Source organism: Equus przewalskii, chromosome 1, assembly GCF_037783145.1.
Source record: "Equus przewalskii isolate Varuska chromosome 1, EquPr2, whole genome shotgun sequence".
NCBI classification, from domain to species: Eukaryota; Metazoa; Chordata; class Mammalia; order Perissodactyla; family Equidae; genus Equus; species Equus przewalskii.
Genome location: NC_091831.1, coordinates 117110377 through 118263809, shown reverse-complemented (window position 1 = coordinate 118263809; position 1153433 = coordinate 117110377). Strand labels below are relative to the sequence as shown.

General features: G+C 39.3%; 6 protein-coding genes, 4 long non-coding RNA genes, 1 other non-coding gene and 2 pseudogenes across 77 annotated transcripts in view; 4 read left to right on the top strand and 9 right to left on the bottom strand.

The window, feature by feature from the left end:
• LOC103560914 (uncharacterized) overlaps positions 1 to 7023 on the bottom strand; it is an 8799-nt gene extending 1776 nt beyond the window's left edge. The window contains exon 1 of the long non-coding RNA XR_547314.2: positions 6715 to 7023. This is a non-coding gene — a long non-coding RNA (uncharacterized lncRNA). The remainder of the gene's footprint in view (positions 1 to 6714) is intronic.
• A 22614-nt stretch (positions 7024 to 29637) lies between these two features.
• On the bottom strand, positions 29638 to 158631 carry LOC139075837 (uncharacterized). Its single transcript, XR_011526733.1, has 2 exons — positions 158516 to 158631; positions 29638 to 29855 (listed from the first exon to the last, which is right to left on the bottom strand). It is a non-coding gene; the product is annotated as an uncharacterized lncRNA (long non-coding RNA).
• HMG20A (high mobility group 20A) lies at positions 71791 to 148318 on the bottom strand. Of its 4 annotated transcripts, none has more exons than XM_070574151.1 (10): positions 147991 to 148318; positions 98964 to 99054; positions 93805 to 93952; positions 89432 to 89644; positions 86251 to 86383; positions 85248 to 85279; positions 79582 to 79657; positions 78653 to 78868; positions 77827 to 77969; positions 71791 to 74257 (listed from the first exon to the last, which is right to left on the bottom strand). In XM_070574151.1, the coding sequence occupies exons 2-9, from the start codon at positions 99050 to 99052 to the stop codon at positions 77833 to 77835; spliced, it is 1044 nt and encodes a 347-aa protein (XP_070430252.1). In that variant the 5' UTR covers positions 99053 to 99054; positions 147991 to 148318; the 3' UTR covers positions 71791 to 74257; positions 77827 to 77832. The 4 variants fall into 4 exon arrangements, with proteins under 4 accessions (XP_070430252.1, XP_070430245.1, XP_070430270.1 ...); XM_070574144.1 differs by lacking the exon at positions 147991 to 148318 and adding an exon at positions 147736 to 147787; XM_070574169.1 differs by lacking the exon at positions 77827 to 77969 and having other exon boundaries at positions 147991 to 148310.
• Positions 79794 to 82236, bottom strand: LOC139075841 (uncharacterized). The gene is made up of 2 exons (XR_011526742.1): positions 81268 to 82236; positions 79794 to 79877 (listed from the first exon to the last, which is right to left on the bottom strand). It is a non-coding gene; the product is annotated as an uncharacterized lncRNA (long non-coding RNA).
• Positions 104593 to 106215, bottom strand: LOC103561183 (NAD kinase pseudogene; annotated as a pseudogene).
• Positions 117381 to 134312, bottom strand: LOC139075838 (uncharacterized). Its single transcript, XR_011526736.1, has 2 exons — positions 134178 to 134312; positions 117381 to 118392 (listed from the first exon to the last, which is right to left on the bottom strand). It is a non-coding gene; the product is annotated as an uncharacterized lncRNA (long non-coding RNA).
• Positions 148768 to 444788, top strand: PEAK1 (pseudopodium enriched atypical kinase 1). 12 transcript variants are annotated; one of them, XM_070573661.1, is made up of 9 exons: positions 148789 to 148984; positions 163714 to 163771; positions 282046 to 282210; positions 310458 to 310568; positions 323993 to 324066; positions 381897 to 385136; positions 402775 to 402968; positions 417688 to 418433; positions 438039 to 444788. In XM_070573661.1, exons 6-9 carry the CDS (start codon positions 382009 to 382011, stop codon positions 439200 to 439202), a joined length of 5232 nt encoding a protein of 1743 aa, XP_070429762.1. In that variant the 5' UTR covers positions 148789 to 148984; positions 163714 to 163771; positions 282046 to 282210; positions 310458 to 310568; positions 323993 to 324066; positions 381897 to 382008; the 3' UTR covers positions 439203 to 444788. The 12 variants fall into 12 exon arrangements, with proteins under 12 accessions (XP_070429768.1, XP_070429762.1, XP_070429726.1 ...); XM_070573625.1 differs by lacking the exon at positions 163714 to 163771; XM_070573671.1 differs by lacking the exon at positions 310458 to 310568.
• Positions 444789 to 485261: 40473 nt separating this feature from the next.
• Positions 485262 to 512287, top strand: TSPAN3 (tetraspanin 3). The gene is made up of 7 exons (XM_070574230.1): positions 485262 to 485561; positions 498554 to 498745; positions 498961 to 499035; positions 503579 to 503680; positions 504695 to 504847; positions 505109 to 505192; positions 511383 to 512287. Exons 1-7 carry the CDS (start codon positions 485499 to 485501, stop codon positions 511473 to 511475), a joined length of 762 nt encoding a protein of 253 aa, XP_070430331.1. The 5' UTR covers positions 485262 to 485498; the 3' UTR covers positions 511476 to 512287.
• Positions 512288 to 527936: 15649 nt separating this feature from the next.
• On the bottom strand, positions 527937 to 569430 carry PSTPIP1 (proline-serine-threonine phosphatase interacting protein 1). 3 transcript variants are annotated; one of them, XM_008540644.2, is made up of 15 exons: positions 568910 to 569429; positions 548547 to 548647; positions 548144 to 548218; positions 539690 to 539724; positions 539325 to 539431; positions 537606 to 537668; positions 536863 to 536961; positions 535885 to 535930; positions 534758 to 534837; positions 534037 to 534135; positions 532820 to 532916; positions 532207 to 532297; positions 529658 to 529713; positions 529341 to 529465; positions 527937 to 528243 (listed from the first exon to the last, which is right to left on the bottom strand). In XM_008540644.2, the coding sequence occupies exons 1-15, from the start codon at positions 568943 to 568945 to the stop codon at positions 528112 to 528114; spliced, it is 1242 nt and encodes a 413-aa protein (XP_008538866.2). In that variant the 5' UTR covers positions 568946 to 569429; the 3' UTR covers positions 527937 to 528111. The 3 variants fall into 3 exon arrangements, with proteins under 3 accessions (XP_008538866.2, XP_070477011.1, XP_008538867.2); XM_070620910.1 differs by lacking the exon at positions 536863 to 536961 and having other exon boundaries at positions 568910 to 569428; XM_008540645.2 differs by lacking the exons at positions 548144 to 548218; positions 548547 to 548647 and having other exon boundaries at positions 568910 to 569430.
• Positions 569431 to 611179: 41749 nt separating this feature from the next.
• RCN2 (reticulocalbin 2) lies at positions 611180 to 628071 on the bottom strand. Of its 2 annotated transcripts, none has more exons than XM_070574221.1 (7): positions 627474 to 628071; positions 626981 to 627086; positions 624193 to 624389; positions 616936 to 617049; positions 613570 to 613666; positions 612531 to 612670; positions 611180 to 612017 (listed from the first exon to the last, which is right to left on the bottom strand). In XM_070574221.1, exons 1-7 carry the CDS (start codon positions 627615 to 627617, stop codon positions 611865 to 611867), a joined length of 951 nt encoding a protein of 316 aa, XP_070430322.1. In that variant the 5' UTR covers positions 627618 to 628071; the 3' UTR covers positions 611180 to 611864. The 2 variants fall into 2 exon arrangements, with proteins under 2 accessions (XP_070430322.1, XP_070430313.1); XM_070574212.1 differs by having other exon boundaries at positions 612531 to 612673; positions 627474 to 628064.
• Positions 627738 to 1148907, top strand: SCAPER (S-phase cyclin A associated protein in the ER). Of its 50 annotated transcripts, XM_070573923.1 has the most exons (36): positions 627800 to 628131; positions 637088 to 637270; positions 641159 to 641209; positions 666158 to 666224; positions 702382 to 702499; positions 717924 to 717994; positions 724889 to 725086; positions 753864 to 753964; positions 759393 to 759509; positions 781526 to 781686; positions 790829 to 791007; positions 798400 to 798662; positions 801542 to 801760; positions 807128 to 807298; positions 808373 to 808448; positions 808644 to 808761; positions 809037 to 809148; positions 810369 to 810614; positions 812244 to 812384; positions 816214 to 816369; positions 821313 to 821455; positions 835437 to 835518; positions 836996 to 837148; positions 837943 to 838050; positions 867917 to 868053; positions 897155 to 897220; positions 907349 to 907475; positions 981100 to 981215; positions 1007723 to 1007846; positions 1073447 to 1073679; positions 1090003 to 1090158; positions 1107366 to 1107603; positions 1119681 to 1119830; positions 1142581 to 1142772; positions 1145181 to 1145232; positions 1147690 to 1148907. In XM_070573923.1, exons 12-36 carry the CDS (start codon positions 798471 to 798473, stop codon positions 1147791 to 1147793), a joined length of 3612 nt encoding a protein of 1203 aa, XP_070430024.1. In that variant the 5' UTR covers positions 627800 to 628131; positions 637088 to 637270; positions 641159 to 641209; positions 666158 to 666224; positions 702382 to 702499; positions 717924 to 717994; positions 724889 to 725086; positions 753864 to 753964; positions 759393 to 759509; positions 781526 to 781686; positions 790829 to 791007; positions 798400 to 798470; the 3' UTR covers positions 1147794 to 1148907. The 50 variants fall into 50 exon arrangements, 47 of the variants coding, with proteins under 47 accessions (XP_070429819.1, XP_070429928.1, XP_070430024.1 ...); XM_070573718.1 differs by lacking the exon at positions 790829 to 791007 and having other exon boundaries at positions 627738 to 628131; XM_070573705.1 differs by lacking the exon at positions 790829 to 791007 and having other exon boundaries at positions 627804 to 628131; positions 801542 to 801778.
• On the top strand, positions 772731 to 781130 carry LOC139075801 (transmembrane emp24 domain-containing protein 2 pseudogene; annotated as a pseudogene).
• Positions 855908 to 856013, bottom strand: LOC139078394 (U6 spliceosomal RNA). Its single transcript, XR_011531321.1, has one exon. It is a non-coding gene; the product is annotated as a U6 spliceosomal RNA (small nuclear RNA).
• Positions 1148908 to 1153433: the final 4526 nt, after the last annotated feature.

The window sequence follows — 1153433 nt, the reverse complement described above, 5'->3', positions numbered from 1 at the left end:
GGCCAGTGGTTGATCCCTGATCAGACCCTGACCCCAGGGCAGCTGCTCATTCCTTTGGCAAATGAAAACTCCAGTGATGGATCTGTATTCGAAGTCCGTTGGAAATGGAGGACATGACACTTGTGATGGTCTCTCTCATTCCCTGAGTGGCCACAGGGAGGAGACATGGTCACAGGGAGGAGACTCTATCTCCCCCTGCCCCCTCCCCCACTCTCAATGTACAACATTCTTTCTTCTCACCATCAAAGTGACATCTGTCTCTCCATGGGAGGGAGGAACCAGCGTCCTCAGAGCACACTCTGGGCTTTGATGTCCAGCTCAGCTGACTTGGCTAGCCAGGAACGGCTCCTCCTCCCCCTCACCAGGGCCCCAGGGCTGCTGGCCCCTTCTGGAACCTCTCCTTCACACACTATTTGTCTGGCTCTCTCCTCTGACCCTTCTCCATCTCCCTTTTCTCTGCATCTGCCCAGCTCTGCTCCCTCCTCAGCCCGAGAGCCCCTGGGATCAGCCCTGGCCCAAGAACCTCCCCCTCCGCCCAGCCCCCTGATCTGGACGTCGGTGGGGGGGGGGGTTCCAGCATGCTCTGTCCTTGTGTTCTCACTCCCCAAGGGCTGGATTTGCCCCTGCCCAAGACCCCGACCAGGCCCATTTCCCCATCATCTCACTGTTTTGTGTTCTTTCATGTGTGTACATGCGTATGCATGTGTGTATGCGTGTGTGTGGCATCTGCTGGCCTCCTACTCCAGGACAGGAAGATCCCCAAAGTCCGGGCCTGAGTCCTCCCTCCTCTGTCCCTCAGACAGGTACCCACAATGTGGGGCCTAATTTGCTTTCTTGTTGTTCCCCAGGCAGGGTGGGGTAGGGCCAGGCACTAGTGAATGAATAAGGGGTGATGGAACCTCACAAAGTCTCAGAGCCTCCAGAGGCAGGTGCGGGAGAAAGGACATTCTGACTGAGAGGAAGCCCTGGAAACTCCAGATGGGGCAGCATGACAAGAGGGCCACAGCCATCCTTCTTCTCAGTCCAGGCCCAGCAACACCGCTGGGGATGGAGGCGGCTGGCCCACCAGGAGCAGGGGGTTGAGGCAGGAGCTGACTTTCTGTCTGTTACTCATTCACCAAGTTTCCCATGAGGTGGGAAGCATAGCTAACGGGTGGGCTAGCGGGTATGGCAGTCACTTGAAGAGCAGTGGGCCCCAGGGGAACAGAACCAGGTTCCCCAAGATGAGCCTAGGACTAGTTCCACTCTGAGTCAGGGGGTGGGCAGCCTCCTGGAGACCCCGCTCCGCTGCTGGATGCAGGTCATCTACCCTTCTCTCCCCTGTCTCTCTGTTTCTCTTTCTGGGCAGTGGGCCCATACGTGACATAGACACACATACATGCTCACATAAATGCACGCAAAGACACATGGGCGCACGTGCATGCTCATATTTGCATGCCACACATTTAACAGCAGTGCAACACACTATGCCTGCACACACGTACACACAGACACACCCCAGGCACACAGCGTTCCTGCCTGCTCCTCCAGGCACTGGCTGCAGGGCTTGCACCTCCTTGCCTCTGCGTACAAATACGTCACCATTCACGGGCCCTAAAGCAAAGTGTCCCCTCTTCTCCATCTAACTCTTCCGGAGTCACCAGAGGCTCCTGACTCAACAGCCCCTCCCCTCCAGTTTCCATCCTCACATACCAGGTCTGTGCTCTGCTCCAGGCTGCCCCTCCTCCCACTCTGACCCCTCTTTTCTAGGCCTGAGGACCGCAGGGGACAGGGGTGGAGCATGGAGGGAACGGAGAGATGGGCAGGGCAGTTCTCCCCATTTTGCTGATGAGGCCATTGAGGATCCAACAGGGCACATGGGCTTTTTCTCCATATTCACCCCAGATCAGCCTTCTTTCAACTGAAGGGAAAGTCCAGGACCCCCACATCTAGCAGCATGAGGGCCAGACCCCCTCCTGGGAGAATCAACAAGATGCAGCTGCATCTGAGCTGGGCCCTGGTGGGTAGAGAGGATCCAAAAATATGGAGATGGAGGGCCTGGTTCCTCCAGGAGGAGGTAACAGCTTGAGCAAAGGCTAGGAGGAGGGAAAATGCAGGGTACAAACGACCCAGCAATCCTTGAACCTGTGTGTGAGGAGGACAGAGGGAGAAGGGCTTGGAGAGGCTGACTGGAACGTGAGACTGCAGGGACCTGGAGCCAGGCAGAAGCCTTCCCGACAGCCTCGACCTCCAGGAGAGACTCCAACTGAGATGTGCGCCCTCAAGGCCTCAGAGAGTGGGGACAGTAGGAGCCCGTCCAGAGCAGGGTGTGGGCTCCTCCCCATGGCCCAGGAGCTGTCTGGGGCCAAGAGGCTGCCCTGTAGGCGAGGCTCCCACCGCCCACTTGAGATAGGTGGCTGTCCCCAGAGCCACCACATGCTTCTGCTCAAGGACTTCTTTGAGCTGGATAGGATTTATTATTTGAGAATTGGCCACCCCCAACTCACTTTTTCCATGGGCTTGTGTGACTTAGGAGGGTCCCAGGAATGAGCACCTGGAAAAGGGATGGGTCTTGTTCTCTGGCTCTGCCGCAGACCTGTTGAGGATCCAGGGTGGGGGGCTTGGTGGGGAGTGTAAGCCCTCTGCACTCTCGTTGGCTGAGATCTCTTGTGGGCCTGGGGGTCCAAGGCTAGACCAGTCCAAGGAACTATTTGGTCAGAGGATACTTTTGGGAATTCCAGGTCCCACATGTTTTACATTTTGTGTATTGCTTCTTTATTGTTATTGCTGATGTTCTATTTGTTCCAAGTAAACATCTGACAATGTCCAGGTCAATGGATTCTGCAGATGAAATGCTCCAAGTGCAGTGTCTCATCCTAAAATCACCTGAAATGTTGGCAATTTATGTTGCCACCCAACACGTGTGTGTGTGTGTGGACAGACACATGTGTGGTAGAATGAGGCAAAGCAGGGCCAGCCATTGCCTCCTGCTCTGTCACAACTGACTGGGCTCCAGGACAGAAGGATGGCCCAGAGGCAGCAGCCTGGGAGAAGGTCAAGGAAAGTGGTAGGTGGTGGGACCAAGGCGAAGGGCAGGGCCAAGGCCGGCAGGACCTCAGGGGCAGCAGACCTGAGCAAAATCCTGAAGAAGGGAGTGTGGCTGTGTCACTTGGGAGCCAGAGACTGGACTAGGCCCCACACAATCTCATGCCCTCTCTGGGCCTTGGGTTCCTTTTCTAAGGACCAAAGCAGGCAGTGGGATGGCTCCAGAACCCTAGCCCAAGGTGCCCCCAGTTCCTGGAAGCCCAGGCATGGCAGCGCCAGCTGGCTGCCCCACGTGGCAAGAGCTCCTAGGCCCTGAGAATGGGCCTCCTTCGCGGAGGCAGGTACTGTGAAGGGCCTAGGCTGACAGGGCAGTAAATGAGGCAGGGAGGCCATAAATCCTGTTTCAGGAAACCAGCCCCGCCTGGCTCAGTGACGGCCACTTAATTTAACCACTGCTGTCACAACAGCTTTGTGGGCATCCTCGCCTGGGCCTGTGGGATTTATGGCCCCAGAGAGACCTTCTCACACTTCAGGCACTGGCCCAATGCCCATCCCCACCCAGTCCTGGCCAGACCCAGGGTCAGAGCAAGAAGCCCTGTCAGTGAGGGTACTCCAGGTGCAAGCAGCCCCTCTATTCTCTCCCTGGGCACCCCCAGCCCCCTATTCTACTCTGAGACACGTCGCTTCTGCTGGTGAGGCAAGAGTGAGGGCCTCCAAGACAGGGGCACAGACTGATGGCTCTGCCAGGTTCCCGTCCCGGAATGCAAGGGGATACTCCCACACCTGCTCTGAGGATCCCAAGTGGGTCTGCCCTCCCCCTGTGGATCTCCTGGGAGGCAGCAGCCCTGGCTCATGCAAGATCAGAGCAGGCCGTTCACTGACTCAGCCATAGGCCTGGGTCCCAGAGCTGCCTCCTTCAGCATCCAAATGAAGTTCCGCCAGATCAGGTAATCCTTGGGAGCCATCGCAGGGGGAGTGAGAATACTGATACCTTGGCCACCTCTGCCAAAGTCTACACAGACTCCTATTGGGCTCCCTCCCACTCAGGTGGAGCCACGTGACATCCTATGGTGTCTCTAATGCTGGTTTTGAGTCCCAAATTAATGGGATCCCTTACAGCCAGTAGCAGCCACAGGGCTGGGCCATGCTGGGCTTCTATTTTGGAACCAGGAAAGCCTGGGGTTAAATCCCAGCTCTGTCCATCCCTCACTGTGTGACCTTGGGCAAGGTGCTCAACCTCTCTGAACTTGTTTTATCATTTGTGAAATGGTGGCACATATGACTGCTGGAGAATTCTGTGAAGTAAGATACCTAAAGTGTCAAGTCCAGGGCTGGCACATTATAGGTGCTCAGTGAACAACAGTCCCTTTCTGAAGTCTGATGGAGCTGCCAGGTGGGCTGCCTCTCAGCAGAGAGCCATCCAAGGGAGGGGATGCAGCTGTGCCTCATCACTACTTCCCTCCTGGAGCCAGTCTGGCAGGATGGGCACTGCCACCTGCTTTCCAGGGGCAGACCTCCCAACTTGGGTGGCAGGAATAGGTTGGGGCTGGGGCGGGTGCTGCTGCCAGGTTCTCCTCTCAGACCTAGTGGGGTGGGGTCAGGGCCTAGAGGCCTCCAGGAAGCCAAGCCCCTCCTGGCCTCTTGTTGTCTACCCTCCCACAAACCCCAGTGGCTGGGCCAAGCCAGGCTGGCCTAGATGACTGGCTGGCCCAAAAGAGGCTCCTTGACATTGCTAAGACCACCCCATCCAGCCTCCTCCAGCCCTGAGCCCCAGCACCCAAAATCCCAAGTTGACCCAGGACAAAGATCCTGAGTCAGCAAGGCTGTTGGAGACCTTCCAGCCCAGCCTCTGCTGCACACATGGGGAGGCTGAGGCCCAGGGCAATCATCCTGTGGCCTGTTGCCCGTGCAGGCTGGTCGTACCTGCTACACAGGCCTCCTCTCTGCCCTGCCAGAGGGTGAGCCCGCTGTGGGTGGGAACCCAGGCTCTCTTTCAGCCAGCTTCTCCATCTGCCAAATGGACCCTTTGCCCCATGTGCCCAGATCTGTGAAGGCTGCTGAGGGAGCCAGAGGAAGGAGTGGACAGAGTCTCTGTCCTGGATCCCTGGTGGAACAGGCCACCTCACCCCCAGGGCAGCATGAGGAGCACAGCTGGACGTGGGCCACAGCGAGGGCTGAGGAGCCAGAGGATGAGAACCCAGAGGTGGCATCCTGGTGGAGGCAGAAAAATAAGTGGGCTCAGAGAAGCAAAGACTCAATGGCTGGAGGGACCCCAGGCTTTCTCCATGTGGAGCCTCCTGCCTTTAGGAAGCAGAAGATATTGGCTCCATTTCACAGATGAGGTTACTGAGATTTGGAGGGGCAATTGGCTTCCTTAAGGTCACACGGCTGGTAAGGGACAGTCTTAGGCCATCTGAAGAACAGCTGGAGCAACACGACATGTTGAGGCCAGTAGGGTACAGGGTGGGGAAGGGATGTGGGAGATGGGGCTGTGGGAGGAAGCAGAAAGCCTTGGAAAGACTTTGGAATGACAGTAGGGCCACTGTGCAGGTGGCAAGAGTTCCACAAGTCCTGGCCTGCAGCTCTGAGAGGCCAGGAAGGAGGCACCACCCCAGCCCCTCTAATAGATTCCTCTTTGATCATGTTTTTGTGACCTTTGTAAAAGGCAATTTAAATTCTAATTGTCCTGTGAGTACCAGAGGAATCAATTAGAGACAAGAGCAGCTAATTATGCAGGGGAGGCAAGCCCAGGGCAGGCGGTACAGGGAGGTACAGGCTCCCCACACCCCCAATGCCTGCCTGGTGTCCTCCAGCCTCTCCTCCCCAGTATGAGGGTGGAGGTTGTCAGGGTCCATGGTGCAAAAGGAGGCTCCTCCAGACTGGGCCAGAAAGCTGAGTGGGAGGTCCTCCAGCCCCAAAGGCTGGTGCCCTCCTAGGCCTCTAGGCCCACCCACAGCCCAGTCTACAGGTCTCCTTACTTAGGAAGCTGTCACCACCACCACAGCTGCACCTTCCTTCCACCCCCTTCCACTGGCCCTGCCCCTCCCCACAGAGCTGCCCTTCCCAGCCATGGAGGTCCTCTGTCCTGAGCCCTGCCCTGCCTGGCTCTAGAGGGTGGAATCTGGGAATGGGACCCCTGAGGAGACAAGTAGGCCTCGCCGTACACCAGCACACCTGTACATACCTGGATATATCCATCACAGACTTTGGCCAATGGGACACACTCCTGGTGTTCAGAGTTGGGCCTGGTGTGGCGAGGTCCCTGCCTGTTCTCCCACTCTGGAGCCTCACTTGGTTCAAATGCAGAGTGATCACCAAGCAGAGTTCCTCAGCCCAGCCTTCAAGGCCCTCACCCACACCCATGCCTCTCTCAGGCCCCTCAGCCAGGCAGCACCCTTTGTCCCTGGGCCCCTGGGGCTCAGTCACACCTCTGCTCATTCCCTAGCACAGAAAAGCCTCAGGCTTCTCCAGTTCCGCCCTTTCTGAGCCTCAGAGTTGTCTATAAGATAGGGATGATAATTGTTATGTTGTTAGGTATCATCCTCTTGTGAGGATGAAATGACATAGTGTATATAAAGCCCCAGAACAGGTCCTGGTACACAGTAGGTGCATAAAAAATGTTATTTGTTGTGAACATCCACCACCCCACCAATGGACTCATCTCGCCCACTTTCCCCCAACAGAGCCTACCAGCAAGTGTGAGGATGGTCTCTCTGTAGACAGTAAGGCCCCTGAGAGCAGGATTGAGGCTGGTTACTCCTGTGTCATCAGTGCCCACACAGAGTAGGCATCAATTAATTGTCATTGGACTGTACTAGTCCCTCAGGGACTGAACACAGGCCTTCCTGGAGCGTTGTGATCTCACATTATCAGCCAAGTGTGTGTCAACAGGCAAAATGATTGCCACACCTAACCCAAACTCAGCACTCACCATGTGCCAGGCACCAAGCTCTTAAGAGAAATTAATTCATGTTAATACTTAGGACAACACTATGGGGTAAGAGCTATTATCACTCCGTTTTACAGAGGAGGAGACTAAGGCACAGAGAGGTGATGTCACCTGCCTGTGACCACACAGCTGGGATGGGCAGCCTCAGGATTTGAATTTCAGGCAGTCTGGCTGTGGAGCCTGGAACTCTTAAGAACCACACTAGACTCACCAAGGGAGCATAATGTTCCGTCTAGGTCCAGTTGACCAAGTTGAGCTGGGTGGGTCACAGGACACAGTGAGACAGGGAACAGCAGCAGGGCCAGGAGAGTAAAGAGCTCCATCAAAGGTCACTCTGTCCTCGGGACCCACAGAGCCAGAGGTAACTGGAGAGTTTCACAGGCCTGTGCGACCCCTGATGCCACAGTGGTGACTGCAAGGAAGCTGCCACTAGCTCCTCTAGGGTGACTTTGAGTCTTTCACCTTCTTCAACTGTGCCACCAAGATTCCAGTATTCAGACATAAGCCATGAACCCCCCAAAAAGCTGAGATTCGCTGGGCCTGCACACTGGAGGGGGTTTACCTTGCCTTCATTGCAAGACCTGCCCTTCTTGGTACTCAGACTGACCAGAATCAGAGTTCAGTGTGGAAGAAGGGTCAGGACTCAGTGTGTGAGCTGGATCGGGGCTTATGTATGACCAAGTTCAGGCCTCAGAGTGTGGCCAGTCAAGACTCCGTGTGTGACCAAGTCTGAGCTCAACGTGTAACCAAGATTGAAGCTCAATATATGAGCCAGGGATACACCCACTTTAAAACCATGAGAGGTGCACTTGCCAGGGGAGGAGCTGCAGAGTGAGAAGAAAAGAGAGAAGAGCGCTTCAGCCTCAACCCTGAGACACTTAAGGGATAGGAGGGGAGACACCTGCCAAGGAGAGTGAGGAGAGGCCGCCAGAGATGGGGAGGGAAGCCAGGAGCCAGTGCATCGTGGAGGCAGGTCCAGTGCCACAGGAGACCATCCCAACAGACCAAACTCACTGGGTTTGCACTTCAGAGGTTGCTAGAGGCTCAGTGAGCATCGCTTTACTGGGGAGAAATCAAATCCAAGGACAGAGGAGTGGTAGGAAGAGAGGGAGTAGAGCAGAGAGTATGGACAACTGTTTTTCAAGAAGCTGGACCAGGGACAGGTCTGGCCATGGCAGAGGGGAGCCCAGGTCAAGGGCAGGTTTTGCTTTGAATAAGAGGGAGCAAACACCCCCTCAGTTCTGGATCCATGGACCACACCTGGAGTGCCCACCCTCCCCACTCCACCTCTCTGTGCCCAGCTCACATCCACTTGCCCTTGAAGACTTACATTGGGGGCGTTGGAAGGGAGTGACTTAAAACAGATTGTCAAGTTCAGAGGAGAGAGGCCCAGGCTCAGAGAGAGGCAGGACCAGCTCAAGGTCACCCATATGTCAGCAACAGATCCAGAGTAGCTCTCCTGGTCTCCTGTCCCTACTCTGGCTCTTGTTCCCACCTTCATTCAGGCTGGCAGCCATTGCTCCATGTGGCGTAAGGAGAGGAGAGGCAGGAGGGAGCTGGACATGGGGATGGCTCCTTAGGGGCATGAGAAGAAATATTTATTCAGCCACGGAGCCATCAAGGTCTAGAACTGGGAACCTGTGACAGTTTCTGGTCTCAGACCTGCCCTCAACTTGCCATGTGATGCTGGGTTCTTCCCTGTCAAATACAAGGCCCCGAACCTCTTGTTTTGACCAGAAAAGGCTAAACTAGCTGACCCCAATAGCCTTTCTGCCACATATTCTGGGAGGTGAGAGGCGAGTTAGCCAGCCCTGCTCTGGTGGGGAGGGAGCCGGGAGCCAGGGTAGGGTCGGACTTGGCAGGCATGGGGCGTCGTCACTCTGCCGTGTTCCAGCCCTGCTGTCTGTGTGGAGGACAGGCTGTGAAATGTAAGTGAAACCCAAGGCTAATTTTCTCGGTCAGGAGGAGGAGGCACTGCGGCGTTTTCAAGCCCTAATTAAACCCGCTCGGGCTGTGTGACACCAAAATCAGTTCCAAGATCAATATTGCTATTCATTTAGAAGTGTAACGAGGTTAGAGAGGTGAGCAAAGGAAATAATTAACTCATTTGCAGCCTTTTTAAACAGAAACAGTCATTTTAATCTCCAGAGTAATTAGCTATGCTCTGTCCATCAATCATGACCATGGCCATTATTTTAAGTATTTGATTAATCAAGGAGGGAGGGGTTTAAGGCACCCCTGCCTGCCCCTGTTATGGGCCCCCAAATCAGGGATGACCCCTGAGCAGGTACAGGAGACACTTCTCACAGGGGTGGTGAGGGCAATGCCAAGAGTGGCTTCCACAGCCGGGCACCACGCAGGGGTCCCCAAGTGAGGGGGGTGGGCAGGTGAGGGAGCAGCTCCCTCTCTTTGCAGTCTGACGCAAGAGGAGAAGCCCCACTCTGGCCTTGGAAGTGCTGGGGGGCCAGGAGGCCTAGCCTCTGGTCCAGGCACTGCCCCTGACTTGCTGCGTGACCCTCAACAGCTCCCTCCCACTTTCCTGGCTTCAGCGTCCGTCTGTCCTAAGTTGCGGCACAGGCCAGTTGAACTAACCAGAAGTTCCCGGATTCTAAGTGCCCAAGAACGTCCGGCCACTGGAGGGCAGCAGAGCCCCAGGGACCCCTGAGCCCAAGGGCTGGGCTGTCCAGAAAGGGGCGGCAGCCAAGCCGGAGCCATTCCTTTTGGCAACCCGGGTTCTGGCTGTTCCTGATGGAGAGGTCTGGTCTGGCACCATCTCTGAGGCCTCACAGCAGCCTGAAGACACAGATCACAGCAATTCTTCTCCTCGTTCAGCGGATGAGGAGCTGAGGCCTAGAGAGGGTCAAGACCTACCCAGGGCCACGCAGCGAGTGTTGGGCCCTCACACCTAGGTCCCTAAGGCTAGGTCCTGAAACTCAGAGAGGACATAGTTGGGGGCAAGGAGGGCAAAGATGATCCAGTCTGTCCACTGTCTCCTTCTAACAGCCCAGACGTATTCACCCTCACCAGCCAAAAGGGTCCTCAAGGACCACGCGCCTGTCCCCCTCATGCTACAGACGGGGAAATCTGATGCTCTGAGAGAGGCAAGGCGTTGCTATAGTGATCATCTCATTCAGTAAAAGTGGGGCACAAAATCCCTGCCCCCAAAGATCTCATGGTGCATTCAGGAGAAAGATGTGCAAACAGAAGGTGACCACTCAGTGGGGTAAGATTGCTAGAAGACAGGCAAGCACAGGAACCAGGGAGCCCAGCAGAGGCACCCAATGTAGCCTGGGCAGTCAGGGAAGGCTTCCTGAAGGAGGTGTGACCTCTGAGCAGAATTGGAGAAGAACATTCCAGGCAGGGAGAGGAGAGTAAGACTGGGCTGACTAGGTGGCAAGTTTGGCATGGCTGGACCACAGGTGACACAGGCCACCGCAGGAGACCAGGGAGGTGATGAGGGGATATGGGCCTGGAGGTTGACCATGAGTGTGAGCTGAGGAGTGAGGAGGGAGGTCAGGCATTAATGGGCTGTGGGGGTGCTGGTGGTTGGGCACATACTGCCCTGCCCCGCTGGGCCCCTGTTTGTGTCCACTCTGAAACAGCTGAGCACTGGGCTTGCCCTGCGAGTGGACGAGGTGCCCGAAAACCCTTTCTTAGTACTTCCTCTCTCAATAGGGCCCAGCTAAGAAAGGGGGAGCCTCTGGGGGGGCGGGGGTGTTGCTAAAGGGTTCTGGGAATTCAAGGTTGGGGGGAAAGGAGATGAGGATGGGCAGATGCCTCGCTGACTTGCTTCTCAAGCTTGCTCTGGTCATGGCTGTGAGGTTCTCACTGCCATGTGCCATTCCAGCACAAACACCATCATCATTGGAAAGGCTTCTCCTTGCACACTTCCAGCCCTGGGAAGCTCACCACCTCAAAGAGCTCTGATGGGGAGAAATTCCCTTCAGTTCCTGAGTCTACTCTCTTCTCTATAGCTGTTAGCTCTGTGTCTGGGGTGCCGTGAGAGTGCCTCCTGAGACTCTTGCCAGCACATCCCCTGAGTCCCAGAGCCTGAAGTACCCAGGCCCTCAGGGAGGCAGACAGTCCTGACTGTGATCATCAGCAGATTAGCAACCCAGAAAGGCCAGGAGGCTTGGCTGGGTCATCCAGCTGACACATGGTTTGAAGGGAGCCGTCAAGCCCTTGGCACTGTCCCCACAGGTAGGGGGGAAGAAAGGATGGGAATGAGGAAGCAGAAGGAAGAGGAAGAAAAGAGAAGAGAGAGGAAAGAGGAGGACCAGGATAGGGCTGGGAGCTCGGTTGCTAGGGGCAACAGCAATGCATCTGAGAAAGAAACAGATGCTGAGGAGGGCAGCAAGAGGAGGGGAGCTGGGGTCCAGGCAGTCCATCCAGGACTCTCAGGGCTTGGGGGTAAGGAGTGCCCAGGCAGCAAGGACCCCAGGAGGCCGGAATGTGTGTGGAGGCCTGGTGGGAGCTCCTCTGTGGCTGCTCCGACCGCAGTCCCTAGGCAGGCATTTGGAGTGGGAGCAGGTTGGGGAGGGCCGGCCCTGCCGCATTTGTAAGCTCCCCACAGTCACTCTCACTGGTTCTCCAGCTACAATTTGTCTGGGACTCCAGAGTTCAAGCATTTGCTGTGGCTGAGGCTGCACAGGGCTGGGAAGGAATGCTTAATGGGGCGCTGGCAGCCTCGCCCTGGCCCCCTGGGGCCTGCTGGGGCACCAGCCTGCCCTCTCCTCCTCCCTGCCTCTATCCAGGGGAGGAACATGCAGTTGCAGAAAAAGTACAAGCCGAAGGCTCCAGACCTCTGAGGCCTTGGGACACTGCCAGACCCTCTGGGCTTCATTTTCTGTGTCTAATACAATAGAGCAAATAACCTTGCCCTTGAATGTGTTTATCAACAGTTAAGTCTATGCACGTGTGAGCATCCCTTGTTAAGAAAAGAAATAAAAGAGGGGAAAAAATTGATAAAAGGAAGGAAAGTCACATTCACCTGGCCTTTACTCTGTGCTAGGGAGGAATCTGTACTCCCACTTTACAGATCAGCAAACTGAGGCTCAGAGAGAGCTGGTTAGTGGAAGCACTGGACGTTAAACACAAAGCTGTTAAGACCCCCAAACCTTCCCCACCTCGCAATGTTTCTCCTGCCAGGACATCCCTGAGTAACCTCCCAGGCCAGAACTCTCTCTGACATTCATGTCTCCTCTCCAAATCCCCACCTTCATAGCGCAGGCCCTGCTAAGCCTACCCAACTTCCTTGGCCTAAAAGCTCACCCTTCTCCTGGGCATTTGAGGCCCGTTCCCACTGTCCAGCCATCTCCCCATCCCTGCCACCTGCCCACCACCTGGCTTGTTCGCTTCCTGCCTATTCTGGTTACTACTCTTACTGCATGACAAACCACCCTCACACGTAGCTGTGTACAGCAGAAACCATTTTACTATGCTCTTGGGTTCTGTAGGTCAGGCAGTGGGACAGGATGCAGAAGAGATGACTTGTATCTGCTCTGTGATTTCTGGGGTCTCAGTGGCAGGGGGTGACGACGTCTGGCATTTGGAATCATCCAGAGGTTCACCCACTCACGTGACTGGCAATTGATGCTGACTGTGGACCAGGAGCTAGGCTGGGGCTTTTGACCGGAACACTGACCCAGGGCCCATTCACATGGCCTGCACTTCCTCGTAGCCTGGTGGCCTCGGTCCTAGTAGGACTTCTGACATGATTGCTCAGAGCTGCAAGAGTGAGGGTCCCAGGAGACACAGTGGAAGCTGCATTGCATTGTATGACTCAACCTCAGAAGTCCCAGAGTGTCACTTCTGCTGTACTCTGTTGGTAGAAGCAGTCATAAGCCTGCCTAGATTTAAGAGGAGGACACAGACCCACAACTCCAGGAGCAGGTGGCAGGATTACACTGCAGAAGAGCCTGTGGGGTGGGGGAGATTGTTACAGTCATCTTCCGAAAATACAAGCTGCCCCATTGCCTCTTTGTCATTGCCATCATGAATTCCCTTCCTCTCCAAGCCCTGTCTCTGCTATGCTCAGATACTGCCCTGCCTCCTCCAGGAACCCTGCCTGGATTGAGAGCTACAGCTCCTACACTTCAAGGGATGGAACCACAATCCACGTGCGCCTCCAAAGGAACGTCGGATCTCCTGCTCTCCTCTGGCACTCCTCTGGGTCTTTCCCCTCTCTTGGCCGTTAACTCGCCTCTGCTTCCCAGGGCTCCAACATTGTGTTACTGAGGAGTCTCCTGGGATCTCAGCCTCTTGCAGGACTTGAAGCCCCATCTATTTGCTGACCACCACCCTGTCAGTATTTCCAGCTCCAAGTTTGCCCAAAGGACCAGGTGACCCCAGCTACCCCCACCCCCACCCCGTTCCCTCTCCACAAAGGGCAGCCCCAGGCACCCTGCAGCTCCAGTCAGCAGCCGTTCACCCTGGGGCTCACAGCCAGTCAACTACAGGTCCTCCCAGCTGAACTCCCAGGTCAGCTCTCTGCTCTCCACCTCAGTTCTCACCCGGATGCTGGCCACTGCTCCCTCCCCGCAGGCTCCTGGCCTCCAGGCTTGCTCCTCTCCAAGTCCATTCCCCAAGCAAGCTCTTCCCACATGAAACGCTGACCTTGCTATTCCCCACTGAAACCCCTTCCAAGTCTTCCCAGACATTCAGGACAAAATCCCAGCCCAGTGCCAACACATGCAGTCTTCAGCTGCCGTTTGAGTTCTTCTCTCCTCCCTCGCTCCAGCGGCCACCATTCCTCCTCCTCCGCACACCTGTGCTCAGGGCCCTAGTCCCCTGGACACGCTGCATTTCCGTTCCAGTCTTTTGCACAAGCTGCTCCCTGGAATTGGAACACCTCTCCGTGGCTCTCCATGGCCAAACCTGGGGAAGGTTGTTCATCCTCACAGTGCTGTACAATAGAACTTTCTGTGATGATGGAAATGTCCTGTCTCTGCACTGTCCAATATGGCAGCCGCTTGCAGTATGACCCAGGGCTACTGAGGAATTATTTTTAAATTTTATTTACTTTAAATTAATTAAATGTAAATAGCCACATGTGACTAGTGGCTACCATACTGGATAGTGTAGCTCCAAGATGCCGTCTCCTCCAGGAAGCCCTCTTGACCTCTCAAACCTGCGCCAGATGCCCATCTGGTGTGTTCCCATAGTGCTCTGTTCTCAAAGGTGTTTATCTCTTTGTCTGTTCCCCAACTGGCCTGTGAGTTCCTTGAGGGGCCGCATCTTATTTGTCATGCTAACCCTAGCTCTAGCTCTTAGTGAATACTCAATAACAGTGCAGAATAAATGAGTTTTCTGGATCCAGATCTGAGCACATAAAGACAAATCCAAAATGACTCTGCTGTAGATCTGAGTAAATGTGCGTGTGTCTGTATGTGTACATGCGTGTGCAGTGAGTTCACATGTAGGCATGTGCGCAGAACCATCTGGCCTTGGCAGGAGCTGGCAGGCCCCCACCCAGCCAGGGATGTTGTCTCACACACAGATGTTGGTGCCCTGGGCCGGACAGGAAGTGGGCCTCTGAATTGGGCTTTGTGAAAATCAAACCCTGTTTTCATTCTTGTTTCTAAGATGCTTCATCTGCATTGCAGATGAATCTTCCGGGAGTTTACAAAGAAAAGCTTCCAGTTTTCTGTGTGGGACCACCTGCACTCAGCTCTGTATTCTATAAACAAGTCCTTGCAGGCTCAGGGCAATTTGCCATTTAAATGGTCCTTCACCTCTTGAGTCAGAGACTCATTTCTTGGTTTGTGGGGCTCTTATTAAAGTTTTGATGTTGGATTTTTTCAGACGAGGCTTCAGCCTTCTGTTTTTTTCCCCACTCCATGTCCCTTCTCCCCTTCCCCTGCCTGGCTCCCTCCCCTCCCCTAGAACATGGCCATGCCTCCCTCTCTGGCTGGAATGGGTTCTTCCACGCATCCATGCCAGAGTCAGAATCTGGGGCCACAGAGAGGGAGCAGGCATGGAAGGAACTCCTTGACAGGAGTTCCCTGGCAAGAAAAGGGGCTGGTTGTCTTTCTTCTGCCCTCAATTCCCTACAATCCTCATAAAAAGCAGAACCTTAGAATTCTGGACAAGTTCTCAGAGGGCTGATCCAATTCTCCATTGCACGGTTAGGTGTGGGGAATGGACTGAACTTAGCCACAGCAGAATGGAGGAAGGGGGTCCTCAAGCCTGCCCCCTCAGTCTTGGATTCCGGGCACCTGCTGCCCCACCCCTGTCTCCTCTACCTGAGCTGCCACGCTGGGGCTTCCTGCCTCTCCCTCCTTGGCACAGGCTGGTGACTAACTGCCCTAGCTGTGGCTGTGCTCCCCAAGGAGGACACTTATTTAAGAAGTAGCAGGAGACTTCACCCCTTTGCAAGGCAGTGAACAGTTCCCCCAAAGGGGAATGCAGTAATTACCAAGCTAGGCAGCAGGTACCTCCGTTACTGCTGTTGTGTTCTGAGTCTCTTAAAATGGCATTGAAAGGGTGTGTCAAGATCTTGCAGCATGCAATGGGACCCCACAGAGGAGTGAAAGGCTGCCACTGCAGCAAATGAGTATATGACTCAGCCAGAGCCTTCCGGAAAACTGAAGGGGGTAGGTTGGCGAGAGGGCAGGGAGTGTGGGCAGAGCCTTGAACCAGGAGCCAGGCCAGCTGGCTCCAAATCCTAGACTGTCAGTCATTCCTTCTGTGGCCCTGAAGGGGTCCTCCCTACTCTCCATGCCTCTCCATCCCTCTTTGCCTCGGCGTGGGGGAGGGACAGGTTGCTAGCGCCCTACATAAGATGTGAAGTGTGCCCAGGGTCCCCGTAGCGGCTCCACACCTGTGAGGAAAGCCCCAGTCCATGAAGGCTCCAGCTGCCACCAGGAGACTCTCTTGCCTCAGGCAGCTCTCCTAGCTTTGTCCCCAAATTGGCCCTCCCCTGCTTGGCCCTACATTCCTTAGACACGGAATGGAACTGATGAAATTGAAATCGGAATGCTAGTTGAAACTCAAGAAAATCTTGGAAGAGGGGGCCCATGTCTTCATTTGTTTTAACAAGAGCTTTGGGCAAAGCATACTCCAGCCCCTGTCAGACATCGGGAATGGTCTCCCGGCTCCCAGACTCACACACTTCATATACACACACACCACACACACTCACACACACACCACACACACATTTACTCACACACTTCATACACACACATACCTCACACACACCACACACACATCATATACACACACACCACACACACCACACACACACACACACACACCTCATATACACACATACCTCACACATACCACACACACTCTCACACATACCTCATATACACACCATATGCACACACACACACACACAGAGTGTGCCATGACAAAAGGGTTCCACGACAAGCAATCTTGGGAAATGTGGCATACTGTATCCCTGGCTTGATGTTTCCCAAAACTGGTTATCAGTTAAAGGCTCTGGGAAGCCCTGCAAGAGACACTCTGTTTAACTGGGTATTTCTCAAGCTTTTTGATCAGACTCTTTCTCGGGGTAACACTTTTGAATCTATTAGAAATTACATTTGCCTGCTGGTAACAGAGACCCAACCATAAAGGCCTAAACAAATTAGTTGTGTCTTTTACTCTCATATGTCTGGAGGTCGGCAGCCCAGGGTTAGTGCGGTGGCTCAGCCATGTCATCAGTATCCCAGGCTCCTTCTCTCTCAGCTTTGTCCTCAGTACTGCTGTCTATCCTCAGTATCACCTCATGGTCCAAGATGGCTGCTGGGCACTGTCGTGCCGTCATTCCACATAGGCAGCAGAGAGGAGGGAAGGCGGAAGTGTGCATGCTCTCTATCTGTCTCCCTAGTGTAGAACTGTCCCGGGGTCCCGCCCAACAATTCTCACTGCTCATACTCAGCGGCCACCCTTGGCTACAAGAGAAGCTGGGACATGTAGTCTTTTAGAGGGACACATTGCCTCCTGGAATAGAGCAAGTGTTCTGTCACCATAGCAAAAGGGGGACACGAGTGCTGCATGGGCCAGTGCAGTCTCAGTCACCACTTCTTTGTGTTACTCTATTCCAGGGACTGGTTAGAGTCAGGAAGAGCTGGGCCTGACTCCTACTTACTGCCTGTGTTTACTGGCTGTGTGACCTTGGATAAGTTTCTTAACCTCTCTCAGCCTGTATTCTTGTCTTTAAACTAGGGGGTATTACGAGGACCAGAGGAGAAAAAGTATGTGCAAGCATTTTATAAACTGTGAAATGCTACAGAAATGAAAGATATTCTTGTTTTCATTCGTCAAAACAGCCTTGTGAAGCAGGCAAAACAATCCTTATCTCCCCATTTGACTGAAAAAGAAACTAAAGCTGAGGTATGAACTGACTTTTATAATAATGCAGCCTGAGCCCTGTCTTTGCTAGTGGACTGAACCTTGATGCTAGGCAGAGTCTGAGCCCTGAGCTTTTCTTATAGACTGAGCTTTGATCCTGGCCTGAGTTTAAGTTCTGCTCTTAGTTTTAGACTGGACCTTGATCCCCACCTAAGTCGAAGCCCTAGAACACCGTCATCTCGGAGCACCGCGCTCTCCCCCACGTCTCCCACGTCCTGGTTCATCCAGACCTTGCAGAGCAGGGGAGAGAACAAACCAAGCCTGTGGACCCTGGTGGGGAGAGCCGAGCGCTGGCCAGAGAAATAGGAGAGGTGCTCAGCCTGCTTCCTCTTGTAATTTCCCAGCTCAGACAGCTGTGGTGGGGAAGGTGTTGAAATTTAAACGGGAGCCGCCTAAGCCCTCTGCCCACCTGCGCTGCTGCCTGTAATCTTGGGCGGCTGTCTCCTCCTGGGGAGAACGGCAAACCGACTCAGGGAAAGTGATAAATTTTCAATTTTATTTTAAAGTATACCAGATGGGAGATTTCACTGGAGCCACAAACATGTCAAGAGCAATGTTGGTGTGTGATGGGCGATGCCCGCTCCTTGGGGCCTCTCTCCCTGTTTAGAAATTCTATCAGATTCTTAATAAGAGGCTCCAGTTCGACTGCAGCAAAATACTCTCTATATTAAAGCAATTGGATTTCCATTTGCCAGACATCTTGCGCTTTAAGCTTCCAGGTTCCAGGGGTGTGGGGTTACTAAGCCAATTCTAAATGAACCTAAACTAATAACTGCACACCACACTGGGGGCTGTGAGGGTGGGAGGAGGCACCATCAATCGCAGACCCCTGCTGGGAAGGGAGGCACCACCCTCACCTCTCCTGCTGCAGCACCAGCCTGGGATGAAAATCCCCCAAAACTGAAGGATCAGCTCCCTCCATTCACAAAGGGGAAACTGAGGCCAAGAAAGAGGGGTCATGTGGTTGAACACTGGCTCCTTTTCTCCTATCATTGCTTTCTTTGCTGTCTTGGTTGATTTGTATGCTGGCTTTTTTGGGGGCGGGGTGGGGGTGTACTAAACTGTCTGGGGCTTGTTGAGGGTGGAGCTGGGGGGAGGTCTTCTCCCTCAAGACCCTCTCCAGCACAGACACTGCCCTTTGGAAGGCTGTGCTCCCCGCTGTCTGGGTCTTTTCCTCATTTGCTCTTACCTGTGCCATCCCCCCACCCCAGCAACACTTCTCTCCTCCATCAAGTCGTTCTTTGTTCCTGCAGTGACCCCAACCTCTCACTCCGCCTCAAGCATCTAGCTCAGATCACAGACTAAAGGACATTAGAGGTCAGAAGATCCAAGAGAGGGGAGACTGCCTGTGAGGGGCCGGGCAGGCATGCTCAAGGTCACACAGCAAGGACAGGGCAGGGATGAGGCTCCAACCTCTGTCTTCCAAGGCCCCATTCCCTGGTCCCTAAACAAGCAAATGTAACGGTTGCTTTGCTTTGAGATGTCCTTAAATCCATCCATTCATCCCTTCGTGTATTCTGCACATCTTCCTTGAACATCTACACTGTTCAGGCCCTGCTCTAAGCGCTAGGGAGGAATTCCATGTTGGACGATGCTCCCTATCCTCCTAGAGCTTACACTCTAACAGAGGGGAAAGAAGAACGACGTAGATAAGTCAGTCACAGAGCACCAGGAGGTGATGAGTCTGTGGAATGCGAGAGAGGAGGGTCAGGAGGATGGGGTGGGGCAGGAGGAGGCAATCTGAAGTTGAGTGGTCAGGGCAGGCCTTGGTGAGAAGGTGGGAATCAAGAGCAGAGACTTGAAGGAGCTGAAAAAGTGAGCCAACCACGTCAGCAGGGGAGGGGCATGGCAGCAGGGTAGTTGCCAGTGCAAAGGCCCTGAGGTGGCAGTGGACCCCATGTGCTTGAGGACAGCAGGGAGGCCAGCGTGGCTGGAGCAGTGTGAGGGGGGAAGACTGGGAGGTGATGAGGTGGGAAAGGTGATGGAGAGAAGGGAACAGATCACGTAGGTCTTGGTGTTAAAATTGTCATTGGAAGGTGGGCCTTCACAGGTTCATCTGAAGATCCACAAATGATGGAGTTGTGGGCTCATCATAGCCCCATGTGGTAGACAGTTGGGACCAGAGTGGGAGTGGAGACATCGAGCAGAGTCGGGTGTGGGGCATGACCTCTCATCTCCTCTGGGAAGCCCTCCTCTATGCTGCCCCATCCCCCAGCTCTGCTTGTGATGTGTCCCCAGGGAGGTCAGGGAGGCTGGGATGGCAGAAGAAGGTCAGTGCCTCCCTGAGAGCCTTCCTCAGCCTTGGAGGGGCTGGCTACAAGTCTTGGAGGGCTTGGAAGCTGCCAGGCTCTGCAGGAGCACTGGAAACCCTCGGCAGGCAGACAAAAGGCTCAGGAGGCCCATGAAGGCCATGGGAATCCTGCAGCTACCTTTGTTTGGAATTTAATAAATGGCCCAGAGCCAAGCCATCCCCTGCCATTCTCCGTGCCCCCACCCATGCCTCCCAGACCCCTCGCCTGAGGAATCGCAGGCCAGGGAGGGAGAGGGCTTGTCTGTGGCCACACAGCAACTCAAGGCCACAGTCTAGAGTTCTGAGGCCCAGCTCATGGCTAGCCTGATAACCTCCGGACAGGAGAAGCTTTCTGTGCCCACATGTGGGGGCCAGCCACAGCCCAGAGGAAGCTCCCACCTGCGGCCCAGGCAATATGCCTTGTGCGGAATGGGAGGGTGGACATCAAAAACCCTGCATGTGGGGCCACCCCAGTGGCATAGTGATGAAGTTCGCATGCTCCACTTCAGTGGCACAGGGTTTGCAGGTTCAGATCCCGGGCATGGACGTGCACACTGTTCATCAAGCCATGCTGTGGCCACATCCCATATACCAAGTAGAGGAAGATTGGCACAGATGTTAGCTCAAGGACAATCTACCTCACGAAAATAAAACCCTGCAGGGAAGGCCGAAGCCAGTGAGTTCTGGGGTTGTGTCTCCTCATCTGCTTATTAGCTGTGTGAACCTTCACAAGTGTCTTAATATTCCTGAGCACCTTCTTTTATTTGTAATATAAGCATGATTATGTTTCTTTCTCAGGATTGCTGTGAGGATGTCAGGGGAAACTGCAGCATTGTCCCCACCCAGGGAGTAACCTCACCAATACTAGATGTTGCAGCGAGTTCTGGAGCCAGAATTCCTGGGTTTCTATCCTGGCCCTACCACTTAGCTGTGTGACATTGGGTAAATTACTTAATCTCTCTGTGCCTCATTTTTCCCAACTGCAAAACGAGGTTGATAATAGCCCTACTTTACAGGATTGCTGTGAAGATTGAGTCCATCTGCCTAAAGCACACAGGCTAATGCCTGGCACAGGGTGAGTGTTTAACCTCCATCAACAGTGCAACTCCAGGGGGCGCCTTTTCTCATCATATCATGTCCAGTGCACAACCTCCCCACACTGACTGTTTTGTCCTCCTCCCACTGCCCTCCCTTGAGCGACAGTGGATGGGTGGGATGCTGCCAGGCGGCCCCATGGGCCTCAGTCCCCAGAGCGGACTCTTCCAGAGGCTCGTGCATGAGCTGAGGCTGCCCCGCCAGCTATCGATCGCAGAGCCACCGAGGCAGAGAGCCAGACAGGCGCTTTTAGCAGCTTTGTCATGTGATGGGACTCACTGAGCATGGAGAGCAGCCGCACATCAGGGAGGCAGGGGAAGCTGTCAAGGTCAGCCGGCATCAGCCTGACCTTGAAGCCTTGTCCTCTCCTGGGGAGCAGCCCAGCCAGTGCCAGGAACTGCAAACCCAGAGGCCGCTGTGACTGGGACCCTGGGAGCTCTCCATTGTCAAGGAGGCCCTGGGGGCCTGAGCTGAGGACAAGTATTTGAAAAACAGCGATGAAGAAGTGTTAAGTGGATTAAAGTCAGGCGGCTGGGGGACGAGGGGCAGAGCCCTGCTGGGGACAGGAGCCACAGGGACTTGCCCCTCCAGGGCGCCTGTGTTGGCTTCCTCTTCCTTCTCACACAGCAAAAGCCCCCCCAGCAGGAGAGACTGGGAAGATGAACAGCTCCCCCCTCACGCACCTCGTTGTCACAGTCTCCTCAGCGGGGCAGCACTGCTTCCTTTGTCCTGCAGCTTAATAAAAATCAGGGGTGGCTCCCCGAGCCATGACTCAATTATTAGCTCCCCTCACAGATGGCACATGGCCAGCCAGATAGCAGGAACAGGGTGGGCCTTGCAAACTGGGCCCCCGCCAGGCCACCCCACTCCCCAGGGCACTGCCTCAGCATTCCCTAGAGAGGGCAAGAACTCCCCAGGGAGGGCTCGGCACCTTCGCCACTCGCGTGCCTCGGCAAGACAGGCCCTTGGCCTCTTCCCTTTGAGCAGGTCTGTGGCCAATGGCCTCAGCTCCCCTGTGTGCGCTGAGCACACTACAGCTAATGCAGCACTCCTATGCCAATAAGCCTCTGTAAGGTGGGGATGTTAGAAGTCCATTTTGCAGACTAGGAAACTGAGGCATGAGGAGCTGGGATGAGCTGATCAGGTTTACTCAGCCAGTAGGCAGTGGGGAGGGGAGCTGGAATTCAAATCCAAGAGCTGGTTCCCAGAGGAAACACAGCTCAGCCTGCCCGGAGGATTGCTGTAGCCTTCCCAACAGTGGGTCAGGTTCTCAGGAACTGGCTGGGCTCCCTCAGCAGCCAGGCCACCAAGGAGACCCCAGGGAGAACAAGAGAAGGGGCAGCCCCCTCCCAACTTCCCTTCTGCCCAGAGCCTGGGCCATGGCCAGAGCACAGCAGGGAAGGAGGGCCAGGCCCTTCCAGAGAGAAGTCATGGGAAACGCAGGGTTTCAGGCCTCCCTGGGTGTCCACACCATCCCAGCGAAGCCCAAAGGGATGAGGGAATTTTCGAGCCCCATGGACAGGTCCCTGAGCTGGGAACCAGGTGGCCTTGTTGCAGTCCCAGCTCTGCCATGACCTTGGACATGTTTCTGTCTGTGTCTGCCCTCGGTTTCCCCATTTGTGAAATAGGACATGAGGTGTCTGGACTAGAAGATCCCTTGGGCTTGCACCCTGTAGAATCTGGCCATCCGCTCACTCTAAACTGGCCCAGGTAGATGCAGTGGCTGGAGGAGCCAGAGCTGAGCCCACAGCCCACAGCGTGGGAATTCAGGGACTAGGGGCTTGGCGGCGGCTGCAAGCGGTCAGCAGAACCCAAACTTTCCCACAGATGCAGCCGAGCCCCGAGAGCAGCCCCACAGTTCCCATTGCAGCCCTTCCAAGTGGAAACCACAATGCGTGCAGAAACCAGGCAGAGAATAAACAGAAAGTAATGTCCCCAGGGCCTCGAGGCCCTGGGCCCAGCCTGAGGCAGCTATGACCAGAGCAGATTCCTGCCAGGTCTGTCTGGACTGGCCTGGGGCCCGGAGGCATGAGCCAGCTGCCTCCCTGCCCCTCTGATTGGAGGGGGAAAGCTCTTCCTCCTGCTAAGAAGTGCCAAGGGACAGGAAAGAGCAGCCTGGGAACAAGAGATGGAGCTCTGGTCTTAGCCTGCTGCTGACTCCCTGGGCCTCACTGTTTCCATCTGAACAATGGATGCAGTGCATTAGCTGCTGTCCCAGGTCCTTCCCAGGTGCTGAGAGTTTGACCCTAGAATGTGGCGCGAGGTGGTCAACCGAAGAAGGGAAAAGGGAGGGAGCCACCCCAGGGACTCTACCAGGAGATCCCCACTTGGGCATTTAGGCCAGGCCCCCCCCCTGCACATACCATTGTATAGATAAGACCGAGGCCTGTCCCAGGCTGGCCACACAGAGACAGAGAGCCAGGCGCCAAGTCTTGGCTCCAAGGTTCTGTGCCCAAGGCCTGGAGGAGGCTCAGGCAGGCCCTGGCAAGTGCAAGCGTCAGGAGGGCAGTGCTGTGCGGCCAGTCGGTCCCCATCCCCTCCTCCCCTACCCCCAGTGCTTCTCCCAGGGCCTGGCCAGGTGGAGGAGGAAGCGAAGGCGGGCCAGGGAGCTGGCTGAGCTCCGCTGGTCCCCCGGGGGTGGGGGAGGGAGCAGAGGGGGTGGGGCAGGTCTCCTCCTTCCATGCAGAGGCAGAGCTTCCATTTGTGCCCCCACCTCTGCCACCCCTGTGCCGCCTGACACTGCCCTGGTTGGTCCTGGGCCTCCAAGGGGCATACCAGGGACTGCCTTTCGAGCAGCCCAGTCTCCACAAGGGTCCCTCGAGTGGACAGCGCCTCACAGCGTTCTCATTTCTCAGTCATCCTGTCTCAGAGGACACTTGTTCCCAATTGACCATGGGGAAAACCAGACTTGCCCATTTCACAGAGCCAGTGAGTGAAGCCCAAGGTTCAAACTTGGACTTTCTGACCCTAAGTTTAGGACTGAACCTATGCAAAAGGTCTTCTCTTCCCTCAGCCTTTGTCAGGCCTGACCTCCCCACAGCAGCAGCTCCTTCTGGAGGGTGAAGCATGGTCCTGTCCAGACTCCTTAGCACGGGGGTGTCTTTAACACCCAGCCCAGGCCCGGCAGGCACAGAGAACAAGTTCACCTGGCTGCGAGGGCAACATTAAAGGTACCGGGGCTGACGCAAGACCCTCCAGTCTTCCCTGTTTCCTGAGTGTTTCACACAAGCTACCAATTGGTCTGGTAGCCACTCTCACCACGTCCTTCCTCTCCTCCTCCAGCCCCCTTAATGATGTCCTCTGCCCCAGGGGCCTTGTTTCCCACTGTGTGCCATGTTTCCCCACTCCCATGGTCACAGAGCGGGCTCCCTGCTGTCTCCACTGTGCCAAAGCCACACTGTGTTCTGAGAAGGCAAGTGAAGGCCTCTTCCCCTGGGACCCACCTCCCACTGAGGACTCAAGGCCCCATTGGCTGGGCCCTAAGACTTTTGTCCCTTCTGCCCGTGGTCCGTCTCTGCACAGGGTTGGGCACACATCCCTAAGACTGGTCAGGGGCCAATCATACTCCTGACAGGCCCAGACTACCCCCCATGCCAGAGTACTCATGAGGGGCTGTAAAAGCCATCCCGATTCTCCTGTAGCAAAAGACCCTCATGCAAAGAGACACTTGTCAATGGTCTTAATGGCCATGACAATGCCCAGACTGTCCGAATCCCTCTTTGGGCTCTAGCTAAGACCTACCCCACCCACCCAGCATCCCTGTCCAAATGCAGACAGCTCTTGAGAGGGTTCTCACCCCAGCCTCCCATCTCAGCAGGACCATTTTCTGGGGTTGGGAGGCAGGAGGAAGAGGCATGGCAGGGAATGGATGGAGCAGGCCCCTGCCACTAGCCAGACTTGGCTGGAGCCATCAATGACAGGGCCGTGGACCAGGAGGCCAGTTCTGTGTCAGCTCTGCTGCTGACTTGCTATGTGACAGTGGGAAAGATGCCAGTTCTCTGAGCGTCAGGCTCCTGTCTGGGAAATGGGGAGGATGAGCTGGTCCTCCCTGGGCTTTAGGATCTCTGCCAGATCCTACTGTCACTCCTACCTAGGCTCAGATCTTCCCAGGCATCTCTTCCTGCCCACCTCCACCCGCTCACCATACCCCTGAAGAACTCCTTCTTGGGACCTTCAGAGGACGCAGGTGCACAGCCCACGTATCCACCTCCCTAGGCAGGCTGCTGGCAGTGGCTCCTACTTCCAGCCACAGCCCCTGTTGCCCATGAGTCAGGGCCTACAGCAGGCCACATTTCCACACGGACACATGGAAACATGGCCACACAGCCACAGAACTTGGAGCCCGGAGCCTTTTTCCCCTGCTGAGCAGACTAAAGCCTTAATCCCCTTATATAAAGCCCACTGAATCCTTGCTAGGGGAAGGTAGTGGGAGCACAAATTGGCTTATTACACTGATCCTGAGAGAGGCTTGCTCCCATAAGGACCAGCAGATCCGTCCCTGCACACAGCTGCCGCTCACTCTTGCCAGCACACACACCCTCGCTCAGCCCTTCCCTCCACCTGTGCAGCCTGGGACCCCTGTAGATTCAGGCAGATAGAGACACCCCTCGGGCCTCCCTCCCTCCTCTCAGGAGAACTGCTGCCTGTCTGCAGGCAGACAGGTCTGAAATGCCAGGTTCCTAAATCAGCCTGAAGGATTAGCCCAGGAACCGGGTGTCTGCCCCCAGATGTGAACTGCTAAGGAAGACAAAGTCAGAGAGGGCAAGAGAGTATATACCGCCCAGAAAATAGTGAAAGGGGGAAAGTTTCTCTGCAATCCTCTCACCCACTTGCCATAGCCCCATCCAGGGACCCTCCTGGCCAGAAGAAAAATATTTAGTAAACTCCCTTCCAACAAGATTTCAGACCAGGCTGAGCTGGGGTAGCCTCAAAAGAAGAGACAGCTAATGGTGGAATGTTGGGCATTCGCAGAAGAGAGAATTTGGATCAGAAAGATTTCCTGGTGTTCTTTTTCTTTTTCTTTTCTGCTTTATCTCCCCAACAACCCCTCCCCCCCACCCCCACCGCCCCGTACATAGTTGTATATCTTAGTTGCAGGTCCTTCTAGTTGTGGGATGTGGGACACCGCCACAATGTGGCCTGACGAGCAGTGCCATGTTTGCACCCAGGATCCGAACCCTGGGCCGCTGCAGTAGATCGCGTGAAATTAACCACTTGGCCACGGATCCGGCCCCTCCTGGTGTTCTTAAAGGCCCACGATTAGGGGCCGGCCCGGTGGCACAACAGTTAAGTTCACACGTTCCACTTCTCAGCGACCCTGGGTTCACTGGTTCGGATCCCAGGTGCGGACATGGCATCACTTGGCATGCCATGCTGTGGTAGGCAACCCACATATAAAGTAGAGGAAGATGGGCATGGATGTTAGCTCAGGACCAGGTTTCCTCAGCAAAAAGTGGAGGACTGGCAGTAGTTAGCTCAGGGCTAGTCTTCCTCAAAAAAAAAAAAGAACGTACTTCATTAAAAGCAATAAAAGTATTAAAAAAAAAAAAAAAGGCCCACGGTTATGTGTCCACCTATGTATGTGAGTGAGGTCGAGGGTTGGTATCTCCAGATGGAGACAGGTGGAAAAAACACAGGTCCACACAAAGACTTGACAAGGAGATCCGTAGCGGGTTTATTCACAATAACCAAAAACTAGAACCAACCCCAATATCTATAACAGGTAACTGGATAAACTGTGGTACATCCATCTGATGAAATACTACTCCGCCATACAAAGGAATGACCTTCTGATACACACGACTAATTGGATGAATCTCAAAATAATTACCCTAAGAGAAAACGGCTGGGCACAAAAGAGGACACGCTGAATGATTCCATCTACGCGAAAATCCAGATCAAGTAAAAACAGTCTTGGTGATGGGAATCAGAACAGCGGTTGCCTCAGGGCGGGGGGGGGGGGGGGGTTGTGGGAGGTGATGACAGGAAGGAGGCATGAGAGAACTTTCTGGAGTGATATGACAGAAGCATTCTGTACCTTGATTTGGGTGGTGGGTATGTGGACAATTGTCAAAACCCATTGAACTGTGCACTCAAAGCTGCATGTAAATTTTACCTCAGTAATAAATACGTAAATAAAAATAGAAGCATGGCAGATAGCATTTATTTAGTCAGTTAGTTAAATCTTCATTTTGAAATAATTGTAAACTTACAGAAAATTTACAAGACAAGCACAAAGAACTCCAGTCGATCCTTCACTCAAATTCTCCAACCATTAACATTTTACCACATTTGCTTTACCACTCTCTCCCCCTCTCTTTCTTTCTCTCTGCATATATGTATGTATATTTTTTTGTGTGTGTAATTATATACATATATAGGAGGTTTTTTTTTCTGAGCCCTTTGAGAGTACAAGCATACTTGGAGATGTTGTGGGTTTGGCCCCAGACCACTGCAATAAAGTGAATATTTCAATAAAGCAAGTCACACTAATTTTTTGGTTACCCAGTGCACATAAAAGTTATGTTTACACTATATGTGTAAAAATACCCAATATACATACCTTAATTTAAAAAATACTTTATTGTTAAAAAATGCTGACCATCACCTAAGCCTTGCAGCAAGTTGTAATCTTTTTGCTGACGGAGGGCCTTGCCTCCATGTTGACGGCTGCTGACTGATCAGGGTGGAATGGAGGTTGGGGCACCTGTGGCAATTTCTTAAAATAAGACAATAACGAAGTTTGCTGCATCAATTGACTATTTCTTTGACGAACAATTTCTCTGTAGCATGCGATGCTGTTTGACAGCATTTTACCCACAGTAGAACTTCTTTCAAAATTGGAAGTCAATCCTCTCAAACTCTGCAGCTGCTTTAACAACTAAGTGTATAATGTTCTAAATCCTTTGTTGTCATTTCAACAGTCTTCACGGCATCTTCACTTAGGAATAGATTGCATCTTAAGAAACCCCTTTCTCTGCTCATCCAGAAGGTACAACTCCTCGTCTGTTAAAATTTTATCATGAGATTGAACCAATTCTGTCACATCTTCAGGCTCCAATTCTAATTCTAGTTCCCTTGCTATTTCCACCACATCTGCAGCTGCTTCCTCTACTGAAGTCTTGAACCCTCAAAATCGTCCATGAGGTTTGGAATCAACTTCTTCCAAAGTCCTGTTAATGTTGGTATTTCGACCTCTTCCCATGAATCACAAATGTTCTTTTTTTAAAAAAAAAATTTTATTGTGCTCTAAATAGTTTATAACATTGTGAAATTTCAGTTGTACATCAATATTTGTCAGATACCATATAAATGTGCCCCTGCACCCCTTGTGATTACCCTTCTCCCGCTTCTCCCTGGTAACCACTAAATTGTTCTCTTTGTCTGTAAGTTTGTTTATCTTCCACATATGAGTGAAATCATATGGTGTTTGTCTTTCTTTGTCTGGCTTATTTCGCTTAACATGATGCCCTCAAGGTCCATCCATGTGGCTGCGAATGGGACGATTATGTCTTTTTTTATGGCTGAGTACTATTCCATAGTATATATATACCACATCTTCTTTATTCATTCATTGGTCATTGGGCACTTGGATTGCTTCCACATCTTGGCTACTGTGGATAATGCTGCAGTGAACACAGAAGTACATAAGTCTCTCTGTATTGTTGATTTCAAGTTCTTTGGATAAATACCCAGTAGTGGGATAACTGGATCGTATGGTATTTCTATTTTGAATTTTTTGAGAAATCTCCATACTGTTTTCCACAGTGGCTGCACCAGTTTGCATTCCCACCAGCAGTGGATGAGGGTTCCCTTGTCTCCACAATCTCTCCAACATTTGTTATTTTTTGTCTTGGTGATTATAGCCATTCTAATGGGTGAAAGATGATATCTAAGCATGGTTTTGATTTGCATCTCCCTGATGGTTAGTGATGCTGAGCATCTTTTCGTGTGCCTATTGGCCATCTGTAGATCTTCTTTGGAAAAATGTCTGTTCATATCCTCTGCCCACTTTTTGATTGGGTTGTTTATTTTTCTGTAGTTTAGTGGTGTGAGTTCTTTATATATATTCTCCTTATCGGATATATGATTTGCAAATATTTTCCCCCAGTTGGTAGGTTGTTTTTCTGTTTTGATCTTGGTTTCATTTGCCTCCCAGAAGCTCTTTACTCTGATGAAGTCCCACTTGTTGATTTTTTTTTCTGTTGTTTCCCTTGTCTGAGTGGACGTTGTATTTGTAAAGATCCTTTTAAGGCTGATGTCAGAGTGTACTGCCTATATTTTCTTCCAGAAGGTTTATGGTTTCAGGTCTTACCTTCAAGTCTTTGATCCATTTTGAGCCTGTTTTTGTGTAAGGAGAAAGATAATGATCTACTTTCCTTCTTTTGCATGTGGCTGTCTGGTTTTCCCAGCACCATTTATTGAAGAGGCATTCCTTTCTCCCTTGTATGTTCTTGGCTCCTCTGTTGAAGATTAGCTGTCTGTAGAGGTGTCGTTTCATTTCTGGGCTTTCAATTCTGTTCCATTGATCTGTGTGCATGTTTTTGTACTAGTACCATGCTGTTTTGATTGCTATAGCTTTGTAATGTGTTTTGAAGTCAGGGATTGCGATGCCACCAGCTTTGTTCTTGTTTCTCAGGATTGCTTTGGCTATTTGGGGTTGTATGTTTCCCCATATGAATTTTAAGATTCTTTGTTCTATTTCTGTGAAGAATGTCATTGGGATTCTGATTGGGATTGCACTGAATCTTTAGATTGCTTTAGGTAGTATGGACATTTTAACTATGTTTATTCTTCCAATCCATGTGCATGGAATATCTTTCTATTTCTTTATGTCATTATCGATTTCTTTCAGTAATGTCTTATAGTTTTCCTTGTATAGGTCTTTCATCTCCTTGGTTGAATTTATTCCTAGATATTTTATTCTTTTTGTTGTGATTGTAAATGGGATTGTATTCTTGAGTTCTTGTTCTGTTAGTTCATTACTAGAGTATAGCAATGTCACTGATTTTTGTAAGTTGACTTTATAGCCTGCAACTTTGCTGTAGTTGTTGATTATTTCTAACAGTTTTCCAATCGATTCTTTAGGGTTTTCTATATATAAGATCATGTCGTCTGCAAACAGCAAGACTTTCACTTCTTCATTTCCTATTTGGATTCCTTTATTTCTTTTTCCTGCCTAATTCCTGAGGTCAAAACCACCATTACTATGTTGAATAAGAGTGCTGAGAGTGGACACCCTTGTCTTGTTCCTGTTCTCAGCAGGATGGCACTCAGTTTTTCCCCACTGAGTATGATGTTGGCAGTGGGTTTGTCATATATGGCTTTTATTATGTTGAGGTATTTTCCTTCTATACCCATTTTATTTAGAGTTTTTATCATGAATGGATGTTGGATCACGTCAAATGCTTTCTCTGTGTCTATGGAGATGATCATGTGGTTTTTGTTCCTCCTTTTGTTAATATGGTGTATCATATTGACTGATTTGTGGATGCTGAACCATCCCTGTGTCCCTGGTATGAATCCGACTTGATCATGAGGTATGATCTTTTTAACTTATTGCTGTATTTGGTTTGCCAGTATTTTGTTGAGCACTTTTGCATCTATGTTCACCAGCAGTATTGGGCTGTAATTCTCAGTCTTTGTGTCGTCGTTGTCTGGTGTTGGGATCAAGGTGATGTTGGCCTCATAGAATGTGTTAGGAATATTTCTCTTGTCCTCAATTTTTTGGAATAGATTGAGAAGAATAGGTAATAAATTATCTTTGAATGTTTGGGAGAATTCTCCTGAGAAGCCATCTGGTCCTGGACTTTTATTTTGGGAGAGGTCTTTGATTACTGTTTCAAACTCTTTACATGTGATTGGTCTATTCAGATTCTCTATTTCTTCTTGATTCGGTTTTGGGAGATTATAAGAATCTAATAATTTATCCATTTCTTCTAGATTGTCTGGTTTGTTGACATATAGTTTTTCATAATATTTTCTCATGATCTTTTGTATTTCTGTGGTTTCCATTGTAATTTCTCCTCTTTCATTTCTAATTTTATTTATTTGAGCCTTCTCTTTTTTTTTCTTAGTGAGCCTGGCTAAGGGTTTGTCAATCTTGTTTATTCTGTCAAAGAACCAATTCCTTGTTTCATTGATCCTTTTTAGTCTTTTTGTTTCACTTTCATTTATTTCTGCTCTAATTTGTATTATTTCCCTCCTTCTGCTGAGTTTGGGCTTTGTTTGTTCTTCTTTTTCTAATTCTGTTAGGTGTAGTTTGAGACTGTTTATTTGAGCTTTTTCTTGTTTGTTAACGTGGGTCTGTATTGCTATAAATTTCCCTCTTAGGACTGCTTTTGCTGCATCCCATAAGAGTTGGTATGGTGTGTTTTCATTCTCGTTTGCCTCCAAGTATTTTTTGTTTTCTCCCTTTATTTATTCAATGACCCATTGGTTGTTCAGTAGTGTGTTGTTTAGTCTCCAAATTTTTGTTCCTTTTCCAGCTTTTTTCTTTCTTTTTTTTAAGATCTTTTTTTTTTATTTTTTTGAGGAAGATTAGCCCTGAGCTAACATCTGCCACCAATCCTCCTCTTTTTGCTGAGGAAGACTGACTCTGAGCTAACATCTGTGCCCATCTTCCTCTACTTTATATGTGGGACACCTACCACAGCATGGCTTGCCAGGCGGTGTCATATCTGCACCCGGGATCCGAACCAGTGAACCCTGGGCCACTGAAGCAGACTGTACGTACTTAACGCCACACCAGCAGGCTGGCCCCTCCAGTTTTTGTCTTGTAGTTGATTTCTGGTTTCAGAACGTTCGGGAAAGATAGTCGATATGATTTCAATACTCTTAAGTTTATTGAGGTTTGCCTTGTTTCCCAATATATGGTCTATCCTTGAGAATGTTCCATGTGCACTTGAGAAAAATGTATATTCTGCTGTTTTTGGGTGGAGTGCTCTCTATATCTATTAAGTTCGTCTGGTGTAGTTTTTCATTGAAGTCCACTGTTTCCTTGTTGACTTTCTGTCTGGATGATCTATGCATTGAAGTAAGTGGGGTGTTGAGGTCCCCTACTGTTACTGTGTTGTCATTGATATCTCCTTTTAGATTTGTTAACAGTTGCTTTATGTACTTTGGTGCTCCTGTGTTGGGCACATATATATTTTAAGTGTTAAGTCTTCTTGGAGGAGAATCCCTTTGATCATCATATACTGCCCCTCTTTGTCTCTCTTTACCTTTTTTATCCTGAAGTCTACCTTGTCTGATATAAGTATTGCAACACCTGCTTTCTTTTGTTTGCCATTAGCTTGGAGTATCATCGTCCATCCCGTCACTCTGAGCCTGTGTTTGTCATTGGAGCTGAGATGTGTTTCCTAGAGGCAGCGTATTGTTAGGTCTTGTTCTTTAATCCATCCTGCCACTCTGTGCCTTTTGATTGGAAGATTCAGTCCACTTACATTTAGAGTGATTATTGCTATATGAGGGCTTAATACTGCCCCCTTAGCCCTCGTTTCCCAGTTCTTTTGCATTTCCTTTGTTTCTCATCCCGTGTATTTCAGACTACCAATTTGATTAGGTAGTTTTCTCTGTTGGTTTTCTTCTTTTTCTCCTTGTTTATTGTAAATGTGTCTGTTATAATTATTTTTTTAGTGGTCACCCTTAGGTTCGTATAAAAAATCTCATAGTTGAGGTAGTCCATTTTCTGATAGCCTCTTATTTCCTCAGACTATACTGATTCCATCCCTTTCCTCTTCCCTTTCTAAGTTATTTTTGTCATATCTTTTTCCATCTTGTGTTGTGAGTTTGTGGTTTAAATGATGAGATCATTTTTGTTTTGGTGTTTTCCTTTTCTTTATCCTGGATATTAAAGTTAAGTGTTTACTAACCTGATCTGATAGAGAGCTGCCATTTTCTGATTATTTCCTACCTATTCATCTCCTTACTCAGGGCCTTGTAGCCCCTTTCCTATTTTTTTTTTCAGGTATGAGGGTCTTCTTGAGGATTTCTTGTAGGGGAGGTCTTGTGGCAATGAACTCCCTTAGCTTTTGTTTATCTGGCAGATTTTTAATTTTTCCATCATATCTGAAGGAGATTTTTGCTGGATAGAGTATTCTTGGCTGAAAGTTTTTGTCTTTCAGAATTTTGAATATATCATTCCACTCTTTCCTAGCCTGTAAGGTTTCTGCTGAGAAACCCGCTGAAAGCCTGATAGGAGTTCCTTTGTAGGTTATTTTCTTCTGCCTTGCTGCCCTGAGTATTTTTTCTTTGTCCCTGACTTTTGCCAGCATCACTACTATATGCCTTGGAGTGACTCTTTTTCCATTGACAAAGTTAGGAGATCTGGAGGCCCCTTTCACATGGATTTCCAGCTCCGTCCCGGGTTTGGGAAGTTCTCAGCTATTATTTCTTTGAACAAGCTCTCTGCTCCATTCTCCTTCTCTTCCCCTTCTTGAATACATATAATTCTTATGTTGCATTTCCTGATTGAGTCAGATATTTCTCTGAGAGCTTCCTCATTTCTTTTTAGTCTTAATTCTCTCTTCTCCTCCCTCTGAAGCATTTTTTTTAAAGATTTTATTTTTCCTTTTTTTCTCCCCAAGGCCCCCCAGTACATATTGTGTATTTTTAGTTGTGGGTCCTTCCAGTTGTGGCATGTGGGATGCCACCTCAGCATGGCCTGACGAGTGGTGCCACGTCTGCACCCAGGATTCAAACCATGAAACCCTGGGCCGCTGAAGCAGAGTGTGCGAACTTAACCACTTGGCCACAGGGCCAGCCTCTGAAGCATTTCTACAGTACTGTCCTCTAACTGACTGATTCTCTCTTCCATATTGGCAGCTCTGTTGTTTAGGGAATCCAAATTTTTCTTTATTTCATCCATTGTGGTTTTCATCTCCAACAATTCTGATTGGTTCTTCTTTATGGTTTCAGTCTCCTTTGTGAAGAAGCTCCTGAATTCATTAATTCGTCTTTCAGTGTTTTTTTGTAACTCATTGAGTTTTTTTTTAATGATAGCTGTTTTGAATTCTTTGTTGTTTAAATTATGAATTTCTGTATCTTCAGGGTTGGTTTCTGGGTACTTGTCACTTTCCTTCTGGTCTAGAGTTTTAATATACCTACTCATACTGCTTGATGGCATGCATTTTTACTTCTTCTTGGTGCTCTTATCTGGTCACAGCTGCCACCTACTGCCACTGAATGTGGATCAGGCACTGTGCATTCTGGGCCCAGCACAAGCAAGGGGCTCCCCAGCTCCAGCCGCTGATTGCTTTTCTCTCTGAGCAACTGATCAATGGCACATCTGGAGCACTGGGCAGGGGTAGGGGTACTCTCCTTCCCCAGCACTTCCCCCAACCCCTGCTTGTCTCTCTGTATGGAGCTCTGGGCGATTGAAGGACTGTGCACTTTTGTTTTCCCTGCTGCCGCTGCCAAGCTCTCTGCACTGTGCTCTGGACGACAGTGGGGCTGGAGTGCTGGTCGGGGATGGGGCACCTCTCCTCACCTGCATACCTTCCCCTGCATGGCTGCCACACTCTCCTCACTGTGATCCTGATGATTCTGGGGCTGCAGACTTTCCACACTACTGCCGCCAAGCTCTCTGCTCCATGCTCCAGGTGACCCTGAGACTGAGGGCAAGGATGGGGCACCTCCCTCACCTGTGCACTTTACTCGCTGCCACTGCCATACTATCTGCACTGTGCTCCAGACAATTCTGGGGCTGGTGTACTGCATGGGGTGGGGACATCCTTTTCACCTGCACGCTTCCCACTCCTGCATCCATCTCTCTCCTTGGAGCAGCTGCAGATCAGATTCCGCTTCCTCCGGAGGATCCAGTCCCACCACCATCTTCAGGCGTATGGCTGCATGGGCCTCTCAGATGTCTTTTGTGTCGTGTACATGTCCTCTGTTGGTGTATGAATGTCCTTTTGGTTGTATCTTAGAGGGGAGAGTCCAAGGAAAGAGCTCAGTCCGCCGGGATGCTGACATCACCCACAAATGTTCTTTTTTTTTTTTTTCTGCTTTATCTCCCCAAACCCCCCATACACAGTTGTATATATTAGTTGCAGGTCCTTCTAGTTGTGGGATGTGGGATGCTGCCTCAATGTGGCCTGATGAGCGGTGCCATGTCTGCGCCCAGGATCCGAACCCTGGGCCACTGCAGTGGAGCGCGCGAACTTAACTACTCGGCCACGGAGCCAGTCCCCCACAAATGTTCTTAATGGCATCTAGAAAGGTAAATCTTTTCCAGAAGGTTTTCAGCTGACTTGCACAGTTTCATCAGAGGAATCACTATCTATGGTAGCTATTGTCTTACAAAATGTGTTTCTTACATAATAAGACTTGAAAGTCCAATTGACTCCTTGATCCATGGGCTACAGAACAGATGTTGTGTTAGCAAGCATGAAAACAATGTTCATCTCATTGTATATCTCCATCAGAGCACATTTATTCCATTCTATACATTCCATTTATAGAGCACAGGCAGAGTAGATTTAGTGTAATTCTTAATGGCTCTAGGATTTTCAGAATGGTAAATGAGCATTGGCTTCAACTTAAAGTCACCAGCTGCTTAGTCCCTAACAAGAGAATCAGCCTGTCCTTTGAAGCTTTGAGGCCAGGCATTGGCTTCTCCTCTCTAGCTATGAAAGACCTATATGTCATCTTCTTCCAATATAAGGCTGTTTCATCTACATTGAAAATCTGCTGTTTAGCGTAGCCCCCTTCATGAATTATCTCAGCTAGATCTTCTGGAGAACTTGCTGCAGCTTCTATCAGCACCTGCTGCTTCCCCTTGCACGTTTATGTTATGGAGACGGCTTCTTTCCTTAAACCTCGTGAACCAACCTCTGAATGCTTCAAACTTTTCTTTTGCAGCTTGCTTATATCTCTCAGCCTTCATAGAATTAAAGAGAATTAGGGCCTTGCTCTGGATTAGGCTTTGGCTTAAAGAAACGTTAAGGCTGGTTTGATCTTCTATTCAGACCACTAAAACTTTACATCAGTCATAAGGCTTTTGCTTTTTGATCATTCATGTGGTCACTGGAGTGGCACTTTTAATATCCTTGAAGAACCTTTGCTTTGCATTCACAAGTTGGCTAACTGTTTGGTGCAAGAAGCCTAGCTTTTGGCCTATCTCAGCTTTCAGCAGCCTTCCTCACTAAGCTTAATCATTTCTAGCTTTTATTGATAATTTGTTTAGATTTAAAGTGAGAAATATGTGACTCTTCCTTTCACTTGAACATTTAGAGGCCATTGTAGGGTTATTAATTGGCCTAATTTCTTTTTTTCTTTTATTTTCTTTTTTGTTTTGGTGAGGAAGATTGGCCCTGAGCTAACATTAGTGTCAATCTTCCTCTATTTTGTATATGGGATGTTGCCACAGTATGGCTTGATGAGCAGTGTGTAGGTCCACGCCCAGGATCTGAACCCATGAACCCTGGGCTGCCGCAGCAGAGCACACAAATTTAACCACCAGCCCTGGCCTAATTTCAATATTGTTGTGTCTCAGGAAACAGGGAGGCCCAGGGAGAAGGAGAGACATGAGGGAACAGCTGGGCAGTGGAGTAGTTGGAACACACACAACATTTATGGATTAAGTCCGCTGTCTTCTATGGGCACAGTTCATGGTACCCGAAACAATTACAATAGTAACATCAAAGATTGCTGATCACAGATCACCATAACAAATATACTCATAATGAAAATGTTTGTAGTATTGCAAGAATTACCAAAATGCAACACAGAGACATGAAGTGAGCAAATGCTGTCGGAAAAATGGTGCCAATAGACTCTCTCAATGCAGGGTTCCCACACAACTTCAATTTATAAAAATCACGCTATCTGTGAAGCACAATAAATTGAAGCACAGTAAAACGAGGTGTGCCTGTAAGTTGCAGATATTACACCCTTTTCCCTCAAAATATTTCAGTGTGTATTTCCTAAGGACAAGTACATTTTCTTGTCTCTGTTATGAAAATTGAGATATTAACATTGATAAAATGTTATCTAATCTACAGACCTTATTCAAATGTTGCCAATTATCCCAATAAATCCTTTTTTTAATAAAATTACAAAAATTTTTTTTTCTTGTCCAATATTTGATCCAGGATCATGAATCACATTTAGCTGTCATGTCTTTTTAGTTTCATTCAATTTAGAATAGTTTGTCAGCCTTTCTTTGTCTTTCACGAGCTTGATATTTTTTAAGAGAATAGGCTGGTTATTTTAATAAATGTTCTTCAGGTTGAGTTTGGCTGATAGTTCCTTCCGAATAGATTCAGGTTATTGATTTTAGGCAAGAGTATCACAGAAGTGACGTTGTGTCCTTCCTGGTGCATCATCTCAGGAGGTACTTATAATAATGTCTATTTCTCCTATTACTAGTGATACTAACTTGGACCACTGATTAAGGTGGGGTCTACCACTGTGAAGTTACTGTTTTTCCATTTGGATTAGTAAGTATTTTGGGGGGAGTCACCTGAAGACTATATAAATATCCTGTTCTTCACCAAACTTTTCACCCACTAACTTCAGCATCCATTGATGATTCTTGCTTGAATGAATTATTACTATGATGGTGTCCAAATGTAATTTTCTAGCCCCACAATTTCCTCTTTATTTATTAATTTGAATTCTATAAGGAAGAACTTTTTCTTTCCCCGTATGTTTATTTATATTCATTATACTGTATCTGTATGGATTTATGGATTCTTATTTTTTTCAATGGGCTGTAATTCATTCCTGTCATTATTTATTTTGATGATTAAATTGTCCCAGATTTGGCCAGTGGGAGCCCCTTCAAGCTGGCTCCTGTGTCCTTTTGACATTTCCCCATCATTCTTTGAGCATTTGCTTACTTCCAGTCTCCTCGTGTATTTGCCCTGGAATCAGTCAATTTTAAGCAGGAGCCCTGGTTTATCTTAACAGAAAATGATCTGGGAGGCAGACTATCCATAACCATATCTATATGATATCTGTCAATAAATACATGAGCTCCTACTGTTACCTCCAATTCCTGTCTAACGCCTAAAGGTACATTCTTGTCTTCCCTGTTGCCATATTTGTCACTCACTTCTCCAACAGTGAGAAACCTGGATCCATGATTTTCATTATATTTACACATTTACTTAGGTCTAGAACACGCAGAGCACGGCTTCAGAATTGCTGGCCACGCCACCGGGAGAAGCAAACCCACTCACTGGAGTCTGATGTTTCCGCAGCCCTTTACGTCCTTCATCTGGAAGGGTATAGTCAAAATTCTGTGTTCAAAATTTCCTTAGATTATGCCTTTTTTCCGTTTCAGTGTGGTTACGTTATTCAAATACAGTTGGGTTTCTTTGTTTCTGTTTTCATTCCATTGTAGGTATGTCCCCCATTTTTTTAATTATTTAAGTATGTAAAGCATCAACACGGTTCCAAAAGTCACTACTATACAAAAAAGTTGTACTCAGAGAAATACATCCGTTCCACCCCATTCCCACCCAACTTCTGTGGGTAACTGATCCCACAAGTTTACCCTGCCTGTGTTTCTTTTTTGTAAAACCTTCATAGAAATGTTCTCATTTCCCTTTCTTTCTTACACAAAAAGTAACATGCTAGAGATATATTTCTGCACTTTGATTTTTTCACTTAACAATACATCCTGGAACCATTCTATATCAGTTCATAGAGATTGTCCTCATTTTCTTTGTTTACTTTTTTTTTGGTGAGGAGGATTGTCGCTGAACTAACATCTGTGCCAATCTTCCTCTATTTTATGTGAGACATCACCACACCGTAGCCTGATGAGTGGTGCTAGGTCCATGCTCAGGATCCGAACCAGTAAACTCTAGGCTGCCCAAGCAGAGCACATGAACTTTAACCACTAGGCCACTGGGCCAGCCTCTAAGTTTACATTTTTATTGAAGAGTAACATACATATGGAAAATGGTGTTAGAAGGTAGGGACTTCCAGGGTGCTGGTTACACAAGGGTGTTCCCTGGATTAGTTTTGCCTGATTTGAATGTTGCACAAACAGGTACACATAATATTTATTCTCTAGTGTCTGTTTCTTTTGCTCAGTATTATGCTTGTGACATATATCCACGTGGTGTGTGTGGCTGTAGTTTGTTCATTCATATTGCTATTTAGTAGTCTATTGTACACATATATTGCAATATTTTTATGCATTATATTGTGGATGGGTATTTCCAACTTTTTTGCTTTATAGACAGTGCTACTATGAACATTCTACTACTAGAATGTTTCTAATATTTAGGAGCGGAATTGCTGGGCTATGGGCTGTGCATATGTTCAGTTCAAGTAGCTGCTGTTAAATACTTTTGCAAAGTGTTAATATGCCAATTTGCATTCCTGCCAACCATGTATAAGAGTTGCAGTTGCTCGACACTAGATTTTTTTTACGTCCTCACTGACATTGGATTTTTTGTCTGTCTTACTCATTTTAGCCATGCTTGGGGGGAGGGTGTGTATGTGTGTGTGTTGTGTTGGAGTTTTCATCTGTGTTTTCTTGAAGGGCAAATGGCACTTTTTCCCAGCATCACCGCCACACTGGCCCCCTTGTGAGAAGCAGCCTGGTGTAATGAAGGGGCTCTGGCCTTGGAATCAGAAGACCTGGCTCTACCACAGAGCTTGGCTGAGTTGTGTGGCCTTGGCCTATCTAAGTCTCAATTTTCTCATCTGTACATTGGGAATAATAACCCCTGTCTTGCTTTTGCAGCAGGCACATAATGGCATTGGGAGTGGTGGAGTCCCCAGGCCTCTTTCGTCTGAACCTATCTGCCTGTTTCATGGGCACAGGTCTGTGCATAAGACAAAGGTACACTCACCCACATGCTGGTCTTCTCCCTTCTGCCCTGGATCTTTGTCCTCCTTTGACAATATCTTAAGGCTTCCTCCACGAGAAAGCGTTCCCTGATCACCTTCATCTTTCCTCTACATCACTGAGACAGGGCCTAGACCAGAGAGATGATGGACCCAGGAGAGCAGCATTGCCATGTGATCTGAAGCTGGTTTCTAGAAGGAAGTGGGTGTGAGCGTTGCCTGCAGCGTCTCTGGGGCATTTTGGTTAACTGCCGTTCTAGTGCTTTTCCTTGCAGTGCTGGAGGAGGTCATCCAAGCAATTTAGCAGGTGAGAGATAAACAAACTATCTTTGTGTACTTAGATTGGCCAAAGAGACATGTAAACAGCTGCCACGTGCCTGTGTGCCAATGAAGAAAGTGCGGGTCCCCAAATGGGACTCCTGAATCTCCTCAGACAGCCCAAGAGAGGAGTACATTCCCACCTTGCCATCCTTCAGCACATGTGTGCTGTTCTGATCTTGGTAAGGCTTGGGTTTAGAAGCCCAGCCCCTCATTGTCTTCAAGGAGCTGTTGAGCTGTGGCACTGTGCAGGCCACTGGGTGGGGCCCCGCTCTAAGTGTCCCGGAGATGGCTAGGGTATGGACCCTGCACTCTAGATGCCCTGAACCTGGGGGAAGCTAAAACACGGGCACAAACAAGTGCCCAGTGTGTTTCAGGAGAGTGCAAACAGCCTCTCACTAGAAGGCTGACGGGTAACGGGGATGAAGTGCTCCAGGCCCAGGGAACAGCCTGGGCGCAGACAGAGCTGGAGGCCTGGGACACGTTCATGGGGTGAATGATGAAGGCAGATTGGTGCTAGATCACTGAGGGCTTGAAATCCCGGCTGACAGGTTGGATTTTACCCTGTGGGTGATGGCCAAGGAGCCAGTGGTGCTTTTGAGAGGTGTTAGGATGGGGTGTTAAAATCCGAGTCAATCACAGATGCTCACCTGTGGAAGGCCCCCAGCCCAGACTCTCCCCAACTGGCTTCCATCATTTGAACTCCTTCCTTATGGACCCCCAAGACCTTTCCAACTCCAAGCTGCCCTGCTAAAGTGAAAACTCTGGGTGCCAGTTCAAACCTTGATGGGTTTACCTGCTCAGCCCAAGATCCTTAGAAAGATCTGGTTCCAGAGGCCAGGGCCAGAGTGTGTGTTTGTGAGGGTGGGTGTAGGGATGGGGGTGAAGGAAATATTTGTTGTTATAATAATATACTATATTAATATTAATATTAATATTACAATATTATAATTTTAAAAATATTTATTAAACATCTACCAGTGCCAGATTCTATGCGAAGTGTCCTACATTCAATGTCTCACTTACCTTCTGTAACAACCCTATTAGAAAGGTGTTAGCCCATTTTACATATAAAGAAATTGAGGCTCAGGCTGAATTACCCACATAGACCACGTTAAGACACCCCAGGCAGAGTGTGAGTGACGTGTTTCCAGGGGTCCGCTGAGAGTGGAAGTGGTGTCTGGGCCTAGCGCCCACTTGGTCTGTGAGGTGCAGCTCTGAAGCTTGGGCCTCCAAAAGCCAGTCCCCACAGAGCCACTTGGGCCATCTCCCCAGCTGGGCGTTCCTGGCCAAGTGCAGGGTGGCAGTCTTTTCAAAGTACACCAGAAGATGTCAGCAGGAAGATGGTAATTGTGTTCAGATTAGACAGACTTTTCTTGAAGCTTCTGGGGTTTCTCCCCTAAGAGAGCACCAGTGGGGCACTCATTCTGCAGCATTGGTGCTTTTAAAAAATGATGCTATCTAATTCTTCAAATGACCAAGTTTGTAAAACAGTTTTCATCACTATCTCCAAGTCACGGACACTGGATGTTATTTCATGGAAAGTGTCAGATTCGCTCAGCATTTATTCAACAACAGTCACTAAATACCTTCTATGGACCCAGCTCCATGCTGGGCACAGGGAACTCGGTGGTGAGTGGAACCCAGTCTGGACCCCAAGATGCTCAGCAGCCACAGGGGAAGCTCGGGGTTAGAACCTTAGCGATAGAGGCTTGGGTTGAACAGTGGTTAGCTCTGCAGCGACAGGGTGGGCAAGGTGGTAGGAAGGGATACAGGCCCCTCAAGAGGGATTCAGACAGGCAAGTGGGCCTGGGTCAGGCCCTCAAGTAGCGCCTGGTCTTCTAGGACCAAGGTAGATGACGATGGGGTCTGGGGGCAGTGGATTCCAGATGCAAAGACTGGCTTCAGCAAAAGACTAGCATGTGCTGGAAAGTGAGGCTGCCTTTCTCAGGGCGGGGAGGTGGGGGCAAAGGAGGCAGCCTCCCCCCTGCTAATCCTACAGCAGTGCCCCCACCCAACAGCCCGCCCTTTACTCCCCGCCTCACCCGCAGCCTTTGCTAGATTGCTTTTGTTTCCCATATCACCAAGCTGTTTCTCACTTTGAGGCTTTCGCTCATGCTGTCCCCTCTCCCTGGAACACCCTCCATCCCATACCACTTCTTCCCCTGGCAGACACCAAGACTCAGCTCGGCCCTCACCTCCTCACAAAGCCCCAGATCAAGCTTAGTGCCCCCACCCCCACTGCCTCCCTGGTCATAGTGTTGTTTTCTTGTCTGTCTCCCTCACTGGACTGTGAGCAACTCTGGGGAAGAGGCTGAGTGATGGACCCACAGTGAGTCATGAACAGAGGGATGGAACAGAGGGAGGGAAGGCGTGTGACTCCCTAACACCCTAAAAGGGAAAAAAAGCTTAACCGTCAGAAATGTGAAAGAGCTGGGAAAAGTTCACAACATCAACTATGCAATTATGTCTATACTTGAGCTTCTGTTCATTCTGCAACAGTGTAAAAGTCGTCTATTTTCCAGCAAGCAAGACAATGAAGTCAGAGCACCATCAATTTCTCTAATTTGGTTCCCTCAAGGAGTATTTTTCTCTCTTCCTCATGCCAAGGGGGTCCTAAGTGACCAAGACCCATAGACTTTCCCCCCAGCGTGTGAGGCCACCTCCTTTGTGAAACCTCTCTGGATGGGCCAACCACAGGTCTCCAACCCACAGTGGTCACCTCACTGGAGCCCAAGGGCCCTGTAGTTTCCTTTCCTCCCCCATGCCTATAAATGCTCTGGTGCTCCTCAGAACTCAACCCCCGCTCTCCCTTCTCCCACCCTCCACTCTCCCTTTCTCACAACCCTGACCCCACAGACCACCTGCCTGTACCTCCTCAAACCTCCACCTTGGGTTTCTGCAATGGTGCCCCAGCTTCAGGAGGAGAAGTTCTGTTTGGCCTGCAGTCTTTCTTAAAGAGTCTTAATTAGTTGCTTAACATTTGAGATTTCTGTGAGTGAGTTCACTTTGTGATAATTTTTCAAGCTGTACACTTAGAATTTATGCACTTTTCTCTATGTGTACTCCAATTAAAAATTATTTTTTTTTAATCTGCAGATTTCATGTCAAACTTCAGTTTCCCACCTTCTCTTCAACACTCGGAGACCTGCACCACTGCACCTTTCTTCTGAATGAGCTTGGGCTAGCAGCTGCCTTCCTCACGAAAGACATATACTCTCCATTTTGCCACAGTCTCCGCCACTCTCTATTCACTGGCTGCCTTGCTCATTCGTGTACCCACCCCCAGTAAAGCATATAAGCCAGTTCTCTTTGTGGTCTCCAAACTTTTATCTCCCCTGGCCTCCTGGCTGTTCCATGGGTACCTCAAACTCAACATATTATGATTGAACTCACATCCTTCTCCCCTGTCCCCCAAACCTCCTTCCCTCCAGTGCTCCCATTCCTAGGAAATGAATCACAACCCACTCAGTCACCTAAGGCAAAGGCCTGGGACTCTCTGGGACTCCTCTTCTTTGTTTTACTTACAATTCATCACCAACCCTGACGATTCTACAAGCCTGTCCCCTGCTCTCCATCCCACAGCCCCCATCCTGGGCCCAGCCACCGTCGTTCCTACCTGGGATCACAGCAGCCTTGTGACTGTTCTTCCTGCCTGTGCTTCAGCCCTTCTAATCTGCTGAACCCTCTGCAGACAGAAAAGTCTTTAAAATGCAATGTGATCATGTCATTTCCTGCTTAGACAGGCTTCCCGCTGCTCTTGGGAGAAAATCTAAACTTCTTACACGGAAAAAAATCCTAACTTGCTATAAAGGCCTAGTACCAGGGCCTCCCTCCCTCCCAGCCTCTTCCTACGCCCTCCCCTATTCTCCTCTATACCATACTCTCTCACTGTGTTTCAGCTCATTACCCTCCACTCTTCTTAGTTTTTTTAAACAGGTGTGACTTTTATACAGTAAACTGTACACATCTTATGTAACATCTTGATTGATTCTTTTCTCCAATTTTTTTATTGTGGTAGAATACTTAATGTAAAATTTACTATATTAATCATTTGTAAGTGTCCAGTTCAGTGTATTAAACACATTCATAATGTGGCACAACCGTCACCACCATCCATCTCCAGGATTCTTTCATCGTGTAAAACTGAAACTCTGCGCCCTTTAATCAATAACCCCCCATTTTCCCCTCTCCACAGCCCCAGGCAAACAGCCTTCTACTTTCTGTCTCCATGAATTTGACTACTCGAGGTGCCTCCAGGAAGTGGAATCATAAGCATTTGTCTTTTTGTGACTCATTTACTTGACTTAGCATAAAATCTTCAAGGCTCATCCATGTTGTAGCATATTGCAGAATTTCCTTCCTTTTTAAGGTGGAATAATATTCCATTGCATGTGTATACCACATTTTGTTTATCCACTCACCAGTCAATGGACAAGTGGGTTGCTTCTAGGTTTTCAGCTTGATTGATTTTTACATGTAAACATCCACGTAACCACTACTCAGACTGAGACATGGAACATTTCAGTACCCCAGGTTCCTTTCAGGCAATACCTATCACCTCCATCATTAAACCAATTTCACTATAGGTTAGCTTTGCCTGTTCTTGACCTTCATGTAAATGAAATCATATAGTATATGTTCTTTTGTGTCTGGATTCTTTTGTTCTAAATTATGTCTGTAAAATGTATCCATGTTGTTGTGTGTTTTAGTAGTTAATTCATTTGCATTGCTATGTGGTATTCCTTTGTATAAATATACCACTTTTTATACATTCCACTGTTAATGGGCATTTGGACAGTGTTATGGGCTGAATCCTGCCCCCCAAATTCATGAGTTGAAGCCCTAACACCTAGTGAGACTATTTGGAAATTGGGCCTTTAAGGAGGTAATATGGTTAAATGAGGTCACAAGGGTGGGGCCCTAGTCCAATAGAACTGGTGCCCTTCTAAGAAGAGGAAGAGACACCAAGAGTGCTAGTGCACCAAGGAAAGACCATGTGAAGCCACAGCAAGAAGGTAGCATCTGCAAGCCAAGCAGAGAGGTCTCATCAGAAACCAGCCCTATTGGCACCTGATCTTGGACTTCCAGCTTCCAGAACTGTGAGAAAATTAAAATGTTGTCTCCAGTCTGTGGCATTCTGTGATGGAAACCTGATTAGACTAACACAGGTGGTTTCTAATTGGAAGCTATTACAAATAAAGCTGCTAAAAATATTCTTCTACATGACTTTTGGTAGACATAAACACTTATTTCTGTTGAATATGTCCCCAGGAGTGTGTCACAGAGGAGATACACTGGTAGAAAGAGAGAAAGAGGAAGGAGAGAAGGAAGGAAGAGAGGGAAGAAGGAAGGAAAGAAGGAATGAAGAAATTATTTTTTCTGAATCATTTGAGAATAAATTAAAGTAGATACACTCTCACAAAACCACGCGACAACCAGAGAAGTCAGGACACTATATTACTACCATCTAATCTGTAGACCCAATTCCAATTTCACCAGTTATCCCAATAATGTTCTTTATATCAAAAGGGTCCAATCCATGATCATACGTTGCCTTTAGTGGTCAAATCTTTTTAGTCTCATTCAGTGTAAGACAGTTTCTCAATCGTTACTTTCCTGACTTTGACACTTGTGACGACTACTGTCTGGTTATTTTGTAGAATGTCTCTCAATTTGAGTTTATCTGTCGTTATTCATTTTTGGCAGGAATATCACAGAAGTGACGCTGTGTTCTTCCCATTGCATCCTAACAGACTGTGCGTGATCAAGCTGTCTTATTACTGGGGATATTAGTTTTTAACACTTGGTTAAAATAGTATCTGCCAGGCTTTTCCACTGGTGATTCAATTAATAAGTACAATGCACTTATTAATTTATAACTAATTAATAAATATTTTGTGGGGAGACAGTTTGAGATTATGTAAATATCCTGTTCCTCATGAAAATTTCACCTGATAGTTTTTGCATCCATTGATGATTCTTACCTGAATCAAATATTTCTACAATGGTTGCAAAACAGTGATTTTCTAATTCTATTATTCCTTCTACATTTATTAGTTGGCATTGTACTATAAGGAAGAGCTTTCTCTTCTCCCCATTTGTTTATTCGTTTATTTTTTTATATTTATATGGACTCATGGATTCTATAATTATTTATTTTGATGCTGAAATAATCTCAGATTTGGTCATTGGGAGCCTTTCAAGTTGACTTTTGTGTCCTTTTTTAAAAAAAAAAATTTATTTGTGGTAAAATACACATAACATAACATTTGTCATCTTGAAACATTTAGTGTACCGTTCAGTGGTGTTAAGGACATTCACGCTGTTGTGTCACTATCACCACCATCCATCTCCAGAACTCTTTTCATCTTACAAAATTGGAGCTCTGTATCCATTAAACAACAACTCTCTGTTTCCCACTCCCCCAGCCCCTGGCAACCACCCCTCTACTTCTGTCTCTACGAATTTGACTACTCTAGGGATCTCATGTAAGTGGAACCATACAGTATTTGTCCTTTTGTGACTGGCTTATTTCACTTAACATAATGTCTTCAAGGTTCACCCATGTTATAGCCTGTGTCAGCATTTTCTTCCTTTTTAAAGCTGAGCGATACCCCATTATTCGTATAGACCACATTGTGCTCATCCATTCACCCGCTGATGGCACACTTTGGTTGCTTGTACCTTTTGACTGTTGTGAATAGTGTGGCTATGAATGTGAGTGGCATGGATATTTTTTGAGTTCCTGCTTTCAATGCTTTTGGGCATATACCCAGAAATGAAATTGCTAGACCATATAGTAATTCTATTTTCAATTTTTTGAGGAGCCAGCATGCTGTTTTCCATACCGGCTACACCAAGAGTGGAAAAGGATTCTGATTTCTTCACATCCTTGCCAACACTTGGTATTTTCTGCTTTTTGATAATAGCCATTCTGATTTGTGTGAGGTGGCATCTCACTGTAGTTTTGATTTGCATTTCCTTAATCATTAGTAATGTAGAACATCTTTTCATGAGCTTATTGGCCATTTATATATCTTCTTTAGAGTAATGTCTATTCAAGTCCTTTGCCCATATTTTAATTGGGTTGTTTGTATTTCAGTTTAAGTGTAGGAGTTCATCATATATTCTCTCTATATATTACCTTGTTTCCTTTTGACATATCCCCATCATTCTTTGAGTACTTTCTAGCTGTCTGAAATAATAAGATGTGCCTGATGTCCTACTGCCCCTGCCCCAGCCCTGGATCAGCCCTTCCTGCAAGGAGCCCTGATTCCTTTTAGTGGAGAATGGCATTTAGAAACAGATCTGGATTCTAGGCTTGCTCATTGCTCTTGGGGAGTTGCTGCTCCCAAGACCTGTCAGTGGTCAGAACTAGAGAGAGAGCGTGCATGTGTGTGTACATATATTTATATTTATTTCTATATCTATACATTGAAGACCATAAGTCACATCAATAACTCTATTTCCAACCCACCACCACAAAATTCATTCTAGCTTCTTCCCTTTCCATAATTGCAACTTCCTTCTCCAATAGCAAGGCCTCTGGCTCCCACTATCCTCGATATTTTATTTGTTGCTTAATCTCCTGACCCCACTGGCTGCTACTTCACTTGGCCATCTCCTTGCTCCATCTCAACCCCCCTGCTGCCTTCAACAAGTATCGGGGAAGGAGAAAGGGTCCTAATGGTTTTTTGAATGAATTATTCAATTATTCAGGAAAGAAGGAAGCAAGGAAGGAAGCAAGGACAGTGCTTGGTTTTGAAGAGTATGAGGACAGCTTCCGTGCATTTATGCCCTGTGTAATTGGCTGAAAGCTTGGGAACTTGCCTTTATGAGCCCCCAGGACTCTGACTTTGCCTCTGCTTCAGTGTTCCTGGGAAGCTCCTGGGCCAGCCCCTGGTGCAGGGATGCCCACCAGATCATAAAGAGCCAGTCTGCTCTGGCTCCACACTTGTAAGGCTGGATGGTTGCTGGCAGCTCTTGGAGGCGGTGATGCTGCCCTGGGCACCGTCTGCACTTGAACCCTACCCAGAGACCCTGGACCTGGCAGGATCAGTCATGATGCTGCAGCCTTGGGCTTCCCCCAGCCAGCCAGGGGAACCTAGGCAGGCCTATCCCAGGAGGTCAGGATGGAAACTGGAAGAGATTCATAATTGACACAGAAGCTCTTAAATGAGTACAACTTCCTCACCCCTAGTGCATGTAAGCTGCACTTTACAGGTCCAAATGGTTCAGAGGTTTCCCTTTCATCCCAGCCACTGGAATGTGAAAGATTTTCCTGCCACTGTGTTCCAGCCTTTCCACCACCATAGGGACACTGAGGTGGTGGGAGGAGGGCGACATCTCTGTCTGAAAGAAGCCCTGGCTCAGGCCCACCACCACGTTTCAGCCATCCTTGGGCAGCCAGGCTGGCCCATGCCCAGCCTCCTTCCCAGCCCAGAAAGGCCTTGGGCATGAAAGCTCACTGAGACCTGCTATGTGCAGGGCTTTCAGGGGCATTTAGAAGAACCTCCACCCTCAGGGGGCTCACAGCCTGTTTAAGGTCACAGAGCCCCACCTAGGCAGGGAGCAGAAGCCCTTCCCTGTACACCCAGAGATGCCCCTCCAGGGGCCAGGGCTGAGGGAGTGGGCACCCTGCAGGTGACAGACACAAGGAAGGTGAGGATGACGGAAAACTGGCAGAAAAAATCCCCCAGAAAGGTGGGCCAGTCTTTCCTACAGGCCACAGAGGTACATCGAGGTTTAAGTGGGCCTGAAGCTTATGTAATCTGGGGCTCTTGAAGAAAAATAATACAGAATTATGAAACAACATTAGGTACAGGACTTTGGAAGACGCTCTGAACCTTGAGCTTCATTAGCTGACTTGGAAATCTTCCCCTCACTACCAGCACGTCCTCACCTGGAGAACCTTGGCTGTTCCTGACTCCCCCAGGCCTCGCCTCCTCAGGAAGACTTTCAGGGCTGGCTAAGGACTTTCCTCTCTGTTTCAGAATACGTAGTTCTGTTCATTTGCATCTCTCCCCTTCCAGAGTTCTTAAGAGCAGGTACTGGGTCTTCCTTTTAACTGTCTCTAGTAGAAATCAAATGCTTAATAAGCATTAATAGAACAAATAGAAGAAAGGAGGGAAGTAACAAGATTTTGTTTAGGGAAAAGATGTTTTAAACTTTAATTATGGGCAGGCCATTTACATGCATTATTGTGCTCTAATAATCCCAACAGCCCATTCTCCCATTTTACAGATAGGGAAACTGAGGCTTAGGGAGGGGAACACCTTGTCTGATCTGCCCAGGTGGTAAATGAAGGAGCCTGAATTTGAACCGGCTCTGCCAGATTCCAAAGCCCATGTCCTTTCTTCTTGTGGGTCACAGAGGGGTGGTCCTGCCAGAGAGGAGACTGGAGGGGCCAGAAAGGGGAACATGGGAACCAGGTGGGAAAGGGGAGTTGGGAGCAGGTGTGGGACACACACTCAAGAAAGAAGCAAGATAGTAAGAAGCCAATTGGAATCCAGTCAGGGAACCCTGCCTCCTCTCTCTTAGAAAGATATGATCCCCTATGGCTCTATAGTGACAAGGTCAATTCCATTCAGAATACTTGAACCAATATTTCCTGAGCGGCTGTCATATATGTGGGCCTGGCCTGGAGGCTGGGGAATCAGAGTGATTCCTACCCTGGGAGCCTGAACTAACTGCCGTGACACTGAGCAGAGGGTGTCAGCAGCCACAGGAGGCCCAGTCAGAGTGCCGTGTGTGTTCAGAGGAGGGAGTAACCCTATCTGGTCATGGGATGGCTTCATGTCGGAGGAAGCAGAGAGGAAATGAAGTGCATAGCACTTTACGGTTTACAGGGCACGTCAGTATGTATAATCGTCCCCAAGAGCAGGGAGGGAAGTGGAAACTGCATATCCCCTACATGGTGCACAAGGCCCGGCAGACAGAAGGTGCACAGTCCATCTTAGCTAAGTTAACAAAGAGGCCAGAGAGGCTGGGGAAGCAGCTTCTCCCTGCAGGGCCTGTGAGCCGGTGCTAGGCAGGGTCCAGATGGAGACCTTTATTTAGGGGCCCTAAGCCTAGAAAAGAATAAGGTGCCCCCTACTTACCATGTACAAATTAAAATGAAGCTGGTTTGAAACCACAAAATAAGAGTAAGGAAATCCTACAGTCGTCTGACTTTTTCCAGTATGACTCTATAATGATTTTTTTAAATGGATCATTTCTCCAAAACTTCTCATTTTGGGTGTGCCCTGCTTTGCTGGTGCCGAGGCACATATGAGGCCTGGCCCATCAGCTTGAACTTGGTGTCTCCACCTCTTGCTGACTCTAGTGTGGACTCCTGGTGACAGGACCTTGGAGGTGCAAAGAGATCCCAGCTGTGGGGCCCAGCAGGCCTGGATTTGAACATGACACCACCTCTTAGCAGCCATACATTCGGATCAGCCTCTTAGTCTCTCTGAGCCTCTCCTTATCTGAATAAATGGGCTCATAGTAGCTACGTCATTTGGTTGGGATGAGGGGAAATGAAATAAGGCATGCAAAGTGCCTAGCATGGGATCTGGTGCACAGTGGGTGTCAGGAAGCATCAGGCAGGTTCTTAGCTTTCTGCGGCTCTAGCCAGAAGGGAGCCTTGGCTGCGATGGAGCAGAACCCCATGGGGATCTGAGTTAGAGTTTGGGCCACCATGGCCAGCCTGGAAGTCAGGGTCTCATACTTTACATAGCCAGGTGGGCCCAGCATTAGTTCTTGGCCTAAGATGGGCCCTCAGCCCTTGGACCTTCCCTCTTTCCTCCAGGCCACACTGAGTGATTAGTCAGGAAGTGTGCACAAGGGGCTCGTTGTTGTTAGAGTAATACAGAAATAGCTTTGGAACTAGAGACTGCAGGGGTGGGTCGTGTATGCTGTGTGCTACTTGTTTTTTTAGGGAAGCTTTTCCTGGGGGAAACTCAGACTCACAGAGGTGTGCTTTGGGTGGGCCACCCAAAGCAAGCCCTCCTTGACCTGCCTCTCCCCCACTGCCCTGACCCACGCCCAGCACAGCGTCCCCTTCCTTGCCCATCCCCCCGACCCTCTGTTCCCCTGCTGCCCTCACACCCTCTCTCTGTTGGATGATGGCCCCAGGCTGCCAGAACCACTCTGCCTGCAGCCACCCAGAACAGGAAGTGCCTGGAAATTTAAGTCCCCCAAGAACTGGCAGTGTGAGGTATCAATACCCCAGCTCTCTTACTCCTGATCGGGACAACTCTGAGGTGTTCTCAGAGATCCCCATGGGGTTGGGCAACTTTGCTTGAGGCCACAATCTTGCCTGACTTCTTTCTCTTTGCTTCCCTATCACACTTCCCTAATCCTCTGCCATTCCTTTCTCTTTGGATAGCTTTCTGATAAGTCCTTTCACACAAATCCTTCATTCAGTCTGCCTCGGGGGACCCAGACCCTGGCCCAGCAGAGGGAGGTGTCAGGGAGAGGGTCTGTTGTTTGGCTGGCTTCCCTGAGCTGTGTGTGTACACGCGTGCGGGCTGGCCTCTGTCTTTACAGAGGGGAAGGGGGCCGAGCAGCACGTTGGGGCTTCTCTGCCGTTGCCTTCTCTGCAGCCCTGGAGTGCTAGTGCGGACTGAGCATTCTGCTGGCATAAAGTGGGCACTGAACAAACGTGCATGGGGGCCAAGGCCAGAATTTAGAACACTTCCTTCTTCAGCAGACCACTTGCTTCCGGGAGAGTCTAGGAGCACTGCCTATGGCTTCAAGCAGGTCACTCCCATTCTACAGGTGTGAAACCAGAACACCGCCAGCCGCAGTGTGGCAGGCTGGGCACTAGGACCAGAAGCTCCGTCCTCAGCGGCCTTTCTCAAATCCTTGGCTCCCTTCCCAGAACTCCCACGTTAGGGGAAAGAGAAGAATAAATTCTGTTCTAGGTGTTCAGCAACAAAGGCTGAGTGGCGGTAATGACTAGCGAGAACAGGGAGTCAGGAGGGCTTGCTATGCTCGGAGCCCGAGAGGAAGTGCGGAGACGATCAACACAATCACTGCTGTGATAGCGTGCCTCTGGCTGGAGTCTGCCAGGAGAGGCAACACTGCCAGCTCCATCACAAAGCAACCACTGGCTGGAAGGGCAAGGAGCCTGCGGGTGACGGTGGAGGCAGGGTGGTGCAGGGGTTAGGGGCCGCCCATTAAATACACCCTGACTCAAACTTGAGACCTTGTGACCTTCTTGAAGCTTCTCCAGCACTTCCCAGAGAGGGGTTAGCCAGGATGGGGAGTGGGGTGTGGGCAGGGTTACTAGAAAAAAATACAGGATACCCAGTTAAATTTTAGTCTTAGAAAAACAACATAATTTCTCAGTTTAAGCTTGTCCCCAATATTGCATAGAGGTACTTATACTAAAAAATTATTCATTATCTGAAATTCAAATTTAACTGGGTATCCTATCTTAATTGATTAACTAATTAATTAATATTTTGCTAAATCTAGCAAACCCTAGGTGGGGGACAAAACGGTTGAGGAAACTGGGGATGTTTATCCTGGCAGCCAGCAGACTCCAGGGGACAGGAGCGTTGACTTTCAATTTTGGAAGGAATGTCCTGGGAGAGAGACTCAGAAGGGAAATGATTGCATTTTGAAATGCAGCTACATGGTCTGATCTAGAAGAGAATAGGTGGCAGAAAGAAGACAGTGCCAGCTGCAGTCTGGCTCTGCTGTCTACTCCCACGCAACCCCGAGCAAGTTCTGCCGCTGAGCCTCGGTCTCCCCATCTGTGTTGTTATCCATGGACATGCCCTCTGACCCCACGGGTCCTACAGTCTGCAGCCTGGTTTGTATCCTTATTCCCATCACATTTCTCTAGCTGGTGAATCCAGCGTGACTGTCCTGAGTTTCTGGAACATGGTAAGGATGCAGAAGCCAGTGTGTCTCCCTGGTTGTCTTGCCTGTGGACATGGGAGCAGAGAGGGTGAAGCAGAGCCTTAAGATCATGCCCACTGGGCTCACCATGCTGCCCAGACATAAGCCCTGCAAGGCTCTTGCTCCATCTAGCTGGGCATCTGGTGACTAGGTGGCTTTGAGCCCTGATTGGAGGAGAGATTCTTCAGAGTGGTTTCTGGCTTCAGGAACCAGCCCCAACAGAGGCTGAGACCCTTCATCGTGGCCCTGGAATGCTCTGCTGGCTTCGGCCTTATCAGAGAGGGCAAAGCCTCAGAGTAAACCTCCCAATTCAGGCCTTGCTGGCCAGAACCTGTGGCCGTCTGCAGCACAGTTCCCCGGGCTAGAAGGGCACTTGTGGGCTGTTCACTCCAAACCTCCCTGCTGTGCACGTGGGGAACCAAGGCCCTGCAAGAGGAAGGCATTTGATCAAGGCCAGTCCAGGACTCCATGACTCCTCACAGCCTCTGCTCAGTGCTCAGTGGTCTGCCACAGATGACCCCAAGCCTCAGAGTCAACTCACAGACACTGTGTTAGGCACTTAAACCCCACAACAACCCAGCAGAGATGTTCCAGCCCCTATTGCTTCATTGTCCCCATGTACACATGAGACTATGGAGGCTCATGAAACTGGAGATACTTGCTTGAAGCTGGTTAGTGGCAGGGCTAGCTTTTAACCCCAGGTCCTCTCACATAAATTTGCTGCTCCCTCTGTCCTCTCCTCTGTACACGCAGCTCTCTGCTCCGAGTTTTCCCCAAGGCCTCCAGGCCTCTCCCACTGAAGCCCTTCTTTCACCATTGCCCTCCAACGCCCCTCCACACAGCACCTCACTGCAGGCCCGCCCCCCACTCCATGACTCCTGGCATTTGCACAGCTTTTTATAGTTTACAAAGCTTTTCCCAGTATATTATGTCATGTTGATTTCCCCGACTGAGAGACTCCAACCCCAGCGGGGAGCACCTGCGCTTCCCAGGCAATTACCCTTGAGAGACCAGATGGAGCACCCATGCACAAAGGGTTCCTTGCAAAATGTCAGACCGTTCCAAGCAAACAGAAACAGGCCCTGAGCCAGCTCAGCTGCTGCAAGGAGGATCCCAGGAATTACGGCCTCCCAGGCTACAGTGCAGCGCCCCGCTCTCCTTGCAAGCAGCATCCCACTCCTCAGCACCTGCACGGAAGAACGCCCTGCTCATTAACTGCCCTGGGAGCTGCAGACCGGGAGTCCAGCTGCCCTTCCTCATTCCTTCTGGTCCCAGATGGCCAGTAGGCTAGGCGTGCGGTCCCTTGGCTTCTTCTTGTTCCTACAGGGCTCCCACACCTGTGCAGACATCTACCTATGCCTGCCCAAAAGAGCCTCGGCTAAGGGCTCCTGGCAACAGATTTCTCCTTAGTGAGTCTTTCCTTATCAATCTTTCTCTAGATCCTCAGGGACCCACATGCCCAGAGTGGAGGTGCTTTTTGCAAAGTCCTGGCTCAGCATAGAGTGCACTGGACTTTGAGTCAAAAGGTTTAAATTTAAGTCCCGACCCTGCTGCTTTTGTGTTGTGTGCTTGGCAAGGCTGCCATGTGCAGCCATGTACAGCTACACAGGTTGGACACTTGCTATTCAAAATGGGATCCAGAGACCGGAAGCATCCATATCACCTGGGAGCTTGTTAGAAATACAGAATCTTGGGTCCCACCTCAGAGTGATTGAATCAAAATCTGTTTTAACAAGATCCCCAGGTGATTCAAACATTCAAGTTTGAGAATCGCTGGTGTGTGATGATCCCAGGGAGCACCATTACAGGGCCATGGTGTGAATGGCACCCCTGGAGTTGTGCGACATGCTGGCTCTGCTCCTGCAGATCTTCTTTGGGTCTCATTTCCTGGTCTGCCCAATGGAGATAATACCGCCCCCCCTCAGAGTCGCTGTGCTGCTGAATGGGCAACAAGCATACGGGGCCTCTTGCCAGGCTGGTGCTCAAGCGGGATGGGATCAGGCTGCCACTGCTGCCTCTCCTGGAGGTGAGCTTGGGAATTTTCACCACGATGAGGGCTTTTAGGAAAACAGGACCCTTAGGTTTTAGAACTAGAAAAGATTTTAGGGAATCTTCTGCTCAGGCAGATATTCAGTTTTCACTCAACAGTTTTACAGATGATGAAACCCAGGAAGGAGAGGTGAAATGATGGTCAGTGGCTAAGCTGGGAATGGAGCCCCAGGGTTCAATTCCATTCCATTCCAGTGGGGCTTTTCTGCCTCACTGCCCAACCCCCTCCCATAAACCCAGGCATCTCCTAAAGCTGTTCTTGCGACTTATCTATGCCTGTCTTCAGCACCACATGGAGATAAACTAGAGGGAAATTGGATAAAATTTGCACCTTCCTTATAATAGAATACCTAAATAGGTAAAAGGGCAGCTCTTTCTCAGACTTAAACAGGAGACTGTCAGGATAGATGAGACCACTCAAAAAGGAGTGTATCTACACTATCTAAGCACTCACTGCGTTGCTAGGCATTGTCTGGTCCCCAGGATACAAGGTGAACGAGACACCACTCCATCCTCACGTTGCTCCCAATCTGGAAAGGACACATCGCGTGTGTACTGGGAAAGCTAACAGTCAGTACAAGGCACTTGGGGTAAGTCCACCGACTTTCTGTGTTACTAGAGGGATTTAGAGAAGGATGAGAAATTGTTGGGTGGAGCAGACATGGAAGATTCTAGAAGATGCTTGATTGGAAAGGCCTGATGGCAGGTAGGATTTCGATAGAAAGGAACAGACAGCAATGAGTGCAAAACCAGAAATTTGCAAGATACGTTTAAGAGCCAGGGGATGGTTCGTCTTGATTCATCTAGAGCAGACGTGTCTCCACCCGTTAAGGCTGCCATAACAAAATACCGGAGACTGGGTTGCTTACAAACAACAGAAATTTATTTCTCACAGTTCTGGAGATTGGGAAGCCTAAGACCCAGGTACTGGCAGATTTGGTGTCTGAAGAGAGCCCACTTCCTGGTTCATAGATGGCATCTTTTCACTGTGTCCTCACATGGCAGAAAGGATGAGGGATCTTCTCTGGGGTCTCTCTTAATAAAGGCACTAATCTCATTCATAAGGGTTTCACCCTCATGACCTAATCACATCCCAAAGGCCTCACCTTCTAATACCATCACGTTGGGAGTTAGGATTTCAACTTAGGAATTTGGGGGTATGGAAACATTCAGACCATAGCAAGAAGTAGGCAAACGTTTTCTGTAAAAGGCCAGATAGCAACTATTTTATATGCATGTCATGAGTTCTCTGTTACAACTACTCAACTCTGCCATTGTAGCTGGAAAGCAAGCATAGATAACAAGTAAACAAAGGAGCATGGCTGTGTTCCAGTACAACTTTATTTACAAACACTGACATTTGAATTTCATACAATTTTTGTGTTGCAAAATATTCTTCTTTTGATTTTTTCAACCATTTAAAAACATAAAAATCATTCTTTGCTTATAGGCTATACAAAAGCATGTAGAGGGCCACATTTGGATTCCAGACCATAGTCTGCCCATTTCTTATCTAGGGACAGGATAAAAGATGGGGCTGGAAATGTAGGCTGGGGCCAGATCACGCTGGGCATTGGATACCAGGTTAAAGAATCTGGTGTTTTTCCAAACCCAAGTCAGATATAGGAAACCCTGATATTCAGACATCCCTAGACTGGATCCCTTTTCCAACTGGAAACTGGACAACTTCTTCCTAGATAGGTGGATCCCAAGACCCCAAGAGGGGGTGTCCATGGTTGTTGTGCCTTTTACCAAAAGGGGCAAGATTGAGGGAGGAAAGGTTTGGGGGATGAAACTGAGAGTCAATTGTTAGGCATTAAAAGCCTGAGATACCTAAGAATCTTCTAAGTGATTAAGTTAAACCACTTAGGTTATTAAATATTTGAATTTGGAGCTGAGAGCTGAAGATGGAGATGGTATTTTAAACCAAGAATAGACAAACCCATTCAGGAAAGAAATGTAGAGAGAGAAGAGCACGAAGCCAAGAACAGAGCCCTGAGGCACTCTGTTTCTGGGGGTCAGCTGAGGACCAGGAGAGCCTGGAGAGGCAAGAGGGAAATAGCAGACTGTGACGCCCAAAAGCCAAGAGGAAAGAGTGACTTAAGAAGGAAGTGTTAACAGTCCCCAGTGCTGCTGAGAGCTTGGGAAGATGAGGACGAGAATGTGTTTGGGGATCTGGTAACATGGAGGTCTCTGGTGACCTTGACAAGAGCAGATCAATGAGGAGGTGGGCATGGGAGTTAAAGAGAATGGAGGTGATGCAAACAGTTCTTTGGAGATATTCTAACCTTTGCAAAATGAATGAAATTAAGCATTAGTCATAAGGAAAGATGAGAGATTGAACTAAATTCCACAAACTTCTATTGAGTGTCTACTCTGTCCCAGGCATGATGCCAGGCACTGAGGATACAAAGATGGGAAGAGACAAGGCCTGAATAACCACACTCAAATATCATCAGCAACCAAGTAGGCATAAATAACAAGTGGTGTTGGCAAAAGGGGTTGGAGCCACTGATTCTGTGTTTGGGGATCAGAAAAAGCATCCCAGAGTAGGTGCTATATGACCTGGTGCTTGCAGACGAAGAGGGATACAGAAAGCAAAGGCTTGACAAGCAGTGAGAAAGAGGGTTTCAAAAAGGCAGGGTTAAGAAGGAACGGGGTGGGGGGGTGGTTGGGGAACAGCAAGTGATCTGATGTGGCCTGATGGGTGGTGGTGATGATGGGACACGGAGAGACAGTAGATACTTTTGGAGACATAAGCCTTTGTAGCTTGCTAAAGAGATTAAAGTTTGTAAAAAGGGGAAATGAAAGGGGAAAGCATAAATCTACCTGCTCTGTGCCAGGCACTGCACTGGCTACCTTATAGACTTTTGAACATGGGGTTTGCAGTATAAGACAGACCCTAGTTCAAATACAAGTGTTGGAGAGGATGTGGAGAGAAGGGAACCCTCATACACTGCTGGTGGGAATGCAAACTGGTGCAGCTGCTATGGAAAACAATGTGGAGATTCCTCAAAAATTTAAGAATAGAACTACCATATGATCCAGCTATTCCACTGCTGGGTATTTATCCAAAGAACATGAAAACACGAGTGTGTAAAGATGTATGCACCCCTATGTTTACTGCAGCATTATTCACAATAGCCAAGACTTAGAAACAACCTAAGTGCCAATCAAGGGACAAACAGATAAAGAAGATGTGGTATATATACACAATGGAATACTGCTCCACCATGAAAAAAGATGAAATCTTGCTATTTGTGACAACATGGATGGACCTTGAGGGTATTATGCTAAGCGAAATAAGTCAGAGGGAGAAAGTCAAATACCATATGGTCTCACTCATAAGCAGAAGATAAAAACAACAACAACAACAAACACATAGATACACAGATTAGATTGCTGGTTACCAGAGGGGAAGGGGGGAGGGAGGAGGGAAAAAGAGGTGACTGGGCACACGTCTGTGGTGATGGATTATAATTAGTCTTTGGGTGGTGAACATGATGTACTCTACACAGAAACTGAAATATAATGATGTATACCTGAAATTTATATAATGTTACAAACGAATGTTACCTCAATTAAAAAAAATAAAGAGCTACTGTAGAACTAGTTAATAAGGAAAAATACCAAACCAATGGGTTATTGTGGGAGCCTAGAGGAGAGCTGAATGCTGAGGACCTTACAAAGGCCTGGCCTGGGGATGACTGAATGGGGGGCTTCTGTGAATGAGGGGATGTGAGGGGAGTGGGAGAAGCAGAATGAAGATTGAGGGAGAGGCACGTAGAACGATTTCAGGTTCTCTAGCTTGAGTGGACGTGGTGGTCTTAACTGAGCCGGCAGATACAGAAGAAAACGTCGTTTTGGGGAGACTATATATTTAATTTTGGACAAATCAAGTTGAAGATTCTGCAGATTGCCAGATGGAGAAGGTTCAAGGGCGCTGGAAATAGAGATCAGGAACTCCAGAGAGGAGGGGCCTGGAGATTCAGATCTGAGCTGTCGACATGCAGGAGGCAAGGCCTGATTCCTGGAGAGAGAACACCAAGGTCCACATGGTATTTGAGCAGTGGGGACTCTGGAAGGTCCCTAAGAGTCCAGTTTTTAGATCAGTGGGAATAATCCAAGACATAGTTCATCAGAACTTCAGAGTTTATTACAAGCTGCATGTGCGTCTGTTATTTTGATCCAGACTCAGAGATTCTTTATTCTGCACCTTTTAGGGCCAGGCACTGTGAATAAATAAACAGAGAGAAGAGCTTCTTCCTGAGAGCAGATGCGCACTAATAGATGTAGAAGGAATAATGGACTTTAGAAAGTTGCAGGAGCACAGTGAAAACATAGGCTTATCAGTGGGCCTCACTGTCAATCCAAACCACCCAGGATTTAGTGGAGAGATGGTCTGGAGGTGTTAAATGGCTTACGAGGTGATGCAGAAGTGGCCTGGTTGGGAGAGATGGAGTGGGTGTCTTTGTAGAACCCAGCCGAAGGTTTTTCCACTATGACATTGTTGTAAGTCCACAGCCTTTCGAGGTGCACAGGGTGGATTAAAATCCCCACTTTACAGATGAGAACAATGAGTCTCCAAGAGATGAAGAGACCTGCCTCCAGTCATTCCCATGCTAACAAGCGGCAGCAGTGGGTGTGTACCCCAGGTTTCCACATACAGGCCTTCTTTGGCCACCTGAGCTCGAGGAAGGGTGAAGTCCGGGCCAGAGGTGCCTGGAGACTGAGGCCCACAGGCTTGGGGATGGAGAGACAGCACACCACTTTGGGTTCAAGTTGCTAGTTTTGCAGAGTGTAAAATTACTGCCCAAGCCCAGAGCATAAACAGAGTTAACACCCCGTTAAATACAGTGGACTTTCAACATGAGCTCCAGACGTGACTTGATTGAAAAGCCTAGTTGAAAAACTAGCTGAGTAGGAGCTGGCCCGTGAGTAAAATGTATCACATGCACAGCCTTCATGCTTCCCAAAAAGAAAACTCCAGCGCAGGGAGAAGAAAGTGCCAGCAGCAGCTCTGCAGGCTCAGGGCTGAAGATCGGTAATGAAGTCTTTCTGGAAGGTAAGAAAGGGCTATGTGCTGTATGCTATTTTTAAACATGCTGGAGCAGCACATGTATTCCTGCCCTGTGCACTTTCTCCAGCAGAGGAGGGGCCCCGGGGAATGCAGCCAGGAATTTAGATGCTATTTATTGTATTTCCTTTTATCAGTCAAATGATTTTCCTATTTCCCATATAGATAAAGATCTTCCGCTTACAGCTCTGGCTTGTTGACCTTGTCAGGACTGCTGTGCAGTCTGGAAATTGGTCCCAGAGAGAAGGGCACTGTTGTTAGGGGTTCGTTTGGCGAGTTGTGTTTTTATTCTCCAAGCAAGGAGGGATCAGTTTACAAAAAATAATAATAATAATAATAAAAGCTTCCAAAAACAAAAACTGATTGTTTTGTGCCTTTTTGCAAAACTGCAAGGCTGTCCAAGTAGTTGGTTCACCAGCCGGCCCCCTCCTATCTGAATTATCTCCAACCCTATCATTCAGCAACACACACACACACACACACACACACACACACACACACACACTCCTGCAGCATCAAGCCCGCCATGGACCCAGCCCCGGACCCACTGTTGTGCTGCTCTCTTTGCAGGCAGAGGGGCAGAGGGGGCGGCAGCTCTGTCTTGGCTTGTAAGCTGAGCCAGTCTCTCAGTTGTGCCAGCTCTAGAGGCCCCTTGGAGATGCCGATATGCTTGAGTGGGAGCAGTTGCAACTTCCCCTCGCCTGGAAGCCTTGGAGCCAGCAAGGCCTCTGGAAGCCGCATTCCCAGGCGAGGGTGTGGCCAGAAGGCTGTTAATCAGTGGGAGGTCTCCTCTTGGGCAAGCTGCCCTCATTGTCTCCCCTCGCCTGGGCCTGCTGTCCAGGTTCAAGGGCAGGAGAGGGCGCCACTGTTCCTCACCGTCTCAGGAAGGAGACCAGCAGATGATGCGGGAGGCTGAGGTTTTATTATAAATCCTCTTCACTTTTGGTTGGTTCACAACCACGAAACATAAAGAGAGCCAGCTAGACTGAGGAATCTGGCCCCTTGCAGACTCAACGTTTGAATAGCAAGGAGCTGCAGGCCTCCTCCACACCAGCATGGGTCTGCAGGGGATTATAACAGAGTCGCCAGCTTTCCTGAATCCCCGGGTTCTTCCCCACCGTCGTGGTGCTTCCTGGCCAGGACAGCAGAGGGCACTGGGTCTTCCCAACAGCACTTCTGTCACAGGCAGCTTTCCCACACATCTGGAAATGGGCCCTACCACTCTTAGGAAATGCTGGATGAGGATCTGTCTATGTGAGACGTGCTGGCACCCGAGTGAGCACGCATATGCATCAAGAATTCCACTTTCTCATTAGTTCTATTTCCCCCTCAAGAGCTCTTGTGGAATGTGGGGAATTTGCTTTGCCAAGACAGCCAGCACATGAGTCCTGGGCTTGGTCTGAGCCTGGGTGGAATGCTTGGAGGGACCTCTGGTCTGAAGCCTTTGCCCTTCCCTCCCATGTGGAGGATGAAAAAGAAAAAAGAAGAGCAGGACCTCCCAAATCTTTCCCCTAGGGAAAGAAAGCTAAAAATGTTCGGCCCTGCCCTTCCAGGCCCTCCTGAAGAGAGCAAATGCTCACATTTCCAGGTCCTTGAGAAACAAGACCTAATTCTAAGAAAGCATCTTCATAAATTACAAGAGATTAGAAATACCAATGCAATATGCAAACAATGGAGTTGGGAAAGGAGAGATTGGATGGAGGAAGACAGAGCTGGAACCAAGGAAGGGGCTTGGCTGCTATTCCGAGACTGTTCCCTAGGCTTCCAAAGGCTGCATACATTTAAATGTCCAACTTTTCCAGCAGAAGCCAGCAATCTATACTTCTCTTGGCCAAACAACACATCAGTCTAATATGGTGTGGGGGAAATATGTTACATTCTTTTATGAACAGAATGTTAACACCACCTAGAATCAACATTTGTATCCAAGAACACAATGAGCTCGTTTGTTTTGTGCTGCCACGGGTTTAAGAAAGGGACGTTTAGAGGGAGCCGGGAGGTACCCCTTCTCCCTACCCAGAAATGCAGATCCATGGCAAACCAGCTGGGGCTCAGGCATCTAAAGGGTTTCAGCCTTGGAGACCCAGCTCATTCCCTTCCTGCCCCTGCGGCCTCTGTCTCTTGGGATTGCCAAGAGGAAGGCAGAAGCAGCTAGCGGGGCAGGAATTTGCAGCAAGGTCCAGGACATGAGGCAGCATCCTGTCTGCAGGACTGGGTCAGTTAGTGAGGCCGGTGGTGGGGGGAGGAGGGTCAGGCTTGCATCCTGCCACTTCCCACTGCATATTGAAGTAGGAGCTGACACAACTTAACATAAATCCTTAGATGAGAGACTTCTGGGGGCTGGAAAACAAGGAACCAGGGTGAGATGACACTTTTTCTTTCACGCTGGTGATATCTTTGGGCCAGGCAATTATTACCCTCATCTGAGACAGCCATTGTGACAGAGATGTAAGCTGAGTCTTCTCAGGATGCTGTACGGATCTTCCTTGAATTATGATGGGGATATGTCCAGATAAACTCATTGTAAGTTGAAAATGCATTTAATACACCTAACCGACCGGACATCATAGCTTGGCCTAGCCTACCTGAAACATGCTTAGAACACTCACATTAGCCTACAGTTGGGCAAAATCACCTAACACAAAGTCTATTTTATGATAAAATGTTGACTGTCTCATGTAACTTATTGCCTACTGGACTGACAGTGACAAACAGAATGGTTGTCTGGGACAGCATGGCTGTCAGTGTGTCGGTCGCTCACCCTCGTGATCATGTGGCTGACTGGGAGCTGCGGCTCGCTGCCGCTGCCCAGCAGCTCGAGAGAGGATCGTACCGCACATCACTAGCCCTGGAAAAGATCAAAATTTGAAGTATGGTTTCTACTCACTGTGTATTGCTTTTGCACCATCTCAAAGTCAAAAAATCCTAAGTTAAACTATCGTAAGTTGGGGACCGCCTGTATATTCCTCCAGAGGCTTTTGGGAAGCTCCATCAAGCTCTTTAGGCTGGTTTGTTCCTTAATGCTGTTTTTATTTTACTGTCTTTAAAAGTGGGCCTGCAGCCTGAAGTCAGTGGCTTGCTCCTTACAGGTAAAATGCTTACCTAATTATAAAAATAAAAACAAAGGGGAAACTCTTTTCCCTTTCCCAGAATATTTGTTTGCCTGCACCAGAGCATCTAAAAATGTGAGAGTCCTCTTCATCTCATGGGCTGAATTGGGGCCTCATTTTGTGAAGCAAGCAGGCTCACTTCGTTTTCAGATGAGATACTGGATGTTACCACTTTCAACCATAGTACTAGTCTCTCTCATTAAACACCTGGAGCTCATTATGGATATAACCTGCAGAAAAGTCTTTACTGCTTTAATAGGCACAATCTTTAGAAAAGATCCTTTGACTTATGTATAAGATCAAGACATGCTTAATCTGGGCCCCATTTAGCTGTGGGTAAGGTCTTCAGGCTCCAGTGAAACCCCTTCTTTGCATGATCACAATTTACAATTTTCTGTAATTTACTTCCCTTTCCTCTATGTTGTTAGCATATTTAGTAGCTGCAATTCACCTGGTCCATCCTGTTATTTTCACCCAGTTCTACGAAACAATCAGTAAATATCTCAGTCATATTTGCTATAAAGTCAGCCATCATAAACAGATATTACTTCACTGTAAGCGACTAGGATGTTTAGCATCTTTTGTGCAGATGCAAATCTTCCCCTGCAGAAATCCCACACAAGAAACCTCTGTAAATTAAATGCTCTGGACATCTTTAGAGATACTGCCTGACTTAAGCCAAGAAACAAGTTGCACCTGGGTCCAGATGATGTTCTGGTGTCAAGGGAAGGACAAAAGAATAGTCAAACTTGGTAGCAGGGCCAAGGATCAAACAATGAAATCTTTAGTCAGGGTGGTTGATGTTGAGGCAGGGTCTGACTTTTTGCCCGCAGAGCAGTGCCAGCATCTGGGAGGAAAGAGCTAACAAAAAGGGCCTCCTTGGGGGTCTTTAGTAAATGTCACCCCACATCCAGACTTGTTTAAGTTTTAGAATTGTCAACATAGATGCTTACTTAACACCTACCCTCCTGCATCTTAAACGAACCTGCCCACAAGCACGTCTGATTTTTAGCCATTCCTGCCTGCTCCAGTCTGCTCCTCCTCCAGGCTTCTCAACTTAGTAAATGGTGCCCCTATGAATCTGTTTGATGCCTGAGATGCATCTGCAACTGCTCTCTCTCCCTCCTTCCTTCCTACCTCTAATCTATCATTCATCTTGTTCATTCTACCACCCATTTAGCTTTATTCCATCCTCTTCTCCCCTTCATTCTTTTCTGCTACAGCCTTAGTCTGAGCTCCCACATCCTCTCACAGGGACTACAGCCACAGCCACAACTTATCTCCCTATTTCAATTCTTGCTCCCCACAGCCCTCTCTTCATAGAGCAGCCAGCAGAATTTTTGTAAACCACATATCACTTTCCTGTTTGAAGCCTTCAGTCGCTTCGCCTTGCACTTAATATCCCAGATCCTTAGGATGGTCAAAGAGACCTCACATAGTCTAACTCCTATCTGCCTCTTCCCTAGCTTTTCTGATTTTCATTCAGTTCCTCTAAAGCAGCAACAAAAGTTGGGCTTCATATTCTTTTCCTGACTCTTTATCTAAGTCCTATTTGTTTTCCAAATCTCATCTTAACTGTCACTTCCTTAGAGAGGACTGTCCAGACCCCACAATCTAAAATAGGTCCCTACTCCCTCCCAATGTGCTCTGGAGTATCGCCACTCTTGTCCTGCATTTGATCCCAAATGGTAATATCTCCTTAGCTTTGTTTAATCTTGTTTCTTCTACTAGACAGTCCGCTCCATGAAAGCAAGAACCATCTTTGCTCTGCTGTATTCTTTGTGCCTGCTCCAGAGGGTAATAAATATTAGCTGAACAAGTTCATGAAACTATACTGCAACATGATCAGCTTCTTAAGGGGTTTATGCTGCCTTCCTGGTGAACCTGCCTGGCCAGACCACACATTACTTCAAACTTCCTCCTTGAGGAATTTCTCACTGAGTGTTGGGAGAAACCAAGTCACATTTCCAAATGTTTCTCCAATCTGCTCCTTCACCACCCTTACTACAAGCTCTTCTTACTTTTTGTCTCGACTATTTTAACAGTCTCCTAACCGGACTATATCCACATTGCCTTGAATTCAGGAGTCTGGCAAGGACTAAGGACTGCAAACGCGGATGGAGAGAAAATATACATCTTGATTTTCATAAACCTCTAACTGAAATTTGGCACTTTCTTTGATTGTAAATGTTGACAACAAACCCTGGTAGTATTGGTAGGACCTGTGACTTTGCTACCAACAGAATCAAAGATATTTTTACATCACATTACAGCTGCTGCAGATGTCGTAATATCATTTATGGTCATTCCTACTTTTTTTTTTTTTAAGGATTGGCACCTTGGCTAACAACTGTTGCCAATCTTTTTTTTTTTTTTTCCCTGCTTTATCTCACCAACCCCCGCCCCCCCCCCCCCCCCCCACGTACACAGTTGTATATCTTAGTTGCAGGTCCTTCTAGTTGTGGGATGCGGGACGCCGCCTCAACGTGGCCTGACGAACAGTGCCATGTCCGCGCCCAGGATCTGAACCCTGAGCCGCCACAGCGGAGCACGCGAACTTAACCACTCAGCCATGGAGCCGGCCCCTGGTCATTCCTACTTTAAAATTATGATAATTATTAGAGCTCCTGCTAGATTGTTGTTTAATTCTTTATTAAGAAACACAAATATTCCTGTATAATTAATTTTTAATGTTTTGATAGCTATACATCAGTATAGTTGATTTCCTTTGTAGTCCTATGTATTTTATTTTCTGCGCTTAAAACATTATTCTGAGAAGGGTTCATGGCTTCACCAGATGGCCAAAAGGGTTCACGGCAGAAACAATACCAAGAATCTCTGGTTTAGTTTTTCTTCTCACGTCACTGCCTTGCAAAAAGAACCTTGATACCTTCCCCCTGGCTGCAAAATAAAAGCTGAATCCCTTAGCATAGTGTTCAAGGACCATTTATAATCCATTTTCAAAAAACCTCACTCTCTGTTTTTTATCAATACCCTGGATACAACCTGTGCTCCAGTCACACTGAACTACTTGAGCACACCAAAAATGTGCTCATATCTTTAGGTCTATTTTTAGCTTCTCTTAAAGAACTACTCTTTTAAGGCCTAGCTCAAAATGTTATCCTGGTAAAGTCCTCTTTTGACTTCCCCCAAGCACAAGCTCTGAATCTTTCCTTTGTATTTTCCAGAACACTTTGCTTACAGCTGTTTGATAAGTTATCAGATTCTATTGTAGTCAGCTTTTGTGTTTATTCTTTGTTATACTGTGAGCGTCTTGAGGAGAGGGATGTCCTCAACTTTACACCCAAAACATGTAGTAAGTACTTGGAAAATGTTTGAATGAATGAATATATTTAAAATATTCATTCTCCTGAGGAATGAGTAAAATCTGTAACGATCACATTAGTTTGTCCTTAAAAACAAGAAATTCTTTTGATAAATATAAGTTCAATTAAAAAATCCACCAGCCCCCCAAAAATAGAAGGTTATCATTTTACATTCTACTGCCTGGACCCAGCTGCCTTTAGTTAATTTCTGTCCTTGAAGATAGCAAAAGCATCCCTAGCAGGAACCCATTTGCTGAGTCCATAAACCTTTTTTTTTTTTTTTTAAAGATTTTATTTTTTCCTTTTTCTCCCCAAAGCCCCCTGGTACATAGTTGTGTATTCTTCGTTGTGGGTTCTTCTAGTTGTGGCATGTGGGACGCTGCCTCAGTGCGGTCTGACGAACAGTGCCATGTCCACGCCCAGGATTTGAACCAACGAAACACTGGGTTGCCTGCAGTGCAGCACGCGAACTTAACCACTCGGCCACGGGGCCAGCCCCTGAGTCCATAAACCTTTTGGCCATATCAATGATGTCTTCTCATATTACCCTTCTTTGAATGATGCCAAATCTATTTTCGGCCAGTCTCTTTCAAGCACACTTTCCATAACTTGCCCTAGGATTTTCTAACCATCAGGTTATGGTATGATTTTTATAATCTAGAACATTCAGCTGCTTTATGCCAATCTTAAACAAATGCAGATGGAAGGTTTTAAAAACTGTTTTTTTTTTTTTTCGAGGAAGATTAGCCCTGAGCTAACTGCTGCCAATCCTCCTCTTTTTTTCTGAGGAAGACTGGCCTTGAGCTAACATCCATGTCCATCTTCCTCTATTTTATACATGTGGACGCCTACCACAGCATGGCTTGCCAAACGGTGCCATGTCTGCACTCGGGATCTGAACCAGTGAACGCGGGCTGCCAAAGCAGAACGTGTGCACTTAACCACTGCACCACCGGGCCAGCCCTTAAAAATTCTTTTCCTAAGGAGCTTGAAGAATTAAAAAGGAGCCCATTCCTTAATTTCATAGTTCAGCGAACAGCTTGAGTAACTGGATCTGTGTGTGTGCATGTGCTGAGGTTGGACAGAATGTTAGTAAACACTGACCTGAAATTAAAATCTCATGGAACCACAGAATTTAAGAACTGAAAGGAAGCTTTTAATGGATAGCAGAGAGATGTAAATGTCTTGCCCAGGTGTTAATCTCCTGGTTGAATCTCAAATTTAGCAAGTCCAAAACAGAGTTCTTGCTCTTTCCTCCATCTTGCTTCTTCCTTAAGTCTACCTATCACAGGCAAGGGCACCTGAGGCTCACCACACAGTTGCTCAAGCCAAAAACCTAGGGGTCATTCTTGGTTCCTTGTCTTTCATTCTGCACATCTAATCCCTCAGCAACTTCTGTCCATTATATTTCCAAAATATATCCTGAATTCATCTGTTCTTTTCTGTCCCCACTGCCACCACTGTAGGCCAAACTATTGTCACTTCTCACTTGGACTCCTGCGTCAACCTTCTAATTGGTCTGATTCCTCACTCATCTCCCCATAATTCTCTCCACAGCATCCAGCGTGATCCTTTAATAGTCTAAATCAGATCTTGTTTCTTACTTGTGTAGAACTCTCTTCACACTACACTTATAATACAATTTAAACTCTTTACCACGCCTTACAAAGCTCTAAATGATCTCCTTACTGCCTACCTGGCAACCTCAGAGCCACTCTACCTCTCATTTACTCTGCTCCAACTTCACCAGCTTTTTCTTTTCCTTGAAATCCCAGGGTTCATTCCTGCCTCCAGACTTTGTTCTTTCTACTTCCTCAGTGCTAGCTCCTTTGAGTCAATCTGGTCTGTCTTCAAATGTTACTCTTTCAGGGAGGCCTTTCCTCTACCCTAGTTTGTATCATTTCATCTCATCTTGGCAACTAGCTGAATTTGTTAGGTTACTTGTTTGTAATCTCTTTCCTCCAGCAGGATGTAAGCTCCATGAGGACAAGGACCAATATCTCTTGACACAAGAAAGACATTCGACAAATATTGTTGAATGATTAGGTCTAGTTCTGGTTCGCCGACTCACCGTGCTACGCCACTGCTTTGAACTCATGTCAGTCTTACTAAGTACCTATAAGACAGTATGGCTATGGTGGAATGTGGGGTCAGAACTATCTGGGTATAAATCCTTTCTTTGCCCTTTCCCAGTTGTTTAACTGGGCAAGTTGCTTACCATTTTTGAGTCTTAATTTACTTATCTGTAAAATGGGTATAGTAGTCCGACGCCATAAGATTGTGGTAGGAATTAAATGCCATAATTTATATAAAAAGCAGAGCAGAGTGCTTGGCCTATAGTATGTATCTAATTATTCTCTTTTCCCTTGAGTCTTTCATAAAACAGTTAATATTTAGGTGTCTATTCTGTGACATGTACTAATCTAAGTGTTTTACATAGATTAACTAATTTAACCCATATACAAACTCTACACAGTAGAAACTATTAATATCCCTGTTATAGATGAGAAAACTGAGCTACAGAGTGGTTTAAGCAACTTGCCTAAGGTCACACAAGCAGAAAAACGCAGAGCCCAAACTTGAACCCAGCAGTTCCGTCCAATTTCAGAGTTAGTGAAACAGTCATTGACTATTTTTATTGTGACTCCAGGGTAAGAAACACATTTTACATTGTAACCCAGCACATGTGTATGTACTAAAGTGGAAACAAAGTTTCACAAAATAATACCTACCCTTACTACATACAGTGTATTCTGGTAGTTTCTCTTCAATTTAATTTAAAAAAAGGTTTTGACCAACTTATTGATTTAATGGCTTACTAATGAGTCAAAAACACACTTTGGAAAACCATTTGTCTAAATTACAATTAATCTAACTACTCTTACCTTCCAGTTACTTCAACCTCTATAGAAAAACTCTGATGGTTATCAGTCTAGACTTTTATATTTCATTTACATTTCAGATAAAGTCCTTATCTTAAGATGCTGATCTCCCAAGACTCAGCTCTACTACCCATTGCAAAACCTCTTGGAATTACGGAAAAACCATCCTTATCAGTTGAAATTCAAGCAACTTTTTCACTCTCCAAAAATTATTTACTTTTATTAAAGCTCTTAATACAAGGTACCCTGTTAGAACCACTTATGCACATCTGTCTTTCCCACTAAACCGTCATCCCCTCAGAGCAAAAACCCTGTTTTATAAACACTCTTGTAGTCCCAAACAGTGAAGTGAAATGGAGAACGCAGGAGCTGATTATAAAGAACTCTGACTCTTAAGTGTCAGGTGGAGTGTTTGAGACTCAAACAAGAGACCACCACTATACCCACTGTCTTATGTATTCTTACCGGAACAGCTGAGGCGTCTTCCCATTGCTCCAGTGTTGCACGTGGTTTACAAAGATCCTTCTATCTGGACAATTTGGATTGGCCCTGCTCTTAATTTCCCAATGCCATTCCTGTTTCCCCATGGCCCCTTCTCTTGTCTGCATTTTTCTAGGCTAAGAGAACTTACATTTCTACCTCTGGCAAGTTTCTCCCTGTAGACACACATGCCTATGGAAACTAAACTGCAATGGTTTTGGGATGAGCGGATGTACATTTTCACCTGAGCTATCTAACTCAACCCTGATCTCTTTTATGAGCTGGCACATGAGCTAGTGTTTATTTCTATAGATATTGTAAAATATACTTCTGAGTGCAGGCTATGTGTCAAAAGATAAATAAATAGAACAAAGAAAAAGCCCTTGACTTGGAACTTTCAGTTGCAAGGCAGGAAATTCTTTCAGAAGGCAGGAAGCAGCTATGAGCTTTTCCAACAAGCAATGCTTCAATTTCTTCACCCTCAGGGAAAGATTATCCTGGTGTTGTTTTAGCCCAGCAAAAGCTGAGCAGTTAGAGAAAGGGAACAAACAAGTGGGGGAAATATTACCACCTGTTTATGTTGACTTTTACTAAAAAAGACTGGCCACCAGCTGTTGAGGCGTAGGGGAGGAGCTAAGGCGGGAACAGGAAATGCTGACTCAGACGGAAGGTAGTTTTCAGCTTTCTGGCTGTTTGGAAGTAAACAAAAGTGCTAAGGAAGTACATGGTCACTCTCAGAAGGCCAAGAGGCAAAGGCAAGATAATGCATCCTGCTCGTTTATATAGCAGAGCTGGCTTCAGTGTATGCATGAAGTCACACATGAGCCATGAGATTAACATTTTCTCCTTCTCTACTGACTAAAACCCATAATTACTGGGGCAGTAACGTCCAAGGAAAGATGACATTTTTCGGCCTCCCTCATAGGTAGCTGTCGTCACGTGACTGAGTCATGGAAGTGCTAACTGTGATTTCCAGGAAGACTCTTTAAAGGGTGCTGATGCAACCGAGTTTGCCCATTTTGCTCTGGCCCTCTTTTCTTCTTCATGCTGCCAGAATTTCAAATGATGGCTGATGGCCAAGTGGCTATTCTGGATCATGAGGTGACCTTGAGAATGGAACTATGTTGTGGTGCAGACAGGAACATCTATACTGGTCTTGGACTGCCAACCTTTGGGATACTTTTCTATGAGAGACACTTCTCTTGTTTAAGCTTTCATTGACTTGGGTTTCTGTTTAATGTTGTCAAGCCCAACCCTAACTAAGTTACCTCAATAATTCTTGGCATTCATAAAACCAAGTCTTCATATCTTTCAAAGCATGGTCAATTCTGTTACCTAATTCTGTCTTTCTAACAACAGTATAGGAGAGCGGAGGCACGTGCTATGTCAGAAGAGGAAACTGGAGTTGAAACAAAGCAAGTCTTGCCTGATGCCACACAGTTGGCTACTTGGAGAGAGAGCAGCAGGCTTTGGGAGCCAGGTTACCTCTCTCCTAGGATTTTAAAAGCATGGTGGAAATAAGTGACAAATTTCCTTTAAAGATAATTTTGATTGGTTAAGTTGTGATTATTTTAAAAAGCAGGAATTTAAGGACAACTTAGCTCTTCTGTCAAAGGAAGACTGAAGACTATTTTCTCCCATAAAGGGGATTAAAGTCACTGACTTTAAAAAGAGCAAACTTCTTTCAAGTTGCCTCCAGAATACTACTGCTAAATTAGAATGAATTACAACTCACTGTATTGTTACAACATACATTAAAAGAACTGAATTCTCAAACATGCTCAGTCGCATTTCGAATAAGCAATTAGGAAAATGAATCTGTTTCTGTTTTAAAAGCATAACAGATGATGTTAATGTAAAGTTGACAAAATCTTTAAGATGAAAAGGTAGAGGGAGGGGCCAGCCTGGTGGCACAATGGTTAAGTGTGCACGTTCTGCTTCAGCGGCCTGGGGTTCGCTGGTTCAGATCCCGGGTGAGGACATGGCACCGCTTGACAGGCCATGCTGTGGTAGGCATCCCACATATAAAATAGAGGAAGATGCGCATGGATTAAAAAAAAAAAAAGAAAAGGGAGAGGTAGGACTTTTTTTCATTATAATGCAGGTAAAACTGAATCGGGTGGATTCGTCATAGAAAAGTTTTAATGAGGCAAATGTCAAGCAAGCATATCAACTTCTTAAAAAACAAAGGAAATCTAAAAGTTTCAATTACAAAAACACTTATAAAGAAAACTTGGCATTTCAACAGTTCCAAACACATGTACACAAAGTTTTTCCTAAAATTTAATTTTGTCAGAAATAAAACACTTTGTCTCACTTTCCTCAGCTGCTCCTTGTGTTTTAATAGAAAGAAAGAAAAGAAATCTGTAACACTGAATAGGCAACAACTTATTTCTCGAGAACACATAAGTACAGTAACATCTACAAGTTTACTGGGAAACATGAATTAGGGATTGTGTTAGCCTGTAACCTCACTGACCACCCCCTGGTTGGGCACAGAGACAGGAGGCGACTCAGATCTGCTTTACAGAGCCTCACAGTTCTGTGGCAGCTGAATCCCAGCCACCAGCGTGTCAGGTGTGTAGCTGCTGGGAGAGGCGGCATTTCAAAAGCAGGCTGCTGCTGATTTTGTGAAAATGGTTTCAGACTACAGGCTCTCTCAAGATCTCATGCATTCCTGAATATGCAAATATTTCAAGTCAGTGTGAGGTGTCTTATCTAGAGTCAGGAGAATGATGATCTTTGGACCAAATTACAGTCTTACCTGGTCAACAGCACTGCTAACAAAGCTGCACAAACTAACACAAAGGAGAAACAGAGAGAAATATTAGGAGGAAGGAAGAAAGGAGAGAAAGTGTCTGGCAGGAGGCAGACACAAACTTTCAGAACTGGCTTGAACGTCCTTCTGCCATAGAGTGTGTTCTAGCTTGGACTTAGCAGGCAAGGAGTCAGAGAAGTGACAGGAACAGGAGGTAAGAGCAGGAAAACAGGAAAATACAGAAAAGCAGGAAAGTTGCCTAGGTTTAGAGCAATAGACAATGATGAGCTCTTAATTCTAAAAAAATTGCCAAGTGGTGGAATGTGGGCTTCAGTGCATGGAAATTTGATGTGTGTTCACATAAGACATTAAAAAAAAGGTTGTTTTTTTTGTTGTTTTATTTCCTTTGGGCTAATAAAGAAATCAGGTAAAGGAGATGCTAAGAAGACGGGATGGTGCAGCAACCTAACAGAGGGTTTCTGGCTTCCACCCTGGCTTATGAGCATATTGTGAGGAGGCCACACATCCACCTGCTCTCAGTGGCTTGGTGCCTAGACAATGGGCTCAGCAGGCCCTGCTTTGGTTCCAAAGATCTCAGCTGCAACTGTCAGCCTTGTGCTCTAGAGCATCAAAACAAACAAACAAACCCTGAGGTGAGAATAGAGACCCCTCTTCCCTTTCGTTGTTAAAAAAAATAAAATCACTTACTAGCAGTGGAGGAGAGGAAGGAGCCTAACCTTCTTGCAATTACAGCTACAGAAGGAAGACAAAGGAGGTGAGAATTCCTCCGTGCCCTTTTCTGTCAGCTCGAGAGACTATTTTGAACGACACCTGCAACTATCCATATCTGTGAATCAGTACACTTAAAGCAGACAGAGATTCCCTTAGTTTTCACTTATGATAAACTTCAGGTTTTTTTTTTTCAATACCAAATGAGAAACTACTTTTTGGTTCTCTTCTGTTTACCAATGACCTTTTCCTCAGCAAAAATGCTCCACAATACATTGCCAACAGATGGGAACAGAAGAGCCTTGCTGGGGCTGGGAAACCAGGTATGTACAGGAGCAACGCTTAGAAACAGCAGGCAGTCCCAAGGAGGAAGGAAAGAGCATTCTCCTTCAAGACAACAATCACAAAGCCTAGATGAGGGCTGGCACCCACTGTGCTGTGTGGGGTAGGAAACACAGCCTGGCTCCACAGGACACTGTCAACAAGAAGCTCCTTTCTTTGGAATCACAGCAGGACAATGATGGGAAAAGACTGGGCCTGTCCAATGAGAGAAACTCTCCTTCAGAACCCTGCTGAGCAACAAAGCCTAGAGGTCAGAAAATGGAGATGTTTATCTTGGTGGGGGTGAAGGGAATAAAAAAATTAACCCCCAAAGGCATTAAAATAAGTGACAGCTAGGTAAGAAAACCAGAGCACCACCACCACGCCACCCACCGATAAAAGGATCCAATCTGAAGTAGAACAATGAGAAGGCCTCCTTTCTGCTGAAGAAGATGTCAGTCTTGGGGTTGCCTAGTCAGCAGAATATATGCAGATCCACTTTAACAGAAACAGAGCTGATGGGAAACTGAAGACTTGGGAGAGTGGTTGTACACTTTCAAAGCTTCACAAGGACGATTCCATAGGAAGTTCTTATAGATGTTCCTTTTGCTATTCCCTCATATGGCTTCCTGGAGTGAAGGTATTTAACTCATAACTGATAGTTCTTTCACAAGCAGAGTAATCTGTGTTCCCTTTCTGCCTCCATTCAATTCAAATTTCCATGGATGGCTTCTCGTTCCTCACAAGTAAAACCACTTACAGAACATCTTGGAGTTCTAAGACCTGTAGAATTGGGGGGGGGGGGGGGGGGGAAGATACCAAAAAGGTAAGCATTGATCAGAAAGGACTAGAGCTATGGGTTAAAAAGAATGCTTTGTTCTATTTTCAGAAGGATTAAGGTGAGGAGCACAGTGTGTGTAAACTAAAGAGCTCAGAAAGCTGCAAGAAGCCCACCTCACTGAGATGTTACAGATAACATCTCAATGAGAAACATGGCCCTGCTCCAGTTCGGCAACAATGGGGAAGTAGGAAAATCGTGAGCTGAACACAGAAAAGTAACTATCAGGGACAAATGTGATGACAGAAAATTAGTACTCTACTTTAGACCAAAGAATGCATGGTCAAAATTGGTCAAATCAGTTTTCTTAAAGTATAAATCTAAGGATCTCTGCATATGTAGGAATGTATTGTGTGAATATGATCAATAAATTTTCTCACATTGATAAAAAATGCAATCACATAAAGATTTTTTTTCAATCCTCAAACAGCCAAATACTTATCATTTGGTTCAACTGAAAGCAAGAAACATATGGATTTTGATAGTTTATAGACACATGATAGTTTATATTGTGGGGACCTGGATTTGGCCACCCCAAGGTATGTCTCTTTGGCATGATGATTATTTGAGGCTAGTTACTTTGCAGACAGGAAAGCAACTGAAAAGTAAAAGTAGAATTTACTTACCCTTTGTAAGAGACATTTACATTGTAAAGATATTTCCCTCTCTACCAGGAAGAAGGGGAGATGACCTCCTCTCTAGAAACTCTTAATCAGTGGGGAAGGCAAGGACTTAAATCTGCATTTGTTTATTGTGCTTGTCTGGTAACCTCCTGTAACTGACTTCCCTCCCCCTCCAATGTTGGCATTTCTTTAAGGATTAAGCATCTATCCTTAGGCTAGGAACTGATTGCTGGGCTCACCTGTGACCACCCAGCTTGAGACAATAGACTTGCCTCCTGCTACGCCCTCCGAGATAGCAGACCCACTACCTGCTGTGTCCATCAAGTGCTGTGCCGACAGGGCAATCTTGTGACTACTGTGGGAGGGACATTTCAATCATATGTGGAACACCCTGTTTGGGGGTATATAACCACTCTGTGCACCCCACTTCTTCGGTGCCCTTTCGTCCTTCGGGCAGAAAGGCCCCGGGCCATGGTCCTCATAAAGCTTTGTTTAATTATCTCCTGCTATTCTGTCTCATGTGAATTTAATTCGTTCTCTGGCCAGACGAACCCACATTAGGTAGAGGAAAAGTCTTCCTCCCCTACAATATAAACCTCTCAATATGAAGTCACCCCCATGGCTTCCTCCTTGCTCCACTTTTCTCTAGGTTCTAGTTAGCCACAAAGAAAGATGACAGCTGAGGTCATTCTTCTATTGCATATCTATGAAAATAATTTTTAAATGGGCTGACCAAAATTTGATAACATAATTACTGGATTGTAATTTTTTTCCATTTACCTCCTATTTATCTTAATGCTTTCATTCCCAGATTTTTTAATGCTTCCCGTTACACCCATCCCCACCTCCTTTTGGGAATGTTTAAGAAACCCCGCTGGACCAGAGTTTAGATATATGTATGTGTTCTAGCCCTAGATTCTTCACTTATCTACTCAGGAATTTTCAGGCATTTCACCTCTTTGGGACTCAGTTTCTTCATATGTAAAACGTTGGGATTTCTAAGGGTCCCTTCCAGCTCTAATATGCTTCTCTAAAACTAGAGACCATTAGTTTCCCTTCACTCACTGGCTCCCGACAGTGGACAAAACCTTTGCCAAGCTCATGTCAGAGTAATCAATTGTACCACAAATGCTGGGGACATCAGGCGTAGCTTTCTGTACATATTTGTATAATGAGGCCAAGCTAGTATTAATCACAGTCTTTATAATTGTTTCATTTGAGAGTTTCAGGGGGTGTGGGGAACTATCCATTCTTAGTCATGTTTGCATGGCTAGACTGTAAGAATCTGTAGTAATAAAACAGTTCACATTTTTAGATATTATTTTTTCAAGGGCAAAATATTTGTAGGTTAAAATCAAGGATAATGGTAATACTCTAGGTTTTCAAAGTCATCTGTGAAAGCAGATACTATACTTTATATCCTCAAGATAAGTAAAGCTTTAAGAGAGAGAGTTACTGGCAAAATGCTCAAAATGGAAAACCACTGTTGGCTTAAAACTTGCAATAACTGCTGTCTACCTACATGAGGAGACACTATGTTATCAATTACTGTGTTCTTTCACAATCTTCCATGCTGTTTCTCCCAGGTCTCTCTTTTCAAGCCTACAAGAGTGCTAATTGAAAACACCGTGTGAAAATGAGAAGGATGATGAGCTCCTGAAAATCTGAGGCCTAGATTTACAAGCTGTTCCCTTCATAAACAGCAGCAGCAATGCCACTTCTTTATTTTGCAGGGAGATGAGTCATCTCTTAGATGTACAGTCTGCCCCATCTGGCTACTCACTAGAAGGATGGTAACCCTTTCCCCATCAGAGCACGGCTGAGGCCTAAGTATAATGAATTGCTTTGTACAGTTACCATCCAAGGGCATGACCAAGAAGGATTAAGACTACCACTTCGTCCTGCTAGCAGATGTTGTCTCATTAGATAAAGAATCATGGGTTTTATTCTTACATGTTGCTCAAGGTCCAAACCATGCTAGAATATGAATATATACACGAGTGTGCTCATGTTCCTGCAGGTCAAATAAATATTCAAACCCATGACTGGCCATTCTAAGGAGCATATCTTGCTGTCCACCCTTGTTTTATTTATTGTTTCATTTTGGTGAGGAAGATTGGCCCTGACCTAACATCTGTGCCAATCTTCTTCTGTTTCGTATGTGGGATGCCGCCACAGCATGGCTTGATGAGTGATATGTAAGTCCATGCCTGGGATCAAAACTGGTGAACCCTGGGCTGCCAAAGTGGAGTGGGTGAACTTAACCACTACGCCACTGGGCTGGCCCCTCCACCCTTGTTTTAGTATCCCTATATGGCCACCTCACCATATGGTCCAACTTTAAGATTTCCACACAGTTTATATGTATGTCTGCAGGTAGGGAATAATTTAATCAATAGACGAAAGGGCTGTGGGATAACACACTAAAGGATACCCTATCTTCAAGCATTTGAGTGGACAAATACCAGTTAGAAATGATACTTGATGACTGACCATTAGTACCAAGAAGTTTACATGGGCTGATCTCTTCTGGAAATGTATGTTTTTCTCCTCTAAACGGATGTAACACATACTAGTCATTTGTTGAATATATTTTTAAAAAGGTTATTTTCTCTTTTTTGCTTATCAAGAGTTTATTTTTTAATCTATTTAATCAGGGCAAAAACATGTTCTTTCCATTAAACCATGCTAAGGCATGCATGAGAAGAAACTGCCTTCATTCTGTTTTTTAACATTATTTACTACATTTAGCAACCATGCAACAGAAATCTTAAGTCTCCGACTCATTTATTCGGTGTAACTCCAGGGTTTTAGTAGTACTGATAAAGTTTAATGCCATCTTATTTTTGATGACATGCTGGCATGTAAGTGTCATATCAGTGAACACTCACCAGTCCCTAACGATCAAGCCTGTTCACAACTTCTCGAACTGTAGCTATGAAGTTTTCATTGTCTTGGGGGTTAGCTAATATAATACTGTGCAGTCTGTTCATATATGAGTCAATGGTGTCCACTGTAGGTGTCTCTCCACTTCCTGAAGTGAGATAAGAAGAGAGAGTAAGAAAATCCTCTCCGTTCAGTTCAACCCTAACACAGTTTAGTGAATCCACAACAAAAGAAATGTGAATCTAACATGGTCTGCTCCACAGACAAGATTTTAATTTCAGAGGAGACTTTCAAACCTCAAATAAATGAAATTTATCCACATACTCTGAATAAACATATGGGTTACAACTGCCGTATAGCATACAGGAGTGGCCACATACAACAAAAGGTTAGAGATTCTCCCAGCTTTCTGCTGTGACTATCCTCAACATGAAAGAGTATATAAGAAATACTAGTGTTCATTTTCCTCTTCCTTTCCATTAAAACAAAATTATAAAGAAAGCAAGTATACATAAGAAAAGTGCTCTACTCAAGATTTATTACTATTTCCATTGTTCTGAATATCAAATTAAGCTTAATAGAAAGGAAAGGAGATTATATTAAAATATAATTAGGGACAATTTAAATGACCAGAAAGCCTGAAATTTTGGATGATTTTAGCCAGTACTGAGATTCTAATACATGACCTACAGAAAACTCTGAGGAAAAAACCCTTATTTTACTGATTATCCTCTTGGGGGGAGACTTTAGCCTCACCACACCAGTAGCAACATAAACAGCACCCAACCCTGTGACCCCACCACTCAAGTGCTCAGGTTGGGATGACATTACCAGGCAAGGGCATGCTGGCAAAGCTGCTGGTCAACACCTGCCGCAGGGTCTCCAGGTGCTGCTGTAAGACCGTGTTGCGGCTCCGCTCCTGGATCACATCTACCTCCAGCTTCTCCACTGCTGTGCGCATGCTCTCCACATGCTTTTGCAAGGCGGCATTCCTCTCCTCAAACTCCATGTTGGATTTTCGAAGCTGGCGGAGCTCTGCCTCCCGAGCTGAGGACACACCCCCCACAGAACACATGTAGCACCAGGAATCTTTGAGGAGTCCCAGTGACTCTTACAAGGAAGTTCTGCTTAGCTGCTTCTAATTAGCTACCGGTACTACCTCATCTCCCACTTCTCATTATGGCCTTCTAGATAGCAATTTCAGCAATAAAATGCCTGCCTCTCTAGAGCTATTTTAATTCTTAAAGCTGGTCATATTCTATACTTAAGATTGCAAGGAACACCTCAATCCCTAGTATTTCTGTTTGTTTGTTTGGTTTTTTAAAACTGGGCAATGAGAAGCCTGAAGGGTTTCACAGGAGGATCCTGGGAGATGGAGCAAGAACAGGTGTGGGTCCTCATGTTTACTGCAATGGGGTCAGCTTTGTTCTTACTGATTTTATATTTTGGATGCCCAGGTAAGCTTTCATTTATACAAAGGGTTCCAGGCTAAGAGTTTGAAAGCAGCTGAGTTAGTGATGTACACCTACTTCCTTTGACCCACGAACTAAAGCAGCCTTGACAACACTGGCCTAGCTTTCCTTCACTGGTCTTCGAGCGGCCACATTTATTAGAGAGTGAAATAGAAGCAGTTCTCTTCTTCCAGACCAGTCCTAGGGTCTGGAATATCACTACCATTGCTTTTGAGGAATGAATTCCTCCTGAGAATGAAATCCCCTGTCACAGACCTTAGGAACACAAAATGATACTTTGGTATTCACCTTTGCTGTGGTTCAGGAATTCCTCTGTAAATATAGGGATGTCAAAAACAGACCGTTCCTTTACCTCTGTTTCTTTCTGTGAATTAAGAGTAACAAAACAGTTAATTCTTAAACAGAAGGTAAATTAAATAGTAGTGCCTGAAGGCAAAATAGGCACTTAAAGAAAGAGTGGGGTGAGCAGGAATCAGTGCAGGTGAGGCTTTGTATTCACCTTTTTATTGGAATTGAACTTTCACAGAGCTCCAGCAGGTTAAGTATTCAGTTCTCTCAGGTGTACAATTGCTGTGCAATTAGAGCTGAAAACAAACCTACATAAATTTCCCTAATGGAGAATTTGGAAGCCATTTCTTAGCTCTGTGCTTCGAATAGCCAACAGTATACAGTTGTGAAAGTGGTTGAGGTAGGACTAGAGAAAGGGAATTTCTAGGTGTTTTTTTCAGTTGCTTCTGTTGATTACGCATATAAAATGTTCTCTGAGATAGGACTATGCAATCTAAATTTGCAAGGCAGACAATGAGAATTTTATACAGAGAGCTGCCAGCCATGAGCAATAATATGGTATTCCACTGGTACTTCTACCTTACTTATTTACAAGGGACAGCCTATAATTGCGAATCTTTTAGACTTCAGATACAGGAAAAACAAACAAAATCAGGAAGTCAGAAATAACTAGGTTCTAAAAATGAAAAAGCCAAGGATTATGTGAGATAGAAAATAATAACAAAGCCTAACATTAATTCACCAATAAGCCATTAAAAATAAAAGTCTCATATAACTACTGCAAAATATATTACAATGATCCTTAAGAATAAAGTCAACATTTCAAGATGCATTAGCTGCCATTTATACAATGAATTTGAAGTTGAAAGTACTATGAATATAAATTATAAGTGTCTTGGCACAGTGTTTAAAATCTCGCATCATATAAGATGCTAAAGAGAACAGTGGGAAATCACTAGCGAAATCTGAAGATTCCAAAACTTTTATAACATAAAGAACAGTAGGAAAAAAAATCTGGAAATCATTCCCATAAAAACATGTTTAAAGCCAGAGATGGAATGTATCTTTCCTACTCTTGCCACCACTAGTCTTTTATCTTTGAATACACATATGATTTGGTGTCCAGTAGAGAAGCAAAGCACTTAACAGCCTACGAAGGAACACTGACAACCAAGCTCCTGTTTTCATATTGGTGCCTGCCTTGCAAGGAGGCTGGGCTGTGTGAACTGCCTGCCAATCACAGCTGATCAAGAAGACATTTAAGATGGAACGCTGAAAAACTGTATTTACCTGAGGAAACTTTCAGAGCACTTAATTTTTACCTATCTTTTACCCTTTAAGGAAAGTAAGCAAAGTTTCCCAAAACAACTAAAAAATAAACAACACAATTATCATTGGAAGCCCCAATTTCAACATGCAGAGCTCTGTCTCAAGCCAGTTCCTAGTGGGTTTGAAAAGCAGTAATGAATGGGCAAGAAAGGCTGTTCTAGAAGAGATTTTAGACATATTTTACAGTGGCTTTCTCTTGACTTTGCTGGCTTACCATGTGCTTTAACTTTCTTACTAGGTTGCTATAGGAAAACAAAAAACTTATTACACACAATTCCAACATGTACAAGGCATCACGGATATAAGCATAAGTCCACAAATGACTTAGGATAAAGTCTTAGGACTTTGTCATCTTACCTTGTCCAGTCTCCTACTTAACTTCACAGGCTTACATGAGATCAGTTACCTAATCATAGGTCTAAATATCTGCCAGTTAGATGAGAAGGTAAGGATGCCTGGCTCCCATTACCAAGGTACCAAGAGTTCTCTCCAAGGCCTTGATTCTCCTCAGACATGTAATTCTCTTCTCTTCTTTGCCTGAGCAATCCAAACCAAGCTAACTACATAAGGGTAGAGGACAGCACCATGTAGGTGCATTAACACACTGCCCCTTGGTACAGATTCTTAGAGTGCAAAATAAGAAATACCAAAGCAATTAAATGAAACTGTTCAGTCTCTGGAAGGCAATAGAGAAATTCTACTTAACGGAACAGTGGTAACAAAAACCATCAGCACTCTTCCATTACTGAGTACATTACTAAGCATGGAGAGGATCCTCCTGGGGGCTTGTGTATACTTAAACTGCTCCAAGGATTGCTTGAGGGATTAAAATTATAAGGATTTCATTACCTCTTCATTGAAAGGGTCTAATTTTTTCAGGCTGAGTATCATTTTGTTATTTCTCATAAATTAAAGGAGAAACAAAATTATTGTTTCTATCTTAGTCCTCACATGAAATGTAGACACTTTCTTGAGAGTAACACTAGCAGCTGGGTCTAGTGGGCTGGCTTTCGAATTGAGAGGAGTAAGAATACTCTTCACTTTGATTTTTCATTCTATATATTGAGCGGAGGGTAAGAGAACACAAGCCCTTTTGAACCAAATCTATTTCCCTGTGATTTAGGCTCAGGGCCAGAATTTCATAGAGTGAGATATGCTTCTCTCAAGTGCCCTTTACTTTAGGGAATGCTCTTAATGCTGTGTACCAGGCTGAAGTGCCCCACTGCTATGCAGAATGGCTTGAATGATTTCAGGTTAGCATTTCTTTAGCTCTAATACGCACTCTCCACTATCTGCCTTACTGTCTTAGGAATCCAAATTCCTTTTAGGAATATAATAGGTAACAATGTCTTAGGAATCCAAATTCCATTCAGGAATACAGTAGTTTTCTTTACTATACACAAACCAAATCATTTCTGTCTTAACTGGCAACAAATTTTGCTGATATCTCAGGCAACCAGGCCCCTTTTAACTTTCAACACTGTTTTTAGTTCATTCTATACAGTGTGGCATGTGCTGCAGAGAAGGCTAGACTGGGACACAGAGGCCTGAGTTTCAGTCACACTTCTGCCTCTAACTCAGTAAGTGATGCTGGAGAAGTTCTTTCCTGTCTTAGTCATGTCACTTTCCTCACTAGCAAAATGAGGGGGGTTGGTTGAGAGGATTTCTGAGGTCTTAGTATTTTTGAAGTGAGTTTGAAGATTATTCTATTACACTTGTCATTTTACTCCTAATAGAACAAGTAAAGGGAACCAAGCATACTGTATTTAGAATCCATGATGTTTCAGGTACTTTGCAAGATACTTTCTCTTTTATTAACTTACTTATAAGTCTGCTGAAGCCATTTTACCCACCCTGAGGAGCCCCCCACAAACCCTGGGTCGTCTTTAAGGCCTGATTTAGTTCTTGTTTTCCATGGGGTCTTCTGTGGCTGTTTTTCACTAATAGTCCTTCTTATATGTTTTATATATATATTTATTTCCTTACATAAGTTATATGTAAGGAAATTACTGTGTAACTATGTTTAAAAACTGACAAACCAATTCTTTTTTATTATAATTGCTTAGAAATTACCTAGTTTAGGAAAGATATTACTTGATGAAAAATAAAAACTGATAAAGTGAGGGACATTAATTGGGTCAATAACCTTACTAAGAGAGCTTTATCCTGATGCGTGCATACAGCTCAGATTTATAGAACCTACTGTATACACATGTGAGAACCTACTGCTGGCTCTCCACCTACTCTCTCCTTTTTTTGTTGTTTGGTTTAACATCTCTCTAATCCTGAAACAGGGAAATCACACAGACTTATTCATTTTCATAAATAACAGAAATTCATATCATACTAAATAATGTATTTTAATAAAAAGCTTCATTTCTCAAATCATTAGCAGCAGCTTCTATGACTGATTAAATCTACTAAATCTTTTCTGACTGCAACTATCAACTTTATTGAAGAAAAAAATGCCACATACGGTTTGGCTAGCAAATTCATAGTGATGGAAACAGTCAGTCATTAACTAGAAAATGTGAGAGCTAATGTTTTAGATTATTGTCCAAATTCTCTTTTGTGACCATTAAACATTGAGAAACTATAAAGGATGCTTAATAGGGAAAAAAAGAAGTACAGAAATTTCATGATATTGGTGGGTGGGCACACAGAGAAAGGAAGGAATAAAGTAATTATACAAGTATCTGGCAATATGGAAAGCTTGCAACACAATTCAATTATGATTTAAAATATAAGCTACATGTACAATTACTCAAGCAAAAAAATATTTTCATAACATTTCACCCTAGTTAGAGCACAGAGATGTCATATATAACTACATTTATATAAGATTTATATGAAGAATAAAATGTTAATATTTACTATGCTTCTCACTTTATAATTCATGGATGGTTATAAATCTATTTGACTTGTGAATCTAAACATTTTCTCTGTTTTAAAGGTCACCAATACCAAATTAGGTAACAATCCCAAGATAAATAAGTTATTCTTTTGAAGAAATGATTTCCTTGATTTAGTAATAAGCCAAATACCTGCAAAAGAATACATCAGAAAATTCTTTCTGTGTAAATTTACATTGTTATTTCAACAAACAGGTTTTTGTATAAAAATAAATAAGTATTTATGGAAAACCTCCTCAATGCACAGGTGTCATGCTAGGTGTTATGGGGTTGGGTACAAGATGAAAACTAGATCATGCATGCCTTCAAAGAAATTAGAATACAGGATTATGAATAACAGAAGCACTTGAATAACCTCAACACCAGGCCAGATCAGCTAAGTGCATAAGAGAAATATAGAGAGCTGTGAGGGTTAAAGGAAGTTGAAGGAAACAGGAAAAGCTTGAAGGAGGAAACAGAACTTGAAATAGGGTTTGAAGGATGACTAGAATTTTGAAAGGCAGAATGGGATGACAGGGAGATGGAAAAAATGAGTGGGGGAAAGTATTCTTGTGAAAGGAAGAACATGAGCACAGGCACGAGGCAGAGAAGGATGGGGCCCCTGGAGGACAGTGAACAGTAAAGGTTTTTTAGTATGTAAGAAATACATGGGAGACATGAGAGTTAAGGTATTTGGTAAGGGAAGTTGAGACGGAACTACAGAAGACTCTGATCAGTTTCAATGTGATCTGGTAAGCAAGGAGGAGTCAACGAACATTTTAAAGCACCAAATTACCACAAATTTTATTTTCTTTCAACCATAGGCTACATACATATTTAAAGTTCTCTAGGCAGCATAGCCAACACACACAGGCCTAAATGCTACACACACACACACACACACACACACACACACACACACAGGAACATAGGCCTAAATCCTATCGATGAGGCTGAACCAAACAGAAGGGAAAAGGCCAGTAAAGAAATACGGGCCAGTGAGGAAAGGAGGTATAGGAACCAAGATATTGTCACCTGTGCTCTGTCAATACTGCAGCTGAATAGTTCCTTTTATCCAAATGCTGGATTCCCTAAATAACTTTTTGAGAGTCAGAGTAAGGTATTTGATGATGATAACGATGGTCAAGTTATAACTTTCAGCTGGTCCTCATTTCTATACCTGACTCTGAATTCCAGCCATCTTCTCCATTTAAAGCCAATAAAATTCTGAGACCACAGGAAAGGACTGGAGTTAGGGGCTGTAATTCAAGGACAGACTCATGACATAAGTGTCTGCCATATGCTAAGAATCCCCGAGCTAAAGCAACTCACCCAATCTGAATTACGGGAGAGGAAATACTCTGTCATTCATTTAAAAAAAAGTCCCTGGCATTTCAAACAACAACATTATTATAAATATATATACGTACAAAGAAAACTAATTACCTCATGATCATGAGTGGCCTGTCTAGCTGCATCTAAAAATATGAAAGAATAAGAGAACATTAAGATGAAAAACAAAACAATAATAAAACCCAAGCAACTGGCTGTGCCAAACTACAAAAACTGCTGGTACATGTAGGCTCTCTCACAGCATATCATATTTTCTTTCATGGTTTCATTAACGAATCAGTTAACAAAAGAAAGGGAACCTCATACTTATACATTACACAATTAGATACAAGAGAAACAGCTGACACAGTTCTTACCTTTGAGGAGAACAGGGTGGGAAGGTAGACAGGAAACATATGCCAAAGGCAGTTTGTGCAACATTATAGTTTAGCAAGCAAGATGCCAAAGTGTGGAGAAGATGCAACAGCTAAGAAACGATAGACTACTTGGGGTGCGGCTTCTTTGCCAGTGCTTCCTGAAGAAGAGGAACTTGAAGCAACACTTTTAAGGGTGTGATGAACAATTTTAATGGAGAACAAAAGATTTATGAAGACTGGGATCTTGTCTGTCTTGTTCACCATTGCATCCTTAATGCCTAGGTGAGAGCCTGATATTAATAGGAGGTGCTCAATACATATGTTTTGAATGCATGCATACATGAGTGAATGAATGAAAAGGATGATCACTGGAGGTTGGGAGAAATGGCACGTGAAAGGCTTTGAGGTGTGAAAACAAGGCAGTTATGTAGTTTAGTAGACAGACTAGTTTTGAGGCAGAGAAATGCCTAAAGCGGAAATTAGAAAAAAAGCAGAGATAAATAAAAGGGGTCTTGGAGCACAAACCAAATTGTTGACACTAGATATGGAAACCCAACAGAAATTTCTAAATGACAGTAATGTGATTTTAATAAATTCCAAAATGATGTTTGGTAAGTGAATGTAGTCTAAGAGAGAAATGATAGAAACATATCTTTTATATTTATTATTCTAATAGTAGGGTTTGTCACACTCCATCAAGCAAAAGAAACTACAAATACGTTGGTTTCTGGTTCTGATACCTTGCCGGTGAGATTTGCCTTTCTGCCGGTCCTGGGTTTTCCTACTGAAGACCTTGTAGGCCTCGGTCTTCTGATACTGCTCCAGTTCCTTCATGTAGCGCTCCTTATCTCGGTCTGCTTCATCAAGGTAGCGCTAGGAAAGAAATCTGGAATTATTTGCAAGAAATAGATCTTATTTAGGTAAAATATCAATGACCTATGTGAAGAAAACAGAGGAAAGAAAAGTTTTATGGGGAATAAAACATGGGGAATAAGCTTTTAAGGGAGAATTAAAAAAAGTCGTGAACTGAATAAAATATAATCTTTCAATTAAAAAAGAAATGGGTGAGTCTGACTTTTTATTCCCTTTTCTAACTTAATGGAGACCAAATTCTATTGAGATCTTTCTCATAAAAAATTCACAAGAAGATGATTATAGTCATTCCTCTAATCCTATAGACAGAACTCCACATGGCCACTAGAGTCCTCAAGAGGACTGAACACCACATAGGGACATTTAGTCTTCTCAAGGGAAACACTTTCTTTCTTTCTGTCTCTCTATCCCCAACCTGTTCTGAGGGAATGATCTCATACATCAATTGGCCTTTTAAGACCCAGAAGAATGGAACGCTAAAAGCTGGGAAGGCACAAAAAACATAAAAAAGAATGACCTCATCCTATGGACATAAAATGGACTACTATGAGAGAGCCCATATCTACACGATTTGTGTTATTAATTAAACAAAGTTCACTGATCTACCAGGATAATTCTGTTTAATGTCTCACCTTTTTCATTCATCAATGAGGTTTAAGAAATAAAGTATAAAAATACTGCTTCTAAATGAACACAAACTAGAGTCAGAAATTATGTTAAAAACCTTGTCCCACACAAGAGCCAGATGTAGGGGTCACCAAATTGGCCAAATCTGTGACAATTTAAGTACCAAAATACTTAAGTATAGTAATAAATTATAAACCATAGGGAAGAAAAGAAATTCATATGCCCATACCAATAATAAATAACTAACAAATATATAAATAAATATATAAAAGAAGAGAGGAGGAGGGCTCTTGAATGTTGAGGGCTGACTGGTAAATGTGGAGGGAGTGCTAGAGTTGGAAAATCATTTTGCAACCACTACTGCAAAGATCAGATAGGGAAAAGTCATCAATGAATGCTAAATCTAGGGGGAAATTTTGATACAGAACAGACTATTTTTATGTTCTTAAAATGTCTCTCCATAGACTGTTTATTAATTATAAGGGAGAAGAAAAAAATTTTATCAAGTGAGCAAAATTAACATTACCAACGAGGAATAAAAGGATATTGTGTGCCTGCATATGTGATACCCTGAAAAGGACACACTACCACCTATGCAGTATTCTGACCGAGAATGCATAACCTCAATCTAACCACAAGGTAACATCAGACAAACACAAAATGAGGAATGTTCTGTTAAAAGTAAACAAAAAGGAGGGGGAGGAAGAAGGACAGATTTATTCTTAAAAAATATAAACGTTATAAAAGACAAAGAAAGGCTGTGAAAATATCCCAGATTAAAGGAATCTAGAGACTTGACTACTAAACACAAAACCTGACCCTGGACTGGAATCTGAACTGCAGGGGAAAGATGCAATGGAGGAATGATGTTAGGTCAACAGACAAAACTGGCATGTGGATGGTATGTTAGACAAAAGTATTGTGTTAATACAAAATTATAAAGTTGATAAGAGTATACTGTGGTTATGTAAGAGAATACGTCTATGCTTATGAAATACACACTGAAATATTTAGGGCTAAAGAGCCATGATGTAACTTACTCTTATATCATTCAGAAAAAAACTGTGCGTGCGGGAGCACGCGAGAGGGAGGGGGAGGGGGAGAAGGAGAGAGGGAAAGAGAGAGACAGAGGGAGAGAAAGAGTGAATGAGTGAGCTTGTGCAAGAGAGTATGAGCACACATGCAAACAGAGAAATGGGATAAAATGTGTTAACAATAGGTGAGCCTAGGTAAAGGGTATTTGGGTATTCTTTGTACAATTCTATGTTTATAACTTCCTGTACATTTGAAATTATTTTCAAATAAAAGGTCAAAAAAACAAAAACAGACATACAAACCCTTGTCCTACCTACATTTAACGGTGGTTATCCCTGGAGATAACTACTATTAATTGTGTTTTTTCCTTATACACTTCTGTATTGTGTGAAAAAATTTTAAACAATGAGCATGTATTAATTTTGAAATAAAAAAATTAAAAAGAAAAGAGTAACTAGTATAGTATGTGTAGCTCACAATCCCTTCATACATCAGAGCTAAAACAATGGATGATATGCATTGCTTTCGATTAGTTTGCTACCACAAACACAGAGCTTCAAGTTGCAACTTAATCTGATCTCTTTGAAATTTTTTGAATTCAGTGAATTCCTGAGAGTATTTTTGGTTTTAGTCTGTTTGGTATACTTTTTAAAGAGTATAAGTCATAAAAGAGTATAAGACATAAAAGAAATCTTTCAGATGCTGAGAATGCTGGTAACTTTTAACCCAAAGCTACTCCCACAATCATCACCATCACTCCACTTTTGTGGCATTTCAACCAGTTCACGGCTATCTTGTCCTTAATTCCTCTCAAATCTCTCTAACAAATGGATTTGTTACAGTTTGGCAACAGGGTTAGTTTTTGTCTTAGAGAAGAAAGGATTCAAGTAGTTCTTGCTTTATTTTCCATAGCAGGTTACATTTGCCAGAATTCTAGTTAAAAAAATTTATTGAAGCAGTAAAATCTTTTTCTTAAACAAAAATTTTATGTAAACAGCAGAATTTTATCAAATGACCTTTTCTCATTTAACTCATGACTCTCATTTAACTTGAATAAATTATGTTGATGGATTTCTTACTTTCTTCATATTGAACCACTTTTTACAAAAATCTAATGTGAACTCTCAGCAAATAAACACAAGTGGAACTGCTTTGGTTGAGGTGGGTTCTAGAATATCTCCTGCTCAGACCCCTATAAGCAGACCCTGAAAGAGTATAAAAAACTGTGCTACAGAAAAGAGCTACGAAGGACCCTACTATTCTGGTCTCCTAAGCACCGTGACAAAATTGAAGAATCAACTGGCCCATCCTCTTTGCTTTTCTAACAAAAGTTATTGTAAAGATATAATCAAAACCAAGCAAAGAATCAGGAAGAGGAACAATTACCTGTTTTTCCTCAGGAGGCAGTTTACTCCATTCATTGCCTAACATCCTCGTGATTTCTGGAAATGGGACTTCCGGTCTCTTTGCTCGGAGCTGTTCTCGACGCTCATTCATGAAGCGAACATATCCTGTAAGGGGGGATTTGGGTGCATTGCTATCTCGAAGAGGTTTCTTCCTCTTTCGTCCTTTGGACCAACCTCCTCGTTTACTTCTTTGCTACAAAACAAGACAAAATGAAAAACCAAAAACCAAATTACAACAACAACAAAAATACCCCCAAATAACATAAGAACAACAATAAACACCAACAAACAAAACAGGGTAACAGTTGTATTTTCCTACCATTAAGGACCTGGATATTCAAAGCTCTCCAAATCTTTCATAGGTACAAATGACTGCAATGCAGTTTCCAGATGGTTCACTTGCAGACTCCTTTATGCACCTCACTACAAACTGTTGGACTAAGGGGCTATTTTAGCACTAATCTCAATTGATGAGAATAAGGGGAGTCATGATCACACGTGCTTTGGCTTTCATATGCACTTAACAAGTCCTGACTCCCAACAGAGGAATATTCTAATTGAGAAATCAGCACAACACTGTGCCAGAGAAGCAGACATTGTCACAGTAGATCAGAACAAGATGTTGTCATGTGCACTGGGCAAACAAAGAGGCAAGTTGTAGTACAGGGATTAAACATCATTCACGAAGAGTGTTTCTCACTGATATCATCCAAAGACCAGTTCATATCCCATACCAGATAGCATACAGATTCTTTTTTTTTTAATTTTAATTTTTTTAAAAGATTTTATTTTTCCTTTTTTTCCCAAAACCCCCTGGTACATAGTTGAGTATTTTTAGTTGTGGTCCTTCTACTTGTGGCATGTGGGACGCCACCTCAGCATGGCTTGATGAGCGGTGCCATGTCCAGACCCAGGATTCGAACTGGCGAAACCCTGGGCCGCCAAAGTGGAGCGCGCAAATTTAACCACTCAGCCATGGGGTCAGTCCCAAAGATTCTTAAATTAATATCTAAAGTCTTAGAAAAATTTCAGCAAGTATAATATATCCAAAATGGAGACTAGTTCTTTGGCTTGATGATTTGTTCCTTAAGATGTTTATTTTATAGTCAGAGGGCTTTATACGTTATTGTTAAATCAAAAGGTTAACACACCTCTAAAAAAGTTTTAAAAAAGGACTGAAGTACCATTGATGTTTTCCCATAGCCCTTTTCTTTATCTTTTTAAATAAATGAGATACAAGGTATGTTCATTTCTGTTTCATAATTTTACAAATTCATATAGTCTACCAGTTAAATTTTTTTTTCTTTGAGGAAGATTAGCCCTGAGCTAACTACTGCTAATCCTCCTCTTTTTGCTGAGCGAGACTGGCCCTGAGCTAACATTCATGCCCATCTTCCTCTGCTTTATACATGGGACGCCTACCACAGCATGGCTTTTGCCAAGCGGTGCCATGTCCGCAGGTGGGATCTGAACTGGTGAACCCCTGGCCGCAGAGAAGCGGAACATGCGAACTTAACCGCTGCGCCACCAGGCCAGCCTCGTATCAGTTAATTTTTAAAAATTATTTTATTGAGGTCATATTGGCTTACAATGTTGTGTAAATTTCAGGTATATATCACTATATTTCCGTTTCTGTATAGACTGCATGGTGTTTTTCGAGATTTTTTTTTGAGGAAGATTGGCTCTGAGCTAACATCTGTTGCCAATCTTCCTCTTTTGGCTTGAGGAAGATTGTCACTGAGCTAACATCTGTGCCAATCTTCCTCTATTTTACGTGGGATGCTGCCACAGCGTGGCTTGACGAGCAGTGCTAGGTCTGCGCCTGGGATCTGAAGCTGTGAACCCCAGGCCAGCGAAGCAGAGTGTGCAAACTTAACTATTCCACCACTGGGCCAGCCCCAGGCTGCGTGGTGTTTTTATCTGTCACCATACATATGTGCCTCTTTACCCTTTTCGCCCCTCCCACCCCCTCCTCCTCCAGTGACCACAAATCTGTTCTCTTCATCTATGTGCTTGTTTATCTTCCACACATGAGTGAAATCATATGGCATTTGTCTTTCTCTGTCTTATTTTGCTCATCATCATATCCTCAAGGTCCATCCATGTTGTTGCAAATGGCACAGTTTTGTCTTTTTTATGGCCGAGTAGTATTCTATTCTACATATATACCACATCTTCTTTATCCATTCATCTGTTGAAGAGCACCTGGGGTGCTTCCATGTCTTGGGTATAGTGAATAATGCTGCAATGAACATAGGGGGTGCATATATCTTTTTGAATTACTGATTTCATGTTTTTTGGATAAATAGTAGTGGAATAACTGGATCATATTGTATTTCCATTTTTAATTTTTTGGGACATTTCCATACTGTTTTTCATAGTGGGGCATCAGTTTGTATTCCCATCAGCAGTGTATGAGGGTTCCCTTTTCTCCACATCCTCTCCAATACTTGTCATTTCTTGTCTTGTTAATTATAGCCATTCTGATCAGTATGAGGTGATATCTCAAAGTGGTTTTGATTTGCATTTCCCTAATAATTAGTGATGTTAAACATCTTTTCATATGCCGATTGGCTATCTGTATATCTTCTTTGGAAAAATGTCTGTTCATATCATCTGTCCATTTTTTGATTGGGTTGTTCATTTTTTTTGTCATTGTTGTATGACTTCTTTATATATTTTAGAAATTAACCCCTTGTTGGATATACGCTTTGCAAATATCTTCTCCTGGTTGGTGGGTTTTCTTTTCATTTTGCTCATGGTTTCCTTTGCAGTGCAGAACATGTTTAGTCTGATGTAGTCCCTCCCATTTGTGTATTTTTCCTTTTGTCTCCCTTGCCTGCCTAGGTATGGTATTTGAAAAGATACTGCTAAGACTGATGTCAAAGAGTGTAGTGCCCATATTTCTTTTAAGAGTTTTATGGTTTCAAGTTTTACATTCAAGTCTTTAATCAACTTTCAATTAATTTCTGTGTATGCTGTAAGATAATGGTCTACTTTAATTCTTTTGCATGTGGCTGTCGAGTTTTCCTCATGTTCTTGGCTCCTTTGTTGAAGATTAGCTGTCCATAGGTGTGTGGTTTTATTTCTGGGCTTTCAATTCTCCCACACAGATCTGTGGGTCTGTTTTTCTGCCAGTACCATGCTGTTTTGATTACTATAGCTTTGTAGTATTTTGAATTCAGGAAGTGTGATACCGCCAGCTTTGTCTTTTTCCTCAGAATTGCTTTAGCTATTTGGGGTCTTTTGTTGTTCCATATAAATTTTAGGATTCTATTTCTGTGAAGAATGTCATTGGGATTCTGATTAGTACTTGCATAGAATCTGTAGATTGCTTTAGGTAACATGGAGATTTTAACTATGTTTATTTTTTCAATCCATGAACATGGAATATCCTTCCATTTCTTTATGTCTTTTTCAATATTGTTTTATAGTTTTCAGTGTATGGGTCTTTCACCTCCTTGGTTAAATTTATTCCTAGGTATTTTATTCTTTTTGTTGTGATTGTAAATGGGATTATGGACATAAGAATTCTTATTTCAGGGAAGAGAAAGATAAGTAAAATGGGACAAAAATATCTAAATATGAATTACAGTACTGCACTCTTCCAAATATATATAAAATGGTGCAATAATTCACCATCGGGCAAATGGTGTATTTGGTGTCAGTGTTTTTTCTGTTTTTGTTTTGTAAACCCAGCAAAACTATAGTTACTACGGATTTTAAGATGTTTAAGAAGCTTTAAGCATTTACCATGATCTTTAAGAAGGTCAACATGAAAAAAATAAGCTCTTTTAAAATAAGAAAAAAGGCAAAAATCAATGGTGGTATTCTTATGGCTAAAAAAAGAGTACCTTAAAACACAGACAAGTAATTACTCATTTGTGAAGAATGCTGAAAGTCCAACAAGGGTGTGACTGCCCAGGGTCATATGGAATCTATGTGGGAATTAGAGAAAGATACTCTGTATGGGAGAGTGAATGTGGTAAATGGTGTGAATCCTTTGGGCACATATGACTCCATGCTGCAGGGCTTGGTGAGCAGTGTGTGGCCTTGAACAAGGGCATTTGGCCTTCTCATTAATTTCTTAATTACTTAAATCAGTCGCTCTTTCAACAAGCATTTGCTGAGCATCTAATATGATGTAGGTATAATTTCTTAGGCAGGGGGAAAAAAGAGTCTGTCTCTATGTCATTAAAACCATTAATATGGTTCTACGTAAGACAAGAAATATAAAATGGAAAATTATGCAGACTGTAAGGCTAGATGATGAACACCTTGATCAACTCCCTTGCTGACTGCTTCTTTAGAAGCTTCAGGGGCCAGTAATAGGAGGAGATAACTCCAGCTTACCTCATCTTCATGCCTGGGTTCATTGCCATCTGCTGTATTTGAAGCCTCATTCTGAAGCAATTGACCTTGGGAGAGATCCTCCACAAATTCTGGATTGTTGGTGGATGATGTGGTTCCACTACTATATGGAACCTCTGGGTGACTTAACCTGAAGAATAGGCAGAAGTATAAAAGTTCAGTATCGACAGATCAAAAACTCCTATTTACTACGGTTCAAGACAAATTCCACTGCCAGCAAAAGCACATGCCAGTCCATGAATTAATTCTCCCATCTTATTTGTGTAAATATAAACAATGTCTCCAGAACAGTTATACAGCATTTAAAAAAATGGTTTCAGCACTTGATTGAACCAGGTCAGTTCCATGGAGAAACCTATTAAAAACAATTATAATCTTTTCCCCCCAAATTATGTCTCCCTTCAATATTGACTTCACATTTTAGTTCTGAGCATGCAACAGAGTCTGACTTTTAGATGCTACCTATCATGTATCTCCAATGTAAAGGGAAAATACTATTAATGAAAAAGGAGAGTAGGAATGGCAGTAGTAAAGGCAGTTTGCCCCCATCACAGAAGAGAGAGTTGGTGAAAGGCGTAAGAAATATCTCTTATGGTACATTCCATAGGCTATTCCTTCTTGTATTACAGTATTTATTGACAACCAGATCATCTAAGAACAATATTAAGTTCAGTAAGTTCAGGTATAAATGTTAATAAATCAGACAGATATTTCTTTTCTGTTCTCACCATTCTGTTCCAGATGAGTCAGCAAACTAGATCTCATCCTTCTGAAAAGTGGACACAAGAAGGTACAGATTGATGGCTGGGTCTTAGACTGACTTACTCTATCACAGGTGGATAAAGGAATGGAAGAAAAGGCAATACCATGTGCTACGGAGTTTGAGAGGCTTTTTTTGGGGGGGAACAGAGGAAGGCAGAGGAAGACGGAATAAGAGAGTAATAGTCAGTCATCATTCTGGAAGAATGTATACTCCATAGGGTTATAGGCAAATAATTACAATGCAATATTAATACTGAAATAGGGGTTTGTAAAATGTGCCATAAAGGCTCAGTAGAGGGTATGATGAATTTTATATGGATAGAGAGGATAAGAAAGTTAAGACATATTTAGGAGGTCTTGAAAGATGAATAGGCATTCACTCACCACCTAAACACCATCACTAAAGGCAGAAAGAACAGGATATAGAAGGAAAAAGCGAAACCTATCAGGAGGTTACTGCAATAGACTAAGTGAGAGATAAGGGCAGGCAGGATGGAGAATAGGGGAGAGAACGCCAAGAGATACTTCAGAGGGAGAATGGAGAGAACTAATGACTGAATATAAATAGTGAAGCAAAAAGAAGAGTCAACAGTAATTCTGAGGTTTCCAGATTGGGTGATTATGTACTATTAATCAAGGTTACAACTGGAGAGTGAGAGAGAGAGAGAGAGCCAGCGAGTGTGTACGTGTGTGTAAGAAAGACAGGCAGACAAGAAAACGGTAAGTTTGAAACACTCATGGCATAATTAAGTGGAGCTGTCCCACAGACGACTGGAAACATGCCCTGAGAGAACAGAAGTGAAGAAAAGGCATGAGACAGATTTGAGAGGCATCAGCTCATGGAAATAACGGGAAGTGCTAGATATTCCCCAGAAAGACAGTGAGAAGAAAAGTCAGGATAGAACTCTGTTGGAACAATATCAGTTTAGGAGCAAGTGTGAGAAGAGCTGGGAAAGACTAAGGAAGTTATTAAAAGATTTAGGAGAGAATACTGGTCAGAGGCCAAGGCAGGAAGACTTTTTTAAGAAGGGGGTATTAATCAAGTAAAAAGTTACAGATGTCAAATAAGATAGGCTAAAAAGTATCTGCTAAATTTGAAGACCTGAAGGTTGCAGACAATTTTAGGGAGTACAGTTTTAGTGGAATTATGGGAACAAAAACCATGTTACAGTGGATTGAGAAATAAATGAAAGCAGATGCAGACTGTCCTGGAAATGAAAGAAATAATACTTTTCTGGCCCTTTCTAGAAAACATAATAGATGATTTTAAGTAGGAGGTTCCTACATTTCTGAGGTCTCTTGAAACAGGATAGCTAAGAGAAGCTACGAACTCAATGCCAATCATGTTCTCTGAAAAGCGGTGCCATCAGAGATGCAGTTTGATCTCGGCAGCTTTGTTTTCCATTTTGTATGTCTCAGGCAACTTGTTCTTTCACTGTCATTCTCATTTCAACCATGCCACCAATTTTTAAGTTACTGACTCTTGCACATTCTTATTTCAGTAAAATATGAGAACCAGGTTTGGAAAAGTGTACCAATCCTATGAATCCCTGACTGAAATGGACAGGGATCAGCAGGGCATCAAATGGCTCAGAGACGACAAGTTGGATAAAGACTGGAAAAAAAAAAAGGCTCTTTGTTCCTATGAATGCACTGTCCATGCTCTTAGCTAACGCCAACAACCCTTCCATTTGTGCCCTGGATCCTATGCTCTTTAGTCTACTCAAAGACAGGTTTTCAGCAATTTGGCCCTCTCTGCATCACCAATTCTTTTCTCTCTACTGGATCTGCCTAATCAGCATACAAATGTGGCATTATTACTTTTATCTTAAAACAAAAACACTCTCTTGATCCCACTTCCCCTTTCTCCTTTCCTTTACAGAATTGTTTATACTTACTGACTTCAATTTCTCTCCTTTCATTCTCTCTTAAACCCAACCCAAAGGAGATATATGCTTACAACTCTTGTCAAGGTCACCAATGACCTCATGCTAAATTCAATGTCATTTCTCAGCCCTTATCTTACCTGATCTTCCAGAAGTACTGACACAGCAGATCTCTTCTCCTCCCTTGAAATACTTTTTATACTTGGTTTCCAGAGCCCTGCACTCCTCTGGATTTTCTGCTACCTTTTTAGCCACTCCCTTTAGTCTTCTTTGCTGACTCTTCCTCATCTGCATGACTTCTAAATGCTGGACTATTTCAGAGCTCAGGTGATAGATCTCTTCTCTTTTCCATCTACAAAGTGCTACCTGTTTGGTGATCTCATCTGGTCTCATGGCTTTAGATATTAGCTATATACGGAAGACTCCCACATTTCTCTTTCTAGTCTAGACTTTCCTGACTTCAGAACCTGATATCAAGCTGCTTATTTGACATCTCTGTTTCGATATTTAAAAAGATCTCCAACTGAGCTCCTAAAATTCTCTCTTCTCCCTAGTTTTCACCATCTAAGTTAATGGCAGTTCCATTCCTTCAGTCTTTTAGGCCAAAACTTTGGAGTTGTCTTCGACTCCTCTTTTTCTCCCTTCTCCTATCTCCTCTGGTCTTTCAGACAAATCCTGTTCGGTTTACCTTCAAGATAAATCTAGAATTCTATACTTCTCACCACCCCCCATTCCCATTATCTTTGAAATCCATTCCAATGAGGTTTTTGCCCCTACTACTCTACCAAAAATATTCTTGTCAAAGTCACCAGTGATGTTCTTCTAGCTATCATCACCTGAGTTACTTCAGGAGCCCAACTCGTCTCCTTGCTTCAGCCTCCGCTCCCTTCACTCTATTCTCAATATAACAGTCACAGAGATCCTATTAAAGAATGTCACATCATATCATTCTGCTCAAAATCCTCCAATGCTCTCCCACCTTACTCAGAGTAATAGTTCAACTATTTAACTATATAGGTCAGATAGATCTGACCTATAAGATCCTACAAGACCTAGTCCCTTGCTGCTCAAAGTGAGCTTCATACCAGCAGCACTGGCATCATCTGGGAGCTTATTAAATGTACAACCTCTGGCCCTAACTCAGACTTTCTGACTCAGAATCTGCATTTTAATAAGTTTTCTAGGCCATTCCCAAGCACACTGAAGTCTGAGAAGCACTGATGCAGCCCTCGATTACCCCTTGCCCGGATATATTCTGCTACAGCCATACCGGCCACCTGGCTATTTCTAAAAGGTAGAAAGACTCCTACCTCCTTGCTTTTGCACTTATTTCTCCTTCTTCCTAGAATATAATCTCCCCCAGTAACTGCCAGCTAGCCACCGTACTTCCTTCAGGTCTATTCAAATCACTTTCTCATTAAAGCGTTTCTGGGCCATCTTATGTAAAACTGCACCCCAAACCCTTCCTATCTTTCTTCTGTACTTTATTTTTTAATCCATGGTTCTAATCAACGTAGTATGTATTTTAATTATTTATCCTGTTTATTGCCTGACTTCCCCAGTAGAATCTGAGCTCTACAGGGGCTAGGAGTTTTGTCTGTTTTGGTCACTGCTTAGTATCTAGTGCCTAGAACAGCATCTGGCACAGAGTAGACACTCAGAAAATTTTTATTGAATGAACTGGATTTAGCAACTAGGCAGCCTTTGGAAAAACTGGAGGACAGTTTCATCTGAATAGTAAGGATAGAGGCAGATGTTAATGAGGTAAGAAATGAATGTGAGGGCAGGAAACAGAATTACAAAGTGTAGTCTATTTTTAAAGAGCTCTAAAGATATTAAAATAATTCATCTTAGAGATTAGCTAGCATTTTGATCTCTAGTGAATACACTTCTTCTTTGGCAAATAACTTCTAAATATCTAGAAAAGATAAAAATTCAAGTGGAACAGAGATTTTCAAAGGAAGAGGGACTATTGCTATTAGTCCTTTTCTGCATTCCTTTATACATTTGTCCAAAAAAAATCAAACAAAGGAGATGGGAGGTGGGGAGGAACAGAAGTCAGCTAGAACTCCTAGGCATCGTGAATAAAGAACTATATTTTAAAAAATCTAATTAAAAAAAAATCTGATCTTTGGGAAAAAATTATTTTAATATCTGTGGCAATTTAAACAGAAAATGCATTTGATTTTGAGAGCTAGCCCTGTGGCAGGTATTTCCCTAATGGTGACTGTGCAATTCTCTTAACTGGGAGTCACTGATGTTGGCTAGATCCTACATATTGCTGTTCTAGTTAACAAGAACCATAGCACTGCAAATGACAGCTGAATGTAGTTTATGAAGCAGCTGACAATGGCTCTCACTCTCTTTGCAAAGCATAACAAACGTACCCTCTATTCTTATGATATAAAACTGCCTCTTTAGCACCTCATACATTGTCAGAAGCTTTGACTGGAAGCCGAGGCAAAGGCCCAGTGTCCCAAAGCAGCTGCTTACCCAGTTGTAGCCAGATCATTACTCTCCTTGGAGCCATCTTCATCTGCAAAAAGGGGAGGCAGGGTAGAACCAGTCATCAAGGTTTCCATCTCTTTGAAAGGAAGACAGAATAAAATAAAATAATTAATGGGGGGCCAGCCTGGTGGCGCAGAGGTGAAGTTCACACGTGCCACTTTGGCAGCCCAGGGTTCACCGGTTCAGATCCCAAGTGCAGACCTACACATCATTTGTCAATCCATGCTGTGGCAGGTGTCCCACATATAAAGTAGAAGAAGATGGGCACGGATGTTAGCTCAGGGCCAATCTTTCTCAGCAAAAAAGAGAAGGATTGGCAGTAGATGTTAGTTCAGGGCTAATCTTCCGCAAAAAAAAAAAAAAAACCTAAACCATAATTAGTGGCTTAATTATTTTTAGTTCAAGTTCCACTAATTTAAGAGCCAGGCTTCCTTAACACATCAGCAGCAGAATAGAAACTGACCTAAATATTTATTTTCTTGACTTGGACACATCAATTTAAATTCCATGGTTAATGGCTATTAACCTTGGTCTTCTCAAACTGACCAACTAAAATCAGTTAGATTTTAATAACTGGGGCACAGTTTGGAAAATTCCTTTTGTTCATTCAGAATATCTTCAAAAGTATTCTTCATTTCCTGTAAAAATCGTTAAGCAGAGTAACTCAGAAGCATTGCAACCCTGAGCAAGTTATTTAACCTCTCTGAGATACAATTTCACGATCATTTCATTTCATCTTAGACACAGATGAAACTGCTGACTTAACCCGCAGAGTTATTGTGAAGGATTAAACTGAAAGTACTTCATAAACAGAGACAGGCTGAAATGGTAAGTGCTCTGAGTATTATTATATAAAGAAAGGTATTGTTATTACAGCATTAGTAGTTCTCAGTTCCAGATGGATCATCCTTAGATTAAACGGCGACAAACTGAGTTCTCCAAAAGGAAATAATGCAAGGGAAGTAGAGGATGGAAGGCAAACCGATGTGGTTCAGAGTTAAAGAAACCACACTTCCAGGTCAGAAATATGTTCTACATCACCAGGATGACCAACAGCGGAAATAGCATGCACCTGGGTAGAGGAAACAGCTCCGCTTAATTGAAGAAAACAAATAAATCAAGACTTGAGATTATCAGACTGAAAGGATCAGACAGAATGACAGAGAGAGTAATTTCATTTAGCATAGCACTAGAAAGAGAGATTTTTCCTATTGAAAGCTTACCACCAAGGGCTTCACGCCATATGGCTAAAGGCAGCAGCCTTCCATTCATCATGAAAGTGATATTCAAACAAAACATTCAATAGTGACCCCAAACATCAGTCACTTAAGTGGAACTGCAAACCACTCAAGAAAAAGAGTGCCTCAATCAACTGGGAGAATTGAGAAGCAAAGTATAAGAATTCACTTAGGGGCTCCCTCAGCAGTTATTTCAGGCGCTGCTGCTAAGGAGACCTAGTGAAACAGCAATTAAAAGGAAAGCACAGCAGCACAAGCAGAGCTAGGGTTCATCCCACGGAGGTGGAAATACGAAGAAAACGCAGATGACACTGACACCATATTCTAAATGTTCAAAAGAGCAATTTAGTTCCCCAAATGATAACACTGATGGTTTATTTCTTGTTTTCACTCCTAAATTTGTTACTTAGCAGACCAATTTCCATAAATAGCTTAGTGTGAAAAAACGCATCTCTGTATCTCTATTACCCATTACATAGTGGATAGAGCATGGAAGGCAGAGAGAGGAAATTCCTACTCAACCACAAAGTAAGGAGATTATTCCATGTGCAAGGATGCTTGCTAATCCTTTCCAATTTCTTCAAGATAGGGGGGTTTACAAGGGGCTCTAACAAATACTGCAAAATTCTATCTAGATATTTTCTAGAATAATTCTGACACAAGTTCACTTACGTTTTAATTCCATGATACAAAGACCAGAGTGGAGCCTGGGCTGCTATAATATCACCTTACACTAATATTCATTTTACCAAAAGAAAAGTCATCAATTAGATTCTGTACAGCCTAACTGCATACCACATGCAAACAATCAAATAGCCAGGTATATACGCCCAAACCTTAAAAGGACTCATTTAACTGGCTTCTTTCTGCAAGTCTCCCTAGAAGTAAATGGCATTTCAAGAATCTCAAGTTACAGAATTTCAAGCTTTTGGCATCCCTCCCACACCTCAAAAGAAAATATATTATCTGGGGAGACAAATGAAGTGTCTTTTCATTGACTAGGCCAACATGACCCTCTTAGAGTGTTTCCCAGATATCTTAAGTCATTTTTGAAATATGAGGAGGCAGCTGAACAACACAACCTTAACAATATATAAACAAATCATTTAAACAAAGAAGAGAACACACATTTCTTGCCTTTTTTTCCCTCCTAAGTTTGTTTTACTCAACCCATATGGCCTGAGATATATTTTCTCTAATGTTATTGAGTAGTCAGGTCCCTAAGAAATGAGTAACAAAGTGAGTGGAAGGTTAACGGTCCAAGATCAATAAAAGAAGGAAATGAGGAAAAAGTCCAGTGAAACCCAAAGGCCTCTAAACCAGTCTGATAAGTTGGGAAAGAAAATGATTCCCAAGAATATGGCTGGGATACTGCAAGAATCTGCTTTCATATGGTCCATGAAGGGGTGATTCAAACTGAATCATGGCCACCAAGCCACTTACTGCCAAAAGCCCTTCATGCAGCATCTGTGCTTGATAATGTCCCAGTACAGAGGTCACACCGAACTTTGAAATTTTATGCAAAGCGCTTAAGAAATGCAATGAATGCTGCCCTGGAAGGGGAAAGAAGAGAAATATGGACAAAAGCAAAACAATGTATCAGTTTGATTCTCCACTGTAGTTTACACAAATAGGTATTTCATGCAGGTGTTTCCTTGCAGAAGGGACTCATCCAGGGAAGGCTTATACCTGGAGGGCTCAAAAAATAGTATTACCTTGGGGTTTACACTTTGAACCAGGGTACGGACCATAACTTTGGAAATCCAAAAACTCCCTCTAACACTAAATTCTCACTGAAAAAAACTGATGTATAAAAGAGTGCCAATTTAAGATACTTTAATGATGATTATAAAAATTGTAATGAGAATTATATTAAGCACACTAGATATTTACTGGTAAATCAACGCATTCTCTCCCTGTAGTAATACGGGAAGCAAATCATAATCAGAATATTGCTTTGGTCAATACAGGGCCAGAACAAATGAAGTTAGGTAGAGCTTAAGAAATGCTCCTCAACTATGATTGTTCTAGTAACCTTTCCCAACAAAAGGGATGATCTCAACAATGAGACTACATTATTCCAAATGTGTTGGAAAGTGCTGGAAGCATAATTTGTACCTCTTTTTTCTGGGGTTGGCTCTTTTCAAGTGCCCTTTCTTTACTTTATATGTGTTAATCCCACTTCACTAAGTCCTTTCACTGAGATGCACCAAATTCCCTCCCCACCATCCCTTCCCCAATCATACACCTCAGAGTTGAGAGTTGGGATCCTGCTCTCATTTTCCATACTACAACCTTTATACAAAATTTCCAGTTCCTTTAAAAATCACGTCACTTGGCTATACCAACCTCAAATACAAACCTCAACTGCTATCTCCTGTCATTTCAGTTCTCTCAATTACTCCTACTACAACTGACCTTTAATCACACAAGTCTCTATTCACTGACCCTTGATTTTCCCTTCTCTGTCCAGCTTAGATTCCATGGCTATATTTCAAAGATTCTTCTGCCAACACTCTCAATTCCTTTGCCTTGCTATCCTTCTATACCCTAGATGTAGACCAACTCTGAGTTTTAGCTCAAGATGGTGTTGAAGAAACATCACAAAATAAAGGGTGCTACTATAAATTTATGGTATCCAATCACAACTGGCCCTAAATGCCCTCAGCAGTCATTCTGTATGTTCTTAAGGATATTTCCAAACTGCCACATCAGCTGTATCAAACTTTTCCAACCAATTCAAACCTAACTCACCCAAATCCACCCACTCAGTCCCATCTCTTCACACTCCCCATCCCTAACTTGCATCAAAATCCTCCAAAATTGTTTTATTTTTTAAACATATAATTCACATACCATTAAATTCACCACTTCAAAGTGTACAATTCAGTGGCTTTCATTTATTTACAAGGTTGCACAACCAACATCATAATTTATTTTAGAACATTTTCATCACTCCCAAAAGAAACTCAGTACCTATTAGCAGTCATTCCCCATTCTCTCCTTCCCCTAGTGCTGCCTAACCATTAATCTGCTTTCTGTCTTTACGGATATACCTATTCTGAACATTTCATATAAATGGAATAATATATTATATGGCCTTTTATGTCTGGTTTCTTTCACTTAGCACAAAGTTTTCAAGGATCATCACGTCTTAGCATGTATCAGTATTTCATTCCTTTTTATGGAATAATATTCCATTGTATGGCTATACCACATTTTGCTTTACCCATTCACCAGCTGAAAGACTTGGGTTGTTTCTACTTTTTGGCTATAGTGAATAATGCTGCTTATGAACAAATAATTTGTGTACAAGTTTTTAAGTGGACACGTTTTCAATTCTCTTGGGTATATACCTGGGAATGGAATTGCTGGGTCATATACTAACTCCATGTTTAACATTTTGAGGAACTGCCAAACTGTTTTCCAAAGCATTTGCACCATTTTACATTCCCACTAGCAATGTATGGGAGTTCCAAATTCCCAATATCCTTACCACACTTTTTAGGAGTGCTAGGGAAATAGGAACTCCAGCTCCCTTTCCCTTTCCACAGGAGCTAAGGGAAATACACAATCCAGTCCCCTCCAGCCATCCTGTCCCCCCTAAAGGGGGAAAAATACCCTAAGAAGCACTGGTGAAGTCCACAGTCCAGGGGCATAGGCTCACCAAAAGACTGAGACCTAATCATAGGACTATAGAATGCTTCTCCTCCCACACACTACCACTACATTACTAAAGGCCTATATACCACAGTTCCTTTTACCTAGAACATCATGTTTCCCTTTTAACAAAAAATTACAAGGCACTGGGGCCGCCTCCGTGGCCAAGTGGTTAAGTTCGTGCGCTCCGCTGCGGCGGCCCAGGGTTCGGATCCTGGGTGCAGACATGGCACTGCTCGTCAGGCCACGTTGAGGCGGTGTCCCACATCCCACAACTAGTAGGACCTGCAACTAAGATATGCAACTGTGTACAGAGGGGGTTTGGGGAGATAAAGCAGAAAAAAAAAAAAAGATTGGCAATAGTTGTTAGCCCAGGTGCCCACCTTTATTTATTTATTTATTTCTTCCCCTCTGAATTTTAATAGACTGATTTACGGAAAAGTTTCCTGATAAGGGATTACAAAGAGCCCATCCAGCTCGAGGCCCCTGCCCCAGGATCCCGGCCTCAGGATGGGGCTCTGACCACGACGTGGTGCACGTGGTGCCAACCTCAGAGCTCTGGGCCGCTGCTCACTTTGCTTCCCTAGAAATGCAAAATAGTCAGATTTAAAATGTTGAAAACAGCTGATCTGGTCATAAAAGGTAGATTCCAGGCTCTTCCTCTGGCTACAGACAGAAGTGACATGGAGTCTGATGCCCAGCGGGGCACACAATTATTCACAACACGTGTTCAGGCTGGCTTTTCCCCTGGAGGGTGAGCAGGAAGGAGGCAGAAAAGGAAAGGAAGACACCGGAGAAGCTTCAGGCTCAGGGTCCCGAGTGCTGACGAGGAGCGCAGCCTAGACTTCCTCCTCCTCCTCCTCCTCCTCCAGGAAGTGGGCCTGCTTCTTCCGCACGTTCCAGTGCAGACACTGAGCCAAGCTCTCAAACCAGTTGCTCATGGGGTCTCGGACGCTGATGGAGGGCACGGGGTAGCAAGAGGTAGCAATGCTGATGCTGTCTCCGCGGCGGATCTCCTGTCTCTTTCGTCCATCAAAGGACACCCAGGCGGTGTTTCTAGCTTCCGGTGATAGCATGATCTTCAGCTCGACCCCCGCAGGGACCACGATGGGCCGGAATGACAGTGAGTGGGGGCAGATAGGTGTGATCATGATGGCTGGCACGTTGGGGTGGATCATGGAGGCCCCGCTGTCGCCGCATACGCCGTGCTGCCCGTCGGGGTGGACACAATCACCCCGTCGCCCTGCACCATGGTGATGAGGTGCCCGTCCAGGTAGACGTCCACGTTGGACAGGTACGAGGACGGACCTCAGTCGATCAACACCTCATTCAAGACCTGGTACTGCATGACCTGCTTCCCGACCTCTGTGTCCAGGTCTGCAGCCAGCACCCCGTTCTCGCTGATCCCGTTGGGGATGGCCATCTTCCCTCTAAGCTCCTTCACGACCCTGACCTTCAGCCGGCTCCGAAGAACAACAGCTGCATTCCCCTGTATCACCTGAGTATCTTGGGACTGAAAGTTCTCAAAGTTGAAGGGGGTCAGGAAGCCCAGGGAGGCCAGGTGAAAAGCCATGACCCGAGGCACGCTGCCCGAGAAGAGGGAGGAGGCGTAGAGCAGGGTCCCGTCCCCACCCAGGCAGATGATGAGGTCGATCTGATTGGAGATGTCGTCATAATCTTCTCTGAAGGTGCAGAACTTCCTCTTCACTGGCCCAAAGCTGTCGTCACTCACTATGGCAGGGTCTTCTAGAACTTTCTTCTCCACATACACAATCATGTTGTTCTCCTCCATCAGGTACATGCAGAGCTCCTTGAAGGGCTGGGGCAGGCTGGCGTCACGGATCTTCTTGATGAACGAGAACACTCTTTGGGGACTTGTTCCACGTCAACCACTGGCTAGCAGGGTCCTGGATGTGCATGATGGTCTGGGGGTTCTGCAGCACGCAGGCCTTTGGTCCAAAAGTGGTCACTGGGCACGGCCTGTGCAGGGAGCGGGTCCTCCTGAACTCCTTGGTGCTTGCCAGGGCCAGCGCGGCAGACAAGCTGCGGGACTTGGCCCGCCCCCGCATGGGGGTGGCTGAGCCCCCAGTCCTCGTCCCCATGACACGCGGAGCAGCGGTACGAGGCCGCATCTGCACTCAGCTCCTTACTCATGTTGACTTTCTCTTGTTCCACTTCCATAGTCGATAAACGAGGACTTTGGTCCGAAAAACGCTGATGCCGTTCGCTGCCGCGGGCGCCCGCGGGGCCGCCCCGTCGCTGGGCCGAGCCCGCAGGCCCCGCTGCCCCGCCGCCGCTCGCCATCGCTAGGCGGCCCCTGGCGCCGCGCCCTCCCCCCAAAAAATTACAAGGCACACTAAAAAACAAAAAAATGGTTTGAAGAGACTGAACAATCATCAGAACCAGAGTAAGATATGGCATGAATGTTGGAATTATCAGACCAGAATTTTTAAAAATTATGATTAATATGTTAAGGGCTTTAATGGGAAAAGCAGAAACCTGCAAGAACACATGGATAATGTAAACAGAAAGATGTAAATTCTAAGAATGAATCAAAAAAATGCTGGAGATCAAAAACACTGTAACAGAAATGAATAATGCTTTTGATGAGTTTACTAGCAGACTGGACATGGCTGAGGAAAGACTCTGAACTTGAGGAGATGACAAGAGAAATTTCTAAAACTGAAAAGTAAAGAGAAAAAAACCCTGGAAAATAAAGAACAGATTATCCAAAAACAGTGGGACAACTACAAAGGGTGTAACATACATGTAATGGGAATATTAGAAGGAGACAGAAAAGAACAGAAGCAACATTTGAAGGAATAATCACTGAGAATTTCTCCAGATTGATGTTAGCCACCAAACCACAGATCCAAGAAGCTCAGAGAACACTAAACAGGAATAATTTTTAAAAACCCCCCAAAACAACACCTATGAGTATTATATTCAAACTTCAGGAAATCAAAGACAAGAAAAAATCTTGAAAGAAGCCGGACCAAAAAAAAATACCTTACTCATAGAGGAGCAAAGATAAGAATTATATCTGACATCTCCTCAGAAACCATGCAAGCAGGAAGAGAGTGGAGTGAAATATTTAAAGTGTTGAGAGAAAAAACTCAACAACTTAAATTTTTGTTCCCTGTGAAGTTATTCTACAAAAGGGAGGGAGAAATACAGTCTTTCTCAAACAAAAATTGAGGGAATTTGTTTCCAATAGACTTGTCTTGCAAGAAGTGCTAAAAAAAACTTGAGAGAGAAGGAAAATGACATAGGTCAGAAACTTGGATCTACATAAAGAAAGGAAGAGCACTGGAGAATGAATAAGTGAAAGTAAGACAAAAACTTTTATTTTTCTTATTCTTAATTGACCTAACAGACAATAGTTTGTTCAATGTAATAACAGCAACACTGTATTCAATTATGTATGCTTTTACACACACATGTTTAAGTACAATTGAAATGAATGGCAGCAATGATACAAGGGATGAGAGGAAGGAATTAGGAATATTTTGCTATTTTAAGGTACTTGAACTATGCATGAAGTGGTATACTGTTATTTGAAAGTGGACTTGGATTAGCTGTAAATGTATATTGCAAACTATAGCAACCAACCACTAAAAAAAGGAAAGAAATATAATTGATATTGTAAGAAAGGAGAGAAAGTGTAATCATATAAATCAATTAAAACCACAAAAGGCAGAAAAAGTGTGGAAGACAAAAATAGGAACAAAGAACAATGGCAACAAATAGAAAATAGCAACAAATAGAAAATAGCAACAAATATGGTAGATATTAATCTAATTATAACAATTATCACATTAAACATCAATGGTCCAATTAAAAGACAGAAATGGTCATAGTGGATCAAAAAACAAATTTCAACTATATGTTGTCTATAAGAAACCCACTTTAAATATAGATACAAACAGATTAAAAGTGAAGGAATACCAATCATGCTAATACCAATCAAAAGAAAGCCAAAGTAGCCATATTAATTTCAGACAGGGCAGACTTCAGAGCAAGGAAAGTTATCAGGGCTAAAGAGGGGCATTACATAGTGATAGCGGTCAATACTCCAAGAAGACGTAACAACCCTTAATGCGTATGTGCCTAATTACAGAGTATCAAAATATGGAGGCAAAAACTGATAGAAGTGCAAGGAGAAATAGATGAATCCACTATTAGCTGGAGACTTTAACACCCCTCTATCAGAAATGGACAGATCCAGAGGATAGAAAATCAGTAAGGACATAGTTGAACTCAACAGCACCATCAGTCAACTAGATATAATTGACATATGCAGGACTACTTCAGCCAGCAACAGCAGACTACACATTCTTCTCCAGCTCACATGGAACAGTCACTAAGATAGACCAAATTCTGGGCCATAAAACATACCTTAACAAATTTAAAAGAATAGAAATCATACAACGTCTGCTTTCAGACCTCAATGAAGTTAAACTAGAAACTGGTAACAGATAGAAGGCTGGAAAATTCCAAGATATTTGGAGATTAAACAATAACACACTTTTAAGTAACAAGTGAATTAAAGAAGAAATCAAGAGAAATTAAAAGAATATTTTGAGCTAAAACCAAAACACAACTTATGAAATTTTGTGGGATGTAGTGAAAGCAGTGCTTAGAGGTAAATTTATGGCACTGAATGCATATATTAGAAAAGAAGAAAAATCTAAAATCAACAATCTAGGCTTCTACTTTAGGAAAATAAAAAAGAAGAGGAAATTAAATCCAAAGTAAGCAGAAAATAAGAAATAATAAAAATCAAAGCAGAAATCAATGAAATTGAAAACAGGAAATCAATAGAGAAAATAACAAAACCGAAAGCTTGTTCTTTGAAAAGATCAATAAAATCAATAAGCATCTAGCTATGCTAACCAAGAATAAAAGAGAAAAGACACAGATTACTAATATCCGAAGTGAAAGAGGAGACACCACTATCAATCTCACAGACATTAAAAGGATAATAAAGGAATATTATCAACTCTACACCTACAAATTTGATAACCAAGATGAAGTGGACCAATTCTTTGAAAGACAGAAACTGCTAAAACTCATACAAAAATAGACAATCTGATTAGGCCTATATCTATTAAAGATATTGAATCAGTAATAACCTTCCAAAACAGAAAGCACCAGGCCCAGATGGGTTCACTGGTGAATTCTACCAAACTTTTAAGGAAGAAATTATACCAACCCTCTGCAATCTCTTTTAGAGGACAGAAGCAAAAGGAATACTTCCTAATTCATTCTACGAGGCAAGCATTACCCTTATACCAAAACCAGACAAAGACATAACAAAAAAAGAAAACTACAGACCAGTATGTCTCATGAACACAGACGCAAAAATCCTTAACAAAATATTAGCAAATTGAATTCACCAATGTATAAAGAGAATTATACACCTTGACCAAGTGAGATTTATCCTAGGTATGCAAGGCTGGTTCAAGATTCAAAAATTAATTAATGTAATCCATCACATCAACAGGATAAAGAAGAAGAATCATGTGATCATATCCATAGATGCAAAAAAAAGCTTTTGACAAAATCCAACACCCATTCATGATAAAAAACTCTCAGCAAACTACGAGTAGAAAACTTCAGCTAGATAAAGAACATCTACAGAAAACCTACAGCTAACATCATACTTCATGGTGAGAAACTCAAAGCTTCCCCTCTAAGATCAGGAACAAGGCGAAGACGTCCCTTCTCACCACTGCTTTTCAACACAGCAGTGGAAGTCCTAGCTAATACAATAAGAAAAGGAAAGAAAAGGTATACAGATTGGGAAGAAAGAAATAAAAGTCTTTGTTCACAGATGACATGATTGTCTATGTAGAAAATCCAAAAGAACTGACAAAAAAAACTCCTGGGACTTGGGGGCCGGCCCAGTGGCGCAGCAGTTAAGTTCGCACTTTCCGCTTCTCGGCGGCCCAGGGTTCGCTGGTTCGGATCCTGGCTGCGGACATGGCACCGCTTGGCAAAAGCCATGCTGTGGCAGGCGTCCCATGTATAAAGCAGAGGAAGATGGGCATGGATGTTAGCTCAGGGCCGGTCTTCCTCGGCAAAAAGAGGAGGATTGGCAGTAGTTAGCTCAGGGCTAATCTTCCTCAAAAAAAAAAAAAAAAAAAAAAACTCCTGGAACTAGTAAGCAAGTATATCAAGGTTGCAAGACGCAAGGTTAACATCTAAAAGCCAACTGCTTCCCTATATACCAGTAATGAACAAGTGAAATTTGAAATTAAAAACACATTATCATTTATATTAACACTCCCCAAAACGAAATACTTAGATATAAATCTAACAAAATATTTACAAGACCTATATGAGGAAAACTACAAAACTCGGACAAAAGATATCAAAGAGGAACTAAATAAATAGAGAAATATTCCATGTTCATGGACAGGAAGACTCAATATTGTCAAGATGTCAGTTCTTCCCAGCTTGATCTATACATTCAAATTAATCGCAATAAAAATCCCAGCAAGTTACTTTGTGGATATCAATAAACTGATTCTAACGTTTATATAGAGAGGCAAAGACCCAGAGTAGCCAACTCCATATTGAAGTAGAAGAACAAAGTTGGAGGACTGACGTTGTCTAACTTTAAGATTTCCTATTAAGCTACAATAATCAAGACAGTGTAGTATTGGTGAAAGAAAAGACAAATAGCTCAATGGAACAGAATAGAGAGCCCAGAAATAAACCATATAAATATAGCCAACTGATCTTCGACAAAGGAGCAAAGGCAATACAATGAAGCAAAGATAGTCTTTTCAACAAATTGTGCTGGAACAAATAGATATCTACACGCAAAAAAAAAAGAAAAGGAAGAAAGAATCTACACACAGACCTTACACCCTTCACAAAAATTAACTCAAAATGGATCATAGACATAAATGTGAAATGCAAAACTATAAAATTCCTAGACGATAACATGGGAGAAAATCTAGACTACTTGAGTATGGCAATGACTTTTTAGATATAACACGAAAGGCACAATCCATGAAAGAAAGAATTGACAAGTTGGACTTGATTAAAACAAAAAAACTTTTGCTCTGCAAAAGACAATGTCAAGAGAATGAGAATACAAGCTACAGATTTGGAGGAAGTATATGCAGAAGACACATCTGGTAAAAAACTGTTACCCAAAATATACAAAGAACTCTTAAAACTCAACAATAAGAAAACGAACAACTCAATTTAAAAAATGGGCAAAAGACCTGAATAGACTCCTCACTAAAGAAGATATATAGCTGGCAAGTAAGCATACGAAAAGATATCCAATGTCATATGTTATTAGGGAATTGAAAATTAAAACAATAATGAGATACCACTACACAGCTATTAGAATGGTTAAAATCCAAAATACCAACTACACCAAATGCTGGTGTGGATGTAGAACAACAGGAACTCATTCATTGTTGGTGGGGATGAATGCAAAATGGTATAACCACTATGGAAGACCATTTGGTAGTTTCTTACCAAAATTACTCATACTCTAACCACCAATTGTATTCCTTGGTATTTACCCAAAGGACCTGAAAACTTATGTCCACACAAAAACCTGCACAGATTTTTTTTTCTTTTTTTTGAGGAGGATTAGCCCTGAGCTAACATCTGCTGCCAATCCTCCTCTTTTTGCTAAGGAAGGCTGGCCCTGAGCTAACATCTGTGCCCATCTTCCTCTACTTTACATGTGGGACACCTACCAGCATGGCTTGCCAAGCAGTGCTATGTCTGCACCCAGGATCTGAACCCGCAAACCCTGGGCCGCTGAAGTGGAATGTGCGCACTTAACCACTGCGCCACCGGGCCGGCCACTGCACATAGATGTTTAAGGCAGCTTTACTCATACGGTCAAAATCTGGATGCAACCAAGATGTCCTTCAATAGGTGAGTGGATAAACAAACTGTGGCACATCCAGATAATGAAATATTATGCAGTGCCAAAAAGAAATGAGTTATCAAGCCATGAAAAGACATGGAGGAAGCAAATGAGTATTACTAAGTAAAAGAAGCCAATTTGCAAAGGCTACATACTGTATGATTCCAACCATATGACATCCTGGATAAGGTAAAGCTTATGGAGACAGTAAAAAGATGAGGGGTTGCCAGGGTTTAGGGGGAGGGAGGGGTGAACCAGGAGAAGACAGAGGATTTTGGGGGCAATAAAACTATTCTGTATGATACTAGAATGGTGGATACATGTCATACATTTGTCAAATCCCATAGAAGGTACAACACCAAGAGTGAACCCTCACATAAACTATGGCTTTGGGTGATGCTTATGTGTCACTGTAGGCTTGTTGATTCTAAGGAATGTACCACTGTGGTGGGGGATGGTGATAGTGGGGGAGGCTGTCTGTGTGTGGGGACAGGAAATACATGGGAACTCTCTTTATTCTCCACTTGATTTTGTTGTGAACTTAAAACTGCTCTGAAAAATAGTTTATTAATTAAAAAAATTACCACACATAAATTTAATATAATTATACAATTTATTATAAGATAGACCTGATATAAACAAATTTAGGAATAAATACAACTGATCTTGATGTGCATACAATTTGGCTGGAGCAAATGAAAGTACAAAGGCTTACTAGACAGTAGTCTACTGGCTGTGGACATTTAGCTAAGAGCATTCAGTAGGCTGTGGGCATTAATCAATATGTTTTACAGAGGGAATAAGAACACTGGCTAATCCTACCACGCAGTTAACTGGGGTTAAGTGAAATTCAGTTAATAACTCTTTCACTGTAGGGTTTGACATGGGAGATGAGAGGCAGAAAAATAAGGACACGTAATTTGGAATTAAGTACTTACCTTTTTGGGGAAGTGGGGGTGGGATGTGGGAGATAATTAGTGTATAAATATAAGGCTTAGCACTGCTTCAAGAGAAGGGCATAAGGAGGTGTGTATTTGGCTGGGGGTTGGGTGAGGTGGGCAGAAAACATGGCTCTCTATTCCTAGAATCTAGAGCCCAGGCTCCTGTAACTATGACTTATTGATTTTTTAAAATGTTGGTAGGCTAGTCTAAGAACTAAATAATAGACTGATTCACTCATTCAACAAATATTTATTGAATATCTAACATTCTAGGCACTTTCTCTGTACTGGGGATATAGCAGTGATCAAAGCAGACAAAAATCTCTGCTCTATAGAGCTCACAGTGTACTGGGACAGACAGACAAAAACCAAGAGAAAATAAGTAAAATGAATAATGTTACATAGTGATAAGTACTAAGAAAAAAAGCAAAACAGAGTAAAGAAAGAGGCCAGGAAGAGTTAAAGGGAAAAGAGTGTCTGGAATTTTAAATAGAGGCCAGTAAAGGCTTCATTGAGGTAACCTTTGGGGAAAGACCTGAAGGAGAGAGCTATGTATACATGTGAGGATAGAGTAGTCCAGGCTGGGGGAACAGTTAGTGCAGAGGAGTATACTCAGTGTGACTGAAGAAGGAGGCAAATGTGGCTGGACTGAACTAGGGGCAAAAATAGTAGATGAAGTCTAAGAGCCAATTAGGGGAGCAGACCATACGAGGCTTTGTAAGTCATAGGAAGGACTTGGCTTTTACTCTGAGATGAGAAGCCACTAGAAGGTTTTGAGTAGATGAGGCACAGGATGTAACATTTTTATAGGATCACTCTGGCTGCTGTTTTGAGAACAGAATGAAGGGCAGAGAGGGTCAAGGGTGGAAGTAAGGAGATCACTTTGGAAGCTACTGCAGTAATCCATTTGAAACATGATGGTGGCTTGGATCACAGCGGTAGTAGTAGAGGTGGAGAGGAGTGGTCAGATTCTTGTTATATCCTGAAGGTAGAGCCAATTTCTAAGTTCAAAATAACAGGAAAAAACTTAGGAATAGAATCTATAAACTGTGGCCTGCACATATTTTAACTGTAGTCTCACAACCTGTTTAGTGATAAAGGGTGGACTGTACTGACAATATAGTATTTGCATATTTTTTGAAGTTAAACATAGTGTTTTTTGGGCCACAAAAGAAATAATCCAGGCTCCATTTCATGCAAATGCATGTAGAGTTTATATTTCAACAACAAACATTTATGGAGCACCTTTACTCTGTGACCAAGATTGTGCTTCGTGTCAAGTGGTGTGTAGCTGTGCTTTACAGAATTTTACAGTCTGTTATTCTCTTTGGTCTAGAGACACTGTTCTCAAACAACAAAGAGAAGTGGAAAGAAGCGAGAGTTAGAAACAAACATAAATCTTCCATCTTTGTTTATGATTTTTTGAAGTAAAGTTTTGCAAACTTTTGAGTCAGATATTTTCTAAAACATGCGGACGTACTAGATCATCAAAAGAAACTGGGCAGAGTTTGGATTTCTTTCTAGACAGTTTGATCACTGTACATGCATTTCCTCCCTTCAATGGAAACTTGATGGAGAACTGTTACCATTAGGACACAAAATGTGTTGTGACAAAAAAAGAACCCCAAACATCTAGAAACAGTGTTTTGTATCAGGCGTAAAGCACAGTGATAACGCAGGGAGAATAAAAAACACTTTCCTCTGCCAAAGCAAAATTTGTCATTTTACAAGCAGGGTGTTGCTTTTTGAGGTCACAATCCACTTATTTGGCTTTTTCATGGTGACTGTTGGTCCCAAGTTGCCCTTCCTACACAAGCTATCTAAGCACTGCTTTTATTATTAGTAAACAAGGAGATAAGTGCCCAAGTAAGACAACTTCTGGACCAGTGCTGGAACTAAGAGTTAAAGTAATCCAATAAAACTTTGCATTACTTCCTTTGTGTAGAGAATTTTCCCAAACAATTTCCTGGGACACAGGGGTACTGTGAAACAGTAAAAAGGTGGGTGTGTATTAGATGGGGGTGTGGCTAGGTGGGGGAGGGGAAAGCCAGGATAGGCACACTCCCTCTAGGAGGCCATATATGAAAAGGTATTGTCAATGATATTCAACGTTATAATTTATATTTGGAAAACAGAAGCAACTAATTATACAAAGTACAGAAAGTTAATGTTATTGTTTGGTGAAGATACATACGCATATTTCTTTCACTCCCTTCTGGTGATTCTCATGAAGGGTTTATCAGAATAGAGGAATTTTATGTTTATCAAGAGGAGAAATGAGTTTTAAAAATAGCTGAAAAACAATGCTTTTCACAGTTTATTGTATGTCACTGTGTTAGGCATCAAAGAAACAGAGGTAAATAAGATTAATAGGAAAGTTTTGTCCTTTTACAGTTCATAATCCAGTGGGGGACAGATGGGCAAACAACAGAAAAATTGTAAAGGTTGTAGAAGCTGATGTGTATAAAGATATTTATTTACTCATTTACATAGATGAGAAAAACAGGGACAAAAACAGATGAACTGAATAGATGGGGTGACCAGCTAAGATGACCACTAACTATCATAATAAATTCACAGACACATGTGAGATCTGAAGGAAACAGAAAATACCAGCTGAGTAAACACCTGAGAAAGAACGCTTAGCTCAGGGTACTTACATGTTTGGAATCTAGACTCATATCAAGGAGACAGAAAGGATTCCCTTCTAGCTCTAAAACAAAGTGATTCAAGCCTGGTGTCCGAGGAAAGCAACATATGAGAAAGCAGAAGCAACAAAGGTCCTTAGCATCTTGACCCAAACAAAAACTTACTAGTAAACAGTTTTAGGGCAAGGGTCCTTATTGGTTCAAGGCACTGCTTTTTCTATGGTGTTATATTTTACACTGCTTTCTGCAGCTCCAACCTGCAGCTGTGAAACAACACTGCAAAGAAGACATGGAAAGAATGTTCCTTTCTGTTATAGTCAATACCTCCCCAACCTTTTAATCTTTCAAAGCCAATCAATACTAAAAGTAAAAGATGACACGTTTTGAGAGGGAAAATTGGAGATCATTTATAAAAACTATAGTTTAAAAGAAAATAGTAACTATAGCAATAAACGGAAACAGATTCCATCAAAGTGTTTTTCATTTTAATCAACTGACTTACAAATTAAATTCTCTTCCTAGGAAGAATTCCTAAAAGAAAAACAGAGAGCTTGGGGTAGTAGGGAATTTTTCTTCAGCCAAAAGTTGAAGACAAAAAAAAAACCCCTTTAATTGCAGGGAGGCAAAGGGTTAATGGTTTTCACTACTTTGAACAGTAAAATGAAATTCACAGTTTTCCTCACAAAATGAATAGGTACGATTGCAATGTGCTTAACAGAAGAACAGTTTAAAGTGAAAGAGAGAAAACAAAACTTAGAATGATTTTGCTATGTCTTGCTTGTGAATACTAAACCTGACAAGGCTCAGGACTTCAGAAAATAAACCAAGTGGCCACAGAATTAAAATGTGACGACATTAAAGCTCCAGAAGATCAGTTTCCAAGGAACGTTTCTCCTTTAAAGGGCCTACACGATATGGTAAAGCCTCACGCTTCACACACAGAGCCTCAGGCTCCCACCCTACCAAGGCAATTCAGCCAAGTAGTTAGATGTTATCTTCCTGGTTTATAAGCTACCAATTTTGTTTCTAGGTGAAACAAACACAAGTTTGAAACCACATTAGCTGTAACTCTGAAGAGTAACCAGACTAATCACCTCAAGATTCTTGGTGTTTAGTGTATTTATTAGAATCTGACAAAATTTGTATGCTATGCAAAGGCTCATTTAGTCCAGTAAGGGAGGACTAGCTCCCAGGGAATAAGAATTTGCAGAATGATTTGTTTTTTCCTTTTTTCTACATTAAATGACCCACTTGCTTGTGTTAGCAAGAATTCTATTGAGAACAGAAATCCACTACAGTACCGAGTACAGGCTTTACGTGATTATCTGCTTTCGACACCCTCATATGTAAAATAGAGTATAACTCATAAAGATATTGAGGATCAAATAAATATTTTATGTATTCTGCACACAACAAAAGAATGTGAAAGCTATTTTTGCTAATTATGTTACAAAGTTTTCAATGAGATATTTATGAGAAAGTGTATTATACAGGTTATAATTATATTACAAGAACAAATACCTAAGAAAAAAGATTGGAAGGAAACATACCAAAATGCTCAAAGTAATTATGTTAGAATGGTGGAATTATGAGTAATTACTTTCCAATCTTTGTTTTAACTTGCCAACGTTCACGTTACTCTAAAGAAAGAAGAAAGTACCATCAAGAATCACAGACTTTTTAAACTTAAATTTTAATTTCACATGCAATACTCAAATACACTTTCTTTTTAAAAATTTTGACCACACATAGAGCTAAAATTCCTTTTGACCAGACTCTCCCCACTTTCCTCTCCAGAAGGTACATCATTATAGGAGTTTCTAGCTTATTGCTAAAAGAAGCTTGAGAGAGGATTTCTAGTGCTATATTCATTCTCTCTCTCTCTGTCACTCAAATCAATTAGCCCTACAGGGCAGAGAAGAGTAAACACGTATAGCAGGAAGAGAATGAGGGCACAGTTTATAAGCATTGTACTTTATATTAAAAAATTAATTTAAATTCTGCATTCAATTTTATAAAATAGTGTTTATTTTAACACAAAAGCAAATGTTTGAAATTACAGGAGACCAGGAGAAAGTATCATGTACTCCCAAAACAATATATTTCCCTGTGAGTGCAATACCACATAGCACACATTAGGTTCACCTTTCTGACAGAAAACTGACAAATTTGATACTAAGAGAAAAAGAAGTAGTGACTTTATTCCCTCTCTACTATAGAGCAATAGAATGAGAAATTCCTATTACTGGCTAGAAATATATGGTTAACTAAATTTATATCCTGTTAACTTTACGGATAAAATTACATGACAATACACTGCAATTATCATACAAAAATCCCAATTAATTACCGGAAAACAGACCATGACCATGAGTTTAATATGGCTTGGCATTTCCTTAAAAGGTTAATTCTCAAAATTACAATATATCTGAGGTTGATAAATGTTCATTCTTATGTCACTGGTAGAAAAAGTAACAAGCTTTTTATAAATAAGATGTCATTTATTTCTTGCTAATATATCTTGAGATATGCCTCAAATGTAATATACTTGATCCTTCTCTAATTCCACTGTCATCTCTTTCCCTTTAGAAAGTTGAGTCCAAATCTACCTTAGATGAAAAGGCTCATCATTACAATGTTTTTCCACAGAAGCATCTTCTCTAGAGGCATTTATTCTTATTACAGATTCTTTCCAAGTATCTAATTTGGCCCTGAGTGTTCAGTAACATTAGAATATTTAAAAGAAAAAATTGATAATTTAAAGGCAAAATGCACCAATGTTAGCTATCAGGAAAAAAGTACAATTACAATTTTCTACAACAAATTCACTCAAAATTTGAGGGGGAAGAAACCAAAGCACCTCAAATTTTTAATAAAGGATTACATGTTATGTAAACTACAGGGAGGCAATAGGTAGAGCTCTGAACTGAAGTCAAGAAGTCCAATTCTGAGTTCAGGCTATGCCACCAACTAGCTGTGTCTTCTGGGATCACTAAACCACTCTGGCCCAAGTTTCTTCATCTGTTAATGAAAGACAAAATCAATTCTAAATTTATTTAGGCGTCAGACTATGACAGAACACTATGAAATAGTACATTTAACTCAAAGATATGAACTAGAAACAATTTTACAAACTAGCAGAAAATAAGAATATATTAAAAATTCAATATAAAATCCTAACTATGAACATATATGTACACATATAAACAGAGTTCTCTAAGCACAGTATGCATTTCTGAATTCTTCTGTTAGCAATTATTTGTTATCTGGGAGGGAATCATGGTTAATACTGAAGGCTCTGAAATCAGACTGCCTGGGTTCAAACCCCATCTTTTATTTTTTTTAATTTTTATTTTTTTTTAAAGATTGGCACCTGAGCTAACAACTGTTGCCAATCTTCTTCTTTTTTATCTTTCTGCTTTTTTCTCCCCCAATCCCCCCAGTACATAGTTGCATATTTTAGTTGTGGGTCCTTCTAGTTGTGGCACATGGGACACCTCCTCAGCATGGCCTGATGAGTGGTGCCATGTCCACGCCCAGGATCCGAACCAGTGAAACCCTGGGCCACTGCAGCGGAGCATGAGACTTAACCACTCGGTCACGGGGCTGGCCCCCCACCTTTAATTTTTTTTTTTTTTTGCTGAGGAAGATTCGCCCTGAGCTGACATCTGTGCCAATCTTCCTCTAGTTTGCATGTGGCTTGCCACCACAGCATGGCCACCAACAAGTGGTATAGGTCTGCACCTGGGATCTGAACCCGGGGTGCCAAAGCAGAGTGCGCCAAACTTAACCACTAGGCTTTGGGGCCAGCCTCCCATCTTTTATTTTTCATTTGTGGAACTTGGCAAGTTAGTTAATATCTCTGAACTCAGGTTTTCTCATCTGTAAATGAGGACAGTAATAGTAATAGTACCTACTATAGGAGTTGTTTCAAGAACTAATCCATGTAAAGCAGGTAGTATGGTGTTCATCACATAGTAAGAGCCTAAAAACTGTAATGAGAGCAGTAATAGTTGCAAACATTTATTGAGTGTTTACTAAGTACCAGGCACTATTCTATTATCTCATTTAATCCTCACAACTACCATGAGGTGGATACTATCACTAGTTTCTATTTTAGAGTAAACAAACTGATCCACAGAGAAGTTAAATAACTTGTCCAAGTTAACTGTGACAGTCATTATGGCTATTCACAAATATTTTCAGTTCACCTGTTTCAGAAACATAGTAACATTACATTTCCTCATGGCCTCTGAAATTAGGCAAAGCCCATGGAACTCACGGGGTCAACTCACAGTGGCATATGATACTTCTGGGTAGAAAGTTTAAGAGTCCATAAGCAATTTTCCATATTCTCCTCCCCCATCACAGTGATCATGAAAGTATATATTACAATGGAATTTAGAGCAGCCTGGCTGCCTAAGTGACCAAAAATAGCACAGCCTCCCACTCCCCTCTCCCCAAGCCATTGAGATTTTGCAGTGGTTTTGTTACCATAGCAATAACCAAGCCTATCCTGACACCTTTATAGTTAGTAAATTTCAGATTTAGTATTATCATGATTATCTACTTATTCACAGTTAATGCTGAAAGTTTAAGAATTAAATCATGGGAGAAAATAGTACAATTCTATCCATTTACTTCTTCTCTTGGTGTATGAACCAATGAAAGTTTACCATTATCTAATTTAGCATTGCAATTTAAGAATTATTAGTCTAAATGTCTTCATGACCTTGGGCTGGGCAAAGAATTATTGAAGAGGAAACAAAAAGCACCAACTACAAAAGTGAAAAATGGTAAAATGGAGTTCACTAAAATTAAAAACACTGTTCTTCATGTAAAAGAATGAAAATTGACCATTCTTTTTCACCATTCACCAAAATAAACTCAAAATGGATCAAAGACCTAAAGGTGAGACCTGAAACCATAAGGCTTCTGGAAGAAAACGTAGGCAGTACACTCTTTGACATCAGTGTTAAAAGGATCTTTTCCGACACCATGCCTTCTCAGAGAAGGGAAACAATAGAAAGAATAAACAAATGGGACTTCATCAGACTAAAGAGCTTCTTCAAGGCAAATGAAAACAGGATTGAAACAAAAAAACAACCCACTAACTGGGAAAAAACATTTGCAAGTCATATATCTGACAAAGGCTTAATATCCATAATATATAAAGAACTCTCACAACTCAACAACAAAACATCAAACAACCCAATCAAAAAGGGGGCTGGAGACATGAACAGACATTTCTCCAAAGAAGATATACTGATGGCCAATAGGCACATGAAAAGATGCTCATCATCGCTGATCATCAGGGAAATGCAAATCAAAACTACACTAAGATATCCCCTGACACCCGTTAGAATGACAAAAATATCTAAAACTAATAGCAACAAATGTTGGAGAGGTTGCGGAGAAAAAGGAACCCTCATACACTGCTGGTGGGAATGCAAACTGGTGCAGCCACTATGGAAAACAGTATCGAGATTCCTCAAAAAATTAAAAATAGAACTACCATACGATCCAGTCATCCCACTACTGGGTATTTATCCAAAGAGCTTGAAGTCAGCAATCCCAAAAGTCCTATGCACCCCAATGTTCATTGCAGCATTATTTACAATAGCCAAGACATGGAAGCAACCTAAGTGCCCATCAACAGACGAATGGATAAAGAAGATGTGGTACATATATACAATGGAATACTACTCAGCTGTAAAACAGAACAAAATCATTCCATTTGCAATAACATGGATGGACCTTGAGGGAATTATGTTAAGTGAAATAAGCCAGCAAGAGAAGGATAATCTGTGTATGACTCTACTCATATGAGGAATTTAAAATTATGGACTAAGAACAGTTTAGTGGATACCAGGGGAAAGGTGAGGTGGGGGGTGGGCACAAAGGGTGAAGTGGTGCACCTACAACATGACTGACAATCATTAATGTACAACTGAAATTTCACAAGATTGTAACCTATCATTAACTCAATAAAAAAAAAAACCAAAACAAACAAAATAAAAACACTGTTCTTCAAAAACCATGTTAAAAGAATGAAAAAGTCAGCTGTAGACTGGGAACTTATACTCATAATACATATATCCCTTTAAGACTCACATTCAGATTATATAAAAAACTCCTACAAATCAGTAGGATAAAGATAAATGACCCAATGTGGTACATATATACAATGGAATACTACTCAGCTGCAAAACAGAACAAAATCATTCCATTTGCAATAACATGGATGGACCTTGAGGGAATTACGTTAAGTGAAATAAGCCAGCTAGAGAAGGATAATCTGTGTATGACTCCACTCATATGAAGAATTAAAAAATGTGGACTAAGAGAACAGTTTAGTGGATACCAGGGGAAAGGTGGGGTGGGGGGTGGGCACAAAGGGTGAAGTGGTGCACCTACAACACGAATGACAAACATTAATGTACAACTGAAATTTCACAAGATTGTAACCTATCATTAATTCAATAAAAAAAAAAAGATAGACCCAATTTTTTTAAAAAGGGCTAAAAATAAAACAAGCACTTCATAAGGGAGACTATCCAAATGATCAATAACCATAGAAAAAGAAATACTACAACATATTCACCAGAATGGCTAAAATAAAAAAGACTGACAAAACACAGTGTTGGTAAGGATGAGGAGAAACTGAAATTCTTATATGTTGCTAGCGGGAATTTAAATGTGCACAATCACTTTTGCTAAACTAGACCTATCCTATGAACCAGCCAACTCCATTCCTAGTAATATATCCTAGAGAAATGAGTGCAGATGTCCACTAAAAGACATGTATAAGAATGGTTATAGCACCATTAATAATAACAACCTCAATGAGGAACCAACCCATGAGTCCATCAACAGTGACATGGATACAATATGATATATTCCTACAATGAAATCATTAGAATACTACACAGATTGAACTACTGCAATATGTAATATGGATGAATCTCACAGACTTAAAGATGAGCAAAAGAAGCCAGATCCATCAGAGCAAATGTTCTGTAAATCCATTTATGTGACATTTGAGTACAGGTAAAACTACTCTTTGGTGAGAGAAATCAGAATAGTGGTTATCTACGGTAGGGGAGACAGGGTACTGACTGAAGTGCTGGAAATAGTCACAGGTGCATATATATGTGAAAATTCATTGACTCGTACACTTAAGATTTATGCACTTTACTGAATATACCACAGTTTAAAAAAGATAAAGAAAAGAAAAAAGCATTGGTTTTGATAAGAATTCCAGGATTGGAAGGTCCCACAAAAGTCACTGGGTCCAATTACATATCCCAGGCTCAGCCTCCAATCTGAATGTCTCTCTAGGGATGTCTACTCCCATTTTTGAATAGCTCTGACCATTTGAAGGTTTTTCTTCTTTTTTTTTTTGGTGAGGCAGAGTGGCCCTGAGCTAACATCTATTGCCAATCTTCCTCTTTTTGCTTGAGGAAGATTGTCCCTCAGCTAACATCTGTGCTAACCTCCCTCTATTTTGTATGTAGGATGCCGCCACAGCATGGCCTGATGAGTAGTGTGTAGGTCCGCACCCAGGATCCAAACCTGTGAACCTCGGGCTGCCAAAGCAGAGCATGCAAACGTAACCACCACACTACTGGGCCGGCCCCTAGAAGGTTTTTTTTCCACAATGAACCCCAAACCTATCCATCCTTAGGTTCTCATTCTACTCTTTTGGGGACATAGAGAACAAGAGTGCTCCCTCTTCTAAATCCTACCTCCTCGGTTATCCCAAGACTTATCTGATGACTGCTGAGAATACTTTCAGCTCTAAAAATTCTAGGATTCTGTATTTTTATTAGTCCACATTTCTTTCATTTGCCTCTTTCTCTACACCTCTGTTGAATTTTACTCTTTCAACCAAAGTATTCTAAAGTCATGCTTCAATTTGAGAAGATAACCAGCTTACAGATTTTTACTCAACACACGAATTTTAAATGTATGTCAATATTTACAGTACATAGCTGCCACATCTATAAGCTTATGAGAGCAGTGATATCTTTTAATGCTTAACATTAGAATATCAGAATTCCTCATGAAAGATACCTAGCTCACTTGGACTTGGAGAATGCTTACCATTAAATGTTTAGACTGGGAAGACGAGAAGTATACGTCTTAGACAAAAAAGAAGTCAAGTTAATGGTGACTATTTTGACCTGCACATTGGGAATAAGGATGAATATATGGAAAACACTGGTTATGCCTAAAGCAATGAATCATAATGGACTTCACGAATAAACATAAAAGCATTTCCCTAACCCTAAAGAGTTAACTGAAGAATTCATGGAATCGTGTATTTTAAGGCATTCAAAAGTCTCTGCAGAGTCAAAGTTTAGGAGATAAATGTAAAACCAGAATGAGATTTTTCTCACACTTAAGATGATGCATGTTCTGGTAGTACTCAGGCCTTCTCTTCAAAAAGCCAACACTAACAGTTTGCCTATACTGTCATTTCATATCTATGATTGCCTGTATACTACTACAAACTCATATTCTGTCTTGTCTTTTATTGCACAGACTAGAACAATAATCAAGACAGACTCAAGATTATCTACAGATAGATTATCTGTAACATGAATTATAAAAAATAAAATGTATTCATTTCATGACTCTGGAGAAGTTTTGAGGCAGAATACAAAATAAGAATGAGAAGGAAAATTTACAGATAGTAATGTTTTATTGTAATCTGAGAGAGAAATTCTTGCATGGCTGTGCTCTCCGAGAGAAAAGGTACCATGAAATTGATGGTTTCCAGAGCTGGCATAGAAACACGGATGAATTAAATGCCTGAAGCCACTGAAGGTCATCTATTAGACTGAACCAGAGAAATCCTATACACAACTAAAGATTCTCGTCAGCAATAATGAACTGAAGGCTTATGCTGCACACTACTCAATGAAACACTGATCTACAAAGCAGAAAAGTAAATGTGGGAGGATATCTGACTGAGTTTAGCATTTGACAACAAACTCTCAAACTTTTCTCAACTCCCCTGGAGCTACTAGCTCTCTTTTTATTCATCTAACACCTGGCACTTAAACTCTATTATCAGGAGCCTTATCATTTTGTGCAGTAATTTCTCATATAAGTATCTGTCTTCTCCATGGGAGACATTATGCTCTGGGTATCCTTCTAGTGTCTTCAAGTACTTTGGTTCTCTTGCTATCATTTTAACTTTTTTTGCAACAATGACTATTCTTTTTTCCGTCAGATATAAATATACTCTTCCTAAAAAAGGAAACAAAATTAGTAATAGAACCCTCCATTAATTTCTATCTTCCCTTCTAGCAACTGTTCATTCATTTACCTTTTCTTTATAACCAAACTACTCAAAAGATTATTCTAGTCACTGCTGCTACCCATTCAATTTGAAACCCACAGTAATCTAGTTTCTATTCCTAACTCACTCTACTGACTATTCTTAGATACCAGTAACCTCTAAATTGGTAATTTCAATGACTCTTTTTACTCTTCACCCTATTTGGTTGTTAAGTGCTAACTGATGCCGTAAATGACTCTTCCTCTTCAAACTCTTCGTCCACTGTGTCCTGTATACCACCCCCTCATTTTTTCGCCGACCTCTTTAACCATTCCTTCAGAGTTTGGCCCTCTGCTTTGTCTACATGTTTTCCTAGTGATCTCTCTCAGTCTCAATGTTTCAACAACCACTTATACAGATGACATCTAAACCCAACTCTTAAATTCTAGGCCTGTATCTCAAATGGCAAAGAAGTTACCTTCCTTTGGTGTGCCATAGGCAACTCACACTTAACACATATGAAACTGAATCCATAATCTTTCCCTCAAAATCCGTTCCATCTCCCATGTTCCCTATGTCAGTTGAAGGTACTCTGTCACTCAGGCTAAAAAGCTGGGACTCTTTTTCAACATTCCCCTGCCCTTCCCACCACATTCGATCCCTCACCAAGCCCAGCTGACTCTGTTGCCTCTTCTATGTTTCTGTTATTATTGTCTCAGATAAAGACTATTTTTCTTGGCCTGAGTACTCTGATAGCTTCCTACCTGTCCTTCTTCCACCAATCTGTTTCCATTCAGCTGCCAGAGATCATTGTATAATACAAATCTAACTGCGCATGTCATTCCTTGTTTAAAATCATTCAAGAGGCTACCCATTGTTTTCAGGTAATTTTTACTTTTTTCTTTTTAAAATTCTGTTTGAAAGCATAAATGTTATGCTTGTTTTGAATGTTTAAAGTCTGAATGCTTTATAATAAGGATACATTATTTCATCATTAGAATAAACAATAAAACTTGGCCCCATAATAGTGAATGACCACCTTTAAACCAGTTTTGGGATCAGGAAAAGGAATCTTGACATGTTTAAATAAAACAGAACACAAAAAGTTTAAATTAAAACAATATATTAAAAACAACTAAATCTTCTCTATATTGAATTCACACCTTTTGGTACCCTCTATTTGTTCTCCCATGAAACATCTTCCAAATTTACCCTTTAAGGGAGTAAGATTCATCTGGCTTGCTAATAAGACTTATATAGAGCTGATAAAGGCTCATTAAAAAAATGCAGCCCTGACTTTCTCTTCTCTTTAAGTAAATAAAAGAACAATAAATAATACCAAATAGCTAATGTCTAGGAAATAAACACAATTATTAAGAAAAGAGATGAAATAAATGAGTATTATAAGATTTAATGCTCAGTATATGTAACTACTTACGATGGAGTTTACTCAATTTTTGAACTGGGAAGATTATTTTCTACAGTATCAGATTTAAATACATGGTTTAGGTCTTCAAAATTAACAGGTTATCAGATAGAGTAATTTCTAGTCTCTCCCATAATCCTTTTAATTACAGCATCTGTGTTCTTTCCTGCAGTATATTTCTATTGCAACCAACTCCAAAACCTCTTGAGAGATTGAATGCCATTCAGTATCATTATACGTGCATTACCAAGTAAGGTGGGAGAAGCTGTTAAACCAAGTGAGATCCCACGATGCCAGTTAAATTTCAACCTTCCTTCCAGGCTCCCAAAACATATTAGAGCTATTGTAGTAAAGGAGGCTCTAAATTTTGGGTGATGTGATTTGCTTGAAAGACAAAGAGAGCAGAGCATAGAGCAGACTATTATAGGTCATAGCAAGGTAAGTAAAGAGCTGCAGTTACACTTTATTTTTATTATGCATATTTATTAAGTACTAAAACAACAAACATGAAGCCCAGCTAAGAGTGGAACACATCAAGTTAAACACATGCCTTCTCTACCCTCTAAAAGGGCATAGTTTGAAGAAAGAACAATTTAATTAACAATTTAAGTACTTAGGACGAAAAAAGCTCTCACAATCACTACACAGTAGTCCCCCCTTATCTGCAGGCGATACGTTCCAAGACCCCCAGTGGATGCCTGAAACTGTGGATAGTACCAAACCCTAAATATACTATGTTTTCTCCTATACATATATATCTATGATAAAGTTTAATTTATAAATTAGGCACAGTAAGAGATTAACAAAAATAATAATAAAATAGAACAATTATAATAATATACTATAATAAAAGTTACTGTAGATCTTAGCAACCTCAGCATACAATTTTTTTTTCCTTATTAAGTCAAGAACTTTCACTTTTTCATTTAAAGGATGTACTTTATGGCATATCCGTATTGCCAGCATCACTACTCTGGTGCTTTGGGGCATTATTAAGTAAAGTAAGGGGTACTTGAACACTAGTGCTGTGATACTGCAATAGTTGATCTGATAACTGAGGGCTACTAAGTGACTGACTAGTGGGCAGCACACACAGCATGGATACACTGGACAAAGGGATGATTCACAGACTTCATCACGCTACTCAGAACAGCATGCAATTTAAAACTCACAGATTGTTTATTTCCGGAATTTTCCATCTAATATTTTTGGACCATGGTTAACCACGGGTAACTGAAACCACAAAGTGAAATCATGAATAAGGGGGACTACTGTACCATACTCACTGCTTTCTAAAACAGTTCATAAAATGATGTACTACTGATGGGTATAGAAGGAAAGTACCTCAACATAATAAAGGCCATATATGACAAACCCACAGCCAACATCATACTCAATAGGGAAAAACTGACAGCCATCCCTCTGAGAACAGGCACAAGACAAGGGTACCCACTCTCACCACTCTTATTCAACATTGTACTGGAGGTTTTGGCCAGAGCAATTAGGCAAGAAAAAGAAATAAAAGGAATCCAAATAGGCAATGAAGAAGTGAAACTCTTGCTGTTTGCAGATGATGTGGTTTTATATATAGAAAACCCTAAAAAAATCCATCAGGAAGCTAGTAGAAATAATCAACAGCAGCAAAGTTGCAGGGTACAAAATCAACTTACAAAAATCAGTTGTATTTCTATACTCTAATAATGAACAAACAGGAAGAGAACTCAAGAACACAATCCCATCCACAATTACAACAAAAAGAATAAAATATCCTGGAAGAAATTTGAGCAAGGAAGTGAAAGACCTATACAAGGAAAACTACAAGACTTTACTGAAAGAAATTGATGACAACATAAAGAAATGGAAAGACATTCCACGCACATGGATTGGAAGAATGAACATAGTTAAAATGTCCATACTACCTAAAGCAATCTACAGATTCACTGCAATCCCAATCAGAATCCCAATGACATTCTTCAAGGAAATAGAACAAAGAATCCTAAAATTCATATGTGGCAACAAAAGATCCTGAATTGCTAAAGCAATCCTGAGAAAAAAGAACAAAGCTGGAGGCATCACAATCTCTGACTTCAAAATATACTACAAAGCTATAGTAATCAAAACAGCACAGTAGTGGTACAAAAAACAGGCACACAGATCAATGGAACAGAATTGAAAGCTCAGAAATAAAACTACACATCTACGGACAGCTAATCTTCGACAAAGGAGCTAAGAACATACAATGGAGAAAGGAAACTTTCTTCAGTAAAGGGTGTTGGGAAAACTGGACAGCCACATGTAAAAGAACGAAAGTAGGTCATTCTCTTATGCTATTCATAAAAATAAACTCAAAAGGGATCAAAGACTTGAAGGTAAGACCTGAAACCATAAACCTTCTGGAAGAAAATATGGGCAATACATTCTTTGACACTGGTCTTAAAAGGATCTTTTTGGACACCATGTCTTCTTGGACAAGGGAAACAAAAGAAAGAATAAACAAATCAGACTTCATCAGACCAAAGAGCTTCTACAAGGCAAAGGAAACCAGAATTGAAATGAAAAGACAACCCACCAACTGGGAGAAAATATTTGCAAATCATATATCCGATGAAGGGTTAATCGCCATAATATATAAAGAATGCACACAACTCAACAACAAACAATCAAACAACCCAATCAGAAAATGGGCAGAGAGGGGCTGGCCCTGTGGCCAAGTGGTTAAGTTCGCATGCTCTGCTTCGGTGGCCCAGGGTTTCGCCAGTTTGGATCCTGGGTGCGGACATGGGACCGCTTATCAAGCCAATCTGAGGTGGCATCCCACATGCCACAACTAGAAGGTCCAGCAACTAAAAATACACAACTATGTACTGGGGGGCTTTGGGGAGAAAAAGGAAAAATAAAATCTTTAAAGAAAAAAAAAAGGGCAGAGGATATGAACAGATATTTCTCCAAAGAAGATACAGATGGTCAATAGGCACATGAAAAGATGCTCAACATCACTGATCATTGGGGAAATGCAAATCAAAACTACACTAAGATATCACTTTACACTCATTAGAATGGCTCTAATAACCAAGACAAAAAATAACAAATATTAGAGAGGTTGTGGAGAAAAGCGAACCCTCATACACTGGTGCTGGGAATTCAAACTGGTTCAGCCATCATGGAAAACAGTATGGAGATTTCTCAAAAAACTAAAAATATAAATGCCACATGATCCAGCTATCCTACTACTGGGTATCTATCCAAAGAACTTGAAACCAGCAATTCAGAGAGACTTATGCACCCCTATGTTCATTGCGGCATTCTTCACAATAGCCAAGATGTGGAAGCAACCTAAGTGCCCATCAACTGATGACTGGATAAAGAAGATATGGTATATATATATACAATGGAATACTACTCAGCCATAAAAAATGACAAAACCATCCCATTTGCAACAGCATGGATGGACCTTGAGGGTATTATGTTAAGTGAAATAAGCCAGATAGAGAAAGACAAACACTGTATGATTTCACTTATATGTGGAAGATAAACAAACACATGGACAAAGAGAACTATTTAGAGGTTACCAGGGGGAAGGGGGGTGGTGGATGGACATAAAGGGTGAAGGGATCCACCTACAAGATGACTGACAAATAGTAATGTACAACTGAAATTTCACAATGTTGTAAGCTATCATAACCTCAATACAAAGACAAAAAAACAAAAATAAAAAATATATAATTATTTAAAAAAATGATGTACTACTGAATGTAAATCTACTTATTCTATTTGAAAAACTGTGTTCTGAATTTCAAATCTTTGAACTCAATCCTCCTATTGGATGATGATCAACTGTTGACTAACAGGATAGTGTCCTTGATATATAAAAATGATTGCTGTCTCACCAATGGCCAGACATTCTCTATTTTTTTAATAACAAAGATGCAATTATACCAATTCATCCTGAGTCTTCCACCTATGCCCCTTGGAGCAGCAATATTCATCTACAGGGTAGCACTCTAAGGTAGCACGCAAAAAGAGATCAATTCCAAAGCTATGGACCCGGATTATTTTATCACATGATAGACATTAAGCTACAAACAAAAATTGAGTTGTAATTTCTAGTGTGATAAGGTTTTACTTATCTAGGTAAACATTAAGCTCTTTCCAGAGAGGAATACAACTCTACCAATGGTGACAAAGGCAAAGACAGGAAAGACTATAAACAATACGTCTATTCTACTCTTTACCAATGATAGTGCTATTAGACAAAACTGCTAAACAAATAAGAGAAGACATATAATTAGTAAAAGCTGAGAGTTATAAAGATATAATTGACCCATGTCTTTCTTGGTAAATAAATGAATCTATACACTATCCTCAGTATCACGTATTGCTAAAGAAAGATTTTAATTAAACGCCAGGGAGAAGAAATCTGCCAATTAGAATTTTGCAAATAGTTTGTTTTGCTAGGAAATAAATGGCTAGCAGCTGACACTGTCTTTCTGGCAAAATTAAGCTGCTCTTTCCCCTTTTTTAGATATAAACATAAAAACCACGCCATTACGTTTATTTAATATAGTCCCTAAACTGGCAATTAGCTTGAGAAGACTGTTTTTTGCATATGGCCCAATTCCCTGTACTTAAATTTCCCCACCCCCTCTATAACCACAATATACTATATTTGTATATTGCTATAGTACTATAGAAAGAAGTTCAATATTCCTTATATTCTTTCACTAGCTCTGGAGTCAGTGATCTACATTTTAAAAACCTGAAGAAAGAGCCTGCAGTAGCAACCAGAGGATTATGAAATTCAGAAACTTATTTAGTCACACCCAGCAGCAGACATTTATAAACTCTTACCAGCTCCCAATTTCTTTAACCTGAGAATAGCCATGAATGCCTGGTAAATCTGTAAATATCAATAAACAGATGAAGCTCTAAAAATTATTTCACTAAGAGAGAATTAACAATTTTGCTAAAGGTAGAATAAATAATAATAATGACAATGTTAAAAACTTGGCCTTTTCTAAGGATTCAAAATTCTCATCCTTCTTGTTCTACTCCTCTTCTCCACCACAGACCTGAACCTGCTAATATGCACAGTGAACATTAAGCATGTTTTTTCAGTTTATGGGGGAATTCTAAGTATGGTATCAAGACTTTAGAAATAAATAAGAATACCTCATTTACTATACCTTAAGAAACATGATAAATCCCTAAAACATTTCCTCCTGAGATGAAATTTATCTGGTCTAAAATTGGTATTAAACAGGTATTTTTCCATGGGTTTTGAGAAATGCTAGTGGCCTGAAAGCTGTTTCAAATTGTTGGACTCATAATTTTCTACCAAACAAACAATTCAGCATTTCATTTTACTGAAAGTAGCTTAAAAACAATTAAAAATTTAATTAAAAACTAGGCCTAAGATGAAGAAAGCAAATACAAGCTAAGAAAATGCAGAATATTTTGTAATATCAAATAATAATAGCTCTGTAGGTCTTAGAAAACATATATGAAGACATTAGTATTGTGAAATGTCATTCTTGCTTTGTTGTGATTAAAAGGCATGTCACATACTGTGGGGGCATTATGGCACACTTATACAACTAAAATAGCTAATAATCTTTACACAAACAATACTGTCAATCTCAGTAGTAAGCAAATGCAATGAGACCCCTTCCTTTGTAGGGCCCTAATGTTTTTTGTTTTTTGCGTTTTTTTAAAAAAAGGAGTTCTAGAAGAGAAGACAAGTTCCTTAGCCAAGACTACCACTGAGAATACTCTGCCTCAACTTTTCAAGAGCTCCAATCTAAGAAATGTGGGCAGGTGTATTCCTCTGTCGGGGCTTAAATAAAATCTGCCCACAACTGCCAGTTTAGCTTAGCACATAAAATATACATCACTGAGCAGGCTGGCTAATCATCAAAAAGTCTCCAGGCATCACAATCTCTACACAATACCTTTCTCGGAGAGCAATTTTGAAGAAATAAAGGACCAAACCAGAGGAAACAAATAACCCCTCCACGCTCCCAGGGTACAGAGTATACCTATGAAATGGTTCCTGACCTTTAGTTTACCTAAGGTGGCATGCTATCTTTCCTCAATCATCATATATTTACTAAACACATAACAGGTACCAGGCAGGACTACAACAATGAATAGTCTCTGCTGTCATGAAAATTATGGTTTGAGGTGAAAGACATTAAGCAAATATGCCAATAAACAAAATTTAAAATTGTGAAAACGCTATAAAGATAAAGAACAGAATGCTATAGAATAACAGTAGGAAGTCTCATTTAGACAGGGGATCTCTCTGAAGAAGTAAAATGAGAGCTGAATGTTTAGTAGGTACACTCCACGGTGAGGAACTAGCTTATTAGGCCTGGAGGTGATAAAGGACTTGGTGCTTTGGAGGAAGTGAAGGAAGGTTAGAGTGCGCTGGAGAAAAATGATCAGGAGAGAGCAGCAGAGAAGTAGGCAGGAACTAAATCCTGCAGAGACATGGGGCTACATTAGAGGTTTAGGTTTTCTCCAATGTGTAAGAGCAAACCTTTGAAGAATTTTAAGGAGAGGCATGATAGGATATTTATGCTATTTAAAGGATCATTCTAACTTCTGTGTAAAGAATGGATTGACAGGTAGTAAGAAGGGATCTAGAAAGACCAGTTGGGAAGCTACTGCAAGCAACAGTCCACCACAGAATGACAGTGGCTTAGAATAGGGTATGGAGTGGAGACGTAGCATAGAGGGTGCATTCAAGATATATTTAAGTGGTAGAATCAATAGAATCTTGTAGTGATCTGGATGGGGGGGGCAGGCGGCAGTGAGAGGTTTCAAGAATGATCGCAAGGTTTCTAATAGAGAAATTAGTAGATTATTTATGGAGATAAGATTTGTAGAGATGGGAAGACTGGAGATGTAGAAATGGGGGAAAGATCAAGAGTTTAAGATTTGAATATGTTCATTGTAAGATGCCTTTGAGACAAATGTCAAGTTGGAAACTGGATACTAGAGCCTAGAGCTCAGAAGAGAAGTCGAGGCTGGAGACAGGAATTTAGTTTCAGCACATGTGGTAGCTGGTATTTAAGTCATGAATGTAAGAGATAATCTGGGGAGAGATGGTAGAGTCAGAAGAGTTAGGAATGAGTCCTGAGGAACTCAACACTTAGAAGATGAATAGAGAGGGAGTTTTCAAAGGTGTCTCAGAAGACATGAACAGAGATAGCAGAGAACCAGGAGTGAATGGTGTCTGAGAGTATTTCAAGGAAAAAATATAGACCCAAATGTTGCTGGGAATGTAAAACATGTCTATGTTTTTTGACAACACGAAAGTTATCAGTGATCTAGCAAGAGCCTTTCTGATGAGGGGTAGGGGTGGAAGCATACCACCTATGTGGTTTGTGTGTGGGGGGTGTCTAGAAAAATAAGAGTCTTTAAAGTCATTTGGAGAGTGGGAGGGGGGTAAGTAAAGTATATTAGAAAAAATTATACAAATTATAAGTGTATAGCTTGTGAAGTGTGACTTTTCACAAAGTGTACACACTTGTGTCTACCTGCAGCCCTATCAGGAAATTTTACAATAAGCCAGAAATCCCCCACTTTGTGCCACCTCTCATTCACTATCCCTGTAAAAGCAATCAGTGTGACTTCTAACACCATAAATCTGTTTTTTGCTTGTTTTTGAACTTTATCCATACACTTTGTACTTAATTGTGTTTGGCTTCTTTTGCTTAATATTATGCTTGATGATCATCCACCCAGAAAGCATTTATTTACCCATTCTACTCTGATGGACATTTAGGCTATTAAGAATAATGCCTAGTAAGGCATACGCTTGTTCATTTTTGTCTTCTGGTGAACACATGTAGAGATTTCTGTGGGTGTATACCTGGGAACAGCTAGGTTAGAGGATATCTGTATGTTCATCTTTAGAATATACAGCCAAACTGATTTCCAAAACGGTTGTAACAATTTACACACCTACCAGTAGTATATGAGTTTCAGCTGTTCCACATCATCAATACTTGATATTGTCAGTGTTCTTAAATATTAGCCATTTCATAGGGTAGGTAGTGGTATCTCGTGGTTTTAATTTGCATTTACCTGAAGATTAATGATCACTGGATGCATACCGGCCTTTGGATAGTTTCTCTTGTGGAGCACCTGTTAAAGTATTTTGCCGTTGTTGAAATTTGTCTTCTTTCCCTATTGAATTTTAGGAGTTCTACAAGTCCTTAATTGGATACATGAATATATTCTCTCACTCTGTGACTTGTCTTTTCACTCTCATAATGGTGTCTTTTGAGGAAAAGAAGTTCCTAACTTTAATAAAGTCCAATTTATGAATCTTCTTTCTTTTTGGATCTTTACCTACTCCAAGATCATTAAGATGTTTTCCAGCTTTTCTTTAAAAACTTATCTTTCACATTTAGGTCTGCAATCCAACCGGAATTGATTTTTGTTGCAAGGTAGGACTCAAAATTCATTTTTTCTCCCCACATGACCCAGAACAATTTATTGAAAAATCTATCCTTTCGCTACTGTAGCGCAGTGCCACTGCTGTCATGAATCAAGTAATCATGTACATCTTGGACTGTTTCTGAGCTCTTTATTCTGTTCCATAGATCCATTTGTCTATCCTTGTGTGAAGATGACACTAATTACTATAGCTTTATAGTAAAACCTGTTATCTGGTAACAAAAGTCCTCCAGCTTTTGTCTTAATTAAGATTGTCTTCATGAGTCTTCATCCTTTTCACACCATGTGGATTTTAGAATCAACTTATTTCCTCTTTCCACCCTATGTACAAACCATCTGGGATTTTATTAGGATTCCATTTAATAGAAAAATTTGGAGAGAAGTGACATCTTCACAATATTGAGTCTTCCAATCTATGACTATAAATTATTAGTTTCTCTCAGCTTTATAGTTTTGTCTAAAGGTCTTGCAAGACTGAATTTTTCTGATGCTATTGTAAATGGTATTGTTTTGACAAATTTAATTTTCTAATTTTTTTGCTTGTATATAAATATAAATTTTGTATCTTGACCTTGCATCAAGTAGTCTTGCTAAATTCACTTACTAATTCTAATAATTTGTCTGTAGATTCTTTTAGAGTTTCTACATTCCCAAGTAATACACTGAGGTTCATGAAAGAGATTGGCCTGCAAATATCTTCTCTTCAGGACGTCATTGTCAGGTTTTGGCATCTTTGGCATCAAGGCTTTGCTGATCTCAGAAAACAAGTTATATTCTATGGCAGAGTTTGAGTAAGATTGGGGTTACTTCTTTAAATATTTGTTAAGAATTCACCAGTGAAGTCACCCAGGCCTGGCTTTCTGTGTAAAAAAATTTAAATAATGGATTCAATTTCTTTAACAAATTGAGGCAGTATTCAGATACGCTATCTCTTCACGTGCCAATTTCGGTAAAGTGTGTTTAACAATTTGTCTCTTTCATCTAAAATTTCAAATTTCTCTGCATAAAGCTGTTCATAATATCTTCTTACTGTTTTAACATCGGTAGAGAAATATCCTCTTTTCATTCCTAATATTGGTAATTTGTGTTCTCTCTTTTTCTTGATCAGTATTGCTAGAGGTCTACCCATTTTACTGAACTTTTCAAAGAACGAATCTTTGGCTTTGTTGGTATTTCCTATTGTGCATTTCCTATTTCATTAATTTCTACTTTTTATAATTTCCTTTCGTCTACTTACTTTGGGTTTAATTTCCTGTTCTTTTCCTAGTTTCTTGAAATGGATATTTAAATCATTGATTTTTATTTTTTTCTTTTCTCATATATGCCTTTAAGGCTATAAATTTCTCATCAAGTATAGCTTTAGCTGATTCACATTATTTTGATATATTTTTATTGTTATTTTGTTGTAAATGTGTTCTAATTTCCATTGAGATTTCTTTTTTGATCCAATGGGTTATTCAGAAATGTATGTTTGGGGGAGTTTGCTAGTAACTGTTTTATAATCCATTTCTTACTTAATTCTACTGTAGTCAGATAACACTCTGGATGAAATTTATTGGGATTTTCCTTATGGCACATCATATGATCTATTTTGGTAAAAGTTCCAGGTGAACTTGAAAAAAATGTGGGTTTTTTTGAAGCTATATTACTAGATACATACAAATTTATAGTTCTTACATTTTCCTGGTAGAATTACCCTTTCATAATTACAAAATGTTCTTCCTTATTTCTAATCATTCTTCTTGTATTCAAGTCTACTGAATATTGATATTTATACAGTATATATCCCACCTTTCTTTTGGTTAGTATTTGCAAGACACATATTTTCCATTCTTTTACTTCTAGCCTTTCTAGGTCCTTACATTTATGGTGTGTCTTTCATAAGCAGTACATAGTTGTATTAAAAAAAAATCAATCTGACAACTTTGTGTTTTAATTGGATGTTTGATAAAATTTGGTTTCTATCTATGATGTTATTGCTGTTTCTGTCTCACCGGTTATATGTTCTTTTCCTTCCTTCTTTTGGATTAATCTAGTAATTTTTCATTCTGTTTTTTTCGTAGTTATATATTCACTTACTATTCCTTTAACGGTTATATAAGAAATCACAACATGCGTCATTGATTTATTTTAGTCTAATAAAACACTAGTAATTCTACTATTTTCCAGACAATGATAGGATCTTAGTATATTTTATCTCCCTTTACACTGACCCTACCTTTTGTGTTACAGTTATCATACATTTTAATTCAACATATATTTAAAGCCTTGTTGTTTTATACAGTTAATATTAATTTAGCTGTATGCATGTATTTATCCTTTCTGTTGCTCTTTATTTCTTCCTTGAACTTTCAAGTTTCCATCTAGGATCATTTTTCTTCTGCTTGAAAAAATTGCCTTTTATGTGTGTGCGTATATATATATATACACATATATATATATTTTGGTGAGGCTCTACATGCAATGAATTGTCTTAGTTATTTTTCTGGAAATCTCTTTACGTCTCATGTACTTTAGAACAATATTTTCACCGGGAGCAGAATTCTAGATTGGCGGTTATTTTAAGCACTTTAAAGATTGTATTCCATTGTTTTCTGGCCCCCATTATTTCTGTTGAGAAGTCAGATGTCAGTCTTATGAATGTTCCTTTGAATATGAGGTGTCTTTTTTTCCCTAGCTACTTTCAGCAGTTTTACTATTAAGTGCCTAAGTTTGGTACCCCTTGCATTTATTCTGCTTGGGGCTTACTGTACTTTTCAAATCCACAGCTTGATGTCTTTCATCAGTTTTGCAAAATCCTTACTCATTATGTTGAAACTTTAGCTAAGCTACTCCACAGTATTGCTGTCTTAGCATCCATTTTGTTTGGCCAAGTGGCCTGTGGGGGCCTTAAACTGACATTAACTCCTCATGCAAGCACATGCCCTAGACAACAGCTTGCAGTCTCAAGTAAATGTAAGTTCTTGACATGACTTCCTCAATGTCCCTTGTGATAAACTGTCTCCCCCATCTCTCAGAGCTTTCCCCTTGTGGGTCACTTAGATAAGACCCTGTTGAAGTTTACCAAAACTCTGTTCTTTTTGGTTTCAACTGAAGAGTCCAGGCTTAGCCTGGGAATCCCAAAGCACACCACCCATGGACCCTAATAAAGGCACGTGTCCCTGATCCTGTGGCGCTCTCTGCCTGTACCTTGCCTTGACTTCCCCATATGGCCCTCTAGGAGTACTGTATTCTTCTTCCAGGACCTGTGAGAAACAAATTTCTCTATTTCAAATCCCTTATGGTCTTTTGTTGAACCACAGTTCACCATCAGAGTCCCAGGGCTCTACTTAATAAAGGTTAATTTAACAAAGTCACAACACATTATCTCTTCAAATACTGTTTCTCCTTTCTTTCTCCTTTTCTAGGAATCCAATTACATGTATATTAGACTTGATCATCGTTTCCCCTATATTTCTGTGATAGTTTCATATTGCTGCTATAACAAATTACCACAAAAATGTTGGCTTAAAACAATGCAAATTTATTTTCTTACAGTCTGGATGATAGAAGTCTAAAATGGTTCCACAGGGCTGAATTCCTTCTGGAGGTTCTGGGTGAGAATCCATTTCCTTGCCTTTTCCAGGTTCTAGGGGCTGCCTACATTCCCTGGTTTATGGCCCCTTCCTCCATCTTCAAAGTTAAGAACGTAGTATCTTCTCTTCTCTCTGATCTCTGTTTCTCTCCTTCTATCTCTATCTTTGATCTTCTTGCCTCCCACTTAAAATCCCTGTGATTACACAGGATACATATGGATAACGCAAAATAATCTCATCTCAAGATTCCTAATTTAGTCACAGCTGCAAAGTCCTTTTTGCTATGTAGGGTAACACAGGCACAAGTTCTGGGGATTAGGATATGGACATCTTTCATGGGTCATTATTCAGCCTTCCACAGTCTCTTATGCTCTTTCTTTCCATCCTTTACACTTTCCATGCTTCAGTCTGGATATTTTCTAAGTCTCTATCTCCCAATTCACTAATCATCTCTTCTGTTATGTCAAATCTTCTGTTAAAGGTTCTTAATTTCAATCATTGTATTTTTCAGTTTCTAGAACTTCTAAATGATTTTTAAAATAGATTCTACTTCTCTAGTGAAATTTTCCATCTTGGCATCTATTCTTTTAAACATATTAGTCGCAGTCCATATCAAATAACTCCAATATCTGGATCATTTTTCTCCTGATTCTATTATTTTCACATGCCTAGTAATTTTTGCTAGCATGACAGATTTTACATATGAAAAACTGTAGAAGCTTTGGATGATATTACTTCCTCCAGAGAGAAATCACCCTTTCCTTTGGAATGCAGTAGCAGCATAGATCATCTTATTTCAATCAGAAACTGAGCCGATTTGAGGCTAGGTGGCAGTTTTTGTAAGGCTCTTTCTCTACCTCTAGTTTGCCCCAACTTAAGAGTGTAGTCTTCTAGGGAATCCTATTTGAGAGTCTGGTGTGTTCATAGGTCCTTTCTTCCTTGGAGGAACCTGAATTTTAATTTTTACTTCTCAACATCATAAGATGAACAAAAATCTCACTCTGCTTTTCAGGAGTTTTCTGCTTAGCTTCTTAGCTTCTGACTCTGCGCAGTAAATACCTTGAGGGGAAAATAAGTTTAAAACATAATTACTTGGGGCCAGCCCCATGGCTGAGTGCTTAAGTGTGCTCCGCTTTGGTGGCCCAGGGTTTCAGTGGTTCAGATCCTGGGTGCGGACATGGCATCACTCATCAGGCCATGCTGAAGCGGCATCCCACATGCCACAGCTAGAAGGACCCACAGCTAAAAATACATAACTATGTACCAGGGGGCTTTGGGGAGAAAAAGGAAAAATAAAACCTTTAAAAAAAAAATTTCTTGGTGCCTCCTTTCTCTTACAGGATCTTGGCCCCTCAGTCCTGGCCACCTGGGGATCCCTAAACTCCAATTTCTATGTACCCCAAGAGACTACTGGCTTCTCTGCTTCTAGCAGAAATCTTCTGCTAAGTTTCACAGTTTCTTGTCCTGCACTATGAATTATTTTTGTATGTGTGAGGAAGACTGACCCTGAGCTAACATCTGTTGCCAATCTTCCCCTTTTTGCTTGAGGAAGATTGTTGCTAAGCAAACATCTGTGCCAATCTTCTTCTATTTTATGTGGGATGCCGCCACAGCATGGCTTGATGAGCGATGCTACATCCATGCCTGGGATCCAAACCTGTGAACCCCGGGGTGCTGAAACGGAGTGCATGAATTTAACCACTGTGCCACCAGGCCGGCCCCTTGCACTATGAATTAAGCAAATTCCTGGAGGGGAAAAGAGAAGCATAGAACAACAGCTCTCTTCTTTGAAGTTCTCTTAGCTCCACGATTTTGGTTTCTTAAGTCCTGGCTGCCTCAGTAGGTCTCTGATACCTTCACTATTCTTTTCTTTCCTTTTTTAAGAATCCTTCTTTTCATGTTGTTCTCAGCAAAAGCATTAGTCTGCAGCAACCTAGTCCTCCAGAGCCAGGAGTGGAAGTCACAGCTTGGGCTCTCAATCAAAATTCTACTGCTTATTAGCTATGTGACTTTGGCAAATTATTTAACTTAGGTATTTAAACATTCTGAGTTTCACTTTTCTTTTATGTAAAATGAAAACACTATCTCATAAAGTTGTTGTGAGGAAGTGAAGATTAAATGTTCGTAGCTATATTTGTAAAATGTCTAGAAACAAAAACACTTAATGAGGGCTTACTACGTGCCAGGCACTTTATATGGATTTAATAATTTAATGTAGATACAGTTATTATCTCCCATTTCCTTTTTAAGATCACATACTAGTAAGTGATGGAGCTAGGATTTGACTCTAGAGCACTTTTCTTAGTAACTACTCAATATTACTTCTATAATACTGCTTTAGTATTGTGCCACACACCAGCAAGTGCTCAATAAACGTCAGTTATTATGTAGAAAATACAAATGCTTCCAAAATATACACTATTCATATCAGTTTTTCTACTTTGCTTTTCTTATGAAGCAGGAGTGTTAGTTTCACTTAAAGGAGTAGGGATGAAAGAAGAGGCCAGGACTTCACTGAAAATTCAAATGCTTAAATACAAAGACACATAAATACACATCATAATCTTTCAAGAATAATGTTTCTATGATAGTTTTAAAAAGATGTGAGTCTCCTACCCCTATCAATGCAATCTTGGATACAGACAAATATTATTTAGGTGTAATTTACAGATAGACTATGTGATACATGAGGGTTCAACCTGATCTTCAGTATTATTTCTTATTCTAACCTATTACCAAACACTTAATTTGGTATGTAGATCTTTACTGTTGTTTTAAGATACACAGAGAAATGACTTCTTTTAAGGATTACATATTAAATTTTAGAAAATTATACATACAAATTAGAAAACAATCACAATGATTGTTGTTTTCGCTGAGTTCAATTTAGTAAAATGTACTGGGAAGCATGCCTATGTTTGAGTGCCCATTGTGTCACTTATTAGTGTGTAATTTTGGGCCTTAATTATCTTATTTATATATTGGGATTACATTTTATCTGACTAAAAGCCAGCATTGGAACATGGCATCTCTTGTTTTGTATTCTTGGTCTTAAATTTGTTTAGGGAGTATACTATATTTGAATAAAAATAAAAGAATCTCTCTTCATTTGCTAACACCTAGTATACTTTGAATATCTCATTATCCTTGTTATCATGTTAGACTTGAAGTCATTATTTTAAAAGTTACTTTGTGGGATTCTCTTAGGGCCATTTGTCTTCCCCTTCTACCATCAGCTGAGTCTCACTGTATATACTCAAAGACAGTTGTTTTCCTACTACTGTCTTCCTGTTTCTACTTTGCTCCATCACAGATTTGGGGGCAGTATGTACCTGCTCATCAGAGAGACAGAAAGGGCCTTGAAAATGTGGGCTTAAAGAGAAAACCTCCTCTCCTCGTCTATGTGCTGTATCTTCCCCCCCGCTCCCCAAAATAAAATATTTCTCTGCTAACCGCTTCATTATGTACATAGGTAAGTAAATGCCTGATTGTCCAAGTTCATTTCAGATTTCTCTTCCAGTTTCCATTGGCCACCAGTAAATTTTAGTAGTGCTATTGACGGATCATGGAGTATGAGAATGATAACCGGCCTGAGAGACACTCAAATCCTATCTCTATCACTTACTGGTTAAATGACTTTGGGCAAGTGACCTAACCTCTCTAAGCCTCAATTTTCTCATATGCAAAATGAAGTTAGTTAATATCTACAACATCAAATTATTAGAATTAAGTTAGTTACATAGGAAATGGAATCATGACTAAATGTGGTTTGAATGTGACTATCATTTAGAAAATAAGGAGAGCACCACTGAATAAAAGTAGTTGGTGAGCCGATTCAAATTAGAGGCGGGTTTGATCTCTAGGGTCCTTAAAAATCCATATTCTCTAAGGAAGTGATTCCAGATGGGAGAGCAAATATAAAGGCTTTGCGTTCCTTCATGCTCCAACTGATGCCAGTTCCATGGTATAGAAACACATCATATTAAAAGCAATAACCATAGTGAAGAATAATTTTATGCTTATTCAATTAGCCAAACATTTTTGCTGGTGAAATTGTGGTAAAAACAGCACACTCATATCCTGCTGGTGGTATCAAAAATTAGTACAACCTCTAGGGAAATAACATAGCTATTGTATCGAGAACTATAAAATGCCCATACTCTTTGAAGCTATAATCCCACTCATAAGATTCTATCTTAAGAAAATAATTCAAATAAGGAAAATAGATATAGTTTTATTTCATAGTGCCTGGCAATTAAAAGGTACTCAAATATTTATTCAAATGAATACCTTTATTTGTACTGACTTCTCCAAATCACTGCCCTCGATTCCTTCCTGTTAAGATTTATCTATTTGCATCACTGGGTGATAGATTTAGAACCAAATTCTATACCTGTGTCTAGTCTCTGTTCTGCCATCTTCTTTAGTAACTTCAGTGTTGACTGCTATCAGACTCCCTTCCCTTATGATACTTTCACTCTCTGAACTCAGTTGACCTTCACATAGAAAACAAGTTGACCATATACCACATCCTTGACTTAATCAAAAAGAAATCTGAAGCTTTCTTCAAGATCCTAAGATGTCTTTCTCCTTTGTCAATACCCTTCGAGTCTAACCATTCACCTCACTGCCTGCTTCATTAAGACAAAAGATAGCCAGAAATCTTCACATTCATCCTCACCTAATCCTCAACATACTTCTAGCCCTGTACCTAGCCACTTACATTTCCCTCCAGGATGTGAGGAAGAATTATCACCTCTTTGCTTTCATATCTCTTGCTTCCTTCTTCTAGCCCCATTCAAAATTTTGCATGCTTCAAGTTTAAGTATCTTTATCTATCTCTTTTCTTTTTTGAGATATAATTCACATACCATAAAATTCACCTCTTTAGTGTACAACTCAGTGGTTTTTAGCATATTGGTATACAAGATATTTTGGTATCAAGGTTGTGCAACCATCACCACTATGCCAGAACATCTTCATCACTCCCAAAAGAAACTCCATACCCACTAGCAATTACTCCCCATATCATCACTCCCCATTAGCGGCAACTGCTAATATACCTTGTCTCCATGGATTTGCCTATTCTAGACAGCTCATATAAATGGAATCAGACAGTATGTGGCCTTTTGTGTCTGGCTTCTTTCACTTGAGTGTAATATTTTCAAGGTTCATCTATGTTATAGCATGTATCACTATTCATTCCTTTTTATTGCTGAATAATACTCCATTGTATGGCTATAGTACATTTCATTTATTCATTTATCAACTGATGAACATTTGGGTTTGTTTCCATTTTTTGGCTCTTATGAATAATCCTGTGAACAACTGTGTAAAAGTTTTTGTGTGAACACATTTCAATTCACTCTTGGGTATATAACTAAGAGTGGAATCTCAAGTTAAGCATCTCTTGATATCCAACTCTATTCTGTTTCCGAGTTCAGTTAGCCTGGGATACCTCTTACAATGCAAACAACTGTATACTGACGTCCCCATCCCAGCTTCACTCAAACACCTGCAGTCTTTAGAGTCTACACACATTAATTACAACTTCTTCCCAATTGAGGGCAGAGATCACTTCTCACAGTTCTATCATGTAGTAGGTGTTTAATATATGCTCATCCACATATTGACATGCTAAGATGCCCACAAATGAGAGAATGATGACTTACTCACTCTTTCATTTGACAGATATTTGAATGTCTATTGTATGCGGATCACCATGCTTAATGTTGGGCATAAACAGTGGACAAAAGTTACTGATCAGTTTCATCATACCTCAAGCACCAGTTCAACTCCACAAATATTTACTGAATACTTATGATGTGAATGGCATCGTGCAAGGTATAACATCAAACAGACAGGAATAAGATACAGTCTGCAGCCTTTTATGGCAGTACATAAACTCTACATCCAACAATAACAATGACAAAAAACAGCAGCAGCAGCAGCAGCACTGGATATTAAATGTCATAAGAAAAGTATAAAATGCTCTGAAAGATCAATGGACAGAGTATATATGCTTGGGAGAGTGGAAAGAGGACAGACATAAGAAAATACCTCTTGAAGTTGAAGGTGGTACTTGAGAAAGGGCCTCAAAGAAGGTGGCATTTTGATAGACGGGGATTCTCAGGAAAAGAGAAAGTGTTTCAGGCAGAGGAAAGCATGAACAAAGATAGAAAGGGTAGACACAGTGCAGAATTTTTCTTCAGAGACAAATCCAGTTAGGAATGTGTAGATAGGTAACGAAAGATATGGCCATAGTGTGAAAGACCTTGAATATTAGGCTTAGTATTTAAAAAGGTTTAGAAAAATGATTTGAAAGTCTTCCTACAACAATTCAAATTACTTTAGCGATTCCTTAACCTTTTCTTGAAACTTTTCTATTATGCATATTTTCTAAACTGATCATGGAAATTAGTGATTTCTCCTTCCCACAAGGAACAAAAAATAACATCTTGACAGCTAAGTGAGCACGCTGATAGGGGAAGATAGAATTTCAATAATCCTAGCACTGTATCCCACACTTTTGGGACTATGTAAGGCTTAAAACAGACATGTGGGCAAATCCCAATAGCCAGAAGAGCAGAAGTAAGACTGAGGGTAAAATAACAGTATTCACTAAGTGCCTAACAACAGCGATTGTGCCAGGTGATTTACCTATAATATCTGTGATCCACCAAACAATCCCATTTAGGTTTATGGCAACTGAGGCTCAAAGAGATCAAGTAAACTGCTCAAGGTTAAAGCTAGTAAGCTCAGCTGATAAAATTTAGACACTAATTTTGAAGTAGGCCTGTCTGATCACATATTTTCCCCATTGTTCACTTTCATTTATTTTTTACCATACAAAAGAGGCTAGAATGGTAGGATCATGATGTATGCGTCAATGAAAAGGGATGCACATTTAACACAGAGTTGTATGGCTTGAAGAAAAATTAAGCTGAAATATTCAAAACTTGGTTTAGAATGGCTTAGAGATCAAGACCAAGAGAGATCAACATTAGGGTTACTTCTTGATCCAGTCAGAACAACGAACATACTATAGATCTTATTTAGGAACAGCAGGAGAGCAAAATTCCAGTTTTGATTAGGAAACTAGAAATAAAACTCCAACAGAATATGGAAATGTTTGTATTCACTGATGTATTCCAAGTCCCTAGAACAGTGACTAGCACACAGCAGGCATTCAACAAACTTTTGTTGAAATAATAAAAAGTCATGTAAGGGGTATTGTCATTTGAATACTCTTGAAGGCCCTGAAATAGAGATAAAGACAGCAGAGTAGTAAATTGAAAAACCATTCAAGTTGTTAGGATACTCTCTTTAACACTCAACCTCATAGCAAAAACAACCAACTACCAAAACAACAAACTAAAAGGCAATAGTTGTAAAAAAAAAAGCATGATTTTCCAAAGAAAGGGAGACAAAAGAATGAAAAGACACTTTGCGTAAGATATGCTATCTAGCACTCTGTGGTTAATCACATTTCAGTGAGACAGAATCCAGAATTTTGACCTACTATATTAATATTACAAACTGCTGTTAGCAGTGTATACAATGACTGCTTTTGGAAAAAAAATGGTTGTTTAATCTAAATGTTCTAAAAAACGGACAAATTCTTTATTATAGACAGCAAATAATGGAACGAAAATCCCAAAGTCATTAATTCAAAGAAACAAGAGTACACCTACATAAGTCTTTATTTTCCTGATTTTGATAGTATGTTTCTATTAGAACATGCAAAGATAACTGCAACAAAGACCATTAAGTGAAAAAAAAAAAAAAGCCTCCAGAAGAGAGCAAGCCTCTCTACAGGAATACCTGTAGAGAGAATAAAAGCAGGTTCCACGATTTCCCTCCATTTTTCACAAGCTTTTCTAATATTTTCTCTTTGATGGAACTAATGAATAACTGCCACTTATCACTAACATCTTCTTCTAGGTATGTGCTTTATATATTGCTTTCTTCTGAACAGACAGTTCTTCAAACTGTTCAAGTCTTTCAGCTGTGGCAATTTTTCTTATTTCTATTATGCTGCATTTCTTCCATGGAGTAACATAAAAACCAATTTAATAAACTCTTTTGCTTTCCAAAGACAGTTTCCAAAAGGCGGCACTACTGCATTTCAGTCAATATTATAATTCATTTCTCTATCCTTTTTATCGTTTAGCTCCACAATCTTTACTTACTTCAATAATTCCTAATACTATATAATTTGTCAGGATGATCATATCATGTTTTCTTCTATATTACATTAATACAGAAGACAGTGAACACTATCTAATCAATTCATACTTGCTTGAGGCAGTCGACATGTCCCCAACCTTGTAATAATAGATGTTATTTTCGTCTTGCCTTTTCAACTACTACAGAAATTTTGTAGTCTTTAAAAGGATAATTCATTGACTTTAGGGTCTTAGATTTTTGTTGTTGTCTACAGAAAGTTAAAACATATATTTTTTTCCTCACTGTAACATTTGGTTGAAAACATATATTCTAATAAACTCTAAACCAAATAGCTTTTTAAAGAGAACTAGAATTAAAATAATTGCAAACTCCGAGGATAGATTAGGTAACAATCCTAGAAAGAAAAAATACACAGGCCTTATTTTTTTAGAAATTCTTGAAGGATATTACAGTTCATTTGATAGATATCCTAAAATTACTAAAGTTGTTGAGATTTTATAAGCTCCAAATAGATTGATTTCTTCAGTACAGAAACACCTAAGTATTGTGGTACTTGAAAAGAGAAGCCAAAGAATCAAAGTTGAGTGTTTATTACCACTGTACATATAGTTTCTCATAAAACACTGAGAATATAGGAAATACACAAAGTTCTTTCTTACTCATCTTTTGTCCTTTGTGAGCCAATTTTCTCCCCCTTCTTAAAATCTGAGCTCAATCTCCTGCTCTTGGCACCATGCTTTAAAACCACAAAGAACAGATACCATTTTTCAATTGATGCTAAATTTAATTAGAAAGGGGGAAAATGCACTAAAGTATAACTTTCACAAATGCTACACACAAATTACACGTAAAATTTTTTAAGGCGGAGAAGTTGTTTTCAGGCACACGGCAGAGCCTGTAGCCCAAAATCAAGAGGTCTAAGAATGTAAGATAACAATCACATCAGCTAAGGTTACACCAAGTATTTGAGTACCTCGTATGACACTTTCATTCTGGTAAGGTGAAAGTGCCTCGTAATTTACGTAAAATATTCAGTCCCGCAATAAACCACCTCCTTAAAAGAGCAGCTACAGAGTTTCTGTGGCGTGTCAAGGAAGACGACACCACTGTATCTCACTGGGTCAAGGTTGAACTTTCGGGGAGCAGGGGTGGGCAAGTCGTGAGTCACACAAGAAGGCGCATGGTCTTGCAGACATGAGTGGAGAATTTTAACAACGCGTTTCGAATCCTTTGAAGAACGCCTTAAGAAAATTTTGTTAGGGAGCACATTTTCCATCGTACGCGTAGAAACAAAACTCACATAAATTCTGACCGGAGGCTGGTGATTAGCACAACTTGGTAGAATTACCTAACTTTTCACATAAAATACAATCCCAAGGCTTTAAGATATCGTCTATGCAAACGGCACCAAGCATCACCTTTTCGAGCCCTCGCCGGCACAGGAAGTGGTTTGGACAACCCCCAAAACATCACCCTTCCCCCACAGGAAGTGAGCTATGTTCCCCCTCCCCCAGGAGGGCCTTCCTCCCTTCCCCCAAACGGAAGTGAGCGCCCCCATTCAGTCAGCCTCAAACCGAGACAAACCAATGACAACAACGGCAAAAAGGGCTGATCTTCAGGGGGTGAAGGGCACCTCCACTGTGGTCACCCCCAGCCTCGCCTTGCTTACTGACCTGCTGACGATAAGGGCAGGCAGGGACCCGGGGCCTAAAGAAAGTCCCTCGCACAGAGGACAATTCCCTGAGCCCCTCTCAATCGCCTTCACGCTTCTCCGTCGTCTCACAGCAGGACAAAAATTCCTCCGCAGTGCTTTATTTTGATGCCTTTCTTTCCCTTTACCTAATCGCTAAACCACCTTCCCCTAGGCAACTTCTATTACCGCAGTAACATTTAAAATGGACCCAGTGAAGTGAAAAACAAAATATTATTCCCGATACCTACAGAAGAATGAAGGGATTATTTTGTTCAAATGCGGCGGACTACGTGATTACGCAAAGTGAGACATTTTCGCGGAGGTTTCTGGGAGATGTAGTTTTTTTTTTTAGTTGCCAAGGCATACAGAAAGTATTGGGACTTAAATTGGTGACTACTATATACTGGAGTCCTTGAAAACATATATTTCGTATTCGACGGCAGGCTGACGTAGGGGGTGGGGCTCCGGCACCAAATAGGCCAATACTTCTTTCCCCGTTTCCTCTGAAATTGAATGGAACCGAAATTTCCCTTCACGCCTGCCCCAGGTCCTGGTCGTCCCTCCGTCTTCCTTTGGCCACGCCCTCCTCAGCCAATCAGTTGCCCTCTAGGTCTCATTCTCTTGAGGTAGGAACGCGAGAGGAGGGACCTCCCAGCGACTCCTCCTGCGGGGCTGAGGCGAGCCAGGGGAGAGGGCCGAGGGCCTGTGCGCGCGCGCGTGCTCGCTCCTCAAAGAGCGCGGCGGCGAGTGCGCGCGCGGAGGGGCGGCGCGCGGGGCTGGGAGGAGGCGGGCAGGCTGGTGGGCTGGGCGGGCGGGCGGCCGGCGGCCGGGAGCGCGCGGTGGACTCAGCGGCGGCGAGCAGTTACTTAGTTGTTAGACGGTGTCAGTTGCTCGGTGGCGGCGGCCGCGGTCACCAGGGAGGGGACGGGACGGCCAACGATGGTGGTCACTGCGGCGGCGTGTGCACCCCTCAGGTAACAGAGACAGGGCTGCCCGTGTGCCCTCGGTTCTCCTCTCCTCTCGCGCCGGCTTGTGGGACTTGGGTCGCCGCGGGGTGAGGACGCTGACCCGGGGGAATCCGGGCGGGGCTGCGCGGGGTCTGGGTGGCGCCGCCGCGGGGACTCGGGCGGCCGGTGCGTCCGGCCCGGCGGGGGCTTTCCGGCCCCGGCCGCCCCCGCGCACTGCCGCCCCCAGGCCCGCCGGCGCCGCGCGCCCCCTCGCGCCCCCTCGCGCCCCCAGCCGCCCCGGCTCCCGCCCCCTCCCTCGGCGGCGGCGGCGGCGGCCCCGGTGGCTCGGCGCCCCCCAGAGGAGGGAAAGTTGGGACCTGGCGGCGACGGACGCCCCCGGGCGCGGCTGGGAGGCTGCTGGGGAAAGTGAAGCCTGGAGGAGCTGGACGCGGGGAGGCTGGGGCAGGAAGGGCGCTGCTCGCTGTTGCTGAGTCTCCACGGACACCCCGGTACAAACCTAGGAGGATCCGGCGCAGCCTCGCCAGCAGCGCCGGGACGAAACCCGGTGGCTCTTTGCCTGCTCACTTCGCGCTGCGGCTTGTGAGCCCCCTAACGCGCGGGTTTGCTCTGTTTGGGGATTTTGAGAGGTTCGTTCGATCAGTTTGTTTCTCCTTTGCCCTTTGACTCATCCGTCCTTGCAGCTTTTCTTACCTCCCGCGATGAGGATTTGCTGTCTGAACCCCCTTGCCTACCCTGTCCCCGTCGACTGCACCATCCATCTGAGAGCTTATTTCATTTTTCGTCCTTTGACTAAGTTAAAGACTGCTGAGAGCAACAGGAAAGAGGAGCCTTTCCACCTTTAACCTTTAAATGTTGCTTTCTTGCAATCCGTTTTTTTTTTTTTAAAGATCCAAGTTTAGGAATTTGAGCGCTGTGGAATGGAGTTTTTGGAAGGCTGGCGTAGAGGAGATAGTGACGAGTTAAAGGAAAACTATGATTTCATCTTTATTGGCCTTGCTATTGAAAACCTAATACATTTTTCTTCTGCCTGTGTTTAATGTGGTAGGATTATACGTTGAATTAAGTAGTTGGAGACTTACATAAAAGGCTATTTTTAGGTCTTTGGGTGGTGTATGTCAACTGCTTTTCGCCTGAATTGGGATTGCCTTGAGGATTCTGTTTTGGGGCCTACCTACTGATTTTTGTTCAGCCACAACGTCTTTTTTCCCTGATAGATGAAGTTATGTAGTGATGTGTATAGTTGGAGAACCCGTGTTGCTCTCTGCAGTGTGAAAGTGAAAAACGTGAATTATCCATAGGGGTAAAACTTTCCATGAACCATCTTGGATGCTTGCTTCACGATGGCTTCTCCTGTGATTTGTGAACTTTTTGAGATAGCTCAATTCACTGAGTACCTTAATTACTTTCTGAAGTGCCTGTCACTTCTCTTTGGTGACTCCTTTAGTAAATTATAATGACATGTTTTCTTGGCTTCAAAGATGGGAGTTACAGTCTTGGCCCAGAGATTAACAGTTAACAATGGAAGTAGAATTCATACCATTGCTAGTGAGTTTTGGCTATGACCAACTCACAAACTATGTGAAAAAACAAACATCTTTCCATCGCCGTCAGAGGGGAAGAGGGGCAAATATTTTATCATATCTTTATTTTGGAAACTCTAACATGACTATACTATGTGGGAAAAAATGTCAAGTTATTTTCTTTAAGACTTTTTGAAGTGTGGTCCTCCTTTTCCCCATCTACCCCCCATTTAGGGGCTGACATTTATGTTTGGCTGGGTTCCAGGGTGAGAAGGAAAGTATTTTGGTGAAAGGAAAAGATAAGATTAATTGAACACTTATGATACTATGACTTTTCATTTTACCCAGTGAGAGTATAGAGAAATTTCCTCAATCATGTTCGTACCCCATTAACATTCTGTAAGAATTCATTTTTAAGAGTCTACCCTGAAGCCATAAAGAAATAATGTCACTTCATAACTGTTCCTGACAATCACATTAAAAAATGTGTTCCTGGAATACATTGTATGTGTTCTCATATAAACATTTATCTTTGTACATTTATGGTAATGTAAATATTTAAGTCTGAGAGCTTAAAAACTTTTATTTGCCTATTTGCATACATGTTTTTCAACATCTAGCAGTGCCAACCATATTTGCCAAATAAGCATCAGCCATAAGTTCTTGCTTTGGCACATTTCATATAATAACTCTTCTAAATTGCTCCATAGTGAAGCATCATGAGATTAGCATTTGCTTCATGAGAGAGATTTGTTGTTGTTTTTAACTGTAATGATGTGCTGTTTAAGTGGAACAGGTGCTGGGCTCTAGCTGTTTGTGTTGAAACCTGCCAAATCATACTCTTTTGTTGGATGGGCTGTTTAAATAATTTGGGAACCAGACTGTGGCCCCTGGCATGCCAAGTTTGAGTTCAAGGCCCCATATTACTGCTGCAAATCCGTTTTCACTGTATGAGGCAGATGTGTGTCATGAGCTTTATTTTCTCATTGCCGTTCTCTCTCTAATTCCTACTCCCTACTGCCACTAGAGCTCATGGGGAAGTCTAGGCTCCTTCGCTGCTGGTTTGTTTTTCTTGGAGAACTAGAAATTCTAGTAACTTTCAGGCCAGGAATAGATAGTTCACATTTGTTTGACAAATTTTTTGATTTCCTTTTAAATGGTAGGCATGGTGTTGGGCCCTGAGTATATGTAGAATTATAGTCCTTTTTGCAGGGATTGTACAGTTTAGGAGGAGAAGATAGCTGATAATCAATAATTACAACGTGGTGTGAAATAGGCAGAGATGTAAGCAGATTCCTGTGGATGGGAAGCCCAGAGGAGGGGTAGTTCATGAAGACTTGAGGTCTTGGGGTGAGGGAGTGTCCTGAAATACATCTTAATGGGTTATTTGAGCTAAACTTTAAAAATAGATAGGAATTAACTAGGTTCAGAAAGAGGGGAAAGACTTTTTCGACAGTGCTGTCCTATAAAAATATAATATGAGCCACAAATGTGTCACATATATTTTTAAACTTTCTAATAACCACATTAAAAAAGTAAAAAGCGAAATTAATTTTAATAATACATTTTATCTAACCTGATATAGCCAAAATAGTATCATTTCAACATGTAATCAATATAAAAAACGTATTACTGAGATATTTGACATTCCCTTTTTCATACTAAGTCTTCAGAATCTGGTGTGTATTTTATACTTGTAACACATCTCAATATGGACTGGCCACATTCAAGTACTCAGTAGCCACAGGTGGACAGCACAGTTTTAAAATAGGGGCCGATGAAGTCGCAAGAAGCCAAATCACTGAATGTCTTATTAACCAAGCTAAGGAGCTTTAACTTTATCCTAAGGCTGTGAGGATTTAGTAGGGGGAAAAATTATACTGTGATAGGATCACATTTGTGTTTTAGACCTATCTTGTTGCTGGATTAGAGAAGGGCAAAACTGGAAGCTGGCTGGATAGGAAGCCATTCCTGGTGGGAACTGTTGAGGAATGTAGAAGAGGAGTGGATGTATGAGAGACTTAGGAAGTATTATCAACAGGGTAAATAATTGGATTATGGAGTTGAGCAAGATTTAAGATTTAGGATGAGTTCTACGTTTCTGTTGTGAGCCACTGAATGGACAGGCAACTGAAGAGAAGCCAACCATCTGTGCCAGAAGACCAAAGATGAAAAAAGGAAACTGAGAGATTTGTCACGGAAGGTGAGGGAGGAGAATATTTCAAGGACTAGTAGTAGTCAACACTGTATCCAGCCATGAAAAGGCCAAATAAGATAAGGACTGAATAAACTCTAAGACTTAGTGATTAAGATGTCTTTGTAACTTCACCTCGAGCAGGTAGCTACATTGTAATGGATTGAGGGGCTTGAATAGTGAATGACAGCTAGAAGTGTAGCTAATTAAGAGGGATGCATATTTTCAACAAAGGATTGAAGGAAAGAGTATAGATGGAGGGAAATACAGGGATTTAGAGAAGTTTACTCCCCTCTTTTTTTAAATTAAGAAGGTCTTGGGCATGCTTCTGTGGGATTGGAAAGAACCAGTGGAGGGGAGAAATTGAAAGAGAGGAGGAGGAGTGGGGAGGGGGAAGGGGGAGAGAGAGAGGAGAGAGGTGATTGATGGACCTGAGGATTTGGAGGCAGTAGGAAGAGATGGGATCCAAGGCGTAGGCAGAGAAACTGGCCTTGGGTAGGAGGTGGTTTTCCTTTTCCAGTGAGCAGAAAGGAAAGAAGTAAAGTTGGAGGCCTTGTAAATAAATTTATAACTGCCAGAGGAAGGAAGGAGAATGAGTTGTTGACTTGTCTTCTGTCATTTTTGAGTACCTCCTAAGAGTGAAGAAGGACATGATGGAATAGGGGTTCTGAAAAAGAGTACATGAGTTTATAACAGCTTCTGAGGTGGGGGGTCGGGGGGAGTTGGGGTAGATGCACAGACAGACACATGACTAGGAAAATGAAAAAGGATTGTTAGCATTGAGGACCCATTTGAGATTGTAGACCTTGGATTTCTAGGGATACCAATTTTCATGGTGGTTTGGTTTTTCTCCAGCAGTGATCGCTTTGGGTATAGCTGAAGAAAATGTTTAATACTGACAAGAACTCATAGGGTGGGCACTGTTATTCTCCTTGATTGTAAGATGAACAGCTGGGATTTGAACCCTGGTGGTTCAGTTCCAAACCCAGGCTGTTATCCATTGCTTTGCAGATGCCTGCTTCATAGAGATATCTGAAGGACAATTGGTTGAAGGAATTAGTGATATTGAGGATTGTGACTGAAATGAACAACTGTGGGGTCCAGGCTGGGTTTGAGCAGAAACCCTGGAACGGGTAATTCAACTGGGAGAAAATGAAGGGCATGAAATGCTAAAGGTCACTGTGAAGAGCTGGTGAGGAGGGAGCAGTAATATTAGCTTTTATTTGTGGAGTACTTACTGTGTGCTAGACACTAATACGTTATTTCAGATTCTAACACTAACTCTTCTGTGTAAGTTTTATTAATGTTATAGTCTTCCCTTTGTCATTCTCCTTAAGATGAAACTGAGGATTAGAGAGGTTAAATAACATGTCCAGAGACACACACTATCAAGTGGTGGAACCAGGGTTCAAAGCCTATTCTTTCTTCTTCAAACCATATTCTTCCTAAGTAAGGAGATAAGAAGAAAAATGTGATAATGATAACAAGTGGTGGAAAGACACTGGGATATTTAATTTAGGATTTCAGAGGTGAATCATTCATTTAACAAATGTTTGTCGAGCATTAAAATGTGCCAGGCATTGTGCTAGGTATGCAGGTTACAGTAGTGAATCAAACAGACAAAAATTTCTGCCCTCGTGGATCTTACATTCTAGAGAGGGTGAGATAGGCATTAAACAAAATAAATAATTTATTGTTAGGGTTATTGTTACCTCAGAAGGTGATAGATAGGTGATGTAGAGAAAAATCAAGCTGGCAACAGGGACAGGAATGCTAAGGGATGTGTGCACCTTTTTTTTTTTTTTTTTTCGCTGAGGAAGATTGGCCCCAAGCTAACATATGTTGCCACTCTTCCTCTATTTTGTCTGTGGGTCACTGACACAGCATGGCCACTGATGAGTGGTATAAGTCCAAACCCAGGCCACTGAAGCAGAGAGTATTGAACCTAACCACTAGGCCACAGGGCTGGCCCTGTGTGCACTTTTAAAGAGGATGTCTGGGAAGGATTTGGTGAGACGTGAGCAAAGATAAGTTAAAAGTTAAGGAAGTAAGGAGACACACTAGGTAGAAGAAACATTTTGCATTGACCTTGCAGCAGAGGTGTCCCAGAACCCTAAGAGGCCAGTGTGCCTGGACTGGAGTGAGTAGAAGAGTAGACAGTGGTATAGTCAGAGAGATCTGGATTACCTGGAGCCTCTAGGCCATTGTAAGGACTTGGGTGTTTACTTTGTGAGATGGGAACCATTACAGGATTTTTAGCAAAGGAGTGACATGATCATATTATGCTTTAAAAACTTCACTCTGGCCACTGTGCTGAAAGTAGCCTAAGGAGGTAAAGAGTAAAAGCAAGAAGACTAGTTAGGAGACTCTCTTAAAAAATCCAGTTGAGAGACAGTGGTGTCTTAGACCAGGGAATTCATGAAAAGTGGTTGGATCTTTTTTTTTTTTTAAACTTTTTATTATGAAATAATGTTAGATTTACAGAAGAATTGAACAGATAGCACATAGAGTTCCCTTATACCAATTTGTCTCAACCTCTGCACTATTGACATTTTGGACTAGAGAATCCTTTGTTGTGGGGGGGTTCCCTGGTCTCTATCCTGTAGATACCAGTAGCACTCCCCCAGTTGTAACAATCAAAAATGCCTCCAGACATTACCAAATGCCCCCTGTGGGGCAAAATTGCTCCTGTTAAGAACCACTACCATATACCCTTCACCCTGTTTCCCCAGTTTTAACATCTTACATAGCCATAGTACATTTGTCAACCTAAGAGATTAGTATTGGTACAATGCTTCAACCAAACTCCAGACTCAGTGTTTCACCAGTTTTTTCCACTCAAATCCTTTTTCCGTTCCATCATCCAAACCAGGACACTACATTGCTTTTAGTTGTCTCTTTTATCTCCGCCAATGTATGACAGTTTCTTGATCTTTCCTTGTCTTTTATGACCTTGATATTTTTAAAGAATACTAGTCAGTTATTTTGTAGAATGTTCCTCAATTTGAGTTTGTCTGAAGTTTTCTCATGATTAGACTGGGGTTATGGATTTGGGGGGAAAGTATCACAGAAATGGGATACCCTTCTTCTTCTTCTTTTTCTTTTTTGCTGAGGATGATTCACCTTGGGCTAACATCTGCTGCCAATCTTCCTCTTTTTATATGTGAGCTGCCACCACAGCATGGCCACTGACAGATGAGTGGTGTAGGCCCATGCCTAGGGAACAAACCTGAACTGCCAAAGTGGAGCATGCTGAACTTAACCAAGATGCCACTGGGGCTGACACTGAAGTGTCCTTCTTATCGTGTCATATAAGAGATACATGATACCAACATGTCTTTTTTTCTTTTTTAATTTAATTTAATTTTGAGGAAGATTAGCCCTGAGCTAACTACTGCCAGTCCTCCTCTTTTTTTTGCTGAGGAAGCCTAGCCCTGAGCTAATATCCGAGCCCATCTTCCTCCACTTTATATGTGGGATGTCTACCACAGCATGGTGTGCCAAGTGGTGCCATGTCTGCACCCAGGATCTGAACCGGTGAACCCTGGGCCGCTGAGAAGCGAAACGTGCACACCTAACTGCTGCACCACCGGGCCAGTCCCCCAACATGTCTTATCACTGGTGATTACCTTGTTAAGATGGTTTCTGCCAGATTTCTTCACTGGAAATATGGTTATTTATTAAATTTTTCAATTTAATGTTTAACATTTATTAGTATTTATTTCTTAATATTTGTCATAATTATTTAGTATTTTTTATTTAATGTTTTTAATTTAAATTTATTGTATTATACTAAATTTATTATTTATTATTATTTTTCCCTTTCCATATTCTGTTCATTATAAGCAAGCTACTAAGTCCAGTACACACTCAAGGGAAGGGGAATCAAACTCCACTTCTTGGAGGGAGGAGTACCAAAGAATTTGTGGACATATATATATATATTTTTAAAATTTTTTTTACTGTGGTATAAATAGTTTACAACATTGTGAAATTTCAGTTGTACGTTAATATTTGTCAGACACCATATAAATGTGCCCCTGCACCCTTTGTGCACACTCCCTCTTCCCCCTGGTAACCAATAAATTGTTCTCTTTGTTGTAAGTTGGTTTATATTCCACATATGAGTGAAATTATACAGTGTTTATCTTTCTCTGTCTGGCTTATTTCGCTTAACATGATGCCCTCAAGGTCCATCCATGTGGCTGCGAATGGGACGATTATGTCCTTTTTTATGGCTGAGTAGTATTCCATTGTATATATACAGCACATCTTCTTTATCTAATCGTCAATCGATGGGCACTTGGGTTGCTTTCACATCTTGGCTATTGTGAATAATCCTGCAATGAACATAGAGGTGCATAAGTCTCATTGTATTGTTGATATCAAGTTCTTTGGATAAATACCCAGTAGTGGGATAGCTGGGTCATATGGTAATTCTATTTTTAATTTTTTGAGAAATCTCCATACTGTTTTGCAAAGTGGCTGCACCGGTTTGCATTCCCACCAGCAGTGGATGAGGGTTCCCTTGTCTTCACAATCTCTCCAACATTTGTTATTTTTTGTCTTGGTGATTATAGCCATTCTAATGGGTGAAAGATGATATCTAAGCATGGTTTTGATTTGCATCTCCCTGATGATTAGTGATGCTGAGTATCTTTTCATGTGTCTATTGGCCATCTGTAGATCTTCTTTGGAAAAATCTGTTCATATCCTCTGCCCACTTTTTGATTGGGTTATTTATTTTTCTGTAGTTCAGTGGTGTGAGTTCTTTATATATTATGGAGATTAACTCCTTATTGGATATATAATTTGCAAATATTTTCTCCCACTTGGTGGGTTATTTTTTCATTTTGTTCTTGGTTTGTTTGCCTTCCAGAAGCTCTTTAGTCTCATGACTTGTTTTTTCTTTTGTTCCCTTATCTGAGTGGACATCATATTAGTAAAGATCCTTTTAAGGCTCATGTCAAAGATTGTACTGTTTATATTTTCTTCCAGAAGTTTTATGGTTTCAGGTCTTACCTTCAAGTCTTTGATCCATTTTGAGCCTGTTTTTGTGTAAGGAGAAAGATAATGATCTACTTTCATTCTTTTGCATGTGGCTGTCCAGTTTTCCCAGCACCATTTATTGAAGAGGCTTTCCTTTCTCCCTTGTATGTTCTTGGCTCCTCTGTCAAGGAATAGCTGTCCGTAGATGTGTGGTTTTATTTCTGGGCTTTCAATTCTGTTCCATTGATCTGTGTGCATGTTTTTGTACTAGTACCATGCTGTTTTGATTACTATAGCTTTGTAATATGTTTTGAAGTCAGGGATTGTGATGCCACCAGCTTTGTTCTTGTTTCTCAGGATTGCTTTGGCTATTTGGGGTTTTATATTTCCTCTTATGAATGTTAAGATTCTTTGTTCTATTTCTGTGAAGAATGTCATTGGGATTCTGATTGGGATTGCCTTGAATCTGTAGATTGCTTTAGGTAGTATGGCCATTTTAACTATGTTTATTCTTCTAGTCCATCTGCATGGAATATCTTTCCATTTCTTTATGTCATTATCGATTTCTTTCAGTAATGTCTTATAGTTTTCCTTGTATAGGTCTTTCACCTCCTTGGTTGAATTTATTCCTAGATATTTTATTCTTTTTGCTGCGATTGTGAATGGGATTGTATTCTTGAGTTCTTGTTCTGTTAGTTCGTATAGTGGTATAGCAATGCCACTGATTTTTGCCACTTTGCTGTAGTTGTTGATTATTTCTAATAGTTTTCAGATCGATTCTTTAGGATTTTTTATATATAAAATTGTGTCATCTGCAGACAGTGAGAATTTCACTTCATTGGTGCCTATTTGGATTCTTTTATTTCTTTTTCCTGCCTAATTGCTCTGGCAAAAACCTCTAGTACTATGTTGAATAAGAGTGATGAAAGTGGGCACTCTTATCTTGTTCCTGCTCTCAGTGGGATGGCTTTCAGTTTTTCCCCATTTAGTATGATGCTGGCAGTGGATTTGTCATATACGGGCTTTATTATGTTGAGGTATTTTCCTTCTATACCCATTTTATTTAGAAATTTTTATCATGAACAGATGCTGGATCTTGTCAAATGCTTTCTCTGTGACTATGGAGATGATCATGTGGTTTTTGTTCCTCCTTTTCTTAATATGTTGTATCACATTGACTGATTTGTGGATGTTGGACCATCCCTGTGTCCCTGGTATGAATCCCACTTGATCATGCCTTATGATCTTTTTAGTGTATTGCTGTATTTGGTTTGCCAATATTTTGTTGAGCATTTTTGCATCTGTCTTCACCAATAATATTGCCCTGTAATTTTCCTTCTTTGTGTCATCCTTGTCTGGTTTTGGGATCAGAGTGAGGTTGACCTCATAGATTATGTTAGGAATGTTTCCATCTTCCTCAATTTTTTGGAATAGTTTGAAAAGAATGGGTGATAAATTGTCTTTGAATGTTTGGGAGAATTCTCCTGAGAAGCTGTCTGGTCCTTCACTTTTATTTTTGGGGAGATCTTTGATTACTGTTTCAATCTCTTTATTTGTGATTGATCTATTTAGATTCTCTATTTTTTCTTGATTTGGTTTGGGAGGTTGTAAGAGTCTAAGAATTTATCCATTTCTTCTAGATTGTCTGGTTTGTTGGCATATCGTTCTTCATAATACTCTCTTATGATCTTTTGTATTTCTGTGGTTTCCATTGTAATTTATCCTCTTTCATTTCTAATTTTATTCGTTTGAGCCTTCTCTCTTTTTTTCTTAGTGAGCCTGGCTAAGGGTTTGTCAGTTTTGTTTATCCTGTCAAAGAACCAGCTCCTTGTTTCATTGACCCTTTTTGTAGTCTTTTTTGTTTCAATTTCATTTACTTCTGCTCTAATTTGTATTATTTCCCTCCTTCTGCTGAGTTTGGGCTTTGTTTGCTGGTCTTTTTCTAATTCTGTTAGGTGTATTTTAAGATTGTTTATTTGAGCTTTTTCTTGTTTAATGTGGGCCTGTATTGCTATAATTTTCCCTCTTAGGACTGCTTTTGCTGTATCCCATAAGAGTTGGTCTGGTGTGTTTTCATTCTCATTTGTCTCCAAGTGTTTTTTGATTTCTCCCTTTATTTCTTTGATGACCCATTGGTTGTTCAGTAGCATGTTGTTTAGTCTCCACATTTTCATTTCTTTTCCAGATTTTTTTTTGTAGTTGATTTCTGGTTTCATGGCATTATGTTTGGAAAAGATTGTATATATGATATCAATATTCTTAAATTTATTGAAGTTTGCCTTGTTTCCCAATATATTGTCTATCCTTGAAAATGTCCCATGTGCACTTGAGAAGAAGGTATATTTTACTGTTTTTGGCTGGAGTGCTCTCCATATATCTATTAAGTTCAGCTGCTGTAGTTTTTCATTTAAGTCCAATGTTTCCTTGTTGACTTTCTGTCTGGATGATCTATCCATTGGTGTAAGTGGGGTGTTGGTGTCCCCTACTATTACTGTGTTGTTGTTATCTCCTTTTAGGTTTGTCAATAGTTGCTTTATTACTTTGGTGCTCCTATGTTGGGCACATACATGTTTATAAGTGTTATGTCTTCTTGGTGAAGAGTCCCTTTTATCATTGTATACTGCACCCTATGTCTCTCTTTACCAATTTTATCCTGAAGTCTACTTTGTCTGATATAAGTATTGCAACAGCTGTTTCCTTTTTTTGCCATTGTAGTATTCTCTTCCATCCCCTCACTCTGAGCCTATGTTTCCTAGAGGCAGCGTATTGTTAGGTCTTGTTCTTTAATCCATCCTGCCACTCTGTGCCTTTTGATTGGAAGATTCAGTCCATTTACATTTAGAGTGATTATTGCTATATGAGGGCTTAATACTGCCACCTTAGCCCTCGTTTCCCAGTTCTTTTGCATTTCCTTTGTTTCTCATCCCGTGTATTTCAGACTACCAATTTGATTAGGTAGTTTTCTCTTGGTTTTCTTCGTTTTCTCCTTGTTTATTGTAAATGTGTCTGTTCTAATTATTTTTTTAGTGGTCACCCTTAGGTTCGTATAAAAAAACTCATAGTTGAGGTAGTCCATTTTCTGATAGCCTCTTATTTCCTCAGACTATACTGATTCCATCCCTTTCCTCTTCCCTTTCTAAGTTATTTTTGTCATATCTTTTTCCATCTTGCGTTGTGAGTTTGTGGTTAAAATGATGAGATCATTTTTGTTTTGGTGTTTTCCTTTTCTTTATCCTGGATATTAAAGTTAAGTGTTTACTAACCTGATCTGATAGAGAGCTGCCATTTTCTGATTATTTCCTACCTATTCATCTCCTTACTCAGGGCCTTGTAGCCCCTTTCCTATTTTTTTTTTTTTCAGATAGGAGGACTTTTTTGAGGATTTCGTGTGGGGGGGGTGTCTTCTCACAATGGGCTCCGTTAGCATTTGTTTATCTGGGAGAGTTTTTATTTTTCTGTCATATCTGAAGGAGATTTTTGCTGGATAGAGTATTCTTGGCTGAAAGTTTTTGTCTTTCAGGATTTTGAATATATCATTCCACTCTCTCCTGGCCTGTAAAGCTCCTGCTGAGAAACCCGCTGAAAGCCTGATAGGGGTTCCTTTGTAAGTTATTTTCTTCTGCCTTGCTGCCCTTAGTATATTTTCTTTGTCCCTGACTTTTGCCAGCTTCACTGCTATGTGCCTTGGAGTGGGTCTTTTTACATTGACATTGTTAGGAGATCTGGAGGCCCCTTTCACATGGATTTCCAGCTCCGTCCCTGGGTTTGGGAAGTTCTCAGCTATTATTTCTTTGAACAAGCTCTCTGCTCCATTCTCCTTCTCTTCCCGTCTTGCATACATATAATTCGTATGTTGCATTTCCTGATTGTGTCTGATATTTCTCTGAGAGCTTCTTCATTTCTTTTTAGTCTTAGTTCTCTCTTCTCCTCTGTCTGAAGCATTTCTATAGTACTATCATCTAACTGGCTGATTCTCTCTTCCATATTGTCAGCTCTCTTGTTTAGGGAATCCAGATTTTTCTTTATTTCACCCATTGTGGTTTTCATCTTCAACAATTCTGATTGGTGGTTCTTTATGGTTTAAATCTCCTTTGTGAAGAAGCTCCTGAATTCACTAATTTGTCTTTCTGTGTTTTCTTGTAACTCGTTGAGGTTTTTTTTATGATAGCTGTTTTGAATTCTTTGTTGTTTAAATTATGGATTTCTGTGTCTTCAGGGTTGGTTTCTGGGTACTTGTCACTTCCCTTCTCATCTGGAGCTTTAATAAACCTACTCATATTGCTTGATGGATGGATTTTTACTTCTTCGTGTTGCTCTTATCTGGTCACAGCTGCCACATACTGCCTACTGGGTGGGGATCAGGCACTATGTATTCTGGGCCTGGCATGAGCAGGGGCTCCGCACCTCCAGCTGCTGACTGCTTTTCTTCCCGAGCAACTGTTCGATGGCAGATCTGGAGCACTGGGCAGGGGTAGGGGTACTCTCATTCCCTAGCACTTCCCCTGCCTCTGCTCATCTCTCTGTGTGGAGTTCTGGATGATTGAAGGACTGTGCACTTTCTCTTTCCCCAACTGCCGCTGCCTCCCTCTCTGCTCTGTGCTCTGGGCCATAGTGGGGCTGGAGTGCTGGTTGGGGATGGGGCACCTCTCCTCACTTGCGTACTTTCCCTGCCTCCGCTGCCACGCTCTCTGCACTGTGCGCGGTCGATTATGGGCCTGGAGTACCAGAAGGGGATGTGAGACCTCTCCTTACCTGCACACTTTCTCTACCGCTGCTACCAAGCTCTCTGCACCATGCTCCGGGCAGTCCTAGGGCTCAAGTTCCAGGCAGGGACGGGGCACCTCCCTTACCTCTGCAATTTCACCACTGCCGCTGCCACACTCTCTGTGCTGTGACGTAGATGATTCTTGGGACGGAGTGCTGGGTGGGGATGCGGCACCTCTTCTCACCTGTTCACTTTCCTTGCCGCCACTACCATGCTCACCACACCGTGCTCTGGAAGATTCTGGGGCTGGAGTACCAGGTGTGGACGGGGCGCCCTTTTCATCCGTGCCCTTCCCGCCGCTGCAGCCCTTCTCATTCCACAGAGCTCCTGCAGATCAGCTTCCCCTTCCTCTGGCAGATCCAGCCCCACCACCACCTTCAGGCATATGACTGCATCGGTTTTTCAGATGTCTTTTGTGTTGTGTACATGTCCTCTGTTGGTTTATCAATGTCCTTTTGGTTGTATCTTAGAGGGGAGAGTCCAAGGGAAAAGCTCACTCTGCTGTGATGCTAATGTCACCACTCCTTTGTGGACATATATTAAAACCACCACAATAGTTGGTAAATATCTTGGGGGAGATGCTTTGAAGCTTTGCCAGTATCCTGTTTCACCCCACTAATTTTAGCATTCATCAGTGGATCTTGCATGCAGTAATGATTGCTATATTGTTCTAAAAGTAGTTTTTATTTCTCTCATTTTTTATGCATTTATTAATTGGAAGTCTTTTGTAAGGAAGTTTTGTCCCTTCTCATCTATCTATCTATTTAATCATTTATATCAGTTCCAATTCATGGATATTTATTTTATCCTTAGGATTATAATTCAGTGCTATCATTATTTATTTTGTTGACCAAATTATTCCAGTTTTTGCCATTGGGAGCTGTTTTAGGGTTGACTTCTGTGTTCTTTGATGTGCTCTTATCCTTTGTGTGTGTACATTTACACTTCTTTATTCTCTAGCACTACCAGATGCTTCAGGTTCATCTTGTATTTTTCCTGCCCTAGCCCTTGACTCATTTCTCCAAGAAACCCTGGTTCCTTTTTTTGGAGAAGGGTATTTTGAGGCCAAGATCTGGATGTTAGGTGTGCTTGTTACTACTGGGGTGTCACTGCTTCTAGACACTCTCAGTGGACAGAGAGCTATGAAATTTATGTATGTATACCAATCTATGTTTCCACACATATGTATGTTTATTTCTGTATGTAAAAATAGGCTTGCGTTCATACCTATATGTCTGACTAAATGGATATGTTTTGATCCAACTAGGTTTGCTGATAGATTGGATGTGGAATGTGAAAACAGAAGAGTTAAGGATGAATCTAAGGTGAGCAACTGGAAGGATGGAGTTGTCATTAACAAAGAGCAGGTTTCTGAGGAGAGTTCAAGAGTTCTGTTCCAGACTGGCTAAGTTTTTGAGATGTCTAACAGACATGCTAATAGAGATGCTAATAGAGATGTCAAGTCAATAGTTGAACATAGGAATCTGAGTTCAGAGGAGAATGATCTAGGTTGGATACATCTGGGAGTTGTTAGTATAGATATCACCTGAGGAGTGAGTGTAGCTAGCAAAGAGATTCAAGGACTCGCTCCTGGGTGTTTCAGTCAGAGAGATCCTCCTGGAGCAGTTCTGCAAGATGATAAGGATTGGAGTGTGGCTATAGGTAGCTTTTGTATTCATCATTAATAAACACTCCATAACTATTATTTGCTAAAGCACTGAGCTGTTTCGGGGGTTAGCAGAGCTCCCTTCTTTCATAAATCTACAATCTAAGATGAAACAAATTACAGTCTTAAGAAGATGGTACCAATGGAAGGCAAGTACCAGGTAATGATGCAAATATAACATACTAGAGAAACTTGTTAGAGTACATGGACGTAAGAAACATGAACTCAAACGTGTGCCAGCTATATATAAACACGGATATAAGTGTGCGTCAGTCAAGAAACTTGTCATAGTTTCTTGCATACACTAGTAATTATCAACAAGCAGAGCTCCTCTGTATGTTGACCTTGGTTTCACAGGTTGCTTCTGCTCTTGGTCCCCTGACATTATAGGGTCTTGGGTTGGTAATTGTGCCTGTAGTAATTGGCTGTCAATTAACCTATTCAGTGAACTCTCTAGGACGGTTTCTGCTGTGCTTAACTTTTTAACTTTTGCCTGTCTGTAATGTGAATTGCACAATCAAGGGGATTCGAGTCAAGACTGCTTAAAATAAGGTGAAGCAGACGTGACCTTACCATCTTCTGTGGACATATTTATTTTTTGACTGCTTCTTTTATGGATGGTCTTAGACATTTCACATTTATCATTTGGTTATTAAAGTCATACCCAAAATGCAATTATAGAACTTTAAAAGTAATGTAAACATGTAATGTAGTAAACTGAGGTTTTAGTAAAATATTTTAATTTCCACTCCTTTGCACCAAAAATGGGTAGGCTTTCATTGCCAGCTGCTAAGAGGTGGTATAACATGAGACAGGCGAACAGTACGTATTGAGTAATTACTTGTCAATTACACTTTAGGAACTGTAAGAAAAATAAGGGATTTATTTACTTTATGGGATAGGGGGCAGAGTATTGCAGGATTCTATTCTCAGTTCTCCTGCTCAATGGCTGGTAAAGCTGTTATCCATTTGTATGTACTGGTATATTGTATTCATTAATTGTGGGAAACTTGAGCATATTTATATGCTGAGTAGAAAGAGACTGTACCTTGACTGCAAAGACTTTGTCTTATTAGCGTAGTCCCTCACATGTAATGGGTACTCCAATAGTTGTTTGAATTAAGGAATCATGTAAGATACTTGACTCTTATAAAGTAAGACACAAAGAGTTATTTAGCTTGTTCAAGAAAACTTAAGATACTAAAAAGTTTAATTGTCTAAGTCAAAGTTAGAGCAAAATAAAATAAATCTGTATGGTAACATCCTCATTTTAGGATAAGCCAAACAAATAACACTACTCTATAAAAACATGATCGCTATCCTTCAAGTAGCTCATGATCCTACCTTCCAGGAATAGTCAAGAATTCTAGTTCAGGAGTCAAACTGCCTGAATTTGAATCCTGGCTCAACTACTTACTTATTAGCCATGTGACCTTAAGTTAGTTTCTTAACTGTGCTTCAGTTTCCTCATTTGTAAAAGGGGGATAATATTTGTACCTACTTTATGAGGTTGTAAGGTGAAATAGGAATATGTAGAAAGCACGTAAGTGTTTGACAAACAGTAAGTGTTTAATTAATTTTAACTGTTCTAAAAATGCTGAGAGACTAATATCTTAAGGTTTTTGATTTTCTAAAAAATTCATGTGTGATGAATGATAAGTAAAGGAAAAATTTAAAAACCCTATGTGAACAAGGGAAAAAGACTGATGGGAAGTAACCCGATATACTCATAGTGATGTGTTGGAACTATAAATAATAGGTTTTCTACTTTTTGCTGTCTCCATTTTTTTCCCTCTTAATTTGTTTAGCAGATTTTTATTAAATATTTGACTATAAGCCAGACATTGGGCTTTCGTGAGCATAGTACTTGTTGAGAGTCAGCATTGCATTGTGGTTAAGAGCATGGATTCTGGACCCAGACTGCCTGGGATTGAATCTCATCTCTGCCACTTAGTAGCTGTGTGATCTTGGGAAAATTATTTTTCTATGCCTTAGTGTTTTCATCTGTAAAATGGGGATAATGCTAGTACCTTCCTCAGATGATTTTTAATGAGGTAATATTGGAAAAGTGCTTAAAATAGTGCCTAGGGCGTAGTAAGTATCATGTGTTTGTTGAATAAAATAAAGGATGGTAGAAATATTACATTTAAAAATTAATGAAAGATTTTAGCTATCCAGTGTATTTATAGGTTTATCCATATTAAGTAGACTTTTCCTAGATTTTAGAGAAAAGTTTTCTTCTTACTCCCTTACTTCTACCTCTCTGAGCTTCTTTGGTTCCACTGATGGGGAGGAGCAGGAAACTATGTTTTTTTATGTGATAGGAAAACTTTTCATTGTTTAAATTTAGCTCCCTCCCCCCACCATAATTTTCAAAGCAGATTTAGTTACTTTGTTATTACAAGAGTGGATGCCATGGTATACCTCTTAACTATTTTGTAATAATGAGTTGAATATTTCAAATGCTGAGAAACTGCCTTCTTCCCAGGTGTGCAACAGTTTTTATAGATTTTATTTGGGTGTGGAGTAGGAGTAATTGTGGGAGTTTGTGCGAAAGGAGATTAAAGGTATTGGAGAAACAATAAAAAGTATTTTCCTAATGCCAGTTCTCTCCTTGACTTGAAAAATTATTTTTGCAGCAATACTCCTAGACTGTTTTTCAGCATTTGCCTTTTGAGGACCTGCTGCATTCACAGTATTAAACCTCACAACTGAAATGTTTTAGGTAGGCTGCCAGATCTTAATTCAGCTGTTGGTTCTGAAGTTACAAGTTAAAAGAGGTTGGTATAATATGAGAGTGATGAGAGGGAGAGAAGAGAAACCTGTGGTTTGATAACCTTTTTTCTTCTATGTAGTGTAAGAGCAAGTTTACATTGTTTTTTATATACTCCCTTCCGTATAAATGTGTTCTGTACATTGTAGGATGATAGCATCAGTGAATATGTAAATTGTACCGTCAGTAGCATAGAAATAATTTATAAATAGAGTAGTTCCTATTTTAGGGAGTTAAACTTTAATTATTGACTTAGATTTTATTTCACATGTATTTTTTAATTAAACATATGCAAATAAAATTTGAATTATATTATAAATGCAACTTGTGGTTCAAATGTCAGTTTTGTGTTCCAAAAGCCTAGCAAAAAATCATCATCTGGAAAAGGATATGTTTTGTATTCTTTTGTAAAAGGCAACTACAGGACTTTGTAGCTGCATGAATGTTGACCCTCTCTCATCTCCTTTGGGACTGTGTGGCCTGGGTTTTCATGGACGAGCTGTCTGACTGGGAAACTGAGTCCTACTGTACATAATGACTTCCCTCTCATTCTCTCTGTCCTTTTTGGCTGCACATCTGGAGTGGAGTTTGATATGCCTATTATACTATATACATCTTTAAAAAATTAGTAGCTTTTATGATAGGAAAAAAGTTAACTTTTATTGTAGAAAAAATTGGAGAAATATAGAATAAGTAAAAAGGAGAAAATTTATTATTCTGTCATCCAGAGATAACCAGCACTAGTAATTTGGTGCCTTTCCCCCCATTTTTTTGGTGTGTATATACATTTCAAATACCTAATTGACATCATACTGTATATAGTAGAGATATGGTTTACGTGTCAGTTATAGTTGGTGCAGTAAGCTGGTCATACTGTGAGAGGCATGCAGGAGTTGAGACTGGCTAAGGAGATAGTAGATTGATGTTCACAACAGGAGATGCTTTTCATTTAGAGGAATTGATATTTTTCTCTTTTTCATATTGCTAAACTAAATTTGAATAACTTACATGCGTGTTTGAAGCAGCTTCACTTTTTAAAATCTCGTATCCTACTCTTTTTTTGATAATATCTTATGGACATTTTCCTATATCATTAAAAAGTCCTACCTCTTCCCCACTCCATGTTCACTGTCTGATAGATTGAGAACTGGCAATAATAAAGGATTTATTAGTTGAATAGGCCCTTGATAGCCTCAAAGAATATGTCTCAAATCTCTTGGGCCTTTTTTTTGAGCAGTGCTGTCCAATAGAAATTATGCCTGCCACATAATTTCCAATTTTCTAATAGCCATATTTTTAAAAGTACAAAGAAACAGGTGAAATTAATTTTAATGATACATTTTATTTAATCCATTATAACTAAAATATCGTCATGGTACATATATTCACTATAAAAAATTATTCAGATGTTTTACAATCTTTTTTCTTACTAAATCTTCAAAGTCCAATGTATATTTTCCACTTGCAGCGCATCTCAATTCAGGCTAGCCACATTTTGAGTGCTCAGTAGGCACATATGGCTAGTATTAGCACAGTGCTAGAACATATAATTTCCTCCAAGAAGTGCAATAAAGTAGCACTTTGCAGTACTCTGGAAAGGAGTGTAGTGAGAAGAAAACAGCAAAGCCAAGTTACATCGTGGATGCTGAGCGCTCATTTTGATGTCTCATGAAGTTTTAAACCTTTACCTTAATAAAATTACATATTCCTATTTTTACGGACTTTCATGTGACACAATGTTAAATTTGTAGTTGTCTGAAGGTCTACTGGGTATACTCCTTGTAGTAATTCTCAGAATGGTCAGTAAGACCAATTCCATATTCTAATATTTTGCATAACTGAGAGTTTGCAAGTACACCTTGTGGTTTAAGACCTGAGAACAAATAAATTTTATCCTTCCTTGTAGAGTATACCTTTATGAAGTGAGTAATAAACAAACGCATGAACATGTGACATGTGCCTATATAAATTATATATCTATATATATAACACATGCAAACGCATTTATCATAATCCTAATTACTCTTAAGAAACAATAGCAATTAAAATCATTCTATTCTTTTTAAAATGAATTTGTGGTATGATAAGAAAGATGTGGCATGATCAGGAAGATCCCTAAAGTTAATGAGATAAACTGAATATATAATATACTGGAAGAGTATTGAAGAAGCTTTGCTTTTAATTTAGTTTGTGATCATGTGAAAAAATTCCTTAACATCTCTAAGCTTTAGTTTGTTCTGTAAGATGGAGATAATCCTGCCTTTTTTTCTTAATATGATTTTGATTATCAAATATGTTGAATGGAGACTAAAGGGATGAGTCTTATGCATCTTTGTGTCCCCAGGACTTAGTATAAGGTCTGACGCACTCACACTCAATAAATATTGAACTCAAAGGCTGAAAATATGTAAAATAACTTCCTAAACTGAGAGTGCTACAAGAGGAAGCTATTACTTTATTATACTTGATTTGTACTATTTCTTCTTATTTAAGTTCTTTACTGGAATATGAGAACTGTAATAATTAATATTTGCCCATACAGTCAATCAGTAGGATTGCGTGTTGTGGTTGTATTTATACTTACCGTTAATATTTTACTCATCAGATCTTGTCTGTAAATAAGTATATCTCTAAAATATGTTATAGTTACCTTGTTTTAAAAGATGTCTAGCACTTAAATATCTTTATCTCTGTTTAAACAGTTAAAATTTTTTTTGTTATTATTGGGAGATAGAGATGACTGTTTTCACTGTACTCAGTCTTTATTAGCTTAAAAGTCAGCCTGAGACACAAATGCAAGCTCATTGGATGCCAAAATTGTGGAAGCAAGGTAACAGTATTTTAATTACTGGCATGTATAATTTAATTACTGGTCTAACAACCAGAAAATGCCCTGAATAAGAATGGTCTTCTCATTTCTATATTGATGAAACTCCGTCTTTTTCCTCCGCAAAGGATGGGGCACCTCATAAGTGCTTAAGGTGGAAGTAAAGCAAAATCATAATTTAAGAGCAAATAATGTCCACCCAGAACAGCTTTTCAAAGTGATCTTCATGAAAACATTAGCTTTTTCTAGCATCAGCTTTGAGTTTCTATAACTGCCCACTCACTGAGTCATCTGTAGCAATTGAAAATTTGGATATGTCCTATTTTTTAAGGTATTTTTTGATAAAGTGGCTTCCTTTTATCTCTCATGAATGAAGTAAGCAAGCCTCATATAGAATAGCCTGCACAGTGTATGCCTTATTGTTTCCTGGGAGCAAGTGAGGAACTTTAGGAAGCAATCGAATGTTGTCCATGTATTAGGACACCATGAACTAAATGATGCATTTTGGGAGTAGTTGGCATAATTTTCTGTTTTATATTCCCTCACTTCTACGTTCCACCAAAATCTTTTAGTATCTTTGGCTATTTGATGACAGAAAGATAAAGTGAACTCGATTTTTCTCCACGTGACAGTATATGTTAAAATTGTTGGTATGAAGAAACATGGTACATATTACTAATAGAGATATATGCAGTGACAGTGTAGAACACTTGGCCAAATGAAAAGTGAATGATCTATTGATTGAGTGAAATCACTGACCTCAATTAAAGGAGGAGGGAACTTGCTGCTTCTCTTCCCTTGTTGATCTTTTCTCCCTGATGGCTAGATATGTATTTTTAAGTGATTCTGTTAAAAAAATCCTCTGCTTATTTCTATTCCATTCTGAATTTTACTGTTTGGTATTGTGATCAGGCATAAGAGAGAGAGGATTGAAATCTTGTTTTTTCTCTAATTCCACTGCTAGTGTATCTCGCATCTGCTCATTCTTAGCTTAGAAAATTATAATTCGTTAAAAGCAAGATGTTCACCTCCTGACTACTTGTTGTAATCTAGTTTAGCTTGTGCATTTGACGATAAGCTCTGCAGTTATTTTTGGTTCTTCATATCAGTGTCTGACTGATGAAGTTCAAATGAATAATTATTTGTGGAAAAAAATGAAAAATATGTTCATAGGTGATTTGGGAGTTTAGTTGACCCATGAACTACAATTTTTGTGTTGCATTTTTTAAGAAGCAGAAGAAAAGGAACATGATTTTAGTTACGTAAGTACTTTTCATACCCTTAACAATTATATTGTAACTAGTGCAGGTTGACTGTCATAGTGATATTTCAATTTTTGGTCCCTGGGTATCATTTTTGAGAAAGTACTGAGAAAGCAAGAAGGCTATATATTCTTAAGGTTTAGTGCTACAGTTGAACCACTTCTTGAATTGCCAGCAAATTGAACTGTTAGGAGGAAAGGAAATGGTATGTATAGCAAAACTTTTCTCTAGGGCAGGAAAAAAGTTGCTCTTTTTTTTTTTTTTTTTTTTTAAAGATTTTATTATTTCCTTTTTCTCCCCAAAGCCCCCCAGTACATAGTTGTATATTCTTCGTTGTGGGTTCTTCTAGTTGTGGCATGTGGGACGCTGCCCCAGCGTGGTCCGATGAGCAGTGCCATTTCCGCGCCCAGGACTCGAACCAACGAAACACTGGGCTGCCCGCAGCGGAGCGCGTGAACTTAACCACTCGGCCACGGGGCCAGCCCCAAAAGTTGCTCATTTTTATAAGGTGATTATTTTGGAGATGGTACTTTTGTAGTTTGAGATTATTGTGAACTGTAAGCTGTAAAACACATTTGTAGTAAATGAGTTATAGGGCATGTATGAAAGTACTTACAGTATCTAGCCTAGTTCCAGTAGCTTAGAATACCCATTTTGAAAGTATAAGATTTCTTCTGACCTGCCCCTTTTAGAGTTTGAATTTTCCAAGTCCGTGTCATTTATTCCATAATATAAATTTTTTGAGGGAGTCTAAATGCTATGTCAGTTATTCTGACTATTCACTTAAGATTGTTTTTTTTGTAGCATTTGGAATGTTAAGCACCAGTGCTAAATATTGTCATTTATCTGGTTTTAGAGATAGTTTCTGTAAAAATCTTTTTACTTAAACAAGTGATAGATGAATAATATCTCAGAACAAATCAAACAATATAGCAATATATAGAAAAAAGAGCCAAATTCTTCCTGCATATCTCTCCCTCTATTTATTTACCTCTGAGGGGTAGTCACTGAAGTCAGCTTGGTATTTTTCCAGATCTTTTATTCTGTGTGTGTGTGTAGTTTTATTTTGTGTCTATATTTTTATCATATTGCATACGTTGTTCTACATTCTGTTCTCTACCCCAGTATGGAATATGTCTTTTCATGTCTGTACATGTAGTTCTATCTCATTCTTTGACTGTTAGATAGTATTCCTTAGCATAGAGTTATAGTTTGTTTATTCTATTAAAAAAATTAAAAACAATGCTCTTGGAATAGACTCATAGTGCAGAAGCTTAGTACTTTTAATCTGGAAATGGTAAAGACCATTTGGTTTCTTCAAGTTTGTTTTCTTAATAGGCAGAACACGTTTAATTCTTTATCAAAACTGAGAGGAAGCAAAAATTCGATAATTCATAGCTGGATTATTTCAGCTTCTTTTAAAAATACCTGGATCATGTTGTGCTGTTCTAGGTATATGATTTAATGCAATTGAAACTAAGTTATGGTTGCATTGCTGAGTTCCCATTTGCAGTTGGGAAGAACAAAAATGATTACGATTTTTCTGCAGTGAGACAGGATGGATAAAAGCAGCTTATATTTAGGCTATATAGATCTTCTTTGATGAATGTGACCAGGAGGACTATCCATTGAGGGTAGGAGCCCTGTATTTTCCTGTCCAGTGTTAGATCCCCTGTGCCTCCCATTGTGCCTAGTGTGACAAAGACATGAAGATGGATGAATGAATGGTGAGTGAATAAATGCCATATATGTGAAGCATGTCAGTTTTGGGGCCATGAGTTGAAAATAACCCACTGTGGGCCAGCCCCGTGGCCAAGTCATTAAGTTCGTGCACTCTGCTTCGGTGGCCCAGGGTTTCCCCAATTCGGATCCTGGGCGCGGACATGGTACCACTCATCAAGTCATGCTGAGGCACACCACACATAACACAACCAGAAGGACCTACAGCTAGAATATACAACTACGTACTGGGGAGCTTTGGGGAGAAGAAGGAGAAAAAAAAAAGATTGGCAACAGATGTTAGCTCAGGTGCCAATCTTTAAAAAAAAGAAAACCCAGTGGTTAAGGCTGCAGAGATTACCCTGAATAGCATTGGTATTGGTACCTCTATCATTCAGAGGACTTAAGTTCTTTGATAGATTATCAGAAATTTGAGTTGTTTTGCTTTCTTGTTATATTATTTTCTTTTATAAGTAGTGTTTCTCTTTTTTCAGGTGGATTAACATTGTTACTAAAATAGCTTTGTCTAAACCATTCAGAATGAATAACTCTGATGAGTAGTTTTTGCTGTGTCTCCCACCAGTGGTTTCCATCTTTATTATTTCCATATTGAGGATGCTTGCTGTTTTTACTTCAGTTTAGGAAGCATTTTCTGAGTGCCTCCTTTGTGATGGGCCTGATGCAAGAGGTTGGGGATACAAAAATGAACGAACTGCCGTCCTCACTCTCCCGCCTCTCGTTGTCCAGAGGGGAATACAAGAATAAGAAAATGTCAGCATTACTTGGAAAGTGCAATTATACACGTATATGTTGGACCATAATTTTGTGATTTGGTGTTAATTTGACCATTCTGAGATTGAGACAGTTTGTAAGCCAAGAGTTTAAAGTATCTCTACGGCTTTGTCATGTTTCGCATTCTGGCATCATTACTTTTGGAGAACCTACAGGTGAATAACTGGTTTTTAGTCTATGTGTGGTGTTCTTCTCTCCTTCTATCAGTTTCTTGCATTTGAACTGCTCTGTCAGAGCAAAGGACTGTGAACCATATCTGGTCTCAGCTTCCACTTGCTGCTGGAAAAAGAATTCATCTCCCATAATCATTTCTTTTGTTGTTGTTTATTACCTTTTTCTTGTATTAGTTTGAACATTGATACTAACAATATGAAGAGGTGGCAGAATTTAGGACCTTCTGCTAGTGATTTCTGTCCTTGTTTTGGGTGGAGATTCTAAAAAGAGGTAAGTGATCCAAACTTCTATATCTTTGTCCTTTCCATTTCTGCCTTCAGGTACTTGCAAGTGGGCCCTAGTGTCTTAGAGTGAGCCAGAAACAGTGCCATCCAACCATATTGCTTTTCATTTCAAGTTGGTAGTAGCTTTGGCAGCAGTGCGATAGTTTGGCGTGGTGTTCTCAAGTTCTAGTTGAAAAGATTGCAGCATTCATGCCATTCAAAGTAAAAAGTGCCCCTTTTTTCTCACATATTCTTTTTTTTCACCCTGAATTTAAGATGGTGCCAGCACCCTTTCCTTTTGTATTTGGAGCTGACCTTTATAGGTCCATATAGACCCTTATTTCTGTCCCACTAGAATGGGTACTCCATGGGTATAGAACCTCTTGTTCACAGTATTCCAGCACTTAGAATGGTGCCTGGCATATAGTAGACTCTCAGTAAGTATTGTTGAATGAATGCTATGTGAACAACCCTACCCAGGAGACTGAGTGAATCTTTAATGTACACATCTTGTTTCAGAACAAAGGTTGTGTTCCTATTTTGTATGTGAAGCGTCATTGATTCCATGTAGCCCAGCAGTAGTGCTATGGGGCTGGGCTGCCTCATAACCAATGTCATTTACTAGGTTGCTAAGAAGATTTCTGTTGCTCAGCTTACTCAGGGATAAGGAGAGAAGCCCTAAATGAAGTATTTTTCTGGGCCTGTGGGGTTGAGATCCAAGGTCCTTGTGACATTAAACTAAAATCCTGGTGGAGGAGTGAACCCTCACCGTCCTAGGGAGCCAGCCTTTTGGGTGTATCCTGCAGAGGCAAAGTTCTTATGTTTTTGGTTGTGGCATCATGTGAAGAGTTTCTGGAATTCCCCAGGGCACTTGTCCACTAGGTCATGCCCCAGGAAAGCCTAGAGGCAGTTTATTGTTGTGTTTAAGAGCTGGGGATCTGCAACCAGACCTCATTGTTGGAATCTTGACACTGCCGTTTTCCTTAAGTGTGATCTGCAGCAAATTACTTATTTTGTGTGTCAGTTACCTCATCTGTAAAAGAGGAATAACATAATACCTAATTCATATTCGTCTGAGGATTAATATAGGCAAAAGGCTCAGAACATGCTGGTATATAGTACCAAAATATTAATATTCACTTATTTGATACAGAGAAATTTCATACCTCTTTTACTCATTTTCTTTCTAATGTGCTTTCCTGAGAAGGTATGGAGGTACAGCTGATGTTCTGGGAATTTCCCATAGGCCTGCTTGTGCCCATGGAGGTGTGTTGAGCATATTACGGCACATAGCATCAGCTTCTAATGCCTTCATCCATCACCATGTGTCAGGAGGGAAATAAGTAGAGAACCTTTGATTGGAGATTTCTAATTATCCCCGAAGCAGCCGTGCTCAATTTGACAGTGTCATGATTTTTGATATTTGAAAGTTCCAGAATTGCTACTATGGAATGTAACCCTTTCTTCTACCTCCTTCCTGTCTTTGCTCGTATAGTTGAGTGAATATGATGCTCCACTTCCCACATAGATGCCCAAATAGCTCTGAGTGCTGAAATATTAGGTATCTTACTATCAGCATGTAACTCGATGTGTTACTGTAATTGAATGTTTGAAATTTTCACTGTTACCTGGGTTTGCCAAGCTTCAGTTTTTTTTATGTGTTAAATAAGATAAAAGTATCCACCTCATAGGATTTTTGTGAGGATTAATGGTGAATACAAAGCACTTAGCATAGTGCCTAGCATGCAGTAACTCTCAAATACTGGTTGTAAAGTTAATATATCTGTCATCATCATCATGGTTGTCATTGTTCCATGTTTCAGATCAGTAATGAAATGCAAACTCGTGCTAATCCTCGTTTCTGCTTGGAACTGGGAGACTAAATGAAGTGTAGCAGCTCTCTGCTTGACACGGACTGTAACCTTCCTCTTGCAGTCAAGATTTTACTACCTTCAAGGGCATACAGGGATGCTGGAACACAGTAAACTTTGAGAGTTGGCTTTCCTGGTCCTGAATTCCAGCTCCTTTCTGCCCAAATATTGTAGCCCAGATTTCCGTTACACGCTCCCCTTGACAGCTTCTCCATTAAAACAGCAGTAATGCAATTTGTATTCTTTCCTTGAATTAAGGCCAGAATTAGGAAGTACATTCAGTGCTTTACTAGCAAAGTTCTGTAATGGCCTGTGAGATAATTGCTTTGATAATGACATACAAATTTTTATGTATAACCACTAGTTTATCAAATACTAATACTGTTTACCACTTATCCTACATTTGTTACATTTCTTTTCCTTTAATTTGAAAGATATCCCTGCATGATAGGTGGTATCGTCTCCCATTTACAAGTGAGAAAACTGAGGCTCAGAAAGGTTAAATAATTTGCCTAAGGTTGCACAGCTGTTTAGTGACAGAGTTGATTCACTCCACGTTTTTTTTCCTCTCAAAATTAGAAAGTTGAATCCTAAAGTTAGGGTCAAAATTTTTCATAGAGAAACTTATAAATGCTATGGCTAAATAAAGACGATAAGCGAAATAAAGTAAATAGGTGGAAAGCAGCTGAGAAGAAGGTTAAATTGATAAATGTGGACCAACTTCCAAAAGATTCCAAAAGATAGGAAGCATAAAATATCATTCAAGCACTTCTGGTATTGAAACAATTCATAGAAGGCAGTTGTCCTATTTGATGGAGGATTTTTTTTGGTAGTACCATGTTTTAACTTGGAGAGCTGGAATTCAAACTTAAAAATAAATATCTAGAAGACAGGGTGAAGATAATATTGGTGTAAAGAAAAATGTGAAAACAGAAATGTGTATTTAACAGAAAATAATGATTAAGATGAATTGTTGGGGCTGGCCCCGTGGCCGAGTGGTTAAGTTTGCGCGCTCTGCTGTGGCGGCCCAGGGTTTCGTTGGTTCGGATCCTGGGCGTGGACATGGCACTGCTCGTCAGGCCATGTTAAGGCGGTGTCCCACATGCCACAACCAGAGGGACCTGCAACTAAGATATGCAACTATGTACCTGGGGGATTTGGGGAAATAAAGCAGAAAAAAAAAGATTGGCAATAGTTGTTAGCTCAGGTGCCAATTTAAAAAAAAAAAGATGAATTGTTAAAGATATGGGATAAGTGGGGGTTTATTGTAGATATGGTTCAGAGAAGGCTAATTGCAAATATTCTTTAATTCAGGGAGAGAAGATTCAGATAAGCCTTCTGGAGTTTGTTGCCATAGTATTAAATTATGTCTTTCCAGAAATGAGATCCCACTGTGAAGCTTCTGTCTTTTATTTGAAATTTGTTTAAGCAGGGGGCAAGGAGGTAAAGACTGAATAACTACTGCAGCTATCTGAGGAAGTGTGTGTAATACACTAAAGTTCAAGTGTGGATTTCATTAGCTGTATGTCAGCATGTTGTATCTGTCACTCTGAGGCTTTAGCTTTTACCTAAGAAGCTCACCTTAGTTATTTAACATTTTCACATGTTTAAACTCTACAAGAGGCTCAAATTTTGCATCTTCAATTTACCTATGATCAACCTACGTATACTTAAGACACAGTAAATATATCCACTTACTAACATTCACTTCCACAGGATAAACTGGCATTACCTCCCTTCCCCATCAACGGGCTCTTCTCTGACTTCTGGCTTTTTCAGGGAGGTCCTTACCACATAGGTGCCCAGGCACCAAAATGCTGAGGTTATTTTTGATTCATTAACTCCTCATCTTTGTACCTGGCCAAGTCTGGTAGTTCTTCCTTTGAAATAGATAGTTTGTCTCTTTCTCTTCATCACTATGAGTTGGATTTTTTCTTTTTTTTGCTATAGAGGAGAAGATAATTGTTTCTTATTTTTTTAAGAATTCCCATAAGTCTCTCCAAGTAATTTTTTTTTTTCAGTGAGGAGGATTGGCCCTGAGCTAACAGTTGTTTGCCAATCTTCCTCTTTTTTTTTTTCCTCCCCAAAGCCCCAGTGACATAGTTGTATATCCTAGTTGCAAGTGATTCTAGTTCCTCTACGTGGGATGCCACCACAGCCTGGCTTGATGAGTGGTGCTTGGGCCCGCGACCCAGGATCCAAACCCAGGAACTCTGGGCTGCCGAAGTAGAGTGCACAAACGTAACCACTTGGGTGCAGGGCTGGCCCCATCTCCAAGTAATTTTTGAAAGACATCTTTCTAGATAGTGCCTTTTCTTTTTTGCTTATTTTAGTTATTTAACCTTAGTTTTGCTGCTAGAGTATATCACTGGAGAGTTAGCTTCCTATGGGAACTGTAAGTTTCAGTTCTGCTAAAAGAAGAGATAATATGCATTAGTCAGGGTTGGCATAGGAAGAGTTGAAAACATCAACTGTTAACAGTAATAAAATCACTTTCCTGATGTAATTGTTTTGAAGTTTAACAACAAATTCATCTGTTTTGCCTTAAACAAAAGGTAAGATTTGTTTGAAGACAAATATTTGCAACCTACTATGAGGGAATTCCTACCCTACAAAATTATTCTGGGAGCAAGCTAATTATATTTACAAGTGGGCAATGAACATCCAGTCATCTGAGAACATGGTAAAGTATATGATTATTCATTATTTTAAAAGTATGTTGATGTATTTTTCTTTTAGGAAGAATGAATTTTATAATTTATTATTTAAGGAGGCAAATGTATTTTTAGAAAAGGTTATCAGGAATGTAATCGGGCCTTGATGGCAGTTTTCTTGTGGGAAATACTAAAAGGAGGGAGATCATTTTGGTTGGAGACTTATTCTATGTTGAGAACACAGAAACAGTTCAGAAGAACATTAGAAAAGTTTGCTAATTTATATGTCTGCATTTTGTTCAGAGTCAACAAGTTGACTGTGTCTTGTTCAGATAGATTCTTTTAAGATCTTTGGTAAAAGACTCCCTCCCCATCCAAGGCGCCCTCCCAAAAGAGTGGTGTAGTGGAAAGGTCCTCCTGCAAATGGTCCTCTGTAGTGGATGACTAGCTGAGGGACATGGAGAAAGCCACACTTTTCTCTTGGCTTGGGTTTCCACTCTGTAGAGTAAGTGCATTAGACTGAGGACCCTTCCAGCTCTGAGTCTCTGTTTTTGTGGTATCACTCAAAGCCCTCTGAGCTGTTTTCTTGAGAGGGGGTGTTTTTGTTCCACAGCCTTTTCTATTCTCTCAAAGCCAGCCTAAATATTTTGGAGTTTTGGAAAATTTTTTTTCTCTAATTGAATTAAATGACCTAAACATATTGAACTTTGACCATAGTGTTAGTAGCTTTGTGCTACCAATAGCCTTTTAGCAGCAGAGCAGGGTTGTTTCCAAACTAGAAATCTATTAACATTCAAATGTTGATGAAGAAGGGCTTTAAACACTTTGTTTTACATAGAGCCATTCTTAGGAATATCTGGGATGCTCATTTTAATAATAACTGTGGTATAATGAGGTAGTTAAGAGCATGGATGGTGGAGCTGCACTACCTGGATCCACATCTGGCTCTGCCGCTTGCTCATTTTGTGACCTTGGGCAAGTTATAAGAATAGTATTTACCTAATACGTTTGCTGAGAAATATATGCCTGGCCTATGGTTTATATATGTTTACCTACTATTATGTATTTATTAATTGATTATCTTTACCTTCCAGAGGTCAGGCCATCCTACGTATCTCCTTTAATCCTCATAATAATCCTGTGTAAGTAGATCCATCATTATCCTCAGGAGGAGACTGAGGCTCAGAAAAGTTAAGTAACTTGCATCACACATGATATAAATGCTAGAGTCATGATTCAGACTAGGCCTTTCTGGCTCATTCCAAAACCCCAGGCTCCGTCCTTATTGATATAAACTACTCTAAGCCCAGTGCTTTAGAAATTCTAAATGCTGTGAACTACCCTCTGGGCATTGACTTCAGGAAGCAGTTGGTGTTAGAAGACCAGAGGCTCAGATAGCATCTGAATGCCTCTCCTATCACCAGGATAAAATGATGTAACTGCCCCTCCATCTTTTTATGATGTGCCTTTCAGGCCTCAGGGTTTTCTATGAATTGTTTTCATACAGTGTGATTTTTTTTCTCCATCTCCTCTGCAGACTGAGGCAGCCTTGGCACCCAGATGGCCTTCCTGTGATGGTGGTCTTGGAGAATGTCTGGGCTGGGTTAGAAAAGCCTCCTCTGTTAGGTCTACATCATTAACTGAGGAGAGTCAAAATCGTAATACACAAAAGTAATTGCAGTGAAGGTAATAACAACACATAACTGTATGGGCATGACTGTGTTTCAATAAAACTTTATTTATGCAGGCCTAATTTGAGACTCTTGAATGAATTTGGTAGAGGGGCTAGTGAAGGCACTTTGATGAAAACAGTTGTTTAAGCTTCTGGCAAAGTTGGCTGCTGATTTATAAAGGAGTCACAAGAGTGTTTATATAAAAATAAAAGCAATGCTTTGAAATACTGCGAGCTGCTAAAGATCACTCTCACAAAGAGTTCTGTTTCCAAAATGGCATAATTTTGCTTCCAGTGGCTGCTAATAAAAGATTCTTGCATATTGTATTATTAATTTGGAAGCTATTATTTGTTCAGCTACATGTGCATAGTTTTAGTTTTCTTGGTACATTTAAAAATGGTAAAGGGAAAATTCAGTCGCATTCGACAGAGGAACTACTCAGTACTTGAGTAGTTATTTGTCAAGTCACATTTTTGGGTGAGTTTCTATTTTTAACTGACATACTTGACTTAAGTTTGCCAAAACCTGATTGTATTTGGAAGGAAAATGGCATTGTTGCTATTTCCTCTGCATGACAGCATCTAAGCCAGACGGCTGGCAGCAGGGGAAAGAGTGAAGGTAAAAAGCAAAAATAGAATACTTTGTGAGCTTGTATTTTTTTTGGCGGGGGTGGGGACTAAACTTCAAATCTAGTTAGGTTATGTTTTCTTTCACTCTGATCTTTAGGATACCTACTTTATTTTCTGCATTCCATACCCCTCTCATGTAGATAAAGGAAATCCCATTGTATTACAATTTGCATGAGTTCACTACCATATCCTTATTACTGAAGTATGACTGTAAATCATTTTGTTAGAATTTAACCTTCTGATTCAAGTTGGCTAATGTTTTTGTTTGCGGTCTGTATTTTGCAGTGCTTGAATCTAAGTATGTTCCTTGAGTGAGTACTTCTGTTATAGAGCAGGAGTAATTGACTTAAGGTGGCTTAGAAAACATTTTAATATAGTAACTTTACAACTACTACATTTTAGAGCTTAAGAAATGGAAAGGTTAAATTGATTGACCAGAGTCATTCTGGAAAGCAAAGCAAGACCCAAATGAGTATTTTATCTTGGATGACATTTTGTGATTTTATTAGAACAATTGATTTGGTAAAATTTCTCAACCTAGTATTATTATAAAAACTGTGTTGTATTTGGGGTTGGAACACATTTGGAGTTTGTCACCAATTTGAGGCTGTAGCTGAGTGTAGTCTCGGATGGTGTTTTGCTCCAAGCCTCCTGTTTGTTTCTTTTACACTAATGGCATCAGGATGTGATGCAGCCCCCAATCTGAATCCCTAGTCGGAAAGTTTTGAACAGAGTTCTGAAAAATGTGGTTATCAGATTCTTTTTATTTGCAGTCTAATAACCTGAGCATCCACATAACTCTCCATTTATTCACCTGATATTTATTGAATAGCTAGGTAAATGACATTTTAATCTGGGGTTTAGCTCTTGGATTTTTCACTTGAAAACTTAAAAATGGCTTTACAGTGAAACAGCATCATTGAAAATGTAACACCAGTTGTTTTCTGTTTACAAAACTTTGAAGTGCATTTGGTTTAAATACCAATAGCCATTTTTTTCCCTCCTTGAAAATCCTTTAGCAGAACTAATGGTACACAAATAGGTTCTGTTGTTGTTCAATACCATACTTAATGCTGAGTAATAGTAATTAGGATAGTGCTGGGCGTATACATTTTGCATTTTGAGTGTGAGAAGATTTTAGCTTCATCTGAGTTGCTGAGTCAACTCTGTTTTGTTCAGTATTTCAGAAAAGTATCTTATACATGGGTTCCAAGTAGTATAAATATTAAAAAGTTAATTGCATTTAAGAAGCTCTAAGAAGTTCTGTAAGCACTCTGTCACCTTCATTTCCTAAATAGGTGAACAGTGGAGATGATGATAAGGTAGTTTTATTTAGTTTATTTGGAAAAAGTCCTGGCTTTGGTAACTTTTTTCTGTAAAGGACCAGATAGTAAATATTTTAGGTTTTGCCAGCCACATGATCCCTGTCACAACTACTCAATTCTGGTTCTCGAATACTTTAACCGTTACTCTACCTAAAAAGATCAAGGGACCATGGAATTAGATATTGCAGGTTTTAACTCTGGTGTTTCTTGAAGGCAGATATTTCCTATTGCAGTGTGGATATCATTCTCTATTTAAAGTAATGTATAAACTGATTTCTTATTTCAACTTGTTGATCATTCAGAAGCTGGTGTATGAATACATTTTCCAAATAGATAGAATGAACATTTTAAGTGAAGTTTTTTCTTTGTTTTAGCAGCATTATGAATATTCATAAAAATTCGCTTTTTGGTCAGACTGATCCGTTAAGCCATATATGGAAAAACTTCCATGTGTATTTAATCTTGTTTAGATTCCCTTTTAAGAAACTAGTAACCACTTTCTAAATGTGCTTAAAACTGTCAGGTTACTAGGAAGAATACTGAGGACTCAGACAACAGATCAAAATAAAGAAGAAGAGGGAAAAAAACCCTCAGCTGTACATCTTAATAGAGTAGATGGATTATTGTCCTGTAGAAAGAACATAGAACTGGGAACTGGGAACTAAAGATCATTTTAGTATTTATAACGTAAGACATTCACTAGTTTGGAAATGGACAATACCTGCTGAAAAGTTTGATAGAGATGTGCTTAAAGGAGGGAGCCTAATTCAGACTTGGTGTAGATTGGGGAGGAATATGTTTCAAGGTCCAAAAGGAGGGATGTCAGGAGATTATTTCTAAGAGAAGAACATGAGCTTAATGTAGCCATGCAGGCAAGAGAAAAGAGTGTTCCATGAAGAAAAATGCAATGGGCTAAGTAAGGCATGGAGATATGAGAGGACGTTAAACACTGGAGATCTGTAGATGTTCAGTAGATACAGTTGATGAATTAGAAGGTAGGAAGTGGTGTGGTAAAGGATGAGATTGGAAAGGATTGTTGGGTTTCAAATATCAAGGGCCTTATTTATCAGGCTATAGAGTCAGAACTTTGCTCTGATGATGGCAAGGAGTTCCTGAAGGAATCTTGGGTTTGTATCCTCTTTGATTTATTAGCTGTGTTTATTACCACTCTTGTCCCACTAATGTAAAAAAAAAAAGAGGATGGAGTCTAGTTTGAAACCTCTGTGATTTTTTTTTTTTATTATGTTAGGAAATTTTTTTTTTATCTTGTATCCCAAGGGCAGAGAAAATATGAAGGTTATCTTAAAGCTCTGAGATTAAAAGTTTAAAACTCTTGGCTCTGATTCTGGTTTCATTACTAGTTTTGGCAAAGCATCTAATCTCTTTTAGTCTCGCTTCCAGGTCAGATAAAATTAGGTTCTTGAACCCTTGTTTTTGCCTTGGCCCTTTTTATCAAGATGCTGGTGAAGATGGAGGTGGGCGCACATGGAGAAGGCAGACAAGCAAGCCAGTTACCATCAAAGTAGTAATAATGGCTAACTGAGTACTTCTGAAATCATTCCTTCTAGGATATTTTTTCTGAAAATGCCAGGACAATTGGGTGTTGTAATTGAAAAGGATGATTTCCTCATGGGGAATTTCAGGCACTCTGTAACCTGGGTAGAAAACGAAGACCTTAGGACCTCACAAAGTGAACTCTTAAGGTCCCTTTTCTTCTTCCATCAGGCAAATTAAGAAAATAATTACTTGCATCTCCCTTATTCCTGGGATGAACTGAAAGGCTAAATGGTGAAGTTTGCTGGTAATGTCAGGTTCACCTCTTCTTTACTATTCCAACAACCATTATCTTATTCTGTCTGGACCAGTTATCATCTCATGTTGAGTTGGCCTGCTTCCTTCCATTATCCCCAGTTGCATTCACAGATTATCTTGTCATGTTGTTAATCTTCTTAAAACACAATTTTCATCGTGTTATTCCCTTAATTTAAAAATTCTCAGTACCATTTTGCTATCTATTTGGGTTCCATAGAACCTCTGGAATATTCTTTATGAATGGTGAGAGAAAAGCTTGGGCTGTGCTGGGGAATTGAGTCTGACCTAATAAGACAAATCATATTATTAATTTGTATTGTCTAAATAAAACTTTTTTAATTTGGCAAATGTCTTTCACTCTGAAATTACCCTCAAAAAAGATTGTGATTGAAGGTAGGTAGTCTTGGGTTGGTGAATGTGTTGCTTCAGGGTTTCCAGCAACACGCCTATCCATCTGCCATTTGTAGTAGTAGGGAAATGCCTGTCTTGGAGGGACAAACAATTGTTATGTAATTGATTTTCTCTCTCTCTCTTTATTAAAGATTTATTTTTTCCCTTTTCTCCCCAAAGCCCCCCAGTACGCAGTTGTACATTCTCAATTGTGAGTCCCTCCAGCTGTGGCATGCGGAACACCGCCCCAGCGTGGCCCAATGAGCCGTGCCATGTCCACGCCCAGGACCTGAACTGGCAAAACCCTGGGCTGCCAAAGCGGAGCATGCGAACCCAACCACTTGCCCACGGGACTGGCCCCCTGATTTTCTTTTATTTCTTTGACATTTGAACTAGGTACGTCATAACCAGAAAGAGGATAAAAGGGAAATTTGTCTTTAAAAATCAGTTGTGTTCTACTTCCCAACATTGCTTATCAGCCACTGCCATTCAGTTCTCAGAGGATTGCTGTTTTGCTGAAGTGGTGATTCTAATTGGCTGATTTTCAGGTACACCAGTGGCATGACACAACCATCAATCAGACCTGTGAACTTTTCCAGCCTATATTACTGATTGCCAGGGCAGACCGTGCTATTGACCAGCACCAGCTCCCAGGCCAGTTGTGGTTTGCTTTTAGTAGAGGAAAGGGAAAGAGAGTACCCTTGAAAAGTCCCTGTATCAAAGGATAAAACAGACCACTGGTGCTAAAAAAACAAAACCAAACGAAATACAAGAAAGCTGAGTTTGTTCATTTGTCAGGCAAGGAAACATAGTAAAGAAATTCACTGAGTAGTTTTCGAGGAAGGAAAGTCTAGTTTTTTAGTATTAGAAAGAGTGGGAACAGTGGTTATTCTAATTAAGGATTGCAAGCTAGCATTTTGGATAGGATGAAATGAGTTTGTAGATCTGTATGTTTGGTTAAAATAGGTTCCATTATAGTGATCACTATTTCGTTTTGATATTTCCTAGGCAAGTACCACTGTACATGGAAAGCTCTCCTTTTATAAGAACTTTCCTTTTATAAGAGCTTCTAGCCCCTGTTCCAAAGCTGATTAAATCTTTTAATGAAGGTTCTGGACCTAACCAATCCTCTCAAGGGTCCCTATGGTGTGGTCTAGACTTGGGTGGGCCTTTAGATTGGCGTGAACAGTTCCCACCCTAGACATACACTTTTAGAATATTCACAGGAAACCCCTTGATCTGTATATGTTAGATGTGGGGAACCATGGCTTAGTATGTCCAGTTAGAATATATCTTCCCTCAGCATATGCTGTCCTTCCCGGAGGGTATAGAATTGTATATATGAGGGTATTTGATAAGTGTTATTTTTGTTAAGTTATATACAACTTGGGATATGTATATATTCCCATATAGATAGTTTCTTTAGAGTTAATTTCTCCTTGTCTTAATAGTTGAAATCTTTTTATATTTTATTCTTCAATGCACTCCTCAGGAGTGACTTACATTCTCTTATGACTTTTAGCTCCATGGAGAAAGCTAATTCAGGGAACTCTCAAAAGGATTGATAGATAATTTTGTTCCTTATGGGAAGGCCTTTCTGTGGACACCCTCACATCTTTGAGTTTCCTCTTGAAATACCTAGTACTCAACTACTTTTATTTCTTTCGGGAAAATGTTTGCATTGCCTTCGATTCTCAGCTTCACTGTAGGTTGCCTTTTTTTTCTTTCTTGTTACCTGACTGAAAACAGTTACTTTGTCACGGTTTGACTTGACTCACTGGAGAAGGCTGCAATGCTTTTTGGCAAGGCCCATTTAAGCAGTTACATCTCTTTAAAGACAAATCAATTAAAGACAGTCTTAGCAGTTGTTTCTTGCGAATCAAGGAATATGAGGGGGGAAAAGCAAAATCCTTGGACTTACACACAGTCCATCTCAGCAGACATATGTTTTTGCTTGTCTAAGGACATGTTGATGATCTCTTTCTTATGAATGGTATGTGAATGAATCAACAGAATTCTCCTTGGTAGCAGAGATTGAGGGTCTTTTTGTAGTTTGACCCAGACATGATCTTCAGGATCATTTAGTAACATTTCAAGTGTATCTTGGTTTATTTGCTTCCTAGTTGAGTCTTTGACATGTCTTTTCTGGGACCAAGGAGAATTGGCAATGTGATTTTTAAAAGGATTTATTTATTTCAACAAATAAGTATGCAATGGCATTGGCATTCCAAAAACCAGTAAGACATAAATGTTATTGTTATAAATGTATAGTGCACAGTGGAGTTAAAGCATTTAGAATGTCAGCAAAGGGAAAGATTTTATTTTCCAATAACTTTAAAATGCAACAAATAAAAAACTATATTTAAGCCCTGTATTCTATAACCCTAATTAAACAAGGTTTGTAATGTAAATAATAGCTTGAAATAGCAATATTCCTGGTAGCTGGAATATTGAATTCCATACTCTATAAGAAGCAAGAATTTCTGTGGACCATTTCATTTAGCCTTTGCTTATGACTTACACTGTCTATATATTTCAAAGAAAGGGAGATCATCTTTCAATAGTTTGCTAAACAAATGAAATGCTTCATAAAACTGTTGTGTGGCTGACCTTTTCACAAGTGAAATAAGATCTACAAATTATTTGCTTAATTTTTATGAGATATGCATACTGTTGCTATACAGAATCAGTGCAGTCCTTGGAAGCCTATAGTTTTAGGAAATATGACAGGCAGGCAAACTTTTCCTTTTAAACTCAGGTAAAATAGTAGCCTATTCAAATTATAGGCTAGCTAATTCGTATAATGTGGAAAGGAGATCACCTTTGGTCTCAGCTTGTCCAACCATAGGCATTGGAGTGCTAGAAAAAATATACCATGTATAATTTTTACGTGTGCAAGCTCAGCAAGTTTTATTAGGTCAAGTAAGGAGTGGGCTTTACGGTGATTTTTGAATCAGCAGGTGATGCAGTAGATAAGATGTGGGAGGTTATTCCAGGCATTCACAAACAAGGTGAAAGAGTAGTAAATAATACAGTTTTTGTTAAAGGTGTGGTTTCTTTAAAATAAAAAGATAGAAAATAACTCGTGTAGCAAAGTCTTTTGAGAAAAAATTCTTTTCAAATGGCTACATCTCTGTGAATGATGCCTGTGCTTTTCAAAATTAAAATCGTATTTGCACTTTAAGGTATCATTGCATCAGGGCTTTTGTGCATCAAATAAACTCTTAAAATTTTTCATTATGCTGATTAAATATTAATATTCAATTCAGAAAATCAGTATAAACAGGAAGGTTGGTCCTTAAGAGTATGCTCTGGGATGTAAAGGGATTGAAAATATTTCCAGAAAGAGGCTGTTCAGGATAAGGGAAGATGTCATTTGGATTAAGGCCTTCTTTTAGGAGAGAGGTTTTATTTCTTGGGGCACAATATAAGGAAGAGATTTCTCCCAGGGAAGTTGTATTCTGAAGTAGTTTGTTTTTAGAAAAGAACCTCAAAAGCAGGTGTTATTTACATTAGAAGGAACTTGGAGAAAGGCCAAGTCTTTTCCCTTAGTTTTCCTTTTCTTCCCCATTTTCATTTTTCATCTTCATTTAGCCAAACCACGTACTTGTTCATCAGACACAGGCTGTGTGCCTTTGTTAGTTGTATAGGAACTTCTTACATGTCAATTTATTTATGGTCATTTTTTGGGAAGAGAGATATTCACGATGACTGCCTGTTTTAAACCAACAGTAAATTTTCTTTTCTTCTTAATTTGTTGTAGGTATTCACAAAAGTCAGTGAAAGGTTATTTTTCGGTACGTCTCTTTTAGTCAGACTGTCATTTATTTTTATCATCCTTTCTATTTTAACTTATATCTGTCCTGATTGAATTTCATATTTTTTTCTCTTGTTTATGACGACTGTGGATCTTGGTTCTTATCTTTGATTCTCTGTCATGAATGCCTATATCCCATTTAGATCTTCTTTGTAGATGATTCTAAATGTATAAAAATTACTTACATTGTCTTATTTGATTTTCCCCCTCCTTAGCATTCTACTACCTTTGCATCTAAGTGTTCAGTAATTTATTTTTATTATTTAGATAAAAGTGAGTTTAATGAAGATAGAATTTTGTGACAGCACTTAAGCTGACTGGTAACGTCTTTGATTTCCCAAATCAGGGTCAGAAATGTAATTATTAAGTTATATTGTTTTCCTTAGATATTTAGGTGGTCACATCCATTGGGATACTGGACCATTATCTTAACTTTATCCATTTAGAACAGCTAACGCACCATGGAACTTCAGTGCTAAGTTGGCTTTGATTTCATTAAGGCCATATAGTCAGCCGGTAGGGTATCGCAGCCAGCACAGGACCTGTGGAATAGTGGTTTGAATCTTTACTCTGCTACTTACTGGCAGACCTTGCCAAGATCATCCGTAAGGTAGGGATGATAATATCTGCCTTGCAAGGTGATTGTGAAAATTAACAGTCTATGTAAAGCACCTTGCATTCTGTCTGGTATAGTATATAGGTACTCAGTAAATGGTAGCTACTGTTACTATTACTTAGTTATTCTTTGTATACATTTTCTGTTTAAATTCATATGATGGTGCTAATAGCCAAGATAATTTACATGTTGTTTCAAATTAGGATTAGTGAGACTTTAAAAGCTTTTATTAAATTAAAATATATTGTGGTCTTTATTTTCTGATCTTGTTTCTAATTTAATAACTTCAAAAAAAATCAGGCTGGTCTTCCTTGATTTGTTCTAAATAAACACATGATGCTTCTTGTTTGAGATTTTATCACCTTCTAGAATTTTTCATTAGCATGGTATGTAGCACAGCATTGTTTTACTAAACATTCATGTTAGATTAATGGAACAGTGTTGAAATTAGATAATTAAGCTTCTCTTTTTGAAGATGTTGCTATTATTCTTCCCTTCCATCATTATTCTTAATATTTTAATCTTCTGCCTCTCTGAAACTCCCTGTAGTATGACTGAAAGATGATTCTTCTACCAGAAAGTAAGTAGCCTAAAATGATTGATATATTACCACTTATATGTTCAAAATTCTTATTAAAGCTACGTATTCATCCTTTTTTCAGATACACACCTTCTCCCTTATGAATTTTTAAGGATTCTTGCACCACCATAGTAGTGTTCTGAGTAACTTGATTTTAATGTGATATGTATTTTATTGACGACTTTAAAAATAATTATCATGCGTTATTTATTTATTTATTTTTTGGGTGGAAGATTGGCTCTGAGCTAACATCTGCTGCCAATCCTCCTCTTTTTGCTGAGGAAGACTGGCCCTGAGCTAACATCTATGCCCATCTTCCTCTACATTATATGTGGGACGCCTACCACAGGATAGCTTGCCAAACAGTGCCATGTCTGCACCTGGGATCTGAAGTGGTGAACCCTGGGCCACTGAAGGGGAACATGTAAACTTAACTGCTGCGCCAGCAGACCGGTCCCTATCATGCATTATTGAACATTTAATTATTAAATTATAAAGATGATAACTTAAAATCTGGTTTTACTTACTCAGTAAATTTCTGTGATTAAAAATCTCTCTTGTGGTGTTCTATTTATAATTAATATACCAAGTAAAACTAATTAGAAGTATCTAAAGCCCCTAGCAAAATCTCTAATTAGATATGAGATTCATAATTAACTGACTCTTCTCATTCTTGCCTTTTCCTCTCCATTTGAATTAATCACTTGTGTTCTTCCTTATTGATACCTGTCTCCCTCTGCAAGACGCTGACTAGAGTTCAGTGATCACTGTTTGTGGTATTCTTATAGAGACTGTGGTTTTGTAGGAACTTTGTTTTTAAACTTTGTTTAATAAGGTAAAAAAAACCACCTTGAATCATATGCTCTATAAAGTATCACATTGAAGATTTTTGCCCACACTGTCAAATTAAACATTTATTTTACTAGAGGCTAAAGGCAAGCATAGAAAATAGTCAGATGACCATTTTTCCTATCTTGTGTTTAAGGACCTGGATTTGTTTTTTTGCCTATCTGATCTTTGTCTGCATAGTTTTGACAGCATACCCATACCTGTTGGCCTTGGGTCATTGAATTGGGCTGGTATTAATTCATTTATTATTTTGACAAAGAATTAATAGTTCATTAAAGGTCTGCTGTATGCTAGGCAGTGTGCTAGGCTTTGGGTATAAAGAGGCAGGAGTGGTATACAGAGTATTTACCAGTCATTACAATATAGGCACCACCCAGTCAAGATGGCCATAGCACTGGATTCAGGGTCTTGAAAGACCCCTCCATCCTTTGTACTGCATCATGCTTTGCCGCTTTTGTTCCTCAGTTGTCGTGGTGGTGGTGAGGAGACTGGGCCATCAGCAGGCACTTTAGGGTTGGTGAAGTTTGGGGCAGTGACTGTTTACCAGACTATATTACAGAAGTATTTCAGTACTTTAGTACAACCCTTAAGGCTGTATGGTGTATACCAGCTGACTATTAGCTTTGCCAAGAGGTGTTCAGTTCTCTGACTCTAAGAGTCAGAGTTATAACCCAGTTTGAGAAGGACTTAGTGGAAGTATGTAGAAGGAACATAGGGGAAGGATTGCATGAGCCCTTTTTGGGGAAAACCAGTGAAGACTTCTATAGTGAGTAGAAATTTGCCATAGTCAGATTTGAGGAGGCGACTCTAACCAAGCTGAGGAGAAAATAGCATTAGCAGAGGCATAGGAGCATAAGAGAATATAGTAGATTCAGAGATTAACAAGTAGGAGAGATGGAAGATGAAGATGTATTTCTGTGACCCTTACTTTTTAAGGGTCAGAGAAAGACATCTTAAATATTAAGACCACATTTGTATCTTTGAACTTGCTCTGTTTTTGATAGAGTACTGCTAGACTGTCTGAATCTTAGTTTCTTCAACTATATCTAAATTATTTTAGGCATAGGGAAAGAAGGGATAGTAGGAATTTGTTATAGTTCAGGGCTATATTAAACATTGATAGAGCAAGAGTGCGGTTAAAACCTCTCCCCCAGTTCACTGAGAGGCTTCTAATGAGCAAACACAGATTCAAACAGATTGAGGATGGTAGTTCTTTTAATAACTTAAAACTGTTGCCCATGAGGCTTTTTGGCTGAATCATGAAACTAATTTTGCTTAATGTTTATGGAGGCCTACAAATTCAAATGTGCAGAAAATGTAGTTAATTACTGGTTTGTCAAATTCCTATTACCTATCATCTTTTATTTGAATAGCAGCTTTTGTTTCCAGTCTTTCAGGAGCAAGTATGTGGACCCCTTCCAGGTCATATTTGTATATGCTTGAATAATTCAATTCAAATCCATCTAAATATAACAAATTGACAGTAGTGAAACGATGTGTCCTCTTATACATACGTAACTTAGGGAACACATCTGTGAATATCTCTTCTCATTTCTGAGAGCTCTTGAAATATGTTAAATATTTGTAGTGGTGTAAATTCTGCTTTTATTGCCAGAGTTGATGTCTCTTACCTTTGAAATATAATGAAGTCATATGGACAGCAGAGAAGACATTTTTCTCTGTGACTCCTCAACTCAGTGAATGATTTGAAAGCACCCACTATGTGCTAGGAATTGTGTGGAATAGAAAGGTGAACAACTGATATTTTTCTGGGTTTCAAATTGTGTGATTTTTTTTTCCCCTCAAGCTATATTTAGTAAAAATGACTGTCTTGATGGGGTATATGTGTTTTTGTGTGAAGTGTTACAACAAAGCCTGCTGGTTTGAGTTACTTATGAACAGATTTTTTGCTTCAAAGATGATTTTGAAATAATCGTTTTAAGTTTTTTTTCGTGGCTTCATTTTACAACATTTTCAATTAGCGTTACTTCTCTCTACTTTCCATTACTCTGAATAATTAGAAAGGAGGAGTATTTTCAGTGAAATGTGTATTATATTCCAATATGTTAATTCAAGCAGTATTTAGATAGCATCTACTAGGCCCTAAGGTATGGAAAGAATAGAATAGCAAACGTTGCTATCTATAGAATAAAGTTTCTCAGTAAAAAAGAAACAAAATAATCAAAAAGTGAGAACTTTTAGCCCTTTTGGTATGCTTAATGTTATGAAAATAACAGATCCAGCCTTAAATGCACAGAATTCATATTTGTTTTTGCAGGATCTTGTATTTTTTTTGTTTGTTTTCAAAGGTTATCCAAAGTTTTCCAACTTTGTTCTTCTTATTCAAAATTGTTTTGGCTCTTCTGAGTCCCTTGCATTTCCATATGAATTTTAGGATCAGCTTGTCAACTTCTGTGACAAAAAAAAATCAGGCTGCTATTTTGAAAGGGATTGTGTTGAATCTGTATTATTAATCTGTAAATCAATTTGGAAACTTTACAATAGTAAGTCCTCCAATTCATGAACATTGAATGTCTTTCCATTTATTTAGGTGTTCTTTAATTTCTTTCAATGATATTTTGTAATTTTCAGTGTATGTCTTATACTTATTTTATTAAATTTATTCCCAAATCCTTTGTTGTTTTTGATAACATTGTAAATTAAATTGTTTTCTTACTTTCGTATTTGGATTGTTCACTGCTAGTGTATAGAAAAATAATTAATTTTTGTATTGTGTACCCTTGCTGAACTATTAGTTCAACTCTCTAATAATTGTTAATACATTACTTAGAATTTTTTATACATAAGATCATGTCATCTGTGAATAGTGAGAGTGTTATTTCTTCTTTTCCAATCTGGATGTCTTGTAAGTCTTTTTCTTTCCTAACTATCCTGGCTAAAACCTTCAGTACAATGTTAAATAGAAGTGGTGAGAGCAGACATACTTGTCTTGTTCTTGATCTTAGGGGGAAAGCTTTCAGTCTTTCAGCATTAACTATAATGTTACCTGTGGGTTTTTGTAACGGCCCTTTATCAGATTGAGGAAGTTCCCGTTTATTCCCAGTTTGTTGAATCTTTTTGTCGTGAAAGAATAATATTTATTGAGACCTTTTGATATATGCCAGGCCTTATGCTAAGTGTTTTATATATGTAGTATTTAATTTCATTTTTGTAATAGTCCTATGAGATAGACACTGTTATTTTATCCTCATTGAGCTGGTGAGTGATAGACTGTTAGATTGTTCGATTTCAAAACTTGTGTGCTCAACCATTATCCATTAAATTCCCTATACAAACCATGCTGATTTATATATGTCCCTTTGTACATGCTAATTTCCTCCTCCTAGAATGCATGCTCCACCTCTTTCCCCATCACAAAGCTGTGACAGCATTTTGAACCTGTCACTATCATAGTACTTTTTCACTGTGTGGTGGTTGTTTCCCTATATTTCTCTCATTTTAGAGTCTGTGCTTCTTGAATTCAGGGACTTTGTCACATACGTCTTTGAATCTCCAGTGCATAGTGAAGAGATAGTAGAGAGAAGTGTCACAGAAGCCAAGGGATTAGAGAGTTTCAAGAAGGGTGGCACAAGTCAGCAGAGTCTGATACTACAGAGAGATCAAGTAAAATAAGGTTCACAAAATGACTGTTGGTTTAGTCTTTTAGTGACTTTAGTAAGAATGGTTTTTTAGTAGCAGTGGGGACAAAAGCCAGATTCTGGTAGGTTGAGCAGTGGGGGGGGGGGGGGGGTGAAGAAGAGACTGTCAAGGAGTGTAGACTACCCCTGTAAAAAGTTTAACTGTGAAGGGGAGAATGAGTTTAGGGTGCTACATAGAGGGGAGCATAAGGTATTTTTTAATATAGGAGAGTCTTGAGTATGTGTATATACAGAGGTGTGGAGGGAGAAGGAATCGTTAAGAGCAAGCTGGTGGAAGTGGAGAGAGAGGAGTAACAGAGGGAACAGGTTTCCCTGCAGAGATGAAGATTGCATACAGAACACAAGATATGCCTGTAGTGGCCTCTTCCCTCTGAAGGAAGGAAGCGCCCATGGCTGCAGCCAGAGGTAAATTTATGGTGTGAATTAAGAAATATAGGGAGTTCCCCTTTTCTGTGAAGTAGAAAACAAGGTCCTCTTGGCTTGGTGATGCTGGGGTTGGGGATATTCTAGGAGGAGGCAACAGGGATGAGATAATGGAGTGTGAGGGGATTGCTGAAAGTTTGCTGTGAGGCATGGGAGAGGTTGTTTACCAGAAACATAAAGATTTTTTGAGGGCCCCTTCTCTCCTCCCTCCATGTAAATTGAAAAAAGAGATAGATGATCAGAAATTAAGATGGTGCAAAAGAATTTACAGTGAAAAGTTGTTTTCCCTTAGCCTTAGATCCCCTGTCCCTGTTTTCAGAAGAAAATGCCATTAGCAGTTTATTTACTTTCAAATTGTTTTTGCAAATATGCATATAAGTATATATATGGGATTTGTTTTAATCCATGAGAACTTACTGTTCTGCTTCTTGCTTTTTCAACTTCTGTGTCTTGGAGATCTTTCCATATACTTAGATCTACTTCATTCATGTTTATAGCTGCAGGATATTTTATGTATGAATATAGTATAAATGATGTAACCAGCATTAAGATGAGTTCCAGTCTTTATTCTCATAGAAGTCATGTTAAATGAACAGATTTTACTTTTTAAAAATACAAAATCATAATAATACCTTAATTCTGTGCCTTAATTTTCAATTTATTCTGTACACACAAACATTGAACAAACTGATAATATGTATATACTGAAACTGAGTTGTCTTTAAAACATAAAGGCATCTTAAATATTCAAAAGTGATACCCTTAGTTATCATGCTCAATTTATTTCTGTGATTGAGTGATAAGAATCCTGTTTTCAGGTGTTTGTTATTTTGAACACTGGTATAAGAAACATTCCTATAGATGACTCATGTAGTACATGTGCAAGAGATTCTCCTGGGTATATCCCTGTGAATGGAATTGCTGGGTCATGGTGAGCAAATGTTAAACTTAGAGAGATAATACAACATTTATTTCCAGACTGATTGTACCATTTTATCCTCCTACCATCAGTGTATGAGATCTTGTTGTTTCACAGTCTCTCCAGTACTTGGTGTTTTCAGACTTTTAAATTTTCCTAGTTGAATGATCTAAAATAGTATCTAATTGTGATCTTTTTGAAAAAACTAAAAAATTGAGTTATAATTTTCAATTTTACAATAAAATGCACAGATCTTAAATATACAGTTCATTGAGTTTTTCACAAATGCATATACTTATGTAATTTACTTCCTATAAAAATTGGAACATTTTTATTACCCCTTAAGTTTCCTCAGGCTCCTTCCTTGACATTTTTTCCCCCCTCACTAGAGAGAACCACTGTTCTGATTTCTGTCATTTAAAAAAAAAAATCTCCCACAACTAGAAGGACCTGCAACTAAGATATACAACTGTGTACGGGGGAGGGGGTGGTTTGGGGAAATAAAGCAGAAAAAAAAAAAAAAGATTGGCAACAGTTGTTAGCCCAGGTGCCAATCTTTAAAAAAAAAAAAATCATTTGTCCTCACCACCATCAACTTCTTTCCTCCCATTCCCTCTCTTTTTTTAAATGTCTTTTTTTAATTTTAAAATATATGTAACATAAAATTGATCGTCTAAACCGTTTTTAAATATACAGTTCAGTGGTATTAAATACTTTCACATTGTGTGAAATTATCACCACCATCCATCCCCATAACTCTTTTCATCTTTTAAAACGATCTCTTTACCCATTTTCCCCTCCCCAGTCCCAGGCAACCGCCATAATACTTTCTGTCTTTTTGATTTTGACTACTCTAAGGACCTCATATTTTTTGAGGGCCCCTTCTCTCCTCCCTCCATGTAAATTGAAAAAAGAGATATAAGTCACCTCATATAAGTGGAATCATATAGTATTTGTCTTTTTGTGCCTGGCTTATTTCACTTAGCATAATGACCTCAACGTTCATCCATGTGTAGCACATTGCAGAATTTTCTTCCTTTTTAAGGCTGAATAATATGGATACTTTGGTTGCTTGCATGTTTTGGCTTTGTGAAAAATGCTCCTGTGAACATAGGTGTATAAATATCTGTTCTAGACTCTGCTTTCAGTTCTTTTGGGTATCTACCCAGAAGTGGAATTGCTGGATCATATGGTAAATCCATTGTTAATATTTGAGGAACCACCATACTGTTTTCTACAGCAGCTGTACCATTTTAAATTCCCCCAAACAGTGCACAAGTGTTCCAATTTCTCTACATCTTTGCCAAAACTTACTGTTTTCTGTTTTTTGATTGTAGCCATCCTGATAGGGTGAGATGGTATCTCATTGTAGTTTTGATTTGCATTCCCTAGTGGTTAGTGTTGTTGAGCATCTTTTTGTGTGCTTACTGGCCATTCATATATCTTATTGGACAAATGTCTATTCAAGTCCTTTGCCCATTTTTTAATAAGGTTGTTTTGTTGTTGTTTTTCAGTTTTAGGAGTTCTCTATATATTCTGGATATTAATCCCTTATCAGATATATGATTTGCAAATATTTTCTCCCATTTTGTGGTTGCTTTTTTACTCTGTGGATAGTGTCTTTCGATGCACACAATTTTAAAATTTTCATGAAGTCCAATTTGTCTTGATTTTTCTTTTGTTACCTGTGTCTTTGATGTCGTATCCAAGAAATCATTGCCAAATCCAATGTCATGAATCTTTTGCTCCATGTTTCCTTCTAAGAGTTTTATTATTTTAGGTCTTACATTTAGGTATTGAATCCATTTTGAGTTAAATTTTGTTTATGGTGTTAGGTAAGGGTCCAACTTCATTCTTCTATGTGGATATCCAGTTTCCCCAGCACCATTTGTTGAAAAGACTTTCTCTTCCTCATTGAAATGCTTTGATGACTTTGTCAAAAATCATTTGACCATATATGTGTGACTATTTCTGAGTTGTCTTCTGTTCGATTGACGTATTTTTTCTTTTTGCTGATCCCATACTCTCTTGATTACAGTGGCTTTTATAATAAGTTTCAAAGTAAAGTAGTGTAACTTCTCTGATTTTATTCTTCTTAAAGATTTCTTTTGGCTCTTCTAGGTCCTTTGTATTTTCATATAAATTTTAGAGTCCACTTTTCCTTATAGATTTTAGTATCAGTTTTTATTTTCTACAAAAACATCTGTAGATTTTGCTTGACACTGTGTTCACTCCAGAGATCAATTTGGAGCGAGTAGACATCTTAACACTCTATAAATATGATATCTCTCTCCATTTATTTAGAACATCTTTATTTATTTATTTTTTGAGGAAGATTAGCCCTGAGCCAACATCCGTACCCATCTTCCTCTACTTTATATGTGGAACGCCTGCCACAGTATGGCTTGATAAGCAGTGTGCAGGTCTGCGCCCAGGATCTGAACCAGCAAACCCTGGATGGCCAAAGCAGAGTGCATGAACTTAACTGCTATGCTGCTAGGGCGGCCCCATCTTTAATTTTTTTCTCTTTTTAAAGATTGGCACCTGAACTGACAACTGTTGCCAATCTTCTTTTGTTTTTTGTTTTTTTTCCTGCTTTTTTCCCCAAATCCCCCCAGTACATAATTGTATATATATTTTTTTAGTTGTGGGTCCTTCTAGTTGTGGCATGTGGGACGCTGCCGGGCATGACCTGATGAGCAGTGCCATGTCCGCGCCCAGGATACAAACCAGTGAAACCCTGGGCCACTGAAGTGGAGCACTCGAACTTAACCACTTGGCCACAGGGCCGGCCCCGCCCGTCTTTAATTTAAGAGCTATATTGTTTTTAGTTTTCAGTGTAAAATCTTGCTCTTTGATTTTTTAATACTATGATAATGGCATTTTAAAAGTGTTTTATTTCCAGTTAATCATTACTAGTATATAAAAATATAATTGAATTTTGTATATTGGCCTTTGTTAGTTCTAGTAGCTTTTTTTAAAAAAGATTTTCTAGACTTTACTATGTAACTATGATATGCATGTAAGTAAAGACAGTTTTCTGTGTATCTGATTTCTTTTCCTTGCCTTATTTTACTGACTAGAACCTCCAGTATGATATTGAATAGAAGTGGTGAGAGCAGACATCCTTGACTTGTTCCCGATTTTAGGGAGAAAGTTTTCAGTCTTCCACCATGAAGTTGTTATCCATGGGTTGAATAGCCCCTTCGATTGCTCCTTTGCTGAAAGTTTTTTGTTTTTTATATTGTAAATGGGTGACTTTGAATTCTAATTGTGGTGTTCAAGGATTTTTTAAAAGGATTTTTAGAAGGGGTTATAATCGTGAATCTCCTATAGGTATAAAATGAACACTTGTCAAATATTTTATTTAGCTCACTAATTAATGAGGAAACTGGTGAGATGTTAAGATCAATTCAAAGGAAAATTTGAAGAGCTGCTTATTTATATGCAGTAAAGGAATGCTGAGACTGGTCTATCCTCTGGCCAGTTATCGGTTGTAATCCACTGGACACAACTAATTTGTTCTTTTGAACACAAGAATAGCTCATGTTATTATCAACTTTTTACATTTTATCAAATTGAAAAATTGCTCAAAGACAATTTAAAAGAGAGGTCATGAATACCTAAACTAGAGAGTACATTCCCTAGTCTTTTTTTTTTTTTTTTTAAAGATTTTATTTTTTCCTCCCCCAAAGCCCCCCGGTACATAGTTGTATATTCTTCATTGTGGGTCCTTCTAGTTGTGGCATGTGGGACGCTGCCTCAGCGTGGTTTGATGAGCAGTGCCATGTCCGCACCCAGGATTCGAACCAATGAAACACTGGGCTGCCTGCAGTGGAGTGCGCGAACTTAACCACTCGGCCACGGGGCCAGCCCCCCCTAGTCTTTTTTTTTTTTTGGTCCATTTCAAAGCTTTTCAGATTTCCATGATCCCCGGTGATGTTGAACAGTTTCCTTACATTTATTGGTTATATATATGTATTCTGCTGTGAAATATCTCTTCATTGTCTCTTGCCTATTTTTTGACCTAGTTTTGAGTGTGTTATTGATTTATATGTTCTTGATAATAATACATTATAAATTGTGTGTATTGTGAATATTTTCTCCTAGTTTATAACTTGTGTTTTCACTTTCTTTAAGGTATTTTTTGATGAGCAATCGTTCTTAATTTTAATGTAGTCAAATTTCTCTTGTTTCAGAAATCTTTCCTTATCCAGGGGTCAAAAGATACCCATCTTTTCCACTAAGGTTTTTTTTTTCTTTGAGGAAGATTAGCCCTGAGCTAACATGTGCTGCCAGTCCTCCTCTTTTTGCTGAGGAAGACTGGCTCTGAGCTAACATCCGTGCCCATCTTCCTCTACTTTATATGTGGGACACCTGCCACAGCATGGCTTGACAAGTGGTACATAGGTCTGCATCCAGGATCCGAACCGGTGAACCCCAGCCACTGAAGTGGAAGGTGTGAACTTAACCACTGCACCACTGGGCAGGCCCCTCTACTAAGTTTTTTAAAGTTGTTTTTGATATTTAAGTCCTCAGTCCATCTGGTGTTGATTTTTCATATGGTATGATGGTAGGATCAAATTTCACCTCTTTTTTTTTTAACGTATATGTTATGGATTGAATATTTGTGTACCCCCAAATTCAGATGTTGAAGCCCTAACCCCTAATGTGTCGGTATTTGTAGATGGGATCTTTAGGAAGTAGTTAGGGCTAGATGAGGTTATGAAGGTGGGGCCCTGGTCCCATGGGATTGGTGCCTTTATAAGAAGAGGCAACAGAGAACTTGCTCTTCCTCTCCACCGTCTATGTGAGGACACAGACAGAAGGCAGCCATCTGCAAACCAGAAAGAGAGCTCCCACCAGAACCTGACCATGCTGGCAGCCTGATTTCAGACTTCCAGCCTCCAGAACTGTGAAAAAAATCTCTCTGTTGTTTAAGCCACTCAGTCTATGGTATTTTGTTAAGGCAGCACAAGCAGACTGAAACATCTTGTTTTACATTTACTCTTTGGTACTTGATGTTTCACACTGTCAGACACTGCTTATGTGGAGAGGGCCAGGTTTACATCAGTCCCAGTGATACCAGGGCAGGAGTTGGAGAGCCCCAGGCATCAGAGCTTGAGTCAGTCACTCTTCACCCCATACAGTATAACCTCAGGTCACTTCTTTATCTATTTGTCTTGAGGAAGAAGCTGCCTTTAGAAGGAGACACTGCTGAGACAATGGTTACTCAGCCCTGGGGTTTGCATGGGAGGAAAGGGTGATGTGAAGAAGCAGCCAGGGAAGGTTAGGGTGTATCTGGCTGTTTTTCTTAGCTCCTGACTATTTTCCTGAGGACCTGAGACCAGAGGTCAGAGTAATGCTTATATGGGGCCAGATTGTGTGTACATAGGTACTGGGACACAAGAAAACCAAAAAATAGAAATTTAATAATTCTTTTTCTGTTTTGTTATCCCATAACTTTGGTGGGCTGCCTCTTGCCTCATGCCGAAGCCACCATTCCACACATCACAGTTCAAAATGGGTCCTTGTCACCCCACGTGTTTCTCATAATTCTCTCCATTTTTCTGGGGTAGCTTCCCCAAGGGCTGATATTCTGAGAGGGGGTCAGCAGTTTGGCTAATTCAGCTTCTTGGCAGGAACTGGAGCCAGTGTAAAGTTTTTCTTAGCCTTCTTAGACTTTCTTTACATAATTCCAGGTAACTTTAATCTGACCAAACAAGTGAGTAGGTTCAAGATTTCTCAGTCATCTGCAAGACTTCTTGCTTGCCATGTCTGAAGCCCTCTGTAGAGACTGTATAAAGGTATAGGCTAGCTGTAGCAAAGTGTCCTACAGAATCTTTTTGACCATCCAGTGGTGTTTCACTGAGTTTTCACCCAGCCAGTGTTGGCTTTTTGGATAGGTGGAGCCAAAAGTTCCTTGAGGTAGTGCAACTTGCTTAATTCTAAGAGGGTCTCTAACTTAAAGTGTATCTCCTTCTGCTTAGTAGTGTTACTTTAAATTCTAACTCTGGACGGTCATTCTTGCCCAAAATGGCCCATGAATTTTTAAGTATTTTATTGCATCTTTCATGCAAATTTTTATTCTGCTTATAATGAGTATATTAATGTTACAATGTTTTAAGTTACTTATGTCAGAGAAACTTGCTGCTCCAGGAGAATGTACTGTATTTATTCTGTTGTTTTGCTTATTGCCTCCTATATCTCTCTGCCCCCTCCAAAGAATTAGTCCATTACACCATACTACCTTCCATTGTAAATCCCGGTGTTGTACTTATTTTCCTTCTTTCTTTGTGCTTCCAGAGGAGAGGCAGGACCTGTTTCTCATTTATTTTTGTATGTCTAGCTTTCACTAGATTTGCCACAGAGTAGGTGCTATGTATTAGCTTAATTCAATTGATTAATTCATAGCACAGCACTTAGGATTTATAACGCTTTATAGTGTTCTAGGGAGAAAAGTATGTACTCTTAACCACAGTGCATTCTGTATTTTGGCATAGAACTTTATGACTGATTATATTGGTTGCAGGGTGGAGGGGGCGAGGAGAGAGAGGAAGAGGAAGAAATCAGGGATGACTCTTACAGTGGGCAGTCGGGTGGTAGTGCTATTTATTTCCAGTGCCTGTTCAGATATAGAAAGAACTTGTGGGGTGGGGGATAGATAGGATTTTGAAGTATTTAGTTTGAAGTTTTTCTGAGATATTCAAGTGGAGATGTGCAGATCTGTCTGCAGTTTTTGAGAGAGAAAAATTTTGAGGCTAATAGATTTTTCAGGAGTGATTGAAGAAGAAATTGCCCAGGATTGAGGACAAACCCCCTGAGCACATCTAGTTTTAGTGGACAAGTATCAAAAAAGGCACTGGGAAGGAGATCAAGAAGGAGAAACCAAGTGTTAACAAAGGATTTTACAGTAATACCCTTGGCTTCATTTCTACCTGGAGACCAGATTTTCCTTTCAGCACCCTATATTTGATCTTTGTCCTCAGACCTATTCTTACTTTGAGCATTCTCTGCTGGGAGAAATTGTGGATGAAATAGAGTTTTGTTTTTGAACCCAGCAGTTGCTGGTTCTTTTATGTTTCCTCTAAATTCTGCTTGAAAACAGAATACTTTGTTCTTTAGCTCATCTCTCTATCTGTACCTTCTGTTATACATATTAAAGAAACCAGTTGACACTTTGGACATTCTGCTTGAAATTACCTTAGCTAGAAGTAACAGTTCATTTCCAAAATTTTCTGTTTTTTAACTTACCACAAGCAACAGTTTTGCTAAATTTTCTGCTACTTCATAACAAGGATCTTCTATTTTCCAGCTTCTGAGAACATTTTACTCATTCTCCTTTAAGGACCCTCCAATAGCCTCCTTGGGGTTCATCAGGCTTTTGCTAATGAGATCCTCAGGGCTCTTCCAGCTTGTGCCTACCATCCAATCCCAAAGCCAGTGTCACAAATTTTGTTTTTGTTATGTCAACACTCCAATTCCAGGTACCAAATTCTGTTTTGGTAACTATCACTGTTTAACAAACCACCCTAAACCTAGTCCCAGAGCCTGCATTGCTTTTCCTAAACTAGCCTTGGAAGCCACTCAGTGTCACTTTCACCACACTCTCTTGGTTACAAGCAAGTTAAAAGTCAACCTGGATTTAAGAAGGGAATTAGACTACACATCTTATGAGGGAGTGACAAATTTTCATCATAGAAGATCACGTGGAATGAGAGAGATTTTTGCGGCATATTTGAAAAATAGTCTGTTGCCAATGGGTAAAATAAAATACATGAGATTATGAAGGAAAAAATTATATTAAAATTACCAAACTAATTGTGATAAAGTAATATGTGTTTATTTAACATGATACGCAACAAGATATAGTGGCAGGCCTATAGTAATTTAGTAAATTAGTAAATATAGTAAATATTAATAGTTTTAGAGATTGGAGAAATTAAAGAAATAATTTATAGTCCCATCCAAGTTTATGGATCTCCTAAATTCTATCCACAGACCCTATAGCCTCTAGATTAAGAACCCTCGGATTAATGTAATAGTGTTAGCGGTAGTCATATTGCTGTGGATTGGAAGTGAATTTACATGAGGGGAAGGAGAGCGAGAGGACAAAAACTAAAGGGAGGGCACCATAGGGTAAGTTCCATATACTAGCATTGATTTTTAAAATTTTTTTTTAAGATTGGCCCTGAGCTAACATCTGTTGCCAATCTTTCTTTTTTTTTTTTCCTTCTTCTCCCCAAGGCCCTCTAGTACATAGTTGTATATTCTAGTTGCAGATCCTTCTAGTTGTGCTATGTAGGACGCTGCCTCAGCATGGCTTGATGAGTGGTGCTAGGTCTGCGCCCAGGATCCAAATTGGCGAAGGATCTGGGCCGCCAAAGCAGAGAGCATGAACTTAACACTTGGCCATGGGGCTGGCCCCTACTAGCATTTATTTACCTTTTGAGGTTTTATTATTTTTTAGGTAGTGACTTAAATGTGTTTATGTAATGAGGAAAAGGTGCTAGTGAAGAGAGAAAGGTGAACATATAGGAAAGATAAGGGTATCTGAGAAGGCAGGAGAGGATGTGGTCTTGAAGTTAGGTGACAGCATTAGTCTTGGACAGGAGGAGAGGAAAAAGGAAAGAAATTATGGATTATTTAATGTGAGAGTAATGCATCTCTATACACTAATGAGAAGAGCTGTACAATACAGTACCTCATTTGTGTGTAAAAAATATCTGCCGTTAGCCACACATTGATCCTTCATTATTGGATTTTTTTTTAACCAAACTGGTATCTACACCTGGTTGGCATATCTGTCTTCAAATTGCTTTGACTTTCTAGTAAGTTGATCATGGCTTTAATATGTCTGTCTTATAGGAGAGATTTTTTGTCTGTCAAAGAATTACTTCAGATTTTCTTGAGATATTAAAATTTTTAAAATTTCAGATTCGTACTGTATAAAAAACCTTAAGTTTCTTGGCACAAATATTCATTTATACATGAGTATGGTATGAAATTGCTAATTTACAATATTATATATGTATAATATATATGATTTAATATATACAATATTGCATATATTATATATATATGCTTATGTAAGTATATACACTTAATATATGTGTGTTGATACTTATATACTAATATATAAAATATATATACATATATTATTGTATATACATTTTTACTGCAAATAAGATATTTTAAAATATATCTTATATGTAATACATATTGTATATATAATATTTCAATATTATTTATTCATTTATTTTATTGTGGTAATATATCCACACTCCACATTCTCCATCTCCCCTCAACAGCTGCCGCTTGGCTACACTTCAGGCCTAAGGGTGCACAAACCTATGTGAGAACCTGTCCTGGAAATGGGCTCAGCCATTTGCGCTAGGAGTTCTGGAGTTCAAGGTGGATGAAAAGTGGTGTCTGGGGCTGAGACTCAGTAAGGCACTTCCTTTTGGCCCTGTACATGCTTATTACATGAGAGAGGTTTGGCCACATGAGGGCCAAAATCCTGTTGCCTTGATCTAAGGGTAGTAGTGATTTTAATAATGTTTTAATAGGACTATCAAACTTGATTCCCTCCAACTTTTTTTCTTTCTTCTGTTGTATGACCAGAAGCATTTGTCTAAGACCAAAACCATTATTACCCTGCTTGAAACCATTCAGTGCTTCACATTTTCATTGGAATAAAGTCCAAACTTCCTGAATTGGCTTGTTGAAGATCCTTTGTGCCCTGTTCTGGTTCTGGTGCACTTTTTCATCCTTTCTTATTTTCCAGTTCTGTTGCTTCCATGCCAAACAAGTACTTTTTTTCTACCTATGCAACTTTGCCTAGGCAGTAGGTCTGTCGTACTCCCTCTCTTCATGAACAACCTCTAGTATATCTACCAAACTCCTACTGATCTTTTAACACTCAGTTAAAATATTAGGTAGTCTGATAAGCCTTTCTTCACTTCCCCAGGAAGAATTAACACCTTCCCCTTCTATATTGCCGTTGTGATTTGTACACATTTCTATTATAGCACTTATTTCATTATGTAATATTTGCATATCTGTAAGCCACAACCTGTGCCTCCAAAGGCAGTGGCTAATTTGATTCAGCGTGGTATTTCCAGCACTAATAGTGCCTGGCACATACAAGTACTTAATAAATGTGTGTTGAATGAAGAATATACTCAGCAGTGTGCTTTAAGTGTGAATTGCTCTAAATAGCATGTTTGTAGTAAACTCCTGCATAGCCAAGATGATTGAAGAACGGAGTAGTCCAATAATTGATTATGCTGCATAACAGCCAATTACAAATGATCAATTTTAGATAATTTTAATACAAAACAAAATGGGCTGGATAGAATTTATCTGTTTTTATTAATCCATGGGACGCTTTGGCATGATCATTCTTAATTATTTGGCTTGTTCAGAGCTATGGCTGAGGAAACTGTAAGGGATTGAGTATTATCTGTAGTGTTGCATTGTCACAAGCTGAGCCTTGTTTTTTAGTTGAATCTCTAACACACTTAATTTAATTACTATTTTGCATACCTGAGGAGTATACTATAAATTTGACACTAGATAAAAGGGATTCACAATTGCATTATTATCAAATGTAGTTTTAAAAATGCTCAGAAGACAGACAAGCAACATACCTTAAGATGTATGCACTATTTCAATTCACCAGACAGCTTGCTGCGTTCAGGCTGTGCCCTATTCAGTATTCAGTGACAATCCTTGCTGAGCCCAAGTGAAGTCTTACGAACTGAGCTAAGCAGGTAATTTGATGGTACTCTCTGGCCGTGAATGTTTCAAGAATGCTTGATCCCCACTGACATTATATATTTATTCTTCTCTGGTTCATATGACAGTAGTGTGAGTGGTTGCTGCTCATTTGTGTATTAATTTAATGGTTCTCTTCTGCTCTCACCTGCTCAACAACAGTGTTGCCATTTATTAGTTGTAAAATTGAGAAATTACTTTTATGCATAGGAGCCCACATTTTCATATATTTGGAAGTAGCTTTGAACAGAGGCCTGTTTGGAAACCAGGGAACATGCTCTTATGTATTTGTGCAAATGATCTGAAGACCATCATGGTAGCTGAGCTCTGACATCCTACAATGCTGTGCCATGTTCTCTTTTTAAGCTTAGAAATCTTCCTGCAAAGCTTGATCCTTTTTAAAGCAACAATTTGGAATATCAAGCAGAGGTATATTTCCTAAATGACATTCAGAAACATGTATTGTAAATGTGACTATTATTTAGATGCTATATTGTTCATTTGGCTTATCTCCACTTGAATCCTTTTCTTTTCATCAGTTTCCCAACCTGTCTGTCCTTGAAGCTGCATAATAATACAGTGTTTGTAACATAATTATTTTATGAAAGTGGATTATCTTGACCTAAGTACAAGAATTGATTGACCTAAGGGTTAACTTGAAAATCCTACATGAAAGAAAGAAAGGACAATTTTTTTTATTAAGATTATGATAGTTAACCTTGTGAAATTACAGTTGTACATCATTATTAGTCATGTTGTAGGTACACCACTTCACCCTTTGTGCCCTCCCCCAACCCCCCCTTTCCCCTGGTCAACACTGATCAGTTCTCTTTGTCTATATGTTAACTACCACCTATGAGTGGAATCTTTCTCTGTCTGGCTTATTGAAAGAAAGGACAATTTAAAAGATTGCTTAAGTAATTTTAAAGAATGTGAATATTAGAGTCGTTAATGATAGAAACAATGGACTGCTTGATTGAGTATGATAAAATATTCAGCAACTCACTAACCCAGCTGTCCTGTTTGAATAATCTCTGTACAAACAGAACAAAAATAATTCTTGCTACCTTGTACTAAGCCAATATCAACTGAGGTTTTAGTTTGGGAAATTTGTCAAAAAACTGAACATTTTTACGTTAAGAAGCTGATTGATTCTATTAAATACAGCATGGAAACACTTATGTCTCTATAGTATGACTTTAAAAATAATTATTAACTGAATAAAAGAATGTGATTGCTTGCTAAGCCATACTTTTTTGTATTAGTCAAGTTATGAATAAGAAAAACTTTTAATCTCGGTTTTATGAGAAGCAGTATTCGGTGTCCTAGATTTTACTCTTGGTTCCCTCACTAGCTAGCTGGCTGACTTTGATGCCTTGGGTTTTCAGATGAGTCAAATTAACTGTCTTACAGTGAAAATCAGTTGGATCTTATATGTGAAGGTGCTATGTAAAATGTATTCCACATTTAGGAGTTAAGCAAGATTTTATTAGCCCCTTTTGTGCCTGCTTTTTAACTTTGGGCTGATCACTTAAATTCTCTGAACTTTTGTTTCTTTATAGGTGAAACAGAGGAGTTTGCCCTGTATATTCAGCTCGAGAAGTACTATTTAGGTTGTATTCAGCTCTTACAACCTATAACTTATGATTGTTTTGCTCTCCCTTTTTCTTTAACATGTGCTTACCCCTACTCAGCTTACTGATACTGTGGTTACTGAATAATAGGAATGAATTTCATTTGTCCTCACCTATTACATTTCATTTGCTCTTTCTATCAGTCTTGTGAGAGTAGGTGGTAGCCTCATTTTACTGATGAGGAAAACAGGTTCAGAGAGGTTGCACAGCTAATTAGTGTTAGAGGTGGGATCCCAGTCTCTGATGTCAATGTTGTTTTTTTTTTTTCGTTGAGGGAGATTGACCCTGAGCTAACATCTGTCACCAATCTTCCTCTTTTTGCTTGGGGAAGCTTGTCACTGACCTAACATCTGTGCTGATCTTCCTCTATATTCTATATGGGATGCTGTCAGAGCGTGGCTTGATGAGCGGTGTGTAGGTCTCGGTCAAGAATCCAAACCTGTGAACCTGGGCCACCAAAGCAGAGCGTTCAAACTTAACCACTGTGCCACCAAGGCCAGCCCCACCAGTGTTTTTTTTTTTTAATGGCATGTGTCTTAAGTGAAGACACTTTGCCATATACCTCATCTAAAGCAAACTTTTGATCTCCATTGTTTTCCTATTCTTTTTTTCTCAAAATGGGTAGTTAAAGCCTTACCAAAATGCTTTTGTAGAAAAATACATCTATTCAATAGCAGTAAGCGTAATTTGGGAATTTTAACATTATAGCACCATAGCAAAGTCTTATTAGCATTATATAACATGTACAGTAAATCTGGAAATTTTTCAGTGCTGGAAAATATAGTTTGTCCTTCAAATTAGATGAGTTCTGTTTTAATAGGTATATTTTATTCTTAAAGTATAGTATCATTTAATGTTATAGATGCTTTTAAACTTAAAGGCTTGTTTTATGCTTGCTACAAAAGGAAAACAGATGATCTAAGTACTTACTCAATTTTTTTCCATTTATAAAATCCTAATTTATTTTGTGATTCTAGGAAGAGCATTAGACATGGCAAAATTTTCTAAAATTTTTATTCTAGGAGAGTATTATTTTATGATATCCATAATTTACATTTAAATTTAAAAAATCTCTGGACTATCTGAAATGAGTAGGTCAGGCAGGGATTAGGACAAGCACATCCAGAAACATTCATTTCTGTCTAGAGTTTATTTATGAGTTCTGTGTTTTAACATTTCCTTTTATAAAGAAAGCCTCAGATATCCCCTTGTCTACACACGTCAGCACTAGGTATCTTACTCAGAACACTATTGTTTTTAGGGTGATTGACAGCACTGGTTCAGCTAGGACTCTGATGCTGATCCTTTCTGATTCAGAAACCTTTACCCTAGGAACATTTCTTAACTCATGTTTCTCTTTTCTCTGTCCATAGTTTCCTGGTGGTCATTATTAGTCCAAAAGTGGGTTTCCATGAAAACTCATTGGTCACAGTTTTATTTTTATCTTTCCAACTGGTAACTTTAAAATGGCTATGGCACTGAGGAGACCTTATCTGCTGCCATTCTTAACCCTGTTCATGAAACTCCTGCCACATAGGCCTTCTTTTCTGTTATATGAATATACCAAGTTCAATCCAGTCAGGGTCTTCTATTACTTGTTTCTCTGTAGGGAATGGACTTCCTCCAGACTGTTGTTTGGCTATATCCTTCTTGTCATTTAAGTCTCAGCTTAAATGTCCCTTCTTCAAGAGGTTTTCCTTTACAACTCACTATAAATTAACTCTCCTCTAACACTCTTTATTACACAACTGTGTTTTATTTTTCTTCTTAGCACCTAATGATTAATTGATAGTTATTTGTTACTTATTTATCTCCTCTCATGGGGACAGGGACATTTTATTTTGTTTATAGCCATATCTTCAGCACCTAGAACAGTGTCTGGTACAGTAGGCATTCCAGCAAATATTTGTTGAATGACCAAATGAATGGATACTCTTTCTATTGACTATTGATAAAATTCTTTACTTGACTTTTTAATCTTTTTTTTCTTGGTAGTCAGGAAGGTACAATTAATATTTTTGCAATTAATATTTATGTACTTTTGACATTTTTCTCTTCCTTTGCTGTTCTTTTCTCTAGTTGAATTCTTTCGGGTGTGGAGGAGGAAGCCTTCTAATTTGCAAACTCTTGAGTTGTGACTGTTTAAGTTTATCTACTGTTTGCCAGGTAGTTGTCTGAGCTGGTGCAACCTAGTCACAAAAGCAGTTAATAGGTGAGAAAATTGGCTCCTAACAGCTGCTTCAGTCCTGCTTGAGTTGGCCTCTCCCCCAAGGGACTGTCACTGTCAATCTAGCAAAATTAAATTGCCTTCCCATAAACATTTTTCGCTAGGATTACAGAACAGAAACAAATTCTAGGTTTATAAAATGAGTTAAAATGTGTCAACAGAATAAAACAGAATAATGACCTGCTGCTGCAATTTGAATTCTGAGGCATGGCAGCAAATGTTTATTTTCGGAAGAGTTGACATTGAAACTGTAGCACTTTTAGTTCTATTGCAATGACTTTATTATGCCAAAAGGGGAGATTTTATAACTTATTTATTGGTGTTACTGAGGAAAGCAAAAATTCTATAACATATAATTTTTGACCCTTAGAGCTTTGTTTGTGACATAGTTTTTGAGACCTGCTCCTTCAGTTAACTCCATAGAAAGGGGCAGGTTTTGGAAAGAATGCAACTTGATTTCTTTTCCATTTCATTCCCCCACCTGTTAATTCATTCAGTACAGATTCCATTTGACCATGATAGACCTTAACCATTATGTGCCATAACCAATGTATCCATCTTAAAATTGGATTCAAAGGGGTTTTATATTAACAGTGTGCCAGTTCTAGGTTTTATATTGACATATGCCTTAATGTTAGCAAACGTAGCATTGGTCTGCATTGATCCTTTTTGATAAGTTTTATTTGGTGTGATTCCCAATCTGAGATTGTTGTGAAATGTGTTCCTCTTGAAAGTTGCCTTCTAATCAGTACTCCTTTCCTTTCAGTCCTTTAGAACCTCTGGCCTTTCGTGAAACTAAAAGAATTTGTGTCATTAAATTCTGCTTTAAGGTTTTTTTTTTTTAGGAAGATTACCCCTGAGCTAACTGCTGCCAATCCTCCTCTTTTTGCTGAGGAAGACTGGCCCTGGGCTAACATCCGTGCCCATCTTCCTCTACTTCATATGTGGGACGCCTACCACAGCATGGCATGTCAGTCGGTGCCATGTCCGCACCCAGGATCCGAACTGGTGACCCCTGGGCCGCCAAAGCAGGAACGTGTGCACCTAACCGCTGCACCACCGGGCCGGCCCCTAAGATTTTGTTACAAAAATTAAGAGAAATTTCTTGTACAATGGGGATATTAACTGAGTTTTTGGATAAATGAGGTGTGCCTTTGTTATGCTAATGTGGTGATTCATGATGGACCCCTAGATAACTTCAGGACGGGGTCTGGTCACCAGAAACACCAACCATATGAGTAGAAGATTGGGACTTTGGGTCTGTGGAGCTCAGTGGAGCTTCTTGATTGGTGATGTGCTGGGAGAATGATGCACCCTGACTCATGGGGAAAGGGCGTGGAAGCTCTTCATCTGGGATCCTCCCAGACCTTGTTCTATGTGTATCCCTTATAATAAAACTATAATTGTAAGTATAATGCTTTCCTGAGTTCTGTGAGTCATCTTAGTAAATTATCAAACTGAGGGAATCATGGGAATCGCTGAATTTGTGGCCAGTTGATTAGAAATGCTGGTGGTTTGGGGACCCCTGAAGTGTGGCTGGCATCTGAAGTAAGTGCATTCTTGTTTGGGATAATGTTCTTTGATTTGTGGTTTCTACACTGACTCTGGGTGGTTAGTGCCAGAGTTTAATTGCAGTATACTCATTTAGGGTTGAAACAGAGTAGTGGTACGTTTGTTATAATTGATGAACCAATATTGATATATTATTATAAACTAAAGTCCATAGTTTGCATTAGGGATTGCTCTTTATGTTGTGGAGTTTCATGGGTTTTGACAAATTCATAATGTCATGGGACTGTCATTACAGTATCATACAGAATAGTTTCACTGCCCAATAAGTCCCCTGTGTTCCACCTGTTCATCCCTTCCTCTCTTGCCCTCAAACTCCTGACACCACTACTCATCTCTTTACTGTCTTTATAGTTTTGCCTTTTTCAGGTTGTCATAGTTGGAATCATATAGTATGTAGTTTTTTCAGACTGGTTTCTTTCACTTAGCAATGTGCCTTTAAGGTTCCTCCATGTCTTTTTGTGGTTTGATAGCTCATTTATTTTTATTGCTGAAGAATATTCCATTGTGTGGATTTACCAGTTTATCCATTCACCTAGTGAAGGATATCTTGATTGCTTCCAAATTTTGGAAATTATGAAATTATGAATTATGTGCAGATTTTTGTGTAGACGTTGGTTCTCAAATCAGAGGGCAATTGCTGGATCATATAGTAACACTACATTTAGCTTTGTAAGAAATGACCAAACTGTTTTCCACAGTAGCTGTACCATTTTGCATTCCTGCTAGCAGTGAATGAGAGTTCCTGTTCCTCCATGTCCTTGCCAGCATTTGGTGTTGTCAGTGTTTTGAATCGTAGTCATTCTGATAGATGTATAGTGTAGTATCCCATTGTTTTAGTTTGCAATTCCCTAATGGCATATGATATTATATGCCATTTTCATACGTTTGTTTTCCATCTGTATATCTTTTTGGATTAGGTGTTCAGATTTTTTGTCCACTTTTTAATCATGTTTTTTGTTTTTTTATTGTTGAGTTTGAGAGTTCTTTGTATATTTTGGGTAACAGTCCTGTATCAGATATGTCTTTTGCAAATATTTTCTCCCATTGTGTGGCTTGTCTTTTCATTAACAATGTCTTCCACAGAACAGAAATTTTTAATTTTAATGAAGTCTAGCTTATCAGTTTCTTTATTTCTTGGATTATGCTTTTGGTGTTGTATCCAGAAAGTCATCACTAAACCCAGGGTCACCTAGATTTTTTCCTATGATATCTTTTAGAAGTTTTATAATTTTGTGTTTTACATTTAGGTCTGTGACCCATTTTGAGTTAATTTTTTATGAATTTTGTTTTACATTTTTAAAAAATTATAAAATATTTGAAACATACAAATAGGTATGAAGACTAATATAATGACCCATATATAAAGTACCTACCAAATGGCTTTATGAAATGTTAACATTTTACCTTATAAAGCTACAGATTGCCTTATAAAGCTACCTTATAAAGCTACCAATGCAGTTGAGATCCCTGTAAATCCCTCCTAATCTCATACCTCTCCCCTTCTCAGAAATAATCGGTTTTATGAAATTAGTATTTTTCAAATCACTGCGTTTTCATAGTTTACTAAATATTTGTGTGTCATATGGTATTGTTTTACAACTTTTAAAATTTCACATTAACAACATTATGTATATTATATGTATTTCAGCAACTTGCTTATTTCAAAACTCAGCATTGTTTTTTTTGCAATTTAGAGAAATTTTTTTTACCGTAGGAAAGAATATTTGTTTTGATTGAGAGCAATTTAATGTTAAAGAAGTAACTTGTTATTGGTTGTAATTTTAACTTGGTTTCCTGTATTAGCATAGAAAGATATAGTTCTCACCTGAGGGTTAAATTTTTCAGCCCTTAAACATTGTGTCTTTAGAGTTTATTATGGGATGTGCTTTTGTTTTGTTTTGAGGAAGATTGCCTCTGAGCAAATATCTGCCACCAATCCTCCTCTTTTTGCTGAGGAAGACTGGCTCTGAGCTAACATCCGTGCCCATCTTCCTCTACTTTATATGTGGGACGTCTGCCACAGCATGGCTTGACAAGTGGTGCATTAGGTCTGTGCCCAGGATCGGAACTGGCGAACCCCAGACCCCTGAAGCGGAGTGCCTGCTACACCACTGGCCCAGACCCTGGGATGTGTTTTTTAGAGGCTTACTAAATTGGTTCTGAAGAGCTGTTTTTTGTTTTAAGAATTTTGTATGTGTGGGGGGTTGTTTTTTAGAATGCACACACAAGTGAAAGCAGGTCATTGATATGGTGTTCCGCAGCTACCCTGTTAAGGATACTCATCAGAAGCCAGAAAAACTTAATTATTTAAAGTGTGCTCCTAGTTGGAGAGTCTTCTGTTTATGGATTTCTTTCTGGGGGGCTTTTTCTAAGTTGTGGATTTTCTTTACTATAACCATTAGTTTCTGAAAGAGACCACCATTTCTAGGTTAAATCAGAAGATCCCTACAGTTCAAGGTGGAGGTAAAGCTGTAGCTTCCTCCTCCAACTTGAGGAAAGTGACTTGATTTTGCTTGGAGCAGGGAAGGTTAAACCTACTTATTTATGCTGATGTGTGCAGCAGGTTTTATGCAATAAAAGTGGAAGCTGTCAGATCTTCGTAGAATTTTCCGTGGCCTAAATTAAATCTGCACCGCACAGGATTGCAGTCTTCAGAGAAGGCTACTCCCCGTGTCTGCTCTGATAATGGTGTGTGCTAACCTGTCACTGGTGATTTGATTATTATTGCTCATTTCATATCCTTTGGTGTATAGTTTGGCAGCAAAACTTGAATTTCTACTGTTTTACACATTTGAAAAATAATGACCTCTTTCTTCCCCCAACATTGTTTATAATAGGTTCCAGAAAGCTGTATAATGGCACTGCCGATCCAGGTTATTTTTCTATCAACATCCTAAAAAATCTATTATATTGTAAAGCATCGTGGACAGATTCAGTTGCAATTTAATGAGAATAAACTAATATGTCAAGGGAAGTGATTTTTAAGTCGCTGTTCTTCCTTCTCATCTCTATTGCATGAAATGCTAAAATAGTTTCTCCCTCTTGTGTCCTCTTCAAGGATGAAATGTGTTCCAGATCTTCTTTCCCCACCCTTTCTTCTATTAAGACTGTGTTCACATTGGTGCTATACTAATAAAGGAGTACTGGTAAATGACTTTTTTTTCTAACTGAATTTTCTTGAATTCAATTTTTGCATGATGCCATGGTTTTAGATGTCATTTCGTTCACAGGAACTGGTCCATGGTAAATGTTTTGTAGCATGATCTCTAGGAGATGGTGTAAATTAAGAATTGAGTTAGTGTAGATTCTCTGTGCCAGACTAGTGTGTATCTCCTGTTTGGGGTTTTATGTTAAGGGTCTTATATGACAGATGATGTACTCATTAATCTTGGTATGTTATAGACCTATTAATTTCAGACAAGTCATCAAATTCTCAGTTTGGTCATGTGGTTAAATTAGATTATTGATTATAATCTTTTCTTCCTTGATTTTTTAAAATCATTATTTACTGAAGTTTTCTTCTTTCAGGTAAGTGAAATATTTCTGGCCCCTTTTAAAATAAATGATATTAATTTTGTCTTAGCGTACTTAGAACAGTGTTTTAAAAAAATTTTTAAGTAGACCTCTCATGACTATGTTGTCTTGTCCCAGTTGAGTTTATTCGTATTTCCTTTACTCCTGTGCCTGTTTGCCAGACTTCAGGAGCATAGGATCATGCTTCTCGCTGCTGGCATCCTGAGGGATAGATCCATCTCTTAATTGGTTATTTTGTTATCTTTCTCCCGCTCATTTCCCTGTCTCCACTTGTTTTGCTTCCTCCCGTAAGCACCCACTCTAATCTGGTTGATATATGTCTTAAGATATTTGTGTATCTTTAGAAAATACATAGTGTTTTCTGTGTATAGTATGTAACTTCCATAATTGGCATTGGGCTGTGCATATCATCCTTTTCTTTTTTATTCAGCCCTACATTTAAATGATCTGTCCTTGCTGCTGTATGTAATTCTGGTTCATTACTTCTGACTGCTGTATTTTATCATGTGCCTACTCTTATCCATGCGTACTACCTATCCATCTTATTTATACACTCCCCTAGTGATGTTTATGTACCATAAACAATGCTGCAATGCTAATCTTCATTTTATTTTGTGGAGATATATACTCCGTAAGAGTGGGATTGGTGGGTTGTTGGGTGTCCATTATTAACTTCGCTAAGTATTGCCAGAGTGCTCTGTAGAGTGACTAGACAGTTTATACTCCTTTGAGCTATGCATGAGGATTCATAGACCATTTTCTGTGTAAGCAACCTTGCAATCAAATTGGCCTGAAGAGTTGCTTTTATGGATATGATTAGTAAACTCCAAAATTATTTGTCTATGCATAAGATAAAACCGAAGTAGGTTACTATTAGTCTTCCAGTCAGAAAGCACTCATGAGTGGAAAAGCTGCCTTGGTTCCTAGTAAAGGTCGCTATAAAGGGAGATTTTTGATGAGGGAATACGAGAGTGAGCCCTCATTGCCAAATAACTTGGCCTACCAGTCACATGGAGTTTAGCCCAGCAAGCTGTGAATGATTAGATTCTTTGTGCCTACCATGGTTCTTGTAATACAAACGTGAATGAGTAGACTCTCTGTTCCTGAAGCTCTTTGGTTATGGGACAAATGGGTGCAGTATTTTGTGGTTATCTCCTTGTTGGGGAGACCTCTTTTCTCCATCTGTGAGAAGTTGACTCTGGTCATGCAGACTTTCATGGCAGCCCTCCTCAGGTCACTGTTATTCTTTCTACCTTACTTTCCAAAATTAAGGCTCATGGCTACCTGGCCTATTAACTATGACCATCCAGGATCCCACCAGTCCATCGTACCTGACCTGGTAAAAGATTTCCTAGGAAGGGATGTTGTTAGTGTGGCATTTGTATCTTGAAGTGTGATGATTAGGGTGGGACGGATGGCACGTTAATAAATCCCTTTGAATTGGTGAAGTGGAAATCAGAAAACATTCTCTAGAAGCATAGATTAATTAAAAGTAGTAAGAGGGGGCATGATGTATAGTGGCAAGAATACAGGTAATGGTGTTGTCAAAATAGCAGACAAAACACATTTTCCAATCTTTACTGATCTAAATTCCTGTTAAAGAGCCTAAGAAATAAGTAGATGGATGGAGAAAATCGTTCGTATGTGTTGGAAACTAGAGCTTACTGCTGCTCATATACCAGAAAACCCAGAATAATTTTTGTTAGGCAGCATTGTTGGTAAATGAAAGAAATAATTGACTGGGGACCCCTCAGGAGAACCTTTCTGAAAGAGAACTCCTAACTTGGGAGGGGCAAAATCTTGATCAGCGATTCTACAAGGCACAACACTTAAATTTCTCTCTTGCCTCTCAAATCAGAACTAGTAGTACTTTGTGAATAGTGCTCATAGATCCAGAGTTTGCTCCTAGTTCCTCCCTAGGAGGAGCCTGCCCACGTAAGTGGCCTAGTCTCTAAGTTCCTAGCTGCTACCACCACTGTTTCAAACTCTATCCCGGTTGGTGAATCTCTGAACTAGCAATCTAGTGAGGTTTTTTTTCTCAAAAGATGAATGTTATTATGAGAAGGGAGCAATTTGGTAGGATTTTGAAGGGATGGAAAATATAGATACCAAATTAAAATCTACTATGGATGCAGTGAATAGCAAATTAGGCACTGAAGAAAGACAAACTTGTGAAATCTTTTCCAAATGATAAAAGGAAAAGATGGGGAAATGAAAATGATTGGAAAATAAAAGGAGGATGGAGATAAAATGTACAAACGGTATGAATTTCAGAATGAGAGAGATGGAGCAGATACATTGTTCAAAGAAATAATAGACGAAAACATTGCTGGTCCAAAATTAATACAAAGAGAAATATGAAAATATATCCTGCTGGATTTTTCAAATTTGGAGGCATTTCTGCTAGTAACAGTGTAAAACTGGAATTGATAGAGGTACAGAAAGCCAACTCCTAAATTCTCCCATGAAAGAGCAGATTGCTGGGTCAAAAGTAGAAGAGATGCTGAGTAAACCCCACTAAATATCCTCTGCTTCTGAGGAACAAGAGGAAGCAGGAGCAACAGCTAGAAACCTGGCAAGGTGGGAGGCCTTCTTCCTGGAATAAAGGGTGGTCAGCACCAGAAAGATTTCATGATAGGGTATAATCATTAGAAAAGGGAAGAAAGAATTATCATTCACAAGTGATGTGATGATCTACCTAAAAATCTAAGAAAATCACCTGAAAACCTGTTTGAACTAATGTTAAGTTACACGATTGTTTACCAATTAAGTATACTGAAATCAGTGATTTTTCAATATTCTAGCAATACGTAGTTAGAAACTGTAAGAAAAAAAATCCCACAAGTATTTAGAAAGAATAAAAAAAGTATAGAAATTATTTTAAGAAAACTTAATTTTACAGAAGAACATAAAGAGACTTGAATAAGGAGAGATTAAACATGTTTCTGATTAGGAAGACTCAGTATTATGTGGATTGTTTCCAAATCCATGAATTTAATGCAATTCTAGTCAAAATCCTAACAAACCTTTTTGATTCAGAGGTGGGGTAGATAAGGGAATTTAACAAATTTTTCTGAAATTGATCTGGAAGAATAAGTTTAAGAGAAAAATTTTAAAGAAGTAGAGTTATGAAGTTGGAATTGCACTACCATGTATTTGAAGATTTTTATCAACCTGTAGTAATTAAAACCATATGATAATGACTAGAACTAGAACAAGCTACAGTCTCAAAAAAAGACATAGTAATATGTGGTAGTGGTGTCATTTCAGTTCACTGGGAGAACGAATGAATTAGTGTTAAATGGTGCTAGGATATAAATTGGAAGACTAAAATTACAGTCATACTTCATTCTTAAACTAAGATTTCAGATGGATAAGATAACGAAATATTCTTATAATGAGTAGAAGAATTTGAGGAAATGTATATGTAAATATGTGATCAAGTAGTGGAGAAAGCCTTTCCTATTTTAAACATTTAAGAAAATATTTCTTCTTACCCATACATAGTTATTAGAGGAAAGAAATAACTAAGCAAAAAGAAGAAAGAAATACCTAGATTTCCTCCCAATCAGAGACCACCATTGATAGCATGTTGGTTGTATATAAGAGGTTTCTTTAAACGTAAAATGAAACAAGCAAACCATATATAAAAAGTGATTGATGGGCTGGCCCGGTGGTGCAGCGTTGCACGTTCCACTTTGGCGGCCTGGGGTTCACCGGTTTGGATCCCAGGTGTAGACGTGGCACCACTTGTCAAGCCATGCTGTGATAGGCGTCCCACATACAAAGTGGAGGAAGATGGGCATGGATGTCAGCTCAGGGCCAGTCCTCCTCAGCAGAAAGAGGAGGATTGGCAGCAAATGTTAGCTCAGGGCTAATCTTCCTCAAAAACAAAAAAAAGTGATTGATTTGGCTGCACAAAAACATAAATGTTTCAAATACCATTGAAATTAAAAGGCAGAGGTCAACTATGCACAAATAAGTATGCCACATGATAAAAATTTAACTCCTTTTATGTAAAAAGAGCAGCAAGTCAATAAGAAAATGAATACCTGAATGGAAAAATGGGCATTCATGAATAGGCAATTTGGCAATGAAAACATACGCATAAACATGGGGAACGATTGTCAGTCTCATAAGTAAACAAAAAAATTGAAAATAAAACAGCGCCGTCCATTTTTAATTTTTTTTTTTTTTGCTGAGGAAGATTTGCCCTGAGCTAACATCTGTGCCAGCCTTCCTCTACTTTTTCGTATGAGGGCTGCCAGCACAGTATGGCTACTAACAGAGCAGTGTAGGTCTGTGCCTGGGACCCAAACCCAGACTGCTGAAGCTGAGTCTGCTGAACTTAACCACTAGGCCACTGGGGCCGGCCGAAGCTACCTTTTTAAATCTACCAAATTACTAAAGCTTTTCTTTTTGGTGAGGAAGATTTGCCCTGAGCTAACATCTGTGCCAATCTTCATCCACTTTGTATGTGGCATGCCTCCACAGCATGGCTGATAAGTGGAGTAGGTCCATGCTCAGGATCTGAACCCACGAACCCAGGTCGCCAAAGCAGAGGACACAGAACTTTAACCACTCGGCCACAGGGCTGGCCCCCTACTAAAGATTTTTAAATTGAAAATACCAGTGTGGAAGACGGTGCTTGGAAACAGCTGCTGTCAATAACTAATAAAATTTATATTTTCCTCAAACTTTTCTATTTAAAAAAATTTTAATAAAATAAATTAAACAAACAAAGAGTATTGTATGGTGACCATGTATAATTTTTAGATTCAGAAAAAATAATCAACTCTTGTGTTTTGGTAAAAAAAGGACCCAGATACTCCTTATTGGGGAGGAGAAATGTAGTCTGATATCAGTAGGAGTAGAATAAATTGATACAGCCATTCTCTAGGGCAGTTTAGAAAAATTTATTGAAAGCATTCATGATCCACATACCTTTTGACACAACAATTTTACTTGAAATATTTTATCCTAAAGAAATTAGCAGAGCTGTGCAAGAAGACAAATATTCAAGGATATTTGGTGTATACAAGGATATACAAGCGTATACAAGAATATTTGACATTAAATTTAGAAACAACCTAAATATTCATAATAGAAAATTGATTGAATATACCATGGTATATATCTATAATAGAATGCTGTGCAAAAATTAGGAATGCTTGATCATAAAAGTAAATGATGTGAGCTAAGTATAAATTTTAGATTCACTCTGATTCTAGTTACTCATGCAGTTATTCACCTGTTTACTCATAAATACTTAGTGACAACCCAGGTGTTGTTCTAGAATCTGGAGATAGAGCACTGAGTGGGGAAAAAAATGAAACAGACCCTTTCTTTGCCTTCATGGAACTTACAGGCTAGTCAGGAGAGACAGAATAATAAATAAATAAATAGTCAATTGATGATAAGTGCTTTGAAGAAAAATATAACAGGGTAAGGCAGATAGGGAGTACCAAGGGAAGAGAGGAGGAAGATTTCTATTTTATATAAGGTGAGTCAGGGAGATCTCTGAAGAATGACATTTGAATTGATACCTGAAAAAAGCTAAGGAAGGAGTGCAATGTTTATATCTGGGGGAATAGTATTCCTGGTGGAGAGAACTGCAAGTCAAAGACTTCAGGTGGAAATGTGTGTGTGTTCCAGCAAGGACATGGAAGGCCAGCATAGTTGACACAGATAAACCAAGGGAGAAAGTGTGTAGGAAGTCAGGTAAGAGAAGTGGAGGTTGAGGGTGAAGATAGAGGCCCATTACAATGTTCTTATAGGCCATTATAGGAAACGCTTTGGCCTTCACTCTGAGATGAGAAGCCATTGTAGGATTTTGTGCAGAGGAATGAAATATGACTGACATTTAAAAAGCTTGTTTTGGCTGTTTTGTGTAGAAGACTGGAGAGGAGGGGGAATGGGAGCATGGAGATAAGTTAAGAGGCTATTGCAACAACCCTGTCAAGAGATGATGGTAGCTTAGACTACTGATGAGAAGTCTAACTTCTGTTTGTTTCTGGATTTGTAGCACATACCTACAAACTCTTATTTGAGGGAATAATTAAATTTATACATCAACATGTAAATAGTTATCTCTATTTGGTGGGATTGCTGATGATTTGTATTTTCTTTATACAAATCTGTGTTTTTCAAATTTTCTATCACACTTTTAAAATCAGAAAAAATTTTTAAGATGACTTGTGTTTTTACTGTTTATTCCCCCTGATTTTGAAGTCTTACACGCATTTAAAAATTTGAGTTGTATTTCTTTTTGTGTGTGTGTATGTGTGTTAAGCGTTCGCTTGTGTCTGGTGTTTCAGACGGTGAGTATGCCCAACCCTTAAATTAGAACCAAGAAGTTAGTTAACTCACTAGTGAAATTGATTGAGGAAGGAAATTACACCTTTTTCCAAGCTAGAGAGCGCCATCTTTAGCATTTTCCCAATCATCCTTGTTTTCCTTTGTGAAGTAAATTTTAGAAACCTGTTTTATTACATCTTTGATAAATTTTGTGCTATTAGGATACATTTTTACTTTTGTGTTCTGCTGTTTTTACCTCATCACTAATGCATAATAACTCAGTGACGAAAAACTGTAGAATTTCTATCAACAGAATGGTCATGTCTAGGTCATCCGTGCTAATGAGAGTTGTGTTGCTGATTTCCTGAAAATCATTTGTACGAATCATTAGAATGAATGTACTATGAATATTCTCCTCTGATTTACCTTTCTGATTTGCTTGATTTTACCAAATATTAGAATGCTTATAAACCAACTCACTGTAGCCTAGGTGAGAGTTGTAGAGGTCCAGAGTGCGTTAGTTGGCAGAGAGGAGAAAAAAATCAGACTGAAATTCAGACTTGGCTATAGATAATCTGAATGATTAAGTTCTTAAATGATAAAATCAACAAAATTTTCATTATCTGGAAGCATAACTTGAGTTTTGTATTAGTTGAAAATAGTAACCCTTGCTTTAATTGGCAGTGTTTAGTCCTCTAACATTACCTATATGGAGATTCTGGCTTTTTGCTCTGAGGAGTACCTCTCCATGTGATATGAGGAGCACATTGGTCAGGATAAATTTTATTTTGCTTTGTGTTTTGGTTGAAATCATGCTTTAACTAGTAAATTGCAAATCTGTAATGGCACTTGTTTATAAACAGCAAAATTACTTCATGGCCTGTTGCTATTACTTTGGTCCATTAATAAAAATGTGTAATTTCTTTCTTTTTTATAAAAGAGAAATATCTCATCTTACATTTAGATTCTGAAGAAATTTAATACATGAACTATTTTTGTAGTCTAGAAAACTTTCTGTACCTTCTGTATCTTTCTATATCAACTAAGCAACTTGCATGGTAAATAGATGTTTGATTATGTTTGACTTGTTTTTGTTTGTCTAATTGGAATGTAGATGTTCAGTTCAGTTTTCAATGATCTAAAACCAGTGTTTTTGTTGTTTCTTGAATGTTTATGTGAAAATAATTTCTTTGCTTAAGAAACAACTATCTTGCCTATAATGTTTATGCTTTCTGAATTTCTTAATTACTTTTCTATGAATTGCGTGTGGTACTGTGGAAAGAAAACAGACTGTCATCACTCAGAGCCAGGTTGAATCCCAGCTCTGCCACTGAATAGCTGTATGAATAGCTCTTGGAGCCTCAGTTTCCTCATCAAAAAAACTACCTATATTATGGATTTGTTGTGATATGCCTCTAGCATTATGCCTGGTGTGTGGTAGGCAGCCAGTAAGTATTACTTGATCTATTTTTTTTATATTTTAAATTTGACTTGTGTATTGAATAGACTTATGGTTATTTTGTTACAATATGAGATAATTTTTATACAGAGCACTTTTGATGGCAGTAGGAGAAGAATGTTAGTTACTAAATTTGGTCTACATGATGTTAGATCTTTAACTGAGGTCTTGCTTTTTCATTCTTTTTAAAGATGTTTATTGTACAGTTTGATAGTATATTCAAAACATATAATTGTGGCAGATAACCTGCAAGATCCTTGTGTTAGAAACTTTCCATACATTGTCTCTAATCCCACAACTGTATAAAGTACTTTTTTTTCATTGAAGACAAAACTGAGGATCATATCAGGAAAGCTTTTTAAAAATGTGTATGTAATAATGGGCCAGTCATTATGGATTAAAATCCATATGGTATATTGTAAAGTGCTCTTCTGCCATGTTAAGTGGGGGGTGAAGGTTCCGTTGTCAAACTAGAGTCATCTCCACTGAGACTGTGGAGTAGTGGTCATCAAAAAGCCGTGAGGGTGTTGAGCTATTGCTGTTAGTTGTGATATTGAAGCATCCTGGAAGTCAGTGTGAACTGTTACTGTTTCAGGTTCTTTTGTTTTCCTTTTTCTTCTTCTTCCATAATGTGCTTATCAATTTTTAAATCTTCAATGTGTGTGTACCTTCCTTAATTTTAATAATTTTATCTTTGGCTTTTGTAATAACATTGCATTTATCCCCTTAAAACCGAATCTTTTCAAAGATTTTATCAAAAGTAAAATCTAGCATGTGTTTGGATTTTTTTTAAGTTGGTATAGTGCTTTAGTTTTTCAGGGTTCAGATAAAAGATTCCAACAACAATATATACATAGTGTTTCTTTTCTGTTAAATAGGAATATTTAATTGTAGTCTTAGTGTACTGTGTTATTATTGACATAATGTTTTACTAATGTTTAAAATTGGTCAGTTGTCACATATATAAGTTATAAGGGGAACTTGTTTTGTAATTATCTGCCTATTATTTGCAAGGATTATGAGTGTTAAAGAGATGCAGACAGATGTTTAGAGTACATTAGAGCCAAGTTTGAATTTTTATCTCATTGGCATAGGAATTTACAGTGATTCATTGGGTTGTTTCTTTATTTAACTGTTTTCTGTTTAAATATCCTCTTGCCCTCACAATGATTGACTTAATTTACAACAGTAATCTGATGAGTGCAGGGACTAGTTTAATTTTACATCCAAATATTTGATTTTGTAGATATTAAAAAATCAGTATAAACTGTTTACCATTGTGTCGGTAATTATTTGGGAACACTTTTTAGTGTTCAAATCTTTTCTTATTTCTAAAATCCTAGTTACTTATTTTTGGTCCTTTCAAAATATAATTTGTCCAATGATGTTATTAATTACTGTGGAAAACAGAGTCCCAGCAGAAGTGTTTGGATTTTCTTTGCATATTCTGAAGGCTTACTTTAAATAATAGTCAAATATCATTATTATTGTGATAAATATTCTTGGATTTAGTTTGTTGTTAAATATGTTTACTTGAGGCCAATACTGGTGGACCCTATTGGGAATATTTTACTTTACTAAACTAAGTTTTTGAGGATTTTTAAATTTAGTACATGAAATAGTTTTTCTTTTATCTGCCAACAGCACGAGTTCATTTGTCACTGAATTTTTTTTTTTAAAGATTGGCACCTGAGCTAACAATTGTTGCCAGTCTTCTTTTTTTCCTTTCTTTTCTTCTTCTTCTTGTCCCCAAAGCCCTCAAGTACCTACTTGTGTACTCTAGTTGTAGGTCCTTCTGGTTGTGCTATGTGGGATCCCGCCTCAGCATGACTTGATGAGCAGTGCCGTTGTCCGCGCCCAGGATCTGAACTGGTGAAACCCTGGGCCATTGAAGTGGAGTGCACAAACATAACCACTCAGCCATGGGGCTGGCCCCTGAATTTTTTTTATACATCCCACATGTCAAACTGCTTCCTAAACAGAATAATCTCAACATTGAAGACCCCGATAGATTCTGTTTTGGGTTAAATGAGGTACCATCAGTTTCAGAACCATCTTAACATCTTAGGGAGTTGTCTTTCAACTGTTGTTAGGATGTTGGATCCAGCAACCAAGAATGATTTTTTCTCCGGATTACCAGTTAGGAAGTTTCTATGATGAGGGAAATATTCCCTGCATTCAGGGAATGCTGCCATCAGATGGAAATTATGGATTGAAACACGGAGAGAAGGAGTCTTAGAACAGAGCTTTCTAGCCCAACATTTCATTTATGCTAGGAGAAAATGTAGATTAATTTTCATTCTAATAAAGTGGGTTTAACTTTATTTTGAAACAGTTCTGGCATTTCTGTTTCTATTGGAGATATTTTGTGTCTTTTCTTTTATTTCTCTTAATTTAAAATTTCTGTATTTACTTGTCTGTTTGAAAGAATATCAAGACCCAGAGTATTTGCTTTTTGATCACAAGAGGGTAATTGAAAGTGTTATTGATGTTTTAGAAAGTCCCTTTAGCAAAGTTAATAGTATACTAATGATGGAGTTCATTATGTCATTCTCTAAAATGCAAAGATGGATCTGGTTCGGGGTGTGGTGGGGAGGGAAACAGGAGGAGGATGTTAGCTGCTCAAGATAGATGGCAGAAGTCGCTCACCAAATGGGAAAAGACTATCTTCTATAGTCTATGGAGAATATTTTGAGATCATATTTCTCTTACAATTTAGAACATTTAATAGACAAATTCAAACTGTATAATGTTAGATTTCTAAACTATAGAAGTTAAGTTTAGTCTATGGTTATAGTTTGTTTTTTAAAAATTATAATTTGTGTCAGTTCTCTGTTATATTCACACCATTACCTTGTATTTGTAACTATTTTTATCTTAATCCATTCTTCAAAACCAATTTAACTTCAGGTCACTTAACAAAATTTATCTTGTTTATATTTCAGGATGAACTAAATTCCTATCAAAGAATCTTAGTCACTGAGAGGGAGAGGAAAAAATCAGTGAGTAGGATACAGCTGGATTTTCAGATCCCAGTTAGAAAAATCATCTTTCAACTTATAAGCTGAGAAATTTTTATCTGTATATTATTGAAATCCAGAAACCACACAAGCATCTTTTTAAAATCAGTTCCAGAATAGAAAGGTAGCACTTCTTCTTGCCCGGAAAATGGAGACTTTACAGTTGAATGTAGACTTAACAAGGCTAACTGCTTCTGGCTCTTGAGTACCGCGGCTCGTTTATCCTCTCTGTATAAAGTGCTCGACAGCTCAGCTCCACCTGCTGGCCGTGGTCACACTAAGGCAAGGGTTTTCAGAATGGCTGCTAGCTGGATTTTTTTTCATATTATCTTCAGATTTCACTCTACATGGGACTAATGAACTGAATTCAGTTCGATACGTCACTGCTTTGCACCAAATTGCCTTACTAACACTACTGAGGCAAATATTTCAGGATTTTTCTACATGGATTATGGCTATAATATTAGAAATTATTTTTAGCCAGTATGAAAAATACACTGTGGATCTATTTAATGATGCATTTACTCAGCAAACATTTATTGAGCTCGTATTCCATAACCAGGTACTGGGAGTACAGAGATAAGATGTGATTCCTGGCCTTGAGGAGCTCATGTCTGCCTCTAAAGTCTTAAACTTTGGCACAAAGAAATAAGTGGTGCATGGGTATGCTTTTTTGTTTATTTTTAACTATATTTGGAGCAAATTATTGCTCACCTTCTATATGCTAGAATTTCACCTGTTATAGACCAAGAATAATTTCTCATCTTTTCTGTAAGAATAATTTAAAAGGTAAGTCTAATTTTGAGTGATAAAGTGCTAGTAAGTCCTTAGATCAGAGTGGCTATTAAATTTCAAAGCATTTATGTAGTGATTATGATTATTATTGCAGCCTCAGGCAGTCTTCTCTGGAACCTATTAGGTTATTAGTTGTCTTGGTTCTAGTGCAAGGCTTGGCAAAGCTTTACTTTTGAATTAAAGTTTATAGTTTTGTCATCATTGGAGGGTTTATAGAATATTGACCACATTATTAGGAGATAACCAACTCTGAGTGATTGGTAGTAGCTGCCTGAAGTACCTGTTGACAATTAGGAGGCTTGTAGGGGTCATTGGGAAAGGAGTAGTGCCATCTGTTAATGTCAACGTGATCACAAGTTAGGAAGGGAGGGAGTGGGATTTGTGTTACTTAGGCCATATGTTTGCCAACTCCGTAAAGGGGCCTTAGAGTAGACATTTAGCCCCACGTGTAAACTAATATAAGAGTAATTCTTTCCATATCCCTTGTCAGAAAATCATCTTCTCTTTGTCCAGCTACCTCTAGTGAGGAGATCACTGCCTGCCTGAGATCCCATTCTGTTGTTGCACAGCTCTGTTAGAAATTTCCCCCTATAGTATCATATTTCTTCCCATCCAGTTATTACTCTGAGTATTGAATGTTCCTGAAAACCTAATAGGAGGAGTTTCTGGCAAGGGTAAACTGTAAGATTTTTCTATCATTTATCAACTGTCTTTTTGCCCATTTTAAAAAACTTTTTATTTCAAAGTAGTTAAATATTCACAGGAAGTTGCTGAAATAGTACCAAGAGTTCCTGTATTCTTCATCCAATTTTCCCCAATGGTAACATCTTACAAAACTATAATACTGTAGCAAAATCAAAAAATTGATATTGGTACAATCCACAAGCCTTATTCAGATTTCACAGTTTTACCTGCATTTCTCTGTGTGTGTGTGTGTGTGTGTGTGTGTAGGTCTATGCAGTTTTATCACGTGTAGATTTGTCTACCTACCACCATTGTCAAAATGCAGAACTATTCCATACCCACAAAGAACTCCCTCAGACTACCCCTTTTATAGTCACGCCCAATCTTCTGCCCCCAACCCTAACCCCTGGCAAACACTAATCTGCTGTTGATCTCTGAAATTTTGTGATTTTGAGAATTTTATATAAATGAAATCATATAGTATAATTGGGATTTTTCACCCAGCATAATTCCCCTGGGATTCATCCCAGTTGTTGCATGCATCAATATTTATCCTAATTTTTTTATCATTATTGATGTCTTTGCTTCATAAGGCCACAATAAATATTTGTCTCACTGTATGAACAACATTTAAAATATTATAAAAGTGATTAATTTAAACTTGTAGCGCTGTTAAGTTTGAATTCAGTTGTTACACACATAGTACCTATGAAATCTCGCCTTTGACCGTTTGTTGCTGGATTGTTAGGGCTAATAAGTAGTACAAGACTGAGTGTCAGGGGATCTCATTCTTCTCTCATTTCTAACCAGAGAGAAGCATGAGGATCACATGCTCCTCATTCAGCCTCTTTGTGCCACTTCCTCTGTGGCCAAAGACTGTCTACCTTTGGAGGATGATTATGTGGATGAAATGAGACATAAAGGTCAAAATATAAATTTTTCTATACCATGACAAACAAAAATAAATATGCAAGGTACAAATGTTAACTGTGGTTGTGTCTAGTGTAATGAGATTGACAATAAGAGCTTGTTCTTTTAAAAAAAAGAACTTGTCTTTATTTTCCAACTTTTCCATAATGAATACATATTTTATCTTTGTTTTTCTGTTTATAAAAATAATGCATACTTATTAAAAATTGAAGACAAACATATACACTAGAAGGTGAAAGCCTACTGAAATCCCCCACCCAAAGTTAACTACTGTGAACTGTTTGTATGTTTTTTTCCATGTATAGAGTAAACTTTTGTTATTATTATTACTAAATCAAAAATAGGAACTTGCTGTCTGTACACATTGTTTTGTTTTTTTTTTAAAGATTTTATTTTTTTCCTTTTTCTCCCCAAAGCCCCCCAGTACATAGTTGTATATTCTTAGTTGTGGGTCCTTCTAGTTGTGGCATGTGGGATGCCGCCTCAGCGTGGCTGAATGAGTGGTGCCATGTCCGCTCCCAGGATTCAAACCGACGAAACACTGGGCCGCCTGCAGCAGAGCGCGCGAACTTAACCACTCGGCCACGGGGCCAGCCCCCTGTACACATTGTTTTGCATCTTCCTTTTTTAATAAGGTATCTTGAACATTTTTCCATATCTGCACACATGACTTTAATAGCTGTATAGTTACTTCACTGTGTACAATGTACTATTGATTCATTTATTGTTAGTCTTCACTGAGTGCCTGCCGTGTTCAAGGCACCATGCTAGGCAAACTGTGATGAATAATATATGAAGCTTACCCTTTAGAGGGAAGGCAGACATTAATAATGGTTAATTTCTCAATTGACTATTTGATTGCTCATGTGATATGTGCTGGGAAAAAGGAGTACAGGGAGCTGTGCAAGTGCCTGTCAGAGGGACTCAGCCTGGTCTGGGAACCAGGAAGGATCTCCCAGAGAAAGTAACTTTTGAGCTGAAATCTCAGCTTGGCTATATGTGAATTAGGAAATGGCTGATGAAAGAGTAGTACATTGATTAATAGATATTCATCTAGATATTCTAACACATGACTGGAAGGCTATTATTAAAATGGCAGTTAACTTTATTTCTGGGTGATGGCATTACAGAAGTTTTTCTTTTAATCTGTGTTTTCTGATTTTTCCACAGTGAGCGTGTATTTTTCATTTAACTAAAATCAAAAGAAAAACCATAAACTTGTTGGATGTGTGAATACACATGCTCCTAGAGGAAAACAAAACTGATAAAATATATCTCAAAGTGTTAATACTGTGGTGGCATTACCAGTAGCTATTGTATTTTTTTTTAACAGACTCTTTTTAAGAGCAGCATTAGCTTTACAGAAAAATCAAGAAGATGGTACAGAGTTCCCATATACCCTCCCCACAACACACACACACACACACAGAGTTTCTCCTATTGACATCTTACAGTAGTATGGTACGTTTATTACAATTAATAAACCAATATTGATACATTATTATTAACTACCCATTGTTTATTCAAGTTTCCTTAGTTTTTACTTAATATACTTTTTCTGTTCCAGAAGCCATCCAGGATGCCACATTACATTTCACATGTCTCTTCAGGCTCCTTTTGGCTCTGACAGTTTCTCAGACTTTATTTTTGATGTCCTTGATGGTTTTGAGGAGTACTGGTATTTTGTGGACTAACCCTTTGTTGGGATTGATCTTATGTTTTTCTTGTGGTTATACTGCATTATGGGTTTTTGGGACAAAGACCACAGAGGTAAAGTGCCATTCTCATCACTTCATATCAAGGGTACATACTGTCAACATGACTTATCGCTGTTGGTGTTGACCTTGATTACCTGGCTGAGGTAGTGTTTGTCAGATCTCTCCACTGCAAAGTTACTTTTTCCCCTCCTTTCCATACACTGCTCTTTAGGAGCAAGTCTCCTGTAAAGAGTTGGAGTTATGCTTCACTTCCTTGAAGGCAGAGTATCTACATAAATTATTTGGAATGCTTCTGAATGGGTTTGTCTTTTCTTCTCCATTTATTTACGTGCTCAATCAAGAGTATGAACTCATGGAGATTTATTTTATGCTTTGGGTTTTAATCCGATACTACTTTATTTTATTGCTCAAATTGTTCCAGCTTTGGCCGTTAGGAGCTCTTTCACTTGCCTCTTGTACACCGTGGACATACGCTCGTCAACAAAGTTTTGTGTTTGTTTTTTTCTAAGCACTTAGTTATTTTCTGGCACTATAAGATGCTCTAGGCTTATCTTGTATACACCCTGCCACAGACCTAGAATCAGCCATTTTCCCAAGGAGCATTGCTTCCTTTTATTGGAGAAGGGTATTGGAAACCAAGATGTGGGTGCTATTGTATTTTTCCCTTACAATTTTTTTCCTAATTGTTTTTTTTCTCTCCCTCTAGTAAACCAGATTTGAATTCTACCGTGACCCATTTAGGTTGGCTCATTGAATATCCATTTCTCTCTCTTCCTTCTTTCTTAGACATCTTTCAGCCAGGGATGGCCTTGTGACACAGTGTTGGCCAGGAAGATATAAGTACAAATCTCATGGGAAGGGCTTTCTTTCCAAAATCGGAAGTCAAAACCTGAAAGGAAATATCTTTGGGCCTTTCAGCCTTCTTCCTGTTGGGAAAATAGAATTGATACCTGAATATTCAACATGAGTATGAAAGCAAATGCTAGGGAATATACAGTAGGGAGATAGAAGGAACTTTGTTCTGTGATGTCTGTTGCTGACCTACAACAGTTGAACCATCCCTGGTCTGCTTAGTTCCAGATTTCTTGTTGCCTGAAATAAACTCCTGTGTGTTTAAACTATTGTTACTTGTTTTTTCTGTAATTGCTGCCGCCGAGCACACAATCTTAGCCAATTCAGATGTCAACTTGGTTGGCAAAATTATTATTCATTCATTTAAGAAATATTTGTTAACAACCTACCACATATAAGGTTCCATAATATGGGGCAAAAGAGGGGAACTCTGTTGATATTATCCTTTTCCCACTGAACCCAGGTTTAATAATGGTATGCAGAATAGGATAATTACATGAGTAAATATGATTAAAAACAATATACTAATATTTGTCACTTACTTGGTCGTAATTACCAATCATCTTTCACTTTAATTTATCTTATTCTCTGTATCTGCAAATGGTTTCACACTTTACCTAGTTCAGGACAGAAACCTAAGACTAGTACTAGTCCCTTCTTTTTCTCTAATTTTCTACATCCATTTGGTTACCACAGCCTGTTTTCTTACCTTGTAAATATTTTTTGTTCCATCTTTAAGTCCTTTGCTCCTTCACTAGTCCTGACCCTCGTAAAATTGTCTCATATAGATCATTACAACCCTTCATAACTAGTCCCATTGCCCCAAGTTTATGTCTCCCCACACCACTGGCATAGCAGTCTTTCCAAAAGGCAAATAAAATCTTGTTTCTCTCTTCAGTAAAATTATGTATTGACTTTGGATAGTCTCTAGTGTAGGGTTCAAATCTTTCACTCTTGAAAGCCCTTTGGGATCGGACTCTGCCTGGCTGTCCAGCTTCAGTCGTGGCATTGTCCTCATACACAAACCACACCCCCAGGACACACCCTTGACTTCATTCCAAATATTTAACTAATTCTGTTTTTAGTTTTCTGTGTCTTTATTTATCTCAGAACATTCCTTCAGCCAGAAATTCTTCCTACCCCCAACGCCTTTTAGACCTTTAAGATTCAGAGCTAGTCTTTCTGCAGACCTTCCCTGATTCTCATCCTGTCCCTCTCAAAGATCCCTGTTCTCAACTTCTGTTATATATCTAGTTGTTATATTTGAAATATGTCTTGAATTCATCTCCTTTCTGTCTCTATTCCACTTTCCTCTAGACTACCATCATTATAGCCTACTTAAATGGTCTTTTTATTCCTACTTTGGTTACTTCTAAAATATATTCTCCACCAAGGATCCAGTGATCTTTGCAAACTCCAGATCTGATCATTATGACCCTGTGTTTAAAAATCCTTATCTGGTTTCCTAATTCTTAGGCTAGAAACTAAATCCTAACATGGCCTGTAATGTACTGCATAGATTGGTTCCTATGTACCTACTTCTCTAACCTCTAACCTCACTTGTTTTCTTTTAGTTCTTTAAACATGCTATGCTCCTTCTCATCTGAGGGCCTTTGCACATGTTATTCTCCTCTGTGAAAGGAGAATATCATTTAGATCTCATCCTTCAAATCTCAACCTTTTTTCAGGATATCCCCACCCAGATCTAGGTCAGATTCTTTTGTTACTTGTTTCACTTACTCTGTCTTTTGCATAAACTTGTAGAGTTGAGGAAGGTGAAGACCATATAGTTGCATTTAATTTTCAATAATCATTATAGCTCCTATCTTTAAAGGTAGCTTCTCTGTATCCACCTTTCTAGAAACCTTCATTTCTTGTATACAAGCTGCTCATTTCGCTCATCCAATTAGATGCCTGTCCTGTCTGGACTTCATGATCAATTACTTAAGTATGGCTTTTGTCAGCACCTTAGATTCTTGTGCTCAAAACCTTTTTTGCAGCTCAATCCATTTTTCTCTCCAATTTTTTAGTTTAGTTTTGTTTTTCGTGTTTTAGTAAGAGACCCGCAGAGAAAGTCAGCCATTGTTTGCTTTGTTCAGAAAAGTTCTGAGTAATGTAAAGCTCTGCTTAAATGCATACTATGACCAAGCTAGAAATATAAGGGATTTTAAAAGGAGCGATCCAGGGTTGGAATTCTATTCCTTACTACCCTGATGCCCAGACCCAAACATTCAGTTAGAACTTCATGTGAGTTGAAAGAGGCTTCAGAGATCATTTAGTCTTAGTCCAGCTACCTCTCTAGTTAATGGCATTTGTTTTCTGAGTGTTCTCTGCCACTCACATACAAGAGATTGTCTTTTATACAGTGGACTGAAACCTGCCTCCTGACAGTTTTCACCTACCGGCTTTAATTCTTAGCACTGTTTGTGGTGTGACAACTCATGTATTTGAAGACAGCCGTCTTGTTCTCCCTAAGTAGTTTTTCTCCAGAAAGAATAGGTCTAGTTCCTTGTATATCATGGCTTAAAGTTCTTTTATCATCTTCCTTGAATTTATAAAATTTTGAGTTTTGAATGTTTTGGGTTATTTACCACTCTGTTCCCTTTCCATTAGTGTAAATAATAAAGGTGATTGCAAGTAAAACAAGTTGATAGGTTTTTATGCCGAATGCAAAATATGCAAGGGTAAATTAGTTGAGAGAACCTGTGAAATACAATTTGGTGTTTAGCTTTCAAATCAGAATAAGCTATTTTTTTTAATCCAAATTTTTTCTTGGATTAAATAGGGGGTAGAGAGAGAGGACATTTGGATGATGGAAACTAGTATAGGTGATAATTTATCTGATGTATGACCATTACATTTGCATATCACTATCATTTTAAATCTAGGATCAGCTGCTCAATTTCGTAAATACAGTGTATCCAACATTTTGCCACGTAGGACATATAGATTGTTGATTTTCTGGAGGTGTAAAGGTGTTTTTTCCCCTGGCTGAAAAACGGACAGTCTGTCATGAATTATAACTTGTGTCAGCCATATGTGTCATTCCTACTGTCTGTGCAGAAGTACAGATTTACCATTTACTGCCTGAATTAGGGGAGTCAAAGGTGGCAGCTGAACTTCCTGTGAACTGCAAAGCCCTGAGGATAATTCGTTAGGGATTTCTAAAGTTTGTCTTTTAACTTTTCCTGTATTTTACTCTGGGATAAAACCCCCATAAATGAGAGAAGATAAATTCTTCTTTGGTAATGACACAAACTTTTGCCTTTCTGATCTTTTGCCACCCAAGTGCTAAAATATTAATATCAAATGAAAATTATAAAATGAGTTTATAACTATTTATTTCCAGCAAAAATTGGAAAGGAACATTCTCTTCCTTTTACCTGCTATTTGTGGTTTTTACTAGTACTCCTGAACTCAAACATTTCAAATGGAATTGATATCTTGCCAAAGGATAGCTTTTTTTTTTTTAAAGATTTTATTTTTTCCTTTTTCTCTCCAAAGCCCCCCAGCACATAGTTGTATATTCTTCGTTGTGGGTCCTTCTAGTTGTAGCATGTGGGACGCTGCCTCATCGTGGTTTGATGAGCAGTGCCATGTCCGTGCCCAGGATTCGAACCAATGAAACACTGGGCCGCCTGCAGCAGAGTGCACGGACTTAACCACTCGGCCACGGGGCCAGCCCCTAAAGGATAGCTTTTTCCAGATGGTTTTTTGGTTTTGATTTTGTTCTTTAAAGTAAAACTTTTGCATGATATCATCTCGTTGACCTAGCTTTGAGCAGAAGTGTCAGCATTAATAGAATCTCCTCCAATAACTTAGCTTTTTTTTCTTCTCCCTCATTCTAATATTTGTCGAAAGTTGTAGGACCAGAAAAGGTCCTTGTGTAATATACACATGCATTTAATTAAAGGGTACTGCCTATGGTACCAGAGTATGTGAAGTGAAACAGAGATGCTTAATCAGCCACAAAAGCTATTTACCGCTTCATAAACCTCAGTGCTCAGCATCATAAATATTATTACTGTTCTAGGACTTCAGAAAAGCAATGAAATATCAAAACTGATTTTTCTCTACTGTTGAAATATGGAAGGTTTTCCTCCTAATAGAACTTTGTAATGAAGCTAATATTTGGGAAAAGCATACATACCTGAAATTTTCAACTAGAACGTCATCAGAACAGACTTAAAAACAAATGAGGACTGTGTTGAATATGATGCCAGGAGGAAAAGGTTTTATCTCTGCTAAGTGTGACATTATGCTGAAGAATAATTCACACAATATAGTCATGTATTTATTGAGCACCTAGTGTGGGGCATGGGCTAATAGATGCTTTGCATACATTTATCTTTATAGCAATCCTGTAAACTAAGTTGGTTCTAGTGTTAGAACGAGGACATGGAGGCTCAGAGAGATTTAAGTCACACAGGTGTGTCTGATTACACGCCTACTCTTTCCTTTACTTCATACTGTTTATCAGATGAAAGCTTACATTGAAATAGTCACTTTTTTCATATTTATTTTTGCCGAATACCCATTAATATACCTGAAAAGTTAGTTGTAGCATGTTACTTCTTAAATTTTTAACCTTTTACTGGTTCCATATTCAACATTTATTAAGCAGCTAGTATATTCCTAACACTTACTAAGTATTATGAGGGCTGTAACCAAATAAGAAGACCCACTCTTCCCCCACTCAGAGTTTACAAACTGATAAGTTTTCCAGCCTATATACACAAAATTTTAAAGTGGAATCAAAGAGAACGAGGTTCTTTTTTTCCGTGTTCTTTGTTTGCCACAACCCTTCTAAATTGTCCCTCTGCTGTTGAGATGGGGAAGTGCATGCAAAAGCTAGAATACATAATCCAATTGACATCTATATGGTACAGTTTACAAGGATGAATAAGGAAGGAGTTCATAGTCTGGTTGAAATGCTTTGATGGAGGGGAAATTATGTGCAATGAGAAGAGGTAGTTAGTATAAGACCTCCTGAAGCAGGAGATGTTTTACAGAAAAACTGTCATTTGAACCAAGACAAAGAAAAGCTGGTTAGTACAGAATCTAAGAAAAGGCTTTTGTTAGGATTCTAACATTTTATTAACCCAAATGTTTATGTCTATCAATTGCTTATACTACACTTTCTTTTGTGCTCTACTGTGATTCTGTAGATCTTTGATTCTGGTAATATTTTCAAAAGGACCCTATGTTCTTTGTGAAAATGTCAGCAATAGAAATGAAAAAGTTTGGATTGTTCATGTTTGTTTAAGAAAATTTGCCCATCATTGTGTCTAGTTCCCTCATTTTGTACACAAAGAAGCCAAGGCCCAAACAAGCTGTGATGTGCTTATGTCAGATACTGTAAGTGTCAGTTCTGGGACTTGGCTTGACTTATAGTCCCGGTTTCTGTTCTGAAGCTCTAGTTGAAAAATTCATGAAGGTTGGTGGCAGTTTCATAACAAAAAAATAATTTATATTTCTCTTTATTGTTTTTCTTCATTGGCTTTCAGAGAGAAGTGATTGATGAAATATGAAGTAATGGAAATATCCATGGTAGAATATGGACAGTAATTTATTTAGGTAAAGCATGTGGAACCTTTGCCTCAGAAAGTTCAGCTTTCTAAAGTAGAGTCACTTAATTTCTGAATATGTTTATGTACATGTCATCCTTATAATGTATAATATATTATGAAGATGGCAAATTTAATAAAAAGCCTTACCATGTGAGGCAATAGTGGCAATTGAACTTGTAAGCTCAGGTTTATTCATACATTCTTCTTTTAACTGGCCTTTTAACTGAAGTGAAATTGATGGGAAAAGCATGAAGTTATGGAGAGTTTGGAATTGGGATGCCTTTGGTTGACTGTGATTATCATAATGTATTTCAGCCTTGAAACTGAACCCTGGATGACAGAGGAAGGCAGCTGAGATATAAGAAAATGCCAGAGAGGCAAAATAACCTTCAGTTAGTCTCTAAAAGAATGATTAAGCAGTTCAAAATGTAAATGCCAAATCCTATCACACAGCCATTTCCTAAGATTTTAAATGATCATAACTGTTCTTTTTCTGGTTCTAAAAATGCTGTTCAGTTCTCAATGGCATAAGAAAGTATTTGGGGTCTACTGTCATCTGCCATCTAGTTTCCTTACCCAGGAGATAGAGTGTGTGCAGATAAAGTCAAATAATTTCTGAAAAACAATGCAAATAACGTAAAAGCAAAAGGATAAAAGGTGTCCTCAGAATTTCCATAGTTAAGTCCAAGGAAGGGTTTAGTCTTGAAGTGTTTGAGGTCTTATTAATTCCATTGCTTCCTGACTAGTTACTCTTTCTCCTTCATCTGCCTTAAAATACTCAAAAGAAATTCAGGACCAAAAAAGAGAAAATGGCTAAGCAAAAATATCATGTTAACTGCCATTACAATTAGCACAAAGCTAGTGGTACCATATGTGCTAATTTTTGCTAGTGAGCATAACCTACAGCATATGTAAAATGAAGATATTAGATTAGATTGTGTCTAAGTCCCTTTCGTGTTTTAAAATCCTTACCAAGACCCTTAACCTATTGCACTGTTCTAAGTCCTAGCCATTCTCCATTTTATTCCACCCTATCCACCAGTCAGATTAATATCCAGGAAATCCTACATAAATTATCAATTCTTTTGTCTTTTAGTGAGTCCTCATTATATATATTCTAGTCCAAACTCTGGTACTACCTACCTATTCTACTCTTCTTTATGAATCTTTCCCTCTGGCCAATTTTTTTTATTTAATAGCCTTTCAACTCTGCTATGTGCACTCTAAATTGTTCCATACCCCTAATAAAATTTTGTCAAGTGACTTGATTTCTCTAGCGTTTAGTTTCTTCACCCTAATAAGAAACATAGCCGACCCGGTGGCGCAGTGGTTAAGTTCATGTGCTCCATTTTGGTGGCCCAGTGTTCACCAGTTTGGATCCCAGGCACAGACCTATGCACCGCTTATCAAGCCATGCTGTAGCAGGTGCCCCACATATAAAATAGAGGAAGATGGGTACGGATGTTAGCTCAGGGCTAATCTTCCTCAAAAAAAAAAAAAAAAGAAATGTCCTAATAAGAAAGAAAGGATTTAATGACACTTATACTTGTTTTAGTGATTTCTAATTTGCATACAATTTTTCCACCTATTGTCATTTTATCTTTATAATAACCCTTTAAAGTAATGAGTGTAAGAATTATACACATGTACGAATAGAAAGCCCCAGTCCATTAGGTGATTTGTATGACAGCTGCTCTCAAATTTTTAGTTTCAGAAAATACCATTTACAGTAGCACCCCCGAAAATGAAATATTTAGGTTTAAATCTAAGAACATATACACAGATCTATAGGTGAAAAACTATGAAATACTGATAAAAAAATCAAGATCTAAATAAATGGAGAGATATTCTGCATTCATGAATTGGAAGACTCAATATGGTTCAAATGTCAGTTTTTTCCAGTCTGATCTATAGATTCAACACAATCCCAATCAAAATCCTGGCTAGCTATTTTGTAGATATCAACAAACTGATTCTAAAGTTTATATGGAAAACAAAAGACCTAGCTTGGCCAACATAATACTGAAAATGAACAAAGTGTACTCACACTGCCTGGTTTCAAGACTTAATGTAAGGCTACAGTAATCAAGACAAAGTGTTATTGGTGAAAGAATAGACATGTAGATTAGTAGAACAGAATAGAGAGTCCAAAATAAATCCACACAAATATAGTATACTAATCTTTGACAGAAGAGCAAAGGCAATTCAGTGGAGAAACGATAGTCTTTTCAGTAAATGGTGCTAGAACAATTGGCTGTCCATATGCAAAAAATAGTGAACCTAGACACAGACCTTACAATTTATACAGTAATTAACTCAAAATGGATCATAGACTTAAATGTAAAATGTGGAACTATAACACTTATTGAGGAAAACAGGAGAAAATCTGTATGACCTTGGGTTTGGCAATGAGTTTTAAAATACGATGTTAGTAGCACAATCCATGCAAGAAAAAAATGGGTAAGTTGAGCTTAGATAAAATTGAAAACTTCTGCTTAATGCAAGACACTGTTAAGAGAATGAAAACGCAAGCCACAGATGGGGAGAAAATATTTGCAAAACACATCTGATAAAGGATTTGTATCCAAAATATATAAAGAACTCTTAATACTTGACAATAAGAAAACAAATCAACTCAAAAAATGAGCAAAAGATTTGAGGAGATATCTCATCAAATAAGATATTCAGATGGCAAATAAGCATAAATATTATAGCCACTTTGGAAAACAGTTTGACAGTTTCTCACAAAATTAAATGTAGTCTTACCATAAAAATCAGCAAGCATGCTCCTAAGTATTTATTTACCCCACTAATTTGAACACTTACATGCAACAAACCTGTACCCAATGTTTATAGGAGCTTAGTCATAATCCCCCAAAACCAAATGCAACCAAGATTTTCTTCAGTAGACAAAGTGATTAACTGTGGTACATCCATACATTGGAATACTATTCGGTGATAAAAAGGGAAAAGAGCTGTCAAACTGTGAAAAGACATAGATGAATCTTAAATGCATATTGCTGAGTTAAAGAAGCTAGTCTGAAAATGCCATGTACTGTTTGAGTCCAGTTGTACGACAGTCTGGAAAGGGCAAAAAGTCAGTAAAAAGATCAGTAGTTGCCAGGAGCCCCAGGGAGCAGGGAGTTGAGGGGAAGGTTTAATAGACGAGTCACAGGGACTTTTTCAGGGTAGTGAAACTATTATGTGTGATACTGTAATGGTGAATGTTAAGCATTTGTCAAAATCTATAGAACTTAGAGTGGACCTTATATATACAAATTTTAAAAACTTCATTTAGGAGATCAGGGATCCCAGGATGAAATGTAAAATGTGACAAAAGAATCTAAATGTATTACAAATATATGAAACAATCTCACTGAAGAGGGTGGAGGAATAAGGTGCTGATCTAAGTAACATTGAGAATGAGTGGAATCTGTAAGACGAAAAGACAAAAGGAACTATATACGTAAGCACTGTACTCTAGTTCATAAAGTTGTATCCTATGGGGGACAGGGTATAGGTTAACAATTCTAAAACTACTATACATATGTTGATGGAAGCCAGGTTTCTCACTGTTGTAGTGGGAGTTACAGGTAAGCAAGGAGAAGTAGCTAGAATGATCCACAGGTAATGGTTTAGTATTGGGACATTAGTATGAACTCATGTTTAGCTTGATATAGATACAGATAGTTACATATAGAAATGTTTATAGATATGTGCATCTTCATGGGTTAGTAAACACACTTACATTGCTCTGTCACCTGAGAGGACCTAGAAGCAATGAAACCCCAGTAGCAACGACCACACCTAGAGCCCAGATTTTGGTTGTTTAATACCATTCTCCAATAAGAGGAACCAGGGCTTCTTTCTGGAGAAGCAGCTGATTCTTGCACTGGGACAGGAAATATACAAGAGGAGTCTGGAGCATCTTGTAGTGCCAGAAACTTAAGAAAGTGCTCAAAAAAATAAAACACAATAACAGGAGTATGCCAAAGGGACAAAAGAGCCAACTGAAAGATCTCCCAATGACCAAAGCTGGAACAATTTGAGCAACAAAATAAAGTAGTATTGGATTAAAACCCAAAGTATAAAGTAAAAATCCATGAAGTCCATACTGATATAAACAAATGATTGATGTGGCCTTGGGGAAGAATATCCGAATCTCCCCTGCCAAAAAATTCCAAATTATTTATTTAGATACCCCACCCTTAAGGAAGTCAGGCATAGCTCCCCACTCCTTAAGTTGAGCTGCTTATAGTGACTTTTCTCCAAAGAGTACAGTACAGGAAGGGTGAGTACAGTACAGGAAGGGTAACTACAGTGGAGAAACATGCCAAATTTTGCCTCATGCTAGGTGATCAAGGTCAACATCAGCAGTGATAAGTCAGGTTGATAGTATATACCCTTGATATGATAGGAAAAAAATGGTACTTTACCCTGTGTGGTTTTTCTCCCTCAAACATATTATCCCAGTCTAATCATGAGAAATCAAATCACACTTTAACAAAATATCTGACCAGTAATCCTCAGAACCTTCAAGATCACTGTAGTAGGTTGAATGGTGAAGCCCCTCAGAAGATAAGTTGATGTCCTAAGCTCCAGAACCTGTGAATGTGACATTTAGAAAGAGGATCTTTGCAGATGTGTTTAAGTTAAGGATCTTAATATGTGATCAGCCCGGATTTTCTAGGTGGGCTCTAAATCCGATGACGTGTCCTTATAAAACACAGAAGAGAAGACATAGATATAGAGAGGACAGAAGCAGAGATTGGAATGATGCAACCACGAGCTGAGGATGCCAAAAGCCATTAGAAACTGTAATAGGCAAGGAATGATTCTCCCTGAGAGCCTTCAAAGAGTGTGGCCCTGCTGAAACCTTGAGTTCAGGCTTATAGCCTCTAAAACTATAAGAGAATAGATTTGGATTTTAGGACATCAAGTTTTTGGTAATTTGTTACAGCAGCCACAGGAAGCTAATACATCAAAGTCATCAAAGACAAGGAAGGTCTGGGGAACTCTCATAACTGAGAGTAGCCTAAGGAAACGTAACTTCTAAATGTAAATATGATGTCCTGGATGGGATCCAGAACAGAAAAGAAAAGGTTACATTGGAGGAAAACTGAGGATACCTGAATAAAGTATAGACTTAAGTTAATAATAATGTCTTTATATTGCTTCATTAATTGTGTCAAATGTGTCATAACATACAAGATGTTAATAAGAGTAACTGAGTGTGGAACATGTGGGAACCCTCTGTACTATCTTCACAAATTCTCTACACATTTAAAACTGTTCTAAAATAAAAGATGTATTAAAAAAGAAAGAAAAGAAAAAGGTACCTTTCCTGAGAATGAAATGAATCCTGAATATTCCACCACCAGAGCAAGGGTTTCCTTATTTTTCCAGTTATGTGCTGGGGGAAGATTACCTGTTAACAGGATTCCTCTATTCCTCAAACAGACTGTATAGTCAGCCTTACCATTCAAGGCAGGTGAGGCCACTGGGGAAACAGACCTATCCAGCTATGTAGGAAATCGGTGCAAGTCACCCATTATAAATGAAGTAGGCCTTGGGCTTTCTTACTGTTGTCCTTCTTTCCTTCCTGAAAAATTCACAATGAAAGTCATGAGATGGGGTCGAGGAAGGTAGGTATCTGTGCTAGGGCTTCTTGGAGAAATGGCTGATTCTACGTCTGGGCAGAGAAAAAACAGAACAAGATATGTCAGACACAGCTTCCAGTACCAGAAAGTAAGTAATCGCTCAAAAAATGAGGAGTTATATCTAAAGGATGCAGAAGCCACCTTGAAGGGGCACCGACTGGCCAAGTTTGAACAATTTGACCATCAAAATAATACTCATTATCAAATTATAGCCCATTGAATCAAATAGAAATTCATGAATCCATAGTGATACAATAAATTAATGGAGAGAAGAAAAGGAGTAATGGAATTAGAAAAATCACAATTTGGGAACTAGTATAGTATAATTAGTTACCCATGAAATATCAGTAGATGCTAAAACTAATGGGTAGAAATTTGAGGAAGGGGCTGTTTATGTATTCTCAAAGTATCTCCTCACAAGATATCTGTTAATTACAAAAGAAAAAAGAGGAACTTTACAGTGGGGAAACCTGGCAGATACCACTCTAACCAAGTGATAAAGTTAATGTTAATAGTAATGGAACAAAAGACAATCATGTACTACCTAATAGGATGCAGTGTGAGGAACATGATATCTTTTCTATGATACTTCCACCAAAAAGCATAATCTTGAGGAAATATCAGAGAATTCCAAATTGAGAGGCCTTCCACAAGATACCTAGCCTGTAACCTTCAAATGTTTAAAGATCATGAAAGTCAAGGAAACACTTAAGAATTGTTCCAGATTTAAAGAGACTACAGAAACATGACAGTTAAATGCAACCCATGATACTAGATCTGATCCTTCTACTACAACAGACATTAGTGGGATGATTGGTGAAACTTGAATAGCGTGTATAAATTACGGGGTACTATTGTTTCATTGTTATAGGTAATGTTTCATTGTTAATTTGTTGATTTTGATGGTTGTATCATGGTGATTTGGGAGAATATCTTTGTTGGAGGCATTACAAACCTAAACTTTCAAAGATGATGGGACATAATATCAGCAACTTACTCTCAAAGAAAGTTCTTCAGAAAATAAGATTCTTTGTACTATTCTTGAACTTTTCTGTAGGTTTGAAATTACTTTGTAAATTATCTTTAAACATTTTTGATAAAAGCCAATGTGAGTTGAGAGGATGACAGGAGGAATATTTTCATTCAGAACAGCTCTTATCAAGTAAAGATTCCCCAGACCTTGAGGAAAACCGAAGACATTAAAGGAAAATCCTAAGATGATCAAATATCAATTCTAGAAGAGCTCATGGAAAGAATTTTTTGTAAGAAAAAAATATAAATAGCCATGGAAACTTTATATTGGGTGAATTTTGGTAGTTAGTACTTCTCGTTGGCCTGCCTCATTGCCAAGGGTGGGAGTGGAAGCCTAGCTGCCTGTTGGGTGCTGCTAGATGGGGAGTAGGGAAGGAAAGGTGTCGAGGTGCCAACTAGCACTACTTTGTACCGTCTTGTTCTGCCTGGAGGGTTGGAAGTTTAGCAATGAGCAGGTCCTGCTAACATGAGGGAAGCACGGAGAAAGGACAGTTTTTTAGAAGTAAGGAAAGAACATTGAGGAGAAGCTACCAGCGATGAGGAAAAGAGTTAAATTTTCAGATAGGATTTATAGAATGACTCCAACTATACCGTTCTGCTACCCTAAACTATGATTCTTCACATCTTAAGGCATGTAGTCTCTGTATGCAGTTTTAAAAGGACCATTTAATCCATTATATTTCATCCAGCAATCAGAATCTAGGTAAGGAATGTAATAAAGGACAGTTAATTGGATCTCCTCAAAGTTGGAGTTAACAATCCCAAACCAAAGAAGCTGTAGGAGTTTTTTCATTAACAATAAATATCATCAGAGGGCAGATCATTGTGACTTGACCTGAAATACTGTGATTTTTTTTTATTCCCTGCAAAATTGCTAAAAATGACTGTTCTCTCCTATGTTGCTAGTCACATATGTAATTGCTACTAAACCAACAGTACATCTTTGCTCCATATTAGTCTGGTTTAAAATTGAAGATAGCTAGAATCTCTGACAATAACATTACAGTTGTTAAACTATTTAAAAATGGCTGAGTTTTCCTCATTTAGAAGTTGAAAGCCCAAAACATAATAACAAACATAACAACTCCCTCTTTGGAAACCATGTGATTAACAGTACCTTAAAAAATGTGGGGGCCAGCCTGGTGGCGCAGCGGTTAAGTTCCCGCGTTCCGCTTCAGCGGCCTCAGGTTCGCCGGTTTGGAACCCGGATGCAGACATGGCACCGCTTGGCAAGCCACGCTGTGGTAGGCATACTGCATATAAAGTAGAAGAAGATGGGCACAGATGTTAGCTCTTCCTCAGCAAAAAGAGGAGGATTGATAGCAAATGTTAGCTCAGAGCTAATGTTCCTCAAAAAAAAAAATTAAGTAAAAAATTTTAAATATAGTGCTTATGTTCTTTGGATGATTGAAGAATTGATTAAAGTACCTGGAATACAGTATGTGAAACAGATATTTGCCTTGAAGTGAATGTTGAATAATATTAAAAGATTGGCATGAATTTCTCATTGAGAGAAATGTCTTACCTGTATTACTCAATTCTTCTTCTCTAGTCAGTAGAAAATTTGGAATGTGATATAAATGGAAGGCACTCATGGTACTCTTGAATTGAAATCACATAGAGAGGAGGAAACCTGATCATTAAACAGCAAGGTCAATTTCATTTTCTCTGCCACAACTTAAAAAATATGGCATAGAGCGCAGCTGCAGTGGTCACTGCCCATTTTAGAAAGGACTTTTAAAATCTATCACCATTTGAAATACTCTGTTACTAAATTTATTATGCTGCCAGTAGCTGGTGGCAAACTAGAGAGTGATTGACATGGTATATGGCCTAGTTTACTTTTTTAGTTCATAGGAGAAATCCTTTCCAGTTCATAGATTTTTATTTTTTATATTGTTAGATACCTGTGGCTGCCAGAAAAATAGAAATTCTGCCTATTTATGGCAGAATTCCTCCTTTGTGACCAATTTTCTTTTCTTTTTCTTCCCCAACCCCACCCAAAGCCAATATTATGAGAAGATTGGTACATCTGAGTTTATAAGATTGGAAATCTCTCTAAAGTCAGCCCATCTAGGTGCACAAATACCTTGGTTACAGGAAATGACAGTCATGCCATATAATAATTTCCTATAGGAGCTGGAATATAGCAAAATAGAACAGCGTGAAATGTGAAGAAGAACATGGCAGTGAAGCTTTTCTGTTTTTCAAGAGAAGGACTCCTTTACCTTAAGAAGCTAATCATTAAAGTACCCAAAGGAGATGAGGCAGCAAGTACTCTTCTGCTAAGTTTTCTGCTAGGATGCTTTGGATTTTCAGCTAGGTTACCTGCTTTAAATATTCTGCAATTGTCCCAGTTTGTGATTAGGATGTTGGTAAGCAAAATTTTAATGCAAAACTCCAGAGGAAATCTATAATGTCATAAATTTTGTTTTTATTTAAAGGTGTAGATGAGAAAAAGAGGATAGCCTTAAATCATTGACTATTTCTTAATAAATCAGCAACTATAAAGTTTTTAAAACTATCTGAACTAAAGAGCCATTTTTTCCTTTAATAACCTAAATTCAATCTATTTGTTTTCCTTGCAAATACTAATTATCTAAAACTTAGCAGAGGTAGAAAAATAAGGGCCAGGAGTGATTGAAATTTTTGACATACATGTTTTCTTAATGCTATTGGTTATAATGATATCCACTAATATTTTTTTATCTGTTACAATTTACAAAGCATAGATTCTTAGAACCCCATGAATTTTGTAGTTTGTGAAGCAGTATCGCTGGGACTTTTGAGGTGAAAACATAGTACATTTTTGGGCTGGCACCATGGTGTAGTGGTTGAGTTTGGCGTGCTCTACTTCAGTGGCCCAGGTTTGCAGGTTCAGATCCCAGGCATGGACCTACACCACTCATCAGCCATGCTGTGGTGGTGACCCACATACAAAATAGAGGAGGATTGGCACAGATGTTAGCTCAGGGCCTAATCTTTCTCAAGCAAAAAAAGAGGAAGATTGTCAACAGATTTTAGCTCAGGGCAAATCTTCCTCAGCAAAAAAAAAATACCACAAAACCTAGTACATTTCTTCTTTTTTCCATCCTATCCTCAGATTTCATGTGCCTCAAGATTTTAAAGAGTTGTAGAGACACTTTATTGCACTAAGAGAATCCCCTGTGAGAAAGATTTTCACCTGTTTGACCAGGACTGTTGACAGAGTGATTGAATTCCTCCAAGGAGGATGAGCTGTTTTGTCAGCTGAAGTGACATGCTTTAGGGAAGTGGCAGTCTCAGGTGTTAGTAACACACTGCTTTGCTATACAGCTAATAGAAGTTTATAAGAACATACAGTTTTTTATTTGCAGCTTGGAGTGAGTTTGAAATTAGAATATTTTACTTACCATTTTAAGCAGTGAAAATGTTAACATTAAGTAGCTGCTGTGAAATATGTGCTTTTTTCTGTGAATGGCAGTAGTACTTCCCCATAGCATCCATCAAGTCAGCTGCTCCAAGGAGCTTTCACATTCTCTGTGCATCCTGAGACCTAATTTTAGCAAATACAAGTCATACTGAACTCTTCCAAATTCAGTTTGATATCCTAACAGGAAATGACAGTGGAACATAGTTTGGACCTTTCAGATCTGCATTTTTTATAGCTGATTACTTCTGATTAAGTCCCATTTTGATCATTTTAGGCTAAGCTGGAATTTTGATCTTCAATGTCAGTATGATAGTGATCAGTCTGCTGGGGCATTCTCTATGCTGTAGTACCTGGTGCTTTTTGGACTGAAGTATACGTGTGTATATGTCTATTCTTCCCTTCCTTCTTCTTTCCCTCCCTATATTCCTTTCTTCCTTCTTTATAATCTTTTCTTCTCTTTTCTTCTTCCTCATGACATTTAGATTTTCCTCTTATTCCCCAATGGCCCATACACTCTTCTCTCCCGCCTTTTAATTTTTTTCCAATTTTTTTATTGTGGTTAAATACATTTAGCATAAAATTTATTATCTCACCCATTTTAGGTGTACAATTAGTATTAAGTACATTCATAACGTTGTTGAACCATCTCCACCATCCATCTCTGTAACTCTCTTCGTCTTTAAAACTGAAACTCTATACCTATTAAACGATAACTCCCTATTCCGCTTTCTCCCCAGCCTCTGGCAACCATCATTCTACTTTCTGTCTCTATGATTTTGACTAGTTTAAGTACCTTATATAACTGGTATCGTACACTATTTGTCTTATTGTGTCTGGCTTATTTAACTTAGCATAATGTCTTCAAGTTTCATCCATGTTGTAGGGTATATCAGAATTTCCTTCCTTTTTAAGGCAGAATGATATTTTATTGTACATGTATACCTTATTTTGTTTATTCATCTGTCAGTCAACACTCAGTTAGCTTTCTTTCTTTCTATTTTATTGAGGAAGATTAGCTCCGAGCTAACATCTGCTGCCAATCCTCCTCTTTTTGCTGAGGAAGACTGGCCCTAAGCTAACATCCATGCCCATCTTCCTCTACTTTTTTTATATGTGGGACACCTACCACAGCATGGCTTGCCAAGCAGTGTCATGTCCACACCTGAGATCCGAACTGGCGAACCCTGGGCTGCCAAAGTGGAACATGCGCACTTAACCGCTGCACCACTGGGCCAGCCCCTCAGTTTGCTTTCTTGTTTCATCTTTTGTAAGTAGTGCTGCCAGGAACATGAATGTATAAATATCTCTTTGAGTCCCTGCTCTCGGTTCTTTTGGGTGTATACCCAGAAGTGGGATTGCTGGACAAGGTGATAATTTTATTTTTAATTTTTGAGGAACCACCCTATTGTTTTCCACAGCAGCTTGAATTGTTTTAAATTCACATCAACAATGCACAATGGTTCCAAGTTTTCCACATCCTCACCAACATTTGTTATTTTCTGTTTTTTTTTTAATAGTAGCCATCCTAATAGGTGTGAGGTGCTATCTCATTGTAGTTTGGATTTGCATTTCCCTAATGATCAATGATGTTAAATCTTTTCATGTGCTTATTGGCAATTTATATATCTTCTTTGGAGAAAAGTCTATTAAAATTTCCCAGTTTTTTTTCTTTTTTTGATGAAGATTAGCCCTGAGCTAACATCTGCTACCAACCCTCCTCTTTTTGCTGAGGAAGACTGGCCCTGAGCTAATATCCATGCCCATCTTCCTCTACTTTATATGTGGGATGCCTCCCACAGCATGGCTTGCCAAGTGGTGCGTAGGTCTGCACCTGGCATCTGATCTGGTAAACCCCAGGCCACCAAAGCAGAACACGTGAACTTAACCACTTCGCCACCAAGCTGGCCCCTCCTTTGCCCAGTTTTTAATTAAGTTGTTTGGGTTTTTTTGTTGATGAGTTTTAGGAGTTTTCTATATATTCCGGATAGTAATCCCTTATCAGATAAATGATTTGCAAATATTTTCTCCCATTCTGTGGGTTGCCTTTTTACTCTGTAGATAGTGTCTTTTTACCCCTCTCCAAAGCCCCAGTACATAGTTATATATTGTAGTTGTAGGTCTTTCTAGTTCTTCTATGTGTGGTGCTTGGAGTATCATCTTCCATCCCTTCACTCTGAGTCTGTGTTTGTCTTTGGGACTGAGGTGTGTTTCCTGGAGGCAGCATATTGTTGGGTCTTGTTCTTTAACCCATCCTTCCACTCTATGTCTTTTGATTGGAGAGTTCAATCCATTTACATTTAGAGTGATTATTGAAATGTGGGGACCTAATGCTGCCATTTTATCTCTTGTTTTCTGGTCCTTTTGCGTTTCCTTTGTTTCTCGTCCCATGATTTTTGGACTACCAATTCAGGTAGGTAGTTTTCTATATTGGCTTTCTTCTTTTTTGTAATTTGTGTCTTTATTTTTGTTATTTGTTTAGTCGTTACCATGTTCTTTGTATGAAACATCTCATAGATGAGATAGTCCATTTTCTGATAGCCTCTTATTTCCTTAGATTAAGCCATTCCATCTCTTTCCTCTTCCCCTTCTAGGTTGTTATTGTCAGATTTTTTTTTTCTTACTTCTTGTGTTGTGAGTTTGTAGTTAAAGTGACAAGATTATATTTATTCTTGGTGTTTCCCTTCCTTTTATCTTTAATGTTATACTTAGCCTTTGCTAACCTGTTCTGATGGAGAGCTGCAACCTTCTGATTTTGTCTTTCTACTTATCTCCTTTGCTCTAGGTTTTGTAGCCCCTTTCCTTTTTTTGTTTTTTCAGGTATGAGGGTCTTCCTGAGCATTTCTTGTAGGGGAGGTCTTGTGGTGATGAACTCCCTTAACTTTGCTTTTCTGGGAAGGTTTTTGTTTCTCCATCATATTTGAAGGATATTTTTGCTGAATAGAGTATTCTTGGCTGCAAGTTTTTGTCCCTCAGAATTTTGAATATATCATTCCACTCTCTTCTAGCCTGTAAGGCATCTGCTGAGAAATCTGCTGACAGCCTTATGGGAGTTCCTTTGTGGGTTATTTTCTTCTGCCTTGCTCCCCTTCGTATTATCTCTTTGTCATTGACTTTTGCAAGCTTCACTACTATATGCCTTGGGGGTTGGTCTTTTTACATTGATAAAGTTTGGAGATCTATTAGCTTCTGTCACATGGAGTTCCATCTCTTTCCCCAGGTTTGGGAAGTTCTCAGCTATTATTTCTTCGAACAAGCTTTCTGCCCCCTTCTCCTTCTCTTCTCCCTCTGGATACCTATAATCCTTATGTTGCATTTCCTAATTGAGTTGGATATTTCTCGGAGAGTTTCTTCATTTCTTTTTAGTCTTAGTTCTCTCTCCTCCTCTATCTGCAGCATTTCTATATTCCTATCCTTCAAATTGCTAATTCTGTCTTCCATATTATTGACTTTACTGTTCAGAGAGTCCAGATTTTTCTTAATCTCCTTCATTGTGTTCTTCATCTCCACATTTCTGATCATTTCTTCTTTATAGTATCAAGTTCTTTTGTGATGTAGCTCCTGAACTCGTTGAGTTGTCTATCTGTATTCTCTTGTAACTCACTGAGTTTTTTAATGATGGCTGTTTTGAATTCATTGTCATTTAGGTTATAGATTTCAGTGTCTTTGGGATTGTTTTCTGGGTACATGTCATTTTCCTTCTGTTCTGAAGATTTAATATATTTTTTCATACTGCTTGATGGCATGGATTTGTGCGCCTACATAGAGATAGAGTTTAGTTACTGCTTCCACTTGCTCTACTGGAGGGGGATGGGCAGCAGCCATGTAATCTGTACCTACCAGGATCCCTGTCAGCTGTTGCTGACCAGACCTAGGCCCCTCTTCATGGTCACAGTGGCCCTGTGGGGTCTCTTGTCAGCTGTGGGGACAATCTCAAGGCAGCCTTGGGTTGCTGGTGCCTACCGTCACAGACTGCCTAGACATGCTCCCTCCTTAGGGTCTTCAGCGGTGTTATGGGCTTTCACAGCAGCCGGGAGCAGGTTCACCTAGACTTGCAGCTCTGCCACCATCAGGGCCCACAAGATCTCACTTGTCTACCATACGCTGCAGCAGAGCTATGGGTATCTACTGCAGGCTGTGGTTAGCTCACCCAGCTGTGCTACTTCTGCCCCGGGGCTTTCCAACCTCATGATTGCCAGGCAGGGCCTCTCCACTAACGTTGTGCAGAGGCTTTCCCTGCTGTTGCTGTGGGACCATGGATTTTCCCCCTGGACCATGGAGCAGTCTTGCTGTGGCTCCAGCTTGCCACCACCCACTCTTACGGTCTCTCCTGCCCCCTTGAGGCCTCAGCAGGACTTTGTGTGTTAGAGGCCGGTGGCGGGTTGCTGCACCAGCCAGGCTCCTTTTGCCCCAGGGCCTCCCGGCGTTCTGAATGCTGGGTGGGGCCTCTCCACTAATGCCAAGTAGAGGCTTTCCCCGCGGCTGCTGTGGGACCGTGGATGTTTCCCCTGGACTGTGGAGCAGTCTTGCTGGGGCTCCAACTTGCCACCGCCCACTCACATGGTCTCTCTGGGTCTCCCTTGCCCCCTCGGGGCCACAGCAGGACTTTGTGTGTTAGAGGCGGCTGGTGGGTTGATGCACCAGCCAGGCTCCTTTTGCCCCAGGGCCTCCCAGCTTTCTGAATGCTGGTCGAGGAGGCCTCTCCACTAATGCTGAGTAGAGGCTTTCCCTGCGGCTGCTGTGGGACCATGGATTTTGCCGCTGGGCTAAGGAGCAATTGTAGGGGGCTTGGGTAGAGCTGTGGTCACCTGTTTCCACTGTTGCGCTGCTGATGTGCACACTCACCCACCTTTTGTGTGACGATGCTATGAGCATGTTAGCCAGTAGAAAGTCACTTGCAGATACTAGGCTGTCCAGGAGTCAGAGAGTTTTCACCTATCTCCACCTCCTCCCAGGTGGAAGTCTGTCCACCTTCCGATGTATAGCAGCACGGGTCTCTCAGGTGTCCTGAGATGCTGTGTGGATATCCTTTGTTGACTGATGAATGTCCAATTAGTTGTAGTGCAAAGGGGGAGAGACAAAGAAAATTGCGCACTCTGCCATGTTGCTGATGTCACTCCCATATACGGCTTTTTTTATGTTGACGTATTTCCTTCTATTTCTAGTTTAAGTGCTTTTATCATGAAAGGGGTTGAATTTTGTCACATGCTTTTTCTGCTTCAATTGACATGGTCATGTGGCTTTTTACTTTCATTCTGTTAATATAGTCTGTTACATTGATCAATTTTCATATTCTGAACCATCCTTGCATTCCAGGAGTAAATCCTACCTGGTCATGGTGTATAGTTCTTTTAATATGAATTTGGTTGGCTACTATTTTGTTGAGAATTTTTGCTTCAGTATTCATAAGATATATTGGTCTGTAGTCTTCTTTTTTGTAGTGTCTTTGTCTGGCTTTGATCAGAGTAATGCTGACCTCATAGAATCAGATAAGAAGTATTCCCTCCTCTTCAGTTTTTTGGAAAAGTTTCAGAAAGACTGGTATTAGTTCTTCTTTAAATGTTTCATTGATTTCACCAGTGAAGCCATCAGACCTACGGCTTTTCTTTTTTGGGAGATTTTTGATTACTGAATCAATCTCCTTACTATTTATAGGTCTATTCAGATTTTCTGTTTCTTTGTGATTAGCCTCATAGGTTTTGTGTTTCCAGGAGTCTGTCCATTTCACCTAGGTTATCAAATTTGTTGATGTGCAGTTGTCCATAGTACTCTTTATAATCCTTTTTATTTTTGTAGAATTGGTAGTAATGTCCGCACTTTCATTTCTGATTTTAGTAACTTGAGTCTTCTCTCTTTTTTCTTAGTCTATGTAACTAAAGGTTCATCAGTGTTGTTGATCTTTTCAAAGGACTCACTTTTGGTGTTATTGATTTTCTCTATTGTTTTTCTCTTCTCTATTTCATTAATCTCTGCTCTAATCTTTATTATTTCCTTCCCTATGCTAGCTTTGGGCTTAGTTTGTTCTTCTTTTTCTAGTTCCTTAAGTTGTAATGTTACGTTGTTGATTTCAGATTGTTGTTACTTTTTGATGTAAGTGTTTCTAGCTTTTCTCCATAACACTGCTTGCCCTGCATCCCATAAGTTTCGGTATGTTGTGTTTTCACTTTCATTCATCTCTAAGTATTTTCTAATTTCCCTTGTGATTTCTTCTCTGAACCCTTGTTTGTTGAAGAGTGTGTTGTTTAATTTCAACAAATTTGTGAATTTTTCAGTTTTACTTCTGTTGTTGGCTTCTAACATCATCCTATTGTAGTTGGAAAAGATATTTTGAATGATATTTATCTTTCTAAATATGTTGAGGCTTACTTATGGTCTAACATATGGTCTATCCTGGAAAATATCCCATGTGCACTTGAGAAGAATGTGTATTCTTTTGTCGGGTAGAGTGTTCTGTACATGTCTATTAGATCTAATTGGTTTATTGTAAGTCCTCTGTTTCTTTATTGATCTCCTGTCTGGTTGTTCTATCTTATTTTTAGTGGGGTATTGATGTCTACAACTATTATTGTAAAACTGTCTATTTCTCCCTTCAATTTTGTCAGTTTTTGCTTCATATATTTTATGGTCTATCAATAGGTGTGTAAATGTTTATAATTGTTATGTCTTCTTGCTGTATTGCAAGGCAGGAAGAAGGACACTGCCAGTCACACCTTTATCTCTCTAATAGGGAAAACAAAAGCATTCCTTCAATTAATCCTCAATTCTCTACATTCAGCAAACTTAGCTTATATCACATTGTCACCTGTCTAGTTTTTGATGAGAGAAAACGAGTGTTTTAAAGAGCAGTGAATCATTAATATGCATTCTCCATCTGCAAAGTTAAATATTTAAAATAGCTCTTCATTGTAAACATATCACTTACAACTTTCATTTACAAACATTGACAAATAGTTTATGGCTTATTTCAGGTACTCCCAAATTCTTTGTAGGAGAAATATTCACTGTTGAAGTTTTAGCTTATAAAGCTATGTATGCAGATAAAATAGGAAGAGAAACATTCTGTTTCTTCTTATTTAAAAACAAAAATCTATGTCATTGAAACTAGGTGGATACAGCTATAAAACATAAGCTCATTCTTACCATTCTAACATTTTGGTTTCTTATTGAAATAGATGTTCCTCCTATAGACATAACCGTTAAGATATGCCGTCTGATTCATTGTTGGAATTTTTCAGTTCTATTTTTGACTTAATGATGCTTTTTATAGTGCTCTGATGGAATTTACTAGCCTACAGTCTTGATGCAGTTTTTTATGTTAAGATTAGTCAGTTTTCAGTATTAAATAGTTCCATGGTAACCTACATGGAGAATGGTTTCTGCTTAAATGAAACAGGAAATGGTGAGTCATTAATAATAAGGTTAAGGTATTTGAATGTTTGAGAAGAGTTAATTAAACAGACTTGAAAGAAGAACATGTTTTTCTTCAAAGCAGCCGTTGTCTCCAAATCTAATAAAAATGAAGACACAGCCGTTCTTACTATATATTCTATAGAGATTTTGTTGATTTCGAACTGTCATTTTTTCCTCCTTAATACTGGCTACTATCTTTTGTTGTATATACATAATGCTTATTTTAATATTACAGTCTTATATATGAGGAAATATACAGCTTAATAAAAACTTGGAAAACAGGCCATTGAGGTAATCATTTATCAGAAATAGTTCTGACCACCAATGTTGCCTGTGCATATAAGTCATAAGGTCACCCTGAGGGGCACTGTTTATAAGCTCAATCATAATATAAGTTTATTAAAGCCACAGGAAAATTAATATTCAATGCTTCTACTCTTTTATTTCTCAGATGCTTTAACTTAGAAGTACTTTAGGACTTTGGCCTACTATTCATTTATTGATAGTAATTATTAATTGATGAGCTGGGATTTGATGTCAACTGTTCTGTGTTAACTAGTTTATTTTGTTTTTCATATCCTGCTTTTCAAATTGTGTATATTATATAATTTCATCAAAGCACCAATTTTACTTTATAAAGCATTTTTTCCTTAATGAAGTGTACATCGAAGGTACAATTAGTTTACTTCCCTATAGCCAGGAATGAACCAGGGCCAAGTTCAGAAACTCATGTAACCCTGGACTAACATTCAGCATCCATTCTAGATATTGATAGTGTTTAATTTTTAGTTCATATTATTGATGTGCCAGATGGTATATATCTCTATGCATACTACATAAGAACTCTAAGTTTCCACTCAAGACTTAATAGTCTTTATATTTTGTGTTTATATTGCATGTGTTTAATACATTTCATTGTGCATGCATAATGGTTTATCTTTCCTCTATCCTCAGAACAATCATGGGAAATAAATAAACATTATCTTTTAGGTAAACTGAGGTTCATTAAGATTGAGTGTTTTGCTTGGACAAAAATTCTGGTCTCTTGACTTCTTGTTAATCCTCTGTCTGGTACTCTACAGAAAGAACAGTAATTGTAAAATATTTCATGATAATAGATGTCAAACTACTCTAATACTAATAATTCTTTATTTGCACAGCACTGGCAATTTTTAGAGCACTTAAAGTTAATTTGGAAAGTGAAGTTTTTGTGCTCACTACTGTTTCTTTTATTAGACTCATGCATTCATTAGATACAAAATACCTCTCTGTGCTAGGTGCTGGATTTGCTGCTGAGGTACAAAAATAGTCCCTGCCTTCAAGGAGATCAGGCCATCAAGACGCTGTTGGATGATCTAACAGCTGTGGACAATGTGATATTAGCTAAGTTTGCAGAGGGCAGAGAAATGAGAGTTATTTGAAAGAATGCTTTTGTTTTTCTTGTTAGAGAGATAAAGGTGTGACTGGCACTGTCCTTTTTCCTGCCTTGAATGCAGAGGTAATGCCAGCATCTACAGCAGCAGCTTTGAAGGGACAAATCAACACACTCAATGGAGCAAAAAGATAGAAAGAGCCTTGGTCTTTGATGTCCTTTTTGTGCCTCTGTACCAATCCTAGACTACCTACTTCTGGACTCTTGTGTGAGAGAAAACTATTAAAGCCCTATTTGTTTAAGTCACACATAAGTCAGATTTTCAGTAACTTATAGACAAATATATATTCTCTCTGTCGCTCAATTTTTTTACTTTTAATGGAAATTTAGCATACACAGTAAACAACAGTATAATGAATCCTCATCACCCAGCTACAGTAGTCATCAATATTTGGCGAACTTTAGTACATTCTTGCATTTTCTTCCTTAGTAATTAGAACTCAAGTTAAGGAATTCCATAATAAAAGTATGTGAAAATACTGTGGAAGCACAGGGAAAATAGTGACTATCTTGGCCTGAGGTAAAGAGAGAGGCTTGTCAAGAAAGACTTCACAGAGAAGGTGACATCATCAGAGCCTTTAAGGGCAGTTAAAGATTAGAAGAAAGAGCATTGCTAACATGTATAAAGGGCCTTTGAAAAGCATGATATATTCAAAGCATGGGAAATAGATTACTGTGGCTAGAGTATAGAGTTTATCAGAGATAAGCATCAAACTCATTTGTGTTTAACAAATGAGTCTGAAAAGATGATTAGGTGCCAAATTGTAAAGGAACATATATAACATACTAAGAAATTTGAAGCTCATCAGGTAGGTACCAGGAAGTGAAGAATGTGATTAGGTCTTGGAAAAATAGCATTGGCAGTAATAGAGCCTGTTATTTTGGAGTAGAGGATAGAGAGGGAAGATGGTAAACTGTGCCAATGGTCCAAATGATAGAAAGACATTTAATGATAACTGCAGTGGGCTTGGGCAGGGAGAAATATTAAGAGATATTTCAGAGGAAAAATCACCATGATTTGGTGCCTGGCTAGAATATGGAGAAGGGAGTCAGAGTCACAATGACTTGAGTAGATGTGATGATGCTATTATTGGAGAAGTAATATAGCAGAAGACAGGTTTGGGGCAAGCACGGATGATGAGCTCTGTCTTTTAAGTTTGAATTGCTGATAGGACATTCAGGGAGAGGTATCCAGTATGCCAAGTGGAAATATAGGACTGGACTTTAGGAGAGTCTCACAGTAGATGTCCACAACTTCTCTTTCCTGCCGGATATGTCGTATGTAGTTTGTTTATATATGAATGTGTGTATGTATACATGTATACACACACATGCATATATATACACATATACAGTTGATCCTCATAATTCATGGATTCCGTATTTGAAAATTCACCTACTTGCTAAAATTTATTTGAAACTGCCAAATTAATAATGTGGTGCTTTCACAATGATTTGCAGACATGTGCAGAGTGGTGAAAAAATTTGAGCTGCCTGATGTGCACGTTCTCACTGAGGTCGAGCAAGGAGACACTCTGCCACCTTATTTTAATTCTCATGTGTAAACAAGCATCCTTTTTGCAGTCTCTCTAGTGCCACATTTTTGTGGCTTTTTTGTGTGATTTTGCTGTTTAACATGGCCTCCAAGTGTCTGTGGTATTCCTAAGCACAAGAAGGTTGTGATATGCCTTATGGAGAAAATATGTGTGTTAGATAAGGTTTGTTCAGTCATGATAACATTATGCTATTGGCTGTGAGTTCAATTTGAATGAATCAACAGCATATATTGAATAAGGTGTCTTTAAATGGAAGTACACATAAAATAACTTAGGTATCGATTGGTTGATGAAAATCTAAGCAGCACTTTGTATAAGACTAACCCTGTATTTCCCGGTTCCTAGAAGCATTACAAGCACAGTATTCACTAATTCAGTGTTAATGGAAACTGTATACAGTCATGCACTACATAAGGACGTTGTGGTTAATGATGGACCACATATACAATGTAGTCCTGTAAGATTAGTACCATACAGCCTAGGTGTGTAGTAAGCTATACAATCTAGGTTTGTGTAAGTACTTGTGATGTTTGCACAATGACAAAATCGCCTAACAATGCATTTCTTAAAATAGATCCCCATCGTTAAGTGACGCATGACTATAGGACATAACTACTGCAAACAATGAGAATTAACTCTATGTGTGTGTGTATAAAATCTGCTACTCTTTTGTGAATAATCCTTACATTTGTACAGTGTAGACATTAGTTCCAATTTATGCTTGAGATTATGATCACAAGAAATATGTAACTCTCTTTTCTTGTTGAAAAATAGATGCATATCAGACAAAAACAGTTTGGTGTTTTAGATCAGATGGATGATTTCCTAAGCCACCAGGTTTTTCATAAAATGGAGTATTGAAGAAGTACAGGTGACATTGACTGACAGCATCCAAATGATCATCTGTAGCACATTTGAGCTTAACATGGTTGTCAACATCATATTGGTGGTCTGCTGGTTTCTTTTAGAGCTTGATGTTATTTTCTTTAGCAAGCAGAGGGACTGTAACATTTTCAGTCCCTCTTCTCTTAGAGAAATTTATTTTACAATGGTGTTTATGTGTGAGGGGATTTTGTAATCGAAGACTACTGTTTGTGCACTCATATCTGTCAATTTGCTTGAACACAACAGCTCAAAAAGGTTTTTTAACCTTTTATTTGGGAATGTTGGTTCATATCAGTAGGGGAGTTTTAAAGTGACAGGTGTTATACGAGGGTGAGAATTACCCATATCTTCTGACATAACATCAGTGTTATAATGAAAATTAACATTCAGCTTTGTATCTCACTTTTTACTGTCTGCAAACCTGAAAGCAGGGAATTGACATTTGCAAAGTCAAGGAGAAGTAGACATACAACTCCATGCAAATGATTTTTATGCTCCAAAGTGTTTCTGTGCTTGTTAGCATATATCTGTTTTCTAATCACCTTTCTTCTTGATGTAGAAGATGTGCCTTAGGTTGTTATTATGTTATTATCTTATACAGCTATATAATTAAGTATATAAAATAAAAATGATACAGATCTCCATTTAGAGATGTCAGTTTGGGATGACTGATTTACTTGTGCTGCTTATACTTCTAACTTGATCTTCTTTTGACTGATTGTGTGGTCTTCTAGCTAATGTATTAAGGTGAATGTTCTCTGTCTTTACTGCAAGCAGTAGATTTTGTGTCATTAAGTGTAGTTCAAGGATGACAACATTTTCTTCCTCTTATTCTTGGTAGCTGGATCTTAATCTTTACTCTTCATATGGGAATATCTTATAGATCTATTCTTCTTCTGTACTATGACTATTGTATTTAAGTTTCAGGATTCTTTAATTTTTGCGTTCAGAAAGCAAAATGCAGTTGAATTCCTCTGTGAATTAACATTAAGCCTTTTCCCTTGCTGACTTGGAGCAACCTAGTGTTCTAATATTGAAGATTATTTTGTAAGATTAACTAGCTCTTGACCTAACTGAAAGAGACAGTCTATGTTACCTTATTCCAATTTCAGTAAACTATTATGCAGTATCGAGATATGTTATAATTTCAGGATTTTATATAAAGTTCTTCAGTAAGTGCTGATTAAGTGAGAGTACCTTCTTAAACCTACAAGAATGCAGAGGATTAACTAAAAGATGAAAATATCTTTCTAAACTAATATCTCTCTAATGGAAGTGATTCCCATGCCATCGTTTTTACATAACTCTGGGTACCTGCGCACGGATATTTTACTGCACTTAGATAGAAAGATTCTAGAAGGCAGAGGAGACTTTATCAGAAGCTTAAATCCCAGGGTAGTGTCAGTAAAAGGCAACTATACTGTATAGTTTCAGAGAAAATGGTTTGAAGGTCTTTGGTGATTTATTGGTTGTGGTCTCTAAACCTCTTCATGAGGATGGCTACATTTGTGAGTTTATGTTTGTTGTTTACTATCCCTCCAGGCTTGCTATACACATCTCCTCTAAATGTGTTCATTTCCATCTTTGTTTTACTCAAATACTTTTATTTCCTCTCTTCAACAATCTGTGAAGAGTTACTCCTTGGATCCCCAGATCAAGATTTCTTCTCCAAAGAAACACTGCCATTGGGTTTTCCTTCTCACTAGCTTTGTATGTATAAGTTATTTTCTGCTTTGTCATTAGTTTGCTTAGTTTCATTTTTGTTCAGTTTAATAGATATCTCCTGATTGCTTGTTGTGATGGTGTGTAAGCTTGGTAGGATAGGGAAGTATACTCTGAACAGGCTTCCCAGAGGAAGTGATCTGGACCTGAATCTTGAAGAACAAGTAGGAATTTCCTGTGCATGCAAAGGGTGTAAGGATATGTTGGCAAAGGGAATGGCATGAGAATGCATCGGATTGACAAATAGTTCAGTATGGCTGTGGTGTGATGAAGTGGGAGATAGGAAATGAAGTTGTAGAGATAGGCGTGAGGCAGGTCATTGAAGACTTTATATGTCATGCTTGTATGTTTATTCTGTGGGTGAACTTGGACTTGATTCTGTGGATAATAGATAGCCATTAAAGGGTTTGATATATGAAGGTTTGATATCAGATAGTGCATGATGTAGCAAGATTTTCATTTTGGAGCAATCATTTTGGCAGCAGTATGGTAAATGATTTTGAGGTAGGATAAGAGTAGAGGTGGGTAGACCAGTTAGATTACTGATTTAGTCAAATTGAGAGATAATGACCTTGAGTTGGGCACTGTTAATAGGAATGGAGTTGAGGAGGTAGACTTGGAAAGTGTTTAGTGTAGAAATCAGTAGGACTTGAAGATGACTGGTGAAATGTGAGATTATTGCCAGACTTTGGCTTGAGTATCTAAGTGGCTGTGGTGCTAACTATAACAGGGAATTTAAAGAAGGAAGAGATTTTAGGAAAAGATGAACAGCTCAGTTTTGAACCTTTTGAATTTTTTTTTTTCCAGGAGGATTAACCCTGAGCTAACTGCTGCCAATCCTCCTCTTTTTGCTGAGGAAGACTGGCCCTGAGCTAACGTCCATGCCCATCTTCCTCTACTTTATATGTGGGACGCCTACCACAGCATGGCTTGCCAAGTGGTGCCATGTCCACACCCGGGATCCAAACTGGTGGACCCTGGGCCGCCAAAGTGAAACGTGCGCACTTAACTGCTGTGCCACTGGGCTGGCCCTTGAATTTTTTTTCCCCTATGGTACATTCAGGTGGAAACATCTAGAAAACAACAGGATATAGGAGTCTAAGGCTCAGGTAGAAGGTCAGAATTAGGGGTATTCATGTGAGGGTCCTCCCAGTCGTGAGCACGGAGTATGAGGTGGGCAAAAGCTGAACCCTAAGGGGAAATGTAAAAAGAGGAACTCAAGATGGAAATGAGAAGAAAAAAGCTCAGTGTCTTTGCTTAATTCCTCTTGAAAGGAGGACAGCTTTATCCTTTTTGTATCCTCAGTAGCACCTTGAATGGTATATTATATAATAGATACTCAGTAAATGTTTGCCACTTATTTTGTTCAGCTGGTAAGTATCTCATTTACTTTGAGGATTTGTTTCATATTTTATCCAATTCCATGACTTGACAAGTAATATTTTTTAATTCATATCATTTTATGAGCACCTACTATTTACTAGGTACTATGTTAAATACTTTATAAATGATACCTGAGTTTATCCTTAAAATAATCCTATGAGGGTAGATTTTATTATTTCCATCTTGTATTTGAAGAATCTGAGGATAAGAAAGATTGTGACTTGATCAACTAACTTTTTCACACATCTATGTAACTCCAAAATTCGTTTTCTTAACCACCACTCATGGTCTGTTATGTGTTTAGACCACTTGAAAGTCTCCCATTCTGGTTCCATTGTCTGAATTACTCTGACCCAAAGGCACTGATTTATACTAAATTTTGCATGACCAGTCTTAAGTGGATTAGCGTGGTACTTGGACACCTCTCTGTCCCTGAGTGCAGTGGGCTTTACTTAATTCTTTTTATCTTTTTGGGCCACTGTTTCTTCATTTTTTTTATTAGCAATTTGCATGAGATGTTTGCTAAATTGCTTAAGACTGTAAAATCCTGTAAGTCCCTTATTTTGAAAAACTCAAAAACAGAGGTTGCTTAGAGTCTACTAAGATTTTAGAGACCCATGGGATACATGCCTGGATTTCACGTCTCAACTAAAATTATTTGCAAAATATGATGCATGTATGTACATTTTTCTGGGAATACAACTCATAGCTTCCATCAGATTCTCATAGTTTTGTACACCTCACCCTTCACCCAAAAGACTGACAACTATAGCTCTAGAAGTATTTTTGCATGAAGTAATGAACTACAGTGCTTCATGCAATCCTATCCTTAGTAGTTTAGTCATCTTTAACAAAGGTATTCTTGTTCATTAAAAGTAATTTTTTGAGTTAAGGTTACCTTTTGGCTACATAAACCTATAATATTTTCTGTTGTAGTAGCCAACTGATATACCTCTTGGTTATTTTATCACTTAAAAATAAATCCATTAGGGCCAGCCTGGTGTTGTATTGGTTAAGTTTGTACACTTCACTTTGGTGGCCCGGGGTTCGCTGGTTCAGATCCTGGGCACAGACCTACTCACCACTCATCAAGCCATGCTGACGTAGTTGTATATTTTAGTTGTAGGTCCTTCTAGTTGTGGCATGTGGGATGCCTCCTCAACATGGCCTGATGGGCAGTGCCATGTCCGCACCCAGGATCCAAACTGGCGAAACCCTGTGCCACTGAAGCTGAGCGCATGAACTTAACCACTCGGCCACGGGGCCGGCCCCCAAGAATGCTCAGTTTTACAGTGTGATTCAAATGACCTTCACTGATATATATATTCCTCACTTCACATCTTCCTATAGAAAACGAATATTTGAGTTCCATTTCTAAGGAACAAAAGGAAGCAATGACATAATGCCTAGAGCTGGAGCCAGTTAAACTGGATTTGTGCTTTTTCTTTTCATAATGTAACACATTTATTCTAGTCTTGAATCCCTTTTTATCAATCTCCTGCTTTATTCCAGCAGCAAATCTTATAATTTTGAACCTTGCTTTAGTATGGAAGATACAAAGATGAATAAGAATGCCCTTTTCAAAGTATTTGCAATGTCTTTGTGAATGTGAAAGACAAAATGATAAAAAGCCAGGTAATAGTGTCATTTTCGGATAAGAAGCTTTGAGAGGTTTGATAAATTACTCAGGGTCAAAAGCTCTTAGATAGTCAAACTGGGATTCAAACTCAGATTTGACTCCAAACCCCATTTACCTTCCACTTGTCCTAATGCCCCTCATTTTATTTAGGTTTAGTTGTTGTACAACTGCTGATTTCTGAAGTTGAGGATCAGGACCCTGTATATTTAATTTAAGAAATCTTTCTGATAAAGTAAAAGGAGAGGAAAGCATTCTCTATTCCCCTAAAGTTTAGGAGATTAGAGAAGGGAACTAATATCTGTAGAGCACTCAGGGTGTTCGAGACACTGGTATAACAGGGCCTTAACAGGAGCTAGCTCATTTAATTCAGAATAACCGGGTGACATACTTGGTATTATCCCTGTTTTAAAAATGAGGAGACTAAAGCTCACAGAAGTAAGTAAATTGCCCAAGATCACATAGCTAGTAAGTAACAAAAGCAGAATTAAAACCGTTTATTGGGAAACGTTAGATAGGGTTTACATCATGCTTATTGACTTAAAGTTGAATATCACACAAACCAGACGAATAGCTGGTACACTTTGATCCGGGCTCCTTTTGCTATTAGTGTCATTTGTAAATATTCTTAATTGGACTGTTAGAGTTAAGTCATCTTCAAAATAATAATTGTCTCCAAAATAATACTTACATCTTCTTAATAAGCCTTTCCTTGTAACAAGTTTGAAAAGATAATTGTTTAAGCTGTGGTGAAGAGAGATTTTAAATTCACAAAATAGTTAATGACATCGTATGATAGAAGGGACTTTCAGGGGAATCAGATCTGGGTCCTTCCTACTCCCAACTTTCCTACTGACTCGTGTGATCTACACAAATCTCTTAGCCTGCCGTTGGACTCATTTTGTAAGATGAGAAGGTTGAGTTAACTGTTCCGTAAGTGTCTCTCTCTTTTTTTTTTAAGTACGCTTTTTGGTGAGGAAGACTGGCTCTGTGCTAACATCTGTTGCCAATCTTCCTCTTTTTTTCCCTCTCCAAAGCACCAGTACATCATTGTATATCCTAGTTGTAGGTCATTTAGTTCTTCTTTGTGAGTTGTTGCCACGGCATGGCTTGATGAGTGGTGTGTAGGTCTGCGCCCAGAATCTGAACTGACAAACCCCGGGCTGCTGAAGCAGAGTGTGTGAACTTCACTCAGCCATGGGGCTGGCCCCCCCTAAGTCTCTTACAATTATAAAATTCTCTCATAAGTAAGTAAATTTTTTGTGTGCTTCAAATGTAAATATCGAAGAATTTTTAGAGATGGAAAGAACTTGAGAGATCACCTAACTGAATTTTCCCATATGACAGATGAAGAAACTGAGACCCTCACATGTGTATGACACTTTAAATATTCAAAGCTCTTTCACATACATCAATCTCTTACAAGCCTCACCACAATCTTGTGGATTAAATGTTGTCATCATCCTTATGCAGATGAGCAAATTGAATTTGTCCAAGGTGACATAGCTGGGCCTAGACTAAGTGACTCTCAACGTAAAGTTTACCGTATTTTCTTGCTTTAGTGGGATTAAATACATCCTTGTGATGAAGTCCTATTGTTTGAGAAACGGAGAATTCAGTGATTTGTGAAACAAATCCAAGCAGGAGAAATAAACATTTCCCAGTATGAAAATAGTTATGACTCCAGTGTAAATAGCAGAAATAAAGACAGAAAGAGGTAGCAAAAATTAGGATGTACAAGTTGAATTAATCTTTGTTTTCATGTATTCCTGGATTAAGAGTAAGCAGAATTGACTTTTAGTATTTTGTGTTTATCAATGGTGTACTATTTGAGTTGCTTTATCTTTAACAAAATAATTTAAAGAGATACTATACTTCATAGTAAATTACTTATAAATTGTAGCTGATGTAAGGAGAACGTAAGACAGTTAATTCAAAAGGATGTCCTAAAAAAGAAATGAACAAATAATTGTGGGAAGCTAAGCTTTACACAAAATTATTTAATTGACTTTAGTGATGGAAGTTTTCTATTTCTGCTCTGCAGTTGTGAAGATATTGCTTAGAAATATTACTTGTCTCCATGCCAGTGATCTTGCTGTGCAGAACAACAAATTGCTTTATCTTGGTAACTTTCTGTAAACAATATATATTTTTTTAATTGGAAAGAAAATTATCTCAAAACTAGTATATGGATGTCAGCAGTTCGGTGTTTTTTTACAGTTTTGGTCCCCAAATTGTCCTTTCTTTAAAAGCAGCTGATTTTCTAGATTATGGTATGATGGTGCTTTCTCTCTGGATATGAAAATTTGACCAATAATAAATTTTTTCTCTTTTTTTACATTAAAGTATTTTTAAAATTATAAACTATATCTATTCTATAGAACTAATAAATGGAAGGAGGATCTTCCATATGGTTCTAATCAAATAAGGGAAACAGTAAAGGATGGAGTAGGGGTAGAATAAGATTTGGAAGCAATACTGTAAGATTTGACTTAAATTAGAGAAGAAAAATGTTCTACCTGAAGGTTTTTTTCCTTAAGAGTCCTTTTAGAGATTCTCTTGCCTGGTTGCTGATGTTTTTTCCACATGCCCTTCCCCATAGAGCTCTGCCTAGCAGCCTGCTCCCATTCTCCAGCCATCACAGATCCATGGAATTCAGGGAAACAGCATTTGAGGAAGACTTGAATAGGCTGGTCTTTAATTCTCAGTTTTGTATCTGGCCTCAGAACATGTGCAAGGATTTTTTTCAGCCACTACTTTAAGGTTCTTTAAAGGGAAAGATGAAAAAGCCACTGCACAGTAGCTGATATTTAGTTTTTGTTTTGACATAACTCAGGAGCCGGACTCCTAGAAGCTTTAAACACACCTGATATAACAGTTTCATTAATTTGTACCTATTATAATACGACTGTGTCTTGCTTACCCAGACTATAGTGAGTTTTAAGGACTACTATTAGCTTCTCAGTGGCCAGCTGTGATTTAGTGTTCTTAATAAAGTTATGATATTTAGCTGAGGGCTTAGAATTTTTTAAAGGTAGCTAGGCTTTTTCCTGTGATTTTTGAATTTCCCACGTTTGGCTGTAGGGTTGTAGAGCCAGGCTTCCAGGCTGTGTCTCATTCATTTAAAAACATACCCTCAGTACATTTGTGGGCCATGTGATTCAGAAGATATTAAGCCTTTTAATTTTTTAAACTGATGATTTCTGTAAAGAATTTTTTTTCAGTCTTGTTGACAAATCCAGAAACAGTAAATTACTTTGTGAAGAGATTGAGCCAATACTGAGTTGCTTTTTTCTATGGAATTTATTTTCTGTGCCAGGGTACTTTCTAAGAATGAGATCAGTTCTTAATAGATGTATGGAAATTTGAGGAGCTCTCAGATCCTTTTTGATGTTGTGTTCAGTAAATCTGAGCGTGGCAGTGAGGGAAATGCAGAGATCTTGATTTGCGTGTGTATGTGTAGGTGTATGTGTGCATGTGTGATCTAAACACCAAGGAATTGCAATAAATTTAGATTTTCAGCTTCCTTCTCAAAGTTTAACATGTCTGTGGAGTTATAATGAGGAAATATTGATTCATTTTCCAAATGTATTGCTATTTAACAATTATATGTAGCTCAGGACTTCATTTTATATCTTAGAATGTATTTTAAGGAATTAAGTGAGTTGATTCATATTTAAAAACCCAGAAATGTAGGTGACAGAGGAGAGTTACAGAATCTGTCGGCCTACATTTGTGAGATCAGTCCATCTGTAGTTGCCTGGTGATTGGAATTTATCAGAGAAAGAGAATATCAAGCAAGTATAGTGAATTGAATATTTGTTGGCATATATATGTGCCATCTTTATTTTTCTTATTTCTCAAAGTGAGAAGATTGGATGATTTTGAGAAGTATTCCAAAATTATTCTGCTGGATGAAATTGAGAGTATTGTTGAAATAATCATTTGCTCCCTGGTCTTATTTCTTTTATGAAAACCATCTCCAAAAAACTTGAAATCAAAGGCCATTAATTGCAACCAGGTTTTTCTATGAACACTGATTTTGAAATTAAAATTGTATAAACTCCCTTGCTGGCTTTCCTCATGCTTATATATAAATAGAACATTTCAGTACAAGATTTGGTAGTCTGAAATGTTGCTAGTCTGCAGGTCTTCTACAAGAGCTGTGAAAAACTGCAAAAGATTTGGGGAACTCTAGATTTTTCATACAGGGTGAAAAAAAAAAGGACTTTATTACATTGAATGAAGCCATTAAAAATGACATATTTTCTCTTCTCCAGTAGTGCCAATTCCATATGTTTTATAAAATTAGAAAGAACAGGCATCATTTTGCTATCATGAATGTTAGTTCACAGACTTTTTAATAGCAAAATATAGAGAAGGTCTCATTTGATAAAGAGAATAGAAATCTTGTATAGCCCTTATAGTCTGAAACGTGGTTTTTCCAAATAGGGAAGAATGCTATCTAAAGATCATCTACTCAAAGCTGGTAACTCAGGTCAAATGTTCAGAGCCCATAAAAAGATCACATAAAACCAGTAGCAGAGAAATATTGAAAGCTAGCCCCTACTGTCTGAAGCAAGATTATAGAACCACTTGAGTGCACAGAAATATTTTGTGTTCCTTATTAATTCTTAGATAATAAAAATTTAACAGAAGCATGGAATAGAAATAGATTTTAGAATGGGAAGAGACTTTAGAGATCACTTATCTCATTTTACAAAGTGAAACCAAGGGTCAGAGGTTAAATTACTTACTCAGCGTCAACTAGGTAGTGACAGTAGTAGGACTAGAATACTCTTTTTTTCTCATTCATCAAATAATTGAAGAGGGAACTTGAAAAATTGTGATGGGAAATGATTTTTATTATTATTGTTTTTAAATTTTATATAGAGTAAAATTGACTTTTTTATTAATTATGTGAGCTTTAACATACGTACAGATTTGTGTAAACTATCGCTATGAAAGGGATGTAGGTAATCCCATCACCCCAGAAAACTCCTTCAGGCTGTCCCTTTTTGTTCAGAGCCTCTCCCTACACTTAACCCCTGGCAATACTGATCTATACTGTATCACTTTAGTTTTGCCTATTCCAGAATGTCATATTAATGGAACTATTCACTATGAACTCTTTTGTGCATGGCTTCTTTCTCTCAGCTTAATATTTTTGAGATTCACCTGTGTTGCAGTATAAATGGTTCATTCTTTTTTTCATTGCTGAATAGTATTCCATTGCACGACTGTATAACTATTTGTTTAGTCATTCACCTGTTGATGAAGATTTGAGTTGTTTCCAGGTTTTAGCTATTATGAATAAAGCTTCTGTGATTGTTTTTTTCCAGAGAAAAGGAAAATGTTTACTTATATATCATAGAGATCTTGATAGTGAGCTCCTAATGTATTCACAAAGTTAAATCACTTTTTACTTTAAAATAATTATAGATTCCCAGGAAGTTGCAAAGATAGCACAGAGAGATCCCATGTACCATTCACCCAGTTTCCCATATTAGTTACATCTTATGTAACTATAGAATAATATCAGAACCAAGAAATTGACGTTGGTATAAAGTGAGTATATAGTTCTTTGGCATTTTATCACGTGTGTAGATTCATGTAACTGAGACTGCAATCTCACCACAAAGATTTCCCTACTTTTCCCCCTTTATAGTCACACACACACACACACACACACACCCTCCTCTCCACCATCCATCACTCCTGGCAACCCCTAATCTGTTCTCAATCTCTATAATTTTGTCATTTCGAGAATGTTATGTAAATAGAATCACATAATATGTAACCTTTGAGATTGAATTTTTCATTCAGAATAATACCCTTGAGATCCATCCAAGTTGTAGTGTATATCCATAGCTCATTCCTTTTTATTGCTGATATAGTATTGCATGGTATAGATTTACCACAGTTTATTTAACCATCACTTATTGTAGGGCATTTAGTTGTTTCCAGTTTTGTGCTATTGCTAATAAAGGTAATTATTGATAAGTTAGGACATAAGTCTGCCATTTTATTTTTTGTTTTTTTGTTTGTTCCCTCTATTTTTCATTTCTTTTCTTTTTCCTGCTTTCCTGTGGGTTACTTGAATACTTTTTAGAATTCCATGTTGATTTGCTACAGTTTTTAAATGTATCTCTTGGTGTAACTTTTTTATCATTACTCTAGATATTATATTATATATTCATAACATATCACAGCCTCCTGTACCAGAGTACTGCTGGCGCTGCTGCATTTTACTACTTGTAAAATGTAGAAATCTTACCTTCTTTTATGTCCCTTTATCCTCTCCCATTTAATTGTCTTGTTATTTTACTGTGTAGCTATATATATGTATATTATATGCATGTGTATACGTATATTTTATATGTAATTGTTTTAAATATTTCCTTTACATACACCATGAACTATATCAGACACTAGTATTTTGCTTCACAGTTAAATATAATTTGGAAGACTCAAGAGGAGAAGGACTCTATTTATCCATAGTTTTACTCTTTCTGGCCTTCTTCCTGATGTTCCAAGATTGCGTCTTTTTTCATTTCCTTTCTGTTTAGAGACTTGCGTTATCCATTCTTTTAGGGCAAGTCTGCTAGCAATAAATTCTCTTAGTTTTCCTTTATCTAAAAATATCTTGATATTCTCTTCATTCTTCAAGGATATTGTTGCTGGATGAAGAATTCTGGGTTGACAGTTATTTTTCTTTCAGCATTTGAAAAATATTGTGCCAGGTCCTTTTGGCCTCTAGGTTTTTTGGTGAGAAATCCACTGACATTCACATTGGTTTTTCCTTATAGGCAAAGATATTTTTTCTCTCCTGCTGCTTTCAAAATTTTTTCATTGTCTTCATTGTTCAGCATTTTGACTGGGAATGTGTCTTAGTGTGGATTTCCTTGGGTTTATACTGTTTGAAGTTTGTTCAGCTTCTTGAATCTGTAGATTTATGTCTTTCCCAAATTTGGGAACTTTCCAACCATAATTTTTCAAATACTTCTTCAGCCCTGCCCCCTTTTCTCCTCTATTTCCAAGACTTCGATGACATACATGTTAGATCTTTCGTTATAGTTTCACAGATCCCTGAGGCTCTGTTCATTTGTATTGTCTTTCTTTAATGTTCAGATTAGGTAACTTCTACTCTTTTATCTTTTAGTTCACTGATTCTTTCTTCTGTTCTCTCCATTCTGCTGTTGAGCTTATCCATTTGGCTTTTTATTTCAGTTATTGTAATTTCAGTTCTGTAATTTCATTCTTTATATCTTCTATTTCTTTGCTAAGACTTTCTGTTTCTTTACTTAGGCTTTCTATTTTTCATTTATTTCCAGTGTGTTAGTAATTGCTCATTGAAGCATTTTTATCATGGCTACATTGAAATCCTTTTCAGATAATTCTTAAAATATATCACCTTGGTATTGGCATCCATTGTGTGTCTTTTCTCATTCAAATGGAGGTTTTCTTGATTCTTGGTATGATGAGTGGTTTTCAATTAAAACCTGGACATTTGGAGTATTATATCAATGAATCTTTGCATTTTATTTCAATCTTCTGTTTTAGTAGGCCTCTTTTGATACTGCCCTGGCAAGGTAAAGATGCTACCTTGTTACTGCCAGATAGGAGTACAAGTGCAAGGTCCCACTCACCCTCCATTGATATCCAGGGAGACTCTCCTGTTACTTCTGGGCAGAAGTGGGAGTTCCAGCTCCCCACTAGGCCTCCAATGACACCAGTCCTACTGAGTCAATACCTAGGAGTGGAATTAGGTTATATTGTAAGTCTTGTTTAACTTTGAAAGAAGCCACCAAACTTTTTTAAAGTGGTGGTAAAATTTTACATTCCCACAGCAGTGTATGTGTATTTCAGATGCTCAACATTAGTGTCATCTATAGAACTTTCTGCAGTAATGAAAATATTTCATATCTGTACTGTTTAATATTGTAGCCACTAGCAACATGTGGCTATTGAGCACATGAAATATGGCTAGTACATCTGGGAACTGAATTTTTATTTTATTCAATTTATCAATTTAAATTTAAATGGCTACATGTAGCTAGTGGCTACTCTACTGGATGATGAATCAGTGCAGCTCTACATTGTTGCCAATATTTAGGCCCACAGCTCTATATCCTCACCAATATTTAGAATTGTCAGTCTTTCTAATTTTAGCCATTCAGTGAATGTGAAATGACATCTCATTGTGGTTTTAATTATTTCATCTATTTATTGGCCACTTAATTTTTATAATGATGTTTTTAAAACAGAAGTTTTTAATTTTGCTAAAGTACGGTTTATCAGGTGGCTGTGTTTTTTTATAGTTCATGCTTTTGAATCTTTGCCTATCCTAAGGTCATAAAATTTTTTCCTATATTTTCTACTTGAAGATTTATAGTTTTACATTTTACTCTTAGGGTTTAGAGTGTATTTTGAGTTAGTTTTTGTACATATACAAAATTCTGTGAGGTAAAAGCAAAATTCATTTTCATTCCATATGAATATCCAGTTGTTTCAGCAAAATTTGTTGAAAATATTTTCTTCCTATGTTGAATTATCTTGGCACCTTTGAAAATCAATTGACTACTTATAAGTTTATTTTTGGATTCTCTTTTCTGTTCCATTTTTCTATATATTTATCCTTGGGCTATTAGGAAACTGTCTTGATTGCTGTAGCTTAATAATAACTCTAGAAATCAGGTGTTGTAAGTATTCCTGCTTTGTTCTTCATTTTCAAAATTATTTTGAATATTCTGTTCACTTGGGTTTTCCTATACATTTTAGAATCAGCTTGTACATTTCTCCAAAAGCCCCCGAGATTTCAATGTGGATTGTATTGAATGTATAGGATCAATTTGCAGAGAATTTCCATATTAATAATATTGACTCTTCAATACATGAATATATCTCTTATTTCAGTTTTCTTTGTCTTAGGGTTTTATAGCTTTTATTTTACAGATCTTAATGTATTTTATGTTTTTAATGCTATTATAAATGATATTTGAAAGTTTTAAAATTTCTAGCTGTTTGTTGATAGATATATAAATATGATGGATATATGTATATTGACCTTGTATTCTGTAATATTGCTAAAATTGCTTAGTAGTTTTAGTATTTGTATTGTAGATTCCTTAGGATTTTCTATATCAACAATCATGTCTTCTGTAAGTAAAGACATTTTAACTTCTTCCTTTCCCATCTTTATTCTTTTTCTTGCCTCATTACACTAGCTATGAAGCCCACTGTAATGCTGAATAGAACATTTATTACTTATTATTATCAGTATTTTACAGATGCCCTTTATCATTAAGGTAGTTCTTTTCTATTCTGAGTTTTCTGAAGTTTTGTTATTAATGAGTGTTGAAATTTGTTGAATATTTTTTTCTCTACCTGTTGAGATGATCTTATTGTTTTTCTCCTTCATTCTGTTAATATGGTTGAAAACATTGGTTTTTTTAAAATACGTAAAATCGACCTTGCATTTCTTCTTGTATATTGCTGAATTTGACTTGCTATTTTGTTAAAGATTTTTGCATCTATGTTTATGAGAGATATTGGTGTGTGGTTTTCTTGTAATGTCTTTTTCTGGTTTTGGAATCATAGTAATGCTGGTCCTATAAAATCAGTTGGGAAATGTTCCCTCCTCTACTTTCTGGAAGAATTTACATAGGATTGGTATTACTTCTGTCGTTATGTGTTTGATAAGAATTTCAACAGTGAAGTATTTGGGGACTGGAGTTTTCTTTGTGGGAACATTTTTAATTACAAGTTCAATTTCTTTAATCAGTATAGGACTATTCAAGTTATCTGTTACTTCCTGAGTCGGTGTTGGTAATCTGTGTCTTTTAAGGAATTTGTCTATTTCATCTTAGCTGTCAAATTTATTGGCATAAAGTCATTCATAAGGTTCTCTTATTCTTTTAATGTCTGTAGAATCTTTAGTCTCTTATACTTTGAATGTCTGTAGAATCTTTAGTAATGTTTCCCCCTTTATTCCTGCTATTGATTTCTGTCTTCTCTCATTCTGTCTAGCTAGAGGTCTGTGAACTTCACTCGTTTTTTCTTTTCAAAGAACCTGTTTTTGGTTTCACTGACCTTTCTCTACTTTTCAGTTGTCTATATTATTGTTTCTATTATTTTTTATTTTATTATTGTCTTCTTATTTGATTTAATTTGTTCTTCTTTTTCCTAACTTCTTATGGTAGAAGTTTAGATAATTGATTTTAGGCCTTTCCCTCTAACATAAGCATAGAAAACTACAAACTTACTCAAAGCACCTTTTTTAGCTGCATCCCAATAATTTTGATAGGTTGAGTTTTCATTTTTATTCATTTCAAGATATTTTCCAATTTCCCTTGTGATTTCTTATTTCCCCCTTGGCTTATTTTAGGAGTATGTTGTTTAATTTCTAAAGGTTTGGGAATTTTCCAGATATCTTTCTGTTATTGATTTCTAATTTAATTCCGTTGTGATAAAGGAATGTACTTTTAATTTGTTAAGACTTATTCCTGGTTCAGCAGACGGTCTGTCTCAGTAAATGTTTCATGGTCAGTATAAAAATTTATATTTTGCTGTTGTTGGTTGGGATGTTCTGTAAATATCAGTTCAGCTGAGAGTGCTCTTCAAGTCCTCCTTGTCTTGGCTGCACATTCAGTGCACCTGTTCTTTCAGTTACTGCGAGAGGAATGCTGATGAAGTTGTGTCCTTGTTTGTTTCTCCCGTCAGCTCTGTCAGTTTTTGCTGAATGTATTTTGTAGTTCTGGTATTATGTACATACACATTTGGAATTACTCCATCTTCTAAATGAATTGATCCCTTGATCATTATGAAATATCCCTCATTATCTTTGATAATATTTTTTGTTTGTCTTCTATCTTGTCTTATATAAATTTGGCTATTCTAGCTTTCTTAAGATTTTGGTTTGCATGGTATATCTTCTATCCTTTTACTTTTACCCTATTTCCTTATTTTGGTGTGGGATTCTCATAGATAGCATGTATTTGGTCTTGCTTTTTTATGTGTCTTTTAATTGGAGTATTTGGACAATTTATATTTAATGTTGTTGAGTTTAAATCTACCGTCTTACTATTTATTTTCTATTAATCCTTCCTATGAATTAATTATGCTTCTGGATTCCATTTAATCTTTTCTGTTGACTTATTGCCCTATTGGCTTATTCTTTGTGCTACCTCTTTGTTTGTTTATTTATTTTATTGGTGGCTCTAGGATTTACGTATGCTTTTTTAACTTATTAAATTCTATCAATAATATTATACCACTTCTCATATAATGTAAAGTCTTTACAACAATATTCTTCCATTGTCTCACAGTGATTTTTTTTCTCTCTGAACTTCATTTTGGATAGATTATGTTGCTGTGTCTTCAGATTTACTAGTCTCTTTTTTCTGTAGTGCATAAACTACTGCTTATCACATCTGGTGAAATTTTCACTTCAAATATTATGTATATATTTTGTCTCTAGAAGTTCTGTTTGGCTCTTTTTGAAAATCCCTCATTTCTCTCTTCACTATGTGCCTGTTTTCCTTTACGTTCCTGAATATGGAACATACTTATAATATCCTTTCAATGTCTTTGCTTATTAATTCCATCGTGTCTGTCATTTCTAGATCTATTTCTCTCTCTGTTGACAGATATTTTTCTGGTTATAGGTCACATTTTCTTGCTTCTTTGTAAATACAGTAATTTTTGATTAAATGGCAGATATTTGTAAATTTTGCATGTTGAGTTCTGATTTTGTGGTATTCCTTTAAAAGTATTGGACTTTTCCTGACAGGGATTTTAAATCGCATGTTAGTTTGATTCTTTCTAGCTCCTTTCACGTGGGTCTAGAGTAGTTTTTAATTCTAGGGCTACTTTCCCCTGCTTTTGTGGTGTGGCCCTTCTGGGGACACTACTAATTGCCTTGTATATTCAGTGAGGTTTTTCCCTTCTTGCCAGAGGGAATTTGTTGAAATCTTGGCCCCATGTCAGCTCTGAGAATCCTTTGTCTTACAACTCCCTGGTAACTTTCTTTCCTTAGAAGTTCTTCTTGGCTGATCTCAAGAAATTTTACCCTTCTCATGTACAGGTTTTTATTTAGCTAAATACTGAAGGGAACCCTCATTTAACTTGCTGGAACTCTGTCCTCTCTGGAACTCTGCACCATAAATTCTAGCCTACCTTGGCTTCCTGGCACTTTTTCCTCTGTCTCCTCAAATCAACAAGATTACCAGGGTCTATTTGGGTTCTTCCTCCTGTACTGGAGTGGTAAATTCCTTCCTGCCTGAGAGCCTTGGGTGATGGTAGGGCTCACTTTGTTTCTGTTTTCACGGGGATCACAGTCCTACACTGCCTGTGTCTGAAAATAGTCCTTTCCTATGTGTTATACTGTGTTCTAGTTGTTTGCAGTGGGAAGATTATTCCGAAACTGTTTATTCCCTCAACGCCAGAAGCAGAAGTTAAATCATTCTAGAATGAGTTTGAATGTTAATACGTTAAAAAAATCTCGAAGATCTCAACAATTATTTTTTACCTGACATTTAATCATTGATTAACTTTTTCTCAGTTTTATTATGAATGATCTTGTGTTGACTGTAGGAAGTGTTATTTACTTTTCAATGCAAAGAGTCCAGTAAAAACTTTAAATCAGAAAGTGACCAAAAGAAAATGATTTATCATACCTAATAAATTTCACAAATCAGGAAAATGGATTTTTGAGTGTATAAAAATTCTCTCAATATTATGGGATAGTCATGTTAAATATAAAATTATTACTTAATGTTTCATTAGAAACGTGACATACTAATATACTCATGGGTAAGGACTAAAATGAACCATTTGATCTAGTATTTTAAAATATAAATTCTGGTTTTTTAGAGTATAACCATGTTTAGTATACTTTATATCAGGAACTAACAAACATTATCTGTAAAGGGCCAGATAGAGTATATTTTAGAGTTTATGGGCCACACAGTCCCTGTCACAGCAATTCCACTCTGCCTTTGTAGTACAAAAGCAGCCATAGAAAATACATTAGAAAATAAGCTGGCTGTGTTCTGATTAAACTTTATTTATAGACAAGGAAGTTTGAATTTCATGTAATTTAATGTCTCAAAATATTCTTCTTCTTTTGATTCTTTTTTCCAACTGTTTAAAAATGTAAAAACTATGCTTACCTTGCAGGCCATATGTAAATTGGTGGCTGGTCGGATTTGGCCTATGGGTCATATAGATTGACAATCCCTGCTCTATGTGAGTAAAGAGCTCCCACATAAGCTGTAGGATTCATGTTGGACTGTTGTGTTTTAATTCTAAGTGACATTTTTATTTGAACTATTCCCTACTATTAAATTAAGTAGCAAAGTAAATCAGATGACACAATACTGAGCCTATAGGGCTTTGACAGATTTTGTAATGTCAGAGGTTCTATCAGAGGTTCCTTAGCCAGTTGGAAATTGGGGCTAATGTCTAATTTATCTTACTTCCCAACTGGCTCCTTTTCTCTTTTTGATTATGCAAAGTTAAATTCCTTCCTTCCTATTTTGTTTCTGTGTGCCTATCTTATTAATGTTCCAAAATTGGTACATATGTCTGTATTCTGAATTTACTTATTTTGTAATGAAGTTGCCCTGGTACTCATAAACAAAAAGTTCTCAACAACATTATTTCATTTTAAACTTCATGCTATTCTCACTTGTAAGATCTAGGGATTTTTTTTTCTCCTTAGTTCACAATTTTGAGACTATAGGCTCTTTGCTTCATTACTTTTACTTCTATAATGTCTTCCACATAACCCTGTTAGCCAGTTAGAACACAAAATATATTCCAAAGTGTATTCTCTTAATTCTACCTGATATAGTTTAGCTTACTGGTCAGGCCCCTCTTAGAATGCTCAGAATTTTTCTAATATCTGCAGCAGTATTGATATATACAGTCTATGATTTTGTTTGGTGTTATGTCCACACAGTTAATTCAAGCTGCACTTTAGAAGAATGATTATGTAGTTCATATTCTATAATCAGAAGTATATTTTCCTTCCTTAAGTTATACAGCTGAAGTTGTTCTTTGACAGTAGGCAAAATCCAGTGCCATGGAAGTTCTACAAGAGAGGACTTGGGTTTAGGTAGACACTGCTGTGGCATCAGTGAGTGGGTAGTGACATAGCTGCATATAGGCATACACTCAGGGAATACTTTTCCTGCCTGCATATCTTCATGATGTTTTCCCAACACATTGTTATACCATCCAGAAGAAAAAACAGAGAAGCAACTTACTTCTTTTTATATGCAGAGAGAGAAGAGCCCTTTGATTTCAAACATAAAATAAAAATAAGGATTGATTCGGACAGAAGCCATGACGTAATAGAAAGTCAGCACCCAAAGAGAATTTGCATAGTTAGTAAAAACGTTAGAATCTTTTTTTTTCCTTTTTCTCCCCAAAGCCCCCCAGTACGTAGTTGTATAGTCTTCGTTGTGGGTCCTTCTAGTTGTGGCATGTGGGACGCCGCCTCAGTGTGGCTCGATGAGCAGTGCCATGTCTGCGCCCAGGATTCGAACCAACGAAACACTGGGCTGCCTGCAGCGGAGTGCGCGAACTTAACCACTCGGCCACGGGGCCAGCCCAAAAACGTTAGAATTTTAAATAGTTGTCATTACATAGGAATTATTGAATAGGTTTAAAATCTGGCCAGTTTTCACATACTTTTTGAGGAGTGTTGTACTCAAGAGATTTTTCTCACAAATTCCTATTTTATTGTTTTGATAATTTAGAAACTTTATTTCATAAGCATTATAAGGTCGTTTCTATCTCATGACATATATGCCCTATGTCTAGAACATTCTTCTAAATCTTTCCATATCTGGCTCGTTTCATTCAGTTTCAACTTGAGTATCATCTCTTCAGGGGGCCTTCTTTCATGCACTGTCTAAAACAGCATCTCTTCCTTCTCAATCTCTAATACCTAATTTTATTTTCTTCAAAATTTATCACCATCTGAAATTAGTTTGTTTATATACTTATTTGTTTCTTTCTGTACTACACTGTAAACTGTATGAGAGGAGAGGCCTTGCCTTTCTTATTATCTCTCTATCTCTACTACTTAGAACATTGCCTTTCATATAGTAGGCCCTAAGTATATAATTTGTATGTGGTTGGAAGGATAAATAAGGAAAGTATGTCTAATGCATGATTTGTAGAAATATGATATGCTAAATGTATTGTGAATCACCTAGAAGGAATACGAGTAATTTACCCAAATATATTTCACCACAGAACTACTTTTTCTTCAAGCATTTAGCTGTATTAGACTTCCACAGGAGACATTTTGGAAATGTAGTAGGGTCTATTGATACATTTAAGTTTTTCTTTTTATTTTGTAATAATTTCAAAATGTGTACCCAAGTTATAAGAATAGTTTTTCTAAGATAATTTTTCCTGAATCATTTGAGAGTAAGTTGCTGACATTATATTCCATCACCTCTGAATACTTTAGAGTGTATTTCCTACAAACAAAGACATTCTTCCACATAGCTAGGATAGAATAATCACAATCAGGAATTCAACGTTGGTAGGTTACTACCATCTAACCCACAGCCCTGTTCAAGTCATGACAGTTGTTCTGGAATTCATTGGTGAAAATCCCCAGAAAGGAGAGAGGCACAGAGTAGAGAGCCTCAAAATCTGCGTAGGTATTCCTTTCAATTCTTTGGCTGACCCCTGAGTTCACATGTGTTGAGGAGACTTCACAGAGCCTAGTGGAAAGTAACAGGTGACATGCGAAGTTGTTGAGGTAATATTGTTGATCAAATTTGAAGGTTGAGTCCTACCAAACACGTCAGGATTCTGTTGAAATCTCAGAAGAGATCTGTCTGAGAAGTAGACTATTCAAGGCCTAAGGGATTTGTTCTAGGACTGAGGGCAAAACTGAAACATATCCTTCCTAACAAACTGTAAAACCAAGCATCTGGAGGTTCAAGATGATCAGCCAGTATTTAACTGCCTAGTAGAAGAAAAATCAACGCACTTCAAAGGAAGATAACAACAGACAGAGTTTCTATAGCATATCATCCATTTTGTCCAGTGTATAATAAAAAAATATTGATCATGTGAAGAAACAGGAAAATATTACCCTTAGTTAAGAGAAAAAGGAACCAATCCAGATGTTAGAGTCAGGAGACAATAACTTTAAATTAGCTATAATAAATATGGGCAAAAAAGTGAAGAAAGAGGGGACATAATAAATATAGACTATCTTTGCAAAGAGAAGTAGAAACTATTTTTCTTTTTTTTGAGGAAGGTTAGTCCTGAGCTAACATCCACCGCCAATCTTCCTCTGTTTGCTGAGGAAGATTGGCCCTGAGCTAACATCTGTGCCCATCTTCCTCTACTTTATATGTGGGATGCCTGCCACATAATGGCTTGATAAGCAGTGCATATGTCCACACCTGGCATCCAAACTGGCGAACCCCAGGCCACCGAAGCAGAGCCCACAAACTTAACTGCCACATCACCAGGCCAGCCCCAGTAGGAACTATTTTCTTTTTTAAATAGGAATTGTAAAACTGGAAATATAATACCTGAAGTGAAAAATTTACTGGATCGACCTAACAAGAGATGACAGATGGCAGAAGAAAGGGCCAGTAAACTTGATGACAGATCAGCAGAAATTATCCTACTTGAAGAACAAAGAGGAAAAAGATTTTAAAAAAGAATAACGGAACCTCAGTGACCAGTGAAGTTACAAGCAGTCAAACTTATGTATATTGAAATCCCAGAAGGAAAAGAGAGAAAATGGGACAGAAAAAATCTTTTTAAGAAATAATGGCTAAAAACTTATCAAATTTAGCAAAAAACTAACTTAGAGAGCCAAAAAACTCAGTGAACCCCAAGAAGAATAAAAGCAAAGAAAACCAAATCTAGACACTAATATAGTCATACTCCTGAAAACCAGTGATAAAGAGAAAATCTTGAAAACAGCCAGGAACAAAAAGAAACATTATGTATATCGTAACAATAATACTAATGACAGTTGACATCAGAATAATCAAAGCCAAAAAACTATAGAATGACATCCTTAAAGAACTATAAGAAAAAGTAAAAAACTTTCAACTCAGAATTCTATATCCAATGAAACTCTCATTCAAAAATGATATGTGAAGGTAAAATAAGACTATTTCAGATAAACAAAAACAGATAATCCATTGTCAGCAGACCTGCAGTATAAGAAATAATAAAGAAGAGTTTTTAAGCTGAAAGAGAATGATGTCAAATGGAAACTCAGTTCTACAAGAAGAAATGAAAACCACCAAGAATGATAAATATAAAAGGTTTATCTTTTTATTCTCGTGTTGCTTTCTTTAAAAGAAAGCTGACTTCTTAAAGCAAAAGTTAAACCATTTTATTGTGGGGTTTCATAGTATATGCTGAGATACAACGTATGACAACATTAGCAAAAAGGATATGATAGTAAATGGAATCACACCATTGCAAGGTTTTTATGCTTTGTGTGATGTTCATTATTAACTTTAAGTAGACTGTGATAATTTGAGCATGCATATTATAATCCTGAGTGTCACCCTCCCTCAATATAAAGAAATATAGAGCAATTAATGTAAAACATTAAAAATATTTGATTAACTGTAATTAAGGCAGGGAAGGTAGAACAGAAACAAAGCAAAAAACAGCAGAAAACAACAAAAATAGAAAACAAACAGCAAAGTGGCTGTTTTGAACCCAGTCGTTTCAATAGTTGCATTGAATGTTGATGGGCTAAAGTTTCCAACTAAGAGTGAGAGATTTTCAGACCAGATGAAAACATAAGACCCAACTATATCCTGTTGACAAATTCCACATTTAAAACGTGATGATTTTGGGCCAGCCCCATGGACAAATGGGTAAGTTCAAGTGTTCCACCTTGGCGGCCCAGGGTTGGCCAGTTCAGATCCTGGGCACGGACCTACACACCACTCATTAAGCCATGCTGTGGTGGCACCCTACATAGAAGAACTGGAATGACGTACCATTAGGGTATACAACTATGTTTATATAGTTGGGGCTTTTGGGAGGAAAAACAATGAGGAAGATTGGCAACAGCTGTTAGCTCAGGGCCAATCTTCCAAAAAAAATAAGTGAAGATTTGATTAAACACTTTATGTGTTTTTATCTCTTACGTCATTGGGTAAGCTTTCAATGGCTATATTTTGATAGAATACCTACATGTCCAAGAATAAAGTATTCAGAAAAACAATCTTGGAAGCTGAGAGGAAAGGAATGCAGGATGGATTATAGGAGGATAATAGAACACCACCGTAGGAGAGAATAAGGGAGAGTAATGGGTTCTCATTTCAGTTTTGCCACTAGCCGTACACCTACCCTTGGGAAATCACTTCACTTCTCTATCACTATGTACTTTTCTGGGTTACCAATATTTGTATACCCATATGTTCAATTTTTTTCATATTCAAATTTCAAAATAAAATTGGCATAAATTGCATTCTTCTTCTCTAAAGACATAATGGAAATAAGACTAAGTAATTGTGCCACTGTTTATGTGATCCCTGGGCATCACCATTTCATATATATATATATGGTAATAATTCTCCTATATACTGCTTAACGCTGTTATGTATCACATGATGTGATGGATATAAACACTGTAAGAAAATTGGGTGTTGTTTTTATCATGAATAATTCGGCAATGTTGGAGTTAGGTGTTGTTTGCTACATAAACAAAAACTTCCTTTTTAGAATTAAACGTTTTCTTAAATATTTGTAGAGTATGCCACTTTATGAATATATGAATATATATTTTTATTTTATTGAGGTCATAATTGTTTATAACATTGTGATATTTCAGTTGTACATTATTATTTGTCAGTCACCATATAAATGTGCCCCTTAACCCCTCTGCCTCCAACCCACTTTCCCTCTGGTAACCACTAAACTGAACAACTTTCTTTTTAAAATGTTTTTCTGTTGTCTTAAAATTTACTGAAAGGTTCAGTTCTATAAGATGTAAGCACAATCAGGAGTCTTTTAAAAGTAATTGCATTTATCTTTCACTTTCTACTTAACTCTTCCAGTTATTTTCTTTGTATTTGATGTTATAGAGAAAACAAATTAGAGGTTGGGCCATTTTGAACATACATATAATAGATACCCAAGAGTCAGAAATAGGAATTTATTAATTTAATTTTAGGTGATATTTTATGTACCAAATTATAAATATATTTCATACTTGAGCCTCAAGTAAAACTGCAGAGTGTTTAGAGAAATTTTTGCCTTTAGAGATATCTACTTTCATATTCTGCTTTCATATCAAAGTTGGTCATTGTGACTTTGAGAATTGGATTTTTATAAAGGTAAAGTAGGGTTTAATATTTCTCATTCGATTAATGCTCATATTTCTAGCCCCCAAAAAAGCGTACAAAGACAATCAATTGAACTCTTAGCGAGTCTCAAGTGCATCAGGGCTAGTTTGATTCTTAGAAGTTACTTGATTCTTAGGTGTGACATGGATAGTCTTTGAGTGTGTGAGATTCTATCCATGCCTCCACCTGACTAAGGAAGTTACTCCTTAAATAAGTAAGACTAATTATAACTGTCAAGTGAGGGTGAAATTAAGAATATCATAAAGGAAAGAAAAATATCCAACATATTTAAAACTAGTTTACTCTCCAGTTTAGCGCTATTTTATTTTACTTTTTTCTTTTGCAGTAAACGTTCCTATCTTCAGAAAATAAGTTAAGGAATGAGAGGCAAGGAAGAAAGGACATTCATCTTGGAAGAACCCAAAGCACTTTCAAATTTTAAAGGAATGTAATGATAGCTGCTAAAACCACCTTTGTCACCATAATGGATGAAGTTCTTCAAATTTAACCGGTAACCAGAATTCTTGGCTCATGTTACATTTCCACCAAGAGCTTTAGATGACTTTGAAAGGTTTCTTTCTTTTCTTTTTTTTGATTTATTTTTTTTGTTTTATTGAGGTCATATTGACTTATAATATTGTGTGATTTCAGGTGTACATTATTGTGTATCATGTTCTGTGTAGACTGCATCGTGCTCACCACCAGTAGTCTAGTTTTTATCCATCATTATACATATGTGCCCCTTTACCCCTTTTGCCCACCCCGCTACTGCCTTCCCTTTGGTAACCAATAATCTGTTCTCCTTATTCATGTGGTTTTTTATCTTCCATGTATGAGTGAAATCATATGGTGTTTGTCTTTCTCTGTCTGGCATATTTTGCTTAACATAATACCCTCAAGGTCAATCCATGGGGCTGGCCCAGTGGCATGGTGGTTAAGTTTGTGCACTCCACTTTGGCAGCCCAGAGTTCACAGGTTCAGATCCCTGGTGCAGACCTAGCACCACTTGTCAAGCCATACTGTGGTGGCATCCCACATAAAATAGAGGAAGATCTACACAGATGTTAGCTCAGCAACAATCCTCCTCAAGCAAAAAGAGGAAGATTGGCAACAGATGAGAGGTCAGGGCCAGTCTTCCTCACCAAAAAGAAAAAAAAGGGAAAAAGGTCCATCCATGTTGTTGCAAATGGCACGATTTTGTCTTTTTTTATGGCTGAGTAGTATTCCATTGTATATATAGATATATATATCTATATATACACACACATACCACATCTTCTTTATCTGTTCATCAGTTGATGGACACTTGGGTTACTTCCAAGTCTTGGCTGTTGTGACTAATGCTGCAATGAACATAGGGGTGCATAAGTCTCTTTCAATTGTTGATTTCAAGTTCTTAGGTAAATACACAGTAGTGGGATAGCTGGGTCATATGGTATTTCTACTTTTAATTTTTTGAGAAATCTCCGTAATATTTTCCATAGTGGCTACACCAGTTTGCATTCCCACCAGCAGTGTATGAGGCTTCCCTTTTCTCCACATCCTCTCCAACACTTAGTATTTTTCGTCTTGTTAATTATAGCCATTCTCATGGGTATGAGGTTTTGATTTGCATTTCCCTAGTAATTAGTTATGTTGAACATCTTTTCATGTGCCTGTTGGCTATCTATATATCTTCTTTGGAAATATATCTGTTTACATTGTCTGCCCATTTTTCGCTCTGGTTGTTTGTCTTCTTGTTGTTGAGTTGTTTGAGTCCTTTATATATTTTGGAAGTTAACCCCTTGTCAGATATATGATTTAAAAATGTTTCCTCCCAGTTGGTGGGTTGTCTTTTCATTTTGCTCATGGTTTCCTTTGCCTTGCAGAAGCTTTTTAATCTGATACAGTTCCGTTAGTTAATTTTTTTGTTTGTTTCCCTTGCCTTAGTAAACATGAAATGAATAAAAGATGCTGCTAAGACCAGTGTCAAACAGTGTACTGCCTATATTTTCTTCTAGGAGTTTGATGGTTTCAGGTCTTACCTTCAAGTCTTTAATAAGTTTTGAGTTAGTTTTTGTGTATGGTACAAGATAATGGTCTACTTTCCTTGTTTTGCATGTGGCTGTCCAGTTTTCCCAAAACCATTTATTGAAGAGACTTTCCTTTCTCCATTGTTATGTTCTTGGCTCTTTTGTCAAAGCTTAGCTGTCTGTAGATGTGTGGTTTTATTTCTGGGCTTTCAGTTTTGTTCCATCTCTGTGTCTGTTTTTGTACCAGTACTGTGCTGTTTTGATTACTGTAGCTTTGTAGTATATGTTGAAGTTAGGGATTGTGATGCCTCCAGTTCTTCTTTTTTTCTCAGAATTGCTTTGGCTATGCAGGGTCTTTTGTTGTTCCATATAAATTTTAGGATTCTTTGTTCTATCTCCATGAAGAATGTCCTTGGGATTCTGATTGAGATTGCATTGAATCTGTTTATTGCTTTAGGTAGTGTGGACTTTTTAACTATGTTTATTCTTCTAATCCATGAGCATGGAATGTCTTTCCATTGCTTTATGTTGTCATCAGTTTCTTTCAACAATGTCTTATAGTTTCCAGTGTATAGGTCTTTCACTTCCTTGGTTAAATTTATTGCTTGATGTTTTATTCTTTTTATGGTGATTGTAAATGGCGTTGTAGTCTTGACTTCTCTTTCTGCTAGTTTGTTATTGCTGTATAGAAATGCAGATCATTCTTTAGGTTGATTTTGTACTTTACAACGTTGCTGTAGTTGTTGATTATTTCTAATAGCTTTCTGGTGGATTCTTTAGAGTTTTCTATATAGAATCATGTCATCCACAATAGTGAGAGTTTTACTTCTTCCTTTACAATTTGAATATCTTTTATTTCTTTTTCTTGCCTAATTGTGCTGGCTAAAACCTCCAGTACAGTGTTGAATAGGAATGGTGAGAGTGGGCACCCTTGTCTTGTTCCTGTTCTCAGAAGGGTGGCTTTCAGTTTTTCACCACTAAGTATGGTGTTGACTGTGAGTTTGTCATACACGGCCTTTATGTTAAGGTACTTTCCTTCTATACCCATTTTATTGAGAATTTTTGTCTTAAATGGATGTTGGATCTTGTCAAATGCTTTCTCTGCATCTACTGAGATCATCATGTGATTTTTTTTATCCCTCATTTTGTTAAAGTGGTGTTTCTCATTGATTGATTTGTTGATGTTGAACCATCCCTGCATCCTTGGTATAAATCCCACTTGATCATGGTGTATGATCCTTTTAAAGTATTGCTGTATTCGATTTGCCAATATTTTGTTGAGGGGTTTGACCTCTATGTTCATCAGCAATATTGACCTGTAATTTTCCTTCTTTGTGTTGTCCTTGTCTGGTTTTTGTATCAGGGTAATGTTGGTCTCATAGAAAGAGTTAAGAAGCGTTCTGTCATCTTCAGTTTTTTGGAATAGTTTGAGAAGGATAGGTATTAAATATTCTTTGAATATTTGGTAGAATTCTCCAGAGAAGCCATCCTGTTCTGGACTTTTGTTTTTGGGAGGTTTTTGCTTACTGTTTCAATCTCTTTACTTGTGATTGGTCTATTCAGATTCTCTGTTTTTTCGTGATTCAGTTTTGGGAACTTGTATGGGTCTTAGAATTTATCCATTTCTTCTAGGTTCTCCAATTTGTTAGCATATAGTTTTTCATAGTATTCTCTTATAATCCTTTGTATTCTGTGGTATCCATTGTAATTTCTCCTCTTTCGTTTTTAATTTTATTTATTTGAGCATTCTCTCTGTTTTTCTTAGTCTGGCTGAGGGTTCGTCAGTTTTGTTTATCTTCTCAAAGAACCAGCTGTTAGCTTCATTGATCCTTTCTATTGTTTTTTTTTAGCCTCTATTTCATTTTTTTCTGCTCTAATTTTTATTATTTCCCTTCTGCTGACTTTGAGCTTTTTTTATTCTTCTTTTTCTAGTTCTGTTAGGTGTAGAACACAGATTAAAATTATTTATTTGAGATTTTTCTTCTTTGTTGAGATAGGCCTGTATTGTGATAAATTTCCCTGTTAGCACCATGTTTGCTGCACCCCACGTGAGTTGGTATGTTGTGTTTTCATTTTTCTTTGTCTCCAGGTGTTTTTCTATTTCTCCTTTAATTTCCTCATTGATACAGAGGTGGTTCAGTAGCATGTTTAGTCTCCACATATTTGTGGCTTTCTCAGCCTTTTTCTTGTAGCTGATTTCTAGTTTCATAGCATTGTGGTTAGAAAAGATGCTTGATGTGATTTAAATCTCCTGAAATTTATGGAGACTTGCCTTGTTTCCCAACATATGGTTGATCTTTGAGAATGTTCCATGGGTACTTGAGAAGAATGTGTATTCTGCTGTTTTTGGATGGAGTGTTATAAATATCTATTAAGTCCATTTATTCTAGTATTTCATTTAAGGCCACTGTTTCCTTTCTGACTTTCTGTCTGTATGATCTGTCCATTGATGTAACTGGGGTGTTGAGGTCCCGTACTGTTATTGTGTTGCTTTTGATTTCTCCCTTTTTGTCTGTTAATAGTTCCTTTATAGACTTTGTTGCTCCTGTGTTAAGTGCATATATATTCATAAGTGTTATGTCCTCTTGGTGGAATGTCCCTTTTATCATTATATACTGCCCCTCTTTGTCTCTCATTGTCATTTTTATCTTGACATTTGCTTTGTCTCTTTTAATGTGGCAACATCTGCTTTCTTTTGCTTGCCATTTTCTTGGAGTATTGTCTTTCATTCCTTCACTCTGAGTCTCTGTTTGTCTTTAGAGCTGAGATGCATTTTCGGGTCTTGTTTCTTAATCCATCCAGCTACTCCGTGTCTTTTCATCAGAGAATTCAATCCATTTATATTTAGAATGATTATTAGCAGGCTTTATACTGCCATTTTATCTCTTGTTTTCCAGTTCTTGTATATTTTTATTGTTTCTTTTTCATTGTATTTCTGACTGCTATTTCAGTTTGGTGGTTTTCTGTGATGGTTTTCTCTTTATTTATGATTTGTGGCTCTGCTCTGATCTTTTGGTTTTGTGGTTACTATGCGATTGGTATAAAAGATCTCATAGATGAGATAGTCCATTGTCTAATAGCCTGTTATCTCCATTAGCATTGGCAGATTCCATCTCATTCCTCTTTCCTTTCTGAGTTTTTGTTGTCACAAATTGTGCTTTTCTTTGTTGTGAGTTTGTGACTAGATTGAAGTGTTTATAGTTTTTTTATGCTTTTGTTCCTTTTGTCTTTTATGTTATAATTAAGTATTTACTAACCTATTCTGATAAAGAGCTGCATTTTTCTGATTCTATCTCTCCATTTATTTCCTTGCTGAAGGTTTTGTAAACCTTTGCTTTTTAGTTTCAGATGGGAGGGCTCCTTTCAACATTTCTTCTAAGGCAGGCCTAGTGCAATGAATTTTCTCAGCTTTTGTTTATCTGGGAATGCTTTTATTTCTCCATTGTATCTGAAGGATATTTTCACTGAATAGAGTATTCTTGGCTGACAGTTTTTGTCTTTCAGTATTTTGAGTATATCATTCCATTGTCTCCTAGCCTGTAAGATTTCTGCTGAGAAATCTGCTGATAGCCTGATGGGGATCCTTTGGAGTTTTGCTGCCTTGCTGCCCTTAATATTTTTTCTTCATCATTGACTTTTGCCAGTTTTAATATTAACTGCCTTGGAGAGGGTCTTTTTGCATTGATGTAATTAGGAGTCCTATTGGCTTCATGTACCTGTAAGTCCACTGCCTTCCCCAGGTATGAGAAGTTCTCAACTGATATTTCTTTGAACAAGCTCTCTGCTCTTTTCACTCTCTCTTCACCCTCTGGAATACCTATAATCATTATGTTGCTTTTCCTAATTGAGTCAGATATTTCTCGAAGAATTTCTTCACTTTTTAAAAATCTTGGTTCTTTCTCCTCCTCCACCTGAAGCATTTCTATATTTCTATCCTCTAAATCACTAATTCTATGCTCCATTACAGCAGCTGTATTTTTTAAGGATTCTAGTTTATTTTTTATCTCATTAAATGGGTTCTTCATATCCAGAATTTCTGTTTGGTTTGGTTTTGTTTTTTCATAGTTTCAGTCTGTTTGGTGGAGTATTCCTTCTGCTCATTAATTTTATTCCTGACCTCATTCAACTGTCTTTCTGAGTTTTCTTGTAACTCATTGAGTTTCTTTATGATAAGTATTCTGAATTCTCTGTCATTTAGATTGTAGATTTCTATTAGCCTAGGATTAGTTTCTGGAGACTTTTCATTTTCCTTCTTCTCTGAAGTGTTAATGTAGTTCTCCATGATGTTTGATGAAGTGTTCATTTGCTGGCACATTTATAGTAGTTTCAGGTCACAGATTCCACCTGCCACCACTGGGAGCAGGCAGGAGTTTTGTTTCTGATCCTGCCCCATCTGTTAGAAGTTGTGCTGGTAGGACTTCTCTGTGTTTGAGTGCTGGCTGCAACCTGTTGGCAGGTCACACACCTACGTGCAGGTGGGGTCTTTGTACTGTGCTGGTGGTTCGCTCTGGTGTGCGGCCACTACACTTGGTAGGGGACTGGCCAAGCTGGTATGCTAGGTGGGAGGGAGGGGCTCTTTCTTTCACATATGTGCCAGCTCTGTGCTCACGGGCAGATTGGGTGAGCTGCTGCATTTGGTGGGGGCTCCTTCATTGGGGCTGAGCTGCATCACTTGCTGGGGAACATTCTTACAGACAGAGCCACCATGGCACAGTGGTCACTCCCATGATCCAGGCTGCAACTCTGAAAGCATTCGCTCTGTCCAGGCTGTCTTTGCCTCCTTTTACAGTCATGCCAGCAGCTGCATGAGGACGTGACCTAGATCACTGCTACCTGTGTGGAGGAGGGGTGCTCTCATAGTACTCTAATGGTTTGTTCACTTTATTAAGAGTAGCTTTTGGCAAAGTAAAAAAAAAAAAAAAAAGACTGGGAGGCTAGTTCCACTGCCTTCCTGGGGATCCAGTCCACCCACCTTCAGATGCATGGCTGCATGGATCTTTCAGATGTCCTGTGGTGCTGTGCAGGGAATCCACTACTGGTTAATGAATGTCCATTTAGTTGTAACTCAGAAGATAGAGAAGGAAGAACTCAGTCTGCCATGATGCTGACATCACTCGAAGGGATTTCTAAGTTTAAATATTTACCTTACAAATACCACAATGTAGATAAAACTGATAATTTATAACTTGTTTAGCATAATCAGGTTTTTATTTTGGCTCTTAATGTTTGACCCTAATATCGGTCAATAGAATTGTTGTTGTTTTCCCAGGTTATGAACTTCTTCTTTTTTTTTTTTAAGATTTTATTTTTCCTTTTTCTCCACCAAGCCCCCCGGTACATAGTTGTGCATTTTTAGTTGTAGATCCTTCTAGTTGTGGCATGCGGGATGCTGCCTCACCGTGGCTTGATGAGCGGTGCCATGTCCGTGCCCGGGATTTAAACCAGCAAAACCCTGGGCCGCCAAAGCAAAGCATGTGAACTTAACCACTCGGCCACAGGGCTGGCCCTATATGAACTTCTTAACTTAGAGACAGATAAGCTTATTTGAGTAACAATATGGCATAGTACTAGTACACATTTAGGTCCATCCTTAACCAAACATTTTTTTCTTTCATAGAAATAACCCATGCTACATATGTGGTAGTATCTTAATACATATGCAGAGGTTTTTAAGTCTTGTTTTCTGAACTTTACTTCATGTTGTTTTTTGGTTTCTTTAATTGACATCTGGTCCCTTGATCTTTTTCCCTTCATAGCTATCATCTTATTTCTATTTATTCTTTATTTTCTCCTTTGCCCTCCTTCTCAGAAATTTAGATTTATAAAAGACACAAGGATCTAGAATAGAAAAGGAGAGAGAAATTTGAAAAGGTTATAAAATTGCAAGAATTGTTGCATTTCAATTAGAGTGGAAAGCAATTATGGAAAGACTTAAGATTCTTTGTCAGTCTTCTTAAATCTCCTTGATCTTAGGCCAGAATTTTTTCAGTGCCTATTTTTAGGGATTCAAATGTTTGCAATTTTTTTTATAACATCCTAGTGAGCAGCTAGAACTTTTACTCATTGGAAGTCTATTAGTTTGATTTTGAGGGCTAATCATTTGTTTGCTTGAGTCATTGTGTCTTGGTAGTGAATGGGTGCAAATGAGTAAAACTATGTCCTTGCTGTGAAATGTGGAAGATGTGAAAAATCAATCAAATATACTATCAATTACTAGTCTTAATGATTCTAAGGAATTCGACATTTACTTCAAGGAAATGGTTCAAATTGACAAGTGTAACCCAGAAAAAAGAGTATATAAGGAATGAATGTTCTAATTACTCTTCCCTATGCTAACATTAATGTTGATTAAAAAAATACCTTAACATCCATTTTTAGAAAATTCTCTAATTACTGGTTAAACTTCTACTTATGGCATAATTAGAACATTTCCATGTTCTTGTCATACCAGCCATGTAGCAGCATTTAGCCATTTTCAATGTCCAGTAAATTCTTTTTAGTCTTCAACCATTAAAAAATTAAGTAAAGCTAGCACTGGTCCAGTGGCATAGTGGTTAAGTCTGCACATTCTGCTTCGGCATCCCAAAGTTTTCAGGTTCAGATGCTGGGTGCAGACTTACACACCTCTCATCGAGCCATCGTGTGGCGGCATCCCACATACAAAATAGAGGAAGGTTGGCACAGATGTTAGCTCAGTGACAATCTACCTCAAGCAAAAAGAGGAAGATTGGCAACAGACATTAGCTCAGGGCCAATCTTCCTCACCAAAAAATTAAATAAATAAATAAAGTTGAAGAAAGTTACTTTTGAAACACAGCAGAAATTAAAGTGCTGAACATTCACTTGTACAGATAATATGCAGGAAGTCACCAGATTTCCCTGTCTTCTCCGTTAATGATCTAACTTTTCTTTACCCAGTTAATTATATCTGATTCAATAATCTTATATAACTACAGTTTCAGTAGTGAACCAAAAACAAACAACATTGTCCAAATTTTTGCTTTACCAGTCCTTATCAAACACTTAGTTCCATTTAAATCCATTTCTCAGTGATTTTTTGGTAACCATGGATTGGATCATTGAAATCCACAGATAGTGGATATTTCTAATCATTAATTTTCACTACCAAATTTATTTTAAGGGTTACAATATTATCAAGGAACAGCTTGGAGTAGAACTTGACCTCTCTACAAAATAAAGCAAAAGAATTGCCTTGATTCTCCCATCTAGCCCAGTTCAGAAGTCATACAACTTACATCCAAGAGGTATATAGAATTAAAGAAGACCATCTACATTGATGTATTTAATTTTTCTGGCCCCATCCAAGCTGAGTGCCTCCAAAATCCCAAATCTACTGTGGCTTTTGAAGAAGGAATGGAATCAGATTTCTAATTGTACAATTAACAGAATTTCTAATTGTAGAAATTAGAATTTGTACAATTAGAAGGTCAGGTTTCTTGGGGCCAGCCCATTGGTATAGTGGGTAAGTTTGCATGCTCTGCTTTGGCAGCCCGGGGTTCACAGGTTCGGATTCTGGCTGCAGACCCACACACCGCTCATCAAGCCATGCTGTAGTGGCATCCCACATACAAATTGGAGGAAGATTGCCAGGGATGTTAGCTCAGGGACACTCTTCCTCTCCAAAAAAAGAAAAAAGACAAGAAATTCAGATTTCTAATTTTGCAAACTATGATGGCCACTTTGAAAAGGCTAAAATTTAAAAGATGACGTTCTACCTATGTAATGTTAATGTTGAGTCAGACACCTATTTTATCTAAATTCATTTAATTAGCTTAAAATTATGGTTCTTTGGGGTGGAGGAGTATATTCTTGCAGACCACTCTGAACAAAATGACATCTACTTAGCATCTTATACTCCTAAAGCTTGATAGGCCTTTAGAGCATCCTTACAACATCTTCATCTAGGAAAACTGTCCTTATGGAGGGAAGCCTGTGTGTAATTTGCCCAGACAAAAAGGAATTTAAAATAATAGTAATTAATGTGTATTGAATGATTACCATATGCCAACAATTGGGATTAGTGTTTAAATATGCATTATCTTAAGTTTCACAACTCTATTTGATGTAGGTCATATTTTTAAATATCTTCATTTTACTTATGATGAAACACATTCTCAAAGAAGTTAAGTGAATTGCCCTATGTCAAGTTGCTAGTTGGAGGTAAAGCCAGTTCTGTCTGACTCCATAGCCTGAGCTCTTAACCAGGAGCTTATTCTAGTTTACAAATATTCAGTACAAGTTGTTGAAGTTGCTTCTTTACCTAGTGGCAGATAAGAAGTTCTTATCATTAGCAGCATTCTCATTTCAGGTTTGTAAAATTATACTCCCTTGAGGTACATATTATGTTTCTTTTGCAGCATCAATTTTATTTTGCCAATAATTTGTCATTGTTTTGATTATATTCTTAAAGTGTTAGTTATTATATAACATAAAATTAGAAAAAATAACTTTACTGTTATTTGAAGATGATAGACTCACATTTTACTTGAGATAGAGACTTAGAGGACACAGAAAGATAGGAGATATGAGTGGGGAAAAAAAATCAAAAGTGACCTCTAACTCAGCTGTCCTCCCTAGAAGTCTTGTTTGCCTTTCTCTTTATCCCCAGAAAATTCTTCATTGTTTGTCAGTCTCAGAGACAGATACTATCACTGAAAACTGAAATAGTAATGATTCTAGAGACCAGTTTATTTTAGCATAAATTTTTCTATTAAACTTACATACAGTCCCCTTTAAATAGGTGCTTCTTAATTCAGGTTGTGGAAGACAAAGTACAGTCATGCACTACACAACGACATTTTGGTCAACAGTGGACTGCATATATGACAGTGGTCCCGTAAGATTAGTACCATTAGTACCATAAGATGAGTACCATATAGTAGGCTATGCCATGAAGATTTGTGTTAGTTCTGTAGGGGAAAAAGAAATTTTCCTGGTTTCTTCTAGGTTCTTCTAGGTGGTCTAAGAATTAAATTGACATGAGACATTAACAGAAGATAAACAAAGTTCAATAACACGTATACATGGAGGAAACTCAGGAAAACTGAGTAACTCACCAAAATGGCTGAAGACCTCACCTTAAATACCATCCTCAGCTAAAGACAAAATAAGATGTTGGGGGTGGGGAGAGTCAGGGACTTCAAATGGATGAAGGAAGGCAATTCACATGTAGGTGAAATGGAGCAAACGTTTGGAAAACAAGTGTTTATTTGGCCACACAGAAACAGAAGAACACAGAGGGGAGCCCAACAAACAGGCTTTTCTAAATTCTTCCCTGTCTGCCACCTAGTTCATGTTATGCTAACATGATAGCTTACTTCCTGAGACAGGTTTTTTTTACCTGAATTCTTTTAGGCAGTTAAGGGAAAGGTAATAAGAAAAACTTTCTGAGTCTTTTGTTTCTTAAAAATAATCAGCCTAAAATAATTCTCATGTTAAAGAGATACATTTTGGTGTGGCAAATTTTGTTTCCCTCCAGTACACTCTATGATGTTTGCACAATGAACGTATCTCTGTCATTAAGCGATGCATGAGTCTATATTAGCCTATCATTGAAGTTTAAGATGATTAGACCTATCATCAAAACTCAACATATTAAAAATATCAATTTTTCCCAAATTAATATATAGATTTAACTCACTTCCTAAAACCCCGACAAGATTTTTCATATGTATATATATTTCTAAGAATTTGTATGGAAAGGCAAAGGAATTAGAATTGCTGAAACAATTTTGAAAAAGAAAAAATGAAAGGAATCACTCCACCCACTGCAAGCCATAGTAGTCAAGACTGGTATTGGCAGCAAGATAGACAAATAAATCAATGGAACAAAATAAATAATCCAGAAATAGTCCACACAAGTATAGCCAGCTGATTTTTAAAAAATCTTTTTTACAAAGGTGTAAGGGCAAGTCAATGGAAAATGCAATGTCTTTTCATCCAATGGTGCAGGAGGAATTGGGTATTCATGGGCAAAAACAAAGAACCTCAACCTAACTCTCACACCTTATACAAAAATTAACTCAAAATGGATCATAGATTTGAATGTAAAGTGTAAAACTATAAAATGTTTTAGAAGCAAACATAGAAAAAAATCTTTAGGACCTAGAGCTTGAGGAAGAGTAATCAGATATGACACCAAAGTACAATACATAAAAGAAAAATTGATGTCGGACTTCATCAAAATTAAAAACTTTTGCGCTGCAGAAGACCCAGTTAAAAGGAAGAGAATGCAAACGAGTCATATGGAAAATATCTAAATAACTCTCAAAACTCAACAGTTAAGAAAACAATCAAATTCAAAAATAGGCAAGAGACGTGAAGAGACATTTCACCAAAGAGGATATACTCTCTTTTAATGTCATTGGCAAGTAAGTACATGAAAAGATAATCAACAATCACTTGCTATTAGGGAAATGCAAATTAATACCGTGATGAACTAAATAATGGCAATAGCAACTGCTAGTGAAGATGCAGAGAAACTACATCACACATTGCTGGCAGGAATGTAAAGTGGTACAGATGCTCCGGAAAATGACTTGATAGTTTCTTTCAAAACTAAACATACACTTACCATTTGACCATTGACTTTGGACATTTATCTCAGTAGAGTGAAAACTTATGCCTGCAGAAAAACATGTTTGTGATTGTTCATACCAGCTTCATTTGTAATAACCACAAATTGGACCAACCAAAATGTCCTACAATAGGTAAATGGTTAAACTGTGTTGCATCCATACCATAGAATACTATATCCGCAATAAAAAGGAATGAACTACTGATACACGCCACAACTTGGATGGATCTCAAAGATACTATGCTGAGTGAAAAAAGCCAGTCTCAAAAGGTTACATGCTGTATGATTTCATTTATATAACATTCTCAAAATGACAGAATTATAGTGATGGAGAACAGGTTAGTTTTTGCCATGAGTTTGGGAATGTCGAGGGGTCAGTGGGTGTGTGTGGCTATAAAGACATAGCACAAGGGAGATCTTTACAGTGAAGGAGTAGTTCTGTATCTTGGTTGTGGTGATGGCTACAGTAACCTACATGTGTCATAAAATGACATAGAATACATATACATTCTACCAAGGTTAGTTTCTTTGTTTTAATATTGTATTTAAGTAAGATGTGATTATTGGGGCATTTTGTTAAAGGGTTTATGGGGCCTCTCTGTCCTATCTTTGCAACTTCCTATGAATTTCTATTTCAAAATGAAAAGTTAAAAAAGTAACCCTATCATAATTAATCAGTGTGGTCCAAAAAATTCAGTCCTGTAAAATACAAAGTCATGTTGCTTCTGGCTTAATGAAATGACTGGAGTAAGCTATGTAGATACCAGTGAGGAGTTCTCAGGGTGCAGCTTTGAGTTCCAAATTCTTCCTATTCCATCTGATGGCAGTTGTCTACTTTGGCTTACATATTGTTGAGGACATTTCTGGGTCTTGTGGCTGGCAGGCAGACTTGCAGGACGATGGCACTGATTCCAAGAATCTCCCTGTTAGCAATTGTTTCATGAGCCTAATCTGAGGAGATTGGCCCAAGAGAGTATTAGGGGTGCTGAGATCCACCCTCCTGCTTCCTTGGGTTTCTGGGAGGCATTGCTTGCTATTTTCCCCTAAGTTCTCTCTCACTTCCACTATTCCTCCTCCACCATAAGAACTGTAGTGAGGCTTCCTTTGAGAACAGGGTTTGAATGAACTGTTGCAGTCAATTGCATAATATCCAAATATATATGATCAAATGTTTTACTTATTTATAACAGTTTTTCAGTCCAACGTTTATTGTATCTTAATATTCTGAGATTTTTAAAGTAAGAAGTGTTTCGTGTCCCCTTAAAAAGCTGCATAATATGAAGAAAAGCAAAAGCAGAACAAGAAAAGTTATCTCATCCTTGCTTTCTAAACCAAGGCCATAAAATTCAAAAGGATTCTGTGGATTCTTTTGGAGAGAATGTTGAGAGATCTTCTGGGTTATGCTCCTACCGTCAACGTAGCGGGACGATCAACCTACCTGACTGATGAAGTGAATTTCATGCCATTTTATATACTGATTCATTCATTCATTCATCATACATTTACTTGGGAAAAATAATATTTGCAAAAGGTGAAAAAATTTTAATTCACTTTATGCTAACATTGGTTTAAATGGTTTGCATTTATTATATCTCTCTTGGCTGTAAACATGTCACTGTGGTAGAGGATACAAAGAAGGATACAGTACAGGTCCTGTCCTCAGTGGCTTACTATATATAAATAGACAGATACATCAGTGTATCAAGTACTTAATGGAAGTATGAGCAGAGAGCTGTGCTGGTACTTTTCCCTGCAAGGGAAGGGTGAAGGAAGGCTTCCCAAAGCACAAAGGTATCCTTTGTGCTGAGTGTTACTGGATACATAGGAGTTTACTGCCCGGGAACAAGCTAGAGGAAAAGAATTCTAGGCAAAGGGAATAACATGTGCAGAGATATACTTACGTCCTCTAGGGAAAAAAAAGTCATAGACCTTTAAAGTTGAAGAGTTTATCCAAGATATTTTATTTCGACACTCTTGCTTTACACAAAAGGAAATGGAAGCTCTTAGAGGCAAATGTGCTTGCTCGATATCACTCAGAAATTACAGTATCACTTCAAGTATTCTTTCAAACTATACAGATCAAAATGTATTTTGGTCAGATATTACTTTACTCCAAGAAAGAAAGTTCTTCCTCAGAAGAATTCAGAATAACAAATATCTATTATCTCACCACCAAGAATTAATTGAATGCTGACATTTTGTCATCCTTGCTAAAAGAAGTGAAACAAATTAGAAACAGTTGAAATCCTCTTTGTATCACTCTCCAATCTCATTCCTATCCTTCCTTCTCCAGAGAAAATGCTTTATGATGTTGGTGAAAATATATTCTTTTGCATGTGTTCATAAACAATATATAGTACAAATGATGATATACTACATGTACATTTTGCATCTTTAATTAAAATGCAATATTAATTTAATTGTGTTTTTTCATATGAGCTCAAAATAAAATAGAGCACAGAAGAGTAGGTAATATACTCTGGTCAGTAGTGGAGATTTGCTGTTGCGTTATTGTTTTGTTCTCTTGTGTTCTCCTCTTGCTACCTAAAGTACCACTGACTTCTTGTTAAATCTGCATTGTGTTTTGGAAGAATGTAATTCCATCATTCTGTAGATTTTCAAATATATTTTTTAAGATTTTCATTGGAAAAACAATTATTTCTGTAGGCTTACATCTCCTCTAACATTAGATTTTAAAAATTCTTTTCTTCTGAGATAATTGTAGCAGAAATATTCTCTAGTAGAGTCAAATGACCAAGAAGTGACTGTATCATGTGTTAGAAATTCTCCCATTACAATATAGTAAGAAGCCAGTCATGCTGTGTGGGAAGAATTAACCTCTGAAAACCTCATGATGAAATGAACCAGGAAGAGGATGTTTGTCTGGACTTTGAGAAGAGCTTAGAATTCCTTTCACCAAGAGCTTGGCCCTGGCATGTGGGATGATGCAGGTAGAGATAGGAATCTGCAGCAGTTTTGAAGGAGAGGATTACTGTGGGTGTTGAGAACACATTTTGTGTCATTGTGCCAATTGTAATTAGCAATAGATGTTTTAAGTTAATGACAATCAACTGGAATACCACTAACCATATGAAATGTTTGAAGAGCATAATAAATGCAAAGAGCTTCCTTGTTTCTGTTAATAGAAGGGAAATTCACCCACCACATTCTTCTAACAGTGAAAAACTGGAAATCTGAAACAATGCTTGCCTGTAAAAGACAAACCAGTTATTCCCAATCCCACTGGTACTTTAAATCTGAAGTAATTGTCCCCATGTAGTAGCAACAGAATAATGGAGGAAAAAAATTAGTATGATCATTCTGGCTCGTACATTTTGAAGATTAACAATTCTGGCATATGGTCACAGGAAAGCTTATCTGAAAATGCCAAATTGTAAAAATGAAAGGAAACTTGATCCCTAAGAAACCCATTCTTCTTGGAGTCAGGCCCACCTTTTGTTTCCTTCCATTTGTTTGGCAGATAGAAAGGAAGGAAAACATGAAACATTCTGGTACTATAGTACTCTCCGATGATATGTAATGGCCATTGTATAACTGGTGTTAACACACAGGTAAATTTCACATGAGGAATGTTTAAAAGGAAACAACACAGATGCTTTGTTTAGTTGCAAAATTGGGAAATACACGGTCAGTATCTTTAGTTCCAGATACTTTTCTTAACTATTATTTTTTTCTACACCCCACTGCCCATCTGCCAAGGATGGAAATCACCTGGACTCCTGGATTCTCATGCACACCATCCCAAAATCATGAGGCAAGTGTCAAAGTTAAGGAAAAAAAAAAAGATGCCAACCACAATGAGATACCGCACCACATCCACAAGGATGGCTATAACCAGAAAAAAGGAAAATGGCAAGTGTTGGCAAGGATGTGGAGAAATTGGAACCTTCATACGTTGCTGGTGGGAATGTGAAATGTTTCAGCTGCTGTGAAAAACTTAGATGATCTCTCAAAAAGTTAAACATAGAATTAGCATATGAATTGAAAACAAGATCTCAAACAAATATTTGTACACAAATGTTCTTAGCAGCACTATTCACAATAGCCAAAAGGTGGAAACAACCCAAAAGTCCATCAAGATATGAACAAAACTTTAAGCCCATAAATTCAAAAACTTAAATGGAAAAATTTGTTGAAAGACCCAAACTATTGAAGCTCTCAAAAAACAGATTATCTGGATAGTCCAAATGTATTAAAGAAATTGAATTTGGAGTTTAAAACTTTCCACTAAAGCAAACTCCAGGCCCAGATGCCTTTCCTGGAAAATCTTACCGAACATTTAAGGAAGAATACCAATTCTACACACACTCAGCCAGGAAATAGAAAGAGCAGTTCCCAACTCATTTTATAAAGTCAATATTATCCTGAATATCAAAACAAGCCAGGGGCTGGCCTGTTAGCGCAGCAGTCAAGTGCACACGTTCCACTTTGGTGGCCTGGGGTCTGCTGGTTCCAATCCCGGGTACGGACATGGCACCGGTCATCAAGCCATGCTGTGGCAGGTGTCCCACATATAAAGTGGAGGAAGATGGGCACGGATGTTAGCTCAGGGCCAGAAAGAGGAGGATTGGCAGATGTTAGCTCAGGGCTGATCTTCCTCAAAGACAAAAACAAGCTAAAGACTACAAGATTGACAACTAACTACAGACATAGACAAAAATCCTATACAAAATATTAGCAAATCAAAACTAGCAATATGTAGAACAGATAATACGTTATAACTAAGTAGGCTTTATCCTGGGAATAGAAGGTTGTTTTAATCTTCAAAAATGAATCAGTACAATTCACATATGAGTAAACTAAAAGGAAAAAAACGATTATCTCAATAGTTAGATACTGCGTCAATTCATGATAAAGAACTCTCAGCAAACTAGGAATAGAAAGAATTTCCTTAACCTGATAAAAGGCAAATGTAAATATCCTACAGCTAATATCATACTTCATGATGAAAAACTGAATGCTTTCTTCCTAATATGGGAACAAAAGAAGGTTGTCACCTTTGTACTGGAGGTCATAGCCAGTTCTGTAAAGGAAGAGAAAAGAATATAAAAGGAATGCAGTTTGAACAGGAAGAAATAAAACTCTAGTTGCAAATGAAATAATTTTCTATGTAGAAAATCCCAAAGCTTCCACCCCAAAAGTCTGTTAGTACTACTAAGCAAATTTATCAAAGTCACAGAATACAAAGTCATTGTATAAAAATAAATCTTAGTTCTATATACTAGTAATTAATAATTGGAAGTTGAAATTTTTAAAACCACCATTTATAATAGTGCTATTATTATGAAATATGGGTATAAATCAAATAAAATATGTGCAACATCTGTGCACTGGAAACCTACAAAGCACTGATGAAAGAAATCAAAGAGGGTCTCACTAAATGGAGAATGATACTGTCCTCAACTATTGGAAGAGTCAATATTGTTAAGATGTCAGTTCTCCCAAATTGTTCTATAGATTGAATGAAATCCCTATCAAAATTCCAGCAGGAATTGTTTTGTCAGTTGACAAAGCTGTTTCTAAAATTTATTCAGAAAGGCAAGAGAATTAGAAAAGCCAAAACAATTTTGAACAATTTTTCAATTGTTCTCTCTCAGGAACAGAGTTGGAGGACTCAGACTACCTGATATCATTACTTAGGATACAACTGCAGTAATCAAACAGTGTATTATTATATTATTGTTAAAATAATAGACACATAGATCCATGGAAAAGAATAAACAGTCCAAAAATAGACCTATACTTATATGGTCAGTTGATTTTTGACAAACATGCAGAAGCAATCCAATGAAAAAAGATTAGGCTTTTCAACAAATGGTACTAGAACATTTAAAAACAAAACCAAAAGGAAGCAAAAGGTCCTTGGACTGTACCTTGACCTAGGCCTTAGAGATAAATGAGAGAAAGGATCCACCTTGTAGAAGCAGAGGAAGTAATAAGACTCCCATGAAAATTGAAACATCAAAATGATATAGGGAATTATTGCAGGACAGTTTAATCATTTGGGACTGAGGAGCATTATGTACTGTAGAAAATGTGTATACATGATAAATAAGTAAAGATTTATTTAATCCACTAGCTTAATAAGCACTCTGCTATTCACAGAGCACTGTGTTGGATTGGAGGGGCATTAGAAAAGTCCTTGAGGGAATCATATATAAACAATAACAAAACAGTAAGTGCTACCATAGTGGTGCCAGGGAAGCCCAGAGTGGGGGAGCAGCTAATATAATCCCGAATGGGTTTCCCCTGCTAGTCCACTGAGCTGAGTGCACTGAAGAGTGTTAGTTGATCTACTGTCTCTCTTTTTTTTTTTAAGAGTTTATTTGTCCTTTTTCTCCCCAAAGCTCGCCCGGTACATAGTTGTGTATTTTTGGTTGTGGGTCCTTCTAGTTGTGGCATGTGGGATGCCGCCTCAGCATGGCTTGATGAACAGTGCCATGTCCGTGTCCAGGATCCCACCAGTGAAAGCCTAGGCTACCAAAGTGGAGCGCACGAACTTAACCACTTGGCACCAGGGCCGGTCCCAGTCCAATGTCTCTTTGAGGACTTTGAGAAATTGTTGTTGATTTGATAGTCAGCTAAAATCCAATAAGGGATCTCTTCCATCTGCTGCCATTTGAATCTGTATTAGTTACCTCAGGCTCAAATAATAGAGAAAGCAAAGGAATCTGATGTGGTTTCCTTTTATCCTTCCTTTTAACTGTCATTGGATCTGCTTTAAAGGGAGTAGTCTTTCTCTTGCCTCTAGTCACAGACCATTCTGTACAAGCTCTATCACACAAGGAAAGCAGCAAAGGAGTTTTTTCAGAGACTGCCAAAGCTCTGTAGGAATGAAGGATCACTTTTTCCCCCCACAAAGGAGTCTCCCTAGTACTTCACGCATGTGGAAAAGAGAAGTTGGAGTTGTGTGTGATCACTTTGGCCAACCTTCTGCAGGTTTCTAATGCACATTCCCATCTCTCTTTGAAGAATTATTCATTGCAACTTCTCACACTTTCCTTAAAGCGAGTACTACTTTTATTCTCCCCCAGTCTTATATCACATAGCAAGAGCGTTGGTGGAAATTGCTTTTCCATAAAAAGAACTGTGCCTCCTACTCTTCAAATGCCACTGATTAAGAAAATCATTGATTGATTTATCCTGGGGAATAAATTAGATTTTCCCCTGAGAGTGGAAAAAATAAATAATGGGATGTAAAGAATGAAGATGGCTGTGTGTTATGAGGAAAATGTTTGTGCAGTTGCCATGGAAATAGCATGTAGGCATTCAAACCAGAAGCTTATATCTGTATATTTGCCAAATATAAATCAGATGTGAGTTGCATTCGTTCTCCTTCTTGGCTCAAATTTAGTCTGACATATGTGGTTATGTAAAATATGCTCCTGCTTTAACATATTTGGTTAATATTTGCAGGAAACAGGCAATACGAGGAGCCACCATGTTTTAAGCTTATATATTTGAAGCATAGAAATAAAACTAGAGGAAACGATTCTCAGCAAATGATTCCTAAAAACAAATAACAGCACGATCAGAGTGCCAGTAGCTGGGCTTTCCTGTGACATTCATAATTAACAGAGCTAATTAATATTTTCTTAATGAAACATTCACAATGTTGGACCTAATTAGTACTAGCTAATTGTTTGGCAGTAATGTCAAATTCTGAAAATGCAGTTTGAGACTTTAGTCTTATTTTAATGTATGTGATTTCTTTTTACAAGTAGAATAAAACACAATAGGCAGTGCTGCTGAGTTGTTATTACCCTTTTCACTCACAAGACATCAGCATTCAATTTCATGCTTTATAAGTGAGTCATGACAGAAATCTAGAGAGGGCATATATGAATTTTGAGGATATGGAAAATTTGACAAAATTTTCCAGAACTTGAACTTTTTTCACTAATTCCGAAGATAATATAGACAATGCAAAAACCCTACCTGCAGCCACGGGGTTTTAATGGGCTTACAAACCAGAACAATAGGAAAATATAAAAATGATTAGAATATGCTCCATTCCTGGAAATTAGAGTTACCCACTTAATTCCAACACCTCATTTTTTTATGCCACCTTTCTTGGCCATTTTATAGCCCATAAGTTTATCAATACTCTGTGTATTTTCTCCTCTCTTAGATTTCCTCTAAGACATATTATGTACTTTGTAAGCAAATAGCCTAGAGGCTTAATGTCTTATTAAAGCAGTAACTGCTTATAAGTTTCAATAAATATAACTAATTTATTGAGACCAAAGAGTTACACAGATAGAACAATAGGAAAGGGCTAATCAGAGAAAGTTTTGCAGAGGAAGTAAATTTTGAGTCAAAATTTAAAAATAAAAGACCTTTCTGAGGGCATTTTGACAAATGTATATCAAAAGTTTTTAAAATCTATGTACCTATATAACTTAAGGAGATAAAGATATTTGCAAGGATTAAATTAGGAGGGTGTTCACTAAAGCATATTTATACTAGAGAAAATCTGGAACAACTTAAACATCAAAATATAAAGAAATGGATAACTGATTTTAGGGTAAATCTAGAAAATGAAAGAATATACTGCCATTTAAAATGATGTTATAAAAGAATGTTTATTGATATGGGAAAATTTTCATGGTATATTGTTCAGTAGAAAAAAAACAGAATTTTGATTGGAATTATATTAAATCTGTAGATCATTCTGGGGAAAATTGACATTTTTACTATGTTTGCTCTTCCAACCAATGAACATAGTATGTCTCCATTTATGTAAGTCCTTAATTTCTTCCATTCATGTTTTATAGTTCTTAGCATACAGCTGCTGTACCTGTATTCTTAGATTTATACCAAAGGATTTCGTTTTTATTCTTTTTTCTAGAGCTGTTCTAAAAGGTATTTTTTAAAATTTTTAGTACCCATTTGTGTATTGCTTGTATGTAGAAATGCAGTTGATTTTTGTGTGTTGACCTGTATCCTGCAACCTTCCAATACTCACTTACTAATTCTAAGAGATTTTTTGTAGATTCTTTGGGATTTTCTGTGTACACAACTTCAGTGTCATCTGCAAATTGGCACAGTTTTAGTTCTTCCTTTCCAATCTGTGTCTTTTTCTTGCCTTATTTGCACTATCTAGGACTTCCAGGATAATACTGAGTGTACATCCTTGCCTAGTTCCCTACTGTGGGGGGAAAGTGTTCAGTTTTTCACTACAATGTTAGCTGTAGGTTTTCATATATGCCCTTTAAACATGTGGAAGAAGTTCTCTTCTATTCCTGGTTGGCTGAGAGTTTTCATTATGAATGGGTGTTGGATTTTGTCAAATAAATTTTTTATATCAGTTGGTATGACTAGATTTTCTTCTTTGGGCTGTTAGCATGGTGGATTGCATTGATTAATTTTTGAATATTGAATTTGACTTACATTCCTAGAATGAACCCCACTTGTTTATGGTTCATTATTCTTTTCATGTATTGTTGGATTTGATTTTCTAACATTTTGTTGAAGGCTTTTATATTTATTTTCATGAGAGATATGGGTCTAGTCTTGATTGATTGAAATTTTTTTTTCATACTGTTTTGCCTGGTTTTGGCATCAGGGGGAAGTAGATCTCATAAAATGAGTTGGAGGTATTCCCTCCTCTTCTGTTTTCTAGACTAGATTGTCCAAAATTGCTGCTCCAAAATTGCTGCTATTTGTTCTTTAAATGTTTGGTAGAATTTGACAGTGAAACCGTTTAGTCCTGGAGGGGTGTGTATGTGTTCAAGGAAGGCTTTCAACTACAAATTCGCTTTCTTTCATAGTTACGGGGCTATCTGTGTCATCTGAGGTGAGTCTTGGTAGCTTGTGATTTTCAAGGGATTGATTGATTTTATCTAACTTGTCAAATTTATGTGTGTAGAGTTGTTTCTAGTCTTCCCTTTTTATCTTTTCTTAATATCTGCAAGGTCTGTAGTGATATCTCATCTTTCATTCCTGATATTGGTAATTTGTGTCCTGTCTCTTTTATTTGTCAGTCTTGCTAGAGATGTATCAATTTTATTAATCTTTTCAAAGAATCAGCTTTAGGAGCCAGCGTGGTGGTGTAGTGGTTAAGTTTGTGTTCTCCACTTGGGTGGCCTGGTGTTTGTAGGTTCAGATCCTGGGCGTGGACCTACACACCGCTCATTAAGCCATACTGTGGTGGCATCTTACATACAAAATAGAGGAATATTGGCACAGATGTTAGCTATGGGCCAATCTTCCTCACCAAAAAAAAAATAGCTTTAGGTTTTATTGTTTTTCTCTTTTCTATTTCAGTTATTTCTATGCTTATCTTTATTATTTTCTTACTTCTGCATGCTTTGGGTTTATTTTGGTCTTATTCTAGTTTTTTCATGGTGGAATCTTAGATTATTAGATTATTGGTTTCAGACTTTTCTTTTGTAATAAAAGTGTTTAATACTGTAAGTTTCCCTATAAGCACTGCTTTAACTACCTCCCACAAATTTTGAAAGTTTGTAATTTATTTTTGTTCAGTTCAAAATATTTTCTAATTTCCCTTGAATCTTTCTCTTGAATCATGGATTATTTGTTTAGACACTTTCCAAGTGTTTCGAGATTTTCTTGTTACCTTTCTGTTATTAATGTCTGTTTTTATGGTCAGAAAACATTCTTTATGATTTCTATTCTTTTAAATTTCTTAAGTTTTCTTTTATGACCTGGGTGATGGTGTATCTGGTGAATGTACTTGAAAAGTATATTATACTGTTGTTGGATGAAGTGTTCTGTAAATGTCAATTAGATTAATTTGGTGGATGGTGTTGTTTAGCTCTTCTATATCCTTGCTGATTTTTTTTATCCACTATTGTTTACTGAGGGAGTAGTGTTGAAGTTTTCAACTGTAACTGTAGGTTTGTCTGTTTCTCCATTCAGATCTGTCAATTTTTGCTTCTTGTATTTTGACTCTCTGTTGTTAGGTTTATACACATTTGAGTTGTTAAGCCTTCTTGGTGAATTGACATTTTCATCATTATATAGGTTCCTCTTTATCCTTGTTAATTCTCTTTACTCTGAAGTCTACTTGATAATATAACCACTCCAGTTTTATTTTGATTAGTGTTTTCATATTATATCTTTTTCCTTTTAACCTACCTATATCATTAAATTTGAAGTGAGTTTCTTGTACATACCAAATAATTGGGTCATGATTTTTTAAATCTATTCTGATTATCTCTTTTAAGTGGCATGTTTATACTATTTGCATTTAATGTAATTGACATATTTGAATTTACATCTGCCATTTATTTTCTGTTGGTTCCCTCTGTTTTTCATTCCGTTTTCCCTTCTCTGCCTTGTTTGAACATCTTTTGATATTCCATTTAATATATGTATTGTGTTTTTTACTACATCTTTGTAAAAAAATTTTTTGGTGGATGCTCTAGGGATTACAATGTACATACTAAACTTCTTATATCCACTTAGACTCAATATTTTACCACTTCAAGTAAAATGTAGAAGCTGTATGACCATATAACTGGCTGTATCTTTTCCCTCTTTATGTTTCCCTTATATATTATACTCCATGTATTGAAAATATCAGACAATATTATAATTTTTTGCTTTCAGCTGTCAAACATATTTTAAAGAACTTGAGACAAAAATAGTTTGTTATGTTTATCCAGGTATTTATCATTTCTCTTTCTCATTCTTTATTCCTAATCTTCCAGATTTCCTTGTGATAGCATTTCTCTTTGCCTGAACAACAGAAAAAGCAGTTCTTTTATAGCGTATCTGCTGGCAGCCTTTTCTCTTGTTCTCCTTTATCTAAAGTTTCTTTATTTGACATTTATACCTGAAGTACGTTTTTGTTGAATATAGAATTCATGGTTGACAGTTCTTTTCTTTCAGCACTTTTAAAATATTGTGCCACTTCCTACTGGCCTTCCCCAATTCCTGATGAGAAATCTATAGTCATTCAAATCAATTCTGTAAGGGTATTGTTTTTCTTTGACTGGTTTCAAGCTGTGTTTCTGTCTTTAGTTTTCACCAGTTGATTATGATGTCCTGGTGTGGATTTCTTTGAGCTTATCCTTTGTTGAGTTCACTGAGCTTTTTTAATCCATAGGTTTATGTCTTTTACCAAATTTGGGAAGTTTCAGACATCATTTCTTCCACTATTTTTTTAGCACCATAATAGCACCATAATCTGTTTCCTTTCCTCATGGGCCTCCAGTAACATCGATGCTAGACGTTTGGTTATTTTTCCACAGGTCCCTGAGGCTCTCTTCAATTTTTATTCCTCAAATTTATTTCTCTCTATTGTTCAGATTGTATAATTTCTATTGAACTATCCTCAAGTTCACTGACTATTTCCTTTATCATCTACTTTGGAGCCCTCCTAGTGAGTTTTTAAATTTAAAATGTATTTTTCAATTCCAAAACTTCCATTTGGTTGTTCTTCATATCTTCCATTTCTTTGCTGGGACTTTCTGGCTTTCCATTTGATTCAAGAGGTTTTACCCTTACATTTTCAAGTTGTTTTTTTTTTTAATAGCCACTTTAATGTCTTTGTCAGAAATATCTGTGATATCTTAACATTGGCATCTGTTGATTGTCTTTTCCCATGGGGTTCTTCATATGTCAAGTAATTTTGAATATCCTGGGCATTTTGAATATTATGAGTCTCTGGGCTCTGAGTTATTAATAACGTTCAAGCAGTCTCCTATTTTCATTCCTACAACAAGTCCTTGCCTGCAAATTCTGTTACCTAAGACATGACATGATTCTTACTGGTTTCTTCCTCTTCCTCTTCCCTCCCCAGGCACTTAGCGTTTAGTTTCCTTTGGTCTGCTAATTTACTTCATTCTCTCAGATAGTTATTTAGTACTCATAATGTGCTAAGCACAGTTACAGGCACTGAGGATTCATTAAGGAATAAAACAGACAAAAATACCTACCTTCATGGAGCATATATTCTAGTGGGGGGAAACAAATGTCAACAATAAACCTAATAACTTACATTACCCATTAGTAATCTTCTCTCTGCAAAAGTATAGTATGATAGTGAGATTGGAAGTAGTAGACAGGGTAGAGGTTGAATTTTTTAAATAGGTTGGTAAGGATAGGACTCATTGAGGAGGGGATATTTGAGCAAATACTTGAACCTGTTCATCTACTTTCCAGCTTCTAAAATTTCATTGACAACTCTCAAATGATATTGTCTCCTCTCTTGTTTACTGTTTACTTTTCCTATAGTGGAGTTTTGGAGCCAAGAAAAATTGTGTGTCTGACCAAAAGTTCTATAACAGTAATTCTATAGAAAACTAAGCAGAACAATATTTATGATTACTGGTTGTTTATCCCTCAGGGTATTTCGTCTTATATTTTCCTAAGTGAAATAAAAGATAATTTTTTGTAATGCAACTGTAATCGTTTGCTTCTTGTAATTTCTGAATCTTTTTTGCTGTGTGTCCTCTTTGAGCAAGACCCAGAATAGTTATAATAACTTTGCTAGTAAGAGGCACCAGAATTTTTTCTTAATCATTTATTTATTTTTATTGAGATAAAATTGACTTAACATAAAGTTAACCGTGTTAAAGCCACAATTCAATGGCATTTAGTACCTTCACTATGTTGTGCAACCACCACTTCTGTCAAGTTGCAAAACATTTTCATCACCCCAAAAGGAAACCTCTTATCCTTTAAGCAGTCATTCTCCATTCCCATGCTCCCCCAGCCTATGTCAACTCCTATTCTGCTTTCTATTTGTATGGTTTTACCTGTTCTCTATATTTCATATAAATGGAATCATACAATATGAGGCCTTTTGTGTCTGGCTTCCTTAAATTAGCATGATGTTTTTGAGTTTCATCCATGTTGTACCGTGTTTCAGTACTTCATTCATTTTTATGGCTGAATGATATTTCATCATATGTATTTACCACATTTTGTTTACCCATTCATCTTTCAGTAGACACTTGAGTTGCTTCCACCTTTTGGCTGTTGTGAATAATGCCACTATGAACATTCACATACAAGTATCTGTTTGAGTCCCTCTTTTTGGTTCTTTGGGGTATATACCTAGCAGTAGAATTGCTGGGTTGTATTGTAAGTCTATGTTTAACATTGTGAGGAACTGCCACACTGTTTTCCACAGTGGCTATACCATTTTACATTCCCATCAGCAATGTGTGAGACCCACATCATCACCAATCCTTGTTATTTTTTGTTCTTATGATTATGGCCATCCTAGTGGATTAAAGTGGTATCTCATTGTGATTTTGATTTGCATTTTACTTATGACTGATGACAGTGAGCACCTTTTCATTTGCTTTTTGGCCATTTTGTGTCTGTTTTGGAGGAGTGGATTCAAGTCCTTTGCCCATTTTTAAATTGGGTTACTTGTCTTTTTGTTGTTGAATTATGAGAGTTCTTTCTTTATATATCCTGGATACAAGCCTTTTATTACATACATGATTTCCAAATATTTTCTCCCATTCTGTAGGTTGTCTTTTCACTTTCTTAGAAGTGTCTTTTGATGCACAAAAGTTTTTAATTTTGATGGAGCCTAATATATGTATATTTTCTTTTGTTGCTTGTGCTTTTGGTGTCATATCTAAGCATCAATTGCCAAGTCCAAAATAATGAAGTTTTCCTCTGTTTTCTTCTAAAAATTTTATAGTTTTAGGGCTTACATTTGGGTCATTGATGCATTTTGAGTTAATTTTTGCATATAATATGAGGTAGGGGTCCAGCTTCATTCTTTTACGTGTTGATATTAATTGTACCAGCACTATTTTTTGAAGAGACTATTCTTTTCCCCATTGAATGGTCTTGGCACCCTTGTCAAAACTGAGTTGACCATGGCTGGGTTTATTTCTGGACTCCCAATTCTATTCCCTTTGTCTGTCCTTATGGCAGTACCACACTGTTTTGATTACTGTAGCTTTGTAATAAGTTTTGAATTTGAAGAGTATGAGTCTTCCAACTTTGTTTCTCTTTTTCAGGATTGTCTTGGTTATTCAGGGTCCCTTGAGAATCCATATGAATTTTACAGTCAGCTTGTCAATTTATACATAAAGGGCAGTTAAGATTTTGATTGGGATTGCATTGAACCACCAAATCAATTTGGGGAATGTTGACATCCTAACCGTATTAAGTTTTCCAATCCGTGAACATGAGATGTCTTTCCATTTATTTAGATTTCCTTTAATTTTTCTCAGTAATGTTTTGTGGTTGTTATTGTACAGTCTTGCACCTCCTTGGTTAAATTTATTCCTAAGTATTTTATTCTTTTTTATGCTATCGTAGATGGAATTGTTCTCTTAATTTCATTTTCAACTTGTTCATTTTTAGTGTATAGAAATACAACTGATTTTTGTGTGTTGATCTTGTATCCTGCAACTGTGCTACATTCTTTTATTAACTCCAGTAGTTTTTCGTGTGTGTGTTCTTTAGAATTTTTTTTCTATCAGATCATGTGATCTGTGAGTAAAGATAATTTCAGTTCTTCCTTTTCAGTTTGCATGGCTTTTATTTTTTTCTTGCCTAATTGCTCTGGCTAGAATGTCCAGGACAATGTTGAACAGCAGTGGTGAAAGTGGGAATCCTTGTCTTGTTCTTGATCTTAGGGGGAAATCTTTCAGTCTTTCACCATTGAATATAATGTTAGCTATTGGTTTTGCATAAATGTCCTTGATTGTGTTTTTCACTCTTACGTTTAAGATATTAGGGTTCCAGTTACTTCACATCCTTTACAGAATTTGGTATTGTTACAATGTATCATTTTAGCCATTCTAGTCAGTTTGTAGTGGTATTTTGTTGGAATTTTAATTTGCTTTTCACTGATGACTAGTGACTCTGAACACTTCTGTGTGCTTATTGGCCATAGAATTTGTTTTTGAGGGAGTCTCATATATTAAAAATCAATGTCAGATAATTTACCATGTAAATGTATATTCAGTACAGCAGGAGTCAGGACTTCTTAATGTTTAGTGTAGGCCTCTAAATTAAGTTGTTATTATCAATTTGACTGTTAGTACTGCTGTGGATCTACTTTTATAGTAAAGATTTGAAAAATTAAGACCTATTTTGTAATGTATATGAACATTAATAATTTATGAACATTTAAACAATTTGAAGAACTGAAAGAAAATAATTTTTCTCTGTTGTCGATAGGTGAATAATTGTAGCTGTATTTGGACATGAGTTTAAACTTTTTAAAGAATTCAGGAAGTTATGTTATGGCAAGTGGCATACTTGTTCTTCTGAATGATACAAATGATAAAGGTATGCACATTTACTTATCAGCAAATTGGTATCATTGTGTTTGGCTAATGATCTTAGCATCCCTGAAAATGGAGCTGTCTCCAGCTGGCTATAATTAGGATTAGATTGTTTCATGCATCAGGGACACTAAAGTTGCTTTAATTCCTGGGTCCCACAGCTTTCTAGTTATTCTGCTCATTTCCTGCAACTTCAAAATGCCCATCTATTTCTCAGAAAATATTTGAATGAGTGCAAATAGAAACATATAACCAGGCTGCCATTATTATTAGCTGTTTTTACTCTCAGATATTGAAATGTAGGATTGAAGAATGGCTCAGAAACCTTGTAATAGCCTAGAGAGTTGTCCTTTGAAATGAAATGCACTGAAGTAAGAATGTTAAAAGAGCCCAGGGGATACAATGAAATGTGACAGGAACACTCTGTAAAGTCCACAGTCTCTCTCAGCTTGGAATATCTGGCAATGATTGTCAACTCCAATGAACAATTTTGTGACATTTGGAATTAAATTTTAGTCATTGTAAGATTTTATGAAAGGACGTCCTGTTTTACTTGATCTCTTTTTTAATGCCATGTTTTTTTGTCTGCTTACTTATAAATGGCTTTAGAAGAGCTAACAATTATTAAGCATTTGCTATTTGCTGTGCCTGATGTTAGTCTTGCTTCTTACATTATCTCTAATCTTCACCACAATCTTGTAAACCCAATTTACAGATGAAACAAAGGCTCAAAAAATTGTTTCTTGCCTAAAGTCACAGTGCACAGTAGTGATTTGAGCTCAGATTTGTCTGGTCCTTAAGCCTGTAGTTTTTCCACTATGCCAGTGGTTCTCACTTCAGTTCAGTTAAAACAGGATTTCTGGGGTTAGACTTTAATATGTTTTTGCAGCTCTCTTAGGTTAATAATATGCATCTAGGGTTATAAACCACTGGATAACACCCTGTGCTTACTATTATAAGATCATACTTCAATAGAAAGGAAAGTATAGTGAAAGAACATATTTTCCTTTAAAAGTATGTACAACGTTGTCCGTTATCTCTGCCAAAACATATCTGTTTGAAACTTCCAGTGCAAGATGGTACACTGAGAACATGCTGAAGCCTCCCTTTGCTACTTCACATCCCTAAAAATAATCCTTTCCTCCCCCTCCCAAAAATATACAGTATCAATCAAACACAACAGCAATAGGAAAGAAAAAGAGCAAAATTGGCCAGAAACCATGAAGGACCTCTTAAAAATGGGATTGGAATGCAAATAAGAACCGTAATCTAAAACATGCACAGGACTGGAATACTGTGAAAGATATAAATGACTATAGGGGTGCTTTATGTCTAGTCTGCTGCACAAGCAGCCATGTGGATCCACCTTTCCCCACCTTCATTTCTCCTTGGTGTGTGTCAAACAAAACCAGGCCATGTGGGTCCTTTAAAAGCCAAAGCAGTACTCAGATGTTGTCAATATCCAGAAAGGATAGGTACCACCAAAATATTCCCCATATTCATTACCCACTGGAAAATTTTGCCCCTCCTTTAAAGACAATAGTTCTTTAATCACATACATCAGTCACAGACTAATAAGATATCTCTAAAGCCTAAACAAAGATGAATTCACAGCCCCAAATCACAAACTATTTCAAGAAACTAATACTATAAAGGAGGGTACCAAACTATACAAAAGAAAAAACCCAAAGAATCAGAGTTAATAGAGACAGCAAAACAGAAGTTTAGAATAAATATGTTATCCTCAGAGACATGCAGGATGACACTGCATTCACTGAAAAAAGGAAAATTTTAGAGCTTTTTGAAGTTAAGAACAGTTTAAAAGGAAGGACAAAGAATTGGAAGGAAAAATGTAAATCTAGAGACATGGAGTTATCCGTTTACCTTCATATATGCTTAGAGAGATGTGTGGAATGATATTCAACTAATGTTAACACTTTTTCTTTCTGGGTAATGGGTTATTGGTTGGCTTGTTGCTTGCTATTTTGTACTCTTTGTATTGCTTAAAATTTTTATGGAAGCATGTTTCACTGTATAAAAATTATTTGCTTAAATAAAAGAATTAAATAATTGAGTTAAAAATTTTCAAAAGGAATGATAAAATAATTCAAAGAAAATAAAGGTCCAAATTAATAAGGATAAAAGCAGAAATCCAACAGCAGTGTTGATTGATTAAAAAAAATCTTAGCAAGTCTGAAAAAGAAAGAAAAGATACTAATCAATATTAGAAATTAAAAAGGACGCATAACTAAAGATACAGAAATTTGTATAGTTATAAGAACTCTATGTACAAGTTTATAATAATAAAATATGAAAGCCTAGGTTCAGTGGGTAATTTTCAGAAATATAAGATTTATTCAAATTGTCACAAGAAGAGGTAAAGACCTTTGATTAACTTAATAAGAAGAAATTGAGAATAAGTTTAAAGATTTGTCCCTACAATGGCCCAGGTTTTATAGGTGAGTTCTAGGAAGCTTTAAAAGAAATCTTATGTAAACTTGCATGTTGTATACAAAAGATAGGATCCTACCCAACTGGTTTATGATGCTAATATAACACTAATACTCAAACCAAAGAGGGACATAGAAAAGAAAAAAAGAAAAAGAAAAAGAAAACTACAAGGCTGTCTCACTTCTGGAGATAGTACTAAAAAATCATAAATATGGGGCTGGCCCCATGGCCAAGTGGTTAAGTTTGCACACTCTGGTGCAGGCGGCCCAGTGTTTCGTTGGTTCAAATCCTGGGTGCGGACATGGCACTGCTCATCAAACCACGCTGAGGCAGTGTCCCACATGCCACAACTAGAAGGACCCACAACAAAGAGTATACAACTGTGTAATGGGGGGTTTGTGTAGAAAAAATAAAATTTTTAAAAAAGAAAAATCATAAAATATTAGCAAATTGAATTCACCAATGTATTATTTACATAGAATTTATCCCAAGAATGCAAGGATTGTTCAGCATTATAAAATCTATTTGTGTAATATACTTTGTTGGTTATTAGAGGAGAAATATGTGCAGTTATCTCAATAATGCCTGCAAAAAGCACTCAATAAAATGCAACAGTGTGATTCTGGCATAGGGTAAGACAACTACATCAATAACAGAGTAAAGATTCTGAGACAGACCCATGTATATCTCCCAATTTAAGTGTACAATAAATGTATTTTAAATCAATATTTAAAGAATGGACTATTCAATGAAAGGTATGCACTTAGAAAGATATATTAAATTCTTCACTCCATTCAAAAAAATAAATTCTAAATGTAATAAAAATCTAAATATAAGAAACATTTTGCAAATGTTAGGAGAAAGTGTTTATGACCATGAAGTAAGGAAGGTCTTCAAAAGCCATATTTAAAAAGATTAAGTTTAGATATAAATAAAAATTTCTTTATGACAATTGGCACTTTAAAAAGTTAAAAGGATAAGTACCAGAATTAAAACATATTTTCAATGGATAAAATAGAGCAAGTATTTATATGCATAATAAGAAAAAGGAAGGAGGAAATAAGAAAATGGGCAAAGAATATGAGCAGGGAATTCAAAGAAAAGAAAATAGCCAATAAACATTGAGAAAGATTTTCAAGCTCACTAATAGTCAGGGAAATACTAATTTTAAAGACAGTAAAATTGTTTTAATCTACCAGATTGGCAAAAATTTTTAAAGTTGATATTTCAGTGGTAGCAAGTATGTGAAGAAATGGATACTCTCTAAGTATTTGTAGTGTTGTAAAATTGTAAAGCCATTATCTAGAGGAATTTGGCAGTATTTTGTGTACCTGGTAGAACTCATAAGGAACTCTGAAATACATTCTTATTTAATCCTGAGGCTGTACTTTGTCCTGTTTTACCTGTGAGGAATAGAACTCAGAGAGGACACATGGCAGAGTTGGAAGTTTTACCCAGTTCTCCTAATGCCAGAGCAGTGTTCTTTGTACTCCAAGATTGTTCCTAGGGTGAAGGAATAGCCCGGAGGCTTAGAGGTAGGTCAATACACGTCATGTCTGGGAAATGGTTACGTAGTCCTTCATAATTAGATGGTGGTTGAAGGGAATGCACTGAGAGATAGGACTGGAAAAATAAGTTGAGTTAAAATCATGAAGAGTTTTGAATACCCTAACAAGGGGGTTAGGTTTTTGAGCAGTGACTAATAATAATGTAAAGAGTAGCTTAGAAAGAGAGAGATTTGAGAGTGACGTCAGCAACATGGCAGCGTGAGCTCACCCGGGACTCTCTCCCCTCCAAATTACAACCAAAAAGAGCAACTGCTTTCCAACCAAAAAAAAATCCTAATAACAGAAATCATCAGAGACCCACAGCAGCCAAACAACAGAGGGCAGAGAGGCTGGAGCCGCCCTTGAAGGAGCTGGAACAGGGTAAGAGAGAACTTTGTTCCCTCTGCTGGAAACTGGGATCACTGCCGTGGGTGCGGGAAGGAGTGGGGGAGGGGCTGCACATCCGGGTTCATCCAGGACTCTCACTGCCTGTGCAGTGGAAACCCTCTAACAGGGGAAAGCTTTCGTGTGGGGCAACCCCATCAAGCCAGGACCCCGGGAGACCAGAGAGCGACCGCTGATCTGAATCCAGGTCAGCACGCAAGAGAAACTGCCCCTCCTCCCCTGCCTGCCACCATCATGGCTGAAGGCGGAGGGGTCAGAACGCCCAGATCTCAACCCCCATCTACTGGGGACAGGCTGTAACTGCAACCAAATAATAGCATCATGGGCAAAAGCCACTCCTCTACCATCCAGCGATTTATAAAAGCTGCATTCCACAAGAAAAACAATAAAAACACAGAAGTATGTCCTAAGGACTTGTAAATAGGTAAACTAAGTGAAGATGAGTTCAAAATAGCTATCATCAAAATATTCAATGAGGTAAAGGGAAATACAGAGAAACAAGTCAATGAGTTCTGGAGTTACTTCACAAAACACATTGAAACTGTAAAGAAGAATCAATCAGAAATACTAGAGATGAAAAATACAGTGGATCAGATACAACAGAATACGGATGCCCTCAATGCCCATATAGACACCATAGAGGAGAAAATTAGCATAATCGAAGATAGACAGGCTGCATGGCTCTGGACAGAGGAAGAAACAGAACTAAGAATTAAGAAAAATGGAGAAAATCTCCGAGAAATAGCTGACTCAATGAGAAAATGCAACTTAAGAATCATGGGAGTTCCTGAGGGTGTGGAAAAGGAAAATGGAGCTCAGTGAAATAATGGAAGAGACCTTCCCAAATCAAGGGATTGAGAGAGAAATGTGTGTGGAGGAAGCTTTCAAATCTCCTAGATTTGTCAATGTAATAAGACCTACTGAAAGGCATATAGTAGTAAAAATCACAAAACTGAATGATAAAGAAAGAATACTCAGGGCAGCAAGGCAGAAGAAAATAACCTACAAAGGAAGCCCCATCAGACTTTCATCAGATTTCTCTACAGAAACCTTACAAGGTAGGAGAGATTGGAGTGACACATTCAAAACTTTAAAGGATAAAAATCTTCAGCCAAGAATACTCTATCCAGCAAAAATATCCTTCAGATATGAGGGAGAAATTAAATCTTTTCCAGACAAACAAAAGCTAAGGGAATTTTTATTCACAAGACCTCCACTACAAGAAATCCTCAAGAAGGCTCTCATACCTGAAATAAGAAAAAAAGGGAGAAAGGGGTCACAAAACATAGATTAGGGAGACAAATAGCTAGAATTGAAATAGGATAGCAAATATTCAACTATAGCATTAGGATAAAGGGAAGGAAATCACCAAAGCAAAGACAATCTTATCACTCTAACCACAAACTCACAACACAAGTTGGAATAAGAGATGAAAGTAATAATTTAGGAGGGGAGTGGGAAAGGGACTGAAACAGTCTAGGCTAAGGAAGTAAGAGACCACCAGAAAATGCACTATGTTATACATGAGATTCTGAATACAAACTTCAGGGTAGCCATTAAACTAAAAAACAGAACAGAGACACAAAACATAAATAAGGACAATCTAAGAAACCCAGCATAAGAAATTGCAGAATTCAATGGGTAGACTAAAACACACAGGACGAGAAACAAAGGAAACACAGGAAAACTGGAAAAACGAGCAACAGAATGACAGCATTAAGCTCTCATGCGTCAGTACTCACCCTCAATGTAAACAGATTGAACTCTCCAATAAAAAGACACAGAGTGGCAAAATGGATTAAAGAACAAGATCCAACAATTTGTTGCCTCCAGGAAACACATCTCAGCCCCAAGGACAAACACAGGCTCAGAGTGAAGGGGTGGAAGACAATACTCCAAGCTAATAGCAAACAAAAGAAAGCAGGTGTGGCAATACTTATATCAGACAAAACAGACTTCAAGATAAGGCAGATAAAGAGAGACATAGAGGACCAATATATAATGATCAAAGGGACACTTCATCAAGAAGAAATAATGCTTATATATATCTATGCACCCAACACAGGAGCACCAAAGTTCATAAAGCAGCTATTAACAAACCTAAAAGAAGATATAAAAAAATGACGCAATAATAGCAGGGGACGTCAACACCCCACTCACATCAATGGACAGATCATCCAGGCAGAAAATCAATAAGGAAACAGTGGAGCTAAAGAAAATGCTAAAACAGTTGGACTTAATAGACATATATAGAACACTCCATCCAAAAACAGCAGAATATGCGTTCTTCTTAAGTGTGCATGGAATATTCTGAAGAACAGACCATATGTTGGGAAACAATGCAAGCCTCTACAAATTTTAACAAATTGAAATAATAACAAGCATCTTCTCCGATCATAAGCTATAAAGCTAGAAATTAATTAAAATGAAAAACCTGAGCAAGGCACAAGGATGTGGAGACTAAACCATCTGCTATTGAACAAGCAATGGATCATTGAAGAAATTAAAGAAGAAATAAAAAAATACCTGGAGACAAATGAAAATGATAACATGCCGTTCCAACTCATATGGGATACAGCAAAAGCTGTATTAAGAGGAGAATTCATCGCAATGCAGGCACATCTTAACAAACAACAAAAATCCCAAATAAGCAATCTTAAACTACACCTAACTGAATTAGAAAAAGAAGAGCAAACAAGGCCCAAAGTCAGCAGAAGGAGCGAAATAATAAAAGAGCAGAAATAAATGCTATTGAAACAAAAAAGGCAGTAGAAAGGATCAATGAAACAAAGCCGGTTCTTTGAGAAGATAAATAAAATTGACAAACCCCTAGCGAGACTTACAAAGAAAAAAAGAGAGAAAGGTCAAATAAACAAAATCAGAAATGAAAGAGGAGAAATAACAACAGACTCCACAGAAATACAATGGATTATAAGAGAATATTTTGAAAAACTATATGCCAGCAAAATGGATAACCTAGAGGAAATGGATAAATTCTTGGACTCCTACAATCTCCCAAAGCTCACTCAAGAAGAAGCAGACAATTTGAACAGACTAATCACAAGGAAAGAGATTGAAACAGCAATCAAAAGCATCCCAAAGAATAAAACCCCAGGACCAGATGGCTTCCCTGGGGAATTCTACCAAACTTTCAGAGAGGATTAAATACCTATCCTTTTCAAGCTATTCCAAAAAATTAGGGAGGATGCAACACGTCCTAACACATTCTACGAGGCCAACATCATGCTGATACCAAAGCCGAACAAGGACAGCACGAAAAAGACGAAAAAGGAGAACTACAGGCCAATATCGCTGATGAACATAGATGCAAAAATTTTCAACAAAATTTTGGCAACCTGAATTCAGCAATTCATCAAAAGGATCATACATCATGATCAAGTGGGATTCATACCAGGGACACAGGGATGGTTCAACATCCGCAAATCAATCAACATGATACACCACATCACCAAACTGAGGAATAAAAACCACATGATCATCTCAATAGATGCAGAGAAAGCATTTGACAAGATCCAACAGCCATTTATGATACAAACTCTGAACAAAATGGGGATAGGAGGGAACTGCCTCAACATCATAAAGGCCATATATGACAAACCCACAGCCAACATCATACTCAATGGGCAAAAACTGAGCGCCATCCTCCAGAAAACAGGAACGAGACAAGGATGCCTTCTGTCACCACTCTTATTTAACATAGTACTGGAGACTTAGGCCAGAGCAATTAGGCAAGAAAAAGAAATAAAAGGAATCCAAATAGGGAGGGAAGAAGTGAAACTCTCGCTGTTTGCAGACGACATGATCTTATATATAGAAAACCCCAAAGAATCCATTGGAAAAGTTTTAGAAATAATCAACAACTACAGCAAAGTTGCAGGGTATAAAATCAATTTACATAAATCTGTAGCATTTCTATTCTCTAATAACGAACTAACAGAAAAAGAACTCAAGAACACAATACCATGCACAATTGCAACAAAAAGAATAAAATACCTTGGGGTGAATTTAACTAAGGAAGTGAAAGACTTATACAATGAAAATGACAAGGCTTTTCTGAAAGAAATGGATGATGACATAAAGAGATGGAAAGACATTCCATGTACATGGATTGGAAGAATAAACATAGTTAAAATGTCCATTCTACCTAAAGCAATCTACAGATTCAGCGCCATCCGACTCAGAATCCCAATGACATTCTTTACAGAAATAGAACAAAGAATCCTAAAATTCATATGGGGCAACAAAGGACCCCGAATAGCTCAAGCAGTCAATCCTCAGAAAAAGGAACACAGCTGGAGGCATCACAATCCCTGACTTCAAATCATACTACAAAGCTATAGTAATCAAAACAGCATGGTACTGGTACAGAAACAGGTGCACAGATCAATGGAACAGAATTGAAAGCCCAGAAATAAAACCACACATCTATGGACAGCTACTCTTCGACAAAGGAGCTGAGGGCATACAATGGAGAAAAGAAAGTCTTTTCAACAAATGGTGCTGGGAAAACTGGAAAGCCACATGTAAAAGAATGAAAATTGACCATTCTTCTTCACCATTCACCAAAATAAACTCAAAATGGATCAAAGACCTAAAGCTGAGACCTGAAACCATAAGGCTTCTAGAAGAAAATGTAGGCAGTACACTCTTTGACATCAGTATTAAAAGGATCTTTTCAGACACCATGTCTTCTCAGACAAGGGAAACAATAGAAAGAATAAACAAATGGGACTTCATCAGACTAAAGAGCTTCTTCAAGGCAAAGTAAAACAGGATTGAAATAAAAAAACCAACCCACTAACTGGGAAACAATATTTGCATGTAATACATCTGGCAAAGGCTTAATATCCATAATATATAAAGAACTTACACAATTCAACAATAAAAAATCAAACAACCCGATCAAAAAATGAGCAGGAGACATGAACAGACATTTCTCCAAAGAAGATATACGGATGGCCACTAGGCACATGAAAAGATGTTCATCATTGCTGTGCATCAGGGAAATGCAAATCAAAACTACACTAAGATATCACCTTACACCCATTAGAATGACAAAAATAACCAAAACAAAAAGTAACAAATGTTGGAGAGGTTGTGGAGAAAAAGGAACCCTCATACATTGCTGGTAGGAATGCAAACTGGTGTAGCCAATATGGAAAACAGTATGGAGATTCCTCAAAAAGTTAAAAATAGAACTACCGTATGACCCAGCTGTCCCACTACTGGGTATCTATCCAAAGAGCTTGAAGTCAGCAATTCCAAAAGTCCTGTGCGCCTCTGTGTTCATTGCAACATTATTTACCATAGCCAAGACATGGAAGCAACCTAAGTGCCCATCAACAGATGATTAAGATAAAGAAGATATGGTATATATATACAATGGAATACTACTAAGCCATAAAACAGAACAAAATCGTCCCATTTGCAACCACATGGATGGACCTTGAGGGAATTGTGATGAGTGAAATAAGCCAGTTAGAGAAGGACAATCTCTATCTGACTCCACTTATATGAGGAATTTAAATATGTGGACAAAGAGAACAGGTTAGTGGCTACCAGGAGAAAGATGGGGTGGGAGGTATGCACAAAGGGTCAAAGGGTGCACCTACAACACAACTGACAGACAATAATGTACAACTGCAATTTCACAAGATTGTAACCTATCATTAACTCAGTAAAAAGTAATTTTAAAAAAAGAGATTTGAGGCAGGAAGACTAGTTAGATGTCTAAGGCAGCTTTTTAAATGAGAAAATGAGGACTTTCAACTAGGCTGGTGAATGTAGGTTTGACGAGGAGAAGGCAGGGACGAGAGGCATGGAAGTAGAGTTGACACTGCACAGAAACTGGCATCAGACACTTAAAAGGGACTTACTCTTAGCTTAACTTGGCCAGGTTTGAGAGATATATTGGAGGTAGAGCTAGCAAGACTTAAACAGATGGATTGAATTGGAAGAGAGAGGGCAGAGAGTGAGAAAAAAAAGACAGCTAGTTTTTGATTGAGCAAGTGAGTGGATGGTGAACCATTTACTGAGAAGAGAAGGCTTTTCAAGTAGAGAGGCTGGACGTCAATAGTTCTGTTTTAACTTTAAGTGTGAGATGCCTCTTAGATATCCAAGTGGAGATGTCAGGAAGGCAGTTGTATAAAAGAGACTGGAGTTCAAAAAGACAAATATGGACTAGAGATAAAATTTGAGAATAATAAGCATATAAATTAGATGGTCTCCAGAGTCATGGGACTGGATAAAATCACTTAGGAAAAGAGAACAGATAAAGAGGGGAAAAGCAATTTTTTGGGATATTCTTGGTCGCTCCAACCTTGAGAGTTCTAGCAGAGGAGCCAATAGAACAAGCTGAGAAGGAGCTAGCCAAAGAAATGAGAAGAAAACCAGAAGAGTGAGGTATCCCGGAAGTTAGAGAAGGAAGTATTCCAGGAAAGAGGGAGTGGTCAACTACATGAAATGCTAATTTAAGATTTGATAAGGTGAGAACAGAGAATTGGTCATTGGCCTTCAGGGAAATAGAGTTTTTGGTGACCTTAATTAGCAGTGTTTCAGTGAAGCAGTGAGAACAAAAACCTGAATGGTATTGGGTGAGGAGAAAATGGGTGGGGAGACAGTGAAAGGTACTCTTTGAGGAGTTTTTTTCTGAAAGGTAATGAAGGAATGTAGTCACACCTAGAGGGAGACATGACTGCAAGGCATAGTTGTTTTTTTTAAGATGAATGAGATTAAGGCACCTTCATATGCCAGTGGGAATTATACAGAAAGGAGAAATTGATGATGCAGAAAAGAGCTATTGCAGGAACAGTCCTTGAGAAGTCCAAGTAGACGAGATCTTGGTCACGAGTAGAAGGATTGGCCTTAAAGAGGGACATAAAGACTTCTTCCATTGTCAGGGTAGTGAAGGTAAAGTGTATGAAATCAGATGTCATTAGGTTGGTAGAATTAGTGGGAAAATGAAATAAAATTCATCTGATTAGATCTATTTTCCCACGCAAGTATGGAGCAAGGTCATCAGTAGTAAGTAACGTGGGAAAGGGATGTTGGAGATTGGAGGAGACAAGAAAACTTGTGAAATAGTTATCTCAAAATGGCAAAGTAAATATATGGAAAGAACAGCGTCTCACAGTGTTAAGTCCCCAGTTAAGACTTGTGGTAATACATTTTAAATGAATACAGTCAGCATAGTTGTGTAGTTTTTCTCTGGGGCTGTTCATGTGCTCAGAAGCAAGCTTAGAGCAAGCTGATGGTTGAGATGACATTTTACTAGCAGAGAGAGGGAAGGAGAGACAAGAGAATGTTTGCAAAGTGAAAAACATGATTGTCCATAGAATTTAATCAGGATGAAGAGGGAAGTGAGAATACTGATTACAATGATAGGGCGGTGATTTACATCTTGGTGAGATCCAAGAATTGTTGGAGTGAGGATATGCATTTTAAGCAAGCATCCCAGGGTAAATATGATTCATGTGGACCACTCTCAAAGAAGCATTTATAATACATTTGGGTCATAATGGTAGTGTTAGAGCAAATATCTGTTTTTGTTCAAATTTCACAGTATATCTATTTAAACACAGGCAGAGGTGCTTGTAAATAAGTGAATTTACAGGGCCAGCCTCGTAGCATACTGGTTAAGTTCATATGCTCCACTTCGGCAGCCTAGGGCTTGCAGGTTTGGATCCAGGGCAGGCACCTAGCACTGCTCGTCAAGCCACACTGTGGCAGCATCCCACATAAAACAGAGGAAGATTGGCACAGATGTTAGCTCACCGACAATCTTCCTCAAGCAAAAAGAGGAAGATTGGCAACAGTTGGTAGCTCAGGGCCAATCTTCCTCACACACACACAAAACCTGAATTTATGCAACTATGTAGGAAGATATTGATCATCAAAACTTGAGTAGTGAATAGATTAATAGTCAGAGGAAATGAGTATAACAATTGTTCTATTACAAATTTAGCCTTTAAAATGTATTATTAAATGAACTCTTACATTGTATCTGCATGCATTTTAATTTTTCATGTCAAGTAATTATATTGCTCAAATATTTAACTATCCCATTTATTTCTGGCATTGTGAATCTATTTGGGTATTTTAATTTTAATATTGGCACACATCTGAAAATAAAATTATACTCTACAATCTTCTTTTTACTGCAAGAAAATTCTGAATTTCAGTTTAATTTGGGCAGTTTCTTAAACTGAAAATGCCATCTTTAATTCCTGATTATGCAAGTGCAACTTGTTTTCAGTAAAACTTTGTCTTTAATTTAAGCTGCCTCCCTTTGCTTGGGAAGCCATTACAGTTTTTCTTTATTAAATTAAATTTGCACCTGTCTGGAACACTTAATGAAAAGTGGACTGAGCAGGCTAAAAGACTAGAGATTCTTTTTGCATTGAAACTCACTTATATGTAGCTTTTCATGTACTTTATTTCTGAGCTTCACTGAAAGAAATGTCATGAAATTAGTGGGGCCTATTAGAATTTCTCAAACTATCAAATTTATATTACAAGAAAGGTTAGAATTATTTCCCCCAAATCTATTCTCTATTGACTACAACTATTTTATAATAAGTTTGAGGGGACTTTTTTATCAAGTGTTTACGTCATTGTATACTTACTGTAATTATTAGATGCCTTTGGAGAGATGCCTGGGGATTATTATGTGCATTATTATTATGTACATTGTTGATGCTTTTTCTGACAGCTTAAATCAATTACCAAATATTATACATGACGAACACCAGGCTGAGCTGTAGGGAATCCAAATAAAGTACAAAATGAGGTCCCAGATGTTAGTATTCCTTTTAGATGTTTCAATTTTGCCCCTAATTCTGCTTTTCATGTCTTAATACTAAGTGCTAGGTACTAGTAGTTAATACTAGTACTACATGTTGTAATCCAAATTATACTTCATGTTGGTTTGTAAATATATTTGACACGTTACTGTTTATATATCTTTGTAATGCTGTTTCTCTTGCACTTTCTTTCCAATTCTAAGAAATCTTTCCTCATTAAGACTCATCTCAAATGGTATCACCTGCATGCCATCTTTCCAGACACTTCCTTCATCCAGTAAGTACCCTATAGTGGCACTTATATGTTTTGCCCTCTTTTAAACATTACTATATTTTATATTATCCTTCCCCTTACTTGAAATTACTTTCTTGGGAAATTAGCTCACTTGAAATTAACAGTGTCTTATTTTACTGATCTTTGTATATACCATGTCATACATGGCATATCATAGTCACAAAATAACATTTGTTGAATTAAAGATCAGAAACAGCTAAAGGAAAATAACATATATGACAAAAATGATCAGAAGTCAAATCATGAGAGAAGTGATCAATATTGAGTTCCTAGAGAGGAGAAGACTTGAGCTGACCCTCATACGTGAGGACCCTAAAGTAAAAAACAATCAGAGTGTATGCTCCGAGAATGATAAATGCCATTTTAAAGTGGATTTTGAAATAGCAGTTTTCTTAAAGTGGATTAATTGTTGGCAAATTTAATAGTCTTTGATTTTCTTTGGTTACAGTAGAGTTACACCTTCCTTCATTTTATGAATGATAGAGCCTTTTCACACAGTAAATCTACTAGAAACAAAATCATAATCCAGTCCAGGAAATCCTCGTACATGTTCTTAGAGTAAGGATGTCTTTGTAGGTAATAACTGGCCATATTGTGAAAGACCATGAATACCAGTGAAGTGATCTGCCTGATATTCTTTTTAAATGCATTTGGGACCCGGGATAGTTTCATTCCCAGAGGCTTGGCAGCTGATCTCTATTGAGTACTACTAACTCTCTCAGAATGGTTTTCTAAGGGACTGCATGGTTCTGAGTAAGTAGGTTCTGAATTGCTGCTGGAATATGAATGACTAGAGTAGCCTGATAATAAAAGACTGAGCTTTCTAGGGCTGGTACATCCTGAGTCATAGAGAAGCCACATGTATAGTCCTGTGGCAGAATCGAGTCTCCTGGAAGAGAGTAAAAAGTAAGGTTTCAACTGTCAAATGAAGGACTGAAAACCAGGGCCATCTTATCCATTAGTGCCCAGGGCCCTCAATACTTTAGGGGCCCATGAAAATGTTTTAATGTCTTTTAAAATCAGAAGAAAAAAGTGAACTAAAATTGAACAAGATGTTTTACCATATGACATTAACATATTTGTCTTCATACCACAGCAGTCATAAAATATAATTTTTAAATTTTCTATGGAGTAAGGGCTCAGTGTCTTCATCTGTATAATAAGGCGTTTGGACTAGGCAACCTATGAGGGCCCTTGCAGGTCAGAGTTTCTTAAATGGAGTCCTACATCAGAAGCTCTGGACAAGTTCCAGGCCGAAGCAGATTATCTAACATGACCTTATTGTGAACTCAGGTCATGTGAGAACCCACATGGATACAGAACTCTGTATTTTTTGAGCCTAGTTAGAAGTACAAGTTTGGAAATGATGAGAACATGAAGTATGTGGTATTAGAATGCAACTGGTAAAAGATTAGAAGTAGTAAAATGCCATATATGTTGTAAGTACTCAGTAAATGTTTAGTGAATGCATAAAATAATGACGTATATAGAATATCAACTTATTTTCTTAATCAAGAGAAATCTGTATTTACCAGAAAAAATATTAACCGGTGGGGTTTTTTTCTTATTCTCTACAGAAAAAGCAGAAAACATTTTGGAGATGATTGTATCTACAGTATTGAAATCTCATTTCTACAAATTGTAGGATTCTGAAGATTAAGCTGAGAGCTCTTTTAAATTATTTTCTGTTTATTTATAAGGTTTTATTCTTCTTTGTCTAATCCAAAATGTGTGCTATATTAAGATATTAGAGCAGGATTTTTCTTACTTCTTCTGTCTGTATGTTGTTCATTTTTTAGATTATTGGTGGAAAGTGATCAATCCTTATTTGACGTTCCTTCTATAGTAAATGAGCCTCTGTTTACTCATACTACTCCAACCTCCTTATATGCTTAGGCTTATCATACTGATAAAAAATGGGATGATTTAATGGATGCCTACAAAATATATAATTAGAAGGGTAAATTTGCTGAAAAACAAGTATTGCAAAATGACAAAGAAATTACTTCTAGATTGCCTTGATTGGTTTTTTTCCAGTCTAGTAATAACTACAACTACTTTGATGTACATCAGAAGCACCTGAACTACTTTTAAAAAATATTGATGTTTTGGCTCCATCTCACACCTGCTGATTTAGGATCACTGGGGATGTAACCCATACATCTATATTTTGAAAAAGATCCCAGATGATTGTGACAGGCACTAAAGGTTGAGAACTGCAGTGTAGTAAAATAGAAAGAAGCATAGACTCTGGAGTTAGAGCTGAGGCCAGATCTGTTGTAATTTAGGTGTATGAACCCAGATCTAGATCTATGACCAAGTTACTTAATCTCTCTGAACTTCAACTTCCTAATCTATAAAATAGGAATGGTAATACTTTATAAGGTAGATGGGGGGTTAAAGGAGTTAATAAATGAAAAGTGCTTGACATACAGTAAATGATAGCTCGTCTTGTTATTCTAGCAGCATCGAGTTATGCTTGGTTTTCATCTAGACTTATGAAGAGTGAAGCTTTTCTAATAATAGCTCTTCTCTGCATCCAAAAGGATATTTATGCAGAACTTCCTCCAGCTATCTTTTAATTAAACAGATTTACTTTGTTTTGAAGTTTCCTCCAAGTTTGCGTTTTTGCTACTCAGAAAATAGTGGTAGAGAAAGTAGGTGGCTTGGTGTTCAGTTTCTCTAGCATCCTCTGGAGTAGCTAATTATTTCTGGATCCAGTTTCAAAGTTATTTATTGTCTTATTTTAAGAACAGGTATATTGGTATATCATGAACTTGGACGCAAACTTGTTACTTGCAAAACCATAGAACAATGAGTTTTCGTCAATGAAAGAACGTATGGATGCCTAACTCTTTGTATTGGCAACTTTTTCATCATATTTTTATATGGTTAATCTCTGTGAATTTGTAAATGATAGTGTTTCAGATTTATTTTGAAACGTATCAGGTCAGTTTAACTGACAATATAATGACATGAAACTACAAGATAAAGGAGAAGAGGAGAGAGACTGTTCTGAGTTCCTGGTTATGGTCTTTCCATCTGTGTAACATTATGCACATATCCTTTTATTTTCAGTTGCTGTGAACTTGACAGAATTAAAAAGAAAGTACTTATTTTTCTTTCTTTTTTCTTAGTTGAGGATTGATCGAGTACTCAGAGCATAAGGCTAAGCATGAATATTTAATTTACATAAACTTTGCCTACCATTTAACAAGGGTATCATAAGCTGCTTTCTCTCATGAAACGTACATTCATAACACCTTCTCATTGAAGGGGCTCCCCGTTTATTTACTTTCTTGGATTCATGATATATAAAAAACAGTGAGTGTATTAAATGTTGTTTTGAATTTAAACATTGCACATGCTGGAGATTACATAACATCATGCTTGATATAGCCTTTCTACTTCTTTTATTTCTAGGATTGTCTTTAATACATCAGGAGTAGTCTTCCATTATGCCTAGTATTTGACGGTTTCATTTTGTTTTTTTGTAAGCCTCTTCTCAGATTGTACCATTGTATATTTTGGACAAGAAAACCATATAGGAAAATTTAATACCACAACTTTCTTTAGACAAGAAAATGCAGAAACTACAGCAGATAAGGATGTGAATGGACAAAAAGCATTTTAACCACCTTACATATTCAGAGATCTTGACTCTAAACAGTTGGAATCTTGGCATTATAGTTTACCTGAACAACTACACTAGTATGACACCAGTCAGTGAAACATATTAAGTGTTTACTATGTACAGGGTCTCAGTGAACATACAAAAGAAGTAGACTGTCTCAGAGAATAATATAGTTAGGGAAATAGCCACAAACCCATAAATATAATTGCAAAGTAACATTCACACAACCAAACTCTTTCTTAACAGGGGCAATGTAGCATAATACTTGAGGACATAAACTTTGAAACCGAATTGCCTGAGCTGAAATCTCAAGTCCTCTACTGTGTGACCCTGGGCAAGTTACCTCAGAGTGCTTTAGTTTTCTCATCTGTAAAGTGGAGATAATAATTGATTTGAAGTGTGGAGGGTCTTGAAACCCAAGCTAAGAAATTTGGGTTTGACATGCTGAGAAAATAGGGAGTCACTGTAATTTTTTGAACAGGCAAGTTACACGATGAAATTAACTAAGGAACCTTATTTTAGTGACTGTATATGGATGGAGTGGGAGGGCCTAGAGGCAAAGACACCAGCTGGGAGACTGCCAGAACAGTATGTGTGAAATAATGTGAAGGATGCAACTGTGGAAGTAGAAATAGATGGACAAGACCAAAAATGACTGTGGAGAGAAAAAATTCATCCAGATTTCGTGATGGATTGGATGTGTTTTTAAATATCCTTCTCCCTACAAATGGCATAATTCAGCAAAATCTTAGAAAATTCTGGTGTAGCAGCTCAGTGGAAATCTCCTGTAAGTACTATCAGAAATTATAAACTCTGAGGACTCCAGCTGGTACTGTGTGCATTCACTTACAGCTTCATCTGCCCCTTTATACACTAGAGTGCAACAGGAAACATTGGCTTCTGTATGTAGACAGTATCTCTATAGGAGATGCTTACTGAACTGAATGCCTTTGTTTAGAACTAATTGACCTTTCCAAAACAGCATTTTTTTAGAACGTACTCAAATTAGGCAGACTTTAACCATCTGATAAGTCAGAGACAAATCACTCTTTTAATCAAGGTCAACAATCATTGTTGAAGGAGAAAAGAAGCAAAAAGGAAGGCACCATCAGACAAAAGAACACTGTATTAGTAAATACTAGACAATTAAGAAAATTTTATTATAATTAGAACATGGAATTGTATCACTAATGCTTTCCTAACTTATAATATTAGCTGAGTGACACCAATCTTTTTTCAGTCCTTTTTGTTGTAGGAAATAAGAATGTTAGATTTATAAGATTATAAAGTAGAAGAGTCTGGAATTAGAAACCAGATAGTGTCTCATTATCTTGGTCTGAATTTATTTTTCTTTGGTTGGAAAGATTCTTGAAGTTAAAGTAGAAAATACATATGCTGTTTTCTAAGCTTTTTGTGGATTTTCTCTTAGATATTTTTTATTATTATGAGTGATGAAGAATAACCCTGACAAAAAATAAGACTAACATTCGTTTCAGAGAGAATATATTAAAGGGATAGATTTTAACTTAGAGGCAGTCTTTATTGTTGTTCTGCATGAAGGCATTATAAACCTAACAAATGTAAATAATAAATACGTTTTTAGAGATCTCTCAGATGAGGTTATTGTTTTTCCTTTAGAATTAACTCATTGTCATCTGGTCAGATACTTCCAGCAGGTTGTTTTTAGCTACCTAGCAAAGCTACTGTTTTCAGTGAGGAGAGGAATCCATCAGTAATTTTATGTTTTAGTTTATGTAACAGGACAGTGGTAGTAATTTATTTTATCAATCAATTACTTAAAGGATTTAATTAAGTATTCTCTCTATAATCAAATGCATTACCACTCTCCCCACTACTCTTAATGGTTTGGGTAGTGGCTAGCTGTGTAAGAGGAGTAAGATATTTTTCCAAGATCTTTTGTCTTGACAAATGAATTCAGAAATCCTTGCCTTTAGCCACAGTGTTAGAGACCTCTATTGATACAGAAAATTGCATTTTGTAGGATAATATCCAGATTGCTTGCTACTATAATTAAATTATAAGAAAAATCTTGACTTTGGGTGAAGACAGCTCTTGCTTATAAGTGCGTTTCATCCCTTCAGGTCCTATCTTGGCCCTTTTGCCCTGATCACTCTAAGGTACGACTTTGACTAGGCATGTGCTGTTGCTTTTCTGTTTAGGCTTGGACTTTAGCTAGGAATGAGTAGGTGAAAGGTGAGAGATGAAACTAAGTTCTTACGAGGTAGGATTGAAAGAATGGAATAATGACTTCAAAATTTGCTGCAAAAATGCTTTTAGCAAGTGAAGCAAAAGCTACTATACACAATTTACAGAATTAATCAAATCATGGAAATGCATGAAAATACCTGTTTTTTGTGGAGTCGTTATCCATAGGCTAATTTCTACATCTTTAGACCAGTTTTGAGCATCATTTAGTCAGTACTGGCTTAATTATAATTAAAATCATTGCTTATCGAGCTTTCATGAACAGACTAATCTTTCAAAAACAGATTGTTTCAGTAGGTCTGGAATGAAACCTGAGATTCTACAAGCCCACAGGTGATACCAATGCTGCTGATTAGTGGACTACATTTTGAGTAGCAAGAGTCAAATTATGGTTCTTATTACCTGTGGCTCCTATTTCCTTATTCTGTGTCTGCCTTTTTGCTCATAAGATTAACTGTTTGCCCTTTATTTTGGCACTTCAAACTATTTCATAATGTTTATTTATTATGTGACAAAGAAAATTGCATCTGGAAGACATGCCCCTTTTTGAGTGGAAACTCCATGCTTTGTCTCGGGGCCCCACTGGTGTGCCCCAGAGGAGTCTTTCATTATTGTTGCTTGCAAGAATATTGAATCATTGACAGCAGCTGACTAACAGAGATTTTCCCATTTAATTACAGGTATATGGAAAAAGCATAGGTTTTAGAGTAGGACTTGGATTGTGTGACCTTGGTCAGGTTACTAAATTTCTTTCACTCTCAATTTATTAGTCTGTAAAATGAAAATACCGCATAAGGTCATTGGGATAGTTAGTGATTAGCAATATTGTATTTGAAGCACCTGGTGTAGTACATGCAGTATAGTAGGCATTTAGTAGTTAATAGTAAGCATTTCAGTCACTGAATGGGATGAAACAAGTGTTAAAAACTAATTTTCTTAACGTTTAGGCATTTCATTAGCAATGTAGCTAACAAGGAGAGAAAATTTTGTGGATTGTTTTCTCTGAAAATTAAAGGTTAAAATTATAACTTTAAAAACTTTGTATTTCTTTTTGAAAAAAATAATTCATTTGATTTCTTTGGGAGATTCAAAGTCAAATCACTTTTCTAAATGACCATTAGAATCCCTGTGATTCAGAAAAGAAATTAAATTTTAGATTCTCAAACTTATTTTGAATAAGGTAATTAGTTCCATTCTATCCTGACTTGCCTGAATTTTTGAGGTCAAGATATGTCCAAATAGTGGCATTCTCAAGGACTCTTCTGCATCCCTTTTCTCAGTATATATTAGAGGAGAGTCATCAGGAACAACACAGCTGGCACCTTGAGGAGCATGACATAAAATTGGCATTGCATGCTAATGCTGGAAAAGCCAACACTTGTTCAGTTACTGATCTTTTCAGGCAGAGCCTTTGATTTGGCTCAAAATGACTGCAGCTTACCATAGAGGTATTTTTATTTGCTGCCAAAATCCCTTACAAAAAACTTAGTGCATTCTGAAACACAAGCATATATCTTATATTGGTGTTTTGTTTTGTTTTCTGTTTAAATTCTCTTTCTTCACTCAGATTAGCTGCTTTCCTTATCTTGGGCATAAAATGTTTGCCCAGTTAGGTGCTTCGTAACAAAGGTTCTTTCCAACAGCACATGTGTTCCAGGATAACCTATTAGCCATATTATATAATTGGGAACTCTAGCTGATGGGGTATTCATCTGTAAGAAAATATTCTCTCAGTACCCCTGGGCTTAGCAATTTAGATTCTCACTATCATTTGTCTCACTTCAAAGCTAATTGAAATCAGCTAGCCTATGTTTCAGAATATCTACACATATTACCAACCATCTGGCTGCTCACAAATGATGAAGACATTTAATATAAAACCTGGTTAATGCAGTAGCGTCTCAACTCTAGAGAACAAATCTTGCCTAGGACACACATTGTCTCACTTTAGTATTGGTCTGCAGTAGAGGGCAGTCATTTGGGTCCCCAAACTCATAACAATTTAATGTAATCCCTCCCAGGTGACTGACCATGTGATATCTTTGCCAGACTCATTCAGAACTGCAATGACAGAGCAGAGGTTTATGTCTAACCACCAGGGCTAGAATATCGAGAGTACACTGCATGTGGACAAGGGCATAAATGACTGTTTTTTAGTAACTCAGTGTAATCTTTTTCTAATATGAAAGTAATAAATGTTGAATGAAATATGCTTATAGTAGAAAATTTTGAATATCTACATTTTCATGTGACATTTTGTTATTAGTCTTTCAATCTTTTTTATTAGGTTTATGGACATTATTTTTTAGCAAAACTGGGATTATTCTGTATGTAGTTTTTATTCTTTTTAAACCTAGTTATATTTTATGAACATTTTTAATGTCATTAAGTAACCATCTCCAATTTCAGTAACTGTATAATATTCTGTCATATTCCTATACTGTCTTAATTTACCAGTCCCCTATTATGGGACATTTAGGTTGACTCTCATTTCCGTATTATAAATAACATTGTACTGAATGTCGTGTAAAAACTATTTGTGCATATAGATTAATCCTTGAGCATAGCATTGCCTTCCTTTAAGATAAATTCTTAGAAATTAATTATAAGATCAAAAGGCATGTAAGTTTCTAATGTGCTTTGTTTGTTTTATTTTTGTTTCCTGTATGTTTTGGGGATGTTTTATGTATACCCTTGAAAAAACTTGCACTTTTTTGGTACTCTCCTTAGTAATTTGTAGGTAGGATATTCCACAGCTTAACGAACTGCTAGGCATGGACATTTTTTTCCATTTTAGAGCAATTTGGTAGACGAATTGGTTTCTCAATGTTGTTTTAATTTGAATTTCTGTGAATTTTAGTGAGGTAGCATATTGGCAACACCATAATTATTTTTGCTTAGATGTCTTAGGTAAATTTCTCATATACCTATCAGCTCTAGTCATACGTTAATAAAAGGGAAATATTCTCTATTCAAGTAACATATTCTAGGTAATAATAAGTAACATGATTGCAACTTTTTAAAGACATTACTATTGTTCTACTACCTTGAGGCTTCTGAGTAAAAGTTGTAATTTTTAAATCAAACAAATCTCAATGCATAGTACATTTTTGTTAATCAACTCTCTAAAACCAAACAAATTTTACCAAGATCTCCATCGTCTTTCATTGAATTTATCATGAAGAATTTCAACTGCCTTTCTTTTCACTAAAGAGCACTAGTTTTACCCTTTTTCTACTAGTTAGTCTTGGCCATCTTTTCTTCCTTCCCCCACCACCTTTTTAAAAACAAAAGTCCAATTATATTTTGCTTTTGTCATACTTAAATTGCTAACATCTGTAAATATGTTTATTCTTTTTTGTGGAAGAGGGGGGAATGTTGATGTCTACACTCTTTTCTAAATATATAAGAAAAAATTTTGCACAAAAGTCAAAAAGAAAATTAACAATTATAATAGCATTCAAGTATTGCTTTTTAATAATGAGTTTTAGTGTATAAAATTATAGTAGATCCACTGAATTCAGTCTTAATTAGTTAATGAAGGTGAAGTACTTTGGAAATGGAGTACTTTTTAAGTGCTATCTATTGTTTTAATTGAAGTTTTATTCTTTATGGTAGTGATGGCTTGAAAGTCATTTTAGTTTTTACAGTTTCTGAATCAAAAAGAGATTTCAGTCCTTTTCCAGTCTTTAGTCCAGATTCTTTGGGTGTTAAAGTATTGATGACTCTATAGCATCGGCAGTCCTATAATTAGGCTTGCATTAATGGCAGCTTTACACCCTACTGGGAAGTAGATTTGGGAATTAAGGTTGGTTTTCATTTCCCACCAAATAGGTATATCCTAATTAAACGGTACCTACTATATGGTATCTAATACCAGAGCCTTTATAACTATAGTCTGTAATTATCTGTCACCCACCAGATGAACCAGGCTCATACATCTAAAGAAATAATTTTATATTGATTTGCTTTTATAATAGTCCTCACTATAAAATAAATAATGAAAGGATATACTCCCTGCCTAATATCAGTAAAATTTAATCTTTTGTGATAATTCAGATTATTGAAGTATTTCAGGGTCATCAATCAGTCATTTGCTAAATCGTCTTATTTCCATTTTTTCCTTTCTATTCTTTCTGCCACTAATCTAATTAAGACCTCATTACCTTGTGCCTGAACTGCTAGAACTGCCACCTTACTAATCCTACTCCCTTCAGTCATTCTCTGTATTGCTGTTAATTTTAAACAGTCCAAATAGATTAATCCTAATCTAAAATATAAATATGATTGTATCATCCTTCTGCCTAAAATGTATATTTCATCAGCCATACTCTTAGGCCTAGCTGGCATTTAACAATTTATGTCATTTAATCTTAACATTATAGCTTTATTTCTCACTTTACTGTGTCTCACTGTTTGTATGCTTTCTTACCATCATACCTTTCCTTAAATAGCCTAGGATACCCTACACTTCTTTCTCCATGCCACCCCCAGAAATAACCTACGCTTACTTGGAGGAGGGAGTCAAGGAGCTATACAACTAAGCCTCATTCAGCCAGGGAGTAATTGCAGTCTGTGCAGTGCAAAATGGGTAGCAGTGGTGTAGACACAGAAAAAACTGTAGCCTTTCTGAACTGGCAAACCAGAAAAGAGAAACTAGGAAGCTGGGAATGCTGCAGAGAATGTGGCTTAGAGAGGGAAAGAGCCAGACAGGAGATCTCCAGATTTTTGTCTGCTTACATCTATGACTGACCTTTGAACCATACATGCCCAGAATAGACTCAGACTAGGTTGACTAAAAACAAGATCTACTGCCCAAGAAAACATATTTACAGTTAGAGACTGGCCAAAAAAAATTACCTACTAAGACAAAGAAAACAATACTCATTAGAGAAAAATAACAGAATTCAGAATCTCTACAACTCCAGATACAATCCAAAATCATGTACTGTATAAGAACCAAGAAAATGGAACACATTCTCAGTTGCAAAGATAATCTGAATCTATTGATTTCACCCTCTAGATGAACCCAGTGTTGTAATTAGCATACAAGGGTTTTAAAACAGCTGTTATAACTATTGTCTGTGAAGTGAAACAAAACATGTTTTCCGTGCAAAAAAATCTCAGCAGAGAAATGAAAAGTCCTCGCAGAGAAATAGAAAACAATAGAAAGACCAAATAGAAGTCCTAGAACTGAAAAATACTACTTGTGGCGTGAAAAATTCACTGGATGAACTTAACAGCTGAATGGACATGACAGAGGAAAGAGTAAGTGATCTCAAAAAAATCAGTATTAATTATCCAAGACAAAAACAGAAAAAAGAAAGATTAGGGAGAAAATGAACAAAGCCTCAAAGATCTGTTGGATGATATTTAATACTTGGCTTCTTATCAGAATGCACTGAGGACAGAAGACAGTAGAATAGCATCTTTAAAGTGCTGAAAGAAAATAAACTGTTAATCTAGAATTCTATACCCAGCAAAAGTATTATTCAAGAATGAAGGCTAGGCTTACCGTGATAATCATTTTTCAATATATACAAATAGCAAATCATTACATTGTGCACCTGAAAGTAATATGGTATATAAATTGTAACAATTAAAAAACAAGAATGAAGGCAAAATACATTTTCAGGTAAAAGCAAACAAAGAGAATTTGCTACTAAGAGACCTGCACCACAAGGAATGCTAATGGAAGTTCTTCAGGCTGAAGATAAATAATTCTAGATGGAAACTTGAATATTCATTAAAGAATAAAGAACATCATACATATCTGGGCAAACATAAAAGACTTTTTTTTTCAGTCTTTTTCCTCTTAATTTCTTTATAGACTATGTAACCATTGAAAACTAAAATTACGACATTGTCTTATGGGTTTTATGATGTACACAGGGGATGTAAAGGGGTAAGATTGCAAACATTTTATATTTTATGTGAAATAGTCCATTATTAACTGTAAGTAAACTATGAAAACTTAAGAATATATATTATAATCCCTAGGGACAACTACTGTTAAAAATAATGCAAAATATAATAGCAAAAAATCCAACAGGAAAGTTAAACTTAAATTCAATAGGAGCATAAAACCAACGTAAGTATGTCTGTATACAGTAACAGTGCTTCAAAACACATAAAGCAAAAATTGACAGAATTATAGGGCAAAATAGACAATTTCACAATCATAGTTTGTTTTAACACCATCATCTCATTAATTGATGGAACTAGACACAAAAAGAATCTCCAGCAAACACATAGATTATCTGAAGAACACTGTCAACCACCTAGCCTTAATTGATATTCATAGAACATTATACCAAACAGTGGCAGAATAGACATTTTTTCAAGTGCACATGGTATGCTTACTAAAATGAAGTACAATCTGTGCCAAAAAACAAGTCTCATATTTAGAAAGATTTGAACCATATAGAGTTTATTCTCTGACCACAATGAAACTGAATTATAAATCAATAACAATAATGTAATCCAAAAAAAACTTCTAAATGAGCATTGAGTCAAAGAAGAAATCACAAGAGAAATTTTAAAATATTTTAAACTGATAATGAATATACAAATATTCAATGTACAAATTTTGAAATTTGTGGGATACATCCAAATTGGTATCTAGAGGGAAATACATGGCTTTAAATGCCTGCATTACACAAGAAGAAAGGTCTCTAATCAATTATCTAATTGACAATCTGATTCTAAAATTTATATTGAAATGCAATGGGACTTGAACAGCCGAAACAACATTGCAAAAGAACAGAGTTGGAGGACTTACACTACCTTATTTCAACACTTATTATACCCTACAATAATTGAAACAGTGTGGTAAAGTGTAGAGAGAGACAAATAGATCAATGGAAAAGAATAGAAGGTCCAGCAATAAACCCACTCCTATGTAATCAATTGATTTTTTTTTTAATGAAAGTTCCCAGGCATTTCAGTGGGGGATGGATAACCTTTTCAACAAATGTTACTGGAACAATTGGAGGACTGTGTGCAAAGAAAAAAAATCAACCTCAACCCTTACCTGACACTATATAAAAAAATTAACTCAAAGTGGATTGTAGATCTAAACAATGGGGAGGGGGCTTGGGGGTAACACACAGCCACACTCATTTGTTTACATACTGTCTATGTCTGCTTTCACACTACAGTAGCAGAGTTTAGTGCATAAACCATACGGTCTGCAAAGCCTATACTATTTATTATCTTGCCCATTACAGAAAAAGTTTGCCAAACTCCCATCTAAGTTTCTACTTTAAGAAACTAATAAAAGGAAAAAGTAGAAGAAAACTAATAAAACTCAAAGCTAGTTCTTTGGGAAAGAAATTAATGAGAGAACCCCAAGTTACCAATATTGAGAATGAAAGAGAGGATATCATTGCAAACACTTCTGACATTAAAAGGATAACAAGGGCATATTATGGCAATGTTTGTGCCAATAAATTTGACAACCTATATGTAATGAGCAAATTCTTGAGAGACATAAATTACCAAAACTGATCCAAGAAGATACAGAAAGGTTTGAACAGCCCTATAACAATTACAGAAATTTATTTCATGATTTAAAACCTCCCCACAAAGAAAACTTCAGGCCTAGATGGCTTCACTGGTGAAGTCTGTCAAGGATTTAACAAAAAGAAAAGCACCAATACTGTACAAATTCTTTCAGAAAATAGCTGAGAAGGAAACAGTTTCCTGTATATTTTATGAGGACAATATTACCCCAATTCCAAAACCACACAAAGAAATACAAGAAAATGGGAACTACAGACTAATATTCCTGAGGGAAATAGATGTGTAATTCCTTAACAAAATATTAGCTAATTGAATCCAACAATAAAATGGATAATATCATTATCCTGGGAAAGCACAGTTGGTTTAACATCTGACAATCTATCAACATAATTCACCATTCTAATAGAATGTAAGAGAAAAAACCATATGATCATTTCAATAAATACAGAGAAAACATTTGACAAAATTCAACACCCTTTCATGATAAAAATGCTCATCAAAGTCATATTATGAGGATACTTCCTTAACCTGAGTGAAGTTATCTACAAAAAACCTCTCCCGGTGGCATCATACTTAAGGGCAAATGGCTCAATGCTTTCTATTAAGGTCAGGAACAAAGCAAGGATGTTCACTGTCACCCTTGTCTAATGTTCTAGAAGTCTTACCAGTCCAATAAGGGAAAAAATAAATTAATTAAAGTCATTCAGATTGGAAAGGAAGAACTAATACCAGCTTTATTTGCAAATGACGTGATCATGTATGTAGAAAACCCTGAGAATTTAAAAACAAATACATTTAGCAAGGTTGCAGTGTACACAATCAAGATACAAAATCAGTTTCTATATACTACCAGCACACAATTAGAAAATGAAATTTTAAAAAACAACTCCATTCACAATTCCATATTGAAAAATATTTAGGATAAATTTAACAAAAAATATTAAAGACCTCTGCACTGAGAAATATAAAAAATTGCAATGGGAAACCAAAGAAGACCTAAATAAATGGAGCAAAATACTGTGTTCATGGATCAGAAGACTCAATATTTTTGTGATAGTATTCTTCCCCAAGTAAACCTATAAGTTTGATGCAATTCCAATCAAATTCTAGCAGGCTCTTTTGAAGATATTAACAAGCTGGTTTTAAAATTTGTATGGCAAGTTAAAGGCCTAGAATAGCTTTAAAAAAATTTGATAAAGAGTAAAGTGGGAAAACTTAAACTACTTGATTTCAAGATTTACTATAAAGATACAGTTATTAAGGGGCTGAACCCGTGGCCGAGTGGTTAAGTTCGCGCGCTCCACTGCAGGCGGCCCAGTGTTTCGTTGGTTCGAATCCTGGGTGCGGACATGACACTGCTCATCACACCACGCTGAGGCAGCGTCCCACATGCCACAACTAGAAGGACCCACAACGAAATATACAACTATGTACCGGGGGGCTTTGGGGAGAGAAAGGAGAAAAATAAAATCTTTATTAAAAAAAAAAAAAAGATACAGTTATTAAGACAATCTGATACTGACAAAAGGATAGACACAAAGATCAGTGGAACAGAGTAGAAAGTCCAGAAATAGATCCACACATATATGATAAATTTATATTTTTCTTTACAAAAATGTCAATTTAATTCAATGGAAAAGAGAGAATCCCTTCAGCAAAAAGTGCCAAAACAAGTAGACAGCTGTATGGGCTAAAATGTACTTTAACCATTACCTCAAACTATACATAAAATTTGACTCAAAATAGATTATAAATCTTAAATGTAACAGTTAAAGCTATTAAACTTCTAGAGGAAACCATAGGAGAAAAACATGAGTTAGGGAAAGATTTCTTAAGAAGAACATCAAAAGTCCAAACTAAAAGAAAATATTGATTAAATGTACTTTATCAGAATTAGAAACTTGCTTTTTGTAAAACATTTAAGAAAACAAAAAGACAAGCCACCGACTAGGAGAAGCTTTTTGCAGATTATGTATCTGATAAAGGGTTTGTATCCAGAATACGTAAAGAACTTTTACAACTCAAGAAGACAAATAACTCAATTTTTAAATGGACAAACAATTTGAACAGACACTTCACAGTAAAGACGTGATGGTCAATAAGCACATGGAGGGATGCTCAGCATCATTTGTTATCTGATAAATACAAATTTAAAAAAAAAAGGATCAACAATGCCAAGGACTGAAAGGTTGTAGAGCAACTGGAACTCCGCTACATTGCCAGTGGAAATGCAAATTGGTATAGCTGCTTCAAAAACCAATATGGCAGAGAAGATCCAAGATGGCAGCGTGAGTAGTCCTCTCTGTCTCTCCCCCTTCGACTCTACAACTAATTGGACATTCATCGCTTAACAAAAGATATCCATTTAGCATCTCAGGATGCCTGAGAGATCCACGCGGCTATACATCGGAAGGCGGATGGACTTCCCTCCGGGAGGAGGTGGAGATAGGTGAAAACTCTCCGACCCTGACCGAACAGCCTAGTACCTGCAAGCGGCTTTCTTCCAACGGATGCCCCCAGAACATCAACACACACCTAGGGCAGGAGGGAGCACACACCAGAGGAGCGATGATGGAAACAGGTAACCAGAGCCTTACCTAAGCCCCCTGCAATTACACCTAAACCCAGAAAGAAGCTCCAGAGTTACACAGCTGAGTCCGCGGGGAGAGCCTCTGCCCGCCATTGGCAGGGAAGGCCCCGCCTAGTGTCCACGGCACCGGGAGGGTCCCGGAGAGAATCCCAGACAGCACGGAGGCCCGCCAGCTGCCGCTGCCTGCCCCACTGACTCCCAGGCGGGGCACGGGAGTGCCGGAGATCTCCTCGCAGAGGACTGGGGCTGGGTGGAGCTCCAGCGGCCGGCTCCGCGGCCTGGGCTGGAAGCTCCGGAGTTCCACCCGGGCAGCAGACAAAAGTCTCTGTCTGCCATTAGCAGAGAGGCCCCGACCAGCCTTCACAACGCCGGGAAGGTCCTGGAGAGAATCCCAAGCAGTGCGGCAGCCCGCCAGCTCCCGCTGCCTGCCCCACCGACTGACGGGTGGGGCTTGGGACTTTCGGAGATCTCCTCAGAGAGGACTGGGGCTCGGTAGAGCTCCAGTGGCTGGCTCTGCAGCCCATGGGGGAAGCTCTGGAGTTCCGCCCGGGCAGCAGACAAAAGTCTTTGTCTGCCATTAGCTGAGAGGCCCTTCCCAGCATCCACAATATCAGGAAGGTCCCAGAGAGAATCCCAAGCAGTGCGGCGGCCCGCCAGCTGCCGCTGCCTGCCCCAATGACTGCCAGATGGGGCTCGGGACTGCCAGAGATCCCCTCAGAGAGGACTGGGGCTGAGTGGAGCTCCAGCGACCGGCTCTGCAGCCTGGGTGGGATACTTCAGAGTTCCGCCCTGGCAACAGGCAAAGTCTCTACCTGCCATTAGCGGAGAGGTCCGCCCAGCATCCACAACACTGGGAGGGTCCCGGAGAGGAGAATATCAGGCAGGGCAGCAGCCGGCCAGCTGCCACTGCAATCAAGGTCTCCGGCTATCCCCCAGACAGGGCAAAGGGCTCCCCAAGATCCTGGGGGAGAGGACTGGGGCTAGGTGGAGTTGCAGCGACCCAGCTCCATAGCCTAGGGGGAAACCCTACAGTCTCACAGCAGCCTCAGCGAAAGCCTCTGCACAGCACTAGTAGAGAGCACCCATCCGGCAGCCACAAGGCTGGAAGACCCCGGGACAAAAGTAGCATAGCTAGGTGAGCTAACCATAGACTGCAGAAGATGCCAATAGCTCTGCTGTGACCCACAGTGGACAAGTGAGATTTTGTGGGTGCCGACAGTGATGGAGCTGCAAATATAAGTGATCCTGCCCCTGGCCACTGGAAAAACCCATAACACTGTTGCAGACCCCAAGGAGGGAGCACGTCTAGGTGGTCTGCAACAGTAGGCACCAGCAGCCTGAAGCTCCCCCGTGACGGCCCCCACAGCTGAAGAGGGAACCCACAGGACCACTGTGACTACAAGGAGGGGCCCAGGCCCAGTTAGCAACAGCTGATAGGGTTCCTGGTTGGTGCAGTATAAACAGCTGCTCCCCCACCGCACCAGTAGAAACAAGTGGAAGGAGTAACAAAACTCTATCTCTATGCAGAGGCACAAATCTGCAACATCAAGCAATATGAAAAAATATATTAAATCTCCAGAACAGAAGGAAAATAACAAATACACAAAAAACTATCCCAAAGAAAATGAAATATATAACCTAAACGACGATGACTTCAAAACAGCCATCATTAAAAATCTCAGTGAGTTAAAAGAGAATTCAGATAGACAGCTCAACGAGTTCAGGAGCTATGTCACAAAAGAGTTTGATACTATAAAGAAAAACCAAACAGAAATACTGGAAATGAAGAACACAATAGAGGAGATTAAGAAAAATCTAGACGCACTGAACAGTAGGGCCGATAATATGGGAGAAAGAATTAGCAATTTGGAAGATAGGAATATAGAAATGCTGCAGGCAGAGGAGGAGAGAGAAGTAAGACTAAAAAGAAATGAAGAAACTCTCTGAGAATTATCAGATGCAATTAGGAGATGCAATGTAAGGATTATAGGTATACCAGAGGGAGAAGAGAGGGAGAAGGGGGCAGAAAGCCTATTCAAAGAAATAATGGCTGAGAACTTCCCAAACCTGGTGAGAGAGATGGAACTTCATGTGACAGAAGCCAATAGATCTCCAAACTTTATCAATGCAAGAAGACCAACCCCACGGCATATAGTAGTGAAGCTAGCAAAAGTCAACGACAAGGAGAAAATACTTAGGGCAGCCAGGCAGAAGAAATTAACCTACAAAGGAACCCCCATCAGGCTATCAGCAGATTTCTCAGCAGAACCTTTACAGGCTAGAAGAGAGTGGAATGATATATTCAAAAATCTGAAGGACAAAAACCTACAGCCGAGAATTCTCTACCCAGTGAAAATATCCTTCAAATACAATGGAGAAATAAAAACTTTTCCAGATAAACAAAAATTAAGGGAGTTCATTGCCACAAAACCTCCTCTTCAGGAGATGCTCAGGAAAACCCTCATTCCTGAAAAATCAAAAAAAGGAAAGGGGCTACAAAACCAAGAGCAAAGGAGATAAGTAGAAGGACAACAAGAGAGTAGCAGCTCTCCATCAGAACAGATTAAACCATGGGACGAGAAACAAAGGAAATTGAAGAAAACCGGAAAACAAGACATAAAATGGCAGTGGTAGGCCCCCACATCTCAATAACCACACTAAATGTAAATAGGTTGAGCTCCCCAATCAAAAGACACAGAGTGGCAGGATGGATCAAAGAACAAGATCCAACAATATGCTGCCTCCAGGAAACACACCTCAGCCCCAAAGACAAACAAAGACTCGGAGTGAAGGGATGGAGAACAATACTCCAAGCTAATAATGAACAAAAGAAAGCAGGTGTTGCTATACTAATATCAGACAAAGTAGACTTCAAAGCAAAACAGATAAAGAAAGACAAAGAGGGACAGTATATAATGATCAAAGGGACTCTCCACCAAGAAGACATAACACTTATAAATTTATACGCACCCAACACAGGAGCACCAAAATTTGTAAAGCAACTCTTAACAGAACTAAAAGAAGACATCAACAACAATACAATAATAGTAGGGGACCTCAACACACCATTAACACCAATGGACAGAACATCCAGACAGAAAATCAACAAGGAAATTATAGAATTAAATGAAAAATTAGACCAGATGGACTTAATAGATACATATAGAACACTTCATCCAAAGACAGCAGGTTACACATTCTTCTCAAGTGCGCATGGAACATTCTCAAGGATAGACCATATTTTGGGAAACAAAGCAAGCATCAATAAATAGAAGAGAGTTGAAATAATATCAAGCATCTTTTCTGATCATAATGCTATGAAACTAGAAATCAACTACAAGAATAAAGCAGAGAAGGGTGCAAAAATGTGGAGACTAAACAGCACGCTTCTGAACAAACAATGGATTATTGAAGAAGTTAAAGAAGAAATCAAATATTACCTGGAGACAAATGAAAATGAGAACATGACATACGAAATCATTTGGGATGCAGCAAAAGCAGTTCTAAGAGAGAAATTCATTGCAATACAGGCTCACCTCACTAAACAAGAAAAAGCTCACATAAGCAACCTCAAATGACACCTAACAGAATTAGAAAAAGAAGAACAAACAAAGCCCAGAGTCAGTAGAAGGAGGGAAATAATAAAAATAAGAGCAGAAATAAACGATATTGAAACAAAAAAGACAGTAGAAAGGATCAATGAAACAAAGAGTTGGTTCTTCGAAAAAATTAAGAAAATCAACACACCCTTAGCCAGACTCACCAAGAAAAGAAGAGAGAAATCTCAAATAAATAAAATTAGGAATGAGAGAGGAGAAATCACAACAGATACCAATGAAATACAAGGGATCATAAGAGAATACTTTGAAAAACTATATGCCAACAAATTGAACAACCTAGAAGAAATGAACAAATTCCTAGACTCCTACAACCTCCCCAAGCTGAATCAGGAAGAAATGGAGAATCTGAATAGGCCAATCACTAGTAAAGAAATAGAAACAGTAATCAAAAACCTCCCCAAAAATAAGAGTCCAGGACCAGACGGCTTCTCTGGAGAATTCTACCAAACCTTCAAAGAAGATTTAATACCTATCCTTCTCAAACTATTCAAGAAAATTGAGGAAGATGGAGTACTCCCTAACACATTCTATGAAGCTAACATCACTCTGATCCCCAAATCTGACAAGGACAACACAAAGAAGGAGAACTACAGGCCAATATCACTGATGAACATAGATGCAAGAATCCTCAACAAAATTCTGGCAAACCGAATACAGCAATACATCAAAAAGATTATATACCATGATCAAGTGGGATTTATACCAGGGACACAGGGATTATTCAACATCCGCAAGTCAATCAACATGATACACTACATTAACAAAATGAGAAACAAAAACCACATGATCATCTCAGTAGATGCAGAGAAAGCGTTCGACAAGATCCAACATCCATTTATGATAAAAACCCTCAATAAAATGGGTATAGAAGGAAAGTACCTCAACATAATAAAGGCCATAATAAAGGCTGTGGAGAAACCCACAGCCAACATCATACTCAATGGACAAAAACTGAAAGCCATCCCTCTGAGGACAGGAACAAGACAAGGGTGCCCACTTTCATCACTCCTATTCAACATAGTACTGGAGGTGTTGGCCGGAGCAATTCAGCAGGAAAAAGAAATAAAAGGAATCCAAATAGGTAATGAAAAAGTAAAACTCTCGCTGTTTGCAGACGACATGATCTTATATATAGAAAACCCCAAAGAATCCATAGAAAAACTATTAGAAACAATCAACAACTACAGCAAAGTAGCAGGGTATAAAATCAACATACATAAATCAGTAGCATTTCTGTACACTAACAATGAACTAACAGAAAAAGAACTCAAGAACTCAATCCCATTCACAATCACAACGAAAAGAATAAAATACCTTGGGATAAATTTAACCAAGGAAGTGAAGGATCTATACAATGAAAACTACAAGACTTTCTTGAAAGAAATTGACGACGACATAAAGAGATGGAAAGACATTCCATGCACATGGATTGGAAGAATAAACATAGTTAAAATGTCCATACTACCTAAAGCAATCTACAGATTCAATGCTATCCCAATCAGAATCCCAAGGACATTCTTTACAGAAATTGAACAAAGAATCCTAAAATTCCTATGGGGCAACAAAAGACCGCGAATTGCTAAAGCAATCCTGAATAAGAAAAACAAAGCCGGAGGAATCACAATCCCCGATTTCAAAACATACTACAAAGCTACAGTGATCAAAACAGCATGGTACTGGTACAAAAACAGGTCCACAGATCAATGGAACAGAATTGAAAGCCCAGAGATAAAACCACACATCTATGGACAGCTACTCGTCGACAAAGGAGCGGAGGGCCTACATTGGAGAAAAGAAAGTCTCTTCAGCAAATGGTGCTTGGAAAACTGGACAGCCACATGCAAAAGATTGAAAATTGACCATTCTTTTTCACCACACACCAAAATAAACTCAAAATGGATCAAAGAGCTAAAGATTAGGCCTGAAACAATAAGTCTTCTAGAAGAGAATGTAGGCAGTACACTCTTTGACATCAGTTTCAGAAGAATCTTTTCGGACACTATAACTCCTCAGTTGAGGGAAACAATAGAAGGAATAAACAAATGGGACTTCATCAGACTAAAGAGCTTCTTCAAGGCAAGGGAAAACAGGATTGAAACAAAAAAACAGCCCACTAATTGGGAAAAAATATTTACAAGCCACTTATCTGACAAAGGGTTAATCTCCATAATATACAAAGAACTCACACAGCTTAACAACAAAAAAACAAACAACCTGATCAAGAAATGGGCAGAGGACATGAACAAACATTTCTCCAAAGAAGATATAAGTATGGCCAATAGACACATGAAAAGATGTTCATCATCGCTAATCATCAGGGAAATGCAAATCAAAACTACACTAAGATATCACCTTACACCCGTTAGATTGGCAAAAACATCCAAAACCAAGACCACTGAATGTTGGAGAGGTTGTGGAGAAAAAGGAACCCTCATACACTGTTGGTGGGAATGCAAACTGGTGCAACCAATATGGAAAACAGTATGGAGATTTCTCAAAAAGTTAAAAATAGAAATACCCTATGACCCAGCCACCCCATTACTGGGTATCTATCCTAAGAACCTGAAATCAGAAATCCCAAGAGTCCCTTGCACCCCTATGTTCATTGCAGCATTATTTACAATAGCCAAGATGTGGAACCAACCTAAATGCCCAGAAACTGATGATTGGATAAAAAACATATGGTATATATACACAATGGAATACTACTCAGCCATAAAAAAGGACAAAATTGGTCCATTTGCCGCAACATGGATGGACCTTGAGGGTATTATGTTAAGCGAAATAAGCCAGACAGAAAAAGATGAACTCTATATGACTCCACTCATAGGTGGAAATTAACATATTGACAAGGAGAACTGATCGGTGGTTACCAGGGAAAAGGTGGGGTGAGGGGAGGGCACAAAGGGGGAAGTGGTGTACCCACAACATGACTAACAATAATGTACAACTGAAATCTCACAAGGTTGTAATCTATCATAATCTTAATAAAAAAAAAAAAACCAATATGGCAGCTGCATATAAAATTAAACAGTCACCATTCAGACTAGCAATTCCACTTTAAGGTATTAACCCAAGCAAAATGAAAACACCTGCCCACCCAGAAATGTATTCAAATGTTCATAACAGCAGTACTCATAAGAGCTGAAAACTGGTGAGTGAATAAGCAAACTGTAGTGTATTCTATGGAATCCTACTAGCAATAAAAAGAACAAAATAGTATTGCACAGAACAACATGGATGAATCTCAAAAACATTATGCTAAGCGAGAGAAGTCAAACATAAACACTACATACTGTATGATTCTCTTTGTATGAAATTCTAAAAAAGGAATAGCTATAGTGACTGAGAGCAAGTTGTTGGGTCCGGGAGTTGGGAGTGGGGGGAAAGAATCAAGTGCAAAGGGACACAAGGGAACTTTTTTGAGTGAGAGAATTGTTCTATATCTTCATTATTGTAGTGGTTATGCAATTGTATACAATTAACAAAAATTATCATATTGTACACTTTTAAAATTGGTGGATTTTATAGTTGTAAAGAATGCCTTGATAACAAAGGAGGAAAAATAAATCTTATCCATCCTTTAAGCCCAGATTTTTGCCAACTGTTTATAAAAACTTCCTTTATTCTTTCTGTTGGAAGCAATGTTTCATTTATCTGAACTCCTAGAGCTCTTTATCTGTAAATCTTGGGCTGCTGCTTACCATTTTATCTGTTTTGTCATTTTATTTGTATATTTCAACTCCCCTAATAGGCTAATTTCTTTGCGGACAGGGACCATTTCTAATTTTATCTTGGATCCCCAAGAGTCTGATTTTTGCATATCTTGTTATTTATTTCCTTTTCTTGAAAGCAGTGGGTAGAACATCATTTCATTTAATGAAGGGTTCCAGTTAATTGGATTTCTATCTTTTCTGACTGCAAATGTACTCCTTTGGAAATACATTCAGCATGGGGAATTGTGACCTCTCAAAACTTCCTTTGTCCAACAAAAGAACTTCCTCTTTCTTTTCCTCCCAAATTCCAAGCTTACACATTCCTTTAAAAAGTTTCTCATTGCTGATAGAAGAAAAGTATGATGTTTTCTAACATTAAACTCTAAGGGATATTGTATGGATCTTTATGTAAAGGATGTTGGGTATGGTAAACAACTCAAATAACTAAGTCTGGAGTTTTGCATAAGAATTAGAAATGTTATCTGATTAGATGTTTCTCATATCACTTTTTATAAAAAGCTAGATGCATAACATTAAGTTTAAATTCATTGATGACCTTTTCACAAGACTTTGGGATAACATTGCCCTGATTTCTAGCTTACAGATGCTCTACATACAAGTGTAGAGTTTAGTGAAGGGAGCAGGTAACTAAAATATCCCTTGTTTGACCTCTGCCAAAAGGCAGCAAGCAGACTTTTAGAATAAACTGGATTTAATCAATTTTTATCATGATCCTATTTAATATACTATGCATGTAACAGTCTATATTAAGTAGATAGACTCTTTAGCTTGACCTCTTTCTAAAAGCTCTACTTTTTCACTCCCCTCCTCCCACATTATATATTTTTCACATCATATATAGTCTTTTGTTTAGTGTATGTCTATCCATTACCCTCTTATCATTGAAATAGGTGATTTTAGTACATTGGTCTTTTAACCTTCATATTATCTTCACAGGTAGTTCATCTGCTGCCTTTACTATATTTTTCCCTTACAGGTGATTTTATTGCCTGTTTTTTTGTTGTTGTTGTTTTGGTTTTTTTGATAATTTTTTTTATCTCTATTTGTGGTCATTGCTTTCCCATTTAAATAAGTCCCTTCAGCATTTCTTGCAGAACTGGTTTCTTGGTGATAAACTCCTTTAATTTTTGCTTGTCTGGGAAGCTCTTTATCTCTCCTTCCATTCTGAATGACAACCTTGATAGATAGAGTATTCTTGGCTGTAGGCTTTTTCCTTTTAGCACTTTAAATATGTCGTGCCATTCTCTTCTCCTCTGTAGGGTCTCGCCTGAGAAGTCCACTGATAGCCTGATGGGCTTCCCTTTCTATGTCACTTGTGACGTTTCTCTTGCTGCTTTTAGGATTCTCTCTTTGTCTCTAATTTTGGACATTTAGATTATAATATGTCTTGGTGTGGGCTTCTCTGGGCTTATCTTGTTTGGAGCTCTCTGTGCTTCCTGAATTTGGATGTCTGTTTCCTTCCTCAGGTTAGGAAAATTTTCGTCTATTATTTCTACAAATAAATTTTCTGCCCCTTTGTCTCTCTCTTCTCCTTCTGGGACACCTATAATCCGAATGTTAGCACACTTGGTATTGTCCCAGAGTTCCCTTACACTGTTCTCATTCTGTCTAATTCTTTTTTCTCTTTTCTGTTCTGCTTGGGTGATTTCCTCTAGTCTTTCGTCTAGCTCGCTGACCCGTTCTTCTGCTTCCTGTACTCTGCTTTTGAATCCCTCTAGTGAATTTCTCATTTCCAGTATTGTATTCTTCATTTCTGATTGGTTTTTTTTTTTTATATCTTCCAGTTCTTTGCTGTTGTGCTCACTGTGTTCATCCATTCTTCTCCGCATATCTGTGAGCATCCTCATGATACTTTGTTTGAATTCTTTGTTGAGTAGGTCGCTAGTTTCTGTTTCCCTTTGTTCTTTTTCTAGAGTTTTGTCCTGTTCCCTTGCTTGGAAAGTATTCCTTTGCCTCCTTATTATGCCTCGTTCTCTGTGCTATTTTCTTTCTATTAGGTGAGTCAGCTTTGTCTCCTGATCTTGAAGAAGTGGCCTTATGTATGAGATGCCTTATGAGGCCCAGCAGTGTGCTTCCCTCTTGTCACCAGTCCATAAGAACCAGGAGTGACCCCTTTGTGGGCTACTTGTGTCCTTCTGCTGTGGCAGGGTTGCTCCCACTGCAGCTACCCAGGGAGTCTGATCTTTCCTTCCCTGGCCAGCTGTTTGTAAATCCAGTTTGGGGAACCTCAGCACTGTTGGCTACCAAGTCTATCAGCACAGTCTTATTGTAATTGTCCTCTTAATTGGGCTGGTACCCAGTGTAGCTGGTTGCTAGGCTCAGGGGCATACAGTTGTGATAGGCCTAAGGCCAACAAGGCTGTTGTCAGTTCTCTTAGGCGTGCAGCTGAGTGGGGCTAGCCCTTGGCATGTGGGCACTCAATTGTTTCAGGCTTTGGAAGGTGGGGCTGAACCTTTTTATGGCTATTTGTGAAGCACAAGTCTTCTGCCACTGATAAGCCTCACCCCCCACAGGACCACATACACTGTCAACACAGTCCTGGTTGGTGCACACTTTTTTCAACCCCCTGGAGTGTACCCCAATGCCACACTGCAGAGGCCCTCACCTCTCACAGTTCACCTGGTCCTCACACAGGCCCTGCCCCACAGAGGCAGACACCCTTGCCTGCCTGTAGAGGATCAAGGCACCCAGTCAATGCAGGCTCAATAGTAGCCTGAGGGCTTGCTGTTAGGTGGGGCCAGTCCCTAGGGCGGGTTGCCTGCCCTGGCTGAACTGGATTAAATCTGTGCTCTAGTGGGTGTGGCAGACCCCTGGGCTAACAGCCCAAGGGATGCACCTCAATGGCCCCACAGTGGTGTCCGTATCAGCACGCCTGGACCAGCTCAGAACAATGGCCCCCACGAATGTCTCAGTCTCTGGAGAGGTCCCTCCTCTCACCAAGATGCCCCCAGAGCCCACCAGGTGAGTCTAGTTTCACCAAAGGACTGTCAGCCTTCTCTCTGGTGATTTTAGGTTGCTGCAGTGAGTGCGTTTGTGCATGGGCCCTTTAAGACCCAGGTCTTTCCGACTTTCAGCCAATAGCTTTTCTGGGGGTGTCCTCACTGCATTTAATAGCCAGCAAAGCCAGACGCTAAGACCCCCATCTCAGTTGGGCTGAGTCCAAAGGATGCTTATAGCAGTATCACCCCCGCTCCGGACCTCACTCCTCCAGGGAGGGCTGCGTACCTTAGCCAGCTGAGAAGCTCTGCTGCTCCCAAAGGTGGCTTTCTTCCTCTACGGCTGGAATTACTTCCTCTTCTGCCTTCGTCAGGACTGTCCCTTGTCCTGGGGGTTCTTTTTATCCAGTTTTCAGTCTTCAATCCAGGGTAATTCTTCCAGAAATTGTTGTAACCTGGTTGTGTTCGTGGGAGGAGGAGAGTTCAACATCTGCTCACACCGCCATCTTGATGAGATCTCTCAGAAAAATTTTTTAAATGATTCCATTTTATCCTCTCAGCATCTCATAGAAAGGAGGACTAGTTATTGTCATCCCATTGGACGGATAAAGGATCCTGAGGCAGAAGAAATCTGTGACTTTGCCAGAATTTTGTAACTAGTTAGCCTGAGAGGGGTCTTTTAAATGCCAATACGGAAAGCTTTGTACTAGATCATACTTGCATAACATTTTTATCAGTGTTAGGCATTTGATGCTAATATAGGTAAATTGCTTTCATGTCTCCCGATAGTCAGACTTGAATTCAATCCAAATTAGACTTGATTCAATGCCCTTGCCATCTGTTAGCTTATCTGATAGTTCAGTCAGGAGAAGAAAAAGGCATATTTTCCTGAGGGATAAAGAAATACACTAAGGATAAAGTGGATGCAGAGCTTTGACTTTACTCAGGTGCTTTGGAACTCTCTTTGCTAGTGTTTAGACTCAATGGTTGACAGCATATGGAAATCTTGAACTTTCTATATCATCTCTTTTATGTCACAAACAAATTTTTTTATTTTATATTAAAAGAGAGATAAAAGGGTTATCTTAGAATAAGCATTTTTTTTAGATCTGATTTCAATTTATTTTCTTTTTATAAAACTTTTTTCAACACTTATATCCTGTCTTTCCATTATGCCAGTGAGTGAGTGGTTGAAATCTGTACTGTAAATTTACTTGCTAGTCTGTGGATACTTAACTCTTGTTTTCAAAAATAGTAGCAATAGAGATAATCCTTCAAAAATGAGTAACAGTTAAAAGGAACCCTTTATAGAACCTATGTTTTATAGCTCCTTTATGAAGTGGTAATGGAGATGGTAAAAGGACATGTATTATTTAATAATTGCTCATGACTTATTCTTTTTAGGCCATTACTTTAGTTTTTCATCCATAGTTTAGTTCTCACAGTTAGATGTTTCTAGTTTACAAAAACCAGGTATTTTCACACATTTCATGCATTAGACTTTGTTCCATGATCCATCATTTTTGGTTGTTTTATTTGGTTTCTGCTGTTCTGAACAGCAGTTGATTTTTGAGTAATTTTTCTAGCTTTTTCCCTTGGGCAGGAAAGGCAATGTTATTCCTCTATACTACATTGCCTAAGATGCATAGGTGTTCTAGTTAATGTAAGCAATTAAACTAAGAAGAGTGGAAGGAAGGATGAACACCATAGTTAACAATGACTGATAATTTTTACCCTGAGAAGAAGCTACTGGCCTAGCCAATGTAAGTCCCCTGGAAATAATACTGAGAATGGGGATATCATTTTCCCAGAGCTGCTGGTGGCTTTCGCTAAGGGAATGGCCAAGTACAGAATGGAATGGGATGTGAGGAGAGCAGAAACTAGAGAAGTGTTTCAGCACAGCAAAGAGGGCATGCAATGGTCATCAAGGAGTATGGAAGCAATGTGATTTAATAGAATTGATTGGGGCTTTGAAGTGAGTCAGGTGTGGGTTCGTATCTCAGCTTACTGCTTAAAAGCTGTATGGCATTGGGTGAGGAACTTAATCTCTTCAGTCCCTCAATTCCTGATTTATTAAAATGATAATTGTTACCCTTCAAGGTTATTGTATGAATTAGAGATGTGACATACATAGTAGTAGAAGTAGCCCAGTAAATAGAAGCTATAAGAATAAAAAACAGTAGATTGCAGTTGTTGGGCAGATGTATAGCAGAGTTTGCTTAACATTGAATTTTTCTCACTAATTCTGTTTAAAGTCTTGGGGGAAGAGCCCCACTCAGAGCCTTGCCCCTTTTTTCAGAATAACACAAATCCATTTTCAGCCCGATCTGGTCCCAGGCCTGCACTGAGCCTGAAGGTGAGGAGGAGCCCTGTGAGAGTCCTGGAAAGAACGTCAAAAACATAACTGGAAATGGAAAACATAGTGCTCTTTGTTAGAAACCCTCCATAATCCCTGCACATTCTTCTCTAGCACCCACTGCGCTACCCTGGGGCTCCCTGTTATGGATCCTTTTTGTGGAAGAGAGGACTCCCCTCTGCCTAGTCAATCAATCAAACAATACCCTTTTGGAAAACAAAATCCCATTTTAAATTTTTGAATTAAAAAGAAATTCATGTGCCTTCTTGTATAAACTCAAATTATTTTACTGCTATGCAAATTTAGCTATGAAAACTTTCAGTGCTTATAGTTAACCACTAATTAAGTCTTTTTTTTTTAAGCATCAGAGATATGTGTCCTTTTGATTTTTTTAATTAATACATTTTATTTTTTGACAGTTTTAGGTTCACAGCAAAATTGAGCAAAAAGTATGGAGAGTTCCTGTATACTAGCTCTCCACATACATGCACAGCCTCCCCCACCATCAAGATCCCACACTAATGTGGTACATTCATTAGAATCAATGAAGCAACAATGACACATCGTTATCAATCAAAGTCCAATGTTTACATTAGGATTCATTCTTTGTACATTCTCTGGATTTCAACAAATGTGTAATGACATGTATCCACCATTATACCGTCATACAGAAGTTTTATTGCCCTAAAATTTCCGCGTGCTCCACCTGTTCATACCTCCCTTCCCCTAAACTCCTGGCAACCACTAATCTGTTTACTGTCTCCACAGTTTTGCCTTTTCCAGAATGTTATATAATTGGAACCATATAATATAAAGCCTCTTCGGATTGGCTTCTTTCAAATAGTAATGTGCATTTAAAGTTCTTTCATATCTTCGTGGATTGATAACTCATTTTTATCAATGAATAATATTCCATTTACCTATTGAAGGACATGTTGGTGCTTCCAAGTTTTAGCAATTATGAATAAAGCTGCTAGAAACATTTGTGTGCAGGTTTTGTGTGGACATAAATTTTCAGTTCTTTTGGGTAAACATCAAGGAGGATGATTGCTGAACATATGATGTTGAACATCTCTTCATATGCTTATTTGCTCTCTGTACATCTTCTTCAGTGAGGTATCTCTTCAGATCTTTTGCCTATTTTTTAGTTGGGTTGTTTGTTTTCTTATTGTTGTGTTTTAAAAGTTCTTTGTATGTTTTAGATAACAGTTCTTTTTCGGACTATCTTTTGCAAATATTTTCTCTCAATATGTGGCTTGTCTTCTCATTCTCTTGACATTGTCTTTTGCCAAGCAGAAGTTTTTAATTTTAGTAAAGTCCGACTTAGCAATTCTTTCTTTCATGAACCATGCCTTTGGTGTAGTATCTAAAAAGTCGTTCCTAAACCCAAGGTCTTCTAGATTTTTCATATGTTATCTTCTAGGAATTTTGTAGTGTTGCATTTTACATTTAGCTCTATGATCCATTTTGAGTTAATTTCTGTGAAGAGTGTAAGGTTTTTGTCCAGATACTTTCTTTTCTTTCTTTGTTTCTTTTTTATATAGAGATTTCTAATCGTTCCAGTATCACTTGTGGGAAAGACTGTCCATTGACTTGCCTTTGATTCTTTGTTAAAGATTGGTTGACTATATTTGTATGGATCTATTTCTGGGCTGTCTATTCTATTCCACTGATGTATTTGTCTGTTCTTTCACCAATACCACAGTCTTGATTAGTGTGGCTTTATAGTTAGTCTTACATATGGGTAGTGTCAATCCTCTGACTTTCTTCTTCTTCAAAATTATATTGGCTCTTCTGGGTTGTTCTCTGCATTTTAATTCCATAGACTATGCTGTGAGTACAAGAATAAAACTTCATCGTGATATTCTACTTGAGCTACATATACAAGGAACAGTGTAAGTGATTTCTTCATATGCTGTTTCCCAGATTTTTATCATCCCCATATTTTGTATTTATTTTAAAACCTGCTGCTCAGAAAATGGTCTGTTGCTTCAGACTTACTGAATCAGAATCTGCTTTTTTACAAGACACACTGGTACTTTTTAAGCACATTAAAGTTTAAGAAGCCATACTCTAAAAAACAAGTTTTATCTAACTGAATATGGCATGGTAGCTTCACTTTTCATAATTTGAAAATCCCCTCACAATTTGAAAACCATGTTCAGGATCTGGTACATTTTTGTTTCTTTGTTTATTTTGAGAAGTCTGCTCTTTTCAGACCTACTGGTCAGGCAATTGAAGGGCAAGGGATAAACTGAAAAAACAGCATACTCAATATAAACTTTAATGTTAACAGGTGATTCTTCATGCTTGAAAGATCGTCTGATAGGATCAAATATGTTTCACATCATTCTGCCTGTTATTGAAGTGGTTAAGTTTCTTGTTTCTTTTTGTACTTTTCCTGCTAACCAACTTTAGATGGTTATGATATGTAGAATCATACTTGACAGTAACTCACCTTGGGGTAAAACATATTATCTTTGCCATTACAAATACCACTAATTGTAAGAAGCATAGGGTTTGGAGTCAGACAGGCCCCAGTTCTAATATAACTCCACTACTCCCTAATTTTATAACCTTGAGCCTCAGTTTCCTCATCTGTAAATCAGAGATGATACTTACCTAATAGAGTTGTTAGGAGAATTAGATGAGGTGATAATATAAAGTTTCCAGTACAGTGACTGTAGTACCTCAAGAAGTGTTAGTTTCTTTTCCCAAGCCCCGAAAGTAGAATTGAATTTTTTCATGTACTCATACTGTGATGTGAGTTCTTTGTTGTAATCAACTATAAGATGTTAACAGATGTTTAGCATTTCTTCTCATATTTACATGTCGTAAGCTAAATGTATCAAGTTTAGTTTAAGCAATTCAAGATTACTGTTAATGATTTCAGGGAACAGATTCTTAAAAAGAGGTTTCACTACTACCTTTTCAACATCAAGACCTATGTATTAACCTCAGATTTTATTGTATAAATTGATAAGCTTTTGTGTATTAATACCATGGTTTCTCCATTTCCAGACATCATCTTTTTTTCATGAAGAAATGATCAGTTCTGCCTCCCTTTCATCAATCAAGGCTCTTTCTAGTGTTGAAAATACTGCTTGGCATCTAGCATATTCTAAATATTGTCTTTTCATCATTTTTGCTATATCATCCTGGAAAAGCTGATTCAGAGTCTGTTTTTGCATTAATTTATTCATGGCTCCTTTCCAAGGAATTCCAGGCACCTTGGATGTAGTTTGTCATGTAGCCAGAGGTATAAATGACTAATTTAGAGTTGTGTCTTAAAGACAGAAGCAGAAGTAGAATCCCCAACCTTGACTGTGTTAGATATCATCTTTAGACCATACCAGCTTTGTGCGCCTGACTTATCTGCTTTTTGTCAAACTTAGTATTTGTTTTAGACTCTGATATTCTTCCAGATCCAGCTAAGCCTTAATATTAATGCAGTTGTCTAGTTAGAGCTACCTGTAAACTAAAAGTGGGTACTGTGCCCTTTTCCATGTAGTTTCACATTATGCTATTCACGCCCTCTATGTTCAAGAAGCATTGTGTTTTCTGTCTTTTTGCCTGGATTTGTGAGGTATTAACCCATTGTGCTCATCATAATTTAACAATAGATTATTTTTTGGAGTAGTCCAAAAGTTGTCTTAGTCTACTTAGTTTGATATAAATCATTGTGTTCTCTCCCATAGTCAGGATTCCAATTTTTCTAACGTGGTTACTTTCAAGTGTTTGGGCTAGGAACTGTGGTTGGTTTTGATATCTTGTCTTCTTGAGTTTTGTCTTATCTCAGAACATGGTACTCTTAAGAACTTTGTTGTCTGCTAAACATTCTACCAAAATATTCCCTTATTTAAGGGGGAAAAAAGACAGAACCAAAGTTTGAAAAACAGTAGAAATCTACCAAAAGTTATTAAACCAAAAGAATAGAAATTTTCAAATTATTATTGAATCTTTGCACAGAAACCTCCTGATGAAAATGTTCATGTTATTTTGGACTTTTAATTATGTCCAAAGTAATTAAATTCTGCTTGAATAATTAATTTCCCCTCTCATTTTTAGGCAAGAGCCCTGGGAAAGTAATAAAATTTAAATGGCCTTTTGCATTGGGAAGGCTTTTCTAGTCTATAACTACAAATTTTGTTGTTTCTATTATTGGTTTACCCTCCCCTAAGAATTCTTTTGGGTAATATTCTGATTTTCAGTAAAAAACATTGCCATACATCATAAACAAGCACAGATTTCTCAAAATTCTGTGTTCTAGGTTTATTTTGGAAGGTAAAGTGTATTGTCTTTCATTTTAAAAGTATACCCCGAAATGACATTTTCTACCACAGTCTCTAAATTCTCCAAAGATAATCATATTTGGACTTCTCTTCAGTTAGGTTTTCCTTCAAGTTGCTTTTTTAATGAGAAAACAAAAATTTTCCCTACCATTTGTTATTATCTCAGAGTGGGAACTAAAATTTGTCAGTGCCTGCTGTGTACCAGGTAACATACTGTCTTATAATACCCCTTTCTTCATAGTCCATGTTTTTTGTACACCTTGCTGCTTCCTTATCTAATCAGCCACTCAGTTTTCCATGCTATCAGCAAATCAGAAACCAGTCTTTCTCAGTAAATCTAGAAAGATTTTGGAAATTCTCTACTATTAGAGTATATTTGGAATTCTGGTAATCCAAGATAATATAAAAGAAAAGAATGATGAGTATGAGGAACTAAGAAAACAAATGACTTCTAGGATTTATCTTTCAAAAAGTGTACCTAGTAGTATTTTGAGACCTACCAATAAATTATACCTTTCTCTCCAATGCTAACAATATTTAAAGAAAATCAGAGAGCATGGCAACCTGTCATGCAGGATTTCCATTTGCGTTGTTTTATTTTCTGAGCTAGCAATGCTAAGGCTTTCACTGCCTGACAGACAAATTGGGGAAGAAGGGAGTCAGATCAAGAGCTTCATTTCATCTATTCCTCACCTGTTTGTCCATTTAACAAAGGACCTTGATGAGTTTGTAAAATCATCTGTCTTTACTAGAAAAGTGGTAGACCTAATATTTAGCTGGCTTTTGCTTGCAAAGGTTAAACAGATTACAGAGGAATAGGAGGGCTCACAGGCATGAACTATTGAGTGATATAAAGGGAAATGCAAGAGAGATACCATTGCTGCTGCAAATAATTGCAGGAAGCACTTGTGAGTATTGCACGGTAAATCTGCACCTTCTGTGGGCACTCATTTAAGGGGAGACTTACTCGGAATGGCGTGTAGGCAACACATGTCTAATAGGTGCATTCATTGTAATATGCTCATTCATTGAATAGGCCTGATTAATTAGTACATGTCACCATCTGGTACTTAGTGAGACTATTCATTTTTATAAATGTTGAAATTGCAGGGAATGGTGCACACCAATTAAAATCCTCTTAACTGGATTGCGTTGGTATAAAGTATATGTGTAGGAGGACTTCATTGGAATTCAGCATGCATTTACAGGTACACACATCAGCCTGAAGTCAATTAGAACAAAAGATGTCAAGAGGGGAAATTAAAGAAGGACTGTCCTTTTTCTGAATCTGTCTGCTCAGATATTGGCTTTCTCTCTTTTTGTTTTCTTACTCTTCTTCACTCTTGTCTTGATTGTCTACCCACCTTTTGTTTATTTTGAGTTCCCTTTCTTTTTCACCCTTCATTTTTATCTTCTCGTTTTTTTGTTGTTCCCCTTTTCCTCATTTCTTCCACACCTTGTCATTCTCCAGACACACATTAAAACAGAAGACTTGGATGAATAACTATGTAGTGATGGATCAAAATTTTAGCTCTCTATGTCCTAGAACTAGAATAGCTTCTAGTTGGCCAAATTTTCTGCATAACTGTGAGCTTGAGCTCTTTAAACATTAAAATGGTTTTAGTTAGAATGAGCACTTGGTGCTTATGTGACCTACATTTTTTTTAAAAAAATACAGACTAAGATTTGGGATGTTTTTTCCTCCTTCTATTTATCTTTATTTTCCAATTTTGCTATAATGAGTATTTATTTTATCTTAAAGTAAATAAGCTTTTAAATAATAAAACCATTTGTATGAAAATCTTTCCAAGATATATTTCACAATTTTGTTGTTTTATTCCCTTCTTAAATACAGGATACTAAATATGATTTAACATTTTCTTGATATCTTGCTATAATTGGGGTCGACATCAATCACAGTGCTATTCTGGAAAATACAGTGATGCCCTTAAGGAATGTAGGGCTATTTGCCCCACACTGAAAGGTTTTTGAGTTTTTGAGTTTGGTAGTTTTTATTCTCCCTCTTTGCTGTCAGGTAGTCACTTGTCACTTGCCACTTCTGTCTGAATGCTTCTGAAGTTATTTTGGTCTGTGAAACCAGGTAATAAAACATCATTTATTCATCTGTTAAAGAAATATACTGAGTGCCAAACTGAGTAAGAAATGTCGTCTCCCTTCAAGGAGCTAAGACTAGTGAGTGAGTGAGAGAGAGAAATTTATCTACAAATAGCTATAAATACCATGTGGTAGGAATTTTGTGGAGAAAAGGGTTAACTCTAAGAGGAGGATCTGCACTTCCCGGGCGAGATGACATTTGACTGAAGCATCAAAAGTTCTATAGAATTTTGAACAGTTGTTATATGAATGAAGATGTAGGAGATGATTTTTAAAATGACAGAACAGTGTCAGATCGCAAAAGAGCATTATATTTTATTCTAAATAAATTCTCTATAATAAGTTTATTTATTATATTTATTCAAATATATTGTATAGGCAACTGAGAGCCACCAATGTCTTTATGAAGAAGTTAAGTGGGAAAGATTTGTATTTTAGAGCAATTCAGAGACAGCAAGATAATATCCCTGCACTTCAGACAAAGAATGATGAAATCCAGGACTCAAGTTACGGCTAGGGTTGTTATAAGGGAGAGGACAGATTAGAGAGGCAGAACCTGGCAATTGGCTGAGTATAGCATGAGAAGGACCAGGAGAGGGGTCAAAGTTGACCCAGCCTGAATGCCTACCAATGTTGTGATACCATTAATTGTAATGGTGCCCAGAAAAGAGTGGAGCACATTTTGGAGGAAAGATAATTAGTTCTGTTTCAAGAGGTCTAGTAGGCAGTTGGAAGCTGAAGTCTGGAGCTTCAGAGGACAGGAGCAAGAGATACGGGCTCTGGGAAGTTATTCTACCCTTAAATATTAGGGAATAGACAAGCTCACAGAAGAGATGGTTAGAAAGAGAGTCTTTTTAAAAGTGTAATGGTGGAAGGGGCATTTGGGCACCTTTCTGAAAGAACCATGGGACACACATATCTCTACTCAAATAAATTAACATTATTTCAATGCGTTCATAGCAAAGTAGATAAGAGATGTACAAGTAAAAGGCAGCATAAGAGAGAGAGTTACAATTCATCAAATTCTAAGTAGAGCATTTACCTTTGTTTCTGTACAAACAATACCAAGAAAACTGATTTGAGCTGATCAAATTAAATTTGTGTGTAAAACAAGAATGAAGAGTCTATAAATGAGACCCTAAGGTTCTTTTCTACTGTCTAGTTTTCAGCTGTACCCTGAATAGTGAATAGTACCCTGAATAATCTTGCCAGATAACTCTTTCCATAGAGAAAAGCTGTTTCTTATTATAGATGAGAAATATTTTTAATTGTTTGAGGTTATTAAATTTCTCTGACTGCTTTATTTCTCCCATTGTTAAGTTTGTTTGAATGATTTAAATTGGCATTTTAACCCAAGCTTGCAGTTACATATTCTTTAGAATTGAGAGTAAATTTTGGAAAAGACTTTAAAAATATTCATGTTACCAAACAGCATGTTCATTGTGTTAAAAACAACTGTCTATCAATGTGTGTACAACTTGATCTGTGTGCAGGAAAAAGATCTACAAGGGATTGTAGTAAGATTTTGGGTGTAGAGTATTGTTTGTTTGTATATCTTTATTTTCTAATTGCTTTTGTAATAGAAAGAATTAAGTTATTCTTAATGTAAAAAAAAGATAAAGACCTTAAGCCTTAGAGAGTTTGAATAATTGTATACACTTACATATCTAATTAGTAATGGCCTTGAGCGTTGTTCATCTGTGCTTCTGAGGGTTCTGTTAATTGGTGAGTTGTTATGATAGGAATCGAAATGCTACCCAGTACTCTGGCAACCACAGGACCAGGGACCCAGCACCTCTTCAGGAATGGCTCGCATCCTACCTGTCACTTTCCTCTCAGAGAAGCGTTGGCTCTCATAGTGGTCTAGTATTACAGACCACAAGCAGGTATCTTCACTGATGAGGAGAATGAAGACCCAACACACTTTTGTTGAGGGTAATTTGGCTTTTCTTCTCTCAGATTGTGGTCTCTTTATGTATTAATATCCACCAACTCCCCAGAGTCCAAGCTTCTGCTTTTTTCTTGAGAACAGCCCTGTGGAGACCTGTTGGCATGTGCTCATGCCCATGTAGAGTGTATGAATCCTCTGGCCACAGTTCCCATCCATCATGCTCCATCATTGGCCCTATCACTTCAGTTACTCAGCCAAGTTTTATTTTTCTGCTTTTAGCTGTAGTAAAATAAAGATAGCTAGAGACTTGTCACTATGCTTTTTTCTTTTCTTCCCCTAACCACTTCAGTATCCTGAATCTTTTATATTGCTCTCACCAGACCATTTGCACTGAAGATTTAGAGTCAAGTTGATATAAGAAAGTAGCAATTAAAATATTTTTTAATGGAAAATGTGGGAACCACATACCTGGTGTTAGACTGTTTGCTGTTTTCGTTCAGGCATCAGTTTTCTCATTATTCTCTACAGTTGAAGTAATGCAAGTGTTGCTAACTTAATTGTCCACACTTTTCAGTATGCCTCTGGGAAAATCATCCTGGGTCTTCATCTAGAGAGACCCAGAGTGGTCTTCAGTCCCTGTCCCTCTCCTCCAGTGTCCTGCTGGTTGATAAGTGTTGTCTATTTGGCCTCTCAAATCAGCCCCTGCCCATTAATTCCTACTGCCATTGTGTCAGTTTGGGGCCTTACCTGGTCTAGTTTTATAAAAGTTGAATCAGCCACCTTGCCTCCAGCCTTGCTTCCTGTCAATGTATCCTTTCCATGTCGACATGCCTTCTTAAAGTACAGATAATATTGTACTAACCTATTGCTCAGCAACTCCTTCCTGATACAATCTGACAGCATGAAACTAATGCAAAACACAAGTCCCAAATGGGATGCTGAAGTTTCTTTGCAAATCAGTTGTTCAGAACTTGAAGTACGTTTTTCCTGTAGAGACAATAAATGGTAGAAAGGTTTACGAGCTAGCTAAAACTTTCAATTAAATCATCCTTTATAAGTGAAGCCTGCCAGCACAGTTAATAGTGTTTTCATAAAAATGGCTTTCCAACTGCCCAAGTGGTATGTTAAGATGGGGTATGGATATGTGTAGAGGATACTGAAAGGGATCAGTCCCCTTCCTATCCTCTACTGGATGTAGAGATTTAATAAAGGAGGAAAGAACTAATATTTATTAAGTGCTTCTTATGAATCAGCCTCTGTTAGGCACTTTATATATTTCGTATTTTTTTAAGGTATAATTGACATAGAACATTGTCTAAGTTTAAGATGTATGTGTTGATTTGATACATTTATATATTGCAATCCAGTTACCACCATAGCATTAAGCTAACACCTCTATCACATCACATAATTATCATTTCTTCTTTGTGGAAGGACACTTAAGATCTAGTCTCCTAGCAACTTGAAAGTAAATAATACAGTATTACTTACTATAATCACTATGCTATGCATTAGATCTCCAGAATTTATTCATCTTCTAACTGCACGTTTGTATCTTTTAACCAACATCTTCCAAATTCCACCACCCCTAAGCCCCTGGTAACCACCATTCTATTCTCTGTTTCTATAAGTTTCACTTTTTTAGATTCTATGTGATATCATATATTATTTCTCGTTCTCTGTCTGACATCTCGCTTAGCATAATGCCCTCAAGGTCCATCCTTATTGTCACAAATGGCAGGATACCTTCTTTCTCTTGGGTGAATAATGTTCCTTTGTATATATATACCACATCTTCTTTATCCATTCATCTGTTGATGGACATTTAAGTTATTTCCATATCTTGGCTATTCTGAATAGTACTGCAGTGAACATGGGAGTGCACATGTATCTTTTTGATATCCTGTTTGCATTTCTTTTGGATACATATCCAGAAGTTGGATTGCTGGATCATATGGTGGTTCTATTTTTAATTTTTGTGAGGAACTTCCATAGTTTTTTCCATAGTGGCCAAACCAATTTACATTCCCACCAACAGTGCACAAGGGTTCCCTTTCTCCACATCCTCACCAACACTTGTTATGTCTGATCTTCTTGATGATAGCCATTCTAACAGGTGTGAGATGATATACCATTGTGGTTTTGGTTTGTATTTCCCTGATTATTAGTGATATGAGCATTCTTTAATGTGCCTGTTGGCCATTTCAATGTCTTCTTTGGAAAAATGTCTATTTAGTTTCTCTGCCATTTTTTAATTGGTTTGTTGTTTTTTTGTTATTGAGTTGTATACTTTTTTATGTATTTTGGATATTAACCCCTTATCTGATATATAGGTTGCAAATATTTTCTCCCATTCTGTAGTTGCTTTTTCATTTTGTTGATTGTTTCTTTTGCTGTGCAAAAGCTTTTTAGTTTGATGTATACCCACTTGTCAATTTTTGCTTTTGTTGCTTTGGCTTTTGCTGTCACATCCAAAACCTGTTGCCACGACCAATGTCAAGGAGCTTTTTCCCTTTGTTTTCTTCTAGGAGTTTTATGATTTCGCATCTTATGTTTAAGTCTTTAATCCATTTGAATTGATTTTTGTGTATGGTGTAAATAGGGGTCCAGTTTCATTCTTTGGCATGTGGCTGTCCAGTTTTCCCAACAGCATTTATCGAAGAGACTGTCCTTTCTCCATTGTATATTCTTGGCTCCTTTGTCATAAATTAGTTGACCATATATGCATGGGTTATTTCTGGGCTCTCTAGTCTGTTCTGTTTTCTATGTGTCTGTTTTTATGCCAGTACCATACTATTTTAATTACTATAGCTTTGTAATACATATACTTTGGGATTAGGTGGTGTGATGCCTCTGGAGTTTTCTTTCTCAGGATTGCTTTGTCTATTTGGTGTGTTTTGAGTTTCCATACAAATTTTAGATTGTTTTTTCTATTTCTCTGAAAAAATGCCATTGAAATTTTAATAGGGATTGCATGAAGTCAGAAAAGAAGAGGTAAAATTGTCATTATTTGCAGATGATCTGATCTTATAAATAGAAAATCCTAAAGACTCAATCAAAGAAACTGTTGGAACTAATCAATGAATTCATTACAGTTGCAGGATATAAGATCAATATACAGAAATCAGTTGCATTTCTATACACTAACAACAAAATATCTGAAAAAAAGAAATAAAGGAAACAATCCCATTCACAATAGCATCAAAAACAATAGAGCCAGCTCTGATGACCTGGTGGTTAAAGTTCAGCACACTCCACTTCAGCAGCCTGGGTTTGGTTCGCAGGTGCAGAACCACATCAACTCGTCTGTCAGTAGCCGTGCTGTGGCAGTGGCTTACATGGAAGGACTTACAACTGAAATATACAACTATGTGCTGAGGCTTTGGGGAGGAAAAAAAAAGAGAGAGGAAGATTGGCAACAGATGTTAGCTTAGGGAGAATCTTTCCCAGCAAAAAACAAAACAAAAACACCAAAATACTTACAAATAAATTTAACCAAGGAACTGAAAGATTTTTACAATGAAAATTATATCTTTGATGAAAGAAATTGAAGAAGACACAAATAAAGGGAAAGATATCCCATGTTCATGGATCGGAAGAATTAATATTGTTAAAATGTCCGTTATTACCCAAAGCCATCTATAGATTCAGTGCAATCCCTATATATTTTATCTTAATTCATTTTAACAACACTCTGTGAAGTAGATGATTACAGTCATACCTTGGTATCAGCAAGGGATTGGTTCCAGCATTCCTGAGGATACCAAAATCTTTAGATGCTCAAGTTCCTTATATAAAATGGTGTAGTATTTGCATGTAACCTACGCACATCCTTCTGTATACTTTGTCATCTCTAGATTATTTATAATACCTAATTCAAAGTAAATGCTATGTAAATAGTTGTTATACTCTATTGTTTAGGGAATAATGACAAGAAAAGAAGTCTATACGTGTTCAGTACAGATGCAACCATCGTAAGCCTTTCAATCCACTGTTGGTTAAATCCACAGATGTGAAACCCCTGGATACCGAGGGCCAACTGTATTATACTCCTTTAACAGATGCTTAGCAAATTAATAATATAAACAAGGTCACAAGAGGAATGCTTACCTGACATAAGAGAATATTGTTTTTAAGCACTGCTTTTCAAACTTTAATTCATTTATAGGCTCCTTTTAATTGATTAAAAAACTGCAGTCTTCCAGTAGTGACATACATTGTTGTTATAATTTTACTTAAATATGAACAAACAAAATTAGGAATAAATTCCTTATGCTTATATTTCTTAGTTAGCTATAAACCAAAACAAATTGAAAAGTTGTATACAAAAAAAGCCTATAAAACTAATGAAATGTAAATTAACAATAGTGTTTTAATATGATAGATGATGTTTTGCTGAAACTGAATTGCTGCTCACAATTTGAGTTTGGAGCTGCCTGCCACCCCACAGCTTTCCTGGCAGCTTTCATTACCATTGGCTCTCTTCTTCCACATTGCTTTCTAGGACGTTGAAAATCCAAGATTGGTACAATGTACAGCAACTGCACCAGGATGTCATTTTTGTCTTAGTGGGACTGTATCATTTACATATTAAATGAGCCTCCTTTTTTCATTATTCCTTACAATTAAAGTAGTGTGGTTGATGCTAGCTCAGATTAGAAAAACAAATGTATATGTACATTTGTAATCATATTGCTGTGGTTAGTTAGTAAGTGGCCATTGCAGTGATCCAGAATGTTTATATTAATTTATTTTAGATGTAAACTTTGCTTACAGTTCACCATTAAAGCTGTTTTGGAGAACTCATAGACCCTTGAAAATACATCCTGGACCCCAGTTTGAAAGATACTCTTATGTATTTTTAAGCCATAATTTATTTATAACAATTATAAAAATAATTCTTGGGGCTGGCCTGTGGCTGAGCAGTTAAGTTCGTGCGCTCCGCTTCAGCAGTCCAGGCTTTCACCGGTTCGGATCCTGGGTGTGGACATGGCAACACTCATCAGGCCACATTAGGGCGGCGTCCTACATGCCACAACTGGAGGGACCCACAACTAAAAGAAAATATACAACTACATACTGGGGGGATTTGGGAAGAAAAAGCAGAAAAAAATAATAATAATTCTTAGTATTTATTAGAACAGGTCCTCCAAACACCTCTACCAAGAAAGACTATTATACTAGTTTATTATGGTATCTCTCTGAAAGCGCTAAATCTGTATTTCTTTAAGGTATTGTATAATTCAGATTTTCATTAATTTAGAAGTAACTTTCCCTTTAAAAGTCTAAATTATAAATGTTTTACAGAATATATTGTTCACTCTTTTCTGTAGCTGGAGAAGGTAAAATTTAGTTTGATTGGAAAAGTAATGCCTCCTACTAAATGTACAAGTCACACGAGACAATCAAGCCTCCAGAAATGGTGGAGAGTGGGAACAAATGATGTTATTGCTTCCTCTGTTTATGTTGCTATAAATGTTCAGGTGGGATTTCTCTCAGAATAATCAGTTGTTTTCTTCTTTTTCCTCCCCAACTTCTTTTTTCCCCTTTTTCTCTTCTTTGTTTTACCTTTTAATCTTACACTGCCCTCGTTTCCTTTCTAATTCCCTTCTTTTAAACCAGAGATCACCTATCTTTTCACATCTCAATCCAGCTTTCTTCACTTGACAGTTGGGGGCAGTGGAGAAGAAGAACACAGCAAGGCAACTTCTAGCAACATCTCACTCTGCTGTTCGCTGTCAACCAGCTGCTCAGAGGCCCCTCCACATAAGGGTGGCTCCTGACTCAGGCTGGGCTGGATGAAAGATTATGCTTAGTTTGCCTCAGATTGTTCACTGCTTCAACACTCTGAAGCACAAAAAGCACAACTTTGGGGCCGCCCAGCTAGCTAATTGTATGCCTGGTAGTTTATTCCTAGCTTGCTCTGCAGTGAGCACATGGACCCTGCCCACCTCAGAGCTGAGCTGGGGAAAGCGTGAGTGTGCCTACTTCTAAGGCTTCTATTTTCAAAATGTAATTCCGCTATGGTAAGCAGTGCTGCTCCTGCTGTTGCTGAGTGTATGCTTATGTCTAAAGCAGCCTCCACGTGCCATGGATAGCTGAGCTCTGCCATGTACTAGCTGTGTAACCTTGGGCATGTCTCAGTTTCTTCATTAGTAAAGTGGGGCTGATAGAAGCATGCACATCACAGGGTTTTCGTGAGAATTAAGAGTTTTCATGGGTAAAGTGCTTTAAATGGTGCCTGGCATTTAGTAGTAAATGCTAGCTAAAATTATTAGTCAACAAGCATTTATTTCGTATCTAGTATGTTCCAAGCAGTCCAAGAGAGACAGAGATGAAAAAAACACCAGCTCTGCCTTCTAGGGACTTATATAATTACAACACAACATGATATTATAATAAAGATATTGGGGGAGTCAGGTAAAGCTTTATCACAGAGGTGAAATTTGAACTGTGTCTCTAAGGACACCTAGGGTTTTACCAAATGGAATAGCATTAGAGAAAATATAGTCCATGCAGAGAGAACAGTTTGTGAACAGAATAAAGCTGTAAAAGACTATGGGGTCCATGGCTGTTATTACATAACATTTTGACCTCCCCTCTGATGTGTACCTTCTTAACTAGAGGTCTGAGGTGGGTTCAGTGAACATTTTGGAACTTATACCTAATTATTACCAAGTTTATACCAATAATTATTATTATTTAACCAGTTCATCATGGAGTTTAAACTTAAATGTCTAGGGACCTAATCAGTGCTGCTTTACAGTGGCGCATTTGCTGTTGCACAGTTTTTATCCTGAGATGACTACCGTGTGACAGGAACAGTAAATTGTTAGAAAAAACTTGTGGTTAGAACAGTTGGAAGTGGATGAACTTCCTCCTTTCAGCAGAGCTTTAGTTAAATTTTCACAATTAAGCTTGTTTTACTTTGGCTTTTTCTTTAGACAGGAGAACCTTGTGTCTTAAGATCTTGCCTATTCTTGTGATAGCAAAGAACTGTGTTTTTTGTTTTGTTTTATTTTGGTCAGATCTCAAATTAAGAAAGTTCCTTTTACTCATGGAATTTCCATTTGGGTACCAAATTAGAGCTATGTTTTGTCTCCTACAAAGCCTTTTCCTGTAGCTTTGCTCTCACTTCCTCTCCCCACCCTGTTAGTCATGTGCTGAAGGGTTTGGCAGCTGGTTGGAGTATTGGGTCAGCATTTTTCACTGTAGAGGAAGGAAAGATTGGGAACAGTGACGTGGGGATACTTGTCACATTTTCCCTTCCTTTTTTATAAAAGTGATCCACTCATTCCATTACAAAAGCCTAATAAGAGCCTTCGATTCTAAATTTCATCCCAGTATCCTGGAGATGGACTAATGTGTGGGATTACAGACAGGCGATCGTTCCTCACTGAAAGCGTCCTTAAAAGCCCATGTACAGCAGTAAGGATTCTTGACTCTGCCTTTGTGGCAATGTGACAGGTTTTATGAAGAGAGATAATGGCCTCCAGGAGTCATAGGATTGTGGAAGGAGCTTATTAGTCCCTTCCCTATCCTCCTTTATTATTAACAGATTCTCCTTGGGTGCCTTTGGGAAACGTTCTATATATGGTATTTAACATACCACCTATACTCTCTCCCCCTCTTCACTAACTTGGAAACTGCATCCAGCTGGAGGAGCTCCAGCTCTTTCTGTGGGCCTGTGTATTCCAAGATCGAAATCCAGTGTGGATTTAGTTGTTTTGCGTCAAATCTGCTTGAAACTGTTGGACTAGAAGCAAACTAATTATTGTCATCATCTGTATAGCGGTAGAGAGAGTAAAAAACAGTAATAGATTCTTAAAAAGCTGTCATGACTTGAAGTGAAATAGGCTGCTGTTGAATAGCTTCATCTATAGCCTGGAGGGCTTTGGTCTTGAAAACTGTCAAATATGAAATCGGATTTTAGATCATGGAATCCTGGCTAGCTTCTTGGGGCAGCTTCAGCCGTTAAACTCTTCCATGGACCATTTCATCTGCAGGATTTGCTTTGAGACTACAAGGGATGTGGAGGCAAATGAGTTTTTCTTATCAAACGTTACATTTCTGTGCTCCATTGCAGACCTGTTTCCCCAAATAAATAGAAGACACCAGGATAGACTGTCATATTTCCTTGCTTAAGTGCCTCAGGAGACACATTTTTTTATTTCTCAGGCATAACTTTGGTGACTAGAGTGTCCTATTTTGGGGGTGTCAGTGTTGAGCAGACAAAGCTGCTAGCTATTGATTGCCATTGAAGTTTCACTTCTCACACCAATGCCATTGCCATTTCACAGAGGTGGTAAAGCCCAAGGATTGCTCTTTGCACAGAGCTGCATCTGCTACTGCTTCTCTTTCTAAGAGCCTGTTATAAGTTAACATAGTTTTGACAGTGTCTTTAAGTGCACATCTTTGTCTCCAAACATAATTAGTGTTGAAGAATGAGGCTCTCAAAGTTAAGGCTTTGTAGCTTAGACACCAGCTCCATCTGGTGCTTGCTAAAGGTGCTTGCTTGGTTCATCTCTTGGTTTTATAGCAGCATGAAAACAGATGTACGCAGAACTTGTAAAAGAATGTAATCCAAGGTCTCAGTTTTATTGATGGGTTTCTGTTACACACAGCACTGACATAAGCTAATTGTGTTCCTGGTGAATCTCATTTGTCTATCCTCTTGATAATGTGGTCGCTGCTAATCAACTCAACAGCCATCTCTTGACTGAACTAACTTATTTACACTCAAAGTGGGGAGTTATTTTTATACTATTTATCTGCTAGTCTTCAAAAAAAGAAAATATACTGTACTATCCACAAAGAAAAAATTTTATCCCTCTTATCACCTGTGTATTTAACTTGGTTAACGAGATTTTAGGTCAGAATGCCTTATTCTTTTGTATTCAAAGCCACGTAGTGCTAAGTAGACAGGGAATTTTTTTTTTTTTTTAAAGATTTTATTTTTTCCTTTTTCTCCCCAAAGCCCCCCCGGTACATAGTTGTGTATTCTTCGTTGTGGGTTCTTCTAGTTGTGTCATGTGGGACGCTGTCTCAGCGTGGTCTGACGAGCAGTGCCATGTCCGCGCCCAGGATCCGAACTAACGAAACACTGGGCCGCCTGCAGCGGAGCGCACGAACTTAACCACTCGGCCACGGGGCCAGCCCCAGACAGGGAATGTTTTTTAAAAAATTCTTGGTGACTGATAGGAACTGCCCCAAACTGTTAATAGAAGTTACTTCTGAAGAATAGGATTACATGTGATTTCTAGTTTATGCTTTTCTCATTTTTCACAGTGAGCATATATACCAAAAGAAAAAATATCTTATATGACAAAAGAAAAAACACTTTAAGAACAAAAGATATTGTAGGTAGCTGTAGCTTTGAGCCTCAGTTTTGGGTCTTTCTCATTCACCCTGTGGCTTTTCTGGGCTTTAGTTTCCCTTGTCCATAAAACAGAAGAATTGAACGACAGCCTTTTAATATTCTAAGGTTTGTGATTATCTACCTCTTCTTCCTGTCTTTTCAGCCTCTCCCCCTCTCCTGTGTCTTTCTCCAGTATTAGCATTCAACATGATCTGGTTTCTCCCATCTTAAAATAAGGCACCTCTTCCCCCATAGTCCCAACTCTTTCTTTCTCTCTTCCACTTCCTACCTAAACTTCTCCAAAAAGTTATCTACGATTACTCTCTCTCTTCCCTCTTCAACTCACTGCAGTCTGCTTTCCATCCCCACCACTGCACTAGAATAGTTTGCGCTAAGATCACTGATGAGCTCACATTATCAAGGCCAGGGGGTGCATTTAAGTCCTTATTCTTTGTTGCCTCTCAGCAGCATTTTGAAATAGTTGTGTTCTCCCTCCTAAGTGGTGTGTCCTCATCTGGCTTCTGTATCATCACATTTATGGCTGTTATTTTTGAGTTTTCTTTAGGGGTTATCCTCTTCTCCCTGATTCACCCACCAAGGCTACCTCCCCACCTCACTCTGTATTTTCTTTTTGGCCTAGATATTCTTATACTAGTAATTCCCAAAGAGACAAGAATAGCAGAATTCCCTTTTGCATTCCAGACTTCTAAATTCAGCTTCTTGCTGTATTATATGCAGGCTGAGAAAATAGGGACTCATAATCTTCCCCCTGAAAGTTGCACCTCCTCTGTCATCTATCTCACTAAATGGCCCCTCAAATCATTCAAATACATAAACCCAAAACGTCAACATTTCTTACTCTCCCAGATTCCAGTCATTCACGCATCTAGCTTTCTCTGCCTTCCCTGACGCCATATCCTAATCCAAATCCTCATATCTTATTTTGCCCACAGCAGCCCTTTAAATTTTCTCCTGGACCATACAGCATCCAGAGCTATCTTTTATTTTTTTTTTTCCCCCAAAGATTGGCACCTAAGCTAACATCTATTGCCAGTCTTCCTTTTTTTTTCCCTACTTCTCCCCAAAGCACCCCCAGTACATAGTTGTATATTCTAGTTGTGAGTGCCTCTGGTTGTGCTTTTATTTTTTAAGTCAGATTTATTGAAGTTTGATTTATATACAGTAACAATTGCCCTTTTTTTTTAGCGTACAGTTCTATGAGTTTTGACAAATGCATGCAGTCACCTCACCACCACCACACAACATTTGGATTGTTTCCAGTTTTTGCTTATAAACCTTTATGTACAGGCTTTAAAGTAAACATAACTTTTTGTTTGTCTTGGGTAAATACCTAGGAGTGAGATTGCTGGGTTCCTTGGAAAGTTTATGTTTACCTTTATAAGAAACTGCCAAACTGTTTTCCAAAGTAGCTGAACCATTCACATTCCCACCAGCACTCTATGAACAGTTTCAGTTGCTCCACATCCTCCCTAGCACCAATTTGGGTTTTAATTTTATTTTAACCATTCTAATAGATGTGTAGTGGTAGCTCATTGTAGTTTGAATTTGCATTTCCCTATGACTAATGACATTTAGTGTCTTTCACATGTTCAAATGCAATACGTGTACCTTTGGTGGACTGTCTACTAAAGTCTTTTGCCTATTTTTAAAATTATTTTTATTTGCCTATTTTATTAATTCTCTTATGAGCATATTTGTCAAACAAAGGTTTTTAATTTAGATGAAGTCCACAAATTATCTATTTTTTTCTTTTATGGATCACACTTTTGGTGTTGTATCTAAGAACTCTTCCAAACCCAAGGTTGCAAAGATTTTCTCGTATGTTTTCTTCTAAAAGTTTTATAGCTTTACATTTTATACGTAGATCTATGATCCATTTTGAATTAATTTTTGTGTGTGGAGTGTGAGGTAGGAGTCAATGTTCATTTTGTTGCCTATACATGTCCAATTGTTCTAGCACGTTATTGGAAAAAAATATCCTTTTTACCTTTGTCAAAAGTCAGTTACTTATATTTGTGTGAGTCTGTTTCTGTACTCTAATCTGATCTATGTCTGTTCTGATCTGTGTCAGGGGTCAACAAACTTTTTTTTGTAAGGAACCAGATAGTACTGTCAATATTTTAGGTTTTGTAGACCAAAAAGGAAAATGCAAGATATTATGTAGGTACTTGTATAACTAGAGAGAAAACAAATTTCCGTGAATTTTTTTGACAAAATTCAAATTATAATAATTGAGTACAATTTTGTGGTAACACAGCTCTACTAAGAGAAGAATGGAATTCTTTTTTGGGAGAGAGATAGCATTTTGCTTAATCAGGGTTAAAATTTAGTGTTTCCTCTCATAAAAGTTGATTACAAATGTTCATATATTAATTCATAGCTAATGAATTTTTGAAAAATTTGTATTGAGATTATGATAGTTTACAACCTTGTGAAATTTCAGTTGTACGTTATTGCTTGTCAGTCATATTGTAGGTGCACCACTTCACCCTTTGTGCCCAGCCTCCACTGCCCCCTTTCCCCTGGAAGCCACTAATCTGTTCTCTTTGTCTACTTATTTAACTTCCACATGTCAGTGGAGTCATACAGAGATTGTCTTTCTCTATCTGGCTTATTTCACTTAACATAATACCCTCAAGGCCCATCCATGTTATTGTGAATGGGATGACTTTATCCTTTTTTATGGCTGAGTTGTATTCCCTTGTATTTATATACCATATCTTCTTTATCCAATCATCAGTTGATGGGCACTTAGGTTGCTTCCACATCTTGGCTATTGTGAATAATGCTGCAATGAACATACGGGTGCATGGGACTTTTGGAATTGCTGATTTCAAGTTCTTTGGGTAGATACCCAGTAGTGGGCTAGGTCATATGGTATTTCTATTTTTAATTTTTTGAGAAATCTCCATACTGTTTTCCATATTGGCTGCACCAGTTTGCATTCCTACCAGCAGTGTATGAGTGTTCCGTTTTCTCCACAACCTCTCCAACATTTGTTACTTTTTGTTTTGGTTATTTTTGCCATTCTAAGGGGTGTAAGGTGATATCTTAGTGTAGTTTTCATTTGCATTTCCTTGATGATCAATAATGATGAACATCTTTTCATGTGCCTATGGGTCATCCATATATCTTCTTTGGAGAAATGTCTGTTCATGTCTCCTGCCCATTATTTGATCGAGTTGTTTGATTTTTTTGTTGTTGAGTTGTGTGTGTTCTTTATATATTATGGAGATTAACCCTTTGTCAGATATATGACATGCAAATATTTTTCCCCAGTTAGTGGGTGTTTTTTTTGTTTCAATCCTGTTTTCCCTTGCCTTGAAGAAGCTCTTTGGTCTGATGAACTCCTATTTGTTTATTCTTTCTATTGTTTCCCTTCTCTGAGAAGACATGGTGTCCGAAAAGGTCCTTTTGATACTGATGTCAAAGAGTGTACTGCCTATATTTTCTTCTAGAAGCCTTATGGTTTCAGGTCTCAGCTTTAGGTCTTTGATCCATTTTGAGTTTATTTTAGTGAATGGAGAAAAAGAATGGTCAATTTTCATTCTTTTACATGTGGCTTTCCAGTTTTCCCAGCACCATTTGTTGAAAAGACTTTCTTTTCTCCATTGTATGCCCTCAGCTCCTTTGTCGAAGAGTAGCTGTCCATAGATGTGTGGTTTTATTTCTGGGCTTTCAATTCTGTTCCATTGACCTGTGCATGTGTTTGTGTACAGTGCCATGCTGTTTTGATTACTGTAGCTTTGTAGTATGTTTTGAAGTCAGGGATTGTGATGCCTGCAGCTTTGTTCTTTTTTCTCAGGATTGATTGCTTTAGCAATTTGGGGTCTTTTGTTGCCCCATATGAATTTTAGGATTCTTTGTTCTATTTCTGTAAAGAATGTCATTGGGATTCTGATTGGGATAGTGTTGAATCTGTAGATTGCTTTAGGTAGTATGTACATTTTAGTTATATTTATTCTTCCAATCCATGTGCATGGAATGTATTTCCATCTCTTTATGTCGTCATCAGTTTCTTTTGGGAAAGTCTTGTAGTTTTTGTTCTATAGGTCTTTCACTTCCTTAGTTAAGTTCACCACAAGGTATTTTATTCTTTTTGTTGCGATTGTGAATGGCATTGTGTTCTTGAATTCTTTTTCTGTTGGTTCATTATTAGAGTATAGAAATGCTACTGATTTATATAAGTTGATTTTATACCCTGCAACTTTGCTGTAGTTGTTGATTATTTCTAATAGTTTTCCAATGTATCCTTTGGGATTTTCTATATATAAGATCATGTCGTATGCAAACAGCAAGAGTTTCACTTCTTCACTCCCTATTTGGATTCCTTTTGTTCCTTTCTTTTGCCTGATTGCTCTGGCTACAACCTCCAGTACTATGTTGAATAAGAGTGGTGATAGAGGGCATCCTTGTCTCATTCCTGTTCTTACAGGAATGGCGCTCAGTTTTTCCCCATTGAGTATGATGTTGGCTGTGGGTTTGTCATATATGGCCTTTATTATGTTGAGGTAGTTCCCTTCTATCCCCATTTTGTTCAGAGTTTTCATCATAAATGGCTGTTGGATCTTGTCAAATGCTTTCTCTGCATCTATTGAGATGATCCTGTGGTTTTTATTCCTCAATTTGTTGATGTGGTGTATGTATCACATTGATTGATTTGCAGATGTTGAACCTTCCTTGTGTCTGTGCTATGACTCCCACTTGATTGTGATGTATGATCCTTTTGATGTATTGCTGAAGTCAGGTTGCCAAAATTCTGTTAAGAATTTTTGCATCTATCTTCATCAGCGATATTAGCCTGTAGTTCTCCCTTTTTGTGCTGTCCTTGTCAGGCTTTGGTATCAGTGTGATCTTGGCCTCGTAGAATGTGTGAGGAAATGTTCCATCTTCCCTAATTTTTTGGAATAAGTTGAAAAGTATAGGAATTAAATCCTCTCTGAAAGTTTGGTAGAATTCCCCAGGAAAACCATCTTGTCCTGGGGTTTTATTCTTTGGGATGCTTTTGATTGCTGTTTCAATCTCTTTCCTTGTGATTGGTCTGTTCAGATTGTCTGCTTCTTCTTGAGTGAGCTTTGGGAGGTTGTAAGAGTCTAAGAATTTATCCATTTCCTCTAAGTTATCCATTTTGTCGGCATATAGTTTTTTGTAGTAATCTCTTATAATCCCTTGTATTTCTGTGGAGTCTGTTGTTATTTCTCCTCTTTCATTTCTGATTTTGTTTATTTGACCTTTCTCTCTTTTTTTCTTTGTAAGTCTGGCTAGGGATTTGTCAATTTTATTTATCTTCTCAAAGAACTAGCTCTTTGTTTCATTGATCCTTTCTCCTGCCTTTTTTGTTTCAATAGCATTTATTTCTGCTCTGACTTTTACTATTTCTCTCCTTCTGCTGACTTTGGGCTTTGTTCTTCTTTTTCTAATTCAGTTAGGTGTAATTTGAGATTGCTTATTTGGGGTTTTTCTTGTTTGTTAAGGTGAGCCTGTATTGCGATGAATTTCCCTCTTAATACAGCTTTTGCTGTATCCCTTATGAGTTGGTATGGCATGTTATCACTTTCATTTGTCTCCAGATATTTTTTTATTTCTTCTTTAATTTCTTCAGTGATCCATTGCTTGTTCAATAGCATATTGTTTAGTCTCCACATCTTTGTCCCTTTCTCAGCTTTTTTCTTCCAATTAATTTCTAGCTTTATAGCATTATAATCGGAGCAGATCCTTGTTATTATTTCAATCTTTTTAGATTTAGAGAGGCTTGCCTTGTTTCCCAACATATGGTCTATCCTTGAGAATGTTCCATGCACACTTGAGAAGGATGTGTATCCTGCTGTTTTGAGGTGGAGTGTTCTATATATGTCTATTAAGTCCAACTGTTTTAGCTTTTCGTTTAGTTCCACTCTTCCTTGTTGATTTTCTGTCTGGATGATCTGTCCAATGATGTGAGTGGGGTGTTGAGGTCCCCTGCTATTGTTGTATCATTTTTGATATCTTCTTTTAGGTTTGTTAATAGTTGCTTTATGAACTTTGGTGCTTCTGTGTTGGGTGCATAGATATTTATATGCATTATTTATTCTTGATGTAGTATCCCTTTGATCATTATATATTTCCCCTCTTTGTCTCTCTTTACCTGCCTTACCTTGAAATCTACTTTGTCTGATATAAGTATTGCAACACCTGCTTTCTTTTGTTTGCCATTAGCTTGGAGTATCATCTTCCACCCCTTCACTCTGAGCCTGTATTTGTCATTGGAGCTGAGATGTGTTTCCTGGAGGCAGCAAATTCTTGGATCTTGTTCTTTAATCCATTTTGCCACTCTGTGTCTTTTTATTGCAGAGTTCAATTTGTTTACATTGAAGGTGATTATTGATGTATGAGGGCTTAATGCTGTCGTTCTGTCACTTGTTTTCCAGCTTTCCTGCATTTCCTTTGTTTCTTGTCCTGTGTGTTTTGTTCTACCCATTGATTTCTGCAGTTCTTATGCTATGTTTCTTAGTTTTATCCTTATTTATTTTTTGTGTCTCTGTTCTGCTTTTTAGTTTAGTGGCTACCCTGAAGTTTGTATTCAGAATCTCATGCATAACATAGTCCATTTTCTGATGACCTCTTACTTCCTTAGTCTAAACTGAGTCAGTTCCTTTCCTCCTCCCCTCCTAAGTTATTATTTTCATATCTTATTCCAACTTGTGTTGTGAGTTTGTGGTTAAAGTGACAAGAGTATCTTTGTTTTTGGTGTTTTCCTTCCTTTTATCCTAATGCTATAGTTGAATTTTTGCTATCCTATTCTGATTCTATCTGTCTCCTTACTCTGTGTTTTGTGACCCCTTTCTCCCTTTTTTCTTTTTACAGGTATGAGGGCCTTCTTGAGGGTTTCTTGTGGGGGGGCGGGGGGGGTGGGGCGGGTCTCGTGGCTACGAAGTCCCTTAGCTTTTGTTAGTCTGGGAAAGATTTAATTTCTCCCTCATATCTGAAGGGTATTTTTGCTGGATAGAGTATTCTTGGCTGAAGATTTTTATCCTTTAAAGTTTTGAATATGTCATTCCATTCTCTCCTAGCTTGTAAGGTTTCTGCAGAGAAATCTGCTGAAAGTCTAATAGCAGTTCCTTTGTAGGTTATTTTCTTCTGCCTTGCTGCCCTGAGTATTCTTTCTTTGTCATTCATTTTTGCCAGTTTTACTACTATATGCCTTGCAGTAGGTGTTTTTACATTGACGAATCTAGGAGATCTAAAAGCTTCCTCCACACACATTTCTCTCTCATTCTCTAGATTTGGGAGGTTCTCTGCTGTTATTTCTTTGAGCATGCTTTCTGCTCCATTCTCCTTCTCTTCACTTTCTTGGATACCTATAATTCTTATGTTCCGTTTCCTCATTGAGTCGGATATTTCTCGGAGACTTTCTTCATTTCTTTTTAGTCTCAGTTCTCTCTCTTCCTCTGTCAGGAGCCATGTAACATGTCTATCTTCAGTTATGCTGATTTGCTCCTCTATGATGTCCACACGAGCAGTCAGGGATTCCGTATTTTGTTTTATCTCTTCCACTGTGTCTTTCATCTCTAGCATTTCTGATTGATTCTTCCTTATAGTTTCAATCTCTTTTGCGAAGTAGCTCCTGAACTTGTTGAATTGTTTCTCTATAGTCTCTTTTACCTCATTGAGTTTTTTGACAATAGCTATTCTGAATTCATTGTCATTTAATTTACTTATTTCTGAGTCCTTAGGGCATAATTCTGGGTATTTATTGTTTTCCCTCTGGTCTGGAGTTTTGATGAACTGCTTGATGCTGGAACTATGGCTTTTCCCAATTGTGATATTATTCTGTTGCAGTTACAGCCTGTCGCCACTAGACGGGGGGCGAGAGCTGCATATTCTGAGCCCTTGGCCTTCAGCTGAGTTGGCGCCGCACAGTGCGGGTGGTGGGGGGGTTGTTTTCTTTTGCACACAGTCCAGGTTTCCCAATTAGCTCTTGCTATCTGGTCTCCTGGGGTCTTGGCTTGATGAGGTCACCCCACACAAAAGCTTTCACCCCGTTAGAGGGCTTCCCTCTAGGCTGCAAGGGCGCTTGGGAGTCCTGGGTGATCCTGTGGATGCGCCACCCCTCCCTGACTCCTTCCTTCTCGGAGCCTCCCATGGCAGCGATCCCAGTCTCTAGGGGAGGAAGCAAAGTTCTCTCTTACCCCGTTCCAGCTCCTCTGAGGGGGGCTCCAGCCTCTCTGCCCTCCATCTTTTGGCTGCTGTTGGTCTCCAAGGATTCCTGTGGTATTAGGATATTTTCTGTTGGAATATGATTGCTCCTTTTTGTTGTATGTTGGAGGGGAGAGAGTCCTGGGCAAGCTCACTCTGCCATGATGCTGATATCATTCCCATAGCTAATGAAATTTTGCAAATTTTCAAATTTTTAATTTTTCAAATTTTTAATTTTCAAATTTGTAATTCAAATTTTACAAACAAATGTTTTTTCACACAGGTAAAACATGAAGCATTAGAAATGTTGCAATTTTTAGAGAGCTGTAAAGCACTGCAACGTGATGAGAGTGCCACATATAGTCTGTCATAACCACTCAGCTCTCCATTGTAGCACAAAAGCCACCATAGACAATATGTAAACAAATGAGCCTGGCCATGTTCCAATAGAGCTCTATTTCTAGGCACTGGAATTTGAATTTCACATAATTTTCACCTGTGGCAAAATACTATTCTTTTGATATTTTTTCCAACAATTTAAACATTTAAAAAGCATCCTTAGTTTCAGGACATACAAAAATAGGCACTGGGCTAAATTTGGTCTATGGGCTGTAATTTGCTTACCTTACTTCCCCCATCTATATTTCCATCCTTTTGCCAATACCACATTGTCAGGATTACTGTAGCTTTATATACGTCTTGAAATCAGGTAATCTGAGTCCTCCAACTTGGTTCTTTTTCAAAATTGTTTTGCCTATTCTAGTTCCCCTGCCTTTCTACATACATGTTAGAATCAGTTTGTTGGTTTCTGCAAAAAATCCTACTCAGATTTTTGTTGGAATTACATTGAATCTACAGAGCAATTTGGAGAGAATTGACATCTTAAAAGTATTGAGAGAACTTGGTATATTTCTCCATTTACTTAGGTCTTTGATATCTTTTATCAGTGTTTTGTATTTTTTCTGCATATAGAGTTTAGATTTTGCACATATTTTGTTAAATTTATACCTGTGTATTTCATCTATTTTGGTCAGAGCCATCTTTTTAAAATGCAAATTGGATCATGTTATTTCCCCTGTTTAAAACTCTTCAGTGGGGTCCGCCCAGTGGCATAGTGGTTAAGTTCACACTCTCTGCTTTGGTGGCCTGGGATTCGTGGGTTTAGATCCCAGGTGTGGACCTGCACACCACTCATCAAGCTGTGCTGTGGCAGCATCCCACATACAAAACAGGGGAAGACTGGCACAGATGTTAGCTCAGGGCCATTCTTCCTCACACACACACATATAAAACCCATCAGTGGTTTCCCACTGCTCTTTGGATAAACTCTGTAATCTTTAAAAGCCTAAAAAGCCCTGCATGATCTTGCCCCTGGTCTCCTTTTGAGCCTAATTTTATGACATTCTTCCCCTTGCTCAAAATGTTCCAGTCTCAGACTAGCAGGAAATGGTTTTATCAGCTAAGGGATATAACTTTTAGAATATCTGAAAGAGTAAATAAATGTTTTCAACCAAATACTTAAAAAAATATATTTTAACCTTATTGAAAAGAGCTCTTCAATGACCTCCAGCAAAGAATGAACTTAGATTTTGGCCAGGTCATTAGGCTCTCTGTGTGGAATTCTTTGATCTTTAAGTCTGTACTCCTTCCACTGAAGCAGAGTGCTTTATGAATATTGTTTACATGGAACTTAGCTTTGTATGTATTAGCTAAATAAAATATTCTTTCCTTCTTTATAAACATGCTGAAACTTGACAGAAAGGCTGGATTTCTGACCAAAGCGAGGATCCTGTCACAGTCATTATACATGAGTGAAGTTAAACCTTCCAGCTATTAAAATAGTTCTCACATGTACATGTCTACTGCAAACTTTATTATAACATCCAAGGTAGAAATGTAAGACTATAGTGATGTTCTGTGAGGTCTGCAGCTGCATGCCTGAGAGCCACAGCATTCATTTAAACAATAAATAAACCTTAAAACCAGCACGTTTAGTCAACCAATGTTTATTCAGCTCGTTGTGCTAGACATATAGAGATGAATAAATTATAGCCCAGGCCTTAAAGAAGCTCATCAGGCTAGAAAGGAGGCAAGGACCATATCATGAAAACCTAAGGGGCGTGTATTCCATCCTTTAACTTGGAGCTTCCAACACTTCCATGCACATGGAATTACCTGGAGAACTTATTTAAAAATCAGATTCCTGGACTCTTCCCTCAGAGACTGACTAGGTAGGGCTGTGGTGGTTCCGCAGGTGGTTCCTATTTAGCTGGCAACCCCTAGTCTGCACACTGACCTTTAAGAGCCAATGTATTAGGTAGGATTGAGCCACAGAATAATTAAGCTAGGTAATAAGATGAACATGTTAGCATTTTAGAATGTTAAATCTGATAGTAGTATAGAATAGCGGAATCACCTGGGAATTCATTAAACTGCAAATTCTGATATAACAGGTCTAGAGTTGGGCCTGAGATACTGCATTTCTAGCAATCTCCCAGACGAGGCTGATACTGATTGTCTGAGGGCCACGCTTTGAGTAACAAGGGTAGAGAGGTTGGATTGGAATAGGGTGAGACTACAGGAATTGAGATCAGTTAGCAGCTTACTGCAGGAATCTAGGCAAAAGATGGTGACTATCTGAACTGCCATCAGTGTTTGGTAATGACAAGAGAGAGTTCTAGTGAAATGTATTAGATAAAATTGGCAAGACTGATTTAGGGATTTAGTCAGAAGTACATCTGGACGTGAGGGGAGGGGCGTCAAGAATGGTCTGAAAGTTGAAACTTAGCTATCCAGGTGGATGATAGTGACATTAACTGAAATAGGATAAAGACAGAGGAAGAAGGTGGCCTGGGGGTAGAGGAAGACTGGTTAGCATGGAAAAACTTCTTAGAATTGAGAAAGAGGGTATCCAGAGGATTGGTTTTGAATGTATTGAATTTGAGGAATCTGTGAGATATCTAAAATGTGAAAGGTGAGTAGAGGAAGAGAAATCCACAATGGACCAAGAAGTCAGACAGTTTGGTTGATAACAGAAAGAACCGTTTCAGAGGCGTTTTCAGGAGGGGAAGTTCACATTATCATTGCCACTGAGATACCAAGAGAAAGATTATATATGGTTTAATGAGAGTGCATAAAATTATGCTTAAAAAACTGACATTCCAAAATGCTGATTGGCTAAAGGGAGTTCATAAAGTGCCCAGGTTAGTTTCTCTCTCTCTCTTAATTTAGAGAAAGATTTAGGAAGGGAGACAGTTTTTTCAAGTCATTTATCGTGGTAAGTCTCACAGTGCCTTTTTCATTCAGATTTTCTTCTTTCTTCCCCATCCTCCCACAGATTGATCACACTTACAAGAGCTGCTATGAAACAGGGGAAGTGAAAACTAACAGATGAAAGTTTTGCCATGCACTGAAAGGAAAGCATCATCTGTGAAGTTCTATTTTTAAAAATGTCTGCTTGTAACACCTTTACCGAACACGTTTGGAAACCTGGTGAATGTAAGAACTGCTTTAAACCTAAAAGCTTGCACCAGCTCCCTGCAGACCCTGAGAAGGCACCCATCACCCATGGCAATGTGAAAACTAATGCCAATCACAGTAATAACCACCGCATCAGGAACACCGGAAATTTCCGGCCTCCTGTGGCTAAAAAGCCCACTATAGCTGTGAAGCCCACTATGATGGTGGCAGATGGACAAAGTATATGTGGTGAGCTTAGTATCCAAGAACACTGCGAGAATAAACCTGTCATCATAGGGTGGAACCGAAACAAGACAGCCTTGAATCAGAAACCACTTAATAATAATAGTGAAGATGATATTGAAGGATTTAGCCATGTTCCTAAGCCTTATAGGCATGATAGTGCAAAGAAGATATCAAATAACAATAATGGACTAACTGAAGTATTGAAGGAGATAGCAGGCTTGGATACCAACCCTCAGATAAGAGGAAATGGAGCAAACTCCAGAGAAACATTCTTAGGAAGAATAAATGATTGCTATAAACGATCACTAGAAAGAAAGCTTCCACCAAGTTGCATGGTGGGTGGGATAAAGGATACTCAAGGCAAGCATGTTATTCTGAGTGGGAGCACAGAAGTGATCAGTAATGAAGGGGGCCGGTTCTGTTACCCAGAGTTTTCTAGTGGCGAGGAGAGTGAGGAAGATGTACTCTTCAGTAACATGGAGGAGGAGCATGAAAGCTGGGATGAGAGTGATGAAGAGCTGTTGGCCATGGAGATTCGCATGAGAGGGCAACCTCGCTTTGCTAACTTTAGGGCAAACACTTTGTCTCCTGTTCGATTCTTTGTGGACAAAAAATGGAATACTGTCCCCCTGCGAAATAAATCTCTACAGAGAATCTGTGCTGTAGACTATGATGACAGTTATGATGAAATCCTGAATGGTTATGAAGAGAATTCTGTGGCTTCCTATGGGCCAGGAAGCATTCAGAGCATGGTATCATCTGACTCCACATCACCAGATTCTTCTTTAACAGAAGAATCACGGTCTGAGACAACCAGTAGTTTGTCTCAGAAGATTTGTAATGGGGGAATATCTCCTGGTAACCCAGGAGATTCTAAGGACAGGAAGGAAACTGAGCCCAATTATGAAAGTCTCTCTAGTAATAATCAGGAGGAGGACTCATCACAAGCATCCAAAAGCTCAATAAAAGTTGGAGAGACACACAAAGCAGTACTTGCTCTCCGTTTAGAAGAAAAGGATGGCAAGATTGCTGTACAAACTGAGAAGCAAGAAAGTAAAGCCTCTACAGATATTGCTGGGCAAGCAGTAACCATAAACCTCGTTCCTGTAGAAGAGCAAGCGAAGCCCTACCGAGTTGTGAATCTGGAACAGCCGTTGTGCAAGCCATATACTGTCGTGGACGTGTCAGCAGCCATGGCCAGTGAGCACCTTGAGGGCCCTGTTAACAGTTCTAAGATGAAAAGCTCTTCTACTCCAAACTCTCCAGTGACATCACCTGCATTGACATCAGGACAAATAAGTGCGCATTTCCAAAAATCCAGTGCAATCCAGTACCAGGAAGTATGGACTTCCAGTACCAGTCCACGGCAAAGGATACCTAAGGTGGAATTAATTAGTGGTGGAACTGGACCAAATGTCCCTCCAAGGAAAAACTGTCACAAATCAGCACCTACTTCACCCACAGCTACAAACATTTCATGTAAAACCATCCCTGTTAAGTCACCTAATTTGTCTGAAATAAAATTTAATAGTTATAACAATGCTGGTATGCCACCTTTTCCAATTATCATTCATGATGAGCCAACTTATGCTCGGAGTTCCAAAAACGCTATCAAAGTTCCCATTGTAATCAATCCAAATGCATATGACAATCTAGCCATTTACAAAAGTTTTCTCGGAACAAGTGGAGAACTTTCACTGAAGGAAAGAACCACAAGTATGATAAGCCATACTTATGAAGAAATAGAAACTGAAAGCAAAGTGTCTGATAACACTACTAGCAAACCCACTGAATGTCCCCAAGCTAAAGGATTTTCAAACAGCACAGAGTGTAAAAGGGGTTCAGTGGCTCAGAAGGTTCAGGAGTTTAATAGCTGTCTTAACAGAGGTCAGTCTTCACCACAGAGAAGCTATAGTTCCAGCCACAGCTCCCCAACAAAGATCCAGAGAACCGCTCAAGAACCTGTGGCCAGAACAGAAGGAGCTCAGGAGTACCAGATGGTGGGCAGTGGCAGCAGCACCAGGGAGAAAGCAAGCACAGTGCTGTCTCAGATTGTGGCTTCCATCCAGCCTCCACAGTCTCCTCCAGAAATGCCCCAGTCTGGCCCTAAAGCTTGCAGTGTGGAAGAGCTTTATGCAGTTCCTCCAGATGCTGATGCTGCTAAGAGTACACCCGTTCGGCCCAAATCTCTCTTTACATCTCAGCCCAGTGGTGAGGCTGAAGCACATCAGACCTCAGAAAGCCCTACCACCAAAGTACAGAAAGATCCACTCACAAAGCCAGGCACCACCCCTCCCTCCAAATTAGCGACTAACCCCCAAAATGAGCCACCACCTCCCTTTCCCCCACCACGCTCTACTTCCTCCCCTTACCATGCAAGTAACCTTTTGCAGAGGCATTTCACCAACTGGACCAAGCCAACCAGCCCTACCAGGTCAACAGAAGCTGAGTCAGTTTTGCACTCTGAAGGCAGTAGGCGGGCAGCTGATGCAAAACCTAAACGCTGGATATCATTTAAAAGCTTCTTCCGCCGTCGGAAAACTGATGAGGAGGATGACAAAGAGAAAGACCGAGAGAAAGGGAAACTGGTGGGCCTGGATGGCACAGTCATCCACATGCTGCCACCTCCTCCAGTTCAGCGCCATCACTGGTTCACGGAGGCAAAAGGGGAGTCTAGTGAGAAGCCAGCCATCGTTTTCATGTACAGGTGTGACCCTGCCCAAGGCGAGCTCAGTGTGGATCAGAGCAAGGCTGGGGCAGACCAGTCAGCAGTCACAGAGAAGACGGCAACAGAGGATGGGTTACTACAAGACTCAGAGAAGGAGAAAAAGAGTCATTCTTCTCCATCACAGATTCCTAAAAAAAGTCTCAGGTATGTAAAACAGACTGGCAGAATGTGGGAATTCATTTTTTTTTTAAAGATTTTATTTTTCCTTTTTCTCCCTAAAGCACCCCGAGTACATAGTTGTATATTTTTTAGTTGTGGGTGCTTTTAGTTGTGGCATGTGGGATGCCACCTCAGCGTGGCCTGATGAGTGGTGTCATGTCTGCACCCAGGATCTGAACTGGCGAAAGCTTGGGCTGCCGAAGCAGAGGGCACAAACTTAACTACTCGGCCACAGGGCTGGCCTCTGTGGGAATTTTTTTTTTAACAAATTTTCAAGTGCTAAGTTTTTTACGTCTTTATGTTTGCGTAAGAGCCATTGCACTCAGTGGTCATCATCTTTCTTCATAACTGCATTCCAGGATTAGAATATTATTAAATGATCTTATTTCACTGAACAAAGTTTATAGCCCTGGATCTTTAGCCAAAGTAGCCTGCTGCATTCTGATGAAGGCAGAAGGGCTTTAAAATAGAAAAACAAATCAAATACCTTAATAGCAATAAATAATACATTGCTTTGAAATTCTGTGGTAGTGTGAGGAAGAAACAGGATCAAATGAGTAAATGATGGTACTATTCTTTCCTTCACTGTAGATGAAATAAACTCTTCAAGAGGCCAGCCCTGTGGCCTAGTGGTTAAGTTTGACGTGCTCCACTTTGGTAGCCTGGGTTTGGTTCCTAGGCACAGACCTACACCACTCGTCAACAGCCATACTGTGGTGGTGACCCACATACAAAATAGAGGAAGACTGGCACAGATGTTAGCTCAGGGCAAATCTTCCTCCGCAAAAAAACACAAAAAAACCTCTTCAAGCAATTCTTTTTGACTTCCACCAAGATGTTGTCTCTATATGCATTACTTTATTTTAAGGGAATTTGGTTTTTTTATTGCTATCTCTTTCTGTCCTTCTTTCAAGTATTGTGGAAAAGGGGGAGAGAGGGTCAAGCAGTTTATAGTTATTTAACCGGTGTAAATGGAGAAGTTGGTTATTGAGATTGAGACCCAATGGTGTAATCCTCGATCCAGCTAGGCAGATTGTATACCCACACCAGTTCTCTAGGCATTAGTTTTCTTTAATACTTTAATAACTGTTGTATTGATTACCTACTCTGTGGGCGGCACATCCCAAAATCTATCTCGAATCCATATAACAGCCCGACATATTGGTTGCCTTCTTCAGATGAAGAAAATCAGAGAAGTTACAAATCAGCCAGATTAACACAGCTACTAATTGTCAGAGCCAGAATTCAAATTCTCATCTGTCTCACTCTAAAATTTGTATTCTTCCTATAATGTTGCATTGTTAATGAACAGAAGATCAAATAATTTTATATTTTCACTTCTAATCATTGACATAAACATTTATATTGAGGAAGCTTAAGTTTTTTCTTTCTCATTTGTATTGTAAACAAAATTAATGAACCTCCAGTAAAAACAAGGAACTGTTATCCCAAGTCTGTAACAAATGGGATGATTTCCTTATATCCCCTGTCCTTTTTGTTCTTAAAGATATGACCTGAGTCTTCCATTCACCTGATTGAGTCTTCCTTCCTCTTCACATCTAGTAAGCCTTCTCTCCACCAAAGACGGCAAACTCTGATGATAGAGCAGATTCTCTCACCAGCTTTTCTTCTGAAAAGTATAAATAAAAGTAAAGTAAACACTTAATGCCTTCACTTTCTCTAGCAAAATGTTAGGAAGTTTTATATATAAGCTTTTTACATAGCCCCAAGTGGTTGTCAAAATGCTAACAAGTTACTGTTTTCCTCAAATCCATATAATACCAAAGCAAATAGAATAGTGGTAATATACTCCTGGAAAGGAATAGTCTTGTCATTGGTAGTTGAAAGTGGATGGTAGAAAATTGTATTCCAGTAGTAATAAAGCACATGTATTGCAGGTTATTTAGGAAAGAAGCAATTTAAACAGCACATGGTAGGAGTTACCTATGAGGGAATGGCAGATAGTTCTTGCAGATCAATAAATCGCTTTATTCCTCATTAAATATGACTGTGGTGTGTTTATCCACATCCTGGAAGGCAAGGCCAAGAAATGATTTGGCCTCTTTTCTGTGGAATAAGACTACTTTGGCCTCATCCCACTATATGTGGGCTTGAGGGCAGCCCAGGCCCTTGGCCCTATACAGCTTATATTTTCACAGATTTGGTTGTACGTTTCTAGGCCTGTATTCAGATCTACGGTTTTAGTCAGTGATTATTTAACATAACTGCAGTAGAGTATTGATTAGAGTCATCAGGTGATATGTAAAGGTTTAATTCCAGAACCAGCAGTTTATCCTCATGTGGTGCCTCTATAATGGTGACTTGTTAATAGCAGGGAGAAAGGCTTGCCTGAAAAGGACAAACTGATGATAGCAATGCGCACTGATCAGCTCGCGACCCCTACTCGAGTTATCATGGAGTGAAATAGCCTCGGGAAGAAGCCATTGGCCTTTCTGTATTGCTGGCACGTCTATATCAGAGATGTCCTGTTCCTCTGACTTCCTAGTGGGAAGGGAGTTCCCCACCCCCCTACCCTGGATGCTCCACATGAACCTGTCCCAATCCCACTCCACAGTGGTACAGGCAGAAATTTTGCTGGGAGGAGTGTGGATCAGAGCCTGGTGATGTTCTGTAGTGCCTTGCTGCCCAGATCCCATTTGGTTTGATTTATTCGATATCCATTTACTGAGTACTTGCTGTAATCCTCAGGCCCTGCTATATTAGTTAACTTGGGCTGCCGTAACAAAATACCACAGACTGAATGGCTTAAACAGCAGAAATTTATTTTCTCACAGTTTTAGAGGCCAGGAGTCCAAGATCAAGATTCCAGCTGATTTGGTTTCTGGTAAGGAATCTCTTCCTGGCTTACAGGTGGCTGCCTCCTCGCTATGTCCTCACTTTCCTCAGTGGGTGTATGCAGAAAGGGAGAGATTGAGACCAAGCTCTCTGGTATCTCTTATAAGAACACTAATCCTATAAGACAGGGTCCCACCTTTATGACCTTATTTAATCTGTTTCCTTAGAGGCCTCCATCTTCAAATACAGCTACACTGGGAGTTAGGGATTCAACATATGAATTTGGGGGGGGACACAGACACTCCATAACACATGCCATGGGTCTTCAGAGAAGGAAGAGCCCCTGTGAACAGTGAGACATGGGTAATGTAAGATTTGAATAGTCTTTAATGACTGGCTGAAAATTTGAAATAAGGATGGAAACATACACTGCAGCCTCATTGTGAGGGGCTTTGAAGACCTGCAGGTAGTCTGGACCTGACCTTGACAGGTCACAGGATCTAAGGATTATGTAGAACAGAGGAACTGCAGAACAAAGATATTTCAGGAAGAGTCCCCTGGCAGGGTGGGTAGAAGGTACAGGTTCTATGGTCCCTCTTGTAGCAGCTTTCTCAGTCTTTGAAGCCTGCCTTTTGTGCTCACCCTGTCCTCTCTTGATACAAAGAACTGAGATAGTGGGGCACGCTGCAAGACTTGACTTATTGCTGGTGTCACAGATGTCATTTCTTCATCCAGCCAGGTCTTCTAATAAAAATCATAAATGTGTTGACCTTAAACAAATAGACAACCAATTATTTCTCCAGCAAAAATGGGTTTTTTGGGGATCAACAGAGAATTGTGATTCAGGATCTGCAACCATGGCAAGCCACCTACAAGTTCTGAGCAACAAGGGGAGGGGAAACTCTTTTATAGAGGGGAAGGGGAAGTTGGGAAGGCTATTGTAAACAAATAGTCCATTGGAGGGATTGAGAGTTTGAAGTATAGTGGCTTTTCATTGGCTGAGTTGCGACTATATCTATTGGCTGAGCTCTTGGGCAAGAAGAAGTCTTTCTTCTTCCTTTTGGGCTCTGCTATCTTTGTAGGGCATGAGAGCTCCCCCTCTGCCCTCCCAACTCCATTTTAAATGAGGTTTCTGTTTATTAGTTTTCACAAATGTCATACTAGGCCAAATCCTTATTTCCTAACATTTTGTGAGTTTGTGTAATTGTATTCTAAGAATAAACCTCTGAAGGTAAGGATTGGTCCCAAAGCACCATTATGAATCTCTCATCTCTGACTACTTAAATTATTTTATTTCCCCTTTTCAGCTATTTCACTTCTGAGCAATGATGCCCCTTAAAATTTTCCTACTCACTTTTTACACTTTGCTCCATTTATACTTACTACCCTGTTCTCTCTGTGGGGAGGGAGGCAGTGAAAAATAGTTTCTCAAAGTGTGGACCTAGGACCAACTGCATCAGAATCACCTAGGTGTTTGTATAAATGCAGATTCCTGGGCCATAGCCCAGAGCTGTAAAATCAGTCCCAGAGGTGGGAGCCGCAAATCTACATCTTTAATGAGTGCCCAAGGTAATTGTCTGATGACAATTGGTATAGTATTTTAGAATACAGACTTTGAAGTCACTCAGACCTGAATTTGAATCCTGCTCTCTCCACTTATTAGCTCTACCATCTTGGACATCTTGAGCTCTGCTTCTGTTTCCTCATCTGTAAACTGAGAGGCAGAATAATCTATCTGTTTAGAGCACAGACTCTAGAGCTGAACTGCTGGGTTTGAATCTCAGCTCCACCAGTTACTTGCCACGCTACCTGAGGCAAATGACTTAAGTTCCCCGGGCTACGATTTCTTCATTTGTGAATCAGAGATAATAACCTGCCTAGTAGGTTGTTGTGAGATTTAAAACAATTTATGTAAAGGGTTAGAAGGCAGGGTGTGAGTTTTTTTCCCCCACCTCCAGGACATATTTGACATGTCTGGAGACTGTTTGGTTGTCACAACTGGGGAAGCAGGGAGTGGTTCCAACACCTACTGGGTAGAGGCAAGAGATGCTAGTGTGATCCTGCTATGCACAGGACAGCCCTCCACAACAAAGAATTATCTGGTCCAAAATGTCAATAGTGCCAATTTCGAGAAACATGGCTTAGAACAGGCACATAATAAGCACTGTGTACATTTGGGCTACCATTGTTGTTTACTATTGTGAGAATAACAAGCCTTACTCAAGTATTATTGTTAGGAAATATATATTTAAGCACAGTACCTAGCACTCATCAAATTTAGAGGTAGTGTTTGTGGTGATTATTATTAAGAAGCCAATATCTGTAAACACAGTCTTTTTATATAGAGCAGATCCTATTTAAAGAAGTCATGTAAATAATGTAATGTAAATAATGTAAATAATGACTTTGTAAATGTAAATAATGACTGTAATGTAAATAATGTAACGTAATGTAAATAATGACTTTGTTTAACATATTTCAAAAGTAGGACACATCTATAATCATTAATACCTCACATTTCAATAATAGCTTTATTCTTTTCAAAGCACTTTTCTTCATCTTCATAATCAAGCATTTATTGTTGCATCTTTACAGTACACCAAGCTTGCCTGGTGGTACCAGTGTGGTGGAAAGAATATGGATGTTCGAGTTGGATAGTATCAAATGCAGATCCTGACTGTACCACCTAAGTACCTGTGTAATCTCAGGCAATTCATTTCACTTCTTTCAGTCTCAGTTTCCCCATCTGTAAAATGAGAATAATTGCATCTACTTCCTGAGGTGTTTTTGTGAATTAAATGGAAAGGTGTGTGGCTTGTGCAATGTCAAGTACGAGTAGGTTCTGAGCAATTTTAGTTCCCATTCTCTCCCTACATCCAGGCCCTCAGTGAGCCCGCAGTGTTTTTGGAGAGTCTAGGGTACATAATCATCTACCTCCTCTGATGCAAAGGCAGCCAGGCAGCTGAGGGAGATTATGAGGAAAGTGGGAAAAGGTGTAGTGACTTGTTTCTCTAGTACTTCTGGGCATGCAGAAGAAGTCCAGATCCCTAGAAAAGCTCTTTCATACCCTACCTGGGTCAGTCCTGTTGGAGAGGCTTGTAGGTATTTTCTTCTAATGTCTTGCTTTTTCAGGAAATATCCATCAATATCTCACCCCTTTCTTTAGAAATGAGCTAAGGCCAAAATGGTGATGCAGACACATTCCTTCTGTTACCACCTACAAACATAGGTTCTTTACCCACGACACAAGAGGGGCCAAATAAAAACTAGAATACCAGGCTTATGGCAAGGAAAGGGTTTTTATTTCAGGTGATATCAGCCAGGAGATGAGAGCAAGCCTTCAAATTTGTCTCGTTTCATATGTCCCCAAAAGAGGGGAGGCAAGGGGTTTTAGAGGTTTGTGAGGAATGTAGCTGTTTGTAGATGGCAGGGGGGAGTCAGGGCCCTTGCTGGTCAAAGCTTTCCCACCAGCCTGCACTTGGCCTTGGGACACTACTTACAGGGAGGAGGAGGAAGAGATGATATGAAATCCAGGTGGTTGTCCTTGGCTGTTTGTCTCCATGGCGGATAGTAGATTCTGGAACCAGGAAGCCAGGGAGTAAACAGAGGAAGAGTGCTTTGGTTTTAACCCCATATATCCTGGGTTTAATGTAGGGGAACTGATATCAGAGCCAGCATTAATTCTGCCCTATTTTATGTTCATTTCTCAATCTTGAAGGATTTGGGGCAATGACCAATTTAGCTACTTCCTGCTGAATAAGGGCATAGGTTGTTTTATCTTGTTGAGCCAGCCTTTTCATAAGGCAGTGATGCAGGTGGGCTTTCAAAGTTAGGTCTGTGTTGCATAAGTAAGTAACCAGTTATTTAATAAGAAACATTTCTAGAGAAACAAAAAGAAAAAACAAGGTCAATGGTTGGAGCAAATCATAAACCAGTTCCTGAGCCCAGGGGGCAGCCAATCAAGATTCCTAAAAGTGAGGGTCAAAGCATCTTTTGCAGTTTAAAATGTCTTGATGGTGTCATCAGGCATTCAGGTAGCTTTCTGAGTGGTTTACACAGCAGCAGGCATGAATCTGTCTTAAGTTTACATCAAGTGCTCCAGCTTCAGTTTTTAAGGCTTCAGGAAAAAGGGCAGGTTCAGTTCTCAGTGATTCCAAATGAAAATCATAGAAAAAAATGGAAACATTAGTTTGGAGATTTGTTATTTGAGATATTTCAGGAGACTGGAAGAATTCAGGATCCAGTCCAGTTTACAGATATAAAACAAAAACCTCAAAGACAATTAATGGAATTAGAATATAATATCCATGAATGTGTATTATAGTTTCTATTGAAACATAATTTTTCTCTCTAAAATCACCCTCATTTTTAGCAAAAATACTAGTTGTAAAATAAGTTTAGTTTTAATAAATTTGGCCCAATTGTTTACATAAGTACAGTAAGAATAGCAGTTGATCATATAGGTTCTTTTGAATCTGCTTTGCTGGAACTTTTTACAAGGAATCTCAGATTGAACTTTAAAGGCCTCTCAAGGCCAGGAAAGCCAGACCAAGAACTTGTCATCAGATTTTGCCTGCAATACCTACAAATTTGGGTGAATTCCTCTCTTTGAGAGGTTTCCCAAAATATTGAGGTTCCTTGCACCTGCCAGGGGGAGTGACATTCTTTACTCAACCTTACCAGGTTACTGGGAACCCATAAGCAAGGTACTAGGCCAATATTTCCAACTGGCTTTACTCCAGAAAGTCAACCTTTATTTTTCAAAAGCTGTCTTGTCATATCTAAGCCTGTAGGTTTTTTTTTAAATATGACATTCCAGTCAAAGCCTTGGTAATATAACTAGTGTTTCCAATTGTGTCCTGTTATAAGACAAACAGATTCTTATTGAACTTATGCAGACAACTATATAGCCATGAAAATAAGAATACTTACTCTTTAAGAATTTCCAAATTCTGGAGGGATCAGGTAGGGAGAAAAAGATAAATGTTTCGATTTTGTTTACAAATGTATGATTTTATCAAATTGCTATAAATCATAGTTAGCACAAGAGAAAAGAGGCAATGATTTTTTTAAATCTGAGGAAACAAAACACAAAACGTTTTTAAAAATCAGTAATATTTTAAACAAGAAGTCATAAAAATTATAATCATCTTCATCAGTTCATTTAGTCCTGTGTAATAGATTTTTTATCTTAATCTTCTCTTGGTAGTTTTATGAGGTCATCAGTTTCTCCATTAGAGTTCTGTAATTTATCTAGCTCAGTTTATAATCTGAAAGTTTATCATAAATCTGTATTTTAGAGCAGGTGTCAGTCTTTTCCATGAACTTTTCTGAAGGTGAAACATATTTGCAAAAACATCAGAGTAAAACAACTGTCCATAAATAACAAAAGACTTAAAAATGACAATTGACAAAGATACTTGACTATTTCTGTGACATATAACACTTTGAAATAACCAGAATTAAGACTGATAACTAGAACAGATCAGAGTTTTAGTAATGTTATACAGCCTTTAAAACATTTTTATCAATAACATTTACCCATACAATATCATAGGTCCCCATGTTTAATTATCACTTTCACCACGGTGACAGTTAAAGAATTTTAGGTGAACGCAGAGAATTAAATAGCTATAAGAAGAACTTCGGCATCTCTGATTAAGGACCTGATAAAAACAATATAGGATATTTATTTTGATAAAACATAAAATCTTTATTCTTCTGGTAGACTCCTCAAAGAAAAAAAATCTTTCATATTTTTGTTTTTACCAATAGCAGACTAAAAGTTTAGGAAAATTATCTTTTTAAGAAAGAGAAGACCAAGTTTTAATTTTGTACCAGATTACATTAAAATTTATTTACAGAATTAAATTTATTTTAATCTCAGCCAACTTGACCATACATAAAACTCTTAGGGGTTTTACTTTCATAAACCTTTTGTCACTTATTTTTTACATTCAGAATTTGTCCCAGGTTTCCTTTCTTCCCTTTGAGTACTTTAGGACAAATTTATCTTTTTGTAACCCAACAAGCAAAAATACTTTTATTTATATACCTTGTTACTGAAAACATATATTTTATTTTCCTTGTATACAAATATTTTTTCCTTAATTTTTAGTAGCTTTAATTTCATATATTAATTAGAATTTTTAACTCTTAGAAACCTTAAATTCTAAGTAAAAACCGACTAGGCAATTATAAACTTTTTTTTACATTAGCATTCTGAGGCTTGACAAATTTACAAATACCTTTGATAATTTTTAGAAACGTTACTTTATAGTAATAAAACACAGATGTGTTTATTGATAGACCCAAATGCTTTTTAGTTTTTCTGTAATAAGCCAAAAGTAGATAGACATGTTCAGCAATAATAATGTTTCAGTATTCCATCCTATCCAAAAATGACCCAGATATTCAACAGATTTTGTTATTTGACTTAACATAGGAAAACTCTAATGTTTTAGGTTACCAAAAAGATTTTGGAAGCTGTTTTTTAAGTATACAGACCATAAAACACAATTATTATACTCAAAAACTTTTACCCATTTTTATCTATTTAAATTATTTGTTTTAAAAATCATGTTTAGATTACTCTCAAAGACTTTGTGTGACATCAAAGCAATTAACCATCATCTTAAATTGTTTTAAGTACATATATCATAACACATAATTATTGTTAAAAAATTTCTCCAAAAACATTTATCCTTTTACATTTAGTTTACCTGTTCTCAACAATTATGTTTAGATCGTCTACGAAAACCTCATGAGACATTAAACAAAATCAGCTATTATTCTAAGTTATTGTTCTTATTGACAAATTTTGTAACAGAGAGAACATGAGCTTGTTTGACCAGTAAACCCGGGCTGTATGTCTGCCTTATATCCAATGCTGATAACTTTGAGGACATACCTATTTTAAATCAAACCAGCAAACTTAAACAGGCTTTTATTTACCAAAGATCATTTTATATTATGTTAAGTAACTTTGTCTTTTAGAATTTTCTGTATGTTAATCAAAGACTGCATTCCATTGTGAGAGATTTTGAATCCTCTCTTTTAGGGGTGACCTCTAAGGTGGACTCATCTGAAACAGAGGTTCCCCAGAATGGCCATTACAATTTCAAATTATCTCAAAGGTTTACTTATTTTCACTTGCTTAATTTTAGATCAGGAATTTGAGGGGAGTTGAAGTGGCAAATTTCACCGAGAGAAGAGCGAGAAGCAGCAGATTTGGCTTCTGCTGATAGCATGTTTAATTATTTAATTATTTTCTCTTAAAGAGGCAGTAAAATATTTCTGATTTTATTTAGAAGCCTCAAAAAATTAAAATAGGCTTCCTGTTGTTGTAGCTGGCTTTTTCCAATTGCATACATCAGTTTGGGTAAACTGAAATTGCCCCATTTTGGCTATTTTAAAGTGAGATCTCCCCTAGCATGTTTAATCAACATCGCCTAAAGGGTGGATTTATATGCTTTTACAATATCAGGTAGGGGAAACATTCCCCAGAGACATAATGTTTATCTCCACAACATAATTTATGATATAGTCGGGCAAAAGAGATGTAATTATTTTACATATAGCCCATTTAGATATACCAATTTTTACAAACCTTTATCTTAATTTTCTTAACTCTTATACTTCTACTTATAACTTGTATTAGAATTCCATTAACAAGTTTCAGTATTACAATATGGTATAGGAGAAGCATTCCCAGTTAGACATAACATTTATTCCCAAGGAAAACATCCAGGCAAAGTTGACATAACCTCTTCATATAATATTAGCTTAAACACTTTAATCTTTCTAGTTTTACCAACTTAAGCAGCTTAACTGTTGCCCCAAACAATTGTTAGTCAGGTTTCTCACTCTGATTTTTGCCTCCTGACCTTTTTGGTTTTTTCAAACTGGGATGAATAGAACAGGTTTGTCTGATGTCCTTTAATGTTGGGGGGCCAATACGGGGTGACTTTAGCCCATCCAGCCTTAGGCAGTGTTTCATTAAAACCTTTGTTTTAACTTTATGTCTGCTCTATTTACCCCATTTTCCTTTTTAGTAACCAGTTAAAGATTTCCATCCTGTTGGGATGAGTCCTATGACTCTTCCCTTTCTGATTTCTCGTTGTTAACTTAATGTTTTCATTAGCATCTATAAGACCACGAGAAGAAGCTGAGACCCCCAAGTTTAATTAAGGTTTTAAGACTAGTTACTGTATTTTCCTTTTAATTTGGTCTTTGCATAGGTACCAATAAAACAGCTGTTTATGACGAGAGCTCTCTAAAAATTTTCCAGCTTAAGGATTCATTGTCTGGCCATGTTCTCTCCAGAGTTAAAAGAATATTGCAGCCATGCAGTGTTACAAAAGAAAATCATCCCTTTTAGACATTGGCTTATGACTATAATTAGATCATCTACTCAGAATTAGCCCCAAATGGACTCTGCTTGGGGACAGACAGCATGTTTCCCTTTCCAATACACAGAGACAGACACACAGATCAAGACCCAGAAAAGCCAGACACCAGTGAACCAGTCCCCAGATTAAGGGTAGAAAGTCCTACAACTGTTCCCACTCTGAATGTGTGCCCAGATGGCCCCTCCACGAACAGAAAGGACCCCAGATGGCCTCTCTGCAAACAGAAAGGGCCCCAGATAGCCCCTCCATGAATGGAAGGGACCCCAGAGGAGGGGAGGGAAGTTCATGGCCCTCCCTGAGGCAACTTACCCTATTTCAGAGTTCGTCGACTCACCAGAATGGAGAACAAACAAACACAAATCTAGAGCCTGTTTCATTGCCATAAGAAAATGTGCCCAGGGTCAGTGGTGCCAAGCCAGATGGAAAGTACTGTGGACAGTCCCTAGGGCAAATCACCTAGGCAGCTGCTGGCCTGCTTCCTAGGAAATCCCTGTCAGTCTGGGGCCGCAGAGCTACAGGCAAGAGCCTCCTGGCTGGCTCACCAGGTTGTTACCGCCTACAAACATAGGTTCTTTACCCGCGACACAAGAGGGGCCAAATAACAACTGGAACACCAGACTTATGGCAAGGAAAGGGTTTTTATTTCAGGTGATATCAGCCGGGAGATGAGAGTGAGCACTCAAATTTGTCTCATTTCATCTTGTCTCCCCAAAAGAGGGGAGGTAAGGGGTTTTAAAGGTTTGTGAGGAATGTGGCTGTTTGCAGATGTGTGTGTGTGTGTGTGTGTGGCGGGGAGGGGAGGGGATGGAGTCAGTGGCCTTGCTGGTCTGAGCTTTCCCACCAGCCTGTGTTTGGCCTTTCGAGACTGTTTGCAGGGAGGAGGAGATGATATGGAATCCAGGTGGTTATCCTTGGCTGTTTATCTCCATGGCAGATAGTGGATTCTGGAGCTAGGGATCCAGGGAGTAAGCAGGGAAAGAGTGCTTTGGTTTTAACCCCATATATGCAGGGTTTAGTGTAGAGGAACTGATATCAGGGTCAGCATCACTTCCATACCTCTGTTCTTGGGAAGGGCAGTCTTATTTTATTGCTCTTTTCCAAGATTAATTTATCTTTTCTGTTAATTTGCACAGATGCCATTCTGACTTTGTATTTCATAGGATTTTAAAACTGATTTTTCTTAGTATTATGAAGGCAGCAGTGACTTACAGTGGCCTGTGTTTTTATCTACTTTGCTGTCTTGCAGTCTGGTGCCTTGAAGATACATTTAATTTGCTATTCACGTCTGTTAAAAAAAAAAAAAGAAACTGTGGAGTGCCTGAAAATTAGAGTCTATTCAAGACCTTGCGCGTGGCTGCCAGTCTCCCCTTTCTGAGACCTAGCTGCTTCATTCATACCAGTAAGAGCTACCTTTGTTTGACCAGACTATGTTAGACGTATTAGCAAGCACTCATCAGATCTCAGTTAAAAGTTAATCTCAGTTCAGGATAATAAGTTTGAAGTTTTCAGTTAAACACTGCAGAAGGCTTAGTGGAAAATTGAAGACACTAAGATAGTGATCAATGGGCACAATACTTTTCTACCTGAGAATGCCAGTAATTGGAAAATGTAGCAAAATCAAGTTGATGACCTGGAAACTAAGATAGGGTTAAGAAATGTCACATTGGTGGGGGGTCCTAGAGGTAAAGAGACAGAAAGCAATGGAGTTTTCCCTCCTTCCAAAAGATTAAAGGTTTGGGATTTGATAACTTTGAACTCTCTTCCTCACGTGTCACTGCACATCCCATTTCTGCAAAAGTCCGTCATCCCCAGCAACCCCAGAAATAAGCAGCTCTGGAAACCAATAACAAAGTCATGAAATGCTATTTCTGATGTGCTTTGATCTGATTTTTAGGGGTAAAAGGAGGTCTTTAAAATCACACGTTTGTTTTTTGGCTGTCTTGGGCAACTAGAGACAGCTGTAGCTGATCACGAGAGCTGGCAAATGGGAATTTAGAATACCATTTGCCCCAAGAGGCAGATATCTTGTATAGAAGGCTGATTTCATTGACCATCCCTTCTGAAGCTGAATGAAGGTGGTTGAATTTGAAGATAAAGTTGAACTGAAATTCTGGAAATACTTGGATACATAAAGGCCTTTAATTTGTTCTAATGTAGAATTTGATTTGCCTTTTTTAAAAAGTACATTCAAGGGGCTGGCCCCGTGGCCAAGTGGTTAAGTTTGCACACTCCAATGCGGTGGCCCAGGGTTTCCCCCGTTCGGATCCTAGGCGTGGACATGGCACCACTCATCAAGCCATGCTGAGGTGGCATCCCACATGCCACAACTAGAAGGGCCCACAACTAAGAATATACAACTATGTACCAGGCGGCTTTGGGGAGAAAAGGGAAATAAATACAATCTTTTAAAAAAAGAACTTTAAAAAAAAAAAAGTACATTCAGGTATTATCAGAATTTTTACAGAAATCTATCTTGAACAAGTTTTCCAGGGTTAAAAAAAAGGATTATTTCATTTGATGGTGTAATGCTTAATCCTACCACCTGGGTAAACCAAGTGAGCTTCCTGTAGAAGATTGCTTCCGCAGCTTTGAATTATGTATGAATATTGCAGACTCATGAGATATAACCTTACCAAGGGATTCGTTTGTATAACAGGCAATCTGTAACAATGTTACTGTTTCCTTTGAACACCTTAAGTTCATTCCCCATGTAAAGAAAATGAGATGTCTTTGTGGAGATCGTGACATGATTTTTTAAGCATCAGGTCAGATATACCAAATCTCAATTAAAAACTGGTCATTAATGAAAAACTGGTTGAAGAATTTGAGGTACAGGCAAACGTGTGTTGTCTTCCATCATGAAAGAAGAACAAATGCTGAGAGTCCAGAAAAAGAGCAGCTTAAGTCAGAGTTTGACCCAACTTGATGATCAAGCACGTAGATGTCAGTGCCACAGTTATTGCAGACATTCTGCATTGCATTATAGAGCTACGGATTGTTTCAACATGAGTTTAAATAGAAGAAATAGAAAAGCCATAACTTCCTCTTTGTGGGCCATTTATCAGTTAACAATTCTGTTTTATAGGAATTGAATATCAAATTGTACTTACCCTGAAAAAAATCTAGTTACCCTCATCATCATTTGCTATTAAGATGTACTGAGATATAGTGTATTAAATAGATTTCCTGTCATTTTATTTTAAAGAATTTTTTACCACCTGTCTCATAGATGAAATGGGGGAAATCTTCATTTTCTTCGTTATCTCCTTCCTGATGTTGTCACCTAGTTTGTACAGAAGATAAAAGTAATAGGGAAATAGAACCTGAGTTCTCTGATTGGAATTTTGTTGTTTTCTCCATTACCTTAAACATTTCCCAATGAAATAGAGGTGGTGAACCATTTTGTTAGGAGATATAGCCTGTATTTGGAAAGTGTCATTTTACTATTTGGGAAGGTTTTCTGATTTTATATCTAAATATGAAACATTTAAAAAAATCAATGGTCAAAAATTACAGTCACTTATAAAATTAATATGCGTAAGATTAATTGTAAGATTTTACGTCCTTTTTTCTTTCTGGACTATTTGTCTATTTCTACATGGTGACTGAGTCAACCTTCTCTGATGCTGTTCTCGATTCTTTTTCATTTTCTAGTCACAGCATGTTCCCACATCTAAGCTTGGACTCTCAAAACCTCTCCCTTTGTCTCTGTATCTCTCTCTCACCATTTTAATCATACAAGGAGCTGTTCTTCCCTCAAGCATCAAGACGTGACATATCATTGATGCATTTTTAAAAATTCTTCCTTTTAGACACCTCTGTCACTGTAAGTGCAGATTAAACATCTTAACATCCATTTGCAAATCTGTGTGATTCTACTTTCAACTCTCTTTGCATAGTCCTTTATAGTTGACAGTTATTTTAATTGGTGATTTAATATACCAGTGTACTTATTTAAAATGTGCTTATGAAAATTAATCTTTATGTAGAATATAGGTTGTGCTGCCCTGGTCCTCACAGAGTTAATAAAACTAGCTTTCACTTTGCTTAGCTCTGTAAAGGTAACTTGGCACATTTCCCAGACCAAACCCCTAAGGTAAAGGTCAAGGTACAGCGGATGGTATTAAGGTGCAGAATTCAAGCCTCTCATATCTTGCCCAACTTGTAGTCCTCCTGAACTCAGTGGGTTCTCTGGTTCATCAGAGCTTCAGAACATGATTACCAGACTGAAGAAGGCCCTGTAGAATATCCTTTAATGGGAAATTGTGTGAGTGAGTACAGTGGGTGAGTTTTAATATTTCTTGCTTCTAAGCATCCTTATGTTGTTTTGAGAAGCCTTTAAGAGGACGGAGCTGTGTTTCATGTATGTGGGAACAGGCCCGGGGAATTTCTCACAGGTTGATAGCAGCAACTCTTTCTGTGGTTTTCACAGTAGCTGAGGCTTGTTGTAAATAGCCCAATCCCTGGGAGAAAAACAGACACCTAAGGATAGAGTCATGGTTTCTCAACCAGCCTTCCCTAATCCTTTTTGACAAATGGAAAGGAGAGCTTTCTTTTAGTACTAACGAGGAGATTGGGGGAAGAAAGAGAAAACGCAAGAGCAAGGCTACAGAGATTAGGAGGCTAAAAACAGCTTTTTAGGAAACCCCTTAAATTGACTCTAGATTAAGAAGAGAATGTCTAGAGATTTAATGTTTTTCCTGCCGAGGGGGATTGATATTTTTAAATCACTTTATATTTCTTGCTTTGAAATCAGAAATGGCTTATATTAACTTTTGCCCAGCAAAGATCGTTTTCCCTCTCCTGAAACGTGTTGATAACTATTCTGTGATCTACAATCCTGACACTAAGTGGTGTCTGAGAGTGTCTCAGAAGTGTCACTTTGCTTTGTCTTTGCTAATGCATGGAAATAGAGCCCCTTGTTACTTTGATTTTATCATGGTCCATATTATGAGAAACAAGCTTTTTCGGAGCCCATCCTTTTGGGTTGATGACTTAGGGCAGCCAGTTATGAAAAGGCAGCACACTTTGCTGTGCGGGGCCTCCTTTACATAAACCATCCTGTTGAGTGCTCCTGGAGTGATTCCTTCCCACCTTTCTTCTATCCCTGAGAGCTGGATCCCATAAAGAAACCTCCAGCGCATTGCTCACTCCCAATATAGAGATACCTCTGGCTCTGCCAGCTTTGAAATAATATTTTTGAAGTTGTATATCCAGCGGACTTCAAAGCTTATTTTTTTGCTCAGGCACATGCATAATTTCCATGATGAAAGGTTAAGAAGGTACTCCTCCTCCTCCAGATTCTACTCCTCAAATCCAGAGGTGATATATGTTCTGATGATACACAAAGTGCTTCTTTTAAAGAAACTTGTGTCACCATGACTCGCTGCCAGTTGAAAATCCAGAAATAACGTGTAATAGTATATGTTTTCTTCTTTTTCTTTGCCCATTAAAAAAAAAAGAGCTGACAATTGTGTGACAGTCTAGGAACACATTCGTGGACTAGAAACCATTAAAGATGCCTGATTTTGAGTTTATTTCATTGACCAACCCAGTGAGATTTTCTCACTGGCCAGTTTTCTCCACTAACATTTAATGACCATTCCATCCCTGCTACTTTATAGTAACAAAATTGACAGTTAAGGCAAGGTAGGGAGTGGAGAAGATTGGAAGAGATAGCTATAAGCAAATGAGCAGGGAACAGTGAAACAAGACTGAGAAAACAATGTGCTATGGATGACCATACTCTGGTATGTGGCCAACAGGATGCTCCAGATTCATTTTAATAGATATGATTAACTAGAATGCAGAACTTTCTTTTCTCTTTGCCTTGCCTGCTGCATTAGATTGACGCTTCTGTCTTCCTGGCAACAAGACCTTCCTGGCCTCAGTTTACCTACTAAAACAATTGCTTAACTTCCTTATTTAGATAGTCTAATCTCAACTTTATTCCTGATCCTTTATTAAATACTTGAGTATGTAGTAAATACTATATACTAAATAAAGTAAATATATATAATATTTAGCAAATTTACTATACAATAGTAAATATCAAATACTTTACTAAATACTTGAATATATTTGTCCTTAACTAGCTAACAGCTTTCTCCACCACCACCATCACCACCTCCTACCTAAAAAAAAATTCCACTCCTTACCTGTTATTCTCAAGCTTCCCTCTGAGCTACCATACCTCATCTACCAAACTGTATTCTCAGTATGTATGAATCAAGATAAATAGAAGTATCAGCCCGCATGAAGGACTGCCTTATATTCAAACAAGTATGTTGGGGCTTATGACCCATTGCTGTGTCTATAGAGCCAGTTATTTACATCTATGGCAAGTATATGCCTTCCATAAATCAAATTTTAGCAAGACCTTTGAATGCCAGTGACAATGGTCTGATTTGTTTCAGTCATGTGACCCATGAAGTGACGGAGGATTTTTCTCCTTGGGATCCAAGAACTGTTGCTGCAAAGCAAGATGGCGGGGGCTGCACTTCAGTCACACCAGCATTGCCCCTACCTGAACTGGAAAAGGAAGAGGAAAAAGAAGACACTTCAGAGCCTCTGGACATGAATCCCTGTAGTGCAACATACAGCAACTTAGGTAAGTGCAAATGTCACATAAGTAATAATATTTAAACTGTGGCTTTTTATGCACTAGCCAAGTACTGTACTTTCCTGGATAGTTTTTATTGCTCCATCGAGCAAAAGTTGGACAATTGGAGTTATAAATTTTAACTCACATCAGAAAAAGTTCTGGTGTTTACTAGGCATGTATTAAACACCTGCTACCACGAGCCTGTGCTAAGGGTCTGACTTGGTCCCTGCCTTGAGGGACTCACCTGGAGGGAAAGAGATGAACTTGTTAATAATTTCAGTTTAATATGATAATTGCAGTGATAGAGATACGGAGTATCTTTTATATTACACAGGAGAGGGTGTCAAAAGATGCCTTCCTGGAGGTAATTCCTGAACTGATTTAGCTGGTTGAAGGAGGGAAGGAAGAGTATTCCACCCAGAGGCAACAACATGAGCAAAGCATGGAGATGCAAAATAGCTTGATGTGTGTGGATACCACAACCATTTGGTGTTGCTTAAATGTGAACTGGAGAGTTAGACAAGATCATGCATTTCAAGCTAAAACCTTAGACTTTTTGCTGTTTGTGATAGTGACCCATCAAAGGGTTTTAAGCAGAAGAATAATGTGATTAGATTTGTGTTTTAGATCATCCACTCTGCAGGCCGCTCTGCAAGGATGGATTAGAGGTGAACTATTTGTTAGCCCAAAATCTGGTATTTGGATACTATTGCAGGACCACATAAATGGGAGAGGCCTTGACAAAGATAGTATGAGGGGGAACAGTGGATAGATTTAGGAGATATATAAGAAGCAAAATTACGTAAGGCTTAGTGGTTAATTGGATATGAATAATGTGAAGAATCTATGATATATCTCAAATTTCTGGCTTGGAGTAAGCAGATTCAAGGAAGTAAGATCCCAATTATTGGAGATGTTTAGGCAGAGGCTGAGGGGCCATCTCTCAGAGGTGCAATGATGAGAATCCTATCCTACAAAGCGGATTGAACTAAATTATCTGTAAGGTTCCTACCAATGCAAAGTTTCTTCATTTTTCTAATCATCTTCACTCTTTTTCCTTGAGTGCCTAGTGACTTCTGATCTGTCCCACTCCCTTGAGTGTCCCATAGTTTCCTTCCTTCTGAAAAGCAAAGCATGGGGCTGGAAAAGGATTTCTCAGTGCTGTTCTCCTGTGAAATCAGGAGAAAGGTGAGTAGCATGAGCTGGACTACACATGCAAAGCACTAGCAAGATTCTTAAGGACCACTGACCAACTCTTACACCTGTTTGGAAACCAGTGGTTTATAGTATCAAAGCATTCTTCTACCTAGTTTCTCATCTCCTTTCTTCTTTGTCTTTTTTCTTCATCAGGTTATTGTAAGGAAAAATCATTCTAAGGTCAGCTAGCGTACTTGGAAATAAAGGAATCCTTAAGAAGGCCAAAAGGTTGAGGTAATACTGTAGGAGAAATGCTCTGTTATGTCCTTTCAGGAAACTCAATCACAACAACTCACATGCAGTTGAAAATACATTCTGTAAGGCAAAAGACTTCCATTCTAAGTTCTAAAAGCCCTGTATGATTTGTGAGTGGAGGAGACCATATTACAGTTTACCCAAGCAACTATCTCGCATACCATTTTCCAGTTGGAATGGATTTTATAGTCAAGTAAATTACTGAACTTTGCCCATTCTTTTGTGTTTTATGGAGCATGTTATAAAATTTAAAAATTATTGTTTATTTACTATAATATGCCCTCAAACAGCATAATACATCAGGAATTCTCTCTCAGACTTTCTTACTGCACCAAAATTTCTTTCATGATGTCCTCAGTAAAATATATACTAATTTTTACTGATTGTGTGGTATCTGATGGCTTCTCTTCTTTATAAAGATCCATTAATCAATTAAAGTTAAATTATTTTATTTGTCTTCTCAACTATGTAGATTCTTAGCAAAACTAGAGCATTACTTCCATGAACGTTCCAAGTGCCTTACATATATTAACTCATTTCATCCTCACAAAAACCTTAGAAATTATTATCCCCATTTTTCCGATGAGGAAAATGAGGCAGAGTGCCTTGCCCAAAGTCACAGAGCCAGTAAGGATTGAACCAAGGTTGGAACCCAGTCGGTCTAAACCACTAGACTGGAACAATCATAACCGCTAAATCCTTGTAAAATACTGAAGGACTGTAGCTGTCTCCCTTTTTTTTTTTTAAGTCATCTACTTTGAGATACAAAATTTAAGACATTTTTTAAAAGATTATGATTACTTAGAGTACAAAAATACTAGGTTACAGATGCCCAGTCAGAAGATATCTTTCTTTCTACCTATTGCTTTACTTTGAAAAGTATGTGATGCTCATAAAATGTTGCCTAGTTTTCCTTAAGTGCCTAAGTGGCTGTGCTTGACTCCATAAGGCATGATACATGATTAATTGCTTCTTTGGAAAGATTTTACTGTGTGAGCAAAATAACAACTGAGTAATAGATAGAGTTGACTCCATCAGTTCTACAAACTGAGGGGTTTTTATTGTTTTAATTTTTCGCTTTGCTGTTGTTGTTATTTGTCCTAATGGAACCATTATTTTAAGTGGCATTTGGAACTTACCTTTTTTAATACTTTCAGCAAATCATTTGCATGAAATTTTGAACTACCCCTTTGGGTAATTTCTTATGATTTAAAGCCCTGGTAGCTTAAAAAACATTTTATGCATGTGTTTAAAAACTGAGAGGATACAAAACCTCTTAATGTAATAGCTTTAGATGCTTTTAAATATTCCAGAACCATTCCATAAACACCACGTTCTTTCATTCTTTTTATTTTTCAAATGAGGCAGAGGATGGATGGACTGATGGAAGAACTTGAGGGAGGAAAGTTAAGGGTTACTATCATTTTCACTGTGGAATTTATTTCTGAAAATTACACTGTAAAGTGGGCTTAGGAAGCAGTTTAATATAGTAGGAAAAAAATGTAGGTTTGGGGCATCAGACATATTTTGTTTTATATGACAGCTGTGTCATTGACCACCTACATGATTGTGGCTCAGCCATTTACCATTCCTGAGCTTCAATTTCCTCATCGGAAATGAGGGAATAGTAACATCTGGTTTGTAGGGCTGATGGGGATAAAAGTACTTGGTACATAGAAGTGCTTAATAATTGTGAAGTTCCTTTATTTTTTCCCAAAAATACACTGTTACTTTCTCCTTCAAGTATGTTTGATGTGCTAGTCAGAAAATGTAGAATAAAGTGGAAATAATTTTAAATGTTTATTAGAAATGTTGCATAAGCAGAACAACAAAATATAAATCCAAAAAGTTGTGAGCTGCCTACACAACTAATGACTGAAGGTGTGAAACGTGATACAGGATATAGGACCCCAAGGTGGCTAATAGGGACCAGAGGAGAGATGACAAATAATAGCAACATAACCGTGACAGACCCAGTCCCTCAGGTCTGCTAATTATAGCAAAACAACAGGACGTGGTTTGGATTTGTTTTGTACTTTCCACATTTCTCAGATAGTTCTGAAAACTAATAAGTTAAAAGGAAAGACAAACTCAACTGGAATAGGCCTTGTTTACCTTACTTCAGAACCTCCCATTAGATCTCTATCCTTGAGAGATGGTCTCATCGCCCCACTGTGGCATAACAAGAGCTATTGTGATCCAGCCGTTCCCACACAAAGCTACCAACTTAGGCAAACTATACATTTTTCTTTTCACCTTAGAGATTACTCTCCAGGGTTAATTCAGGTGCCTTTTTTTCTTGTCCTTAACATAAATAAAGCAAACTTTATTTTGTGTATAACTAGATTCTAGAGCTGCACTATCCAATATGATCAGTAGCTACTAATCACATCTGGCTATTTACATTTAAATTCATTAAAATATGAATAAAAATTTCATCACAGAAAGTTCTATTGGACAGTACTGCCTGAAAGAATCAGTTATTTGGGAGATTTGTATTGTCTTCTGTGGGCACAAAAATCATATTGGCCTTTTGCAACTTGACAGCTTCTTAAGAAGATTGCTCCAGAGAAGCTGTTTTAGATCATGAGCTCCACCTCCTCCATTCATTGACCAATGAATACAGTTTCTGCTCTACTTAAAAAAAAAAAAAGAGGGTTGCCCCTTACACAGTGGTGGTTTTACTCTCGGTGATGGTGACATGAGGTCAGTGAACAAACTCTGATCTATGACACCTTAATCTACCCCAAACTGAATTTAGCAGGGTATCTGCCACCCAAAATAATTTCTCAGAGAAGTGATAGTATGTTTTTTCAATCAGACCGTCAACGTTTTCCCCATGTTTCTTATGTCTATCTCAAAATGTCTAGCAGAAATATCGCTAGTTTTTTATCTGGCACACCTGACTACTTTATCAGCCTGCTAAAGTCAGTAGCTTGTAATGACTGCTCCTCTGTTGGAAATTAGTTGGCGACTTTAGCTCTTCTTCACTAGCTTTGTAACTGAGTACTCTATACATTGCTTTTTATGGAGATCTATCAAGTCTCCATTGACTTAATAGATTTTTGGCTTGCTCCTGTTCTGTGTGCCTACAACTTAGCACATTACCTAAAACATACAGTAGGTGCTAGGAATATGTTTGAATGAATGAGCCAAAAATGACTTTTGCATTTGACTTTATAAGATTACTGGGTTGGAGAAATCAAGCTGTCAGAAAAATTCATGCAGGAAAATTTTAAGTCTCAGTTTATGTGTTCTGTTAATCAGCAGTCTTTTATTTCTAATATGAGGCTTAAGCCAGGGGTTTCCTAATTAAGGACTAATACAAGCCGTACCTCAGTTTCCTTTCTACATGTCCTCACAAGAAATTGTCCCATGTCTCATCTTACTTACCTGAAGCATCTCCTTAAGGCTATACCCTTCAAACACTGAAAGAAAACACCTGAAAGTCTTCTGTCTCCAGAACTTCCTTTTGCAGTGTATTGATCATCAGTGTTAAATTTTAAGGGGTACTTAAAAGAATGTCAATACATTGCTGGCCTTGATGTTGTAATTACAGAATAATGTCATCATAAATGGCAGCTTTTTAAAAACAGTCATTCTGAAGAATACATTACCATTTGTTCATGTACTCAACAAATAATTACTGAGGAACTTCTGTGTACTAGACATTATTCCACACAGTGCAGAGTTAATGATTTGAACCAAAGATTAAAAAGAATTGCACATTCTTCAATTATCTGGATGTTTAAAAAAAATAGATTGACAATTTTGAACTTTTGTTTGAACGTTTGTTATACTTTCTAAAAATGTAATTATTTCTGTTTAAAAAGAAATAATAGGCTGTGTCCCTATCTTTTAAGTTAGCTGCATTCGCATTTAAAAGTAGTTTCCAATATACTGGAATTAGTTGGCAGAGTACAATATTCGAATTACATTGATAACTTACCCCAAATAAATAATCTCTGTTCTTGGAGAGATTTTCACTTATGAGATATTACAAAACTTGAGTCTGTACACCACTGACATTCTTTAAAATAGTATCTGTATCTCTTTATTTGAGGCTAAGCTGGAAATGGTCTTTGGAGGTCAGCTTTGTTTTATCGTTTGGCATGAAGTTGATGTCCCCTCTAGTTTGCCTGTTGGTGCTTATATTTGACCGTGATAGGACCCAGCACAGAAATAATGCTCATGTAGATTAGGACTCTTCCTCCTAAGCTGCTGTTGCCTGCTGCCATGGGATGATAAACAGTGAGTACTAGGTACAGTGAATAAGAGGCCTACTCATTTGACAAGGCTGGTGCTCAGTAGTGATGTGTGGCATCTATATTTATAAACTCCAGTGTATATTTCCCAGTTTGGAGATGATCATCATCTCTTCTTTTGTCCTCTCCCCTCCCATTCTGATCTATATTACTTATCATGAGGCTTGGAAAAACATTAGGGCTGAAGATCGAAATTACAATTTAAATAGAAAGATATATTCCATTTATTTGGGCTTTAACACTTTCATTGAGTAAACATTTGTGGAACACCAACTATCTCCTGGCAACCAGACTAGGTGTTGGAAATAGCAGTACTGTCTTCAAGGACTCTTGGTCCTTCAAAGACACACATGGAGCTGGACCCTTAAGAACCCATGTGAAAGTTGCTGTAATGCAGATATTTAAAGGCTTAATGAACTCCTCTGCCTGGAGGAGTCTAGGAGAGAGTCACTAAGATTTTGAGCAGACCTTGAAAGAGGAGTAGTTGTTTGCCAGATTAACAAGCAAGGGAGAACATTCCAGATAGAGGGAAGAGTATGTACAAAGGCCTGGAGCTTGATAGAGAAGTGAATGTTCAACTAACTACAAGTAATTAACTCAGAGTAGCTTAAGTGCAGAGTGAAAAGAGGCAGAGTCGGGCAGATGAGACAGAGTGGAAAAACAAGGCTAGATCATAAATGGTATGTGTATAGCACAATGAGTATATCTTTTGCCTAGAGGAAATGGAGAGCCACTGAAGAATTTTGAATAGAGGGACGTGATCAGGATTTTTAAAAGATGATTCTGGGACCTACTATTGGAGGCAGGGAGACCACCCAGGAGACCTTGACATTTCTGTCTTGTTGGAATAAAGAGCTAATTGTACTCATTAGCATACTGCTACTGTCCAAATGGGTCATCACTAAGTGCCTTTATTCTCTAGCACCCTAAGATTGTAGTGATTGTCAGGTCTTAAGCAAACATTTGCTGTGGTTTGTCCTTAGTGTGTCTCCTATGATAGTGCCTTTCAGTATATCTCTATAATGGTTTAGTTATTAGTTTGCATTTTTCAGTATGCAATCATCTTTAAAATGTTGATCTTATAAGTTTTAAGAGTCTTATATCAATCATTTTCCTTCTCAAGGAGTTTTAAACACCTTTTTGGCTTCTTTGAAGTAGTGTCATTAAACTATTCCCCTTTAATCCTTCGTCATTTGCTTTGCAGATGTGATATAGGGCCTTATCTCTCAGTCTGAAGAATTTTAAACAGGGGAAAAAGTAAAGAGATAGAGTGTGGAAACTCAAAAAGAGAGAACAGTAAGGTTTGAGTGTGGTTTAGTCAAACATATTTGTCCAAAAGAACTTTTTTAGTCTATAGCAAGGCAAGATTTAAAACATAATTTATTTTTTTCTGTTTAGAGAGCTAGTATGCCACAAAAACGTAGAGTATGTGATATTATATCAGGCCTGCTGAAAGCTGAGTTTTAGTGTCTGGTCCCAGAGCCTTGAGAGGAATGTACAGGATTAAAAGTTTTAAAATAAAAACAGCTGAGATACCAAGCATTTAAAACATTGACCCAGATGATTGGAATTCAGTTAGTAGAACTTGTTTTTCTTGGAGGAAAAAAATAAAAACACAAACACTTTTAGACTTGGGAGAATGGCTTGACCTACTTGCATGGGCCATGGAATGCTCATAGTTTATTTGGAAGGCAAAAGTTTTTGATTCCTATGTGGAAATCTCCTTAGCTCCCAAGAGATCGTATCCTGCTGTTTGGGAATAGAAGCCACTATTAAGTATCTTTGTTTCCTTACTGCCTTGGCTGTTCATTTTCATTTTGGAATCATGACCAACTCTGCTGACTCTCTCCTTCAGTCCAGCAGCCATTTATGGCACACCTGCTGCATGTCTCACACCACACCAGGTTCTGAGGGAATGTGACAAAAAATACACAGACGTTATAAAAGGCTAGAAATGCTATGTTAGAGAAAAAAGTGATAAGAGAACACAGAGGAAGAGGTGGTAGCTCCCAGTTTGAAAATAGGGAGTAGAGAGTGGGGAAGGCTTCAGTGGAGAAGGGCCATTTGAACTGGGCTTAGGACAGAACACCTTTAGTAAGGCAGAGATGTAAAAATAAAAACAGTGCATATCAAAGGAACAGGAAGTAAGTGATTCAAGTGGGAGGGTTGATGAGAAATAGTGGTAGATAAGACTGAGAGACTTGACCAACTTGCTGAGGAGTTTGGACTTTGTTCTATAGGTAGTGGAAAGTGGCATGATCGGCCCTCTTCCACCTCCTCTGATAAGCATTAAAGAGCTACTGATGGTGATAGACCTTATCTCACTTGCCAGTTCTGAGGTAATTTAAAAAAACAAACAAACAGAAAACACTTTTGGAATCTTCATTCCTTCCTTATCCATGATTATTTTTGTTTGTTCTAATTTGGAGAAATGGGTAGAAAATGGCACCCCATAAAGCCTCTTCTTGGGCCCATATTGGAAGGGGTGAGAATAGGTTCATGTTTCTAGTTTCTTCATTTATTTCTTCCTCCCTCCCTCCCCTCCTTCTTCCTTCCTTCTCTCCTTCCTTTCTTCCTTCATTCCACCCCCCTCTCAGCCAGACTCTTTGCTTGGTCCTAGGTTTACAAATGAAACACAATCTCTGCCCTCAATGAGAAAACCAGTAGGAAATTCAGACAGGGATACAAGGCAAATATTCTAGTCATGAGAGAGAAATGTTCACAGGCTATATCTGAGGTCCTAAGGAAGGAGAGGTGGAGTAGAGTAAGAAACTCTCCTCAGACGCAGAATGTTTAAAGATAAGAGGAGAGGGAAACCATTCCTGGAAAAGGGTCAGCCTGAGATACAGAGTATGAAGTAGCCGTGAGTCCTGAAGAAACTGCAAGCAGTTTGGTAGCTCTGACTGAAGATGCAAGGTGGAACACTACAGGACAAACAAGTATAACCAGGGCTAGGTCATGAAAAGCTTGCTTTCTGTGCTTGAGCAAAGAAAATTATGTTCTCAGGGTCAAGTCCAGATTCTCAAGGACAGCAGTTTTTAAGTAGAGGAGTGCCATGATCAGCTTTGGTGTTTAAAAAAATCTCTCTAATGGCTACTGCGGTGAGGGAGGCAAACTGGAGACAGCGATAGCAAGAGACTGTCACAGTAGTCAAGCAAGGATGATAAGGTGCTGGCGCAGTTCACTGCTTCTAACCTTCTCCATCGCACATCATCTCTGAAGGTCTGGGCCAGCAACTGGAAAATGAAGGTTTGTTACAAAGCATATTTCTCTCATCTTCCACATAAACTATGGTTCTGACTTCTCACATTAGCTGAGGCTCAATAGGGCTGGGGCAACTCTGGGAGGGAGGCCTTGTCATCACAGGAAGAGTGCAATAAATGCCAAGGCCCTACACAGAGGAATGGAACGATGTGACTAAAAACTGAATTTGTGGTGGTTTCTAAGACTGGATTGTTGATTTACTTTATTGAGATATAATTTACATACCATAAAATTCACCCTTTTAGAGGTGAATTCAATGAGTTTTTGTATATTCACAAAATTTTACAGCCGTCACCATTATCTAATTCCAGAACATTTTCGTCATCCCAAACAGAAGCCCACTAGCAGTTACTCTCCATTTCCATTCTCCCCTTCCACCAGTCCCTGGCAACCACTAATCTGCTTTCTGTCTCTCTGGATTTACTTGTTTCTGGAAATTTCATGTAAGTGGAATCATGCGATATGTGGTCTTTTGTGACTGGCTTCTCTCACTTAGCATAATGTTTTCAAGGTTCATACAGGTTGTAGCATATATCAGTACTTCATTTCTTTTTAGGACTGGATAATATTCTTTTGTGTGGCTATACCACGTTTTGTTTATCCATTCATCAGTTGATGGACATTTGGGTTGTTTCTACTTTTTGGTTATTATGAATAATATTGCTATGAACATTTGTGTACAACTTTTTGTATGAACATATGTTTTCATTTCTCTTAGATATATCCCTAGGATTGGAAATGCTGGGTCATGTGGTACTCTATGTTTTACTTTTTGAGTAACTACTAAACTGTTTTCCAAGGTGATTGCACCATTTTAGATTCTTCCTAGGAGTGTGTGAGCATTTGAATTTCTCCATATCCTCACCAACACTTCTTCATCTTTTTTATTATAGCTAGCTTAGTGAATGTGAAGTGGTGTCTCATGGTTTTGGTTTGCATTTACCTAATGGATAGTGATGTTGAGCATCTTTCCATGTGCTTATTGGCCATTTGTATATCTTTTTTGAAGAAATGTCTATGCACATCCTTTGCCCAGTTTTAATGGGTTATTTATCTTTTTATCCTAAGAGTTATTTATAAATTCTGGATACAAGTCTCTTATTGGATATGTGATTTGCACATATTTTCTCCCAATCTGTGAATTGTCTTTTCACTTTCTTGAAGTTGTCTTTTGAAGTACGAAAGTTTTTAATTTTTAAGAATTTCAGGGGCCAGCCCCGTGGCCAAGTGGTTAAGTTCACGCACTCTGCTTCGGCGGCCCAGGGTTTCACCGGTTTGGATCCTGGGCTCAGACCTAGCACCACTCATCAAGCCACACTGAGGGAGCGTCCCACATATCACAACCAGAATGACCTACAATTAGAATATACAACTATGTACTGGAGGGCTTTGGGGAGAAGAAGAAGAGGGGAAAAAGATGAAGAAGAAGGAAAAAAAAAAGTTGAAAAAAAAGAATTTCAATTTATTCTTTCTTTTTTCGCTTTTGCTCTAAGTGTCATATCTAAGAAACCATTGCCAAACCCAAGATCAAAAAGATTTATTCCTATGTTTTCTTTTAAGAGTTTCATAGTTTTGACTCTTACATTTAGATCTTTGATAAATTTTGAGTTAATTTTTGTGTATAGAATGAAGGAGGGATTCAACTTCATTCTTTTGCATGTGGGTATCCAGTTGTCCTAGCACCATTTGTTGAAAAGACTATTGTTTCCCCATTGAATTGTGTTGGCATCCTTGTTGAAAATCAATTGACCGTAATTGTAAAGGTTTATTTCTGGACTTTCAATTCTATTCCATTTGTCTATATTTCTATTCTTATATTAGTATACACAATCTTGATTACTATAGTTTTGAAGTAAGTTTTGAAATTGGGAAATATGAGTTCTCCAACTTTGTTCTTCGTTTTCAAGATTTTTTTGGGGGCTACTCTAGATCCGTTGTATTTCCATATGAATTTTAGGATCATCCTGTCAATTTCTGCAAGAAAACCAACTGGGATTTTGATAAGCATGACATTAAATCCTTAGATCAGTTTGGGGAGTGTTTCTATTTTAACATACTGAGTTTCTGATCTATGACCATTAAGATATCTTTCCATTTATTTAGGTCTTTAATTTTCTTCAGTGTGATTTGGTAGTTTTTAGTGTACAAGTCCTGACACGTCTTTTATTAAATTGATCCCTAAATACTTTATTCTTTTTGATGATATTGTAAATGGAATTGTTTTTCTTTTTTTGGATTGTTCATTGATAGTGTATAGAAATGCATATTCATCTTGTATCCTGCAACCTTGCTGAACTGCTATGTTAGTTCTAATTGGTTTTTTTTGTGGTTTCCTTAGGCTTTCCTACATACAAGATTATGTCATCTATGAATAGAGATAGTTTTACTTCTTTTCCAATCTGGATGTTTTTATTTCTTTTTCTTTTCTAATTTCCCTGGCTAAGTCCTTCAGTACAGTGTAGAATAGAAGTGACAAAAATGGAAGTCCTTGTCTTGTTCCTGATCTCTGGGTAAACATCCAGTCTTTTACCATTAAGTATGATGTTAGCTCTTGGTTTTTTGTAGGTGCCCTTTATCAGGTTGAAAATGTTCCTTCTTTTTCCAGTTTGTTCAGTGTTTTTATCATGAAAAGGTGTTGGCTTTTACCAAATGCTTTTTCTGCATCTATTGAGGTGATCGTGTGAGTTTTCCCCCTTTATTCTGTTCATGGTATATTACAGTGATTGATTTTGCAGATGTTAAACCAACCTTGAATTCCTGGGGTAAATTCAACTTTGTCATGTGTATAATCATTTTTGTATGTTGCTGGATTCAGTTTGCTAGTATTTTGTGAGGATTTTTGTTTCTACATTTATAAGGGATATTAGTCTCTAGTTTTCTCATGATGTCTTTATCTGGTCTTTATATAGTTAATATTGGCCTCATAGATTTCAAGTTGGGAAGTATTCCCTCACCTCTTGTTTTTTGGAAGAGTTTGTGAAGGATTGGTGTTAATACTTCTTTAAACATTTGGTAGAATTCATCAATCAAGCCATATGGTCCTGGACTTTTCTTTATTGGAATTTTTAAAATTACTGAGTCATTTTTTTCCCTTGTCATAGGTAGCTATACAATTTTACCACTTTTTCTCTTTTATCCCTAAATATTTATTTCTTTAGTCATTCGAGAAATATTTATCAAGCATCTATTATATACAGGCTCTGCTCTTGACATAGAGGATACAAGAGTGAATAAAACAAAAGTCCTGGCCCTCTTGGAGCTTATCATTCTCATATTCTTTCTCTCATTCTCATGCTGGCTATATATACATATTTTTTTGTTTATGTTTGTATGTAATGTAGCTCTATTCCTTGTAAAACAATATATATATTGCTTCATGCCATTGGTGGAGAAAGGGGAACCTCAGGTTTGCTGTATACATTGTCATTGTTTGTATAAACTCTTAGGTATTCTTGAAGAGAGTTCTATGCATGTTAAATGGAATATATTGTTATTACAATCATAGTTTATATTTGTCCTTACCCTTGGCATTGCTACAAGGACATGACTTTAATTTTTAAAAACACCATAATTATTCATTATCATCCTCAGGACCATCCATTACCTTCTGTTCTAATCATCAGTAGGAGCATGTATTAGTTTCCTCGGACTGCTGTAACAAAGTACCGCAAACTGGGTGGCTTAAAGCAAGAGAAATTTATTCTCTCACAGTTCTGGAGGCTGGGAATCTGAAATCAAGGTGTAAGCAAGGACGTGCTCCCTCTGAGACTCTGAGTAGAATCCTTCTTTACTTCTTCCTAGCATCTATCTGGTGATAGCCATCAATCATTGGCATCCTTGGCTTGCAGCTTTGTTGCTCCAATCTCTGCCTTTGTTATCACATAGTGTTTTCCCTGTGTCTGTTTGCATATGATGTTTTCCTCTTTTTATAAGGACATCAGTCATATTGGATTAGGGCCCACCCTAATGACTTCATCTTAACTTGATTACTTCTATAAAAACTCTATTTCCAAATAAAGTCACATTCACAAGGACCAGAGAGGGATTACGACTTCAACATTTTGGGAGAGAGGACATAATTCAACCCATAACAGAGCATTATGCTTTAACTCTGAAATACTGAGTGGAGGCCCCATTTTAATAACATTACTAATTTTAATAGCTTTTATAAAAGTTTTATGGCATATTTCTCTGTCTTTAAAAAAATAATGCCCCTTCCCCATTATACAGTAAGCATGGAAGTTATCATTGATCACACATGTGTGTTTTATTTCATTCTTAGCATAAATACTACCCTGCCCTGGTGGTCTAGTGGTTAAGATTTGATGCTTTCACCACTGCACCCCAGGTTTGTTTTCCGGTTAGGGAACCACACCACCCATCTGTCAGCTGTCACACTGGGGCAGCTGCATGATGCTGAAAGCTATGCCACCAGTATTTCAGATACCAGCAGGATCACCCATCTTGAACAAGTTTCAGCAGAGCTTCCAGACTAGATAGACTAGGAAGAAGGATCTGGCCACTTACTTCTGAAAAAGTTGACCATGAAACCCCTATGAATAGCAGTGGAGCATTGTTTGAAACACCACCAGAAGGTGAGAGGATGGCGCAAAAAGATTGGGCAGGGTTCTGCTCTGCTGTACACAGGGTTGCTAAGGAGTCACAATTTACTGCACAGCACTAACAGCAAAAGCATAAATGGTAGAAAGGAGGCAGAGATGATTGGCTATCAGGCTTGTAAGAGATATTCAAAAGTCACATCTCTTAAATCATAGGTTATATGCCCCCCAAAATAAAATAGAATCACATAAGAGTTTGTGGATGATCTTTGGAACAGCTGTTGACTGCTCCTATACACTGTTGCCTTTACCACAATCACAGTAATCTTATACATAGAACAGTTTAAGCAGTGCCGGAATCTCTTTAGTGAAATAAAATAACATGGTTTATGAAATTGTATTCATATGTGTTGGATTAAAAGTGGCAAGTGCTGTATACGATGTAACATAACTTTGGAACAAAGTTAAAAGAACAAAATAGTGTCTTCTGATCACTAGTCTAGTGATCCCAGTGCTAGTTTTATTTGTTTTTAATAACACTCCCAAATATTTTCTTTATCCACAAATGCTATTATCCCTACTCTGTCACATGCAATTATTTGAGTCTCTGTCACTCCTTAGTATTCTAGTATAGTAAATACAGCACACTTAGTGGCAGGAGTGGAGAATCTGGATTTTTTTTTTTTTCCTGAGAAAGATTCACCCTGAACTAATGTCTGTTGCCAACCTTCCTCTTTTTGCTTGAGGAAGATTCACCCTGAGCTAACATCTGTGCCAGTCTTCCTCTGTTTTGTCTGTGGGTCACTGCCACAGCATGGCTGCTAATGAATAGTATAGGTCCACACCGAGGAACCAAACCCAGGCCGCCAGAGTGGAGCGTGTTGAACTTAACCACTAGGCCCTGAGGCCAGCCCCTGGATTTTTTTTTTTAAACAAAGCCCATCACCCTGTTCCTCTGGCACAGAAATGCTGAGACATTTTTCACATTTGTTGCTCCCACCAAGACTTGGATTCTTACCTTTAATGTTTAGCTATGTGTTCTTTGATTGTTTTCTTCTACTATTTTGAATGAAGGCATTGACTTCTTACAATCTCATGGCAACCTCACTTATTTCTGCTTAAGTTTCAATTATGTAACAAGAGTGAAACTTTACTTATTCTTTTTTTTCTTTTAAAATAATACAGGGCAATCTAGAGCAGCCATGATACCTCCCAAGCATCCACGGCAGCCTAAGGGAGCTTTGGATGATGCCATTGCCTTTGGTGGGAAAACTGACCAAGAAGTACCTAATGCTTCCCAACCTACACCACCCCCACTGCCAAAGAAAACGATCATAAGAGCCAATACAGAACCACTCTCCAAAGACCTCCAAAAATCCATGGAAACGAGTCTTTGTGTCTTGGCTAATCCCACCTATGATATCGACCCCAACTGGGATGCCAGCAGTGCTGGCTCTTCCATCAGTTATGAACTCAAGGGACTGGACATTGAGTCTTATGACTCCTTGGAGAGACCTTTGCACAAGGAGAGACCTGTCCCTTCAGCAGCAAACAGCATCTCCAGCTTAACTACTCTAAGTATTAAGGATAGATTTTCCAACAGCATGGAGTCCTTGTCCAGCCGACGTGGTCCCTCTTGCAGACAGGGCCGAGGCATCCAGAAGCCACAGAGACAAGCACTTTATCGAGGACTTGAGAATCGGGAAGAAGTCGTGGGTAAAATTCGAAGCCTTCATACAGATGCCTTGAAGAAACTGGCTATTAAATGCGAAGACCTCTTCATGGCTGGGCAGAAAGACGAGCTCCGTTTTGGGGTGGACAGCTGGTCGGACTTCAGGCTAACCAGTGACAAGCCATGTTGTGAGGCAGGTGATGCAGTTTACTACACAGCCTCATATGCAAAAGATCCACTTAATAGCTATGCAGTCAAGGTAAGGAAATATTATAAATCTGACTTTAACCTTATCCAAATCACTGTTATTGGGATGGGTCTGTTCTTTCCTCCATGCCTCCATTTAGCAAAAAGTTGTTGATCATCTACCTTACACCAAATATTGTAATAAGCAGGGGGCTTATTATCTAGAGGAGAAAACAGACATGTAAAGAGACAGACTTATAACACAGTATACTGAGTGCTAAGACAGAGGTAAACAGAATTCTGGGGGAGCTTAGAAGAACCTCACCCAGACTCTAGAGGTCAGAGAAGTCTTCTTAAAGTAGGTAATCCTTGAGCTGTGATTGTTTGCAAAGGCTACCTATATAAATGAGGTCTGTTAATGTGACTTCCACTCCATGTTTCTGTCTTTATTCTCTAGCAAAAAAGAGGCCCTTGTCTACCCCTGCTCTATACTCCTCTGCTTCCTGGAGAAACATTTTTATAGAGGAAGATAACCAATATTTGTTGATGTGCAGGAACTTTATTAGTGTTATATAATTTAATCTTCACATCAACTTTATGAGGTTAAGGTCTTTTTATCCATTTGACAGATGATGAAAGTAAAACTCAGAGAGGTAAGCTAACTTCCTTAGGGTCACACAGCTAGCAATTAGTAGAGCTGAGATTTAAACACAGATCTCTCTGACTCCATAGCCTACACTTTGTCCATTAGATCACATATTAATTTCTTAAATGTATTGCACCCATTCCAGACAACCTACTTTTTCAAGAGGGCTAAAATTATTAACATCAAGAATTCTTGTCCAATTATATTCTCTGTAACAGTAAGCCATAGGTTTCATCAAGGTTACAGATAAAGCATGGACTTTGTTACATTTCCATTTTCATTTGTCTCAAGGTAATTTTTTATTTCTCTTTTGATTTCTTCTTTGATCCGTTGGTTGTTCAGTCATATGTTGTTTAATCTCCACATGTTTGTGAACTTTCCAGTTTTCTTCATGTAATTAATTTCTAGTTTCATACTATTGTGGTTGGAAAAGATGCTTGATGTGATTTCAGTCCTCTTAAATTTATAAAGACTTGTTTTGTGGTCTAACAGATGATCTTAGAAAATGTTCCATGTGTACTTGAGAAGAATGTGTATTCTGTTGCTTTTGAATAGAATGTTCGGTAAATATCTGTTAAGCCCATCTGGTCTAATGTGTCGATTAAGGCCAAAGTTTCTTTATTGACTTTTCTGTCTAGATAATCTATCCATTGATGTAAGTGGGAAATTAAAGTCCTCTACTATTATTTTATTGCTGTCTGTTTCTCCCTTTAGATCTGTTAATATTTGCTTTATATATTTAGGTGCTGTTATGTTGGATACATAAATACTTACAAACATTATATCTTCTTGTTGGATTGACCCCTTTATCATTATGTAACACGCTTCTTTGTCTCTTATTACATTCTTCGTTTTAAAGTCTATTTTGTCTGATATAAGGATAGCTACTCCAGTTTCTTTTGGTTTCCATTTGCATGGAATATCTTTTTCCATCCCTTCACTTTCAGTCTGTGTGTGTCCTCACATCTAAAGGGTGTCTCTTGGGCCAACCCAGTGGTGCAGCAGTTAAGTGCACACATTCCACTTCTCAGCGGCCCAGGGTTCACCAGTTCGTATCCCGGGTGCAGACATGGCACCACTTGGCACACCATGCTGTGGTAGGTGTCCCACATACAAAGTAGAGGAAGATGGGCACGGATGTTAGCTCAGGGCCAGCCTTCCTCAGGAAAAAGAGGAAGACTGGCAGTAGTTAGCTCAGGGCTAATCTTCCTCAAAAAAAAAAAGATAAAGGGTGTCTCTTGTAGGCAGCATATAGATGGATCTTGTTTTTTTATCCATTCAGGCACTCTGTCTTTGTTTTGGTTTGTTTTGGGGTTTTTTTGTTTTTTTGGTGAGGAATATTGGCCCTGAGATAACATCTGTTGCCAATCTTCCTCTTTTTGCTTGAGGAAGATTGTCACTGAGCTAACATCTGTGACAGTCTTCCTCTATTTTGTATGGGGATGGTGCCACAGCATGGCTTGATGAGCGGTGTGTAGGTCTGTGCCTGGGATCTGAACTGGCAAACCCCAGGCTGCCAAAGCGGAGTGCACAAACTTAACCATTACACCACCAGGCCGGCCCCCACTCTATGTTTTTGACTGGAGAATTTAGTCCATTTACATTTAAAGTAGTTATTGATAGGTATGTGCTTATTGCCATTTTGTTAGTTGTTTTCTGGCTATTTTTGTAGTTCTCTGTTCCTTTTTTCTTCTCTTGCTCTCTTCCTTTGTGGTTTGATGACTTTCATTAGTGGTATGCTCAGATTCTTTCCTATTTATCTTTTGTGTATTTACTATAGGTTTTTGCCGAAGGTTACCACGAGGCTTATGTATAACAACTTGTATCTATAACAGTCTATTTTAAGTTGATAATAACTTAAGTTTGATCCTATTGTAAAAGTCAACATTATTACCATCCTATGTTTTATGTTTTGATGTCACATTTTACATCTTTTTAACTTGTATATTCCTTAACTAAGTGTTGTAATCATAGTTATTTTTACTAGTTTTGTCTTTTAACCTTCATACTAGCTTTATAAGTGATTGATCTGCTACTTTTACTGTGTATTTACTTTTCCAGTGAGATCCATTCTTTCATATGTGTTCTTGTTACGAATTAGTGGACTTTCTTTTCAGTTTAAAGAAGTCCCTTTAACATTTCTTGTAAGACTGGTTTGGTGATGATGAACTCCTTTAGCTTTTGTCTGGAAAACTCTTTATCTCTCCTTCACGTCTGAATGATAACTATGCCAGGTAGAGTGTTCTTGGAAGTTTTTTTCTTTCAACACTTTGAATATATCATGCTGCTCCCTCTGGCCTGTAAAATTTCTGCTGAAAAATCTGCTGATAGTCTTGTGAGGGTTCCCTTGTATGTAAAAAGATATTTTTCTCTTGCTGATTTAATATTCTATCCTTATTCTAACTTTTTTATTTTATTTTATTTTGAGAAACATTAGCCCTGAGCTAATATCTGCCACCAATCCTCCTCTTTTTGCTGAGGAAGACTGGCCCTCAGCTAATATCCGTGCCCATCCTCCTCCACTTTGTATGTGGGATGCCTGCCACAGTGTGGCTTGCCAAGCGGTGTATAGGTCTGCACCTGGATTTCGAACTGGCGGACCTCAGGCCACCAAAGCCGAATGTGTGAACTTAACCTCTGTGCCCAGGCTGGCCCCCCTTGTCTCTAACTTTTGACATTTTAATTATAATGTGTCTTGGTGTGGGTCTCTTTGGGTTCCTCTTATTTGAAACCATCTGGGCTTCCTGGATCTGATTGTCTGTTTTCTTCTCCAGGTTAGGGAAATTTTCAGCCATTGTTTCTTCAAATAGGATTTCTACCCTTTTCTCTCTCTGTTCTCCTTCTGAAAGCCCTATGATGCAAATATTAATCTGTTTGATGTTGTCCCACAAGATCCTTAAGCTGTCTTCACCTTTTCTCCCTTTTTCTTTATTTTTTGCTACTCTGATTCAGTGAGGTCCACTGCATTGTCTGCCAGTCAACTGATCCTTTCTTCTGCTTCTTCTAGTCTGTTGAGCCCTTCTAGTGTGTTTTCCAGTTCAGTTATTGTATTATTCAGCTCTGTGACTTCTATCTGGTACTTTCTTATATTTTCCATCTTTTTGTTGAAGTTTTCCCTGTGTTCATCCATTCTTCTCCCAGTTCAGTGAGCATCACCATGACCATTACTTTGAACTCTTTATCTGGTGAATTACTTATCTCCATTTCATTAAGCTTTTTTCCTGAGGTTTTATCTTGTTCTTCCATTTTGAACATATTCCTTTGTTTTTTCATTTTGCTTGACTCTCTGTATTGGCTTTTATACACTAGATGAAACTCACCTCTCCCAGTCTTACAGTAGTGGCCTCATGTAAGAGATGAAACTTGTTGGTCAGCCCTGCCTCAGTTCTTGGTTGTCTCTCAAGCTTTTGTGCTTGTCCAAGCAGCCTGCAATGTTTTTAATAGCTCCCAGTAGTTGAGGATGTGCCAAGACCTATCAGTGTCTCAAAGGGGAGGATCTCAGCACCTAGATTCAGGCTGACTGGAAGCCGGACCATCAGGCGTCAGCTTTTAAAAGTATGTAAATATATACAGTCCTATGGGACCACAGCAGAGGCCCTGCTGGCCAGGAAAGCCAAGCAATCTGGAGGTGTCCCCGAGGGCGCCATCACAGAAATCGGGGCTCCAGACAAGTGTATAAGCTCTTTTCAGGGTGGTACCCATGAGCTGGATCAAGACAGAGGGAGAGCACCAAGATGGTGTCCACTGCCTATGTTCCTTGAGAGAAGCTCCATAGGCCACCATATGTGTCAAACCTGAAGCCTACCCTTCAGGCCAAAGTTCCAGGTCAAGCAAAGAGGCCTCCTTTATGGAAATACTGGGGAGTGAGCCCCAGACCACTCTCTGTGCAGTGCCCTGGGAGTGGTAGTCTGCCAAGAGCCTTGATTGCCACAGTCCCATGGGACCCAGGAATGCAAGCCCCCCTAGCAACCAGAGCCAGGCAATCAAGGGGCTTCCCCTCAGCAGCAGCTGCAAAAATTGAGACACCAGACAGAAAAGCCAGGTCACAGACCCAGGTAAAGCTCCTTTCCGGGAAACACTGGCCCTCTGGAGTGCATCAGAGGGTGAGTGAGAAGATAGCACCCACCCTCTAAGGTCTCTGGAAAAGATTACCATCATCCCCAAGGTGTATGTTTAATTAGAAGCCTGCCCCTTAGGCCACAGTCATGATAATTAGCTAATAGCCCTCCACAGAAAGATCTAGCTGCTGGGTCTGTCACTTCTTACTGTGCCCTGAGGGTGGTAGCTATTTAAGATTTCTTTCTCCACTGGTTCCAGTCTTATAAGACCCATGATAATAAGCCCCACTGGCCACCAGAGCCAGGTGATATAGAGGTGTACCCTGGCAGCAGTCACAAAAATCAGGGTGCCAGACAGGGGTGTGAGCTCCTTTCTGGGTGACACTGATTATTATAGTCCCATGGGACCTGGAACATAAGCTCCCCTGGCCTCCAGAGCCAGACGATCAAGAGGCATCCCCTCGGCGACAGCTTCTTGTAAAATTGACTTCCGGAGGTACTGGTGCTCTGAAGCACAGCAAAGGCAGAACACACGAATGGCACCCACCAGTCTCTGTCCTGGAGAGTGTTCCAGCAGCTCCTAGAATAGTGTGTTAAATTAGATGCCTGTCCCTCAAGCTGCCTCTTTAATATAAGCAGGTGAGCCTTCGCTTTAAGTCTGGGCACATTGGCTGCCTCTGAACTGGGCCCTGCGGCAGGTAAGTTCCAGCACATGGGCCTTTTAACAGCGCTTTCTTAGATCGCTATGGTTTCATGGGCCTTGGACCGTGAACCCCATTGGTTTTCAAAACTGGATGTTTTGCAGGCTCATCTCTCAAGTGAATGTCTTAAAAGTTGGGATGCCTGATGTGAGTGGGATTTGAACCCTTGGCTCCTCAGGAAGAAGCTCTGGGTTTGGGGTTCCCTCCCCTACCAGTTATGGGATACTGCACCTAGGGGTGGGGTTTGTGGTGAGTTTATGTCCCAGCCTCTCCTACTAACTTCAGTGTGGTTTTCTCCTTGTTTGCCAGATGTGTAGTCATCCTCTGCCAGCCTTTAGGGGTTTTTGTTTTGTTTTGTTTTGTTTTGTTTTGTTTTGTTTTGTTTTGTTTTTGAGAAAGATTAGCCCTGAGCTAACTGCTGCCAGTCCTCCTCTTTTTGCTGAGGAAGACTGGCCCTGAGCTAACATTTGTGCCCATCTTCCTCTGCTTTATATGTGGGATGCCCACCACAGCATGGCTTTTGCCAAGCGGTGCTGTGTCCGCACCCAGCGAACCCCAGGCCACCAAAGTGGAACGTGCAAACTTAACTGCTGCCACAGGGCGAGCCCCTAGGGTTTTTTAAAGAGGAAAGTGTTCCATATGTAGCTGTAGACTCAGTGTGTCTGTGGGAGTTGAGTTCAGAATTTTCCTACAGCACCCTCTTGAACCAGAACCCAATAAAGCATGGACTTTGAAGTCCAAAAGATCTGGGTCCAAATCTTGTCTCTGTGACTTTGTAGCTTTGTCGTAAATTGCTACTCTGAGTGAGTCTCAATTTCCCCAGCTTTAAAAAGGGATAGTAATGGTACCCATCTTATGGGGCTATTTGGCTAAAAGAGAACAAAATGTCCCTGATAAGTATTCACTTCTTTTGCTATTCTTTAGCATTTTCCCTAGGTTACTTCAGGAGAGTAACAATCTTTGAGCCTCAATTTCCTGTTCTTTCAGGTTTTTACAGTGATAATCCACCTACTTTGTGGGACTGAGGTTAGGATCAAGTGAGATAATGCATGGGAAAGGATTTTTAAAAACACAAAGCTCAGGGGCCAGCCCCGTGGCCGAGTGGTTAAGTTCCTATGCTCTGCTGCCACAACCCAGGGTTTCACTGGTTCAGATCCTGGGCACGGACATGGCACCACTCATCAGGCCACGCTGAGGCAGCATCCCACATGCCACAACTAGAAGGACCCACAACTGAAATATACAACTATGTACTGGAGGGATTTGGGGAGAAAAAGCAGGAAAAAAAAAAAAAGAAGATTGGCAACAGTTGTTAGCTCAGGTGCCAATCAAAAAGAAAAAAAATACCGCCACAAAGCTCTGTGTAAATTTGAAGTAATGTTCTCCATTCCCATAGTCCCTTTTTACTGATTCTGTTTACTGGTTCAAAACGAATTAGCAGATCTAAATGACTTTTAGGTGTTAATTTGACTTAGAAAGATCAGATAGTATCTTGGTAAATTAATGGACAAGGTAAATGATTGCCTTACCTGTCTATGGAGACAGAATACGTATTTGGACCAGACCTTCAGCTCCTGCTCTCTGCAGTTGCAACACCTGCACCACTTAACTGTCTGGTGGCACTGTGGAGTGACCCTGTGCCCCAGGCCACACTTTTTAAATTAAACTGAGAAGTAAACCGGAGAGGGGGGATCTGGATTTGAGTTAATACATTATTGTTGAGTCTAAAAAGGCATTTTGAGATTCTGTGTAGCAATAAAAAGCTGTTCTATCAATTGGGGTAGGGGCCTCACCTATCTTAGGCCTTTATTGCTACAAAGTCTCCAAAGCAGGATGAGTATCTCTTTCAGAAAGGAGCATTGAGCATCTCTGTTCTTTCAAAGCACTTGAGAAGAAGGGCTTGACTAACTTTATGTATTGTTACTATGCAATCTTGTCTCTCCCAAATCAATAGTCTTGATATTGATTTCTTTGCTTGTAATGATGCAAAAGCAATCTCCAAGGAACAGATGGCAAGTGATTTTATACTGGGAGTTGTTGGCAGGTTTGGGAAAAGATGTTTTACACTAAATGGCAAATATAAATGTCTCTTTGAAGACCCTCTGGGCCTTTCTAGAAGTACCCCATTGATTGTACAACCTTAGGAAAGAAACTACTAGGACAATGTGAGCCCTACCTTTGCAGAGATAAGCAAAAGAGACCAGCAGTTGGCTCACACAAACAACTTTTTACTGTTTGTCTTCTTAAAATATCCTTTCCTATACTAATGGAATTTAAATTAGGCTAACAGGTGGTGACAGTCTCTTGAAAAGACTAAAAGATCTTTAAAATGTTGCAAAAGGAAGTCAGTGCTAGAATTTAGCAATTTGAAAGTCAAAGGATACTACCCCTTAACTACCAAATCCACTTCAGTGATAGAGTGCTAAGAGCTTTACTTTGGGTGTTGTCTTAGTTTGTTCAGGCTTCCTAACAAAATACCACAGACTGGATGGCCTAAACCACGGAAATTTATTTTCTCCCGGTTTTGGAAAGGAGGACTCTTTTCTAGTCTTGTAGACAGCCACCTTCTTGCTGTCCTCACGTGGGGTGTTAGGGGATGGGAGAGAAAGTATGTCCACATTAGGGGTTAGGGTGTCAACATACGAATTTTGGGAGGACACAATTTAGTTCATAGCTTTATTCTGTTTTTCATTCAATGTGAATAGTTTTATTTTATTGGTCTTAAACTAAAAGATATCACAACACAGAATAAAGAAAAGTAGATTTGGAGTCAACTGACATGGGTCGAAATCTGAATCTATCACTGTGTATCCCCAAGGAAGTCATGTAATCTCTCTTGGTTTTCACCTGAATGGATACCAACTGCCCTGCCTACTTCACGAAATTGTTATAATGTATATATGTCTGTATAGTAAAACTGCTTTTGTAAACTATAAAAGTACATATAAAATTTTTTAAAATATAATACTGTTATGAATAATGGAAAATTACTGCTCACCATTCTTTAGATCACTCACTAGTATTATTATTTAATATTAGGCACTAGCCTGAGCATATTTAGATAGGTTCTGCACGTAGATATTTTCTTTCCCATTACTTCAAAGATGTAAACATCTTTCCTTAAAATTATGAGAGAAAGCTACTAAATGCTAACATCCTCAAGAATTTTAGCACTGCAAAAGATTGAAAACAAACTAATTGCCTGATAATAAGGAAACAATTTAATAAATTATGGTACATCAGCCCAATGGAATGTTTGCAGCCATTAAAAATGGTAATTTTGAAGACTATATAAAATCATGGAAAACATTTTTTGTAAAATGTCACCTGAAAATAGCGAAATACCAAATAGTGTGATCCTAAGTTTTTAAAAATTAACTCCCAGGGGCTGGCCCCGTGGCTGAGTGGTTAAGTTCAGTGTGCTCCACTTCGGCAGCCTTGGTGCAGACCTATACCACTCAACAGTAGCCATGCTGTGGCAGTGACCCACAAACAAGATAGAGGAAGATTGTCACAGATGTTAACTCAGGGTGAATCTTCCTCAAGCAAAAAGAGGAAGACTGGCAACAGATATTAGCTCAGGTCTATTCTTCATCAGCAAACAAAAAAAAGAAAAATTGACTTATAAAATGGTAATATGCAAATAATTCCTATGTTAGAGTAGTGATATAGATGATTTTGATTTTGTTTTGAAAAAGGATATCATAATGTCTTTGGTGAAAAAGCTAAGGAATTGGAGGTTTTGGATCATTTGACACTGAACTTCTTGAAGGCTGGTATCCTGAGTTATTCATCTCCATATTCCCATCCTCTAGCACAAATTATAACTAGCTCCTGTTTAATGCTATTGGCTTTTCACCCAGTAGTTCCTCTGTCTGGGCTGCTCTTCTAGGCAGAGCATTGTCATCTGCAGGTGACCAATTTCAGAATCACCTGAGGGGTCCTCATTAAAAATTTAGTTTCCTCAGCATCATCCCATACCTACAGAATCAGAATCTCTGGAAGTAAGGCCTGGAAACTACATTGTTAGCATGCACCCCTAGGTGCTTTTGAATTTTTAAGCACTATTGACATAGTGGTTAAGAATTTGGGCTTTTAAGTCAGACGGACCTGGGTTTAACTTTGTGCTTTAGCAACTTATTAGCTGTGTTACCTTGGCCCAGATACTTAGCTTTTCTAAGCCTGTGTCTTTATCTGTAAAATGGAGAAAATATTTTATTCTTCTTAAAGCCATTGTGAAAAATCACAGAAGTTGATATGTACATAGTGATGTATATAGTGCCCAGAGTACCGTTTGGTATTCAGTAAATGGTAGCTATTTATTCTTCTACTCTCTTCTCATGTACCTAGAAATCTCCTATGTTTTCTTAAAGAATCCAGCTCTTTGCATTTCCTTCTCTAATCTTCTGAGAACATGTTGATGGCTCCTCTTTGTGTCCCCACTCAATACCTAGTGGATTTCTCTGTCACTGCGCTTTCATGCTACTCTTGTGCAGTTATACACTACCACCATTACACAACTAAGGTGATGTGCCTCCCTTCCCTCTGTTGTACTTGAGCTTCCCCATGGGAGGGACCATGGCTTATCAATCCTTATACCACTATATTATTATTCTAATATCCTTAGCATTAGATAGCATTATATACTATCTAATACAGTATTGTGTACATAGTGAGTATTCAATAAATATTTCTTGACCTTTCAACAAACATTTACTGTGTAAAATATTGTGATATCTGTGTGGGTCTGCAGAAATACATATAAATAAGACAAAGGCATTGTTCTCAAGGAGTTTATATTCCAGTGGGAAAGACAAAGGCATAAATAACTCTTAAGACAGATTATAATGAAGATTCAGAGTGGTATGCAGAGATGTAAAGATGAATGGAAATTAATGAATGAAAGAGGTCGTTAACACTTATCTCAGGACCAGTAAAAAAGGGCCTCTTGTGCCTAGTTCACACTATTCTTTATGGTAAATACAGTGCATGGAGAGAATAGTAGAAAATTAGGGTATGGAGAGATTTGGGACCAAAATTAGAGGCTTTGAATGATGAGCTTAAGAGGTTAGACTTTATTTTGTGTTTTATGGGAAGCCTCTAGGGATTTTTAAACAGAGGGATAACATAAGATTAATGACTTTGGAAGAAAACTGTGGTGGAAGAGTCTAGAAGGACAGGAAGCAGGGAAAGCACTCAATATGCTATAGCAATAGTCTAGATAAATAATAATGAGACCCTGAAATAGGACAGCAGAAAAGAAGGGGCAGGTGATTAAAAAAAAAAAAAAAAAAAAACTGAGGCAGGCAGTAGACCATGTCGGTGAGTGGCTGGATGTAGGATAAGAGCAGTGTTGCTAAAATTTCAAGAAGGAACAACCCCAGGAGGATAGTGATGCCATTAACTAGAATATGAATCAGAAAGATGAGCTCTCTGTGGAGAATGCCCTTGGGACAGCCAAGTCGAGAGAAACCCTGTTGCCAGATAAAAATGTGGATTAGGTACCCAGAAGAGAGGTCAAGCCCAGAAATATGGTTACTCAGTCCTCTCATAGGCTTGACTTAGTTCATACTGTGGGAATTTACAAGAATATAGCAGCAGGTCTGCCAATTGGGGAAAGGCCGACATATCTAAGTGACCCAAAGCAGGAGCGTTTGGAAAAGAAGTAGCAAAGAGCAAGGACCAACAGATCAGAGAGTCCGAGGCTGCAGAGTCCAAGGTTGCAGAAGGCTTGAGCAGAAGGAGGAAAAGACAGGTAAATCTCAAGAAAATACAGTGGCAGTAATAGTAAGAGCAGATATCAGATGCAGCGAGTTAGAGGGAGTATAGAATGTGGAGTCTGTGGAAGCAGTGAGCACAGTCTACTTTCTAAGTGTTTGGTGAAGGAAAGGCCAAATTGGTGCCCAGACAATATTTAACCTTCAATTTCTGTTTCTATCTCACTCGTGTCTCCTTTTATCCCCTCATCACCATTTGATGAGCTACCACCTAGCAGATCGGACCATCTGTCTCTGCAGGCTGCATATTGGCTGGCCTCTAGCCCTTAACTTCTCTGCTCTCTAAATAAAACTTAACATACAGTTAAGCATGAACTTAAAACTTCCCTGCTCTAAATAACATCTACCTTGCTTTTTCCCCCTTTCAAGGAATCTCAATAGCCACTTACCAAACACATAATCCTCAAAGTAGACTCAAGTCAACTTTAGAAGGGCAGGCATTCATCATTCTACACAGGAGGAAACTGAGGCCAGAGAAGAACAATTACTTTTGCACAGGGTCACCAGCTTCATGGCAGGCTGCCTCCTGACTCCTATGTGGAACCTGTCCTATTACACCATACCTGAGTCAATCACCTGGCCCTGCTGTACCTCAATGTTATCCCTGAATGGACAAATGACAGAGACAGCCTTTTGCCTAGAAGCAGAGTGGACAGTTGTTAAAATTATGGCCCAGTCTCAGGGGAATGCTCTTTTTTTCACTGCTCTTATGAGATCATTTTATAACAAATGCTGCTATGTGAGACCATGTAAGAAACTTGGATGAAATTACTTTGAGGAAGATGATGAAAATTTCACATAAGCAAAAAGCATAAATTTTTGACTTATTTTTCCAACAGTTCCAAATTTAGGGTAGTAGATATCTTCTCTTTTTACGGTAGTCCAGGTCTTTGTTCTCAAGGATGGAACACACAATGCTCAGTGAAGATGTACACGTCCCTGTTACAGCAGGCTGCTTCCTTTCTTCCAGCTATGCCAAGAATCTTGTTAAAAGCTTGTAATAAAGTAGAGATTAACTGTGGAGACCAGCATCTTTTATTGCATTTTGACTCCAGAGTCTCTGTTTATCTCATTTGGGTGGTTGCTGAGAAAGCAAGACACTAAATGAAAAAGCATTAACAGGAATAACTGTGATTGGTAGGAATTTACAACTAGTTTAAACTATAGACACAGGCAATTAATTATTGGCTTAGTGACAAGGAGAAAAACTACAAAGGGGAAACCACTCCCACTTTTGTAATTCAACAGAAATATGTCCAACATTGAAACTTCACAGAAAGCCATTGATCAGCAGCCAGCTATACCTACTCATAGCCATCCTAGGTCAGTGTCCGCTTCATTTCAGGGCTGAATGCATTAATAAGTTCCTGAGAATCTCAGCCGGGAATTGGTTTAGAAAGGAGAGATTTTAGCTACTCATGTAAACCTAGAATCAAAATGAATTGTCTAGTGGGAAAAGGGAGCCGTGGCTTTCACTTATAAGGTGAGTGAACATAGTCAGGAGTTGTAAGTTGGATTCAAATTAATCGAATTCCTAATCTGGACCCTGAGCTGGTTATTGAACTTTTCTGTGCCTCAGTTTCTCTAGTGTGAACATCCTGGACATCATTCTGTCAGGCTAAGTTACTGGCTTAGGAACACAAGTGATTTTCTTCTGATCCATATGCTGAGCGGGAACGTGAAAAGATTTAATGAGTACAAGTCACAAATAAAATAGTAAAATCTTATACAATTGCCTTCTTGAATTTCTCTTCTAGACTCCAAAATGGCTTTTTTGGGCATGTGAACATTTTTGCAGCAATTCAAGCTATAAATTTCCTGGCCTACCTGGCAGATCTCATAGCAGATTCCTAGAGCATGGAGTTCTGAGTACTTGGGGCCCAGACAACATTTGTATATTAAATACTTAATCCATTTCGAATATATTTGTAACAGCACTGAGTGTGTGTGTATCTTAGCTCTGTAGCACCAAGTGAAGCAATACTCCTCCTAGGCAGATCATGGAATTGAGGTCAGTCAGCGATCAGCCTATATTCTTAGAGCAAGGTTGTACCAAATACTGGATATCAATTTAGAATTTGCAGGTTTTCATTCTATACTCTCTCCCATTTGCAGTTTTTTGTATAATGTGACAAAATTAACACAGGTGGTATAGTGGGTGTGATGTTCAGTGTTTCTCATTTTTGTCCTTCTACAATTTATTCCCAAAAATATCCGTCTCACTTAAGGTTAACTGAGACACTGTAAAATATATAGCGGAAATGGAAATGAGATTCCCTGCTAATAAAGTGGAACTAGGCTGAAGGCATACTAAGCCGACTGGGCCCATAATGGAAAAATAAGAGCTAATATAGAGTATTTTTGAAGAGTCCTTTATTTTGTAATTATTGCTTTCTTTGGAGAAAACGAAAGAAAATTGAATGAAATGATGAAGAGCAATGCTGTTTTGTGTAGTTTTGTGCAGTGAAAAACTACTGCAGGGCAGCCTGGACTCCGGAGTCAGCCCTCTTTGTTCAGATTTTACTTACTTGTGTAGCCAGGTCTTGAGTGTTTATTACTTAGATTTGTCTGCCATTGTCCCCTCCCCATCACCTTGCCAACTTTCGTCTGTTTCATAAAAGCTGTTGATTATTCTAGCTGCTCTGAGTAAATAAACCCTGTGGCTACACCGGATCAGATGTTGCCCTTCTTGATATTCTGTACAGGCATATCGAGCATATGCTACGTGCGTTGCTCTGTGCTGGACCCTAAAGATACAAATATCTACTCTTAAGATAGATTTAAAAATATGGTAACTATAATAACAGAGACATGTACAAGATATAGAAGAAACACAGAAAGAAGGCTTGGGGTATTTATCGCTTTCTCTTTGACCAGTGACATGTGGGAAGGCCTTGAAAGAATAAGTAGGAATCCCTCAGGCAGCTGAAGGGTGAGGAAGGGCTGCAGTCAGAGAGAACGCCTGGAGGGCAGGAGCGGGGCTGGCTGGACGCAGTTCAATGTGGCGAACGTGGAAGAGAGTGAGAAAAAAGGCTGGAAAAGGAGTCCAGGCTAGGACTCTGAAAATAATGGGGAGCCACTAGGAAATTTATATAGGCATGTGATATCCAATTGTTTTGAAAGGTGTCTCTGGTGGCCATGTGAGAAGTGGGTTTGAGGGGAGTTGCATGAGAGGCAGGGGGACAAGTTGGAAATCTTTTGTACTAGTCCAGGCAAGATGAAGAAAAGAGGATAATTTGAAAGTTATTTGGGACCAAAATCAATAGAAGTTGGTAATTCATTAGATGTAGGGAATGAAGATGGAGGAGAAATCCAGAGTGAACTTGATTTTTCATCCAGATGGTGGGACAGATAATGAAGTCATTTACCAAGAGAGGGAATACTGTAAGAACAGGGTTTGGCGGGAAGAAGAGTTCAGGTTTGGTTATGTTGAGTTTAAGGCATCTATGGGATGGGGCAAGCATGAGGAGAAATCATGTAGGCCATTGTATAGATGAGTCTAAAGCTCAGAGACAAATCTGGGTTACAAATGTAGATGTGGAAGTCAGCAGTATGTCAAGATGGTTGAAGCCATGAGGTTGCTGAAAGGAGTGTGTCAATGAGAAAAAGGACAGAGAGCAGGACCCCCCTCCCCCCCCCACAACAACCACCCAAACATCAGCATTTCAGGGAGCCTTTGGGAGGAAAAGTCAAGAAGAATGGATAATATGACTCCATTCAGCAACTGATTTATTCCATAGCCACATCATCCTGTTTTGCCAAAATGTCTAACTTTTCCCCCCACTTCCCTACTTTGTTCCCTTAAACTGAATATCTGCTCCATTTCCCAACACTGAAAGGGTGGCAAGATGTATATCCTCTTTGTAGGTCCCAGGCACTGTAGGCGTTCTGAAAGGGTAAGTAGTATTAGAAACATAATGCTGTCTTCTCCTTCCCAGCTGCTTTTAATGGAGCGTTACAGTCAAAGCCCCCACAGCCTGCTTTTTAAGTTAGCTGTCTAGGGTAAGATGATTATTACAAACAGAAATGCTTTTAATGGCAAATTTGCCTCAAAGGTATGCAGAGCAGTTGCCAGGAGCAACACAGAAAATGAGCCCCTGTACTGATATGAATGTTTAGAATTAAACTTTTCAGGTTGTATGTGAGGAACAGTTGTCAAACTCTGTTTCCCTACTAAGATCAGGATTGTATAAGTATTGTGTGTTTTGACCTGGGTCTGAGAAGGTCTTAAGAGAGGGTAATTTGGCTCTGATTCTGGAAGCCTTTTTTTTTTTTGCCGTTTTCCAACAAATGATTTATCAGTGGTTAAGGGGCTCCCCACCCCACTGTATTTGGGACTCTGGCTGGATTGCTTTAGGATGCTCTGTCCTACAGATGAGAAGTGCTGAGGATCCATCAGATACTTTTTGAATGCTTAATTGATATGAATCAATATTTCTCCTTCCGCTTCTCTGTCCTCACTCATCTTTAACTCAGACAAGGACTCATCTTCCCCTCAAGCCTCTGTTTTTGTGACAGTGCCTTATCTACATTGGCGGGTGTGTAACTCCAAGCTGGCTGGCTCTCCATTCTGATGTTCTTCTGGCTTCCTCTGGAGGAGCAGCTCAGGAAGGTGTGCCCTGTGAGTGGGCAAGCAGGCAAGGTCACTGTGCCCAGGATGGGCATCTTCTCCAGCTTGTGCTCTTCACACGAAGCTTTCCCTGTGCATGAATTTGGCATTCCACCTTCAGAGAACCAAAAACTTGTCCAGAAAAAGGACCTCTGGCATATTTTATAGGAGTCAACCTTTACCAGCCTGGTTTTGTTCTCTTGCTGCACAGTTTACTTGTAAATGACTCCTGGTATTAATATTGCAGCTCCCTCTAGTGTCACTGTGGTTCAGGCTCTCATAGCATTTTTCTTCCCATTCAAAATATGTAAACAGTACAGAATCTGCCAAAATTGGCCACATTTTAAATAGGTTTTCCCATACATAGTCAAAAAAAATAATATGTGAGATGATTTTCTCTTATAGAAAGAAGGAATCTTACATGAAAATATGGGGCCATTCCAGCTCCAGTTTTGTTCCTATTTCAAAATTTGGGGGCACCTAGGAGTCCTGTGGAATTCATTCTTGGGGAGTGGAATCTTTCTTGAGACTCCTCTAGTTCAAGGCAGCTACCCTTTATAAAGGAGGAATGTGAATTCCTTTCAAGAAAGATAAATGAAAATAGGAGACCAAGAAGAGTTAACTTTGATCCCTAGTAGAGAAAATACTGGGTAAGGGAAGAAGGAAAAAACAACAAGCAGCAGGAAGAACCCTGTGCACTTGTTCTAGAAAGAGTGCCTTGTTTTTTGAAATAACTTTTGGACTATAAATTTATCATCTGAAGTCAGGTCATTTTAAGTTTTTTTTAAAACTAGGGGAGTCAAGTTATTAATATTTGAAAAATGGCTACTATGTGGTGCATAGAATAATATAATGCTCCTTCCTAAATTAATATCATTGCAGGCTCCATAATAAAGATTTATGAGATACTCATCATATGAGAAATCCTATCATGGAAATCTCCGTAGGTCTGTGTTTTGGTTGTAACTGTTTTCATGGTTATGAACCAATTAAAAGCCCTAGTATTTTGTTTTCCTCTTTCACACTCCAGTCTTCTCCCTTTTTCCTTTTCCCTTAAAACTAGAATGACTCATTATTCTTCAGCCTGCCTACATGTTGTAAGATGAAGAGATAAGGAGGTGCCACCTACTCAGATTAGCTATCTAGGCAGGCCATTTTCCTTCAGAACATCCAAAATAACTAAACAATTTATCATTTCTTCTTTGTAAATCATTTGAACCTTTATCTCAGGTTGATCTGTGAAGCTAAACATAAATTCTTGTTGTAGTATCCATGTTCTTATCTATTCACAAAGCTCTGAGGAATCTTGTAAAAGTGTGTGTGTGTTTGTGTGTGCGTGCATGCATATACAATTAGAATATCTTCTCTGCTTCTAATGCTAAGCCATAAGATGGCAAGTTTTTTTTCATTGCTACTTGACATAGTGAAAACTACAGAATGGCCAAACAGTTCTCTTTCTCTTAGCCTTAGGTTGGCCTGTCTTGGATGAGAACATGCTGCTGGTCTTGGCTTGTCTGTCAGGGCTGACTCTGGCATGGAGGTGTTCAACTTCAGCCGTCCCTCCTTAGCTGCCCTCTACCAAACCCATCATCAGAGAGCCTCCCTGCTGGGTCAGGTGGCTCTCAGGACTCAGAGGAAAGATGCGTTTTTCTTTCTTTCTCTCTCTCTTTGTTTGAAAAATTATGAGGATTCTTTAATATTTCATCACTTTTAACATTTGGAAGTTGTTAATTGTTTTAGTCATTATCCATGTTACATTTGTACCACTTTGGGATTTACAAATATGCTCTACATACTTGATCTCATTTAATTCTCACAACTGCCTTATAAAGTAGTTTCAATATTCTTTATATTATCTCCCTTTGTAAGGGAGATTGAGACCCAGAGAAATTAAGTGAAAGGCCCCAGGTTACACGGCTAGTGGCAGGGCTAAATCCCAGGCCTCCGGAGTCCTTGGTGAGTGTCCTTTCTGTCACATGACAGCTAGTTTACCTACACAGTCTCATTCAGCCAAACTCAGTGGTATTTAAGTGACTTTTCAAAGACTGAGGAGTTGGGACCTTTGAACTTTCATTCCAGCAGGCAATGTGATATAGAGCAAATGATTAAAATTGGAAATGGGGTTAATAGTGCCGTGTCCTGGATCCAACTCCTATACAAACTGAATGATGACTAGTGTAGGATTTTTAAATACCTGGGGACACATAAATATGAAATATTGCCAACAGTACAGTATAGAAAGAATTCATATTGTGATTGATGAGCATATAGGATTATATATTATACTGCATGTGCTGAGACATTGATAGCTTTCCAAAGATAATACTTTGTGAAAGATATATTTGAACTTGAACTGAGCTGGAGGATATATCTGTTTCAAGACCAGAAGTTTGCTTAAAGAAGAAATGCTTAGTGTGCCGTCAAACTGCTTAGGTAGGTGGTAGAAGATTTGAACTCATTTTCAGATCTCTCTCTCTATGGGGAGAGAGAGAGAAATGTATATATATTTCTATGGCATTGATCACTGGTATCAAGTCTCTAACTGTAATAAATATGTATAAATGCGGTAAATGAGTGAAGGATGCTCTTCTCCCCCAGTACTCCTTTGCCTTTGGTTCTTTTTTATGATTATTGTCTATTTGAATGGAAATCGGAGTTTATTGCTTCTCAAAACTGGGGACCCATCAGCACCCTCCTAAGAAAATGTGCATTTTGCTTAAGTAAAAATAACTAGAAAATCCTTTTTAAAATGTGCTTCTTTTCTGTATTACTGCAATAAATGGGCAGTGTAAACACTAGACACTGCCTGTTGTTGGGAGGCTTTGATATCTGTGAAATATGGCAGCTGCTCCTATTGAGGAGGAAGAGTAGAAAATGTGTTCCTCGGTTAACACAGTCACGGGAGAGCTGCCCTCACGGGGCTGTTATGATCTGTGAGCTAGTGTTAGAGACTGTCTTCCATTGGCGGCTTGTCCGCATCGCATCATGAGGATAATCCATTTCGGGGTGATTTTGTTTACTTTTCGCTTTTCTAATCCTTTAAGCCTAGAAATACAATGATTGTTTTAGTATATAGAATTCTTGGCTAATATTTTTGATCAAAAGAACTCTTCCTTGATCCATAACCACCTAATAAAGTTCTCTTTGAAAGGCCTTATTGCCTGAATATTGGGCCTTAAGTGAGGCCTGTTAAGAGAAAGCATAGAAGTCAGAGTCCTGCCCTTGAAATGTTGATTTTGCTCTGACTAGACAAGTTTTTTCTTTCAAATCTTTCTCTCTATCCTGCCAGTGACGTTGAGTGCCTGAGTTGTGATCATCACAATGACCTTCATTGAAAAGTTAGGAAACCCTGCAGTTCACTTGGCCAATTGTGTGTCACTCTCCTGACAAGTAATAAAATAAGATATCCTGGCCTACTTTATGAGCCATTTATTGATCCGCTGTGTAAGTCTGGGCTGTAAACCTATACAGAAAGTCGGTGAAAAATTGTTTTTTGTTGTTCTATCTTCTAGATGAGGTGCAGGGGATAGTGGAAAGAGCAAGCTTTGGTGTTAGACAGACTTAAGTTTGCAAACTGGTAGCCCTGGACTTTTTTTTGTTGTTTTTTCGTTGTTGTTTTTTAATTCTTAGATCCTCAGCCTACTTTAAAGGGTTAGTATGAAGACTAGAGATAATATGCATAAAGTGTTAAGCATGTAGACAGCCATGAAAAATGGTTATTGCCATTGTTACTGTCACTTAGCACAGGGTTACCAAGACCCTTTCTGAAGACTTCGCTATAACACTGTTCCTAACCAGTCACCTTCCAGTTAATCCTCCTTTACACATCATAAGCCTCATTATAAAAGTGGGCGTTTTAAATTGTGTTATTTGCTTTCTTCTTTCAGATCTGTAAGAGCAAAGCTAAAGAATCTCAGCAGTATTATCACAGCTTGGCTGTCCGGCAGAGTCTGGCTGTCCATTTTAACATCCAGCAGGACTGTGGTCATTTCCTTGCTGAAGTCCCTAACCGTCTGCTTCCCTGGGAGGATCCTGATGCCCCTGAAGAGGAAGAGGGTGAAATGAAAGAACCTAAAGAAGAGGTGAAAGGAGAAACTGATGGGAAAAACCCAGAGTCCTGCTCTGAAACAGAGTCATCCCAGAAAGAAAGCCAGGGAGTCATTAGCAGGAAGCAGAGAAGCCACGTTGTAGTCATCATTAGAGAGGTTCCCTATCTCACGGTGGCTGATTTTGTGCAAGAATCTCTGGCCCAGCATGGGAAAAGCCCTGATTTGTATGAGAGGCAAGTGTGTCTGCTGCTCTTACAGCTGTGCTCTGGCCTTGAACATCTCAAACCCTACCATGTCACTCACTGCGATCTACGTCTGGAGAACCTGCTGCTTGTCCACTACCAGCCTGGGGGAACCGCCCATGGCCTTGGGCCTGCAGAGTTCAACCCCACCTCATCTTGTCCCACCAGGCTTATAGTAAGCAACTTCTCTCAGGCCAAGCAGAAGAGCCATCTGGTGGACCCTGAGATCCTCCGGGACCAGTCCCGCCTTGCTCCAGAGATCATAACAGCCACCCAGTATAAAAAGTGTGATGAGTTCCAGACAGGCATCCTCATCTATGAGATGCTACACCTGCCCAACCCCTTCGATGAGAACCCAGAGCTGAAGGAAAAGGAATACACTCGAGCAGACCTGCCTCGCATCCCACTCCGCTCTCCCTATTCCCGGGGCCTGCAGCAGCTGGCCAGCTGCCTCCTGAATCCCAACCCTTCTGAGCGGATCCTCATTTCAGATGCCAAAGGCATCCTCCAGTGTCTCCTCTGGGGTCCCCGGGAAGATCTCTTCCAGACCTTCACCACCTCCCCCAGCCCAATGCAGAGGAATGCCCTGCTCCAAAACTGGCTAGACATCAAGCGAACACTGCTGATGATCAAGTTTGCTGAGAAGTCCTTGGACAGGGAGGGTGGGGTCAGCCTTGAGGACTGGCTTTGTGCTCAGTATTTGGCTTTTGCCACTCCAGACTCCCTCAGTTATATTGTGAAAATCCTGCAACACCGTTAATGTGTCCTGGCTGCTGCTTTTACTTCATTTTCACCTTCTTCAAGTCACCCATGCACTTCCCCTTCCTACTACTCACACAGAATGCAAGGAAAGAAGAGAGACAAACCTTCCATCTCTGTCCATGAACAGATGAGTCCACTCAGAAGGGTTATCCACAGCTCTACATCAAGTGAGAACTGAGTCTGTCTTAACTTTATAGAAATTCAACTGCACAAATAAGTAGTTGCCTTCCTTTGGAATACCTTCCACCCTAATTGTCCCACAAATGCAGGTAAAAAACGGAAATGCACATCCTTGAAGGGATGAACTCAGTGAGCTGTGTGCACTTCCTCCATAATTTTGAATATCACCTGTCTTTTTAACACCAACTATTTATTCTCACTAGCAATAGACAGATTTAACCAGTTTTACCATCATCCAGTAAGCTCTCATGACAGACTTTCTTCCTTTAAAGTATCAGTAACTGACTTTCTTACCTGGCAGAACTGCCATCCTTAGCATCAGCTCAGTTTTGATTCCAGGGACTATAGCCTTTCTTCCAATAGATAGTTGAAGGACAAGGAAAGATCCTATCCCTTGGGTCATGGACCTGTTTTCACTTCTGTTATCAATAAGTGGGTACACTGCATGGATGACAGCCCTAACAGTCTCGTTTTTGCTGCCACTGCCTGATTCTCCTTTGCCTCTGCTCTTTCCCCACTTGCCAATGAAGTTTGGGTTTATCATCCACTTGTGGCCCATTACATAGCTGACCCAAGATGGTGTCACCAGTGCCTCACCAAGATGGAGTGCAGTTCAGATCTTATAAATAGCCAGCAGGACACAAGGAGATGATTTTACTGCATGTGCAATTCTCTAGGGGCCATCAGGGGAACAGCTTAAAGTACCGTTCTTTGATTACTGTCAGAGCTGTCAGTGTTGGCCAGCTTCCTTCTATTAGTAGCCAGTATTAACTAGTCTACCAAATGCTGTAGATAACAGTCCCGAATGAAATGGCTGTCAGTTAAGCTCTAAGATCTCCTTAGAGGGCACATTGCTGCTGGCTACTGGGATGGCCAGAAGGCAGGGGAGAGGGAGAAGGCCACTGATGATGACGTCCTCCGTAGAATGCTGACCTTTTATGGAGAGACTGCCTCCCAGTTGCACTGTCACATTGCTCCTTATGACTCTGAAATGGCTCTGGAGGACAGCTCACAGGGAATTTTGACTGCTGAGGTGGCTGGTTGAGAGCTGTTCACTGTTCATGAGGTCTGTGCTCTTCTCCTATGGATATATGTGCAATTTTTATGTATTTTTTTTGGCTATATATTACAGTGTTTATGTTGCAACTTCACCTGAAGCAAGATATGCAGAAATCCTCCCCTTCTTCCCTTGGCACATATTTGCGCTAAAAGATGAGTGTTTTTTCCACCCTGGCCGTGGGGCTTGGGGGTGGCTTGTGTTATTCAAAACTGTGAGTATCTGTTTACTTCAACCTTGAAATCCCAAGAGTCACTCAGACAGTGTGAGTGTGTGTGCACGTGTGTGCCCGTGTGTGTGCATACACATGCTGGAAGTAGGGGCCAGGCCTCTGGGGGAGCAACCTGTGGCAGGATTGATAGACATGTTCTCTGCACCTAGTCAGTGAGGGAGCCCTCATCTACCAGTGCGCTTTCTTAAAGAAGACTGATTGTGCAGTATTACTTAGATAGCACACTAGTGGCCTTTAGGAAATTTGTAAACTTTTAAGAGCCTTTCATATGATTCGCCTATATCAAAGAGGATCAAGAAAGGAGAAGAATGTATTTTATTGTTCACTTGTTTCTTTCCTTTTTTTTTTAGAGAGAATGGGACATGTGAGGCTCCTTATGGAGGATGTCCCTGTCCTCCTGGCCAGCAGCAAGGACTCCCAAGGAAGAGAGTTGATTGGCCCACAAAGAGTCTTGCTTCTCTAGCCAGAGTGCAGGGCTCTGGCCCAGGAATGGCCACAGGGTGGACGTGCTGCTGCAGGCCAGCAGTCCACTCTCTTAGTGTCCTGTGGCATGCCTCCGCCTTGTCTAGCAGATTGGTGTTTGGTTCACCTTAGCATAGCCCACGTGCACATAACTCCTTGCGTAATTATACACTGAAGAAGCAACACACAGACCACTGACCATGTTAGCCAGCACATTCCCTTAGCAGCCCTCTCTGCCCATGGTTTGCATATTGAGACACTTTTTCAATGTCACTCTTGTGGTGCCTTGCCCTTGTAAATTTGAATGTTGACTATTTAATAAGGTTTTATATTTAATGAAGAATGTTCCCTCATCCCTCTATTTGTTCTCAAGGTATCCTTTTTCTTTTCCTTTTTTTTTTTTTTTCTGTTTAACTTGGATCCAGCCTTCTTCATTTTAACTCTATAGTGTTATAAGCATGGATACCCTCCACTACCATTATCTTATAGCACTGGTAAACCAAGCACCTCTTCATATCTGATGTGTTCAGTACTGTTTTCATATTCAGATTTGTTAATGGCAAAAGATGAATGCCAACTAGTCAGAGAAGGGCCTCAGGCTTCCCAGAGACAGATGGCTAGATTAATTTTTCTCTGAGTGATGGCCGAGGAATGTGAGGTAGGGAGGGAAGAGAGTGTTATAGGTTAGAGCAGAATGACAAAATAACTATTTCTAGGCAAGAAGTACTACATCAGGTGCTCCTCAGAGTATTTTTCAAAATAATGAAATTCAGTCAATCTACTATTACCACAAATGTGTTTTTACATTTCCATTTTAATTGTAGTCGGAACTTTGAATTCATTCATCAACTGAAAAGAAATCCTACCCTCAGACACAGACATGTATACATACATACATGTGAGTTTTGGATTATGACTAGTACAGCACTTTAAGATTTCCCAGTTACATCAAGTCTTGTCTTCAATATTGATTGGAAATTTTTTTCCTTTCCATTGAGGTCTGTACCATAGAGTCTTCCGTTTATATTGAGAGTTTGAACAATTCAGCCGCTATTGGAACTTTTCCTTAAGCCACATGAGCAAGAACAATGTCTCTGACATATTTGAGTGCTAGAGAAAGAAGATATGGCTGGAGGAGCCAAGACCAAGACTGAATGTATAGCTGAGTGCCTTGTTAGAGCTATAACCTCATCTTGGAGGGAAGAGAATCTGACGTTCTGCAAAGAGGACTAGGACACGAGAGATTCCCCCGTGCTAGCCTGAGGAGAGCCCCTGTGATATATGTACACTAATGTGATGCCTAGAAGCTAATTCACAAAGAATTGTAACCTGTGGAATCAACAAGAAAGGAATCTTGAATGAGGTTCACCAACCTCTAGGCTACGTTAGAAGTGGAAGCCAGGAGCATGGCAGTGGGTTTCTGGTTTTGCCCTCTGAAGGTGAACAGGGTGAGATATAGACGGGGACACAAGCACCCACACTACTGATGTTGAGGGGCTAAAAGTGAAACATATTTGCTAGGATTTTAAGAGTCTGAGTAGCTTTTCATTGTCAGATTAAGTGGGGTCCAGTTTTGCTTCCAATCTCAGAATGAGTTTGTGAACGTAGAAAACTCTAAGCCAAGAGACCTAAACTTCTAGAAATATTAATGCTATTTCTGGGAATAAAACCACCTAAAATTGTATTTAAAGGTTTCTAGCATTGTGAAATTTCCATGAAAGATTTCTGGGGCCTACCAAATAGTAAGGCATAGAAGGATTGCACTCAGGTTCCCAAATTTGAATTAAGAATACTTTGGCTGGGAAGAAACCTGACTTGGTTTTGCTGGTAACCTGCAACTAGGATTTTTCCCTAGATTGTACCAATAGTGATCTGAAAAAATACAAGCTAGTCCCAGAAATTGGGGTGGACTTAGGATACTGCACTATGTTCCAAATGATTCTAGATGTATAAATAAAGTATGAACATAGTTGCAGAGGAGGGAGAGAGGAACTTGACCCCCTAGGCCAACTTACATTTTTTTTATTCCCCTCACTATTTGATAAGAATTGAAAATTCTGGTCCAGCCTAATGAGTGAACAGGATGGCCACCCAAGTAACTGGGTTATTAGTTTTACCTCATTGAAGCTCAAACTCTCAAAGGCCCTAAGTGCTGTGCCGAGACAAATCCAAGTGCCACTCTTGCTGAAGTGTGCACTGATGTCAAGCTGTCCATGCTACAGCAGCACTGAGAGTCGGGGTTCCACGGACCAAAAGTGATGCCATAAGGAAGCCAGAAGAGCTGCAATGCAAGATCCTAGATAGAGATAATACCAAAGAAATCAGGCCTTTTTGTATTGATGCTTCTAAGGTGATGAGGTTGAGTTATGATAGATGCCATGGGAGGAGAATTCACATACATTCCATGTCAAGGTATTTGGCTGATAAAATAATGCATCTTCAAAAAACACCTGTTAAAAAAAAAGCCTATTTTGTGTATTAGGGGGAAAAAAGAAGAAGATAATTATGAAAGCCTGGGCAGATTGTGAAGTTCCCCAATATTTAAGGAGAAGAAACTATTCTCTCTCCCCTTGACGTGACTGTGGCTATTGCCTAAACTTCAGCTTGGGGACATCATATCCATGTGATACTGACAGCTGAGGATTTTTTTTAAGAGTTGTGGTAGTTTCAATAGGTTTGTTTAAAGAACTCTTGGGAAATTTCTTAACAAAAATTGTAATAGTTTTTATAAACTTTCTTACAGAGGTGTTTACCTCCCATCATCACCACCATTTAATATTTATAAGTGCCCAGAATATACAAGGTGCTATAGCTGTTAAACACCTCCTCTCTGCAGCTGTTTGAGATTAGAGTAGGTTTTTGCACCAGCCATTGCTAGAAGTTTTCCCCACCTAGGTGGGCTGTGGGGGCCTGCATTCCAGACATCCCATTACATGTTTCCCACTCCAGAGAGCCTCTGTGTTTATTTCAGCTTCTCACCTTTACCCATCCCACTCACCTCCATGTTTTTTTTAAATCAAGAAAGTTTCAGGGAATCAAAAGAGGTTGGAAGTTTTTTAACCTAGCAGAAGTACAGAGTCATATATTTTGCTATGAATGTTATTGTATTGTGGAAAATCCATTTTGCCCATATAGTGTGTGGAAAGTATGTGTGTGCACTCACGATAACTTGAATGTTGAACCAGCCCTATGGCTTCAGGGTAGCATTTTTGAAAGATAAACCACACTGCTTCAGGAAACTTGCTCCAAATACCGCTTGGTTATCCCTTCCCTTACCAGTTTTAAAGTGTTATGTGTGAACACACTGGGTTGGGATTTTCTGTTAATGATATGCAGGGCATTTTGGCATAAGATCAGGGCAGAAGCAAGATGTCATCATTCTCAGTGATTTGCATCATGGCAATCCTCATTCCAATCTCTCTTTACTTCCCCATGACTCTGCCCACACTCTATATTTGAAAATCTTGTTTCTCTTGCTCTTTCCTGGAGCTTCACCACTCTACTTAGATATTTTAGAGTTGTATAAATCTACCCATGAAAGGTCCCCTCTGTCACCAGGTGGCACCACCCTTTGGTTTGCTGTGGTACTTTGCTGTGTTCTCTGTGGCATCATGTTACTGTGTAAATAAATTCATTTTAATATACCCCAAAAACCAGACAAGCATTCGTCCTTTGGTGACTCTTCCTTACTGACGTGCTGGACATGGTTTTATCTTGCCCCCCGGATGTGTGCTTTCTTGGATCCTCATTCACTGCTGACCTGAATCGTATTTTCTGTTCATTCCTTCCCTCATCTGAGAAAACTAGACTGTGATGAGGAAGTGAAGGACTTAGGCTTTCCCCAGACTGCAGAAGGCTGCAGGTTTGCTGTGTGAGATCACCCCCTAATGGCCAGTCACCATCCAGACTTCTGGGTGTGTACTATGAGAGATTTGGTTAGCTGGCTCTGACCGACCCCCTCAGTGGAGATCTCAGAGCTGTGCAGACAATAGGAGCAGAGGCAGGGCTTCTGAATTCACATTTCTTTTGCCTATTTCTTAAGGTACACGGTCACACACAGTGTCCTCACAAAGGCAGACAAGCTAATATGCCAGTCACTTCAGTAGCAGAAAGAGGAGACCACCTGGCTTAGGCAGGAAGAGTCAGCAGTCAGCAGTGGTCGCGACAGCTGCCACATTATTAAACGTAGAATGGATGAAAGTGCAAACAAGTAGATCTAAACTTAGACCAGATTTTAGACCTTTAAACCCCTTGCAGTGGACACTGTCTCCAGCCCAGTGTTTCTGTTCCTCTCTGCTAGCAAACACTCTGGAATTTACACACATGGTGAAGCATATGAATTAATGCAGACATGAATCAAAGCATCCAGAAAAGTACTTGCCATGCTCAAATTTTGTGTTGCTGAGGAGGCAGAACCCATATTGGTCTGGGCCTCAGAGCTCTCTCTGTGTTGCCTGGGTCTAGGAGGAAGGGTCAGCAACAAAACCCGAGAGACAGTACCCAGGACACAGGCTCTGCCTGCGGCAGTTCTCAACCTGCTTGCCGGAGAGGAGCCAAGGAAACTGCTCTTCCTACTTGTGAGTATAGCGCATTGGCTTATGGGGGAGAGGAACGAAAGAAGGAAGCAGGCAGTCGGGGCTGAGAGGTCATGGGGCCACAGAGATGGAGTGCGCTAGGACTAGGTTGCTATCTAATGCTCTGCTGGCAGGAGTGGCCAACCTGGGGCTCTGTAAAGGGTCTGGGCATGGATGGTAGGACCAGTTCAGGGTTGCCCTAGCCAGACTCCAGGTGAGGTGGAGCAAGGCCAGAGAAACCCAGAGTTTCTATTCTTCCAATGGGGTCACTTTTTCCTTTGGTTAACTGGAGAGCCTGGAGAGAAATCATCCTATTTCCCCTCCATCACTTTGCTCAGAATGGGATCCATTCCTGGGAATTCCATTAGTGGGTCCTCGGCAAGACCACCAGTCTCTCTGATTCTGGGTCATCCAGAGGCAGTGGACCACTGACATTTGGTTAGGGCCTTTGGTTTCCACATGCCTGCAAACTGGCTTCTTTCAACCCAGACCACAGAGAATGTGGGTCTTTCCTACCTGGGATAACTGGTACTAGGAGCTCTCTCAGTACCCGGGTCTGTGAGTGTATACCCTCCGCTCCAGGAGCTTTTTGCCTGCTCTCCAAGGCCCAGCAAATTATGCTTCCTTTTAAGTGAGCCTGTGCCCTGTGAGGGAAAGGACTTCATTAGTGCCTTAGGAGCCAAGAACTGCAGTTGGCAGATCACAAGTTGTTGTTAAGAGTGGCTCAAGGCAATTACAGCTAAAACTTAAAAATTGGATTTCACACCGGGTGAGGGGAGGAAGGGAGTCAGTTGCCAAGATCCAATTCTCTCACATTTGAAAATCTCTAAGTGGAAACAGGCTGCCTGGACACAACCCCTGACCTCCTGGAGATCCACACATGCTCTGGAAAGTGTGTGGAAGCACCCAGAAGGCAGAGCGGTGCTGGTCATCTGTCTCAGCTTGAGAATAACAGCAGGGCTGGGATGGGTGTTGGACTCCTGGGGAATCTGCACGGGGGCGGGAGAGGATGGGACGCAGGAGTAGAAGGGCTTTCTATCTTTGTCAAGGGAGTGGAGCTCTCAACTCTGTGGGTCTGTCACCTCCACCACCCATCATTCAGCATCCCACACTTGAGCTGGAGTCCTAGAACCATTGGAAGTTGAAGACAGAGTGAAAACCTCCAAGCCTGTGGCTCGTCTTCCACTCTCTCAGCCCAAGCACCTTTCCTCCCTGTGCCACACTCCACCAGAGACCCAAGGGCACATCTGAAACCACCCCAGCCCTGCTGCCACAGCCTTCCCAGCCTCTGGCCCCCAGGGTCTGTAAATGCCACCAGATGCTAGAGACAGAACCTCACCTCAAGCATGAGGCTCTGCAGGCCTCCCTTCCTCAGCACTGGGTCTCTGAACTACTCAGCTTCTATCGACTCTGCTTTCTCCTCAGCCTCCTGCTTCAGAAGGTCAGGGCAGCTGGCCTTTCCCAAGCACCTCTGTGGACCCGGCCCAGCACTGTTCCCGAGAGCTCCCAGACTACAACCAAGTGAGAGCGTTAACTGACAACGCCCAGCCTCACTTCATCCACACTATGGTCCCACCAGATGCCTCCATTCTGCCTATTTTTCACTCAACTAATCAGAGCCAGGATTTGAACCCAGATCTGTGTGACTTCTTGTCTGGTGCTCTTCCACCCCATTCCTGCCACGTGTGTGGCCAGGACACTGGGAGACCTGTAGGAGCTCAGCAGAGAGTTTCCTGAGTTTAGTTGTGGAGCCTTGCAGGAGGGCAGGCCATGTCTGCATGGGTTCTTTCATTCATTAAGTGCCATGTGCTGGCACCCCAGTGGTGGACAAAGCTAGCGTGAGCTCTCCCCAACTCTGGTAGGCAGAGAGGACAGAGTGGGTGCCAGCTGGAAGGGGAGCAAGGGGCAAAGGCGCCTACCCACTGTTGTGTGCCTGGGGAGCAGTTTGGAGGAATGAGGCCAGGGTCTGGAATGAATTTTCTTCCCTGGAAACCAGAGGCCCATCTGCTGGGCCAAATAAATGTTTATCCTGCTGACAAAGACAAAGACCTCCAGAAGCCCACTCTGGGCCCCAGAGATGCCGTATAGCCCAAGACATGCTGGAGCCTTGACACAGGGCCAAACTGCCCACCACTGTCCCTCTCGCAATACCCTGGGCTAGCCACAACTTCTCCCTGCCTCCAGGAAGCCAAAACCTGGTTTGAAGGGCTCTTAAGCAAAATTCTTAACCTCTGTGAACTCCACTCGTGTAGAATGGGGCCTCATCTGCCATCCCCTCCTAGACAGCTGGCTGGGAGGAGAGGTCAAGAAGGTAACATTTGTGCAAATGTTCCAGCCTGAGTTGTTAAAAAGCAGAGCACATCTGAGGCATTCAGAAGGAAACTGGGGAAGGGAGAAAAGTGTTTTGTGGGTTCAAACAAAACTGGCCATAGCCTAAGAAGAGTGGCCTCTGTAGGAAAGGTTGTTGCCTTGAAGGGATGGTGTTTAAAGGGCAAGGCCCTGCTGGCCCCACCTCCAGCATCTGCACCCCTGAGTTTGCCCACTTTCTTGACCTCCAACCCACTTCAGGCGAATTCATCCTGCCTTGCAGAGGGAGCGAGGGTCCCAGCTTGAGGACCTGGAAGGTGGTCCTCTCCTCAGAATGCCAGTGTCCCGGCAAGGCAGGCTCATCAGTGGTTTGTCTGAAAAAGACGTCAAGGAACCTGCTAGAAGGCAAAGTCCCCAGGCCCCGGGGAGGGGCGATGTTGAATGCATTGGAGAACTGAGGCAATGCCTTCCAGGGTGAAGGAATCCGTCTTCTCTAGAAGCCAGCCCAGGGGATGCTTCTCATGAAGCAGCTTAGTTTTATCTTCACAACAATCCTGTGAGGTAGCCTCTAGAGTTACTTCCATTTTACCGATGAGAAGACAAACCCCAAATCCCTAGTGCGGGAACTAGGGTTCATCCTCAGGCAGTCTGGCTCCTCCTCCCTCACCCTCCTGCTGCCACCCCAGAATCATCAGTGGCTTCCTGGTGCCCAGAAAAGACAACCCGATTGCAGAGCCCAAGTTCCACCACCTGATCATGCTGGCTGCTGCCCAGACCCCCACACCAGCCTCCACCCTGCCAGGCTGGCCTCCTTGCTGCCCCGTCAGACACTCTTTGAGATTGTCCATGCCCAAATTGTTCCCATCCTTTTCCTCCCCGTTCTTCAGGAGCCCATTCAGCCAAGAAGCTTTTGGGGTACTCCGGCTGGAAATATTCTCTCACCCATCTGAAATCATCCACTTGCTCCTCAGATTTGGCTCTTAGCCTGGTGTGTTTGTGTGTCTTCTTTACTGTGGGTGCCTGGGGGAGGCCTTACCTTCAGCTGCTCTGCCTTATTTCCTCATCTGTCTCCTCGGGGTCTGACTCAGATTAAGAGAGGGGATGAAGGACAGAACTCCTGGCTGCTCCTGTGCACAGACCCTGGGCTGGGCTTCCTCACATTTAATCCTCCTACAGCCCTATAACCCCTATTCTGCAGATTAGGAAATCGGAACTCAGAGTAGGTAAGGAATTTGCCCAAGGCTGCACAGCTGCTAGGTGGTACGGCTGAAATTCAAAGCTAGCCTGGCTGACTCAGAAGCCAGATCTCTTCCCACCACCTCATAAGCCTTTGTCTGTTGGCCTCTTTTTGTGCCAGTGGATAGGTCTGGGTTCACTCCAACCATGACAGCCTGGGGCAGCCAAGGAAGGCTTAGATCCCCAGCTCCTTGTGGGCTGGCTGGCCAGGAACAGGGCATCGACTGAGGAGAGGGAGGCTCTGGCCGCCTTCAGGAGCGTCCTGCTCAAGAGGCCCCAGAGCCAACTTGCCTCCCTCCACCCCACCTCTGCAGGTGACGAGGGGTTAAATTGGTCCAGCTAGTAAACCCCAGCCACACCCAGCCAGCAGATGCCTCCTAGGGGGCCTCTCAGGTCTGCTTCTGGAACTAAAAAGGCAACTGAGTGACCACCAGCCACTGTAGAGTTAACTCGCTACTTTGGCAACTTTCTTTTCCTCCCTTCCTTTCTTGTTTTCTTTTTTGGTTAATAATCTGTCTTCCGTTCACCCACCCACTCTATTCCCAACAGGTCGTGATAGTCAGGATTGTAAAGCACTCAACCCCATGCTCCATGCTCGTGCAAACATACCCAACACACACACACACACCCCTGTACAATATGTACCACACTCTGCAAAGTGCTTTTCTCACTTAGCTCACCTAAGGGCCGACCTCAGTAGACCTCATGGTCATAGCATTTTTTTTTCCCAAAGTGACACTATTGTGCTTTTATTTGATTTTCAGCGCAGTTAACTGAGATTTTTTTTTTAAGTTTGGCCCTGAGCTGACTTCTGTTGCCAGTCTTCCTCTTTTTTTTTCCCCCCCCAAAGCCCCAGCACATGGTTGTATATCCTAGTTGTAAGTCCTTCTAGTTCTTCTATGTCGGACGCACCACAGCATGGCTTGATGTGTAGGTCCGTGCACAGGATCTGAACTGGCGAACCCTGGGCCACCAAGCGGAGCATGTAAACTTAACCACTGCACCATGGAGCAGGCTCTCCATAGCATTTCTTAAAAGTCAGCTTCTCTCCCTAAAAATAATCATATTGTATAACACAGATGTGTAAATTTATTATTCTTATTATTTCTACTTCTCTGGGCATCCAGTCACATACTTGTAGGAATGGCTAACCATAGAGTATGAGAAACTACAAAACTCTCTCCAGAACTACAGAAGGCAATGCAGAGATGGAGAGATGAGCCATCAGGGTGGGTAGAAAGACCATGTTGTCTTCTCAAATATTTTAATGAAATTCGAATTAAAAATCTCAATGGGGCTTTTTTCCTTTTTTTTTTTTTTTTGTCCTTTACAAATGGTTCTCAGAGTCACTTGGAAGAATAAATAGGTGAAAGAAACCCAGAAATTATTGAAATTGAGAGGCTTGCATATGAAAAAGCTATGATCAATAAAACAGAGTGATAAAGGTACAAGAAAGAATAGATCAGGGGGCCGGCCCAATGGTGCAGCAGTTAAGTTCACACATTCTGCTTTTCGGTGGCCCGGGGTTTGCCAGTTCGGATCCCGGTTGCAGACATGGCTCTGCTGGGCAAAAGCCATGCTGTGGTAGGCATCTCATGTATAAAGTAGAGGAAGATGGGCACAGATGTTAGCTCAGGGCCAGTCTTTCTCAGCAAAAAGAGGAGTATTGGCAGTAGTTAGCTCAGGGCTAATCTTCCTCAAAAAAAAAAAAAAGAAAGAAAGAATAGATCAATGTAACAGAATAAGTAACCTAAACACAAAATATCTATCAAATTGTAATACATGATAAGTAAGACATCACTATATGTGAAAGAAAGCCTTATCCAATAAAATGTGCATGTACAATTGGTTAGCTATTTGGAAAATTAATCTGCACGCTGCAAGCCAAAATAAATCCAAACAGATCAAGCAAAGAGCTACATGCCACAAAGGACAGAAAAAAGAAAAGAAACCCTAAGAACTAGAAAGAATGCTAAGTCAATGTCTGTTTTATCTCTCAATGAAGGACTTTCTAAGTTAAAAAGCAATAGAAGGCATCTGAAAGAAAGATCAATAGGTTTGACCACATAAAGATGAGAAAACCTTTGTCCACTGAAAACATTAGAAACAAAATTGAGAAGTAAGTAAGCAGCCAGGAAAACTATTTCAACAAATATAACGGACCTTGGGTTAAAATCCTTAGTAATAAAGAGCTTATAAAAATCGTTAAGAACACAAAATGCCAATTGATAGATGAGAAAGACAAGTCACAGAAGAATCCAAAAGTTTAACCTTTCTAGAAATAAGAGAAATGAAAAACTAAGACAGCATATCTAAAAACCATTTTAATAGCTTTTTCTAATTATAAAAGTGATGTAAGTTTATGGTAGAAAATCTAGAAAATAAAATTGACCCACTAGGTCACCATCCAGAAGTGACCATCACTAACTTTTGCTGTATATGCTGCAAGGTTGTTTCCTCTGCCTTTTTCTTTTTTAATTAGGGTCATATTGTTGGCATCCCATTTTCTGCCTATCAAATTACAAAGGTCTTTTTAAAGCTTATATACAATGCTGGTAACAGTGCATATGGTTCAGACAATGTAGATGCAATTGAATAGGAAAGGGGCTTAATCCATCCTGTCCTTTTTCTGAGACCACAGCTGAACTGGGGTGCCAGGCAAATTGTGACCCCAGTAGGCGAGTGGGTGTAGGGATTTCAGATTTGCAAGGCCGGAGCACCAGAGTCAGCACGGAGCTTTTCAAGAGGACAGACTCTGGGGCCCCACGCAAGTCCAGGGAATTAGAGGCCCCCTCTCTCCCCAGTGTCCACCTCTAGCTGACCGTGGTTAGCCTTGGTTTCTCTGAGCCTTGGTTTCAATGTAGATTCCTACCTCACAGGGTCATCGTGAGAATTAAAGGACATAGGTCAGCAAATGTGTTTAGCCCACTGCCTGTTAGCTCAAAAGGACAAACTCTGAGTGAGAACGTGCTTTCTCTTTTTATAACTAAGGACCATCAAGGGATTCTTGCTGAACAAAGGCACTGCAAATTCAAATATCTGCCTTCCAAAAGTCAGAAAACTGCTTGCAGCTTTTAAATGCCCTTCTCCGCCTTTCCAAATACCTCCTGGCTACATTTCAGAGAACCCTGGAGTAACAGTCCTCTCTGTAAACACCTCCTACTTGCCCAAGGTGACAGCACATCAGAGACAGAACTGGGCCGAGGCCCCTGAATCCAAGCCTGCCCTTCAATTCCCTACCCAATCTTGACCCTTTGCTGGGGAGTGCCAGGCACAGTGCTGAGCTGCCGAGAGGGAAGGCGGCTGCCATAGGCAGTGGGGGTGGGGGTGAGGATGGAGGTGGCTGTGGGCAGCCCCTCTGGTTCTGGGCCTGCTGCTCATTAGGGGTCACTGTGTCCAGAGGCACTTCCTCTCTCCCTTGACAAGGGGCTCAGATCCTCGCCCCCACTGTCCTCGTCCTTCCTCAGAGCTGCTGCCCACATCAGGGCTGTCATGTCAGCTCCCCTCCTGACACTGTGCCTTGGCATAATAAATGCTCCAGTCGAATGTACTTTATTTTGGGGAAAGTCACTAAACTACTTTTGTGGCAACATTTTAATTGAATTAGATTGTTTTCTGATGGTAAGAAATGTTAACTGAGTGGGCCTAGTGTCCTTGGATCCAGCTAGCTTCTCATGGTTTAATTGGGAGGAGAGTGAGGACTAACTTCTTTTCACCATGAGTCTGTGGATTAAATTTATCTTTTGTGCCAATAAAGTGATCAGGTGAGTGCAGGGAGCACATTATTTCTTATGTCTGAGATTTAATAACCTGCTTCACTCACAGGGCCAAGAGGCAGCCCCTGTTCGGCGTCACTGGGGCGTGACCCAGTTCTCTCGTCTTGGCTTAATGAGGTTTTCTCCATTTCTCTTGGGAAAAGAAAGAAGTTTTAAGTTCTGAAGAATACTAATCACCTGGTTTCAGGGGGAAGAAGTTGCTGATTCGCATGGGCATGGCTGACCAGAGAGGCAGGTGGTCTGCCAGGCAGCTGAGACCCCCAAGCTTTTTGTTCATACCTGGAGCAGGCAGGCCCCGGGCAGTTGCAGAAACTTGGAACAGTTGAGAGACCCTGGCAGCTTCCTCATTTTAGCGATATGGAAACTGCAGCCCAGAGAGGGAAGGGGCATATCCAAGGCCACACAGTGTGGCCCTGGTACAGTAACATCTACAGCCCAAGGAGTCTTTGACTAGTAACAGATTCAGTTTTGGTTCTGACATGACCGAGACCCTGGGGTAGGTGTAAGGGTGGAGATAGATCCAAGGTCCTCAATGAGCTTGCACAATAGTGACAGTGATGGTTGTGTAAACTGGGTGACAACAGCAGGGCCCATACAACATAGAAGGCAATGTGAGGGACCAGGCATGTTGCCTTGGACTTGTGGGGAGGAAGGGCTGTCTGGGAAGCGATGAAGAGGAGGTGTGTTGGCACTGGGTTTTGAAGGATAAATAGGAGTTTGCCAGGTGGACAAAGTGTGGAGAAGGGCATTCTAGGCAGAAGCAATAGCATATGCAAAGCCAAGTTTGTTCTGGCAAATATGAGATCCACAGGAGGCTCTCAGAGGCAGGACCTGTTCAGATTTGCACTATAGGAAAGATCCCTCTGGCTGCTGCAGTGGAGGAGGGTCCAGAGGGGGAATCTAGAGGCAGGGAGAGCCAGGTGAGAGAGACTGGGACCCCCCCCCCCCCAGCTCAGCTCATTGCCATGAAGATGGAAGAGTAGAGTCAGATCCTAGAAATATTCCTGAGGTAGAGTCAAATTCCTGGCTTAAGTAGCCACCTAGGAGGTCAGGTCTCTTGAGAAGGTCCCAGGAGGGAGCAGGTGAGGAGGAAGGGACGGGTGACGCCCTCCCGTTGGACAAGCTCCTTGGCAACTGAATGGTTTATTCTTACTCTGAATGGTGCTGGGGGGCGATGAGACTTACAATAGCAGCACAGCCCATGTTGAACAGCTTCCTGCAGCTGGACACCATTACATGTGCTTTGCCTACATTAAGCAGGCATTTATCTTCAGGACAACCTTGTGAGGTGGGTCCTGTTTTTTTTTTAAAGATTGGCACCTGAGCTAACATCTGTTGCCAATCTTTTTTTTATTTTTTTTTTTTTCCTTCTTCTCCCCAAAGCCCCCCAGTACATAGTTATACTCTAGTTGTAGGTCCTTCTGGCTGTGCTATGTGGGATGCTGCTTCAGCATGGCCTGATGAGCCATGCCATGTCCACGCCCAGGATCCGAACTGGCGAAACCATGGGCTGCCTAAGTGGAGCAGGCGAACTTAACCACTCAGCCATGGGGCCGGCCCGAGGTGGGTCCTGTTCTTACTCCTTTCACCAGTGAGGAAACCTGGGCATAGAGATGGTCGGTGACTTGCCCAAGGTCACTGAGCTTAGGAGGTGGGAGAGTGGCAGCTCTCCCAGGCTGAGTCAGGGCCCCTCTGACCTACCCCAAATAAATATGTGCTCCACAATCAGATGGAGCTTAATTGACTCTTTACCCAAAATTATCCATTGTAACAGGCAACAAGAGTCTAGGTTTTCCTTTGAGAAATCAGAAGAACTTCCTAGCACCAAACAGTATTCCCAAGGAGCACCAGGGCCCCAGACCTCAGCATCTCCTTCTATCGGTGCCCAGGCCCCTCCTGTCTGATGGGAGGAGGTAAGAAGTCTAGACTGGGCTTTCTTCTTGAATGCCCCACAGTATAGCAAGAAGGGCCCGGGCTCAAACACACTTACTCCCCATGTGACCCTGGCAAGTCCCTCTCCTCTCCGAGCCTCACCAACTGACCAACTGTGTCTCCGTCAGACCCTCCCAGGGCTGCCATGGGCTTGCTGGGGTCCTGGAACATCAACAATAATTGATGGCTATTGTGATTATGGCTGTCCCAGCCTTGCTCCTGGCTCTCTCCAGGCTGAGGTGGCCTGAGGACACAGGACCACCCTGGGAAAAGTATCCTCACAGTGGCAGCCGCTAACCCCAGAAACTGGGCCCCAGGCCTGCCACCCAGAAATCAAGCTCACTGTTAGTGGAGCCTCTTTCTTAAGTGGGCCTGACCCCTCAGAAACCCTTGAGTAGTTTCTTTGTTGGGAGGCCCAGCAGCATCCGCTTCCCCATCCACATGCCTGTCAGGATTCTGTTCACCCTTTCAGGCCTGAGTCCACCCACCTTCTCTCCAACCCCTGAGGGCATCTCCCTGCCTGCTCTCTGCCCCCTCTGCCCCATCTGCCACTGGGTACTATCTGATGCTGGCAAACTCCCAGGGCAGGCCTATGCCTCCAACTCGCACTCAAGGCCTGCCAGAGCTTTTCCTGCAGTAGCTCCAGCTGAGGGGTGTGGATGGATAGAGATGGGATGGAATTTGCCAGGATAAAATTCTACCCGCCCTCCTCACACACACATACACGCACACCCCCGCACACACACGCACACACATGCACAATCAGGCCCACCTTCCCATTTTGTGGCCATGATAGCCTTATCTTTGGCTCTACCTCATCTGGTTCTGGGGCCTCTCCCCACTCTGCCCTGCTCCTCACCGAGCTGTCTCAGATGCTTATCTGGCCCCTGGTAAGCATTCCCACCCCACCCTTCTCACTGGGACATACCCTGACATTGGAACAGGGGCTGGCACCAGGCAAGGTGCCACTACATACCACAGTAGCCCTGTCCCTGAGAAAATAAGAGGAACGTGGCTTGGGAGCTGGTCATCTACCAGCTCCAGGAAACTCCCACAAAATCCAGGAAGAAAGCAAACCTAGGTCATTCCTGATGAGGCCAGGAAAGTGAACCTTGAAAAGCAAGATTAAGAAGCTTTTTCCTCTCTCTCCTCACTTGCTAGAGAGCAAAGCCTCAGGGTCAACTGGTTACCAACTGATGGGTTTCCTGTCACTGCAGGGTTCCCCTCCTCTGCCTTCTCCTGCAGGATAGACCAGCTGTTGGTGCCAGAGTAATGGCCACAATTAAAAGCAAAATGCCCTTACTGTGGGCTGCTGTCCTCCCACACCTGTGAGTCTGGAGGCTGAGCTCCACACTCCGAGAATGGAAGAATGGTAATGAAATCAGACAGGCCTCTTAACCGCTGATGGTATCAGGGCCCAGGGGAGATGCAGACTTATTCCTAATCTCCCACAGAGCATCTGTCAGCCCGACCACATAGCAATATCATTCTCACGTGCAGCAAGGACCTTTCATGGGGTGAACTGTCAACTGCCTGCCTGGCTACCCACTCACCCTCCTCCCCCTGGGCCCCTCCTCTAGCCTCTTCCCTTTGCCTGGACTTAGGCTGCATATATTCACAAACACACACTCACACACACACACTCATACATACACACACCCTGCTTCATTCGTAATTGCCTGCTCTGCCCCATTTGCATAGATGGAAGAAAGAGAAAAATAGGAACATCCCTCTAGCAGTGTTGGAAAACAGCGAAGTGTACCATTGAAAGAGTAATCATTCTGAGGGATTTCTAGAAGCTGAGAAGCAGATGAGAACAAGCAAAAGGAGAGCATTGGTGCTACACAGCCTGTGACCCACTCAGACAACTCTGGGGACTGGTTTCCCCACCAGAGCCCAGGGAGCCCCTCAACTCTGGGCAGCAGGGGTGGGCAAAGGGGCCGTAGGAGGAGGCCTCTGGAGCTACATCCAGCCCGGCCTTTGTCCCAAAGCTTCACTGGATTAGGACTGCATGCGGACTCGGTGAGGAGTCTGGGAGGCCTGTACAGGACAGAGGGGATAGGACCCCACAGCCACCACAGACGGAAAGCAGGAGAGGGTCTTGGCCCAGCAGTGGCAGATCCTGCCTTGCCAGAAACTTCCTTTTTACTGTTATTGAGTATTACAGCCTAGTCCCCTCATGAACACCCTGAGCTCCCATTAGTAGAAACTGTAGGAGTGGGTGGGCAGGGAGCAGGTGGCACGGCCTGGACTCTGCTGGGTTGGTGCACAGAGACCCACCCCTCCCAGGCTCCAGCCTCTCAGTGAGGACAGTACTCCATGAGACCTGGGACACAAGGTACAAGGAATCCTGTGCTTCCTGCCCCCACATGGCCATTTGCTCCTAGTTCATGCACCTGGAAGGGAACACTTCCTGCCCTCCAACAGGGCTCAAATTCGGTCAGGAAGTGCCGTGTGCTACATCCCCTTCTTCACATTCATAATACATCTTAGCTTATTAAAGGTTCTGAGAAGACTTGCAATAACTTTTATTGTATAATTTTCATTCAGTGCAGTTACAGATCTTAAGCGTGCAGTTCAATGCATTTTGACAAAAGATCACACCCATATAACCCACAGTCATGTCAAGACTTAGAACTTTCTCATTGCCCCAGAAAGCTCCCTCACACCCCTTTCCCATCATTCCCACTCCTACCCCAGAGGCAACCACATTATGACTTCATAACAGTAAGTCAGTTTTGCCCATTCTGAAGCTTCGTATAGATGGATTCTCATCCAATATGTGCTCTTTTGTGTCTGGCTTCTTTTACTCAGCACAATATCTGCAAAATTCATCCATGTTGTTGCCTGTGTTAGTAGTTCCTTACTTTTAATTGCTAGGAGCTTTCCACTGTAAGAATATATTTATTACAGTTTGTTTATCTATTTTCCTGCTGGTAAATATTTAGGGTTTTCCAGTTTTTGCTTGAAAAAAGCTGCCATGAACACATCTGTACTAGACTTTCTGTGAACAAAGTTTCACGTTTTCCTAGGTAGGCTTACCTAGGAATGGAACCTGCAGGTGTATGCGCACTGCCAAACTATTTCCCAAAGTACCAGTTTACAGCCCCCCAGAAAAGTATGAGAGTTTCTGTTGCTCCATAGCCTCACCATTATTTGGTGTTGTTTCTACAGTAATTTTTAAAATTTTTTGTTTAATTCATCATTTCCCATGCTTATTAAACCACTGAATTTTTTCCCTTATAATCCTTTTTAACAAAACTAGTGTGCTGTAGAATTCATTTTGAGGAGTGAGGATCTAGACCTTCATTTATAAATAGGATAAATCAAACATTAGCTACAACAAGAAATCACCAGAATATGAGGAGAAAGAGAAGCTCCAAAGAGGGAGCCAAGGTGAGAAGTCAGAAGGAGGCCTCCAGTGAGAAGGAAGGAATTCAGTAAATAACTTTGTAAAAATTCTGAGACGCATTTTAAGAGATTCAGAGGATGTCACAGAGATAGAACTGGAGCGGCCACTGGGAAAGAGAAAGAGAATCCAGAAACTACAAGCATGACTGCCAAAAGCAAGGCCACTTTGGAAGCATCCAGAAGGAGGATGCTGGAAATGCAAAAAGGGACGTGGAGAGAGAACAAAGAGTTCAAGAAAGTCAGAGGAAAACATCCCTAGGGTAAGGGAAGACTCGAATTCACAGGCTGAAAACAGCACACTACATCTCAGGGAAAACTTTTTAAAGAACAATCACGACCAGCAGCGTTTGGTCCTGGCATATCAACAGACTAAATAAAGGGACCAAACTAAGACCTCAGAAATGGACAGAAATAATATGAGAATTTAGTTTCAGTTAAAGGTGGTATTTTAAATCAGAAGGGGAAAACTATCATTCAATAAAGGGTTTTGGTACAACTGACCATGTATCTTAAAAAAAAGATGACTTTCCATGGTACTTCTTATTCTAAAATTAATTCCAGATGGATTTTAATTGTAAAAATGAAATTATAAAAATAATAGAAGAAAACGTATTTTAGATAAGGTGCTGTAATAGGTAAATTCCAAAAATATCATTGGCTTTGCACAATAGTTTATTTTTTGTTCATGTAGAGTCCAATTGAAGGGGATGGAGTGAGGCAAGGACTTTGCTGCCCACAGTCTCCCAGAGACCCCGCATGAAAAAGCTCTGTCGTTTTCAACAGGTGACCTCCAAGGTTGCCCTGAGCACTGATATCCATCTGTGGATCAAAAAATGAGAGAAAGGATCATGCATGAGAAAGCACACGTATCCAAAACAAGAAAGAGAAGTGGGAATAAGCTTTGAAACTGAGGGAATTTAAAAATTATAAGGAGTTCCTCTGCATAACTCTCTGTAAGTAAATTTGAAAAATCTAGTTGAAACTGTGATTTTCTAGGAATACATTATTTATCAAAACTGAACCCAGAGGAGATAGAAAGTCTAAATAGACAAATCTTAATAAAAGAAATAAAGTAAAGAGCCAATTCCTAAAAAAGACTTTGGAGGGAAATTCTACAAAACTGAAAGAAAAAACATTCTCAATGCTCATTAAATTATTGCAGGGAATAGAAAAAATAAGGACATGAAGAGACAAAGTGGGATTATCCAGCAGATGACTATGAAACCTCAGGTTGCCTCGTAACAAGCTGAATGTTCACCAAGGGCTACTTTATCTCAGCAGCCAAAGTTCACTTTTTCCCCAGGCCACCAGGGACTAGCAGTTAGTGTTCCTAGACATCTGAAAAGCTGGCGTCTAAACTTAGAATGGACCTCTGGCTCCTCAGTTATAATATTACTTTCTTAAGCCAGTTTGATCTGGGTATCTATCTCTTACGACAGACTTGTCTGATTCAATGGATAAATTATATTCTATTTAATTTTAATGTAAATAGGAAATTTTATGTTCAAATACAGTTGCTAATAATTTAAAGGTAAGCACTAACAATATGGGTATGGGATATGGAACTTAAAAACCACAAGAGGAAAAACAAGGAACAAACAACACTTTGTCAACCTAAAAAATTCAGAAAAAGGGAAAAAATATTGAGAAAGAATGATAAACAGAAAACATGAAAGTAAATGGCGAGAAGACCAAACATTTCATTATTACAGTATAACTGTGACTTAGTTAAATTCCTTTATTAAAGATAAAGACCCTAATATTGGGCATGCACACACATATTCTTGTATACATTCCCACACACAAATCCGGTTACACACCACTTACAAAATACTCACTTAAAACAACATGACAAAGATTAACATTAAAGGTCTGGCAAAGATATCCCAAGCAAATACTCACACAAAGAAAGCGGTGTAGGATACACTTATACAGACAAAGTAGAATCCAAGACAAGACGCACCAAACAAGACAAAGAACATAATCTTCTTCAAACAAAAGATGCAGTGTGCCTAGAAGATGTGAAATAAAGAGAGACTTTAAGCAAACCGTAGTTATAGAGGGAGGGTTTATCGTAGCCTAGAATCAAACTGAGCAGAGGAAAAAGAAGACTGGAGTATTAAATTTAACGTGCTTCATATGTAGCCCAAAAGAGAACTGTTTTCTTTTCAAATTCTCAAGGAACAGTCACAAAAATTGACCACATACCAGGCCACAAAGATCTCAGTAACCAAAAAGTGAAATCATATGGACCATATTCCCTGATCACAATGTAATAAATCTAGGAATAAACAATAAAAGATAATGCCTTCACGTCAAGTCTTTCCGTTTGGAAAATTTCAAACATTAAATAGCGAAAGTTAAATTGAAAAATAAAAATTGGAATTACAAACTGTCTGAAATTATTAACAATGAGAATATTTCATATCAAAACCTAGATAACGTGCCTGAAGATTTCCTCATAGCAGCAGTCAGAGTCTTAAACGCTTTTTGTATAAATTCAATAACTCGTTCATTCCACAAAGATTGCCTGAGTGTGTGTTACAGGCCAGCACTGCTGTAGGTCCCGGGATAAAGCAGTGACCCAAAGAGAGAAAGCTTCTCTTTGTGGAGCTTACATTCAAGTGGATAATTGTAAGAATTATTGGAAAATAAAACAAAGTTCTGAATATTCAATTCAAGAAGCTGGAAACGCACAATAAAATATTCTCAAAAAGTAAGAGAGAAGAATAAAGTATAAAAATTAATGATGTAGAAATAAAATTAAAATAGAATTGATAAAATTAAGACCTGATCAGACTCTGCCAAGTCTAAGAATAAAGAGAGAAATTTCTCTCTTTATTAGAAATGGCAAAGGGGATGATATGGCTGCAGATACAGAGGAGATCGTACAAATTATAAGCAAATAATTTGTATAACATGATGTAAAAAAATTTGAAAACTTAGACAAAATAGAAGGCTATTATGGAAAAATGAATAACTTACTAGAAATATGTAAATTACCGAAATTGATTCAATAAGTGGTGAAAGCCTGCATAGTCAAATAACTGCAGAAGGAATTGAAAAGATTCTTCAGGATCTACCAAAACACATAAATACCTAGAAGATTTCCAAGTAAAATTTGACAAACTTTCAATCTTATTTAAACTATGTAGAAACTATTAAACTAGTTAAAGATAAAGATGGAGTGAGACTCTTTTGCAAAGCTAGCATACCAAAATCTGACACACAAAATAAACACTGGAATTATAGTTACAAGAATAGATGCAGGAAGACTGGGGCAAAAACTGCCTGGAGGGAGGAGTTGTTACAGAGGGGGCACTGTGTGAGTTCACTTGGGCACATGAGTGATCTGTCATCTACCCAAACACAACCATGGGGACATCTCTTAATCTGTGTTCCTGCCCTTCCCTCACTCCCCACTGCAATCCAAATCCATGGGTTCATGGGGTGCTCCCTACAGTTAGTTGACAGAGGAGGAAGAGAATTGAGCAGGGTTTACACACAGCTGGTCTACTGGGGGTGGACTGCTGCATTGCTACTGTCCCCCTCAGGGGTGGCTCCAAAAGCTGGTAGGGAGGAGAAATCTTCTCAAGTGAAGAATTTAGAACATTACATCTTGTTGACCAGTTTTCCCAAAGTCAAGATGGCCTGAGATATAGATCTACATTGGTTCATGGGCAGTAGCTAATGATCTAGCTGACAATCAAGGGCTTGGAAAGAACAAGGTTGGAAACTAGTGATAAGGTGGTCTGGTGAAAAGAATGTGGATGAATCTCTCTGAACTGACCCAGAGGCAGAGACTGCTTGTGCCACATGTGGATACTCTCCAAAATGTCCCCACTGTGCAGAAAGTTCTCAGTAACCAGGTGGACAAGATGATCTACTCAGTGGATGAATGGATTTATTATCAGCTTCTTTCCTCAGCTACCCCGGAGCCCACTCAGAAATAAAGTGGTTTTGAAGACAGGAACAGAGATCACCTATCCAAGTAAGGACTTAGCCTCTCCAAAGCTGAAGCAGCCACTGCCACTTACGTGTGTCTGATTTCCAGCAGCAGAGAGCAGTTCTACAAATCTGATAGCATCGTACAGTGAAAAGAACCAGTCAGCTAGTTGGTTATACTAGACTCCTTCCATCATGGAGGGGCAGTGATTTGTCCTCTTTGGAATAAATATTTATATTGGAGTTGAATATGCATTTTCTCTCCATCATGCTTCCATCAGGACCACCATCAGTGGACTTAATAAGTGCCATCAGAACAACCCATACAATACTGTTTCTGCCCAAGGAACTCACTTTACAGTCAGGAAGTAAAGCAATGGGCCAATGGTCATGGGATTCACTGGTCTTCTCATACACCAGGAGAGCTGGTCTGATAGAAGAGAAGAATGGACTGTTGAAGGATCAGTTACAGCACCTGGGTAGACAACATCCTGTGAGTTTGGGACACTGTCCTCCAGGAGGTGGTATATGAATTCAACTAGCAACCAATTTATAGCGATCAATTTACAGCAATCTGGGCACCAAAGCATGGATGTGGGAATAGTGCTTGTCACTGTTAAGCCAAATAACCCCCTTTCAAAGGAGATTTTCCTTCTTGTTCCCACAACTCTACATCTGCTGGTTTAGAGGTTTTGATATCCAAGGGAGGAAAGCTTCAATCTGGGAACACATAATGGTTCCACTGAATAGAAAGTTACTACTGCCAACCAGCCATTACGGGCTCTCTATGCCACTGGATGAATGGGCCCAAAGGGAGGTTCATGGTGTTGCCTAGAATGATTGATTTAGATCTGCGCTGTCCAATACTGTATCCACTAGCCAACTTCAGTTATTATATTCAAATTAAAATTAAATGAAATTAGAAATTCAGTTCCTCGGTCACAGTAGTCACATTTCAAGTGGTCAGTATCCACATATGCCTGTCGGCTACCATATTAGGCAGAGCAAATGTGGACCATTTCCATCATTGAGGAAAGTTCTGTTGGACAATACTGATTTAGACTATCAAAGGGTAATGGAGAGGTCATTACAATGGGGGCATGAAGAAACGAGGTTGACTCTCTGGGAACCCTCTACCCGCTAGTACTGATATGTGTAGTGGTCAATATGGAAGGAAGACTACAACAAACATATTTAGGCAAGACCACCAGGGATCAGACCCCTCAGTAATAATGTCTAGGCCACTCCACCAGGTAAAGAACCCCTGTCAGCTGAGGTGTTTGCTGAAGGCAAAGTCAATGTGGAATAAATGGTGGAGGAGGGAGGTGATACATGCTAGCCAAGGCATACAGCCCGTATTCACTACCCATTTCTTCTTCCTTGCTCTGCCATGTATATATTTTAATGAATTTCTCTTGTATTTCCCTTTAATCCACTAGTGTATATATACTGTTTGCAGAATACTGAAACAGGATTGGGACAGAATTAGAGAAGGAATAGACCTTGCCCAGAAATCCTGGAATGGGAGTTGTTTAGAGTAACTGATAAAAAAAAGAGTGATGATATTTTCAGTTTGTTACACTGGAACTTTTGTGGGGGGCACTAAGAGCATGGAAAAAAGTCCGCACTCTCATAGGACTTTGTCAGTTACTTTGACACTCAGAGTTTGATTCTCCCAATAGCCGTCCAATGTTAGTTTAAGGAGACTTGGCTTCTGTTGCTGGCAAACAAAACCCTGACTGGTATGGAAATATAAATATTGGCAAGGAAGAGACCACATGGCTATTTGCAGATGACATATTTGTCTCCCTAAAAATTCCTAGAGAATCAATAGGCAAAAAAATAAATAAATAAGTAAAAACATTAAAGAATATACTGTGGTGACAAGATACAAAATTGCTTTCCTATTTATCAGCTTTGTTCTGCAAGGAAATTTAATTTTTTTTTAACTTTTTATTGAGATTATGATAGTTTACAACCTTGTGAAATTTCAGTTGTACAGCAAATTTAATTTTTAAAATCCCATTTTCAACGTAAAATAAAAGCAGACCCAGAAGGGCCTTGAACACCAGATGATTTTGTCTTGAAGGTGTCGAGGAGCCAGAGAAGGTGTGAGAGCAGCAAAGCTGAGCACAGAGTGTGTGGGAGGGTGGGAGCTCCTGGGGCCAGGCTCATTCCTCCTGGGAAGTGCCTGCTGTTGCCCAATGTGCCTGGGGCTGGGGCTGGGTGTGGCTCAGATCAGGAGCAGTGCCAGCTGCAGTGAGCTCCGGTGGGGCGTGCAAGGTCTCACCGTGGGAGGCCGAGGTGGCTGGAGAGAGCAGGAGGGACCAGAGCTCCAGAGGGCTCTCTTGTAGGATGTGAGTCCGTGCAGCAGCACATCCAGGTTTTGTGGGGCCTTAAGCTTGTGCAATTGGAGGCCTTCCAAAATAAATAAGTAAATAAAATTATACAGACAAAATCAGGTACAAACATGAATAATTACTTCGAATGAGAAAAGAAATCAAAACAACCTACAAATAAGAAAAGCTGACATACTACGAATATCGCAAAATTCCCCCGAAGAGCATGATATTTTTAAGTGCCTAACACACTTTTGTAATACCTTTTTTCCTTGACTTTTGGCTACATATCTTTTGGTCGCCTCTTCATATAACTATAGTATAAAGTATAGTATCTGAAACTTCCTATAAAGAGAGTAGAAAGATAAATTAGTGGTTCCCTTGGTGTGTTAGCCGTTTTGTTTATTATTAATAGTTTAGGAAAATTTCTTTCACCTTCATAACCTGTTGGTAAAGTTGTAAATTTTTAGGATTGTTGTCAAATCGGGGGAAACTTCTTTTATAAATGAGCTGTAAGATTTCAGAGTAAGGACCAATTTTAAATACTCTGAATTGAGGGCTCGTTAACCACAGCAATTCAGATACATTCTTAAATTGCTGCTATATTGCTTTGACCTACATAATTGTGTCATAAAATTACTCTTATGTTCCGTCCACTATACTCATTCATGAGTATGTGTAAGAGTTTTGTCACTGGAACACTAGTTTCTCTGTGCCGTCTTGCCATGTTGGTTGCAATTTCATGTGCCATTTTATCTAGAACTGCCAGACCTGTGATTCCCACATACTGGCATGCATAAAACATGCAACTTCACACAGAGAAGTACCCACTGTTTGTAGGACTGCTATAGTACTCAAGCCCTACAAACACTGGAATTCTGGTAAATTTTGTTTTGCATGAATCCCATTAAAGAGAAACAAAATGTGTGGTGCATTTATAATTGTATATGTGGCATTACTGAGTATATTGTTTGACAGGAATTTCCATTTTGACTGGGCATCCATGAGAAATGAGTCCTATCTTCTGATAGTGGAAGAATTTTCCACAGACTAGCTTCAGGCTCTGTGCACTTCCAACCTTGTTTCTCCTCCACACCCTGCCAGTGCTGGATGCTGACACATTCATATTTCAATACGGACTCTGGCCTGCACCTTCATGTCGTAATGGATGGGTCGGCATGATGGGTATTGGTGGGTAGAAGTATTATTGCCAGAACAGCTAGCAATAACTTAACTGTTTCAACATAAGTGACTATAAACTACATAAATATATCTCTCTAAGTCAAATAAATGTATCTTCGACTCAACTTCCCCTTAACTAGATCCCAAAGATGCCCGGGGCCATCCAACACCATCCTACATGAGTGGAAAGATGACAGAGAAGATCGAGTGGAAGAGTCTTAATTGAAACATCTTATTTCTGTAAGTTTTACAGACGTTATGACCATGTAAATACGTGCCAGGACCTTCCCAGGACTCTGAAGCCTAGTGAGGCCTGTGAGGTGAGCCTAGTTAACATCCCAGTCGAAGCTCCTTTGGCTTGGCCTCTCAGAGCAGGAGCCGGGGAAGCAGGGAACAGTCCCAGCAATCCTTCTTCTCACTGAAAAGCCCAACACAGTGCACATGACACCCTCTTATCTATCCTCACTACCAGTCAGCCAGGCACTATTGTTCCCAGGCCACAGACAAAAAGCTGAGGCCCAGAGAGGAAGGACCCATGGCCAGGGTCACACAATTGGCGAGTGACAGAGCCCAGCTCTTGTGTCCCAGTCCAGCGCTCAGTTGCTCCAGCAGGGCTGACTGTCTCATTTGCCCCACAGTCATCCTGACAAAGGAACAAGGAAGGGGTTATGCCCCCCCCCATTTTATAGAGACAAGAGCCTTTATAATCGTCCCTCATACCTACATCCAGAGGACAGTGACAAGGCACTTTACATATACAAGTTTATTTAACTCTCACAGCATCTGCAGGGTGTTATCCCCATTTTCTGGTAGAGGCTCACCAAGGTCACAAGGCTGGATTAAAGCCCAACAGCAAGACGAAAGAGGCACGAAACCAGGTCTCCCCACTGCTAGTGCAGTGCTCTTTTTGCTGTGCTTTGCTTTTTTCCTCTTTAGAGAGAGAAGGGACCTCAGAGTGTCATCTAGTCCAATCCCCTTGTCCCACAAATGACTGAAGCCCAGAGAGGGGAAGGAACTTGCCCAGGTCACACAGGAAGTGGGGACAGACTCATGCCCCAAGTCTCAAGTTTGTCTCTCTGCCTTTCTCCTCTAGGCACCCAAGAGCCTTCATCCGCTCCCTCATGTCTAGGGGATTCCATTGCAGGCTGGATCTTTGCCCTCACCTCTGAGTGACCCATCCAGCAACAGCCTGTACCAAGCAAGCCTATCATTGTCTTCCTACCCAAACTCCTCTTCATTGAACCTGTCTTCAACCACAGCCCTAACTTAAGAGGGAGAATAGTCTTAGGCAGCCATGCTTCTGCTGAGTAACGCCTCCCCCCGGCCACAGCTGATTGGATGACACCTGATGGGGGGGCCAATCCAGTCTGAGCAAGGCTAGATTGAGCCAGGTGCTCCACAAGAGTGGGTGTATAGTATATACCACACTATATACATTGTTATGTATCTTGCTCTTTTCACTTAACAGTCCTAGAAATCATTCCATATCATAAAGTGATTTTTTTTTTTTTTCCACAACCAAAGTCCATAGTTTAGTTTGGGGTTCACTCTTTGTGCAGTACATTCTGTGGGTTTTGACAAATATATAATGGCATGTGTCCACCATTGTAGTTTCATATAGAGTAGTTTCACTGCCCCCAAAATCCTCTGTCCTCCATATATGCATCCCTCCCTTGCCACAAATCCCTGGCAGCCTCTGATCATTTTACTGTCTCCAGAATTTTACTTTTTCCAGGATGTCATATGGTTGGAATCACACAGCATGTAGCCTTTTCACATTGGCTTCTTTGACTTAGTAATATGGATTTAAGTTTCCTCCATGTCTTTCTGTGACTTGATAGCTCACTGAATAGTATTCTATTATCTGGATGTACCACAGTTTGTTTCTCCATTTACCTATTAAAAGGACATCTTGGTTGCTTCCAAGCTTTGTTAATTATGAATATGGCTGCTATAAACATTCATGTGCAGGTTTTTGTGTGGATATAAGTTTTCAACTTATTTGGGTAAATACCAAGGAGTGCAAAGATTGTATGGTAAGAGTACATTTAGTATTGTAAGAAATTGCCAAACTGTCCAGGTGACACATTTTTAATTCCAATTAAATCGTGATGCTCTGGGCTCCCTGCAATAGAGATACGCTAGGCTGAAGAACTAGATTTTGTTGGGAGACTTCAGCATTTCCAAGATTCCAAAAGCCTCCTTTTCCTATCAACAGTAAAGTTTAGACATGAAGCCGAGTCTACTGTGAGCCACATGCTTTGGGAGGGAGCAGGGGCTCTCTCGGGGCTGGGAGGTAGAAGAGAGAGCAAGAGACGAAAATGAGCCTGGGCACAGACAAGGGCAAAAATCAAGTGCAAAGGGACTACTTACTCCTCTTTGGATTTGAAACCCTGGAGAAAAAGAACAGCCTAGTTATACAAACCCCACACAGGTGAGGGGGACCCCAAAATAGGAGACTGCCTCTTGGGGAACTGTTGGGCCTAAAGACTCCAGGTCAATTCACTGAAGCCAGCTGACCCCACCAAGGGGTGAGTGGGCCCCAGAGGCCAGGTCACTTCATGTAAAACAGAAGAGCAGGGATAAAAGCCTCATTGTTATCTTACCACAAGGCCTGCTGCTCTCTGTCCTGCCTCAGCTTCCCCCTGCTCTTCCCTGTGAAACTCAGAAATGGGTTTCTCAACTAGTTCAGATCATTCTGCCTATTTTTCTCTTGCTCAGTGATTGCTCCGCCCACTGCGTTGGTGGCAGTAAAAACATGAAAGCTGCCTGTCGTGCACTTGCCTCTCCTGCCCGCTCAGCTCAGTGCTCTGGGACTGCCTTCACTCCCTGGAGGTCTTCCCTCCCTCGCCCATGGCCTCAGTCAGGCCAGCACCAAGGGCTCTGGGCCCAGAAGAGGCCACTTCCCTTTCCCTCTGCCCTGCATCCATGGCATCTGGTGGTGTTTACCCTCCGCCTCTCTCTCTTTAACTCAACCCTCAGGCTTGCCCGGCCCCTGGGCAGTGCCCTCCCACTCTTATCCCACCCCCTGCCCAGTGCCCAATGGAGTCATGCCCACCCTGCCATTGAGACTCCCCAGGGCCTGCCTCTTGGAATCACACTTCCTGTCTACTCTTCTCCCTCTGCCACACTTCTTTATTCTATTCGTCTGCAAACTGCTTTTGTAACTCTATTCCTGCTCTAGTACTCACCTCCGCTGAGATACCTTTTCTTGACCTCCAGCCTGGTCCAGCATCCCATCCACAGTTTACTACTGCTCACCTCCTCAGGAACTCCAAAGTGCTTGTCTATCTGTCTTTCTTTTCTCTCCCTCCTCTTCCTTGATATATTGTCCAGGTTACGGGGCCACTAATTAGGGCCCAGCATATCTTTTCCACAGAGGAATTTTTGCTTCTGGCTTTGGTAGGGCTGTCCACTGACATGGCGTCAAATGCGTCTATATAGCTGAAGGGAGTAGTTATTTTATGTGAGTGCACGTGCACTGTCTTCAAGATTAGCAAGAGATGAGCCCCTTCTCCATTCGTTCCTTCAATCAGTAAACACTCCCTGCAGCTTCCATCTGGGGGCCTTGGGCTGGGCACAGGAACACACAGAAGAATAGGACAGCATTGCTGCCCTCTAGGGTCCCCCAGGGTGCTGTGGAAGACAAGTCATGAGCAAGGATAATGTGTGTCCACAGGTTGTATTTGTGGTAAAACTTTATCCCCTTCAGCAATTGTTAAGCATTTTTTGAGCACCTATCAAGTGCAAGGCATTGTGCTGGTACTACACTTATGTTGACTCAGTTCATTCTCACAACTACTTTGCAAGTTACATATTGTTAACCTCACTTTACAGATGAGAAAACTGAGGGCCAGAGAGGTTGAGTAACTTGCACAAGGTAATGTAGTAGGTGCAGAGATGGGATCTGATTCCAGGATAGTTTGACCCCAAGGCCAAGCTCTTTTCACTGGTTGGAGCAGCCCCCTCTCAGCTCTGATAGTAAAAGGAGCAGTTTTGACACAAGTTCCTTACCCTGTCTCTCCTCTACCCTCAGTGCAGCAGGCTGGGAGTGTGGACAGAACTAGGCCCAGAGGATGGGAGAGAGCAACTGGCTTGCACAGGGTGAGAGGTGGGAAGCAATGCCTGTCTGTTTGTCTCACACATATACAAGGGCACAGCTAGCAGGGGACAGGAGGTCTTATGGGAGTAAATGGGGCTGGGCTTGCCTTTTCACTGGACCAGTATCTTCATATGTCTGGAGACCTTAATACGCCAGAATCACATCCGATAGGAGCTCCTAGTCCACAAGGAGCCACACTGTTTAATCAACAAACCATTATTGAGGTCCTCTCATGAGTAGGGAGTGGGATAAAGAGATGCACAAAGAATAGTCCTTTCTCTAAAGGATTATTAGCAGAGTCCATCATAGCGGAGTCCATAGCAGAGATACGTAGCAGAATCTCATAGCGGAATCTGTCACAAGCCAATGTGGCAAGTGGTTTGATGGAGGAATGTGGGAGGAAAGGGGGTGGGGGAGGGGAGCTTGTGGGAGCCCAGGGCAGAGGATTTAACCCTGCTCGAGGGGGTAGATCAGGAGGACTTCCTGGAGGTAACGCCTGAGCTGAATCTGGACGCATGAGCAGTCCTTCAAAGGAAAGGAGAATGAGAGAGGGCATTCCAGGTCAAGAGTGTAAGAGAGGGCAGGGCAGTTTTGAAGAACTGAAAGTAGTTTAGTAGGGCCAGATCCTCAGCCAGGGGCTTAGTTACGAAGTGTCATTTAGCTAAGGTGGGAGTTTGGTCTCTGTTTAGCAGACAATGACAATTACTAAAATCCTTTAAGTGAGGGTAAGGCATGGTCAGAGTTACATTTTAGAAAGGTCATTCCCGGAGATACTTTTTTCTCTCTGTCTGGAGGGCAGCCCTTATTAGAGCCTTTTGCACTTCTCACAAGAAAAACGCAAAAATGCAAAACAGTTCTGAAAATCAAAACTGACAGACAATCAATTACTAGAATCTGACAGGCAAAACAATTGTTTGCCTGTGCTTCAACCAGGAAACAAAACAGTCCACTCATGTAAATAAAGATAGAAATACACTTAATTCTTCTGCCATCCAGAATATCTATACAACTAGAAATATCTAAAACCTAGAAAATTGTGCAGCTGCCCCTTTGGGCTGCTTTTTGAGGTAGCCAGCACAGTGTTCTAAAATTTCTGTCCTTCTTGCATCCACCTTTCTGCAACAAAATGAGGTCGTAACGCCAAAATAACAAAAGGAAAGAAAGTAGGGGAACCTAGGGTTGGCATGTAGTATCCTGAAAGGTGAAGAATCTCAAGGTAAAGCACTGGGGAGGAGCATAGGTTGGAGGAGAGACCTGATAATGATGCACGATGTAGGGCGCAGTTTTTCACAAACTCCGTTGATCCAGAATGGCAGAGACTAGGCAATGGGGACAGAAGAGGACGCTACCTCTCTATGGAGCAAGAAGCTAGAAAAAGAACAGAAACTTAAGCCCACATAAGGAAAAAATAATAAAGATAAGACCAAAAAATGATTGAAGTGGGAAAACAATACAGAAAAACAACTTATTAATTAAATTTAGCAAAGTTGCTGGATACACTTTCTATATACAAAAATCAATGGTATTTCTACTAAGCAGCTACAAACAATTAGAAAGTGAAATTCAAAAAATGAGACCACTTACAATAACATCAGAAAAACAACAAATATCTAGGAACAAATATAATGAAAGGCGTACAAGACTAAATACTACATTACTGAGAGAAATTAAATAAGACGTAAATAAAGGGAAGGAGGGATATACCATGTTCATGGATTGGAAGACTCAAGAATATTTATAGCAGCACTACTCTAAATAGCCTAAAGACTGGAAACAACTCAAATGTTCTTCAATGATAGAATGCATAAAGTCATCGTGATATAATCATACAACTGAATATATTTAGCAATGAGAATGAATAAACTACTGCTATGTGCAACAGTATAGATGAATTCCATAAACATAATGTGGAGTGAAAGAAGCCAAACACAGAAGATACATACTGGATGATTTTGTTTATGAAAAGTACAAAATAGACAAAACCCATCTATGGTGTTAGAAGTTGGGAAAGTGGTTACTCTTAGTCAGGGGTAAGGACGGAGGGGGCTGTGAGAGAAGATTTCTGGTGCTGGTCAGCCTCTAGTTCTTGACGTGAGTGTGTTCACTTTGTAACAATCTAGTGGTGCACTTATGGTTTGTACACTTCTCTGATGTATGTTTTAATTCAGTAAAAAATTTAATAAAAGAATAATGTAGGAAGTGGAAAATTGTGGTATAAAGGATTTCTAAGGCTCTCAAACTCTGCTGTCCGGTTGAATTCTGTGCCATGTGTGGATCCTGTGGTGCAGTGGCAGAGCTGAGCACTTTATATCCATTCATGTACTTAATCCTGTCCGATTAAACAGTGCTCAATGAAATGGGTATTATTCTCATCACCCACTCCACCCCATTTTGAAGACAGTTGCAAAACTGTGAAAGAAAATATTAGCAAATATCATTCCTCATTTTATAAATGATAAAACAGGCCCAGAGAGTTTAAAGTAACTTCTCCCAGCAGCCCGCTGGCATAGTGGTTAATTTCGTGTGCTCCAATTTGGCAGCCCAGGGTTCACCAGTTTGGATCCTGGGCGTAGACCTACACACCACTCATCAAACCCTGCTGAGGGGGGCCTGCTGGTCGTGCAGCGGTTAAGTGTGCATGTTCCGCTTCTCGGGGGCTGCGGTTCGCTGGTTTGGATCTCAGGTGCAGACATGGCACCACTTGGCAAAAGCCATGCTGTGGTAGGCATCCCACATATAAAGCAGAGGAAGATGGGCACAGATGTTAGCTCAGGGCCAGTCTTCCTCAGCAAAAAGAGGAGGATTGGCAGTAGTTAGCTCAGGGCTAATCTTCCTCAAAAAAAAAAAAAAAAAAGAATACCAAAAAAAAACATGCTGAGGGGAGGTGGAGCAAAATGGCGGGGTGAGCTGACCCGGGACTCTCTCCCCTCCAAAGTACAACAAAGGACTGAAAAAAACCCTGAATTTCAGCTAATGAACCTAATGCCAGGACTCAGAGACCTACAGTATCAAAAGACAGAGGAAGGAGCCCCTGCTGCCCGCCTCGGAGGAGCTGGAATGGGGTAGGAGAGAACATCGCTCCCTCCCCAAGAAACCGGGATCGCCCCGTGGTGTGGGAAGGAGCGGGGGAGGGGCTGCACGACCAGGGGATCAACTAGGACTCCTGCCTCCGGTACAGTGGAAACCCGCTGACAGGGAAAGCTTCCGTGTGCGGGGACCCCATAAACGCAGGGCCCCAGGAGACCAGAGAACAGAAGTGAGCAAATCCACATCGGTGCGCGAGAGAAACCGCCCCTGCACCCACCCCAGCAAAGCGCACTGGGCGCCGCCTCTTGCCCCAAGGCGGAGAGCTCAGAAGGCGTGGCACTCAACCCCCATCTAGTGGCGACAGGCTGTAACTGCAACTGAATTCTACCACCATGCGAAAAAACCGCTCCTCTACCATCCAGCAATTTATAAAAGACCCAGACCAGAAGAAAAACAATAGAAACATAGAATTAAGTCCTGAGGACTTGGAATTAGGTAAACTAAATGAAAATGAGTTCAGAGCAGCTATAATCAAAAAACTCAATGAGGTAGAGAGAAAGATAGAGGAACAAGCCGAGTTCTGGAGTTACTTCACAAAAGAGATTGAAATTATAAAGAAGAATCAAACAGAATTACTAGAGATGAAAAACTCAATGGACCAGATGAAACAGAATATGGATTCCCTGAATGCCCGGGTAGACTCCAGAGAAGAGCAAATTAGCATAATTGAAGATAGACAGGCTGAAGGCTCCAGACAGAGGAAGAAAGAGAACTAAGGATTAAAAGGAATGAGGAAAGTATTAGAGAGATAGCAGATTCAATGAGGAGAAAGAATTTAAGGATCATAGGAATTCCCGGGAACGTGGAAAAGGAAAATGGAGCAGAAAGTGTGCTTAATGAAATTATAGAAGAGAACTTCCCAAATCTAGGGATTGAGGGAGAAATGTGTGTAGAGGAAGCTTTCAGATCTCCTAGATTTGTCAATGTAAAAAGACCTACTGCAAGGCATATAGCAGTACAAATGGCAAAAATGAATGACAAAGAAAGAATACTGAAGGCTGCAAGACAAAAGAGAATTACCTACAAAGGAGCTCCTATCAGACTTTCAGCGGATTTCTCTGCAGAAACCCTACAAGCTAGGAGAGAATGGAGTGACATATTCAAAGCTTTAAAAGATAAAACTCTTCAGCCAAGAATACTCTATCCAGCAAGAATATCCTTCAGATATGAGGGAGAAATTAAATCTTTTCCAGACAAACAAAAGTTAAGGGAATTTGTAACCAAAAGTCCTCCACTACAAGAAATCCTCAAGAAGGCTCTCATACCTGAAAAAAGAAAAGAGGGAGAAAGGGGTCACAAATCACAGAGTAGGGAGACAGATAGATAGAACCAGAATAGGATAGCAAATATTCAACTAGGGAATTAGGATAAAGGTAAGGAAACTACCAAAGCAAAGACGATCTTATCACTCTAACCACAAACTCATAACACAAGTTGGAACAAGAAGTGAAAATAATAATTTAGGAGGGGAAGAGCAAAGGGACTAAATTAGTCTAGGCCAAGTAAGTAAGAGACCACCAGAGAATAGACTATATTATACACGAGATTCTAAATACAAACTTCAGGGTAGACACTAAACTAAAAACAGAACAGAGACACAAAACATAAATAAGCAAAAATCTAAGAAACCCAGCATAAAGAAATTGCAGTATCAAATGGGTAGGATAAAGCACACAGGAAGAGAAAAGCAGGAAAGCCAGATAATGAGCAACAGATTGACAGCTTTAAGGCCACATGCGTCAATAATCACTCTCAGTGTAAACAGATTGAACTCTCCAATAAAAAGACACAGAGTGGCAAAATGGATTAAAGAACAAGATCCAACAATTTGTTGCCTCCAGGAAACACACCTCAGACCCAAGGACAAACACGGGCTCAGAGTGAAGGGGTGGAGGACAATACTTCAAGCTAATAGCAAGGAAAAAAAAGCAGGTGTTGCAATTCTTATATCAGACAAAGTGGATTTCAAAATAAGATAGGTAAAGAGAGACACACAGGGACAATATATAATGATCAAAGGGACAGTTCATCAAGAAGAAATAATGCTTATAAATATCTATGCACCCAACACAGGAGCACCAAGGTTCATAAAGCAGCTATTAACAGACCTAAAGGAAGATGTTAAAAACAACACGATAATAGTAGGGGACCTCAACACCCCACTCACATCAATGGACAGATCATCCAGACAGAAAATCAACAAGGAAATAGTGGAGCTAAACGAAAAACTAAAACAATTGGACTTAATAGACATATATAGATCACTTCACCCTAAAACAGCTGAATACACATTCTTCTCAAGCGCACATGGAACATTCTCAAGGATAGACCATATGTTGGGAAACAAGGCAAGCCTCTACAAATTTAAAAAATTGAAATAATGACAAGCATCTTCTCCGATCATAATGCTATAAGGCTAGAAATTAATTACAAGAAAAAAGCTGAGAAAGGCACAAAGATGTGGAGACTAAACAATACACTACTGAACAAGCAATGGATCATTGAAGAAATTAAAGAAGAAATCAAAAAATACCTGGAAACTAATGAAAATGATAACATGCCATACCAACTCATAAGGGATACAGCAAAAGCTGTATTAAGAGGAAAATTCATCGCAATACAGGCACATCTTAACAAACAACAAAAATCCCAAATAAGCAATCTTAATCTACACCTAACTGAACTAGAGAAAGAAGAACAAATAAAGCCCAAAGTCAGCAGAAGGAGAGAAATAATAAAAATCAGAGCAGAAATAAATACTATTGAAATGAAAAAGGTGGTAGAAAGGATCAATGAAACAAAGAGGTGTTTCTTTGAGAAGATAAATAAAATTGACAAACCTCTAGCCAGACTCACAAAGAAAAAAAGGAAGAAAGCTCAAATAAACAAAATCAGAAATGAAAGAGGAGAAATAACAACAGACTCTGCAGAAATACAACGGATTATAAGAGAATACTATGAAAAACTCTATGCTAACAGAATGGATAACCTAGAGGAAATGGATAAATTCTTGGACTCCTACAATCTCCCAAAGCTACTCAAGAAGAAGCAGACAATTTGAACATACCAATCACAAGGAAAGAGATTGAAACAGCAATCAAAAACATCCCAAAGAATAAAACCCCAGGACCAGATGGCTTCCCTGGGGAATTCTACCAAACTTTCAGAGAGGATTTAATACCTATCCTTTTCAAGCTATTCCAAAAAATCAGGGAGGATGGAACACTTCCTAACACATTCTATGAGGCCAACATCACGCTGATACCAAAGTCTGACAAGGACACTGCAAAAAAAGAGAACTACAGGCCAATATCACTCATGAAAATAGATGCAAAAATTCTCAACAAAATGTTGGCAACCAGAGTTCAGCAATTCATCAAAAGGATCATACATCAAGATCAAGTGGGATTCATACCAGGGACACAGGGATGGTTCAACATCCGCAAATCAATCAACGTGATACACCACATCAACAAACTGAGGAATAAAAACCACATGATCATCTCAATAGATGCAGAGAAAGCATTTGACAAGATCCAACAGCCATTTAGGATAAAAACTCTGAATAAAATGGGCATAGAAGGGAACTACCTCAACATAATAAAGGCCATATATGACAAACCCACAGCCAACATCATACTCAATGGGCAAAAACTGAGTGCCATCCCCCTGAAAACAGGAACGAGACAAGGATGCCCTCTATCACCACTCTTATTTAACATAGTACTGGAGGTCCTGGCCAGAGCAATCAGGCAAGAAAAAGAAATAAAAGGAATCCAAATAGGGAGGGAAGAAGTGAAACTCTCGCTGTTTGCAGACGACATGATCTTATATATAGAAAACTCCAAAGAATCCATTGGAAAACTCTTAGACGTAATCAACAACTACAGCAAAGTTGCAGGATGTAAAATCAATTTGCATAAATCAGTAACATTTCTATATTCTAATAATGAACTAACAGAAAAAGAACTCAAGAACACAATACCATTCACAATCGCAACAAAAAGAATAAAGTACCTCGGGGTAAATTTAACTAAGGAAGTGAAGGACCTATATAATGAAAATTACAAGGCCTTTCTGAGAGAATTGGATGACGACATAAGGAGATGGAAAGAGATTCCATGTACATGGATTGGAAGATTAAACATAGTTAAAATGTCCGTTCTACCTAAAGCAATCTACAGATTCAATGCTATCCCAATCAGAATCCCAATGACATTCTTTACAGAATTAGAACAAAGAATCCTAAAATTTATATGGGGCAACAAGAGACCCCGAATTACTAAAGCAATCCTGAGAAAAAAGAACAAAACAGGAGGCATCACAATCCCTGACTTCAAAACTTACTACAAAGCTACAGTAATCAAAACAGCATGGTACTGGTACAAAAACAGGTGCACAGATCAATGGAACAGAATTGAAATCCAAGAAATAAAACCACACATCTATGGACAGCTAATCTTCAACAAAGGAGCTGAGAGCATACAATGGAGAAAAGAAAGTCTTTTCAACAAATGGTGCTGGGAAAACTGGAAAGCCATATGTAAAAGAATGAAAATTGACCATTCTTTTTCACCATTCACCAAAATAAACTCAAAATGGATCAAAGACCTAAAATTGAGACCTGAAACCATAAGGCTTCTAGAAGAAAACGTAGGCAGTACAGTCTTTGACATCAGTATTAAAAGGACCTTTTCGGACACCATGTCTTCTCAGAGAAGGGAAACAATAGAAAGAATAAACAAATGGGACTTCATCAGACTAAAGATCTTCTTCAAGGCAAATGAAAGCAGGATTGAAACAAAAAACCAACCCACTAACTGGGAAAAAATATTTGCAAGTCATATATCTGACAAAGGCTTAATATCCATAATATATAAAGAACTCTCACAACTCAACAACAAAAAATCAAACAACCTGATCAAAAAATGGGCTGAAGACATGAACAGACATTTCTCCAAAGAAGATATACGGATGGCCAATAGGCACATGAAACGATGCTCATCATCGCTGATCATCAGGAAAATGCAAATCAAAACTACACTAAGATATCACCTTACACCCATTAGAATGACAAAAATATCTAAAACTAATAGTAACAAATGTTGGAGAGGTTGTGGAGAGAATGGAACCCTCATACACTGCTGGTGGTAATGCAAACTGGTGCAGCCACTATGGAAAACAGTATGGAGATTCCTCAAAAAATTAAAAATAGAACTACCGTATGACCCAGGCATTCCACTACTGGGTATCTATCCAAAGAGCTTGAAGTCAGCAATTCCAAAAGTCCTATGTACCCCAATGTTCATTGCAGCATTATTTACAATAGCCAAGACATGGAAGCAACCTAAGTGCCCATCAACAGATGATTGGATAAAGAAGATGTGGTATATATATATACTGGAATACTACTCAGCTGCAAAACAGAACAAAATCATTCCATTTGCAACAACATGGATGGACCTTGAGGGAATTATGTTAAGTGAAATAAGCCAGATAGAGAAGGACAATCTCTGTATGACTCCATTCATATGAGGAATTTAAAAATGTGGACAAAGAGAACAGATTAGTGGCTACCAGGGGAGAGGTGGGGTGGGGGGTGGGCACAAAGGGTGAAGTGGTGCACCTACAACACGACTGACAAACATTAATGTACAACTGAAATTTCATAAGATTGTAACCTATCATTAACTCAATTAAAAAAAAAAACATGCTGAGGCAGCGTCCCACATAGAAGAACTAGAATGACCTACAACTAGGATATACAACTATGTACTGGAGCTTTGGGGAGAAAAAAGAAGAAAATTGGCAACAGATGTTAGCTCAGGGCCAATCTTCCTCACTAAAAAAAAAAAAAGCCCGTCTTAAAAAAATAAAGTAAAAAATAAATTAACTTCTCCAAGGTCACAAAACAACTGAGGGGAAAGAACCAGGAGTCAAACCTCAGCAGTTTGGACCCAGGACTCATGTTCTTTGACATCCACTGAATCAGCTTGTAAGCTGTTTCTCATCTGTTCTACTCTTTTCTCTGTTCCTGGAAAAGTGTTTCTCAAGCTACATAATTCTCTCCACAATTAATGCGGTGTCTTTGTCATGTTTGATGACACTAAAAACAATAATGCTTCCCATTGTGTTTCAGTACTTTCCAATGATAGACAAACTTTTTAAGAGCTTGATACACTGTCCGAGGAAAATATCTGAACAAAAAGTCTTCTGTATTTCTGTCAGTAGAAGCACAGTTGTGAAGGGCAGCATACTATGCATTTTCTCTGCCAAGAAACTGGCATAATCATTTTCTGCATCTTTAAAGCCCTGACTCCATTAAGGCTTTTTAACTGGTACTGAGTGATACACCACGTGGAAGGATTATCCATATCCCTCCCCTCGGGCCTCTTCATATCATCTTTTATCAAGTAACTGTTAAAGTTCCTCAGTTTCCATAAACATTTGGAATAATCAGTGTATTCTCGGCTTTGTAAAAATGCAGAGACTATTTTTTAGGAAATACACTAAATTATTAACAGTAGTTATCTCCAGGTTGTAGCTTAAAAAAAATTTTTTTTTTGGTATTCTCAAATTTTCTACAGTGAATATATGGCACCTTTCAAATCATACAACTTAAAAATCAGCTTAGAGTATGTAATCAAATAATTGCAATTATGTCAAAACATGTATATAGTAAAAGACTGGAAGAAATTGTTAATAGTTTTTTTTTTTTCCGGATGTACAGCAATGAGTTTTTTTTCTTCCTCTACTTTTTGTGAATTTTCTATTTTTCTGTAATGATCATCATGTCAGTCAAGATTCTTGATTATAAATAACGGAAATTGATTTCAGCCAACTTGAGCAGAAAAGGATTTATTGTAAGAACATTAGGTAGCTCCCAGCATCTTTAGGAATGCCGGAAGCTGAGGAAGGCTTAGCAGGAGAGAGCTCAGCCAGGGTCAAATCAAGGTCAATGGTTTGGTTAGCCGGCTGCTGCTGACGCTACCACCCAGGCACTCACAGCCATCACTGCCAGACTCCCAACGCCACACTGCCACTACAAACATTCTCTTGAACCATCCCTGTGTCTTTGTGTCACTCTCTCAAGGTTCAGATTTCTGGGTAGGATCATCTGACTCGCCAGCATCAGTCACGTGCCCACATGCTAGCCGACTGAAGGCAGGGAGAAGGACTGTCTGGCTCTTGGCTGGGCTTCCTCCAGGAGTCATACAATGGAGAACCTTCCAAATAGGTAGGATGTTCAAAGGTAGGATAGCTCAAAAAAAGACAAATGTCCACTACAAGCAGATATTATTATGATTATCATTACAATGTCCCAAATTAGGCTGCAGAGCTGGTCTAATAAAGACACTAATTACCATAAGCAGGCATTGCTTTTACAATGGAAAGAAAGATAAACCTTCTTTTTTTTTTAAAGATTGGCACCTGAGCTAACATGTGTTGCCAATCTTCTTCTTCTTCTTCTTTTTTTTCCTTCCTTCTTCTTCTTCTCCCCAAAGCCCCCCAGTACATAGCTGTATATTCTGGTTGTGAGTGCCTCTGGTTGTGCTGTGTGGGACGCAGCGTCAGCATGGCCTGATGAGTGGTGCCATGTCTGCGCTCAGGATCCGAACTGGCAAAACCCTGGGACGCGAAGTGGAGCATGTGAACTTAACCACTCGGCCATGGGGCCGGTCCCTAATCCTTTTCTTTTTTGGCAAAAGATAGACATTTTGTGTCACACAATGTGGATCAAAGTACATTTTACTTCACACAATGCAGATTAAAAAATAGGGTTTATTGGGGAAAGTTGTCAGCCAAGGATCAGTAAGAGAAGGCAGGAGTGCTCCATCCTCCCTCACCCCCAGACAATTGTGCAGCACAACACACAGCGGATCTGTGTTTCTGGGGAGGGACCTCAACCCCTCATTTGCTCTTTTTCTTATAGGTCCTGTTTTGCCAGTGGGGGTAAAATCAGACTGCTTGAGCACTAGGCAGCAGGAATTTAGAGTACCAGGAATTACGGGAGAAGGCCAATTTTCCAGAAAGGGGTCTCCCAGTGGGTGGAAAGGATCAGTGAGGGCGAGTGTGGGTCATGACACCCAGGTCTTGGCCTGGGCATGATGATGGATGGCTGTTCACTGAGTGAAGGAACACAGGCAGGGGAGTGGCAGGTGCAGGGGAACCGACAAATTCAGTTTGGGACACGCTGAGTCTGGAGCACATGTGAGTCACCCCCAGACAAGGTCAGGGCCCCCGTTATACACGCTCACAGCAGCCTGCATCTCTCATTTGTACTGTTTATCCCAGTTGCAGTTAGATCAATAATTGCATAATTAGTGTTGAAACTGTGCTGGGTTGTGAGCTCCCTGAGACCATGGCCCAGGTCTAACCACTTCACTGCTACAGCCCCCACACCTGGCATAGGGTCAGGCACAGAGTAGGCAACCAATAAATACACGTTGAATGAATTAATGAATCTACCTGGAGCTAAGCAGCAGGCGGTTGGATGTAGGGATAGGAAATTGAGAGAAAGGCCTGCGGTAAAGCTCTAGATTTAGGGGAGTTCCACACTTAGTAACTGAATCCAAGGCACTGAGTAAACTGGGTTACCCACCAGGCCCAGGAGGTTGAGAAAATCAAAGAGCCTAAGCCAGACTCTGAGAAACACCATCATCCAAGGGGAGCAAGGAAGAGGAGAGGTCAGAGAGGCAGGCAGAGAACTAAGAAAGAGTGGTGTTCTGAAAGCTGAGGGGAGGAGAGAGTTTTAAGCATGGAGAAGTCCGTGGAGTAAAATGCTGCTGAGAGGTCTTGTAAGATGAGAAACACCAATGCTTACAACGCACTTGTGTGCCAGGCACTGTTCTGACAGCTCTGAGTGCATTAACTCACTTAATTCTCCTCACATCCATGTGAGGTAGGTGTTAATCATCTTGCCTTCACTAAGATGAGGATGCTGAGGCACAGAGAGGTCACCAAGCCAGTGAGTGGGAGGGCTCTATTTTGAACCCAGGCTATCTGGTCTGTGAGTCTGTGCTCTTCACCGTTATACATGCTGCCTCAGAGAAGGAGTGATAGATGGGTCACTGGTAACATTGGCAGGAGCAATTTCAGTGGCGCTGTGGCGTGAAGCCACATGGCAGTGACTGAAACCAACTTGCTTTACCTATACTCTGGTGTCTCTTTGCAAACGAAATTAGATAATGCTTTACTAAAGCCCGTCCTATAGATGACATCCCTGACATTTGGGGACCAGCAAGGAGATAGACACTTGGTAATGGGTACTTAAATTGTTTTTCAGAAATCAGGAATGGAGGGTCAATTCCTTGTCCAATTCAGGCTGGTTAAGACCACTGACTCATCTACGGGGCCCGCACAAATGACCGATAGGTGATCCTTTGACATCATGGGGCCAAAAACTCCACCCTCAGATCATGCTAATGCCTCCATTTTGTGAACATGCATCCTACGAAGAAGCACGAAGCTTGACTATGCTCACACAGATATTAATTCCTTGCCTCCCATGATGTATCCCCACACTTCAGACCACCCTCCCCCTTTATCCCATAAATATCCCTAATCTCCATTTTTGGGGAAGTGGATTTGAGATTTGTTCTCCTGTCTCCTTGCTTGGCTGCCTTGTGAATAAACGCTTTCTCTGCTGCAAACTTGTCATCTCAGTGATTGGCATATCACGTGGCAGGCAAAACTAACCTAGTTCAGTAACATGAATAAAAAAGTGAATTGGAAGCAAGAGAGTCAAGATCGGAAGTCCAGCCCTTCACTACAAAGAGTACTCCAGTTGCAACAACATCACCTGGAGCCTGTTAGACATGCAGAACCAGACCCTAGCCCAAGACTCTGCACTTTGACAAGCTCCTCAGGTGACTGGTTGTGCCTGAGTCTGAGAAGCGCTGGACTAGACGATCTTTCAGGAGCTTGGAGAGGAGAGAGAGAGAAAGAAAAATGCATTGTTAAGTGAGAGATTTTTCATTTTAGGATGGAGAGACTTGAGCATGTTTATAAACTTAGAGCAGTGGTTTGCAACCCCAGCAGCAAATTTGAAGCACCTGGGGTGCTGTGAAAAAATGACTGATTCCCTGAGGCCCATCTGCAGAAAAATCTGTGGCCCAGATTATTCTAATATGGGCTTGGGGCAGGTAGAGACCCACCCAAGGGTAAGGCACAAGTAAGGAGGGACAGGATAGAGGTGCAGGCTCCAGGGAATGACAAATGGATGAAGGCCTCCTCAGCGAGATGGGAAAGGATGGGACGAGGATGAATAAATACAAAGGAGATGTTTGGGGGAAGGAGGAAAGCAGTAACAGTAAAGCAGAGAGAGAGAAATTTGTAGAGGGTGGGGACCAGCAAGGAGATAGACACTTGAAGGGACCTGAGAGCCATCATTGATGGGTTAATTGATTTCTTAAATTTTAACTAGGATATGCACGGTGTGGCAAGAGCGGTACTTTAAAAACTTAAGTCAGATGGTGTTACTGGCTTGCTCAAAGCCTTGCAGTATCTTCTCATTGCACATGGCTTACTAGGCCATTGGTGATCTGGCCTTGCTAACTTCATTCTCTGCTCTCCACTGACCTCCTGCACACCAGGCTCTTCAGTGGTCCTTTTCCTACTGATCGTGTTCCTGCCTTGGGCCTTTGTACTTGCTATTCCTACCAATAGGCTGTTCTTCCTTCAAATATTCACATGATGGGGCCGGCCTGGTGGCGCAGTGGTTAAGTGCCCATGTTCCGCCTTGGCGGCCTGGGGTTCACCGGTTGGAATCCCAGGTGTGAACAAGGCACTGCTTGGCAAAGCCATGCTGTGGTAGGTGTCCCACATATACAGTAGAGGAAGATGGGCACGGGTGTTAGCTCAGGGCCAGTCTTCCTTAGCAAAAAAGAGGAGGATTGGCAGATGTTAGCTCAGGGCTAGTCTTCCTCAAAAATAAAAAATAAATAAAATAAAAATAAAAACAAATATTCACATGTCTGGTCCCTCACTTCAGTTCGGTCTCCTCCAATGTCCACTCCTCAGAGAGGACTTCCCTCATCACTCTCTATTCCCTTCCTCTGAACTGTTTTATACCACTACCCAATATCATGTCATAAACCTACTTGTGTGTTTAAGATTTGCCTCCTCTACCAGAATGTAAGCTCCACGGGAGCAAGGATTTGTCTTGCTCACTGTGGAATACCCACCATGTAGAACAGTGAGGTACTGAGGTGGCGCTTGTGAAAAGTTTGATGTGTGAATAAATGGCTGCGGCAGCTTGTTGCAAATGAATAGGATGCTGAGATGAAAAGGTACTGCTGAAAGCGATTATTGCTGAAGGTGATCAGCCAGGGAGATTGTGGGAGAATGAGATGATTAAGGACAAGCAAATGGGCATATTTAAGGGCCCACCTGAAGAGGGAGCGCAGGATTGTAATGGTAGGAAAGACAGTAAAATTTCATGTGTGGCTGAGAGTGCGGTTTCTGCATAGGCCACCGAGCTTCTGTGTAGCCCTGGGAAAGTTTGTTAATCATTCTAACCCTGGGTTACCTCCTCAGTAAAGTGAGGCTTATAACCACAGTACCTTCTGCCTAAGGTTGTGATGGGGGTTAAATAAGCTAATAGCGTAAACAGCCCAGTTCCAGGTTAGCTCTCACTAAGTGTTCATTACTATAATCAATCCGAGATTGGGGGAGAGTGTGAAATGTTGCAGTGTAAGAAGATGCTTCTGTAATCGTTCTAAGTCTTGGTCCAAAATGTCCTACCCCCGAAAACTCTTGAGCCATTACTTTGCCCCCAAGCCACGCATCCACACACGTATGTCTCCGCCTTGCCAACCCCATCACCAGCTTTTTCTCATTTCTGATGACTCTTCCGAGAGCTAGCCTAGCGACTGGCACAATAAGTTCTCCATAAATATGTGCTGACATTCACTGCACTTCTCCCAAACAGCGCTTGGGTGGTACCTTGTCAGGAAAATCTCGATGTGGAACAGGAGAGACTGGCGTCTCCGACCTCCATAGGGGGAAATGGGCTAGGTAGAAAGACAGCGTTCTGCAGACTCTGAATCATCTATAAGGCTGGCGTAGTAAACGTAGTCAGTAGGAGGAGAGTGGCTTTGCTCCTCCGCAACTTCCCTAATAAGCCATCTGTATCCAAGGGCGGCCAGAGGCCAAGAAAAGGTGTTGAGCCGCCGGCTCCTTTAAGAGGCGTGGCCTCGCTGTAGCTGCCGCAGGAGTGATTGGCTGAAGCTGCCTCTCGGGGGTGGGACTTGGTTGCCAGGGAGAGGCGCGGGGGCCCCGGGGGCACTGCGGCGGCTGCGCGGAGGAGCGAGGTGCTTGCTGGGGCCGGGGCTGAGCGACGGCGCCGCGGGCTGCGGGCAGCGCCGCGCAGGCCGAGCAGTTCCCAGTTGGGAAGCGCTGTCGCCATTGCCGCCTCGCTCGGTGAGCGCCTCCGACTCGCCGAGCAGGGCCCCAGCGGGCCGCCGGCACCATGGGCCAGTGCGGCATCACCTCCTCCAAGACCGTGCTGGTGTTTCTCAACCTCATCTTCTGGGTGAGCGGGGCCCGCGGCGCGGCTCGGGGAGGCCTCGGCTCAGGCGCCCGCGGGGCCCGGGTAGGGGGCGACGGGGCCCTGCGGCCGAGGCGGAGGCGGAGGGAGCGTTTGGCCGCGGAGGCCGCTCCGCGAGGTCCATCCCGGGCGGGGACGCAGGTCCCGGGCGCCGCGGGCGGTGAGGGGAAGCCCTCGGGGGCTTCCGGCGACCTCGGCGCCCGGGCCCGCCGCCCGGCCGGTGCTTCCGTGCCAGGGGCTCCGCGCCGAGAGGCTGGGCCGAGCCCCCGGCCCTCCCTCTGGGGCACCCTGCTGGACGGAGAGCTTTCCTTGCACGTTCTTTCAGGGCGTCAGGCTGGAAATAGGATACTCCCCGAAGAGTCAGGCTCCGCTCTCTTTGTCAGGGCCCGGAGCCTCCGCAGCTCCAGGGGCCGTCCCGAGCCGCGGGAGCAAACGGTGCAGATCTGCGGGACGCCGCCGACTCGCGCGCGAGGGACTCTGACTTAGAGCTCTTTGTGTATGGAGAGCTGGTTGGCTGGTCACCAGCCCTGGAAACTGGAAGGTTTCGGCTTGGGAAGCCAAACAGTCCTTTGACCAAGAAAACCAGTCTGTTTGCTTTGGTCGTCGGGGTGGGTAGCCTGAGGTCAGAAACCTTGGTTAGATATGATTCGGATGTCACAAGATTTTGAAAGAGCTGAGTTCACTTTTAATGAAAGCTGGCTTATGAATTTTTTTTGGACACGCCCCCAAAGAAAAGGGTGTGTATAACCACTTCGTCTTAGCTCAGGTCCTTGTCTCACTAGGGACTTTTGTCCTAATCTGTGCTGTTCTTATCACTTTCTCCACCCTCTAGTCCGTGTGGTCCTTGCATCCGGATGCATCTTATTAAGCATGTCTTCCATCACATCACTTTGTTTTATTTAAAAAACAAAACTCCCAAAAGCCTCGGCAGTAAGATAAGGTTCAGCCTCCTTCTCCTGGTATTGCAACTAAGTCCTCAATCGCCTTTCCTTCCTCGTCGCTGGCTGTGTTTTTCAGCATTTGCTGCCCTGGCCAGACTTTTCTCCCCACAGTCCCCAGGACACTCCTTGAACGTCTCCACTTCCTATACTTATGTATGTTGAATGGGGATTCAACTTCTTCCCACACACATACCTAATTTGAAAAGAATCCTTTCCTTTTTACCACCTCCTCTCCCCCCAACAAAGCGTGAAGCTTTTCATTTCCTGACTGCTGTAGCCTAAAAGGATAATTATATATGATAAAGCACTTACTACACACAGGTATTGCCATAGAGTCTTTTAGGGTATTTATGGTGTGATGGAAAGAGTCCTGACTGATAGTACCTGTTCAAAATCACCCATGTGACGTTGGGGTTTCCATGATTTCTTTTTTTCCAATTAGAGCAGTGTTTCTCTTACTTTAATTTGAGTTACAAGCCATTTTAAAAGGTAGAAGAATTTTCAGGGATCCCCAAAGGAAAAACACTCAATTAGATAATCAGATATTTAGGCGGAGACTTAGCTTGGTACCCTTTACAGTCCCTTGTGATTTTCATGGGCATAAGTGTTTGATTTGGGAAACTAATCTATGTACTATCAGGTGAATTCTAGGCAGTTCAAGCTCAGGGACTGAAATTGTTAAAGAACTGAAATATTGGAAATACAGGAGCCATTTTCTTTAAGTACTTACATTTTCATTTATTCTAAGATATCAGTTAATTCTAAGTGATTGCTCGTGAATCTTTAGAAATTATGTAAGTATATGTACTATTGGTACTTAGTGAAGAAGGTTACGTTGAACTTCAGTTGTGCGTTTCATATATGGCCGAGAGTAGTCATACTGTATAGTAAAAACGCCCTCTATCTAGTTTAGTAGAATAGTAAAACTTTTGTGAACTGTGATGAGGAAGTTAAGCAGACGTGCAGGGGAGAAAAATTGTGGCATAGAGCAGAATTAGTGCAGCACAACTGACGAAGAAACAGTGTTCCATGTGTCTCTCACCAAATGATTAGTTTAGGGACAAACTTGGAATCTGATGATGCTGGTAGTGATAACTACCATTCGAGTGGTTATTACACCCACGCACTGTGCTGAGCACTTTACGTGGAGTATCATCACAGTAACCTCATCTGGCAGGGAGTGTTAATGCTGCTTTTCTGATGAGGACCTTAACATTTACTAAGTTAAAGTAGCACTCCCAGGGTATGGCAGAGCCTGCGTTCAAACCCTGATTGTCCGAGACTCTAGAGCCTGTGTGGTATTAGAGCAAAGTGTGATTTCAAAAGATTTGGAAAGGGGAAGGGACTCATTAGGTTACATTACAGTCACTTTCTCTAAAACTTACAGATGCAATCTGTAAGGTTAGAACTTGTACCAGCATTTAAACTTCATTATTTAACTTGTGAGTTTAAAAAATTAGGTCATTATAAGGAAATACATAAAATAGATGTTAACTGGGGCCGAGTGGTTAAGTTTGTGCGCTCCGCTGCAGGCGGCCCAGTGTTTCGTTGGTTCGAATCCTGGGCGCGGACATGTCACTGCTCATCAAACCACGCTGAGGCAGCGTCCCACATGCCACAACTAGAAGGACCCACAACGAAGAATATACAACTATGTACCAGGGGGCTTTGGGGAGAAAAAGGAAAAAATAAAATCTTTAAAAAAAAAAATAGATGTTAACTGGTTCTCCCTGAGCATTTGTAATGCATTCTTCAGTTCTAAGAAGTGTATTCTTATATAGTGACCCTTCCCTTGTTTTAATGCCTTAAGGTATAAGTAGAAGAAACAAACATTCCCTACGTAGAGCATATCAAAGGTTTATCTAGATTCTCTCTGGCAACTTCAGCAAAGATTTTTTAACTCTGTTGCACTGGCTCTTTTCTGTGGGATGGTAATGGCTGATTGTTGATAAGTGTTAAAGTTTAATTGCTTTGGCAAGATCTTTAAACTACACCTTTTAATATCTTAATATCCAGGTTCACTTGGCAGTTTGTTCAATGAGCTGTGATGTGGAAATAGATATGTACTTGAAATACTTAGGCTTTGCACTAAATGATCCGACAGCCAAAATTGTTAACATTGACTTGGTCTAGATTATTTTGGACAGTGCAATCTAAGAAAGTTACTGTGGAAAGGCACAGACTAAAAGGGGAAACAATTGTTTCTAAAATTCTGAAGGTTGTCTTAATGGAAATTGAGAGTTCCTTACCAAATTTTAGAATATTAGGTCTTGTAGCTTGAAAGATAATTTTGGACAAGTGAAAGGATGTACAAGTTGGATCTCTGTTTTTTATGAAGTAGCATAGCTTTCAATGTAAGTGTTATAGTGCTAGACTCATTATAATTTCTGGGAGATGGTTAGGAGTGTTTGAGGTGCATGAGTAAATTTTGAAGGCTATTGGAACAGTCATTAGCCTCTTCCATAAACTGCGCTTTTGTACCAAGGTCAGATAGGATTCTTAATTCAGTGGGTCATTTGATCTGATTCAGGAGGCCTCTTCTAAAACAAGTTTAAATCAGTACTTTTATTTTCAGGTTTTTGTTCTCTGGTAAGTTAATTGAGTACTTGATCAAGTCCCATGTTATACAGATTACCTTTACTTTTCCTACCCTATGAGAAAAACCAGTGGGCTAGTATTTATTTTGCTCATGTGTGTTTTAGGCATTATAGGAACTGCAAGAGAAAGCTTTGTCCGTGCTTGCAGAATTTGTAGTCTGGCACGTCTACTTAGGCTGTTGTTTTTCATCAGGACGCGAGGCCATAGTAACACTAAAACGTCTGTGGAGGAAGAACCACAGAAGGTCAAACGCCTTGTAAAGCCGTTAAAACGACTTCAGAATGTGGCAGCTTCACTGATCATCGTTCTCTCATGAAACACCTATACAAATATTGTATTTGAAAGCCATGTACAACCGTTAAAATTTATCTTGTCTTTAAAAAAAAATACTTTTCACATCACACTTTCCTCTGCGAATACGTATAATTCAGGGAAATTGCTTTGTTAAAGAAATATAACACAAATATTTAAGCACCTACTTTGTGCTTATATTATTGATAAAGTGGTGAAAAAGTGAAGCTCTCTGTTCTTACAGAACTAACTTTGTGGTGGAGCATGACAGACGACTGTAAATAAGCAAGAAAAATATCAGATAGTGATGTGTTATGTAAGGAATTAAAACAGGGTGATGTGATAGAGTGGTTGGGTGGCTGCTTTAGGTTGGCGAAGAAGGCTTCTCCAAGGAGGTAAAATTTAATCTGGAAGATAAGAAGGGGCAGATTTTGGGGTGATTTGGAGCAGATGGAGGCATTTAAGACAAGGAACACCTTATAGGCCCTGAGGCAAGAATGTACTTGGTATGTTCAAATTACCAAAAGAAGGTTTAACTATACCTTCATGCTTTTATTTAAAAAATAAAAATTTAAGGGGCGGGCCTGGTGGCGCAGTGGTTAAGTGTGCAGGTTCTTCTTCACTGGCCCAGGGTTCGCCGGTTCTGATGCCGGGAGTGGACATGGCACTGCTTGGCAAGCCATGCTGTGGTAGGTGTCTCATATATAAAGTAAAGGCAGATGGGCCAGTCTTCCTCAGCAAAAAGGGGAGGATTTGCAGCAGTTAGCTCAGGGCTAATCTTCCAAAAAATAAATAAATAAATAAATAATTTATAGTGAAATATTTCAAGGAAAACCTCCTGTCACAAATCTCCATATACATATTTTGTATTTTCCAGCGCATACTACACATCTGAATTGGGAATAGGATACTTTTAAACGGAAACCTTCATCTAACATCCTGGAATTTGTTTCTCTACTTCCTGTGTTTCTATCATCATGAATGACTACTCTGACAAAGAATATGCCATTGGAACACACCTTCAGCTAACAGATTTTTTTTTCATGGTTGCTTTTCAGTTCACTGGAAGAAACAGTGAACAAACCCACAAACAGTGACAAAGCTAACTTTGTCAGTAAGCAAGTTATGGTACATAAGAGGAGACCTATTTCTTCTCTTTGACAGTTAAGAAAATGAACATTTCCAGTCTTACTGTATTCTCAGTCATTTGTCCACTGACCAAGTGCCTTGTGGCTCTGAGTAATCATTAACTGAAAGAACTCATAGCATTGGGAACTTGAAATCAGCCAGGTGACCATATTTGTGAAAGCTCTCATTAGCTGAAATTTAAGGCATAGGTTATTACCTTATTAGGATATTTATCATGCTTTGAAATATTTTAATGGATTTTATTCTATAAGGTTCAATTCAGGTTAGGATTTTTTTTTTCTTTGTTGAGGAAGATTCACCCTAAGCTAGCATCCCTGCCAATCTTCCTCTATTTTTTTTTCTAGTATGTGGGCCGTCAGGTTAGGATCTTAGCAGAAAATTTATTCTGTAAAATTTATACTTGCACCACCCAAGTGTACCCTAATAATTATTCATTCAGCTTGTTGAATATCTATGCTTTACTTGCTTCTGAGAAATGCAAAAAGACATAGTCCCTGCTGTCTAACAGCTCATGGGGAGAGGGGTCAGAAAGACAGGCAAAATCATCTGATACTTGATTGAATTTAATTTTTAATTGCACCTTCCCCCCCCAAAAGTCATACTCATGGACAGTTTCAAGTCTTCCTTTAAAAATATTATCATTCTCTTCTCGTTCCACTCTTCCTTGATAGTTTTGTAGTCAGTATATGAGAAAAATACTTTCATTTTATGTATTTGTTTTTGATTTACTAAAAAGAGTCCATAGTAAAAGCTATATTTTACATTGTCGCTGCTACTAATTAAACACATAACCCAAGCAGGGACAAACTCTCATATTATAAAGCTTAAGCACCTCAGGCTCCTGCAGTGGTAATTGGTTCTTTTTACAGTTAGAGTAGGGTGTGGAGAGAGAGGATCTCACAGCAAAATGTGTGTTTCAACTCTGTGCTTCTCAGATGACTCCTGGAGCGCTACAATCTGAAAACAGCTGATTTCTATACTGTTAGAGTAATTTGGCTGTTGCAATTGGTTGATCTCCAGTTTTATTGTGACCTGAATTTTTGGGTCTTTCAACAGTAGGTATAAATTGTATTAAATAGAACAACTTTGTTAAGCTGGATAAACGGTGACTTTAAAAACTGAATACAGAAAAAATGAAAACAGGACAGAATTGTGGAACATGACCTTTGGCATCTTATCAGAGTAGTATCGGATTAAAAGAGTTAAAATATTTCTTCTTTAAGAATAATGGCAATAATAATGACAGTGATGATAATGTTGGGAGATGGGGCTTATTGTCAAAACTTTACACCGCTCAAGTAGGACTTTATCTTTTTTTTCTACTTGCCTCCTTGACAGGTGAGACAGGTGATATTTATGGGAAAAAAAAGATAATGTGTACTGAAGGAATCAAAATTGTGTTAGATAATCAGAAAACATCTAAAGATGAGTCAAAGTCAACAGACCTGAGAAAAGTGATACTTGGGGGAGATTGGCAGGGATGCCTAAAATATTTGGGATTGAAGAGATGCCTGTTTTATGTTGGTGGTAAGAACAGATCTAGACATTCATTTGTGAGAGAACAGCAAATTCTCAATTTCAGTTATAGTTTTAAATATTTACTTCTCTGATTATGCAAGTGATATGTTTGCTTTTTTAAGGAGACACTAAAAAGTGTTTCAAAAAAACAAACTAACATCATCATAATTCTACCACCCAGAGTCAACCTATAGTAACATTTTGGTGTGTTTTTAAAATGGTTGTGTGTGATACATGTTTTTTTTTCCCCTAACACACTACAAACATGCTATTAAATTACACTTTAACAAAATGTTAAAGGGCTGTAATGTAAGTATATTTCTGGATGCCAGCATTTTCTTTTGCTCCTATAATTTTGTTATAATAATTTGATGACCATGCCTTCTATACAAATCTTTGTTTCCATCTGACTTCTTTTCTTAAGGATAGATTCCTAGAAGTGGAATTAGTAGGTGCAGACATAAATGCCGAGGCTGATATATGTTGCCAGATTGCTTTCCAAATACTATTCTGTATTAATCTGTCCTCCAGCATGAGGGCCCTTCTGTCTGTACCCTTACACATCTTGGAATACTGCTTGCCTTTCTTATTAACCAATTTGTTAGGCAGAAAATGATATAATTGTTTTAATAGCTTCAGAAATTCTTGGTAAGAGTAGCTTTGATTTCTGAAAGAGGATTTGAAATCTTTGGAGTACTCTTTTTTTTCTTTTGCAGGCTTTTTTGGTGGGGAAGATTGGCCCTGAGCTAACATCTGTTGCCAATCTTCCTCTTTTTTTTTTCCCCTCCCCAAAGCTGCAGCATAAAGCTGTATATCCTAGGTGCAAGTCCTTCCAGTTCTTCTGTGTGGCATGTCACCACAGCATGGCTTGACGAGCAGTGTGTAGGCCCGGTGCATGGGTCCATGCCCAGGATCTGAACTGGCGAACGCCAGACCCCCGAAGCTGAGTGTGTGAACTTAACCATTGCGCTACCAGGCCAGCCCCTAGTCTTTTTTTTTTTTCTTTGAAAGTAAATGAAATATGTAGGCATTGGACTTGGTGAAGGAGTAGTTATGTTTAATGATATGAAGTATTTTAGCAGAGTAAGTCAGAGTTGAAACAGCATATTTGGAGTAGAGAATGTTATGGTAAGTAGAGTGCTAAACGATGTAAGGTGATTTTAAGACACTTGTAATGGCCTGAGGGTGGAGTTTTGGGAATCTTTCAGAAATGCACTGTACAGAGTTACCAATGGGTTCCTAGCAGGAGAGAAGTAAAGTATGTAATAAAATCAATATGACTGTACAGGAAACTGAATTAAATGTTGAAAGATATGTACATAAGATAGATTTCTGCTGGTATTTTCCCATTTCTGCTTTGTTTTTGCAATCTGCTTTCTTACAAAGTCTAGAGTACACAGTGCCTTTTGCCCAGTCTTTTCTTGACTATTTTTTCTCCCAACATTCTGATCACTTCTACTATATCATTTGATCCTTTGAGACAAAAATCACTCCAAAGGAGCACTTCACACAGGCAAGAAGAACTGACAGACCCTGTGCTTTCAGCTGTATGACGTCAGATGGTCCCCTCATCTTTATACTACCCTGATTCTTGCTAGTTTTACACATGAATCCATGACTACAATAGTTCTTTGCTTTATCTTCACCCAAATGCTCTGTGTTTGGGATGCTTCCACCTTCACAATTCTGAGTTTCCATACAGATACACCTTTCACAACAGAGCTGTTTTATCTCCCAGCTTGTGACCTGTCTGTTGGTTTTTCTATTGCCACATTCCAGTGATAGGTTTCACTGCGGTTGAGGTGCCCCCTTTCATTTCACATTCCTTCTTCCCTGGGAAATTAAAGAATGTAATAATAGTTTTGTGGATTTTAGCATTTCATCACCTGTTTGTTTCACAGAGGATTCAAAAAGTACCAAAACAAAACAGAAACACAAGATTAACTATAGAAAAAGCAATCTTATGTAAGGATGAAATTTCTTATTTTAAAAGAGACTTCACATTTGTGTGTACATGGTGGAGGGTAAAAGGATAAAATGAAGTATCATACCTCTGGAACTCATACTTCTAAACTTTTATAGCAGGACAGCTTTAGTTTTAGAGGAACAGCTTGGTGTTGTGCAAAAGCACTGACTTTCCTAAAGCTTTGACTTAATTTAGAGAATGATTTTATTAAAAGATGAAGAATGATTTTGAAAAAATTATTCTTTCTATAGTTTCAGCTCTCAGCCTTTCCCTTAAATTTCCCTTCACTTCTTTATAAAAAGGGTGAATATTTTTAGTATACCGTCCTGGCACAAATCCCCCTTTGTAGGCTCAGATTTTCTCAGCGTGACTAAAGCAGTTCAGCTGTTTCCAAGTTCCACATTTCATCTCCTCTTCTATTGCACCCCCACCCCCCCGCCTTGCCCTGCAGCTGCTTTGTTGGCAAAGCCCAGATCCTTTGATAGATCCCAATCCCATCATGACTCTTTAAAAAAAGGATTTAACCCAGCTCACCTTTTTAGCCTTTCTAATAGCCACAACTCCTATATTAAAAATCTGTGTGACTACAAAGTCCCCACACAGACTAGTTAGGAATTACTTATACCCTCCCTTCCATTTGCCATAAAGACTCTACCTATGTTTTTCATACTGATGGACTGATGGTTGGATGTCATTAAAGCGGTCACTTATTGCTGTTTTTAGATCTTCAATTGTTACTAAGACACCTACTCTATATTTTCAAAGCAACTGATATCATTTCATAAGTTGTTTATTATACAACTTAAGATATAAGTATTTAGTGCTAAATACAGATGTCATTAAAAGAAAATTTTGAAGTTTTCTTCAATTTGGAAACAGCCTCTATTTATGAGTATTTTGATTAATGTAGTCTCATATCAGCAATCAGTGCAGTTTCTGCTTTGGTGTGTGCAACTAATAAATTGCTTCCCACTATATGTTGTTAAAATAGAGCTCTGTTATGTTCTCAGTTCTGTATGAATTGAGTGTTGACTGGTTTGCAGCCTGGGAAAAGAAACTCCTTTCAAGTCTAAGAGCAAAGAATAGGCAGCTTTACAAATGGCATCTCCTCCTAGCCTTCCATTGCACTCATTACATGTCTGGTTATATCTACTGTTGGTTTCTTTTTCTGCCTTCTCACGGTCTCCATTTCAGATGAGTGCTTCGCTCTGGGTGGAGGGTGGCAGCCTTGGAACCATTTTCCTTGGCCCATTCCCAGGCAGCACCGAGTGTGAGTCTCCTCAGAATCTCTCTAGGTTGATAGCTCGTCATTTTATATTTAGAATGCAAGTAGTTTTTCAGTGTCCTGTGCTTCAGATTAATTATTGAGTACATATATCTTCCAGTTTCATCTTGTTTTCATTCAAATTTATGTAGGCTAAAATTTCATTTATTAGAAGCCCCAAAATGGAATTCATTTTCATTCAAGCCTTTTAAGAAAGGTTGCCTTTTAGAGTAAGAAAAGCTGAGAATCCAAAGAATGAGATGACGAGTGAAGACAAACTGGACAAAATTTGATTGATTCATATTTAGGATTTCTTCTGATTCAGTTTGAGGGCTTAAGGTGTTACTTTAGCAAAATATATGTGTGTACATGTATATGTGTGTATTTATATATCACACACATGTAGTCAAGAAAAAGTAGTATTTGGTAAGTGTTAAGTATTCCACATACTTCTGTAATTAATGCACCCAAACTGTTAAGCTATTTCTCTTCTTTTCCCTCTCCTCTACCTGCCTTCATCCCATGTGATAATATGTCCGCAAAGTACGTCTGTCAGTAGACTCTGAGGACCTTTGAACAGGCATGGTGGCTATGAGTGTGGCATTTATAAACTAATGTATTCCAGATGTGATGAATTTGGTAAACTGGATTACGTTGCCAAATCGTGTTTGAATAGTGAAGAGAAACAAAGCAAATATAAACCAAAGCTTGTGTTAGAGATGGGAGGGGATTTTTAAGGGAAGGAGTGAGACTGAGTGTGCTCAATAAATTTTGACTGATACCTGCTGTGTGCCAAGCACTGTTCTAGGTGCTGGGTGGTAACACAGGGCTGAAAGATAGATGGGCAAAGTTTGTGTCCTAAAGGCATGCTGAGATGTGTAGTTATAATTGCAGCAGTTGTAATAGATGCTCCGGTAGAGCTGTGTAAGGGCTGATACATGAGAGGACAAAGGGCACCTAATCCAGCCTGAAATGATCAAGAATGTCTTCCAAAAGCAAGAGGTGATGTTTAAACTGCATCTTAATGGGTGACAAGGAGTTCCCATGCAGATGAAGAGAGGGCATTCCAAAAAGAGCAGCAGAAGTAAAGTACAAGAATGTGTGTACATTTGGATATAACAGCTTTCTGTTGTTCAGGGTGTATGAGGGGTAACGGATGGAGTCCAAGGCTTAAAAGCAAGGAGAAACAGCTTAGTTCATCAGGGGCCTTGTTTGCCTCATCCTGATTTTAAGCAAGCTAATGTCTTAATCTCATTTGTATTTTTAACAAAAATAACTGATCACATAAAGAACGTATTATTAAGGAACAGGGAGGGTTGGGAAATAAGGCTTTGGGTGAACAATGATAAGCCCCAAATTAAGACAGAAGCACTGTAGTAGGGTTGAAGAGAAATTAAGGTATTCAAGTAATGTTTTGGAAGTAAACTTGAAGGAGTTTGGTAATTGATGGGATGTAGACGAGGGCAAAGAATATAATAGAGTAGCTCTCAGGCATCTGACTAGAAAAATTAAATGCCTAGTGCCTTTGGCCATTCTAGGAATACGAGGGAAGATTAGATAGGGTGGACAGGAAGGCAGACAGGGTTTGAGGTAGGTTGAGGGTGAGGTGTCTGTGGGACTTCCAGATAGTGATGTGTAGTTCTGAGACGATGGCCTAGGTAGTGAGCTAGTGACTGGTGATGCCCTGGCTAATATAGCCCAAGGGGAGCCTACAGAATAAGAAAATAATGGGGCTGAAGATAGAACCCTGGAGATCACTGACATTTCAGTCTGGTAAAGAAGAGTCCATGAAGAGAGTGAGCAGTGAGAGAAATTGGAAGAAAACCAGCAGTGGGGCCCCTTGGAAGCCAGAGGAGGAGAATTTTAAAAGAATGTTTTTTAAAAGTGCCTCCATTATTCTGTTTGTCTTCTCTTTTTAAAAAGTCCGCATTATTATTTTTTTAATCAAGTTACTTTTGCAACTTTACGTAAATGAAATCTTTCTTCCAGATCTGGCCATGATTCTAATGGCCTAGTGTAAGAAAATATACTTATGATGCCCAAGTTTCCTGGGTCCCCTAGACATAAAAGATAAACTGAGTTTTCATGTTGATAGGAGTTAATGGTATTTCCAGTATCATGGTGGAGGTAGTTGTCTAGTTTGAAGATTAATGGTTTATGTGTTACATTTTAAAGGATGATGAAATAATTTTTTTCCCGTGAAAGTCTCAAAGTGCTCTACAAATGATAACTCATTAAGCCAAATGCTTTAACACTTAGCCTCCCACTGCATTTGATCCTTCACAGATAAGCAAGTGGCTTTGGGCTGTCAGCATCAAGCTGGTAGACGACGATAGCAAAATGGACAATGATAGAGGAGGATGTATGTAAAACTTTGCAGTTGGAGGGTGGTGTCTGGAGCACCAGCGGAATTAAGGCATATCTGTTCCATGACTTGTGCATTCGCTTTCCCTTTAGATGCCCTAAACCTTCTTATTCAAAGTGTAGTCCAAGAACCAGCAGCATCGGCATCACCTGGGAATTTGTTGGAAATGCAGAATCTCAGGCCTCAAACCCCAGACTTACTGAATAAGAATCTGCAGTTTAATAAGATCCTCAGGTGATTCCTTCCTGTTCATGTTAAAGTTTGAGAAGCATCATTCTAAAGAATAAATAGATGTCAGGATTTGCCAAGTTCTTTAGTAACTGGACCTGCTGGCTTTACCGTTTCACAGTCTCAACTAGGACAGTAAGTTTTTGGGAAATGGATATCATGGTTACTATTTATTATTATATTTTCTTTCTCCAAGTGGGTGGATAGAGGTTAAAAATACAGGTTCTGAAGTCAGATTGCCTGAGTTCAAATCCTGGCTCTGCCACTTGTACCTAATTTCCCTGTTTGTTGAGGGCAACTACGATTAGCAAAGGCTTACCCCTACCACCCCCCAGTCTGCCTTGGACATGTGGTTTGGGCGCGCGCGCTCGCGTGTGTGTGTGTGTGTGTGTGTGTGTATTTTCATTCTTATCATCAGTGTTACTTTTGAATTCACGGTTTCTGAGCTGAAAAGTAGGTGGAGTTTGGAAAACTTTTCAACTTTAGTCAAATGTTCTCACCCACTGAGTAATAGGAGACTTTTCAGCTTCACTGAAAAAAAAGTCTACAAATAAATTGAAAAGTGATGGGAAATCTCACTAAATTGTAACCTATTAAGAACATTTTACTAGCTGGGCTTCGAGACTTTTACCAGTGCTCTGAGCTTGTTTTCTACAGGGGGCAGCTGGCATTTTATGCTACGTGGGAGCCTATGTCTTCATCACTTATGATGACTATGACCACTTCTTTGAAGATGTGTATACTCTCATCCCTGCTGTTGTGATCATAGCTGTAGGAGCCCTGCTTTTCATTATTGGGCTAATTGGCTGCTGTGCCACAATCCGGGAAAGCCGCTGCGGACTCGCCACAGTAAGTTAGCGCTTCACTGACCACATGTGTCATCATAATACGCGGGAATATTTCGTTTGTGTTACTTGATTGAATTGAGCATGAAACTCCATAGAACAAAATTAGCACTTGTCTTAAACTTCTAGCAGTTATCTCAGATAGTTTTTTTTAATCAAGAGAGTATTTAGAGCTATTTTTTTCATTTGTATTTAATTTTGGACAATGTTTCCTTACAGTTTGTCATCATCCTACTCTTGGTTTTTGTCACAGAAGTTGTGGTAGTGGTTTTGGGATACATTTACAGAGCAAAGGTATGTTGTCTACTGTAATTCATGTGTTTTAAAAGGTGGTTTTAAGTTTTTCAAAGGAAATAGAACAAATTCATTTTATCAGAGTAAACATTTTCTTTTGCCTTACTTAAGTTTAGCCACCGCTTTAAAAATCTAAAGTTATTAGAAATTACAGAGAACTGATTGGTGGTTGCCAGAGGGGATGGGTGAGGATTGGGTGAAATGGGTGAAGGGGGCCAGAAGGTGCAAACGTGCAGTTATAAAATAAATAAGTCCTGGGGATGTAACGCACAGAATGGCAACTGTAGTTAATAATACTGTAACACATATTTGAAAGTTTCTAAGGGAGTAGATCTTAAAAGTTCTCATCACACACAAAAATTTGTAACTGTATGGTGACAGAAGTTAACTGCATTTACTGTGGTGATCACTTTGCAATTATACAAATAGTGAATCATTATGTTGTACATCTGAAACTAATATAATGTTATGTGTCAATTATGCCTCAATAAAAAAAAAAGAGAGAAATGCATTTAGTAAACACAAATCCAGGTTCCTGGCTTAATAAATAGTACATACTAGAGAACTGAGCTTTTGTTTTATGTTTAAGAATATGGCAACATTTCGAGCTCTTCTTTCTGAATTGTTCTTACCACTGAAGGTGCTATGTAGACATCAAAGATTGTGTTTAATGTGGATTCTGATTTCAGGAAATCTGAAAGCGTAATCGATTTTTTATTTTGGTTGTTATGTATTTTTTTCCTACAATAAGTGTATTATGTGCTCTGTCAGTTGGGGTCTTCAGAGAAGCAGATGCAAAAATGGAATTCAATACATGGCTTCTATCAGAGGAAAGCCCGTGAGAGAAAATGGGGAACGAGCCAGGACTGGCTGAGAGCTGTCAGGCCATGATGCAAGTGTAATCCCAAGTACTTGTTGGTGTAATTATGTAGCCAATTAAATATTGACTAAATCTTTGAACAAATGAATTCATGAAAAAAGAAAACAAAATTGAATAATCTGAAGCGACTTGGTTAAAAACAAATAGAACTAAAACATATTTTTGATCAAATCAGATATAAGTAAGTTCACTGTAGAAGTTGAGGGGAAATTTATTAATACTTAGTAGAATTCTATACTTTTATTATGTTGCAGTGTTTCTGCAGTTTAAAGAAACTAAAATTGGAAATCATTGTCAGTGCATTAAGGATGTGATTTGTGCAAAACAAATGATAAAGAGCTCGAATCAATGGATCCTATGCAAAGAAAGGACTTACATCTTAAGAATGGTGTAAATATACATTTCTTTTATTTTTTTTTTACTGGGAATGATTTACCCTGACCTAACATCTGTTACCAGTCTTCCTCTTTTTTTCCCTCCCAAAGCCCCAGTGCATAGTTGTATATTCTAGTTGTAGGTCCTTCTAGTTCTTCATGTGAGCCACTGCCACAGCATGGCTCCTGACAGATGAGTGGTGTGGTTCCGTGACCAGGAACCAAACCCAGGCTGTCGAAGCAGAGCACGCCGAACTCTAACCACTAGCCATCAGGGCTGCCTCGTGAATATACATTTCTATGCTTTAAACTAAATGAAAATGTTTGCTGTTTTAAAAGTCTGTGATTTAATGGACTTTCTCAGTTAACCAACTACTCCTGACCATGAGAGGCTTCTACATTTGTTAAATGCAATAGTGAAAAAAAAGATGTTCCTGGGATGGAGGGAGTACATGAAAGTCAATTTAGGGTCGCAGTTAGGTCCTTTCATTCCATAAATATTTGTTAGGAACGGTTTTAGAACCTTGTCAAGAGCCAGCCCTGATGGCCTAGCAGTTAAAGTTCTGTGAGCTCCACTTTGGCGGCCTGGTTTGGTTCCTGGTTGTGGAACCACACCACTCATCTATCCATAGCCATGCTGTGGCAGCGGCTCACATAGAAGAACCAGAAGAACTTACGACTATACACAACTATGTACTGGGGCTTTGAGGGGGGAGAAGGAAAGGAAAAATAAGGAGAAAGATTGGCAACAGATGTTAGCTTAGGGCAAATCTTCCCCTGCAAAGAGTATATAGATAAAAATTTTTTTAGAAAGAACCTTGTCAAAATCATTGATGGCCTACTTTGGTTTCATATCTGTATTTGACAAAGCTATGTATGTGTATGTATATAAATATAAATGTATATATTAATTAGTTATATGGTATAAATGTCTGGACCCCAAAAGATTTTTCTACTGTTCCATATGTTCTCTACCTAAGACATGCTAGGGAATATTCCACTATCACCTACGTTACATTTCAGCTCTCTGCTGAAGGAAGGATTCATTTTAAAATGGGATTCATCCAGGCCCACCTCCAACCCCAGGCTTTTTCGTGTGGTTAATTTGTTTGTGTAGAGGTACCAGCAAACCCTTAACTAAACTTTATAGGTATACCCTAGTGACTTCCACATGGGGGAGGTGTTTTAGCCCTTTATAAAAATCCCTTCCAGAGGCTTTTGTAAGATCTGATCATAATTCTCTTTCCTCATTTGAGGCAAGATAATAGAAACTTAAGATCAGTAAGCAAGCATAATTTCTGGACAAGATAGATTTCTCACAGGAACTTGGCTGTCTGTTTTTTCCTTATTGCACCGTTACAATGTATCTTCTAAAGATCTGGCCCCTCCCACTCTGAATTCCTTGAAAGCAAGGCAGCCATTTTTGAATGTTCAGCAATAGGAAGGTGCCTGGCATAATAAATGTTGTAAATTGGTAGATCGATTGAATGAAAAAGAAAGAAATTACATATCAAGACTTCTAGTCTCATTTAATATAGGGTTAGTTCTACTACTGTTCTAGTTTGTAGGTGTTTTTGTTATTAGTGCTGTTGAGTAGATTCCAACTCCTGGTGACCCTGTGTACAGCAGAGTGGAACCCTGCTGGTCTTTTTGTGCCATCCTCTCACCTTCCTTGCTGTTTCAGACAATGCTTCGGTGCTATGCATGGCCAATTTTTTTGGAAATGAGTTGCCAGGTTCCTCTTCCTAGTCTGTCTGAGTCTGGAAGCTCTGCTGAAACCTGTCCACCGTGGGTGACCCTGCTGGTATTAGAAATACTGGTGGTATAGCTTCCAGCATCACAGCAACACACAGCCACCAAAATATGACAGCCGACAGATGGGTGTTGTGGTTCTCTGGGAAATGAATGTGGGCTGTGGTGGTGAGAGCACCAAATCTTAAGCACTAGACCACCAGGGCAATTAGCAGGTATTTAATTTTCTTTAAATTAATTCAGAATGAGCTGAAAATGAATAGTCGGTCAGCTGAGAAGTTTGTTCAAGTTTCCTTAGCCCACAGATTCTGTATATGGGAGAGTGAAATCGAAGTTTTCTAATTTCTGTTTTAGAAGAACTAAATTGAGGATTTCATTTTCCATTACCTTTTTTTAAAAGGTGTTAGTCCTGGACATAGAAAAAGATGATTGTGAGTTGTGATCCTACTTTCTCCCTCCGTCCTGAGGAACCAGATCCTGCCAACTTGAGCACCAAGACAGCTGTTGCCAACCACTCTCTTCTTGCCCCTCTTTCCTCTTCCTTGGTCATTTCCTCTTCTTTTCTTTCACCTTTTATTTTGCCAGCTTTTGCTTTCTACCTACACTACCATTCCAGGCTAGATAGGCTTCTTTAAATTAATTAATTTGGGTATAACTGTACAGCCATGATAAAGGCATAATAGAATTATTGTCATTGTAACTTACAGTTTTAAGTCAAATGTATGATATGCCAATTTAATATTCAAACCATGGATACGTGGTACCAGGCAACTATGCCAGAAAAAGAATGCAGTGGATTTTACCCGGACTTGTGATCTGTTTATCGGTTTTATAGTCTCATCACATCACTGATATATAGTTACTAAAGAAGTCTAATCATCTTAGAAGGGTAAGGAGAATCTGATACAAGCATACTTTATTAAATGATACTTTCTTGCCACTTTAGTAATTGGCAGCAATATATTATGAAGAGTTTATTTCCTGTCTCCTCATTCACATACGTTGAACCTGCAGTTTTTTCATAAACTGACACTTCTAAGGACTGATTTTTTACCTACTGATTACTTTTGTATATTTGGCCTAGTCTAAACATTGAATAAATAAAATGGAAATTATGTTATTTGTCCCAAAAGTATCTTTGTGAGAATGTTTCAGGTTTTATTTTTACCTCCTTTAGGAAAGGAAAATGAATAGGTCGAATCCACTGAAAACTTATTTGAAAAGGAAGCCGTTCCGTTTATAATTTAGGACATTCTGTCAAGGCTCAACTGCTTTCTCTCTTGAATAGATTGTTAGCCTGCCATCTTGCAAACAGTCTTCTCTTTGAATGCTTTTAAATCTATGTGATATGATATATCTGACTTTTTACCTGAATGTTTATGGAGACAGGAAGGGAGAAAACTTTTTTTCTTACAAGAAATTCACAGAGGTATCTGGCAACTTTGCATACATGCCATTTAAATATTTTAGCTAGAGCCTTGACTAATGTTAGTTTTGCCACTATTTTTAAAGGACTGAATACTTTGTTTTGACTCAGGTGGAAAATGAGGTTGATCGCAGCATTCAAAAAGTGTATAAGACCTACAATGGAACCAACCCTGATGCTGCTAGCCGGGCTATTGATTATGTACAGAGACAGGTGAGCTCTCCTGAGGTGAATTCGCTTTTGAGGGCCAATCACAGCTGGGCCAACGTTGAATTCACTCTGCTGTTACTGTGTAGATTAGCCATGTGCCTTCACAGCCATGGTCAGCTTCATGATGTGTCCATTGTTTTTGCCTTTGGTAACCTTTGAAGTTACCAAAACTTCTCCCTTGAAAAGCTTTTTCCACCAGCACCTAGTCAAAGCCAGATAAAAAACATCTGACTTCCACCCCACCCCCCCCAAAAAAAATTAGCCAGAGAGGTGATAATGGGAGAGAGATATGTGTCACAGGAAAATTGGGAGTCCAGAGATGAGAGGTCTTCATATACCTTTAGAAAGCAAAGCCAGAAAAACTGTAAAAAAAAAAAAAAAAAAAACAACACTTGTGAACAATTTGAAACATACATTAAGGTAGAATAAGAAAAAATTATTGTGAGCAATTTGCAGTGTACATTAAGGTAGAGAGAATAGTATAGTTGATCTTTGTACCCATAAACGCAGCTCAAAAATTGTCAACCTTTTGTCAATCTAATTTCTTCTATTACCCCCACGTATCTTTTGCTAGATTTTCTTAAAGCAAATCCCAGGCATTTCAGACAAAATATATTAAACACTTTGTCACTGGAAATGATACTTAATTTAGAACCAGATATTTAACACATAAGATAGTAAGATTTTTCTTAGCTTGTGGGCCAGTCAACTCTGTGGGCAGTGTGCTTTTGATATGGTGATTCTAGAGCCACTAGTCATATGTGGCTATTTAAATTAAAATTAAAAATTCAATCCCTTAGTTCATACTAGCCACATTTTAGGTGTTCAATAGCCTCATGTGGCTAGTGGCCCACCATGTTGGACATGCAGATGTAGAACATTTGTGTCATACCAGAAAGTTCTATTGGACATCACTGGTGTAGAGTAGCTTAAAGCTCTGCAGTGTGTGGAACTCTAAAGTTCAATACAGGTGTATGTGTTTTGTGAGGAGTAATATCTTATTCTCTTTTCTGCTAGCTGCACTGTTGTGGAATTCACAACTATTCAGATTGGGAAAATACAGACTGGTTCAAAGAAACCAAAAACCAGAGTGTCCCTCTTAGCTGCTGCAGAGAGACCGCCGGCAGCTGTAATGGCAGTCTGGCCCACCCCTCTGACCTCTATGCTGAGGTAAGTTTGGTTTCTTGGCCAAGACTTGAATCTAGCCTGGTAACCTCTGTGTGCATTATCTCTACCTGGAAATTCTTTTCGACGCTTTTTGTTTATCCTTAATGCTGTTTTATTTTACTGTAAATTATTTTTAAATGCATTGTTATCTTTTTCTCTTTTAGTTTCTGTCGTTTCCATTTCTGCCAATGAGCAGGAATATGTGACCTTGCAACTTCCACTTAAAAAGAAAATTCTGATGAGGATGACTTGTGTGTTTTTCAGGGGTGTGAGGCTTTAGTTGTGAAGAAGCTACAGGAAATCATGATGCATGTTATCTGGGCAGCGCTGGCATTTGCAGCTATTCAGGTAAACACAGCTAGCCAAGAAGTTGTTATCAGAGAGTGCTGATTCTCTGATGTCAAACAGAAATGGTTTTAATCACTAAGTACAGTTAATCTTTGTGTATATAGATAATTTGGAAATGATTGCGGTACCAGCCACCAGTTTCCAGCATCTTCCATTTCCTGCCTCTAGACCTAGACCCAGAATGGTCCCAAAAAACCAGAGATCTGAATGGGGGGACCATGTGTGAGGGGACTCTATGCCTTATTTTCTTGACTTGATTAGTGAGTGACCTGTTCAAAATACAAACTGCTCTCATAGTGTATTCTTGAGAGATATTTTAATAGAACTTCACAGAATTTTTAAAAATTGTACTGCTTTATTTCAGTTTGGAAATGGAAAGCTGTCTTTTGTGTGTGTGTGTGTGAGGAAGATTTGCACTGAGCTAACATCTGTTGCCAGTCTTCCTCTTTTTCTGCTTGAGCAAGATTAGCCCTGAGCTAACATTGGTGCCAGTCTTCCTCTATTTTGTATGTGGGACAACGCCACAGCATGGCTGCCGACAAGTGGTATGGGTCCGTGCCCCAGACCCAAACCTGCAAACCTGGGCCGCTGAACCAGAGTGCACTGGACTTAACCACTATGCTCTCGGGCTGGCCCCAGAAAGCTTTATTGCAGTCTTTTTTTTTTTTTTTTTTTTGTATTATTTCTCCTTCTGCTTCTTATTTTTGTGTCCTCAAGGGTTTTATATGTTCATATATATAAATGAAGAATTGGTAGTACAACACTAGTCTCTTGTACTAATAGGAGCAATTTCATTGCTTTACAGAAAACACCTTCAAGTAAAAACTGAGGTTCTAACCTCTTCTGTATTTGTGGACTTAGTTTTTTCAAACCGTTAGCCATTGAGGAGTTCATGATACCACTTGGCACATCTGGAAGTATACAATGCCGTTGTTGGTAGCTGAGGGGACTTGTTTTCCCAATTCCTGCCAGTGAAAACAGTCATTTCCCCCCTAATAGTATCACGTACAAAATAGGTGGTAATTGTTTAATTGCCTCTCACTTTATCTACTCCCAACCCCTCACGCCCACATTATCCCTCACCCCTACCTGAAAACAAATAAGAAAGATAGCTATTTTTGCTCAGTACAGCTACTATTTCTGGTTTATCAGGGTTATACAGTATATCTTAGGAATTCTGTTAGAAGAATGCGTTAGAGGAGTCTTAAACTGAGAATAGGGAACTATTTGAAAATCCTCTCCATCAGATCTAGTTCTCAGAGTGTTCGTTTAGTTCTTGAAATACGCTTCAGGCCAGAGAATCTATTTTAAGAAAGTGTAGGTATCTTTTAATTGTTAGACAAAACCGGTGTAATTGCTAGTTTACCTGTAAGTTGCTTGGATTGTCTGCTCTCTGTATAATTGAACAGAAGGTAGTGTATTTAATGGAAGAAATTTTCTTATAAGCTTAATTTATCAATAAAAGGCTCTAGTTCCGGTGTTGACCATTTGTGGGCCAAATCTCTCCCACCACCTCTTTTTGTGTGAGCCACACTCATTTGTTTGTGTATTGTCTATGACTGTTTTTGTGTTACAGTGGCAGAGTTGAATGGTTTCCGCAGAGACCCGTTTTGTCTCTTGTTCACAAAGCCTAAAATATTTACTTTTAAGGAAACATTTGCTGACCCTTGCTCTAGTCTAGTTAAATGATCTAGGTTTGAGTAGTATTGAAATGATCAAGAAAGAAAAACTGAAAAATGCTAGTTAATTATTATAACAGGATTTTTGAATATAAGAGAATAAGATTTTAAAATTTTTACTACACCTCTTATTTTGTTGGCTTATTAAAATCAGCAAGATATTTCACTTCTTTGTATGTAGTCAGCCTCTTAAATTAACAAATGATCAATTATGAATTTTATATTTAAAAGGTCTGGTCACAATAATAGACAAAAATCTAGGTTTTGGTTTGGCAAGCTCTTAAGTATCGCTATGGATAAGGCTTGCTGCTCAAACAATATGGGAAAAATGGGAATTGTCAGTCTTTGGAGTCTTATGAAGTTGACATGTCCTCAGGATGAGGTGATCAAGAGCAAACTTTCATAGAGAATTGTTTCCCAAGGCCGTGTTGCCTTTTTCTGGTGTATATGCCAAGTGTGAAGGAAATTGAGACTGCTGTTTCCTTCCTCCTTCTTCTTGACTACCAGTTATTCATTAAAATGAATTAAAATACATAAGTGAATAACCCTTCAGCTTGGGCCCCCAGATAGTTAAAATCAAGTGGCTTGATTCTGACACACTTTAAAAAAAACGTTCCAAGTAATTCTTCCTTAAAAGCTTAAACCAAAGCTTGAGAAGCTAATTCTTGCTTAGAATGGCTAAGATTTTTATTTTTTAATTTTGGAGCAATTAATCATAATTAACTTTTTGAAAGTTTTTTAAATTGAAAATACTCATTTGATAAAATTTTTTTCAAATCGTATAAATTTAGTAAAAGGTAATCCTCCATCTCAGTCTTGACCCCAGATCTTGAGTTCTCCCTGCAGAGAAAACCACTGTTACCAGTTTTCTGTATGTCCTTCCAGAAGTAGTTTGTGGATAGACAGCATATAATACTTTTTATGCAAATAGAAGCTTATAGGATGCAATTTTGTACCTTGCTTTTTTTAAAAATTGAAATAATTGTATATTCACATGCAGTTTTAAAAAGTAATACAGCCAGAGCCCTTGTATGCTTTGCCCAGTTTCCCTCAGTGGTAACTACAGTATATAATAACCAGGTTATTGGCATTGATACAATCCACCAGTTTTATTCAGATTTCTCATTTCTATGTGTGCATATTTAGTGCTATACAATTTTATGACCTGGTAGGTTCCTGTATCCACCACCACAATCAAGATACTGAACAGTTCCAACACCACAAGAATCCCCCCGGGTACCTTTTTATAACTAACTGCACCTCCCTCCCTCCTGTGCCTCCTCCCCACATACACTGGCAACCACTAATCTGTTCTCCATTTCTAACATTCTGTCATTTCAAAATATTATATAAATGGAATTATGCCATGTGTAACCTTTGGTATCTTGCTTCTTAAAAACAAATTAGTAGTATTCCATTTTGGGGGCATACTTTATAACTTACGTAATCTATATTAATGGGCATTTGTGTAAGTCTTGCTATTACAGAAATGCAAGTAGTATATCCTCCATATGCATTTGCGAAGTCTATAGCAAAAATTTGTGGGCATGAAATTGAGGAGTCAGAGTATATGAGTGACTTTTTGATAGATATTTCAAAATTTTTCTCAGAAAAGAGTGTTTCCTGTGTGCAGTTCCAATAACCTTGTATGACAACATTTCCCTATAACACCACCTCCATAGTATATCATAGAACATTTTAATCCTTGGCAGTCCGTTTTTTAAATCACCACTTGCCTCTGTATTTAGTAATAATTTTTTGCTGTTGCTCAGTGTTATATTTGGGGTAAGTGCATATTAGTTCTCATGACTTACGTATTGCAGGGGAAAATTTCATTGCAAGGAATATCATCAGAGGTAAAATATTTGTGTAATATCTCCAAGTCTATTGTTGGAAAATTTCAATTATAAATGAAATTTCAGTATAGCAAAGCTTTGGAAATGGGCCTGTGTAATACTTAGTGATGAGGTTTGGACTACAATAAGTTACTGTGCAGAGCTTAATGTTCTTAAACAGACTCGTTCCCAAGTGTGAGTAGGGTTTTATCAAGCTTATTTAATTGTTTTTAAATGAATACAAGTTGACTTAATTGAAATAAAAGTCAGGAAAGAAATGATACTTATTTCAGACCCCATTTTAAGAATACTGACTCCTTCTGTAGAAGTTAACCAACTTGAAAGGAATGTTAGGGAAGTGGGATGGGAAGAGAGACTTTTTCCCCCAGCAAATCAGTAATTTCTGAGCTTAGTATTTTTATTGCTCAATTTAACATTGCCTGGGAATGTAATTGTGTCTGATTTTGTAGCTGTTCTAAGAATGTTTTGATGTACAGTGGATGGAAATGTATTTCTTTAGGAATTAGGTACTAAACATGTCTAGAATTGGCTTAAGACATTTTGTAAACTTTCAACAATATCCACTTTTAAATTGTCTTTGAAGTGCTTTGCGCTAGTAAGCACTCAGCAAATGCTGATAGGATGAAACTGGTGGAGTCAAGCAGCAAGTATCTATCCTGAATGGGTGGAATACACTAACTGAGGGCAGAAATTTATACCATGGAGAATTCGGATTGTGGACATTCTTAATCTCCATATATGTGTCTTGTTAGTAATCTTCCACTTCAAACTTTGAGAGTCTGTTTATGGATCGGGTACATTTTGTTGAAATTAGATTGACCCCATATGTACAGAGGGCCCTGCCTTTTAAAATCAAGTAACTGAGACCTTTCACTGTCAATGAAAAGTTAGAACAGCAAATTTTTTTTTTAATTTTCTCATCTTTTTTTTTTATCATTTTTTATTTTTTTTCCTTTTTCTCCCCAAAGCCACCTGGTACATAGTTGTATGTTCTTAGTTGTGGGTCCTTCTAGTTGTGGCATGTGGGATGCCACCTCAGCGTGGCTCGACGAGCAGTGCCATGTCTGCTCCCAGGATTCAAACCAACGAAACACTGGGCCACCGCAGTGGAGCGCGCAAACTTAACCACTCGGCCACGGGGCTGGCCCCAAGAACAGCAAATTAACTTATTCTTATTTAGCTCTTTGGTTACTGTTTATATTTTGTAAGAAGCTAGGTCAAAAATTCTAGAATTTTCTTTTTATTATCTTTTTAAATTTTTTATTTTTTTAAGAGATTGGCGCCTCAGCTAACATCTGTTGCCAATCTTCTTCTTCTTCTTCTTCTCTTTTTTCCTTCTTCTCCCCAAAGCCCCCCAGTACATAGTTGTATATTCTAGTTATGAGTGCCTCTGGTTGTGCTATGTGGGATGCTGCCTCAGCATGGCTTGATGAGCAGTGCTATGTCTGCACCCAGGATCTAAACCTGTGAAACCCTGGCCCAGCAAAACCCTGGGCCTCTGAAACAGAGCATGCGAACTTAACCACTCGGCCACAAGGCTGACCTCTAAAATTGTTTTCTCTTTGATCCAGCTTAATCCTCTTGCTTAACCAAAATAATATGGCATGACTTTATTACTATTCTAGTTTGCTACCACAGAAGGATTAGGGCTTATTAAAATAAAATGATGATGAAAGAGTGACCTCTAAAAAGTAATACCACAGAGCCAAGCCTGGATTTCAAAAATAGTAAATAATTGTGAAAGAAACAAAAACCTTGACACTACCTTTTTTGGCATCAGGATTAGTTTTCCGCCATAGGGCTTTTGGACTACTCATGTACTGAATTTTGTGGATTGTTATAAAGCCCATCTCCCCCAAATCCAGATGCCTTAAAAGACCACCATTAAATTTCCTCAAGACATATGATCTTGATCATTCTACTCCCTAGACCTTTGCTGTCCAGTATGGTACCCACTAGCCACATATATCTAAGTTTAAATTAATTTAAATAAAGTTTTAAAAAATGCAACTCCTTAGTTGCACTAGCTACATTTCAAGTGCCCAATAGCCGCATGTGGCTAGAGGCTACCATATTTGACAGCTCAGATATAGAATGTTTCTATCATTGCAGAAAGTTCTTTTGTAGAGCTCTGCTCTAGATTGACAGCGGGGGTGGCAGTACGAGAGTTTTGATTCTCTGCTGGCTTCATAAATTGTTCTTAAGTGTGAGGCAGGGAAACTAAAACTTGGCATTTAGACAGTTCTTCAAAAAGGAAAAAGATAATATATTCATTAGAGATTGCTTCTGTTACTGTTGTTACTGCTTTTTTAAAGTTTTTTATTTTTCCTTTTTCTCCCCAAAGCCCCCCGGTACATAGTTGTATATTCTTAGTTGTGGGTCCTTCCATTTGTGGCATGTGGGATGCGGCCTCAGCGTGGCCTGATGAGTGGTGCCATGTCCGTGCCCAGGATCCGAACTGATGAAACACTGGGCCGCCACAGCGGAGCACGCGAACTTAAGCACTCTCCCATGGGGCCGGCCCTGTTGTTACTGCTTTTTTGATGATTTGAGGTCATTGAACTTTGAAACAGCTCCATTGCCAACAAAGAAACATACACTAGCTATAAGAGGGTTTTCAGCCTTTTTTTCTCCACTGTTGTTTTCTTCCCACAGCTGCTGGGCATGCTGTGTGCATGCATTGTATTGTGCAGAAGGAGTAGAGATCCTGCTTATGAACTGCTCATCACCGGCGGAACCTACGCGTAGTAGAAAACTCAAGCCTGAGCTTTTCAGTCTTGTTCTGATTTGGAAGGTGAATCGAGCAGGTCTACTGCTGTTGGCCTCCTGAGTTCATTTAGTTAAAGCACATGTACACAGGTGTTGCACAGAGCAGCTTGGCTCTTCATGTGCCCACCTACTTACCTACCCACCCATGACTTTCTTTTCCCCATTCTAGCTGACTCTCCATGTCCCTAAGTTTTTAAGTACAGCGGTAAATATTCTAATTTCAGAACCATTTGTGAGTTGCATAGTGTGGTAGAATTAAAGGAGGCTATGGGCCTGCTTCTGTTACCTCCAGGCAATTATGGGACTGCTGCCGAAGTATCACCATGTCCTTTCAGTCTTCACAATGGAGAACTCTTGGCCAAAGGTTTTTGGGGGAAGAGAGAGCAAGCCAGCTGTCTGGTCAAAGTTGACAGCAGATGATGCCACTCATCAGTGTCCTTTTAAAAAATATATGCTGTAGTCCAATAAGATAGCAACTGTACAAAATGGCTAAAATAGATTTTAGAATCATACAGTGTGTATCTTGGTTCATCTTCAAAATCAGACTGATCTTTGAAACTAGCGATTTTTAATTAAAGCTGGCTTTGTAGGAGGAGTATAATGTATGCACTATTGTTTTTAAATGGTTAGTGTGAGTGTATGCGTGTTTTTGTATGACTCAGCCCATTCATCATAGGTCTGAAATTTGTTAGAAATAATGTACCCCTGTAGACTAGCAAAATAGTAGTATATAAATGTGATCTCAGTTGTAAATAGAAAAATCTAATTCAATAAACTGTATTACCCCTCAATATGTAGTTTTTAATTATTTGGGGATGCTTCACTTCCAGAGCAGCAGTGTAGTGTTTTAAGTATTGGTGCTGTCTGCAGCTCATCATGATTTACATGTGTTTTAATTATATCTGTTGCCAAATTCTGAAGGCTTCAGTATTCAAAAAACCACAGAGACTTTTTAGGCTAGTGTATCCTACAAATATGGAACATCTAACTATGTGCATGACACTGAGGATACAGTGATGATGCTGTTCTTGCCTTCAAGGAATGTGGAGTCCTAGTATCAGAGCCATACAGAGAAGCAGATAATTTCTGTACAGTGCAGTGATTGTAGTAACAAAAGAAATGGAAGCCCAAAGGAGGTGCCCTGAGAGGCAGGGGCAGCTTCCTGGAGGAGAGGCCCAAGCCCAGAGGCTGGATAGGCTTTGTGGGAAAGGGTACACAGGGATGTGAAATGGGGTGGAGAGTGCAGGTTGCTGCTTGTGCATGGAGCTTAAAATACAACTCTGGGAAAAGAAGTTGAAGTGGCCAAGCCCGACTTCTCTAGGGTCTTACACAACATCCTGTGGAGGTCAGACTACTTGAAAGTAGAGGCAGCTATGTGTGTACGTGGTAGTAATGCAAGGGGACCTGTTGTAGACATCCGCTGTGGCTGCGGTGGGGAGAATGGATTGGAGGGGGTGTGACTAGTCTTCAGTGAGTTGGATGTGGTAGTTCTCGCTCAGGAGAGAGCTGAAAAGCTTGGACTAGAGCGCTATTGGTGACAGTTTTGAGGGGGTAGACTCAGGAGTTTTGGGGGGAGGGGAGTGGTGGAATTTGATCACTGATTGGATGTGGGGCCAGAGAGAAAGAAGAGGAAAGAAGGAGTCTAGGATGAGTCCCAGGTTTCTGGCTCAGTCAACTGGGGAAACAGAATTAGTCACAGAGATAGGGAGCAAGTAAGGACCACATCTAGGGGTATGAGTTCACATTCAGTTTTGGAGCTGTCAATTTTGAGATGCCTGAATATCATGCAAGTCTGTCCTGCCTGAAAATGGAGAGGATATGAGAAGAGACAGGAGTAAAAGCTAACTCCTGTTCACAAAGTGGAAGTTAACCAAAACATTCATGATTTCAGAGAACTACAGGAGATTTGATATGTTCTGCTGACCTATCCTGCCTCTTGTCCCTTCCTGTTGTGTGGTAGGAAAGAATATTTTGCTTGTCTTCATGACCTTTCACTACCACCTTCTCCCCAAGCCCTGTCTCACCCTTTCCCTTCTAGTTTTCCATATGTACCATTCTCTGGCTGCCCTGTCGCAGATTGGAGCTGAGGTGAGCAGTATCTGGACTCTGATGTTTGTTGCCCTCAGCGATTTCTGCATGAAAGAACTGAGCCTCTAGAGTAGGAAATTGCTCTGGGAAATGTGTCACTTGCTAGTCCACTCCTTGAACTTGCCCAAGAAGCTAATTTCACACACTCCTCCTCCACTCATTCCTCTGCTTGGCTAGCAAAAGAACATCTCTGAAAGCTGGACCCATCTCAACCATGTTAGCAGTGAAGCCAAAGAAAGAGGGGATGGTAGTTAGCTCTCAGGCCATTTAACCCATTCAAGTTCCCTCCAGCTTCCAGGTGTGCTTAATTAATTCCTGGCATAGTCCTTTTTCCTTTGCCTGGGAGCCACTGGATGGGGAATCTGTCCATGTTGGCTGGGTGGTACAAATTCAACTTCTGCTTGCTTAAAGCTTCCAGAGTCTCTGCCATACCACATGGAGCTGACACTAGGAGTTTGCATTCCCCTGAGACCCTGTTCCCCGGGCCATGTTTTACAGAGGGCAAAAGGTGCATATTTTTGTGTCTGAATTTTCTGAATGAGCTCTGCTGCTGTGCCCGCTTCCGGCCCTTTTCTGCACACTGGAATCATCTGGAGAACTTGGAGAACTACAGATGCCTGGGTCCGAGAGCTTCTGAAGTGGCCTAGGTGCTTCCAGAGTGCAGTGCAGGCTGCGAACCGCTGCTATATCCTATTGCCTTCTTTAAAAACGTTCATTTTATTTGGAAATAATTTCAGACTTAGAGAAAAGTTGCAAGAAGTTGTATATAGAAGGCCCAAGTATCTTTTACCTAGATTCACCTAGTCAGATTTTGCCCCCTTTGATTTGTCATTTGTGTTCGTACATGTTCCATCTCTCTCTGCACATACGTCTTGGCCCTTTAGCCCCAGTACTTCCCTGGGTATTTCCCAGAATGAAGATGGTCGCTGACAACCGCAGTCAGTTATCAAATTCAGTACATTGAATTTGGTGAATACAGTATTCCAACCTGCTGTTCCTATTCCAGTTGATCTTATGATGTCCTTTACACCAGTTTTGCCCCTCCAGTTCTAGATCCAGGCTGGGATCAGGTGTTACAGTTAGGGCTTGTCATGTCTCTTCGGTCTCCTTTAAGCTGGAGCATTTCCATAGTTTTGTCACCTATCACATAGACATTTTGGAAGAATACAGTCCCTTTTAAATAATGCTGCCCATTTTGGGTTTATCTGATGTTTCTTCTTGATTAGATTAGGTTTTGCATTCCGCGTGCCTGGAATACTACCTGTGTCTTCTCTCCTCTTATGGCAAGCATCACATCTGGAGGCACACAGTGTCATCTACCCCTCACTGATGATGTTAATTTTTTTTATTGAGGTCATAATAGCTCACAACATTGTGAAATTTCAGTTGTACATTATCGCTTGTCCATCACCACAGAAGTGCTCCCCTTCACCCCCTGTGCCCAGCCCCCACCCCCATCCCCCAGTAACCACTGCACTCTTCTCTTTCTGTATTTATCTTCCACGTATGAGTGAAATCATATGGTGTTTGTCTTTCTCTGTCTGGCTTATTTCGCTTAACATAATATCCTTCAGCTTCATCCATGTTGTGGCGAATGGGGCGATTTTGTCTTTTTTTGTGATTGACTAGTATTCCATTGTATGTATATATATATATATATATATCACACACACCACATCTTCTTTATCCAATCATCGGTCGATAGGCACTTAGTTTGCTTCCATGTCTTGGCTATTGTGAATAATGCTGCAGTGAATGTAGGGGTGCATAAGTCTTTTTCTAATTTTGTGAGGAATCTCCATTCTGTTTTCCATAGTGACTGTACCAGTTTGCATTCCTACCAGCAGTGTACGAGGGTTTCCTTTTCTCCATAACCTCTCCAGCATTTGTTATTTTTTTGTCTTAGTGCTTATAGCCATTTTAATGGGTGTAAGGTGATAACCTAGTGTAGTTTTGATTTGCATTTCCCTGATGATTAGTGATGTTGACCATATTTTCGTGTTTGTTGGTCATCTGTATATCTTCTTTGGAGAAATGTCTATTCATATATTCTCTGCCCATTTTTTGATCAGGTTGTTTTTTTTTTTGTTATTCAGTTGCGTGAGTTCTTTATATATTATAGAGATTACCACCTTGTTGGATATATGATTTGCAAATATTTTCTCCCAGTTGTTGGGTTGTCTTTTGGTTTTGATCCTGGTTTCCTTTGCCTTGCAGAAGCTCTTTAGTCTCCTAAATCCCACTTGTTTATTTTTTCTTTTGTTTCCCTGTCTGAGAAGACATGGTTTTCGAAAAGATCTTTTTAAGTTTGGTGTCAAAGAGTGTACTACCTCTGTTTTCTTCCACAGGTTTTGTGGTTTCAGGTGTTACCTTCAAATCTTTAATCCATTTTGAGTTTATTTATGTGAATGGCATAAGAGAATGGTCTACTTTCATTCTTTTACCTGTGACTGTCAGTTTTCCCAACACCATTTAGTGAAGAGAGTATCTTTTCTCCACTGTATGTTCTTTTTCTTTTTTTAAGGTTTTATTTTCCCTTTTTCTCCCCAAAACCCCCTGGTACATAGTTGTGTATTTTTAGTGTGGGTCCTTCTAGTTGTGGCACGTGGGATGCTGCCTCAGCATGGCTTGATGAGCGGTCCCATGTCCACGTCCAGGATTTGAACTGACGAAACCCTGGGCCACTGAAGTGGAGTGCGCGAACTTAACCACTCGGCCACGGGGCCGGCCCCCTCTCCACTGTATGTTCTTAGCACCTTTGTTGAAGATTAGCTGTCCATAGATGTGTGGTTTTATTTCTGGGCTTTCAGTTCTGTTCCATTGATCTGTGTTCCTGTTTTTGTACCAGTACCATGCTGTTTTGATTACTGTGGCTTTGTAGTACATTTTGAAGTCAGGGATTGTGATGCCTCCAGCTTTCGTCTTTTGTCTCAGGATTGCTTTAGCTATTTGGGGTCTTTTATCGCCCCATATGAATTTTAGGATTCTTTGTTCTATTTCCGTGAAGAATGTCATTGAGATTCTGATTGGGATTGCATTGAATCTGTAGATAGCTTTAGGTAGTATGGACATTTTAACTACGTTTATTCTTCTGATCCATGTGCATGGAATATCTTTCCATTTATTTATGTTATCATTGATTTCTTTCAATAATGTCTTATAGTTTTCATTGTGTGGTCTTTCACCTCCTTGGTTAAATTTATTCCTAGATATTTTATTCTTTTTTTGTGATTGTAAATCGGGTTGTAATCTTGAGTTCTCTTTCTGTTAGTTCGTTATTAGAGTGTGGAAATGCAACTGATTTTTGTAAGTTGATTTTGTACCCTGCAACTTTTTGTAGTTGTTGATTATTTCTAATAGTTTCCCAATGGGTTCTTTAGGGTTTTGTATATATAAAATCATGTAGTCTGCAAACAGCGAGAGTTTCACTTCTTCACTCCCTATTTGGATTCCTTTTATTCCTTTCTCTTGCCTAATTCTTCTGGCCAAAACCTCCAGTACTATGTTGAATAAGAGTGGTGATAGTGGGCACCCTTGTCCTGTTCCTATTCTCAGAGGGATCGCTCTCAGTTTTTGCCCATTGAGTATGATGTTGGCTGTGGGTTTGTCATATATGGCCTTTATTATGTTGAGGTAATTTCCTTCTATCACCATTTTCTTAAGAGTTTTTATCATAAATGGCTGTTGAGTCATGTCAAATGCCCTCTCTGCATCCATTGAGATGATCATGTGGTTTTTATTCCTCATTTTGATAGTGTGGTGTATCACATTGATTGCTTTGCGGATGTTGAACCATCCCTGCATCCCTGGTATAATCCCACTTGATCATGACGTATGATCTTTTTGATGTATTGCTGTATTCAGGTTGCCAATGTTTTGTTGAGGATTTTTGCATCTATGTTCATCAGCGATATTGGCCTGTAGTTTTTCTTTCTTGTGTTGTCCTTTTCAGGCTTTGGTAACAGAGTGATGTTGGCCTCATGGAATGTGTTAGGAAGCATTCCATCTTCCCTAATTTTTTGGAATAGCTTGGGAAGGATAGGTATTAAATCCTCTCTGAAAGTTTGGTAGAATTCTCCAGGGAAGCCATCTAGTCCTGGGCTTTTACTCTTTGGGATTTTTCTTGTTTGTTAAGATGAGCCTGTATTGTGATGAATTTCCCTCTTAGTACCGCTTTTGCTGCATCCCTTGTGAGTTGGTATGATACCTTTTCATTTTCATTTGTCTCCAGATATTTTTTGATTTCTCCTTTAATTTCTTCAGTGATCCATTGGTTGTTCAATAGCATGTTGTTTAGTCTCCACGTCTTTGTCCCTTTCTCAGCTTTTTTATTGTAATTATTTTCTGGCTTCATAGCATTGGGATCAGAAAAGATGCTTGTTATTCCAATCTTCTTAAATTTATTGAGGCTTGCCTTGTTTCCCAGCATATGGTCTGTCCTTGAGAATGTTGCATGCGCACTTGAGAAGAATGTGTGTTCTGCTGTTTTTGGATGGAGTGTTCTATATGTGTCTGTTAAGTCTAACTGGTCTAGCTTTTCATTTAATTCCACTGTTTCCTTGTTGATTTTCTGTCTAGATGATCTACCCATTGATGTGAGTGGGGTGTTTAGGTCCCCTACTATGATTGTGTTCTTATTAATATCTCCTTTTAGGTTAGTTAATAGTTCCTTTATGTACTTTGGTGCTCCTGTGTTGGGTACATAGATGTTTATAAGTGTTATGTCTTCTTGGTGGAGTGTCCCTTTGATCATTATATACTGCCCCTCTTTGTCTCTCTTTACCTGTCTTATCTTGAAGTCTACTTTGTCTCATAGAAGTATTGCGACACCTGCTTTCGTTTGCCATTTGCTTGGAGTATTGTCTTCCATTCCTTCACTCAGAGCCTGTGTTTGTCGTTGGAGCTGAGATATGTTTCCTGGTGGCAGCATATTGTTGGGTCTTGTTCTTTAATCCATCTCACCACTCTGTGTCTTTTTTTTTCTTGAGGAAGATTAGCCCTGAGATCTGCCAATCTTCCTCTTTTTTTTTGTCTTGCTGAGGATGATTGGCCCTGAGCTAACATCTGTCCCCATCTTCCTCTACTTATATGTGGGACGCCTGCCACAGCATGGCCTGATGAGTGGTGCATAAGTCCTCCCCCAGGATCCGAACTGGCAAACCCCAGGCCGCTAAAGCGGAACATGCAAACTCAACTACTGTGCCACCGGGCTGACCACTCTGTCTCTTTTTATTGGAGAATTCAGTCGATTTACATTTAGGGTGATTATTGATACATGAGAGCTTAACACTGCTATTTTATCACTCGTTTTCCGGTTCTCCTGCATTTCCTTTGTTTCTTGCCCTATGTGTTTTTGTTTACCAGTTGGGTTATGTAGTTTTTTGTGTTGTGTTTCTTTGTTTTTTCCTTATTTATTATTTATGTCTCTGTTCTGCTTTTGTGTTTAGTGGTTACCACGAGGTTTCTATACAAAAATCTCACAGATAAGATACTCCATTTTCTGATAGCCTCTTATTTCCTTGGACTAAACTAATTCAGTCCCCTACCTCTTCTCCTCTTATGTTGTTTTTGTGTCATGTCTTATTCCATCTTGTGTTGTAAGTTTGTGGTAAAAATGACAAGATTATCTTTGTTTTTGGTGTTTTCCTTCCCTTTATCTTTCATGTTATACTTGAGTATTTGCTAACCTGTTCTGATGTATAGCTACAATTTTCTGGTTTTGTCTACCTACTTATCTCCTTGTTCTGTACTTTGTAACCTGTTTCTCCCTTTTTGTTTTCAGGTATGAGGGCCTTCTTGAGGATTTCTTGTTGTGAGGAGGGGGGGCGGTCTTGTGGCTGTGAACTCCCTTAGCTTTTGTTTGTCTTGGAAAGTTTTTATTTCTCCTTCATATCTGAAGGATATTTTTACTGGATAGAGTATTCTTGGCTGAAAGTTTTTGCCCTTCAAAGATTTGAGTATATCATTCCAGTCTGTCCTAGGTTGTAAGGTTTCTGCTGAGAAATCTGAAAGCCTGATAGGATTTCCTTTGTAGGTTATTTTCTTCTGCCTTGCTGCCCTTAGTATTTTTTCTTTATCACTGACTTTTGCCAGCTTCACTACTATATGCCTTGCAGTAGGTCTTTTTACATTGATGTAGTTAGGGGATCTGGTGGCCTCTTTCACGTGAATTTCCATCTTCTTGCCCAGGTTTGGGAAATTCTCTGCTGTTATTTCTTTGAACAAGCTTTCTGCTGCATTCTCTGTCTCTTCTCTGTCCTGAATACCTATAATCCTTATGTTGTGTTTCCTAATTTAGTCAGAAATTCTCAGAGACTTTTTTCATTTCTTTTTAGTCTTAGTTCTAGCTCCTCCTCCATCTGAAGCATTTCTATATTTCTCTCCTCAGTGTTGGTGATTTGTTCCTCCATGATATCAGCTCTATTGTTCAGGGAATCCATATTCTGCTTTATCTCATCAATTGTGTTTTTCATCTCCAATATTTCTGATTGATTCTTCTTTATAGTTTCAATCTCTGTGAAGTAGCTCCTGAACTTGCTGAATTGTCTATCTGCATTATGTTTTAACTCGTTGAGTTTTTTAATGATAGCTGTTATGAATTCTGTCACTTAGGTTATAGATTTCTGTGTCTTCAGGATTGGTTTCTGGGTACTTGTCATTTTCCTTCTGGTCTGGAGATTTAATAAATTTTTTGTACTGCTAGATGGCGTGGATTTGTGCTTCTGTATTGTAGTATTTGATCACCGCTTCCACCTATCGCCACTGGCTGAAGGTCAAGAACTGCGTATTCTGAGCCCACTGCGGGACAGCTGTCAGGTCCTGGGCTGGGGCGCCAGGCTGTGGGGAGGGGCACTTTCTTTCTCCTGTGCGATCTCAGGGGCTTCTTGCTCTGCCCTCGCTGTCTGCTCTCCTGGGGTGTTGGCTTGATGAAGACACCTCCATGATAACTAGTCACCTCTGTCAGGGCTTTCCCCTGGGCTGTGAGGGACCTTGGAGAGATCTATGGTGTTCCCGTGAAGGGTTGCTGCTCCCTCCCCTCTTTCCTCTTGGAGGCTTTGTGCAATCTCTGGGTCACTGTCCTTTGGGGAGGAAGAGAAGCCTTCTTTTAGCTCATTCCACTTTCTCGGTAGGGGCAGGCTCCAGCATCTCCACCTTGTGATGTATGGCTGCGTGGGTCTCTCAGACATCTTTTGTCTTGTGTGGATGTCGTCTGTTGGAATATCAATGTCCTTTTCGTTGTATCTTAGATGGAAGAGCTTACAGGGAAAGCTCACTCCACCATGATGCTGATGTCACTCCAGTGATGATGTTAATTTTGATCACCTGGTGTATCATTCAGGGTCTAGTGAGGGGAAAATGTAAACAGGAAAATTTTAATATAAATAATTGTTAACAGTGTAAACAATCAGTTAAACTACTACAAGGTAAAAAAGTTTCAAAAAAGCTCTAAAGCAGCCTAGTAGAAAACAGCTACCACCCTGAGGATCAAGTGAAGAGAGGACAAGGAAGGACCTTAGAAACTCAGGACAGGGCCCTGGGAGGCTTCGAGTCAGACCTCTGATGAGAACATGCTGCCTACCCTGTGCTGCAGAATAAACTCATGGAGGTGCCTGTCACTGAGCATGAGAGCAGGGGCCCACCGCTGTGGAGCATGCTGCTGGGACTCATGCCAGCCTGAAGTGGAAATGGGCTCCTCCAACCTTGCCATCCCCTTCTGATACCTCTGTTGGCCAGCTGGCAAAAGAGAGATGTCGTTTGCAGAGTCCCAGCTTCACTATGGCTAGGAAGGGAAAGGAAGGGTGAGTTTGGAGCTAAGAAGCCACAGGTTAATACCAGGCACACCTGTTCATGGTGTTTTCCACTTTTTCCTTGGTGTACTTACTGTTTTTTCCCTTCTAACTCGAGTCTCTGGAGACATTATGTAAGGGCATATAAATATCCTGCTGCTCACCAAACTTCTCCCTGTGTTTAGCAAATACTGTTGATTCTGACCTGATTCAGTCTTTCCTAGGATGATTGTTGTTTCAGATTCCATCTTTACTGTAATGGTTGTAAAACACTCTTTTTATAATCCAACATTCCTTCCTCGTTTACCAGTCTGTCCTCCTCCCTTCTCCCCCAATTATTTATTTTTATATTTCTGTTTATATTCATTATGGACTGGTGAAGTCCCATTTGTTCCAATGGTCTATAATTCATTATTGTCCTTTTGTTTTTTATTTTGTTTTGTTTTGGGTTCTCAAATAGTTCTAGAATTGGCCAGTGGAAGCCCCTTCGAGTTTCCTCCTGTGTCTCAACATGTTTTATGAACTCTTCCTGACATATGACACACATGCTGTAATTTCTGACAGAAGATATTCCAGGCTTATCTTGTGCCCCAGCCCTGGAATCAGTTTCTCTGAGAAGCCCTAGTCCCTGGCACTAGCTGTGCTCATTGCTACTGGGGTGTCATTGCTTCTCATCCTATCAGAGCGTGTCTTACTACCTTTTTAAAATTGTTTCTAATTTTTTTTTAAACAAAAGTAATAGTGCTTTAAAAAAAATGTAAGCCATACAGACATCTATAAAGAAAAAGTGCCCTCAGGTAAGCAAGTTTAGCAGTAGTGTGTATCCTTCCAGACTGTTTTCTGTACATATACGAAAACTGACTTGGTGGTGGCTTTTAGTTTTGCTTTTTCCTGTCATATGAATTCTATTCTACAGGGTCCTCTTTCTCTTCACAATGTACCAACATACTGTGGTGCTCTTTCTGTACCAGACGGTAGGATTTGTCATGCCTTCTTGTTAACTGCAAGGATATATTAATACCATGATTAACCAGTATACAGTGGGTGGACACTCAGATTTACTCCACCCTGGCTGCAGTGAACACTTCTGTACATGTACTGTCAGGCATTTCAATTTTTTTTTTTTTTTAATTTTTAGAAGCTTTTTTTATTGAGGCGAAGTTCACATAGCATCAGATTAACCGTTGTGAAGTGGACGATTCGGTGGTACTTACACATTCACAGTGTTGTCCAGCCACCTCCTCTGTCTGGTTGTGAAGCATTTCCATCACCCTGTATCATGCATTGTTCTGTGGACTCAAGGATAGATTCTTTGTAGTGGATTTACTCTGGACCAAAAGTCACCTTTAAAACTTTTCGTGGATACATCCAGTTGCTCTCCAGAAAGGTTATACCAATTTATATTCCTCCTAGCATTGTATGAAAATGTGCATTTCCCTACAGCCATGTGGACACTTTTGGTTTTCATCAGCCGTTATCTTTTCTTCCAGTCTGACAGATAAAAATATATATTTCTTTGACCATTAGCTAGGCCTAGGATGTTTTTAAAGGTATTTCAATGATTTGTATCTCCTGAATTTCCAGTTTCTGTCATCTGCCCAGCTTGTTATGTTTTATTTTTGTTTTTGTTTTTGTTTTACTTACAGATCTTAACAGTTAAGTTTATTTAGGAAACTTTTCTATGAAACTTAACATCTCTTGCTATTGTGAACGGGATAGTTGTCCTGATACATTCTCTAATTGGCTATTGGTATATAGGAACACCTACTCTTTGGGTGTGTTGCATCCTTGCAGTTCTGGAAAATAATTTGCATGTTCTGTATGGCTTTTTATTGCAGTGTCTCTGCGGTCTCCTGAGGCCACAGTGGCCTCACAGAAATACGCTGTGTTTACCTACACAGTACCTTTTTTGAACAGTGCTGAGTACATTGCTAGTCATGGGGAAATTGACTCGTATGTAGGTCTTGCTCTCCTGAGTTTCTTCACTGAAAGTGAAATAGATGTGGAAACGATAACAATAGGATAGGAAAGAGACTTGTTAATCTTTGCATCCCCAGCACCAGGCACGTGGTGGGCACTAAATCTCTGAAATAAGTCATTGTTGGTGCCATAAGAATATGGTTTCCAAACTTTTCTTTTTAGCTGAAGAACCCATTAGCCAGAAATGTTCTCAGCCCTGGCTACATATTAGAATCACCAGGAGAATATTTGAAATATTTATGCTTAAACATAAATATTAAGCTCAGCTGGCACCAGAGAATCAATTCCTAAGAATCACTTTGTCTAAGCTGGGACCAAAGTATCAGCATTTTTAAGATTTTATTTTTCCTTTTTCTCCCCAAAGCCCCCTGGTACATAGTTGTATATTTTTAGTTGTGGGTCCTTCGACTTGTGGCATGTAGGATGCCACCTCAGCATGGCTCGATGAGTGGTGCCGTGTCCGCGCCCAGAATCCGAACCGGCAAAACCCTGGGCCACCAAAGCAAAGCGTGTGAACTTAACCACTCGGCCACGGGGCCGGCCCCAGCATCAGCATTTTAAAAAACCTTGTTAGGGGATTCCATTGAGCAGCCAGGGTTGAGAACCACTGCTAGTTCAATATGCAGTGAAGAAGGGGGAGAAGGGAGCCCCTTTTCTCTTGCCTCTGGCCCCTGACTGGGATTTGCTGAGCACAGTTTGAAAGCCACATTCCTTTTGTCCTGAGAGTCCTCAGAGGATGCTGGGTGGTGTGCCCACCCTAGTGGCAACCTTGTTCTGGGCTTATGCTGCTGCTTAACATGCCAGGATGGGAAATAGGCAGACCTGGTTCAACCAAACAGAGCTGAAAAGATACCCCCGTGCTGAGGTTGCTGAGCCTAGGAATAGCTGTGGGAGGATGGTTGGAATTAGGTGTTGGACCCCAGTGGTGCATGCGTTCAGTTCAGCGAGACAGTGCATTGCTTCTCCTCTACCTCCTTGTCACCACCGGGAAGGACTTACTGGTGGTAATCACAGCTCTCCAGATGGCATAGTGAGTGATGATGATTGTGGCAAGCCCAAAGCTGCTGTCACTTACAGCCAAGATTTGGAAGTGGTGGGCCTTTTTGTTAAAAATGGTCATCTCTTGCTTTTAATCAGCACCTATAGTTCGTTTGCACTTTACAGGGATAGCTACTTACACAGGGGCTCATCTTACTGATGATGAAACCGAGGCCCAGAGATGACTTGCCTAAGATCAGACAAGGAGGGTTGAGCCTGGATTCAGACCCTGATGTTCTGACTTCAGAGGCCATGCTTTCCCCCTGCTCCATCCTGTCCCTGAGGGGCCCTCTGTCAGGAAGAGGGCTGCAGTTATTTGTACACCCAATTACACAGACGCCAACTCCCTCTTTATCTGGCATCATCTCCTCTGCTGTCCATTCAGCTGAGGTTGTGACCTGGTGCACAGAGAATGGAGAAAGCTGCAGAGGCAATGGATCTGACTTAGATTCATTTGTTGGGGTTTTTTCCTGGTATAAATTGTGACCCAAGAGTTGCTTTCACTTCTGTTCTCTGGCTGCCTGAATGACTGGAGCATGGGCTCTGTTATCTAACTCTCGTTACCCTTCACCCTCTGGGGCCCATCGGCAATTCTGCAGCTGTCAGACATGATGATAAATGTCTAGGCCAAAGGTTTTTAAAAAATCTTTGCAATTGAAAGGAATGCTCAATCAAGATGACAAGGGATAAATAAAGCATTGATACCTGACTTTCTCCTCTTTCATCTTGGCTGCCCATACATGACCTGACTCCGGTGGTCAGTCTGCTTGGCTGTCCTGCCTCTTCCTGCCCTTGCTCAGGCTTTGTCCTTTCTGCTACCCCTCTTACTCCAACTGTGGGGGACCTGCCCATCTTCAAGGCTCAGCTCAGAAATTGCTCCTCATCTCCTTCTTTTTTACTCTTCCCACTCTGTCTCGCATCGCCTCAATTACCAAGTCCTATTGCTGTATCTCCCTCATTCTTCCAGAATTGCTCTCTAGCCCAGGTGCCACTTCTGAGACAAGCCACCAGCATCTCTGTGAGCCAGCCTGCGCCTGCTCTCCCACTCTTGCCCTGCTTACTGTCTGCCTTGTATCAGAGAGGTTATAGCATCTGTGTACCTCTCCTGGCATGCGTTAACTCTTTGAAGGCAGCCCTTTATCTTAGCACACACATACCCATTATCAAATACAGTGCCTGTCACACACAAGTCATCAAAATCCCTTGATTGCATTCCTTCTGAGGCTGCCTGACAGGTATCGTACCTGGCTGTCCCGGGCAACATTTCTGGCCCAGCCAAACATTTTCATAGCCTGGTCTTTATTCACTGACTTCTCCCTCTCTCTCCTTCAGGGGAGTATGAGACCAAGCACCAGATTACATTTTTCTCACCAAATATCCCTATTTCTAAACCTCAACTGTGTCAGGGACAGGTGTGGGGCGTTTGGTCAGTTCTCTTGTAGGATGTGCTTTACAAAGGAAAATGACATTCAGGAAGGATTTAAGCCTCAGTCTGGCTTTTTTCACAGGCCCAAAGCCTTTTCCCACCCCGTCTGCCAGACACTTGCTGGCAGAAGCAATGGTGGGTGACATCAGCACAGGGCTAGCCAGAGCCCTGCTTCCAGGGTCCTACCTACACCAGGGGGCTGCCTTTTCATCTCTGCCTGGCCCCAGCATGAATAATACCTAGGCAGTAAGCAACACTTTCACTGCTTGGTAGACTTGCGAGGTGCCCACTCACCTGAGACTGGAGTGAGAGGCTGCAATTCAAAGGTGCTTTCCCTCCCCCAAAGAAGAAACCCATCTCCCTCCTTTACCAGGTGTCACATTTGCTTAATCACACCCATGTTTTTGCTCAAATGATGAAGATGAGGGCATAAAGATGGACATCTGCAATACACACAGGCCCCCCTTACGAGCCCCCTCCTAGTCCTCTTCCTGGGGCAGAGCTTGGTCAAAAGCCTCATTTTTGCCGCTGTGGCATCTGACGTTTGCCTGGGCATGGGGTCTGTATGGTTGTCAAGTCGATGGCTGGCCAGGCAGAGCCAGTGCCTGCGGGAAGCCACAGGTCTACAGCAGGCTTCTGTGGGTGTCATGAGCTCTCTGTCACCAGAGCTGTTGAAGCCGACTGGGGTGCCCAGTCCCCGGGAGTGGTGGGGAGGGCATCATGCAGGAAGTCAGATTAGGTTCTCCCAAAGTCTCTTGGGAGACTAGTTCTAAAGCCTGGGGAATTCCCAGTGATGCCACTTACTCCTTTTTCTGTCTCATGCATGAACCCTCTCCCTGTCCATTGTGAGGCTACCAGAGGCAGGCCCCCCTTTCTTCTCCTGGAACAGCTTCCCCGTTTCCTTGGCTCATCTCAGGTCATCTGTCCCCAGAAGCCTCATGACTGCTCTGCACATCAGGACATTTCCTGCACTGTCGTTAACCTTTTGGGCTGTTTGGTCCCCTTCACCAGGTCAAGAGCTCCTTGAGTAAAGCAAGGGACTGAGGCTTACTCATCTTGCTCTCGTAGTGGGCGGGTCACAAAGGTTTATGCATGAGCAAGTGAAGTAATTAACAGTCCCAGAGAAAGATGGTTTTACAGGGGACAGTAACACCCTTCAACAGTTTCTCTCAAGCTGTGCCCAGTGGAGGAGAACCACGTGTCCCCCACTCCACCCACTACAGTCTGGCCCTGAGTCCAGGTGGGCTGCTGGCCTATTGTGCTGGTAGAGTGCCGGGGCTCCCACAGGTGAGTGTTGGGGAGGCCCAGTTCCCACTGGCTCTCCCTGCACAGCCTTTGGTGTGGATGGAGCCTACCGTGTCTGGAGCAGGGCTTTGGCAGCTCTTGGCCAGCAGTAGGAGTTATGTTTCTGGGGCCTGGATCCAAAATGAGAAAGGCCTCAGAACATCAAGAACAGAAGAGGAGCTTGGCCACCTTGGTGCCCAGGGTCAGCCTGCATGGGCTCTGGAACCCCTGCCTGGCGGGGTGCGCCGTGTGTGAGAGGGAGGGACACAGGCAGCAGTGGCTTCCCTGGGCCCGAGCTGAGTCCGGGTGACAGCGAGAATCACTTGCCTCCACAAGCCTCTGAGCCTGTCTCCCCAGACTCCGTACCACAGCCTCTCCACCTCCAGCGGACCCATCGCCTACTTCCTGCCCCAGACTGAGTTTGGGGCATCCCCAGAATGTTCTAGGCGTTCCCACCTCCTCCCTGTGCTCACACACTTGCCCTGCCCTGATGCTCTTCACTGTTTCCTTGTGTCCTGTCTGCTGCTTCCCCCAGGAAGCCTTGTCCCCCATCCCAGCTCTCCTGAGCCCCTCCTCCTCACCCCCCCATCCTCCCAGACCCTTGTTGCCCTCTCCCATTTGCCTGCCTGTGAGTGTGTCTCCTTGGCAGTCTGTCAGTTCCCAGGGACCAGGGCAAGGCTCCTCACCAGCCCCACAAACCTTGGGACAGACCCAGCCGGGGCCTCAGTGACAACACTAGAAGTAGGTGAGCTCTGCTCTCCAGACTTCTCACTCCTTTTCCTCCTCTGAATTGAGCACTGGACATGGGGACAGGAAAAAGAAAAAAGGACCCTCACACCGAGGAGAAAAATGCACTCCTTTATTCTCTGTGGGAGTGACTGCCGGGGAATGGCCAGCACCTGTCCTGGAGGAGTAGGTCGGTCTCGGGGCCCCAGCAGGGCCAGGGCAGTGATGGGGGGCACTGTTGGCCCCATGAGCAGGGAAGGTCCAGGTTGGGGCTGCTGCCCCTTCCTCAGAGCTTCTCCAGGTAGGAACCGGGGACAAAGCCACGCTGCCCATTCCGTTCCACTGTCCACCAGCCATCCTCCCCTTCCAGGATGACCTCCAGGATGTCCCCTGCAGAGATGTCCAGCTCGTCGGAATTCTGGGCAACAGAATGAGAGCACATCAGGCTGAGGGGCCTGCTGGGAGGGCTCTGACAGGGCATTACCCCACCCCAGGCAGTAAATGTGAGCTTGTCTCCCAGGTGGGCCCTCAGCTGAGATATGCCCAGCCTCCTCGGGCTTCAGAACAAGGCCACTCTGGGCCGGACCAGCCCTTAGAGACATAGAGGATGTGGGGTGCCCTGTGGGACTCAGCCTTCTGTTCTCCCCAGTTTGTCATTGTAGGCCTCCCACAACTTGGGACTTCTTCCCTGTTTCACCTCCCTGCTGCTCCCTTCTCCCTCCCTGCTCCAGACACACAGCGACCTTAGCAAGTCAATGGTCAGGTGTGCTCACCATGCCCGAAGCCCAAGGGTGCGCGCTCACTCCAGGCTCACTGCGCACAGCCTGCCCCTCTCCTGGGAGCTCCCCTGTACTTCCCCAGCCCTGTTACCACCATCATACAAGCACACCATCATTCTGCCCTGTCTTTCCTGCCAGGGACCAGCTCTGGGAGTCAGTGCAGCTCAGGGCACAGCCTGCCTAGCCCCAAGGGGATGTTTGGGCTCAGTCCAGGTGGATCTGGGGTCTGGCTCTGCATCCCTCACTTCAAAGCAGGGAGCAGACTGGACTCTGGGGATCTTAGCACAGCTGCCCTGTGGCTCCTTGACCAACCCTCTCTCCGTGGACCTCAGAAAATCAACCCCAGCACAGCTGTGGGACCCATTCTGGCTATGCCTTGTTCTTGGCACCCATGGCCATGGAGAACAAGGCCCAAACCTGAGGGTCCTGCAGGTAGCTCCAGGTGCTGTCAGCCTGCCTGCACCTGGGCACATGCACACACACACACACACACATACACACGCCTGTGTCTGCCTAGAGACCACGTGGGTGCAGGTGAACAGACTGGGCAGACACAGGCCCTGGTACCCATTCATCAACATTTGCTATGCAGATATGCACTGAGCCCCTCCCAAATGCTGGGACACATTCTAAGGACACATACCCTAGCACACTCACAGTGCACTTGCCTACGTGTGAACACACACTTGGGCATATCTGTGCCCTCCTGCGAGGGAGAGGAGGGCGAGGGCCTCACCTGGGCCGTGTAGTCATAGAGTGCCCTGTAGTCTTGGGTTGGCAGGGTAGGAGGTCCTGGCGCCTCCTGTACCGCGATGGTGGCATAGACACCCTCATTCCGATTAGAGGTCGGGGTCAGGGTCTCTGTGGAGGCCGAGAGCAAGGTGAGGCCTGGAGCCTGCCCCTTTCAAAGGACAGTGGTCCCTGGAGGCCCCCCTGGCATGGAGCTCCCCCAGACTTGGCTCAGCCTCTTCCCATTCCCTGCCCCAAGCTGTTGGAGGGCCCATTTGTGCCATATAGGTGTCCTCTCCTTACCCCCACATTACCCCCAGTTACCTGCAGACGCTGACACTGATGCAGTCTTGGGACTTCCATGCAGCAGCCCGGAGAACCTGGGGACAGGGAGGAAAGCAAGTAGGTCCTGGAGGGAGGGGGGTGAGGCAGGGAGCCCTCACAGCTCCAGGGCTGGGCTGCCTCTAGCCTCCAGGTGAGGATGTGATTTAGGGGGTGCCCCTCAGGCATGAGGGCTCCCCAGAGAGTAGGCCCAGTGGGCTTTCCTTCCCCAGCAGTGCCTCTCAGTCCCTTGCACTTTGGACCTCTTCTCAGCACCTGTTTCCTGCAGGGCCTGGCACCCACCAGGCTCCTGCTCCAGCCTCCTCCTAACAGCCTTCCCCACCGGGCAGGAGAATGAGCTGTCCTTAGAGCTTGGCCCCCTTAGACCCTTACCTGCCAGGGCCCAGCCAGCTCTCCTCCCCACGGTCCCACAGGGACCCGGCCAGTCTCGCCACTCCAGGACCATGCAAAGTGGGGTCCCCCATGTACATGTGAGTTGCAGGAGGCAGTGCTGGGCTAATCCACCCCGTCCCCTACGCCTGGCTCAGGCCTGGACTTAGCCAGAGTCATGAAGATTCGTTGAATAGAGAAAAGAATGGAATAAGCAAGAGGCAGCCACTGGGGGACTAGTGGAGAGCAGATGGGGTCACCCCATGAAGCAGCCAGTGCTAAGGGCTAAATAAGTAGAGGCTGCTGTGACAAGCCTGCCTCAGGAAAGTCTTCCTGCTGGGCTCAAGCTGTCTTGAAAGACTCAGCTTTAACAGGCAGAGACTGGGGTGCAAGGCATTGCTGGTGAATGGGAGGGGGGGTGCAAAGGTGCAGGTGGAATAGTTTGGGGAGTGGAGTGGACCAGCTTGGGGTGTGTGGGAGACAAGACTGGAATAGGTACTGAGCCAGACCCAAGGGGCCGTGACAAGGGGCTGGGCTGTGACTTGGGCCTGTGAGAGGCTGCCCTGCAGTGCCAGGTGAGACACGAGGGGCCTCTCCCACGGGCAAGACAGTCTAGGCCTCTTCGCCATGCCAAACACACACACTCACAGAGTTTGTGGAGCTGAGGGCCCAGGAGGACACACAAGCCCAGGATGGGAGCACATGGACATGTAAGTGTGGACCTGGACACATGAAGAAGCCTAACCCTAACACAGGCCATGCAGACATAGCACCTATGACATGCTCCTGCCCCATGGACAGCAGAGGGCAGGGTCAAAGCCCCAGGGCTGTGGCTGGCAGGAGCAGAGCTTCCTGAGGCCGCTGTGCGCCCTGCCCCACTGCCCTGTTTCCCCAGATTTGTCTACACTTGCAATTCCAATTCCTCCCTCCACTCACTTCCCAGCCACTGCCCCCTGCCCCTCCCCAACCCTGCCTGGCTTCTGGCTGCCCCGACACAGTGTCCCCTGCCCATCCCCTCCAGCAGCCAGGCCTCCTCCACCCAGTGGGATCTCTCTCTCTCCTTTACTTTTTTCCTCGTGGGGCACCCCTTTCCTTTCTTGACACTGCTCTTCCGGCTAGTTGTTGAAATGACCACCTGTGCTGAGATCCAGGTCCTCCCCAGATTTTGTTAAGACTGAGAGTGTGAATGCCTTCCTCTGGTGTCATCGCTTGCTCAAGGTTCTCAGAGGGGCATCCTGTGCTCTCTGCTCTGAGGGCTGGTGGTTCTCACGAGCCTGTCTCCCAGGAGACATGCTGCAGGGTGGCTCCAGGGGCTCCTGAGGCCTTGGAAATGAGCTGTCCTCGGAGAGCTGGGAGCTCTGTCAACCCCACCCTCAGCCACCTTCCAAAGGCAGGCCCTTCCCTGCACTAGGTCAGATGGAGAGAGGAGGTCACAGAGACCTCACGATGTGAGCGGGCCACAGGTACCATATGAAACCCACGGATGCTCCTAGATGCCCACAGATGGGGCACCTGACCCCCTCAGGGACCTGGCTGCTGGAGGGCTCCCTGAGCAGGCTACGGTGTTCCCACTGGGCTGTCACCATTGGCACCCAAGGCCTGAACCAGGAGGGTCCTTAGGTTCTGAGTTTGACCCCAACACTCAGGGGTTCTGGACCTAGAGAAGGTGCATGACTTGTGCAGGTGACACACTGAGACATGCCACTACGGCCCTGGCACTGCCGCAGCCAGACCAGTGAAGGGGCCCTGGAAAGGCCTGGAGAATTCTCCAAGAGTACTGGCTGCAGGGCCTGCTCCTATGCCCTGATCCCATGCCAGTGGGAGAGTGTCGCTACTGCAACCTGAAGGTCCAGGGCACTAACCCAGACTAGCAGCAGGGCCCAAGGGACAAGCCAGCCTGGGGCCTCCCCGGAGCTCTGAACACAGTGAAAGTGGGTGTGCTTATTTGTTTAATGCCTGGGTGCCCTTGCGCTGAGCGTGTCATGAGGCTAGATTGAGCCTGTCTTGTCCCAGAAGAGTACCCAGCACCTAAACACGGTACCAGGCACACAGTAGGTACTCAGTAAATGTGTGTGCAAGAGTCAGTTGCAGGAGGAGAGGCTGGCCCAGCTTCCTGGCACTCCCCACCTGGCCCCAGCCTCTGCATCCATCGGGTGCCTCACCTCTTTATCATACCGCAAGATGGCTGGACGCCAGGGCTGCTGGATGCCGGGGCCACCTCCCGGTCGTAGTAGTTCTGGTAGGGCACCGGAGCTGCAGGCAGCAGGCCCATGAGGCCAGGGTTGGTGAGGGCAGAGCGGGGAGGACCTGTGCCACCTGACACCCCAACCTGCCCCCATCCAGAGACTCAGACTGGGGCCCACCCTAGTACTTGGGGAGGGGGCCTCTCTTGCTTCCATGACAGACCCCACTGTGGGTACCACCAAGACCAAATAGTCCAGACTCATGATTTGGTGGCACCAAAGAGGCTGGGGGTGGGGCTCTGAGGAGGCTCCCCACTTGTACTCCCCATCATCTCCCCCTTCTGAGTGTATTGCGTTCTTAATCTCTGCTCATCGTTGGCCTCGGAGGAGGCCGCAGACCAGGGACCCAGCCAAGGGACTGCACTGTCGACCCTTTCCCCGGGGTCTGACCAATGGTCCTCTGCCCAGAAGCGAGCTGTGAGCCCCCACAGCCCTGTCCTGGCGGTTGAGGCTCAGAGAACCCAGGGCCAGGCCTTCCAGGGACAGGCAGGCCTGGACCCAGAGGCTGAGTTGCCTGCGGGCTGGGCCTCACCCGGGGGCTCCGTGCCCGTGCTTTTGGCCTGGATGAAGCTGTCAATGTCGGTGTCCACACTGCAGCCTTCCAGTGTCACTCGCACCTCCTCGTAGAGCTGGGGACAGGATAGAGCAGAGGTTGAGGGGCCGAGCCTCCATGCCCCCTCGCCAAAGCCCTGCCCCTCTGTGGGTCTGAACTCCAGCTAGGGTCCCCCACTCCACCGGCCTCCTCCCAGCCTCGTGTGCACAGCTCAGCGCCTGTATTCAGGGGCCTTGAGATGTAGCTGCCCCAGGCCTGCCTGAGGGGTCCGAGCCCTGGCTGACAGCCTCTCTTGTTTCCTGAACACCTACTGGACACAAGGTCCATGCAAGGGACTTACCACACTCCTGTTCTCTGAGGTAGACACTATTTCCTAATTTTATAGATGAGGAAACTCAGAGAAGGAAAGGGACTTGCCCAAGGTCACAGAGCGAGGACTTGATGCAGCGAGGCTTTGGCTCCAGTAGGAGAGGATCCAGAGCCCACATTCCTTCCTCTGCCACAAGGAGGCCACCAGGTGGGCTTGAGTCATTTGGGGGAAAAGAAACCCCAAAACCCCACAGCCCATGGGCAGAAGGGGTCAGGCAGTGGGCATTGCGGAGTCAGGGCTGCCTCAAGAAAGCGTTCATGGCTCTAGGGCTGCATTAACAGAGGTCGGGGCCCCTGGCGGGGAGGTGGCAGCCCCTGTCTGCTGGGGAGGACCCACAGCCCACCCGGCACGTAGAGTTCAGTAAGGGGAACCAGGACACCCCCAAGATATCTGCTGGGCAGAGCAGGAACTGCACCTCAGCCCCTGGGAGCGCCAGACCTGGAGCGGGGCAGCCCAGGGTCCTCCAGCCTCTCGGCAAACCTCTGAGGGGCTGTGTCCACCTACCTTCCCAACCCCAGCAGAGGGAGCAGGTGCTCCGTGCTCTGAGAGCAGAGGCAAGGACCTCAGAGCAGGATGACTCCAAGAGGGCAAAGCCAGGGTCACCACAAACGCACAGGCTTCCAGCCAGAGGGGCCACGGCTCAGAGGGGTGAGCTCCCTGTCCTTGGGGCCCTGGGACCAAGGCCAAGTGCTGAGGTCGGAGACCCCTGGAGCCAGGGCTTGGACCACAGAGGACCAGGTGTTTGCTGATGGACTCAGACCTGGCGTGCTGCTGCCTGGAGGCCACCCTCTCCTCACACACTCCCTCCCCCCACCCTCAGTCCCACCTCGTCATCCTTGACGCACTGCATGGAGAGCTGGTTGCAGTGTACCCACAGGGCGTTGCGGAGGATGGTCAGCCGGTCAAACTCCTGCAGCTGGAAGGCCTGGGGGTGGTGGGAGGGAGGTGAGAAATGAGGAGGGCCAGCCCAGGTGGGCCTCACTCACAGTTCAGCTATGGCTGACCAGCCAAACCCCTCTGCAGACAGCCAAGTCTAAGGGAGAGACCCTTCCTGGGGGTCCCCGCCCCCACCTCTGGCCCACCCCTGAGGTTCTGGGAAGGGAGGTTGAGCTGCCTGTGGGGTTCCTGCCCCCACTCTCCCTCCAGGCTCCACTACACACTGGAGAAGGCCCTGGGGGTGACAGAAGAGGAGCGCTGGACCTGGAGTCCTGACGCCTGTCTCCCAGGCCATCCATCAGTAGGGCCCGGCAAAGCCATGGGCTTTGTCAGAGTCTCAGTTTTGGCTTCAGCAAAATGGGTAAAGGATGCCTGTCTGCACAAAGGGACCCAGGGCACCAAGCCGGGAGGGAACAGCCAGGGCAAGGCCCCAGCACAGGGCCTGGGGAGTGAGCAGACGCATGAAGGGAGGAAGGGGTGCTGCCTTTCCCCACCACTGCCTCGCTGCCCCCAGGGAGCAGCTGCAGCAGGGACGGTGACCTTTCCCACTTTGCGGCTGGGGACCCAGAGGCCCGGCTGGGGACCCAGAGGCCCAGCTGGGGCTCACGCACCTCGCAGGTGGTCCGGTGCTCTTGCTCCCACTCGCCTCGCACCTTCTCCAGCTGCTCGACGCTCTGCCTGTACACCCGTTCTGGAAGGCCAGTGGCATAGACAGCTTCCCACAGCCCCACCCCTGGGCTCCTGTGGTGCCCCTGCCCAGGGTGCCCTCCTCCTCCCTAGAGATACCTACCCTGGCTGCTGGTGCCTCATCTAAACACTAGTCAGGGCCACCCACTCTGGGACTGCTCTTTTTGAGGGAACTCTCAGCTCCCCACCATGCTCTGAGCTGGCCGGGGCTGGAGGAGAGCCTCGTACACCGGGGGCCAGAGTCCAGGCATCTTGCCATCCCCAGGTCCCCCCATCTCACTTTCTAGAGGGGAAACTGAGGCTCAGGGCGGCACTGAAGGATGGGTGGAGAGAGCGTCGGGAGCTGTTGGGCTGGCAACCCAGCAGGCTTGGGCCATGACCTCCATCCCCAGATCTCTGGGGCTCATCTGTCCCCCAGCCAAGGGGGCAGCTGGGTCCTGGGAAAGGCAGAGTCGAAGAGAGAGCCTTCCCAGGGGAAGGGAGCGAGGGTGAGTGCTCTGTCCTAGGAGGTGTGCCAGCAGGGACAAGGGGTATTGGGGGGTTCTGGCATCAGGCAAAGGATAGAGGAGACAGAGGCCCAGGGACAGCAGTGTATGTGCATGTGTGTGTCAATGTATGTATGAATGATACATATGTATATATGAGTGGGTCTGTCTCCCATGATTGTGGCTGTGAAAGTCCTGGGCTCTGGAGCCAGATGGCCTGGATTTGAATGCAGTCACCACCACTTATTGGCTGTGTGACCTTCGGCAAATTACTTAACCTCTCTGTGCCTCAGTTTCCTCATCTCTTAAAAAAGGTGATAATAATAGCAGGCATCTCATAGGATTGTTCTGCAGATTAGTTAAGACATGAAAAGCTCCAAGAACAGTCTTGGCAAATGAGAGAAAATGAATGTTTTTACTTAACTTGCATAAGTATGGAAGTGAGAGTGATGAGCATGTGACTCGGTGTCATCGGGTGTGAGTATGTGTGCCCCCAGGAAGTGTGTGGTGGTGGAAGGACTTTCCAGGCCCCACCTGCAGTCTGAGGAAGCGGGCTGGCGCCGTACCTGCCTCTGTGGCTGAGTCCTTGCACTGCTTGGCTTTGTTCTGGCTCTGAGGAGACAGAGGGAAGGAGCACTGAGCGCTGGCACGACCGGCCCCGTCCTCGGGCTCCTAGCCTCCCTGGGCAGTTCGGAGGGGACTCTGTCACAGTCTCCCTAGCCACCCAGGGCCTCACTCAGGAGCCAGCTGTGGGCGCATTCCATCATTCCCTCCAGCCTCACCCCACAGAGGACCACAGGCTGGTTCCAGTGAAAAAAGAATAAAAACAGAAACTCACAGCCCATGCAGATAACCTGAAAGATAGATGTTGAGACAGAGGGACAGATGGAGACCAGGGCCAGGCCCTAACGCCCCACATGGCCCCTGCTGGACCCACTGGCTGGGACTTGGGCTCTCGTCCCTGACTTGCTGCCCCCAACCCACCCTCAGGCCCCGACCCTCTCTAGGCCTCAGGTTCCTCGTCTGTGCAGTGGGCGAAATGTGTTCTTGGGCCTGGTGGCTCTGAGACCCCTGGCCCAGAGGCCAGAGCAGTCAAGAGTTGGGCTCTGGACGACCTGGGTTTGGATCCTTTCTCTGAGACCTGACTCTGAGACCTTGGACAAGTCACTCACCATCTCTGGGCCTCAGTTTCCTCTCTGTGATATGGGCCTACTGGTCCCTTCTCCCAGGGTTGTGTGAGGGTTAGTGTCTGCTCTCATTGCCCTGTGAGCTCTGGGCCTGGGCCGCAGGACCCTGCTCTGAGGAATGGGTCCTTGGGTGCAGTCTGGAGACGGCAAAGGGGATAGGCTGACCCTGTCTGTCTTTGCCCTGAGATTCTAGGAAACCCACTTCACAGACAGGGAGACTGAGCTTCAGAGAGGGGTGACCAGCCAGCATGTCCCAGATGCAGATCTTGCCTTGGGGTGCCTGAAGCACCCCTTCCCTGTCTCCCCGCCCTGCCCCAGCCCTGGGTGACAGCACATGGCCTCAGTGGCCCTACACACCTTCTCCACCTGCTTCTGCTGGCCATTGGCACTAATGCGCTCGAAGGCCTGCTCGGCGTCATCCGCGTCCCGGCACTTCTGCTCGTATGTCTTCTTGGACTGGGAGTGTGGAGACATGTGACTTAGGTGCCCCAGAGTGAGGCTCCCTGAGCCCAGCCTCCCTTCTCCCTGTTAGGGGGCTGTGGGTGGAGTGGGGACCTCCCCACCTGGGATAGGGATCTGGGGTCCAGCATGGAGATGGAGAATGGAGTCTGGTTCCCAGGCCCCTTCCCACTGGGGACAGTACAGCCCTGCCATGGCCTTGGCCTCTTCAGAGGTGTGGTCACATCAAACCAGTAGCAGTTCGCTGAAAATGCTATGTACCCTCATGATGCCAGCCTTTGCACGTGCTGTCCCCTCTTGTGGAACCCTCTGTCTCCTTCTCCCTCAGTGTCCTAGGGGACACAGCTCAGAGGTCCCTTCTTCGTCCACCCCTGGAGTCCTCAACGGACAGTGTGACCATCATATGGACCACTGTCTGGGACTGACCACCTGCCCATCAGTCAGGAGCCCCCAAACAGCAGGGTCTGGGCCAATCCGTGTGGGGCCTTGGCATCCAGTGCAGCCCCGAGCACCCACCAGGCTGCCGTGGGTGTTGCTGGGTGGAGGTCTGAGGCAAGCCCTGTCCCAGGGGCCCAGCCCAGGGCTGCTGGGGCCCACATGCTGAGCCCTGCCACCCCCCAGGCCCAAGACCTTGCACTCACTTCCATGGCCTTCTTGTAGAGTGACAGCTTGCTCTTCTGGACACGGTCCATGACAGCCTCGTACTGCAGGGGACACGAGGCTCTGAGCTGGGGGCCGTGGCCTCAGGATGCTCCCCTAGGCCAAGAGGACGGGGAGTCCCTGGGATGAGGCACAGCATGCCCTCCTGGCTCTGAAGGGGGCAGTGACAAGACGCCCCCCTCTCCCACAGCCTACTTTTTCACAGTCACCACTAGGAGCAGAAAGCTAGAGAAGCCTGGGGCATGGATCTGCCCATCATGTCCTCTCTGGGCAGACCCAGCCAGGACTTGGTCTCTAGCCAAGGAATACCCAACCCAGATGCATGTGTGCTCATGCACACACACACACACAATTCCATGACACACACAGAGAAGTACACACTAACAGGCCCCCACACTCCCACTGCTCACATTTGCACATACAGGCCTTCATGTGCACACTAACAGAGCACCCACAGACACTACTCACGAGTGCACACAAGCACACTCTCCCTTGTCCCCCTTGCACAGCTACAGGCCTGTTTGCACAGGTGAACACACACACACCAAACTTAGTCATGGCCACATGCGGGCACACGGGGCCACTGCACCCACCGTACCTCCCAAGCCCCTTGTTCAGATAGAGGGGATGAGACTCCGCCTGGACAGAGATTGGGCACAAGTTATGAGGAGAATGAAAAGGAAGCGTCCCTCGTGTTGTCAATGGAGCCGTTGTGTGCTGGGGCTCTCACTGGGCCCCTCCCAGCAAGCTGCCTCGTCACACACAAACACACTGAGACACAGGCTCATGCTCAGATGTCTGCACACATGTGCCATGTTCTGCGCACACACATGTACTCCCCATACGCACGTGTGCACATACATGCCCAGGCAGACTTTCCGCACACTACATCTCAGCTCTCTGCTTGTGGGGGCTCTGGCTACTCTGGGGAAGGCATCACTCCATCCAGAGCAGCTTTTGCAGACATCACAGCCCGTCTGGCCACAGGAGAGCTCAAAATAGCCAGCCCAGGGCCTTGCTGCCACAGCAGGTGCTCTGCACTCTGCACGCAAGGCCCAGCTCAGAGCGGTACCTGCTCTAGCACCTCAAGGCTGGGCTGGCTTCTGGGGCTGGCTTTGGGGACCTACTGTCTGTTCGGGAACCCAAATTTAGATCCTGAAAGCCTGAGCCCAGCTAGCCAATGGGCAGCAGGAACGGCAGCCACGCTGAATTTCTGTGGTCAGAGCCTCTAGTCAGAGCTGCTGCCCTGTCTTTGAAGACTGAGGGGGGCCTGATTCTGGGCTGCGTCCCCAGAGCTTGGGAGGTGGACATAAGTGTCCCATCCTGCAAGAGGGAAACTGAAGTGCAGAGAGGGGAAGCAGCTTGGCCAGGACACCTACGTCCAGTCTGGTCCAACCATGAGCTGGCACTGTCTTCCCCTTCACAGTTCAGTTTCCATTTTCAAGTCTTTGGACAGTTTACAACGATCCTTCCTCTCCAAGCAAGAAGTGTTTCTGTGTGCTGGCCTCTCCCACCCTATCTCCCTGTCTCCCACCCTCTGCCCATACCCTTCCCCTCCTCCTTCAAATGGCCCTCACCTCCAAGCCAGGGGCACAGCCCCTCACCCTCCTTCAGCTCCGTCAGGAGGGTCCATCCTCCACCCCCTCCACAGCAACCATGACCACCTCCCCCCGAGGGCCCACCCCTAGCACCCGCCTCACCTTCTTCCTCTGCTCCTTCTGCCTCTCACGGAACTCCTCGAGGCTCCGCAGCTCTTCTCGCAGGGCCAGGGCCAGCTGGATATGGGAGCTGCCCACGTTCTCCATTTCTGGGGGCAGAGTAAGGATGCCAGTCCCCAATATCAGACGTGATGGGCCTCGGCCACCCACACACACCCCTGCCTGGACAAGCCCAGCTCCCACCCCACACCTCGTCTTCTGTCATCCACCAATCCTCCACCAGCCTCGCAGCCCTGTGTACAGCCTGAGCTCCTGGCGAGAATCCATCCACCCCATCTACGGGAATATGGGTGCTCCCAGAAGGTCCTCTCACCCTGCAGCCTGGGGTAGGGGACAGTTGGACTTACGTTGCTTCAGGGAGTCAAAAGAGGCCCTGAGGGAGCTGCAAAACAGAAAGGCCAGGGTCAACAGGAGGAGCACAGTGGAGCCTGAAGTCCCAGCTGACTTTTATTTTGCTGAGAGGGCCCTAGGTCACTCACACATACTGACCTAGACCCAAGGGACCCTCTAGCCAGACAATTGGGACCGTCCACTGACAGCCCTAGTTGGGATTTCCAGAAGGCAAAGCTCTCTCTTTGGAAATTACAAAGCAATTAAACCTCCCCACTTGGCAGAATCTGCTGGCTTCTGCGTCTTCAGGGCCCTCCCTCCCTGAAGCCTCTCGCCCCAGTCCTCTCCCCAATTCAGAATGAGCCGAAAGATGGCAGGGTTCAGACTCAGCCAGAGGACATTTTGGAGGAAGCTGGATGGGGGCTGAGAGAGTGGGCAAGCAGGAGAGGAGAGATGTGGGGACCTTAGGACAGAACAAACAGTATGTAGAGGTGAGGACAGCAAGAGGCCAAAGGCCTCCCTGGCTCCTGGCTGGGTGGCTGGGTGGGCAGTGGTGACACCTCTGAGACGGGGGCCCAGGAGGGAAGATGAGGAGTCTACTTTAGGGTGCATGAGCTTGGGATGCCTGAGAGAACCCAGCAGGAATCAGGAGGCAGCAGGGTGGTCAGTCCGGAGCAGAGAGGCAGGCACTGTCCACTCCAGGGCAGGCGCCAGTAGAGGGGGAAGGAAAGAGGCTGGCCCAGGGCATGGGAGGTGGAGTGTGACACCCGAGGGTAGAGTTGCCAGATGGAGCAAATGAAAACACAAGACACCCAGTTAAGTTCGAATTTCAGGTAAACAACAAATACTTTTGAGTATAAGTACGCCCCATGTAATATTTGGAACACACATTTAAAAAGTATTTGTTATTTATCTGAAAGTCGCGTTCAGCTGGGCATTCTGTATTTTACCTGGCTGCTTTGCCAAGAAGGCTCACCCCCAGAGCCATGGGCGGAGTTGAGGTCTGAGCAAAGGCCTTGGAGCCCCACCAAGACCCAGTCCTGTCTGCTGATCAGCAATGGGGCACCAGGAAGCAGAGTGCTCCTTGGGTCAGAAACAGGACCAATGGGCGAGAGAGCCTCTCCCTAGGCCCATCAGCTCCCCAACCTGGCAGAGAAGGGAGGTGACTCGGAATCCCAGCAGAACCTGGGCAAGGGCTTCCTGCTCTGAACTCCCACATGCATTGGAAGCAGACCCTTGAGCCAGACAGCCTGGGTTTAATCCAGGCTCTGCCACTCACTCTGTGTGACCTAGGGCAAGTTACCTAACTGCTTTGTGTCTCAGTTTCCCCTTCTATAAAATGGGGATAATAGTACAAACGGGATAGTTGTCAGGATTGAATGGATTTACGTGTGTAAACCACCTCTATCAGGACCTGGTTGCTGTGCAGCCCTCCCCTGAGCCCACCTCTGCACATCCCAACCAATCCCGGGGGGTCCCCTGGGCTACTGAGCCTGACCTGAGCACTACCTCCAAAGTGCCCCACCTAGGAGCTTACCACCTGCGTGCCTCCTGTTATTGGAAACTCGCACTGGATTTGCCTTCAGGTGGGGTCCTCCTGAGGCAGCCTCATAGGTAGGCCCCCTACCCCTCTCCCTGCAGCCTGTGTGGCCAGGAGGAGCAGATCTGTGTTCCCAAGCAACCGTGAGTGTGTGAGGGGTGCCAGGGCCTGTGCCCCAGCATGGGCCCAGGGGTGCCACGACACCAGGCGCGCAGAGACGGTGGGTGAAGGCTGCAGACTGGCCCCGAGGCGAGACTGGTCCACACTCGGGTAAGGTTCTCTGCCTGCGTTTGCAGCCCCCCCTCAACCAAGGAAATAAAATACGCTGCGGCTCCCTCCTCACCGGGGCGCCTGAGGAGCCGCAGTAATCGAGGCAGACAGGGAAACAGGCCGGAGCGTGGCCAGGCTTGCTGGGGTCACACAGAGGTGCTGGAGCAGCGCGAGGTCCAGTTGCTGGCCACATCCTGCTGCTGCCCTTCGCCCAGCCGGCTCTCCGCTCCCCTCCGCGCCCCTCGCCGCCTCTCTGCCGAGCAGTGCGCCTGCCCCCTGGTGGCCACATCGTCGCATGACGCCCAGCAGCAACAGCCCGGGACTCCTGCCCTCCCGCCTGCGTCTCCCGAAACCTTGCAAGGCAGGCTTCGAAGGGGCCTCCTTCCTCCCATTGGACAGTTAGGGAGACTGAGGCCAAGCAGGAGCAACAACCTGGCAGGACCCGCCTGGATCCAGGCCTAGAGGAGAACTGTGGGGGTCTAGTCAAGGCCAGACCCCTTGCCCTAAACTAAGTGGATCTCAAAATGTGGTCCCTACACCAGCAGCATCAGGACCACCTGGGAGCTTGTTAGAGAGGCAGATTCTCAGGCCCCACCCCAGTCCTTGTGAAGCCGGAGCTCGGAGGGAGGGCCGGCACACTGTTTTAACAAGCCTCCACGTGCTGCTGATGTACGTTCATCAAACGTTAGCCCAGCTGGCCTAAGTGATCTAAGCCTCGCAGTTCTGCTAGGGAGCATGCATCATCGTCCCCGTTCCACGGTTGAGAAAACAAGGTTCAGAGAAGTGAAGAAGCTGACTCATGGCCACACAGCTGGTGAGAGGCGGAACCAGGTGAGGCCTGGTCAAGGCCTGCCTTCTGCTTCTTACCAGAGGGCAGAGAGGGGTGACTGCCGGGGGACCCACCTGCCCTGGGTGGGGGTCAGGATTCTTCTCTGACAGAATTAACCCCTTGCCAGTGGCTACACCTCCAATCCCTCTCCTTCCCCACACACTCATCTCCTGCCTCAGTCTCCCCAGTCGTGGTTAGAGCATCTCTGGGCTCAGCACAGCCTCCCCCACAGCCCTCACCTACGGCCCCCGTGGGCCCCCAGCTCCTTCATGACCACATCCTGCCCAGACCCCTCCCAGCCCTTGGGCCTGCACCCCCACTGCCTGCTCCTCACCTCCTTCTGGACCTCACATCTCACAGACACCTCAGAGTGTCCAAAACTGGACTTGGTGCCCCACAAACCTGCTCCCCCTGCAGGGCTCCCCTCTCATCAAAAGCAGCACCCTCTACCTGGTTATGCCACCTGGAAACCCAGGAGCTGTCCTTGGCTCCATCCTCTCCCTCCACCTGCACTACCTTCTTTTTTACCTCCTAAATCTCCTGTCTGTCCTCCTCTCACTGCCATCACCTAGCCCCTGCCCCAACACCTCTATCCCCCTAGCTGCACTTCCCACCTATTAGCCCTGTTTTCTGCCCGCCAGTCATCTGGCCACCCACCAGTTCCTTCTATATGCCATATTTCTTCTTGCCTCAGGGTCTTTGCACATGCTAATTCCCCATGCGCAGCATCTTTGCCTGGCTTCCTCTTCTGTCCCTTCTGAGCACTTACCCCTGCTGTTACCTTGGGCTGATGCATTCAGTGTCTGTCACCTCACTGAACTGTGAGCCACATGAACAGGGTCAGTGCCTGGTTCTCCTCCCCAATTTCCCCAGGATCATAGCCCAGAACGACAAACTCAACACTGGATACATACCAAGGCCTTTCTCAACTCCAAACCCACCTGTGCCCCACTCTCCTTGGCCCATGGCCTCAGGTCCTTCCTCCCAGGCCTGGAATGGCTATGAGGAGTCACAGCCTTTGGGAGCAGCTGGTCCTTCTCCCCACCCCCACTGGATGCTGGGAGCCCCTGCCTGAGCCCACTGCACTGCCAGGTGGACATTCAGCTTCTGTTCCCACCTGGGGACAGCCCTGATGGCGACAAAGTCTGTGCTTACCTTAGGCTCCCATTTGCCCCCACGAGCTTGCTGGGCCTTGGGGGCTGCATGGATGGGGGTGCTTGCTCTGTGTGGGACAGCTGGACAGGGTTGTGAGCTCTGACTGCTCCAGGTCCCTTGCCCACTCACCTCTGGGCTGAAGACCCTCCTGTCCCAGCCCCACCTGTTCCCTGTGCTGGCACCTTCAGGCCGTCACAGTTCTGCTCACATGACAGGGCCTGGGACACCACCTCTTTCTTGGCCTTAGACTTTCAAGGAAGCAGCCACAGCTATGGGTGAGGGGACCTCAACTTTTCCCAGGACCAGAGACAGCCCACTGGGGGTCAGCAAAGACTCTTCCCAGGTAAATGCTTTAAGCTCATCTTATGGAAGATTTGGGGACCATTTAAAGTCTTTCTCTGCCCGTAAGACCCAGAAAAGATGGTTTCTCCTAGCTTTTCTGTCACTCCTGTGTTCCTCCACACTTGCCACTCGGAAACTGTCCCCAAGATCTCCCTGAGCTCTCCTTTATTGTGTCTCCATCACACGTCAAGGATAAGGCCCCCACGCAGACCTCTACACCCTGTTATCAGTCACCAGTGACCTCATGTGTAACTCATCTTATTGCCTATCTTGACTTGGCTCTTAGGATGCTCAACCTGAAATTCTGTGCTCAAACACGGTCTAAATTTCCAATGTAAACTTTCCTTCTGTACTCTCCCCACCAGGCACCACCTCATGTCCCTGCTTTGGCATCCCCACCCCCGCCCACGCTCTGGCCAGCAGCCTCCTGCCTCCTAGCTGACAGGAGCCGACTCCTCTCGCCTCCCTGTGCTGGAAGCTGGGCCTGAAGTGAGCTGTTATCAGAGGGCGCCTGATGGGAGGAGGGCTCGCCTCTCTCCCTTCAACATCCTCAGCGATGTCTTCATTCTCTGAGGTCAAAGAAAGATGACGAAAAAAAATCTCTTCTGACAGGAAAACCACAGCATTTTAGGCTGACAAGTGGGGGTGAGGCAGGGATGTGAGGACGTGAGGACTCAAACCTACACCGCTTGGGGGTCTGTCCTTGCTTGTGGTAACCACAGAGGGGCTTCCAGGAAGCTGGCCCCAGCCCTGCCCGCCTTGATGCCCCTTCATTTCTGAAGCCATGCCCCGTGCAGCTTCCAGGAGCGTGCAGCACCCTAGCACCCCAGCTGGGGTGGGATGAGCAAGAGCAGGAGGAGGAAGTGACAGCTTTCAGGGGGGTGGTATTTCAGGCAGACCTCGAAGGATGGTTTGGACCGGGCAGGGGAGGAAAGGGGACAACAGCCCGAGCCAAGGCCCGGAGGTTGGAAGGGAGAGTCCGACAAGCTTTCTGCAGGCCTGGAGGTGTGGTTGAGGTGTGCCCACCTAAAGCTATCTGTAAGATGCATTGAAAGGGCTTGTGGGGACCCCTCATGTTTGGGGACCAGCTCTTATTCGTGCGTTTTCCATCGCCACCGCCCAGGGGATGTTTATGAGTTCATGTGTGAAGGAGGTGGATGCTAAAAGCCATCTGAAGATGGGAGGAACGTCTTTTCAGCATATATGGCTGAGCCTCCAGGCCTGAGGGAGGCTTCTGGCCGGTCTGAGATCAGGGGTGATGCACAAATGCTGCGTCTTCAGGCAGCGGAGGGAGGGGAAGCCGGCCTGCTCTGCCCCTTCGGCTCTCGCTGGGCTATTTCTGGGGTCATTTAACTCCCTGGCTTTTGTCCTCCTCATTCACCCCTGCCCAGCCTGCACACCCTCCAGCCCTCTGCCCACCCTCCAAGGGGCTGAGAGTGAACATCCCACGGGACCTAGGGGGCTTGGCTATGGGAAGGCTGGGGGCTTCCCCCTACCAGGGGATGGGCCCTGGAGGTTAAGCTGCCAGCCCCCACACTGAAGAGCCAGGCCACTTTTTCCAGAGATGCCAACCCCAAACACCCCCCCCCCCCCAAGTCTCCACCACACAGAAGCAACCGGGCTGTCATTCACTCTTCCCACAAAGAGCCCTCCAGACGGGTGCGGGGACAGCGTGATTTGGTCTAAGCCAAGACCATGACAGTCAGGCTAGGCTGGAGTGTCTGGAAGGGCTTCCTGGAGGAGGTGGGACATGAGAGGGCCCTGAAGGGAGGTTCTGATGCAAAATGCTGGGGAGGAGAATGAAGTCACCCTGAGTGTGCTAGACTCTGGCTTTAGGACAGTGAGGCCCTTTATTTTATTTCAAAATTTTTGAATCCCCCTGACAGCCTTGGGCATGGCACACAGTACGTGCTCCATGTGCTTGTTGACTAAATGGATGGATGATGGATGCTTGCCCACAGTTAAACAAAGGAATGACTGAAGGGTCTCACTAACTCTAGTCATGCCCCATGGGTTAGCAGCAACACTTATTAAGCAACTACTGTGTGTAGTCAGCTGAGCTGGGAGCTGCCTCGGGCACGGCCCTAAGGGAGGCAGCAGGTGAGCTGGGATGGTTCAACCACCGCCTGTCACTCACTTGCTCTCAATGTGCCCTCCAGCCTTTGTCCATGCCTGTCCTCTGGCAGGAATATGCCCCTCCTTCCTCTCCACTTCTCCCAGGAGGCTCCCTCCCCAGTCCACCCTGCTCTGCCCTGTTCCTCTGGCCGCCCCCGCCTGATGGGGAGCTCAGGGCAATGGTGGTTCGCACGCACCACTCCCAGCCTATTCTGCAACCTGTGTGCCTTGGCTGCAGGGCCCCTGTGGGTTTGTTTCTGCTCCTCCTGCTGCTGGTTAGGCTGAGCCATGGGGCCTGGCACACCCAGCCCAGGCTCCAGCTCCTCCCAGTAGACTGCAGGTGGACCCTGACTCTGACCCCTGCCCCTGGCCTGGCGCCCCACCATTGGTGCTCCCACATTGGATGAGGGCTGCCCCTCCAGGGCCTCCCAGCCTCTAGCTCTCTGGGCCAGGGAGGGACTGGGCCCCAAAGAAAATTGTTTAGGCTGCCCAGTAAAGCTTCTCAGCCCCAAACTAAGCAGGGTGACCCCAATTTATCTGACTTTTGGAGGGGCCTGTGTGGTGGTAAAGACCCCACTGTTTACTGAGCATGCCTGCAGCTTGGTGTTCTCAGCTTGACATTGTGACTGCCCAGAGCAACTCTTGGGGGTGACTGTCCCTTTCACAGCCAAGAACCCAGGACCTAGAGCGGGGGAGTGACCATTCCAGGGTCACACAGTAAGTAGGGCAAGGCAGACCCTGCTCCACTTGACTTCTGTAACAACACAGGGAGTCAGGGCCGCCAGAGCCTTGCCCTGGCCACTTCATGGTTCTAAAAACAGGGCAGATATAGCTACCTCCCCACCCTTCCCCTGCCCACCTGGCTCCACTCCTATTTTATCCTCCTGATTAGTAGCTTCTCCTTCCCGTTTGAAGTTCCCTGTGACTCACAGCCCCCTGAGTGTGCCTCACACAGTCTGCCTCAGCCTGGGCTCCCAATAGCCTTCCATTCATTCTCCACTGTGTCCTGAGTATCCTCTACACCCAGCCTCCAACCAGCCTCGGCCCTGCCCCTGGGAGCCCCTCAGGATATGTTCCTGTTTATCTGCACAACAGCCCCCTGGAGTGGGCAAATGGGAACTAAATTCAGAGAGATAAAGCCACTTCCCCACGGTCACACAGCTCACAAAGGCTGAGCGGGGGCTAGAGCTCAAGCATTCTTTCTCCTTGGGTTGCATTCACACTTTGCAGTCTAACTCACAGGCCCTCGGGCGTTGAGCATTAATGTCCCCTGGCTCACGCTACTTTCAAACCTTCTCTAGCCCTTCCCATGTTTCCTCTGGCTCCAGGTTGGAAGTAGGAACCAGCTGGGTCCTCGGCATCTCTAGAAGACCTAGAGAGTGTCGTGTATTCAGGGCACACAAATGGGGGACCAGGTTCTAGGCAATGGAGCCGACAGGCTTCGGGGCCACTTTCCTTGGGCAGAGCCAGGCACTCACAGGCTCTGTGGCACTCACAGACCTCCAGGTGAGCAGGGGCAAGGGTCAGAGGTTGCTGTGGCAGCCACAGGCTGGGGTCAGGTCTTGAGGCTCCCGGGCAGGAGGAGAAGTGCTCATCAGAGCCCTTTCAGAACCTGAAGTCCAGCGCCCCGTCTGATGCTCAGCCTGGTTGGGGCCTCACCTTGGGGGAGAGTCCATGCCTTCCTGAGGCAGCCCCTCCACTCCACTGTTAGAAATCAGCACTCTCTCCCCATCTGCTTCCCCCACAGTCAGCACAGAGACCCGGGCCTCAGGGCTGGAGAGGCCCAGCTGCTCCATAGCAGCAACTGCCCTTAGTGCCTCTCCTCAGAGCCAAGCCTGAGCTGAGCCCCTGGACTCGCTTAATCCTTCAAGGAAGGGTGTATTATTATCCCGTCTCACTGATGAGGAAATGGAGGCACAGAGAGTGTCAATGACCAACCCAAGGTCACACAGCTGGTGGATGAGGAGCTGGCACTGGAACCCCATGTGTGTCCCCTCCCAACCCCTGTCTCTGGTCACAGGCCGAGCCAACACTGCAGGGGGACCTCACCCAGAATGCCTGATACCCAAGGAAGCTGTCCTCCAGGCACCCCTGCCCAGGAGCCATCCAGACGTCCCTGGCCATCCCCCATCCACCTCGCTCCAGGAAGCCCTAGACCCTGTCTAAGGGCCCAGAAGGCGCCTGGCAAAGGGGGAGGGAGCCGGGGCCGGGATCTCTTACTTGATCTCCGTCTGGCCGCCAGCCTTCCGGGCGATCTGTACCAGCTCCTTCCCGTACCGCTCCTCCGCTTGGGCCCTGCAAGAACAAGTCTGGCACTGAGTCTCCCCAACTCCTGCTGGCGGCAGTTCCCTCAAACCTCTGCACCAGGACCCACCCAGTCAGCCTCTGGGGGCAGGCATGGCCCTCCAGGCTCCTCCTTGAGAAAGTTAAGCCCCCAGCCCTTCCTCTAAATTAATCTTCGCCAAATGCAGGCACATGTGAAGGGACATCCAATTATTTGCCCACTTAGGGGAGGCCCAGGTCTGGGGAAAAACAGAGGAGCAGCATTCCTGCTAGTTTAGAGCAGGGGCGCCCGGCAGCAGCGTGTCTGGGACGGGGCCTCGGCCCCCCCAGCGATGCTCACCTCTGCCGTAGCAGCTCCTCCACGTCTTTGCACATCTTCCTGCCATCCAGCAGCCGCTGCAGCAGCACCTCGTAGCCTGTGTGGGCCGTGAAGTCCCTGCACTGTGACACAGGAGGAGGATGTGTAAGGGCCACCCCCAGCAGTGCAGGTTGTGGGGGTCACTGAGCACAGCCTGACGAGGACCCCCTGACCACCTCCCCATCTGCCTCCATCTCCCCTCTTTAAGGCAAGTCCTTGGGATTCAGGACCTGACTTCACACAGGCACACGGTAGGTCTTCTCGAATCTGTGGAGGTGCACGCATGAGCCCCGCCTGGCAACGGAGTCCAGGACACATCGACTCCAACACAAGACTGCCATGGAAGGGCCACCACCAAGGTCCCATGATGACAGCCTTACAGGGTTCCCAGCACTGCTTGCTCCTGTCACCTTCTCAGTAACCCTATTACCTCAGCTAAGTGAGAAAACGGAGGTACAGGTGGGTGAAGTGCGCCCGGAGTGAGACAGCTTGAAAGCCATCTGGTCTGAGTCCCTGATCTTCATCCCTGTGCTATATGACCTCTGCAATGACAATAGCCATTGTTGTTTCTTTATCAACAACTGTGTGCCCTCACCACACCAGGCCCTCAGTGTGAGCTCAGGTAATCCTCCCACGTCCACTCGATGAGGGGAGCATTGAGGGTGAATTTGGTCAGGACCGGGGCATACCCTAACACTCATGTAGTACGCATGTAGGACACCTAGCACACCTAGGACACACCTGGAACACCTAGGACACCCAGGGTCGCCCTCTTAAGCAGGGTGGGGGGGAGAGGGGCATCTTGAAGAATCCAGGACACAGCTGATTCTCCGCTGCCCGGCACTTGCTCAGCCTGTCCTGGTGTTCCTGACAAATCCGATTTTCCTCTCTCACCTCAGGAGCAGATTCTGAGCTGCTGGGGCAGGAAGTTGGGGAGGGAGGTAGTATTTGAGACTGTGAGGGGACAGAGAGTCTCGCAGGACATCCCCAGGCCTACGGAGTGGGCCGGGGCCAGGGTGCTGCTCCCAGATCTCCAGGTGGTGCTGCACACAGGCCAACTGCAGGGAGAGAGATGGATCCTGGGCGAGGTGGTAAAACGGCCTGCTGAGAGGGGAGGCTTCTGTGTCTGACCTGAGCCTGGCTCCCATATCCGTTCTTGAGGCAGGACCCCTAGGCCCCAGGGTGCTCAGCCAGGCAACTGCAAATCGGGCAGGCCCTGAGATTGGGCACCTAGTCTGTCTTTTCCATTCCCACAGATCCTCCTCCAGAAGCATCCCCAGAAATTCCTGAGGGCCAGGCTCAGCTGTCTAGAGGGTAGCAAACCAGACGTCTGGGCCCTGGCTGGCCACCCAGGGCCCCAGCAGGAGGAGGGTGTCTCCTCAACCCCACAGGCCTGTCCTATGGCAGGCAGCAGTCCCGGCGTGCAGGCTGGTGTTACTGAGCCAGGCTTCCATTTCTGCAGCTTTCCTGGGCAGCCACTTGCCCACCAGCCAGCCAGCAGACAACAGCTTCCCGCCCCTCAGCCTCTGCCCTCCCTCTGGACCCCCAGGGCAGAAGCCTGTGGCAGCTGGGAAGGAAAATTAATCTGAAGCCTCAGCATCCTGCCCTCTCCCCATGAGGGGGTCACTCTGAGCTGGACACCAGCATTCAGGCCCAAATTCCACGGACCACCAGAACTGGGAGACATCTCGTCCAGTACCCTTAAGTCCTCAGGGAAACTGAGGCCAAGAAAAGAGAAGGACCTGCCTGAGGTGACACAGGCAGAGGTAGGGCGGGAATCTGGACTTGCAGGGGACCTGTTATTAGTCCATGATGCCTCTGGGAGAGATGGCGAGAGCTGACCAGGGAAACACCTGCTGGAGACCAGCCCCATGGCAGGACCCTCCGCTCTTCCCTGCCAGCCCCATGCCCAGCCCTGACTCTCTAGGGGAACCCCTCTGTCCTTATCAAGACCCCCAGAGTGGAAACAGAAGCAAAACCAAACCTACATTGGCCATTCTGGAGGAGGCAGAAGGCAGCAAGGTCCCTGCCGCTGCAGGCTCAAGAATCTGGTTCAGCCCCTACTCAGAGCCACAGTGGTGCTGGCAGGGCTGCGGCTAGTGAGCCACCATCACAAGTGTCACAAGCGACTCGACTGTTCCGACTGTTCCGAGGAAGTGCCTGACTCCCTGGGGGCGGCTCGCAATGCCTCCTCAGTGCTGCACCCCTCCCCCAGCCTGCATGCTCCTCCTTCACCCCCACCCTAGCCACCTCCTCAAGGAGATGGGTTCTGACTCATTGCTCAGAGCGGGGCAGAGTCAGGTTCAGTATGCTGTTGAGGAAATGAATGAACCAACCATTCAATCAGTTAATCAGTTGGTCCTGCAGTTTCTCAGCACAAGGCCCAGCGCAAGAATCACACCCTCCAGGGGGCCCACCTGGCCTTCCTTTTCCACACTGACCCAGCTCCACCCTGTAAGTACCTGGGCCCCCTGCCAGTCCCCCATGGTTAAGGGCTGACATTTTCACAATATGGAAGCTACCAGAAGGCAGGGCCTTTTACCTCCTTCAGTCCACTGGCAGCCTCTGTCACCTGAAACCTTCCAGTGGCCTTACCCTTTGTGAAATTGCCATTTATGGAGTCCACCTGCCACACATTGCAGCAAGAACATCACAGCCATTATCCTATTGAAAGCACCACACCCAGAGAGGTAAGGATGGTGCCGAGGAGGCCCAAAGACGGGAAGTGACTACCTGAGGTCACTCAAGTGGTAAAGGTAAAAATCTGGGATACAAACCCAGGTCGGCCTGTCTTCAAACCCACATCCCTGCCTCAGTTAGTCAATAGACAGCCCAGCAACTATTTTCATTTTCAAACATCAAAAAGTGATTAAAAAAAAAACTTCTCAAAATGATTGCTCAAATCCTCTTCCTCTCAATCAAAGCTATATTTCGGGCTATCATTCAGTTACCATGGACTCACAGAGCCTGGGCCATGCCCAGGCTGGGCCAGAGGAGCGCTGCCCTGGAGAAGGGCTGCACTGGCTCTGCAGACGTGTGCGCTGACAGCCAGCAACCAGCCAGAAGCCCCGCCCCACTGCGTGGCATCTGGGGCAATCCACCCTGGGGTAAGTGCTACTTGGCGAGCAGTTGCAGTCTCATCCTGTGGGAGGCCCGCTTGCATTGCCATCCATGCTGTGCAGCCACTCTGGGCCTCCCTTTCCCCATGGAGGGGCCAGATGGGGGCAGTAGGGTGTCTCCCAAGGCTCCAGGAGGAGGTGCTCAGGACAGCTCTGGGCAGGAAAAAGCATATTCCTGCCTCAGCCTCAAGGTAGTGTGAAGGCCTGGGGGCTCTGCTCTGCCCAGGGACAGCCCACCTGCTTCCTTCTCTAGGTAGGTCTGGGTGTAAGCCATTGTCCAGACCTGTGAGCTGGCCTTGGCCCTGCCATGCCCCCACTGGGTGGGTAGAGAAGCAGCCTCCGTACCCACCACCGCTTCCTCCTTTTCCTGCCCGTATCACTCTCGGTGGCTACAGGGGCTAGGCCACAGAGACCAGGGCCCCGAGCAAGCCACTTCCTTTCTTGGGACCTGGTTTCCTCATCAAGAAAGTAGCAGCAGAGGCCAACCTCTCTCCTGGCCCTGACAGCCCGCCCCTCTAGGTCACAGACCCATCAGGGCAGACTGTGGCTGCCAAGTCAAGGAACGTGCCCAGGCCTGGTCTGAGAAACTGGATAGAGTTCAGCAGACTGGATATGGGTTCACACCCCACCTTGTGACCTTGGTCATTCTCACCTTCCCTGTAAAAATGGGCCTAATAGTGCCTGCCACCTAGGGTTGATCTGAGAAGCCAATCGAATAACGTGTTCAGGTGAGAAGATGAGCACAAGATCAGAGGGTGCGTTGAGTGGAGTACTAAGCTAAGGACTACTACCCCCATTTTGCAGATTAGAAAAATGGGGCTCAGAAAGGTCATCTAACCTGCTCCGGAGCCTGCAGGGACATTGGGGATTTGAACTCAGCTCTCCCAGGCCAAGATCTTGGCTCCTAACCTCCTCTTCCCTCTCCTCTCTGCAAAGCCCCAGCTCAGTGGCTGTTCAGCAAGTGGTGGCTCCCCATGCCCTACCTGCCACTGCCCCCGCCAGACGGAATCTCCCCCAGCTGTGGCCAGGCTGGAAGAAAGGAGTTATCTCCCCACCATAGCCCACACACACAGCCTCCCCGACCAGAGGGCCCATTTAAAAGGCTGCCAAACCTTTTCCAAACACTCCCTGCATGGACTTCCAGAATAGAAAGTACATCAGAGGACAGCTAAACCTCTAACCTGAGAGAGAGAGGCCTGGGTTTTGGTTCCAATTTCCATCTGCCAGGAATAAGCTGGGTAGTCTTGGTAAAATCTCTTGCCCTCTCTGAACCTTCCTGACTGTGAAATAGGTATAGGGAAAGGAAGTGACCCTCAGTTGCCTTTCCAGCAGGGAGGCTGATGTATGTCTGCTGGTTTTTGGAAGCCATGGTAACTGGTGGCTGTATCTTACCTAGGGAAGTCTGAAGTCAGAACGTGGGTCGGAGCTGCCTGGGAGGCCGAGGGAAGCGTGAGGCCTTGGGTGGGAGGGGTGGCATGTCCAGGAATTGGCCCTGATACTTTTCCTGGGAACCGAGTGGTGGCCATGGAAGGTAACTGGGAATAGCTGCCTTGTGACTCTGCCCATGAGAACTGCCTCACAGGGAGGGAGGAGCCCCCAAAAGAAGCTGTGTGGAGTGGACTGGTGGGCGCAGCTGGGAGGGTCAGAAGCAGACAGCTGCAGGGAATGGAGCGCTGGGATCCTCCAGGGAGGCGGAATCACCAGAGAACCCACTGAGGTGCCCAGGAGAGAAGGAGCTGACCCGCGGGCATCTGCCCCCTGCTGCACCGGCACCAGCTACAACAGCGCCTGGAAGATAGGCCTTTCACCCCTTTGGAGTTACTGACCCTGCACCCCACCCAGTCTGCAGAGGCTCCAGAAGCAGCTGGCAGTGGGTGCGGGTAGAACCTGGCAACTGAAGAGGATTCCAGTACAAAGCTAGGAGATGGGGAGAAGCTTTCGGTAAAATTCTGATGTCAGGTTGAACTGGAGCGAATTACTCCTGAAAAGGACTAGAGAAGCTCTAATACCTGCCCAGGGGCGGCGAAAAGAGAGCCATAGCAGCTGTGAAGGTAGGAGAAAGGAAAGTTGTTTCCTGCTTGCACCCTGCCAAGTTCAAAAATCTTTTTTAAAAGTTCAAAAATCTTTCTAACATCTGACATGCTCTTGGGTCAGTAGGCTCTTCTTTTTTTAAAATAAGCACCTTTTATTGGTGGGAGGGGAGACAGAACAAGGTGACTAGGCTCGATCCCTCTCATCTTAGAAGCTGAGGACGGAGATTTTGAATGACCCTTGCCAGGCAGCCCTGCGCCCGGGCAGCTCTGCCCTCTCCCGCAAGTCTAACGGCAGGGATGGCTGCAGCCGGGTCGCCTGCCCTTAGTAGTTTACTAGTTTACTAGCAACTAGTTTATTGTTGCTTGTCTTCTGTGGACTGAGAAAACAAACCATTAGGATTGTTAGGAAACCTGAGGTAGTGAGCTCCGAACTCTGGAGACGGCAGCTCTGTGAGGCAGAAAGTGGGTCTGTGTGGTTCCCTGCTGGGTCCCAGAGCCCAGCGTGAGCACAGCAATGCTCAGCAAACACACTGAATGAAGAGCTGAATAAGGACCTCAGGGAGGCCCTGGAGAGGACTCAGCTTTGTGACTGCTGGCTCCTGAGGTGCTCCATGGAGGGAACCAGACGGTTTGCTTGCCGATTCAATGACTCATTACTCAACACCTCTAAATAAACCAGACAGACTCATCTCCTCTACTTCTTACAATAGTAAAATATTATATATTATCCCTACTGTACAGATAAGGAAACTGAGGCTCAGAGACATTGTCTCTCCACTGCCCCTCAGCTATTACCCCACAGTGTGACTCATCTCCACCATTATTGGCTGTCAAATTGAGGAAGGCAAAGGGCCAAACACCCAGGTATGGCTTGGATGAGTGAGTGGATGGATGGATAGGAGGGAAGGAGGGAGAGAGGGAGGAAGGAAGGAAGGAAGGAAGGAAGAAAAGATGGGTGACCAGAAACTTCAGTAAGCAACCGGTTGCTCACCCAGAGTATCCTAGGAGGAGGGGCAGGTAAAGAGAGGGGACCAAGCCACAGCCCTTGAGGAATGCCGTCACCTGCAGGCTTTTGTGGGGGCATCAGGAACAGAGGGATCAACGGTGGTTGGTGTCCCAAGAGACCCAGCCAGGACTCACAGGGGTAGAGACCAACTCCGGGTCAATACAAGGAAGGGTTTTCCAAGAGCCCAAGTGGCCTCAGACACAGGATGCAGGGCAAGCTGCTCTGGTGGGTGGAGAGCACCCATCGCTAGCGGTCTGTTGGCGGCTTAGGGATTCTGCAGAGGACTCAAGCCTCAGACAACGTATTGTACTAGGTGTTTTGGGTCTAGGTGTTCCCTGACCCACGGATGGAGGGGTCCACGCATAAGCAGATAAATGTGGATTTATTTGCCACTTTTCTAAAATGGCCCAGGATAGGTGTCATGGGGAGACAGCCAAGAAGGCAAAGACAGACTTTTATTTTTAAAGAACAAAAGCATGTTGAACGTAGTTAGACGAGCTGCTCTGGGTTCAGCTGGGCTGACGGGAACTTGAGATTAGAAATGTATTTCCAGAGGGCCCAGCTCTCTACTGGCCTTAGTCTGATGGCCTGGCCTCCCCAGGGCCTTACAGGGCCCCTCCCCATAGCAGCCAAGCAGCCCATCTGGCTGGGCCCCTGAAATGTCCAGCTGCTCGGCTTGGGTCCCCGCTGGGCCCCAACATGCTGGGGAGCCGCAGGCCTATGGCTGACGGTCACCCCGCAGCCTTCCGGGGGCCCCGCCAGAGCTCTGTGAACTTTCAGGGGCTCCCAGGAATCCCACATAACCCAGTGAGAGTAGGGGGGCAACAGGAGCACCACAAGAGGACCTACTGTGTGCGCCTGGGGCCTCTTATCTCAGTAATACTGACCAGATGCAGGATGTGAGTGTTTGAGGAAAGTGAGGATCCAAGAGGTTACGTAACTTGTCCAGGCCCAAACAGCAATTGTGGGCACACCTGGCTTTCAACCAAGGTCCCTCACGCTAGAAAGCTTTGTTCTTTGAAATAGGCTTCCTCCATTATCAGAAATGAAAGTTCTCCCTCCCACACTCCCCTCTCCCCGTCTTGTGAGTACTACCTACTTCTCCTCTGCTCTCCTGAGTCTTAAAGGCCCAACTCAAGGCCCCACTTCTTCCTCCTGCTTTAGGAAACCGTTAACATATAGAAACCAAAAACATGTAGCACAAGGGGTGGGCGGGGAGCAAACACACGTCTGGGCAGAGGCCTGGAGGTGGGAAGGAGGCCCTCAGGTTTAGGAGGCTGGCAATCTGATGCTCGGCGCTGGAAGTGGCTGCAAGCAGTGAGAAATCTGAGGGAGCTGGAGCCAATGTCTGAAGAGGGAGCCTGAGGCCAGCTGGAGGAGAGCCCTGAGTCAGGCAGAGCAAAGAGTGGGGCTTCCCAGGAGTTAACGGAACCAGGGCCGGGTTCTGAGTTCAGGGGAACAGATGCAGACAGGTAGAGCACATGTCTCTCCATGCCTTCTCACCTCCAGTCCTCAGAGAACCCTGTAATGTCAGGACCGTGCTATTATTGCCTCATGTTACAGATGAGCAACTGAGGCTCAGCCAGGTGGGTGACTTGACCAGGTCACGCAGCTCCTTTGTACGGCCTCTGCCAAGCTGATTTGGCAGTGGGAGCTCACTAGGATTTAGCAATGTTGGGGGTGGTGGGGCAGGAGGCAGATGCCAGTGGCCCAGGGTGAGGGCAGGTGGAGAAGGGAGGTGGTGGGACCCAGGGGATGATTGATGGAGGGAAGGAGGGAAATGAGCCACCCCTGACCCTGAGCCCTGGAAGAGACTCTGACCCCTTCAGGCACTGTCCATCCCTGGCCTATGGCTGGCCACATAGAGCTCTTGCTGCATAGGCTCCAGCTTGTGAGCGACCAGCCAGAGACTGGGGGCTGGCACCAATGGTCCAGGTGCCATCCCTGCACATCTCCTTGCCCAGGTATCACTCCTCCCTTGCCACCTACACCTGCCAGGGGATGCCTCACAGGAACACCACCCCAGGAGGAAGTCCAGGCAGGGGGTTGTGGGAGGAGCTCAGGCACATTGGGTTCTCGTCCTGGCCAGTTCCGTGCACACAGAGTGTGACCTTAGACAAGTCACTTAACCTCCTGAGCACAGATTCCCTCCTCTGTAAAATGAGTGTGAACATATTGCCCACCTCCTAGGGGCTCTGAGGACTATATGAAATAATATATGTAGGCGCCCAACAAAGGGTACCCTGACACTTAATGAGCACCTGGAAAATAGTGGCCATGGTGATTAGTACATAGTAAGTAAAAGTAAACCAAGAAAGGAAATTAAAAAGGACAGCTGGGTTTGAATCCTAGCTGTGCCGCTTATCTGGACTGGTTGCTCCCAATCTCTCAGCCTCAATTTTTCACCTGTAAAGTGGGAGGAACACTTAGACCCCGCACCCTCAGGAGGCTGACGTGGGTGCCTTGCTTTGTGGCTGTGAGTTGCTGCATGTGTGTGCTGAGGTGTGTCTCCCCTAGGTTTGAGACTTTCTCAAGAGATGGCCCCTGCAGCTGCAAGGGAGCCCCACTCCCATCCCCACACCTTTCCCCAAAGGCAGGGACAGACCCCTGCAGCCTCTGGGGAAGGCCCCTCAACCTCATCTGCTGGCCTCAGCAGGTTCCGGGCCTCAGAGCTGACCCTGGGCTCTGGCTGCAATGCCCTCCAAGCCTGGGGGCTAGGTGGGCTCCTGCACCTGCAGGGGGCCTGCACGTGGGGCTCCTTGCCCTTGCTAGGCCATTAACATGCATGTTGCCACATCTCAATCTTCTGACCATGAAAATTGATTTAATACAGACAAGGCGCCAGAGGCTCAGAGAGTCGAGGGACTCACCAGGGCCAGCTGTGAATGTGGCCGAACGGAAGCAGGGCAGTGGGTTCTAAAGGCAGCATGAAAGAGAAAGATGGCACCCTCCAAGTAAGGTTCTGTATTGGAGACTGGGAAATTGTTCCACCCTGCCCAGCACAGCCCGTGTGCACCTGGCCTAGAGCATGCTGTGGGAATATACATCTCTAAAGAGAGCAAGAGGCCACCCCCTGGCCCTGGGATGTGGGGCCTACCTGAGGGAACTCTGTGCTGCTCTCTGGAACCATTCGCTGTTTCACTTTCCTCTCAGCCTCTCACTTGCATCCACGTTGGTAAGACTTAAATCAAGACTCTTGGACCCTGTATGCAAACTCCCTCCCTTGTTGAATCTGCAGTCCCTCTAGGGTTGGGAGTTATCTAAGGATGAGGGTGAAATTCCAGCAGCCTCATGGCAGCTCCTGCCCTGACCCAAGGCCTAGTCTCAGCTGCTAGTCTTCCCGTGGCCCTGGCATTAGCCACACACTTGTTCCTTTGATTCCTGAGTCAATTTCCATCCTCTTCTGTGTCAGAGTGAGACTTATTGCAGACACTAACACAGCACCTACTGCCGTGCTGCCCTGCACTGAGCACAGCCCACGCCCCACACTCTGCTTAGTGTTCATGACAACTCCAGGAAGCTGATCCAGAATTCTGTGCTGATCCCCTTACCCACCACCCCAGCCCTGCTTGCATGGACTGTCCCCAGCTGACCACTACAGTCTGAGGTCCCCATGCCTGGGAGAGTGGGCTCAGAGCTTGTCCAGGATGAAGGGAAAATGTTCAGGAGGTGACCAAGAAGGGGACCCCTTCTGCTTCAGTGGCTGCTGGCTGGGAAGTCAGGGGCCAGAGTCTTGCTTTTCAAAAGTCCTCAGGTCCAGGCAGACTGAGGCCAGGGTGGACATCAATTACCTGCTGGGCCTTCCTACGATCTACTGAGGAAGTTGGTGACCCTGGCCTGTGGGCAAACCCTCCTTGCAGAATAGAGCTGGTGGATCCTCAAGGAAGCTCAGAAGTCATGGGCCTTCCCAAGGGGCCAGAAGATGCGGAAACTATCCCACCATCCTCAGGAGGAACCTCTCTAAGGAGGGAGTCTCTCCAAGTGTGCCCAGGCTGGGAGACTCATGGCGGGTTTGTCATAGACTCATGGCCAATCCAGATTGGGGAACCTCAGGAAGGCTAAAATCTTAGTTTCCTCACCTGTAAAATGGGAATGATAAAAATTACTCCATTAAGGAACACAAATAGCCAACAATCTTGAAAAAGAAGAATAAAGTTGGAAAACTCACACTTCTTGACTTCAAAACTTACTACAAAACTACAGTGATTAAAATAGTGTGTTACTGTTATAAGGACAGACATATAGACACCTCTATAGAATAGAGAGCACAGAAATAATCACTCACATATATGGTCAAGTGATTTTCAAGAAAATCAAGACCATTCAATGGGGAAAGGACAGTCTTTGCAACAAATGCTGGGAAGCTAGATATCCACATGCAAAGGAATGAGTTGAACACTTACCTTACACTGTATACAAAAATTAACTCAAGATGGATCAATGACCTAAATGTAAGAGCTAAACCTGTAAAACTCTTAGATGAAAACATAGGGGAAAAGCTTCAAGACATTGGATTTGGCAATGATTTCTTGGATATGACATTAAAAGCACACTCAACAAAAGAAAAAAATAGATAAATTGGACTTCATCAAAATGAAAAAATTTGTACATCAAAAGACAGTATCAAGAGAGTGAAACGACAATCCACAGATTGGGAGAAAATATTTGCAAATCATATATAAGATGAGGGATTAATATCTAGAATATATAAAGAACACTTACAACTCAACAACAAAAAGACAAACAACTCAATTCAAAAGTAGGCAAAGGGCTTGAGTAGACGTTTCTCTAAAGACGATATATAAAATGGCCAATAAGCACATGAAAAGGTACTCAATATCATTAGTCATGAGGGAAATCCATATCAAAACCACAATGAGGGGCCGGCCTGGTGATGCAGCGGTTATGTGCACACATTCCGCTTTGGCGGCCGGGGGTTCACCGGTTCGGATCCCGGGTGCGGACATGGCACCGCTTAGCACGCCATGCTGTGGTAGGCGTACCACATATAAAGTAGAGGAAGATGGGCACGGATGTTAGCTCAGGGCCAGCCTTCCTCGGCAAAAAGAGGAGGATTGGCAGCAGTTAGCTCAGGGCTAATCTTCCTCAAAAAAAAAAAAAAAACCACAATGAGATACCACTTCATGCTTACCAGTTTGGCTATGATTTAAAAAAAACATATCCACAGAAAATAACAAGTGTTGGCGAAGATGTGAAGAAATCGGAAGGCTGGTGCATTATTGATGGGAATGGAAAATAGAGGAGCTGCTGGGCAAAACAAGTTGGCAGTTATTTACCTAGATAAACACAGGAGTCCCATAGGACCCGGCAATTCCCCTCATAGGTATACACCCCAAAGAACTGAAAGCAGGAATGCAAACAGATATTTGTCCACCCATGTTCACAGCAGCACTATTCACAATATTCAAAAGAAGGAGACAACCCAAGTACCCATCAACAGATGAACAGATAAACAAAATGGGGTATATACGTGGAATGCAATATTGTTCAGCCGTAAAAAGTAATGAAATTCTGACACATGCTAAGACATGGATGAACCTTAAAGACATTATGCTAAATGAAACAAGCCAGATACAAAGGGACAAATACTGTATGAGTCTACTTATATGAGGTTCCTAGCACAAGCAAATTCATAGAGACAGAAAGTAGAACAGAAGTAGGAGCTGAGGAGAGGGGGCTGTAGAGCTAGTGTTAAACGGGGACAGAATTTCTGTTTGGGATGATAAAAAGTTCTGGAAATAGGTAGTGGTGATGGTCGTAGAACAACGTGAATGTACATAATACTGCTGAATTGCACATTTAAAATGGTTAAAATGGTAAATTTTGTTACATATATTTACCACAATAAAAAAGTAATCATATAAGGTTATAAGGTTAAAAACAGAAAAATAAACCTCTATCCTCTACTCATCCACAAGTGAGTCAAATGAGGTCATGGAAATGGTAAAGGTCAGATGTGTGCTCAGTACTCAGGACAGCAATGCATCCGAGTCCCCACGGTTATCCTCACCAGTGGTCCCCCACCCTGCCTGCACTTTGGAAACACTGGAGAACTTTGAAAAGTACTGATGCCCAGCCCCCCACCCCCAAATTCGGATGTAATTGGCCTGGGGTGTGACCTGAGCATTGGGATTTTTGAGAACTGCAGTCCCACAAGATCTGGCTCCCTGTTACACTTCTCACCTTATCTTCAACGACTCTCCACCTCCATCACTCTGCCCAAGCCACGCAGGCCTCCTTGTTGCCCCTCGAACATGTCAAGCACTCTCCTGCCTCAGTCCATCACCCCTTCTTTTCCTCCCCAGCATGGTTCAGCTTCCGTTTTCCCGTTTGTGCAGCTGGGAAGCCCTGAGTTCCATCTGGCCACCCCATCCCCACCCTGGTTGCCAGTCCCTAGAGCTCCAGCTGGCACTTCCTATTGCCCAATAGTGGCTGGCCTGTCAACACCAGCGGAAGGGGCTGTCACTTGCCTGTCTGCTCTGTCACCCATTGCTCAGAGTGCCAGGTCTCAGCAAACCACCCCAACTTCCCACTAACCCCACAGGGCTCTTTGATCCAGGCCTGGGAAGGTAGCAGCCAGGCCTAACTCAGCAGCCCCGAAGTCCATCTAGGCGGCATCCCCAGGCCCACATCTCCTCTATAAGCCTCAGTTTTCTCTCTGTAAAGTGTTAATAAGAATACCAACCTCACAGGGCTATTGTTGGAATTAAATGCAGCTGGTCACTTGAGGCCATGGGAATGACTCTCTAATGGTGGAATTTAATATGCAATGGTGAACAGAGCTGGAGAGGCATTCTGGGAATGCGAGGGTTCACAATGAGGCTCGCCCTGTAGGTGCATTTCCAATGATAAGTCTGAGTCCCTCAGGACCTGTTTCTGGTCTGCTAATTCCCTATGGTTAGTAGCAGAAGATGGTCCCCTTAGAACTGCCTTGAGTCTCCCAATCTTCAAAGCCTTTATCTTAAGTGAGCATCACTCTGACATCCTACAGATGAGGAAACTGAGGTTCAGAGAGGGGAAATGATTCTCCGAGGCACCCCCAGCAAGTGAGGGTGGGGGCCAGGGGAGGCTTCAAAGAAGCCTGTTCCCTTCTGAGCCTGGAGGACAGGGAGTGACTGAGTCTGCGAGGGAGGGACCTTCTAGACCTCCTCCAGTGGGGAACCCCGGCGTGGGCAGCCCCAGGGCCCAGGGCACCACTGTCTCTTGCTGGCAGCTGAGGTGGTTTCAGTTTCCTCACCAAGTTCCCTCCACTGTGTGGTTTGCCGTGTCAGCCAGGCTCTGGGTGAGGAGCACCAGCATCCTGCCCACAGCCTGCAGCCTCCAGGCCCCTTTGCGTGGGAGGAAACATCCACCACTGGAGAGGATGCAAAGAGGCAGAAGAAAGTATCTCTGCCACCACCTAAGGCTGGTCAGGACCTTTCACAATCCACCTTGGGCCTTCCCTTCCTGCCAGTCACCCTGCACAGTCCTCTGGGCCAGCAAGCTGTCTCCCAAACCTGCTGTGCCCACTCCTCCTTCCACACATTTGAACATGCCATTTCTTACACCTGGAGTGCCATTTGCCCTCCTGCCATCTCCCAAATCCTCACCCACCCTTCAAAGCCCAAGCAAGGCCCTCCCTCTCCAGTGTAGGGGCTACCCCAGCTGTGTAGGTGCCAGGAGCAGCCAGGAAAAGTACTCGCGTTCCTGGGAATTGGAGTGCCAAGAGTGTCATTGAGAAGCTGATCTTGTTTTCCACCAGGAATAAAATCGAAGGTGTGGGTTATGTTCTTGATCCAGGACACTGCAACCAGAAAATCCTACAGGTGACCATATGCAGGCACCACAAAAGCAGAGGCAGCATAACCACAAACCTCTGCAATCTGCTAACACCGTCAGACAGCGGGCTACATCCTATGGAAGGGGCACGGAGGAACCAAGCACTTGGGTCCCGGGGGGCCCACATACCACAAACTGTGCACAGAGCATGCAGAAGGGGCAATGCTATTGAACCACAAATCTCACCTGAAAACACCATCTCGGCCTTGAAAACAGGAATTGCTTAGTTTTGCTTTTAAATATTTTCCTATTAATGACGTACACAATCTGTGTTCACTTGCAGAAAATTAGGAGGGAAATGGAGAGAAAAATCACCTTACTTCCAAAACCATAGAAACTATTGTTAACGTCTAGAGGGCCACTCTTTCATCCTACAGAAATTATAATTGAACCAAGAACAAACCAGCCAACGCCCTTGAATTCAGGGGCAGAGCATGATGGCATCCCACAGACCTGGATGGCAGTCCCTGCTCTGCCCTGGACATGTGACCATGGACCAGGCCCTTGACCTGCCTGTGCCTCTGTGCCGGAGATGGGAGGACAGTGACAAGTCGTTCCTTGCAGGGTGGGTTTGGGGACACGTGTGGAGTGACTGTCATCATGACTGGTACATAACGGACATTCCACAAACAGGCACTGTAGCTGCTTCTCTGCAGATGATTTCAGTAGCTGGTACTCAGAGAAAAAAATCTCATGGAGCTTAAATGTCTTCTTTTTCATTTTTAATTGTGTAATTTAATTTTTTCAATAAGTAATACATTTACACAGTTCAAAATGAAGCAGGATAAAAAAGTACAGAGTGAAGGAACTCACTGCCACCCAGTCCTGTCCCCTATCTGTCTCTCTTCTCTCACTCCCCCAAGGTCATCACTCTAATTTGTTCTCTGTGTGTCATTCCAGAGATTGTTGGGTTCACACAGCCTATGCCCATGCAAATGCTTATACCCCTACTTTTTACAACAGGTCACGTACCAGACACACCATGAGGCTCTGTGCTTTTTATGCATAATGCCATGTCTTGAAGAGCTTTCCCAACCAGATCAGGGGAGGCTGTCCTCTTTCCTTCTGACAGCCACGGCCAGGGAGGTACTGGAAAGGCAGCTGGTGTTGGCAAACACTGGACAGCCAGGGCCTCCCTCTCCTTCCTCCCGTGCTGTCTGCAAGCCCCTGTTCCTCAGGAGGACTGCTCTTCAGCCATAGGCCTCCTGAGCCTTCAAGGCCAGAGGGCCTGCCCTGCTGCACACCCTCCCATAAATTCTGAGTAGCCACCAGCAGAGTCCCTCCAGTCCCGCCCTCCCAGCCCCTTCCAGGCACTCCGGTCCCTCCTTGCTGTGTAAAAAGGCTCCTGTCCAGCCACAGGACGGTGAGGGGTCCCAAAGTGGCCACTAGTGCCAAATGCTAGAGAACTGGCCTCACTCTGTCACTCAGGAATGCCTCCTTTTCTGGGAATCTACCCAAGGAAATAATTCTCAAATGAAAAACCTTGATACACAAGACTCTACCATTCCATCACTGTCCAGATGGCAAATAATTAACAGTAACCTAAATGTCCAACAATAGGGGTTTGGATAAATGCATCATAGCATGTCTGCCAAATCCGCAAGCTAGAGGACCATGCAGTCATTAACAAAGGTGTTTTGAAGATCAGGAAATCACACCCATACCCACACATGTTCAAAATGAAGTTATGTTGAAAAGAGGGGGAGTCATACAACAATGTGAATATACTTAACAGTGCTGAACTGTACACTTAAAGTGGTTAGGGTGATAAATTTCATGTTAGGTATATTTTACCACAATTAAAAATACAAAGAAAAAAAGGTGGAGGAGAATACAAAATCATGTACACAATCTGCTTGCACCTATGTAAAATAATCTTAGGGGAACATAGCAAAATATTACTAGTTGTCTCTGTGTGATAAGACTAAGAGTGCTTTTTTCCTATTTTTCTCTATTTTCCCAATTTTAGGATCTTACATTCATTGATTTTGTTTCTTTAGAAGCTATATACATAGCTTTAAGTGCCCAGAACAGAACAGGTGCCCAGTGAACGTCAACCTTTCCTGATTTTCCATGAGGCCCCAGGGCCGTGGTTGGCAGCTCTTGGGGTGGAGGACAGGCAGCTTTAGGCCAGCCAAAGAGGAGCCCTTTGGTCCCCTCCTCCGCAGCCTCCTAAATGGGGAACCTCAGAGTCTCAGAACCGGGAAGGGGAAGAGGCAGCAGCAGCCGAGCGGATATACTACACGGGGGAGCGCAACCCCAGCCTCAGCCCCATGGGCCTCCCTGGTGAGTCATCCCCCCCCCACCCCCACCCCCTGACACTCCCCCCGGAGGGAGTGGTACCTTCCTCTGTCCTCTGTCTGTTGGGGAGCTTAGCTCCTCCCAGCTTGGCAAAGAGGTTTCCAGATGAAGCTGGAGCCCAGCCTCAAAAGGGAGAGATATGACCGTAAGTCAGAGGGAAAGTTCAGGCCTGTTCTCTTTGTCACCCTTGGTGGTTCCTGCCTCACTGTAGGATATATGGCCCAGCCTCCTCGGGCTCTTCCTTTTCCTGTTAATGACCCCAAAAGGGATAGGATGTGAACCTCAAAAAAACCTGGTCCAGAACTAGATTTTCCCTCTTAAAACAATATCCAGTGACTTCTTTGCAAAGGCCATTGGATATGTAGGTCTGGGAAGGGGTGAGAGCGTGGGAGGGCAGGGGCAGCTCAGAGCATGGCTCCTCTCAGTGCACCCCATGCCTGGCCCAGTTATTAGGGAACCTCAGTCTCCAGCACTGGACAGTGATGTCTTTGAGGGCAAGACAGTCTCATTCATTTGATTGGATGTGGGAGTGAGGCTCAGGGGTCCAGCTTAGACCACCTAGTAGAGAAGGCTGCTCTGTAAATATTTGTAGAATGTAGCCAAAGTGAAATGAAGGAGAAAATGTGTTCAGGAAGGGAGTGGGACCAGGGAGGCCTTCACTGTTCATCCATTTCTTCTACAGACATCATTGACTGAACACACACTCCACTTGCCAGCCTTGTGCTGGGGATGCAGACAGATGTTTCTTGCAATACAGTTTGGCTGCCTGCTGGGAGCAGAGCCGCTGGCAAAGAGAGCTGTGTGTATGGGGGGTGGGGGAGGACCCTGCCTTCTCTGGGCTTCTGTGCCCCTCTGCCTGCGTGCTGAGACAGGTTATCTGAGATCTAGGCCCTCTCAGCTCGGGTACGTGGTATTCTCAGCCTCAGCCTTGTTTCACTGACAGGCCCCGCTCTGAGGCTCAGCCACAAACTTCCTGCAAACTTGTGATGCTCTTTATCACTGTGTGTGTCTAACAGAAATCAAATTGTCTCTTCCTTCTCCCCGTGGCTAGCCCACCCCTGCCTCACTCCTACAGCAGCCTGCATCTGAATATTCTGCCGCAGATAAAAGCAGGCTATAAATAAATACTGTATGGCCACACTGACAAAATTGCAAATACAGGCCTACTGAGGGACAGGAGTGGTCTACTCCCACACTGAGTGTTCCTACCACTTCTGAGCCAATAGGTCTGCTTTTTATAATTTTTCTGTCTCCTCCCTTGCTATCAGGCTACCAGCTACCTGTGAAACAGTCTCTGACTGTTCAGGTCCACCAATATTTATCAATCACTAGCTGTATATGGGGTTCCATGTGGACCCCCCACCCCCACCCCGCCACTAACTGCTGCATCTATAGGTTAAAAGACCACCTGACCAAGCTCGTTAAAATTGTGGGTAAAGTCAGAGTTCATAGGCTCTAACTAAAATCTATGGGCCATCTCATATGAATAAAGTATATGAGCTTTAAGGCAAGCTCTTAGCTTCTCAGAAACCACTTTGTTCCCTACTTACTGTAAGCTAGTGCCAGAAACGAGGCTGGCTTTCAACTGTGTTCTGGATTTGAGGTTGCCAGATAACTGCAGTGCTGTGGTATTAGACATGATCCTTCTAGTTCAGGGCCTTCCTTCCACTATTAAAGACTAGTCGTTTTCAAACAGTGTGCTGCCAAGCTGCAGAGTTCAATGGCATTGTCTTGGGCTGGGGTAGGGGGCAGACAGTGGGAGGAGCAGGTTGGGCTCTGTCTCTAACACCCCCACAGCAGTTAGATCAGTATGTCTGTAAATTGAGCTTCAAAATACTTCTATCAACCTTGTCTGATCTTACTTCCCTGGGAGGTAGGAAGAACAGAATTTTTCCCTCTGCTTCACTGATGTGGCTCAAAGATCCAGTAATCTGCCATGTCGACTGAGGGATGATGAAGCGCCCTGGGTGAGAGCCTGGGCACTGGAGTCAACCTCTTGGGTTTAAGCTCAGCTGTGTGACCTTGGGCAAGTTACTTAAGCTCTCTGTGCCTCAACTTCCTCCTCTGAGTAACAGGGATAACAATAGCATCTACTTCATTAGTTGAAATGAGTGACTAGATACACAGTCCTGAGAATGGCACCTGGCACATCTTTAGTGCTCAGTAATGTTAGTTTTCCTCACGGGCTGGGCTGAGCTGAGCATCAGGGAGAGAGGCGTTAGAATTCAGAGCCCTGGGAGCAATGATGCTGACAGTGACCTTCTGGGGCATCTGCCCAGGCTCAGTGTGAGAGGCTCCCACTGGCCACTTCTCTCCCCCTCCCTGCTCTGGCCTTCCCCAGGGAAGCTGTGCCCTCAGTCCAGAGCTAAGGAGCCAGCAGGGGAGGAGAGGAGGCATCTGGAGGCCATGAAGCCCACAGTGGCTCAGAGGTGGGGTAAGCCTGGGTGGGATGCCACTCAGGAAGCTACCACAGGTGGGCTGCTTTCTTGCTGCCGCTGCCACCACACCCTGCTCCCTCATATACCATCACCCACTGCCCAGATCCTGTCCTGGGGCTGCTCCTTGCCATATCTCTGCCCTATGGTGGGTGGGCCCAGGGGCTCTGGGCTGGGAGAGATGTCCAGGAGGTAAGACTGTCAGGGTCTCCTGGCCTGCCCTGGGCTACAGAGCACCCTGGATTTCCAGGCCCTACCTCAACTTTGCACTCCAAGTCAGAGATGTGACGTGGTGAGTCACCACCCCCCCGCCTCCCCTCACTGCACCCCCCTGCTCCCAGCCTGGTGCTTGGGATGGGCCAAGCCAGGTCTGCCTCGACTGGCTTTCTGGGCTGGTTCCACTCCCTCTCTGTAGAGATGGGGAAATGGGGGCCCAGAGAGGCACAGGGTGCCCTCCCCAGGTGGCCCTCTGCCCACTGGGTGGTCAGTGCAGGTGGGAAGCAGGCCATTCACACACTGGCCACTGGCCCCAAGCAGAGCATGGCCCAGAAGGGAAGGAAGACCTGGCTCGTTAGCTCTCAACTTCCTGGCCCCAGGCCCCAGGAAAGGGCCGGAGGAGGGCAGGCTATTAGCTGAGGCAGAGCTGGCTGAGCAGAGGGCCAGGGAGTCCTCTGCAGGGCTAGAGGGGGGAACTCTGGGACAGCCACATTCCTCAGCTCTAACCAGAGAGTCTCCACGTTTCCCCCGAGCCACTGGGGACAGCCAGTGCTTAAGGAGCAGAGTGGAAGATTGAAGGACAGCTGGAAAAACACGAGGGGATCTGGGGCTTGCAGGTTGCGTGGCCTGGGCCAAGCCATCTCACCTCTGCAATCAGGCTGGGGGCCATAATTTCATGGGGAAAGGACTGGATTTATGCCTGAGCTGAATTTAAGAAAGCAAGCAAGGAATCACCCAACCCTGCTGCCTCCTCCAAGGACCCCTCAGGTCTGCAAGGAAGAGAGTTTGGGTGAAGGGAAGAGAATTACCATTTGGCATGCCAGCAAGGTTCTAGGGACCTTATGACATTAGATTACCTTGTTTAATCCTTCCATTCAGTTGATATGTTTATTAATATTTATCTCCACTATATAGACAGGGAAAATGAGGCTCAGAGAGGTAAAATGATTTGTCCAGACTCTAAATAACAGAGCCAAGATCCAAGTTCAAGTTTGTCTGGTCCCTAAACCCACGACCCCCACCATCCCTCGCCTCACTTGGCCTCCTCAAGCTCCCACCCATATATTAGATTCCCCTAAAAAGATCCTGTTGTGGAGAGAGGGTCACCCAGCCCTGGGTAGCACAGAGGAGATCGCTCGCCCACTGTAGTGAAGTTTGCAGAGAAATCAGTACCCCAGGGTAAGGAGCCCCTTTGTCTTCCAGCTGAGAAGGGACAGTAGCCCAAGTCACCTTCAAGACAAAATCTTCTAAGACAAGAAATCAACCACTATTCTTATGAGAAAACCCCCCTTTTGGAGCCGCATCCCTATGAACTGCCACGGGAAATTTCAGCCAAGCTGCTCCCCTCCCCAGGGACCCATTTCACTTGTTCAACACCCCAGCCATCTTCACTCACCCAAAAGGCATCTTTGAACTGAAGCTGGGGCATCATCCTCAGGCATCTGCCACGGCAAAGCTCACTCTCCTGCCACAGGCAGGGCTGCACAGGGCCAGGAGCCAGGCACTCTGTCTCAGTCACGGCAGAGCTGGCCCAGGCACCCCCTCCCTGGCTGGCACTGTCTCCAGTGCCTCAGAAGGCAGCCACAAGCCAGAGACGAGCTGCCAAGGGAGGAAAAGGACTCAGCCTGTTTTGTTTGGGGCTAGAATCAGCAGCAAAATGAGGAAGGAGGGGTGCCCAGTGATGGGAGGGCGGGTCCCAGTGTCTGGCCCGGCCCCTGTCCAGCCCCAAAGTGATGGAAGACACAGCCCAGGCTGCAGAACTGAGAGCAGAGATGCCAGCCCCAGATGAAAGGCAGTGGCCAGCAGGAGAGGCAGGCTGGTCCACAGGCCAGGCAGGCAGGCAGGCAGGCAGCCTGAGGCCTGCACAGGAAGGTTTGTGCAACCTCCTCCGGGGAAGGCACCAGGGCCCTCACCCACAGGAAGTAAGGCTGCTGTGCTTTCCTGCGCAGCCCCGCCTGCCACCTGCCACCCCGCTACTTGCCTCCACTCGCCCCCTTCCGATGCCCTAGCTGGGCCATTCTCAGAGACCATAAACTTAGGGAGCCTGAGACCCACTGAAGGTGTGGGCAAGGCGGGGGGCAGGAACACAGGTGGTGTTGCCCACCACCCAGCGCCACTCCAGACCAGGCCCAGAGATGCTAGACTCTCCACCCCTCACCCACAAACCATTCAGGAGGGGCTCACCCAGGCCCGAGGACATGGCTATCATTCATCAAACCCTAGCTGCTCCGTGCCCTAATCCGTGCCCTCCACTCAAGGAGCTCATGGTCTGGGGGCAGGTGCAGCTGTGTGCTGGGGGCTGTGGGAGCACAGAGATGGGATGAGCGGGTAACTTATTGGGCCTTCTGGGCACTGCTCCCAAGTCTCCAGATAAGACATTCTCTGGGGCAGGAAGCCACACTGAAGTTGAAGTCTTCAGGCTGGAAGAATGCGGTTGGACCAAGAGAGACAGGATTATAAAGGCATTGAAAACCCTGCTGAGGTCCCCAGTTTTTGTTTTGTCTGGGCCTACCCTTCAGTGGTTGAGGGACTTTAATCGCCCCTCCAACTCTCTGAGCCTCAGTTTCCCCATCTGCCACCCCCCAGTCTTTGTAAAGGAGAGAGTGTTGAGAACATTACTGGAATTTCTGTTCTGTTGGGCAGGTGCTGGGGGCACTGTCTGGTACCACCTTGGGAAGAGTCCTGGGCTGGAGCCCCAGACACAGCCCTGAAGAGCCAGGGCCTGCCCACTCAGCAGAAGGTGCCGGCAGAGGGGGACTTAGCCCCAGGCGGGTTGGCAAGAAGGGATGAGTCAGGCTTGTCCAAATCACCACCCTCACCAATGCTGCCCCTACCATTGACGGAGAGTGGTAAGACAGATGAGAGCTGCTGCAGAAGAGAGCTAAGCTCCCAAGTGCCAGTTATGTGTGCTCAGGATTAGAGATGGGGCACACCCAAGCTTCTGAAATAGCTTCCCAAGAAAGAACAATCAGGGACAACTGCAGACTAGTGGGGCTGCCCCTGGTAGCCCCCTACTTCCAGAATCCCCAGGTTAGAGTTAATAAACATCTTCAGCATTGAAGCCAACCCAGTCAGGTTTCTGTTACTTGCAGCTGAAGACAGCTAATGGTGTAAATACATCTTGAACCCCGAAGGCTAGGTACTGAGGCTGTACCTCATCCCAAGGGCATCACCACCTCTGATAGCAGTGACCCAGCCTCCCTTGCCTCAGTTTTGTAGTCTATCAAATGAGATGATGCCTCTAGTTCTGGAGGCAGATGAGAAACCCTCTGTTAATAGAAGGCTCTTACTCTCTTTTAAATCAGCCCTTGTGGTCTAGTGGTCAAGATTCGTTGCTCTCACTGCCGTGGCTCAGGTCATTTCCCGATCAGGGAACAATACCACCCATTGGATGGTTGTCACACTGTAGTGGCTGCATGTTGCTGTGATGCTGAAAGCTATGCCACTGGTATTTCTAATACCAGCAGGGTCATCCTTGGTGGACAGGTTTCAGTGGAGCTTCCAGACTAAGACAGACTAGGAAGAAGAAACTGGCCACTCACTTCTGAAAAAATTGGTTTTCACTATGAATAGCAGCAGAACATTGCCAGAAGGTGAGACGATGGTACAAAAAGAAAGGAGAGGGTTCCACTCTGCTGTACACAGAGTTGATAGGAGTTGAAATGGACTCGATGGCACTAACAACAATAAACTCTCTTATTGGCGGAAAACATCATGGCCAGGCTCCCTCCCCTGACTCTCCAGGGGTTCCTCTCATCTCCCCCTACAAATTTCTGCTTCAAACAGGACTTTTCCCTCTCCCCCAAAGTACCCTTCCAACCCCTACCTCCACTCATTTGTCCCTTTGTCCCCCAGCTTCCCTCCTGGCATGCCTTCCTTGATCTTCCCAACCTGGGTAAATCCTCCCATCCCTCAAGGCCCCCACACATGAGGCCTTCCTTTCCCAACTGCTCTGGTCCAGCCAGGGCAGCTCCGGACAGATGGCATGCTGGTTGCGGGTTGAAGCAATTGTGGAAGGGGTAATAGGAGGTATCTAAGGAGAATCTCAAGTTCTCCACCACAGAGAGATATGCCTCCCCCTCTCCACACCACCCCACCTATTGCAGCTCCCAAGGCTGGGCTGCCAGAACCGTCAATCAGCTTGGGAGCACTTGCCGAGTATTGGGGGTACCATTAAGCTTTTTACATGGATCACCTCATTTAGTCCTCACTCCATCCTGTGGGGTACACACTACCATCATCCCTGCTTCACAGAGAAGCAAACCAGTGATTAAAGAGTTTATGCAACTCACCTAAGGCCTCATGGCCAGTAAATGGAGGGCTGGGCTTTGGACCCAGGTCTGTCTGATGCCAAAGTCCATGCATGCTCTTAACCTCCATAGCTATCTTTTACCAATAGCCCTCTCTTAACAGTGGGTTTCATCCTTCCTTCCTCTGGTTCTGCTTCCAGAACCTCTCACCCTGATCCATAGCTGGAAAAACCTAGTCCAGGGAGGCTGTTGGGGCTAGTGGTGCTTTTGGGTGACAGTCCAGCCCTGACACATGGTCTTCCAAGTTCAATGTGTTATTTCCACCCATTGAGGATGCCTTGGCTGCAAGGAACATAAAACTGGAGGGTCTGACATGGAGGAAGTGTGTTATCACCCACACAAGGGGTCTGGATGCAGTGTGGCCTCCAGTGGGGTACACTGGCTCCCCAGCTCAGTTTCTCTGTGATTCTCCGTCATTTACTATCTTCTTCCTTGGGCTGCAGCAGCTCTGGGCTACAACTCCAGACACACCTACATCAAGAGGCAAAAAAGGGATACCTCTCCTGGTGTATCATTTTCTCCAAAATCCTCCCTGCCCCAGCCTCCCAGGGGACCTCCCCTAGTGTCTCATTGGCCAGAAGCGAGTCACATGCTCACACTTAACCATTATTGGCCTCAGGAAGGAGATCCCTTGATTGGGGTGTTATGGATGCCGGGAGCCAACCCCTGTGACCACCACAGCCTTCTCTCAACCAGATCCACAAACATTGCTAGGCACAATCTCCTGCTGGGACTGGGGCTCAGAGAGGATGCAGACGTAGTCTGCCCTGAGAGGTCCACAGACAGGTTCTAGAAAGAGCTCTTCAGATGGAAAGTGGCTCAGAGGGGATGAAACCGAAGAAGATGTTGTAATAACTCAGAGAGGGATGAGGCCTGGATGGGGCAAATGGGTGAGGTGGGGTGGAGGTGTTGGTGGGACATCAGGGAGATGGCAGAGCAGGACGGAAACATCTGAGTGTCCCTCAGAAAAGGGAACTGCTCTTGGGTGTCTCTCCATCACCAGTCCCCAGGGAAGGGAATCCAGTCCTGAAAATCATAGCTTTTTAATGACTGTTCCAGCTGCTTCAAAACACGATTTGCCTTGAGGTCTGGGCAGCTGTGCCTCAGGCCAGGCTGTGACTCCTTTTGTAAGAAGGAGTCACCCTGCGCAGGCAAAGCCCCAAAGTGTTTTGCGTGGGATTTGAACATACCTGTTTGAAGAATTCAAAAAGTAGTAAGTCCAAGGACTGAGAATAAAATGTGAAATCAGTTGCTACAACATCAGTCACCATAGCCAGCCACCTGTCAGGGCTCAGCTCCTGAAGTCACGTCATCCATCCTTTTGAGCCAAATAAACAAAAGAAAACAATAATGCTAGCCACCCCTAAGAGAGTATTAATACCTGCAGGGCCTCACGTACTTTACATGCTTGATCTCATCACTTGCTCTCTACCAGGACCAGCTGTATAATTTACGGGGTCAATCGAAATATAATGACGTACACTTGAAATTTATGTAATATTATAAACCAATGTTACTGCAATAAAAAAAAAGAAAATGTGGATCCTCTTTCTAAAAAAGCAAGGAAACAATTGCCATTAAAGATATTAAAATAGAAAGCTTTCCCCTTTGCCGTGTTCTCTCAACCTGTCGTGGTGTTTTATCTGCTGTTTAATGTTACCACTCCTTTGGCCAGGGAATACTTGTGGAACAAGCTCTCTCCACCTCTTGACTTGCTTCTGCACAAAACCCACCAGCTTCTGGGTTTGTCCTCCTGCCAGCCACCAGACTGCATTCTCCAGCTGGTGACAGCAAAGTTGAGCCAGGCATCTCCCTTTCCCATGGTGGGTGGCAGTCCCCAGGAGTATCGCAAACTCATGCCAGGATGCACTAGGTACCTAGGTGAGGAGTGGGCAAGAGACTCACCCCCTTGAGTCACCTGCTGAATGTAGCATGGCACTGTCAGCTCAGGGTAGGGGCAGCCACCACCATGCTCCATCCTGAGATGCCACCAGGCAACCCTGAGCCTCCCCACACCTGCAGCTAGGTCTCTGCTGGGGGCAGGGGATGGCACTGATTCTAGGTAGGAGTGGGAAGGTGGTAGGAGGCAGGACCACATGTGAGCCAAGGCTCCAAGCCCTTGATGCATGCTTCTCTGTCCCGTCACACTTCACTTACAAAACACAAATTCAAAGATAACTTCATGGAGAATTTCAAGATGGCAACCACAGAGCATTAAGCCCCAAGTGCAGGCCATTTCTGAGCAACAGGGCCCTGTGCAATTGCACTGGTTGCACATCCCTGAAGCCAACACTGTTCACTACTGTCTGTTCTCCACATAGCAGAGGGACATTTTCAGACCCAAATTTGATCATGTACCTTCCTGTTGTCACCTTGCTATGATTTCCCATTGTTCTCAAGCCAATGGTCATTGTCCTTACATAGCCTGTAGACCCTGCATGATCTGTCCCCAGCCTACCCTTCAACCTCATCTCATACAGGAGGAATCTCAAGCAATAGCTTGGAGTCTTCTAGCGAGGGGAAGGAGTTGTAGAGATGGAGCATCTCAAAGCTCCTTGGTGACATCAGGAAGCCAGAAGGCCCTTACCATGAATTTCATTTAGAAACAGCAATGCCACTATCCAAGGGGCATTTGTTTTGTTCCTTTCAGTGCTGACATGCTGTCTTGATAATATCTACTGTTCACTGGGCAGTCCAAGCAACACATGTTTCCTTCCTTCCTGGAAGAGCGGAGTGCACCGCAATGATGCTGGCCGTGGCTGTCGGGTGTCTGCCTAGTCCATGGCTGAATTGGAATGTTCCTGGACCTGAACACTGTGATCCATTGTTCCTGGAGGAAATGTCTGCCGGGTCCCTCCATGTGGCTGGAGGCACATGTCCACTGGGTTAGGGCTCCCACTCTCAACCCCACCTACCCTGCCCGGCATGTTAGCCCCACTGTAGTGCACCAACTGGCATTTACTGAGTCTTCCTGTCTGGGGATATGGAAATGAACAAGGCATGGCTCCTGCCAGTCTGGTGGGGGAGGCAGCCCAGGAGAGGAAATGTGCTGATTGGCAAACAGCAGTGTGCAAGCAGAGAGAAGCCCTGCTGAGAAGCCTGCCTGGAAAGGCCTCTCACAGGAGGAGAGTGGGGCCTGATTAAAGAGAAGGAATGCACCAGAACTCACCCGTAAGACCAGGCAAAAAGAGAGTTCCAGAATAACTGTAATAGCCTGCTGGGTTCTCAATGCCCCCAGTCCTGTGCTAAGCATTTCGCATGCCTTAGGTCTCACTTAATCCAGCAGATAAGGAAACAGAGAGGAGGCTCAGAGAGGTCAGCTAATTGTCAGAGTCCCATCCTAAGTCTGGTCTTTCCTTCCTAGAGTGTGGGGCTGGAGGTAAGGGATGAGGCCAGGGTCTGAGGCAGAAGCTGATGAGTAGGGAGGGGAAAGAAGGGAAGTCCCCAGCTGAGGCGGAAGTGCAGAGACCAGGGGCCACGCAGGGTCGGGTGGGGCTCCTAAGGTGATAAATCTAACACCAGGAGACATCCCAGCCCCAGATCCTTGGTGGGGACTGAGGGTGTGACCCTCGGCCTTCAGGATATGACGTAGATTCTGTTTTTCGTTTGCTCTGGGAAAGCAGTTGCAAAAAATAAAGCTTCTTCCCACTCATACAACTCTTCTGAGTTGACAAGGAGCTTTCAGATTTACACAAGAGTGTGACTCTGAGTTTCCAAGCACTGTCAGTATTCAGAAGCTGGGGTGCTGGGCAGGATCTTTGAAAGACATCAAAGAGGTGTAAAGTGGCCAGTGAGCAGCCAGCAGAGCAACCTAACTGGAACTGAGGCCCAGCAGGGCTGGGGGAGGGGCTCCTTCAATGAGGGCCAAAAATCACCAGGACCGGCTCGCTAGCTAGTCAGAGGGCAGAGGCCTGCAGTGATGGAAAGACCTGCAGAGACCATCTGGAGGTTCTCAAAGGGCAGGGAGGGTGTCATCAGAGCTCTGTGGGACTTTAACAAAGCATAAGGCCCAGCCCCAACTTAGACCTACTGACTGGGTGGAGGCCAGAGAATCTGCATAGTTTTTAGGTTTCATAAGTGAGTCAGACATACACCCTCAGACCAGAACTCCTGCTATTGCCTTACGGCTTCATTTTACAGATGGGGAAACTGAGGCCAGCAGGACAGAATGACTGACCTGACTCTAACAGGGAAGGCAGAGTGTAACCACTCTCCTACCCGTGTCCCCCACCCCTACCCCTATCCTTTCTACCCTGTTTTGTTTTGTGCTTTCTGTTATGGCAGCTGTCTCATGAAAGAGCTTCAGAACAGTTTTTCAGCATCCTCTCCCCAGTTGGGTTGGTTTTAACTTAGTCAGAAAATGACTTGTTCACAGTGAGGCAAAGTTTGATTTTGGTCCAGTTGGTGTTTAATTATCACTGAGAACCTGGGAATCAGAGACAGGAGACCTAGACTTTAGTCTCGGCTGGACCAGAAAATCACTCAGTTGAAATATGAGGAGGATACCCGAGATACAGGCAAAGGGACTGGTGTGTGTCAAGGCGTGGAAGCAGGAAAGTCCCTGGTATGTCCAGGGTTCAGGGGTGGGGGTGAGTACTAGGCTTGGAGTCAGAACAGCAGGGTTTGAATCCTGGCTCCAGGCTTACCTCACTCAGACTCAGTTTCCTCATCTGGAAAACAGAGATGATGAGCCTATGTATTTAACACGGTGGCTCTAAAGCTGACGTGCCTAGTCTGGTGTTTGAGAATATGAAAAGGCATCTAACCCAGATCCTGCACATGGCAGGCTCTCAACCCACGGTGACGGTGCTCCCTTACACCTGGCATTGTTCTGCTGACAGCCCTGTGCTCTCAGGCTCAGCTGGAAAAGCCTCACTCCCAGGACTTCAAATAGCAGAACCAAGCTGGGAAGCGACTGGCAGCCTGAGCAGCACAGGGAGCCTGACAACATATTTTCACCAGACCAGGAGACCCCACATTCTCGAGGTGCAGGCACCCAGCTCCCTAGTTCCCTCCCAAGCCCAGCCCTCAGCAGCCCCCTCCTCGGGTCATCTGTAAGAGGTGTATTTTCTCATGTGCTTTTTTTTTTTAATTTGCACATTTTTATTTTGATATAATTTTAAATTTAGAGAAAAGAGTATAAAGGACTCTTGTCCTCTTTACCCAGATTCACCAGATTGTTTAAATTTTACTCAATTGCTTTATTATTGTTTCTCTATCTATTTTTATATATGCATATTAATTTCTTATATTATCTGAGTAAGTTGGAGACATGGTACCCGAATTCTAAGAACAAGGACATTCTCTTGCATAATCACAGCACAATTTTCAAAATTAAGAAATTTAACATTGGTACAGTGCTATTGTCTTATCTGCACTCCAGATTCAAATTTAATTCCATCAATTGTAATGTCTTTTAAGTCTATTTTTTTCACTTAGTCTCCTTCAATCTATGACAGTTCCTCTGTCTTTCATTAACACTTTGGGAAATTATAGGGCAGTCATTTTGTAGAATGTCTCTCCAATTGGGTTTGTATCTAGTCCTTTCCTCATAATTAGATTCAGATCATGCATTTTTGGCAGGAACACCACATAAGTGTTGGTGTGTCCTCCTCAGTGCATCATATCAAGAGGCACATGATGTTAATTTGTACCATTAGTGATGCTGTGAACTTTGATCCCTTGATTAAGGTGATGTCTACTAGTTTTCTTCAAAAAGTTACTATTTTCCCCTTAGTGATTAATAAGTATCTTATACGAAAATTCTTTGAGACTGTAAATAAGTGTATCCTGTTCTCATCACACCTTCACCCACTAGTTCTGGCATCCATTGATGATCTTCTAACTCTGTCATTCCATCTAGTTTATTAGTTGGCATCCTACTAAAAGGAAGAATGTTCCCTTCTCCCCATTTATTTATTAATTTCCTTTTTTTTTTTTTTTGGAGGAAGATTAGCCCTGAGCTAACATCTGCTGCCAATCTTCTTCTTTTTGCTGAGGAAGACTGGCCCTGAGCTAACATCCGTGCCCATCTTCCTCCACTTTATATGTGGGACACCTGCCACAGCATGGCTGGCCAAGTGGTGCCATGTCCCCACCCGAGATCCGAACTGGCGAAACCCTGGGCCGCTGAAGCAGAACGTGCTGCACTTAACCGCTGTGCCACAGGGCTGGCCCCTATTTATTCGTTTCTTATATTAACAAGGACTCGGGAATATCTATATGGGTTATAATCTGTTACTACTATTATTTATTTTGATACTCACACTGTCCCAGATTTGGCCAGTGTGAGCCCATATGGGGTGACTTCGGTTTCCCTTTGACATGGCCCCATTTTGGGGGGGCACTTCCTTACTTTCTGGCACAAGGTGTTTCGGGCTCACCTTGTACTTTACCTTCCCCCAGCTCCAGAATCAAGCTTTCTCCAAGTATCCCTGGTTTCTCCCAGTGGTGAGTCCAAAGCTCTTGCTCTTAACTCATTGCTCTTTACCTCTTGTTTCCCAGGATTGGTTGGAATAGACTTTGAGGAGAGAGTCAAGGTTTTGCATTAGCAGGTGAGCCAAGAAGTTTTAAGTCACTGCTGATACTGAGCCCCTAGGATTGCCCCTGGTTTGGTGAAGCCTAGAGAAACATGAGTTCTTTTATTATTATTATATTAATAATAATAATAAACATTTCCATTCATTCAGTGACACTCACTGTGTCCCTACTCTGCGAGGCTGAGAAGATGCAAGGCCAGCTCACGCAGGCATTACATGTCAGGCTGAGGGTTTGGACTCCAAGCTAAGAGTACTAAGGAACCACTGAAGGTCTTGGAGCCAGAGGGTTCCATCGCCCCCTTCCCTTGAAGACTTAGGTCGTCTCTTTTTCTCGGGCTGCCTCCTCGCTCCCTGACTTCAAGGCTTCGTGACCAAATCACACAGAAATGGGAAAAGGAAAGAAATGATGTTCTTTGCCTTAAACACACCTGAAGAATGATCTGACACCCTCTCCCAGCAGAAAGCATCTTACCAGGCCCTGGAGCTAGTTCAAGGGGAGGGGAGGGAAGTGGTGAGATGTGGCAAGCTGGACATTTCAAAACTGCCAGGCCAGAAAATCAGGAACCAGTGTGCTCAGAGGATCAGATTCTCCTCACAGGGACTCTCTTGGTACAAACACAATTATCTGCTATTTGATTTTCTTTTCCCTATCTGCATTTTTCAAAACGTCTGGACAAGACACAGATTTGTATCGTCTAAAGTTTCTCTCCCACTGGGCTGCCATGTACAGTCCAGCAAGCAGTTCGCTGCTCAGTGTTGGATAGACACGAAGATGTGCTGTCCAGATCGCCTTCAAGGAAGGACCTGCTGTCCAGCTGCAGGGAGAGTGGTCAGCAGACTGTCTCAAGCTGTCAGTTACTTCAGAGCCTGCCTCAGCTGCGAGGGCCACCTTACCTGAGGTCACACCCTTCCTGGGGCAGCCTGCATCTGCTGACTGATGGACACAGGAATATAAATTTCCCTTCATTTAGATCTGCTGCTGGACCACTCTGATGGGTACTCCCCACTCTGGTGCTGCGTTAGCTGAGACTTGACTGAGCCTGAAACACAGGTTGACTTCTCTCTGCTCAGTCCTGCTTTACACCCCTTCCTTTCAGGGGTGTGGATCCCCAAGAAACATCACGTGCCCCAAACTCTGTCTCAGTGTCTGCTCTTGCAGAATCAAACCTGTGACACAAGGGTATCCAGAGAAGGGGATGAGTGAGCGCCCTTTTTCCTCCAGCCAAAGGATATGAACATGGGCTTCATCCACCAAAGCAGGCACTGCTTTGTAATTCTCCTCGTGCCTGCCTTGGGGCCCCCCACCTGGCTCTGGCCGTGGTCACTGAGCAAGCCCCTTCCCTCTGACTTCTGCCCTTCCCTTTCCAGTAATCCTCCAGAAAATCTTCTGATTGTTACAAGAGACCCAGGGCAGCTCTCATCTCCTGTCTGCAGCAAGGAAACTGTTTGGTAGGTATTTAAACTTACTCAGAGGGCCAGGCAGAGGGTCAGTGATCTCTTCATAGCACTGCCAGGCCAGAGGATGTCTGAGAAGGAAGGACACCCAGAGACTATTGCAGATGGGTGAGTGCCCAGCAAGGGCGAGGTTCCTGTCCAGGGTCAGCAGTGAGCTAGTCATAGAACCAGGTACTGGACCACCTATCAGAGCCCCCGGGGCACCCCCTCCTGCCCTCCAGCAGCCTCTGACAACCTGGTACCTGGATTCACCTTATGTCCTGGCATTGAACCAGCCCTTCCCTTTGGATCTCATGCCCTTAGTCTTGACCTTTCCTGCGGGCCCCCTCAGCCCTCTCCAGCTGCCCCTCCCTCTTCACTCTCCTTCCCAGGCAGCCTGACTATCACTTCCCCCCTCTGTTCTGCCCCCAGAGCCCTTTATTCCCTTTCTCTGGCCTCTGGCCTTGGCCTTTGCCTTCTGCCCGAATGACTGCAGGGCTCCTGGGGGCCTGGCTTGGCCAATGCAGGGGCACAAATGCCTGGGTTGGCGGAGGCTGGAGCAGAGGCCTCAGCCTGCAGCATCAGCTTCCAAGGGGAATGAATTCACAGTAGTCCCTATTGTGATACTGTAGCAGTAAACAATTATTGTGCTCCTACTGTGTGCCAGGCACTGAGCTGTGCGCTTTACATTCACAGTCTCTGGTCGTCACAAAACCGCTCAAGGATAGTATTATCATCCTGTCCCAGAGATGAGGATGTAGGAGGCTCAGGAGGGAGAACTGACGTGGCCAGGGCTACGTGATTAGTAAGTGAAGGGGCTGGGGCTGGAGCCCCAGGCCTGCGTGATTCAACCCCCCCACCACTATCTTTCTACTATAACCTTGTACCTCCATACAGACTTAAGGACTGACAATGCCACAACTACCATAGGGTACACCAGGAAAACCATTTCAGAAGTCACTTGGCAGTAAGTACCAAAGGACTATTGAGGGATTTTAAAATGTTAATATACTGTGTACAGGAATTCCATGACTAGAAATCTACCCCAAGGAAATAACAAGAAACGTGGAAAACAATTTATGTACAAAGATGTCCATAACAGTATTATTTACCGTAGGAAAAAAAAACCCTGAAAACAACGTAGAAATCTACCCCAAGGAAATAACAAGAAATAACCCTGAAAACAACGTAAATGTCCAAACCTAGTTAAATTATGGCATTGTTTTGCTGAAAATATGCTGCAGCCATTGAAAATATTTACAAAAAGTTTAATAATAACATGGGGGAAATGTTTATGACATAATGCCAATAAAAATAGCAAAAAAAAAAAGCAAATAAAAATTATACACGTAGGTCAATCCCAACCATGAAAATGTGCTCTGCAATTAAAACAAGAAAAAAAGGAAGTGCAAGTCTTCCACGGCTCCACTTCCTCACGGTTCCTCTGCTTTGTGCACATGACTCCAATAGCAACTTCCACTCTAAGGGTGTCTCCTGGCTTTGTCTCTCTTCCCACCGGACTGTGAGCATTTTGGCTGGGGAGCAACTGGGTCTGAGTCCTGTCTGACTGAGCAGCAGCCAGGACAGAATCTGTTCCTGAATAGGAGCTCAATCCACACCTGTGGAATGAATGAGCAGATGAAGGAAAGGAAGAGGCAAGAAGGGTGGCTCAAGCCCCAAGCCACTCACCTCCTTGGAATCAGTCTCCTGACTGGCAGGATGTTAGATTTGCCACCTCCTGCCCCGAGCCCCAAGCCAACCCAATTCTCTCCCAAAGCCTTCGACAGCTTGGTCACCTGAGAAACAGGATAGTATTTCCCCTCGAGAACTGAGCATCCTCATCACCCTGGGCTGGGGGAATGGAGCCAGATGCCTGAGCTGCTACTCAGCAACAGACACCTTAGACATATCACTCCCTCTGATACTCACAGTTCTAAGATGTTAGAAGTGTAAACCCCTGTTAACATTTACAGAAACTGAGTCAGGGTCACAATTTGTTCCAATTCTTCTAGTGAACAAGCAGTAGAGCTGAGATTTGGCCTTGTCTGTTTCCAAAACCTACATCAGGACTATAACAGTGACCTTGAGCAAGTCCCTTCTCCTGTGTGAGCCTCGGCTTCCCCTCCCAATGGCGAGGCTGCTGACTCAGAGGGTTCAGCTGTCCCTTCCTACTCAGACAGTCTATGATGATAAAAAGCCCTGACTCAAATCCTGCCCCACCCCCAGTCTCTGAAGGCAGCCTTGGGCTGGAGAAGAGCTCCTTCCCTACCTCAGACACCGGCAGAAAGCCCAGGAAGAGTATAGGGGCACCTCAGCCATACCTCAGATAGTCATGGGTGCTGGCCATTTCCCCCTGCCTTAAACCTCCTGGGCTGGCATCTGAGGGTCATGGGAGGTGGCTTTGCTCAGCTCAGCTCTTATGGCCAAGGGACTCCAAGAAACACAATCATTTTCCCCTGCCTTCAAATACACATCCTGCCTGCAGGGAAAACATCATGGTAACAGCCCACACGTATACAGAGTCTCCTCCACCACCTTAGCCCAGTAAAGTAGTCAGGACAAAGATGGTAGTCTCATTTTGCAGGTGGGGACCCTGAGGCCCAGAGACAGACAGTAGCTCTCCACAAGCCACACAGCTAGTAAGTGACAGAGCTGGGACTAAGCTCTAGTCTCTCAAGCCAGTGTTTAGGGCTTTCCTGCCAGAGCCTGTGTTTGTCCCATTCATGTGACACACACATTGTTTATTAACCCCTGCCACGAGCAGGCCCCTGTGGAGCTGTGAAATGGGCAAGGCAGAGCCTCTGCCCTTGAAAGGGTTCCAGTGGAGTGGAGCAGGGGAGGAAGGATGTCTCATGCAGGAGGTTAATAGTGAGGGTTACAGAGATCCCAGTACAAGGGATGAGGTGTCAGCTGTGAGTCACGAGGCCACCCGGGAATGGTCAGCACAGAGTGAGATGCCCAAAACACCTGTTGAGTGAAAGGTTGACTGACTGAGTGAGAGAGTTGTTTTATTAACCAGATGGAGAGGGGAGGGCAGGAGTGGCAGAGAACGGCCAGAGCCAAGGAGTGGCAGCAGGAATGAGTACACACAGTTTGACACACATGCCAGACACATCTGAAAGAAAGGAGAAATAAAGCTGAAAACGTTCAGTAAGGCCACGTTTTTGAACCACTTTAAATGCCAGGCCAAGGAGTTTCAAAGAGTCTTTATAGATAAAGGTTGCTATTATAAAACTCATTTTTGGACCATTAATTTGGCAGCAAAATAGTGAACAATCAGGAAAACAATGGCAACTCTGTGGACAGGTGTGTGGGGCAAGGCTTCTAGAGAGGCACGAGGAGGCTGGGCCAGGGCCTGGAAGATGTGAGAGGAGGGTGTGTGGCCTGGCTCCTGACACTACCTTCCTCTGCTCCCAACAGCCGAGGCTCTCTGCTGGCTGGCCTCTCTGACCCGAGAAAGGAGGGCAAGAAGGCCTCCCACAGCAGGGCTCAGCAGCTCTGGCTGGTAGTCGGTTTCTTATCTGGATGAAACAGCAACACAGTGAAGTTCCTGGTTTGGTGCCTAGTACACAGTGAGCACTCAACTTTTGATAGTAACTTTAGCCCCTGAGCTGCACCTTCTGGACCCCATAAATGCCATTTCCTCTGGATGTGGGACTGCCCTGCCCCCAGCCTACCAGAACTGGAGTTAGAGCCTTGAACCCTAGGCCAAGCTGCTTGTGGCCCCCCATGTTAGGAGCCACCTGGCTCCATATGGGCCTGTGTCTGCTCCCACCTTGTAGGCCTTGCCTGCTGGACCACATTGCCCCCTAGGCTGGGACTCCAGTAGAAAGTAGTAGAAAGGAGGAGGGAATTTGAAGCCAGATAAACCTGGATGTGAATTCAACTCTCCCTGACCAGCTGTGTGTCCTGACCAGTTGTGTGTTCTTGGCAAGTTAGTTCATCTTTCTGAGCCTCATTTTCCTCATTTGTAGAAACGGCCAACAATATTCATGTAGAAGGATGTTAAACGGGGCTTTTTTTTTAGTGAGGAAGATTGGCCCTGAGCTAACATCTGTGCCAATCTTCCTCTATTTTGTATGTGGGATACTGCCACAGCCTGGCTTGTTGAGTAGTACGTAGGTCCGTGCCCGGGATTGGAACCGCACATCCCGGCCTGCCAAAGTGGGCACATGAACTTAACCCCTACACCACCAGGCCAGTCCTAAATGGGGCTTTTTTGTTATCTCATTGTTTTGGCTGATGCCCAAAGGTCAAGACGTTAGGAGACTACCTGTGCTTGCAGGACCTGGCCAGAGGGGGCTCCAGATAGGCCCTGCACTGTAGCCCATCCCCTCCTCCAGCTTCCTACAGAGTCGGGGACAAGAGGAGACTGGTGAAGGAGGATGATTCTGAAGACAGTTTTGCTGATGTTTCTCTTCCTCTCCCCTCCTGCCAATTCAGGGAATCAAAAATGGCATTAGGGCTTGATCATCAGATCTCTCTCTCCCTCTCTCATTTTCTTTCTCTCCCTCTCCATTTCTCAGCTCTGCTTTCCTTGAGGTGGGCTATAGTCTCAGGCAGGCTCTTTTGATGTGGCTGCCCCTGGCTGTTCAAGGCTTCCATCCTTGTTTAGCATCCTCACACAAAAGGGCATATGCTTCTTGTTCAACGGTCTCGCATGTTTCCAGCCTGACTCTCCTTTGCGTGATTTGGGTCACATGCCCATCTCTGAACCAATCACTGTGGCCAGGGTGAGGTGGGGGGTGCCCTGATTGGCCGGATCTGGGTCACATGTCCACTCCGGGAGCCCATGTGGATTAAGAGTAGAGGAGGGAACTGAGAATGCTGTATAAGAAGAGGGAAAGGGATGCTGGGCAGGGGAAAACTTCCCATAACTCACTGTTGCAGCCTCAGGAGCAATACCTTCTCAGTGCTCCTTTCCTGACCCCCATATCTAAAGTAGCTCCCTCCTCCCCGTTATTCTCTGTGTCAGCACCCTCCCAGTTTCCCTCTGCTCTTATTGCAGTTTCTAATGTATTTTACTTACTGTTTGTCTCCTCTGCTCACCCGTGTCAGCTCCATGACAGCAGGAACTGCACGTCTCTTGTTCAGAATTGTATCCTGCAACTAGCAGTGCCTGACACATAAGAGATGCTTAAAGAATAGTTGTGGCCTGAATGAGTAAATGTCACCCTCATAGTGAGTGCCTTTTCTCCAGGCAGGGACCATACTTACAGGCTCTACCACACCACCGGGCCCCCCCCCAGGCACCCACACCCCATGGCTTCCCCACTCTCCCACCCCCCAATCTCACTGGCCTTGCTCCAGGCTGTCCTTAACTGACAGAATCATGCCCTTGGGACAAGGGCCCAGAGGGCAAAGAAAAGTCCTCCTTCAAACCACCCTTCTACTATTTACCGTGTGGTGTTTTTATATACAGAAGTTGTGGTTGTGTCTTCCTGAGATAAGGCCATCCTGGGGGCCTACCAGGCAAAGTCCCTGCTCTCTTGCTAAGGAAGAGAGGAGGCAGGAAATGGAACTGCAGGACTAGGCAGTGGGGGTGGGGAGAGGCTCATCATCTCCTAGTCTGCATTTGGAAGGGTCTGGATGAATAGGAGGGTCTCCTGAGCAAGGGGAGAGATGGTGCTATTGGAGCCAGGTGAGAGAGAGCTAAGTTATACCGTCAAGGAGTTGTCCCAGGTTTGGAATCTGCCTGGGCCAGTTTCCCTCCATCCTCCCCAAGCCTTTATCTGAGTGGTCTTCATCATCCCTGCAGGCTCCACAGAGCTGTCTGTCACCTGAGAACTGCCCCTGGTTCTGGTTCAGACCCTTGAATGTTGGAGGAACAGCGCCCCCTGAAGGCCAGCAGGGTGGAACAGTGGAAATCAGAAAGAGCTTCTAGGCCCCTTCCTAGGGTTTGAAGAGCTAGCTACCGGCCAGAGTCAACCTGGGTGTTTCCGAATTTTAGTTAGCGCAAGAAGCCTGAGCTTCCTTTGGTGGCTTCAGTCCAATAGTTGGTGAAGCTGCTCCCCTCAGGCTCACCTGGGATGCAGGGGCAGGTGCATAAGCACCACCTGATCCCAGAGTGTCCCTGCTCAAGTCTTCTGCCTGCTCCACCCTGCCTCCAGTCGTGTCCTAGCCTTGAGGTGAAAGGTGGCTGTCCCCCTAACCTGAGCTGTGCAGAAGGGGCAAGTTCAGTGTTCAGGACTTGCAAGCAAATTCTTCAAAGATGTTGGGCCTCTCAACGGGCCCCAGGGATGACTTCTCCCAGAAAAGCAGAGAGGAGACTGGCTGCTCCTCAACTCCGACTTTCCTACCCCATATCCTGTACTTTCAGGAGTTAGGTCTGGTGTTACAGAGAGGATGGGAGACGTTGTGGCTCTCCACACTTCCAGAACATCTCTTTCAGGCACAGGGAAGGGATTCTGGCATCTGCTGCACAGGTTTCTGGACTAAAGCCTCCATCTCATTCCTATGACCCAGAAATTCTGTTTCTGTGCCCATGACAGGAGGGGGATGGGCAACCTGAGAGTCCGTCCTGGGAGTGGCCAATGCAGGGCAAGCACACTCAGCAACACACTTAAAATCAAAGTGCTTAGTAAAAAATGCTAGGTGAGGCTGGCCTGGTGGCGCAGCGGTTAAGTGCACATGTTCTGATTTGGCGGCCTGGGGTTTGCTGGGTTCAGTTCCCGGGTGTGCACACGGCACCACTTGGCAAGCCGTGCTGTGGCAGGCATCCCACATATAAAGCAGAGGAAGATGGGCACGGATGTTAGCTCAGGGCTAGTGTTCCTCAGCAAAATGAGGAGGATTGGCAGATGTTAGCTCAGGGTTGATCTTCCTCAAAAAAAAAAAAGGGTAGGAAACCGGATAAGATTTTATAGCACAATACCATTTCCGTACATTAAAAATACAGGCCTCTGGGGTTAATAAAATGAGCATGACTATCTGGTACTAGTGTTTAAAAGATGTCAAAGACTTTGCTTATTTTTAGGATACTAGGGGCACATATTTTCATCCAAAATTTCGACACTAACTTCTTAGACCAGAATGACTGTATAACATCTCTTCTATGTTATTTTTTTTAATTTGAAACTTTTGCATATTTCTCATAGTTGAAATGTATTTCAGTGGTTACTCTCAATAATTCGACATTATTTAAATGTACTTGAAAATTGTACAAACTGACTTGGGAATGATATATAAGTGGAAATGTAGACATATGCATTATTCACAATATGTTTTTGCCTCCCAAATTATTTTTCATCTTCACATTGCCTGGGCCCTGAGTTTGAAATAACATACTTATTCTATGTTTGAATAAAGTCCTGATAATGTTTTAATGCTTACAGTTTCCCCCTTACATTTAAGAAAAATACATAATTTTCCAAGTTAAAAAAATGCGCTTAACACAAAACACATGCAAGACCACATGCAAATAAAAACATAGGCGCTAAGCTTATCAGAATGCTTATCTGTACCCAGGAGAGGAATGAGAGGAAACTATGGCATAAAAGGAAATTATTAATTCAAAATCCAGGAAGGGGTCTTACTCAAAGATGAGAATAGGCCATGAGGGCTGAGTATTTCAACTTCCCTGCCTTTACCTGAGGGCAAAACAAACAATGAATAATCCTGCAAAGCTCCAGTCTCCAGGCCAAGGCCAAGTACATCCACTCCAGCTCTGGGGCCCAAGGTCTTCCAAAAGTTTTAGTCAAAAGCAGAGAGGCCTCTGATTTATCACCCACCCAGAGACCGTGCATTCCAGAAAATTCCTAGAATCTGACGGTCAAGGCTCAAGAAGTTTTGCCCTAAAATAACCCTTAGACTGAGAGCAGCGCCACCTAGAGGCAGGGAAGGTGGCCAGAGGTCGTGAGAGTCTATTTCTAGTCTATTCCAGTTGAACCAAAACTTCAAGAGAATGAAGGCTGGGTAATCTGTCCTGGCCAACCACGGAGCCCTTGCCAGCTCAACAGCTCTGGTGTTCAGGCTGCCATGGTTATGAGGCAGGAGCTGGCTGGGCAGGCCCCTAGCAGAGAACTGGTCAACCCAAAGCCTGCTGGGCCTTTAGTCCTCCACATCCAGCTCCTAAAAGAAACAAAACCAGCCAGGATTCCAAAGAGACACAGCCTCAGATAGTGCAGAGTGCTACCTTGCTTACAGAGCCCTGAAAAACTACTGACCTTTTATGTCTCTGATACCTCCTGGCATAGGAGCCCTCAGCAAAATTACGAAAAAAAGGCAAATTTGGTGGAAGTCTGTACCCTGTCTAAAGTCCTAAGCTCATTTTTCAGCCCTTCCATTCAGGGGCCAGGGGCTCTCCAGCTGCCCTGGCCCTTCCTGTGGGAAAAGCTGATCAACTTGTTCTCACTAAGCTGTGAGAATCTGAAAGGTTTCCCTTCCTAGGACAAGTTGTGTGTTGCTATAAGAGCCTGGTGTGTATCACGGCTAACGCCAAGGGATGAAGTACTGGTGGTGGGACTTTAGGCAGCTGAAAAGCAAAGATTGTTCAGTTTAGGCCAAGAGACCACCACGTGACCAACCATACCAATGACTTCTGGGTAGCAATAGCCCCTGCTGTTTGGTGTTGAAAAGTATGCCAGTTTCATTTTGGAAGCACAGCATTAATTCCATTTTAATAAGTGCTGTGACATTTTAGAAGGTAAGACGTGTGTAATTGATCTTATATTTTTTTCCTCAAGTCAAACCAAAACAATTGTATTATTTATAACGTTACTCCAAACCGTCAGATTTTAAACCCTCAAAGTATGAATCAGTCTCATTAAGATGTCTTCTAGGACACTCTCTCCAGCTGCATACTTTGATTGCTCTGTAGCTTGTCATCTTGCCGTGGGGTTAGGATTGGGAGCCAAGAAAATTATTTTCTTTCCATCATCCTTTAGTTGAAAGTCATGTATTTAATTTTGGATTTTGAAAACTCCAAGGGCCTCCCAATTTTGCTTCAGCTAAAATAAAATTCTCATCCTCCCACCAGTCGTCACTGGTATTACCCTGGGGACCCATGGACCCTGGGCCCCATCATGGCCTTCCTCCAACCACACCCTATGTACAACACAAGGAGTCAACAGGCCCAAGGAGAGAGACCCATGCAGGGCTATTCCCCCTTTCTAGAACAAATTTCAGGTCTCTGAGACTGTGGAATAACATGCTCAAATGTCATCCAAGCCTGCAAGGGCCTCTTCCTCACAACCGTGTCCTCCTGAGGATAACCTGAACTGTTGGCACATGCAGCCCTAGGCCCAGAGGATAGCCAAGGGGCAGCTTTGGCAGAGGGTGTGGATAGAGTTTGGACATGAGCTGAGATGTCCTCATGCATGTGCACAAGGTTCCTTGCAATGTGGGACAAGGCTGGGGGGTGGGAGAAAAAGGGAGCCCTTTCCAAGATTCCATGTTCCAGCAGAGTCCAAGAATTTTAAATTTGAACCTGGTCTTCCAGGTCTGTATGAAAGAATATTTGTCAAGGTCAGAGGATAAAACATATTTTACTTAGCAATTTGTTAGCTTGATTTATAACTTTTATTATTTGTTGTCCTATGGAGTGTGGCCTCCATTTGTAGTCCGATCCTGGGCCCTGTAAATATCGGGGGCCGGCCGGGCCCCAGCTTCTCTTATGAGGTTGATTCACGAACATTCATTATCTTGTTCTATGAGGTAGGGGATAGGGAAGAAGATTCAAAGGGAACTTGAGAAGAGAGCAGAGGAAAACAAATGCCCTAAATATCCCCTCTAGTCTATCTTCTGCACAGCTGCTACAGGGATGTTTTTCTTTCTTCTTACTTGCTTTATATTTATATTTTTAAATATTTTATTGTAGAAAACCTCAAACAAATCCAAAAGTAGAATAGAAAGTAGACTAGAAGAATGAACTCCCATGTCCCTTTCACCCACCTTCAGCAATTACCAATTTATAGCCAAATTTGTTTCATCTCTATCACCACCTGTATCCTCTCCCTCCTCTATCATTTTGAAGCAAATCTCAGGTATTATATCATCTCGCATGTAAATATTTCTGTATATATTTCTAAAAGATAAGGCCTCTTGAAAAAAGCCATAACCACAACAACATCACACCTAAGAACAATTAACGATAATTTTAATATCAAATATCCAGCCAGTGTTCAAATTTCCAATAATCTTTTAAATGTCACAAATTTTTTTTTTTTTTAGTTTGTGTGATCTAAATATGTTCTGCACATTGTGATTGGTGATACGTCTCTTCAGTTTCTTTTAAATGTTAATTTCCTTTCCATCTCTTTTTCTCCCTTGCAATTTATTTGTTTAAGAAACTAGATCAGGGGGCTGCCCCATGGCTGAGTGGTTAAGTTTGTGCGCTCTGCTTCAGTGGCCCAGGGTTTCGCCGGTTCGGATCCTGGGTGCTGACATGGCACCGCTCATCAGGCCATGTTGAGGAGGCATCCCACATGCCACAACTAGAAGGACCCACAACTGAAATATACAACTATGTACTGGGGAGATTTGGGGAGAAAAAGCAATTAAAAAAAAAAAGAAAAGAGATCATTTATTCCATGGAGGTTCCCACAATGTAGATTGCAGTGGTTACATCCTCATGGTGTTCTTTAATATTTTCTTTTCTCCCCTGAATTTCCTGTAAATTGCTATTTGAATCTAGGTTTCGGTTGAATGTTTTGGTGAGAATACTTCACAGGAGGCCTATGATATCTGGTTGTCTCTATTTGTGATATTAGCAGATGTTGCCAATCAGTGCCACTATCCATTATTTAATCTGGGGTTGCCAAATGGTGATACTCCAACTCTATCATTCCTTCTTCATTTATGAACTGAATTACTTCTGTGAACAGAAGCTTCCCCTCATCTACTATTTGGTTACCCAGTAGCACAGTTTGTATAGGAAAGACAGATAAATGCTCAACTATTTGTCTTTATCAATTTTCAAAACAATGAATTTGTTCATGAGCATACTCCAAAGGTGACCAATTAGATTCATTTTAGTATCATTATGAACTCATGAAGTTAGACATATTTGACGTGCTTCGATCCAATGATGTGCAGTTTTACCTTTATTAATGCTAAAATTGTCCATCTTTGGCCGGAGGGAGCCTCTTCAAGTTGACTCCTGTGTCCCCTTGACGCTATCCTAAGAGTCTTTGAGGTCTTCCTTGCCATCTGCAATGACAGATGTTCCAGGCTGCTCTTGTCCATTTCCTGTCCCAGACCTGGAATCAACCATTTTTTCACAGAACCCTTGGCTCTTTTATTGGGAAATGGAATTTCAAGACCACAGTCTGGGCACTGGGGGTGCTCATTGCTACTGGATTGGTTACTATTCCTGGGTCTTTTCAGAGATCAGAGGTAGAAAATACGTTTTTGTTAGTTTTAAAGGTAAAACGCATCCTAAGTTCATATTAATACTTTCAATTCAAATTCAGGGCTACAGGGTTTTTGCGTAACTTCTTATTTCTTTCACCTGCATCTCCTTTCTTCCATGCTAAGAATCTCATTTCTGAAAGACACCAGGAATTATGTAATTAGAATTTCACACAATTTCTTATTTGCTTCATCCCCTACATTGCACACACAACACTCTCAGAATACCAATACCAATTCTCTCACCAGCCAAATGGTTGCTGAAGACAGTTTAAGATTGTTTGTCTGCAGTTTGCGGTGGGGGGGGGGGGGGGGTCAGTTGGCCTTAGGTTATATCTCTTTGTAGCTATACAGTCAAATTACTGAGTTTGGAAGAGTTCCCGCGTGTACTTATCCCACCAACCATGCTCATTTGTTTCATATTATGTTTTACTTTTAGGGATTCCTTTTTTATTTAATTTTGCTTTTTTACTTACATAAAATATTTACTTGGTCCCAAAGTCAAATGTACAAGACAAGGTATAGTCAAATAAGTCCAGCTTCTTTCCCCATCCCCTCCACTCTACACCCTCCCTCCCCCTATAGGTAACTCCTTTTCATTGGTTTACCCTTCCTTATCCTTTATTGCTTGTCTGTTTTAAATGTAAGCAGATATGTTTATATGTTTATATATTTGTATCCCTGTCTGTCTCAGATAAATATTATGCAACATTCTTTTATTCAATAATATAGGTGGAGATATTCCCTATTTCTTTTTATAGTTGCCTAGTACTTCTCTGCATGGACGTACCATGGTTTATTCAACCAGCCTATTGATAGATATGTGGGCTGTTTCCCATTACAAAGAGTCTTTCAGTTAATTGTTTTTTGTATTTTGGTCTGAGTTTATTTGGATGCAAATCCTAGACAGCATATCATTTCATAGATGAATTTTTCTAAAGTACAGATGTGGTCATGACACTTCCTGTTTAAAACCCATTAATGGCTCCTCCTCCCTCGTAGGACAAAATCCAAGCTCCTTACCTCTGTAGACAGCGCCCTACCAGATCTTATCCTGCCCAGCTCACCAGGCCCCCTGCTGCCCCTGTCTCGCCAGCACCTCTCATGCTCCCTCCACCCAGGACAGGTCCATACTTCCCCTACTCTGTGCTGCTTACACATTATCTACTCTCTGCTTAGAAGATTTTTTGTCCTTCTTTTCTTCACCTGGCTAACTATGCAGCAGCCTGTGCAAACCAGCGCTGTCAATGCATGGATGCCTGGTCCATGATTTTCCCATGGCCATCTCCTCAACTCATGGCTCTTTCAGAGCTGGGGCTGACTTAGCCCCAATGCCCAGCAGAAACCCTGAAGCCCTATGTGCTCAGTAAATATTTGTTGAATGAATGAACAACTGTCTTTCCTTTTAAATAAACAAAATCAGTTCCAGGTCACAGCTCCGCTTCTTGCCAACCACAGAAGTGGCTGCACTATAGTGACATCTCCTTGGTGTTTTTCTTTTTGTTACCCTCTGAAGGAAAAGTATTTTCTGCCTGTTAGATGTTTATGAGAGAGACTAGAGCTATCATCAATGTGAAAAAAAAAAAAAAAGACGTTATAATCCAGAAACTCAAGTAGTCCAAGAATTTTATGACAAAAACTCTGGTTCTGTCGGAAAAAAACAAACTCAGAGCCAGCAAGCGTTGGACAGAAAAAGGAGGGCCCTGGCTGCCAGCCCTCTGCAGCAGGTCCCTGGGCCATTTCACATTTGGCCCCTTCAGAATTGGGCAAGTCCCTGCTTTTCACTTCTGAGTCCCCCACCAGGGCAGGCCCAGATAGCATTCTGGGCTACCTTCAGGATGGGTTTCCCACAGGATGATGGCAGAACCAATTCCACTCAGGCCCTACCTGTTGGCTCAGGCTTTGGGGTCTGCCTGCCTTTTTTCCTGCCTGCACTGAAGGTGGCTGAAGACAGGCATGTCCTGCTAGGGTGAGCTCAAATTGCAGCCTCTGCCCTCTCCTGCTGCTATGATCTTCTGCCTCAGCATGAAAAGCCCTCACTGTGCACCATCCCTGGGGAGAGGCATGTGAGGCGGATTGCTGCATGCACTCTTAGGTTTTTTCCATCCCCTTTAAACATTCCTAACTTGGTGACATCACATCCAAGGAAGCTTGTGGGCAGCTCTGGAGAAGACTGGGGAGGAGGCTTCTGGTTTGAAAAGTTGGTAAAGGACTACGGAAACAGAGAAGCTCATGTTGGAAGGGACCTTGGTACTGTAGGGGAGGAAGACATTTCCTCTACCCACTCTAGGTCCTTCTGGCTGGGCTATGAATTAAATTGACATGAGACAGAATAACAGGAGAAAATCAAGCAAAACTTTATAACTTGTATACACGGGAGAGACCCAGGAAAAACTGAGTAACTCGCCAAAATGGCAGAAGACCTCACCTTAAATACCATCCTCAGCTAAAGGCAACAGAGGATGTTGGGAGTAGGGGGAGTCAGTTATGGGGGATTACCAGAAAAGCACAATAAACAACAGTAAGGTTGTTATACAGATTTAAGTCCTTGCTTTCCCCATTGATAAGAGTTTTTAGAAATAGGATCATCCCCCCACTTCCTGGTACAGAGAGGGAGACACCTTTACAGATGGAGATTTCCCTTACAAATATAAATGTAATTTACAAAGGGTAAGTGAATTCTCCTCTTCAGAGTTTCTCTCATGTCTGTAGGTTTTAAAGCAATGAGCCCAAAATAATCCTCATGCCAAAGAGACACATTTTGGGGTGGCCAATTCCAATACCCCACAGTACTCACCTAGGATATTCCAAAGAGGCATCCTGGGGATCACCAAAGAGGGCCCTCTTTGATCTATTTTATGAATTTAGGTACCATGGTGTACTATCTTGCTTGAAGAGAGAGTCCTGATTTAAAAAAAAAAGTCTGCAAAACATTGAGCTTAGTGCAGTTTTTTGCCTGATAATAAGAATTCCCTTTATTATGGCATCTCTGTCACATGGCCATCCAGACTTACATGCTCCCAGAGCCAGGAGGCTCCCTGTTGCCCCTAAGATGATGCTCCATTGTTGAGCAGCTCTAATGATCAAAGGGAGGCCCCAAACGACTCTCCATGGTTCTCTGCATTAGTTCTGGTTCTGGTCCTCTTCCCCATGAGTGAGATGTGGCCAGATGAAGGCGGAGCTCACATCCTTCCCCTCTCCCCACCTCATCTCTTCTCCTCTGGTCCTTGGTCTGCTCCTTTGATATTTAACAGACCATTACCTGCCCTAAAGGGATTCTCTCGTCAGAAGTAAAAATGTTTTATGGCCATCAATTCAATTTGCTGTGCTACTGATTCAAAATAGCACTTGTTTTTCTCTTTAATGGTTTTTTTTTCCTTCCTAGTTGTGAGTTCTCTCCCTTTTAAAGGTGTGAAAATTCAAAGCAGACCCCAGCAGGTCTGAGTCCCCTCCTTCTTCCCCTTCTGTCGCTGAGGTTGTTGCTGTCAGCATAACAGCAGCCTTACAATGAGGCGACTTCGGATGTGCAGAATTAGAGAATTATGAAGCAAAGACTGTCTAAACTACCAGGAAAGCAATTTGATGACCCACACCAACAGAAACAGACATTTAGATCGATGGTTCTCACACTTGACCATGCACACAGATTCCAGGGCCCCCCTGGGAGTGTCTGATTCAGGAGGTCTGGGATAGGGCTTGAGAATTTGCATTTCTAACCCATTCCCAGGTGACGCTGATGCTACTAGTCTCAGAACTACACTTTGAGAACCACTGGATTAAAGGACCATGGAGAAACACCCCTAAAGAAAGCAAGGTTTCAAAGAATGGAAGTGTTTCTGAGCGACCAGTAGGAAAGTATTTGGTTGATGCACACACTCCACAGGTACCTGAGCTCACCTGTGCTTCTGCCTGAGGCGCCTCCTCTCCTCCTGCAGCAAGGCCCCCCAAATGGAATCTCACAGGGCTAGAGGCAGAGCGTCTGATACATTATCCTTGCCTTGCGACCATTTCGTCTCAGAGGCCAAAGGAGACTGCCCCTCTGGACCCAGTTTTGGCCATTAACAAAGAATTGGCAAGAAAACAGCCATTCCATCCCAGAGGTGGCAATAATCAGAGAACGGCCCGCAGAACACAGTCATGCCCTCGACAAGCGTTTAAACAAGACCCATGTATGTCAAAGGGTCCTGCAGACATGTCCTAGGGAACTCAACAAGACAATCTCAAAATTCTGAGAAATACGGTTCCCAGGAGCTGTGACTCCTAAGAGATGAGAAATACTTTAAAATAACAATAACAACGACCTGACTTTGCAATCCTAAAGGTTGCCAGTAAGGAAGAGAAGCTGAGCAGGGAAATCAAAGTAGGAGGCCGGGCTGTCATCAGGGAAAAGAGGTGTGAGAATTTGGGGTCTTTTGTTGGTTTTTAAAAATATTTCACACCACCTGAGCATCAAAGACTGACAACAGACTGTGAAACTTCCTGGTCCAAGAGAGAGGGCAGTTAAGTTTCAGAGGCAGAAGCTGTCAATTGGCGGTCAATATATGTAGAAAAGGAGCCTTCCTCTCTGGCATCTTAACTCCAGCTGTGGAATTCATCGCATCTTGCAGCCTTATCAAAGGTTTGCCCTTTGGTTGCCTAGAAAATCACTTTATTGGGATCTTGAAATGCCAAAGTTTTCAAACCATCAGCAACAGCTATCAGCACTTAGATGAGCTTTAATCAGAATGTGTGTATTTCCTGATTTAACCTTTAAGAGAAACTGCTACAGTGCCCACTGAGGTCTGACGAGAGCAGATTCCACAGCTTTCCTTCATGTTGTATTTTAGCCAGGCTTGCTTCATCTGTCTATTATTATCCAGTAAGGAAAGAATTTCCTTTTTTTTCCCTAGTCTAAACATTCCCCATGAGAAAGACAGTCTGCTTCTCTATTGAATAACAGGCCAAAAAGCCTGTTAATAAAAATTAAAGTCCATTTAAAAATTAATGGTAGGTAAGAACAAATATAATTCACGTGAATCGTATTTTTGCTACCTGATAGAGTATAAAACGCAGATTGCCTTTCTGAGCTTGCTTTGATTCTGTCTCCAAAATGTCTCTACCATCTGTTCTGACTGCAATTGCCTTACCCAAGGGCTCATTATTCCTAGATGAGTCAATACTCTCCTAACAGATCTCCTCACTACCACTGTCCTTCCCTTCTGATCTTGCTAACAATCCATTCTCCACATGCTTCCCAAAACACAGATCCTCTCCCATGGCCCACAGATCCAGACCACACTGCTCCTCAGGGGAGCATCATAGTGCCACGCCTCCAGCCGGACCTGCCTTTCCAGCTTCACCTTGCCCAGTCCCACAATTCAGCTCCTGCCTTGGAGCCATTGCTGGCTAGTCGTGCCGGCAGGATCTCATTCATTTACTCGGCACACATTATGTCCCTGTTGTTGTCCTGGGCAAAAATTTCAATAATAACAATAAGAATAGCTAATATTCACTGAGGACTTTCGATATGCCAGGCACCAACCGTGCTAAGTACCTTCAAGTAAGAACTCATTTGATCCACACAATGGTAAATGCAGTGACTTATCAACCCTGTTTAACAGTATTGACATGGAGGCTCAGAGAGGCTAAGCAGCTTGCCCACAGTCAGGCTTCACAGTTTACTGGAGAGACAAAAGAGCAGTGAGAGACCAGGGGAGGCTCCACACATTCATTCATTCATTCAAATGGTTTTGGATTATCTATTATGTTCTAGGCATTGTTCTAGGTGCTTGGAAAACACGAGAGAAGAAAATAAAGAACTCTGCCCTCATGGAGCTTATGTTGTAGTGGAAGAAAACTAACAAGAGAACAAACATTATAAGTAAACTATATCGTATGTTTGAAGGTGATAAGTACTTTGGGAACAAAAGAAGAGCAGGGCTTAAGGAGTGGGGAGTCAGGATGTAGGTGTCAGGTTGAAGTATTAAATAGGGTGGTCAGGTGGCTGCATAAAGCAGGTGACCTTTTACCAAGACCTGAAGGAAGTAAAGGCGTTACCTATGGCTCTCTGAGGAAGGAGCATCCTTGGGGGAGGGAAGAGCTAGTGCAAAAGTCCTGAGGCAGGAACATGACAAATGCCTAGTGTGTTTGAGGCATTATAATGGTGTCCAGTGTGGAGGGAAAGAGGTAAATAAGGGAAAATAGCAGAAGTTGAGGTCAGAAAGATATGGGGGATGTGGGGGTTGGGGGAGCCAGATCCTATAGGACCTTGCAGTTATTTGTTTTTTACTCTAAGTGAAATGGCAAAGTGGTGATGGTGGCAGGGGGGCAATTGTATTCTCTGGTGCCCTGTAAAGAAGATATTATGGGGAAGGGGGTGGAAGGAGAAGGGTGTCAAAGATGGAAGCGAGGAAGAAGAGGCAGCTACACTAATCCAGGCAAGAGATGACCCAGGTAGTAGTAGGGGAGGAGTGAGAAGTGGCTGGATTGGAAATGGAGTGAGAGAAAGGGGAGTCAAGGAGGCTAAAGTCTTGGGCTAGGGAAAGTGGGGAAGGCTTCATGGAGGCCGACTTAGAGTCCCCAGTCATTGTCCCTAACCCCACCTTCCTCCCACTCTCCTCTGCCCCTTGTACGGGTAGTTAGACAGAAGTCTCTTTGAATGATCACCGAGTTATTTGAAATCACACACCTTAAACTGGAAATACTTCATTTAAATTAATTTAATACTAGCATTACACTTAAAAAAAATAATATCTACATTTTAAAATTCCTACAGAGATTCTTTTGTCTCTGAAAGTTAAATTGTTAAATCCATCATCTCCACTTTTAAATTCCTCTCATAAAAACACAGTGTTTCTTCCTGTCTGTTTAAATCATATTCCACACTGAAATTGCTTATGTAACTTAGGAATGAAAACAATGTCATGCCTTATTTTTCGTCTGTCCCCTGGCAGGTTGGTACAGGAAGCTTTTTGAGGTGGAGGTGGGGAATCAATAAAGTCATAACCATAAAGCGATTTAATAAACTTTTTCTTAATTAAATGGGAAGTAACTTCTTTTCAATAAATGTATCAAATATAAAACACACTCCGATTCCAACTGGTTGCTAGATGAAGCAGGCAAAGACCGTGTCAGAGCTGGAAGGGAATGTAAGATCCACTGGTCTGATCTCTTCCATAGCCCTCCGATGAGGAGCTGGACCCGGGGAAGGTGAGAGCTGCCAGGACTGCACCAATGGTAAGTGGCCGAAGTCGAAGTCCACCTTCTGATGACAGCCTAGTGCTTTTCACAGACACGGTTCTACAGCTTCCTGTTGGAACAGACACAGAAAACAAAATTATGGGCTTTCAAAGCTAGGTTCTTAAAGCAATACGCAGAGCAACTAGACCAGTGCTCTGCTTCCTGGGCGATATTTGGCGACATCTAGAGACATTTTTATCTGTTATGACTGGCATCTCTCAAGTAGAGGCCAGAGATGCTGCTAAACATCCTATTATGCACAGGACAGCCCTTCTCTGCCCCCAACAAAGAATTATTCAGCCCCAAACGTCAACAGTGCCAAGGCGCAAAAACCCTGAACTGGACCCAGCTTGTTGACCCTAGCTGTATATAGAATCCTCCAGGCCGCCGCAGACCCTGTGAATCAGAATCTCTAGGGATGGAGGCTGGGATGTCAGTGTTTTTGAAAAGCTCTGCAGGTGATCTTAATGAAACCAAAGTTTGAAAATCACTGGTTCAACCCCTACAAATTGGAAAATGAATCACCCAACCAATAAAGAAGATTCTTAGCTCTTACTATGTGTCTGTCAGAAACTGAAGGGAATACAAAGCAGTTAACCACGCAGTCCCTGCCTCAGGGAGCTTGCGGTGTGGATGAGAAACAGACTGGGAAAACTATCATTTGTTGTGAGTTTCTTAGGTGATAAATGAAGAGCAAGCAGAGGAAGGACTTTAGGAAAGAGGCGGCAACAAATGAGAGTGGTGTGAAATCAGAGGGCTCCCGGGTTGTCACCAAAGCTGAGTTTATTGGTGGAGACTATTTCATTCATTTTGCATTTTTTTATACCTTTACTTCTATGATCAGAAAAAGCCTTATTTTTCTGGTCTGCTAGAATTGGGTTAGCATTATCTTTTCCCCCAAACTATAATTATACATGATTTACTATTATTAAATATAATATATGGGTATTACTAAGTCCAGAGAGACTGTTTTGTTGGTTTTTTAAAAATTATACAAGCAATTTGGTATAACTGATACATTGAGGAAATAATTGTCCCTTGACAGTGAATGGTTAATTAAAGCATCTTTCCTACTGGGAAGTGGGTTCCTTAAGGATATCTTGGTCAGATTCCTTAAGTTGCCTGTCATTTTGGTTACAGCTCCCTCACTTCACAGTGTCAGACACAAATAAGATAAAAATCTTCTTCATTTTTAAACTAGTGTCTATTCAAAGCCCATTTCCCCTCCTCCCTGGAGGTACTGGTGGCTCTAGGCAGTGGTTTTCAACTCTAAACAGATCCAATCCTTTTTTGTTATAACAATTAAGGTATAACATCTGCTTTACTATCTTAAAATGAAATTTATTGGTAGTATAACTTATCTACATATAAACTTTTAAAAAATCAATACATACTGATTGCACCTCCCTATTTATTCTCCATCCTCTGAAGGCCTGCTCCAGGCCCAGAGAAGCTGACCTCCACAGACTGCATCACCTGGGCTCCCTGGCACTCTGGCTTCCTGTTGCATTAGACCAATGGCAGGCATTGATAAGAAAGGCCACAGCAAGAGGAAAGAGGTGAGGATATTTATTCCCCTCTGATGAGTGGTGTTGGTACCACTGAGGTACCAACAGTGTTAAGATATCTCTATAGTCACACAGTCAATATCTTGGGGGTAGGGGCCGGGATGGGGGGGTTGGGTGTGTGTGGGGGGCGGGGGGTGGGATGTATTAGCCTGCTAAGGCTGCCATAAGAGATATAACACAAACTGAGTGACTTCAACACCAGAAATTTATTTTCGTACAGTTCTGGAGACCAGAAGTCCAAGATCAAGGTGCCTGCAAGGTAGGTTTCTGGTGAGGTCTCTCTCCTTGGCCTTTTCGTTGTGTCCTTACGTGGCCTTTCCTCTCTGCACATGTTTTCCTTTTTCCTGGTGTCTCTTTCTCTTCTTATATGGACACCAGTCCTATAGGATTAGGGTCCCACCCTTATGACCTCATTTAACCTTAATTATCTCTTTAAAGGTCCTATCTCCAGATACAGTCACATTCTGAGGTACTGGAGGTTAGGACTTCAATGTATGAATTTGGGGAGGGGAACACAATTCAGCCCACAACGGGGGGAGGCAGCTGGGCTTCAGTTAAATCATACCTTTCTCAGGGTCCTTTGGCCCAAGGGGTGGTAGAGCCTTTCTGCTGTTGCCCACCCCAGGGTGCATCACCAAGCCCTGTTGATTCTCTTAAACCTTAGTGTGCCACCTGTTTCCTGAGGTGTTCTGACTGATACACAGTGTAATGTCCTAACTGTAATAGGAGGGAGAAACAAAAGGAAAACAATCTATATTAAAAGAGTATTATCTCAGTATGTAAATACTTGGGCATGGCTGTATCAGGAGACATATTGAAGTACTGTTGTCAGATGTTTGCACATGAATGGGCTAGGTACAAATGCAGATGGATACAGGTGTTTCTATCAGGGACTCAAGTACCACTAGTGGTGATGTCATTTGTGACCTGGTTTTCTGAAATGGTGAACAACTCTTGGAAAAGTTTTGAATAAAAAAAGCACAACCTTCCTTTGATTTACATAGTAGGCAAATTTCTGAAAATTCAGTGTTCATTAAAACCGTGTAAAAAATACTTCATTTAAAATGGGATTTGATCCTAGGCTCAGATGATCATAAGCAGGTCTTTCACCTACGTGAATGTTCACTACGGACATTCTAAATGCCCACCATGCGACATTCTAAAACCATGTGGGACAAAGGGTAAATCTTGTGCAGGACTGTCCCACAAATTGCATGATGCCCAGGATCCCTGGCTCTGCCCCTTAAATGATCTCAAATTGCCCTCAAGGGTGTTTGCACTGAGCACTGAATTTCAGAGGATTACAGTTGGGGGTGGGGTCGCTCTGTCATTCACTGGTCACAGCTTCCCCTCTGCCCTCTGCTCCTTTCTGGTGTTGGTTCTGGGAGGAGAGATGGGATGGCAGGGGGTAGGGAGAGATGACTGTCTTTAGTGAGGATGCTTTCCTCTCTCAATGGTTGCCATTATTCTATGGCTCACACTGACCTGTTAGTGAAGCCTTCTGTGGAACAGCTTTCTGGTTGGGAACTCATGTGAGTTCTATTTTTTCTTTTTAAAATGGGTTTGTCAAGACATAATTAACCTATCATAAAATTAACCCATTTAAAGTGTACCATTCAATAGTTTTTAGTATATTCATGGTTGTGCAACTATCACCGCAATCTAATTTTAGAACATTTTCATCACCCCCAAAGAAACCAGGTTCTCACCAGCAGTCATTATTCACACCCCTACCCCCAGCCCTCGGCAACCACTACTCTACTTTCTGTCTCTGTAGATTTCATATAAATAGAATCATACAATATATGGTCTTTTGCGACTGGCTTCTTTCACTTAGCATAATGTTTACAATGTTTATCCATGTTTTAACATCTATCAGTACTTCATTCCTTTTTATGGCCAAATAATATTCCATTATTTCAATATACTACCTTTGCTTTATCCATTCATCAGTTGATGGACATTTGAATTGATTCTGCTGTTTTGGCTATTGTGAAATAATGCTGACATGAACGTTCTTACTTGTAACAGTTTTTGTGAGGATATATGTTTTCATTTCCTGAGTATAAACCTAGAAATGGAATTGCTGGGTCCTACGGTAATTCTATGTTTAACATTTTTAGGAACTGCCAGACTGTTTTCCAAAGCAGCTGCACCATTTTACATTCCCACCAGCAGTGCATGAGGGTTCCCATTTCTCCACCTCTGCCCCAACACTTGTTATTATCTGTCTTTTTGATATACACACACCTAGTGAGTGTGAAGTGGTATTTCCTTGTGGTTTTGATTTGCATTTCCCTAATGATTGGTGACATGTGCTAATTGGTCATTTGTATATCTTCTTTGGAGAAATGTCTATTCAGATAATTTGCATATTTTAATTGGGTTATTTATTATTTTTGCTTTTTTAAATTATTGAGTTGTAAGAGTCCTTTATATATCCTAGATATAAGCTGCTTATCAAATACTTTCCCTTATTCTGTGGGTTGTCTTTTTCACTTTCTTGATGGTATCTTTGAAGCACAAAATTTTTAATTTTGATGAAGTTCAATTTATCTATTTTTTCTTTTGTTACTTGTGCTTTTGGTGTCATATATGAGAAGGCTTTGCCCAGCCCAAGGTCACAAAGATTTTTTTTTTTTTCAGTTTTTTTTTTTATTGAGTTATTGATAGGTTACAATCTTGTGAAATTTCAATTGTGCATTAATGTTTGTCAGTCATGTTGTAGGTGCACCACTTCACCCTTTGTGCTCACCCCCCACCCCACCTTTCCCCTGGTATCCACTAAACTGTTCTTGGTCCATAGTTTTAAATTCCTCATATGAGTGGAGTCAAGGTCACGAAGATTTACTCATACAACTTCTTTTAAGAGTTTTATACTTTTAGCTCCTAAGTTTAGGGCTATGATCCATTTTGAGTTAATTTTTGTATATGGTTTGAGGAAGAGGTCCAATTTCATTCTTTTGCATATGGCTGTCTTGTTTTCCTAGCACCATTTGTTGAAGAAACTATTCTTTCCCCATTGAATGTCTTGGCACCCTTGTCAAAACCTTGTTGTGGTTTTATTTCTGTACTCTCAGTTTTATTCCACTGATCTATATGCCTATGGTTTTGCCAGTACCAAACTACTATACTGCACTGAGCCATATGGGTTCTTAATGGGCCTTCCAAGCCTCCCTAATTTTTTTTTTCTTAAAGATTGGCACCTGAGCTAACATCTGTTGCCAATCTTCTTTTTTATTTTTTTTCTTTTTCTTCTCCCCCAAACCCCCAATACATAGTTGTATATTCTAGTTGTAGGTACTTCTGGTTGTGCTACGTGGGATGCCACCTCAACATGGCTTGATGAGCAGTGCCATGTCCATGCCCAGGATCCAAACCAGCAGAACCCTGGGTCGCCAAGGCGAGCATGCAAACTTAACCACTTGGCCATGGGGCCAGCCCCCAAGCCTCCCTAATTTCATACTTCCCCTAATATGGGGGATCCAGCTCCTGTTCAACTTCTCTCATTCTCCCTTTTGCAGCCACCACACGGGTTTACCCCATGACCTCTTACTGTTGTGGCCCACAAGGCAGGTGGCCCTCAGAGGTAAGATAACATTCCCACTTTCAGGGACTTCTCAACCCATGAAAAGTTCAAGAATCTACATATGCCAAAAGATGGACTTGTAGGCTCCTTCAACACTGAGATGTGGATTGGGGAGTCTTCATCTTAGAGAAGTTCTTCAAGCTATGGGGGTAGTGGAAATAGTCTGAGAAAAATGTGTAAAGAGAGAATGCCTTAGATAAAACCCAAGGTGGTAGAGGAGAAGCCCATAAAAGAGTCTGAGAAACAGTCATCAAATAGGAAGGAGAAAAATCAGAAGAGCATGGCATCGTGAAAAGCAAAGGAAAAAGTACTTTTCAGGAGGCTACAGTCAGGAGCCATGTGCTCAAGAGCCATCATGTAAACTCCACAGGTTTTTGTTTTATTTTTTGCATCTGGTATGCTTTATGGTTTTTAATACTTTTTTAAGTTCATTAGGAGTCAGCAACATCTTTAAAATACTTTAAATCAAACAAAAGTCATGTTGAATGCCCTTTCCAGCCCTCAAATGGAGATAAATCCGTGGACTATCATTTGCCTCGGAAGCTAAGGGTGACTTGAAACACAGCCTTGTGGAGTGACACTGTGTGCTACAACCAGGGAGGCGGCTCTCATTCTGGCCGCTGCTTCTGGGGCCAGGAGCACAGCAAACCACTGCAAGAGCCACCCTGGTGAGGCCCCTGAGCTTCTTTTTGGATTGTATTCCCTTGGGAATGCCAGCCCAGGTGGGCAAACAGGCAAGGGGATCCAGCTTCTCTGGTGGGAGCCAGCAATGGCTTGGATTCAAGGCTTCTGTCATCAAAACTAGATGTTTCCTCTTCTATGATCCTGTTTTCCTTGGATACTATCCTATCTGTATCATTGGTGAGCTCTATTTTCTCATGGGTTTTGAATAAGGTCACCATACATTGAAGTATTTCCAGCCCCTTTCTCTTTTTCCAACCTTTTCAGTTATGATATAAATACAAATGAAAGAGAAACTATATATATTTTTAAAAGATCTCAAAAGTACAGGGACAGAAGCCAAAAGGTGGGGTAACATTCATGACTGTGGGAATTTATAACGAAGGTCAGTGGTGAGAAGGAAGGAGTAGAGGGCATCAGAATACTGGTAGGAGGATGGGGTTGGAACTAAGGCTCAGGAAGGTGGAGACCATCTCTGGCGGCTCTGCACTTTTGCTACACATCCCTATTCCAGATTTTTTTATTCCTAGAACCAAAATGATCTTCTCAATGTCAACCTGATAATCTCATACACTTGGTGGTGTTTTCTAGTAAACTCTGAAATAACCCACCTGGTTTCCTGCCTTTAGCTCCTGATTATATCCATCAGCAGAATCAACTTTGATCCAAGGTCTAAGAGCAATCTCATCATTAGGAGGTATTTTAGGGAATAATTCTTAAATTTTGATGTAATTTCAATCTTAAGAAAAGTTTCGGGAGTATAACTTTGACTCAGATTCACCAGCTTTTTATATTTTGCCCCATTTGCATCATTATTCTTTCTCTTTCCCTCCCTTCCCTGTCTTTCTCATGCACACACATAGATCTTTTTTTTCTGAACTATTTAAAAATAAGTTGCAGGCATCGTACTCCTTTCTTTTCTAAATACTTCAGCAGTTATTTCCTGAGAACAGACATTCTCATAAATAACCTGTTCAATTGCCAAAAAGAAGGACATTTATCATTGATACAATAGTGTTAATTAATTACAGTCAGTATTGTTTCATTAATGTCCTTTATATCTATTTTTCCTTTCTTCAGGATCCAATCCAGGATCACATGTCATATCTAGCTGTCATACTTCTTTAGTCTCTTTTAAACTAGAAGAGTTCGTTGGCCTTTTTTGTCTTTCTTGACATTGTCATTTTTTAAGAACATTGGTCAAGTATTTTGTAGAATGTCCCTCCTCACTTGGTGTCTGTCCAAGGTTTCCTTGCAGTTAGATTCAGACTATGTATTTTTGTCAGAAATACCACAGAAGTGATGATGTGTCCTTCTCAATGACCACATAAGGAGACACACATGTTGGTTTGTTCCAGTATTGGTTTTGTTAACTTTGATCACTTGGTTAAGGTGATGTCCACCAGGTTTCTCAGCTATGAAGTCACTATTTTTCTCTTTGTAATGAAAAAATAATTTGTGTGGAGATACTGTGAAACTGGAAATATAATGCTCCTCATTAAACTTTCACCCACTGAGTTGTAGCATCCACTAATGATTTTCTAACTTCATCATTCCGTCTACATTTATTAGTTGGCATTCTACTCTATGGAAGAGTGTTCCCTCCTCCCCCTATTTATTTTTTAATTCATTACTTTATGTCACCATAGACTCATAGATTCTTATTTTATTCAAAAGGTTATATTACCATGATTTATTTTGATGCTTAATATTTGGCCAATGGGAAGACCTACAAGCTCACTCCAGTGTCCTTTTGACATGTCCCTGTCATTCTTCTTTCAAGGAATTTTAAGGATCCCAGTTTAGTCATTTAGTTGACTCACCTGGCCTCTGGTTTGCTCTGATCTCAATGCTAAGTCTAAGGAACAAAATGCAACTAAGATCTAACTAGCAGTGGGACTTTTCCCACAATCTACACATTGCATTTTTATTTTAAAAGCATGCAAGATTGTATTATATACTTTGCATTGTTTTTGCATTATCAGATGCTACTAGTTTGTGGTCACATAAAATCTCCAGCTCTTTTTCAATGTAAATTAACACTAAGGCTTCTAGTCATCATGGCTGAGTGAAATCCTGTTCCAAAAACATGGAAATGCTAGACAAAATACAATCCAAAACATTTAAGAATATAGATCAGAGTGCAAGCAGGAAAGAGAAATCTTCAGGTGTTAGAAACAAAGAAGGAATGAACAGGGGCGTAATGGCTCAGGGGGGAATCAGATATGGCCGCTGGATATGGACCTTAACCACTGGGGCTGAGGTTTTGATGCCAAAGAAAGGAAAAGGAGATGATGCCTGTATGGGTGGGGAGCTGGCCAGGACCATGAGGAAAGATCTCTTTGAGACAGAGACTAGGAAAACGCTCACTGGAGCAAGGAAGTGCAGTATCTGCCAATCATGGGTAGATAAGGTCACCAATGAGAAACTGGAATCCAAAACTGTGACTATGCAGATATATGGGAGGTCCAAATTCACACTACTGTGAAGTATGGAAACTTCAGGCTAAGAAATTTAATACAGAAACCTGTCTAGAACTGATAAAACTCACAGAGTTTAACAAAAGACACTTCCACAACCTTGGACACACCAGACTCCCATGAAAATAACTCTTACTAAGTGCGAATTCAGTCAAAATTTGCAAACCACAATGAGAGAGAGTCAGTGGACTAACAAATGAGACTACAACTAGAACAGAATAATCTCAAAGATACTTTAACACAAATATATTTAAATATGCAAAGAGATAAAGAATATAGAGCCAACAAGGCAAGAACAGGCTGAAACAAAGGAAAAAATACAAAGAAAAAAAAATCACTGAAAATAATAGTATATCAGCTTTCTCTCACCTTGTACCATTAGTAAATTCATCCAGTAAACGTCTACTATGTGCTGATCACATTGGGCACTGGAGACACAATGGTAAAGAAGATACACCTGTGGCCTTTAAGAAGCTTACATTCCATTTTTTTAACTTTAATGTCGGATGATATGTTGATTTCTAGATAAACTGTTATCCTTTTTCTTTTTGCCACACATGAAATTTTAGAAATAAATTAGATGCTTATCATATCTTTAGATTTAGCAGGAGAGTGGCATTAATACAAATCATTCTCTGTCCTTCTCTAAGCTCATGGTAATTGTTGTTTTGCTTTGGTTGTTTGGGAGTTTGAAGTTTTGCTGAGGTGTTGGGGTATATAAAGTGGGAGGGCTGAAGGAGCACAGACTGAAGAGTAATTGCTGTATGGTGGGAAGGTACAATAACTGTAAACAGGTTAGTCATAGTTCAGCCTCAGCTCAGCCTTGCTTCCGCTTCCTTACCACCATGAAGGCAATCCATAACTAAATGTAATCAGGTTTTTCATTACAGAGTACTCTTACAAAATCAATCACTTGCATGATGTCGTTTATTATACATGGAACAACAAAGTGACAATTCAAACAGGCCAGTAGCTGGCACAAAAAAAGATCTTCATTTATGCTTTTAGCATAATGGGATGGTCTCTTTACCTGTGTTACCAACCACTGCTAATAGTACAAGAGAGCAAAATAGTAATGCCTTTTGTTCACTGGAACCTGGTCTCAGAGGAGAAGAAAAATATCTTTTTAGAACAGAGACTAGAACTAAAGTTGTTTTTTTAAGGTATGTAAGACCAAGATTAAAGGTTATGTGATTTCTTAAAATCCATTTAACCACTTTTAGTTTTATAAACTCAAATGGTTTCCTTTCTACAGCTCATGAACTACCTTTGGTTAAATTGAAATAAAGATATGGCAAACTCTAGGTATTTCACAGTATTTGTATTTCTTTGTACTTGAATTGAGTCTTCTTTTTATCTTGAGGAAGATTAGCCCTCAGCTAACATCTGATGCCAATCCTCCTCTTTTTGCTGAGGAAGACTGGCCCTGAGCTAGCATCCATGCCCATCTTCCTCTACTTTATATGTGGGACGCCTACCACAGCATGGCTGGACAAGCAGTGCCATCTCCGCACCCGGGATCTGAACCAGTGAAATCCGGGCCGCCAAAGCAGAACGTGCGCACTTAACTGTTGAGCCACTGGGACGGCCTCTGAACTGAGTCTCTTTTTCCGAATAAAAGTGAGACATTTTAGTGCTCCGGAGGCCCTTAGGTAGTTGAGCTACTCACTGATATCAGTTACAAAAAAAACTTTAGCCAGGAAATCTGGCCAAATATCGATTTGACAAAAACTCAATGTTGAAATGAAGCAAATTAGTCTTTACACTTGTTTCAAAAATTTGACCCTAACTGGCTTTCCTAAACAATTTTCCAAAGTGGAAAAGATCTCATAAAAGCTTAAGTAGAAATTTTTCACTTGCAAGGAAATATTTAACACAAAAACCTTAGAAAAACAATGGCATAAATTTATTCTTACATTTAAAATTGCAAAGGAATCTGAAAAAACTACATACTGTATAATTCCAACTCTATGACATTCTGGAAAAGGCAAAACTAGGGAGACAGTTAAGTTCATTGATTGCCAGGGGTTGGGGGTGGGGAAGCACTGAATAAGCAGAGCACAGAGGATTTTGGGGGCAGTAAAATTACTCTGTATAATGGTGGATACATGTCATCATACATTTGTTGAAACCCATAAAATGTATGCCACCAAGAGTGAACTCTCATGTAAACTATGGTCTTTAGGTGACAATGACGTGTCAATGTAGGTTCATCCATCATAACAAATATACCACTCTGGTGAAGAATGTTGATAGTGGGGAGGCTGTGCATATGTGGGAAGTGGAGTATCTGGGAAATCACTGTACCTTTTGCTGGGTTTTGCTGTGAACCTAAAACTGCTCTAAAAAATAAAGTCTACTAAAAAAAAAAAAAAGACTTCAAAGGAAAGATCTAAGGCAAACACGACATCATGGCGTTTACGCTGAATGTCTGGCTTCCTTTAAGTTCATATCACAAACTAGACAGTCATTTTCTGTACTGTAAATTTGCCCAATCAGAACCACACATGAACTGATTTGTACAAATACCATCAACTTTTCCATTTTGAAGTAGAACCTAAAGGTAAACAATGGAAATGATTAAGTCCTTCAGCCAGAATCAGCCAATAATTCAGAAAGCTTCATTGCGTTTTCACTCTCATGCTATAGGGATAAGTTCAAATTATCCTAATTCTATTAAAATCAAAATAAAAGCTTTACAAGAGGCTTATTTAAAATTAAAATCCAAATAAAAGACTTAAAAATAAAGTTTTCTATTTTGACTTAGCAGAAGATATAGAAACCCTGTTCAAGCAGATGATTCTTTTTCTCTATATGCTTATAAAAGCCAATTGTTTAACACTAATCTTCACTCAGTCAGGATAGGCTAGGCTTTGCTGTGGTTAAAAAAATAATAATAAATCTCAGTGGCTTAACATAAGTTTTGTTGTCTTTTTTAAGATTGGCCCTGAGCTAACATCTGTTACCAATCTCCTTCTTTTTTTCTTTGCTCCCCAAAGCCCCAGTACATAGCTGTATATCCCAGTTGTAGGTCCTTCTAGTTCTTCTATGTGGGACGCTGCCCAGCATGGCTTGATGAGCAGTGTGTAGGTCCGTGCCCAGGATCTGAACCCAGTGAACCCCCGGCCACCAAAGCGGAGCAAGTGAACTTAACCACTATGCCACTGGGCTGGCCCCCATGAGTTTATTTTTTGATTATGCAAAGTCCATGGAGGGTCTAGCTGACCTCCATGTGGTCACTCAGGAATCAAGGCCACTTTGATCGTGTGGCTCCACTTCAGCTGAGGCCTCTTCTACAAAGCCACGGCAGAGGAAATGGGTTTGTCTCTGGCCCAGTCTAGGAGTGACACACACTCTGCCACTCATGTTCAACTGGTCAGAACTAGCTATTGCCTACCCATAAGGGGGCTGGGAAGTGTAATTTTCTTTATGCCAGGAACAAAGGAGTACAGATATTGGTGAACACTAATAATGTCACCAAAATTCTTCTATCTGTATGAAATCAAGGCTGAATGTAGAATGCTCTTAACTCATTAAGATTAAAATAAGATCCATATCTGATGATTTAACAATTATGGTATAGATTTTGGAGAGTCTAGTAAGAAAAACAAATGGTTGGCATGCTAATCAAATTGGTTATTCCAAATATCCCAACTTGAGTAAGGCTGACAAGTGACAGATAAATGATAATGGTATATCTTTATAATGCTTAAATTGCTATGGCCAGATAGGTGTTGTAGGTTAAAATGAAACTCTAGATCCCAGGTTAAGCAAGCTATCATTATGGTGTGAAAGTTTACAATTTGCATTCACATCTCACATTAGCAAAGACAGGAGCAGTAGAGAAGTAAGTAGATGCAGTCAATTCTATCAGAAAAGAGCTTCCAGTTTTCTCAAATACTCATAAGTACTTGTTGAGCCCCCTGAATGCTGTGCTATATAAGAGACAACTGTATTCTGGAAAAAGATCAACAGAATGTGTAGCTGACTTCTTTATCCACAAATAAAAGTAATTTAAGAAAAAAGAAAGAAAAACTATCTATGGGTCAGAGCTGGGAAAAAATGAATTCCTCACCTTCTCACTTTTCTTAGGCCTCCCAAGGGTAATGAGGTGACCTCTTGAATAAGGTTAAAACTAACCATTTAGGTGTGGACAAATGCTGACCAAGTATGATTTTAATTCCAGTGTAACTGATGCTGAGCTCTACTGGTAATGTCAACCTACGTAATTCTTACAATTATTTCTAGCCCCAAACAGCAAGACTACATTTGCTACAATAGCTGAAATGTGTCAGGTGCACATTTAATTATGATTCTTTTACCCCCCCCCCCCAAAAAAAGCAAAGTAAGAATATGCAGCAATAATAATTTAACAGAGTTTTGAGAGCACTCACTACCCAAATACAGGAACAGACGAGGTGGGATAATGTATAATATGACAAAACCTACGCTAAATTCAACGTTTACCTGGAAGATTAAAGAAAAACAAACAAACATATAAAAAGATAGGACATTTGATTTTTAATCAGTCAAAAAAGAAAAGAGTTCTCAACAATGTCAAATTCCACACACCATAATGCTATAGGTTACACATTAAATATAATTACTATCTATACATATGCAAAAATATAAAGTTCTATTTCATACAATAAAACCCTTTATAGAAACCATTTTAAAATTAAGCAGAACTTCTCAACATTAATATGTGAGGTATAAGTCCTTTTAAAGATTCCTTTAAAGGTTTTAAAACAAAATGCTAAAACTAAAAATAATGTCCTTTCTGTTAGTTATCAAATTAAATCTACTTAAAACAAAACAAAATTGACAGCTCAGTCACATACAACTTAAATAATATTGTTCAGGCATCTCTAAAATCCTCTATTTTTTCAAGTACGGAAATAGAACTCAAATATTCCACAATACAGTACTAAATAGAATATTTAGGAAAGACTTTGTTGTCATATGGCACAACGTTGTTTTATTTCTTCAATATATTTTGAAATAAATACCAGGTTTTTGTCTTGTTTTTCTTCTAAAAGGCCAAAATTATAATGTACATTAAGATAATTTTGACTGTGATAAGACTTAAGTGTGTAAAATATAATAGCAATATTTTATCACAAAAGTAAAGCTGATAACAAATTACAAAAGGAGCCAGTACTCTACTCAGATATACCCAGGGATTAAAGCTCATCATGATAGAAATATTCATCGTGAAGCTGTCTGCCATAATCTGTCGCTTCACTGGTAAGAAACAAGTCCTGGTTCTCCAGAATCTCTGCTTCTGAGAGCTTTCTGTCACTGTTCAAATCCATTTCATCAATTAGATGAAGAGCCTTTCAAACAAAACAAAAAGTGTCAAGTGTAATAAGTATTTTCAGCAAGATGTTCACATTTTAATGTGATTTGATTTGTCAAAACCATTCAGGTATACCAAGTACTCATTATTGTCTAAGTATCTAAAAATATTACACATTGTAACTGGTCTATTTATATCTTCTCTCATTATCCTCTTTCTTAATTTCTGCCGGGTTCTGCCTCCTCCCCACACAAATTCAACTCAGAATATCTCAAAGTTAAACAAAATTAATATAACCCACTTTGAGCCCCTATAGGTGAATACAAACTTTTATTATTCTATTCATTGTACTATCAAATTAATACATGATACAATCTTTATTTCTTTGCTTCCTTGGCAATCTAAAACAGTTTGCAGATTTTAATCAAGAAATAGCAATGCATTGATCCTAAATAAATAACACCATTATTTCTTTCTTTAAGATTTGGAACTTCCTTTCTTATCAATAGCACCAAATTTAGTGGGGAGACAGTCATTCTGTAATACTCACCTCTTCTTGGGCAATGCCCTGATTATTGGGTACTACCCATGACAACAGCTCTTGGGGATCAAGCCTGCCATCAGAATCTTTGTCATAATCATTCAGGAATCTATCTTTCTCAACAAGTATCCACTCTGGATCTTCATTTGCTGCTTCATGTAAAAAAAACCAAAACCACAAATATACATTCATATATAAGAATATCACATGTATCCAAAAAAAAGTTTGGTATATCCCTAGAATAAAGGAAATGAGTTTAAAGCTTTCTACACAAAGGAAGCCCAAAGAAACAGAATTACTTATCTGAAAAGTCCTGAAATAAGTAATTTTCTTCAAACTATGAATAATTTTCAAAAGGACACAGAAGTCTAAACGACTCTGACTTCTAAAATCCTTGCATATTATCTAGTAATTTTGTTAACTGCTGCTACTTGTTCTGATAGCTAATATTCTCAAATCTGAGCTAGGTAATGTTTTTATGTACATCATGTGACTATATATAAGAACACTTCCCAAGTGTTGTTACAAAATAATGCCATGTGTAATTTTAAAGTGACATTCATAACAAGTGATGCTTTTAAGCAACAACTCTGAAAAAAGACAGCTGCTTACAAAAAAAGGCTACATATACAAACTCCTCAAATTTCAAACACTCAGTAAGTCACGTTCCAGTCCACACCAGTATTTATAGTAATTGATATTTCTTTCTCTTTTAAGATCTACATGCAAAGGTACAGGATTTTGTTTAAAAATATCACCTTTATTTCCTCACTCCTTTGAATTGGTAATTACGTTATATTTGCTTGAAAAAGAAAAAAAAATGTTTGAATCTAGACATGGAACTAAAAGTGAGCAAGACAACATTCTCAGATAAGGTGTAAGTTCCATTGTTTCACTTGTACTACATTTAACTCGGCAGAACAAGTAGAAATCGGGCAGTTCTTCTTGTTCCATTTCCCTCCGTCAAACAGAGCTTTCAAGAAGCAATTTCAATTTCTTTGTTCTTTAATTTCTTTTTTTGTCCTCCATAAACCCCCAGGTTACTTACTTGGATCCCGCCTGTAGTCACCAAGAAATTCTTCCAAACTAACAAATCCATCACCATTTTTGTCATGTTCTTCTAAAGCCTCTTGAATGACAAATTCCTATTGCATGTTCATAAAAAAAAAATTAGTCATAAAATTTTCAATCCCACCACCATCTGAATCAATTCCACTACAAAAATTTTTCAGGAATAATCATTTTGGTGTCTATATTTACAAGACAATCTCTCTAAACATTGGAATTTAGAGGTGGGAATAAAACGCCAAACGTTAAGTAGCTTTAAATTCAACATCCTTAAGCTTCTGCTATTGAGAAGAACTCCACTTTACCCCCTAAACACCTTCGCACTAAACTCACACCTCTATTTTCTGCACATCCCCCCTTCTCAAGAATGACATCTCTTATTACCCTTGTCTTTAATTCTACTTTCCCTCCAATCCATTAACAACAACGATCTTACATCTCTTTGCATAGAACTGTTGTTCTACCTCCAGATCTGAAATGTGTTGTCAGTCCCCCATAAAAGCTCAATCTCCTTGCTTCCTCTTCCACCAAATCTATCGCCATCTACCCTAAACTGCTCCCAAATCTGTTCCTCACTCTTATCAAGGCTTCTTAACAACCAATCCTTCTCTCTAATCCAGAAATTATACCCTTTCTAGTTATACTGGACCCAAGACGACCTGTTTAATGGCCAGTACTTCCCTTATTACCTTCCTATATCCTCTTGTATCCTTTTCCTACGATGCCAATCCCCACCCTGTACATCAGACCCCCATTACTTTCTCCTTTATTCCAGAATCGTAAAGTCTAAAAGAGAAGGATACAACAGTATAAACCTAGTCCTTATCTTTTTGCCGTTTCAGTGGGGTCTCATTGCTGCTTGGAAGTCTGTCGTCTCTGCCTCAGTTTCCCTAACACACATTCTACAACTGTTTTTTGAAACTTCCACTTTCTTTGAGTCTTACCGCAATTCTCTCCAACACTCTCTTGGCAAAGATCCTCCTATTTTTCCAAAGTGGTGCAGGTCTTCTGAAATGCTTCCTTGTTTACCAGCATTGCATCCTCACCTTTAATTACCTCTTTTTATGCCGATTCCTCTCATCCTTCTTCGATCTCAGGAGTTAAAACTTTCCCTTTTCTCTAGGGCAAAGCCCTCAACTGCCTTCCTAGATCCCATACTTTCCTCAGTGCTTTCTGTCACTCGTAACTCCAGCCTCTCCCAAGGCTCCAATCTCTCCTCCATCAGCTCCTTCTATGCCTTTAAATGCATTCAAAGCACTTTAATGCATTCTGCACTCTTTAACTACTACTCTGGTTTCTTTTCTTCCTTGCCTAGACTCTCACAGGTTACATCAACTGTTCTCATTTTCTCACTACCTGCTGCTACCCAAATATCTTTCAATCTGGATTCTAGCATTACAACCGTAATGAAAATATATTCTCAAACGTCTCCAGTTCTAGCCAAATCCAGGGGCTTCACCTACATATGTATGAAGTACTACTTAAATATAAGTTGTTGGGTTTTTAAATCAAATATTACAGATTTTATATATAGGAATCAGGGGATTTTAGCTTGGAGATCCAAAGATTAGTTTTAGAGGGAAGATCTGAGAATCTGCTGAAATTATAATCCAATATTTTGTATGTATGCGCATATGTGATTTTTCTGGGAAAGAGTCCACAGTTTGCATCATATTTTTAAAGGAGTCTGTGATCCAACACAAATTAAGAATCACTGATCAAAATTATTATTCCTCCATCCAAGTAATCCTCTTGGGAAACAATATGCTTATTTCAATAATGTTGCCATGGTTAAAATAATTTTTGGAACTATGTAAATGAAAATATCTTTAAATTCTGACTTTTAATCCAAAGTAGAATCACTTAGTTCATCTTGCACTCTTGCCTTTTCCTATATCAAATATACCCTTAAAGGGAAAAAGGAATACACAAAAACAATTAAGGTAAATAGGAATTAACAAAGTTGCTCTGAATGAGTCGCCACTTTATGGGCACACATCTTATGTGCTGCCATCAACTCCAACTCGGCACAATTGAAGAACATCCTTCCCCAACGTGACATACCCCATTCTGTCAATGGTACTACCTTTTTATCATTGTTACACTCAAAACCTCAGTCATCTCTGACTCTTCCCTTCCCTTCCCATACTTATTTCGTCAGTCAACACTCCTGTTTTTGCTTTCTTCAAAATGTTGCTCAAGTCTATTTCATTCCATTGTCACATCGTATTCCAGGCCATAACACTAATGCCTAAATTATTTCCTTGCTTTCATTGATCATTCTGCTCTTCTGTGTTCACTTGTTCCTTATTCTCCAGAGAATCAAGATCCAGCATCCTCTGCCTGCCATGCTAGGGCTCAATTAGCTCATCTCAACTTAATTTTGGCAATTAAACAAATTATGCCCAGCACTCTTCTTAAACTAGGTCATATATTTTGTATCAAGTGAGAAATCAGAGGCCTCACAATGGCAAGTGAAATGGTACTAATGGTGGTGTCTTGCCACTGAGCTACGGAGAAAAATTTATCTGCAGCCTTGTTATCAAGGCAGCTGCATCTGATCATAACCCATTAAACAAAAGTTCTACATCTTCTCTCCCTGAAATATCCACGGAACCAAGCCACACAGCTGCAGGCTGATGCCAGGCAAATAGATCTCAATATAAATGTTTAGTCTATTTTTTAGAAACTATTTGCTATATTAATCTTTACCCTCCAATATAAGAGGTTTTGCTCTCAAGAAGCTTGCCAAGTCATAGTAAGGACTCAATGTTTGTTGAGTTAAACCTAGAGTTCAACAAAATTTTGAAGAGCTGGTTCTTCATTTAAGAACAAAGGGATGAGAGAACTCATTATGCCTAAAGTTGCCAAAACATTATGAGTCATTAGCAGCTGCACACCACTAAACACACTCTATTAAAAGGGATCCAAATGTGATACATTTTCCTAGACCAAAAGTTTTCACAAGTGATGTGATAAACTAAATAGGCAGTTCTAATGTTACCAATATTGAAAAACCAGAGAAAAGTCTGAAAGCTACAAAAGGACAAGAAAGGCACTGAAGGTAAGCTGGTTATGAAAGAGAAAATCGCCAGGGGAAGACTGAGGCTCATATATATTACAGAGATTTAAAAAAACTCAGTCCTTTACCTTCTTCTTCCCAATAAGCACCCACCGACACCACTCCCAGAAATCCTCCTCCTCATTCCTAATCTTAAGTGGGGCAAACTTTGAATTTTCCTATCTCTTAGAATTCTGGTTGCTATAGAATTCATTTTAATGACTTACTAAAAATGGGTTTTAAAGTTTTGGTCACTCAATAATTCTCTTAAAATTTTTTCCTTACCGTCATATAATCAACTTCTTCAGGATGCTCAAAAGCAATAAATTCTTCAAGATTCAAACCAGGACTTGAATCCTGGTTAGCTTTTTCAAATCGCTTCTTGTCCTTTAAATGAAGCTTTGAAAATTAAATATTAAACATGTTTAAAGGTCTCATGCATACCATAACATCATTAAAAATACTTTGAAAAATACAAACTATGTGAAATCTAAAGTACATTTTCATACGTTATCTTATTACATCTTCACATCGGTTTTTTTGTGTGTGTGGGAGGAAGATCGGCCCTGAGCTAACATCTGTTGCCAATCTTCCTCTTTTTGCTTGAGGAAGATGGTCCCTGAGCTAACATCTGTGCCAGTCTTCCTCTACTTTGTATATGGGACACCACCACAGCATGGCTTGATGAGTAGTGTGTAGGTCCACGCTGGGGATCAGAATCTGTGAACCCTGGGCCGCCGAAATGGAGTGCACAAACTTAATCACTAAGCCACTGGGCTGGCCCCCTTCACATCCTTTTGAAGGTAGGCTGGGTAAATAACTTCATTAGGAGCAGTATAGAGACACAGGCTCTAAAGTCAGAAAGATTCAGATATGAATTCCAGCAACGCCACTTCCTAGTGGTGTTTCTTTAGGGCAAATTGCTTAGCCTATCTGGTTTCCTCAACTATGAAATTGGGATAATCTGACACTAAAGGCAAAAGTAACAAAAGTAAAAATAACCAAGAGGGACTACATCAAACTAAAAAGCTTCCGTATAGCAAAGGAAACCATCAACAAAATGAAAAGGCAGCCTACTGAATGGTAGAAAATATTTGCAAATCACACACCTGAAAAGGAGATAGTGTCCAAAATATATAAAGAATTCATAGAACTCAATAGCAAAAAACCAAACAATCCAATTAAAAAATGGGCAGAAGATCTGAATAGACATTTTTCCAAAGAAGACATACAGATGGCCAACAGGTACATGAAAAGATGCTCAACATCATTAATCATCAGGGAAATGCAAATCAAAACCAAAATGAGATATCACCTCACACCTGTTAGAATGGCTATTATCAAAAAGACAAGAAATACCAAGTGTTGGTGAGAATGTGGAGAAAAGGGAATCTGTGCACTGTTGGTAAGAATGTAAATTGACGCAGCCTCTATGGAAAACAGTACGGAGGTTCCTCAAAAAATTAAAAATAGAGCTACCATATGATCCAGCAGCTCTACCTCTGGGTATTTATCCAAAGAAAAGAAAACACTAGCTCAAAAAGATACATGCACCCCCATGTTCATTGCAGTATTATTTATAATAGCCAAGATGCGAAAACAACCTAAGTATCCATCAATGGATGAATGGATAAAAAAAATTGTGGTATATACACATGTATGCGCGCACAGACAGACACAAAGACACACTGGGATATTATTCAGTCACAAAGAAGAATGGAATCTTGCCATTTGTGACAACATGGATGGACCTTGAGGGCACTATGCTAAGTCAAAATAAGTCAGAGAAAGACAAATATCTTATGATCTCTCTTATATGCGGAATCTAAACAAAACAAAACAAAACCAAGCTCATAGATATGGAGACCAGATTGATGGTTGCCAGAGGTGGGAGCTGGGGGAGTAAGAGAAATGCGTGAACTGGGGTTTTTTTGGCTTTAATAAATAATTTATAAGGAAAAAAACTCTATTAAGCAATTGGGATGAGAATCTCTATCAAGCAATTAGTAAACCTTAAGTATTAAATAAATGTTTAGGTATTACTATTATTGATAGAAAAACTGAGATTACATGATTTATTGAAAGGGATGTCAGAAACAGTTAAAATATGTTGAACTCGAATCCTCTCTTTCCTTCTGCAGTACAACACACTTTTAACAATTAATCTCAATTCCTTTTTGAATGCTCAAAAAGCACTAAATTTAGCCTATGTATTAATTGTTGGTATCCATTTTCAAATTGTTTCTAGTCTTCCAAATGACTTCTCAAAAATATATTAACAGGTTTCACATGAAAAGATGTTCAACATCACTAATCATCAGGGAAATACAAATCAAAACTACACTAACATACCACCTTACGCCTGTTAAAATGGCTATAATCACTAAGACTAAAAATAATAAATGTTAGAGAGGGTGTGGAGAAGGGAACCCTCATACACTGCTGGTGGGAATGCAAACTGGTGCAGCCACTATGGAAAACAGTATGGAGATTCCTCAAAAAGCTAAAAGTAGAACTACCATATGACCCAGATATCCCACTCCTGGATATCTACCCAAACAACCTGAAATCAAAAATCCAAAGTAACATATGTACCCTTATGTTCATCACAGCACTATTCACAATAGCCAAGACATGGAAGCAACCCAAGTGCCCATCAACCGATGATTGGATAAAGAAGATGTGGTATATATATACAATGGAATACTACTCAGCCAGAAAAAAAGACAAAATCATCCCATTTGCAACAACATGGAAAGAACTGGAGGGAATTATGCTTAGTGAAATAGGCTAGACTGAGAAAGGCAAACACCAGATGATTTCACCCATGTGTAGAATATGAACAAGCACATGGACAAAGAAAACAGTTCAGTGGTTACCAGGGGAAAGAGGTGGGGGGTGGGCACAGCGGGTGAAGGGGAGCACCTATGTGGTGACAGTCAAGAAACAATGTACAACTGAAATTTCACAATGATGTAAACTACTATGAACTCAAAAAAAAAGAAAGAGAAACAGGTGAAAAATATATATATATATTAACAGGTTTCAGAACAATAGTCCTCTTATTAGAATACTTTTGGTATCTGCACAGCATATTTGAAAGTCTATTGTTAGCAGGCTCTTAGTGCTAATTCTGTATGTTCAGATATAAAGACATCAAAAGCCAAAATGGGCCTATTTTGAGGTTAAATAAACATACCCTTTTTTACTTTCTCAAGCCCACCTTCCCTCCCTTTTTTTTTTTAAAGTATTCTTGAGTAGCAAATCAAGTAGCAGCTACTAGGGACAAGGCTTAATTTCTCAAAGGTAATTCTGTAATCAAGAGCCTTGGAAGCCAACAGTGCTATATTACCAATCCTGCATAAATTTTATTTTGAGAATTTCTGTGAATAACTTTCTCTTCTATAAACTGATGTGTATTAAACTGCACATTTTTAAAAAAGCACAATTTCAAATAATTTGGAAGCTTTTAATTTATGTGTTTCACTGTTGAAAAGAAATGCTCTTTTCAGTTTTCTAGAATCACAGAGGTCAGGTAGCAGTTATTTACCGAAACCCAGGTTCTTTGACAATGCCTGATTTACAGTGGAGAGGCTCACATCTTCTCCAGAAGAATTCATCTCTGAAACACCCAGATTCCACTAAATAGCTGTGCTCACCCAATCAGGGCAGAAAAGAAAAAAAGCATGTTTCCAAATAGCTGCTTTTAACTTAATGTTTCAAAATTTTAAATAACTAGACCAAATAACTTACATTTTATGTTCAGATTGAACATGGGGAAAAGCAAATAAAAAAGAACTTGAGGTACTTTGTTGAGTCCATCAAGTTCTTTTTGAATAAACCACTACTCAAAATACTAAGTGCTGAGATTCTCTTATGAAAGAACCCTTCATTTTGGAGCAAAAACGTCCATGTTTCAGCAGAGGGAGCTGAATTTGGCCAAATTTGCCTATGGAAAGAAAGGAGCTCTTTCAACAAGCTGAGATTTCTTTAAAAAAAAAAAAAAAAAAAAAAAAGGAAGGTAGTTTTCTGGTTCACATTTCTCAGATTTTTTTTTCAATAAAATGAAATAACGTGATTTTTAAAAGCAGTTTTATTCATGGTCATTTGAAGAACACAATTTAAGAGCAACTCATTATAGAAGCCAATATACAGAAAGACTGTTCTTTCAAAGTGGCAAATTTCTAAACGATACCAAAAAAACAGACTGTTAGTTTCATCAAACTCCAATATTCTTTTTCTTCTGTATAAAAACCTTGTATTCTAGTGGAGGGTAGAAAGTGCTACATACAGTAGTAAAAAGATAGAAACTACTGTAATCATGTATTTTTATATTGTGACAGAAACTTAGGAAGAACAAAACTGCCATCTTTTGGTAGACTAATGATTTTACATGAGGAAATATATAACCTGTGATACCAGAACAAAAGTCAAGGTCTTAAAATTTCTGATTAGCCACATATCAGATTATATCTTACATAAATACTGCTTATACATGAACGTTCAGCAGCTGGCTTTACAAGTTAGAGCAATTGAACTTTTGCCAGAGAGATCCTCAAACTTTAATTATCCTGCTTAAAAATGCTGACTATACTTGTTCATCCTATCATAAAGAAATGCTTTTTCAAGCATTTTGCAGCCTGAGAGGGACATTATTCCAGGTTATCGCTATTCTTTATATGGAAACATTAAAAATAAGATAAAATTCAGGTACCAACTTGATTTTTGTTTTTTAATATGCTTTTATTTAGATGTCCAAGTACTTTTTATGATTATTTTATTTACAGTACAATGTTTAGTCTGTAACTCTGTTTAAGACTGATTCATTTTTCATCATTGATTTTTTATTTTAAAGAATAATGCAACTGTTTCTGGGTTCAACTTTACACCCCACATAAAGTTTTAGGGGGTTATTCCTATCAAATTCTAAAAGTATTATGATTAAAACTTCATATAGAGACATATTCCTCAGTCGTCAAAGAATAATCAAGAGGACTCCCATTGAGAAGTGTTCATTTTAGGGATCCATCAATTCCTTTAGGTTACTAAGATCCATCTAATTCATTCTTAACAAGTAGACTTGTCATCAACACATAGTGAGTGGGGGAACACAGCATTAAAATTAGATATAGTTCAGAAGAAAAACTGTTCATAAGCAGTTTGTATTAATAAGTCATGTGTCTCTTCAAAGTGAAGATCATCTTCTCAACATCATCATTACATCACCTCCTCCCAAGAATACAGATTAAAAAACCACACACACATTTCTTAATTTTTGATGGGATAGTCATTAAATCTTTTGGGTGCCAAAAGAAAAAAAAAGGAAACAATTAGAATCTAATTCTAGTAAGATTTTAAAACACAGTATTTAACTTCTCTGTTGTTCCCTGGGGCAGGGAAGTCATATCATACCATTGTTTGGTTTTAGAAAAATCTCAGAATTCAAATGATCCTTTTAAGATAAGTTAATTTCTATAGTAAAGGAGGATACCTAGTAGATAGATAAATCCCAATTCTCATTATCATCATTTGTTTTCATTTGGCACTGAGAAGTAAAAAGACTGATGTATACTCTCCTGAGTCTGCTGTCAGACGAAGACCCAAATACAGAGGAAAAAAGGAAAACAAGATACACTTTTCCCCTGTAAATTAAATCCTAACTCATCTAAGCTGATATAGTTAACAAATGCATCAATAATTTCAAAAAGCTGATTATATATAAATACTAATTTATTTGAATCACACATGCTTTCTTCAACAATATTCCTTTAAATCAACACAGAACTGCTTACCAATCCAACTGCTACTATTTATTATTTTTTCTCCATACTATTATTATCTCATTTTTAGATATGAGGAAATGGACTCATAAGGAGGTTTAATAACTTACCCAAAGCTGCATAATTGTTAACGGTACGGCTAGATGCAAAGCTAGGCAGACTGGCTCCACGGCTGGAGTCTTTAACCTCTAATCTGGTGGCATATGCATAGCATATGCATAATCATTAGCAGAGAAACAACCAACTTTGATTTAGTGATGACCTACAGAGTTCAAGTGGCCAATACGATTCTAAAATAAACACCATGTACAATGATAAAATATGGCCACAATAAAAACCAAAAGGTAGATACTAATAATGGGATAAGTTAAGGAATGCAAGAGGCTCAAATGATTTCCAAGCATCCTTGACTAATATTTTGGGACATAACAGTTTGCAACAAGGTGTTTAGTTTTATTTTTTCCCCAGATACAAAAAAGCATCTTTCAAAAAGAAAGTATCCTTAAGAAAAAAAGTGTTTAAAATTACCTTTGAAATACAAAAGTATGTGAAATAGCAATTTCTCAAGCTTATTAGTCATTTGTCTTGAAAAGTTCCTACTAATTACTAAAAGTTTTTAAATATTCCTATTATTTCCTAAATAAAAATTGCCTTCCTCAGCTCTGCTTAAGAAGTGTATTTTTTGACAAATTAAACCACAAATTAATGAGAGACAACAGACCCCAGAGTGATACTGAATCTTCAAAATGAGTTATTATAAATGATACAGCCACTAAGGAAGACAATATTGCAATTCCCCAAAAATTAAAAATAGAATTACTATGATCCAGAAATTTCATTTTGGGGCATATACCCTAAAGAACTGAATTCAGGGTTTTGGAGAGAGATTTGTACATCCACGTTCATACCAGCATTATTTATACCAACCAAAAAATTGAAGCAACCCAAGTGTCCATCAATAAATGAAATGTCCATGGATAAACAAAATGTAGTATACACATACAAGTAGAATATTATTCAGCCTTAAAAAGGAAATTCTGTCACAAGCTACAACATAGATGAATCCTGAGGACATTATGTGAAATAAGCCAATCACAAAAAGACAAATACTTTATGATTCCACTTATATGAGGTACCTAGAGTAATCAAATTCAAAGATAGAGAGTATAATGGGGGTTGCCAAGGGCTCAGGGGAAGGGAAATTGGGGAGTTGTTTAATAGGTTTAGAGTTTCAGGTTTGCAAGATGAAAATGGTTCTGGAGACTGGTTGCATAACAATGTGAATTACTTAACACTACCAAACTGCACATTTAAAAATGGTTAAAATGGTAAATTTTATGTTATGTGTATTTTACCACAGGTAAAAATTTTTTTTTAAAGTTATTTTATATAAAACTGTTTAAAAATGGTAATGGGCCTCTATAGTTTTCTTAGTAAATATGATATAAAACTGTTCAATAATAACAAAAAATAAAACATTGCGATACATATTCAAAATACAGTAAAAAAAGCAACTCCGGAAATGAAAACAAATGATGCAGCCGAGAAAAAGAGATGCAAGGATAATTTGGGTAGTCCAGAATATGAGTCCTAAATCTGGCTAGAAAGGAAACCATCAAAATGACCACTGAAGTGGAACAGGTGATTGCCTAGAAAACAAGGCAATCTAGTCTATGACCTCAGGCCCTCTTGTGCTCATTCATGCAGGAAGGTAAAGTGAACTGATATGATCAAAAGGAACAGCTTGTGCACAGGTACTCACCTGCCTAAAAGACTCCTCTTCTGCATCATCCAGAGCAGTGTTCTCATCAAAGTCGATCACACGATCATACATCTGAATGTTGTATTCATCCCATGAAACACTACCATCACTGTTTTTATCATACTCAACAAACTGTTGTTTTGCTTCTTGCATAGCATAATGTTTAAAAGACATTTGAATCCATGAACTGAGTTCACCTATGAGAATTTCCCAGAACACAATGAATGTGATAGTAATTCTGATACTGAGAGGAATGAGGATTTCTAAACCTTCTCTAAAAGAAAAAAAAACTTGAGTGTTTGCAAATATTGTGTGAGAAGTGGCCTAGCTGTATTCACAGAAATAGGAGTAGGAGGTGGGAAGAGCTGTTTGGAGTTTAAGAATATTATAATATGTGATCTAAATAGAACGTAAGCTTCCTTAAGTGCAGAGAGTTTGGGTATGTTTTGTGCATTGAGGTACTCCAAATGCCTAGAAAGAGCCGGGCTCAATAAGCATTTATTAAATGCATTCACAATTGGCCAAAAAAGCACTTGACTTTTTTTAACCTTACCCAAAAAATTGCAGATTACCAAAAAATTGCAGCTATCACAGATCTTCAGGAAGCACAAATATATAAATAACTACCTATTTACTTTAACATGTATTAGAAAAAATAATGTCTTTCATTTATGAAAGTAGTATAAAATTTTCCTTTAAAATAAATTTTACATTGAGTTGAACCAAAACTATGTTAAGGAAACACTAGATGGTAAGCAGATATGGCCTAAATTGTGAAAAGGTATTCTCACTGAAGTCTGAGAAACATTGTTACAGTATATTCCCTTTAACCATGTCATAAAACATCTGGAGGAAATTTTAACAAAGTTATGGGTAGTGATTATGATTTATGCCCTTCTTGCAAGCAACAGCCATCTGTCTTAACTTGGTACCTGAAGAAGACATGGGGAAAAACTTTCTAACTCTCAAATTTCCACTTTCAGATCAACTTTTAAAAATCTACTCATAGAGATATTTACTGCACTACAGAAAAAAGTGGGGAGGGAAAAAAACATGAATATTTGCAAGGACAGCAGGAGTAATACCATTTGGTTTAAAGATAATACACTCCATTTGGTTTAATGAGTGGTACTTCTCTACTGGTTTGGGAGAGGTCAGGTGAATAGAGAAGTGAAGACACTTTGTTTCTCCTGAAACTCGAAATCAGGGCAGAATAATAATTATTATGACAACCATGTATTGAACAATTACTATATATCAGGTCCTCTATTTTGTTGTCTCTAATCTTCAAAACAAGGCAATTATAATCACTGTTTTACAGTTCAGGAAATTGAGGCTTGGAATTGAGGCCTCATAGCTAAGAAGCAGAGTCCAGATTCAAACATAGGTTTGGCTTCAAAGCTCAAATTCCTTCTACTGTACTTTGCTGTCTCTCAAGAACCTGAGTCCAGTGTGGCCCTTCAAGTGCAGATTAGCAAAATCCCCTGAAGAGTCTTCAAGAACAACGAGGGTTTCTTCTAGTTTAGAGATCATCATGGCACAATAGAATACAGAATGGAACAGGGACCAGAAGCATGGGTTTGCAGGGTATCTCTACCATAAAGAAGTTTACCCTCCCAAGTTTATGTTTTCTCACCTGTAAAATGAAGATCTGGACTAAGTTCCTTTTAACCTTAAATCTTCGAAAAGTTTACTATTAAATATTTGAACATATGTAGGCCCTTAGAGACAGGTACAACAGTCTTCCAAACCAACTTGTTCTGTGTGCTTTCTAGTGTAACCAAAAATGGACCTATTCTTATTGGATAATTAAGAGTGTAAAGGTTTTTGTTGTTGTTTTAAGTAGAAGGAATCAAAACCTTAATATTTCTGAGGGCACCAGTGTGAATACCTGACAACACATGTTAAGTTTACCAATTAGTTTGCAATTCTCTCTCCAGCAACTTCATTCCTGAGATGTGGAGCAGCATTTAAATAAGAATTATAGCAAAATAGCTCCTGAATTTTTGTTGAGCATCAGCTCGGAAAGTTGACAGGGTTCATCACTTGAATTAAGCAATGAGGAGAGGCAGTTGCAATGCAATTCATTTAGAATATTCTTTCAATAATCTGTGCATTTCATTTCTGACTATAGAACCTACCTAATAGCACTCAGATTTTCTTTTAAGTGAAGGATATTGAAACACTGAATTAAGAGCAGATTTGGATTCTAGTCCTCACTTTGCCACTTGTTTGGGAAAGGCCCTTACTTCTCCGGGTTTCAGTTTCTTCATCTCTACAGAGAGGCAGATAAGATGATTCTAAGGTCCCTACTGGCTGCAATATTTTGTGATAAACATAATTCACATACAACAGGTCTTTTCCTACTTGCTTATTTAAAAAAGGCAAATTCTTAAAATTCCACTGAAGCATATATCAAAAGAGCAATAAATCATTTAATGCCTTAAGACGGTTTTTGGCATATTTCTCTAAAATGAATCATATCGTTGACGTTGGTAAAAGTCATGTGAGGAACAGGGTGTTTGCTCAACGTGTGATTTGCAGACACCTTGTAGGGTCAATGACGTTTATGTATTACTGGAGAAAGCACTGGGTTTTACTTGATATCCTGTCTAAAGACTTCCAGGTATAAAACCTACTCACCACGTCCTTTCTTCCCCTCTCACAGTACCTCTCAATTGTTGGAACACCAGCAATCTACACCCAACAGACACTCCTGCTTAAATGTTTGTGTTTCTGTCTCCTACAAAGGGATTTCTCCACTGTTAGTAGTGTAGGACGTCCTTACTTTCGGTGAGAAAGCCATCTGAGTCCAAGTCAATTTTCTTTATGATTGACTTCAGTCTTCTGTGCTGCTCTTCGGGGGTAAGTTTAACATACTCATCGACTTCTTCCTTTGGGGGGTAAGCGATACACAGGAGGGTCAAGCATTACTATCAGTGGGTCAAAATGGTGGAGAAAAAAAGGGCCGCCAGAAGCCTCCCTTGTCGAGCGGTTTCTGGGTGACCCACACCTGCTCTCCAAGGCCCCTGCCCCCTATACGCCCCTAGTGATCCCGCCCCGCGTCGCGAGGGTAGAAGGGACCCGGCTCCTGGGCCTCGCTATTTCCTCAGGCTCAGAGGCTCCGGGGACCCCAGAGAGTGAGCGGCGCCCCGCCAGGCCCCCATTGTCAGGCCGCCCCGGCCAGGCCTCGCCCGGCCGGCCCTCTTTGTCCCCGGACAAAGCCCGCGGCAGCCGCGGGGCGAGGCCCGCTCTCCCAGCCCCCGGCCTGGCCGCCTCACCTGGCCGCCCAGCAGCGCCTCACGGTCGTAGTCAGCGCGGTGCTCGCCCTGCGGGTAGTGCAGCTCCTCGGCGTCCCCGGCGCCGGCTGCCGCGGCGCACAGCAGCAGCAGCCCCAGCGCCACGGGCCTCGGGCCCAGCTGCATCGCGCCGGCCCGCCGCGGACACAGGGAGAGACGAGGAGGGAGGCGGGCGGGGGCTCAGGCCGGCGGCGGCGCTCCGCGGGCGGGCGGCCGCCGGGAGGCGGGACGGCGTCCGTGGGGAGGGGGAAGCCGAACGCGCAGCAGGCGGCGGCCGCCGTTCCCCCAGCTCTCGCAGACCACGGCTCGAGCAACAACTGCGGCGACGCTGGGCGCCCGGCCGAGGCCTATAAGTCCCGGCGGAGGGGCGGGGTGCCAGGCAGCGCCGCTGATTGGGCCATACGGCTCTGGGGGCGGGCCGCGGCACTGTCGGGGTCGGCCGCTCGCCCAGCAGCTCCGGAGGCTGGCGGTGGGGGCCGGGAGGGGAGACCCCAGCTGGCGCCTTGTCTCGCACCACGACCACCTCGGAAGAACACGCCCGCACCTACCCCCGCCCTGTCTTTTCCTCAGCCTAGTTCTTACCGGAAACTCACTGTCCACTGCATGTGTTGGTCCTGGCTTCCATCCATTAATGAGAAAGGTAGGCGATTTGGGTGAAAACAATACAGTACCTAGAAAAATCTTTGTCTTGAAGAGCCAACCAACAGTATCCATTTCCCAGTCTTCAGTGTATCTCTACCTATTTATTTCACCAGAGCAGGATGGACAAACTCAGGTACTGAAACTAGATATTTGTATCTGGTACTCAATTTTGTGACTTGCAAGCTCTGTGACCTTGGCCAAGTTACTTGGCCCTTGAAAACTTGTTCGCTCATTTATAAAATGGTCATAGTAATAAGACTATCTTAAAGAGGTGTTGTGAAGATTAAGTTGAATAGTACAGTGTGTTTGAAACAGTAGCTGGCAGGAATGTTAAAGTTTAATAAGTGTAAGCTTACATTCATGCAGGTAGAAAAGCAAAAGATGATTGCACGGAAGGAATAGCTTAGCCGGTACCTAGGAGAACCTTTACGAATAGAATGCATGTAAACGTGGCTTCTTTTCCATGTTTACCTGCAAATCTATGTAATTTCTGCACCTCATTCCCCGCACACTAAACCCCAAGAAATTTGTAGGCTGCAGCTTGAGCTCTTTTCTTTCATTGATTTCTCCATTTAGGACAAGGACTTTTCACACAGAAGAAAAGGCTTTCTGGGTCCTCTTTCACTTCTCACAGTCTCTGTTTGGATTGGGAGCAAGATTCTGTCCCAAACTGAAAAACTGGAGTGGGCACAAATCAGACAAAGTTCCTGGGTCAGTCTGGAATTTTATTGTTTTTGGTCAGAGACTATTGAAAGGTTTACAGAGCAGAGTGAGTTCAGTGGGATCTTTCCAATGTTATAAAGATCAACGCAGAATAAAATTTCAAGTTTCAGAGTATAAATATAGGCAACACTTCAGAGTTAATTTCTCTAAAACAAACAAACAAAAAAGAAAAGAAAAGAAAAAAGCTTTCATCACCAGGTCATTTTAATTTTAACGTCAGTTCTGGGTGAGGCAGTCTGTGAAAAAAGAGAGATAAATGTCCCCAACTCAGCTTTGCACCTACTGTTCTCCGCTAAGTACAAGGTAAATTTTGACCAGCTTCTGATGTGCTTCCAATTACAAAGGGTAGGATACAAGGTGTTATGGAAATTCTTCTGAACTCAAGGACTCCACAGATGGATGTTTGGGGGCAAAGAGAATGTAATGATGTCCAAAGAGGCAACCGGGTGAACAGCATAAATGTCTGAGCATCAGAAGGCCTGGGTTCTGTCTTCTCTCAGCCCCTAAATAGGCTGCTTCCCCTCCTTGGGCCTATTTTTTTTCATCTGTGGGAAAAGGATTGGTTAGATCAAAGGATCTTAATTTGAGAATTTTGGACTGCTAACGGGTCTAAGTGGTGTGATAATCCCAAAGTCCTGTGCAAAATTATGTGCATATGTACATTTCTAGGGGGAGGTGCATAATTTTCCTTTCATCAGCGTCTCAAAAAGATCCACATGACAGCCCTTGTGGAAGTCTCTAAGCAACTCTTCATCTCTTAAAATCCATGATTTTATGATCTTGGCAGTGAGGATTGTTAGGAAGCAGATTATGATAAAGACCTCATGAGAGGCAAGATTGATCCATTGTCATTACTTGTAATTAATCCATTTTATTCAGGGAAAAATAAATATCTAAAATGAGCAACCTGTCAATAAAAAAGGTACTGTGAGAAGCTGGAGATCACTTTCTTGACCTATGAAAGCCATAGCACATAGCAAATTTGTTTTTATTTACATTTTTGAGGTATAATTTACATACAGTAAAGTGCACAAATCTTACATGATAGCTCAATGCATTTTTAAATATATACACTTGTGAAATGTACCCAGCATCACAAAAGTCTCCCTCCTGCTCTCCAACATCATCTCTACCAAACGTAGTTACTATTCTGACCTCTCTCACCATAAATAAGTTTTGCCTGCTCTTGAACTTTACATAGATTGCATCACACAGCATTTAAAACTACTAATAGGGTGCCAGACCAGTGGTGTAGTGGTTAAGTTTGCCTGCTCCACTTCGGCGGCCTGGGGTTCGTGGGTTTGGATCCTGGGTGCAGAATTACACACCACTCATCAAGCCGTGCTGTAGAGGCATCCCACGTACAAAATAGAGGAAGGTTGGCACAGATGTTGGTTTAGGGACAATCTTCCTCAAGCGAAAAGATGAAAATTGGCAACAGATGTTAGCTCAGGGCCAATCTTCCTCACCAAAAAACAAAACAAAACAAAACAAAACAAAACCCTACTAGTCATATGTCCTTCTGCCCTGCTAGGAAGCAGTATAATGCCATGGAAAGAACACAGACAATTTTTGAATCAGACACACAGAGTTTAAATTTTTAGTCTCCGTAGCTCACCTGCTCGCTATGTAACCTTGAACAAATGACTTAATCTATTTTTAATTCTGTAAAAAATGGAATAATAAAAAGCTGTCTGATAAGTATTATGTGAGGAGTCTATTAAATACTCTATCTAAGGTGTCTGACCCATAGAAGGGGCTCAAATTCTTTTATTTTTCTTTCTTTACTCCTAGAAAATTTCTACTCAACCTTCCAGACTCAGTACAAGTGTTTCCTAAAGGAGACCTTTTCCAACTCCCTGCCAACCAAAATAGTTGATCTCTTAGTTCACTTTGTTCTGTCACTGTGCTTTGTATGTTCCTCTGCTACAACATTTAGCACAATCTACTGTGACTATTGACATTACTACAGAATTTGGGAGCCTTGAGGTCAGGAACTAGGTGATTTCACCTGTATTTCACTAGTGCCCCTACTAATAAGAGGAACTCAATAAATTTTTGTGGAATTAATGAATTCTGCTATAGTGGCATTCTTTTAGAAGTATGTACTATAGATAGTAGAGTTAGCTTTGAAACTATTAAAAGAGGGAATTTATAGATTTCTTACTTTTTGAGTTTGGTGAAGTGTGTGTGTGTTACAGTGAACAGTGGCTTAAAAAATAAAGCAATACTTACTTGCAATAATTACTTAACATATGTGATGTGGACATGTGTTATAGGCACAATAAACAACTTAAGTGGAAAAGCCAACAAACTCAATGAATTTTTAGCTTTTCCAAAGTTGGAAAACACAAGACAAAGGAACAGACTATAAGGCAGTGAATGAAGGAAGAGCTTAGACTAAATGATCACACAATAAGAGGGATTTTGTAGGTTGTTTAAACTTTTATTATTCTTGAGGAGAGAAGGAGATGTGAAAATTCCAGGGTAATAGTGGAGTCTTAGAAGATGACGGGAAATATATGGGTGGGTGTGTTATAATACCTAGAAAATATTTTCGTTTCTAAGGAGTATCCAAAAAATGTACAAGTGGTCATAAAATCTTAATAACCTGTTAGAAGTAATTCCAAGATATTCAATTAACTGTTTCTTACCAAGTGAGAGTTCCCTAAATTAAACATGGATCTGTCCCAATAATCAAATGATCAACTGTAATGATAGCATCATCCTCAAATAGAAGCCATCCTCTACATCCGGCAATTCACATTTATGACCCTAGGCCAGTTACACCCATCTCTGGTGCTAAAGGCAGCCCAAGCGAACTGATATTGGTCAGAGGGCTTTCCCTGACTTGCTCCCTGTAACCATATGGTGACCATATATCCTGGTTGACCTGGCATAATTATTAATCATGTCCCCTTTCACATTCAAAAGTATCCCAGAATGAGGTGACAAATTATGATGTCACCTTACCTTTGGGCCTCATACTCAAACTGTCCAGGCCCGTCTCAGTACTCCTCTCCCAGTCCCAGGCTTTATTAAGCCTCAGAACCCTTTCCCACACTCTTTTCCCCAGGTTCTCAACAATAGGTCCTTGAAGTCTTAGTTAAACACCTTAGCAGTAAAAATAAAGAATACAGAGAAGGAAAGTATAAAACTTAGCTAGAGAAGGCAATGAGAGAAGGAGCAAAAAGAGGAGTAAGACCATGGACTAAGCAAGAGTTTCTTGTGAATTATAATGAAATTGATTTTCTTTTGGCATTACTAAACCAGCTCTGAAGAAATTTTTGTGAGAGGAAATCCAAAACTGATATGGGCAGAGTGACTTCTTTGAAAGACAACACTTCCTGAATGTATAAGTTTTGGAATGTTTGTAGGAAGAAAACTCAGGATTGCTGTATAGTCACACCATACATTCAAGCTTTATATTTTCTCAGATCCAACTGACAAACAGAAAACACAGTTGCTATGATTGCAACTCTATCACAAGGTGATGTTCAGGGACTTAGGAGTGATTGAGCTTCGGTTTGTTGGATTTGAGATCAAACTCAGGTCTGTGGGCTTTTGAGGTTGGTTTCTGTTAAAAAAAAAAAGGGTTTGTACTAAAGTATAGTGTAGAAACAAAGGAGTTACACAAGTAATGCATGCTTACTTGTTTATGTTAGGAAAATTAGTATATACAAATGAACAAAAAGGAAAAAAATGATCACAAATCCTATTCTTATAAGTAACTCCTATTAACATCGGTCTTTAACCTTTCAGAGTTTTTCCGTATACATTATATATACTTTAAAAAGGCAAAATGCCTTATGCAAAAATAGTATACAAAGAAAGCTACTACTATCAATGAAATAGCTCAAAACAGCAGAAAATCATAATCCAGAATGAATTACAAGGTTTGGGGACCCCCTAAAATTCCTCAACAAATATCCACTTTCCACCTCAGGAGTTTCTCTATCAATTCACTTTTGCCTGATATGCTTTTCCTTGTCTTCTGCCTCCCTGGTTGCATGTCTCCACCTCCTACCACAAACGCTGCTTTACCTGGATCCATCTCACCTCTAGGAACATGTAGTCTATTTTGGAATCAAGTATAACAAGCTAGACCTTTGAATCTCCTCCAAAATATGACTCCTGATCTCTACTCTCACATTTTACTCATAATACCCAAAGTGAGAAGTATCTCACGTGCTCTGCTAAATAAACTCCCACCTGGCACGCACTTAATCAGAGAGTGGAATTGGAACACAAATGTACAGGTGGGAAAGACAGACATGATAGTATCTGTTGTTTATTCTGTTAGAGAGGCCAGCTCTCAGACTCCTGTTGCCCATGGAATCGTGTGTACTGGGAAAAAAATTTGTATTCTGAAGTTGTTGATTGCAATTTTCTATGTCAGTTAGGTAACATTCGTTCATTGTGTGGTGTGGATCTTTTGTATCTGTACTGATATTTCGTCAGCTTATTTTATCAGTTACGGAGAGAGATGTCTCATAATCTCCCACTATGGTTGTATATTTCTCTACTGTTTTAAGTTTTGTTAATTTTTATCATATGTATTTTGAGGCTATGTTATTTTTTGTTGTTGTTTATTTTTTGTTTATTTTGTTTGTTTGTTTTAAAGATTTTATTTTTCCTTTTTCTCCCCAAAACACCCTGGTACATAGTTGTATATTTTTATTTGTGAGTCCTTCTAGTTGTGGCATGTGGGACACCACCACAGCATTGCCTGATGAGTAGTGCCATGTCCACGCCCAGGATTCGAACCGGCGAAACCCTGAGCTGTCAAAGCAGAGCGCGTGAACTTAACCACTTGGCCACGGGGCCGGCCCCGAGGCTATGTTATTAAGGACATACAAACTTGTGATTTTTGTATCTTCCTGATGGACTGACATTTTAACATTATGAAATATTATCTATACCTTTGGTAAAGCCCTTCATCATACCTTGTCTGATCTTGCTATAACTACTTCAGAGTTCTTTTGATTGCTGTTTGCAGGTATACATTTTTCTATTCATTTACTTACAGCCTCACTATATTTTTATACTTAACATATATTTCTTGAAATCAGCATATAGTTGAAGTTTTAAATTTAGTCTTAAAATCCTTGCCTCCTAATTGGAGTATTCATTCCATTTTTATTTGATATAATGACTGAGATATTTAGGTTTAAACCCATCATCTTGTTTGATGTCACTAATTAGTAGGGAAATGCAAATCAAAACTACAGTGAGATATCATCTCACACCCATTAGAATGGCTATAATTAACAAGACGAGAAATAATATGTGTTGGAGAGGATGTGGAAAAAGGGGAACCCTCACACTCTGCTGGTGGGAGTGCAAACTGGTGCAGCCACTATGGAAAACAGTATGGAGATTTCTCAAAAAATTATAGAAATACCATACGATCCAGCTATCTCACTACTGGGTATTTATCCAAAGAACATGAAATCAACAACACAAAGAGATTTATGCACCCCTATGTTCGTTGCAGCATTATTCACAATAGCCAAGATATAGAACCAACCCAAGTGCCCATCAACTGATAAATGGATAAAGAAAATGTGGTGTGTGTATATTATATATACACACACCATGGAATACTACTCAGTTATCAAAAATACAAAATCATCCCATTTGAATAACGTGAATGGACCTTGAGGGTATTATGTTGAGTGAAATAAGCTAGACAGAGAAAGACAAATACTGTGTGATTTCACTCATATGTGGAAGATAAACAGACATATAGATAAAGAGAACAGATTAGTGGTTACCAGAGGGGAAAGAGGTTGGGGGTGGGTGAAAGGATTAAAGGGGCACATATGTATGGTGGCAGATAAAAACTAGACTATTAGTGGTAAGCACGATACAGTATATATGGAAACTGATATATAATAATGTACGCCTGAAATTATACAATGTTATAAACCAATATGACTTCAATTAAAAAAAACCCAACATCTTACTATTTCTTTTCTACCTGTCCAATATGTTCTATGTTCCTTTTTCGCTCTTTTCTTGCCTTTTTAAACTTAATTACTTTTCTTTTTATTCTGTTTTTTCTTCTATTAGCTTGCTAATTATACTTTCTTTTACTATTCTTTTAGTATTATCAAAGACATCGTAACATGTGCCCTTGATTTATGAAAATTTCTCCAAGTTAGGACTTTTTCTACCTCCTGAACAATGCTAGGATCTTAGAACCTTAGTTACATTTACTACCGACCACGTGCCTCACTGCTATTGTTGTCGTGTGTCATAATTCTTTCTATATATTAAACTCTACAAGATACTATTATTTCATAAATCAATATTTATTTAGAATTACCTACCTACTTACCCTAGTAAGTTCCAGTAGGAGAGTCACAGTGCAGACCACTCAAGTTCTAGAGTAAAGCCATGACACCTGTAGCAGAGAATTTTATTTATCTTATTTTATTTACTTTCAAATAGAGTTAAACTCTATTTTAATGATTTGAAAAGCATCTCCTTTTTGTTATTGTACCTTGGTAAGGAATGAACATCTGACCATGATGACATTTTGTGAAGATGGGTCTCTATCCTTTTCTTTTTTTTTAAGATTGACACCTGAGCTAACAACTGTTGCCAATCTTCTTCTTTTTCTTTTCTTTCTGCTTTTTCTCCCCAACCCCCCCTCCCAGTGGATAGTTGTATATTTTAGTTGTGGGTCCTCCTAGCTGTGACATGTGGGGTGCCACCTCACTGTGGCCTGATGAGTGGTGCCATGTCTGCGCCCAGGATCCGAACCAGCAAAACCCTGGGCCACCGTAATGGAGCACGCGAACTTAACCACTCGGCCACAGGGCAGGCCCCTATCCTTTTTTTTTTAAGATTGGCCCTGAGCTAACATCTGTTGCCAATCTTCTCTTCTTCTTCTTCTTCTTCTTCTTTGCCTTGGCCTTCGCCTCTGCCACCTCCTCCTCCTCCCCTCCCCCTTCCTCTCACCCACCTTCTTCTTCTTCTCCCCAAAGCCCCCCAGTACATAGCTGTATATTCTAGTTGTAGGTCCTTCTAGTTCTGCTATGTGGGACACCACCTCAGCGTGGCCCAATGAGTGATGTTGGGTCCATGCCCAGGATCCAAACCAGTGAAACCCTGGGCCGCCAAAGCGGAGCACATGAACTTAACCACTTGGCTATGGGTGGGCCCCTCTATCCTTCTTTATCCTTAAACCAACAGTCATTATATGGTGCCATGTCCCCAGTCAGTACAATACATGGGTCTGAGAATCAAAGAGTGGAAGTAGGAGTGGTCTCACTCACCATCACTCTCAGAAACCCATTTGAAGAATTGTTGTTCCTGTCTCCATAACTTTAGGTTCTGTAGGTCTTCGTTTCCAGAAAGACGATACTTCCACCAGGGAACAAAGAGTCCCACTAGGGGCTGGCCCCTTGGCCGAGTCATTGGGTTCACATGCCCTGCTTTGGCAGCCAGGGTTTTACTGGTTTGGATCCTGGATGGGGACCTAGCACTGCTCATTGGGCCATGCTGAGGCGACGTCCCACATAGCACAACTAAAAGGACCTGCAACTAGAATATACAATTATGTACTGGGGAGCTTTGAGGAGAAGAAGAAGAAGAAGACGAACATGAAGAAGAAAACAACAAAAAAGAAGACAAAGACAAAGAAGGAGAAGACAAAGATGAAGAAGATGAAGACGATGAAGATGAAGATGGAGAAGGGGAAAGAGAAGGAGAAAAAGATTGGCAACAGTTGTTAGCTCAGGTGCCAATCTTAAAAAAAAAGAGTCCCACTAAACTTAATACTATTGCTGTTACCTTGCCACTTTGGGTTCTTTGTGCCAGTGGAAAGGAGTTACCACCTTGTGGGGGAAATTGACTGATAATCATGAGGAGGTAGGGCTGCTGCTACACAATGGAAGCAGGCAGAAATATTTGGGTCTTGGGTGATCTACTAAGGAGTCTCTTGGTACTTCAAAGGCCAGTTTTAACTGTAAATGGAAAAATTCAGCAACCACAACCTGATAAGGGCATGGTAATCAGGAGCTCAGGCTCCTCAGAGATGAGGATCTGGGTCACCCCACCAGAAATCCACCTAGACTAGTGGAAGTACTACCTGAGGTGAGGGGAGTCCAGATTGGATGGTAGAGGAGAGAAATGATAAATATCAGTGATGGCCTTAGGTTCAACTGCAGCAGCAAGGCTGTAGCTCGTCTCGCAAACCCTACTCTCTTATGTTTTGCCAGAAATTGTAACTGACTAGAATCCTGGAGAAGCTACAACATTATGGAGTAAACCTGATGTGAAAAGCACATGGATTTGAATGGTGCAACAGGTGGACCTTGGCAGAGATTGTTGATCCTTCGCCCAGATCTTCTGGGATCCCTTTTGCCATTTTGGTTCTTGTGTCCAATGCCCATCTGCCACAGGTACTTGAGTAACAGGTCATACCTGCCACTTTCTCTGGGGGATTTCCCTGTGTGTTTGAAGCCTCTGGGGCTGGAGATTCCTGGGAGTTATACCAACCTCCCATTGCATGGCCCATGACCAATAACTGATTGGGGCAGGGGTACAAAAATTCCACTTCCTTGCTTCAAGGCAAGATGGGCTCTGCAGTGCACTTTGTATTCCACAGCTTTTTGTAGGATGAGACTGAAGCTAGATTTCACCAGAAACACCATTCTTACATAGTTCCTTTCCTATCCTGCTTTCCTTGTTCCCTTACTTATCGCTTCTAAGTGTACTTTCAATAAATCACATGCAAACAAATATCCATCTCAGGTTGTTTCTAGGGAAACTCACTTAAGACTTCTCCCAAATAAACTTCCTGCACCTAGTTCCTTCTCCCAAGTAAGAAAGAAGTCATTCATCCAACTGATTTTTAGTAGCTGAGAAGACCACATGACCCTAAGTTATTGTAGGAAACAACTCCTGAACTTAAATTGTTATAAAAATCATTAAAATTGAATTACAGCATACCTCAGTATATATAACTATATTTACACTTTTAAGGCATTTTAATAGACTTTGACTCACTTTCTCTATGGAAGATCGTGTGTGTTGTAGAAACTTCATTAACAATGAAATATGAAAGACTTCAACATGTGAAATTAGTTTCAAGAGTGTAAATTACAGTCAGAAGAAATTCTATTTAACACAAGGGAGAACTTTTAGCTATTAGAGTGTCCTCAGGTTGGGTTAAATTTCCTGTCATCTTAGACTTCCAAACACAAGCTGGATGATCCCTTGGTGAAAACAAAACAAAGGGCTCTTCAGGCATCATAAACATTGAACTGGTAGCTAGTGATACAGCTAGTGATGCAGGTGAGGTATAGTTATGATTTATATTCAGGAACTTAAATATGGTTTTTTGAAACTTCTTTTGGTTGGAGGAAGATTCAACTAAGAAATTACTATTTCTAATAATTTACTTTTTCTATTTTTTTTTGTTTGTTTTTCTTTCTTGTACCCTATACTAAATCCATCATTGGTTTTGTACACATTTTTCTTTAACTAAATCTCATCTTTATAGTAACAACTGTTGTTCAAAATCATAACCAACACACTAGCCTGTGGGATTCTTCAATGAAGTGTGTTGGGCTGCGGCTATGACTGAAAGTGTGGACTGAAAACCATGGGCTTCCTATACCTATGGATGGCTGATAGCCAAGTTTAAATTTCAGTTGCTGAATTTAGGCATTACTGAATTCAGAGCCTTTCTCTTATGTGAAAATTAGGGCACTGATTGGACAGTAGGATGCCTAGAATTGAAGTGGGATTTTTGGGAGTGTTTAGATTATTGCTGTCAGATAGCACCATTCAATATCCCAGCCCATCATGCCTCACACCATACCACCATCTATAGCCCTTAAATATCTTATACACCATCATGGTATCCCATATAACATTGCTTCTGATAAAGAAAAATCGCTTTATGGTGAAAGAGTTAAGGCAATGAATTGATGTCTATGGAACTCGCTGGTCTTATTATTTATTCCATCACCCAGAAACAAGTGATCTTATAGAGAGGTAGGATGGTCTATTGAAAACTCAGTTATAATGCTAGCAGGGAGATTTTTTCCAAGGTTGAGGTGCTATTCTACGAGATGTGCTATATGCTCTAAGTTAACAATCAAGATTTGGTCCTGTTTTTCCATTGCAAAAGTATAGGTTCCAAGATGGGAGTGGAAAGTGTACCTCTCACAAAACGCAAACTGGAAAATGCTGTTTTCTGTCCCCATGATTCTGGGGTGTGCTGGTTTAGAGATCTTGGTATGCATGAGAGAAATGCTTCTGTCAGGGGACACACTATGGTTCCACTGACTTGGAAATTAAGACTGCTACCTGGATGCATAAGGTTCTTCATGTCACCAGGAAAACAGGTCAAAAATGGTGCTGGCTGGGACGATTAATCTTTATTATTAAGAGGAGACAGTGTTACTGACAAACAACAGAGGCTTAAAGCGCTATGCTTGGGATTCACGGATTTCCTTGGGGTGACTCTTAGTACTGCCATCTCTAGTAGTAAAGTTAATGGAGGACTCCAACAGTCTTGCATGGGCAAGACCATTAAGGGCTCCGATCTCTTGGGAATGGAGGTTTGGGTCATTCAACCAAGTAATGAAGCTTGACCAGCTGCAGTTGTTGGCTCTGGGCAAGACAACATGAAATGGGCACTGGAGGATGGAAGTTAGAAATGTCAGTTACAGTCTTATGACTACTTGCAGAAATAAAGATTATAGCATCTGCCTAATTTTCTCACTTGTTCTGCCATGCATATATTTAAATTAATTTTTCTTTTCTTTTCCATCCCTTTCTTCCAGGGCATGCTAGTCGTGGTTAGCTTTACAATTTTGTTCATGGATTACAGAATTCTGAGACAGCATCATGGTGGGACCATAAGAGGACTGAACATCATAGACAGATTCTATATAAGCTGGATTCAGCCACCAATGAGATTTGAGTTTATCATCCTTTTAGGGAGGGAGGGAGCACATTTTGATTTTATAAGGAACAGCTGCATTATGTTAATTGGCAGTATTTTTTCTTCTGGAAGATTAAGTATGGGAAGAAGAGTTTATGTTAATATTGGGCATGGGCTGTAAAGAAGTGAACTCTAGTGAATATTGTCACTTCTTTTCATCTAGCATCTGTTTTCCTTTTGATGATTGGAGAATTCCCCACCTCAAAGTCTGCCTGTCACTCTAGAAGCTGAAAATGGCATGTACTCACTTTCTCACCTTCGTTGTAGTTAGGGTATGGGTACATTATCTAGGACCCACCACTAACCAGATACAATCTCCCAGTACTCTATGTTAGGAGTAGGCCACAGGAGGACTGTGAGGAACTCTTAGACAGCAGCAACGTTGCAAGAAAGATGTTTCCTTGGGCAGCAGTGGTGCTTTCACTGACAAATTCTAGGTGTGAATTTTGGGTATTGTTTCTGGCTAGGTGGCCCTGAGCCTGAGACATGTTCCCTAGCCCTCCTGGGAACAACTCCTATATCATTTTTTGGTTTTCAAAGTTTAATTTTTATGTAATTTCATACTTAACAAAATTGTGAGAACAGTTACGGAACCATATACCCTTGAGAGAGAGACAGAGAAAGTTGGTGAGAGCAAGCATGGGGGACAATGCTAAGGCGAACGAGACAAAGTGTCTACAATTGGTAGATCTAAATAAAGGGAATATGGGAGTTTCTTAACTATTCTTGCAACACACACACATGCTTATTTTTTCTGATTCATTTGAGAATAAGTTGCAAACATAGTTCTGTACCCCTAAATACATCAGTGTGTATTTCCTAAGAACTTTGATAGTCTCTTACATAACCACCATACAATTATATAAATCAGAAAATGTAACATTGATATAACACTATTATTTAATCTTTACTCCATATTCAAATTCCTATGTCATTTAAATGAATTTCTTTACTGTTCAAATGGATCAGTGTTAGCTTCTGTGAACTCTGATTAATTTCAAGGTCTCAGATAGATATCATCTCCCCCAGGATGTGTTCCTGGACCCCAACTTTGAGTCAGGTGACTCTCTTACGTACACTTATACTACAGGGTACTCTACCTACCAGTGTGTTTATAACTGTTTTCCTGATTGTCTGTCTGCCTCTCCAACCTGAACTAAGCCATTGAAAAGGACAGATTTGTCTCTTTTTCGCTGGTCTGTCTACACTGACCAGCATAGTTCCTGATACATAGTAGATACTAATAAATATTTGTTGAACTGGATCTGAACACTTCAGTTGCAACTTAAATGAAATCTGTTCTAAGTTGAATTTGTCATATTCTCTCTTTCAGTTGAAAGCTGTATCTGTCAAGGTTCAGCGCAGAAAGTAGAAACCATTCCAGGTATTTTTTTTATTATTATTAAGTTCATAGTAGTTTACATCAATGTGAGATTTCAGTTGTACAATATTTCTTGACTGTCACCACATAAGTGCTCCCCTTCACCCCCTGTGTCCATGCCCCACCCCCCTTTCCCTGGTAATCACTGAATTGTTTTCTTTGTCCGTGTACTTGTTTATATTCCACATATGAGTGAAATCATCTGGTGTTTGTCTTTCTCAGTCTGGCTTATTTCGCTTAGCATAATTCCCTCCAGGTCCTTCCATGTTATTGCAAATGGGATGAATTTGTCTTTTTATGGCTGAGTTGTATTCCATTGTATATATATGTACCACATCTTCTTTATCCAATCATCAGTCGATAGGCACTTGGATTGTTTCCACGTCTTGGCTACTGTGAATAGTGCTGCAATGAACATAGGGGTACATATGCTACTTTGGATTGTTGATTTCAAATTGTTTGGGTAGATACCCAGTAGTGGGAGAGCTGGGTCATACGGTAGTTCTAATTTTAGTTTTTTGGGGAATCTCCATAATGTTTTCCATAGTGGCTGTACCAGTTTGCATTCCCACCAGCAGTGTATGAGGATTCCCTTCTCTCCACACTCTCTCCAACACTTGTTATTTTTAGTCTTAGTGATTATAGTCATTTTAACAGGCGTAACACTCCAGCTATTTTTTACAGGAAGAGATTTGTTGCAGGAAATTGATGCATATATGGTATAGGAGAGCAAGATCTAGGCCGAACCACTAGAAATTATTCTAGAAAAATATAGAACTATACCATCAGCAACATTCCAAGGTCATCATTTGTGTTATTCAAGACACATCCCCATAGCTTTGATCCAGGGGTCAGGAAACTGTAATCAAGAAACTGGGGCCCCTGCCACCATGGATGACTGCACTGCCTCTCAGCACTCAGAAAGCTGGAAAATGACCACTGGAATCCCACTGCAGAAAAAAATTCACATTTTCACAAGTTTTCTTGACAGTATAAGGAGTAAAAAGATGGCTTTAGACTTCTTCTTACTTCTGCCTGTCATATTTCATGAGTTCATCCTATTATCAGAAACTAATTCACATTCAGAAACCTAGTTGCAAAGTAGTCTGGAAAATGTAATTTTCAGTTATCTAGGCTTTGCAATGCAAGAAGATACCCTGTGGAGATTGAGTTGATCCCCAGTATGCACCACAATGGCATCCTCATTCATGAAGTTGCTGAAGCTAGACACCAGTGTGCAGTCTTCAACTCCTATCTGATGCCAAGATGCTCCCCTTGGATGGAGGTGGTAGCACCTCTTCTCCATGATATTAAGTTTAGAGGATTAATTCCAGGGAATGGAATGAAGTGCCCTTTGTTTGGTTCAGAATCACTGATCCTCTGAGCAGTTTCTGCCCCAGAAAATGGCAGTCACATGACCAACTTGGACTTCCTCCCTCTGGAGGTAGCGGTAACATACTAACTCATTTTCCAGGTACCCCATGACTTCTGGGGTCAGTGTGGTGGAAGGAAAATTGGGGAAACCAAAGCCCAGAGAGATGGGGAGACTTGTGCAACATAACAGAAAGAGCATGCACTTTATAGTCAGATGGCCTTGGATTTGAATCCAGGTCCTACCTCTTACTAAATGTAACACCTGGAGCAAGTTCCTTAGTCTCTATCTTGGTTTCCTCATCTTTAAAATACCTATCTCATAGGATTGTTATGAGGATTAAATTAGATAACACATGTAAAGTACAGGTACAGTAAAGTACATACAAAAAATGTTTGTTCCTTTATTAGTTTTCTATGACTGCTATAATAAATTATGATAAACGTAGTGGCTTAAAACAATATATATTTACTCTCATACAGTTCCGGTGGATAGAAGTTCAAAATCAGTTTCATTGGGCCTAAATCAAGGTGTTGGCAGGCCTGCACTCCCTCTAGAGAGGGAGAATCAGTTTCTTAGCCTTTCTGCCTTCAAGAGTTGCATTCTTTGGCTGTTGGCCCCTTCTTCCATATTTGAAGCTGGTAGTATAGCATCTTGCTTTAGTCCTCACATTGCTGTGTCAGATCTCCCTCTGCCTCCCACTTGTGATTTACAGTTAAGGCCTACTTGCATAATCCAGGATAATCTCACAATCTCAAAATCCTTAATCATATCTGCAAATTCCCTCTTATCATATAAGCTAACAACCACAGATTCCAGGGACCTAGATCTCTTTGGGAGCTGTTATTCAGCTGACCACAGTTCCTTTCATCACCAATCTTTACTATCTTTTTTAAGCCATTTGGTGTTTTGAGCAGTGTTGTCCAACAGAAATATAATGTGAGCCATATATGTAATTTTAAATTTTCTAATAGCCACATTAAACAAAGTAAAAAGAAACAGGTGAAATTAATTTTAATGATATGTTTTATTAACCCAATGTACTAAAATACTATCACTTCAACATGTACTCAGTATAAAAATTATTAGTGTAATTTTTTAATATTCTTTTTTCCTTATACTTAGTCTTTGAAATCCAGTATGTAATTTACAGTTACTGCAAATCTCAATTCAGACTAACCACATTTCAATTGCTCTATGGCCACATGTGCCTAGTGGCCACTGTATTGGATAATGCAGCTCTAGACGGTTGTGAAATTAAAAGGGTTAAGGGTAGGTTGGACCATGTACTCCTCACATAAAACCCATTTTTTAGCAGCTGTAGCCTTCACTTCATTCTGCCTATATCCACTGCTGAGATGATTACATCTGGCTCAAATCCTTGTCAGTGTGCCAGGGCTGCCACCAGTGAGTTATAAACACCCCATAGTACCAGACTGGGCACAGGATTAACATTAGGTTATGTATCAGGCTCCAGTCAAGAAAACGTAATCCACCGTAGGTCTTAAAAGCAGACAGATTTTAATTTAGTGAATTATGTCAGTTGTTGAAAGAGCTGAGAAGTCAAGCAATAGAAAATGAGACAAACCACGGATTAGCAACAGTACACAGCTGCTGCTACCACTTCTAGTGATGGAGGGACAACATGAGAAGGTAGTATTGTTGGAAATCGGCATCACTCAAGAGCTAGAACCATGGCAAGGAGCTTGGATCATGAAGGAAGGGACTGTTTGGTGAGAGCTAGAAATATGGAGGAAACGTAGCCATTATTGGAGAAGTTGCCTGAAGAAGGAATGAGAGAGCAAAATATCCTGATTTTCTCTTCCTTCTACCCTCCCGTATTCTGCCAGGCCCGCCCATTGGCCAAATCTACCAGGAAGCCATTTGTCAAGGGATGCTGAGAAATGTAGTTCCCTGAGAGTCAGTGCAGAGCAGTGGAAGATCAGGGAATGAACCAAGAGCAAATAGGCAAATAATGGTCACAGTGCATACCTTTTGCTATTCAAAATATTTACATCCTATATTCCAACTTCATGCTTCTTTCTAACAGGATGCAATTATGCTTCACACAAATGAAGATGCCCTTGTCATCTCCTCAACATGGGTGAGATAAGTCATCACTGGCATTTTAAAGTCCAAGATCTCTGGGGAATTTACAGTCTTCCCCAATAAACCATGCTTTTCATGGTCTGGTGACATACGAACTAATTGGCAAAGTTAAATACCATCGACCATCTTTGTACAAAATAGTATAGGAAAAAGAGGAAAAAAGAAATAATTGGTTAATATTAATATACATAAGAAACATATGCATAGCTGTTAGTCATTTCTATAACTAGTCAAATGGGTAGGGTTGATATTTATCACTTCCTTCTTTCACTACTCATTCCATGCTTCCGTTGTCCTTAGTCAACACTTTGGCTAGTTGTGGTCCTTTACCGGGCAGTGACCCAAACCTTCATTCCTTAAGGATCTGAGTCCTTAGTGGTCTTACCTTTATTGGGTCTTGCCTTTATTGGATTCTTCTTTTAAACTTTTCTGTTGGAGATGGCAAAACAAAGAGGTGCCCCACTGATTTCCTTTGGGAACCAGATAGGGTCCTCTCTGTCCTCATTGTATAGTAGCAACTCAGATTTCCCTTTTTAATTGGGACAGCCTGCTTCATCCAGTATTGTAAACTCTCCTCTGGCTATTGGTTCACTGGCATTAGGGCCCTAGAATAGTCAAGCGCCAGTTTCAATTTCTCATTCAATTGGGCCATTATTGTGTATCCTCATGAAAGTGTACCTCCCTTGGGACTGTAGCAGATGAGGTAGATGCCTCTCTCCATAGCCCCTTGACCCACCTGAGTTCACCTGTGGCTGCCATAGAGAATTCCGTACATAATGGCAGCTTTCCCCCTTCTCTCATCCCTTCTTGTGGGCTTTCTCTGGCACTCTACCAAAGGAAAGGACAGCCCAGAAATGTGAGAGAGATTATGTCTCCTGAATTGGAGTTGGTGGGTATATGCTTTGCCTGCTCATCCTCCAAAAGGGCAATTCTGAAGCTCATTCCACACTGTTTTCCAGAGAGTTCTTGGTGAGATTGAGCTTCAGTTGCCTACAGTGGTCACCTGTTCTTCATCACACACCTTAATGACTTTTCTCCCTTCTCTGACTCACTTTCCTCTCTTCCACACTTGTGCTTACCGGGATCACCTCCCAGATAAGCTACTGCACTCAAGGCCCTGTCTTAGGACAAGAACCCAAACTAAGACAGGAACAAAGACCTCTAAACCAAAAGAGTCTAAGGTTGTGGAGAAGGGAAACTAAATTTTGTCAGTGGGCCATTAGGTGTAATAGTTTCCAGAACCTGGGTATTTTGGCTGTAAGAGAAACAGCACCATCTGTTGGTCACTGACTCAAAGCTTATATTCCATCCTGTAGGATAGCACTGAATTTCACAGGGTGTTGTCCCCCATTCCACTAATTTACCAAATTGGTTGTTCTCAGATGATGGGGTATATGATAAGATTAGTGAAATCCAAGTGCATGAGCCTGTTTCTCTTTCTTTCTAGTGAGATCCTTAGTGAGAAGCAACCTTGTATAGGATATCATGATAATGAATCATGGAATCAGAACATTCCATAAGTCCACAGATAGTGTTGCTGGCAGAACCATTTTGAATAGGGAAAGGAAAAGAGTGTCTATTTCAGTGAGGACAAATCTTTGCCCCTTGCTGATGGAAGAGGTCCAACATATTCAACATGTCCCCAGTGCCCCAAGGAATAGTACCTTAAAAGGGGCTCAGTATTGGCCTCTGCTGTTGGCAGCCTGAACTTTCTGCTTTGGAGAGGAAAGTCCATGCTGTTGAGCCCAGGGATACCGTTATCCCTGCTGCCATGGCTGCTTGTACAGACCCACTGAACAAGAAGTGGAGTGGCTGAATAAAGAAGTTGACCAACATCCACAGAATGGGTCATCCACCTGATTGCCGAGAGCTTTCTCTTTAGCGGATGCCTTTTGATGAGCACTCATATGAGAAGTAAAAATCCTCATACAATAGTCCAATAGTCCAATTTTGAGAGATCCATCTATATGCCTCTTCTCTAGATTTGATTGTTACCAATACTCCAATATTATTCTTTCCAAGTCTTTGAGCAATAGGCAAGACAATTAACAACTACCCACAATCCAAAGTAGGTCTGCACCTCAGGCCATGTCTCCTTCCAGGCAAAGTGGACATCAGATGTACTGTCCAAAGTTCTCCTCACTGGGAGAGCTGCCTTTCACCATTTTCCTTCAGAGCCACTCCTGAATGGAATGGTCATATTGCAGCAGTCTACTTCCAGCTGATCCCAACATATTGTGCAGACTCATCTTTAGGCTAGGCCCAGGTTATTTTTCCTTTGACAGCTGGTTATGGAGAACTCCTCATGAGGCCCTAGAGTCTGAGCCACCTGCCCATGCAACTTACTTGTGTCCTCCTGGCTTGCTCAAGCATAATCTTTTCTATACATTTTTCTTTTTTTTTTTTCCTGAGGAAGATTTGCCCTGAGCTTACATCCCTGCCAATCTTCCTTTATTTTTTTTTAGCATGTGGGCTGCCAGCACAGCATGGCCGCTAACAGAGGAACATACATCTGTGCCCAGGAACTGAAGCTGGGCCGCTGAAACAGAGTGTGCCAAACTCAACCACTAGGCCACAGGGGCTGGCCCTATACCATTTTTAATTGAGGATAGTTTTTTGATATTTTTGCCCAATCTTATGGCAGTTTAAGATTGGCAGCTCAGATCTCATCAATCTTGATGTTGTCAAGATCCAGTCTCTATCAGAATCCAGTGCACTTCCAGCAGAGGAAGAAACTTGTGTTTCTTCAAAAACAGGATTTCATTATATCAAAACCTTGGGCTTCTGTGCTTTGGCTCTCTTATTGGTGTCCACCACAGAGTCTATCCAGTATCCTTACTTGCCACAGACACTTTGGCTCTTCCAGATTATTAGGCTTGTATAGCAAGGTAGCTTGTACAGCAGTGTGGACCTGCTGTAGAGCCTTTGCATTTCTGGGAATACAGCTTTCTCAGTAAACGGGTCAGAGAAATATACCCAAATGTGGTATATGTTGCCTCCCAAATCCAAAGGGGCCCATCAAGATTGTGCCTCTTCCTTTGTGTTAGGATGTGCAAAGTTCAGAAACTTGTTTTTCACTTTAAGGCAAGGATTCTCGACCTTGATCTTGATATTTCGGTCTTGATAATTCTTGGTCTCGGGGCTGTCCGGTGCATTTCAGAATGTTTAGCAGCATCCTTGGCCTCTCCCCACTAGATGTCAGTAGCTATTCACTCCCTTACCCCAAGTTGTGGCAACCAAAAACGTCTCCAGACATTGTCTGTTAAATGTCTCCTAGGGGACAAAATCCCCTCTGGTTGAGAACCACTGCTATACAGGAATATCCCAACATTCCTTTCACTGACTTTTTGAGTCTCTGGCATCCATGTGTCTTACTAAGAATATTTGTTAATTCCTGTTCACCAAGCCAATCAGCATGATGCTATCAATGTAGTGAATCAGAGCGATGTTCCATGGGATGTCCAGATGATCAAGGTCCCTGTAAACTATACCGTGACAGAGTTTGAGAATTGACTTGGCTCTGAAGTAAGATTGTAAAGGTGTATTGCTGTCCTGACAGGTGAAAATTTGCTGCTGCTGATTTTCCTTGCTAATTGATATGAGGGGAAAATGATTTTCCAGATCAATAGCTATATACCAGATGGCAAGACTATGTTGATCTGTTCCAGCAAAGATGCCATATCTGGATCAGAAGCTGCAAGTGGAGTTGCCGTCTAGTTTTGACACTACCAAACTCAGGAATTAAACAGGGGTGTGATGAGAATCATCACTCCTGCATCTATCAAATCTTTGGTGGTAGCACTAATCCCTGCAATTTCCGTAGGGATGCGGTACTGCTTTTTGGCTTACTATTTTGTTAGGGAATGATAGTTCCAGGGGCTGCTGCTTGGCTCTCCCTACCGTAATTGTCCTCTCTTCATGGGCCAGGGAGCCAGGGCAGGGAATCTTCTAGTTGCCAAGTATGTCCAGTCCAAATATGCATTTAGGACCTGGTAAAATTACCTCGATGTGGGTCTACAGAACCCATTGAGCCCTCTGTGTGATGGACTTGGTTATAAATTTAATTTATCATATGATCACCCAAAGCCCTCAATCTATCCAGGGGTCCTCAAGGATTAGCATATATTCAGAGCAACGTCTAATAATCCTTCAAAAGTCTGGGTATGTCCCTTTCCTCAGTGCACACTCATCCTGTTAATAGCAGAGATCCTTTTGGGAAAGGCTTGGAGAAATATTTACAGTATATGGTTGTAACAAGGTTTCAGTGTCCTTTTCTTTTTTTAAAGATTGGCACCTGAGCTGAAAACTGTTGCCAATCTTCTTTTTTTTTCCTGCTTTTTCTCCCCAAATCCCCTCAGTACATAGTTGTGTATTCTTAGTTGCGAGTCCTTCTAGTTGTGGCATGTGGGATGCTGCCTCAACATAGCCTAACAAGCAGTGCCATGTCCACACCCAGGATCCGAACTGGTGAAACCCTGGGCTGCTGAAGCAGAGCGCGCGAACTTAACCACGCGGCCACGGGGCCGGCCACCAGTGTTCTTCTTTAAGAGGACCCCATTTCTCCTCCAATCATTGGGCCCTGGGTATGTGGCACAACTTAGGTCTATGAATTAAATGAGAGGCTATGACTTCCTTTTGTGGCAACTCAAGTCAGGTTTCTGCACACTAGATGTGTAGTTTTCCAAGTCATATATATCAAGTAATACTTTGGTAGTCTGCCCATCTGTTTCATTCCTAGGGACCGTGTCATCAAGTTAGCACCCCAACACATCCCTGAGGGTCAAAACATTCTGATTACCATTCTGTCCCTGCTGTCCATTATGTAATCGTGCCCCCGTCTCTGATGGTTAAGTATTGATACATGGCTTCTGCCGCTCTGCCAACCTTCCCACTGTATTCCACAAACCCATTTCACTCATCCTTGGTCCAGAGAGGACAGCCATTGCAGAGCTTTCAAGGATGCCTGTGTTTCACTCGCTAATGTTTTCTCAGTGCCTTAGTGTCCTCTGGGCCCTTCTAGGAAATATAGTCAGGAGGAGGGTGTGCAGGTTACACACAGTAAATCCACTCCAGCATTCCCATCACCTTGACACTTTCCTATATGACCCCGTGGCTTGACGCTTTTGTCTGAGACTCTTTACATTCCTATCTCCACATAAAGTGAGTGAAGTTCTGGCATCTCAGCTTCATTGAATGTAGGCCACTACTGAATCCTAGTTTCAGTCAACCAACCAAGTAAACCATTAGAGATGCTTTGCTTCCAGCTGCTCAACTTAGCACATTAAAATAAGCATCACAGGTGAGGACACCTGTATTTAAATTTAACCTGGTCCATCATTATATTCTATCTTTTCTGACACAACACCCATAGAATCTATTCCCATATAGTTTTGCAGGTTACTGCTGATGTGAATACACAAGATATTACTGTTGTTTGGATATATGTTTTGTTTTGTTTTGTTTTGTTTTTTTCTGGAATAGACCTTACAATTCTCTCCTGGGTCCCTGGATTTGACTTTAAAAAGTAGGTTTGGAGGTAATAAGGGGAGGATTTGGGGAGAATATATATCTCTTTGCAAGGCAACTGCTGCATACAGAATCTGTAAACAAGGGAAGGTCAGATTCCTCAGAGAGGAGAGGGGGCTCAGGGGTATTTAGGGGTCTAGTCTGAAGTCACCTCAAATGTCACCATCCTAAATCTCAGGGTCCTACTACTTTCCAATCAATATCCTAACTTTAATGCAGTGACTTATAAAGGCTGTGAGTTCAATTTCATTTTACTCTAGCAACTTGCAAAAGTAAATTTGGTTCTGATCCTCAGTCATGCTCTGTCCTTCGGCCATTAGAAATAAGAGATTTGGGGTGGACCCATGGTCAAGTGGTTAAGTTCGTGCGCTCAGCTTCAGTGGCTCGGGGTTTTGCCGGTTTGGATCCTGGGCGCAGACATGGCACCACTCATCAAGCCATGCTGAGGCAGCATCCCACGTAGCACAACCAGAGGGACCTACAACTAGAACATGCAACTATGTACTGGGGGGCTTTGGGGAGGAGAAGGAGAAGGGGAAGGGGAAGGGAAGGGAAGGGAAGGGAAGGAGAAAGAAGATTGGCAACAGATGTTAGCTCGGGTGCCAATCTTTAAAAAAAAAAAAAGAAAGAAAGAAGAGATTCCTTAGGCCACTGTAAAAACTTTCTGGTCTCTAATCATGCCTTGAGCTGAGAGTTTAAGTCCCTGAGTTTAGCATTTTCATTTTCTAAGCTGCCTAATGCTTGTGAAGTTGTCAGCCTACTCCACAGTCCTTGTAATTATCATTACTAACACATGGTAGAGTATAGCAGCTCCAAAATGTCCAATTTCCTTACCTTCATCTGACATTTTATTTCAAGCAACCACAGATACTAATTTAAGCAATTACAGTGCCATTGCCTGCCATGGATTACTAGAGTTCTATTTTACACTTGCTAGGAGGTGATACCGGCATTCAAGTTAAACAGGTGAGCAAATTAACCCCCTGGTGAACAATGGAAAGAGGTGATGTTATCAGAACCTCAAAGCCAAGGCTGTCAGGCAGAATCTAGAATCATGGAAGGAGATTCCCAGGGGAACTAGAGCTATGGAAGAGATGCACTAGCCACTGGAGATGATGCCTGAGAGGAAGCAAGAGAGGGGAAATCTTTTGGCTTCTTTCCTACTGCCAGAAGCAGAAAAAAGCAGAGAAGCCAGGGGATCCACCTGAGAGAGGTGAGAATGGCTGGTTCTGAAGCCCTCTGCATTTCAGTTCCAGTCTTATAGTAAACCCTAATTTTCACTTGCGTGAGTTCTCGTTCCTTGTTTTCAAAGGGATCTAACTATCAGAGTTTGTACAAAGTGTTTTGGAAGCCCATCAGTGGGAGCAACCAAGCATGCTGCAGCAGGGCAGGCAGGAATATCTGAGGTAGGTCCTATAGGTGAGTGGGAGTCTGCCAGGTGGCAAAGAAGAGCAGGAGCATTCTGGAGGGACTAGTTGTTGGAAGTCAAGAGGTGGAAAAGGACAAAGCAGCTGACGGAAAGGGGGCAGTTACATAATAGTGCCTACTTCATATATTTGTTGTGAGGTTAGATGATAAAGTAAACATTATAGCTGGTATAATTTGAGCTCTAGCTATATGCTAAGCTATTCTAAGTGCTTTCTAAAAATTGATTCACTTAATCACAGAAACCCGTTGAGGTATATCTTATTGTTCCATTTTACAGATGAGGCAAATGGAGTTCAGAGAGAGTCAGTAATTTTCCTAAGGTCATACAATTACATAATCTGACTCCAAAGTCAGAGTCAACTGCTGTGGGATACCACTATTCTATACTTCTATTGCATGTAATTATTCACATGGATTACATATAATCCATGCAAAGTGCTTCAGCATAAAGCCTGCCACATAGTAAATGCTCAATAAAAACTAACTACCTCCAGCTATTATTATAGCATAATGACTCAAAGAGGGGCTTTGGATTCAAACCGACCTGGATTCAAATCCTGACTCTACCCCTTTCTGGCTGTTTGCTCTAGGAAAAGTAAATCTACGGCCTTTGTTGATTTGTAAAATGGGATAAATTACCTAATTCTCAGGGTTGTTGTCAGATGAAATGAGGCCATATATATATATTGTCTTGCACATAGAAAATGCTTAGGCAAAGATAACTATTATTATTATTCCACTAATAAGGAACAACTTGGACAAAGGCCCAGGGTAGGGTGAGAAAGAGAGAGGAAAAAATGAATTCCAGGGTCTCAATATATTTTACTATGTGTGGAGAATAGGGTGGTTGAGGGAATGGCCTGGCAATGAGGCTGGAGAGGTCAACAGGCCTGATCTTCAGGGTCTTGTAGGCCATGTCAATGAGCCTGGAGTGATAGTAGAGCCAGTCACACAGCACATAGGACACGTGTATCCTTTAGGACAGGCTAGGATATGCTGCAGTAACAAATGTCACCAAGTAGCTGAGTGGCTTATAAAAACAAATGCTACATGTTCATTGGGGACCAGCTAGGGTTCTGTTCCATGCCATCTTCACTCTGGAACGTGGGCTGATGGAACAACTTCTCTCTGAAACAAACTGCTGGTCTTGTGGCAGACAGAAAATAGACATGGTGAACCCACCAGTTGGCTCTTAAAGCTTCTGTTTGGAATTGATCCTCTGCTCACATTTTATTGGCCAAAGCAAGTCGCATGGTCAAGCCTTCCATCAGTGGGGCTGAGGAAGGGGCATTTCATGGAGGGGCACCAGAATATTTGGCAGAGCAATAATAGGAACAGATTTTCTGGCAAAATATAATGAGTGGTAACAATTAAAAAATGGACAAAGGATTTAAATAGGTATTTCTCCAAAGACAAACACAAATGGCCAATAAGCACATAAAAAGATGTTGAACGTCATTAGTCATTAGAAAAATACAAATCACAATCACAATGAGATACCACTTCACACCTACTATAATTGCTATAATCTGAAAACAGACAATACAAGTGTTAGAGAGGATGTGAAGAAATTGGAGCCCTCACATCCTGCTAGTGGGAATGTAAAATGGTGCAGCTGGTTTGGTAAACAGTCTGGCAGTTCCTCAAAAAGTTAAACCGAGATACCATATGACCCAGCAATTCCACTCGTAGGCATATACCCAAGAGAAGTAGAACATATGTCCACACAATTTGTACACATATGTTCATAGCAGCATTATTCATAACAGCCAAAAAGTGAAACAATCCAAATGTACATCAACTGATGAATGGATAAATAAAACATGGTATATTCACACAATGGGATATTATTCAGCCATAAAAGTGATTAAGTATTGATACATGCTACAATGTCATTGTACCTTAAAAACATTATGCTAAGTAAAAGAAGCCAGTCATAAAATATCACATTTTGCATTATTCCCTTTATATAAAATGTCCAGAATAGGCAAATCTATATATAGAGAAAGTAGATTAGTGGTTGCTTATGCCTTAGGGGATTAAGGGGAAATGGGCAAGTGACTGTTAATGAGTATGGGGTTTCTCTCCAGGGTGATGAAAATGTTCTAAAATTGTTGGTAGTGATAGTTGCACAACTGTGAATGTACTAAAGACCACTGAATTGAACACTTTACATGGGTAAATTGTGTGGTATGTAAATTATATCTCAATAAAGCTGTTTTATATGTATATGAGAAAGATAATAAGTGGTTTTTATTTTGTCCTGTTGATTATAAGAGGTTCAAGTGGAGGTGACGAGGTAGTTAACCATGTAGATCTGGAGCTCAGGAGCAGAAATCAAGACTGGAGAGACATATTTGGAAATCCAGAGCACAAAGATACTAACTGAAGTTATGTAAAAAGAAGCAATCACCCAGAGTGAGCATGTCCAGTGGGAAAAGAGAGGGCTTGCACCTATCCCTGAAGGAAGCTGACATTTAAAGGATGAGAGAAATAAGAGGAGACTTCAAAAGAGATGGAGAGGGAGTGGTTAGAGATGGAGAAGTAAGATCAAGAGAGTAAGAATGGAAGGCAAGGAAAGTGTTCCTGGAAGGAAGGAGTGTCAACTGATGCAGAAAAATTGTTAGGTCATGATGATAATGTCCATAAGATCTGCAGTACCTAGTGACTTTGGGAAGAATATTTCCTTAGGCTGGTGAGGCAGAACCCAGAGTGCAATAACATGAGTTAATACACAGGAGGAGTAGTTGAGGAATTGGAGACATCCTTGTTTAGATAATTGGAGAAATGTAGCTGCAAAGTGCAGATCTGTAAAGAGGAGAAAGAAAGCAGAGGTTGAAGTGGGGTTTGGTGTATTGGGTAGGAGATTTCAAAATGGGAGAGATTTTTTAAACGCTTATGGGAATGAAAAGGAGAGGAGAAAGGGGATAATTGATAAGAGGAATAAGGCCCTGACCGTGTTTTATGAAACTGCAGTATGTTCCCCACTCCATCCTCCTTATCCTACTCATTTGTTTACTGTAATGCTTGTCACCTCCCTGTTACCATGTAACTTATTTATTATGTTATTTATTGTCTGTCTCCACCTTGCTCCAAGAAGGCAGGGATTTTTTATCTATTTTGTTTTGTCAACAAGTAAGAGGCATAAATTGCAAGAGAAGCAAGAAGTGTTTTTGGGGTCTCAAGAATTGCAATTCCGGGAGCACAGATTCAGGTAGAAACCTAAATAGTGTCCCTCTAGAGAGTAAAAGTCGGGGGCTTTTAAAGGCAAAGAAGGGAGGTTGTATACAAAGAATTTTAACTGGTTTTAATTGGAGTTGGAGGTAGAGAGGTCGTCTTAGCCAAACATTGCTTGATTATTGATTCTATCTTCAGAAAGTTCACCATCCTCAGTCTTTGTGATCAGGATGTTGGTTCTCCGCTGACTTCTCAAACAATTGCTTGTAAAACAATTGCTTTTAAAACAATCGCTGTTTTGGCCGGGTCCAAGGTTCAAGACAGCAAAGCAGTTTCTCTGGAAAGGCAGGTCTGACTCCATTTAAAAATGGCTCCTCTATGGTCAATTTTGAATTTATTTATTAACTCCAAGCATCTAGAACAAATAGCAGCTGACATATGGTGGGTGCTTAATAAACATTTGTTAAATAAGTGAATGGAAGAGCAAGTTTTATGAAAAGTCAAGAGGGGAGAGGAGCCAGAACATAGCTAACTATGGTTCCTGCCTTCACAGCACTAATTATGAGGTAGATCTATTGGAGTCCATGACTTCCTGCTTATTGTGGTAACAAGGGAGAGGAAAGGGTAAATAGCCCGAGTTTCCCAGCTGGATGAAAAGTGGGAAGGGAGATATTCATTTGGTAATTATGATCTGCGTTGTCTTTTCTGTTTTGTTCAGAACTATGATTTAAACATCGTTATTTAATTCGTGTGTTTTGTCTTGTAAGTAGAGGAAACACATTTGTTAGATTTTTGTACTTCGAGCCTTCCCCGCCTGCCACATACGAGGGGCCGAATAAAGCCTTACCAGGAAGGATAAGCCGTGCTTGGCGTACTCCTGCGTGCTTTTCTGAAGCTTTTGCACAGGCACCGATTTTTTTCAGGCGGACTTCTAGGTCCTTAACCTCTGTGGGACTAACTGTGGTGATAAACTAGGAGGAGGGAAGAGACTCAGAGAGAACAAACTGAGTGCTGGAGAGCGGCAGTGCCAGCGCGGCCTAGCGAAGAGAACAACTCGCGAAAACCAACCCCGTCCCGACAACCAAAACGAACCCACGCCCTGCCTCCAGTCTCGGCGGCCCATCAACGCGAAGTGAGGTGCGCATGCGCGCGGGCGGCCGGCGTGTGTGGCCAAGAGCAGCGCGGCCGCGGCTGAGAGTCACGTGGGGCGCCGGGCAGCCGGCCCGCCCCGCCCCTTTTCCGGCGGGACGCTCGGAGCCGCTCCGAACTGCGCAGGGCCGCCGGGGGTGAGTGTCCGCGAGGGGCGCGCGTCGCGCAGACCCGGCCTAGGGCGCTGGCTGGCTGAATGCGTTGCGGGGAGCCATGGGGACAAAATGGCGGCGGGGTACGCCCTTTCGCTCCTTCCCCTCACCTGCAAGTAGGGAGGAGAGGGACTGGGATGGCTGCTGGGGGAGGGTAGTTGCAGCCGCTCGGGAGGGCCCGGGGGTCCTCCGAGGAGGCCTGGGGACGGGGGTGCGCAGGCTCTGGGCCTGCCCTGCGGGCTCAGCTGAGGTGTGAGGGACGTAGGACCCCGCGCACCCCAAGGGTCGAGGGGTGGGCCGCGGGCTGCCTCACCCCCTCAAGGAGGCGGCCCCGCGGCGCGTGTCGAGGCTTCTGGAATGTCCACACTGCACGCGCCTTTCGGAGGAGCCCCCCTCCCAGCCCTTCATTTGACAGCTGATCGCCATTGGCCTCTCGTTCTCGGCGAGGTTAATCACGCTTTCCCTGTGCCGTGACTGGTTTGAGCTCTGCCCAGGAAGCAGGGCGGGAACGGTCTCTCCATCTTACAAATGCGTAAACTGAGGCCTGAGGGGCGAAGAGTTTAACCAAGGCCTCACACCTGGAAGTAGCAGGACCTAGCCTTCTGCCCCTGGTAGTGCTGCCTTTCTAGCACTTCATTCGCGGTTCCCTCCGCCAGTGAGGGACGGGATTGTTAGAAGGCAGACAGAAAACTGCTCCTCGAGCAGCGCCTGCTGCTGTCAAGCGGCTCTCCTGAGATGCGGCCGCCTTCCTGAGAGCAGCTTCCTGTTGCTGGCAAACTGTATCCCTCCTTCTGTTTGCTCTAGTTATTTTCCATGAAAATAGCTGTTCGATATACTCATCTTACTGAATAGATAGTGATTCCCTACATGTGTTATAGTTTGCATATTGGTTTCACCAACATGAACTATTTCATTCTCATAATCCGAGGTAGGAGGATGGGATAGGCGTTATGCCCATTTTACCAATGGGGAAACTGAGGTTCAGAGAGGGCATTTCTTGCCCCCATGTCATCCCCCGGTGAATAGTGATCTGGGATTAAGCTTTCAGACTTGAATTTGGGGGTCTGACCGCTACCCCACTCCAATTTATGTTAGTGCTCAGGCTCTTGTATTTTTTCTGTTAACTATGACTTTTTCTCAAAATGTGTTAGGTGCAGATTGATTTATGCCGCATATTGAAATGATCTGAATAATAAATAACCTCTAAAGACTTTATATTTTGATTAATCAAAGAGTTAATATAATTTGGGAAGTTGTCTTTGTGAGAAGAACTTTGATATGATAACTTTGAAGGCAGACTGTTGTGAGGTTTGAATCCCAGCTCTGCTGCTTGTCCTTGGGCAGATTACTTAATTTTTCTGATCCTTGATTTCCTCATCTGTAAAATTGGGATAATATTATTCACCTCCCAGATTTGCCGATAGCCAGTAAATGAGGTGTCTGTAAAGAATTTAGAACCACTCCTGATCCACAGGAAGCCTTCAACAAATGCTTTCTTGTTTCCTTCTTTCTCTCCACTCCCTCGAGCTGCAATTTTTTATTTTCTGTAGTTAACCATTTGGTGGTGTAGATCAATCCACCTGGTGGATTATGCGTGGAAGCATAATCAGGTACTATACACATGCATTTATAAGTAATTTTGGTGAGTGGGATCCAAAAGCTATAGTATTTTAAATACAGACTTTAAAAATGTTTGTCCTTACAACTTCATAAATATGTAAGAATCACTAAAAGATTGGTTTGATACTGACTTTATTAAAAGCTTTATTTAGCCGCTTTACAGGAATTTTTAAAGATAAAATGAAGGGACTTGAGATTCTGTCTTTTCTTTCACCTTCATAGCCAACCAAAATCCAACCTAGTTTTTTTTTGAGGAAGATTAGCCCTGAGCTAACTACTGCCAATCCTCCTCTTTTTGCTGAGGAAGACTGGCCCTGAGCTAACATCCGTGCCCATCTTCCTGTACTTTATATGTGGGACGCCTACCACAGCATGGCTTGCCAAGCGGTGCCATGTCCACACCCGGGATCCGAACTGGCGAACTCTGGGCTGCTGAGAAGTGGAACGTGCGAACTTAACTGCTGTGCCACCCGCCAGCCCCCCAACCTAGTTTTAAAGGAGCTGCAAAAATTCTTTAGGAATCCCATGTGAACATTCTTTAAACACTTAGAAGGTGGTGGTGGTGGTCTTTAGTGGGAAGTTAAACAGAATTCTCTGTAATGTTGCAATCTGATATCCATTGTGAAATTGACATTTCTGAAATTGTAGAAGTGAAAACTGCAAATGGTTTGTATAACCAAAATTAAGATAAGTCGTTAATAAAAATCTGTTTCCAGGGGCCTGCTGGTGGCGCAGCGGTTAAGTGCACACGTTCCACTTCTCGGTGGCCCAGGGTTCGCCGGTTTGGCTCCTGGGTGCGGACATGGCAAGGCTTGGCAAAAAGCCATGCTGTGGTAGGCATCCGATATATAAAGTAGAGGAAGATGGTCATGGATGTTAGCTCAGGGCCAGGCTTCCTCAGTAAAGAGAGGAGGATTGGCAGTAGTTAGCTCAGGGCTAATGTTCCTCAAAAAAAAAAAAAAAAATCTGTTTCCAGTTTTCTGCTGTGATGGTAACCTTTTTCACAAATATGTTTGGCTTTGGCAATAGTTCTTGTGGAATATAAACAGTGAAAATATCTACAGTTCATTGGTGGAGCCCACCTTAAAAAAGTATTAGAGGGAAAGATTTATAGAAAGACTTTTTCCTGTCTGACCTGAAACACTAGAGATTTCATGAAGCTTTGCTAAAATAATTACTACTTTCTTTTGTTTTTGTTTTTTTGATGAGGAAGATTGTCCCTGAGCTAACATCTGTTGCGAATCTTCCTCTTTTTGCTTGAGGAAGATTGTCCCTGAGCTAACATCTGTGCCAGTCTTCCTCTACTTTGTATGTGGGATGCTGCCACAGCATGGTTGATGAGTGGTATGTAGGTCTACAGCTGGCATCTGAACCCACAAACCCTGGGCTGCTGAAGCAGAGTACGCAAACTTAACCTCTATGCCACTGGGCCAGCTCCTAATTACTTTTTAATAACAACTTCTTAAAGTAGTAAATTCATTACATGTGGTTTTGAAAACATATGCAAAGTAGAGAGAATAGTAATATGAATTGCTATGTACTAGTTTCTCTGTTTCAGCAATTACCTGTGCAGCTACCCTGTCCCCCATTGTTTTGAAGCCAGTCTCAGACGTCATATTTCATTTGTAACGATTTCAGTATGTGTTAGGTCTGCTTTTAATCTAGTATTGGAAAAGAGAACTAATTTTGGTATTTGTGAAGAGAAACGTCAGGTTCATCAGAGAAAATAAATGCCTATTGGTTGATGTACTCATGGCAGTACATACAGAAGTGATCAGAATTGAAAACCTTGTTAAACAACTTGGAATTATAAAATGTCTATCTTGCTTTTCAAAATACTTTTTTTTTTTTTTTACCATAATACACTTATTTTCCACTTAGCAAAGGCATGAAAAATTACTGATCCTAAGTACCAGACTCATAAAGGCAAATACTCAGATTTTTTTTAAATTACAGAAGAGGCAAAAGCATGGGTGATAGATTTTGTGAACATCAGAGAGAAACTGTGATTGCAAACCTCAGTTTTTCTACAATTTATTGGCAAAGGAGAACAATGGATAGATGTACTCTCCTGGTTTCACTTAGATGGGCCTGTACTTTTTAGAGTAGTGCTGCTATCAGGCTTCTCACTGTTTTGGGTATGGCATTTACTTCGTGCCTTTTCAGAACCTGTGCACCCAAACTCTGATAAAGAAAAGAGAAGTAGGCCTTTCCTGGCACTTGAGCCAGTCTTGACATTTCCATCTCTAGGACTCTTAGGTATCTCCACAGATATTCTGGGACTGCAGGGCAGGGTAAGATGAGTGAGACTTCAGTTTATCACAGACACAGAATTTTTAAGGCAGACATAAAATTCAGTTTATCACAGGTCGCAGCTTGTTCAGAAACTTGGGCCCAGTCAGTCCTAGTTTTCATTCCCTGTTTACTGACTTGTTTTGTTTTTTTTGTGCTCCATCTTCTCCTTGGCCATTGTTTTGCTATAGCCCAGAATTTCTCAAATTTCATTAATTTGAGTAGCACTGCCAATGTTTTACTAATATCCATTTTAAATATGTTATTTTGATTTTTTTCATTTATGGTAGTGTTATAAATTTTCTTTTAAAGTTTAGGTAAAAATGTAGTTCTATTTAAAGAAAAATGTAAATAGTTTAGGTGGTAGTTACGGCAAATATGAAAGTAGTAACTGAATCATTGAAATTTTAGATTAGGAATTAGCTCTTTTTTTTATGTTACAGCTTTATTGAGATATATTTCACACACCATAAAATTCAACCATTAAAATGTACACTGCAGTGGTTTTTATTATGTTCGTAGAATTGTGCAACTATCACCACAACCTGTTTTAGAATATTTTCAGCGCCCCAATATGAAGCCCCTTAACCATTAGCAGTCATTACCCAAGCCTGGCCTCCCTCCCCTATTCCTCATCCTACCCCCCATGCCAGCCCTAGGCAGCCACTAATTTACTTTTTTTCTCTATGGATTTGCCTACTCTGGACATTTCACATCAATGGAATCATACAATGTGTGGTCTTTTGTGTTTGGCTTCTTCCATTTAGCATAATGTTTTCAAGGTTCATCCATGTTATAGTATGTATCAACACTTCATTCCTTTTTTTTTTTCATAGACTTTATTTTTTTAGAGCAGTTTTAGGTTCACAGCAAAATTGAGAGGAAGGTATGGAGCCTTCCCATATACTCCCTGCCCCAATTCATGCACAGCTCCCACATTATCAACATTCCCCACGAGAGTGGTACCTTAGTTACAATTGATGAACCTGCACTGACACATCGGTATCACCCAAAGACCATAGCTTACATTAGGGTTTACTTTTGGTATTATGTATTTTATAGGTTTGGACAAATGTATAATGACATGTATCCACCATTATAGTGTTATACAGAGTACTTTCACTGCCCTAAAAATTTTCTGTGCCCTGCCTGTCATCCCACCCTCCCCTCAACCCCTGGCAACTATTGATCTTTTTTCTGTCTCCATAGTGTTGACTTTTTGAGAAAGTTCATTTCTTTTTATGGTCAAATAATATTCCATTGTGTGGATATACCACATTTTACTTATCCATTCATCAGTTGACGCACATTTGGATTGTTTCACTTTTTGACTGTTATGAATTATGCTGCTATGATTATTTGTGTACAAATTTTTGTGTGGACATATGTTCATTTTTCTTTGCTGTATACCTAGGAGTGGAATTGCTGGGTCTTATGGTAACTCTGTTTAACTTTTTGAGGAACTGCTAGGCTGTTTACCAAACCAGCTGCGCCATTTTACATTCCCACCAGCGGGATATGAGGGTTCCAGTTTTTCCACATCCTCTCCAATGCCTGGCTGTCTTTTGGATTATAGCCATCTTAGTGGACGTGAAGTGGTGTCTCATGGTGGTTTTGATTTGTATTTCCCTAATGACAAATGATGTTCAACATCTTTTCATGTGCTTATTAGCCATTTGTATATCTTTTTTGGAGAAATGAGGTTATTGCCTTTTTAACCAGACATAATGGTACCATTTAACCTGACATGGGCTCTTGCTCTCGTGCTTGCTTGCTCTCTATCAGCTTTTTATTCATATCATTAAGTGGGTTGCTTCCCAGAAATACTTTGTCGTATTTAAATACTGTGACACGTTCATCCTCTACTTATGTTTCTTAATCTATACGTTGTAGTACCTGTTTGCCCAAGTGCATTTGGAGCTATCTTGAATTTAACTTAAAAAAAAAAAATTCATGTATCTTAAGTACCACTGCCTTTCATTTCAGAGGCTGAGACAATAACCTGTCAGGTGTCAAATTGAGTAGTAGTACACAAGACACATAGTGATGTGTTTGGAGTAAACCAGTATCTGGTAGGATTTAAGAGATAGCAGTTCAGTCTTGAGCCTTTTTTTCCCCTTGGGGAGAAAAAGGCATGGTAATTACAATTTGTGGTCTCTGGGTTGAAAATTTTAGTCAAAGCTGAGTTTAATCTTTAATTTGGGAGTATATTTAAATTTAAATCATTACAGTCTTTTAAAGTTGTAATTGCATTGCAATTACATTACAGAAAATCTGGAAAAGAGCAAGGAAAAAAATTACCCACAACTCCAGTGGTGTACACTACCAATTATTGAGTACTGGTTCTGTGCTATTTGGTGCTTCATGCATAACTTTTTTGAAAATAATGCTACAAGGCAGATATTTTTACCCCCATTTTCGAGCTGTGAACCCTGAGATTCAAAAATGTTAACTTGCCTAAAGGTTACATAGATTGTAAGTGGCAGTCTTGGGATTTGAATTCAGGTCTGACTTCAGAATTTATGCTCTTTACTACACATTACTTCTTGTCTGTTTCCAGTCTGTTTTCCAGTGCATATGGATCATATGGTACATAAATTCACATGGTACATCAAATTTTGTGTCTGCCTTAAAAAAGTTTGATATCTAGGCTACAACTGTCTTTATTGGAAAGGCTAAGTACACAGCTTTACTGATTGATTCTAGAATCACCAAAAGAAGGTATGTCTGCTTAATCAACAAGCCATCCAACTTCCTTTCTTCCCTTCAAAATCTTTATTGAGTGCCTACTGTTTGTAAGACACTGTCTTAAGTAGGGGAAAGAGGTTTTTCAGATATAATCTTGTCCTTCAGGATCTTAAAATGTAGTAGAGAAGAAAACTCTCTGACAAGGGAAATAGGGAAAAGAGAATAGCACTTACTGAGCATCGGCTGTGTGCTAGGTTTTATATATTATTTTGAAATTTATTTGGGTACCTATTGTGTGTCGGATATTGTGTTAACTGATGGAAACTCTAGTGTGCTGCCATTTAGCTCTGTAAAGTAGATATTATTCTCTTTACAGAAGAGAAAACTGAAGTTCTGAGGAATTACATGACTTGTCCAAGTTTATATAACCAGTAACTATAATTAGCTAAAGTGGGATTCAGTGCCACATCAACATGCATTCTTTCCCACTGTGCCTTCCTGATTTCAGTAGATATATTTCTCATCTAATCCTCCTAACAACTTTGTAAATTAGGGATTTTTTTCCCGTAAACTCTGTGTCCTTTTCTTTAAATCAGTTTTTTGAGGTATAATTTATATACGGTAAGTGCACCCTCTTTTTAAGTGAACAGTTTAATAAGTATTGAAAAATTTATATATAGCCGTGAGCCACTATCGCAATCCTGATGTAGAACATTTCCATTTCTCCAGAAAGTTCCTTTGTGCTCCTTCCCAGTCTTTCTCCTTCAGCCAAGGCAACCCTCCTGCAATATTTCTCACCTAAGATTAGTTTTGCATGTTCTAAAACTTCATATAAATAGAATCATTCAGTATATATTCTTTTGCACCCACTTTCTTTTTCTGAGTATAATGTCTGTAATATTTATCCATTTTGTGTGTATCAGTAGTTTATGCCTTTCTATTGCTTTCTATTTTAGTATATGGATATATTATAATTTGATTATCTCTTCTCCTGTTGATGGATATTTGGGTTGTTTCCAGTTTTGGGATATTCTGAACAAAGCTGCTGTGAATATTTGTATACAGGTTTTTGTGTGGAAAATTTTTCATTTCTCTTGGGTAAAATACCTAGCCTTCATTTTTATGGATGAGAATATCAATACTCAAAGAGGTTAAGTGACTTCTCAATGTCAGATAGCCAGTGATTTGGTTGACTCCGATACCTCTTTCCACTATATCACGTTTTTTCTCACTTTTTAGAGGTAAAGAATACAGGTGAAATGGTTTGGGAATTCAGCTGAAGATCCCTGTCAGCTAGGGAAAACAGAGTAGCCTTCATGAAGATGACTTTTGAGCTGGCTTTGAAGAATTAATAGGCTTTTAATATAGAGAGGGTGAGAGGAAAGGAGCAAGGTGAGCAAAGGTGCTTTAGCATGGGCTTCGTTCATTAGTAAATAAGTATTTAATTAATGCCTGCTCAATGCCAGGCACTGTTGTGTGTTCTGGGGCTAAAGCAGTAGCAAAACCAGTGAGTGGGGAGAGGTGGACAGTACACCAAGTAAGTAAATAATATAAGGTGATAAGTGCTCTAGAAGAGAAGCAGGATAGAGATTGCCAGTGGTTGGAGTCAGGATAAATGGGTTGCAATTTTAAATGGAGTACTTGGGACAGCCTCACTGAGAAAGGGATATGTGACCAAAGACAGATTAAATCTTGAGTGTTCCTAATGGGAGTCTAGTGCGTGTAAAGCCCTGAGGCAGGAGTGTGTCTGGTATGTTGGGGAAATTAAAGAGGCCAGTGTGGCTGGAATGGAATAAAAACCAGGGGAGGAGAGGAGTAGGAGATGTGGTCAGAGAGGTATGGGGAGCTAGAAAGTTTAGGGCATGGCAGGCTACTGTGAGGACTGGCTTTACTCTGAATGAGATGGAGAGGCATTGGAGAGTTGTGAGCAGAGGCACTACATTTAAAAAATATAACAGCTTTATTGAGATAGATTTCAGACACCATATAATTCACCGATTTAAGAAATGATTTTCAGTATATTCACACAGTTTTTCAGTCATCACCATAATGAATTTTAGAACATTTTCACCGTCCCCAAAAGAAACTCTGTACTCATCAGCAGTCATTCCCATTTTCCTCCAGCACCCTAGCCCTAGGAAACCACTAATCTACTTTCTGACTCTATGGTTTCCCTATTCTGGACATTACATATAAATGGAATTATTATTTTTTTTTTTTTAAGATTTTATTTTTTTTCCTTTTTCTCCCCAAAGCCCCCTGGTACATAGTTGTATATTCTTCGTTGTGGGTCCTTCTAGTTGTGGCATGTGGGACGCTGCCTCAGCGTGGTTTGATGAGCAGTGCCATGTCCGCGCCCAGGATTCGAACCAACGAAACACTGGGCCGCCTGCAGCGGAGCGCGCGAACTTAACCACTTGGCCACGGGGCCAGCCCATAAATGGAATTATTAAATATATGGTTGTTTGTGACTGGCTTCTTTCACTTAGCATAATATTTTCAAGGTTCATCCATGTTATTCTTTTTTATGACTGAATAATATTCCATTGTATGGATATACCACATTTGGCTTATTTCCACTTTTTGGCTATTATGAATAACACCACTATGAATACTTGTGTATAAGTTTTTCTGTGTCCATGTGTTTTCATTTGAGGTGCTGCATTTTAAAAGGAGCAGATTCACTTGACAAAGGATAAATGACCTAGGCTCTCATCCCAGAAGAAGGTTTGGTTCCAATTACTGCTAGCTTTTCTTTGTTCATTAGCTCTCCTTACAGGGTTAGGCCATTGTTTCTAGCAATTTCCTTCTTCCTTTGTGTTCTTTCTAGTTTCTGTGCCTTGGATTTCTTTGAGTAAAGATTTGTCCACGTTAAATAGGTGCCCTGAAAAGTAAGATCTGTTCTGTGTAGAGCTTTATGTAATTGGTAATTAAGGTATTCTGATGAAATCTTAGTTTATGAAAGTTCTTAAAGAGAGGTTACACAGTATTTTGTGTACTGAGTTGGGGTTTATTATTGGGATATAAAGTCAGTGAAAACAGCATTTAAAAAATGAAATAGAATAGAGAAGGAAATGTCAGAATGGATTTCACACAATAGGGATAAATATTACTTCATGAAACTTTTATTTGTTTCTGTTAAATGCATGTGTGAACTGAGTCAAGATATAAAGTGTGTGTCTTTATAGATTGTAGTGAAAAAACTTTGAAGCCTGTTTCTCTTCTGTTATTATTTTTTTTTTGTGAGCAATGAGGTGTTCAGCATGGAGTATTTAAAATATGCTGTGTTATATCCAAACAAGCAATATAGGAGTGATTTTTTTGTTGTTGTTTAATATAATGAGAAACGTGGGCATGAGATTTGTATCTTTTTATGAATAAATATGATTTTCTGACAATTTTATGACTAATAGTATATATATATATTTATTATTGTAGGAGTTGCACTCTGTGGATTTATGTGGTCAATGAGCTTCTTGGCACAGAAGGGAGTTAAAGAATGATGGTAAGTGATCAAGCTACCTTAAACACTAACCTTAGTTTTTTTGGCCTTCCTCTTTCCTTCCTTCCATCTGTTTTTTTTTTTTCTTAAAGATCGGCACCTGAGCTAACATCTGTTGCCAATCATCTTTTTTTTTTCCCCTTCTTGTTCTCTCCAGAGCCCCCCAGTACATAGTTGTATATTCAAGTCATAGGTCCTTCTGGCTGTGCTACGTGGGATGCTGCCTCAGCATAGCTCGATGAATGGTGCCATGTTTGTGCCCAGGATCCAAATGGGTGAAACCCTGGGCTGCCAAAGCAGAGCACGCAAACTTAACCACTCGGCCATGGGGCCGGCCCCATCTATTTTTCTTTTATCTTTTTTAATGTAATGTTTGTTACATACAAGTTACTCTATGGAACACATTTGTTGTAAAGCACAGTAATAAAGTGAATAACTGTGAATGTTGAGAGCCTAGGAACTGTTGCCTCTATGCTAGACTTACTCTTAACATTTGTGGGTCCTAGGGTAAGAATACAGATGGAAGCCAGCTTCTTTTATGTCTTATCTTAAAAAGTTATAAATCAATTCATACCAACACCTTGACCTACTTTCCTACCCAGGGCCTAGCCAGCTCTTAAGAGGAGCCATATTCTCCCTGGGGCAGGCACAGTGGAAGCTGGGCTAGGGCATTCTCTGAATTTGGGATGGGGACTGATGTGGTGAAACTCACCAGAGAGCCTGGGCAGACAGGTTCACCTTCCCCGCACTTTACTTTTCTAACTCAAGATTTTTGGGCAGTTCTAAGTGTCTTCTTAAACTAGCCCACTCAAACCAGGAGGAGGAGGGAATGCAGTTATATGAGGGAACCCAGTCTGCCTGGACACCTTCTTTGGGAGATTTAGGGTATTTTTTAGAAGATGGTCTTACTAAGTATAGAAGTCTAGGTTGACAGATTTTTCTCTTAGTATCTTGAAAAAAAATTATTCCAGTGTCCTCAGCTTTTCAATTTTTTGATATTTCTTTTTGATTTAACCTAATTTTAATATTATATACATCATTTACATGGTTAAAAATTTAAACTATAAAACAGTATTCATTTAGAGAAGTCTAACATTCATCTCTTTTTTTCCTCTTCTCTTGGAAAAATTCTTTTCCATTTTTTTTTATTGTGGTAAAGCACACATAGACTTTATCATCTTAACCTTTTTTTTTTTGCTGAGGAAGACTCATCTTGAGCTAACGTCTGTGCCAATTTTCCTCTATTTTGTATGTGGATCACTGCCACAGCATGGCTGATGATGAGTGGTGTAGGTCCATGCCTGGGAACCAAACCTGAGCCACTGAAGCAGGGCATGCTGAACTTAACCACTAGGCCATGGGGCCAGCCCCTATCTTAACCATTTTTAAGTATATGGTTCAGTGGTATCAAATATATTCATATTACTGTGCAACCATCACCACCATCATCTCCAGAACTCTCTTCATCTTGCAAAACTGAAACTATACCCATTGAACTCCCTATTCCCCCTTCCCTCAGTTCCTAGCATTCTACTTTCCTTCTCTCTCATTTTGACTACTCTAGGTACCTCATCTAAATGGAATCATACACTATTTGTCTTTTTGTGACTGGCTTATTTCACTTAGCATGATGTCCTCAAGATTCATCCTAGTTTTAGCATATGTCAGAATTTCCCTTTTAAGACTGAATAATATTCCATTGTATGTATATACCACATTTTGCTTATCCATTCATTTGTTGGTGGGCAGAGCTGCTTCCATGTTTTAACTATTGTGAATAATGCTGCTGTGAACATGGGTATACAAGTATCTTTTCAAGACCCTGCTTTCAGTTCTTTTGGATATATGCCCTGAAGTGGAATTGCTGGATTGTGTGGTAATTGTGTTTTTAATTTTTTGAAGACTTGCACCCCCCCTTACTGTTTTAGGTAGTGACTATACCATTTCACATTCCTACCAGTACTGCACAAGGGTTCCAATTTGTCCACTTCCTCACCGAAACTTATTTTTTGTTTTTTTGATAGCCATCCTAATGGGTGTGGTGGGTAATCCTTTTTACTAGTTTTTCGTTTATCCTTTGTTGCTTATATTTTCAAAAAGAAGCAAATAAGATATATGTGTATGTATGTATATTATGTATATATGTTTATTGCTCTCTCTTTCTTTTTCCTTTTTCTTTTTTTAAGATACTTGAAGTCTCTAGGCTCATTTTACATCTCATTGAGTCGTCAAGGTCTCTTTTAACCCAAACCAGAGGCTTTTTTTTTTCTTTCTTAGATTGGCACCTGAGCTGACACCTGTTGCCAATCTTCTTCTCTTTTTTGTCCTTCTAGTTGTGGCATGTGGGACACCGCCTCAGCATGGCCTAATAAGCAGTGCCGTGTTGGTGCCCAGGATCTGAACTGGCGAAACTCTGGGCCGCCTCAGCAGAGCACGCGAACTTAATCACTTGGCCACGGGGCTGGTCCCCTGCTCTCTCTTTCTTGAATACAGAGATATCATACAGTAGTCCTCCATTATCTGTAGTGTTAGTTACCTACAGTCAACCACAGTTCAAAAATATTAAATAGAAAATTCCAGAAATAAACAATTCATAAGTTTTAAATTGCACACCATTCTCAGTAGTGTGATGAAGTCTCAAGTTGTCCCGCTGTCTTCCACCCAGGACATGAATCATCCTTTTGTCCAGCATATCCACACTGTATACACTACCCACCCATTAGTCACTTAGTAGCCATCTTGGTTATCAAATTGACTGTCACAGTATCACATTGCTTGTGTTCAAGAAATCCTTATTTTACTTAGTAATGACCCCAAAGCTCAAGAGTGGTGATGCTGGCAATTTCGATATACCAGAGAGAAGCCATAAAGTGCTTCTTTTAAGTGAAAAGGTGAAAGTTCTCGACTTAATAAGGAAAGAAAAAAAAAAATTGTATGCTGTTTGCTAAGATGTGTGGTAAGAATGAATCTCCTATCTGTGAAATTGTAAGGAGGAAACAGAAACTTGTGCTAGTTTTGCTGTTGCACCTCAAATATGTATGTGTAGGAAAAAAATATAGTAAATTAGTGTTCTGTACTATCTGCAGTTTTAGGCATCCACTGGGTGTCTTGGAACATATCCCCCACAGATAAACAGGGATTACTTTATTCTAATACCTTATTTTTTTTTCCACTTAGCAATATAGATCTTCCTTGACTTATGATGGGGTCATGTCCTGATAACCCATTGTAAGTTGAAACTATTGTGAGTGGAAAATGCACTTAATGCATCTAACCTACTGAACATCATAGCTTAGCTTACCATACCTTAAACATGCTTAGAACATTTACATTAGCCTATAGTTGGACAAAATCATCTAACACAAAACCTATTTTATAAGTTGAGTCTGTCATATAATTTACTGAATACTGTACTGAAAGTGAAAAACAGAATGATTGTATGGGTATAGAATGGTTGTGTCAGTTATTTACCCTTGTGATTGTGTGACTGCCCAGCATCATGAAAGAATACAGTCATGTCTCACTTAATGGCAGTGCTACATTCTGAGAAGTGTGTCGTTAGTTAACTTCTTCATTCTGTGAACATCATAGAGTGTATTTAAACAAACCCAGATGGTATAGCCTACTACACATCTAGGCTATATGGTACTAATCTTAGGAGGCCACCATTGTATATGTGGTCCAACGTTGACCAAAACGTTGTTATGTGGTGCATGACTATATCATACTGCATATTGCTAGTCTGGGGAAAAGATCAAAATTCTAAGTATGGTTTCTACTGAATGCATATAGCTTTTACACCATCGTAAAGTCAAAAAATCGTTAGTTGAACCATTGTTAAGTCAGGGAACGTCTGTATATTTTAGAGCATTAGAGATACTCATTCCTTTTTACAGCTGCATAGTGTTTCCTTTTGATCTGTGTTACTTTTAAACAGCTCTAATGGGCAAGGTATAGTAAACCACTGCTAATCTGCCACTTGTGACTCTATAAGGAATGTGGCCAAAAACCTGAAAGTAAGTGAAAAATGCGTATGATCATCCACAATAGATAATCCACACACTGAAAGTATATTCACTATACTTGTAGAATTCTTGAATTCCTTATTCAGAATCATAATAGTACATTTCCTATAATTCTAACATATAAGTACTGATAGCTGATAGCTTGATGGAGAAGGGAAAATAATTAAGAATTAAGCTTTTGTATTCTGCCTAATCATCAGGAAGTAAAGAGCTTAAAAATTCTAAAAACACTTTAGTCTGGGCCCATTTATTTTATGACAGCCATCCCCTGCACTTCTATAGCTCCTGAGGGCATAATTATATTACAAAATATCATACAAAAATTGGTGTTCATAGTGATGACCTGAAATTACCAAGAGGAAGTTGCTTCAGTAGCCTCTTATTTTATTTTATTTTATTTTTTTGAGGAAGATTAGCCTTGAGCTAACTACTGCCAATCTGCCTCTTTTTTTTTTGCTGAGGAAGAGTGGCCCTGAGCTAACATCCATGCCCATCTTCCTCTACTTTATACATGGGATGCCTACCACAGCATGGCTTTTGCCAAGCGGTGCCATGTCAACAACTGGGATCCGAACCAGCGAACCCTGGGCCACTGAGAAGCGGAACATGCGAACTTAACTGCTGCGGCGCCGGGCCAGCCCCAAAGTAGCCTCTATTTTAAAAGTCAGGGAAGGGGGCCAGCCCCGTGGCCAAGTGGTTAAGTTTGTGCGCTCCGCTGCGGCAGCCCAGGGTTTTGCTGGTTTGGGATCCTGGGCACGGACATGGCACCTCTCATCAGGCCACGTTGAGGTGGTGTCCCACATGCCACAACTAGAAGGGCCTGCAACTAAGATATACAACTATGTACTGGGTGGATTTGGGGAGATAAAGCAGGGGAAAAAAAAAAAGATTGGCAACAGTTGTTAGCTCAGGTGCCAATCTTTTTTTTTTTAATTGAGTTAATGATAGGTTACAATCTTGTGAAATTTCAGTTGTACATTAATGTTTGTCATTCATGTTGGAGGTGCACCACTTCACCCTTTGTGCCCACTCCCCACCCCACCTTTCCCCTGGTAGCCACTGATCTGTTTTCTTTGTCCACATTTTTAAATTCTTCATGTGAGTGGAGTCATACAGAGATTATCCTTCTCTAACTGGCTTATTTCACTTAACAAAATTCCCTCAAGGTCCATCCATGTTATTGCAAATGGAATGATTTTGTTCTGTTTTACAGCTGAGTGGTATTCCATTGTATATATATACCACATCTTCTTTATCCATCATCTGTTGATGGGCACTTAGGTTGCTTCCACGTCTTGGCTATTGTAAATAATGCTGCAATGAACATTGGGGTGCATAGGACTTTTGGAATTGCTGACTTCAAGCTCTTTGGATAGATACCCAGTAGTGGAATGGCTGGATCGTATGGTAGTTCTATTTTTAATTTTTTGAGGAATCTCCATACTGTTTTCCATAGTGGCTGCATCAGTTTGCATTCCCACCAGCAGTGTATGAGGGTTCCTTTTTCTCCACAACCTCTCCAACATTTGTTACTATTAGTTTTAGATATTTTTGTTATTCTAATGGGTCTAAGGTGATATCCTAGTGTAGTTTTGATTTGCATTTCCCTGATGATCAACGATGATGAACATCTTTTCATGTGCCTATTGGCCATCCGTATAACTTCTTTGGAGAAATGTCTCTTCATGTCTCCAGTCCATTTTTTGATCGGGTTGTTTGATTTTTTGTTGCTGAGTTGTGAGAGTTCTTTATATATTATGGATATTAAGCCTTTGTCAGATATATGACTTGCAAATATTTTTTCCCAGTTAGTGGGTTGGTTTTTTGTTTCAATCCTATTTTCATTTACGTTGAAGAAGTTCTTTAGTCTGATGAAGTCCCATTTGTTTATTCTTTCTACAGTTTCCCTTGTCTGAGAAGACATGGTGTCCGAAAAGGTCCTTTTAATACTGATGTCAAAGAGTGTACTGCCTGCATTTTCTTCTAGAAACCTTATGGTCTCAGGTCTCAACTTTAGGTCTTTGATCCATTTTGAGTTTATTTTTGTGAATGGTGAGAAAGAATGGTCAATTTTCATTCTTTTACATGTGGCTTTCCAGTCTCAGGTGCCAATCTTAAAAAAAAAAAAGTCAGGGAAGTGTGATTCAGAGATCTTCATCCAAAACAGTAAAGCCGAAAAGAATTTATGCTTAGCAGGGCGAATTTCTGTTATGGATTTATGTTGAAACCTCATTTCTTAATGGTGTTCATTTATTCATGATATATTTATCATGCCAATCATTTATTTGTAATTTCTTTATCATGTCAAGTATTCATCATTCATGATGTATTTATTTATGTGCTGGGCACTGTGCTAGGCAGTGGGAATAGAGTGATGAACAAAACCCAGTCCTCCAGAAACTTACAGTCTAATGAGAAAGACAGATGTTAAACACATAGATTATATAATTTAAAATGTAATTGTGATATGTGCTATAAAGGAGTATGATTTGTTTAAAGTATGTAAAAGGGATCCTGGCCAAGTCTAGGGATTGAGGATACCCCATTCTGAGAAAGGTATTTTTAAGTTGGGACTTGAAAGATCATTAGGCTTCAGCTGGGCTAAGAGGAACACTGTCTTAAGGATGTTTCTCTAGCAAGTGGAGTTGGCTTCAGACAAAACTTGATCCACTGGTTCAGTGATGTCACCAAGGATTTGGTTCCTTTTCTTCCCTTGACTCTGCCTTCTGTTCTGTTGCCATTATCTTATGGCTTGCTTTATAATCCCTAGTTGGTTAGCAGTAGTTTTCAGAACTGTATATTCCCTCATATATGGCCAGTAGGAAAGAATCTTTTCCCTAACATTTCAGGAAAAGATCTGAAGTCCACTCTGTATTGATCACCTTAGGTTACATGCTCCCCCCAAATCACTGTGTTATGGTCAGAGGAGTGGAATATGCTGACTGGTTTAGGCAATTCATGTGTTGCCTTGGGTTCTGTATGAAATCTGCTTGTCTGGAACCACATAGGACCCCAGAAAAAATTGAGCTATTTGGAAAAGAAGCTGTAGGGAATGAATATTGGGGAGAAACCAATAAATGTACGTGGTAGAGGGGTGGAGCATTCCAGATAGAAGAAAGAATTCTGTATAAATGCCCCGAATTAGGAAGGAGCTTGGTGCCTATGGGCAACTGAATGAAAGTCATTGTGGTTGGAGCATGGCAAACAAGGAGAAGAGTAATGAAAGAGGAGGCTAGAGAGGTAGACAGAGGTCAGGTTGTGCATTGGTAGATAATGCCAGATTTCCAAGGTGGTTGTACCACTTTAGTCTCTTGTCAGCAGTGTATGAGAGGAATTGCCCCAAATCCTCACCAACTAATGGTATAGTCATTTATTTTTAAATTTTAATTTATTTATTATTGATGTCATAATGGTTTATAACATTGTGAAATTTCTGTTGTACATTATGTTTTGTCAGTCACCACATGTATGTGCCCTTTTACCCCTTATGCCCACCCCACGGCCCCCTTCCCCTGGTAACCACTGAACTGTTCTCTTTGTGCGTTTATCTTCCACATGTGAGTGAAATCATGTGGTGTTTGTCTTTCTCTGTCTGGCTTATTTCACTAAGCATAATACCCTCAAGTTCCATCCATGTTGTTGCAAATGGGATGATTTTGTCTTTTTTATGGCTGAGTAGTATTCCATTGTATATGTATACTGCATCTTCTTTATACATGCATCAGTTGGTGGGCACTTGGGTTGCTTCCACATTTTGACTATTGTGAATAATGCTGCAGCAAACACAGGGATGCATAAGTCTCTTTGAATTGTTGATTTCATGTTCTTTGGATAAATACTCAGTAGTGGAATAGCTGGGTTGTATGGTATTCTATTTTTAACTTTTTGAGAAATCTCCATACTGTTTTCCATAGTGGCTGCACCAGTTTGCATTCCCACCAGCAGTGTGTGAGGGTTCCCTTTTCTCCACATCCTCTCCAACATTTGTTGTTTTTTGTCTTGGGAATTATAGCCATTCTAACAGATGTAAGGTGATATCTCATTGTAGTTTTGGTTTGCATTTCCATGATGATTAGTGATGTTGAACATCTTTTCATGTGCCTGTTAGCCATCTGTATATCTTCCTTGGAAAAATGTCTGCTCATATCCTTTGCCCATTTTTTGATCAGGTTGTTCATTTTTGTTGTTGTTGAGTTGTATGAGTTCTTTATATATTTTGGAGATTAATCCCTTGTCAGATATAGGATTTGCAAATGTTTTTCTCCCAGTTGGTAGGTTGTCTTTTTGTTTTGTTCATGATTCCCTTTGCCTTGCAGAAGCTCTTTAGTCTGATGAAGTCTCATTTGTTTATTTTTTCTTTTCTTTCCCTTGCCCTAGTGGATATGGTATTTGAAAATGTGCGTCTAAGACAGATGTCAAAGAGTGTACTGCCTGTATTTTCCTCTAGGAGTGTTATGGTTTCAGGTCTTACATTCAAGTCTTTAATCCATTTTGAGTTAATTTTGGTGTATGGTGAAAGATAAAGGTCTACTTTCTTTCTTTTACACGTGGCTGTCTAGTTTTCCCAACACCATTTACTCAAGAGACTTTTCTTTCTCCATTATCTGTTCTTAGCTCCTTGGTCAAAGATTAGCTGTCCATAGATGTGTGGTTTTATTTCTGGGCTTTCAATTCTGTTCCATTCATCTGTGTGTCTGTTTCTGTACCAATACCTTGCTGTTTTGGTTACTGTAGCTTGGTAGTATATTTTGAAGTCAGGGATTGTAATGCCTCCAGCTGTGTTCTTTTTTTTCAGGATTGCTTTAGCTATTTGGGGTCTTTTGTTGCCCCATATGAATTTTAGGATTCTTTGTTCTATTTCCATGAAGAATGTCATTGGGATTCTGATTGGGATTGCATGAATCTGTAGATTGCTTTAGGTAGTATGGACATTTTAACTATGTTTATTCTTCCAGTCCACATGCATGGAATATCTTTCCATTACATTATGTTGTCATAGATTTCTTTCAATAATGTCTTATAATTTTCGTTGTATAGGTCTTTCATCTCCTTGACTAAATTTATTCCTAGATACTTTATTCTTTTTGTTGTAATTGTAAATGGGATTGTATCCTTGAGTTCTCTTTATGTTAGTTCATTATTAGAGTGTAGAAATGCAACTGATTTTTATAAGTTGATTTTGTACCCTGCCACTGTGCTGTAGTTGTTGATTATTTCTAGTAGTTTTCCGATGGGTTCTTTAGGGTTTTCTGTATATGAAATCATATTGTCTGCAAACAGCAAGTTTTACTTCCTTCTTTCCAATTTGGATACCTTTCATTTCCTTTTCTTGCCTAATTGCTCTGGCCCAAACCTCCAGTGCTATGATGAATAAGTGGTGAGAGTGGACACCCTTGTCTTGTTCCTGTTCTCAGATGGATGGCTTTCTGTTTTTCTCTATTGAGTATGTTGTTGGCTGTGGGTTTGTCATATATGACCTGTATTATGTAGAGGTGCTTTCCTTTTATACCCATTTTATTGAGAATTTTTATCAAAATAGCTGTTGGATCATGTCACATGCTTTCTCTGTGTCTATTGAGATAACATGTAGTTTTTATTCCTCATTTTGTTAATGTGGTGTATCACAATGATAGATTTGCAGATGTTGAACCATCCCTGCATTCCTGGTTAAATCCCACTTGATCATAGTATATGATCCTTTTAAGGTACTGCTGTATTTGGTTTGCCAATATTTTGTTGACGATTTTTGCGTCTATGTTCGTCAGCAATATTGGCCTGTAATGTTCCTTCTTTGTGTTGTCCTTGCCTGGCTTTGGGATCAGGGTGATGTTACCCTGATAAAATGTGTTAGGAAGTGTTTCATCTTCAATTTTTTGGAGTAGTTTGAGAAGCACAGGTATTAAATCATCTTTGAATGTTTGGTAGAATTCTCCAGAGAAGCCATCCGGTCCTGGACTTTCTTGAGGTGGTGGGGGAGATTTTGGATTACTGTTTCAATCTCTTTATTAGTGACTGGTCTATTCAGATTTGCTGTTTCTTCATGATACAGTTTTGGGAGGTTGTATGAGTCTAAGAATTTATCCATTGCTTCTAGATTGTCCAGTTGTCCAATGTATGCCAATGAAAGGCATATAGTCTTTCACAGTATTCTTTTATAATCCTTTGTATTTCTGTGATATCTGTTGTAATTTCTCATCTTTCATTTCTAATTTTGCTTATCTGAGCCTTCTCTCTTTTTTTCTTAGTGAGTCTGGCTAAGGGTTTGTCAATTTTGTTTATCTTCTCAAAGAACCAGCTCTTAGTTTCGTTGGTCTTTTCTACTGTTTTTTTGGTTTCAATGTCATTTGTTTCTGCTCTAATTTTTATTATTTCCCTCCTTCTGCTGATTTTGGGCTTTGTTTGGTCTTCTTTTCCTAGTTCTGTTAGGTGTAATTTAAGATTGCTTATTTGAGATTTTTATTGTTTGTTAGGGTGGGCCTGCTTTGCTATGAATTTCCCTCCTAGGTTTGTTTTTGCTGCATCCCATATGAGTTGTTAGGGTATATTTTCATTTTCATTTGTCTCCAGATGTTCTTTGACTTCTTTAATTTCTTAACGGATCCTTGGTTGTTCAGTAGCATGTTGTTTAGCCTCCACGTGTTTTTCACTTTCCCAGCTTTTTTCTTATAGTTGATTTCTAGTTTCATAGCATTGTGGTTGGAAAAGATGCTTGATATGATTGCAGTCATTTTTTTTTTTTTTTTTTTGAGGAAGATTAGCCCTGAGCTAACTACTGCCAGTCCTCTTTTTTGCTGAGGAAGCCTGGCCCTGAGCTAACATCCGTGCCCATCTTCCTCTACTTTATACGTGGGACGCCTACCACAGCATGGCATGCCAAGCAGTGCCATGTCTGCACTTGGGATCTGAACCAGTGAACCCCGGGCTGCTGAGAAGCAGAATGTGTGAACTTAACCTCTGTGCCAGCAGGCTGGCCCCTGATTTCAATCTTCTTAAATTTATTGAGGCTTCCCTTGTTTCCCAACATATGGTCTGTCTTTGAGAATGTTCCATGTGCACTTGAGAAGAATGTGTATTCTGCTGTTTTTGGATGGAGTGTTCTGTATCAATCTATCAAGTCCATCTGGTCTAGTTTTTTGTTTAATTCCACATCCTTGTTGACTTTCTGTCTGGATGATCTATCCATTGATGTGAGTGGGCTGTTAAGTTCCCCTACTATTATTGTGTTTCGGTTAATATGTCCTTTTAGGTCTGTTAATAGTTGCTTTATGTACTTTGGTGCTCCTGTGTTTGGTGCATATATATTTATAAGTGTTATGTCCTCTTGGAGGAGTGTCTGTTTTATCATTATATACTGCCCCTCTTTGTCCTCATTGCCTTTTTTTATCTCGAAGTCTACTTTCTCTGATAGAAGTATGGCAACACCTGCTTTCTTTTGTTTGCCATTAGCTTGGAGTATCATCTTCCACCCCTTCACTCTGAGCCACTGTCTGTCTTTAGAGCTGAGATGTGTTCCCTGGAGGCAGCATATTGTTGGGTCTTGTTTTTTAATCCATCCGTCCACTCTGTGCCTTTTGAATGGAGAATTCAATCCATTTACATTTAGATTGATTATTGATATATGAGGTCTTACTGCTGCCATTTATCACTTGGTTTCCAGTTTTGTATTTCCCTTTTTTTTTTTGGTCTGGTGTATTTCAGACTGCCACTTCAGTTTGGTGGCTCTCTATGATGGTTGTCTCAGTTTTCTCTTCATTTATCATTTGTGTCTCTCTTCTGATTTTTTGTTTAGTGGTTACCATGTGGTTTTTGTAAAAGATCTCATAGATGAGATTGTTCATTCTCTGTTAGCCTCTTGTTCCCTTAGTCTAAACAGGTTTCGTCCTTTTTCTCTTCCACTTCTAAGCTGTCACAACTTATTCCATTATGTGTTGTCAATTTGTGGTTAATTGAAGTGATTATATTTATTTTTGATCTTTTCCTTCCCCTTATCTTTACACTTATAATTAAGCACTTGATAATCTGTTCTGATAGAGAGTTGCAATTTTCTTATTTTCTCTGCCTATTTATTTCCTTGCTCAAAGCTTTGTAAACCCTTTTTTTTTTTTTTTTTCAGGTATGAGGGCCTTCTTAATCAAATCTTGTAGTAGGGGTCTTATGGTAATGAAGTCTCTCAGCTTTTGTTTATCTGGGGATGTTTTTATTTCTTCATCATATCTGAAGGATAGTTTCACTGGGTATGAAAGTTTTTGTCTGTCAGAATTTTGAATATATCAGTCCACTCTATCCTAGCCTATAAAGTTTCTGCTGAGAAATCCACTGAAAGCCTGGTAGGGGTCCCTTTGCAGGTTATTTTCTTCTGCCTTGCTGCCCTTAATATTTTTTCTTTGTCATGGACTTCTGCCAGCTTTACTGATACATGTATTGGAGAAGGTCTTTTTACAGTGATGTAATTAGGAGTTCTATTGGCCTCATTCATATGTAATTCTAGCTCTGTCTCCAGGTTTGGGAAGTTCTCAGCTACTATTTGATTCAGAGAACAAGTGCTCTGCTCCTTTCTCCCTCTCATCTCCCTCTTGAGTACCTGTAGTCCTTATGTTGCATTTCCTAATTGAGTCAGATATTTCTCAGAGAATTTTTTTTGATTCTTTTTAGTCTTAGTTCTCTCTCCTCCTCCATCTGGAGAATTTCTATATTCCTATCCTCTAGATATCTAATTCTATCCTCCGTAGTAGCAGCCCTGTTATTTAAGGACTCCGGATTTTTCTTTATCTCCTCCATTGTGTTTTTCATCTCCAACATTTCTGATTGCTTTTTCTTTACAGTTTCTCTCTCTTTTCTGAAGAATTCCCTCTATTGATTAATTTTGTTCCTGATTTCATCAAACTGTCTTTCTGTATTCTCTTGTAACTCATTGAGTATTTTTATGATGGCTGTTTTGAATGATCTGTCATAGATTTTAGATTTCTGTGCCTTTATGATTGATTTCTCGCTGTTTTTCTTTTTCCTTCTGGTCTGGAGTATTCATATATTTCTTCATACCGTTTGATGGAATGGCTTTGTGCCATCACACAGTGATAGTATCTGGTTGCAGGTTCCTCCTACCACCACTGTGGGTGGGGGTGGCAGGAGCTGTCTAATCTGAGCATGCCCTGATCCCTGTCAGCTGTGCCTCTCCTAGCCTGGGCCCCCTCCTTGGGATTACAGCATCCCCATGGGGTCTCCCACAGAATGGGAAAGCAATCACATGGGGGCTCAGGGTTGCTGCTGTCTGCTCCCATAGTCCTGCCCACTTATGCTCCCCCTCTCTGGAGCCACAGTGGTACTGTGGGCCTTTGTGACAGCCAGGAGCTCGTTTGCCCAGACTCGCCACTCTGCTTCTGTCTGCTTCTAGGTGGCACCAGCTGTTGTGTTTGGTGGGCTGGGCCTCCCTACTGGGTCCGAGCCAGAGCCACTCCCTGGGATTGCTGTGGGACTGTAGGCTCTCCTACTGGACTAGAGAGCAATCATGCAGGGGCTCAGGGCTCATGCCATCTGCTCCCATAGTCTTGCCAAGTTGTGCTCCCCACTTCAGGGCCGCAGCTCTACTATGGGTGTTCGAGGAAGCTGGGAGCTTGTTTGCCCAGGCTCCCAGTTCCACTGCCGTCTGCTCCTAGATGGCACCAGCCTTTGTGCTTGGTGGGTGGGGCCTCCTCAGTGGTTCTGAGCCTGAGTTGCTCCCTGTGGATCATGCAGCCTTGTAGACTCTCCCACCAGATGGGGAAGCTCCCACTATGAGCGCTCCAGCTGGGAGAGCAGTCGCACATGTGTACTGGGCTGCCTGGGGGTTGGAGAGTGCTCATCTGTCTTCACCACCTCCCCAGGGGTAGTCCATCCACCTTCAGAAGTATAGCTGTGCAGTTGTCTTAGGTGTCCTGGTGTGCTATGTGTGTATCCTCTGCTGATCAATGAATGTCCATTTAGTTGAAGTTAGAACGGGGAGAGACAAAGGGAACAGTTCATTCCACCATGTTGCTTATGTCACTCCTACAGTCATTTATTTTTTAAAAATTCTGGTAATTTTTATGACTGATTTTGAGGACCTTTTCATGTGGTAATTGGTCATTTATATATCTTTTGTACAGTGCTTGCTCAAGTTTCACTTTTCTATTGGATTCTCTCTCTCTTTTTTTTCTTTTTTGTGAGGAAGACTGACCCTGAGGTAACATCTGTTACCAGTCTTCCTCTTTTTGCTTGAGGAAGTTTGTCGCTGAGCTGACATCTGTGCCACTCTTCCTCTATTTTGTATATGCGATGCTGGCTCAGGATGACTTGAGTGGTGCGTAGGTCTGTGCCCAGGATCTGAACCTGTGAAACCTGGGCTGCCAACACGGAGCGCACAGACTTAGCCACTACACCACTGGGATGGCCTTCGTCTTTCTTTTTCTAATTGATTTAAGAAGTTCTCTATGTATTCTGGGTACAGGGTACAAGACCTTTGTCACTTTTATGTATATATCTTCTCTGTGCTTGCTTTTTCATTCTTTTAATGATACCTTCTTAATAGAATCTGTCCTTAATTTTAATAAAGTTCATTTTATCAGTTTTCCCCCTTATGATTAATGCTTTTCATGTCCTGATGAAGAAATTTTTCTCTACCTGATGATCATGAAAATTTTCTTTTATCATCATTATTTTTAGTAACTTTTATTTTGCTATGATGTCAAATTTAAGAAAGATTGCAAGAGAAGTACAAGGAATTCTCATATATCATTTCACTAGATTTATCAGTTGCTAATTTTGCCTGTTTTCCTTTATCATATTCTCTCACTCTTTTTCTTTGTGTATAACTACACACATATGTATATATACATATACACACATACGCGTATATACCTATACACACATACATGTGTATATACCTTTGCACACACATACGCGTGTATATACCTATGCACACACATATAAATATATGCATTTACTTTTTTCCCTGAACCATCTGAGACTATTTGAAGCTAGCATACTTCTTTATCCCTAAATACTTGTGTATATTTCCTAAGAACAAGGACATTCTCTTATATGATAACAGTTCAGTTATCAAAATTTGGATATTTAACATTCATACCATACTATTACATAATCCACAGTAGGTATTCACAGTTTGTCATTATCTCAATAATGTCTCTTCTGGCTGTTTCTTTTCTTGATCCATTTAGTTGTTAAATCTCTTTTGAGGCTGGAACAATTTAATCTGGAGCAATTCCTCAACCTTTCTTTGTCTTTTTTGACTTTGCCATTTTTGAAGAGTATAGGACATTTATTCTGAAGAATATTCCTCAATTTGAGTGATGTTTCCTCATGAATAGAGTCAGATTTTGTATTCTTGGCCAAATATCGTATGAATGATGGTGTGTCCTTCTTGGTGCATCACATCAGAAAGCATATGATGTCAGTTTGTCCTGCTGTTGGTCATGTTGACTTTGATCACTTGGTTAAATATAGAGTATTGTCAGGTTTTTCTATTTCAAATTTCTTTTTTCTCTTTTGAAATTCATAAATAGTTTGTTGAGGGATACTTTGAGGCTATGTAAATAACCTGCACTTCATCAAACTGTCACTCACTAGTTTTAGCATCCGTTGATGATAAAGCATTCTCCCCAGTTATCTGTCTATCTGAGATCTTGGATTTTTAATTTTTTGATGTTGTAATCTGTTACTATCATTATTTATTTTGATTCTCAAATTGTCCCAGATGTTTAGCTAGTAGAAGCTCCTTCTAGCTGGCTTTTGTGTCTTTTGATATGTCCCTGTTATTCTTTGAACATTTCTATGCTTTCTAGTGTAACAAGCTGTTCTAGGTTCATCTTATATTTTCCCTGTCTCATTCTTGAGCTCACCTTATTACACAGCCTTGGACCTTTAGTACAATGTTGAATAGAAGTGGTGATGGTAGGCATACTTGTCTCTTTCAATATTATACCATTAAGTATGATGATTGTTGTAGTTTGTGAAGAATTTTTATCCTGGATGGTTGTTGAATTTTATCACATGGTTTTTTTCCTATCTGTTTAGATAAACATAAGGCTTTTCTCTTTTATTCTGTTAAAATGGTGAATTGCATTCACTGATTCGAAAATGTTAAATCTACCTTGCATCCCTGGAATAAACTCAACTTGGTTGTGATGTCTTACCTGGATTTGATTTGCAAGTAGTGTGTGTGTGTATGTGTATGTAGGTATACGTTACTTTCACTCCTTTACCTCTTTAAAGAGTTTGAACTCATAGTTTACTTTTCTTGTATTGTTCTGTTAGGTTCTGATAGCAGGGTTATGCAGGCCTCATAGAATGAGTTGAGATGTGTTCCTTCTTTCTTATTCTCTGAAGAATTTATTGTAATTTTTTGCCCGAGTGATCAGGAGACTTCACCAGTGAAACCCATCTGGTCCTGGATTTCCTTTTGTGGGATTCAGTTTCTTTAATAAATATTCAGATTTTATGTTTCTTTTATGCCAAAATTTGCTAAATTGTGTTTTTCAACGAATTGTGCATTTTATTGAAATTTGCAAATTTATTGATATGTTATCTATATTATCTTTGTATCTTTTTAATGTCTGGAGGTTCTAGAATCTGTAGTGATGTTCCTTTATTATTCCTGATATTGGTTATTTTTGCCTTCTCTCTTTATGCTTGATCACTCTTGCTAAGGGGAGTATACATTTCATTAGTGTTTTCAAATAATCCAGTTTTGGTTTTATTAATTTTTCACTGTCATACGTTTGTCTTGTATTTTATTGTTTATTTGCTGTTTATTTCCTTCCCTCTTTCTTTGGATTTTATATGTTACTTTTTTTCTGGGTTCTTGAAATAGAGACTTAGACCATTCCTTTTCAGCCTGTTTTCTTTCCATTATATCATTTAAGGCTATACATTTCCCTTTAAACCTATCTTTAGCTACTATGCAAATATTGATGTCGTATTTTTATTGTGATTCAATTGAAAATAGTTTACAATTTCCATTGTAAACTTTTGTTTGATCCATAAGTTATTTAGAAATGTATTGCATAATTTCATAAATATGAAGATTCTTCTGATTCTCTCTCTTTGTACTTTCTATACTTGAAATTTAGTGAGGCCTGCTCTATGACCCAGGATATTGACAGTTTGAAAAATTCCATGCACTTAAATAATGTGTTTTCTGCCATTCTTGAGTGCTGTGTTCTGGATGTGTCAAATACATCAAGCTTGTTAATTATGTTGTTCAACTCTTCTATATTATTACTTAATTTTTTTTGTCTACTTATTCTGCCAGCTTCTTAAAGAAGTCTGTTAAAATCTTCCATAGTGATAGTGTTTTATTTCTATTTCAATTTTTGCTTATATGTTATTAGATGCACATTTAGAATTTTTTTTTTCGTGGTTGATGGACCTTTTATCATTATGAAGTATCACTCTTTCATCTCTAGCAGTAGTTCTTTCTTTAAACTCTGCTTTCTTTGATATCGGTATAGCTGTCATTCTTTTGGTTATGTTTGCATGGTGCCTTACTTTCCTCCATCCTTTTATTTTATTTTTATTTTTTTTATTGAGTTAATGATAGGTTACAGTCTTGTGAAATTTCAGTTGTACTTTATTGTCTGTCAGTCGTGTTGTAGGTGCACCCCTTCACCCTTTGTGCACACCCCCCACCCCACCTTTCCCCTCGTAGCCACTAATCTGTTCTCTTTGTCTACATTTTTAAATTCCTCACATGAGTGGAGTCATACAGAGATTGTCCTTCTCTAACTGGCTTATTTCACTTAACATAATTCCCTCAAGGTCCATCCATGTTGTTGCAAATGGGACGATTTTGTTCTTTTTATGGCTGAGTAGTATTCTATTGTATACATATACCACATCTTGTTTATCCAATCGTCTGTTGATGGGCACTTAGGTTGCTTCCATGTCTTGGCTATTGTAAATAATGCTGCAATGAACATTGGGGTGCACGGAACTTTTGGAATTGCTGACTTCAGGCTCTTTGGATAGATACCCAGTAGTGGGATGGCTGGGTCATAAGGTATTTCTATTTTTAATTTTTTGAGTAATCTCCATATTGTTTTCCATAGTGGCTGCACCAGTTTGCATTCCCACCAGCAGTGTATGAGGGTTCCTTTTTCTCCACAACCTCTCCAACATTTGTTACTATTTGTTTTGTTATTTTTGTCATTCTAATAGGTGTAAGGTGATATCTTAGTGTAGTTTTGATTTGCATTTCCCTGATGATCAGCGATGATGAGCATGTTTTCATGTGCCTATTGGCCATCTGTATATCTTCTTTGGAGAAATGTCTGTTCATGTCTCCTGCCCATTTTTTGATCGGGTTGTTTGATTTTTTGTTGTTGAGTTGTGTGAGTTCTTTATATATTATGGATATTAAGCCTTTGTCAGATGTATGACTTGCAAATATTTTTTCCCAGTTAGTGGGTTGTTTTTTTGTTTCAATCCTGTTTTCCTTTGCCTTGAAGAAGCTCTTTAGTCCCATTTGTTTATTCTTTCTATTGTTTCCCTTGTCTGAGAAGAACATGGTGTCCGAAAAGATCTTTTTAATACTGATGTCAAAGAGTGTACTGTCTACATTTTCTTCTAGAAGCTTATGGTTTCAGGTCTCACCTTTAGGTCTTTAATCCATTTTGAGTTTATTTTGGTGAATGGTGAGAAAGAATGTTCAATTTTTTTTCTTTTACATGTGGCTTTCCAGTTTTCCCAGTACCATTTGTTGAAGAGACTTTCTTTTCTCCATTGTAGGCCCTCAGCTCCTTTGTCGAAGATAAGCTGTCCATAGATGTTTGGTTTTATTTCTGGGCTTTCAATTCTGTTCCATTGGTCTTTGCACCTGTTTTTGTACCAGTACCATGCTGTTTGATTACTGTAGCTTTGTAGTATGTTTTGAAGTCAGGGATTGTGATGCCTCCAGCTGTGTTCTTTTTTCTCAGGATTGCTCTAGCAATTCAGGGTCTTTTGTTGCCCCATATGAATTTTAGGATTCTTTGTTCTATTTCTGTAAAGAATGTCATTGGGATTCTGATTGGGATGGCGGTGAATCTGTAGATTGCTTTAGGTAGAATGGACGTTTTAACTAGTTTATTCTTCCAGTCCACGTACATGGAATGTCTTTCCATCTCTTTATGTTGTTATCCATTTCTTTCAGAAAAGCCTTGTAATTTTCATTGTATAAGTCTTTCACTTCCTTAGTTAAATTCACCCCGAGGTATTTTATTCTTTTTGTTGCGATTGTGAGTGGTATTGTGTTCTTGAGATCTTTTTCTGTTAGTTCGTTATTAGAGTATAGAAATGCTACTGATTCATGCAAATTGATTTTTTACCCTGCAACTTTGCTGTAGTTGTTGATTACTTCTAAAAGTTTTCCAATGGATTCTTTGGGGTTTTCTATATATAAGATCATGTTGTCTGCAAACAGCAGGAATTTCACTTCTTCCCTCCCTATTTGAATTCCTTTTATTCCTTTTTCTTGCCTAATTGCTCTGGCCAAAGCCTCCAGTACTATGTTGAATAGGAGTGGTGATAGAGGGCATCCTTGTCTCATTCCTGTTTTCAGGAGGATGGCGCTCAGTTTTTGCCCATTGAGTATGATGTTGGCTGTGGGTTTGTCATATATGGCCTTTATTATGTTGAGGTAGTTCCCTTCTATGCCCATTTTGTTCAGAGTTTTTATCCGAAATGGCTGTTGGATCTTGTCAAATGCTTTCTCTGCATCTATTGAGATGATCATGTGGTTTTCATTCCTCAGTTTGTTGATGTGGTGTATCACGTTGATTGATTTGTGGATGTTGAACCATCCCTGTGTCGCTGGTATGAATCCCACTTGATCATGATGTATGATCCTTTTGATGAATTGCTGAATTCAGCTTGCCAAAATTTTGTTGAGAATTTTTGCATGTATGTTCATCAGCGATACTGGCCTGTAGTTCTCCTATTTCGTGGTGTCCTTGTCAGACTTTGGTATCAGTGTGATGTTGGCCTCATAGAATCTGTTAGGAAGTGTTCCATCCTCCCTGATTTTTTGGAATAGCTTGAAAAGGATAGGTATTCAATCCTCTCTGAAAGTTTGATAGAATTCCCCAGGAAAGCCATCTGGTCCTGGGGTTTTATTCTTTGGGATGCTTTTGATTGCTGTTTCAATCTCTTGTGATTGGCCTGTTCAAATTGTCTGCTTCTTCTTGACTAAGCTTTGGGAGATTGTAGCAGTCCAGGAATTTATCCATTTACTCTAGATTATCCATTTTGCTGGAATATAGTTTTTCGTAGTATTCTCTTATAATCTGTTGTATTTCTGTGGAATCTGTTGTTATTTCTCCTCTTTCATTTCTGATTTTGTTTATTTGAGCTATCTCTGTCTTTTTCTTTGTAAGTCTGGCTAGGGGTTTGTCAATTTTATTTATCTTCTCAAAGAACCAGGTCTTTGTTTCATTGATCCTTTCTACTGCCTTTTTTGTTTCAATAGCATTTATTTTGCTCTGACTTTTATTATTTCTCTCCTCCTGCTGATTTTGGGCTTTGTTTGTTCTTCTTTCTCTTATTCAGTTAGGTGTAGTTTAAGATTGCTTATTTGGAATTTTTGTTGTTTGTTAAGATGTGCCTGTATTGCAATGAATTTTCCTCTTAATACAGCTGTTGCTGTATCCCATCTGAGTTGGTATGGCATGTTATCATTTTCATTTGTCTCCAGGTATTTTTTGATTTCTTCTTTAATTTCTTCAATGATCCATTGCGTGTTCAATAGCATATTGTTTAGTCTCCACATCCTTGTGCCTTTCTCAGCTTTTTTCGTGTAATTAATTTATTACTTTATAGCATTATGATCACAGAAGACGTTGCTTATCATTTCAATTTTTTTAAATTTGTAGAGGCTTGCCTTGTTTCCCAACATATGGTCTGTCCTTGAGAATGTTCCATGCGTGCTTGACAAGAACGTGTATTCTGTTTTTGGGTGGAGTGTTCTATATATGTCTGTTAAGTCCAACTGTTTTAGCTTTTCGTTTAGCTCCACTGTTCCTTTGTTGATTTTCTGTCTGCATGATCTGTCCATTGATGTTAGTGGGGTGTTGAGGTCCCCTACTATTACTGTGTTATTTTCGATATCTTCTTTTTGGTTTGTTAATAGTTGCTTTATCAACTTTGGTGCTCCTGTGTTGGGTGTATAGATATTTATAAGCGTTATTTCTTCTTGATGATGTGTCCCTTTGATCATTATGTATTGGTCCCCTGTGTCTCTCTTTACCTGCCTTATCTTGAAGTCTGTTTTGTCTGATATAAGCATTGCAGCACATGCTTTCTTTTGTTTGCTATTAGCTTGGAGTATTGTCTTCCACCCCTTCACTGTGAGCCTGTGTTTGTCCTTGGAGCTGAGGTGTGTTTCCTGAAGGCAACAAATTGTTGGATCTTGTTCTTTAATCCATTTTGCCACTCTGTGCTTTTTTGTTGGAGAGTTCAGTCCATTTACATTGAGGGTGAGTGTTGGTGCATGAGGGCTTAATGGTGTCATTCTGTTGCTCATTTTCTAGTTTTCCTGTGTTTCCTTTGTTTCTCGTCCTGTGTGTTTTAGCCTACCCATTGGCTTCTGCAATTTCTTATGCTGGGTTTCTTAGATTTTTCCTTATTTATGTCCTGTGCCTGTGTTCTGTTTTTTAGTTTAGTGGCTACCCTGAAGTTTGTATTCAGAATCTCGTGTATAACATAGTCCATTTTCTGGTGGTCTCTTACTTCCTTAGCCTAGACTGTTTCAGTCCCTTTCCCGCTCCCCTCCTAAATTATTATTTTCATCTCTTATTCCAACTTGTGAGTTTGTGGTTAGAGTGATAAGATTGTGTTTGCTTTGGTGACTTACTTCCCTTTATCCTAATGCTATAGTTGAATATTTGCTATCCTATTATGATTCTGTCTATTTGTCTCCCTACTCTGTGTCTTGTGACCCCTCTCCCCCCTTTTTTCTTATTTCGGGTATGTGAGCCTCCTTGAGGATTTCTTGTAGTGGAGGTCTTGTCACTACGAATTCCCTTAGCTTTTGTTTTGAAAAGATTCAATTTCTCCCTCATATGTGAAGGATATTTTTGCTGGATATTCTTGGCTGAAGATTTTTATCCTTTAAAGTTTTGAATATGTCACTCCAGTCTCTCCTAACTTGTAAAGTTTCGGTAGAGAATTCCGCTGAATGTCTGATAGGGGTTCCTTTGTGGGTTATTTTCTTCTTCCTTGCTGCCCTGAGTATCCTTTCTTTGTCATTCATTTTTGCCATTTTTACTACTATATGCCTTGCAGTATGTCTTTTTACATGGATAAATCTAGGATTTCTGAAAGCTTCCTCCACACATGTTTCTCTCTCAATTCCTATATTTGTGAAGTTCTCTTGTATTATTTCATTGAGCACACTTTCTGCTCCATTTTCCTTTTCCATGCCCTCAGGAATTTCGATTATTCTTAAGTTGCATTTTCTCATTGAGTCAGCTATTTCTCCGAGATTTTCTTCATGTTTTTAAATTCTTATTTTTCTTTCTTCCTCTTTCTGGAGCCATTCAGCCTGTCTATCTTTGATTATGCCAATTTGCATTTTCTATGGTGTCTACACGGGCATTCAGCGAATCTGTACTCTGTCTTATGTGATGCGTTGTATTTTTCATCTCTAGTATTTATGATTGATTCTTCTTTATAGTTTCAATCTCCTTTGTGAAGTAACTCCAGAACTCGTTGAGTTCTTTGTCCACATTTCTCTTTACCTTGCTGAGCATTTTGGTGATAGCTGTTTTTGAACTCATTTTCACTTAGTTTGCTTATTTCCAAGTCCTCTGGACATACTTCTGTGTTTTTATTGTTTTCCTTTTGGACTGGAGCTTTTATAAATTGCTGGATGGTAGAGGAGCGGTTTTTGTGCGTGATGGTATAATTCGGTTGCAATTACAGCCTGTTGCGTTTAGATGGGGGTCAAGAGCTGTGCATTCTGAGCCCTCTGTCTTCAGCCACGATGGCGCTGCACAGCGTGGGTTGGGGAAGGAGGAGTACTTTCTCTTGCGCCCCGACCTGGATTCCAATCAGCTCTCGCTCTCTGGTCTCCTGGGGCCCTGGCTTGATGGAGTTCTCCCATGTGAAATCTTTCCCCCATTAGAGGGTTTCTGCTGCAGGGGTCTTTGGGAATCCTGGGTGATCCCCAGATGCGCAGCCCCTACCCCGCTCCTTCCCTCACCCAGGCAGCGATCCCAGTCTCTAGGGGAGGGAGCGAAGTTCTCTCCTACTCTGTTCCACCTCCTCCAAGTGTGGCTCCAGCCTCTCTGCCCTCTGCTGTTTGGCTGCTGTGGGTCTCCGACAATTTGTGTTATTAGGATTTTTTTTTTTGTGGTTGGAAATCAGTGGTTCTTTTTGGTTGTGATTTGGAGGGGAGAGAGTCCCAGGTGAGCTCACGCAGCAAAGTTTCTGACCTCCATCCTTTTGTTTTTAAGGTAAGGTATGTCTCTTTTCAACAGTATATAATTAGGTATTTAATTTAATCTGACACTTTGTTCCTTAAATTGCTGTTTTTTCCTTTATATTTAATGTTATTATTGATACATTTAGGTTTAAGTCTACCATGTTGATATCAATTCGTTTACTCTTTGACCCAATTTATCTTTGATCTCTTCCTGGCTGCTTTCTTATTTTCTTTTGCATTACTCAATTGTGTTTATTCCATTTTTCCCTATCTATAGCTAGTTACTTACATATTGTTTTATTATTCTTTTGGTGAGTGCCCTAGAGATTATAACATTCCTCATTGAATTATGAGAGTCTGTTGAAAGTTATTATTTTGATCACTTTCTGGATAATGCAGAGACCTTACCACACTTGAATTCTGTGTACTCTTCTTCCATCTTTTGTGATATTGTTACACACTTTGTTTTTCATATATTTTATGTTTCATAGGTTAGTATTAAAGGTAATACTATAGTTGAATAGTAACTATGTTCTTACTTGTGTCGGTGTTGCAATCCAATGTACACATCAGGATAGATGCGGAGAGGGCTGATGGCCATTTTGAGTTCATTATAACCAGTGTTTCAATATATACATAACTTACATCTGTTAAACACACGCACGTGTTCTGGACAATGTAATTAGCGAATGCCAAGAATTCTTAGTGATTTCTCAAGAAGCCCCCCCTCGGCCTCTGTTTTGATATTATCATGTTATTGCTGTGCTTGTATATTTTTATCTCGGAGCATGCAAGGCCTCCTAGGTAACAGACCCTCCTGCTCCTGATATCGTGTCTCCATCTGTGCCTCCAGGCGACCGTGCCTGGCTTAGGTTGCCTCCCCCTGGAGGTCTCACCCGTCATTGGCTAACTGGCCTTCTCACCTCTGGGTCACAGTTTGTTGGCAAGCCTTTTCCAGTGATTATTAACCCTTCCTGGGTCAGGGGTGGCTACAACTTGTACCCGGACTTTTGCCGTTTGTCGTGTTCTTCATTCATTCCGTTGTTGATGTGCTTCCATCTGTTATTATTTTCTTTCTTCCTGGAGAATTTCCGTTATTTCTTCCAGTGAAATCAGTTTGGCTACCAATTCTAATAGATTGTGTTTGTCCAAAAATGTTAATTTTGCCCTCACTTTTGAAGGACATTTTTGCTGGATAAATAATCTAGATTGGTTGTTTCTTCCAACACTTTAAAGATAGTCCAGTGTTTTCTGGTTTTTATCGTTTCTGTTGGAAAATCAACTGGAGGTTTTCTCATCATTCCTTTAAAGGTAATGAGTTGTTATCCCCTCTGTATGCTCTTAGCATTTTATGTTTGCTTCAGATTTTCGTCACTTTTTCTGTCATGGGCTTAGATAGAGTTTTCTTTGTTTTTATCCTGCTTGGGGGTTTGTAGAACTACTGGAAGGCTTGGGCGGCTCACCTTTTGCCAATTTTGGAAAGCCTTTTCCTTTCAAAAATATTTTTTTGTCCCATTCTCTCTGTTTTCTCCTTCAGGGACTCCAATTATACTGTTATTCACTGTGTCCCATTTATCTCCTATTTTCTCCTCTGAGTTTTTATATATATTGTTTTCCTTGTACTCTCACATAGATATTTTCTACTGTCATATTTTTCAGTTCACTAATCCTTTCTTTTGCTATATTCAATTTGTGATTAAACCCATTTATTGAGCTTTTAATTTCAGTAATATTTTATTTCTCCTTTAGAATATCCATTTGAATATCATTTTGTGTTTTTTTCTATTTTATTTTTAACTTTCAAAATGTGCATTTTTGCTGAAAAATGCATATTATAACTTTTAAGTAATCAAGAAATCCATGAATCTGTTTTCCTGATAAAAATATACATTGTAGCGGCTGGCCCCATGGCTGAGTGGTTAATGTTCATGTGTTCCACTTTGGCGGCCCAGGGTTTCGCTGGTTTGGATCCTGGGCGAGGACCTATCATCACTCATCAAGCCATACTGAGGCGGCATCCCACATAGCAGAACTTAAGAGGACCTATGTATACAACTGTGTATTTTGGGCTTGGGCCAGAATTAAAAAAAAAAAAAAAGATTGGCAACAGATGTTAGCTCAGGGCCAGTCTTAAAAAAAAAATTGTAACAGGTAAGGCTAACATCTCCTTGGACTTGGTAATTAATCACTAATCCTCATCCCCATCCCCATCCCTTCCTCCCTCTGCCCCTCAGGTAACTATGTCATCAGTGTTTGTTGTGGTTGACTTCATTTGTTATTAGTCTTTTATGGATAGTTTCACATGTTTCTGTTTGGCACTGTTTCCTTTTAGCACTTTGAAGGTATTATCTCATTGACTTCCTGCATTAATTATTTCTGATAGGAAGTCATTTGTCAGTTTTATTGTTACTGCTTTGAAGATTCTTATGCCTTTATGGCTACCTGTAAGGTTTTCTTTTTTTGGTTGTCAGTAGTTTTTACCATAATATGTCTAGCTCTTTTTCTTTTTATTTGATTATTTAAAAAATGTATCCTTTTTGTGATTCATAGTGCCTCTCAATCCTATGGCATAATGTTTTTTTGTTAGTTTTGGAAAATTCTCAGCCTTCGTATGCTCTAATCCCATTTTTGTGTGTTTTCTTCCCAGACTTCAGTTTTTACTCCTATGTTTGACCTTTCATTTTATTTCCTATGTCCCTTGCTCTCTTTTCTACTTTTTGTTTATGTTTTCATTCTAGATATTTTAGCCTGATCTAATTCACTAATTTCTTGTTAAACCTATCCATTGAGTTCTTAATTTCAGTTGAAAAAAAACTTTCAGTTTTATAATATTTATTTGACTTTTTTTAGGTCTGTACTTCTCTGCAGACACTTTCAAACTTGTCTTTTTATTTTTCTGTGCATTAGGTAATTAAAGTTACCTTAAAATCTTTGTTTGATAATTTCATTATTTTGGTCATATGTGGGTATATTTTTCTTTTCTATTATTTTTATTGATTTTCAGATATTTGACTTGTAATTTTTTATTGGGTGCAGATGCTATATGTGAATAATTAAATATATAATTTGATTTCTAACATGATAACATGTTTTTCCCTAGAATATTTACCTTTGTTTTTGTCAGATGGCTAGGGACACTGGCAGTCGTAGTTTAATCTTGTCAGAGATTGATATGATTCAAAACTGTCCCCATTTTTTGTGAGGGCTTGTGTATTTTTTAAAAAAATTATTTTATTGAGGTCATATTGGTTTATAACATTGTGTAATTTCTAATGTACATTATTATGTATCAGTTTGTGTATAGACTACATCTTGCTCACCCCTAGTAGTCTAGCTTTTATTCATCACTATACATGGGCCCTTTAACTCTTTCTCCCTCTCCTCCCCCTTTCCCCTCTGGTAACAACTACTCTGTTCTCCTTATCCATCTGTTTGTTGATCTTCCACATATGAGTGAAATCATATAGCGTTTGTCTTTTCTGTGTCTGGCTTATTTCAATTAGCGTGATACTGTCAGAGTCCCTCCATGTTGTTGCAGACGGGACAATTTTGTCTTTTTTGCGGCTGAGTAGTATTCCATTTGTAGATATACCACATCTTCTTTATCCATTCATCAGTTGATGGGCACTTGGGTTGCTTACACATCTCAGCTGTTGTGAATAATGCTGTGATTAACATAGGAGTGCATAAATCTATTTGTGTTGTTGATTTCAAGTTCTTTGGATAAATACCCAGTAGTAGAATAGCTGGGTTGTATGGTAATTCTATTTTTAATATTTTGAGAAATCTCCATTCTCTTTTCCATAGTGGCTATACCAGTTTGCATTCCCACCAGCAGTGGATGAGGGTTCCCTTTTCTCACATCCTCTCCAACATTTGCTGTTTCTGTCTTGGGAATTATTGCCATTCTAACAGGTGTAACGTGATATCATTGTAGTTTTGATTTGCATTTCCATGATGATTTGTGTTGTTGAACATCTTTCCATGTGCCTGTTGACCATCCATATATCTTCCTTGGAAAAATGTCTGTTTATATCCTCTGCCCATTTATTGATCAAGTTATTTCTTTTTTTGTTGTTGAGTTGTATGAGTTCTTTATATATTTTGGAGATTAACCCCTTGTCGGATATATGATTTGCAAATATTTTCTCCTAGTTGGTGGGTTGTCTTTTTCGTTTGTTCAGGGTTTCCTTTCCCTTGCAGTACCCTTTTAGTCTGACGTAGTCCCATGTGTTTATTTTTTCTTTTGTTTCCATTGCCTGAATAGATATGGTATTTGAGAAGATACTGCTAAGACCAGTGTTGAAAAGTGTACTGTGTATATTTTCTTCTAGGAGTTTTATTGTTTCAAGTCTTACGTTCAAGTCTTTAATCCATTTTGAATTAATTTTTGTGTATGGTATAAGATAATGGTCTACTTTCATTCTTTTGCATGTGGTTGTCCAGTTTTCCCAACACCATTTATTGAAAAGACCTTCCTTTCTCCATTGAATGTTCTTGGTTCCTTTGTTGAGGATTAGCTGTCCATAGATGTGTGGTTTTGTTTCTGAGCTCTCATTTCTGTTCAGGCTGTCTGTGTGTGTGTTTTTGTGCCAGTACCATGCTATTTTGATTACTATAGCTTTGTAGTGTATTTTGAGTTTAGGGAGTGTGACACCTCTGGCTGTGTCTTTTTCCTCAGAATTGCTTTGGCTGTTTGGAGTCTTTTCTTGTTCTATATACATTTTAGGATTCTTTGTTCTGTTTCTGTGAAGAATGTCATTTGGATTCTGATTGGGATTGCATTGAATCTGTAGATTGCTTTAGGTAGTATGGACATTTTAACTATGTTTATTCTTCCAATACATGAGCATGGAATATCTTTCCATGTCTTTATATCTTCTTTGGTTTCTTTCAATAGTGTCTTATAGTTTTCAGTGTATAGGTCTTTCACCGCTTTGGTTAAATTTATTCCTAGATGTTTTATTCTTTTTGTTGTGATTGTGAATGGGATTGTGTTCTTGACTTCTCTTTCTGCTAGTTCATCATTAGTGTGTAGAGATGCAGCTGATTTTTGTAAGTTGATTTTGTACGCTTCAACTTTGCTGTAGTTGTTGATTATTTCTAAAAGTTTTCTGGTGGATTCTTTAGGTTTTTTTATATGTAGAGTCATGTTGTCTGCAAACAGTGAGAGGTTTGTTTCTTCCTTTCCAATTTGGATACTTTTATTTCCTTTTCTTGCCTAATTGCCCTGGGCCATACCTCAAGTGCTGTGTTAAATAAGTGGTGAGAGTGGGCACCCTTTTCTTGTTCCTGTTGTCAGAGGGATGCTTTCAGTTTTGCACCCCTAACTATGATGTTGGCTGTGGATTTGTCATATATAGCCTTTATTATGTTGAGGTCCCCATTTCATTGAGAGTTTTTATCATACATAAATGGATGTTGGATCTTGTCAAATGCTTTCTCTGAATTTATTGAAATGATCTTGTGATTTTTATTCCTCATTTTGTTAATGTGGTGTATCACATTGATTGATTTGCAGATGTTGAACCATCCCTGGTATAAATCCCACTTGATCATGGTGGATGATCCTTTTAATGTATTGCTGTATTTGATTTGCTAGGGCTCTTCTATTTCTGATTCACCATTACTCCTGGGATGAAAGTCTTCTGGGTTTGAACCTAAAGCCTGGGTTGGCCCTGGGCAAATTTTGTCTTTATACTTTTGTGAATCTGTCAAACTTTGCTTGGCTTCTCAATCTTGCTTGCGATTGTTGAAATTGGCAGGTGCCTCTGGGAGAAAAGCAACCCTGATTGCTGGACTCACCTATTTAAGTTTCTGTTTTTCTCTGATCTTGGCCCTATAGTTGCTAATTTCCTCCACTTTTCTCTGGTGCTTTTAAACAGATGTTAAAAAATTTGTTCAGCTTTTCCAGTTTTTCTCAACTGCATGGTTGGTCTGAATTACCTAGCCCTTCATAACCAGAAGGGAAACCGACAGATTAGAAATTTATTTCTTATAATTAGATTTCTGTTTCATGTAATAGTTCAATGCAGGTATTCAGCATTCAGCCTTTCACACCGTAATTCAGGGACCAAATTAACTCTCATTCTCTAGAGAGTTCTGTGTTGGATCCTCTGCATGTGGCCAGTGATTGGGAGGAAAGAGAGAGAATATAAGTGGTGATGTAGATTCTTTTCATAAGCCAGGTCTCGAAATGGCTTACTTCATTTTTTCCTGTATTCTAGTGTGCAGAACTTAGTCACATGGCCATCTACCTGCAAGAGAATCTGGAAAGTGTTGTGTAGCTTTGTGATAGGAGAAGAATTCTTGCTCATGGTTTTGGTGAACATATGGTAGTCTTTGTCACAGAGGCTGTTATGATAATTTATGCTTGACATGATAATGGTTTGTATTGGAGTGATATTAGTGGATTTATGGCTTCAAGATATATTTAGGAGATAGAATTTTGGTAAGATTCAATATATCTGCTCTAACATAGATCCCAAAACAGAGTAGCTCATATAAGATTGAAGGTTATTTTTTTCCCATGTAATAGTCGAGACAGCCTCAGTTCATCTAGGGCTTTACCTTTAGAAAGGCAATTACTAAATTCCAGCTCATCAGTCCATAATGTTAAGAAAATTGTATCAGTTATTTAGTTTCTCAGTAAGTTTCATATAAATATATGCGAGTGTTACCATGCTTAGAATTTTAATGTACTCCTGGTGTTCACTGACTGGTAATCTTGTCTTCATTCTACTTAAAATATGAAGGGCTTTAGTAGTCGGAATTTGAGAAAGGTTCTTTCCTCAATTATTTGAAAAGCTGAAGAGCCACTTAAAAAAAAGATATTTCATTTTATGGAAAAGCAGTATTATCGATGGATTTTGAAGAACTTGTGTAACTAGAAACTTTCATGAAATTACAAAGATAAAATTTAATAAATGATGCTTGAAGCCATTTCACGATTATGAATAAAGTTGCTAAAAGTAGAAATTAGTTAGGTTTTTTTTTTTTTTTTTTTAAACCTAAGAGAAAGAGAAGTTAATAAGTTCTTTTCCCAGTCCAGGAGCAAGTCTCAGAAATACATATACCCTTTAGTGAACATTCTGAACACTTGCTTTCCTAGATTATATGCTATAAGAGTTGAACGTAAAAACTTTCACTCAAGACTGATATATATGCTTTTAATTGAAACATTTAGTATTTGAACAAGCCTCTGTAAAATCTCCATACAGCACTAGGTGGCACACTGTGACTTTGGATGAAAATACATGTATTTTGTTCATCTCCTTGAAGAAAAGAACCTAGGTGAAATTAATAGTTGAAATAGATATTTATAATGTTATGAAGTATTTCAGACTCATTTATTGCATTTCAAACCCTGATACTTAAAGTGTTTAAAACTATTGTACTTAAGTTACTACTGACATTTTTATAAGAATAGGATTATTAAAAATTAAGCATGTATTACAGAAAGTACCTGTGCTTTAAATTGAAAAATGGTTTTCAGTCAGGGGTTGTAGTAAGATGAGTGTTATAATGTTTTTGCATGTGAAGTATTGGAATTAAGAATGAAAACAAAGTCTTGAGCTGGTGGCTTTTTCTTTGTATGTATATGTATTAGGTAGAAAATAAATAACTTCACAAAATTTATGGTGGAACCGAAATGTTCATAGAAGAAAAGAATATTAGACTTCAAGTTTTCTGGTCTACGATTACTACAAGACTGCTTTCTTGTGATCATTTTAGTTCCTAGAAAATCATTACTTTATGAAGACTCTTGAGTTAGAATATAATGTGTAGGATAGTGAATTTTATGATATCTATCTACCTATAAGAGTTTCTATGATTGCATGAGGGAATCATCTAAAAAAGAGCTGAAAAGTAGCCCAGGTATTTAAACTTATTCATCTGGCCTAAAAAGAATATTGATACTTCTTGGTTAAAACAATGCTCAGGTAACCTAAATGATAGGTGCCAACCTAAGTTATACAGAGCTAATGATCATTGGGAGATGTGTTTAAGTAAAAGGAGGAGATTTTATGGTGTTACATTGATTAGAAAGTATGGGAATAGAGAAGAGATGATTCACGAATTTTGCACAGGATAAAGCTGGGACAGTGATCACAAACTGATGAGTTCCAGTGAACACTTATGAGTTAGATTAAGTAGATGCCATGTGGATATCAGGGTAAGGTCAGAGGAACGAAGGAATGTGGGTGCAGGGTATTTATTTTAAAGATGTAAAAACTTAAGCGGAAAATTTGGGTCAACCTCATAGCACAGAGTATTAGAGTAGAAGAGAACAATCTTTGTTTTCCTAATGGTTTGGGCTGGTTGGTTGGTTCATTCATTTGTGTACACTGAAACTCAATTCTTACCAGTCATGGATTTAGCTCCTGTGGTTATTCCCTCTTTCCCTATGTAACTCAGTTTCTCTTTCTAATGGATCATTATCATCAGCATAAAAATATACTATCACCTATCTTAAAAACTTTGTTTATTTCCACTTTCTTCTTTCTCTATTCTCCTTTATGACGAAACTCAAAGGTTTTTTATACTTGCCATCTCCATTTTCTCACTCATCATTCTCTTGAACTCTCTTCAATCAGGATTTTGACCCTACTAATCTACTGAATAGGCAATAACAAGTTATTGACTTATTAATTTTTATAAATTATTACTTTTATCACTTTTTGGACAATGCAAAGCTGTCATTGTTACTCCTTTAAAGGTGAGGTTTTTTTTTTTCCCTCCTCTGTTTGCTTTTAAGATTTTCTCTTTGTTTCAGGTTATCATCAGTTTTTCTGTGACATGCTCTGGTCTGGTTTTCTTTGTGTTTGTCTTGCTTGGAATTTATAAATATTCTGGAAGAATTGAGTTTGTATCTTTTGTCAACTCAAAGCAAATTTGCCAGTTAGTTTACCCTAAAGATGAGTTTATTCGGGAATAGCCAAAAGAAATTGCAGTTTGGGATGTGCATGCTATGGCAAACCAAAGGCAAATCCTGGAAACAAAGGAGAGAAGTTTCTTTTTAGAGAAACAGGAGGGGAGGAAGGGGCTGTTCCAAGCAAAAGTCCATTGGAGGAAAGTAACAGTTCAGGGCGGCAATATCTTCTCATTGGCTGAGCTTTGGTGTTCCTCGTTGGCTGGGTTATTGCTCGTCGGAAGAGAAATCTTCCTTCAGCAGTAAGGTAGTTTTACTTTGTGACCAAGATGGAAGTGTAAGTCTCTTTTTGTTTGGTGTAATTGACAATGTATGATAGGGTGTGAGAGCTCTCCTTAGAGGCCTTCCCAACTCCGATTTACTTAAGGTTTCTTTTGTTAATTTCCGTATTTCTCTCAACTTTGTTTTATACTGTCAAATGCGTTAGTGGGGCAGTTGGTGAAATTTAAACAATTCTTTTAATTTAGATAATAGTTCGTATCAATGATAATTTCTTGATTTTGGAGAGTATCCTTTGCTATAGGAAATAGACATTGGAGTATTTTAAAGGGCAAGGGGTATCATGACTGCAGTTAATTCTCAAGTGTTTTAGAAAAAAAATACATGAGGGCATTTTGACAATTCTTTGTCCTAATTTGAAACTTTTCTGTAATTTGAATTTATTTTAAAATAAAAATTAATTTCTATCTCCCAGTTGGCTTCTCACCACACAGCCACTCTCATTTGTTTATATATTGTCTATGACTGCTTTCACACAAAACAGCATGATTGAGTAGTTGTCACAGAGACTATATGGTCTGGAGAGCCTAAAATAAAAAATTATTTATTGGCAATGGAATATCATCTTCAACCACCATATTGAGGAAACAAATAATGCTGATAACATTATGTGTTGGAAAGGCACGTGACAATACACACTTGTAAAAACTTTAGGAGAGCCTTAAGGGTCTGGAAGATAAAGACAGCTCCCTGAATCCAAATCTCTCCATAATCCTACAGTCAGCTTCCTCCAAATCATACAATCAACAAGGAGAACAAACAAAGCTACATATAATCAAGATTTCAGCATTACAAGAAGACGAGGAATACTGTAACCTTCAAATGTAGGCTCATAACTAAATACCACATTCGAAGCTAGCTCCTACTGCTACTGAAAACCTTTGGAAACAATCAAGTGAAGTTGCACGTTTTTTCAAATGGAATCTGGTTGTTTCTCTGCCTCCCCCCTAGAATAATGGTATTAAATAAAGACATATTAGAAACAAACAAACAAATTATTTATTATCTGGACCTTTGTAGAAATTTGCTGACCCTTGCTCTAGAGTATAGTGACTTTTTTCTTCTCTTCAAGTCATACTACTCATTACTAAGTTCCTTTGTTTGAGAATAATGTATTGCTTTTCTTTCACATATTCCCCAGATAAACGAGCAATTAAAATCAACCAGTAGGTGAGGAGAACTCAAAAGGGAACGGAAAGAGTAACATATTACAAGTGAATAACCACATTAAAAGGGGTGAGGATGAGAAGAACTAGAGTAATTTTGGAAAACGAAATCCAGTAGTTTCACCAGATCCTGTAAGGCTAAAGATAAGAACTTTATAGAAATGCTATAATCTTGTTAATAAATGTGTTTCTCACGGAGATATGGGTTAGCAATCTTGAAACTACTTTATGTATATATTAGAATTGAAAAGGTAAGTAAATATATTGTAGATAATGAGAGCTAGTTTTCTTACTGGTGGAGAAATAAATTACAGATAAGGAAAGGGGAAGGCTAAAATGAACCTTGAGGTGTAAAGTTGAAATCAGAAGTATCAGTGTAACTCATGGATTTTTATATATCTATGTAGATAGATACAGAAATACAGATGTGTGTATTGTGGACTAGTGTGCATACATATATTTTCTGTTTTCTCTCACGATTCTATGGGTTGACTGGGTGGTTCGTCTGTTGTGCCTGGGGTGCTGGGATGGCAGCAGACATCTGGGGGCTTGACTGGGCTGGAACATCCAGGATGGCTCAGTGGGTGGTGTCTGTCAGCTGGGGGTTCAACTGGGGCTGTCAACCAGAGGGCTGCCTTTACATGCTATCTCTACTGGTGTCTTGGGCTTCTGATGGCATGACAACTGGGTTTCAAGAGAGTATCCCAAGAGGGAGTATTCCAAGAGAGCCAAGTGGAGACCTCAAAGCTTATGACCTAGTCTCAGAAGTTATGCACTGTAACTTCCACCTCATTTTAGTGGTTGAAAGGCAAGTCACAGAGCAGGATTCAAGGGGAGGGGATTACACAGGGGCATGAACACCAGAGGTTTGGTTTACCGAGGAGAAGGGGAACATCTTTGAAGACTAGCTACCATAGTGATTAATTCATGTATTATTTTTTGCTCTTCCTTGTTTGGTTCACTCATTTGGAATGTTAACTCTTTGAGGTCAAGTACAATACAGCCATCAACTGCATAATGATGTTTCAGTCAGTGACAGACTATGTATATGATAGTGGTCCCATAAGATTAGTACCATATATCCTAGGTGTGTAGTAGGCTATATCATCTAGGTTTGTGTAAGTACACTCTGTGATGTTCACATAAGGATGAAATTGCCTAACAACACATTTCTTAGAACTCATCCCCGTTGTTAAGTGATGCGTGACTGTATCTATATTTCTTTGTATTCGCTTCAGTGTCTTACACAGTGCCTTACACATAGTAATTGCCCAGTAAAGGTGTTGTTGCCTAATGATTCCAGGAATGCTAAAAGTCCAGGCTAGCAAAAACTAGAAGAGAAGATGAAGGCACCCGTTAATTGGACTGGGACTTTGGGCTGGGTTCCCTAGGGAACTTTTTTCAGAAAGAGGCAGATTTCCCACATGGACTTAAGGGTTAGGCAAGGAGGCTGCATCCTCATGCTCATAGGGATACTTTATAGAGCCCCTTTCTTTTCATTGATACTTGGCTTCTAAAAACAGGCTGTTTTCAGATAGCATATATTAGTGGGGAGGTAATTTCTTTTACGTTACCATACCTGGCTACCGTTGGCCCAGGGTCTTGGTCAGGCTGAACCTGTAGGCTAGTATTGCTTTCAGCTAGGTGGGGCTAAAGCAGGCAAGAAATTATACACACACACACACACACTCATACTCATATATGTATATATTTACGTACATGTATATATGTATATATTTGTACACACATCTACATACATATACACACACATTGTGTGCAGTAGTTTGAGTTTTAAAATTTGCAATTTAAATATGTCAGCTACAGGAATTATTGTTTAGATCCCAATAATTTGGAGATAAAATTTTGCAGTGGAAATTTACAAATGAGTGGAAATTTACTTTAGTGTTATCTCTAGGGAAAAAATAGAATCTAAAACATTTTATGCCACAGAGAGCTTTCAGGGGGAATACATAACATGTTTGTGAAAACTGCTCTCTTCCACACTTTGTCTTGTTGATTTGTAAGGGGTAGTGCTGAAATGGGAACAGAGCAGTGTTTGTGCTCCTTAGGACACTTTTTCATCCTTTGATTGTATTTATTCTTGAAATAATTTGTTTATTTTAAAAATTGTAGGATTGTCTTCTTAGAACTAAAAAATATCTGTAACTTACTTTCTTTTCTCTGTTTAACCACCTTTCCAGTCCCAAATTAGTTTCAAGGGTTTCCTTTCTGAGAAAATGTGAAAAATAATGAATTTGTTTGCCAAATATATTTTATATGTTGACTGATCTAATAATCTAATAAATATTGTCTTTTCTGTACATAGGCTTCATTCCAGCGCTCCAATAGTCATGACAAAGTAAGGAGAATAGTTGCAGAGGAGGGTCGTACAGCCAGAAACCTAATAGCTTGGAGTGTTCCACTAGAAAGCAAAGATGATGATGGTATGTATTAAAGTTTCATTTTTGTTGTAAAGAAGGATATATTTAGTCCTGAACAGTAGATAGACTGACTGAAAACTGTTTACAATGAGAACTGGTGGGCAGTTAGTATATATTAAAATAGAAATGCATTTTTAATTTTTTTATTGTAACTAACATAAATGATTTCATGAAGGTGTTATTGTTTTATTGTTTCACATAAGGATGAAATTGGGTTTGTTATATTATTAGGACTGGCAGATTAGGGTTTTATTTTTTAAAGTTACAGAAGATTTAGATGTTTTTCTTTTATTAAATTCTTATAAAAATAAAAAATAGGTTTTAAAAAAATTCGCTGTATTTACCATGATTAGGTACAATTTAATGAATGATTTAGAAAAGATAAGTATATTTCGTTAGGTCTCATTATTATTTAAACTAGAAAAAATATCTTTTCTCTTCAGTCCCTTCATTTTAATGGCTAGGAGCAGTGCAAGCACTGCCTAGATCCTGGGGATCTAGAAAACTGGATAGGGAAGCAGAAAAGAGGAGATTGAAGTGTGCCAAAGGAGACCTCACTGAAAATTTCTGGGGACTTGTAGATATTCCTTACATTGGGTTTGCATGATGTCTTTTAATGCTTAAATTTTCTTACGTATTTTTGGAGGGATTCCAAAGAAATTAAGTTGTATCCTTTTCAGTGCCTCATAGGAGGCACATGATGTTGGTTTGTCTTGTTACTAGTGATGCCAACTTTTTTTTTTTTTATTGAGTTAATGATAGGTTACAATCTTGTGTGATTTCAGTTGTACATTAATGTTTGTCATTTGTGTTGTAGGTGCACCACTTCACCCTTTCTGCCCACCCCCCACCCCACATTTCCCCTGATAGCCACTAATCTGTTCTCTTTGTCTACATTTTTAAATTCCTCATATGAGTGGAGTCATACAGAGATTATCCTTCTCTAACTGGCTTATTTCACTTAACATAGTTCCCTCAAGGTCCATCCATGTTATTGCAAATGGGATGATTTTGTTCTGTTTTGCAGCTGAGTAGTATTCCATTGTATATATATGCCACAACTTCTTTATCCATTCATCTGTTGATGGGCACTTAGGTTGCTTCCACGTCTTGGCTATTGTAAATAATGCTGCAATGAACATTGGGGTGCATAGGACTTTTGGAATTGCTGACTTCAGGCTCTTTGGATAGATACCCAGTAGTGGAATGGCTGGATCGTATGGTAGTTCTATTTTTAATTTTTTGAGGAATCTCCATACTGTTTTCCATAGTGGCTGCATCAGTTTGCATTCCCACCAGCAGTGTATGAGGGTTCCATTCTCTCCACAACCTCTCCAACATTTGTTACTATTAGATTTAGATATTTTTGTCATTCTAAATGGGTGTAAGGCGATATCTTAGTGTAGTTTTGATTTGCATTTCCCTGATCAGCGATGATGAACATCTTTTCATGTGCCTATTGTCCATCCGTATAACTTCTTTGGAGAAATGTCTGTTCATGTCTCCAGCCCATTTTTTGATCGGGTTGTTTGATTTTATGTTGTTGAGTTGTGAGAGTTCTTTATATGTTACGGATATTAAGCCTTTGTCAGATATATGACTTGCAAATATTTTTTCCCAGTTACTGGGTTGTTTTTTTGTTTCAATCTTAGTTTCATTTGCCTTGAAGAAGCTCTTTAGTCTGATGAAGTCCCATTTGTTTGTTCTTTCTGTTGTTTCCCTTGTCTGAGAAGACATGGTGTCCGAAAAGGTCCTTTTAATACTTATGTCAAAGAGTGTACTGCCTACGTTTTCTTCTAGAAACCTTATGGTTTCAGGTCTCAGCTTTAGGTCTTTGATCCATTTTGAGTTTATTTTTGTGAATGGTGAAAAAGAATGGTCAATTTTCATTCTTTTACATGTGGCTTTCCAGTTTTCCCAGCACCATTTGTTGAAGAGACTTTCTTTTCTCCATTGTATGCTCTCAGCTCCTTTGTTGAAGATAAGCTGTCCATAATGTGTGGTTTTATTTCTGGGCTTTCAATTCTGATCCATTGATCTGTGCACCTGTTTTTGTACCAGTACCATGCTGTTTTGATTACTGTAGCTTTGTAGTAAGTTTTGAAGTCAGGGATTGTGATGCCTCCCGTTTTGTTCTTCTTTGTCAGGATTGCTTTAGCAATTAGGGCTCTTTTGTTGCCCCATATAAATTTTAGGATTCTTTGTTCTAATTCTGTAAAGAATGTCATTGGGATTCTGATTGGGATAGCGTTGAATCTGTAGATTGCTTTAGGTAGAACGGATATTTTAACTACGTTTTTTCTTCCAATCCATGTACATGGAATGTCTTTTCATCTCCTTATGTCGTCATCCTATTCTCTCAGAAAGGCCTTGTAATTTGCATTATGTAGGTCCTTCACTTCCTTAGTTAAATTTACCCCGAGGTATTTTATTCTTTTTGTTGCGATTGTGAATGGTGTTGTGTTCTTGAGTTCTTTCTCTGTTAGTTCGTTATTAGAATATGGAAATGCTACTGATTTATGCAAATTGATTTTATACCCTGCAACTTTGCTGCAGTTGTTGATTACTTCTAAGAGTTTTCCAATGGATTCTTTGGGGTTTTCTATATATAAGATCATGTCGTCTGCAAACAGCGAGAGTTTCACTTCTTCCCTCCCTATTTGGATTCCTTTTATTCCTTTTTCTTGCCTGATTGCTCTGGCCAGGACCTCCAGTACTATGTTAAATAAGAGTGGTGATAGAGGGCATCCTTGTCTCGTTCCTGTTTTCAGGGGGATGGTGCTCAGTTTTTGCCCATTGAGTATGATGTTGGCTGTGGGTTTGTCATATATGGCCTTTATTATGTTGAGGTAGTTCCCTTCTATGCCTATTTTGTTCAAAGTTTTTATCCTAAATGGCTGTTGGATCTTGTCAAATGCTTTCTCTGCATCTATTGAGATGATCATGTGGTTTTCATTCCTCAGTTTGTTGATGTGGTGTACCACGTTGATTGATTTGTGGATGTTGAACCATCCCTGTGTCCCTGGTATGAATCCCACTTGATCATGATGTAGGATCCTTTTGATGAATTGCTGAATGCTGCTTGCCAAAATTTTGTTGAGAATTTTTGCATCTATGTTCATGAGTGATATTGGCCTGTAGTTGTCTTTTTTCGTGGTGTCCTTGTCAGGCTTTGGTATCAGTGTGATGTTGGCCTCATAGAATGTGTTAGGAAGTGTTCCATCCTCCCTCATTTTTTGGAATAGCTTGAAAAGGATAGGTATTCAATCCTCTCTGAAAGTTTGATAGAATTCCCCAGGAAAGCCATCTGGTCCTGGGGTTTTATTCTTTGGGATGTTTTTGATTGCTGTTTCAATCTCTTTCCTTGTGATTGGTCTGTTCAAATTGTCTGCTTCTTCCTGAGTCAGCTTTGGGACATGGTAGGAGTCCAAGAATTTATCCATTTCCTCTAGGTTATCCATTCTGTTAGCATAGAGTTTTTCATAATATTCTCTTATAATCCGTTGTATTTCTGCAGAGTCTGTTGTTATTTCTCCTCTTTCATTTCTGATTTAGTTTATTTGAGCTTTCTTCCTTTTTTTCTTTGTAAGTCTGGCTAGGGGTTTGTCAATTTTATTTATCTTCTCAAAGAACCAGCTGTTTGTTTCATTGATCCTTTCTACCACCTTTTTCCTTTCAATAGTATTTATTTCTGCTCTGATTTTTATTATGTCTCTCCTTTGGCTGACTTTGGGCTTTGTTTGTTCTTCTTTCTCTTATTCAGTTAGGTGTAGTTTAAGATTGCTTATTTGGAATTTTTGTTGTTTGTTAAGATGTGCCTGTATTGCGATGAATTTTCCTCTTAATACAGCTTTTGCTGTATCCTTTATGAGTTGGTATGGCGGGTTACCATTTTCATTAGTTTCCAGGTATTTTTTGATTTCTTCTTTAATTTCTTCAATGATCCATTCTTGTTCAGCAGTGTATTGTTTATCTCTGCATCTTTGTGCCATTCTCAGCTTTTTTCTTGTAAGTAATTTCTATGATCGGAGAAGATGCTTGTTATTATTTCAATTTTTTTACATTTGTAGAGGCTTGCCTTGTTTCCCAACATATGGTCTATCCTTGAGAATGTTCCATTTGCACTGGAGAAGAATGTGTATTCTGCTTTTCTAGGATGAAGTCATCTATATATGTCTATTAAGTCCAATTGTTTTACTTTTTCATTTAGCTCCACTATTTCCTTGTTGATTTTTTGTCTGGATCATCTGTCCATTGATGTGAGTGGGGTGTTGAGGTCCCCTACCATTATTGTGTTGTTTTTAACATCTTCCTTTAGGTCTGTTAATAGTTGCTTTATGAACCTTGGTGCACCTATGTTTGGTGCATAGATATTTATAAGCATTATTTCTTCTTGATGAAGTGTCCCTTTGATTGTTATATATTTCCCCTCTTTGTCTCTCTTTACATGTCTTAATTTGAAATCCACTTTGTCTGATATAAGAATGCAACCTCTGCTTTTTTTTCTTGCTATTAGCTTGAAGTATTGTCTTCCACCACTTCACTCTCTGAGCCTGTGTGTGTCCTTAGGGCTGAGGTGTGTTTCCTGGAGGCAACAAATTGTTGGATCTTGTTCTTTAATCCATCTTGCCACTCTTTGTCTTTTTATTGGAGCGTTCAATCTGTTTACATTGAGACTGATTATTGATGCATGTGGACTTAAAGCTGTCAATCTGTTGCTCATTATCTGGCTTTCCTCCTTTTCTCTTCCTGTGTGCTTTATCCTACCCATTTGATACTGCAATTTCTTATGCTGGGTTTCTTCGATTTTTCCTTATTTATGTTTTCTGGCTCTGTTCTGTTATTTAGTTTAGTGTCTACCCTGAAGTTTGTATTTGGAATCTCGTGTATAATATAGTGTGATCTCTGGTGGTCTCTTAGTTACTTGGCCTAGACTAATTTAGTCCCTTTGCTCTTCCCCTCCTAAATTATTGTTTTCATTTCTTATTCCAACTTGTGTTATGAGTTTGTTGTTAGAGTGATAAGATCGTCTTTGCTTTGGTAGTTTCCTTACCTTTATCCTAATGCTATAGTTGAATATTTGCTATCCTATTCTGGTTCTGTTTGTCTGTCTCCCTACTCTGTGGTTTGTGACCCCTTTCTCCCTTTTTTCTTTTTTCAGGTATGAGAGCCTTCTTGAGGATTTCTTGTAGTGGAGGACTTTTGGTCACAAATTCCCTTAACTTTTGTTTGTCTGGAAAAGATTTAATTTCTCCCTCATATCTGAAGGATATTCTTGCTGGATAGAGTATTCTTGGCTGAAGATTTTTATCTTTTAAAGTTTTGAATATGTCACTCCATTCTCTCCTAGCTTGTAAGGTTTCTGTAGAGAAATCCGCTGAAAGTCTGATAGGAGCTCTTTTGTAGGTTATTCTCTTCTGTCTTGCTGCCCTGACTGTTCTTTCTTTGTGTTTCATTTTTGCCATTTGTTCTACTATATGCCTTGCAGTAGGTCTTTTTACATTGATAAATCTAGATCTGAAAACTTCCTCTACACACATTTCTCCCTCAATCCCTAGATTTGGGAAGTTCTCTTCTATAATTTCATTAAGCACACTTTCTGTTCCATTTTCCTTTTCCACATTCTGGGGAATTCCTATAATCCTTTAATTCTTTCTCCTCATTGAATCTGCTATCTCGCTAATACTTTCCTCATTCCTTTTAATCCTTAGTTCTCTTTCTTTCTCTGTCTGGAGCCATTCAGCCTGTCTATCTTTGATTATGCTAATTTTCTCTTCTATGGAGTCTACCCGGGCATTCAGGGAATCCGTATTCTGTTTTATCTGGTCCATTGTGTTTTTCATCTCTAGTAATTCTGTTTGATTCTTCTTTATAATTTCAATCTCTTTTGTGAAGTAACTCCAGAACTCAGCTTGTTTCTCTTTCTCTCTACCTCATTGAGTTTTTTGATTATAGGTGCTCTGAACTCATTTTCACTTAGTTTACCTATTTCCAAGTCTTCAGGAGTTAATTGTGTGTTTTTATTGTTTTCCTTCTGGTCTGGGGCCTTTATAAATTGCTGGATGGTAGAGGAGCGGTTGTTTCACATGGTGGTAGAATTCGGTTGCAGTTCCAGCCTGTTGCCACTAGATGGGGGTCGAGTGCCACACGTTCTGAGCTCTCCGTCTTTGGGCAAGATGACCGCGCCCTGTGTGGTTTGCAGGGGCAGGGAGGGCCGGTTTCTCCGCACACTGATCTGGATTCGATCAGTTCTGTTCTATGGTCTCCCAGGGCCCTGGGTTTATGGGGTCCCTGCGCACGGAAGCTTTCCCCCGTCACTGGGTTTCCACTGTACCGGTGGCGGGAGTCCTAGACGATCCCCCGGTCACGCGGCCCCTCCCCTTCTCCTTCCCGACCCGCACGGCCATCCCAGTTTCTAGGGGAGCGAGCGAAGTTCTCTCCTACCCCGTTACAGCTCCTCCGAGGCAGGCAGCAGGGACTCCGTCCTCTGTCTTTTGATACTGTAGGTCTCTGAGTCCTGGCATTAGGTTCATTAGCTGAAATTCAGGTTTTTTTGTTCAGTCCTTTCTTGTACTTTGGAACGGAGAGAGTCCTGGGTCAGCTCACCCTGCCGTTTTGCTCCGCCTTCTTCCGATCTGAGGGTTTTTTTCAGTGATGTCAACTTTAATCCCTTTGTTGAGATGTTATCTTCCAAGTTTCTCCAGTATAAAGTAATTTTTTCCTTTGTAATTAATAAATAATTTGCGGTAAGATAGTTTGAGACTATGTAACTATGCTGTTTCACTTGAAATAATCCATCCGGCTTTAACTTCCATTGATAATTCTCAACGGAGTAAATTATTCCTCTCGTCGTTGCAAAATGGTCATTTGCAAACCCCATTCTTCTTTCTACATTTATTAGTTGGCATTCTAATGTAAGGAAGAGCTTTCTCTTTTCCTCTTTGGGTTTATATATGTCTGTATGTATTCAAATTTGTATGGACTCATGGTTTCTTGTTTCTTAAGCATCAAAGCATCACTCTGCTTTGACGCTTAAGTTGTTCTAAATTTCTCTAGTGGGAGACCTGCTAAGCTGGCTCCTGTTGGTTTTTGACGTGTTCTCATTCTTTGAGAACATCCTTACACAGCAGGATGTTTCAAGCTATACAACAGTTCACCCATGTTTTATTCTTTTTTATTTATTTTATGTTTACATTTTACTTTTTACATTTCTATTTAAAATTTTAGTTTTTATTGATTTTATCTTTTTACATTTGTATTTCTGATCCGTTTGCAGTTTGTTCTTACGTGTAGTGTGAAGTCCGTCTATTCTTACATGGATCTAATTTTATCTTTTTTCCATATGGGTAATAAGTTGCCCCAGCATTGCTTAGTATAAAGTCTATCTTTGACTCAATCATTTGAGATGCCACTTTTATTGTAGATTGAATTTCCATATATACCTATATTCTATTCCGCTAGTCTTTTTATCTAATTGATGTGAGTGCCACATTGTTTTAATTATAGAGGCATTATAGTATTTTAAAATATCTGCTAGGATCAGTCCTCCCTCGGTGACTTTCTTTGTCAGTCTTCCTAGATGATTTTAGAGAGCTTTTATATTGAATCACAAGAACTATTAAATAGAAGGAGGAATTAAATTTATGTTTTTAAGTTTAGCTCCTTACTAGCGAAAATTTTCATAGTACTTCATTTCTTTGATAGAAGATATATGTCAACACTATTTACTGTAAAAGTAACAACATAAAACCTATGAATGTCTTATGGTTGCTATGTGTTACAAATGTTATGTTATGAAATTTTGTTTTCCCATTTTCTATGCATTATTCAGAACAGAAAATAATCTGAAAATGTTTTTATTCAAGTTGCTTCTATTCAGAAAACATAAAAGGAAAGTACGATAATGAATCACATCTGTATATAACCTGATTTTATATATAAGTACATAAAAAATTGGCCAGTGCAATTTTAAAATCTTTATTCATGCTTATTGAAAAAAATAAAACTGTGAGCACAGAGAATTATAGCTTTCTGAATATCTGTAATAATGATGACAAAAGAAGAATGTTAACTTCATAATTTTTGATAAGGATTATTTTATGTTGTTAAAACTTAGCCAGTTATAGGAAAGCCTTTATTTTGCTTTTTAAAAAATTGCAACTTGTTCTTGTTTTATTACTACAGTATATACTCACATACTTCTGAGTATAGTAGTTCAATTTTAAAAAGTTTTCTTCTGTTCTTTGTCTTATTTTTGTTTCCTCTGATACTTGTTCTAAGCTGGTTATTCTATTGGATATTCTAAAAGATCTGGTGATACTCTGTTCTCTATAATGAAAGGATGAATAAAGGGCTGTGTAGGTGAGTGTAGAGTTCTCTGCCTTCATCGCTGGTAGAACAGTGAGGGAGGCCCACTTATGTTCAAGTAAGTTGTTGGTAGGTGTTATGGCTTACTTCGTTTGTACTTCTTCAGAGTACAAAGGAAAATTATTCTGTTATATATTATAGAATTTTACTCCTGTTGTGAATTACTCTCAAGAATAGAATAATTATAAAATAGTAGTTACTATCTTTCTTATAAAAAAGAACAAGTAGGAGTGATGTCAGCATCATGGCAGAGTGAGCTCTTCCTTTAGACTCTTCCCCACAAGACACGATAAAAAAGACACTCATAAACCAACAGAGGACATTCACACAACATGATAGATGTCTGAGAGACCTACATAGTCATATGTCTGAAGGGGGAGGTGCTGGACCCTCCAGAAGGCAGGTGAAGGAGGTAAGGACATCTTCTCTCCCTACCCCAACAGCAGTGACCTAGGGCACAGGACCATGCACAGCTCTGAGAAGAGACAGGGGAGGGGACGGTCCTCCAGAGGGATGCCTTCACTCTCTGAGTTGCCTTCCAGCCTGTGGGAAAGCTCCACACAGAAGATGCTAAGTAATCATGAGGGCGTAGTCACCAAGCAGAGCACCCCAGGAGGACAGAGAGTGAATGCAGAATGGGAGTGTCCCCAGGATTGCAAATGTGAAAGAAAGCATCCCTCCCCCTGCCTGGTGCATCAGCTTGGCCAGTCGGCCATAGCAAGGGACCCCTGCCACAGACCTGGTGCACATGTGTGTACAGCAGCAGCAGCCAGCAGGCAGATGCAGACGGGCTCTGTCAGCATAGCTTCCAAAGGACAGGCACAGCTGCCAGGGATTGCGGTGGGCTCAGAATACACAGCTCCTGCCTCCCTGCCAGTGGCAGTGAGTGGAATCTGCGACCAGGTACTATCACTATGCGACGGCACAAATCCAGTCCATCCCTGGGATGAAGAAGTATATTAATACTTCAGTCCAGAAGGTAAATGATGAGTACCCAGAAATCAATCCTGAAGGTGCAGAAATTTACAGTCTAAATGACAGAGAATTAAAAATAGCTATCATAAAAAAACTTAACGTGTTACAAGAAAACTCAGTTCAATGAAATCATGAATAAAATTAATGAACAGAGGGAATTCCTCACAAAAGAGATTGAAACTATAAAGAAAAATCAACCAGAAATGTTGGAGATGAACACAGTGAATGATATACAGAATACTCTGGAGTCCTTAAATAATAGAGCTGATATCTTGGAGGACAGAATCAGGAATTTAGAGTACCGAAATACAGAGATGCTTCAGATGGAGGAGAGAGAACTAAGACTAAAAAGAAATGAAGAAATTCTCTGGGAAATATCTAACTCAATTAGGAAATGCAGCATAAAAATTATAGGTATTCCAGAGAGAGAAGAGAGGGAAGAAAGGAGCAGAGAGCTTGTTCAAAGAAATAATAGCTGAGACTTCCCAAAGCTGGGGAAGGAGCTGGAACTACAAGTAAAAGAAGCTAATATAACTCCTAATTACATCAATGTAAAAAGACTTTCTTCAAGGCATATGTTAGTAAAACTGGCAAAAGTCCAGGACAAAGAAAAAATATTAAGGGCAGCAAAGCAGAAGAAAATAACCTACAAAGGAACCCCTGTCAGGCTTTCAGCAGATTTCTCAGCAGAAACCTTACAGTCTAGGGGATAGTGGAATGATATATTCAAAATTCTGAAAGACAAAAACTTTTAGCCAAGAATACTATATCCAGTGACACTATCTGTCAGATATGATGGAGAAATAAAAACATTCCCAGATAATCAAAAGCTGAGGAAGTTCATTGCCACAAGACACCCCTGCCCTCCACAAGAAATGATCAAGAAGGCCCTCATACCTGAAAAAAAAGAGAAAGGGTTTACAAAGCAAGGGGATAAACAGGCAGACAAAATCAGAAAATGACAACTCTCTATCAGAACAGGTTAGCAAACACTTAATTATAATATTAAAGATGAAGGGAAGGAAAACATTAAAAAACTATGATCATTGCATTTTAACTACAGACTCACAACACAAAATGGAATAAGTTGTGATAACAATAACTTAAGTAGGGAAGAGGAAAGGGATAGAACCTTCTTAGACTAAGGAAATAAGAGGCCATCGCAAAATTTACTCTCTTGTCTATGAGATCTTAATACAAACCTCATGGTAGCCACTACACAAAAAATCAGAAAGAGACACAAATGATAAATAAAGAGAAAACTGAGAAAACCATGATACAGGACCACCACACTAAACTGCCAGTCTGAAATACATGGGACAAGAAACAAGGGAAATACTGAATAACCAGAAAATAAGTAGTAAAATGGCAGCACTAAGCCCTCATATATAAATAATCACTCTAAATGTAAATATATTGAATTCTCCAGGCAAAAGGCATAGGGTGGCTGGATGGATTAAAAAACAAGACCCAACAATATGCTGCCTCCAGGGAACACATCTCAGCTCTAAAGACAGACAGTGGCTCAGAGTGAAGGGGTGGAAGATGATACTTGAAGCTAATGGCAAACAAAAGAAAGCAGGTGTTGCCATACGTCTATCAGACAAAATAGACTTCAAGATAAAAAAGGCAATGAGAGACAAAGAGGGGCAGTATATAATGATAAAAGGGACACTTCACCAAGAGGACGTAACACTTGTAAATATATATGCACCTAGCTCAGGAGCAACAAAGTACATAAAGCAACTATTAACAGACCTTAAAGGACATATTAACAGCAACACAATAATAGTAGGGGACCTTAACAGCCCACTCACATCAATGGATAGATCATCCAGACAGAAAGTCAACAAGGATAGTGGAATTAAACAAAAACTAGACCACATGGACTTAATAGATAGATTTGTAGAACACTCCACCTGAAAACAGCAGAATACACATTCTTCTCAAGTGCACATGGAACATTCTCAAAGATAGACCATATGTTGGGAAACAAGGCAAGCCTCAATAAATTTAAGAAGATTGAAATCATATCAGGCGTCTTTTCCAACTATAATGCTATGAAACTAGAAATCAACTATAAGAAAAAAGCTGGGAGGGGCCAGCTCCATGACTGAGTGATTAAGTTCATTTGCTCTGCCTCGGCATCCCAAAGTTTTGCTGATTCGGATCCTGGGTGTGGACATAGCACCACTCATCAAGCCATGCTGAAGCGGTATCCCATGTGCCACAAGTAGAAGGACCCACAACTAAAAATATATACAACTATGTACCAGGGGGTTTTGGGGAGAAAAAGGAAAAATGAAATCTTAAAAAAAAGAGAGAAAAGAAAAAAGCTGGGAAAGTGAAAAACAAGTGGATGCTAAACAACATGCTACTGAACAACCAATGGATCCCTGAAGAAATTTAAGGAGAAGTCAAAGAACATTTGGAGATGAAAATGAAAATATATCCTAACAACTCATATGGGATGCAGCAAAAGCAAACCTAAGAGGGAAATTCATAGCAAAGCAGGCCCACCCTAACAAACAATAAAAATCTCAAATAAGCAATCTTAAATTACACCTAAGACACCTAGGAATTAAATTACACCTAAGAGACCTAGGAAAAGAAGACCAAACAAAGCCCAAAGTCAGCAGAAGGAGGGAAATAATAAAAATTAGAGCAGAAACAAATGACATTGAAACCAAAAAAACAGTAGAAAGGACCAATGAAAGAGCTGGTTCTTTGAGAAGATAAACAAAATTGACAAACCCTTAGCCAGACTCACTAAGAAAAAAAGAGAGAAGGCTCAGATAAGCAAAATTAGAAATGAAAGATGAGAAATTACAACAGATATTACAGAAATACAAAGGATTATAAGAGAATAAGTTGGACAATCTAGAAGCAATGGATAAATTCTTAGACTCATACGACCTCCCAAAACTGTATCATGAAGAAACAGCAAATCTGAATAGACCAGTCACTAGTAAAGAGATTGAAACAGTAATCAAAAATCTTCCCCTCCAAAAAAAGTCCAGGACCAGGTGGCTTCTCTGGAGAATTCTACCAAACATTGAAAGAAGATTTAATACCTGTGCTTCTCAAACTACTCCAAAAAATTGAAGAAGATGAAACACTTCCTAACACATTTTGTGAGGGTAACGTCACCCTGATCCCAAAGCCAGGCAAGGACAACACAAAGAACGAAAATTACAGGCCAATATCACTGATGAGCATAGATGCAAAAATCGTCAACAAAATATTGGCAAACCAAATACAGCAGTACATTAAAAGAATCACCATGATACAGCATAATCAAGTGGGATTTATACCAGGGATGCAGGGTTGCTTCAACATCTGCAAATGTATGTGACACACCATATTAACAAAATGAGGAATAAAAACTACATGATCATCTCAGTAGACACAGAGAAAGCATTTGACAAGATTCAACATCCATTTATGATAAAAACTCAATAAAATGGGTACAGAAGGAGTGTACTTCTACATAATAAAGGCTACGTGACCAACCCACAGCCAATGTCACATTCAACAGGGAAAAACTGAAAGCTATCTCTCTGAGAACAGGAACAAGACAAGAGCACCCTCTCTCGCCACTCTCATTCAACATGGTACTGGAGGTTCATGCCAGAGCAATTAGTCACTAAAAAAAGAGAGAAATAAAAGATATCCAAATTGCCAATGACGAAGTGAAGCTCTTTTTGCAGACGATATGATGTTATATATAGAAAACCCAAAAGAATCTGTTGGAACTGTTAGAAATAATGAACTACTACTGCAAAGTGGCAGGGTACAAAAATCAGCTTACAAAAATCAGTTGCTTTTCTATACTCTAATAATGACCTAACAGGACGAGAACTCAAGAATACAATCCAATTTACAATCACAACAAAAAGAATAAAATATCTAGAAATAAATTTAACCAAGGAGGGAAAATACTTATACACTGAAAAGTGTAAGACATTATTGAAAGAAATCTATGATGACATAAAGAAATAGACATTCTTGCACATATGTTGGAAGAATAAACATAGTTAAAATGTCAAGGCTACCTAACGCAATCTATAGATTCATGCAATCCCAATTAGAATCCCAATGACGTCCTTATGGAAGTAGAACAAAGAATCCTAAAATTCATATGGGGCAACAAAAGACCCCAGATAGCTAAAGCAATACTGAGCAAAAAGAACAAAGCTGGAGGCATTACAATCCCTGACTTCAAAATATGCTACAAAGCTGTGGTAATAAAAACAGCATGGTACTGGTACAAAAACAGATACACGGATCAATGGAACAGAATTGAAAGCCCAGAAATAAAACCACACATCTGTAGACAGCTCATCTTTGACAAAGGAGCTAAGAACGTATAATGGAGAAAGGAAAGTCTCTTCAGTAAATGGTATTGGGAAAACTGGACAGCCACATGCAAAAGAAAGAAAGTAGACTTTTATCTTTCACCATACTCAAGAATTGACTCAAAATGGATTAAAGACTTGAAGGTAAGATGTGAAATCATAAAACTCCTCAAAGAAAAAATAGGCAGTACACTCTTTGACATATGTCTTACAAGGATTGTTTTGAATACCATATCTACTTGGGTAAGGGAAACAAAAGAAAAAATAAGTAGGACTTTATGAGTCTAAAGAGCTTCTGCAAGGCAAAGGAAACCATGAACAATACAAAAAGACAACCCACCAACTGGGAGAAAATATTTGCAAATCGTATATCCGACAAGGGGTTAATCTCCAAAATATATAAAGAACTCAAAGAACTCAAGAACACAAAAACAAACAACCCGATCAAAAAATGGGTAGAGAACATGAACAGACATTTCTCTAAAGAAGATATCCAGATGGCCAACAGGCACATGAAAAGATGTTCACCATTGCTAATCATCAGGGGACTGCAAATCAAAACTACATTGAGATGTCACCTTACACCTGTTAGAATGGCTGTAATAAACAGGAGAAAAAATAACAAATGTTGGAGAGGATGTGGAGAAAAGGGAACGCTCATCCACTGCTGGTGGAAATGCAAACTGGTGCAGCCACTATGGAAACAGTATGGAGATTCCTCAAAAAATTAAAAATAGAAATACCATATGACCCAGCAATTTCACTACTGAGTATTTACCCAAAGAACTTGAAATCAACAATTGAAGGAGACTTATGCACCCTTATGTTTATTGCAGCAGCATTCACAATGGCCATGACATGTAAGCAACTTAAGAGCCCCTGACTGATGATTGGATAAAGGAGATGTGGTCTATATCTAGAATGGAATACAACTCAGCCATAAACAGAGACAAATCGTCTCTTTTGCAACAACATGGATGGACTTTGAGGTTATTATGTTATGGGAAATAAGGCAGACAGAAAAACAAACACCACATGATTTCACTCATACGTGGAGGGTAAACAAACACATTGACAAAGAAAACAGATTAGGTGTTACCAGAGGGGAAGAGCGTTGGGGAGGTGGGCATAAGGGGTAAGGGACACACATATATGGTGCCTGACAAATAATAATGTACAACTGAAATTTTACAATATTAGAACTTATTATGGACCTCAATAATATAGTTAAAAAAAAAACGAAATTAGAAGGATGTATCCAACTGGAAAAATCCAAATAACTGAAAACCTCCCTTCTCAAAACGAAACTATGTATTTCATAGATCAGATAAGTTAAAACAGAAAAATACTGAGTTTTTATATGGTAAAACATGTCTTCTTTCTTTTCTTGTTGAAATAAAATTTGAATTTAAAGAAGTATTTTCAGACCTATATATATGTTGAGGTGTATCACTAACTTGACTTTGTTTTTAAATTGTTGCAATATCTGACTTCCTTAAGAAGTTGTTTTATTCTTGTTCTGAGAAAGCCATTCATAAAAGCAGTCTTTGGGACCTTGGAAAGTTAGTTGTTGTTTATTATGTCCGTGTTGAGCATGTATAGATTGTACTATTCTGTGGTTTCCAGAAGGAGATTATGTGTTAGTATGCCTGAATGATTTATACAGTTCAATTTTATATTATCTGTTTGTTGGTCTATATATTTATCTGTTTATTCTTGCCTTGAAGGAAAATCTAAATGTCAAGCTGGTGGAAAATCCAAGAGAACAATTCAAAGCACTCATAAAACTACTAAACAGGTACAGTGCAAATAACTTTTTACTTACTGACTTTCAATTTCAATCAAAAAATCTAATTTTGCAGGATTTGAATATTGTCTATTTTGTCTTCATGGAAAAATTTAATGTCACATTATTTAAGAAATGTGTATATAGTATTGTGTTCTAGCTTGTAGTAAATACTTTTCATAACAACCCTTTGATGTAGGCATTATTGTTATCTTACTTACAAATGAAGAAACTGAGTTAGAAGAGGGTTGTGTAACTTGTTAATCATTGACACAGTGAAGGTTTGAACCAGGCCATCAATTTCCACATGCTCTTAACTACTCTGTTGCACATCCCATATTTGTGAGTTCTGTCATGATTTTCTTTCTTGGTATAATCCTGCCTTTAGGTTATAGTCTAGTAAAGCTATATTGACCCTTTAAAAAGTTTCAAATTGCTTTACTAAAGTTTTAGAGAATACAGGCCTACCTTATTTTTAAAAATGTTTTTAGCATAATTATAGTTAACTTTTTAGTCCATAGTTATTTTCTCTAAACTTTTCATATGTATTATTTGTTTGATATTATTAAATATAGGAATATGTATTATGTAAACCAAAACCTTCACATAAGGAAAACATCTAATCAAAACTTCATTGTGATTTCATAAAAATCCCTCACTCCTCACATACACACAGGCATCAATGGTAAAATATTTTTTTAAAAATTGAAAAGACAAAGGATTTTAAAAAATGAGATAAACATCTCTGGATCAGAAATAAACATACATACTGACAGATAAGTGGAGTTGGGGGCACAAACTTAATGACTAAGTCTTATGGGATAAGGGAGGCTAAAATGCCCTGATTGTGGTGGGGAAACAGATCCAAGCTCAACTTTAGGCTTGTGTAGAGTTCTACACTAGGAGACAATAAAAGCGCAACCTACTTGGGGTTGTGGCCTGTGAGAGCTGATGTCTGAAGCAATAAAAAGGAGTGACCCTCTGGTTCATGACTGGATATGCTCCATTCTTGAAGGGTGAGAGCTTTAAACTCCCAGTAGAAGACCTCGGAAGTGGGACTGTAGTGGGCCAGATGATGGTAACCATAAAACTACTACACATGGAGTGAGAGTGAGCAAAGTGAAAACTAAAATACAAGAAACTGAAACTCAAAATAAGCTTCAAAGTAAAATATGAAAGCACATGAGGAAAGTAATGTCATAATTTATAGATAAGACATTCCACCAATGAGAGAATTTACTCCTAGAGTAATGAAAAAAAGGGCATTTTTCTAAAGAGGACTTTGAAATAAATGAGTTTAAATTCCTCAAAGGAAAGAATAACTGTAAAGGAAAATGGAGAAATTCTGAAATAAAATAGGTGGATATTAAGTTTGAACATTAATAGATAAGAATGAACCAATTAGAAATCTTAGAAATAAAAATGTTGTCAATGAAAATTTGAAAACCTGCAATTAAAGGATAAATGATATATTGGACAAGGAGATTAGTCAAAGAATTTGTTAATTGGAAGATACTACTGAGGAGGATTTAGTACATAGCTCAGAGAACTAGAGATGGAAAATAAGAAAGAAAATTTAAGATAAAGAAATTCTAATCTTATCTTCTAGGACTTTCAAAAGTAGAGAATAAATAGTGGGCATGCAATATTTGAAGAAATAATGTTGAAAATTTTCCTTACTTTCTGAGTTCTCGAGAGCTTCAGAGCATAGCTGTGGAGCTCAGCAAGATAAATAAATAATAGATTTATACCTAGATAGATTGTAGAGAATCTGCAGAATGTTAAGGAAAAAAAAAAACCTTTAAAAATACCAGGAAGTAAACAAAACCACAGAGGAATGACAGATTAATAGTCTTTTTATGAACAAAAGGACAATGGAGCAATATTTTCAAAGTTAGAAGGCAAAGTAACTTTTAACCCAGAAGTCTATGCCTAACCAAATGATCATTCAAGTGCAAGGGTGAAATAAAGCCATTTTTAGATATAGGAAGACTTACATGGTTGCCACCTATAGACCCTTAATGAAGGAACTATTAAAAAGTTAGTTCAGCAAGAAGGAAAGGTAACCTGGAGGAAGGAGCTTGATAAAAGGGTATCTGTAAAATATATTGGTAGATCTCTTTAACTATTCATGATTTTTAAAAAAACTCACACAATTAAATTTGGAAAAGTTTAACTGTAATTTTAGACAATATTAACATGGAAGATGGATTGTAGGGAATTTGGAGGGGAGTTAGAGTGATAAAGTCCTTGTCTTATTTAGGAAGAAGTCTTTGTTAGGAAAATACAAATGTAAGTGTGTGTATGATAAAAATTTAAAAGAATAAAACGAGCAGCTGTGATTTTCAAAGAAACAGAGGAAAAGAGAAAGTGAATAAACCAAAGCTTTTCAACTCAATAGAAGGCAAGAGAGAGAAAAAAAGAAGCAAAGAAAAATCATGGTAAGTAAAAAACACACAAGGTCGTGGTAGATAAGTATAAATATATCAGCAATTAATCTTGTAAACTGATTAGATCCATCTCTTAAAAGGCAGATGATTGAGTTAAACCTCTCATTTCAAAGTGTACACATAGCTGTGTACAGGAGACATGTTTAAAACCTCAAGGAAGGGTTTAAAACAAAGGGATAGAAAAAAATCCAGGTATTCTATATGTACTTTAAAACTAGTATAGCAATATTCATATTAAATGAAATGGAATTCAACGTGAAAAGCGTTGATGACATAAAGATGGAAATTATATAATGGTAAAAAGAATAATCATCCAAGAAGTATAACAGTACTCAACTTTTATGTACCTAATAGCATAGGCTTGAAATATTTAAAGCCCAGACTAACAGAATTACAAGGGTCACAGTGCATTCATAATCATATTGGGAAATATTAATAGCCCATACACAGAAACGGTTAGATCAAGCAGTAAAAAACACCAATAAGGATATAGAATTAAGAATAAAATTATACTTGATCTCATATAAATGTGTGTGTGTGTGTATGAATATGTGTGTATTTATTGGTACTCAAGAAATAGTGCGCACAGAACATATGCAAAAATTGGTATACTAGATCATAAAGGAAGTCTCAATTAGTAGAAGTCAGACAAGAGAATAGAAGTCAGAACATATTCTCTGACTATAATGCAGTTACATTAGAAATAAAAGGATATTTTCACATTATGTACGAAAAATAAATTTTCAATGGACTAAAGACCAAATGTGAAAATAAAAATTCAAAACTATCTAGAAGGATATTTTTATGACCTTTACTTAGGAGTGACTTCCCTAGACCAGACAAAAAGCACAACTCATGGATAAGTTATATATCAAAATGAAATTTATGTACTAAAAACTTGGCTAAACAAAGTTAAAGGTGAGACTGATTGGGCGAAGGTTCCATATCAAGAATTTATGAAGAGCTAAAATTGGAAAAAGAAACGCAATAAAAAAGCAGGGGAAACCTGAATAGCCTGTAAACACATGAAAAGATGCTCAGTTTCAGTAGTGATCGGGGAAATGCCTCTTGACTACTTGTGAAACCCTACCACTTTGCCCTCTAGAACTAGGTTCGTCACCAGCAAAATCTCTCTCTCTTCTCTGAACCTTCCCTTTACCTTCTTGTTCTAACTCAATACCAACTCACTTGTGAGGACATTGCCTCCACCACAGGCTTTTTAAGTAATAGTTGTATTTTTCCCCCACAGGACTCCTACCTCTGGTTGTAGAGGTGGGTTTCCTGCTTGCTCTTTACTGGTATTTCAGACAGTTCTCCAGTGTGGGGGAGGGAGGGAGGGAAGAATACGCAGAGCACAGAGGATTTTTAGGGCAGTGAAAGTACTCTGTATGATAGTATAATGATGGATACATGTCATTATACATTTGTCTGTGCCCATAAAATGTGCAGCACCAAGAGTGAACTGTAAGGTAAACTAGGGACTTTGCGTGATTATGATGTGTCAGTGTAGGTACATCAAGAAATCTATGTTCAATTTTATATGCTCATGCATTTTTCTGGGAATAGGTTCATAAGTGTTGTCACATTCTCAGGTGAGTCGATAAGCCCTTCTGAGAGAGATATCAGAAACCTCCATTTCTTCCTTCCTTTTCCCCTCTCCTTCCCTTTCTTTCTTTTTTCTCTTAAAAGTCCTTGATTAAAACAGTGTAACTTGATGGAATTCACTTGTGTCTAACTTTTCCCAAAAGTTTAGGTTGCTTTGTCTTCTACTGAGTGTCTTAGAATCAGTTAGGCACAGTAAGCCATAGCAGTGGGCTAGTTACCTGATTTTGAATCTTGGCGTTGTCACTTACTTAGTGTGAGACCTCGGGTTCATCATTTACTTTAGCTAAACCTCAGTTTTCTCCCCTGTAAAATGGAGATAATAATAGTACCTATGATATAAAATTGCTTCAAAGATTAAATGAAATATAACTGTAATGGAAAGCACTTAGTACAGTGCCTGGCACACAGCAAGTATGCCATGAATGTTAGAGGCTGCCTACCTCCGTTATTATTATCACTCCTGTTATTTTTATCAGTGGTAGGGTAAGAAATTCTATACTGACTTATCAGCCTCTACAATTTGATGTATATCTTCTGCCTTTCACAAGTTTGGCAGTTTTTGCCGTTAGTTTATTTACATTTTTTCTATGAGCATATTTCATTCCCCTCTTTATATTTCTCAATATGATCATACCTAACATTATTTGAGTACTATTGCGTGCTAGATTCTGTGTGAAATGCTTTGTGAACATTGGAGCAGAGGTTGAAAGACTAGGTTCTGGTCCCAGTTCTGTCACTTAGCCTCTTGACTTTGTCAAGAAAGTCAGTCCTTCTGAGTCTCTGTTATCTACAAAATAGGAATAATAATTATCCTGTCTTTACAGTTTGTTGTGATGATTAAATGACATTACGTTTTCAAAAGCCCTTCAAAAAATATAAATAAGCATGCAAATAAAAAGTATTACTGTTTTTCTCAAAGTTAAATGTCAGATTTGCATAGCACATTGCCTTTTAGATGGAATTACCTTGCTATAGATTCTGCTTTTCCAGAATCTTTCTTAGTAAAAGCCTCACATAGAGCAATCACAAAGAATAGAAACATCTTAACCTGAAAGCAGTACTGCCTATTCTACATTGTAAGAAAGGATGGTAAAGTATTTGAATCATATATACATGGATGCGTGACATGGTAAATACATAAATGGGTGAAAACGAGTGAAAGTTTTTTTGAGAATTCTATAAGATTATAGTCTGAATTCACAGGGAGTTACTAGCCGTTTGCTGATCAATGTAGAAAAACTTTGTGAAGGAGGTATAATTTAGGAAACCCCAAATTCAGGAAACTTAAAATTCTCAAGTTAATTTTAACTTTAGATGGGTGTATATAGAAAGAGAAATGAGGTGGTCTGGAATATCTGCTAAAGGGCTGTCAGCACAGGGCCTTGGACAGCATTGTAATGGGAAGCCAACAGTGTTAATTGTAGAACTCTAACTGAAAGATGGTCTCCTGTGGCTATATGATCCTGGAAACTCAGCCTCTGAACCTCAATTTTCTAAGCTGTAAAGTGGAGCTAATAGTACATACTTGAAAAGTTGTGTGAAGGGGGTTAGAAGATTATGTGAAGTTGATTTATGATCTATAATCCTATATAAATTGTTAATTATTATTGTCACAGTTGTCAGGAAAGTAATGGACAGAATTAAGCTTTGCTTTGGGATAGATGTTAGTTGAATGGGACTTTTAGTACGGTTTAATCCAAGGAGAGGATGTTTGCCATAATAACTAAATCAGTTACTACTGGGGCTAGAAAGAACTTGGACAGCAATTGAGGCAAAGGTTTTGTGGGTTGTTGATTATTACTTTAAATTTTATTGTTTAAATATTGAGAATTTGGGCTGGACTAAGGCTGTCACATAAAATATTTGCTAATTTTTGTTTGCTAAATCTGGCAAACCCTAGTTTGGATGGAGGACCATGGAAGGAGGGTGAGCAGCTCCATTTCATCCTCTTAAGTGTATTTGTCTCTGTGTGTGTATGTTTTGTTTGCTTGCTTTTTGGTGGTGGAGATTATGTATAAACCAGAGATTTGCTATGAAGGATCTATTTTGGATATTCTCCATTTTGGGGCTCTTCTATGAAAAAGAAAAAACAGACAAGCAAACAGGAATGACACACACACTTACAAAACAACCCAAAGAAACCTGGGATTGTTTGTTGCTCTAAATGTAGTAGAAGGTTAGTATTGATTTATGCATTAGTTTAAGTAGCCATAGAAGAGATAAGCAACTCCTTTGGTACTTAGATGTAAACTACATGCTCATGTTTTTGGTGGAGTGATTCTGTGTTACAGTCAAATTTTGCATGTGCAACTGAGGAAAGAATAGGTTCCATGAACTTTATTTGGTGAGTCTGCTCTGTAGCTGGCGCTTGGTTTTATTAATTCACTACTGTTCTTTAGGTAAACTGTTTTGCATTTATATATTAATTTTTGCTTTTAATGGAAATTAAGTGAATATAACTATAGTATATGTCATTTCTAAATGAAAAGAATATATGCAAGCAGTTTCAAAACGTTGAAATTGCTATTTATTATTTGCGAATGTATGTAAATGTGCCATACATGTATTCCAGTGAGGATCCCGTTTAGTGCTCCTTTTTGACTAACGGTCTGTTCACCATTGAAGTCATCCTAATCTTCAATAAGACACGACTGAAGTAAAAATTGACCTTACAAATCTGCCACTTTTGTTTAAGATGAGAAACTGTGTTTTATGAATTCAGTGTGATATGATATAAACTAAAAAGAAGAATGTCATGTTTTTAAGTATTCATGTTGAAAAATGTGCTTTATACAAAAATCCAATCCATGGAGGCTTTTTGAAAATATTTATTCATGTTTTATTTCACCAGAACACTGCAGTAGACTGTAAAATAACATCATCTACAGCTGGAGATAAACACTTTGATAAAAGTCCTACTAAAACAAGGCACCCTCGGAAAATTGATCTAAGAGCTCGGTACTGGGCATTTCTTTTTGACAATCTTCGCCGAGCAGTGGATGAAATCTATGTAACTTGTGAATCAGATCAGAGTGTGGTGGAATGTAAGGTAAGGTTTTCTGTGAGCCTTCATTATCCATTTGAAGCCAATTTTTGCTACACCTAACTCGATCATTTACATCAGTAAATAATACTGTAGTGTTAACTGTAATTGCTGTGCTGTACATTAGATCCCCAGAACTCATTCATCTTGTAACTTAAAGTTTGTACCCTTTGACCAGCATTTCCCTATTTCTCCCATTCGTTGCAACTTCTGTTCTCTCTGCTTCTATGAGTACTTCAGGTTTTTCTTGGTTTTGATTTTTCAAGAGTAGTCTTGTTGTTTGTATTACCTAATCACATTCCTTTACATTCCGTGCAAGATTCAGTAGAAAGCTGTTTTGGTACAGTCCTGGGAAAGAAATAAAAGGGATGGATAGTCACACACACTTAGTTAAGAAATCTCTTACCTTTGTCTTCCATTGGTACTGTCGGTGGCACAGTGAGATTTTCACATTCTTTAGTTTCATGTTTAATTGGACATTGCTCCCTTTCCATTGAGATACTTATCACTCTCCTAATTTACTCTGGTCAGGGAAAAGTGAGATTGATGGCTAACTGTAAACAATCTTGGGTGGGATTGGCATATCATTGTAACGTGTGTTTTCTAATTTTAGATAACCTTGTGTTTGTAGTAGGATATCAAACACACACACAGCATAATCTGTCTCTAAAAATTCACTAAAAAGCCTGGCCTTTTAGTGAATACAAACTATAATACTATATTATTTTATACTGAGTAAAATTATTTTGAGAAAAACCAGAGTGATTCATCTTCATAGAAATATTACAGAGATACCTTCTGTTTCTACAGTGACCATGGTTAAAAACCTTGGAATTCGTTATTTAATCTTTGAAATATATGAAGGGTCAAAGAAAAGTTATGTTGAGACAGCAGCTGTGTTTCCTCTCAAATTGGAAATAGCCAAAATAGGTTTTGGACTAGCTTAAAAATGATTCATCAGAAGCGGTTTTCAGAATAAACAGTAATTGAAATCATTCAAATTTATGGTTTGGTTGTCACAATTAATATTGTTACTATCAGCATGTAAAAGTTTGTGTGTGTTTTAGGAAAAATATTTTAAGCAAAATCATATCCTTGGAGTTTAATAAATCAGCATGTTTTGGTAGAAGACACTATCAGGCTAATTTAGGGTTATAGATTCTGTAAAATGAGTGTGTGGTCCTAGATAATCTCTAGGTCAACCCTAGAGATCAATCAGATCAGCAGATTCTTTGACTTTATTATTAAAAATAACAAATGGTTGATTGAAGAAATCAAATTTGTTTGTAAAATATGTACTTCTTTATAGAAGTGAGTTTGACCAATTGCAACCAAGTCTCTGTGATAAGCAGAAACTCTTGGATCTGTCTCTGAAACTGTATTTGAGGAAGCTAGACTTGGCCATAAGTCAGTGTGGCTTTTACTTCTGTTTCTGTAATTCACCTACCCAAAGCTTTGTGAAAGTTTAACAGTAATAGAAATTTGTTGTGCAAATGTAAGAATGGAGAAGATTTTGACAAAGTGAGAGGAGTAGAGATGTGTTCTCTGTTCTTTGTAGTGTGCCAAGATGCTCAAAGGCTTATGCTGAGAAATAAAATCTGGGAGCTTAAAAGTTATTTTCAGGGGCCAGCCTGGTGGTGTAGCGGTTAAATTTGTGTGCTCTGCAACCTGGGGTTTGCCAGTTTGGATCCCAGACGCAGACCTACGCACCGCTTATCAAGCCATGCTGTGGTAGGCATCCCACATATAAAAAAAATGGAGGAAGCTGGGCACAGATGTTAGCTTAGGGCCAGTTTTCCTCAGCAAAAAGAGGAGGATTGGCAGTGGATGTTAACTCAGGGCTAATCTTCCTCAAAAAAAAAAAGTTATTTTCCTACTCAACTCTACTCCTCTTCCTTTCCAGGACTTACAGGTGGTGGTGATGTAAAAAGATGCAGTTTAACATTTGGTCTAAGCATGTGCTGGATATATAATAACTAGAGTTCCATTTTTCTTTTGCTCTATTCTCATTATAAAAACACCTCTGTCCATTATCTCATTTGATTTGTACCTTTGTGAGATCTATAACCCAGGGAGTTTTCCTCATTGTACAGGTAGATTTAACCCTTGTTTTGTGGATGTACTGACAGAATTTATCCCTGTTTGTGATTTGTGTGTTTTAGCCTTAGTTAAGTAAGCGCAATTCAGTTCTTTGTCTCATATGTAAAATGCAGTTAATAACACCTGGATTATGTAACTCACATGCTAAGTGTAGCAATATAGTGAAATGTATATTTCCTGCTTCAGCCAGGGTTGCTGACCAGAGCCCACCACTGTAATCAAAGGAGGCTAAATTTCTCATTTTTTAGTTTGAAGATGTGCCTGTTATGCCATGGGCCACTTCGTTGTGTGATTTGCTAAGAATCGACATTCCAGCAAAACTACACTCAAACCATCACTACCACATTTCCTTTTCTTCCTTATAAAGTGGGCTAGAGGGTGGGCTAGGGGAGATTGCTTTTTGGAGAGTACACAGTTAATGACGCAGTATCCATCCTCTCAACTTGTTCTGACAAAAGTTTGAAGTGGGGCTTGAATTGCTTGTGAAGTGTGTGAGTGTGGCTATAGGAAAGGGAGACTGGCATTTTATTCTCTGGCCGGATCTTTGCTGACTGATTTTGGTGCCTCTGGAATGGGGGAAAGCATGGTAGGAACACATTGTGCTTTCCTTTCTCTGTTTACCATTTCCACCTGGGGAGAACTGGAACTGGAATGTTGGGGCACCCTTAGGTATAGAGACTCGTGCTTACATTTGCTTTAGAGATTTCATAGCATAGTAGGCTCGCTGGGTAGTGCATGCCAGCTGGGCTTGAAGGCTCTATAGGGTACTAGGCCTTGGAAAGAGATAGGATGAGAGTTCTTGGTGATCAAGTAAAGAGGACCCCCAGAGTCTCATGATTTATGTGAGGGAAGGAGTGTGGACATTAGTGAAGATGTTGGAGTCATAGGAGCTTCCTATGGGTGCACTTGATTAGGTGACAATATGCAAAACTGATGGAGTTGGGGCAGACACTGCTTGGGCAGAGGAAGCCAGGATGAACCTGAACACTGCCTAGTGAACAACATATGCTACCTGTGCAGAAGTCACCATCTTCTGCAGAGATCAGTAGAGACCACTGACCTCAGGCTGAGTCAGAGAAAGATTAGGGATACATCTCTGCCTGGCAGCACTCGACTCAGCTGGCAGTGCGGCATTACCTTAGTCCCTGGAGAAGGACTAGCTGATGACTGTAGCAGACTCATCACTAGTATCTGGTGAGCTCTTGTAAGCAGAATATTGCTTTGTTCCCACAAGCTGCCACTTATGGCGAAGGACATAAGATTGTAAATGTAGGGGCCTGGGAAGGGGAGTACAGGGAAGGAAGGAAGGAGAAGACTCAGTGAGAACAAGCCATGCCCGTCTCTACCATAGGCATCTGCTAAAGGCCATATAGTTCTCACTTGTGCTAATAAGAAGGTTGTTCGAAGATGGGATTTAAAAACTATTCTTTGATAATTGAATGTGATTGAAAAACTGTGAAATTTCACTTAACATACTCAGCATGTTTAGGATTCAACTGAGTACTTATGGGGAAAAACATGGAAGTATTCTGTGTTTATATCTCAATGAGTTGAGACTTCTCAATTTAACAAGTTAAGTAAGGATCAAAATGAGATGTGAGAAAATGCTTTGAAATGTATGACATGCAATAAAAACAAAATAAACTTTATAATGAGATAAAAGGAAAGTCACAGATGGAGAAACAGGAATATAGGTCCACGAGTAGAGAAGGAATAATCATAGAAGTAGGAAGAAGAGTAGGAGGATAGGATTGTCCCCCAAACCATGGCAGAAGTGAGTGTTGCAGAGATCAAGAATGACTGCAGTTGAGAGAGTTGAAAGCCTTTTCAATTTGGCATTCAAGAGGAACAAGAGCACATGGGATCAAGGTGAAAATTTGTGGTAAGAATGTGAAATTCCATCTGATAGTTCTTTGCCCATTTTATTTTTGAAAAGTAGGAGGTATGGGGTTTGTGGGGTTGGAGGTTTGAGGAAAGTGGCAAAGTTCTGAAGTAACTGTGATGGAGAATGGAAGGGCTGACTTACAGAAATCAGGATTGCCCAGCAGCCTTGAAGGTCACAGGTGAGATTGGAAATTCTTCTTTCCTGTATCTTCATTTTCCTTATTGGATTCCTCTCCCCTCAGCATTAAACGTGCCTGTTTCTCTTCCATCCTAAACAAAGAGAACAGCAAAAAGAAACGCCTAAACTCTTTCTCTGCTTTACTTATGCTTTCACCTACTCTCCCATCATCCATTTTTCTCCTCCCTTTCTCAGCCAAGTTTCTTGGAAGAACTTTCTACATTTGCTGCCTCCATTTCCTTTTCTCCCAGGCACTCATTAGTCTACTCCAACCTGGTGCCACATTCCTATCAGAGCTCCTATTAAAGTTGCTGGTCACTTCTGTATTATTTAGTCCAGTGGTTGTTTTCAGTCCCTCCCGTGATCTCTGAGCAGCATTTCACACTGTTGACCGCCCCTTCTGCTTACAGCATCCTTTCCTTCGGCTTTCCTGGAAGAACCTCTGCTAGTTTTCCTCCTCCTTTGTTGGCTGCTACTTCTTCCTTGTTTTTCTTTTCCACCTGACCTGTAGCTGTTGGGAGGTCATCAAAGTTTCTTTTAGGCCATCTTCTTTTCTCACTATTATATACTTTCTCTCTCTGTGGTTTTGTCCAGGCCATGGCTTAATTTACTATTCATTTGCTGATGATTCTTAAATTTATGTCTCTAGCCTATAACTTTCTTCTGATTTTCAGATCTGTATATCCAACTTGTCTAGTTGGCATCTTTATTTGGATGTCTCGCAAGTGTATCAAACTGACATATATAAAACTAAGTTCATGATCTCATCCTAAACTCCAAACCTAGAGATGTATTTCTCTTTCCTGAGTGAGCAGATATTCCCTCATCCTCCTCCCTTCACCTCATTCCAGCCACTGTCCATTGCATTGGCCCCTTTCAGAATTACTTCCTAAATCTTTCCAATATGTCTCTTCTCTCATTCTCTACTGCTGCCATTCGAGTCCAAGCTGCCATTATAAAGTTCCTGGATTACAACTGAATTTTTTTTTTTTGAGGAAGATTAGCCCTGAGCTAACTACTGCCAATCCTCCTCTTTTTGCTGAGGAAGACTGGTCCTGAGCTAACATCTGTGCCCATCTTCCTCTGCTTTATATGTGGGATGCCTACCACAGCATGGCTTTTGCCAAGTGGTGCCATGTCCGCACCCGGGATCCAAACTGGGGAACCCCAGGCCGTGGAAGTGGAATATGCACACTTAACCTCTGCACCACCAGGCCAGCCCCACAACTGAAATGTTTTAACAGGACTCCCTGCATCCTTCTAGTCCTTTCTCCATATTACAGACAGAATGATACTTTAAAACCACAAATATGATCTCTTATTTCTTTGATTATAGCTCCTCAAAAGTTTCCCTGTGCTCTGAGCATTAAAATCCTCAGCATGACATTCAAATCTTGAGTGACGGGATCCATGCATACCTCATTTCACACCGCTTTTCTCTCCTCCCTTCAGCCTCATTTAAATAAGCCTTCTTTCAATTACTCGAACATACCATGTGCTCAGGTTGTCTACAGGCCTTCCCGTGTTCTGATTTTTCTGCCCAGAACACTTATCCCTCCTCCTTGCCCAGCACCTCTTCACGTCCCCCATCCCTTTTACCTAACTTCTATTCATAATTTAGGTTTCAGGTTAAGTGTCACTTCCTCAGGGGAGCCTATCCTGATGTTTCAGACTAGATCAGGTTCCCCTCTAATATACACTCCATAACATACACTTCTCCTTAGAAACACTTATCACAATTGAAATTAAATAATTTTATATTTAGTTGTTTTAACCTGTCTCTCTTACTAGACACTAAGCTCCATGAGGACAGAAACCACACTGTCTTGTTTACCTTTCCATCATCAATTCTTGGTACTGGCACTGGAACATAGTAAATGCTCAGTAAATAGATGTTAAATGGTTGTGTGAATCAGGGAGACTACCAACACTTTTGCAGTGATGTCAGTCTTCACAGTTATGTGATTCCTCTCTCCCCTCAATGATACATAGCAGCCAATCACATGCTAAAAATGTGCAAAGATTGTGGGTATATGGATTAATCATGGGTTGGTATTCTTTAGGCAGATGTAGTGGCCATTTCACTTGAGTAAAGGAGTTGAAGAGGGTAAGAGAGTAATTGGAGTAGTGGACCGTGGAACCTAAGCTGGATGGGGAAGGAAATGACTAGGAGAAGGCTGGTATATAATAGAGAGAGTAGAGAAGCTAAGTGTTTGCAAATATTCCTCGGACATGGTAGGAGTAGATAAGGTGGATTCTCTGTAGCTAGAAACTAATAGGTTTGTATTTATATTTTATATTTATATTTTTAAAGTTATTATTTAGATATTCCAAATACTTGTTTTTTACCTTCTTATCTGTCATATACTGAGATATTTTAAAGTCTCCCACTACTTTTGCAATTTCTTCAGTCTCTTTGAATTTCTAAGAATTTTTGCCTTCTACATTTTGTTGCCTTGTTTTTAGTTGTATAAAAGATCATATGAGTTATATTTTTGTTGTGAGTTTAACATTTCTCAGTATAAAAATGACCCTTTTGCCCAGTTTAATGTTTTTCTTTGTGAATTCTATTTTGTGTGATATTATAATCTCTCTCTCTTTTTTTTGATTTGCCTGTTACCCCTTGGCTCAGGTGTTGAAATTTTTTTCAGAGAACATGAGATGCAGCGCAGGGATAGCAGGCTAAGAGTTCACCTATACATTTGTAGGAGTGGGCTTCACTTACCCCACCATTGTCTTACATTAATAGCTCTTTTTTTAATTTAATTTTTCTTTTTATTGCTTCCATATGTGTACATATTGTGAAATGATCCCCACAATAAATCTAGTTAACATCCATCACCATACTAGTTACAGTTTTTTTTCTTGTGATGAGAATTTTTAAGATCTGCTCTTTTAGCAGCTTTAAAATATACAGTACAGGATTAACTGTAGTCACCATGCTGTACATTACATCCCCAGGACTTAATTATTTTATAACTGGAAGTTTGTACTTTTTGACCTCCTTCATGCATTTTGCCCACATCCCTCTCCATTAATAACTATCTTTTCCTCTATCTGATCTTTCTAGCCTTATTCTAGTTATTTATTCTTTGCTGTGTTTCATTCATTGTAGCCTTACAATAAAATTTTATTGATTGATTAAAAAATAAGGGGCCGGCCCCATGGCTTAGTGATTAAGTTTGGCACACTCCACTTTGGTGGCCCAGGTTCACGGGTTTGCATCCCAGGCACAGACCTACACCACTCATCAGTCATACTGTAGCAGTAACTCATATATAAAGTGGAGGAAGATTGGCACAGTTGTTAGCTCAGGGCTAATCTTCCTCAGCAAAAAAAAGAAAAGAAAAGAAAAATTATTTTTTCCTATGTATATAACATCTCCCAAAGCATTATTTTATGATTCAGTGTTTAAGTTGTAGAGATAGATGAGCTGTCGTTGTTTTAGTCTGTTTAACATGACACTTAATTGATGATCTCTTGGTTGACAAATCTTTGTTCTTTATACCTGGTTCTTGTGTATATTATAATCAATAGGACATAGATTATTTTTCTTTTGGATATTTGGAATAACTTAATAACTTGATCCTGCAGTTACCATGTCATAACTATTACTGGGGTTAGTCAAACCTGACTTATCTGGGCTAAGTTCCTAGTTATAGTAGCCTACCTCTTAGCTTAGTTATGGTAGCCTAGTTGTTCATACCATTTTACACAATACTTTCACTTTTAAACTATTTCTTCCTGATTTTATTTCTGTTAATGAAACCACCATTCTCCCAGTCACCCATGTTCTTTTCTTTGTCAGCTGCAAAGTTCTTATCCATTCATCTTTTGCATTGTTTTTTTTTGTTTGTTTGGTTTTTTCCATTTACAAACCCCCTACCTCTTTCCTAGTGTCAATACGTTGCCTTTTAAAGACCCATATTACTCTCTGGTGAACTATTTTCTTGTCCTTTTGGGTATGTCCATCTCTACTTTTTTTTCCCCATTTACAGTTCTTCTTACTAATGACATTATTTCTAAAGTACAGTTCTGATCATATTACTCTCCTGCTGTAAAAATTTTATTGGTTCTGTCTCCATAGGCTTCTGAATCCAGAATAGATTAATCATTTTGGCTTTTAAAACCTCCTACTATATCGTTTTAGTTGACTTTTCCAGGTTTGTTATAATCTTTGCTAAGTTGCCTGTAAACTCTATTAAGAGTTCAGAATTACAGAGGAGTTTAAAAAAGCTGAGTCCTCAGGGTCCAGCCTCGATTGTAGCATTGCCTTAGAATTTGGGAGGCTTTGGGATTCCAACTGGGGACCGTTTGTTAAAAAGGGATTCATTTTCTCGTTTGGGAATTGAGATAATGCAACAGGATGAAATAATCTGTTCCCTGAGACTTTGTTGACCTTGATCTCAGTAGCAACTATCTGTAGCTTTTAGATAAAGAGAAGAAAGTGGGTAGGATCTTGGAAAGTGGATGTTTGTTCAAGTCATTTTGGCACAAGAATAGTAACTGGAGGGTGAAATTCATTGCCACCTGATTTCTTTTTGTTGAATTCATTTTGTGCATAGTTGTATTTTTGGGGGCCTCTCTGGGTATGCCTTTCAACCCATTTCATTTTTAAATATGAGTTCTCAATGAAGTCCAGAGAGATAGAGCTTATTTGAACATCATTGTCTTAAACATTGGGATATGTTCATGTTGAGACTAGATAACTGGGTCTGAGGAACTGCTATTTCAGTTTCCTGAAAACTCTCTTTTGATTTGAATTTCCTGTTATGGAAATGACTATTGTTTGGGACTTTTACTTATTAGCATGTTATGACAACTGTTTGTGGAGTACAGGTGTTTTTTCCTATTGATGGGATATGTATTTGAAGGACTGAGAGACTTCTGAAAAGCAAATATGAGAAAAAATAGATAACAGGATTGAAGAAAAAATTTAAATGAGATCTTTTTTACTCAATCTCTGGTGTAAAGATTCTCCCCCCCAAGTTTCATAAATGGTAGTAAAAACGCACATGACATAAAATTTACCATATTAACCATTTTTAAGTGTACAATTCTGTGGTATTAAATATATTTATAATGGTGTATAACCATCATCCTTATCTTCATAACTCTTTCATCTTGAAAAGCTAAAACTCTATACCAGTTAAACAATAACTCTCCATTTCCCGCTCCTCCCAGCCCCTATCAACCACCATTCTACTGTCTGTCTCCATGATTTTGACTACTTGAGTACCTCATATAAGTGGACTCATCATACAGTATTTGTGTTTTTGTGACTGGCTTACTTCACTTATATAAGGTTCATCCATGTTGTAGCATATGTCAGAATTTGCTTCATTTGTAGGACTGAATAATAGTCTGCTGTACATGTATACTACGTTTTGCTTATCTAGTTATCTGTTTATGGACACTTGGTTTGCTTCCATATTTTAACTATTGTGAGTAATGCTATGAACATGGGTGTACAAATATCTCCTCAAACTCTTGCTTTCACTTCTTTGGGATGTATATCCAGAAGTGGAATTGCTGGATCATATGGTAATTTCTATTTTTAGTTTTCTGAGAAACCACCATACTGTCTTCCATAGTGGCTGTATCATTTTACATTCCTACAACAGTGCACAAGAGTTCCAGTTTTTCCATATCTTCACCAACATTTGTTGTTTTCTGCTTTTTTGGTAGTAGCCATCCGAATGGGTATGAGGTGTTATCTCACACTGTGGTTTTAATTTGCCCTTCTCTAATGGTTAGTGATTTCGAGCCTCTTTTCAGTGTGTATTGGCCATTTGTAAATCTTCTTTGGAGAAATGTCTATTTATGTCCTTTGCCCATTTTTTTGAATTGGTTTGTTTGTTTTTTTTTTTGTTGAGTTTTCGTTCTCTATGTATTCTGGATATTGATCCCTTATCAAAAACATGATTTATAAATACTTTCTCCCATTCTCTGGGTTGTCTCTTTATTCTGTGGATAATGTCTTTTGATGCACAAAATTTAAAAAATTTCACGGTGTCCCATTTGTATGTTTTTTCTTTTGTTGCCTGTACCTTTGGTGTCATATCCAAGAAATCATTGCCAAATCCTGTGTCATCAAACTTTTGCCCTGTGTTTTCTTCTAAGAGTTTTATAGGTCTTTGATCCATTTTGAGTTAATTTTAGTGTATGATGTTAAGTAGGGGTCCAACTTGATTCTTTTGCATGTGGATATCCAGTCTTCCTAGCACCATTTGTTGAAAAGACTGTCTTTTCCCCATTGGGTGGTCTTGGGACTCTTGTCAAACATCATTTCACCATATATATAAGGATTTATTTCTGGACCCTCTATTCCATTGGTCTGTATGTCTGTCTTTATGTCAGTACCACACTGTTTTGATGCTGTAGCTTTGTAGTAAGTTTTGAAATCAAGAGGTGTGAGTCCTCTAGTTTTGTTGTTCTTTGTCAAGATTGTTTTGGGTATTTGAGATTTGAGATTCCATATGGATTTTAGGATGGGTTATTCTATTTCTTAAAATACATCATGGGCATTTTGATAGGAATTGCGTTGAATCTGTACATTGCTTTGGGTAGTATTGACATTTTAATATTGTGTTCTAATCTATGAACATGGGATGTATTTCCATTTATGTCTTTAATTTCTTTCTGCAGTGTTTTGTGGTTTTTATTGTACAAGTCTTTCACTTCCTTGGTCAAGTTAACTCATAAGTATTTTATTCTTTTTGATGCTACTGTAAATGGAATTGTTTTTGCGATTTCTTTTCATATTATTTATTGTTAGTATATTAAAATACAACTGATTTTGTTGACTTTTTGTTGACTTTGTATCCTGTTACTTTCCTGAGTTCATTTATTAGTTCTGACAACTTTTTTGTGGAGTCTTTAGGATTTTCCACATGTAAGATCGTATCATCTACAAACAGAGATAATTTTACTTGTTCCCTCCAGTTTGGATACCTTTTCTTTTTCTTTCCTAATTTCTCTGGCTAAAACTTACAGTACTGTGTTGAATAGAAGTGATGAAAGTAGACACCCTAGCCTTGTTCCTATTCTTAGAGGAAAAGCTTTCAGTCTTTCACTATTGAATCATGTTTGCTGTGGATTTTTTGTTTATGGCTTTTATTATATTGAGGGAGTTTGCTTCTATTCCTAGTTTGTTGAGTGTTTTTATCATGAAAAGGTGTTGATTTTTGTCAAATGCTTTTTCTGCTTCAATTGAGATGGTCTTGTCTTTTTTTCCCTTCATTTTTGTTGATATGGCATATTAAATTGATTGATTTTTGCATGTTGAACCATCCTTGTATTCCAGGAATAAATCCCACTTGGTCATGGTGTATAATCCATTTAATCTGCTGCTGAATTCTGTTTAGTAGTATTTTGTTGAGGGTTTTTGCAACTATGTTCATAAGGATTAGTGAGCTGTAGTTTTCTTGTAGTGTCTTTGTCTGGCTTTGGTATCAGGGTTATGCTGGTCTCATAGAATGACTTAGGAAATATTCTCTCCTCTTCAATTGTATGGAAAAGTTTGAGAAGGATTGGTATTAGTTCTTTAAATACGTGGTAGAATTCACCAGTGACGCCATCAGGACCTGGACTTTTCTTTGGTTAGAGATTTTTGATTATTGATTCAGTCTCCTTACTAGTTATAGGTCTATTCAGATTTTCTGTTTCTTTGTGATTTAGTCTTGGTAGGTTTTGTGTTTCTAGGAAGTTATTCATTCATTTCATCTCAGTTATCCAATTTGTTGGCATACAGCTATTCATAGTATTCTCTTATAATCCTTTTTATTTCTATAGAATTGGTAGTAATAGCCCCACTTCCATTTCTGATTTTAGTAATTTGAATCTTCTTTTTTTCCTTAGTCCATCTAGGTAAAGATTTTTCTGTTTTGCTGATCTTTTCAAAGAATTGACTTTTGGTTTCATTGATCCTTTTCTATTTTTTAAAGTTTCTATTTTGTTTATTTCTGCTGTAATCTTTGTTATTTCTTTCTGCTAGCTTTGGATTTAGTTTGTTCTTTTGTAGCTTGTTAAGTTGTAAAGTTAAGTTTTTGATTTGAGATCCTTCTCATTTTTTAGTGTAAGCAATTAAAGCTATAAATTTTCCCTGAGGACTACTTTAATTGTGTTCCGTTAGTTTTGAGGTGTTGTGTTGTCATTTTTGTTTGTCTCTAAGTATTTTCTAATATCCCTTTGATCCATTTGTTGTTTGAATGTGTTAATTTCCACAAATTTGTGAATTTTCCACTTTTACTTGTGTTATTGATTTCTAACTTTATCCTGTTGTGGTTGGAGAAGATACTTTGTATGATAGCTATCTTTATAAATCTATTGAGACTTAATGGGTGGCCTAATGTATGATTTGTCCTGGAAAGTGTCTAGAATAGAGATTCTTAACCTGGGATTCTTAAATCTGTGTGTATCATCTGAAGGTATTATGAAATTATTTTGTTCATGTACGTTATTTTGAGTCCATAACTTTCATCCAATTCTTAAAGGTGATTGTCACCTGAAAAAAATATACCACATATCCTGGATTAACCTGTATTTCACTTAACCTCTGCTGTCTTAACAGTAGATGAGAAAGGATCATGGAGGGATAATGATACAAACTTGGAAATTTAACTTCCTCTCTAAGAAGTTAAAAAGGACTGTTATCCTAGATAGCCATCCCTGGAAGGGCCTAGTCAACTAGTCTCCTGTCAAAGTGATGAGCCTCATTAGAAGTGCTTCTACTTTTTCTGCTCTATTGTTTTCACCAGGCCTCATTCAGCAGTGCTGGTAATTCGGTCACAATTCTTGATTGTAGCAACATGTTAGACTTCCAGATCCTCAGTCTTTTTCTAACCATGCTTATGGCTTCAGCCTGTCTGGAGACTGCCTCATCTTGAATCCTGTTCACTTGATATAATCCCCTTCATGAGCCCCATCAAAGTTTTGCTCAGTATTCCGACCATAGCTTCCAATACCAGCCTTCAACTCTTTATCAACGGGCTCTGCTTCATCTCAGACTCAAGCCCCTTGTTGGAGTGACTCCTGCTACAATTAAATTAGGCAAGCATCTCCCATCTTTTCATGATTCCTATAAAAAATTAAATATATTGCAATATATAAAGTAGGATAACTGAATAAAACAAAGCAAGAAGATTAAAAAGGTAAACATTAAATCTATAATGTTTACTGAGTGACATTCAGATTCTGTTGTTTGGATGAAGACTATTTAACAGGAATTTACTGGTACCCTGGGGGCAAATCAAGGAATTTTAGCTGATATTCTTGAGGAACAGGGAGAAATCTTTAGGAAATGAATTTTCAAAAAAAAACGTTGAATCCTAGGAGATCCTGCCCAGTGTTCTTAGGCAAGAGGCTTCTTGTTTTCAGAAGAGGATAAGATGAATGTTTAGGTGAGATCTAGTTGCAGTATTATGCAGCTGCACTACACTCATCCCTCTTTTGTTCACTATTTTTTTAGTATTTAATAGAGGCACAGTCATATAAGTGATGCTTTGCAACGGTAATCCATAAAGATGTGCTGCCACTGAGCTTGCATGACAGAGTGAATTGGTAATAGTGCTAAATTCAGAAATAACAATAATTAGCTCTCATACTACTCATCTGTGCAATCTTCTTGTTATATACACTAATGTCTCAGGTGAACATTCTCTTAAGCTATTCTTTCAATTTGGTTGGAATGTTGTAATTATTGATTATGGGATTGAGGTCTTTATTTTGGTTTGTTATTTATTTCATTAGGTGATAATAAAAATATGAACTAAGTAGCATAATTTGCTTATAATTTACTTATTAAATATACCAATTATCCTCCAATAAAATAATAAGTGAAATTGAACGATTTGGAGAGTTTACAGATATAATTGTTCCTAATCATGTATAACTAAGACAAATTTCCTAGTAATATATTTGTTTAAAGATTCAGGTATCTTCTCTGTTTTTTTCCTTAATGAGTATTTACATTGAAATTTGATCATGATCTGTTTCTTGTGTAGAAGTATTTCTGTGGTGTCTATTTTTAGGAAAATTGGAATCGTCTTTAGTGAAGACCATGTCGTCTGCTGTTTTTGTTTTGCCGTATTTCTGGATATATACAGTAAAAATATATAGGTCTTAAATCTAGTTTGTGGTACTCTAATAAAAATTTAAGGGACTCAAAAAATATTTCTAGAATCTTTCATGGTAATTAGTTTATTTTTAATGTGTCATTTTTATTATTATTTAGCTCAAGCTGCAATGATTTTTTTAAGAGGTATTTTTGTTTTGAAATTATTTGCCTCAGATAGGATTTTTTTTGATAGTTATAGGATAAAAAACTTAAAGAATTTTTTTTTTTTTTAAAGATTTTATTTTTTCCTTTTTCTCCCCAAAGCCCCCCGGTACATAGTTGTGTATTCTTCGTTGTGGGTTCTTCTAGTTGTGGCATGTGGGACGCTGCCTCAGCGTGGTCTGATGAGCAGTGCCATGTCCGCGCCCAGGATTCGAACTAACGAAACACTGGGCCGCCTGCAGCGGAGCGCGCGAACTTAACCACTCGGCCACGGGGCCAGCCCCTAAAAAACTTAAAGAAATTTTTATATTTGATTTAATAGCCATGCTAATGATGTAATTCCACTAATAATGTAGTTTAGCTGTGTTCACGATAGAGTAAAACTCTAAGATTTATCTTTTTTTTTTTTTTTTGAGGAAGATTAGCCCTGAGCCAACATCTGCTGCCAATCCTCCTCTTTTTGCTGAGAAAGATTGGCCCCAAGCTAACATCTTTGTCCATCGTCCTCTATTTTATATGTGGGATGCATGCCACAGCGTGGCTTGATAAGCAGCTCATAGGTCCACACCTGGGATCCAAACTGGCAAACCCCAGGCCACTGAAGCAGAGCGTGTGAACTTAACTGCTACGCCACTGGGCCGGCCCCAATCATGATATTCTTTAAGAGAGTTGAGTCATTAAAGTATTGAAAAGATGAGTTTATAAGGATCCTGGGAGATAGAGAAATTTCTGTAAAAGGTATAGTCTCGTTTCCTATTTATAACAAGAGTATTTCTTTTATTGTCAAACTTCGCATTAAAAAAAGAGAAATATAAACAGATATTAAAGTTTAGCTGTGCCAGAAAAAAGAGTGGAAAATATGCATATGATTGATACTAGAAACCAAAATGGAGGAGAATGTAAATTAGAATCATAAATCATGATATCTGAATATGATCTTAGAAATCATATAATCCAACCCTCTTGTTTTACCAATAGAAAACTGTGAAACTAAGTAACATGTCTGACATTACATAGTGAATTAGCAGCAGAGCTAAAGACTAGAACTCAAGCAGTCTTACGTTTCATTCAGCAACTATTCATTGAGTACTTATTATAGCATGCACTGTTTTGGGTGCTATTCATCAGCCTGAAAAAGTTGTAACTATAGCAAAAATGTTTCAGTTCAAACACATCATATTGATTTAAACATCAAAGTTTTTCTTTTTTCTTTCTTTAAGATTTTCTTTTAGGAAGGAACTTCCATGCTGCTCCTGCTGTGGATATTGTCCTGGGTTATTTACACTTTATTGAAAGATTCTGTTTTTTAAAAATTTTTTCAGTAATTTTCACTGCTAATTTGAAATAATAGAAATTTACCAGAAAATGACTGCAACATAGAACATGGATCTTCTTGGTGTCCAGATCACAAGGCGTATCAGCAAAGGTTATAATTCTGTTATATTATTCCTCTGAATTATTAAAAGAATTGAGATTCAATTGCTGAAGAGAAGGGAGAGTCAGTTTATGTCTTTGGAATACACTTTGTTCTTCCATGTGTGGTGACTCAGTGGAGGTTAAGATTTTAGTAAAATAGGTTATTTTTCTCATAGACTGTGAGATGCATTATTACAAATACATGTATCTTGAGGGAGAAAAGTCTTTTCTCCCTTTCAGGTTTGTAAATAGCACTAATGTGTTTTGAATATGTTTTAACATTAGTTATTACACTTGTTAATGTTCATAGAAGGAGAAGTCACTTCGGGCTATAGGATTGTGGAAAAATTTTTACATGTGGTATTTGTCCTGTCCTTTGAAAGGGGAGTAGTAGACCTCATGTAATAGTAGTTATTTCAGTGTTCCCTTTAAGCTAGTTGCATGAGTTTGGAAAAAATGACCAAACTTTATTCTACCTTTGGGTTTGTAAAGAAGAGTTTGGTCTAGATGAGAGGTGAGGACCTTCAGCCTGAATATAAGCGTTTAGTTTGGTATTGAGAGAATATTCCAGGGAAAAGAAATTCCTTATGCAGTTGTTTAGAGGTAGGCATGCAGGCATCAGTGGGGAATTTGATCTTGAGTATGTTGAGTTTGAGCCTTATAACAATCTATTTTTTCGCATCTTTGTCTACTTATTCTTAGCTGCAGTAGGTCTCTGAGTTTTCTCAGTGGGAAATACCGTAAGAGAAAAGCATCTAGTCAAGCCAACTTGCAAATAAGTTGAGATGAAAATTAGTCATTGTGGTAAAATATTTGTATCACTAACCAGGAAACTGCAAATTTTATATATCCACAAAGATCCTGGTGAAGATTAAATTATAGGAGGAAGGTTTCCATTAGCAGATTTTTGTTTACAGGTTTTCATTTATTGAATATACTATATATTCTTTTTCCAGGTTTCTTATATTGCAGATTAAGGGGAGATATTTGAAAAGAAATGATTGAAGATTGAAGATGACTGAGTGATATTATTAGACAGTTTTGAAGGTGGTTTACTTGCCATTTTGCTTTCAGATGATTTCTGTTTTGAATGGTTTATTCCGTTAGTAGCTTTTAAAAACTAGATAAGCTGTTCTTAAAAAATAATGCTTTTTAAAACTTGATTCCCTTTTGGTAAAGCTCTTTCTTTCATAAGATTCCTTTTATCACTGACTTCTCAGGTGATGCATGTTTCTACCCCTTCATCACCACAGTCGGAGACCACTGTGCTCATTCCTCTAGCTGAACTGGAGGGCTGTATTGATGTCCTGGGCCCAAAGGCTTGTGCACTGGTATTGTATGTCAGCAGGACAAAGGGATGGCGCCAACCATCCTGCTCTGTGTGCCAGTAACTAGAATTAATTACAAACCAATCAAATCCGTTGCAGCCAATTGGTAAACTAATTGGTAATTTTAGCTGTACATCTCTATGTAGCTATCTGAGTGCCTATAACATTACTTTCAGAGCCACTTTTGTTCTGTTTCATCCTGCTTGACAAAATGGCCTTCATAGCTGGAGGGAGAAAGATGTGCATCAGTGACTATGAGGCTGCTCCAGCTGCTTGTCTTGTTTGTATTCCCTTGTTCGTAAAACATGACTCGGATTACAGAGTGGTATGGTACCACTCTGATCATTTCTGATAACGATGAGCTAAACATTCCTTAAAATAGGTTGTTTAAGCCACCAAATGTACTTTCTCTTTGCCAACTAGTATCAGAGGTATTGCTGCTTATATTCTTACCCTTTAGAGGGTTTTTCCTTCTTTTTTTTAACGAAAAGGGAAATCAGTAGAAAGCGTCTGAAATAAGTTATTCTGAATTAAATCTTTCTGTGCTCTAATGGGGGCGATTTAAGTTGAATGAATTTAATTAAAGAATTTGAATTATATTAGTAGAAATGAGAAAAGGAAGCCAACTAAATTTTTAAATTTTTCCTTTTCCTGATTGTTGAAGACTTTTATTACCATTGATTTGGCACTAAGGATTACTTTTGAGAGGAAATCAACAATAATTCTTTGTTGAGAAAAATCTTTTAAAGTAGACTATAACTTTTATGACTAAAGTAATATTGGTACTGTATTTCGTTTGTGAATAATTTGGCAAACATTTATTATTAGTCTTGGGTCTGATTTCTAAAGTGTATCTATATCTTGTAAAACATTTATAAGTGAAAAGTGTTCTTGAGGTCTTTGAGTGCCACTAACACTAGAAAGTCAATATAAGACTTAGTTATGGAAACATAATGTATTTATAAAACAAATGATCATTTTTATAACTGGATGGCAATTTCTGGTGGTCATCTTCTGGGAGTGTTGGAAAGTTGCCTTTTATAGTAAAATGAGACTGGTACATCTTTATAGTGAGATGAGAACGGTATGAGACTAGTAAAGTGAATACACTTTAAAGTTCTTTGTCTTAAGTGTTTAAATGACAACTTTGGCCAATTGACCAATATCTACACACATAGTTACACCTGAGGTTAATTCCCCTTTTTGAGCAATGGAGTGGATCTTTGTGGCTTGTGCTCTTCCACTCTTTTTTTACATAAAAATTCCATAGCCATTAGTATGTGAAACTATCCGAGCCAAGAAAAAAAATCTTTGCCAAATGTGTAGAATGAAGTGTCACAGTAATGTAATTTTGGAATTATCTCGAGAAGAAAATTATAGTGCAGTATAGTCATTATCATGAATGTGTACAGTAGAGCACAGGTGATCTATCTGTGTATCCTAGTTAAGCTGATTTGGGAATGAGTCTTTGTGAAATCCAGCCCATTTTATCTTTGGAACTGCATAAGAAAGATTGGTAAACTTTTAGGTATTTACTTTTCCAAATATGTTTCTTTTTAAACTGATGATTTCACATATATATTAGTGGAACTGAAGATTGAGTATTTAGAAGGGACTAAGAATTATTATTTTTTTGAATTTTTACTTCAAATACTTTCAATTTAGAAGTAAATGTTAAAAAGGTAAAAAATGTTGAGGAAAGCATTGGAGGGAAATACACTCTTGATAGTGTATTTGCTAGCAATTTTTCATTCCTGTCTTTTCTTCCTTCTATTTTTTACTGATGGTATAGGAAGTCTTAGAAATATGACTTAGCAGAAAGAGCAGTGGGCCAGGGATCAGTGAGTTTGGTTCTGTGTCACCATGAGCAGGTCACTAAACCTCAGTATTATCTTTAAAATGAAGTGGCTGACTCCTGGCAGTATGACTTCAGTACTCATTAAATAATTCTCTGGGATTTGCTCGTTATTTAATATCTTTTGCAGCTAATAGTTTTTTTTTTTTTTTAAAGATTTTATTTTTTCCTTTTTCTCCCCAAAGCCCCCTGGTACATAGTTGTATATTGTTAGTTGTGGGTCCTTCTAGTTGTGGCATGTGGGACGCTGCCTCAGCGTGGCTTGATGAGCAGTGTCATGTCCGCGCCCAGGATTCGAACCAACGAAACACTGGGCCGCCTGCAGCGGAGCGCGCAAACTCAACCACTCGGCCACGGGGCCAGCCCCTGCAGCTAATAGTTTTACTTAGTTCTTTAGAATAAAATTTTCTAAAGACTGGAGAGGATAGAAATTTACTCTAAGGGATTGTAAATTATAACAGTTTATTCTGTCACAAGGTGTCACTAATAAATGTTACATTGGGCCATCTGAAAGAATAATCTGCTTAATTCAGTCAGGCAAAAGAGCAGCATTTTCTGGCATGCTGCTGGTGTTTCATAGCATAGTATACCTATGTTCTATGGTTTGAGTTTTCATAGATTTAGCGTTTTGGCACATAGTTCCTAACAAACATTTAGTGAGTAAATCATAGAATCTCAGAACTGTAAGTAATGATGTCTGATGCACCCATCCATTACACAATTACCCTTAACCATATTCCCCCAGTAATTAATTCTCTTTTGAAACAGCTCTGCCAGGTGAAAATCTGTCATTTTTGCCCAGCATTCTTTGTTCCATAACTTATATTTGCATACAAATAGTATAATGACAAGGCCCTTTTATATTTGAAGATAGCTGTTATGCCACCTCTTTAGTCTTTTCAAGTCTAGTCATCTGGTTCTTACTATGGTTCCTATTCTGACATGATTTTAAGGTCTTTCTTATGGTCAGACTTGCTTTATTGTGTTCTGTTTTATCTATCTAGTCTCCTTAAATTGTGCTTAGAATGGCTTATCAGTCAAGCTCTTGGTAGCCAGCAACAGAAATGGACTCTAGCTGATTTAAGTAGAAAAAATAATTTATTGGGAGGAGATTGGATAGTTCACAGACTCAACAGTAAGGCCAATGAATTAGGGTTAGAAAATAGGCAGAAACCAAGGGAGGTTTTGCAGCAGAAACATCTAGCTAGAATTTTTTTTTTTTTTAAACAACACCATTGACTATCTTTGCCTTACCTTGCTTGAGATTCAAAATCTCAGGCAAGTGAGTCTGATTGGTTAAGTCTCAATCATATTTCTATGCTTTACTGCCAGTGTGGTAGGGAGGAGGAGGATCTCCTCTTTTCACTTTTGTATAAGAACTCAATCCCCAAAACTAGGATGGGAGTGGAAACGCTAGTTAGCAGTAAAAAAAAAATTAGAAAAATATGTTTGATAACAAATGGAATACTCTTAGAGAAGGTGGTCTCATTTTACCCTGTGTTGGTCAGACCCCCAGCCTTTTCATAGACGTTATTATACGTGCAGAACTGTGAGGCCATGTTTGCTCTTGCCTTTGCCTCAGCAAACTATTTACTCAACTTGAGTTTAGTGTCAAATAAAATTCCTGTCTTTTTATATAGGCGCTGTGTTGTTAAGATCAACTTTCTCCCAATCCCTTACTTGTACTGGATCAAAGGATAGAACCAGAAAATCCTGTCTTTTTAGATTTGCCTAATTACTGTAGACTGTCTAGAGCACTTCTGGCCAATAGAAATATAATGTGAACTGTATATTACTTTTAAACTGTCTAGTAGCTACATTAAAAAAGTAAAAAGAAACAGGTAAAATTAATTTTAATTTAACCCAATACATCAAAAAAAATTCAATGCATAATCAGTATAAACATTATTAATAAGATATTTTACATTTTTTTTTTTTTAGGTCTAAGTGAGTTCAGACTAGCTACCTTTAAAGCACTTAATAGCCACGTGTGGCAAGTGACTACCCTATTGAACAGTGCAGGTTTATATATTTTTTGGATTCTGTTGTCTACTATAGATTTATTTCATCTGTAAATTGGATGGGCATGCCCTGTATTTCTTTATCAAAATCACTATCAAAAATAAACAGTTTTTACTAGTTTATTTATGAGTGTAGGGGCTTCCACTCCCAGTAGAGATGGAATAGGGAATTCAGGTCAATTCTCCCACTGAAGACAATTAGAAGAGCTAGATGATATGTAACAAATCTACAGAAAGCTTAGGAGAGTGAAGAATTCTTAGGCAGTTAAGAATTATAGGGACATGATCCAGGAAAAGATAGAAATCATAAAGGGGAAGCCCAGCAAAACACTTCTGAATAATCCATTGGTCAAAGAAGAAATTACAATATAAATTAGAAAATATTTTGAACTAAATGATAATAAAACAGTATGTATGAGATGGAGTCTAAATCATGCTTAAAGGGAACTTTATAAGTGCTAAAATTCATATATTTGAAATGAAATAAAGGTTGAAAGCCAATGATCTAAGTATCCAGCTCAAGAAGTTAGGGGAAGAAAGTAAACTAAACCTAAAAAAATCAGAAGGAAGAAAATGGTAAAGATAAGAGCAGAAATTAATAAAATAGAACTATCATACATTAGAGATGATCATCAAAGCCAGAAGTCACTGCTGTGGCCTATCAAGAAAAGGAGTTAAAAGGTATGAATAACCAATATCAGTGATGAAAAAGGTAACATTACTACAGGACCTACAGACATTAAAAATACAAGAACTTCTTCTCCTTTATGCTCTTCTCCCATCTCATTTAAAGAATATGTATTAGAAGTGGCTGGAAGGTTCAGATTGGTTGCAGAAGAGATAAAATCAGTTAATGTATTGTAGATAAGGAGAGGAATGTTACTCATTTTCAGAGAAAGTATTTACAGATATGGAAAGAGGGAAGTTTAGAATGAACTCTAGGTGATTGATTAGAATTTGAAAGCATCGATACGAACTCATGGTTATTATTATCTACACATAGCTATATATGAAAAATAGGTGTAGATGTGGATATATATTATATATGTGTGTGTATATATATTTAAGTATATATTCTATATATATATATATTTGTTTTTTTTTGCTGTCTGCTGGGAGGACTTAGAAACATTGACACACCTGTAGCAGCGAGCACGTTAAACACCTAATGTTGGTCAAGATGCTATTCTGTGATAAAAGGAACCAGAGCCTCTTGGAGAAATGGCTGATTCTAGGGCAGAGGCAGGGAAAATACAAGATGAGCCTGAAAAATCTTTTTGTGATGGAAAGTTAGGAAGTGCTCAGAGAATGATGGGGGCATGTTAGAAAGACATAGGAGCTGCATTAAGGGCCTCCCATTGGCCAAATCTGCAACAATTTGAGCATCAAAATAATGACAGTAATGGATCAGTCAGTAATACAGGAATTGATGAATCCATACGGATATAAATAAGTAAGTGGATAAACAAATGAAGGAGAAGGGAAAGCTCCTCTCTTACGAATGCTAACTAAGAAATGTAGAAAGAATGATGGAATTAGAACATCATCATTTGGCAACTATTAAAATAATAAATGATTCATGTGAGAATCATCAATGGATCTTAAATTAATGAGTGAAATTTTGGTGAAGAACAGGATATTTACATAGTTACAACATATCTCCCTACAAAATATTTATTAATTATAAAGGAAAAAAAGGAAGTTTAAGTGGGAGAGTTGGTAGATACCTTCTTAACCAAATAATTAAAGTTATTATCACCAGTAATAGGACATACAGATATCAGGTGCTCCCTTATATAATATGCTGAGAAGAACACAACATCACTAATGTGGTGTTCCTGCCATAGCCCCAGTCTTAATAATTTAATTTAATTTGAATTTGAATTTAAGTTGATTGACATGTTACAAAATAACTGATCTGTATTCTTTAAAAATATCAGATCATGAAAGACTGAGGAAGAGCTGTTCCAGAATGAGGGTGACATGACAGTTAAATACACTTATGTGATCCTGGATTGGATCCTGGATTTAAGTCTTTTTTCTGTGAAGATGGAGGTGGAACAGTTGGTGAAATTCGAGAGTTCTATGGATTAATTGGTAGTATTGTATCAGTGTTACTGTCCTATTTTGATGGTTATGCTGTGTTTATATTAGCAAGGGAGTGTCCTTGTTTTTAGGAAATATGCTCTGAAATATTTAGGAGTAATGTGGCATCATGTCTGCAACTTAATGTCATATGGTTCAGAAAAAAGTTATATATGGAGAGAATGACAAAGTAGATGTGCCAAAATGTTAACTATTGAGGAATCTGGCTGATGGGTATAAGGGAGTTCTTTTCACTGTCCTTGCAATTTTCCTCTAAGTTTGAAATTACTTCAAAATAAAACATTAAGGAAAACAATATGAAGACATTGCAAATAACTTTGTCTACAAATTTGAGAATTTAGATGAAAGGTATTAATTCCTAGGAAAATAAAACTGACACAAGAAGAAATTGAAAAGCTACATAGACTTATAACTATTAATCTGATTGAATTTGTAATTAAAAATACTCACCCCCAAATAATTCCCAACTTTAGTGATTTTACCGGTGAATTCTTCTAAACACTGAAGGTAGAAACAATTCCAGTAAACCAATATCCCTTATAAATATTGATGCAAAATTCTCAACCAAAGTACTAGCAAACCAAATGCAGTAGCACATAAAAAGGATTATACGCCATTACTCAGTGGGATTTATCCCAGGAATGCAAAGGTGGTTCAGCATATGAACATCAATTAATGTAGTAAACCATATTAATACAATGAAGGGACAAAAACCACATGATCATCTCAATAGATGGCATTTGACACAAGTCAACACCCCTTCATGATAAAAAACACTCAACGAACTAGGAATAGCAGAGAACTTCCATAACTTGATAAAGGGCATCTGTGAAAAACCGACAGCTAACTTCATACTTAATGGTGAAAGACAGAGTTCTCTTCCGTAAGGTCAGGAACAAAGCAATGATGTCTGCTCTTACCACTTCTAATTAATATTGTGCTTGAGCTTTTAGCCAGGGCAATTAGACAAGAAAAAGAAATAAAATGCATCCAGATGGAAGGGAAGAAGCAAAACTATATTTGCAGGTGACATGGTTCTATATACAGAAAACCCTAAAGACCCTCTGCACACATACAAAACTATTAAAGCTAATGAACAAATTCAGCAAGGTTACAGGATACAAGATCAACACACAAAAAATCAGTTGTGTTTCTCTACATTGGCAACGAACAGTCAAAAATTGAAATTAAGAAAGCAGTTCCACTATAGTAGCATCAAAAAGAATAAAACATTTAGAAATAAATTTAGCCAAAGAAGTGCAAGACTTGTCCACTAAAAACTACAAAACATTATAAAAAGAAATTAAAGAAGATCTAAATAAAGGGGAAGACGTCTGAACTCATGGATTGGAAGACTTAATGTTTGGGCACCACTCCCCAAAGCAACATACAGATTCAGTGCAATCCCTATCCAAATTCGAATCTCCCTTTTTTTTTGCAGAAATGGACAGGCTGATCCTAAAATTCATATGGAAATGCAAGGGACATAGCATAGCCCAAGCCATCTTGAAAAGGAACGAATTTAGAGGACCCATACTCCCTGAATTCAAAACTTACTACAAAGCTACAATAATCAAAACACTGTGATACCACTGTTTTGATTATTGTGGTGGAACAAGAATAGACATATAAATCATGGAATAGAATTGAGAACCCAGAAATAAATACAGACATCTGTGGCCGCTGGTTTTTGACAAGGGTGCCAAGACCATTTAATGGAGAGAGAATAGTCTTTTCAACAAATAGTCTTTTCAACAACAAATATGTTGTATAAATGCTGGGAATAGATATCCACACACAAAGAATGAATTTGGATCCCTGCGTCACCCCATGTACAAAAATTGACTGAAAGTGGATCAAGGACCTAAATGTAAGAGTTAAACTATAAAACTCTTTGAAGAAGACATAGGTGTAAATCTTTATGACCCTTGGACTAGGCAATGGTTCCTTAGATATGACAGCTAAAGCACAAGTAACCAAAGAAAAAAATAGAAAAGTTGAACTTCATCAAAGTTAAAAACTTATGTGTGTTATAGGACACTATTGAGCAAAAAGACAATCCACAGAATTAGAGAAAGTATTTTCAAATCGTGTGTCTGATTACAGTCTAATATCCAGAATATATAAAGGACTCTCACAGCTCAACAATAAAAAGGATAAATAACCCAGTTAAAAAATAGGCTAAGGGTTTGAATAGACATTTCTCCAGAGAAGATATACAGATGTCTAATGAGCACATGAAACTATGCTCAACGTTTTTAGTTGTCAGGGAATTGCAAATGAAAACCACAATAATATCACTTCACACTCATAAGGATGACTAGAATCAAGAAGTCAGGAAATAGCAAGTATTGGTGAGGATGTGAAGACTATGGAAACCTCATATATTGCTTATGGGAATGTAAAATGGTGCAGCTGCTGTGCAGAAAATTTTGGTAGTTAATGTTAAATGTAAAACTTAGAGTTACTATATGGCCCAGTAAATCCACTTCTAGATGTACACCTGAGAGAATTAGAAATATATGTTCACAGAAAAACTTGTACATGAATGTTCTTAGCAGCATTATTCATAATAGGCCAAAAGTAGAAATAACCCAAATATCCATCAACTGATAAATGAATAAACAAAATATGGTTGTTCATGCAATTATTTAGTCATAAAAAGGAATGATTTATGGCTATGTGCTACCAGGCAGTAGAACCTTGAAAACATTATGTGAAGTAAAAGAAGCCAGCCACAAAAGACCACATATTATATGATTCTGTTTATATGAAATGTCCAGAACAGGCCAATTCTTAGAGACAGAAGGTAGACGAGTGGTTTCCAAGGCCTGTAGAGTAGTGGCTGCTAATGGGTACTGGGTTTCTTTTTGGAGTGATAAAAATGTTCTGGAATTAGATAGTTGCACAACTCTGCATATATACCTGAATTGTATAATTTAAACTGGTGAATTTTATGTGTGTGAATTATATCTCAATAAAAAAAATTGAGCCAAAAAATATACCAGTATTACACAGACTCTTCTAGAACATAGAAAAAGAGGGAACTTTCCAGCATAACCTTGATAAACAAAGCTTTTATGAGAAAGGAAAATATAGACCACTTAGGAGTACAGATGCACAAGTCCTAAACCAAATACTGATATATTGAATCTGGTGATTCAAAAATAGGACAATGCATCATCACAGTCAAGTTAGGTTCATTCCAGTGCTGCAGTGTTCGTTTAACATTTGAGTGTGAAGTTAATGTTATTTATCAAATTAGATAAATAAAGGTGAAAAATCATATGATTGTCTCAAAAGATCTAGGAAAAATATTTGATGAAATTCAGCACCCATTCATGATAAACCCAGAATAAAGACAAACATCCTTACTGATGTAAGGAATCTGCCCAAAAAACTAAAGTAAACATCATACTTAATGGTGAAATTTTGAGAGTTTTTCTTCTGAAATTGAGAATAAGACAAGAAAGCCAACATCATTATTTCTGTTCTACATTGTGCTTAAGATTCTAGCCAGCACAGAAAGACAAGAATCAGACATAAAAGGTATAAGACTTGGTCAGGAGGAAATAAATATATCATTATTGACAGATGACATGTATATATATTTAGAAAATTCAGAAGAATCTAAAGAGAAATTATGAGAGATATTGAGTGTGTCAAACTTGCTGGATATAAGTTCAAAATACAAAAACAACACAGTAACAGAAAATGAAAATGAAAAATCTTAAAACAACTAGCATTTATTCTTAGGGTTGAATCTAATATAAGATGTGCAAGACTGAAAACCATAATACATTATTGAGACACATTGAATAAGATCTAAATATATGGAGATGTATATCTGCTCATAGACTAGAGAAGTCAATATTATAAAATGTCAGTTTTCTTCTAGTTTCTCTGTAGAATCAATGCAATTGCAATTAAAATTCCATTTTTTCCCCCCTGGGAAATTGACAAGCTGATTCTAAAATTTGTATGGAAATGCAAAAGGCTGGAATTAGCCTAGACAAACTTGAGGTCAAAGATATAGTTGGAGGATTTATTCTGCTGAGTTTTGAGATTTATTTTAGAGCTACAGCTATGTAAGATAGTTTGGTATTGGTACAGGAATAGATAAACAGATCAATACAATCGAGGAGAGAATCCAGTAATAGACCTATGCTCTAGGAGATAATATTGGAGAATATCTTCCTGACCTTGTGGTAGGGAAAGATTGCTTAAAAATGACACAGATGTCAGTATCAGTCTTTAGGTAAAGAGTCATAAGTTAGACTACCTTAAAATTAGGAATTTCTGTTTATCAAAAGATTTCATTCCATTAGGAGAATGAAAAGGCAAATAGATGTGTGCAACACATGTAACCAACAAAAGGCTCATATCCCAAAAGATAGAAAGAATTCCTACACATCAAAAGAAAAAGACAGTTGACCCTCTAGAAAAAATGGGCAAGAATCTTGAATAGGCACTTAACAGAAAGAGGATGGCCAATAAACATGTGCAAAAGGGCTGAAAATCATTAGTAATAAGAGAAAAACCTGTTAAAACCAAAATGAAACCTTTACACAACCAGAATGGCTCAGGTTAAATACAAAGAAAACCTCAAATGGACAATACCAAGTATAGGTGAGTGTGTGGAGCAAGGAGAAGTCACATACATTGTTGGTGGGAGTGGGAACCACTTTTGAAAACAATTGGTATCATGTACTAAAGTGGAACATACACTTACCCTGTGACTCAGCAGTTCCACTCTTGGGCTTATACTCAATAGAAATGCGTACATATGTAGAGGGCATGCACATGAATAACAGCATATAATTTGTAATATCCCAAATTTGGCAATCACCTAAATGTTCATCACAGTGGATTGGATAAATATAAATATTGCATAAACAAATATTAGAGTAAGTACATAAATATCAGTGAATGTTGATAAATAGCAGATTGGAAGTTAATTGGAATGTTAAATAAACATTCATGCAATAGAATACTGTTCAGTAGTGACCTTGGATAATGACAGTAAGTGAATTGCAGGTACACTCTGCAATATGGATGAACCTGGTAAACAAATGTGCAGAAGAAGTCACAAAATAATACATACTATATGAATGCATTTATATAAATTTCAAAATCAGATAAAATTAAGCTATTAGAAGTTAAAGCAGTGGTTACCTTGGATCAGGGATGGAGTAGTGATTGGGAAGGGACACCAGGGAACTTTAGAGACTGGCATTGTTATATTTTTGTCCTGGATGATAGTTGCATGGGTCTTTGCTTTGAAATAATTTATCTGTACGTTTATGTTTTGTGCACTTTTCTGTTTATTAAACTTCACAATTAAAGTTAAAAGAATGGTCATTTGGGGAGGTCTTGAGAAGGAGTATCAATACCATCTCTTGGTCTTTGGACTCTCTGCTTCACTAATTTCTTACCAAACACTGAGAATAAAAATAAAACAAAACCCAAAAAACTAGACCAGTAGGTTTTGCTGCTTCCTCAGTGAGGAGTATAATATAAAAATTATTAATTCATAAGTTCTTCACTCTAAAGTTTTTTCTTGAAGCTTTTTAGTCTCAGAGTGGAATTTAGTGTTTATTTTTTGTTTTGAATTAGGAGGTGCTAATGATGCTGGATAACTATGTAAGAGATTTCAAAGCATTGATTGACTGGATTCAACTTCAGGAAAAGCTAGAGAAGACAGATGCTCAAAGCAGGTAATGAACTCTGGTCTTTATATTTATAGCAGCCAGCAGTTTCAAAAGTAATCATTGAAATTGATAATGAACTTGACTTCAGCTTAACTTGAAACTTATAAAAATCTAAAAGTTGGGAGCTGCATTTCTCATTCAGTTCAATAGCAAATATTTATTGCCTACTGGTGTAAGGCACTTTTATCCACTACAAAAATTTAATTGCTAAATATGATACATTTACTACTCTCTTGAATTTGTATTTTGTAGTTTTACTACAAAAAAACTGTTATAGGTGTTCAGAGAAGGCTATGGTCATATCTCTTTTTGGGGATAGATCAGGAAAGATTTCATGGAGGCTGCTGAAGTGTTTAAAGGATGTGATGGATTTTAACAAGTAGGTGGCCCTTCATATTAAGGGAGTAAATTAAGACAGCTGTGGAAGTACAGAGTATATGTGAAGTGAAAGTAATGTGGGGAAAGGTACAGGATTTCTTCTTAATGTAGTAGGCAGTGAGGAAAATTGATGATTTTTGATTCAAGGAATAGTGAGAGATCAAAGCTACTTTAGAAACCTTCATTTGGAATCAGCACACAACATCTGAGTGCTATGTGCCAGGCTCTGGGACTATTGTAGTGAAGAAAACAGACACAGTCCCTGCGCTCATGAAGTGTATAGTACATTCACAGGAAAGACTGATGTTAAATACTTACCAATGTATAAAATGTTATCAAGAAGAAATAACAGTGTACTTTGCTACAAAGCCATAGTAATCAAAACAGCATGGTACTGGTACAAAAACAGGCACACAGATTAATGGAACAGAACTGAAAACCCAGAAATAAAACCACACATTTGTGGACAGCTAATCTTTGACAAAGGTGCCAAGAACATACAATGGAGAAAAGATAGTCTCTTCAATAAATGATGTTGGGAAATCTGGACAACCACTTGCAAAAGAGTGAAAGTAGACCATTATCTCATGCCGTACACAAAAATAAACTCAAAATAGATCAAAGACTTGAAGATAAGACCTGAAACCATAAAACTGCTGGAAGAAAATATAGGTAGTACGCTCTTGGACATTGAACTGAAGAGGATCTTTTTGAATACCATGTCTTCTCAGACAAGGGAAACAAAAGGAAAAATAAAGTGAGATTTCATCAGATTAAAGAGCTTCTGCAAGGAAAAGGGAACTAAGATCAAAACAAAAAGACAACCCACCAACTGGGAGAAAATATTTGCAAGTCAATATATCTGACAAGGGGTTAATCTCCATAATATATAAAGAACTCACACAACTGAACAACAAAAAACCAAACAACCTGATCAAAAAATAGGCAGAGGATACGAGCAGAATTTTCCCAAAGAGGATATACAGATGGCTGATAAGCACATGAAAAGTTGTTCAGCATCACTGATCGTCAGGGAAATACAAATCAAAACTACACGAAGATACTGCCTTAGACCTGTCAAAATGGCTATAATCACTGAGACTAAAAGTAACAAATGTTGGAGAGGGTGTGGAGAAAAGGGAACCCTCATACGCTACTGGTAGGAATGCAAGCTGGTGCAGCCACTGTGGAAAACAGTATGGAGATTTCTCAAAAAACTAAAAATAGGACTACCATATGACCCAGCTATCCCACTACTGGGTATCTACCCAAACAGCTTGAAATCAGCAATCCAAAGTGACCTATGTACTCATATGTTCATTGCAGCACTATTCACGATAGCCAAGACATGGAAACTATCCAAGTGCCCATCAACCAATGATTGGATAAAGAAGACATGATATATATATACAATGGAACACTACTCAGCCATAAAAAAAGACAAAATCATTCCATTTGCAACAACATGGATGGACTGGAGGGTATTATGTTAAGTGAAATAAGCCAGACTGAGAAAGAGAGACACCATATGATTTCACTCATATGTGGAGGATAAACAAACACACAGACAAAGAGAACAGTTCAGTGGTTACCAGGGAAAGGAGGCAGGGGAGTGGGCATAGGGGTGAAGTAGAACACTTATATGGTGATGGAGAACAAATAATGTACAACTGAAATTCACAATGATGTAAACTATTATGAACTCAATAATAATTAAAAAAAGGAAATACAGTGTACTTTGGGAGTATAAGGAAAGGCACCATCAACCAGTTTGCTGAGTCCAGAAAGAGTTCCCTGAGGAGGTTATATTTAAGTGAGACAGAAGTATCAAGTAGGAGTTAGCTTGACAAAGAGAAGGAAAGAGTAATACCAGGATATCTGATATCCTGGAGGTCGAAGAGAGCACAGAGTAGTCAAGGAATTTAGAGTTTAGCAAGGCTGGAGTGAAGAGGACAGGAGGGGAAGAGTAGCATGAGATGAACCTAGAGAGAGGTAGGCTGGGACCAGATGAGGGCTCTGTAGACCTGATAAAAACTTTACACATTATTTTGAAACATAAAAGATTTCTAAGTAAGGAAGTGACATATCAGATTTGTATTTTTAAAAGATATTTCTGGCTTCAGTGTGGGAAGGTTGAGGTGCAGCAGTATAGGTACAGATGATGGGTACTCAGACTAGAGTAGTGACAGTAGGGGGAGTTGAGAGATATTCCAGAGATAGATAATCAACTGGACTTAGTATTATTTTCTTTACGTGCAAAGGCAAAAGAACAATTTATTATTTAGTTTAGATTTATAAGTGATACCTGAGCCCTTGTGAGCTGGGCCAAGTCACATGCAGCTACAATGATGCTTTTTTCCTTTTTACTCAGAGAAGACATGCCTGGGCTGCCTCTTTCCCTTGGATTTAACCTTTGTTCAATCTCAGTAAGTGGAACCATCCAGTAGAGAATCCATCTTTTGTCCCATTCTAATGTATCAGTCCCATGGGGAACCAAGAGAGTGAAGGAATCCCAAGAGACAAATCCAAGAAGGCTTGATCCGCAGAAAACCAAATCCAGGGAAACCATGATATGTTGATTCTTTTAACGTTTTTCTTTCTCACAATGAAAATTTTTGGTATGATTTTATGGTGCCTGCTTTATCCACATCCCTGGATGGATGAGGCTTAGTTGTCTTTGTTTATACCAGGCAATTTCACCCTTACCTGCTGATAATAGGTGATCAGATCTGGGGGATACATACCTTTATGGGTTAAATCAAGTTAAGAGATCATTGTGCTGATTTAGAAATGGTGACTATATTGCCCTTTTGAAGACAAGCAAAGGAAAGCAGATTCAAAGAAAATGGAATGGATGTACAGAGAGAAGCTGGGATGAGAGAAATTGTGTGGTCTTTGATAGATTAGGAGTATTGCTTTAAAGCCTGTCTCTTCCAGGTCTAATCCTCACGAGCCCTGATTCTTTTCCCTCCACCTTGGATGTCCTTGACCTTGTACAGTTTATATCCTTACAGTAATCTTTCTTTTTCTTTTCTTTTTTAAGTTTCTGATTTTTTTGTTTCCAAAAAAGATCTGTAATGTAACCATCAATGCATTAGAAAAGCTAACTAGATTTTTTTCTTCCTTGTAAACTCCAATCACTAGCAGTAGCTGTGTTGAGGATTATATTGAGAAAGAGTCTGACGACAAGTCCAAGCTTAACAGCCATCCCTGTCCTCACACCATAGTTTAAAAATATACTTGAGGCATCTTTTTTTACCTTAACCATTTATCATCATTTCTACTCTTTGCCTCCTGAGGCAGCTCCTAGATATAGAAAGAAACCTTAAATTCCCTGTAGATGGCATTATCTGTCTTACATTCCTCAAATCATGCATCAGGATTCATTTCACCTGGATTTGAGTTTTAAGTTAAAACTAAAATTATACATATTTAGAGAAGAAAATTTAGATCAATATTTATATATGTTTATTGTGGGTAAGAGCTTTGTAAGACCAAGGCAGAAATCACAAAGGAAAATATTGATAGGCTTGTTTTAATGGGGAGAAAATATGCCTTTCTGCATTAAAAAAGATTAAATTAAAAGTGAAATAGTTAGATCATCTATGCCAACAGATTTTTAGCCATAATAGTAATAATAATAGTAGTAGTAGTAGTAGTAAATGATTTCAGATCAATTAGAAAATGATGTAAATCCCAGTGAAAAAAATGGGCAAAGTATACCAATGTGAAAGTCCCAAAATAAGAAATTCAAATGACTGGTAAAAAAGTTCAGCCTCACTATTAGTGATAATAAACATATAATTTAAAAAATGAAAGCTAATACCAGTTGCCAATGAAAATTTGTTTTAATTAAACACCTTTATTGAAATTCCTCTAGGAAAAAGAACTCGTCACAAGACTGAAACTCTAGCATGGGAGTCAGCAAACTTTTTGTGTGAAGTGCCAGATAGTAAATATTTTAAACTTTGTGGGCAACTTTATAGTCTCCTTCATAAGCCAATGATGAGATGCCAACTGTTGGCAGGGTTTAAGGGAAATGAGCGCTTTTCATCTTGTGGAAATATAGTCATGTACCGCATAACAACATTTTGGTCAATGATGGACCACATATACGATGGTGGTTCAATATGATTAGTACCATATAGCCTAGGTGTGTAGTAGGCTCTACCGTCTAGGTGTGCGTAAGTATACTCTATGATGTTCATACAAAGAAGAAGCAATTAATGCATTAAGTGACACTTGACTGTATAATTTGTTATAACCTTTGTGAAAGGTGATTTGCCAATAAATTATCAAAAGCTTTGAACTTTATTTGAATAACCTTTTTATCAATTCTCTTTTCTAACAATCAGTATCTCTTTCTAATGAGAGAAAAACAATCACTGGATTGAATGGAGATTGAGAGGCAATGAGATTCTAGGGAGTGATAGAGGTCTGACTGAGGGCATAGAGATAGAGAAGACATTACTTGAGAAAAACATTTTAGTACAGGTTGTGCATCCTGTCAGCTGATTGGTTGTGGGGCCAGTGTAAGAGGAGGAGAGGTTAGCTTTCCCAGCAAAGAACAAGGAAATGTTTATGCTCCCACTCTCATGGGTGATTAAGAGGTAGAGGAAGGAGACTTCATATTTTCCTCTGTGTTCTTCATCTAACCCTCATCACTGTTTTTCTTTATTGATCCCTGTTCTAGACACTTAGTTCTCCAGGACGTCAGACACAAGTAGCATGAATTGTACCATTGCCTTTTTAAGTGTGTTTTTAGCTGGGCGTGTGGAGGCTTTTAAAAATTAGTAGTATATCTGATGTCTTGTAACCCAGTGGCCCTTTTTAGATAAGTAGGGTTATGTTGCTATGCTGCAGTGGGTGGAACATCCTGGACCATACATCATCTGTGATTGCTTACTGGTAATATGGTAACTTTCTGGTAAAAAGTGCTCCAGGGAAAGACTGTGACCTGATTATGTTTTTACCTACTAACAATCAAGAGAAAAGATCAGGATTTTAACCCCCTTTCTTCTGTTAATTTAATCTACTGTGTGTCTTAAATTGGCAGGCCAACTTCACTGGCATGGGAAGTAAAGAAGATGTCTCCAGGACGTCATGTGATTCCAAGTCCATCAACAGACAGAATAAGTGTAACATCAAATGCTCGAAGAAGCTTAAATTTTGGGTGAGATGAACTCAAAAAAGCCTACTAAGCCTTGCATTACAGTAAATTATTTTCTGTAGATAACATACTTATAGTATTGTGAAATTGATATTCCACTACTGAAATATCCATGTAATGTGTTTATATTTGAAAGTGTTTGAATAAAAAGTTAAAGAAATCCAGGAGAGTAAAGTTTAACTTTCAGGAAATGTAATATGTTCAAACATAATTTTAGGATCCAGAGATTAAAACCCATAAATGTGTTTCATGCTAAATGATTTGTAACATGAACTGGCAATTTCTTTTCACAATAATAGATCTAAATATATCATAAACTGTGTTATTGTCATGCAAATTACATTTTTATACATTGTAAACCCATCGACACAATTTTATAATTATTGTTTTATGCAGTTGTCTTTTAAATCAGTTAGGAGAAGAAAAGAGTTTTAAAGAAAAAATACATTTATATTGTCTTTTGTATTTACCTATGTAGTTACTTTTACTGATGCTCTCTATTTCTTCATGTGGATTCAAGTTACTGTCTAGTGTCCTCTCATTTCTGCCTGAAGCACTTCCTTTAGAATGTCTTGCTGGGCAGGTCTGCTAGTAACAGTTTTTCTCAGTTTTTGTTCATCTGAGAATGTCATAGTTTATCCTTCAGTTTTTTGAAGGATAGTTTTGCAGTGCATAGAACTCTTGGTTGAAAGTCTTTCTTTCAGCCCTTTAAGTATATCTTCTCACTGCCTTCTGGCTTCCATGGTTTCTGATGAGAAATAAGCTGTTAGTCTTACTGAGGATCCTTTTATGAGATGCCTCACTTTTCTCTTCCTGCTTTCAAGATTCTCTTTTTCTCTTTGTCTTTTGATAGTTTGACTATGATGTATCTAGGTATGAATCTCTGAGTTTATCCTCCTTCAAGTTTTTTGAGCTTTTTGGGTGTATAGATGAATGTTTTTCGTTATATTTGGAAAGTTTTTTCCATTATTTATGCAAATATTCTTCCTCTTTGTCTTCTGGGAATTCCACTATACCTATCTTGGTGCTCGTGATGGTGTTCCACAGGTCTTTGAGGTTCTGTTCATTTTTCTGCGTTCTTTTTTTCTTTCTGTTTCTCAGATTAGGTAATATCAACTGACTTCTCTTCAAGTTTGCTGATTCTTTATTTTGGTCTCTCAAATCTGCTGTTGAGCCCTTCTGGTGAATTTTTCGTTTCAGTTATTGTACTTTTGAACTCCAGAACATCAGTGTAGTTCTTTTATATATTTATGTTCTCTTTATTGATATTCTGTATTTGGTGAAACATTGTTCTCATACTTTAGTTTTTTAGACATGGTTTCCTTTTGTTCTTTAAACATAATTATAATAGCCATTTTAAAGTCTTTGTCTAGTAAGTCCAATATCTGGGCTTCTTTGAGGATAATTTCAATTACTGTTCTTTTTTGGGTGTGACTAGGCCATACTTTCCTGTTTATTTGCATATCTTGTAGTTTTTTTTTTTTTTTGAGGAAGATTAGTCCTGAGCTAACATCTGTGGCCGATCCTCCTCTTTTTTGCTGAGGAAGACTGGTCCTGAGCTAACATCCATCCCCATCTTCCTCTGCTTTATATGTGGGATGCCTCCCACAGCATGGCCTGATAAGCGGTGCATAGGTCTGCACCCAGGATCCAAACGGGCAAACCTGGGCCGCTGAAGCGGGACGTGTGAACTTAACCGCTGTGCCACTGGGCCAGCCCATCATGTCTGGTAATTTTTTGTTGAAAACTTGATATTTTAAATAATGTAGCAGCTCTGGAGATCAGATTGCTACCCTCTCCAGGGTTTGTTGTGGCTGTTTGGGATGTTGTTGTTACTGTGCATTTAGTGATCTTAAACTAGTTTTCTGAAATCCCTGTTGTTTATCGTGTGTAGACAATAAAATCTCTGCTCAGTAATCTTACTTGTCAGCTAATGATTTGACAGAGATTTCCTTTAAATACTTTGAACCAATAAATCTCCCACCTCTTGTTTGCTTCTTTGTATGTGTTGGGTATGCCTTCAGTGCTCTGGCAGTTTTCATTTCTGCCTTTGCTGTCACTTCCTGCTTCCTCAGAGCCTCAAGGTCATTTAGAGGTGAGAGATTAGGGCCTTCTCAGATCTTTCATGTATATGCACACAACCCTGTACATGTGTGGGGCCTTCTCGATTTCCAGGAATATATTGGAGGTTTTCAAAACCCCCAATGGATATCTCATTCTCCAGCTTTTTCTTTTAAGTTTTTGGTTAGCCCCTTGTTTTCCCCAAATGTTATTGCCACCTATGGTAGCTGTGATGTTAAACAATCATCTCACTCGTTTTCCTTAAATGCCCCTGGGGAAATTTGTTTTTAAGACAAAAATTTGTTTGGACTCTAATTCTTTAGAATGAGTCTTAATGTTTGATGTGTAATGGGAGGGTCATTAAGTAGTTTGCTTGGTTGGTTCTCTTTCCTCTTTCTTCTGTTAAACGTAACCCTTCTTGACGACTACTCATCCCTCCCACCATGTCGCGGTTATTTTCATCTCTTGTTACTACTGAACCTTGCATATACTTGCATTATTATTATATTTGCAGTGTGTTAGCATTTTTTAATGTTTACTTTTTATACTTATACTATGACCTTCTTTAAGGTAGGGTCTTTGTCATATCTTCTGTATCCCAAGCATCTAGCACTGTACCTGGCACTTAAAGTAAGAGCTCTAAGTGTTATTCAGTAGAACCAGATTTTTGCTTTCAAATGATATTATTAGTATTGCCTTAGGTGGAGATTGATGGACTTTGGAACCTTATAATAATTGGACTTCAGTGGAGTGGGGGAAAGACTTACAAGCAAACAAGACCAAATGTTTGTATATTCAAGCACCATTTTTAAGGGAAGTTCTCTTATAATGCATTCCATGGTCCATGGTTCAGAGTATTGTATAATGCATGGTTTATTTTAAAACCAGAAGTCTTTAATGTGTGTAAGAAACATGTTTCTTTTATTTTTATTTTATTTTTTAATTTATTTTTTACTGAGTTCATAATAGTTTACATCAATGTGAGATTTCAGTTGTACGTTCTTTCTTTTTTTTTTGACTTTTTATTAAGATTATGATAGTTTACAAGCCTTGTGAGATTTCAGTTGTACATTATTGTTAGTCATGTTGTAGGTGCATCACTTCACCCTTTGTGCCCTCACCCCACCCCACCTTTCCTCTGGTAACCACCAATCAATTCTCTTTGTCTCTATGTTTAGCTTCCGCCTATGAATGGAGTCATACAGAGTTCGTCTTTCTCTGTCTGGCTTATTTCACTTAACATAATACCTTCAGTGTCCATCCATGTTGTTGTGAATGGGATGATTTTGTCTTTTTTTTATGGCTGAGTAGTATATACCATATCTTCTTTATCCAATCATCAGTTGATGGGCATTTAGGTTGCTTCCACGTCTTGACTATTGTAAATAATGCTGCAGTGAACATAGGGGTGCATGGTAATTTTGGAATTGCTGATTTCAAGTTCTTTTGATAGAGATCCAGTAGTGGAATGGCTGGGTCATAAGGTAATTCTATTTTTAATTTTTTGAGAAATCTCCATACTGTTTTCCATAGTGGCTGCACCAGTTTGCATTCTCACTAACGGTGTATGAGTGTTCCTTTTTCTCCACAACCTCTTCAACATCTGTCACTTTTTGTTTAGGTTATTTTTGCCATTCTAATGGGTATAAGGTGATATCTTACTGTAGTTTTGATTTGCATTTCCCTGATGATTAATGATGGTGAGCATCTTATCGTGCGTCTATTGGCCATCCGTATATCTTCTTTGGAGAAATGTCTGTTCATGTCCCCTGCCCATTTTTGGATTGGGTTGTTTGATTTTTTGTTGCTAAGCTGTGTGAGTTGTTTATATATTATGGAGATTAACCCTTTGTCGGATAAGTAACTTGTAAATATTTTTTCCCAACTAGTGGGTTGTTTTTTTGTTTCAATCCTGTTTTCCGTTGCCTTGAAGAAACTCTTTAGTCTGATGAAGTCCCATTTGTTTGTTCTTTCTATTGTTTCCCTTGTCTGAGGAGTTATGGTGTCCAAAAAGATTCTTTTGAAACTGATGTCAAAGAGTGTAGTGCCTGTATTCTCTTCTAAAAGACGTATTGTTTCAGGCCGAATCTTTAGGTCTTTGATCCATTTTGAGTTTATTTTTGTGAATGGTGAAAAAGAATGGTCGATTTTCATTCTTTTACATGTGGCTTTCCAGTTTTCCCAGCACCATTTGTTGAAGAGACTTTCTTTTCTCCATTGTAGGCCCTCCGCTCCTTTGTTGAAGTTTACCTGTCCATAGATGTGTGGTTTTATTTCTGGGCTTTCAATTCTGTTCCATTGATCTGTGCACCTGTTTTTGTACCAGTACCATGCTGTTTTGATTACTGTAGCTTTGTAGCATGCTTTGAAGTCAGGGATTGTGATGCCTCCAGCTTTGTTCTTCTTTCTCAGGATTGCTTTAGCAATTCGGGGTCTTTTGTTGCCCCATATGAATTTTAGGATTCTTTGTTCTGTTTCTGTGAAGAGTATCATTGGGATTCTGATTGGGATAGCGTTGAATCTGTAGATTGCTTTAGGTAGAATGGCCATTTTAACTATGTTTATTCTTCCAATCCAAGTACATGGCATGTCTTTCTATCTATTTATGTTGTCATCCATTTCTTTCAGGAAAGTCTTGTAGTTTTCGTTGTGTAGATCTTTCACTTCCGTGGTTAAATTTATCACAAGGTATTTTATTCTTTCTGTTGTGATTGTGAATGGGATTGGGTTTTTGAGTTCTTTTTCTGTTAGTTCATTGTTAGTGTATAGAAATGCTACTGATTTATATATGTTGATTTTATACCCTGCAACTTTCCTGTAGCTGTTTATTATTTCTAATAGTTTTCCAATGGATTCTTCAGGGTTTTCTATATATAAGATCATGTCGTCTGCAAACAGTGAGAGTTTTACTTCTTCATTGCCTGTTTGGATTCCTTTTATTTCTTTTTCCTGCCAAATTGCTCTGGCCAACACCTCCAGTACTATGTTGAATAAGAGTGGTGAAAGTGGGCACCCTTGTCTTGTTCCTGTTTTCAGAGGGAGGGCTTTCAGTTTTTGTCCGTTGAGTATGATGTTGGCTGTTGGTTTGTCATATATGGCCTTTATTATGTTGAGGTAGTTTCCTTGTATACCCATTTTATTGAGGGTTTTTATCATAAATGGGTGTTGGATCTTGTCGAATGCTTTCTTTGCATCTGTTGAGATGATCATGAGGTTTTTGTTTCTCATTTTGTTAATGTAGTGTATCATGTTGAGTGACTTGCAGATGTTGAACCATTCCCACTTGATTGTGGTGTATAATCTTTTTAATGTATTGCTCTATTCGGATTGCCAAAATTTTGTTGAGAATGTTTGCATCTATGTTCATCAGTGATATTGGCCAGTAGTTTTCCTTCTTTTTGTTGTCCTTGTCAGGTTTTGAGATCAGGGTGATGTTGGCTTCATAGAATGTGTTAGGGAGTGCTCCATCTTCCTCAGTTTTCTGGAATAGTTTGAGAAGGATAGGTATTAAATCTTCTTTGAACGTTTGGTAGAATTCACCAGAGAAGCCGTTTGGTCCTGGACTTTTATTTTTGGGGAGGTTTTGGATTACTGTTTCGATTTCTTTCCTTGTGATTGGTCTACTCAGATTCTCTATTTCTCCCTGCTTCAGTTTTGGGAGGTTGTAAGAGTCTAAGAATTTGTCCATTTCTTCTAGGTTGTCCAATTTGTTGGCATGTAGTTTTTCATAGTATTCTCTTATGATCCTTTGTATTTCTGTGGTATCTGTTGTGATTTATTCTCTCTCACCTCTAATTTTATTTATTTGAGTCTTCTCTTTTTTTCTTGCTGAGTCTGACTAAGGGTTTGTTAATTTTGTTTATTTTTTCGAAGAACCAACTCTTCATTTCATTGATCCTTTCTACTGTCTTTTTTGTTTCAATATTGTTTATTTCTGCTCGAATTTTTATTTTTCCTCTCCTTCTACTGACTTTCAGCTTGGTTTGTTCTTCTTTGTCTAATTCTGTTAGGTGTCGTTTGACATTGCTTATCTGAGATTTTTCTTGTTCATTGAGGTGAGCCTGTATTGCAGTGAATTTCCCTCTTAGAACTGCTTTTACTGTGTCCCAAATGAGTTGGTATGGCATGTTTTCATTTTCATTTGTCTCCAGATAACATTTTATTTCTTCTTTAATTTCTTCAATAGTCCATTGTTCAGTAGCATGTCGTTTACTCTCCACATTTTTTCCCCTTTCCCAGCTTTATTCTTGTAGTTGATTTCTAGTTTCATAGCATTATGATCAGAAAAGATGCTTGCTATTATTTCAACCCTCTTGAATTTGTTGAGGTTTGCTTTGTTTCCCAAGATATGTTCTATCCTTGAGAATGTTCCATGCACACTTGAGAAGAATGTGTAGCCTGCTGATTTTGGAGGGAGTGTTCTATATATGTCTATTAGGTCCATCTCGTCTAGTTTTTCATTTAATTCTATACTTTCCTTGTTGACTTTCTGTCTGGATGATCTATCCATTGGTGTTAATGGGGTGCTGAGGTCCCCTACTATTATTGTATTGTTGCTGATGTCTCCTTTTAGTTTTATTAATAGTTGCTTTACAAATTTTGGTGCTCCTGTGTTGGGTGCGTATATATTTATAAGTGTTATGTCATCTTGCTCAAGTGTCCCTTTTATCATTATAAACTGCCCCTCTTTGTCTTTCTTTATCTGTTTTGCTTTGAAGTCTACTTTGTCTGATATAAGTATGGCGACACCTGCTTTCTTATGTTCATTATTAGCTTGGACTATCATCTTTCATCCCTTCACTCTGAGTCTCTGTTTGTCTTATGGGCTGAGGTGTGTTTCCTGGAGGCAGCATATTGTTGGGTCTTGTTCTTTAATCCATCCTGCCACTCTGTGTCTTTTGATTGGAGAGTTCAGTCTGTTTACATTTAGAGTCATTATTGAAATGTTGGGGCCTAACGCTGCCATTTTATCACTTGTTTTCTGGTTCTTTTGCATTTCCTTTGTTTCTCCTCCCCTGATTTTTGGACTACTAATTGAGGTAGGTAGATTTCTATATTGTTTTTTTTCTTATTTGTAATTTGTATCTTTATTCTTCTTATTTATTTACTGATTACCTAGTGGTTTGTATAAAACATCTCATTGATGAGATAGTACATTTTCTGATAGCCTCTTATTTCCTGAGATTAAGACGTTCCATCCCTCTCTTCTTCCCCTTCTAGGTTGTTATTGTCAGATTTTTTTTTTTTCTTTTCTTTCTTCTTGTGTTGTGAGTTTGTGGTTAAAATGACAAGATTATATTTATTCTTGGTGTTTCTGTTCCTTTTATCTTTAATGTTATACTTAACTTTTGCTAACCTGTTCTGATGGAGAGCTGCAACTTTCTGGTCTTGTCTTTCTCCTTATCTCCTTTCCTCTGAGATTTGTAGCCTCTTTCCTTTTTTTGATTTTTCAGGTATGAGGGTCTTCCTGAGCATTTCTTGTAGAGGAGGTCTTATGGCAATGAACTCCCTTAACTTTTGTTTATCTGGGAAGGTTTTTATTTCTCCATCATATTTGAAGGATATTTTTGCTGGGTAGAGTATTCTTGGCTGAAAGTTTTTGTCCTTTAGAGTTTTTTTTTTTTTTTTTTTTTTTTATTAATGTTATGATAGATTACAACCTTGTGAGATTTCAGTTGTACATTTTTGTTAGTCATGTTGTGGGTACACCACTTCCCCCTCCGTACCCTCCCCCCACCCCCCCTTTTCCCTGGTAACCACCAATCAGATCTCCTTCTCAATATACTAATTTCCACCTATGAGTGGAGTCATATAGAGTTCGTCTTTCTCTGACTGACTTATTTCGCTTAACATAATGCCCTCGAGGTCCATCCACATTGTTGTGAATGGGCCAATTTCGTCTTTTTTTATGGCTGAGTAGTATTCCATTGTGTATATATACCACATCTTCTTTATCCAATCATTAGTTTCTGGGCATGTAGGCTGGTTCCACGTCTTGGCTATTGTAAATAATGCTGCAATGAACATAGGGGTGCAACGGACTCTTGAGATATCTGATATCAGGTTCTTAGGATAGATACCCAGTAATGGGATGGCTGGGTCATAGGGTATTTCTATTTTTAACTTTTTGAGAAATCTCCATACTGTTTTCCATAGTGGCTGTACCAGTTTGCATTCCCACCAACAGTGTATGAGGGTTCCTCTTTCTCCACAACCTCTCCAACATTTGTCGTTCTTGGTTTTGGATGTTTTTGCCAATCTAACGGGGGTAAGGTGATATCTTAGTGTAGTTTTGATTTGCATTTCCCTGATGATTAGCGATGATGAACATCTTTTCATGTGTCTATTGGCCATATTCATATCTTCTTTTGAGAAATGTCTGTTCATGTCCTCTGCCCATTTTTTGATCGGGTTGTTTGTTTTTTTGTTGTTAAGCAGTGTGAGTTCTTTGTATATTATGGAGATTAACCCTTTGTCGGATAAGTGGCTTGTAAATATTTTTTCCCAATTAGTGAGCTGTTTTTTTGTTTCAATCCTGTTTTCCCTTGCCTTGAAGAAGCTCTTTAGTCTGATGAAGTCCCATTTGTTTATTCTTTCTATTGTTTCCCTCAACTGAGGAGTTACAGTGTCCGAAAAGATTCTTTTGAAACTGATGTCAAAGAGTGTACTGCCTATATTCTCTTCCAAAAGACTTATTGTCTCAGGCCTAATCTTTAGGTCTTTGATCCATTTTGAGTTTATTTTGGTGTGTGGTGAAAAAGAATGGTCAATTTTCAATCTTTTGCATGTGGCTGTCCAGTTTTCCCAGCACCATTTGTTGAAGAGACTTTCTTTTCTCCATTGTAGGCCCTCTGCTCCTTTGTCGAAGATTAGCTGTCCATAGATGTGTGGTTTTATCTCTGGGCTTTCAATTCTGTTCCATTGATCTGTGGACCTGTTTTTGTACCAGTACCATGCTGTTTTGATCACTGTAGCTTTGTAGTATGTTTTGAAATCGGGGATTGTGATTCCGCCGGCTTTGTTTTTCTTGCTCAGGATTGCTTTAGCAATTCGCGGTCTTTTGTTGCCCCATATGAATTTTAGGATTGTTTGTTCAATTTCTGTGAAGAATGTTCTTGGGATTCTGATTGGGATAGCATTGAATCTGTATATTGCTTTAGGTAGTATGGACATTTTAACTATGTTTATTCTTCCAATCCATGTGCAAGGGATGTCTTTCCATCTCTTTATGTCATCGCCTATTTCTTTCAAGAGAGTCTTGTAGTTTTCATTGTATAGATCCTTCACTTCCTTGGTTAAGTTTATCCCAAGGTATTTTATTCTTTTCGTTGCGATTGTGAATGGGATAGAGTTCTTGAGTTCTTTTTCTGTTAGTTTATTGTTAGTGTATAGAAATGCTACTGATTTATGCACGTTAATTTTATACCCTGCTACTTTGCTGTAGTTGTTGATTATTTCTAATAGTTTTTCTGTGGATTCTTTGGGGTTTTCTATGTATAAGATCATGTCGTCTGCAAACAACAAGAGTTTTACTTCTTCGTTACCTATTTGGATTCCTTTTATTTCTTTTTCCTGCCGAATTGCTCTGGCCAGCACCTCCAGAACTATGTTGAATAGGAGTGGTGAAAGTGGGCACCCTTGTCTTGTTCCTGTCCTCAGAGGGATGGCTTTCAGCTTTTGTCCATTGAGTATGATGTTGGCTGTGGGTCTATCATATATGGCCTTTATTATGTTGAGGTACTTTCCTTCTATACCCATTTTACTGAGGGTTTTTATCATAAATGGGTGTTGGATCTTGTCGAATGCTTTCTCTGCATCTATTGAGATGATCATGTGGTTTTTGGTTTTCATTTTGTTAATGTAGTGTATCACGTTGATTGACTTGCGGATGTTGAACCATCCCTGTGTCCCTGGTATAAATCCCACTTGATCATGGTGTATAATCTTTTTGATGTATTGCTGTAATCGGTTTGCCAAAATTTTGTTGAGGATTTTTGCATCTATGTTCATCAGTGATATCGGCCTGTAGTTCTCCTTCTTTGTGTTGTCCTTGTCAGGTTTGGGGATCAGAGTGATGTTGGCTTCATAGAATGTGTTAGGGAGTTCTCCATCTTTCTCAATTTTCTGGAACAGTTTGAGGAGAATAGGTATTAAGTCTTCTTTGAATGTTTGGTAGAATTCTCCAGAGAAGCCGTCTGGTCCTGGACTCTTGTTTTTGGGGAGGTTTTTGATTACCGTTTCTATTTCCTTACTTGTGATTGGTCTATTCAGATTCTCCATTTCTTCCTGATTCAGTTTGGGGAGATTGTAGGAGTCTAGGAATTTGTCCATTTCTTCCAGGTTGTTCAATTTGTTGGCATATAGTTTTTCATAGTATTCTCTTATGATCTCTTGTATTTCATTGGTATCTGTTGTGATTTCTCCTCTATCATTCCTGATTTTATTAATTTGCGATTTCTCTCTTCTTTTCTTGGTGAGTCTGGCTAGGGGTTTGTCAATTTTGTTAATTCTTTCGAAGAACCAACTCTTTGTTTCATTGATCCTTTCTATTGTCTTTTTTGTTTCAATATCGTTTATTTCTGCTCTTATTTTTATTATTTTCCTCCTTCTACTGACTCTGGGCCTTGTTTGTTCTTCTTTTTCTAGTTCTGTTAGGTGTCGTTTGAGGTTGCTTACGTGAGCTTTTTCTTGTTTAGTGAGGTGAGCCTGTATTGCGATGAATTTCCCTCTTAGGACTGCTTTTGCTGCATCCCAAATGATTTGGTATGTCGTGTTCTCATTTTCATTTGTCTCCAGATAATATTTGATTTCTTCTTTAATTTCTTCAATGATCCATTGTTTGTTGAGAAGCGTGTTGTTTAGTCTCCACATTTTTGCACCTTTCTCTGCTTTTTTCTTGTAGTTGATTTCTAGTTTAATAGCGTTATGATCAGAAAAGATGCTTGATATTATTTCAACTCTCTTGTATTTATTGATGTTTGCTTTGGTTCCCAAAATATGGTCAATCCTTGAGAATGTTCCATGTGCACTTGAGAAGAATGTGTAACCTGCTGTTTTTGGATGAAGTGTTCTATATATATCTATTAAGTCCATCTGGTCTAATTTTTCATTTAATTCTTTTATTTCCTTGTTGATTTTCTGTCTGGATGTTCTGTCCATTGGTGTTAATGGTGTGTTGAGGTCCCCTACTATTATTGTATTGTTGTTGATGTCTTCTTTTAGTTCTATTAAGAGTTGCTTTACAAATTTTGGTGCTCCTGTGTTGGGTGCGTATATATTTGTAAGTGTTATGTCTTCTTGGTGGAGAGTCCCTTTTATCATTATATACTGTCCCTCTTTGTCTTTCTTTATCTGTTTTGCTTTGAAACTCTACCTTGTCTGATATTAGTATAGCGACACCTGCTTTCTTTTGTTCATTATTAGCTTGGAGTATTGTTCTCCATCCCTTCACTCTGAGTCTGTGTTTGTCTTTGGGGCTGAGGTGTGTTTCCTGGAGGCAGCATATTGTTGGATCTTGTTCTTTGATCCATCCTGCCACTCTGTGTCTTTTGATTGGGGAGTTCAATCCGTTTACATTTAGAGTGATTATTGAGACGTGGGGGCCTACCACTACCATTTTGTGTCTTGTTTTCCGGTTTTCTTCAGTTTCCTTTGTTTCTCGTCCCATGGTTTAATGTGTTCTGATGTAGAGCTGCTACTCTCTGTTGTTGTCCTTCTACTTATCTCCTCTGCTCTTGGTTTTGTAGCCCCTTTCCTTTTTTGGATTTTTCAGGAATGAGGGTTTTCCTGAGGATTTCCTGAAGAGGAGGTTTTGTGGCAATGAACTCCCTTAATTTTTGTTTATCTGGGAAAGTTTTTATTTCTCCATCGTATTTGAAGGATATTTTCGCTGGGTAGAGAATTCTCGGCTGTAGGTTTTTGTCCTTCAGATTTTTGAATATATCATTCCACTCTCTTCTAGCCTGTAAAGTTTCTGCTGAGAAATCTGCTGATAGCCTGATGGGGGTTCCTTTGTAGGTTAGTTTCTTTTGCCTGGCTGTCCTTAATATTTTCTCCTTGTCGTTGACTTTTGCTAGCTTCACTACTATATGCCGTGGAGTTGGTCTTCTTGCATTGATAAAGTTTGGAGATCTATTGGCTTCTGTCACCTGAAGATCCATCTCCCTCACCAGATTTGGGAAGTTCTCAGCCATTATTTCTTTGAATAGGTTTTCTGCCCCTTTCTCCTTCTCTTCTCCCTCTGGTATACCTATAATCCTTACGTTGCATCTCCTAATTGTGTCTGATAATTCTCGGAGAGTTTCTTCATTTCTTTTAAGTCTTGCTTCTCTCTCCTCCTCTGCCTGCAACAATTCTATATTGCCATCTTCCAAATTGCTAATTCTTTCCTCCATATTATCGGCCCTACTGTTCAGAGCATCTAGATTTTTCTTAATCTCCTCTATTGTGTTCTTCATTTCCAGTATTTCTGTTTGGTTCTTCTTTATCGTATCAAACTCTTTTGTGACATAGCTCCTGAACTCGTTGAGTTGTCGGTCAGAATTCTCTCTTAACTCAGTGAGTATTTTAATGATGGCTGTTTTGACGTCATCATCATTTAGGTTATATATCTCATTTTCTTTGGGATTGTTTTCTGTGTATTTGTTGCTTTCTTTCTGTTCTTGTCCTTTAGAGTTTTGAATATATTATTCCACTCTCTTCTAGCCTGTAAGGTATCTGCTGAGAAATCTGCTGACAGCTTTATGGTAGTTCCTTTGTAGGTTATTTTCTTCTGTCTTGCTGCCCTTAGTATTTTCTCTTTGTCATTGATTTTTGCAAGTTTCACTACTATATGCCTTGGAGTTGGTCTTTTAACATTGAGAAAGTTTGGAGATCTATTCGCTTCTGTCACATTGAGTTCCATCTCTCTCCCCAGGTTTGGAAAGTTCTCAGCCATTATTTCTTTGAACAGTCATTCTGCCCCCTTCTCCTCCTCTTCTCCCTCTGGGATGCCTATAATCCTTATGTTGCATCTCCTAATTGAGTTGGCTAATTCTCGGAGAGTTTCTTCATTTCTTTTTAGTCTTAGTTCTCTCTCCTCCTCTATCTGCAGCATTTCTATATTCCCATCCTCCAAATTGCTAATTCTGTCCTCCACATTATCAACCCTACTATTCCTAGAGCCCAGATTTTTCTTAATGTCCTCCATTGTGTTCATCTCCAGTATTTCTGATTGCTTCTTCTTTATGGTATCAAGCTCTTTTGTGACATAACTCCTGAACTCCTTCAGTTGTCTATCTGTATTCTCTTTTAACTTGTTGAGTTTTTTAATGATGGCTGTTTTGAATTCCTTGTCATTTAGGTTGCAGAGTTCATTATCTTTGGGATTGTTTTCTGGGTATTTGTCATTTTCCTTCTGTTCTGGAGATTTAATATATTTCTTCATATTGCTTGATGGTGTGGATTTGTGCCTCCACATAGAGATAGAGTTTAGTTACTGCTTCCACTTGCTTCTACTGGAGTGTGTGTGGGGTACTGTTTATTAATCTCCACTGACCAGGATTCCTGTCAGCTGTTGCTGCCTGGACCTGGGTCCGTCCTCATAGTCACAGTGCTCCTGTGGGGTTCCTTGTCAGCTGTGGGGACAATCGCAAGGGGGCCTCCGGTTGCTGGTGCCTAGTATCGCAGACCACCTAGACGCACTCCCTCCTTAGGGTCTGTAGTGGTGTTATCGGCTTTCCCAGTGGCCAGGAGCAGGATCACCTATATTCACAGCTCTGTCACTGTCAGGGCCCGCAATATCTCATTTGTCCACTATGGGCCACAGCAGAGCTATGGGTATCTACTGCAGTCTGTGGTTAGCTCACCCAGCTTTGCTACTCCTGCCTCAGGGTCTTCCAGCCTTGTAATTGCCGGGCGTGGCCTGTCCACTAATGCTGCCCAGAGGCCTTTGCTGTTGCTGTTCTGGGACTGTGGATTTTCCCCCTGGACCACAGAGCAGGGCGGCTGGGACTCCAACACGCCCCCGCCCTTGCACACAGTCACACTGGGTGTCCCTTACCCCCTCTGGGACACAGCCGAAGTCCGTGAGTCAGAGGCGGCTGACGGGCTGCTGCCCTGTCCAGGATCCTCCTCTCCCGAAGCCTCCCAGCATTCTGAATGCTGGGTGGAGCCTCTCCACTAATGGCGAGTAGAGGCTTTCCCTTCCACTGGTTCAGGACCGTGGATTTTCCCCCTGGGCTTAGGGGCAATCGTCGAGGTTTTAGGTAGGGCTGTAGTCACCTGCTTCCATCGTTGCTCCGCCGATACCCACACATGCCCACCCTTTGTGCATGGCGTTGCTGTGAGCGTGTCTGCTGGAAGAAAGTCACTTGCAGGTACTAGGCTGTCCAGGGGTCGTGGGTTGGAGAGTTTTCACCTGTCTCCACTCCTCCCGGGGGGAACTCCATCTGCCTTCCGACGTATAGCAGCACAGGTCTCTTGGGTGTCCTGAGATGCTGTGTGGATAGCCTTTGTTGACCGATGAATGTCCAATTAGTTGTAGATTTGAAGTGGGAGAGACAAAGAAAACTGCTCACGCCACCATTTTGCTTGTACGTTATTTCTTGACGATCACCACGTAAGTGCTCCCTTTCACCCCTATGCTCTGCTCACCCCCCTCTTCCCCTGGTAACCACTGAACTGTTTTCTTTGTCCCAGTACTTGTTTATATTCCACATATGAGTGAAATCATCTGGTGTTTGTTTTTCTCAGACTGGCTTATTTAGATTAGCATAATTCCCTCTAGGTCCTTCCATGTTATTGCAAATGGCATGGTTGTGTCTTTTTTTATGGCTGAGTAGTATTTCATTGTATATATATACCGCGTCTTCTTTATCCAGTCATCTGTTAATGGGCACTTGCATTGCTTCCATGTCTTGGCTATTGTGAATAGTGCTGCACTGAAAATAGGGGTGCATATGTTACTTTGGATTGTGGATTTCAAGTTGTTTGGGTACATACCCAGTAGTGGGATAGCTGGGTCATATGGTAGTTCTATTTTTAGCTTTTTGAGGAATCTCCATACTGTTTTGAATAGTGGCTGCACCAGCTTGCATTGGCACCAGCAGTGTATGAGGGTTCCCTTTTCTCCACACCCTCTCCAACATTTGTTATTTTTAGTCTTAGTGATTATAGCCATTTTAACAGGTGTCAGGTGGTATCTTAGTGTAGTTTTGATTTGCATTTCCCTGGTGATTAGTGATTTGAACATCTTTTCATGTGTTTTTTGGCCATCTGTATATCTTCTTTGGAAAAATGTCTGTTCATCTCCTCTGCCCAGTATTTGATTGGGTTGTTTGCTTTCTTATTGTTCAGTTGTGTGAGTTCCTTATATGTTATGGAGATTAACCCTCGTCAGATATATGATTTGCAAATATTTTCCCCCAGTTGGTGAGTTGTCTCTTTGTTTTGATCCTAGTTTCTTATGCATTGCAGAAGCTCTTCAGTCTGATGAATTCCCTCTTGTTTATTTCGTCTTTTGTTTCCCTTGTCTGAGAAAAAATACTATTTGAAAAGATCCTTTTTAGTTCGATGTCAAAGAGTGTACTGCCAATATTATCTTACAGGAGTTTTATAGTTTCAAGACGTATCTTCAAGTCTTTGATCCATTTTGAGTTAATTTTTGTGTATGTTGTGAAATAGTGATCTACCTTCATTCTTTTGCATGTGACTGTCCAATTTTCTGAACACCATTTATTGAAGAGACTATCTTTTCTCCATTGTATGGTCTTGGCACCATTGTCGAAGATTAGCTGAGTGTAGATGTGTGGTTTTATTTCTGGGCTCTCAGTTCTGTTCTATTCATCTGGGTGCCTGTTTTTGTACCAGTACCATGCCATTTTGGTCACTATGGCTTTTAATACATTTTGAAGTCAGGGATTGTGATACCTCCAGCTTTGTTCTTTTTTCTCAGGATTGCCTTGGCAATTTGGGGTCTTTGATTGCCCCATATGAATTTTAGCATTCTTTACTCTATTTCTGTGAAGAATGTCTTTGGGATTCTGATAGGGATTGCACTGAATCTGTAGATTGCTTTGGGTAGTATGGACATTTTAACTGTGCTTATTCTTCCAATCCATAAGAAAGGAATCTTGTTCCATCTGTTTAAGTCATTATCAGTTTCTCTAGGTAATGTCTTACAGTTTTCATTGTATAAGTCCTTCACCTCCTTGATTAAATTTATTCCTAGGTACTTTATTTTTATAGTTGTGATTGCAAATGGAATTATATTCTTGAGTTCTCTTTCTGTAAGTTTGTTATTGAAGTGTAGAAAAGCAACTGATTTTTGTAAGTTGACTCTGTACCCTGCAACTTTACTGTAGTTGTTAATTATTTCTATTAGTTTTCCAATCGATTTTTTGGGGTTTTCTATTATAAGATCTTGTTGTCTGCAAACAGCGAGAGTTTCACTTCTTCCCTCCTTATTTGTTTTCCTTTTATTCCTTTCTCTTGTCTAATTGCTCTGGCCAAAACCTCCAGTACTATGTTGAATAAGAGTGGTGATAGTGGGCATCCTTTTCTTGTTCCTGTTCTCAGGGGGATGGCGCTCAGTTTTTCCCTGTTGAGTATGATGTTAGCTGTGGGTTTGTCATATATAACCTTTATTATAGTGAGATAATTTCCTTCTATCCCCATTTTGTTCAGAGTTTGTATCATAAATGGCTGTTGGATCTTGTCAAATGCTTTCTCTGCATCTAAAGAGATGATCATATGGTTTTTATTCCTCAATTTGTTGGTGTGGTGTATCATGTTGATTGATTTGCAGATGTTGAACCATCCCTGTGTCCCTGGTATGAATCCCACTTGATCGTGACGTATGAGACTTTTGATGTATTGCTGAATTCGAGTTGCCAAAATTTTGTTGAGAATTTTTGCATCTATATTCATCAGCAATATTGACCTGTAGTTCTCCTTTTTTCTGCTTCTTTTTCCTTGTCAGGCTTTGGTATCAGAGTGATGTTGGCCTCGTAGAATGTGTTAGGAAGTATTCCATCCTCCCTAATTTTTTGGAATAGCTTGAAAAGGATAAGTATTAAATCTTCTCTGAAAGTTTGGTAGAATTCCCCAACAAAGCCATCTGGTCCTGGGGTTTTATTCTTTGGGATGCTTTTGATTGCTATTTCAATCTCTTTCCTTGTGATTGGTCTGTTCAGATTGTCTGCTTCTTCTTGACTCAGCTTTGGGAGATTGTAAGAGTCTGAGAATTTATCCATTTCCTCTAGGTTATCCATTTTGTTGGCATACAGTTTTTTGTAGTATTCTCTTAGAATCTGTTGTGTTTCTGTTCAGTCTGTTGTTATTTCTCCACTTTCATTTCTGATTTTGTTTATCTGAGCTTTCTCTCTTTTTTTCTTTAAGTCTGGCTAGGGGCTTGTCAATTTTATTTATCTTCTCAAAGAACCACCTCTTTGTTTCATTGATCTTTACTGCTGCCTTTTTGTTTCAATAGCATTCATTTCTGCTCTGATTTTTATTATTTCTCTCCTTCTGCTGAATTTGGGCTTTGTGCTTCTTTTTCTGATCTAGTTAGTTGTAATTTGAGATTACCTATTTGGGATTTTTCTTGTTTCTTAAGGTGAGCCTGTATTGTGATGAATTGCCCTCTTAGTACAGCTTTTACCACATCCCATATGAGTTGGTATGGCATGTTATCATTTTCATTTGTCTCCAGATATTTTTTGATTTCTTCTTTGATTTCATGCAAATCATGCAATGATCCATTGCTTGTTCAATAGCATATTTTTCAGTCTCTACATCTTTGTCTCTTTCTCAGCTTTTTTCATGTAATTAATTTGTAGCTTTACAGATTATGATTAGAGAAGATGCTTGTTATTACTTCAATTTTTTTAAATTTATAGATGCTTGCCTTGTTTCCCAACATGTGGTCTAACCTTGAGAATGTTCTCTGTGCACTTGAGAAGAATGTGTATTCTGCTGTTTTTGAATGGAGTTTTCTATATATGTCTATTAAATCCACCTGTTTTAGATTTTTGTTTAATTCCACTTTTTCCTTGTTGATTTTCTGTGTGGATGATGTGTCCAATGATGTGAGTGGGGTGTTGAGGTCCCCTACTATTATTGTGTTATTTTTAATATCTTCTTTTAAGTTTGTTAATAGTTGCTTTATGAACTTTGGTGCTCCTTTCACCTTGATGTAGTGTCCCTTTGACCATTTTATATTGCCCCTCTTTGTCTCTCTTTACCTGCCTTATGTTGAAATCTACTTTGTCTGATATATGTATTGTGATACCTGCTTTCTTTGTTTGCCATTAGCTTGGTATCGTCTTGCACTCCTTCACTCTGAGCCTGTGTTTGTCATTGGAGCTGAGATGTGTTTCCTGGAGGCAACAAATTGTTGGATCTTGTTCTTTAATTCACCTTGCCACTCTGTGTCTTCTTATTGGAGAGTTCAGTCCGTTTACATTGAGGGTGATTATTGATGTATGAGGGCTTAATGCTGTCATTATATCACTCTTTTTCTGGCTTTCCTGCATTTCCTTTGTTTCTCGTCCTGTGTGTTTTGGTCTACCCTTTGAATTAGGCAGTTTTTTATTCCGTGTTTCGTTTTTTCCTTATTTGTTTTTTTTGTCTCTTTTTTGCTTTTTAGTTTAGTGGCTACCCTGAAGTTTGTATTCAAAATCTCGTGTATAACATAGTCCATTTTCTCATGGCGTCTTATTTCCTTAGTGTAAAGTGATTCAGTCCCTTTCCTCCTTCCCTCCTCAGTTATTTTTCGCAAATATTATTCCAACTTGTGTTGTGAATTTGTGAAACATATTTCTTTTAGTATGCTGAAAAATTGGCTACCTTTAGTATATCTACTCACTTCAGCTCTTACTCATTGAGTTCAGTGCTTACTCATAATATGTAGTTAGTTACCAAACTTGTTTATTCAAGTTGTCTTAATTATTTTAATTCATAATTTACGTATTAATTAAATCAGTGAAGTAGGTGTGCAAAGAGAGTCATTGTTTCTTTGAAAACTATAGCAAGATTTTGGAAAGCTTCGATAAAGGTGAACTATCGAAGTTTTGCTGTAAAATGAGGAGTGGATAGGACAATGGTGAAAGATTGGAGAAAATGTTATTAAACTTGAGGAGGATTCTGCCCTTAGATTGTTTAATAGGTGTCTCTAAATTCTCACTGCATTTTAAAGAAACCAAAACTGGACATTGTCACTGAGATATCACACTTGTGGTCCTTGTAAGAAATGTACATGGGGCCAGGCTCATGGCATAGTGGTTAAGTTTGGCTCACTTTGCTTCGGCAGTCCATGTTTGTGGGTTTATGTTCTGGGTGCAGACATACACCACTCATCAGCCATGCTGTGGTCGCATCCCACCTATAAAGTGGAGGAAGATTGGCACAGCTGTTAGCTCAGGGCTAATCTTCCTCAAGCAGAAAAAAAAAAGAGGAAGATTGGCAACACATGTTAGTTAAGGGCTAATTTTCCTTAGCAAGAAAAAAATGTACACAAAAAGCCAATTTTAGGTGGCGGCGGTGGCGGCAGCTCTGGAGGCCGCAGTCCTGGTCGTGGCTTCGGCCCCAGCCCCACCATGATGACGCTTGCTGAGCTGCTGGTGCTCCTGGCTGCCCTCCTGGCCACGGCCTCTGGCTACTTCGTCAGCATTGACACACATGCCGAGGAGTGCTTCTTCGAGCGGGTCACCTCGGGCCCCAAGATGGGCCTCATCTTCGAGGTGGCTGAGGGTGGCTTCCTGGACATCAATGTGGAGATTACAGGGCCTGACAATAAAGGAATTTATAAAGGAGACTGGGAGTCTAGTGGGAAATACACCTTTGCTGCTCACATGGACGGAACATATAAGTTTTGTTTTAGTAATAGGATGTCCACCATGACTCCAAAGATAGTGATGTTCTCCATTGATATTGGGGAGGCCCCGCAAGGACAAGACATGGAAACAGAAGCTCACCAGAACAAGCTAGAAGAAATGATTATTGAGCTAGCAGTGGCGATGACAGCTGTAAAGCATGAACAGGAGTACATGGATGTTCGAGAGCGAATACACAGAGCAATCAACAACAACACGAACAGCAGAGTGGTCCTCTGGTCCTTCTTCGAAGCCCTGGTTCTCATTGCCATGACATTGGGGCAGATCTACTACCTGAAGAGGTTCTTTGAAGTCCACATGGTGGTTTAAAAGCCTCTTCATGATGCTCTCAAACTCATAATTAACTCACTGTTTACCAGACATCTTGGTCATAATAATGTCATGAGTTTCTACGTTTTTATTTTCTGAACTGTACATTCACAGCTTATGTTTCTTTGTGATTAATAGCTATTGGGAGAAAACCCTTTTTAGGAAAGTTATAGTGAAAATTTGACGTTTGATTGGCATAATTTCTTACATGAATTCTGCCTCCAGTGTACAGGCCCTTCTGGAACTCAAACACTGTAAGTGAAATATAGGTGTATAGTCCTTATTATATCTTCCTTTTCTTTTGTTTTTGTAATAAGAGGCAGTTTGTTCAGGATAGTATACCAATAGTACTTTACTAAAATAATTGCATCCTTTGGACCCTTATTAAGTCATTAAAAATTCATTTTGTTGAGTCCTTATGAGAAACAACAGTCTGAATCTTGATTTTCTCCCCAGCCTGATGGCAGAGCTCTGTGACTTTGGAGTATGCTACCAGATTGGTACTTTTATATGTCATTTTTGCTTTGAGGATAAGACTTAACCCAACAACATTTTTCCCCGTAAATTTTTACTTTGAACCTTTGGACTCAATCACCTCCACTTAAATTGATGACACGAGCAGCTAATAACTGTTTTGGGTTTCTGCCTAACCTTGTAAAAAGTTTATTAAAGCCAGTTCTCTGGGTGTTTCAGCAAATGGTAGCTCTTTTCCTTTCTGTGCTGGCACGTTGCTTTCTCTGCTCTTGGCACGTAGGAGCTATGCATTCACACAATTGGGAAAATCTGAATTTCTGATGCCAAAGGGTTAAAGCCTCTTGGATATGATTGCAGTGATATACAGCCACTATTTTATTTTTGATCAGTGGCATTTTGGCCACTAAGGTTTAATTAGGGTACTGAACATCACTGTCCGTACTAGGGTTTTTGTTTTTCGGCACATGTGAATTGTGTTTTGTATAAAACAAAATGACTTTTTCTTGGTCTCTGATGATGGGTTTAAAATTAAAAGAGCATCTGGTTTTGGTGTAGGGATGATCCAGGATTATGTTGTGACTGGTGTGTATATTAGTTACTTGGACATTTCTTTTGGATCTTTGCAAGGGGAAAACTACAAGTAACGAGTTTTATATAATTAATTTAAATTTTTACAGGTTTTCATGTTCAGGATAAACAATTTTTCAACCTTAGGTGAAAATACTTGGCAACAGTTTAAGGTCACTGTTACCTTAGGACAACTGTTGCATGCCAATGTGTGTGTGCGTGTGAAAACACTTCAAAATTGAATTAGCAGATGTAGATTTAAAATTGGTTGTGTATCTAATCTGCCCCAGGTTCAGTAAATAAACAATTCTTTTTAAAAACAAAAACCAAAAAAAAAAAGAAAAAGCCGATTTTAGTAGTGTCTGTATCAGTAGATTGGTAAATTAATGCACATTTCTGTTATTAAAAAATGTTTTAAATGAAAATAAGTTTGATATATATGCATACTTTTTAAGGTTACCCATTTAACTGAAATTTTCTTTTAAACTGAACTCAGATTTTCTATATTATCCTGGTTTCCATATAATATGTTATAGTATGTTAAATTAATGAAGTATTAGACCAAGATAAGTTTATGAATATATTTGCCTTAAATTGCTGTAATAGTATGTTACTCTGGAAATGTGGATACAGACACACCCACACACAGTTTACTTAAAATTTAAATATATTAATTAAATATTTAATGTTTTAACTTACATATTTGCTTTATTAATGCAGTCATTTTCTCCATAGGAGTTCGCCTGGCACAGGGGCTGCACCCCGTCTGGCTCCTACAGGTGTCAGTTGGGCTGACAAGGTAAAGGCTCATCATACAGGCTCTACTGCTTCTTTAGATGTAGCGCCTGCCCAATCTTGCCCACCAATGCCAGTGCAGAAGACTTCCCGCAAAAATGGCAAGTGACTTTGAATCAACTCTTTTATGTAGTAGACAGGTGGATGTATGTGGAGATATTTATTTTATTTGCAATTGGTGCTAACTTTATATGTTTGTCTTTATTCATCATTTAAGTGATACTAATTTACCTTAGTTAAAATAATAAAATAATCTTTAAAATTGTACAAAAGCTATGGAGCTCATTTTAGTCTCAAGTTTGCTCTCTGTAAACTTTAAGGAGAATGATTTCATTTGTCAGTTCATTTATAAGATCCTTTATAACCCTTTTGACTTAAAGTAGAAAAAAATAGGCTAGTCCATCCTCTAGGCAGTATACAGTTTTAAGTAGCATGTCACTACTTCATTTCATTAATATTGGGATATTATTTTGGTACTAAATAATATTCTTTGTTTATCTTTGCTCACACATCTGTTTTCTTTACCATCAGAATAATTAACAGGAACAAATAAATAGAATGGCTATTATTCTGAGGCCCCACCTGGAATGTATCCCTTAAGAATTTCCTTCATAAAATGTTTTTATATAGAAATTTAGAGTGGATTTTTTTATACATCTATAGAGGCTTGGATTTTAGGATGATAGTAATAATAAATTTGTGTTATGAGTTAAGGAACAACTTAAGAATACTACTTCCTTCTTTCTTCAATGAAAGGTCCCTTTGAAGTTTTTTGGTTCAGAAAAAAATGTTTTATTGGACATAACAAAGGTATTGCCAACTTCACGTTATGGATTTTTTTTCCCTCTTGGTCTTAGTAAGTTGCATTGGCTTATTTCAAGTAATATTCCTTACTTTTACCCAGTAAGTTGCCCTTGGTTTCTCTATACAGACTGAGTAGTAGAAAATTGAGAATAGGTATTTTCTCTTAGGAAAAGGTAGGAAAATGTGGAATCATAAAGCTTAGTTTCTGTATCTTGAAAGGGTCTGAGAAATGTATTAAAAATCAAAATGGCAAAAAATTTAAAGGAGTCATAGTGTTAGCACATGTCATGGTTTTGTTTGAAGCAGTACTGTCAGGTTATTCATGAGTGTGACCCATTTGATTAAGATGAAATAATAGATCTTGATTATAACTAGGCTTAAAAATACCCTTGTTAATATATCAGGAAATTTTATTTTTGACCACTTTGGTCTTCAGTTTTGAGGTTTTGATGCACAGTGAATTATGGTATATATTTTAAGTAATTTATAGTAAAAGTAGCTATAGTACTGAAGCTTGTAATGATTCTATATTCTAATTCTATAATTTTGATTCTAATTAAATGCCATAAGAAGTGGTTTTTGTTAAAGTTAGCAGATTCACCACATGCATTTACTTTGCCCTTTCCCCAAACTCAACTAAAATGATATAAAAGGGTTTAAAAATAGGATTTAAGGAAGAAGAGACAGGAAAAGAGATAATGTGAACAAAGTTTTGGAAGTTGTGAAGCAGAAAGACTAGTGGTGACATTTGATTGAGCTAGCTGGATTCTAAGCTCAGAGAATGGGCAAAATTGTAAAGTAATGCAATTTGCTCCACAGAACTCCCCAAAGGGTCAGATATTGATGGGAGCAGGTATCTCTGAAAGTGAGGGTAAAGGGTAGGGCTTATATGTTAAAAGCATCCCGAATTCTCCCCAGCTCCCCTCAACTCCAAATAACAGAATGACTGTTTCCCTCACCCCGGTGGACTATTGGAGGTTTATTCTCTAGAGAAGGTAAAAAGATGGTATCTGACCTTGAGGGATACTAGGCACATTGGAAGATGGGAGTATTTTATTGAAAGCACGGAGATTAAATGAAAGACTGTCTATAAAGATGAGACGCCTCATCCTCACTTCCACTTCAAGCCCTGCTCTCTTACTGAACTGCCAGATTTCCAGGTCAAGAGAACCCACACCTACGGAAAATATCCAGATTTGATATAGATCATGAGATATTGGTCTTTGAGGCTGATACTGTAATTGGATGATTGTCTGATGGCCTTGAGAGACTTTGGCAATCCGAAGCCAGATTGCAGACTGTGGTAGATTGTATGCAAAGATGGGTGCCAACTATGGTTTTATATATTCATTTATATAAATGAATTCCTTTTTTAAAAAAAATGTTTATTTTTTTAAGAAACTATTTCTTTCATAATATTATTGATAATTCAATCTATCCTTTTATTCATTTTTTGGAAATTTTTAAAATTCCTCCCATCCCTGGGCATGTATGCCATTCTCACCATCAAGTGGTAGAGTCTGTTTCTCCTCGCTTTGAATCTTTGGTTGGACCTGTGACTTGATATGATCAATAGAATGTTACAAGAGTGATGTTCAGTAAGTTCCCAGCCTAGCCCATAATAGGCCTTGAAGCTTCCATTTTCTCCTTGTTGGAAGCCAGCTGCCATGTAAAGAAGCCCAGGATAGGCCACAGACCTTGTGAAGAGAAAGGGCCACAAGAAGGAGAACCTAGCTGTCTCAGCCAACAGTGCCAAGGCTCAAGCATGTGGTGAAGCCATCAGGAACATTCTGCTGACACCCTAGCTGACACCATGTGGAGATGCCATGAGTCCCATCACTGAGCACTCCTCAGATTCCTGACTCAAATAATTGCATGGAAATAACATGGTTAGTGTTTTAAGATGCTAAGTTTTGGCTTGTTATATAAAAATAGATAATAAGAATATCCACTGTTTGAATAACATGGGTTATAGAAAGAGGGAGAAAGGAAAGGAGGAAATCACAGAAGAGATAATTAAAGGAAATTTCCTTTAACAGAAGGATATAAGTTTGTAGACAGAAAGGGCTCATTAATGTTTAATTAATGGATGAAAATAGAGTTGACACCAAAACATGGTGTGAAAGTTGTGAATAGTTCAGATGAGGAGAGGCTCTAAATAATTAGAGAAAATAATCAGTGTATATACAAATGACCAAGTATTAGAATGACATCTGCTTTTGCCAGACTATCACTAGAGGCCACAATAAAATTGAGCAATGTCTTCAAAATTCTAAAGGAAAATAATTTTTAATCTAAAATTCTATTTCCCAAAAAAATAAAAAAATTCTGTCTAGCCAAATTATCCACTAAATGTGAGAGTAGATTAAAGATATTTTCAAATATGCAAGATCTCAAAAAGTTTTTTACCTTCTTGGACTCAATCACTACTGGAGAGGACCAGCATGGAAGAGAGGCAAAGGTAATAATTCTATGGTGGTGTTTCCAGGATGACAGCTGTGTAATGGGTCTAGAGAGCAACCAATCCAGACTTTTTGGTCACAGTGCTCTGGAAGAGAGGAATCCAGGAAGATGAATGAAATTCTTAAAACATCTATTGTGTTTACTCTTATTAAGAAGAGATTTAAAATTTAGGAAAGTTAATTCTAAGTATAGTAAAATATAGCCAATTCTAGTGGTCTAGTGGTTAAGATTTGGCACTCTCACCGCTGTAGTCTGGGTTCATTTCCTGGTCAGGGAATGACACCACCCATATGTGACTTGTCACACTGTGGCAGCTGCATGTTGCTGTGATGCTGAAAGCTATGCAACTGGTATTTCAAATACCAGCAGGGTCACCCATGGTAGACAGGTTTTAGCTGAGCTTCCAGACTAAGACAGACTAGGAATAAGGACCTTTCCACCCACTTCTGAAAAACTTCGCCATGAAAACCCTATGGATAGCAGCACAGCATTGTCTGATACAGTGCCAGAAGGTGAGTGATGGTGCAAAAAGATCAGCTGGGGTTCCGCTGTGCTGTGCACAGGGTTTCTGGGAGTCGAAATTGACTCAATGACGCTAACAATAACAGTGGAAAATATTGAGGCTAAATCATGGAGAGAAAAGTGATGGAAAAATGCAGGGAAGGGTATAAGAGGCACATCTGTAAATGGAGTCTGTGAAGGGGTGGAGTGAATGGTGCAAAAGCAACATTTGAAGAGATAATCATTGAGAATTTCCCCAAACTGTCAAAAGGCATCGAGTCTCATATTCAAGAAGCACTATAAACTCCAAGCAGGAAATATACAAAATAAATCTCATTTAGCTGCAATATAATAAAAATACTAAAAATCAAAGAAAGAAAATCCTTACAAGTACAGGAATACCTTGTATTCTTGCGCTTTGTAGATACTGCATTCTTTACAAGACCCTTCACCAGCAAAAAGATTGTGACTCACTGAAGACTCAGATGATGGTTAGCATTTTTTTTAGCAATAAAGTATTTTTTAGTTAAGGTATGTATATTGTTTTTTTGGACGTAATGCTATTGCATACTTAGTAGACTACAGCATAGTGTAAACATAACTTTTAAATGTATTGCGAAACTAAAAATTCATGTGACTTGCTTTATTGTAGTGTTCACTTTTTTGTGGTGGTCTGGAACCAAAACCACAATATCTCTGAAGTATGCTTGTAGTCAGAGCTAAAAAAAAAAAGACTATTTTCAAAGGAGCAAGAGTAAGCTGATAGTTGATGGAAGCCATATGACAGTGGAATGACATCTTTAAGGTGCTGAAAGAAAATAACTGACAAGGTAGAATTCTATATCCAGCAGAAATGTCCTTCAAAAGCAAAGGTGAAATAAAGACCATTCCAGACAAAAATTGAGAGAATTTGCAGTCAGCAGACCTACACTAAAAGAAATACTGCAGAGTTTTTCAGGTGGAAGGAAAATGATCCCAGATGGAAACCCAGAAATACATGAAGGAATGAAGAACACCAGAAGGAGTAAAGATATGCATAACATTAAATGTCTTTTGACCGTGAAACATAATGTCTTGTAGAGCTTTCGATATACGTAGAATGAAAATTTGTAACAGTAGTCTAAAAGACAGGAGAGGAATAAGAGGAGTTTCTATTTCCTAGGGTCCTGGCATTGTCTGGGAAGTTACAAAAGTAGTAGACGTTTGTATTTGTATTAGACGTTTAAGTCAATGATTTATGTTATAAACTGAAGAAAACCACAAGGATGAGTAAAAGAATGTTCAACTAATAACCTTTTCAATTAATGCAAAAGAAAGCAAGACAGGAGAGAAAAGAAACATAAAATATATGAGACAAATGAGAAACAAACTATAAGATGGTAGAAGTAAATGCAGATATATCAATTCCTACATTAAATGTAATTAGTCTGAATATTAAAATTTAAAAACAAAGATTATAAGACTGCATTAAAAATAAAGCCCAACTATGTTCTGCTTACAAGAGATACACCTTCAATATGAAGACATAGAAAAATCAAAAGAAAATATGGGAAAAGATGTACTATGCATTTCTATTCAAATCAAAGCAGGTGTTGCTCTAATACCAGGCAAAAAAGACAAAGTAGCAAAGAAACATTTTAAAGAGAGATCTGTTCATTATTAATGGATCACTTCAAGAGAGAGGTAAAGTAATTCTAAGTGTATATGTATGTAACAAGTGTTGTGTCTAACAAGTAATGTTTATTCTTGCCCATTCTTTTTTCTTTGGATGCTTCAATCTGGAAACTGTTTCCTGATGTGTATTCTAGTCCACTACTTCTCTGTTCTGTATGTCTGATGTATATTTTCTTGAGTATGTTAATGATAGCTATTTGAAAAAGTCCATGTCTGAAAAGTAAAATATCTGAACTACCTGTGGGTTTGTTACTTTAAAAACATTTTTGAGGGATTTTCAGTTATTTGACCCTGTTTTTTTTAGTGTGCCTCATAATTAATTGAGTGTTTAACGTGGTGTATTAAAAAAATTATAGAGGCTTCTTCTACAAATATATATATTTTTTTCCTGGCAAGAAGATAGAGAACAGGCAGATCACCTTAATCCAGTCAGGGTTTGGTTTGAGGTTTTATTAAAGGTGATGTGTTTCAGTTTTGTCCTTATTCGTTTTGGGTTCTCCACTGAAAACCTAGGGTGTTTGCCAAGGCCACTACATTCCTGAATTCCTACTTTTGTTTCCTCAGGACTGTACAGTTACTAAAATGTCTGCTTAGCTCATTAGCGTCTCAGCTGCTGCTTTCTGCAGGGTGTCCTGGAGTCTTGCCTTGTGTATGCAAAGCTTAGCAGTTGTCAGACTTTTTAAGGGAAGATTGAATGCAGATTTTTTGGCTCACTTACCTGCAGTTACTCCAAGATCTTTGCTCCTGAAGTCCCAGTTGCTTTAGACTCATTGAACTCCAGTATCTGTCTCAGCTAGACAGGATTACTGGTTTCTGCTAGGACTCACTTACCCTGGACTGTGAATTGCAAATGTCTTCAGAGGAAATTCTAGGGTGAATGTTGATCTCATGTTGTCCTTCCCTTTTCTTGGGAATTGTAGTTCCCCAATTCTTGCTTATATTGGTTGCTTTCCAGTGCCTTTAAACAGTTCATTTATAGAGTTTGTGTAGCTCTTATAGTTGTTTTTGGCAGAAAGAGGGTTAATTTTGATATAGGCTACTTGGTCATGGCAATAACTGCCAGTCCGAATATATATTCAAGCATACATGAAAGATTTAACAGAACTGACACATACTGAGCCATTCAACAAGTTTCAACAAATTTCAGATGATTGAACATATTCTGTCTCTCTGAACACAGTGGAGTTGTTAGAAATCAAATGCAAAAAGATAGCCATACAATACTCAGATTTTTGGAGTTTCAGAATATGTTTCTGAATAATCCATGAGTCAGAGAAGAAATCACAATAACAATTAGAAAATGTGAATTGAATGAAAATGAACATTTAAAATCTTACAGGATTAAGGTAAAGCTATGCTTTGAGGAAAATTTCTAGTCTCAATTGCACATATTAGAAAAGAAGAAAACCTAAAATCCACACTATTTGTCCATCTCAAGAAGTTAGAAATGAACAAGTTAAACCCAAGGGATGTAGAAGGAAAGAAAAGATATACATGAGAATAGAGAAAATCAACAAAGCCAAAAGGTGGTTTTACAAATAGACTAATAAATTGAACAGACTTGTAGTAATACTGATTACGAAAAAGAAGAGACAGGGCATAACATCAGAAATGGAATAGGGGTGTTGGTAGAGAGCCCACAGATATTAGAAAGATAATAGGAAGATATTATGAACGATATTGTACACTAAATTTAGAAACTAAGAAACTGACAGATTCCTTGAAAAACACAATGTAACAAAGCTTGCATAGCAAGAATTTAAAAAACTTGAAGTAACTTGTAAATATTTAAAAATATGGGAGGCCAGCCCTGTGGCGGAGTGGTTAAAATTCTTTGCACTCTGCTTTGGCGACCCGGGTGTGCAGACTCGGATCCCAGATGTAGACCTACTCCACTTATCAGCCATGCTGTGGAGGCATCCCATGTACAGAGTAGAGGAAGAGTGGCAAAGATGTTAGCTTAGGGCTAATCTTTCTCAAGCAAAAAGAAGAGGGCTGGCAATGGATGTTAGTTCAGGGCGAATCTTCCTCACCAAAAGAAAGGTGAGTCTATAATTAAACATTTTTTCACACAGAAAATTCCAGATTAATGTGGTTTGCCTGTGAATTTTTCTGAACATTTAAGGTAAAAATAAAATCAGTCTTAGAGAAACTCTTCCTGAGAATTAAAAAGTGGAGCTCGTTTTATGAAGCTGATATAACCTTAAAATCAAAACCTAACAAGGATATTATAATAGAACATTTTCTCTTGAACATTGATGGTAAAGATCCTAAACAAAATATTAGTGAATTAAATACAGAGATAAATAAAAATGATAACAAATCACACCTGGGTTGGGATTATTTCAGAGCTTTTCATTATTGGTTTTATTTTAGTGCTGTTTCATTACTGACATTTGTAAAATTTAAAAAACTTTATAAGTTCTGGAATGTAAAAACTGTGATATGAAATGGAATTTTGAGTTTTGTGCACTTCTAAGATTATTCTAAGTATTCAGAAGCTCTGTGACAGTTTAATAGCATGATTTGCTGTTCACAAAAAACTTTCTTCGTTATGGGAATAATTTTTCAATATATTTTTTGCCGAAGATTCATTAAAAATGTAATTTGTCCGTAACTAATTTCTTAGTGTCCAAGAGACCCATGTTATAGTTTCTATTGGATATACTCCTCTTGACTTGCTTCTGCTATTTCAATTTTTTTTTTAATTACGTGATAGTATTTGTGTTGGCCGTCTTAAGATTGGTTAATGGATTAGGTCCAAGTTTTAAACAATATTTCTTTCTATAGGAAAGCTTTCACAGAGGGATGTTTTTCTTTCCTTTAAAAAGTAAAGTTATTAATCATAGTACTCCTGAGGGTAAGCCAGTTAAATTAACTGAAAACTAAAATCTTTTGTTAAACTTAATTTCATAATTTAGTTGTTTTTTTCTTTTGGTATGTGTGGTTTTATAAAGTTGATTTTGTAATTTTTCTTTTTATTTATATATATATTAAAGGATAAAGCAATAATGTATAATATTATTATGTACTGAATGTTTAAAAAGTTTTAAACATGGGTGAAAATTGAACACAGACTGGATAGTATATTATTTAAGGTCTTATTATTAATTTTCTTGGTTGCCACAATGATATTGTTACATTAAAAAACATCCCTGTCTCTTAAAGACACACTGAATATTTACAGGAGAAGTGATATGATGTCTAGGATTTGCTTTAAAATATTTCAGAGAAAAAAACAGAGAAGAAGAAATAGATGAAATAAGAGAGACAGAATAATTGATAATTATTGAAGCTGGATGATTGGAATATGGGGTTCATAATACTGTTTTCTCTATATTGTGTATTTGAACATCTTCATAATAAAAAGTTAAAAGAAAATACAAAATGAACTTAAACATACTTTCCCCTGAGAGATTTCAAAGTCCATATCTGTGAAGTAAAAGATTATAGGTTCTGTCAAATCTTTATTTTAAAATATAATACACAATATATTAACATAGTCAGTGTTTTTTAAAAAATAGGATAATGAGTTACCAGTTATAAGAATGAGCATTTTGTAAGTATTTTTTTTCCCCTTGAAATCAAAGTCATTCCTTTTAGTGCATCATGTGATGATATGGTCTGTGATACTCAGACAAAATGTCGTTTTCACAGTAATGTAGATTTTCAGTTTTTCAGAAATCAGCTTCTGAAATCAGCTTACTTTTTCCTATTAATTTTTTATACCAACTTTGTTGAGATACAATTTATATAGCATAAAATTCACTCATTTGAAGTATACAATTCATCTATTTTTAGTATATTCACAGATATGTACAGCTATAACCACAATTATAGAACATTTTCAACACCTCAAAAAGAAATCTCTTGGCAATGATTCTTTGGATTTGACACCAAAAACAAAGGCAACAAAAGCAAAAATAAGAGAAACTAAAAAGCTTCTTCACAGCAAAGGAAACCACCAACACAATGAAAAGGTAACCTACAGAATGGGAGAAAATAATTGTAAATCATATATTTCATTAGGGGTTAATACCAAAATATATAAACAACTCATTCAACTCAATAGCAAAAAACAATCCAATTAAAAAATGGGCAGAGGAACTGAATACACATTTTTCCAAAGAAGATATCCAGATGGCCCACAGGTAGATGAAAAGGTGCTCAACATCACTAATCATCAGGGAAATGCAGATCAAAACTACAATGAGATATCACCTCATACCTATTAGAATGGTTGTCATCGGAAAGACAAGATAACAAGTGTTGGTGAGGATGTAGGAAAAAGACAATCCTTGTGTACCATTGCTGGGAATGTAAATTGGTACAGCGACTATGGAAAACAGTGTGACTGTTTCTCAAAAAATTAAAATATAACTGCCATATGATCCAGCAATCCTACCTCTGGGTATATATCCAAAGGAAAGAAAATCTCTATCTCAAAGAGATAGCTGCACTGCTGTGTTCATTGCTGCACTATTTACAATAGCCAAGACATTGAAACAACCCAACCTAAGTATCTATCAACAGATGAATGGATAAAGAAAATGTGTGTGTATATATGTGTGTATACACGCCCCCCCCCATACAATGGTATATTATTCAACCATAAAAAAGGAAATCCTGCCATTTATGACAACATAGCTGGACCTTGAGGGCATTATGCTAAGTGAAATAAGTCAGACAGAGAAAGAAAAGTACCATATGGTCTCACTTATATGTCTAATCCTAAGGAAAAAAACGAACTCAGAGAATAGATTAGTTGTTGCTGGAGGTATGGGTTTAGGGTTTGGGAGAAATGGGTGAAGGTGGTTAAAGGTACAAACTCGCATTTATAAGATAAATAAGTTCTGCAGATATAATATATGGCACAGTGACTTTAGTTAATAACGTTTTATGTGTTTGAAAGTTGCTAAGAGAGTAGGTCTTAAAAGTTCTTATCACAAGAAAAAAATTTATAACTATGTGAGGTAGTGGATGTTACCTAACCTTACTCTGATAATCATTTTGCTGTATATACATATATCAAACATTATGTTGTACACCTTGAACTGATACAGTGGTATATGTCAATAATTTCCCAATAAAATTGGAAAGAAAAAAAAGAAATCTTATACCCTTTACTTAACACCCCTCTAGCCTCTCTTTCCTCCCCATCCCTTGTTAGTATGTAGTGTTATCACTATATTTTATTTTAACCATTCTGATAGGTATATAGTGATATCTCATTGTGGTTTTAATTTGCATTTCTGTAATGGCTAAATGATGTTAAACATCTTTTATGTGCTTATTTGTCATTTGTATATATTCTTCAGTGTAATGTTTGTTGATGTCTTTGCCCATTTTCTACTTGAATTGTTCGTAAATTACTGTTGAGTTTTGAGAGTTCTCTGCATACTCTAGACACTAGTCCTTTGTTGGATATTTTCTACCAGTCTGTTGTTTGTCTTTTCGTTCTCTTCAGAGAGTCTTTTGCAGTGGAAAACTTTTCAATTTAGGTAAGGTCCATGAAGTCTTCTCTTTATGGATCATACTTTTGGTGTCAAGTCTAAGAACTCATTGCCTAGCCATAGGTTCTTTCTAGCCATAGAAAGATTTTTTTCTTTTCCTGAAAGTTTTTTATAGTTTTACATCTTACATTTAAATCTGTGATCCACTTTGAGTTAATTTTTGGGTAAAGTGTGAGTTTTAGATAGAGGTTCACTTTTTTTGCCTAGGGATGTCCAGTTGCCCCACCACCATTTGTTGGAAATTCTCTCTTGAAATTTTGTCAAAAATTAGTTGGGCATGTTTGTATTGGTCTATTTCTGGATTTTGTATTCTATTTCACTGATCTGTATGTCTGTTGCTCCACTGCATTGTCTGGATTACTCTTGCTCTATGGTAAGCCTTAACATTGGGTACAGTGACTGCTTCCACTTAATTCTTCTCTTTAAAAATTGTATTGAGCTATTTTAGGTCATGTATCTTTCTATATGAATTTTAGAATAAGCTTGTCTGTGTCTAAAAAGTGTTGCTGGGATGTTGATAGAAATTACATTACAGGTGTTGATCGAGAATTAGCAACTTTACTATGCTGAATTTTCCAATCTATGAACATGGTATCTCTCTCCATTTATTTAGGTCTTCTGCTGTTTCTTTCATCAGCCAGTTTTATTTTCAGGATGCACGTTCTGTGCCTCTTTTGTTAGACTTATTACTAAATATTTCATTTTCTTTAGTGCAATTGTAAATTGCTTTTAATTTCAGTTTCCACATGTTTACTGTTAGTATATAGAAATGCAATGGATTATTGCATTCATGTTGTATCCTGCAACTTTACTGAATTCATGTAATAATTCTTGGAGTATTAATGTATATCTCTTGGGATTTTCTACATAATTAATCATGTCATCTGAAAATTTTATTTCTTCCTTTCCTGTCTGTATATATATATTTTTCTGTGCCTTTTTGCACTATCTAGAACTTCCAGTAACATGTTGAAGAAGCATGATGAGAGAAGACATCCTTTCCTTTTTTCAGATCTTGGGAGAAATTATTCCGTTTTATGCCATTAAGTATGTGTTAGCTGTAGGTTTTTTGTGGTTGGTTTTTACCAAGTTGAGTAAGTTCTCGTTATAGTTTAATGAGAATTTTTTTCATGAGTGGATGTTGGATTTTGTGAAAGACTTTTCTGTATCAGTTAATCTGGTCGTATGATTTTTCCCTTTTAGGCTGTTGACAACGGTGGATTACATTTATTGATTTTTGAATATTGGACCAGGTTTGCATAGCTGAAATTAATTCCACTTGGTCATGGTTTATAATTCTTTTTATACATTGTTGGATTTGATATGCTGATAATTCATTGAAGGTTTTTGCATCTGTGTTTATGAGAAATATTGGTATTTAGTGTTAACATACTGTCTTTGTGTGTTTTTGTATCAGGGTAGCACTAGCCTTATAACTTGGGAAGTGTTCCCTCCCCTTTTATTTTCTGGAATGGTTTGTGTAAAATTGGTGTTCATTCTTTTAAAAATGTTAAGTAGAATTTGCCAGGGAAACCGTTTTGGCCTGGAGATTCCGTTTTTGGGGAGCTTTTAAAGTACACATTCAGTATCTTTAATAGTTATAAGACTATTTAGATAGTTTATTTCATCTTGGTTGAGTTTTGGTAGTTTGTGGTTTTTGCAGGATTGATCCATTTATTCTGTGTTGTTGAATTTATTGAGCATAGTTTCATGGTATTCCCTTCTCATACTTTTAATGGCTGCAAGGTCAGTACTACTGTGTCCCTGTTTCATGCCTGATGTGATTTGTGTCTTCTCTCTTTTTATCTTTGTTGGTTTTGCTTGGAGGTCTAACAAGTTTGATTTTTAAGAAGAACTGGGTTTTTATTTCATTGATTTTCCTGTTTTCAATTTCATTGACTTCTGCTGTTGTCTTTATTATTTCCTTCCTTTTGCTTCCTTTGGGTTTATTTTCCTCTTCTTTTTCTGGTTTCTTGAGGTGGGAACTGAGATGATTGGTTTGAGACTTTTTCTGATGTAAACATTTAGAGCTATAAATTTCCCTCATAGTACTGCTTTAACTTCATCCCATATATTTTGATATGTTGTATTTTCATTTTCATTTATTTCTGTGTATTTAAAAAATATTTTTGGAGACTTCCTCTGTGACCCATGGACTGTTTAGAAGTGTATTGTTTCATTTATAAGTGGTTGGAGATTTTCTTGTTGTGTGTTATTTGTTTCTTATTTGATTCTGTCATGATCAGAGAGCATACTTTGTATGATTTCAGTTATTTTATATTTTTAAAAGTTTATTTTATTGCCTAGGATATGGTCTGTCATGCTGAATGTTATGTAAGCATTTGAAAAAGAATATTTTATTGTTGTTGAATAGGCTGTTCTAAATATGCTATTATATCCTGTAGGTTGACTCTAATGTTCAAGTCTTCTGTATCCTTGCTGATTGTTCTGTCTAGTAGTTCTGTCAGATTTAGAAGTCCTCAGCTATAATTGTGTATTCTTCTCTTTTTCTTTTCAGCTATATCAGTTTTTTTCTCTGTGTATCGAGTCTCTTTTGTTTGGTTTGTATATACATAGGAATGTACATCTTCACTGTGGAATGGTTTTATCATTATATAATGTATCTTGTCTTTAGTGATTTTCTTTCCTCTGAAGTCTACTTTGATACTATTATAACCACTCCTGCTTTCCTTATTAATGTTTGCACAGTATATCTTTTGCTATCATTTTACTTTGAACCTACCTATGTCCTTGTATTTAAGTGAGTTTCTTGTAGATAATGTATAGTTCAATTATGTTTTTTAATATACTCTCCAAGTCTGTGTTATTTTACATATTTAGACCATTTATATTTAAGGTAATTATTGATATGTTATGACGTAAGTCTGTCATTTTATTAGTTTTCTGTTTCTCTGTCTACTGTTGCACTTTTTTTTCCTTCTTGTGGGTAATTTGAACTTTTTTATGATTTCATTTTGATTTATTTATAGTGTTTTGGAGTATATTTATTTATATGGTTTTCTTAGTTGTTGCCCTAGGTATTACATTATACATATGTCAGTTATAGTCTACCGGTTTTGGTGTTTACCACTGTGAGTGAAATGTAGAAACCTTCTAATTGGTTCCCTTCATTCTCTCTACTTTTTAAATATAATTTTCTTAAATATATTGAGCTGCACTTCAAATGGTGTTATAGTTTTTGTTTCACTGTCAAATATGTTTCAAAAACTCATGAGAAAAAGGGTAGTTTATTATATTTACCTCTATTTTTACCCGTTCCAGTATTCTTTCCTTTTTGATTTTTTACACCTTTTCTTGTTATTTCATTTCTCTTTAGGTAACTTCCGTTAGCCATTCTTTAAGGGTAGGTTTGCTAGTGACACATTATCTGAGTTTTTCCTTCATCTGAGAATGCCTTTATTTACCCTTCATTCTGTAAGGACATTTTCACTGGATATAGAATTTGCAATTGACAGTTCTTTCAGTCCTTCAAAAACATGCTGCTTCCTCCTGGCTTCCATTGTTTCAGATGAGAAACCCACTGTCATTAGAATTGGTGTTCCTCTGTAGATAATGTATCTATACTCTTTGGCTGCTTTCAAGAATTTTTCTTTGTTTTTACTTTTCAGAGGTTTAATTATGATGTGTCTTATCATAGATTTCTTTGCATTTATTTCTTAGTTTCTTGAATCTGTAGTTGTATGTCTTTCACTAAGTTTGGGAAGTTTTCAGCCATTCTTTCTTCAAATACTTTTTCAATCCTACACTCTCTCTCTCCTTTCCCGGGACTCTGATGACACAAATGTCTCCTCTTTTGTTGGTGTCCTACAGGTCCCTGAGACTCTGTTCTTGGTCCCTGTGACACCTTTCCAGCAAAACTGGATCACCAACTTACACCACTTCCTTGGCACCTACTGGTGGTGTAAGCTCAGCTTTCTGCTGGTCCCCACTGACACCAGGAATGGGCAAAGTGAAAGGAGGACTGATTCACATGTCTTGTTTCTGTAGTGTGGGGTAGAATCTTAGCTCCCTGCTGGGCCCTGCTGACATCATGGCAAGGGGAAGGGGTATCCAAGTGCCAAGTAAATCTGCTTGCTACCACTTTGTTCTGCTGCATTCATGCTGATGTGGGTGGAAGCTCAGCTTTCTACAGGGACCTGCCAACACTGGGGGAGGGGGAGAACAGAATATTGACTAGTTCTGTTTCACACTGCTTTTGATGCTGAATGGAGATGGAGGCTGTGCTCACCATTTGGCCCTGCTGGCACTAGGGGTAGGAAGGACCAGTGTCTACCATTTCTGACTTACACTGCCTCATTCAGTTTCATTGCTGCTTGGTGGGTGTGGAGATTCAGCTTCCCACTGGGCCACACTGACACTAGGCATGGGGGAAAGTGGTGTGCTTAGTAACTCCAGTTCCTACTGTCTTGTTTAGTCTCATTAATGCTAATTGGAGGTGGAGGCTCAGCTTGCCATTTGACTTTGCTGACACTACTTTGATGGGAGAATCAGACCACCATCTCCTTCTGCTAGGTGGACAGTGGAAGTTCAACTCCCTGCTTACCCCTGTTGAAATCATGGGGAGTGAGGTTCCCACTAATGTTTGGCTGAACTATAGTGAATATTGCCAAAAGGATTTTCTGTTTTTTTAGGCCACCTTTTCCCTTATCTGTTGCTTGGCGAAACAGGTTTTGCTGATGCCTATTTTGTCTATACCTGTTGGTCCTTCTTGATTGGAGGTTTTCACAGTGTCCTGTCTGAAATATATAGGAAGCAATAAAGAAACATGAAGAATTCACTGCTCTGCTGCTTATGAAGTCCCAGGGTCCTTAGGCAGTCCGCCTACTTCTTTCTGTCTCTTAAAATCTTCCTATGTTTACTTTGTGTTTTTTGTCCAAGATTTTTAGTTGTAAGGAGAAGAACCTGGAAATGAAGGTGAGGCTACTCCATCTTGTCCAGAACTGGCTTTGTATTAATTTTGAAAGACTACAGTTAGCCTATAAAATTTTAAAATTGTGGCTATATACATCACTATATACATATATAACTCAGGTTGTGACATTTTGAAACATTTTAGTGGATGATTCTTATTTACTTTGTGCTGTTTTGTTGTGTGACTTTGGACACAGGCCCTCAGTTTCCTTGTATGTGTGGTGAAAACCTGGACTAGATTTTCTAGGATTCCTTCAGTTAACCTTCTGTAATCTTATGATCATTGAAATGGTTTTTTTTAGGTCAAGGTATGTTATTAGTACTGGGATAGAAGAAAGAACTTGGACTTTGGAGCTAGGCCTATGTTTGGATTCTGAACGATGGGGAGGCAGTTTTTATATAGTCATTAGGGTGATGGTCACCAGAACCAATTTACCTGGACTTGCATCTTGGCTTTACGTTTACTATGCATGTGACCTTGCGCAAGTTACTTAACCCGTCTTTGTCTCAGTTTCCCCCTTGGTAAAATGCGGATGATAGTACTGATCTTACAGGGTTGTTCTGAAGATTAAAAGAGTTAATATATGTAAAGCACTTAGAACAGTGCTAGTATAATGTGGTAATATACACTATATAAATGTTTATTATTAATTTTTGACTGTGTGGGCTTAGGTCAGTCTTAATCTAAATCTCAGTTTTGTCATTTGTAAAATAGGAGTAATTATTCCTACCCCATTGTGTAGTTGTAGGGATTAGAGATTACACACACACACACACACACACACACACATACATACACATACATGAAACACATTGCATAGTAATTAGCGTCATGTTTGTTTATTAGTTAAATCTAATGGGAGTTAGGTTGGAAAATTTTTATCACCTAAAGAAATCTTGATTTATTTTCTCCCCTCAATTGCATAGAACGGAAAGATGCTGAAGGATGGGAGACTGTTCAGAGAGGAAGGCCTGTTCGTTCACGATCAACAGCAGTGATGCCAAAACTTTCATTAGCAACAGAAGCATTAAGATCGAAGGATGACAGTGATAAAGAAAATGTACGTCTTTTACCTGATGAAAGCATACAGAAAGGTGAATTTGTCAGAGATGGACCTTCTAATACTGTAGAATCTCGGCCCAAAGACTCATTACAGTTTTGTGACCATCCTCTTGCTGAAAGATCCCAGGTAGTACATTCTGAAAATCCTTTTACTGCTTTTTTATAAGGGATATGTTTCTGCTGGAATAAGACTATTTTTCTACTTCATTTTTAACTTTTTATTATGAAAAATTACAGATCTACAGAAAAGTTGCAAGAATAGAGCAATGAACTCTCCTTTCTCCTTTACCTAGATTCACAGATTAACATTTTGCTCCGTTTTTTTCCCCTCTGTATATTTACATGTCACGCACCACACGCATATCGTATGCTAAACATTTGAGAGTAATGTGCAAACATTATAGCCATTCACTTTTAAATATTATAGGATGTATCTCTAAAGAAGGAAGAAATTCTTTTACATAACTACATTATAGTTACAAAATTCAGAGAATATGACATTCATATAATGTTATTATCTAATTTGCAGTTCATATTCAAAATTTCACAGTTTCTAAATAATTTCTTCATAGTATTTTTTTCCCCTAATCTGGGATCCAGTCTAGATCAAACATTGTGTTTGGCTTTGTTTCTTTAATGTCTTTCACCAGGGACTGTTACTCAACCCATTTTTGTCTTTCGTGGCATTAAAAATTTGAAGAATACATTGCAGATTCTTTCGTAGAATGTCCTTCAGTTCGTTCATTATTCATTTTGGCTTATTCATTTTTGACAGAAATAAAGTGATTGTCTTTAGCATCACATCTAGAGGCGTATGGTATCAGTTTGCCTAAGTTTGTTGTTAACTTTGATTACTTGGTTAAAGTGGTGTCCTCCTGCTTCATTTAAAGTATTGTTAAAAGTGGTGATGAAAGTAGGGATCATTTTGAACTTCCTCTACTTTCACTTCTGTCATTTGAGTGTAGAGCAATATGCTAATATTTAATATAGTTCTTTAAAGTTAATATTTGAAATATTTCTTCTGTTAGTCCCTTTGAAGTTTATTTGACTTATTTGATGAAGGAATGCATTTTTTTAGATAATGGTTTACATGAATATTATATTCAATTAGTATCATTTTATGTAAACTAATGAAATATAAGAGATGTTCTTTGATATGGTACAGGGGCTAAGTAAAAAAGTTGTAAAATTGTTGTAATACTTCTCAGTCTAGAATAATATCTGCTTTTTAAAATTCTCTCCTTTGACTTGTTAGGATGTTTATTTTTATTGGAAGTGGTACTCAACTTCCAAGTTTTCCTTCTTGATGGTGATGGCTCATGGAAGCTCCTTGTGGGCAATATCTTGTGTTATATCTTAATTTCCCACAGTATGGAGCAGAGTCCTAGACACATAGAAAATAATCAGTACATATTTGTTGGATGTAACTTTAAGCAACTTTAATATAGGTAAACTCTGTGAAGAAACCACTTTTTATATCATTTAAACATCTAGAATTATTGCTAACATGTATTTTAGCTATAACATTTAACAATATAAAAATTATTCTGGTTTTGTGAAATATATAAACTTATACGATTTTGGGATTTCAGAAATAATCCATACATAGACCTTTTGAGTAATTAAACATTGCTAAAATATTTCAGTATAAAAGTTGACTGCCGATGGTAGCCATGCTAATAATAATATTTGTTTTCTCCACTGTCATTCTAAAAATGGAATTAGAATATTTATATCTTTTCTTAGCATTACTTTATAGTTTAGCTTTGATTTTGTTTTATAAATGATATTGATTTTTTTAATAAACAGGGTTGACAATATTGTAAACATCAGAAATGCTAATATAAATATTACCAAGAAGATTATAAACCATGGTGACTGATGTATAGATAATGTTGATAGCAATATAAACAATGTGATGCAATTTAAATAATGCTTATGCTAAAATCGACACTTTGGGACACTTTAAGTTCTGACCAATCGTAGAATTTTTAAAGTAGTTTATAAGACTTGGCCAAGTTTAATATTTATATAAATAATTAATCAAACTGGAGTTTATGGCCACTGCAATGTTTATCTAATGTTTATTTAAGTAGTGATGTGAGTGAGTTTCAAATTCACAATTTTAGATTTTAGTTCTTCTACTTGGAGCTCATTATGCTGAGTGTAATTGGAAAACACAGTACTGTTCTTTCTGTACTGTGTTAGAAAGTGAAAATAAAGGCTTGCTTCCATTTACTAAACTAGAAAGGTTTTTAAAAAATAGGTATGTATTTGGCCTAAGCCAATGTTATATTTGTTTTAGATCATTTTCACATTTCTGTTGATGATATGTTAAATATATCTAAAGGGGAATGGGAGGAATATCAAAATCTAAAATATATGAATTGTATAATGAGACTGTATTCTCGGATATCCTGTAGTTTTTATGGTGTATTTCTCTTTTATATGTGAGAATTGCTATTATATACCATGTGGGTCTCCATGAAAGATACTTTGGGGTTCTGTTAATATTAATTAAAAAGAGAGAAAATTTCATGTTTTTGATTAAAATGCCCTCAAAGGCCGTTTATATTTTGGTGAAAACTGCCTTCATTTGGTATTAGACAATCTTCTCAAAAACCTTGTGAATACATTTAGTTGTCTGAATATGAGACAAAGTATTATACTTGTGACTAGATTTCTTTTGTGAGGCATATAAAGTACTTGTCAAGAATCAGCCTACTAAAATAAAATATAATTACAATATATGTTGCTTAATTTCTTAAAGCACTTCCAACAGTGCCCTATACATTATAGGTGTGCAAATAAAATTTGTGGCTGCTTAATCGTTTCTTTTCTTTTCTTACACTTGAAACATAAAAAAGATGAGTGAGTTGTCTGTCAGCCGCTAGTCAACTACTGCTTCACAGTTGATAGGTTAAGCAGAATCAGCTTTTCTAGAGTGGAGTGGTTGGTGAGTATTTTTTATTATCTCTGATTCATTCTGTAAATATGTTTTGTTAGTTCACAGTGAGTACATTGGATGATGTCAAGAACTCTGGCAGTAGTTTCTTACAAGACAGTTCTGTGCGAACTTCTGAAATACCTGCTGTTTACATTGATACAGAGTGTGTTTCAATTACTCAGCAAGCTGACACACCTCCTTTGCAAACAAATGAAGACAGATTTTCAGCAGAGAAAGCAAGGATAGAAAGTGAAATGGACCCTTCAGATATTTCAAATGTGAGTGCTGCTAACTTGGTAAGAACAACTTACCCAAATTCTGAGTAAATATATTAAAGAGGAAAAAACTCTAATAATAATAAACTATATTGTGTATTATTTACACTTTACAAAGCGTTTTTTTTACAAAGCATTTTATATGTTATTTCATTTTACATTTTATTCTTATGGCAGCCTTTTGATATAGTTAAGATTCTTCTTGTTTTGTAGAGAGAGAATGAAACTGTGAGAGTTAAATGACTTTCTCAAAATCATTTAATTGGTGTGTGAATTGATGAAATGTTCTTTAGCCTTAAGAAACTAAACCAACAGCAGTGAAGTCTTCCATGCAACACCTAGCACTCTGATAGATGGGAAATTGTGCCTGTTGGACTTAGTTTTAAGAATTCTCTTAACAAGAGTACTTTATAATGCTACTATCATTTGCTTGCAGTTAGTCTTTAAGATGAAATTTATTTATCATCTCTATTACAGAATCTTTAAAAATGCATTGATTTGGGATTATTTATAGGTTTATGTTTTTGGATGGCTCCTTATTTCTGCTCATCTCTTCCTATTTCCCAGTTTAGTATTAAGATACTTGACCTGAGGATAATTTAGAATATATCAGGCTAGCCTTGCTTAAAAAGTAACTTTGAAAAGAAATAGGCACATATAAAAAGATGTTGAGAAAAATTATTCAAATTTTATTTTATTTTTTGCTGAGGAAAATTTGCCCTGAGCTAACATCTATTGCCAGTCTTCCTCTTTTGTTTTTGCTGAGGAGGACTAGCCCTGAGCTAACATCTGTTGCCAGTCTTCCTCTATTTTGTATGTGAGCCGCCACCACAGCATGGCAACTGACAGATGAGTGGTGTGGGTCCACACGTGGGAACCCAACCCAGGCACTGAAGCGGAGCATGCTGAACGTGCTGAACTAGGCCATTGGGACTGGCCCTCAAATTTTATCTTTTAAATGCCCACCGTATACTATAATTTCTTTCAAAACTTAATGCCTTATTATGCTGAAAGATACTATCAGCAGATGGTATTAGGCCAAATTATACATCTTATAGAGAGAATAACATTAGATATAGATGAAACTTGATATCGGGTTTTAAGGGAAAAATAAGATCAATTTGTTTTTTAACTTGGGTCTTTTAGTAATGAATGTTTTTAAAGGTTGAACATAATTATGGTCATATAAGTAGTGGATTTAATGTAAGGGGTAGAAATTGACCATATTTATATTTTTTGGTTTCATAGCTTGCTAGCATATTACATTATTTATTTTTCAAATTGATTCTGTGATAATCAAATTTCCAAAGAGGAAGAAGATAGTCCATACTTAAATAAGCATAAGATAATTATTTAAAAATTCTTCTCTCATCATTTTTATTTTGATCATGTAAGTAAATAAGCTTAGGGTGGAATATTAAAAATCCTTGATTATTTTGAGGGTCAAATTTACATATTTGGAAGAAAGTAAGTTCAACTTTAAATATGAATATTGTTATATTCTTAGAAGTCTTAGAGGAATTTTAACTAAACCAAGATTTAAAGAAAAAAATTTTTTTGATTTGTCTTGGCAGAGGTACTTCTGGTTGTTCTAAATAAGCACCTTATTGTTTAGGTTCTAAATGGGAGGTTTATAGAGAATTGCTGCAGTGATGAGAGACCTTTTTCTTTCTCAATAGAGTATTGTCACATAGCTGGTTAAAGTAAAAAAAAAATCTGTAGTTCTCTTATTTAACAGAAATTTTAGCAAAAGATGACTGTAAGAACCTTTCTATTTAAGGTCAACTTGTGCCAAACCTTGTGAAAATGTACTTATATAAAACCTAACTACCATGGATCTATTGTTTTAAATTTGCTGAAAGTTCAAATTTTAATGAAAATTTGAAAATTTAAAAAATAATGTGCTATGGAGATATTTATTTGAATTTCACAATGTGAAAGTAGTAAAAGTTACATATGCATAGTTGAATCATCATTTCATCCATAATGTCTACTACTAGGTTGAAATCTTTTCAGGTCTTCTGAGACTAAATAAAAATGTTGTTCTCTGGGAAAGAAAAAATTGAGAGGAAATAGGCTCATGTGAGAACTTAGTTTGTGCAAAGTTAAATAGATTCAACTTTAATATTTTTTTCTATTGTTGTTAGTTGTAATGTTTGGTGCTTTAACAACAGTTTCTATAATGTTCTAGGTTTTATAGAGAAAAGGCTTATGCTGGAAAGAAATAGTCTACCCTCTGAACTCCGTCACCCCATTCTATTTCCCAGGGACAATCTTATGTGTTTTGGGGCAGCAGAGTATTGAGCGAGAGGGGAGGTGGAAGGCAGGAGGGGAAGCTTTAAAATAGATACCAGTGCCTAGGCTCCACTCAGTTCCACCAATTCAGTTATAAGCTGGGGCTCAAGTGTTCGCATTTTATAGTATCTTTATTGAGGTATAGTAAATTTTCAGTAAACCTCACCTGTCTAACATACACACACTGATCAATTTTGACATGTTTATACCTATGAAATCATCAGTACAATCAAGATAATGAACACATTAGTTGCCCCCCCCCCCACAAAATCCTCACATTCCCCTTTGTAATCCCTCCTTTCTGCCCTTCTCTGTATACCCTTCCCCGGTAATCACTATTTGCTATCACTATATATTAATTGGCATTTTCAGAACTTTACGTAAATGGAGTAATGTAATCCTTGTTTAGCTTCTTTCACTCAGCATAATTATTTTGAGATTTATCAATGTAGTTGTGTGTATTAATAGTTCATTCTTTTTATTGTCTTTAGAAATATTGCTGTTGTATGCATGTGACACAATATGTTCATCCATTCACTTGACAGATGTTTGAGTTGTTTCCAGTTTATTATGAATAAAGGTGCCATGAACATTTATCTTTGTTTGGAATATATGTTTTCATTTCTCTTGGGAAAATACATCAGTTTTGTTGATAATATTGTTCAGGTCTCCTATATTCGTGCTAGCTTTTGGTACTTGTTCTATGAGTTGTGAGAGGGGTATTGAAATCTCTGAATATAACTGTGGAACTCTTTCTTTCTTTCTTTCTTTTTTTAACAACTTTGAGATATAATTTACATAACATACCATTTACCCATTTAAAGTGTACAATTTAATGTTTTTTGATATATTCACAGAGTTTTGCAGCCATCAGCATAATTGGTTTTAGAACACTTTCATCACTGCAGAAAGAACCGCAGTACCCATTAGCAGACACTCCCTTTCACTCCACCGTCTCAGCCCTAGACAACCACTATTCTGCTTTTTGTTTTTATAGATTTGACCGTTCTGGATATTTCGTAGAAATGGAATAGAGTCTATGATCTTTTGTGACTGGCTTCATTCGCTCAGCATAGTGTTATCAAAGCTCATTCATGTTTTAACCTGAATCATTACAGTCATGTGTTGCTTAATGACGCAGATGCATTCTGTGGAATGTGTCGTTAGATGATTTTGTCGTTGTGCGAACATCATAAAGTGCACTTACACAAACCTAGATGGTATAGCCTACCACACACCTAGGCTATATGGTACTAATCTCACGGGGCTATTGTTGGATATGTGATTCATTGTTGACTGAAGCGTTGTTATGCAGTGCATGACTGTACTTCATTCCTTTTAATAATCAAATAATATTCCGTTTTATTGATACACCACCTTTTATCTGTTCATAAGTTGATGGACATTTAGCTTGTTTCCACCTTTTGTCTGTTATGAGTAATGCTACTTTAAATATATATGCACGAGTTTCTGTGTGAAGCATGTGATTTCATTTCTTCTGGGTGTATATTTAGGAGTGGAATTCTTAGGTCCTATGTTAACTTTACATTTAATCTTTTTTGAGGAAAACTGTCAGACTGTTTTCCAAAGGGGCTGTACCATTTTACATTCCCATTAGGTTTACTTTCTTTTGCAATTTTATAGGGTTTTTTCCCTTCTTTTTTAAAAATCAAGATATAATTAATATATAATGTTCTGTTAGTTTCAGGTGTACAACATATGATTTGATATTTGTATACATTGTGAAACGATCACCACAATAAGTCTAGTTAACATCCATCACCTTACATAGTTACAAAAATTTTTTTTTCTTGTGATGAGGACTTTTAAGATTTACCGTTTTAGCAACTTTCAAGTATGCAGCACAGTATTATTAACTGTAGTCACCATGCTGTACATTACTTCCCAACAACTTAAATTTATTTTATAACTGGAAGTTTGTACATTTTGATCCCCTTCACCCGTTTCTCCCACCTCCACTCCCCTGCAATTCTATGATATTTTGCTTGTAATTTGAAGCTCTGTTATTAAGTCCATAAACATTTCGAATTGTTTTGTCTTCTTTGTGAATTAACCCTTTCATCTTTATGAAATGACCATCTTTATCCCTCGTGATATTTTTTACTCTAAAATCTACTGTCTGATTTTAATACTTCAGCTTTTTTTTTATTAGTGTTAGTATGATAGTTCTTTTATTGTGATATCTTTGTATTCTTATATTTAAATTTAGTTTCTTATGGTCAGCATATGGTTGGGTCTTGCTTTTTATCCAATTTGACAGTTTCTGTAAATTGAGGCATTTAGGCTATTTCCATGTAATGTGATTATTGATATGGTTCCTTTAATTTACTATCTTCCTATTTGTTTTCTCTTTGACTCATCTGTTCTTTGTCCCCTTATTCCTCTTTTTCCTCTTTTTCTCCCCTCTTCTGGATTAATTATGTTTTATAATTCCATTTTATCTCCTTTGTTAGCTTTTTAGCCATAACTCTTTGTTTTGTTATTTCGCTGTTTGCTTTGGGGTTTATAGTATACACATTTAGCTTATCATGAGGATTTATTAGTTAATCCTTCTGATGCATATTGTTTGTCTTCCTTCTAATGCATATTTTTAAGTTAGGTATATATGTTCAGAAGGTATCATCACCATTAGAGTATAAATTCTTTTTATGGTCCTATTTTAGTATAATGTTCTTCTGTTTTTAAGATGTTTGATGTATTTGGATATTTGAATTTGGGACTCAAATGAAATTCATACTTTGTCATTAATAATAATACCTGTTATTTATGTAACTTCACAGTTTCTCATACACAACAATCTGGTAAAGAAGGTAAGTCATGGATTATTGTATTGTTTTATGGAATACAAAATAGGCTCTTGGTTTTCAGAAACTTCCAAGTCACAGAGCTAGCAAGTGGTTGAGCCTATACTGGACCACAGGTTTTATAATTCTAGATCAGTGCTATTTTTTATATATAAGGTTGAGTGTGTGGTTAGAACATAAAGAAAGAAATGATTACTTAACGTTCCAGTCAAGTGATGGTTCTTCTTTTTGTTTATTTTTAACTTTACAGTCCATGGCAGAAGTTCTTGCAAAGAAAGAAGAGCTAGCAGATCGTCTAGAAAAGGCCAACGAAGAAGCCATTGCTAGTGCTATTGCTGAAGAGGAGCAGTTAACTAGAGAAATTGAAGCTGAAGAAAACAATGATATTAACATTGAAACTGACAACGACAGTGATTTTTCTGTGAGCTTTTAGAATCTTTAACATAATTGTTCAAAAAATTGTAGTCAGAAATAAAATTCTTAGGTCCAGAAGGACTTAGAGTTCATCTAGTCCTGTTTAAAATTGTTTTTAAAATTATCCTTAATAATAATATTTATTATTATTCTCAATGTGATTCAGACTTACACAGTAAACAGTACCAAATGTTTGTGTGTGTGTGTGAGAGAGGAAGATTGGCCCTGAGCTAACATCTGTTGCTAATCTTCCTCTTTTTGCTTGAGGAAGATTGTCGCTGAGCTAGCGTCTGTGCCAGTCTTCCTCTATTTTGTGTGGGATGCTGCCACATTGTGGCTTGATGAGCGAGGCTAGGTCCATGCCCGGGATCTGAACTTGCGAATCCTGGGCCACCGAAGCAGAGCACATGAACCTAATACTGCACCACCAGGCTGGCCCCCATACCAAGTCTTTTTTTAGCACTTTACCATTACTAAATGTTTTTATATATAATGCAGTTGACAAGTTGGAAATCATTGTTATTCTCATTTTACAAATCAAGAAATTGAGTCTCAGATAAAGTAAGAACTCAGCATTACTCAGATTGTAATTGTAGCAATTGAAGGGGAATCTAAGATAGTTTACTTTTTTCTATGCTAATAAAAAGCAAATTATACAATGCCTTGCTGTCTCTCAGTGCTCAGGATGTATATGTCGATGAGAGGGATTTCTTAAAGAATAGAAGTAACCATAAATGTTTCAAATATTTTTCTATTCAATTTAATACCCAACAAATTAATCTGGAGCTCTTCTGATGTATGCTATGAACATGTCACAATTTATGTAGTAATAGTGTGGCCAATATGTTTCTTTTAAATTTACATGATTTGTTTCTGCTGTTAATGTCAAGTAGGTTTGTCTTCCTCTTAAAATGTATAGGCTGTGGTATTTTTAACTTGGTGATTGTTGTGACAACAAAAAGTATGTAGCTTTTTTCTGGTTTCGTTAAATGTATTAGCAACAGGTAGGGAAATTTCATATATAGTTCATTTCTTAAGGTTATAATTGTGTCTAAATATTTGTTTCTCAATTTAATTTTAGGCTAGCGTGGGCAGTGGTAGTGTATCTTTCTGTGGTATGTCTATGGACTGGAACGATGTCCTTGCCGATTATGAAGGTATTATGTGTGTATATGTGTATTGCATGTATAGGTAGAGGGGTATAAAGTAACTATCATATCATGTGGAGTTTCTGTGTAAAATAAATAATTTGGACTGGGAATGCTGATGCCTTTTAAAAGTCTCTTTTCAAGTGCTGGTTTTATAGAACTTTGTAGTTAAACAGTAACAGTAGTTTTCTCTTTTCTGAACAGCTCGTGAATCTTGGCGCCAAAATACATCCTGGGGGGATATTGTAGAGGAGGAACCTGCTAGACCGCCAGGTCATGGGATTCACATGCATGAGAAACTTTCCTCACCATCTCGTAAAAGGTGTGGCCTTTGAAAATTAATTAGAAATGTTTCACAGGAGGGAAACTAGCCGCTCTTGACTATTAAATAGAATTGCTACATAACATGTTAAGGCACATTACTTCAGGACAGTTCCAGATCCACTGAAAAGTGACAATGTTTTCCTGAAATGTTAGGCCAAAATTAGTTTTGTATACTCTTTATATTTGCTTGAAGATCTTTGAAGACTAAAGAAAATATTTTTGGCTTTATTGTGTAAACATTCCTGTCTCCTGTTCATTTGTTTGTATTAATAGAACAATTGCAGAATCCAAGAAAAAACATGAAGAAAAACAAATGAAAGCACAGCAGCTAAGGGAAAAGTTACGTGAAGAGAAAACATTAAAGCTTCAGAAATTGTTAGAAAGGGTGAGTTTTTAATTTTTGGGAAATTATGATAGCCTTAAATTGATGGACTTAGTTTCAACTTGACTTTTTTTTCTAGTCTGAGAGAACCTAAAAGAACTATAAAATAATTAAATTTTCTAGCAAACAAAAGCATTTCTATCTATTGAATTATAGAAGTCATCTGTAAAAAGAATTTATCATTCCCAAATTAGCTAGTAAATTGTTGTTTTACAGAATTGGCGTGGATTATTGAATCTGCACTTTGACTTTTGCCATATTCATTGGGGTTTCCTTGGGGAGTCTTCTGCAAAGTGTAGAATGATTTGGTAGGACAGTTTTGAGCCTCAGATTATCAGGTTTGAATAAGTGGGGCACTAATTTGGTTTATAGAAGAGGTTCTTGGAGTATGTAGAGCAGTGTAATTTCTGATCAGACAGCCCTGGTGGTCTAGTGGTTGAGATCTGGTGCTCTCACTGCTACGACCTGGCTTTGCTTTCCAGTCAGGGAACCATACCACTTGTCTGTTAGTTGTCATACTGTGGCAACTGCCTGTTGCTGTGACGCTGAAAGCTATGCCACCAGTATTTCAAATACCAGCAGGGTCACCCATGGTGGATAGCTTTTAGCCGAGCTTCCAAACTAAGACAGACTAGGAAGGAGGACCTGGCCACCTACTTCCAAACAAATTGGCTATGAAAACCCTATGAATAGCAGCAGAGCATTGTCTAGTATAGTGCTGGAAGGTGAGAAGAGAGGATAGCAGGCTTTTCTCTGCCCTGCACAGGGTTGCTAGGAGTCAGAATCGACTCGATAGCACTAAGAACAACAAACTGATCAGTATGACATAGTGGAAATAACATGGGCTCTGGAGATGGCCAACTAGGTCAAATTATCTGGTTTTACCACATAATAAGATATGATCTCATGGGCAAGTTACTTAAAATATTGCATTTCAGTTTCTTTATCTATAAAATGACAATTTTAATTATCAACCTGTCGTGATGATTAAATGTGGCAAGTATGTAAAACAGTAGTATAGTGCTAGGATAGCTGTTGCTTAGTATATAGTCATTCTTACTGTTACTTACACATGGCAGACGTAAGTGAATACTGTATTAGTTATGTGTGCTATGTAACAGTTGACCTCAAAACTTAGCAGCTTTAAACGACATACTTTTATTACCTCAAAATTTCTGTGGGTAAGGAAGCCAGGAATGGCTTACCTAGTGATTTCTGTTCAGAGTCTCTCATTAGGTTGCAGTCAAGCTGTTGGCTGGAGCAGCAGTCATTTGGAGCTGAAGGATCCATTTCCAGACTCACTCATATGGTTATTGGCAGGTGTCAGGTCCTCTTTAGCAGTTGGCTGTGGGCCTCTGTTCCTTGTCATGTGGGCCTTTCCACAGCCTGAGTGTCCTCATGACATGGCTGCTGGATTCCCCACAGAAAGTAATCTGAGAGAGAGGAAGAGAGAGAGAGAGAACAAACAGGTGAGCTGCCAAAATGGAGCTACACTGTCTTTTATAACCTAATCTCGGAATTGATATACCGTCACTTTTGCTGTGTTCTGTTGATCAAAATCCTGATATAACATGGGAAGGAATTACACAACGATCTGAATACCAGGTGGCTAGGATCATTGGGAACAAATAATCCAAAGAGAAAATTGGAACAAATAATCCAAATATTTATAAAAATGAGGTTACGTATGATTCTCTTCAGTACAGTAGAAAAGTTGACTGGGAAAGGAAGAAAATCTATGATTTTTCTCTTTACCTGAATCTCAAGAATTTGTCATTATTTTTACTTTAATTGTTTAGAATGAATGGATCAGATATGAAAAGCAGTCTCCATGTACTGGGGTTCTAAAAGAGTTAATATATTATTTCAATTTCAGCTATAGAGAAATCACAACCACAGTTTCCCCTCTTACTGTGTTTTTTAATACAAATAAAATTATATAGTTTATTTTCTTACTGTATAATCTTCAAGTAGTCATGCAAACAAAATAATAAATTCTTGAAATTGTACATGGCATAAGAGGTTCTCTGGTTTAATTTTCCAAGCAATGTGGTTATTCCTTCAATCAATTTTAATGATAAATTCCTCCTTCTGTTTATATAATGTTATTATTTCAACACTGTTCTACAAATGTGGTCTCATATGATCGCCACAATAACTGTGAGGTACACAGAGTTGAACAGAGACTGAACCCCTTTTTACAAATGTGAAAACCCAGCCTGGGAGAGGTTAAGTGCTGTTTCCAGTGTCACGTGACCTACAATTTGCAGAGCTGGGGCTTTAAGGGCCTGTCTTCTAGCTCCTTTTCCGACGATGTTTCTGCATCATAACTTTTTTAGATGATTAAATACATAATTAGGTAGCTAAAATTCAACTGAAATGTTAGTTTTTTCTGCTCATATTGAGACAACATCTGATTTCTTATAATTTATTCTCATTGGTGCTGGTTCTGATTTCCTGGAGCACAGAACAAGTCCTTTACTTCTCCTGTTTGATACTGTTTTAAGGAATTAAAGGGAGCTGTCATATCTGTCTTTGTTTTTCTGTAGACAAAACCCTTTCTGTTCCTTCAGGGAATGTTTCTTATGCAAATAAATGTGATATTTCAGACTTCTCACCATTTTCAAACCTCTAGGCTAAAATTACTTATTTGAGTTGAATTTGGGTTAGAGAGACATTACGATTTATAAAGATGAGAAATAAACACTTTTGATTTTAAGTTTACTCATAGTGCAGTATAATAGCAAATATTTCTGTCGGGCCATGTCTAATGCACTGTTCTAAGAGTTTTATATATATTGACTAAATCTTGAAAAGAACCTTATGAGTTAGGTACTACTACTATTCTCTTTTTATAGATAAGGAAACTGAGACATAGGCTAAAAACGTTGCCCAGTTTACACATCTAGCAAGTGACCAAGGTAGATTGTGAACTCAAGCAGTCTGGCTTCACAGTCTGTGTTCTTAATCATTATTCATGCTCCTTTAGGTCTTTCCAGGTTCTAGACTTTATAATTCCTAAGCCTTTTATCTGTTTGCACTTCTGTTAAATGACTGTGTATGCTGAAATTAATGATGCAGTAATTCATTCTACATAGGAGAAAGATGTCCGAAAGTGGAAGGAAGAATTACTAGATCAACGACGTAGGATGATGGAAGAGAAATTACTTCATGCTGAATTTAAACGAGAGGTGCAATTACAAGCAATTGTGAAAAAAGCACAGGAGGAAGAAGCCAAGGTATAGCTTAGTTGCTTTGAACGTTAAATTAGTTACCTAAGTGCTCTTTTCAATTGTTATATAAGAAGCTAATGTTTATCTGGTGCTTATTCTGTGCCAGAATAACGGCATTTTTACAGGCTCATTTAAAACTTAATAAATACAATATCTTATCCTTAAAATAATGCTATTAGATATATATTATTTTTTTATAGCTTTATTGAGGTATAATTGTCAGACAATAAGTAGCACATATGTAAAGTATCAATTTGATGAGTTTTGACATGTATATATTCCTGAAACCGTTAGTACAATGAAGATAATAAACAATCCTGTAACCCTCAAAAGTTTCTTCATGCCTCTTTGTAATTCATTCCTTCCTCCAACTCTGTTACCATGCAGTTGCTGATCTGCTTTTTGTCACTATAGATGTTAGCATTTTCTAAAATTTCATATGAATGGACTCATACAATATGTACTCTTTCCTCTGGCGTCTCTCACTCAGCATAGTTATTTTGAACTTCATCCATGCTGTTGTGTATATGAGTTCCTTTTCATTGCTGAAAAGTATACCATTGTATAGAAATACCATAATTTATTAATCTAGTCACCTGTTGATGGTCATTTGGGTCTTTTTGCAGTTATGGCTATTATAGATATAGCTACCGTGAACACTCATGTACAAGTCGTTGTGCCGATGTGTGCTTTCATTTTCTTGGGTGAATACTGAAGAGTGGATTGTCAGAGTCTTATGATAGGCTCATGTTTAACTTTTAAAGAAATAGTTTTCCCAAGTGGTTGTACTATTATACATTTTTACCAGCAGTGGGTGAGAGTTCTGGTTAGCCACATTCTCACCAACACCTGGCATGGTTACACTTTGTAATTTTAGCCATTCCATTTTAGTATGTGTGGATAGTGTTTCATATGGTTTTAATTTGTATTTTTGAACATCTTTTCATGTTCTTATTTCTTATCTGCATCTCTTATTTGCTGAAATGTTTGTTCAAACATCTTGTTCATTTTTTTATTGAGTTCATAATAGTTTACATCATTGTGAATTTCAGTTGTATATTATTTCTTGTCCGTCACCATGTAAGTGCTCCCCTTTAACCTCTGTGCCCACCCCCCTTCCCCTTTTAACCACTGAACTGTTTTCTTTGTCCATGTGTTTTCTTTATATTTCACATATGAGTGAAATCCTCTGATGTTTGTCTTTCTCAGTTTGGCTTATTTCGCTTAGCATAATATCCTCCAGGTCTATCCATGTTATTGCAAGTGGGATGAATTTGCCTTTTTTTCCTGGCTGAGTAGTATTCCGTAGTATATGTATACTACATCTTCTTTATCCAGTCATCAGTCACTGGGCACTTAGGTTGTTTCCATGTCTTGGCTATTGTGAATAGTGCTGCAGTGAACGAAGCAGTACATATGTAACTTTGGATTGTTGATTTCCAGTTGGTTGGGTAGATACCTGGTAGTAGGATAGCTGGGTCATATGGTATTTCTATTTTTAGTCTTTTGAGGAATCTCCGTACTGTTTTCCATAGTGGCTGCTGCTGTTTGCATTCCCACCAGCAGTGTATGAGGGTTCCTTTTTCTCCACATCCTCTCCAATGTTTGTTGTCTTATGTCTTGGTAATTATAGCCATTCTGACTAGTGTAAGGTGATATCTCATTGTAGTTTTGATTTGCATTTCCATAATAATTAATGATGTTGAGCATCTTTTCATATGTCTGTTGGCCATCTGTATATCTTCCTTGGAAAAATGTCTGTTTGTATCCTCTCCCATTTTTGGCTCAGGTTCTTTGTGGGTTTTTTTGTTGAGTTGGATGAGTTCTTTATATGCTTTGGAGATCAACCCCTTGTGTGATAAAGGATTTGCAAATATTTTCTCCAAATTGGTGGTTTGTCTTTCTGTTTTGTTCATGGTTTCCTTTGCTTTGCAGAAGCTTTTTAGTCTGATGTAGTCCCATTTGTTAACTTTTTCTTTTTGTTTCCCTTACCTGAGTACACATTGTATTTGAAAAGATCTAAGACCAATGTCAATGTAATGCCCATATTTTCTTCTAGGGTTTTTATGGTTTAAGTTCTTACATTCAAATCTTTAATCCATTTAGAGTTAATTTTTGTGTATGGTGCAAGAGAAATAGTCTACTTTTGTTCTTTTGCGTGTATCTGTCCATTTTTCCCAACACCATTTATTGAAGAGACTTTCCTTTCTTCTTTGTATGTTCTTGGCTCCTTTGTCAAAGATTAACTATCCATAGATGTGTGATTTTATTTCTGGGCTTTCAATTCTGATCCATTTATCTGTTTGTCTGTTTTTGTACCAGTACCATACTGGTTTGATTACTATAGCTTTGTAGTATGTTTTGAAGTCAGGGATTGTGATGCTTCCAGCTTTGTTCTTTTTTCTCAGGGTTGCTTTGGCTATTTGGGCTCTTTTCTTGTTCCATATAAATTTTTGAATTCTTTGTTCTATTTCTGTGAAGAATGTCATTGGGATTTTGATTGGGATTGCATTGAATCTGTAGATTGCTTTAGGTAGTATACACATTTTCATTATGTTTATTCTTCTGACCCATGAACATGGAATAGCTTTCCATTTCTTTATGTCATCTTCAATTTCTTTCAATAATGTCTTATAGTTTTCAATGTACAGGTCTTTCACCTCTTTGGTTAAGTTTATTCCTTATTTGGTTAAGCTATTGTGATTGTAAATGGAATTGAATTCTTGATTTCTTTTTATGCTAGTTTGTTGTTAGTGTATAAGAATGCAACAGATTTTTTTAAGTTGATTTTGTACCCTGCAACTTTGCTGTAGTTGTTGATTATTTCTAATAGTTTTCTGGTGGACTCTTTGGGGTTTTCTATATATAGAATCATATCATCTGCAAATAGCAAAGTTTCACTTCTTCTTTTCCAGTTTGGATTCCTTTTATTTCTTTTTCTTGCCTAATTGCTCTAGCTAATACCTCCAGTACTGTGTTGAATAGAAGTGGCAAGAGTGGGCACCCTTGTCTTGTTCCTGTTCTAGAAGGCCTGTGGCATTTTTACCTGAGTACATCTTGGCTAGAGAGCAGATTCATGGTTCATAGTATCTTTCCTTCAGAATTTTATAAGCATTATTTCATTATCTTCTAGTATTAACTATTTCTGTAGAGAAATCTGAGGCCAGGTGACCTGCATTTACTACTTGGAAGCTTAAAAAATGTGTTTTTCTTCCTTAATGTGGTCGTCTGAATCGGTGTTTCATGAAATAAAGTGGGCTGTTTCAATCTTCAATTTGTTTCTTTTTTTTCAGGGAAAATTTCTTGTATTATATATTGAAATATTTTCTTCTGTCTTTCTTAACTTCTTAGATAATATTTGTCCTTATATTAGGTCACTTTGTACCTAATTGTCACTCATTCAATATATGTTGAAGAAAAACGATTTGTTGTTTAAATTTTGTCCTCTCAAACTCATTAGAATAACATGTGTATACCTGTTTAAATCTTAATGTAATTTGTATGGTTGCAAATTATAGTGATGTTAAGTAGAGCTTTATAAGATGGTCTCTATAAGAATCTTAATTTCTTTCTTGACTTAAAAATATTTTCAATGGCAGACCTTTATTTACACTAAATCAGTTCTTACTAAGGCCTGTGGATTTGTTTTTTTACACTGTATTATTATCCATTTTAGGCAAATATTGAACGAAAAGACCCTTCACTAACTCAATTTTTGTTTTATGCCTTACCACTGGTTTATATTATAATATAAAGACTAAGTTTAGTATTTTTGTGATGTGCCCTAGAATTAACTTGCTTTGAAATTGATTCACTCTCTTTGTTCTTATTAAAGGTAAATGAAATTGCCTTCATAAATACCCTTGAAGCCCAGAATAAACGCCATGATGTTTTATCGAAATTGAAGGAATATGAGCAGAGGCTTAATGAGTTACAGGAAGAGCGTCAGCGAAGACAGGAAGAAAAGCAAGCACGTGATGAAGCTGTTCAGGTAGAATTTTATTTGGCAAGCATTTGTTAAACATCTGCCATAGCCTAGGCTCAGAGCTAGGTGCTGAGGATCCAAAAAGGAGTAAGACCTAGTTTGTTTTCCCAAGGGTGCATGGTTTAGTATAGCAGTGTTTAGAAACATGAAGTCTGATTACCAAAAGACGGTGTGTACTCCTTCAGATAAGGTAATCAGTGATTTCATCAGTAGACTGCAGTTATAGAGTTAGAATTTCTAGTCTCAACCAAGTGGAGGACCAAATTGCTCTGGGCATGTTACTATCTATTCTTTTCTAATTGAGTTGGGTAAGAATATGCTCCTTTCCTCCACTAAAAGATGATTTTTTTGAACCAATATAGCCTTAAAGAACTAGGTACTCTTTATGGTTATGACAGGGAGCACTTGTCATTTATTGGGGCGTGTCATCAAATGCTTTAATTGCTTAGCTTTTAACCTCTGTAGGAAACCCTAAGTTAGCTACTGTTTTGAGGATGAGAGGAAAAATTAACATATAAACTGCACTGATGTTTATAAACTGTTTAAGATCTTCCTCATTAGACAGCCTTGCCCATAAGACTCTTTTAGGCCCTGACATTTTTGATACAGAGAACAAGGTTTGCAATATTTAAATATAAATGCAGACATACTTTATCTATTATGACTGATATTTATTAATTCAGTGATCATTTATTGAGTCATTACTATAAGCCATATGTTGTGCTAGGCTCAAGGACATGAAAAAGATAAATCCTTGTTCACAATGGGGAGACGTATATGTAAACAAACCTTAATCCACTAGGATTAAGTGCAGCACTGAAGAGATTCTTGGAAGGACAAAGGAGAACATCTTACTCAAATTGAGAGTGGCCAGAACATGAGAAAGTCAAGAAAAGCTTTCTGAAAGAGGTGATACCTCAACTAAGTTTTTTTGTTTTTTTTCTGCTGCTGAGGAAGATGTGCCCTGATCTAACATCTGTTGCCAGTCTTCCTGTATTTTGTATGTGAGCTGCCACCACAGCATGGCCACTGACAAGTGGTGTAGGTCTGTACCTGGGAACCGAATCTGGGCCACCGAAGCAGAGCGTGCTGAACTTAACCACTAGGCCACTAGAGCTGGCCCTCAACTAAGTTTTCAAAAATGAAACAGATGCAAACGATGAGAGAAGTAGGCATTCTGCAGAGGGAGATATGAGAGAGTACTGCGTGTAGAGTTAAGGAGCAGATCATGAAGAGCTTTGTTATGTTAAATATTAGGGATGTTATTTACTGTTTCATCTTTCTTCATGTCATTGGTTGTTTTAGGAAATTAAAATGTCAAAACGTTTTTAAAGTTAATTGATTACTTTTTGCTATTTGTGGGCATTAAGCATTATGATCCCATATTCGTCTCTGATCTTTATTTGATTTGAGTTCAGTCTTTTATTTTAATCTGAGTGCCAAGCTAACGTATGTTTAAAAACACAGAATGCTTCTATTAGAGAATCTTCAGGTTTTCCTCTCCAAGGACTGGCAAGAATTTTCACTTTAATTATTTTTAAGTTAATTCTTTATTAACTAATACTCTTAAATGAGTAAATGAAATAGGATATTTGAATTTTGTGTGTGTGAGAGGAAGATTGGACCTGAGCTAACGTCTGTGTCCGTCTTCCTCTGTTTTGTATGTGGGATGCCTCCACAGCATGGCTTGATGAGGAGTGTGGAGGTCCACACCTGGGATGCGAACCCACAAATCCCAGGGTCGCCGGAGTGGTTTGCACAAACTTAACCACTATGCCATTGGGCCAACCCCTGAATTGTTAATTTTAGGCCTCCTTCAGCATTATTTCTATGTCTTTCTCTACAGTGGTATCATTTTATAAAAATAATTATGTTTTGTAAATTATGTGTTACTTTTGAGCAACCATTAAGCATTAATAATTCAGAGATGAATAAGACATGGTCCTTGCCTTTATGGTAAATAATACAACACGATGTTAAGAGTGTGATAGAAGTATGTATAAGCTACAGTGGTATCCCACAGGAAGTAATAATTAGCTCTGTTGGTGGGAGTGGAATGTCAAGGAAAGTTCTCTGGAAAAGGTGACTTCTTAGCTGGGTTTTGGGCGAAAGTATATGAGTAATATTGTATACTTTTAAATAGACATCTTTGGTGTTTTCTGGATTCGTTTTGCAGATTTGAAATATAGTAGTTATCTTCCTTTTAAAAATGATGACTCTTGTTTCATAATTTGGAACATTATTTAAAGCTTAAAGGAAAGCAGTTCTTTCCTGAAAGTAGTAAGGAATTGTCTGTCCTTATACTTTAAAAACTGTTTTGACCACTCAGAATTATTTTTCTTTTTAAAAGTGTAGAAATTTCCTACAGATTTAATTTTCAGTGAAAAATTGAAAACTCCTACATAAGTTTGATCTACACTGATATTGTTAGAAAAATCCACTGGTATTATAAAACATACGTGTAATTAAATTTTTTCAAAAGATGTGTAGCTATAACTAGATATGCAAGGCAGTAATGCCAAGCTTTCTGTAAATATAATAATAGTAAGATCCTAACTTAATATGGACTTCAAAGAACCTCCATCTGCTTTACTTTTACTCTTGAAACATTCTCATAAAGTATTACAGGCAATTGTGATCCTTATTTCTTGTAAGTTAAATACTAAGTTAGTGCTGCCATCGTATATTCTCAATTTGCCATTATTCTTATATAAATTATTGATTTGTTAGTTTTAAGCTCAATTTCCTTGGATATTTTGCCTTATCTTCTTCCCCCATTCATTTGAATTATAGACATAAAGAGGAGGGTTGCAAAATCCTTTCTTAGGTTGCCGCAAACACATCCCTGACTGTGAAGCAAAGTACTTAGGAGTCCATGAGGTTTCAGAAAGCTTAAGAGTTAGATATCTCTAATTCATTTGTTATGGGTTTATATTCTTTATTTGTAAATATATAGATTTATGATGCATATTATTTTATAAAGTCATGCTTCATTTATTTAACAGATATTTATTGAACTCCCACAAGATGCTTTTGTGAAATACAAGTTGCCTATCTTCAGGAAACTTAAATTTTAGAAAGGAAAATACTAGCTGAATTTACTAATTTTACTCATTAGCTGTCTAGTTACCTGTTCTCTCTTCCACTTATTAAAAAGAGAAATTAAAAGACTGGCTATGTTTTGAATTCCAGTTATTTCCATTAGTACATTGTTGGAATATGTTTTATATCCATGAAAACAGTCAACAAATTGACATCATATTTAGGCATACAACTTGGCTACATTGTGCATACACATAATTATTTTTATATTAATATGTTTCATTTAGAAGACCAATTTATAATTTTTTAAAGTCTGTTTCGCAAGTTTTTGGTTTCCTAAAATATGAAATTAAAAGTTCTGGTTTAATTCTTCATATTTAATGTCTAAGCCTTTTGCATTTCATTTTGAAACTTGTGTTTTCAGATATAATACAGATTTTTTTTAAACTAAAAATAAATTTGACTTTGAGAGAAAACTTTTTTGTTTATATTTTCTTCATTGGAGAAAGTTTCCTGTGCCAGATTTGTTTTTAAAGAGTTTTTGAGATCTTATATAGCTAAACAAGTTTCTACCTATTATGCTTACTTTGTAATGAGAAATAGCTATAACCAGTTCATGAGTAGTATGCCAGACACTGAAAAATCAATTTAAAATCTAATTGCAGGTCTACAAAAGTCTACAGTCTGCCAGTGCATTCTCTCTTATTTCCCAGTCCCTTCCCCCCTCCCGCAAATAAAAAGATAATATAGGGACCCTTTTGGCTTACTACTTTAAAAAGATTTTCTTCTCTTGGGGTAGGTAGGGCTTCTTGTAGATATGAAGTTACCATTGTGAGCTGAGTTAACTATTAGAAATATTCGCATCTCTCCACAGTGTTCTGTAAACAGAAGCTGCTGTATTACTTTTTTTTTTCCTGCTATCATTTACTGAGCATTTACTATGTGCTAATCACTTTGCTGAGTACTTCCCTATATTAGTAGTTTAGATCTCACAACCAACTGAGGCCCTTTTAAGGTGAAATGACTTGCCGAAGGCTATGTAAGTAGTAGTTACTAGAGCCCAGATCAGTGTTTTCTGTTAATCGTAAAGAGCCTTGAAGGGCCAGGGAGAGACGTGTGAGCTACCTGGGGAATGGGGATGAACTGAAAGAAATGTATTAATACATCTAGTAATATAGTGGAAATTAGCAAAGTACTCCTATTGATGTTTAATCCTATATTGATGAAGTATCTTTGCCTTAATGACAATGATGATAAATAATTACTGAGAATTTACTATATGCCAAGCCCTGTGGTAAGTGCTTTCCGTGTATTATCTCATCTATTCTTCACAATATCCTGAGAAATAAGTACAATTGTTGTCTTCCAGCAAACTAAGACACAGATATAATGTAACTATACCAGAATCGCCCACCCAGTAAATAATGGAGTCAGGAAGCAAAATCAGGGAATCTGACCCAGTGCCCACTCTCTTACCCATTATGCTGTGTTTTAATGACTCTTTGTCCTTGCCACAAAGCTTTTCTTAAGTCCTGTTTGAAAGCTTAGTTCAGAAATAAAATCTGTTAACTATGCTTTCTTCATCATGTTCTGGTATTTCTAAAATGATATTTAAACACAAGGCTTTAGAAGTGATTAACCGTAAAATACATATTACATTCTCACAGAATATGCATAAAATAGTATCTGCTTAAAATGGCTTTTATTCTTATAATTATGTGTAACACTGGTAAAAGGCATATGAAAACCAGATATTGATATTTGATTTTTGTTTAAATTCTGAGAAACATACCTAGTGGTAAGCCAGGGATCTGCTTGAATATATAAGTTTATGTCAAAGCTATGTCACTTTTAATCATTTTCATTTTACACGTAAGCCCAACACCTTTTAAAACATTTGACATTAGGAACGCAAGAGAGCTCTCGAGGCAGAACGGCAGGCCCGTGTAGAAGAATTGTTAATGAAGAGGAAAGAACAAGAAGCCCGAATTGAACAACAGAGGCAAGAAAAGGAAAAGGCCCGTGAGGATGCAGCCCGGGAAAGAGCTAGGTACCTCATTCGCTATCTTGATTTTGATCCTGATGAAGTTTTGCCGTGAATGAATATTCAAACCAAGTTGTAAAGCCATTTACTGTCATAGAGGTTTTTTAGAAGTGGTAACAAATACGGGAATGTACAAAATTTTGATTTCCAGGAATTATGACATCGTACTCAGAATGGAAACCTTTTGAACATTTCTGTTGGATGAGAAACTTGATACTTTTAAGATTTTTTTGTTTTGAGACATAGAATTTGATTCTGACTAGCTTAAGCAAAGGAAATTTTTAGAAAGATATTGGAAGCATAAGTATTAGGAGTTTAGAGGACCAGGCTTGGAAATGGTTAAGCATCAAAGGCTGCGTCACAAGAGCCACAGCATTGGTCTTTTGATGGAAACAGTGTGGTCAGCATGTTGCCACTCTGATTATGATAAATGACTGTCAGCAGTCCCTGCATTTTAAAATCACTTGTGTAAGATTTGGAGATCTAAGAAAAAGCATTTAATTGGCTAAGCCTAAGTCCCTATTGGTTGGTGTATAACTTGTTGACGTGTGCTATTTTCTGACCTATTAATTGGGGCAAATTTGGTAGATGTGAAAAGATAGCACTTTGTGGTTTTAATTTGCTTTTCTACTTGTTCAAGATTAATAATAAAGTTGAGCAACTTTTCATATACTTATCAGCTCCTCAGGTTTTTTTCATGTAAAGTGCCCATTCAAATTTCTTCTCCATTTCCTTATTGGGATCTTTTATTGTTTCTTTTCTTTCTTTTTTTTTTTTTTTTTTGCTGAGAAATATTTGCCCTAAGCTATCATCTGTGCCAGTCTTCCTCTATCTTTTAGTATGTGGTCTGCCAGCACAGCATGGCCACTAACAGAGTGGTGTAGGTCCATGCCCAGGAACTGAACCCAGACCGCCAAAGTGGAGTGCACTGAACTTAACCACTAGGCCACTGAGGCTGGCCTGGGATCTTTTATTCTTGATGTTTAGGAATTATCTTTACTAGATACTAATTCTTTGTCAGATTTGTGTATTGAAAATATTTCTGTAGGTTGTGGCTTGCCTTTTCCCTCTATGTCTTTTGATTAATGTAATTCTTGATTGCAGTGTAGTAAAACTGAGCAAATTTTGTGATTTATGCTTTTTGATCTTGTTTAGAAAATTTGTTTCTATCATGAGTCATAAGATTTTCTTCAAAATACAGTTTTCCTTTAATATTACAGCGTCTTTATTTGCCTAGAATTGATTTTATTGTCTAGTTTGAGGTAGGAATCCAATTTCATTTTTTTCTGTGTGGATGCTCTATTGTTCTGACACACTTTATTGAAAAATAATTTTTATTCCTACTGCTCTACAAAGCTTTCTAACATAAATCAGTTTCCATGGATGTAGGGTTCTGTTTGTGGGCTCTATCTCACCTTCCAGTGGTCACTTTTTCTATCCTCTGCCTTAATTATCAAAGCTTTACAATACTTGGTGTCTGTTACCATCCTGCACTTTATTTTTGATAGGACACGCTTGGCCCTTTCACATTTCTATATTAGTTTTAGAATCAGCTTGCTCAAATCTGTATTAAAAAAGAAACTGTCAGATTTTTATTTGCATTGCTTTGAATCTATAAATTAACGTGGGGAGATTTCTGTTTTTGAAATTGAGTCCTCCAATTTAGGAACATACTACTAAATGTTTTTTCAACTGATTTAGGTCTTTAAAAATGTCTTTACATAAAGTTTATAACTTTTTTTCTATAAACTGCTTTTGTACATATTTTTTTATTGTGGTGAAATATGCGTAAGATAAAATTTAACATTTTAACTCTTTTTAAGTTTACAGTTCATTGGCATTAAGTGCATTCACGTTATGCTACCATCAACACCTTCCATATCCAGAACTCTTTTCATTTTGCAAAAATGAATCTCTGTATCCATTAAGTAATAACTCCACATTCCCCTCTCCCCCTATCCCCTGTCAACCCTCATTCTACTGTTTATCTATGAATTTGACTACTCTAGATACCTCATATGAGTGGAATCGTACGTCTTTTGTGACTTATTCATTTAGCATAATGTCTTTAAGGTTCATTCATGTTGTAGCATGTGTCAGAATTTCCTTCCTAAATGCTGAATAATATTCTGTTCTATGTATGTACTATATTTTGTTTACCTATTCTTCTGTCAATGGACACTTAAATTGCTTCCACCTTTCAGCTATTGTGAATAATGCTGGTGTAAACATGAGTGTACAAATATCTGCTTCAAGTTCCTGCTTTTAGTTCTTTTGGGTATGTATATAGTCAGAAATGGAATTGCTGGATTGTATGGTAAGTTTATTTTTAATTTTTTGAGGAACACCATACTTTTTTCCCTAGTGGCTACTCCACTTTACCTTCCAACCAACAGTGCACACAGGTTCTAATTTCTCTACCTCCTCACCAATGCTTCTTTTTTTCTTTTTCTTTTTTTATACTAGCTGTTCTAATGGGCATGAACTGGCAGCTTATTGTGGTTTTGATTTGCATTTTCTTAATGTTTAATGATGTTGCGCATCTTTTCTTGTTCTTATTGGCCATTTATATATCTTCTTTGGAGAAATATCTATTCAAATCCTTTGCCCATTTTTTAATTGGGTTGTTTTCTTGTTGAGTTGTGGCAACAGGTTCTTTGTATATTTTGTAGTAACACTTTTGTGTATATTTTGGATATTGATACATATCAGATATTTGATTTGCAAATATTTTCTCTCATTCTGTGGATTGCATTTTCACTCTGTTGATAGTGCAGAAAATTTTTTAATTTTGGTGTAGTCCAGGTTATCTATTTTTTGTTTATTGCCTGTGGTTTTGGTGTCATATCTAAGAAATCATTGCCAAATCCAATGTGAAGCTTTCTCCTTATGTTTTCTCCCAAGAGTTTTAGTTTTAGCTCTTATGTTTAGGTCTTGGATCCATTTTGAGTTAATTTTTCTATATGGTGTAAGGTAAGGGTCCAACTTCATTCTTTTGCATGTGACTATCCGATTTCCAAGCACCATTTGTTTTTTATTGGAGAATTCAATCCATGTACGTTTAGGGTGATTAGCGATATATGAGGGCTTAATACTGTCATTTTATCACTTGTTTTCCAGTTCCCCTGCTTTTCCTTTGTTTCTTGTCCTGTGTGTTTTGGTCTACCCATTGAATTATGTAGTTTTTTTTGTTGCTGTTGTTTGTTTGTTTTTAAAGATTTTATATTTTTCCTTTTTCTCCACAAAGCCTCCCGGTACATAATTGTATATTCTTCATTGTGGGTCCTTCTAGTTGTGTCATGGGGGACGCTACCTCAGTGTGGTTTGATGAGCAGTGCCATGTTTGCGCCCAGGACTCGAACCAACGAAACACTGGGCTGCCTGCAGCAGAGCGCACAAACTTAACCACTCAGCCACGGGGCCAGCCCCTGAATTATGTAGTTTTTTATGATGTATTTCTTTGTTTTCTCCTTATTTATTATTTGTGTCTTTGTTCTGCTTTTTTGTTGAGTGGTTACCCTGAGGTTTGTATTCAGAATCTCGTGTATAAGATAGTCCGTTTTCTGATGACCTCTTATTTCCTTAGTCTAAACCAATTCAGTCCCTTTCCTCCTCTGCTCCTAAGTTGTTTTTCTCACATCTTATTCCATCTTGTGTTGTGAGTTTGTAGTTAAAATGATAAGATTATCTTTGTTTTTGGTGTTTTCTTTCCCTTTCTCTTTAATGCTGTACTTGAGTATTTGCTATCCTATTCTGTCTACTTATTTGTCTCCTTACTCCATGCTTTATAACCCCTTCCTCTCCCCCCCCTTTTTTTTCCACGTATAAGGGCCTTCTTGAGGATTTTTTGTTGGGGGGGGTCTCGTGGCTACAACTCAATTAGCTTATGTTTGTCTGAGAAAGTTTTTATTTGTCCTTCATATCTGAAGGATATTTTTGCTGGATAGAGTATGCTTGGCTGAAAATTTTTGTCTTTCCAATATTTGAATATGTCGTTCTCTTCTCTCCTAGCCTGTAAGGTTTCTGCAGAGAAATCTGCTGAAAGCCTGATAGGGGTTCCTTTGTAGGTTATTTTCTTCTGCCTTGCTACCCTTAGTATTTTTTCTTTGTCATTCACTTTTGTTAGTTTTACTAGTATATGCCTTGCAGTAGGTCTGTTTACATTGACATATCTAGGAGATCTGGAAGCTTCTTCCACACGTATTTCCCTCTCTTTCCCTAGGTTTGGGAAGTTCTCTTCTATTGTTTCTTTGAACATGCTTTCTGATCCATTCTCCTCTTCTCCTTCTGGAATACCTATAATTCTTATGTTGCATTTCCTCCCTGAGTCAGATATTTCTCGGAGACTTTCTTCATTTCTTTTTAGTCTTAGTTCTCTCTCCTCCTCTTTCTGGAGCATTTCAACATGTCTATCTTTGATTATGCTGATATGCTTCTCTATGATGTCCACTTGAGTGTTCAGGGAATCTGTATTTTGTTTTATCTCTTCCATTGTGTCTTTCATCTCTAATGTTTCTGATTGATTCTTCTTTATAGTTTCAATCTCTTTCATGAATTAGCTCCTGAACTCATTGAATTGTTTCTCTACATTCTCTTTTACCTCATTGAGTTTTTTGATGATAGCTATTTTGAATTCGTTGTCATTTAGATTACATATTTCTGTGTCCTTAGGACTGAATTTTGGTACTTGTCATTTTCTCTGTGATCTGGAGATTTGATATAATGTTTGATATTGCTGGGGGGGTGACTCTGGTCTTATGGATCCTGATATTATTTGGTTATCGCCACAGGGTGGGGTGAAGAGCTGCGTATTCTGAGCCCTCTGCCTTCAGCCAAGATCCCAGGAAGTGGAGCAGGCACAGGGCAGGTCGAGGAAGGGGTACTTTCTCCTGCGTGCTGTCTGGGCCTTCTCACTCTTCTCTCGCTATCTGCTCTCCTGGTGTGTTGGCTTAATGAGGTCACCCCCTGTGAAAGCTCTTGCCCTGGGCGAGGTCTTCCCTCAAGGCTGCACGGGCCCTCAGGGGTCCTTGATGTTCCCATGAAATCATCCCCTGCCCGGTCCCTTCCCTCTCAGAGGCCTCCTGCAGTCATGGATTCCAGTCTATTAGGGGAGGGAGCAAAGTTTTTTCTTACCCTGTTCCACCTCTTCTAACAAGGCCTTCAGCCTCTCTGACCTCCATCATATGGCTGCGTGTGTCTCTCTGATGTTTCTGTGTTGTATTAGGATATCCTCTGTTAGAGTATGAATGTCCCTTTTCATTGTATGTTAGAGGGGAGAGAATCCCAGGCAAGTTCACTCTGCCATGATGCTGACATCGCTCTCAGTACCACTTGTTGAAAATACTGTCCTTTCCATTCAATGGTCTTGGCACCCTTGTCAAAAATCATTTGACCAGGGGCTGGCCCGGTGGCGCAGTGGTTAAGTTCACATGTTCCGCTTGTCAGTGGCTCAGGGTTCGCCAGTTCGGATCCTGGGTGTGGACATGGCACTGCTTGGCAAAAGCCATGCTGTGGTAGGCATCCTACCTATGAAGTAGGGGAAGATGGGCATTGATGTTAGCCCAGGGCCAGTCTTCCTCAGCAAAAAGAGGAGGATTGGCAATAGTTAGCTCAGGGCTAATATTCCTCAAAAAAAATCACTTGACCATATATTTGAGGGTTTATTTCTTGGCTCTCAATTCTAGTCCATGTATAATTATAATATATAATCTAGTCTTTTGTGCTAGTACCACACTGTTTTGATCACTGCAGCTTTGTAGTAAGTTTTGAAATCAGGAATCTTCCAGCTTTGTTCTTTTTTTCATGATTATTTTGGCTATTCAGTGTCCCGTGAGATTCTATGTGAATTTTAGGATAGATTTTTTTTTTTTTCTATTTCTGCAAAATAAGTCATCGAGATTTTGATAGAGATTTCTTTGAATCCGTGCCTAGCTTTAGGTGGTATTGACATTTTAACAATACTGGGTCTTCCAGTTCATGAACATGAAATGTCTTTTCATTTTTTTGTCTTTAATTTCTTTCAGCAAAGTTTTGTAGTTTTCACTTTGTAAGTGTTCTGCTTCCTTAGTTAAGTTTATTTCGAATTTTTTGACACATTTTATGAAATTTATTTTTAGTTATCCTCTTTTATGTTTGTTATGCTATTAGAAATAGAATCTCTAAAATTTTTTCAAACCTGTGTATTGCTAGTGTTTAAGAATACCATTGATTTTGTTTCCAGCAACTTTGATAAATTCTGTTAAAAATTCTAATAATTAATCTGTAGATTCTTTAGGATTTTCTACATAAATAACCATATCATATACCAATAAAAATAGTTTGTGTTCTTTTTCTCTGATCTCTATCCTTTTATTTCTCTAGTGGGCACCTTAAAAGGAATGCTGTCAGCAATTAACTGTGTAATATAGTATATTTAAGTTTTACAGATGTCCTTTATTAGGTTAAAGAAGCTACCTTTTGTTCTTAAATTGTGAATTTTTTCAAATCATGAATTGGAGCTGAATTTTAGCAAATGCTTTTTCTACTTATATAGAAATGATCATCAAAAATCTCTCCTTTGATCTGTTAATATGATCATTGATTTTCCTAATGTTCAGTCAAGCCTGTATTCCTGGGATAAACCCAACTTGGTTTTGATGTATTGTTAGAATTTGCTTATATAAGCCATCACTGCATTTGGTTAACTAACTTTTAAGGCTTTCAATCTGGAGAGCGAGGTAACTATATATTTTTTAAATCAGTAAACATTTTAATAAACTATAACATAAATAGAATAACGTACAAATCAATAAATTTGCAGCTTGATGAGTTATCACCATACCCATGTAACTACCAACCTGGGCAAGATATGGAACATTACCAGCACCCCAAAAGCCCCCATGTGCGTTCCAAATCACTGCCCCTCCTTCCACCTCAACAGTAATCACTATCCACATTTCTCACATGGTGGTCTAGTTGCTGGCTTTATGCCTAAGAATGGAATTGCTAGTCCTTATGGTATACAAATTTTCAGCTCTAGTAGACACTGCCAAAGTGTTTAGCAATGTAGTTGTTCTGGTTTACATTTACAGTAGCATTTTGAATATTCTAGATGTTCTGTATCCTTGCCTAAACTTGCAATTAACAATCTTAAAAAAATTTTCTTGCACAACTTCATTATGGTATAGTGGACATACAAAAGATTGAACTTATTGAAGTGTACGATTTCATTAGTTTTCACGTATGTAATCTCTGTGAAACCATCAGCATAGTCAAGATAATGATGATATCCATCACCCCTCACCCCCCAAATTTTCTTGTGCTGCTTGGTAATCCATGTGTCCTTTCCTCCACACTCATCTCCAGGAAGCCACTGATTTACTTTCTTTTTTGTCCCTTACTCAGCTTTATTATTTTGAGATTCCTCCATATTGTTGTTTGTACCTATAGCTTGCATTTTTTGTTTATTGCCAAGTAGTATTTGTATATATACGCCACAAATTATTGTCTGCTTTTCTATTGATAGACATTTAGGTTACTTTCATTTTTTTGGCTATTACAAATGAAGCTGTTATGAACATCTGTGTATGAGTCTTTACGTAGACATATGCTTTCGTTTCTCTTGGGTAAATAGCTAAGAGATAAAAGGCTGGATTATAGGGTAAGATGTATACCATGTTACATAGCCACCAGTAGTGAAAGAGTTTCAATTTCTTCAAACTTGACAAAACTTGGTGGATCGGTGTTTTAAATGTATGCTTTTCTAGTAGGTATGTAGTGCTGTCTCACTGTGATTTTAATTTGCATTCCTCTGATGACTAATGTTTTTGAGTATCTTTTAATGTGCTTATTAGTTATTCATGTATCTGTTTTGGTGAAATGTCTGCTCACACCTTCTGCCCGTTTTTCAAGTGAGTCATTTTGTTATTATTGAGTTGTAGGAGTTCTTTGTTTATTCAGAGTACACATTATTTTCAGTATGTGAATTGCTATCTGTGGCTTTTTATTTTCTTAATACTGTCGTTTGAAAAGCAAAAGTTTTTAGTTTTGACAAAATCCAATATATCAAAATTTTTTTACGTGTAGTGCTTTTGGTGTCCTAAGAAATCTTACCTAACTCAAAAATCACAAAGTTTTTTTCCTATGTTTTCTTCAAGAAGTGTTTCAGTTTGGCACTTACATTTAGGTCTATATTTCCTTTTTTTTTTTTTTTTAAAGATTTTATTTTTCCTTTTTCTCCCCAAAGCCTCCCCAAAAATATACATAGTTGTATATTTTTTCAGTTGGGGATCCTTCTAGTTGTGGCATGTAGGATGCCGCCTCAGCTTGGCCTGATGATTGGTGCCATGTCTGCTCCCAGCACCTGAACCAGCAAAACCCTGGGCTGCGGAAACAGAGTGCACGAACTTAACCACTCGGCCATGGGGCCAGCCCCTATATTTCCTTTCAAGTTAACTTTTATATGTGGTATGAGATCTCAATTTATTTGTTTGCATAGATATTCATTTATCACATCACCGTTTGTTGAAAGGACTATCCTTTCACTATTGAATTGCCTTGCCGCTTGTTCAGAATCAATTAATCATAGATGTAAGAGTTTATTTCTGGACTGTATTCTGTTCTTTAGATATCTATGTGTCTCTTTTTATGCCAGCCCCACACTGCTTTAAGTACTGTAGCTATATACCAACTTTTGAAATCAGGTAATGTAAGTTCTCCAACTTTGTTCTGTTTCAAAATTGCATTTCCATATAATTTTTAGAGTGTGCTTGCCAGTTTCTAAAATATAGCTTGCAGGAATTTTGATAGGAAATGCATTGAATCTGTAGATCATTGTGGAGAGAATTGCCCTCTGTACAATATGGTGTATTATTATCCATGACTATGGTGTGTGGCTCTCTTTATTTATATCTCCTTTAATTTCTGTCAGCAATGTTTTGTAGTTTTTAATATATAGGTCTTGTACTTGTTTTCTTAAATTTATTCCTAAGTACTCTTTTTGAAGCCAGTGTGAATGGAATTATTTTCTTTATTTCGTGTTTGGTAGTATTTCTTGCTAGTATATCGAAATACGGTCAATGTTTATATATTTCATTCTACAATCTTGTTTTTTATGATCTTGCTCAACTCTTATTAGTTTTGGTAGTGTTTTCTTTCTTTGTTTTTTTAAAGATATTTTACCTAAAGGCTCATGTCATCTGCAAATTAAGATTGTTTTATTTCTTGCTTTGTAATATGGATGCCTTTAATTTCTTTTTCTTGCCTTATTGCACTCGCTAGATCCTACAGTTTAATATTAATATAAGTTGTGACATTGCATATTCTTACTTTGTTCTTGAGGTTAGGGGGAAAGCATTCAGTATTTTAGCATTATTTAGCATTATTATTTTATGATGTTTTTTGTAGGTTTTTCATAAATCCCCATTATCAGGTTGAAGAAGTTTTCTTCTGTTTCTAGTTTGTTGAGAGTTTTTAACATAAATTGACTTTGAATTTGGTTAAATAAATGCTTCTTTTTGTGTATCCACTGATGCAATCCTGTGCTTTTTATTCTTTGTTTTATACAGTATACTACACTAATCCGTTTTTTGATATTAAGCCAGCCGTGCCTTTATGGGTTAATTCTTACATGGTCATGGTGTATAATCATTTTTATACATGATTGAATTCTTGTTAAGGATATGTTGATAAGAGCTAATGATATGTAATTTTCTTATCAGGTCTGTTTCTGGCTTTTGTGTCATGGCAATACTAGCCTCATAGAATATCATGATGGGAAGTCTTTTTTTTCTGCACTATTTGTATAATCTGTTTGCATAGGTTTGGTAGTATTTCTTGCTAGATGTTTGAATTTACCAGTGACGCCATCTGTACTTGGATTTTTCTTTTAGGAAAATTTTAAATTCCAATTCAGTTATTGTGTTTTTTCCCCCACATGCTATTAGTCTGTTGAGATTTTTCTGTTTCTTATTGAGTCAGCTTTCATAATTCATGACTTTATGGGAATTTTCCTTTTCATCTAAGTTGTCTCTCTTTATAAAGTTGGTCATAGTTCCTTATAAGAATTTTAATTTCAGTGTGATCTATAGTGATATCCCTCTTTCATTTCTAATTTTGGTAATTTGTATCTCTTCTCTCTCTCTCTTTTTTTATTAGTCTAGTTAAAGGTTTATGCATTTTGTTGATCTTTCCAAGAACCAACTTTTGGATTCATTGAGTTTCTCTATTGTGTTTCTGTTTTCTAGTTCATTGATTTCTGCTTTAATATTTATCATTTCTTTCCTTCTGCTTACTTTCAGTTTGATTAGCTCTGCTTTTCCTGCTTTTATTAGGTTGGAACTAGTTTATTGATTTTAGGTATTTCTACATTTCTAATATAAGCATTTAAAGGTATAAATTTTTTTCTTAGCACTTCTTTAATTTCATTCCATCAATTTTGATATGTAATTTTTCATTTTCACTTAATTCATGATATTTTATAATATTTCTTGTGATTTTTTGATTCTTGAGTTATTTAGAAGCATGTTATTTAGTTTCATTATATTTTGGGATATCTCCAATTTTTCTGTTGTTTTCTAATTAAATCTTTCATGGTTGAAGAATATACTTTGTATTATTTCAGTCCTTTTAAGTTTATTGAGACTTATTTTATGCCCCTGGATGTAGACCATCCTGGAGAATGTTCTACGTGATGTTGGAAAGCATGTATATTCTGCTCTTGTTGGATGATGTGTACTCTAAATGTCAGTCAAGTAAAGTTAGTTGATAGTGTTGTCTAGTTGTCTGTATACTTACTGATTTTCTCTTCAGTTGTATTAATTCTTGAGAGAGGATTATTGAAATCTCCAAATATAATTGTTGAATTGTCTATTTCTCTTTTCAGTTTTGACAATTTTTGCTCTTTTATTTTGGTGCTTCAGTATTAGGGGCATATAATTTATAATTGTTATGTCTTCCTGGGGTATTAACCCTTTCAACATTATGAAATGTCCCTCTTTGGTTTAAAAAATATTTCTTGTCTTATGATCAGAGGTTTTTTTTTCTGTTTTAAATGTAACCATGGTTATTGTTTACATGATATGTCTTTACTGTCCTTTTACTTTCATTCTTTTGTATCTTTGAATCTAAAGTGTGTCTCTATCGACTATATATAGTTGAGGTTTGTTTTCCTGTCTGGTCTTAAAATTCTGCCTTTTGATTGAAGTATTTAGTCCAATCTCAGTTGATGTAATTATTAATATGATTTGATTTATGTCTGCCATTTTGATATTTGTTTTCTATGTGTCTCAGGTTTTTTTGTTCTCCCTTACTGCCTTCTTTTTTGTTAAACCCATACTTTTTAGTACATCATTTTAATTTTCTTCTTTATTTTTAAAACTATATTAGTGATTTGCTTAGTGATTGTTCTGTTTATTACAATATTCATTTTGACTTATCACAAACTACTTCGGGTTAAAAGTAAATTAATTTTGGTAAAATAGAGCAGCTTTATTCCGATACAACTCTATGTCCTTTTCCTCTTGTGTTGTTGTCACATAGATCTATAAATGTCATAAGCTCAACAATATTGTGTTATAATTATTTCTTTGTGTAGCCCCACACTTTTCAAAAAAATGAAGAGAATAAAACAGAAAATATATTTATACATTGCTTTATATTTATCCACATATTTACTATTGCTGGTGTACTTCATTTCTTCCTGTGGATTTGAGTTACCCTTTGGCATCATTTCCTTTTGGCTAGTTGGACTTCCTTCAGTATATCTTGTAAGGGAGTTTTACTTTCATTGAATTATTTTGATATTTGCTTATCTGGGAATATTTTCATGTTGCCTTCATTTTGAATGATAGTTTTCCTGAATATTGAGTTTGTGGGTTTTTTCCCGAGACTTTGAAGCTTCTCACTTTTGTTGTTTCTGATGAAAAGTCAGCCATTAATCATATTGTATTTCCTCTGTATATGATGGGTTGTTCTTTTCTTCCTGCTTTCAAAGTTTTCCGTTCCAGTTTGTCTTTCCCCAGTTTGACTATGATTTGTCTAAGTTGATTCTCTTCATGATCATCCTACTCTGTACATTAATGTTTTTCATCAAATTTTGGAAATTTTTGGCTGGTATTTCTTCAGATATTTAATTGTCATTTCTCTTCAGGCTCCTCTGAGTTGTAACAGTTTCTCAGACTTTCCATAGTTTTGATGCCCTTGACAGTTTTGAGTAGTGGTCAGATATTTTATAGAATGTTCCTCAGGATTTGTTTGATGTTTTTCTCATGGGTAGACTGATGTTATGAGTTTTTGGAAGAAAGACCACAGAGGTGAATGTGAATTACCGTTCTTAACTTGTCAAAGGTTCATGCTATCAGATTGACTTATCAATGACTTTTTTAACCTTGATCACCTGGCTAAGGTAGTGTTTGTTAGGTTTCTCCATTGTATGGTTACTTTTATAATTTCCCTATGCTATCCTCCTTTGAGCCGAGCCACTAAGCATAGCCCACACTGAAAAGTCCACCTCCTTGAGAGACAAATTCCTACATCAATTATTTGCAATTCTTCTGTAGAGGACATTTGTCTGTTCTCTGTCATTTATTTATTAAATTATTTTCTTAAGTCAATGTGGACTCATTTACATTTACTTTATACTTTGGGTTATTAACCAGTATTATGTTATTTATTTTTTTGGTTACATTGTTCCAGCTTTGGACATTGTGAGCTCTTTCATTTGGCCCCTATCTCCCTTTGACATACTTCATCATTTTGTATTTTGAGCACTTCCTTACTTTCTGGCACTGCAAGATGCTTCAGACTAATCTTGTGCTTTTCCTGCTCCACACCTAGAATCAGCCATTTATTTAAGGATTCCTGGTTCCTTTTATAGGAAAAAATTTTTTTTTAACTGTTTCTTTGTTGAGATTCTCTATTTGTTGAATCATTGTCATAATATTTTTTGTTATTTTGACATACTTTCTTTAAATTCTTTGAATATATTTATAGTAACTGTTTTATAGTCTTTGCCTACTAAAACCAACATATGCCTTCATTCAGAGACAGTTTCGGTTGATTGCCTTTTTCCTAAACTAGGTCATACTGCTTTTTTCCTAAACTAGGTCATACTTCTTTGTATGTCTCATAGTTTGTTTGTGATTGCTTCCTTTCCTGTTCTCTTTATCTTTGTGAGTTTATGACTTTTCTATTCCTTTCTTGTGTTTTTAGTGGATTTTTGGAAGGAAACAGAGATAAGTGTATGTTTTCAACATGCCATACTTTTTTTTATTTCATTCATTTTTTTTTTTTTTTGAGGAAGATTAGCCCTGAGCTAACATCTGCCACCAGTCCTCCTCTTCTTGCTGAGGAAGTCTGGCCCTGAGCTAACATCCGTGCCTATCTTCCTCTACTTTAAATGTGGGATGCCCACCACAGCATGGCTTGACAAGTGGTGCATAGGTCCACACTCGGGATCCAAACTGGTGAATCCCAGGCTGCCGAAGTGGAACGTGTGAACTTAACTGCTGTACCACTGGGCCAGCCCCTCCACGTGCCATATTTAAATGATAGTCCCAGAGCTAATATTTAAACCCATTCCTTGGTTCAGAATCCTATTTTCATAACTAATAATCTCTGTTGCTCCCCAAACATTTAATAAGTGGTGTACCTGAGACTTAGTAGGCACTCAGACAAAAATAATTCTAAAGAATGCAGTTGTGTTGCTTAACGTTGAGGATATGTTCTGAGAAATGTGTCACTGGGTAATTTTGTTGTTATGTGAACATGATAGAAGTGTACTTACACAAACCTAGATGGTATAGCCTACTACACACCCAGGCTATCTGGTACTAGTCTTGTGTGATCAGTCATAGATACAGTCTGTTGTTGACTGAAATGTCATTATGCGGTGCATGGCTGTAATAACCTTTCAGAACATAAAGCCTATGTGTCCTAATTGTATTTTTTATCCTCATGAGATTTGTTACTCCAAGCAGTTGAGTTTATAATTTTTACTGTCTTCTTACAGAGATAGGGAAGAACGACTGGCAGCCCTAACCGCTGCTCAACAAGAAGCTATGGAAGAGCTGCAGAAGAAAATTCAGCTCAAGGTAGGGATATTATATATTTCAATTTTTGAAATTTTAGAGCTTGTCAGTGGAGCATGAGCTTAAAATTTTATATATTGAATTAATTGTATGAAAAATTGAATTAATTCGTGTTTCTAGTCTCTGGATTACAAGATTTATATGAGTAAGCTACAATTATTTCTAACTCAACTGTCTTTTCAGACAGTTTAGTTTTCACTAAATTTATTTTAATAAAGTAAAGCAGTTGAGGGAAAAAAATTAAAGGAATTTTAACATTTCTTGTTTTTATTAAGCAATTCATTAATGATTTGAAGGCATTACTACTAGCCCTCTGATATTCATAGATTTAATTATTTAGAAATAAACTAAAAGATGACTATAATTTGTTTCACTTGATTTCAGTGCTTAGGATTGCACAATTGTAGCTTGGGAGATTATGATAAACTGATATTTTCTAGAAAATCTTTGCCAGTAGTATTAGAGTTTCTACCAGTATGAATTTTTCACGTTGTTACAATTATTTACATGTTAGTTCCTCACAGAGACAGTAAATTCTGTAAGGTAGAGGGCTATATGTTACTATTTGTATAGTCTTAGAACTTTATCATTCATTTAAATTTAATGCAGCAAATATTTATTGAGCCTTGTGGTAGGCATGGGAATGCAGAGATGAGTAAGATATGATTCTAAGTTTCAAAAAACTAATAATCTACTGTGAGATTCAGATGCTAAACAGACAATTTCCCTATGTTAGGGGTATACATGGAGTGCTATGGAAGTACAGAGGAGAGCACTTAATCTAACTTGAAGGGTTTCAGCAGTTAGGGAAATAATTTTAGAGAATAATTCCTGAGCTGAATCTTGAAAGAAAGATGAGTTGAATGGGTAGGCGGGTGGGATGGCATTCCAGCCATGTGAAATAGTATGAGCATGAAGTCAGAAGTCTGAAACTATTTTTTTGGTTTATTTGTTTTTTGTTTTCTGGGAAGTCACTGGAGGTGTAGAACAGCTAGTGATAGAGTAGATGTGGGCAGAGTTCTGTTTCATGATGGGCCTTGTCTGCCATGAGGATAAGCTTGATCTTTACCTGTGGGTCACCATTTCCCATAGTGTGTTCTAGGAAGTGCTTCTCAAATGTGTGGTGTAGTCAAATACCTGTGTAAAATGTTGCTTAGTATAGGCTGGGTTTATTGAGTCATAGTGCACTGTGTTAAAAGCCCGTTTAGCTTTAACTGACTACTTTCCAAATGTTTTTTAACTGTAGAACCTCTTTCACAAAAACACTCATTAATATCCCATGGTATAGTTCCATGATGCACAGTGTAGGAAACGTTCTATTAAAGGGCTTTATGTAGATTCTCGTCTTCAGTGTTCAAGTTTACATTGGATTAGGATATTCTCCTATTATTTTAGAAAGTTTAATGGAAATATTATTTTTCAAGTTCTCAGTATAATTTGAATAATTTTTGATATTCTCACACTCTGACTTCATCTACAGCATGATGAAAGCATTCGAAGGCACATGGAACAGATTGAACAAAGAAAAGAAAAAGCTGCTGAGTTAAGCAGTGGACGACATGCAAATACTGATTATGCCCCCAAACTGACCCCTTATGAAAGAAAGAAGCAGTGTTCTCTCTGCAGTGTCCTGGTAGGTTGTCATTATCAATATTGTGATGATATATTATGATTTATTACTAAACTATGGAAGTATATTCTCCCAGTCTTTTAAAATTTATCTATACTAAGGCATCTGCTGGGTACTTGGATTTCTTTCATGATTTTTATGCAAAGTAAGTAGTAGAAAAATAGTATCAGCATTTATGAGTGGCAGCACAAAGTGCCAAAGCATGCAGTTGCTACTAAAATGGATGTATACCTGCTTAATTATAGCCCAAGACAATATTTTTGGGTATTGGGACTGAAAAAGAAAAGAAGCATTCATTTTTTTTTTTTTTGAGGAGGATTAGCCCTGAGCTAATTACTGCCAGTCCTCCTCTTATTTGCTGAGGAAGCCTGGCCCTGAACTAACGTTCATGCCCATCTTCCTCTACTTTATATGTGGGATGCCTACCACAGCATGGCGTGCCAAGCGGTGCCATGTCCACACCCATGATCCGCACCTGCGAACCCCAGGCCTCCGGGAAGGGGAACGTGCATACTTTTAACTGCTGCACCACTGGGCTGGCCCCAAGGAAAGAAGCATTTTTAATGCTGAAACTTGAACCTTGATACTTAAAGGAAATGATATCCTGTTAAGGTTGGCTATGATCACATGCCTTTTTTGACCGTATCTTGTAGAGGATTCTCAGAATTGTGTTCTGAAGAAAATATTCTTATGCCTAATATGTGAAAGAGCGATCTCAACTTGCAAATTGAATGTGTAATATTTAAAATCAGATATAATTATATGTTGATTACATTGCTTTCATTTTATGGTTTTAGATCTCTTCAGAGGTGTATCTTTTTAGCCACATTAAAGGAAAAAAACACCAGCAAGCTGTGAGAGAGAATAGTAGCATCCAAGGACGTGAACTTTCAGACGAAGAAGTGGTAAGCTTTACTTTTGTTTGTTTATGTGTATTGAGTACCTAGTATGTTCTCTTTTATTGTGAAGAATTCCATGTTCATATATATTTGCATGATTAAAACTATATTTAATATTTAATTACTACTACATATAGTACACAAATGTGTCATAATTTTAGTATACATGTTAATTTAACAAAAAACATAAAAATAAGAATTTAGTACTATTATTTATATAATTGCAGTGCAAAAAAAGTCATGGTATTTTGATATTTCAGTAATACAAGAAAAACATTATCTAGTGATGCTCTACATTTCTTGGAAAACCGTTAACAATATAAATTTCATATTATCAGTACAATATTTAGAAATGTTTGGAAATGCATTATTTAACTACCAATAATTATTGTTTACATGGAATTTAGATTGAAATATGTATTTTTATATTTTTCATTCAACTCTTATGGAGACATAGATTTGTCGGTTCTAGTTGTAATACCAAATTTCTAAAGCTACACAAAGAAGGGAAATTCATGTTTGGTCAAGCATCTTTTAAGATGTCCATGAAAGATTGTTGTGGTTCTTTATGGGCAGTACCTGTGGGTACGTGCACGTGTGTAACTCTTTGTGTTTTTTGGAGTATAGCATATATTAATAGAGTACACAAATCTCAAATATATACCTCAAGTGTATAGATGAATTTTTATGTATGTTCCACTTATATCAAGATATAGATCAATTCTTGCACTCCAGAAGGCTCTGTCATGTCTCTGATGACTAGTACTATCTTGAACTCCATATAAATGGTATCATACAGTCTGTACTTTCTGTGTCTGGCTTCTTTCACTCATCCTTAAGTCTGTGAGATTGATCTTTAATGTTTATATGAAGCTCTAGTTCATTCTTTTTTCTTAGATTTTTTTTCCGTGCCTTCCAGGCAAAGACCATTAGGAGCACATCTATAGTTGAATAAAATGGGCTTTATTGATTTGTTCAAAGAACGGAAAATGCACATTATGCGGAGTTATGGGGCTTCTCAATAAGGTGTTAGAAAGGACTTACCGGATTTGGGCTTGTGCTAGGTGATTTTGTGTATGGGGGGGTTGTGGTGTTCAAGTACTTGGAGCTTTGCTGGATTGGATACTGTCAGGAAGTAAGGGTAATTCTGTGGTTGGTTCTTAATAAATTTTACCTAGGTAGGAGGAATGAAGCTACTGTTTTCTCCTAAGTTTCTGGATATAGCAAATGCTTCAGGGGAAATTACACACAGTTACTTGGGCTCACTTCTCTATGATTTCTTCCCTTTGAGGATCTTTGCCCTTCAAGTTCCCATCACTTTGTCAGCTTTAAACCAAATTCTGTCTTCTCAGCTCAATAAGACTGCCCCTTTCAGGTTGCACTGTTCTCTCATGCCAAAAATTGTCATAAACCTTTAAGAAAAAATCCATAGTGATTGCGGAGCTCACCTCATGTGCTTTCCCTTCCTTTAGGGATCATGGTCTCTCAAGTCCTGGCTGTGTTGGCTGTTCTTCAATGCCTTCAAACAGATGTTTTGTGTATTTTGTGCAACTTTTGGAGTTGGAAGATTAGTGTAGTATAAGCCAGTTCACTGTGGCTGGAATTGGAAGTCTCCTAATGTTTAATTCCTGTATATCCATTGTTTGACATAATACTCGACACATAATAAGCTATTTAATAAAAGCCCATTGGGTTGAGTTGAATTGAACTGAAAGGTTATACCAAATGACTTTAGGTACTATTAATAAAAATGAAATAAAAATGGAACTAATCATCTATTTGTTTACCTCAAATAATCTTTTGCCTTTTTCTGAAATTGTATGGGTATTTTAAGAGAGAATAGTATGGAATTTTTCTTTTTACTTGAATCATTCATATAATTATTCCTATTCTCTACTGAAGTTTGCTCTTTAAAACTAGTCATGTATATGTGTGCTCCAGTTTGAAAAAATCCTAAATTGCTTCATTAATTAGAATTTTCATTATTCCCATTATAAAGGAAATTCTTCTACTTATAAAAATTATTTCTCATTAAATTCTCTTAATAAAAAACCTAAATATTATTTAATTTACAAAAACTTATTTTAAAATTTTCAGGAGCACTGCTATTATGTAAACGGAAATCTAAATTTTATGTGTTTTCTAATAAGGAAAGAATATTTAATTCATGCACTTTGGAAGAAAAATGTGCAATATTATCTAACTTCTGTAGCTATCATAGCATAGTCTGATGTTTAGCTGTTGTGGTTTGAGATTTGATTGACGTGCTCATTTTATGTACTGTTTCAATTCGAAAGAATTAAATTTTCTTTAAGTTCTCACCTAATTCATGTAGTTATTCTTGGTTATAGCCCCTTCTTTCTGAAAACAAGTGTGCAATATAGCATATGAGTTATGTGATATAGAAAGACAATTTTATATTTACTCACGTGGAAGTTTTATTTTTAATCAGTAGAGTTATCTATAGTAAACATACTTATTCTACTTAAAGTTATTACTTGTCAGCTGTGATGTCTTTATATTATATACATCTTGTCTATGTCCCTTCTTCTTTGACATGTAAGATGTTATTTATACCACCTCTGATCTTATGAAATTGTACCTTTGACCTTATGCACTTGTCGTATCAGATAACTTACTCTTGATCTTTGACACATTTTGTTTTAAGCCTGTTAAACATAATAGGTAACTGCCAAGCAAGAAGGGTTTAATGTTTTGTGTTTTTATTGTAATTTGATCAGGAAATTTTCCTTGTATTTCTTGAGCCTTCATAAAAAAGCTGTTACATGTTTGACTTTTTTCTCTTTCATCATCTTAGAATATAGGTGATAAAAGTAAGTGATTTTTAAAGATCTAAACAAATGAGTGCTAGTTTTAATAAGATCCAAAATATAATTTTTTAAATGCATTTAAAGTAGTAGTTTTAATTAAAACTCTGATTTCTTTGTGGTCCTGTTTTCACACTATCTAGAGAAGCTGATAGTGGTTTTTGTGGAAGTTGCAGGAAGTACATTTAATTCTATATAGAGAATGAAGTTAAAAAGTGTTTTTTAAAAAATTTTGAATCCATGCATTTCTGTGTTTCTGAGACTCCTTGGCTTTAAAATCATGTAAATCATATAAGCTCTGTTTGTTAAACTGTGTACTTATATAGAGAGAAAACAATAGTTTATTTTCATTTGATTCATGAAGGATCTTAACTATAATTTTTTGGATGTTTGCAACCAAGTGTGATTTTAAAAATCCCAAAATTAGTATTTAAAATTGAAAAAAATATGTTAATTAGGTGATTGAAGAAAAAAGAAATTTAAAATTAATAAAAACATAAAGACATCACTGTGTTTAATGAACTTACATAAGCTGATCTGTTTGGCCAGAGTGTGCCTGACATTGAGGTAGAAGAAGTAGTAGATGTCTCCCAGAATTGATTACAATCTGGAAAATAATAGATGATTTCTAATAGATCCTTTCATTTCCTTACCTTGCTTACCTTTGTTTGTAGAAGCAGAAGTATTTACTCTCTTTTTATAATCATATTAGAAAAACATCTTGTTTGCCTTTCAATAGAAAATCAAGTCAAGCAGACAAACTAGAACTCATTTAGAATAAATCTTGGTGAGTTTCCCCCCCAATATCTCAATAAGTGTACATTTTAAGTTAGAGAAATGATCTAAAAACAACTTACCCTTCCTTATAAGACATAGCTTTCATTGCCTTCGTTTTCTCTTTAATAGGATGAGAAAATTTTATAGTTGTGTGTGTGTGCGAGAGAGAGAACAAGTATATGTATTCAGTATATAATTCACATATGAATATAGCTGATTGTTAATTTTTATATTTCTTTTAACTTTTGGAATTCTTATGGTGGTAAATTCTCTCACGTTGTAACAAGGATATGTGGAGAATATGTAGCTATCTACCATAGCTGATTTAGTCGTCTTCATTGGTTCAAGGAAAAATTTTTAACTAGGTAAATAGCTTTTTTTATTGAGTTCATAATAGTTTACAATATTGTGAAGTTTCACTTGTACATTATTACCTGTCTGTCACCATGTAAGTACCCTGCTTCACCCCCTGTCCCCACCCACCAAGCCCCCTTCTCCTGGTAACCTCTGAACTATTCTCTTTGTCCGTGTGTTTATCTGTCTTCCACATATGAGTGAAATCATATGGCGTTTGTCTTTCTCTGTCTGGCTTATTTTGCTTAACATAATTCCCTCTAGATCCATCCATGTTGTTGTGAATGGGACAATTTTGTCTTTTTTTATGGCTGTATAGTGTTCCATTGTATATATATACCACATCTTCTTTATCCAATCATCAGTCTATGGGCACTTGGATTGCTTCCGCATCGTGGCCATTGTCAATAATGGTGCAATGAACATAGGTATGCATAAGTCATTTTGAATTGTTGATTTCAGGTTTTTTGAATAGATACCCAGTAGTGGGATAGCTGGGTCATGGTATTTCTACTTTTAGTTTCTTGAGGAATCTCCATAGTTTTCCATAGTAGCTGCGCTGGTTTGCATTCCCACTGGCAGTGTATGAGGGTTCCTTTTTTGCTGCAACCTCTCCAACATTTGTTATTTTTTCTCTTAGTGATTATAACCATGGAACAGGTATAAGATGATATCTTAGTGTAGTTTTGATGTGGATTTCCCTAACGATTAGTGATGTTGAACATCTTTTCTGTGCCTGTTGGCCATTTGTATATCTTCTTTGGAGAGATGTCAGCTCATATCTTCTCCCCATTTTTTGATTGGGCTGTTTGTCTTTTTGTTCTTTAGTTGTGTGAGTTCTTTATATATTATGGAGATTAACCCCTTGTCAGATACATGATTTGCAAATATTTTCTCCCAGTTGGTAGATTATCTTTTTGTTTTGATCCTGGTTTCCTTTGCCTTGCAGAAGCTCTTTAGTCTGATGAAGTCCCACTTGTTTATTTTTTCTTTTATTTCCTTTGTCCAAGAAGACACGGTATTCGAAAAGATCCTTTCAAGATCAACATCAAAGAGTATACTACCTGTATTTTCTTCTGGAAGTTTTATGTTTTCAGATCTTACCTTCAAGTGTTTGATTCATTTGTAGTTTATTTTTTTGTATGGCGTAAGATAATAGCCTACTTTCATTCTTTTGCATGTGGATGTCCAGTTTCCCAACACTGTGTATTGAAGAGGCTATCTTTTCTCCATTATATCCTCTTAGTAATTTTGTTGAAGATTAGCTGTCCATATCTGTGGTTTTATTTCTGGGCTTTCAGTTCTGTTCACTTGATCTGTGTGCCTGTTTTTGTACCAGTACTATGCTGTTTTGATTACTGTAGCTTTGTAGTATGTTTTGAAGTCAGGCATTGTGATGCCTCTAGCTTTGTTCTTTTTTTCTCAGGATTGCTTTAAATATTTGGCATCCTTTTTTGCCCCATATTAATTTTAGGATTCTTTGTTTTATTTCCATCATTGGGATTCTGATTGGGATTGCATTGAATCTGTAGATTGCTTTAGGTAGTATGGGCATTTTAATATCTTTCCATTTCTTTATGTCATCATCAATTTCTATCAATAATTTCTTATTGTTTTCATTGTGCAGGTCTTTCACTTCCTTGGTTAAATTTATTCCTAGATATTTTATTCTTTTGTTGCACTTGTAAATGCAATTGTAAATGGGATTGTGTTCTTGAGTTGTCTGTTAGTTCATTATTAGAGTATAAAAATGCAATTGATTTTTCTAAGTTGATGTTGTACCCTGCAACTTTGCTGTAGTTGATGATTATTTCTAATAGTTATCTGATGGATTCTTCATGGTTTTCTATACATAAAATCAAGTCGTCTGCAAACAGTGAGAATTTCACTTTTTCATTACCTATTTGGATTCCTTTTATTACTTTTTCTTGCCTAATTGCTCTGGCCAAAACCTCCAGTACAATGTTGAATAAGAGTGGTGAGAGTGGGCATCTTTGTCTTGTTCCTACTCTCAGAGGGATGGCGTTGTGTTTTTCCCCATTTAGTATGATCTTGGCTGTGGGTTTGTCATATATAGCCTTTATTATAGTGAGGTACTTTCCTTCTATCCCCATTTTGTTAAGAGTTTTTATCATGAATGGCTGTTGGAGCTTGTCAGATGCTTTCTCTGCACCTATTGAGATGATCATGTGGATTTTATTCCTCATTTTGTTGCAGTGGTTTATCACATTGATTTGCTGATGTTGTTCCATTCCTGTGTCCCTGGTATGAATCCCACTTGATCATGGTGTATGATCTTTTTGATGTATTGCTGTATTCGTGTTGCCAATATTTTGTTGAGGATTTTTGCATCTATATTCATCAGCAATATTGGCCTGTAATTTTCCTTTTTTTGTGTTGTCCTTGTCAGGATTTGGCATAGGAGTGATGTTTGCCTCATGGAATGTGTTAGGAAGTGTTCCATCTTCCCTAATTTTTTGAAATAGTTTGAGAAGGATAGGTATTAAATCCTCCTTGAATATTTGGTAGAATTCACCAGGGAAGCCTTCTCGTCCTGGACTTTTATTTTTTGGAATGTTTTTGATTACTGTTTCAGTCTCTTTCCTTGTGATTAGTCTCTTGAGATTGTGTTTCTTCTTGCTTCAGCTTTGGGAAGTTGTAAGAGTCCAAGAATTTATCCATATCTTCTAGATTTTCTAATTTGTTGGCATATAGCTTTTCATGGTATTCTCTTATAATCTTTTATATTTCTGTGGTATTTGTTGTAATTTCTCCTTTCTCATTTCTAATTTTATTTGTCTGAGGTTTCTCTCTCTTTTTCTTTGTAAGTCTGGCTAAGGGTTTGTTAATTTTCTTTATCTTCTCAAGAACCAGCTCTTTGTTTCATTTATCCTTTCTGCTGTCTTTTTTTTTCAATTGCATTTATTTCTCCTCTGATTTTTATTATTTCCCTCCTTCTCCTGACTTTGGGCTTTGTTTGTTGTTCTTTTTCTAATTCAGTTAGGTGCAGTTTGGTATTGCTCATTTGGGATTTTTCTTGTTTCTTAAGTTGAGCCTGTATTGCGATGAGTTTTCCTCTTGGTACTGCTTTTATTGCTTCTCATGTGAGTTAGTAGGATATGTTTTCATTTTCATTTGTCTCCAGACATTTTTTGATTTCTCCTTTAATTTCTTCAGTGCTCCATTGCTTGTTCAACAGCTGTTGTTTAGTCTCCACATCTTTGTCCCTTTCTCAGCTTTTCTTTGGTAGTTAATTTGTAGTTTCATAGCATTGTGATCAGAAAAGATGCTTGTAATTATTTCGGTCTTCTTAAATTTATTGAGGCTTGCCTTGTTTCCCAACATACGGTCTATCCTTGAGAATGTTACGTGCACACTTGAGAAGAATGTGTATTCTGCTGTTTTTGGATAAAGTGTTCTATATATATCTGTTAAGTCCAAGTGGTCTAGGTTTTCATTTAATTCCACTGTTTCTTTCTTGATTTTCTGCGTGGATGATCTGTCCATTGATGTGAATGGAGTGTTGAGGTCCCCTATTATTATTGTGTTATTGTTAATAGCTTCTTTTAGGTTTTTAATAGTTGCTTTATATACTTTGGTGCTCCTGTGTTGCTTGCATAGATGTTTATAAGTGTTATTTCTTCTTGATGGAGTGTCCCTTTGGTTATTATATACTGCCCCACTCTGTCTCTGTTTGCCTATCTTATCTTGAAGTCTACTTTGTCTGATAGAAATATTGCAACACCTGCTTTCTTTTGTTTGCTATTAGTTTGGAGTATTGTCTTCCATCCCTTCACTTTGAGCCTGTGTTTGTCATTGGAACTGAGATATGTTTTCTGGAGGCAGCATATTGTTGGATCTCATTCTTTAATCCATCTTGCCACTCTGTGTCTTTTTATTGGAGAATTCAATGCCTTTATGTTTAGGGTGATTATCAATAAATGAGGGCTTAATGCTGCCATTTCCTCTCTCGTTTCCTGATTCTCTTGCATTTCCTTCATTTCTCATGCTGTGTATTTTGCTCTATGAGTTTCTTTTTTTTTTTTTTGTCCTGTGTTTCCTTGTTTTCTCCTTGTTTATTATTTGTGTCTCTGTTCTGCTTTTTTCTTTAGTGGTTACCATAAGATTTGTATTGAAAATCTTTTGGGTAAGATAGTCCATTTTCTGATGCTGCCTCATATCCTTGGACTAAATCAATTCATTCCTTTTCCTTGTCCCCTCCTATGTTTTTTTTCTCACATCTATTCCATCTTGGGTTGTGTTTGTAGTTAAAATGACAAGATTATCTTTGTTTTTGGTGATATCCTTCTCTTTATCTTTACTGCTATACTTGAGTGTTTGCTAACCTGTTCTGATTCTCATTATCTACTTACTCCATGATTTGTAACCCCTTTATTCCCCCCCCTTTTTTTTCAAGTCTGTGGGCCGTCTGGAGTATTTCTTGTAGGAGGGGCTCTCATGGCTGTGAACCCCCTTAGCTTTTGTTTGTCTGGGAAAGTTTTTATGTCTCTTTCATATTTGAAGGATATTTTCGCTGGATAGAGTATTCTTGGCTGAAAGGTTTTGTCCTTCAAACATTTGAACATGTCATCTAGTCTCTCCTAGCCTGTAAGGCTTTTGAAGAGAAATCTGCTGAAAACCTGATAGGGTTCCTTTGTAGGTTATTTTCATCTGCCTTGCTACCCTTAGCATTCTTTCTTCGTTGTTCACTTTTGTCAGTTTCACTACTATATGCCTTGCCGTAGATCTTTTTACATTAACGTATTTACTGCTAACTATGTCTGATTGCCTCTTCCACATGGATTTCCATCTCCTTCCATAGGTTTAGGAACTTCTCACCTATTATTTCTTTGAACAAGCTTTCTGCTCCATTCTTCTCTTCTCCTTCTGCAATACCTATAATTCTTATGTTGCACTTCCTAATTGAATCGGCTATTTCTTGGATACTTTCTTCATTTCTTTTTTGTCTTGGTTCTCTCTCATCCTCTATCTGGAGCATTTTAGCATGTCTATCCTTGATTATGCTGATACACTCCTCTATAATGTCTGCTCGAGTGTTCAGGGAATCCATATTTTGTTTTACTTCTTTCATTGTGTCTTTCATCTCTAATATTTCTGATTGATTCTTCTTAATATTTTCAATCTCTTTTGTGGAGTATCTCCTGAACTCATTGAATTGTTTCTCTACATTCTCTTTTATCTCGTTGAGTTTTTTGATGAAAGCTATTTTGAATTCTTTGTCATTTAGATTACATATTTCTGTGTCCTCAGCACTAGTTTCTGGGTACTTGTCAATTTCCAGTCTGGACATCTAAGGTAATATTTCATATTGCTAGAGGGAGTGGCTTTGTTTTCTTTGCATCCTCGTGTTACTTGGTCACAGTTATCACCTGTTACCACTGGGTGGGTGTCAAGAGCCACGTATTCTGAGCCCTTCCCCTTCACCCCAGATCTCAGGCACTGGAGCCAACACTGAGTGGTTGGGGTGAGCTGTGCTTCCTCCTGCTTTGTCTCTGTGTTTTCTTGCCCTGCTCTCACTATCTGCTTTCCTGGGATGTTGGCTTGATGAGGTCACCCCCTGTTAAAGGTTTCTCCCTGGTACAGGGCTTCCCTCTAGCTTGCAAGGGCCCTTGGGGATCCTTGATGTTCCCTCGAACGATTATCACCTCCCCCGTTTCTCCCCTCTCGGAGGCCTCCCGTGGTCCCACATCGCAGTCTTTAGGGGAGGGAGCGAAGTTTTCTCTTACCCCGTTCCACCCTCTTCAAGGGGGGCTCCAGCTTCTCTGACCTCTGTCATATCACTGTGTGTGTGTCTCAGACGTTTTCTGTGTTGTGTTTGGATGTCCTCTGTTGGAGTATGAATGTCCTTTTCATTGTATGGTGGAAGGGAGAGATTACTAGGAAAGCTCAGTCCACCATGATGCTGAAGTCACTCCTCCATAGGTCTTTTTATATTGGCACAGTTAGGAGATCAGGTGGCCTATTTCACCTGGATTTCCATGCACTTCCCTAGGCTGTGGAAGTTCTCTGCTATTATTTCTTTGAACAAGCCTTCTGCTCCATTCTCCTTCTCTTTTCTCTCTGGAATACCTATAATCTTTATGTTGCCTTTCCTAATTTCAGTTGGATATTTCTCAGAGACTTTCTTCACCTGGTTTTAGTCTTAGTTCTCCCTCCTCCGTCTGATGTATTTTTGTATTTCTGTCTTCATTGTTGCTGATTCATTCCTCCATGCTATCAGCTCTGTTGTTCAGGGAATCTATATTCTACTTTATCTCACTGATTGTGTTTTTCATCTCCGATATTTCTGACTGGTTCTTCTTTAAAGTTTCAATCTGTTTTGTCAATTAGCTCTTGAAATCATTGAATTGTATATCTGGAATCTCTTTTAACTCCTTGCATTTCTTAATGGTAGATATTTTGAATTCTCTGTCATTTGGGTTATAGACCTCTGTCTCTGGAGTATTGATTTTTGGGTACTTATCATTTTCATTTTGGTCTGGAGATTTAATATATATCTTCATAGTACTAGCTGCCATGGATTTGTGCTTATGCATTGCGGTAGTATTTGTTCACCACTTTCACCTTTCGTGACTGGTTGGAGGTTATGAACTGTGTATTATGAGCCCACTGGGATCCATGGGACAGCTCCCAGGTGCTGGGCTGGGGCACCAGGCTGGCGGTAGGGATGCTTTCTTTCTCCTGTGCTATCTTGGAGACTTCTTGCTGTGCCCTCACTGTCTGCTTTCCTGGGGTGTTGGCCTCATGAAGACACCCCCTGATCACTTGTCATCTCTGTATGGGGCTTTCCCCTGGGCTGTGAGTGACCTCAGAGATCTATGGTGTTCCTCCAGAGGGCCACCACTCCCTCCTCGCTTTCTTCTTGGAGGCTTTGTGCAATCCCTGGGCTGCTGTCCTTTGGGGAGGAAGAGAAGCTTTCTCTTGTTCCACTTCCTTGGGGTAGGACTCCAGCACCTCCACCTTCCAACATATGGCTGCATGGGTCTCTCAGACGTCTTTTGTGTTGTGTGGATGTTCTCTGTTATAATATGAATATCCTTTTTTGTTGTATCTTAAGAGAGGAGAGTTTTTGGAAATAGCTCCCTCCCCCATGGTGTTGACGTTACTCCACCAGTTTGCTTTACACCTTAGTTTGTTACAATAATTTAAACAGTTCCTCTTGTTTAAGTAATTTAAACAGTTCCAGCTTCTTTTAAATAACAATCCTTGGTTCACATCCACTTGCTCATCTTCTTAAGATGGCACCTGTATTTATTGGAAGAAGAGTGTGGCTTACATGACCCCATGTTAGGAGGCAAAATTGGCATCTTACTTCATGATGTATTCTATAGTCTTTTCTGATTTCAAGTGTGAGTCCCTTGTTTACCTGTACACTTTGTTTTCTGTGGTCCACCAGTCCTGAAGAGTGGTTAGTGAACTATTGATCTGTTCTTTCCACTTGCACAATGTTCCAGTGGAACATCAGTCATTTATTTACCTCTTCCTGACCAGGCCATCCCTCAGTCTTCTCTACCTACATACCTCTGAGTCTTTGACATAATCTCCATTCTGGCCCTTGCCAGGCCTACTGGCTTTATCACAGGGTTCACACTGCATAAGAACTAAGGGCATCTTGGAAAAACTGAACCACAGGGCTTCCTTCTGAGGATATAGCATGGCCATATTAATGGACCACACCCTGTTTAGTGGCAGGGGCAGCTGGAGAGGCAGTTTCTTTTGAGAATCAAAATAACACTTTTGGCATTACTCTCAGTTAATGTGCCTGTCTCCCTTCGGACATACTTTTTTTTTTTTTTTTTAATTTCCTCCTTCCATCTCCAAATTTTTTTTGGCTGGAAAGAAATAAAATTTAGTTTAACATCTCCAACCTCCCTATTCTCACAAAGTAACTAAGACTTAAGGGTAGAAAAGGGAAATTTCTCCATACCGTGGAATAAATGCTGTTCATTTGAATCCTCCAGTCTTGATTATTGACATCCTAAAGGGCAAGGTAAATAAATTTATTAAATCTCAGGATATTGGCTTGGCTTATTAACCTACTGTCTTGTTGTTTATATCTGTTTTGCATTTCTGAAGTTGATTATTATTGAGTGTTTTTTTATTATATTTATTTTAGAACAAATTTTCCTCACCTGTTAGTTGGATTAAGTTGGGAAAAGGCTATGTGCTAAGAAATATAAAACAGATAATCACATTAATAATTTTGGAATACTAGTCCAGTTAGACCTTTTTTTCATACTTTTTAGATGTTATATGACCATTGCTGTTTCACTGCTAATAATCACAGTCTCTTTTCTGTATTAGTTTTCTCTTGCTAAACACTCTGTTTTGAAGATACTGATCACTAATCAATGATTCAGGATGAGAAAGCTAAAGAACTATAATTTTCTTCAGGTTTTTGCTGGGTCTGTGTCATTGGATCAGTAAATTACAACTACATAAAGTTCTCTTCTGTGAATCTCTTGTTTTAAACAGTTGCTTTGTTGTTAAATACAATTTTTCATTGGTAACAAATACCTACAGTTTAGAAACTTCAGCTGTTTAGTTTTTAATAAAACTTTATTCTGTGACTTCTACACAGGTCTCATAATACTATTAAACTAAACAAATGTGAAAAGCTGTTTCAACCATATTTCTCTGCATGAATCCTTGGACCATATATGCTGTAATATATGCTGCTTTTTATTTGCGTTATGGTAGTTGCTTAATTATGCGGGTTACTTAGAATAATTAGTCCTTTTTTTTTATTTTGGCATCTGTTTATTTAGGGATTAGAATGGAGTGTTTCTAGCTATTTTAAATGTTAAAATTTATAGTATGTTTTTGGCAGTTATTTGTAGCTGACACACATTGCCTTTATGAAGTTAATTATATATCTAAACATTAAAGACATAAAACCTTAAACTCTTATTCCAGATTATGGTCGTTTAGAATGACTAGAATTGTGGCTACTTTTATACATCCACCAAGTGGAGACTGATACTTTCTCTTCTGGCTCTTATGTGTCAATTGTGAGGAGTAGTAGAATTGTGGCCTTGCATGGTATTAAAAGACTGGAGCAACTCTGATGATTATTTCACAGCTGCTCTCTTTCAGTTGGATCATCAAGGATCAGAAACAGGGTTACAGTGAGGCAAATTTATATAACTCAAGCTGCTTCTACTTCAATATGCTCTCAAAGTTTTGCAACATGTACTTCTTTATATAGAAATTTTATGTGTGCTTCATCTTGAAATCCACAATATTACAACTTCATGTATGAGGAATAAAAGAAGTGGGTTTATTTATAGGAGTTTATGAGTGAGAACTCTCTTGCCCTGATGAGGGTAGATGGCAAGTTTAGTATTTTACCTGCCTAATTTAGATAATTATCCTATTTTTTCTTTATAAGCTATTGATTATAAATGCTTTTAATTAAGACTTTATTAGGTTCTTTATCTGAAACACAGTGACCATTGTTTTAGTTCCAAAGTAGGTATTTATAGAGGAGCAGGGAATGCCCATCTCTGATCACAATTACTGAATTTTAGTAATAATTGTTTTGTCAATTTGGCCTCTCTCGGAATCAGTGAAGTAGGCATATCTATTGTGTCAGGAAAATCACAAAGCTATAAAACAGAATTTTCACAATCCTACAATTTGGTTCTCTCTCTCAAAAAAAATTGTTTTTAGATTATCAAGTATTTCAACATCAGAAAGTAATGTGGTAAACCCCATACTTCTGCCACCTTGATAATTAGATAACACTTTTTTTCCCCTCCATTTTGGAAGATGGAGTGATATGAGGGATATAGTGTGTAGCTGCTGAGGCCAGGTTCAAGGAATAGAGCTAAATTCTTATGTTTTATGGTGACAAGTCAATAGATAATTCTAAAACTGAAAAATGAAGATGTAGCAGTACAAATATATATTAAAGAATATATAGAAAAAAGATAAAATTATCAGCTTACATCAGTGCCTCTGGATTGTGAAAAGAAGTGGGAGAGCAGAATCATTGACTGTGTAAATTTTGTGCATGGGTAACTTTGATAAAAGCAAAAGCATTAAAAATTTAAAGAAATAAAACACTGGAGATTGTGTACCTGTCCATCTTGCTCAGGAGTCTTTTGCATCCTGTCCATTGTTTTTTATTCATGTTTAAAATTAGATAAATGAATGCATAAAAGGCCTTCATAGTGAAGTTGGTTATTTTGGCCAGTTACAGCCTTATTCCTTTATTCTTTTAATTGTTGCAATATTTTTTGATGCCATTATAGGAGACCACATACTGGATTCTATTTAGGACCACTTTGATGAGATTTGTTAGGTAGGTGCATGTATTCTTAAGTCCATGTTGACTTTTTGGCATCGTAGAATTGCCCCAAGAACAGATAAATTGCGGCATGGATAGTTGACTCTTGCCACCTTTTCATCTGTGTTAATCAATATGTAAGATTTAGGTTTACACAGATAGCTAGTTCAGTAACTTGGCATTTTAAGATGAGTGAAATTGACTGGGTTTTTTTTTTGCCCTGTTTCTTTTCTGATTTGCAGTTTTAATTAATTTACAGATTTCTATAAATGGCTTTTATCACGTTAAGAAAGTTCCTGCTATCCCTAGTTTTGTAAGATATTAAAAATAATAAGTATTAATTTTCATTGAATGTTTTCTGGATCTTACGGAAAGGTTGCTTTTTTCATTTAACTTTTTAATGTGATATATTACATTAATGGCTTTTCTGATACTAAACTTATTTCGTCATGATTTAAGAATACATAATTGAATTTGTTTTGCAAATATTTAGGATTTTCCTAATTTTTCTCTTTGCAAGATTATATTAGCTTCATAATTTCAGCTGGCTAGTTTTTCCTGTATTTTTTATCTTAATTTCTGGGACAGGTTGCATAAAATAGAAATAATTTCCTCTTTGAAGGTTTTGCTTAATGTGTCTATAAAATTGTATTTTCCTAGTATGTGTTTTTTGCAAAAATTTTTTTTCTATTTTTTACTTTTGGTAAAATATGTATAACTTAAAATTTACCATCTTAACCCTTTTTAAATGTACAGTTCAGTAGTGTTAAGTACATTCACATTGTTCTGCAGCTATCACCAACATCCATCCACAGAAGTCTTTTCATCTTGCAAAACTGAAACTCTATACCTTTAGTCAATAACTCCCCATTCTCTCTCTCCCCAGGCCCTGGCAACCACCATTCTACTTTCTGTCTTGGGATTTGACTATCTCACATACCTCACATAAGTGGAATCATGCAGTATTTGTTCTTTTGTGACTGGCTTATTTCACTAAGCATAATGTCCTCCAGTTTCAACCATATTGTAGCATATGTCAGATTTTTCTTCCTTTTTAGTGCTGAATAATATTCCATTGAACGTATATACCATATTTTGTTTATCTATTCATTTGTTGATGGGCAGTTGGGTAGCTTCTACCTTTTGGCTATTGCAAATAATGGTGCTCTGGACATGAGTGTACAAATATGTGTTCAAGCACTTGCTTTCAGTTATTTTAATATCCATCCAGAAGTAGATTTCTGGATCATATGGTAATTCTGTTTTTAGTATTTTGAGAAACATCATGCTGCTTTCCACCACAGCTGCACTACTTCTCACACACAGAAAGCTGTGCACGGCTGGTACCAATTTCTCCACGTCCTCACCAACATTATTATTTTATGTTTTTTTGATAGTAGCCATCCTAATTGGTTGGTTAGATTTTAAATTAGTAATTATTTCTTTGAGTGCATTTTGATTTTGTATGATTTACTACATCTGTTTTGGTAAGTTTTCATTTTCTAGGAAATTATATGTTTTCTTCTTAACTTTTCAAAGGTCTTGGCAAAAATTTTTCGTAGTATTCTATGATTTTTATATAGAACTTTAGCTGTATCTCCTTACCATTTATAACATTTTTTATTTGTTCCTTTATTTTTTTTTTCTTGATCATTCTTGCCAGAAGTTTGTCTATTTTATTAGTATTTCCAAGGATTTGGTTTTGATTTTTTTGATTCTGTCTATTGCTTCTTTGTTTCCTATTTCATTAATGTCACCTCTTGGTTTCATTATTTCCTGTTTACTTCATTCTTGGAGTTTATTTTGCCACTCTTTTTCTAACTCCTTAAGATGAATGCATGGCTCATTAATTTTCAACCTTTTTTCTAATGTAAATACTTAAAGGTACTAATTTCTAGGGCTCTCTGAAACAAAGTATTTTCATTATTATTCATTTCTAAATCTTTTCTAATTTCCTTCATAATTTTTTCTTTGCCCCATGAGTTGATTTGAAATTTCCAAACATAGGAGTTATGTCTATTGATTTCTAACTTAATTGCAATAAGATCAGAGAATGTAGTCTTGGAAATCATTTGAAATATGGCATAGCATAGTACATGGTCAGTTTTTGTAAATGTTCGATATTCTTCTAGAGAATGTCTGTTTTCAAGTTGTCTAGTCTATCAAACGTATTAATTATGATATTACAATCTTCTGTATCCATATTGATTTTTATCTGCTGTTTTTTTGAATTACTGATTGAAGGGGTTAAAGTCTTCCACTATGATGATAGATTTATTTCTTCTTCTGTCAATTCTTGCTTTTTTTTATTTTGGGGCTATGTTATTAAGAGCATACTAGTTTGGAATTGTATATCTTCCTAATGAATTTAGCCTTTTACTCTGAAATGACTTTTTAGGATGAGTAATGCTCTAAGTGTATAGTTTTCCTTTTTTTCTGCTGTTGCTTTGGGATTTTAACATCAAGTTCATGATAGATTCACAAAGCAAATTGGGATATTTTTTCTAACTCTGAAAAATATTCTTAGTCTATTTTGTTTGACAGCAATATAGATAGACCAAGTTTCACTTATTTAGAGTTTGCATGGTATATTTTTTCTACTTTTAAATATTTTAGTGAAATTTATTATATACACAGAAGAGTCTGTGAGATAGATAAATAGATAGATACACACTGTTTGTAGAATATTAATGAAACAACTATCTGTGTAGTCACCGCTCGGGTTAGTCAAAATCTCTTGGTAGGAAATTCTGTTTTTATTTATATGTACTTTTGTTTGTGAAAGATATTTCACTGGGTATAGATTTGTAGCTTGACAATTATTTTTTCTAAGAATTAGGTAGATATTATTTGCTGTAGTCTTGCTTCCATTCCTAATAAGGTAAGTTTGTTCCCTTTATTCTTTTTCAAAGTCGCCTTGGCTATTCCTTTGCTTTTCAATTTGTATGTAATCTTTGCAATTAACTTGTTAAGCTAAGAAAATCTTCTTTGAATTTTGATTCGAGATTTTGTTAAAATTATAGATTAAATTGGCATCTTTTAAATATTAATTTTTTCCTTCCATCCAGCAGCATATTTGTCTACTTATGTCTTGCATTTGTGCTTGTGTGTGTGTCATTTAGTAAAGTAGTTTTCTTCATTTTGGCCTTAAACATTTCTTACAGGCTTCTTTTATTTCTAAGTAATCAGTGAACTTTAAACTTTTTTAATTTCAGTTTTTATTTCCTTTTTAAAAAGGTATTTCCGGGGCTAGTATGGTGGCATAGTGGTTAAGTTCGTGTGTTCTGCCTTGGTGGCCCAGGGTTTGCCAGTTTGGATCCTAGGCGCAGACCTACACACTGCTCATAAAGCCATGCTGTGGCAGCATCCCACATAGAAGAACTAGAATGACTTACAACTAGGATATACAACTATGTACTGGGGCTTTGGGGAGAAAAAAAACAGAGGAAGATGGGCAACAGATGTTAGCTCAGGGCCAATCTTCCTCACCAAAAAAAAGAGAAAAGAAAAGAAAAGCAAAAAAATATTTCCAAGGTTATAGATGGCAGTGCTTTTTGTTTTGTTTTATGAATATGAATGCATGTGTGTTTTTAAAAGTGTGAAGTGATTCATGGATTTGATTTCCATCTCGCATAGGGACCAGACTAATCTTCTGTGCGTTGCTTCAGTTTTAAAATATGTGCTGCCAAAATGAGCACTATTCTTTGTTTTTAATTTCAACTTTTATTGCATTATGGTCGGAGATTATGGCTATATAGGTTCTACTTTGGGGAGTTTATTGGTTTTCTTTATAGCTCAATACTTTATAAAATTTTAACAAGAATATATTTTCTCTCTTTGGGTACATATAATATATATTAGATCAGATGTGTTCATTGTTACACAAATATTCTTAGGTTTTTTTTTTTACCTATTTTTTGTGCTCATTAATATCCTTTTCTCAAGAATGGAAAGACTGCCAATATGCTATTATTATTTACTCATGTCTTTTTCTATGTTTAAAATCAAATTTTGTTGTGTATATATCACAAAGTTTTATCATCATGGCCATATTTTTTATCTTACTGATAAATTTTACTTTTTAAGAATATGAAACATCCCTCTCCTTCAAGATTATTTTTGTATGGTATTAATATTACAAACCTGGGTTTGGTTAGTGTTGCTTGATGTGTCCTTTATGTTCTTCTCCTCCCTTTTCCCTCCTTTTTCTCCTGTTCCCTTTATAGTTTTATTTTTGCATCTAGATCTATTCCTAAAAAGTAGACTTTTATTTTAGTTGTTTTCTGCTCTATAAAAAAGTAATATGTAATCTTTTTGTACTTAACTTTTTTCCAAGCAATATTGTAGTGCCTAAATTCATACAAATTGGAAATTTGTTGCTCTTTTTAAAGAGCTTTGAGGTATAACTGTCATATATTAAGCTGTACTTATTTCTAAGTTTACAATTTAATAAGTTTTAGCATATCCATACATCCATGAAACCATACCCATGATAAAGATAGTGAACATATCTGTCACCTCAAAAAGTTTCCTCATCAACTATATCCTTGCTGATTTTCTGCCAACTTTTTTTCTATCAATTTTTGAGAGAGGGATATAAAAATCTTTGATTTTAATTGTGAATGTGTAAGTTTCTCTTGGCCGTTCAATCAGTTTTTGTTTCATGTAGTTTAAAGCTGTGTTCTTAGATGCATAAATGCTAATGATTATTATGTCCTCTTGATTACTTGACCCCTCTATTGTTATGGAATGACCTTCTTTAGTCCAAATAATTTTCTTTGCTACCTTGTATATTATTAGTATAGCTACTCCACCTTTCTTTTATCTAGTGTTAGAGTAGTATATCCTTTTCTATCCTTTTATTTTAACCTATGTATTTATATTTTGGCATGTATCCTTTTCTTAAACATTTAAAAGAAGTTAATAGACTTAAAAGGAATGTTTATTTTGGTGCCATTGAGTAGGATGTGAATCTGCTGATTCCCTCAAGCCCTTCTCACCCAGGGCCATGAAAGCCTCTCACAACTAAGGAGTTCTGTCTCTGTTTCTGAGCATTATTATCCCTTTGATCTTGTATTGAAACTGTGATGTTATTTGTGATCTATGGTGATATTGTCACTGGGATAATATTGAAATGATTTCTAAGGATGAAAGCTGATAGTAATCTAACTTGCTGTATTTGAAATCTGAGAATTCTGAGAAAACACGTTTCATGACAAGGCTTGGTTCAATACAACTTAACCATTCCATGTTGCAGTGTTGAGCTCAGACCTTTCTCCATCTTCACAGCATGATAAATTAAAAGCTTGTTGAATTCTGGGCTTTCTTTGGAGTCATCTGTTAAAGCTCAGATTAGATCAGAAAGGAACATCAGAATCTGCAACAGAAGTCTTTATCTCATTTATCATCTCCACCTACCAGGAAAGTGATGGAGTATTTGTAATTGTCACTGAATGGCAAGGGGACAGATGGTGGACTATCATCCTTATCAGAAGATGGCCTTTTGTCTTTTGCATGGTGTCTGTTTCACAGTATTTTGTTAGGTTCGTTTTTCTCATCTGTCACTTCAAACAAAATAATACATGGTTTGTAATAGATAAAAACAAGTGAATTCTATACCTGCAGAAAGATATCCTGCCAGAGTTGAATCTTTTATATAATTAAAATAGCCTATTAAGCTTTAAAAGTTGTCGTTGTCATATATGTTTTTCAAAATGATACTGTCACAGAGGGCATTGTTTTGATAAAAGATGTTACATTTCAGATTTTCTCAAATTGACTGACAGAATTTTAAATTTTATTTAAATATAATGGAATTCTCAAACTTTTTATTTTATTTTTTTAAGCATTTTTTCAGCACATGCTTGTGTATTCTGCATCAGTCCAGGTGCCAGCAAAACACAGATAATGTCACGGGAGCCAGTCTCTTCTTTTTATGCTGTCTCTGTGATAAATTTCACAGTTTCACAAATCTCTAAACATACTCTTTTTAAATATAAATTAACTAATTTTTGTATGTGGTACTTTTATTTTTGAATAGTATTTGGATAATATCTGTAGATACTTTATTTGATGTGGCTAATGCCATCCAACATATCAGTAATTACAAATCAGCTTTCCTCTGAACTCTTTCTAGAGGATAATCTACTGTAGTAGTTTTATAGAGAGGAGTGATATCTATCAGAGTAATAGTTTACTACAGATTCTTTGGTCTTATTCTGAGTAAAACTGTGACATCCAGAGAATTGTACCTCTTTAACGTAAGCAGCTAGCAGAAACCCTTGGCACATAGTGAGTAATGAATTAATTAAATGTTAATAAATTGTTAATGAGCTAAACTGTAATTTATTATTTTGAATATGCTATCTCTGTGAGGGTGGTATTCAAAATATATGGTAAAGTGCTGTCTAAAAATACTGTATTGTTTTTAGATGAGTATTCCTTTATTTCTTCCCTTCTTTCATCTGCTTCTGCCTCTTTTTCTCTTAATTTTCCTTCTTCTTCTCTTCCTGGATACCTTCATCTCTCCACTCTCCCACTTTCTCCTCACTCCTCACTTTTCTTACCCTTGTCATCATCCAGAGAAACAAGAGAAACAAGTTCCAAGCCTCAAGGCCTCCACCTTTCCCCAGTTTTTGTAGAAGGCAGTGAGGAAATGTAAAATGCCTCCTATTTATCTTATTTGTCATTGTGCCAGACAGGTTTAAAAGATTGGAATTTAAGGAAAAACATTATTTATTCTGGAATAGACCAATATCATTGAATTTCAGATTCCGAAATTGAGAAAGTACAGGATGAGGTTGAGAGAAAAATGTTTTTCCAAACAAAATGTGAAAACCCTTGCTTTAATTGCTCGTTTATTTAGATTAGTAACTTGGCATCTACCCTGCTCTTTAAAGTAAACTTTTGGCTCCAGAGAAATAAGCCTCTTGAGTGTGACATTGGATTTCTATAAAAATCACTTTTGCTTTTCAAATAAAAATACATTTGTATTATTGTAAAGAAATTTTGGTCCTTTTTTTCAAAGGAGACCGATTTAAACCCTTTTGATCTAGGAAGAATAACATCCTTAAAAATTCTCAGTTCTGTATTATAATATTTTAAAATAATGGGAAGCGGATTATATCCTTTGATGTACCACATTTTATGAAATGTGTTTATTCTGAAGTAACACTTGAGAGAACTCTAAAAATAGCAGTTTGGTAAAATCCTATATTGTGTCATTTGTATTTTTCTGCCTATCCTATTTTTAGAACTTCTGCATTCTTTCCCAAAGATCATGAACCTATGTATAGCTTAAATTTTTCTTGTTTCTTTAAAAAAATACGGAATTATGAGAACCTTTAGGGGGAGTCTGATAGTATGTCATGAAAAGTAATTAAAAAAATAAGAAGGGTATAAACTTTGATGAGATCATGTCTGTATAAATATGTTTCCTATATAGATTATTAGTATTTCATATTGTAGCGATATTGTTTAAATCACAATTGTGACTTAAAGACGAGACTTAATTTGCGCGTGTATATGGAATTAGCCATCATTAGCTAGCTTTTAGACTTGTTATGTTGGTATTTAGAATGTTAGAAAAGGGACGACTTCAGAATTTATTGTCTAATCCCTTTATTTTCTTAGTAAGGAAACTGAGACACAGAGAAGTCACTCAGTCATGAGTTGAGGAATTTATCCTGGTATAAATATCTTGACTCAAAGTTCAGTGCTGTTTTGACTGCATCCATCTGCTTTTCTATGCCTAAAGGAAAAACAGTGTCTCCTATCAATGCTTTTTTAGAATTAACAGTATGAAATAGTCAGAATGGCCAATTAAGACTCATTTCTGACTTGTTAGTAGAAAAGTAGGAGTTGCGTTGAGCAGTATTCTGTGAGGGTAGGAGTTGTGTTTTATCAATTATATTGGGAAGAAAGGAGTTCCAGGGGCCTTTGGGATGATTTTTGGTCCTGACTGATTGTTATTTTGAAAATGACTAAGTAGATCATAGATACTGTGTCTCAAAGAGTATATTTTGCTTTTCCTTGTGTCTGTGGCATAATAGTTAGAATTGTGAGTAGACAGAAAAAGATGAGTGAGTTTTTACACAGTTATATTCATTCTCCTACAGCACAAATAAACCTGCAACTATAACCTTATATAGACCAAGCCTCTTATCTTTAAAGAGCTTGCTTTTCCTTGCATTTCCTCATTAGCATTAATTTTACAATAATTAAAATAATACATATTAATTGTAGAAAATTTGAGAAAAAGTAAAGTAATACCTACTGTTAACATTTTGATCTAATTATTTCCTGCTCTTTATATATCAATATGTAAATCTTACACTTATTAACATATAAACTGCATTGCATAGATTTGAATCCTGAATTATTTACCATTATGTGATGAATGTTTTTAATATCATTACTATTGTTTAAAATTAATCAAATATGTATAGTATCTAATCTTAATGCCATAATTTATATAGTCAATTTTCTACTGCTGATATTTTGTTGTAAATCTCACTGCAGTGAATATAGAGAAATATTTTTGTACCTCTCTATTTCCTTATGATAACTTTTCAAAAGTAAAATTATTTAAAGTTTTGGGGTTTTTTTACTGAGCATTTCATTAAATATTAAGTAGATTGGGCTGTGAGACTAGTTGGTTGTTCATATAGAACAGAGACAGAGATACCAATATCTGAAAAGCACCATTTGGGGATGGTTAGAGCTATAGATAACTTGAAGCAAGCAATGTTTCAAGTAAAAGAGATGAGATCACTGTGTTTTTCTGATCCTAGCTAGTTCCTTGGGGTTTTAAGAAAGGATGAAACCAAGGATTAGAGCCCAAAGATGAGGTTCTAGAGTTCAGAGCAGGGCTCAGATCATAGCAGGCATCTAGAACAATGAGTAGGGAGGAAAAACAATTAAGGAACCAAATTTTATGGAATGGACTACTGCTGAGGATAGATTAGGGAGAGAGGGAGTACTGCCTGCCTGTGTACACAGGTGCCCAAGGATTGCTCAAGTATCCTGGATGCTGGACCTTGAGCAGCAAGATTAATTTTGGAACCTACCAGCTAGTGGATGGATCCTGCTGATGTACTTCCTATCATGACAGATTGGGCTCTGGAATTAGGTAAAGAGTATTAGAACCTTCATCTCTAACTGGCTCCATAAAGTAGAGCTTGGCTCTTTTTGGTCAACACTGTTTCTTAGGGGGCTTATGTTACTCATCATTCTGTAATTGCCAATTAACTTTTGCCGTGTCCCATAGTCTCCAACATAAGAAGACCAGGTAAGGAAGATGATTGGATCAATAAAAATATATCACTACTTCTTTCAGTAAAGCACCTCCTTATTATTTCTACTTTTTTGCAGGAGATTGTCTCCTTCTGTCCTTAAAATAGATTTCAAACTTGCAGTACACACTTTCAGCACTCAAATAGTGCATAAACGTGTTAATTTCATTTTAAGTTCAGCTGCTACATCCTTGAGAGATACGAATATTGTGATTTCATTTACTTCTTTTGGCAAGCCAAACATGGAATTTTAAAATTCACATGTACAAATTATTTTTCCTTACAAGATGACTGTTTTCTAAACTGGTTATTATGGAGAATTTCAAACATACATAATGGTAAACAGATAGTATGACAAATCTCCCTGTACTCATCACTTAGTCCTAACGACAGTAAACTCATGGTGAATTCTGCCTTATTGGCGTTCTATCCACTACTCCCAAATCCTTTTTTTTCTTTTTTTTGGTAAGGAATACTGACCCTGAGCTACCATCTGTTGCCAATCTTCCTCTTTTTTGCTTGAGGAAGATTGTTGCTGAGCTAACATCTCTGCCAATCCTCCTCCATTTTGTATATGGGATGCTGCCACAGCATGGCTTGACGAGCAATCTTTATTCATTTTGGCTTATTTTGATATAGAAGGTTACATTTTGATCTATTCTGTGCATGGTTTTTTGGTATGTTTTCATTGTGTATAGTGTTGATATCCTACTTATTTTCCTTTTAATAGTTTTGGCCTTTGATTTTGATACTTTTATGTTGATTATTTTCACGTGGAATTAGTTTTATAAGACTTTTAGAATGAGTCATGATTCCAGGTGGCTATTCTGACTTCATAGAACTCCCTCTTCTACTGTTTTTGTGAAAAATATAGTGACTTGCTTTCTGAAATTTCCTAATTCTGTTTCTCTGCTCTGCTTTTATCTAGGCATTTTTTCCCCTTTGTCTATATTATTCCTGATTTGCTCAGTTAAATTCCTTTTCCAGCTGTTTTTCCCATGGCTCAGTCTCGAGAGTTCATAGGAGCTAGCCTTCGCCAGACTGCTTGTACCTCTTTCATGCAGGCATCTGTCACTCACCTGGTGCTGGAGTGGGCAAATGCCTTTCAGTTTTAGATACTGTTCTCAAATTGGCCTATTGAACTCTTGAGGGAAAACTGATTCCCTTTTTAGAGTTCTCAAGTTCATTATTCACTCTGTTGTTTCCCTCTGATTTCTCCTTCAAAGACCCTGAAACCTTGCTGATCTGTTGGTAGTTTGTCTTCACCCACTTTTGGGGGTTAATTGGAGATACCTTGTCACCTTGTTTTGTTGTACATATTTTCTATGGGTTTTACTTTTGCTATCTAATTGTTCTTTCTATTTTATATGATGATTCAGAGAAAATCTAAAACTGTGCTATCACTGCCTTCATCTTCTCAGAATCCTCTGTTATAAGCATTTTAATGACTAATACTTCCTTATAGCAATATGCTGTAATTTTCTCAAACACTCCTCAGTGTTGAAAAATCTCCTTTGTACATGCTTTCTATCTTCAGAAGCCATCTCAAACCTTCTTCCTGTATAAAGTCTTCATAGTTTTAGTGGAAAGTTGACACTTAATTATCCTATGTCACATCCAAAAATGTGTTTTTTTTTAATCACCAAAAGACAATCTCTCACGAAAAGTAAAAAGAAAATGCAAACAACTAGAAGCAAATATATAAAAATTTGAAATGTGTTTATAGAAAGCTGGACAAGAAACACATTTTAAGCCACAAAGACAAAATACAAACAAATGGTCAAGCATACTAATACCAGTCTTTCAGCTAACAAATTGACAGATTTACAAACAAAACAGAAACACTAGGTACTGGCATATCACTGTGGGAACATAAATTAATTCCCATTTTGGTTGTTGACTTTGGGAATACTTATGAAAAGCCTTAAAAATATATCTAATCTGTGACCCAGGAATTTCAGTTCTATGATTTGATCATAAGGGAATAATAGACTTATATGTTTAAAATTTAACTACAGGAATGTTTGTTGCACTGGTGTTTATTATATTGAAAATAAAAAATTATCCAAATATCTAACAATAAAGCATTTAGTAAAAGTAGGTACACTTATGAAATGGAATACCTTACAGCCACTGGATTATGTTGTAGAATATTAATTAATGGTAGGGATATATTTGCAATATTAAATGAAACAAGCAAGATTATAAAATATTAAAACTGGTACATCCCATTTTTATAAAAATATATATGCAAATAAAAATGTCTGGAAGAGTATACTCAAATAATTATTTTTAGGTATTAGAATTATAGTATATTTTTATTTCTTAATTTTATTTATATTTTCTATAATTAACGTGTTTATTTTGTATTAAGAAAAAATTGCTATTAAGTCAAACAGAAGTATAAATGTATTCTCATTTGGTTTTAGTTTTGATTTTTTTTTAAAGTTAACGTTAATGTGAGTGCATGATGCATGTGTGTGTTTGTGTGAATGTGTAAGTAAATGTTTATTGTCTTCAAAAGATGTGATTCTTGATAGTTCTGGATAGAGTCCAAACTTTTCCATGTACTGCCTGCATTTGTGTATGAAGATTCTTAATGGATTCTGTTAGATATGTAAATGATGTTTATATACAACTTAAAATAGTATAATTGGACCTTTCACAAAATTGAAGATGTCACTTAGAACGGTGATGGAAATTACATGTCAGACTCACTCAGCCCGCATGAGTAGTGTTGGGGGTTGAATGTGGAGTAATGAAAAAGCCTGTTCTTATGAAGTCAGCCAGTTGTGATTTTGACCTTGAGCTTTGTGACTACTGAACCTCTTCGAGCCTTTGTTGAGTATCTATAAAAGTAAACATATTGCCATCTATTCTATGGGGTTGTGAGTATTATAGGAACTACTGTTTGCAATTTATCTAGACCTTTGATGATCACATAATAACTACTAAATCGAATGTAAGATGGTGATTTCACATAGGAAATTTGGTAAGAGGACTATCTTTACTTATTTATTTATATTGTTGCTTTCATTTGATTTGAGACCTGAATTATTTTTTCAAGTTGCATTTATATATATATATGTATATGGACTTATGTCACTTTTGATTAGTACCAAGGTATAAAGGTTTTTTCCTTTACAACAGGCCTAGTTTATCAAAGAAAATAATTGCTTCTGCTTTTGAGAGAATATTTTCTCTCTTTGACTATAAAGTTTTTCTTTTGTTTTTTTTGGTAGATTTATGATTTGAAAGGTTTCATTATGAGCAAAATTCTATGGCCCAGACTCATTTTCCAGCCATATCTCTAAAGGTAGTAGTCTAGAGTTAGACACCCTAACCATACTGCCTGGATTTAAATTTAGGCTCTGTCACTTTGCTACGTACAAAGTCGCTCAGTCATGATTTTGACCTAACTTTGGGCAAGTTATTTAGCTCTGTACCTGTTTTCTCATGGTTAAAATGGGAATATAAAAATACATACCTTCTAAGTACGTTCTAAGTATAATTCAAAGTACTAAATGATTGGTTATATGTAAAGTGCTTAGTTCAATGTATGTTACATAATAAACCCTCATGTTTTTTATTGCGATGTAATTAACATATAACATTGCATTAGTTTCAGGTGTACAATATATAATATCAAAATATGTGTATATATAGCAAAATGATTACCACAGTAAGTTTAGTTATCATCCATCACCACACATAGTTACAATTTTTTTTGTGTGATGAAGACTTTTAAGATCTACTTTCTTAGCAACTTTCAAATATACAATACAGTATTGTTAGCTGTAGTCACCATGTTGTACATTATATCTCCAGCATCTATTTATCCTATAACTGGAAGTTTACACCTTTTGACCATCTTCACTCATTTGATCATAAATACTATTATTAGCTTTTATTACATTTCCCTCTTCTCATTCATTTATTTAACACACACTTATTGAATGCCTGCCATATGCCAGGCACGGGACCAGACACAGAAACATCAGTGAGCAAAACAGACAAAGTCATTGCCCTCATGAATTTTATATTCTAGTGCTGGAAATTGCAAATGTATATTTAATGTTAGGCGAGTCCTATGAAGGAAAATAAATATAATAAGGAGATGGCAAATAATAGAGGATGTTACTTAAAGTTGGATGTTCATTTTAGCTGAGACTGTGCAAATACCCAGGAGAAGAATATTCTTGGGTAGGGGAACAACATATATAGAGTCCAGAGGCAGTAACATTTCTGATGGAATGTGAGGTATAACGACATCCTCTCCTCTGTGGATGGAGTGGAGTGAACAAAGTAGAGAGTAGTATAAGATGAGGTCAGAGAGGTCAATGATGTAGGGCTTAGTAGGCCACTTTCAGGACTTTGAATTTTACCCTAAGTGTAATGAAAAGGCGAGATTCTGATAACAGGAGTGATATGCTGTGATTATGTTTTAAAACATCACTGGCTGCTTTTGTAAAGACAAGACTTGTGGATCAAGTTAGAAGCTGGGGGGCCAGCCCGGTGGCGCAGCGGTGAAGTTCGCATGTTCCGCTTCTTGGTAGCCCGGGGTTCGCTGGTTCCGATCCCGGGTGTGGACATGGCACTGCTTGGCACACCGTGCTGTGGTAGGTGTCCCACATATAAAGTAGAGGGAGATGGACACGGATGTTAGCTCAAGGTCAGGCTTCCTCAGCAAAAAAAGAGGACTGGCAGTAGTTAGCTCAGGGCTAATCTTCCTCAAAAAAAAAAAAGAAAGAACCTGGGAGACCAGTTAAGAGGCTATTGTAATACAGATGAGAGCTTATGATGCCTTAGAGGAGGGAATGGTGGTAGGGAGAAGTGATTGTATTTGGGATGAATTTTAGGATATATTTGAAAGTAGAACTAATAGGATTTGCTGATGTATTGGATATGAGCAATTGTGTGAAATGGGGTACCATTTACTGAAATGGGAAATGCTCTGGGAAGAGCAACTTTATGTATATGGAAAGCATAAGAGTTTTGTTGTGGACTCTTATTTTGGAAATGCTTGAGGTGGAAATACTCTACCTAAGTGGAGATTTTCGGGAGACACTTTGATATAGGAGTGGAGTTCAGGGGAGAGGTCATGACTAGAGATAAAAATTTTGAAATTGCCTTTGTGTAAATAATATTTCAAGTCACTGTACTTGATGAGTGAGCTTGAATAGAGAAGAGGGAAGATCTCAGGATAGCTCTGGGATGCTCCAGCATTGGCCAGTCAAGAAGAGAAAAAGGATCCAGCAAAGAAGACTTAAAAGGTGCAGCTGATGAGTTAAGAGAACAATGTGATGTCTGGAAGCCTAGTGAAAAAAGTATCAGGGAGCAGGAAGTGGTCTACAGGGCTAAGGGTGTTAGAAATTTGAGGAGAGGGTCTAAAATAATTTCTAGGAAGGTGAGTGTGGATAAAATAGTCTAAGATTGCTTGATTGCCTGGCGATACTAGAGACCATTTGAGGTGTTATGTCATAAATTTAAAGTGACAGTAGTCAGCATGGTTTGCAATTGTAACCACATTAATCTGCTCAGGTAGGGGCACAGAATAGGGACAGAGTTGGATTTAGGGTTGGGATTTTGCCATGAAAGTATGAAAGAACAAGAGAGGGGCAAGGGAGTTGTGTACATGCAACGGAGTGATTATAGTGATGGGCTGTAAAATCTAAGATGGATAAGGAGGGAAGTGAGGCCAAACTCTGTGTGCTCCAGCCAGACCAATCTCTGTGGCTGATAACCACATTCCACCTTTTTATCTCTGCCTGTGTTTTCTGGGATGTCCTTTTCCTTTCTCTCTCCTGCCACGTTTCCCAACTCGCAGCCCAAACACGCACACACATACCCCATATCCATATGCTCAAATTCATTCCATCCTTCAAAGGATAATAGACCAGGTGTTTCCTTCTTGAAATCTTTCCTCTTCAACCTGAGTGAACTTGTTTCCCCTTTTGAGCTCCTGTAACACTTTAACTCTCTAATTGGCGCTTATTGCTTGGTGTTCCAGATTTGTGAATATATTTTACCTCTCCTACTACGCTGTGCGGTTGCAAGGGACAGGGATAAGTCCTTGTATCCTTAACGTTTAGCACAATTCGGTATGCAGCAAAAGTTTGATGAGTCACTGAAAATCTCAAGTAAATCAGTTTCTTCAATGTTTTCCAAAGCGATTGTGGAAACCAGTGTTTCATAGAGATTACTTTTACTTTCATCTATATAGTCTTTTACGCTCACTGTGGTCTGCAGCAATGCTATGTTATTTTTAATCATCATCATCATTATTATTTTACTTATTTATCTTACAGGAGCACCTTTCATTAAAGAAGTATATTATTGACATTGTGGTTGAAAGTGCAGCTCCAGCAGAGCCTTTGAAAGATGGGGAAGAACGGCAAAAAAATAAAAAAAAAGCCAAAAAGATAAAAGCCCGGATGAACTCCAGGTACCATAAATATCGTTAAAAACAAAAGAAAAACTCTTAGTGATGTATCCTTTTTAATGTAAATCCAAGGAAGACCCCCTGCCCCTAAAAAAGTTTAAAGTTGTTTGCTTCAAGAAAGCTGTGAAATAACACTGATGAGTCTAATTTATAGGCACTTTCTTTGATTGAGAAAGAAAACTGCATATCGATCTGAAGCCCTTGCTTTCACCTGTTAAGAGCTCTCCTTATAATTGGATGCCAGTGCCCTGCCAAACTTGTGCCTCCTCCAGCATGCAGTAGTATGTTTGAGTATGTGTAAACCAAGCCTATTTTTCTTTCCAACTATTGATTTTTAAATGAAATATCAAAGAAAATCAATAGCAATCAACAAATAGAAGTCTGCTGGCTGTAGTGTCAAATCCCATGACTAGGTTTAATCAATTTGGTTGCCTGTCACAAGGAAAAGTTCAAGAAATATCTTGAAATGGAAAGTGAGTTGTCAGACCTGTAGTTTATCATCAGCCTTCACATGACATCTGAGGATCAGACAGCTGTGTAGTACACCATTACCTCGCAGGCTTTGAGCACCATCTGATGACTGAGGATTCTTGTCGAGGACACAAACGCAGCTCCTCCTTAGGAGAGAAGTCTTTGCTGTTTGAAGAAGGATAGCCTGAATATGTTGTTAGACCTTTATTCCCAAATGTCTCAAAAGATAGAGAAACTTAATCCATGGGATCATGGAAATATAGTTCTAGAATAATGATGAATAGTGGTTATCTATCTATAGTTTCCAATTTCAGACTGTAATCAAAGAAAGTGTCCATTTCATCTTATACAGTCAGTGAAAACTACAGAGTACTCATTCAAGCAAAGAATAGAAAAGGCTTTTTTGATTGTATTTTTTGGGCTCTCTCCAAGTTTCTAAAAATAGTTTCACTGTATACTTCACAGTATTACTGACCTTCATTTCTAGTTTATGCTAAGAACTTGCTGACCTCCGGACACTGAAATGCTATAAAGCCTATTCTTTGGACCTCTTTTTTTCTCAATGTACACATTCCTTTGGTGAGCTCACTCAGTCCTGTGGCTTTAAATATTCTCTACTTGCCAATGACTACCAATTTTATATCTTCAGTTTTACTCAAACTTAGTATGTCCAAGAGAAGCTCCTGCTCTCTCCTCTGCACCACCCTCCCCCCCCCCCCCCCCCCCCCGCCCCCCCAACCAAAAGCTCTCCTTGTCGCATAGTCTTCTCTGTCTCAGAAAACAGATACTCTATTCTGGTTGTGTATGCCAAAACCCTTGACATCATCCTTGATCTTTCTCCTTCTCCTACACCTCACATCCACTGCATCTTCAAATAATGTTAGCTTTGCTTTGAATTATATTCAGAATTTGACTACCTCTCTCTAACTTCATTGGTTACCCCCTGGACCATGCCTCCATCATTGCTCACCTGGATTATTGTGGTTGCCCTCTGACTAGTCTCCTTGTTTATTCCCTTGCCTCCTTGCAGTATAGTCTAAACACTAAAGCAAAGTGAGCCTGTTAAAATATGTCAGATCGTCACTTCTCTTCTCAAAACCTCAGGGCTTTTGTACTTCAGGTTTTCACTTCACAGATGACTCTCCCCACATATAGCTGGCTGCCTTACCTCCTTCAGGTCTTTACTCAAATGGCACCTTCTCAGTGGGGCTTCACATAATATCCTTAAGATCCATCCATGTTGCAAATGGCACAATTTTGTCTTTTTTTTGGCTGAGTAGTATTGCATTGTAGATGTATACCACATCTTCTTTATCCAGTCATCAGTCAATGGGCACTTGGGTTGCTTACATGTCTTGGCTATTGTGAATAATGCTGTGATGAAGAAATGGGTGCATAAGTCTCTTTGAATTGTTGATTTCATGTTCTTTGGATAAATTCCCAGTAGTGGGATAGCTGGATTGTATGGTACTTCTATTTTTAGTTTTTTGAGAAATCTCTGTACTGTTTTCCATAGCAGCTGCACCACTTTGCAGTTCCCACCAGCAGTGTATGAGAGTTCCCTTTTCTCCACATCCTCTCCAACATTTATAATTTTTGTGTTTTGTTAATTATAGCCATTCTGACAGGTGTAAGGTGGTATCTCATTGTAGTTTTGACTTGCATTTTCCTAGTAATCAGTGGTGCTGAACATCTTTTCATGTGCTTCTTGGCCATCTGTATATCTTCTTTGGAAAAATGTCTGTTCATATCCTCTGTCCGTTTTTTAATCAGGTTGTTTGTTTTTCATTCTTGAGATGTGTGAATTCTTTATATATTTTGGATATTAACCCATTGTCAGATAATGGTCTACTTTCCTTCTTTTGCATGTGGCTGTCCAGTTTTCCCAACATCAATTATTGAAGAGCCTTTCCATTGCCCACTGTATGTTCTTGGTTCCTTTGTCAAAGATTCTCTGTCCATAGATGTGTAGTTTTATTTCTGGGCTTTCAGTTCTGTTCCATTGATCTGTGTGTCTGTTTTTGTACCAGTATCATGCTGTTTTGATTACTATAGCTTTGTAGTCTCTTTTGAAGTCAGGGATTGTAATCCCTCCAGCTTTGTGGGAGCAATTGATTTTTGCATCTTGACCTGCTACACTGAGACCTTGCTAAGATGATATATGAGCTCTAATAGTTTTATAAGCTTATAAGATTTCTTTATGTAAACAAACATGTTTACATGAAACTGTTTATTTCTTTTTCTTGTTCATTGCACTGTGTTACACCTTCAGCAAAATTTGGAATAGAAGCTTTGATGCTGATTTTAGAGGAAAAGCATTGTTTTTCACCATTAAGTATGATGGTAGCTGTAGTTTTTTGTAGGTGACCTTTATCAGGTTGAGGAAGCTTCCTCCTGTTCTTGGTTTCCTGTGAGTTTTTTTCATAGATCGATATTCCATGTTCTCAAATGCCTTTTCTGCATCTATTAAAAATTTTTTTTAAAAAATTGAAATGTACTTTTTAATTTTATCAGTAGAGTGCATTATGTTGATTGGTTTTAATAAGCAGCTTTATTGAGATGTAATTCACCCATATAAAGTGTACAGCTCTATATTGGCACTTGAATGTTAAATCAAACTTGTATTCCTGGAATAAACCTCATTTCCTCATTATGTATTATCTTTTCTATGTATTGTTGGATTTGGTTTGCTAACTTTTTATAAAATATTGTTACATTTATGCTCGTGATATATATTGATCTGTAGTTACCTTCCAATCTCTTTGTCAGGTTTGGCCAAGAAAATGTTGGCCTCAATAAACGAGTTGAGAACTATTCTTTTCTCTATTTTCTGAAGGAATTTCTATAGGATTGCGATTATTTCTAGTTTAAATGTTAGATATAATTCACCAGTGAAGTCATATTTAATGTTTCTCCTTTGGTTTTGGTAATATGTGTCTTTCAAGTAGTTTTCCCATTTCGTCAAAGTTATTGCATTTATTAACATAAAGTGGCATACGTTATTCCATTATACTTCTTACCCTGCACATAAGAAAGCTTGGAAGTCACCACTCACTCCATCCTAACAACAAGTAAAAATTTGAACAAACTGAAAAATCATCATCTCTTCTTAGCTCTGTAAGAGAAGTGAGGTAGCAGGGCATACTGCTGCCCCAAAAACTGGAGAGAGAGAGAATTACAGAGAATCACAGCTTACCAGGTGAAAAACCCAAAAGCAAAAGCCTCTGTGGATGGCTGGCCCAGTGGTGTAGTGGTTAAGTTCACGTGCTTTGCTTCGGTGGCCCAGGGCTCCCTGGTTTGGATCCCGGGTGCAGACCTACACACTACTCATCAAGCCATGCTGTGGCGGTGTCCCACATAGAAAATAGAGGAAGATTGGCACAAATGTTAGCTCAGGGACAATCTTCTTCAAGCAAAAAGAGGAAGACTGACAATGGATGTTAGCTTCAGGGCCAATCTTCCTCACCACAAAAAGAAAAATGAAAGAAGGAAAGAAAAAAGAAGAATCCTCTGGGCAAGCCAGTACTAGGGCAGGAAAACCTGAATTGTAATTGATGAATCTCTAGAGGCTCAATGTGGACAAGTCTGAGAGTCAAAACTCCAGGTTTCTGCAAACTTTTGTGAGTTCTACCTTCAGGAGCTTGACCAGGTTATCACCGTGAATATCACAGAAAAATCTCATCATGCTTCTATTCTCAGCAGGGAGAGTAGGAGCCATTTTGAAATATGCCAGAGTATTCTATTCTTCTTGAAAATGTCTCCCTCAGGAGAAACTATTTAACCAAAGTCTAACCTGTTGGTGTTTTATCAGAGCTAAACTGACCTGAGGGAAGAGAAATGCCTTCCCTTTAGGCTTCCATGTGGAGGGAGAAAGGAGAAGGGAAATATCCTATTTCAGCCCCCTCTGATCATCCTGTCCCACCTTAAGGAAGGAAGGAGATTTAGAAGCACTTATGAAGTTCACAGTTAAGAGGCATAGGTACAATAAAAGACTGAGACATAATCATAGGATGATAGAATTCTTCCTCTCCCCCCATACCTTACCACCATATTACCAAAGGCCTATTTATAACAGTTCTATATACCCAGTATATTATGTCTGGCTACCAAGAAAAAATTACAAGGAATACTAAAGGGCAAAACACAGTTTGCTGAGACAGAGCAAGCATCAGAACCAGACTCAGATATGGCAGCAGTGTTGGAATTATTACACCGGGAATTTAAAACAAGTGTGATAAATATGCTGAGGGCTCTAATGGATAAAGTAGGCAGCATGCAAGAAGAGATGGGCAATGTAAGCAGCGAGATGGAAGTTCTAAGAGAGACTCAAAAAAACCCACTACAGTTTAAAAACGCTGTCATAGTAGCTTATTAGTAGCTTGGGCTGGATATGGCTCAAGAAAGAATCTCTCAGCTAGAGGATATCTCAAAAGAAACTTCTAAAACTGAAAGCAACAGAAGAAAGACTGAAAATAACCCTTAATATCTAAGAACTGTCAGACAATACACACTTTGATTGCTTCTGGAATTTAGGTGGAAAGGATCCACAGGTTGGGAGAGAGGACTAAGAAAAGCAAGAATGGCAGTAAAGCTAATTACTAGACTGAGTTTTAGGACAGAGAATGAAGAGATTAAGCAAGAAACTAGACTTTCGGAATAGATTGTCATTGAACTGGAGTTTGAGTAGAAGTAGGAACGGGAGAAGTGAGAGAGCTGCTGGTTAAAACAACATTTGATTGGCTGCTTGGATATCACCTTCAATGTCCAGTGGTAATCACTCAGCTAGTAGAATCCGTATTTCTGAGAATACTTGACTGTCAGGAAGATATACTGAAATGGGGCATGGAGAGAGAGGGGACTATGAGGAGTGTGTGAGTGTGTATCTATATCTAAAGATAATTATATGGGTACATATAAATGAATATATGAGAAATGAAAGTGAATAGCTACCTCGTGTGTGTATATATAGAGATAGATCTATATAGACATACATTTAGATGTACACACAGTCTGTCTTGAATTTGTGTTGAATAGGGTTAATCCTTGGTTCAGAATTGACCAGTGCGCCTAACCTTGGAGATTGAGACCTAAGTTGAGCAGAAGAGAGGCAGGGGAAAGACTTAAGGGCTAATAGCTATTACAGGATTCTGATTTAGAACTTGAAGGTGAAATCTAATGTTAAATCTAATTTTGAAATCTGTTTTTAACACTCATTTATGCATCCTTTCTATGTTTTTGTTATTTACTTTGTGGCCTTAAGGAATGCATTCGACATATATTTGAATATTTGTATTATCAACATACAAAAGCGAATAAAACATAATTTCTCCCCTTGTGACGTTTACAAGGTATTACATTGTATTATTTACAATGTATTAATAGAGATGAATTGTGTATATAAATAACCCTTATAGAGTGTCCAAAGTAGCAGAACAAAGGTATAAATAACTATTAGGTGACTTCCAGGGAAAATAAACTTAGTTATAACTGGGGTGTAGTCATGGAAGACTACTTATAATAATAATGATGATAATGAAAATAAATATATACAAAGAAAATGTGGCACATGTTATATTAAGTTCTTATTATTACCAGATACTGTTCTAAGAGAGGGAATACTCATTATGAGCAAGATTAAAACAGTCTGTGAGTGTTCGTTGTGTTGGTATTCATAAGAGCAAAAACTTGGATAACAGTTTAGATAGCCAATAATAAGGAGATGATCAAGTAAGTATGGTACACATGTTTTTAGAAGAATATGTAACATGGGCATGTGCTTATGATATATAATCTGAAAATGAATAAATCATAAATTGTAATGTAAAGTTGTCTTTAAAAATTCGTAATGTATAAAGAGAAAAAAACTAAAAGAAAACACAAAAGTATAGTTTTGTGTGTGTGTTTTGACAATAGGAATTAGAAAAAAGTTTCTATTTTTATAAATTTGTGTATTTTCTTTAATGGAGCTGTGTTGCTTTTGTAAAAAAAAAAATAATAAAGCAAAACAAAGCAATTATAAAACTTTTAAAGCAGGAATGTCCTCAAGTACATGTAAGCAGTTAAGGTTTTGTTCTGGGGCTTGTATGGAACCTTTGAAACTTTCTTGGGCAGGAAATGACAGGCTCTGATAATATGTGTAATTTGACTCATATCATTCTCCTAAAAGCAGGTAAAGCAGTTCTCAGACTTTTTGGATTTTGCATTTGTAAAAATTATTGAGGACTCTAAAGAGCTTTTGTTTATCTGAATTATACTTACCAATATTTATCATATTAGAAATTAAAACTGAGAAAATCTTAAAATATTTATTAAATAATTTTAAAATAACAATAAAACTTTTATTGTTCACATGAATAACATATTTTTTTTATTAATGTTATGATAGATTACAACCTTGTGAGATTTCAGTTGTACATTTTTGTTAGTCATGTTGTGGGTACACCACTTCCCCCTTTGTGCCCTCCGCCCACCCCCCCTTTTCCCTGGTAACCTCCGATCAGATCTCCTTGTCAATATACTAACTTCCACCTATGAGTGGAGTCATATAGAGTTCGTCTTTCTCTGACTGGCTTATTTCGCTTAACATAATACCCTCGAGGTCCATCCACGTTGCTGTGAATGGGCCACTTTTGTCTTTTTTTATGGCTGAGTAGTATTCCATTGTGTATATATACCATATCTTCTTTATCCAATCATCAGTTTCTGGACATGTAGGTTGGTTCCATGTCTTGGCTATTGTAAATAATGCTGCGATGAACATAGGGGTGCAAGGGACTCTTGGGATTTCTGATTTCAGGTTCTTAGGATAGATACCCAGTAATGGGATGGCTGGGTCATAGGGTATTTCTATTTTTAACTTTTTGAGAAATCTCCATACTGTTTTCTATAGTGGCTGTACCAGTTTGCATTCCCACCAACAGTGTATAAGGGTTCCTTTTTCTCCACAACCTCTCCAACATTTGTCGCTCTTGGTTTTGGATGTTTTTGCCAATCTAACGGGTGTAAGGTGATATCTTAGTGTAGTTTTGATTTGCATTTCCCTGATGATTAGCGATGATGAACATCTTTTCATGTGTCTATTGGCCATATTCATATCTTCTTTTGAGAAATGTCTGTTCATGTCCTCTGCCCATCTTTTGATCGGGTTGTTTGTTTTTTTGTTGTTAAGCAGTGTGAGTTCTTTGTATATTATGGAGATTAACCCTTTGTCGGATAAGTGGCTTGTAAATATTTTTTCCCAATTAGTGAGCTGTTTTTTTGTTTCAATCCTGTTTTCCCTTGCCTTAAAGAAACTCTTTGGTCTGATGAAGTCCTATTTGTTTATTCTTTCTATTGTTTCCCTCAACTGAGGAGTTATAGTGTCCAAAAAGATTCTTTTGAAACTGATGTCAAAGAGTGTACTGCATATATTCTCTTCCAGCAGACTTATTGTTTCAGGCCTAATCTTTAGGTCTTTGATCCATTTTGAGTTTATTTTGGTGTGTGGTGAAAAAGAATGGTCAATTTTCAATCTTTTGCATGTGGCTGTCCAGTTTTCCCAGCACCATTTGTTGAAGAGACTTTCTTTTCTCCATTGTAGGCCCTCTGCTCCTTTGTTGAAGATTAGCTGTCCATAGATGTGTGGTTTTATCTCTGGGCTTTCAATTCTGTTCCATTGATCTGTGGACCTGTTTTTGTACCAGTACCATGCTGTTTTGATCACTGTAGCTTTGTAGTATGTTTTGAAATCGGGGATTGTGATTCTGCCGGCTTTGTTTTTCTTGCTCAGGATTGCTTTAGCAATTCGCGGTCTTTTGTTGCCCCATATGAATTTTAGGATTCTTTGTTCAATTTCTGTGAAGAATGTTCTTGGGATTCTGATTGGGATAGCATTGAATCTGTATATTGCTTTAGGTAGTATGGACATTTTAACTATGTTTATTCTTCCAATCCATGTGCATGGAATGTCTTTCCATCTCTTTATGTCGTCGTCAATTTCTTTCAAGAAAGTCTTGTAGTTTTCATTGTATAGATCCTTCACTTCCTTGGTTAAGTTTATCCCAAGGTATTTTATTCTTTTCGTTGTGATTGTGAATGGGATTGAGTTCTTGAGTTCTTTTTCTGTTAATTCATTGTTAGTGTATAGAAATGCTACTGATTTATGTATGTTGATTTTATACCCTGCTACTTTGCTGTAGTTGTTGATTATTTCTAATAGTTTTTCTATGGATTCTTTGGGGTTTTCTATATATAAGATCATGTCGTCTGCAAACAGCGAGGGTTTTACTTCTTCATTACCTATTTGGATTCCTTTTATTTCTTTTTCCTGCCGAATTGCTCTGGCCAACACCTCCAGTACTATGTTGAATAGGAGTGTTGAAAGTGGGCACCCTTGTCTTGTTCCTGTCCTCAGAGGGATGGCTTTCAGTTTTTGTCCATTGAGTATGAAGTTGGCTGTGGGTCTGTCATATATGGCCTTTATTATGTTGAGGTACTTTCCTTCTATACCCATTTTATTGAGGGTTTTTATCATAAATGGGTGTTGGATCTTGTTGAATGCTTTCTCTGCATCTATTGAGATGATCATGTGGTTTTTGTTTTTCATTTTGTTGATGTAGTGTATCACGTTGATTGACTTGCGGATGTTGAACCATCCCTGCGTCCCTGGTATAAATCCCACTTGATCATGGTGTATAATCTTTTTGATGTATTGCTGTATTCGGTTTGCCAAAATTTTGTTGAGGATTTTTGCATCTATGTTCATCAGTGATATCGGCCTGTAGTTCTCCTTCTTTGTGTTGTCCTTGTCAGGTTTGGGGATCAGAGTGATGTTGGCTTCATAGAATGTGTTAGGGAGTACTCCATCTTTCTCAATTTTCTGGAACAGTTTGAGAAGAATAGTTATTAAGTCTTCTTTGAATGTTTGGTAGAATTCTCCAGAGAAGCCATCTGGTCCTGGACTCTTATTTTTGGGGAGGTTTGTGATTACCGTTTCTATTTCCTTACTTGTGATTGGCCTAATGAATAACATATTTTTTATGAAAATGACTATTTTCCAAAACAAAAAAGTTTAGTAGTAAGAGTCACATTATTTTACATTTTTGCAAATTTCCTTAACATCTGGCTTAATAAAGAGAACTGGATTCTCACATCTGCTTCTATGTTGTAATATCACACACCAGGTAGCCTCAGGCATTGTGTACCTGTAAGAGAATGAGAGTGACAAAGTTATGACTTCCTCTGTCTCTGAAAGACTCTCTGAGACCCAATGGATCAGAGCACACTCTAAAAATTACTGGCCTCCTACATAAGAAAAAATGCAATAAATGATAAACGTTAATGTTACTTTGTTAGTATGAATCAAATCATGAAACAGGACAGTGATTTTTCAAACTGTAGTCCTCAGACCCTTTGCATCAGAATCACTCGAGATCTTTTTTAAAAAGGTAGATTCCTTGGCTTCAACCTGTTAATTCCGATTCACTTGGTCTTCGGGGATGGGATCTACATCTTAACAAACTTTCAACTGCTGCTAATATACCTAACATTTGATGCCTATTGTTTCTAGGAGTTTAGAATCATGGAATCTTAGAGCTAGCCATTATTGTGACCTAGTACAGGCGTGCTGACACAGACACTGGGAGATGCCATTGGAGTTCTTCCTCTGGCCTCTTAGCTCAGGGTCTGCCCTGCCCACTAGAGCACTGATTTAATCCAGCTCCGCCAGGGCAGGCAGCCTGCCCTAGGGACTAGCCCCACCCAACAAGAAGCCCTTGGGCAACTTGTGGGCCTGTATAGGCAGGGTGCCTGGATCCTCTACAGGCAGGCAAGCAGGTCCACATTTGCAGTGCAGGGTGTGTGCAAGGAGTGAGTGGAATGTGCGGGATGTTGGTGGAGTGTGTGGGGGCCTGTTCAGTGGGGCAACTGGGTCAGTTTCAGGGGTTCAGGACGTGTGCATGGGCCAGCACTGTGTAGGTGTTGTGTGTGGACCTGTGGACCATGGTGCTTCCCAGCTGTGGAAGACTTGTGCTTTTCAAACAGTCATGTAGGAGATTGGCCCCACCTTCCAAAGCCTGAACCCTTTGGGTGCTCCTGTGCCTGGGGCCAGCCCCACTCAGCTGCAATCCTGACAGAGCTGACGACAGCCTTGTAGGCCAGGGGACTACAGCAATTGTAAGTCCCTGAGCCTAGCAACTAGCCACACTGGGGGCCTACTCACTTAGCAGAAAAACTGCAACAGAAATGTGCTGTTAGACCTTGAAGCCAGCTGTGCTGGAGCTCCCCAAACCTGATAAAGTAACTGAAGGGTCCACATCAGCCACACACAGCTGAGAATTGCAACCAGCTGGTCAGGGGGACAGCCTAGCCTCCCTGGGCATCTGCAGCAAGAGCAACACTGTCACAACAGAAGGATACACTCAGCCCACACAGGGGTCACTCCTGGAACATTTGGAACTGGTGATGAGATGGAAGCACACTGCTGGGCCTCATAAGGCATCTCTTATATAAGGCCACCTCTCTAATATCAGAAGATGTAGCTGACCCACCTAATACATGGATATAAAGCACAAATAAAGAGGCAAAATGAGGAGGCAAAGGAATATGTTCCAAGCAAGGGAACAGGACAGAACCCCAGAAAAAGAACTGAATGAAACAGAAATAAACATTCTACCTGAGAAAGAGTTCAAACAAAAAGTCATAAGGATGCTCACTGATCTTGGGAGAAGAATAGATGAACTCAGTGAGACCGTCAATAAAGAATTGGGAAATATAAAAAAGAACGAGTCAGAAATGAAGAATACAATACTGGAAATGAAAAATTCACTAAAGAGACTCAGTAGCAGAGTAGATGTTACAGAAAAACAGATCAGTGAGCCGGACGAAAGACTAAAGGAAGTCACCCAAGCTGAACAGATAAAAGAAAAAAGAATTAAAAAGAACGAGAACAGTCTAAGGGACCTCTGGGACAACATCAAGTGCACTAACATTTGTATTATAGGTGTCTCAGAAGGAGAAGAGAGAGACAAAGGGCAGAGAATCTATTTGAAGAAATAATAGCTGAAAACTTTCCTAACCTAAGGAAGGAAACAGACATCCATGTACAGGAAGCACAGAGAGTGCCAAACAAGATAAACCCAAAGAGGCCCACACCAAGGCACATTATAATTAAAATGTCCAAACTTAAAGAGAGAATCCTAAAAGCCACAAGAGAAAGGCAACAAGTGACATACAAAGGAAACCCCATAAGGCTGACTTCTCAGGAGAAACCTTACAGGCTAGAAGGGAGTGACATGATATATTTGAAGTGCTGAAAAGAGAAAACCTACAGGCAAGAATACTCTACCCAGCAAGGTTATCATTCAGAATGGAAGGAGAGATAAAGAGTTTTTCAGACAAGCAAAAATTAAAGGAGTTTATCATCAAAAACCAAGTTTTACAAGAAATACTAAGTGACTTATTTAAATGGGAAAGAGAAGACCACAAATAGGAATAAGAAAATTATCAAACAAACAAAAAAGACAATAAAATCACTGGTAAAGGCAAAAATACAGTAAAGGTAGCAGATCAGCTACCTATGAGAATAATATGAAGGTCAGAAGACAAAAGTACTAAAATTACCTATTTCAACAATAAGAGGGTAATGGATACACACACAAAAAGAGTTAGATATGATATCAAAAACATAAAATGTGGCATGAGGGAAGTAAAAGAGTCGAGCTTTTAGAATGAGGTCAAACTAAAGAGACCATCAACTCAATATAGATTGCTATATACATAGGTTATTGTATGTGAACCTCATGGTAATCAGAAACCAAAAATATCTAATAAGTATACAAATAATTAAGGTAAAGGAACCCGAACATAATGCTAAGGAAAGCCATCAAACCACAAGGGAAGAGAGCAGGAGAAGAAGAAAGGAACAGAGAAGAACTACTAAAACACCCAGAAAAAAATTAGCAAAATAAGTGCATAGCTACTTTAAATGGTAATGGACTAAATGCTGCAATCAAGAGGCAGAAGGTGGCCGGTTGCATAAAAAAAAAAGAAGACCCATATGCATGCTGCATACAAGAGACACACTGCAGACCTAAAGAGACAAAAGCTGAAAGTGAAGGAATGGAAAAAGATACTACATGCAAATGGCAATGAAGAGAAAGCTTTAGTAGCAATATTTATATTGGCTAAAATAGAGTTTAAAACAAAAACTGTAACAAGAGGCAAAGAAGGGCACTACATAATGATAAAGGGAACAATCCAACAAGAGGCTGTAACACTCATAAACATCTGTGTACCCATCATAGGAACACCTAAATGTATAAAGCAATTATTAACAGACATAAAAGGAGAAATAGATAGCAACACAATAATATTAGGGGACTTTAATGCTCCACTTACACCAATGGATATATCATCCAAACAGAAGATCAATAAGGAAACATTGGCCTTATACAACACATTAGACCACATGGACTTAGTATAATAAACGGAACCTTCCATCCAAAAACCACAGAATGTACATTCTTTTCAAATGCACATGGAACAGTCTCAAGGATTGATCACATTTTAGACCACAAAACAAGTCTCAGTAAATTTAAGAAGACTGAAGTAATTCCAACCATCTTTTCTGAACACACAGTTATGAAACTAGAAATCAACTACAGGAAGAAAATCAGAAAAGCCACAAATATGTGGAGATTAAACAAAATGCTGTTGAACAATGATTGGGTCAATGAAGAAATCAAAGGAGAAATCAAAAAACACCTGGAGACAAATGAAAATACAACATGCCAAAATCTACAGAATACAGCAAAAGTCTTTCTGAGGGAAGTTTATGGCACTACAAGCCTGTGTGAAAAAACAAGAAAAATCTGAAACAATATCACAGTGCATGTAAGGAACTAGAAAAATAAGGACAAAGTAGAAAATCAGCAGATGGAAGGAAATAATAAAAATCAGAGCAGAAATAAATGAAATAGAGACTAAAAAGACAGTAGAAAAAATCAATGAAACCAAGAGCTGGTTCTTTGAAAAGATAAACAAAACTGACAAACCTTTACCTAGACTCACCAAGAAAAAAAGAAGGCTCAAATAAATAAAATCAGAAATGAAAGAGGAGAAATAGATAAAATAGATAGATAGAATAGTATGAAAAGCTATATGCCAACAAATTGGATAATCCAGAGGAAATAGATAAACTCTTAGAATCATATGATCTTCCAAAACTTCATGAATCAAGAAGAAATAGAGAATTTGAATAGAGCACCAGCAAGGAGACTGAAACAGTAATCAAAAACCTCCCCAAAAGTAAAAGTCCAGGACCAGACAGCTTCCCTGGTGAATTCTACCAGACGTTCAAAGAAGACTTAATACCTATCCTTCTCAAATTCTACCAAAAAGTTGAAGAAGAGGGGAAGCTTCCTAACTCATTCTATGTGGCCAACATTACTCTGATACCGAAACCAGACAAGGACAATACACACACAAAAAATTACAGGTCAATATCACTTATGAACATTGATGCAAAAATCCTCAACAAAATACTAGAAAATTGAATACAAGAATACATTAAAAAGATCATACACCATGATCAAGTGGGAGTTATTCCACATATGCAAGGATGGTTAAACATTCGTAAATCAATCAATGTGAATCACCACACTAACAAAATGAAGAATAAAAATCACATGATCATCATAATAGATGGAGAGAAAGCATTTGACAAGATACAGCATCCGTTGATGATAAAAACACTCAATAAAATGGGTATAGAAGGAAAGTACCTCAACATAATAAAGTCCATAAATGACAAACCCACAGCTAATATCATTCTCAATGGAGAAAAACTGAAAGGTATCCCTCTAAGAACAGGAACCAGACAAGGATGCCCACTTTCATCACTCTTATTTAACATAGTATTGGAAGCCTTAGCCAGAGCAGTCAGGCCGGAAAAAGAATTAAAAGGGATCCAAATTGGAAAGGGAAAAGTGAAACTGTCACTCTTTTTAGATGACATGATTTTATATATAGAAAACCCTAAAGAATCCACTAAAAAACTTTTAGAAGTAATAAATACAGTAAAGTTGCAGGATAGAAAATCAAGATACAAAATTCAGTTGCATTTCTATATACTAACAATGAAGTAGCAGAAAGAGAAATTAAGAATACAGTCCCATTTACAGTTGCAACAAAAAGAATAAAATACCTAGGAATAAACTTAACCAAAGAGGTTAAAGACCTGTACACTGAAAACTATCAAACATTATTGAGAGAAATTGAAGAAGACACAAAGAAATGGAAGGCTATTCCGTGCTCTTGGAGTGGAATAATTAACATAGTTAAAATGTCCATACTTCATAAAGCAATGGATAGACTCAATGCAATCCTTATCAAAGTTCCACCATTTTTCACAGAAATAGAACAAAGAATCCTAAAATTTATATGGAACAACAAAAGACCCTGAATAGCCAAAGGAATCCTGAGAAAAAAGAACCAAGTTAGAGGTATCACATTCTTTGATTTTCAAAATATACTACAAAGCTACAGTAATCAAAACAGCGTCGTACTGGCACAAAAACACACAGATCAATGGTACAGACTTGAGAGCCCAGAAATAAATCCACAGATCTAGGGACAGCTTATTTTCCACAAGGGAGCCAAGACCATAAAATGGAGAAAGGAAAGTCTCTTCAATAGACGGTAGTGGGAATACTGGACAGCCACATGCAAAAGAATGAAAGTAGGCCATTATCTTACACCATACACAAAAATTAACTCAAAATGTAAGACCTGAAACCATTAAACTTCCAGGAGAAAACATAAGCAGTATGCTCTTCGACATGGGTCTTAGTAGCATATTTTCAAGTACTATGTCTGAATGGGCAAGGGAAACAATAGAAAAAATAAACAAATGCCATTACCTCAAACTAAAAAGCCTCTGCACAGCGAAGGAAACCATCAACAGAACAAAAAAACAGCCTAACAATTGGGAGAAAACATTTGCAAATCATATATATGATAAGGGGTTAATATCCAAAATATATGAAGAACTCATACATCTCAACAAGAAAAACTAACAACCCCATTGAAAAATGGGGAATAGATCTGAACAGACATTTCTCCAAAGAAGATATACAGATGGCCAACAGGCACATGGCAAGATGTTCAACATCATTAACTATCAGGGAAATGCAAATCAAAACTCCAATGTGATATCACCTCATGACCGTCAGCATGGCCATAATTAACAAGACAGGAAACATCAAGTGTTCGAGAGGATGTGAAGAGAAGGGGCTCTCTCATACACTGTTGTTGGGAGTGCAAACTTGTGCAGCCCCTATGGGAAACAGTATGGAGACTCCTTTGAAGATTTAAGAATGGAACTACCATATGATCCAGCTATTCCCCTCCTGGGTATTTGTCCACAGAACATGAAAAGATGAATGCATGCAGTTATATGCATCCCTATGTTCACTGTAGCATTATTCACAAAAGCCAAGACTTGGAAGCAACCTAGGTGCCCATCAAGGGGTGAGTCGATAAAGATTATGTATATATATATATATTATATATATATATATATTATATGTATATAATGGAATACTAGTCAGCCATGAGAAGTGATGAACTCGGACCATTTGTAACAACATGGGTGGACCTTGGGGAGAAAGTCAAATACCCTATTATCTCACTCATAAGTAGAAGATAAAAACTGACACACACATAGAAAAGAGGTTGGATTGGTGGTTACCAGGGGGAAGTGGAAAGGGCAGAGGGCAAAAGGGGTCATGAGACACATGGGTGTGGTGATGGATTTTAATTAGTCTTTGGGTGGTGAACATGATGTAATCTATACAGAAATCAAAATATGACACCTGAAATTTGTATAGTGTTATAATCCAGTGTTACCACACACACACACAAAAAGACAGTGGTTCAGGAAGGACCAAAATTAAATGCCAAAATGTTTGTCACAGATATATGCTGGAGGAGATGGATAGGAGAAAGAAATCTGAGATAGATTATGTGGATATCCATATTTGGGAGAGAGAGAGAGGAATAAAGTGCTGGTGACCCTGGAGCATCTAGCTATATGCTGATGTTCTTGGTAGAAATAGGGTCACCCATAAAAAAGCAGGAAATTTTGCCATTTGTGACAACATGGATGAGCCTTTAGGATATTATACTAAGTGAAAGAAGTCAGACAGAAAGACAAATACTGTATGGTCTCACTTATATTTGGAATCTAAAAAAGCTGAACTTACAGAAATGGAGAGTAGAATGGTGTTTGCCAGTGGCTCAGGGTTGGGGGATATGGGGAGATGTTGGTCAAAGCTTACAAACTTATAGTTATGACATGAATAAGTTTTGCGGATCTAATATACAAGTTGGTGACTATAGTGAACAACACTGTAACTGCACAAAATTGGGCTTCTTTGCCCAGTGTGCGTCAACAAGCCAATTAATTACAGCATCTGCCTTTGGGAGAAGAAATCGGCTTTATTCTGCAAAATCAATGGGCAGTGAGAACAAGAGGCGTGTGCCCTTAAATCTGTCTCCCCAATTCAGGATGTGTGGCAAAATTTAAGAGGTTAGGGCGAACAGGCAGGCATGCAGAGATGCTGGTGGGACAGGTTTTGATTGGTGGGCTTCAACCATTTATAGTAATGTTTTAAACATTTCTGATAGGGTTCTAAATTCTAAAGATTTATGTTGAGGCTCTAAACTTTCATGATAGGGGTCTAAACCTTTTTTTTTTTTCTTTTAATCTAAGGAAGATTTTCCCTGAGCTAAAATCTGTTGCCAATCTTCCTCTTTTTGCTTGAGGAAGATTCACCCTGAGCTAACATCTGTGCCAGTCTTCCTCTATTTTGTACTTTGTTTGCTGTCACTGCATGGCCGCTGGCAGTTGGTGTAGGTCTGTCCCCGGGAATCGAACCCAGGCTGCTGAAGCAGTGTGGTGAAGTTGACCACTAGGCCGTGGGGCTGGCCCCTTGTGATAGGGTTCTAAACATTTTTGATGAGGTGGGGAATGAATTTTAACACTAGATCTTCCTGAAGGAGGGACCCCTTGCTTCTGATAAGAGTCTGACTTTCAAGTTCCGGTCATGTCCCAGTCCTTGTGTTGCATGAGAAGGAGGATCTTTGGTTCCTCAGTCATTTCAGGTTACGGTTTCTTCTTTTGCACATGCCCTACCCATGTGACTTTGCAGATTTTCTGAAAGGCAATTTTTAGTTACTCTGTTGATAAGAGATGGTGTCAGTTGAACTATTCCTGGAGGGCCCATGGTTACAATACTATATTATATACTTAAAGATGCTAAGAAAGTAAATCTTAAATGTTTTCACCACACACAGAAAATGTGTGAGATGATAGATTGTTAACCTTATTGTGATAAACATTTTGCAATATATACATCTATCAAATCATCACGTTGTGCACCTTAAACTTGCACCTTGTTATCTGTCAATTATATCTCACTAAAGTTGGGGGAAAAAAGAAATAGGGACACAGATAGGGATAATTTGGCTGAAGCTGTAAGTGAGTGGGTTTGAGCTCTCCAAGGGATATCCCAGAGGAACTGGTAGAGTGTTCCCTTGTGTAATCTTGTTAAATGTCTACTTACCCTTTTTAATTGATATTTGTTTTCATAAAAGTAATAATTTCCTCCTATTTCTTGCCTTCTGCACCAGTCTGTGAAGGTATTAATCAAATTATGCTGCCCCCTGGCAGTAATATCCTAACTGGTGAAATGTCTCAAAAAAGGCTCAAGAAAAAAGTCTCAAAATGTCTCAGAAGTGGACCATGCAAATCCAAATTTATAAAATGCAGATGATAATGTCAAAAAATATAAAGTATAAAGAATAGATAGAATAGGGTCAAATTATGGAGAGCCTTCGATACTAGTTAGCCAGTTGATGAGATATTTTGGAAAGGAACCACTATAGATAACCAAGAGAATCACATCAGGAAATGAGTGATTTGGGAAGATTTGTCACTTGTGCTATGCTGTTAGGATTAGAAGGTTGAGAACTTAAGTGAATAGAAGAATATTGTTACTAACCCAGGCATGAAGTGATAGGGCTTACATTACAATGTACTGTAGAATAAATTAAGAGGAAAGAAAGTAATCAAGAAGTATTTTGACATAATGTTAATATTTTTGATGATACATTGATTATTTGAAAAAAGAAAATGAAGAATAGAAAACAATTTTGAAATTTCAGTCCAAGGTACTGTTTGAGAAATAAAGTGAAGTGGATGTACAGTGGTCAGAAGGAGTTTGGTTTGAAAGATAATAGAGGACAAGATGAAAGTTGAACTTCCAAGTGTAGAGCTTGAAGAGTGTGAAATTTGGTCTGAAATCTAAAGTTATGTATTTAGCATTAATTATTATAATATTAAAATTACAACAATGAGAATAGATAACAATTATTAAATAGAAGTTAAAGGAGATCAGGACTTGAAAACAGCAGTGATAGTAAGCTGTAAAATATAGTGGAAAAAAGGTCCAGGAGAATGAATACAGAGAAAAAGCCATCATGTTTCATACTAACAGAGATCACTGATGACTTTCAAGGAAGCATTTTAATGTCATAGCATGTTTATGTAATCATAATATTGTATTTGTTTTTCCATTTCTGCCCTTCTGTTCCTTGAATACACCTTAATGTGTTGGTACTGGATGTTCCCTCTACTCAGTCCGAGCTGTTCCCAGATTTCCCTGGAACCGGCTCCTTTGCATCATTCAAGTTTCTGCTTAAAGACTTCTCAAACACCTTCCTCCATTATGCTGTCTGTAAATGCCACAACTCCTCAACACACATACATATATTCAGTCACTTTATATTATCCTATTTTCTTCATAGTATCTATTTTCCACTATTACCTTACTGATTTATTTCCCCCACTGTAAACTCTGATATAAGAACAGTTACCTTGTTGACCTTTTTATATACTATATGTTTAATGCTTAGAATAATTTTTGACACGTAGATACTTAGTAAATGTTTTAATGAATGAATAAATGAAAAAATGAATACATAGAAGCTATCTAAAGAAGAAATAATAGTATTAGATTTCGTTTAGTTTTCTGTGAAACTAAAATGATTTGGGTATTTTGAAAATTGGCAAGATTAAAAATGAAGAATGGTGGACAGGAATTTTAAGTCTACGCAAAAGTTTATTTCTGTAATAGCATTTGTGTTGTTTGTATATCTCTGTAATAATACTAATAAATCACTTACATTATATAAGTAGAAAAACCTTTGTCTCATGTTTTGAAAGACATTTCAAACTGCATTTAACATGTAAACATGTGACATCTTTTATGAATATCCCATATAGTACACTGTTGGTTCCCAAAATACCCAATAATGGAGATGGGAAATTGAATAATTTGATTTAGAGTCTGTTTTGGTCAGCTCCTTTTCTTAGAACAAACAGCTAGCTTTAAGTTGACTGGAAGTTAAGATTTACTTTGGAAAGGAGAGATTTTAAAAAACCTAATTGTTACCTTAGAGCTTGAGCTATTGCAAGGAAAGAGACAAATCTTTATGTTTCAGTTATATTTTGATGAACTTTGTACTAGTCTTAAATTGCTGTTGAATAATCCTTCCCAGTGGCTAAATCTCATGTATAATGAGGCTACCTTGAAGTGTGTGGAAAAAGTATTATCAGTAATCTTTTAAAATAATTATTATTAAAAACCATGAATGTGTTGTGGAGGGAAATTTAGAATAGATTAGAAGATAGATACTTCGATAAGAAATGTGGACAATCAAGAAATCAATTATAATTGTTTTTGATGTCTGCATATCTAGGTGTAAATATAGATTTCATTTGTCTGGGCCTTTATAAGATTTCGAGAGTAAAGAGAACTATCATTTATTTGGTTTTCTCTCTGGGCAACATATTTTTCAAACATTTCCTCATGGATTCCTTATAATAATTCTGGGAGGTTAACATTATCCTGCTTATTTTAGATTTGACAAGACTGTAGCTCAAAGAAGTGACGTGACTAAGGCTTCATAGCTATTAGGTGGTAGAGTCAAATTCGTTTTTGTCTGTCTGTCTCTGATGTCCATGTTCCATGACATCATGTTGTTCTTCATTTAGACAAAATAATTTAAAAAGTAGCATGTTGAGGTGATAGTTGTGATGATGATCAACTCAGGAGAGGTTGTCCATTTCCCTTGTCTAATTCTTCCTTGCCTAACTCTCAAGTTTTATCATGCTGCATCTTTGTTTTAATTCCAATTGATGTTACCAAAAAGCGAATGTTGTTCTCTACTGGAAGATAATTTCTTTGATCCCTAAAGCCGCCTTTTCTAGTTCCTGCTGGGTAACCAGGTAGCCAAAGTCTTGTTTATTTTGTTGGGAGAGTTTTTAGTAAACAAGAATTTGAAAAGAAACTGTGTCCTTAGACAATTTGGGTATAGGTTTGATTCAGTTCTTTTAAAAGTAGAATTCCAGTATGTGATCAGTTTCTTTATTCTAACATACTGTGTCTCTCTGTGGCAAAAGAGCTCTGTTTTTCTTCCTCTTTACCCTTACTTCCTGTTTTCAAAAACAAGACAGGTGTTTCCTATGAGATTTTGGCTCTAAATATCCTGGGTTTGAATCCATCTATGTATCCAATTTGAATACAATCTATGTCATGTTACCTTGAACAAGCTTCTTAACTTTTCAATGCCTCAGTTTTCTCATCTATAAGATGGTGAACTAACTCATAACTTTTTTATGAGGATTAAATCAAGTTAATTCATGTAAAGTGCTCATCATATGATAAATGCTTTATAAGAATTTAGAATGGCGCTATGAATAGTTTTAAAGGATACAGCCAAATACATAAATGTCCCTAATTTATGAATAAGCAATGACCTATAATTTGTCATTAACATAGTTCATAGCCTTGAAGAAAATGCCAGTTTGTGTTTATTGGAATGCTAGGTTGGTTGAACATTTAAAAATGAATCAGTTGGGGCCACCTGGTGCCACAGTGGTTAAGTTTGCATGTTCCGCTTCTCAGCGGCCCAGGGTTCGCCGGTTCAGTTCCCAGGTGCGGACATGGCACCCCTTGACACACCATGCTGTAGTAGGCATCCCACATAGAAAGTAGAGGAAGATGGGCAGAGATGTTAGCTCAGGGCCAGGCTTCCTTAGAAAAAGGAGGAGGATTGGCTGCAGATGTTAGCTCAGGGCTAATCTTCCTCAAAAAAAAAAAAAAGAGAATCAGTATAATTTACCATATTAATAGAATAAGGAGAAAAATCCTGATTCTCTCAATGGATCTAGGAAAAGCAATATATTCTTTCAAGAGAACAACTTTAGCAGAATAAGATTATTGAGGGAAATTTCTGGGATTTAATGAGATTTCCACCAAAACCTTAGAGAAAATATCATACTTAGTGATGAACTATTGAAAGCGTTCTCATTCAAGAATAGACAAGGATACATCTGCTACCCACTTCTGTTTGATATTGTACTAGAGATTATTTTCAATTCACTAAGGTTGGCGGGAAAATATAAGGGTCAGAAAGGGAGAAACAAAACTGTCATTTTTTGTGGTTGTTAAGACTGTGAACTCTTGGTTGAGTAAAACTGATTTGGATAAAGAAAAAAGCATAGAATGTTTGGGTCAATAAATGAAATTATAGAAAAAAACAAAAAGAGATGACCTTACTGAACAGAAATTATAAAATAAAATGGTAAGCAATAAAAAAAGGTAAACTGGATTACATCAGAATTCAAAATGTGCTTGAAAAGATACTATCAAAAAAGTGACAACACGCAGTGTAAGAGATTTGCGAATCATATTGCTGATAAGGGAATTATATCCAGAATATATAAAGAACTCTTGCAGCTCACTAATAAAAAGACAAATGGCCCAGTAGTAAATGGGCAAAGGATCTGAGTAGACATTTCTCCAGGAAGATATACAAATGGCCAATATAACCATGAAAAGATGTTCAGCATCATTAGTCATCAGGGAAATGCAAATCAAATCCATAATGAGATGCCACTTCATGCCCACTACGATGGCTATATTTAATAAGACAGACAATAACAAGGATGTAGGGAAATTAGAATCTTTATACCTTGCTAGTAAGGTATGAACTGCACCCAGTTCCAAGGTTGTTTTGGGTGGGGTATGGGGAGCTTCCCAAAACACAACAACAAACAATTCTAAGACACCAGCAGGATGTCCAAGAATTCAACTCAATTCTGACACTACCGAGAGATAGCATCAGATTCCACATGTTAAGGGTTCAGTCCTACAAGACGCACCCCTCCCCCCAACTTCAGTTGCCAGTCACTAGTCCAGATTGTTACCTGTACTTCTGACGAACTGGCTACAAATCGGAGGTTTCCAAGACCTCTCTGGATTCGATTAATTTGGTAGAATAGCTCACGGAACTCAGAAACATTTTGCTTACTAGATCACCAGTTTATTATAAAAGAATATAACTCAGGAACAGCCAGATGGAAAAAATGCATAGGGAAAGAGCACAGAGCTTCCATGCCCTCTTCAGGCATGGCACTCTCCCAGTCCCTCCATGTGTTCACCAACCCAGAAGCTCTCCAAACTCCATACTTTTGAGATTTTATGGAGGCCTTATCACATAGGCATGATCAATCATTAAATCCATTTTGAGCCCTTCTCTCTTCTCAAGAGAATTGAGGTCAGGGCTAAAAATTCCAAGCTTCTAATCATGGCTTGATCTTTCTGGTAACTAGACCTTATACCCAAAGAATTGTAGTTATTTGTTTTGATCTGTCTGATGATTCTCTGAAGGACTTGTTCTAAGAATTTGCCTTTCTTTCACCTAATGCAGAATTTTCCCAGAGCTAAGTAGGCTACCTGGGGAGTGACTGTCAAAAACAATATCAAGGCAAATGTATTAGTCACTGCTGCCTAAGGCAAGGGAAAATAGGACAAACAATAAACTAATCAAAAAGCTTTGGGGGAAAGGCTGAAGATTGAGATGGTTTGGGGAATAAGGACTTTGAACAGCTCCCACATACTTTGAAGAATCTAGAAGGCCACACGTATGCCCAGGGTTGGGTACATGTTCAGAAAAGACCCGAGAGGGCCCTGAAGTCTTTTGTCTGGGTGACGATCAGGCTTCTATGCAAGCAGAAAGTGAAGGCTAAAGCAGAGCTGTAAAATGCCTGAGTCTTGTTGGCTTGCCCTAACACACACACACAGCCTATCTGCAAAGATTAGATTAGAACTTTTGTTGTTGTTGTTCCTGGTGTTTAAGGAAATCTCTTGAATCACTAGTTGATCCATAAACTTAGTGGAAGAGAGTCTTGAGTGGCCATAATGAGAAAGAATGCAAACTTTAGAAAATTAGTTCAGGAAAGTTACTAAACAAATATATAACTACATCAAGTAGCAAAAACAAACCCTGGGGAAGGAGGAGAATCTCATTTCCAGAGTTGCCCTGTTATAATATTTAAAATGACTAGTTTTCAACAAAAAGTTACAAGACATGCAAAGAAAAAGAAAATTGGTCCATTCACAGGAAAACAAAAATAATAGAAAGTATCCCTGGGGAAGCCCAGACATTGGCCTTACTAGACAAAGACTTTAAAATTTTTTAATATGCTAAATGAACTAAAGAAAACCACAATTGGAGAATATTAATAATGAGATAAAAAAATTTTTTTAAAGAATAGAAATTTTGTAGTTGAAAAATAAAGTGACTGAAATGAAAAATTTACTTGAAGGGCTCAACAGCTAATTTGAGCAGGTGAAAGAAAGAACCAGTGAACTTGAAGTTAGGACAGTTGAGATTATCCACTCCAAGGAAGAGAAAGAAAAAAGAATGAAGAAAAAGTGAACAGAGCCTGAAAGACCAGTGGAACATCATCCAGTCTACCAACGTATACATAATGGGAGTCCCAGAAGGATAGTAAAGAGAGAAAGGCAGAGAAAGAGTATTTGAAGCAATAATGGCTAAAAGTTTCAAAATTTAATGAAAGATATGAATCTGCACATCCAGGAAGCCCAACAAAGTCTTAAGTCAGAGAAACTCAGAGGTCCACACTGTGACACTTTATAGTCAGACTGTCAGAAGATAAAGACAAAGAGAGAATCTTGAAAGCAGCAAAAGAGAAGCAACTCTTCATATATAAAACATCCTCAATATACTTAACAGCTTAGTTCTTATCACAAACTATAGAGGCCAGAAGGCAGTGGGATAACATATTCAGTTTCCTGGTAGAAAAAAATAAAAACAAATTGTCAATCAGAAATTCTGTATCTGGCAAAACTTCAAAAATGAAGGAGAAATTAACACATTTCATGATGAACAAAAACTGAGAGAGTTTGTAGCTATTAGACCTGCACTTGAGGAAACTTCCTAATGAAGTCCTTCAGGTTGAAATGAAAATACAGTAGACGGTATCTTGAATCCACACAAAGAAATGAAGAACAAGTTTGTAAAGGCAGCTACACAGATAAATATAAAAGTCAATATAAATGTATTTTTGGTTTGTAACTCCTCATTTTTCTTATTTGATTTAAAAATCAACTGCACAAAACAATAATTTTAAACCTGTGTTGATGGACACACATGTATAAAGATGTAATTTGTAATGAGAGCATAAAAGAGGTAAAGAACTATATAGGAACAATGTTTTGTATACTACTAAAACTAAGTTAGTATTAATTCTGTTATTACGAATTAAGACGTTAGTTATAATTCCCAGGATGACTGCCAAATAACTAAAAATATGTATATGCTAGAAAAAATGAGAAGGGATTGAAATTGGTACACTAGAAAATATCTGTGTAACACAAAATAAAGCAGTAATGGAGGAAGTGAGGGACAAAAGAGATATCATACATAGAAAATAGCAAAATGGCAGAAGTCAGTCCATCTTCATAGGTAATTACATTAAATATTAGTGCATTAAAGACTCCAGTGAAAGGCACAGATTGGCAGAATGGATTAAAAAAAATGATCCAACTGTATTCTATCTACAAGAAGCTTGCTTCAAATATAAGGACCCAAGTTGTTTAATGTGAAAAGATGGAAACACATATTCCATGCAGAGAGTACCCTCGGCAAAATAATATAGTTGAAGTAACTATATTAGTATCATACAACATAGACTTTAAGATAAAAATTGTACCATAGAGAAAGAAGGATATTATATAATGATGAAAGGGTTAATCCATCAAAAAGATATAACAATTACAAACATATATTCACCTAACAGAGCCGCAAAATATATGAAGGAAAAACTGACAGAATTGAGGGGAGAAATAGAAAGTTCAACAATAATAGGTGGAGACTTCAGTACCCCACTTTCAAAAATGGATAGGACAACTAAACTGAGAATAAACAAAGAAGTGAAAGACTTGAATGACATTATAAACCACTAGACCCAGTGGATGTATAGAGAACGTTCTATGCCAAAACAGCAGAATACATATTATGCTCAAGTGTACATGGAATATTCTCTAGCGTAGACCTTATATTGGACCACCAAACAGGTTTCCATACATTTTAAAATATTTAAATCCTATAAGGTATCTTCTCTGACCACAAGGAGATGAAGTTAGAAATCAGTAACAGAAAGAAATCTGGAAAATTCACAAATATAAGGAAATTAAACAAGATACTCTTCAAAGGACTAAAGCAACTAGAACTCTCATACTTTGCTGGTAGAAATGCAAATTGGAATGACCCCTTCAGTAAATATTTTGGTAGTTTAAGGTTTAGCACATGCTTATCGTATGACCCAGAGATCCCACTCCTAGGTATTTATCCAAGAGAAATTAAGACATTTGTCTATGCAACCATTTGTCTACAAGTGTTCATAGTAGCCCCAATCTGGAAAGAAGTGAAATATCCAACTGGTGAATAGGTACATTGTGGTGGCCAAACAATGGAATACTACAAAGCAGTAAAAAGAAATGAACTAATAATATATTCAACAGTATGAAAGAATCTCAAGAGATTTATGCTAAATCAATTAATCCAGACATTATAGAATATGTATGATTGTAGTAATTTGATATTCAGAAAGCTGTAGTGGTAGAAAGCAGATGAGTAGTTGCTGGGGCAAGGAGGTGAAGAAGAAAGTGACTTCAAAGAGACACAAGAAAATTTTGTGGGGTGGTGGAAATGTTCTATATCATGACTGTGGTTTCAGTTGTATTGGTAGACATAATTGTGAAAACTCATCAGATTATTCACTTAAAATTTAAAGTTTTTTTTTATTTTATGTAAATGGAACCTCAGTAAAGCTGTCCCTCAAAATGAAAAAAAAATTAAAAAGATGAAAAAAATGAATACTTTGGGACCAAGGGTTTGAGGGGAGGGAGAACACATTGTTTGACTCAAAAGTTTTTTAGGAGTAAATCAAAATAGAAATTAGAAGCTATTTGTAATTTGTGACAGTAAAAGCATGAATCTTATGGAATATGGCCAAAACTTTACTCAGAATGAAATTTAGTCTTAAATGATTTTATCAGTTGCGGTAGAAATGGCCTAAACAACTCAAGGAGCTAGAACAGTATTCACATCACCCCCTCGGGAAATAGGATATATGTATTTATTTATTTATTTCCACATATAGCACTTAGGATGTATTATATCTTTTGAGGATAAAAACAAATAGAGGTTGATAAGATCTGATTCTTTGAGAATACTGGTAAACTGTGAAAGGCTAACGAAAATTAAAATGGAGTAAACAAAAATATCCCGCATTATGGCTGAAAAAGAATATAACCAAGATGACATGGAGATTAAAAACGAGGGAATGCAGTATTCAAAATCTTAATAAAGTGGGTCGTTATCTAAAAAGTAAATCATCAGAATTATAGCGTATCTGAAAGGATTCTTTTCAGCCTTCTCTCTCATTATTCCCATATTTTGATCTTTTGCTCCAGCAAAACTGGACTGTACACTGTTCCCTTAGTATAACTCATATTTTCCTACATGTTCAGCATCGTTTGCTCACTTTTCTCTGCTATTAATGCCATTTTCTCTTTTTTTGTGTATTCAGATGCTACCTATCTTTTAAGCAAGTACACGTTTCATTTCCTTCAGAAAACTTACTGTGGCATCTTAGCTGGAAATGTGCACTTGTGATAATACTCATCTGTCACTTACTCTGCTTTGTAGAATTCTGTATGTTTTAATGCTGTTATGTATTCCTCTTCCTTATGGAGAGTAAATACTTTGAATATTCCCCGTATGTATATACCTTATCTCTGCTATGTATATACCTTTCATTATCCGCCATAGTCTAGTTTAGTTTATAGAGTAGGGACTCTGAAAAATGAATATTTAATCGATTGTTAAAAGTGAATCAAGATTCAAGTTAGGAAAAAGTGGTTAACTGCCATTTCAGGTAAAGTTAAGATTTTTTGGGTGATAATTTCCTAGTTATGTATGCATGAATGAGGGAATGGATTTAGTCTTTCCAAACTCTGTAAGCCCTAGATAAATGTGTTTTGATATAACAGGCATCTTCCTAAGCCTCAGTTTTTTCTTTCTAAGATGGGGATAATACCATATCGAATTTTTAGGACTGTATGAGACAATGAGTATGTAGCTCCTGGCACAGTGCTTGAAAAATAATTCAGCCCTGCATAATTGTTATTTTTTACACCTTTCGTATGAAGTTGTAATTACTTGCAACTACAAAATGGTTATTTCCCATCTTGATATGCCTTAGTATTTTGCCTGCTGGCAATGAGCATGCATAGATTGAAACACTATGTAATTTAATGTTTACTTCCAATTTAGTTATTCCTTCATTCCCAAGCATAACCTGTGCTAGTTTGCTTTTTCCTCGTTAGGCCTATTGTAATTTGCATCTTTCACATTTTTTGTGAAGCAATGTTTATTTTTTCACCTGTCATTGCTCTCTGGATTGGTATACATTGTGACTAATTCTGTCATAGGTCACTGGACTAATTCTTTAAGACTAGGACCCTTTGGGTGAGCAGTTAAAATATAAAGTAACGTTTTTCTTTTTTTCCTCCAAAAGGAGAAACTGACAAATTAAGTCAATATTAATGGATTGCTGTAGTGACTCCTGCCTTAGATCGATTACCTGTTGACGACTATCACCTGGTTCAGGCAAGCTAGAGCATAATTAGACAGTGGCAGAGAAGTGTTATCGCAGATTTTTCCAGACCTTTGGTATTTAGTCAGTATAAATAACAAAACCAAAGCAAAATAAATATTTTATTGTCTGGTTATTTCCACTGCCTTTTAAATTATTTCTAAAGTTAAATGACTATTCTATACCTGTATTTAATTTTGCATCATATACCTCTTGAAGTACGTAGATATTCAACCACCTCAGCTACCTTGTAGAAACTCAATTTGGTTTCAGATTTAATCATCATGATTTTACCAGTTCTGACAAATAAGCACCATTCTGTACCAGGTGTGTAATCTCAGCAGTGTTTTTATGAATCTGCACTCTATCCTGTGAGAAAATATGTATTTTTCAGTCTTTTTTGATAACATTTATAGTATTTTAAAGAAGCAATCTCAGAAATCAAAGTGTTAAAATTAATGTGGTAATGTTCCTAATACTGGGATAAGAAAAACACAGCCACAGTTTTAGTTTGTTTTAAAAATTAGCAAAATAACAGTTATAAAACTTTTTTCTCTTTAGGGCCAAGGAATATGAGAGTTTAATGGAAACAAAAAATTCTGGCTCTGACTCACCTTATAAAGCAAAGTGAGTATTTTATCCTACACTGCCATTCTCTATCTCTTCAATCTCTGCCGGTAACAAAACTTTATCTGAATTATTATTGTATGCCTGTCATCATAGGCTTTGTATCTGATGCCTATAAGTTCATTCTCCTAAGACAATGGTATGCAACTGGGGATGATTTTCCCAGGGGACATTTGGCTTTGTCTGAGGATGTGTGATAACATTTTGGTTATCACAACTTGGGGAGATGGTGCTACTGCCATCAAGTTCATTCAGGCCAGGGATACTGTTAAATATTCTTCAGTGCACAAGACAGTCTCCCCCAGCCAAGAATTATCTCACCCAGAAGCATCAATAGTGCTAAGGTAGAGAACCTCTGTTCTATCAGAACAGGTTCTGGCAAGGCTGTGCTGGTTCTTGCTCTGAGGAGATCTCTTTCAGGATTGTTGTGATGGCTACTTGACAGAAAAGGATTTAGACTCCACCATTGGGTGTAAGTGTAACTACACAATAGCTAAGTAAACAAAAACATCAACATTTTGCTTCTCTCAAATATACTGCCAATAGAAGTGCAGTGAGAAAGATACTCACATACGCTGTCAATGTGAGTGCAGATTGGTGTAGTCTTATTGAAAGGCAATGTGAATCCAGAGCTTAGGACATCCACTATAAACTTCAGGCTGCTTAGTGAAATAATGCAAAATATGCCCAAATATTTGTATATGGAGGTGACTGGTTTAGTTATTTACTTATTTATTTTTCCTGAGGAAGATCAGCCCTGAGCTAACATCTGTGCCAGTCTTTCTCCACTTTATATATGAGTCGCTGCCACAGCGTGGCTGATGAGTGGTGTAGGTCTGCACCCAGGAGCTGAACCTGTGAACCCAGGCTGCTGAAGTGGAGTGTGCTGAACTTAACCACTATGCCATGGGGCAGGCCCCTTAATGTGATTTTTAACAGTGAAAAAGTCAAGAAACAGCTTAAATGCCACAAATTGAGGAATATCTTTAACCAGTTTATGTAGATATGCTATAGCATTTTAATGTAGCAATTATTTACAATAGAAATATTCTTGCCTGTCAGAAATAAAATACCCATCAGGTAATTACTTTTATTTATTATTGTTCAGGAACTATTAGCCATTGCTATTCTAAAAGAAAAAATATATAAAATATTAAAGAAGTTAACAAAATTATCAAGATTATCATGATACTGCATTTCTGGAAAACCCAACAGAATCAAGTGAAACACTAGCAGAAACAAGAAAATCAATTCAGTAAGGTGGCTGATTACCAAATTAATGTGATAATATTAATAATAGGTAATGTTTACTGAGCCTTAACCTTATGCCAGTCTCTCTACATGTATTGACTCATTTATTCCTCACAACAACTCAATGAATTTCATTAGGGAAACTTAAGCCCTAGAGAGAGTAAGTAACTTGCCTGAGGTTATGCAACAGCATATCCAGAATACAAAAATTGATAGCCTTTCTTTCTGATAATTGGTTAGAAAATATAAATATAATTTACAAAAGCACTAAAAGAGTAAACTATTTAAAAATAAACTCAACAAGAAATCTGAAGACTCTATAAAAATAAAACCTTAAAATACTAACAAAGGATATAAAAGGAGACTTGTATAAATGGAAAGACAAATTATACTCTTGGAGAAAAGACACACTATAGTAAATTCTCTATATGTTGTCCTACAAATATAATGTAATCCCAATAAAATAACAGAGTTTTTAAAAAGAGATAGAATCATTTTAAAGACTATATGGAAAAATAAATAAGAATTTCTAGGAAAAAAAATTTAAAAGAAGGGAGTATGAGGTAGGACTGAGTTAACAGGTATGTAGTTAAAATAATTTGGCTTTGGCATGTGAATAATAGTACAAATTGATGGAAGAGATTTTTAAAAACAATCTAGAAATAGATCCAAATGTTTGAGGAAATTTAATATATGACTGTAGTGTTTACAAAGATGGTCAAAAGTTGAGCCATTTCTGGAGGCGTGCCCCTTTGCAATATAACTTCTCCATCAAGAGGTGAACTCTGTTTTCCTTCCTCTTAATTTGTTCTAGCCTTTTGACTTGTTTTGACCTACAGACTACTGTAGAAACAATATGTGACTTCTGAGCCTTAGCCTCAGAGATCTTGAGGCTTCTGCTCTGAACCTCACTTTCTTGTTCCCCTGTGACTGCCATGTAGGGAAGCCTGCCTCAGCCCCCTTGAGGATGAAAGATTACTTAGTCATAGTAATCAATTCTTTTAATATGCTGTTGAATTCATTTTGCTTGTTTTGTTGAGGATTTTTGCATCAGTGTTCATGGGGGATGTCAAATCTTATCAAACCTCTGCTTGTGTCACATTTCTTATGTCCCATTGGCCAAAGCAAGTCATTTTGCCAAGTCCAGAGTCACTGTATGAGGAGACCATACATGTCACCACTAGCAAGACATAATTCAACCAGGGCCTTTAACGTAACAATCTACTACACAGCTTTCTCTGGATTCGTCTCTTACTTGACTGGTTGCTCTTTTTCAGTATCTTTTGTGTGGTTCTTTCCCATCTTCTTAACCTCTAACTTTAGCATGTCTTTGTCCTGAGAATTCAAACAGAATTACTCCCTTGGTAATCTCATTCAGTTTCATGATTTTAAACAATCCAGACCTCTCCCCAGAACTCCAGACATATCCAACTTCCTATTTAGCATTTCCATTTGGATGTCTGTCTGTTCATTTTTACCCTTCAGGTGAACATGTGCAAAGTTAAATTCCTGAAATTTTCTGCCAAACCTTACCCCTCATATTTTTGCTCATCATAGAAAATGGCAAGTCCATCCTCTAAGTCGAGGCTAAAATCTTTAGAGTAATCCTCTCTTTTTCTCACTTTCAGTCCATCAACAAATTCTGTTGGCTCTATCTTTAAAATATATTCAGAATCTGGAGGCCAGCCCTGTGCCTGAGTGGTTAAAGTTCTGCCTGCTCCGTGTTGGTGGTCTCGGTTCACGGGTTTGGATCCTGGGTGCGGACCTGCGCCACTCATCAGCCATACTGAGGAGGCATCCCACATACAAAATAGAGGAAGACTGGCACAGATGTTAGCTCAGGGCTAATCTTCCTCAAGCAAAAAAAGAGGAAGGTTGGGGCTGGCCCCGTGGCCGAGTGGTTAAGTTCGCGCGCTCCGCAGCAGGCGGCCCAGTGTTTCGTTGGTTCGAATCCTGGGCGCGGACATGGCACTGCTCATCAGACCACGCTGAGGCAGCGTCCCACATGCCGCAACTAGAAGAACCCACAACGAAGAATACACAACTATGTACCGGGGGGCTTTGGGGAGAAAAAGGAAAAAATAAAATCTTTAAAAAAAAAAAAAAAAAAAGAGGAAGGTTGGCAACGGATGTTAGCTCAGAGCAAATCATCCTCACCAGAATAAAATATATTCAGAATCTGACCACTATTCCTTACCTCCGTAGTAAGTATTCTAACCTACCATTATGTCTTATCTGGATTATTGTAGCAGCCTCCTAATTAGTCTTACACTGCTTCTGCCGTTGCTCACTACAGTCTGTTGGCCACGGGACAACCAGGATGTTCTTTTAAATTGTAAGTCTAGAAAAAATGGCAGTAGCAATAGATATATAATTTTTCAGTATTTTTAAATCCTTACATAGAAACCAGCTAACTAGTTAAGAAAACCAGAAACCCATGGCAGCGTTTACAACAAAACCACATTACCAGATATCTCCATGAAATCCAAAAAACAAGTGGATAGAAACAAACAGCCACAGACCTGCATGGTATTGACAAGGATGTGAAAGAAAGCAAAGAGAAGCAACTAGGGTAACAAATGCAAGGAAAGGAGAACCCCAAAATAACTAACAGGTTTTCACTGGAAAGTACAGGGAACCACTTTGAGAAAAGCATCTGAATTTCATTCTCAAGTGAAGGGTGCGTGTGAACAATGTTGCCTTAGTTTTTGCTCTTGCACATTGATAATTTTATGCCCTCAGAAATCAGTGTTGCCAGTTACAAATCCTTGATCCACATTTTCATTTCTTTTCTTGAGGATCTTAAATACCAATAGAGAATGAACTTTAGGCAATCAAAATTATTAAACACACATCAACATAAGGAGTAGTGATGAACACTCAAGTTATAGTTTCTTGTAGAACTAAGACTAACTGATGGCTAGAAAGAAAAAAAACTGATGGCTGGAAAGAAAAAGACTACATGATAGCTGTATCTCAGATAATTTTATAGTATAACTAGAAAAAAGATCAAGGAGAATGGGGGAAACATATGCTAAAAAATTAACCGTTCTCTAATTATACTGGTGATATTATTAGTAATGTTATTCTGAGTCTGTTGTGCATATAATATGGGATAAAGTAAAGGAGATTATGGAGATTAGAATTCTTTTATCCCCTGTGTTCCTGAGAACCTGAATTCTCAGTCTGGAAGAAAGGAGATAGATATAGTAGAGATCAGGTAAAACCCCTGTAGGACTGAATTTGAATTAAATTAATTTATGAGGCATTTTATCTTTTAAAAAGTGTGTGTGTGTGTGTATTTGTGTATGTATACGTATTTGTGTGTACATATATACATTCACGTGTATGTTCGTATACACATATTTATTTATTTCCTCACTCTGTCCGTTGAAGAGACCTAGAAACAGTGACCAATGCAGTAGCGGTGAGCATCCCTTGTGCTCACTGATTTAGGACTTGAAATATCATTTCTCGTAAAAGAGGCAAGAACTTCTTGGAAAAATGCCTAATTCTAGATCTGAATGTCCTGTCATACTAGATGGCAGGGAAGCTCTCGAAGACTGCTAGTATTGTCAAAGGACTCAGGAGCCAACTTGAAGAGTTTCCTACAGAACAGAGATAGAACAGTTTGAGCTTCAGAAAGGATAATTATTATAACTGATTGAACTTGATAACCAAATAGTAAATGAAAAGAAATGTCTCCATATAAAATTATTGTAGCTAGTGAATGAAAATTACTCTTCCTCTCATCTTCCAGTTTCCCCACCCCTTCCCAGAAAAATCCAGTCCAGAAGCCATTAGATGAGAGAGCACCATCTGCGTTGAGGGGATGGCTGGAGGCAGCAGTGGTGCAGTGGAAGGCGTCAGAGCCTGAGTAGGCTGAGGTGGACATTTATGCAGGGGGAGAAGGGTGTGGCCAGGTGTGGAGACTCAGAGCCCAAGCCAAGTGAAGGGAGCTTCCATGTGGTAGAGGGCACCATTCTCTGGGTTGAGGATCAGAGCAGAGTGAGGAGGGCATCTCTATGGAAAAACATCCTGGCACAATCTATCAGAGTCCAAGTAAAGAGGGAGGCAAAGGGTGTCAAAATACAGGCAGGGTGAGAAGGGTAGAAGAGCCCAGAATGGGGAGTCAGAGCCCAAGTAGAGACATAATAGCATACCTACAGAAACAAAGATGGATGGTATGTTACATGTAGAGGGATTGGTCAAATAAATAAGTATATTAAGGATGATGGGAGGCAGGTTGCTCATTGCTGGAGAAGAGAGTTAAAAATAAACTCTCTTGGGGCCGGCCCCGTGGCGCAGCGGTTAAGTTCACGCGTTCTGCTTCAGCTGCCTGGGGTTCGCCAGTTCGGATCCTGGGTGCGGACATGGCACCGCTTGGCAAGCCATACTGTGGTAGGCGTCCCACATATTAAGTGGAGGAAGATGGGCACGGATGTTAGCTCAGGGACAGTCTTTCTCAGCAAAAAGAGGAGGATTGGCAGCAGATGTTAGCTCAGGGCTAGTCTTCAAAAAAAAAAATAAAATAAACTCTCTTTTCCAGTAGGAGAATATACTCTGTTCTCCACCAGGAGAGTAGAAAAACCCCATGGTGATGACTTGGAGTTGTAGGTATCAGTTTTAACTCTTATTTCCCAATATATATAAATGGAAATAAATATAGATGTAAATGTGTAGGGATATGGATATATTATAATATGTTACTTTTTAAATATTTATTTATAAAATAATATACACATATTTCCTAGCTCATTCTAATGAGAGTGAGAGTCTGGGAGCAGCAACACCCTAATAGCACTGAGCACATCTAATATACCCATGTAAGTGTGAGAGCGAGGTAGTTCCCTAAAAGGGAAAGAGTTCTTTCTCCACAAGAAGCAATGTTGACAGGCGAAAATGAAAGATATCCAATATAGGAAGCAATATATGTATACTGTTTTTTCATCTTTTATAGGGATTTCTTAGGTTCTTATATTTAGTGTAAGCATATTATTTAAAAATAGAAAAGGAACCAGAAGCCCTAAATTTAGACCGGGTACCTTTCAAATAGAGTGAAAGGAAAAAAAGTTAATGTATTTATATCTTCCTGTCCATCTCACTAAAGAACAATGTTATTTTCTAAAATGAACACAGTCCCCTTTCTTAAACTTTACAAATCTTCCCAGTGATGCTGATGAACCCACCAAACTTTACTGTGATAAAAATGAGGGCTCCTTACAGAGGTGCTTTCACATTTCACATTTACCAGTGACAGATTTGAATTTAGTTGTTGTTGGAATTTGTTCAATTTTGAGAAGAAAATATCTGACCTTACAACATTCTCCACAAAGCCATTTACCTCACAGATACTTCTTTTGTTCTAGGCTAGGAGTTATGAAGCCTCCATTCGTTCTTTTCAGGCTAGAAAAATTATCTGCCACAAGTAACTCAAATAACAATTTCTGTGTTAAAAAACTGCACCCTCTAAACAGCTCCTGTTCTTGCTCTGTAGGGAAAATGTAGTTTTCAGGGTTTGAGTCCTGTGACAGTCTCTAATTATTTATAGTATAAATCAAAATCTGGTGCTGTTTTCTTGAAAGGGGCTATATTATTTGTGGTATTTCTGTGGAGGCAGGGAATGAAACAGAGGTTTAGCTCATGTTACCAAAGCATCCCCTTGATTTGGCATTCTTCCTTGAAGGGTAGGTTCATATGAATCCCAGATTTGATTTACCTCAGGGTGAAATACAAGCCCCTTGTATTCTGTGAATTAAAATGGTCCTTGTACCTCCCTAAGTACCCCTGGTTTTCAGGGGAATGTGAGCATTCTTGGTAAGAATACTGCTAGAATCATATGCATCCATTGCTATGGCTGGATATTTAGTTACATTGGTGTGCAGGCCTTACTCAGCCAAAAGCTAAAGTGGCTACTTATCTATCACACAATGAAGTTCACTGCCAATATTCTTCCACATGATAAGGTTGGTAACTTTAATCGGATGGGACTCTAGCCCATATTTGATCAGAAGGGAAAAGAAGTATGTTACTCTTACTCTATTTTTGTATTTTTTTATATTCCCTTTTTCTGTTTGTTAAATTGAGACCTTCTGTCAATGAATAGTAATAATAGTTGATCATTTATTGAGTGTTTAGTGAATGGTGTTAAGTATATTACTTTAATTATCTCTGATCTTCAAAAGCTCTGAAAGGAGATATATAGAAATATATATAAAATCTCTACTTTTAAGATGATGAAATTGAGATTCCGAGTAGTAACCTCACCAGGGTTTACATACGTGGTAGGGCTAGAGCCAGAATTCAAGTATAGGTATTTCTGATTTTAGAGTTTGTATTCATTCTTTGACTTAATCAAAGTAATCTTCATATGGATAGCTTAGGTTTAACATGGAGTTCACCAGTGCCTTTTTGAACTGTATTTGCTGTCTCATTCTTTGAGAAATTTTAAATTTTTACATAACTATGTTTTTAGATTAAATTGTATTCTGGGATATTATTCATTTGTGAATAAAATTTCCTTATTTGAATTGATTAATAAGGTATGGAGGCAAAAGCATGAGATTTGAAGATCAAAGGCCTAGATTTCTAGTCCCACTAGTACCTTTAACCAGTTGTGAGATCTTGGGAAAGTCACCTAATTTTCCTGAGACTTAGTTTCGTCATTTTTCAAACAAGAATAATACTAATGGACAGTGTCTTTCAGAGGATTAAATAATATCATGTACATGAAATTTTTGTAACCTATGAGATTACAGGTATTATTAAGATTAGTGGGGGCTGGCCCCATGGCCGAGTGGTTAAGTTTGCACGCTCCGCTTTGGCGGCCCAGGGTTTCGCTGGTTGGGATCCTGGGTGTGGACATGGCACTGCTCGCCAGGCCATGCTGAGGCAGCATACCACATGCCACAACTAGAAAGACCCGCAACTAAAATACACAACTATGTACTGGGGTCTTTGGGGAGAAGAAGGGAAAAGAGAAAGATTAATGTAAAGAAGAAATTTCTACTTAAGCCATTCATCATTAAATTTCTTTTGAATACACTTTCTGGAGGTAGTATATTAGAATAAGGCAGTGAACAGGTAGACAAGAACCTTCTCTCACGAAGTTAATACTATGCTTCTGCACTGTCCAATATCATAGCTTGTAGCCACGTGTGGCTATTTAAATTTAAATTATTAAAATTAAATACGACTGAAAATTCAATTCCTCAGTCACACTCTATTTCAAGTGAACAATAGCCACGTTTGGCTAGCAGCCACCATGTTGGACAGTACAGATATGGAACATTACCATCACTGCAGAAAGTTCTGTTGTAAAACTCTGCATGGGAGAGACTTGTGATGAGTGATTTGAAGGAATAGTCAAAAATCAGAGAAAGTAAAGTTTAAACTAAAAACTAAGGGATAAGTAGGAATTTTCTAGATAATGTGGAGTTGGAGGAAGCATTTCAGAAGGAATGAATGAATAGCATTTGCAAAGGCACTGAAGCAAGAAGAAGAGAGGGATTTAGATCCAGAAAGATATCATGCATACAGAGCCTGTGTGTCAGGATTAGCCCTACATGGGAGGAATCAGTCTTCCTTGATTGTAATGTGACAAACAAAGGGAGAATATGGGTAAAATGCAGATAGGCTTGTAGATTCTGTGGCAGAAAGTAAGGATTTTCCTGTTTCAATAGCTTATATTTTCTCTATGAAATATAAGATCTTCTTATGAGAGCAAGAGAGAGAAAGTAAAGTGGAGTTTTGAAGAGACTGGGGAATGTATGAAACAAGTCTTTGTGGAGAGTGGGAGAGTGAGCAGACTAGACAGATTTAGTGAGATCCTGAATCTATACTCATGCCAGTCTTTGTTATGGTATGACTTTTTCTTAGGATCAGAAATGGAAAAGGCTGGCAGATGTTCATTAATCCAGCTAAATAAATTGACATGTGCAAGGTACTGAGAATGGTGCCTGGCCCACAGAAAGAGCTAAACAAGCATTAGTGTTTATTTCCACTGCTAGTGTTTGGCTAGTAAGAGTAACAAACAGAACAACAGAGAGGGAATGTAGCACATTTAGAAGGAAGTGATTATAAAGATGGCCTATGAAATCTGTCATAGATAAAGACAGAAGTAAGATAATAGGGTGATGATGTATAGGGGAAAAGTGGAGAGATCTGGGAGAGTGTCTGGTGAGTATCTGTTGGTGGAATGCTCAAGCAAATAAGTGGAAAGGAGAGAGGATTGCTCAAAGAGTGAGATGTATGAAACAGAAGTAAGGACTACAAAGAAATGCTACACACAGTCCCCTTACTAAAGAATCACATAATCTAAATAATATATAGTAAAAAGCAAATAATTGCTCTATTATCTAAGTAAATGACATCAGCAATGGCAAGCATTCCCCAAATTGCCTGTAAATTGGAACATGGGGAGTTTGACATTCAAGGAGTTTGACATTTTGAGAGTTTACAGTGCTTATAACACAATATCTAAGTCTACCTTGAAGATTTAAATCAATATGTGAAAACGTGCTCAGTTTCTTATACTCATTTTTTTCTGCTGTCATACTCTCACCTTCTTCCATCTCCAATTCTGTTCAGGCTTGAGCACAACGTGGAAACTGATTGCAGCAATTGCTCCAGCTTAATCCGTGGATGGACAGTACTGCCCTCTAGTTCTGTTTTGTGCCATGAGGACTAGATTGGTGTTTGTGAATATAAAGTAGTACCAGCCTTAGGAGAGGTTTGTTTTTTCTTCCCCGTCAGGTGCTCTGTGAAGCAGTTTCTAGTACAATAATGAAAGTAACTTTTATTTCAAAATGTTGAGGAAAATGAAGTAGTATAGTCTAATTCCTTAATGTCATTCTTCCCTTTCATTTTGTATTGCAGACTTCAGCGATTAGCCAAAGATCTTCTAAAACAGCAACAAGTACAAGACAGTGGCTCATGGGCAAACAATAAGGTTTCTGCTTTAGATCGGACCCTAGGAGAGATCGCTAGAATATTAGAAAAAGAGGTATGTAACTATCACTGGCCTCTGGCCTTAATCTTTGTTGTTCTTTCTATGACAGGACATAGGGCTATGAGGCAGACTCTCAGTATATGCATTTCTTCTGTGTTTTCCAAAAGCTGGTCACCGTTGATGGATGTTTTTTCCTTTTGTTAATGAAATTGAAGTTGTTTTCAATTGCTTTAATTGAAGTCCTCAATAGCAAAAATGTATTCTTTTAGGTCATGGTTTTCTTAGTCATATTTTTATGCTTACAAACAAAATGAAATTATTTTAAATGAGATCATAATAATAAAGATAAACAATTTTATGGCAGAAAATATAAAACTTTCAATTATAAAGCTCATAAGTCACAGATTTCCACACCAATTTCCTTCCTGTTTCCAATAGAAGATTTGGCAGGTTTCTTTAATGACTTAGAGTCGGTAAATGTTTTGATGACAGTTAAATCCTTAATGGTTTTAAAAGGATTTATTATTCACTATAGAAAATTTTAAATGTACAGAGAAGACATAAAACTCCCTGTAATACCCACTGTTGACATTTTATTGTATTTTCTTCTAATCCTTTCAATGTACATTTTTTACATTCTTTTATCTGGCTAATTTTATCAAAAATATTTTGTAATATCTTTAAAAATTCTTTGTAACCGAATGAACATAGCACAATTTATATCACTTAAGTGGTTTCTAACTTTTCTATTTCAGGTTATGACCATCTTTGTTTATTACCTGCATTTGTTTTTCATTTTCTGGGTTTAAAATTTATTATATAACATTTGGCGTATACAAAAGAATTTAGTGATTAAAATAACAAAAATACAATGAACACCTGTGAACTCACCATCCAACTTAAGAACTGGACTCTTCATAGTACATTTATGGTTCCCAGTATGATCCTTCCTCACCACATCCTCCTACCTCTGTTCCCCCTGCGGGAAATACTGTACAGAATTAAAGGGGTATCTTTTCTTTGTTTTCTAAAAGTAGCTTTATTGCTTTATCACATAAATGTACTGTTAAAAAAATGTGTTATTTAGTTTTGCTTATATTCGACCAGTATAAAATATCATACTGTAGACTTCTGTGACTTTTTTTCAATCAAAGTTATGGTTCAGAGTTTTATTTAAGCTTATAAAATATAGCTGTTTTTCATTCATTGTCTCTGTTGTATCTTGAGTACTTCATTGTGTTAATACAGAATTTTTTTATCCATTCTCCTGACAGTGGACATTTGTTTTCAAGATTAGACTGGTGTGTGTGTGAGGTTGGGGCCGGGGGTTGGAGACAGTGCTGCTCAAACATTCTTGTATCAGAACAAATGGACAAGAATTTCTCTAAAGCAAGGAGCCTCAGACTTTAGTCTGCATCTGGATTACCTAGAGGACTTGTTAAAACACAGATTGCTGGGCCCTACTTGGATTTCTGAATCAGCAGATCTGGAGTGAGTCCCAGGAATTTGTATTTCTAAGAAGTTCCCAGGTGACACTGATGCTGCTAGTCCAAAGACCATACTTTGAGAATCATTGTTCTAGTCTGCAGCATATACCTGAAGGGTGGAATTACTGGCTTCTCATGCTGTAACTGACCAACTTTACAGGATGGTGCTCAGCTGAATTTTGGCATCAGACAGTATAATCCTCTGTAGGAACTGTGAGCAGCGTATTCACTGTGGTATCATGGCAGAGCCACATAGAGTCAGTTCTTCTGTATAACATAGCCCTTTCAGAGAGTATTAAAAAAGTTCCTAAGAAACTGATAGTTGTCAGACTTTTGCTAGATGGAGTGTTTGGAGGTTTGATATGCTTCCAAAATCTTTTTATTTTGGAAAAATCTTTATTTAAAAATTAGTACATACCAATTATTTTTATTTTTATAAAGAGTACTTATACTTTGAACTAAAAGGCATTTGCTCAAAGATACCACCATGTGCACCTTCTCTCATGAATATTGTTTTAGATTGAAGTAATCACAGAGTTTTTAAGAAAAAAGTAAAATGATCTGTATAAGAAAGATATTTAGTATGAAAAATCCAAGCAAACTTATTTCATTCACAAAGGGGCAATTTACTGGAATACCACTGATGCCTTGTAATTTTAGGGAGAAAAATTTAGTCTGGCTCCCAGTCTAAATGGTCTGTGTCAGGAACTTCGCTGTAAAGCTGTCCTCAGAGTATACACTGTAGGACCACCTAAGAGTCTAAACTTGGCCACAATAAAATCCTTTTGCTACTTTTATGACTAAAATCCTTTTTTACTAAGCCAAGACAGACTCACTTTATGTAGAATTCTGTTCATAGAGTTATACTGATGTTTCAGTGTAATTCAGCTGATGATATTTATGATTTCAGTCTAGGAATTGTAAATAACCATTCCTTTTTGTTTGGAAAACTGCCTGAAGTAACAGAATCATTAGAGCCAATGCCAAGTACCCAGTGAAGGATTTTAAGACAACCTAGAAGTTACAAGGGTGAGACTGGTGGAATTTGGACAAGCACTCACTGAGGAATTGTGAGTGATGAATCTTGAGGTTGTTATCCTCTTAATTTAGACCCTAACACACTGATACTTTCTGTTACTAATTTGACACAAATTTCCTTAGTAGTTTTCTGAAGTTCTGACACTGGTTTAGAGCTAGCAGGTTGAACTTGTAATGCACAAAAACTCTTGTAATGGAAGAGATCAGGAAACTGAGGAGACCCAGGGTTTGTAGTGCTTACTGTGTGTCTCAGGTCCCTTTTGGCTTTTTGAGTTCTCTAGATTCCGTTCAGAAATAAAAAGTTTATAAGCTGTGTTGCATATCTTATGCATTTTAACAAACTTCAGGCACTTCTGTAAGAAATATGGTGGTCTAGACTACTTGTACCAACTTTACCAACAAAAAAAGGAGTGATGTCAGCATCGTGGCAGGGTGAACTTTCATGGTAATCTCTCCCCTCCATCATACAATGATAAAGACATTCATACTCCAACAGAGGACAATCCAAACAACACAAAAGACATTTGAGAGACCCACACAGCCATGTGACAGAGGGTGGAGAGGCAGGAGCCCCCCTTGGAGGAGGTGAAAGGGGTAAGAGAAAACTTCACTCCCTCCCCAAAAGACTGGGATCTGAGATTGCAGGCAGCCTCCAATAGGGAAGGAATGGGGGAGAGGACATTCATTCACGGGAACATCAAAGAGCCCCAAGGGCCCTCGCACCCTAGGGGAAAGCCCCTACTAAGGTGAAAGCTAACACAGGGGTGACCTCATCAAGCCAACACCCCAGGAGGGCAGATAGCAAGGGCAGAGCTAGAAAACTCGGAGAGCATGTAGAAGATCCCCATGCACCACCCTCCCCGCCCCAGCTGGCTCCAATGCCTGGGATCTTGGCAGATCACAGAGGGCTCAGAATACTCTGCTCTTGACCCCCATGCAGTGGCAATTGGCAGTAACTGTGACCAAATAACTACCACGGTGCACCGAAACAAGAGCCATGCCCTCTAGTAATACCAAAAATTGTATTAAATCTCCACACCAGAGAGAAAATGACAAGTACTCAGAAATCATTGCTGAGGACACAGAAATGTGTAATCTAAATGACAGATAATTTAAAATAGCTATCATCAAAAAACTCAACAAGTTAAAAGAGAATGTAGAGAAACAATTCAACAAGTTCAGGAGCTACTTCACAAAAGAGATTGAAACTATAGAGAAGAATCAGTCAAAAATATTAGAGATGGAAGAGAGAAAACAAAATATGAATTCCCTGAACATGTGAGCAGATGTCATAGAGGAGTATATCAGCATAATCGGGGAGAGACATGTTGAAATCCTCCAGAGAGAGGAGGACAGAGAGCTAAGACTAAAAAGAAATGAAGAAAGTCTCTGAGCAATATCTGACTCAATTAGGAAATGGAACATAAGAATTATAGGTATTAAAGAAGGAGAAGAGAAGGAGAATGGAGGAGTAAGCTTGTTCAAAGAAATAATAGCAGAGAACTTACCAAACCTAGGAAAGGAGATGGAAATCCATGTGGAAGACTCTACCAGATCTCCTAAATATGTCGATATAGAAAGACCTGCAAGGCATATAGTAGTGAAACTGGCAAATGTGAATGACAAAGAAAAAAATACTAAGGGCAGCAAGACAGATGAAAATAACCTGCAAAGGAACCCCTATCAGGCTTTCAGTGGATTTCGTTGGAAAAACCTTACAGGCTAGGACAGACTGGAATGACATATTCAGACCTTTGAAGGACAAAAACTTTCAGCCAAGAATACTCTATCCAGCAAAAATGTCCTTCAGATACAATGGAGAAATAAAAGCATTTGCAGGCAAACAAAAGCTAAGGGAGTTTGTAGCCACAAGACCACACATAAAAGAAATCCTCAAGAAGGCCCTCATACCTGGGGGAAAAAAAAGGGAGAAAGGTGTTACAAAGCGTGGAGTAAGGAGATAAATAGGTAGACAAAATCAGAAAATTGTAGCTATACATCAGAAAAGGTTAGCAAGTACTCGAAAGAGAATTATAGATAAAGGGAAGGAAAACACCAAAACCAAAGATAATCTTGTCATGTTAATCACAAACTCACAACACAAGATGGAATAAGATGTGAGAAAAACAACTTAGGAGGGCAGGAGGAAAGGGACTGAATCAGTTCAGTCTAAGGAAATAAGGGACCATCAGAAAATGGACTATTTTAACTATGGGATTTGAATACAAAACTATGATAACCACTAAACAAAAAAGCAGAACAGAGACACAAGTAACAAGGAGAAAACAAAGAAGTACAACATAAAAAACTACATAGCTCAATTGGTAGACCAAAATACACAGGACGAGAAACAAAGGAAATGCAGGAAAACTTGAAAACAATTAATATAATGACAGCATTAAGCCCTCATATATTGATAATCACCCTATATGTAAATGGATTGAATTATCAAATAAGAAGACACAGAGTGGCAAGATGGGTTAAAGAACAAGACCCAGCAATATGCTGCCTCCAGGAAACACATCTCAGTACCAATGACAAACACAGGCTCAGAGGGGGCCAGCCCAGTGGCACAGCGGTTACGTGCACACGTTCCACTTCTCGGCGGTGCAGGTTTCACCACTTTGAATCCTGGGTCTGGACATGGCACTGCTCGGCAAAAGCCATGCTGTGATAGGGCCCCACGTATAAAGTAGAGAAAGATGGGCATGAATGTTAGCTCAGGGCCAGTCTTCCTCAGGAAAAAGAGGAGGATTGGCAGTAGTTAGCTCAGGGCTAATCTTCCTCAAAAAAAAAAAAAGCAGAGGCTCAGAGTGAAGGGATGGAAGATGATACTCCAAGCTAATGTCAAACAAAAGAAGGCAGGTGTCACAATACTTATATCAGACAAAGTAGACTCCAAGATAAGACAGGAAAAGAGAGACAAAGTGGGCAGTATCTAATGATGAAAGGGACACTCAACCAAGAAGACATAACACTTATAAATATCTATGCGCCCACCACAGGAGCACCAAAGTACATAAAGCAACTATTAACAAACCTAAAAGAAGTTAATAATAATAACACAATAACAGTAGGGGACTTCAACACTCCACTCACATCAATGGATAGATCATCCAGACCGAAAACCAACAAGGAAACAGTGAAAGTAAATGAAAAGCAAGACCAGTTGGACTTAATAGACATATCTACAACACTCCATCCAAAAACAGCAGAACACATTCTTCTCAAGTGCACATGGAACATTCTCAAGAATAGACCATATTTTGGGAAACAAAGCAAGCCTCAATAAATTTAAGAAGATTGACATAATAACAATCATCTTTTCCAATCACAGTTCTAGGAAACTAGAAATTAATTACAAGAAAAAAACTGAGAAAGGGACAAACATGTGGAGACTAAACAACATGCTATTGAACAAGCAATGGAACATTGAATAAATTAAAAGAGAAATCAAGAAATATATGGAGAGAAATGAAAATGATAACATAGCATACCAACTCATATGGGGTACAGCAAAAGCCATATTAAGAGTGAAATTCATTGCAATACAGCCCACCTTAACAAACAAGAAAAGTCCCAAATAAGCAATCTCAAACTACACCTAACTGAATTAGAAAAAGAAGAACAAACAAAACCCAAAATCAGGAGAAATAATAAAAATCAGAGCAGAAATAAATGCAATTGAAACAAAATAAGCAGTAGAAAGGATTAGTGAAACAAAGAGCTGGTTCTTTGAGAAGATAAACAAAATGGACAAACCTCTAGCCAGACTTACAAAGAAAATAAGAGATAAAGCTCACATAAATAAAATTAGAAATGAAACAGGAGAAATATCAACGGATACCACAGAAACGCGAAGAATTAGAATACTATGAAAAGCTCTATGCCTACAAAATGGACAGTCTAGAAGAACTGGATCAATTCTTAGACCTTTACAACCTCCCAAAGCTGAATCAGGAAGAAACAGAGAATCTGAATAGACCCATCACAAGTAAACAGGTTGAAACAGTAATCAAAAGCATCCCTAAAAAAGAAGCTCAGCACCAGACAGCTTCCCTGGAGAATTCTACCTAACTTTCAGAGAGCATTTAATACCTATCTTTCTCAAGCTATTCTGAAGTTTAGGGAAGATGGAATGCTTCCTAACACAGTCTACGAGGTCAACATCACTCCGATACCGAAGCCTGACAAGGACAACACAAAAAAAGAATACTGCAAGCCAATATCACTGATGAACATAGATGCAAAAATCCTCAACAAAATATTGGCAACCTGAATTCAGCGATACATGAAAAGTATCATACACTGTGATCAAGTGGGATTCATACCATGGACACAGGGATGGGTCAACATTGGCAAATCAATCAATGTGATAAACCACATTGAAAAAATGAGAGGTAAAAACCACATGATCATCTCAATAGATGCAGAGAAAGCATTTGACAAGATCCAACAGCCATTTATGATAAAAACTCTTAACAAAATGAGGATAGAAGGAAATTACCTCAACATAACAATGGCCATATATGACAAACCCACAGCCAACATCATACTCAATGGGGAAAAACAGAATTCCATCTCTCTGAGAACAGGAACAAGACAAGGATGCCTACTATCACCACTCTTATTCAACATAGTACTGGAGGTTTTGGCCAGAGCAATTAGGCAAGAGAAAGGAATAAAAGGAATCCAAGTAGGGAGAGAAGAAGTGAAACTGTCACTGTTTGCAGATGACATGATCTTGCATATAGAAATCCCTAAAGACTCTATCGGAATACTATTAGAAATAATGAACAACTACAGTAAAGTTGCAGCGTACAAAATCAACTTAAAAATGCTGGAAAAAATAAAACGTAATTTTCTTAAAAGCATCGAATTGTTAAGAAGAAATTAAATAATTACCAGACCAAAGAAAGTGCAAGAATCTAGAAAGTCATGCTTATAACTGAATGCTGGAAGAGTATTTGCCATGGAGGCAAATGCGATTATGATTTTGCAAGCCCCATGGGATAAGGGGACAAAAGTAAAAGCTTAAGGGCTGCCTGAGATATGAAGTCTAATAGGTTTTCCCTTCACAAAGATAAGACCACCATAGCCTACTCCCTGACATAATTATGAACTCTCTCACTTCATCCTCAGAGTCTGCAAAGAAATTATGTTGCCATAGTGTGGAAATTAGAACCATAATCCAGCCTTGGAGTAGATTTGTAGCCCAAATTCACATTACATATTATTTCAAATGGTGAAGTGAGTTTAAAGTAGTCCAAGGCTGATTATTGGTGTCCTAGGAACCTAGCAGAAAGAAATGCAAGTTCTCATTGGAAGAAGATAACTTTATCCTAGACTGTAGATAATTTCTGTGCAATAATTTTACAAGAACAAGTAGCCACAGTCAAAAAATAAGCTCAAAAGTAAATAAGTTGTTATGAGGAAGAGCATACAGAAACTAAAACTGCAAGGCTTTGTAAATATCAGTCACAGATCATAAAACTATGTTTTTTTCTTAAGGGAATAAAAGACAAGTTGAAGGTATCTACAGTCATAGACCTAACCGTAGTGATGAAGTAGGTAATTCAGAACAGTCCTCCCACCAATGACACTTAGTAAAACTAGAGAAAATATAAACTGGAACTGAATTGCTAACATTCTAGTAAAGAATTACCGGGCCAAGATCTGGGAACATGACATTTTTGGCTGAGTACAACTGGTGATCCAAAAGGGGTGGATGAGAAGCTGAGTTGTTCTTTTCACATTGTTTCAGAACTGGTGGGGGAAAATGTTGAAGTCTAGGACTATCAGTGGTAGAGACTGTGCCCTCAAACCCATGTTTTGTTTTGAGATCTTAAAGGACTGAACTAGGAGTCAGGGTAGACAGGAAGTATGCCAGTCATTGCACAGAGTACTGCTCAACTTCAGAGTGGCTGGGAAAATCCCAATCACTGAAAAAATAGTAAAGTGATTTTGAATTGCTAATACCCCCGGTGCCTAACAGAAGCAAATGGAAAATCTACTCTGGAGGAAGATAATATCAACCTAAATCTCAAACTGTTTCAACACAAGAATTTTCAAAGCCAGTATCTGACAGAGAAAAATAATTAGGCATAGAAAGGAGCAAGACAACATGCATCAAAATCCATAGAAGTAGACTAAGAGGGGCTCCAGAAATATGCTTACTATGTTCAAGGAAATAACCATTAATTATTATTTTTTTTAAAGATTTTATATTTTTCCTTTTTCTCCCCAAAGCCCCCCAGTACATAGCTGTATATTCTTTGTTGTGGTCCTTCTAGTTGTGGCATGTGGGACGCTGCCCCAGCGTGGCTTGACGAGTAGTGCCATGTCCGCGCCCAGGATTTGAACCAATGAAACACTGGGCCGCCTGCAGCAGAGCATGTGAACCTAACCACTCAGCCACGGGGCCAGCCCCCCATCAATTATTTTTTTAAATTTATAGCATATTTGAAAGAAAATAGTAATTTGATAACTGGACATTTTAGTAATCAAAATTAAGAAAACTGTAGATGAGATAAGAAAATAAAGCAGGTGAGGAAAGAATAAGTGTACTGTAAGATAGGTCATAAGAAAGAATGCAGACTGAATCATGAGAGAAGAACATATGGAAAATGTAGAAAAGAGTCTAAGAGTCATAAATATATATTGAAAATGCCTAATTTATGTATAATTATTTAGAAGGAGAGGAGAAAAGAGAATAGGGAAGAAACAGTATTTGAAGTGATTATCATTTAGTATATTCTGAAACTTAAAAGTCAATCCCACAGATTCAAGAAGCCCAATGAAGCCCAAGTATGGTAAATAAAAAGAAAGCCACACCCATAGACATCATAGTGAAACTGGAGAAAATCAAATTACAAGCCAATCTCATTCATAAACTTGGATTCAAAATTCCTAAACAGAATTTTGGCAAACTGGATCATGCAATGTATAAAAAGAATTATATATCACAACCATGTTGGATTTATTTAAGATATTCAAGTTTAGTTTAACATTGGGAAATCAATCATAGTTTATCATATTAAGAAAAGATAAAACATATGGTCATCTCAAAAGATGCAGCAAAAGCACTTGGTAAGCTTAGCATCAAATCAATTCATGATAATAGACCAGGAATAGAATGGAATTTCCTTAATCTGGCAAACTGTATCTATAAAAAAAAAGTATAGTTAATATCATAAACTAATAAATAAATTTAACAAGACTACAAGATACAAGGACAGTATATAAAAATCTATTGTATTTATAATATCAGAATATTAAGTATCTAAGAGTAGATCTGTCCTGTTCATGGGTTGGAATACTCACTATAGTAAATATCTCTTTTCTCCTGATTTGTAGATTCACTGCAATCTCAATTAAAATTCTTTGTATTGTGAAATTAAAATTTTTTTGGTGGAAGTTGAAATGCAAATTCTAAAATTAAAATATGGAATTTCAAAGAGCCAATAATAGCCAAGATACCATTGAAAAAGAATAATATGGGAGAATTTGCTCTACTAGGTATCCAAATGTACTATAAAGCTGTAATAATTAAAATAGTGTGCTGTTGGAGTGTAGATGGGGAAAGAGATGGAACATAATTGAATTCATAAGTAGTTCTATTCAAATGTGTATTCTTGATGCATGACATGTGAGACACTTGTTTATGTTTATATGGAAAAGGAGGCACTGAAAAGCATTAGGAGAAAGTATAGTTTGTTTTGTGAATGATGTATAATGATTGAACATCCTTATTTTTAAAAAATGAGACTTGATCCTATGTCACATCATAAACAAAAAGTAATTCTGATGGACCTAAATGTAAAAAGAAAAAACAAACTTTGAGGAGATAACATAGAAGAATATTTTCTTGACTTTGGGGTTTTCCCCGAACAAGAAATGGACACAAAAAACATTAACCATAAAGAGAAATGTTGATAAATTTGCATTAAAAATAGGAACTTTTATTCATCAGAAGATACCAGAAAAAGTAAAAAAGACAAACAACAGAATGGGAGAAGGTCTTTATATGTATAACCCACAAAGAAGTGGTATCCAGAGTATATAAGGAATTTCTACAAATTAATGAGAAAAAGACAATCCAGTAGGAAAATGGTCATGAGACAGGCATTCCAAAAGAAGGAATCTAAATAGCCAGTAAATAAATGCAAAGATAGTCAGTCTCTTTAATAATCAGAAAAATCCCAATTAAAAACTCAGTGTGATACTGTGATTCACCTGTCAGAATGGCAAAAATTAAAGACTGAAAATACCAAGTATTGTCAAAGAGCTAAAGCAATGGGAATGCTCAGACACTGTGATAAGTTGGTACTACCAGTTTAGCAAGCAGTTTGCTTTCTAAAGGTGTTTATCAGCTAAAGTAGTTTATCACCTAAAGTTATAGACATGCATATCATATTTTACTTCTAGGTCTATACCTTAGAAAAACCAATGCATATATGCACAGGAAACATATACACAAACGTTTAATGGCGGCATTATTTATAGTTACCAAATATGGAAAATAGCCTAAGTATCCATCAACAGCTGAATATATAAATTATGGTATGTTCATGTAATGGAATATTATTCCACAATAAAAATGAATGAACTACAGCTATGGATAGCAACATGGATGTATCTCACAATGTTTAGTGAGTGAAACAAGTCACCAAAATAAATAGATAAATATTTATTTTTAAATACATAGACATGTATGCTATTACAGTTCTAGTTATATAAAGTTCAAGAACAGACCAAGTATCTATATTATTTTGGAATGTCTACATAGGTGATAAAACTATAATAGAAGATACAGAAAATATTTCTTGTAAAAACCAGGATAATGATTATTCACAGAGGAGGGTGGTAGGTATGATAAAGAAGATTTATCTAGGCGGCTTTTTGAGTGCTTCTGGTCTTCTTTTTCTTGACCAGAAGGTGATTATGTGATGTTCCAATTATAATTATTCTTTAAATTGTACTTAAATGTTTTCTGATTTTTCTGTATGTTTGTGTTTCACAATAAAATTACATTTAAAAATTCAAGTTAAGGGGCTGGCCTGGTGACGTAGTGGTTAAGTTCATGTGCTCCACCTTGGCGGCCCAGGGTTCGCTGGTTTGGATCTTGGGCACGGACCTGCTCATCACTCATCAGGCCATGATGGGGCAGCATCCGACATAGAACTAGAAGGACGTACCACTAGGATATACAACTATGTCCTAGGGCTTTTGGGAGGAAAAAAAAAAAGGAAGATTGGCAACACATGTTACCTCAGGGCCAATCTTCCTCACCAAAACAAAAATTTAAAAAAGCATACCTTAAAAAAAAATCAAATTAAAATGCTCCAAAGACCCTTTTGTTGCAGAAATGTTTCATTATCTCAAATAAGTTTCTAAAATCGTTCTTGTGTATGCAAAGGCATTTTCCTCATTCTTGCCATTGTACTAAATTTAGTCCAAGTGAGTGTCATTTGTATTTGCTGTGACTTTTCTCGTTACTCTGTGATGATGAACATTACTTTTAAGTTTGCATAATAACAGCATCTCAGAAGCATTCTGTGGTTTATCAGAAACATGAGACATTTGTATGCTGTTACTATAGGTAAACAGTTTAAGCAGATGTATTGGACATGGAGTTTTTCCAATTGCCTTTCTTGACATTCTTTTTAAGACTCTTTCCAAATTTAAATAGAGATTCAGCTGTGAATCTCTTGAACCTGAATAAGCAAACCCCGTAGCTGGTAGCGTTCATAATTTGAACTGAAGTGAGAAATGTCAAATCAGAATTGACTTTGTCACACCTATAACAAACTCTGCCATACTTTGGTGTTTTCCTAATTTACCTTGCAAGATTCCATCAACAGGTAGAAAGGTAGAAACTCTTTCCCCACCCTCTTTTTTTCTGCTTTTTGCCACCTGAGGTTCATGGCTATTTAACACATGCCTAGACTCAGAGGAGAAAAACGGTTAATCCTGGACACAATTTTCAACCTAATCGTGTTCAGGTCCTCCTACACACCACCTGTTCTCCAAATCTCATGATTTCATTTGGTTTTGCTTCTCTTGTTTTCATCTGGAATTCTTCAGCTGAGAGGAACTAGAAAACATTTAATCCTAGGAACCTCTTATTTTGATCCCCTGACTTACTGTGTTCTCTATTTATGTAGCTGTTTCCTCATAGCAGCTGATAAATAACTGTTTATATCTTGTATGACATCCATATTTTGTCAGAGGGTAACAAGTATGTTATGTGGCCCAAAGTAAAATCAAAATGTTTCTCATACCTTCTTCAGCTAGCTTGCATTAGAAGACTAATATATGGAAAATGGAATTAATTGTTATTTCAAGAATCTGACAGAGGTTTAATTTAGGTATGGTTTGTATTTTTTAAAAAGCAAAGAAGGAAGAAGTGCTTGTGTATTTTAAGTGATGGTTACATAGGTGTGTGCAGTTGCCAAAATTCATCAAACTGAATACCTAAATCTGTGCAGTTTATTGTGTGTTAACTATATCCCAGTAAAAAAAAATACAATTAGATAATAATGATTCCAAAGTAGTTGATGTTATTTTTAAGATGGTGAGGCTTGACTTTATAAAAACACACTGTTTTAGTCCTCACATTTGAAATCACTTGTTGTGGCTTCTTTGTGAAAAGTACTCTTTTAAAAGCAAGTAAATTTGTTATAAAAAACTTGATGAATATTGACAGTGCTGGTATATAGGAATTTTTACACACAGTTTGTGATATTTTTTAATAGAAGTTATGGAAATTATGCAAATTATTTGTGGACTGTCTTAAAATTATTCTTTATTTATGTATATAACAGAAGTTTACATAAAACATACTCACACAGAATAATGAATATAATGGCAAAAACTCCAGTGACTGCTAGTTGAGAAATAGAGTGTTGCCAGCATCCCAGAACCTTCTGACCTACCCACATTTATTTTGCCAACATTACCTTTCTCCTAATATTTAGATAAACTGTTACTTGGACTTTTTGGAAACTACTTTTTACTTTTCTTTATAGTTTCATCCCCTAAGGGTCCATCTATAAATAATATGTTAAAGTAAGTCTGTTTTTGAACTTTATATAAATGGAATGCTACTCTCCGTAATTCAGTGCCTTGCTTCTATCAAGATTATGTATTTAAGAATTTATGTTGTTTTAGAGGGTTTTTTTCCATTGCTATATACTGTTCATTGTATAAATTTACCACAGTTATATTTATCCATTCCACCATTGGTGGACATTTGGGTTGTTTTTATGAAAAACTTGCTTCTAAACATGTATCCTGGTACTCATGTGCAAGAATTTCTTTAGGGAGTGGAATTCCTGGGTCTTAGGGTTTGTATACCTTTAACTTTTATTGATAACGCTAAATTGCTTTCCAAAGAAATTCTGCCAATTTGCTCTACTACCAGCAGAGTATAAAAGTCTTGTTGCTCCCTTCTTTTCTAACACTTGATATTATCAGACTTATAATTTTTACTAATCTTGTGGGTATGTAGTAGTAAACTTGCTGTAGTTTTAATGTGCATCTGTATTGACAGACAGGTTTGGGCATCTATTCATATTTATTGGTCATGTGAATTTCTTCTTTTGTGGCATGGCTGTTTAAATCTTTTGCTCATTTTTTTCCTGCTTTGTAGGAATTCTTTGTATGTTCTGGAAACTGATCCTAGGTTGCTCAGATATATTCAAGATACCTACTCCAATTATTCAGTTGTCTTTTTACTCTCTTTTGGTTCTTTTGCTGAGCAGGAATTCTTAATCTTAATACGGGCAAATTTGTCAGTGTTTTATTGATAATAGTTTTTGCTCTTCTTTATTAACTAACTGTCCCAATCCAGAGTCAAGATCTTTTCCTGTATTTTCTTCTTGAAATTTTATAGTTTTGCCTTTAATTTTAGCCTGTTCTCCATCTGGAATTAATTTTTGTGTTTATTGTGAGGCAGAGGTTTAATTTCATTGTTTTTCCCATCTGGATGCTTGATTTTCTGAACATCATCAATTGAAAAAGGCAGTTTTCCCTACTGTTCTTTGTTGCCTCCTCTATTATAAATCAAAGGTTTATAAATACGTGAGTTTTTTCTAGTTTCTCTCTTCTTCTAATTTATTCTTTATCCAGTTGTCTCTGGTATACTCTTAAAACAGTCCATTAAATTCTTTAATTTTAATCACAGTGTTTTATTTTCCATGTCCAGAAAGCAAATTTGTTCTTTTTCAAATCTTCTGTGGCCTTTTTAGTAATTTCTTGTTCTCTGCAGATATTTTCAAGCTTTTCTTTTATTTATACTCAGATATTATACTTATCATTTATTTATACTTTTATTTATACTCTGATTGCAATCAATTTGCAAATAGATACAAATTGTTGACAACTTTTGCATCTATATTTATAGGGGTTACTAATTTATAGTTTTCTTCTGATGTCTTTGTCTAGCTTTGATATCAGGATGATTCTGGCCTCATATAATGAGTGAGGAAGTGTTCCTTCTACTTCTATTTTTTTGGAAGAGTTTGAGAATAATTGGTGTTTTCTTCTTTAAATGTTTGGTAGAATTCACTAGTGAAGCCATTTGGTCATGGCTTTTCTTTGCTGGGAGTTTTTTGATTAGCATTTCAATCTGATTACTTGTTACAGATCTATTCCACTTTTCTGTTTCTTCACTTTTAATAATTTGCACGTTTCTAGGAATTGATGCACTTCATCTAGATTACGTAACTTGTTGGCATATAATTGATGATAGTATACTCTTATAATTCTTTTATTTCTCTACAGTCAGTAGTAACATGCCCCCTTTCATTTCTACTTTTAGTCATTTGAGTCTTCTCCTTTTTCCTTAGTCTGGCTAAAGGTTTGTCAATTTTTTTACCTTTCCAGAGATCCAACTTTTGGTTTCACTGTTTCTCTATTGTTTTTCTGTTCTCCGTCTTGTTTATATCCACTCTAATCTTCTTCATTTGCTTTAGCTTTGGCTTAGCTTTGGGTTTCGTTTGTTCCTCTTTTTCTAGTTCCTTAAAGTATAAAGTTAAGCTATTGATTTGAGATCTTTGTTCTTTTTAATACAGATCTTTACAGCTATAAACTTCCCTTTGAGGCCTGTTTTCACTGAATCCCTTAAGTTTTGTTATATTGTGTTTTCATTTTCATTTATTTCAAAATATTTTCTAATTTCCCTTGTGCTTTTTTCTTTGACTCATTGGTTGTGCAAGAATGTACTGTTTAATTTCCACATATTTGTGTATTTTCCCTTGTTACTGATGTCTAATTTCATTCTGTTGTGGTCAAAGAAGATACTTTGTATAATCTCAGTCTTTTAAAATTTATTTACACTTGTTTTATGGTCGTTGTATTGTATTTGAACAATTTTTAAGAATAATTTGAGACAGTATGATGGCGCCTTCCTCTGGAAATATTTTCTTTTACTTTTGGTAGATGGCTAAGAGTACTAGTGTTTCTAGAACCATCTTAATCCAAGTTCAAGGCTTAGAGTTCCCTAGGCTGCTTGAATGTCCTAAACACAGGCTACCAGTATGTCAGTTGGCGGGCTGACTTCCATTTCATGCTTATTGTGAGGATGAAACTCTTCAGAGTCTTGTTTGGAATGGTTTACCTTGTGTCGTTTGTAAATGTTTCACATGGATCAGCAAAAGCAGCTTTGAGGACTGCACATCTGTCTCTTGGTTTTCACTTTCTCCTGTATCTTTGACTTGCGATTCTCTCTCTGGTAGCTTTAATTTTTTAAAGAAGATTAAAAAATGTTTTGTTCAGCTTTTTTAGTTGTTTCAGCAGGAGGGCTTATCTTTATTGCCTGATTTCCATTTTTGAATGAGATAGTTCTTCTAGTATCATTTTAAACCATATTTTCCAAATAGGATGGAAGGATATTAAAATAATGTCTGTAAGATCAGAATTTGGGGAAATGGCCATTCCAGTTAACTAGTTGTGTAACTGAGGATCAACTGGTTTCATATCAAGACGTGTTGCAAATCTTGGAAACCAGCTGTATGTTGTCTTCTACTTAGTAAAGTATCACACATAGAGGATTTAGTTAAAAAGAGAATGAAATCTGTCTTTACTGACTGAGTATAGTGCAGGTCCTCATTCGGAAAAGTGTTCATTGACTAGAACTGTAGAACATTAGACTAGAGTTGACTTTAAAACTAAATCACAGCTACACACTTTTGGTGGTTGTTTGTTATTTTATTATTTCTTCTTAGAAGTAGAGAGATTATGGCATGCCTAGAGAAAGCCAAGTATGAGAAGTCGAAACCAAATTCACTACTCATCTACCTAGGTGAATGCCTATACACTGTGATTAACCACCTTTCCCTAGAACATTGCTAAGGGAGGTTACTCAAAGCTACTAGATACAAAAGTACACTTCCCTAGAGTGTCAGTTTTATTCAAACATTAGAGGAAAAAATCATTAAAAAAATTTTTATGCTAAGGTTTCTGTCTATACCTGTGCAAAAGACCATTCTAATATCTCTTTAAGAAAGATAATTTATAAAATACATTGTGATAAAATAATTGATAAAGAAGCTTTCAACAAGGCATCTCAATTGTTAAATTGGGCAAATTCATAAAAATGAAGTTTGGGTGCCAAAAATAAGACCATGAATTATTTAATCTTAATTTATTTCATTGCTAAAATTGACATTGCTGCTGATAAAATTAAGAGCGAAATGTTAGAGTTCTTTCTTCACTAATAAAGTTATTTATTGAATACATCACTGTTACAATTAAAAATAAATAAATGGATAATACTGTGTAAGAGACCCTTATAGCCCGGCATATGGCATGAATGACTTCACCTCTCAGTAAGGTGATGTGCTTAGTAAAGCTTCTGCCCATAGCATCCTGACGGTATTCCGTCACGCCCCCTCTTTGGCAATATTCTGCTCTTGGGCTCACCTTAGTGATTGATTGCTTGATGCAGTGAATAAACACTTACTGTTTTTAACCACATTTATATAAGTCTGAGTTCTTGGAAATAGTGACACTAAAAAGCAGGAAATTGCCTGTGTATGGACATTGATACTAGCTGTCTTCAGTTTAGCTCAGTTCTTTTACATTAGTAGATGCCGTGGCAGATACCTTGTGTATTAAGTAAGGCAGGTAGAAGACTCTTTTTTTCCCTCAATAGTGTATAATATGAAACATTATTTTCTGGTTAAAATTAACATAGATGATATCATAGAAAAGAATGCAGTTTTTTTTACTTTTGAAATAAAATACTCATGAAACCTTAAAGATGTTTCCTGCTGTTACTAAGTGTATTCCTCTGACATCCGTGGGAATTCACTTTTTTCTGACAGTAGAGAATATTCAGTGGACAGTTGGAGAAACTCTGCCTTAGAATAAATTAAATCATCTAACTTGACTTCTATTCGAATCCCAGGAACTGTGAAGAAACAGGATAGTTGAAAATTACATGTGATGGGGTAATAACTCGGCCATCAATGGGAAAGTATTTAAGGAAGCAGATGAGAGTAATGTGAACAGCATAGACGTAGAACCTGCTACTTCTTTATTGTATGACACTGGACAAATTCTCTCTGGGCTTTAGTTTCCTTATCAGTAAAATTTATGATGTTGACACGTCCCAAAGGATTGTGGCTATCAAATGAAATAGTTTATGTTAAAATCCTGGCAATCAGTAGACATATAGCAGATGTTGATACAATATAATGCAGCAGTTAAGACCTCAGGCTTTGTAGTTATGGGCCTGAATTCAAATTTCAAATCAGCCATGTAGTAGCTTTGTGAGTTTAGCCAGACTATTAACCTTTGTAGGAAACTTCAGTTTTCTCCTTTGAAAAATATGGATAGGATTGTATATATATATATATACATATATACATATATATATATATAGCTATTTCAATTGTGAGAATTAAAATTTAGTAGCAACATAATCAAGTAGTGTTTATTACAGAAATGAAAGGATGATATAACATCTAAAAATAATATAAATTATCATTTTTAAGAATTAAAGGGGAAAAACAGTATCAATAAAAACAGATAAATTAAAATTCAACACATTCCTAAGTTTTAACAATTTTAAAGATTTAAGAAGAATCTAGTAAAGGGTGATTACAAAAACCTGCAACAAATATCATATTTAATAATGAAACATGATACACTGTCCTGGAGGGCCTGGCCAACTCGATATAACAAGAAAAAGCAGTGCTGATAACTGTCTGATGTGCACCAGTACAGCCATATGGATTGGTTAAAGCCAGTGCTCCGTACTGATTGGTTGATATCTGTGAGGTGTGTTGCTGACATAATTTGAACAGCATGCCTGAATAAGAGATAAGCAGGAAAGAAACAAAGCTGAGTATATTTGCTGATAATGGTCTTGTCTATGTTGAAAATTCAAGAAAATACACAAATTCTGAAAACCAAAATGGCAATAAAGATTCCTAGTTACAGGATCCATTTACCAAAATAGTGTTCCTAGACACCAGTGACCAACAATTAGAAATGTAAAAAAGAAGAAAATTTTAATGTCATTCCTAATATCAGCAATAATTATTATATGCCTAGGAATATTTTTTAAAAATTAACTTTTCTTTTAGAGTGTTTCTTGTGATATGTTTATTATTAATTTTTTTAATTGAGGTAACATTGGTTTAAAACATTATATAAATTTCAGGTATCCATCATTATATTTCAATTTCTGTGTAGATTACATCACATTCCTCACCAAAAAACTAATTACCATGCATCACCATACACATGTGCCCAGTCACCCCTTTCAGCTTCCTCCCTCTCCACTTTCCCTCTGATAGCCAGCAATCTAATTTCTATATCTATATGTTTGTTTGTTGTTGTTGTTTTTATCTTCTATTTATGAGTGAAATCCTATGGTATTTGACTTTCTCCCTCTGGCTTATTTCATTTAGCATAATACCCTCAGGGTCCATCCGTGTTGTCACAAATGGCAAGATTTCATCTTTTTTTGTGGCTGAGTAGTATTCCATTCTGTATATCTACCACATCTTCTTTATCCATTCGTCCCTTGATGGGCACCTAGGTTGCTTCCAAGTCTTGGCTGTTGTGAATAATACCGCAGTGAACATAGGGGTGCATATATCTTTACGCTTTCATGTTTTCGTATTCTTTGGATAAATATTCAGCTGTGGAATATAGCTCAGTTGTATGATATTTCTGTTTTTAATTTTTTGAGGAATCTCCATACTGTTTTCCATAATGGCTGCACCAGTTTGCATTCCTACCAGCAGTGTATGAGGGTTCCCTTTTCTCCACATCCTCTGCAACGCTTGTTATTTTCTGTCTTGTTAATTATAGCCATTCTGACGGGCATGAGGTGATATCTCATTGTAGTATTTTTGTTTTTGTTTTTTTGGTGAGGAAGATTCACCCTGAATTAACATCTCTGCCAATCATCCTTTATTTTGTACTTTACTTGCTGCCACAGCATGGCCACTGACAAGTGGTGTAGGTCCGTGCCTGGGAACTGACCCGGGCTGCCAAAGTGGCGTGCGCCAAACTCAACCACTAGTCTACGGGGCCAGCCCCTCCTTGTAGTTTTGATTTGCATTTCCCTAATAATTAGTGATATTGAACATCTTTTCATGTGCCTGTTGGCCATCTGTATATCTTCTCTGGAAAAGTGTCCGTTCAGACCTTTTGCCCATTTTTTTTATTGTGTTGTTTGGTGGTGGTGGTGTTGTTGAAATGTATGAGTTCTTTATATATTTTGGATATTAACCCCTTATCAGATATATGGTTTGCAAATATCTTCTCCCAATTATTAGGTTGTCTTTTTGTTTTGTCGATGGTTTCCTTGTTGCGCAGAGGATTTTTAGTGTGATGTAGTCCCATTTGCTTATTTTTTCTCTTGGTTTGCTTGCAGGTCAGACATGGTATTTGAAAATATGCTGCTAAGACTGACGTTGAACAGTGTACTGCCTCTCTTTTCTTCTAGAAGTTTTATGGTTTCAGCTCTTAACATTCAAGTCTTTAATCCATTTTGAGTTAATTTTTGTGTATGGTGTAAGATAGTGGTCCACTTTCATTCTTTTGTGTGTGGCTGTCCAGTTTTCCTAGAGCCATTTATTGAAGAGACTTTCCTTTCTCCATTGTATGTTCTTGGCTCCTTTGTTGAAAATTAGCTGTCCCTACATCTGTGGGTTTATTTTTGGGCTCTCAGTTCTATTCCATTAATCTATGTGTCAGTTTTCATGCCGGTACCATGCTGTTTTGGTTGCTATGGCTTTGTAGTATAATTTGAAGTCAGGGAGTGTGATACCTGAAGCTTTGTTCTTTTTTCTCAGAATTGCTTTGGCTATTCAAGGTCTTTTGTTGTTCCATATAAATTTTGAGATTCATTGTTCTATTTCTGTGAAAAATATCTTCAGAACTTTGATGGGGATTGCGTTGAATCTGTAGATTACTTTAGGAGGTATGGACATTTTAACTATGTTAATTCTTCTAGCTGGAGCACTGAATATCTTTCCATTTCTTCATGTCATCTTTAGTTTCTTTCAACAGTGTTTTTATAGTTCTCAGTGTACAGGTCTTTCACCTTTTTGGTTAAATTTGTTTGTAAATATCTTATTCTTTTGGTTGCAGTTGCAAATGGAATTGTGTTCTTAATTTCTCTTTCTGCTACTTTGTTGTTAGTATATAGAAACACAACTGACTTTTGTATGTTGATTTTGTATCCTGCAACTTTACTGTATTCATTTATTTTTGCTAATTTTTTTGTGGATTCTTTTGAGTTTTCTATATGGAAAATCATGTCATCTGCAAATACTTACAGTTTCACTTCTTCCTTTCCAATTTGAATCCTTTTTATTTCTATTTTTGCCTGATTTCTCTGGCTAGGACTTCCAATACTATGTTAAATAAGAGTGGTGAAAGAGGGCATCTTTGTCTGGTTCCTGTTCTTAAAGAAATAGCTTTCAGTTTTTCTCCGTTGAGTATGATATTAGCTATGGGCTGCTCATATATCACCTTTATTTTGTTGTGATACTTTCATTCTATACCCATGTTATTCAGAGTTTTTCTCCACTGAGTATGATATTAGCTGTGGGCTTTTCGTGTATGCCCTTTATCATGTTGAGGTACATGTTATACCACCAGACCAGCCCCTGTATTGTTGTAGATTTGCTACTATTTTGTGGAGGATTTTTGCATTGATGTTCATCAGTGATATTGACCTGTAATTTCCTTTTTTTGTGTTGTCCTTGTCTGGTTTTGGTATCAGGGTAATGATGGCCTTGTAGAATGAGTTAGAAAACTTCCTCTCTTGTTCAATTTTTTGGAAGAGTTTGAGAAGGATTGGTAGTAAGTCTTCTTTGAATGTTTGGTAGAATTCACCAGGGAAGCCGTCTGCTCCTGGACTTTATTTTGGGGGGGATGTTTTTGATTACTGTTTTAATCTCCTTACTGGTGATTATTCTATTCAAATTCTCTATTTCTTCTTGATTCAGTTTTGGAAGGTTATATGATTCTTACATTTATTCATTTCTTCTAGATTATCCAATTTGTTGGTGTATTTCCTTTCATAGTATTCTCTTATAATCTTTTGTATTTCTGAGGTGTCCATTGTAATTTTTCGTCTTTAATTTCTGATTTTATTTATTTGAGCCTTCTCTCTTTTTTTCCTGGTGAGTCTAACTAAAGGTTTGTCAATTTTGTTTATCTTTTCAAAGAACTAGCTTTGGTTTCATTAATTTTTTTCTCCATTGTTCTTTTTAGTCTCTATTTCATTTATTTATGCTCTGACTTTTATTATTTCTATCCTACTGATTTGGGGCTTTGTTCTTCTTTTTCTAGTTCCTTTAGGTGCACTGTTAGATTATTTATTTGAGATTTTCCTTGTTTGTTGAGAAAGGCTGGTTTTGCTGTAAACTTCCCTCTTAGAACCACTTTTGTTGTATCCCATAAATTTTGGCATATCATATTTTCATCTTCTTTTGTCTCCAGGTGTTTTTTTTTTCTCCTTTGATTTCTTCATTGACCTAATCGTTGTTCGGTAGCATTTTCTTTAATCTCCACATATTTGTGGCTTTTCCAATTTTATTCCTGTGTTTGATTTCTGGTTTCAAACCATTGTAATCAGAAGAGATGCTTTGTATTATTTCAGTCTTCTTAAATTTATTGAGACTTGTTTTGTGGCCTAACATGTGATTTATCCTGGAGAATGTTCCATATGCATTCAAAAAGAATGTGTATTCTGCAGTTTTTGGCTGGAATATTCTGTATATATCTTTCCAGTCCATCTGGTCTAATGTGTTACTCAAGGCAAATATTTCTTTATTGATCTTCTGTTTCGATGATCTATCCATTGATGTAAGTGGAGTGTTAAAGTTCCCTACTATTGTTACTATTTCTCCCTTTATGTCTGTTAATAATTGCTTTATATATTTGGGTGATTCTATGTTTTCTATGTTTGATGCACAGATATTTACAAGTGTTATATCCTCTTGTTGGATTGTTCCCTTTATCATTATGTAGTGCCCTTCTTTGTCTCCTATTACAGTTTTCGTTTTAAAGTCTATTTTGTGTGATATAAGTATTGCTACCCTAGCTTTCTTTTCTTTGCCATTTGCATGGAATATATTTTTCCATCCCTTACTTTCAGTTTGTGAATGTCCTTAGGTCTGAAGTATGTCTCGTGTGTGCAGCATATATATGGATCTTGTATTTTAATCTAATCAGTCACCCTCTGTCTTTTGATTGGAGCATTTAGTCCATTGACATTTAAAGTAACTACTGATGAGTGTTTACTTATTGCCATTTTGTTACTATTTTCTGTGTGTTTCAGTAGTTCTTCTTTGTTCCTTTCTTCTTCTCTTGCTCTTTTCCCTTGTGGTTTGCTGGCTTTTTTAGTATTATGTTTGAGTTCCTTTCTCTCAATTTTTTGTGTGTTTGTTAATAGATTCCTAGTTTGTGATTGCCGTGAATTCCTATATAATAACCTACATATATAGCAATCTATATTGAGTTGATAGTCTCTTAAGTTTGAGCTGTTGCTAAAAGGTCTACTCTTTTACTCTCCTCTTCCTACCTTTTATGTTTTTGATATCATATTTAATCTCTTTTGTGTGTGTGTATATCCATTACCCTTATATCATGGAAATAGATCATTTTAGTACTTTTGTCTTTTGACCTTCATATTAGCTTCATAGGTGGTTGATCTGCTACCTTTACCAGTGATTTTATTGGTTTTTTTCTTTTTTGGTAATTCTCTTATTCCTACCTGTGGTCTTTTCTTTTCCACTGTAATAAGTCCCTTTAGCATTTCTTGTAAGGCTGCTTTATTGGTGATAATCTCCTTTAGTTTTTGCTTGTCTGGAAAACTCTCTCTTTCCTTCCATTCTGAATGATAACCTCTGCTGGGTAGAGTATTCTTGGCTGTAGGTCTTTTCCTTGCAGCACTTTAAATATATCATGGCACTGCCTTCTAGCTTGTAAGGTTTCTGCTGAGATGTCATCTGAAAGCCTCACTGGGTTTCCTTGGTTTGTAATATGTTACCTTTCTCTTGCAGCTTTTAGGATTCTCTCTTTATCTTTTTCTTGACATTTTAATTAGGTGTCTTGGTCTGGGCCTCTTTGGGTTATCTTGTTTGGTGCTCTTGGTGCTTTCTGTACCTGGATGTCTGTTTTCTTCCTTAGGTTAGGAAAGTTTTCAGCTATTATTTCTTCAAATAGATTCTCTGCCACTTGTCTCTCTCTTCTCCTTCGGGGACACCCATAGTATGGATATTAGTGTGCCTGATGCTGTCCCAGAGGTCCCTTAGACTGTCCTTGTTCTTTTTCATTCTTTTTTCTTTTATTGGTTCAGCTTGGGTGATGTCCTATAGTCTTTCATCCCCTTGCTGATCCATTCTTCTCTATCATCTACTCTGCTACTAATTCTCTCTAATGAATTTTTCATTTTCCTTATTGTGTTCTTCATTTCTGATTGGTTCTTTTTTATATTTTTCCAGTTCTTTGTTGAAGTTCTCACTGAATTCATCCATTCTTCTGTCAAGATCAGTGAGCATACGTAAAACTATTAGTTTGAACTCTTTATTCAGGTAGATTATGTCTGTTTTATTTAGTCTTTTTTCTGATGATTTGTCCTGTTCCCTTATTTGGAACATATTTCATTGTCTCCTCATTTTGCTTCTTTCTCTGTGCTTACATCTATGTATTAGATAGATCATCTATGTCTCCCGATCTTGGAGAGGTGGCCTTATGTAAGAGATGCCTTATGAGGCCCAGCAGTGTGCTTCCCTCTTGTCACCAGTTCCAAATGTTCCAGGAGTGTCCCCTGTGTGGGCTACATGTGTACTTGTGTTGTAGCCAGGTTACTCTTGCTGCAGGTGCCTGGGGAGGCTAGGATGTCCATCTGGCTGGCTAGTTGTAATGCCCAGCTGCATGTGGCTGCTACAGTCACTTTATCAGGCATGGAGGGACCCCAGCACAGTTGCCTGCAACGTCTAATAGTACATTTCTGCTGCAGTTTTTCTGTTAAGTGTGTAGGCCCCTAGCATGGCTACTTGCTAGGCTCGGGAGCTTAGAATTGCTGTAGGACTCCAGCCTGCAAGGCTGTTGTCTACTCTCTCAGTCATGTAGCTTGGTGGGGCCCACCCCAGGTGTCACTGCACACAGTTGTTTCAGGTGTTGGAAATTGGGGCGAATCCCTTATGTGGTGTTTGAAAAGCACCAGTCTGCTGCAGCTGACAAGCCCCACTGCCCGCAGGCCTACACACCCCATCAACACAGTCCTGTCCTTCATGCACGCCCTGCCCTACAGAGGTGGACCCACTCGCCAAGCTGCAGAGGTCCCACACACTTGCCTGTGCAGGCCCATAAGTTGCCTAAGGACTTACTGTTGGGTAGGGCCAGTCCCTAGGGTGGGCTTCCTGCCCTGACTGAGCTGGGTTCAATCTGTGCTTTAGTGAATGGAGCAAACCCCTGCGTTAACCAGTTAGGGGAAGAATTCCAATGATGTCTGCCAGCGTCTGTGTCAGCACACCTTTCCTAGATCTCAGAAATGGCTCCTGCCAATGTCTCAGTCCCTGGGGAGGTGGTCCCAGCCTGCGGAGGTCTCACGTGTCACCGAGATGCTCCCAGAGCCTATCAAGTGAGTCTCTTTTCACCAAAGGACTATGCATCTTTCTTTCTGGTGATTTTAGGTTGCTTTCTGAAAGAGGTGAACTTGTGCATGGGCCCTTTAAGAGCAGGCTTTTTCTTTCCTGGTGTTTCATAGCTTTTCTGGGGTTATTCCCCATTGTTTTTGATAGCCAGCAAAGCCAGATGTTACAGCACCTGTCTTACTTGTGCTGAGTCCAAAAGCTGCTTATTGTGCCAAAGTTCTCCTACTCAGATCCCCTGCTCCTCCAGGGAAAGCTTCATACCTTCAGATTGCTCCTAGACATGAAGTGCCACAGCTAGAAGATGACTTTTTCCTCTCACGAAAGGAATTTCTGCCTTTTCCACCTCAGTCAGCACTGTACCTTGTTGTGTGGGTCCTTTTTATCCAGTTTTCAGTTCTCTCTCGGGCAGTTGTTCCAAGGGTAGTTGTAAATTTGTTGTGTCTGTGGGAGGAGGTGAGTTTAGAGTCTTCCTACACTGCCATCATCCCAGAAACAGCGTAAATAAGAGTTTTATTGATAAAATTATAAAACTCGACTGAAAGAATATTTAAACAAATGGAGATACATGATATTTATGATTGGGAAGACTAAAGATGTCAACTGCTTACACATTAAACCAGAAATAAAATTCACTTAAAACCATAATAAACTTTTTCATTGATTATTACAAGATGATCCTAAGAGTCATTTAGAAAAATAAGATGAGACTAACTAACCCAATTTTAAATAAGATATAAATGAAAGTTGGTGATATCATCAACATGACGAGATAAGCATTTTCTATGGTCTTATCCCCAAAGAACACCAATATAGACAATCATTCAATCCAGGAGTCCATCAGAGAGGTTCCAGCACATGGCTAGAGCAAAAAAACTTGAGATTGGATCCATTGAAGAGGAGAAGTGGAACACTTTCACTTTACCAGTGTCACCCCTCCCCCAAGGAGACACAGCTCAGTACCACAAGAGACCTCCTCAGCCTGTGATTTCTCTAATGGGGGAAAGTTCAAGCCTGTTAGAGCCCAGCTCTCCCATGGGTGTCGGATGCCACTGAAGAGACTTACTTCTTTCTAGCCCTGTCCAGGATATGGAGATGTGTTGCCTGACTAAGGGATGGAGTGTGGGTAGGAGAACAGCAGCCAGTGCTCTTGGAGAACATCATCAGATGTGGATCCTGATAACCACATTGTGGAGTCCGTTAGGAAACCCACCTTCAAGATGCTGCAAATCCTCCCCACTGGCCTATGGGCATCCCAGTACTTTGTGCACTGCACCCACACACACCCTCACCCCATGGCTAGTTCCCTCTATGCATACCCCTGACAGCAGCAAGAGAGGGAACCATTGCAGATAGCTAGTGAGCATGCAGAGGAAAGCAGGCCAACTCTGCAGGATTAGGAGAAGCCACACAAACTTGAACATTCAACACTACCATAGGGAAAGCAAAAAGGAGACTATCAGCATGTGTCCTGGCTTTGTGGGATCAAGAGAAGGAATATAATCTTAACAGTTCCTTCAGAAGAGGCAACAAAATGTGTGAAGCAAGTGTATCTATAGAACAGGTGTGTAAAAGCCTTAGAATCCTTAACAGGGCTGATTGAATCTATTTCTTTTCTGAAGCCAGTCACTAAAGATGGGAGGAGGTGACAGCTTCTTTAAATGTGAAAATAGCCACACAAAACATCAAGGAAACATGACACCACCAAAGGAGCACAATTTTCCAGCTCCTGACCCCAAAGACATGGAGATCTGCCCAATGAAGTATTCAGAATAGTTGTTTTAAACAAGCTCAGTGAGCTACAAGAAAACACAGACAATTCAAAAAAACCAGGAAGACAGTACACAAACAAAATGGACAGTGTAATAATGAGATAGAAATCATAAAAAAGAACCAAAAAAATTCTGCAGCTGAAGAATACAGTGAACGAAATGAAAAAATGGAAGAATGTGAACCACAGACTACATCAAGCAAAAGAAAGAACCTATGAGATAGAAGACAGGTCATTTAACATTATCCAGTCAGAGAAGAATAAAGAACAAATAATGAAAAAAGAATGAAGAAAGCATATGTGAACTATGGGATAACATTAAGAGAAAGAGTCTGTGTGTTATCTTAGTTCAAGAAGGGGAAGAGTGGGAGGAAAGGATCTCTTGAGAAAGTTTATTTAAAGAAGTAATGCCAGAGAACTTCACAAATATGGGAAAAGATTTAGGCATCCAAATTCATGCAGCTCATATGTTCCTCCAAAATTTCAACCCCAAATGATCTCCAAGGTACATTATAATAAAACTGTCTAAAGCCAAAGGCAAGGAGAATTTTAAAAGCCGCAAGAGAAAAAAAATTCCTCACATACAAGGGAGCCCCCTTAAGGCTATCAGTGCATTTCTCAGGAGAACCCTTGTGGGCCAGGAGAGAGGAGAATTATATTTTCAAGGAACTGAAAGAAAAAAACTGCCACCCAAGAATATTTTACCCTGCCAAGCTATCCTTCAGAAATGAAGGAGACATAAAGACTTTCTCAGATATACAAAAGCTGAGGGAATACATAACCATTAGCCCTGCCTTATAAGAAATGCTGAAAGGAATTCTTCAAGCTGAAATGAAATGATGATAATTAGTAACAAGAAAATATAAAACTCATAAAGGTAAGTTTAAGGCCAAATTCAGAATAATAATGAAATAGGGTGGAGTATTAATCGCAAACCTCTAGTATAAAAGTTAAAGGACAAAAATATCAAAATTAACTATAGCTACAATAATTTAATTGATACACAAAATAAAAAGAGGTAAATTGTGACATAAAAAACATAAAATGGGAGAACAGGAATAAAAAGGTTGACTTTTTGTATGTGGTCAAAATTAAGTTACCAGTGTAAAAGAGACTATTATGTCTGAAAGATGTTTTATGTAAGCCTCATCATAACCACAAAGCAAAAACCAAAAAATAGTACATATACAAAAGATAAAGAGAAGCATATCACTGTGGAAAATCATCAATTCATAAAGAAAAGCAGCAAGAGAGGACGAAAGTAACATGGGAACTACAAAATATCCAGAAAACAATAAATGGCATTAGTAAGTCCTTACCCATCAGTAATTATAGTCATGTGCCACGTAACATTTCAGTCAATGATGGACTGCATATACAACAGTGGCTGCATAAGATTATAATGTAACTGAAAAATTCCTGTCACCTACTGGTTTCGTAGTCATCATAACATCATAGCACAACACATTACTCATGTGTCTGTGATGATGCTGATGTAAAGCAACCTGTGCTGCCAATTGTATAAAAGTATAGCACATACAATTATTTACAGTACATTATACTTGATAATGATAATAAACGACTCTGTGATTGGTTTATGTACTTATTGTACTATACTTTTTTATCTTTATTTTAGAATGTACTCTTTCTACTTAGAAAACAAAAAAGTTTACTGTAAACCTATGCCATTTTACACCAGCAGCAGCCTCATACATCTTGTGTTTACAGTGTCTCTTGATTGCATCACTTTCTCTTGTGCTTGATTTAATCTCATTTTGTTGATCATGGCCCCTAAGCCTACAGAAACCACTGCTCAGGTTACCAGTAAGAGGCTGTGTTGAGTAAATGACCTGTAAATGAAATTAAAAGTGATTAAGAACTACAAAGGTGGAAAATCAGTGATGATTATCTCTTGCCAGTCAGGCATGTCCCATTTCACCATAGCTATGATTTTAAAGAACAAGAACAAAGTGATGGAAGCTGTGAAAGGATCTGCTTCATTGAAAGCAATGAGACTAACAAAAATTCAAGAAGGGCCTATATCAGATGTGCAGAAACTTCTGATCACCTGACTTGAAGACCAGACACAGAAGTGTATCCCTCTCTGCACCATGACGGTCATAGCCAAAGCAAAAACTGTGTTTGTGATGTTGAAAGAAAAGGCTGGACCCGACTACAATGTTGAATTTGCTACTAGCTCTGGGTGGTTTAAGTGACTTAAGAATTGTTATTCATTACATACTGTGAAAGTCGAGTGATGAGTCTGCAAGTGCTAATGTGAAGGCAGCTGAACAACTTTTAGAAACTTTAGATAAGCTGATATGGAAGAAAATTACTTGCCAGAGCAAATATTCAGTATGGGGAAAACCTCCCTACCCTGGAAACGGATGCCTGAGAGGACTTTCATCCATAAGGAGGCCAAGTCAATGCCAGGTTTCAAGGCTCTTAAGGACAGGATAACAGTCTTGCTTGGGGCTTCAAGTTGCAGCCTTAAATTGAAATCCTTTGTGATCTGACATACTGAGAACCCCAGGGCCTTCAAGCATATTAATAAGCACACACTGCAAGTATATTACGGGAACAGTAAGAAGTCATGGATGACCCAGCTCCTTTTCTAAGATATCCTCCTGAATTTCTGTGCCAGTGAAATGGGGAACTTCTGTTTGCAGAATAACGTATCTTTGAAGATTTTGCTTATTGTTGATAATGCTCTCAGACATCCTCCTTTTGTTAATGATGTTCGACTTAATATTAAAGTGGTGTTTCTCCCTCTAGACACTACCTCTTTGATCCCAACCAATGGATCAAGGAGTTATAGCAGCTTTTAAGGCATACTACCTAAGGAGGACCTTTGTCCAGGCTGTTGCTGCAACTGACAAGATACTGATGCAGTTCTGGAAGGACTACAACATCTGTGACTTGCATCAAGAACCTTCCTTCGGCTTAGGGTGATGTCACCATAGAGTGTATGAATGGCATCTGGAAGAAGACACTCAAGAGGTTCATCCATGACTTCAAAGGATTTGCCAAGGATGAGAGGTTGCAAAATTCAACAAGGCTATGGTTGAAATGACAAAGAACTTTAACCTGGCTATGAATGATGTTGACATTGAGGAGCTCCTAGAGGTGGTTCCTGAGGAACTGACTAATGAGGAGTTGTTAGAACTGGAACAGGAACACATAGCTGAGGAAGAGGCAAGAGAATAGGAAATTGCAGGAGGAGAAAAAGAACAATCCCCAAGAAATTCACAGTGAAGAACCCATAGAGCAGAAGCTTTTGCTTTTGCAGATTAAATTCTCCAACCAAAAGGCATAGAGTGGCTGAATGGATAAAAAAACAAGACCTCACTATGTGGTACCTACAAGAGACTCACTTGAGCTTTAAAGACACATATCGACTGAAAGTAAAGGAATGGAAAAAGAAATTCTATGCAAATGGAAACCAAAAGACAGCAGGGGTAGCTGTACTTATTTCAGACAAAGTGGACTTTAAGTAAAAAATTGTACTAAAATACCAAGGTCATTATAAAATGATAAAAGGGTCAAATAATCAAGAGGCTCTAACAGTTATAAATATATTCATATTTTTGGAGGCCCTAAATATGTAAAGCAAATACTAACAAATCTGAAGGGAGATATAGAAGACAATACAATAATTGTAGGAGACTTTAATACTCTACTTTGAACATGGATAGATCATCTAGAAAGAAGATTAGTAAAAAAAATTGGACTTAAACTGAACTTTAGACCAAATGGACTAACAGACACATGAAGAACATTCTATCCAATAGTAGCAGAATACATGTTCTTCCCAAACACGTATGGAACATTCTTCAGGACAGGTCATATACTAGGTCACAAAACAAGTCTTAAAGCAAGTATAAGAAAGTTGAAATCACACTAAGTATCTTTTTCAGCTACAGTGATATGAAACTAGAAATCAACAACAGGAGAAAAACTGGAAAATACACAAATATGTGGAAATTAAACATCAGACTTCTAAACAATCAGTGGGTCAAAGAAGAAATCAAAAGAGAAAGTTGAAAATATCTTGAAACAAATGAAAATAGAAACACAGTTTATGAAAATTCCTGGGATGCCACAAAAGCAGCTCCAAGAGGAAGTATATAGTGATAAACACCTACATTAAGAAAGAAGAAAGATCTCAAATAAACAACCTAACTTTATACCTCAAGTACCTAGAAAAAGAAGAAACTAAGTCCAAAGTTAGTATAGGAGGGAAATAACAAAGACCAGACCAGAAATAAATGAGACAGAGAAAAACAATAGAAAAGATCCATGAAACTAAGAGCTGGGTTATTTACAAAGATAAACAAAATTGACAAATGATTAAGTAGACTAAGAAAAAGAGAAAACTCAAAATCAGAAATGAAATAGGAGACATTACAACTGACACCACAGAAATACAAAGGATCATAAGAAAGCACTATGAACAATTATACACCAAGAAATTGGACAACCTATAAGACTGGATAAATTCCTGGAAAATATACAACCTACCAAGACTGAATCATGAAGAAATAGAAAATCTGAACAGAAAGATAAGCAGTAAGGAGATTGAATCAGTAATCGAAAATCTCCTAACAAATAAAAGCCCAGGACCACCAGATGGTTTCACTGGTCAATTCTACCAGACATTTAAAGAAGAATTAATGCCGGTCCTTCTCAAACTATTCCAAAAATTGAAGAGGAGTGAACACTGCCAAACTCATTGTATGAGGCCAGCACTGCCCCATTGTCAAAACCAGATAAGGACACTACAAGAAAACTATATGACAATATCTCTGATGAATTTAGATCCAAAAATTCTCAGCAGGATACTAGGAATTCAACAGCACATTAAAAGGATCATACACCATGATCAAGTGGGATTTATCCCTGGGAAAAAGATGGCTCAGCATACAAAAATCAGTAAAAGTGATAACACTCCATTAATAGATTAAAGGTAAAAATCATATGATCAATTGAATAGATGCAGAAAAAGCTTTCAACAAAATTTAACATACTTTCATGATAAAAACTTTCAACAAATTGGGGATAGAAGGGCAAATCTTTAGCAGCAGGAAAAAACAAAAAGCTTCTGCACAGCAAAAAAACAACCAGCAAAAGGAAAATGCAGTCTACTGAATGGAAGGAAATATTTGTAAACCATATGTCTGATAAGGGGTTAATATCCAAAATATATAAAAGGAACTCCTACAACTCATTAGCAGAGAAAAGAATCTTAAAAAAACGAGCAAAGGACCTGAATAGACATTTTTCCAAGGAACACATACAAATGGCCAACAGATTCATAAAAAGGTGCTCAGCATCACTTATCGAGAAAATGCATAACAAACCCACAAAGAGGTATCATCTCACACTTGTTAGAATGGCTATTATCAAAAAGACAACAATTAACAAGTCTTGGCAAGGTTGTAGAGAATAGAGGAGCCTTGTGCACTGTTGGTGGGAATGTAAATTGATATAGCCATAATGGAAAACAATACAGAGATTCCTCAAGAAATGAAAAATAGCACTACTGGAGGACGTCAGCATCAAGGCGGAGTAAGCTTGCCTGGGACTCTCTCCCCCCAACATACAACAAGAAGGAGCAACCATATTCCAACATAAAATATCCTAATACTACAGGAATCCTCGGAGACCCACAGCAGCCAAACGACGTAGGGTGGAGAGGCTGGAACCCCCGTTGGAGGAGCTGGAATGGTGTAAGAGAGAACTTTGCTCCCTCCTCTAAAGACTGGGATCACTGCCACGGGTGGTTCCATGAGGGAAGGAGTTGAGGAGGGGTCACGCGTCCACAGGATCACCCAGAACTCCCTGGGGCTCTTGTAGTTCAGACGGAAGCCTTCTTACAGGGCAAAAGCTTGCATGTGGGGTGACCTCATCAAGCCAAATCCCAGGAGACCAGATAGCGACAGCTGGGCAGGGAAACCAGTCTGTGTGCCAGAGAAAGTTCCCCTCCTCAACCCACCTGTGCCACGCCATCCCTCAGCTGAAGGGGGAGGGCTCAGAATATGCTGCTCTTGACCCCCACCTAGTGGCGACAGGCGGTAACTGCAACTGAATAATATCACTAAGCAAAAAAAAAATTCTAGCATCAAAAAATTCATAAAAACTCCAGACCAGAGGGAAAACAAGCACCTAGAATTATGTCCTGAGGAGTCACAAATAAGTAAACTAAATGACAATGAATTCAAGATAGCTATTGCCAAAAAACTCAATGAGGTAAAGGAAAATATAGAGAAACAAGTCAACGAGTTCTGGAGTTACTTCACAAAAGAGATTGAAATTATAAAGAAGAATCAATCAGAAATACTAGAGACGAAAACTACAATGGAAGAAATAAAATGTAATACGGATTCCTTCAATACCCTCGTGGACGCCATAAACGAGCAAATCAGCATAATCAAAGATAGACAGATTGAATGGCTCCAGACAGAGGAAGAGAGAGAACTAAGACTAGAGAGAAATGAAGAAAATCTGCGAGAAATAGCTGAGTCAATGAGAAAATGCAACATAACAGGTATCCCCGAGGGTGACAAAAAGGAGAACGGAGCAGAAAGCGTGTTCAAAGAAATAATAGCAGAGAACTCCCCAAAGCTAGGGAATGAGAGAAACGTGTGGAGGAAGCTTTCAAATCTCCTAGATATGTCAATGTAAAAAGACCTACTGCAAGGTGTATGGTAGTAAAACTGGCAAAAGTGAAGGACAAAGAAAGAATACTTAGGGCAGCAAGGCAGAAGAAGATAACCGACAAAGGAACCCCTATCAGACTTTCAGCAGATTTCTCTACAGAAACTTTACAAGCTAGGAGAGATTGAAATGACATATTCAAAACTTTAAAAGATAAAAATCTTCACCAAAGGATACTCTATCCAGCAAAAATATCCTTCAGATATGAGGGAGAAATTAAATCTTTCCCAGACAAACAAAAGCTAAGGGACTTTGTAGCCACGAGACCCCACCTACAAGAAATCCTCAAGAAGGCCCTCACACCTGAAAAAAGAAAAAAAGGAAGATTGGGGTCACAAAACACAGAGTAAGGATACAAATAGATAGAATCAGAATAGGATAGCAATTATTCAACTATAGCATTAGGCTATGGAGAAGGGAAACACCAAAAACAAAGACAATCTTGTCACTTTAACCACAAACTCACAACACAACTTGGAATAAGAGATTACAATAATAACTGAGGAGGGGAGGAGGAAAGTGACTGAATTAGTTTAGGCTAAGGACACCAGAAAATGGACTATGTTGTGCACGAGATTTGATACAAACTTCAGGGTAGCCACTAAACCAAAAAACAGAACAGACACACAAAAAATAAGGAAAAACTAAGAAACCCAGCATAAGAAACTGCAGAAGTCAATGGGTAGGCTAAAACACACAGGACAAGAAACAAAGGAAATGCTGTAAAACCAGAAAACAAGTGACAGAATGACAACATTAAGCCTTAATGCAGCAATAATCACCCTCAATGTAAACGGATTGAACTCTCCAGTAAAAACACACAGAGTGGCAAGATGGCTTAAAGAACAATACCCAACAATCTGTTGCCTCCAGGAAACACAGCTCAGCTCCAATGACAAATACAGGCTCAGAGTGAAGGGGTAGAAGACAATAATGTAAGCTAATGGCAAACCAAAGAAAGAAGGTGTCACAATACTTATGTCACACAAAGTAGATTGCAAGATAAGGCAGGGAAAGAGAGACACATAGAGGGCCAATACATAATGATCAAAGGGACACTTCATCAAGAAGAAATAACGTTTGTAAATATCTATGCTCCCAACACAAGAACACCCAAGATCATAAAGCAACTATTAACAAACCTAAAAGACGATATCAAAAATAACACAATAATAGTAGGGGACCTCAACACCCTACTCACATCATTGGACAGATGATCCAGACAGAAAATCAACAAGGAAACAGTGGAATTAAACAAAAAGCTAAAACAGTTGGACTTATAGACATATATAGAACACTCCATCCAAAAACAGCAGAATACACATTCTTCTCAATTGCACATGGAACATTATCAAGGATAAACCATATGTTGGGAAAAAAGCGAGCCTCTATTAATTTAAAAAAATTGAAATAATAACAAGCATCTTTTCGATCATAATGTTATAAAGCTAGAAATTAATTACAAGGAAAAAACAGAGAAAAGGACAAAGATGTGGAGACTAAACCACATGCTATTGAACAAGCAATGGATCATTGAAGAAATTAAAGGAGAAATCAAAAAATATCTGGAGACAAATGAAAATGATAACATACCATACAAACTCATATGGGATGTGGTAAAAACTGTACTAAGAGGGAAATTCATCGCAATACAGGCTCACCTTAACAAACAAGAAAAGTCCCACATAAGCAATCTCAAATTACACCTAACTGGATAAGAAAAAGAAGAACAAACAAAGCCCAAATTCAGCACAAGGAGTGAAATAATAAAAATCAGAGCAGAAATAAATGCTATTGAACCAGAAAAGGCAGTAGAGAGGATCAATGAAACAAAGAGCTGGTTCTTTGAGAAGATAAATAAAATCGACAAACCACTCGCCAGACTTACAAAGAAAAAAAGGAAGAAAGCTCAAATAAACAGAATCAGAAATGAAAAAGGAGAAATAACAACAGATTCCGCAGAAGTAGAATGGATTCTAAGAGTATACTACAAAAAACTATATGCCAACAAAATGGCTAACCTAGAGGAAATGGATAAATTCTTAGACTCTTACAATCTCCCAAAGCTAAGTCAAGAAGAAGCTGACAATTTGAACAGACCAGTCACAAGGAAGGAGATTGAAACAGCAATCAAAAGCATCCCAAAGAATAAAACCCCAGGACTGGACGGCTTTCCTGGGGAATTCTACCAAACTTTCAAAGAGGATTTAATACCCATACTTTTCAAGCTATTCCAAAAAATTAGGGAGGATGGAACACTTCCTAACACATTCTACAAGGCCAACGTCATGCTGATAACAAAGCCTGACAAGGACAGCACAAAAAGGAGAACTACAGGCCAATATCGCTGGTGAACATACATGCAAAAATTGTCAACAAAATTTTGGCAACTCAAATTCAGCAATGCATCAGAAGGATCATACGTGATGATCAAGTGGGATTCATACCAGGGACACAGGGATGGTTCAACATCGGCAAATCAATCAACATGATACACCACATCAACAAACTGAGGAATAAAAACCACATGATCATCTCAATAGATGTAGAGAAAGCATTTGACAAGATCTAACAGCCATTTATGATAAAAACTCATAACAAAATGGAATAGAAGGAAATTACCTCAACATAATAAGGGCCATATATGACAAACCCACAGCCAACATTATACTCAGTGGGTAAAAGCTGAGTGCCATCCCCCTGAGGACAGCACTGAGACAAGGATGTCCTGTATCACCACTCTTATTCAACATAGTACTGGAGGTTTTGGCCAGAGCAATTAGGGAAGAGAAAAGACTAAAAGGAATCCAAATATGGAGGGAAGAAGTGAGAATCTTGCTGTTTGCAGATGACATGATCCTATATATAGAATACCCTAAAGGATCCATTGGAAAACTTTTCGAAATAATCCACAACTACAGCCAAGTTGCAGGGTATAAAATCAACTTACATAAATCAGTGGCATTTCTATACTCTAATAACAAACTAACAGAAAAAGAACTCAAGAAGACAATACCATTCACAATCGCAACAAAAAGAATAACATACCTCCAGGTGAATTTAACTAAGGAAGTGAAATACCTATATAATGAAAATGATGCTTTCCTGAAAGCAATGGATGATGATATAAAGTGATGGGAAGAGACTCCATGAACATAGATTGGAAGAATAAACATAGTTAAAATGTCCATACTACCTAAAGCAATCTACAGATTCAACGCTATCCCAATCAGAATCCCAATGACATTCTTCACAGAAATAGAACAAAGAATCCTAAAATTCATATGGGGCAAAGAAAGCCCCCAAATTGCTAAAGCAGTCCTGAGAAAAAAGAACAAAGCTGGAGGCATCACAATCCCTGGCTTCAAAACATACTACAAAGGTATAGTGATCAAAACAGCATGGTACTGGTACAAAAACAGGTGCACAGATCAATGGAAAGAATTGAAAGCCTAGAAATAAAACCACACATCTATGAAAAGTGAATCTTTGACAAAGGAGCTGAGGGCATACAATGGAGAAAAGAAAGTCTTTTCAATAAGTGGTGCCGGGAAAACTGGAAAGCCACATGTAAAAGAATGAAAATTGACCATTCTTTTTCGCCATTCACAAAAATAAACTCAAAATGCATCAAAGATCTAAAGGTAAGACCTGAAACCATAAGGCTTCTAGAAGAAAATGTAGGCAGTACACTCTTTGACATCAGTATTAAGAGGATCTTCTCAGACACCATGTCTTCTCAGAGAAGGGAAACAATAGAAAGAATAAACAAATGAGACTTCATCAGACTATAGAGCTTCTTCAAGGCAAGGGAAAATAGGACTAAACAAAAAAACAACCCACTAATTGGGAAAAAATATTTGCAAGTCATATATCCAACAAAGGATCAATCTTCATAATATATAAGGAACTCACACTACTCAATAACAAAAAATCAAACAACCCAATCAAAAAATGGGCAGGGGGTATGAACAGACATTTCTCCAAAGAAGATATACAGATGGCCAACAGGCTCATGAAAAGATGCTCCCCATCACTGATCATCAGGGAAATGCAAATCCAAACTACCCTACGATAGCACCTTACACCCATTAGAATGGCAAAAATAACCACACAAAAAGTAACAAATGTTAGAGAGGTTGTGGAGAAAAACGATCCGTCATACACTGCTGCTGGGAATGCAAACTGGTGCAGCCACTATGGAAAACAGTATGGAGGTTTCTTAGAAAATTAAAAATAGAAATACCCTGTGACCCAGCCATCCCACTACTGGGTATCTATCCAAAGAGCTTGAAATCAGCAATTCCAAAAGTCCTATATACCCCTATGTTCATTGCAGCATTATTTACAATAGCCAAGACAAGGAAGCAACCTAAGTGCCCATCAACTGATGATTGGATAAAGAAGATATGGTGTATATATATATATATATATATATATATATATATATATATATATACGGTGGGATACTACTCAGCCATAAAAAAGTAAAAAATTGTTTCATTCACAACAACGTGGATGGACCTTGAGGGAATTATGTTAAGTGAAATAAGCCAAGTAGAGAAAGACAACCTCTGTATGACTCCACTCACATGTGGAATTTAAACATGTAGACAAAGAGAACAGATTAGTGACTACTAAGGGGAAGGGGGTTTTGGGGGGGGGCACAAAGGGTGAAGGGGTGCACCTACAACACGACTGACAAACAATAATGTGCAACTGAAATTTCACAAGATTGTATCCTATCATTAACTATTATAAACTCAGTAAAATTTAACTTAAAAAGGCATAGTCACTTACAGCCACCTACTCTTAGACTTACTTTCTAAATGCCAAGTACTTATCTAAGATTTTTATATGAGTCAGCTGAATCTATAAAGGAGACTCTTTTGGACTCAACAATGCAGTACAACAGAGCTCACTGTGCAAGCCAGCCAGCAAGCAGGAGCATAAAGTGCAGGCAGGACATTGGGCAACAGAAGCATTTTAAATCCAAAGAAACAAGACCCCCAGTGATGATGGTCAATGACCTGGCACCACACTCATGGCACCAACAGCAGTTGACACCAGGCAAATGCAGAAAGATCCTACCAAAACTTGATATGGTTGTCCAGGCTGATAACACAAGCGTGAGAAACACATAAAGAGATTAGGTAAACTTTTGTCACCTCCACTATTGAGGTGTCTGTTGAGAGCCAGGCAGCCCTTTCAAGCACATCAGAAATGGCTTGATGTAGCCAGGGAAGGAGACTGGCTCAGCGATTTTGTTGTGGTTAGTCATGGAGGAGGAGTAAGAGTTCTGTTCACAGGAGGGGCTCCTGCAATTTCAATGACCCACTAGCACCAGAGGAGGGAGAACCATTTCTTTCTTATATTTGCCATGTTTGGGCAAAGAAAGAAGAGGAGGGAATGAGCCTTACTATATCAACAACCAAACATCAAAAAGTGCTCTGAATACTTCTCCCAGTTAAGACATATAAAAAATGAATGAAAAAAAGAGATAAATGACAATGGTGAGTAGAAAACAATTTGAATTTATCGATAGTGACAATGATTATTTGTAAGCAAGCTTAATAATAGTAAAATAATAGTAGAAGTAAACAGAGATCTTGGACCAATGTCTGGGATAGAAGCTGTCCACCATCCAAAGTCATCAGCTTGTCCTGAAGGTCTTGGGTGAGCTTTCTCCTTCCAAGGATCAGAAGCTTCTCCAGGATCTATGAGAATCCTCAGTTTGAGTTTGTTCACTTTGTTCTGTTGGAGTAGTCTTCGAAGTGAGTGGAATTATGAGTGATTATTTAGTTGCTGCTATGGCTAAATATCTGTGTTCACTCAAAATTCGTGTGTTGAAATCTAATGCCCAATACAGTGGTATTAGGAGGTATGGTCTTTGAGATGTACTTAGGTCATGAAGGTGGATCCCTGATGAATGGGATTAGTACCCTTATAATTAGGACTGAGGAAGCTCTCTTGCACCCTTAAGCCAAGTGAGGTTACAGTGAAAACACTGTGGTCTGTGAAGAGGGATCTCACCAGATGCCAAATCTCTTGACACCTTGATCCTAGACTTCCTTGCCTCAGAACTTTGAAAATTAAATTTTGTGTTTATAAACCAAAAAAAAAAAAAAAAAAAAAAATAGCACTACCATCTGCTCTAGCAATCCCACTTCAGGGTACATAGTCAAAGGAAATGAAATCTCTATCTTGAATAGATATCTGCACTCCCATATTCGTTGCATCATTATTCACAATACCCAAGACATGGAAACAACCTAAATATCCATAAACAGATGACTGGATACAGAAAATGTGTATATATCCAATGGAATATTATTTGGCCATAAAAAAGGAGGAAATCTTACCATTTGGAACACGGGTGGATCTTGAGGGCTTTATGCTATGTGAAATAAGTCAGAAAAAGACATACTGTATGATCTCACTAACATATTGAATCTAAAAAAGCTAAACTTTTAGAACCAAGAGAGTAGAATGGTGGTTGCCAGGACCTGGGAGTAGGGTAAATGGGGAGATATTGATCAAAGGGTATAAACATCCAGTTATCAGATGAATAAGTTCTGGAGTATAATGTATTAGTTAACAATGCTATATTATATACTTAAAAATTACTGAAAGAGGCTGGCCCCATGGCCAAGTGGTTAAGTTAACGTGCTCCGCTGCAGGCGGCCCAGTGTTTCGTTGGTTCGAATCCTGGGTGCGGACATGGCACTGCTCATCAAACCTTCTTATATAGATAGCATCTTAGGGTAACCAAGTAACTGGTATTAATAAATTCATAAAGAATGATGAAGATAGAATATCACTACTTTTTAAATTGTATAATGAAATGAATTTAGGTAACAACCTTCAGTGGAAACTAAAACTATTAGGTGTATGGTTAATTGCAATCTTAAACACAGAGACACACAACCTTAAAGAGACATAATTTGCTTACCATACAATTCATGTATTTAAAACATAGAATTCATTGCTTTTTGTCATATTCACAGAGTTTTGCAACCATTACCGCAATTAATTTTAGAACTTTTCCATCGCCCTAAAAAGAAACCCTGCACCCAGTAGTAGTCATTCCCCATTTCCCCCTAACCTCACCATCCTGGGTAACCACTAATCTACTTTCTTTCTATATAGATTTGCCTATTCTGGAAATTTCATATAAGTGGAATCATACCATATGTGGACTTCTGTGACTGGCTTCTTTCACTTAGCATAATATTGTCAAAGCTTTTCCACATTGTATCATGTATCAGTACTTTGTTTCTTTTTATTGCTGGATAATATTCCATTGTATGGATGTACTACATTTTATTTTGTTGGTAGACATTTGAGTTGTTTTTGCTTTTTGGTTATTATAAATAATGCTGGGGCTCGCCCAGTGGCACAGTGGTTAAGTGTGCACGTTACTCTTCGGCAGCCCGGGGTTCGCTAGTTTGGATCCCGGGTGCAGACATGGCACTGCTTGGCAAGCCATGCTGTGGTAGGCGTCCCACATATAAAGTAGAGGAAGAAGGGCACGGATGTTAGCTCAGGGCCAGTCTTCCTCAGCAAAAAGAGGAGGATTGGTAGCAGGTGTTAGCTGAGGGATAATCTTCCTCAAAAAAAAAATTAGTTAATTAATTTAAAAAAAAATGATGCTAATATGAACAGTCATGCACAAGTTTTTGTGTGGCCATATGTTTTCATTTCTTTGGGGTAGGTGTCTAGGAGTGGAATTGCTTAGTTGTATAGTAAATTCTCTATTTAACTTTCAAGAAACTGGCAAACTTGTCCAAAGTGGCTGCACCATTTTACATTTCCACTAGCAGTATATGAAGATTCCAGTTTCTCCACATCCTTGTTAATTTCTTCTTTTTAAGAAAATAAATGTCACAACTGCACTAAGATATCACCTTACACCTGTTAGAAGGGAAAAAATAACGAAAACAAAAAGTGAAAAGTGTTGGAAAGGTTGTGGAGAAAAAGGAACCCTCGTACACTGCTGGTGGGAATGCAAACTGGTACAGCCACTATGGAAAACAGTATGGAGATTTCTCAAAAAATTAAAAATAGAAATACCATATGACCCAGCCATCCCACTACTGGGCATCTATCCAAAGAACTTGAAGTCAGCAATTCCAAAAGTCCCACGCACCCCTATGTTCATTGCAGCATTATTTACAATAGCCACTACGTACAAGCAACCTAAGTGCCCATCAAGTGATGATTGGATAAAGAAGATATGGTGTATATATATACAGTGGGATACTACTCAGCCATAAAAAAGTATAAAATCATCCCATTCGCAACAACATGGATGGACCTTGAGGATATTATGTTAAGCGAAAGAAGCCAGATAGAGAAAGACAATCTCTGTATGACTCCACTCATATGAGGAATTTAAAAATGTAGACAAAGAGATCATATTATTAGTTACCAGGGGGAAAGGGGGGTGGAGAGTGAGCACAAAGGGTGAAAGGGTGCGCCTACAACACGACTGACAAACAATAATGTACAATTGAAATTTCACAAAGTTGTAAACTATCATAATCTTAATAAAAAGTAAAAAAAACCTACAAAAAATAAATTAAATAAATATCATAGTGGGTGTGAAGTAGTATCTTGTGATTTCAATTTGCATTTCCCTGATAACTAATGAGATTGAACATCTGCATATGTGTATGGGCAATTTGTATACCTTCTTTGAAGAAATGTTTATTCAAAGCTTTTGCCCATTTTTAAACTGAGTTATTTATTGTAACTGTTGAGTTGTAAGTGTCCTTTATATATTCTGGATATGAGTGCCTTATCAGCAATATGATTTGCAGATATTTTCTCCCATTCTTTCGTTGTCTTTTCACTTTCTTGATAGTGTCCTTTGAAGCATAAAAGGTTTAATTTCGATGAAGTCCAATTCATCTGTTTCTTCCTTGGTTGCTTGTGGTTTGGGTATCTTAATCCAAGGTCATGAGATTGAAGTCTTAGTTTTCATGGCATTAGGGAATTCCCTATCTTATTAGTACAAGCTTTCCCAAAACAGAAACCAAAAAACTCTTTTTCCAGCCTTTCTTGCACCTTGGTGCAGGCATATGATCTAAATTCTTCCAGTTAGAAGTACCCATGCTAGATTGTGAATCAGAGTCTAGAGAGGTAAGAAAGAAAGGCACTACACAGAATCCATTCTAGTAAGGGGGTAGCAGCAGAAACGTCCAGTTTCCGGATTTCCACATTGGTGGGAGTTAGAGGTAGTAGTCAGTTCCTTCTGTCCCAGTGCAAACTATAGTGCTGTGCCCAGCTATTCCAAGCACAGTGTCTACACTGAAAATCTCCCTGTTACCGTCAGTGATCCATTCCTGAAATGAATTTATTATGTGTGAGAATGCTAACTGGGAGGCTACTTCCCATTATTTTAATATTTTGCATTGCATGCAGTAGCATGTTACACATCCCCATTGCTGACAATGCATTTTTTCAAAATGTCTACCTGTGATCCTGACATAGCACAAGTTCTCTTTGGAGTATAATTCAACTTGCTTATCACTGCATTTAAAATGTACTGAGTTTGGTGTGTATATAAATTTTTCTGTATATGTATCACCTGAAAAACTTTCTCTTGAGAAATAAGTATGCTTTATGAAGTTTTGGTACTAAAATCCATGTTTCGGTATTAAGATCCAAGAGGCATTCTACCAGGAAAATGTTATCCACAGAAACATTCTTCTGTTTTTATTGAGTACCTGTAACATCCTGGGTACTGTACACGGGTGCAATTTTTGCCTACAAGTTCATATTTTAAGTAAAATATGGTTATGTTTTCTAACCCTGTCCTAGATAACCTGAAAGTTATGTAGAGGATAAAAGAAGAAAAAGTCTTCCCTTTCTTTACCCATCTAAGCTCTATGTACTCCTCTCACTTTATCGAAAATTGTATAATATCTCTTCAGATGAGTTCTGGCATCTAATCCTAGCTCTGTTCAGGTATAACCCTAGGCAAGTGACTTAACTTCCCTAGGCTACAATTTCTTTATAATATGAGAAGGTAGATTGTGTTAGAAGATCTCAACGGTTCTCTCCAGCTCTAAAATTATTTGATGTTTTGCTTCAAACACATCATATATGCAGATCATATAAGCAGAAAATATTCAGATCAGTGAAACAGTTCTTGAAGCTTCTCCCTTCTAGAGTGTTCAGATTTTTCCTAAATAAATTTTAGACTTGTAATCACTCTCAGAAAAACTTTTGTACTGTAATCACTCTCAGAAAAATAACCCAGAAAAAAAGGTGTTCACCTTTTTTAGAAATTATGTACTGATTTTACAGAGTAGGAAGACAGTGATCAAAAAGTGTTTTTATATCTGTTTATTTTGTTAATCTTAAATATGTTACCAGCAAGTATTAAGAAAAAGCACATGAACCACAAAATTGATTAACTTTTTATCATGTATGTTTCTAGGTGAATTTTTGTAATAGGAAAAGGGCAATGAGAAGATAAATTTGGCAGTGTTAATAGGCAAGCCCTCATTGGAGTATTTTTTTCTTTTCCCAAGAATTACTCTACCACCAGTGAAGTCTCATTATTTCTAAGTGTCCTAATCAATAAAGTCATGAAAGATTGATTTCAGGAGCTATCCCTGTGTGTATGACAAGAACCATATAGAGTCATTTATAGGAGTGGGCAGTAATTCTCCTGTTAACTAGCAAGTCAGGGAATCAGTAAGCCCGTTTTACATGTCTTTGGTGGTGAAGAGAATCTCAATGGTGCCCATCAATGACTGAGAAGAAGACTAATATTGTTAATTGAATTTCCCTAAAGGGAACAAAAATATACCATCGTGTAGGGGGAAGAGGTTATAAGAAGCAAATCCATACAAGTCTCCAATATGTGTGAGTTGGTTGCATTGATTTTCCTTTGCTAATGGCCTAGGATGGATACAGAATTGTCCTCAGAAAATATAAAGCTGATTACAGCAGCTCCTTTCCACTTGAGACTTTCAGAATTGCATCTACCAATGATTAAAATAAAAGTATATGTATTTAAATGTATATAATTTTGAAATCAAACATTTTAGTTTTATTCTATTAATGTGTGTTGCAGAAAATGTGTAACATGTAAACATTTTCTCATTTTTTCTTATGAATGTGATTTTAAGGACCACACAATATTATGTCATATAAGAATATATATTTGGGGTATATGATTTATTTGGCTAATCCTCTGTTTGGGGGTCCTTTAGGTTCACAAAGCCTTTTTTAAAGAAAAATAATTTTTATTTCTATAATACATGTTCATTGTTAAAAACAAAATTAAGCAGTACAGGAATATATAAACAGAATAAGTGAAAGCCCTTTCCCCTCTAGTCCTTCTCCTTAGACACAGCAACTGTTAATAGTTTGGAAAATATCCTTCCTTTTTTTTTGTCTGTGCATATTCCTTCATATATACATATACACACTTTTTCTTATTAAAAAAAATCAAGCTAGCTTATTATGAATATTATTCCATGTCAGCACATGAAGATGTACTAAAATTCTTTTTTAATTAGCTGGATTTATTTTTGAATTAAAAAAAATGTCTGAGCTGACCAGTGTGGGAAGAACTAGACGAGGTAAACAAATTCCTGCTTTTGTCTTTGATTCTATAATTGCCTGTTTTACCAAATGAATCTAGTGGTTTTGATTTAAAATATAATGATACAATATGAATAAAGCTATGTCAGTTTTTATTTTAGTTGATATGATCAAGGTAAAATATACAGATTCTTTTGTTTTTATTTGCATAGTAGAAATATCTCCCTTCTTCAATCATTTTTTTAAAAAAAGAGGTCTTTGCAATGCAGTTTACGTATTCAAAATATTGGCAGAATGAATAAAGAAGAAGAAGAAGAAATCCCCTAGAAAAAAATTAAGACTTTAATTTCGCATATAGCACAGTAGGAATTGCATTATATAAAATGTAGAAAATAATTTAATATTTATTGTAGACTGTAAGAAGCCAAGTCCTTGGTTTTGGACTCTGAATTAATATATTTGTTACTGAGTTTTGAAATGACCTCCATTCCATTTTGTAAACACATTTTTACATATTTAGAAATAAAAACTTTAATATATCTATTCTTTATGTTAAAAGTCATTATTAGACTCTTAAGTATATGTAGCCTAGGAACATAGATGTAGGAATTGTAAACTTTTCTAGACTGTCATAAAAATTCAGCAATATTCTAACCTTTTAATTTATGAATGTAATTTAATTTAACCTTATAATTTGTAATTATAACATAATAGAATTTGGTTTGAAGTGCCATCTTAAATAAAAGATAACTTGAAGTCTTCCAAAGAACTGGACTGGACTTGCATAACTTTTGAGGAAAGCTATACAAAGAGATAATGATAATTATTTCTCATAGAACTGAGGAAATGAAAGAATAAGATTCATTAAATTTTATTGGAAATTAGAGTTAAAAATTTCATTCCATACTCTTCCACTTAAAATCTTTAAAAAAACAAATTAAGGTTAACAGATTTTAAAATTCTAGTCCAATTAAAAATTGTTATTTAAAGAGAAAATTTTACCCTTTTTCTACTGGTTTCTAATTCTTTTGTCTCTCCTATTACTTATTCTTGCCTCAACTAAGTTGTAACAATATCTTTGATGCATATTTTTTGAAGACTGATGACAACACTTATGACCTTCCCAAGCTACTCCCTTGGTGACCACTAATGGTTTATCTAGTGTCAAACAAGATCTTTGTTTTCTTGATTTTAGATAAATTTGCAGCCCGCTGCTTCACCAGTCATGATGTCAGTTGTTTACATTTCAGCAAAATGTTTGTCGTAACTTTCAAATACTGGGGAACTGTAGACAGACGGTGTTTATCACGTTGTAGAGACTGTCAGAAATGGTTGGCCTCAACATAACTGAGCTGAGTTCATGTTTACATTTTAATCTGCAAACTATCAGGCCTGCTCACTATAGTGACCAATTGCAGCATGAGAAGATGAATAGCACAGAATTTTTATACTGGTTGCCATATATTGCTCTGAATTAGTTTTTTCAAAAAATGTGCTTTACAGATGATGGCTGAAGGCTGAGAAGAAGCCATTCCAGCTTTGGAAATGATAATATTACTATTTTGGTTAATGACCCTCTTCCAAAAGAGAAATGTGGAAACTCACAAGCATAATGTGTTTCCTGTGGTGATAATTCTTTCCTATCATCTCCAAGCTAGGTCAGAAAAATGTGCTGACAGGTAGACAGAGGAGCAGTTCTTAAAAAGGGGGAGTGGCCCTTTGCTTGCACTGTGGTCATGTTAACTGTTAGAACCAATTAAAGTCTGTTTCTCAATTTCAGACATTCACTCAATCATTTATTGAGTGGGGTGAGGGAGAGTGTATAAATTTAATATTGCTCAAGATATGTTTGTAGATCACATATATGTATGTAAATATTGACATACTGAATTTTTAACAGTACACTTCATTCCTGATTGCCTACATGCCGTTTCCTCTTCTGAAGCACCTACTCCCTGAAGCCAACCCCTATTCATTCTTCAAAACTAATCTCAGTGATCTTCGCCTTTAGAAAGCCTTATCCCTGTCCACTGTTTGACTTTAACATCCTTGCCCAGCTTTGTCATAGCCACATAACACAATTTGTCATTTCTACTATATAATGTAATTACTGATTTTCTTGTTTGTCTCTCCTACTAAAACTGAAAGCTCCTAAAAGGTAAGGACTGTTTTATTTAACCATGCATTACTAGTGCAGAGCAGGCTGTTTGGCATGGTGCTAAATAAATGTTGAATTATTTAATTTAGGGCATCATATTCCTGCTCTAGAACCGTAGCATTTATGGCCTCCCTCACTTTGTTCTTTCATTCCCACTTCTCCAAGGGCATCATCCCTTGTTGATCGGAATATTATCCTCTGTATTGTACCTGCACCGTCCTTCCTTTGTGCATTCCCTTGGGATGTTGCTTCTGTAATAGGACCCGTTTCCTCTGCTTTTCTGTGTCTATTGTTTTCTTCAAGATCACATTCAAGACGCATTTCCTTTAGAAAACCTGCGATTAACTCAATTTTTGATGCCTTTGAAAGTATAATGAACAGTTTTAGGCCCTCAGGATACTTAACTGAAAAAAATGAATGAGTCATAGATAAATTGATGAATGAAAAGTCAATATTAGTCTGCAGACTTAAAAGAGAAAAAATATGGTAAACAAAGAGGAAAATAAGTGATGGGGAAAATAACCTTAATGGAGCTGGAATATTAGTTATATATTCTTCTTACTACCAGTGTAGCCATCTCTATGACAAGGGAGAGCAGTGCCACAGAAATAATAAGCCTCAGCTTCTTACCCCAGATGTGTCATTACCTGAATGTGTGTGCTTAGGAATGACAAAACCTTTTAGCCTCAATTTCCTTATCTATGAGGCAGTAGTTTTGAGGGTTCTTCCAGCTCTCCAATCTTGGACTCTTACAGATAAGTGAGAGTGGCAAAACTGTTTTCTGGGTGGAACTATTTGGAAGGCTGATTAAAACTTAATTAGTGTGTGTCTCTGGAACCTGCCTGCTGAAAAAGTTGTATAGTCATGGTGGGGGAGGGGGAATTTAAGTTATTATTTGACTAAAGAGGACAAGCATTGTAGGATTTCAAGACAATGGTTACATCATTCAAGGAGAATTAATTTTTTTCCTCTGATTGCCTCAAAGCAGGATTATAGAGAAGTAGAATATGAATTAGAAAGTTTTCAGTAAGCAGAATTAGAAGTTGGGGGAATCTCAGAATAGATGCACCATTTCTCCAACCCCGTAATATTAATACCGGTTGTATTTGTAGACTACATCATGGTTTCCAAAGAATCTTTTTCACTCCATCCTTCGTATGAGCAGATCCTCTTACAGAAGTTAGACCAAAGCTGATGAGCCAACAAGAGTTGAAATGAGGACAAGGAAACCAAGGGTACCTGGTTGGGGGTGGCAGATGGGAGAGAGCTTATGTTCTATTTACTCCATCACAGAGAAGATGTGTATTGTTGTTGGGGGATGATTTTGATGATCTGTGTTTTCTAACATGCCCTGATGCCAAAGGGGCAAAGAATCTACTGAGTAAAAGAGCATGGACACAACCAATCAACCAGTTCATTGACTTTACTAAAGATTGATAGATAGGCCACTAGCTCTCTCTGGGATGCTGAAGGCTTCCTTTACTCAGAGCCAGAAGATACTGGAAAGTAGTAGAAAATATCTCAGCAATATGATTAAATAGGTACAGACTAATAATCATAATTAACACTTATTTTGTGCCAGGTACCATTCTAAGTTTTTAACATATGTTAACACATTTAATCCTCACAGCAACCCTGTTGCTATTCTTATCCTTATTTTACAATTGAAGAAACTGAAGCACTTGTCCAAGTTCCCACAGCAAATAAGTGGTGAACCAGGAGTTGAAAACAGATAGCTTGTTGACAGAGTCCTCGCTGTTAATCACTACTGTATACTGACTAAAACAAGTTGATATTTATCTTGCTGCCTCTTGCTTGCCTGAGCGTGCATCTGGATGTGACTGTCCCTAACTCCCTTGTCATAGAGCATTGGGACTGTCTTCACACTTTCTCATAAGCCACAACTATAAGTCATATTTCAGGCTCAGAAAGATATCTTTTTGTAGGGAGTGTTTTTCCAGTCCAGTAAGGAAAAAAAGTCATCTCATCCCAAGTGGTTTGATCTTCTGCTTTCCTCTCCTAACTTTCATAGATTCATCTAGAGGGTTTTACTTAAGGATCTACATGCCCTCAACTTTTGCTAATACATTCATGAGAAATACCAGTATTCTTGAAGGCTAACATATTTATAATCAACTTTTTTATTCTGAAATTTACAAACTCCTACCCTAAATTTTTGTTACATTCAACTAAATAATTGCTTTTATCTTTATAGTCCAAAATTGATTTATAGTTATATTCTTTGTGGTTTGGGTTAAATATATATATATACACACATAACTTTAAAAGTTCTTTGATTACAAAAAATATATCTTCTGGATGTTTTCTTCCATCATTATATACCTCCCTCCCTCTTATCTGTCCCTTCTTTTTTTTTCCCTTTTCTCTTTTTCCTTCCCAGCATTGTAAGTTCTGTGAACAATGGTACGTAATTAATATATGATAGTGATGATTTCCAGATACATAGCCCATTCACAGGAAACAGATGCTGTCTAGTTCCCCTGGTGCAAGCTCAGAAACCACGTGCAGATACACACACTCACCAGGTTAAGTTATTTAGAAAAACCATAAGAACAAGATCCTTATAAGTAAGTATGACTTATAAAGGGGTTGGTAAATTTGCGCTAGTGTCTTTGGAACAGATCTTTCTGGACAGTGGAACCCAATACATGATACCTTTAAATTTTTTTTATTTTTAGGTCACAGATAATTTGAGTTTGAAAGATTCAGAACATGGGTTACAAGTTGGCAGTGCCCACTCCTCTTTCAAAAGAGTACAGTTACCAGAAAGTAAATAGGGTGCCTGAAAGTAGGATTCACTTGGTCATTGAAATTGAAGGAGTCACACGGTCATTGAAGCATAAAGATAAGTTATAGCATGTAGATAATTTAGTTGATGGATGCAAACTTCATTGTGATGTATCCTGCTTTCACTTTGGAAGGATATTTCATCTCTCTACTAAAAAGCATACAATGTTTATTATGCAATATGTTCCTATGAGAGCATGTTCCTCCATTCCTGAAAATGATATTAAAAAACAGATCTTTAGGAAGTAGATCATTCTTTCAACAAATATAAATGCCTAAACTATGTGTTAGACCCTGCCCACAAGGTTCTTCCTAATAGCTGATTGCAGAAAACGAAAGAGGAATTAAAATACAAGATAATAATCTGTACCATAACAGATCTCCTTGCTTCTATCCTTGCTACTTTCAGTCTGCTTTCTACACAGTATCCAGAGTAATCTATAAGTCAGATTACATCACTTCCCCACTCAGTCTCCTCCAGTGGCTCCCCAACTTATTTGGAGCAAAAGCTAAAGTACTTATAATGGCCTAGAAAGCTGTAGATTTGCTCCACTCTTTACATCTTTAACTTCATCTCTTACTACTTTCCCTTTCACTCCAGCCTCATGGGCCTTGCTATTCCTCAAATATGTCAGCACTCTTCTGCCTTAGGCCATTTGCACTTACTCTTCTCTCTGCCTGAAAAGCTCTGCCTCCAGTTAGCTGCATGGTGATTCCTGACCTCTTTCAGGTCTTTACTCAAATGTTGTCTTAGGAGGCCTTCTTTTACCACTTTATTTAAAATTGCAACCCCTTTCCCTCCACAACGCCATCCCCTTTCTCTTTTATTTTTCTCTGTAGTCCTTATCACCATCTAACATACTTATTTGTATTCTTAATGACTTTCTACCCCAACTGGAAAATAACTTTCATGAAAGTAGAGATTTTTGTCTGTGCTTAATAAATACTCACTGAATTAATCAATGAAGAAAAGTTAAATACAAGATGGTCTGAGAGTACATAATCCAATAATAGGCATCAGAGAAGACTTTTAATTTCCAGTGAAGCTAAGATTTGACAGATGAGCAGGAAGTTTTTAACAAAGTGTTTCAGGCAGAGAGAAGAGCATTTCCAAAGACCCAGAGAAGCACAGAAGAGCATGTGGTGCTCTAGTCATTCATCATGAGCGTAGAAAGGATGGGATGTGGTAAGCAGAGAGGTTGGAGAGATAATCAGGGACCAGATAATAAAGGGTCAGATAAAGACAATGTGGAAGCCACAGAAGGATTTCAAACAAGGAGTGAAGTGATTAGATTTGCTAATTCTTTTGTAAAGAACCTTCAGGCTACAGTGTGACAAGTAGATTGGAGGAGGCCACCTTGTAGCAGGAAAGCCTTTTAGGAAGTTATTTTGGATATTTAAGAGAGATAGTGGCAGACTGAGGTAAGCTGACAGTGGTAGGAATGAGAAATAGATACATTTAAAAGTATTTAAGAGACAGAATCGTTATTGGCTGTGAAAGGAAGAAGCTAGAAGTGGAGTTGATGATGCTGCCTTCAGGATCAGGTTTATAAGAGAGGAAAATAAATTTAATTTTGGACACGTTGATATCCTTGTGGGACATCCAAATGGTAGTAAGATATCTAGTAGAAAGGAAGCTATAAAAATGTGGGGCTTTGAAGAGGCACCTAGGCTAGAGATATAGATTTGGGATCATCAGCTTAGGTATAGTGGAGAAACAGTAGAAATGGATAATAATTTATAGAGTAAGGAAAGGATAGAACAGAGGAGAGAAATCTGAGGAATAATGTTATTTACTGCAGAGTTTGGCAAACTATAGCTCATGGACCAAAGCTAGCCCACTGCCAGTTGTTTAAAGGCTTACAAATAAGAATAGCCTTTGCATTTATTAATGATTACATTTTACGTAGCCTTGATTTTGCCTCTTAGCCTGCAAAAACATAAAATATTTACTATCTAGTCCTTCAAGAAAAAATTTACTGACCCCTGTTTTAGGCAAAGGAAGACAAGCCTGCAAAGAGAAAGATTAATGATAGTGATAGTGATGGGGAAAATCAAGAGTGAGGTGTCATATAAGCCAAGGGGAAAGACAGGGTTTTCAGATAGTAAGGAAAACTTTGGGTCATGTTGGCATAGTAAGTTTATGCACTGACTCATCTCTTCTGCTTCAAATACATAACAACAATAAAAAGTATTTTGGGGCTGGCCCGGTGGCGTAGTGGTTAAGTTTGCATGCTCCATTTTGGCAGCCTGAGGTTCACGGCTTGGATCCCAGATGCAGACCTGCATACCGCTCATCAGGCCATGCTGTGGCAGCATCCCACATATAAAATAGAGGAAGATTGACACAGATGTTAGCTCAGGGACAATCTTCCTCAAGCCAAAAGCAGAAGATTGGCAACAGATGTTAGCTCAGGGACAATCTTCCTCACCAAAAAAATAAATAAATACTTAAAAAGGAAACTAAGAGAACATAGCCAGCTCAAATCCAAAATTGGGATTTCTGTGGACAAGAAATGGAATGAATGGGAACACAAAGTAGTAAAAGGGGCAGAAGCCACAAATCTGTGGCACTCCCAGTCCAGAGGCACATGGGGACCAGGACTGGGCTCTGGCAGACTCAAAGAGGGCTAAATGCCCCATACAAAGCCGTGGTCACAACCTAAGGTCAGAGCTTGAGTAGGGATTTTTCCACTCATGAAAGGAGGTTGAATAAAAACTGCTGCTGACTACTGCCCAGTACCGTAGCTTACAGGAAGCTTCAGGCCTAGGGAGGAAGAGAACACACAACCTCACAACCAAGAATTGAACCAAGCCACCTGCTTGCTCAGTGACTGAATCTACAGTATCTCCAGTGTCATTGCTGGATCTCCAATCTTTGAATTGTGATTTATGTGACCTGGAGCCCTGGGTACCCAGGAGAAGCAACTATGAAGCTGCTAGATAAGGGAGCATAAAGTGATACACAGAATAAAACAAAACACCTCTACTCAAAATGTGCCCACAAACCAAAATTACAGACATGAGTAAGTCAAATGTTAGGAAAGACAGCCATGACACAGTTTTTTAAAATGGAACAAGAATTTATAACAGATGGAATTAATTTTACAAAACTGTCTGAAAAAGACTTTTAAAGAAATGTATTTCGTTTGCTCAAGGAGATAAATGAAAGCATTCATTTAAAATCAACAGGAAAGTATGAAAAAGTAGACAGAAATGAAATAGTAGGTAATATGAAAAAGAACTAAAAGAAATCTAGGAAATAAGAATGTAGTTTTTGAAATTAAAAAATAAACTCAACAGGGTAAAATCTAGATTGGAGGAGAGAGAGAATTAATCAACAGCTAGGGAGATAGTTTTAAGAAATATACCCAAAACACAGCAGAAAAACAGATAAGAAGGGTGATAGAATGGTTAAGAGTTATAGAATGTAGAATGAGGTGTTCCATAGCATTCATTTAGAGTTCCGGAAGAGGATGAAGAGACAAATGGAGTTCCTATTCAACACTGAACACCTGAGTATTTTCAAGAATTGGAGAAAGGCATGAATTCACATCATAGTGAGACTGCAGATCAAAGAGAAGAAGGTATTTATAACTACTAGAATAAGTCAGATTATCTAAAAAGTACAGTTAGACTGATAGCAGACTTCTTGTCAGCAGTAAGAGGTGCCAAAAGACAACACAGCAGTATCTTCAAAATGTATAATATCAAGCAAGAACTCTGTGCCTAGTGAAACATGATTCAAGAATGAAGGCAAAATGGCAATATTTTCAGACATTCAAAGACAAAGAAATAGAGCTACTATAGGCCCTCACTAAAAGAGCCATTAAAAGGTATACTTCAGCAAGAAGAAAATGAGTTCAGTGAGAAGGCATGGGATACCTCACTGAAATATGGTGAACCTAGAAACTGTAAAAGTGCGTCAGTTTGTTTCATTAACCATTGACAGTGTTAAAAAAAAAAACACTACTTTTTTATTACAAAAAAGGAAAAGGAAGAAAAACTAACCCTTTAGTTTATCATAAAAAGATAGGAGAATATATAATTGGAAGTTTAACGTATGCCGGACCTTATGATAGAAATGGTAAAATGAGAGTTGAGAAGAGTGAAGATTTTCAGTAGGTTACTATTCCTATGAATCAAATTTACTGCATAAGCATAATGTCATAATTGTAAGATTGTATTCTAGACTAAGGATTCAAAATCAGATAAATCATCAACGAGGCCAATGATGTCATAAGGCAAAGATAACATTACTTTAGCCTTGAAAATCATTAACAGGATAAAATTCTAATGGTGGTTAATTAAATGAGCACCTAGATAAGGGATAGCTATATTTTTTTATAGAAAATATTCTATATATTTTTTATAGAAAATCCAACGTTACCAAAAAATAAATTCTACCTAGAAAATCCAACGTTACCAAAAAATAAATTCTACCTTACAGTCATATATTAGCTTAGTCAATATTAATATGACCAGTAATTGTTTAATTTTTCATAATTTAAGGGGCCTGTGATGGATTATTTTAATGGTAAGTCTCTTAGAAGATCTTCCCTCCATGTAAACCTATCGTTAGTGGAGGCATTCATATTTTTCTCCTTGAGATCTTTCAAAATTAGGTTCAATCCTCATTTTATTTCATGAATATTCTCTCATGTATTGGTAAGTCTCTACATGAGTGATAAAAACACTCCAGAAACTGTTAATAGCTGTCTTAAATATCCCAAAAAGTACAGAATGAACATCTCTAAGCCAAATGTGGGATGGTCCTCATTTCCTCTTTCTGAGTATCATAAAAATAATACAGAGGCAAAAATAAGTATGCAGTAAAGTATAAATAATAAGTGAACATATTTAAAAATATTCACTTAGATATATGTTGTTCTTGTTTCTAATAGAATGATCCATAAAAACCTAGTAATCCAAACGAAAATATCTCCCCAGGAGTAATGATATCTTTCTTCTTTGAGCTCTAAAACACTTTGTCTGCACCTCTCTTAGGACAAGTACCAATTTTTGCTTTAGCTTATAGCTACTTGTCCTGAATTCTATCTCTTCTTATAGTCACTAGTCTTCTTGAGGTCTCATACCATGGCTCTCTGTACTCAACAGGGACTAGCAGAGTCTATACACACAGCACACAAACGTTGCATGAATGGCCGTTTCATATATCTGAGGGGTTTTTTTTGGTTTTTAGTATAACAGCAAAGCGTTTAATTGTATGTTGTCTTGCAAAGCTACTTACAGAGCTCCAAATTTAGTAATTTGAATATTATCATTTTACTTTTTTCTTCCAAGTATAAAACTTAAAAATTAGTATATTGTTTGAAGAGCAACCACTACTTTACTGACAGAATTAAAATGAGCAGTCTTTCAGCTGACTCACTGCCAGTGAATCCACAGTGATCATGAAGATATCTCTACGCCACATTCAAATTGGAGTAAGTCATACTGGATGAATCTCTCTCTTAGTTTGAATTATGTATATTCAATTCATACTTCTTGACCTAAATTGTTCTTTTTCATAGATTTAGACAATTATAAGAAAATTAAAGTTAGTCACAAAGCTCTTTGGATTTTTTAGAGTAGAAAACCGTGAATGACAAATTATGTTACACACTAAATAGTCTATTTTGATGAACAGAAATATTACATAAATTGCTTGTCAGAAACACACGAAATGATTTTTTTTATCTGTCATTTACACTAAATTCTTGCTGGCACATAGCATTTTCTGAATTAACGTCTCTGTAGACAAGCAGTAAAATGCATAATGTACTTATGAATAATACATCAACAGCCTTATAGCCAAGATCAGTGATAAACAAATTGGTAGCCTAGTGTCTGGGGACTCCTTAGACTGCTGAGTCCATTTGATATAGGACTTTTTGGACTTGTCTACTATCTTTCTATCAAGTGCCATAGAAACTAATGTAATTAAGTTTCTTATCTGATTCATTTCAGGATTTAGGTAAATCTGTGATGAGGCTATGCAGCTTCTCTGAGATCATCTTTGTATGTGCTTTGTGTACCTTTTGTATACCCTTTGCATACCCTTTGCATAAGTTGTATCATTAATGTATTCTTGTGATACCTAATTGTAACTTCAGGGACAGAAAGGGTTATTAAAGTACAACTATGAAGGGTTGACTCCTCTTATCACTTTGATTTATTACTAGTAAAAATTACTTTTATAGTTTGACTAACAAAGCAATAAATTTAATTTTAGAGGTTCTTTCTGATTAAAGCATGCAACAGTAAGAATTGAGTAGTACTTCATGATCTTACTTTCTTTGAGTTTATAATCCTTATATATTTGTGAATAGAGACTAATTATACCAGACTAGAATGTTAGACTGTAAATTCCTTAAAGGTATGGACACGTCTGTTTTATCTATCCCCAGTAGCTAACGTAAGAATGTAATGGTCGCTTGATAAATGATTGTTGAATAAGTGAATGAAAATACTAAGCAACAGTGGGCAGTAAGACAGGACTAACGTACTGGATACTTAATGTCTTGGACAGTATCCAGTCAGGAAAATAGTAACTGCCCTAGGTATTCAAAAAGAGGGGTATTTAAAACAAGGATTTTGTTACAAAAATTATTGGACAGGCTGGAGAAGCAAAATGAAGAGGGTGATGGTTCCCAGAGAGTAATAACTGCAGGAAGCTTTTCCTGTCTACCCCCATACCACCCAGAGCTGAAGGAGTAAAACTGAAATGTGTTATTGCCTAGAACCTATTAAGTCCACACTGACCACTGGCAATGTGGGAGCTCTATGTCTACCTTTTAAAAATAATGTTTCTGAATAGTTATAATGGATGCATTGTATGTATATATTGTAAAATTGCAACTTTAAGTTCTGGTATAATGTTTATTGGGCAGAGCAATCTGTATAGAATATAGTTCTTCTGTGCAGCTTATACATTTTGGTATTTCATATATTTAGGGACTGCAATCTTCTGATTTATTCCTTTATAGGCTGGGAGGTGTTTTATTAGTACAAAAATATGCATTTATTAATTCAGTAAATATTTAATCAATATTTACTTGATGCCAGGCACTATGTTAGATATTAGGATTATAAAAATTCATTTTTAAAGTGCAACTTGTAATATGTAAGTAAATTTATCCTATTGACACTCATATATTTATGTAAATCTGTTCAGAGCATGTATATAAAGTGTTTGAGCTTGCATAGAAATTTTTAACTTAACAGTTTTGACTTGTCAGTTTACCTTGAAATAGTTCTAGTTCTTCCTATGAAGTTGTGTTGTTCTTTAAAAAAAAAGAAGGGGTAACATAACTCCATATCTGCTGCAGTCTACTGATTGTTAGGCAGTGCCACTGATAGGCCAACTGAAATATAACTGTATTTCTTGCCAGATTAGAGAAAAGGTGACTTGGCAGAAATAGATTTACTTAATAAAATGCACATCTGGAGAAGAAACAATCATGTCTGTGGGTAGCTAATGGATTACAGAGCTTAAACATACACTGCCTCTGAGCCTATGGATGCTAGCTGAGGCTTGGAAAACATGAGCATAAAAGCATATAAAAATCATTATTAGGTTCTAGCCACCTCTTTGAACAGTTCCATGTTCAAACTGTTCCATGCTCTGTGCTTTGGTGCAGATTATAGTGGCCTGTGATGTAGCCCCTGCTGCTGTGTTCAGAGAAGACATACCAAACCAGTATCTGCAAAACCTTTAGAGAACAATGGCACCTATATTGTGATGCCACAGGAATCCTTCTAAATTCAAATTAAGGAGAAAGAAAAGTAGGCTTTTTTGTTCAGTGTGCATGGCAACCAATATATGACATCCATTGGAAGAAAAATTGCCTTTCCTAGAAAAAGCAATGTATCTTCTGTTTCTTCCTCCCCCTCCTCCTTTTTACTCCTTTATCTTTTCCACAGAATTAATATTATTGAACAGTGAGGCTAATTAATGACAAATGCAGTAAAATCTGTCCAATCTTCAGTCCTATGTACACATACTCAGTTTGAGCTGCCATTCCATTCACCAGGTTATATATTAAAAATCAAAATAGTTTTTTAAAGTGTTTTTCTCTTGGCATTATGAAAAGGAGGCATGAAAGCTCTCCCTCTCCTGCCCTGCGTGAGCCCTGCATCCTGTGACTGCCACATACTCATTTAGCACTTAAACATTACCTTGAAAATCATTAGATTCTTCTTATGCCTAGTTTACCCAACTGAATTCTAAGCTCTTTCATGCAGGAGGCTCTGATTCTGTACCAGACCAGTTTGTATCCTTTATGTCTTAGGCATAAAAGATGATTGGTAAATTGACTCTTCTTTCTCCCTCCCCACATCCAATCAGTAACCAAGCCTGTTGCTTTTACTTGTAAATACAGCTTTTAGCCAGCTATCCTACTTTTCTATTTAAATTGTCATTGATGGTGTTTGGTCCCTAATCATTTCTTAATTGAAATACAATAACCTCCTATTAGATGTTTTGGGTTTTGTCTTGACCAGCTCCAATCTATCCTCCATTTGACTTCCAGAATGTGCTTTCAAAAGTAGAATTCTGGGTGTGTCACTCTCTGCTTTTTAAAACCTTTTGGCCGCTCTCTATTGCTTTAGAATAAGATTCAGACTCTATATCTTTGCATAGAAGATCCTCTGCAAAATCTGTTCTCTTCCTACCCTTATGGCATCATCTCTCCATGTTTCCACTCTCGCATGTCACACTCTAACCATTTTCAGTGGTTTATAGTCCCTTGAAAGGGCCCCGCACCCTCTTATCTCCATATACCTCATCCCCTAGAACACCTAGCTCTCTCTCACTCAGTCCATTTGCCTCCCCCACCCCCCACACGCACATATCTGCCGTTACCACATAAACAGTACTTTTACCTGGATGGCTTCTTGTTTTTGAGCAACTCTTGTTGTGAACAACTCAGGTGTTCCCTCCTCTAGGAGGTATTCCCTGTCATTTCCCCGATCTTCCCCCAGCCAGTTTAGGTACCTACTATGTAAGCCCAAGGTGTACCTTGTACCTCCATCATGATAGGACTTTTCACTATATTGCACTAATCTCTTTTCAAATCTTTCTTTCTCAGAAGAATGTGAGGTCCTTGAGGGAGGATCCTGATCCTCTGTGCTTCTGTATTTCTACCACTTAGCAAGCACCAAGCACATAGTTGGCAGGCAATAAATGTTTATTCAAATAAATTAAATGGTTTTTTTGGCTTGTCTTCCAGTCCATTCCTTGCCTTAAGGCAAGCAAATGCCTAAATAGTCAAGACAGATGCTTGTCTGGGCCAAATAGCTTACTTTACAGAAGTAACCAACTTGGCAGATTTGGTGATACCATGAAAGAGTTAGTTCTGGAAATTACATCACAAAGTCAGTCTATTCAGAGGGAAAAGTTGGTGTTATCTTAGTGTTGCATTACCAACAGTGACTGTTTCATTGTGTTTGCTTTCATTTACATATCTCATTTATTGTACTTATATCAAGGACCAGAGGAAGCTGGAAAATAAATTTTTATCTCAAAAACACCTATAATTTATATCATTTATTTCTTGAATACAAAATTCAAAGTACAGATATCAGTTATCCTTAGATTTGGTTTTTTGCTCTCCTTAGATTTGGTCTTCTAAAGCAACAACCACAGTTCCTTATGTATTCCGGGTACTAGATAGATTGTTTGCTGAATTGATATAACAAGCAAGTTGATAAATGAATCCAAGACAATGAGTTGTAAAATATACCATGAAAACCTAGTAAGATTACAGAGCACATAACTTTTGCCAGACTACCTGAAATGGCCACCTTAAAACATTCTATGGCACATCTTTGCCATCTAACTTTCATAAGGGAATTTGATCATTTTCAAGTTCCTTTCTTAATATAAAGTTCTTAGGTTCTGTAATTCTTTTCTGTCTCTTACCATTTATTCTTAGCTACTTGAATAATGTCCCTTTTTCAAAGCTTTTTCAGTCGCCTTTCTCTCAAGAACAATATAGAGCCATCTCTAATCTAGAAATTTATCATATTTGTAGTGTTATCATCCTGTCTAGGGAAGCTTCCCAGCACTGACACGGTATCATTACACACCCCTTACTGACATTTTATTTTAGTGAAACAGTTTTGTTTTTCAGTGCATACTATGCAAAGAGACAATGTAGTGTGATGGTTGAAGCTCAGATTTTAGAGCTACCTGAATTAGCTCTAAAACAGTCAGGCATACCTGAATTTGATTCCTGGATCAGCCATTACTAGTTACATAATCTTAAACATGTTACTTACCTTCTCTGAGCTTTAGTTTCCCCCTGTAAATGGGAATGGTAATTCTGTCAACCTCATGCTGTTGTATTATATGAGACTGTGCTTGCAAGGCAGCACTTAGAGTGCCTGGTGCGTGTGTGTGTGCACACTCAACAAGCGTTGGTGATTTTTTTATATGCCAGGCACATGGGAAATAGCAGTATTTAAGTCAGATATAGGCCTTGCCCTTCCTGGTAATTGAACAGGTAATTAAAATAAAGAGCAATGAGTGTTTGAGGAAATGATTGAGGAAATACAGAGTTGTTCATGGGTGTAGTAGGAAGACTGAATACAACCTAGAGGTCAGAGAAATCCCCTTATAGGAAGTGACATTGAGGCTGAGGCTTACAGGTTGAGAAGGTAGACTCTTAGCTAAAATATAGGTATTTGTGAGAGAAATCATATTTTAGTGCAATTTTGAGATCCCAGGATATGCCCCCTCAAGAACTTTAAGGGTCTACTCTTATGGCTACTGCTTATCATTGAATGAAGTGGAAGTGAAATGTGAAGTCTAGAAAAAGCAAGAACCCTTAAGGGGTAGGAACTAAGATTTATTTGATAACAGTATGTTAGGTACTTAGAGAAGGGGGGCAATATAAAGAAGAAGTAGATGATGATCACTAACGTTTATGCAGATACATGTATTTAATCCTCTCAGCAATCACTTGAGGTGGGAATTTTGTGCCCTAATTTATGAATAAGAACACTGAGGCATCCAGAGGATAAGTAGCTTGCCTGATGTTGTGTGGCTAATAAGTGGAAGAGTTGGGATTCAAAGCAAGGCAGAATTATTCCATAGGCCATGCTGCGAGTTTCTAAACAATGAATAAGACCCAGTTTGTGCCCACAAGGAGCTCACAGTCTAGAGGACAGTAATTTTCTTGGCTACAGCTGCTAGGGCAAGAATTATTTTGCCTTCCCTTATATCACAAAGTTAAGAACCTTAAATGGTTTTTCTACCTGTTTCCCCCTACAGTACATCATTTCTGCCTTTCTTTCTCAGATCCCTCTGTCTCCCCCTCCCTGCTAAAGAGGCCTCCTAATGTTGTATGACATTAATGTTTATGCATGAATGTCTTCAGAAGTACAGATTCTTTTTAGGATCTTTACATTTCTTTTCTATATGATAACTTTTTTTATCCATCTTGGGAGGATATGGACTTGCATGCTGACGTAAAACTAAAACCTGTTTCAGACTTCAGCCTAAAGACTTTGTTTAAATGTAAATTGATCATCAAATTTCTCTTCAAATGAACTTGAGTATTCATTATAAAGAGAAAAGGATTTTTGTTTTTCTTGTTTTTAGGAAGATTAGCCCTGAGCTAACTGCTGTCAATCCTCCTCTTTTTTTGCTGAGGAACACTGACCCTGAGCTAACATCCATGCCCATATTCCTCTACTTTATATGTGGGATGCCTGCCACAGCATGGCCTGTCAAGCAGTGCCACGTCCGCACCCGGGATCTGAACTGGCGAACCCTGGGCCGCTGAAGCGGAAGGTGCGAACTTAACCGCTGCGCCACCAGGCCAACCTCGAGAAAGGGATTTATATTTGCCTTTTCATAAAGAAATAAGATTCTGTAATGATCTGGTGTTCTCCAGACTTAATGACTCCTCTGAGTTTTGTTTGCCTTGAATACGCAGACTTTTTAAACATTGTACTTCATCTTTAATAAAGGTCTTATCTTATTCCCACTAGTTAAAAGCAGTAGCACAGGGCAGCTCCAATGTTAGACTCCAGTGGGGCAGCATTAACTCTTCAGTAAACATTTGATGATGTATGCTTTACCAAAATCAAGAAGAAAGACATGACATTCTGAAAAAGGCTTTCACACTGTTCTCAACGTAAGAAGGTATTGTTTGCAACATTTTAATGGAGAACAGAAGCTCTGCGTTGTTAAGCAGTTTTCATCCATGACCAAAGTATAAGTTAACATGATTAACCTCAAGTCCAAAATCTGAAGGACTACTCCTTTTTTGCCTTCTTCCTTGTCACATTTTTTATCATATAGTCTCATAAGTAACAGATTTTGCACTGTTTTTGTCTCCTCTGTTTTCCCTATATACCTTTAGATGCTAGAGAACAGCAGGGCCTAAACCAGAGGGCAGCCTCCAGATAATCCACCTGAGGAAACATTGCCTATCACTAGCCATTTCCCTTGTCTCATTTCCTCTTGACTAAATTAAGCAGACTCAATGCTTCCTAGCAGGATCATTTCTAAAATCAGCTGTACTTGACTTTCCTAGTGTCCCATCACAAGGCTTTTTAACCTAGCTGCTTATTGAAAAATAATCTTGCAGTAAATATCCTATCATGGGCACAGGTGGAGAAAGCGTACTCTAAAGACTTTGAAGCAGTATCTGTGCTGAAGTTGGAAGCAAAGCCTGCAGAGATTTCACTGACATTTGGAAAGGAAAGAGTTTTGAAAGACTGCCCTGGCTGAGAAAGTGTTGAAGGCCATTTGGGACTGGGCATGCAGGGGGAGCTCATGTTGGGCCACCTGGAATCTCTTCTAACCCTGCTCCCATGTTCCCTCCCTCCTCACCCAAAGCCTACTTCCCTCCTGCTGTGTGCACATTTCTTCCCATTTCCTGACAGTCTCAAGAGCTGTATCACCAATTAAAAGAACTACTCATATTTCAGTCTCTTAGAATCTAGTTAGCTCTCATTTCCTTTTTTATTTACTTGTGATGGTCAGACTTGGCATTCCTTTCCATTCTCTGAGTCTGGATTATTTCAAGATTTTTTTTCCATTGCTAGTGAATGCTAGTATAAGAGAGCTCAGGATCCCTTCTCTAATGCTAAAAGTAATTTCACCTTGTCTTCAAAACAGTATTGAGCTAAATGCAATGTGGTATTCTAGATTTGATCCTGGAACAGAAAAAGGCCATCAGTGGAAAAACTAGGTGAGATCCAAATAAAGGCCACAGTTTAGTTAATAGTATAGTTTAATGTAATTTCTTAGTTTTGATAAATGTACCATGTTATGTAAGATAGTTACCATGAGGGAAAGCTGGATTAAGGCATACAACACTCTACTATTCTTGAAACTCTTTAGTAAATGTAAAATTATTTCAAAATTTTGTTTAAAAATTTTAAATAGTACCAAGTCCAAGATTTTACGAAATTGAGATATTTGGTGATGTGTGCCAAAAGTCAAGCACATTCTTACAGCCACACACTAGATTTTCCCACAAAATTCTTTGTATAGATCCATCATCCACTCTGAAGTCATATAAACCTACATTCAATACCCAGTTCTGCCACTTACTAGCTGTAAAAACTTAAGCAAGTAACAACTCCTCTAAGACTAGTTTTCTTATCTGTATAATGAGATGATGATTCCTATCTCACAGAGTTCTTGTGAGAGCTTATATGAGATAACAGCCCACAGCCTGCTACATGGTAAGCCCTTGAAATGTCACTCTCAGTTATCCCCCCAGGATGGCACTTTGAAAAAAGTAAAGTTTGCATTCCTACTCCCTCCTCAAGTTTGTCTTCACTCCTTAAAAGTGCTCTCCCCCTCCATTCTTAAGGACATAAATGTGTCTAGGTCACTACTCTCCTTGAGAACAGGGCAAAAAAATTAATGCCAAGATGAGTACAGCAGGACATAAGCAAAGATGGTTGGCAAAGACCCTGCAGTTGGCCTTGACATCTCTGGCCTCTCCCCTCTGGGCTCATCCCCTTCAGGAAGACCTAAGACCAGGGTATGCCTTGCCTTTCCTTCTCGGCATAGGCAAGAACCAGTAGCCTCTTGCACAGTTGCTAGTTTATTTGTACCCTTTGCTTGACTTTCCCAGGCAGAGGGGTGTTTCTCAGCCTTTTCTTTCTCATGATGGATTGATGAGTTTTCTCTAAAGAGAATTTCTGATGTTAGAACCCCAGAAAGTAGACTGTACTTTTATTCTTTGATTCGGCAACTATTTACTGAATACTTAATTTTTGCTAGATCCTGTATAAAGATAATCCCAGCTATTAGAGAGCTCACAGACCACTTTGTGATTAAGTAAATAGATAATCAGTATGATCTATTTACAATGAAATAATAGAAAAATCAGTCAAGAACTACAATTGCATTGATGGAGAGAGAGCAGAGTGCTTTAGGAATACTCCTCTCCCTTTCCTTGCCATCTCCATGGAGAAGAGCCTCTGAGCCCTAAGGTCCTGCTCCCTGGGAGCGCCTAGACCTGAAGGAATTTGTCCATGTTACCAGCTTTTGTTCATATCACTCCCTTGCCCAAAATAGATTCTCCTTGGTCTCATGGTCCTGAGTTTCATTTGCCTCCCAACTTTAAAACATCCAGGATACTTAAGATGCAGGAACAAGGAAAACAAGGGCACTGTTGTGATAAGACTCCTCAAGTTCTGCTGTAAACCAGCAGGTAGCCTGAAAGTTGGGAAAGGTGAGAGAATAAAGGAGTTGCACAAGGAACCTTGTATGTAGGTCCTTGACTTTGGGTCCTTTGTCTTTTAATTTGATAGCACGATAACTCAGAAAAATGTTCACATTGACACCCATTGTGTCCTGAAGAACTAGTCAAAGGAACCATTTCCTTCATGTGCGTACAGCTCTTTGTACATCCCCTCATTGTAGCACTTATCTCACTACTGCATTTATCTATTTTAAGTCTATCTCTCACAATGAGTGTGGGCCTGGCCCAGTGCCTGCCACCTGGCAACTTTGCAGAGCTTGAGGTTGAGGGAGATCAAAATAACTTTATTGTTAGTTTTGTTGGATTGAAGTAATAAATTCTATATGCTAATCTTTGGTCGTTTCTCTCTTAACAGCTTAAAGAGAAAGAATAAGAGCACTCAGGTCTTGTGTCCTGCATTCATCCTTTAGTTCCTGCACCACCCCCTCTCACTCACCCTGCCCTCGTCTCACTTAGTCCAAACAGGTCAAAAATGGCACAATTCACCTCCCTTAGGGAGAGCCTTCCAAAGGGTCCAAGTTCTGATTAGCATCACAAAGGAACTGTTCCTCTCATCTTAAGAAAGCTTTTCTAGCCTCTCTCAGCCCCAGTTACCTCATTACCTAAGCCTTCAAACTGTACGTTGAGATTTTTCTCTTTTTGGCACCACATTCCTACAAATTTATAATTTCCTTGTGACATTCTTGACGCCAGAACCTGCATCCTTTCAAGTGTGTCTACAGCTGAAAAGCTGAGCCTAGACATTTCTGTAGATTATGGGAATATGAAAAAGACAACATTAGAAGGCTTAGAAGGGAAAACTTATAAAATAGAATAAAGAGTATCAGCTCATTAGGCTTACTTCCTTTAAGCTGACGATAACAGGTGAAGATAGTAGATGAGTAGAGATGGTGTCCTTTAAGTGTTAGGAAAGTTTTTCATATGGGCAAACAACCATTAAAAAATTCACTCCATGGGGCTGGCCCCATGGCCAAGTGGTTAAGTTTGCGTGCTCTGCTTCGGCGGCCCAGGGTTTTGCTGGTTTGGATCCCGGGCATGGACATGTCACCACTCATCAGGCCATGCTGAGGTGGCATCCCACATAGCACAACCAGAGGCACTCACAACTAGAATATACAACTATGTACTGGGTTGGGGGGGTGGGGGGCGGTGAGGAAAGAAAGAGAAAAAGAAAAAAAAAAGAAGGAAGAAAAGGGGAGAAAAAAAGAAGATTGGCAACAGATGTTAGCTCAGGTGCTAATCTGGAAAAAAAAAATTACTTCAGGATCTTCTTATCTTTGTAAATTGCGCTGCTGAGTTCTAAATTTATGGACTTGCCAAAACCTACTTGTCTCTCTAAACAGGTCTTAAGGTGCCACCAGATGCTCAGAACAGATCTAGCCTATCCTGCTAATGAACATACAAACAGTTTTCCCCATCTGCCACTTCTGTCTAAAAGGCTAGAAAGGCCTCCTCTCTGATCACAAAGAACATAATTACTGTCTGTAGAGAAGTCAAGTACAAAGGCCACCAGCCTTTGCAGGCTACCAAAGATTAACAGCTGCCTCTCCTTTGATTGGGAGAGGTAATAACAGTTACTCTAGTTAATAATTGAATGGAGTCCCAGGCCATGTAATTCAGATTGAAGCTGTCATTTTTTGCTGGCCTTTAACTAAGCTGAGTTATTAGAATGGAGCTGCTAATCCTATTAGTCAGTTGTCAGTCTTGCAGTGGGACAGAGCAGAGGAAGGCAGAGCTATTAAGGTGTTATGCCAGGTACGTAAGTAAAGCCACACATTCATCTTTAGAGGTATTTCTTCCTCACTCAAATCAGAATGATAAAGCTCTTTATGAAAGTTCCAGTTTCATGTGTCTGAATACAGAGTATTTGGCAAAGGAGTAAAAGGAAAAAGGGAAAGTGCCTAGTTCACCATTCTAGATGAGATATTTTCACTCATTGAACAAACTTTGCTTGGTGCCTACAGTGTGGGCATCCTGCGCTTGACCCTGATTTAGAATGCAAAGACAGGAGAGTTTAGGTTTTACAGTCTAGTACATGGGCACAAATAACTCTGGGATAATGTAGAAAGTGATGTGAAAATTAATAAAGGAAACCCCAACTAAAATTGGAGTCAGGAAGGCCTCTAGAGGGAGCTCTCATGCCCTACATTTGTTGTGCATCTCCCAAAGGGAAGGTATTTCTACTTTGCTACCCCAACAGGAGGAAGGAAGGTTTTCTTCTTGCCTAGCAGTGGAAAATGCCACAGCTCAGTCAATAAGAAACCATCGTCACCTGAACTTTCACTTTCCTCCAGTGAAACTTTCATTTTTCCTTTGCTAATGACTTCCTCGTCCCTCCCCCCTTTCTATAAAAGCCTTCCACTTGTGTAATTCCTCAGAGTATCTCTGTGCTTGCTAGAATAGGTGCTGCCCCATTCATGACTCATTTGATAAAGCCAATTACATCTTCAAATTTTCTCAGTTGAATTTTATTTTTTAACACTGATGAGGGCCACAAGACAAATACAGTTAAATACAGACACCTTTGACTTTAGTTGAAAGGGATCAGGAAAGGCTTCATGAAAGAAGCAACATTTGATCTGGGGCTTAAGGATTGAGAGCTAGCAAGTTAAGAAGGTGGCAGTTTGGATGGAGAAAATAATTTGGTTAAGCATTTTTAGCATACTTTAATTTTTTTTTTAGACATTGAGAGGGATAGGAACAAGTATAAGATGATGGATTTGAGGAGCATCCAGTCTCATTGTGGCGTTAAGATGTCCAGGAATATAAAGAGAGCAGTGTACAAGAAGTACCAGATGATTGGCACAAGAAGTTAGTATGATGGAAATAGAGAGGAAGAGGAAATGAGAGGCTCTCTGCATCCTTTAAATCTACCTGGATTGTGTGTGAAAGTGATTTCATTGTTTTTTTTTTTTTTTTTTTTTTTTGTATGTAGAGTGTTTAATGCCACATGCTTAAGAAGGTAGTTTTTTCTTTTAATTTTAACATTTGGGCAGCTCATCATTGGGCTTGAGTTTCCCTTTCTGTCCTCCTGAGTGGAAAAAAAGTCATAGAATATCAGAGGATTGTTTCATCTCCCTTTAGATGAAGGGAGGAGAACCATTCATTTTCGTTGTGTTAGGCAATGGGATCCAGTGGGAGGGGTTTCTGCTTGTTATGCCCACAGCCTCTATATTGCGTTAATCTGTCATATCTCACAGGACATTTTTGCTGTCTGAGAAAAATCTTTTCATTTGTTCATCCTTGTTTTCAGTCACTCATCCATCAGATACTTACCATTCCTGTTCTGTGCCAGGAGTGGGGGTGCAGAGATGAATCAGCCACCACTCTTAAGGAGCTTGCAGACACAGAGAATGAGGTCCTGAGGCAGAGCAGAGATGATTGGATGAATAGGAGTTGATGTGGGACATGAAGGAGAAGTTACTGAACAATGTTTCCATCTGTCCATGCTCTATGGAAGAGAATTCAGAAGTGGCTTGTTGCAGCTCTAAACCAGAAGTGCAGATAACCAGAATCCTCCTTGATTCTAGGGGGATATTTGTGGGGGTTTTTATTTTGCAGTTGGTTTTGCTTTTTGTTTTATTTCCTTGGAAAGCTACAAATGATAAATTAAAGCTTCAATTTTCATTAATACCTTAGTAAAAAATCGGCTTTGAATGGCCTTTATCTTCCTGAAATTGGCTTATTTTTTCCTGCTTAATATCTGTTAGAGCCTGTGTCTTAAGTTTTTCAAGAGGTCACATCCATGTTGTTGGCACTGCATAAAAGGCTTTGAGTTTTGTTTTTAAGGCATTGATGTGTACATTAAAGTGGTCTGCTTCTCCTCAGTCCTTTCCCCCTCCGCCTGTGCAGTGTTGAGCTAGTTCTCTCCCATTGTGGAAAGGTCTACAAGAACAGCAGTGACACTGCTCAGTTTCCCTGTGGACAGATTTCATCAGCCGGTGCATCTGCTTGGCTTGAGGTCTGATGTACTTTGTTTTTGAATCGAGAGATATCGTTATATAAAGGCTTTGCATTGAAATGGAGTATGAGTGGAGAGTATAGTTCCTTCCTTGGTGGTCATTAAGGAGGTGCAGGTTGAGCATGTCCTTCAGTCTTAAAAACCGAATTTCATTCTTTGGTCCTGATGTTCAATTCCCGTGAAACACTATTCTACAGGCACATACAATGACAGAAATGGAGGATTTTATCCTGGATCATACCAGAGAAGTTATTGACTCTCTGTGTTTTCGCAGTTAAAATCATGTAAAAGTATCTTTATTAGCCTTCTTTCTCAAAACTGTCACTCAACAACTACTGATGGAGCACTTTCTGAGTGCATTCCCCTCTGCTAAGTGTTGGGGATGTGGTGTTGAAACAGACATAGTCCCTGACCTCAGGAAGCTCTGAGTTTAGTGGGGATACAAAGATGAAAAGCTAGAGAGGATCATCCCTTCTAGGAAGGAACAGCATATGCAGTAGCACAGAGGCACGAAAGACCGTGGGCCATGGGGGAATTTGGTTGAGAGAAAGGCAGGAGCATGGCAGGGAAAGAGGTTGTTAGAGAGAGATCAGATTCTGAAGAATTGTGCTGAGGAATTTGGGCCTCATTCTGTAGACGGTGAAGTCATTCAAGTGTTTTAAGCAAAGAGAGACATGATCACTTTTACTCTTGAGAATATTATACTCATTGTACATACAGGTATCCAGAGCAGGACTACTCAAAATGGAGTCCATGGGCCAGGGCCAGGCCACTGTCACTAGAGCATAGTGAGATAAATACACAAATCAAGAGTAAGTTTTAGCAAATTGACAGAGTAATTTTATGTCTGTTGCAGCTAATACTTTTAAATGTGGGCTCCTACTTAGTACATCTTTTTTTTTCTCATTTGCTCATTATTTCATTTGTATTGTATTTCACAAAAGTATTGGTCTACAATGGAGTGAAAATGAAAAATGAAAAAATCTCTGACTTTTATCTTAGAATGTTTGGGAGCATTGCTCTAGGGAATGGGCTGGTGTGGGGTGAGGGTGGATCCAGAGGTACTCCTTAGGGCATTGCTGCAGTACTTCAAGCAAGAGACCTTGAGAGCCTGAACACTCTGAGGAGGCATGGATAGAAGAGGCAAAAGTTAAGACCTGTAACAGAAGTGGAATAACTGGAACTTGGAGCCAGAATCAGGATGAAAGCTGAAGAAGAAGGAGGAGTCTAGAAGGGCAGATATTCTTTTAAGAATCTGCTGAAAGTTGGACCCTTTCCCTATAAATTACAGTGGGCTTTTCCATCCCTGTGTCACAGAGATGTTTCGTTTATTTTTTAACATGGTTATGCCTTTTTAATATTATTAAATACTTTATAATTCCTATTTCTTTTGAGTGTAAGAAGAAAGGAGATGTATGTATGTATGTGTTTACTTCTCTGTCTTGACTCAGAATCCCTCTGCCATTTTCCCTAGGCTTCAGATGTTTCCATGGTGCCACAGGCCTGGTTTTGGTAAAACTGCTGGTGGGATAACTAATCACTACCAAATTAAATTCCCAAAATATTCATACATACTATATGATCTCATTTATGTGAAAGTCTACAATAGACAAAACTAACCTATGGTGCTATAAATCAAATCAGTGGTTGCTTCATGGAGGAGGGATTGACTGTGAAAGGGGCATGAGGGAACTTTCTAGGGTGGTGGAAATATTTAGGTCTTGATAAGCATTCATCAGATTTAATTGAATGGTATACTTAAGATCTGAACCTTTCACCCAATTGTAAAGTATACCTCAGTTTTAAAAAAAAGCCAGTAAACATAAAGTATTCAACTCTGTTGATTATCAGGAAAAGGCAAATGAAAACCTCAATGAAATGCCAGTGCACACCTATTACAATGGCTAATGTTAAAAACAAATGGTAAAACCAAGTTTTGGTGTGAGTATGGAATAACTGAAATTACCACTGCACTGCAATGTGTACACAAATTGCTTTGAATACTTTTGAAAGCTGTTTGGTCACAATAAAACTGAACCTATGCATACTCTGTGACCTAGCAATTCCACTCTTAAGCATATACTGAACACAACTGCATGTCACATGTGCCCAAATACATGTGCCAAAATGTTTAAAGCAGAATGGTCCAGAATTTCAAAGTGGAAACAACCCAAATGTCAGTCAGCAGTGAAACATTTAAATTGCAGTATATAATCAGATGAAGGAATATTATACAGCAAGGAAAATGAATGAACCACTGCTACAGGCAGCAATATGGATGGGATGAATTTAGGAAGAAAACCAATCAAGCAAGAAAAGCTAGATACTGTAGAATTTTTAAAGTATGGTTCTATTTTTATAGTTCTGAAAAGTAGGCAAAAGAAATCTGATTTTAAAAGTCAGAATAGCCTTTACATTTGGGAAGGAAGTAGAGATAGTGGGATGGGCACCAGAGATATTATGGCATATTATAAAGCTTAATGTTTTAATTCTGGAGTTGTTACAAGGTGTATTCAGTTTTCCGTAATTCATCCAGCTATATAATTATGATTAGTGCATTTTTCTCTGTGTACGTTATGTGCTAATGCAAAAGTTATTATTTTCTAATTATATTGACATCCTAACATAAGGAGAAAGAATGGTAACAGCATTATGGTTTTAAATAAATTACTGAACTGGGTTTCTCAATATTCTGATTGTTAATTCTATTGCAAAGAAACATTTTTTTCATTGATAGCAAAATAAGTTACTAATTTTTAATCTTAAAAGTGTGAGTTCTTGTCTGAAATTCACAATGAACTTATTGTAGTCTCAAACTGTATTTTATTGTGTGCAAAGTGAGTAATTGAATGATTAAGGTATTACGCTACCAAACTCCAGACATATTCTAGAGCCAAGAGTCTACATCAAGCAGGCAGAGCATTGTGGTTAGAACATCAGAAGGTTCAGGCAACCATGTTTCACAAAGCCTGTGTATAACTCATCTCTCTCTTCCATGCACCCTACCCCTCAAAAGAACACCTTAGTATTTCAAAGAAATTTCAAGGCTTGATGAACTGTAGAATGCTGTTAGAAGTGTAAGGTGGTGTTGTAATAGAGGAGTTGTGTATTAGTTTGCTGGGGCTGCCATAACAGTACCACAAACTGGGTAGCTTAAGCAACAGAAATTTATTTTCTCGTGGTTTTGGTGACTGGAAATCCAAGATCAAGATGTTAGCAGGTTTGGTTTTTCCTGAGACCTCTCAGTTTGGTTTATAAATGGCTGCCTTCTTGCTTTGTCTCCACACACCCTTTTCTCTATGCACATGCATCTGTGGTGTCACTTCCTCTTATAAGGACACCAGTCATATTGGATTAGGGACCACCCTAACAGCCGCATTGTAACTTAATCACATCTTTAAAGATCTTATCCTCAAATACAGTTCTGAGGTACTAGGGATTGGGATTGCACCATAAGAATTTTGGGGGGACACAAACAGCCCATATAGATTGCTATCCTATTTTTTACATATATGATACAGTGATTCTGTGTATGCTTAAAAACTAATACAGTGTACCACAGAATCACTCTTGCCCTCTTCATGCCAGAAGAATGCAAAGAGCATGGAGAAGTTCCTTCCTAGAAGAGTTGTAAACAGATCAGGAATTCTATAGAAATAATCATAGGCTGAGTTCTAAATGTTTACTTCATGTTCTCCCTAAAATAGCTGAAGTGGTAAAATATATATATATTTAGCTAAATGGTTAGATATTAGATTATCTTCTGTTACTGAAGAAATAAGTTCTAGGAGGAGAAATCTTTGTGGAAGTCCATTTGTCGTGTTAGGTGGTAATTAACATTACAGAATGATCTGGGTTCTTTAAAGTATTGCTAAAAATTTCTGTATAAAATCATTTTTCCCTCTGCCTGAAGTGTGCCATCCCTTTCCTTTTTCTTTTATCTGTCTTAAAACCTCAACTTTCTCAGAGGAACCTATGCCAACCTCTTCCCCAATATATAGTTCGTTCGCCCATTTTTCTCATAGAGCATCTTTCCTTATTCTTCAAGGTACTTATCATAATTGAAGTTATTTTGTTTATAGTTATTTGATTAGTGTTGGTCTCATCCACTAATTTTAAGCTTCATGGGAGCAGCAACCGTGTCTTTTGTGTTCACCACTTTCCACCTACAGTTCCTAGCACTGAGTAAGCATTCAATAAATATTTGTAGAAGAATTAAATGTTTCATACTGCAACTAAATATTTCATTTGGTTATAATGTTATACCTGGGAAATTGGACTGATTTCTGTTTGTATTTCTGTCTAGAATGTGGCAGATCAGATTGCATTTCAAGTTGCTGGTGGATTAACAGCGCTTGAACACATTCTTCAAGTAGTGATCCCAGCCGCAAATTTGAACACAGTTTCACGAATTCCTCCTAAGTAAGTATAGTTTTTTAATTTGTCTTTCACGTTTCATTTGTGAGTCATTTCTGCCCTATGGTTTCCATATGGAGGACCACAAGAAAATTGTATGGATATTCAGGCTTGACTAGCAAAAGCTTACACTCCCCATTAGCGAAAAAACAGAGGTGCTCAACTTCACTTACAAAACTGAAATTGAGCCTAAAAGACCTTATAAAGGAAATCTTTTTGGTGTATGTCCTTCTCTAATCCTAAATCAAGAAGAATTGATGAACTCCTGAGCAATTCTAACTGCTTAGAGAAATGAACAGAAATGAATAGTAGTAACAGAAGCTAACTTTTTGTGTTATGTACAAAAAAGAAGTACATTAACAAAGGCCTGAGCTGTGAACTTTGAAGTCCCTAACATACAGAAGAGCAGTCTGAGGCAAGAACTGCTCTAGTCTAGAGTCCCAGCCAAATAGCTGGAAACTAAATTACAGTTTGGTTTTTAACTGCAAATTGCTCTTTGTCACAAGGATCCTGTGCAGGCTTTAGACCTAAGATCTGCTGTCCTATTCTCTTAAGTCACCCTTTGGTACCTGGCCACCTGAGATGTAGTAACAAACAGCATTATTTCAGAAGTATTGTATTTCTCAGTTGTAAGATGCACAATTTCTGGATTTTTTGGAGACTCTTATTTACAGAGTTTAAATGAGAGGTTTTGATAAAAGTTTATTTCTGTCACTGAGAAAACTTAAGTATTTAGTTAGCCCAAGAAGTGAGTGCTTCATTTGTCCATTAAATACCACAGGAAAAAAATTCCAAGAATATGTTATCTTTTTTCCTGGGAGACATTTCAGTAAAATAGAAATAGCACTGGCTTTGGAGTCACACGAACCTGGATTCCAGTTTTATCTCCAGTTACTAGCCAGGAGAATTTGGGCAAGTGCCTTAACCTTGTTGCATCTGTCTCCTCATTTGGTTAAACAGGGGTAATCGTATTCACTTCACAGTGCTGCTGTGGGGATCAGCTGAAATAATGTATGTGAGAGTTCTTTGTAAACTTTAAAGTGTTATGTAAATATTAGGTGATGGTTTTTAAAGTAGTGCAGTCATGTGTCACTTGATAACGAGGATACATTCTGGGAAATGCATGATTAGAGGATTTCATCATTGTGCAAACATCATAGAGTGTACTTACACAAACCTCGGTGGTATAGCCTACTACACACCTGGACTATAATGGTACTAATCTTGTTGGACCACCATTGTGTATGCAGTCCATCGTTGACCAAAATGTCATTATGTGGCACATAACTGTAGTCTTGCCTGGTTTAAGACAGTATTGTCTATTTAACATGAGACATTTCTAAGTACAAACTCTCTGATACTGGAGTTAGTTTGAGTTCCTTTCCTCTACTGACAAAGAGATTATTGAAAGAAGGTATAGGTATCCTTTAAGTCAGGATTCTTTCTGTGGAGCAGAAAGCTCCACATCAGGCAGTTATAGCATTCATAGAGGGTTTTAACCCGGGAGAGTTGGTATTTCTTGCCAAAATGGACTTTATTGACAGTATGTTGCTTAGCATGTCATCATTACTCAGTGTGTGTTAGTTGGCAGTGAAGGAAAGACTGAAACGCATAATAAATATTTCAGATAAAAAAGGAAATGGCATTTGATTCTTTGGGACAGTGCTTTGATAACTGTTAATTCATATTGTTCATCTTAAGTGCACCTATAGTTTTTCGTTTTATTTTTTTATTTTTTTTAAAAGATTTTATTTTTTATTTTTCTCTCCAAAGCTCCCCAGTACATAGTTGTGTATTTTTAGTTGTGGGTCCTTCTAGTTGTGGCATGTGGGACACCGCCTCAGTATAGCTTGATGAGCAATGCCATGTCTGCGCCCAGGATTCGAACTGGCGAGAAACCCTGGGCCGCCAAAGTGGAGCACCCGAACTTAACCACACGGCCACGGGGCCAACCCCTGTTTTTTTTCTTTTTTTGTGTGTTTTTTGTTTGTTTGTTTTCTGGTAGGCTTCAGCATGCATAACACTGAGCTCTGTGACTGGTAACCAAGATTAAATGCCTGTTTCCCAAAAGCTGCTTTTGTCATTGTGGCAAAGAGTATGTTCTGGTGCTTGTCTATACCTCTCATTTAGGGAACAGAAGAGGTTTCCACAGTTCCTAAAAAGACCTAAGCAAAAATTAGCACACCCACTTTGGAAAGGAGCCATGGAATCCTGAGAGTCCAGACCAGTGCTCCTCTCATGGCTACCAGCTGACGACAGTGCCAGGATTGAGTTTGTTTCTTCATCTCACCTTAGGCCAATAGATTTGTGTTTTCAACTGGACTGCTTACTGAGTGAGGCCAGCACTCAGAGCTGTGGGCATCTAGCATTGATTCTAAGATTCTTCTGTCTTGAGTACAAGACTACTTCTCAGAGCTAAAGGATTAAGGCTATGAGAATGTCATACTGCTTCCTTGGAGAGGGGCAAGAGAAGTTTCACAGCTATGTTAGATTTAGATGGAGACTCGGAGCACACAGGTGGGCATGAGTCAGTGGCTTAATTCCAAAAGTATTCTTTCTCATATTTCTTCCAACCACTCTTCTGCACAAACCCCTGCCCTGGCCTTGGGCCTTCCATAGTCCTTGGGTATTCCTTTGTTCTCAGCCTGCCCACATCCTCCCCTTCCATCCTTGACGAGCTCTCACCCCTTGGCTCCATGAACCTTCTGCCACCTTAGCTCATTTTATTTTCTGCCTCCTGTGGCATTTCATGACTCTTACCTAGAGAGACTGGTTTTTTACTTTCCTGCATTAGTTAATTTTTCTCAGTAATAAACAACAGAGAATGAGAACTTTCAGCCGCTCTCTGGTAACATTTACCATGTGGAGCCTCTAGACATTTACCGTGGAAACCTGATGTTTCACTGCCCCTGCAGCCCTGAGCTCTGTGAGTGGATAAACCAGCTCCTTGTTCTTCTTTTCTTACCACCCTGCCCATCTCACTTTTCATTCCACATGGTACCTCAGCAGTTGTCCTATAATTATTGCTAGGTAACTTCCTATGAATATTTGCTTCCAGCAGATACTTTTAAATGTGAAATTGGAAATTATACTCGCTTCTGAAAATTTAAATTTTTGAATTAATTAATTTGAGTTGAATTAATTTATGAATCTTCAGTGGGTTGTTTTGCTTTTGTTAGAACCAGGGAAAGCCCATAAGACTACTTGAATTCTTTTCAAATTATCTTTGCAAGGACTTAGGATGTGGTATTCCAAAATAACCTTCTTAACAAATATGCTCCAATAAAATTGTTTTCAGTGCGAAGAAAGATCACCCTGAAAAAGGCAATTTTCATTTCATGTTCTATCTACTTTTGGGGTGACCCATGTTAGTCTGCTTCCTAACTTTATTGCAGAAAGAATAGTGCAAAAGAATAAATGGCATTATTCTAGCCCTTTCTTTGTTTTTAGGCTAATAAGAGTTGTTTAACGTAGCTTTTACTATTTGAAAGTAAATAGTGGTTTGTCATTTTCTTTTGGCATAAAGAATGCCCCATATTAGGTAAATAAGAAGGTGAATCTGCTGAGACTAGAAGCTGTGGCCAAAATTTTGTGTTGTGTTTTTTAGTATATTTACACACTGGCAATGATAATAAAAGTGAAGAGTTGGCACTTTATTAAGGTACTATCTTGCCAAGCACTCCAATTGTTGTACTGCCATCTCCCCCAATATATTGTAATTCCTTGGGATCAGAGACCATAGTAAATACATTATTTGGAAATCATATGGTATCTTAATAAATATTTGAATATGTGAATGAATTCTATTTCCAATAAATGGAAGTAAAGCAGTAAAAGAGCACACTACACCAAATATTTGACTCTATGGACTTTAACTGTGATCACATCTCAGCCAAAAAGGGCCCTCCTGATTTTGACCACTCTGTTAGCTAGACTTTAAGCAATATATATATTTTTTAATTCTATCTTTAAATTTCTTTGAATTTGTGAGTATGTCATGTATCTGTAACTGCTACTTATTCAAAAGGCCAAAGGGAATGCTAGAACTGTATTCTTGGTTGTTTGTCCTTATCACACTTTCAGAAACAGAGCACACTGGTGTGTATAAGATTGCCCCTATTTTAACCTATGATGAAAAATAGATTTTTCCCACTGCTGTGGCCTTTATAAAGTATACCTATCTATTCATATCAAACAAATTAATTACATTGCTTTTTTTGCTTCTTTGTAGTATACACATTTGTCTGTAATAAATCGGTCTTACTCAGGTAAAACAATAGTCACTGAATATAATAAAAATAAATAAATTCAGAATGATTTGAGGTAGAGCTTTGCTTACTAGGAAGATCATTTATAAGAAGATATCACACATTTATTCTCCAAAGTAAAATAATGTGAAACTTGTTACTTTTATGCAATTTATCCACTAGGCAATATTGCATTTCCTCAATCCTTTGAGTTGGTGAGGAGACAGAATTTAACATTTATAGAATGCATCCTCGATACCATTCACTAGGCTATATGCTTTGTGTGTATCACCTTATTTACTCCTCATTGTCACCAGCAGCCATGTATGTGACCCACTACCAGAATGAGGGTTGGGAGCAATCATGTTTGGGGCATGACAGCAACCTGAGAGAGCCATGATATCCCTTTTGAAAGAATGTTTATTCTTTTCAAATGGCAGACAGAATGTTCAGAGAGAATGTTGAGGTTTTGTCCCTAAAGGCTTCTGTTCTCTTCTCTGGGTCTTGTGATAGTCACAGGGTAGAGACAGGTGCAGTTCATCCTAGAGTGGGAAAAAGACATCTTGTATTTCAGAAGCAGGTAGATGATCTAGGGCTTCCAGTCCTGATACCTAGGGAAGCTATTTTCTAGGGATTCCCTTCTTGGGAGCAGTTGTGTGCACACATGGACATGGGAATGGGATTGCCACATCTAAGAACCATTTGAAATAGTCCCTGTCCTTAGGGAACTTACAGTCATGGGAAATGAGATGGATCAAACTCTAAATATCATTAGTAGTATCCTACTGTATTGCCTTTGTTTAACAACCACTCTGGTGGTATACACAAACTCTTCATAAAAGGAATGGTTTGCTGCATATCCAATGTCTGCAAGCTTAGTTTCCTAAGATGCCTGGCCTCATGTGCTCTATAGCTTTCTTCTTCTTCCAGTCTTTTTTTTTTATTATTATGATTTTATTTTTCCTCTTTGGGGCTCATGTGCTGTTAAATCTTTGCCTTTCTTTTCAATTTGTAACACAATCCAGACCGTTAATTCAGTTTTCACCATAAGCTTCCTTTCGTCTTACCCTTTCATCTCTTCTTGGCTTGCCATACTCACTTCATGTTCACCTCAGCTCCAGTCCTATTTGTTGTGTCCTCCTTTTTTTCTAGATGTTATGAAAATTTCATGTTCTACACATTGTATCAGTGCCTCCTCTATGCAGCCATATTTTATGCCATGTGATGCTTCCCTCAATGGCCATAGTTGATCAAATGAAGAATGGACATTTGACTTAAGAGCAGCGAATCCATAGACCAGCCAGCAATATGAGACTTAAAACCCAGCTTAAAATGTTAAAGTGGGCCAGTCAAGTTTCTCTTTCTGGAATTTGCAGTTGGAAAATTGTAAAACTCCAACTCATTTTGTGTATATGTATTTGAATTTGAAAAATCAAGTAGAGTAACTTCTGGGATAGGCGTTACAGGGCTACGTTCACTCCAAGTTTAGCAGGACTAACGAAGTCTATTAGGGAAAAAGGAGGAGACCAGAATTGCTTCATGAGAGAGAAGGGGGCTGGAAATGAGAGCGGGTCCAGTCCACAGAGCTGGCATTGTTTCTGCCTTCCTGAGGTCTGGGAGTTCATTTTCTCCTGGATTCATGTGAAAGTTCCCAATAGCTTTACAAATGCCTCTTTTTATTTGAAATATTTTGAGTGAGTTTCTGTCCCTCTCAACCAAAAGAGCCTGATACTTTTAAATCCAAATATTAAAATTTTTTAAACTCTAGATTGGGCTGAAAATATTTGACTGTGTTATAGAGCCTTCCTTGTGACCTCATAGTTGTTTTTCTAAATTCTTTCATATCAGGAAAGAATGAATGCCCACAGTTTAAAGTAGAAATACAGAGAGAAAGCATGCTCTACAAGCTCTCTAGGGTATAGTTTTGTATGAACATTAAATGTTTCTGCAAGCTGGGATTGGCTGAACTTTTCTTTTTTCTACGAACCCCAGTTTGGAGAATCTGTATAGAAAATTATGTACACTAAACTTACTGTTCGTGGATGCTAAGGTACACACACTTAAAGTAACATCAGAATCAAAGATAGGAAAGTGTATTATATATTGTTCTTCAAGAACAATATGTAAGTTCTATAAGAACAAACAACAGTACTACTCATATTCTTTATAGCTTTCAAGTGTTAAGTTTGTTGGGGGCCCTTGAGTCTGAGATTGGTTACCTCATCATTTACTTTATAATTAGAATTTACTTTGAATTTCAGTAACATTGTCTTATGTTTACAAACAACTGGAAAGTGTATTTCCTTAGACCCTGCTCTCTCAGACTTGATCATAGTGGGCCATAGTCTAACTTTTTAATAAAACAATAAGTTTTTTCATGAGGAACTTAATGATTTTACCAATTATTTTCTGAAATTAGGAACCAGTTGCCTATTTTGAAGGTGAGGTTAAGATGTTTAGAAGGTGAGAAGATTGCAAGAGCAGTTATCCCTCCCAACCACCTCAAATCCTGGCAGCATGATGCAGCTCAGAACATTAATCCTGCACTATAAGATAAAGCTTTATTATATTTTGAAGAACTGAATAATGTGCCTTTATTATTAGATTTAACAGTGCAGTTTCAACTACTAGGAGAAATATACAGCATTTGTAAAAGACAAATTATCCTGTTTTGTTAAATCATTTAATATTACAAAAGGAAGAAAAGTGTTGGCTTATATTATTTCAGGGCAAGCTTTTTTGGAATTGCAGTTTTGTTCCTCACAGGGAAACTAAGCAATATCTCCATATTGTTAAACATCTACCCCAAAGCAAGACTTACTCAAGAACCTGATACAAGTTTCAGAGCATTGCATCGTCTCTTATTCTCTCCCTCACCCAATAAGAAATGCAAAACTTCATTCTAGATGGACTTGTTGCTTTACCAGAAGTACACTGGTAGATGCTACATTCATATTTTCTGATAAAAGTAGCCCTTTTGAAACTTTTTTTTCTTAGCCCAGTCTACATTAAGGGCATTTGCTTTCCATGTCGAAAGCTCTCAAGTGGTACTTTGTGGGTTCAACATTTTTCTTTACCTGTCTACTTAAGAAAAATTTTTAACTTGGACTATCATTGTTAAATCACTCCTGGGACATTACTCACAACTTATCTGAGGCTCTAACTTGCTTGCCATTTCCTTTACACTGATGCCTTCTCCAGGGAATTACTTTCATCAAGCCTAGCTATTGACTCAGAGATCAGGTTATTGCCTTATTGAAAATCAAAATCTGTGTAAAACATTCTCTGCATTGATGTTTGCATTAATGTAAATATAAATCCCTCTCACTTTTTCAAATTGATGCAGTCCAGCAAAGATGGTTATAAAGCTACTAATTTCTATTAAGTGAATCCAATTTTCTTATTTAATTTCCTTTATAAAATCAGCAAGTATTTCTGTGGGGAAGGTGTTGATGTATTAGACAACTGATGTAGACCTTGTGGCCAAGTCCTTTGGTATTCTAGACATTGTAACAGCAGTCTTATTGAAAACACTGCAGCACTTTTTGTAACCTCTTTTCTCTTGTCACCTTCTGAGACTTGGATTCTTGAGAAACATCTACATAGGATGAAGATTATAATATCATGTTTTACAAATACTTACCACAGTCTAACATGTATTGTATTTTAGGCTGAAATTTACTTATGTAAACATATTCACTTTCCCACTCAGTTAGTTCTCAAGCCAGAAATATCTGTATTTAGAATTAAAGAAAAGGGAATATAATGCATTAATGGATTAAAACTAAGTATAACTATAGAAGTATGCACCAAGTACAGAAATAGCACAAAGGATGGAGTAATTAACCGCAAGAGGAGGACAGAGTCTTTCCTGGAGGACATAATATCTGAACTGAGTTTTAAAGAATAGATTCAGAGTTTTCTGGATTAACATATCCTCCTAGGCAGAGAGCAGCATGTGCAAGATCATGGAAGCCTGAAATAATTGGATGTGCTTGGGGAGCTGTAAACATTTTGGGTGGTATTAGGACACAAATGTACTGAGGAGTGACATCAGCAACATGGCAGAGTGAGCTGTTCTCTTCATCTCTCTTCCTCTGAGTTACAACTAAACAGAGATTCACTGACCAGCAGAGGAGAACCACACAGCACACCAAGATGCCTGAGAGACTCACACAGTTATACATCTGAAGGTGAAGGGACTAGATCCCTGGGAAGCAGTGGAGATAGGTGAGCGCACCCCTCTCCCTACCTGGCAGCAGCAAGCCAAGTTGCGGAGCCTCCCACAGCAGCTGGCATGACTCTAAAGAGGAGACAGGAACAGTCCAGACTGCATGCAAACACTATCCTGTCCTGCAGGAGTGTCCACCATGCTGCAGCAGCCCTGCCAGTGGGAAAGCTCTCCAATGAGTGGCTGTGGCTTGGCCCCTACAAAAGAGCCCTGCCCATCAAGCACAGTGGCCCACGTAACTGTAAGAGGAGGTGAGGGCAGTCTGACGCACACATGAAGGCTATCCCAGTCTGCAGGAGCACCCACCATGCTGCAGCAACCCCACCAGCAATAATGCTCCCCATCACACAGTACAAGCACATGCCAGTGCAACCCACCCACTGAGCACAGAGGCACAGAGGGACTGCCCCCATGAGAGCAGCCACTGAGCAGCTGTGGCCAACCTACGCAAACAGAGAGCAGCTGTACTCACTCAACTTCCAGCAGGGAGGGAGGAATCAGAAACACAGTTCCTGCTCCCCCCAACGGTGGCTGGTGGAATCTGCGACCTGATACTACCACAAATGCACTGGCAAAGGTGGCAAATGTACCATCAAACAGCATGAAAAACTACAGTAACACTTCAGAGCAGAAACAAAACAAGTCTCCAGGAACCAATCTTGAAGTCATAGAAACTTACAGTCTGAATGACAGAGAATTCAAAATAGCTGTCATAAAGAAACTCAACAAGTTACAAGAAAATGCAGACAGTTCAATGAATTCAGGAATAAAATTAGTGAGCAGAATAAATTCTTCACCAAAGAGAGTGAAACTCTGAAAAGAAAAAAAAAACAAATTCTGGATGTGAAGAACAGAATTAATGAGATAAACAATAATCTAGAATCCAGGGCTTGCCCAGTGGCACAGCAGTTAAGTGCACACATTCTGCTTTGGTGACCTGGGTTTTGCCAGTTCAGATCCCAGGTGCGGACATGGCACCACTTGGCAAGCCATGCTGTGGTAGGCTTCCCGCATATAAAGTAGAAGGAGAAGGGCACGGATGTTAGCTCAGGGCCAACTTTCCTTAGCCAAAAGAAGAGGATTGGCAGCAGATGTTAGCTCCAGGCTAATCTTCCTCAAAAAAAAATTTAGAATCATTAAAAAATAGAGCTGACAGTATGGAGGAAAGAATTAGTGATTTCAAGGATAGAAATAGAGATACGCTTCAGTTGGAGGAGGAGAGAGCACTAAGATTTTTTTAAAAATAAAGAAGTTCCTTCAGAAGTATTCAACTCAATTAGGAAAAGCAACATAAGGATTATACATATTCAAGGGGGAGAAAGGAGCAGAGAGCTTGTTTGAAGCAATAATAGCTGAAAACTTCCCAAACCTGGGGAAGGAACTGGACTTACAAACACGTTAAGCCGATAAAACTCCTAATTACATCAGTGTTAAAACACTTTCTCTAAGGCATATAATAGTAAAACTGGCAAAAGTCAATGACAAAGAAAAAATATTAAGCACAGCAATGTAGAAGAAAATAATCTACAAAGGAACCTCTGTCAGGCTCCTAGCAGATTTCTTGGCAGAAACCTTACAGGCTGGTAGAGAATGGAATGATATATTCCAAATACTGAAAGACAAAAACTTTCAGCCAAGAATACTCTATCCAGCAAAACTATCCTTCAGATATGATGGGAAATGAAAGCTTTCCCAGATAAACAAAAGCCAAGGAAGTTCATCACCACTAGACCTCCCTCATACCTGAAACAAAAAGACAAAGGTTTACAAAGCTCTTTGCAAGGAGATAAATACACAGACAAAATCAGAAAATTTCAGCTCTCTTTCAGAACAGTTAATTATAACTTAAAAGATAAAGGGAAGGAAAGCATAAAAAAAACTATAAACACTTCAGTTTAGTCACAAACTCACAACAGAAGACAGACTAATTTGTGACAACAATACCTGAGAAGGGGAAGAGGAGAGGGATGGAATCTGCTTAGACTAATGGAGATAAGACGTTTTCAGAAAATGGACTATCTCATCCACGAGATCTTTTACACAAACCTCCTGGTAACCACTAAACAAAAACTCAGAGCCACAATTCATAAATTAAGAAAAAAACATCACAGAAAACCACCAAACTGAAATGGCAGTCAGAATACAAGGGAAGAGAAACAATGGAAATATAGAACACTGAAAAACAAGAAGTAAAATGGTAATGTTAAGCCCTCATATATCAGTAATCACTATAAATATAAATGGATTGAATTCTCCAATCAAAAGACACAGAGTAGCTGGATGGATTGAAAAACAACATCCAACAATATGCTGCCTCCAAGAAACATGTCTCAGCTCTGAAGACAAATGCAGGCTCAGAATGAAGGAATGGAAGATGATACTCCAAGCAAATGGCAAACAAAAGAAAGCAGGTGTTGCCATACTTATATCAGGCAGAGCAGACTTCAGGATAAAAAAGTCAATGAGAGACAAAGAGGGACAGTATAAAATGATAAAAGGGACATTCTACCAAGAAGACCGAACATTTATGAATATTTATGCAGCTAATTCATGAGGACCAATGTATATATAGCAACTGTTAACAGACCTAAAGGGAGAAATTAACAACAACACAATAATAGTAGGGGACCTCAGCACCCCACTTATATCAGTGGATAGATCATCCAGATAGAAAGTCAACAAGAAAATAGTGGATTTAAATGAAACGCTAGGTCAGATGGACTTGATAGATATATAGAGAGCCTTCCATCCAAAAACAGCAGACTTCACATTATTCTCAAATGTACATACATCATTCTGAAAGATAAATCATATGTTGGGAAACAAGGCAAGCCTCAATAAATTTAGAAGATTGAAATCACGTCAAGCATCTCTCCAACCACAGTGCTATGAAACTAGAAATCAACTACAAGAAAAAAGCTAGGAAAGTCACAAATACGTGGAGAAAAAAACAACATGCTACTGAACAGCCATTGGATCAATGAAGAAATCAAAGGAGAAATCAAAAAATACCTAGAGACAAATGAAAATGAATATACAATATGTTAACTCTTATGGGATGCAGCAAAAGCGGTTCTAAGAGGAAAATTTATAGCATTACAGGCCCATCTCAACAAACAAGAAAATCTCGAATAACTAATCTACAAACTACACCTAACAACTAGAAAAAGATGAACAAACGAAGCCCAATGTCAGCAGTGGGAAATAATAAAAATTAGACCAGAAATAAATGAAATAGAGACTAAAAGACAATAGAAAGGATCAATGAAACTAAGAGCTAGTTCTTTGAGAAGATAAACAAAATCGACAAACCTCTAGCCAGACTCACTAAGAAAAAAAGAGAGAAGCCTCAAATAAATAAAATTAGAAATGGTAACAGAGAAATTACAACACATACCACAGAAATACAAAGGATTATAAGAGAATAGTATGAAAAACTATATGCCAACAAATTGGATAATGTAGAAGAAATAGATAAATTCTTAGACTGATAGAACCTCCTAAAATTGAATCAAGAAGAAATAGAGAATCTGAATAGACCAATCACAAGTAAAGAGATCTCAACATAAAGAATAAAATATCTAGGAATAAATTTAACCAAAGAAGTGAAAGACCTATACACTGAAAACTATAAGACATTATTGAAAGAAATTGAAGAAGATATAAAGAAATGGAAAGATATTCCATGTTCATGGAATGGAAGAATAAACATAGTTAAAATGTCCATATTACTTAAATCAATCTGCAGACTCAATGCAATCCTAATGACATTCTTCACAGAAATAGATCAAATAATCCTGAAATTTATATGGAACAACAAAAGACCCCAAATAGCCAAATTAATCCTGCAAAGTAAGCTGGAGGCATCACAATCCCTGACTTCAAAATATGCTACAAAGCTATAGTAATCAAAACAGCATTGCATTGGCGCAAAAACAGACACACAGATCAATGGAACAGAATTAAGAGCCCAGAAATAAAACCACACATCTATGGACAGCTAATCTTCAACAAAAGAGCCAAGAACATACAAAGGACAAAGGAAAGTCTCTTCAATAAATAGTGTTGGGGAATCTGCACAGCCACATGCAAAAGAATGAAAGTAGACCATTATCTTATACCCTATACAAAAATTAACTCAAAATGGATTAAAGACTCAACAAAGTAAGATGTAAAACCATAAAACTCCTAGAAGAAAATACAGGCAGTACACTCTTTGAGATCAGTCTTAGCAGCATCTTTTCAAATGCCATGTCTACTTAGGCAAGGGAAACAAAAGAAATAATAAACATGTGGGACTACATCACTCTAAAAAGCTCCTGCAAGGCAATGGAAACCATAAACGAAACAAAAAGACAACCCCCCAACTGGGAGAAAATATTTGTAAATCATATATCCGACAAGGGGTTAATTTCCAAAATATATAAAGAACTCATACAACTCAACAACAAAAAAAGAAACAACCTGATCAAAAAATGGACAGAGGATACAAACAGACATGTTTCCAAAGAAGATGTACAGATGACCAGCAGGCACATGAAAAGATGTTCAACATCACTAATTATTAGGGAAATGCACATCAAAACTACAATGAGATATCACCTTACACCTATCAGAATGGCTGTAATTACCAAGACAAAAAATAGCAAATGTTGGAGATGATGTGGAGAAAAGGGAACCCTCATACACTGCTGGTAGGAATACCAACCGGTGCAGCTACTGTGGAAAACAGTATGGAGTTTCTTTAAAAAATTAAAAATAGAAATACCATATGATCCAGTTCTGCCATTACTGGGCATTTATCCAAAGAACCTGAAATCAACTATTCAAAGAGATTTCTGCACCCCTATGTTCTTTTCAGCACTATTCACAATAGTTAAGATGTGAAAGCAACCCAAGTGCCCATCAACTGATGAATGGATAAAGAAGATGTGGTGTATATATATACAAAGGAATACTATCCAGCCATAAAAGAGACAAAATCATGCCATTTGCAACAACATGGGTAGACCTTGAGGATATTAAGTTAAGCAAAATAAGCCAGTCAGAGAAAGACAAACACCTTATGATTTCACTGGTATGTGAAGATAAACAAACACATGGATAAACAGAACAGATTAGTGGTTACCAGGAGGAAGGGTCGGGGCGGGGGAGGTGAAAGGGGTAAAAGGGCACATAGGTATGGGGATGGATACAAGCTAGACTATTGGTTGTGAGCACAGTGCAATCTATACTGATCAAACTGATAAATAGTAATCTACACCTGAAATTATACAAGGTTATAAACTATTATGACCTCAATAAAATAATTGGAAAAAAACCAACAAATGTTCTAATAAGAGGAAAAATATTGGAACACTGTCAGACAGCATCAAAAAATATTTAGGTGTGAGTGAATTGGGCAAAATGACTAATTCAGGTAAAACAAAAGTATTCATTCCTATTTTATTTCGTATTTTAGGGAGAAAAGTTCATATCGGTTTCATTCACTCATCTTTCTTTTATTGCTGCCACTATCTTAATTTAAGCCCTATTGCTTATGCTATTTTAACCAAACACAAAGAACAGTCAGTCATTTAACACTTTTATTGCCATGTACTTAGCACTTTGTTTAGTACTGTGGATGAAAGATGAGTGAGAGAGGGAACTTTTACAAAGGAGATGTTCTGAACACCTGCAAAACACTTGGCTTTATCAAAAATACAAGAGTAGTGAAACAATTTTATAAATGTATTATATTTGTTTAACAGAGTCTTTTGCATGTCTTCACCAATTTATCACATATAAATGAAGAAACTAAGGCTTAAAAAGACTGAGTTATTTGTCATCAGTCATCAGATTGGCAGCTAGGACCAAGCCTCCTGTTCTGGTATTCTTCCTTCTATACCTTATTTCCTGCCATCGTATCATCAAAGAGAGGTATTATCAGTCTGCAAGTACTTGTTAAATTTCTTCTGTGTTGAGATATGTATGATTTTTGTCTTCAAAGAGTTTATGTCATGATTGGAAAGCTAAGACTAATCAATAAGTTATTCTAGGGGCCAGCCCAGTGGCGCAGCGGTTAAGTTCGCACATTCCACTTCTCAGCAGCCCGGGGTTTGTCAGTTCGGATCCCGGGTGCGGACATGACACCGCTTGGCATGCCATGCTGTGGTAGGCGTTCCACATATAAAGTAGAGGAAGGTGGGCACAGATGTTAGCTCAGGGCCAGCCTTCCTCAGCAAAAAGAGGAGGATTGGCAGCAGTTAGCTCAGGGCTAATCTTCCTCAAAAGTAAATAAATAAATAAATAAGTTATTCTATACTACACAACAAGATTAAATTATTGAAGGCGTAAGCAGAAAGTGCTATTTAGTTCAGAGTTTGAGTCTATGGAAGTCCTTGGTGTATCTCTTACAAAGTTGGTATTTACAGGGTGATGTTGGCTGGAATTTTGTTTCTGATATGTGAACATTTAACTTTCACTATTTTAATAAAAATATTTCATTAATATAAAAAATTACTCTCATAATTCCCGTGAGTTGCTAGGATTTTTTTGTTATTTTGTTTGTTTAGTTTTTGACTTTCAATAGGGCAGGTATTGTTTGATTGATTGGTTTGGGGGTTTTAGTTTAGGATTTTTTGTAGTGGTTTATTGGTGTGGCTACAGGAAATGGTTGTGGAGTCATTTTTCCCACCTAACAGGCTAGGAGCCAAACAGGGACAAGAGGAACTGATCTAACAGATATTGGGCAAGATGAGCCAAAACCACATGTAACTATTTGTATATGTGAGACAAAATGTTCAGGAAAGATCTAGCAATGAAGTCTAAAAAAAAAAATACAATGTTTCCATGTTACCTTAAACATCCTTTTCAGAACTTAAATCAGGTGGCAAATATGAGGTAAATATATCATGGAATTCACTTCCCATCAATAACAGATGTAGATATTATGGAGTTGGAAACCATGTTCTACCCCATCTGCCCACTATGTCGTAGGCCCTCAGTAAAAGTTAACAAAATGTATTTACCAGTGTGGGTAAAATTTAGAATACAATCCATTGTTAATAAACAACTCGTCATTTCTAGGCCAGATTATTTTAATATAATTCTAAATATCTGTTTTTAGATCAAGGTTTGTTAAAAGTGAATAACTTTCCCCAAGACAATAAAAGTAAAAAATTGTTTTGCAATCTAATTAACCATAGTAATTGATAAATACTCTTCTCCATTTGACATATTGAGGCATTTTGTTTATGTCTCAAAAGGCTGCACAGAGATAGAGTTGACAGCTGTTATACCACTAATAAGATTAAAGTAAAGAAATTAGTTGTGTCGACTTTAATCTGCTGTTTAACACTGTAAACCACCTGGGGTCTTCTCCAGAGCCAACATGTAATTGTGAATTTAAAATTACATAACCGGATCCTACCTAAGAACATATCTAAAAACTTGCTAATCGTAACTGTCTTGTAATTAGACAAGGTAGGGTTTAGCACTAGAGTTTAAAATAAATGCTTTAATTTGATGCTCACCCTACATTTTTAAATGTATTATTGCACTAAAGTTTAACATTAATGTTTGAATTTGATGCTCACTCTACATTTTAAAATCTATTATTGTTATCTTTGAAACGTAACACCTCAGTTGGAGATTAATTTTAGGAAGTATGGAAAGTTTAATTAGTTGGTACTTAAAGTATATATGGTTTCCCAGCTAAAATTATATGTGTCTGTGGAATAACTAAACTGCCTATTCTAATTCTATCAAATTCACCAATTAAACAAAAACCCTTGAAATAACACATCTAGTTGAAGATTTCTTACTCCTTCCTCTGAGGCGTCATTATAATTAGAAAAATTGTTTAATTTAAAAGTTAATTTTAGTGGTATTAAAATGTACATTGTAGAATATGATATGCAATGTAATAATCATTTGTGATTGTTACATTGAGTTTTGATGCAAACTGAAGTATAGGATGCATATAATTTGCATCCCCACAGTGAAGACTGGTTGGTCAGGCCGCATAATTAGCATCTCTTGAAGAGCCCTGTCTTGAGCTGAGATTTGCTGTTCCTAGATGTTGGCTCCCCCACCATCTCCATCCACCGTTAAGTGTTCTAGCATCAGAAAGGATGAAGCTGAAGGCAGGGAAGACAGTGTAAGTTTATGCTAGTCATCACAGCACCAGTGGGAGAAATTTTCCTCTTCATCCACAGCTTACACTGATCCAAATGTCCAGTTGTCCACTGCAGAAAAAACCTCCCAAATTCTGTCACAAGTCCACCTTCTCTTTGGTCACAAAAATGTCAAGACTGAATTAATCTCTTCATTGTTAAATTTTCTGCATCATTCTTCTGTGTTCACATTTCTTGCTACGAAGACATTTTCTTATTAACGAAGACTTTTTATCTAATTGTACTAATTTAATATCTTTTAATTTTATCAACAAAATAATAACTCTTAAAGATTTCCATATATGCAAGAGCACATACAGGACTTCTTACAAATACATTTTCCATGTCAAATACCATTTTTCTCTACTTTTATTCAATATATTTTATTCTGATCAGTATTATATATCTAAAATATTTGGTACAACAGACCCAATGAACATTATTAAAATGAGACTGCATTTGAAAATTTTCTCCCTTGCCACCATAACTAACTTTATAAATGCAATCAGATAACACTGTCTTAGCAGTCTTTTAAGCACTGTATGTTGTTTTCTAATTTGAGATTGATTGGTTCAATAATATACACTAGAATATTTCCCCTTTCTGTAGAGGTGAGCTAAGAGATAGATCTGTTACTATCATCTGGTTTGCAAATGACAGCTGATTTTACTTCCTTTAAAATTTTAAGGATCATAAACTTTCCACATGTTTTCTAAGCTAGGTAGTGTGATTTCTTTACCTCTTTTGGGTGAGGAAAAGAGTATTATATTCATTCATTGTGTCAGTCAGTGTATATTTTTGAGTTCCTGCTGTGGACCAGCAAGTGTTTTAGGTGCTTTCTATACATCACAAAATAAAAGTTAATAAATATGCAAAAGATTTGAGTAGATACTTCACCAAAGAAGATACACAGATGGCAAATGAGTGTGAGAAAAGATGCTCAACATCAGTAGGAAATACAAATTAAAACCATAATAAGGTACTTTGTCATCACCTGTTAAAATTGCTTTAAAAACAAAACTCATACTACCAAGTGCTGGTGAGCATACAGAGCAATTGCAACTCTCTTACACTACTGGAAATGCAACATGGTACAGCCACTTTGGAAAACAGTGTGTAAGTTTCTCATAAAGTAAAGCATACACTTACTATATGGCCCAGCAATCCCACTCCTAGATAGTTACCCCAGAAAAATAAAAAAATATCTTCTCACAAAACCAATAAATGAATGTTTATAGCAGCTTTGTTCATAATTGCCCCAAACTGGAAACCACCCAAATATTCCTCAACTGGTGAATGAATAAGCAATCCATAAGCATAGAAAGTATCCATGCAATGAAATACTACTTAGAAATAAAAAGGAACAGACTACTAATGCATGCAACAACATGGATGAATCCAAATGCATTGTGCTAAATGAAAGAAGCCAGATTCAAAAGGCTACGTATGGAATGATTCCATTTACATGACATTCTGAAAAAGGCAAAACTATTGAAATAGGTAACAGATATATGATTGTCAGGGGTTGGGAGAGAAGCTGACTAGAAAGCAGCTGCCCAGGGGAATTTTTGGAGGTGATGATTCTGTTATCTTTATTTTGGTGGTGGTTTCACTACTGAATGCATTTATCAAAACTCTGTACACTAAAAAGGGTGAATGTTAACTATGTATAAATTGTACTTCAATTTTAAAAATTACATATTGAAAGAGCAGAAAAGAGCACATGATTTATAAGGAAAAGAGAATTAATTTATCATCCAACTTTTCAATAGCAATACTTTATTTCAGAAGATAATAGAGTAACACTTTTAATATACTGTAGAAAAGAAGATATATGCCAAGAACTTTATAGCCAGCAAAATCGACCTTCCTTTTTAAAAGGCACAAACACACTGTTCTCAACATGCAAGAACTCAGGGAATATCGTTGCCACAAGACCCTCCTAAGGAATCTAGTAGTGAACAAGCTTGTGACAAGCAAATAACTACAGATACATTTACATATGAACTGGTAGTGAGCATTAAATATGTAATTATAGCAGTAAAACTGAAGAAGATTAAGAGGGAGAGTATGGTATGAAATGACTGTATGTTCTGATAATATAGCTAGTACAACCTCTTTGGAGGTGAGGAATGGGTACAGCGTATGCCAAAATGTTTTTAACTTTTTTAGTAATCATAATTAGTGCTTGTACTGTTAGTTTTGTTATTCTGAAACTGGTATGTGTTGTAATATAGCATAAAAAAATGAGTAATTACGGATATTCTAATTCTGTCATCCTTGTTGCCCTGGAGGACCAAGATTCTCAGTGTCAAAAAAAAGGAGAGAGAGCTACTGTATAGAAGAATTTAAAGAAAAAAACTCTTAGTCCTGAATTTGAATCTGAAATATCAGTATGTATTCACAAGATATTTTAAGTAGGGAGCATGGTTCCTACCTCTGTTCATTCTAATGAGTGTTAAAGTAGAATAGTGGAAAATGTGGTTAATTAATGCGTTACATTCTGCTTGAAACAAGGAAGATAGTTGTCCCTTCATTAGACATCCCTGTGCTCAGCCATCTCTGTGCTGCAGACTGTGAGGGCCCCAAAAGGGATGAATCAGGCAAGGACCTTACCTGGAAGTAACTTAGAGTGGTTAAGTGATATAGCTAGAGTGTTCAGTGATTTGACACGAGTCTCAGTTTTCAGCCTCAAGAATTGGCATATGCAGCCTTTAGGTGGACCACTCCTGCAGAGCCAGGCGGAGATTACAGGTCCTGTTCTGTGATGAGGCCACTCATTTGGTGGGTCCAGTTAGAGCATTAGAATTCTAACTGCAAGTAGATCCCCCTAGTTTCAGATAATGCTTTTTAATAATATCTAAAGAAGTTCTTTTCGTTTGGAGTTTTATAAAGACAAAGCATATTTTGAGAATGACAATGATATGAACCATATACCATTTATTAAAATGCTTAGTGTGAACCAAATGTACTTGATAAATTATAATATGTATTAGGACTCTACTTATAACATTCATTTCTCCCTTTCCTAAGGAACTGATATTACTTCAGGTCTGTGTGGTCTGGTTCTGTCTAGATAATCTTTCCTCAAACTAATCCTATATCATTTGCTAACCGTCCTCTATATTTTGTGAGAATCTGTCCCTTTTCTACACTTACCCACATCAGGCCAATCTCTTTCTTATGTAAGGGGTGAAACAGTAATTGATGAAAATTCTAAGTTTCTCTTTGCAGCTATATTAATAATGTGACTATGATACTTGCTGTGCCTACTTGTCACAGAATTTTTTTCTGCAGGAACTTAAAGGTGTTCACTCTCCCCCCATGTATGTAAACTATGTATCATTTATTAAATGGTTAATGCAAACCAAAGGTATTTGATAAATTATAGTATATTTTGAGACTCTGGTTTTAAAATGCTCATGGCAGTTATTTTAAAATGAGTTGTCTGCTCTCTTGACACAGGTGTAAGATGGTGGCTTTTGATAACAGTGTTTTCTGAAAAGTCTTAACCACCGCAAACTGCATAGGGATATAGATTATATACTTCCTAAGTTATATTATCAAATCCTCGTAGGCTGCAGCCACCTGGGATTTTTCTATTTAACTATGTCATAATTTCTTAGGTAATAATCTTATATTTAATTTCTGTCCTTTTTGTATGTAAATATGTTCCCACACTTATTGCCACAATACTCAGTTTTGTGGTGCCTTGTCTATCCTCTGTTTTTCAGAGGAAACATTTTCAGTGAGAAGACTTACTGACACAAGATTCACTCATGTAGTCATGATTATTTGAAGCAGAAAGCCTTTATCTCAACCCAATCACAGTGTGCTTTTGACAAAATGGACAGTAAGATTTTCATGTCTTCTCAGAAGACACTTTTAAAATCTGGGGCTTTCTATTTGATGTTAAAAAGTACTTCCAGTTGTTTGAGTTTTAAATTACAGGGAAAGCTGCTTGGGCAGACCACCCAGGCTGGGTTCAAAGAGGAGATCTTTCTAAGACAGGTGCTCTTCAAATAGAGATTGTCTTTTCAAACAAGTTTTACTGAGTGAAAAAGTTTTTCCTGACCATGAGATTTTTGGTCCCCCGCTTTTTTTTCTCCTCAGAAAGTAGTTTCTTTGTGGAAGTTCCTTGGGAGAGTTTTGTGAGCATATTATTATATGGATGCACATTCCTCACTTCGCCAATAACGCCTTTTCTTTAATGTGAAGCACAGAGAGCATCAGGACAAAATCCTATACTATGTGTTGTTTGGTTTTTTATGTGTATGTTTAATTATGCCTTATGATAACCCACAAAAGATTTTAGACAAGTTTTAGGGATTTTAGTGAATAAAACAGAAAAATAGAAATTAAAAATCAAGGCTATAAAAATTATAGATCAAAACCAAAGGGAAAATAGGATACAATTACAAAGCTGTAAAGGTTATAGTCGTTCTAAATGTAGTACCCTCATTATTTTTAAGCCTTTAAGGTTCTACAATTTTATATATTAATCCTACAATAAAGCTTCAGTACACAAAACAATGTGATATAGGTGCAATGCTTGACAAAATTATCAATTAGGCTAGGAAACTGGGAATATATCCTCTACACAGTTAGGATAAAGGTGGCATTTCAAACCAGTAGAGAAAAGGTGGAAATAAATTTAGGCTTCTGCCTCATACTACACATCAAAATAAATTCTAAATGACTTGATAGTGAATTGTTAAACCATAAAATTACCACACCTAGTGATAATTCAAGGAAAAATAAATACAAATGGCTAGATAGAAATGTATAATTACCTCATCTCATAGTGAAGAATAACTTTTTAAAGGATAGGAGGAAGGGAAGAAAAAATAAAACCATAAAAAATTGTTAGACTACATAAAATTATTTGGCTTCAGTACATAAAAAATACCTCAAAAATAACGTAAGCAAAATGAAAGGCAATAGGTAAACTGGAAAAAATATTAACAACATGTATTAACCCTTTGTTATATTTATAATGAGAGAATCCTTATAAATCATTAAGAAAAAGATGAAAACCTCCAAAACAAATTTGAAGTAGAGGATAAGAATATTAACAAAAATAATAAAGCAAACCCCTACCTTATACCTTATCCCACAATCAGTTTTGTATCATGGATTTAAATGTAAAATCTATGAAAATATTAGAAATAAATTTAAAAGAATATTTTTATAATCTTGAAGTGAGAAGCTTCTTCTAAGTCTGACACAAAAGCCAGATGTACTAAGGGAAAAGTTAGAAAGATTTTATCAAATAAAAATAAAACACTCTTTATGAAGAAAAGCAAAAGAAATTTAGATAAGCAACAAACTGGAGAATTTATTTACAGCATACTGTGATCAAAGGTTAACATCTTTATTATCAGTAAAAAGTCTTATAAATCAATAAGAAAAAGGCAAACCCCCCAATAGAAAAATGGCTAAAAAGTTCACAGTGATGATTCAAGAAAATATAAATACACGTAGCTAATAAGCACATGAAAATGTCTTTAGTCACACTAGTAATGAAACGCAACCTTTAAAAATACCGTTTTTAGTTGTCAAACTGGTAAAGAATTTTTAAAATGAGATTATCCAGTGTTGGTGACAGCATGGAGAAACTCTTTTTCTGGGAGTATAAATTGGCTTAAAATATTTTCTTGTGGAGGGCAATTTGAATTTGGCAGTTCTATCAAAAATCTTTAAAATGTTCATATCCTTTGACCCAAATTATCATTACTGGAAATTTACCTTAAGGAAGCAGAATGATTTGTCCAGTATAGCTAATGTGATCATGGGTTATGCTGTTGAGCACATCCCATGTTTGCTGTTGAGCACATCCTATGTTTGTGGAGTTCCCAACCATATAAGGTAGCCCTCCCACTACAGAACCTGCGAATGCCAGATATTTCCTTCCCAGTCTTCGTTGTGTCTAGGATATGGGCTTCTCACTTAGGCTTCACAACCCAGCATACCCATTCCAGACTTGTACTCTGAAGCTAATGAAGTAAACAAGCAAGGACATCACAAACTTTCTTCTTTTGACATTTGGAGGCAGCTGCATCTAGTGTCCAAAGTCACAGTGTGAGTTCAATCTGTGGCATATGGCGCCCAGTAGTTTTTTTCAGCGGATCAGTTGGTAGTATGTGCTTTGGGTATTGGTCATGGCAGTGTAACTTCTACGGCTGTGTTTTATAAATCCTATGATATACCAATAACCTGGCAGTTGATTCCCTTTCTGTTTAAATCAGCCAGAGCTTTCTTCTTGTGGCTTGTAACTAAGAACTCTGACTGTTAAAATAGCATTATTTATAACATTGAAAATTAGACACAATAGTAAGGGATTGGTTGACATAAAATCTTATATTCATAGGATGACACTGTTCAGCCTTTTAAAATCATGCAGTTTTTCTCAGTTTAAGTATTTTAATCAGGAAAGGAATTTAGAATAAGACGTTAGATGCTTACAAAATTGTTGGAAGGGGTTGTAGACCTGGATTGACTCCAAAACAATACCAAACATATCCACTGGGGGGTGCTTCTCCCTCTGGGGCCAATACAAGTAAGGAAGGAAATAAGCTAATACCACACACAACTGTCTCTCACACTCAGGAAACCACAGAATGGGTACCTGAAGCTGCAGATGAGAGATTATGAAATCAAATCCAGTAGCACAAGTTATCCCACTGGTTCTTGTCACCCAGAAGCTGAAAAATAGAACCTGGAATGCTGCTGCAGGAAAGCCTGACATTTCCAAACCTTGCTTAATAGCAACAATAGCCAAGAGCCACAGGAAGATGGACTTGATTTACTTCAACCTCCAAATCTTATATGATACTATTTGTGTAGGGGGAAAAAACTCTTACATATGCATAGACTCTCTCTGGAAGGATTGTAACCTAGTAACCATGGTGATTTCTAAGGTGGGAAATTGAGTGGCTGATGCACATAAGTAAGAGAACAATGCTTTTCACCATATACCCTTTTTGTGGGCATATGTTGTACTATGGTCATCACTCCTGTTCAAAAAGTTACCAAGTTAAATTTTCATTTAATTTTAAATGTAAATAATTTGAATTTAAATCAAAGCTCAGTAGTTTTTACTGTACTCCAAGGGAATGCACTTCCAGGCCTCTGAGGAGCCCTTCAAGGCTCTGTGAGAGGAGGGAGCAGAGTAGGGCCCTGGGTCCACCGCTTCTGTTTCAGTCAGAGCAGCTCTGAGTTTATCTGTTCTATAGTTTACGCTTCTGAGTAAGAGTTTGTAAGCTTTTAAGCTTCTAAGGAGGCATTCTGCTACTTTTTTAAAACTGAAGACACTGTTCACTCAGCATAATACCCTCAAGGTAACGAAAAAAAAAAGACCAGTGTTACAGAAGAATATTAAGTGTCATGGAGAAATATTCATTATATATTTGTTAAATAAATATATATAAGAATATAAAGCCTGGAAGTACAAATATCAAATTATCTCTTGATAGTTTTTTACTATTTCTTTGTGCTTCTCTTTCCCAAATTTATTACAATTATTTTTATAATCATAAATACATGCTATTTATTCAATTTTAAAAAAGAACTGTCTTTGCAAAATCTAGATATGTTATCTAATAAATGAAATGGTGCTTATTTGCATTTATGAAGGATTTGCTTAGTAGAACCTCTAACCAAGGGTCATAATGACTTACCTGTGTACCAAGGTTTTTCTGTACAGCCCTCAGTGATTGAATGAGGCCAGACAGAGCTGAGTCTCCTCCTGGCTCTCTTCAACTTAAAGTTCTTTCCATTGTTCATGCCAGCATACCTTGAAAAGATTTGGGAAGCAATGTGCTTTATTAACCTGGAAATAATAGCTTCTATAGCATGCTTTATTTGATTCAATTTATTAATATTTCATTTGTGCCTTATTCATAACAAGAATAATACTAATAACCCTAATAAAGGCTATAATTTATTAAGTATTTCACCATTTGCCAGGCACTGCCCTAAATATTTTACAGATATCATGTCATTTAATTCTCATGACAACCGTGTGAAGCTTAGGTAATATTATCTCAGTTTTATAGGTGAGAAAATGGATGCTAAGATGTTAAATGAGTAAGTTACTAAAATCTCAAATGACAGAACTGGGATTCTAACCTAGATATATCTTATTCCGATGTCTCTACTCTTATACCCTACCAATAGAGTATATACTCATACTCTACCAATAAACCCTATTATGCCCAGTTCTCAGGGACCTATCAATTATGTGAAGCACAAGATACAACTATATCAGTTAAACAGATGGTTACAGATACAACAGGGGCTCTCTTCACCATCTCTCTCCCACTACAGTGTCAGTTCCATGAGGACAGAGAGCCTCCATGAGGTCTTGTCCACCTAGCATAGTGCCTGGAAAATCCATTGACACGTAGACGTTTGTTGAGTGAATACATACTCACATGGTAGTTCTTAGAACTGTACTTCTCAACTCTGGGTGCACCTCAGAAGTGCCCATAGAGCTTTTGAAACATGCAGATGTCTGGAGCTCACCCATCCCCCAGCTATCATCTCCAGGGGAGGAACTCAGGCAAGTATATGTTTTTAAAGATCTATAGGTAATTTCAGTGCTCAGTCAAACTGTAGAACCTGACTTTTAGAGCAGTGGTTTTCTGACTTAAAGGTGCATCAGAATTACCTGTAGAAGTTGTCAAAGCACAAGTTGCTGGAGTTCAGCCCAAGAGTTTCTGTTTAGTAGGTCTAGGATGAAGCCTAGGAATTTGCATTTCTAAAAAGTTCCCAGTTGATATTGATGTCACTCGTCCATGGATCACACTTTAAGAATTATTGTTCTTGAGGACTGATTAGAAGAGACTAAATCAAAACATTTGTACATGGAACTTAAGCAGGAGATTTATTCAGGCTAGAATCAACATTGAACACTCAGGCAATGCAGGTTTTAATTAGAGTCTTCAAAGCACCCAGAAGAGTGCTCATTGAGTTTGTTGCTCCAAAAGTTTCTTTAAACAATGAAATATAATTTTTTTTCTGGTGAGGAAGATTGGCCCTGAGCTAACATCTGTTTCCCATCTTTCTCTTTTTGCTTGAGGAAGATTGTCACTGAGCTAACATCTGTGTCAATCTTCCTCTATTTTGTATGTGGGACGCTGCTACAGCATGGCTTGATGAGCAGTGTGTAGGTCTGTGCCCGCGATCTGAACCCCTAGACCCCGGGCTGCTGAAGTGGAGCTTGCAAACTTAACCACTATACCACCTGGCTGGCCCTGGCATATACTTTTTTTAATCCCTAAAAGAAAGCATTTCTTTGACCAGTTTGACCTTACACTGTTGTACTCTCTAGGTCCTCCTCTGCTGAGGCACTCTGGAACCATGTCCACACCTCCAAGCAGGTGTGTTGCTCACTCCTCAGAACTCTGCAGTTCTTGTCTCACAGGGAAAGCCTCTAGTTTCTCCTCATGTGTGCTCCCTCCTTCTGTCATTTGCCCTTTTCTTGGACCAGAAGATCTGGCAACAGAAGCTTTGACAGACCCTTTTTTCTGGGTTTATTCCAAGAATTTTAGATCCCAAAGTTCCTGGGTAATATCTAATCTTAGATTATTAAGATATTATCAGATGGACTGGTAAATATGTTTCCATTGTCTGCTGCTGCAACTAAGAAATTAATAAGAGGCAAGTACTAGGTACAAATGAACACTGGACTTTGGATAAAAATTATAAGCTTTTATGTCTAGCTGATGGTCCTTGTACCTAATAGTATTTGGCTTGGTTTTTAGAGTGTCTTCCATCCCATGCCTCTTGCTATTGTACTATTCATTTTACGTATTCTAAATTGTTTAGAGAAGAGCTGCTCAGGTTTTATAAATGATGTTTTTCTCCTTCTATTAGGTCTCTCTGCAATGCAGTCAATGTTTACAACCTCACCTGCAATAATTGTTCAGAAAACTGCACTGATGTTCTGTTTAGTAACAAGATTACCTTTTTAATGGACCTCCTGATACACCAGTTGACGGTATGTAAGATTATTGCTTTGAGTTAGAAGCAGTTAAGGTTTGAAAAATATTCCCTGTGGAGAAAACTAAAAGAATTTAGCTTATTTACTCTTCAGATGGAAAAAAGTAAAGATCATTGGAAGAGTTAAATAGGGACTGGCAAAGAAACCACTTAATTTGAAAATCTCATATTGGATTCTCTTTAGTTCCAATATTTAATGGATAATATACTTGTAACACTTGCCAAGATCACAGATTTACATGGTTAGACTGAAGCTTTGGAATCGGCTAGACTCAAAGCCAAACCTCTGAAGCCACAGGAATGAGTGTGCTATAGAAGAGAAGAAAGCTCAGAAAACCTCAAAACCTCTCTTGCTAGCTCAGTTAAAAGGGTTAGTTTAAAAAGGACTTTTTGATGGCCATTGATTTTATTTTTTAAGCAAGAAAGTCCTCTGCCAGAAACGGACAAACCTGTTATACTTTTGAAAGTGGAACAAGCAGCCAATTGTAGCCTTAAATTTTATTTTAGTTCACAGATGTTCCAAGAGGTAAGCTCAGTGTAATATCTAAAGGTTTAGGTCTGTGAACTGCAGTCTCCAGAACACAGCCCTGGGGCCAGAAGTTTCCTGGTGAAGTTTCTGAGCCCCTGAGGTATTGGCACAAAATCATTCTCAAGCTGCAAGTTTACAACATAAGAGATTTATTTTTCAGAACCGATCTACTTTTACTCAGCACATAGTTCTAATAGCTCTTCCTAAACTACATGCCTTTTGCTCTCTTTCCTCCTCCATCTGGTTAATTTCTACACATTCTGCAGACCTTAACTGAGACATAATGGCTCCTTCTTCATGAAACCTTCCCCAGCCTGACTCTTTCCCCAAGTCTAGGTGTTAGGTATTCTTCTTATATGCTCTAGGCATTACATCTTTCGTAGAATTGATCACATTAGCTATTTACTTGTCCATTTTCTATGTTAGACATAAACTCAACAAGGACAGAAGGTAACTGAACACTCTATCCAAGATCCTAATACAGGGCCTGGCAGTAGATTCAGTCATTGATGAATATGTGAGTGAATAAATGGATCCCCACGTGTCTCAAGCTGAAAATCAGAAAGGAAATGTATGAAGCCCTTACAGGGAAGTGTACTGACAATGAAAGGGGACAGCAATGAGAGAGAACAAAGACACAGACCTAGAGCTGTTACACAGTTACAACAATGGGTATTTATAATGATGATACTGAGTCATCACTTGAGGGCTAAATTAAATATGGTTTATCTATAAAAGAAAGGAATAAAATATTGGTAGGACGTTTTAGCAAAAAATTCTGTCAGAAATAGTTGAAAGGCAGGGACAAGGAGAAAATACTTAGCATTTTAATATATATTGCCTCATTTAATTTTTAAAACATAAAGTCAGTATTATTGTCCAGTTTTACAGATGAGGAAACTTGAGTCCCAAAGGGATTGGCTTGCCCAAAGATACATAAATAGTAAGTCACAGAGCCAAGAGTCAAACTTACATCTGTCAAACCCAAATTGAGGGATATTCTACACAATAACTGGCTGATACTTTTCAAAAGTGTCCATGTCATGAAAGACAAGGAAAGATTGGGGAACTGTCACAGATTGGAGGAGACTTAGGAGACCTGACAATTCAGTGTAGTATGGGATCCTAGACCAAAAAAAGGACATTAGTGGGAAAATTGGGAAATTCAAATAAGGTCTATAGAATAGTCAGTTTTATTGGCTCAATGTTAATTTCCTGCTTTCCATAATTATACTGTGGTTTTGTAAGATGTTAACAGTAGGAGATAGTAATTGAAGGGAACTCTACTATTTTTGCAATATATCTGTTAGTTTAAAATTATTTCAAAATAAGAAGTGACAAATAAAAAACCAAATCCCATGCTCTTCCCCTGTTCCATGCTGCATCATCTGGAAGAATTTACTTCGTGAAACTTATTCTGTATTGGTAATGGAAGAAGAGACATTAGTGTACTTTGAACAGAACAAGTAATGAAAGAGAAGGGCATTTGAAATGTGAAGGAATGAAGAAGATGACTTACGGACAGTATCTTCCATCCTAGTACTTCATTCTTTTCTGGTCAAAACCTATTTTTATTGAGAGAGATCATATGAGGTAGTTTATTTATTCTCTCATTTAATAGTTAAGTGCCTGCTATTTCCAATTCCAGAGAAGCATAGGATATGATCCCAACCATCCAGGAAATCCCTGCTTAGGAGTGGGAACAGATATTTAGGTTTCATATGGTAAATGATGTGATGGCAGCCTATACAGAGTACAGTGGAGAGGAGAATACAGGAGAAGAAGGAGTTCACTAGTTCTGCCTGGGACATCACAGAGGAGGGACATTTGAGCTAGACCTCAGTTCCTTGAAATAGCTATCATTTTTTTTTCTGCAGTAACATTGGATTATATAGCTTTCAGATGTACATCATAATATATTTCAACTTCTGTGTAGATCACTTCATGTTCACCACCCAAAAACTAATTATAGTGCATCCCCTCACATGTGAGCCTAATCACCCCTTTTGCCCTCCCCTCTCCCCTCTTCCCCTATGGTAACCACCAATCCAATCTCCATTGCTATGTGTTTGTTTGTCATTATTGTTATCTTCTACTTATGAATGAGATCACATGGTATTTGGCTTTCTCCCTCTGACTTATTTCACTTCTCATAATAACCTGAAGGTCCATCCACGTTGTCACAAATGGCTGGATTTCATCACTTCTTGTGGCTGAGTAGTATTCCATTGTGTATATATACCACATCTTCTTTATCCATTCGTCCCTTGATGGGCACCTAGGTTGCTTCCAAGTCTTGGCGATTGTGTATAATGCTTCAGTGAACATAGGGGTGCATGTATCTTTATGCATTTGTGTTTTCAAGTTCTTTGGACAGATACCCAGCAGTGGGATAGCTGGATCATATGGTAGATCTATTCTTAATTTTCTGAGGATGCTCCATACTGCTTTCCATAGTGGCTGCACCAGTTTGCACTCCCACCAGCAGTGTACGAGGGTTCCCTTCTCGCCACATCCTCTCCAACACTTGTTGTTTCCTGTCTTGTTAATTATAGCCATTCTGACCGGAGTGAGGTGATACCTCATTGTAGTTTTGATTTGCATTTCCCTGATGGCTAATGATGTTGAGCATCTTTTCATATGCCTGTTGGCCATCTGTATATCATCTTTGGAGAAATCTCTGTTCAGATCTTTTGCCCATTATTTAACTGAGTTGTTGGTTACATTTCTTTTCTTTTAAGTATTGGTGAGCTTGGACAGGACCCACAGGACCACTCACCCCATCAACGCAGTCCTGGTCTGTATGCATTTCCCAGCCCCCTGGAGCGTACCCTGATGCCCCACTGCAAACGCCCCCACCTCTCCACTAGTGCCCCCCACAGTTACCCTGGTCTTCACACAGGTCCCACCACACAGAGGTGGACACACTCACCTGCCTGTAGAGGATAAAGGCACCCAGAAAATGCAGGCCGACAAGAAGCCTGAGGGCTTACTGTTGGGTGGGGCGGGTCCCTAGACTGGGCTGCCTGCCCTGGCTGAACTGGATTAAATCTGTGCTCTAGTGGGTGTGGCAGCCCCCTGGGCTAACAGGCCTGGGGAAGAACCTCAGTGGCGTCTGCCCAGGGTCTGTGTCAGCACGCCTGGACCGGGTCAGAACAATGACCCTGACCAATGTCTCAGTCTCTGGAGAGATCCCCCCTCTTATCGAGATGCCCCCAGAGCCCACCAGGTGAGTCTCTTCACCAAAGGACTGTCAGCCTTCTCTCTGGTGATTTTAGGTTGCTGAGACGGGGAAGTTTGTGCTTGGGCCCTTGAAAACCCGGGTCTTTTCGGCTTTCGCCCGATAGCTTTTCTGCGGATATTCCCCGCTGCAGTTAATGGCCAGCGAAGCCAGATAATGAGACCCTCGTCTCAGTAGTTGTGTTGAGTCTGAAGGATGCTTATAGCAGTATAAGCCCCCACTCCGGACCTCACTCCTGCAGGGAGGACTGTGTACCTTAGGATGGCTCCCGCTTGGGCGGCTGAGAAATTCCGCTGCTCCCAAAGGTGACTTTTTCTCTCTAGCAGGAATTTCTGCCCCTTCCACCTTAGTCAGGACTGTCCCTTGTTGTGGGGGTTCTTTTTATCCAGTTTTCAGTTTTCTATACAAGATAATTTTTCCAAAAATAGTTGTAACCTGGTTGTGTTCTTGGGAGGAGATGAGTTCAGAGTCTGCTTACGCCGCCATCTTGACGAGATCTCTAATGGACTTTGAAATAGCTATCATTTATTAAGCATCTACCATGTACAGGGAGTTTGTAAGTAGCTTGATCCTCTCCCTTTTCTTTGAAAGCCCCAGTTTCTTTTGAATAATATTTCCTTGCTTGTGACCTCAGGGTTTCTTGACATTCAGAAAAGCTTTTAATCTCCCAGCCAATGGATTTCATCACATTCTGTGTTTATTTTGCTCAATATTGAACTGGGATCCTGGGACATTTGTTTGCCAAACACATTTTATTCCACCTTTCCTTATACGTGGCAGTTCCTGGTTTTTAAAGTTCCTTTTAGGCTCTTTATTCTCTAGCTGTCAATTCTAATACTGCTGTGACTGAGTTTGTGGCAGTTGGGAGAGGTGGGTGTGTTTCCTAATTTTCAGGAGGTGGAGGTGGTGGTGGCTATTGATGGTTTTTACATTTCTGTAAATCACTTGAGTGCATTTCCATTTTTCTTGCTCACTTGTTTTGAGGCAGAGTTACTGGAATGTGGACCACAAACTTATTAGTACTCTTTAAGTAAAGAATAGAAAATAGTCATCAAGACATTTTCCAGGGGCCAGCCCGGTGCCGCAGCAGTTAAGTTTGCATGTTCCACTTCGGCGGCCCAGGGTTCTCTGGTTCACATCCGGGGTGCAGACATGGCACCATTTGGCAAGTCATGCTATGGCAGGTGTCCCACTTATAAAGTAGAGGAAGATGGGCATGGATGTTAGCTCAGTGCCAGTCTTCCTCAGCAAAAAGAAGAGGACTGGTGGGAGCTATTAGCTCAGGGCTAATCTTCCTCAAAAAAAAAAAAAAGACATTTTCCAGAAGGATTAGAAAGAAACATAAAGAAGCTAATTAATTGAGATAGGATAGTGTTTATAAGACATCTGATTATGAGGCACTTCAGCCTTTCTGGTTCATTAGCAAACTGAGATGGTTTAGAAGACGTTTTTTTCTAGTCTAGCTGCTTAGAGTTTGTTTTCGCACTCTCATATTTCATTTCAGTTATGCGCAAAGCACTGCAGACACCAGGGTTACAGAGGTAGATTAGACACACTTGCTTCACTCTAGAAGCCCACAGTTAAGGAAGGAAGAACTTGCATATATGAATATTAAAGAAAAGCTATAAGAAGTTTGGTAACACAATCAGAGCTACAGCGTAACCCAAGTGACCTAGAACAGTACTTGGCACATAAGAGGTACTTGTTAAATATTTGATCAATGAATGAATAAATTCTAACTTGGGGCACTAGAGACACTTTTGGGAAGAAATTAAATTCGACTATGTCTTGAGGAAGGGTAGAAATTCTATAATTCTAGGTTATGATTTTTACAAAAGATAAATTAGCACATGTGTCACTGTAAAAGTATGTGCTTTTTCTTGCAGTATAGATTCAAAGTAGGATTTTTAGGATAAGCTGCTGGGGAATTTATTTGGAGCCCTGCGAAAACAGTATATTTAGATGGGCATGATCTAGGGTGAAGGCCAACACAGATGTATTATCTTTCAAGAAGCATGAAAGCTTTAATGTATGTTACAGCAGGTTTCTTCCTGCATTCAGTAAGTTATTGTTAACATCTTCTCTGTACCTAAATCATTCAGTGCATGTAACAGTGGGTGTCTAGCTTCAAATTGTCTCCTTGAGGAGACCAGACATGCACATTGGAAGGCAATAAAAAGACCAGTGAAAAGAGCAGGACGGCAGAATAGGAGGTCCCAGCCCTTGTTCCACCACGGAGTTACCAACTTAACAACAATGTACAGGTCAATATACCATTAGGAGAACTCCAGAAAACAGTTAAGATGTTGTAGTACACTGGGCAATTTCAAAGGCAGAAACAGCCACATTGAAATGGGTAAGAAGACATGTTTAACTTTACTTGTGACCACCCCTCTCCCAAGCTGGCACAACTTAGCCACTGGCAGATAATACCCCAGCTTAGAGGTTCTCCTTCAGGAGAGAGAGAGAGAGAAGAGTAGCATGTGAGTCTAGCATTCTGGCTTTTTGATGGGCTGCCCAAGGAACTTGTACCTATCTCACTTGATTCAGGGCACTGGTGGGGACCTGGCATACTCTGGATGCCTGGCTGCCCCTGAGAACAAGAGAGAGCATGGCAACTTGCTGCTGTAGAACCAGAGAACTTGCAGTGCTGCAGCCAGACACCAGAGGGAGCAAGAGAGAAAAGAGAAATCACACACATAGGCCCAAGAAGTTGCATCCCCCAACAATAAAGCTTTAGAGACCCCCAGATTCCCTAGCCAAGGTGCTTGATATCTTCCCCTTTACAAAGCCAGTATATAAAAAGAAGAGGTGACTGTTGTTTAGATGTGCAGATCCCAGCAGAGAGTTATGAGACACACAAAGAAACAGGGAACCATGGCCCATATGGAGGAACAAGATAAGTCTCCAGCAACCAATCCTAAAGAAACAGATGTGTGAATTAAATGAGGAAGAATTCAAAATAATCATTATAAAGATGCTCTGTGAGCTCCAGAATATGACTATAAATAAAATAAAAATAGCAACAAAGAGATAAAAAATATAAAAAGAACCAAACAGAAGTTTTAGAGCAGAAGAATGCAATAATTAAACTGAAAAATTAGCTAGAGAATTTCAAGAACAGATTTGATCAAGCAGAAGAAAGAATTGGCAAACTCAAAGACAGGTCATTTAAAATTATCCAGTCACAGGAACAAAAGAAAAAAGAATGAAAAAGAGTGCTGAATGTCTAAGATGAAAAATTCAAATTGCTAAAAGAAAAAAATGCCAACCAAAAACACTATCCAGCAAAGCTATCCTTCAAAAATTAAGGAGAAGTAAAAACTTTCCCTGATAATCAAAAGCTGTGGCAATTCATCACTACTAGACCTGCCTTACAAGCAGGGAGTAAGGGAGTCCTTCAATAGAGTCCTTCAAATAGAGCAAAAACATTCTAAATAGCAACACGAAAGCATATGAGAGTATAAAGCTCACTGGTACAGGTAAAGATATAAACAAGTAAAGAATGCTCTAATACTGTAATGTGGGGTGTAAATCACTCTTAATTGTGGTATACAAATGAAAAGACAAAAATATACAAATAACTATAACTATTAAAATAAGTTGAAGAGTGACATCAGCATCCTGGCAGGGTGAGCTCTCCTGGTGATCTCTCCCCTCCACAATAGAATGAAAAAGACGTTCATACTCCAGCACAAGACATCCACGCAACAAAAAAGACGTCTAGAGATCCACAAAACCATACGTTGGAGGATGGAGAGGCTGGAGCCCCCCTCAGAGGAGGCAGAACGTGGTAAGAGCAAACTTCGCTCCTTCCCCAAAAAGACTGCAATATGGGACTGACCACCACCTCTTAGAAGGAATGAAGGGGGGGGATGTTCATTCACAGGAACATCAAAGATCTTTGAGTTCCCTTGCAGCCTAGGGGAAAGCCTGCTGCTGAGGTGAAAGCTATCACGGAGATGACTTCATCAAGCCAACACCCAGGAGAGCACTTAGCAAGGGCACAGCAAGTAAGCCTGCGAGAGCATGAAGAAGAAAGCCCCCCTCCTCCCTACTCGCCCAGCACTGGCTCCAGTGCCAGGGATCCCAGCAGAATTCAGAGGGCTTAGGATACACAGCTCTTGACCCCAGTACTACCTAAATGGGTAGTAATGGTGAGCAGTAATACCAGGATGTGGAAGAACAGAGGCACACTCTCTAACAGAATCAAAAATTATATTAACTGTCCAGAAGAGAAAAAAATGCTAAGTACCCAGAAATCAGTCCTGAAGACACAGAAATAGGTCATCTAAATGACAGAGAATTCAAAATAGCTATCATCAAAAAACTCACCAAGTTAAAAGAGAATGTAGAGAAACAATTCAGTGAGTTCAGGAGCTACTTCTCAAAAGAGATGGAGACTATAAAGAAGAACCAATCAGAAATATTGGAAATGAAAGACAAAGTGGATGAGATAAAACAAAATATGGATTCCCTGAACACTTGAGCAGACATCGTAGAAGAACGAATCAGCATAATAGAGGATATACATGTTAAAATGCTGCAGATAGAGGAGGAGAAAGAACTAAAACTAAAAAGAAATGAAGAAAGCCTCTGAGAAATATCCGACTCAATTAGGAAATGCAACATAAGAATTATATGTATTCAAGAGGGGGAAGGAGAATGGAGCAGAAGTCTTGGTCAAAGAAATACAGCAGAGGACTTCCAAAACCTAGGGAAGAAGATGGAAATCCATGTGAGGAAGGCTACCAGATCTCCTAACTATGTCAATGTAAAAAGACCTACCACAAGGCATATATTAGTGAAACTGACAAAAGTGAATGACAAAGAAAAAATAATAAAGGCAGTAAGGCAGAAGGAAATAACCTACAAAGGAACCCCTGTCAGGCTTTCAGCAGATTTCTCTGCAAAAACCTTAGAGGCTAGGAGAGACTAGAATGACATATTCAAATCTTTGAAAGACGGAAACTTTTAGCCAAGAATACTCTATCTTGCGAAAATATCCTTCAGCTATGTTAGAGAAATATACACTTTCCCAGATAAACAAAAGCTAAGGGAGTTTGTAGCCATGAGACCGCCTCTACAAGAAATCCTGAAGAAGGCCCTCATACCTGAAAATAAAGAAAACAGGGAGAAAAGGATTACAAAGCACAGAGTAAGGAGATAAATAGGTAGAAAAAATCAGAAAATTGTGGCTATAATATCAGAACAGGTTAACAAAATTCAAGTATAACATAAAGGATAAAGGGAAAGGAAACCTCAAAGACAAAGATAATCTTGTGCTTAACCACAAACTCATAACACAAAATAGAATAAGATGTGAGAAAAACAACATAGGAGGGGAAAAGGTAGGGGACTGAATCAGTTTAGTCTAAGGAAATAAGAGGCCATTAGAAAGTGCACTATCAAATCTACAAGTTTTTGCATATAAACCTCATGGTAACCACCAAACAAAAAGCAGAACAGAAATTCAAATAATAAATAAGGAGAAAACAAAGAAACACAATGTAAAAAACTACGTAAGTCAATTGGTAGACCAAAAGACATATGATGAGAAACAAAGGAAATGCTAGAGAACCAGAAAACAAGTGATAAAATGGCAGCATTAAGCCCTCATATATCGATAATCACCCTAAATGTAAATGGATTGAATTCTCCAATAAAAAGATACAGAGTGGTGAGAGGGATTAAAGAACAACACTCAATAATATACTGCCTCCAGGAAATACATCTCAGTTCCAACAACAAACACAGGCTCAGAGTGAAGGGATGGAAGATGATACTCCAATCTAATGGCAAACAAAAGAAAGCAGATGTTGCAATACTTATATCACACAAAGTAGACTTCCAGATAAGACAGGTAAAGAGAGACAAAGAGGGGCAGTATATAACGATCAAAGGGACATTCCACCAAGAAGACATAACACTTATAAATATGTATGCACTCAACACAGGAGCACCAAAGTACATAAGGCAACTATTAACAAACCTAAAAGAAGATGTTAATAATAACAATAAAATTAGGGGACCTCCACACTCCACTCAGATCAATGGAGAGATTTTCTAGACAGAAAATCAACAAGGAAAGAGTGGAATTAGATGAAATGCTAGGTTAGTTGGACTTAATAGATGTATATATAGAACACTCCATCCAAAAGCAGCAGAAAACACATTCTTCTCAAGTGCACATGAAACGTTCTCAAGGACAGACAGTGTGTTGGGAAACAAGGCAAGCCTCAGTATATTTAAGAAAATTGAAATAATGACAAGCATCTTTTCCAATCACAATGCTATAAAGCTAGTAATTAATTACTGGAAAAAAGTAGAAAGGGTCAAAGATGTGGAGACTAAACAACATGCTGTTGAATGACCAATGGGTCATTGGAGAAATTAAAGGAAAAAGCAAAGAATTCCTGGAGACAAATGAAAATGAAAATGTAACATATCAACTCATGGGATGCAGCAAAAGCAGTACAAAGAGGGAAATTCATCACACTACAGGCTCACCTTAACAAACAGGAAAAATCCCAAATAAGCAATCTCAAACTATACCTAACTAAATTAGAAAAAGAAGCACAAACAAGCCCAAAGTCAGCAGAAGGAGAGAAATAATAAATGTCAGAGCAGAAATAAATGCGATTGAACCAAAAAAGGCAGTGGGAGAGATCAATGAAACAAGGACTGATTCTTTGAGAAGAAAAATAAAATTGACAAACCCCTAGACAGACTTACAGAGAAAAGAAGAGAGAAAGCTCAGATAAATAAAATTAGAAATGAAAGAGGAGAAATAACAGATACCACAGAAATACAAAGGAGTGTACAAGAATACTATGAAAAGCTATATGCCAACAAAATGGACAATCTAGAAGAAATGGATAAATTCTTAGACGCTTACAATCTCCCAAAGGTTAAGCAAGAAGAAATAGATAATCTGAATAGAACAATCACAAGTAAAGAGATTGAAACACTAATCAAAATCATCCGTAAAAATAAAAGCACAGCACCAGATGGATTCCCTGGAAAATTCTAACAGACTTTCAGAGAGAATTTAATACCTATTCTTCTCAAGCTCTTCCAAAAAATTGGAGAATATGGAATGCTTCCTAACACATTCTATGAGGCCAACATCACTCTGATACCAAAGCCTGACAGGGACAACACAAAAAAGGAAAACTACAGGCCAATATCATTGATGAACATAGATATGAAACTTCTCAACCAAACATTGGCAACCCGAATACAGCAATACATCCAAAAGATCATACATCATGATGAAGTGGAATTTACACCAGGCGCACAAGGATGGTTCAACATCTACAAATCAATCAGTGTGATACACTACATTAACAAAATGAGGACTAAAAACCACATGATCATCTCAGTAGATGCAGAGAAAGAATTTGACAAGATCTGACAACCATTTATGATAAAATCTCTTAACAAACTTGGGATAGAAGGAAATTACCTCAACATAATAAAGGCCATATATAACAAACCCACAGCCAACATCATACTCAATGGGCAAAAACTAAGCGCCATCCCCCTGAGAACAGGAACAAGGCAAGGATGCCCACTATCACCACTTATTCAACATAGTACTAGAAGTTTTGGCCAGAGCAATTAGGCAAGAGAAAGGAATAAAAGGAATCCAAATAGGGAGTGAAGAAGTGAACTTCTCACTGTTTGCAGACAACATGATCTTATATACAGAAAACCCCAAAGAATCCATTGGAAAACTAATAGAAATAATTAACAACTTCAGCAAAGTTGTGGGGTGCAAAATCAACTTAGAAAAATCAGTTGCATTTCTATACTCTAATAACATGCTTACAGAATGAGAACTCAAGAATATAATTCCATTCACAGTCGCAACAAAAAGAGTAAAATATCTAGGATTAAATTTAACCAAGGAGGTGAAGGACTTATACAATGAATACTATAAGACGTTATTGAAAGAAATAGATGATGTCAGAAAGAGATGGAAAGAGATTTCATTCACATGAATTGGAAGAATAAACCTAGTTAGAATGTCCTTACTACCCAAAGATATCTACAAATTCAATGCAATCCCAACCAGAATCCCAATGACGTTCTTCACAGAAATAGAACAAAGAATCGTAAAATTCATATGGGGCAACCAAAGACCCCGAATTGCTAAAGCAATCCTGAGAAAGGACAAAGCTGGAGGCATCACAGTCCCTGACTTCAAAATGTACTACAAAGCCATAGTAATTAAAACAGCATGGTACTGGTACAAAAACAGGAACACAGATCAATGGAACAGAACTGAAAACCCAGAAATAAAACTGCGCATCTACAGACAGCTAATCTTCAACAAAGGTGCCAAGAACATACAATGGAGAAAAGATAGTCTCTTCAATAAATAGTTTTGGGAAATCTGGACAACCACTTGCAAAAGAATGAAAGCAGACCATTATCTCATGTCATACACAGAAATAAACTCAAAATGGATGAAAGTCTTGAAGATAAGTCCTGAAACCATAAAACTCCTGGAAGATAATATAAGTAATACACTCTTTGACATGGAACTTAAAAGGATCTTTTCAAATACCGTGTCCTCTCAGACAAGGAAAAGAAAAGAAAAAAAAAAAAATGGGTCTTCATCAGACTAAAGAGCTTCTGCAAAGCAAAAGAAACTAAGACTGAAACAAAAAGACAACCCACCATTAGGAGAAAATATTTGCAAATCATATATCTCCAAGGGGTTAATCTGCATAATATATAAGGAATTTGCCGAACTGAACAACAACAACAAAAAACAGCCCAGTCAAAATATGGACAGAGGATATGAACAGACATTTTTCCAAAGAAGATAGATGGCCAATAAGCATATGAAAAGATCTTCAACATCACTAATCGTCCCAGAAATACAAATCAAAACTCCATTGAGATACCACCTGACACCTGTTAAAATGGTTATAATCACTAGGGCTAAAAATAACAAATGTTGGCGAAGGTGTGGAGAAAATCGAACCCTCATACACTGCTGGTGGGAATGCAAACTGGTGCAGCCACTATGGAAAACAGTATGGAGATTTCTCAGAATTCTAAACATAGAAATACTATATGACCCAGCTATCCCCCTACTGGGTATCTATCCACACAACTGGAAATCAACAATCCAAAGTAACATATGCATCCCTATCTTCACTGCAGCACTATTCACAATAGCCAAGACATGGAAGCAACCCAAGTGCCCATAGACCAATGATTGGATAAGGAATACGTCACGTGGTGTATGTATACAGTAGAATACTACTCAGCCATAAAAAAAGACAAAATCATCCCATTTGCAACAACATGGATGCACCTGGAGTATACTATGTTAAGTAAAATAAGCCAAACTGAGAAAGACAAACACCATATGATTTCGCTCACATGTGGAATATAAACAAACACATGGATAAAAGAAAACAGTCCAGTGGTTGCCAGGGGAAGGAGGATGGAGGGATGGGCACTGGGGATGAAGATGGAGCACTTATATGGTGATAGACAAGAAATAATGTACAACTGAAATTTCTCAATGATGTAAACTATTATGAACTCAACAAAAAATATGTTAATGGATACATAATATAAAGTGTGTGTTTGTGACATCAGTAATAGAAAATGCAGGGAGGAGTAAGAGTGTAATGCCTTTGTAGGCAGTTAAATTGTTATCAGCTTAAAATAGAGTATTATAAGTAATATAACAATTATAATATTATATAATAAACTATTATTATGATAAACTATTATTTTAAAGTGTTTTTTTAAGCCCAATGGTAACCACAAAGAAAATACCTATTGAAGATACAGGAAAGCAAATGTGAAAGGAATCAAAGCATGTTACTGCAAAAAAGTCAGTAACACAAAGGAAGACAGCAAAAGGGGAATGAGGGACAAAGTAACTATAAGGCAGTAAACAACCAAATGGCAACAGTAAGTCCTTCTCTATCAATAGTTACTTTAAATGTAACTAGATTAAACTCCCCAATAAAAAGACATACAATGGCTGAATGAATCAAAAAATAAGATCCAACTATATGCTGTCTACAAGAGACTCACTTTAGATTCAAGGACATACGTAAGCTGAAAGTGAAAGAACTAAGAAAGATATTCCATGCAAATGGTAACCAAAGGAGCGCACATGTGGCCATACTTATACCAGACAAAATAGACCTGAAGTCAAAAAGTCTCAGAAGGGGCCAGCCCCGTGGCACAGTGGTTAAGTTCGCATGTTCAGCTTCAGTGGCCCAGGGTTCACTGGTTCAGATCCTGGGCGCGGACCCACGCACTGCTTGGCAAGCCATGCTGTGGCAGGCATCCCACGTATAAAGTAGAAGATGATGGGCATAGATGCTAGCGCAGGGCCAGTCTTAGCAAAAAGAGGAGGATTGGCAGCAGATGTTAGCTCAGGGCTAATCTTGGTCAAAAGAAAAAAACTCTCAGAAGTGATAAAAAAGGACATTACATAATAATAAAAGGTCAGTTTTCCAGGAAAATATAACCATTGTAAATACATATACACCCATCAGAACACCCAAATATAAGCAGGAAAACATTGAAACAACTCAAAGGAGAAGAAGACAGCAGCAAAACAAAAAAGTAGGGGATTTCAGTACCCTACTTTCAGTACTGGATAAACATCCAGAAAGAAAATTAATAACAAAACAAAGGATTTGAACAACAGTGTAGACCAAATGGACATAATATACATAAACAAAATATTTCACCCAACAGCAGCAGAATACACATTTTTCTCAAGCGTACGTGGAACATCCTCTAGGATAGATCACGTTAGGTCACAAAACAAGTCAACAGATTTAAGAAAACTGATATGGTACCAAGTAAGTTTTCTAACCAAGATGGAATGAAAATAGAAATTAATGGCAGAGAGAAAACTGTAAGTATAAATATGTGGAAATTAAACACAAATATCTGGAAATTAAAGAACACACTCATGAAAAGCCAGAGTCAAAGAAGACATCAAAAGAGAAATTAGATAATATCTTGAGACAAATCAAAATATAATACACCCAAACTTATGGGATGCTGCAAAAGCAGTGCTAAGAGGGAAGTTTAAAATAGCAATGAATGCCTGCATTAAAAATGAAGAAAGATTTCAAATAAACAACTTAACTTTGCACCTCACAGAATTGGAAAAAGAAAAAAAATCTAAGCCCAGAGTTAGCAGAGGGAAGGAAATAATTAAGATTAGAGTAAAGTGGCATTAAAAACAGACACACAGACCAGCAGAATAGAATAGAGGACCCAGAGATGAACTGATGTATATACAGTCAACAAATATTTGACAAAGGCATAAAGAATATACAAAGGGGAAAGGATAGTCTCTTCAATAAATGCTATTGGGAAAATTGGATATCCACATGCGAAGGAATGAAATTGGACCCTTAGCTTACACCATTCACAAAAATTAAGTCAAAATGGAATAAAGACTTAAATGTAAGACCTGAAACTCTAAAACTAGAAGAAAACATAAGGAAAAATCTCCTTGACATTGGTCCTAGCAGTGATTTTTTGGCTGTGATACCAAAAGCACAAGCAACAAAAGCAAAAGTAAACAAATGGAACTACACAAACTAAAAAAACTTTGGTACAGCAAAGGAAACAATCAACAAAATGAAGAGGTAACCTATGGAATGGGAGAAAGTATTTGAAAATTATATACCTGATAAGAGGTTCCTATCCAAAATACATAATGAATTCCTATGACTCACCAGCCAATAAACAAATAACTTGATTAAAAAATGGTCAAGAGACTTGAATAGACATTTCTCCCAAGAGGATATACAAACAGCCAAAAAGCATATGAAAAGATGCTCAACAGCACTAATCATCAGGGAAATGCTAATCAAAAGCACAATGACATATTTCACACCTATTTGGATGACCATTGTTTAAAAAAAAGCAATCAAAAACACAGAAAATAACAAGGATTGGTGAGAATGTGGAGAAATTGAAAACCTTGTGCGCTGCTGATGGGAAGGTGCAGCCACTTTGGAAGACAGTATGACAGTTCCTTAAGAAATTAAAAATAGGACTACCATATGGGATCATTTCTTGGTATTTATCCAAAAAGAATTGAAATCAGTATCTGAAATAGATATTTGCAGTCTCATGTTCACTGTAGCATTATTGATGATAGCCAAGAGGTTGGAAGAACCTAAATGTCCCTTGACAGAGGAATAGATAAAGAAAATGTATATACATATGATGGAATGGTTTTCAGCCATTTAAAGAGAAGGAAATCCTGTCATATGCTGCAACAAAAATGAACCTTGAGGACATTGTGCTGAGCAAAATAAGTCAGTCACAGAAGGACAGGCACTGCGTGATTTCAGTTCTATGAAATATCTGAAGTAGTCAAAATCATAAAACAGAAAGTAGAATGGTGATTGCCAGGAGCTGGGGTGAGGGGTAATCGGAAGTTGCTGTTCAATGACTTTCACTTTCCGTCATGCAAGATGAAAAAGTTCTAGAAATCTTTTTTACATTAATGTACATATAGTTAGACTATAGTGTATATTAAAAATTGTTAGAGGATAAATTTATGTTACATGTTTTTTACCATAATAAAAAAAAAGGCCAATGAAAGTATTACTGAGTGCTGTGGAAATAGATTGATAGACTTTTAATGTTGGACCAATTCTAAACAATCCGTATTGCAGATGAGCACATTGAGATGTGGCAGAGAGATCACATGACTACCTGGTGATCAACCCATGACCTGGATCCTAGTCTCCTGAGTCCCTCTGCAGGACTTTTCTTCCTATAACCTAAACTGATGTGTCCTTACTTTATTGAGTTGACAAATGAGACAAAGCAACATTTTTGTGACTTTAATTTTATACATGTTTAATACCATCACCTGCGTAGGATACACTGAAGAAGCATTTAAGTAAAAGATTTATAATTTCTTGATGTTTTGTTGCATTTTAAAAGGCATTGAATATTTTATTAGCATTCTTATTTTTAATTCATAGTAACCTGTTCTTCATGGAATATTTAAAGAATGTGCTCATAAATTGTGTGTATATATTTTTTGCAGCCAAGGAGATTGTTAATTGAAAAGTGATGTAAGTGATGTACAAACCTTAAATAATTGATATGATACTGTTGGATCAAAGAGGCTGTCGGTGAGCACTTCAGAAGGTGACAAGAAAACCCTGTATACAAAGAATATATAAGTGCAGCCTTACAGCAAGGGGATTGTTTTTCACTGAGTTGTGTGCAGAGCCTTGCAGGTGCCAGTTTGATTTTCATTATAGCAGCAAAGGCATGGAACTGGCCATTCACCACATTGTTTTCTTTGTACTAAGGAGCCAGAACATGGACCCATAGTTACGTATATGGGAGCAGAAATCCTTCAGGCCTCTGCAGGTAACAGTACTTTTCCTGATGCCAGTTGCATCTTGTTTCTTCCTTTTCTCACTATATGGCATTTGCTCAACCTTTCAAGGACACCCTGCCCTTTTCTTCATCAATAATGTGAACTCTGGTTTGTGTCTAATAGGCCATATATCTTACTGATACCTAGAATATCAGAACCAGAGATGAGGCCTTCATAGTATCTGGTCTAGGTCAGTCCTCTTGTTTTACGGATGAGTACAATGGAACTCAGAAGAGGAGAGGGATAGGAGATGGGTGGGATACTTGCCAAAAGTTTCACAGCCTGATACCAATAGAACTGGGATTCAAATTCAGGTCTTCTATTCCCAACCTAGCGTTCTTTCCACTGTCTTACTTGACACACTACTGATTTAAGTTTGGTGAGAACAGTTAAGGGATAGTATGACTGATATAGAACTTTACCCTCAAAGCTACATTAGAAATTAATCTAGTGAAAGAATATGGGTCAGATTATAGGTCTAATTGCCCTTCCAATGCAGTCATGTGAAATAATATCATCACCATCATTATTACTATCACCTGAACTCATTAATTGACTGCTTGAGGGAGAAATTGACACCTTCAGCATCATAGTGGGATTTTATCACATTGCTTTCCAGTGGTAGGGTAAGCAAACAGAATTATTAAACATGTAAAAGGTTTGAATAAAAAAATGAACAAACTTGGTTTAATGCTCATAGATAGAACCCAATGTGCAACATTAGAGAATATACATTATAAGCACACATGGAAATTTTATAAGAATTGACTATGCACTAGTTCAAACAGCAAGTCTTAAAAAATTTGGAGGAATCAGTATTATACGGATGATCCAGTTCTGCTTCAGATATGACTGAATAAGCTCCTATCAGACTGACTTTCCTGCAAATAACAAATATAAACTCTAGATAACCTATAAAACCAACAAATATGTGAAGTTACTAAAGACTAATCAAAAGCAGACAGATTCTGATTGGAATAGACACCGGAAGAAGAGAACAGCATTGTGTGAGTTTCCTGGTTTTATGGCTTTTATCCTAAGAGTAGGTCACAGTTCGTACCACATGGGATGGCTACCATAGAAAATACACAATATTTCTGACCTAAAGAACTAGAGGACAGAATTCAGGGCAAAGACTGCTGCTAGAATGTGAAGATGATATTCAGAGAGGGGGATGCACTAATTATTTTTAAATACCTATATGATCCTAGTACCATACATGTATGCATGGACAGACTCCAAGTACTTCAGCTAAAGACAACAGAACTGAACTGAGATTTTAGCTGCTATCTACCAATAGACTTTTGCAGTTTGAGTCCAACAAAGTCAAATGCCTGCTTTAAAAAAAAATCAAACTGAAAAATACAATAACTGAAATAAAAAATTCAGTGAATTAATTAATAAATGAGAGGGAATGATGAAAAATAGAAAAATCATTGGGGCCGACCCGGTGGTGCAGCGGTTAAGTTCACACATTCTGCTTCAGTGGCCCAGGGTTTGCTGGTTCAGATCCCAGCTGCGAACATGGCACTACTTGGCAAGCCTCACTGTGGGAGGCATCCCACATACAAAGTGGAGGAAGATGAGCATGGATGTTAGCTCAGGGCCAGTCTTCTCAGCAAAAAAGAGGAGGACTGGCAGTACTTAGCTCAGGGCTAATCTTCCTCAAAAAAAAAAAAAGAAAAAGAAAAATCTCCATCAGACAAACATCATAGTAGTAATAATTGCAAGAGAGAATCATCAATGGATGCAAAAATTAGCAGAAGTATGATAAGAAACAGGACATTTTCAAAGTCTCAAAATAACTCCTTCATGAGATACTTTAAATTACAAAGAGGGAAAATAGAAACTTTACAATAAAGAAACTTGGTAGAGAGTCAGCTTGATGGCATAGTGGTTAAATTTGGTGCGCTCCACTTCGGTGGGCCAGGTTCACAGGTTTGGATCCTGGGCGTGGACCTACACCACTCATCAAGCAATGCTGTGGTGGCATCCCACATACAAAAAATAGAGGAAAGATTGTCACAGGTGTTAGCTCAGGGCTAATCTTCCTCAAGCAAAAAGAGGAAGATTGGAAACAGATGTTAGCTCACAGCCAATCTTCCTCACAGACAAAAAAAAATGAAACTTGGTAGATATTACCTTAACCATGTGATCAAAGCTAACATCACCAGAAACAGACCATATCAATATCATTTACCCTCTGATATTATATACTTAGAAGCTCACAGCATCACTTCTGTGGTATTCTTGCCAAAAATGCATAACTGTCATCTAATAATGAGACTACATCAGACAAATCGAAATTGAGGACAGTCTACAAAATAACTGAGAAGAATACAAAGACTGAAAAACTTACAGATTAGAGGAGATGAGAGATGTGGGATTCACATCAACCAAATTCAATGTGGGATTCTAGATTGGATCCTGGGGCCAAAAAAAGGGACATTAGTAAGAAAACTGGCAAAATTCTAATACGGTCTCTGGATTAGTTCATTGTTTTATACTGATGTTAATTTTCTAGTTTTGGTAATTGTACTATTCTTGCATAGAATGTTAACATTAGGGAAAGCTGGGAGAAGTATAAAATTATTCACAAAATAAGTTTAGATTTTTAAAAAACAATTCACTACTGGGCTTAACAGCCGAGTGGAGGTGACAGAGGAAAGCATCATTGAAGTTATATCAATAGGAATTATCCAGGCTGAGAATGAGTGTGGGGATCAGAATACCAAAAAAAGAGGAGGAAAACAAACAGAACCTCAGGGACTTGCGGGACAATATCAAACAGTGCAATATACATATTATTGGATATCAAGAAGGAGAACAAAGAGAAAAGGAGACATTAAAATATTTTTGAAAGAATAATGGCTAAAATTTTTCTGAGTTGAATGAAAGACATAAGTATACACCTTCGAGAAGTTCAGCAAACTGCAAAAAGCATAAACAGGCTAGTGATGTCAGCAAGATGGCAGAGTCAGCTGTTCCCTTTCTCTCTCCCCCTTTGAAGTACAACTAAATGGACATTCATTAACCAAAAGAGAATACCCACACAGCACACCATGACATCTGAGAGACCCATGCAGCTATACATCTAAAGTTGGATGGACTCGCTCCCCAGGAACTGGTGGAGATAGGTGAGCACTCCCTAGCCTTCCCTGGCAGCCCTGTGCACTCACCTGAATCCTTTCTCAGCTGGTGTGAATGCCCATAGTATGGCTGCAGCCCCAAAATTGGGAATGTACCTCAGTGCAACTGTGGGAAAGGGCAATGCTAGCCCGGGCCCAGGAGCCAACACTTTGCTGGCCAGTAGGAGAGCCCACCCTGCCACTGTGGTCTAAACACATGGCCCAGGCCTGGACCTCATGAAGAAGCCCTGCCCACCAACCACAGTGGTTGGCACCACTGTAAGAAGAGGTGGCAGCTGATAGATGCACATACAACTGCTTTCCTGGCTGGCACAAGCACCCATAGTACTACTTTAGCTCCACAAATGGGAATGCATCTCAGCACAGTGGCACCCCGAGCCTGCGTGCAAATACTTTGCCAGCCAATGGGACCATCCACCATACCCACATAACTTCCAGCAGACAGGGTGGGATCAGAAACACAATTCCCCATTATGCCCAGTGGTTGCAGGTGGTGTCTGCAACCTGATACTACTACAAATGTGCCACCAAAAGATTAGTTCATGAAACACCCTGAGAAACTACAGCAAGAATTCAGAACAGAAGGAGAATGACAAGTCTCCAGAAACCAACGCTGAAATCAGAGAAATTTACAACTAAATGACAGTAAATCCAAAAAAATCTGTCATAAACTCAACAAGTTAAAAGAAAATTCGTAAAGACAGTTTAATGAGTTCAGGAGTAAAATTAATGAGGAAAATGAGCACCTTACCAAAGAGATTGAAGCTATAAAAAAAAAAAGTAGAAACTCTGGATATGAAGAACAGAATTAATGAGAAGAAAAATAATGTAGAATCCTAAAAAAATAGAGCTGATGTTATGGAGGAAAGAATTAGTAGTTAGAGTATAGAAATAGAGAAGTGCTTCAGGTAGAAGAGGTGAGAGAACTAAGATTTTTAAAAAGTGAAAGAATTCTTCAAGAAATACCAGACTCAACATAAGGGTTATAGGTATTCCAGAGAGAGAAGCAAGGGAGAAAGGAGCAGAGAGCTTGTTCAAAGAAAGAATAGCTGAAAACTGCCCAAACCTGGGGTAGAAACTGGACTTACAAATACATGAAGCCAATAGAATTCCTAATTACATTAATGCTAAGAGACCTTCGCCAAGGCATATAATGGTAAAACTGGCAAAAGCCAATGAGAGAGAAAAAATATTAAGGGCAGCAAGGCAGAAGAGAATAATCTACAAAGTAACCCTAACAGGCTTTCAGCAGATTTCTCAGCAGAAACCTTACAGGCTAGGAGCGAATGGAATGATATATTCAAAATACTGAAAGACGAAAACTTTTAGCCAAGAATACTCTATCCAGCAAAACTATCCTTCAGATATGATGGGGAAATAAAAGCTTTCCCAGATAAACAAAAGCTGAGGGAATTCATCACCATTGACCTCCATTACAAGAAATGATTAAGGATGCCCTCATACCTGGAAAAAAAAAAACGCAAAGATCTAAAAAACTTTGAGCAAGCAGATAAAAATGAGAATATAAATGTTCTTAGAAAACTACAGCTGTCTTTCAGAACAAGGTAGCAAATACTTAACTGTAACTTAAAAGATGAACAGAAGGAAAGCATCAAAAGTAACTATGCACACTTCAACTAACAAACTCACAACACAAAGTGGAATAATTTGTGACAAAATAACTCAGAAGGGGAAGAGGAAATGGATGGAACCGGCTTAGGCTACAAGAGATAAGATGCTACCAGAAAATAGACTATCTCATCTATTAGATCTGTTATACAAACCTCACAGTAACCACTAAACAAAAAATCAGAGAAGAGCCACAATTCATAAAAAAAAAAAGAGAACACTGAGAAAACTGTCACAGAAAACCACCAAAATGAAATGGTAGTCAGAAATACAAAGGAAGAGAAACAATGGAAATATAGAACAACTGGAAAACAAGAGATAAAATGGCAGTATTAAGCCCTCATAGATCACTGATCACTCTAAATGTAAATGTATTGAATTCTCCAATCAAAAGACACAGAGTCACTGTATAGATTAAAAAACAAGACCCAACAATATGCTGCCTCCAGGAAACACATCTCTACCCTAAAGATAAACATAGGCTCAGAGTGAAGGGATGAAAGAGGATATTCCAAGCATTTGGCAAACAAAAGAAAGCAGGTGTTGCCATTCTTATATCTGACAAAGCAGATATCAAGATAAAAAAGACAATGAGGGACAAAGTGGGGCAGTATATATTGATCAAAGGGACTTTCCACCAAGAGAACATAATGCTTATTAATATTTATGCACCTAACACAGGAGAACCAAAGTATATATGGCAACTATTAACAGACCTAAAGGTAGAAATTAACAGCAACACAATAATAGTATGGGACCTCCACTCTCCACCTACATCAATGGATAGATCATCCAGACAGAAAGTCAACAAGAAAATAGTGGATTTAAATGAAACCCTAGATCAGATGGACTTGATACATAGAGAGCATTCCATCCAAAAACAGCAGAATTCACATTCTTCTCAAGCGCACGTGGATCACTCTCAAAAACAGACCATATGTTAGGAAACAAGTCAAGCCTCAATAAATTTAAGAAGACTGAAATCATAACAAGCATCTTTTTGGACCATAAGGCTATGGAACTAGAAATCAACTACCAGGGAAAAATCTAGGAAAGTCACAAATATGTGGAGGTTAAACAACATACTACTAAACAACCATTGTATCAATGAAGAAACCAAAGGAAAAATCAAAAAAATACCTGAAGAAAAACGAAAATACAATATAACCACTCTTGTGGGATGTAACAAAAGTGGTTCTAAGAGGGAAATTCATAGCAATACAGGCACACCTCAACAAACAAGAAATATATCTAGTAATTTTAAACTACACCTAACAGAAGTAGCAAAAGATAAACAAACGAAGCCCAAAGTCAGAAGGAGGGAAATAATAAAAACGAGCTGAAATAAATAGAGACTGAAAAAAACGGTAGAAGGGGTCAGTGAAACTAAGAGCTGGTACTTTGAGAAGATAAACAAACTTGACAAACTTTTACCCAGTCTCACTAAGAAAAAAAGAGAGAAGGCTCAAATAAATAAAATGGGGATTGTAAGTGGAGAAATTACAATGGATACTCCAGAAATACAAAGGACTCTCAGAGAATGCTATAAAAAACTATATGCCCGCAAATAGGGTGACCTAGAAGAAATGAATAAATTCTTAGACTGATACAACCTCCCAAAACTGAATCAAGAAGAAATAGAGAATCTGAATAGACCAATCACTAGTAAAGAGTTTGAAACAATAATTAAAACCTACCAAAAAACGAAAGTCTGGGACCTGATGACTTCTCTGGAGAATTATACCAAACATTCAAAGAAGATTTTAATACCTATCCTTCTCAAACTATTCCACAAAACTGAAGGGAATGGAACACTTCCTACCTCGTGCTGTGAGGCCAACATTACCCTGCTACCAAAACCAGACAAGGACAGCACAAAGAAGGAAAATTACAAGCCAATATCACTGATGAACATAGGTGCAGAAATCCTCAACAAAATATTAGCAAACTGAATACAGCAATACATTAAAAGGATCATACACCATGATCAAATGGGATTCATCCCAGGGACGCAGGGATGGTTCAACACCCACAGATCAGTGTGATACATCACATTAACAAAATGAGGAATAAAAATCATATGATCACCTCAGATGCAGAGAAAGCATTTGACAAGATCCAACATCCATTTATGATAGAAACTCTCAATCAAATCAGAAGAGAAGGAAAGTATCTCAACATAATAAAGGCCATATATGACAAACCCACAGCCAACATTGTACTTAACAGGGAAAAACTAAAAGACATCCCTCTGAGGACTGGAACAAGATAAGGGTGTCCATGTTTTCCACTCATATTCAATATAGTACTGGAGGTTTGGGCCAGAGCAATTAGGCAAGAAAAAGGAATAAAAGGTATCCAAATTGGAAAGGAAGAAATGAAACTCTCACTGTTTGCAGATGACATGATTCTGTATGTAGAAAATCCTAAGATTCCTTCAGAAAACTGTTAGAAATAATCAACAACTACAGCAAAGTTGCAGGGTAGAAAATTAACTTACAAAAAGTCAGTTGCATTTCTATACACTAATAATGAACTAGCAGAAAAAGAAGTCAAGAATGCAATCCCATTTACAGTCGCAACAAAAAGAATAAAATATCTAGGAATAAATTTAACCAAAGAGGTGAAAGACCTATACACTGAAAACTATAGTACATTGAAAGAAATTGAAGAAAATATAAAGAAATGGAAAGACACTCCACACTCATGGATTGGAAAAATAAACATAGTTAAAATGTCCATATTACCTCAAGCGGTCTACAGATTGAGTGCAATCCCAGTCAATATCCCAATGGCATCCTTCACAGAAATAGAACAAATAATCCTAAAATTTATATGAAACAACAAAAGACCTCTAATAGACAAAGCAATCCTGAGCAAATAGAACAAAGCTAGAGGCATCACAATCTCTGACTTCAAAATATACTACAAAGCTATAGTAATCAAAACAGGATGGTACTGGCAAAAAATGGACACATAGATCAATGGAACAGAATTGAAAGCCCAGAAATAAAACCACACATCTATGGTCAGTTAATCTTTTCAACAAAGGAGCCAAGAACATGCAATGGAAAAAGTAAAGTCTCTTCAATAAATGGCGTTGGAAAAACTGGACAGCCACATGCAAAAGAATGAATGTAGACCATTATCTTACACCATACACAAAAATTAACTCAAAATTTATTAAAGACTTGAAGGTAAGAGCCGAAACAATAAAATTCCTGGAAGAAAATAAAAGTAGTACTCTCTTTGAAATCAGTCTTAGGAGCATCTTTTCAAATGCTGTGTCTACTCAGGCAAGGGAAACAAAAGAAGTAATAAGCAAATGGGACTACGTCAGACTGAAAAGCTCCTGCAAGGCCAAGGAAACCATGAAGAAAACAATAAAGCCAACCCACCAACTGGGAGAAAATACTTCCAAATCATACATCTGACAAGGCGTTAATTTCTAAAATATATAAAGAACTCATAAAACTCAACAACAAAAAGACAAAGAACCTGATCAAACACGGGCAGAAGACATGAATAGACATTTCTCCAAAGAAGCTATACAGATGGCAAACAGACACATGAAAAGATATTCAACATCACTAAGAGGGAAATGCAAATCAAAACTACAATGAGATATCACCTTACAACTGTCAGAATGGCTGTAATTATCAAGACAAAAAATAACAAATGTTGGAGGTGATGTGGAGAAAAGAGAACCTTCATACATGCTGGTGCAAATGCACACTGGTGCAGCCACTATGGAAAACAGTATGAAGACTTCTCAAAAAATTAAAAATAGAAATATCATATGATCCAGCTATCCACTACAGTGTATTTATCCAAAGATCTTGAAATCTACAATCCAAAGAGATTTACTCACCCCTTTGTTCACTGCAGCATTATTCACGATAGCCAAGACATGGAAGCAACCCAAGTTCCCCTGCTACTGATGAATGGATAAAGAAGATGGGGTAAATATATACAACGGAATACTACTCAGCCATAAGAAAAGACGTAATTGTGCCACTTGCAACAACATAGATGGACCTTTAGGGTATTACATTAAGCAAAATAAGCCAGTCAGAAAGACAAACACCACATGATTTTACTCATATGTGGAAGATAAACAAACATATGGATTAGTGATGATCAGAGGGGAAGGGGATTTGGAGCATGGGCAAAAGGGGGTAAAGGGGCACATATATGTGGTGATGGATAAAAATTAGACTATTGGTAGTGAGCATGATGCAGTCTTTACAGATACTGATAAATAATAATGTACACTTGAAGTTATACAATGTTATAAACCTTTATGGTTTCAATAAGATAACTGGAAAAAATTAAAAAATGAAAAATAAAATGTAACCTATCTTTCTAGAGGAAAAAAAAAAAGGATAAACAGAAAGACTATCATGCCTAGGTAAATCATTGTCAAACTGCCAAAGACTGATTATAATATAAGAGAAAATTTTGAAAGTAGCCACATTGCATACAGGCAAAAAAGTGATTCAAACAGTGTCTGGCATTGCATCAAAGGCCAGAAGACAGTGCACATCTTTAAAGTGCTGAAAGAAGAAAAAAACATCAACCAAGAATTCTATATCCAGCAAAAAAAAAAAAAATCCTTCAAGAATAAAGGTGAAATAAATACATTCACATATTTTTTAATATATGGCTAGGAGAATTTGTTGTAAACAGATTTGCACCACAAGAAATGCTAAAGAAGTGCTTCAGGCTGAAGGAAAATGATACCCAGTGAAAATTCCCATCTTTACAAAAGAATGAAAAGCACTGGAAATGACAATATTTTTCCTTTTTATTTGTTTAACAAAATTTTTAAGTATATGTGATGATTTAAAGCAAAAATTTTATTGTCTTGTGGAGTTATAACACACGTAGGTATACTGCATATGAAAACTAAAGTATCAAGGATGAGGAGGACAGAAACAGAACCTATAAAGTTACAAGTTTTCTACATTTTACACCAAGTGGTACAATATCAACTCTAAGTAGACTGTGAAAAATTAAGATTATGTACTGTAATTTCTTAGAGCAACTACTAGCAAAGTAGCTTAGAAGCCAATATGTAAATTAAACTGGAATTATAAAATATATCCAAATATTCCAAAAGAAAGAAAGAAAGGAGGAACAGGAGAACAAAGCACAGAGGGACAAACAGAAAACAAATAATGAAACAGTAGACCTAAACCAAATATATCACTAATTACACTAAATGGAATGTGCAAAACCTCCCAGTCACAAAGCATAAATTGTCAGAAAGGATAAAAAGAAATACCCAACTATATACTATCTACGTGAGATGCATTTAAAATATAAAGACACACAATCTATATAAACTTAAGTTGAAAATGAAAGGATGAAAATTACTCAAATCGTAAGATAAGAAAGTGTAGCTATATGAGTATCAAAATGAAGAGGAATTTAATATATAACTGTATTAGAAAACATAAAGAGGGACAATGCATATTGATAAAAGATCAGTCAGAAGATTTAACAATCATAAATGGGTATGTACCTAATAACAACTTCAAAATACATGAAGCAAATATTAACAAAATTAAAGGGAAAAATAAGCACTTTCATTCTCATAGATAGATATTTTAACACACTTCCCTCAGCAACTGATAAAACAACTCAACTAAAAGAAAGTCAGTAAAGACATAGCTGATACCACCTTGATCTAATTGATATTTATTCATACTACACCCAACAACTGCAGAATACACATTCTTTTCTAACATAGTTAGTATGTTCACGATAGGGTGTATGCTGGGCCGTAAAACAATTTTAGTAAATTTATGCAGACTGATATGAGACAAAGTATATTCTCTGACCACAATGGAATAAAATCAGAAATCAATAATATATCTACAAAATCACAAGGGAAATTAGAAAATATTTTGAATATATGATAATGAAAATATAGCATATTGAAAAACAATGCTTAAGGGGAAGTTTTTGGTTTTAAATAGAAGTATTTGCTCTGAATGTAATGCAATTAAGGTAGAAATCAATAACAAAAAGATAAATTACTCCTGTGTACATTTAGAAATTTAGAGACACTTATAGCAAATTCAGAAGTCATAAAATAAATTGCAAATTTTTTAACTTAGAACAGTAATTAAAATACCACATATCAAAATTTGGGGGATGAAGTTAAAGCAAAACTGTAAGAAAAATATGTAGCCTTAAATGCCCGTATTTGAAAAGAATAAAGTGTGTGGACAATTAATTGAGTATGTAAACTTAAGAGTCTTGGGAAAGCGAAGCCAAACTGATGTAGAGAGAGGAGCAGGAAAATTATAATAAAGATAATTAGAAAACAAACATTGAAGAATATCAACAAGGCAAAAATTAGTTTTTCTTAAAAACTAATAAAATAGATAAACCTCTGCCAAGATTGATCAAGAAAAAAGAGGCATAAATAACATAAGGAATAAAAAAGGAGAATTAACTACAGATTGAAGAGAAATTTAAAAGTTAAGAGAATACTTGGAACAACTTTATACCAGTGCTTTTGAAAGCTTAAATGAATTTAACACGTTCCTAGAAAAACGTAACTCCCCAAACTAAACAAATAGAAAGCCTGAATAGTTCTTTAAGGATTAAAGAAATTGAATTGGTTATTTACAAGTGTTTCTGTGAAGGAAATACAAGGCCTAGACGATTTTCCAGCCAACTTCTAGCAAACTTTCAAGAGAATAGATCATTTCAATCTAAACTATCCCAGAAAGAGAAAAAGTGAGACTTCTCAATTTATTTTTTGAGGCCATTATAACCTTGATAACAAACAGACAAGGATGGTACAAGAAAAAAATTGCAGGCCAGTCTCTCATGAACTGAGAAGTAAAAGTTCTTAAAAAATTAGTAGATTCAATTCACTGATTTATTTTCTTAATGTTATTTTTATAAAGTGTGAAAGAAAGGAAAACTAAACATTATATTCTTTAGGGACACATACATAGGTGATGAAAACTTTTTTAAGTAAGGGAATAATAAACATGAAATTCATGGTAGTGGCTACTTAGACGGAAAGGCAGGGAATGGTAGCAGAAGAACCTAAGTAGTTTAAATCTGTTGGATTGTTCTGGTTAAATTATTAAATTTTTAATTAATAAACTGAAGCCACCATCTCAGTCTTCTTGGAATTTACAGTCTAGTGGATAGTTCAGTTCAAACATGCAGATAAAAACAATATACTTTATTAAGGGTTTTGATGAGTCAAGACTGGGTGCTGAGATTTGCAAGGATCAGGAAAAAGTTCCTAGATGAGATGATATCTAAACTGAGACCTAAAGGATAAGTAAGGTAATCATAATCTAGGGAAATGAGAGAAAATATCAGCCTTAGCAAAGCTTACACCCTGAGTAAAGGCAAGGGAAAGAGTAGCGAGAGTTCTGGCTGGACGTAAGAAAGGAGCAGGTTATGAAGGATACTGAGTTAATGGTGAAATGACATGGCCTTAGCTTTTGCCCTACAGAAGCTTGCTTGTCTCTCAGGTTTCAAATGTAAGAAAAGAATACACTTATGGTACTGCTACATTTTGTAAAATAATGGCCTATATTTTAAACTGATTCAAATGGTAATTGATGTATCAGTTTAAGCGAGAAGATCTGTATCTCAAATCTCATTCCAAGTATCATTCTGCCATTTTTTACCAGTGAAAGAGAAATATTTATTTTGTTACTCATTCATACTGTACTCATTTCCTAAGAAAAATTAAGATGTAATGAGGAAACAGGATATTTATGTAGTTTCAAAGTACATCCCTACAAAATTGTTATTAATCACAAAATGAAAGTAACTTTATAATGGAAAAACCTGGCACACACTACCTTATCAAGTGAGTAAAGTGAACATTATCAATAATGCACTAATAAAAATTGTCTGCCACCTGATAGGCTGCAATGAGAAGAACACAGCGTCACTTCTCTGATATTCCTGTCAAAGATACATAATCTGAATCTAATCATGAGGAAATATCGGACATATGCAAATTGTGGAACATTCTTCAAAATAACCTGTAATCTTCAAAAGTCTCAAAATCATGAAGATTCAAGGAGTCACTGAGAAATTTTGTAGATGGGTGGAAAAGAGACATGACAACTAGATGCAGCATGATTCTGAACCAAACATGCAGCTTTTCTGAAGTTTGAGAGTTTATACACACACAAACACATATATTTTAAAGGAGTACAGAAATAAAAGTTCTAGAAACCTGGAATGATTTGATAAGTGTTATTTGGTTTCCATCAGCTATAGGCATTGACCTCAGTAGCTGAAACACTTGGTAATTTAAATATCAGGACTTATTTCTTAGAGCTTAAATATGGCCTTCAACTTAAAGAGATTTCTTTATTGGAAAAATGATTGTTCTTACGAAAGGAAAATGAAACTTTCATTGTAGACTTTATAGCTATATAATTGAAACACGTTTAAAATACTTGCAGAGGAATTTTTAAAACAGCCGTTAACTCATTTTATGAAAATTCCTTAAAAGGGATGACAGCCATTCAAGGTACATTTCGTGCCAATGTGAACACACTATGATTCAGGAAAATGGATGATCCCAGTACTCAGATGGGAACATTTGGTATCCTATGTGTCCTATGGTAGAATGTTCTAGCTGCAGGGAGAAACCTACTGCACAAATGAAAAAGCACAAAGGCCATCATCAACAATTCTAAGGGAATAATTCTATTCCTTTATGTCTAACAAGTCTGGAGATAGACTTGGTAGTTTCTGTTTGGGAGGGGGAAGAGAGACTGAGAATAGAAGCCTAACGGAAAGAAACCTAGCAAGGGTAAGGGTCATACATATACACATGTATACACATACATACTCAGAAAGGGGAGGAGTGAGACTGAAAGGAAAATAAGAGTGGGACCCGGGAAGAGAAGGAGACAGAGACAACAGGAAGGCTAAGGGAGGAGATAGAATGGAGAGGAAACGAGACTGCTAGTGGGTTAGGTGTGGGGGATGGGTAGCAATTGGAAGGGTGAATACAGAGAAACCCTATTTAGGCCTTTCCCACACCCTGTGATAATGCAGCCTCTCTGCCTGCCCTCCTGAAGCTTACATCCCAGCGTCCTCATGTTTGTACTTAGACATAGCCGGGCATCAAGCTGAAGACTTTCTGGCTTGCCCAGTAAATGAAAGAGAACAGTAACATGAGACGTTAAAATGGTCATATACACATCTCGGTTTCTGTTTCTATGCCCTTTCCTCTTGAGGTTTTATGAGATGTGGGAAATGTACTAAAAGCATTCTTTATGGTTGGCCTCTGCTCTTGCTCAGTTCATTCTCACCTGTGGAAGCAGTCTGTTTAGAGAGGAAAAAGCAGCAATATTAGGTCTCATTAACACCTCTGACTGCAGCAAATGAGAGCCTTAATGTAGACCACACTTCAGTGTGTAGTTGTGTTCCTTGAAAGATAACTTGGTTTCTCTTGAATCTTGACAATATAGTTTAGCAAATCCCTGTGTTTTAAAACATGTGCTTTAAGTTTGGCACTTTATTATAAACATACACTTATCCTACGTCCCAGTAATCTCACTCCTAGCTATTTACCCAAGAAAAATGGAAATATTTCTCCACAAAAAAAAGACTTGGACAAGAATGATCTTAGAAGCCTTATTCATAAGTAACTAAAATCCCTAAACAATACACATGTCCACCATTCAGTGAAATGATAAATTGTGATGTAGCCATACAATGGGATAATATTTAGCAGTAAAAAGAAGTGAACTTTTGATACACTCTACAACATGGATTCAGAATTTTATTCTGAGTGAAGAAAAGCCAGATTCAGAAGCCTACCTACTATATCATTCCAGTTATTTGAAATTCAAGAAATTGCAAAATAATCTATAATGACACAAAGCAGTTCAGTGGTTGCCTAGGGCTCTGGGGGTGGAGAAGAACATTGATTTCAAAGGAGCGCAAAGGAACTTGTAGGGGTGATGAAAGTGTTCTGTATCTTGATTATGATGGTTCTTACACAGGAGCATACGTTTGTCAAAACTTATTGAAGCATACACTTAAAATAGATGCAGTTTATAATAAAACTCATTTTTAAAATGGGCTTTTGGAAATGTGGCAAAATGATACCAATTGGTGTGTCTGGGTAAAGAGTATAGTTCATTGTATACTATTCTTTGGCTTTTCTAACAGCTTGACATTTTCAAAACAACAGATTAGGGGAAACGTGCTTTTGTTTACACGCAGAAGGATTCTTTGGCTTTTGGCATTGTAAGCTAAGTGAAATTTTATTTTTGCCCTAGATTAGAAGGGAAAAATTGCTCTGTCCAAAAGGTATAAATGTAAAGACGTTGATTGCATTATTGAGGAGAGAAACAAGCCAGGGGACTAAGGACTACACCATCGTGGTATGCTTGTGTATCCATTCTCTCATTTTTTTCTTGATATGAATAATGTCAAGAGAATGGCTATTTATTTCCTTTCCTTATATTTTAAGTAAACATAATTTGTTCGATTTATTTGTGTGCCTTCTTCAGGCAAGAATATGCTATCCTAGGCATCACAAGGAATGCAGAGACAATACGATGTGGAGCTTGCTCTCAAAATCTTATGGTCTAGCACAAGGATCAGCAAACTAGGACCCACAGGCCAAACTACCACTCGTTTGTAAATAAAGTTTTCTTGGAACACAGCCGCACCATTTGTTACATATGGCTGCTTTCTCCCTACAATGGTAGAGTTGAGTGCTTATGATGAAGACTATGTGATCTGAAAAGCATAAAATATTTACTATCTGGCCCTTTATATGCCATCCTCTGGTCTAGCAAAATAAGACATGGATGCCAAAACAAAGAGTGCCATAAGCAAAGTAAAGACCAGCTGTTCTGAGATGTCAGAGGAGGAAGAGATTCCTTCCAAATAGGAAGGTTGGAGAAGGCTTCATTGAATAAGTGGTTTTAGAAGCCAAACCTAAGTAGAAATTAGGCTGGTGGGAAGAGAGTGGTAAGTGACTGGAGCAGGGGGCATGGAAGAGAAACTTTCTACATCTTCCTGAAAATCACCAAGTAGAGAGAAAAGAAAGGCTAATTCAGCAACCTTAGACCCACTTTTCAATGAATCATAAATTATCAAGACCTGTAAAGAACTTTAAAGGTTCTCTCATACAACCCTTTCAAGTTTCACGCGAGGCAACAGGCTCAAAGAAGTTAAATAACTCACGCAAGGCCACATACAAAGTTAGTGGATGAGCCATACTAAAACGTGTTGCTTTTGCCTCCACACCCTGTGTTGGGCACATTGAGACACTTAAACCAATATTTGCTGAATTGAACTGAGTGAACTGCCTTCCTAGAGTGGCTTTCTAGGGCAAGGAGTCTTATCTAAGGCATGGGACTACATATTAGACTCTCTAGAAGACTTATTTCAAATCACGTGTACTCTGTCTTTGAGATTTACTGCATGCAGTGAGAAATGTCAGTTATGGGAAGACGTTCCCCAGATGAATGTTGTGAAATTGGATGACCAAAACCTTTTTTTAAAATCGTACGTTTCATACACAGTTTAATAGATATTTGATAGGTATTTCCAGAAAAACAAATAAAAGACATAATTCTGAAAACTACTTTTGTTGCCTATAATTAACTTGGGAAAATCTGGCTTCTATGTTGGATCAGATTACCCATTTTGAGACTAGCACTTTCATATTTTTCTCTCTAACAGTTTCATTCCTGCATGTTGTGTTGCCCAAGCTGCCAAAAATTAAGCTATCACTTGCAAAACACCAGCATCATCAAGCTATATTGTAGTACTGTCATTCGGCACTCTTCTATTTCCAATAGAAGAGAAATGACAGCTCATTATCTTCTGGTCATACTTACCACCCCTCTCTATCATAATCAAGCATCTTGAAGAGCTGTCTGCATCCACTCTTTTCACTTCCACACTACACATTCCCTTTCTACCCACTGTAGTTTGGCTTTCTCTCCCACCATTCCACTCAAAGTGCTTTCACCAAGATCACCAGTGACTTCCAAGCTGAAAATCTCTCCTCCTTTGATTTGTATAAAATCTCCTTCCAGAGTTTCCTTTCAGTGGGCCATTTTGCAAATGTTGATGTTTCCCAGGATTCCTTTTTGAGTTTTCCTTCTCCTCTCCCTCAAGCTGTACGATCTTCATGGACAGTTTTATGTTTATGGCTTCAACTGTTGTCCACACACTGATGATCCCAAATTAGCATCTCCATACTCAGTACTTGAAACTAAGCATGCCCAAAACTGGGCCTGGCCCCCCACTTCTTTATTTTCCATCCTGGTAAATAACACTACCATCTAAGACAGCAACCTAGGAAATATTTTTAAACCATCTCTCCCTTCACTCCTCTTCCTCTGCATTTCCCAAATATGAAATTAAACAGATTATTCTCCATTCCCCATCATCTCTCATTGGTAGTAGTATAGTAGCTTCCTTCTCTGCCTTTAGTTTTAGCCAGCCTTCCATAACAGCCTACACATTGTGACAAGAGTCCTCTTTCTAAAATGAATCCTTCATTGGCTTACCTATCTCCTTCAAGATTAAGAGCCAAAATACTTAATGAAGCATATCAGGCCTGTGTGCTCTGACAGACGCATTTCCTACTGCTCTGGCTACACCAAGCAACCTGAAGCTCCCTGAATGTCCACATTCTCTCGTGCTGTCTCTCCTGTGAAATCTCTATTGCCCCACACCACTACCACCCCACCAAGCTAAGTTCTCTTCCTGTGAGACTTTGCCCAGGAGTCACTTCCTCGGTGCAGTGTTCTTTGTGCCAGTCCTCACAGTGCCGTGAGTTTACTTCTAAGATTGTACTTAACCACGTGGAATTCTAATTACGGTTTACTTACCTATGAACTCTTGAGAGCAGGATTGTGTCTTTATATTCACCCACTGAGTTTATCACAGAGCCTAGGACATAGTATTCGAAAAATGTCTGATAAATAAAGGAAAGAAATTGTTGCAAGCTAACATGTTTTATGGATCAGAGAATTATACTGTCATTTCAAATATAGGTAAAATGTGAATGACATATGTTTCCTTTTTCACGTCAATTCATTTATTTTATGAATAAATTGAAGGGGTTCCTTTAGAATGTTACTCTCCTTTCTGTAAAGTAGGTATAATGGCTCAGTGATTATAACACATCTCTCTTCATAAGTTTCTACTTAAATCTATCTGAAGAGATTAAACAAATTCAGCTTCCATGTCTATATGTGCAAAATGTAAAAGTACCTATGAGAAAATCATATGTACTTATATTTTCCTGAAGTTCTGCCTTTAAAACTTTCAGAGGTGCTTTTGCTGAATATGAAACATATCCTTTTGGGTAGCTGTTACAAGGGGATACAATGTTTAAACGATTCATTAGTATTGATGAAACCTGAATTTTTATTTACCTAATCATGGTCACTTGTGGAAGTACTCCACAAAGTGGTAATAAAAATTCCCTTACGCTTGTTTAGTGCTTTCTAATTTTCAAGCACTTGCACATGTCATCTTGTTTAATCCTCACTGCAGTATAGTAAGGTAGTTAAAGGCTCAGGGTCGGGAGTTAGACTGCCTGGATTGAAATTCCAACTCTGCCATAATTTAACCTCTCTAAATCCTAGTTTGTTCATCTGAAATTAGGAACAGCAACACTACTCTGTGAGAGTATTGTGTGGGTTAAATGAGATGATCCAGGTGAAGCTGTTAGCATGGTATCTCACATTATCAAGTGCTCACTAAATGTTAGCTGCTATTATTATCACTACTGCTTCTTTGTCACTACTGTTACTACTACAAGAAAAATCCCTGTGCAGTGACAAGGGGTATTACTCTCTGGAAGAATCAGAGTCTTTAAGAAGGGGTTAAGTGCTCATGCAATGACCTTCTACCATGGTGGTTTCAGAGAAGGCTGAGTCGGAAGCTGGGATTTTAATCCCCACCCAGCAGTAATAAACTATCCAACCCCCACCAAGAGTCAGTATAGACCATGTTGAGAGCCTGAATTTCCAGCCCATCCAGAAGTAGTGAGACTCCCCTTTTCTCACCAGAGTGGTGTCAGAATGGGTCATGTAGGATGCCAGGATGTACCACCTTTCCTGTAGTAACAAGCCCCTCTGCCTTTACTACCTTCCTGTGGTAGTAAGCCCCAGCAACCTCTTGTGCAGGCCACATGGGGAGCAGTAACATGATACCTCTCCTTCCCCAAACCAGTGTGGTATCTGTGGAGAACTAAGTGAGGAGCCTGAACTTCTATTCTCACCCAACAATAACGGGCACCCTTCCACCTAAGGGTGTCATTGAAGGCCAAGTGGGGAACCTGGACTTCCATCCTCACCTGACAGTAACAAGGTGGCACTCCATACCCCTTACTAGCACAGTGTCAGAGGATGCTTTCTAAAATACAAGGTTTAGGGCCAGCCCCCTGGCCAAGTGGTTAAGTTCACGTGCTCCACTTCAGTGGTCAGGGTTTCACCGGTTCAGATCCTGGGCACGGACCTGGCACCACTCATCAAGCCATACTGAGGCAGCATCCCACATAGCAGAACCAAAAGTACCTACAACTAGAATATACTACTCTGTACTGTGGGGCTTTGGGAAGAAGAAGAAAAAAAATAGATTGGCAACAGATGTTAACTCAGGTGCCAGTCTTAAAAAAAAAATACAAGATTTAAACAAAACCCAGAATCTCATAATGTAATACCCCAAATGACCAAGATATAATAAAAAATCACTCATCATACCAAAACCCAGGAAAATCTATACTTGAATGAGAAAAGACAGCCAACAGATGTTGCAATTATCTCACAGGATTTTAAAGCAGCCATCATAAAAGTGCTTCAACATACAATTGCAAATATACTTAAACTAATGAAAAGATAGGAAGTCTTAGCAAAGAAATAAAAGAGACAAAGATGAACCAAATGGAAATACTAGAACTGAAAACTATTTTTACCAAAATTTTAATACTCAGTGAATGTGCTCAGCAACTGAATAGAGAGGAGGAAAGAATCAATGATTTTTAAGATAGTACAATCAAAATTACCCAATATGAACAACAGAGAAAATAGACTGGAAAAAAAATGAACAGAGCCTCAGGGACTGATGGGGCTATTACAAAAAGTCAAATATTCACATTAACAGACTCGCAGGAGAGGAGAGAGAAGACAGGACTGAAAAAGTACTTGAAGAAATACTGTCTGTAATTGTACCAAATTTGGCAAAAGATATAAATATATAGATTCAAAAAGCTGAAAAGGCCACAAACATAATGAAAATAAAATGATGGACTTAAGCCGTGACATATCAGTAATTACATTAAGTATAAATGGTCTACTTTATTTGTAATAGCCAAAAACAGAAACAACCAAACGTTCTTTAATGGGGAACAGTTAAATGTTGGTACATCTATAGCATGGAATACTATTCAACAATAAAAAATAACGAACTATGGATACGCGCAACAGCTTGGATAGATGTCAGGGGCATTATGCTGGTGAAAAAAGCCAGCCTCAAAAGGTCACATACAGAATGACTCCATTTATATAACGTTCTCAAAATGATAAAGTCTTATATAAAGATGGAAAATGAATTGGTGGTTGCCAGCAGGAAGGAATAGGAGATGAGAAGGAGGTATGTTTGATTGTAAAGGGATATTTTTGTGGTGATGAAATAGTTCTGCATCTTGCTTGTAGTGGTGGTTGCACCATTTTATACATGTGATGAAATAGCATAGAACTATACATACACATTGTACCAATGTCAATTTCTTGGATTTGATATTGTACTATAGTTTTATAAAATGTAATCATTGGGGGGAATTGGGGAAAGTGTACATAGGACCACTTCTTTTGCAATTTCCGATTAGTCTATAATTATTTTAAAATAAAGAGTTAAAAAAAAATCTCATACATAGCAACTCAGCCAGAACTCATTTCTTCTTGCCTCATAAAGCAACATTCTTTCAACATCCTTCCTTGCTGCTCTGGCTGCCTTAGGAATCATCTTGGAGCCTAACTAGATATGCAGGCATGTGTAAGCCAGCATTCCATATATATGATGCACATTTACTTTTTTCATTGTACCTCACTCCTTTCATTCTTGACACCTCTATCACAGCAAATGAAATGTTCTTTTCTCTTCTGTGTGACTTTTATTTAAGCTGTGTTGGTCCCTTGCCAGTTACTAGGCTATTTCCCAGAAAGTCCTTTAAATGTCTGGTAGAAATTAAATGACTTGAAAATAGTGGGTTCTTATGATCCAGCAGTCCCACTTCTGGATGTGTATCAAAAGGAAATGAAATAAGTACCTCAGAGATATCTGAACTCCCATGTTCATTACAGCATTATTCACAATAGCTAAGATAAGGAATCAATGACAGATGAATGGATAAAGAAAATGTGATATATATGTATATACACACATACATACACACACACACCATGAAATATTATTCAGCCTTAAAAAAAAAGAAATCCTGTCATTTGTGACAACGTGGATGAACCTGGAGGACATTATGCTAAGTGATAAAAGCCAGGCACACCAAGACAAAAACTGTGTGATCTCACTTACATGTGAAATCTAAAAACATCAAACTCATAGAAGCGGAGAGTGGAATTGGTGGTTACCAGGGGCTATGGGTGAGGGAAGTGGGGAGATGTTGGTCAAAGGGTACAAAGTTGTAGTTATAGAGGATAAATAAGTCTAGAGATCAAAATGTACAGTATAATGATTATAGATAATAATACTATATTGAATACTGGAAATATGCTAAGAGAGTAGATTTCAAGCGTCCTCATGACCAAAAAACTGGTTAACTGTGTGAGGAGATGAAATGTTAACTAGCTTGCTTGACTGTAGTAATTTCACTCTGTGAAATCATCATGTTGTACACCTTAAATATATATAATTTCTATTTTAGAAAACAAAATGTATTTTTTGGCTTAATAAGTTTACAATATAGTAAGTCAACTGATAGAAGAATCAATAATTTTTATTTCTGTAGAAATAAAATTTGTAGTATTGATTTTCTACAAAATTTGTAGTATTACTGAATACTGATAGCAATCGATAACACTACATCGGAGTCAGAAGAGAGATAGGTACATAGCACCTTATTCAAACAAAGAAAGGAGAAAACAACACTATAAATGTTACTCCTTTCAAATTGTCCCAGACCAGTTGACTTTGACCCTAAAATTCTTAAAAAATCCCTTGGAAGGAGGCCATCTTGAGATAGTTTCACTCCACTTGCTATTATTTTCCAACATACTGTGACCAAAGGCAAGTTTTTCGGATTAGAATTATATAGCTTAACTATGTGATTTGCATTTTTGTTTGTATGTTATCTTTAATACTCTCCCTGTTTCTTGGTAATAAAATATGTGGATGCAGATTAAAAAACAATGGGAATTTACAAAAAGAAAATACTTGGGTCTTACAACTGGATCAAGAAGACTTTAAATCAAAAAGGTTACAAGAGACAAAGATGGCCATTATATATTAATAAAAAATTCAGTACAGCAAGAAGATATAACAATTATAAACATTTACTTGATGACAGACCATCAAAATATGTGAAGCAAAAACTGACAAAATTGAAGAAAGATATAGACAGTTCTACAATAATAGTTGGAAACTTCAGTACCTCACTCACAATAATCGATGGAACAACCAAGCAGAAGATAAGTAAGGAAATAAAGAACTTAATGAAATAAACCCACTAGCTCTAACAGACATATACAGAACATTCTACCCAACAACAACAGAATACACATTCTTCTCAAGTGCACATGGGACATTTTCCAGGATGGACCATATACTAGCCCACAACTTAAGTCTCAATAGGTTTTAAAAGATAGATATTGTATCTTCTCTGACCACGGCGAGATGAGATTAGAAATCAATAATAAAAGGAAAACTGGAAAATGCACAGATTGGTGGAAATTAAGCAACACACTTTTAAACCACCAATGGATGAAAGAAGAAATCACAGGGAAATTAGAAAATACTTAGAGATTAATGAAATTGAAAAAAAAAAAAACCACACCAAAACTTAAGGGAAGCAGCAAAAGTGGTGCTGATAGGGAAATTTATAGCTATAATGTTTACATTAAAAAACAAGAAAGATCTCAAATCAACAACCTAGCTTCACAATTTAAGGAACTAGAAAAAGAAGAACTAAACCCAAAGTAGCAAAAGTAAACAAATAATATAGATTAGAGCAGAGATAAACTAAATCAGGAATGGAAAAGCAATATAGAAAATAATGAAACCAAAAGTTGGTTTTTTAAAAAAGTCAACAATATTGACAAACCTTTATAGCTAGATGGACCAAGAAGAAGACAAGACTGAAATTACTAAAGTCAGAAATTAAAGTGAGAACATTACTACCAATTCTACAGAAATAAAAGGGATTATAAGAGAGTACAGTGAACAGTTGCACAACAACAAATTGGATAACCTAGATGACATGATCAAATTTCTAGAAGCACAGAACCTACCAAGACTAAATCATGAAGAAATAGAAAATCTGAATAGAGCTATAACTAAGGAGATAGAATCAGCAATCAGAAATCTCCCAACAAAGAAAAGCCCTGGCCCTGATGGTTTCACTGGTGAATTCTATCAAACATTTGAAGAACTAATACCAATTCTTCTCAGACCCTTCATTGAAAATGAAGAGGAGGGAACACTTACTAACTCATTCTATGAGGCCAGCATTACCCTAATACTAAAACCAGATAAAGACACTACAAGAGAGAATATTACAGACTGATATCCCTTATGAACATTGATGTAAAAATCCTCAAGAAAATACTAGCAATTTGAATTCAGCAGCTTATTAAAGGACTATGCACCATGACCAAGTGGGATTTATTCCTGGAATACAAGGATGGTTCAACATATAAAAATAAATCAATGTAATGTGCCACATTAACAAAATGAAGGGGAAAAAACAGATGATTGTCTCAATTGATACGGAAAAAGCATTTGACAAGATTCAACACCATTTCATGAGAAAAAACACTCTACAAACTAGGAATAGAAGGAGACTGCTTCCACGTAATAAACTTTATATATGAAAACCCCAGTGAACATCATACTCAATGGTGAAAGACTGAAAGCTTTTCCTCTAAGATCAGAAACAAGGCAAGAATGTCCACTTTGACCACTTCTATTCAATGTAATACTGGGAATTCTAGCCAGAGTAATTAGGCAAGAAATAGAAATAAAAGGCATCCAAACTGGAAAGTAAGAAGTGAAATTATGTTTGTTTGTATCTGATATGATCTTATATGTAGAAAACCCTAAAGATTCCACACCAAAACAAACAAAACAAAAACTGTTACAACTAATAAATGAATTCAACAAAGTAGCAGGATACAAGTCAACAAATAAAACAGTTGCATTTCTGTACATGAACAATGAGCAATCTGTAAAGGAAATTACAAAAATAATTCCATGTACAATAGCATCAAAATAGAATAAAATAGTTAGGAATTAACCAAAGAAATGAAAGACTTGTACAATGAAAACTACAAAACATTGCTGAGAGATCTTAGAGAAGACATATATGACTTAATATCATTAAGATGCCAGTATTACCCAAAGCAACCTACTGATTGCATGCAATCCATATCAAAATCCCAATGACATTTTTTGCAGAAATAGAAAAATCCATCTTAAAATTCATATGAAATATTAAGGGACTTCAAATAATCAAAACAATATTGAAAAAGAAGCTGGAGGACTCATACTTCCTGGTGTCAAAACTAACTACAAAGCTACAGTAATCAAAACAGTGTGGTACTTGCATAAAGACAGACATATGTACCAATGGAATAAAATAGAAAGCCCAGAAATAAACCTTTGCATATAGAGTCAAATGATTTTTGGCAAGGGTGCCAAGACCATTCAGCGAGGAAGGGACAATCTTTTCAACAAATGGTATTGGGGAAACTATATCCACATGCAAAAGAATGAGTTGGACCCTTACCCAACACCATATACAAAAATTAAATCAAAATGGATCAAGGACCTAAATATAAGAGCTAAAGCAATAAAACTTAGAAGAAAGCATAGGACAAAAGCTTCATGACATTGGACTTGGCATTGATTTCTTGGGTATGGCACCAAAGGCACAGGTAACAATAGAAAAATAAACAAATTGAACTTCATGGAAATATTTTCAATTTGCACATCAAAAGATACTCTCAACATAGTAAAAAGGCAACCTGCAGAATGGGAGAAAATATTTGAAAATCATATATGTGATAAAGAATTAATGTCTAGAATATATAGAGACCTCCTAAAATTCAACAAGAAAGAAAACAAAGAACCCAATTAAAATAGGGGCAAAGTACTTGAATAAACATTTCTCCAGAGAAGATATATGAATAGCCAATAAGCTCGTGAAAAGATGCTTAACATCACTAATTATTAGGGAAATGCAAATCAAAACCACAAGAAATACCACCTCCTTCCACTCTTCGGGATGGCTACTATCCAAAAGTAAAACAGGAGACAGCATGTTGGTGAGGATATGGAGAAATTAGAACCCTTGTGTGCACTGTTGGTGGGAATGTAAAATGGTACAGCTACTGTAGAAAACAGTATTTTACTTAAAGTTCCTTAAAAATTAAAAATTAAATTAAGTATATGATCCAGTAATTCCACTTCTTAGTATATACCCAAAAGAATTGAAACAGGCTCTTAAAGACATATTTGTATACGCATGGTCATAGCAGCATTATTTACAGTAGGTAAAAAGTAGAAGCAACCCAAATGTTCATCAATGGATGAATGTATAAGCAAAATGTGGTATATCCTTACAGTGAAATAATATTCAGCCTTCAAAAGTTTAGAGGAAAATTCTGCTATAAGCTACAACATGGATGAACCTTGAGGATATTATGTTAAGTGAAACAAACCAGTCACAAACAGACAAATACTGTATGATCCTACTTACGTGAGTGCTTAGAGTAGTCAAAATTATAAAGATGGAAAGCCAAATGGTGGTTGCCAGGGGAGAACAGGGATTTATTGTTTAAAGGGAATAGAGTTTCAGTTTAACAAGATGAAAAGAGTTACAGGGATGGATTGTGGTGATGGTTGCACAACAATATGAATGTATTTAACACCACTGAACTGTACCCTTAAAAATAGTTAAAATAGTAAATTTTATGCTATATATATTTTACTACAATAAAAAAAAGACATAAAAATGATACAAGCAAAGATACCTCCTGAAAAATAACTCATATACCTTGGAAGGCAATATGGCTCAGGCTCTGGAATCAAACTACCTAGGTACAAATTCTAACTCCATAATTAACTAATTTCTAATTTTGAACAAATTTCGTTATTTCTGTAAAACTCAAGTTTCCTTACCTGTAATATGGGGACAAATGATGGTGCCATTTTCATAGAATTGTCATTTCTTTTTAAAAGTATCTGTTAAGCACCTATAGTATATAAGGAACTGTACATTAGGTATGAGGGGTAGAACAGTGAATAAAATGAAACACATTTGTCCTCATCTTCATAGAACTTATATTTTACCAGGTAAGAGAAATAGTTATCATGAAATTAATTGTGTAATTACTGTTGTCATACATGCTCCAAAGAAGAAGTACAAGGAACCAGAAAAGCATAAATTGGACCTGACCAAGTCAGGAAGGTCAAGAAATACCTCCCTGAGGAAGTACTATTTAAACTAAATCCTAAAGGATGAGTGATTAGGAAAAAGGGGGAGGCTAGTGTATGATCCAGGCCAAGAGAATAGCTCCTGAGAAAGCTCTGAGGTGGAAAAAAGCTTGGGAAATTCAGTGAAACAAAAGAAGCCCACTGAGGCTAGACCCTTGTGAGCAAGAGATGAAGGGAGTTGATTTAGACACCTGAGGTAGATTGGGGCTGGAGCATGCTGGTCTTTGTAGTTTAGGTTAAGGATTTGTGACTTTAGGCAAAAATACAGTAATATGCTCTGGAAGGGTGTCAAATATGATTGGAGGGAGCAACTATGGATTTAGAGAGACCACCTAGAAGATTATCAGAGTAGCCTGGGAGAGAGATTGTGGTGACTTGACTATTAGGGTGGCCATTGAAATGGAAAGGTCAAGAAATATTTAGGATGTAGAATTGATATGACTTGGTAGTAGATATGTGGGATGAGAAGGATGATACCAAGGTTTCTGAATTTTGCACTTGGATGGATGGTAGTGCCATTACTTGAGATAGGAAAAATTAGAAGAGGGCCAGGTTTGTAAGAGAAGATCCCCTTGTACTGAAGGAATGATTTTTCTATTGATGGGAATTTTGAATGGCAGCTTTGAGCAAAAGAGACATTATTTGCTGCAAAATGCCAAATAATTTATTTAGGAATTCCCCAACTATGTGATAGGAAACCAGGTGTTTTGCCTTTACAGATATTTACCATCTGTGAAGATGTGAACATGCACATGTGCACACACACAGTTCTCCCTTTCATCCTCTGCCTACTCCCAGCCCATTAGCCCCAGTGGCTTCCATTTTATAAATGGCATGGTTTGAGTTCCCAAAGGAGACTGAAAGCTGTTTTGGTAAGATATGCCTCAGTGTGGGTTCCTTGGTTGGCTGTGTACATTCAGAGCCTTTGGGCTTAAGCCTTGTATTGGTAGGAATCTAGTTATGAGAGACATAGAAGGCAGGCTTATCACATGTGTACAAAAGTAGAAGGGACCGACAATTTTTGGAGTGATAGCATCAGGACTGATAAAGATCTCAATGGACTGGCATTTAGGTTGAAGACAATCAGCTACAGACTGGAAGGTGTGGTGGCAACCTAACTTCTGTTGCTTCAATGGAAAAAACTCAAGATTGGAGGAAAGACCTATAGGTTTTAGATGACCATGAACTTAGCATGTCAGAAGTATGACGTGACTTCTGAAAAAAACTAATGTCGTGTCATATAGTTGAATGGTGTCTCGAAAAAGAGGATGATAGTTCCTTTGCAGGATAGGGAGTAACCTGATGGGTAAGGGGAGTGTAAACCATGCCATGTAAGAAACAAATGAAGAAATTGGGATTCACTGTACTTGAGAGCTGTTTTGAAATTTGTGAATGGTTCTCCTAGGGAAAGGGGAACACTCCTGTTCTAATTGCTACAGAGGCATAAAAAGATCAATGAGAGGAGTGACATCAGCAACATGGCAGAGTGAGAGATTTTCTTTGTCTCTCCCACTTCAAATTACAACTCAATGGGCATTCATTGATCAATGGAGGATACTCATACAGCACCTCAGGATGCCTGAGAGACCCACACTACTGTACATCAGAAGGCAGATGGACTACTTCCAGGGAGGAGGTGGAGATAAGTGGGAACTCTCCAGCACCCAGACAGCCCAGTACCCACCAGCAATTCCTTCTGGCTGAAGCACTCAAAGCACTGCCACAGCATGACTGTGGAAACAGGACTGCAGCCCTGAGTCCCCCGCGATAGCTCTTTGGACCAGTGGGAAAATCCACAGTCCCACTGCAGCCCCAGGGAGTGACTCAGGCTCAGACCTGGTAGGGAGGCCCCGTCCACCAAGCACAACAGCTGGTGTGACCTAGGAGCAGATGCAGTGCAGCTGGGCCAGCAAACCACCAGCTGCCTTAAATGCCCAAAGTTCTGCTGTGGCCCTGAAGGTGCAAGTGAGATCCAGCGGGGCCATGGGAGCGGGTAATGACAATCCTGAGCCCCATTGTGATCACTCCTTGGTCCAATAGGAAAATCCATGGTCCCACAGTGGCCCCAGGGAGAGACTCGGCTTGGCCCTAGTAGAGGGACCCTGCCCACAAAGCACAAAACCTGGTTCAACGTAGGAGCAGACATAGCACAGCTGTGAGTCCAGGCGAACCAACCACCAGCTGCCTTAAACTCCCTTGGCTCTACTGCCACCCCAAAGGGGCAAGTGAGATCCAGCGGGACCGCAGGAGCAAGTACAGACAACCCTGAGCCCTAGCATGATTGCTCCTAGGTCCAGTGGGAAAGTCCACGGTCCCACTGCAGCCCCAGGGAGAGACTCGGGCTCTGTCCCAGTGGGGAGGCCACACCCACCAAGCTCAAAGGCTGGTGCAAACTAGGAACAGACAGTGGCATATCTGCACTGGATAAACTGCCCCTGGCTACCACAAATGTCCACAGTAGCACAGCAGCCCAAAGGGGAAGTACAACTGGCAGGACTGTGGAATCAGGTGACAGCTGCCCTGAGCCCCTGTGTGATCACTCTCTCCACCAGTGGGAGAGTCCACAGTCTCACCACAGCCCCAGGGAGTGGCACAGGCTCAGACTCAGTGGGGAGGCTCCAGCCAACAAGCACAACAGCTACTACAAGCTAGGACCAGACAGCAGCAGAGCTGCAAGTCTGAGCGAATATGCTCCCAGCTGCCTCAAAAGCACATAACACCAGTGCAGACTCAAAGTGGGGAGCATGTCTAGGCAGGTCTGTGGGAACACAAGGCAGCAACATGGATCCCCTGTATGATTGGTTCTGCAGTTGATGGGAGACCCCACAGGGTCACTCCAATGCCAAGGAGTGGCCCAGGCTCAGTCAGGAACAGCTGATGGGATCCTGGTGAGTGCAGATTACACAGTTCCCGCCCCTTCTCCCTAATAGCAACAAGTGGAAATGGTAACCAAATTATGTCTCTGTGTGGAGGCACAAATCAACACCATCAAGAAGTATGAAAAAATATATTAAATTTCCAGAACAGAAAGAACATGATAAGTACCTAGAAAACAATCCTGAAGACACAGAAATCTATAAGCTAAATGACAAAGAATTCAAGATAGCTATCATTAAAAAATTCAACAAGTTAAAAGAGGATACAGATAGACAACAAGTTCAGGAGCTACGGCACAAAAGAGCTTGAAACTATAAAGAAGAACCAGTCAGAAATGTTGGATATGAAAAACAATGGGTGAGATAAAGAAAAATCTGGACTTGCTGAACAGTAGGGCTGATAATATGGAGGACAGAATTAGCAGTCTGGAGAACAAGAATATAGAAATGCTTCAGATAGAGGAGGAGAGAGAACTAAAACTAAAAAGAAATGAAACTCTGAGAAATATCCACCTCAATTAGGAATTGCAACATAACGATTATAGGTATCCCAGAAGGAGAAGGAAAGGAGAATGGAGCAGAAAGGTTGTTCTAAGAAATGACAGCTGAGAACTTCCCAAACCTGGGGAGGGATCTGGAAATTTATGTGACAGAAGCCAATAGATCTTCAAACTTTATCAGTGGAAAAAGACCCACTCCAAGGCATATAGTAGTAAAGCTGGCAAAAGGCAATGACAAAGAAAAAATGTTAAGGGCAGCAAGGCAGAAGAAAATAACCTACAAAGGAACCCCTATCAAGCTATCAGCAGATTTCTCAGCAGAAACCTTACAGTCTAGGAGAGAGTGGAATGATATACTCAAAAGACTGAGAGATAAAAACTTTCAGCCTAGAATACTCTATCTAGCAAAAATATCCTTCAAATATGATGGAGAAATAAAAGCTTTCCTAGATAAACAAAAGTTAATGGAGTTCATTGCCACAAGACCCCCCCTACAAGATATCCTCAGAAAGGCCCTCATACCTGGAAAAAAAAAAAAGGAAAGGGTGACAAAACCCTGAGCAAGGAGATAAGTAGACAGACAAATCAGAAAATTGCAGCTCTCCATCAGAATAGGTTAGCAAATGCTTAATTATAACATTTAAAGATAAAGGGAAGGAAAACACCAAGAATAAATATAATCTTGTCATTTTAACCACAAACTCACAACACAAGAAGAAATAAGATATGACAATAACAACTTATAAGGGGAAGAGGTAAGGAATGGAACCAGTTTAGTCTAAGGAAATAAGAGGCTATCAGAAAATGAACTATCTCATGTATGAGATTTTTTATACACACCACATGGTAACCACTAAACAAATAATTAGAACAGAGACACAAATTATAAATAAGGAGAAAACTAAGAAAACCAGCATAAAAAACTACCTAACTGAATTGGTAGTCCAAAGTACATGGGACAAGAAACAAAGGAAATGCAGGAGAACCAGAAAACAAGTGAGAAAATGGCAGCATTAGGCCCCACATATCAATAATCACTCTAAATGTAAATGGATTGAATTCTCCAATCAAAAGACACATACGCTGCCTCCAAGAAACATATCTCATCCCCAAAGACAAACATAGACTCAGAATGAAGGGATAGAAGACAATTCTCCAAGGTATTTGCAAACAAAAGAAAGCAGGTATCGCCATACTTGTATCAGACAAAGTAGACTACAAGATGAAACAGGTAAAGAGAGACAAAGAGGGGCAGTATATAATGATAAAAAGGAGACTCCACCAAGAAAATGTAACACTTATAAATATCTATACACCCAACACAGGAGCACCAAAGTACACAAAGCAACTATTAACAGACCTAACAGGATATATTAACAACACCACAATAATAGCAGCAGACCTCAACACTCCACTTACACCAGTGGATAGATCATCCAGACAGAAAGTCTAAAAGGCTATTGTAGAATTAAATGAAAAACTAGACCAGATGGACTTAATAGACATTTATAGAAAACTCATCCGAAAACCGCAGGCTACACATTCTTCTCAAGTGCACATGGAACATTCTCAAGGATAGACCATATGTTGGGAAACAAAGCAAGCCTCAATAAATTTAAGAGGATTGAAATAATATCAAGCATCTTTTCCAACTAATGCTATGAAACTAGAAATAAATTACAAGAAAAAATCTGGGAAAGGGACAGAGATGTGGAGATTAAACAACATGCTACTGAAGAAGCAATGGATCATTGAAGAAATCAAAGGAGAAATCAGGTATTATCTGGAGACAAATGGAAATGAAAACACACCATACTAACTCATTTGGGATGCAGCAAAGCAGTCCTAAGAGGGAAATTCATTGCAATACAGGCTCACCTGAACAAATAAGAAAAATCTCAAGTAAAGAATCTCAAACTACACCTAACAGAATTAGAAAAAGAAGAACAGGCAAAGTCCAAAGTCAGTAGAAGCAGGGAAATAATAAAAATTAGAGCAAAAGTAAATGAAATTGAAACAAAAAAGACAGTAGAAAGGATCAATGAAACAAAGAACTGATTCTGTGAGAAAATAAACAAAATTGACAAACCTTAGCCAGGCTCACTAAGAAAAAAAGAGAGAAGACTCAAATAAGTAAAATTAGAAATGAAAGAGGAGAAATTACAACAGATACCTCAGAAATACAAAAGATTATAAAGGAATACTGTGGAAAGCTATATGCCAACAAATGGGACAACCTAGAAGAAATGGATAAATTTTTAGACTCTTACAACCTCCCAAAACTGAATCAAGAAGAAATAGAGAATCTGAATGGACCAATCACAAGTAAAGAAATTGAAACAGTAATCGGAAACCTCCCTAACAATAAAAGTCCAGGATAGATGCTTCTCTGGAGAATTCTACCAAACATTCAAAGATTTAATATCTGTTCTTCTCGAACTATTCCAGAAAGTTGAGGAAGATGGAACACTTCCTATCACATTCTCTGAGGCCAACGTCACCCTGATACCAAAGCCAAACAAGGACAACACAAAAAAGGAAAACTGCAGGCCAATATTACTGATGAACATAGATGCAAAAATCCTGAACAAAATATTGGCAAACCAAATACAGCAATACATTAAAAAGATCATACATCACGATCTAGCAGGATTTATACCAGGGACACAGGGATGGTTCAACATCCACAAGTCAATAAGTGTGATACACCACATTAACAAAGTGAGGAACAAAAAGCAAATGATTATCTCAATAGATGAAGAGAAAGCATTCAGCAAGATCCAACATCAATTTATGATTAAAATGCTCAATACAATGGGTATGGAAGGAAAGTACCTCAACATGATAAAGACCATATATGACAAACCCGCTATCAACATCTTACTCACTGGGGAAAACTGAAAGCTATCCCTCTGAGAACAGGAACAGGACAAGAGTGCCCTGCTTCAGCAGCCTGGGGCTCACAGGTTCGGATCCTGGGCACGGACCTACTCACCACTCATCAAGCCTTGCTATGGCAGTATCCAATGTGTAAAGTGGAGGAGGATTAGCACAGATGTTAGCTCAGGGACAGTCCAAAAAGTGGAAGATTGGCAACAGATGTTAGCTCAGAGCCAATCTTCCTCAACAAAAAGAAAAAAAAAAGGTAGTCTGGAAAAGTTTAGGGATAAGATGGCATTTGAATACAGACCTAGAAGAAGTGGAAGAATGAGTCATGAGGATGCCTGGAAGAAGAGTATTCCAGGCAGAGGAAATAGCAGAGCAAGTACAAGAGACAGACAGAGTGTAGTATATGAATTTAGAGAGGTAATTGGGGCAGTAGACAGGTGGGGAAGGGCCTTGTTGGCCATTATGAGGTTTGGGGCTTTTACTTTTCAGGAGATGAGAAGCCAGGGAGTATTTTGAGCAGAAGAATGATATGATTCAACATTTATGACAAATTTCCAAGCATCATGACCACTATAAAGTTGGCTAAAATTCTACTATTTAGGATTTGGGCTGCATAAAATATGTAAACAGAGACTGAAAGGCATACATATATTAGAAAGGGTAATGATAATTGGGATAAAATGTAATGTCCTCTTTAATACTGTCATAATATTGTTTGTAGAATTTTAAAAAGATAATGTTGAAAAACTATTAGCCATTCCTGTGTAATTTCTTTTTATACTTTCAAGCTAAGAAAACTATTAGGGCAAAATCTTTCTTGAGTTCTTTTTTTATGCATAATACAACATGAGAGTAGATGTTTTATAAAGTATCATTGGAAAAAGACTTATATGTTGGCAAATAAAATGGTGCCAGCAATGTACAAACCTGTTTCTCCTGCCAGAGCCCTTCCACATTTTTTGCCTTTTTTTCTTTCCCTTTACTCTGACACTGTCTTAACAGGAACTTTCTAAACAATCTCCTATTGGTTCTCAGCAAATTTAATTCATATTCTCATCATTGTGAATACATTGTACAACTTAAAATATGTAAACCCAACTTCACAATACTAAAATTAGTTGGATAGAATTACTACTATTGCCAAGTTAATTTTCTCTCTCATGGAATCACGTTACAGAAGAATGAATTTGTTCTACTAAGAAAAGCATTTTTCTGTATTGCAAAAAAGAATGTAGAAAGTTTTTCAAACCACTTTGATGGTGGTAGGTATTAGGGGGGAAAAATGAGCTTGTCTTTTAAAAATGATAATGACTTTTAATTTAATTTTGCTGAAACACTTTGATTGCCTCAGGGCTTGGTCCTATAAATATTAGGTTTCTCTTTGGAGTAGGTTTAGAGAAGCAGCACAGTACTTATTACAGCCTTGATGGCTTCTTTATCCTCAGGAAAGTCTCCTTCTCCTCTGGATGATGGTTTCTTCAATATAAAATGAAAAAATTTGATTCTAAGGTTCTTTCTAGATCTAAAACTATATGAAATATCTGCAAATTTTAAGAAGGTCAAATATCTTTTGAGAGGAAGGGGACATTTTGTAATAAGACTATGTACATGAAATCCACCTGTAATTTCCTCCTACTGTAAGAATAAGATATGACCACACCAGTGTAGGGTCAGGAAATATACTAAAGGCAGTACCTTTTATCTGTTGAAGAGAAATCGTGATTTCAGATTTCTGCCTCAGGAGTGACAGATTCAGAAGAGCCAAAAGCTACATAGCTCTGTTTTTTCCCAGACCAGCCCTAGTACATACCAGCAGGCAGTAGTTACAAGCACTGCTGCATGCTGGAAAAGTAACAACCACCCCCTGCCCTCCACAGACCACCTACCCCAGGTTGGAATGTGTTTCACACTGAGATAAGCCAGGTGTGCAGTAGACCAGGGCAGTGGGCAGGGGATGATGTTGCTTGTACAACTTTCTTGCAATGTGCCTTTGGCCCCAGCAGCTGTGCTGGAAGGAAGTTCAAACTCAAGTGTTGGTCTGTAAGCTTATATCAGATCTCTAGGTGTGCATTTCATCTACTAGGTGTCTCAAAAGAGCAGGGTACTAACGAGTTATTTTACCTCTGGCAAGTAACAGTGATATCTCACTAGACAAAGACAATAGTGCAGAGTAGCACTCTGAATTGAATATCCTTTACAGTATAGGTAGCTTCTTCTTAAAGTTTCTTTTTATCAAATCTCATTTTTGAAGACAAGAAAGAACCTTCTTGTCGCGCTGAGGATAAGCTCCTCCATACCTTAATTCAGGCAATTTTGAAATTCTTTTCTAGGTGAAACATTGATTTCCTATTAAAACATTGCTGTGAAATGATTTAAAACCAGCAAAAGAAAAATCTCTGTAGAAGGATAATGAGAATTTCTGTGACTGTTTGAATAAAATGATGTCCTGATGAGACAGACAAAAAAAGACTTCACCAGAGGTTACAAGCAAAAGAAAAGGCTCTTCTCAGCAGTGAAAGGATTAATACTAAACGAGGAAATCAGAGAGAAAAACAACAAAATTCTATGGAAAAATGTGATGAGGTGATTGAATTGAATGTGAGGCTAACTTAGACTGTTAGAAAATAGGAAATCATGATGAGAAAGTAAGACTATTCAGAACAGTGAGGGCCTTTAGACCCAGGTCTAAAGGGTCACCACAGCAAGCCTAACAAGGGAGACTTGGCTCCTGCAGGCCGTGAGGGTTCTTCGTATAACTGCCAGACTGTTAGAGTGGTTTTTCAATTTGTGTTTACTTTGTGAGAAACTGCCAAAATGGTGTTTCTAAAATTAAGCAGAAAGCCCCAATGAAATAGAAAAGCAAAAGTTGTCAGCTATATGGACAGAGAATATAAGAGTAGTGTGAAAATATGTCTAATTTACTTTACATTGAGCTTATTTTGTTGGGGCTGATGCAGAAGTGACATTTTGTCCTCAAACCACATTTACAGTTTCTGAATAATGGGATTAGTATATTTCACCCAGAATTACCCCCAACAACCCTTAAATATAGTATTTTCTTGCCCTTTGGTCAAAAATAAAACTCTTATGGAGTCTTTTTTTTAATGGAAGAGATATCAGAAAGGCAATGTTTGGCCTGTGACCAATTCTCACCTCCCTCCACCAGAGACAAAGGTTCTCCAGAGTCCTCAGTAAAAAAGATGCCCAATGGGAGGAGATCAGTGTGGGGTAAGAGAAAGCACATGGACTTTAGAGTGTAGTAAACTCAGGTTGATGTCCTAGCTTTTCCATTAACTAGCCATGAAATTTGGGCATCTTGCTTGATATCTCTCAACTTTGATTTATTAATCTGTAAAAATTAAATGCGATGATATAAGGCAAATGCTTAAGCACCTGGCATAGTGGAAAAACCTAATAAATGTTAATTTTGATCTTTCTTTCTCTGCCGCACTCCCCTAAATAAGTGTGGCTCATCATTTAGCCTTTTCTTGATATCTTAAGGTTGTTGTTTTGAGCATAAGCAGTTACACTGATTTGTAGTAAATAATAATTTCAGAAGAAATAAAGATGAGTCAGTCTAATAAAGATAATGTGAGTCTCATGTTGCAATGCCTTTTGCACTCTTATATCTGTCTTTTCTTGTGCTTCCAGAATTAGTGTCACATTTTGCTACCGCCTGCCTCTAAAATAGTTACCACTTTCCTCTTTTATATTATCCTTTCCATTCTTCTATAAGCTAAGACAAGATAGCTTGTTACGGTATTGTAAAATCAGAGTCTCTAGGGTGTAAATGACCCTTACGATGAGTAGAGCAGCACTCAGATCCCTTAATCATGTATATGGTAGATATACAAATGTTAGATGAGCAAATGATTAAATAAATGATATTAATTTTGGTATCTCAGAAGACTTTTTGATTTCTTCTTGACTCTCAACTATATTCTTAAAAGATGCAATTACTGGATAAAATACTTCTAGATAAGTGAAAGATTGCTAAATATATGTGCATATTTTTTTATTTGAAACACTTGATAAAAATCAGTACAAGGTTTTTGAAAAGAAAGGAAAATGAAAATTTATGATGAATAAAAACCCCTGACATTACTCAGTAATGTATTTCTCATATTCTTTCTTTAGTGTATAAGAAAAAAAGAAAGTTGTGTCTTTAAAAGATTTATTGAGTTAATTGTAAAATGTGGCTGATTGAACGCATAAATTACATTCTTTCTGCCTGGAGGCCCCACTAATATTATAGTAAAAGATAAAGAGAATGGGAAGGAAAGGAAAGCAAATATTTTTTAAACTGAAGAGCAGATTATTGAAAGACAGTTGCCTGAAAGCTAAAACCTAAATTAGCAGGAAGAAGAAAATTGATGCTGCAGAACCCCAGAAGTTTCAAGAATTAGAGTTACCAGGTATCTCAGAAAATGAGAGTACAAGTAGGGCTGGAAAGAGAGGGATTGGTTGAGAGTCTAAATAAGAGGCAGTTTAGATGCCCTAGATCCCATCTGCTACATGTACAGCCAAGTGACTGCCCCTCCCCACCCACCCCCAGCAGAAGATAGGTGGTTGAACCAAAGTTACTTAGGACATAGAGAGACCAGGTACAGCCATACAAAATCATACAAAAACAAAATAATTAAGTAAAAATCTGTTCCTTAAACAAGGAGACACTCAGCCCCCTTCTCCTGTGAACCTCTGAGAAAATGGGCAGACCATGTTATACACTCCAGGCTTGGAGGATATAGGATTCCGTTCTTGTGGAACTACCTGTCCCAGGATAACAGACCTATAAATACTGACAGTTGGGATTCCCCAATAGGAAAGCTGAGTCTTCTCTGCTTACTCATCCAGATTGAAGGCTTTCACACAGAGTTTGTATCTAGCTTGTGATTGGACCAAGATTATGATACACTGTTTGATCTATCTATGCATCAATCTTAAGTATGAACACAAAGCCCTAGGTTACCACATATTTGAGGAAAGCCTACAATCTAAAATACAGAGAAAGAATTCAAAACAGAGACCATGCAGGAAACAAAATCTTTAAAAAATGTAATTTCACAGAGATGAGAAAATACTGTATCCATAAAACAACATACTATAAAAACAAAACATACAGGGAGCCAAAAAGAGCTCTTGAAAATTAAAAATATAACTGATGACATTAAAACCTCAGAAGAGGCCAACTCCAGTGACCTAGTAGTTAGTTCAGTGTGCTCTACTTCGGTGGCACAGACCTACACCTTCTGTTAGCAGCCACACTGTGCTGGCAGACCACATACTAAAACATAATAGAAGAAGATTGGCATGGATGTTAGCTCTGCGACTCTTCCTCAGCAAAAAAAAAAAAAAACCTCAGAAGAAGTACTGGAAAATGAAGTTAAGGAAATCACCTGAGAAGTAGGACAAAATCCAAAGAGATGAAAAGCAGAAGAAAAAAAATATAAGAAGATTAGAGGCTCAGTCCAGGACCAAAATCCAACAGAGAAAATGAATGGGAGGAAATTAGCAAAGAAATAATGCAAGAAATTTCACCCAAAGTGAAATACATGACTTCCAGATTGAAAAGACCACTAGTTTTTGCACAAAAAATGAAGTAAGACCTATACTAAGACACAGAAAATCAGGGATGAGAAGTTCCTACAAGTTTCCAGCAAGGACAAAACAGGTCATGTACAAAAATAATTAGGAATTAGTTGAGACTTTTCAACAACAGTGCCTGAAGTAGAAAACAATGGAGCAGTCCTTCAAAACCCTGAAGAAAAATAAGTTCCAACCAAGAATTCTATATCCAGCCAAACTATCAGTTAAGTATAAGGATGAAATAAAGATATTCTCTGACATACAAGGTCACCCTTTCCTAGGAAGTTGTTGGAATATATCCTACAACAAAATGAGAGAATTATGTGGGAAGAAGAGGAAGACATGGAATCCAAGAAATAGGTGAATCTAACCCAGGGGAGGGGTGGAAGGAATTCTTAGGATGAAGATGAAAGACAATCTCAAAATTAGAGCTGTATTATAAGCCTAGAGAGCAACCAGTTCAGATTAAAGCAAGAGGATGGTGGGTTTCAGGAAGAATGTCTCCAGTAGGAAGAGAACAAGAATCAACAATTCTTCATGTGTTTCAACTCGAGGAAATTCCACTTTAAACAGAAAGATTGACAATGAATTAATGATACATAAATAAGAAATTCAACTTAGGAAAAAAGTTATCTGAGTGAAAGAAAAACTTTGTACAGGAAAGCAAATATCATTATTTACTAAATAGCTTAGCTGTGAATAATATTTGTATAGTCATAATGAAAGAAACAGTATTATATAGTCAATAGTGCTGTGAACAGATGTTGTGATTCTCCCACTCTTTCTGAATACATAGTAGGATGTAACATTTCTTGGCTCCCTTGTGGTTGAGTTGGACTACGTGAATAGTTCTGGCCAATAAGTTGTGAGCAAAAGTCGTGTGTGTCACTTCCATGTAACACATTTCATATTGACGCAAGACCTTCCAGAGATCTTTTTTCCTCTTTGGCACTGTGACCTGCAGTGCTCTGTGCTGTCCAATACACTAGGCACTATTTAAATTAAAATTAATTAAAAATTTAGGGACATCAGCGGCATGGCGGACTGAGCTTGTGTGGGTCTCTCTCCCCTCCAACACACAACAAAAAGGAGCAACCATATTCCATGAGAAAATACCCTAAAAGCACAAAAGTCCTCGGAGAGTCACAGCAGCCACACAATGGAGGGCAGAGAGGCTGGAGCCCCCCTCGGAGGAGCTGGAACTGGGTAAGAGAGAACTTCACTCCCTACTCTAAAGACTACAGTCACTGCCATGGGAGGCTCTGTGAGGGAAGTAGTGGGGCAAGGATTGCACATCTGTGGGATCACCCAGGACTCCCTAGGGCGCTTACAGCCTAGAGGGAAGCCCTCTAACAGGATGAAAGCTTTCGTGCAAGGGTGAGCTCATCAAGCCAAGACCCCAGGAGACCAGATAGCGAGAGCTGATCTGGAAACCCGGTACTGCACCCAGGAGAAAGCACCCTTGCCCTGACCCATGCCACACCATCTCAGCTGAAGGCAGAGGGCTCAGAATACGCGGCTCTCATCTCCCATCCAGTGGTGATAGGCTGTAATTGCAACTGAATAATATCACAAAGGGAAAGACCCATCCTTCCAGCATCAGGCAGTTCATCAAATCTCCAGACCAGAGAGAAAACAACAAGCACCCAGATTTCAGTCCTGAGGATGCAGAAATAAGTGAACTAAATGACAATGAATTCAAAATAGCTATCATCAAAAAAAATCAATGAGGTAAAAGAGAATATAGAGAAACAATTCAACAAGTTCAGGAGCTACTTCACAAAAGAGATTGAAACTATAAAGAAGAATCAATCAGAAATATTAGAGATGAAAGACACAATGGAAGAGATAAAACAAAATGCAGATTCCCTGAATGCTCATGTGGACACCATAGAGGAGCGAATCAGCATAATTGAAGATAGACATGTTGAAATGCTCCAGACAGAGGCGGAGAGAGAACTAAGACTAAAAGGAAATTAAGAAAGTCTCCAAGAAATATCTGACTCAATGAGGAAATGCAACATAAGAATTATAGGTATTTGGGGCTGGCCCCATGGCCGAGTGGTTAAGTTCGCGTACTCCGCTGCAGGCAGCCCAGTGTTTCGTTGGTTCGAATCCTGTGCGTGGACATGGCACTGCTCATCAAACCACGCTGAGGCAGCATCCCACATACCACAACTAGAAGGACCCATAATGAAGAATATACAACTATGTACCAGGGGGCTTTGGGGAGAAAAAGGAAAAAAATAAAATCTTTAAAAAAAAAAAAGAATTACATGTATTCAAGAAGGTGAAGAGAAGGAGAATGGAGCAGAAAGCGTGCTCAAAGAAATAATAGCAGAGAACTTCCCAAATCTACAGAATGAGAGGCAAATGTGTGTGGAGGAAGCTTTCAGATCTCCTAGATTTGTCAGTGTAAAAGGACCTGCTGCAAGGCATATAGTACTGAAACTGGCACAAATGAATGACAAAGAAAGAATACTCAGGGCAGCAAGGCAGAAGAAAATAACCTACAAAGGAGCCCCTATCAGACTTTCAGCAGATTTCTCTGCAGAAACTTTACAAGCTAGAAGAGAATGGAATGACATATTCAAAACTTTAAAAGATAAAAATCTTCAGCCAAGGGGCCGGCTCTGTGGCCGAGTGGTTAAGTTCTCACACTCTACTGCAGCAGCCCAGGGTTTCGCCAGTTCAGATCCTGGGCACAGACATGGCACTGCTCATCCGGCCACGTTGAGGCAGCATCCCACATGCCACAACTAGAAGGATGTGCAACTGAGATATACAGCTGTGCACCAGGGGCATTTGGGGAAGATAAAGCAGGAAAAAAAAAAAAAAAAAAAAAAGATTGGCAACAGTTGTTAAAAAAAATCTTCAGCCAAGAATACTCTATCCAGCAAAAATATCCTCCACATGTGAGGGAGAAATTAAATCTTTCCCAGACAAACAAAAGCTAAGGGACTTCCTAGCCACAAGACCTCCCCTACAAGAAATCCTCAGGAAGGCCCTCATACATGTAAAAAGAAAAAAGGGAGAAAGGAGTCACAAAGCAGAGAGTAAGGAGACAGATAGACAGAATCAGAATAGGATAGCAAATGTTCAGCTATAACATTAGGCTGATGGGAAGGAAAACACCAAAAACAAAGACAATCTTGTCACTTTAACCACAAACTCACAACACAAGTTGGACTAAGATATGAGAATAATAACTTTGGAGGGGAGGAGGAAAGGGACTGAATCAGTTTAGACTAAGGAAATAAGAGGCCATCAGAAAATGGACTATGTTATGCAAAGGTTCTGAATACAAACTTCAGGGTAACCACTAAACTGAAAACCAGACCAGAGACACAAAAAGTAAGTAAGGAAAAAACAAAGAAACATAGCATAAAAAACCACGTAATTCAATGGATAGGCAAAATCACACAGAATGAGAAACAAAGGAAATGCAGGAAAACTGGAAAACAAGTGATATAATGACAGTGTTAAGCCCTCATACATCAATAATCACCCTCAGTGTAAACTAATTGAACTCTCCAATAAAAAGGCACATAGTGGCAAAATGGATTAAAGAACAAGATCCAACAATTTGTTGCCTCCAGGAAACACATCTCAGCTCCAATGGCAAATACAGGCTCAGAGTGAAGGGGTGGAAGATGATATTCCAAGCTAATGGCAAACAAAAGAAAGCAGATGTCGCAATATTTATATCAGACAATGTAGACTTCACGATAAGGCAGGTAAAGAGAGACAAAGAAGGGCAATATATAATGATCAAAGGGACACTCCATCAAGAAGAAATGACGCTTATAAATATCTATGCACCCAACACAGGAGAACCAAAGTTCATTAAGCAACTATTAACAAACCTAAAAGAAGATAGCAAAAATAACACAATAATAGTAGGGGACCTCAACACCCCACTCACATCATTGGACAGATCATCCAGACAGAAAATCAATAAGGAAACAGTGAAATTAAACAAAAAACTAAAAAAGTTGGACTTATAGACATATATAGAACACTCCATCCAAAAACAGCAGAATACACATTCTTCTCAAGTGCACAAGGAACATTCTCAAGGATAGACCATATGTTGGGAAACAAGGCAAGCCTCTATAAATTTTAAAAAATTCAAATAGTAACAAGCATCTTTTCTAATTGTAATGCTATAAAACTAGAAATTAATTACAAGAAAAAAGCTGAGAAAGGGACAAAGATGTGGAGACTAAACAATATTCTATTGAACAAGCAATAGATCATTGAAGAAATTAAAGAAGAAATCAAAAAATACCTGGAGACAAATGAAAATGATAATTGCCATACCAACTCATATGGGATGCAGCAAGAGCTGTATTAAGAGGGAAATTCATCCCAATACCGGGACACCTTAACAAACAAGAAAAATCCCAAATAAGCAATCTCAAATTACACCTAACTGAATTAGAAAAAGAAGAACAAACAAAGCCCAAATTCAGCAGAAGGAGAGAAATGATAAAAATCAGAGCAGAAATAAGTGCTGTTGAAACAAAAAAGGCAGTAGAAAGGATCAATGAAACAAAGAGCTGGCTCTTTGAGAAGATAAACCAAATTGACAAACCCCTAGCCAGACTTACAAAGAAAAAAAGAGAGAAAGCTCAAATAAACAAAATCAGAAATGAAAGAGGAGAAATAAGAACAGACTCCACAGAAATATGACGGATTATAGGAGAATACTACGAAAAACTATATGCCAACAAAATGGATATCCTAGAGAAAATGGATAAATTCTTAGACTCTTACAACCTCCCAAAGCTTAGTCAAGAAGTAACAGACAATCTGAACAGATCAATCACAGGTAAAGAGATTGAAACAGCAATCAAAAGCATCCCAAAGAATAAAACCCCAGGACCAGATGGCTTTCCTGGGGAATTCTACCAAACGTTCAGAGAGGATTTAATAACTATCCTTTTCAAGCTATTCCAAAAAAAATTAGGGAGGATGGAACACTTCCTAACACACTCTACGAGGCTAACATCACTCTGATACCAAAGCTTGACAAGGACAGCACAGAAAAGGAGAACTACAGTCCAATATTGCTGATGAACATAGATGCAAAAATTCTCAACAAAATTGTGGCAACCCGAATTCAGCAATACATCAAAAGGATCATACATCATGATCAAGTGGGATTCATACCAGGGACACAGGGATGGTTCAATGTCCACAAATGAATCAACGTGATATACCACATCAATAATTGATGAATAAAAACCACATGATCATCTCAATAGATGCAGAGAAATTATTTGACATGATCCAACAGCCATTTATGATAAAAACTCGTAACAAAATGAGGATAGAAGGAAAGTACCTCAACATAATAAAGGCCATATATGACAAACCCACAGCCAACATCATACTCAATGGGTAAAAACTGAGCACCATCCCCCTGAGAACAGGAACAAGACAAGGATGCCCACTATCACCACTCTTATTCAACACAGTACTGAAGGTTAGGCAGGAGAAAGGAATAAAAGGAAACCAAATAAAAGTGAAACTCTTGCTGTTTGCAGATGACATGATCTTATATATAGAAAATCCCAAAAGATCCACTGGAAAACTAATAGAAATAATTAGCAACTACAGTAAAGTTGCAAGGTACAGAGTCAACTTACAAAAATCAGTTGCTTTTCTATACTCCAATAACGAACTTACAGAAAGAAAACTCAAAAATATAATTCGATTTGCAGTCACAACTAAAAAAAATAAGTACCTAGGAATAAATTTAACCAAGGAAGTGAAGGACTTATACAAAAAAAACTATAAAACATTACTGAGAGAAACTTATAATGACTTCAAGAGATGGAAAGAGATTCCTTGGTCATGGATTGGAAGAATAAACATAGTTCAAATTTGCATATTACCCAAAGCAATCTACAGATTCAGTGCAATCCCTATCAGAATCCCAATGACATTCTTCACAGAAATAGAGCAAAGAATCCTAAGATTCATATGGGGCAATCAAAGACCCTGAATGGATAAGGCAATCCTGAGAAAAAAGAACAAAGCTGGAGGTATCACAATCCGTGACTTCAAAATGTACTACCAAGCCACAATGACTAAAATGGCCTGGTACTGGTACAAAACAGCCACATAGATCAATGGAAAAGAACTGAATGCCCAGAAATGAAACTACACATCTATGGTCTTCAATAAAGTTGCCAAGAATATACAATAGAGAAAAGACAGTCTCTTCAATAAATGGTGTTGGAAAAACTGGACAGCCACATGCAAAATATTGAAGGTAAATCACTGTCTCACACCATACACAAAAATAAACTCAAAATGGATCAAAGACTTGAAGATACATCCTGAAACGATAAAATTCCTGGAAGACAATATTGGTAGTACACTCTGACATCGAACTAAAAAGGATCTTTTCAAGTACCATGTCCTCTCAGACAAGGGAAAGGAAAGAAAGAATAAGCAAGTGGGAATTAATCAGACTAAAGAGCTTCTGCAATGCAAAAGAAACTAGGATCGAAACAAAGAGACAACCCACCAATTGGGAGAAAATATTTGCAAATCATATATCTGGCAAGGGGTTAATCTCCATAATATATAAGGATCTCACACAAATGAACAATAAAAAAGCAAACAACCTGATCAAAACGTGGGCAGAGGAGAGAACAGACCTTTTTCCAAAGAAGATGTACAGATGGCCACTAAACACATGAAAAGATGTTCAACATCACTAATCATCAGGGAAATGCAAATCAAAACTACACTAAGATACCACCTTATGCCTGTTAAAATGGCTATAATCACTAAGACTAAAAGTAACAAATGTTGGAGAGGGTGTGGAGAGAAGGGAACCCTTCCACACTACTGGTAGGAATGCAAACTGGTGCAACCACTATGAAAAACAGTATGGAGATTCCTCAAAAAACTAAAAATAGAGCTACCATATGACCCAGATATCCCACTACTGGGTATCTACCCAAACAATTTGAAATCAACAATCCAAAATAACATATGCACCCCTATGTTCATTGCAGCATTATTCACAGTAGCCAAGACATGGAAGCAACCCAAGTGCCCATCGACCAATGATTGGATAAAGAATATGTGGGTGTGTGTGTGTGTGTGTGTGTGTGTGTGTATGTACATATATATATATATGTATATTACCCAACGCAATCTACAGATTCAGTGCATACACGCACACACACACACACACAGTGGAATACTACTCTGCCAGAAAAAAAGACACATTCATCCCATTTGCAATAACATGGAAGGACCTAGAGGGAATTATGCTAAGTGAAATAAGCCAGTCTGAGAAAGACAAACACCAGATGATTTCGCTCATGTGGAATATAAACAAGTACTGGGACAAAGAAAACAGTTCAGTGGTTACCAGGGGAAGGGAAGTGGGCAGGGGCACTGGGCGTGAAGGGGAGCACTTATGTAGTGACAGTCAAGAAATAATATACAAGTGAAATCTCACATTGATGTAAACTATTATGAACTCTGTAAAAAAAAACACACACACACACAAAGAAAACATTAAAATGAGTTGCAGGTAAAAGTAAAAAAAAAAAGAAAAAAAGAAAATTTAGTCCCTGAGTTGCACTAACCACATTTCAAATGCTTAATAGCCACACGTGACTAGTGCAGAACAACGTAAATTAAAACATTTCAATTATCTTAGAAAATTCTGTTGGGCAGTGTTGCTCTAAATGCTGGTTGTTTTATCACCTGGGCTCCAGAGTAAGGACAAGGGTGCAGAGCAAAGCCTTAGCCAGCCTGAGGTGGTCGTGTCATTTGATTGAAAAATTAAGCTTTATTGTTTGACCCCCCTGAAGTTTTTGAGGAATGTTTCATTACAGCATAATCCAGTTCATCCTGACTTATATGGAAATCCTGGGTTTACACTCCACTTCTGATACCACCTTTTGCATTGGGCTAGGCTAGGTTATGCTAGTCACAATCTGAAGAAGCTTGTGTGGCTGTTTTATAACTATTATAGAGTTTCAAAGGAAACTTTCATCAATTAATTGGAGCACACACTGCAGAAAGATTCTACTATAATTACTTGGGCTTAGTAATGGCTGAGTGGTTGGAGATAAATTACGGTCAACAGTCTTAAACAAGGCTAACCTCAGAAAAATGACTTTCATGGAATGTCTAAATTAACAACAAAAAATAATGGAGGGAATATTTGCTTGTGTTTATAAAGATCCTCCTTTTGAATCCAAGTGATCATTTATTCCATCTTTTTTTTTTACCTGGCACCTGTGCTAATATCTGTTGCCAATCTTTTTTCTTCTTCTTCTCCTCCTCCTCCTCCTCCCCCTCCCCCTCCCCCCCTCCCCCTCCCCCTCCCCCCTACCCCTCCCCCCTCCCCCTCCCCCTCCCCCTCCCCTCCCCCTCCCCCTCCCCCTCCTCCCCTCCCCCTCCCCCTCCCCTCCTCCCCTCCCCCTCCCCCTCCCCCTCCCCTCCTCCCCTCCCCCTCCCTCCCCCTCCCCCTCCCCCTCCCCTCCTCCTCCTCCTCCCCCCTCCCCCTCCTCCTCCTCCTCTCTCCTCTCTCCTCTCTCTCTCTCTCTCCCCCACCCCACCCCAGTACACAGTTGTACATTCTAGTTGTAGGTCATTCTAGTTGTGGCATGTGGGACACCATCTCAGCATGGCCTGACAAGTGGTGCGAGGTCCGCACCCAGGATCTGAACCAGCAAGACCCTGGGCCGCTGAAGTGGAGCTCGCAAAGTTAACCACTCAGCTGCAGGCAGGTCCCTATTCCTCTATCTTTTGATAGAACTGGTGCAAGTACAGAGTGAGAATGAGGCAGAGGCTGGTTGTTAATGAGGGCATTTGTGAAGTGTAATAGTTTACCAAATGTTTTCCCATTCATCTTATTTGAACTTCATAGTACTCGTAGCAGGTAGGCAGATACAGAAACCAAGAATTGGAAATGTGAAATTATTATTTAAAGTTATGTGATCTTCTAGAGGAGGAATTGGAACTTGAATACAATGCCATCTGATTCCAAGTCCCGACTTCCTTCCTTCCCACCCTTGGCTTCTCTGCTCCTTTCTTGGTAGGGAGGCTTTCAGGAGGAGCTCCTCCTTTCCCTGGGAAGAGTGAGCCCTTATGTAGCCAGCATCCCAGGTCAGGGCACAGAGCTCCCAGCCTGGTAATTACATATCTAGCCAGTGTACTTCTAGTCATCCTTCTCTGTGAGAGCCGATGTTCATACACCATAGCATCTCCTCCTGGTAATAATAGGAATCATAGTAAGAGTAGCAATTGTAATAGCAGATAACACTTCTATGGGGCTTACCTATGTGCCACATGTTGGCACATAGATAATCCGAGAATTTTCTTATGTTGGTTCATTAGGTGCTATGATTATCCTCATTTCACAATTGAGGAAACTGTGACACAGAAAGGTTAAGGAAGTTGTGTAAGATCATATAGCTGCAGAGCCAGAACCCACGCCCAGGTTCTGACTCTTAGTCCCAACTTTTAACAACCACATTAATTCCTTAAACTATACACAAATAGAGCTAAATGTTACCCTATGTATTAGTGAAAAACTATTTTGTAATAAGAATTGCAAATTTCATCCTAATAGAGGAATTTAGATTAGATATTTTAAGAAATCAGTTTAACAAGAAACAATGCTGCCAGTCTACCAATTGATTCATTTTCTGAATAGATACAAATTTTTAATATAATTTATTCAATTGAATAAGTAATATTATTGAGGACTTAATATATGCTTCGGCATGAGCTAATCATTTTGTATGTATTAGTTCATTTGATTCTCACAAGAACGCTTGATATAGCTACTGTCGTTATCCCTGTTTCATAAATGAGAAAATTGAAGCTTGGTCACCCAGCTAGCAAGAGCAAAGCTGAGATGTGAACTCAGCAATCTGAGTTCAGAAACAACATTCAAATATTTAGATAGCCACCTTTAGAATTTCAGAATTAATTATGATTCCAGAAATTTTCCAAATCATCTCTGTCCATTTTTGCTGGTTTTATTGAAACACAATTACTGTATTTTTTCCCATCTAGGTTTATGTTCCAGATGAAAAAAATGCAATTTTGGGAAGAAATACAAATAAGCAAGTTTTCGAAGGCTTGACAACCGGACTTCTCAAAGTCAGTGCTGTGGTTTTTGGCTGTCTGATTGCCAGTCGACCAGATGGAAACAGCCAGCTGGCTACATCAAAAATATCAACACAGGAAATGAAAAACAAACCCTCACAAGGTGATGCTTTTAACAGTCGAGTTCAGGACCTCATCAGGTAAAATTGCTAGATTTCTTACAATTTTCTTCTTTGTTAAAAAAAATTAAATGAAAATAATTTAAATCTCAGGGCCCATGTGATGGCAGTGCTTCTCACAGCACCATTCACAAATTCCTGGTAGAGAATACACCACATTTTGTAGAGAGAGAAGGAAAATCGTAGTCATGAAAAGCAATATAGTTAGAGCTCATCTGTCATTCTTGATATTTAGATATTTGATATTAATATATGTAGTATCCAAGCTTTTATAACTTTCTTGCTATCAACTCTTTCCAACTCAGAATTTCTTAGAATTCCCCTATCTTAGGTCATCTCTGGTTATAAATTTGGTTCAGACTTAATAATAATAGCTACCATTTATGGAGCACCCGTTATTTGTAAGGTATTATAGTAGAGGCTTTGCAGCCCTATAAATGTAAGGTTTCTAATTCAGACTTCGTAGGTGAGGAAATTCCTCAGAGAGGTTAAGTGCTTTGCCCAAGGTTATGTAATAAATAAGTTTAAAAGTAGGTAAGAGAGTTGAGACTGGAACTCAGATCCAGCTGGACTCCCAACACCTGTATGCTTTCCCCTACACAAATGTGGCAATTTCTGATGCCTGTTGAAGGTCAACTCTGCTTCCTTCTAAGGTCACCTTTTCTCCAGGGAAATTTACTCGTACTTTGACATCTGAACTCACTTTCTCTTGTGAATTTTGAATCACGTAGGACATTTAATTACCCAACAGGATTCCATCTGGTGTTAATCAATTACCTGTCCCATGTATTGCCAACTCCTCTGTAATCTGCACTGATCTCTGGCTTCCAAAATCCAGGCAATTTGTTGCTCTCTGAAGCTTGGAGGTTAATGGGAGAAAGAGAGTGCCCTCTTCTGCATTTGCTTTTTTCACAGTTCATAAATTTCCTCTGGTTTCTTGTAGTACTTTCTTGGGAACAGTTGTTTCATTGAGTATCTTTCTTAGGCTTGATTACTTTGTTCACTTATCCCTTCCATCTGCCTGCCCTCTTTCCCCAAGCATATTTATTGCTGGAGAATACTAGGCCCTGCGGGTCCACAACCATTTATCATATAGCACTTGACTTTTACCCTCCCTGGCCTTTCTCTCAGTTGCTTGATCCCATTCAATTTCCCCATGTCTTTTTGGTCATTGTAGAACCTCGCCCTCTCTGCTGATGAATGCCGTTCTGTCCCAGCATTCTCCCTTGGGCTGCCATGTGATGCAGCAACCCTGCATTCTTGTCGTTCAGATAGCTTAGCCACATGCCTCGACTGTGATGAGGCGGAAGGCCTAGCCAAATGCTTCAGTACAATTCCAGTGGGCCTTCTAGGAGAAAGTACATACATTTTCACATATATTCTTATAGTTACCAGATCCTTCATAAAGGAGGAAAGTATTGGGGGAGAAAAAAACAGTGGTAATCTGCTAAACCAGATAGTTCATATAACTCAAAATGGATGATTGACAACTACCGTATTTTAGAACAAAACTTTGTCACTCTTTTTCTGACTTGAACCACTTTTGGTGAAAGTTTTTTCTTACAGATAATGTATGTGTTGTTACTTTGCTTGATGATGCCTATGTGTAAAACCACAAACCATATCTCAAATCTACCTAATGAAGCAAACAGAACATGTTTAATTATTTCCATGCTTGCTTTCTCACCTTCTCAGATGTGAACTCACAAGAAATCTCACTCTACTCTCTGCTGCAACCTGGGCATTTTTTGTCAATTTATATCTCTAGTGTTTCAAATTTAAGTGGAAAGAGTTCCAACACAGTCTTTGGTGCTGTTCTTTGGCCCATACCCCTGAGGTAGAGCTGGAGCAGGGCACCCCACCCTGACATGTGTCCCTTCCTCATCTGGTGTAGAAGAGGCAAGAGTGTCTAACAGAGATGAGGAAATAACAGTATTTATTCTCATTATTTTACATGGTTCAGTCCAGTTTCTAAATATAAGGGATTCTTGTAAATATTTATCAATTCAAAGTATGGTCACCTGTACTCACTTTGTGCCAGACCCTGCACAAGGTCCTGGGGGAAAAAAACAAAAGACCTTTGACAGAATATCCAGATAATATTGTTTGGCTGTCAAACATCAGAATTTTTTTCTATAAAATGAAAATATTAGCAGTTACAGTGTTTAGCATAGTTCTAGGAAAGAATACTGTTTGTAGGATAGAAGCAAATTGCAATTTGAAAAGATGCTGATTTGAAATTTGTTCAGGAAATGGACCAACCCTGAAGCTCCACAGTTTTGTTTTTTTCCAGTTTTATTGAGATTTAGTTGACATACAGCATGTGTAAGTTTAAGGTGTGCAATGTAATGATTTGATACACGTATATATTGCGAAATGATAAGGTTCTATCATATTGTGACAACCGCAATAAGGTTAGTTAACACCTCTATCACCTTCCCGTGTGTGTGTGGTGAAACATTTAAGAGCTACTCTCTTAGCAACTTTCAAGTATATTATACAGTATTGTTAACTATAGTCACCATGCTGTATCTTACATCCCCAGAACTTATTCGTCTTATAAATGAAAGTTTATACCCTCTCACCAACATCTCCCCTTTTCTCCCAACCCCCTAGACCCTGGTAACCACCATTCAACTCTCTATTTATATGAGTTCAGCCTTTTTTAGAGTCCACATATAAGTGAGATCATATTGTATCTGTCTTTTCCTGTCTGACTTATTTCACTTAGCATAAGGAGGCATCACAATTGCTGATTTTAAACTACATTACAAAGCTATAGTAATCAAAAAAGTATGGTACTTGCGTAAAAACAGACACATAGACCAATGAATCAGAATTGAGAGCCTAGAAATAAACCCACGCATATACAGTCCACAAATATTTAACAAGGGAGCCAAGAATACTCAATGGGGAAAGGATAGTCTCTTCAATAAATTGTGCTGGGAAAACTGGATAATTACATACCGAAGAATGAAATCAGATCCCTATCTTAACACCACTCACAAAAATGAACTCAAAAATGGATTAAAGACTTAAATGTAAGACCTGAAACCATAAAACTCCTAGAGGAAAACATAGGGGAAAAGCTCCTTGATAATGGTCTTGGCAATATTTTTTGGATATGACACCAAAAGCACAAGCAACAGAAGCAAAAATAAACAATTGGGACTATATCAAACTTAAAAACTTATCCCCAGCAAAGGAAACAATCAACAAAATGAAAAGGCATCCTATGGAATGGGAGAAATTATTTGCAAACGATATACTGGTAAGGGGTTGATATGCAAAATATTTAAGGCTCTCCTACAACCAGTAGCAAAAAAACAAATAATCCAATTTAAAAATGCACAAAGAAGCTGAATAGACATTTTTCCAAAGACACACAAATGGCCAACAGGTACAGGAAGAGATGCTCAGCATCACTAATCATCAGGGAAATGCAAATTAAAACCACAATGAGATAACACCTCACACCTGTTAGAATGGCTGTCATCAAAAGCACAAGAGATAATAAGTCTTGGAGAGGATGTGGATAAAAGTGAACCCTTGTGCACTGTTGGTAGGATTATGCATTTGTATAGCCACTGTGGAAAACAGTATGGAAGTTCCTCAAAAAATTGAAAAAATAACGATCATATGATCCATCAATTCCACTTCTGGGTATATATCCAAAGGAAGTAAAATCACTATCTCAAACAGGTATCCACACCTGCATTTTTATTTCAGCATTATTCATAATAGTTAAGGCATAGAAATAACCTAAGTGTCCAACATCAAATGAATGGATAAAGAAAATGAGCTAGCTAGCTAGATAGATAGACAGACAGACAGACAGACAGACAGACACACACACACACACACACACAGACACACAATGTAATATTATTCAGCCATAAAAATGAAGGAAATGCTTCCATTTCTGACAACATGGATGGACTTTATGCTAAGTGAAGTAAGTCAGACATAGACAAATACTGTATGATCTCATTTATGTGTGGAATCTAAAAAAAACAAACTCACAGAAACAGTAGATTGGTGGTTATGAGGGTCTGAAGAGTGGGGATATGGGTGAAATTGATCAAAGGGTACAGATTCCATTTATAACATGAATAAGTTCTGGAGATGTAATGTACAACATGGTGAATATAGTTAATACTTTACGGTATCTTTGAAAATTGTTAAGAGTGTAGAGCTTTAAAGTTCTCGAGAGGCACACACAAAAAAATTGTTACTATGTTAGGTGATGGAGGTGGATAACTAAACCTTATTGTGGTAATAATTTTGCAATATATACATGTATCAAATGATCACCTTGTACACCTTAAACTTACACAATGTTATAAATCAACTACATCTCAATAAACCTGGAGGAAAAATAATGTTAGTCCTTCATCTTTCAGGTTGCAAATGCTTTCTGTTTGTTATCATTGCCTTTTTAAATGTTTAAATTTTCTATTATTTTATTTTGAAGTATATCAAAATACACCTAACAAAATTATCAACACCTATGTACCAACCTATTTTTCAGTAACTGATAACATTTTTCTATATTATCTTAGATCTTTTTTCTTATTAATAAGAAACCAAATGTTGCAGATACACCTAACCTCCTCAACTCCATCCCTTTCACCTTATTGTCTCCCAAGAGGTAAATCAGTATTTTAGGGGTTGTGTATATCATTCCCATGCATGTTTTTGTCAATTTTATATATATATATATGTATTTATGTGTATATAAATATATTTGTGTATATAAATTTCATTTATATGTATATTTATGTATTATATATATCCATAAACAACATACCTACTTTCTTTATTTTGTGTATTTAACCTTTACATAAATGGTATACTATTTTGTCAATTTCTGTTTTAACCTAACATGTTGTTGAGATTTATTTATGTCCATGCATATAGATCTGATTAATTCATTCTAACTGCTCTACAGATTCTATTAAATGAATAAATTCCCAGTTTGTATATTCATTTTCCACCTGCTGGCAATAGTTTCTACTTTTTCACTATTTCAAACAACGAAATCTCAAGTTTAAATGCCTACAGTAGCAATTTGTGAATGCTATGATAAATAAACTTTCAGCTTTACCAGGTAATACCAAATTGTTCTCCAAATAATTATACAAATTTCACTTCTGATCAGCAAAGGATAGGAGTTCCATTTCCCCATATCCTTATCAGTGTTTTGTGTTAACACACTTACTAATTTTTGTCAATCTAATGTGTGTGAAATGGCATTTTGTGTTGTCTTCATTTACATTGTGTTTATCAGTAGTGAAGTTGAGCATTGTTTATCAACCTTCATATCAATCAGAATTCAGTTGTAGGAAACAAAAGCCACTGTAACTATTTTAAGCAGAAAGGATTTAATACACAGAATTAGGTGCTTACAAAATTAGTGCAGGGACTGAAAGAGCAGGTTCTAGACTAGATCTCCGGGAATGACTCCCAGAAGAACACTACAGAACTGAAGAGCTGCAAAATCTGTCAAAATCAAGAGCTAGTATGTCTATCAAAATCATGAATTGTACTCAACCGTTGGAATTGTTCAGTTCAGTAGCTCACTGCCTTAGCCTGGCCCAGGAATGAGAAGCTCCCACTACCACAGATATTGCCTCCAGAACTACACTACGTCCGCTAGATCTTCAGCCATCAAAAATACACGCTCCAGATCCTGTCTTTCAACCTCCAAAATACTAGTGAATGCATTTACAGATGTGAAGACCTCTAAAAAGCAATCCCTGAGCCATTGAGCCAAAATTAGACCCTCCTGCTAAGCTGTAGTAATACTTTGAACATAGCTCTTGCAGAGATTATTATGTGTCAGTCTCTACCTTATGAGGTCCTTGAGGTTAGGATCAGTGTCATATTTAGAAATAATTGAATGGATGAATGCATGATTACAAATAGTTATGCCCAAACTTCTTGCATTATTTATGGGATAAATGGTGACATTCACTTAAGCAATATTCAGAAGAGGAGATTTTAGGAGAAGAGACAATGAGTTTTTGTTTGGATTTATCCATGTAGGGGTACCTTATGAACCCCAAGAGGAAATATCCAGAAACTAGAACTTTAGGAAAGAAGTTCAGAAAAAAAGTAGCCTTGGGGATAATTAGGAGTTATTAACATTCAAAGATAGTTGAAACCATGGAATTTCATGAGTTTACTAAACCTAGTTCAAGGATGGAACCCTGTTGAACAATATTTCAGTTGGGGTGAGAGTGAATGTCTGAACAAGGGTAGACAAAGAAGAGGCAATTACTCTTTATGTATCACTATATAACTATATAACTATATATATATATATATATATATATATATATATATATATATATCCCTGTATATCCCTTTCAGTTTAAAAGTTCCAATGGCAAAAAGCTACAGAGGAACTCATTTTAAATCTCAAATGGTAAAGCAAATGGAGAGGCCTATTTACTGCAGCATTCACAGCAGCATATTTCCCAGAATGCACATTCCAAGAAGACCAGGAGGTTTTCTACATTAAAGCTTTTCATCCTGGATAAGATAACAGTCTCAACATTATAATTTCAGCATAACAGTTGCAATGTAACAGATATGTTGCCAATGATAACCAATATCCCTTAGAAGATTCTACATTCTTCCCTCAAAGCTATGAAGTGGGCAAAATGACTTTCTCTGCCCTGACCTTTTAGAGCCGTTTAGTTTCAGCATCTTCTTAGGCAGTCATCTAAAGATTGCCAGCACAGTGATTCAAGACCCAGGCAGTTTAGAAAAACGTTAGTCTGACTCATTAGTAGGCACCATAGTCGGCCCCCAATAACCAAAAGAGTCCATATTCAGAAAGGACTGCCTGCTCAACAGAGGTCATTTTGGTTTGGTTTGGTTTTTCTATACTTTTTATTTCTTTACTGATTGTGGAGTCTTTCTTCCTTTCTTGCTATTTCAAGACCAGTACAGGAAACCCATTCAAGCCATTTTCATCTTGAGACTGGATGGTTTTGAAGCATTGTGTGGTCACTATTAGTCTGAGGAATTGTCTCAGAAAAAATTTTTCATCCTTGTTTAAAAAACTCAGACCTCATTGAGGACCAAAAGAATTCCACAGAGAAGGAGTATATTTAGTGGAAAGGACACTCTTATCAGGAGTCAGAAGACCTTAGGATATTCCATCTCTCCTGCGTGGGCTAGTGCTTCACCCTCCCTGAGCCTCAGTTTCCTCATCTATCAAATGGATATACTAATATCAATGCCCACATAGTGAATTTGGTTTTCTCATACTGTACTGGTGGGACTGTAAATTGATTCTAGGTTTTTAGAAGGTAATGGGGCTATACATATCAAGAACTCTAAAAATATGCATACTCTTTGACACAGTAATTTCACTTCTGGAAAGTAATCTGAAATCTGATAAGGATTTGTATGAAAAATATTCATCACAACATAGTTTATAATGGTGAATATTGAAAACTACCAAAAAGTTCCAAAAATATTCCACTAGTAGAATATTATTCACCCATTAAACAATGATATTTATGTATGTAATCAGACCTCTAGAATCTAGATCATTTTATAGGAAATACATAGTCCAAAAAATATATATTAAATGACATGACAGGGATATAACCAGCAGAATTTAGATTGTGGGAAACTGTATAAAATAAACCACAAGGTTTCATTAACAAATAAATTTGCAAAGGAAAAGAAAGAGATGGAAGGTTAACCTGCAGATTAAGAAGAGACTTAAAAAGATACGTCACCCAATCATAATGTGCAGTTCTTATTTGGATTCTAATTTTTAAGAAACTACTAAAAACGTTAAGACATTTATGGTACATTTGGAAATTTGAATACTAGTTATTTGATGATATTAAGGAATTATTGTTCTTTCCAGATGTAATAATGGTATTGTGGTTATGTTTTGTTAAAGTTGTTATTTTTTAGAGATACAAACTGAAAGATTTGTGAATGAAATGATATAATGTCCTGGATTTGCTTAAACATTATGCAAGGTAGATGTGGATGGATAGAATTGGTCATGGTTGATGGTGGTCAGGGCTGAATGATAAGTTCATGGAGGGTTGTTATTCTATTCTACTTTTGGTTTATGTTCAAACCTTTCAATCATACAGCTCTTAAAGATTTAAAATACAATTCTTACAAAGATATTTTCATTATATAGAAGGGGCCTAAAATAGTCAAATGAATGACAGAGTGACGTCAGCAACATGGTGGCGTGAGCTCACCCGGGACTCTCTCCCCTTCAAATTACAATGAAAAGGAGCAACTGCTTTCCAACCAAAAAAAAAAAAATACTAATAACAGAAATCATCGGAGACCCACAGCAGCTAAACAACAGAGGGCAGAGAGGCTGCAGCCGCCCTCGGAGGAGCTGGAACGAGTAGGAGAGAACTTCGCTCCCTCCCGTAGAGACTGGGATCGCTGCCGCAGGTGAGGGAAGGAGCGGAGAAGGGGCCGCGCGTCCAGGGATCGTGCAGGACTCCTACCACCCATGCAGTGGAAACCCTCTAATGGGGGAAAGCCTTCACGTGGGGGAACCCCAGCAAGCCGGGCCCGGTAAACCATTGAGTGAGAGCCCATCCGAACCCAGGTCAGGGTGCAGGAGAAAGTGCCACTCCTCCCCCAACCCACACTGCATGCTGCCTTCATGGCTGAAGGCGGAGGACTCAGAACCCACAGCTCTCCACCCCTATTTAGTGGCGACAGGCTCTAACTGCAACCAAATAATAGCATCATGCGCAAAAACTGCTCCTCTACCATCCAGCAATTTATAAAAGCTCCAGTCCAAAAGGAAAACAGTAAAAATATAGAAGTATGTCCTGAGGACTTGGAAATAGTTAAACTAAGTGAGGATGAGTTCAAAATAGCTATCATCAAAATACTCAATTAGGTAAAGGGAAATATGGAGAAACAACTCAACGAGTTCTGGAGTTACTTCACAAAAGAGATTCAAACTATAAAGAAGAGTCAATCAGAAATACTAGAGATGAGAATTACAATGGATCAGATAAAACAGAATATGGATTCCCTGAATGCCCGTGTAGACACAAGAGAGGAGCAAATTAGTATAATCGAAGATAGACAGGCTGAATGGCTCCAGACAGAGGAAGAAAGAGAACTAAGAATTTAAAAAACTGAAGAAAATCTCCAAGAAATAGCTGACTCAATGAGAAAATGCAACTTAAGAATAATCGGAATTCCTGAGGACGTGGAAAAGAAAATGGAGCAGAAAGCGTGCTCAATGAAATAATAGAAGAGAACTTCCAAAATCTAGGGATTGAGAGAGGAATGTGTGTGGAGGAAGCTTTCAGATCTCCTAGATTTGTCAATGTAAAAAGACGTACTGTAAGGCATATAGTAGTAAAAATGGCAAAAATGAATGACAAAGAAAGAATACTCAGGGCAGCAAGGCAGAAGAAAATAACCTACAAAGGAACCCCTATCAGACTTTCGGTGGATTTCTCTACAAAAACCTTACAACATAGGAGAGATTGGAGTGACATATTCCAAGTTTTAAAGGATAAAAATCTTCAGCCAAGAATACTCTATCCAGCAAAAATATCCTTCAGATATGAGGGAGAAATTAAATCTTTCCCAGACAAACAAAAGCTGAGGGACTTTTTTGTCACAGGATCTCCACTACAAGAAATCCTCAAGAGGGCTCTCATACCTGAAAAAAGAAAAAAAGGGAGTAAGGGGTCATAAAACACAGAGTAGGGAGACAAATAGATACAAGCAGAATAGGATAGCAAATATTGAACTATAGCATTAGGATAAAAGGAAGGAAATCATCAAAGCAAAGACAGTCTTATCACTCTAACCACAAACTCACAACACAAGCTGGAATAAGAGATGAAAATAATAATTTAGGAGGGGAGGAGGAAAGGGACTGAAACAGTCTAGTCTAAGGAAGTAAGAGACCACCAGAATATGGACTATGTTATACACGAGATTCTGAATACAAACTTCAGGGTAGCCACTAAACTAAAAACAGAACAGAGACACAAAACATAAATAAGAAAAAATCTGAGAAAGACAGCATAAGAAATTGTAGAAGTCAATGGGTAGGCTAAAATACACAGGACAAGAAACAAAGGAAACGCAGGAAAACCAGAAAATGAGCAACAGAATGACAGCATTAAGCCCTCATGCATCAATACTCACCCTCAATGTAAACGGATTGAAATCTCCAATAAAAAGACACAGGGTGGCAAAATGGATTAAAGAACAAGATCCAACAATTTGTTGCCTCCAGGAAACACACCTCAGCTCCAAGAACAAACACAGGCTCAGAGTGAAGGGGTGGAAGACAATACTCCAAGCTAATACCAAACAAAAGAAAGTAGGTGGTGCAATACTTATATCAGACAAAACAGACTTCAAGATAAGGCAGGTAAAGAGAGACATAGAGGGCCAATATATAATGATCAAAGGGACACTTCATCAAGAAGAAATAACGCTTATAAATATCTATGCACCCAACACAGGAGAACCAAAGTTCATTAAGCAACTATTAACAAACCTAAAAGAAGATAGCAAAAATAACACAATAATTGTAGGGGACCTCAACACCCCACTCACATCAATGGACAGATCATCCAGACAGAAAATCAACAAAGAACCAGTGGATCTAAATGAAAAGCTAAAACAGTTGGACTTAATAGACATATACAGAACACTCCATCCAAAAACAGCAGAATACACGTTCTTCTCAAGCGCACAAGGAACATTCTCAAGGATAGACCATATGTTGGGGAAAAAGGCAAGCCTCTACAAATTTAAAAAAATTGAAATAATAACAAGCATCTTCTCTAATCATAATGCTATGAAGCTAGAAATTAATTACAAGAAAAAAGCTGAGAAAGGGACAAGGATGTGGAGACTAAACAATATCCTATTGAAAAAGCAATGGATCATTGAAGAAATTAAAGAAGAAATCAAAAAATACTTGGAGACAAATGAAAATGACTACGTGTCACACCAATTCATATGGGATACAGCAAAAGCTATATTAAGAGGAAAATTCATCACAATACAGACACATCTTAACAAACAAGAAAAATCCCAAATAAGCAACCTTAAACTACACCTAACTGAACTAGGGAAAGAAGAACAAACAAAGCCCAAACTCAGCAGAAGGAGAGGAATAGTAAAAATCAGAGCAGAAATAAGTGCTATTGAAACAAAAAAGACAGTAGAAAGGATCAATGAAACAAAGAGCTGGCTCTTTGAGAAGATAAACCAAATTGACAAACCCCTAGCCAGACTTACAAAGAAAAAAAGGAAGAACGCTCAAATAAACAGAATCAGAAATGAAAGAGGAGAAATAAGAACAGACTCTGCAGAAATATGACGGATTATAAGACAACACTATGAAAAACTATATGCCAACAAAATGGCTAACCTAGAGGAAATGGATAAATTCTTGGACTCCTACAATCTCTCAAAGCTTAGTCAAGAAGAAGCAGACAATTTGAACAGACCAATCACAAGTAAAGAGATTGAAACAGCAATCAAAAACATCCCAAAGAATAAAACCCCAGGACCAGATGGCTTTCCTGGGGAATTCTACCAAACTTTCAGAGAGGATTTAATACCTATCCTTTTCAAGCTGTTCCAAAAAATTAGGGAGGATGGAACACTTCCTAACACCTTATACGAGGCCAACATCACACTGATACCAAAACCTGACAAGGACAGCATGCAAAAGGAGAACTACAGGCCGATATCGTTGATGAACATAGAAGCAAAAATTCTAAACAAAATTTTGGCAACCCGAATTCAGCAATTCATCAAAAGGATCCTACATCATCATCAAGTGGGATTCATACCAGGGACACAGGGATGGTTCAACATCCGCAAATCAATCAACGTGATACACCACATCAACAAACTCAGGAATAAAAACCACATGATCATCTCAATAGATGCAGAGAAAGCATTTGACAAGATCCAACAGCCATTTATGATAAAAACTCTGAACAAAACGGGGATAGAAGGGAACTACCTCAACATAATAAAGGCCATATATGACAAACCCAAAGCCAACATCATAGTCAATGGGCAAAAACTGAGCGCCATCCCCCTGAAAACAGGAACAAGACGAGGATGCCCTCTATCACCACTCTTATTCAACATAGTACTGGAGGTTTTCACCAGAGCAATTAGGCAAGAAAAAGGAATAAAAGGAATCCAAATAGGGAGGGAAGAAGTGAAACTCTCGCTGTTTGCAGACAACATGATCTTATATATAGAAAAACCCAAAGAATCCATTGGAAAACCTTTACAAGTAATCAACAACTACAGCAAATTTGCAGGGTATAAAATCAATTTGCATAAATCAGTAGCATTTCTATACTCTAATAATGAAGTAACAGAAAAAGAACTCAAGAACACAATACCATCCACAATTGCAACAAAAAGAATAAAATACCTTGGGGTGAACTTAACTAAGGAAGTGAAAGACCTATACAACGAAAATTACATGGCTTTTCGGAAAGAAAGGGATGATGACATAAAGAGATGGAAAGACATTCCATGCACATGGATTGGAAGAAGAAACATAGTTAAAATATCCATTCTACCTAAAGCAATCTACAGATTCAATGCCATCCTAATCAGAATCCCAATAACATTCTTTACAGAAATAGAACAAAGAATCCTAAAATTCATATGGGGCAACAAAAGACCCCGAATTGCTAAAGCAATCCTGAGAAGAAAGAACACAGCTGGAGGCATCACAATCCCTGACTTCAAAACATACTGCAAAGGTATAGTGATCAAAACAGCATGGTACTGGTACAAAAACAGGTGCACAGATCAATGGAACAGAATTGAAAGCCCAGAAATAAAACCACACACATCTATGGACAGCTAATCTTCAACAAAGGAGTTGAGGGCATACAATGGAGAAAAGAGAGTCTTTTCAACAAATGGTGCTGGGGAAACTGGAAAGCCACATGTAAAAGAATGAAAATTGACCATTCTTTTTCACCATTCACCAAAATAAACTCAAAATGGATCAAAGACCTAAAGCTGAGACCTGAAACCATAAGGCTTCTAGAAGAAAATGTAGGCAGTACACTCTTTGACATCAGTATTGAAAGGACCTTTTTGGACACCATGTCTTCTCAGAGAAGGGAAACAATAGAAAGAATAAACAAATGGGACTTCATCAGACTAAAGAGCTTCTTCAAGGCAAGGGAAGACAGGATTGAAACAAAAAAACAACCTACTAACTGGGAAAAAATATTTGCAAGTAATACATCTGACAAAGGCTTAATCTCCATAATATATAAAGAACTCACACAACTCAACAACAAAAAATCAAACCGATCAAAAAATGGGCAGGAGACATGAACAGACATTTCTCCAAAGAAGATCTACACATGGCCAATAGGCACATGAAAAGATGTTCATCATCGCTGATCATCAGGGAAATGCAAATCAAAACTACACTAAGATATCACCTTACACCCATTAGAAGGACAAAAATAGCTAAAACAAACAGTAACAAATGTTGGAGAGGTTGTGGAGAAAAAGGAACCCTCATCCACTGCTGGTGGGAATGCAAACTGGTGCAGCCACTATGGAAAACAGTATGGAGATTCCTCAAAAAATTAAAAATAGAACTACCATACAATGCAGCTATCCCACTACTGGGTATCTATCCAAAGAACCTGAAGTCCTCAATTCCAAAAGTCCTGTGCACCCCAATGTTCATTGCAGCATTATTTACAATAGCCAAGATGTAGAAGCAACCTAAGTGCCCATCAACAGATGATTGGATAAAGAAGAGGTGGTATATATATACAATGAAATGCTACTCAGCCATAAAAAAGAACAAAATTGTCCCATTTGCAACAACATGGATGGACCTTAAGGGAATTATGTTAAGTAAAATAAGCCAGACAGAGAAGGACAATCTCTGTATGACTCCACTCATATGAGGAATTTAAACATGTGGACAAAGAGAACAGATTAGTGGCTACCAGGGGAAAGGTGGGGTGGGGGGTGTGCACAAAGGGTGAAGGGGTGCGCCTACAACACGACTGACAGACAATAACGTACAACTGAAATTTCACAAGATTGTAACCTATCATTAACTCAGTAAAAAACAAGGGGGGTGGGGCGCGGAATAGTCGAATGAAGTTCAGTGTAATGTCATTAACATGGAGAAAGAGTCAAATAGAAAAATGTGAAACATATCAAACTGTGGTTGTCTTTGGTGAAATTATGGCCAACTTTTTATGCTTTTCCATACTATTTAAATTTCCATAATGAGCCTTTATTTTATTAGAAAAAAATAATTTTCCACTTTCTATGGTTAAAACTCTTTTAGATGCCTAACTGGAAATAACAAGCAAAAAAGAATAGTAAAATGGCTTGTGTAACTGGAAAGGTTGACATTTGGAACTAAACACTGAGGCTCCAATTACACCATCTGGGCTTTGTCTCTTTTCTCACTTCTACTTGTCTCTTCTTGGCTTCATTCTGTAAGTGTATTCTCCCCATGTAACAAGTAAGTTGGCTACCAGCAAGTTGGCTACCCAGACTCATATCTCTCAGTTTAGATATCCCCAGTGGAAAGAGATTCTTCCTATGGTCATATATTAATCCCACAGAAGATTCTGATTGGTCCTCCTTAGGTCATATACACACCTTGGTACTTGTTATTATGGCCAAGGTGATGAATACTTTGACCACCCTGGAGCACACGCTCACTCCTGCTTTTGCAGGAGGGTACAATATTTAACAGATCCACTAGGAGCACATGGAATAGGAAAGGAGAATATGCTGGGTAGACAAAACCAAAACTGTCACTACCTGCTCCCTCGTGAGATTGTTAGGATAATTCATTGGGATGGTTAATGTAAAAACACTTTCTAAATTGAAAAGTTCTATGCAAACACGAGCCAGTTTTTAAAAATCTGATTCTGTTAAAACAGATTATAATAAGATCTTCAGTGTGTGCATATGTCAGTCTGTCAGTTTCCTTCATTATACAGAATGGGAATAGGGCTGCTGGTCATCATTTCATACTTCCCAATTTTAAAACTGCAGGAGATGCTCAGTAGCCCAGGTGATTACATTTCCTAATGTAAAAGGAGAAAGGGGGCATTATTTTGCACCTTCTAAGTAGTAAATTTAAGAGGCTCCAAATATCAATTATTCATCAGATTCTCCTTGCTTTTACAAAAACGTGTATTGGTAAATGAATAGTGATGGAGATTTAGTGCACTGGAGCAGAAGCATCAATAACTTTGCATATATTGCTGAAAGTTAACACGTGTTGACTTTCAGAACTGCTATATTCAAAGTCCTCCTCTTTTCATACATGTAAATGCGGTAGCACTGAATCAGTATAAAATCTCTAAGGCTGATTTATCTACAAGGTCATTTGTAGTCTTAAAATATTATTTTCAATGATTGCTACTTTGCAGACTAATAAAAGAGCTACTGCTATTGTTGGTCCAGTTTAATAAACAACTCTGAAAAACTTTTTAATGGACGGAAAAGATGAAAGTGACGTCTTAAATGTTATTGTCAACTCTCAGGGCTGGTACTTTTCATAACAGAAAGCAATTAAATCACTGTTTGTTATACTCTTAATGGTGTTAGGATTTTAAAAAATAGAGAACCTACTGTTGGTATTAGAAGTTGTAACAGGAATGTCTGGGTACCATCATCTTATCTTCTGAATCCCTGCATTCTGGTAAATATGGTTCCCTAGTACTTTTTTTTTTTTTTTGGAGGAATATTGGTCCTAAGCTAACATCCATTGCTAATCTTCCTCTTTTTGCTTGAGTAAAATTGTCGCTCTGCCAGTCTTCCTCTGTTTTATGTGTGATGCCACTGCAGAGTGGCCTAATGAGCAGTGCTAGGTCCGCGCCCAGGATCCAAACCCATGAACCCCAGGCCACCGAAGCAGAGCATGCGAACTTAACCACTGCACCACTAGGCTGGCCCTGGTTCCCTAGTACTTTAAAAAGTACTGCTTTTCAAAAGTGCAGAGGTCATTATAAATCATTTCAACTATTGTCAGATTCTTTAGGCCAGTAAGAATGATCAGATAATCATTTTCATTCATCTTTCTTGAAAAATAGCATCAGAATAACCAAAAGAGAGAAGAGAATCACTTACAGAAATAGCTGATTATTCAGAACTAAATCTAAGGAAATTGTTATTTGAGATGCTTTACTCAAACTTGTGTTGTGTTTGCTTGTTTGAGGGGTCAAAGCTTGTGTTATAAGATTTATCTTTGAAGGTGATGATGTTGCCAGCCCATGCAGGTTGATAACACACATTTCTCCCTACATCTAGCTACGTGGTGAACATAGGTCTGATCGAGAAGCTTTGTGGCTGCTTCCTCTCTGTGCAAGGCCCAGTGGATGAGAACCCCAAGATGGCTACATTTCTGCAGCATGCCGCAGGACTCTTAGATGGAATGTGCACACTGTGCTTTGCTGTCACCAGAAGGTAAGGCCTCTATTTGATGTCGATCTGGACTCAACTATGGAAACATCTCTTGAATTTTGCCCATCTTAGGGTCATTTTATAGGGATATAGGTGGTCATCTTGGCCTCTTTTCCTCTTTGTCCTACCTCTGTCCTTACTGGCTTCCCATATTGAGACTTGTCTTCTATTTCTCATTTTCCCTGGCTACATGCTCCTGTCAGAGCCTTTTTTGTTGTTGTTGGTATCATAAACATCATTGCTGGAAGAGACCTTAGAGGTCATCCCTTCCCTCCTCCACTGAGATCCAGAGGAATCAAGTGATTCTCCTTGAGTCAGTGATAAAGTCAAGACGGTCAGCCGGGCCCTCGGCGCAACACAGCACAGCCTCACAGTGCCCTTGATCATGTTCCCATCTTCCAATTACAGCCTCCTAGGTTTGTTTATTTTCCCCTTTGTCTCTTCTTCTAAGGTTCCTCCATGAATAAGGGAAGGGAGCCATCCAAAAACAATAGCTCCCTGAAGTCACACATGACCCATGGACATGATTATAGCCAATGTGCTAGGGACTCTACTGGCCTGGTTGGCTCTTTAGACCCCCTACCCCACCCTGTCGACCATCCTCAAAAACAGTTTTCTAGGCGGGGCAGGGTAAACCACCCTCGTGTTCTTTTCTCTCCCCTCCTACCATATAAGAATAATTTGCTATAGTGATTCAGTGTTTCTGTTAGGAATATGACATATCCCTCAGGCATATTGAGGATGTTCAGTAAAATAATTTTATTACAATTAAATTCTAAATAGCACTTCATACAAATTATGTATTTTTTTAGGGATTTTTCAAGAAGAAAACTATTTGAAACTTATCAAGCCTAGCTGCTTAAAGAAATATCCATCCATATGCAACGTACATAGAATGCAGTGACTATATTCAGAATATTTTAAAGGAGAGAGTTTGTTTTCCAAAAGGAACCTCCTCAACACGTTTTTAGTCTGTTATGCGTAGGACCCCTAAACCCATTTATTCTTTCTTACTGGTACCCAATCCCTCCACTCCCAGTCACGTTTCTAGGAAGATTAAGACTGTCTGAGTGTCAAGGAAGCTAAGTATGGCCTGTATTCCGTGTTCCAATTAGTCTCTTCCTTCTAGAAATGCAGACAGAGCCTACCTTCGAGGGATTAGGTGAGAACTAAGGAAGTAGCTGTTTGTAGGTCTGTGAACTAATTAACATTGGGTGGTACCACTCTGCAAAGAGATTGGCAGAAGTAGCAGGGCTCCATCCGGGTCATTGGCACCTGCCAGCTTGGAGATGGCTATGCTGCCCAGCTATTTCCTGTACAGTAGCCAGGCCACTCCCTGGGAGGTATCCTCTCACCTAGGAGACCCCTTCTGACACTGGCTCTTTTGTATACACAGCATTACAAACCTGCCAGCATCTCAAGTCTTTGTCACCTGTACTCTTTCCCTGAATCCAGATGAATATCACACACATAAGCATTTCCATATGTGATACAGTTTGTGGGCTTCAGCTTTCACTTACACACAGATTCACTCACTTGAAATCTGTAGAACTTGAAAGAAACTTAAAGGTCATTCACAGCCACTCATTTTTATAGGGAAGGCAACTGAGCCAAACTAACTTGAATTAGAACCCAAGATTCTTACCTTGGTGCTCCCTCCTACATGCTTGACTTTCTATTATTCAAAATGTGGGAGCATATGTTTAATTTTTTTGAAGATTTTCTCAATTACGTATATAGAAAACAGGATCTTCTTCTCTTTAACACACACAGTCATGTCCTTGTCCAGCAGACATTGAGTGAGCATCTGCGCTATGCCAGACACAACACTAAGTACTAAAGATCCTGCCCTCAGGGAACCCAGAGTCTGGTGTGGAGTCAGGCTTGTAAACTAATAACTATCCTAATAGCTGCAGCAGAAGAGCATGTGCACAGAGAAGGAAGTAAAGCAGTCCCAGAGGAGGTCAAGAAGGGCTTCAATGGACTAAATCTTAAAGGATCCAGGACGACAAGTGGAGGGATGAATACAGTTGAGAAAAAGGGCATAATATGTGCACTGTATGATATAGCAGATATTATTGGTGCCTTTGGCCCACCTGCCAACTACTTCCTGTATTTCTCTGCCTGAGGATATTCTCTGGACAAGTAGCTGTTTGTTAGAAGTGCAGAAGAGTTAACACCCCCAGGAGTGACCCTCCAACAAAAAATGAGTGGATAATATCCCAGCTCTGCTAACCCTCTGTGGGACAATCCTGAAATGTGTTCTGTACAGTCTCTCAGAGAGAACCCACTAGTAATTAATTCATTAATACATCCTTGATTGGCTTTTCTCCCTTCCCCCTTTCCCTTCTCCACTTCTTCACAAATAAACTACTTGCACCTGTATCGTTATTTCAGAGTCTGCTTTGAGGGTAACCCCAAACCAAGAGATATGGATATACAAGACATTGTCTCATGTTCAGTTTGATGTAGCTGTACAATAGGGTGACTGTGAGGAGTGGCAGGAGATGACGTATTAAAGGAGCTCCATAAGTGTTAGCTCTTGGAAGGCAGAAAGGGAGACAAGAGTTTGATGTGTTACACTAGAGTTGTGGAAAGCCGTGAAAATTGTTTAAGAGAGAGTAACAGGATCAGATTTCTGTCACAGAGTAATCACTCCTGGAAAGTGGAGAAGTGACTGGAATGGCGTGAGCCTAGAGGCAGAAAAAATAGTAGAGAGGCTCTTGCATCTTCTAAGTAAGAAATGTTGGACGTCTATGGGGACAAGGGAAATAGAGAGGAGCAAATACATTAAGAGGAGACAGAGTAAATGTAAGGGAGATGGCATAGAGTTTGGTGACAAGGAGGTAAAAGGATGGGAGGAATCTAGAATGACTCCCAGGTTTCTGACTTGAAATTTTTGAGTGGTAGATGGTATAGTCTCCAAATTAGGGAATATAAGCAGTTTTCCATAGAGGAAATGTGAGTTTGGTCCTATACATGCCTAAGGGTTATCCAAGTAGACCAAAGTCTATATATATATTAAAAACCATAGTGTGTATATATATAAAATGAAGTATAATTGTTTCCATGTACATATACAGTTGGATTTTAAATAAATCAATGATTAACTTATGGTGGTTTTTAAGAATTCTTAATCCATTTTTTCCCAATATAATTTTCTTCTCCAACCTCAGTTGCTCAGCAAATTTCTGTTAGTAGGCCTTCCTATAAAGGCAGATTATTCTAGAAAAAAATGTTGAGGTGGTTTCCTGGCTTAATTTACCTAGGAAATTCTTACCAGTATCAGAATTAGCAGTATCTTAGCTGCTTCTCTGAAAGAAATGAGGAAAAGTGACCCCTGATTGCTGTTCTTCTTTGCATTCTTCAGTCTTCCAGCATTTCCTGAAAACCACCAAACCACAAGAATACAGACAGTTTTTTCTACCTCTTCAGATTTAGTTTACCTCTAATATTTACAGACCATTTCATACTACTTCCCATTTCTTTGTGGAAATTCTATTTCTAAACTATAAACTACAATGACCTGTTGAAAGCACTTTGTTACATGTGTTAAATAGAGTTTCTGTGCAAGGTCACATCTGTGTCTGGGGAGAAAGGTAGTGTGGTTATTGTTATATTGGAGTAATTCACATAATGCCTGTTTGGGCTACCAGGAGAAGCCAGCCAGAGCCAGAGAGTCAGGAAGACTTGTCCTCAAAGCCCTTTTGTGACCAGCAGGAATAAAAGACAAAGAGGCCAGAGAGGCCTTCAAAAATTGCCTCTTGTGAGCTGGCAGACCCTGAGATAATTAAGTACACTAATTGATAGCACAGGGCTTTGAGTAAACACTTTGCAGGCTGCCAGTGGCCTGGCCTTTGTGATGGTGATTACAGCCGGTCTGCCTTTGAGATACTCTCCTATTGTGCCTTTAATCTTCTAATTTTTACCTAGGTTTTCTGAAAGACAATTTGGGTGTCAGAATTTTTGTTGTTAATCTTAGCTTCCACGTTGGGGACAAAAGCACTAACTGATGATTTTTGTACCAGGCTTGGTTTTGAACAATTAACTTGCATTTCTTTAAGTAAAAATTGAAATTGTAATCTCTGGTGAAAGGATTAATTTTATGTTAGGATTACTCCAGAATTTTAATAAGGGAATTGTTCACAGACTATAATTCTTAATCACAAACCAAATTCAACAAAGTGTAATAGGACTTTCAGAAATGCCTATTTTTTTGGCCTTTACTGCTACCAGTTTTCTATTCTTGGTACTACAAGAAGTAAAAAGAAAAGGATAGTTTTCAGATCTCAGGGCAACAACTCAACTGCCATAATTGGCTGTGGCTCACTGAGGCCCTCTTAAGGTGCTGGTTTCTTAGCTGAACTAATAGGATCAAAACAGTAATGAGTGATTATAAATTGCAACCAACACAGGCCTTTCACTTAATCAGCAATCATTTACCAGATTCATAATTGTACTAGGCACTATAGCAAGAGGGCCAGGAAGCAGTGGGTCCACAGTAAAAGAATTTACAATTCTTATGAATGCACAGAAAAAAGAGAGGAGCTTGTAAAACCTAGCTAATTATGATTGGCTGAAGATGACTATTCTGAATTTTAGAATATTTTTACACAGAAAGAACTGTGTTATTATATGTATTTGTGGTTTTCATTTTCATATCCATAAACTGTACTAACAAAATGAGTACTGGCCAAGATCCCTGAAAACCTGTGTCCTAAAAAGATAAGAATGATTTGTAATTTAGCCCATTAATTACGTGGATATAAATGAGTGCTTCTCAACTGTTTAAGGATGCTTGAAAACCATTTGTTCAAGCAAAGGTAAACTTTAACTCTGCCTGCGTGAATTATTCCTTCATTCATTAAACAAATATTTATGTAGCACTTGTTCTGTGCTGGGCCCTGTGCTAGGCTTGGGAGAAAGCAGAAATGACTCAGACATCAATTGTGTTGTCAAGGACTTGTAAGCTAATAGAGGAAAGAAGATGCATATACAAATATCCATGGTGTAAGCCGGAGAGTGATACAGAGGAGAGAAGATAAGACACAAAAAGCACTTAGCAGACTGCTTGGTACATAGTAAATGCTTACTAAATATTGGTTACTATTATCACATCATCATCAATGAAGCTCATAGGAGGGAAAGATCACTCTTATTTGTAGGAATTAGCTGTTTTCTAGAGCAACTGAAACATAACATGGGCCTTGAAGGATAGGAAGAGTTGGAACATTTAGAGTTGAGAAAAAGGTAGACCAAGAAAATATGAAGAATATATAGAGTACTTGCACTGGATTTTGAGATGTATGTAGTGGTGATTTTAGTACCCCCCAGATTGTTATGAGGGTCAAATGAGATCATAAATGTAAAATTACTATGTGAACCACGTAAATGATTTGCTGAGATGTGATGGTGGTAGTGGTGTCATTAAAAGCCTTTGATCAGGGAAGTGACATACTGAGAACCATATTTTGGGCACATTAATCAGGTATCATGTGAAGAATGTACTAGAGGGGAGGTAGAAAGTAGAAAGAATCATTAACAGTCATCTTGGCAAGAGAGAAAAGGAATGGAAAAGAAGAATTTTTTAAATCCTCTCATAGTCTCTCTTTTTGTGTATGGTATCACCGGTCTTCCAGGCGTCAGGCTCTAAACATCATCATCTCTATTCCATCTCTCTTCCTTTTACCCCAGATCTAATATGCTGTCACAGTCTGTTGACTGGAAGGAACCTTACAGTCACCTTAATCCAGTCTTCCATTCAGGTTTTGATCTTTTCAGTAACCTAATCCAGCCTGTATTTGAATATCTCCATTGACAGGGAACTCATTACTTACTAAGGGAGCCTATTCTGTCATTAATCAGTTTTATTGCCTGAAAAGTCTCTCTTTATACCAAACTCTAATCTGTCTCCCTACTGTTACCTCATCCTACTTGCTCCTTGGCAGCATACAGACTATTCTGACTTGACTCTTCTCCCTGAACTTCACTGGTCTCATCCTACCATAGAGTCTCCTTTGCTTTTCTTCTCCTTGTTCCAGTTACTATGATGATGTAACAAATTACCCCAAAACTTAGTGATGTAAAAAAACAATCTGTTAATCTCTCAGATTCTGTGTGTCAGGAATTCTGTCAAGAAACAGAGAGAATGGCTTATCTTTGTTCCACAGTGTCTGGGCCTCAGTTGAAAGACTTGAGGCTGGAGGTTGGAATCATCTGAGTGCTTGTTGACACATGTCTGTGGTTCATGCTCACTGTTAGCTGGGGACCTTTCCATGTGGTCTCTCTACTGAGGCTGATTTGGGCTTCTTGATAGCTTGATGGCAGGCTCCAAGAAGGAACATCCCGACAAGTAAGAGAGCCAGGTGGAGACCATATCACCTTCTATGACCTAGCCTCAGAAGTCATGCGGCATCACTTCCACTGAATTCTGTTTGTTAAGGCAATCACAAAATCCCACCCAGCTTTAAAGGGAGGAGAAATAGACTTTACCTCTTCATGGGAAATATAAAGGTTCTAGAAGAGTACATTGGACAGAAATATTGCTATGGTTATGTTTGAAAAATAAAATCTGCCACATTCCAACCTACCCTAAACATAAATGTGTTCCCAATATCCTGTTATCTGTCTTTTATTTTCTCTGCAGTCTCATATTTGATACTGTCATCCTGTCTCTTGGCATCATCTCTGTTGGCTCTCAAATCTTTTCTTGTCATTAGCCACTGTCCTTGGACAGCAGACTTGCTGGTATTGGGAGATAGGGAATGAACTAAATGAAATAGGGCTAAGCAAGTGGAACAAAAGGAAGTGACACTTGTTGAGCACCTTTTATGTGCCCAGGGTAAGTGCTCCTCATAAGTTATCTCCCAGCAATCCTGCCAAAGGAGCATACCAGCCTCTAGGCTGATAAGGAAGGATGACCATCTGCATCCTTCAGGTCTGGGAAGTGAGAGCATACAGGAGCAGGAACCTCTGGGTTGTCTCTATATTCACAACTGGGCAAATGCTAGTAATGAGATTCCTGAAAGATTCCTCCTAATGTGGAACATGGATAAAGAGAACAGGTTAGTGGTTACAGAGGAGAAGGGGGTAGAAGGGTAGGCAAAAGGAGTAAAGGGGCACATATGTCTGGTGACGGATAGAAACTAGACTATTGGGGGGGCCAGCCCAGTGTTGTAGGTTAAGTTCATGTGCTCCACTTCGGTGGCCTAGGGTTCACAGGTTCAGATCCTGGGCATGGACCTATACACGGCTCATCAAGCCATGCTGTGGCAGCGTCCTACATACAAAATAGAGGAAGATTGGCACAGATGTTAGCTCAGGGACAATCTTCCTCAAGCAAAAAGAGGAAGACTGGCAAAAGATGTTAGCTCAGGGCCTGTCTTCCTCACACACACACAAAACATAGGTTATTGGTGGCGAGCACAATGTAGTTTATACAGAAACTGATATATACACAAAGTTATAAATTATTATGACCTCAATAAAATAATTTTTTTAAAAGATTCATCCCAGGTGGTAATAAAGCATTAGTTGACTTACAGGGACAGAAAGACAACCACTTCATTGCTACAGTTCCAATTGTGTGTCCACTCTGTGCTAGGCACTATGCCAGAGAAAGGGAGCTGTCTGAGCCCTAGCCCGCAGTGCCAAAGTTTAGGGGCAGCTTCACTGACTTACTACTCCCAGAGGGGATAGGGTATAATGAAGGAAGACTGTCAGTACAGGTGCAGGCTCACCAGCCTTAGGGCAACAGAGTATGTCCAGGATACACTTGCAGTTGGATTCTCACTGGTTCTACGACTTTGAGGGGCAGGATCTCAAGAGGAAAACCCTGTGTAGTGTTGTGTTGAAAAGCACAGATTTAGGAGTCAGAAAAATGTGGATGCCATTTCTCCTCTCCTAGTTCTGTGACCAGTGGGCAGATTCCTTAGCTTCTGAAAGCCTGTTTCCTCACATTATAAAAGTGAATTTGATTATTCTTCCCTCACAGGATTGAACAGGGTATGGGCAAATGAAGACTAACACCTCTGTCACCCTGACCTGTTGCCTAAGGTGCTATTTTTAATATATATTTATTATACCCAACTTGGTTCCAAAAAGATTTGAGATGGCTTACAGAGTATATACGTTTTTTATTTTTAAAAAGATGAAAACATTAGAAAAAAAGAAAATATGTAGGAAAAAGTAAGTCAAGGCTTAGGAGTAAGTAAAATTAAGGCAGAAACTACATTCATAACAAGGCCCTGATAGATATTTCTTCTTCGAATTCCTACTAGCAACTTCTACCAGAAACTTGTATTTAATATGTTAGATTCTAAGCTAATTGGCTTTCATCAAAACATGGCTCTTCCTCCTATTTTATTCTACTCATGATTCTAGCCATCTGATCAGATTTTAAGAGACAAAACCATAGTTATCTATTAAGTTCTGTCACCCAGAATCCCAATCCAGTCCTTTCCAATTCAATCAAAGGGGTGCTTGCCTCAGGAATATGAGATGGCACCTGCCATTTATACCTCTTACTTGATATTTGTCTACTCCTAGTTTACTGGTTCCCTTGTCCTGTGTATATGTTTTATGTCTTCAAATGAAAAGATTCTCTAAGGAAAGAGACTAAATATTCTAGCAGCTCCCTCTCAGGTACCTAGCGTCAGGCTAGAAACAAAATAAGAACCCAGGAAATAGCTGTTGATTGGCAGAGTTAGCAGATACCAGTGTGTACCATTGACCTAAATGAGGACTGAAAAAGGATGAAATTTATAGAAATGGCTGTTAAATTCTATTTTTAGATTATAAGAACTAACTGCATATGTTTAGGATGGGAAGAAAGTGAGTGACAGGGATCTGAAATATAACTTTCAACGATAAGGGAGGAAAAAGACTTAGCAAATTACCTGCCTACCAGTTCAAGTAAGGAAACAGTGTTGCTTGATTCCCAATGAATACACTTCAATTTTGACTGAAGTGACAGGAGTACAATGTACACAACCAGAAAGATTTAGTCCTGTTCCACCACAGTACACTACTCTAGAAGTAGTAATTACAGTAGCACTTCTAGAGTACTACATGCAGTGAGGAGATTGAATCAGTAATTTAAAATCTTCAAACAAAGAAAAGCACTGGACCTAATGGCTTCGGTGGTGAATTCTACCAAAGTTTAAAGAAGAACTAACACCAGTCCTTCTCAAACCTTTCCAAACAATTGAAGAAGAGACAACACTTCCTAACTGGTTCTGAGGCCATCATTACCCTGATATCAAAGCCAAAGACACTACAAGAGAGAAGATTACAGACCAATATCCCTTATGAACAATGATGTAAAAATCCTCAGCAAAATACTAGCAGACTGAATTCAACAGCATACTAAAAGGATTATACCCCATAATCAAGTGGGATTTATTCCTGGAATGCAAGAATGATTCAGTATATGAACATCAATCAGTATATTAGGTCACAGTAACAGAATGAAAGAAAAAAACACATGATCATCTCAATACAGAAAAAGTATTTGACAGAATTCAACACCCTTTCATGATAAAAACACTCAACAAACTAGGAATAGAAGGAAATTACCTCCACATAATAAAAGCCATATCTGAAAAACCCACAGGGAGTATCATGCTCAATGGTGAAAGAATGAAAGCTTTTGCTCTCAAGAACAAGGAAAGGATGCCCACTTCCACCACTTCTATTCAACATTACTGGAAGTTATAGCCAAAGCAATTAGTCAAGAAAAAGAAATGAAAGTCATCTAAATTGGAAAGGGAGAAGTAAAATTATCTCTGTTCACAGATGATGGGATCTTATACAGGCATACCTTGTTTAATTGCACTTTGCTTTGTTGCTCTTCACAGATATTGCATTTTTTCCAAGACTCTCCATCAGCAAAAAGATTATGACTTTCTGAAGGCTCAGAAGATGGTTAGCATTTCTTAGCAATAAAGTATATATATTCTACTGGGGAGGGTTCATCCTGAGCTAACATCTGTTGCCAATCTTCCTCTCTCTCTTTTTTTTTTTTCCCTTCCCAAAGCCCCAGTAATAGTTGTATGTTCTAGTTGTAAGTCCTTCTAGTTCTTCTATATGAGCTGCCGCCACGCATGGCTACTGCCAGACAAGTGGTGTCGTTCCGTGCTCAGGAACCAGACCCAGGCCACTGAAGCAGAGTGTGCCAAATTTTAACCACTAGGCCATCAGGCCTAGTGTATTTTTTAATTAAAGTCTGTACTTTTTTTTAAGACATTTTGCAATTGCATGCTTACTAGACTACAGTATAGTGTAAACATAACTTTTATATGCACTGGGAAACCAAAAAATTTATGTGACTCACTTTACTGCAATATTTGCTTTATTGCAGTGGTCTGGAGCCAAACCCAAAATATCTCTGAAGTATGCCTGTATGTAGAAAACCCTAAAGATTCCACAAAAAAACTGTTAAAACTAATAAATGAATTCAACAAAGTAACAGAATACAAAGTTAACTCACAAAAATCAGTTGCATTTCTATACATTAACAATGAATAGTCTGAAAAGGAAATTATGAAAACAATTCCATTTACAATAGCATCAAAAAGAATAAAATTACTTAGGAATTAACCTCACCAAGAAGGTGAAGTTACATGTACAATGAAAAGTACAAAACATTGCCTAAAGAAACGAAAGAAGGCATAAGGGCCAGCCCAGGGGCACAAAGGTTAAGTGCGCACATTCCAATTCAGTGGCCCGGGATTTGTCAGTTTGGATCCCGGGTGCGGACATGGCACCTCTTGGCACGCCATGCTGTGGTGGGCATCCCACAGGTAAAGTAGAGGAAGATGGGCACGGATGTTAGCTCAGGGCCAGTCTTCCTCAGTGAAAAGAGGAGGATTGGCAGCAGTTAGCTCAGGGCTAATCTTCCTCAAAAAAAAAAAAAGGCATAAATAAGTGGAAACACACTGCATGTTCATGGATTGGAAGACATTATTGTTAAGATGTCATTACTACCCAAAGCAATCTATAGATTTCTTGCAATCCTTATCAAAATTCCAAGGACTTTTTTTGCAGAAATAGAAAAACCCATCGTAAAATTCATATGGAATTTCAAGAGACCTCAAATAACCAAAATAATCTTGAAAAAGAAGAACAAAGCTGGAAGACTAACACTTCCTGGTTCAAAACTTCCTACAAAGCTACAGTAATCAAAATAGTGTGGTAATGGCATAAAGACAGATGTATGTAACAATGGAATAGAATAGAGAGCCCAGAAATAAACCCTCACATATATGGTCAAATGATTTTTGACAAGGGTGCCAAGACCATTGAATCGGAAAGGACAGTCTCTTCAACAAATGGTGCTAGGGAAACTGGATATCCACAAGCAAAAGAATGAAGCCGGACACTTACTTAACACCATAACTCAAAAGGGATCAAAGACCTAAATATAAAACCTAAAACTATTAAAATTTTAGAGGAAAACATAGGGCAAAAGCTTCACAACATTGGATTTGGCAGTGATTTCTTGGATATGACACTAGGCACAGGCAGTAAAAAACAAGTAGACAAATTGGACTGCATGAAAATTTTTTTAATTTGTGCATCCAAAGGTAATATCAACAGAGAAGAGAAGCAACCCAGAGAATGGGAGAAAATATTTGCAAATCATACATCTGATAAGGGATTAATATCCAGAAACTATGAAAATCATCTAAAATAACAACAAAAATACAACCCCATTAAAACATGAGCAAAGGACTTGAATAGGTATTTCCCCAAAGAATATATACAAATGGCCTATAAGCCCATGAAAAGATACTCAACATCATTGATCGTGGGGAAATGCAAATCAAAACCACAATGAGAGGGGCTGGCCCAGTGGCATAGTGGTTAAGTTCACATGCTCTGCTTCCATGGCCCAGGGTTCGCGGGTTCAGATCCTGAGCATGGACCTACACACAGCTCATCAAGCCATGCTGTGGCAGCATCCCACATAGAAAAGATAGAGGAAGATTGGCACAGATGTTAGCTCAGCAAACAAAAGCAAAAACCTACAACGAGATACCACTTCACACCCATTAGGATGACTGCTACTTAAAAAATAGAAAATAGCAAGTGTTGGTGAAGAATTGGAGAAATCAGAATACTTGTGCATTGGCGGTGGGAATGTAAAATGGTACAACTGCTGTGGAAAACATTATGGCAGTTCCTCAAAAAAAGAAAAATAGAATTACCATATGGTCCAGCAATTCCACTTCTGGGTATACCCAAAAGAATTGAAAACAAAGTTTCAAAGACATATCTGCACACCCATATCAGCATTATTCACAATAACTAAACTGTAGAAACAACCCAAGTGTCCATTAGTGGATGAATGGATAAACAAAATGTGGTATATACATACAATGGAATATTACTTAGCCTTAAAAAGGAAGGAAATTGTGACACATTCTACAACATGGATGAACCTTGAGGACATTATGCTAATTGAAATAAATCAGTCACAAAAAAGTAAATACTGTATGATGATTCCACTTATATGAGGTATTTAGTCAAAATCATAGAGACAAAGTAGAATGGTGGTTGCTGAGGGGGAGGGAGGAATGAGGAATTATTGTTTAATGAGTATAGAGTTTCAGTTTTACATGATAAAAGAGTTATGGACATGATTGGTGATGATTACACAACTTTATGAATATATTTAATACCACTGAACTGTACACTTAAAAAGAGTTAAGATGGTAAGTTTTATATTATGTGTATTTTACCACAATAAAAAAGTGGGGGGGGGGAATAATGCCCCTGACAAAGATAACCTAAACCTTAATCCCCAGAACCTATAAACATGTTACCTGACATGGCAAAAGAGATTTTGCAGAAATGATTAAGGATCTTGAGATGGGAAGAGTATCCTGGATTATTCAGGTGGGCCCAATGTAATCACAAAGGTCCCTGTAAGTGAAAGAAGGGAGCAGCTAAGTCAGCATTAGAGAGGGATTTGAAGATGCTACACTGCTGGCTTTGAAGATGGAGGAAGGGGCCACAAACCAAGAAATGCCATCATACTTGAGAAGCTGTAAAAGGCAAGGAAACAAATTTTCCCCAGCCTCCAGAGGGAACACAGCTCTGGTGACACCTTGATTTTAGCCTAGCAAAACCTATTTTGGATTTCTGACCCCCACAACTATAAGAGAATAATTTTGTGTTGTTTTGAGCAACTAGCTTGTGATAATTTATTCCAGCAGCGATAGGAAATGATATACTCACCTGCCCCTATTAAACTGTAACCTCCTCTAGGACAGGTCCTCCTTGACTTTGCACATCACAGGTGGTCAGTATTCCTGAAGCACAGGTACTTTGGCTTTTTAAACAGAGAGTGTCTGACAGATCATCATGCCCCTGTGCTCACCACAAAACCTGATGAGTGATAAGACTGGATGCAGATCAGCTGTCCCAGAATATCCCAGTACGTAAGAGCCCACAGCTGGAATACCTCTAAGAAATAATTTACTTCTCCTTGAACAGTGAAGTTCACATCCATCACTGGGAAAGATAATAATTTAATCCCACTCACTCCCAACACTAGACCTTTGAGTGGAGTTCTCTGGGTTCTGGGGCTAAAATGGGAGGTTCTCACAAGATGCCTTAGGGATTCCAGAACTAAAAGAGTGAACAAAACCAAATCCAAGAAGCTAGGAGAGCAGTCTAGAAGATCACCATCACTTAAAGAAGATGAGAGTGGATGTTACCAAGCCAGAAATCTGGGGACCAGGGAGACAAGAGCAAACAAGCCAAGAAAAAACAGGTGAAATGGGGCTGCAGGGTCTGGAACTGTCGCAGCTGCTTTTTTGGGCCAACTAAGGACTGGTACATAAGTGGTCTAAAATAGCAAAGATGGAAGGGCTTACACAAATCATTGCTCTTTTTTTGCCCAGTTATACTCTCCTTTAAGGCAAAGTAGGGTTTTCAGATACTGTGCAGGAGTATTGATGGCCCAGTTATAGTTTTTCCTAATTGAATCTAACTTTTAATGGACAGAAATGAATATAAAACTAAGATCTCTAGTCCTAGAAACCAAACAAAAACACTTTAAAATCTGGTAAAATTGCAAAGATCTCAGAGTGTTATATACAAAATTTCAGATATGATTTTTCATATCTTCTGTGTATTTTTAGAAGAAAGCTATAACCCATGCCTGATATGAATAAGGCCTTTTACTTTTTTATTATAAACACTTAGACTTAAAATGATTATAACTGACAGTTAAAGCCAACAGGAGCTGGTAGCCTGTTCATGGACAAATTATCTGTATTTCAGACTAAATCAAAAGTAAACATTTTGTAAAGTCCGCTTCAGGTCTGCATTAGTCCTGTGGAAGCCAAATGCAGCAGACAAGCCCTCTCCCCACCCCTCCGCCCCATATACTCTATGGGCTCACTTCTTTTCCATGAAGCAATATTATATACATTTTGAATTATTTCCACATCTGAGTTCTTGAATGCTTATTTAATTGATTTTTCTGAATCAAGATTTTTATTTCATCAGGAGAATATTTCAAAAGACCCTGGAATGTGTTGTTTTGTAATCTATGATTATTATTTTCCTAAATAGTGGAGTGGGGTAGAGAAAGGAGGAACTATTTTGCTTTCACTTACTTTTTCTTTTTTTGCATTTATTCTTTTGAGTAATATTAATTGCAGTGAGTTCATGTCATTTAATAAATGCGTAGAAAGGTTAAGTATTATAAAGTGTTTTAAATGATAAAGCTATATTCCTGAATATCTATATTTGAATATGCTGATAATCAGTTTAAAAACAACACAGGCAGTAGTGGGTGAAGTCAGCATTCTGAATCACAAAGCAGTAAAACTGTTATCACCAGCAATGATGTCACTCATCCCCAAGGTTCTGCAAGCCTATTAGAAATTAGCTTTAGGGAGAAATGTCTTCTGACTTGTCAGTGGTTCTGAAAGGCAGTCAGTGTTAAACAAACACAGACCTCTTTTTGGAACCTATATAATAAACTCAGACACATTAATCTGCACTCACGTCTCTAGTCAGAGCCTGACCTCTAACTCTTATGGCTATAATGGAAGGAAGGAAGGAAGGGCCAACTGACATTAGCTAACAGAGTTTGTATAAAGGTTCAGATGCACCTATGAGCAAATAAATATCATATCTTAACTTTTTGCTTTTATTGAGTGCCATGACACAAAAAAGTGTCTATCCATGAGGATACGAGATTACGTTATAGTCTCTTTGTACTTTGTTTAACAGAGTTCAGTTAATCCCAAAATTTGACTTAAGAGAAAGCATGGAGAGAAAAGAGACCAATTCCTGTTTGCCTGGATGTTTTGGTCCTTGGACAAAGCACTGCCCTTAAAGAGTCAGAAGTCCTTGGCGGTACCCCTGCCTTTGCCACTGACAAATTTATATGGCCTAAAACATCTCATCTAATCTCTCTAGGTCTCAGTTGCTTCATGTGTGCAATGAGGAGAACAAAACCTTCTCTACCAATTATGAAAAACTAAGAATGAGATGTGGTGCAAATGTGAATGTACTTAGCAGATCCTGCCATATAAATGAGATGACAGTATTTCATAAGAGAGCTGCTTTCTTGAGAAGAGAATAAGGTATACAATGTCATCTCGCATTCTTAGCAATATGAGAAATAGTGCACATTCAGGAGATAAACACTTACCATGGTTATGAATAAAATTCTATATTGATACAACTAGCAATTTAAATGAATAAAATAATCCCTTTGGAAAAAATAAGTTATGAATTAGAAAACTAGACAAGACGCTAGAAACTTGCCAGCTAGCACTTCCAAATTCTTATTTAATTAGTGGTGTTTTTTGAGTGCTTCTAGGCAAGTTAATGAGATAAGCATAGATCTTTTAATACCTCTCTCTTATTCCAGATTCCAGCTGAAAGGAACGACAACAACAAACGAAAAAAAGGAGAAAACTTGTATTAGTGTTAAAAATAGGGAAGGATATCATCCCATGCCAGAAACATAAAAGACACTGCTGCTCAGTATTGTGCAGATCATACTAAATTAAAGGAAGACACTAAGCGAGGACTTGTAACTTCCCTTCCTGAGAAAGAGCTGTGTCCCGTGAAGGAGGGCTACTGGCCCACTTGGAACAGCTCTGAGACCTGAGGATTGTCTAGTGGTTAGAGCAAGTGGCTACAGCAGCTGTAGACCTTACATCTTCTCAGATTCAAACCCAGTGGAGAAAAAGTGAAGGCTTCTTTCTAAGTATTTCAGCAAAAGAATCTCCCTCCATTCCATTAGCTCTGACTGTGACATGTACCATCCCTGAACCATGCTGAATAGCCAGAGAAATAAAATGTAAGCTTACCTTAGGCCTGCACACCCTTGAGCCAGAGTACATAGGGAGGAGGCCCCAGCTGAGGTACTCTGGCCATGAGAAAGGGAGTGTGGTTCCTCAGAGAGAAGTCTGGGTGCAGCTTCTAGGGACAAAGGGTGAATGAATGCTTGGCAGCCACATTTACTAAAACTGCAGCCTCTTGATCACTAGATGCTTCATGTATACGTGAGTTCAGGAGTGAAGTGGATTTAGCAAACCCTTGCTGACTTTACTATTGATTTTAGGAATTCTTTTGCCACTGCCATTGCTTCTTGCTCATCCATAGCACCGCCTGCCACAGTTGCTAAGCTGACTTCGTGGTGATTTGTATGAAGCTAATCCAGTACTTGCTTGTTCTGGGAAATCTGGCACCACAACCTGTCCTGCCACTACTCCTTGTTGGAACTGTGCCTTCTAAAGCAGTGAAAGTGTCTCTCTGCCACAGTACACCAACACACTACTAGGTTTTTGAGGCCTCATGCTTTCCTGGTAGCTGCCTCCCCTGAGATTTCCTTTATGTATCTAGAAAGGAAGCTATGGTGTTTTTGATCTCTGAGTCTGTGGACTCTGTCTAGTTTGCCCAGACCTACAATCTAAGCAGAGCAGGGCGACCTAGGCTGCAAAGGGCTCATTTGGCACTGCTGCAGCAGCCTTGTCTCTCAAGGGGAGAAAAGGACAAGCCACAGTGCACTTGTGTGGCGGAGGGCTGCATTTATTCCTTGAGGTTTCTTCTTACGTTATTACACAACTCAGATGATTTGCTTTTAATGGTCTGCTTGTCTTGTTCCATTTGACCTATAAAAATGCTAACATCCTTTAAGTAGATTTCTCTTAAAGAATTGCATGTTTCTTTGTCAGGTCATACAGCATATTTGACAATAATCGCCAGGATCCCACAGGACTGACAGCTGCTCTTCAGGCCACAGACATGGCTGGAGTTCTGCACATGCTCTATTGTGTCCTCTTCCACGGCACCGTCTCGGACCCCAGCACTGCCAGTCCCAAGGAGAGTTACGCTCAGAACACAATCCAAGTGGCCGTTCAGAGTTTACGTTTCTTCAACAGCTTTGCAGCTCTTGATCTGCCTGCTTTTCAGGTACCAAGCATCGGTTAGGGTTAGTGTTAACCAACCGAGAGTTAATGTTTAGTGTAGATATGATGTGAGATTCTTCTCCTGCATTGGGGCATAAGGAATAAACTGCAATAAAGGAAATTATAATACATACCAGTTTTTAAGCTACTATCTTCTGGGAACTGTATTAGATGCACTACATATGCTTTATCATTTATTCTCATGACAATCCCTGCAAGATATTGTTATATGCATTTTACAGATGGAAATGCTGGCAGTTAAATAATTTGCCCAAGGTTGAGCCAGGACTGGTACCCATGATTCTCTAACTCCAAAGTCTATGCCACTCTGTTGCTTATAAACCTTCTGTCTTGATTCTTTAGAGAAAGGCGTTATCATCCCATCAACTTTTAAATATTAAGGAAAGTAATGGTTTCGTGTATAAACAGAACCAACATTAGATAAATTGTTTTGAATGATATGACTTTCTATGGATGATTTAACTGATTTGTGTCCAGTGTAAAGTGCATGTTAAATGTGCAAACCCCTATAAATTAAGTTTTTATAGCTAAGGAAAGAAAAATTGCTTTATGCTGTAACACCAGATTGTCAGCTTAGAAACAGATTTTTTTCAAGTAGGAAATTTAATTTTCAAAAACACTGAACCTTTGGAACAGAGAAAGCCCCAAGGAGTAGACTTTCTCTTTCAGTTTATTAACTGTCAAGTGATTTCATTAAAAAAGGAACAAACTTGGCATATAATGAACCCATAATTTAGATGAATTGCTTTGCTCAGAGTGAAAAGGGTTAGAGAGATACAAATGTATGAAAATGGTGGTCTTTGGCTATTCTGAGATGGAAGAAATGCTCCTGTTTTGTAGCTGATGACAAATGTGCAATTCTTGTCTTCCTGTCATTCTGTTCACAATAGGAAATTAGTGAGTAAGTTGTATCATTGAATTCAATATCTTTCAACTAGGGTTAGTTTATCCATGACAAGAACAGAAAGCTCTTTCTTAGAGAAAATGCTTTTCAGTTTCCAAAGCAATTGAACTAGCCTTAGGTGGTAACTATACAGTATGTAAACTTTTGAGAGTTTAAAGCCACCTAAAATAGGAGATAGCTGCTTCAGAAAATGTCAGTAGTTCTTGCCTCTGCGTTAAACATAGCATCTCTACTTCATGAAGACCCAAGCCCATTGTGTTCCATCGGGAAACAGCTTGGAAATCAGGAGATGCTAATTTTATGTCCTCAGAATATGGAGACCAGTCTTCTACCCATCAGCTAGGCCCAGCTAGAATGATTTCCTTGTTACCAGGGATTATGAATAGCAAATATCTAAACACTGTCTCTTAGCTTCTAGTTTCATGGGTCTTCTGACCCGGATTTGTACTGCTGTGGAGTACTCCACATCATAAACAAGCATCTATATTAAGTCAGCCATTCCATCAGTTACTCTGAGTGTCAGGGAGCCCCAGGTCGCTGCTCTCCACCCACCCCTCCTGTGAGCTCTTGTCCTGTGCAGCCTCACTCCAAAGGAGCACCACTAAACTCCAACCAGCCCTGCTCCCTAGTGGCCTTTAGGCACAATGGCCAATAATGTTAGAAAAATCAAAAGCTTATCTCTGGAGCCCTTTATGCCAAACTAAGATAAAAACCAAGATTTTTTTCTCTCCAGCTCTTTGCCATATCCAGCCTGAAATGTATCCCCTACTTGAGCCACTTTTGCCAAAAACAGCAGGAAAAACACCAGGGTGACTCAGAAGTGTTCAAGCGATTCTTAGAATCAAATGCCCTGCCTCCCAAGTGGAATGTTCTTTCTTAGCTGGTTCTTAACAGTTCTCCAGTACCTTTCCTTCTTTCTTCTTTGTTTTTCAGCAACTCCTATTTCTCTTAATTCTTTCCTTCCTGTTTTTTCTTCTTTTTTTGTCTCTGTTCTGCCTTTCCTGTCTTATTTTATTTTAGTCAATTTTGCCATCACTGTTTCTCATTCTCTTCTCAGATGTTGTTCCCAGGTACTCTTTTACCCTTAACCAGTGCGTGGGCTAGGAAAGCCTACAAGGACCTTCCTCCTGGCTGCCATCCTTATGGTGCCCAGGGTCCTGTACATGTTTTTCTCTTACTCCTCATCAGCATGTGTGGGGATCCGAATGCCCAGAATTTCTAGCATTGAGGCCTTTAATACATCTACCTATGATGACCTTATTGTTTCAGTTACTTTTATGCATTTAAAAAACAAACAAACTGGGGAGTGACATCAGCATCGTGGTGGAATGAGCTCTTCCCTTGGACTCTCCCTTCTAAAATACAAGCAAAAGGACATTCAAACACCAACAGAAGACACCCACATGACACAGGAGATGTCTGGGAGACCCATGCAGCCATACTTCTGAAGGTGGTGGTAAGGCTGGATCCTCTGGAAGGAGGTGAAGCTGCTCGGCAGGAGCTCCGCAGAGAGAGAGGGGCCAACTAGGGGAGGTGAGCAGCTGAGGAGAGACGCTGCATTCCCACCCAGCGCTCCAGCCCCATGCTTCAGCCCCATGCTCACCAGGAGAGTGGTACAGTTAGAGAGGGGCCGGCTAGGAAAGGGGCACGGCTGGAGAGAGGCAGTCCATTCCCACCTGGCATAACCCACTCCAGCCCTACATTCGCCAGGAGAGTGTCATAGTGAGAGAGACAGGCCAGCTGGAGGAGGGGCACAGCTGGGGAGAGGCGCCCCATTCCTGCCCAGTGCTCCAGCCCTGCACTCCTGTCCCACGCTCCTGTCCCATGTCTGCCAGGAGAGTGGTGCAGTGACGGGGCCGGCTGGGGGAGGACCACAGCTGGGGAGAGACACTCTGTTCCTGCCCAGCACTCCAGCTCTGCACTCCAGCCACATGAATGCTGGGACCACCGCACAGAGAGAGAAGCAGTGGCAGGTGGAGGCCCGTGAGTGCCCAGAGCACCACGCAGACAGAGAGGCAGCAGTTGGGGGAGGCATGCAGGTATAAGAAAGTGCTTCTTACCCCACCTGGCACTCCAGTCCTGCTATCACCCAGAGCTCCACACAGAGTGAGAAGAGTAGGCTGGGAGAAGCACAGGGGAAGGAGACCACCCCTTCCCCTGCCCAGTGTTCCAGATCTGCCATCAGCCAGAGCACTGCACAGTGAGAAAAGCAGCCAGTGGCTGGAGCTGGGGAGCCCCAGACCGTGCTGGGCCCAGAATACATAGTGCCTGATCCTCACCCAGTGGAGGCACATGGTAGCAGCGGCCAGATAATAACGCCACTCAGAGGCAAATTCCACACCATAAAGCAGTATGAGAAAGTGTATTAAATCTCCAGACCAGAAGGAAAATGACAAGTACCCAGAAACCAACCCTGAAGACACAGAAATCCATAACCTAAATGACAAATAATTCAAAATAGCTATCATTAAAAAACTCAACAAGTTACAAGAAAACACAGAAAGACAAATTAACGAATTCAAGAGCTTCCTCACAAAAGAGATTGAAACTTTAAAGAAGAACCAAGAAGAATAGTTGGAGATGAAAAACACAATGAATAGTATTAAAAAACATCTGGACTCCCTAAACAATAAAACTGACAATATGGAAGACCAAATTAGCAATTTAGAAGACAATGCTATAGAAATGCTTCAGATGGAGGAGAAGAGAGAACTAAGACAAAAAAGAAATGAAGAAGCTCTCAGAGAAATATCTGACTCAGTTAGGAAGTACAACATAAGGATTATAGGTATTCCAGATGGGGAAGAGAAGGAGAATGGAGCAGAAAGCTTGCTCAAAGAAATAATAGCAGAGAATTTCCCAAACCTGGGGAAGGAGATGGAAATCCACATGAAAGAGGCTACCAGAACTCCCAACTGTGTTAATGTAAAAAGACCTACTGCAAGGCATATACTAGTAAAGCTGGCAAAAGTCAATGACAAAGAAAAAATATTAAGGGCAGCAAAGCAGAAGAAAACTTACAAAGGAACCCCTGTCAGGCTTTCAGCGGATTTCTCAGCAGAAACCTTAAAGGCTAGGAGAGCGTGGAACAATATATTCAAAATCCTGAAAGACAAAACTTCCAGCCAAGACCACTCTATCCAGCAAAAATCTCCTTCAGATATGATGGAGAAATAAAAACTTTCCCAGATAAACAAAAGCTAAGGGAGTTCATCACCACAAGACCCCCACTACAAGAAATCCTCAAGAAGGCCCTCATACCTGAAAGGAAAAAAAAAAAAAAACCAGGAAAGGGGCTACAAAGCTGTGAGCAAGGAGATGAATAGGTAGGCAATAATCAGAAAATAGCAGCTCTCTATCAGATCAAGTTGGTAAACACTTAACTCTTACATCAAGGATAAAGAAAAGGAAAACACCAAAATAAAAATAATCTCATCATTTTAACCATAAACTCACAACACAAGATGGAATAAGATATGACAAAAATAACTTACAAGGCGCAGAGGAAAGGGATGGAATCAGTATAGTCTAAGGAAATAAGAGGCAATCAGAAAATGGACTACCTCATCTTCAAGACTTTTTATACAAACCTGATGGTAACCACTAAACAATAATTAGAACAGAGACATATACAATAAACAAGGAGAAAATAAAGAAAACCAACATGGAAAACTACCTAATCAAATCAGTAGCCCAATATACATGGGACAAGAAACAAAGGATATACAGAAGAACCAGAAATTGTGCGATAAGATGGCAGTATTAAGCCCTCATATATCGATAATCACTCTGAATGTAAATGGACTGAATTCTCCAATCAAAAGACACAGAGTGGCAGGATGGATTAAAGAACAAGACCCAACAATATGCTGTCTCCAGGAAACACATCTCAGATCTAAAGATAAACATAGGCTCAGAGTGAAGGGATGGAAGACAATACTCCAAGCTAATGGCAAGCAAAACAAAGCAGATATTGCTTTACTTATATCAGACAAAGTAGACTTCAAGATAAAACAGGTAAAGAGAGACATAGAGGGGCAGTATATAATAATCAAAGGGACTCTCCTCCAAAAAAACATAACACTTATAAACATATATGCACCCAACACAGGAGCACCAAAGTACATAAAGCAACTATTAACAAACCTATGAGAAGATATTACTAACAACACAATAATAGTAGGGGACCTCAAAACCCCACTTAGTTCAATGGATAAATCATCCAGACAAAAAGTCAACAAGGAGATAGTGGAATTAAACAAGAAACTGAACCAGATGAACCTATTAGATATATAGAGAGCATTCCATCCAAAAACAGCAGAACATACATCCTTCTCAAGCGTGCATGGAACATTCTCAAGGACAGACCATTTATTGGGAAACAAGGCAAACCTCAATAAATTTAAGAAGATTGAAATCATATCTACTATCTTCTGTAACCATGATGCTATGATCTAGAAATCAACTACAAGAAAAAAGCAGGGAAAGGAACAAAAATGTGGAGACTAAACAACATGCTACTGTACAACTAATGGGTTGTCCAAGAAATAAAAGGAGAAATCAAAAAATATTTGGAGACAAATGAAAATGAAAGCACACCATACTAACTCATATGGGATGCAGCAAAAGCGGTCCTAAGAGGGCAATTTATACCAATACAGGCCCATGTGAACAAACAAGAAAAGCTCAAATAAACAATCTTAAACCAAACCTAACAGAATTAGAAAAATAAGAACAAAAAAAGCCCAAACTCAGCAGAAGGAGGGAAATAATAAAAATTAGAGCAGAAATAAATGAAATTGAAACAAAAAGACTGTAAAAAGGATCAATGAAACAAGGAGCTGTTTCTTTGAGAAGATAAACAAAATTGACAAACCCTTAGCCAGACTCACTAAGAAAAACAAGCGAAGGCTCAAATAAATAAAATTAGAAAGGAAAGAGTAGAAATTACAGTGTATACCACACAAATAGAAAAGATTATAAGAGAATATTATGAAAAATTGTATGCCAACAAACTGGACAATCTAGAAGAGATGGATAAAATTCTTAGACTCTTACAACCTCCCAAGACTGAATCAAGAAGAAATAGAGAATCTGAATAGACCAATCACAAGTAAAGAGATTGAAACAGTTATCAAAAACCTCCCCCAAAATAAAAGTCCAGGACCAGATGGCTTCTCAGGAGAATTCTACCAAACATTTCAAAGAAGATTTATTACCTATTCTTCTCTAACTATTCCACAAAACTGAGGAAGACGGAAATATTCCTAACACATTGTGTGAGGCCAACATCACCCTGATACCAAAGCCAGATAAGGACAACACAAAGAACGAAAATTACAGGCCAATATTGCTGATGAACACAGATGCAAAAATCCTGAACAAAATATTGGCTAACCAGATACAGCAATACATTAAAGAGACCATACACCATGATCAAGTAAGATTCATACCAGGGACACAGGGATGATTCAACATCCGCAAATCAATCAATGTGATACACTACATTAACAAAATGAGGAAGAAAAACCACATCATAATTTCCATAGATGCAGAGAAAGCATTTGACAAGATTCAACATCCATTCATGATAAAAACTCTCAATAAAATGGGTGTAGAAGGAAAGTACCTCAACATGATAAAGGCCATATATGACAAACCCACTGCCAATATCATACTCAGTGGGGAAAAACTGAAAGCTATCCCTCTGAGAACAGGAACAGGACAAGAGTGCCCACTCTCACCACTCTAACTGAACATAGTACTAGAGGTTTTGGCCAGAGCAATTAGGCAAGAAAAGCAAATAAAAAGAATCCAAATAGGCACTGAAGAAGTGAAACTCTCACTGTTTGCAGATGACATGATTTTATATATAGAAGACCCTAAAGAATCCACTGGAAAACTATTAGAAATAATCAGCAACTCCAGCAAAGTTGTAGGGTACAAAGTTAACTGACAAAAATTAGTAGCATTTCTGTACTCAAATAAACAAACTAACAGAACAAGAACTCAAGAACACAATCCCATTTACAATCACAACAAAAGAATAAAATACCTAGGAAAGACCTATACAAAGAAAACTATAAGACATTACTGAAAGAAATCAATAATGACATAAAGAAATGGAAAGATATTCCATGCACATGGATTGGAAGAATAAACATAGTTAAAATGTCCATACTACCCAAAGCAATCTACAGATTCAGTGCAATCCCAATCAGAGTCCCAATGACATTCTTCACAGAAATAGAGCAGAGAATCCTAAAATTCATATGGGGCAAGAAAAGACCCCAAATAGCCAAAGCAATCCTGAAAAACAAGAACAAAGCTGGTGGCATTGCAATCCCTGACTTCAAAATATATTACAAAGCTATACTAATCAAAACAGCATGGTACAGGTACAAGAACAGACACATAGATCAATGGAACAGAACTGAAAGCCCAGAAATAAAACCACACATCTATGGACAGCTAATCTTTGACAAAGGAGCCAAGAACATACACTGAAGAAAAGAAAGCCTCTTCAATAAATGGTGCTGGGAAAACTGGACAGCCACATGCAAAAGAATGAAAGTAGACCATTATCGTTTCCCATGCACAAAAATAGACTCAAAATGGACAAAATAATTGAAGGTAAGACCTGAAACCATAAAACTTCTGGAAGAAAATATAGGCAGTACACTCTTTGACATCAGACTTAAAAGAATCTTTTCGAATACCATGTCTACTCAGACAGGGGAAACAAAAGAAAAAATGAACAAGTGGGACTTCATCAGACTAAAAAGCTTCTGGAAGGCAAAGGAAACCAAGATCAAAATGAAAAAACAACCCACCAACTGGGAGAAAATATTTGTAAATCATATATCCAATAAGGGGTTAATCTCCATAATATATAAAGAACTCACACCACTGAACTACAGAAAAATAACCCAATCAAAAAGTGGGCAGAAGATATGAACAGACATTTTTCCAAAGAAGATCTACAGATGGCCAATAGGCACACGAAAAGATGCTCAGCATCACTAATCATCAGTGAGATACAAACCAAAACAACACTTAGATATCATCTTACACCCATTAGAATGGCTATAATCAGCCAGACGAAAAACAACAAATGTTGGAGAGGATGTGGAGAAAAGGGAACCCTCATCCACTGCTGGTGGGAATGCAAACTGGTATACCCACTATGGAAAACAGTATGGAGATTTCTCAACAAATTAAAAATAGAAATACCGTATGACCCAGCCATCTCACTACTGGGTGTTTACCCAAAGAACTTGAAATCAATAATTAAAAGAGACTTATGCACCCCTATGTTCATTGCAGCACTATTCACAATAGCTAAGATGTGGAAGCAACCCAAGTACCCACCAACTGTTGACTGGATAAAGAAGATGTGGTGTGTGTGTGTGTTTATATATATATATATATATATATATATATATATACATGATGGAATACTACTCAGCCATAAAAAAGATGAAGTCATCCCATTCGCAACCACATGGATGAACCTTGAGGGAATCACGTTAAGCGAAATAAGCCAGATAAAGAAAGACAAACACTATATATGATTTCACTCGTATATGAAATATAAACAAACTTATGGGCAAAGAGAATAAATTAGTGGTTACTGAGGGAAGTGGGGTGGAGGGTGGGCACAAGGGGTGAAGGGGCATACTTATATGGTGTATGACAAACAATAATGTACAACTGAAATCTCACTATGCTATAAGCTATTATGACCACAATAAAAAATAAAAATAAAAAATAAAAACCAAACAAACTTAGTGGGTTAAACAACCATTTTATTATGATCACAGATTCTGTGGGTCCAGAATTCAGACAGGGCTCATCATAGTGGATGGCTTGTCACTTCTCCATGATGTAGGGCTTCAGCTGAGAGGCTCAAATGACTGAAGGAGGGGAGCAGACAGGCAGGTTGACTCAAATAGCTAGGAGCTGAAATTATCTGGAGGCTCCTTCACTCTCATATTTGATGCCTGGGATGTCTCAAAGACTAGGTTCACCAAGGACTGTTGGCCAGAGACTCTACATATGGCTTCTCTGTGCAACTTAGGCTTCTCAGAATATCATGGGTCTGGGTTCTGAGTGAGACGGTCCTGAAAGAAAGCTTCTAGAAAACAAGTGTTCCAAGAGAACCAGAGAGAACCTGCATGGCTTTTTATGATCTGGCCTTAGAAGTCACATTAGTTACATATCAACCATACTCTATTGGTTAAATCAGTCATAAGCTTTGACATTCAAAGGGAGAAGACAAAGGCTCCACCTCTCAATGGGAGGACTATCGAAGATTTATAGTCATTTTTTTTGAACCACCGTACTCTGTTTAGCAAGCTAAAGCAAAACATCTGTCCACATAGACGTCATTGGTGTAGCTGGACATCTAATCAAGCATGTAACACTCAAGTAAATACAAGACAAATACACAATATTTGCATTTTAAAGCAAAGAGTGTGTTTGAGAGAAAAGTACTATTTTTATGATAGATGTGGTCAGAGAAACTCGTGTTCTAGTTCATCAAAACAACTTAATGTCAAAAGTGAGATTTCAGGAACTATGTTTATAAAAGACAGGAAAAGAGATTTTAGGTCCAGCATGGGCCTGACCTCAGAAGAATCTGGGAGACAATTTATGAATTGCCTCAGAGAATCGAAGGAGCTGAAGAAGAAAACTGAAATGAGATAAACGGTCTGACCCGCTGAAGAGTTAAACTAGAAGATGTAAGACATGTTGACAGTTTGAGTCCCAATGCATCACAAAAATACAGAGCTGTTACAGGAAGCCATCCTCATCAGACCTTTGAATCTGGATTCAGACCACCTGACTTTAAGCCATCATACTACCAAGTTGTATGACCTTAGACAAGTCCTTTGAACCCTTAAGACTCAGCTTCTGATCTGTAAAATGGAGATTAAAAACATCTACCTCACGGGGCCGACCCCGTGGCCGAGTGATTAAGTTCGCATGCTCTGCTTCGGGGGCTCAGAGTTTCACCAGTTCGAATCCTGGGCACGGACATGGGACTGCTCATTAAGCCACACTGAGGGGGCGTTCCACATGCCACAACTGGAAGGACCCACAACTAAAAATACACAACTATGTACCGGGGGCTTTGGGAGAAAAAGGGAAAATAAAATCTTAAAAAAAAAAAATCTACCTCACAGATCTGAGGATTAAATGAGATTACATAAAAGCACTGTACTAGCTAGCACATAATAGGCCCTCAAGAAATGTGGACTGACTCAGCTTCTGAAAATCAAGTTACCCAAACCATCTTGCAGATGTTGAGTCAGAAAGCTAAGTTTTGAATGCAGCATTCCCAGTGCTCCTTCACTCTTCTTCGAAGCTGTAAACCTGTGTGCTTGTTTTGTGTGAGAACTCATCATGTAGTAGTAACAAAAGATTATCCATTAGAATATTTTCTTAGCTGGTTCCGTTTCATTGTATACTAATAAGGCTGTCAAAATATTTTTCTCCCTTCAACAAAGAGTCTGATTTTACTCTGAATTCATACTGGCACAGATGACCTCAAGATCCCAGATATTGTATATTGCATACACTTTGACAGTTTTTACAATTGAAAGTGGTCTCAAGAAACAAATCAATGTACTGACTTGGCCATTAATTCTGACTAAAAAGGAAATATAGTTTCCTTGAAAAATTGGTTTAATTTTTATATTCAAACTTACATGCCCCTTGACCTGCTCTTATCAATGAAGGTTAAACAGAGGGGACTGGGTCACAGCATGCTGGACGCAACTAATTAAATAAGGGCTGAGCTGAGAAGGTGTCTCTACTTGATTTAAAGGAGCAAAGCCCTCCTGAAGTCTCTTTGGGGCTTGAAAAACATTTTGTCTCAGGGCAATGAAACTGAGACAAAAGGCACTCTTAAAATTTAGCGGTAATTTTGTTTCAGCAAGACTCACTTAGGACTGTGTTATACCCACTGTTAGGCAAAGTGAATTCATTGAAACTTCCAAGCTGTAACATATCTGACCTGGTTCAAGCCCGCCAAGACCTCAAATCAAGAGCTGGGTCTAAAATGCTTCCTTTTCCCACAGGCCAGCAGTGGTGCTTCATTCCAGAGTGGGCTGTGAGTGTGTTCTGTGGGCTTTGCCTCTCCCCTTTGCCCTCCTGTCGCTCTGTCTGTTTGACATGTTTATTAAATAGAAGCTTCAGGCTGCACAGACAGACTCAGACTCTGCTCCTACGTCGTCTACCACTGACAGCCCTTTGCCTGTCTGAAGAAAGGACCCCAGAAGACTCATAGCTGAGGGGGCTTCTTGGTTTTTTGTGTTTTTTGAAGAGGGGTAGTGGTTGGGTTTTTTTATATTCTTTTGGGAGCCTTGGGTTTATAGAGCTATTTGAATAATAACTAGTTATCTATATTTCTTTCTTATTTAAACATAAGTATAATTAGAATTGTATCTACAATCTCCTTCAGAAAAAAAAGTATTGGAAGTTAGCTAAATGATAGCTGACAGATGAATTTTAGTATTTTTATGTTTTTCCAAATTTTCTACAGTAAGACTATTTGTTTGGGTTTTTTTGTTTTGTTTTGTTTTGTTTTTTGAGGAAGATTAGCCCTGAGCTAACTACTGCCAGTCCTCCTCCTTTTGCTGAGGAAGATTGGCCCTGAGCTAACATCCGTGCCCATCTTCCTCTACTTTATATGTGGGATGCCTACCACAGCATGGCGTGCCAAGCAGTGCCATGTCCGCACCCGGGATCCCAACTGGCGAACCCCTGGCTGCGAGAAGCGGAACATGCGCACTTAACCACTGCACCACCAGGCCAGCCCCTGACTCTTTGTATAATGAGAAAAAATAACTTATTAAAAATGAAATAAATAAGTATCCTTTATGTAGATAATGTTTTGATCTTTGTAATACAGGCATTTGGTCTGCTATGCCCTATTTTCTGTCCCTGTTGAGGTTAAATGTTGCATTTATTATGGTTATTTAATTACAGCAAGAATCCCCTTGGTGAACTGTTAAGCCTAGTGCTCTAGAAATTTCATATACTTTTCTAGCATCATGGCAGAAAGTGCACAGGGCTCAGTCTTGTTTCATGATTTGCAGCCCTGGCTCTCCCTGGGCTGGAGAGTTCTAACTGTTCCTTTTCTTTGTCAGTCCATTGTAGGGGCAGAGGGCTTGTCCCTTGCATTCCGGCACATTGCCAGCTCCCTACTGGGCCACTGCAGCCAAGTCTCCTGTGAAAGCCTTCTTCATGAGATCATCGTCTGTGTGGGCTACTTCACTGTCAACCACCCAGATAACCAGGTGAGAGGCCCCGAAAAGTTCCTTAGACTGCTCCCGCAGCACTGAGAGTGTGAGGTGTTGGAATGAGAAAAGGCAGGCTAGCCTGCGGAAGCCCACCTGTCCTGTGTGAGGTCCTGTCACCATGCTCCAGGGATATGTCTCTGACTTCTCTCCAGGATATTTGATCAGCACTAGATTATCACTAGGGCCTCCTCTTAGAGCTATAAAAATAAAAGATTTTTAATAAAATATTCTTCTTAAGCCACACAGAAGCATCTCCTCCCTTACCACATGGATTCTAATACTCTATCCATATATTTTTTTGTCTTGATGAGGTAGATTGCATCTTTAAATTTGGGTCAGTTTGCAAATAGTATTAGAGTCTGGTGCCTTATGAAACTGCTCTTGGCCCTTGGCTTCTGCCCAGGTTCTTAGAGGCTGCCAGATAGTGTTGGAGGGGAGCCTGAGAAGGCAGGACTTGGGCCTCTCTCCCCCTTGAGTCACCTAGAGTAGTTTTGCTTTTAACTATTTTGATTATTAGGTGACTGAGCAAGATTTCATTTCTGCTGCTTTAAGAAGTTGGGAATCTGTTATAGATGCTGTAAAATAATAATAATAATAAAGCACTTTATTTCTCTTTACTTTTAAAACCAGAGTTATGGTATAACTAACATGTCAAATAGTAGCTCCTGACAACCTCATTTATCTAAAGCCTCCTGCTCAACAACCTTAATTTTATGGATTATTGCTGAGAAAAAGGCCTCTAAACAACCCTTAACCCCGACTCTAAGCTTACTAATTTTTATTTTAGCTAAATCTTTAACAACCATGCTTACTAGGTTCATCAACCTGCAGCAAACTAGACCAGGGCAGGAGAAGGACAGGCGATGGTTTAGTGCTGGAGCCAAGTACAAGGTGAGAAGCTGCACACTAAGAGCTAAAGCTGCCTGCCTGATGAGAGAAAGAGGATAGAAAACATAAGGCAGGCCCAAGAACTCAGAAATTGCCCTCCTCTGGATTCAAAGGGACACTGAGCCCTATATTTTATTTCCCAGGTGATTCTTGATGTCCCCAGTGCTGACACTGAATGAGCATGGAGACAAAATGTGTGATCTATGCATTCCCTTTAAGTTGGGGAACATGCAATCTATTCTAGAATGATTTCCGTGATTAAAATATAGAAAATGTGGACCCTTACCAGAACAAGTGTCAGCATAGAAAAGTTCCCCTTTCGCAGATCCTCTTGCCAGGACGGCAAATCTTCCTCACCTCCTGTCACAGGAGCACTCAAGCAGTGCTCTTCCCTTGCCAGCACCCCCAGATAATGGTGCTTTGTCCTTTTCGTGGACCAGGCCCAGCAGGTTCATGAGTCTCTTACAAGCTGCTCAGGGAAGGAAAGATGAGGGAAATCTCCTATGTGGTTTTCTTTTCTTCATGTGTATCCATTCAACCTACTAAATTGCATTTTATTTCCCTTTAAAAGTTTGTTTTTATTATTCTGATATAAAAGTGTTTTTTACTTAGCATGAAAAAGACAGGCACATGTAAAGAAGAAGATGGAATCAGTTATTCCTGATCTCACATCTAAAATAGCCACTGTTACCATTTTGGCAGGTTCCCTTACAGTCTCTTTTCTATGATTTTTTTTTCCAGTTTTATTGAGACATAATTGACATATAACATTTTATTCATTTTAAGCATACAACATGATGATATATGTATACATTTGCAAAATGATTACCGCTATAAGTTTAGTTACAGCCATGACCTCACATAGTTACAGCTTTTTTTTCTTGTGACGAGAACTTTTAAAATCTACTCTCTTAGCAACTTTCAAATATACAATACAGTATTGTTAACTTTAGTCACCATGGTGTACATTATATCCCCAGAACTTATCTTATAACTAGAAGTTTGTACCTTTTGATTACCTTCACCCATTTCGTCTACCCCCAACCCCTCTATGGATTTTTTTTTTTTTTTGGTGAGGAAGATTGTCCCTGAGGTAATGTCTATGCCAGTCTTCCTCTGCTTTGCGTGTGGGACACTGCCACAGCGTGACTTGATGAGTGGTGTGTAGGTCCATGCCTGGGATTTGAACCTGTGAACCCCAGGCCACAGAAGCAGAGTGCATGAACCCAACTACTATGCCACCGGGCCAGCCCCCATGAAATTTGTACATAGCTGAGATCATACTGTACATACACCTATGTCTTGGTTTATATACTTAACATTATATCACAATCATTCTTTGTGGATATCATTTTTAATGGATGCATGGCTTTATCTTGTGTAAACAGCCCATGGTTTACCTAACAACTTCCTGTTTTTTGCTTAAGTCGTTTACTATATATCATGAGACTATCTACCGCACTTGTAAAGAGGTGAGTAATTTGTGTATGATAATATTTTGCTGTATACAGTTCTACAGTAAAAAGTCCAGTTTCTTCAGCACATCCATGTGTAGGGATGGTTTGAAGCTCTTTGGTTAAACTAACTCTCTTGTGATGAATTTACTGAACTCAAAATTGTGTGGGATTTTCAAGAGTTTTTCTGCTAATGCCGAATCACAGACTAATTCTCTCTTGTAGATAAAACACAATTTCTGAGTATCTCTGGGCTCACCAGAGTGAATGGGAAATGGGGTCGAGGGAACTGGTATTTAGAGATGGCGTGTTAGAACTGACTTGGACCTAATGACAAAGAAATGACTGGTCTTGTTGGTACAAGAAAAAGGCAGATTAAATGGGCAGAGAAAGCAGTAAGCAATACAAGGAGGAGACAGAGACCTTATGGCTTGTCAGTTGGGGAAGAGGAAGATGCAGTGGTGTTTGGAGATAATTGTTGAGAGGTGAGCTCACTATCAGGAAGAAATTAGAATAAGTGAAAAAAGTCAGACCTTCTATTTCAACACCTTGCCTCCCAGAAGGCTTGAATACTAAACTGGACATCCACTTCTGATTTTGGGGAAGATCAAAATTCAGCCCTGAGGCAGTTGCTGAAATGCAACCATCTAGATAAAGAAAGAATATAATAACAAGTAGAGAAGAAATCAGAAATGGATAGAAATGATGTTAATTGTTATACACTGAGACACTGCACCTCATGGAGATGCTGTTTCTAAGCATAACCTCTGATCTTTGTAGAATTCTTTATACTATTCTTCCCATCTATTGTCTTTTGGGCCTCTGTAGCACTTCAGTGAGGCTGTAAGTAAAGGAATTATTCTTGCCTCACAGACAGGTGAGGAATTGGGATTCAGAGAGGTTAAGTAAGGCCCCCAAAATGAAAAAAAGAATCGCTAAAAGACCAGGACTAGAACCCAGGTCTTGCAAAACCCAGCTTGGTGTACTTTTCATTCATTTTACATTGCTTAAGAAAATGAGATGTGTCATAGGCCCCATCTACTGGTGTCTCTGAAGTGTGTCTTGGACAGGGATGGTGGGTATAGAAGAGGATACCCATTTACCAAGACAGTACATTAAGAAGCTGCCATTCTGCAACTCTGAATGCTGACTGGGAAGCTTCCGGGATGTATCTGTGTACCTTACTCAGTGATCAGGGAGACTTGTAAAGATCCTGGGAAAGTGTACATGAGTGTTTTATGAGCACAAAATGGCCATAATCTAGCAAATAGAAGGCCTGGGTTCTAACCCAAGCTTTGCCACTACCCATTTGATCTTAGATAAATCATTTTCATCTTGAGGCTTGAGCATTTTTGACTATACAAAGACGTAGATTGGTTCTGAAAATGGACAGTGGCGATGGTTGCATAATATTGTGAATGTACTTTATGCCACTGAATTGTAGGCTTAAGAAAGGTTAAAATGGTAAGTTATATGTTATATATATTTTACCACAATAAAAGAAAGTTTAAAAAGAGAAGTGGATTGTACCAGACAATCTCCCGTGTGAGTTCCATGAGTCTGTGATATTTTAAAGGCTGAGATTGAAACCACAGACAGACCAGCATTCTGATCTTATGGGGACATTTTATGATTCTTCAGATCCTCTTTGCCCTACTCCAGATTCTATCACAACCAGATGGCTTCATGAGCTGCCTGCCCACTCCATGGCAGCTCATCCTTAAAAGCTGAATATACCTTGGCTCTCTTATATTAATAGAGGGGTTCCATTGACAGACACGCATAAGCAGAGACTTACAGGTGAGATGTCTGGTACTGTTCTGTGATACCATCTCTAGCCACAGTTGTTTCACATGCACCAAAGGGCTGTGCTCACCAGCTTGTGGCTGGGCTCCATGCCCATCAGGCCGAGTGGCATGGGCAGGGTAGGGGAAATAGCCTCAAGCTGGCCAAGATGATAATTGTTCATATTCCAGTAGAATTGGGGAGTTTTCTATAACTAAAAAGCTGATTGTTTGTTTTCATTCTAAAAACTTGTTTTATTAAATTCCTCTGCTCCCTGCAAAACCCAGTAATTTGCCAAATGAGTGTTAGCTGTGGGGGTGTGGTAAGTGCAATTTTAAGCTCTCATCCCAGCTTCAATCACAGATTCATGGAGCCTTCATCCTGGAAGGGCTCTGAGATATCTAGTCCAGCTCCCTCATATCACAGATGGAGAAACTGAGGCTCAGAGAAAAGGAATTGCCAAGCAAGAACTGGTAGGGCCCAGCCTCCCAATTGGCAGTCCAGTGCCTTTTCCACCTCACTTCTGTTCTTATGAAAGTGAATTTATTTAACGTGATGCCACTTTCTCTAAATTAGAGGAATTTCAGGGGAGAAATTATGATGCTCACTTCATTTAATGTTTTCATATCATTAGTCAGAAGTCATGCTAATTTGCAGGGCCTGTTTGTCCACAGGGGAGCCTTTATTTTCTAGTGGGGAAACAGCTTGTGTCTTTATAAACACAGAAGATCCTCAACTCCTGTTGCAGCTTAAAGCTGTTTTATTAGGTAACTGCTTTGCATAAAGGATTAGCACTTTTTATTTGCCACCATTTGGTCTATTAACGTAAAGAACTGAGCCCCATTATACCAAGGATGACTTCAGAAGAGAAACCTAGATAGAAGTAGTGCCCCAGTGTTGATAGAACCAGTCATCTGTAGTTTCTAATTAAAATGTTGTTTTTTTAATCAAAAACTTCCTTGTATTTTATGGCACTTTCATGATTCTTTCTAAATTTCTTCTCATTTAATAAACATAATTAGTATGTGCTGTCAGTCCTTCACTTTATTTACATTTTTATATTGGATAGTTAAATGTGGCCTAATAATTAAATTAACTTGAATGACAGATGAGTTGATGGCCTGCATATTACTGTATTGGGAATAAGCAACTTTGCATAATTCATTTTAGTTAGTGACTGACTTTTTCATTTGCAAAGACCCAATAGATTCCAGCTATCAGAGCCAGAGTTTCTTGTGATTGTTGACAGGAAGGATCCCTGTGGCCCACCCTCCCCCACCAGCTTCCCTGTAGAGACGTCCACGCAGCAGATCGTGAAATCATCTGCTCTGCACTGTCCCAGAGATGGCTAAATACTTCTGGGGAAATCCAAACAGGCGAGTAAGCTTTACAGAGAGCTCTTGAAACTAGATTCAGCCTGAGCTGTGTGACATGCATTTTTCAGGTCTTTTGAAATTTTGTGACTTAACAAGAAAACCCAAACAGTAATTGACTAAAAGTTCCTAAAGTGTATCTGTTGTACTCACCTGAGACCTTTCCCTGCAAACAAAAACGGGGTATTTTCCTAGTTGTACACCATCTGCAGGTGAGGGAAGCAGAGTTGTGTTTTAAGAGCGGCAGTTTTCCGGAGCCTCATTCCAGCTTTTAGAACTTTCAGAGGTGGCCTAATTCCTGCTCAAACATTCTTACTTTACTCTTTGTCTCTCTCAAAGGCAGATGGTCCTAGGTCACACCCATTTGGTAAACTTCCCCCAGCCCCATCCAAGTCCATGAATGGAGTCTGCTTGGTGGGCTTGGGGTGGGAACTCCAGCTTCCGGGGCCTTTCTGTTCAACAGTGTTGGCAGCTCATTCTTTAGCTGTCACACAAGCATTTAGCTTTCTGTATTTTCTTTCTGTGTGTGACAGATACAGCTCCTTTCATAAAATAAAAACGTATCTTGTCTAAAGAAGATCCTAAGAATTTCAACAATATAACCATTTTGGACTTATTCTCAATATTACGGTACCAAAGAAAAATGTGACTTTTTCCACAAAAGTAGAACAATAAATTTCCTAATCAAAAATAATTTCTCCCTAAACATTAATTTTAAGACTTCCAATGAGTGACCTGGCTGATATTAGAATGGAGAGATTTGCTGGTTAGCAATTTTGGCCGATTGTATTAAAAGTCACCAATTTCACAGAATCCAAATAAAAGACACCTCCTACTTTCCTCATCTCAGGTGAATTTTCCAACACAGGGTAGTTTGAAGTACTATATGCTCACACCAGCTGCTTTTTTGACTCTACAAACCACCTGAGAGATTATAAGGAACTCCTTGCTTGACCCAGTGGCTTTTGTACAGACTTGCTTCCTGATTCCTTACTTACTATAATTCCCTCAGATCCTCCTGCTTGTGGTTGATGCAGCAGTAGTTAAGGTGGCACCTGAATGGATTCATGTCTTGAATCAGTCTGCAGTTAAGGTTTTGAACTTGATCTCTGATGGCGCTAAATGTCAGATGTCACAGAGGATAAGAGCGTAGGCTCTCAAGTCAACTGGCTTTGAAATCCCTGTTCTGCCCTTTCCTAGCACCATGTCCTTGGTCAGGTTACTGAACGCTGAGCCTGAGTTTCCTCATCTGTGAAATGGAGGTCATGATACTACCACTTCCCAGGTTGTTGTGTGAATTAAGTGAGACAATATAGGGCCTTACTCATAGTGGATGCTCAAGAAAGACAGCTGTTGCTATACCTGCTTGCCCTGTTACCATCAGCTTCATGGCACTAAATAATATACCTGATTCAGCAGTAGGCTAAATTCGTAATATTGGCATAGTGATCTGAAAAAAACAGGATTGTACAGATGAATTATCCTTCCTTTATCAGCCTTCTCAGTGTCTCATTTTTGGAGAACTCAAATTCAGAGCATTCCCGTAAAATAACTGTCATGAAACCTAACATTAAAACTTGGAAGTTGAAAGCTAGCCATAGCTTCATCTCGGTTGGACTATAAAAAGTTGGGAATCCACTAAGCTTCTTCAGCAGTGGCTGTGAGACCAAGAGCACAAGTAGGGTCATTTTGAGGGCTCAGTTTAGCCACAAGGTGATGTGAAGTTAATCATTCCCTTCTGAGCTCCATCCCAAGACTGGGCAGAGCAGCAGAAGACACACACAGGAAAGTCAAACAATAATTCCAGCTCTTTCAGCACCCTCTTCCCAGGGTGCTCAAGCCCAGATCCTCTGAACAAGGTTCAAACATGAAAATCACTGAGACAGACTATAAAAACTTAATCTGAGCCAGCCCTGATGGCCTATTGGTTCAGTTCCCAGCCGCGGAACCCTACCACTCCTCTGTCAATAGCCATGCTGTGGTGGCAGCTCACATAGAAGAACCAGAAGAACTTACAACTATGTATTGGGGCTTGGGGGTGGGAGGGGAAGGAGAAAAAAATGAGGAAGATTGGCAACAGATGTTAGGTTAGGGCGAATCTTCCCCTGCAAAAAAACAGACAATCTGTAATCACAGAGAAAATACCTCTCCTGAGATAGGAAATTTTATGTAAGACCCTCATTAGTCACAAAAAGCCCATCGCCATCGAACAGATGCTGGTATAGCAGTCAGGATTGCTGAGTCGTTTCACAGCCATACAGCTCTGTGACCCTGGGTAAGTCACTGCCCTTCTCTGGGCTTTACTTTCTTGTCTATAAAAAGAGTTTGGCTGGGTGCTCTGAAGGGCCCTTCGAGCTCTGATAGAGGATGAATATATAATTCTAAGACAAAATGGGAAGTCATGTCTAGACCAACATAAGTAGATAAATTTAATCATTTTCATTTCTAAGTACAGTAATCACAAACATTCCACTCTAGCCATACTGGTCTCCTTACTATTCCACAGACACACTTACACACCTCCCACCTCAAGCCTTTGTCCTTGCTGCTTTCTACCCAGAAATCTTTTCCCTCAGAAATCAGCATGGTTGGGGTGGGGGACTTCCAAAGGTTTTGCTCTCAAGTGTCATGTTATCAAAATGACCTTCCCTGATCCCACAGTATCTAAAATAGTGTATCAACCCCATGGTTACTGTTTCCCTTTACCTTGCTTTATTTTTCTTCATACGCTTCTTACCCTGCTGACATTTAATTATTTTGTCTGTCTCCCCACCCGCACCCCATCCCACTAGAATGTAAGTACCTTGAGAGCAGAGTCTTTGTCTCCAATGCCTACAGCAGTGCCTGGCACATAGCAATTACCTAATAAATATTTATTGAATGGATGATTGGATGTTGAGATGATACGTCTCTCCTTAAGCATAATACTGCAGAAAAGGTTAAAATGGCCCCAGATTTTGAAAGATACAGCACTTCTATTTTACTGACCAAACTTCCTGAACTGACTTTTAGCTAAAAATTTAAGAACCATTTCTTTGGCACTCTAAGTTATTTATCTTTGAATTTATTCTAAAAGAAACTTCTTAATTTTGTTTTTGCTGGAGCCAGTCATTCTGAGATCCAACGGAAACTACGTGCTTCAGGTTTGGTAAATCCTGTATTTGAGGAAACAACGGTCTGTGAGAGAAAACTTGGGAGGCAGGCTTCAGTTAATTTCCTAGCCCCTCCTCTCACTTGGGTGATAAACTTGGGCAGGTTATCCTGAGGATCACATTCCCCACCTATAACAGAGAGACAAGAAATCCTAACTCATAAGGTTGTTGTGAAGATTAAATGTCATTCTTATTATGCAGGTCCCAAATTTATTTGACTCTCAGCTGTAAGAGTGGATGCCTTTGGGGCCTTTGCTTACCATGTCGGTGGAATTGTCACAGGAAATCTACTCTGACTTATTATGATTTAGTTAAAAAAAGAAGCTTTTTGGCAAATATGTCCCACTCTAAGAAAGTACACTCTGGGAAAATCTACACTTAAAGCCTCGAGTATCACCGTATCACTCATTTTAATGGCGAGTTTCCCGAGGGCATTTTTAAATAATTTTCTTAAATCTCTTCACATGTAGTTCCTTTGGGAACATGCACCTTTAGTCTGCCATCAGATGCCACATGCCTCATCAGAGAACTTGGAATGTGGGAGTCTTGTCACAGCAGCAGTCAATGGGCTGGTCTCTGCTTTGAGGCATTGGTAGTATATTTTTATAACTCAGTAAGAGGTACATGCGCTCTGGAGCCAGGCAACCTAAGTTGTAGTCCCAACTGTACCACTTATTAGCTCTGTGATCCTTGGCAAACCACTTGCCTTCCTGGTGCCAGTTTCCTCATCTATAAAATAGGGATAAAACTGATGATGCCTCATGGAGTTGTTGTGCAAATTAAATTAGATCATGCACATAGTGATTAGTACATTCCCTGGGCCAGAAGAAGTATTAGCTGTGATGTTATTGAAGTTATCATTGTCTGCCTCCAAATTCCCTTCTCTTAATGGAAACAGCCTTGGAGTATCCACTCAGTCAGCTCTGACACTTGATATCACCGTAGATAGGCCATCTCTGCTGTCACAGCATGTTTCCTCACCTGTTGAGAAACTGGAGAAAGCTCTATGTGTCTCCTGCCTACAGGAATCCTCTGTGGACCCAAAAGATCTAGAAGCATCAGGGTGTCCTCCCGTAGTGGTGTCTGGGCTGCCACTCAACACACTCCTCTGGCATAGCTGCCAAGGCGGGTTGGGAGGATCTGTCTGGCTCTGGCCAGCTGCCAGCTCCCCTTCCCAAGGGGCATGCCTAGTTCAGCTGAACATATCTGACAGGTGATAAACATGCTTGTCTGGAAGACAGTGAAGGAGAATCTCCATTCACCACTTTGGACTGCAGAAGTAGGAGGAAGGGAGACCTTGCACCCAAATAATTCTCTTCTGTATGGGCAACTGCTAAACTGAAAACACACCACAGATAACTCAGAGGTGCATTGAGAGTGTGTTAGGAAAAGAAACTGGAAAACGGCTCACATGAATCAATGCGAACATTTAATGGGCCTTAATTGGAACCTTATCCTACTGTACTTAGAGCAGAGAGATGAAAGCAAAAGAAATCTGAGAGACCATTTATTTCACTTGAGAAAGCAGTAAACTGAAACTACAAAAAGATTTGACTACTATTATAATTTTATGATTAAATAAAATTGTCGTAGACTAGTGCTGGTGAGCCCGTAAGTGCTCCATGGAATGCACCCATGCTCTCTGGCTGTTGTTAGGATGTGACCAGAAAATCTACCAGCCTATGCTGTGCATTTATTAATCTCGCTGTTCTCACAGCACCCAGAGGCTCCATGGTGAGGGAGGTTTGACCGAAGTTCTCCTTACAGGAAAGGCCCAAAGCCCACTAGGAATATTTGTGTTTTAAGGCATTATTAAATACTGTCTATCCACCTACTCACTTCCCTACCACCACACACATATCCTGTTAGTCTGTAATGGACGTAATCTTTCCAGTACTCTGTGGGGGGGGGGGGGGGGTGTAATTATAAGTTCTGTTTTCTTAAAGAGGCTGGATTAGAAAATCAGAATAGCTACTAGTTGAGAATTTGGGGGTGGCATTTTTTGTATGGTGACTTCTTTCATTCATTCTTCAGAAAAAAAATATTCTAAGTTCTTTTTTTTTTCACCATATTTAAATGTAATATCTCTGCAGGTATAGGCAGCATAAGGTGCTTATATGTGTGAATGCTCATGGCACAGGATTATATTATTTCTTTAAGCTCACAACCAATTCCCTTCATTGCCAGAGAAAAGAAGGACTTGCTCAAGGTCCTGGAACGAGGCTTCCCAGCACCTTATCTAGGCCTTTCTGTGACCAGCCTTCGTCCTCCTCCCCTCTCTTATTAGGGGACATGGATAATACAAATAAACAGAAAACAGAAAATAAAATAACCCCTCAAATTTATGATGATAAGGTGACTCTGTATCATTTCCAAGGTCTGTGCTCTTTAGACAAAGTTCTTTCTCAAATGTTCTTTCTCAAGCTGGAAACAGCACTTTTGGGTATAGTTCCTGACAAATTGCAGAATCCATGACTTTTAGGGTTCGCCAAGTGTTTGACATAATCTAGCCCAACCTTCTTGTGGTGCAAGATGTGTCGGAAGGGAATTTAGAACTTGCTTCATTTAAAAGGTAACTCTTCTCACAGAATAGACAACATGAAAGAAGGTAAAAGAAGCTCTAACACAGAACAGAAAGCTGGAGGTGACTTATTCTTGGGGAAATACCAGTATCATGAGCTTTGTGTCCATATGAGCATTCATCACTCATTCCTTCTCTCATTTATCAGCTTTTTCCTAAATGCCCACCCTGTGTCAAACCAGGTGCTGGGAAATACAGAAATGAATACAACCCAGATCTAGTCCTTGTGGAACCTACAGCCTAGAAGCAGTGCTGTCAGTGCTGAGACTCCTTCCTTCCTTCAACAAACATTTAACAAGTACCTGCAATGGTCCAGTCACCGTTCTAGACACCCAGGATACCATGGAAAACGAAATAAACAAAGTCCTTGCCCTCAAGTTGCTGACGTTCTAGGAGGTAAGGGAGAGACAGACAATAAACTAACCTGGATCTGTGCTAGAGGTTCCTCTTGGAAATGCTTCACAGTGGAAGTGGTGCTTGAGCTGATATCTGAAAGTGGAATAGGCACTTACTAAGTAGCAAGGTAAGAAAGACATTCTAGGCATAGGAGAAACCATGAGCAAAGGTACTGAAATATAAAGTAGCCTTACAGGTTCAGGGAACTGCAAGCTGTTCATTCTGACTGGAACTTAGGATGTAGGGGAAAGAACAAGAGCTAAGAGTGAAGAAGCAGGCTGAGTCCAGGTCACGAAGGGACCTACGTGCTAGACCAAGAACTTGGGGATTTATCCTCTAGGAGATGATGAAACGCCCCTAAACGTTACTAGCAAAAGATGATATGCTCAACCTATGTCTCAGAATCCACTCCTATACGTGGAAAATGGGAAGACAGGCATCAGGACTTCCACCCTGGAGCCCCATGTCTGTGAGCAGGTGCCCCTGGTTCTGAAGCATTATTCACTCCAACAGGAGCAGAATGATGTTTGAGGAGGAGGCCTGCCCAGAAGCCTCTTTTGCATCCCTCTGCTAGTGGTACCCAACACACAGCCTGTTACCCATAGGAAGCAGAGAACAGCAAGTAGGGGCCTTTCACCCAGTTTCTCTTGAGAGACACAGCAGAACAGCCACTCGCCCCTTACTACATAAGGAAAGCCCTTGTTTCTCTAGGATCACCTGGTTTCCAGAGCCTATGAGAGGCCAACCTCCTAACTACTGACTTTAGCCTCTCTTTATGACCCTGGCTGCTTTCATCCCTTCTTTCCTTCTTTCCTCTCTCTCCTTCCTCCTTGACACTCTGCTGGTGCTAGACAGCAATGAATCCCCAAGACCACCAGGAAGATGACTAGTACTTAAAGGGCCTACCTCCCACACAGTTCACCAAGATGTCTGCATTTAATCCCAGCCTAGAAATCTATCTTATGGCAGAAGCAAGTTTGGGAGGAGAGGAATTTGTTTGTAGTGTGAGCCAAGGGAATCTTTGTGTTTGTCTTCTCTGAATTTGATTTGATCATGTATGTGGACAGACTCTTCAAATTTTTCTCCTGTGATATTTAAATAAAGCCACTTCTATAGCCTCCCTACTTTATCCCCAAGGCATCAGCTTAGAGAAACAAGGTGTGTGTGTTTGAGGCATGCCATTTTCTTTATATGATTTGTAGAGGTGACTGGCCTCAAGTCCCCCCCGTCATATTGTTCTGTCCTGGGCCCAGGCTTCAGGTATGATGAGACTCGTCAAGAGCAATGTGGACAGAGAGGCTTGGCCTGTGCGCTGGCCTGGCCTGACCACCACGGCTGCTGCTTCTCACTCTAGCATTGTAGCAGGACCAGTTTTGAGGAGAGGAATGCAACAACTACTTTGTTTCTGCTCTGCTAGAAAAATATTCTTTGTTCCAATGATTTACAGACTCTCTCGGCTGTCTCTTTTAATCAATTTAGATGTCTAGACACCTATTTTTACCCCTCTGTTGAGGACATCTTGTCTGACAAGAAAAGGAAAAAACAAAACAAGAATTCTTAGGCATAAAGAATTTGTCTTGGTGAAAGTTAACTATTTGTATACATTTCTGTCTAACTCCATACTCATACTCACTCACTCTACCACACTGACCAATGGAGCTGGTTTCATCTTAGGTTTGACAGACCAGCTCACAAGGCTTGCTGAAAGAAGCTGCCCCTGCCCCACCCTACCCCTGCTCTCTGTACCGTTGTCCTAAGAGGCTGTTGGATTTGATAGGGTGCTGGCTGAAGTACTCAGTCAGCTGTTCTTGCAAATCCAAAGACAGTGTCATCTGAGGACTTTGAAGGCCCTGGGATGAGTAAGCCCATGGCTCTGGTGTGGTAGGTATAGGCCCCCTGGAGTCAGGTTTGGGAACCAAAGCTCAGTCCTCATTCATTCATTCCCCGGATAGTTATTGAGCACCTGTTGTTTGTCAGCCACTGTGCTAGGCACCATGCCATATACTAGGGATAGAGCAATGAATAAAAGGGACATAGCCCCTGTCCCCATGGAGCTTATAGCCTTGAGACTGTTGAAAACTGGGGATTCACATCTGTCTGTCTTAGCCTAAACAACTGCTCACGCATCTGGAGCCAGGCAGGGCCACGTGTGGTTCTGTCTTCAGGTCTATGGCAGATGCAGAGCTGGGCTCCCAGTGACATAAGAATTTAGAAACTTGACAGAGGGCATTCTGAGGACACAAAACTAATTAAAATAAAATGCATAGCTTTCTAAAACTACTGATGGAGTTCCTCCTAAATAAAGGGGATATTCAGGATCACAAGTAGATCTTAGCATAACACCAGGATTCAGAGAGTATGAGTAGGTAAAACAGAACTTGACCATTTTCTGTTTTGTTTTCTTGAATGTAGGTGAATTCTAGAGAGCTGGAGACTTTACTATAGGATACCATGGTTGCATCTATGATAGGTGGATAGATGGATAGCTAGATTTGGAGAAGGGGCAAGAAACTGCTATAAAACCTTTTTCTAGTTTATTTCTATTATTTGGTGTCATGGTTTTGGTATGGTCAGGGAATGAGCTATTCCCATATAAATGAATTTTGCAGATGACCAAACTTACCTTTAAAACATGATGTTTAGAGCCAGCCCTGATGGCCTAGTGGTTACACCTAGTTCAGCGCTAACCACTTCAGTGGTCCAGGGTCATTTCCTGGTCATGGAACTACACCACCCACCTGTCAGTTGCCATGGTATGGCAGTGGCTCACACAGAAGAACTAGAAGGACTTACAACTAGGATATACAACTATGTACTGGGGCTTTGGGGAGAGAGAAAAACAGGAAGATGGGCAACAAACATTAGCTCAGGGTGACTCTCCCTGCAAAAAAAAAAAAAACACGATGTTTATTTAACATTAACTATTTGTGATCATTTTTTAAATATTACAGTTTTCTGCCTTCTTAAATTATACTTAATATATTATATATTTTTTGATGCCATAAAAAAATGAGTGCCTACTATAGTGTTAGGTACATGAGAATTATCATATATATGGAAGCAAATTTTTAAATTGTAGGATACTAAGTAAAGGTAATGGGTTATAATTAATAAAATGTTTTACTTGTTATGCTCTCAAGACCAACTGAAAAGGGTAGAGATATTTACTTTTACACTAAATGATTCCAGGCAACTTTTTGAATTCTCATTTCTTCTTGAAATAATTTTAATTCCCACCCCTTCACTTATAGTGTCAGCTGATGCTTCTTCCTGTTGTCAGTTTACCTATCTCCAACAGTCTCCTTCTAATTTGCTGATTCCAATCTACTGTAGGCTGGAAAACCACTTGTATTAGACTTGCTTCTGAAATATGACTTGGTAGACTGAAGTGGAGCTTGCAGAACTTACCTGTGAGTAACTGACATGAGTTTTGTTGAAAGACTGGGCACTCTGTGAGGGTAGGGGTGTCACTGACTTGTTCATTACTCCATTCCCAGTGCCTCACACTACACTTGGCGAGAGTAGATGCTCAGTAAATATTTGATGAATGGACTAATTTGTCTGCCCAGCAGCCTACTTGCTCGCTTCCTGGTTCTTGGCTGTATTCCAGGTGGTCACAGTTGGAGGAAAGGGGCCCTCCGAGTGAGTAGAATCAGGCTGTTTTCCATTTATATAACATGATAAACTCTCCACAGTTCTTCCTAGCCACTCTCCTTGGGATCCTATGAAGTGAGTACAGCAGTTGTCATGGTACAGATGTGAAACCTGCAAACTCTCCCCAGGCCTATTGCATTTCTAGACCAGACTTAGGACTACTCAGTACCCAACTTCTACTTTCCTTTTTTTCTTCTTTAATTTAACTGTTGAGGAAAACTGTTCAGGTCTTACCAAGGATTAACTTTATAAATATATTATACATGACAGCATTTGTTTCAAAAATGTAAGACCAGATTTTCAGGCACTTAAAACCCGGAAGGCAGCTGACTGCAAGACCATCACAAGACAATGCTCATTTCAGAGTCACATGTTCCAGCAGTTCACTCCTGAAAGTCTAGCCCCATCACCAACCATTCCTCTCGTTCAAGTTCTTATGACTGATAGTTTGAGACAAACCCTTGGCACAGCCCAACACATAACCAAGAACTGGTTATTTGATACCTAGCCAACTAGAATATAGGTTTTTGAAGAAAGACCTTTTGTGTTGGTTTAATCTGTGTATGTCAGTTGGTTTAGTCCATTTAGAATGGCTGTATTTCATACTCATCTTCATGTGGGCTGGCAAAGTCATGTGAGAAGCTGGCTGGCAGCCAGTCATGAGAATGAGCTCAGCCTGGTGACAGAGAGCCCCTCTGCCCGGGAAGAGGTAGCCTCATGAGTCTGATACCCTGGATGGGCCTGAGAAGTGAGAGAGAAGCCAGCACTCAGAGTCATAAGAGTTTTCCAGGCCCAGCTCCACCAGTGACTGGCTGGGGGGACCTGGAACAAGTCTCTTAAACTTTCTGAGCATTAGATTTCCTCTTATAAAAGAGTATAGTTATCCTTGTCTGCTCACTTCAGAAGGTGTTTAGAGACTCAGATAATGTAGGTAGAGGGGCTTTATAGACTATTGAGTACTGTCTCTGCCAGTGACAGGCTTCCTGCTGTGTTGGATTTTGCTGAGGTTCTGGTGATGTGTTGTTCCAGAAGACTTTACACTCCTTCAAACCAAGTGAGAGACCAGTGTCACCTACCAACCACAAAGGGGGAAGATCTTTTCTAGACCTTTCTTTACAACCAGTCCAGAGAACCCTGAGTTGGTGCCCAAGACCCTGAGGATCCCAAGCCCAACTTCCTTCTAGGGTAAGAGACAGCTTATCACCAAATCTATTCTTTAGGGATGTCTTAGTCAGTTTGGACTGCAATAACAAAGTTCCACAGTTCCAAAGTTTCTCACAGTCCTGGAGGCTGGAAGTTTGAGATCAGGGTGCCAGTCTGTTGAGGTTCTGAGGAGGGCCCTCTTCCAGGTTTCAGACTACCAGCTTCTCATTGTATCCTCAACTAACATAAAGAGAACTGGAGAGCTCTCTGGGGTCTCTTTTATAAGGTCACTAATCCCTCATGAGGGCTCCACTCTCATGACCTGATCACCTCCCAAAGGCGTCACTTCCTGATGGCATCACATTGGGGATTAGGATTTCAACATATGTATTGAGGGGGAACACAAACATTCAGTCTATAACAAAGGACTAGATATGTAGACCTAAGGCAACATGATGTGGAGACCACTGAGGCCTCCAAGTCAGAGAATGGCATCTGTACCTCATGAGAAGAGATGTGGTGTGATTCTCCCCCAAGGCAAGGCACAGATGAGTTTGTTAGCTAGGGACCCTCTATGGTTTTGATTCATTCATTCCAGTAACTTTGATGACCCTAGCCCTCCAGCAGAGCAATGGAGGGCATAACAGTAAAGGACACAGTTCCTTCCCTCTGGAACTGGGAATTAAGCTACAGACACCTAAATATGTAATAGCTGCTGCCACGTCCTTGGGTTGAAAAAGAGAGGCTGTCTCTGGCTGTGTTGCCTGGGAAGACTTCCTGGGCTTAAGGCTTTCCTTAAGTGCTTTGAGGGAAGCTCATCCTGGGTCTGAAGCAGGAGCCCACAACACCAGCCTATTAGCTTTGGCCCTTTCTGCTGTTTTCAAATTGACAAGTCTAGCACAACAGCCTCAAAACACACACACGGAGTAAGCTAAGCCTCTGCTTCTCTCTGCCACTTACCTATGTTTCTTGGACTGTGCCTCTGCTGAGATTTTCTTTTCAGAGCTGTCAGAATGCATTTCCTACCCCGCCACCACAAGATCCTGGCAGGTATCCCCAGCACTGTTTGCATAGCTCTCTCCTGTGCAGGTAGGGCCAGGGAGAGGCTGCAGCAGTGGCTTCCCAGGTGGCATGAAGCTTGCTGACGAGTCCCAGCCAGAGCAGGGCCTGCTGCTGCCATACCCCCTGTTCTAATGAGCAGCCCTTATGGTGAGGTAGAGGTGGGACAATGGAAAGCATTAATTAGGCCTCACACTGGGAGGGGACTTCTGGTCCTGCAAGTGTATAGGAACCAGATCTTACAGGAGAAGTCTCAGCAGCAGAGCTGGTGAGCTAACCAAATGCTCATAACTAACATTGGTGTTTACATTGTGGTCACAGGCACTTTCTCATTTGATCCTCATCTAAACCTTGAAGGCTGCCATCTACCCCTGTTTTATAGAAAGGACCATGAGGTTCAGATTTGTTAACTGACCAGAGCCAGGTCTAGATCCCAGGGCTACCTAACACCATGCATCCTTGAGCCTGCAGATTCATGGCTTATGACCACTGAGAGACAGTTGACCCAGTCAACTCTGAAATACACCCGGTTAGTGAGGATAGCCTTTCTAATGAAACATTCTGGCTGGTGGCAATGAGGAATCAGTTAGAGCTGTGTTATGGACTGAAATGTGTTCCTCCAAAATTCATATGTTGAACCTTAACCTCCAATGTGACTGTACTTGGAGATAGGGCTTTTAGGAAGTAATTAAGGTTAAATGAGGTCATAGGGTAGGGTCCTAATGCAATAGGATTGGTGGCCTTATAAGAGGAGGAAGAGAGAAAGAGATCTCTCTTTCCACACACACTCAGTGAGGAAAGACCATGTGAGAACACAGTGAGGTATAAGTCTGAAAACCAGAAAGAGAGCTCTTACCAGACCCAACCATGCTGGCACCCTGATCTCAGATTTCCAGGCTCCAGAATGGTTAGAAAATAAATTTTTGTTGTTTAAGCCACTCAGCCTATGGTATTTTGTTATAGCAGCCTGAGCAGACTAAGACAGGTTAGTACTGAATCTAAGAGCTGCTTCTCCCTGCCTAAAATTCCTCCACCTACAATTTCCGGGTGCCCAGATTTGATGCAGCCTTGAAGGTCCAACGCACCTTCTCAGTGCAGCCTTCCACGCTCATCTAAGTAAGGAGTAATCTCTCTCTCCCTTGGGGTCCCCCAGTTCTTCCTTATTCTCCCCTCTCTGATGACCCAGGCTCCTTTGTATTATTGTCGTTTGTGTACATACCTCATCTCCCTGAGAGCTAAAGCATGATTCCTTTCTGCGTCTTCTATGGCACCTGGCATAGGAAGCACTTAGTAAATGTCTGCTGAATTTAGAGCTCTCTTCTGGCTCTCTCTCTTGGTACATCCAAGTTATACTTCACCTGGTAGAAAGCACAAAGATTGGAGCCAGAAGGCCTAGTGGGTGTCAGGGGTCAGCAGATGAAAGAATCAGCATGTCCACTTGTCTACTCCAAATTCTTTCTTTCTTTCCTTTTTTTTTTTTTCTTTACCAGATTCCTTTTTAATGCCAGCATTCAGATCCTCCTGGCTGTCTTTCTACCAGGCTATAGCACCCACTGGCAACATACAACTTTGCTTTTTCTAAAGCCCCTTTCGTTTTTCTAAAATTTCCCAGAATTTTAATAATGTTAACAGTTCCAAAAAGAAGAAGAAATGTGAGTCTTTCCCTCTCCTTCTCTCTCCCTTCTATCTCCTCCTCTCCCTCCCCACCCCCCCCCAATCCCTCACCAATGATACTAAAGGAAAAAGTGGTGACTACCAGGGCATTTGGGTAAAAGGTGCCCTTCTTCAGTGATTGTAGAATTATGCCCAGTAGCCTCTGCTTAAAAGACCAGAGGAGTGGCCTTGTGCCCATGATCCTGTCTCCAGAGAATGATCAAGGACAGATCCAAGAAGGCCTTGGAGTACTCTCTCTTATGTTCTAATACAGTCAAATAGTTTCTGTATGATTTGTTTTAAATTCAAAATGTAGGAATCTTATTTTCAGTGAGAAAGAATATCTGTAAAGATCCAACATCTTTGGTCATGTTCTCTTTATTTGGGTACTAGTAACACAGTATGTTCACTTTATGAAAATTGAGCTATTCACTTAATTGCTTAATGGGTGTGCATGTTATATTTCAATACAAAGTGGTTTTTTTTTTTTAATTCACCACTTTAAAACCCAGAGCAATTGAGCAGTTTGTCCAGGGTCACACAACTAGTTGGTGACTAGAGTAAAGGCAGGAACCCAGATCTCTTAGTTCTTTAGTTAATACCTATTTTAGAATTGCACCTAAGAGCAAGTGGAAAGTTCAATTTCAATCTCTTTTGATCTGAATGTTGCTGGAAATTCCCTTGGTTTCCTTGGAGCCCTGCTCTGCATCTGAAAGTGAACATCATACTTGAGAGGGGGTTTCTCATTATTATCAGGGCCATACCAGCTGCCTACCTGCTATCTCTGATGATTTTGACCACCAAAGAAATCTAGAGCCAGACCTCTCCCTCCCCTTGGTGCAGTGCTCTGGAAAGGGGCTCTGTGGAAGCCCCTTTATGTTTATATTGGCCTTTGTGCCCTGAAAGGAGGGTCAGCTGGCCTAGCCAAGCTCAGGGTGGTGCCCACCTTAGGCCTGGCGTCCCACATAAAGTAGAGGAAGATGGCCACAAATGTTAGCTCAAGGCCAGTCTTCCTCAGCAAAAGGAGGAGGATTGGCAGCAGATGTTAGCTCAGGGCTAATCTTCCTAAAAAAAAAAAGGCATCCCTTTGTCTGGATAAACATCAGTTATTGATTTAGTTACAGCTCCATCAGGAAGACAGATAGAGGGAAAACATATTGTAAATATGAGATTTCCCTTAATTGTGTGTATTCCTTTCATTCAGCAACACGTTCATGTCCTATGATGACTCTCTATTGACTTTCTACTGACTTTGGAAAGCTTGAGCGGTCAGGTGACGTTTGACCACTCTAGGACCTGGGAGTGAATAACTAGACGAAACAAAACTGAGCCCTACCTTCACCCCCTACCTGTCAAAAGCCTCTCAGGCAACTCTCTCCCAGTGCCTCAGGCCCTGAGAATCAAGGTCAGGCTGTGTGCATCCCAGCCTTGCCTCCCTGCCCCTACAGAAAGTGCTTTAGCCTAGCTCAGCTGACCATTCAGCTATGCTCATGACATCAAGCTGCCACCCCTCTGTGCCACAAGCCCACCTGAGTTACCCAGGAGTGGTCTCACCCACCATGCCTCAGTGCTACAGGATGGCCCTTCCTGGACCTCCTAATCCTGTTTCCCCAACAATGTTTGAAATGTGGTTTGAAGGACAGTGTCAACTAGATGTCCTTCTCTAGCTTACAGCCAAGCCAGGGGGTATGGCTCTCACCAACCCTGGTGGACCCCTTACCTGTAACCTGGTTAAGTTCTGCCATAGGTGGTCCTATGGGTGGAACTCCTTGCTCCAAGGTAACCAAACTTCCTACCTCCATTTGTGTCTTCTGCAGCCCAGGTACTTAAAAGTAGTGGCCTCTGGCGGGTCATCTCACTACACTGCTGCTGACCTCTGTAAACTCACTTCATCAAAAGGCAACTGACAGCCAGCTCTGTTCCTGGAGCAAACTGACAGGCCCCTAAGGGACTCTGCTTTACCCCAGAAAGGGTCAGGAGACTGGGTAGAGTAAGTTCCGGTTAAGCTCTCATGTTCTGTGCTCATTTTCCAGGAACCAGGTGTTGCTGTCTTTGAGTTAACATGCTGGCCAGTTTAATATCTTTTCAATTAGTGAATCTTCCAATAATAGTATTTTAACAATGAAGTTGCAAAGAAAAAACTTGTTCTTAATTTTTGTCCAAAGCGAGGAAGGAGACTTCTAATAATGATATCGTTATAAATTCTAAAGTGGTGATCATTTGGCTGTGCTACAAAATTTATAGATAATAACTAAAATAAAGATTTAAGTAAATGTTTTATCAATAAAGTACATGATAGGGCATATTTTTCTCAGCCAGTGTCAGAAATGGCAGCACATAGCCATGTGCTGAATTGTCACACTGAGAGTCTTTAAAATTCCTGCTGGATTTGAAGGTATTAACAAGTCCCTATCAACATTCTCTAAAGGTTTTTGATGTCATTTTAGCTATTGAACTAAAATATGTGAACTATTACTTTGTTGATTTTGTTCTTAAACCAAACTGCATTATCATCTGAGAGTGTGTTCTTAAAGTATTGTTAAAAGTGCTTTGAAAACTTGTAAATCCCTGTAATTTATGTTTCTCTTGCCTCTGCTGTTTCATTCTGTCCTTCTGGTTTTAATTTGAATGCAGTCCTGTCTGGGTGTGTACCTGTAAAATTGTGTTTTTCCAAGTACAATTTACAGTCCTGACCTTAGATTTTACAGTGTTCCTAACCTTCCATGAGCTTCCTCCTATACCAAGAATTGAGCTTTGGGTCACCCAGCTCTTTCATATTAGAAGTGTCTAGTCAGGGTTACTTGAAACAGATCTGATTTTGACATTTCTTAGTTTATCATGTAGGCCTAGGGAGTAAATTAGGAGGGCTTCCCTGCAAGCCCATTAATTGCATTGCCCCATTTCTTAAAATGTACACAGTTGTAAACCTAGACTGCTTGAAGACAACAGTCTCATTTATCTAAACAATTCTCCTTTTAGCTCAATGGCACTGATGGAAACACAGATAAGGAGTATGGATTGGAGGAAGGATCTTTTGGAGACTGCTTGCTGAAACCGTTCCCATTCCCCTTACAATCCCCTTTTCTTTCCAGGGCTTGTCTGCATACAGAATAGATCTGTCTACATTCAGTATCTATCATGAGCTAGGCTAGAGGACGATGGCTGTGGGCAGGGCTAGAGGAGTGGGTATCTTTCTTGTCAGTGAGCTCTTTGCAGATTTTAAGGAATATGGCTACTCTGCGTGTATGGTGGGGAGTTGGGGTGGGGAGGTGCACTTTGTTAAAGCAGTGTGTGTGAATCCATTTCATAGGCATCCTCTCTCCATAGCAGCTGTACCCTTTATCATGGATTATAATAATTGTTAAATGGCTGCATAACTTTTGGAATATTTTCCTTAGGTTAGGAAATGAGATTAATTTATTTTCTGCTCCTTTCAAATATCACTTAAATTAAGCTCTGGTGAGGAGTTAGGAGCCTTTTTTTTCCTCCTTACACTTCTTCAGCGTCTTCTCCATGGTTCTTACTGACACTGTCCTGGGGGTGTGAGGGGTCGGGAGGTGAAGGCGAGGGCTGTTTGGCAGTTGACCTGGGATTCCTCTTCTGTTTCAGGTAATTGTACAGTCTGGCCGCCACCCGACGGTGCTGCAGAAGCTCTGCCAGTTGCCCTTCCAATATTTCAGTGACCCACGGCTGATCAAAGTGCTGTTCCCTTCACTTATCGCTGCTTGTTACAACAATCATCAGAACAAAATCATTCTGGAGCAAGAGATGAGCTGTGTTTTACTGGCCACGTTCATTCAGGTACCTTCTGTGTTATGCCTAATTCTCTGGCTTTATGTATAAGCTAATGTGATTGAAAAGTAAAAGTGAACCAGCTGTTTATTCTTGCCATCCACAGTACATTTTAAAACCTTCACATGTTTCTGTGCTTGAAAATTAATTTCTAAAATATCAGGAGAGCAAAACTGGGGTTGTGTGTTGTATAATTTCTACTTGGAGGATTTCAAGCAAAGGATATTTTTCCAGTTAATGAAATGGTAAACATGCACTAAGGAAATATTTTTAAAAGATTGCCGACTTCTTTAAGTCTGCTCCATTCACCTTGCTTTTAGAATAGTTATAGGGAATAGACAGTGATCGCTCAAGAACAAGTAAAACTTCAGTTTATTTTTAAATTTTTAAATATATATATATACACACACACACACATACATCTTTGTGTGTAATAAAAACCTATCATATTGCTTTTTTAAAAAATCTAAAACTTTTAAGTACGGCCTTACATTTTTCTGATCCAGTTAAATTCTGTAAGACTAGAATCAGAATTAGTGCTGTAGCAAAGCAAAGCAATATTTTTGTATCTAAATTAACTCAGTCAACTGACAGGAGAAAAATCAAGTTGGCTATTCTTTAACATTTGCTAATAGTTAATCCTCTGATATTTTTTCCCTATCATTGTAGATCATTATTTGCTGAAAATCTTCCATCATAAAACCAATGTGTTTTTGCTCCATGACGCATATGTGATTAATAGACAATGTTTTCTGTTTATAATAATGAAACAGAAAGCAGATCTCTATATTAGTGTTGTTCTTTACTCTGGCTAATACACCTATATCACTGCTGAAAGGCTGTGGTAGTGCCCCGCTGGTTGAGATGGCTAAAGAGGCCCCGAACCTTCTTCCCCTCAGACAGCAGTTAGTGCTTTACATTTTTTAAACTATCCTCTATTAAGCGATCAACTTAGAATAAACACAACTATATCAATTATATTTAGAAAGTTTTATTTTCAGCTTAATTGTTCTGTTTGAACCTGGGTTCCATTTTCTGGAAAAATTTTCAAGGTTATTCAGATCTATAGGTAGGGTATGGATTTTCAAAAAATGTCTTATCGTTAAATTAAAATCTTAATAAAGTCTTATATAACCATCATATCAACATTCAAGATTCTTCATATATTCTTAGAGCCTTAGGATTAAATTAAATAGAAAATACATTATAAAGAATTTTAAGATTGTGATCTTTTTAAATTCAGATTATTCATTCTTTCATTCAACAGATAATTTTTGAGTGCCTGCAGTATGTTAGGCACTGCTCTAGTTGGATACAGAAATCAATAAGACAGATAAAAATTCCTGCCTTTATAGATCTTTCATTAAAGTGGGTCAAACCAAAAACAAATAAATAAGTAAAACAAATAGCATGTCAGATGGTGTTAAGTGCTGTGGAGAAAAGTAAAGCAGGAAAGGGGGCTAGGGACTGCCATTGGGGCGGCGTGCAGAGAGGCCTCAACCAAGACAGTGATGGCTGAGCACAGACAGTGTTGCATCTGTACCAGCTTAGTCCCTTACATTTTCAACTGCTTGGAAAACAGTTTATAAAATACAAATGATATCAGAATCTAAAGTGAAGATCATATATATTACTTGTTTTCATCTGGTATTGATCTCAAAGTACTTCTAAATCTACTCTTTTCTATTACATTTAATACACATTTAAATGTAGTTTAATGAAATGTAATACATTTAACATACATTTTAACAAATTTTGTAAATGCTACAGAAATTTATTGCAATTTTCTTGCTTGTTTGAGACAGTGTTAGTGGAGTTAAATGAAGTGGGTTTTTTCTATAAATAATTATGCTCAAGGGGATGAATATACATTGGATTTTAGTCTATAAAATGGTTCTTCAAGGTCTCCATGTGTTAGATTCTTAATAGTCACCAGAAAATGATATTAAAAATAGGAGCTGATAGTTTGTTATAGATTTCTGCAAATTTACATATTATATAAGACATTTTTCACTTTCCATCTAAAAGTAAAATTACCAGACTTTAAGATTTAGCTGCAGAATATATAAGGGCTTTTATAGTTATGCTTTTAAAAAATGTTAAAAATCTGTCAATATTCTAAGACAATAAATTTGGCTAAAGCATTTAGTTTGTTAGATGCAAAATAAAGTTGTAGTTTCCACAGTAGGCTGCAACCTGGCCCTTGGTGATACAAGATTCAACAGTCATCACTATTTATTTTTAATTTATGAGAACCTGAACTACATAACATCAGTTTCTTCGGCTTTTATATTTGGGCTCCAAAGTATTCATGCAAAAATAGTTGTCTCGGAATTCAGAACCATTTTTTAAGCCACCCTCAGCAAAATTCTCTTTTCATGGCATTGGAATAAAAACACGTTTTTCATCTCATACAGGATTTTGCACAGACTCCAGGTCAGGCAGATAACCAGTCTGATCAGTCCAAAGGTACGTCTCTGTTGATATGAAATATCTTGCATTTGTTAGCTGAATGGACATGTTTCTCACTCCTCCCTATGGAACCGTTAGAGAAATCAACTTATTCTATCACCTAAAATATTTGAGATTCAGATATCAAGGATAATTCAGTGAGTAAAGAAATTGATTTTGTAATCAAGTGTGAGTGCATCAGAATATACAGACAAATCTATGGAAGTAAAAGAAAAGCACAAAACATCTTTGTGTAATTTATACTCACCTCATGCAAGATGTAATAAATGGTGAATAATTACTAAAGAGCCACTTTGTAATGCAGGAGACAATCAGATCATTAATATTGACCTACATTACTCATATAAACGCTAAAATCACATAGGTTTTACCCTGTGCATATTCAGAATAAAATTACCAATAATAGTAGCCCATATTTTCCCCCTTAATTCAAGTACACGAATTTATTAAATTGAAAATGTAAAATTGTTTTATATGGAGAAGACAGCCATCAGATTAGCAGAATTCAAGTGCCAAAAAATTAATAAGCTTTTTTTCCTGTAGCATTCCTACTGAGGTGTTTCCTGTGATCAGAGCTGGAGATACAGAATTGTAAAGTGAATTTTTATTTTTTTAAATATTCTGCTACCCAGACTGTAATTGAGAAGTACAAGTTGCTCTTTGTCTGGCTGCATGGCGGTATCTCTGATTAATGAGACCCTAATCCAGATTTTCCCTAATTCTTCCATTAGTTTGATAGTCTTTAAAGTGGCCAGAGACAGCAGAACCCTCTGGGGCACCCACCAAGTTGCCCTTACTTGCTGGGGGCTCACTTTGGACTCTGTCACACACACACCAAAAAAAAGTTATCTATAGTGAGCAGGTGTTGAAAAATACCTAGAAGAGAATATAACTAAAATTGTAACAATATCATGAAAAATTGTCATGTTTTATTGACTCAGCGAAGTAAACAGAAAGCTATGTTCCTTTTTAGAAATTCAAGTCAACATCATAGTCAGCACCGTTTGTCTAAGTCAGAATTAGTGTGCAAGTTCAGTTCTGCCCTCAGTCACAGCCTCTTTTTTTTAAAAGCTATTGATCAGCATAATGTGTTATTTCTTACAAAATAATTTTTTTAATTTTTAGTATGTGAAAATACCTAGAAAACCTTCTAATGTATTTAGTTTTAATTATACAGCAATTTTTTGCCAGTAAGAAGTACAGACATTCTTTTTTCCTCCTCTTTCTCCTGACCTTAAGGATGAGTCACCATTTGCTTCATATCTGGCAGGCGGAGTCCTTGGGCTGCCTGTGTGCTCGGTGGGCTGAGGCCCGTGGGAGTTTTGACCTTCTTTCTTTTCCCAGGGACCATCTTCTCTGAGTTTCATGCTTTCCCCAATTAACATAGGCTTAATCCACAAAACAGCAAATGGAGAATTGGTCTCTGCTTTCCTCAGAAAGAGTCATCACTATATTGGTGACAGCTCATAATATGCTTACTTGATTAAAAAAAATGATAATGCCTCATTAAGTTGCCAGTTTGCACCTTAGACATCTGTTCCCCTTTTGCTTAGATTAAGTGCCCATAAAATGTTTCAAGATGTTTTGAGTTCATTGCCCAGGTGAACCTCTAAATTCTAAGTGTTAAAGCAGCTTCTGGTAGCAACATGTTCTTAGTGCCGAGGAAGAATTCTGGTTTTCAAATACTCCTTGCTCAATGACTGCCCAGCTCTGTGTTTGTTTTGCCTACATCGATAGCCAATAAAGCTAATTGTTCCCTCTGAATGCCAGATTTGAGCATTTTAAAGTTATATTTAAACTAAAATCATGCTTTAAATTAAACAGACTATTTTAGAAAACAACTGTGAAGTTTATGTACAGACTTACCCTTTCAAGGATGGAATATATGACTATCATTTTATTTTGTTCAACATGCTTATTTTTTCTCTATTTTCTTACTCTGGAGTCCAAAACCAATTCTTTTTTTGTAATCTTTTATGTAGGGGTTAATGTCTGAATATGTTAGAACAGAATAGATTATGATTAAAATATATATTATATATTTTATACTATAGATATAGATTGATCTTACATAAACTTGTATCATAATTTATTTGAAGTGTATGTCTCCATTTTGTACTCATATCAAAATAATTTTTTTTTTTTTTTGAGGAAGATTAGCCCTGCCCTAACTGCTGCCAATCCTCCTCTTTCTGCTGAGGAAGACTGGCCCTGAGCTAACATCCGTGGCCATCTTCCTCTACTTTATATGTGGGATGCCTGCCACAGCATGGCCTGTCAAGCGGTGCCATATCCGCACCCAGGATCCAAACCTGCAAACCCTGGGCCGCTGAAGCGGAACCGTGTTCACTTAACTGCTTTGCCACTGGGCTGGCCCCTCAAAATAATTTTAATTTCTTAAACTTTGAAGAAGTGAACTCATTTTAATTCAACTCTTTTCTTTTTTTCTCTCAGGAAAATGCCTTGGTTCCCAAGACTATCTTGAGCTGGCTAACAGATTTCCTCGGCAGGCCTGGGAAGAAGCCCGACAGTTTTTCTTAAAGAAAGAGAAAAAATAAATGTTTTGGTTGATTTTGTATTTGGGTACTCTCATTAATATTTTAAATTGTTCAAACAAACGTTCTGTTTCTTAAACTCATTTTCACATGTTTATACTCTCCCTGGCACTGTAGATATGGTATATACTTTGCACTATTTATAATGACTGTAGATACTTTAATGTTCTTTCTAATTCTGCAAGTTGAATTTATCTCATTTATGCACCGTATTTTGGAGTTTGGTAACTTCCATCCTATGATAATATATACTTTGTATTTGTAATATGGGTGAAATTAGACATAAAATTAGCAAGTTTCTTTTGTTCTTCTTGTAATAAAATAACATTCTGTTTGCAATGGTGACTTTTGTTGTTAAGGCAATACAAATTTGAAAAGAATGTTAACTCCAACTCCGGAAGTATCTTAAAGACTTAAAGTCAACCTGCTATAAATTTCCCTTTTTGGAGTAAAGATGTTTGTAACACTTTTACATTCTGTTATGTAATACATTTTAGCGGCTATTTGAAATGAATTTGGAGCACTGTATTCCTTGGTCTGCCGAAACTTCCCTAGCAGCCAATACTGAGCCTCCTATAGCATTGCTGAACTGAAATTATTTTCCAGAGTAAAAATTAGTGATGCAAGAAGATCAACCACAGTGAATCACCTTGAAGTATTTTCTCAAATAACTGTAAAATAAAGCAACGCTGAAGTAAATGTAAAACAGGTCCCAATGGCTCTGAATAAAAGTTTTAAACCACTTCAGTGCGCGGCTCACAGTGAAAGTGAGAAATGCTTGCCCGGAGAGTTTTCACGTCTTGTTCTCACCGTTTCTCCACCGTAAGCCAATGGTCAGTCCTAAGCCGTTCACTGAGTGACATCGGTAATAATTCTGTCGGCTAAGGATCAAACATCACCAAGAAAAAAGATCTGGTTGGAAATAATTGGTCTGAATATGTATCAGATTCAAGACTATGGGAGGGAGGCTGGAAAAATGCAGGTTTCTTAAAAACAAACTTACCTACCTATTGTTCAGGACACTTCTTTTGGAGCCTCACAAAGCTGCCAAGTTACGTATGTGCTGTTGTTACTTCTTTGCAAATCGAGAGAAAATAAATTAAAAAAAAAAAAAAAGGCTAACGCATCCTTGTGCGCTCCGTCCTCCCGCAGCCGCGGGGCCCCGCGTCTTCCGCACGCTAGGGCGGCGGGGTCGCAGCCTAGCCGGGGCCCCGACCCGAGAGTCTTCCCGGGGCCGGAGGGCCGGGACCGCCAGCTCCGAAGCCAGTGGGACCGGCTCTCGGGAAGCTCCTCCCGCCTCGGCGGAGCCCACACCCAGGGCTCGGGCGGCGACTCGGCCGGGAGCGCCGGGGAGCAGGACCCAGGACCCACGACTCCCGCCGCGGCGCGCGCAGAAACACCTGGAGCCGCGCGGCGGGGCTGTGCGCCGCGCCCCCGGAGGCCAAGGGGCCGGGCTCCGGCGCCCGCACCCTCCTCCCGGACGGCGGCCCCGGATCCACGGCGGCCCGAGGTAGCGGGAGGAGGCAGGTGTTCGTGCCTGCTCCTTCGGCAACCAGGAGCCGTCCAGGGCGCCCCAACCAGGAGATAGTTCCCAAATCCCGTTTGCCCCAAGCGTCTTGTGGTGTGGACGCAGAATCCCTGTAGCTGAAAGGAATAATCAAATATTTATAGGATTTCCTGCAAGAAGCTCCACAATAGAATATACTTCTTATCTGGTCGGAAATTTGCCAAAAAACCATAAATAATTGAGCTAGCTGTGATTAACCTCCCAGAAACGATACCAGAATTCGCAATTAAACATTTAATTGAATGGTCTCACTTGTCCCCCTCGTCCGGGAGGGGAGAGGGGTTGATAAAAGACAAACCCGGCTCCACCTGGCTGGGGAGCCTGCGAGGACCGGGTTTGGGGGCGCCTCGGTGACTCCCGACCGGCGCGGTTTCTGTAGGTCTCAAGTCTCTCCTTCAACGTTCGTTCCGCCGGGCCAGAGTGATTTAGGCTCTAACTCCCCTGGGTTTTATGACCTCTGAAGTCTCCAGGGGTGGGGAGAGCGCCGCGCGCAGGTGAGCGCCGGCACATCTTGCTCGAATTTGCGGGGACGAGTGCCACGCACTGGCTTTCTCCCGGGGCGGGGGCCGCATCCTGGATCTCTCGAGGCTCAGGGGCCACAGGTGGACCACGCCAGGAGGAGGCGAAAGGCCTCTGCTGGGTCCAGCTTGTAAAGCTGACTGCGCCTGGGCACAGCCGGGGCCAAAGCAACAAATTCTCCCGGGCTTTAGAGCCCACAATTTGAGCCAAATAGGAAAAAGCTGCCCGAGGTCCGGGAATAGCGACATTTGAATGCCCAATGCCGTTGCCCAACCGAATTTCCTGCTCCTGGCGGCAGCTTGCTTTCCCGGGAGCTCTGCAGGGCTCGTCACCCCGGACGCCCAACAGGATGTTGGAGCCGCTTCCTGCCGAGTTCCGGATCCTCTCCCTCCCTCCAGGCAGTCGGGGGCGCCATGACCTCGAACCCTGAACCTGGCTTCTGTTGAGCCTAGGTCCGGACCTCGCCTCCCCTACTATTTTTTCCTTGCTTTCCGAGCGCATCTGGGCAAACCACCTGGGTCATTTCTTTCAGAGCTCCTTGCCATGCTTTCTAAATTCTCGGGTCTCATTAATCTGGGAAAGGATTACTCCTCACCACCCCTGTTCTTCCACTTCTCTCTAGCTGTTCCCACGCCCCCAACACAAGGGTCTCCTGCCTTCTGTACTCAAACCACTCCCTTAAATATTCTGTTTTCCAGTCGGGAAACTCAGCCTTCCTTAACTCCTACTCCTCCGCTCACTCCCTGCTGCTGACCTTCCTGACCAGGAGGTGCCCTCATCCCAAGGCTGAACTCACCTAGCACTCCTGCGTCTCCAGCATGATTGCTGTGGGGCCCCAAACGTTCTTTATAAATTGAGCTACTTCCCACCCTACTCCACATCTGGATCCCAGTGGAGTGTTTCCTTGTGCCCTTTTTCTCTCCCCTTACACACTACTGTCAGTCTAGCTCCATTTATCTGGATCTTCCACGCAGTCTCCATCAACAAGGTGATAGTCTATAGATTGGTCACACAATCCTCGTTATTGCACTGAATCCCGTATCTTGAAAAAAGTTTACCTTTACATCAATCAGACCCATATTTAAAAGCCTCTAATCTTCCCTACATCAGCTTAATAAACTCTGAATTTCCTGCTTTTATCACAACTCCATTGGGAACTTCTCTGCAAATAGTTTATTATTCAGTCACTGTTTCCTCTCTCTATCATGCTATTATTCAGCTAATTCTCTTGTTCTCTTTGGTGAACACTTGTATGGGAAAACACAGCTAACGAAATGTGTGGCAATTTATGCCCTCCCCTCGGCAGCAGTGGCAGAATCTCACATTTTCTAGGGAACGCTCTTAGACAATACCTTATCTCAACCCAGTATTCGCAGCTCTGACAAAACTAAGCCTTAAATTATTACATATTCAAAACTGAAAGTCTGATTTCTGTTCCACAACCCATTAAATACTAAAGCTCATTGCGAATACTGCTAAAGGGACTGAATTTCCCAGAATTATGCAGCCTTTCAATATGTATTAAACTTTGTGGTATAATAGCCATAAACTTTTCCATCTCTGGGAATCCCTTTCCTGCCTCAATTACACAGAGCTATCCAAATTATTAGATAAATCTTCTGAGAAAATCTTATTCTAAAATGAATCTAGTTAAATAACTAACTTCCATTTTCCACCTATGGCCTTTTTTATTGAACTGCCTTTTACTACACAATTGGGTATCTCACTATAAAAGTTCAGTAAGCATAAAATACAACACTTGTAACCGTTACAGGTAATTTAATTTACAAGGAAATCCCTACTGTATTACAGAAGATGTTTAAAGATGACCTGGGAACCAGTAAAAATTGATATTTATTAATGTAACTAACCAACCGTAGATCTGACACCTCACCAGGGACCATTGTAATAAGGTTTCAAAGTCAAACCCTTTCCCTGGAAACCCACAAGGTAAACGATGCAGCTCTTTGGGTGGCTAGTAACAAACTACACGAGAAGAGCTTGTGATGTTTTCTACAGTAATACAGATAGATGCAGACATCCCAATACACAGTAACCACTTTCATCTGGGTAATTTCCCAATATTCAAAAACAGACATACACAAACATCAAAAACGGGAATTAGATTTTTGATCTATGGATGACAAGGGAAGAGATGACTATAATTAGATGGGCAGAGGTTTCCATTTGTAGCATCAAAATACTGTAGTCTGTCAAAGGTAAAAATGCAGAGCTAACAACAACCATTAAGGAAATTCTTTATTCAAGAACCTATTTCCTTCTAAAAAATGACAAAATCCAATATTCTGGACAAATCAAAAGTTTTTGAAAGTAAGACTTCTGGGAAGGTTAGCCCCCTATCCCATAGCCAGCCAGAAGGTAAAAGGAAATATCTCTATGTCTGTTTGGGAGGGAATGGTCTAAGTTAAGGGAACGAAGCCTCAAAAAACCTAACTCTGATTATTAAAACCGTTTCTGGGCACTCCAGAGGTAAAGCTGGTCCTCATTAACCCTACATATCTCTTCCCTTATCTCTAAGTTTGCAGCACCATTTCCTAAGTAAGTCCTGAATAAATGGAATGTTCTATTTAATTTTTGTGCTAGCATCACCTTGACGTTCAGGAAGTAAAGTATAAATGTAGCTCAATTTTCCCACCTCCTCCCATTTTCTTTCAATAATTGCCAGCCAGTCTTCCAGCTTTCCATCTCTAATGGGGGTTGGGGTAAGGAATCCTGCCATCAGCTCTGGTGAAAAACCTACAGTGGCCTCTGGCCATCCAAGTATCCCATGGCTTTTTAACAGAAGACATCTACTCCTCTATCCAGCGACCACAGCTGCCCCTCAGACCACATTTTTCCTTTCCAGACTCTACCAGAGCTAAGATGGCAACTGTCCCCTACTCGGTTAGGGCATTGCCCTCTTTCAAAATAAATCCCGGACAAAGAAGGATATACTTGTTTGTCATTTAACTCGCGGGACAAGGAAACGGAAACCCAACACCAGAGATTCAAGAGTAGTGGATTGACGGTTAGGCTGGAAGCTTTGTGAGTCCACCAAGTGAGGGCTGGTCTGGGAAAAGAACTGTCCCAGGTTGCCAAAGGGTTAAATATTTGTGAAGGGTAAAACCTGAGCCTCCCGTTTTTTGTGCTTGCCCGGGGGCCTGCTGGAGATTCAGTATCTCTCGGTTATTTCCTGCGATCACTAAAGCCAGTTTTCAAGAAAACAAGTCGCAGGGGTTTGAAATGTCACACCAAGTGACCTGGGCACGGCATATCCAGGGGCCATTCCCAGCCCCCTTCCACCCAAGCCATCCCCCGCCCCTGCATTTCGGGTCTGGAAAGAAAATAAACCAAGGACACGCCAGACTGGTTCTGGGTGGACTTATTTTCCTCAGCAGCCGCGATCCTAGCGGGGGCTTGTTGTGGCTCCTTCAGTGTATCGCTTGCAGGTGATGCCAAATGGAGATAAGGAGCCGCCGCCCGGCCTTCTCCTCTGTCTAGACGGGGAAATTAATAAATGCAGCGAGATTGATCACGTCGCGCATCCACTCTGGGGA

Coding starts and splice junctions, on each gene's coding strand:
- HMG20A (XM_070574144.1), bottom strand. CDS start 147,787: ATGTTTTGGGGGTTGTCCAAACCACTTCCTGTGCCGGCGAGGGCTCGA. Junction 99,055..147,735: donor GCCGGCGAGGGCTCGAAAAG/GTGATGCTTGGT, acceptor TTCCTTTCAAAG/AGATGGAAACCTTGATGACT. Junction 77,970..78,652: donor TGCCAGCATGCCCTTGCCTG/GTAATGTCATCC, acceptor ATCTCACTTCAG/GAAGTGGAGAGACACCTACA.
- SCAPER (XM_070573705.1), top strand. Junction 725,087..753,863: donor AGAGTGTGGTGGAATGTAAG/GTAAGGTTTTCT, acceptor GTTTTGAATTAG/GAGGTGCTAATGATGCTGGA. Junction 812,385..816,213: donor CACAGGAGGAAGAAGCCAAG/GTATAGCTTAGT, acceptor TTCTTATTAAAG/GTAAATGAAATTGCCTTCAT.
- TSPAN3 (XM_070574230.1), top strand. CDS start 485,499: ATGGGCCAGTGCGGCATCACCTCCTCCAAGACCGTGCTGGTGTTTCTC. Junction 499,036..503,578: donor GATACATTTACAGAGCAAAG/GTATGTTGTCTA, acceptor GTTTTGACTCAG/GTGGAAAATGAGGTTGATCG. Junction 504,848..505,108: donor CCTCTGACCTCTATGCTGAG/GTAAGTTTGGTT, acceptor TGTGTTTTTCAG/GGGTGTGAGGCTTTAGTTGT.
- PSTPIP1 (XM_008540644.2), bottom strand. CDS start 568,945: ATGATGCCCCAGCTTCAGTTCAAAGATGCCTTTTGG. Junction 539,725..548,143: donor GGCGGCCAGACGGAGATCAA/GTAAGAGATCCC, acceptor TCTGTTTTGCAG/CTCCCTCAGGGCCTCTTTTG. Junction 534,838..535,884: donor GGACTCAGCCACAGAGGCAG/GTACGGCGCCAG, acceptor CTGGCCTTCCAG/AACGGGTGTACAGGCAGAGC.
- RCN2 (XM_070574212.1), bottom strand. CDS start 627,617: ATGCAGCTGGGCCCGAGGCCCGTGGCGCTGGGGCTGCTGCTGCTGTGC. Junction 612,674..613,569: donor TGACTACAGGCGGGATCCAA/GTAAGTAACCTG, acceptor TTTTACATGAAG/CAGCAAATGAAGATCCAGAG. Junction 612,018..612,530: donor AGGGCATTGCCCAAGAAGAG/GTGAGTATTACA, acceptor TTTGTTTGAAAG/GCTCTTCATCTAATTGATGA.
- PEAK1 (XM_070573667.1), top strand. CDS start 382,009: ATGTCTGCTTGTAACACCTTTACCGAACACGTTTGGAAACCTGGTGAA. Junction 402,969..417,687: donor TGCAACATACAGCAACTTAG/GTAAGTGCAAAT, acceptor AAAATAATACAG/GGCAATCTAGAGCAGCCATG. Junction 418,434..438,038: donor TTAATAGCTATGCAGTCAAG/GTAAGGAAATAT, acceptor TTCTTCTTTCAG/ATCTGTAAGAGCAAAGCTAA.